Source organism: Eptesicus fuscus, chromosome 1 (assembly GCF_027574615.1).
Source record: "Eptesicus fuscus isolate TK198812 chromosome 1, DD_ASM_mEF_20220401, whole genome shotgun sequence".
Lineage (NCBI taxonomy): Eukaryota > Metazoa > Chordata > Mammalia > Chiroptera > Vespertilionidae > Eptesicus > Eptesicus fuscus.
This window is the reverse complement of record NC_072473.1, coordinates 73,932,346-74,934,379: the sequence shown is the minus strand read 5'-3', so window position 1 is coordinate 74,934,379 and position 1,002,034 is coordinate 73,932,346. Positions and strand designations below refer to the sequence as shown.

At 39.3% G+C, this 1,002,034-nt stretch overlaps 1 protein-coding gene and 3 pseudogenes across 1 annotated transcript; 1 reads left to right on the top strand and 3 right to left on the bottom strand.

Annotated features, from left to right (window-relative positions):
- Window positions 1-72,507: 72,507 nt before the first annotated feature.
- IL1RAPL2 (interleukin 1 receptor accessory protein like 2) lies at window positions 72,508-821,615 on the bottom strand. The gene is made up of 9 exons (XM_054719207.1): window positions 821,302-821,615; window positions 801,249-801,435; window positions 778,196-778,349; window positions 459,203-459,277; window positions 158,999-159,128; window positions 124,318-124,463; window positions 104,785-104,928; window positions 86,604-86,774; window positions 72,508-73,205 (listed from the first exon to the last, which is right to left on the bottom strand). The coding sequence occupies exons 1-9, from the start codon at window positions 821,613-821,615 to the stop codon at window positions 72,508-72,510; spliced, it is 2,019 nt and encodes a 672-aa protein (XP_054575182.1).
- Window positions 284,280-285,053, bottom strand: LOC103300438 (probable mitochondrial glutathione transporter SLC25A39; annotated as a pseudogene).
- On the top strand, window positions 436,060-456,052 carry LOC103300437 (60S ribosome subunit biogenesis protein NIP7 homolog; annotated as a pseudogene).
- A 172,806-nt stretch (window positions 821,616-994,421) lies between the features above and the next one.
- LOC129149322 (ribosome biogenesis protein NOP53-like) lies at window positions 994,422-996,008 on the bottom strand (annotated as a pseudogene).
- Between the last annotated feature and the right edge of the window lie 6,026 nt (window positions 996,009-1,002,034).

Sequence of the window (1,002,034 nt, the reverse complement as noted above, 5' to 3'; positions counted from 1 at the left end):
TTAAAATGTCCATACTACCCGCAATCTATAAGTTCAATGCAATCCCCATTAAAATACAAAGTACATACTGCAAAGACCTAGAACAAACTCTCCAAAAATTCATCTGGAATAATAATAATAAAAAAAGACCTCAAATAGCTACTGCAAATCTTGGAAAAGAAGAACAAAGTTGGAGGGGTCACAATACCAGATATCAAGTTATACTACAAAGCCACAGTTCTCAAAATTGCCTGGTACTGGCACAAGAACAGACATATAGACCAGTGGAACAGAACAGAGAACCCAGAAAACGACACAGGCCATTATGCTCAATTAATATTTGACAAAGGAGTCAAGAACATACAGTGGAGTCAAGGCAGTCTCTTCAATAAATGGTGTTGGGAAAATTGGACAGATGCATGCAAAAAAATGAAACTAGATCACCAACTTACACTATACACAAAAATAAACTCAATATGGCTAAAGGACTTAAACATAATATGGGAAACCATAAAAAATCTTAGAAGAAGATGTAGGCAGCAAAATAGCAGACATATGTCGTAGCAATATCTTTACCAATACAGCTCCAAGGGCAACGGAAACTAAGGAGTAAATAAACAAATGGGACTACATCCAATAGAAAGCTTCTGCACAGCAAAAGAAACCATCAACAGAACAACCAGAAAGCCCACTGCATGGGAGAACATATTTGCCAATGTTATCTCAGATAAGGGTTTAATCTCCAAAATTTATAGGGAACTCATACATCTTAACAAAAGGAAGATAAATAATCCAATTAAAAAAATGGGCAAAGGACCTAAATAGACACTTTTGAAGAGAAGACATACAGAAGGCCAAGAGACATGAAAACATGCTCAAAGTCACTAATCATTTGAGAGATGCAAATCAAAACAACAATGAGGTACCATCTCACAGCTGTCTGAATGGCTATCATCAGCAAATCAGCAAGCGAAAAGTGCTGGAGAGGATGTGGAGAAAAAGGAACCCTGGTGCACTGCTTGTGGGAATGCAGACTGGTGCAACCACCATGGAGAACCAGTATGGAGTTTCATAAAAAAACTAAAAATGGAACTCACATTCGACCCAGTGATACCACTTCTAGGTGTATATCCCAAGAAAACAGAAACACCAATGAGAAAGGATATATGCATCATAGAAGCACAATTTACAATAGCTAAAATTTGGAAACAACCTAAGTCCCCAACAGCAGATGAGTGGATTAAAAAACAGTGGTACATCTACACAGTGGAATACTATGCTGCTATAAAAATGAAGGAACTTTTACCATTTGTAACAGCATGGATGGTACTGTTGAGCATTATGCTAAATGAAATAAGCCGGTTAGAGAAAGATAAAAATCACATGATTTCACTCATATGTGGGATATAATGAGAAACATAATTTGATGAACAAGAATAGATCCAGAGACAAATGGCAGGGGAGCGGGTTGTTAGAGAGGAATCAAAGGTTTTGTATGCATGCATATTAGCATAACCAATGAACACAGACACTGGGCGGTGCGGGCTTACCCTGGGTGGGAATGACTGGGGGATGGGGTCAAGGGGGGAAAAAAGAGACATATGTAAAACTTTACACAATAAATAAATAAAAATAAATAAATAAATAAATCTTACCTTATAATAGACAAATATGCAAATTGACCACACCTTCGCTACGCCCAAGCCACGCCCACCAACCAAGCCACGCCCATCAACCATGCCCACCAGGAAACCGTTGAAGGGAAGCACCTGCTCTGATCACAGGAGCCAGCCGAACCCGCTCCTGCGATCGGGTCGCAGGGAAGCTGGGGTGCGGGCGGAGCCCAAGGCCCGGGAAGCCGCCCGGGGCTTTCCGGGCCTTGGGCGCCAGCCGGGTGCGATCGGGTCACAGGGACGCTAGGGTGCAGTTTTCACCTGCACCAGTTTTCTGCCAGCACCGGGACCCTGTAAGAAGGTAGAAGGCGGTGGCCACAGCCAAGGCCTGGGTCCCCGGTGCCGGCAGAAAACTGGTGCAGGCAGCCAGGTGAATGAAGGTCTATTGCACGAATCTTCGTGCAAACGGGCTACTAGTAAATAAATAAAAGAGAAAACTGTGGTGCATCTACACAATGCAAAACTGTGTTGCTGTAAAAAAGAAGGAATTCTTACAATTTGCAACATCATGGATAGAACTGCAGAGCATTATGCTAAGCTAAATAAGCCAGTGAGAGAAAGATAAATATCTCATGATCTCACTCATTTGTGGAATATAAAGAACATCATAAACTGATGAACAGAAATAGATACAGAGACATAGCAGCATCGAACAAACTGTCAAACTACAGCAGGAAGGCAGGGGAGGGTTGCGGGGTTAAGAGATCAACTGAAGGACTTGTATGCATGCATATAAGCATAACCAATGGACAGAAACTGGCGGTGGGTGAGGGCATGTGCTGGGGAGTAGGGGAGGCTGTGGGGAGGTCAATGGGGGAAAAGGGAGACATATGTACTACTATTTGTAATACTTTAAACAATAAAAATAAATTTAAAAAAAGTTATAGGTGGCTAGGGGTTAGTTAGTTAAGGGAAATTTCTCAGAATCTGAGCTCACTAGAGAACCTGAATTCTATTTTCCTTGCGCAATCCAATTTTAAGTCTTAGTTTGGGTTCTTTTGTTATGAAATTATCTCCAAATTTATAAACGACAAGACTCACCTATTATAATCATTTTCAAGTCTAATCCCAGGTATTCACTCAGCTGAGTTTATTGCAGCAGCCATTTGGATAATCAAGGTCATTGTTATTTCACTGTTACTCATTTATTTTCTTTTGTATTGTACTCATCTATAAAATTATCAATGGGTGAATTAAACTATCTTGATCAGCTTAAAGAAAATATACCTCAATGCACTCCAATAAATCTGTGGTGATTACCATCATGTACCTTTGTAAATTAAAAAACACACCACCAACAATTAATATATGCTACTTTAAAGACATTGACAATCCAGTTGGTTTTCTCTTAGTACTGTAGCTTGCAGAATCCCCTTGGTTTTTCAGTTCTTATTGGCTAAGTTATATACCATAATTATATGCCACACTCATAATACCTAAAAACGTCTTGATTTGAGCAAGATCACACACTTCTTTGCATGGAAGCTTAATTCCTATTAAATAAGAAGTTGTGGAATATATGGAAAATGGGAGGTACTTGCCCTCATACAGATCAAAATATTAAGGCAATTTACATTTTTCAAGCAAGGTTGTTCCATCCTTTATCTCCTTTCTTTTTTCCACCCAATATAATTGCTTTTATATTTCTGGAAAAGTTAACAGAGACTGAGCCTTAAAGTCCTCATCTGTATAATGGGGGAAATATTGCTTACCTTACAGTATTATTATGATAACCAATGAGATAACAGGTATAAAATGTATGTGGCACAAACCACAAATTGTTCCCCTATATTCCATACTATCCTTCTCTCATAGTAGTAGAAAGGTTAATTTTATTTTGTCCCAGGACCACCTAGAATAAAGACCTCATGTCCTGGGTGCTTTTAAATCTGAGTGTGGATATGTGACTGAGTTTTCACCAAAGGGATCAGGATGGAGAAAAAGAAACTGGCAAGAAATAGGGGGCAACCTCCAACTAACTGCCAGCAAAAACTGAGTCCTATCAACTTTCCTGTAAGTAAATTTAGAAGCTGATATAAGCCCTGTCGAGCATTCATGTGAAACACAGTCTTAGCCAACCCTTGATTTGAGCCTTATGAAAGAGAGATCATGAAACACAGGATGCAGCTAAGCCATGCCCAAATTCCTGACCCACAGTTGCTTTAAGCTGCTAAATGTTGAGATAATTTATTATGCAGCAATATGTAATTAGCACAGGGATAAATGTGTAAGTGAGATGTGTGAATTTCAAGAAGTGTTCTTAAAAAGAGAAGGCGTGCCCTTCTTCTGCACCTCCCCTTTGATAGCTGAAATAAGAAAATAATGGCTGGAACTCTAGCAGCTATTTTGAACCATTAAGTGAAAACAGAGTAGGGCACTAAGTAAAAAGAAACTTGGATTCCTTAGGTTATGATGTATAATACTAATCTGGATCACATACAACTACCTACACAACAGGAAGAGCAATATGAACTTTTTTGTTTATTTGGGATTTATTTTGCTATTCCTGTCACTTGAAGAAAAAAAACGGTCTTAAATAATAATTATATCTGCCCTCGCTGGGTTGCTCAGTAGGTTGGAGCATATCCTGTACAATAAAAAGGTTGTGGGTTTGATTCCTGGACAGGCAATTTACCTAGGTTGCAGTTTGATTTCTAGTTTGGTTGTGTGCTGGAGGCGGCAGATCAATGTTTCTCTCTCACATCGATGTCTTTCTCTCTCTCTCTCTCTCTCTCTCTCTCTCTCTCTCTCTCTCTCTCTCTCCATTCCTCTTTCTCAAAAATCAATAAAAAGAAACATATCCTCAAGTGAGGATAAACATAATAGTAATTATTATAATAATGCTCTTAGATACTACTCTTAATACATAAGAAAAATTTTAAGGTTTCTTTCTGTGCATTGGATAAGTTAAAATATCCAGAAATAAATTTAACCAAGAAGGTGTTAGACTTGCATACAGAAAACTGTAAGACATTAGTGAAAGAAATGTAAAAATACGCAAATAAATAGGAAGATAGCCTAGGCTCATGTACAGAAAAAAATAATATCATTGAAATATCCATACTACCTGTACCAAACTACAGGTTCAATGAAATATCCATGAAATACCAATGGCATTTTTCACAAAATAAGAGTAAATAACCTTAAAATATACATAAAACACTCCAAGTAGGCAAAGCAATAATGAGAAAGAATAACAAAGGTGGAGGTATTGATTTCAAGCAAAACTATAAAGTTATAGTAATCAAAACAATATGGTACTGGCACAGAAAGAAACACATGAATCAATGGAACAGAATAGAAAACCCAGAAACAAAATCACACTTATATGATCAATTAATCTACAACTAAGAAGGCAAAAAATATGCAATGGGGAAAAGACTGTCTCTTCAATAAAAGGTGTTGGGAAAGATGATAAGACACGTGCAAAAGAATGAAACTGGACCATTACCTTGCAACATGAACAAAAGTTAACTTGAAATGGTGAAAAAAAGGTATAGTGCTTAGTTAAAAATCCCCACAAAGAAACAAAGCAAAAACTCATAGATAGACAACAATATGGTGACTACCAAAGGGAAAGGGGGGTTGGAGAAGGTAGAAGAGGATAAAGGGTGGGGTAAAAGCTAATGGAAGGAGACTTGACATGGGGTGATGTACACACAATACATTATACAGATGATGTATTACAGAATTGTACAACTGATCACTTCATAATTCTACAGGAATTGATCCGACAAGAGGATATAACCCTGGCAAACATATAACCACTCAATATAGAAACACATAAATATTAAAAAAAAAAAAACAACTTCTGGAGAACTTTAAGGGGGAGATCTACAGCAATACAGTTATAGTAGAGGACTTTAATATGCCACTGACTTCAATGGACATATCTTACAGAGAAAAAAAAAATCAACAAGGAAACAGTTACTCTAAGTAACAAACTGGATAAGAGGTATTTAATTAGCATTTACAGAATATTTCACCCCAAAGCTGCGGATTATGCATTCTTTTCAAGTGCACATGGGTCATTCTCAAAGATAGTCCACATATTATGACAAAAAATGTCTACACAAGTTCAAGAAGATGGAAATAATATCAAGCATCTTCTCAGATCACAATTGCATAAAATTAGATATCAACTACAGTAAAAACAATAAAAAATTCAAACACATGGAAGCTAAATAGTATGTTATTAAACAATTAATGGGTTACCAATGAGATTAAGAAAGAAATCAAGAACATCCTGGAGAAGATGCAAATGAACACACAAGAACCAAAAATCTATGGGACATAATGAAAGCAGTCCAGAGATGAAAGATCATAGCACTACAGGAGTACTCAAAAAATAAGAAAAATTATTAGTAAACTATGTAATCCTACAACTTAAAGAATTAAAGGAGAACAACAAGAAAAGCTCAGATAAGTAGAAGGCATGAAATAATAAAGATCAGAGCAGAAATAAATGACATACAGCCTAAAACACACACACACACACACACACACACACACACACACACACACACTCACACACACACACAAAAGATCAATGAAAACAAGAGCTGGTTCTTTGAAAAGATAAACAAGATTGAAGAACCTTCAGACAGACTCATCAAGGAACAAAGAGAAAGGACCCTCAATAAATAAAATCTGAAATGAAAGCAGTGAAGTAACAACTGACACCACAGAAATACAAAGGATTGTAAGAAAATACTGTGAACCACTATATGCCAACAAGTTGGACAATGTGGATGAAATAGACAATTTCCTAGAAATATACAATCTTCCAAAACTGAATCAGGAAGAATCAGAAAACCTGAATAGGCCAATAACAACTGATGAAATGGAAGCAGAAAAAAACAAACAAACAAAAAACAAAAACAAAAACAAAAAATCAAGCAAACAAAAGCCCTGCTCTGGACAGCTTCACAGGAGAGTTTTACCAAACATTCAAAGGATAACCAACACATATACTCCTCAAAATATTCTAAAATATTCAAGAGGAAGGAACACTTCCAAGCTCTTTTTTTTAAATTTCTTTATTGATTAAGGTATCACATATTTGTCCTCATCCCCCCATTCCCATCCCTCACCCCTCCCACGGATGCCCCCACCCCCCTGTTGTCCTTAACCATTGGTTAGGCTCGTATGCATGCACACAAGTCCTTTGGTTGATCTTTCCCCCGTACCCCCACCCTCCCCTCCCCTCCCTCTGAGGCCCGACAGTCCGAGCGATGCCTCCTTGTTTCTGGGTCTGTTCTTGTTCATCAGTCTATGTTGTTCATCATTTCCCCTAGATGAGTGAGATCATGTGTTACTAGAAATATAAGAACCGAATGTGAGACGAGCAATAATAGTTATGCTGACAGGCAAATGAATCAGTCTGTAGTGAGTTTCTTTCTGGACCAACAGTTCTTTTGAGACCCAATTTCAATGTCCACCAGTTCCTTATGTGTACATGTTGGCACTGACTTTTCAGCTCTGGATGGTGGATAAATGGTGGTAATTCAGGTCCGACTCCCTCTGGTTTGGTCTCGCCCGGACCCAGGGGTGTGTGGACTCACCCAGACCAAGGTGCGCGTGGCCTCACCCGGTCCCAGGATGCGGCCTCACCCGGACCCGGGACCCAGCCTCACCCGAATCCAGGGGCGCACGGCCTCACTCGGACCCGGGATCCAGCTTCACCCTGACCCAGGGGCATGAGGCCTCACCCGGACCCAAGGTCGTGCAGCCTCACCTGGACCCGGATCCAGCCTCACCCGGAACCAGGGGCATGGCCTCACCCAGACCCGGGACCCAGCGGGGCTTCGTCTTCTTGATCCCAATTCCTGTCGGTCAATTCCCTCTCAGCAATTCCTTCAGCCATTTTCTCAAAGCTCCGGAGCGGCTGCTGCGGAACTCGCTGGTTGGCGGACTCAGTGAAGCTCCGGTGCTCCCAGTGCATGGAGGCGGGCTGGTCCGAGGTCGCTGTGACAGCGCTCGGGTCTGCAGCTGCAGCCGGTCGCCAGGCGTGTGCACCTGGCCACTTCTGGGGAGCAGAGATTCTTGAATGACTCGGAGGTCAGCAAGCGTGGATTCTCCCACCCCATGACCCCCAGGGGCTCGTCTGTCCATGCTCGGCAGTGAGTGGAGCCATCCCCTCATTCGGAAACCGCCGGGGGAACGATGCCAAGTACGTTCCAGGCTACCATTGTGTCGCCAGAGCCGTAGTTCTTAAAGTGTGATCTTTGGCTCACCGGCATCAGCATCATCCCCTGTCCCCCTCTCTTCTATTCTAACCGTAGAGCATCCGACCAGCCAGCCCTTTGGTGGTTCTGGATGGTGTCTGCTCTGTTCTCCAGCCGCAGTTTCAAAACTGTTGTGGTAGGCAACAATCAGGTGTCTGCCCTATGCTGCCATCTTGGTCCTCCAGAAGATTCTTAAGTAACCTTATAAATGTGGTTCTGAACACTTTGTCGTCCATTAGTTTACTTTCCTTCATCCCTTCTATTCATGACCTGCTTCGGTGTCTCCACCTTTTGGCTGCCTCCCTATGTTGATGGAGTGGCTTTGTGTGGTCAGTGACCTATAGGGGCCAGTAGCTCAGCTTCCCCAGTTTCCCTAGGTCAGTGATGGGCAACCTTTTGAGCTTGGTGTGTCAAACTTCGCCAAAAAACTGAGGATAACTCGGGTAGTGTGTCACTTTGAGGAAAAAACATTATTTCGCGAATGTTTCATCCTCAGGAGCAGAAAATGTTTCATCCTTGGCATGCGGCCGCCTCAGCGGCTGCGTGTCATCAGAAATGGCTACGCGTGTCAGTGCTGACACGCGTGTCATAAGTTTGCCATCACTGCCCTAGGTGGTCTCTCTTGGTACCCCCCTTTGTGGACTGAGTGCAAAGTCTTGGTGTTGTTAAGCCTTGATTGCTGTTGGTACACTGGGAGGATTTGACCTCCAGTCCAATTGGCTGTGAGGATCAGCTGTGTCTACGCCGGGAGACAGCCTTATTCAACTAGACTTCCAAAATTGTAAAAGCCTCTGTGCTCAGTTTGGATGGGGCGGAGTTTCAGGGTGGAGCCTACAGCCTTGGCTTCCCGTCAGCCCCACCCTATGAGGTTCCTCAGTCTCAGTGTCCCTCTGTACTCCCTGCAAACACCTCTGAGAGAAAAGCGCCCTGGAGTTTCGCCCACTGCCAAACAGTCTAGTCTCTCTCCCAATGAATCTGGATTCCCAGATTCTCGCCCGGAACTGGGTTTCAGTGTAGTCGGAACTGGGGCTCAGCGCAGTCTGGTGCTTTTGTCTCCTTCCCACCAGGGCAATTCAGCGGTACAGTCAACAGACTGTCCTCTACACGCATTCCTGTGTGCGCCTCCAGTGCTCTACCTTTCGCCGCTCCTCTGCGTTTCTGCCTTACAGCCCAGATTCCCCCAGTATGAGCCTGGCTTCCCAGGGTCTTGCCCGGAACTGGGGTTCAGTGCAGTCGGAGCTGGGGTTCAGCGCGATCTGGAGCTTTTATCTCCTTCCCGCTAGAGAACGCCGGCCAGGCAGTCAGCCGCCCCGTCCTCTCCAGCTCCGTCCTCCTCACACACATGTGTGCTCATGTCTTTGCCCATGTCTCCATACCTCAGGCTTTTATGGCTCCTCTGATTTTCCTTGTGGTTTTCTCTTTCCTTCTGGTTGTGGGCATTTCAGTCAGCCAGCTTTCCTGTGGTTCTGGATGATGTCTGTTTTGACTTTTAGTTGTATTTTTGAAATTGTTGTGCTAGGCTGTAAGTTAGGTGTTTAACCTATGCCGCCATCTTGGTTTTCCTTGATAGCTTTTAAATTTTAATTTTTTGCACTAAAATATGACTGCTTTAGGTTCATTACATGTTACACAATTTTACCATGAGATGAACTACCAATAAAAATTTAGTTAACACTTTAGGAACAGTACAATTACTTTTTCTAGAATATTTGCTTATTTCAATTAGCCAATTATTTCAATTAGTCAGTCTGAAAACTTGACTACTATGTTACTGTCAAATTTAATACTCTAACAACCATCTTATTTTTACCCTGTAAATATTAGTGGAAAGGATTATTTGCCTTATTGAGTAGGCCCTGAGCATTCCTGGTGCTAGGCTGGATTTAGATATCAAAAACCCACTTCCCCACACCATGGGTATAAGACAACTCAAACAAGTCTGGTTGCAGTGAGAGGGTAGCTGCTGTCGGCCAAGTCTCTGTCTGTTACCTGGGTCTCGATTTGAGCTGGGCATGGGAAGCAAAGCAGCCATGGGTGTAGGAGACCTTCCTCAGAAGGGGTGAGGGTTCAGGCCCCTGCAAAGTTGGGGGGGTGAGGGTCTGTGCCCAACCTCTGTTGACCCCCAAGTTCTCTCCTGATGGCCCCTCTGCAACTGTGCCTGTCTTAGGTTGTTCCTTTCCTGAGGAATCTTACCTGTCTCTGACTAACCAGCCATCCTCCAGGGCCAAGCAGGGTGATGTGAGTTTCAGTTCTGTCTCCTTGGTAGCCTATGCCCCCGTGGCCTCCATGCCCAGCACCTGCCTTGGGATTCCCTCGCCTGCTGGCGGGGCCCTGGCACTGATAACATATCTTGGGGAACCCAGGTTTCTTCTCCAGGGAGTGTCCAGCTGACCCCACTGGGCAAGAGACAGATCCATGGTACCAGCCACCAGGAGGCTTCAACCTCAGCATGAACAGAAAGCTCAGGCAACCAGGCTCTTTTTATGAAGCCAGCGTTATCCTAATTACAAAGCCAGATAAAGACACTACAAAGAAAGAAAATTACACACCAATATACCTGATGAACATAGATGCTAAAATCCTCAAAAAAATTTAGCAAATCAGATTTCAAATTATATTAGAAAGATCATACACCATGACCAAGTGGGATTTATTCCAGTAATGCAAGGCTGGTACAATATTTGCAAATCAGTAAATGAAATATGTCACATAAACAAATTGAAAGACAAAAATCACATGATCATACCGATTGATACAGAAAAACATTTGACAAAATTAAACACTGATTTTTGATAAAAACTCTCAGAAATGGGGGAATAGAGGGATCATTCCATCAATGGGGGAATAGAGGGATCATGTCATAATAAAGGCTATATATGACAAACCTACACCAACATCATACTCAATGGGCAAAAACTAAAACCATTTCCCCTAAGAACAGGAACAAGACAGGGATATCCACTTTCACTACTCTTATTCATCATAGTACTGGAAGTCTTAGGCACAGTGATCAGAAAATAAGAAAATATAAAAGGCAGTCAAATTGGAAGGAAGAAAGTAAAACTGTATTATTATCAGATGACATAATATTGTACAAAGAAAATCCTATTGACTCCACCAAAAAACTATTAGATTTAATAAATGAATTCGGAAATGTAGCAGGATACAAAATTAATACCCAGAAATTGATGACATTTAAAAACAATAATGAATTCTAAGAAAGATAAATAAACAAACAAAAAAACACAATCCCATTGACAACTGCAAAAAAAAAAAATTAAGATACTTAGGAATAAACTTAACCAAGGAGATAAAACACCTGTTTGTACTCAGAAAACTACAGGACATTGAAAAAGGAGATAGAGGAAGATATCAACAAGTGAAAGAATATATAGAATTCATGAATTGGTAGAATAAACATCATTAAAATGCCCATACTACTCAAAGCAATTTACTGTATAGATTCAATGCAATCCTTATTAAAATACCAATGGCATATTTCACAAATCCAGCACAAGTAGTCCAAAATTTTATATGGAACCAAAATAAAAGACCCCAAATAGCCACATAATCTTGAGAAAGTATAACAGAGTTGGAGGAATCACAATACCAGATATCAAGTTATACTACAAAGCCACTGTAATGAAAACATCGTGGTACTGGCATAAGAACAGGCATATAGATCAGAGAACCCAGAAATCAACTGAAGCCATTATGCTCAGTAAATATTTGACAAAGGAGGCAGGATCATAAAATGGAGTCCAGACAGTCTCTTAAATATATGGTTTTGGGAGAATTGGACAGATACATGCAAGAAAATGAAACCGGATCACCAACTTACACCATACGAAAGAATAAACTCAAAGTGGATGAAAGACTTCAATGTAAGATGTGAAACGATAAAAATCCTAAAAGAAACCTTAGGCAGCAAAATTTCATACATCTCTCATAGCAATATGTTTGCCCATACATATCCTAGGGCATGGAAACAAAAGAGAAAATAAACAAATGGGACTACATCCTAATAAAAATGCTTCTGCACAGCAAAAGAAATCATCAACAAAATGAAAAGGGAGCCCACTATATGGGAGAACATATTTGGAAGTGATACATCTGATCATAATTGAATATCCCAAATATATAAGAAACTCATATAAACTAAGAGGAAGACAAACAATCCAAGTAAAAAATGGGCAATAGACCTAAATAGACACTTCTCCAAAGCAGACATATAGATGGCCAAGAGACATATGAAAAAATGCTCAACGTCCCTGATAATCAGAGAGATGCAAATTAAAATAACTATGAGCTATCACCTCACACCTGTCAGAATGACTACTATCAACAAATTAACAAATGACAAGTGCTAGTGAGGATGTGGAGAAAAAGGAATTCTAGTATACTGTTGGTAGGAATGCATATTGATGCAACCATTAACAAAAACAGCACAAATTTTTCTCAAAATATTAAAAATGGAACTTCCTTTTGACCCAGCAATTCCACTTCTTGGAATATATCATAAAACCCCCAAAACACCAATCAGAAAGAATATATATGCACCCCTATGTTCATAGCAGCATTATTTACAATAGTTAAGATTTGGAAACAGCCCAAGTTCTCATCAGTACATGAATGGATAAAAAAGATGTGGGACATTTACACTATGGAATACTATGCAGCTTTAAAAAAGATGATTCTCTTACCCTTTGGGACAGCATAGATGGACTGGGACAATATTATGCTAAGTGAAATAAGCCAAACTGCAAAAGACAAATATCACATGATCTCGCTCATATGTGGATTCTAAAGAACAAAATAAACTCATGAACAAAATCCTGAGACACAGAAATATGGAATAGACTGTCGAATCTCAGAGAGAAGGTGGGGATGGGCTGTTGGGTGGGAAAATACTAAGCAAAGAACTTGTATGCATATATTCATAACCCATTGACACAGACAATAGTGTGGAGAAAGCCTGGGGTGGTGGGAGGGTGCGGGCAAGAAGTTATCAGTGGGGAAAAATATATTTTAGGACAAACCAAGATGGTGGCATAGGTAAACACCTAAACTGCTGCCTTGCACAACAACTTCAAAACTAAAACTAAAAGACAAAACGTCTATCACCCAGAACCATGGGAAAGCTGGCTGAGTGGAAGTTCTACAACTAGAAGGAAAGAGAAAAGAGCATTGAGACGTGCACAAGCGCTGAAAAGGTGAGGTATGGAGGCGCACGAATCGGGCTGCAAGGTGGGTGTCTGGGTGCGCTGCTTTTTTCAAACCAAAAGGAGACAAGATCCAGGTTACTCTGAAATCCCATTTCTGGGGAGGCGCTGGGGACCCAAACTCCTATAGGGAGAAGCTGGACTGTCTGCCATCGGGTCGGAAAGTGAGGGTGACTTTCTTGCAGAGGTGCGCCCAGCAATCATTGTTTACTGCGCTGGGGCGCGGGATGCAGGCACTTGGAAATGCGGAAATGAAGAGAAGGTGACTGGTAGCCATCGCTGTTTGCCACACCCTAGCCTAGTGACTCCCTGAGACCCTGCCCCTCACAATCTACAAACCCACCCAAGCTCCACACAGTGGCTTTTGCATATAAATGGCCTGCCCCATTGCAGCTTAACCAAACAAACTGCAGCTCAGGTCAGACAGCTCCAAAACCTCCAAATCCATAGCAAAGAGGAGAAAACTGTCCTCATCCATAGGTGTAGATTTTTGTCCAGTCTCTTCCTGTACTCCCCACACCCCATTCCCCCTGAGAATTATCAATCCACTCCCATTCTATGCCCCTGATTCTAGCTGTAGCTCCTGTTGGGTGGCTTCAGACAGTAGCTGACCTGCACACCATTGGAGATCCAGAAGTTAGTGTATCTAGTGGTCACTGTGAGACGACACCAGATTTCAACTACTCACATCCATAAGTTACACATTCAAGAGGCAGACTCAGTGAGCACCAAAGACCCACTGAAGCAAGTCCTGCCCCATAAGCGTGTCTCCAGCACAGCAGTTCTTCCATTATAGACACAGCGGGTCCTCACAGCCAATTGGCTTGGAGGTCAATTCCTTCCAGTGACAGCAACAACAATCAAGACTTAACTACAACAAGGCTGTACACACAGTCCACAAAGGGGTGCACCAAGAGTGTCCACCTCAAGTAACTGGGAGGCCGACCCACTGGCCCATATAGGACACCTAGCACACAAAGCCACTCTACCAACTCAGGGAAGCAGCAAAAATGTGGAGACAAAAAAAAAAAAAAAAACAGATCACAAATGAAAGAAATGGAGGAAAACAAATGACTGGATATAGAGTTCAAAACCACAGTTATAAGGTTTTTCAAGAATTTCCTAGAAAAGGGCGATAAATTCAAGACCCTCGAGGATATGAAAAAGGACCAACTAGAAATTAAACATACACTGAATGAAATAAAAAATATTATACAGAGACCTAACAGCAGACTAGAGGAATGCAAGAATCAAGTCTAAGCTTTGAAATACAAAAAAGCAAAAAACACTCAACCAGGAAAGCAAAAAGAAAAAAGAATCCCAAAATTTGAAGATAGTGTAAGAAGCCTCTGGGACAACTTCAAGTGTACCAACATCTGAATTATGGGGGTGCCAGAAGAAGAGAGAGAGAGCAAGATACTGAAAACCTATTTGAAGAAATAATGACTGAAAACTTCCCCTACCTGATGAAAGAAATAGACTTACAAGTCCAGGAAGTGCACAGAACCCCAAAAAAAGGAATCCAAAGAGGACCACACCAAGACACATCATAATTAAAACGACAAGGGCAAAAGACAAAGAGAGAATATTAAAAGCAGCAAGAGAAAAGCAGTTAATTACCTACAAGGGAGCACCCATACGATTGTCAGTTGATTTCTCAACAGAAACTATGCAGGCCAGATGGGAGTGGCAAGAAATATTTAAAGTGATGAACAGCAAGAACCTACAACCAAGATTACTCTACCCAGCGAAGTTATCATTCAGAATTGAAGGTCAGATAAAGAGCTTCACAGACAAGGAAAAGCTAAAGGAGCTCATCACCACCAAACCAGGATTATATGAAATGCTGAAAGGTATTCTTTAAGAGGAAGAAGAAGAAAAAAGTAAAGATAAAAATTATGAACAACAAATACATATCTATCAACAAGTGAATCTAAAAATCAAGTGAATTAAAAATCTGAGGAACAGAATAAACTGGTGAATATAATAGAATCAGGGGCATAGAATGGGAGTGGATTGATAATTCTCAGGGGGAATGGGGTGTGGGGGGTACAGGAAGAGACTGGACAAAAAACATACACCTATGGATGAGGACAGTGTGGGGGAGGTAAGGGCAGAGGATGGGGTGGGAACCGGGTGAAGGGGAGCTATGGGGTTAAAAAGGAGAAACATTTGTAATAATCTGAACAATAAAGATTTATTAAATTTTAAAAAAGAAGTTATCAGTGGGGAATAAAAGGCAACATCTGTAATTCTTTCAACAATAAATATTAAAAAAAACTTGTACAACTGAAACCTATATAATTTTATTAATAAATGTCATCACAATAAATTCAATAAAATTGAAAAATTTAAATTAAAAATAGATGAAAATCTTGACTGTAAGACCTGAAGACTCCTTGAAGGAAATATACATTGTAGGCTCCTTGACTTTGGTCTTGGTGATGATTTTTTTGGATCTAATACCAAAAGCCAAGGCAATTAAAGCAAATATAAAGAAGTGGTGCTACATCAAACTAAAAAGCTTCTGCACAGCAAAGGAGACTATCAACAAAATGAAGAGGCAATTTGCTAAATGAGAGAAAATATTTGCATATCATATATCTGATAAGGAGTTCATAGCAAAAATATATAAAGAACTATTTTTTTTAAAGAACTCATACAACTCAATAGCAAAAAATCAAAGGGAAGGAGGAGGTGGGTGGGTATGTGGGAAGAGATTAACCAAAGAACTTATATACATACTAGAGGCCCAATGCACAAAATTCTTGCAAGAGTAGGCCTTCCTTCCCCCACCTGCTGGCACCAGTTGCCCTCTGGCACCCGAGACCCGGGCTTCCCTCCAGCCACTTGCAGGCACCTGGGACCCGGGCTTCCCTCACAGCCCCAGCTTTGTCCAGAAGGTCGTCCAGAAGGATGTCCAGTCTAATTAGCATATTACACTTTTATTATTATAGATATGCATAACCCATGGACACAGACAATATTGTGGTGAAGGCCTGAGGCAGGGGGCAGGTGTGAGCTAGAAGTTGTCAATGGGAAAGTAAAAGGGGAGATCTTTAATACATTCAACACTAAAGATAATTTTTTAAAAATCAATTAATTTGATTAAAAAGTGGGCAGAAGATCGAAACAGACATTTTACTGAAGATTTTCAAATAGTCAACAGGTACATGAAATGATGCTCAACTTCACTAATAATCAGGGAATTGTAAATAAAAACCACAATGAAATATCACTTCAAAACTTTTAGAATGGCTAGTATCTAAAAAACAAAAATAACAAGTGTTCTAGAGAATGTGGAGAAAACGGAATCTTTGTGAAATATTGATGGGAATGTAAACTGGAGTAGCCAATATGAAAATCAGTATGGAAAATTATCAAAAAATTAAAAATAGAACTAATGATCTAGCACTTCCATTTCTTGGTATTTATCTGAAGAAAATTAAAACATTAATTTGAAAAGATATATGCACTCCTATGTTCATTGAACAATTATTTACAATAAGATATGAAAGTGACCTAGTTCTCCATTAGTAGGTTAATGAGCTCTGGCCAGTGTGATTCAGTTGGTAGGGCATCACCCCATGCACCAAAAGGTAGCCTATTTGTTTCCTGGTCACAGTACATACCTAGGTTGTGGATAGGTTCCCAGTTGGGGGCATATGGGACACAGGCCATTGATGTGCTCTCACATGGATGTTTGTTTCCCCCTCTCCCTTCTTCTCCCTCTCTCTCAAAAAAATCAATAAGAATATATATTTTTTACATTTCTTTATTGATTAAGGTATCACATATTTGTCCTCATCCCCCCATTTCCATTCCACACCCCTCCCCACAGATGCCCCCACCCCCCTGTTGTCCTTAACCGCCGGTTAGGCTCATATGCTTGCACACAAGTCCTTTGGTTGATCTCTCCCCTTTACCCACACCCTCCACTACCCTCCCTCTGAGGACCGACAGTCTGATCCATGCCTCCTTGTTTCTGGGTCTGTTCTTGTTCATCAGTCTATGTTGTTCATTATTTCCCCATAGATGAGTGAGATCATGTGCTATTAGAAATACACTTATAAGAACCGAAAGTGAGACAAGCAATAATGGTTATGGTGACAGGCAAATGAATCAGTCTGTAGTGAGTTTCTTTCTGGGCCAACAGTTCTTTTGAGACCCAATTTCAATGTGCAACAGTTCCTTATGTGTACATGTCAGCACTGACATTACAGTTCTGGATGGTGGACAAATGGTGGTAATGCAGGTCCGACTCTCTCTGGTTTGGTCCTGGGCAACCTGCAGTGATGCACAGCTGCTAACTGCTAGTATGGGAAGGCCTCGTCAGCGTCTTCCATCTCTGGACTGCTTCTCTTCTGTCTTCATGGCTAGAGTAGTCCTGTCAATTCCTCTCTGTTGCTGGAATCCACATGGTCTCGGAATTGTTTTCTGAAAATATACAAACATATTCTCGACCAAAAGTTAATAAAGGAATATTTTCTATAAATTTGACTTGGGATCCTATTTCATTTTTTCCCCAATAAGAATATTTTAAAAAATAGGTGAATGGACATATAATATACATAATGGAATATTACTTAGCCATAAAAAAGATGAAATATTGCCATTTGTGACAACGTGGATGGTTCTTGAAGGCATTATGCTAAGTGAAATCAGACAGAGAAGACAACTAATGCATGATTTTACTTATACATCATATCTAAGAAAAAAACAAAGCTTATAGATACAGAGAACTGATTATTGTTTGCCAGAGGCAAGCAGTTGGGTGTGGGTGAATTGGTTAAAGGGAATCAAAAGATACTAACTTCCATTTATAAAATAAGACATGGTTATATAATGTACAGCCTGGTGACTATAGTGAATAGTCCTACAATGAATATTTGAAAGTAACTAAGAGACTCAGTCCGAAAAGTTCTCATCACAAGAAAAAAAGGTTTAACTAATTAATGTAAGTTATGTTAACTGGACATTGTGGTGATCATTTTGCAATATATGCAAATATTGAATCATGTTGTACACCTGGAACTAATGTAAAGTTATATATAAACTAGAGGCCCAGTGCAAAATTCATGCACAGGAGAAGGGGTACCTCAGTCCGGCCTGCACCCTCTCCAATCTGGGACCCCTTGGCGGATGTCCGACTGCCTCTCGCAATCCGGGACCACTGGCTTCTAACCACTCACCTGCCTGCCTGCCAGATCACCCCTAACCCCTCTGCCTGTCTGCCTGATCACTCCTAACTGCTCCCCTACTGCCCTGATAGCCCATAACTGTTCCCCTGCTGGCCTGATAGCCCCTAACTGCCTCTGCCTTGCCCCGCACCTGGGACCCAGGATTCCCTCCTCCAGCCAGTCGCAGGCATCCAGGACCTGGGCTTCCCTCCCTCTGGTCGGCTGCAGGCACTCAGGACCTGGGCCAGTTTCGCCCAGACTGGCTGTAGTTGCAGGGGATCGTGGGAAGGTGACTTCACCTGGGCTGCAGCTGCAGGTGCCCAGGACCGCAGGGCAGACAGCTTATCCTTCTCCCAGGCCGCAGGTGCAGGCACAGTCACTGGTGCCCAGGACTACATGGCGGATGGTTTGTCTCTCTCCTGAGCTGCACCTTGGCTGGTCCCCATTCCTCTCTCCCCAGTGTTGGGTGTCTGAGCCATTAAGGTGTGACAGTGTGAGGGCATGATGACCATTTGCATATTAGCTCTTTATTATATAGGATTAACCCTCAATAAAAAAATAGTGTTCTCCTTGCCCTGACCTGTTTGGCTTAGTTGGTTAGAGCATCATCCCATACACAGAAAGGTTTTGGGTTCGATCTCAGGTCAGGGCACATATGGGAAGCAACTGATCAATGTTTTTCTCTCACATCAATGTTTATCTCTCTTTCTCTCTTTAAAACCAATGAGCATATCCTCTGGTGAGGATTTAAAAAAAAATAGTGTTGGGGAGAAAAAATGGTGGCCGAATAGGCAGACCAGTCATGCACCTCCCCACAGAGTTAGAAGGGAAATATGACAAATTGGAAAGAATTCACTTGGAATTACCAACTGAGATCCAGCTGAGTAGGAGACTTATTTCAAGGAAGGACATAAAACACTTGGAGACCATGAGGAAGAGCAAGGTCACAAGAGGAGCTGACCTACCTTCCAGGGGCATCAGGCTGACAGGTTGATAGTGAGGAGGGCTCCTGGCTATAGGAGGGTGTGTTCCCTCAGAAGATAGAGGCCCAGAACCCAGGCTGGGCTCCACAGCCCAGAGTAGTAGAGCCAAGACCAGCAGTCCAAGTAATATTCAGCTGTGGAAGGTGGCAGGGCTGCTTGCTATGGACGAGTCTGGAGCCAGTAGACCTGAGCCAGTCAGAAAGAAAGCTGCAGTTTCATTTAAATGATTTTTTATTTGCACAGTTGTTTTCATTTGCAGATACTCACCTGAGGCTTTGATATAGGGAGGGAGATGCAGACTTAAAGTGCCTTAGGAGTGGCTGGGGTGAGAAGCATTGTGGGAAGATGTGGAAAAACATCAGCCAGGAGTATTTGGTTGTAGACCCCCAAACCAAAATGGCCATTTTTTCTGAGAGGAGCTAGCTACTCCCAGTAGCCTCAGGGCAGGCAAATAAAAATATCACCCTAGGTCAGTGATGGGCAACCTTTTGAGCTTGGTGTGTCTAACCTCGCCAAAAAACTGAGCATAACTCAGGTAGTGTGTCACTTTGAGGGAAAAAAAAACATTATTTCGCAAATGTTTCATCCTCAGGAGCAGCAAATGTTTCATCCTTGGCATGCGGCTGCCTCAGCGGCTGCATGTCATTAGAAATGGCTATGTGTGTCAGTGCTGACACGCGTGTCATAGGTTCGCCATCACTGCCCTAGGTGATGCAGCCTGTCCCACCCTCAGGAGCCCTGCATGCCACATCCTACATTTTGACATTCTTTAGAGGAAACAAAAGCAGAGACCAAGATTACAGGTATGAAAAGTCTCAGGAGCATCAGTGACTGGATTGGAGTAGGGGCCATCTGCCCCACTATCCTGAGGAACAGACTGGTACTTTTCCTGCACAGGAGAACTGATAAAAATTCCAGGTTTTCAGCCAACCACACTGGTCTCCATACAGAAATCTCTGCCCAGCCAAGGGCAGAGTAATATTTTAGGTAACTTACAGACGAGTAGCTCTTGGACTGGAAAACATAACCACCACATTTCCTGAAAACTAAATGTCATTAACCTCACCTAAAGCCCTTTAAGAAACATACTTTTGAGTGATTAATATTGACAGCTAGCTAGCAGGCAAAAAGGGCAGAGGCAGAGCCCAGGGAACCAGGGAAAGTTTACTAACAAAACCCTGAGCCCCTTGCTACTAGCAAACCTACTTTAGAAGGCAGATTGGCCCCTCCTACTTGCAGCCAAGTCCTATGGATAGGAACATAAAGGTTAGATAGGTATGGATCATCTGGAGCTTAAAGCAGGTGGCTGAAAGCTAAAGGAGAATTGTACCTGAGAGTAGTTAGTCCACACAGGAAGCCTAGCATTGACAGACAAAACAGAAGAGTAGGATCCAAAGAGAGCTCCCATGGGGCACTAAACTGGACTGAAACAAATAACACTATACTTTTTTTTCTTTTCTTTTTTCTTCCTTTTTTCCTTTCCTTTTAATTTTTTTCTCCTTGCTTTCTTTTTATTTCTCTTATTAAATTTATCTTCTTTATCTACCTGCTTTATGGATTTATCATTCTAGTATCTATTGTTTCATTCATATATCTAATTTTTCTCTTCCCTTTTCCTACTGAATGTTATTTTTTTTTCATTACTCAATTATTTTCCTCTTTTCTTTCTGTCTTTTCTTTTTCTCCTGCTTTCTCATCTTTTTTACTTTTCTTATTTTAGGTCTATCTGTTTTCTCCCCTATTTTCCATTTTGAATTTTTCTTCTTCCTCTCTCTTTTCTTTTATCTAATTATCTCTTCTCTAGAGCTTGCTTTTGTTGGTGCTGTATGGATCTTGTGTATGTTCTATTGTTTGTTTGATGTTTTGTTGTGTTGTGTTTTGTTCTCTTCACTTAGCACCTCCACAACAGCTCACATGACATGGTCAGGCTGAGCCACATAGTCAGTCAGCCTGGGAGGAGACTCCATCCATGAACAGGACAATAACATTCGAAACCTAAATACAGCAGGAGAAACCAAATAACTCTAGTAAGAGGCTTTCCTAGAGCTCTCAGCTCAGGGGATCTAAAAGACTGCACCACTGGGTCCCACAAACCCCTACTACATGAGACTACCCCACAAAATCTGGGAGGCATAGAAGTTTGATGTAGGACATAGGAACTAAAACAAAGGGACAAAAAATTCAGAGACAAAGAAACAACCTCAAAATGAAAGACAAAGAGAAATTGCCAGAAAAGGAATTAATTAAATGGAGTCAAGAAATTTGTCAGATAAAGAATTCAGAGTAATGGCAATAAGGGTGCTAAAACAGTTCAGTGAGAAATACAAGCAACTTAATGTGAATTATAAGGGTCTTAATGAGAGCTACACCAACATGAAAAGAGAGCTTGAAACAATACATAAGAATCAAGTGGAAATGAGGAATGACATAGCTAAAATGAAGAACACTTTGGAAGAATTCAACAGTAGACCAGAAGAAGTTGCAAAACGAATCAGTGAATTAGAACATAAGGTAAAAAAAAAAATCCATTCAGATCAGTAATCAGAAAAAAATTAAAAAGCAGTGAGTATAGTAGGAGAGTATAAAGGGGTTTTGGGAGAACATGAAATGTAACAACATTTGCATTATAGGGGTATCAGAAGGAGCAGAATGTGAGAAAGGAATAGAGAACTTGCTTGATGAAGTAATCACAGAAATTCTTACTAACCTGATGAAGAAAAAAGTCAGTCAAGTTCAGAAAACACAGATAATCTAAATCAAGATGAACCTCTAAAGAACCAAACCTATACACATAATAATTGATATGGCAAATATTAAAGTAAAAAAAATAATCTTAAAGGCTGCAAGAGAGCAACAGAAACTTACCTGCATGGGTACTCCCATTAGACTGTCAGCTGACTTCTTAATAGAAACACATCAGGCCAGAAGGGAATGGTATGAAGTATACAAAGTAATGAAAACAAAGGGACTGGACCTAAGACTAGGTTCAGAAAGGCTGTTATTCAAAATCAAAGATAACATAGAGCTTCACAGACTAACACAGGCTCAAAGAGTTTATTACCACCAAACCAGCACTGTAAGAAATGCTAAGGGACTGTTGTAAAAAGAAGAATTAGAAAATAAGAGAATACAGGCATAAAGAATAAGAATGGCACTAAATAATTACCTATCAATAATAATCGTAAATGTAAATGGTTTAAATGGTCCAATCAAAACACATAGGGTAGCTGGATAGATAAGAAAACGTGACCCATATATAGGCTGCCTATAAGAGACCTACCTGAGAACCAAGTATTCACACAGAATGAAAGTGCAAGGATGGAAAAAATTTTCCAAGAAAATATAAATGAAAAATAAGCTGGGGTAGAAATTCTCATATAAGACAAAATAGAGTTCAAAATGAAGGCCATAACAAGAGACAATGAAGGCCACTTCATAATACTAAAAAGATCAATACAAGAGTCTAGAGTCTATAACTCTGGTAAACATATATGCACCCAATACAGGAGCATCCAAATATATATATATATTATAGGCCCAGTGCATAAAATTCATGCACTCAGGGAGGTCCCTCAGCCCAGCCTGTGTCCTCTCACAGTCCAAGAGCCTTTGGGGGAGCAAGCCTAAGACGTCAATCGGACATCCTTAGCGCTGCCACGGAGGCGGGAATGGCTCCCGCCCCTGCTGCTGTGCTCACCAGCCATGAGCCTGGCTTCTGGCTGAGTGGTGCTCTCCCTGTGGGAGTGCACTAACCACAAGTGGGAAGCTCCTGCATCATTGAGCATCTTCCCCCCGGAGGTCAGTGCACATCATAGCGAGCAGTTGAGCAGCCTTAGCATCTCATTAGCATATTATGCTTTGATTGGTTGAACAGATGACAAGACGACCAGACACTTAGGATATTAGGTTTTTATTATATAGGATATATATATATATATATATATATATATATATATCCTATATATATATACACACACACATACCTTCTGGAGTATTTTAAGGCAGAGATTGACAGCAATACAAATATAGTAGGGGTCTTTAACACTACACAGACAACAATGGATAAATGTAGACAAAAACTAAATAAGGAAACAGCAATCCAAGTGACACACTAGATAAGATGGAATTAATTGACATTTTCAGAATATTTTACCCCAAGGCTACAGGATATACCTTCTTCTCAAGTGCACATGGGATATTTTCCAAGGTAGACCACATGTTAGGAGACAAACAACTAAGTCTCTACAAGTTCAAAAGATTGAAACATATCAAGCAACTTCTCAGATTACAATGGCATGAAATTAGAAACCAACTACAATGAAAATACCCCAAAACATTTAAATGCATGGAGGCCAAATCACATGCTATTAAGTAATGAATGAGTTACCAAAGAGATCAAGGAAGAAACTTAAAAAAACACCCTGGAAACAAATGAAAATTAGCACACAACCCAAAACCTAAGGGACACAGTCATATGAGGGAAGTTTATAGAATTACAGGCCTACCTCAAAGAATAAGAAAAACTTTTAATAAGCTATCTAACCCTATGAATTCAAGAATTAGGAAGAGAACAAAAAAGAAAGCCCAGTGTAAGTATAAAGAAGGAAAAAATAAGTATTAGAGCAAAAATAAATGACATAGAGACTAAAAATATATAAAATATTAATAACACCTAGAGCTGTTCTTTGAAAAAATAAGCAAGATTTTTGGACCACTCATCAAGAAACAAAGAGTGGAGAAGAAGGAAGATGGCTGCCGACAGAAAGGCAGACTGCAAGATAGTGTGTGAGTGAGAGAAAGAAGAGACACTGTGTGGACCCACGGAGAGTGTTTGTTTGTGAGTTGAGAGACAGCTATACTGCTGGGGTCTGTGAGGGATTACTGGATGGGGTTCCCTGACCTGGCAGCCTCCACTGTTGCTGGAATCCCTCCCGGGGCAACTGGCTCTGACTTGGAGACCATACCATCTTGAAGGGGAGATGTTGTCGGAAGCCTGAAATTCTGGGGAATATACAGCAACTGTACCCAGGGAACAGCTGGGAATCCGGGAACACTGGTCCCAAGTCGCGCAAGCACTCAGATTCAGAGGAGCTCTACACCCCCTCACAGAAAGGTCAGATTTCGCCTGGGATAAGGTGAGGTCTGTGGTCAGGGCAGGAGAGGAAAATGTGCACATGGGAGCCAGAGGATAAGGGGAAGTCTCCGCCCAGAAAAGTCCATGGCTGTTGGGGCTGGTGTGATCCACAAATGTGGAAGGGGATCCACAAGGCTGCTAACAGAAGGGAACTCTAAAAAGCAACCTATAGCTGAACTGGGCACAAAAGGCCAACCTAAAAATTTTAACAGTGTGCCGGCTGCTGAGACCCAAGGGGAAAAAAGACTGCACAGACTTGCGCCACAGCACTGAAGAGCACTCGCTTGCTCTGGCTTTTTTACTCCCCTCTTTAAATTCTTGATTTTAATTACTAAGCCCAATACATAGAATCACCCTATTGGGGACACTCTAAGAGACTGCAGGGGAAAGTTGTTTTTCGGAACCTGGGGATCAGAGCGGGGAATAATGATTAGAGAACCAGCTCTGGGCCAGCCCATTCCCCAAAACCGGTAAAACAAAATCTAAACACTAGCTAGAGAGGACCTATAGTCCCGGAGGTCAATCCAGAAACAATGCCACCCAGGGGTTGAATCACAAATTGACTCTTGTGTAAACACAAATAAAGGAGTATAAGAAACAGAGAAGTACTGCAGGCTTGAAAATCAGGACTGTGGCCTACAACACTGAGGAACAGTGGAACGAAGGGAACTTCAATACTGTCCTGACTAGGAAACAGGCGAGCCAAACAGAACAGTAGAGGAAGTGAATGACCTTCACTACTGAAGATTTTTATTTTTATTTTTATTTCATCTTTTATTTAAGAAACTAATTTTTTTCTTTTTTCCTCATTTGATGTTACCTTTTTAAGTATTACATTTATTTTTTAATCTCTATTATTACTAATACTGTTTTACCTTTTTTTTTTTAAAGTGTCATTTTATTTTCTCTTTATTTTATTTTGGGATTAGTGTTCTACATTCTATTTTCATCTTTCCTTTAGCATCACTTTACTCTATCTCAACTTTACCTTTATGCCAATACTCTCTTCATCACTTTTCCCTTTTGGTGTCCTGTTTCTCTTACCCTATTCCTGCTTTAGATGTTCCCTATTCCTTCTTTTTAGCCCTGTTAAAATTTCACCCTACTTATATATCTAACTTCCAGTTCCCTGCTCTATTTCCATACATAGCTCTCACTTCTCTTTCTTCACTATCCAATTTTTTTTCTCTCTGTCCTTTTGTTGTTGTTTGCTTGATTGTTGATTATATTGTTTTTTTTTATGCTTATTTGTGAGACTGTTTCGCTTTTTCTTTTTCTTTTGTTTTGTTTTGTTTTTATTTGTTTCTTCCTTCTGTTTTCTCTCTCCTCACTTGATATTAGTTGTTGTTTGTAGTTTGCATTCATCTCTAGGTATTTGTTGCTGGCATTTGTTGAGATCAGTGGCTGTTCTATTGGAGTTTTCTCAACATAAAATAGTTCTTTCCCCTCTTCTTTTTTATTCTCTTTCTTTTCTCTCCTACTTTTTTTCCTTTTGCCAATTTCATTTTTGCACTCTTTTTTTCCCTTTTTTCTCTTCTTCTTTTTTTCTTATTTCCTAATTCTCTTTTCTCTGGTGGCCACCTTTATTTGGGGTTATTAGTATCGTGAATACATTTGTGTTCAGTGCCTTGTGTGTTGTGCCTTGTTGTGTTGTATTTTGTACCTTTAAATCAACGCAGGAGAGAGAAAACTACATAACAAGACCCCAGAGAAGAGAGATCATGGGGAGACAAAGAAACAGCTCACAGATTAAAGAAAATGAGGCATCACCAGAAAAAGAATTAAACAAAATGGAGGCAAGCAACCTGTCAGAGAAAGAATTCAGAGAAATGGTCATGAGGTGGATGAAAAGAATGGAAGACAAATTCAACAATATGTGTAAGAACCAAGAGGAAATGAAGAACCAAGAAGAAATGAAAAATTACATTGCTACTATAAAGAACTCAATAGAAAGCATCAACAGCAGACTAGAAGAAGCAGAGGACTGCATCAGTGAGCTAGAAGAGAAGGTAGGAAAAAAATCCCAAGAAGAGCAGCTTCTAGAAAAAAAAATTAAAAAAAGGAGGAGAGCCTAAGACAAATTTGGGACAACATGAAATAAAACAACATCTGCATAATAGGGGTGCCAAAAGGAGGGGAAACTGAGTTAGGAATACAAAACCTGTTTGAAGAAATAATGGGAGAAAATTTCCCTGATATAGGGAAGAAATAACTCACACAAATCCAAGAAGCTCACAGAGTCCCAAACAAAATGAACCCCCAGAGACTGATACCAAGGCACAATATAATTAAATTGGCAAACATGAACAACAAAGTAAGAATCATAAAAGTTGCCAGAGAGAGAAAGAAAGTTACCTACAAAGGATCCCCCATCAAACTAGTGACTGATTTCTCAACAGAAACACATTAGGCCAGAAGGGAATGTAATGAAATATACAAAGTCATGCAAAGGAAGGGTCTGAATGCAAGAATACTGTAACCAGCAAAGCTATCAATCAAAATTGAGGGTGAAATCAGGAGCTTCACAGACAAAAAATGACTAAGGGAGTTTATTACAACCAAACCAGCAATGCGAGAAATGCTAAAGGGTCTGCTGTAAAAAGAATAAATAGGAAACAAAGAAGAAACACAAGGGTAAAGAATAAAAATGGTGACAAACAAGTACCTATCAATAATAACTTTAAATGTAAATGGATTAAATGCCCCAATCAAAAGACATAGGGTAACTGAGTGGATAAGAAAACATGAACCATGACCCATATATTTGCAGTCTACAGGAAACCCACCTCAGAAAAAAAGACGCACACAGACTGATGGTGAAGGGATGGAAAAAGGTTTTTCAGGCGAATAGAAATGAAAAAAAAAAGCTGGGGTAGCAATACTTATATCTGACAAATTAGATCTCAAATTGAAGGACATTACAAGAGATAAGGAAGGCCACTTCATAATACTAAAGGGAGCAATCCAACAAGAAGAAATAACTCTGGTAAACATATATGCACCCAAAACAGGAGCACCCAAATTCATAAAAAAAAAACTTCTGGAGGATATCAAGGGAGATATTTACAGTAATACAATCATAGCATGGGACTTTAACCCTTTGCACTCGCTTGCTTTTTTCTCGATTCCTTTATTCTACTCGGGATTTAATTTTTTAAACACCCCAGATTTTACAAAGCACGGCAGTAGAATAAAAAACTGGAGTTTCTTTTCATACAAAGTTATTTATTTGGATTTTTTTATATTTCAAATTGTTGATATATTCAGTAACCATCACACTTGACATCCGAGTGCAAAAGGTTAATATACCACTATAACCATTGGACAAATCCTCTAAACAAAAAATCAGCAAAGAACCATCAATCCTAAATGACTCACTAGATCAGATGGAATTAAATGACATCTTCAGAACATTTCACCCCAAAGCCACAGGATATACATTCCTCTCAAGTGCACATGGGTCATTTTAAAAGATAGACCATATATTGGGTCACAGGCAAAGTCTCTTCAAATTCAAGAAGATAGAAATCATATCAAGCATCTTCTCAGATCACAATGGCATAAAACTGGAAGTCAACTACAATAAAAATAATACAAAAAAAAAAAAACATGGAGACTAAACAGCATGCTATTAAACAATGACTGGGTTACCAGAGAGATCAAAGAAGAAATAAAAAACATCATGCCAACAAATGACAATGAAAACACAATAATCCAAAATCTATGGGTCACAGCGAAAGCAGTTGTGAGAGGGAAGTTCATAGATCTACAAGTCTACTGCAAAAAAAAACACACAAACAAACAAACAAAAAAAACAAACAAAAACAAGAAACAATGGTAATAAATTACCTAACCCTACAACTCAAAGAGTTAGAATGAGAGCAACAAAAAAGCCCAGTGTAAGCAGAAGGAAGGAAATAATAAAAATCAGAGCCGAGATAAATGACATAGAGACAAAAACAAAAAACAAAACATACAAAAGATTGACAAAACCAAGAGCTGGTTCTTTGAAAGGATAAGCAAGATTGATGAACCTCTAGCCAGGCTCACCAAGAAGCAAAGAGAGAGGACCCAAATAAACAAAATCAGAAATGAAAGAGGTGAAATAACAACAGACCCCACCGAAATACAAAGGATTGTTAAAATATACTATGAACAACTCTATTCCAACAAACTGGACAACCTGGAGGAAATGGACATATTCCTAGGAAAATACAACCTTCCAAAACTCAATCAGGAAGAATCTAACAATCTCAATAGGCCGATAACTGTGGAAAAAATTGAAATATTCATCAAAAAGCTTCCAGCAAACAAAAGCCCAGGGTCAGTCAGCTTAACAGGGAAGTTTTACCAAACATTTAATGAAGAACTAAAACCTATCCTCCTCAGACTATTCCAAAAATTTCAAGAGGAAGGAACACTTCCAAGCTCCTTCTATGAAATAAACCCCCAGAGACTGATACCAAGCATCACCCTAACACCCAAACCAGATAAAGAAACACAATGAAAGAGAATTACAGGCCAATATCCCTCATGAACATAGATGCCAAAATCCTCAACAAAATTCTAGCAAATCAGATCCCGCAGTACATAATAAAGATCATATACCCTAACCAAGTAGGATTTATCCCAGGGATGCAAGAATCGAACAATATCCACAAATCAATAAATGTGATACATCACACAAATTGAGAGATAAAAACCACATAGTCATATCAACTGATGCAGGGAAAGCATTTGACAAAATCCAGCACCCTTTCTTGATAAAAACTCTCAACAAGGTGGGAATAGAAGGATCATACATCAACATAATAAAAGCTATATATGATAAACCCACAGCAAACATCATACTCAATGGACAAAAACTAAAACCATTTCCCCTAAGAACAGGAACAAGACAGGGATGCCCACTCTCACCACTCCTCTTTGACATAATACTGGAAGTATTAGCCATTGCAATTAGACAAGAAGAAAAAATAAAAGCCATCCAAATTGGAAAAGAAGAAGTAAAGCTGTCCTTATTCACAGATGACATGATATTGTACATAAGAAACCCTAAAGACTCCATCAAAAAACTATTAGACTTAATAAGTGAATTTGGCAATGTAGTAGGATACAAAATTAAAACACAGAAATCTATGGCATTTCGATACATCAATCATGAACTTACAGAAAGAGAGACTGAAAAAGCAATCCCATTTACCATAGCACCAAAAAAGTAAGATACCTAGGAATAAACTTAACTAAGGAAGTAAAAGACCAATATGCGGAAAACTACAGGACACTGAAAAAAGAGATAGAGGAAGATATAAACAGATGGAAGAACATACCATGTTCATGGATTGGTAGAATCAACATCATTAAAATGTCCATACTACCCAAAGCAATCTATAGATTCAATGCACTGCCCATTAAAATATGAACAGCATATTTCACAGACCTAGAAAGAATTCTCCAAAAACTCATCTGGAATAAAAAAAGACCCTGAATAGCCACAGCAATCCTGAGACAGAAGAACAAAGTATGTGGGATCTCAATACCAGATTTCAAGCTGTATTAAAAAGCCACTGTTCTCAAAACAGCCTGGTACGGGCACAAGAACAGACATATAGACCAATGGAATAGAATAGAGAACCCAGATATCAACCCAAACCACTATTCTCAATTAATATTTGACAAAGGAGGCATGAACATATAATGGAGTCAAGACAGTCTCTTCAATAAATGGTGTTGGGAAAATTGGACACACACATGCAAAAAAATAAAACTAGACCACCAAAGTTACACTATACACAAAAATAAACTCAAAATAGATACAGGACTTAAACATAAGACAGGAAACCATAAAAATACTAGAGGAATCCCCTGGCAGCGAAATCTCAGACATATGCCAAAGCAATTTCTTCACTGATACTGCTCCTAGGGCAATGGAAACTAAAGAGAAAATAAAGAAATGGGACTACATCAAAATAAAAAGCTTTTGCACAACAAAAGAAACCATCAACAAAACAACAAGAAAGCCCATTGCATGGGAGAACATATTAGCAAATGATATCACTGATAAAGGTTTAATCTCCAACATTTACAGGGAACTCATACAACTTAATAAAAGGAAGATAAATGATCCAATAAAAAAAAGTGGGCAACAGACTTAAATAGAAACTTTCCGAAAGAAGACAGAAGGAAGGCCAAGAGACATATGAAAACATGCTCAAAGTCAGTAATTATCTGAGAGATGCAAATCAAAACGACAATGCGGTACCACCTCACACCTGTCATAATGGCAATCATCAACAAATCAACAAAGACAAGTGCTGGCTAGGATGTGGAGAAAAAGGAACCCTCGTGCACTGCTGTTGGGAATGCAGACTGGTGCAGCCTCTGTGGAGAGCAGTATGGAGTTTCCTCAAAAAACTAAAAATGGTACTCCTATTTGAGCCAGTAATCCCACTTCTAGGAATATATCCCAAGAAACTAGACACACCAATCAGAAAGGATATATACACCCCTATGTTCATAGCAGTACAATTCACCATAGCTAAGATTTGGAAACAGCCTAAATGCCCATCAGCAGATGAGTGGATTAGAAAACTATAGTACATCTACACAATGGAATACTGTGCTGATATAAAAAAGAAGGAATTCTTACCATTTGCAGCAGCATGGATGGAACTGGAGAGCATTATGTTAAGTGAATTAAGCCAGGCAATGAAAGAAAAATACCACATGATCTCACTCATTTATGGAAAATAAAGAACATTATATCCTGATGAACAAAAATATAGGTACAGGGGCAGTAAATCATTGAACAGACTGTTAAATTACAGTGGGAAGGCTTGGGAGTGTTGGGGAGGGGGGCAAGGAGATCAACCGAAGGACTTGTATGCATGCATATAAGCACAACCAATGGACACAAGACACTGGGGGTTGGGTGGTGGGATGAGGGCATGCGACAGGGGGTAGGGGAGACTGGGGGAAGGTCAATGGGGGAATAAAAGGAGATATATGTTCTACTATGTGTAATACTTTAAACAATAAAAAAAATACAAAAAGAAAAGAAACAAAGAGTGAAGACCCAAAAAATAAAATTGTAAATGAAAGAGGTGAAGTAACAACTGACCCCAGAGAAAGGACTGTAAAAAATATACTAAGAACCACTATTTTCCAACACACTGAAAAACATGGATGAAATGGACATATTTCTAGAAAAATACAATATTCCCAAACTCACCCAGGAAGAATTACAACAACTGAATAGGATAATAACTGCTAATGAAATTTTTTTTAATTCTTTATTATTGACAACTGGCCTGGTGAATGAAATTTGTGCATGGGGGGGGTGTCCCTCAGCCTGGCCTGCACCCTCCCACAATCCAGGACTGCTGGCTCCTAACCACTCACCTGCCTGCCTGATTGCTCCTAACCCCCCTGCATGCTGGCCTGCTCGCCCCCAACTGCCCCCCACTTGCCTTCTTGCCCCCAACTGCCCCTCCCACTGGCCTTCTTGCCCCCAATTGCCCCCCTTGCTGGCCTGCTCACCCCCAACTGCCCCCCCTGCTGGCCTGCTTGCCCCTTACTGCCCCCCCCACCAGCCTGATCACCCCTAACTGTCCTCCCCTCCTGGCCTGATCACCCTTAACCACCTGTGCCTCAGCCCTGCCGCCAAGGCGTTGTCCAGAAGGATGTCCGGAAGGTCTCCCGGAAGGTCTTCCAGTCTAATTAACATATTACCCTTTTATTAGTATAGTGTAACATATGTCCCCTTTTCCCCCATTATCCTCTCCCAGGTTGCCCCCCCCAGCCCAGCCTTCATCCCCCCCATTGTTTGTGTTTAATAGTTATGTCCATTGGTTAGTTCTTTGGTTAACTTCTTCCCCCAAAGTCTCTCCCTGCCCACCCTCCTCTGACTTCCCTTTAAGGTTTGAAGGTCTGTTTGATGCTTCTATGTCCCTGGATCTATTTTTGTTCATCAGTTAAGGTTGTTCATTATACTCCACCAATGAGTGAGACCATGTGATACTTATCCTTCTCTGACTGGTTTATTTCACTTAGCATAATGCTCTCCAGGTCCATCCATGCTGTAGTAAATGGTAAGAGTTCTTTCTTTTTCACAGCAGCATAGTATTCCATTGTGTAGATGTACCACAGTTTTTTAATCCATTCATCTGCTGATGGTCACTTAGATTGTTTCCAAATCTTAGCTATTGTAAATTGTGCTGCTATGAACATAGGGGTGCATGTATTCTTTCTGATTGGTATTTCTGATTATTTGGGATATATTCCTAGGAGTGGGATTACTGGGTCAAATGGGAGTTCCATTTTTAATTTTTTGAGGAAACTCCATACTATTTTCCACAGTGGCTGCACCAGTCTGCCTTCCCACCAGCAGTGAAGAAGGGTTCCTTTTTCTCCGCATCCTCGCCTGCACTTGTCATTTGTTGATTTGTTTTTGATAGCCATTCTGACAGGTGTGAGAAGTTACCTCATTGTTGTTTTAATTTTCATCTTTCAGATGATTAGTGACTTTGAGCATTTTCTCATATGCCTCTTGGCCTTCTGTATGTCTGCTTTCCAGAAATGTCTATTTAGGTCCTTTGCCTATTTTTAAATTTGATTTTTTTAATCTTCCTTTTGTTAAGTTTTATGAGTTCCCTATAAATTTTAGAGATTAAACCCTTATCAGATGTCACATTGGCAAATATGTTCTACCATGCAGTGGGCTTTCTTGTTATTTTGTTGGTTTCTTTTGCTGTGCAGAAGCTTTCTATTTGGATGTAGTCCCATTTGTTTATTTACTTTTAGTTTCCATTGCCCTTGGAGCTGTATTGGTAAAGATAGTGCTATGACAAATGTCTGGTATTTTTCTGCCTATGGCTTCTTCTAAGATTTTTATGGTTTCCCGTCTTATGTTTAAGTCTTTTATACATTTTGAGTTTATTTTTTTTTTATGGTTTATCTTGGTGGTCTAGTTTTACTTTTTTGCATGTATCTGTCTAATTTTCCCAACACCATTTATTGAAGAGCATACTTGACTCCATTGTATGTTCTTACCTCCTTTGTCAAATATGAATTGAGTATAATGGTTTGGGTTGATTTCTGGGTTCTCTGTTCTGTTTCATTGGTCTATTTGTCTGCCTTGTGCCAGTATCAGGCTGTTTTGAGAACAGTGATTTATAATATAATTTGATGTCTGGTATTGTGCTCCCTCCAACTTTGTTCTTTCTCAGGATTGCTTTGGATCTTTGGGGTCTTTAACTATTCCATATAAATTTTTGGAGAGTTTGATCTAAGTTTGTGAAATATGCTGTTGGTATTTTAATGGAGATTGTGTTGAATCTATAGAGTGCTTTGGATAGTATGGATATTTTAATGATGTTGATTCTACTAATCCATGAACTGGGTATGTTCTTCTACTTGTTTATATCTTCCTCTAACTCTTTTTTTCAATGGCCTGTAGTTTTCAGAGTACAGGTCTTTTACCTCCTTATTTAAGTTTATTCCTTGGTATCTTAATTTTTTTGTTGCAGTGGTAAATGGGATTGTTTAGTTAATTTCTGTTTCTCTGAATTCATTATTGGTGTATAAAAAAGCCATAGATTTCTGGGTGTTAATTTTGTATCCTGATATTCTGCCTAATTCATTTATTAAATCAAGTAGTTCTCTGATGGAGTCTTTCTGGTTTTCTATGTACAATATCATATCATCAGCGAATAATGACAGATTTACTTTTTCTTTTCCAATTCAGATACCCTTAATTTCTTCTTGTCTGATCGCTATGACTAGCACTTCCAGTACTATTTCGAACAGGAATAGTGAAAGTGGGCATCCCTTTCTTGTTACTCTTTTTATGGGAATGGATTTAGTTTTTGCCCATTGAGTATGATGTTGACTGTAGATTTGTCATATATGGCTTTTATTATGTTTAGGTGTCAGGAGCCAAGAGTTGGTTAAAGGATTAACTCTGACCTTACTTCAGCAAGTTACTGAAACAGAAACTCACAGAAACCAGGCCCACCTCCTCTTGTCTGAGAACAAAGCATTCTTTCCATAGTTGCCCTTTAACCGCCAAACTCTTTATCTATAGTCAGCCCCCTTTACAACCTTAGTTTATAGTCAGCCCCCTTTACAACCTTAGTCAATTATCTAAGTCCACATGACCCTTTCAGCCCCCATCTCCCCTAGACATCTCCCCTTTTAGAAATCACATATAAGGAGCGCTGTAAAAATAAAATTTGGAGGCTTGATCAGAAACCCCTTTGTCTTGCCTCCATTCTTTGCGTCCCTTGTCTGTCTCTCATTCTCTTAGGTGCGCCGCCTCGGTACCCCCGTTAGAAGACCCCGCTGGCCGGGGCATTACGGTATGTTCCTTCTATTCTTTTGCTGAAAGATTTTTATCAAGAAATGGTGTTGGATATTGTCAAGTTTTTTTTTTTCTGCATCAATTGATATATCTATGTGATTTTTGTCTCTCAATTTTTTTATGTGATGTATCACATTTATTGATTTGTGGATAACGTACCAGCCTTGCATCCCTGGATTAAATCCCACTTGTTCATGGTGTATGATCTTTTTAATGTATTGTTAGATACAATTTGCTAATATTTTGTTGAATATTTTAGCATCTACATTCATCAACTATTGGCCTGTAATTCTCTTTCTTTATAGTGTAGGGTTAGATAATTTATTACCATATTTATTTATTTATTTTTTTTATTTATTCATTCATTCATTCATTCATTCATTTTTAGATAGGCCTTTAGTTCTATGCCCTTCCCTCCAAGGACTGGTTTGGGGATTAGGGTAACGCTGGCTTTATAGAAAGAGCTTGGAAGTGTTCCTTCCTCTTGAATTTTTTAGAATAGTCTGAGGAGGGTAGGTTTTACTTTTTCTTTGAATTTTTGGTAAAACTCTCCTGCGAAGCTTTCCAGACCAGGGCTTTTTTTTTTTTTTTTTTTTTTTTTTTTTTTTTTTTTTCTGGGAGTTTTTGAATTACTGCTCCAATTTCCTCCATAGTTATTGGACTATTCAGATTTTCTTTTCTTTTTTAATTTCTTTATTGATTAAGGTGTCACATATTTGTCCTCATCCCCCCATTCCCATCCCACACCCCTCCCCACGGATGCCCCAACCCCCTGTTGAACTTAACCATTGGATAGGCTCATATGCATGCACACAAGTCCTTTGGTTGATCTCTCCCCCCTCCCTCCACCCTCCCCTATCCTCCCTCTGAGGCCCGATAGTCCGATCAATGCCTCCTTGTTTCTGGTTCTGTTCTTGTTCATCAGTCTATGTTGTTCATCATTTCCCCTAGATGAGCGAGATCATGTGTCACTAGAGATATACTTATAAGAACTGAATGTGAGACGAGCAATATTAGTTATGCTGACAGGCAAATGAATCAGTCTGTAGTGAGTTTCTTTCTGGACTAACAGTTCTTTTGAGACCCAATTTCAATGTCCACCAGTTCCTTATGTGTACATGTCAGCACTGACCCCTCAGCTCTGGATGGTGGACAAATGGTGGTAACAGAGGTCCGACTCCCTCTGGTTTGATCTCGGCCAGACCCAGGGGCACGGCTTCACCCAGACTCAGGGGCACATGGCCTCACCCAGACCCAGGGGGCGCGTGGCCTCACCCAGGCCTGGGACCCAGCCTTACCCGGATCCAGGGGCACATGGCCTCACCCGGACCCAGGATCCAGCTTCATCCGGATCCAGGGGCACACGGCCTCACCCGGACCCGGGATCCGGCTTCACCTGGAGCCAGAGGAGTGTGGCCTCACCTGGACCCAGGGGCGTGTGGCCTCATCCGGGCCCAGGGACCCAGCCTCACCCGGATCCAGAGACACATGGCCTCACCCGGACCCGGGGGCGCGTGGCCTCTCCCAGACCCAGGGGCATGTGGCCTCACCCGGAGCTAGGTGCGCGAGGCCTCACCTGGACCCGGGACCCAGCCTCACCTGGATCCAGGGACACATGGCCTCACCCAGACCCGGGGGCACATCACCTCTCCCAGACCCAGGGGCGCGTGGCCTCACCCGGACCTAGGTGCGCGAGGCCTCACCCGGATCCAGGGACACATGGCCTCACCCGGATCCAGGGACACATGGACTCACCCAGACCCAGGGGCGCGTGGCTTCTCCCAGACCCAGGGGCGCGTGGCCTCACCCAGACCCGGAACCCAGCCTATCCCGGATCCAGGGACACATGGCCTCACCCGGACCCGGGCTCTAGCTTCACCCAGACTCAGGGGCGCGTGGCCTCACCCGGACCCAGGGGCACATGGCCTCACACGGGCCCAGAACCCAGCCTCACCCGGATCCAGGGGCACACGGCCTCCCCCGGACCCGGGATCTAGCTTCACCTAGACCCAGGGGCACATGGCCTCACCCAGACCCAGGGGCGCGTGACCTCTCCCAGACCCCTGGTCGCATGGCCTCACCCTGATCCAGGGGCGCACGGCCTCACCCAGACACGGGACCCAGCCTTACCCGGATCCAGGGGCACACGGCCTCACCCAGACCCAGGATTCAGCTTCACCCGGACCCAGGGGTGCATGGCCACACCCAAACCCGGATCCGGCTTCACTTGGACCCAGGGGCGTGTGGCCTCACCCAGACCCAGGGGCGTGAGGCCTCACCTAGACCCAAGGATGTGTGACCACACCTGAGCCCAGAGGCTCGCAGCCTCGCCAGGACCCAGGTCTCAGCGGGGTTTCGTCTTCTTGATCCCAATTCCTGTTGGTCAATTCCCTCTCAGCAATTCCTTCGGTAATTTTCTCAGAGCTCCAGGGTGGCTGCCGCAGAACTCATTGGGCGGCGGGCTCAGCGGAGCTCCGGTGTGCCCAGTGCGTGGCGGTGGGCTGGTCCGGTGTCGCTGCGTCTGTCCTTGGGTCTGCAGCGGTGGCCGGTCGCCGAGCATGCGCACCTGGCCGCTTCCAGGGCATTGAGATTCTTGAAGGACTTGGAGGTCAGCAAAGGTGGAGTCTCCCACCTCATGTCTCCCAGGGGCTCGTCTGTCCATGCTCGGCAGTGAGTGGAGCCGTCCCCTCAGCCGGAGACCGCTGGGGGAACTGCGCCGAGCACGTTCCAGGCCGCCATTGTGTCGCCTGAGCCGTAGTTCTTAAAGTGTGGACTTTGGGTCACCGGCATCAGCATCATCCCGCGTACCCCTCTCTTTTATTCTAGTTGTAGAGCATCTGCTCAGCCAGCCCTCCGGTGGTTCTGGCTGGTGTCTGCTCTGCTTTCCTGTCGTAGTCTCAAAATTGTTGTGGTAGGCAACGATCAGGCTTCTGCCCTATGCCTCCATCTTGGTCCTCCTTTGTATAGTTAAGTCTTGATTGATGTTGGTGACACTGGGAGGAATTGTCCTCCAGGCCAATTGGCCGTGAGGACCATCTTTGTCTATATAGGAAGAGTTGCTGTGCAGGAGACATGTTTATGGGCCCGGTCTTGGTGCAGCAATGGTTTGGCGCTCACTAAGTCTGCCTCTTGAATGTATGCGAGTGGTTGAAATCTGGTGTCATCTCACACCGACCACTAGATGCCCTCGTTTCTGGGTCTCCAATGTAGTGTAGGTCAGCTACTGCCTGAGGCACTCAGCAGGGAAAAGCCTCAGCTTGGATGGGGCGGAGCTACAGGGTGGAGCCTACAACCTTGGCTTCCTGTCAGCCCCACCCTTTGAGGTTCCTGTGTCTGTGTCCCTCTGTACTCCTTGCAAACACCTCTGAGAGAAACGCGCCCTGGAGTTTCGCCCACTGCCAAACAGTCTAGTCTCTCCCCTAATGAATCTGGATTCCCAGATTCTCGCCTGGAACTGGGTTTCAGTGTAGTTGGAACTGGGGCTCATTGCAGTCTGGCGCTTTTGTCTCCTTCCCACCAGGGCAATTCAGCGGCACAGGCAACCTTCACTCCTCTGCGCACCTTCCTGTGTGCGCCTCTGGAACTCTGCCTTCTGCTGCTCCTCTGTGCCTGTGCCCCACAGCCCAAATTCATTCCCCCAGTGTGCACCTGGCTTCCCAGGGTTTCGCCCGGAACTGAGGTTCAGTGCAGTCGGAGCTGGTGTTCAGCGCAATCTGGAGCTTTTATCTCCTTTCTGCTAGTGAACACCAGCCAGGCCGTCAGCCGCCCCTTCCTCTCCGGCTCCGTCCTCCCCGCACGCGCGCGTGCTTGTGTCTCCGCCCGTGTCTCCATACCTCAGGCTTTTATGGCTCCTCTGATTATCCTTGTGGTTTTCTCTTTCCTTCTAGTTGTGGGCATTTCAGTCCGCCAGCTTTCCTGTGGTTCTGGATGATGTGCGTTTTGACTTTTAGTTGTATTTTTGAAATTGTTGTGCCCGGCTGTAGGTTAGGTGTTTAACCTATGCCGCCATCTTGGTTTCTCCTCTTCTTTGTTTTTTCGGACTATTCAGATTTTCTGATTCTTCTTTATTGAGGGTCAGAAGATTGTATTTTTTTAGGAATATGTCCATTTAATCTAGGTTCTTCAGTTTGTTGAAATAGAGTTGCTCATAGTATTTTTTTTTTTTTTTTACAATCCTTTGTATTTCTGTGGGGTCAGTTCTTCCTTCACATACTTCATTTCTGATTTTATTTGTGTCCTATCTCTTTGCTTCTTGGTGAGCATGGCTAGTGGTTCATCAATCTTCTTTACCTTTTCAAAGAAAAAGCTATTGGTTCTATTGAACTTTTCTATTTTTTTTGTCTCTATGTCATTTATTTCTGCTCTGATCTTTATTATTTTACTCCTTCTGTTTACTCTTGGCTTATCTTGTTGCTCTCTTTCTAACTATTTAAGTTTTATGGTCAGATAATTTATTACTAGTTTTATTATTTATTTATTTATTTATTTATTTATTTATTTATTTATTAGATAGGCCTTTAGTTCCTTGCCCTTCCCTCCCAGGACTGTTTTCTCTGTGTCCCATAGAGTTTGGATTGCTGTGTTTTCATTGTCATTTCTTTCCAAGATGTTCTTTATTTCTTCTTTTATCTTTTTGGTAACCCAATCATTGTTTAATAGCATGCTATTTAGTTTTTGAATGTTTTTATTGTAGTTGATTTCTAATTTTATGTCATTGTGGTCTGAGAAGATGCTTGGTATGATTTCAATCTTCTTAAATTTGTATATATTTAGCCTGTGTCCTAGTATGTGGTCTATCTTTGAATATGTGTACTTGAGTAGAAAGTATATTCTGTAGGTTTGGGGTGAAATGTTCTGAAGATGTTACTTATATCCATCTGATTTAGTGAGTCTTTTAGGTTTGCTGTTTCTTTTTTTATTTTTATTTTTTGTCTAGAATATTTATCCAGTGATGTCATGGGATATTAAAGTCCCCTACTGTAATTGTGTTGCTGTCAATTGCATGCTTGATATGTTCCATAAGTTTTTTTATGTGTTTAGGTGTCCTGTTTTGGGTACATATATGTTTATGTATATCCTCTTGTTGTATCAATCCCTTTAGTATTATGAAGTGGCCTTCCTTATCTCTTTCCGTGGCCTTCTCTTTGAGGTCTATTTTGTCAGATGTAAATATTGCTACCTCAGCTTTTTTTTTCCTTTCCATTTGACTGAAAAAAATTTTTTTCATCCATTCACTTTCAGTCTTCATGAGTCCTTTGTTCTGAGGTGGGTCTCTTGTATATATGATGTTTTCTTATTCATTCTGCCACTCTATGAGCATATGTCTTTTTATTGGAGCATTTAATCCGTATACATTTAGGGTTATTATTGATAAGTACTTCTTTTTAGCCATTTTTATTCTTTATGCTTATGTTCCTTCTTCCCTTCATATTTCTTCTTTTTACATCAGTCCCTTTAACATTTCTTGCATTGCTGGCTTGGTGATGATACACTCCTTTAACCTTTTATTGTCTGAGAAGCTCCTGATTTCACCATCAATTTTGAAGGACAGCCTTGCTGGATAGAGTATTCTGGGATTCAGTTCCTTGTTTGCATCACTTTTTATATTTCATTCCATTCCCTTCTGGCCTGATGTGTTTTTGTTGAGAAATAATTTGATAGGCTACTGGGAGATCCCTTGTAGGTAACTTTCTATCTTGCAGCCCTTAAGATTCTTTCTTTGTTGTTAATGTTTGCCATTGAAATTACAATGTGTCTTGGTGTGGGTCTTTCTGGATTTATCTTGTTTGGGATTATCTGTGATTTTTTTCTTCCCCAAGTCAGGGATGTTTTCTGTCATTATTTCTTCTCGTAGGTTTTCCATTCCTTTTTCCTCTTCTTCTTCTGGCACCCCTATTATGCATATGTTGTCCCAAAGCTCCCTTATACTCTCCTCCTGGTTTTTATTTTTATTTTTACAATTGATGTTTAGCTTGGGTATTTTTCTACCCTGTCTTTTAACTCACAGATTCGGTTGTCTGCTTCTTATAGTCTACTGTTGATACTATCCATTGTGTTCTTTATTGCCACTATATTAATCTTAATTTCCACTTGATTCTTACATATGTTGATGGATTTCTCATCCAGATGTTTGAGCATCTTTATAACCATTACTCTTGAATTCTTTCTCTGTCATATTGCTTACCACCATTTTGCTTAGTTTATTTTCTGGCGATTTCTCCTTTTGTTGCCTTTGGGGATTGTTTTTTTTTTAAAATATATTTTATTGATTTTTTACAGAGAGGAAGGGGAGGGATAGAGAGCTAGAAACATCGATGAGAGAGAAACATCGACCAGCTGCCTCCTGCACACCCCCCATTAGGGATGTGCCCGCAACCAATGTACATGCCCCCAACCGGAATCGAACCTGGGACCTTTCAGTCCACAGACCGACGCTCTATGCACTGAGCAAAACCGGTTTTGGCTTTTTTTTTTTTGTCTCTCCATTTTTGCTTTCTCTTTCTGACCCTGGGTACCCTGCTTGAGGTCTGAGAGATTGAAGGCCCTAGTGGTCCTGTGGTACAGGACTCATTAGCCTGGATGCTGGGTCTGCCGTGAGTCTCACAACTGTATTGACTTTGTTCTGAACCTCCTTCTCCCACATATCTGGTCACTCCTTTGTCCCCTTTAGATGTTCAGGGTCAGCAGGGGTGAGTGCATATTTCCTCTGGTGTTCAACTTTCTGTGAGGGCCCAGTGCTCTCTTGGGTGCAATTCACTTTGTAGCACTGGAACTGTGTACTTGAAGCAGTGTACTTGAGGTGTGGTCCTGTGACTAGGGCTTTGTGCACCAGGTCACACCAGAAGCATGGTCCCTGGGCCAGGGACGGGTCATGCACCGGATTGTTCCCAGTAACATTGGCAGCAATGACCTTGGGCTGTGGTTGTGAAACTCGCTGGCTGGTTCCAAGTTGGTATGGCAGCAATGTCTTGGGGCCATTGCCGAGCAGCACCCAGTTCCTATGGAAACACTGATATGGGGCTGGGGTGGAGCAGTCACTGAGAAGCTCCAGGTTGCTAAGGCAGCATTGACATGGGGCCTTGAGTTGGGGTGGTCTCTGGGTGTCTTTGTTTTGTTATGGAATCTCTTTCAGCCCAGGATCCTGGGACTCTGGTTCTGGGTGCACAGACAAGAACTTGGTGTGTGGGAGATCTCTCTGGCATGTGCTCCCTGTGAACCTCTCCTGGTGATGAAATAGAAGCAGAAAAAAAAAAATCCCAGCACACAAAAACTTGGCCTGGATGGCTTTACAGGGGAGTTTTACCAAGCATTCAAATAAGAACTAACACCTACCCTTCTCAAACTATTCCAAAAAATCAAGAAGAAGAAACATTTCCAAACTCTTCTTATGAGGCCAGCATTATACTAATTCAAAAACCAGATAAAGACATTACAAAAAAAGAGAATTACAGGCTAATATTCCTGATGAACATAGATGCTAAAATCTTCAAAAAATATTAGCAAATCAGATCCAGCAGTACATTAAAAAGAGTACACACCATGACCAAGTGGAATTTATTCTGGGGATACAAGGCTGCTATAATATCCACAAATAAATAAATGTGCTACGTCACATAAACAGATTGGAAGACAAAAATCACATGATCATACCTATTGATTCAGAAAAAGCATTTGACAAAATACAACACCTATTTTGGATAAAAACTCTCAGAAATGCAGGAATATATGATCATACCTCAACATGATAAAGGTCATATATGACAAACCTATAGCCAACATAATAATCAATGGGAAAAAACTAAAACCATTTACCCTAAGAATAGGAAAAATACAGGTATGTCCACTTTCACCACTCTTATTCAACATAGTATTGGATGTTTGAGCCACAGATATCAATTAGGAAAAAATAAAAGGCATCCAAATTAGACAGGAGGAAGTAAAACTGTATTATTTGCCAATTACATGAAATTGTACATAGCAAATCCTAAAGACTCCACCATAAACTACTATATTTAATAATTTAATTCGGCAATGTAGCAGGATACAAAATTAACAACCAGAAATTGATGAGCTTTTTATATATCAACTAGAGGCCCAGTGCATGTGCACTGGAGGGGTGGGTCCCTCAGCCTGGCCTGCCCCCTCTCACAGTCCAGGAGCCCTCAGGGGAGGGAGGCAACTCAGTGACCAGGGGAAGGAAATGCCCCATCACACCTCTGCTGCTGCCATTACTGGCAGTGCAAGCCTCGGTCAGTCCTGGTTACTTGAGCCTTGGGCCAGCCCTGGGTGGCTGGGCAGCCACCATCGAAGGCTTGCCTGTGTTTTGGGTGTCAGCTGGGAAGCAGCCATCTGAGGCTTGCCTGTGCCTCGGGCTGGCCCTGGGTGGCTGGGGTGCTGAGGGGCCTGGCGGACTCCGGATGCAGGCATGCAGAGCAGCTTGGCCCGCCTGGGGGCAGGCCACGGCCTTGCTGTGTGCCTGCCACCCTGGCAGGGCTGAGGGGACTGGGTGCTGACATCTTGTTGCTGTGGGCACCGCCATATTTAAGGGCATGGCAGTCAATTAGCATATTCCCTCCTTATTGGCTGTGGGTGCTGACACCTTTGAGGGAGGGGCAGTCAATTAGCATATTCCCTCTATTATGTAAGATAATTAATTCTCAGTAAGATTAATGAAAAAACAACAATAATACTATGTACCATTGCAACAAAGAAATTAAGATACTTAAGGAATAAACTTGACCAATGAGGTAAAATATCTGTACTCAGAAAACTACAAGATGTTGAAAGAAAAAAGAGAGGAAGATATAAACAAGTGGAAGAATATCCTGGGTTTATGGATTGTTAGAATCAACACTATTAAAGTGTCTATACTACCCAAAGCAATCTATAGAGTCAATGTAATCCCTATTAAAATACCAATGGAATATTCCACATATCTAGAACAATCTCTCTAAAATTTATATAGAACCATAAAAAAACCCACAAAATAGCCTCCACCATCTTGACAAAGAAGTACTAGTATAACGTTTTAGGAATCACAATACCAGATATCAAGTTATACTACAAAACCACTATAATCAAAAGAGCCTGGTACTGGAAGAAAAATATGCATATAGATTGATGGAACAAAATAGAGAACCCAGAAATTGACCCAAGTCATTAGGCTCAATTAATATTTGACAGAGGAGGCAAGAGCATACATTGGAGTCCAGACAGCTCTTCAGTGCATGGTGTTAGAAAAATTGGACAGGTACATGTAAAAATGAGACTAGACCACCAACTTACACCATACACAAGAATAAACTCAAAATGGATAAAATACTTTAATGTATGTTGTGAAACCATAAAGATCTTAGACGAAAATATAGGCAGCAAAATCTCAGACATCTCTCATAGCAATATGTTTACCAATACATCTCCTAGGACAATGGAAACAAAGGAGAAAATAAACAAATGGGACTACATCGAAATACAAAGCTTCTGCACAACAAAGGTAACCATCAACAAAATAACAAGAGAGCCCACTGCATAGGAGAATATATTTCCCAATGATACATCTGATAAGGCGTTAATTTCCAAAATATATAAGTAACTCATACAACCTAACCAAAGGAAGACAAACAATCCAATAATAAAATGGGCAAAGGACCTAAATAGATAGTTCTCAAATGAATATTCAGATGGCTAAGAAACATATAAAAAATTCTGAAAGCTACTAATCATCCATAAATGCAAATTAAAATGACAATGAGGTATCACCTCACACCTATCTGAACGGCTATCACTAACAAATTACCAAAGTCCAGTGTTAGCTAGGATATGGAGAAAAGAGAACCGTAGTACACTGCTGGTGGGAATGCAGACTGGTGCAGCCACTGAGGAAAACATGGAGTTTCCTCAAAAAATTCAAAATGGCACTTCCATTTGACCCACTAATCCCACTCCTAGGAATATATCCAAAAAAACCAAAAATACCAAACTGAAAGGATATATGCACCCCTATGTTTATAGCAGCATAATTTACAATAGCTAAGATTTGAAACAGCCTAAGTGCCATCAGTAGATGAGTGGATTAAAAACCAGTGGTACATCTATACAATGGAATACTACACTGCTGTAAAAAAAGAAGAAATTCTTACCATTTGCAACATCATGGATGGAACTGGAGATCATTATGCTAAGCAAAATAAGCCAGTCAGAGAGGGATAAATATCACATGATCTCACTGATTTGTGGAATATAATGAACAACATAAAATGATGAACAAAAATAGAACCCGAGTCATAGATGCATTGAATAGACTGTCCAACCTATGAGGGAAGGTGGGAGGGGGGGGGTAAAGGGGTAAGAGATCAATCAAAGGACTTGTATGCATGCATATGAGCATAACCAATGGACACAGACAGGGGAGGGGGGAAGGCATGTGCTGGGGGTGGGGGCCGCCTGGGCAAGGTCAATGCGGGGGGAAAAGAAACATGTAATACTTTAAACAATATATAATTTAACTTTTAAAAAGGTATGTACATAGTGGAATACTATGTAGCACAAATAAAGACAGATTTCTTACCCTTTGCAACAGCATGGATTAATCTATGGAGTATTATGCTGAGTGAAATAAGCAAGTCAGAGAAAGACAAATATCACATTATCTCACTTATAAGTGGAATCTAATGAACATAATAAACTGAGGAACAAAATAGGTCCAGAGACATGGAAGCATGGAACATACTGACATATCTTAGGAGAGAGGGGGCAGTGACAAGAAATTAACCAAAGAAGTCATATACATATATGCATAACGAATGGACACAGACAATAGTGTGGTGAAAGCCTAGGAAGAGGCAGGACTTAGGACCTGTGAAGAAAGGAGTAAAGGGCAGGGGATTGGGGTCATCTGTACTAATATCAACAATACAATACAATAAAATAAAATTAAATTAAAAATTAAAAATGCATATTTACCTATATAATGAATTCTGGTTTTGTCACTGACAAATTGTTTGAACTTGACCATGTCTCTTACAACCTTGGGGCTTTAGTCTCTCCATCGGCAAAAAAGGAATAATATTACCTTCCTTATAATGTAGATTAAATTAGATAGTATCCTAAAATATGTAGCATAGTAATCCACATAAGTAAACACTATATATATTCAAGTATAATGTTATTTAGAAAGTTATCTATACTAATAAAAGAGTAATATGCTAATTAGGCTGGGTAGACCAGACCTCACCTGGACATCTGATTTCCTCCCGGACAAAGCCACTGTGGCAGGGGCTGAGGCAGAGGTGGTTAGGGGCGAGATCAGGCTAGCAGGGGAGGGCAGTTGGGGGTAATCGGGCCGGCAGGGGAGTGGTTAGGGGGTGACCAGGCCAGCAGGCAGAGGCGGTTAGGGTTGATCAGGCAGGCAGGCAGGCGAGCAGTTAGGAGCCAGCGATCCCAGATTGTGAGAGGGATGTCCGACTGTGGGATCGGACCTAAACCAGCAGTCAGACATCCCTTGAGGGGTCCCAGATTGGAGAGGGTGCAGGCCGGGCTGAGGGACACCCCTCCATGCACAAATTTCATGCATCATGCCTCTAGTTCTTAATATATTTCTCAAAAGCAATGATTTTTATGTTGATCTTGTACTTCTTTGTTAATATGTTAGCTCTGAGGTCCCCTGGAAATAAAGCCTAAATCTGAAAGAATTAAACTAATGTTGAAATTCTCAGGTACAAAGGCAGACTAAGAGGGTACATTTTTTGGCCATGGATGGACTTTTCCAAGCATCTATGAAATTCCTCTTCATGCAGGAAGGCACCATCTATTTTTATGTTAGAACAGGCCCTATAAAGACAATGGATAAGTACTTTTTTTTTCTCCTAAAAACTTCAGAGGTGAAAAATTCTCCTCCCTACCTCACCTTTCTTCAGTATTCCATTATAGTTTCTTATGTCTTTGATGTTGAAGAAGCTCTTCCTTAGGTCTTGAGTTATATATCTGGACTCATAGAAAGAACTATATACCTAGAAGTTTCTTCACTAGTTGTCTATTGGTAACATTCACAATTTATACAATGTATATATTTAAGGACAAAATGGGACGCTAAAATTTTGTTTTCTTCTATAGATTTTATGCTGATTTTGGCTGTGGGGCTCATCTGTGGGATAATTAGTTTTGGCAATGTTGCTGGACTAGTGTTCTGGAAGTAAGATATTTTCATATAATTTGGTCCCTGGTTCATATCAATTCCTATATACTGCTCATCCAGCTGCTTTGGCTTGCCACAGGTTGCTCAATAGTAGAATTTTCTATAAAGATCTTTGCTCTCTACCTCACCCAAGAACTTTGTTTCCTCAGGGGTGTGATTAGAAGAGAAATCATTGGAAAATTATTGTAGCTCTTATTGAAGATAAAGAAATCCTGAACTTGCCTCAGGGTTTAGCAGGTTTATATATTTTATAAAAATGAGCTTTTGACTAAATAAATGTCATCTATAGGCTTTAATGTTAATGAAGAAATACATTTTTATAGGGGATAAAGATGTTCTAACTTGTCATCATGAGATTTGAGTATAGTTTTCCTTCTTTATCTTCTTTTGTGGCTATATGTGTTTTTAAATCTATTCTTCTTTTGAATATTTGTGTTAAATATATACATTTTTTCCCAAGAATGAATTAACAGAATATTCTTAAAACAATATTTGTGACTCAGAGAGTATCATGATTTTCAGCAATGTTGCTAACTATCCATATGTTTTAATGCTCTTGGCAGATACCAACCAGTTTCTCCTAATTGATGTGATATACAAAGAGGATTTGAAATAGACTTTCTCTCCCTGTCTTATATTGTCACAAGTTCTATCTTATTCATACCCACAAGGATGGCCAAGGTTAAAAATAGCAAATGTTGTTGAGGGAAATTTGAACCCTCATACATTGCTGGTAGTAATGTAAAATGGTGCAGCTACTGTGGAAACAGTTTAGCAGTTCCTCAAAAAATTTATCATGGAATTGCCATATCAACCAACAACTTCTTTCCTAGGTATACACCCTCAAAGAATTGAGAATAGGTGTTAAAAAATCCTGTACATGAATGTGCATAGCAGCACTATTCACAATAACCATAAGGTGGTAAGAACCCAAACATCCACCAGCTGGTAAGAGGAAAAACAAAATGTGGTATATCCACATCATGGAATGTTATTCAGTCATTAAGAGAAGTGAAGTACTAATACATGCTACAATATTGATGAACCTCACAAATGTAATACTAAGGAAAATATTCCAGATGCAAAAGTACATATATTGAATGGCTCAATTTTTATGAAATATCCACAATAGTCACATACATAGAGACTGGTTGCTCAGGACTGGGGAAGGAGGGAAGAAGAAATGACCACTTTGTGATTATTGGGTTTTCTTTTGGTGTGATGAAAATATTTTGTAACTCGATAAAGGTGTTGGTCACTTGACATTATAAATGTAAAAATGTCACTGAAATGGTTTAAATGGTTAATTTAAACCACTTTAAATGGTTAATTTCCTTTTACATAAAGTTCACCTCAAAAATGTAAGAAAAAAGTTGGAGGGCAGGGGCTGAGTGGAGGTGGGTAAAAGGGAGGAATGGGGAACATTGGTAATAGTGTTAACAATAAATTAAAAAATAAGAATTTCTCTTTCTGCTTTAGCATGGGACTCTACTGACTTCTTTAACAGATGGTAAGCACTCACTATTGATGTTGCTTTTGCAAAAATCTATGTTTTAGCACTGAGGTTACACTATGAAATGAATTGGGTTTAGGGGGCAGAATATACTGAAATATATCTTTTTGAGAAAAAAAATATTTAAAGTGGTGTTTGCCATTTGACAGCCCCAATATCAAATTAAAAGCTTCTTAATGTCATTTAGATCAACCCTCATCCTTAATTATATGAATCTCTTGGGTGTCATAGATCATGGCCATTGAAAATCAATGGATCTGAAACACTAACTTTCTTCTGTTTAACTTGTTATATGTTATGCTCCATTAATAATATCCTGTTTTCACTTCTCCAGATATGCATGTTATTTCATTTATTGATTTCTTTTTAATTTCTGTACCTTTTGCTTGGAATGTTATTCTTCTCATTGGTCACTAAGCAAACTTCTATTCTTCTTTTAAATAGACTCAAATCAAAGTGTTACTTCCTCAAGAAGACTTAGTTTCTTCTTTTTCTGTTCTACCTAATATCTTGCATATATTACTATTAATTTACCGAGGACACAATTGTAATTATTTAGTTGCATTTCTATTTTCCCTACTAGACTGAACTGTGAACTCCTTAAGGATAAAAAAAACCTTATTCATTATGCTCTTTGTTATATTCTTTCTTCTTAGAAAAGTGCAACTCCTATAAGAGGAACTGAAAATAGTATGTTGAGACAATTATACAAAAGACAGTATGGTGTTGCTTTTCCTGGGAGCAGGAGAATAATGAAGAGACCCTTGGAAACCTGATCATATCTGATGATGATTTCAGCTGTCATATAATGGTTTTTGAAAATTTTAGCCCCAAAGAATCCTATCTCAAAGCCTCAATCATCTATCTCCTTACATCTGTCTCTGCTGTTGTATCCCCAGCTTCTTAAATTGAGAAGGATTCCTGATTATTTGTGCTGGCAAGAGTATTTCCTGTAGACACTCTTAATGTAAAATACAGCATTCTGAGACCAAGGGATCTGCACTGAATAACTTTTTTTCTACTTGTATCTCCTGCCATGGCTGAATAGTTCTGAAGACTTGGACACAATTTTTGTGGCTTGATTCTCTCTGAAAAAGACAACTCCCTCATCCCTAGAGCCCTTGAAGGTCTCTAGAAGCTTTAGCAAGGCAGATGAGTCTGCCAACCTCAGCACTGTGTTAGTTTCCATTCTGTACATGTTTTAACCCTCAGGGTAGAGTGAAGGCCTGCAGATATTCTTTCATAACATTTGTTTGGCAAGAAAAATAGAAAATAGATGATAGCAGCCAAGGGTCACAGTTTTCACATTCTGAAAGAATATCTTTAAACATATTCTCCTTTTATTTTTGCAAAGTAAAAAGCTCATAGTTTTGTGACAAGTTCTTTCATTATATATATATTTGTTTTGCTTTGTTTTGTTCCTTGGGATGGGGCTGTCACATTTATAGTTTTAAAATGGTTACATGTTTTGCATTTCTGTTTCACTTGAAAGTGCTATATTATATACCCTACTTTTTCACTTCTTATGCATCTTTCTATGTTCGGTTATCAACTTTTAAAGGAGGTACTCTTAATTTGGGGGCCACTGATAGTTAATGACACCCATAGATGGGCTTCTGGAAATATATGAACCCTCTCAGATTGTGAACTGAGCAAAATTATGTACATTTGTATATGTGTGCATTTATTTTTCTGAGGAATAAGATCCATAAATTCAACCAGATTCTCAACACGGTCTATGAGCCAAAAATATGTTCAGAACTAACATTGTAAATAAACCTAGAAAAATCTGTTTAAGAGACCTCTTTGGAGAATAAAATAAGGGTCTCTGGCCAAAAAAAAATTATTCTCAAGAGGAGTTTTCTCTTTCTTTGGGGAGCTCTCATGAAATGAGACTAGAACTTTCTAAATTGTAAAAACTGTTTTTGGGATTATGCCCTCACACTTTCAGATTGAATCTCCTTATTCAAGCTGCTGGAACTTACAGACTACTAGCTGAGCTGCTGCTATAAGACACATAAAAATCAACAGTTGTAGCTCCTAAGGGAAAAACAGCAAAGGGAATGTCGCTGGATTTATAAATCTTTTTTTTTTCAAATATTTGAGGTTCAGTTGTTATTTGTAGGTTGTTGTTTGAGAAAATGCTCCAGCATATTAATATCTGTGAATTTATATGTATAAACCTGAGTACATTTCTTTATCAATCTGCATTTATTCAGCATTCTAAGATGATTTACATCCTCCCAGCCCGTGAAAACCCTGAGGACAGAGTCTTACACATACTCCCAATTATTTATGCGTAAAAGTATGAGGTTTGGCTATCGGACCCACTGACATAGCTAAACATTTTTGGCCTCCTCACAAAGTAAAGAGTGGAGATGTGGCGGTTTGTGGACTTACATTCCATACTCTGCATTGGTCTGTGGGGGAAGTGAAGAGTAGGGAGAAAAAGAGCTCCTTTAACTTCTTAAGATACTTTCTCAGAAACAGAGTTTCATCCATTGAGGGACAGCATCAGAATTGGGATATCTTCAGGTTTCTTCAACTTGTAGCTTCTATTTCTGCCCTTAAGTCATCTCCTTCCCTAATTCTATTACCTATGCATATTATTTTTTGGTGAGAGAGGGTGGTATTACATGAGAAGTGCTTATATTTTGCACGTGGTACATTTTATTCCTCTCCTAGCATCAAAAAAGCAGTGGCAATTATTTATTATTTGTATGCACAATTCTCAGCATATAATAGGTACTTAATATCTACTGATGGATTTCAATTTTCATGTTGACTAGCAATTTTTAAACATTAGTGACATAAAATAGTATCTCTAACTCCTGGAAATTGGGTGATTGGATTTTCCATTAATGTTTCAAAGAACAGAGCTCACTGGGCAAATGTGGCTTTGGACAGATAAATTTAGCCATTCTGTCCTAGTAGTGGTCAATTTGTTTTGAATCTAATTACACTGAACAAGACTAGAAGCTTTCAGGACATATTATCATTCACACACACAAGGAATATGACCTTTCTAATAGTCATATTAAAACACAAGAAAAATAATCCCATTTCCAAAATTATGTCAAATGGTAAGGTTAGTGTTGTTTAGTTCAAATCATTTGGTAGTGTGCAAGGATGTTTTATAGAAGGGCAAGTCAGATGAACTATTATTTCAAGTCCTTTTTTTTAAGGAGTGTATTGGCCATCTATTAAAATGTAAGTTCTGTGGGGGCATGCATTTGTATTTGTTTTGTGCCCTTTGATAACCCAGTGACTATTCTAGTGCCTGCCAGAGAGGGTGCTCAATAAAACTTTCTAAGCAAACTCAAATAATCAATGAGAGCTTAGTGAACAGGAACTATATGCCTCTGAAGATACAAAGAAAATTTAAAAAAATGGAGTAGTCCTTGTCCTCCATGAGTTTAGAGTTTACCTGAGAAGGTGAAATGAACAAACACAAAAAAATTACATGATAAAGCACCTAAAATAAGAACAGAAAGGTGTGAGTTCTCTTTCTGGCTCTGCAACTAATTTACTGGGTTAGCTTGACCAAGTCTTTTATTTGGGTGCACTATTGTTTCCTCATTTGGAAAACTATGGATTACATACACTTAGATATTGAAAATATGACAGGGCTATATTTACAAATTTAGAGAAACATGAGACACAGTATGCTGTAGTAGCTGAAGAAAGTGTCAGATAAAAAATGGGCTAGAACTTAACCTTCAAAATAGCAATTGCCTTTGTGGAGGAAAGGATTAGGAGAATTTCAGGGAGAAGTACAACACATACAGAGGCATGGAAGGAATATGAGTTTGACATAGCTAGAATGTCTTCAATAGTGGAAAATATATTTTGAAGAAGAGAGAAAAATAATGTCAGCAGAGGGAAGAATCCATGTAGTACAAGGTATAAAGTGTAAGAAAAGATAATTGGACCCAGTGAAGGAGATAAGAAGCAGTCATATTAAAGCAGTGCCTGGCACACAGTGAACTCCATATATGCCTAGTAATTATGTATGCAGCCAGAAAAGAGAAGAGAAGAAATGAGAGAGGAGGGTAGGAAAGGAGGGGAAAGAAAGTGGGAGAGAGGCAGAGTGGGAGAGGGAGAAGGACAGAGGAAAAGGAAAGAGAGATAGAGAGAAAGAGAGAGAGGAGTGATAACTAAAATATGGTAGAAAAGTTAGTCTTACAATAGTGTAATAGTGTTCAGGGTGGAGAAGTTAGATCAGCTAGATGGATATTTCAGCTATCTGAGAATATAGTCATGAGGATACAGTCATATATCTGAGTTGGAAATATCTATAGATATCAACTATTTAAACTCACACTCAAAGTAGAAATCCTTTCTGCATACTCATGGTCTCTGTTAGTTTCCAGTTACAGAGATTACTGTTTTCAAGGCAGCTCATTCCATTCATGGATATTTTGTATCCTTAGATAGAGCTTTCTGATCCTGAGCCTAAATTTGCCTCCTCATGAGTTCTACTCATTATCCTCTATCTCCCCTTGGGCCTACACTGAATATATCTAGTTTTGTTTCCATGTCACTTTCTGGCTAAATCTCCCCCTTTTCAGGAAAAAAAACCCACTCACTTCCAGTTGTTTTTTTAAATTATCCTTTTACAGCATGATTTAAAAAATTTCACCATCTGGACTATCTTCTTCTGAAATCTCTAGATTGGCCAAGTTCCTACTAGAATATGTGTTTCCAGAAATTGACACAACCTATCAGATGTGGTCTAACTAATGCCAAGTTACACCCTTGAACTGGGCATTCTATTTGTATTGATTGCTCTATTATAACATTTGCTTTCTAAGCAGCTACATCACACACTCATTTCAACTTATGATTGCCTAAAAACCACAATTATGCAATTATGAATTCCTGTTTATAATTTTGGCCTTTCAAACCTGTTGAGATAGATCTTTGTGAGTGTAAAATCCAGGGGACTTGGCAGATTGAAAAACAACTTCCTTCTAAAAAATGTCTAGGTTTGTTATCACTGGGGAGAGAGGAAAGTGTTGATATAGAGTCACAACCCGCTAATTCAAAGTACTTGGAGGATCTATTTCCCAAATTAATGAAAAGTCTGAGATGCTTTGTAATTTCAAAAAGAATTATATTTGAAATAAAAATATTAATTGGGATAAAGACTATGATGATATTTTCTTTTTAAATTTTTATTTTAAATGTTTATTGTTGAGAGTATAACAGATGTCCTCCTTGCCCCCCCCCCCCATTGCCCTCCTCCACCAGGTTCCAATCCTGCCCCAGGCCTTCACCACACTACTGTCTGTGTCCATAGGTAAGATGTTTGGTAAATCTCTTCCCGCCTCCCCATCCCCCTTCCCTCTGAGATTCCTCAGTCTGTTCCATGTCTCCATGCCTCTGATTTTATTTTATTCACCAGTTTATTTTGTTCATTACATTTATTGTTCATTTATTTTGATTTTTAGATTTAATTATTGATAGATATGTATTTATTGCCATTTATTGATCATATTTTTAATTTTTTTTCTTCTTCATCTTTTTGAAGAATACCCTTCAACATTTTATGTAATACTAGTTGCCTGGTGCATGGATTCATGAACATAGAAAGGAAATTAATTAGAATAAATATTTTAATATTGCTATTTGCCCTTTCTCTATTCACCCAGCTTGGCAGTAAACCAAATTCAGGGCCAACAGTGCCCCAGCAACAACATAACCCACGGCCGAAGGTGGAATCACATTCACATGGCCCTGCGAGGAATCAGGCTCCCTCTTCTCTAGTTCCGGGATGCATCACCCAAGAACCACCACTGCCAAGTCGCAGCTTGGCAGCTCCTGTGTTGAGCGTCTGTCCCCTATTGGTCAGTGCACATCATACCTACTGGCCGGTCAGACAGTCTGGTGGTTGCTTAGCCTTTTATATATATATATATAAAGATATATAGATAGATATAGACATAGACATAGACATAGACATAGACATAGACATAGACATAGACATAGACATAGATATAGATATAGATATAGATATAGATATAGATATAGATATAGATATAGATATAGATATAGATATATAGACTAGCTGTCCCCGGCCACGGGTTGCTGTGGCTCAGTCTGGTTAAATGGAAAAGAAAGAAAAGAGAAAGTGCACGTTTCTAATAAGTTTAATTTCACAATGCTTGTGGGCATACAATATTTTTTGTTGTTCCATTGTATGTGCAGATATAGAGATTGTTTGTTTTGCTGACTCTAGAACATGCAACATATAATTGTCCATGTGAGAAACAATCCATGTCTAGATCTAAACCACACAATTCTAAAGATTGGCCTTGAGCTTTGTTGATGGTGATTGCAAACGCCAATCGAATTGGGAATTGCAATCTCTTAAATTGAAATGGCATATCCGTTGGAATAGGAGTGTGAGGAAGGAGGACATCTTCACCTTTGAAAGGTCCTGTCAAGATGGTTGCTTCTACCACGTTGCTCATTAATTTTTTTACTGTAAGCCGCGTGCAGTTGCAAAGCTTTGGCTGGTTGATATTTTGAAACATGATAATTTGCAAGCCAATTTTCAATTGCAGTACGTGTGGTGGCATCCCTGGAAGATCGAGTGAATTCAAAAATTCTCTTGGATAATTAACCACTTCATCTGCTTCCATAACAGTGTCGATGGACTTGTATGTGACTGCTTCGCTTTGAATGTTAGACTGAATAATGTTGTTAAGTTCATAGACAGCTTTGTTCTTGGCTGCAAGAATAGCTCATTCACTCCGCCAATCGTGATTCTTATAATTGGTTTGAATATTGGGAAATACTTTTTCAACCAATTCTTCTTTTGACGTCACTAAATTGCAGAAGTTGTGAGGCAATGAAATTCGTCCTGAGGTCAGATCAACCGGCACCTTTCCGTTCCCAATTTCCAGCAATCGATGTGAGAATATTTCAGCTGATTGATCGTTTTGCAGCTGGACACACATATTTGTAGTTAATTTTAACATCTTTACGTGTTGCCACAAAGTAGAGTATTTCAGGCAAGCATTTATTTCGTCTGCTGGTGTCGATCGAGGAATTACAGGTAATGTTTGCCTGAAATCTCCTGCAAGCAATATTAATGTGTTCCCAAATGGTCTGATGTTTCGACGCAAATCTTGCAATGATCTATCAAGAGCCTAGAGTGATTTTTTGTGCGCCATTGTGCATTGACCCCAAACAATAAGTTTGCATTTCTGCAATACTTTTGCCATGCCAGATGGTTTAGAAATGTTGCTTGTGGGAGTTTCAATGAATTGCATATTCAATGGCAATTTCAAAGCAGAATGAGCAGTTCTTCCACCTGGTAGCAATATCGCAGCTATTCCGGACAATGCAAGAGCTAAGGCTATGACATTTTGGGATCGAATTGCTGCCAGAATCAATCTAATTAGGAACATTTTACCAGTTCCTCCTGGTGCATCTAAGAAGGTTTCTCCAGCCCCGTTATTGACAGTTTGCATTATTTGATCATAAATGCCTTTTTGCTCAAGCGTTAGCTTAGGAATATTTGATTGCACATATGACAAAAGATCACCCGTGTTGTAATTTTGTTCACAACGCAATTCTACATCGAATGAAGCAGCAGCAGATCGATTCGGTGATGGCATTCCCAATTGATTGAGAACTTTGTTTGCGATTTCTAAGCACAAATCTTCAATCATTATCAACATTGAAATGGAATCGTAAAATATTTAGTATAGCGTGTGTTGCTTTTACATCCAACAGATGGCGCTATTTTTCAAAAAAGTATGTTTTTATCTGTCACAGGTGTGGCAGCTGTATAATAATAGGTATAAGGTATATAAAAACATGCGCGTATTCTAATGCAACATTGTGTCAAAATTTCAAAGCAATCGGTGAAGAACTTTCGGAGATTTAAGATTTTGAGCAGATGGACATTTACATTTTTTATTTATATAGATTGATTTGGTGATGATGAATTCCTTTAGCTTTTTCTTGTCTGTGAAGCTCTTTATTTGACCTTCAATTATAAATAATAGCTTTGCTTGGTAGAGTAATCTTGGTTGTCAGTCCTTGCTATTCATCACTTTGAATATTTCTTGCCACTCCCTTCTGGCCTATAAAGTTTCTGTTAAGAAATCAGCTGACAGTCATATGGGTGCTCCCTTGTAGGTAACTAACTGCCTTTCTCTTGCTGCTTTGAATTATCTTTCTTTAAACTTTGGCATTTTAATAAGTTGTGTCTTGGTGTGGGCCTCTTTGGGTTCCTCTTGTTTGGGTCTTTTTGTGCTTCCTGGGCTTGTTAGTCTATTTCTTTCACCAGGTAGGGGAAGTTTTCTGTCATTATTTCTTCAAATAGGTTTTTAATATCTTGTTCTCTCTCTTCTCCTTCTGGCACCCCCATAATGCAAATGTTGGTATGCTTGAAGTTGTTCCCAGATGCTCCTAACTCTATTTCCATATTTTTGGATTCTTTTTTCTTTTCTGATTGGGTGTGTTTTATTTGTTTGTTTTGTTTTTTTGTTTGTTTGTTTGTTTTGCTTCCTCATATTCGAAATCATTCATTTGATTCTTGGAATCCTCTATCTACTATTGAATCCCTGTAAATTATTCTTTATTTTAGTTAGAGTATGCTTAATTCTGACTGGTCCTTTTCATGTCTTTGACATTCTCACTAAAATCCTTAAAATCTCACTAAGTCCCTTGAAGCTGTCATGAAGATTCTTGAGTAACTTTATAACCATGGTTCTGAATTTTGTATCCAGTAGTTTGCTTACTTCCATTTCTTTCATATGTGACATGTTTCTTTGTCTGCACATTTTGGCTGCTTCCCTGTGTTTGTTTCTGTCTTAGGTAGAGCTGCTAAACTATGATGATATTTTCAAGGAAATTACATACTCAGCTGACTTTAATAATAGACATGACTAGTAAATTAACAGCACTCTTCCATACGTACATTTCATGGTTCAAATCCATTAAAATAGTCTCTGTTGATGCATAATTTTTAGCATTAATTTGCTGAGTCAACCTCCCCCTCCCCTGTACAACAGAGAAGAAAATACAAGTAACAGCTAACACTATTATAGCCATGTACACTATATGAGACTCTCTTCTAAGCACTTTATGAGATCATTTTGACTTCTAAACATCCCTAGTCAGTGAACTCTATTATTATCAGCACTTCCACGTATCTATTTTACAGCTGATGAATTGGAGGTATTAAGAATTTCACTAACTTCCCCAAAATGAAATAGCCAGTAAATTCAAAAATGGAATTGGAATCCAGATGGCCTGGCCCTAGAGTTGGTGCTCATAGTGCTTCTTATATTCAAACACTCATCTCAATCAAGATAGTAGAACCCAAATAATGCCTTACAATATCTAAAAATTTCCTTTAAATTTTTCTTGGGATAAGAAGGCCAAATTTAAGGGTAAATTAAACTTCCATAATTTGGACTACTATGTCTTCTCTCTTGCAAATAGTGGTGGTGGTTATGGGGGAGGAAGTTTCACATGTGGCTCTGGTTCTTTTGTATATGTAGTATATTTAATTAAACATTTTAGGATATCACAGATGAAGCCATGTGACATAAAAATATTAAGGAAAATATATGAATTGGCAAAACATTTGCTGTTCTCAATCTAAAAAGGTAGATGGATGGATAAATTCTATATGAATCAAGTCTCTGAATTGCAGATAACTTGATTGAAATATTGGAAAGAGAGGTCAATCAAGAATCCTGGATTCTAGTTTTAGCTCTGTCACTAATTAGTTCTCTGGCTTTGGACAAATCACTTAACCTTTCTGAGTCTCAGTTTCTCTGTCATTAAAATAATGTAATTAGATGATTCATCAGGGCTCTTTGAATCCTAATGTTCCATGTTTTAAGACATTCAAGGAAACCAATAGTAGAGAAGACAAAAAGTTTAAAGAACTACCATAAATGAAAGAATAAAGTCTAACTTTAGCTATTCAATTTAAATCATCCTGGATTGTAACTAGAATTGAAAATAAAAAAAAAGAGAGCTCAGTGACCCTCATCCTCCACAATGTGAAGGGACGGGAAGGGGAGAATAATTATTTAAACTCAATGAAGCTAATTTGATGGAACTGGCATTGGTGCAAAATAAATTAGATGAATAGTTTACAGTATTTCTCCCATAATATTCTAGCTTGTCTTGAAATATTAAACTTTTAAAACATATTTTACTGCCTAGTCTATGGCTTTGTGGTTCCATCATGCTCAAGGAAAAATAGTGACAACTTGTTTTCTGTTTCCACTGGCAGCATTACTGTTTTTAAATCGAAATTATAAATGGTGGGGTATAGTGTAATGGTTGGATTCTATACTGATATCCTATATTTATCTTTAATGCATACATTTTTATTACCAAATAGATTTTCACTGTGTTAGACAAAACGACCATAATGTAATCATTGTAACCAGGAAACAATTATATGGATTTTGGTCCTTATACTTGAAAAAAGATATGTCCCAATTTAGGCTGTTCTTCATTATATGTGAGTACTTATGAGAAGACAGGAAACTGAGTAGAATTTCTCTTTGATTTTTCTACTTGGGGAAACCCAGGTGTACAGAATATTTACTAATTTTTTGCATCCATGCTTTTCAAAGCATTGAGAACAGTTAGTTGATTTGTATTTTCTCCACATATATTGCCTAAGATAGTGCTAGAGACCTGGACTCACTTCAATGTGAAGGTAATTGAGCTTAACATGTTCCTATGCAATTGAGCACTACCTGGTAAACAAACCCAACTTCCCAAACCTGAGATTAGTGATTTGATACATAATTTGAATTCTTGGGAAAAGGCTTAAACCTTTATATATTTATTTGTCAAGTGAGCTGATCCAAGTCCAAAACAACGTTATACTTAACTAGGGCCCTGGTGCACGAAATTCATGCACTGTGTGGGGAGTGGTCCCTCAGCCCATCTTGCCCCCTCTCACAGACTGGGAGCCCTCAGTGGATGTCCTACTGACGGCTTAGCACTCCTAAGCCACAGTCTGGCCTCCCTCTGCGGGAGGTGACCAGGCTGATCAGGGGAAGGCGCCAGCCCCATCACCCCGCTGCTGCAGCCACTACCAGCCATCGTAGCCACCAAGGTGTTTTCATCAACACAGACTCCAGTCCCTTCACCGAGAAAAAATGACAACTTTCTTTAGGCATTTTCAAGATGTGTCTTTCATAGGATATGACATTTCTTTCTTTCTTTCTTTCTTTCTTTCTTTCTTTCTTTCTTTTTTTTTTTTTTTATCCTCACCTGAGGATATGTTTGCATTGATTTTAGAGTGCGGAAGAGAGAGGGAAAGACAGAGAGAAACTTCAAATGTGAAAGGGACACTGGGATTGGTTGCTCCTGCATGACCCCTGACCTGGGCCTCAGCCAGGGAGGAGCCTGCAACCTAGCTACATGCCCTTGATCAGAATTGAACCCAGACCCTGGGGTCAGCAGGCTGAGGCTCTATCCACTGAGTCAAACAGGCTAGGGCAGGATATGATATTTCTTAGCCCTCCAGCAGTGGACCTTCGTTTTTTTCCTCCAGGAGTGAGGTGGAAAAACCCTAGATCACCTTTTTGGGTTCTTATTACCCAAGTTACCAAGAACATTACCAGTGTCATACAGGGAGCTTAGCCAATGAGCGGTCAGAAAAGGTGTTTTCTCTGCAGCTCACATGCAGAGGCAGGACTTCTGGCAAGCCAAAGTTTGCACACCACCTCCTCCCTGTCTCCAGGCCTGCTCAAGCCTCTGCCGCGGTTTGGGCAGGGCCCCGCTGCTCCGCTCAATCTTCTGCTGCGGCTTGGGCAGGGCCCCCCAGCTCTGTTCAAGCCTCTGCCGTGGCTTGGGCAGAGCACTCCTGGCTCCGCTCAGGCCCTGCTCAAGCTTCCACTGTGGCTTTGGCAGCCCCCCCCCCACCCGTACCTGCCAACCTCCAATGAAGCCTCTGCTAAGGCTTGAGCAGTGCACCCCTTGGCTCCGCTCAGGCCCTGCTCAAGCCTGTGCCATGGCTTCGGCAGGGCCCTCCCCGCCCCCACTCCACTCAGACCCTACTCAAACATCTGCTGCGGCTTGGGCAGAGCACACCTGGGTCTGCTCAGACCCTGCTCAAGCCTCTGCTGCGGCTTGGGCAGAGCACACCTGGGTCTGCTCAGACCCTGCTCAAGCCTCCGCTGTGGCTTGGGCAGGGCCCCCTGGCTCCGATCAAACCTGTGCCATGGCTTGGGCAGGGCCCCCTCAGCTCTGCTCCGGCCCTGCTCAAGCCTCTGCCACCCTGACCCTGGCCGCTCGGCGCCAAGGCCCTTAGGCTAGAAGTGGCCGGGGGCATTCTGGGACCCCAGCAGCTCAGGGCCTACATGCGGACCTACAGACTCAGAGCGGCCTGGGTCCCAAGGATGTTCCTGGGACCCAGGGCTCTGGGCGCCTGCGTATGCAAATTAACCCACCAATTTTTTATTAATTTGCATACGCACTCCTGATTGGCTGGTGGGCATCATGGAGATAGAGTCAATTTGCATCTTTCTCTTTTATTAATGTAGATGCTTTTTAACTATTTTTGAAGATGGTGTATTTACAAAGGCTGCTATTTGTGTTAAGTAGTGTTGTGTATATTAACAAAATTATTTACAGGTGATGCTTACTCATGTTGGATCTTTTGCTTGATGTCCAACTAACTCCCACTCCCATCTTCAGCATATTTACAGCATTCTTGTGTTTCCAGTGTCTTCACGAGTTCTAGAATCCTTCATACTTTCTGTCTCTGTCTCTTTCCATTGATCAAAACTTACCCAACAATTATCCCATAATTATAGGCTTCTGTAGTCTATGTCACTTGAACAAGTCACATAGTTTATGGGCCTTAGTTTTTCCACAAGTAAAATAAAGGGTTTGAAATATATGACCTTGAAGGTCCCATTCAGTTTTACATTTGCATGAGTTAATACTTGTGTTAACATAGTATCTAGTAAATGTGCTTTACTTTCAGATAGAGAAGTTTGGTGGAGCCATTGTGGTAACATCCTGGGAGCATAATTTAGTCTAGTTAAAATAATTGTAGAATACCAATGATAGGCATTTCAGGGACTTTCTCATGAATTTTTATTTCCTTCAAAGCATATCCACAAATAGCTACCTATTTTGTTTATGCCTATAGCAACTCTCTCTGTTGGTTTCCAGGTAGCAAATATTGAGCATTTCATATGCAGAAGATATTTATATGCGTTATTCTGGATTTAACTCCTTATTCATTTTGTTGAGCTCAGATTCTCTTATGAAATAATATTTCTGAGGAGTGTATTTAGCAAATTCTCCTTTACTGTTTGTATCAGCCCAGCTATACTTTCCAGGATAGTTCATTATAATAAACTTTTCCTAAATATTGTCTCACTCTAAAAGCAATCAGTTCTCACAAATTCTAGTCATGGGTTAGACGTCTTTTTTAAGTAAAAAAGAAAAAAAAAATCCTTTGGAAGCACTGCTCATCTAGTGGTATTTTCAGCAAGCTTTGTAATCAACTTTTAGGCATTTTAAATTTCTATGCAAGAAACTGGCTTGATTTTACCCACGTTAAGGAAACAGACAAATCGTGGAGGAGTTTTCTTTTTTTTTTTTTCTTCTTATTTATTATTATTATTATTTTTGGCTTCTCTTTCTTTTAAAACAAAGAACAAAATGACAAATCCAAATTCGAGACATCTGCATGTTTCCCATCATGTGGCTTAAACATCTGCATTTTCACTTCTCATCCAGATGTTTTGTCTTATGTAAACCTAACTAAAGTGAAGGAGAATATCAAGTAATCATGTGGGGTTGCTAATTAACATGGACAGCAAATCTGAATAATCCATGTTCTGAGAGTCCTGTTTTTTGTCTGGCTCAGAAGAACACATTATTAATAAGGTCAAAGTTACTGTAAGCTTGTCTCTTGTACAGGCCAGTTAATTCTGATCTGTTCCATGACCACAGAATGCACTTCTAGCCTCAGCCAGCTACCTGGAAAGTAAGTGTCCTCAGTCTTACAGGCAGTCATGCAAGAAACTAAATAGCAAATTTCTACCACTAGAGAATTAAAATAAAAATTCATTTACCATAGATGGTGGGTCAGTGGTGCCATTTTGTATAAAAATAATAATTACAATAGTAACCCTTATATAATGCTTATTTTGTGTTAAATACTGTTCTCAGCCTTTTGCATACATTAATTCTCAGTGTTCACAACAACATTATGTGTATTATTACCCCATTTTACAGGTGAAGAAATAGAGGCACAGAAGGTTAAATAATTTCTCCGTGATGAAAATGAATGGTATTCTCATATTTTTCTGTTCATTTTTTCACATTCCCTGTGTCAAGGAGGTGGAGGAAGCTCACAACATATTAGATGAATAGAAAATATGTAAAAATAGGACAGAAACTTGAATATTTCTGCATACTGAACTCACTGGTGGAATTGCTACAGTGGCACACCCTGTGCCTGGTAAAGGAGGTTAATCTAATCCCTATTCTTCCATCCAGTATGGTAATTATAGATAAAAAGTACCCTTTGTATAAGAGAAAGGCATTATTTTTATTGGCAATAAATCATTATGTAAAGTGTATATTTAAGAAAAAGGACTATATGGCTAAGAGCAATAGATTACATTGGGTGGCCTCATAGAACTAAATTATCTAAATGTTCTGAGGAAGAATGATTTGTTTGACTGGCAAAATGCTTAAGGAACTTGTGATCTCCAACCACAAATTGACTTACAATCCTAAAATTCTAGATTTAGATAAGACATCCTATATAATAAAAGCCTAGGTGGTGTCAAGCTCTCGCATGACACCCTGGTGAGACATCATCACAAGATGGCCGCCACAAAATGGCCACGCTCACAGCAGAGGCGGGGCCCAGTTGCTGCTCTGCACGGTGAGGCCTGGGGGTCCTGTGGCTCTGCATGGGACAGAGGAGGCTGGTCCCAGCGTCTTTGCCACCTCATGCAGAGGAGGCAGGTCCTGGCAGAGGAGGCAGGTTGTGGCAAGGGAGGGCAGTTGTGGGTGATCAGGCTGGGAAGGGAGGGAAGTTGGGGGTTATCAGGCCAGCAGGGGAGCAGTTAGGCAATCAAGGTTGCAGGCAGGCAGGCGAGCCATTAGGAACCAGAGGTCCCAGATTGTGAGAGGGATGGCAGACTGCAGGTTTAGGCCCGATCCTACAGGGGTCCCAGATTGGAGAAGGTGCAGGCCTGGTTGAGGGACAGCCCCCCTTTAACAAATTCCATGCACCGGGCCTCTAGTAAAGATATAATCTAAACCATTTTTTTTTTTCTTTCTCAAAAATTTGGAACAAGAATGCTTACTGGAAGAAGCAAATGAAAAAATACTCCTAATATTTTTAAAGGTTACAGATGCTCCTAAATGCACTCCTCTTTTTAATAAAGAAATGTGATGTGAGCACCTCCCTTGTGAACAGCACTGTTATAGGTCCTTGGATTACAGCAAGGAATAAGACGTGACCACTAAGCTTCAGAAACTTGTATCTATTCTGGTGTTTTCTGCTTCCTATAACTTTACTGCTTATTTTTTGTTTGTTTGTTTCATCTTTTGACATTATGGAAAAGAATTGCTCAATGCCTTATTATTGGATAATATGTTCATTGAACACCATTTCTTTTTTCTTCTGGGCAAACAGCTAGACTATATTTCTTAACCCCTCTCCCTACCTCCTAACTTCTTGGAATGTCAGTGTTTTCTGGGCCATTGTGTGTCATCTTCTAAATCCTCCCTCTATCTATTGACTGAATGAAGAAGACTCCTCAGACTTAGAGATCAGAAAAACAAAATAGAAAAATCCTATCTCTGAATGACTTTGAAGTAGAGCCTTTCCCCATAACCCCTTTCAGTCCTCATCATTAGACAATGATGTGAGCAAGCATTACATTTTTGTGTTAAGCTGCAGGATTTGGGTTATTGTCCTTAACAGTAACCTACTCTTACTAATACAGTGTCTCTTACAAGTTTCCATCATAATTTTAAATATTGTAATAATTCTGCCTTCAATTTTGGTGAATATTTGGTTCCTTGGGTTCAGGTCTTATGCAGTTGGTTATCAATTATTTATTGCTCCTCACAGGTGCGCTCTCTCTGCCTCCTCCCACCAAGCCAGCACACTGTAACATATTCCTTTTTGTGAACTTTGTCCAGTTTTTCTATTTTAAAACTTGTAACAAACTCTTGGGATAATTGTCTCCTGAAGTTCCCAATAATTGAATAACTTCAATGCCTCTATTTTAAGAAAACAATTATTTACTCCCAAATAAGACAAGACATTTAAATAGCATTGCAACCAAAGGACTTGTATGCATGCATATAAGCCTAAGCAATGGACACAGACAACAGGAGGGTGAGGGCATGAGTGGGGGGATAGGGGGGTAATGGGGGAATAAGGACACATATGTAACACCTTAATCAAAAAATAAATTTAAAAAATAAATAGCATTAGAATATGAGACCTAAAGGACCAAACACAATCAATTACTTACTTGAGACTATGAGATTTTATTCAGCAGAATAAATGTAATGGTTTGTTTCAGAGCTGATTTGCAGAAGCATTTTGCCTTTCCTTACCATTACTCTCCTGCAAACACTTCAAGGGTTGTTCTAATAGCAAATACACCTACCACTGCATTATCTCTATTCTTGCCCATACAGTGTCAGGATTTTCAGTTAAGAAAGTATGTTAAATACTCTACATTAATTCCTTTGATGCAACTAACTTTCTTAATCATTAGAATCTTTACTGACTAGTTATTTTCTTTCATTTTCCACTTTTTTCAATTTGTTAAATTGATTGGGGTGACATTGGTTAACATGAACATATAGGTTCCCTGTGTGGATTTCTATGTTACAAGAGCTGCACCATATGCCAACCACGCAAAGTCAAATCTCCTGTCACCTCATATTAGGACCCCCTTTTCCCCTCACCCCCTTCCCTCTGACAAGCACCACTCTGGTGTTTGTGTTCATAAGTTTCAGTTTTATATCCCACATATGAATGAAATCATATGATTCTTAGCTTTTTCTGTCTGACTTATTTCACTTAGCATCATGTTCTCAAGGTCCACCCATGTTGTGTTTCATCCTTTCTTATGGCTGAGTAATACTCCATTGTGTATATGTACCACAACTTCTTTTTTCCAATCCTCTATTGCAGGCCACTTTGGTTGTTTCCATGTCTTGGCCACTGTGAATAATGTTGCAATGAACATAGGAGTTCAGATATCTTTGTGAATACATGATTTTGAGTTTTTCAGGTATATACCCAGAAGAGAGGTTGCTGGGTCATATGGTAGTGCTAGACAAAGTTTTGTTTGCCAGACTGATTTTCATAGTGGTTATATCAGTCTACATTCCCACCAGAAGTGTATGAGGATTCCTTTTTTCCCACAACCTCGCCAACACTTTTTATTGCTTGCCTTTTTTAATGGCCATTCTAACAGGTGTGAGGTGCTATCTCAAGGTAGTTTTGGTTTGTATTTTCCTAATGGCTAGTGAGACTGAACATATTTTTATATATGTATTGGCTGTTCATATGTCTTCTTGGGAGAGGTGTATTTTCAGGTCCTCTGCCCATTTTTTGATTGGATTGTTTGTTTGGTGTTGAGTTTTATGAGTTCTTTATATATTTTGGAAATTAAACCTTTGTTGGAGGAGCTACTATTCACAAATATCATCTCCCATCTGGTTGGCTGTCTCTTTGTTTTGTTGTCCATTTCTTTTGCTGTGCAGTAGCTCTTCAGTTTGATATAGTCCCATTCATTTATTTTTGCCTTTACCTCCCTTGCCTCCAGTAAAGTCTATAAAATGTTCTTTATGGCCAAGGTCCATAAGTTTGCTACCTGTATTTTTTTCTATGTGACTTACAGTTTCAGGTTTTATGTTTAGGTCTTTGATCCATGTTGAATTAATTTTTGTACATGGGGACAAACTGTAATTCAGTTTCATTCATTTGCATGTGGCTTTCCAGTTTTTTTCAGCACCATTTACTATGTATTGAAGAACCTATCTTTACTTCAGTGCATTTCTAGCTCCTTTGTTGAAAAAAAGAAAAGAAAATTATCTGTCGATATACCTGTGGTTTTATAGCTGGGGTCTCTATTTTGTTCCATAGATCTGCATGTCTGTTTCTCTACCAATACCATGCTGTTTTCAGTTTCATTCTGGAGTATAATTTGAACTCAGGTAGTGTGATACCTCCAGCTTTGTTCTTTTTTTTTTTTTTTTCAGGATTGCTTTGGCTACTCAGGGTCTTTTGTGGTTCCATACAAATCTGATGATTTCTTGTTCTATTTCTTTAATAAATTACATTGGGATTTTGATGTGGATTGCATTAAATCTGTCTATTGCTTTGGATAATATGGCCATTTTAACTATGCTTATTCTTCCAATCCAAGAGCATGGGATATTTTTCCATTTTATTGTCTTTTTCAATCTCTTTTAATAATGTTTTGTAATTTTCAGTATATAGGTCTTTCACATCCTTTGTTAAGTCATTTTCCACTTTTCACATCAACACATCCTGCATATTTCTCTTCCTCCTCAGATTTGCCTTTTTCCTGAGACCATCCAGGTTGTCATCCTCATCTCTTATCAACTAATACATGTATTGTGAAATAGCCTCTCAAATATTTTACCTGTCACTTTACTCTCCCCTCCCCTGCCTAATTCTTTCTTCATCTGCTACAAGGTGAATGTCCCAGCATCTCTCCCAGCCATATTTATTATACCCTCACACAGCTTTCTCATCTTGGTATCCAGATATGCTTATTTTCAGATAATAGGACTTGCTTAGTTTCTCACCAGTCTTCACATGTGCTATTCTCTGCAATTGGAAAAGCACCATACTTCACCACTATTCCCTCAATTCCAAACTTACCTCTTGTTTAAGAATGAATAATCCCACCTCCCTTATCTACTCTGCATATGTAATATTAATTTTCCTATGCTAGAATGTGTTTTGCAAATACCCCTTTATTAATGTATATGATCTGTAAGCTGTTCAAAAACAGGGACTTCAATTTAAAAAATAATTATACTGTGCTTTATGTAGTGGACATTATACAGTGCTACTCAATAAATATTCATCATTGACATTAGTATCATCTGGAGAAAATGTGTTTGATCAAACAATAGTGAGCACGTGAGAAGACAACTTTAGATGGATATAGGTAACTTTACAAGTTCTGATCTCACAGGAATTATATAGAGTGATGAATAACCTTCTTAAATTGCCTATGATTGATTTCAGTTCTAAAAAATATAACCTTGAAGTGAAAGTATTTGAAGCAAATGATTATTGTTTACCAAGCATCCCCGTACATTCATCAGAGGGCATTAATGTCCAACACTGTGACGTCCTATCAAACATCTTAGAACAAAAATGCATGAGTAATAGAGGAATTTGAGCCAGACTGTTTTCAACATTAAATTCTCTCTCAGAAAACAGCAACAAAAATTACAAGTTTTCAAACTTTACTGGTCACTAAGGAACTATTTTCTGTCTTAACATCACTTTGGTTTTATTAATTCACTACCACACCTTGGGAAATGAATATAGGAGTGTAAAGATTTATATGCACAATTTTATGGATATTTTCTTTGGTCATTGCTTGATTTTTTAGGAAACAACCAATTTATTTAAAAGCCAAAGGATAGTGAATGCTTGAAACTGGTAGTTCTTTAATCTTGTAAGGCCTTTAATCATCAAGTGTGTCAGGGAGTCTCTTTCCTTCTCTTGGAAGAATTTCATTATTTCTCACTCCTGCCATTTTTCTACTTGTTACAGAATTAATTTATAGGATACTACTTATTTGCATGTGCTTTTGAAACTCTTCCATAAACTTATCTTTTACAACTTAACTGTTTTTCCTCTCATTGCAGCCTGGTTCCTGCTTTTAATCCCCACAGTGCTATACACCAATCCTCAAACAAAATATTGTCTGTTCACATGATGCTACCCTAGATTCAAGCTTTATGAGAGTTCCTCAACTGCCTTTGTACCCATTTGTTAAGTTAAAGCGATTGAAAGCTAAACAGCTTTGTATATAATCGAATTATGGCTTAGAGTGGGTGAGGAGAGATGTCTTCTTACTTCTATTTAAGAACTAACCAGCTACATATGAGTCTCAATAGTTAGATTGGAGCCCCATAGATTACCATACTTGCCAGATTTTGTATTTTGCCAAATTAAAACCATATACATGTTGCCCATCTCCCTGAGCATTGAGTTGTGAATTTCTCATTTGTCTCTTAATTTCAGATATTTTTAGAAAATTTCACCATAAAATAGCCTAAATTTTAAATTATGTATGCTGTTGGTGGATGAGCTAAATCAATTTGTTATGAATGTATGAGAACTAATTGTGTCGGTATTTTTCTAAATTTCCATGATCCATTTCAATGAAAAATTGAGAAGAAAAATTTTCTCACTATGGAAGAAACTGGTAGAGTACACCACGTCCTATACTAAATACTTATTACACCATTATGGACTATATGTTTTAAAAATCTCAGATGAAAATCAAATTTTGAATTACTATATAGAAATAAACTTTTATAGATAGTGTATACACTGGTTTCTGAATATGATAGAAAAGGTTTCTTGTCAAGTTCACCAGCACAAGTGTGAATGTTCTGTTTTTTTTAGTACACACGAGTTGTGAAAGGACACATTGTGGCCAGCCAACTCAAATTGCTAACCATGTTTAATCATTGTAAATAAAGGAAGCAGAGAGACCCATGTTATATTTTCAGAACTGGCATGCTCAATACAGAAATATTAGTTTAAAAATACTACTTACCATTCTATTTGAATTTATCTAGACTTCTGTGTAAAACAAAATAATAAAAAGTACAATTGTTCACTTAAACACATAGTACTCATTCCATGCAAGTTATCAACTTAGTAATTATACATATCATTAAAGAACAATGAGAGCAAATACAACTTGATAACACTTGGGAAACAGTTAAGTACTAATAAATTTCCATTTTGAAAAACCTATAATTTGTACAGAAGCAAAATCACCTTTCTCAGTATGAAACACCTGTATGTGTTGAATAGGACATTTCAAAGGAACAACTAATTGTCTCACTGTGAAATGAATATGTAGCACTGCTAAGTGTTCACATACTCTTGGTGCATAATGTATTTCTTAAACAGCTTGATATAGTAAAGCAACAGATAAGCAAGTACTTTGAACAAAACCCATGGACCACAGGAGTCGATGATATAAAGATATTGAAAAAATAATCAAAACATTATCTAATATTCTCTTATACATTTGAGTTTCAGTTAAAATGGCTGGGCAAATTAATTTTTACACACTGTGTACATTTGTCCTTGCTTATATTTTTCCAAAACATGATTTAAAAAATATTTCCAAAATGCCAGAATCAACCTTGTTTAACAATTGACTCTCATGGGCATCTTGGTGGAGAACATACCAAAATGGATTAATTGGAAAGAATATAAAGTAGTAATCCACAACAAATGTGAAAATTGAGGAACATTCCTTACAGAAAATTTATAATATTTTAGATTATTCACAGGAATTTTCTGGTAGAGTACAGTCACAGTCACAATGTGAGAATGGAGAAGTTTATCTACAAAATATACTCTTTGAAGCACCAGGATAGAGATAATTCTACAGGAACCTTGCACATATCACCAAGCAGATATTGTATATGTACAGAATAGTGTATTTCACAACTACATTTTAGATGAGAATCACTGCAATTGCTACTCTACCACCAGTAAACTTGAATTATTTAGCACTTCATCAGTGTTTATTTTTGTTTTACTTATTTTGTATTGCTGATACATGCAGTCAATATTTATTTAAATTCAAACTCCAATGACACTGATAAAAGTAGGAATATACTCACATCTTCTTATAAAGCTTATAGAAGGTTGAGAGATTATTTTGGAGAAATCCAAATGTGAATTTGTCAGCAAACAATAAAATACACACTTTAAAATATGTTTCAAATTTTTAAAACTTTAAAAATAGGCTAGAAAGTCATAAGGTTGTTCAAAATCGTTCTAAAAGAGCTGACAGCCTGTCTATTCAGTTGCTTAAGAAATGCAGGTTGTTTACCTACCAGTTTGCCTACCGAATATGTGCTTGCCTAATAAAACTATGTCACATTTGTTTATTTTCTCCTTAGTCTCCATTGCCCTAGGAGCTGTGTCTGTAAAGATATTGCTGAGACATATGTCTATTTTGCTGCCTATGGAGTCTTGCAGGATTTTTATGGTTTCCTGTCTTACATTCAAGTCCTTTAGCCATTTTGAGTTTGTTTTTGTGTATGGTGTAAGTTGGTGATCTAGTTTCTTTTCTTTTTTTTTTTTTTGCATGTATCTGTCCAAATTTCCTAACACCATTTATTAAAGAGACTATGTTGACTCCATTGTATGCTCTTGCCTCCTTTGTCAAATATTAATTGAGCATAATGGCTTGGGTCAATTTCTGTATTCTCTGTTCTGTTCCATCGGTCTATGTGTCTGTTCGTCTGTTCTTGTGCCAGTACCAGGCAGTTCTGAGAACTGTGGCTTGGTAATATAGCTTGATATCTGGTATTGTGATCCCTCCAACTTTGTTCTTCTTTCTCAGGATAGCTGTGGCTATTCAGGGTCTTTTTTTATTCCAGATGAATTTTTGGAGAGTTTGTTCTAGATCTTTGAAATAAACCATTGGTATTTTAATGGAGATTGCATTGAATTTGTAGATTGCTTTGGGTAGTATGGACATTTTAATGATGTTGATTCTACCAATCCATGAACATGGTATGTTCTTCCATTTGTTTGTGTCTTCCTCTATCTCTTTTCTCAATATCCTGAAGTTTTCTGAGTATAGGTCTTTTATGTCCTTAGTTAAGTTTATTCCTCCTAGGACTATATCCCAAGAAAGCAGAAACACCAATAAGAAAGGGTATATGCACTCCTATGCACATAGCAGCACAATTTATAACAGCTAATATTTGGAAACAGCCTAAGTGCCTGTCAGCAGATGAGTGGATTAAAAAACTGTGGTACATCTAAACAATGGAATACTATGCCACTATAAAAAAGAAGGAACTTTTATCATTTGTAATAACATGGATGGAACTTGAGAACATTATGCTAAGTGAAATAAATCAGTTGGAGAAAGATAAATATCACATGATCTCACTCAGATGTGGGATATAATGATCAACATAATTTGATGAACAAGAATAGATTGATCTAGAGACAAATTGTAGGGGAGGGGGGTTAGAGAGCAACCAAAGGACTTTTATGCATGCATATTAGCATAACCAATGGATACAGACACTGGTGCGGTGGGGGCTTGCCCAGGGTGGGAATGGCTGGGAGGCGGTGAATTGGGGAAAAAGGAGACATATTTAAAACTTTAGACAATAAAAGAAACTATGTCACAATTGTCTTTATGATCTATTGATTTAGTCTACAGAAATTGTCCATTACATTGAAGAAGTTCTAATTGCTTCTATCACATTTTTCATTAACTGACTTTCCTCTCCAGTCTTCCAATTTGGGTGCCTCAACACTTCTTTCTTGATAGTTACTGATTTGCAGATACTCTATAGAAATTCTTCTTTCATCTTAAAGGTAGTTCAGAATTTTAAAATTCAGTAAAAGTCTTTAAATTTTCACTGTTTCAAATACCACATAGATAGTGAAATATTCATATACTGTATATGTCAAAGGTAGCTCATCTACGAAGCTTGCAGTTCAAGTGGTATCATAAAACCTACTCTAAAACAATGGGAGTAACATTTTCCAGGAGAAATTAAAACTGTACATTGGAACAAGGTACTATACTACAAAAGCAGGTCTTTCTTCCCCCAGTGTTCTGGGAATGTAGACAAAAAAAAAAATTTGAAGTACAAAAGCAATTTCTGTGCCTTTTTCTTCCAACACTTTTTCAGCACCTTAGTGTTAGGTGTACTTTATGCTTGTTATAACAAATTTTCCATGGCTTTTCTCAGTATGTCAGATTCTTCACTACCAAATATCACTGGTGAAGCTAAGCTCTTTGGATGATAGAGGTAGCATGGAACTGTTTCTATGAAATTCCTGGGTATCTTTCAGGGGATTATTAAGGGGTAGTTTTCCATTGAGTAGCTTTAGAGGCAGGTTACAGTAAGTGTGGTGGTTGTTTAAGGAAGGTACAGGCAAGGTGCTGGTTGGCATCTCGTGTTTATAACTTCTGCAACAGTGCCTCATTTGCATCGAATCTGAATGGTGGAAATCATGGAGATCAGCTTGAGATGATACCAGTGAGGCTGAGGTACTGGTCATGGCAATAGAGGGTATAGGTTGGAGTTCTCCAAAAAGTCCTTGTTCTGCAGAGTCCATAATGTGGCATCGAGAAAGCACTTCCTTTTTCCTGATGGGCATTTCATATACTAAGTGCTTCCAAAACTTAGAATTTAATTTGCTGCTTTTGGGTCCCTTCCACTTGATTAATGACAGAAGTTTGATGCTTTGCTTTAGTGATTCCACTTCCTGGCAATTCACCCTCCTTTTTAATTCTGTACACTCAATCAAAATCACTTTGATTTCTCCACTGACCAGCATGTTATGGAGTCTGCTTTCCAATTCAAAAATACTCCATCCTCGTCTGAGAATATAGTTTGATGTTAGCACAATAACAAGTCTTCTGCTTTGCTCAACACATCTTGTGAGATCTTCAATGTATGCTACAAATCACAGAAAGAGAGAAAGAGTAAAACAAAGACATTTCCAGTCTTTAAAGCATTAGGTTTGCACTTTAGTATAGTAAATGCTATACTAAATGCTATTCAATCTTTCACTACTGTACATCATATTTTCTTTTGTTGTATTGCACACTCAGAAATCCCATTTCCTTAAAAAGAAAAATGAAAAACAAACAAAAACAAACGCCTGCTTAGACCTGGCCAGTGTTGTTCCATTTCAGCATTTTCCTGTACACCAAAAGGTGGCAGGTTTCATTCCCAGTCAGGGCACATAACCATGTTGTGGGTTTGATTCCTGGTTGGGACATGTATGGTAGGAAACTGATCAATGTTTCTCTCTCACAGCAATGTTTCTCTCTCTCCCTTCTTCTCTCAATTAAAAAAAAAAACTGTTTACAATACTCCTTTTTTTTGCCCTTCATTACTTATGGTGTTTTATTGGTGAATATTAAATCTGACTTCTTCGGAGCTTAGGCATATTTCAGTTATTTTTATTTATTTGATCGTTTAATTTAAAGCAGGCTTCCAGGCTTATACTCTAAGTAAACAAGCAATCAATCAGTTGATGAAAAGAAAAATGGAAATTTGTAAAGACTGAAGGGTCACTGTATTTATGGGCTTTGTTTGCTTTTCCCCCTATATTTCAACTGCAAAACAAGTAAGCGGGGGGGGGGGGACCTATGTATATGAACTACTTCAAACATACTGTGACAGAAATGGTGGAAAATCTAGAATCATAGCTTGTTTCTCCAAATACTTTCTGTTACTTGCAACTTTAGGTTCTCCATTTTGCCCTTAAAATACAGAGATAGGGAATTGGTATGTATGTGCCCATGAATTTTGAACCAGCTGATCTTTTTTCAGAGAAAGAGAGAGTGTTGGAGTTGAAAGCGGGGGGGTGGTGTGGAATGAGCAGAAATGGAGGAAGAGTCTATCAACTGAGAAGGAAGTTTTAGTGCTAGTTCTTGGAGCAATTCTGAGAGTGAGGTGAATATGTTATGGCCTTTCCATGGTAGAAAAACACTCAAATTGAAGTTTATCTATACCATGGAATAATCCTTTTGCAAGCAATCCTTCCCAAAGTTTTATCCGCCAAAATGGGAAACACACACACATGTGTTAACAAATGGAGACTTGGACAGAGGTGCTACAACAGAGAGTTATCTTTACTAAGCAGAGCACAAGGTCTTGTCTAATGGGCAGTGTCCTCTAGCAGAAACAGTGCTTACAGAAGCATAGCAACATTTGTCACTGTAAATCTGTCCAAGGTTACAGACTGCTTTCAAAGACTCACATCCAGTACATAGTGTGGGACCAATACACAGTCCAGTATAAGCCATTTGAAAAGAGAAACTTATTTTATAGATGCATACTTTGCAGATGATCTCTCTTTCCCAGTGTTTACTTCCACCACTTGGCAGCAAAAACACTTTCACAAGTGAAAATGAGCAAACTTTTTACACACCCTACTGATAAACAAGGAACTTTTAAAGAGGTACACATAGAATTGCCCATTTTTAACTAATTGTTACTGTTGTTTTGATTTTTTACTTAATACATTTTGCACTTTCTTATGCAGTAGTTACAATGACTGTTTCTGAGAAGATAAAGCAATTACTAAGTGGGAAAAGAACCTCTTAAGAATTATAAACATTTTATTTAAGCATTTTATTTTAGAGATTATGTATTCATGGAGAAATCAGCATTAAAATCTGCAAATAGTAAAAAGAAAACAAAAGAACAAAACAAAAAACACCACGCAAGTAGCAACAGGGAAGTTATCACTCGGTAATTATCATTTAGAGAACTGGTGAAACAGAATGGAAGGCAAGGTAGAAAGTTTCACTAAAGTGGAAAAATATTATCCCAATGCATCAACATCTCTGACTCTTCATTTTATTCCTTTCTTTCATCTCCCCAAAATAAAGATGTTATGTGGGAAGCTTCATCATTAGAAGTTGGATCTGTAAGATACAGTAAAATAAACTATCATGCATCTTTCCCATTATTCTTTTCACCTTTCCTCCAAACAACAACAAAAAGAAAACACAAAACCAAAACCAGAATTATGGTATAAGTGCTGGAGTCCATGAAAACACAGTTTTACCAGGTACATTATGAGCTAATGGTTAATTTTATAGAAGAATCTTTTAAAAATAATTTACCAAGGAGTTATTCTGAATAGTGTTCTTCCATCATTAATTGCAGTTTTTCATTTAATTTTTTAAAAATTGTCTGTACAAACCTCTGTAACATAAATTATACCTCTATGAAGCACATCTCCTCGCCTCCAAGAAAAGCACTATTTCTATATGTTGAGATGTAGATTAATTTACTTTTTAACTATACTTTTAAAAACAAAAGATATACCTATACATATATCTATCACTTAAAGAAAAAATACAACCCAGGTATTCACAGTAATTAGAGAAAATATCCTCATATATACTAATTAATTTTATTGGTAAATAATTAACTTTGGCTTTGTTATCCTCTTTCTCAAATAGGAAATTGAACAGAGTATAATTTCCCCCAATTAATATGGTTATTCCCTTACCTGTCTATTATATTTTTCCATTTGATAGTTAAGGATAATGCAACATTTAGGATTTTTTTGTGTGTGTGGTTGGGGGGGGTGGGCTTTTTGAGACTCGTTAGACAGAAATTGCTTTTGCCCCAAGAATGAATGCCTGTGAGGACAGATCCCACTATGCTCAGCTGCACAGGGTGTGGGTGTTGAAGGAAACCTTGGAGAGAGGGAGTGGTCCCTGTCTCCTGCACACTACTCTTGCTGTGCTTATCCTGGCAAAGCCTAGTGGAGAGTTGAGGCAACCATCCAGATTATTCCGGCTGCAAACCTCCTGTGGAAGAAAAAAGGTTTGAATTATCCTGGTTTGCCCTATATGTACATTAATCATATGCACTGGAATCAGTCAGTTAGTACCTCAAAATTTTCCCTGAGTAGACACAGCCAAAATGTCCCAAAGAAAACATGAACCATTTGCTTGGGCCCCGAATTTCATGTTCCATTTCACTTGGTGAAAAACCAAGTGGAAGTTTTCAGATGTGAAACCCACATTTCACTTCTTGGGATGGTGATCAGTGGCTGGGCAACAATCTCAGTGTTTGAAAGCAGCTGGGGAGGTGCTTCTAAGATCTGCCTGGCTCTAAGGAAAAGAAGAGACTGTACCCTAGCTTCCATATTCTGGCTCTCCCTCTGTTTTTCACTTTATGCTTTCTTTCTCACTATTTCTTTCAGTCTTTCCATCTTTACTCTCTTTTTCTCTCTTGCCTATCTCCCTTTGCCCCCTTCCTCCTTCTGTTCCTTCCTAAGTCTTTCTTTCCTTCTCTTTATCTTTCTAAAAAACAACTCAGCCAGAATGGAAAATAAAAAGTAAATTAGCAAGAGACCAAAGAGGTAGAGTTAATATTTTTCTTTTTTTTTAAATATATTTTATTGATTTTTTACAGAGAGGAAGAGAGAGGGATAGAGAGTCAGAAACATCGATGAGAGAGAAACATCGATCAGCTGCCTCCTGCACACCCCCTACTGGGGATGTGCCCGCAACCAAGGTACATGCCCTTGACCGGAATCGAACCCGGGACCCTTCAGTCCGCAGGCCGACGCTCTATCCACTGAGCCAAACCGGTCTCGGAAAAGAGTTAATATTTTTCACTTGCTAATCTTTAGCCAAGGATTTGTTGCTGGCTTCTACTTAGCAAGTGCCCAAAATAATTTCCTCCTTACCTTGGGGTTGCATGTCTGCTTCCAATGACCAAATTGGAGCCTAATCCATTAGGATTATGTACTGCTTTTGTATGGCTTGTGAGCTAAGAATGATTTTTAAACATGTTTAAAGTGTTGTAAAAGAAGAAAAATAAGAATATGATGTAACAGAAGCCATATATAAACCACAAAGCCTAAAATACTTATTATCTGGATCTTTACAGAGAAAGTTTGCTGTTCCTGAATTAGCGATCAAGTGTAAGCTTAGAAAAGTTCCAAATAAACTGAGAAAAAAGGCATATTGAGTTAAGAAATTGCTCGTCCATGGCTAGTGTGGTCTCTGACAGGCAATGGTGTTACCCATGGGCTGTGGCTTTGTTAGAGATGTTTTAGAAACCTCCAGAGACCATTTTAGAAAGCTTATTATCATGAAGAAATCATAAAGAAATGCCTCCTCCTAAATTACTAAATCCACAGCACATATGAATATTCGCTATACCTTGCCCTGAGTTATTCAGGCAAATTTAGCAAATGCGTAACAGGAATCTCTTAAAATACTCTTTTTTTTCTACAAAAATATAAAATATCCCTTAAATTAAAGGTCATTAAAGTAACTTACAATGACAGAATAAACTAAAGGGAATTGTGTCTGATAGCCTCCTGCTTCTCTAGACAAGGCTATGAAACCACATCAGATTATCAGACATTAAACAAAGGTAATTACACTTAACCTATTTGTGATCTTAATAATTTGGTAAAGAAAAAAATTCCCTTTGATAAGTTTTATTAAGTTGGTATAAATTCATTTTTCACATTTAAGTGCACCTGTAAAGAATATTTTCCTTTTATCTATACTGTTCCTTTTGACAGGAAGTTAGAAAAAATATTTTAGAAAAAATGCAGTCACTATGCATTGTCCTTAGGATGTATATCTATCTATTAGAGAAGTGAAGAAATATCATGTCAGTAGCACCAGTGTTTGTAAGAAACAAGGAAAGTGACTACCTAAAACCGTATCAAAAGCAAATTCAATTTTAAAATCACTTCCAGGGATAGTTGAATAAAATTCCAGTGCATTTAGAAAAGTAGGATTAGATATATAAAAGTGAGTTGAAAATAGGATACTTATTAACAAAGCAAAAAACATACTCTATGAAGAAATACAGAAACAAAATTGAAGCAGACATAATGGCAGGCCCAATAATTTTTTTCTAATGGGACGTATCTAGTACTTTTCCAAAAGAACTCAGTATACCCCTAAATCTCAGGCTCTGAATCTGCTGCAGATATAGGCAGAAGGACAAGGGAGAAAAACACTGTATAGCATGAATTTCCATGTGGTCTTGCTACTTCCTACCAACCATTTGATTCATCAAACTAATCATTTAGCAACTTTGTAAATTATGTTTTGTGTTAACAATTTTATTTATGTCAGGGTCATTATTAGGGGCAGTTAGCACATTAAAAATGTTAAAAGACTGTAGACAAAGACATAATTTATTAATTTGCCAGACTCATATAATAGTAGCTCTATATGCCTATACCTGCAGTTATGTATATCACTATCAGTTAAACAGACAAATCAGTAGAGTGAGACAGGATGCATCAAAACAGATAACACTCCATTAATTTTTGGTGAACATTAGTTAATTGATAAGCTATCAATAATGATACTTATAAAACCTATGGGTTAATATGCCAAGACTTAAAACCAAGACAATTTCTGACAGTAGCTGAGAATGGCTACCCTCCTATACCTGCGTGAAGAAACCAACAAAATAATATAGGTTTTCAATGTATCAAAGAAAAATGTATGATTTAGCACTATATATTTGGGGAAAAATAGATCTCTGGTATAACTAGAGGATTACAGTGAGGTACTTTATAATGTAGTTTCACTAAAAATACTATCTGCATTTTCAATAATGATTTTAATACTAAGCTACTGAAAGACTTACACAGGGTGACAACCTGAATCTTTATCTTGGCTGATGTTGCTAAACCTTTGGGGTTGTCATTCTCCCTTTGGTAAGATTCTGTCTGTGTTGTCGGCCACAGAGATTGAGGCTACAGAATTTTTACTTAGCTAGGTGTGTGTGAGGTGAGGAGGGGACTTTCTAAACATTGTGTGACATTACTAACCCTACAAAAACCTTCTAAGTCCCCTCCCTCGCCAAGTCCTTGGCTTGATAAGTCACAGATAGTTTGCTGGGATAAATATTTTGGCAGGTGTTTTGTTTCCGATTAATAGGTTAATCAACAGTTAATATGGATTTGTTGAGACCTTGTGACTGTAGGGAATTATATTTCTTTACAGTTTTTACTTTGGAGGCTACATTTCTGGAAGTGAATCCTTTACTTTTGCTATTGTATTTAAAGAGTGGGTGGGTGGGAGAGCATATTAGTGGACAGAATCTACTCTGGAATGTTGCCACTTCTCTAAATTATTTCTCTTCCCTCTTGACTTCCTCACCAAGAGTAGAGGTAGGAAAAGGAACAAATTTGGAGAATATTGAAAGAAAAAGAATGTTGAGAGTAGCAAAGAGAGTTTGTAAAATGTCTTTACCCTTCTCTTTTCTCCATTACTTTCATATCCTAGAAAGTTGTAGATATGCTAATTCCAATGAGTGCAATCTTAGTAAGTATGAACAAGACAACTTGCTCCTTATACAGTTTCTTTCTGTGGTTCCTTTCGTAGTTAAGACACAGTTAGCCTGTTCTCCTACACTTTTTTGTTCAAAGGTGCCTGTTCTTTGTGCTACCTAAACAGTAGGTTTCCTGATTGAAATTCTAAACAATGGATTCTTCCTTTACTTCAAACTTTGATGACACATCTTAGTCCACTAACCTCAGTACATTCCTATGTACAATGGAGTACAGTTTCCTCTCTTTTTACTCTAACATAAAGGGAATGGTGGACATAGTTCATTTTATTTCAAGTGAGTAAACTGCACACAATGTGTTAAATGATTGTACATGTTACCCTTGTCCCACAGTTTTTAGGTCACAGATGTCAGATTGTCTGGAAAAGGATTTTATTACTCCCTGAGCACAATTTACTTGAATGGTGTCCAATATGTCCAGCTATTAGAGGAACTATTGGCAACGAGTACTACAGGACCATGCACAATTTTTTTTTTTTGCATGCTTCACTTCAGAAGTGACTGGGGATGATCTGACACCAGATACATTCTCCAGTCATTTGTCATTTAATTGTCAGCACAATCACATAGCTAGTGCTAAGCATTAAAGAACTGAAGATTGGACTAGTGAGGAAAGTCTAGCAAAATAAAGAATATAATCAGACATTATTTATGTTTTCCTTAAATTACTGAAGGAGTAATAATATTCTTGAGAGAAACTCTCAGAAAAATTGAACATGAAAACAAATGGAAAGACAATTTCAATTTCAAAACAAACTTGAAGCCAAATTCATAAATATAATTTCAACAGACATAGCTGATAAACCATATGTATGATAATATATTATTTCACTAGTATATTTTTCAGATGCAATAATTTATGAATAACTCACATAGAGCTCCCCATACTCTTCTTATGAATAAAAGGAGAAATTGAGGTTAAAACCTTTGAAGGATTTTTTTCCATTCAATGTCCACTTGGACATCTTTAGATTTTCCCAAAATATTCAGCCAGAACTCGCTCAATTTATAATTGTTAAATTATTGAATATGTACATTTAAGCACTCAACTTGTTTTTCTTAAAGGCCAACAAAAGTTATAGATTTGGGTTGGTTTTATTCTCAGTCTTAGAATGCTATTTCTCCATCTAATTAGTAACCCTCAGCCCAATTTAATAAACTTTTGTATTTTCATGTTCTTAAATCTTTGCAGAAACACTGAGATATTATGGGCTCAAGAGCTTAAATGGTACTCATCCAAAAATGTCCCTAATCTCAGGATCTCAGTTGCACAGCTGGGTTCTGTTGGTCACATGTCAACTTCAGAGCACATCTGTTCATTCCTCTAGGATCCACTAGGCCCCATGAACACAATGTGCTCTGTGTAGAATACTTTACACCACAAAACCCAGCAGCTGCAGGGGTGAAAAAAAAATCTCTACTTCTCAAGTTTGTGTCTCTAGGCAGTTTTGAGTAGGCTGTGTTTTTTTTTTAAATAGGCTGTCTTTTGGTTGCCTGTCATTTCTGACATTCAGATGCCTGTTGGCAACAAAGTTGCTTTTGCTATTCTCAGGACAGATGTTTCTAGCCTGGGAAGAGACAGACCAAACTTTTACTGGAAAGTAGGAATTCTTGCCACTTTCAGGCACCAAACCCGAGAAAACATAAGAAAGATCCTGGCCACAGGCCCATGAATGGAAAGGTTGGTTACTGCCAGGAAAATAATGTCCAGATCTGAAGACTTTTAGTTTTAGCATTAAGAGAAAATATTTATGTCAAATCTTCCCATCTCTGCTGGTTCATGATGACCAAAGGACACTTCCCTAATAGGCCATGTGAGAAAGATACAGACACCTGCACCTCACCTTGGAAAGTGTCATGATTTTTTGAAGCATTTTGAGAACTCTTGGGAGAGAAAGAGGGAGAGAGAGAGAGAAAGAGAGAGAGAGAGAGAGAGAGAGAGAGAGAGAGAGAGAGAGAGAGAGAGAGAGAGAGAGAGGTGGAGGGAGACCCATTCACCATTCATGTGTTTTTAAAACTATATACATTGGAAAGGTTAATGATTTTTGGTGTTAATGATTTTGAGTTGGAATACTATGAGAGTGGTACAAAGGAAACTAAAGGCATTAAATATGAATGGGTTTATTTCATAGACTTCAATAATTTGATTCATAGAAAATTATTGTCATAGGTCAAGAATATTATAAAATTTGCTGTTACAATCCTCAAAGGCCTCATTGATAGTTTTTGGAGGAAGGAGTAGTCTTGGATCAACATGTTTTAAATGATATGTGAGGGACAAACATAGCTTATAATATTATAACTAGTTCCCCCCCACACACACACAGGAATGTGTCTATATTTATATAGCATAACCTGTTAAATCTGTACCAATTACTGCAAGTACAGACCACAGAAGCTTCTTTAATAACATACATACACCAAGTCCAAAATGTTCTACTCTGTCATTCATGTGTAAATCAAATATATTATTCATATACTTCATCGACTTCCTGAATGCATGCTAAAAATGCCAAGGAAAAACTCGTTAATCGTGACATGATGACTGCTCAGCCAGCTCTGAAATGTTGATGGAAAAGAAAAATTGTCAAAGAACCTTTTTAAAAACTTCTGCAGGTTACACTCCAAAATTGGAATTCAGAGAACATGAATTTCCCTGTTCAGGAAGGAAGGATTAAAGTCAAACACCCTCCAGTGGTTGTATCTAAAAATTGCATGGTTGTCTCAATGGCTTACTTGTAAAAGGAGTCTCCCTGTCCACCACTGAGTATACAGGATCCAAGACCCTGCTCAGTCTGATGATTGCGTAATCTCAAAAAGCTAAAATTATTGTTATGGAATATAAAATATCTGCTTATTCTGATGGCATCTTCTTGGGTGTTTCTATGTTAAATTATTTAAATGCCAATTAATAGTAGGTGATAGCCTCCTATCTTGTTTTTTTTTTTTTTTAATCTTCACCTGAGGCTGCTTTTTTGTTTTATTGATTTTTTACAAAGAGAGGAAGGAAGAGAGAAAGAGAGAGAGACACATCCATGTGAAAGAGAAACATCAATTGGTCACCTCTGACTGGGGATTGAACCCACAACCTTTTGGTATGGGATGATGCTCCAACCAACTGAGCCAACCAGCCATGGCAACCTCCTCTAATCTTTTAGATAGTTTGTTAATGTTCTCAACTATTGTAGTTTTGAGATAGGGAATACAGCTTATATTAGCCTCACACCCTATGGTCAAGAAGAATGTTCAGGCCTGTCTATGATATGGCAAAAATACTAATTAATTTCAATCAATTCAGCCAAACAATTAGCTGAATCAATGAAGTGTAAAATATTCTACCACCTATTTGGCTAAATTAACATAGCAGGTTGATTCAATTGACTTGTCAAGTCATCAAAATAGACTATCTCGGAGCACTAAGAGGACATAACTTTGAGATGCATTTCTCTTCCCATCATGCTCTCTGGTCTCATTCTCAGCCATGTACAAATAGGTGCTTCTTTACACAATAAGCAAGTGTCATCTACTGAGTCTCAGATAAAGTGGATCGCCTGTGTTCCACGTTGTACTCATTTCCCTTTCTAACATACTAGCTTTCCCGTTGCAGGAAAAATCCTGCAATAGGATTTCCTGCTGCACTCTACCCCGCCTCCGTTCCTCCCTTGTCCCCTGCCTCACCTTCTCCTCCAGCCCCCCTGCTTTTCCCTTCGCCCCCGGCTCCACCTCCACTCCGCCATTGTCACCCGCCCCACCTTCTCCTCCAGCCCCCCTGCTTTTCCGTTCACCCCCAGCCCTGACTTCGCTCCTCCCTTCTCCTCCCCTCCCCCCTTTCGACGCTGTCTTGATATGCAAATTAGCCTCCATCTTTGTTGGGGTAATTTGCATACTCGTCCTGATTGGTTGGTGGGCGTGGCTTGGTTAGTGGGTGTGGCTTAGGTGTAGCGAAGGTGCGGTCAATTTGCATATTTGTCTATTATTAGATTAGATAATGGTGAAGCATTGTTTTCTAGTTCAGAATAAAGATGATGATGAAATGTTCAGACATAAAGACTGCCATTTTTATTCACTTGGTGGGGTTGATAAACACTGGCTATTGTGGGGCTAACAATTTTGGAATGCAAGAAGGCAGAAAGACTGGCATCACATCGAGTTCTACTGAAGATGACTTGACATTGAAGGTAAATTCTGCTTGGTAATGATGTTATTTTAACGTAATTTAAGCTATATCACTCTAAAATAGATTTTACCAAATTTCTGCATTTAATATGTTTCTCTTGCAAAAAAAAAACCTACATAGTAATCTAATAAATTAAGCAAAAAATAGTAAAGAAGTATTTAAAATTTTATCAGTGATTAATCAACCCCTTGTAGATAATTTTATAAATATCTGAAAAAATTAAAATAATATATTCATCAGTCTGTTTTAAGGACTGATGCCATCCTTATGAATTATTCACAATATTTTTCTTTCAGTAGAAAGCCCCTTTGTAGCTTTCATATTCACTTTGTTAAAAAAAAATGTCTTTCACATACTGACATGCACAAATCTATGCTGTACACCTCAAACTAATATAGGTTATTATTGAAATTGAAAACTAAATATAAAACAATGAAAAAATGTAAACCCTTACATATTTTATTCTTATTATTTCCTCCTGTCTTAAACCAACACTGTTCAAATAAAATCAATAAGCATCTATGAAGCATCCAATGGGCTCAACTGATCTGCTAGATGAAGACAGGGGCATGAGGATAAATGAGATAGAGTCCCTGCCCTCATGGAGCTTGCCATCTTGCTGACATAAATAGATGGAAATGTACATAAAATAACATAAAATATCACAAGAGTACAAAATTTATAGTCAAACAAGTGATCATACATCACGAAGGGCTAGAGAAATTATTATTGACTTTTCACAGAGGCAGTTATATGGAGAAGGATTAGTAGGATTTATAAAGGTATAAAAGACTAACATGAACAAAAGCATTGCAGAGACACATAATGTATATCAAAGGCACAGTTTGACTACAGTGGAAGATATAAGTAGGAGAAATGGTAGGAGATAATTTTGGAAAATAAATCTGAGTTCACAGCAGACTATAGAAGTACTTAGATAAAAGTTACAAATTTTATTCTATAGGAAATGGTGAACAATATAGATTGTTAAATTGGGGAGTGATGTGATCAAGGGGATATACATATTAGTGGGACTAGGTGGATGAAAGGACAAATAGGGAAGGTAGAGAGTAACCAACATTACAAAAATTAGGTAAATAAGGCCAATGCTAGAATGGTAGAAGTGAGAATGGAAAAAAAAATGCAACAGACACCGGATTTGAGAGAGAGATACAGAAAAATAAAAAATGACTGAGGTATCAGCATGTTCATCAAGGCTTGATCAGTATAGAAGTGGTATGTCAAATCATCAAAATGAAGAAAATTACAGAAAGACAAAAGCAAAGGGCCATGTGAAGAAGTTTGGGGAATTCTTTCATTTGTGGTACAGGAAAGTAATGGACTGGTAAATACTGTTTTCTTTATTCTTTTCTATGAACATGTAAATGTGCATACTCACATACACATGCACATATACATAGACACATTTGCGCTCTCAGAAAATAGATGAATGACCAGAACTCAGTTGTTTCCATTTGTCTCCTGTCAGTTTAGTGACCACTGTGGACTGCTGATAATCTGAATAATTGTTGTTGAGTAATAGCATGATCTAGTGAAGTGAGAACCAGAGGCAAATATACTGAGGCTCTAATTCCAGCTCTAACGTTTACCAGTTACCTAATCTGAAAATTCTTTGGGGCCTTATTTTCTCATCTGTAAGAGGACAGTACCTGCTTTCTATCTACATAGAGTTATTGTAACAATGAAATAAAATTATGTATGTGACAATATTTTATATACTGTGAAGTACTGAAAATATAACCTTTTTAGTTATGTTATCACAAGTGTATAAATGGTCCAGCTGGTGTTGCTCAGTGGTTGAGCATCGATCTATGAAACAGGAGGTCATGGTTCCATTCACAGTCAGGGCATATGCCGGGTTGTGGGCTCCATCCCCAGTAGGGGACATATAGGAGGCAGCTGATTAATGATTCTATCTCATCATTGATGTTTCTATTTCTCCCTTCCTCTCTGAAATCAATAAAAATATATTAAAGAATAAAAACAAGTATATAACTAACCATATTCTGATTTGTGGTTACATTTCAGTTTTCCCCACTCAAGGATATTAACATTAGCTCACATGCAAATTAATTCTAGCACTTTTATTTCCCTTAATGGCATTTTAATATCTTTGAGGGCTAGGACCATATCTTAGGCTTTTCTGTATTTCCCATACACTTTACCCTGTAAACATTCTGAATACTAACAGGAACAAAGTATATATTTTTACTTGGACCTGAATTTATTCTGAAAGCTCAAAATAGTTTTCAATATGTAACATAATTTTAAAGTATCATTCAAGCCCACAGAATCCACAACTTCTTAAAAATAATTTAAATATACAGTGAAAGTACAATTCCCAGTGGTCTCACATACCTATTTAAGTGGATTTTCTATAAATCTGAAAATGAATAACAAGGCATAAATTCAGAGTTATTAGTGACAATGATTGTATGTATATGTAGAAGTACAATGACAAAAGACCAGCTTTGGAATAAAAATACATTGAAAATATTTTAGCTGACTTATACAGACTATTTTTTAAGGAGTATCATTTTCTCAGAACACAAAGGCAATATAATAAAATATATTATTAAGGCACAACTTAAAACTATATCTGAAATATAAGTGAGTGCCTTTGAAAATGTGGATGTTGGAAAGTCAGAACACAATCACTGGGGAGAAATTTGAATTTAATAAAATTTCCTGTGAGAAACAACTATCTAAATACTTGGCTGTAATGTTTGAAGCCTCTGTATAACTACCTAAAGAAACCAAACTTTTAAAATACAAAACTTGATAGTACTTACTTCCACTTGGAATCAGGTCTCTTTCTGGGATGAATAGTTTATATCCATAATGTTTTTCTAGGACATCTGGCAGTATTTCAAGAGCAAACTGCTCTTCTTCAGGATTGTCACAGTCTAAAGTATCTTGATCCACTTTTGTGTAAGAGAGATAGGCATCATATTCCTTGTTGTCTTAAATATAAAGAACAACAAAAGGGTTGTACATATTATCAGGTTCTCTTCTAAAAATCTATAACCATGAACAGGCTGGAATAAGCACTATAATCAGCGACTATTGTTAGTAGTTGGAAAAATAAGTCACTGGCCATGTTATATAAATCCAGTACATATCAGCATAACCTAGTCATATGATGATATGACCTGAAACTTTATGCAATGGGCAGTAGTCAAGACAGAATAATAGAGGGAATTATTATTTGTGACTCTTGGTAACTATACATATTTGTGATGTTCAGTGATGTGTGAAAGATTAGCTCAGTGTATTTGAATGCAAGACTAAATAGACCAAAGACATGGATTTGAACTTTCTCTACCAGTTGTTTTGACTCGGTTACTTGGTCACAGACTATATCGAGTTTATACAAATATGTGCAAGAGATCCAAGGGGGGGCAGCGGGGGCTGGGCCCTAGAGTGTGGAAGATCAAAATAATCCAGCCTCACTCCTGCAGACACATACTCACAGCACATGCCATTCTTCCAGTTGGTTAGTGTCGTCATCTTCATATACAAAAAGCAGTTCATTACCAAATATTAGAGACAGCAGCTGGGTTTTATACAAGTGAAGTCCCTATTATTCTGTTCAATCCATGGTCAACTAATTTGACACAGCTTCCAAAAGAAGCATTTGTTTCAAAATATATATCCTTACAATATGGGAAAATTAGGTTTTCCCTTCACACATTTAGCCAGAGAGTGAACTGTGCTTTGAGAATGTATATTTCTCTGTCTTTGCTGTATTGGCCCAGAGCTGACCTCTTCATATATATTTTTCCTGAAAAAATTAATTAATATAATTACCGAGGGTATTAGTCCCCATTGGTTTTAGAAGGGTCACACTGGAAAAGTTACAGTGTTTTTCAAAATTCCCTTATTTATAGAAAAAAAATTAAAGTTAATGTAGTGAGCATAGACTCATATAGAACTATTAGTATTCATTAAACCTAGATACTTGCAAATAATGCTTTTAAAAAACAGGCAAACATTTCAAGATTTGTTTTTAAAACACATCAATCTTTTACCATTAAAAACAGATCTGATTAGAATATGGTTAAAACCTGACCAAAAGGTAATTTACAGAATGAAGCAGCCACTTACCTATACCATTAATGATTTGGTTCTACCTGCTGAAGGAGGAACAAAGGATAACATCTATATATATATCAAAGCCTAAGCAATTGAACTACCAAATGACTGAATGACCGGTTGACCAGTCACTATGATGCACACTGGCCACCAGGAGCCAGATGCTTAATGCAGGAGCTGGCCCCTGGTGGTCAGTGTGCTCCCACAGCCAACCTCTCGCAGACCCTCCCCTGGGCCAGCCAACCTCCGGCAGCCCTTCTCTCCAGTCAGCCCCATAGGCCCCAATCAGGGAGACTGGCCAACCTCCTGTGGCCCCTCCCCGCCGGCTGGCTGGCCCAATGGCCCTGATCAGGGTGGCCAACTTCCCACAGCTCCTCCCCCCTCTGGCCAGCCAACCTCCCACAGCCCTTCCCCACACCTGCCAACCACCCACGTTCCCTCCTCCTGGCCAACCTCCCACCACGCTGATTGCCCGCCAGGCCGAGGGACCCCACCCATGCATGATTTCGTGCACTGGGCCTCTAGTATCTCTATATATAAACTAGAGGCCCAATGCACAAAAAATGTGCAAGGGTCTCAGCCCTCGCAGCTGTGGTGGCTTGCCTCAGCCCGAGGCAACCATGGTAGCTGCTTTGGCCCTTGCAGCCCAGGCTTCAACTGGAAGGTAGTTAGAAGGATGTCTGGTCTAATTAGCATATTATGCTTTTATTATTATAGAAGCCTAAGCAACTGAATGACCAAAATGACTGGTTGCTATGACATGCACTGACCACCAGAGGGCAGATGCTCAACACAGGAGCTGCCCCCTGGTGGTTAGTGCACTCCCACAGTGGGAGTGCCACTCAGCTGACAGACACATCCTGTGGCCCACCAGCCCGGCAGTAGCCACTCCTTCAGTAGTCCTACAGTCCAATCTCCAGAGAATGGGCCAGGCACTGACGAACCAGCACCACCAGCACAATCCTGACAGTGCCGCCAGCCTCCTGGAAGTCAGCCTTGGGCACCGTGACCGCTTCCCCTCCCTAGGTGCTCCACAAGGAACAAAGGATATAAAAGCGGCCGCCAGGTGACTCCCAACAAAAGGCACAAACATCAGTGGTGTAGATCAGGATCCTGGGCCAGCAAGGGCATCCCACTGCCCGGCAAGAGGGCCGATTGTGTCCCTGGCACCAGCACCCTCAGGACCCCACCTGTGCACAAATTCATACACCAGGCCTCTAGTAAAGATATAAATACCCTATGATAGGAGTATGTGGGACCCTCTGACTATCTAGAGATATCTGAGGCAGGATTATGTTCTAATTCCAGCCTTCACCACCCTCACATGAAAGGAACTCTGGTTACTTATTGTTTAGATGGCACCTGAAGCCAGGAGCTTCACTTTAGTATATCCCCTAGCTAGAAAAGGCTTCCATAAACCTTGGTTGGGTTATCTTATTGCCTAGAAGCAGATGCACATGATGGGCTTCCCTGGATAGTTGAGATCATTTGGCTAACAAATGGGACATATTCCACTGTTATACATAAAACACCACTGGGAAGTGAGAATGTTCACATGCAATGATAATGTAAGAACCCCCCCATAATCCTAACACCTCTGCCCCTGTTCCAATGGAGCTCAGGATGCACCTGCAGGCCTTTGACTTTCTCCAGCTATAATTATTCACCTGGGACTTAGAGCTGCCAATGATACACAGCTGGAAGAATAAAATAGGCCAAAGGACAAACAGATCCATTCCTATGAGCAGAATGCATTTCATTTTTCCTGGAGGATGGCCATGCTGCCTCAAATTCCATAATGTTCATAATATCAGACCAAACCTTTTTGCCTTTTACTTTGATAACTTCTCTATCTCACAAACTTGGTTAAATTCAACTACTTATTAATTAATTCAACAATGATTTGTTGAACATATACTGTGAGCTAGGCATCTGCAATTACTACCCAACTCTTGCACCTGACCAGGGCTTCTAGACCCTTGTCCCATTGCTTGTCCTGACTATGACTTTTGGCCTCCAGCCATGCCTACACTCACATATTCTTGGTCCTATCCTTACTTGTTTCACCTGTATCTTAGTATAGATGATGCTACAAAGATATTCCTCTAGAAAAATATCGCTATATTTGCATATCCCAAATCAAGTTATGACAAAGAACAAGAATGTCTTTGGTATATGTTAATATCCAATATGTCTGGATAATAAATTTTACCTAATATTATAGAAGCACATTATTCATTGGAAAATGGTTGCTTCCAATTTCAGTTATTTCCTTTCAAGATCAACTAAAAGTAAAGAACTTATGATGGATGGACAAAGCAGGAAGAGATGTCTGAAAGCTACCATGTCAGATGCCCCAGAAGCTCTAGGATGCCAGATAGCAAGCAAACAGCAGTGATGCAGATGCCACAGTTTAAAAAATGCACTTCAGATTTATGTATACAGCCAAGAAAACCTTATGAATAGCCACAGCTGTTGCTCACAAAGAAGAGCAAAATGGGTAGAGCAAAATCAACATGATGCAAATAAGATTAACAGTAAGGCCTAAAAATTATTTTAAAACTAAATAGCAATTCAGCAACACCACTTTGCTAGGCAAGGTTAATGAGCCTTTTTCTGTGTTAAATTATGCTTACTAAGCTCATCCGAGGAACCAGAAAATAGAGCACAATGCAGACAGAGCATTATAAAGAAGAGGGCTCACACAGCAGTCACCATAGGTATGCAGGTCCCAATGAAAAGAGAAGTTATGAAGAACGGAACCAAACTGTCTATGGAAGAATTTTCCTGTTGTCAAACCTGTCCATTCTTATTTTAAAACCTCATTTTAATGCAGTTCACCATCAGGAAGACATTCCAGTGTACGATCCAGTTCTTCTGGTGCTATGCCAAACACAGTGCTAAATCCTTAGCTTCAAGAGTGACAAGACTATGTCACTTTGTTTATTATTATAAACCTAGTGATTGCTATAGTACCTGCATGTGAGTGTGTGTGTGTGTGTGTGTGTGTGTAGTGCTGATTCAGATGAAGACTATAAGTAAATAATATATCATGCATAGTGCCTGCTACATAGTAGACACTTAAATATTTAACGACTGAATAACTTAAATGTCAAATAAAGCAATCATTGCTTGGTAAATTGAAATGAAATGAATTATAAAGAAGTGAGTTTGTTTATAGATTTTATTTAATGAAAAATAAGGCATTTTAATTTCAAGTGAAATGAAACTTTTTTTCATATTTTTATTTTATCATTTTTTATGACATGTCATGCCTCTTCATGTCCTTTTGTCCATTTATTTATTGGAGTCAGTGTTTTTTCATTAGTTCAACTATATATTTAAATAGAAATACAATTAAAAATTGCAACATTTTTAAAAAGGCATTTTGAGGTAAAATTGGAATTATAACTAAATTATGGAAAAAACAACTGCAGATTAGCTGAACAGGTCTTACAACCAAGGATTTAAAGAAGCCACATTGAGACTGGTAGGAAGGGAAGAGACATGAAAAGGCCAGACCCTGCTCCCACAGGCAGCAGCTGAGAATCTGGAGGGATAGTTCAGCTGTAAAGGCTCTCCCTGAGGAGTGAGGGGTTTCAATGCAATGATTGAGCCCCATCCCAGAGCACCATAGCCATGAAGAGGCATCCACGAAACATCTGTCTGTAAAAATCATCACGGAAGCAGGGATTCTGTCCACCAGTGAGTGATAAGAAACTGCTAGAGAACCAGTCACCTTCTTAAAAGATCATTGCACAAAATCTCATTTGCAACAACTCACCCTGGGCTCTGACAGAAGGAGGGTGGAGCAGACTAAAGTACTATGAGGAGAGATTGGGGTTTATGGCTCTGGGGAGAGAGCTGAAGAGACAGCCACCAGGAGTGGCTGTTGCAAAGAGCAGACACTATCTTCCTTGGGTAGGGCACTCCCCTCTCCACAGCATTAGCCTGGTGAAATGCAATAGCCCACTCTCTGGACTCAATGTAACCCCACCCTGCAGAGCTCACACCCCGTGGAGGAGGAAGCTGCCTGAGCCTAGGGTGTACAGGTCTGGGCAGACTCAGAGGGTATCAGTGACTGAGTTGTATATTCTGAGATGGGGAACATTTCCCCATTTTTCACATGAACTTAACCAGTGCCTCCCCCACACTGAGATCCACTAGCCCCACCCTCCAAACTCTCAGCTCACTAACTTTCCGGACTGCTGGTGGCCCCACCCTGTGAACCTGGGCTACTCCACGAGTTCTGGGAAGAATTAAGGAATAGACTGAGTTGTATGGTTCTAGGAAAGGGGACATTTTCCCCTAGTGCACTTGACCAGTGTAGAGCCCTTCCTTCACAGAGCCTAAATATTGGTCAGTTTGGTCCTGATAAACTCTGCTGCCTTCACCCTGATGACTCCCTAAGATCCTAACTAACAACAAATGTCTGGGGACACCTAATTGGTGGAAGCTAGCCTTGGTGTACCCTGGAACTTTTGCTGAGTGGCCTCAAACCCAAGTTTGAACCAAGTGTGAACTTGTATCAGTCTGGTGAACACCACTCGCACCTACCTGGTGACTCACTGAAAACCTACCTCTTGCAACTCCAGTACCACCAAGGGCTCTTTCAGGTACTGAAACTAACAGGCAGTCTGGGAGCAAAGGCAGGCAGAGGCTGATATCAGAGTGCCTTCGGCCTTTTGCTGACTTGTCCCAGGCTTGGTGCTAGTGGTAGCCCACATTGCTATTCAGCTTGGTACTTCCAACACACACCCAGGCCCAGTAGAGACAGCCAGAAACTGCAGATCACTTTGTATCTCTAAAGAGGTTGTGCAGGGCCAGTGCAGGCAGCGTCTGACATTGACTTGCATCTTAATCCCTCCCAAGAGGCCCTACTATGAACACACCCAGTGGTGAGCTTCAGAAAACATCATAGCAGGATCCAGTTAGTTCCACAAGTGGCACATCCAAAGGGAGATCTCAGCAGGCAAGACGCCTGTTGAGGCTTTGTGTAGTTAGCACCTGCACAGCAGGTTGTACACTATGGTTGGGGTGAATCCTCAAAGTCAACTTGCTAGAAGGTTGACACTGTGTATGAATGGGCCAACAGTAATCAAGGTTCAATTGCAACAAGAGGACTCATATAACCCACAAAAAGGACATTCTTGGAGATCCCAGCTCAAGTGATCAAAAAGACTACATTGGGTCCCACAGAACATCTACTACATAAAGCCATCCTACCACACCTAATATACAGAAACAAACACAAAGAAGTAGCCAAAATGGAGAGACAATGAAAAATGTTCCAAATGAAACAATAAGAGAAATCTCCAGAACAAGAGCTAAATAAAATGGAGGCAAGCAATCTACCAGATATAGAGTTTAAAAAATTATAAGGATGCTCAAGGAACTTAGTGGGAACATCAAAAGTATGAAAAATGGAATAGAAACCATAAAAAAGAAACAGTCATAAAAGAAGAATACAATACTGAATGAAGAACTCACTAAAAGGAATAAACAGTAGGTTATGTAAAGAAAAAGATCAAATCAGTGATTTGGAAGACAATGTAACATAAAACACCCAATCAGAGCTGCAAAAAGAAAAAAAAGTATTTTTAATAATAAGGATAGTTTAAGGGACTTTTGGGACAACATGAAGCACAATAACATCTGCATCACAGGGATACAAATAGGAAAAGAGAGAGAACAAGGGATTGAGAACCTATTTGAAGAAATGATGTCTGAAAACTTCCCTAAACTAGTGAAGGAAATACACACAAGTCCAGGAAGTGCAGAGAGTCCAAAACAAGATGAACTCAAAGAGGTCAACACCAAGACACATTATAACTAAAATGCTGAAGCTTAAAGACAAAGAGATAATCTTAAAAGCAGCACGAAAAAGACAGTTTGTTACATGCAAGCAAGCTCCAAAAAAACCTGTCAGCTGATTTATCAACAGAAACATTTCAGGCCAAAGGGATTGGTACAGATTATTCAAAGTGATGAAAAGTAAGGACCTAAAACCAAGACTAATTAAACCAGCAAGGGTATTATTTAAAATTGAAGAAGAAATAGAGTTTTCCAAAGTAGAAAAAGTTAATAGTTTGTTACCACAAACCAGTATTACAAGAAATGTTAAAGAGTGCTCCTTAAGAAGAAGAAAGAGGGGGTGGGGGAGAGGAATATAGTTATAAAAAGTAAAATGGCAATAAAACATACTTATTAATAGTCATTTTAAATGGTTTAAATGCACCAATCAAAAAACATAGGGTAGCTGAGTGGATAAGAGAATAGCCATATATATGCTACCTCCAAGAGGTCCACCTCAGAACAGAAGACATACACACAGACTGAAAGTAAAGGGATGAAAAAAGATATTTCATGTAAATGTAAATGTAAACAAAGCTGGGGTGGCAATACTTACATCAGAAAAAAATAGACTATTCACTTTTAATATTTTATTTTATTTTTTCCATCACCATTTATCCCCTCTATGCACTATTCCACCTTTACCAACCCCCACTCCTGCACAATCACCACACTGTTGTCCATGTCCATGTATATAATGAGACAAAGAAGGGCACTACATAATGATAAATGGAACAATCCAACAAGAGGATGTAACACTTTTAAACATTTAGACACCCAAAATAGGAGAACATAAATATATAAAGCATATCTTGATGGACATAAAGAAAGAGATCAACAGTACTACAGTCATAGTAGGGAATTTTAAAACCCCATTAAAATCAATGGACAGATCTTCTATACAGAAAATCAACAATAAAACAGTGGCCTTAAGTGACATACTAGATCAGATGGTGTTAATTGACATATTAAGAGCACTTCACCCTAAAGCAGCAGAATATACATTCTTTTCAAGTGCACTTGGAACATTTTTTATGATAGACCACATGTTAGGGCACAAAACAAGTCTCAACGAATGTAAAGAGATTGAAATAACATAAAGCATATTCTATGACCATAATGGTATTAAACTAGAAAGCAATAAAAAAAATTGAAAAGCAAACAAACATATGGAGGCAAAAAAAATGTGTCACTAACAATGAACAGGTTAACTATGAGAACAAGGAAGAAATCAAAATATACCTTGAAACAAATGAAAATGAGAAAACAACAACCCATAGCCTATAGGACATTGCAAAAGCTGTCCTAAGAGGGAAGTTCATATTACTACAGACCTATCTCAAGATATAAGAAAAATATTGCCCAGCTGATGTGGGTCAGTGGTTGAGCATTAACCTATAAACCAGGAGGTCAAGGTTCAATTTCTGGTAAAGGCACATGCCTGGTTGCAGGCTCAATCCCTAGTAGAGGGAGTGCAGGAGGATGCTGATCAATGATTCTCTCTCAGCATTGATGCTTCTATCTTACTCTCTCTCCCTTCCTCTCTGAAATCAATACAAATATATTTAAAAATAAAAAATAAAAATCTAAAATTTCATATAAATAAACTAGAAAAAGGACAACAAGAAAAGATAAAAGTAGGTAGAAAGAAGGTAATAATAAAAATCACAGCAGAAATAAACAAAATAGAATCTAAAAAAACAATTTAAAAGATCAATAAAACCAAGAGCTGTTCCTTTGAAAAGATAAACACGATTGATAAACCTTTAACCAGACTCATAGAAAAAAAAAAGAGTCAGGACCCAAATAAATAAAATCAGAAATGAAAGAGGAGAAGTACTAGTAAATACTGATACCACAGGAATCCAAAGGGTTATAAAAATATTTTAGGAACAAGTATATTCAAAACAAACAGGACAAGCTGAAAGAAATGGATAAATTCCTAGAAACATACAATCTCCCAAAACTAAATCAAGAAGAAACAGAAAATCTGAGAAGACCAATTACAAATAATGAAATTGAAGCAATAATTAAAAAAAAAACCTTCAATAAAAACAGTCCTGGACAAGATCACTTCAAGGGGGAGTTTTTTAAAATACGTTTTATGATTTTTTTTTTTTTTTACAGAGAGTAAGGGAGAGCAATAGAGAGTTAGAAACATCAATGAGAGAGAATCATCGATCAGCTGCCTCCTGCACACCCCCTACTGGGGATGTGCCTGCAACCAAGGTACATGCCTTTGACAGGAATTGAACCTGGGATCCTTCAGTCCACAGGCTGGCGCTCTATCAACTGAGACAAACCAGTTAGGGCAAGGGGGAGTTTTAACAAACAAGAAGTAACGTCTATCCTTCTCAAACTTTTACTAAAAATTCAGTAAGAGGGAAAACTGCCAAGCTAATTTATGAAGCCAGCATTATCCTAATTCATAAATCAGACAAAGATACTACAAAAAAAAAAAGCATAGGCCAATATCCCTGATGAACATAGGTGCTAAAATCCTCAAAAAAATATTAGCAAATCAAATCCAGCATTACATTAAAAAGATCATACACCGTGATGAAGTGGGATTTATACCTGGGATGCAAGATTGGTACAATATACACAAATCAATTAACATGATACACCACATAAATAAAGTGAAGGATGAAAATCATATGATCATAACAATAGATGTAGAAAAAGCATTTGAGATAATCTAGCACTCATCCTATCTAATAATAGACAAATATGCAAATTGACCATACCGCCGACACACCCACAAGCCACGCCCACCAGCCACACCCACCATCAAATCAGAGCGAGCATGCAAATTAACCCATACCAAGATGGCTACAGTCACAGAGAGCAAGGTTTCCTAGGTAACAGAGGAAGCCAAGCTTTCTGCCTGCCCTGGCCAGGCCTAAGCCTCCACTCAAGCTACAAAGTTTCAATTATAGAAGGTAAACAAATTCAAACAAATGGCAGCAGAATGGAGCTTGAGAGAGCAGGCCAGGGTTGCCGCCGGCAAGAGGGGTAGCAAAGCTTTCTGCACACCCTGGCCGGGCCCACCCGCTTAAGGCAACAAAGTTTCAATTATAACCCCAACACAAATGGCTGCCGGCCTCGGAGGGTGCCCCAGGCTTGGCTCTGCTCCAGGCTACAAAGTTTCAATTGTAGAATGTAAATAAATTCCAGATACCAGGGCCTCCACTTGCGTTGCCAGGGGGCGTGGCCAGCCTGCAAACCACCACAGGCCCCTTGCTCAGGCCACTCCACACCCCAAGAGAACCCCCACCTGATCCGGGACACCCTTCAGGGCAAACCAGCTGGCCCCAACCCCGGTACCAGGCCTCTATCCTATCTAATGAAAGAGTAATCTGCAGATTGATCATCACTGCAACACACAATATCGCTGCCCCCATGTGGTCAAAGATCCTGCCCCCATGTGGACACAATATGGCCACCACAAGATGGCCAGCAGTAGAGGGCAGATGGGAGGCACCTGGCCTGCAAGGGAGGGCAGTTGGAGGTGATCAACCTTGCAGGGGAGGGTAGTTAGGGGTGACAAGGCCAGCAGAGGAGGGAAGTTGGGGGCAAACAGGCTGGCAGGGTAGGAGTTAGACATCAATCAGGCTGGCATGGGAGTGGTTAGGGGGTGATCAGGCTAGCAAGCAGGCGAGCAGTTGGGATCCAGCAGTCCTGGATTGTAAGAGGGAGGTCTGACTGCCTAAAGACTTCCCTCAAGGGGTCCCAGATTGGAGAGGGTGCAGGCTGGGCTGAAGGACACCCCCCCAGCCCCGTGCAAGAATTTCATGCACCGGGCCTCTAGTGAAAACATAAAAGTCAATTAAAGCCCACTCATATCATTGTTTTCATTAATAGTAGCAATAAAATCAAAATTAAGGATTCCTAAAAAATTTTGATGTTACAGTCACCACTCTTCCCTTATTCTATCACTATAAAATAAAACAAAATAATAAACCCATCTATTTTGATGTAAGACTCTGATCTTAAAATAATAAAAGCTCTAACCTTCATAATTTAAATATAATTAAAAGCTAAGAATTAAATCTGCCTTTTAAAGTGATGACTTACAGTTGGACTTTTTTTTTTATCTTGACTTACCTAAGGCATTTCACACACATGTTCCAAGGCTTACAATAGGTTTTGGGTGAGGATTTTATGCACATGGAGTAACATGCTGTAATTTTTTATTGGTATTGAATGAAAATATCAATTTGTTCTCTTGAAAAAATTAAATCATTTTTACATTTTCAAAGAAACAAGGCTCAATAAAATGCTTTATTGATATTAAATAGCCATAATATTTCTAATGGTCTTAAATGGAAAACATAAGAAAATTATAGGCCACATTCTGAATTTCTATCCTTTTAATTCACCTTTGATAATGGTGATGTATTCATCAAAAATATGTGGGACTTTTCTTACCAGTTTGGCTCAGTGGATAGAGCATCAGCCTGCAGACTGAAGGGTCCCAGGTTTGCTTCCAGTCAAGGCCATGTACCTTGGTTGTGGGCACATCCCCAGTAGGGGGTGTGCAGGGGGCAGCTGATCGATGTTTCTCTCTCATTGATGTTTCTAATTCTCATCCCTCTCCCTTCTTCTCTGTAAAAAATCAATAAAATATATTTAAAAAATAAAATGACAATGTGTATAAAAATATGTGGGATAGATGTACCTTGAGCTTTAAAAATAATATTTTCATGTTTTTTTAAATCAGTTTCTCCAATGAATTGCTTTTTTTCTAGATGTCAATAATGGCTAAGCTAGAGAAGCTGGGGAAGATGGTGGTGTAGGTAAACACTGGTACTAGCCACCTCCCACACCACATCAAAATTTCAACTAAAATACAGAATAACCATCATCCAGAAACACTGGAAAGCTGGCTGAATGGAAGTCCTACAACTAGAGAAATAAAGAAGAAAGCACACTGAGATTGGTAGGAGGTGCAGAGGTGCAGAACAAGCTGGTCTAGTACCCATTGTGCTGCTTTTTTAATCAGGAGGGAGATCATCCTGCAAAGGACACCTCGAGAAGCAAGGGGTTCCAGTCCCACATGAGACCCCCAGGCCATAGTCCCAGAGCTGGGAAAATAAGTCCCTATGGGCAGTAAGAACAATGGGCTGTAAAAACCAGTGTGGATTGGGGCTCAGTGACACAGGAGCTGCTGGAGACCAAGCTGTTCCTTTTAAAAGGCCAGCACCACAAACTGAACTTACAAGGTCTCACTTCCTCTGAGTTCCAGCAGCAGGGCAAGGCTCTGGGGAAAACAGACACATATGAGGAAAACTGGATTGTCTGGCATCGGGCAGGAACTCCAGAGCAGCTTTCTCACAGACAAAGGTTCTCACAAGGATCATTGTTCCTATGCTAGGACCAACACAGTCATAGAGCTGACTGGCAGCCATTTCTGTTTGCTCCACCCTGGTGATTTCCTAAGATCCCATCTAATCCAATTTACAACCCCACTCAATCTGTGTGCAGCAGCTTTTGCATATTAATGGCTTGTCTTTGCTCAGGCTAAAACCTCTCAAACAAGCTGCAGCTGGGTCAGGGAGCCCCAAACCTATCAATAAAAGGCCCAAGACCCAGCATCAGAACCAGCTTGCCTTGATTCATAGCTGGGCCTCCTCTGGGAATTTCCAAATCTGATACAAAGAGGAGGAATCTGCAGATCTCTCTGTAGCTCTTGCTGGGTGGCCCCAGGAAGTGGTTGACTTTGAACCTCCCCAGAGACCCAAGAGCCAGTGTACCCAGTGGTCAGTGTCAGACCATACCAGATTACAACTCTACACATCCATAGGGACACACTCAAGGGGCAGACTCAGTGAGCACCAAAGCCCCATTGAAGCAAGTCCTACTCCATAGGGATGTCTCCTGCACAGCAGCTCTCACAGTAGTCACAGTGGGTCCTCACAGCCAATTGGCCTGGAGGCCAATTCCTCCCAGTAGCACCAACAGCAATCAAGTCTCAACTACAACCAGCCTGTGCTCACAGCTCACAAAGGGGTGCACCTAGAACTCCCAGCTCAGCTGACTGGGGATGCTCAGCCAGTAGACCCTATAGAACACCTATTATACAAGGCCACTCTATCAACTCAAGGATACATAGCAGCTCTACCCAATACATAGAAACAAACACAGGGAAGCTGCCAAAATGTGGAGACAAAGAAACATGTCACAATTGGAAGAAATGGAAGAAAACTATAGAATTCAAACCATGGTTATGAGGTTACTCAAGAATCTTCTAGAAACCTTCAAAAAATGGAAAAGGACCAGCCAGAAATTAAGCATACACTGACTGAAATAGATAATAATATACAAGGATTCAATAGTAGACTAGAGGATTCTGAGAATCAAATCAACAATTTGAAATATGAGGAAGCAAAAAACAAATAAACACCCAACCAGAAGAGCAAAAAGAAAAAAAAAAATCCAACAATATGAATATATTGTAAGGAGCCTCTGGGACAACTTCAAGTGTACGAACATTTGCATTATGGGGGTGCCAGAAGGAGAAGAAAGAGCAAGAAATTGAAAACCTATTTGAAGAAATAATGACAGAAAACTTTCCCTGCCTGGTGAAAGAAATAGACTTACAAGTCCAGGAAGCACAGAGTGTCCCAAACAGGAGGAACCCAAAGAGGATCACACCAAGACACATCATAAGTAAAATGCCAAGGGCAAAAGACAAAGAGAGAATCTTAAAAGCAGCAAGAGAAGAGCTCTTAGTTACCTACAAGGGAATACCCATAGGACTGTCAGCTGATTTCTCAACAGAAACTATGCAGGCCAGAAGGGAGTGGCAAGAAATATTCAAAGTAATGAATAGCTAAGACCTATAATCAAGATTACTCTACCCAGCAAAGCTACCATTTAGAATAGAAAGTCAGATAAAGAGCTTCAGAGACAAAAAGAGGCTAAAGGGACTCATTACCACTAAACCAGTATTATATGAAATTTGGAAGGGTATTCTTTAAGAAAAGGAAGAAGGAAAAGATAAAGATAAAAAATATGAACAACAAAATGGCAACAAATGCATACCTGTCAACATTTTAATCTAAAAATCAAAATAAATGAATAAGAAGTCTAATGAACAAAATGAACTGGTGAATAAAATAGAATCAGAGGCATGGAAATGGAACAGACTGATGATTCTCAGAGGAAAGGAGGGTGGGGGGACAGAAACAGATGAGACAAAGATCTTATATGCATGTATGCATTACCTATGTACACAGACAATAGGTTGGTGAAGGCCTGGGATAGGGCGGGAACCTTGTGAAGGGGGACAATGGGGGAAAAAAGAGGGACATCTGTAATAATCTAAACAACAAAGATTAAAAATAAAAAAAATGGCCAAACAACTCCATCCTGTTTTCCATGGCTGTACCAGTTTACATTCCCACCAGCAGTGAATGAGGGTCTTTTTCCTCCACAGCATCTTCAACACTCGTTATTACTTGTCTTGTTGATAATAGCCATTCTAAGAGGTGTAAGGTGGTATTGATGCCATTGTAATATCTTGGTTATTATTTAACAGGAAAGGAGGAAAGGGAAGACTATATAAAGTCATGCCATTTACTAGTATACAGCTTTGCTAAAAAGGCTGCATTTAACATCCTCCAAATCTGTTCCCCAATTTTCGATGGGGGAAGGGACTGGACAAAAGCAGTATAGACACATGCCCAGTAAAATATGAGTGACATGAGAAGGTGATTACCCATCAATCTCACCTGGATGCTGAACCGCACCTGACTGCAACATGGAATTGAAGCTCTGGTCACTGGCCTTGCTTCTAAATTTGCTGTAACCTCAACTAGGACAGGCTTTAGGGCCAGTGGACTTTGGAACCTGAGAAATGTAACTTCACACAAATAAAGCCTTTGTTCACATCTCATCTTTTTGCGGTGGCTTCTGAAATATGTTATTTTAGCAGTACCCCAAGAATCTCATTCCCACTCCTGTCTGGAAAATCTGGCCCATTAATTCCTTCTACAACAGTATCTCATTTTCTTCTTTTTTTATTGAATTTATTGGGGTGATATTGGTTAATAACATTATTTAGTTTCCAGGTATACATTTCTAAAATATGTCATTTGTATATCATATTGTGTGTTCTGATGTGTGGAATCTAATGGAGCAAATAAACTAACAAAATGGGAACAGACTCATAGAACAGACTGGTAGTTATCAGAGGGGAGGTGGGTTGTGGGACTGGGTGAAAAAGGTGAAGGTATTAAGCATAAACAAACAACATCAAAGACACAGACAACAGAATGGTGATTAATGGAGAAGAAGGGTGGTATAGGGAGGATAAATGTGTGATGAAAGGAATCTTGTTGTTTTGATTTGCATGTCCCTAATAACTAGTGAAGTTGAGCATCTTTTCATATATCTGTTGGCCATTTGTATGTCTTCTTGGGAGAAGTGTCTGTTCAAGTCCTCTCAATTTTCAACTAGAGTGTTTGTTCATTTGATAATGAGATGTAGAGTTCTTTATATCTTTTGGATATTAATCCATTGTTGAATCTGTTGTTTGCAAACATCTCCCAATCAGTTCTTTGCTTTTTTGCTGTCAATTTCTTTGGCTGTGCAGAAGCTTCTTAGTTTGATATAATCCCACTCATTTATTTTTGCCTTTTAAAATTTAGTTTTATTGTTGACTGTATTACAGATGTCTCCCATTTCCACCTACCTTTGCCACCCACCATGCAGCCCCAGCCCCACCCCAGGCCTCCACCACGCTATTGTCTGTGTCCTTGGGCTATGCATGTATGCATATAATTTCTTTGCTTATCTCTTCCTGCCCACGCCCTCCTCCCCCCCCCAAACCGAATCCCTCCCTTCTGAGATCAGTCAGTCTGTCCCATGCATCCATGCCTCTGGACCTATTTTGTTTGTCAGTTATTTTGTTCATTCGATTCCACGTGTGAGGTCATGTGATTGGCTTGTTGTCTTTTTCTGATTGGCTTATTTCCCTTAACATAATAATCTCTTTCTTCCCTTGCCTTTTAGGTCAAATTCATGAAATCTGCTCTGAGACCAAGGTTTATGAGTTATGTTTTTAAAAATATATATATTTTTATTGATTTCAGAGAGAAAGGGAGAGAGAGAGAGAGAGAGAGAGAGAGAGAGAGAGAGAGAGAGAGAGATGATGAGAGAGAATCATTGATTGGCTGCCTCCTGCATGCCCTGCACTGGGGATCGAGCCTGCAACCTGGGCATATGCCCTGACCAGGAATTGAAACGATGACCTCTTGGTTCCTGGGTCAACGCTCAACTGCTGAGCTACACCCAGCTGGGCTATATAAGTTATGTTTTATTCTATGTGATTTATTGTTTCAGATGTTATATTTAGGGTTTCAATCCATTTTGAGTTAATTTTTGTATGTGGGGACAAATTGTAATCTAGTTTCATTATTTTGCATGTGGCTTTCCAATTTTCCCCGCACCATTTATTAAAGAGGCTTTCCTTTCTCCATTACAGGTTTTAGGCTCCTGGCATAGCCACTGTGGAAAAGAGTATGGATGGAGGTTCCTAAAAAAGTTAAGAATAGAGTTACCATGTAACCCAGCAACCCATCCTCTGGTTATCAACTTGAAAAATTTTAAAACATTTTTCCCAAAGACATGTGCACCCTTATGTTCATTGCAGCATTATTTTCAGTGGCCAAAATATTTTTAAAAACTGGTGTCCTTTGATAGGTGATTGCATAAAGAAGATTTGGTACATATATAGAAGGGAATACTACTCAGCCATAAGAAAAAATGAAATACTACCATTTGTCACAACATGGATGGACCTTGAAAATATGCTAAACAAAATAAGTCAGACAGAAAAAGTTAAGAACCATATAATTTCACTTATATGTGGGATTTAAAACTTAAAGCAACAAATGAGCAAACAAGAAATACAAAGGAACAAAACCTCAGACACAGACAACAGTATGGTAGTTACCAGAGAGAAGGGAGTGGGGATTAGAGCCAATAATGGGGGTCAAATATATGGTGACAAAAGATGATTTGGCTTTGAGTGGTGGGCACATAATTCAATATACAGAACATGTATCATAGAAACATATACTTGAAACCTACATAATCTTATTAAACAATGTCAACCAATAAAATTAATAAAAAGAAGAATGGCTAAAATTATCTATATCTAAATTTGAATTTCCTATGGGAAAATGAAATTGTGTTATTTTATAGAGAGTGGAACAGAGGGGGAGATACACAGAGAGAAACATTGATGTGAGAGGGAGACTGATTGATTGGTTGCCTCTGGTACATGCCCTAAGAGGGGCTGAGCCTGCAACCGAGGTACCTGCCCTTGACCGGAATTGAACCTGAGAACCTTCAGTCTGTGGGCTGATGATCTATCCACTGAGCCAAACGAGCTAGGGCTGGAATTGATTTTTAATTTGTTTCTTAGCAAGGTAAAGAGCTTTGACAGCAATTTTTTTTTATACTGACCAACTAATGTCTCCTTGTTAAACTGTTTTAATTGGAAATAATTTCAAACGTATAGGAACATTACAAAAATAAAACTATTTCAAAGAACTATCCTTTACCCAGATTCATCTACTGTTAATATTTTCTACCCTTTGCTCTCTTTCTTGATAGATAAGTAAATTTTTTTTCTGAAAAATTTGAGAATAGGTTCCAATAGTCATAGTCCTTTAACTGTAAATGTTTCTTCATGTATTTCCTAAGAATAGGGATATTCTCTTACATAATCACAGACTTTTTGTTGAGGTTTTTCTTTTTCTTTTTTCTTTTTTTTTTTTTGAGAGAGGGAGAAAGGGAGATGGAGGGAGAGATAGAAACATTGATGCATCAACATCCATAGGCGGCCTCCTGCATGCCCCCTGCTGGGGATCGAGCCTGCAACCCGGGTATGCCTGACCTGGAATGGAATCAGTGATCTTCTGGTGCATGGGTCTATGCTCAACCACTGAGCAACACTGACTGGGCACACCTTCAGGCCTTTTAATTGAACTTGAACAATAGGAAACAGCTTACCATCAGTAGTTTCATCATCTCCAAAATGCTGTCTGTAGAAGAGCATCAGTTCAATATTGTAGCATTTGTAGATGATCACGGACAGTACAAAGAGAAGGAGGATTGCTCCTACACCTCCTGCAAGCTCAATTTTATAGATTAAATCTGGAAGAAACATAATAAACAGGAAAAGGTAATGAAATCAGTAATGCTTGAGATCGTGACATAAATCTGGTCTGTAAAATATACAACACATTCTCTTTCTCTTTTCAGAAGACTCTTTTTTAATGCAGTAAGTAACTTTGTTTTTATTACGTTTGTGTAAATCAAATATTGGAAAAATTTACTCTCCTCTAAAGATTGGAGTAAGTTTACTCTTGAAAGTGATAAGTCTATATGCAAAGGAATAGTCACTCCCAATTTGCTTTGAACATGGGTGAATCTCACATATATACTTTTGATTTAGTTGTGTTTCAGGAAACTATCAGAGCTGCCTTTTTTTCTGGGTCCAGGGCCAAGATTTTGTCTTTTCTGTTAAATTCTATTACTGGCTTAGAAAGATTAAAATCTAGTACTTTTCAAGCCACAGACCCTATTCTCCTATAGAACAGCACCATAAAATTATTCACAGAATCAAATAAAATTTAACAAGCTTGCAGGATTTAACTGTTTAATTTAACCCTAGGAGAACATAATTCAATAGATGGTAAGCAGAGGGAATTAGCTTATCCATTTTCCCTACTTATTTGAATAAGTGGCTATAATATGTATTTGATATAATATGCCCAGAGAGGCTAAAAGAGAATGAAAATGAAATATCCAGGTTAATCACTTGGTGTATTCAGCTAACACCAGGCTACTTGATAGCAGCCTCAGGCTGCTCCAGTGGGGCACCCCTGGACCTCTTGGAGTTCCAACAATTAAATCAACCTGTAATGTAAGGACACATGATGTACATCAGGCTCAGGGAAAATGACTTACCTGTGACTTAATTCATGATATTAAGAAATCTAGGGTATATAATAAAAAGAGGGTATAGTATCATGGAATTAAGAGAAATGGGAAATCATATGAGAATTCACAATGTGAATTCAGCAATGTTCAGAGTAGAAATCCTGAATCTGAAAGACACCAGACTACATACATATTTTCCACTGTGAGACAGGGACATTCATTGGTCTCAAGATACTATAGATAAAATCGACTAAAAGATTACCCCTTAATCTAATTGCATAATTACCAAGTGACTCTTTTATTACTAATTCAGTTTACCATATAACTAGAAACTGGAAAAGGAAGTGGCATTCTAGTATATACATCAGTTGCTTAAGAGTTTGGTTGGCATCAATCAGCCTCCCTGGATGGATCAATTCTGGGGAACTTTCAAAATAAAATTTATGACCATAACTGACTGCCACTTTTTAAGGTTTTGTGACAACCATATCATCAACCTTCCCCTGGGAATGTCCCTTGTTTCTATAAAGGCTTATTATTTAAGAGAAATTAGAAGCATCAAACAGACCATCCAACCTCAGAGGGAAGGTGAGTGAGTGTGTGTGTGTGTGTGTGTGTGTGTGTGTGTGTGAGAGTGAGAGAGAGAGAGAGAGAGAGAGAGAGAGAGAGAGAGATCAACCAAAAGACTTGTATGCATGCATATAAGCATAACCCATGGACACAGACATTAGGGGGTATGAGGGCATGTGTGTGTGTGGAAGGGGGGGTGGGAATGATCAGGGAGGGGCCAATGGGGAAAAGGGAAACATATGTAACACTTTAAACAATAAAGAATTTTTTAAAAGAGAGAAATTAGTCATGCTCAACATAACCATTTAAGATTCAGAAGAAAAAAACATAAACATATAGTATACAATATAAGTAATGCATAATTATAGATTAAATTTTTTTCAACTACTCTATTCTTTAAGTAAACCTTGAGGGTAAAAATTGTTGGTCCAAATTCATAGGTGAAGAATCTGAGACTCAGTAGTTTAATTCACTTACCCAAAATCATACACTTAAGAAATGACCAAGATGGGACTTGAGCCAGATATGCTAAGTTCAAATTCAAGTCTTTTTTGGCTTACACTACAGCTTTATAAGCTCCATCCTAGAAAGTGACAACTAAATTCTTCTCCCTGTTCCTCCATATTGTTAATGCTTCTCACGAACACATGACTTACAGGAATTTTGGCTCCTCTGTCATTTTGATTTTAAAGAAAGCAGCTGAACTACATACAATTCACCAGTACAATCACAGGACTGAGTAGATGTCAGACACTTCATTAGAGGCTACTGAAGAAACCTGTAGCTGTACCACAGAGGAAGGAGTGGCTTCCTAGCATTCAAAATATTAAGGAAAGTTTTAGGGTTTATGAGGAGAGATGGAATTTGGTCTTAGAAAAGAGGTGGAGTGAGAGAGAAGACAGTGGTGGGCAGAGATAGATAGCATGGGTATTAAAGAAAGTCACTGAATAGAAATGTAAGAAACATAAATAAATATCACTCTTTTATAGTAAGGTGAGAGGGAAAAGGGAGGTAAAAGGAAAGGAGTGAAGTTGCTGTGAGAAACAAAATATGTTAATAAGGAACATTATGAAGGGACACATAATGAGTAAGGATAGGAAACTGAAATCTATCTTTCTACTGCCTGCTGTGAAATGTGGTCATTTTGAAAATTAAGTCACAAAATTTTAGGTAAAAAAAGTCCTAGCCCATATTAGCTCTGCCTCCTGCCCTCTCTTTAGAAAGTGATTCCCCAGGAACCACTGCCTACCTTTATGTGGGTGGTAAGACAGACTTGGGGCTGCAATGCCACAATCTGCTTGTTTTTCTCACCACCTTACATGTATTATGCATTCTTTTTAAATTAAACTTATTGGGGTGACATTGGTCAGCCTGAACATATAGGTTTCAGGTGTGAGTTTCTATATTATGCATTTAAAAATATATTTGTATTTATTTCAGAGAGGAAGGGAAAGGGAGAGAGAAGTAGAGACATCAATGATGAGCGAGGATCATTGGTCAGCTGCCTCCTGCACACCCCACACTGGGGATCAAGGCCACAACCAGGGCATTTGCCCTTGACTAGAATCAAACCCGGGACCCTTCAGTCCATAGACTGATGCTCTATCCACTGAGCAAAACCAGCTAGGGCTATATTATGCATTCTTAACAGCCAGTATTAAATTGACAGAGCAATGGGATTCTTTTTTGTTGCTGTTACTCTAAAACTGACTTCTCTTTGATCTTAGGACTTTGATTGACTTGATTAAAAATATTTTCCTGCTACAAAATATTCATTTTATGTTTTTAAAAATGTGGGGCTCTCCCTCTCTCTCTCTCTCTCTCTCTCTCTCTCTCTCTCTCTCTCTCTCTCTCTCCTCTCTCGTTTTTGTATCTCTTTCATCAGACAACTTTTAACTGTTTTCAGTCACTGAATGAGAAATTTTCAGCATTTTCTACATTATTTACAGATTAAAGTTACTATTGGTAGATTGAAAACTTTAGGAGCAGGAATAATTTGTGCTCCCAAGTAACATACATCTTTTTCACTTTTTTCAGCAGTAAATTTATGGAAGAAAACTGTGGTGTGAAAAGCACCTTTGTGGATTTGGGGTCCATTTTATAAAAATGTTTTTGAAAGATATTACCTAATGAAGGCTGTTTATGTTGAAAACTGTAGATCTAGTTCCTGAGACTCAACCAGTATTCTTTGATTCAGCCCAGGCAGTCACATTAAAAAATAAACATTTATCCTATAATCAGAGGGCAGAAGTGCCATCACCTAGATGACATCTGGATTTTCTTCTGTCTTCTGTTTTCAACTTCCATTTTCCATCTCAGACGGGTCTATACTTCTAGGTATATTTCCTGACTGAGAAAGTGAAAGCCATTTTATTTGCACTGTGCCTTGCACACACTTCACAAAAATAACTACAGCCAGAAAAGCAAATACTTATGGGATTGTAACTCTTTCTAGACACATTAAGTACAATTATAGTTCTTTTTAATCTTCTTAGTTTGAAATTAAATTTTTTTTTTTTACTTTGATTAGAAAGATCAGACATTATAGACTGGGAAAAACAGCAGATGAAGCCAAGGGACTGGAGAGAGGGAAGGTTAGAAATATTTTGAGCTTGCTCATGAATTGGGAATCAGGTTAGGAGATTCCACCTGAGGGTTTCTTGAGAGTGGTTGGGATTTCAAACTGGAACAATAACACTGGGAATGAAGATAGAGAGGTGCAAAAGAGAGGGGGAGAAAGAAAGATTCGGTGTTCAGTGATATGCTTAACTTTTTGGAAAGAGTGTATGCACAAAGAAGAAATAGTTATCAGAATTTCTTTAACATCAGTTCAGAGTCTTTGTTCAATTCCCCGCCCCCCGCCCCCGAAAAAATTAGAATGACCATCTTAGTGAAATGTTAGCTGTACTTATTGTCAAATAATTTATCAGAGAGTGATGAAGTGATAGTACAGGTAAAAGATGCATAGGTAAAACCTCTTGTTAGAGAAAGCCTGACCTTGTTAACTGGATATATTAGACTTCAGTTTTTATTTGAGGAAAGACCTTTTCAGTTTATGAAAGGATTCATCAAATTCTTCTTCTTCATAATGATCACTTAGGGTATTTTTTATACTTGACTCATAGCTCATCAGGAAGTTATTGCTCTGTGAAACAAGCCATATTCATATTGCAGGTGGAAAAACTACAGCCACTGAGGCTAGGCTATGATGTGAGAAACCCTGTGTTCATCTCCAAATAAACTATCTGAAGTTTTACAAGACCAGCCAGATCTTTGTCTGATTTAAAATTTGACCCAGTGATCCCACTTCTAGGAATATATCCCAAGAAACCAGAAACAGCAATCAGAAAGGATATATGCACCCCTATGTTCACAGCAGCACGATTTACCATAGCTAAGATTTGGAAACAGCCTAAATGCCCATCAGCAGATGAGTGGATTAGAAAACTATGGTACATCTACACAATGGAATATTACGCTGCTATAAAAAAGAATGAAGTCTTACCATTTGCAGCAGCATGGATGGATCTGGAGAGTATTATGTTAAGTGAAATAAGCCAGGCAATGAAAGAAAAATACCACATGATCTCACTCATTTATGGAAAACAAAGAACATTATAACCTGATGAACAAAAAGATAGATACAGAGGCAGTAAAGCATGGAACAGACTGTCAAATTAAAGCAGGAAGGCTGGGGAGTGTTTGGGAGGGGGTTAAATAGATCAACCAAAGGACTTGTATGCATGCATATAAGCACAACCAATGGACACAAGACACTGGTACGGGGGGGATGAGGGCATGTGACAGTGGGTAGAGGAGGCAGGGGAAAGGTCAATGGGGAAAAAAAGGAGATATATGTATTATTATATGTAATACTTTAAACAATAACAATAAAAATAAAATAAAAAATAAAATAAAGAGAAGATTTTGGTTAACTTCTTTGAAATTAAAAATAAGTAAATAAATAAAATGTCAGAGGCCAGCTGGCATGGCTCAGTGGTTGAGCATCGACCTATAACCCAGAAGGTCGGTCATAGTTCTATTCCTGGTCAGGGCACATGCCTAGGTTGCAGGCTCCAGATCCGGTGTGGACCATGTAGGAGGTAGCTGATCAATGATTTTCTCTTATCATCTATGTTTCTACCTCTCTCTTCCTCTACCTTCATCTCTGAAATCAACAAAAATATTTTCTAAAAAATATTGGCGCATAGCCATGGTATTTTTGTGTTGTTGTGTTTTTTTTTGTTTTTGGTTTTTTTTTTCTGGAGCTCCACCATATTGTAGTGAGCCCCTAAGGTAAATGGAGCAAGAGAAGATGAACTTTATCTTTCTAGAAAGCACAGTAAAAAAATTTAACTGCTACCTAGAACAGAGTGAAAACTGGTATACTGTGAGTAAAAATTAAGTTTTTGACTTATATAATGTTTCAGAAAGGTAGAGATAAATATTTTAAAAAATGATTTTATATTCAATCTTTTACTTCAATTGAAAACTTTGAAGTTCTCATATCCATGTGTTCACATTCCAGCAAGCATGGCAATAATCTTCTAGAAAAGAGTAGAGGCTTCCTCTTTAAAGCAAGGAATATATTCTGTGACCTGTGTTTTGTTATTTATACTATCCAGCCCTCATTTTTTAAAAGTTTAAATATTGGCCTAGCCCCTGAGGTCTTTAATTTGCAATCCCTAATCTGGAAAGTGAATGTATTTGGAAACAGAACACATTTAGATAACACAGAGCAAACACTAATCAAGCAAGATCACAGATAAATTCTCTTTTTACCAATCCCTGTTATCCATCTACCCACCTTATTGTACTGGTCCTCTAGGAGGAGAATTTTTACCTAACAAATATTTCTGAGCACTTACTATGTTCTATGCAGTAGGTATATAGCAGTAAATAAGGCAGAGCAAGTCCCTGTTTTCATGGAGTTTGCATTCTAGTGGTGGAGGGAAACAAAAAGCAAACAAGTAATGTGACACCAAATAAGTAATGAACATAATAAATATAAGTAAGTTAGAGAAAAAAGAAAGCATGATGATCAGTCCCTCAACAAATGAGTGGATCAAGAAAGTTTCGTGTATCCGTGCACTCAGGGGGGGGTCCCTCAGCCTGGCCTGCACCCTCCTGCAGGCAGGAAGCCCTGGGGTGATATCTGACTGATGGCTTAGGCTTGTTCCCCATGGAACAACATTCAGACATCCTTAGAGCTGCCGTGGAAGTGGGAGAGGTTCCCACCACCACTGCTGTGCTCCCTAGACATGAGCCCAGCTTCTGGCTGAGCTGCACTTCCCCTATGGGAGCACACTGACCACCATGGGACAGCTCCTGCATTGAGCATCTTCCCCCTGGTGCTTAGTGTGTGTCATGGCGACCGGTCATTCTGCCGTTCAGTCTATTTGCATATACCCTTTTATTATATAGGAGATATATACATTGAGTGGCCACATTATTATGATTTCTGAACGCATAATAATCTGACCACTCAGTGTGTGTGTGTGTGTATACATATACATATATATATATATATATATATATATATATATATATATATGTGTGTGTGTGTGTGTGTATGTGTGTGTGTGTGTGTGTGTGTGTATTAGAGGCCCGGTGCATGAATTCGTGCATGGATGGGGTCCGGCCAGCCTGGCCAGGGGAGGGGACATGGCAGTTGGCCGGCCTGCCTGCTGGTAGAACTCCTGGTCGAGGGGACAATTTGGATATTAGCCTTTTATTATATAGGATATACACTGAGTGGCCAGATTATTATGCGTTCAGAGATCATAATAATCTGGCCACTCAGTGTATATATACTAGAGGCCCGGTGCATGAAAATTCATGCACTGGAGGGGGGTCCCTCAGCCTGGCCTGCCCCCTCTCATAGTTTGGGAGCCCTCAGGGATGAGAGGACACCTGGTGATCAGGGGAAGGTGACGCCCCCATCACACCTGCTGCTGCCACTGCTGGCAGCACAAGTCTCGGCCGGCCTTGGTTACCTGAGCCTCAGGCGGCCGACATCTGAGGCTTACCTGTGCCTCGGGGTGGCCCAGGGTGGCTGGGGGGGCTGAGGGAAGGTCTGGCCACACTGTGCACTTGCCGCAACCCCCGCCTGGCTGGGCTGAAAGGACTCTGTGACTCAGGTGGCAGGCACAAGGAGCGGCCGGACCGTGTGCCTGCCACCCTCCCCCCGGTGGAGCTGAAAGGACTGGGGGATTATGGGGGGCGGCTAAGGGGACTGCCCACTCCCATCTTGTGGCTATGGGCACCACCATCTTTGTGATGTGTGATGGTCAATTTGCATATTCCCTCTTTATTAGATAGGATAATGAAATATTGTTGAGTCTTAAGAAAGAAGGAAATTCTGTCATTTACTATAACATGGAGTAGCCTGGAGGCTATTATGCTAAATGAAATAAGTAAGAAAAATATAAATACTATACAGCATAATATCACTTATATGTGGAATCTAAAATAATGCTGAAGTCATATAAACAAACAGTAGAAAAGTGGTTGTCAGGAGCTAGGTGGTCACGAAGGAAATAGGGGAATGTTGGCAAAAAGATACACACTTTCAGGTATAAGATGAATAAGGTCTGGAGATCTAATATATAACATGATGACAATAGTTTATAACACTGTATTGTATAATTAAAATTTGCTCAGAGTCTAGAAAATAAATGTGGTTACAAAAATGTAAATATGTGAGTTATGGATGTGTTAATTACCTCAATGGGGGAAATCATGTCACAATGTATATGTATATCAAGTCATTACATTGTACACTTTAAGTACCTTACAATTTTATATGTCAACTAGAGGCCCAGTGCACGAAATTTGTGCACTGGGGGGGTGTACCTAAGCTCAGCATGCACCGTCTCCTCAGCATGGGACCCCTCGGGGGATGTCCGACTGACAGGGATTGGGCCTAAACCGGCAGTTGGACATCCCTTCACAATCTGGGACTGCTGGCTCCCAAGCACTCACCTGCCAGCCTGCCAGCCTGCCTGATGACCCCCTAACCACTCCCTTACCAGTCTGATCAGTGCCTAAATGCTTCCCTGCTAGTCCAAACACCCCCAACAGCTCTCCCCTGCCAACTCAGTCGCCCCCAACTGCCCTCCCCTGCTGGCCTGCTCTCCCCCAACTTCCCTCCTCTGTAGGCCTAGTCCCCCCCCACTGCCATCCCCTGCCAGCCTGGTCAGCCCTAACTGCCTTACCTGCCGGCCTGGGTGCCTCTAACTGCCCTCCCCTGCAGGCCATCCTCCCTTGCTGGCCATCTTGTAGCAGCCATATTTTGGTGGCCATCTTGTGGTGGCATCTTTTACCACATGGGGCGGCCATCTTGTGTGAGGGCGTGAGGGTCAATTTGCATATTACCTCTGTATTAGATAGGATTTTACTTCAATAAGACCAAAATTTTTAAAAATAGAGTGATATGTAAAATAATTTTATATAGTGTGGCCAGGGAAATCCTATCAATTAGGTAATACTTAAGCAGAGACTGGTATGAAAAGGAGGAATGAGTCCTGCAAATGGCTTAGGGAAGGATGTCTCAGGCAGAGTAAATACTAAGTGCATAGACCATGAGCCAGGATTGTGCTTTGTTAGCACGAGAAATTGAATAGTGGCTAGTGCATGTTTTGTTTGAGGCAGATTGAGGTGACAATGAGATCAGAAATTACAACAGATTGTGCCATGCCTTTTAGGCCATGACAATGATTTGGGGTTTTATTCTAAGTATAATAGTGAGGCGTCTGTAATTGGAGGGTTCTGATTAGAGGAAAAATATGATCTGACTTACATATGAAAGGATCATTCTGACTGCTGTGATAATAGACTGTATGTAAACTTGGGGGGAGTACCAAGTTCACTTAGGCTATTGTGGTGAGCTAGGCAATTGATGCTTGTGGCTCAAACCAGAGTGGTAGCAGGGAAGGTAAAAAAAATTATTGGAGTCAGTGTATTTTGAAAGTAGAGTCATGAAACTTGCTTGTGGACCAGATATATCATTTGAGTAGAGAAAAAAAAAAAGTTAAGGATGACTGAACAACTGGAAGGATATTGATGGCTATGGATAAGAAAACTGGTGGATTGGGTTTACAGAGAGGATAAATCAGGAGTCCTGTTTCAAAGAAGTGAAGGTTGATATGTCTACTAGTGGAGATTTTTTTAATAAGTTGCATAACATTTATTCACTACTACTGAAGGCCAATGCTACGTCAATTAGATTTTTTTTTCAATTTTTTTATTAAGGTATTATATGTGTACATATCTTACCATTGCCCCCCACTCCACTGCCATATATGCCCTCATCCCCAGAGTTTTGTGTCCATTGGTTGTGCTTATATGCATGCATACAAGTCCTTCGGTTGATCTCTTATCTTCCCCACCTCTCCCTAAACTTCCTGCTGTAATTTGACAGAATGTTTGACGCTTTACTGCCTCTGTATCTATCTTTTCGTTCAAAAGTTTATAATGTTCTTTATTATCCACAAATGAGTGAGATCATGTGGTATTTTTCTTTCATTGACTGGTTTACTTCACTCAGCATAATGTTCTCCAATTCCATCCAGGTTGCTGCAAATGGTAAGAATTCCTTCTTTTTTGTGGCAGCATAGTATTCCATTGTGTAGATGTACCATAGTTTTCTGATCCAGTCATCTGCTGATGGGCACCTAGGCTGTTTCCAGATCTTAGCTATTGTAAATTGTGCTGCTATGAACATAGGGGTGAATATGTCCTTTCTTATTGGTGTTTCCAGTTTCTTAGGATATATTCCAAGGAGTGGGATTACTGGGTCAAATGGGAGTTCCATTTTCAGTTTTTTGAGGAAACTCCATACTGTTCTCCACAGTGGCTGCACCAGTCTGCATTCCCACCAGCAGTGCATGAGGGTTCCTTTTTCTCCGCATCCTCGCCAACACTTGTCGTTTGTTGATTTATTGATGATAGCCATTCTTACAGGTGTGAGATGGTACCGCATTGTTGTTTTGATTTGCATCTCTCGGATAATTAGTGACATTGAGCATGTTTTCATGTGTCTCTTGGCCTTCCTTCTGTCTTCTTTGGAAAAGATTCTATTTAGGTCCATTGGCCATTTTTTTATTGGATCATTTATCTTTCTTTTATTAAGTTGTATAAGCTGCCTGTAGATGTTGAAGATTAAACCTTTACCAGTGATACCATTTGCAAATATGTTCTCCCATACAGTGGGCTTTCTTGTTGTTTTGTTGATAGTTTCTTTTGCTGTAAAAAAGCTTTTTATTTTGATGTAGTCCCATTTGTTTATTTTCTCTTTAGCTTCCATTGCCCTAGGGGCAGAATCAGTGAAGAATTTCTTTTGGCATATATCTGAGATTTTGCTGCCTGTGGATTCCTCTAGTATTTTTATGGTTTCCTGTCTTATGTTTATGTCCTGTATCCATTTTCAGTTTATTTTTGTGTATGGTGTAAGTTGGTGATATAGCTTCATTTTTTGCATGTATCTGTCCAATTTTCCCAACACCATTTATTGAAGAGACTGTCTTTATTCCATTGTATTTTCATGCCTCCTTTGTCAAATATTAATTGAGCTCAGTGGTTTGGGCCAATATCTGGATTCTCTATTCTGATCCATTGATCGATATGTCTGTTCTTGTGCCAGTACCAGGCTGTTTTGAGAATAGTGGCTTTGTAATACAGCTTGATATCTGGTATTGAGATCCCTCCTACTTTATTCTTCTTTCTCAGGATTGCTGTGGCTATTTGGGGTCTTTTTTTATTCCAGATGAATTTTTGGAGAGTTCTTTCAAAGTCTGTGAAATAGGCCATTGCTATTTTAATGTGGAGTGCATTGAATCTATAGATTGCTTTGGGTAGTATGGACATTTTAATGATGTTGATTCTACCAATCCATGAACATGGTCTGTTCTTCCATCTGTTTATGTCTTCCTCTATCTCTTTTTTCAGTGTCCTGTAGTTTTCCGCGTATAGGTCTTTTACCTCCTTAGTTATGTTTATTCCTAAGTATCTTAATTTTTTTGGTGTGGTGGTAAATGGGATTGCCTTTTTAGTCTCTCTTTTTGTAATTTCACTATTGGTGTATAGAAATGCCATAGATTTCTTGGCATTGATTTTGTATCCTGCTACATTGCCGAATTCATTTATTAAGTCTATTCATTTTTTGACGGAGTCTTTCAGATTTTTTATGTACAATATCATGTCGTCTGCAAATAAAGACAGATTTACTTGTTCTTTTCCAATTTGGATGCCTTTTATTTCTTCTTCTTGTCTAATTGCAATGGCTAATTCTTCCAGTACTATGTCAAACAGGAGTGGTGAGAGTGGGCATCCCTGTCTTGTTCCAGTTCTTAGGGGAAATGTTATATTTTTTGTCCATTGAGTATGATGTTTGCTGTGGGTTTATCATATATAGCTTTTATTATGTTGAGGTATGAGCCTTCTACTCCCACCTTGTTGAAAGTTTTTATTAAAAAAGGGTGTTGGATTTTGTCTTATGCTTTTTCTGCATCAATTGATATGACTATATGATTTTTATCTCTCAATTTGTTTATGTGATGTATCACGTTTATTGATTTGCGGATATTGTACCATCTTTGCATTCCTGGGATAAATCCTACTGGGTCATGGTATATGATCTTTCTGATGTACTGCTGGTTCTGAACTGCTAGACTTTTGTTGAGTATTTTGGCATCTATGTTCATGAGGGATATTGGTCTGTAATTCTCTTTCATTGTGTTGTCTTTATCTGGTTTTGGTATTAGGGTGATGCTGACTTCATAGAAGAAACTTGGAAGTGTTCCTTCCTCTTGAATTTTTTGGAATAGCCTCAGGAGGAGGTTTTAGTTCTTCCTTGAATGTTTGGTAAAACTCTCCTGTGAAGCCGTCTGGCCCCGGACTTTTGTTTGCTGGAAGCTTTTTGATGACTGCTTCAATTTCTTCCATAGTTACTGGCCTATTGAGCTGTTTAGATTCTTCCTGATTTATTTTTGGAAGGTTATATTTTTCTAGGAATATGTCCATTTCCTCCTTGTTGTCCAGTTTGTTGGAATAGAGTTGTTCTTAGTATTTTGTAATAATCCTTTGTATCTCAGCAGGGTCTGTTGTTATTTCATCTCTTTCATATCTGATTTTTTTTATTTGGGTCCTCTCTCTTTGCTTGTTGGTGAGCCTGGCTAGAGGTTCATTAATTTGCTTATCCTTTTAAAGAACCAGCTCTTGGTTTTGTTGATCTCTTGTATTGTTTCTTTGGTCACTATGTCATTTATCTCCGCTCTGATCTTTGTTTTTTCCTTCCTTCTGCTTACACTGGGCTTTTCTTGGAGCTCTTTTTCTAGCTCTTTGAGTTGTAGGGTTAGGTAATTTATTATCATTGTTTCTTGTTTTTTGCAATAGGCTTGTAGAGCTATGAACTTCCCTCTCAAGACTGCTTTTGCTGTGTCCCATAGATTTTGGATTGTTGTGTTTTCATTATCATTTGTTGCCATGATGTTTTTTATTTCTTCCTTGATCTCTCTGGTGACCCAATCCTTGTTTAATAGCATGCTGTTTAGTCTCCATGTGTTTGATTTCTTTGGATTGTATTTATTGTAGTTGATTTCCAGTTTTATGCCACTGTGATCTGAGAAGATGCTTGATATAATTTCTATCTTCTTGAATTTGAAGAGACTTTGCCTGTGACCCAGCATATGGTCTATCTTTGAAAATGACCCATGTGCACTTGAGAAGACTGTATATTCTGTGGCTTTCGGATGAAATGTTCTGAAGATGTCAATTAATTCCTTCTGGTTTAGTGAGTCATTTAGGATTGATGTTTCTTTGCTGATTTTTTGTTTAAAGGATTTGTCCAATGATGATAATGGGTATTAAAGTCTCCTACTATGCTTGTGTTGCTATTAATCTCTCCCTTGATATCCTCCAGGAGTTTTTTTTTTTTTTTTTTTTTTTATGCATTTGGGTGCTGCTATATTGGGTGTGTATATGTTCACCAGAATTATTTCTTCTTGTTGGATTTCTCCCTTTAGTATTATGAAGTGGCCTTCCTTATCTCTTGTTATGGCATTTACTTTGAGGTCTATTTTGTCAGAGATAAGTATTGCTACCCCAGGTTTTTTTTTTTTTTTTTCATTTCCATTTGCCTGAAAGATATTTTTTCCATCCCCTCACTTTTAATCTGTGTGAGTCTCTTGTTCTGGGGTGGGTCTCTTGTAGTCAGCATATATATAGGTCATTATTTTTTATCCATTCAGCCACTTGATGTCTTTTGATTGGAACATTTAGTCCATTTACATTTACAGTTATTACTGAAAGGAATTTGTTTGTAGTCATATCTATTTTTGTGTCTGTATTCCTTCTTATCTGTTTATTTCTTATTTTTACAGTATTCCCTTTACAGTATTTCTTGCATTGCTGGCTTGGAGGTGATAAACTCCCTGAGCCTTTTTTTGTCTTCGAAGCACCTGATATCCCCTTCAATTTTGATTGATAGCCTTGCTGGATATAGTATTCTTGGATTCAGTCCTTTGCTTTGCAACACTTTGTATACTTCCTTCCATTCTCTTCTAGCTTGTTGTGTTTCTGTTGAGTAATCATTTGACAATCTGATGGGTGCTCCTTTGTAGGTAACTCTCTGTCTCTCTCTTGCCGCCTTTAAGATTCTCTCTTCATCATTTATATTTGCCATTGAAATTATGACATGTCTTGGTGTGGGTCTTTTGGGGTTGATCCTGCTTGGGACTCTCTGTACTTGCGTAACTTTTATCTTTCCCATATCTGGGAAGTTTTCTGTCATTATTTCTTCAAATAGATTTTCTAATCCCTGCTCTTCCTGTCCTTCTGGCAGCCCTATTATATGCATGTTACATCATTTCATGTTGTCCCGAAGCTCCCTTAGGCTTTCCTCCTGCTTTTTAATTTCTTTCTCCAATTTCTGTTCAGATTAAGCTTGTTTCTGTACCTGATCTTCTAACTCACTAATTCAGTCCTCTGCTTCTTTTAGTCTACTGTTGAAACTTTCCATGTTTTTTTTTTTTATTGTAACTATATCACTTTTCATTTCTTCCTGATTCTTGCATAAGTTGTTGATTTTCTCATCCATCCAATGTATAAATTCCACGACCATTACTCTGACCTCTTTTTCGGTCATGTTGCAAGCTTCAGTTTCACTAATTTCCTTTCTTGGCGACTCCTCATTTTCTTACCTCTGTGAGTTATTTCTTCTCCCCATTCTGACTATCACCAGAAAGTTCAAGCTTCAGTTTGCGTGTACCTGGGCCAAGTGCTGTGGGGCCTTTGCTCCACCCGAGATTCACTGAAGTGCTCTGACACTAGGACGTGTGGTTGCCTTTGGTTAGTGGGAACCAGGCTTGCCCAGGGTCAATGTCCCCGGTGTTCTGTGTGGTCTCGTGTGCACACTTAGAATCAGGGACCCTGTTTGCACCACACTGTTGGTGTGTGCCGAAAATGAGATCCTTAGCATGTGCCTGGAGTCAGAGTTTCCCTGTGTCTGCACCAAGAATCGAGTGTCAGAGTCTCTGTTGCCTTGTGCGGTTTCTCATTGAGAATCAGGGTCCCTGTGTGTGCATGCACCAACAATTGTAGTCACTGGCTCTTAGCGTGAATGTGCTGTGAGTCAGGGATCCCAGGCAGCTGTGTCCAGCGTGCCAAATTCCCTGAAGTGGAGCTGTGTCCTCTGTGTGCTCTCTCTACTGAGTCAAACTGGCTAGGGCTTCACACACTCTCAAATTCCTGAAGGGGAGCTGCCTCCGTGCACTCTACCAGATTCCTCGAAGTGGGGTGGAGGGCGGAGGGCAGAGTCTGTCCTGCATGCCAAGTTTCCCAAAGGGGAGCCCCTCTGTGAGCACTGTAAGATTCCCCGAAGGGGAGCTGTGTTCCACAAGTCAAATTCCCCCAAATTCCCAGAAGGGGAGCCCTCTGTGCACGCTGTCAGATTTTCCCGAAGGGGAGTTGTGTCTGTCCCAGGAGCCAAATTCCCTAAAGTGGAGTGCATCCTGGCGAGGGTGCTCTGCAGCTTGGGCGAGGGGCGGGTCTATCAGTTACTATGGCACTATCCGTGAGCCTGCAGGGAGGTGGATAGGCTCATTGGCTCACAGAAATCTGCTGCTGGGAAGTCTGGATTCTTGTTGTCTGTTGGTCTGAAGCTGTGATAGCAGTTCTCTGTCCCCAGTGGCTGCAGGGTCCTGGTTTGTGTCTGAAGCCAGGATCCTAGTCTCAAGCAGCTCTGTTTCTCAAGATGGCGTGGTCTCCTCGTCTGCACCAGCCTCCGAGAAGTGTCCGCTTTGTGCGCGGGGCTCTGCTGTCTAGGACTGCCTGGTTAGGCAGCCCCTTGGGAGACATGCAGAATCTAACTGACCCTAGCTCATACACACACACACACACACACCACACGTCTACACTCTCCTCTATGGGTTCCTCACTGACACTCTCTCTCTCCCTACCTTCCTTCCAGTCGCCATCTTTTCGATTCTCAGCTGATTTCTCTCAATTAGATTTTTAATAGTTATTGAATAGGTAGTTAGGTATACAACTTCGGAGTTTAGGCAGGAAGTTTAGGTTAGATATATACATGTGTGAGTTATCAAACAATAAATGATTTAAAAAAAACCTTGAGATGGAGATGGAATGAAATAATCTAAACCATCAACAAAATGAAAGAACAACCTCACTGAATGGGAGAACATATTCGCCAATGATACATTTGATGAGGGGTTAATATCCAAAGTTTATAACGAACTTACAAACCTCAACACCAAAAAACAAAACAATACAATTTAAAAATGGGAACAGGTCCTGAATAGACACTTCTACAAAGAGGATATACAGGTGGCCAATAGACATATGATAAGATGATCAATATCCATAATTATTAGAGAAATGCAAATTAAAACCACAATGATATATCACTTTACACCTGCCAGAATGGCTATCTATATATATAAAAGCCTAATATGCTAATTGTCCCTCTGACTTTTCAACTGGTCACTATGATGTGCACTGACCACCAGGGGGCAGACGCTCCAACTGGTAGGTTAGTTTGCTGCTGGGGTCCAGCCGATGGGGACTGGGTGAGATGGGCCGGACATGGCCTGGAGCCCTCCTACGGTCCCTCCCCAGTCCCTATCGTGCACCAGTGGGTTCCCTTAGCCTGGCCTGTGCCTTCTGGAATCCGGGACCCCTCAGGGGATGTCAGAGAGCTGTTTCAGCCCAATCCATACAGGCCAGGCCAAGGGACCCCACTAGTGCATGAATCCATGCACCGGGCCTTTAGTCATGAATAAATCAATAAACAACAAGTGTTGGCTAGGATGTGTGGAAAAGGAAAACCGTGTGCACTGTTGGTGGGAATGCATATTGTTATAGCCACCGTGGAAAGCAGTATGGAGTTAAGTTGACAAACTGTCTCATGAACTGTGACTCAACTTCTGGGAATATAATCAAAGAAACCTGAAACAATGATTTGAAATTATGTTCATTGTAGCATTATTTACAATAGCCAAGATTTAGAAGAAACCCAAGTGTCCATCAGTAGATGAGTGGATAAAAGAGTTGTGGTACATTTATACAATGGAATACTACTTGGCCATAAAAAGAAGAAATCTTACTCTTTGCAAGAGCATGGATGGACCTGGAGATTATTATGCTATGTGAAATAAGCCAGTCAGAGAAAAACAAGTACCGTGTGATTTCACTCGTATGTGGAATCTAATGAACAAAATAAACTAACAAACAAAATATAAACAAACTCATACATAGAGAACAGACTGACAGCTGTCAGAAGAGAAGGGGTTTGGGGGACTGGTGGAAAAAGTGAAGAGACTGAATAAAGAAAACAAACAAACAAACAAACTCAGACACAGACATAAGTATGGTGATTACCAGAGAGAAAGGGGGGTGGTGGGAGGTAGAAGAGGGTAAAGAGGGGATAAATAGTGATGGACAGATACTTTACTTTAGGGTGGTGGTGAACACACAACACAATATATAGATTATGTATTATAGAATTATACACTGAGACATATAATTTTATTAACCAATATCATCCCAGTAAATTCAATATAAAATAAAGTAAATGAGAATAGGGGGCCTAAATCCTAGGGAACTCTAGTATTTAGAGATCAGGAAGATGATAATTAATAGTATTCAGGGGTATTCATGATTTAGACACGTTTCCTTGCAGAAGCCATTAGACATGGCAGTTTTACAGTATGCCTTGGTTTCTAATGTCAGATTATTAAAAATTTTAAGGTTTTCTAGTGATGGCCTTACTTATTAAAGAGAAATGGATTCACTTTATAACTTAAAATACACCTATTTCTATTTCCACTGACTGAATGAAAGGAGCACCATTATTTTTCCTCATAGCAAGCTTTTAATTATAACATTGTACATCTTTCATGCATAGTTTTAATGTTTGTCTTTCTCTGCATACTCACAGACTTGGGGATCTCTTATTCAGAGCTCTATTCTCCAGTGTTTGACACAATGCTTGCTACATGAACCTTAATAATAGAAGAGCACTTTCTTCATTCATTAACCAGAATGGGTTCTGAGTTTCTATTAGTTGCTAGACATTTCCTAAGTTGTGCTGAGTATACAAAAGTGTATCAGACCCTGGCTTAGAGGAACTCTCAGGCTAAAATAAAACTGAAATGGACAGGAACAAAATGATTCTTGCTACAAGGTATCTACATATGATCAATGTCTTCCCTTCATGTAGGTGGATTAAGTGGTTGCCAATTGCATAGGGGAACTTATCCAAATTCTGTATAAAATTGGACCCTGTTTGAACATGGTATATTTCACACCATGTCGTTATAATTTTAATCTCAAAGTAACTCTACAACTTAGATACTATCACCCTTATTTTGCAGATGAGTAAACAAAGGTTCAGGATGTCTAATCAGACAAGTTAGTCCTACTGAACCAGGTAGCTGAATCAGTGGCTGACCTAGGATCTCATCAATCAGGGCCTCCTGATTACACTTTCCATATTAAACTCCTTTATACTTAAATGTTCTATTATTTTAAGATGGAACCAATTCCAACAGAGTAAGAAATGGTATTAGAAAGATAAAAGCATTATTTCAGAATAATGACATTTCCCTACTTCTAGAGCTTCAGGTCAAAGTCAAGTATTAGAGCTGGCTGGAAAATAAAAATTCCATCTTGGCAAGGAGGTACAAATAGTGATCTTACTGATTGAATTTGTTCTATTGCTTTATAGCCTAGACAAGAACACTGATTGAGAACATTTGTTTGGTTACACTGACAAACCCTTTGTCAGATGCACACATACAGAACCTATTTAGACTTTTGTAGTAATCAAGAGTTGCGGCAGGGTAAGAGCCAATCTCAGAAACTGCTCCAGCTGCTGGGGTTGTTGTTTCTATGTCTGCTTTCATCTCATTTATCTATAAATTTACAGTTTATTTTCTTTGATTATTAATACAATTTCCACCCCATCTGGAATCAACTGTAGAGAGGGATGTCCATAAATACCAAATTGTTTAAAAATATATGCACCTGCTAAAGCCCTCTTAACATTAGATCATATCATTAAATATAGTGGATAATCATCTTTATAACAATTATAAAAGTATTATATGATGCTATTCATTATTTTTATTTATATTTTAGTCAGGGAATAAAGAGTGACTTCGTTTCCCATCCAATAATAAAGTTCCTAGAATTTCATAACTTGGTGAAATATATATTTAATTTTTAATGACAATTCCTATTACATTTTAAGTAACATTTATAACCAGGGTACATTTTATCTTACTGGATTTAACATATAATAATATTTCATTTCATTTATCCACTTTATAATCATATAGATCATAGTCATTTAATGTTAATATCTACAGCAAGAGAGAGAGATTTTTCCTTAAAAAGATAGAATGTTTACTAGAAGTTTATACTAAATGATAACATAAGACCAGGAAACAAATCTAACTTCAATAGTTATTTTGTAGGTAAATAAACCATAGTAATAATTGTGAAACCACATACCCTTTTTACGCAGCAGAACGCTGGCATGTTTCCGTCCATTTCGGTTTTCCACATGGCAGGTATAATTTGCCAGGTCAGCCTCCACCACTGAATCAAAGATGAGTGCCAACTCAACTTCTTTTTCTCCAAGATGCTCTTTGAGTAGCCTGAAATAAAGACAATATTATTGGATAAGTTGGTTTGATTTGGGAAGAGAGCACCTATAAGAAGACTGCAAATGCTTACAAAGCTTACACAGGTTATCCAATGGGCATAGAGAGTCCTGACTGGGTATATCGTGGAACATTTAACAAGAAAACACAAAAAGTGTCTCTTGATGTGAAGATCAGATGCGGAAGGAAAGAAGTGAGGAATTCCACTTGGCATAAAGAAATACTAACATGCTACTAGGCTTTGATAAATGAAGACACCATGATTTTGTGTGGCAAAAAAAAGAAGAATCATTGGGTTTTGTATTCTAAGCTGAGCTTATAAAAACAAATTGGCCCTGGTCAAAGTGGCTCAGTTGGTTTGGCGTCGTCAGTTTATCTGGGGGTTGTTGATTAGATGTGCCTGTCATGGCACATGTCTGGGTTGTGAGCCTGATCCATGGTGGGGAAGGAGGGGTGCAGGAGGCAGCTGATTGATGTAACTCTCGGGTATGGATGCGTCTTTCTCTCTCTCCCTTCCTCTCTCTCTAAAAATCAATAAAATAATTTAAAAAAACGCAACACACACACAAATTGGGTTTTTGCACTACGGCATGAAGGAAAAAATTCTGTAGGAGTGTATGGTTTGTGTTGGACATTAGAGTTTTGACAACAGGGGCTGAGGGGAGAAAGAAAGGAGCCTTGAAAATAGTTGCATTATAATAAGTAAACTGAGGATGTTAGTGGCATTCTATCACCAAATGTCATTGAGAAGCCTGTTCTGTAATTTTCTCCTGCCTTTTTGTTCAATGCGGGCACGTGCCCTATACCCTATCTCCACAGTGGTGCTAGCCCCCAACCAGGGCCCTGCTTTCTTCAGATACTGCTCTCCCTTTGCCTTTCTCTTTCCCTCCCTCACAGGAGAAACACTGTCTCATGTTATATTTTCTCATAGTCCTGCTTTTTGCTTTCTCAAGTGACGTTGAAAAAGCCTTGAATGACCAGGAACAGGTGTTTTTCTCAGAAGAGCTGAGTTTCAATGAACCTTTCCTGAGGAGTGTGCCCCTGTTTCTTTAGAAAAGTATTTTCTACACAAAAACCAGCTGACTACTGAGTAAAGTGAAAGTGGGTACTCTGCCACCTTTTTTTTCTGTCTCATGCTGCTTTTGACTAAAGAAAGCAAAATGTGAGTTTATTTAATGGTGTCAATCCTGCTGTTAATTTCTGAGGCGAAATTCTTAAATACATATATTTTCAAAAGGTAAAATTTGGGAATGGAAGTAATTCTCTTTTCTGTTTTGGACACCTGCTAATGAATGCAGGCAAGAATCCTCTCATTTATTCGCATTTAGCATAAAGTTGGAAAAGACAACTGTGCTCAGAGAAAACTGGTTTCTAAGTTCAAACTTTCCATTTACAAACTCAAGCTGAATCTTTACAAAATCATTGATTTAGTGGCATCTTAATTTTACTCATTTCTATTTATTTATTTATTTATTTTAATTTTATTGTTTAAGGTATTACAAATGGAAGTACATACGTCTCTCTTTTTTCATTTTCCCCACTGACCTCCTCCCGGCCTCCCCTACTTGCTGGCACTTGCCCTCGACCTCCCGCCCCCAGTGTCTTGAGTATGTTGATTGTGCTTATATGCATGCATACAAGTCCTTCCGTTGATCTCTTACCAACCCCGCAACCCTCCACTACCTTCTCGCTGTAGTTTCACAGTCTGTTCAATGCTTCTTTGCCTCTGTCTATTATGTTCAACAGTTTGTAATGTCCTTTATTATCCATAAATGAGTGAGATCATGTGATATTTATCTTTCACCGACTGGCTTATTTTGCTTAGCATAATGCTCTCCAGATCCATCCATGCTGTTGCAAATGGTAAGAATTCATTCTTTTTTTTACAGCAGCATAGTATTCCATAGTATTCCATTGTGTAGATTGTACCACAGTTTTCTAATCCATTCATCTGCTGATGGGCATTTAGGCTGTTTCCCAAATCTTAGCTATTGTAAATTGTACTGCTATAAACATAGGTGTGCTTATATCCTTTCTAATTGGTGTTACTGTTTTCTTGGGGTATATTCCTAGAAGTGGTACTACTGGGTCAAATGGGAGTTCCATTTTTAGATTTTTTGAGGAAACTCCCATACTGTTCTCCCACAGTGGCTGCACCAGTCTGCATTCACACCAGTAGTGAAGAAGAGTTCCTTTTTCTCCTCATCCTCTCAAGTACTTGTCATTTGTTGATTTGTTGATGATAGCTGTTCTGACAGGTGTCAGATGGTACCTTATTGTTGTTTTGATTTGCATCTCTCTAGTGATCAGTGACTTTGAGCATGTTTTCATATGTCTCTTGGCTTTCTGAATGTCCTCTTTTAAAAAGTGTCTATTTAGGTCCTTTGCCCATTTTTTTTATTGGATTGTTAATCTCCCTTTTGTTAAGTTGTATGAGTTCCTTGTAAATGTTGGAGATCAAACCCTTATCGGAGATAACATTGGCAAATATGTTCTCCCATGCAGTGGGCTCTCTTGTTGTTTTGTTGATGGTTTCTTTTGCTGTGCAGAAGCCTTTTATTTTTATGTAGTCCCATTTGTTTATTTTCTCTTTAGTTCCCATTGCCCTAGGAGCTGTATGGGTAAAGACGTTGCTATGACAAATGTCTGCTATTTTGTTGCCTATGGCTTCTTCTAAGATATTTATGGTTTCCCATCTTATGTTTAAGTTCTTTATCTATTTTGAGTTTATTTTTGTGTATGGTGTAAGTTGGTGGTTTAGTTTAATTTTTTTTTGCAAGTATCTGTCCAGTTTTCCCAACACCATTTACTGAAGAGACTGTCTTGTCTCCATTGTATGTTCTTGCCTCCTTTGTCAAATATTAATTGAGCATACTGGTTTGTGTCGATCTCTGGATTCTCTGTTCTGTTCCACTGGTCTATATATCTGTTCTTGTGCCAGTACCAGGAAGTTTTGAGAACATTGGTTTTGCAGTGTAGCTTGATATCTGGTATTGTGATCCTTCTAAAATTGTTCTTCTTAAGATTGCTACAGCTATTTGGGGTCTTTTTTATAACCAGATGAATTTTTTGAGAATTTGTTCTCAGTCTTTGAAGTATGCTATTGGTATTTTAATGGGGATTACGTTGAATTTATAGATTGCTTTGGGTATTATGGACATTTTAATGATGTTGATTCTACCAATCCATGAACATGGTATATTCTTCCATTTGTTCATGTCTTCCTCTATCTCTTTATTTAGCATCCTGAAATTTTCTGAGTATAGCTTTTTTATCTCCTTGGTTAAGTTTATTCATATATATCTTAGTTTTTTGTTGCAATATTAAATGGGATTGCATTTTACATTTCTCTTTCTGGGAATTCATTATTGGTGTATAGAAAAGCCATAGACTTCTGTGTGTTAGTTTTGTATCCTGCTACATTGCTGAATTCATTTATTAAGTCTAGTAGCTTTTTTGATGGAGTCTTTAGAGTTTTCTATGTATAGTATCATGTCATCTGCGAATAAGGACAGTTTTACTTCTTTTCCAATTTGAATGCCTTTTATTTCGTCTTCTTGTCTGATCACAATGGCTAGTACTCTGAGTACTGTGTCAAAGAGGAGTGGTGAGAGTGGGCATCCCTGTCTTGTTCCTGTTCTTAGGGGAAATGGTTTTACTTTTTGCCCATTGAGTATGATGTTGGCTGTGGGTTTGTCATATATGGTTTTTATTATGTTGAGGTATGAGCCTTCCATTCTCACCTTGCTGAGACTTTTTATCAAGAAAGGGTGTTGGATTTTGTCAAATGTTTTTTCTGCATCAATGGATATGAATATAGGGTTTTTATCCCTCAGTTTGTTTATGTGGTGTATCACATTTATTGATTTGCAGATATTGTACCATCCTTGCATCCCCGGGATAAATCTGACTTGGTCATGGTGTGTGATCTTTCTAATGTAATGCTGGATTTGATTTGCTATAATTTTGTTGAGGATTTTTGTGTCTATGTTCATGAGGGATATTGGCCTATAATTATATTTCTTTGTATTATCTATATCTGGTTTTGGGATTAGGGCAATGCTGGCTTCATAGAAAGAGCTTGGAAGTACTCCTTCCTCTTGAATTTTTTGGAATAGTCTGAGGAAGATAGGTTTTATTTCCTTTTTGAATGTTTGATAAAACTCCCCTGTGAAGCCTTCTGGTCCAAGGCTTTTGCTTGTTGGAAGTTTTGTTGTTGTTGTTGTTGTTGTTGTTTTTATTACTGCTTCAATTTCCTCCATAGTTATCGGCCTATTCAGATTTTTTATTCTTCCTGGTTGAGTTTTGGAAGGTATTTTTTAGGAATATGTCCATTTCTTCTAGGTTGACCAGTTTGTTGGAGTAGAGTTGCTCATAGTATTTTTTTTTATGATACTTCGTATTTCTGTGGGGTCTGTTGTTATTTCATGTTCTTCATTTCTGATTTTGTTTATTTGAGTCCTCTCTCTTTGCTTCTTGGTGAGCCTGGCTAGAGGTTCATCAATCTTATTTATCCTTTCAAAGAACCAGCTATTGGTTTCATTGATCTTTTGTATTTTTTTTTTTTTGGTCTGTATGTCATTTATTTCTGCTCCGATCTTTATTATTTCCTTCCTTCTGGTCACTGTGGGCTTTTCTGGTCGCTCTCTTCCTAATTCTTCAAATTGCAGAGTTAGATGGTTTATTACCAGTCATTTTTTGTTTTTTTGAGTTAGGTCTGTAATGCTATGAACTTCCCTCTCAGGACTGCTTTCACTGTGTCCTAAAGATTTTGGATTATTGTGCTTTCATTGTCATTTGTTTCCAGGATGTGTTTTATTTCTTCTTTGATCTCTTTGGTAACCCAATCCTTGTTTAATAGTGTGCTATTCAGCCTCCAAGTGTTTTAATTTTTGTGATTTTTTTTACTGTATTTGATTTCTAATTTATGCCATTGTAATCTGAGAAGATGCTTGATATGATTTCAATTCTCTTGAATTTAGAGAGACTTTGCCTGTGTCCCAGTATGTGGTCTATCTTTGAAAATATGCCATGTATGCTTGAGAAGAATGTTCTAAAGATGCCAATTACGTCCATCTGATCTCATGAGCCCTTTAAAATTGATGTTTCTTTGCTAATTTTTTTGTCTAGAGTATTTATCCAGTAATGTTAATTGGGTATTAAAGTCTCCTACTATGATTGTGTTGCTGTCAATCTCTCCCCTAATATCTTCCAGAAGTTGTTTTATATATTTGGGTGCTCCTGCATTGGGTGCATAAATGTTTACCAGAGTTATATCCTCTTGTTGTATCAATTCCTTTAGAATTATGAAGTGGCCTTTATTGTCTCTTGTTATAGTCTTCACTTTGAGATCTATCTTATCAGATATAAGTATTGTTACCTCAGCTTTTTTTTTTTTTTTCATTTCCATTCGCCTGATAGAAATTTTTCCATCCTTAAATTTTCAGTCTTGTGAGTCCCTTGTTCTGAGGTGGGTCTCCTGTAGACAGCATATATATGAGTTATGTTTTCTTATCCATTCACTCACTCTATGTCTTCTGATTGGAACATTTAATCCATTTACGTTTAATGTTATTGACAGGTACTTGTTTGTATGCATTTCTGTACTTTATGCCTGTGTTCCTTCCTCCATTTCTATTTCTTCTTTTTACAGCTTTCCCTTTAGCATTTCTTGCATTGCTGGCTTGGTAGTAAAAAACTCCCTTAGCCTTTTTTTTTTTTTTTTTTTTTTCTGCAAATCTCATTTCCCCTTCAATTTTGATTGATAGTCTTGCTGGATAGAGTTTTCTTGGGTTCAGTCCTTTGCTTTGCATCACTTTGTATACCTCCCTTCTAGCTTGATGTGTTTCTGTTGAGAAATCATTTGATAATCTGATGGGGCATCCTTTGTAGGTAACTCTCTGTCTCTCTCATCCTGCCTTTAAAATTTTCTCTTTGTTGTTAACATTTGCCATTATAATTATGAAATGTCTTGGTGTGGGTCTTTTGGGATTCATCTTGCTTGGGACTCTGTAGTTGTGTAACTTTTTTCTTCCCCATATCCAGGAAGTTATCTGTCATTATTTCTTTAAAAAAGATTTTCTAATCCTTGCTGCTCTTCTTGTCCTTCTGGCAGTCCTATTATACGTATGTTACTTTGTTTTGCATTGTCCCAAAGTTCCCTTAGGCTCTCCTCCTGCTTTTTATTTTTTTTCTCCAGTTGCTTTTTAGATTGAGCTTGTTTCTCTACCTTATCTTCTAACTCATTAATTCTGTCCTCTGCTTCTTCTAGTCTACTATTCAAACCTTCCATGGTGTTTTTTATTGTAATTATATCACTTTTGATTTCTTCCTGATTTTTGCATAGGTTGTTGATTTTCTTATCCATCTGGTGTATGAACTGTAAGACCATTACTCTGAATTCTTTTTCGGTCATGTTGCATGCTTCTGCTTCACTAATTTATTTTCTTGGCGACTCCTCATTTTCTTTACTCTGGGGATTGTGTCGTCTCCCCATTCTGACTGTAACCAGAAGGTTCAAACATCGAGTTGCATGGGCCTGGGCTGTGTGAGGTGGGAGCTTCACGCCACCAGTGTCATTGAAGAGCTCCAACACCAAGACGTGGGGCTGCTGTGGGTTGGTGGGAGCCACACTCGCCCAGGATCAGAGTCACTTGTGCTCAGTGTGGCCTCATGTGCGCACCTAGGATCAGGGACCCCCGCCTGTGCCACGCTGAAACAGAGACCCTGCTGGCATGTGCTGAAAATCAGAGTCCCCTAGCGCATTCCAGGAGTCAGAGTTCCCCTGTGACCATACTAAGAATCGAGTGTCAGATTCTCTGTTGCTTGGTGCGGCCTCGCTGAGAGAATCAGAGTCCCTGTGTGTGCATGCGCCAAGAATTGGAGTCACTGGCTCTTAGTGTGAATGCACTGGGAATCAGGGATCCCAGGTGCACGAGATGAGACACAGAGTCAAGTCACTGATGTTCAGTGCTGCCTCTAGCCTGGAGAATAAGGGTCCTGTTCAGTTTGGAGGACTAGTTGCATAGTAGCACTGTGTTGGCAGGAGGTCCACTCCTGTGCTGTGGAAAACAAACTTCTGTGTGCACTTGCCCAGAATCGAAGTCAGGTGGCACTCCTGCCCTGCATGGGCGTGGGGTTTGGTCACCTCATTGTGTTGCAGGGAACATATTCCCAATGTCCTTACACTCCCAGGCTCAAATTCCTGTAGCTGTGCTATGGCCTGTGCAAGGGGCGGGTCTAGCAGTTCCTATGGCACTGCTGTGGGGAGGGGGATGGGCTCTGTGACTCACACAAATCTGCGGCCGGGATGTCTGGATTCTTGGTGTCTGTGGGTCTGCAGCTGTGGTCGCAGGTCTCTGTCCCCAGTGGCTTCAGGATTCCAGTTTGTGTCTAAGACCAGACTTGGTGGTGCTGAGGCCAGGATCCTAGTCTCAAGCACATCTGGTTTTCAAGATGGCATGGTCTCTGTGCCTGCACTGGCCGCCCCCGGAGTGTCGCTGGTGGCAGCAAGGCTCCGCCGTGTAAGACAGCCAGGTTTGGCAGCACCTTGGAAGACCTGCAGGATCTAGCTGTCCCTAGCTCATACACACACACACACACACACACACACACACACACACACACCCCACAAGTCCACACACTCCTCTATCGCTCCCTCATTCTCTCACACTCTCTCCATACCTACCTTCCTGCAGGTCACCATCTTCAGAATCCAATTTTACTCATCTTTAAGCTGGGAAAATACCTACCATACTTACCTTAACTTTATTTTAAAATGCGTTAAGGTGACTTAAAAGTCCAGAGCACTATGCACATGCAAAGGAACGTTACCTTTTAAAATTTTTATGTATTGATGAGAGAGAGAGAGAGAGAGAGAGAGAGAGAGAGAGAGAGAGAGAGAGAGAGAGAGATCAACTTGTTGTTCCACCTATTTATACATTCATGGTTGATTCTTGAATGTGCCCTGACTGGGCATAGTACTGGCAACATGGGCATATCAGGATGACTCTCCAAAAAGCTGAGCTACCCAGCCAGAGCTTGCAAAAGAATGTTATTAAACATCAACATTTCATTATCCAAAGGTAGATTGCTTACATTTTGGCTCCTCCAGAAATATTTTTATTTACATTTATTGATACTTAAATTTGGCTTGGATTAATCTCTTTTGGATCTCTTTTGAGGGAAGAAAGGTCTTAAACTTGGTTAGTAGAAGATAGTTCCTAGAATATGAAAGTCTCCCATATGAAATCTGAAATCCAGATTATATTACAAGTAGACATACTTTTAAAATTAATCCTGTTTCTGTTCCCTTCCAATAATATACATATCTAAGAGTTGATGATACTGGCATTTGTAAGTTAAGTAAGTCTTCTCCTGCCCTTTACATTTTTGTGCCATCACTGAACAAGACAAGTACTAGAATTTTCTTTACCACATTTTACTGGTAGTTTTTCCATTATTATTATTTCTCTTCCTGATTAAATTAGTTTTCCCCTCTCTCTCCTCTCCCAACATATAACTAACCAAGGAAAAAAGTAATTTACTGTATTCACAGACTATATTGAATTTTACTCTCTCCATTTTCTCCCTGCTATGGGTAAAATATCACTACACTCAATTCTTTTAGTTCTGTGTAACCTGTTATGGAAGAATCCCCTTTAGTGTAGAAGCTATGTAAGCACTCTGAATTAAGTTTGATTTAAAGCTTCGTTTATAGGGCAGTCACAACCTCTGCTAGGCATGAAGCAGAAAGCTGATCCTGTGTCTCCAGACCAGTCCCTTGTCTCTTCATTTCTAATATGGTTTCCAAAATAAGCTCTTTACAGGCCGCAGAGAGAATCTGGAGAGAGGATTTGAAAAATGATCCTCTATCTGTCTATTAATATAAATGAGGTGTCTTAATTACCAGCTCATGAAAATCTAGGGGTGACTTGCTTTTGGGGAATAAAAGAGCAAGTTAGTGTTTATGTCTATAAATCAATCTGCAGGACAGTCACAATTTCTGAGCAAATATTGATATATAACAAAATATCAATGAGTCTTTGTCAATCCCCTAATAAGTGCCTAGCTCTAGGCTACATGTTTGGTGTGAGAGAACTATAAACATTAAAAGACTAGGTTAAAAAATATAGACAAAATGAGGTAAAACAGGGTGGTATAGTCATGCTTGCAATGAATTTCAAAGAAGGGAAATATTGTTATTGACTAAATTGTCCATGAAAGACACAAGAAGAGTTTGCATAGACAAAAGGAAGACAGTAGAGTGTTTTTCAGGAGGGAACATAGAAGTATGTCGTTGCAGAATGTGTGAAAGAGACACACTGAAGACACTGGTTTTGGAATGAAGGATACAAATTAGGGCATCTGGGATATACATCAAATAACTATAGAAATATGTCATACCAAGGATTAACAGTGAAGGAAAGTTATATGAAAAAGTGAACACTGTCAAATTAAAAAAAAAATCAGGTGACAGAAATCACTACCTCAAAATGTTGATTTAGTTTAATTTTAAGTAATACTTGAAAAAGTTTGGAAGTTGTCACTCTCAAATTTTCAACAAGTAAAAAACCTGAACAAAATGAAAATCAACAACTCTTCTTAGATCCACCAGAGAGTTTAGGTCACAGGACAAACTACTAACCCCAAAACTTGAGACAGAAGCAAATACTGACAATAACAGTGTAGTGGAGCAGAAACATAGTATCAGTAGCCAGTAGCAAGTAGAACATTTAAACTGTAATCAAGAGTCAATATAGACCTACTGTGGACTAATTTAAGAATTAAAACCCCCATAGGAGTTAATTTTAAAGGTGCCCCACACTTTTGTGAATTTTGCTTCAGGCTCTCGGGATAAAGAGCAGAGAAATATTCCCTTATGCTTCTGCAATGGGAAGGGGAAAAGCATCTGTCTTTAAATAAGCCCAAAGTAGTCTGTTATTAACAAAGGTCTGCCCTTAAATCAGCACTGTTTTATTTTTGTGGTGTGTTTAACTAAAGGATATTTTGTATTTACATTCTGTATTGACAGGCCAAATTTGTGTCAATTCTTTTTTTAGACTAATGGTCATTTTTAAAGAAGAATTAACTATTAATGTAGTTACTTTGTGGCATATAATCTTATTGCCTTATAATACATTTTTAATATTTGATCATTTTTAGTTGACTAGTACAGGGTGATTGATTTGAAAAATATCTATTTTGTCGTAATTTTAAAATAGAAGTATCTTTATTATTTTAATTAAACGTATTTCTATAATAACTGCTATAACCTCCCAGAAATGGGAAGAGTGTTGATAAAGAAATAACAATTAGTACAATGGGCAATACAAAATGAAACTCTTAAAAAACAAACAAACAAACAAAACAAGCTCTGCCCTTAAGGGAAACTCTTTTACCTGAACCTGAGAGACGTGGGTTCTTGGAAATCTAGCCTACCCAATGTAAGGGAAATAACCAATTCCAGCCTCCTCAAGCTTTCCTGTCTCACCTAAGAAGGGGAGGAAAGCTAAGAAGCACTTGTGAAGGTCACAGCCCAGAGGCACAAACTCATTAACAGACTGAGATTTGAGAATCCAAGACGGTTGATAGGACAGCAGTGAGGAGGAGAGTGTGAGTAAGGGAGGGAGTGAAATGGTAGTGCGTGGATGTGTGGGGCATGTGTATGTTTGAGTAAGGGACAGTTATATTCCACAGGACTGTTGGGGACTAACGGACCAGGCTCCCCTAACCTGGCGGCCTCTACTACTGCTGCAATCTCTCCCAGGGTTGCTGGCTCTGCCACAGAGACTGCGCCATCTTGAAGGGGAGAGCAGCTGTGACTGGGGGCCCAGCCTCATCTCCACCTGGGGAGACCTCGGACACCACCCAGGACCCTAAAGCCACACAGGGCTGCTGGCAGTGGGGACTCTAGATCTAAGCCCACAGCCATGGAAGACTGTGCCCAGAAAGGCAGTCCGAAGTTCTTCACCAGCCACACAGTGCCAGGGGGAGAGAGACGCACAGCATTGCAGATGCTCTGTGTTGTAGTTTCCTTGCTTTTACTAAACCCAGTGCATATTTCAATTATAAACACTCACTGAGACTGAAGGGGAAGGTGGTTTTGTGGAAGCTGGGGAGCAAAATAGGGAGAGGTGACCAGGAAGCCAGCTCTGGAACAGTCCGTCTCTCCAATCTTGAACAGCCATTTTTCTGTTCTCTCTTACCAATTTTTCCTTTTCTCAATATAATTTCTGTGCTGTGTTCTCTCCTCTAATTCTCTTTTCTTTGGTGGTCACATTTATTTGGGTTTATCAGTGCCGTGAATACATTCATGTTTTGTTCCCTCTGTGTCATGTCTTGTCGAGTTGTATTTTGTACCTTTTGGTCAATGTGGTAGAGAGTGAGCCACATAACCAGACACCCTGAGAGGAGAAAAAATGGGGAGACAATGAAACAGCCCCTAGAAAATAAAATAAATGAAATGGAGGTAAATAATTTGTCAGAGAAAGAATTCAGAGCAATGGTAATGAGGAAGCTGAAAAGGATGGAAGACAAATTCAAAAACATTAGTAAGAATCAAGAGGAAATGAAGAACAAATAAGAAATGAAGAATGACATAGTTGCAATAAAGAACACAATAGAAAGGATCAAGAGTAGAGTAGAAGAAGCTGAGGACTGCATCAGCTAGCTAGAAATCAAGGTAGGAAGAAACACCCAAGCAGAGCTGCAACTGAAAAATATAAAATAAAAAGGAGACCAGAGTGAGCAGAAGGAAGGTTATAATAAAGATCAGAGCAGAAATGAATGACAAAAAGACAAAGAAAGAAAGAAAGAAAGAAAGAAAGAAAGAAAGAAAGAAAGAAAGAAAGAAAGAAAGAAAACAATACAAAAGATCAATGAAAACAAGAGCTGGTTCTTTGAAAGGATAAACAAGACTGATGAACCTCTACCTAGGCTCACAAAGAAGCAAAGAGAGAGGACCCAAATAAACAAAATCAGAAATGAAAGAGGTGAAAAAACAACAGACCCCACAGAAATACAAAGGATTGTTAAAAAATACTATGGACAACTGTATTCTAACAAACTAGACAACCTGGAGGAAATGGACATATTCCTAGAAAAATACAACCTTCTAAAACGCAATCAGGAAGGTTATAAAAATCTCAATAGGTCAATACTATGGAAGAAATTGAATCAGTCATCAAAAAGCTTCCAGCAAACAAATGCCCAGGACCAGTAGGCTTCAGAAGGGAGTTTTACCAAACATTCAAGGAAGAACTAAAACTATCCTCTTCAGACTATTCCAAAAAAGTAAAGAGGAAGGATCAGTTCCAAGCTCATTCTATAAAGCCAGCATCAACCTAATACCAAAACCAGATAAAGACAACACAATGAAAGAGAATTACAGGCCAATATCCCTTATGAACATAGACGCCAAAATCCTCAACAAAATTCTAGCAAATCAGATCCAGCAGTACATCAGAAAGATCATACACCATAACCAAGTAGGATTTATCCTGGGGATGCAAGAATGGTACAATATCCACAAATCAATAATCATGATACATCACATAAACAAATTGGGAAATAAAAATCACATAGTCATATCACTTGATGCAGAAAAGCATTTGACAAAATCCAGCACCTTTTCTTGTTAAAAACTCTCAGCAAGGTAGGAATAGAAGGATCATACCTCCATATAATAAAAGCCACATGTGACAAACCCACAGCCAACATCATACTCAATGGGCAAAAACTAAAACTATTTGCCCTAAGAACAGGAACAAGACAGGGATGCGCACTCTCAACACTCCTGTTTGACATAGTACTGGAAGTATTAGCCATTGTGATCAGACAAGAAGAAGAAATAAAAGGCATCCAAATTGGAAAAGAAGAAGTAAAACTGTCCTATTCGCAGATGACATGATACTGAACATAGAAAAGCCTAAGACTCCATCGAAAAATTTTAGACTTAATAAATGAATTCGGCAATGTAGCAGGATACAAAATTAACACACAGGAATCTATGGCATTTCTATACACCGATAATGAACTTACAGAAAGAGAGACTAAAAAAGCAATCCCATTTACCATCGCACCAAAAAAATTAAGATACCTAGGAATAAACTTAACTAATGAGGTAAAAGACCTATACATGGAAAACTACAAGACACTGAAAAAAGGGATAGAAGAAGACATAAACAGATGGAAGAACATACCGTGTTCATGGATTGGTAGAATCAACATCATCAAATGTCCATACTACCCAAAGCAATCTATAGATTCAATGCACTCCCATTAAAATATCAACAGCATATTTCACAGACATCGAACGAACTTTCCAAAAATTCATCTGGAATAAAACAAAAACAAAAAACCCAAATAGCTGCAGCAATCCTGAGAAAGAAAAAAAAGTATGTGGGATCTCAATACCAGATTTCAAGCTGTATTACAAAGCTGCTGTTTTGAAAACAGCCTGGTACTGGCACAAGAAAAGACATATAGATCAGTGCAATAGAATAGAGAACCCAGAAATCGACCCAAACCTCTATGCTCAATTAATATTCGACAGAGGAGGCATGAACATACAATGGAGTCAAGACAGTCTCTTCAATAAATGGTGTTGGGAAAATTTGACAGATACATGCAAAAACAGAAACTAGACCACCAACTTACACCATACACAAAAATAAACTCAATGGATAAAGGACTTAAACATAAGACAGGAAACCATAAAAATACTAGAGGAATCCCCTGGGAGTGAAATCTCAGACATATGCCGAGGCAATTTCTTCACTGATACTGTTCCTAGGGCAATGGAAACTAAAGAGAAAATAAACAAATGGGACTACATAAAACTAAAAAGCTTTTTCACAGAAAAAGAAACCATCAACAAAACAACAAGAGAGCACACTGCATGGGAGAACATATTTGCCAATGTTATCACCGGTAAAGGTTTAATCTCCAACATTTACAGAGAACTCATACAACTTAACAAAAGGAAGATAAACAACCAAATCAAAAAAAACGGGCAAAGGACATAAGTAGATACTTTTTGAAAGAAGACAGAAGGAAGTCCAAGACATATATGAAAACATGCTCAAAGTCACTAATCACCTGATAGATACAAATCAAAACCAGAATGCGGTACCATCTCACACCTGTCAGAATGGCTATCCTCAACAAAATAACAAAGGACAGGTGCTGGAGAATATGCGGAGAAAAAGGAATCCTTGTGTATTGCTGGGGGGAATGCGGACTAGTGCAGCTACTGTGGAGAACAGTATGGAGTTTCCTCAAAAAACTAAAAATGGAACTCCCATTCGACCCAGTGATCCCACTTCTAGGAATATATCCCAAGAAACTAGAAACACCAATTAGAAAGAATATATGCACCCCTATGTTCATAGTAGCACAATTCACCATAATTAAGATTTGGAAACAGCCTAAGTGCCCATCAGTAGATGAGTGGATTAAAAACTGGTGGTACATCTACACAATGGAATTCTACGCTGGGGTAAAAATAAGGAATTCTTATGATTTGCAACAGCATGGATGGATCTGGAGAGCATTATGCTAAGTGAAATAAGCCAGTCAGAGAAAGATAAATATCACATGATCTCACTTATTTATGGAATATAATGAACAACATAAACTGATGAGCATAAACAGATCCAGAGACAGTAAAACATCGATCAGACCATCAAACCTCAGATAAAGTAGGGGAGGGTGGGTGTAAGGGGGAGAGACCAACCAAAGGACTTGTATGCATGCATATAGGCCTAACTAATGGACACAGCCATCCGGGGGGTGAGGGTATGAGTGGGGGAGATGGGGGGTAATTTGGGGAAAAGGACACATATGTAATAACTTCATCAATAATTTTTTTTTAAAAGGATGAAGAGAGCCTAAGGGAGCTTTGGGACAATAAGAAAGGGAACAACATCCACATAATAGGGATGCCAGATGGCAAGGAAGCTGAGCAAGGAATAGGAAACCTGTTTGAAAAAATAATGATATAAAACATCCCTGATATTAGGAAGAAAATGCTCACACAAGTCCAAAAAGCTCACAGATTCCCAGACAAGATGAACCAAAAAAGACCAACACCAAGGCACATCACAATTAAATTGGCAAACCATCAATGACAAAGTAAAAATCTTAAAGGCAGCCAGAGAGAGAAAGTTCCCATTAGACTATCAACTGATTTCTCAACAGAGACACATAAGGCCAGAATTTAATGGAATAAAATATACAAAGTGATGCAGAGGAAGGTTACTAAGTCCAAGTATATGATACACAGCAAGGCTATCATTCAAAATTGAAATCAGGAGCTTCACAAACAAAAAAGGGCTAAGGGTTTCATTACCACCAAGCCAGAAATGCAAGAAATGCTAAAGGGATGGCTGTAAAAATAAGAAATAAGAAGGGAAGAAGGAACGGAGGCATAAAGAATAAAAAAGCAACAAATAAGTACCTATCAATAATAAGCTTAAGCATAAATGGATTAAATGCTCCCACCAAAAAACCTAGGGTAGCTGAATGGATAAGAAAACATGACCCATATAGCTGCTCTCTACAAGAGACCCACCTCAGAACAAAGGACTCACACCAACTGATAGAGATGGGATGGAAAAAAAAAAAATTTTTCAGGCGAATGGGAATGAAAAAAAGGTTGGGTAGCAACACTTACATCTGACAAATTAGACCGCAAAGTGAAGGCCATAAAAAGAGATGAGGACAGACACTTCATAATACTAAAGGGAGCAGTTCAACAAGAGGATATAACGCTAGTAAACATCAATGCACCCAATACAGGAGCACCCAAATATATTAAAAAAAAAAAAGAAAAACTTCTGGAAGATATTAAGGGAGAGATCTACAGCAATACAAACACAGTAGGGGACTTTAATGCCCCATGGACACCAATAGATAAAACATCTAAACAAAAAAAGCAACAAAGCAACAGCAATTATAAATGACTCACTAGATCAGATGGAATTAAATGACATCTTGAGAACATTTCACCACATAGCTACAGAATATACATTTTTCTGAAGTTCACATGCAGCATTTTCAAAGATAGATGACATTTTGGGTCACAGGCAAAGTCTCTTCAATTTAAGAAGATAGAAATCATATTAAGCTTCTTCTCAGATTACAATGGCATAAAAATAGAAATAAACAACAATAAAAACAATTTAAAAAATCAAATACTTGGAGGCTAAATAGCATACTATTATACAATGATTAGGTTACAAAGAGATAAAAAAAGGAATAAAAAGCATCCTGTTAAAAACAAACAAACATGAAAACACAACAATCCAAAATCTATGGGACACTGTGAAAGCAGCCCTGAGGAGGGAAGTTCAAGCCTACCTAAAAAAAAAAAAAATGGTGATAAATTATCTAACCCTACAATTCTAAGAATTCAAAAGAGAGCAACAAGAAAAGTCTACAGTAAGCAGAAGGAAGGAAATAATAAAGATCAGAGAGGAAATAAAGGACACAGAGACCAAATGACAAACAAACAAACAAACAAAAAAAAAAACAATACAAAAGATCAATGAAACCAAAAACTCGTTCTTTGAAAGGATAAACAAGATAAATGAACCTCTAGCCAGGCTCACCAAGAAGCAAAGAGAAAGGACTCAAATAAACAAAATCAGAAATAAAAGAGGTGAAGTAACAACCGACCCCACAGAAATACAAAGGATTATGAAAAAATACTATGAACAACTCTATCCAACAAACTGAACAGCCTAGACGAAATGGACATGTTCTTAGAAAATTACAAGCATCCAAAACTCAATCAGGAAGAATAAAAAAACCTGAATAGGCTGATAACTACTGACAAAATTGAAGCAGTGATCAAAAATCTTCCAGCAAACAAAAGCACTGGTTCCGACAGCTTTACAGGGGAGTTCTACCAAACATTCAAAGAAAGACTAAAACCTATCCTCCTGAGAGTATTCAAAAAAATTCAAGAGTAAGGCACACTTCCAATCCCTTTCTATGAAGCCAGCATTACCCTAATTTCAAAACCAGGTAAAGACACCTCAAAGAAAGAGAACTACAGGTCAATATCAATGATGAACATAGATGCTAAAATTCTCAACAAAATTCTAGCAAATTGGATCTAGCATTACATTAGAAATATCATATACTCAATGACCAAGGGGGATTTAATCTGGGGATGCAAGGATGGTACAATATCCACAAATCAATAAATGTGATATATCACATAAACAACTTGAGAGAGAGAAATCATATAATCGTATTAACTGATGCAGAAAAAGCATTTGACAAAATCAAACACACTTTTTTGATAAAAACTCTCAGTAAAGTTGGAATAGAGAGATCGTACCTTAACATAATAAAAGCCCTTTATGACAAATGTTCAGCCACTTTCATACTCAATGGGCAAAACTAAACTCATTTTTCCTAAGAACAGGAATGAGACAGGGATGCTTACTCTCAATTAAAAAGCATCCAAATTGGAAAGGAAGAAGTAAAACTGTCATTATTCACAAATGACATAATATTGTACATAGAAAAGCCTAAAGATCCCATCAAAAACTACTAGAATTAATAAATGAATTCAGAAATGTAGCAGGATACAAAATTAATACCCAGAAATCTATGGCTTTTTTTATGCACCAATAATGAACTCACAGAAAGAGAAATTTAAAAACACCAATCCCATTTACCATTGCACCAAAAAAATTAAGATACCTGGGAGTAAACTTAACTAAGGAGGTAAAAGACCTGCAATCAGAAAACTACAGGACCAGAAAAAAGTGATAGAGAAAGAAATAAACAAATGGAAGAATATATCATTTTCATGGATTTTTAAATCAACATCATTAAAATATCCATACCACACAAGGCGATATATAGATTAAATGCAATCCCCATTAAAATACCATATTTCACAGACCAAGAACAAAATCTCCAAAAATTCATCTGGAATAAAAAAGACCCCGGATAGCCACAGCAATCCTGAGAACAAAGAACAAAATTGGAGGGATCACAATACCAGATATCAAGCTGTATTAGAAAGACATGATTTGCAAAACTGCCTGGGACTGGCACAAGAACAGACATATAGACCAATGGAACAGAACAGAAAACCCAGAAATCGGCCCAAGCCATTAAGCTCAATTAATAATTGACAAAGGAGGCAAGTACATACAATCTCTTCAATAAATGGTGCTGGGGCTATTGGTCAGATACATGCAAAAAAAAAAAAATGAAACTAGATCACCAGCTTACACCATACACAAAAACAAACTCAAAATGGTTAAAGGACTTAAATGTAAGGTGGGAAACCATAAAAATCTTAGAAGACTCCATAGACAGCAAAATATCAGACATATGTCATAGCAATATTTTTACCAATACAGCTCCTAGGGCAATGGAAACTAAGGAGAAAATAAACAAATGGGACTACATCAAAATAAAAACTTCTGCACAGTGAAAGAAACCATCAGCCAAACAACAAGAAAGCCCACTGCATGGGAGAACATATTTGCCAATTGTATCTCAGGGGTTTAATCTCCAACATTTACAGGGAACTCATACAATTTAACAAAAGGAAGATAAACAATCCCATCAAAAAATGGGTAAAGGACCTAAATAGATTCTTTTCAAAAGAGGACATACAGAAGGCAGAGAGACATATGAAAACATGCTCAAAGTCACTAATCATTTGAGAGATATAAATCGAAATAACAGTGAGGTACCATTTCACACCTGTCAGAGTGGCTATCATCAACAAATCAACAAAGGATAAATGCTTTCGAGGATGTGGAGGAAAAGGAACCATCCTGCACTGTTGGTGGGAATGCAGACTGGTGCAGCTACTGTGGAAACAGTATGGAGTTGCCTCAAAAAATTAAAAATAAACTCCCATTTGACCCAGTAATCCCACTTCTAGGAATATATCCCAAGAAATCAGAAACACCAATGAGAAAGGATATATGCACCCCTATGTTCATAGAAGCAAAATTTACAATAGCTAAGCTTTGGAAACATTCTAAGTGCCCATCAGCAGATGAGTGGATTAAAATAACTGTCGTACATCTATACAATGGAATACTATGCTGCTATAAAAAGAAAGAACTTTGACCATTTGTAACAGCATGGATGGAACTGGAGAGCATTATGCTAAGCGAAATATGCCAGTCAGAGAAAGATAAATATCACATGATCTCACTCATATGTGGGATATAATGAACAACATAAACTGATGAACAAAAATAGATCCAGAGACAGAAAAGCATGGAACGGACTGTCAGACCTCTGAGAGAAGGCAATGAGGGTGAGGAGGAGGTAACAGATCAACCAAAGGACTTGCATGCATGCATATAAGCATAACCAATGAACACAGTTGCTAGGAGCATGAGGGCATGTGCTGGGGGTGTGGTTTGGTCAGGGAGAGTTCAATGGGGGAAAAATGAGACATATGTAAAACTTTAATCAATAAAGAATAATAATAAAAAAAAACAACCAACCAAAGAAACAAAAAATAGATCAGCATGTCAAATGCAAAAGTTTCTTCCTTTTTATTCCCACCTTTGAAAAAGTAAATAAAAGTTTTACATTCACAAGCTTAAAAAAAAAAAATCATGCCATCTCCTTCCACGATCATATGCAATTAACAACCCTTAAGGCAAGCTTAAAAGCTATTATTTCCTGTTTAATAGAACTGGCTCAATCTCTCTGGTATTTTTCATTAGCAATGTGGAATACTCACTAAATAGCAATATGTATATATTTTAAATTACCAAGACCCTAGTAAGATTAATTAAGGGGAAAAGTACAAGACTGGATTGTCCTTCCTACATTGCTTACAATCAAAGTATATCATTTTCATGAACTTTTTAATGTCACTTTATAAGCTGTTCCATTAATATTAAACAAGAAGGCCATGATGGTTTCCACTGGGTCTCCTAGAAATAATTATTTGAGTTCTATAAATAGATATGATAGAGCTTGTAAAGAAAAGTTTGTTGTAATGGCTTTAAAATAGCAACTAAAATAACCATTAAGCTCTAGCCAGTTTGGCTCAGTGGATAGAGTGTCAGCCTGCAGACCAAAGTGTTCTGAGTTTGATTCCCGTCAAGGGCATATTACCTTGGACAGGGCATGTTCAGGAGGCTACCAATCGATGTGTTTCTCTCACATCAATGTTTCTTTCTTTATTTCTCTCTCTCTCTTCCACTCTCCTTAAAAATCAGTGGAAAAATATCCTCGGGTAAAGATTAACAAAAATAAAATAATAAAAATAAAACCATTAAATTCAATAAAAATAAATAAGCAATTTTTAAATAAAAAAAAATTACACAATCACAACTTGTGCTACTGTACACATCAAATTACCTTAACATCCCTACAAATGACATCTTCAAGGGTCAGTGGAAAGGTTGTGATATAGTTGTTTGGGATATTTTGGAAGTTGAGAGTGGGTACTACATTTGGGTTCAGATTCCTTTAGGGCTCAGAGACTTAAGAGGACTATGCCAATGTCTGCCTAAAAGGAGATAAAGTGAAATCTGTATGCCCAGAGTAGAGTCTGAGTGCTTTGGTAACAAATAGGTTGCATGTCAGGAGATGCAATGAATCATGGTGGTCAATGTAAGAAGAGATAAGACAAATGAGAATTCCCAAACCCTGGTCATAATTTGATGAAATTTGTCCTTCAAGCTGCAGGGGAACTGCTGAATACAGAAGTTGTACTTACTGTAGTCTGAGTGACATTATTTTATCAAGTGTTTGATAAATATAGAAGCTTTTTTTTTCTAGGTAACTTTGTTTTCAAAGTTTTCTATTCTTGTTGGGAAATACCAAGAGTTAAAGAGTTGTTACACACTCTTCTAGGATTAAGCTGCTCTCCAGAAAACAGAGTACTAGGCAATGTGACCAGTCTCCACCATATCTAGTGCATCTGTGGCAGTTCCTCCATAAGTCAACTTATTGGGAACAATTTATTTACATCCCTATTTAGATCTACTAGGCAGTGCACTTCTGACATGAGTGCACAAAACAAGCGCTATGATTCAATTAAAATATGAAGCATATACAATATCCCCAAGGAAAAGCCAGGCATCTCTAAAAGGAAATTTTATTTACAACAATGGTTTTAAGAGGAATACCCTGCTTAACATCTGCCTTCAGAACTGTTTCCTTTGGAGAAAATGTGTGCGTTATGAAAGAATGCAGATCTTTTCTTGGCTGAACTAATGGTATTATTTGCAATTTTTTTTCAATAAAACTACCGGATTTGTTACAATCTCACATACCATGTAAAAATCTTGTATGCTTTGTTTCAAGGATATTGACTTTGGAGACTAAAAGACAGAATCTAGTAATTAACTTCTGTGTTAACATAAATGCCCATAACCTGAGGAATTCATGCACCCACACAAGCTTCTAAATAGATCATAGATCACACAATTCATGTTACAAAATGGCCAACTGTTTGTTTATCTTGGCCAAGAATTCTTGCCTCTTTTCACTTCTCTGAAGGCGTCTATAGTTAAATAGTTGGGTTTTGTGAATTTTTCAAAATAAATTCCATGTTACTTTCCTCCTCTGTAAATATAGGTATGTATCCTCTTTTACTGGGCGGATTAAAGAAGTAGAAGAAAGCAGCTGCAACAGATAAACAACAATGTTTTGCAAGTCCTGAAAGCTTGACTTCCTATTGTGCTTACTATCTGGTTGACTCATTTGGCACCAAATATAATGGATTGAGCTAGACTTAACTGTTTCATATATGTATGTTTTGTATCCCATTACTCTAATCATTTGCAGTGGAACCTCAGTTCTTGAACTTAATTTATTCTGGAAGGTTGTTGGAGAAGTGATTTGTTTAAAAAATGAATCTTTTTTATTACAAATAATGTAAATTTAATTAATCAGTTCCAGTCCCCCAACTGATTTCCTGTTTTAACCTTGCTTATAGACAGTACATGTCTAATGTACTGTTTGATTTATAAGTAAACAGTTTAAAAACCAAAACGGCATGCAATGTAGATGAAAATTTAACAAAAAGAAAATGAAATGTACAGTCAAAAATGAAAATTTATGTACACACTAGAACTAACTTTAATGTTGAGAGCTATTGATAACTGAATATGGAGAGAAGGGATGGTGGGATATTATTGTTTGGAAGAGATGTTCCCTTCAGGTAGCTGTTCTTCCCTGGTTCTTTCTCTGTTTTGTCTCTTTGCTCCCCTGGAACTTGCTTCAGGCTCACTGGGCCTCTGAATTACTAAAAAACTGTCCAATGAGGCTTGATTTTGCCTGCATTTTAACACTTGCCTGAAGTGAAACACTGCATTGTCATTGAACAAATTTAAACTGTTTGGTACTTCTTTGTCAGGGTGATATTTCTTAATAAAACTTTGACTTTCTCCCAATTTCCAAACCATTCTCCCCCCTCCTCAGCTTTCATCTATTGCTGCTACATCTGAAGGTACTGTAATTCCTCCGTGGTCAGCTCAGGATTGCAGTCCTCCAACTCCTGTACATCAATATCATCCTTGGACTCTCCCAGAGACACAATATACTCCACAACAGACACAGGCTTGTCCTCAAAGCCTTCAAAGCTCTTTCAGCAACGGACTCAGGCCACAATGTCTTCCAGGCTGATTGCATGGTCCTGGAAGACACTTCCCTCCAGGCTTTGTCTATGAGCCTCAAGCAAGTGAGGACATTAACGTGTTCCTTCCAGAATCCCCTGAGAGTTAAATGAGTTTCAGAGGTCACCTCAAAATGTCTGAAACAATGCCTCTGTGTCAAGTTTCTTAAAACTAGAAATGACCTGCTGGTCCATGGGCTGGCTGAGAGGAGTTGTTAGGTGACCAGAACCTGACAGTGATGAGGCTGTACTTCACCAACTCAGCCTCCAAGCCTGGAGGGTGGGCAGGAAAATTGTCCATTACAAGAAGTGCCAGGGACTTGGAAGATGGTGGCCAGCAGGATGGCAGTGAGGGAGAAATTGTGAGAGAGCAAGGGAGTGAAAAGGGAGTGTGTAAATGTGGTGTGTGTGTGTGTGTGTGTGTGTGTATGTGTGCAAGGGACAGTTAGATCTGCAAGACTTTTGGGGCTGGTAGACCTGGCTCTCCCTGTTACCACTGCAGGCACTCCCAAGTGGCCAGTGCTGGCACAGAAACCACGCCAACTTGAAGAGAAGATCTGCCGTGACTAGGAGCCCAGCCTCACCACCACCCAGACTGGACTCAGATGAAAACTGAGACCCTACAGCCCAATCTGGACAAAGACCTGCTACCACAGCTGCAGACTCATGAGCACTGACTCCACCCATACTGGTCTCAGGCTACCGTGAGTCCCAGAGTGTGTTCCCTTCCTGACTACCCACCTGGCAGCATTGGTCCCACACATCCTGAGCCATCCCCTTGAATGTCAGCATGCATGAACCACACCTGGACTGTGGCAGCCACATCTCCCGGGCACCTGAGCCAACCCCCTGACTGTTGGCATGCACGACACTACTGCAAAGCCCACAGAAGCAGCTCAAGGCCTATGCAACTGGGTGCCTGGACCAGAAATGGGGAGACAAAAAAGCAATGCCCAAGGGAAAGAAAAGGAGGAATTGGGGGGGGGGAGCTAAATGAAACGGAGGCATTCAATATGTCTGAAAAAGAATTCACATAAATGGTCATACAGTTCATAAACTTGATGGACAAGAAAATCAACAACCTATGTAAGAACCAAGAAGAAATCAAAAGTGATATAGCTACAATAAAGAATAAAATGGGAGGTTTCAATAGTACATTAAGAGAAACAGAGGACTGAATTAGTGAGCTAGAAGACAGGGCAGAGAAACAAGTCCAATCTGAACAGCAATTAGAGAAAAAATTTAGAAAGTAGGAGGATACCTTAAGGGAGCTTTGGGACAACATGAAACGAAGTAACATATGTATAATAGGGGTACCATAAGGGCAAGAAGATCAGCAAGGATTAGAGAACCTATTTTAAGAAGTAATAACAGAAAACTTCCCTGATATGGGAAAGAAAAAAGCCACCCAAGCACAGAGAATCCCAAACAACTTGAACCCCAAAAGACTCACCCCAAGACACATCATAATTACAATGTCAAATGTTAATGACAAAGAGATAATCTTAAAGGCTGTAAGAGATAGACAGAGAGCAACCTACAAAGGATCTTCCATTACATTACCAAATGATTTCACAACAGAAGCACATCAGTCTAGAAGGGAATGGAATGAAGTATATAAAGTAATGCAAAACAAGAAACTGAATCCAATAATACTCTATCTAGCAAGGTTATCATTTAAAATTGAAGGAGCAATCAGGAGCTTCACAGACCAAAAAGGGCTAAGGGAATATCACTACCAAGCTAGCAATGCAAGAAATGCTAAAGGTACTGCTGTAAGAAGAAAAAAAACAGGAGAGGCAGAAGGAACACAGGCACAAAAAATAAAAATGGCTACAAACAAGTACCTATCAATAATAACTTTAAACATAAATGGACTAAATGCTCCAATCAAAAGATATCGAGTGGCTGAATGGATAAGAAAACATGAACCATATATATGCTGTCTATAGGAGACCCACCTCAGAACAAGAGACTCACACAGACTGAAAGTGAAGGGATGGAAAAATATTTTTTCAGGCAAATTGGAATGAGAAAAAGCTAGTATAGCAATACTTATATCTCAAAGTAAAGGCCATAACAAGAGATAAGGAAGGCCATTACATAATACTAAAGGGAGCAATTCAGCAAGAGGATATAACCCTGGTAAACATATATGCACCCAATGCAGGAGCACCCAAATACATTACAAAGGAAGATATCAAGGGAGAGATTGACAGCAATATGATCATAGTAGGGGACTTTAATACTCTACTGACATCGCTGAATAATTCCTCTAGACAAAAAATCAGCAAAGAAACAGCAATCTTAAATGACTCACTAGATCAGATGGACTTAATTGACATCTTCAGAACATTTCACCTTAAAGCTACAGAATAGAAATTCTTCTCAAGTGCACGTGGGGTATTTTCAAAGATAGAGCACATAATGGGGCACAGGCAAAGTCTCTTCAAATTTAAGAAGATTGAAATCATATCAAGCATCTTCTTAGACCAGATTGGTATAATATTAGAAATCAACTGCAATAAAAAATAATCAAAAAATTCAGACACTTGGAGGCTGAATACCATGCTATTAAGCAATGATTGGGTTATCAAAGAGATCAAAGAAGAAATTAAAAAGATCCTGGAAACAATGATAATGAAAATACAACAATCCAAAACCTATGGGACAGAGTGAAAGCAGTCCTGAGAGGGAAGTTCATAGCATTACTAGCCTACCAAAAACAAAACAAAACAAAACAAGCAAACAAACAAAAAAACACCAAGAAAAAATGGTAATAAATTACCTAACTCTTAAACTTAAAGAAATAGAAAGAGAGCAACAAGAAAAGCCCAGAGTGAGCAGAAGAAAGGATATAATAATGATCAGAGCAGAAATAAATGACATAGAGACCAAGAAACAAAACAAATCAAAACAACTATACAAAAGATCAATGAAACCAAGAGCTGGTTCTTTGAAAGGATAAACAAGATTGATGAACCTCTAGCCAGGCTCACCAAGAAGCAAAGAGAGAGGACCCAAATAAACAAAATCAGAAATAAGAGAGCTGAAATAACAACAGACTCCACAGAAATACAAAGGATAGTAAAAAAAAAAAAATACTATGAACAACTCTATTCCAACAAACTAAACAACCTAGAGGAAATTGACATATTCCTAGAAAAATTCAACTTTTCAAAACTCAACCGAGAAGAATAAAAAAATCTCAACAGGCCGATAACTAAGGAGGAAATTGAAGCAGTCATCAAAAAACTTCCAGTGAACAAGAACCCAGGGCTAGATGGCTTCACAGGGAAATTTTACCAAACATTCAAAGAAGAACTAAAACCTATCTTTCTCAGATTATTCCCAAAAATGCCAGAGGAAAGCACAATTTTAAGCTCTTTTAATGAAGCCACCATTACCCTAACCCAGTGATGGTGAACCTATGACACGTGTATCAGCACTGACACGCATAGCCATTTCTGATGACACACGGCCGCTGAGGTGGCCGCATGCTGAGGATGAAACATTTGCTGCTCCTGATGAAACATTTGTGAAATAATGTTTTTTCCTCAAAGTGACACACTACCCGAGTTATGCTGTTTTTTGGCAAAGTTTGACACACCAAGCTCAAAAGGTTGCCCATCACTGCTCTATACTATCTGCTATGAACTGAATGTTTGTCCCTCCCTTATTCATATATTGAAACCCTAACCCCTAATGTGAAGTATTAGGAGGTAGGGCTTTTGGAAGGTCATTAGGTCATGAGAGTAGATCACTACTGAATGGCATTAAAGCCCTTATAAAAGAGACTCTAGAGAGCTGTCTCTCCCTTCTTCCACCCTGTGAAGACATGGGAGGGTACAGTGAGAAGACTGCCATCTGTGAACCAGAATGTGGTGTCTTATTAGCCATTGAAACTGCTGGTGCTTTGATCTTAGACTTCCCAGTCTCCAGAACTAGAATCATGAGAATTAAATGTGTTGATTAAACCACTCAGATTATGGAATTTTTGATATAGCTGCTCGAGCAAACTAAGACACTGTCTTCACAATTTTAAGTAAATCAAAAATTATTCTAAAAAATAAAGTTTGTATTAAAAATGAGCTTAAAAAGGAGCTAAAAAGTTAAATGCATAACTGCTATATAATCCAGTATCTCCATGTCAAGTTATTTACCCAAGAAAAAAGGAAATACATGTACATACAAAGAAGCATACATGAATGTTCATAGCAGCTTATCTGTATAAACCCAAATTAATTTTATAATTTAGTATAGAATAAGCACTTATTTGATCAAAAACAGCTATAGTTAGGGAGACACAGATTCAGATAGCAACTTAAATTGTGTTCCACCTAGATAAAGGGGAGGCTGTCTTTTGTAGTGCAAGTTCCCACCCAGGTTCTTAATTAGGTCCTTTTATTTTTTTTTAATTTCTTTATTGATTAAGGTGTCACATATTTGTCCTCATCCCCCCATTCCCATCCCACACCCCTCCCCACGGATGCCCCAACCCCCGGTTGAACTTAACCATTGGTTAGGCTCATATGCATGCACAAGTCCTTTGGTTGATCTCTCCCCCCTCCCCCCACCCTCCCCTATCCTCCCTCTGAGGCCCGATAGTCCGATCGATGCCTCCTTGTTTCTGGTTCTGTTCTTGTTCATCAGTCTATGTTGTTCATCATTTCCCCTAGATGAGCGAGATCATGTGTCACTAGAGATATACTTATAAGAACTGAATGTGACACGAGCAATAATAGTTATGCTGACAGGCAAATTAATCAGTCTGTAGTGAGTTTCTTTCTGGACCAACAGTTCTTTTGAGACTCAATTTCAATGTCCACCAGTTCCTTATGTGTACATGTCAGCACTGACCCCTCAGCTCTGGATGGTGGACAAATGGTGGTAATGGAGGTCCGACTCCCTCTGGTTTGGTCTCAGCCAGACCCAGGGGCATGGCTTCACCCAGACTCAGGGGCACGTGGCCTCACCCAGACCCAGGAGGCGCGTGGCCTCACCTGGGCCCGGGACCCAGCCTCAGCAGGATCCAGGGGCACACGGCCTCACCCGGACCCAGGATCCGGCTTCACCCGTACCCAGGGGTGCATGGCCTCTCCCAGACCCAGGGGCACACGGCCTCACCCGGACCCAGGATCCGGCTTCACCCGGACCCAGAGGCGTGTGGCCTCACCCGGACCCAGGGGCGTGTGGCCTCACTCGGTTCCAGGGGCACATGGCCTCAACCGGACCCAGGGGCCTGTGGCCTCACCCGGGCCCGGGACCCAGCCTCACCCGGACCCAGGGGCACACGGCCTCACCCGGACCCGGGATCCAGCTTCACCCGGACCCAGGGGTGCGTGGCCTCTTCCAGACCCAGGGGCACATGGCCTCACCTGGACCAAGGGGTGCGTGGCCTTAATTAGGTCCTTTTAATGTAAACGGTGTATCCAAATTGTGCAGTTCTAATTGGACAGGTCAGGTCTTAGTCCTTAATAAAAGACAGAACCAGGGTTTTCCTTATAATAGTTGATTCAGGTAGCTTAAGTGAGCAAGGCATAGTGTGGGAAACTGAGAGTTCAATCTGAGGTTTTTCCCAGTATACCTGGTACAGAACAAGTGAGAAACCCTTGTCAGCAAATGGCCTTTAGGCTCTTATTATTTACTAGCAGCCCGTTTGCACGAAGATTCGTGCAATAGACCTTCATTCACCTGGCTGCCTGCACCAGTTTTCTGCCGGCACCGGGGACTCAGGCCTTGGCTGTGGCCATCACCTTCTGCCTTCTTTCAGGGTCGGGGCTTGGCCCCGGGTGGCGGCCTTGGGCTTGGCTGCACCCCAGCCTCCCTGCTACAGATCGCAGGAGCCGACCCCCAGTGGTTGCCTGTGATCCGTGCAGGCTCCCCGATGGTGCCCAAGGCCGCACCACAGCGTCCCTGCGAAGGTTTCCTGGTGGGTGTGGCTGGTGGGCGTGGCTGATGGGCGTGGCTTGTGGGTGTAGCAAAGTTACAGTCAATTTGCTTATTACTCTATTATTAGGTAGGGTAAAATTGGAGCCCTTGGTTGATCATGGGGAGTCCATTTCAGCAGATAAATTCTTTCTTGTGGTTCACATCAAATGAAACCTTCTTCTCACAACTATAATAGTCCCCAAATTGGAAACAACCCAAACGTCCATTAATAAGTGAATGGATAATCAAGCTGTTTATATCTATATATTGAAATACTACTCAGCAATAAAAAAGAATGACTATTGATACATATACAAAGATAGATGAATCTTAAAATAATCATGCTGTCGTGGCTGGTTTGTCTCAGTGGATAGATTGTCAGCCTGCAGATTGAAGGGTCCTGGGTTCAATTCTGGTCAAGGGCACATGCATGGGTTGTGGGCTCAATCCCCAGTAGGGGACATGCAGGAGGCAGCCGATCAATGATTCTCTCTCATCATTGATGTTTCTATCTCTCTCTCCCTCTCCCTTCCTCTCTGAAATCAATAAAAAATATTTTAAAAAATAATAATCGTGTTAAGTTAAATAGTGCAAACAAAAAAGCATATAACCTGTATAATTTCATTTATATAAATTTCTAGAAAGTGCAAATTGATTTATAGTGACAGAAATATCAATGTTATTGTGGAAGAAGGGCAGGAGGGAAGGATTACAAAAAGGCATCAGGAAACTTGTTTGTGACTGATATGTTCTTAATCTTGAATATTGTGATAGTTTCACAGTTGTATACAGATATCAATCAGCAGTTACAGACTGTACACTTTAAATTGTGTGCTGTTTAATGTATGTCATTATACCCCCCCAAAATCTGTTTATTTTAACAAATTTAGTCAATCATGTACAGGAAAAAGGATATAATTATCTTAGGCTCATATAACTACTACCTTTGATCAGGAAACAGCTCTGAGCTTTTGGTAGCAGAAATTTTGCTACTAGAAACCATTGTACCTACCACTTGTCCTTTGGGTACCAGTTTCATTCTCTGAAAAGTGAAGATGACTCTTAAATTTGTTTACAGGCAGATACATTGATAATAATTCTAACCATGTATCTTCTAAAAATGGAGACAATCAAAATGTCCTTTGATAGAGAATTGGGTAAAGAAGATATGATATATATATATATATATATATATATATATATATATATATATAATGAAATACTACTCAGCCATAAGAAAAGATGAAATCATGATATTTGTGACAAAATGGATAGACCTTGAAAATATTATGCTAACCAAAATAAGTCAGTCAGAAAAAGCTAAGAATCATGTGATTTCACTCATATGTGGGATAAAAAACTGAAACTCATAGACACGGACAACAGTATGATGTGTACCAGAAGAAAGGGGATTGGAGGTAGTAAAGGGTAAAAGGCACCAAATAGTAGTATATGGTGACAGTAGATGATTTGACTTTTAGTGGTGAGCACACAGTACAATATACAGATCAGTTATCATAGAAATGTACACTTAAAACCTATATTATCCTATTAACTAATGTCACCCCAATAAATTTATTTTTTTTCCAATTTTTTTTATTAAGGTATTATATGTGTACATATCTTACCATTGCCACCCCCCACCCCACTCCCATATATGCCCTCACCCCCCAGAGTTTTGCATCCGTTGGTTATGCTTATATGCATGCATACAAGTTCTTTGGTTGATCTCTTATCTCCCCAACCTCTCCCTAACTTTCCCCCTGAAATTTGACAGTCTGTTTGATGCTTTACTGTCTCTGTATCTGTCTTTTTGTTCAAGTTTATAATGTTCTTTATTATCCATAAATGAGTGAGATCATGTGGTAGAACAGACATATAGATCAATGGAACAGAATAGAGAATCCAGATATTGACCCAAACCACTGAGCTCAATTAATATTTGACAAAGGAGGCATGAACATACAATGGAATCAAGACAGTCTCTTCAATAAATGGTGTTGGGAAAATTGGACAGATACATGCAAAAAAATGAAGCTTGATCACCAACTTACGCCATACACAAAAATAAACTCAAAATGGATACAGGACTTAAACATAAGACGGGAAACCATAAAAATACTAGAGCAATCCACAGGCAGCAAAATCTCAGACATATGCCAAAAGAAATTCTTCACTGACACTGCCCCTAGGGCAATGGAAGCTAAAGAGAAAATTAACAAATGGGACTACATCAAAATAAAAAGCTTTTTCACAGCAAAAGAAACCATCAACAAAACAACAAGAAGGCCTACTGCATGGGAGAACATATTTGCAAATGGCATCACTGATAAAGGTTTGATCTCCAACATCTACAGGCAGCTTATACAACTTAATAAAAGGAAGATAAATGATCCAATAAAAAAAGTGGGCAACAGACCTAAATAGAATATTTTCAAAAGAAGACAGAAGGAAGGCCAAGAGACACATGAAAACATGCTCAACGTCACTAATGATCCGAGAGATGCAAATCAAAACAACAGTGCGGTACCATCTCACACCTGTCAGAATGGCTATCATCAACAAATCAACAAACAACAAGTGTTGGTGAGGATGCGGAGAAAAAGGAACCCTCGTGCACTGCTGGTGGGAATGCAGACTGGTCCAGCCACTGTGGAGAACAGTATGGAGTTTCCTCAAAAAACTGAAAATGGAACTCCCATTTGACCCAGTAATCCCACTCCTGGGAATATATCCAAAGAATCTAGAAACACCAATCAGAAAGGATATATGCACCCCTATGTTCATAGCAGCACAATTCACCATAGCTAAGATTTGGAAACAGCCTAGGTGCCCGTCAGCAGATGACTGGATCAGAAAACTGTGGTACATCTACACAATGGAATACTATGCTGCCACAAAAAAGAAGGAATTCTCATCATTTGCAGCAACCTGGATGGAATTGGAGAACATTATGTTAAGTGAAATAAGCCAGTCAATGAAAGAAAAATACCACCCCAATAAATTTAATAAAAATAAAATAAATCCAGTCGCATTAAGTTCATAAATCTTCATTTGAAATTGGCTAATAAAGTATCACTAATTAGGAAACAAAGTTTAAATGGGAATTAATAGTTAAGAACTAATTGTAAATGCTCTATTGATTCTTTTTATCTGAACATCTCTTTCATGCCAGGCAATGAATTAGTGGTTTTTTTTTTAAATAGCTTTATTGAGATACAATTTACATATCATGCAATTCACCCATTTAAAATGTACAATTATCTGCTTTTTAGTATATTCACAGATATGTGCAACCATCACCATAGTCAATTTTGTAACATTTTCACTACTGCAAAAAGAAACCCCAGACTGTTTAATGGGTACAGGGCTTCCTTTTGGGGTGATGAAAATTATCTAGAAATAAATAGTAGTGGTGGTTGCACAACATTGTGAATATATGAAATGTCACTGAGCTGTAGACTTTTAAATAGTGCTTATTATGCTATATTGTATCCTACACTAAAAATAAAAATATACACTTTAAGTTTCTACCCCCATCCCTCCATTGCACTGGCACCAAGAAACCATTGTTATACTTTCTATCCATAATAATAAAAACATAATATGCTAATTAGACCAGACAGCCAAATGACCTTCTGGACATCATTCTGGACATCCTTCTGGATGAAGCTGTGGCAGTGGGGGCTGAGGCAGAGGTGGTTAGGGGTGATCAGGCAGGCAGGTGAGCAGTTAGGGGTGATCAGGCAGGCAGGCAGAGTGGTTAGGCGTGATCAGGTAGGCAGGCGAGCAGTTAGGGGCAATCAGGCAGGCAGGCAAGTAGTTAGGGGAGATGAGGCAGGCAGGCAGAATGGTTAGGGGCAATAAGGCAGGTAGGCAGGTGAGCAGTTAGGAACCCATGGTCCCAGATTGTGAGAGGGATGTCCAACTGCCAGTTGATTGGGCCTAAACCAGCAGTTGGACATCCCCCAAGGGGTCCCAGATTGAAGAGTGTGCAGGCCAGGCTGAGGGACCCCCCCACTGTATACGAATTTTGTGCACCAGGCCTCTAGTCTATATATATAAAAGGCTAATATGCAAAGTGTCCCCTTGGGAGTTCGATCAGGAGACTGGGAGTCAATCACTAGCTATGACATGCACTGACCACCAGGGGGTGGTGTGGAACATGGCGGGCTACTAGCGGTGGTGGCAGGGCACTAAGGGAGCAAGGGAAGGAGGAGGTGGGGAGGCGGGGAGGCAGGAAACCTGGTCAGCCCTGATTGCTGGCCAGGCCCGGGGACCCTATCTCTGCATGAATTTCATGCACCAGGCCTCTAGTATCTATATATTTGCCTATTTTGGACATTTCATATAATATGTGATCTTTTGTTACTGCCTTTTTTCAATAACAATCTTTTCAAGGTTCATCCATGTCATAGTTTGTATTAGTACTTCATTCATTATTTTATGGCTCAATAATATTCTATTGTATAAATATACCACATTTTATTTATCCATTCATCAGTTGATGAATATTTTGGTTACTTTCACATTTTATCTATTATGAATAATGATCCTATGAACATTTGTGTATAAGTTTTTGTGGGAATATATGTTTTTATTTATTTGATTAACATATAGGAGGGAAATTGCTAATAATTCTATGTTTAACCATTTGAAGAACTGCCAGATTGCAACCAGGGGTCAAACCTGCAACCTGGGTATGTGCACTGACCAGGAATTGAACCTGTCACCTTTTTGTGCATGGGATGACACTTCAACCAACTGAGCTACACTGGCCAGGGTCAGGTTGTTATCCATAGTGGCTACACCAGTTTGCTCTCCTACCAGTAGTATATGAGAGTATCAATTTCTCCAGAGTCTTTCTAACACTTGTTATAATCCTGGTGAGTATGAAGTGTTATGAAAGGGTTTGATTTGCATTTTCCTGATGACTAATTTTATTAGGCACCCTTTTATGAACCGTCTTCCTAGAAACATGCTAACACAATCAATATTTTACATAAGCTTTCAATGTTATAAACCCTTAGAGTGGAATTATTGGGTGGAAATATGAATAGAAACTATCATGGCAGTTATTAAAATTATATTTAACAATAGTAAATAAGATAAAGTATACTTGTTCCTTTTATATTGTCATATATTTGATAAAAATATGAAATAATACACTTTGGACATTAGTTGTACTGAAGTATTGGATTGGTTTCCACTACATGAATCAGTGGGAGTGGAGGGGTAAGGGTGTCAATTGTTATTGGAATGAGAAATGTTCATTACATGTCACCATCTCTGAAATCAAAGGGCCACCCCACATACTGAGGTAGTAAAAATTACTTATCCTTTATTTGTACAAAATAATCATACTATATAGGATTAGAAAACCAATAAAATAGATGTGTTTTTATCAGGGACATATCGCCGTAACAGGAGAGTGAAAAAAATTCCAAGGAGACACGAATCTGACAGATCAGTCACTTTTGATATGAGCAGTTGGTACTGGAAAAAAATAAATACTATTTAACAAGAGTCCACAGTTATTTTGATGGGTACTAGATTACTACTGCCACTGCAGCTTTATACCTATGGCATATGAAAGTTGTTTGTTTCTAGGGAATAAATGAACATTTGCTTAGTGATCTGAGGAATCACCTACAAAGTTTGGATCTTTGGTATGGCTGCAAGTTGTAACCTAAGCTTTGGAAACTCAGATGAATTAGCTTAGGCAATTTTGAGGGGGGTCATTGCATCCCATGCCATATTCTTAGAATCTGAGAAAACCTACATATATTGGAGGCTGACACATTTTCATTTCTTAAGGCAACCAGCCTCACTCTCTCCATCATATCAGCTTTTAGAAAATGAAATGATTAGGAATTGCAATTAAAATCCCTGGCAGAAACTCTTCTAGGATGTTCCATTTCTCTACTGCAAAGACAGCAAAGAAAAAACAGCAATTCAAGTTCTGTACCTTATTTCACCTTCTCTAATGTGACCTGCCAATTCTTCAATAAACTTCTCCCCTTTCATCCAGTAGATCATTGGTCCAGACTCTCCACTAAATCCGAAGAATGCTTTGCAAGGGATATTCAGAGGCTTACCTGAGAATGACAGAGAAAAATAAATGAGCAGCTGACTCCTGGTTATTGCTGGGAGACAGAAAATAAAACTTTTAACATCCAAAGGAAAATTCAGAGGTGACCCATTTTCAACTCTTCTTTCAATCATCTTATAACTGTACATGAGGAAAAATTTAAATGTTAAAAGAGCTCAGAAATTTTAAAATTCAAGACTTATAAAAAATAAGAAAGTTAAAAAATCAGTTTTAAAAACTTTATTTTCATGATCTCCCTCTTTGGAACTAATATAAAATAATCAAATGGAAGGAATCCCCTTTTATTTTTCTTTGTTCAGAGTATTAATTACTCTTTACTTGAAATTTCCTTAGAAGCTAACATTAATCCAAAGTGTAAGTTAATTTTTGATTGGTGAAAAATGTATAATAGACTGTCTACTCTTATTAAGATTACATAGGGAAATTTATTTATTATAATTATCTATTTGAAAAAAATAGATAATACGAACCAAAGGAATATTTTTTAATTACAGAAACTTCTATGAAAAGTACATGCAGAGAAATCTCAGTCTAACTATATCTTCTTTTTTCTTTGTGTTACTCACAGTGTTGAAATAATTGAAGACAATATCTAAGCACTTTTTTTATTATTAATCTTTGTGATTATAGCTAAAAGCTTTTTAAATTGTAAATTTATTATCAAACATATAAGTAATTATTATTCCTGGCATTCATTTTGTTTTCTTTTTGCAAAGTAGATTTAGTAAGAGGAGAATGGTATAGAGAACACAATCTTGACATTTAATACAAAGGAATCCCCCAATTCCTAAATTGTAATAAATTGTCATTTTCCCTGTAACATACAATTTTTTGCCCTGGTTGGAGCACTAGATAAATCAGTTTCAAAAATATTTTTCCTTGTAGAGTACATAGTAGTATTGTTCCCATAATTGCTCTGAGCTGTGGACATTTTTTTCCATTCTATTCTTAAATTGATGCAAAACTTCCATGTTCTAAGAATCATTACTTTTTCTAGGACCCTTTCTTTTTAATCACAATAACCATCAGATGTCTTTCTTTGAGGACCATTTCATTAAAAAGTCTTTTAATGGGAGTTAGGGTCTACATAAGACAAAGTGGAAATTAAGAAAACCTTATAGACATGTGGACACTGGTGAGAGGAGGGACTTAATCACAATAAATAACTCATTGCCAAATATTAGTCTTATAGTGCAAATTTATAGCTCAGAAAAATGACATGTCATTTGGACCATTTAATTATTGTCAAATCCTTTGATGTCACCAATAAGTTGTATAAGTCTAACACAAAACTGAAACAAGGTTATTCATTGTTGTTTCAAACATGTGCTCTGTGATATAAACTTGTGTAAAAATGAAAGGCAGCCTTGCATAGTGAAAAGTGCACTAGACTAAGAGGAGACTTCAATCCTAGTTTTAGATCTATTGTGAAAAAATAGACTAAGTGGCCCTGAGCAGATTACCTAACCTTTTATAATCTGATCTTCCATATATGTAATGACGATGTCTTTATTTCCATGAAATGGAAGGTATTAAGGGATGTCAAACAACATGGCAGAAAATCCACAGATTGTGATAAAAATTATTATAAGGAATCCTAGTTACTAAAATAACCAGAATATACATTTATACTACATATAAATTCTGGTTTTTATTCCGTTGGGCTATGTTGAAAGATTACATCAAATAAAATAATTTTCAGTGATTCCAGCATGTGAGTTCTCAAGCCTGATTTAATTTTAATGGAGAGAGTCAATTATAGCAATGTGCAATAAGGGCCCTACTGAAGGTGGTCTATCAAAAATGACAGGGAGGATCTGCCCTATTCTTGGCACAACACAATGAGTACTGAGTATTGCTGTAATTTCTCCTGGTAATGTTTTTACTCTCCCATCAGATAAGTTCTCATTAAATAAACATGAGACAGATATTTCAGTGGTCTAGTTTCTACAAATGCTAAATAAATATACTGAAGGCTTTTGTCAATGGCCCAAACAGAAAAACCATCATACGCAATATTCTAAGGCAGTGGTTCTCAACCTTCCTAATGCAGCGACCCTTTAATATAGTTCCTCATGTTGTGGTGACCCCCAGCCATAAAATTATTTTCGTTGCTACTTCATAACTGTAATTTTGCTACTGTTACAAATCGTAATGTAAATAAGTCTTACTAGCAGAATGGCTATTAAGTAACATAGGAATGACTTTTAAAATGTCTGTAGGCAAAATAATACTGTAGCAAACAGAGGCAAATGGTAGAAGTTTTCACATGCACATAACCCAGATTTTAGAAATGCCTAAATTCTGCTTCAGGTTATTTGTCTAATCAATGCAGATAGCTCTCACATGCCTTTTGGAAAAGGAGATGCCTACTTCCTGGCAAACCTGGCGAAGCATTTTTAATTTTTTGAGGTATCTCCACACTGTTTTACACAGTGGTTACACTAGTCTGCATTCCCACCAGCAGTACATGAGGGTTCCCTTTTACGCCACATCCTTGCCATCACTTGGTGTTAGTTGATGTATTGCTGATAGCCATTCTTGCAGATGTTAGGTGACATCTCATTGTGCTTTTAATTTGAATCTCTCTGGTGATTAGTGACATTCAGAATTTTTTTTTTCATATGTCTATTGGCCTTCTGTATGTCCTCTTTGGAGAATTGTATCTTCAGGTTCTTTGCCCATTTCTTAATTGGATTGTTTGTCTTCCTAGTTTTGAGTTGTATAAGTTCTTTATATAATTTGGAAATTAGCCTTGTATCAGATGTATCATTGGAAAACATATTCTCCCAAACATTGGGTTTCCATTTAATTTTGTTGATGGTTTATTTTGTTGTGCAGAATAATTTTAGTTTGATGTAGTCCCACTTGTTTATTTTTTCCTGTGTTTCCCTTGCCAGAGGAGCTATGCCAGAAAAAATATTGCTCAGGGTGATGTCTGAGATTTTACTGCCTATGGTTTCTTCTAGGATTTTTATGGTTTTGTGACTTATATTTAAGTCTTTTATCCATTTTGAGTTTATTCTAGTGTATGTTGTAAAGTTTTTTTTCCTTGCATGTACCTGTCCAATTTTGCCAACACCATTTATTGAAGAGACTGTCTTTATTCCATTGTATTTTCTGACCTCATTTGTCAAATATTAATTGACCATAAAGATGTGGGTTTAATTTTGAGCTCTCTGTTCTATTGCATTGATCTATGTGCCTCTTCATATGCCAGAACCAGGCTCTTTTGATTAGAATAGCATTGTAGTATACTTTGATATCAGGTATTGTGATATCTCCAATTTTGTTTTCTTCCTCAAGGTTTCTAAGGCTATATGAAAAAAAAAATTGGTAGATCTTTAAGATATGCCATATTTATTTTAATAAGAATTGAGTTGAATCTATAGATTGCTTTGGGTAGTATGGACATTTTAATGATGTTAATTCTTCCAACACATGAACACAGTATATATTTCCACTTATTTGTATTTTCTTCAATGTCTTCTAATTTTCTGTGTATAATTCTTTTACCTCCTTGGGTAAATTTATTCCTAGGTACCTATTTTTTGTTATTGCAATAGTAAATAGGATTGTTTTCTTAATTTCTCTTGTTAATAATTCATGCCACTGATTTCGGAATATGAATTTTGTATCCTACCATTTTGATGAATTTATTTATTCAATCTAATAGATTTTTTGTGGAGTCTTTGGGGTTTTCTATGGACAATATTATGTTATCTACTATAATATATAAAACCCTAATGTGCAAATAGACCGAACTGCGGAATAATGGAACAAATGAATGACCAAACAACTGGTCACTATGATGTGCACAAACCACCAGGAGGTGTGTGCGGAACATGGCAGGCATTGGCAGCAGGCAGCAAAGCATGGAACATGGTGGGCATCGGCTGTGGTGGGATGGTGGAGCAGGTGAGCAGGGATGCCAGACCAAGGCAGGGAGAGCCTCTGGTGGTTACTGAAAATTCTTTGCTCCCATGTGCTGTGGTCCCACCAGGCACTCACAACTGCTGCCAGCAACCAGTGCTGTTCTGGATCACTCAGCGCCATCAGCAGGTGTGAGCGGCAGCTGCCAGCCCTGATCACCCCTGAGGACTTCTCCACCTCCCCTGCTCTTGAGGGGCGATCACTGCAGCAGCTGTCACTTACACCCACTGAAGGCGCCTGCCCCGCTTGCACCCACTGCTGGCACAGGTCTCAATCACTCCATGCCATCAGCGGGTGTGAGTGGGGCCAGTGCCATCAGTGCATGGGAGCAGCAGCAGCGGGAGTGGGGCTGCTGGTAGACAGGGGACCAGGGCCATAGCAGGAGGGGCTGAGCAGGGCCCTGGTGGATGGGCCAAGACCTGCCCCTGTGCTCACCACAGCCTCGCGGCCCACAATTCCTTTCAAGGTGCACGAATTTGTGCTCTGGGTCCCTAGTCTTGAAATAATGACAGTTTTCCTTCTTCCTTTTCTGTGGCAAGGAATTCCAGTACCATGTTGAATAACAGTTGTGAATATAGACATCCCTATTTTCTTTCTGATCTTAAGGGAAACACTTAATTTTTACCCATTGAGAATGATGTTGGATATAGATTGGTCTTATATGACCTTTATAACGTGAGGTAAGAATCCTATATTCCTACTGTGCAGAGGGTTTTTATCATCCATGTGCACTGGATTTTATGAAATCACTATGGGCTCAGTGCACGAAATTCGTGCACTGGGGGGGGGGTCTCCTCAGCCCAGCCTGCCCCCTCTCATATACTGGGAGCCCTCAGGGGATGTCATACTGACAGCTTAGGCCCGTTCTCCATGGGGAGCGGGCCTAAGCCACAGTCTGGCTTCCCTTTGTGGGAGACAACCGGGCTGATCAGGGAAAGGCACCAGCCCCATCACCCCACTGCTGGAGCCACTGTCAGTCACCACAGTCACCAAGGTGTTTTCATCAACATGGACTCCAGTCCCTTCACCATGAAAAAATGACAACTGTCTTTAGGCATTTTCAAGATGTGTCTTTCATAGGATATGGATTTCTTTATTTTTTATTTTTTATCCTCATCTGAGTATATGTTTCCATTGACTTTTAGAGAATGTGGAAGAGAAAGGGAAAGACAGAGAGAAACTTCAAAGTGAGAGGAATACTTTGATTGGTTGCCTCCTGCATGAGCCCTGACCTGGGTCCCAGCCAGGGAGGATCCTGCAACTTAGGTACATGCCCTTGATCAGAATCTAACCTGGACCCTGCAGTTGGCAAACCTAGGCATTATCCACTGAGCCAAACCTCCTAGGGCAGGTTATAACATTTCTTAGCCCTCCAGCAGCAGACTTTTATTTTTTTCCCCAGGAGTGTGGTGGAAAAGCCCTAGATCACCTTTTTGGATTCTTATACCCAAGTTACTAAGAATATTACCAGTGTCATACAGGGCGCTTAGCCAATTAGCACTCAGAAAAGGTGTTTCCTCTGTAGTTCACACCTATCTCCTCCAATCTCCAGCTCTGCCCCTGCCAAGGCCTAAAGCCTCCAGCCCTTGGCAGCGGACCCCCAGCTGGCTCGATCGCCAGGCTCCGCCCCTGGCCAAGGCCTCAAGCCTCTGGCCAAGGCTTGGGCCCTGAGCAGGGACCCCCAGCTTGTTCCGATAGCCCACAGGGGACCCCAGCTGGTTCTGATTGCCAGGCTCTGCTCCCAGCCAAGGCTGCAAGTCTCTGTTTGAGGCTCGGGCCCTGGGCAGGGAGCCCCAGCTGGCTCTGATCACCAGGCTCTGCCCCAGCAGCCAAGGCTACAAGCTTCTGGCTGGCCGAGGCTTGGGCTCTGGGCAGGGAACCCCAGCTCACTTCAATCACCTGCAGGGGACCCCAGCTGGCTCAGATCGCCTGGCTCCACCCCCAGCCAAAGCTGCAAACCTCTGTTAGAGGCTCGGGCCCTGGGCAGGGACCCCCAGCTGGCTCTGATTGCCTGAATGGCATCCCAGCTGGCACTATCGCCCGGCTCCACCCCCAGCCAAGGCCTCAAGCCTCTGGACAAGGCTCAGGCTCTGGGCAGGGACCCCCAGCTCGCTCCGATCACCTGCAGGGGACCCCAGCTGGCTCAGATCGCCTGGCTCCACCCCCAGCCAAGGCCGCAAACCTCTGTTTGAGGCTCAGGCCCTGGGCAGGGACCCCCAGCTGGCTCCGATCTTCCGCTCTGATCTTCCGCTCCTGTCTTCAGCTCCAATTGCCCAGCTCCGACCATGGCCAAGGCCAGCAAGGGCAGGCTCCTGCTCTCTGTGTCTGCAGCCATCTTGGTTGGGTGTATTTGCATATTCGCTCCTGATTGGCTGGTGGGCATGGCTGATGGGCATGGCTTGTGAGTATGGCAGAGGTGCGGTCAATTTGCATATTGCTCTTTTATTAGATAGGGGTTTTCTGCATCTACTGATATGATCATATGATTTTTATTCTTTACTACATTTTTGTAGTGTACCATGTTCATTGATTTGAGTATATTGTACTAACATTGCATCCCAGGGATAAATCTCACTTCATTACGGTGTGTGATATTTTTGATGCATTGCTGGATCTGATTTGCTAATATTGTGTTGGGGATTTTAGCCTCTATGTTAATCAGGGATATTGGCCTGTAATTTTCTTTCTTTGTAATGCCTTCATCTGTTTTGGAAATAAGATAATGCTGGCCTCATAATTAAAGCTTGGATGCCTTCCATCCTCTTGAATTTTTTGGAATAGTTTGAGAAGGATTGATGTTAGTTCTTTTTTAAAATATATATATTTTATTGATTTCAGAGAGGAAGGGAGAGGGAGAGAGAGATAGAAACATCAATGATGAGAGAGGATCATTAATTGGCTGTCACCTGCACACCCCCTACTCAGGATCGAGCCTGCAACCTGGGCATGTGCCTTTGACCAGAATCAAACCTGGGACCCTTCAGTCTGCAGGCCAACACTCTATCCACTGAGCCAGACCGGCCAGGGCTGATGTTAGTTCTTTGAATGTTTGGTAAAATTCACCTGTGAAGCTATATGGTCCAGGACTTTTGTTTGAAAGGAATTTTATTGTTGTGTGTGTGTGTGTGTGTGTGTGTGTGTGTGTGTGTGTGTGTGTGTGTTTTAATTACAGCTTCAATTTCATTAGTTGTATTCCATCTATTCAGGTTTTCTGATTCTTTCTAATTCAGCTTTGGAGGTTTGAATACTTCTAGGATTTTATCCATTTTATCCATGTTGTCCTATTTGTTGGCATATAGTTTTTAATAGTATTTTCTTACAATCCTTTTTATTTCTGTAATGTCAGTTGTTACTTCTCCCCTTTCACTTCTGATTCTGTTTATTTTGAACCTTCCTCTTTTTCTTACTTGTTGAGTCTGGTTAAAGGTTTGTTAACCTTGTTGTCTTTTCAAAGAATCAGCTCTTGGTGTCTGTGATTTTTATCTTGTTTTTAGCCTCCTTGTAATTTATTTCCACTCTGATCTTTATTTTTTCCTTCTTTCTACTTACTATCATCTTTGTTTGTTGTTCTTTTTCTGGTTCTTTTAGGTGAAGCTTAGATTGTTTACTTGAGATTTTTGTTGCTTATTGAGATAGGCCTGCAATGCTATGAACTTCCCCCTCAGGACTGCTTTCGTTGTATCCCATAGATTTTGAATAGTTGTGTGGTCATTTTTATTTATTTTCAGGGATTTTTTTTTATTTCTTCCTTGATATCATTGTTAATCCATTTGTTATTTAATAAAATGCTATTTAGCCCCCATGTGTTTGAATGTTTTTCAGTTTTTTATTGTAGTTGATTTCTAGTTTCATACCTTTGTGATCTGAGAAGATGTTTAATATAATTTAAATCTTCTTGAATTTGTTAAGACTTATTTTGTGTCCTAAAATGTGGTCTATGTTTTAGAATGTTCCATGTGAACTAGAGAAGAATGTATATTCTGTTGTTTTCTGATGAAATGTTCTGTAAATGTCAATTAAATCCATCTGGTCATGTGTGTTGTTTTAAAGTAGCTGTTGCCTTGTTGATTTTTTTTTTGCCTGGAATATCTCTCCATTTATGACAGTGGGGTGTAAAATTCCCTACTGTGACTGTATTGCTGTCTACCTCTCCTTGAGTGCTTATCAAGATTTTCTTTATATATTAGGTGCTCTTTGGTTGGGTGCACATAAATTTACAAGGATTATATCATCTTGTTATATCTATCACTGTAATGTTATTTTGTGACATTATTTGTCTCTTTTATGGCCTTTGTTTTGAAGTTTATTTTGTCAGATAATAAGTATTGCTATCCAGGTGGGTTTTTTTGTTTGTTTGTTTTTTCATTTCCATTTGCATGGGATATTTTTTCCTTCACTTTCAGTCTGTGTGTATTTTTGTTCTGAGGTGGATCTCTTACACAGGATAAACCAAAAATGTATACACATTTGAATGATTATAAAGTCAGTATTTATTAATATGTAGTTCATTTTCACAATTTAAAATAATTTAAAGAAATTAATAATTTTCTTTTTGCCAATGCCTGTTTTCAAACTGATGACTGTTCTGCTCCAGTCACTGCTAGTAAAGGGAAGCAATGGAATTGCAAACAACAAGAATCATTTGTGAGCCCTCCATTCATCAACTGCTGCTGGTTTTGTAGCATAAAATTTATCTTTTATGTATTCCCATAAATAAGTTTAGTTGATAAATTTTCTTTGTTGAAACCTTAGTCTGTCTTCACCCATTATTCTAGATCAATTAAACCTGAAATGGGGTACAAATTAAGTGAGATATCAGTTGTTTTGGGGAACACACTATATATATGGGTCGTGTTTTCTTATCCATTTTGCTACCCTCAGTCTTTTTATTGTAATATTTAATCTGTTTACTTTTAATGTTATTGTTGATAGGTACTTATTTATTGCCATTTTATTATTTATACCTATGTTCATCTCTCTATGTATTTCTTCTTCTTTTAAAGCAGACCCTTTAACATCTCTTGCAATACTGGTTTGGTGGTAATGAACTCCGTTAGCCTTTTTTCATCTGGGAAGCTCTTTCTTTTGCCTTCAATTTTAAGTGATAACCTTGCTGGATCGAGTAGTCTTAGTTTTGATCCTTGCTTTTCATGACTATGAATATTTCATGCCATTTCCTTCTGTCCAGAAGTGTTTCTGTTGAGAAATCAGCTGACAGCTTTATGGGAACTCGCTTGTAGTTAACTGTTTCTCTCTTGCTACTCTTAAGATTCTCTCTTTGTCTTTAACTTTTGCCATTTCAATTATGATGTGTCTTGGTGTTAGTCTCTTTGGGTTCATCTTGATTGGGATTCTCTGTGCTTCCTGAGCTTATGCCACTTTTTTTCTTCACTGGGTTAAGGAAGTTTTAAGTTATTATTTCTTCAAACAGTTTCTCTATCCCTTTCTCACTCTCTTGTTTTTATGGTACCCTTATGATGTGAATTTTATTATACTTGATATCCTAGAGACCTTTTAAATTTTCCTCATTTTTAAAAATTCTCTTTTCTTTTTGATGTGCTGCTTGGGTGCTTACTGTTATCTTGTCCTCTAAATCATTGATTCAGTCATCTTCTTTATCTAACCTGCTGTTGTTTCCTTCTAGTATATTCTGTATTCTGCATTTTTGACTGGTTCTTTTTTATGGTATAAGTGTAATTCTTAATGCTTACTATCTTTTCATTTAAGTTCACACTGAGATCACCCATTTTTTCCCTAAGGTCCTTGAGCACCCTTGTAACCATTGTGGGCTGTTCCCCACCCTTGATGTAGCCACACCACCCACACCTTCTTGTCTGGTTCCTGGACAAAAGTTTCCCTGGGAGACAGGCTCCAAAAGTCCCAGATCTGCTTCACACTGTGTTGCCCCTATGCCACTGAAGTCAGTAGGTGGGGATAAGGGCAATGGCTGTGTGATCCAGGTCAGGAAGACCAGCCTTTTTATCAAATATATACAGTTTAGTCACTGTTTGAGTCTCTGACAAAAGCCTCCCCATGAAAAGAGGGCCCAAACTCATTGCTGAGTGCATCTAGCAGACCACTCCACAGGATGCAATTATGGCAGAGTGGCCTCACCAGTAGTCAAAGACCAGGTAGTGCACTCCACAGGCTGGTGTTGTAACAATAGGATTGTTCATCACTGGGAAGGTTGTATCTTGGTCTCCCAGGCAGACTGAATCTCCACTATTTTTTACCACCAAATCCGATGCAGGCTCCTCTTCCCATTTCTGTTGCTCTGGGTTGGGGATATTGTGTGGAGTTGAGGCCCCATGTTCCTGGGGGAAGTTGATTTTGCAGCCATGATATCCCTCTGGCTTCTCAGCCTCTACTGCCACACTTGTATGCATGGGCTAGCCCTTTCAGTGTTGCTACTCTTCTTCCAAGTCTCTATGTGGCTTCTTTTCAAAATCCTTGGTTATAACATTTCAGGTCAGCTAGCCTTCAGTTGGGTATACAGGTTGCTTGCTGTATAATTTATCTGTAAATCCAGTTTTGGTCTGGGAGCATATAAGTGTAACTTCCAACTACTCTGCAACCATCCTGGAATCCCTTCAGCCATAATTTATTCATATAAGTTTTCTGTGTTTTTATCTCTCTGTTTTCCTTATGGGATCTCTATTACATGAATATTAATATGCTTTATGTTGTGCCATAGGTCCTGTAAATTATTTTAACTTTTTCACTCTTTTTTTTTTTTTTGCTGTTCTGATTTGTTGAGTTCCACAGCTCTGTCTTAGAGTTTACTTATTCTTTCTTCTGTTTCATCTAGTCTGATGTTAAACACTTATAGTATACTTTTCAGTCCAGTTATTGTATTTTTTTTTTTAATCCTCACCTGAGGACATGTTCACTGATTTTTAGAGAGAGAGAGAGAAATGGAGAGAGAAAGAAAGAGAGAGAGATGAGAGAAACATAAATCAGTTGCACCCTGACCAGGAATAAACCCACAACCTGAGTATGTGCGCTGATCAGGAATTGAACCTATGACCTTTCAATGTATGGACTGATGCTCCAATCAAGTGAGCCACACTGGCTAAGTCTCAATTATTGTCTTCTTAACCTCTATATCTTATATTTGGTACTATCTTATATTTTCTATCTTTTTCTATATTCTCACTGTGATTATCCATTCTCGTCCCAAGTTTGGTGAGCCTTTTTATGATGACTACTTTGAACTCTACCAGTTAAATTACCTATATCTGTTTCATTAAGGATTTTTTTTCTTAGGATTTATCTTTTACTTTTTTTAAATTTAATAAATCTTTATTGTTTAGATTATTACAATTGTTCCTCTTTTTCTCCCCCATAGCTCCCCCCAACCCGGTTCCCACCCTACCCTCTGCCCTTACCTTCCCCGTCCACTGTCCTCCTTAATCCATAGGTGTACGATTTTCTCCAGTCTCTTCCCACACCCCCACACCCCCAAACCCCACACCCCTTTCCCCCTGAGAATTTTCAGTCCACTCCCTTTCTATGCCCCTGATTCTATTATATTCACCAGTTTATTCTGTTCATCAGATTTTTAATTCACTTGATTTTTACATTCACTTGTTGATAGATATGTATTTGTTGTTCATAGTTTTTATCTTTACCTTTTTCTTTTTCTTCCTCTTCTTAAAGAATACTTTCCAGCATTTCATATAATACTGGTTTGGTGTTGATGAACTCCTTTAGCTTTTTCTTATCTGTGAAGCTCTTTATCTGACCTTCAATTCTGAATGATAGCTTTGCTGGGTACAGTAATCTTGGTTTTAGGTTCTTGCTGTTCATCACTTTGAATATTTCTTGCCACTCCCTTCTGGCCTGCATAGTTTCTGTTGAGAAATCAGCTGACAATCGTATGGGTGCTCCCTTATAGGTAACTAACTTTTTCTCTTGCTGCTTTTAATATTCTCTCTTTGCCTTTTGCTCTTGGCATTTTAATTATGATGTGTCTTGGAGTGGTCCTCTTTGGATTTCTTTTGTTTGCGGTTCTGTGCACTTCCTGGACTTGTAAGTCTATTTCTTTCACCAGGTGGGGGAAGTTTTCAGTATCTTGCTCTTTCTCTTCTTCTGGCACCCCCATTATTCTGATGTTGGTACGCTTGGAGTTGTCCCAGAGGCTTCTTACACTATCTTCAATTGTTTGAATTCTCTTTGCTTTTTGCTTTTCCAGTTGAGTATTTTTTGCTTCTTTGTATTTCACATCTTTGACTTGATTCTTGTGTTCCTCTAGTCTGCTGTTGGGTCTCTATATAATATTTTTTATTTCAGTCAGTGTATGTTTAATTTCTAGTTGGTCCTTTTTCATATCCTCGAGGGTCTCGCTAAATTTATTGGCCTTTTCTAGGAGATTCTTGAAAAACCTTATAACCGTGGTTTTGAAGTCTATATCCAGTTTTTTGTTTTCCTCCATTTCTTTAGTTTGTGATCTGTTTGTCTCTGCATTTTCGCTGTTTCCCTGATTTGGTAGGGTAGCTTTGTGTGCTAAGTGTCCTGTATGGCCAAGTGACTCAGCCTCCCCAGCTACCTGAGGTGAACACTCTTGGTTCACCCCTTTGTGGACTGTGTGCACAGCCTTGTTGTAGTTAAGTCTTGATTGTTGTTGGTATCACTGGGAGGATTTGACTTCCAGGCCAATTGGCTGTGAGGATCAGCTCTGTCTATGCCCGGAGAACTTCTGTAGACAGCCTTATGAGACAAGACTTTCAATATTGCAAAAGCCTCTGTGCTCAGCTTGGATGGGGCAGAGTCTCAGGGCTGAGCAGACAGTCGTGGTTTCCCGTCAGCCCTGCCCTATGAGGCCCCTGGGTCTCAGTATCCCTCGGTAATCGCTGCAAGCTCCTCTAAGAGTAAGCCACCCTTGAGTTTCACCCACTGCCATACAGTCCAGTTTCTCCCCCAATGAATCTCGATTCCCAGATTCTTTTACTTTTGTTTGGAACATAGTTTTTATTTCTTTATTTGACTCTTTTTGTTGTTTTCTATATATTAGATGAAATAGATACCTCTCCCAGTTTTGAAGAAGTGGATTTATTAGGAGATGAACCATATCTTTTAATCTAGCCCTAGCTCTTGGTTGTCTCTCAAACATTTGCGATTATCTAAGCAACCTAATATATTTTTAATAGCTGCCAGTAGTTGACAATGTAGCAAGACCTATCAGTGTCTCAAAGGGAGATATCTCAGTCAGCACCTAGATTCATGCTAATTGAATGCCAGACCCTCCAGATTACAGCTTTTAAAATATGCAAATATATACAGTTCTGTGGGATTGCAATCTTATGCTCTTCTTGCCACCAGAACCAGATGATGAGGAGGTGTCCTCTGGAGACAGGTGCCAAAACAGGAGCTCCAGATATGTATATAAGCCCTTCCTGAAAAATACCAATAAGCTGTAGAGAAGCAGAGGGATAATGCAAACATGGTTTCCAGAAAGCTATGTTACCTGAAAGTACATTTGTGAGCCTCTAAAAATGTGCCAAACCAGAAGCCTGCCCCTCAGTGCAAAGCTCCAGGACAAACAAGTAGGCCTCTTTCACAGAAAGACTAAGGTTGTGTTTCAGTTTGCTATCTGTGCAGTGCCCTGGGGGCTATAGTCTGCCAATAAATGCCTCTCTAGTTATTTTTACAAGGGACCCAGGAACCATAGCTTCATTGGCCTCCAGAGCCATGTGAATAATGGGCATCTCTTGGGTAACAGCTGCAAAAATCAAGGCGCCAGACATAAAAAGCAGATGCATGTAAAAGCTTCCATATGGGAGATACTGGCTCTCTGTGGCATGGCAAAGGGACAGTGCATAAATACTTCCCACCAGTGTTTTTCCCCAGAGTGTATTCCAGCAAGCTCTTGCTCCTCCAGCTGACACCTTCAGATTAGGAAATTAATCTATTTCACATGAAATCTGGGATATTTTCAAATGACTGCTTCTGTGATGGTAAAGTTAGTCATCACAGGAACCCTTTAAGAGCCACTTGTTAGTTTGCTACAGTTTTTTGGGTCTCATGGACATGAGCCCTGTTTGCTTTCAAAGCCAGAATTTTTGGTGGTTTGTCTCTCTGGTGTTTAACAAATATATAAATTTATAAAAAGCTATTGAATAGCACTATGACATTGGTGAATTATATGATGTGGAATTTACAGCTTAATGATCTGTTAAAAGTAAAAAATATACATCCTTGTCCTCAGGAAATTAAAATCTGGGAAGGGAGAGAGGAAGAGGTGAAACAAAATAAATTACAATAGACTCTTAAACAACATGTGTTTGAACTGTGTGTATCAAACATGGATTTTATCCAATAAATACTGTAAATGTATTTCTCCTTATGAAATGATTTTCCTAATAACATTTTCTTTTCTCTAGCTTACTTTACTGTAAGAATACAGTGTATAATATAAATATAACATACAAAATCTGTGTTAATCAACTATTATACTATCAATTAGTATTATGGTCAACACTAGGGTATTAAGTAATTAAGTTTTATGAGACTCCAAAGTTATATGTGGCCCTAACCGGTTTGGCTCAGTGGATAGAGTGTCAGCCTGGGGACTGAAGGGTCCCAGGTTCGATTCCGGTCAAGGGCGTGTACCTTGATTGCGGGCACATCTCCAGTAGGAGGTGTGCAGGAGGCAGCTGATCAATGTTTCTCTCTCATCGATGTTTCTAACTCTCTATCCCTCACCCTTCCTCTCTGTAAAAAATCAATAAAATATATATTTTTTAAAAAGTTATATGTGGATTTTTTACTATGTGGGGAATGTATACCTCTAAGCATCGTTCAAGGGTCAAACATAGTATGATGTTGTTTTCAGATATTAATATATGTCATGTTTTTCATTACTCTAATCACTGAATGGTGTGTGCCATAAGTCTTCAGTAGCCCAAAGAAGTTATGTTTTGCATTTTAAATCCATGCAATTGCTCTTAGACAACTTTAAAAGAACCAGAGATTTTTATATAGAGAGATAGATATAGATCTCGATCTAGATCTTGATCTAGATCTAGATATATAGCTAGATAGCTAGATAGATATAGATAGATAGATATATACTATGTCAGCAATAAAGACACTTACCTGAGAAATCCCAAAAAAGTGAATAATCACAACTCCCATGACTACATAACATGCCCATAAACCTCACTTAGTTTCTCCTCTTTCATCTCCTTAGAACAGGAATGGGCTGGCTCAGTGTCTGAAGATACTAGCCTTCTCAGTCATATCTTCCATTCAAAGGCACCAGATGTATGCAAGGCAGAGACAAGTAGTAGACAGAGTACTTGGGTCAGGACACTGAAAGTATAGACCCAGCCTTCCCACTAAGTTGCTGTGATTTTTTGACAACATCATTCTCCCAAATAGCATCAGCTCCTTCTAAAAAATTACAAGTTAGCCAGGAGACTCTCCAAGGATCCTTTCACATCTGACATTCTCATGTTTCAAGTAGCTGGTCTACCAAAAATATTGAATTGTAGGATTTTCTAGGTGGGAAGAATTACTTCATTTGAATTCCTAGCCATGGAGTACCAACCAGTCACTGGTTCTCTTTGTAAAAGGAAGAGATGTAAACCTCTCTGCCTCTGGCAGATATTAGCTTTAGCTCCAAGGTCCATTGACCCTAGAGTTTTGTATTTGATTATGTGTGCCTGCTATTCCTATAGTCCCAGTTCCTGTGTATTCCCTAACTTCTGACTATTTACTGCAAAGTGGGTTTCCCGCTTATGAACCGTACCTTGCTTTGAACCCTAGCTCTTCTCTGCCTCACTGGCCCCTGGCTGATTATGTTGGCTCTGCTGATCTTGGCTTATGGCCCTGCTTTACTTGACTCAGTGCTTTCTATATCTAAGCTTGAGAAAGGGATTTTTCAAAGCTCCCTATGGGAAAACAACAAAGACCTTGGATATTAACATATTATACAAGTAAGTCCAATTTATATTCCGCAAATGAGATATCAGGAGAGTTAAAGTAAATCAATACTCTATCTTTGAGTATGTATACAAGCATTGATATGGTTGCAAAATAATTCATTTGGATTTAATTTATAGTTCGAAATTAAATGCAAATCATTCTCAGTAATTTTTAGGTGAATGTAAAAACAGGCAATTTCTTTAAATGTGTTAAAAGTAAATGACATTCTGCCCTGGTAAGCATGGCTCTATGGTTAGAGCATTGGTACTTGCACCAAAAGGTTGTGGGTTTGATTCTCAGTCAAGGGCAAATACCTGAGTTGCAGGTTTGGCTCCAGCTGGGGCACTTGTAGGAGGCAACCAATCGATGTGTCTCTCTCAAATCGATTTTTTTCTCCCTCTCTTCCTCTCTTCCTCCCTCCCTCCCTTCCATTCTCCCTAAAAATCAATGGAAAATATATTCTCTGATGAGGAATAAAAAAAAATTAAATGACATTCTTAAAACAAATTCCCTTATAGATCTAGATATCTTGGTTTGTAGAGTAGCCAACGTGTGTAATGATATCAGTTGAAAATTATTTAAATCTGTATGATTTGGCTTATGGCCCTGCTTTAAATCTTATTTAAAGTTATTTCATTTATTTACAAAGTTATTTACTTAGTTTCAAACACTATAGAATTAAGTGTTAAGATGTTAAGTAAGGTCTATTATAGTAGCCAGGCAAGAAAGTAGTACAATTAGAATACTGAGTAACCATTACTTTCTTTAAATGAGATCACCTTTGTCATTTGAGAACATCTAATTGGAAACAAATTTTTTCACTTTCTTTCTGCATGATCAAAAATATTTGCAAATCCTTCACTAATAAAATAACAACTTCTGGTAGTAGGAATGACTTCCTAATTAAATCCTCCTGTACCAATCTGGAGGAGAAATACATCAATAGAACCATGGAAATTCTCACTGTGTATCTGAAGACTGATCCAGGTATTACATAGTGACAGAAGAAAATAATGGTGTGTTTTCTGGGCATAATAGTGTGATTTAAATTTTAACTGTGAGAAACTTTAAAAATTAAAAAAAAATGTGGTGGAGGATGGGTGGGGAGAGAGTAACTGGGGAACTTATATTCATATTTGCATATCCCATGGACACAGACAATAGTGTGGTGAAGGCCTGGGAGGGGAGAGTGTGAGGTGGAGAGGGTCAATGGGGAAAAAAAGGGAACATCTGTAATACTTTCAATAATATTTTTTTAAATGTGGCTGTGGTTTTAACATAGGTGCCATTCAATTTTATAAGTCATAAAGTAAACATCATTCAAACCATCAAACCTCAGAGGGAAGTTGGGAGAGGGTAGGGGTAAGGGGGAGAGATGAACCAAAGGACTTGTATGCATGCATATAAGCCTAACCAATGGATACAGACACCAGGGGGGTGAGGGCATGAGTGGGGGTTTGGAGGGGGGTATTGGGCGGATATGGACACATATGTAATACCTCAATCAATAAAGAAATTTTTTTAAAGTTTCAAATAATCCCATAAGGATCCTTTAATCCACCATAAAATAGAAATATTAATGTTTAATGCTCAGTTGAGGAAATGAAATCCAAAGCTATCCACAGATTATTGATCTGATTCATGTCACACTATTGATATTCTGAAGTTCCCTAAGGGTTCTTTTGGACTATTAATTTTCTTTGACTACAAATGCCCTGGATCTTGCCATTCATTATACTCTATTCTGTTGCCAACTTGATTGGCATGTCTTTACCTTTCTCCTTTGCCTGCTCAAAGTATCACCCTTCCATGTCTAGCTCAAGTGTTATCTATACCACAAAGCGATCCCTGAATCCCTATGTGCAGTGACTTCTCTCCTTTCTCTGGATCCTATTTGGATATGTTCATAAGGAGTTAAAATTTATTTGTGTTCCATTTCATATAATTTTCAGAACAAAATAAACTAAGTGCCTTATATGTTCTAAGTTAATCTTCACAGAAACCTATTGCGTAAAGGTATTATATTCTCACTTTACAAATGAGCAAACAGAAGCAGAGAGAATTTAAACATCCCTTTCAAAGTCACAAATATTATAAGTAGCAGATATCTAAAACCATCTTTTTGACTCTATAGCCAAGGAACCTAATCACTCTTCCTCACTGGCTTTTCACAGATTTCTGTCTCATCTTCCCATTTAAATGTTATAAATAGTCTTCAACAATAGAAGCCATTTCTTATATTTCACTTCATTTCCTTAGAGACTAATATAGTTCAAGGCATAGAGTTGTGCCCAACAGTACTTACTTAACTCTTAAAAGCTTAGCTCAAATTTACCAATTTTTCTCATTTTATATTGTTTTTCTCTTTTAGCATTAAATGTATCTTTCTAAGACATCCCAAATCTATTTTGGAATAAAGCAGGGTAGAAATAATAAATGTCGCCTGATGAAGATTTTCCTTTCCCTAACCATCTTAAAGAGAGAGGAGTGAGGAAAGAAAAGGGAAGAGGAACAGAAATGTTCTATGTTACCTTTAGAAAAGTTCCATCAAGTCAGGGACAACAGAATGAGAGGAAAGAACTTCAATGGTCATATGTCTGTGCAAATCATACAGAGGGCTGTGTTCAGGCAATACCAATTTCAGAAGACCATTTCATCTTTTACTTGAGTATTGGATTTTATCTCGCATTGTTCTATGTATAGAATCTTTCTCTCCCCATATCCATAAATTACAGAAAAGGAAAGGGAGATATTTTAATGCATTCAGAGGAGGATAGTGGAACACTCACATTCCATTCATTTAATAAGTTCAAATAAATATTATATTCTTTAAGACAGGAGAACACATGAATACCAAATATAAATAAATTTGAAGCTAAGTATTATAGTTAGAAATATCATGATATACAATAAGTCACTTCTTCTTCATGCTTTTGCTCAATGGCATGATGATTAAAAGAAACAGACCTATAGTTGCCTACAGAGAAAGTCAGAAGCAAAGTCCTGAGTCTTATGCCAGGAACAGCCTGATATCAAATTCTGAAAGTCAGTGAAGTGTTCTTTGGGAATCTTGGACATCCCCCAATACTTTATCCCCATTCCATGTGATCCCCAGTTCTGTGTCCTCACTTTTCTTCTCTTGCAACATTAGTCACCCACCCTGCTAGATTTAGATATCCCACTTCATCATTCCTCTCCTTTTCCCTGTTGGTAACCTGTACTCTCCTAGCCACTTGGGCTTACTAGCGTAAATACCTCCTCCCCACTGTAACTTTATACTACTAATTTTTTGCACCTTCCATGTTGAAACAATTTGTTAATTTTATAAAATAATCTCTGATCACCTAATATGGAATAAAGCTAAAGAAGGATATTCTCCATATTCTTCCATGTAATGTATATTTTTGTTTGACAATTAATTCACATCTTTAGCAAAGTTTTTCAAAGTGCAGGGCAGTAGAATAATTATGTAATATAACAGAGCTTTTTACAATTTCTCTCTACCCTTCTATTGACTCAAAGTCCTAAAAGCAGCTGCTCAATAATCTTTTCTCTCTCTTTTCTAAACTCTCTCCTAAATCCATAGGGAACTCTCTTGTGTCCTCAACCATCACCACTCTTTCTGTTCCCTGGATCTAGTCCTATCTTTCATGTATTTTTTCCCTTCTATTTTCTTTATAAAGGCTCTATAAAGCTATGATTTTTTGTATGAAAATAAAGAAAGCTTATAAAATTTAATAGTGCATAGTGCAATAAAATAAAAAAGTCAAAATCTATTCTCCCAATACTGTCAGCTACTGCAATATCCCAATTACATTGTTAATTGCTTTTTAAGTATCTTATAAGTATAATTCTGGAAAAAAAGCTTTCCCTATATTTTGAACTTCCATAGTCTTTATGGTCTCTTCTACCAGTATGCAACTTCATTTCAACAAACATAGAACATATATCTACAATGAGCGAAGTATTTTCCTATGTACTGAGGGGATATAAGTAATATGCAGTTAGTCTGTCTTCAAACATTTCATAGTGTTACTAGGAACTCTTTATCAAAGATCATTTCCACAAGTTTCCTTGGCCAGAATGATGCCTTATGTTGTTTCATATTTTCTACAGTGTAAATGTGAAAAGCTATAGGCCAGTAGTGATTTAGTTGGAAAAAATTTCTCAAAGACAATTATTTCTGTCACACCCTCTTCTCTGTTTGACTAGAGCCACACAATTTGTGCCTTCTGTCCTTTCCTTTCCTTTTACTTTGGCCCATATCCTACACCCTCTTTTACTTACTCTCTATAGCCAAGTCCTGATTGAAAACACCCTCTTTACCCTGAAATTCTCAAGTTCAGCGGATTCTCAAAGTTGGTTTCCCTTAACTATCTAACTTAGAAATTAAATAAAATCATCTCTTTTTTTCAATGCATTTGGGCAGGAAACTGGCCAAGGTGAATTATACTTTATGGACATGAACTGGTCCTCTGCCATACCAATATTCTGCCACACATATTCTCATGGAAGAGGCAGTCTATCTTATCTGCAAGGAAGTATGTCAGTCCTGACTGAGGAAAGGTGTCCAATTTTCTAGCTAGAAGTGGGGTAGGAAGACATCCTGTAAACAGAGGAAACAGAAATACATCTTTTGGAGGAAATATACCCAAGCTGGTAATGTCAAGTAGCCTCTGCAACTAGGAGTACAGGTGGTAAAGTAAAAGACCCAGTGCTTTTGTTATCTCTGTATCTTGTTTTTATCATCAAAATCACACAACAAAGACCCTGGTTTTATGCACATGATCTTTTCAAAAGAATTAGACATTGAGTTACCTGAGGGTAAATAACTAGAGTTTCCCCTCCCCCCATCTTCTGTAGTAGCTAGCACAGTGTTAGGCACATAAAAGGTTTAAATTGATTTTATGACAATACGCTCAGTTTAAAGATGGATGTGGTTTCATACAGGAAAGGAAGCTATGCTTGTTTTAATTAAATTCCCTGTTTCATTTACGTCTTTTCTCTTTATAGAGATTGTGCTCTGGAACATAGCTACATTTTCACTATTACCACTTTTTTAGTATCTGATCCAACCACAACTTCTAGGTCTTCCTTTAGTAGTCTATTCACAATTGCACTTTTATTTCCTTATTCCTAATATTTATACTAAACCTTTCCTTTCTTATCTACAAATGCCTGGGGTCAGCTCACCCAAGTTCTGTGAATAATTTCCTTCCTATCTTTACATTGTTACATTGAATGTATTTATAGACAGGAGTTCAGAGCTAGGTCTAACTAGGATATCCTCTTGTATTTAGCAGCTCCTTTCTCTTCATGAGTCTTTCCTTAGAACATTCTTATTTTCTACTTTATATTTCAGATTTTCTTATTTTTATTCCCACTCTTCCTATATATGCTACAAGGTATATATGGATCATTTCAGATGTTTTCTTTTCAAGATTAAAATTACCTGAACATAATCACCCATGGTTATCCATAAAGAGGGGACAGGGAAAACAGAGTTTATTGAAATCCATAAATAGTAGGACCATATTGTGTGTATTAGTTTGAAGTTCTTTTCATTGGCCCTGCTACCAAAGTCAGCTAAAGGAGCCATATTGACTTGGCTGTTAATTCTATTCTTTGCCTGCTTACTAAATAAGGAAACAAAAGCAGTGCAGTAACTTGACAGGTAAAGTGAAGGAATATAAGACATTGAAATGGCATAACTAATTTCTAAATAGTTGTCAGTTGTCTGTATTTTTTTCTCTTTGACCTATACATACACATACATACAAATACAGGGTGTCTCAAAAAAGGTATACACACTTTAACAGCTGATAGCTCAATTTTGAAAATGAAATTTATTTTAATAAACACTGCCCTTATAATTATTTAAACTGTGTGTATACATTTTTGGGACACGCTATATATACCTACACAAACACATATTCACTATAGATACTGTATTTGACTGTGATCTATGTATATTTATATGTTTATCTATGACATGGCATTTTCTCCCTGAATGATTGCCATCTGTCTCTGCCACATTCTCCTTATGGTGTACATGTGTGCACATAGTGTGTATGTGCCTTAAAAATTATCTCAAGTAGAAACTATTTACCAAAGTAATTATCTGCTATGTACATAGTTCTGTTGATACCTTGAAGAGAGGATAAAAATGAAAATAACAGAAATCAACTCAACAGGAAAAGTGTTATTATAAAATCTGCACTTAGTAATATGGTATATATTAAAACTTTAACATTAGAAACAGTGATAATTTGCTAATTTTTCATTTTTTAATTGAACTTATTGGGGTGATATTGGTTCATAAAACCAATATCATAAACCTATCTGGTTTGGCTCACTGGATAGAGCATCAGCCTGTGGACTGAAGGATCCTGGGTTTGATTCTGGTCAAGGGCACATGACCGGGTTGCAGGTTGATCCCCAATAGGAGGTGTGTAGGAGGCAGCTGATCAATGATTCTCATCATTGATGTTTCCATCTCTCTCTCCCTCTCCCTTCCTCTCTGAAATCAATAAAAAATATATTTAAAAAAGAGTACAGTTCAATAAAACATCATCTGCACACTACATCATAGGCCCATTGCCTGAAGCAAAGTCTTGTTTCATCCCCATTCCCCCCACCTTTGCCTACCTCCATCTACTACCACTCCCCTTTCCCTCTATCACGACACTGTTGTCTGTGTCTATGTGATATATGTAGACACTACTAATTTTGAACAAAGATTGCTAAATCAGGAAACAATATAGTATAGATATAATTTTTAAAGCAATGTATCAAAAACTTTAAAAAATGATTTCAAGTTTTTAAAACATTTACATATAAGCAATTTACTATTTGCTAATGACTCTTGTCTATTGTTAAGGCGCCACTGGCAAATGAGGTAAGTTTATGTGTGAAACTATGACAAGTTATATATTACTCAGACATCTTAATTGAGTTGGTGGATAATTGTTTGCCATGTATTTTTTTATTACTCAGATATTTTTATCAACTTAAACAAAGTTGTGTAGAATTTTAAAGTTTAACTGATTATTTTAATCCTGGAATTAAGCTGTATTCTACAATATTAAACAATTTGAAAATCAGCCTATTGATGTTTATGAGACTTTCACATAGCTTGTCTGGAATGTATTACATTCTACTCTATATTAGAGTTGTGTATATTGGTGACCTCCAATAATATACTGTAAGCTTCTTAGCAGGCCCCATAACTAATCCATCTTTGTGTAACCCCTGTGAAGCCTATCACAATGTCTTACACTTAGTATACTTTCAGTTAAATGCTAAATTAATTAGTTAAACTAGATTCCAAAATACCTCTCCTAGGAAACACTTCAACATCTATGTTCTAAGTACTTCATGTAATTGAAATTAATACATCTACATGCCTTTAAAATGCATTTCATAATTCAGATATTTTACTATTTTTGACTTGCCTTATCACCCAATTTAATCTGAGAAGTGAGGTCATGCTGTTTATATTTATAAAGTGAAGTCAGACGTATATTTGATACCTACCGAGATTCTTTTGAAAGACATATGGAGAAGAGTTGATGCAATTAAAGTTAATGACACATTCAAATATCCTATATAATAAAAGGCTAATATGCAAATAGACCAAACAGCGGAATGACTGGTTGCCATGACGTGCACTGACCACCAGGGGGTAGACGCTCAATGCAGGAGTTGCCCCCTGATGATCATTGCACCCCCACCAGGGGGAGTACTGCTCAGCCAGAAGCCGGGTTCACAGCTGGTGAGCACAGCAGTGGTGGCAGGTGCCTCTCCAGCCTCCATGGCAGCACTAAGGATGTCTGATTGACAGCTTAGGCTCACTCCACAGGGAGTAGGCCTAAGCCATAAGTCAGACATCCTCTAAGGGCTCCAACACTGTGAGAGGGCACAGGCTGGGTTGAAGGACGCCATGAGTGCATGAATTTCGTGCACTGGGCCTTTAGTTTGTTTATAATAGATTTGGAATATATGGAGCTCAGAAGGGAACTTTGAGATCATCATGTCTCTGTAGATGAGAAACAGAGGGCACAGCATTTTAAATGACTTGTCCAAGAATACATACTGTTGGCAGATATTGCAATATAACCCATGTGCCCCGTCTCTAAGTTTAATGCTCTTTCCAATATAGCAGCTACTTCTGGCGCTTATACTGACACCATTGCCATATCCTCTGGTTAGGCTGCTTTGATGTTTGCCATGATTATTTTCCCTAAGCATAGATTCATTTGTGACATTTCCTGTTTCAGAAACTGAAATGCTCTCATAATCTACCAACTTAAGTGGTTCTCGATGTGGGCATATGATTTTATCCTAGAAGGGGGCATTTAGCAATATCTGAGAGAATTCTGGTTGTCACAGCTGGGGGAAGGAATATTATCGTCATCTAGTGGGTACAGGCAAGGGTTCTACTACTAGTAAACATCCTTCACTGCGCATGACAGCCACAACAAATATTTATGTGGCCCTCAAATGTCAATAATACTGAGGTTGAGAAATCCTTTTATAAAATTAAAAGGCTTTCATGTACTGATTTCAACTTTCCTTTCCCAATTTATTTTCCACAACCTTCTGAGACTTAGAAAATTTAGACTGCTTCCTATTTCTTATACGTATATGTTCCTACTCTCCAATTGCCTTGAGTTTGCTTAACTTTGAATGATATTCCTCGTCTTCTCACATGCTTCCTACTTGTTAAAGATTAAAGTATATTTGACTTTCTCCATCAAAATCTTCTCTGATCCTTACAACCAGATCATCTTTTACTTTGACTCTCCTTAAGCCTCATAGAAATTTGTATTTAGGTTATTTGAAAAAAATGACATTATTTTTGGAAAGTCTTATTGTTAGACTATGAAGCAGCTGTGATAAAAATTGCACTAAGTCAGGAGTCCAAAGACTTAGAATTATACCATTTATTAAGTGTGTGTGACCCTGAATATTTCATTTAATCTCACTGGGCTTCATATTTGTCATAATTGAAATAGGATAAATAATACCTATTTCTGAAAGATGGTGAAAGGAAGAAGTAAAATTATATAAATGAAAGTTGTTTCTAAGTTTTAAAGCATAGTGCCAATGTGAGGGATTGCTATTTTTATTGCAAGGGGAGTTAGTACTTGAAAGGCACATAAAGCTTCTATTTAACCTTTATAGGGAATAAGAAATGTCATTGACCATGCTGCAAATGTTCTGTCTGACCTTGTGTGAGGATAGGGCATATGTTTAAGTTTACTTTAATTTTGCCCCTGAGGAGTATAGTGTGTTTTTATGCCTTGTGTCTACCCTGTGTGGTGGTAAAAAAAATAAATAAATAAAATACTTCCTTTCTCTGGAATAGAAAGAGAACAGATGAGTGCACCAGCCAATTATTTACAACAAGATTGCCAGGGGCAACAAAGTCTTGAGAAACATTAGATCTGCAGTCAAAAGCATCCAGCTCATAACGAATGTCATAATTTACTTCTAGTTCTTTACAAGGGCATTTTTGGAAGTGTTGTCCTTATTATAGCATAATCCCCAGAATGAAAGTGTCCTTTGGTAGCCAAAGTATGAGAATAAAATATGTAATAACTAATAACAGGAAATTTGACTTAGGGTTTTTATTCTTCGATAATGATTTTTGTGGAGGTCTGGCTACCGATATTTTTCATAACACTAATACCTATGGAAATTAGGGTTGGATAAGAGATCCTGAAGATTGAAATTATAACTATACAGATGTTTCTCACTAGAGGTCACTCTTGTAATCTAAGAACAAAATGCTGCAAATAAGAAAACACAGCAAAACAAAACAAAAAGCAACTACCCATCAATAACAACACCAATACACAGATACAGCATTAATTCAGAAATTAAGGATGCAATTTTTCATTTGGAATCTATGGGGAGCTCTTAAAATGATAAAATGTTTTGGTAATAGGATGAGCAGTCACTGTTGAGTGCAGGAGATGTTAAAAACAGTTGCTCTACCTAACAAGCAGGCAGGTATACAGCCTCTTCTTCCATGACTTGGGGGATCAAACCACAGCTGCACTGGAATGATCAGCTTGACACAGATCTTACTAGACTGAAATGACATGTACCTTTTAAACTAACTGAGTTGTTGGTAAGTGGAATTGCAAGAATCCAATGCAGCGATATAGTGAAGAATAAATATTCTCTGGGCCTGGCTAAAGAATAGTTGTTTTATTATAAAAACTGCTTTCTTAAACAGATGCAAAATATCTAAATAAGTGGATAATAACAATGCTATGAGTTGTTTCAAGGATTAGGCATATATCTATATATAAAAAAGCCTAAGCAACCAGCCGATAGGCCAGCCAGTAGCTATTACATGCACTCACCACTAGGAGGCACAAGCTCAATGCAGGAGCTTCTGAGTTGCGGTGACTTGGCAGCTGCGGTTCTTGGGTGATGCACCAGAAGCCAGACCGATTCCAGGGTGTACCACTCGAGAACCGCCTGCTCGCAATCTGCGATCCCTCAGGGGATGTCAGAGAGCCAGTTTCAGCCTGATCCCTGCAGACCAGGTTAAGGGACCCCACCAGTGCATGAATCTATGCACTGGGCCTCTAGTTTGTACATAATAGACCACTATGTGTTTAATGGTGTAAAAGTTCAAACTTTTCTCTTGCTTCTCCAAAACCTTCATCCCTCCTGCAAACTTAATTGGTTTGCATAGCTCTTGAAATTCCATCTATCATTTCTACCTCAGGTCAATGCATTTTTCTTTCTGTTGTCCTTTGCTAAAACCCAACAACTCCTGGGAGAAGAAGAGGGACAATAAATTAAGTTATTGTCATCATTCAAACCTCAGTTCATTTTTAAATTCAATACTCATTGGGGAACTAGACAGTAAAGCCCAAAGGAAGAGAGTACATGTGGCCCAGGAGGAAATATTGATGTGATTTAGAGGAAGGGGAAGACAGATAAGGGTGGTAATCATGGGGGACAACAGGGGAGCACTTGAGAAGGAAGAGGAACATTAATAAAGGTAATAGGATAATAACGATTTCAAATTTTTTTTAAAAACTTGGAAGCTTCCCATGGCTGCTGAGGCAGCAGAGTGAAAAATGGCTCAGATAGTGGCAGTGGCTGCAACTCGGGTTGTGGTGGAAACGGAGTCTCAGGCAGTGTGAGGAGAGAGAGAACTACATAACCAGACATCCAGAGATGAGAGACCATGGGGAGACAAAGAAACAGCCCACATATGAAAGAAAAGCAGGCATCACTAGAAAAGGAAAAATGAAATGGAAGCAAGCAACCTGTCAGAGGAAGAATTCAGAGAAATAGTCATAAGGTGGCTGAAAAGAATGGAAGACAAATTAGACAATATGAGTAATAACCAAGAGGAAATGAAGAAGAACCAAGAAGAAATGAAAAATGACATCACTGCTGTAAAGAACTCAATAGAGAGCATCAAGAGTAGACGAGAAGAATCAAAGGACCGCATCAGTGAGCTAGAAGACAAGGTGGGAAAAAATACCCAGATAGAGCAGCTTCTAGAAAATAAAAAATTAAAAAGCAGGAGGAGAGCCTAAGGGAGCATTGGGACAACACGAAACAAAACAACATCCACATAATAGGGATACCAGAAGGAGAGGAAACTGAGCAAGGAATAGAAAACCTGTTTGAATAAATAATGACTGAAAACTTCCCTCATATAGGGAAGAAAAAACCCACACAAATCCAAGAAGCTCACAGGGTCCCAAGCAAAATGAACCCCAAAAGACCAACACCAAGGCACATTATAATTAAATTGGCAAACACCAACGACAAAGTAAGAATCTTAAAAGTGGCCAGAGAGAGACAGAAAGTTGCCTACATAGGATCCCCCATCAGACTAGCGACTGATTTCTCAACAGAAACACATCAGGCCAGAAGGGAATGGAATGAAATATACAAAGTCATGCAAAAGAAGGGTCTGAATCCAAGAATACTGCACCCAGCAAAGCTAGCAATCAAAATTGAGGGTGAAATCAGGAGCTTCACAGACAAAAAAGGACTAAGGGAGTTTATTACCACCAAACCAGCAATGCAAGAAATGCTAAAGGGTCTGCTATAAAAAAAAAAAAAAAGAAATAGGAAGTGAAGAAGGAACACAGGGGTAAAGAATAAAAATGGCGGCAAATAACTACCTATCAATAACAACTTTAAATGTAAATGGATTAAATACACCAATCAAAAGACGTAAGGTAACAGATTGGATAAGAAAACATGACCCATATATTTGCCGTCTACAAGAAACCCACCTCAGAAAAAAAGGTGCACATAGACTGAGGGTGAAGAGATGGAAAAAGGTTTTTCAGGAGAATGGAAATGAAAAAAAGTTGGGGTAGCAATACTTATATCTGACAAATTAGATCTCAAAGTGAAGGACATTACAAGAGATAAGGAAGGCCACTTCATAATACTAAAGGGAGAAATCCAACAAGAAGAAATAACTCTGGTAAACATATACGCACCCAATACAGGAGGACCCAAATACATTAAAAAAAACAAACTCCTGGACGGTATCAAGGGAGAGATTGACAGCAATACAATCATATTAGGAGACTTTAATACCCCACTATCACCAATGGAGAAATCCTCTAAACAAAAAATCAGCAAAGAAACATCAATTCTAAATGACTCACTAGACCAGATGGAATTAATTGACATCTTCAGAACATTTCACCCCAAAGCCACAGAATATACATTCTTCTCAAGTGCACATGGGTCATTTTCAAACATAGACAATATGTTGGATCATAGACAAAGTCTCTTCAAATTCAAGAAGATAAAAATCATATAAAGCATCTTCTCAGATCACAGGGGTGTAAAACTGGAAATCAACTACAATAAAAACAATCCAAAAAAATCAAACACATGGAGACTAAACAGGATTCAATTAAACAATGACTGGGTTACCAGAGAGATCAAGGAAAAAATAAAAAATATCATGGCAACAAATGACAATGAAAACACAACAATCCAAAATCTATGGGACACAGCGAAAGCAGTCTTCAGAGGGAAGTTCATAGCTCTACAAGCCTACTGCAAAAAAAACAAGAAACAATGGTAATAAATTACGTAACCCTACAGCTCAGAGTTAGAAAGAGAGCAACAAAAAAGCCCAGTGTAAGCAGAAGGAAGGAAATAATAAAGATAAAAGTGTAGATAAACCACATAGAGACCAAAGAAACAATGGAAAAGATAAAAAAAAAAAACCAAGAGCTGGTTCTTTGAAGGATAAACAAGATTGATGAACCTCTACCCAGGCTCACAAAGAAACAAAGAAAGAGGACCAAAATAAACAAAATCAGAAATCAAAGAGGTGAAATAACAACAGACCTCACAGAAATACAAAGGATTGTTAAAAAATACTATGAACAACTTTATTCCAACAAACTGGACAACCTGGAGGAAATGGACATATTCCTAGAAAAACATAACCTTCCAAAACTCAATCAGGAAGAGTCTAAACATCTCAATAGGCCAATAACTATGGAGGAAATTGAAGCAGTCATCAAAAAGCTTCCGGCAATCAAAAGCCTGGGGCCTGATGGCTTCACAGGAGAGTTTTACCAAACATTCAAGGAAGAACTAAAACTTATTCTCCTCAGACTATTCCAAAAAATTCAAGAGGAAGGAACACTTCCAAGCTCCTTCTATGAAGCTAATATCACCCTAATACCAAAACCATGTAAAGACAACACAATGAAAGAGAATTACAGGCCAATATCCCTCATGAACATAGATGCCAAAATCCACAGCTAAATTCTAGCACATCATATTCAGCAGCACATCAAAAATATTATACACCATGACCAAGTAGGATTTATCCCAGGAATGCAAGGATGGTATAATATCTGCAAATCAATAAACGTGATACCTCATATAAACAAATTGAGAGATAAAAATCACATAGTCTTATCAATTGATGCAGAAAAAGCATTTGACAAAATGCAACACCCTTTCCTGATAAAAACTCTCAACAAGGTAGGAATAGAAGGCTCATACTTCAACATAATAAAAGCTATATATGATAAACCCACAGCTAACATCATACTCAATGGGCAAAAACTAAAACCATTTCCCCTAAGTACAGAAACAAGACAGGGATGCCCACTCTCACCACTCCTGTGCGACATAGTATGGAAGTACTAGCCATTGCAATTAGACAAGAAGAAGAAGTAAAAGGCATCCAAATTGGAAAAGAAGAAGTAAAGCTGTCCTTATTTGCAGATGACATGATCTTATACATAAAAAACCCAAAAGATTCCATGAAAAAACTAGGAGATGTAATAAATGAATTCGGCAATGTAACAGGATACAAAATTAATGCCAAGAAATCTATGGCATTTCTATACAGCAATAGTGAACTTACAGAAAGAGAGACTAAAAAAGCAATCCTAGTTACCATCACACCAAAAAAATTAAGATATCTAGGAATAAACTTAACTAAGGAGGTAAAAGACCTATATGTAGAAAACTACAGGTCAATGAAAAAAGAGATAGAGGAAGACATAAACAGATGGAAGAACATACCGTGTTCATGGATTGGTAGAATCAACAACATTAAAATGTCCATACTACCCAAAGCAATCTATAGATTCAATGCACTCCCCATTAAAATACCAAGGGCATATCTCACTGACCTAGAGAAAACTCTCCAAAAATTCATCTGGAATAAAAAAAGACCCCAAATAGCCAAAGCAATCCTAAGAAAGAAGAATAAAGTAGATTGGATCTCAATACCAGATTTCAAGCTGTATTACATAGCCACTGTTCTCAAAACAGCCTGGTACTGGCACAAGAACAGACATATAGACAAATGGAATAGAATAGAAAACCCAGAAATCGACCCAAACCACTATGCTCAATTAATATTTGACAACAAGGAGGAAAGAGCATACAATGGAGTTAAGACAGTCTCTTCAATAAATGGTGTTGGGAAAATTGGACAGATACAAGCAAAAAAATGAAACTAGACCACCAACTTACACCATACACAAAAATAAACTCAAAATGGATACAGGACTTAAACATAAGACGGGAAACCATAAAAATCCTAGAGGAATCCACAGGCAGCAAAATATCAGACATATGCTGAAAGAACTTCACTGATACTGCTCCTAGGGAAATGGAAGCTAAAGAGAAAATAAACAAATGGGACTACATCAAAATAAAAAGCTTTTGCACAGCAAAAGAAACCATCAACAAAACAACAAGAAAGCCCACTGTATGGGAGATCATATTTGCCAATGTTATCAATGATAAAATTTTAATCTCCAACATCTATAGGCAACTTATACAACTTAATAAAAGGAAGACAAATGATCCAATAAAAGAAATTGGCAACGGAACTCAATAGAGTCTTTTCAAAAGAAGATAGAAGAAAGGCCAAGAGACACATGAAAACATGCTCAAAGTCACTAATGATCCGAGAGATGCAAATCAAAACGAAAATGCGGTACTATCTCATACCTGTCAGAATGGCTATCATTAACAAATCAACAAACGACAAGTGCTGGCGAGGATGCAGAGAAAAATGAACCCTCGTGCACTGCTGGTGGGAATGCAGACGGGTGCAGCCACTGTGGAGAACAGTTTGGAGTTTCCTCAAAAAACTGAAAATGGAACTCCCATTTGACCCAGTAATCCCACTCTTAGAAATATATCCTAAGAAACTAGAAAGAACAATCAGAAAGGATATGTGCACCCCTATGTTCATAGCAGCACAATTTACAACAGCTAAGATTTGGAAATGGCCTAGGTGCCCATCAGCAGATGACTGGATCAGAAAACTATGGTACATCTACACAATGGAATATTATGCTGCCATAAAAAAGAAGGAATTCTTACCATTTGCAGCAACCTGGATGGAATTGGAGAACATTATGCTGAGTGACATAAGCCAGTCAATGAAAGAAAAATACCACATGATCTCAACCATTTATGGGTAATAAAGAACATTATAAACTTGAACAAAAAGATAGATACAGAGGCAGTAAAGCATCAAACAGTCTGTCAAATTACAGCAGGAAGGTTAGGGAGAGGTGGGGAAGATGAGAGAGCAACCAAAGGACTTGTATGCATGCATATAAGCATAACCAATGGACGCAAAACTCTAGGGGGTGAGGGCATATATGGGAGTGGGGTGGAGGGGGCAATGGTAAGATATGTACACATATAATACCTTAATAAAAAAAAATTGAAAAAAAAGTGATGAACAGCAAGGACCTACAATCAAGATTACTTTACCCAGCAAAGCTATCATGTAGAATTGAAGGTCAGATAAAGAGCTTTATGGACAAGAAAAAGCTAAAGGAGTTCATCACCACTAAACCAGTATTATATGAAATGTTGAAGGGTATTGTTTAAGAAGAGGAAGAAAAAGATAAAAAATATGAACAACAAAATGGCAACAAATACATACCTATGAACAATTGAATCTAAAAATCAAAATAAATGAATATGAAATCTAATGATCAGAATAAGCTGGTGAGTAAAATAGAACCAGAGGCAAGGAAATGAAACAGAGTGATGATTTTCATAAGGAAGGGGATTGAGAGGTCAGGAAGAGATAAAACCAAGATCTCACTGGTATATGCATATATGCATTACCTATGCACACAGACAATAGGGTGTTGAAGCTCTGAGTTGGGGTTGGAGCTGGGTGGAGGCGGGTAGTTGGGGGGAGAAGAGGGATATTTCTAATAATTCCAATAATAAATATTTTAAAATTTAAGTAAAATTCAGCCTTCTCTTTTTCTCAGTGAAGTATACTTTTGATTTCCTCTGGAGGCTGCTTTTCCTGTTTGCAAATTGGTCAGTTCAAGTTTCTTCTCTTTCTGCACCTCAGATTTGGGACTTGTGTTGACACAGCTGAGAAAGAAAGGTCACTTCCTGACAGGACAGTAACCTAGAATATTTTGAAGATCTCAGGAAGGAAGGAATTTGCCCAAATATGTAGATTGTACAGGTGAAATCTAGCTTGCTTCTCAGCATCAGAATTGCAAATAAGAGGATTTTACAAATCCAGTCTCAGATTCCTCATGCAAGTTTCCTTCAAAGCAAACTGAAGAGAGCCATATGGCAAATTAATACACTTGCTACACTATGTAAATAATCAGGTCAAACTAATGATAAAAATCATCTTTGAGATCAAGAGAATCTTTCTTTGAGATTGTTTTAGATCAAAGAGAGGAATTATAGTTTAAAAATTGTGTTGAAATGGAAAACTATGCATCGTCTATAGCATACCCTTTAGACCTGTTTGATAAAGATTTCATTGACTCCCCCACCTCATCTGTAAAGACCAGTTTTGTCTCCATTTGTAATTTTTCAACATTCATTTACTCCATAAAAATGTTTGCTCTTCTGACTTTTTTTGAACCAGTAATAATATCAGCTTGGTTCCTTCATATTATAAAAGTAAAATTAAAGTTTAACCTACATTTAATTTTATATCTGTATGAAAATTATTATCTTACCTTACTTTTAAATATTATGTTTTAACAGTGAGTTCAATTCTTGGTTACCTTTCTGAGTTTAGATTATAGAGTCGACTGTGTACTCTATCAAGAATTTTATGACTGCCGAAACCGGTTTGGCTCAGTGGATAGAGCGTCGGCCTGCGGACTCATAGGTCCCAGGTTCGATTCCGGTCAAGGGCATGTACCTTGGTTGCGGGCACATCCCCAGTAGGGGGTGTGCAGGAGGCAGCTGATCAATGTTTCTCTCTCATCGATGTTTCTAACTCTCTATCACTCTCTCTTCCTCTCTGTAAAAAAATCAATAAAATATATTTTTAAAAAAAGATATAAAAAAAAAGAATTTTATGACTTAACAAAAGTGATTTAAAAGTGATTTATAAAAGGAAGCACTTGGCCTGCCAAGGCATAAACTTGGGTGACAACTTAAATAAAGCCCAAGTATGGTTTTACTTCCAAAGTATGTTTTTCATCCATTTTTTACTATGATTCAATATAGCAAACAAGTCTAAGAGATCAGAAGTTGTGGAGAGTACTTAAGGAATGACTTTTTCTATCACATGCTAGTAGACAGACTTTTCTGGAAGCCACCTTTTGACATATTTGTAAGATGTAATTTTTCCCCTAAGCAAATCCTATTTTGCCTTCTTTATGTATGCCCCATTTCCTCTTTTCCTGTTTGTGTATGCATATTTTAAAACTAATGTTTCTGCTTAATCTAGAAAAAAAAACGTATCTCTGTTTTTATTTTATTACTCATATGCAATCTAAATTAATTTTCATTACCTTCTAGTTTGTTAAAGGAAGACTTAAGTGGGTTGTTGCTTTTTGATAAGAATTAATTATCTTCTTAGGACTATCCTTATGGTGTGTGTGTGTGTGTGTGTTGTGTGTGTGTGTGTTAAGCATTGGAGACTCTTGGACTAACTCTTGTCACTGAGGCTGTTACCCTGTTGACTTCCAGTATGAGCCATTCCAAAGACAGGATAAAACAAGGAAATAAATGCTGGTTGATTCAATAACCTGAACAGCAGCTATCAACTCTAGGTCTTCCTATAAAATGTGGAGTTACTATTTCTTACTCTTATTGAATCTGTCGTTCCTATATTAGCCATGGATAACAATAGTGCTGAATTTTACAGATTAAAATGTTTATGTGATATTTGTATTTACCTTCTTTCATTTTATTGTCTACCTCCATTCCCTATATGTTTATTGACATTTCTTGGTTTGGGTCATGAATTAGAAGGTAATAGATCCATAATTTTGATATCAAATCAGGAATCAAACCTTCCAGAGATGACTCCCAATTTGCACTTCACTAGTAAAGGGCAGGGAGTTTTCCACCCAATATTTTTTTTCCTGGAATAGCTTAATTTCATTCTCCTAATAGGCTGTGATCTGTAGTAGGGTTTTACTATACCATATTCTCCATGAGAAAATTATGTTTTAACTTCTGTTTAAAATTCTCACAGAGTATGTGTAATACGATAGTACTGGGAGTAATTATATCCCCCAGAAGGCATTTAGCAATCTCTGGAACAATTTTGAGTTGTCCCAACTGATGGGGAATACTACTGGAATTTACCTGAAGAAGTTAGGGGATGCTACTAAACAGCACAGGAGAGCCCCCTCCCTGTTAGAGAATCTTCAGGTCCTAAATGTCAATAGTGCTGAGGAGATCCAAGATGATGGCCGACAGGACAGCAGAGAGAGAGTGAGTGAAGGAGTGAAAGGGGCGTGCGTGGACGTGTGGGGCATGAGTGTGCATGTGAGTGAGGGACAGTTATATTCCACAGTACTGTTGAGGATTGGTGGACCGGCTTCCCTAGCTGGGAAGCCTCTACTACTGCTGAAATCTCTCCCGGGGAGGCTGGCTCTGCTGCAGAGACCACAGCAATATTGAAGGGAGAGTGGCTGTGACTGGGAACCCAGCTTCACCTCCATCCAGGGAGACCTCAGACAACACCTGGGAAGCTACAGCCACACCAGCCAGGAACCAGCTGCCTCAGCTGTGAACCCACCAACACTGAGACTCCACCCCCCATACCCCACCCCAAGACTGTGGGTGCTTAAAAAGTTTGTTCAGGGGGAGAAAAAATGGTGGCCAAATAGGCGGACAGGTCTTCTAATGGAACAGATAGAAGAAACAGCTGAATTGAATAACATCCACCTGGAATTGGAAAATTAAACACAGCCTGTGAGACAATCTGTGGATGGAAAGAATGGAGTTCCCCTGGAGAGAGGTGGGATCAGGGATCTGGGCTGGAGGGAAAAACATTCACAGCTGGGAGTAGTCTTAGAGGGATACTGCGTGGCACCAAATCCTCATCCTTTGGGGACAGTGCAGCGCTCGACCTTGAAACGGGGTCCACAGGGTACTGGCAGTGGGGGCTCTAGATCTAAGCCCACAGTCATGGGAGGCTGCTCCCAGAAAGGCAGTCTGAAGTTCTGCACAGGCCACAAAGTGCCAGGGAGAGAGAAATGTGCAACAGCACGGTTGCTCTGTCTTTATGTTTTCCTTGTTTTTACTCGCTAAACCCAGTGCATAGGATCTTTCAATTAAAAACATTCACCTAGACTGCAGGGGAAGGTGGTTTTGGGGAGCAGAATAGGGAGAGGTGACCAGGAAGCCAGCTCTAGGACAATCCATTCCTCCAACCTTGAACAGACATTTTCCCCTGAAGACCAGGCTTCTCCTAGCAGCCTAGCAGCACAGCCTCACCCAGCCTTGAGCAGCAGGGAAAGGAAGATTCTAAATACCCCCAGGGAGCCCTTGGGGACTGGGCTGAGGGGCCATTTGGTCCCAGAAAGTAATATAGAAACACCGTCACCTAGAGGCCGTGTCAGAAATAGACGCTTGTGTAAAAAAATGACTGAGAGCAGGCAGAAAAACAAATTAGGCATATTGATTCTGCCTGAATGAAACCACGATTGTGGAATCTGACACAGAGGAGAATTGGATTGCTGGGAGCTTCAAAACGGTACTGACTACGAACAAACTTCAATACTTCACTTTATTTTTTTTCTTTTAAGAAACACATTTTTTTCTTTATTTTATTTTTTCTTTATTATTTTTCTTTATTATTATTTTTTAAACTTGCATTATTTATTTATTTTTACTTACTTTTGATTAGTGTCCTACATTCTATTTTTATTTTTATTTTTTATCATTATTTTACTCTATCTCATTTTTTTTCCTTTATGCCAAACCTGTCTTCCTCACTTCTCTTTTTCACCCTGTTTTTCTTCTCCTGTTCCTACTATATTAGATTTTTCTCTCTCCTTTACCTTTATTCCTTGTTAAAAATTGATCTTCTTTATCTGCTTTATTAATGCATTATTGTTATAATAGTCTCGGTTGGCTTATTCATATATCTAATTTCTTCTCCCATGCTCCGTGTCAATGTACCTTCTATTTTCTCTTTCTTCGCTAGCCAACTTTTTTTTCTTTCCTGTTGTTGTTTGTTTGATTGTTTGTTAGTTTGCTTTGTTTTCTTTTAAATTTATTTTATTGTTGTTGGTTTTTATTTTACAGACAGGAAGGGAGTGGGATAGAGAGTTAGAAACATCAATGAGGTAGAAACATTGATCAGCTGCCTCCTGCACACCTTCTATGGGGGATGTGCCCACAACCAAGGTACATGCCCTTGGCTGGAATTGAACCTGGGATCTTTCTTTTCTTTAAATTTCTTTATTGATTATGGTGTTACATGTGTGTCCTTATTCCCCCATTACCCTCACCCCCCTGCTGTCTGTGTCCATTGGTTAGGCTTATATGCATGCATACAAGTCCTTTGGTTGATCTCTTCCCCTTACCCCCTACCTTCCCACCGAGGTTTAATGGTCTGATCGATGTTTCTCTCTCTCTGGATCTATTTTTGTTTATCAATTTATGTTGTTCATCATATTCCAGAAATGAGTGAGATCATGTGATATTTGTCTTTCTCTGCCTGGCTTATTTCCCTTAGCATAATGCTCTCCAGTTCCATCCATGCTGTTCCATCCATGCTGTTGGTAATAACTCCTTTTTTACCACAGCATATTATTCCATTCTGTAGATGTACCAGAGTTTTTTAATCCAATCATCTGTTGATGGGCACTTATGCTGTTTCCAAATCTTAGCTATTGTAAATTGTGCTGCTATGAACATAGGGCTGCATATATCCTTTCTAATTGGTGTTTCTAGTTTCTTGGGATATAGTCCTAGAAGTGGGATCACTGGGTCAAATGGGAGTTCCATTTTTAGTTTTTTGAGGAAACTCCATACTGTTCTCCACAGTGGCTGTACCAGTCTGCATTCCCACCAGCAGTGCACAAGGGTTCCTTTTCTCCGCATCCTCGCCAGCACTTGTCATTTGTTGATTTGTTGATGATAGCCATTCTGACAGGTGTGAGATGGTACCTTATTGTCGTTTTGATTTGCATCTCTCTGATGATTAGTGACTTTGACATCTTTTCATATGCCTCTTGGCCTTCTTTCTGTCTTCTTTTGAAAAGTATCTATTTAGGTCCATTGCCCATTTTTTTGATTGGGTTGTTTATCTTCCCTTTGTTGAGTTGTATGAGATTCCTGTAGATGTTGGAGATTAAGCCCTTATTGGTGGTAACATTGGCAAATATATTCTCCCATGCAGTGGGCTTTCTTGTTTTATTTATGTGTGTGTGTGTGTTTTTTGTTTGTTTGTTTGTTTGTTTTTGCTGTGCAAAAGCTTTTTATTTTGATGTAGTCCCATTTGTTTATTTTCTCTTTAGTTTCCATTACCCTAGGAGCAGTATCAGTGAAGAAATTGCTTTGGCATATGTCTGAGATTTTTCTGCCCATAGTATTTTTATGGTTTCCTGTCTTATGTTTAAGTCCTTTATCCATTTTGAGTTTATTTTTGTGTATAGTGTAAGTTGGTGGTCTAGTTTCATTTTTTTGCATGTATCTGTCCAATTTTCCCAACACTATTTATTGGAGAGACTGTTTGGACTCCATTGTATGTTCATGCCTCCTTTGTCGAGTATTAATTGAGCATAGTGGTTTGGGTCGATTTCTGGGTTTTCTATTCTATTGCATTGATCTATATGTCTGTTCTTGTGCCAGTACCAGGCTGTTTTGAGAACAGTGGCTTTGTAATACAGCTTGATATCTGTTATTGAGATCCCTCCTACTTTGTTCTTCTTTCTCAGGATTGCTGCAGCTATTCAGGGTCTTTTTTTATTCCAGATGAATTTTTGGAAAGTTCGTTCTAGGTTTGCGAAATATGCCGTTGGTATTTTAATGGAGAGTGCATTGAATCTATAGATTGCTTTGGGTAGTATGGACATTTTAATGATGTTGATTCTACCAATCCATGAACATGGTATGTTCTTCCATCTGTTTACGTCTTCCTCTATCTCTTTTTTCAGTGTCCTATAGTTTTCCACGTATAGGTCTTTTAACTCCTTAGTTAAGTTTATTCCTAGGTATCTTAATTTTTTTTGGTATGATGGTAAATGGGATTGCTTTTTTAGTCTCTCTTTTTGTAAGTTCATTATTGGTATATAAAAATGCCATAGATTTCTTGGCGTTAATTTTGTATCCTGCTAACGTGCTGAATTCATTTATTAAGTCCAATAATTTTTGATGGAGTCTTTAGGGTTTTCTATGTACAATATAATGTCATCTGCAAATAAGGATAGTTTTACTTCTTTTCCAATTTGGATGCCTTTTATTTCTTCTTCTTTTCAATCGCAATGGCTAGTACAAATGAACAAAATCAGAAATGAAAGAGGAGAAATAGCAACATACCTCACAGAAATACAAAGGATTGTTTATAAAATACTATTAGCAACTCTATTCCAACAAACTGGACAACCTGGAGGAAATGAACATATTCCTAGAAAAATAAAACCTTCCAAAACTCAATCAGGAAGATTCTAAAAATCTTAACAGGCCAATAACTATGGGAGAAATTGAAGCATTCATCAAAAAGCTTCCAGCAAACAAAAGCCCAGGGCCAGATGGCTTCACAGGGGAGTGTTACCAAACATTCAATGAAGAACTAAAACCTATCCTCCTTAGACTATTCCAAAAACTTCACAAGGAAGTAACATTTCCAAGCTCGTTCAATGAAGCTAGCATCACCCTAATACCAAAACCAGATAAAGACAACACAATGAAAGAATTACAGGCCAATATCCCTCATGAACATAGATGCCAAAATCCTCAACAAAATTCTAGCAAGTCGGATCCAGCAGTACATCAGAAAGATCATACACCATGAACAAGTAGGATTTATCCCGGGGACACAAGGATGGTACAATATCCACAAATCAATAAATGTGATACATCATATAAACAAATTGAGAGATAAAAACCACACAGTCATATCAATTGATGCAGAAAAAGCATTTGACAAAATCCAACACCCTTTCTTGATAAAAACTCTCAGCAAGGTGGGAATAAAAGGATCATACCTCAACATAGTAAAAGCCATATATGCCAAACCCACAGCCAACATCATACTCAATGGGCAAAAACTAAAACCATTTCCCCTGAGAACTGGAACAAGACAGGGATGCCCACTCTCACCACTCCTGTTCAACATAGTACTGGAAGAACCTGGGATCTTTCAGTCCACAGGCCGATGCTCTATCTAATGAGCCAAACCTGTTAGGGCTGTATTTTTTAATTTTTATTTTATGCTTTTGTTTTTCCTCTCCTCACTTGTTCTCTTCTTCTACTACAAGCTTAATTAGTTTGGCTCACCAAACTCAGGCCTATCTGCTCTCTACCCTATTTTCCTTTTCTAAATATAGATTAATATATAGATTAAAGAAGGGAAAAAAATTTTATTTTATATATATGTTCTTTATATATATTTTAATATGTATAAATATTTTTCAATTATTGTTATTTTCATCATTAGTACTTATTATTTTTAATTGAGTATTTTTATTCATATTTATTTATTTATTTATTTTTAATTTTTATTTTTTTTTAATATGTGTCCTTATTCTCCCATTACCCCCCGCCCCCCATTAATGTCCCACCCCCCTGTGGTCTGTGTCCATTGATTAGGCTCATATGCATGCACACAATTCCCTTGGTTGATCTCCCCCCACTTACTCCCACCGACCCCCACCTTCCCTGAGGTTTGACGTTCTGATCAATGTTTCTCAGTCTCTGGATCTGTTCTTGTCCATCACTTTATGCCGTTCATTATATTCCACAAATGAGTGAGATCATGCGATGTTTATCTTTCTCTGCCTGTCTTATTGCACTTAACATAATGCTCTCCATCTCCATTTGCAATGTTGTTGCAAATGGTAGGAACTCCTTTTTTACCACAGTGTAGTATTCCATTGTGTAGATGTACCAGAGTTTTTTTAATCCACTCATCTGCTGATGAGCACTTAGGCTGTTTCCAAATCTTAGCTATGGTGAATTGTGCTGCTATGAACATAGGGGTGCATATATCCTTTCTTATTCGTCTTTCTAGTTTCTTGGGATATATTCCCAGAAGTGGGATCACTGGGTCAAATGGGAGTTCCATTTTTAGTTTTTTGAGGAAACTCCATACTGTTCTCCACAGTGGCTGCACCAGTCTGCATTCCCACCAGCAGTGCAAAAGAGTTCCTTTTTGTCCGCATCCTCCCCAGCACTTGTCATTTGTTGTTTTGTTGATGATAGCCATTCTGACAGGTGTGAGATGGTACCGCATTGTCATTTTGATTTGCATCTCTCTGATGATTAGTGGCTTTGAGCAGGTTTTCATATGTCTCTTGGCCTTCCTTCTGTCTTCTTTCGAAAAGTGTCTATTTAGATCAGTTGTCCATTTGTTTTATTTGGTTTTATATCTTCTTTTTGTTAAGTTGTATGAGTTCTCTGTAAATGTTGGAGATTAAACCTTTATCTTTGATATCATTGGCAAATATGTTCTCCCATACAGTGGGCTTTCTTGTTGTTTTACTGATGGTTTCCTTTGCTGTGCAAACGCTTTTTATTTTGATGTAGTCCCATTTGTTTATTTTCTCTTTAGTTTCCATGGCCCTAGGAGCAGTATCAGTGAAGAAGTTTCTTTGGCATATGTCTGAGATTCTGCTGCCTGTGGGTTCCTCTAGTATTTTTATGGTTTCCTGTCTTATGTTTAAGTCCTTTATCCATTTTGAGTTTATTTTTGTGTACGGTGGAAGTTGGTAATCTAGTTTCATTTTTTTGCATGTATCTGTTCAATTTTCCCAACACCATTTATTGAAGAGACTGTCTTGACTCCATTGTATGTTCATGCCTCCTTTGTCAAATATTAATTGGGCATAGTGGTTTGGGTCTATTTCTGGGTTTTCTATTCTATTCCATTGGTCTAGGTGTCTGTTCTTGTGCCATTACCAGGCTGTTTTGAGAACAGTGGCTTTGTAATACAGCTTGATATCTGTTATTGAGATCCCTCCTACTTTGTTCTTCTTTCTCAGGATCGCTGCAGCTATTCGGGGTCATTTTTTATTCCAGATGAATTTTTGGAAAGTTCATTCTAGGTCTGTGAAATATGTCGTTGGTATTTTAATGGGGATTGCATTGAATTTATAGATTGCTTTCCGTAGTATGGACATTTTGATGATGTTGTTTATTCCAATCCATGAACAAGGTATGTTCTTCCATCTGTTTATGTCTTCCTCTATCTCTTTTTATCAACAAATTTAGAGATAAAAACCACATAGTCATATCAATTGATGCAGAGAAACCATTTGACAAAATCCAACACCCTTTCTTGATAAAAACTCTCAGCAAGGTGGGAATAGAAATATCATAACTCAACATAGTAAAAGCCATATATGCCAAACCCACAGCCAACATCATACTCAATGGGCAAAAACTAAAACCATTTCCCCTGAGAACTGGAACAAGACAGGGATGCCCACTCTCACCACTCCTGTTCAACATAGTACTGGAAGAACCTGGGATCTTTCAGTCCACAGGCCGATGCTCTATCCAATGAGCCAAACCGGTTAGGGCTGGTTTTTTAATTTTTTTTTTATTTTATGCTTTTGTTTTTCCTCTCCTCACTTGTTCTCTTCCTCTACTACAAGCTTAAATAGTTTTGCTCACTGAACTCAGGCCTATCTGCTCTCTACTCTATTTACCTATTCCAAATATAGATTAATATATAGATTAAAGAAGGGAAATATTTTTATCATATATATATATATATATATATATATATATATATATATATATGTACATATATATATGTCATATATATATTATTTTATATATATTTTAATATGTATAAATATTTTTCAGTTATTATTTTTATTATTAGTACTTATTATTTTAATTATTTTATTTATTAAATATTTTCATTGTTTAAAGTATTATTTGTAATAGTCCATGTATCTCCTGTTTTTTTTCCCCATTGACCTTCCCCCAGCCTCCTCTACACCCTGTCGCATGCCCTCATCCCACCCTCCCAGTGTCTTGTGTCCATTTGTTGTGCTTATATCCATGCATACAAGTCCAACTAGGGGCAATCAGGCCTGCAGTGGAGGGCAGTTAGGGGAGACCAGGCCTGCATTGGAGAGCAGTTGTGGGCGACCAGACCAGCAGGGGAGGGCTGTTAGGGGTCACCAGCCTGCAGGGGAGGTCAGTGGATTTGACCAGGCTGGCAAGGGAGGGAAGTTAGGAGTGACCAGGCCAGCAGGGGAGGGCAGTTAGAGGTGACCAGGCCAGCAGGGGAGGGAAATTAGGGGAAATTGGCCAATAGGGGAGCAGTTAGGCATCGATCAAGCTGGCAGGGGAGTGGTTAGGGGGTTATCAGGCTGGCAGGCAGAAGCAGTTAGGGGCTATCAGGCAGGCAAGCAGGTGAGCGGTTGGGAGCCAGCAGTCCTGGATTGTGAGAGGTATGTCCGACTGCCTGTTTAGGCCCGATCCTTCAAGGGGTCCCAAATTGGAGAGGGTGCAGGCTGGGCTGAGGGACACACACACACACGCCTGTGCACACATTTTGTGCACTGGACCACTAGTAATCTTATTAATTGGACTAGAAGCTCGCATGAAATTCGTGCATGGGGGGGTGTGTGTCCCTCAGCCTATTCTGCACCCTCTCCAATCTGGGACCTCTCAAGGGATGTCCGACTGCCCGTTTAGGCCCGATCCAAGTAGGATCAGGCTTAAACGGGCAGTCAGATATCCTTCTCACAAACCAGGTCTGCTGGCTCCTAGCTGCTCGCCTGCTTGCCTTCCTGATTGCCCCTACCCACTTCTGCCTGTCAGCCTGATCACCCCCTAATCACTCCCCTGCCAGCCTGATTGATGCCTAACTGCTCCCCTGCCAGCTTGATTGCCCCTAACTACCCTCCCCTGCAGTCCTGGGTCCCCCCCAAACTGCCATTCCCTGCAGGCCAGGTTGCCTCCTACTTCCCTCCTCTGCTGGCCTGGTTACCCCTAACTACCCTCTCCTGCAGGCTTGATCTCCCACAAATGCCCTCCCTTGCAGACCTGATCCCTTCCCTGCTGGCCATTTTGTGGTGGCCATCTTGTTTCCACATGGGGCAGCCATCTTGTGTGTTGGGGTGATGGTCAATTTGCATATTACTCTTTTATTAGATAGGTAGGGGCCAGCTGGTTTGCCCTGAAGGGTGTCCTAGGTGTCCTGGGTCAGGGTGGGGATCCCCTTGGGACATGGGGCGGCCTGGGCAAGTGGCCTGTGGTGGTTTGCAGGCTGGCCATTCACCCTGGTGACCAAAGTGGAGACCCTGGTATCTGGGATTTATTTATCTTCTATAATTGATACTTTGTAGTCTTGAGCAGAGGCTAGGACAGGCCAGGGTGGGCAGAAAGCTTGGCTTCCTCCATTGCCAGGGAAACCCAAGCCTCCTGCTTGCTCCGTGGCCGCAGCCATTTTTGTTGGGATTTATTTATCTTTATCTTCTATAATTGAAACTTTGTAGCCTTGAACAGAGGCTACGGCAGGCCAGGGCAGGCAGAAAGCTTGGCTTCCTCCATTGCCGGGGAAACCCAAGCCTCTTGCTTGCTCCATGGCAGCAGCCATTTTCGTTTGTATTTATTTATCTTCTATAATTGAAACTTTGTAATCTTGAGTGGAGGCCTGGGCTGGCCAGGAAGTTTGGCTTTCTCCATTGCCGGGGAAACCCAAGCCTCCTGCTCTCTTCAGCTCTGTGGCTGCTGCCATTTTTGTTGGGATTTGTTTATCTTTATAATTGAAACTTTGTAACCTTGAGTGGAGTCCACGGCTGGCCGGGGTGCATGGGAAGCTTGGTGTCCTCCATTGCCGGGGAAACCCAAGCCTCCTGCTCGCTCCATGGCTGCAGCCATCTTAGTTGAGTTAATTTGCATACTCACTCCTGATTGGCTGGTGGGCGTGGCTTGTGGGTATAGTGGAGGTACAGTCAATTTGCTTATTACTCTTTTATTAGATAGGATTAACATTTGTTTTAGTAGATACTAGAATTTTTACTTGGTGCTCTCAAGCATAGTAGATCCCCATTGTTAAAGGCCTTTAGAATGATGATGATGTTGATTTAAGTGTTTTATACATCACTATATTCTGACCTTATTGAAAGCTGGAAGCAAAGTAAGACATACCTCTCAAGTCCAAGACAGTATAGCTCTGACTAAGGCATATGCTTAGAATATCATAATAGAGATGGATAAGAAAACACAAAATTTGTCACTGACTTATTGAAGACAACCTAAATGAAAGGAACTTCTTTATAAATAATTTTAGAAAAATTAAACAGAACACTTAAACTTCCTTCAGTGGATAGTAGACTCATTGATCTCATTAACAAGAGGTAAAAGTGGATGAAAATATAATTAGGCCAAGGATAACATAGAATAAATTCTCAGATGACAGGAACTGACTGGGTGGTACTAATAAAATAAAATAGGGACAGATAGAAATATAATGGAATGTTGTTAATGTTTTTGAGGTTGACATCATGGATAGTATCAATCTACCACAGTCATATATCTTGATGCTCTTGTCAGAAATAGTCTGTGTTGGGGGTGGGGAATAATAAGCTTTGTAAGGCCTATAAATGTGACAAGGAGGGAATAGACACTATTTGTAAAAGTAAAAAAAAAAAAACACTAAAATTGTTTTTCATGATTAAGTATATTAATGGAAAGTTATGTATAACCCATTTGTGATCCATTAGTCTGAGGCAAGTCAGAAGTAGAACAAACAACATTTTTAACAGTGAGTTGTTACTTTCTTTAGAACAGAAAATGTATTTCTTGTGCAGTTAAATCTAGGACTGCCAGTTTGAGAGACAGATGAATCCATGATATTCTTTGCAAAATCTGTCAGCTATACACTCTGTGAAAGGAAAGGGGAAAACCAAAGAGACCTCATGATTCAAAAGTACTGTCACAAAGGCCAGTAGAAACCAAAGTACCATTTATTAAAAGGGACCTAAATGAATGAGGGGTTAGGTCTTATGGTCTCCATCTTTCAAGGAAAACAAAGAAACAAAAATAATGTACATACTCAAAGAGAAAAAAAATAAGATAAAGACTGAATAATGTACTCTTTGGAGACTTCTTATATAATAAAGAGGTAATATGCAAATTGACCATGACTCAAACACACCAGATTGCTGCCCTCATGTATTCAAAGATGGCCACCCCGATGTGGACACAAGATGGCCACCACAAGATGGCCGACAGTGGAGAGCAGTTGGGCTCAACCAGGCCTGCAGGAGAAGGCAGTTGGGGGGACCAAGCCTGCAGGGGAGGGCAGTTGGGGGGAACCAGGCCTGCAGGGGAGGGCAGTTAGGGGCAACCTGGCCAGCAGGGGAGGACAACCTGGCTAGCTGGGGAGGGCAGTTAGGGGTCACTTGGCAAGCAGTGGAAGGCAGTTGGGGGCAACCAGGCCTGTAGGTGAGGGCAGTTGGGGGTGAACAGGCCAGCAAGGGAAGGCTGTTAGGGGTGACCAGGCCTGCAGGAGAGGGCAGTTGTGGGGGAACGATCCTGCAGGGGAGGGCAGTTAGGGTTGACCAGGCCGGCAGGGGAGGGCAGTTAGGGGCAATTGGGCTGGCAGGGGATGGTAGGTAGGGTGACCAGGCTGGCAAGGGAGGGAAGTTAAGGGTGACCAGGCCAGTAAGGGAGAGCAGTTAGGTGCAACCAGCTTGACAGGGGAGCAGTTAGGCATCAATCAGGCTGGCAAGGGAGTGGTTAGGGAGTGATCGAGCTGGCAGGCAGAAGTGGTTAGGGGCAATCAGGCAGGCAGGCAGGTGAATGGTTGGGAGCCAGCAGTCTTGGATTGTGAGAGGGATGTCCGACATGAGAGGGATGTCCGAATGCCAGCAGTCCTGGATTGTGAGAGCTATGTCCTGGATCGTGAGAGGGATGTCTGACGTTAGATACAAGATGGACATCCCTCAAGGGGTCTCAGATTAGATAGGGTGCAGGCTGGGCTGAGGGACACACCACCCCCATATACCCTTCCCCCCAAGTGCACTAATTTCGTGCACCTGGCCTCTAGTATATCCATATCTGAGTCAATTGGGGTATCCAAGAGCACCTGATAAACTGCTTTGCACAAAATAAGTGCTCAATAAATACGTTTTGTCCTTTCTCTTCTGTTCAGTAATAGTCTGTCATATGAAGACTTGCTATTATGATGATTCTTTTTATCCCACCTGCCTAGTCTCCACCCCAAAACAAAAAATAAATAATGGACACATGCATCTGTACATTTAATATTTTTCATTCTTCTCTCTCTACTCTTCTCCACAATAATCATTTAAACCTTAGGACAAAAAATAAATAAAAATATACACCTTAATTTCATAATATTTTAACTCAGATAAGAACCTGATAATGGCAATTATGAAGTAAAGCTTCTGTCAGATGTGCCATGTGGATACTTATCATCTAATTATTTAATCAACAAAATATCATTGTTAGAAGACTTAAAATCAGACAAGAATTGTGATCTCATTGGTATGCTTTTTCAAGACCCAGATTTGTGTTCTGACGTTAAAGTAATACAGATAGTTGCAAATTAAGATGACTCTATTCATAACATTTTTTTCCATCCAAGCATATCCATTAGAACATAAGCAGTATAACATTGCCTGGACAATATTACAAAGCCCAACAAGCCAACAGTTACAAAGTAAGTTGCAAAGAAGATAATTTTAGAATTACAAGAAAACTGTTTATTTTGTAATTAAATATAATATATAGGTATACACCATGGGGTGGACTGGAAAGAGAAGGGAATAAATGTAGTATGGTAGGAGAGATGGTATATCCCATGAGTTTGTAATGCAATAGGCCAAAATATTGGTGCTTGGTGCCTGGGTTCTGGCTTAGAGCCCAAGATACATGTTTGCCTTTAGTTTAAAAAAGTATTACTTGGACACTTATTAGGAACAGAATAACTGGCTCAATAGATCAGGGGTATGACATAATGTTACCTTCCTTATGTTTGACTTGCAGCAATAGGAAACATGTAAATAAAATTCTAATGAAAAGCAGTCAGCCTGCATATTCCTACTGAAAAGGCCTCACTCTCAGAACCATATGGGGGTTTTCCACTATTTTAGTCATTTCTAAAATTGCTTGAAAATTCCACATTTCCCTGGCACTTCTTCCAACCTTTTGTCTGTCAGTGGGCTACGTGGAAAGGACAGCAAAGAAGAATTAAACTGTCCCTGGCCAACGTGGCTCAGTTGGTTGCAGGTTCAATTCCCAGACCAGTTATTCGCCCAGACTTCCCATTCAGTCACCACATAAGGGAGGCAACTGATCAATGTTTCTCTCTCTCACTGAAGAGTGATTTGTATCTATGTCTCATGGACTATACAAATTTATTTTATTTCAGCCCAAATCCGATGAAAAGTTGATGTGATTCTGAGAGCCACAGTGGTATGTTCTGAGAAGGAAAGGGGGTGGGGAATATTCTAAAGCAGGAAGTCATTAAATGCCAGGAACAGGGTCTGGGGTATAGTATTAAAATGAGACTGCTTATTTGCAGCAGAGCAAACCAAATAAGTCTTTAGTCTGTTTGCAAATATATGCCAATATACAAGCAATGAAGAAGAACAAGAAAGGAAGCCTGAAGTCTTTTGTTTAAAAGGAAACATCCTGACTCAAAGTAAAGATAATGTGGTGCATATGCACAATGCATTACTACTCAGCCATAAGAAAGGATGAAATACTGCCTTTGCAACAACATGGATGGACCTTGAGAATATTATGCTAAGTGAGATGAGTCAGCTAAGGACCATATGATTTCACTCATATGTGGGATATAAAACTGAAACTCATGAACACAAACAGCAGTGTGGTGGCTGCCAGAGGGAAGGGGGTGAGGGGATGAAAGGGGTCCTAATATATGGTGACAGGAGAAGATTTGACTTTGGGTGGTGGACTAAAGTGTAATATACAAATATTATAACATAGAAATCTACACCTGAAACCTTTATGATCATATTAACCAATGTCACCCCAATAAATTTAATTTAAAAAATGAAAAAAATCAAAATAGTTAAAAATACCATATTTGATTCAGCTTCCAATGCAAACCACTTAACTTCTCTATGAATTATTATGGATATATTTCATATTAATATTGGATATTGTCTTTTACTATAATGTGATCTTCATTCAAAATATCAAAGAAAAACCTTATTTTCATTCCAGGGTTAAATATGCAGGTCTCGCAGGCTAAGGGAAGAGATTAAAGGAGGTAAAATAAAGATGAAATTTGAGCCTATGAATTGTTAACATAGAAAGGAAATCTATAATGATAAAAGGGTAATATGCTAATTAGACTGAATGTCTTCAAGACATCATTTCGGATGTCCTTCCTGATGAAATGGGCCTGAGGGAAGCCAGCCCAAGTCACGGGTGTCTGTGGGCGGCCGAAGGAGGGAAGCCCGTGTCCTGGGTGGCAGAGGGAAGCCAGTGCTGGCAGCCAAGGGAAGGAAGGCCTACTCTTGCATGAATTTTCATGCATCAGGCCTCTAGTAAATGGTATAAAAGAAAAATTGATGCCAAAACCAGTTTGGCTCAGTGGATAGAGCGTCAACCTGCGGACTGAAAGGTCCCAGGTTCGATTCCGGTCAAGGGCATGTACCTTGGTTGCGGGCACATCCCCAGTAGGGGGTGTGCAAGAAGCAGCTGATCGATGATTCTCTCTCATCGAAGTTTCTAACTCTATCCCTCTCTCTTCCTCTCTGTAAAAAATCAATATATATATATATATATATATATATATATATATATATATATACTATATATATAGTATATATATATAAAAGAAAAATAATAATTAAATAATATGTATATATATATATATATATATATATATGAAAAAAAATAAAAATTGACTCTTCTTCATGTAGGCAGGGGAGAAGGAGACCTAATTTTGTCTTGCCCCAGTCTCTAGAAATATTGTCAAGAGTTCATAAACTTCCAAAAGCTCTTCTGGCCCTGGCCAGGAGGCTCAGTTGATTGGAGTGTCATCCCATATACCAAAAAGTTGTGGGTTGGATTCCTGCTCAGGACACATACCTAACTTAAGGGTTTAATCCTCAGTCAGAGCATGTATGGGAGGCAACTGATTGATGTTTCCTCCTCACATTGGTGTTTCTCTCTCTCTCTCCCTTCCTCTTTCTCTTCTTTTCTCTCTAAAATAAATAAACATATCCTTGGGTGATGATAAAATAAAAATTCTTCTGGAATGAAGAGTTCAAGAAATTTTGGAGGTCAGTTTTAGATATCACCTCAAACATCAAAAGATTACTAATTCACTGCTAAACCCCTGGAATCTCCAGGGCTTGCTTTCAATATTTCTGTGGCTTCTTTTTCAGCCCTGGATCAAGTGGGGACACATTTGAAGGATGTTACTTGTAGCATTCCAATTCTATAACATAAGGTGTGTGTGTGTGTATAAATATTGTATACACACATATTATGGGAGATAAAGAATAAGGCCTCAAAATTAATTTATAAAGAAGATTAAAATTCAACCCCATGACTTATCTCCCCACATATATGCACAAGCAAACACACATATACACACAATGTACTGGATGACCCTATCATATAAAATAAAAATATTTAATCTCAGAGAGAAAGCATTATTTACTAATATATTATGAAGATATACCTTTAAGATAAACTTTATATGAATAATAGATGTTTGAAGGAAGAAAGGAACATTTTTTCTTTTTTTCTAGGTTTTTTAATTGCTCTACTTTCAGAGGTTAAAAAAACATGACAATCTATCAAATAAAAGAAAAATTATTAGCAAAATGGAAGGAAGGGAGGAAAAAAAGACCCATAGCTTGAGATGCATAAAAAGCATTGTTATAACAGATATAGTGTGAATCCCTTTACTTGGATTCATAAATTCATTCAGTTTCAAATATGGTCCATTTTATACTGCATCTGTAGTATGCCATTACATTATTAATTAATGGATACAACAAATTATTTTGAGCATAACAAATTCATCCCAGTATTCTGTTCTATCACATTTTCATAGATATTTCCAAGCATAAGGAAAAAGGGAAAATCCAAGTTGCCCCAAAAAAATCTGAAAGTATTTTTCAGGGCTCCCAAAGGTATTCTTTCCCCATTCAACTACTACACAGTACTACTCAGTTCAGTACTGTGTCTTTTCACTTGTTTGGCTCTTGTTTTGTTTTCTGACTATTGTCCTCTATCAGTGTGCGTTTATTCTTCTATTCCCATCTAGATGATGAGAAGAGCTAATATTTCCCCTTTTCTTTTATTCCTCTTATATCTCAGTGTGGTATTGGATATACAATAGATGTCCAATAAATATGTGCTAATGGAATGATAACATACCATTAGTGCTACATGATACAACTTCATTAGATCCCGATCACCTCTCCTGTGCTTCTTTCCTTCCTTCTTTCTCTTCTTTTCCTCTCCTTTCCTGTACTCTTAAGACAATTTTTTCCTTAAATAAGATTATAGTTTTATCAGATAATTGAGGTTTACATGAGAAAAAATTTTATTTTTTATTTTATTATTGATTTCAGAGAGGAAGGGAGAGAGATAGAGAGAAACATCAATGATGAGAGAGAATCATTGATTGGTTGCCTCCTGAATGCCCCCTACTGGGGGGAATCAAACCTGGGACCCCCCATTCCACAGGCCAATGCTCTATCCACTGAGTCAAACCAGCTAGGGCTACATGAGAAACTTTTAAGATTTATTGCCTTAATACACTGTAAAGGCACTAGGTATTATGAATTTAGAGAAGGGAACTTACTGTGGTTAAAAGAGGTATCCTAGAAAAGAAGCAGACAACAAGGGGGTGGGGACATGAATGGGGGTGGAGGTAATGGGGGAATAAGAAAACATATGTAATACCTTAATCAATAAAGAAATTAAAAAAGAAAAGAAGCTATTAGAAATGAGCTCGAACAATAATATCTACCTTAGTGTGCTCTTTCAAATATTAGGTAGTCTAATGATTTGAAGGCTTAGCACAGTGTCTTAAACACAGTAAAAAGTTAACAAATAATATTCAGGATGACAGAGGAAAGGTGAAGAGAAGAAGTATTGGATAGACAAAGAGGCTGGTAATTTTTAGGTAGTAAAAGCATCTGAGCAAAAAGTAGGTTTTAGAATAAGCATGGCATGATAGAAAAAGTTAAGGTAAAATAGATGAATCATTCTGAAGTATCAGTGGAATATAGAGGAGAATCCATATCAAGATTGGGGAGGACTCTGAATGCCAGGCTGACACATTACAATGTGCTATTCAATAGGCAGTGAGGAGCTATTGGCATTTGATGGATTTTTGTGGCAGTCTAATGGATATTTAGGTCTTTTCATGAAAATGAGCATGCCATATACTTACATTTTCCCAACACAACCCAATACAAATATTCAGGCAAGCAAATAAAAGATTGTATATAAAGTCATCTATTAAGTGGATTGACATTTTCTCTTAATCTACCTTCTAACCCCTACCTTAAAATGGCTGAACCAAAAGATTTAATGGCCATTATTTTGTTGCAGACACAGCAAACGTGGTTTCAAAGATACACATTCAGTGAAGTTCAAGTAAAGAGATTATGAGTTATGCTGAAATTATCATTGTATGGGGTCCCATCCTTTCATATTGCATCACATCATGAAAATATAAAATAATAATTAAGTATTAAATTGCCCTCAAACAGTTAATGTGATGAATATTTTACAATGCCTGCACATGCTTCCAGAAGGTCTCTTCAGGAGAAGAAACTCATCGCTGAAAAGTGGGAGAATTATCAAAATGATAAAAACAAGAGTAGGAAAAAAAGAGGAAGAACATTGAGCAGAGTTCCAGTTTTCAATAATCCAAGAGGGCATAAAATTCACACAATAAACTTCCATAACTGAGAAATTAAAATTTCATTAAATGAAAATACAATGCAAAAAGTCACATTGTAAAACCATTAGCTTAGGGGTCATAAAGCAAATAAAGATATAGACTTCACAAAACCATAGAACTTAAGAAAAATCTTGAGATATCATTTTGTTCATTGCCCTGATCTTCAAGAAAAACATCACTTCAATCATTCTATACAAGAGAGAATCTAGCCTGTTTGAAACCAAAATGTAAAGCAGCCCAGAAGAAATTTCATAACCTCCATAATAATATTTTCTAATATTTAACAATTTTCATTGCTAGTAAATTATTTCTTAAACTTTCTCATGCTTTAGTGTCATTTCCTGTGGCTCTACCCACACTGCAGATGGGGACCATCTGGTCCTAATGATTGCCCATCAGATCCATAAAGATCATTAATAAGGCACCTCAGCCAGTTTTTCTATGGGCTGAACAATCTTAATTCTCTTTGGTTTTCTCTTATTCAGCTTATTTGCCTGCTGTTTGTCATCACTGATCTAGGATAGCTTTACAATTAAACAAACAATCTTGCTGTTTTTCATGACAAATAATCATACAATTAAAGCTCTAACCTTAAAAAGAGCACAGACACCTAAGAACAATAATATTTTTTAAATTAGCCTCTTTTCCTTTTTCTTGATAACAAATGCCAATGTAAAATCTTATTTAACCTAAAAAATAGTAATTCTCTAAGGGGTTGAACTGTACAGAAGAATTATTTCTGCTGTGGACAGAGATCAAACTTTTCTTTCCTGTCTTCATGGGTAAATTATGTAGTTTCATAAAAGGAAAAAAGTATACAAAGTGCCACTGCTACAGGAAATTTTACCAACTTAAATTTTACCAACTTAACCCTTCAGGCAAGGGTTATGGTCCTGAACCCACCTTTCCTAGTTCTCAGGAAAGTTATCCATATAGATCTAATGAGAGAGTGCTGGTGGCAAATTCCAGCAGGTCATAATTATGCAAGAAGTTCATCAGAATGCTGATGGACACCTTCAGCAGGGCTGAAGGGCTGAAGATCTGCATATTATTGCCTTCTGCCAGACAGCTGAGGGCTCTTCACCCAACCTGATGGTCCTTTATTGTTTACCAAACCTTACCTTTGATATGTATGTCTGCTTTGTTAAAAGGAAAATGTGGGAATAAAAAGCCATGGGTCTGGACATTCAGAGAGCCCACTTCACTAGAAAGTGGAGCCTCCCCTGACTCCCCCATGCCTCCCAAATTTATATTTCATGTCTAGTCTCTTTATTCATTTACATCACAGCCCCTTGTCCAGATTCCTGAACCCTTGCAGCTGTGGAAAGACCCTAGCATTTATGGCACCTCAATGAGGGACATCTGGAGAAGAAGATTCGCCAGAGTGAAAAGTTAATCACCAGTAAAGGTGAGGATGGATCACCGGTAAAGGTGGGGCTCACCAGTAAATTCGGTGGGGAGAGTCTCTGCGTGTAAAGCTTGCACCAAGCCTTGGAGGTCACAAGCCAAGGTGGGCAAGAATGTCTTTTGTTTCAAGCCAGGCCATAATGGGGAAGAATTTGATTAAAAGGCAAAATTATACAGAAATTAAAATGGCAAAAGGTACTCTTTTAAACCAGGCTCAAGGAAAAAGAGTGCTGTTATCATCTTTAACTATGTGGGTTCTTGTTCTATATATTATCGGTTGAATGTAGTTTTTTTGTCATTTTTGTTTAGTTTCATGTGTTTATTGCTAGTCTATTAAGCATGCGTTTGATTTAATTTAATAAGAAAAGAAATCTGGGCTGCCAGACCATTTACTGAATTTCCCCAGAGGAAACAGGATGTAGGGGTGGGGAGACATGTGGCGATCCTGTAAAATGGATGCCCACTCCCGAGAGTGCTTAGATAAGTCTCATCTTTGCCATGATTTTTGTTTCCCAATCCATCATTTAAAAAAATTAGCAGAATTTAGGAATGTATTTGGATTTCTGTATTCATAGAGACAGAAAGCTAGCTTAACATAAAAGAGAGCTCCATCTGATTTTGGATAAGGTTTTGGGCTGAGCTCAATCTCTTTACAGATGCTATAGAATAAACCCCAAGACTGTTTTTCTCAAAAGAAAAAAAGATGGCAAAGATGACCCAAAGACAAAAATACAGGCTGTTTTTAAGCAATAAGATTGATATTTCCATAATAAAGGGTAGTTTTTGAATAATAATGGACCACATTCCAAAGTTAACATTAAGGCCTCCAGGAAGTCAGTAACTTATCTCTGTTACAGAATTTGCCAAAGTAAATGCCTTGGATAATAATAATTGGCTTTAAAATCTCAAAATTATTAAAACATAGATAAATAAATATAACTAAGATAAAGGATTTGTGGTAGAGCTTTTCAGTAATAAGTATAAGTATATTGATAATGAAGGTCCAGTAGCCCAGGTGAAGACTGGCTGCACCCTTTGTTAATGGAGGGGGCTAGTTTCCTGCTGGTAGCAACTTCTAAAGAAAGAATGTGGTGATTTTACATTTAAATAGATCAGGCTTGTTTCCAAAGCCACTGGCAACTTAAAACTTTGGAGTTTTCTGAATTAAGTAATAAAACTTATTAAATACCTAGGTATTTTGAAATGACAAAATATTGAAATGTTAATCTGAGTTTGCCTCATATGAAAAATCTAGAGGACAGAATTTAATCTATTTAATTAAATATGTCTTATATTCTAACATAGACTGATGAACAAGAACAGAACCAGAAACAAGGAGGCATCGATCAGACTAGCGGGCCTCAGAGGGACGATAGGGGAGGGTGGGGGGAGGGGGGAGAGATCAACCAAAGGACTTGTGTGCATGCATATGAGCCTATCCAATTGTTAAGTTCAACAGGGGGTTGGGGTATCCATGGGGAGGGGTGTGGTATGGGAATGGGGGGATGAGGACAAATATGTGACACCTTAATCAATAAAGAAATTAAAAAAAATAAATAAATAAATAAATAAATATGTCTTGTATTCTATTTTTGAAATATATTCTTAAAAATGTGAAGTTATTATTAATCTGAGAAATGTTAAGTATTTAACTTGCCAGCTAAAATTTGAGGCTTCTAAGGGTTTAAAATTCAAATTAAGTTGGGAGAAATTATATAGCTGTGGTAACAAAATACATAAAGTATAGAATTTTATTTTTGAGAAAATAATTCTTATAGTTTCTATGGATAAATTAGTAGTTTAAAATATATTATAGTCTTGCCGAAACCGGTTTGGCTCAGTGGATAGAGCGTCGGCCTGCGGACTGAAAGGTCCCGGGTTCTGAGGCCTCGTGCACCTAGGCCCGGGTGAGCCCAAGTGGCCCTGGGTCTGGGAGAGGCCAAGCGTCCCTGGGTCCGGGTGAGACCATGTGTCCCTGGATCCGGATGAGGCCTCGTGCACCTAGGCCCGGGTGAGCCCAAGTGGCCCTGGGTCTGGGAGAGGCCAAGCGTCCCTGGGTCCGGGTGAGACCATGTGTCCCTGGATCCGGGTGAGGCCTCGTGCACCTAGGCCCGGGTGAGCCCAAGTGGCCCTGGGTCTGGGAGAGGCCAAGCGTCCCTGGGTCCGGGTGAGACCATGTGTCCCTGGATCCGGGTGAGGCCTCGTGCACCTAGGCCCGGGTGAGCCCAAGCGGCCCTGGGTCTGGGAGAGGCCAAGCGTCCCTGGGTCCGGGTGAGACCATGTGTCCCTGGATCCGGATGAGGCCTCGTGCACCTAGGCCCGGGTGAGCCCAAGTGGCCCTGGGTCTGGGAGTGGCCAAACGTTCCTGGGTCTGGGTGTGACCATGTGTCCCTGGATCCGAGTGAGGCCTCGTGAACCTAGGCCCGGGTGAGGCCACGTGCCCCTGGGTCTGGGAGAGGCCAAGCGTCCCTGGGTCCGGGTGAGACCATGCGTCCCTGGATCCGGATGAGGCCTCGTGCACCTAGGCCCGGGTGAGCCCAAGTGGCCCTGGGTCTGGGAGAGGCCAAGCGTCCCTGGGTCCGGGAGAGACCATGTGTCCCTGGATCCAGGTGAGGCCTTGTGCAACTAAGCCCGGGTGAGGCCACGTGCCCCTGGGTCTGGGAGAGGCCAAGTGTCCTTGGGTACGGGTGAAGCCAGATCCTGGGTCCGGGTGAGGCCGTGCGCCCCTGGATCCATCCGGGTGAGGCTGGGTCCCAGGCCCGGGTGAGACCACGCGCCCCTTGGATATGGGTGAGGCCACATGCCCCTTAGTCCAGGTGACGCCGTGACCCTGGGATCGGCCGAGACCAAACCAGAGGGAGTCAGACCTCCATTACCACCATTTGTCCACCATCCAGAGCTGAGGGGTCAGTGCTGACATGTACACATAAGGAACTACTGGACATCGAAATTGGGTCTCAAAAGAACTGTTGGTCCAGGGGGAAGCTCTCTACAGATTGATTCATTTGCCTGTCAGCATAAATATTATTGCTCGTCTCACATTCAGTTCTTATTAGTATATATCTAGTGACATTTGATCTCGTTCATCTAGAGGAAATGATGAACAACATAGACTGAGGAACAAGAACAGAACCAGAAGCAAGGAGGCATCGATCGGACTATCGGGCCTCAGAGGGAGGATACGGGAGGGTAGGGGGAGGGTGGGGGGAGGGGGAGAGTTCAACCAAAGGACCTGTATGCATGCATATAAGCCTATCCAACGGTTAAGTTCAACAGGGGATTGGGGCATGCGTGGGGAGAGGGGTGGGATGGGAATGGGGGGATGAGGACAAATATGTGACACCTTAATCAATAAAGAAATTAAAAAAAAATAAAATAAAATAAAATAAAATATATTTAAAAAAAATAAAAAATAAAAAAAAGAAAGCTAAAAAAAAAATAAATAAATAAATAAAACATTTTTTTTATAAGAAAAAAAAAAAAAAAAAAAAAAGAAAGGTCCCGGGTTCGATTCCGGTCAAGGGCATGTACCTTGGTTATGGGCACATCCCCAGTAGGGGGTGTGCAGGAGGCAGCTGATTGATGTTTCTAACTCTCTATCCCTCTCTCTTACTATCTGTAAAAAGTCAATAAAATATATTTAAAAAAATATATTATAGTCTTTATGTATGGTAAAGTTTCAACCTAAAATATATTTTATATGGTCTAATTGAAAAGAAAATTAATTCTGTGGTTTCAACCAAATTTTTAATATAAAAAACAGTCTAAATTTAATTGATAACTTCTACAATAATTATAAAAAGTATATAATATAATCTATGTATGTAATATATATATACATACATTAGTGGCCCAGTACACGAAATTCGTGCACGGGGTGTGTCCCTCAGCCCGGCCTCTACACCCTCTCCAATATGGGACCCCTCGAAGGATGTCCTACTGCCAGTTTACAGGGATTGGGCCTAAACTGTCAGTCAGACATCCCTCTCGCAATCCGGGACTGCTGGCTCCTAACCGCTCACCTGCCTGCCTGCCTGCCTGCCTGCCTGCCTAATTGCCTCTAACCACTCTGTCTGCTGGCCTGCTCGCCCCCAACTGCCACCCACTGCTGGCCTGCTCGTCCCCAAATGCCCCCCCCACCCTTGCTGGCCTGCTCTCCCCCACTTTCCCTCCCCATTGGCCTGCTCTCCCCTAACTACCCCCCTGCTGGCCAGCTCACTACAAACTGCCCCCCACTGCTGTCCTGATCACCTCCAACTGACCCCCACTTATGGCCTGCTTGCCCCCAACTGGACCCCCTGCTGGTCTGCTTACCTCCAATGGCCCCAGCCCCCACCAGCCTGATCACCCACAACTGTCATCCCATTCTGGCTTGATCACTCACAACTGCCCTCCCCGCTTGGCCTCTAACTGCCTCTACCTCAGCCCCGCCACCATGGCTTTGTCCAGAAGAACATCCAGAATGTCTCCTGGAAGGTTTCCCAGTCTAATTAGCATATTACCCTTTTAACAGTATAGATAGAGGCCTGGTGCACAGGTCGGGGCTGGCTGGTTTGCCCTGAAGGGTGTCCCGGATCAGGGTGGGGGTCCTGCTGGGGTGCCTGGTGAGCATGGGTGAGGGGCTGAGGGCTATTTTCAGGCTGGCCACAGCCCCTTCAGGGTGGGGGGATCCTGCTGGGGTGCCTGGCCAGCCTGGGTGAGAGGCTGATGGCCGTTTTCAGGCTGTCCATATGCCCTGGTGACCCAAGCTTACAGCCCCTCCTTTTTTTTCTTTTTTGTTTCAGCACCTCCTTGAGTGGAGGCCAGGGCCAGCTGGAAGCAGGTATCTGGGATTTATTTATCTTCTATAATTGAAACTTTGTAGCCTTGAGCGGAGGCCAGGGCTGGCCAGTGCAGGTGGGAAGCTTGGCTTCCTCCATCGCAGGGAGCAACCCAAGCCTCCTGCTCACTCCAGCTCTGTGGCTGCCACCATCTTTGTTGGGTTAATTTGCATATTCACTCCTGATTGGCTGGTGGGTATAGCGGAGTGATGGTTAATTTGCATGTTTCTCTTTTATTAGTGTGTGTGTATTTGTGTGTGTGTGATTACCATATATATATATGGTAATCTTTCCAAGTTAAATTTCAAGACTTTAACTGAGAGAGATGGCTTTTGGGACATTCCATGGGCCCTGGAGTGATTCAAAGTTTTATTCTCTCTTGTTAAAAGAAGTAATTTTTAAATAGGCCAATCTAATTTACTTGAAATCACATGGAAAGCTTCATCAAATAAAAATTATATTTTATTTATATACATATATTTTAAATTTTATAAAAGTTTCAACCTCTAAGGGAGGGCAAGGCAAAGTTGCTAAATATTTCTTCAGCAGTGGAATTTTAAAAATAAAAGCAAACAGGAGCCCTCGGTGGCCTGCCTTTTAAATAGGCTGGGGTATGGGATGGCATTTATACCTCATAGATCAAACATATACATTTGCTTACTTTACTTTTTCAATAAGAGATGCCTACTTTAATTACTTAATAAATTAACTTTTTAAAATATAATCAAGGTCTCATATAATTTCAGTTATATGAGAAGCCAAAATGTTAAAAAAAAATAATAATTCTAGTAAAGTCCTCTGAAAGTTACTGAGACCTCCCATAATCCCTCTGTGTATGCAAATGAGCACTAGCCAAAAAGAATACTGGTTAAAAGTAAATTTTAAGCTTAATAAAAAAGAGAAATTTTAAAATTTTAGAATCTCTTCTGCTACTATTTAAAGGGTAAACTAAACGTTATTATTCAAACCTTAAATCTAATCATTGATAAAGTCACCATAAATATGAAGAGAGTCACTTAAAATGTAGGCATGGAAATATTGGTCAGTATCTCAAAAGCAAACACATTGTTGCTTGGTGTAAAAGAAAGAAAAGGCTTTTAAAGCAAACTCTCTAAAGGTGGCCTAGAAATTACTCTGGGAGGAAATGAAGGGGGATTCCCTTCAAATATGTAAAAAGCTGTAATTAAAAGTTAATATATTAGGCCTCAAAAAGAAAAGTAAGTAATTTGCATTTTGCCTCCCTAAACAAAGCTTATGTAGATATACTCAAAGACTGATAGTAGAAATTTAATTAATGTCATTTACTTTCCACACCCAAGGACAAATAAAGTTAGGAAGTAATCCTTAATTCAGACTAATTTAAATTGGCCAATTGAAATAAGTGAATATTCAGGGGAATTCAATTATACTAGGCAGGAACCGATTTCTGGAACATTAACTAATATTTTTACTGATGGTTCATCTCATAGTATAACTGCTTATTGTACAATGAATTTAGACTAGTCATGCATCTCTACTAAGAATTGAATTAAAAGCTATCAAGTCTGCATTGCAAGGTTTCCAAAAGCCTCTTAATATTATTTAAATAAAAAATGGGGAGATAATAGAGTTATCTCCTGTAAGTAAATCACATCAAGCCTTAATTACTTAACTTTTTTCACCTCAAATTTTTTTCACTTGTAATGCTGTTGGCAAGACACACATGGTGTCAGAATAAGCCAAAGAAAATGGTTTGGAAAAATGAAAAGATCCCAAGTCTAGTTTATAGAAAGGATTTCTTTATTAACCTTTGGTTAAGGATATGCTTATTTATTTCCAGAAAACTCCTCCAAGCCATGTGGATTCCTGCAACAATGGGTCCAAGAGACAAACTGACCAGACTACTCCAGCCACAGATGGTGGTGGCCCCAAGCAACATGCTCAGGAGACAGAGGAGAAACATTCCAGAGATGGGGGATGGTAAAGATGCCTTGCCATGCTAACAGTCAACAGCTGTGCATCGCTGCAGGTTGCCCAGGACAAGCCAAAGAAGGTCGAACCTGCATTGCTATTGCTCACTGTTTTCCCACCATCCAGAACTGGAATATCATTGCTGTCATGTCACAGGGGACAATGATTGAGAAGGGAACCCATAAAAAAACTGTTGGACAGTGATTAGAAAGGGGATTCAAAGAACTGTTGGCCCAGAAAGGAGCTTACTGCAGACTGACTCCTTTGATGCCTGGCAGCAATTTAAAAGGACATGAAAGAACTCAATCCTTTCCATTGAATTTAAAAATCTTAAAAGTACCCGAGCTCTGCAAATGGCATGCATTCTTGTTAAATTTATTAAATCAAAAAGGGGGATATGCTTGTGGCAAATTCCAACAGGTCATAATTATGTGAGAAGTTCATCAGATGGCTAATGGACACCTTCAGCAGGGCTGAAGATCTGCATATTATTGTCTGCTGCCAGACAGCTGAGGGCTGTTCACCCAACCTGATGGTCCTTTATTGTTTACCAAACTTTACCTTTTGATATGTATATCTGTTTTGCTAAAGGGAAAAATATGGGAATAAAAAGCTGTGGGTCTGGCCATTCAGAGAGCCCACTTCACTAGAAAGTGGAACCTCCCCTGACTCCCCCATGCCTCCCAAATTTATATTTCATTTCTAGTCTCTTTATTCATTTACGTCGCACCCCCTTCTCCAGATTCCTGAAACCTTGGAGCTGCAGAAAGACCCAAGCAATAGAGGAAAAACTCAAGGCCTTCAAATCATACAGTAACACTTTCCCAAAACCTAAGGGACAAATACTGTCATAAGATTGAGAAAGTCATAACCAATTTTAACTTTTTGCACTCTGATGTTGAGTGTGACTCGACACGGTTAGCATTAGAATAAAGGAATCGAGAAAAAAGCAAGTGAGTGCAAAGGGTTAAAAATATTTGAGCCATAAACTACTATAGTAAGACAGCTCTGAACTTCTACCTTTCCAATGTGATTCAAATGAAATATTTATGTATTGTTTCTAGGGCAATGTAATTTACCAGCATGATTGTACATTATGCCATTTAAAAAAGTCATGATCATTTGCTTACTTGGATGCTGGGCCCATGGGGCACTGCTAGAATGTAGGAAGAAGTTCTATACTAAACTGGGTAATATTGTACTTGACTCCCATGTGAGTTTTTTAAGCTGCATTCTGTTACATGGGCGCTGGAAACCTTCTGAATCTGCAAAGTAGACCACTGTCTGTCTGTGCAAATGTGTTGCTGTCTAGAAAAGAGGCTAGCAAGGAATTTCATTTGGGGTAAAATTCTTTTTTTAAGGTCAGTACAGTATTATTATTTTTATAAAGAGTATATTTAGGGGATATATAACATTTAAAAAATAAATCACAGGAATTTCCCCCATTCTCCATCAGTATGATTTAGTAAAAATTTAAATAATATGGGTCCCAATAACACTGGTAACAAAAACACACACACAAAAGGAACTTTGGCATTACCCACTAATTGAATAATAGCAGGAGCTCAACCACCCTTTGAGAGCTTCATTGCCCTTCATCACCATGAGGTGTTACTCTAAATGTCCCAGTAAACCAGTGGCTCTCAACTAAGTACAATCCCCCCTCCTGGGATATTTGGCAATATCTGGAGTAATTTAATTTGTGATTGCTACAAATATCTGTGGTAGCATTAGTAGCACCTAGTGCATTGAGGCCAGTGGATGTTGCTAACCATTTATAGAACACAAGGTGGACCCCCACAATAAAGAAATATACAGCCTAAAATGTCATGAGTGCTGACGTTAAGAATCCTGACTTAGCAGGCTGGTGTTGCTTAGTGGTTGAGTGTCCATCTATGAACCAGGAGGTTACAGTGGTTCAATTCCAGGTCAGGGCACATGCCTGGGTTTCGGGGCTCGATACCAAGTACCTCTCCTTCTCACTTACTCTCTGAAATCAATAAAAATACATTAAAAAAATACCGGCTTAGCCTTATAAGTGGTCCCTGACTGACACCACTCTCTAGGGAGAGGGCAGCACTTGTTGCACTGTGGACCCTATGTTCCAGCCTGCTTTACTCACTATGTTGTTTCTCTACCATGTGCTGCACTTTTGGCCCTGCTACATTCATACTCCCTACATTCATGAAGGATGGGAAGACTTTCAAAGACTCATGATTCCTTTCTTCACCTCTTTAGGAAGACAGTGCCAATTTCTACCCCTAAGGGGTACTTCCTGCCTCCTGTTTTCCAATATCTAGTTGTGTGAAAAATTCCAGAGGAAGCAAATGCCCTTTTCCTTGAGATGACCAGAATGTGCCTCTCGAGTTCACAGAGGGCCAACTTGGTCTTCCCCACTCCTTGAACACTTCCATTTCTATCCCCAGGAAGATTTTTCTATATCTCCAGGTTTGGCCCTACCTCATTGTAGTTTCTTGCTACACTTGTGTGCACTCAACTCAAGTATTTCTTGGGAAGTTACCTACATAGTTATTTAAGTCTAACTATTATGTTTTAATGTTTGTAATGACTATAATTTACTGGATAAAATATTGGAAGCAATATGAGTCATTCTTGTTAATGAAATACTCTGGTTTACTGAGAATCACTGACTATGTTATCAAGGAATTGGAAAGAAACCAAATACACTAAAGCTATAGTGACCATCATTTAATTTTTACTTGACAATTAAAATTGCTCAGCTCATTAGAATATTTTATGGCCTCAGGATAATTATTAGAATCCACTCTCTTTTTGTCTCATTTTTCTTGACTAATGCTAGGTAGAGGAATCAGTTCAACTGAGGAATTCTGGGAAAGAGAATTTAGCCCTGAGTAAATATTACTAGCTGATTGAGGCAAGCGGATATAGGTACCCCATTGTGGAAATCTGTTTCCTAAATATTGACAGTTTATAAAATCCAGAAACATGGAAAACAGTGCTAAAAATGTGTGCTACCTGCAGTTGAATATTGGATCTCTCAGTTATAATTTCCTCTTATCATCTGCCAGTAAGTCAGAAAATAGTACTTTGGCAATCTAAAAGGCTTCAACCCTAATAAATAACCTACTGACTTTCTTCACCCATCACTATCACTAGGTGTATTTTACTTAGCATTCAGCCTAGGGCTCTGAGACCACACTGGCACTTGGGAATTGACTGCAATAAAAACCTTGAAATGTTATGTTTTCTCTGACATTTCTGGTGGCTTCACAGGAATTTGCCACTTACAAACCTGATGACTATATTGCCTATGCCTTTTCCTAAAGGAAAGGTCACAGTTTTGTTTTGCTGCCTTAGAAAATAGAATACACTAAAATAGCTTTTGGCCAAGTATATTAAATATCTAAGCTCTTCCTCAGTGTAGCAAATACTTTAATGCCATAAAAAATGCAGTCCAGAGAGGGTCAGAATTTGTCCTCCCTTACTTTTTTCCTTCTTGCATAGTACTTCACGGCTCTATAGATTTTGTGTAATATCACAGACCCAATGAAGTTGTTGAAGGTAGTTCAACATAGCCATATCTAAAATCTGATTATTAATTTGCATGTTAGAACTTACATTTCACTTTCTTACTCTTCATTCCCTACATCAGTTTTGGTCATTTTTTTTTTTTTTTGTCTCCTCCCAGCCTAAGCTATCCTGCACAAAGCAAGATTGACAAGTTCACAGCATTTTAGGCCATCGGCAGAGTTTTCAGGAGCCCATACCTCCATGTTAAACATTCTCTTCCTCTCATCATTTATACTAGAAAATAACAAAAAAAAAATATAATTCTGAGCACCAGAAAAACCCCTGATACCTATCTGCAGATTATTTTTTTCCTAATGAGAAACTACTGCCATTGATTTATGAAGTGCTGCATAAGATCTGACATTAGTAAGAAATTTATTTTCTCATTATAAAAATAAATGTTACCAAGTGATTACCATGTTATAGGGATTTTGTGTATGTTATCATTCACCCCAATGACATTTCAAAGTAGTATGATGAGTCCTACTTTATAGATATGGCAACATGTTTAGACAACTAAACTGAAAAATTTATGCTCTTTTTCTTACATTATGCTATGGCTATTTGAAACATTGTATTTCTCATCAGGTCTTTTTTGTGACCAGGCCATTTGTCAAGTCAATTGACAGAGTTATTGGACATGTTGGTTCATTTCTATGATATGCAGATGCCACTGCAGGTTTATACAAGCAAGAGTTTTATCGGGAGGAGAATAGAAAATGGCAGGCGAATAGGCAGCAGTGTTGTGCACCTCCTAGGGCCAGGCCAAAAAAGCAACTAAATCAGAGAACATCCACTCTGAATTAACAAATTACACATAGCTGAGGAGACAACTTTCAATAAGGAAGGGGAGAGGATGCCTAGAGAACACCACTTGCCAGGCCTGACCCACGTGGAACCAATACCATGCCCTGGCAGTGAGTGGCACAGTACCTCCCAGCAGACTCCCCGACATCTTCAGGGAGCATGCAATGCCAGAGTGAGCTCCCACATCAGGCCTCCTCACCACCCCGCTGGGACCCAGTGTCCTAGGATCCAGATCCAACACCCCACAGTGAGTGCAAACCAGGGGGAACCCTATGCCCCACCTTTGCCCCAGACCCCAGAACCGTGCTGCTAGCCTGACCCAGAGTCACCTGGTACTTGCTTCATTCTGAGCCCTGGGACCTGCTGCCAGGGTGACCTGGAGCAACCCAGAGTATGCTCCACTCTGGCCACAGGAGAGCATAGAGAGTGTGACCCAGAGAAACCTGTGCAACTCAGAGCAACTGGTTCCCACTCCACCCCAGCCCCGTGGACAACCCTGTTGGGGTGACCTGGATCAATCCATACCTGCTTCACCCCATCTGGGAGGAGTGACCCAGAGCAACATGGTGCATGATTCACTCAGTGCCACAGAGAAGCTGACAATGTGACCCAGAGCAACCCACGCCTGCTCCATCCTGGTCACTAGGACAGTCTTGTCCAGCCATCAGGACCAACCCACTTGCACCTAACTCCAAGCTACAGGACATCATGGACTGAGCAACCCAGGACAACCTTCTCCTGCTCCACACTGAGGAGGGCTGAACAGGAACAACCCATCATGTGACTCACTCTGGGCTACAAGAAAGTGAGGGCTGTGTGACCCAAAGCATCCCTGGCCCGCTCCACCCCAAGTCCACAGTCTTGCTGCCAGGGCAACCTGGAGTAACCCTGCATGTCCCCTATTCAGGCCACAGAGGAGCTCTGACTGTGTGACCCAGAGCAACCTGCACCCACTACTCCCCAGTCCCTGGGACAGTTCTGCATGGGCTATTTGAGCAACCTAACACATGCCTCACTCTGGGCCACAGGAGAGTGTTGCCAGGGTGACACAGAGCAAGCTAGTGTGCCTGGCCAGGGATCACAGGACAGCATTGCAAAGTGCACTGCCAGAGGGTCTGATGGTGCCACCCTGCCACGGGTGCCAGGGATGTACAGCAATTTGCATGCCAGAGGGTGAAGGGTCTTCACAGGGAGTTGCACACCAGAGGAACTGTGCATGCACTCCCACCACCCCAAGAAATTGAAGCAGACAACAGAAGGACCATATCATGGGAGAAGGGGATGCAACTCAGAGCAGAGATTAAAAAAAAAAAAGCATGAGACCCAAGGCAGACCCAGGCTCTGGGCTGATGATTTCCAGATCATTGCCCTGATAAGGTCTTCAACCTCTCAAATCCCAAGCAGGGTTCCTAGAGCCAGAAAGATACAGCAAAAATGGGGAGACAAAAGAAATAACTCCCTAAGGAAAGAAAAGAATAAATCACCAGAAAAGGAACAAAATGAAATGAAAGCATGCAATATGTCAGACAAAGAATTCAGAGTAAGGGTCATACAGTTCATAAACGGGATGGATGAGAAAAATCAACAAGTTTTGTAAGAATCAAGAGGAAATAAAAAATGATATAGCTACAATAAAAAACACAATGTAAGGTTTCAACAGTAGACTAGAAGAAGCAGAGGACTGAATTAGTGAGTTATAAGATAGGACAGAAAACACATCCAATATGATCAGCAATTGGAGAAAAAATTAGAAAGCAGGAGGAGAGCCTAATGGAGCTTTGGGAAAACATGAAATGAAGTTACCTACATATAATAGGGGGGCCAGAATTACAAGAAGAGAAGCATGGATTAGAAAATCTATTTGAAGAAATAATGACAGAAACCTCTGATTTGGGGAAGAAAAAAGTCACACAAGTACAGAGAGTGCCAAAGATGATGAACCAAAAAGACCCACACGAAGACACGTAATAATTACAATGGCAAACATTAACGACAAAGAGAGAATTTTAAAGGCTGCAAGAGAGATACAGAGAGTTACCTACAAAGGACCTCCCATTTGGTTATCAAATGATTTCTCAATAGTAACACATTAGGCATGGAGGGAATGGAATAAAGTATACAAAGTGATGCAAATCAAGGGACTGAATCCAAGAATACTCTATACAGAAAAGCTATCCTTCAAAATTGAAGGGGAAATCAGAAGCATTGCAGACAAAAAAAAAAAAAAAAAGGCTAAGGGAGTTTATCACTACCAAGCCAGCAATGCAAGAAATCCTAAAGGGACTGTTGTAAGAAGAAGATATAGAAAGGGAAGAAGAAACACATGCATAAAGAATAAAAATGGCTATGCCCTGGACAGTTTGGCTCAGTGGATGGAGCCTGTGGATTCAAGGGTCCCAGATTCAATTCTGATCATGGGTATATATGCCCTGGTTGTGGGCTCAATCTCCAGTGGTGGGTGTGCAGGAGTCAGCTAATCAATGATTCTCATCATTGATGTTTCAGTCTCTCTGATATCAATAAAAATGTTTTAAAAAAGAATAAAATGGCTACAAACAAGTACCTATCAATAATAAATGTAAATAAACAAAATGCTCCAATAAAAAGACATAGAGTGGATGTATGGATAAGAAACCTTGACCAATATATAGGCTGTCTACAAGAGACCCACCTCAGAACAAGGGACTCACACAGACTGAAAGTGAAGGGATGGAAAAATGTTTTTTTTTCAGGCAAATGGAAATGGAAAAAAAAAGCTGGGGTCACAATACTTATATCTGGCAAAATCTGAAAGTGGAGGTCATAACAAGAGATAAGGAGGGCCACTTCATAATATGAAAGGGATCATTACAATAAAAGGATATATCTCTGATAAACATACATGCACCCAATGCAGGAGCACCAAAATAAAAAACAAAAACAAACAAATGAACAAAAAACCTTCTGGAAGATGTCAAGGGAGAGATCAACAGCAATACAATCATAGTAGGGGATTTTAATACCTGGTTAACATCACTGGATAAATCCTATAGACAAAAAATCAGCAAAGAAAGAGCAATCTTAAATGACTGACTAGATCAGATGGACTTAATTGATATCTTCAGAACATTTCATGCCAAAGCTACAAAATATGCATTCTTCTCAAGTGCACATGGGACATTTTCAAAGATAGACCACACATTGGGTCACAGGCAAAGTCTCTCCAAATACAAGAAGACTGAAATCATGTCAAGCATGTTCTCAGATCACAATGGCAAAATATCCTATATAATAAAAGACTAATATGCAAATTGGCTGAATGGCAGCACAACTGGTCACTATGATGTGCACTGACCACCAGGGTACAGATGTTGAATGCAGGATCTCCACCCTGGTGGTCAGTGCACTCCCACAGGGGGAGCATCACTCAGCCAGAAGCCCTGAGACAGGCTCACGGCTGGTGAGTGGAGCTGCAGTATTAAGAGCGGGCGTGAGTCATCAGTTGGACATCTCCCGATGGCTCCCAGACTGAAAGAGGGTGCAGGCCAGGTTAAGGGACTCCCCAAGTGCAAGAATTTCATGCATTGGGCCTCCAGTTAGAAATAAACTACAACAAAAATTCAAAAAATTCAAACACTTGGAGACTAAATACCATGTTATAAAACAATGATTGGGTTACCAAAGAGATCAAAGAAGAAAAAAATAAAATCCTGGAAACAAATTACAATGAAAACACAATAATCCAAATCTATGGGACACAGTGAAAGCAATCCTGAGATGGAAGTTCATAGCATTACTGGCCTACCTCAAAAACAAACAAACAAACAAAAAAACAACAAAACAAAACAAAACAAAAAACAAGAAAAACTGATAAAAAGTTATTTAACTCTACAACTTAAAGAATTAGAAAAAAGGTAACAAGAAAAGCCCAGAGTAAGCAGAGGAAGGAAATAATAAAGATCAGAGTAGAAATAAATGACATAGAGACCAAAAACAAAACAAACAAAAAAACTAAAACTAAAACAAAAAAAAACAATACAAAAGATCAATAAAACCAAGAGCCGGTTCTTTGAAAGGATAAACAAGATTGATGAACCTCTAGCAAGTCTCACCAAGAAGCAAAGGGAGAGGACCCAAATAAACAGAATCAGAAATGAAAAAAGCAAAATAACAACAGACCCCACAGAAATACAAAGGATTTTTAAAAATACTAAGACCAACTTTATTCCAAAACACTGGACAATCTGGAAGAAATGGACATATTTCTTGAAAAATACAATCTTCCAAAACTCAATCAGGAAGAATAAATATCTGAATAGGCCAATAACTATGGAGGAAATTGAAGCACTAATCAAAAAATCTTCCAGCAAACAAAAGCCCTGGGCCAAACAGCTTCACAGGGAATTTTACAAAACATTCAAAGGAGAACTAAAACCTATCCTTCTCAGACTATTCTAAAACATTCAAGAGGAAGGAACATTTCCAAGCTCTTTCTATAAAGTTGCATTATCCTAATCCCAAAACTAGATAAAAAGAATTACAGGCCAATATCTCTGATGAAAATAGATGCTAAAAAATCCTCAACCAAATCCTACAAAATTGGATCCAGCATTACATTAGAAAGATCATACACCATGATCAAATGGGATTTGTTCCGGGGATGCAAGGATGGTACAATATCCACAAATCAATAAACGTGATATATCACATAAACAAATTGGGAGATAAAAGTCACATAATCATATCAATTGATGCAGAAAAAGCATTTGACAAAATCCAAGAACCTTTCTTGGTAAAAACTCTTAGAAAAATGGGAATAGAGGGATCATACCTCAATATAACAAAAGCCTTACATGACAAACCTATAGCCAGCATAATACTCAATGGGCAAAAACTAAAACCATTTCCCCTAAGAACAGGAACAAGACAGGAATGCCCGCTCTCAAGTACTGGAAATGCTAGCCATAGTGATCAGATAAGAAGAATAAATAAAAGGCATCCAAATTGAAAAATAAGAATCAAAACTGTAATCATTAGCAGATGACATGATATTGTATGTAAAAAACCCTAAAGACTCCATAAAAAAAAAAAACTACTAGACTTAATAAATGAATTTGGCAATGTAGTAGGATAGAGAAGTAACACCCAGAAATCTATCACTTTTTTATACATCAATAATGAACTCACAGAAAGAGAAACAACAACAACAAAAAAACAACCCTATTGACCATTGCACCAAAAAAATTAAGATACCTGGTAATAAACTTAACTAAGGAGGTAAAAGACCTGTAATCAGAAAACTACAAGACACAGAAAAAAAGAGATAGAGGAAGACATAAACAAATGGAAGAATATACCGAGCACATGGATTGGTAGAACCAGCATTATTAAAATGACCATACTACCCAAAGCATTCTATAGATTTAATTCAATCTCCATTAAAATATCAATGACATATTTCACAGACCTAGAACAAACTCTCCATATAGACCAGTGGAACAGAACAGATAACCCAGAAATCGATCCACGACATTATGCTCAATTAATATTTGACAAAGGAGGCAAGAGCATACTAGTACAGTGGAGTTAAGACAGTCTCTTCAATAAATGTTGTTGGGAAAATTTGACAGATACATGCAAAAAAATGAAACTAAACTAGCAACTTATACCATACACAAAAATAAGCTCAAACTGGATAAAGGACTTAAACATAAGATGGGAAACCATAAAAATCTTAGAAGAATCCATAGGCAGCAAAAATATCAGAATATGTCATATCAATAGCTTCATCAAAACAGTTCCTAGTGCAATGGGAACTAAGCAGAAAATAAACAAATGGGATTACATCAAAATAAAAAGCTTCCACAGAGCAAAAAAAAAAACAAAAACAAAAAAAACCCATCAACTAAACAAAAAGAAAGCCCAGTGCATGGGATAACTTATTTGCCAATGTTATCTCATAAGGGCCTAATCTCCAACATTTATAGGGAACTCATTCAACTTAACAAAAGAAAGATAAATAACCCAATCAAAAAAATGGGCAACAGAACTAGATAGATATTTTTTTGAAAGAAGACAGAAGGAAGGCCAAGAGACATATAAAAACATGTTCAAAGTCAATAATCATCCCAGAGATGCAAATAAAAATGACAATCAGGCATAATCTCACACCTGTCAGAATGGCTATCATCAACAAATCAACAAATGACAAGTGCTGGTGAGGATGTGGAGAGAAAGGAACCCTTGTGCATTGGTGGTGGGCATGCAGACTGGTGTAGCCACTGTGGAAACCAGTATGGAGTTTCCTCATAAAATTAAAAATGGAATTCTCATTTGACCTAGTAATCCCACTTCTAGGGAATATATCCCAAGAAATCAGAAACACCAATCAGGAAGGATATATGCACCCCTATGTTCATAGCAGGACAATTTATAGTAGCTAACATTTGGAAACAGCCTAAGTGCCCATCATCAGATGAGTGGATTAAAAAATAATGGTACATCTACACAATGGAATACTATGTTGCTGTAAAAATGAAGGAACTCTTACCATTCACAATAGCATGGATGGATAAGTAGAGCATTATTCTAATTGAAATAAGCCAGTTGGAGAAACAGAAATATCACATGATCTCACTCATTTGTTGAATCTAATGAGCAACATAAACTGATGAACAAACATAGAGCCAGAGACATAGAAGAATTGAACCTACCATCAAATCGAAGTGAATGCAGGGGAATGGGGTGTAAGGCAGGGGAATGGGGTGTAAGAGATCAACCAAAGGACTTGTATTCATGCATGTAAGCATAACCAGTGGATACATACACTAGGGGGTTGAGGGCATGTGCTGGGGGGTTGGGGGTGGCTTGGGAGAGGTCAATGGGTAAAAAGGAGACGTATGTAATAGTATATGTAATACTTTAAACAATAAATAATTTTTTAAAAGAGAATTTGAATGGATTGAGGGGGAAATAAAGAGAAATTAAAAGAGGGAGGGAGAATGAGAAGGCCACAAGAGCCAATTGATTGCGATGCAGTTCTGATCCTTGGTGAGAGTGTAGCAAAAAGCGTTGGTTAATAAATTTTAAATTGAAGGGAAATTGTAAGAAAGTTTAGCCAAAGCCAATGGGGAATCCTTGAGCTAAAGTAATCCATCAGAATGGTTCCTCATCTTCAAGGAGCAGGCCTGCCCTAGTGTCCTTGCCAAGCACAGGTGTTGGCTATGGGAAGCCTATGAGAAGTGTGGCTCCTAAGGCATTGGCAGATTCAGAGCACAGCAGCTGAGGCTATCTATCAATTATTGACCCCACAGTAGGAGAAGTGAGATACTTCTGTCATAGGTATATAAGCTGGGCTACATTCAGGGGTCTAAACAAGGCCTTTGACTTAATTAGAAATGCCCATTTACCCATATTTTACTAATCAAAATCTTTTGAGGACAGGGGTTTTTCTTATTCATTTTTGTATCTTTCACAGCACCTGTTTAGGCACAAAATAGGTACTCAGTGATTAATATGGATTGAATATGCCTTGAAAAGCAACAATTTGGCCCTTTTAAAAGTAACAAAAATTATTTGATGACAGTTTGAAAATATTGGATGGTAATTTCTTTTAATGTCTTCTAAAATGACTAGCCATAAAAAAGCAAAGTTGACAAATACTGCTAATTAAAATTACCATCATTAATAAGTTCTGTAATTACAATCCTTTGACCTTTCTAATTGATGCACTTTTACAGAATGAAAAGCCTCAGGATTTGAACTATTGGACAAAGTCTTACAAAATTACTGATAAATGCACACAAACCCAGACAGAATCGCACATATGCACAAATTCAACTTTCCACACATTGCTGTGATCTAATTTTAACTTTGTATAATATCACCATGCCTTCACTCTGGAGTGCAAAGTAACTATGAAAACATAGAATAGATTCATTCACCCCCAGGATCACCATTAGAGAGAGAGAGAGAGAGCAAGAGAGAGCTTAGGAAAACACCTGGGTACCTAGGGAGGAATCAAGTCTATGTCATGGACAGGATAGGATAAGAAAACAGGGTGAGAGGAGTAAGGTTTCTGGGGGATTTGAGGTAAGGAAGGGCAAGAGAGAGAAAAAAAAGAGGAGAGAGAAAAGAATATGAAAGCTGAACTTATGCTGGAGATAGTATCATCCTATCTAATAAAAGAGCAATATGCAAATTGACCATATCTCTGCTACACCCACAAGCCACACCCACCAGCCAATCAGGATCGAGTATGCAAATTAGCCCAGCCAATATGGCTGAGGCTATGGAGCAAAAAGGAGGCTTGGGTTTCCCTGGCAATGGAGGAAGCCAAGCTTCCTGCACACCCTGGCCGGCCTTGGACTCCACTCAAGGATACAAAGTTTCAATTATAGAAGATTAATAAATCCCAGATACCAGGGCCACCACTTGGGTAGCCAGGGGTTGTGACCGGCCTGCAAACCACCACAGGCCCCTTGCCCAGGCCACCCCATGCCCAAAGGGAATCCCCACCCTGATCCAGGACATCCTTCAGGGCAAATCAGCTGGCCCCCGTGCAGCAGGCCTCTATCCTATCTAATAAAAGAGTAATATGCAAATCAACTGTCAATCCAAAACACAAAATGGCTGCCCCCATATGGTCAAAGATGGCTGCCCCCATGTGGACACAAGATGGCCACCACAAGATGGCCAGCATGGGAGGGCAGTTGGGAGGGACCAGGCCTGCAAGGGAAGGCAGTTGGGGGCGATCAAGCCTGCAGGGGAGGGCAGTTAGGGGTGACCAGGCCTGCAGGGGAGGGCAGTTAAGGGCAATCAGGCTGGCAGGGGAGTAGTTAGGCATCAATCAGGCTGGCAGGGGGGTGGTTAGGGGGTGATCAGGATGGCAGGCAGAAGTGGTTAGGGGCAATCAGGAAGACAGGCAGGCGAGCAGTTGGGAGCCAGCAGTCCTGGTTTGTGAGAGGGATGTCTAACTGCCCGTTTAGGCCTGATCCTACCGGGATCAGGCCTAAATGGGCAGTCAGACATCCCTCAACGGGTCCCAGATTGGAGAGGCTGCAGGCTGGCCTGAGGGACACCCCCCCAAAGCACGAATTTTGTGCACTGGGCCTCTAGTATCTATAATAACCATCTTGGGGTTGATAGGGCTTGCTTCAATATATTATTGTACCATAAGGCAACATTGTCAATATAAGCCAGATGGGTCATCATCAGAAAGTGTTACCACTGGGTGGGATCAAATCACCAGCACAAATGGCACCCTCTTGAGCAGTTTCAACCAAGATACCAAATGCTGACTGGGCATCAAAGGTGGCAGATAGACAATGCTGTAAAGGAGTTTTCCCAGCTGCTGACACTGTATAAAACTTTGTCCAGCTGTGAAACTTTTTCTGGGCCTGAGTAGGTAAAATCCTTGGACCATTAATTTGAGGTCCAATTTACTTGCAAAGAAGCAAAGAGGCAGAAGCATCACCCAGGGATAACACACATTTGAACTGTTTTCTATTATCCTATGGTGATGTTTCTATCCCTGTTCCTTATCCTTTACATGAACCTGGTCCATCTCTGTAATATACTAAAAGAAACATACAGAATCCCAAGTGTAGCAACAACACTCTGCATCAGATCTTTATCCTCTTACTCTTCAACTTGCCCATTCAACCAGATCTATTTTCCTAACTCTTAGACCCGAATGGCTCTATACTTTCACTACTAATTATTGCCTTAGGTCTCCTTTGCTTTGAAAATCTATTTAGACTTATTTGTCTGGTTTATTAACCTCACCTGTCTGGATAAAATTTTCATCTTTCAATTTTGTACATACTATCAGCATCATAAACACCAGCAGCAGTGGGCAAGAGACAATCCTACTACCCACCTCAGCCATGTAGATCCCACTGTAGTTATGCCATCATTTTTGGAATCATTTCCAAGATAGGAAGAAGGATATAGATAAATATTTATCCATTGAAAAAGTTTAAAAATTCAAACATTGTATTTGGTGGCATGCTCAGGGTTCAAAGGCCTAAAGGGGAGTTATGGGGTGCAGAGCCTTATCAGTGAAAATGTTTAATTCTAAAGTGTGAAAGGGGATTGCATTTCATGCAGAATAGGAGATGGCAGCATGCCCACAAATACCATTGTAATATAGTGGAAATAAAACTAGTCTAGGTATCAGGAGACATGGGTTCTAGTAAAAGTCAGCTCAAAATAGTTGTGTAAGATTGGATCAATCCTGACCCCTCTATGGGCCTTGCTTCTCTTATCTAACATAGACAGTAACTAATTAAATGACCTTCTGAGGTCAATTCTATTTCTCATCATCTAGGACTAATTGATTGCTTAATGGGAAAGTGAAAATGGCACAAATCACTTTTTTTTATGGTTTGAATTATTTTATTATGATTTGGATTTTCTCATGTTTACCTTTTGGGTTAAATTTATCATTTAGCTATATAGATTTTGTATTTTTATCCTGTGAGGTACTCAGATTATAGTTACCATGAGAGAATTGCCACTGTGTAAATGTTGCCTGTTTTTTTTTTTCCAAGCCTATTTTTTTAATTGAGGTATTATATGTGTACATATCTTACCATTACCCTCCCCCACCCCACACCCATTCATGCCCTCACCCCCCAGAGTTTTGCGTCCATTGTTTATGCTTATATGCATGCATACAAGTCCTTCGTTTGATTTCATAACTCCCCCACCTCTCCCTAACTTTGCCCCTGTAATTTGAAAGTCTGTTTGATGCTTTACTGTCTCTGTATCTATCTTTTTGTTCATCACTTTATAATGTTCTTTACTATCCCTAAATGAGTGAGATCATGTGGTATTTTTCTTTCATTGACTGGCTTATTTCACTTAGCATAATGTTCTCCAATTCCATCCAGGTTGCTGCAAATGATGAGAATTCCTTCTTTTTTATGGCAGCATAGTATTCCATTGTGTAGATGTACCACAGTTTTCTGATCCAGTCATCTGCTGATGGGCACCTAGGCTGTTTCCAAATCTTAGCTATTGTAAATTGTGCTGCTATGAATATAGTGGTGCATATATCCTTTCTGATTGGTGTTTCTAGTTTCTTCGGATATATTCCCAGGAGTGGGATTACTGGGTCAAATGGGAGTTCCATTTTCAGTTTTTTGAGGAAACTCCATACTGTTCTCCACAGTGGCTGCACCAGTCTGCATTCCCACCAGCAGTGCACGAGGGTTCCTTTTTCTCTGCATCCTCGCCAACACTTGTCGTTTGTTGATGATAGCCATTCTGACAGGTGTGAGATGGTACCTCATTGTCATTTTGATTTGCATCTCTCGGATAATAAGTGACTTTGAACATGTTTTCATGTGTCTCTTGGCCTTCCTTCTGTCTTCTTTTGAAAATATTCTGTTTAGGTCTGTTGCCCACTTTTTTATTGGATCATTTATCTTCCTTTTATTAAGTTGCATAAGCTGCCTGTAGATGTTGGAGATTAAACCTTTATCAGTGATAGCATTTGCAAATATGTTCTCCCATGCAGTGAGCTTTCTTGTTGTTTTGTTGATTGTTTCTTTTGCTGTAAAAAAGCTTTTTATTTTGATGTAGTCCCATTTGTTAATTTTCTCTTTAGCTTCCATTGCCCTAGGGGCAGTGTCAGTGAAGAAGTTCTTTTGGCATATGTCTGAGATTTTGTTGCCTGTGGATTCCTCTAGTATTTTTATGGTTTCCTGTCTTATGTTTAAGTCCTGTATCCATTTTGAGTTTATTTTTGTGTATGGCGTAAGTTGGTGATCTAGTTTCATTTTTTTGCATGTATCTGTCCAATTTTCCCAACACCATTTATTGAAGAGACTGTCTTGACTCCATTGTATGTTCATGCCTCCTTTGTCAAATATTAATTGAGCATAGTGGTTTGGGTCGATATCTGGGTTCTCTATTCTGTTCCATTGATCAATACAAATTACTTTTAAAATACCATGAACTCTGAACATCCTGAAGCTTGATTGCCAATGAGGCAGTTTTGCTATTGGGAAACAAAAGCAATACATGGCTAAGTTAAAAAAGAGAGACTAATAATTGGTCATGGATTATATTTTGTGGGTCCATCCAAGGCAGAGGGATACAGTTGGTAAGGAGTAATTAATTTGAAGCAAAGACTTCCAAAGCAGTGTTTTTAATGAAGCTGTAATATATGTGAGTAAATTATGTTTAAGTGACAACATTGAGGAACATTGAAAGGGCCCAATAGATACTCAATGCCTTCTCCACTATTCTACAATTACATTGTAATTCCAACATTCTTTATGTCTGATAGAAAGTACCGTACTTTCTGGCGTATAAGACGACTGGGCGTATAAGTTTTTCCTAGGTTAAAAAGTCATTTTATACGCCGGAAAATATGGTATATTGGACTATATTGATGGGATTAGATATAATGGATTAGATATATTGGACTACTGTATTTTCCGGCGTATAAAACTTTTTAACCCAAGAAAATCTTATACGCCCAGTCATCTTATACGCTGGAAAATACGGTAAGTATTTTACTAGAAAAATATGGTACATAAATCCATAATTCCTCATTTACACATAAGCACAAACTAATTTCTTCAGATTAGCCAACCACTGAGCAAGGCTTTGAGGGCATGGAATTCTAGATAGGTAAATATTGATGGGAGAATGAGTGAGGGAAGTGGGGACAGGAGTCAGGATATAAAAGTGAAAATGGCCTAGAAAGTGTGAGGTTATTTAGGAATAGAGATCAGGTAATGTATTCTGTCCTTCTTCCTTAGTTGGCATCCCTAGGCAGTGACTAAATAATGTGAAGCTATAAGGAACTTAAAAGAAACTTGTGGCTTTGAAGAGGGAAATGCACAGAACGAGAGAGAAACTGAAAGAAGAAGTAGATGCATTTTAAATATCAGTTATAGGCACACAAAAAACAAAGATTCAAGCCAGGAATCCACAATGGCAGGGTAGTAGGTTGAAGTTACACTCACATTCTCACAGAACCAAAGTGGAATTACAAGTTAAATATTAAAACAGTCAACCTGAATAACCAACTGAAGAGTAGCTGAAGAAAAGATTTACAGAAAAAGATACATCCAGACTGGAAGGAAGGGTGGAAACGTGAAAAGGGCTAAATCCGCTCCCACTTGCTGCAGTTGACAATCTGGAGGGATACCTCAGCTGCAATGGTACCCCCTGAGAATCATTGGGTTTCACTCATACTAGTCCCCCATCTCAGAGCAGCATAACTGGGAAGAGGCACCGACATAACATCTGGTTATGAAAATCAGCAGGAAAACTGTCCTCCAGGGAGAGACAGGGGAATGCTAGAGACACAGTCACCCTCTCAAATGTCCAATGCACAAAATCTCATTCACAGTCACTCATGCTGGGCTCCAACAGAGGATGTGCAACTTGGAGGGGACTAGAGTCCTGCAAAGAGAGACTGCACTTTAAGACTTGGTGGAGAGAGCTGAAGGGACAGCCACCAGGGTCCCTGTGCCAAGTCACTCTCCCACATCACAAGCTCCATTTTTCTTGGGTCAAGTACTCTCCTCCATTTGGCATCATCCTGGGGGAATGCAATCGCCCACACTCCTGGCTCCCTATTAACCAGCCTTGGAGAGATCACATCATACAGATGAGTCAGCTGCCTGGTCTTGGAGAGTAGAGGCTTGAGCAGACTCAAGGGGGTTCCAAAGCCTGATATGTGTGGCTTTGGATAAGAGGATGTTCCCCTCACCTTCCTGTAAGCCTCATTGGCAACACCCCCAGGATAGATCCATTAGTCTCACCTTTCTGACTCCCAGCAGTCCATCCCCAATGAACTCAAGCTCTCTAGGAAATCTGGAAAAAATCTAGAACATGCTGAGTTGTGAGGCTCTAGGATGAGGGCCATTTTTCATTCCCATGCCAGACCAGTGCAGAGCTCATCTTTCACACAACCAAATCTTGGTCTGTTTGGGCTTGATAAACTCTGCTGACCTCACCCTGATGATCCCTGAGACCCCACCATACCACAAAGGTCTCTGGAAACTCAGCAGGTAAAAATTCCCTTGGTGTACCCTTCTGCTGAGTGGAATCAAACCCAGCACTGGCACTGAGTTTGAATCTGTATCAATTTGCTGAAAACAACTTGCCCCTACCTGGTGATTCACTGAGAAATGACCTCATGCAACTCTCATACTGGCAGAGTCTCTTTTAGTGATTGAACCTAGGAGACAGCTGGCAGGTGGAAGCTGGTGAAAGCAGGTCTCAGTGTGCCTTGGGCCTTTGACTGACCTGACCCTGGGCTTGATGCTGGTGATGGCTGACCTTGGGGTGCAGCTTGGCACTTCCCATGCACCCCCAGACCCATAAGAGACATCTACAAACTATAGATCACTTTAGTAGCTCCAAATAGGTTTCCTAGGGCTAGTCATAGGTAGCATCTAACATTGACCTACAATGGAGTCCTACTCAAGAGGCCCAAATACCAACTCACCCAGTGGTAACCTTCAGATATCATCAGAATAGGATTCAATTAGCTACACTAGTGGCACATCCAAAGGGAGATCTCTGCAGTCACCAGCCCCTGCAGAGGCAAATTCTGCTTTCTTTGGACAGCACCTGCATAGAAATTTGTATAAAGTGATTGGGGTCAATCCTCACAGTTGTCCATCCTTAGGGTTGACTGCACATGATAATGGGGCAATAGCAATCAAGACTCATTTATAACAGAAGGGCTCACACAACCCACACAAGGAACATCCCTGGAACACCCAGGTGAGATAATCAAGGAGACTCCTCTGCTGAGTCCCATAGGATACCTGCTACATAAGGACAGCCTACCAAGACTGGGAGACATAGCAGATCTACCTAATACACATAAACAAAGACAGGGTGGCAAACAAAATAGGGAGACAAAGGATACATGCTCTGAACAAAAGAACAGGAAAAATCTCCAGAAAAAGAACTAAATAAAATGTAGTAAAACAATTTACCAGATAGAGTGTTCAAATAGAAAATGGTTTTAAGGATGTTCAAGAAACTTAGTGATAACTTCAACAAAGAGAGAGCAAGTATAGAACGGTATATAGAAACCATAAAAAGAACCAGTCAGAAGTGAAGAATACAGTATCTGAAATGAACCAGTCAGAAGTGAAGAATACAGTATCTGTATTCACTAGAAGTGATTTAAAAAGTAGGTTGGATAAAGCAGAGGATTGAATCAGTGATTTGGAAGACAAGACAGCTGAAAACAACCAGTAAGAGCAGCTAAAAGAAAAAAATAATTTAAAAAATGAGGATAGTTTAAGCAACATTTGGGACAACATGAAGCCAAACAACATCTGCATCATAGCAGCACCAGAGAGAGGAGAGAGAAAACAAGGGATTGAGAACATTTTTTTTTAAATATATTTTATTGATTTTTTACAGAGAGGAAGGGAGAGGGATAGAGAGTTAGAAGCATTGATGAGAGAGAAACATTGATCAGCTGTCTCCTGCACACCCCCTACTGGGTATGTGCCCGCAACCAAGGTACATGCCCTTGGCCAGAATCGAACCTGGGACCCTTGAGTCCACAGGCCGACGCTCTAGCCACTGAGCCAAACCGGCCAGGGCTGAGAACATTTTTTGAAAAATTAATGACTAAAAACTTCCCTAACCTGATGAAGGCAAAAGACACACAAGTCCAGGAAGCACAGAAAATCCCAAACAAGACAAACCCAAAGATACCCACATCAAGGAACATCAAAATTAAAATATCAAAGATTAAAGACAAATAATCAATTTTAATATCAGCAAGAGAAAAACAGTTAATTAACCACAAGAAACGTCCAATGGACTTTCAGCTGATTTCTCAACTGAAATATTTCAGACTGGAATTGATTGGCACAAAATATTAAAAGTGATGAAAAGCAAGGACCTACAACCAAGACTACTCTAACCAGCTAGGCTATCATTTAAAATTGAAGGAGAAATAAAGAGATTTCCAGACAAGAAAAAGCTAGAGACATTCATTATCACCAAACCAGTTTTACAAAATAATGTTAACCTTTGCACTCGGATGTCGAGTGTGACTCGACACAGTTAGCATCGGTAGCAGCTCGTATGTATTTTGAATATAAAAAAATCCAAATAAATAAGTTTGTATGAAAAGAAACTCCAGTTTTTTATTCTACTGCCGCGCTTTGTAAAATCTGGGGTATTTAAAAAATTAAATCCCGAGTAGAATAAAGGAATCAAGAAAAAAGCAAACGAGTGCAAAAGGTTAAAAGGGCTTCTTTAGTAAGAATAAAGATTAAAAAAGAAACATAACTAAAATAATAAAATGGCAATAAATACATAACTATCATTAATTAATTTACATATAAATGGCTTCAACGCTCCAATCAAAAGACATAAGGTAGTTGAATGGATAAGAAAGCAAGACCCATATACATGGTGTCTACAAAATACCCACCTCAGAATGAAAGTTACACACAGGTTGAAAGTCAATTGATAAAAAAATATATTTCATGCAAATGGAAAACAAAATACAGCTGGGATTACCATACTTATATTAGACAAAATAGACTTTAAATGAAAATCTATAATAAGAGACAAAAAAAGACATTATTGAATGATAAAGGGAGCAATCCAACAACAGGATAGAAGCCTTGTAAACATTTATGTACCCAACACAGGAATATCTAAATATGTAAAGGAAGTCATCATGGACATAAAGGGAAGATTGACAATAATACAGTCATAGTAGGGGATTTTAATACCCACTTGACTTCAATGAATAGATCTTCCAGACAGAAAATCAACAAGGAAATGGTGGTTTTAAATGACATACTAGATCAGATGAATTTAATTTATACATTCAGAGCATTTCATCCCAAAGCAGCAGAATATACATTCTTTTCAAGTGCAAATAGAACATTTTCTGGGATTGACCTCATGCTAGGATACAAAACAAGTCTCAAAATATTTAAGAAGATTGAAATATTAAGCATCTTTTCTGACCTTAATGGTATGAAATTAGATCTCAATTACAAAAAAAAAAAAAAAGCACCCCCACCCTGATCAATGAAAAAATCAAAATATACCTTGAAGCAAATGAAAATGTGAACACAACAATGAAAACTGTATAAAACAGAAGGAAAGCAGTCCTAGAGGGAAATTCAGAGCATTATGGGCCTACCTTAAAAACCAGAAAAATTTCAAACAATTTAACCTTAAACCTAAGACAACTAGAATTTTTTTTTTAAATCCCAAAATGAGTAGAAAGAAGGAAATAATATAGATCAGAGCAGAAATAAACAAAATAGAGTCTAAAAAATACAAAATATTAATGAAACCAAGAGCTGGTTCTTTGAAAAGAAAACAAGATTGATGAATCTTTAACCAGAAATGAAAAGGGAGAAGTAACAACTGACACCACAGACATAGAAAGGATTAAAGAAATTATTACAAACAACTATATGGCAACAAATTGGACAATCTGGAAGAAATGGATAAATTTCTAGAAATATATAATCTTCCAAAAAATAACCAGGAAGATAAGAAAATCTGACCAGATTGCTTTAAAATAGTAAAATGGAAGCACTAATGAAAAAGCATACAATACCCTGGCTGGTGTTGCTCAGTGGTTGAGAGTTGACCTATGAATCATGAGGTTACAATTTGATTCTAGGTCAGTGCACATGCCTGGGTTGCCGGCTCGGTCCCCAGTAGGGAGCATGCAGGAGTCAGCTTATCAATGACTCTCTCTCATCATTGATGTTTCTATCTCTCTCTCTCTCCCGATCCTTTCCTCTCTGAAATCAATAAAAATATATTTAAAAGAAAACATGACCCTTGAGACCATCAGATACAATTATGGTTTCTTGAGTTATGATTACTAGTATTTTTTTTCATTATAATGAAAAATTCCTATACCAAATGGCTTCACAGGTGAATTTTACCAAATATTCAAAGATAGACTAACAATTATCCTTCTCAAGATAGTCCAAAAAAAAAAAAAAAAGAATTCAAGAGGAGGGAAGACTCCTAAGCTCATTTTACAAGGCCAGCATTATCCTAATTGCAAAACTGGATAAATACACTAGAAAGAAAAAAAAAGTATAGGCCAATATCAATGAATAATATAGATGAAAATATCCCCAACAAAAATATTAGCAAAATGGATCTAGCAATAACATAAAAAGATCATACACCATGATCTAGTTTGATTTATTTCTGGAATGCAAGGTTGGTACAATATCTGCAAGTCAGTTAATATGATACATTACATAAACAAAATGAAGGACAAGAATTATATGATCATATTAATTAATATAGAAAAACTATTTGACAAAGTCCAGCAACCATTTATGATAAAAAAAGAATCTCAGAAAAGGGTGAAAATAAGGACATACCTCAAAATAATAAAGGCCATATATGACAAACCCACAGCTAATAGCATATTCAGTGGGGCAACACTAAAAGCATTTCACTTAAGATCAGGAACAAGACAGGGATGTCTACTTTCATGACTCATATTAAATGTAGTACTCTATGTCACATCAATATGAAAATATGAAGAAACAAAAGGAAAAAGGAAGAAGTAAAACAGTCATTATTTGTTTTCCTGATATTGTATCCCTAAATACAATATCCCTAAAAAGTCCAGCACAAAACCACTAAACTGATAAATAAATTCAGTAATGTAATAGGATACAAAATAATTATTTAGAAATTGGTTCAATTTTTATAAATCAATAATGACCTATCAGAAATTAAAACTAATGAAATAATCCCATTTACATGTTATAAAAAAGTATCTAGGAATAAACCTAATCTAATAATAGACAAATATGCAAATTGACCGCACCTTTGCTACACCTAAGCCACGCCCACCAGCCAAGCCACGCCCACCAACTAATCAGGACGAGTATGCAAATTACCCCAACAAAGATGGCGGCTAATTTGCATATCACGGCAGCGTCGAAAGAAGCCAAGAGCTGCAGAAGGGAGTAAAGCTTCGAAGAAGCAAGCAAGCGGGGGGGGGGGGAGGAGAAGGGAGGAGCGAAGTCAGGGCTGGGGGCGAAGGGAAACGCGGGTGGGCTGGTGGAGAAGGCGGGGCGGGTGACAAGGGCAGAGCAGAGGCGGGGCCGGGGGCAAAGGAAAATGCAGGCGGGCTGGAGGAGAAGGCTGGGCGGGCGACAAGGGCGGGGCGGAGGCGGGGTAGAGTGCAGCAGGAAATCCTATTGCAGGATTTTTCCTGCAACGGGAACGCTAGTTTAAACAATAAAAGACCTCTATTCAAAAAATTTAAGGCACTGAAGAAATTGAAGAAGATACAAATAAATGAAAGAGTATAACATGCTCATTGATAGAATTATTGTTAAAATGTCCATACTACACAAAGCAATCTACACTGAGTGGCCAGATTATTATGATCTCTGAATGCATAATAATCTGGCCACTCAGTATGTTTATGTATGTGTGTGAGTTAGAGGGGACAATTTGCATATTAGCCTTTTATTATATAGGATATACATTGAGTGGCCAGATTATTATGCGTTCAGAGATCATAATAATCTGGCCACTCAGTGTGTATATTTAATGCAATTCCTATGACAATAACAATGGTGTATTTCACAGAACTATAACAATAATACAAAAATTTACATGGAGCCACAAATGACATTGAATAGCTTGTAGCACTCTTGAGAAAGAAGAACAAAGTTGGAAGTATCACATCATCTCATTTCAAACTATACCACAAGGCTACAGTAATCAAAACAGGATGGTACTGGCATAAAAACAGACATATAGGTAATATAACAGAATAGAGAACCCAGAAATAAACCCACACCTATATGGTCAATTAATATTTGATATAAGAGGCAAGATCATACAATGGGGAAAAGACAGTCTATTCAATAAGCAATGTTGGGAAAATTGGACACATGCATACACAAAAATGAAACTAGATCACCTTCTTACACCATGTATAAGAATAAACTTGCCCTGGCCTGTGTTTATCAGTGGTGAGATCATTGGTCCATGCACTGAAGGGTTGCAGGTTCAATTCCCAGTCAAGGGCATGTATCTGGGTTGCAGAACCCATCCTCAGCCCGGTCTGGACGCTTGGGGGAGGCAATCAATTGATTTGTTTCCCTCACACTGATATGGGTGTGTTTTTTTTTCTCTTTCTCACTCCCTACTTGCCTTTTCCTTTCTCTAAACATCATTGGAAAAAATATCCTTGTGTGAGGATTAACAACAACAACAAAAAGAATAAACTAAAAATAAATTCAAGACTTAAATGTAAGACTAGAAATCATAAAACTACTAAAAGAAAACATTGGCAGTAAAATATCTGACATTTCTCTAAACTACGTTTTTTTCTGATATACCTCCTAAGGCAAGAAAAAATAAATGGGACTCTATATCATATTAAAAAGAATTTGCACAGGAAAGGAATCTGCCCACAAAATGAAAAGACAATGCACTGAATGGGAGATCATATACACCAATGATACATCTGATAAGAGGTTAAAAGATCTCATACAACCAAACACCAAAAAAACCACAAACAATAAAATTAAAAAAATGAGCAAAGGACCACAATAGACATTTCACCAAAGAAGACACATAGATGACCAATACACATATGAAAAGATGCTCAGTGTCACTAATTAATCATTAGAGAAATGCAAGTTAAAAAGACACTGAGATAATCACCTCAAACCTGTCAGAATGTCTATCATCAATAAATTATCAAACAACAAGTTTTGGTGAGGATGTAAAGAAAAGAGAACCCTCATGCACTGTTGGTGGGAATGCAGATTGGTGCAGCCACTATGGAAAACAGTATGGAGTTTCCTCAAAAAATTAAAAATGGAACTGCCTTATGCCCCAGTAATTCCACTTTTGGGTATATAGCTGAGGAAACAAAAAACACTAATTTGAAAGAATATATGCACATTTATGTTCATTTCAGTGTTATAATAGTCAAGCTATGGAAGTGACACAATACCTGTCAATAGTTGAGTGGTGGTATATCTATACATATATAAGGCTAAGTGTCTATCGTCTGACCAGTAGCTATGATGAGCACTGACCACCAGGAGGCAGATGCTCAATTCAGGAGTTGCCATAATGTGAACTGGCCATTTAAAAATAAACGGCACCAGGGACCTGTCATCGACAGATAAACACTCGGCTTCCCTTAAGTGAGGCACAGGCTCCACCACCACCCTGGAGCGACACCCCACCAAATCGTAGCCAACACTGCCAAGACTCCATAGTGCAAAATGCAGCCCACAGCTCAGTCTACCCTGGAAACAGTTGCTGTGGGTGCTACATAGCAACGCATGGCTTCCTCTCCCTAGCTATGACTAGCCTCCTGGGAGTTTCTTCAGCCCAGGAACCCGACTAGTTTTATAGCCAGGTGCAAACATTTTACAGTTTAAGCAAATGTTTCTGAAGCTTTTTCACGTGCCTCATCTCATTTGATCTTCACAGAAGTCCTGGAGTAGGTAGATAGGAGAATCAGTAGACTCCTATTTTCTTTTCATTAACAAGGTGTGAATAGCGATATTAAAATATTTATTATAATTAATTTTCTTTCAATGTGCATGAATCCATGCACCAGGGAACTACACTAATATAAATATAAATACATACACACACACAATAAAGTATATTAAGTAAAATAAGTCAGTCAGAGAAAGACAAATACCATATAATGTCACTTATATGAATCCAAAGAACAGTATAAATGAACAAATAGAACACAAACAGACTCATAATACAGAGAACAGACTGATGGTTTCCAGAGGAGAGGGGTGTTGGGGACTGGGTGAAAAAGATGAAGAGATTGTGAGAAACATATTGGTAGTTACAAAATAGTCATGAAAATGTAAAGTGCAGCATAGAAAATACAGTCAATAGTATTATAATATTTATACATGGTGCTGGGTGGATACTGCAAATATCAGGGGGAACACTTTGTAAAGTACAGGCAGTCCTTGGGTTGTGTCGGACTTGACATACGGCGTGGTTATGTCCCCATCTCCCATTTATTTACACAAAAAAAAAATTTCCGTCATTTCGACTTATGTACATATGTGCTTTATGTTTTTTATTATTTATTTATCACAAGTAAATGTCAGGAATTGTTATCTTTCTTTCAATTTTTTTTACTGTTTCACTTCATTACTGCTGTGTGTGTGCTCCATGTGAGTGACATAGGTGCTTATGTAGGTGGGTTCCAACTTATGGAGAAAATCGCGTTACATTTCACCATAGGAACAGACCTCTGACGTAACCCAAGGACCTACTGTATATAATTTTCTAAACACTACACTGTACATGTGAAACCAATACAAAATAATATTGAGGACAGGATCCAAGATGGCAGCCGAGAGGACTGCAGTGAGGGAGATAGTGTGAGTGACTGAGAGAGCAAAAGAGGAGTGTGTGGACATGCAGGGAATGTGTGTATGGGGGTGAGGGACAGTTATATTCTGCAGGACTGTCAGGGACTAGCAGACCAGGCTCCCCTGGCTGGGCAGCATCTACTACCACTGAAATCTCTCCAGGGGCAATGGTCTCTGCCATAGAGACTGCACCATCTTGAAGGGGAGAGCAGTTGCGATGGGAAGCCCAGCATTACCTTCACCCAGTGATACCTCAGATACCACCCAGGATCCTACAGCCACAGCACCCAGGGACCAGCTGCCTCTGCTGTGAACCCACGAACACGAAGACGCCAGCCTCCCTGGCTGCAGGTGCCTAAAAAGTTTGTCTGGGGGAGAGTAGGTGGTGGCAAAAAAGGAACCCTTGTGCACTGCTGGTGGGAATGCAGACTGGTTCAGCCATTGTGGAAAACAGTATGGAGTTTCCTCAAAAAGTTAAAAACGGAACTCCAATTTGACCCAGTAATCCCACTTCTAGGACTGTATCCCAAGAAACCAGAACCACCGGTCAGAAAGTATATATGCACCCCTATGTTCATAGCAGCACAATTTACAATAGCTAAGATTTGGAAATAGCCTAAGTGTCCATCAGCAGATGAGTGGATTAAAAAACTGTGATACATGTATACAATGAAATACTATCTACACTAATAAAAGATAAATATGCAAATTGACCATCACTCCGTGATGCCCACCAGCCAAACAGAAGTGAGTATGCAAAATAACCCACCAAAGATGGTGGCGGCCCCACCCCCCAGCTGCTACGGGCCACTGGGCAGCACATATGCAGGCGCAGAGCGGCCAGGTGGGGTGGGACTCCTGTAATGACAGGGAGGGCGGGGGGTGGAGGGAGCTACAGGAGTGGTGCTCCGGCTGGAGCAAAGACTGAAGGCTCCAGCCAGAGTGAAGCCCGAAGACTCCTGCTGGAGTGAAGAAGGAAGGTGGTAGCCAGAGTGAAGGCCTGGGTCCTGGTTGCTGGAGGAAAACCAGTGCCAGCAGCCAGGGGAGGAAGGCCTATTGCATGAGTCTTCATGCAATGGGCCTCTAGTGCTGTTATAAAAAAGAAGAAACTTTTACCATTTTCAATAGCATGGATGGAACTGGAGAGCATTATGCTAAGCCAGTGGTCGGCAAACTATGGCTTGCGAGCCACATGTAGCTCGCGAGCTGCAGTTTGCTGCTTTGTTGACTAATGAGTTTGCTGACCACTGCATAAGGCATTACCTTTACCCAGAAGTTTTGACTTCAGGTTAAAGACATTAGTACATTATTAAAATGTTCTTTAAGTGTTTTTCCTTAGCAGTGGTCTGCAAACTCATTAGTCAACAGAGCGGCAAACCGTGGCTCGCGAGTCGCATGTGGCTTGCGAGCCGTAGTTTGCCGACCACTGTGCTAAGCAAAATAAGCCAGTCGGAGAAAGACAAATATCACATGATCTCACTCATATGTGGGATATAATGATCAACATAAACTGATGAACAAAAATAGATCCAGAGGCAAATGGCAGGGGAGGAGGGGGTTAGAGATCAATCAAAGGACTTGTATTCATGCATATTAGCATAACCAATGGACACAGACACTGGGGCAGTGGGGGCTTGCCCTCACAGGTGGGAGTGGCTAAGTAGGGGGTCAATCAGGATAAAGGAGACATATGTAATACTTTAAACAATAAAAAATAATATTGAATATAAACTTGCATTTAAAAAAAAATGGTTCAAGCCTTTCTCCTGAGTTCCACACCCATGCATTGACTTGCACACTTCACATTGGCATCTCAGTGTCCCACCAAGCACCTCATAAAAAACCCCAAAACAAAAACATGACCACAACAGAAGGAATCACTGGAATCCACTAATATGCTATATTCTTCACATTGGTTGATGGTACCATTTTCTTTTTAATCTTTATTTTTGAGAGTATTACAGTTGTCCCCCTTGTCCCCCTTTCACCCCCTCCATCTGGTTCCATAGAGTGGTGAAGGCACCGCCCCATGCCTTCACCACCCTATTCTCTGTGTCCATAGGTAATGCATATATGGATATAAGATCTTTGGTTAATCTCTTCCTGACCCATGTCCCCTCTTCCCTCTTACACTGGTCAGTCTATTCCATGTTTCCATGCCACTGATTCCATTTTATTCAGTTTATTTTCTGCATTGGTTTTCTGGTACATTTATTTTGATTTTTAGATTCAATTGTTGATATGTATTTATTGCCTTTTTATACTTCATATGTTTATCTTTTTTTAATTCTTCCTCTTCTTGAAGAGTACCCTTCAACATTTCATGAAATACTGGTTTGGTGGTGATGAACTCCTTTAGCATTTTCTTGTTTGTGTAGCTCTTTAACTGACCTTCAATTCTAAATGATAGCTTTTCTGGGTAATCTTTGTTGTAGGTCCTTGCTATTCATCACTTTGATTATTTCTTGTCACTCCCTTCTGGCCTGCAAAGTTTCTGTTGAGAAAATTAGCTAACAGTCTTATGGGAGTGCCCTTGTAGGAAACTAAGTGCTTTATTCTTGCTGTCTTTAACCATTAGAATTTTAATTATGATGTGTCCTGGTATGGTCTTCTTTGGGTTCCTCTTGTTTGGGACTCTCTGGGCTTCCTGGACTTGTAAGTCTATTTCTTTTACCAGGTAGGGGACATTTTCTGTCATTATTTCTTCAAATAGGTTTTCAACATCTTGCTCTCTCTCTTCTCCTTATAGCACCACCTTAATGTGAATGTTGGTATGCTTGAAGTTGTCCCAGAGGCTCCTTACACTATCTTATATTTTTGGATTCTTTTTTCTTTTTGCTCTTCTGATTGAGTGTTTTTGCTTCCTCATATTCCAAATTTTTGATTTGATTCTTGGAATCCTCCACTCTACTGTTGAATCCCTGTATATTATTATTTATCTAATTTAGTGTAGGCTTAATTTCTGACTGGTACTTTTTCATGTCTTTGCATTCTCACTGAGATCTTTGAAAGTCTCACTAAGTCCCTTGAAACTCTTATTAAGTCCCCTGAAGCTCTCATGAAGATCCTTTGGTAACTTTATAACCATTGTTTTGAACTCTGTATCCAGTAGTTAGCTTGCTTCCATTTCTTTCATTTGTGACATGTTTCTTTGTCTCTGCATTTTGGCAGCTTCCCTGTGTTTGTTTCTATGTATTAAGTAGAGTTGCTATGTCTTCTGGAATTGGTAGAGTGGCCTTGTGTAGTAGGTGTCCTGTAAAGCCCAGTGATTCAGCCTCCCCAGTCACCAGAGGTAGACACTTTAGGTTCTCCCCTGTGTGGGCTGTGTGCACAGTATTGTAGTTGAGACTTGATTGCTGTTGGCATCACTGGGAGAAATTGACCTCCAGGCCATTTGGCTGTGAGGACCAGCTGCAACTACCGTGGAAGAGCTGCTGTGCAGGAGATGCCTCTATGGAGCAGGACTTGCTTCAGTGGGGCTTTGATGTGAGTTTGCCCCTTGAGTGTGTCACTATGGATGTGTAGAATTGTAATATGGTATGTTATGAAGCTGTCCATCGGGTGAACGGCCTCTGGGGCCTCCCAAGTATTGCAAGTCAGCCACTCTCTGGGCCCACATAGCAAGAGATACAGAGAGGTCTACAGATGGCTGCTACTTGTATTTGGCTTGTGAAGTGCCAGGCAAGGCCCAGCTGTGAATCAAGGCAGGCTGGAGCTACTGCTGGTCTTGGGCTTTTTATTGATAGGTTTGGGCAAGATGATGTCAGCTATTGCTTATTTGAGAGATTTTAGCAAAGTCTGAAACATGAGCCAGGACAAGCCATTTGTATGGGAAAGCTATTGCAAACAGCATGGGTGGGCTGAAAATTGGCAGTGGGGGGTCTCAAGGAATTACCAGGGTTGAGCAAACAGTGTGAGCTCAGCTGATGGAGAATCATGCATGGCTGCCAGTCAGCCCTGCCATGGGGAGGTCCCAGTACAGGAACAATGACTCCTGTGAGCAACCTGGTGTGGGAGAAAGCCACACCCCTGAGTTCTTTCCCCGATGTAAGACAATCCAGTTCCTCCCCATATGTCTCTGGGTCCCCCAAAGTGGCCCAGCACTGGAGTTCAGAGGGAAAGAGTCCAAGTAATGACATTTGTTGGCCCTTTAAGAGGAACACCTGGGTTTTCAGCAGCCACAATACTTGCTGGTTTTTATATCCCTAAGTTATGGGGACTTTTCTTCACAGCTCTGGAACCATGGGCTGGGGGTCTGGTGTGGGGCCAGGACCCCTTGCTCCTCACGGGGCAGGGGGCTCTGCAGCTGAGTTATCCCTCCGGATTTTAAAAATGGCACATGTGGGTGTTGGACCAGCCTTTTCCCTGCTTCTACCCCTCCTACCAGTCTCAATGTGCTTTCTTTTTTACTTCTCTAGTTGCAGGATTTCCATTCAACCAGGGCAGTTCTGAATGATGGTTATTCTGTATTTTAGTTGTAATATTGATGTAGTTGTGAGAGATGGCGAGTACCAGCATTTACCTATGCCCTGGAATCATTTTATAATTACCATGTTATTCAAGTCAGAAATACATAATTCCTTCCAGAATCTTTCTTTTTCTGCATCACTCCAGCTGCATCACTTCATCACCAAGCCATTAGGTACAAGTATTTTTTTTTTTTCTTTTGAATAATCCAAGTATTTGTTACTCTCTCTCTCTCTCAATTCTCTCTGTCATTGCCATAGTTCAAGACCACTTTGCTACAGTCTACATTACTATGACAGCTTCCTATTTTATCTGCCTATAATCAGCCTCCTCCCATGATAAAGCTGTCATATCCTCCATAATGTAGTCTGAGTATTCTAAGATATAATCTAATCATGTCACATGTTTGCACATCACCTTTGGCTTTCAGTTGCCTATATAATAAATTCCAAACTCCATTGCATGGCTTATAAGTTGTAGTTTGGCATCTGTCTACCTTTGAACTCTTGTGATTCATCACTTTCCTACATGTCCCCTGTACTCTAACTTACACTGTTACTTATCTTCTTTTGTATACTTTCAATGCTAATCCATGTTAGTGTGCCTTTGAATATGCAAAATCTTCCATCCATTACCAATTTTGAACTAGCTAATTTATCACCCTTTATGCCTTAATCTCAGCCATAAGTTCCTCAAGGAAGCTTATATGGTATCTTATTCTCCTCTGCCTGTCTCCCCAATAAGTGAGTTATACTCATATTTGTTCTCATGGAATCTTATGCTTATCTTATTATAGTATTTGTCATCATATCAATATTTTGAGTTATTTTTCTGGTCTCTACTAGGTTGCTAGCTCTTCAAAGGCTTTATCTTATTCATCTCTGTATCTCCCTATCTCTCAGAGTGCCTGGCATTGAGCAGGTGTTCAGTAAATGTTTGCTGAATGAATGAGTAAAGGAACTCAATAATTTATTTTAAAATAAATAGTTGGATCTCATATTCTAACCCGCAAAAAAACTTTCAAGTGCAAATTAAGGGTTTAGTGGGTAGACATATCCACTCAAAAAACCTATTTCCTAATGGCCTCACATCCTTATAGGCTGAATAAATTGAAGAACCTGACATGTTACTCTGTAGTTCGGCAATTTTAAGTATTTATACCTCAAACCTACCTAATGTGTTTAATTTTAATGAGTTCACCACCTATTTTCAATATTGTATTTACTCAGCCATCTATTCCATTTACAAAGAACTAACCAATCAAGACTCCCACAGCATTGTTGCACCTGTCAATCAGTTCCAGCCATTAACAGATTAGTTGGGAAGCACACGAATCTGGGTTTAATGTGTGGGTGACACAAATGACCAAACCTGTTTGGCTATTATAATGTTTTTACTAAAAAGGCTGAGCATACTGTAATGTCCAAACCTTACATTATTTGTTTTGAACATTTGAAATGGTGTGTGGCCTTTAGGCAAATAGCTTGTTAGCCCACCCCAATCTTTTTGGTCACATCTGTGTACAATGTAAGCAAACACTAACAGCAGTTTAATTTCCAAACAAAATAATCTGGCGTATATGATCCTCTTGTAACTGGGACTCAATGGATGTGGATGTTTTGAGTCTGTTCCAGCATTATTTCCAGTTATGGTATAAGAGAAAATAGGCAGAAATAGCAAGATGATTCCTGTCGTGGCTGATATAGGGCTGGGGCTTCCTGGGTGAGGTGTTTTACAGTTAGTCCATGATTAGTCCCTGAAGGTGCTAGGCATTCCTGAGAAATTAAGCCACTAAAAGTTTTCTGCGAATTCACTTTTTCAAGTGAATTCTTGGCCCTAATTAAAATCTCCAACATAAATTTATATATAAGTTATATCAACAGTAACAACTACTTAAAGTAATTTATATGGTCTTCGGACAGATATAAAACATGATAGATATGGGTAGATATAGATGGTTGTGGTTTTCACAGATGCTCTTTTTTAGTTCTAGCAGATATAAATGATGGTAAAGGGCAGACTCCAAGTTTGACTTGACTTGACTCGCTGTAATGAGAAACCAATGACTCCTTATGAAAAACAGTATGCTATACCATACATGACACTTCTTTCAATATGCTTCATGTCTTGGATTTTTAAACTTGTAGCCTTTTTCTGTGGGGTTATTTTTCCTCCCTTTTCTCTGTCTTTCTTTTTTCTTGTTTTGGAACAGAGGGAAAGGTTCATGGGGTAGATGAGAATGAGATTGTGGTAAGAAAAAAGTGTGCTGGGGCTGGATGGTTATTCTACAATGAAGTTGAGTGGAGTGATAATTAATACTGGTGTGAGGTAAAGTACATTATAAATTTAAAAATCTTGTTTGGGGAGAAAATTAATTAAATCTAGTTTTCTACAAGAGTTTATACTTTTGAAGGCTCTTTTTCTTTAAGGTATTATCTTTAATTCCAAGCACAGAGCTCCTCTGCTTTCAGATATATTATAAATCTTCTGTTACCCTTTTAGAATTTCTCAGTATCTTATTTTTAACTAGAGGCCTGGTGCACGAAATTCATGCATGGAGGGGGGTTGTCCCTCAGCCCAGCCTGTACCCTCTCCAATATGGGACCCCTTGAGGGATGTCCGACAGCCCGGTTAACGGGCAGTCGGACATCCCTCTCACAATCCAGGACTGCTGGCTCCCAACTGCTTGCCTGCCTGCCTTCCTGATTGCCCCTAACCTCTTCTGCCTGCCAGCCTGATCACCCCCTAAACCACTCTGCTGCCAGCCTGATTGCCCCCAACTTCCCTCCTCTGCGGGCCTGGTCACCCCTAACTGCCCTCTCCTGCAGGGTTGATCACCTCCAACTTCCCTCCCTTGCAGGCTTGGTCCCTCTCAACTGCCCTCCCTTGCAGGCCGGGTGCCTCCCAACTGCCTTCTCCTGCTGGCCATCTTGTGGTGGCCATCTTGTGTCCACATGGGGGCAGGATCTTTGACCACATGGGGGCAGCTATATTGTGTGTTGCAGTGATGAGCAATCTGCATAGTACTCTTTTATTTGATAGGATAGAGGCCTGGTACAGGGGTGGGGGCCAGCTGGTTTGCCCTGAAGGGCATCCCGGATCAGGCGGGGTTTCCCTTGGGGTGTGGGGTGGCCTGAGCGAGGGGCCTGTGGTGGTTTGCAGGCTGGCCATGCCCCTTGGTGACCCAACCGGAGGCCCTGGTATCTATAATTTATTTTCCTTCTACAATTGAAACTTTGTACCCTGGAGTGGAGCCAAGCCTGGGGCTGCCTCCGAGGCCAGCCGGCAGCCGTTTGTGTTGGGGTTATAATTGAAACTTTGTTGCCTTAAGCAGGTGGGCCTGGCCAGGGTGTGTGAAAAGTTTTGCTTCCCCTGTTGCCGGTGGCAACCCTGGCCTGCTCTCTCAAGCTCCATTCTGCAGCCATTTGTTTGAATTTGTTTACCTTCTATAATTGAAACTTTGTAGCTTGAGTGGAGGCTTAGGCCTGGCTAGGGCAGGCGGAAAGCTTGGCTTCCTCTGTTACCTAGGAAACCTTGCTCTCTGTGGCTGTAGCCATCTTGGTTTGGGTTAATTTGCACACTCGCTCTGATTGGATGATGGGTGTGGCTTGTGGGCATGGCTTTGTGGGTGTGTCGGAGGTATGGTCAATTTGCATATTTGTCTATTATTAGAGAGGATTGTTTATTTTATTTTTAATATATATTTATTGTTGTACAGATGTCCTCTTCCCCCCTTGACCCCGTCTACCCCACTGTCAGCTCCCCAGGCCTTCACTCAACCATTCTCTGTGTCCATGGATTATTCATATATGCATATAAATTCTTTGGTTAATTTATTTATGCTCTCTCTACCCCATTTCTTCTGAGATTTGTCAGTTTGTCCCATGCTTCTATGTCTCTGGATCTATTTTATTCATCAGTTTATTTTGTTCATTAGACTCCACATATAAGTGAGATCATGTAATACTCCTCTTTCTCTGACTGGCTTATTAGCATAATACTTTCCAGGTTCCTCCACACTTTCAAAGGGTAAGATTTCCTTCTTTTTTACTGCTGCATAGTATTCCATGGTGTAAATGTACCACAGCTTTTTTATCCACTCATCTACTGATGGGCATTTGGGCTTTTTCCAGATCTTAGCTATTGTAAATACTGCTTCACCATCTTAATGGTTACTTTCTGAGTGCTGCACAAATGTTCACATCTTCCTTGTGCCACATTTCACAAGAGCAAGGATTTAACTTGACTGTGTATGGAAAATGCCCAATGGAGAGTTATGGTAGGTTGTCTCCCATGCAATGCAGTAAGTTCCTAATGGCTCTTATTTGAGGATTTAAAAGGTTATAATTATGATATAAGATCAATTTGAGACAGAAGTGTTTAAAAATTATAAGTTGATATAACATGGAGATATTCAGAATTATTTTAAATTTGAAAGAATTACTCACCTTTCTCCTAAGCACAAATATGACAAAATCCATACTGGATATTAGTATATAATACTAAACTGGATACAACTTAATACTAACTGGGAAAACTTATAAGAAAACCAAAAATAAACCTCCCCAAACAGAACATGTTTGTACTTAGATTCCCTCTATGGCTAGATTATTCTATGAGATAATTCAGGTTTAGAGATGAAGCACAAATTTTACCATTAATGTAATTTTCTTCTCTATCATTTCTCCATGAGGCACCATTTCCAGATGTTTATGGACAAAGAATAAGAGAAAAATATAAGCCAGGTCAACATTAAAGCTTGAGTCAAATCAGGGAATTCCCAGGATATGAATAAAAAAGCTCTGTTCTTTTCAGAAGAAAGTCCACTTGGTACCATATATGGTTCTGTACCCACAGTGAACAAAATCCCCACTACTAAAATGGAAATCTTACATTCTTTAATAAGATTTAACTCAATTGCAATTCAATTTCCTCCAACAGTTTTAATTATTTAAAATTATATTGCATTATTTTCATTTGAAAAGCCATATCTGAAGCATTGGTTCACGTCAAATGCATTTGCACTGATTATAGTTATGCTTCTTCTGCACCATTAAAGGAGCTTCTAAAGCCAGAAATCTTCCCAGATACAAGAGAAAATTGTCAGTGTTGCAGGGCTGATGAATCTGTAGGTCACCTGATGTGCAAAAAATAGAATCCTAGAATTTTCAGGGTGAAACTCTTCATACCCCCTCTAGACTGACGCACCATCCAGGATATATGGCTGTGTCTTTCCCATTTCAAATTGTCTTTAGTAAACAATTTTTCTTTTATTAAAAATCCTTTACCAAAATAGCAAGAAAAACATCAAAAGCACAATTAAAACATAAAAAAAACAGGAATCTTCAGGAGTACAAAAATCATAATGTCTTTCAATACTGCTAAGCCTAGTATTTTATTTGCCTAATGTTCTTCCTTATGTCTAACCATAGTCTCCTACCTCAATTTATTGTTATCCCTCCTTGTTAAGAAATGGAAAATAATAGGCAAATTCAAAAGGCAAACAATTCAAGCTGAGTCATTTCTATAGTATTTCTGAATCTTCAAATTAATATATATATAGGGTGCAATGCCACATAATTTAATACTAAGAATAAGCAATTGCCATTCAATTTGTTCCGAGGCTGTGCATAATGCCTAAACAGAGGGATGAAATGGAGAGTGTCTGATCAGACTAAGGGAGCAATTTCAGAATTTCCTCTATATAAAATTTAAGTTTAATTTTCAGTTTCCTAGAGTGACTATTCCAGATGGGCCAAGTGGTTCAGATAAAATAGAAACTGACCTACAATCACTCTAATTTCAAGGGAAGGAGAAATAGAGCTTGGTTGAGTTTGTTTTACCTTTCCAAATGTCTGCACTAAGGTGAGATATACATACTTCCCTTTTCATGTGGGAAAGGTGCAAACATAAAGAGAGAAACAAGACCAATGGTATACTAGTATATGCAGAGAGAAAGTTTTCTTCCCAATAGGCTAAAAGATCTAATAACAAGGTAACTGTTTCTTCCTTCCTTCTTCCACTCTTAACCAATTTCCCTTTCTGCTTTCTCATTATCCCAACCCTGGAAAATGGAAAGCTACTCATTTAGATTATAATTTGGAATTTATAGCCTTCATCTCTCCTACTACTCAATAGTCCAGAAGTTAGATTTAGAGCCATTTTGTATACCAGCCCCCTTAAACTCTTAGCTCAGTGACCTTGATGTCAGATACTGAGGAAGAAGCCAGAGGGGTGAGTTGCAGCTGTTGCCTGTAACATGAGACTTTAGGGGAATGCCTGGCCCTTTCTAAAGGTCCTTAAAAAAGCAACAGTACAAGGTCAAAACTCATCTCAAATATTACCTCCTTTGGGAAGCTTCCCTGAATGCCACCCCCTGACTCTTTACCTAGTGTTCCAGTGATTCATGATTTTTGCCTCTATCATAGCATTCATCATGCTATGTTATACTGTGTTGATTTCTCTGCCTCCTCCACTAGGCTGTGAGAATTTGAGGATACAAACTCTTTTTATTTCTGTATCTCTAATGCCTAGCATAGAGTCCAGCACATATAGACTTTCAATAAATGCTGAATGAATGCCAGGGTCACCCTAACATATTCTCTATCTTAGGGTCACCTGGGGGGGGGTGTAAATTTCTTTTGTTTCCAACATTTATACAAAAATTCAACTATCATAGAGTTAACATATTATATTATTATCTAACACCTTGGTATCTCTAATTTATTCATTACTTTCAATTCCTAATTAATTGCTTTAGTATTTTATATTAATTTCCCATTTTGATTATATTTATATGAATAAAGGTTCATATAACATACACTAATAATAATCAATAAGTAATTTAGCTTTGCCAAGTAAGGTGTTAACTGAATCAGATATAGAGACGTCACATTTTGATAGAATCAGAAAAAAATTAAGAAATTGAGTTACCTAATAAGATTCTGTCTTCATTCTAAATTAAACTGTGTCACTCTCCTCTAAATCTTACCCTTCTTTTCCCTTCTACATTCCTGTTCCATAAATTATGCCCTCTCTTTCTCTCTCCACTGGCTTCCCCTATCATTAAAGAAATTTTCCTTGACCATTCTATCCCCTCAAAATACTCTCCTGCACTATTTATCTTCCTTTGCCAACACTTCTAGACTTGAGAAAGTATAAGTTGATACCTATACCCTCCACTTTCACCACCCACTCATTCCACAATCATTCTCACATCTGTCCTCTCCTTTCCAATCAATCTTTGCTATTTGACTCCTATCCTTATTACTCTGCCAAAACCTCTCTCTCAAAGGTGACCATAAATTCAATGGCAGTACATTGTAGATATTAAGAACATGAGTTTCAGAATTAAACAGATTTAGGTTTAAGTCCAGCCTCCTAACTAGCAATGAAGCCTTGATCAAGTTTTTTTAATCTTTCTAAACTTTAGTTTCCTCATTTTTAAAACTGGAGAATATAGTGGTCCCTCTCTTACAAGCAGTTCTGAGGATTAAATGGAACAAATCGTGTAAGGTGCTTAACACAGTATCTGAAGCATACAAAGTTACTAACAAGTGGTAGCAATTTAGCCTACCATAAGTCCCAATTCTCTCAATTTTTATAGCATTTGACACTGGGAACTAAAGGCCTTCTTCTGGCAATATTACCTTCCATGGCATCTACCATACTGAAAAATTCTGGTTTTCCTCTTACAAATCTAACTGCTTTGTTTCCATCCAAAATGCTGATGGCTCTTCCTCCTCCTACCTCATCAGTGTAATTGTGTCCTATGATTCTGTTCTTGACCTTTTTTTTTCCCTTTATCAATCTTTCCCTACATGAAGATGAAAAGATGTGTCTTGATTTGGGAGCAAGTTTATTGCAAATCCACAACCATACTCATCATCTTTTCTTCCAAACTGGTTTTCCTTTGGACTTGGCTCTTTTTGTCACAGATTTGGCTTTGCTGTAGCTAAATTGTACCATTGCAACCCTCTAAACATGCTACAAATGCTTTACAACTGCCAGAGTTTAGCTTGTATTGTCTTAGTTAAAATCCAACCCATTATTCAAAGACCATCTTAAATATTACCTCCTCTGTGAAATGTTTTGTATCAACATAAGTTCTAGAATAATAATTCTAGGTTTAATAATTTCCAGCTGTGTGATCATGTGGAATTTATTTTATCTCTCAGCTTCAATTTCTTCATTCAAACCACAAGGATAATCATTGTCCCTAACTGATCAAGTTACTATGAGGACTAAATGAGAAATTAATTATTATACAAGTGTTTTGTGAGGGAGCCTTTTGGGGCTGATGGCAAAGGGAAAAAGTGCTTTGTTCAGAATCTTAAGTATAATTATCTCAATAGATGCCAGTAGTTATTGTTACTACCAATGCTGTTAATTCTACTACCACTAATACTATTACCATATATTTATTTGGAACTCACAGCAATTGAGTTACGTCTCTTTTATCGAGTTTTTCTAATTCTAATTTTTGTTAGGAGTATTTATGTATATGGTTGAAACCTGTTGTTAACCTTCCCCAACTATTAGAATGTGAGCACAAGAACCATATATTTTTTTATTTTACTGTGTGGTGTCTCAATATGCTTTTGTTTAATTTAAGTAAATGAAATAATCCTACTTCCTGCTGGCCCCTTTTGGCATTTTTATTTGTTTTCCCCCTCTTTTGTTCACTTTTAAAGGAAGCAGTAGTGATTAGTGTAAGAACACTAGAAATTTCATTGTAATATTTTCCTTCTACCTTTGAATATATTCTAGCTTTCCTTTGCTTGGTCACTCAAAGTTAACTATTTACTTATGGATTGTGTTGACTGGGGGTAAGTGGGTAGGGGCTTAACCTTGGAGTTAATGGGAGAAATTGCAGGTCTGATTATAAGGAGGGAAATCTTATATTTTCTTTCTCTTACTCCTTTTAAACATTATAATTTATGCTCTATTCTTGAACTAAGAAAGTCAGTGAATATTATTTATTGATTATTTTGGTGTACACACCCTTAGGCACTGAAAGGCATATAAGAGAAGTAGAAGACATACTGTCAATTCTAAAAAGAGCTCAGTTTAGCTCTGTAATGTTTTTCCTGAGCTGTCACACAGAAGTATAGAAGATGAAGGAATGAGTGAAAACTACTTTCATTGGGAGCATTATTAGAGTCAAATCTAGGCAAAATTGAGAAACAAAGGCATTTGTCATGTGTGTATGTACTTGTTCCCTCATCCTTTAATGAAACCCCTTTTGCAGCCCTCTTCAGGTTCTGGGCACCAAATATTTTTCCCCCAGAATCAAATTCAATACCAAGTTTTTATCCCTCATTCACATTCAGGAATAAATTGCTGAAAACAACCTAGAAAGTTTCAGTGGGCATGCATGCATATATGTGTATATCATATTTTAAACATAAATCAAAACTTTGAGGCCTAAAAGTATTATCTTAATGGTTATATTTTAAACATTAGTTAATAGGCGGAAGTAGTGGTAGGAACTCAAGGGATAGAGAAAAAGTTTTCCTTGGGCTTTTGAGTCCATATCACATAGATCACTTGTTCTGCCTACGTATAATGTCCCGCCTTAGGAAACTTACTGTCAAATTGGTATAAGGGTCAATAACAAAATATTAGTTTTCCCCTTTTATTTTGAAATTTCAAAACTTAAAGTAAGCTTTTGTTCCTGTGTTCATATTCTATGAAGATAAATAAGTAAAGAGAAAATTAGTAATCACTCAGATAAGCTCAACTAAGATGTTTACCAGAGGTCAGATTGGGGTTATCATATCTCTCTGAGGAAAAATAAAGCAAACAAAATTATCAAAAATATCTAAAATAAATATTTATGAATTTATGAATGTGTTCATTCCCTTTTAGGTTCATAACAGGCTTCATAAAGGCCTAACTGACTTAGTTCTCAGTTTCCCCCTTTATCTACAATATCTCTTTATCCCAATGCCTATATAACAGTAAAAATATTTATCAAGTAATGAAATAATAAAAATGGTAATAGAGAAGCAGCATTTCAAGGATCAATCCACTTGATCTGTCTTATATGCTTGGTCTGTAGCCAGTATTTCTCTTTTCTCTCTGAGAGGTGACAGAAGTTTCCCTGACTGGGAAATGAATTAAATGAACAAATGTGTTGATATTGCACCTTCATACTTGAGTACGAAGAGATATTCTATGCCAAATTCTTTTCCTCAAGGCAGCAAGGAAGAAAAACTTGCTGTAACACTTGCACAATCAGTGTGGCTGAAAATCTTCTCAGTGAGAAGTGGCATTAACAATTATATCTGTCTTGAACTATGGCTTTCCCAACTGAGAAAGTTAACCATTTTGATTTGTTATATTTGGAATCAGTTCCTCAATAATGACAATTTTAATAAAAGTTAGATTACATAGCTTCAATGAAGAACCATTATAATAGAAGAGTGGGAACGCTCATAGCTTAATATAACTCAAGTATTAAAAACTCTGTTCTACTGAGCAGAAATAAAACTGAGCTAACATCTTGCTTATGATTTGGAATCATTTCCTAAAAGTGAGATGTCTGTTTGAGGGCAAAACAGAAGAATGATTGCTGCCAAACATTGTTATAGAGAAGTTCCTCCAACTACTTTGTCCACTGCCTTAAAAATGACAATTTTGATTACCCTCTGGAGGCTTTTCACAAGCCTCATTAAATACTGATAGAATAGGAATACTAAAAATCTATGGTCTCTCAAGTGGGCCAAATTTTGAGTTCTCATTGTTAATGTCAAATGTTGTCAGCTGTTGAAAGCCAAAATATCTTATTCCCAGAAATAAATGGAAGCCTACAGGAGTGATTCATCCATTACATTTAAAAAGGATTTATTGACCATCTGCTCAGCATCCACCCTTAGATATGATGGAGAATGCAAAATAATATGGCAGGGTCTTTAATCTCATAAAGTTTATGAACACCACACCCGAACATCCAGTGCCTTTTTTTAGTTCTGTGTGGCTATCAGCAGAGCTAAGCCATAGTGTATTCAGACAGGCTTAAGGCACAGGCAGAAAAGAAAAAAAAAAAAAGGAGAGAAATTAGAGAGAACTTGGGAAACTATAAGACAAAGGAAGTATTGTGTGAAACTGAAAAAAAAAAGGTACAAAAATGGGGTGATGGTGACATGAGGGACCATTAGTTAGGAAGTTTGAAGACTACTTTGGGGAACTAAACTTTAGGCTGCCTCCCATCTTTAAGTTTATCCACAATAACTTTAAAAGTGCTGGATTCCTAGTCAAAAGCCAGGATTTATAGGTGGATTAGCTGTGGTTTTTGTGCTGAAGGAACTCAAAGAAAGGGCAAAGAACAGGGTCCTTTGACATGCTTGAATGCTTTCATCTGCCCATTACAATGTCAAGCCTTGGAAGTTCCTAAGTTTGCCCCGAGTAAATATTGCATTCTCTTTACATAGGACATGGAAGCTCAAATAGTGCCAGACCATTTTTTTTCTTTATAGGGAGGCTAAATTTCTAGTCAATAAGTGACTGGGCTACTATATTGCCCCCTAGAGAAGCAGGTCTGGGTTTATTTGTTTATTCATTCCTGAAATTGGATTCCAGATGCTGGAGGAAGGAGGCGTTGTTTTCTAATGAAATTGGAGACTGTATCAGAGAATCATGCCTTTACCATCCATCTCCATTTGCTGTGAAGAAGGACCAGACAGGATGATGGATAGTTGGAGTATTTATGCTGATGAATATGCCTAATCTGAATCCTTGGCAATTAGTGCTATTCAACTTTAACTCTGGCTGGACTATACATTTCACCAGATGCACCAGAAGCACTGACTAAATCTGTCTTTACTTCTCTGTCACATACTATTTTCCTCGGATACAAATGCATTCTATTTTAAAAGATGCTGTGGACACCTTTCCCTCCTTATCACAATTAGGTTTTTTTTTTTTGTTTGTTTTGTTTTGTTTTGTTTTTGTGAAAAGGGGCTATGTAAGTTATATGGGCTGCTTTTTTGGAGATACCCATTTCCTTTGAAGAATTCTTACCCCCAAAATGGATCAGATAACTGCATGAAATCCTCCTCAATCTCCATTCTTCAATTCCAGATGATGTAAGCAAAAGGGCCTCATATTCCATAATCACAGAATCTCAGTGAGAGGGAACTATAGACCATAATTATCCTCAAGAGGTAGGGAAATCAAGACTCAGTAAGGAAACGGGATTTTCCCACATTCACATAGCAATATATGGTAGAGCTGGAATGTTTGACTTAGGCAGGAGTTAAAAAATAAGTTCATAATCCTGGCTGGTTTGACTCAGTGGATGAAGTGTCAGACTGCGGACTGAAGGGTCCCGGTTTTGATTCTGGTCAAGGGCACATGCTTAGGATGTGGACTGGATCCCCAGTAGGCAGCTAATGGATGATTCTCTCTCATCATTGATGTTTCTATCTCTCTCTCCCTCTCTTTCCTTTCTGAAATCAATAGAAGTATATAAAAAAATAAAATCACAAAAATTTAACTTAATTGCTCTGTTTTCCCTTCTTAGGTGATTTATTCTTCTAACATTTCACTTTTCAATTTATTCACACTTAATTCACTTAATGCTTACTTTCCAGACACTATTTTTTTTTTTTACTGAAACTCAAATAAAAATCATTTTTTCACCTTGGTTAAAATCTTTAAAGGCCATTGCTAAATCTTGTACAATGTTTTATTCTCCATAGTGCCTTTTGCATTCTTGCACATAAGTTGTTTGATAAATATATGGGGAAGCGTCACAGTTTAATAAAAGAGCTCTGAATTTGAAGCCAGACAGACTTAGTTTTAATCTTAGTACTGATGTTTATCAGCTGTATGGCCTTGATGAACTATATTGGAGCCTCATTTCTGTTTCTATAAAATGGAACAAATAATGATATATATCTCATGGGGTTGTTGTGATAACTGAGGTAATTCATATAGAGTGTCTGGCAGAGTGCCTGCACTAGTAAGTACTCAATAAATGGTGATTATTCATATTACTTAGTGAGGGTGTGAGTGAATATTTGAAAGTGAAAAGGGTCTACTCTCAAGAGGACAGTCACAGGGAAGAGTTAAACTGAGGGTCAAAAGGGGAAATTGAAAGCTTTGCAGCACCCCTTTGAGTTAGAGTTTGTTTACTCTTTTGCTTTACTGTTGGCTTAAAGCCAGTCCCTAGAATATCCTAAAATTGTCAAAGCTAAAAGGAACTTTAGCCATCACTTTGTTCAAAGCATGCATTTTATAGAGTTGTAAAGTGATAAAAGATAAACTGAATTAACCTTGGTCACAAACATAGTTGAGGTAGGACCATACTTTGAATTTTTAAGTGCCCCCCCCCCATACATTTTCTCTGTAATGCCTGCTTCCATAAAATACATCTAATTTCAGACATTAGCAGAACAATGCACATTACATGATTTAGGTACTACTTAGCATTTTGGATGAGACATGCCTCTACTCCTCTTCTTTTGCATGAATAATCTAATGGCTGATATAATTTGGGGTACATTTAAAGATTTAATTCCTAAAGGGTGTGCAGATAATGCACGTGTGTGTTTGAGTTCTCCCTGAATATACTTTCAGTAACTAAAATATACAGAAAAGAAAAAAGAGAAAATCTGCAAAACAGAAGACTGAAAGTAACTTTATTAAGTCAAAAGCAAACTTCTGTGGCAAGCTTTAGTTAATGGTGTAGGAGATAGTACCAACTTTGTGTATTCTTTTTATGGGGAAAGGCAATCTGGAGAGGAAAGAGAATGCGGAAATATTGCTCTTTAGTTCCTATCTTTTACTGTGAAGTGGCTAATTTCATATTCTTTTTCCTTACCATAACACTGCAACTGTCATATGAACAAGCAGTGTCACTTCAAAATAACAAAGGGAGGATCAGCAGCATGCTGAAGACATCCTAAAACAAGGTTAAATACATTTTTTGGAGAGAAGGAAGAAGATGGCAACCAAATATGCAGACCTTTCCAGGGCAAAACTGGACATACAATTAAATTGGGAATGTTTACCTGGAATTACCAACTGAGGTCCAACTGAGGAAGACATGTATATCGAGGAAGGACAGAAAACACCTGGAGACATAGAAAGGGCGATGTCATGAGAGGGCCTGATCCAACTGTCTCAGGTGGCAGGCTGAGAGTGAAGAGGGAACTCTTGGCTACAGGAGGGTTATTGCCCTGAGAAGATCAAGGCCCAGAACCCAGGCTGGGCTCCACAGCCCAGAGCACTACATCCGAGACCAGCAGCCCACATAACATCTAGCCATGAAAAGCAGCAGGGCTTCTGGCCCCTGGGGAGTCTGGAACCAGACAGAGTTAAAGCCACAGGGTTTGTTTGTTTGTTGTTGGGTTTTTGTTTTTTGTTTTGTTTTGTTTTTTTGGTGTGTGTTTAATAAATCAGAGCACAGTATATTTGTTTACAGTTACTCAACTGAGGTTTCAGTGGAGGGAGGACAGTGTGGACTGAAGGTGCCTGAGGAGAGGCTAGGGTAGGAAGCTTGAGGGGGAGACATGGAAAATAGGGAGCCAGGAGATCTGCAATTGGTCAAACCCCTCAAACTGAAACTGCTATTTTTCCTGAGAGGCACTAGCCCTTCCAGAAGTCAAGCTCTGGAAAAGAAAAAAAACACCTGCCCCACCCTCAGAAGCCCTGCCTGCCACATCCTGCATCTTGACCTTTGTAAAGGAGACAGAGCAGAGGCAAAACCTAGGGGTTTTAACAGTCTCAGGAAGCACAAGTTACTGGCATGGGGGCAGGACTAAATGCCCCACTAACCCAGGAACTTGAATGGTGCTTCCCCCTCACAAAAGAACTAATAGAAACTCCAGGTTTCCACCTGATCCCACTGGACTGCATACAAGGATCTTTGCCCAGCCAAGGACAGGGAAATATTCTGGGTCACTCTCAGAGGAGTAGCTCTGAGAAAGGGAAACACGCCCATGACCTTCCCTGAAATCTAAACAGTGCCTCCCCTTCAGGAGAGACCCAGAGATCCAGACTCCAGATCCATTTAAAGCCCTTTCAGAGACAGACTTTTGAGTGATTGAGGTTGATAGCTGGCTGGCAGGTGAAGGCAGGCAGAGGTGGAGCCTGGGGAACCTGGAGAAGTTTGCTGACCCATCATGGGTCCTGGTCCTGCTAACAAGCCTGCCTTATAGAGTAGCTTGGCCCCTCCCATGTGCAGCCAAGTCCTGTGGAAAAAGACACAAATCATGGATAACTTGAAGCTTCAAGCAAGTTTCTGAGAGCCAAAGGAGGAGAGTTTCTGACAATTGTTAGCACATAAATACCTCCCAGGAAGTCCAGAATTGGCAGACAGAACAGTCAGTATCAGTCATCAGAAGAGCAAGAACCAAAGGGAGCCCCCAGGAACTACTAAAATTTACTGAGAACAATACTTCTTTATCTTCCTTATCTTTCTTCTTTATTGATTTGCTATTATTTAAGTCTCTCTTTTTTCTTTTGTAGATCTATTTTCCCTTCCTTTTTCTTATCCTATTTTTTCTTCTTTCTCTTTATTTTACCTTTTCTTATTTTTTGTATATCTGCTTTCTCCTCTATTTTCCTTTTCATAATTATTTTCTTCCTATTTTCTTTCATACCATTTCCTTTTCCTATTTTTATTCTTATTTACTTTCTTTCATCTCTGCCATTTCATGTTCCCTTTTCTTCTCCCTTTATCCTCCTCATATTTTCCTTTCTTTCATTATTTTACTGTTCTCTTTTTTCCTTCCAAATTATCCCTTTTTTGTGGTTGCTTCTGTGGTTGTTGTAGGTGTCTTGTAAATGTTTTTGCTTTGTTTTGTTCTGCCAGCACCTGCACAATAGCTCATATGGATGTGGTTGGGAGTGAGTCTCACAGTTAGTCAGTCTGAGAGGAGATTTCTCCCATGAATGGAACAAAAACACACAAGAACCAATTACAACAGGAGAGCCCAAATAACACACACAAGGGTCATTCCTAGAGCACGCAGCTCAGGAGATCTTAGAGACCACACCATTGAGCCCCACAAAATACTTCCTACATACGGCCATCCAATGAAGACTGGGAGGCATAGCAATTTGCTCTAATACATAGAAACAAATACAAATGGCCAGAAAAATGGGTAGACAAAGAAACAACCCCTATATGAAAGAAAAGAAGGAAACTACAGAAAAAGAGTTAAATGAAATGGAGCAAGCAAATTATCAGACATAGAGTTTAGAGTAATGATGATAAGAATTCTCAAAGAACTTAATGAGAATTTCAAGAATTCAAGAAGTGGGAACTACAACAGCCTGATACCAGAAATAGAAACCATAAATAAAAATCAGATAGAAATGAAGAATAACATATATGACATCCAGAATACACTGGAAGGAATAAAAAGGCATATTAAATAGGTAGAATATTGAATTAATGACTTGGAAGGCAAGGTAGGAAAAACACGTAGTTAGAGCAGAAAAAAAAAGAACAAGAATTAAAAATCAGGAGGACAGTTTAAGGGAATTTGGGGACAACATGAAATGTAATAACAACTGCATCATAGGAATTCCAGAAGGAGGAGAAAGTGAGCAAGGAATAGAGAACCAGTTTAAATAAATAATAAAAGAAAACTTCCCTATCCTTGTGAAGAAAAAGTCATATAAGTTTAGGAAGCATAGAGAGTTCCAATCAAGATGAACTCAAAGGGACTCACTTCAAGACACATCATAATCAAAATTACAAACATTAAAGACAAGGACATAATCTTAAAAACAGCAAGAGAGAGACAGGAGTACCCATTAGAAAGTCAGCTGATTTCTCAATAGAAGCACTTCAGGATAGATGGGATTGGCATGAAGTATCTATATACATAAAAGCCTAAGTGACCATTCAACCGAATGACCAGAATGACCAGAACGACTGGTCAACCAGTCGCTATGACATGCACTGACCACCAGGGGGCAGACACTCAATCCAGGGGCTTCCCCCTGGTGGTCAGTGTGCTCCCACAGCCAACCTCCTGTGGCCCCTCCCCCCAGCTGGCCAACCTCTTGTGGTCCCTCCCCACATGGGCTGCCCCTGCCCCATAGGCCTCAATTGCTGGCCAGGCCAAGGGACCTCAATGTGCACGAATTCTTGCACCAGGACTCTAGTTTAAAATAATTATAAACAAAGACATGAAGCTAAGACTCTATCTAGCAAAGTTATCATTTATAAGTGAAGGAGAAATAAAGAGCTTCCTAGACAAAAAGAGGCTAAAGGAATACATTACCACCAAATCAACATTGCAAGATATGTTAAAGGGAGTGCTTTATGAAGAAATTGAGAAAGAGGAAAATAGGTATAAAGAAAAAATATAAATAAATAAGTGCCTATCAATAATAACCTTAAATGTAAATGGATTAGTGATCCAATCATAAGACACAGAGTAACTGAGTGATAAGAAAACATGACCCATTTATTTTGTTGTCTGCAAGAAACCCACCTCAGAACAAAAGATTCAAACAGACTGAAAGTGAATGGATGAAAATAATTTTTCCATGCAAAAGGAAACAAACAACAACAACAAACAAGGGTAGCAATACTTATATCTAACAAAATAGACTTCATAGCAATGGCCATAAAAATTGACAAAGAATGACAATACATAATATTAAGGGATCGATACAAGAGGAGGATATAGCACTGGTAAACATATATGCACCTAATATAGCAGTACCTAAATATATATAAAGAAAAGCTCTTGGAGGACTTTAAGGGAGAGATTGACAGTATTACAATCTTAGTAAGGGAATTTAACACCCCACTGACATCATTGGATTGATCTTCCAGACAATAAATTGACAAGGAAACAGAGACCTTAGAGACAAACTAGACCAGATGGATTTAATTTACATTTAGAGAACATTCTACCACAAAGATGCAGAATATAGATTTTTCTCAAGTGTACATGGGATATTTTCAAAGACAGACCACATGTTAGGACACAAAACAAGTCTCTACAAGTTCAAGAGGATTGAAATCATATCAAACATCTTCTCAGATCACAATGGCATAAAACTAAAAATCAATTATAATAAAAACACTCAAAAACATTCAAACACATGGAGGCTAATAAAATGGTATTAAATAATAATAGGTTACCAATGAAATCAAGGAAGAAATTTTAAAAATTCCTGGAAACAGTATACAATGAACACACAACAAACCAAAATTTATGGGACATAGCAAAAGCAGTCCTGAGAGGGAAAAATCATAGCATTACAGGCCTACCTCAATAAACAAAAGCTCTAATAATCTATCTGACACCACAACTAAAATAATTAGAAGAAGAAAAATAAGAACAGACTGGAGTAAATGGAAGGAAGGAAATAATAAAGATCAGAGCAGAAATAAAAGACATAGAGAGTAAAAAGAGTAAACAATACAAAAATCAATAAAATCAAGAGCAGTTTCTTTGGAAAAAATAAACAAGATTTATGAACTTTTAGCCAGACTTATCAAGAAACAAAGATAGAGGATGCAAACAAATAAAATCAGAAATGAAAGAGGTGAAGTAACAACTGACACCACAGAAATATATATGAATGTAAGAAAATACTCTGAACAACTATATTCCAACAAGCTGGACAACCTGGATGAGGTGGAAAATTTCTAGAAAAATGAAACCTTCCAAAACTCAACCAGGAAGAATCAGAAAACCTGAGTAGGCCAAGAACAACTTATGAAATTGAAGCAATAATTTAAAAACTCCAAGCAAACAAAATCCCTGGTCTGGATGGCTTCACAGGTGAGTTTTACCAACCATTCAAAGAACTAACACCTATACTCTTAAAACTATTCCAAAAAATCCAACAGGAAGGAACACTTCCATCTCTTTTCACAAGGCCAGCATTATTTTACTCCCAAAACCAGATAAAGACACTACAAAGAAAGAAAATTACAGGCAAATATCCTTGATGAATATAGATGCTAAAATCCTTAACAAAATAGTAGCAAATCAGATCCAGTAATATGTTAAGAAGATCATACACCATGACCAACTGGGGTTTATTCCAGGGATGCAAGGCTGGTACAATATTTGCAAATCAATAAATGTGATACATCACATAAACAAATTGAAAGACAAAAGTCACATGATAATATAAATAGATGTAGAAAATGCATTTGACAAAATCTAACACCCGTTTTTGATAAAAACTCTCAGCAAAGTGGGAATAGAGGGATTATACCTCAACATAAAAAGGGCATATATGCAAATCTATAGTCAAGATCATTTTCGGTGGGCAAAATTTAAAACAATTCCCTCTAAGAACAGGAACAAAACAGGGTTGTCTGCTTTCACCACTCTTATTCAACATATTAATGGAATTCTTAGCCACATCGATCAGACAGGATAAGAAATAAAAGGCATCCAAATGAGAAAGGAAAAAGTAAAACTGTCATTATTTGCAAATGACATGATATTGTACACAGAAAACTAAGATCTCCACCAAAAAGCTACTAGATTTAATAAGTGAATTTGGCAATGTAGCAGGATACAAAATTAACATCTAGAAATTGATAGAATTTTATTTTATTTTATTATTTTATTTTATTTTATTTTATATTTTTACTAGTAGCCCATTTGCAGGAACAATCCTGCAAGTGGCCGCTGCGGGCACATGCACTGCCGCTGCTGCCGCCTTTGCGGCCACCCTGTCCCCACTCCGCCCCTCCGGAACTTTCCCTCTGGCAGCCTCCTTGCTTTCCGCTTTTCCTCCCTCTTCCTTCTAAGTTGCCTTCAGTCTTCACTCCTCCCTCCCTCAGAGTATGCAAATTAACCACCATCTTTGTTGGGTAATTTGCATACTCGCCCTGATTGGCTGGTGGGCGTGGCTTTGGCTGGTGGGCGTGGCTTGGACATAGCGAAGGTGCAGTCAATTTGCATATTACTATTTTATTAGCTAGGATATTTTTATTAATTTCAGAGAGGAAGGAAGAGGGGAGAGAGAGAGAAACATCAATGATGAGAGAGAATCATTGATTGGCTGCCTCCTGCACGCTCCTCACTGGGGATCGAGCACGCAACTTGGGCATGTGCCCTTGACCAGAATCGAACCTGGGACCCTTTAGTCCACAGGTCGACACTCTATCCACTGAGCCAAACCAGCTAGGGCTTGATAGCATTTTATACACTAATAATTATTTATCAGAAAGAGACACTAAAATGAGAACAACAACAAAATTCCATTTACTATTGCAAAAAATTAAGATACTTAGGAATAAACTTAACCAGCTAGGTAAAAACCTATACTCAGAAAACTACAGGACATTGAAAAAAAAAGATGGAAAATAAAAACAAGTGAAAGAATATACTGTGTTCATGTGTTGGTAGAGTTAACATCTTTAAAATGTCCATGCTACCCAAAGAAATTTATAGATTCAATGCAATCCCTATTAAAATACCAATGGTGTATTCACAGATTTAGAACAAACACTCAAAATTTATAAAGAACCAAAAAAACTCTAAATAGCCTCAGCCAACTCGAGAAAGAAGAACAAAGTTGGAGGGATCACCAGATATCAAGCTATGTTACAAAGCCACTGTAATCAAAACAGTCTGGAACTAGAGCAAGAATAGGCATATAGATCAATGGAACAGAATAGAGAACTCAGAAACTGACCCAAGCCACTATGTTCAATTAATATTTGACAAAGGAGGAAAGAACATACAATGGAATCAAGACAGTCTCTTCAATAAGTGGTGTTGAGAAATTTGGACAGGTACATGCCAAAAAAAAAATTTAAATCAGACCACCAACTTATACTATAAATAAGAATAAACTCAAAACGGATAAAAGACTTAAATGTAAGTCATGAAACCATAAAAACCCTAGAGCCACATGCGGCTCTTTGGCCCCTTGAGTGTGGCTCTTCCACAAAATACCACGCCTGGGTGAGTCTATTTTGAAGAAGTGGCATTAGAAGAAGTTTAAGTTTAAAAAATGTGGCTCTCAAAAGAAATTTCAATCGTTGTACTGTTGATATTTGGCTCTGTTGACTAATGAGTTTGTCGACCACTGCCCTAGAAGAAAACTTAGGCAGCAAAATATCAGACATCTCAGGTAGCAGAATTTTCACAGATATATCACCTAGGGCAGGAGAAACAAAGGAAAAAAAATAAATAAATGGGACCTCATCAAACTCAAGAACTTCTGCACAGCAAAGGAAACCAGCCTCAAAAAAAAAAATGAACCCACTGCTTGGAAGAACATATTTTCCAATGATACATCTGATGAGGGATTAATTTCCAAAATATATAAAGTACTCGTACAACTCAACAAAAGGAAGACAAACTAATTTAAAAAATGGGCAGAAGACCTAAATAGACACTTCTTCAAAGAGGACAAATTGCCAAGAGACAGATGAAAAAATGCTCAATGTCACTAATCATCAGAGATATGCAAATTAAAATTACAATGAGGTATCACCTCATACCTGCCAGAATGATTATCATCTATAAATAAACAAACAATAAGTGCTGGAAAGGAAGTGGAGAAAAAAAATCCTGTATACTGTTGGTGGAATGCAGACTGGTAGAAACACTTATGGAAAACAGTGTGGAATTTCCTCCAAAAGTTAAAAATGCCTTATGACCCAGTGATCCCACTTCTTGGAATATATCTTAAGAAGTCAGAAACACCAATCAGAAAGAATAAATGCACCCCTATGTCCATAGTGGTGTTATATACAATAGCTAAGTTCTGGAATCAGCCCAAGTGCCCATAAGCAGATGAATGGATAAAAAAGCTGTGGTACATTTACACCATGGAATAGTATGCAGCCGTAAAAAAGAAGGATATCTTACCCTATTAGACAGCATGGAAGGACCTGGAGAGAATTATGATAAATAAAATAAGCCATTCAAAGAAAGACAAGTATCATATAATCTCACTTATATATGGAGACTAATGAACAAAATAGACCAAGAGGCATTGAAGCATGCAACAAACTTTCATATGTCAGAGGGAAGGCTGAGGGGTGGGTAGAGATTAACCAAAGTACTTATATGCATATATGTATGACACATGGACACAGACAATAGTTTTGTGAAGGCCTGGGAAGGGGGTGGGTGCAGGGTAAAGGGGGTTAAGGGGTGGGCAAAATGGGAACATCTGTAATACTTTCAACAATAAAGATAAATTGAATAATAAAATAATGTTTTTGTAAGTTGCCCAGTTCTAGATCAAGGAGACCTGGTAGTAGAGAGTCTGTGGCTTTTAGCCTATTGGTTAGCCTTAGCAAGGCCTGAGCCATTTCTCACAACATAGTGCAAGGAAAAAATAACTTTGCATGGAAACCATGCATTGTTTAGATCACACCCTTCCACCATATATGGTTCTCTCTTTTCACTGTCTGAAAAATTGTACATCTCTGTAAACTGTAGAAAATTGACAGCAATACAAAATGATTATTGTCCATAGACATGAAATTCTATCCACTGGGTGTCCACTGGTCTCACCATATACAGACTTTAAATGAGGCTAATGTGCCTCTACTTGCATATCCATTTTAATATTCCTGATCTATATGTCCTGTTTATTTTTCTTGAATTTTCCCTCAAATTGGTTGTGTAACACCTCACCAGGTTCCTCATTAATGAGTTAAAGGAAGTCTTTAGCATTTGTTCATTTCTACATGTATATGATAGTCATGACTTTACATTTTTTTGGTAAAATTATCTTTAAAAAACAGCCATAGTAACGTTATAAAAGTCCTCTGTCTCTTGGGTATCTAGATGCAGTGGATAGTCAATTTTAAAAATTACAGATGTTTTGGCTAATAATTCAGACCCTTCAGATGTAGTTATTGGCAAGTTATGATGATTTCCTCATGTTTGGTGGACTAATCTCTTTGTTGGGCTAGAGTAAGAAAGCTGGCTCTTTTCATTTTTGAAATGGGCAGTAAGACCAATGAACCATGGCATCAAAGCAGCCCCCCAGGACAGCCTGCAACCCTATTTGCAAAAGGAGCAAAAGGAACAGCCAGCACCAGGAAAATGCTCCTCCCACCCCCACCTCCACCCCGACCCCTTCATCCCCATATACACAAGCTATAACAAAGTAAAGGAATTCTGATATACAGTCTTGCCTGAACAGGGAAAGTAAATTTTTACAGACATTCTATACTCAATGCTTTCAGCAACTTAGGTGCCATTCCTGAACCTGCCATATGTAGAATGGTTGGAAAGAGCTGACTTTGTGAAGACAACTAGCTTCCTTAATTATAGAATGGTATTCTGGGACATACCTTTGGGGCTATTCACACCTAAGCCACCAAATGATGTGGTAAAATGATTTTGTTGTTGTTGTTTAAATCGGGGCTTTGGGATAGGTCTGTTTTTAAATGGTGATCAGCACAACTTGAGAGAACAACTTTCTGACTTTTTAAGGTTTTGAAGTAACAAAATTAATTCTTAACGAATGGAAAGAGAACTTCAGGTCGAAGGTCAATGAGATGTGGTAGGGGAAATGGGTAATAGGGTAAGGGTTGACCAGGTGGTGCAGGGAAACATTTTAGTGTCTGTGGCTCAAATGTCAATTCCTAGACTTGCATCCATATTTTATACCTTAAAGCAGCATTACCTGACAGAAAATGCATTGAGATTAAAAAAAATAGAGATTATCTCCTTCTCTCTGCCAATGGTTACACTGTGATATTAGGCTTGTCACTTCGCTTCACTGCAGTTTTGATTATTTTACTTGTAAACTAAGTTATAAGTTTAAAATGGATAATGTTTGTTCTTAATTGGAAAAAAGTTATAATCTTAAAAGGAGGTGTTCGTTAGAAGATGATGTTTAAATGTAAGCCATTATAGACAACATGACACATAATTTAAAATTTAAATAAAGCAATAAATGCCAGTCTGACCAAAAATGCAGTCTTAATTTAGAAAATCAAGATTTTCTAAAAGGCCATGACAGCTCTTACATAAAGAAAGCCTTTTAAAGTATAGCACAGGTTTGCACTTCCATTCCATTCCATTAAAAACAATGCTAAATAAATATAAAGACAATTTCTAAAATGAATTAAAAAGTTGTTTCCCTCTTGTTATTACTTTATGTTTTCTTGTCACTAGTCCTGGGCCAAACCTGAGAACTACTGGTAGTGGGGAAGCAGGAGAGTGGATTCTACAGAATTTCTTGAAGTATTTCTCATGCACATCAAACTTTGAGATCTTCTAGGCTTAGACGACAGGAATGATTTCAAGGACAGGTAGAAAATAATATCTTAATGGATTTAAAATGATTAGTGTGGATAACTTTTTAAAAATAAATCTTTATTGTTCAGATTATTACAGATGTTCCTCTTCCCCCCTCCCGCCCCATAGCTCCCCTACACCTGATTCCCACCCCACCCCATGCCCTTACCCCTGCCACTGTCCTCATCCATAGGTGTAAGATTTTGGTCCAATCTTTTCCCGCACCTCTCATGCCCCCTTCCCCCCAAGAATTATCAGTCCACTCCCTTTCTATGCCCCTGATTCTATTATATTCACCAGTTTATTCTATTCATCAGATTTTTTATTGACTTTATTTTTAGATTCACTTGTTGATAGATATGTATTTGTTGTCACTTTGTTGTTCATAATTTTTATCTTTACCTTTTTCTTCTTCTTTCTCTTCTTAAAGATTATCCTTCAGCATTTCATATTATCCTGGTCTGATGGTGAACTCCTTTAGCTTTTTCTTGTCTGTGAAGCTCTTTATCTGACCTTCAATTCTGAATGATAGCTTTGCTGGGTAGAGTAATCTTGGTTGTAGGTTCTTGCTGTTCATCACTTTGAATATTTCTTGCCACTCCCTTCTGGCCTGCATAGTTTCTGTTGAGAAATCAGCTGACAGTCGTATGGGTACTCTCTTGCAAGTAACTAACTGTTTTTCTTTTGCTGCTTTCAAGATTCTCTCTTTGTCTTTTGCCCTTGGCATTTTAATTATGATGTGTCTTGGAGTGGTCCTCTTTGGATTCCTTTTGTTTGGGGTTCTCTGTGCTTCCTGGACTTGTAAGTCTATTTCTTTCACCAGGTAGGGAAAATTCTCTGTCATTATTTTTTCTAATAGGTTTTCAATATTTTGCTCTCTCTCTTCTTCTGGCACCCCCATAATTCAGATGTTGGTACACTTGAAGTTGTCCCAGAGGCTGCTTACACTATCTCCACTTTTTTGGATTCTTTTTTCTTTTTGTTTTTCCAGTTGGGTGTTTTTTGCTTCCTCATATTTCAAATCTTTGGTTTGATTCTTGGGGTCCTCTAGTCTACTGTTGTATTTCTGTATATTATTCTTTATTTCAGACAGTGTATGCTTAATTTCTGACTGGTCCTTTTCCATTTTTTTTTTTTTTTTTTGCATTCTCATTCAGATCCTTGAAGGTCTCACTAAGTTCCTCGGAGGTCTCACTAAGTTTCTCAGCAGTTTCTAGAAGATTCTTGAGTAACCTTATAACTGTGGTTTTGAACTCTATATCCAGTAGTTTGTTTTCCTCCATTTCTTTCATTCATGACATGTTTCTTTGTCTCCGCATTTGGGCTGCTTCCCTGTGTTGATGGAGTGGCTTTGTGTGGTAGGTGACCTATAGGGCTAAGTGGCTCAGCCTCCCCAATCACCTGAGGTGGACACTCTTGGTGCACCCCTTTGTGGGCTGGCTTCACAGTCTTGTTGTAGTTAAGCCTTGATTGCTGTTGGTACACTGGGAGGAATTGACCTCCAGGTCAATTGGCTGTGAGGATCAGCTGTGTTTATAATGGAAGAACTGCTGTGCTGGAGACACTCTTAAGGGGTGGACTTGCTTCAGTGGGGCTTTGGTGCTCACTGAGTCTGCCTTTTGAGTGTGTCACTTATGTATGTGAGGAGTTGAAATCTGGTGTCATCTCACACTGACCACTAAGTACACTGGCTCCTGGATCTCCAAGGAGGTGCAATTCAGCTACTTTCTGAGGCCACCCAACAGGAGCTACAGAGAGATCTGCAGATTTACCCTCTTTGTTTGGGATTTGGAAGTTTTGGAGCTCTGTGACCCAGCTGCAATTTGTTAGGTTAAGCTGCAAAAGGGCAGGCTATTCATATGCAAAATCCGCTGTGCACAGATTGGGTGAGTTTGTAAATTGGGTGGGGCAGGGTCTCAGGGAATCACCAGGGCATGGCAAACAGCGATGGCTGCCAGTCAGCTGTCTCTGTGTCTCTACATTTCCGAGTCCCCGTGTCCCAAGCCCCAGCACAGTAAACAATGATTCCTGCAAGCACCTCTGCGAGAAAGCCACCCTCACTTTCCGACCCAATGCCAGACATTCCAGTTTCTCCCCGTAGGACTCTGGGTCCCCAGAGTCTTGCCAGAAACTGGAGTTCAGAGCAGTCGGGATCTTGTATCTCCCTTCCAATTGAAAAAAACAGTGCAACCAGTCACCAGCCAGATTTGTGCGCCTCCATACCTCTGCTTTTCCGGGGCTCTACACCTCCTACCCAGTCTCAATGAGCATTTTTCTTTCTTTCTAGTTGTAGAACTTCTACTCAGCCAGCTTTCCCGTGGTTCTGGGTGATAATCATTTTGTCTTTTAGTTGTAGTTTTGGTGTGGTTGTGAGAGGCAGCATGTACAGGAGTATACCTTCTGCTGCCATCTTGGTTTCTCTCTAGTGTGGATAACTTTTAATTTTTTTGTGTTTTTATTTCAAAACCTAATAACACTTTTAACCCCTTAAGCACAGTTGCTATTGACCATGTTTAAATTTAAAGCCTTCTCCCCAAACTTAGGAATCTGAAATTTCCATTCATCATACTTAGAAGTAAAAGGTAGCCTGAAAACCCCTATCACGTTTACTTTCCTCTTTTCTCTATTGCTCTTGGCTGGAGAGAGAGTTCTGGGTATGTCAGCACAAGTTCCTCCTGGGACCACTCTAAACTCAAATAATAGATTTAATGAGCTCTAAATGGGTTGTTGATCTTCTTCCAACTCATTAATGCCTTTCAGCATCTCTCCTCATTTCTCCTCGTCAGCTTCTTTCCTCCAAATACAATTTCTTGTGGTATTTCACTGACAAAAACTGTGTGGCCACCTAATAATTCAAAACTCTCTTTATAGAGGCTCATCTGTCAAAGAAGCAAGTTTTAAAATTATTTCATTACATCCCTCCATTTTTTGTCAGTTTGCTCCAATTCTGAAACATATACAGCTCTGAGAGTCTGTAAATCTGCCTATTATCTTTGCTAATACATGTGCAACCAACCTGTCTTTGGACCAGCTAAGAATATTCCAGCTAAGGTTTTTAACATACTTTAAATAAAGCACTTCTAAAGCACTGAGCTATAAATTCAGATTAATAAGCATTGGCAGAGATTCTGATACACTGAACTAATTTTTCTCTTTGAGTAGTTATTCAGTGGAGAATATTTGAATGGCTCTCTAAACATCTGTAGGTAGTTTCTAGAAGTCTGAACTGATGTGTGTATCTGAAAGAACAATGATTTCTGTTTTATTCTACCTATTCCAACTCACCCTGAGCTCTTTCTTTGAATGTACTCAAAGGCAGCTTCACAGTGAATAGTTTATTGTTCTCTAATTGCCATCTTGGAGGACATTTCACTTTCAACTGTCCAGCCTGTAGGCAATTGAGGGCAGGGACCAAATAACCTCCTTCTCCTCTATCCCCCAAAACCCCTAGCACAGAGTGGACAGTCAGGAAATACTTGTCAATTGGTCTGAGGACAATACACTCCAAGTCATAATATTTTACAAGATGAAATGCAACTATTAAGTTGCTGTGAAGCAAGTCTGGGAGATAGCAGCATGTCTAACTGAAGTCAGACACACATAATAACAGGTCTATTCACTGTGGCCATATCTATAGGCAGAATCCATTGCTCCTTCCTCTGTGCTTCCAGAGAAGGTATTTAACATTTGATTCTGTCTTGGAACATTATTTCACACAGATCTGTCATATCTATTTGAACATGAACTTCTTGAGGGTATGAATCAAGTCTATCAATGCTTAATATCTGTAGTACCTAGCACAGTCTGGCACAAAGGAAACAATGAATGAGTATTTTGTGATACTTATGTATGTGTGCATTGTGTATGATTCAGTATTAGGACTCTTCAACACTATTTTCACTAAAAGCTGAGGATGCAAATAGTTTCTTAAGGATCCTTTATGATGTTAGCACTATGTTTCCATAAAAATATTATAGAAATTGAAATTAGCAAAATTCAAATAAGAAATCTATATCCAAACATAATAAAATATACATAAGGTGTTTTTTTATTATTTGGATGTGAAGGATTACATTATGATGACTTTGTAGAAGGTATTTATTTTCTTTCATATAATAAAAAGCAATATTATCATTTATTATCTACTATATTTCAGTCATTGTGGCTGGTGCTTTCACACACATAAAGTACCTTATATAATTTAATTATCACAACCACACTCCTAGTTAAGTATCATTAGTCCCATGCTTCAAATGTAAAAAACTGAGCATCAGAAAGGTTAACTTATCTGTTTGAGGTCACACAGGAAATTAGTGGCAGAACTAATCCAAGGTTTTGAATTCACACCATGTTAGTGTGATTTCACAGCCTAACTTTGGTACTTTATATTATTGCTACTGGCAAAATTATCTGGCACAAGACTAGCCTCTTCCCTCTCAGTATGTAGATTACAGCCTTATATCTAGGGGTAAATAATACTTGTGCAAATCATAATTAATACCATTTTCTTCAACACTTCTATATAGGTGATCTCTGATTAGGAAGAATATCTGAGGAAGACTGGAGGGCAAAAACTATGTACAAAATAGCAACTTAAAGTGGAAGTTGTAAATGCAGGTGATTGGTTAGTGCAGTGGTCGGCAAACTCATTAGTCAACAGAGCCAGATATCAATAATACAACGATTGAAATTTCTTTTGAGAGCCAAATTTTTTAAACTTAAACTTCTTTTAATGCCACTTCTTCAAAATAGACTCGCCCAGGCCGTGATATTTTGTGGAAGAGCCACACTCAAGGGGCCAAAGAGCTGCATGTGGCTTGCGAGCCACGGTTTGCTGACCACTAGATTAGTGTAAGTGTTAATGAGAAGGATTTACCAGTATTTACAGACTGATTGCATGTTTATATATAAGCCTTGGGTGAGCCATAAAAAAAACTTTGGAGCTTCCTTGCTGAATCCTTTAAGCTGCCTCCTTTCAAGGAACCACTCTAAACGCTGACTGCGACTACAATATTATCCCACTTAGTCACAGTGGCAGCATTAGTTTAGGACAATCTTCTGGCATGATATAGCTCCTGTCTAATATTCTAACCTCATTTGGAGCCTTTCTGATTCCTCTTTACTCTTCTCAAACTACAATGGCCTTCTTTTAGGTCTTTGACCAAGCCAAAGTATTTCCCTCTTCAGGGCCTTCAACCTGTTCTTAAGTACTTCCTGGAATGCTTTTTCCCCATATTTTCCCTGGCTATCTCTAATGCACCCTTTGAGTCTCAGCTTAAATTTCCTTCCATGGACAGACTTTTCCTTAGGCACCCATTGGCCCAATTTAGAATACATTCTACTCACTATTCTTTCTTATTGCTCCCTATTCTTTTCCTTCATAACCTCTTACTATTAGTCATCATATGCTTATGTCTGCATTTATCTGAATATATATATATATATTAGTCATCATATGTTTATGTCTGCATTTATCTGAATATATATATATATATATATATTAGTCATCATATGTTTATGTCTGCATTTATCTGAATATATATATATATATATATATATATATATATATATATATATATCACCTTATTTGATAAAGCTAGTAAATGTAAATGTAAATAATGGTGGATAAAGATGAAAGCTCTAGAGCCAGATTGCCTGGATTCAAATCCTTACTCTGCCACAATTAGTTATGTGACCTCTGACAAGTGTATATTGTCTCAATATTCTTTTCAAAAGAGAACATACAGAAGGCCAAGAGACAAATGAAAACATCCTCAAAGTCACTAATCATTCAAGAGATGCAAATCAAAACCACAATGAGGTGCCATCTCACACCTGTCAGAATGGCTATCATCAACAAATGACAAGTGCTGGCGAGGGTGCGGAGAAAAAGGAACCCTCCTACACTGCTGGTGGGAATGCAGACTGGTGCAGCCACTGTGGAAGACAGTATGGAGCTTTCTCAAAAAATTAAAAATTGAACTCCCATTTAACCCAGTAATCCCTCTTCTAGGACTATATCCCAAGAAATTAGAAACACCAATTAAGAAATATACATGCACCTCTATGTTCATAGCAGCACAATTTACCATAGCTAAGATTTGGAAACAGCCTAAGTACCCATCAGCGGATGAGTGGATTAGAAAACTGGTACGTCTACACAATGGAATACTACACTTATATAAAAAAGAAGGAACTTTTACCATCTGCAACAGCATGGATGGACCTGGATAGCACTATGCTAAGCGAAATAAGCCAATCAGAGGAAGATAAATATCACATGATCTCCCTTATTTGTGGAATATAATAAACAACATAAACTGATGAACAAAAACAGATCCAGAGACAGACAAGCATTGAACAGATAGTCAAACCTCAGAGAGAAGTCAGGGGAGTTTGGGGTTGTGTGTTAAGAAATCAACCAAAGGACTTGTATGCATGCATATAAGCATAACCAATGGACAGGGACACTGGGGCAGTGGAGGCTTGTCCCAGGGGATGGGAGAGGCCAGGGAGGGGTCAATGGGGAAAAAGGAGACATATGTAATACTTTAAACAATAAAAAAACTAAAATAAAGTAAAATAAAAATGGGGAAATAATAAAAACCATCTTATATGTTTGTTATTAAAATTAAATGAATTAACACATACCACACAAGTAGAACAATGCTCAACCAATAATACTACATAAAAAATTCCCTGTTAATTCTCACAAAATATCTTGTGGTAGCAATTATTTCCCCATTTTGAGGTTCACATAGTAGTGAGTCAGTATCTGAGCCCATATCTACATAGTTGTAAAGGAATGGGGGCAGGTTTTAAGATGACCTCACATTAACAGATTTGGAATCTATGGCTTTTAAAATTCGAGAAAAGTTTAGGGTGGTGGGGGCTGTTACAGGTAGTTGGGCAATTGTAGTTATATTAAAAAAGGTTAATGTCTGTCATAGAAAAGGATTAGGTTTATTCAATATTAGTCAAGGTTGTAAAAGCAGTAGTGATGGTTAGAGTTATAACCCACCCAGAAAGTGACTTTTTTAAAAATAAGCACGCTTCAACAATGGAAAAGGCTGATTTTTTAAGGATGTAATTTACTTGTCACTGAACACATTCAAAGAATGACCAAGTGGCCACCTGTCATAGGTGTTATAGAAAGCATAGTTTCATTGAGAGAGAAGCTGAATAAGATCAACACAATAATCCTATGCACGTTCAGATTCTATAATTGAAATATAATAAAAGAAACATAACAACGCATCTCATTTATTTCAGAACCAAAATGTCAGCATACAGAAAAATACCTGCTGAGAAACATGCTCCTGCTGTTCTAACTAGTGTCTGACAGCTCCTGTGTATTTAGCTGTATATTTGTTCACAGAACATCATGCTAGCTAAACTGGTATTTTGAAAATCCTAAGCAGTCTATATGCTTCTATCATTATTACTATTGTTATAATTATTAATTACTTTTAATTCAGTTTTTAAAACTGACTTTATTTACTGTGTAATAATTATTAAATATGTATGACTACATATTTAAAATGTGTATAAGCTCCTAAGTGAAGGACTTGGAATAAATCAAATGAAATCTTCCAATCTGGAGCACACTCAAAGGTTATAAATATATATATATATATATATATATATATATATATATATATATATATATATGATCTGTCTCAGAATCCTTTCTTTGATAACTAAAAAAAAAAAAAAAAAATCAAAAAACCAAACAGTTGCAGGAGAGGAGAAACCACATGTATACCATTATGTTGAAGGATTTTGGACCCAATCAAATAAGTCTCCCCATTTTTAAGACATCTCCTGATCTTTCCATAATGGCTAAGAGAATAATATTGAATTCCATTAAGTGTTTAAAAACACTATCCTTACAAGCCAAGGACATGGGTTCAATCCCATGTTGGTTAGTGATATTCATTCTGTTTCATGGTTCCAAACAATTTAGATTAAGAAGCAAAATCATATTAATATTTGTACCATTGTTTATTTAAAGATGATAGCTTCAGAAAATGCTTGCACAGATGCTTTCCAAACACCCATATCTTGTTGATTTTATTGTTGTTGTTGTTAATCCTCACCCAAGGATATTTTTTCCACTGATTTTTGAGAGAGTGGAAGGGAGGGAGGGAAGGAGACTGGGAGGGAGATAGATATAGAGAGACAGAAGTGAGAGACACATCGATTGGTTGCCTTCTGCATGCATCTTGACCCGGGCCAGGGAGTGAACCTGCAACCCAGGCACATGTCCTTGACTAGGAATCGAATCCATGACCCTTCAGTGCATGGGCTAATGCTCTAACCACTGAGCATACCAGCCAAGGCATCGTTTTGATTTTTAATAATCATCTTGAGCTCCTTATTTCTAATAAAATTTATTTTTAATAGTCATCATTTTTTAAATTAATAATCTTTACACTCAATGAATTAACAGCAGTGGGATCAGACTGGCAAGGTCCAGGGCTCTGTGGGCTTTGACGGCAGGCCCAGCTACAACAAACATGTGAAAATGGGCGAGAGGGCAGGGGAAGGAGAATTAACAGATTTGATCTTGAATTGGGGAGTTGGGTGAAAAAGTGATGATCCTTGGGGCTTGGGATAAGGACCAGAAGGAAGAAAGCTCTCTGATGGCGGCCTGAGCAGGCCCAACTGGATGGGCTGGTACCCTTGGGGCTTAGTCGAGAGGGAAGAAAAATGAGGCTCCCTCCCCTGAAGACAAGGAACTTGGCTCAGTCTCCTCCTGCCCCACACCATCCATGGACGAGATGGGGCTCTCATCTCCTCGCTCCTCTCACTGGCTCAGAGGCTGTTCCAAGTTGAGCTTTTGCCCAGTTCATATGTGCTGATCCATGATGGCACAGGAAGGGGCAGCATTGATGATCCTCGGGAGGAAGCCTGCAAAGATTCCCCTGGTGCCAGACTCTGCCTGGATCCTCTGCAGCAGCAGCAGCCATGTGTCGTCAGAGTGCACTTGCACAGGTGACATTCTCACAGCCTCCACTGCTCCCAGTGCAACCTAGCATTGAGTCTTCACCACATCAAAGGGTAGAGTCAGGATGACAGCCACTAGCCACAAAGCTGATGCTCACCAATGTCTGGTCCTTTGGCCTGTGCCCACTCAGCTTTACCAGCTCATAATTGAACCAGTACAGGGCTGAAAATGGCACATCCCAAGGAGCAGTGGGGCCCCAGCCCAGTGAGCGCCAGCCGCCCTGAGCTACACAGGTTCGGACACAGGCTCTCAACTCTTGGTATGACACATGCTGAGCCTGCAACTTTGTCCTTACCAGCTCCAGGGGGCTTAGCACAGTCATGGTGACCAAGCAGCCTGTGCACACAGGGCTCGACCACACAGGAAGGCCTTGAGTTGGTCATAGGCTGTGAAGTATATGGTGGTTGCTGGCACAGTCATCACTAGGGTGGCTAGGACACCACTTTACAGGGTCCTGTTGCCATCGTGTCTCACAATCTTCACAAAGACATCCATAGAAACAAGGAAGCGAGTGGGGTCCTGAAACCAGGTGTCACAGTGGACACCATTTAAGCATAGGTACAGGGGTTCCAGGACACCATTGCAGTAGAAGAGGCACTTCCCTGTGGGTCAGAGAGAGGTGGGCAATTTAGTATAAGAGAGGCTCCAGAGTCTGGAGGGAGGCATCAGCTCGCTGGTCACTGAAGGGCGTTGAGACTGCAGGCAAACCACCACGTCCAAGGGGGTGATGAAGATGGAGGTGACCACAGCCCCGGCACCTGAGGACACCTTCTGTTGGAGGGGGCTGATGCCCCCAGGGTCCTGGTCAGCCATCTTGTAGCTTCAATCTGGCTTTAGGATGGTACTTGTGTGTGCCGGCGCAGAGCCCAAGGTCCTGCGGGCCCATGGCAGGTCTGCGACCAGTGCAGGGTCCGCATGAGTTAGCCTCACTCCAAGGCCGACGAGCAATAGTCATCATTTTTAATGCTACATATTCAGTTGGCTTGACATTTGGAGATAGTTATGTTCCCTTTGGGAGGAAATATTTTCCCTTCTACTTACCTATGTCACAGGTGATGAAAGGCAGTATAACATAGTGATTAAGATTATGAGCTCTGGAAACAGACAAAAATATATTTGAAATCCCACTCTGCCATTTAATAACTAAGATTTTGGCCATGTTAGTTACACCTCTAAGTTTAGGTTTCATCATCTGTAAAATGAGGCTAATAAATAGGTTTTTTTTTAGAATGAGGTAAGATATGTAAAGTGTTTTAGCACTGAACCTGGACACACTAGGTACTCTATTAATGGCTGCTATTACTGTTGTTATAATGCACTGCATATGGAGGCTAAAGGGCCATTGAGCCCTACTTCATCATTCACTAATGATGTAATTTGGCCCAAATTGCTACACTTCTCTGAACTTCTATTTGCTCATTGTAACATCAGGATGATAGGAATGCTCACCTAGATATGTTGTGAGGATTAACTAATAGGACAAATGTACATCACTCCCAACATAGGAGGAGCTCTATAATCATTAGTTTAAAGAATACAACATCAAAACCAAAAATCTCTTTATTTTAATGAGGCCTCTTTCTAATTAGTCTGGTTACTGAATTTAACTCATATGGGTGGTTAAGTGCTATCTTTCTGTATTGGTATTAACTGTGAGATCAACAAATACTTTTCTCCATACCTAAGTGATGTAGAGACCTAGGTTCCCATATCCTAGGGATGTAATATGATTTAGTTTTGCAGATAATTCCTAAATCTGTATTTCCTGCCCTGACTTCTCTTCTGAGTTCCAAATTCATGTACAATTTTTACCTATCTACTTTACATCTCCACCTGGAAGTCTACTGTGTATCTCAAAATTAATATGACTTTTAAAATAAACCTTTACCACATATATAGCCAAAAATCTATGGCATATCTTTCACTATATTCTTCCTCTCACTCTTGGGTCTTTTTAATTCTACATTTAAGCCATATACTCAATATACCTATCTCAACTGCTACAACTCTTAGCCAAGCCTCCATCATCTCTAAGCTGGACAACTACTGAAGCATATTAATTGGTCTTCCCACTTCTATGTTGGGACTTCATATATTTGCATGAATCAATTATTAAATGTGGCCCTCCTTGGGAAGAGCATGAGGCAGTTCTGTGCAGATAAGGCAGTCCCTGGATGGGTTAAAAGCTGAAGCCTGTCTGCTAACACACTTTCAGTAGTTGGGTCAACAAAGTGCCTGTTGAAGGGAAATCTGAACAGTGCAATCTCATGTGCATCACAACAGATATCCTAATTGAAACCCCTTTTCTGTATGGTTCCAGACATAAATAGGTAACTCTCTGTTATTCCTTTAGCATTGTAGAACATTAAAATTTTATACCTGAATTTTAATTTTCTCAATGGCTCTATAGCTAGGCATTTCCATCCAAATGTTTCACATAAGCAAACATGATCAGAGAGTTGGTAATTCAAGGTCATGCAGTTAATAACTAGTGAAAAGGAGACTTAAATTTTTACTTTGACTCTAAACTCCAGCATTCTTTCTACCATGCTTCACTGCCTCCTTAACCAGAGAGTTTATTGAGCAGAAAATTCCATTTGCTATCTCAGCTGAGGCCTCTCATAGTCTTTTTTCTCTATTTTTTCTTTCTGCATAGGTGCATGTGTGTATGTGTGTGTGCATGTGTGTTTATTTTTATTACAATAAGTGTGGGTAAAACTGATATATCTTAATACATAAAAACCCAGGGTCTGTAACATCCCAAACGACTGAAGGCTCAACCGACCGGGAATCAGTCCTGAAGTCAGTGTTGGGTTGCTGTGGTGACCCAGTATTGACTGCCAAGGGGGCTTCAGATCAGGCCTCGAGAGAGGCCTGAAGAGAGAGGCAGGGTCTAATCCGCAGCCTCCATGTCAGCTGTTGATGAGCCGTTGCCTCTCTCTTTCTCTCCAGGCTTCGCCAGCAGCCACGCCTCTGATTCTCTCCAGGCCTCCACGGGGGCTGCTGATCAGCCCTGCCTCTCTGATCAGGCCTGGAGAAGGGCCTGGAGATGCTGACTGGCATAGAAACCAACCAATCAACCAAATCTTGGTGAACTGTGAGGAGCCATTGGCTGTCTAAGAGGCGGAGCTTTTGATGATGACTGGCATAGAGACTGACCAATAAGAACCTAAACTGGGTGAACTGCGAAGGCAGAACCTAAGGTGGAGGCTGAGGAGGGGTTTTAAGAGTAACAGCTATTTGGTGTAAGATGTAAGATGTAAGATAGTGGTTCAATTTTTTAATGACTGGTTTGGCAGTATAGTGCATATGGCTGGCAATCAGTCCAGATATAGAGATTATGTATTTTTGTCTGCCAAGAGCATCTCCTGCTGAGAAAGGCTCCCCTCCCATTTAATCAATCTTATCCTATATAATCTATCTATACTAATAAAAGGGTAATATGCTAATTAGACCAAGTCGACTAGCCATCTTCCAGACATCTGACTTCCTTCCAGACAAAGCCATCGTGGTGGGGGCCAAGGCAGAGAGAGCAGTTGGGGGCAAGATCAGGCTGGCATGGGAGGGCAGTTGGGGACGAGATCAGGCCGGCAGGGGAGAGCAGTTAGGGGTGAGATCAGGCTGGCAGGGAAGGCCCTTGGTGGCAAGATCCAGCCAGCAAGGAAGGGCAGTTGCGGGTGAGATCAGGCCAGCAGGGGAGGGCCATTAGGTGCAAGATCAGGCCAGCAGAGGAGGGCAGTTGGGGGTGAGATCAGGTCGGCAGGGGAGGGCAGTTAAGGGCAATCAAGCAGGCAGCTAGAGGCAGTTAGGGGCGATCAGGCAGGTAGGCAGAGAGGTTAGGGGTGATCAGGCTGGCAGGCAGAGAGTTTAGAGGCAATCAGGCAGGCAGGCAGACGGGATAGGGGCAATCAGGCAGGCAGGCAGGCAGGTGAGCAGTTAGGAGCCAGCGGTCCCAGATTTTGAGAGGGATGTCCCTGTGGGATTGAGCCTAAACTGGCAGTTGGACATCCCACAAGGGGTTCCCAAATAGAGAGGGTGAAGGCTGGGCTGAGGGATCCCCCCCTGTGCACTAATTTTGTGCACCGGGCCACTAGTCCTATCTAATAAAATAGTAATATGCAAATTTACCATACCTCTGCTACACCCACAAGCCATGCCCACCAGCCAATCAGGAACGAGTATGCAAATTAACCCAACTAAGATGGCTGCAGCCACGGAGAGAGCAGGAGGCTTGGGTTTCCCGGCAATGGAGGAAGCCAACCTTTCCGCCTGCCCAGGCCTGCCTTGGCCTCGACTTAAGGATACAAAGTTTCAATTATAGAAGATAAATACCATATTTTCCAACATATAAGATGACTTTTTAACACAGGAAAATCTCAAAAGTTGGGGGTCTTATACGCCAGAAAATATGGTATTTGGGTTTTGAGCAATCTGATATACAATGTCAGAGATTTTTCTAACCTACTGTATTTTCTGGCATATAAGACCCCTGACTTTTGAGAAGATTTTCCTGGGTTAAAAAGTCATCTTACACACCGGAAAGTATGATAAAGCGCAACAAAAATGCCAGCAGCAACGGAGCTGGAGAGATCAAAAGGCTTGAGTTGCCCCCAGCGATGGAGGAAGTCAAGTTTCTGCAGCCCTGGCCTGCCTTGGCCTCTGCTCAAGGCTAAAAAGTTTCAATCATAGAAGATAAATAAATCCCAACAAAAATGGATGGGGCCATGGAGCAAGCAGGAGGCTTGGCTCCACTCAAGGCTACAAAGTTTCAATTATAGAATATAAATAAATCCCAGACACCAGGGCCTCCGCTTGGGTTGCTGGGGACCGTGGCCAGCCTGCAAACCACCACAGGCCCCTCAGCCAGGCCCCCCATGCCATAAGGGAACACCTACCCTGATCCGGGACACCCTTCAGGGCAAACCAGCTGGCCCCCACCCGTGCACCAGCCCTCTATCCTATCTAATCCTCCTGTCTAATAAAAGAATAATATGCAAATTGACTGTCATTCCAACACACAAGATGGCTGCCCTCATGTGGTCAAAGATGACTGACCCCATGTGGACACAAGATGGCCACCACAAGATGGCCATCAGGGGAGGGCATTTGGGAGGGACCAGGCCTGCAAGAGAGGGCAGTTGGGGGTGATCAAGCCTGCAGGGGAGGTCAGTTAGGGGTGACCAGGCCAGCAGAGGTGGCAAGTTGGGAGTGACTGGGCCTGCAGGCAAGAGCAGTTGAGGGGGACCCAGGCCTGCAGGGGAGAGCAGTTGGTGGGGACCAGTCCTGCAAGGGGGGGCAGTTAGGGTGATCAGGCCGGCAGGGGAGGGCAGTTAGGAGCAAACAGGCTGGCAAGGGAGCAGTTAGGCATCAATCAGGCTGGCAGGGGAGTGATTAGGGGGTGATCAGGCTGGCAGGCAGAAGCAGTCAGGGGCAATCAGGCAGGCAGGCAGGCGAGCTATTGGGAGCCAGCAGTCCTGGATTGTGAGAGGGATGTTCAATTGCCCATTTAAACGGGCAGTCAGACATCCCTTGAGGAGTCCCAGATTGGAGAGGGTGCAGGCTGGGCTGAGGGACACCTCCCCCACGTGCATGAATTTCTTGCACTTGTCCTCTATTTTATTAATAAAAAGCAAAAGCAATCTTTAAAGTAATCAGGTTAAGGCCTTCTTGGAAAGACTTGTCTGATCAATAATATTTTTGACTGGTTTCTTAAAAAAATCAGTTGTTCTTTATGAAAGTTATCCTATCTAATAAAGAGGGAATATGCTAATTGACTGTCCCACCCTCAAAGTGGGTGGCACCCACAGCCACAAAATGGCGGTGCCCAGTTCCCTCAGCTACACCAGGGTGGCAGGCACGTGGCAAGACCGGTCTGCTCCCAGGCAGGCGTGGTCTTGCCGCATGACTGCCTCCGGAGTCCCCCAGTCCCCTCAACCCCCCAGCCACCCAGGGCCGGCCTGAGGTGCAGGCAAGCCTCAGATGGCAGCTTCCCAGCCGCCCAAGGCCACCCAAGACTCAGGTAACCAGGGCCGGCCAAGGCTTGTGCTGCCAGCAGTGGCAGCAGCAGAGGTGTGATGGGCCATTGCCGGGTCACCTCCCACCCCTGAGGGCTCCTGGACTGTGAGAGGGGGCAGGCCGGGCTGAAGGACCCCCTCCATGAATTTTCATACACCAGGCCTCTAGTTTAATGATAATGCTCTAAGTAGGTGTTTATACGTGAGGAAGTAGTTGAGACTACATCTAATCCCTATCAGATAATCCATTAAAGAATGTTTAAGATGGCTTTGTATGCTAAGTACATGCTGAAGACAAACTTCCACATCCAGCAAACCCATATTTATTATTCACATTCAGAAGGAACAATTGGTAAGTAAGCTTCAAAGAACTTCTTAATATCAAAGCCTAAAGTCTTGCCAGCTGATTTTAGAAAGTGGTCAAACATTGTGAGTCAGACTGTCAGCCTTTCAGAAGAATTATGTGAAGTTGCAGGTAATATCTCATTAGCAAGAAATAGGTACTATTAATTATGACAAGATCAATACAGTGATATCGTTCCGAATTTGAGAGAATATTAAAAATAAGGAAAATGTCTTAGAGTAGAATGAGATCCAAAATCAAATATAGGAAACCATGTATGAAAAACAGAGCCTGATTGTCTCATATGTTTTTGATTCTCTGGAGGCCCAAAGAAGCAAGTCCTCAGAATTGGGTAGATGCTTAAGACAGTGGGACAGAGATAGAGATTAAAGATAGAAAAAGCACCCTAGCTGTTTTTGCTCAGTAGATAGAGCATCTGGCCTGTGGACTGAAGGGTCCCAGGTTCGATTCCGGCCAAGGGAACATGCCCAGGTTGCAGGCTCAATCCTCAGTAGTGGGCATGCAGGAGGAAACCGACCAATGATTCTCTCTCATCATTGATGTTTCTCTCTCTTCTCCCTTCCTCTCTCTGAAATAAATAAAAATATATTTTAAAAAAGAAGTGGAAACAAAATTATTCCCATTTTCATGTAAGGAAACAGAGAGACTAGGTCACTTGCCCAGGATGACATAGTAAGACCCTGGAACCCAGGTTTCAGTAAGTCCATGCCCTTAATAATCTTAACATAACAAATTTATTCTTGTTGGTGTAATTATTAAAAATAATTCTTGCTGAAACCAGTTTGGCTCAGTGGATAGAGCATCCGTCTGCGGACTGAAGGGTCACAGGTTCAATTCCGGTCAAGGGCATGTACATTGGTTGCAGGCATATCCCCGGTGGGGGGTGTGCAGGAGGCAGCTGGTCATGTTTCTCTCTCATCGATATTTCTAGCTCTCTATCCCTCTCCCTTCCTCTCTGTGGAAAATCAATAAAATATATTTAAAAAATAATTCTTAACATTAAAATGTGTTAGATAGGACCGAAAGTAAGAGTTGAATCATAAAAAGAAAATTGATAATTGAACTCCATCAAAAGCAAACACTCTTCAATAGGCATTAAGAAAATGAAAAGGCAAGCCATAGGCCAGGATAAAATATTTGTAATAACTATATCTGACAAAGAACCATTATTCAATATATAAAAAGAACTTTTCCAATTCAAAAAAATAAACAAACCATCCAATTAAAATGTGCACAAGACTTGTATAGCTATTTTACAAAAGAAAATACAGTAATGTATAATAAGTACGTGAAAAGAAGCTTGACACCTTTAGTAATCAGGGAAATGCAAATTTAAATCACAATTAGATAGTACTATTTAAGGGACTGATTTAAGAGACTGATAATTTCAAGTGTTGATAGGGAATTGAAGCAACTTCAATTTTCACCCACTGATGGTGAAATTGTAACTGGTATTGTAACATCTATTTTGAAAATAAATTGTAACATCTATTTTGAAAATAATAGTATTGCTCCTTATAAAGGTAAATATACATTTATCACACGACTTAACAATTCTCCTCTTAGGTATTTACTCAAGAGAAATAAAAATATATATCCACAGAAATACTTGTATGTGAAGGTCCCTAGCAGCATAATTCATAATAACCAAAAAACAAAAAGAACACAAAGGCCCATAAGCTATTGATATAATAATAATAATAATAATAATAATAATAATAATAATGCTGATACATACAAAAGCTTGAATCGAGTTCATTGACCATAGGCTAAGCAAAATTAGCCATACACCAGATAGTATATACTACATGATTCTATTCACAAGAAGTTCTAGAACATATAAAGTGAATCTATAGTTAAAAAAAAAAAAAAAGATTACTACCCTAACTGGTTTGGCTCAGTGGATAGAGCATTGGCCTGCAGACTGAAAGGTCCCAGGTTCGATTCCAGCAAGGGCATGTACCTTGGTTGTGGGCACATCCCCAGTAGGAGGTGTGAAAGAGGCAGCTGATTGATGTTTCTTTCTCATCGATGTTTCTAACTCTCTATCCCTCTCCCTTCCTCTCTGTAAAAAAAAAAAAATCAATAATATATATATTTTTTAAAAGATTACTGGTTACTGGGGGCAAAGATGGGGGAGGTGTTGGAGACTGGCTACAAAGGAGCACAAAGGAACTTTTGAAAGAGACAAAAATGTTTTTTACCTTAATTGAAATGATGGCTACATGGGTGTTTATATTTGTTAAACATTATCAATCTGTAGAGTTAAAATGTAGATTTTCTTATTTTTATATAATAATTTAATAAAGAACAATTTTAAAATTATTATAAAGAAAAATGCATTTTAAATCTACCTTGATATAAATAAAATATGGTTCAATAAATTAAGTCAACAAAATAATCAATGTCATTGAGATGGTGTTTAAGAATCATTCTTCTATCATAAAAATCAAATCCAACCCACCAACTAAAGAAGTACTTATTACAAAAATATGGATATGCAATAGCCCTATTCCCATGGATTGTGGCTTCACTTTTCCCACAGAGAGCTGTTACCGAAAGCAGCCACAGGCAGGCAGAGAGCCAAGCAATTTTTTCTTGTTGACAAACTCTGGAAGAGAACTTAGAAGTTTAAGCATGGAGTCCATTAATCTCTCCTAGCATTATCTGAAACCAGGCCCCAAAGTTCTCTTTGCTTCTCCCATTAAGCATCAAGGCACAGTCACAGATTCTCTGCAATTTACAAAGTTTGAGATACAAACTAAATTTTTATTATGGTCTTAATTTCAAGTTCACAGTTTGTTTTTTTGGAGCCATTTTTTTTTAACTTGAAGAAGTCTACATTTATTAAAAGAACTAAAAAGGGAGTGATGTTTCAAATGAATTCAACAGTGGGGATCCCAAGACAGTGGGGTGTTGGTAAACAGTACAACAACTGGATTTAGTTTGACCTTCACCACTGACTCACTGTGTAACCGTAGATAAGTGACTTTTCTGGTTCCCCACCCCTTTCTCTATGTATTTATTATTAATTAATTAATTAATTTATTTATATACATTTTTAATTTTCAATTTTCTTTCCCATGGTTTTTTTAATGATTAAGATATTACATATGTGTCCTTATCCTCCCAATTCCCCCCTAACACCACACTTATGCCCTCACCCCCCTGGTGTCTGTGTCAATTGGTTAGGCTTACTAGTATATGCATGCATCCAAATCCTTTGGTTGATCTCTCCCCCTTACCCTCACCCTTCCCTATCTTCCCTCTGAGGTTTGATGGTCCGATAGATGCCTCTCTGTCTTTGGATCTCATTTTGTTCATCAGTTTATGTTGTTCATTATATTCCACAAATGAGTGAGATCATGTGATATTTATTTTTCTCTGACTGGCTTATTTCGCTTAGCATAATGCTCTTTAGGTCCATCCATGCTGTTACAAATGGTAAGAATTCCTTATTTTTTTACAGCAGTGTAGTATTCCATTGTGTCGATGTACCACAGTTTTCTAATCCACTCATCTGCTGATGGGCACTTAGGCTGTTTCCAAATCTTTGCTATTGTAAATTGTGCTGCTTTGAACATAGAGGTGCATGTATATTTCTTGTTTGGTGTTTCTGGTTTCTTGGGATATATTCCTAGAAGTGGGATCACTGGGTCAAATGGGAATTCCACTTTTAGTTTTTTGAGGAAACTCCATACTGTTTTCCACAGTGGCTGCACCAGTCTGCATTCCCACCAGCAGTGAAGAAGGGTTTCTTTTTCTGCATCCTCACCATCACTTGTCATCACTTGTTGATTCGTTGATGATAGCCATTCTGTCAGGTACCTCATTGTTGTTTTGATTTGCATCTCTCTGATGATTAGTGACTTTGAGCATGTTTTCATATGTCTCTTGGCCTTCTTTATGTTCTCTTTTGAAAAGTGTCTATAGGGATCAATACAACAAGAGGATATAACTCTGGTAAACATATATGCACCCAATGCAAGAGCACCCACATACATAAAGAAAGATATCAAGGGAGATATCAAGGGAAAATCAACAACAATACAATCATAGTAGGGGACTTTAATACCCCACTGACATCACTGGATAAATCCTCTAGACAAAAAAACCAGCAAAGAAACAGCAATCCTAAATGACTCGGTAGATTAGATGGACTTAATGGACACCTTCAGAACATTTCACCCCAAATCCAAGGAATATATGTTCTTCTCAAGTGCACATGAAACATTTTCAAAGATAGACCACATTTTGGGTCACAAACAAAGTGTCTCCAAATTGAAGAAGATAGAAATCATATCAAGCATCTACTCAGATCACAATGTCAAAATATTAGAAATGAACTACAATAAAAAATTTAAACACTTGGAAGCTGTATAGCATGCTATTAAACAATGATTGGGTTACCAAAGAGATCAAAGAAGAAATTAAAAACATCCTGGAAACGAATGACAATGAAAACACAAGAATCCAAAATCTATGGGACACAGTGAAAACTGTCCTGAGAGGGAAGTTTATATTCTACAGGCCTACCTCAAAAAACAAAACAAAACAAAAAAGGTAATAAATCATCTAACTCTAAAACTTAAATAATTAGAAAGAGAGCAATAATAAAAGCCCAGAGTGAGCAGAAGGAAGGAGATAATAAGGATCAGAGCAGAAATACATGACATGAAAAAACAATACAAAAGATCATTGAAACCAAGAGCTGGTTCTTTGAGAGGATAAACAAGATTAATGAACCTTTAGCCAGGCTCACCAAGGATCAAAGAGAGAGGACTCAAATAAACAAAATCAGAAATGAATGGGGCAAAATAACAACAGACCCCACAGAAATACAAAGGATTTTAGCCTTTTTTTTATTTAAAAATTTTAATGTTGACATAATTGCAGATGTTATCCTTTTCCCTGTCCTTAGCCCACCTCCACCCATCACTGCCTCCCCAAGCTTTGGCCTTCACCAAACTATTTTCTGTGTCCATGGGGTATGCACATATGTTCTTTAGCTAATTTCTTCACCTTCTTTATTCAGTCACCCTATCCCCTCCCCAGTCTTTTAAAAAAGAAAAACTGATTGAAAGGCATAATCAGAATTCAGTGGGATTGATTTCTAGAAGGACTTTGCTGTTTCTCCTTATGTCTCTCTAAGGCAACTATAAGTTCTATTGTAAGATCTGGGCAAATTAGTGATTATTCCCATGATTTATATTTAGTGGCACCTTGCCAGCAAAATATTTGGGGGTTTGATAAAATCTAACATACTGTTTAAAAGTAAAGATATCTTATATTTCTAGAATTCTCAAACTATACTAGTTATGCCCTTAACAGTTGGGTTATCTTAGCTTAGTTGAATAAACTTGCAAATAGTTGCCACCACATGGTGGTATAAATATGGATCATTCAACTAATTCTTGTTCTTCACTTCCCTGTAGGCATGAATAACTTAGAGAAGCCATTGATAACCATATCTCATTATTCTTTTCTGTCAACATCTGTTATATATTAAAAATGACTATATGAATTTAATGGCAACATGGAATGAATTTATCAAAAGAAAAACCATAAGGCAAAAAATAATGAAGTAAAAAGAACACCCACTATGATAAAATAGACTGTTATCAATCCCAATAAACATAATCAGATCCTACTCTCCCCCAAACTAGTCAGAACTCACTTTGAATCATTTCACCTTTGAAAAATTGCCCTAGGTGTTGGCCTAGGCATAAGTGCTGTCCTCAGCCTGCCTGATCTGTTAGCTCTGATTAAGGTTGTGGGGCATCAATGTTTGGCATGAAGCTGGTAATTTGAGGCACTGAAACCTCTTAATCACTTGCTAACTATAATTATGCTCTGCTAAGACCTTATCTATTCCTGACTCACAGGCTGTTCTCACTTCAGTTTAAACTTCTAGTATTCTTCCTGGACATAGCATGGAGAAAAAACAACTTTTCCCTACTCAGGTTCCATGTGCTTTAAAAAGGAGAAGCTAGATCTTGAAGGGGAAAGTGGCTGTTATCAGAAGCCTACACATCCCAGGAATCTACAACAACACCCAGGGAACAGCTGCGAACCCAGGAACACCAGACCTCAAGCAGCATGAATACTTGGACTTAGAGGAGCTCTGCACCTTCTCATGGAAAGGTCAGATTTTGCCTAAGAAAAGGTGAAGTCTGCAATCCAGGCAAGAGAGAGAAAGGAGCACAAGAGGAGCTAGAGGTTCCCGGGAAGTCAACACCTCACAAAATTCATGGCCTTTTGGACTAGCGTGATCCACAGGGGAAAGTTGTTTTTGTGGAACCTGGGGATCAGAGTGGGGAATAATGATGAGAGAACCAGCTCTGAGGTAGACCATAGTCCCAAACCAGTATTAAGTGTGACAGGGAAAACAGAATCTAAATACTGGCTAGAGAGGACTTATAGCCACAGAGGTCAATCCAGAAACACTGCCACCCAGGGGTTGAATCACAAATTGATTCTTGTGTAAATGCAAATAAAGGAGTCTAAGAAACAAAGAAATACTGCCTGCTGGAAAATCAGGACTGTGGTTTACAACACAGAGGAGCAGTGGAACACAGGGAACTTCAATACTGTCCTGACTAACGGACAGGAAACAGGTGTACCAAACAGAACAGTAGAGGAAGTGAATGACCTTCACTACTGCACATTTTTATTTTTTCATCTTTTACTTAAGAAACTAATTTTTTAATCTTTTTTCCTCACTTGATTTTGCCTTTTTAATTATTATATTTTTATTTTTAATCAGTATTATTACAACTACTATTTTGCCTTCTTTTTTTAAACAAGAAGTGTCATTTTATTTTCTCTTTATTTTATTTTTTTTATTTTGGAATTAGTGTTCTACATTTTATTTTAACTTTTCTTTAGCATCATTTTACTCTATCTCAACTTTACCTTTATGTCAACACTCACTTCCTCACTTTTTCCCCTTTTGTTTTCCTGTTTCTCTTACCTTATTCCTGCTTTAGATTTTCCCTATTCCTTCTATTTACACCTTGTTAAAAATTCACCCTATTTATATATCTAATTATCAATCCCCTGCTCTAAGTACATACACACCTCTCTCTTCTCTTTCTTCACTATCCAGTTCTTTTTTCTCTCTGCCCTTTTTTTGTTTGTCTGTTTTTTTGTTGTTGTTGTTGTTATTGGATTTGTTGTTGTTGTTGTTCTTTTTTGTTTTCTGTTCTAGGTTATTTTTGTTTTTTTATGTTTTGTCGTGCTTTCTCTCTGTCCTATTGTTGTTGTTTGCTTGATTGGTGATTAGATTGGTTATTGTTGTGTTTATTTGTGTGATTGTTACTCTTTTTTTTTGCATCTGTTTTTCCTCTCCTCGCTAGTTATTAGTTGTTTGTAGTTTGCATTCATCTCTGGGTGTTTGTTGTTTGCATTTTTTTGGGATTAGTGGTTGTTCTATTGGAGTTTTTCCCCATATAAATAGTTCCCCCCCTCTTTTTAATTCTCTTTCTTTTCTCTCTTACTTTTTTTTATTTTTCACAATATCATTTTTGCCCTCCTTTTTTTCTTATCACCTAATTCTATTTTCTCTTGTGGCCACCTTTATTTGGGGTTATTAGTATTGTGAATATGTTGGTGTTCAGTGCCTTCTGTGTGGTGCCTTGTTGTGTTGTATTTTATGCCTTTAAATCAACGCAGGAGATAGAGAACTACATAACCAGTTAACTGGAGAAGAGAGATCATGGAAAGACAAAGAAATAGCCCACATATGAAAGAAAAGGAGGCATCACCAGAAAAGGATGTAAACAAAATGGAGGCAAGCAATATGTTGGAGAAAGAATTCAGAGAAATGGTCATAAGGTCTCTGAAAAGAATGGAAGACAAATTAAATAATATGTGTAAGAACCAAGAGGAAATGAAGAAGAACCAAGAAGAAATGAAAAATGACATCACTGCTGTAAAGAACTCAATAGAAAGCATCAACAGTAGACTAGAAGAAACAGAGGACCATAGTAGTGAACTAGAAGACAAGGTAGAAAAAAGTACCCAAGCAGAGCAGCATCTAGTAAAAAAACTTAAAAAACAGGAGGAGAGCCTAAGGGAACTTTGGGACAACATGAAACAAAACAACATCCACATAATAGGGGTGACAGAAAGAGAAAAAATTGAGCAAGGAATAGAAAACCTGTTTGAAGAAATAATGACAGAAAACTTCCCTGATATAGGGAAGAAAAAACTCACACAAATCCAGGAAGCTCACAGAGTCCCAAACAAAATGAAACCCAAAGGACCGACACCAAGGCATATTATAATTAAATTGGCAAACACCAATGACAAAGTAAGAATATTAAAAGCAGCCAGAGAGAGACAGAAAGTTACCTACAAAGGATCCCCCATCAGACTAGTGACTGATTGCTTAATAGAAACACATCAGGCCAGAAGGGAATGGAATGAAATATACAAATTCATGCAAAGGAATCCAAGAATACTGTACCCAGCAAGGCTATCAATCAAAATTGAGGGGGAAATCAGGAGTTTAACAGACAAAAAATAACTAAGGGAGTCCACCAAACCAGCAATGTGAGAAATGCTAAAGGGTCTGCTGTAAAAAGAAGAAATAGGCAGCGAAGAAGGAACACAGGCATAAAGAATAAAAATGGCAACAAACAAGTATCTACCAATAATAACTTTAAATGTAAATGGATTAAATGCCCCAATTAAAAGACATAGCGTAGCTGAGTGGATAAGAAAACATGAACCATATATCTACTGTCTACAGGAAACCGCCTCAGAAAAAAAGGACTCACACAGACTGATGGTGAAGGGCTGGAAAACGGTATTTCAGACAAAGGGAAATAAAAAAAAAAGCTGGGGTAGCAATACTTATATCTGACAAGTTAGATCTCAAAGTGAAGTACATAACAAGAGATAAGGAAGGTCACTTCATAATACTAAAGGGAGAAATCCAACAAGAGGAAATATCACTGGTAAATATATACGCAACCAATACAGGAGCACCCAAATGCATAAAAAAACTTCTGGAGGATATCAAGGGAGAGATTGACAGCAATACAGTCATAGAAGAGGGCTTTAATACCCCACTATAAGCATTGGACAAATCCTCTGAACAAAAAAATCAGCAACGAAACATCAATCCTAAATGACTCACTAGGTCAGATGGACTTAATTGACATCTTCAGAACTCTTCAGCCCAAAGCCACAGAATATACATTATTTTCAAGTGCACATGGGTCAGTTTCAAAGATAGACCATATTTTGGGTCACAGGCAAAGTCTCTTCAAATTTAAGAAGATAGAAATCATATCAACCATCTTCTCAGATCACAATGGCATAAAACTAGAAATCAATTACAATAAAAACAATAAAAAAATCAAACACCTGGAGACTAAATAACATGCTATTAAACAATGACTGGGCTACCAGAGAGATTAAAGAAGAAATAAAAAGCATCATGGCAACAAATGACAATGAAAACACAACAATACAAAATCTATGGGACACAATGACAGCATTCTTGAGAGGGAAGTTCATAGCTCTACAAGCCTACAGCAAAAGACAAGAAACAATGGTAATAAATTATCTAACTCTACAACTCAATGAGTTAGAGAGCAACAAGAAAAACCTAGCTTAAGCAGAAGGAAGGAAATAATAAAGATCAGAGCAGAAATAAATGAAATAGAGACCCTCCCCCAAAAAAATCAACAAAACCAAGAGTTGGTTCTTTGAAAGGATAAACAAGATTGATGAACCTCTAACCAGGCTTACCAAGAAGCAAAGAAAGAGGACCCAAATAAACAAAATCAGAGATGAAAGAAGTGAAATAACATCCAATCCCACAGAAATACAAACGGTTATGAAAAAATATTATGAACAACTCTATTCCAACAAAATGTACAACCTAGATGAAATGGACAAATTCCTAGAAAAATACAAGCTCCCATAACTCAACCAAGAAGAATAAATAAACCTGAATAGGCCAATAACTACCAAAGAAATTGAAGCAGTGATCAAAAATCTTCCAGCAAACAAAAGCCCTGGTCTGGATGGCTTTACAGGGGAGTTCTACCGAACATTCAAAGAAGAACTAAAACCTATCCTCCTCAGACTATTCCAAAAAATTCAAGAGGAAGGCATACTTCCAAGCTCTTTCTATGTATCCAGCATTACCCTAATACCAAAAACAGATAAAGACACCACAAAAAAAGAGAACTACAGGCCAATATCCTTAATGAACATATATGCGAAAATCCTCAACAAAATTCTAGCAAATCAGATTCAGCAATACTTTAGAAAGATCTTACACCATAACCAAGTGGGATTTATACCAAGGATACAAGGATGGTACAATATCTGTAAATCAATAAATGTGATATATCACCTAAACAAACTGAGAGACAAAAATCACATAATCATACCAATTGATGCAGAAAAAGCATTTGACAAAATCCAACACCCTTTCTTCATAAAAACTCTCAGCAAAGTGGGAATAGAGGGATCATATCTCAACATAATAAAGCCCTATATGACAAATCTACAGGGAACATCATTCTCAATGGGCAAAAAGTAAACTTATTTCCCCTAAGAATAGGAACAAGTCAAGGATGCCCACTTTCAGCACCCCTATTCGACATAGTATTTGAAGTACTAGCCATAGTGATCAGACAAGAAGAAGAAATAAAAGCATGTAATTGGAAAAGAAGAAATAAAACTGTTCTTATTCGAAGATGACATGATACTATACATAAAAAAACCCCAAAGACTCCATCAAAAAACTACTAGACCTAATAAATGAATTTGGCAATGTATCAGGATACAAAAATATCACCCAGAAATCTATGGCCTTTTTATACACCAATAATGAACACATAGAAAGAGAAATGAAAAAAAAATCCCATTTACCATTGCACTAAAAAAAATTAAGATACCTAGGAATAAACTTAACCTAGAACATAGAAGACCTATACTCGGAAAACTACAGGACACTGAAAAAAGAGATAGAGGAAGACATAAACAAATGGAAGAACATACCATGTTCATGGATTGGTAGAATCAACAACATTAAAATGTCCATACTACCTAAAGCAATCTATACATTTAATGCAATACCTATTAAAATACCAATGGCATATTTCAAAGATCTAGAACAAACTCTCCAAAAATTCATCTGGAACAAAAATAGAACCCGAATGGCCACAGCTATCCTGAGAAAGAAGAACAAAGTTGGAGGGATCACAATACCAGACATCAAACTATATTACCAAGCCATAGTTCTCAAAACTACCTGGTACTGGCACAGGAACAGACATATAGACCAATGGAACAAAATATAGGACCCAGAAATGGACCCAAGCCATTTTGCTCAATTAATTTTTGACAAAGGAGGCAAGAGCATACAATGGAGTCAAAATAGCCTTTTTAATAAATGGTGCTAGGAAATCTGGTCAGATACATGCAACAAAATGAAACTAGATCACCAACTTACACCATGCACAAAGATAAAATCGAAATGCTAAAGAACTTTAAGGTAAGTTGGGAAACCATAAAAATCCTACAAGACTCCATAGGCAGCAAAATTGCAGACATATGTCGTAGCAATATCTTTACAGACAAGGATCCTAGGGCAAGAGAGACTAAGGAGAAAATAAACAAATGGGACTACATCAAAATAAAAAAGCTTCTGCACAGCAAGAGAAACCATCAACAAAACAACAAGAAAGCCCACTTCATGGGAGAACATATTTGCCAATGTTATCTCTGACAAGCGTTTAACCTCCAAAATTTACAGGGAACTCATACAACTCAACAAAGAAAGATAAACAAACCCAATTAAAAAGTGGGCAAAGGACCTAAATAGACACTTTTCAAAAGAGGACTTTCAGAAGGCCAAGAGACACATGAAAACATGCTCAAAGTCACTAGTCATCCAAGAGATGCAAATCAAAACAACAATGAGGTATCATCTCACACCTGTCAGAATGGCTATCATCAAATCAACAAATGACAAGTGCTGGAGAGGATGTGGAGAAAAAGGAACCCTTCTTCATTGCTGGTGGGAATGCAGACTGGTGCAGCTGTTGTGGAAAACAGTATGGTGTTTCATCAAAACGTTAAAGGTGGAATTGCCATTTGACCCCGTAATACCACTTCTTGGACTATATCCTAAGAAAACAGAAACACCAATCAGAAAGGATATATGCACCCCCACGTTCATAGTAGCACAATTTACAATAGCTAAGATTTGGAAACAGCTTAGGTGCCCGTCAGCAGATGAGTGGATTAGAAAAGTGTGGTACATCTACACAATGCAATACTATGCTGCTATAAAAAAGAAAAATTCTTACCTTTTGCAGCAGCATGGATGGAACTGGAGAGCATTATGCTAAGGGAAATAAGCCAGGCAGTGAAAGAAAAATACCACATGATCTCACTCATTTATGGATAATAAAGAACATTATAACCTGATGAACAAAAAGATAGATACAGAGGCAGAGAAGCATGTAACAGATTGACAAATTACAGTGGGAAGGCTGGAGAGTGTTGTGGGGGTGGGTAAGAGATCAAAGGAAGGACTTGTATGCATGCATATAAGCATAACCAATGGATGCAAGACACTGGGGGGGGCGGGTGGTGAGGGCAAGTGCCGCTGGGGATAGGGGAGGCCGGGGGAAGGTCAATGGGGGAAAAAAAGGAGACATATGTACTACTATTTGTAATACTTTAAACAATAAATAAAATAAAATAAAATAAAATAAAATAAAATAAAATAAAATAATAAAATAAAGGAGAAGCTAAATCTTTACAATGACAGCAATATATAGAATACTTTCTTCCCTATCAGAAAAGAAGCTCTTTTGCGGGAACTCTTTATAATTATCTTCTCTCTGCCTCTCAGTCTCTCTCTCAAAAAATAATTATGGTATACCATACATAAAAGTTACCATTTTAACCATTTTACAAGAACATCTCTGTGGTATTAATTAAATTATTCACAATGTTTTGGAAATATCACCACTATTCATTTTCAGAACTTTTTTATCGTCCTAAGCTATCTCTCTTCTGATGAATAATAATATTATTATTGATCTCCTTGCTTAAAATCCTCTAATTTCTGCCCGTTATTTGCTGTTTACAATAAACTGGCTTTGAAAAAAGTTATCCTTCAGGCTCTCACTACCCTCTTTTTTCTTTCTAGAACTTTTAAAATATTTTTTACATACAGAACCAAACCATTTTTAAGTAGTTGATCAAAATAGCAGTTTACTCATACAGAGATTAAGGCACAAGGGATGTGACATTCCCCCATGATTCAGAGGATAGGATTTCAGAACAGATCCTAGAGAGGAGTTGAATTTCACCCTACTGAACTCTGCCTTTATTTCAGGAAGTTGCCAATTTGTAATTCATGGTGAATCATTATGCTAGAATAGCAGATATATAGCTAGAATTTTCTTAGACATACACAAATTAAGAAAAAAATAATATGGTCCATACTATATGCTCATTAATTCTTATATTTAAAATTATTTACTATAATAAATTAGTTATATTCAGTAAATTATTAAGTTAGCTATGAAATTCCAAATAGAACAAGTGGGAAAAATTATAGAAGTATGTGACATTTTTTAACTTTTGCTTTGATTATCCTATTTCTATTCAACAAGTTGTTTCAGTAATTTTAGAAAGAACTCTGGCCTTACCTCACTGAGATTAACCAGTTTTTAAACAATTACTTTTCAAGGTTTAAATGTCCCATTAACACTTACTTGCTCTGTACTAGAAGTCAGAAATACTTATTTCAGAAACATTAATTCTCTAGCCTTTTTGTTTCCTGCCTACTAAAATAATTCATTTTTGCTCAGCCTTCAACTTGAAGTTGTACTTTATTTGCCCACTTGTTCTTTCCTGCATTCTCAGTTACCAAGATGCCTTTTTAACAGGAGGTATGTCTATCTTTAGTTGTGACAAAAATTCTCTCAGGACTGCTTTCTTTTAGTGAATGAAAAAGCTTTATTTGACATTTTAAAACTTGGTTACTTAAAGGAGCCATATCACACTATTTTGAAACAAACACAACCTTGGCTTAAGTTAGATTATATGGGAAGATATTCATACCCAAAGTACTGAATTTATTTATTTTATAATCTAACTTATTCTGAAAGGAATATAGGGTCAAAATAATGTGAAAATAAATTAAATAAATACATAAGAGATTTCTCCTCTTGAACCAATGCATCATAATGCTCTCCTTAAATTAACCATATCCTACCATTTTTTTCACAGCTTAACAGTTCTCATAAAGCTTTATGTGACTAATTCAGCTTGCAAAGATCCTCTCTTTCCTTGAATTCCTACAGCACCAAGACAGGATCTTCTCCCTTTAAACCATCCTCATACTTCTGGCAAAGACAGCTGATTATATTATTCCCCTGCCCAAAAGGCTCTAATAGGTCTACCCTGCCTTGAGGATGATTCTCAACTTTTAACAGATTAATTAAACCCTTATAACATGGTCCCAATCTTCTCTGGCCTCAACACCCACCCTGGACTCCAAGTAATATCTTTTAGTGATACTATACAATTTGAGAGTCCTTAAATATGCCACATCCTATCTAATAAAAGAGAAACATGCAAATTGACCATACCTCTGCTACGCCCACAATCCACACCCACAAGCCAATCAGGAGCAAGTATGCAAATTAACACAACGAAGATGGCATTTAATTTGCATATCCAAGCGCAGAGCAAAGACTGAAGACAGTGTAGAAGGAAGCCAAGCACTGCAGAAGGGAGAAAAGCTGAGGAGAAGCAAGCGGGGCGGCGGGGAAGCAGGCAGGGCTGCGGAGAAGGGAGGAAGGAGGCGGGGTGGTGGAGAAGGCCGCAAGAAGCCCTATTCTTGCAGGAATATTCCTGCAATAGGCCTCTAGTGATTTCATAACTGTGTATTGGTACATGTTTCTTCTAACTGGAAGAAACACCTGGTCAAGAGTAACTTCATGCTGAAACTGGTTTGGCTCAGTGGATAGAGCGTCAATCTGCAGACTGAATGGTCCCAGGTTTGATTCCAGTCAAGGGCATGTACATTGGTTGCAGGCACATCCCCGGTGGGGGGTGTGCAGGAGGCAGCTGGTCGATGTTTCTCTCTCATCCATGTTTCTAGCTCTCTGTCCCTCTCCCTTCCTCTCTGTAAAAAATCAATAAAATATATATATTTTTAAAAAAGAGTAACTTCATTTACGAAAAATCTTCTCTGACTCTATAAGGCCAAACTAACATATAAAGTTTTCACAATTAAGAGTATGGTGCTGATATAGAGACAGACTAATATATAAATGGACCATAATAGAGCTCCAAAGTAGACATATACAAGGTGTCCAAAAAATGTATACACACTTTAATTACTGATAGCTCAATTGATGTTTCTTTCTTTTCAGATTTAACCCATTGGAATTAATAAGTATTCAAAGTGTGTATATATGATAATTTAGTGTATGGTAAAGGGAGCATTTCAAATGAATAATGCTAAAACAATTGGCCATTTTTTTAAATTTCTTTATTGATTAAGGTATTACATATTTGTTCTCATCTCCCCATTCCCAGCCCACACTCTTCCCCACACATGCCCCCACCCCCCTGTTGTCCTTAACCGCTAGTTAGGCTCATATGCTTGCACACAAGACCTTTGGTTGATCTCTCCCCTTTACCCCCACCCTCCCCAACCCTCCCTCTGAGGCCCAACAGTCTGATCCATGCCTCCTTGTTTCTGGGTCTGTTCTTGTTTATCAGTCTATGTTGTTCATTATTTCCCCTATATGAGTGAGATCATGTGCTATTAGAAATACACTTATAAGAACCGAAAATGAGACAAGCCATAATGGTTATGCTGACAGGCAAATGAATCAGTCTGTAGTGAGTTGTTTTTTTTTTTAAATACAAAAAGCAACATACCATATACCATTAAAAATTGCTAAATTAGCTTTTAAAAATGAGTTATAAAATACCATTATATAAAATATAAGTCAACATAAGAGTCTGTATTATGTTTTTAGTGGAGAAGTAATCTTAAAAAATGTAAAGAAAATACTTCAATAAAATGATTGTTAAACTTAACTTCATAAAATTAAAAAAATATTTTCTGTGACAAGATATTCTAAATATGTTTAAACAAAAATCAGTGGTCTATGTATAATCACTTGAATTATTTATATTATACAAGATATTAGTATCCAGAATATATAAAAACTCCTGAAATTCAATGAGAATAGAACGAACTCCTCAACAGAAACAAGGGCAAAAATATGAAAAGATCACAGAATAGGAAATAAAAATGTTCAATAATTTATGAAAAAGTGTTCATTCTTAACAAGTAAATATGGACATGCAAAAAGAACAGCAATAAGGTACTATTTTTAAATCATCAGATTGACAAATAATGAATCTAGTTTGGTGATACCAAAAGATACAGTTATTCTACTTCTCAGTATCTAAACTAGAATAACTTCTATGTGGGTTTATGAGTGTTAACTGCTGCATTGTTTGTAATAGTAATTGATCGATAACCTTAATTGAATATCAATAGGAAGAATAAATGAACGAATGGCAATATGTCTATATTATGGGAACACTACCAGTATGCAGTATTTTACAAGGATGAGGTGTTGATAAGATATAGTGTTAAATGAAGCAAACGCAAACATGCAAATGTTTGTACATGAGAATGCTGATTTCATAAAAAACAAAAAACAAATATAGTACAATATATGTTTTATTAATATACTAGAGGCCCGGTGCCTGAAGTTCATGCACTGGGGAGGGGGAGGTCCCTTCAGCCCAGCCTGCACCCTCTCCAATATGGGACCCCTTGGGGGATGTCTGACTGACAGTTTAGGCCTGATCCCACAGGCAGTCGGACATCCCTCTCACAATCTGGGACTACAGGCTCCTAACTGCTCACCTGCCTGCCTGCCTCGTCACCCCTAACTGCCCCCCCATGGCCTGGTCACCCCTGACTGACCCCCTGCCAGCCTGGTCACCCCCAACTGCCCCCCTGCCAGCCTGGTTGCCCCTAACTCTCCCCCCACCACTGGCCTGGTCGCCCCTTACTGCCCCCCTGCCAGCCTGGTCAACCCATGCAGCCCTTTGTTCAGTCGTTAGGTCATCTCTCACTAACCCCCCTGCCGGCCTGGTCGCCCCATGCAGCCTGCTGCTCAGTCATTTGGTTGGCCCTCACTAACACCCCTGCTGGCCTGGTCACCCCACGCAGCCTGTTCGGTCATCCATTCAGTTGTTTTGGTTGCAATGGCCACTTAGGATTTTATATATATATATATATATAAATTTGTGTAAGTAAGTGCTTAGAAAAAGTTCTGGCTTGCCCGGCTGGCATGGCTCAGTGGTTGAGTGTTGACCTATGAACCAGGAGGTCAAGGTTTGATTCCTGGCCTGAGTTGTGGGCTTGTTCCCCAGTGCGTGGCATGTGGGAAGCAGCCAATAAAACATCTCATTATTGATGTTTCTCTCTCTCCCTTTCATTTTCTCTCTGAAATCAATAAAATAAAAATATATATATATATATATATATATATATATATTTTTTTTTTAATTTCTGGCTTAAGGGGATGCTAGTCTTACCTATTATATACTCACATGCTACTTATATAAATAAGAATGAAAAAACAGAGTAGGAAATATGTTAGTTTTTTTGTATTTAAACATTATTCAATATGAATTATTCTTTGCAAGACTAAAAGGCCATTTCCTTAATTTTACAGTTTATAACAGACTATTCAAGGCAGGGACTGTAACAAAGACATGACTCTACATACATTATCTCACTTAGCTTCCTTAACAACCAGGGTCAGTATTAGGGAGACGCAAGTGAGGTCAAGTAATCCAAGTACAGAACTGGATTCTGCATTATATTTAAAATTATATTTTGTTCATTATAGGTTTTTTACTAATTTTGAATACTAAAAATATTGCATTAAATATTATTTATTACAATTACTTAACTTTTAGATGCCCCCTAAATTTTGCACCAAGGTGAGTGCCTCACTCACCTCTCCATAGCACAAACCCGGTGTAACAACACTGAGTCTGATATTATCACATCCATTTAACAGGTGAGGAAGTTGGTCTAAGGCCAAGCAGCAAGTAAGCTAGTAAATAACAGAGCCAGGATTCAAACTCAGGATCATTAGACTCAAAGTCCATATTTACCAACTCAAAGTTTTTGTATAATTTTAGTTTGTTTTGTTCATTAGTTCAATGGCCCTATGCTAACTGCCAATGATAATGTGCTTTATATTACTTAGTTCAATAGCCCTATGCTAATTCCAATGATAACATGCTTTATATATATTCCATGTAGCTGTGCTTCACACCCTATTTTGGCAATTGAGTTTTAGCCTTGGCACACAATTCATGGGAGCGCTTATACTCTGCCTTGCTTGTCATCTGTCAGAGAGATATGGAAAAAAAGTTTTGTCAAATATAGAATATGAATTATTTAGTACTTGGGTGTTTTTTTACCATATTGTTCAAGAGGATAATAATAAACCTGTGTAGAGTTTAAAGCAGATTTATTGATTCCACCTTATTTTGATAAAGTGGTACTTAAAAGTTAAATCATTGATTGCTCATTGTAAATTTTTATATATATTTAGGGAAACAATCAAGGAACATGTATTTACTAGGTGTACCGGTTAATAATGAAGATTTTTTTCAATAGATGGAGTTACACTTATGTTGATATATATGCGATTTGATATGTAGGCTGTTTTGTTGTGTTGACAACAAGCTTCAAAACTTCATATGCTAAATTTGCTAAAGTTGTTAACATCATATATATTTTTAGACTTAAAAATGTCAAATTTCATGCCAAAAAAAGAGCATTTGTGGGAAGTTATAATTCATTACTTTATTTTGAAGAAAAGTGCTGTTGAATACTTTGGGAAGCTTATGGTTAACATGCTCCATCTCGAACACTGGTTTAAATGCTTTAAAAGTGATGGTTTCAATGTGAAAACAAAGGATGTCCAGGTCAACTGAAAAAGTTTGAAGACCAACAGTTACAAGCATTATTGGATGAAGATGCATGTCAAACTCAAAAGCAACTTTCAGAAAGATTAAACATTTCTCAGCAAACAATTTCCAATCATTTACAAGCAATGGGAAAGATTTTTAAAGGAAGGAAAACAGGTGCCCCATAAACTGAACGAAAGACAAATGGAAAACTGAAAAGTCTTCATTAAAATGTTATTTCAATGGCATGAAAGAAAGTCTTTTTTTTTTGCATCTAATTGTGACTGGTGATGAAAAGTGGATTTATTTTGAAAATCCCAAATGCACAAAATCAGGTTGATAAAGGTCAACCATCAACATCAACTGCAAGGCCAAATCGCTTCAGAAAGAAGACAATGTTCTGTGTTTGGTGGGATCAGGAAGGTGTGGTGTCTTATGAGCTTCTAAAACCAGGTGAAAACATTAATACTGATCAAAACCGACAACAAATAATCAATTTGAACCACACTTTGATCGTGAAATGACCAGAATGTTCCAGAAGACACAGCAAAGTAATTTTGCTTCATGATGATGAACCATCACACACTTCAAAACCAGTTAAAGACACATTAAGAGATCTTGCACCTGCCTTATTCACCAGACCTTGCTCCTTCAGATTACCACTTGTTCCAATCAATAGCACACACACTTTCTGAGCAGAACTTCAAAACGTATGAAGAAGTAGAAAATTGGGTCTCTGAATGGTGTGCTTCAAAACAAGAAAAGTTCTATTGTGAGGTTATCCACAAATTACCTGAAAGATGGGGAAATGTGAAGCTAGCGATGGACATTACTTTGAATAAAGCACTTTTGATGTTTCTTCTTGAAATTATCGTGTTTTCTTTGATTACAAAATCTGCCATTATTAACCGATACACCTAGTATTGAACACTCACTTAACTCTCAGTCATTATCAACCAGGAGCAGTAGGTCAACCGCCACCCCCCCTCAATAGGGGAATTTGGAAACATGTAAGGATGTATTTTGGTTGCATGAATGACAAATGGAAAAAGATTATTTGGCATATTTTTTAAACAGGGGATATATCTCTGGTGATGTTTGAGAATAAGAGATTTGGGGAGTCAGCAAATACTTCATAGAGGAAGTTTCTTGCAGTTAAGTATTTGACATATTTAGGGATGGGGAGAAAGGCATTCCAGGTAAAGAAGAAAACTTAAGCAATTGATAATAACAACAAAAAAATCCATCACAACTCACATATATTGACTACTCACTATGTGCCAGTCACTGTTCTAAGTGTTTTTATAGGTTTTAACTCAGTTATTTGTCATAGCAGCTGTACAGTTATTCCACTGGTGGACACAAGAGAAATGGCTTATGCCAAAAAATACATCAGGCTCACTTACTATTAGTTCTTAGCCTTTCACATAAAAATTGACTAGGAATATCCTTCACCAAATCTATTTCTCTCTATATAACTGAGGCTGCCTATTTAAAAGCTCTTTTTCATTTTGGTTTATTTTAACCTGGTATCACTAGATACAAATATGGGACTGGGGGTCAGGAAAGCACATAGGATGATTTGCTGTAAATACTCCATTGAACAGCTTAAACATATAATAGATTTATCTAGCAACACATATATATTGAGTGTGGAGCACAAACAAATTTTACCTGAACAACTAACTTGCAGCAAATAAATTATAAAAGTTATTTGTGCTATAATATTTTAGACAAAGAGGAAGAGAAACAGACAGAGAACACAATATGCACCTTAGTCATTGGTGTGCATTTTCTGTTAGGACTCCACTGCCATTCCAAACTATTTGTCTTGGGCTAGAAAAGGTGTCCAATATTTTGCTATGCAGCATTTTTGCCAACCTATTAATGTTCTGAGGCAATATGGACTAATGGGTAATAATATAGATTGGTGTTAGACAGAGTCAGAAATGAGTATTGGCTTTCACATCTTCATCCTTATGTGACCTTGAATAATTAATGTCCCCTTTTGAGCTTTAGCTCCTTATCTGTGATATAGAATATTAATACCTATTATGCAGATTTATTGTGAAGAATAAGTGTGATAATTAATAAAAACAATAAGCTTAGTATCTGGTTCAAAGTAATGTCTCAATGCTTATTAGTAATTGCAGTAGTATAAATAGTAGACATAGCAGTAGTAAAGATGTTATTATTATTTATTCTCAGCCTGCTTTTTCAATGATTACTAAATACAAATTATGGATGCCATAATGGAGGCCAGTTTGCTAATATTTCCTTGAAGATATGAATATAATGCATGTGTTTGGTTCCCTTTTTTATTTAAGTTGAAATATGTTTAAAGTCTTAGCCACAGTTGTATTGAAACCTTTGTCTTACTCAAGTGATTTATTTTAGGGGTTGAAATATCACCATAGGGTTTCTAATTTTTTCCCTGAAAGTGAAACTAAAGTTATTAATATGACAAGACAGGCATGAAAAGTTAATTGGAGGGGAAAAATTACTCTCTCTTAGCACTGATATTCCCAAATGCTGTGTAAATGTAACCAGCCAGTAGAATTTTTCCTCCCAGTTCAAGTCAAGCAAAAGTCAGGCATTTGGCAAGTACCAGGAATCTACCTCTAACATTATTCCTGAGGGGAGAGAGCTAAATACTATAGTAGCTAGCATTTCTATCCAGTTGAATTAAATTCCTGAACAATCAGAAAACCCTTAGTATGAAATGTATATAAATTACAAGACATTTCCACAACATAGACTTTTAGAGCAACACAGACTAATTATTTTATTCATTTATTTAATAAACAATGATTGATCACACAGCTCTAGAAAGGCATTAAAGCAAATATCCATTATATAGACTTTGGAAATCATTGATCGATTTCCAAGTGTCTTGTTAACCTTAGTCTTAGAACACTATGGATTTGTCTCATAAGTATTAGGAGTAGAGTTTGGCTTTTGTTCCCTTTGTAATTATTATTGGTATACCTTCAAAGGAGCAATAGCTTTGAAAGCATCTCACCTCACACTGAGCTCCAGTAACACTTGTATCAGGGTTTTCTTGACTTTTCTGTCTCCTTAACTTTGGAATTTGGAATTCTAAGGGGTTAAACTAAAAAGTAAATATTCCAACTCCAGTGAGGCAGACTGTATTACTTCAGAAAAGGTATTTGTCACTGTGATTTAAAATGATTTAAAACATAAAGTTACTTGCAGGAAAAATGTCAAATGTAAATATTAAAATATCAAACCAAGCTTAGAAGACATGGTCTATGTCTTAGGCAACCCCATGTTTGACATACACTTAGCCTTGAACATAGCAGGTGACTCCTCCTTCAAAAAATAGTTTGTTTCAGGACCTATCACCAGTGTGAGACAATCATATATAAGCATTTTCATGGAAGCTGGTCAAAAGCACTTATAGCCTTTCTGCTGTTACAGATGATTATAAAGTAAGCCTTGTATGAAGAAAGAAAAAAATTTCCTACAATTGGAAACATCTTGAACTCTTCAAGGCTCATATAACTTCAGAGCAATGGAAACCACATTTTTTTACTATGTCTTAGGTCCTACCACAGAATGGCAAAAACAAAAACAAAAATGATGGGTTTTGGTGGGGGAAGTGGAGGAGTGTGGTCAGTAGATGGAAAACTGTTATATTCTGGCACTTTAAACTCTTCACTATAATGTTATAGATGGAATAATGAGAGGGTGGGAACATGGTTTCTCATGGATCAGTGGAGTCTAAAAAATGTGCCTTCCATTTTGGCTAAGGAGGAGTATATTTAATATTTTTAAATCAATCACAATAGTATGTACCCAATGTCTACTATGTGAGAGGTAAAAAAAAAAGCAGAAGAGATGACTATCTTTTATTACAAGTACAACATAATTGAGGTGACAAAATGCACACATATTGTGGTAAATCATGTTTCACTGTGTTATTGCCATAAGAATTTATCATGAGAGCAAAGACATAGCTTGAGAGTTATTAGGAAAAAAGTATCTCACTCTACCAGATACAAATTGCTCCCTCAAATTCAATAGTAATATAAAAATAAGTTTTAGGTATCCTTATTTTTGCAATGGTGTCTGGAAGTAACTTTCCACTAATCTCACACAGGCCCATCGAAAATAGAGGGTGGGATTCTTCCATCTTTAGCTCCATTAATAGTTAAATGCTCTGCCCATAGTAGGCTCTTGATGAAATCTTGTTGAATAAATTAATTTTTGGCAGTTTCCTTCTCTAAAAATATTAGTCATATAACTGCTTTGCATTACTAACTGCAATACTCTCATGTCATCCACTACTTTGAGACATTTATGCAGTTTTCTCCATTAAGTCTATCTAACACTGACAAGGTAGTAAGGACATGTAGATGTTACACATAAATGTTCTATCATATAACTATATCTCAGTGTCCTAACAGAATATAAGTTCCTCAAATGAAGTAACTTGGCTAAGGCTTCTAAACACCTCCAAGATGACTTCTACTGGAATCTGTCTGTATAGCATGGGCGCATATATTGCTGATCTACTGACCTATTGAAAGTTTGGCATTCATATTCAGAAGGCTTAGTAATACTAGACTGATTCCTCATGTACTTCTGTATCTAATTTCTAACTTTGCACCAATGGGTGATTTGTCAATGTATATAAGATTCAAGGGGTGTTTTAATAGATTGTATCTATTCGTATGTTCTATGGAATACTTCTTTTTCTCACCAAACATTCAGCAATGTGCACTGCTGCAGTCTGAAAAAATCATACCATCTGCTACAGGAAAGAAAGAAGTTAGGTTTTTCCAAAGTATACATAATACTACTATTTTACTTCTCTAAACATAACATTAACATTGAGCTGATGGCACATTCAAGTACCATCACAGCAGCAAAGGAACCATTCAACACTCTACACACCCATATGCTATCTAGCCTCCCTCTGGATCTTGCTGTGACTCCTGCTTGATGGGGTAAAAAATTAAAACATGTTCCTCTTATTCCTTTTCTTTCCTTCCCAGTCACTACTTTTACTAGGTTCACCAGTGAACTCCATATTTACAAACTGAGTGAATAATCTCATGCCATAACATTACTTTATCATTTGATCTCTCTTAGGTATTTGGCATTTCCTTTAAAAATTTCATGTTCTCTTGGCTTTAATGATAGTTCATTTTTTAATTCTCCTTACCCACTGCAAGCTTCTTTTCAATGCGTTTCATAGTCTTGCTATTTTTCTTCATGGGCTTCCTCAGCAAATGTTTAAACACTGGTGTTACTCCTGGTGGTCATCCTTGGTCTTCTGTTCCTATTCTATAAAGTTTTTTGAATGATTTATTTCAAACCATAGCTTAATGTTCCAGTTGTATCTGATGACTTCCAAGTCTATATATCAGAATTCCTAATTGTGTTCCGGACTCACGTTTCAACTTGCTTAAGAAATACTCCCACCTGGATGTATCACAAATATGTCATATTCAACATGTACATTATAAAACCCATATATTTTCCTGCAATTTCCCTCTGTCCTCTGGTTAACCATGCATGTAGTTTTCTAAGTCATAAGTATATGGCATCACATATTTCTCCCTTTGCCTTACTCTTAACAGCCGTTCACCCATTCACAAAATCATGTTGCTTCTGTCTTATTAGCAATATTGTAAGTCAATTATAATTAAAAAACAAACAGATAAATTAACAAATAAATAAAATCTTCTATAGTTTTCCACTGTCTTCAGGATAAAATTTAAACTCTTTATCCAAGTACACAAAGCTCTACATGTCCTCTATCTACTCCAGTAGCTTTATCTCTATAACTTCTATACATGTGCACTTTCCTACAGCCATACCAAACCATGTTTAATTTCCCCAAATAATTAATGTTAATGCAATTTGAATAAAATTTTAATTAATTAGAATAGAGTTTAGCAAACTTTTTCTATAAAAGGCCAGATAGTAAATAAGTTGTGCTTTGCCAGTCATAGAATTTCTGTTGCAATAACTGTATCAATGTGTGTGAAAACAGCCATAATGAATTCATAAATTAAATGAATGAGCATAACTGTGTTGTCATAAAACTTCATTTACAAAAATAGGGGTTGATCAGATTTGGTCATTGTGTCACAGTTTGCTGACTATTGAACAAGAAGACCCTGGGATGCAAAGAAAGACTTCTTAAATCTTTCTATAGAGCTAAAAACTAATTTTGATTTTCGCATGAGTTAATATTTTCAAATGTTAATGATGTACACCCATGCTTAAAACATTATGTAAAAGTCATCAAAATCATAAAGTTCTGAAACAAAAAATAATTTTCATCCATGAACTATCTTGTTGGCTATAATATGGATTTATGTTTTCCTAAGCATTCCATAATTCTGAATTTTCACTTAGAAAACAAACAATTTTCTAATAAGTTTTTGCTTCATTGGATTTGACATGTTCACTTATCCTTGAGTTGTATTTTATTTTTCCTGGTGCTAAAGTTTGTTGTAAATCATTTCTGTCTATTTCTAAGATGTTTGTGTTTCCAGAGTAGGAGGAAATCCAGAGCCTGGTACATATTGGTAAAGTTATAGAAAGACTAATATCACCAAATGCTCTTATGACCCTATTACATCATCAGGCATACAGATGGAGTGTCCTCAATCTGAAGGAAAAGTGAAAATAGAAATAATTAGGGGAATAAAATAAGAACTTTAAAAAAGAAATAATTGAGATGTTTATTATAGAGATGAAGGTAAAATTTTAAAAATCTGATTTTGAAGTCTAATCAAGGGAGTAGTCATTAAAGAAGGTTAATGACTTTGTAGGAAAGAGAACAATTAGGGGCAAATCAAGGGTTTAATCCTATATATAAATATAGTAGGTGGTTATCTGTGGGATAGTTCTTGTGAGCCTCCCCCAAGTCTCCTTTACCATACTGTCAATTTACTAAGCATTGGCAGACGTGTCTTGTCATCTTCTTCCTTACTGCTCTCCTTTCCAGAGACAAATCCAATAAGCTTAGTGTGTTAATTATTCTAGACAATATTCCATTTGAATTAAGGCAATTGATATTTGACAAAGCAGGCAAGAGCATACAATGGAGTAAAGACAGTCTCTTCAATAAATGGTTTTGGGCAAATTGGACAGGTACATGCAAAAAATGAAACTAGACCACCAACTTACACCATACAAAAAATAAACTCAAAATGGATATAGACTTAAATATAAATCTGAAAACTATAACATGGAGGGACCTGGAGAGTATTATGCTAAGCGAAGTAAGCCAGTCAGAGAAAGACAAGTATCACATGATCTCACTCATATGTGGAATCTAATGAACAAAATAAACTGGTGAACCAAATAGATCCAGAGACATAGAAGCATGGAACAGATTGTCAAATCTCAGGGAACACATGGGTAGAAAGAGATCAACCAAAGAATGTGTATGTATATATGCATAGCCCATAGACACAGAAAATAGGGTGGTGAAGGTCAGGGGCAGGAGGCAAGGGTAGGATAGAAGGGGTCAAAGGGGGAGAAATGGGACATATGTAATACTTTCAAAAATAAATATATTAAAAAACACACACACACTTTTAATCTTAGAAGAAACCATAGGTAGAAAAATGTCAAACATCTTTCATAGCAATTTGTTTACCAATAATCTCCTAAGGCAAATGAAACTGAGAAAATAAACAAATGGGACTACATCAAAATAAAAAGCTTCTGCTCAAAGTCTCTAATCCTCTGAGAGATATAAATTAAAAGAACAATGAGATATCACCTCACACTGGTCAGAATGGGTATCATGAACAAATCAATAAATGACAAGTGCTGGAGAGGATGTGGAGAAAAAGGAACCCTCATTCACTGTTGGAATGCAGACTGGTGCAGCCACTGTGGAAAACAGTAGGGAGTTTCCTCAAAAAATTAAAAATAGAACTCCCATTTGATCCAGTGATCCCACTTCTTGGAATACATCCTAAGAAATCCAAAATACCAATCAGAAAGAATATATGCACCACTATTTTCATAGCAGTGCAATCCACAATATCTAAGATTTGGAAACAACCCAAGTGCCCATCAGCAGATGAGTAGATAAAAAAGCTATAGTACATTTACACAATGGAAAACTATGCAGCTGTGAAAAAGAAATACCTCTTACCATTGCAACAGCATGGATGGACCTGGAGAGTATTATGCTAAGTGAAATAAGCCAGTCAGAGAAAAATAAATATCACATGATCTCACTCATATGTAAAATCTAATGAACAAAATAAACTGATGAACAAAATAGATCCAGTAACATAGAAACATGGAAAGACTGTCAAATCTCAGAGGGAAGGCGGGGGAGAATGCGTGGGTAAGAAGAGATCAACCAAAGAACTTTGGGGCAGGGCTGGCTAGAAGAGGACAATGGGGATAAAAAGAGGACATATGTAATACTTCTAACAATAAAGTTTTTTAAAAAATAAATTGTTATCACTAAGGAGTAATACATAAAGTAATTATTACCCATTATAACCATAGTATGAGATTTACATTTTTGACTCTGTGAATAAGGACAACAGTAGATAGTACAGTCTCAGAATGATGGAATATGGATCCTTCACAACACGGTTCCTACTATATCAGCCCTGGCCTACTTATGTGTGGATGAACATGTGAGAGGGAAATAACTCAAATCTTATTTAAGGCAATGGGCATTTATGTTTTTTGATATATGAGTCTAACTTCCTATATCAGAAGTAACTTGAAAAATGTCCCTGGGTCCGGGTGAGACCATGTGTCCCTGGATCCGGGTGAGGCCTCGTGCACCTCGGCCCGGGTGAGCCCAAGTGGCCCTGGGTCTGGGAGAGGCCAAGCGTCCCTGGGTCCGGGTGAGACCATGTGTCCCTGGATCCGGGTGAGGCCTCGTGCACCTAGGCCCGGGTGAGCCCAAGTGGCCCTGGGTCTGGGAGAGGCCAAGCGTCCCTGGGTCCGGGTGAGACCATGTGTCCCTGGATCCGGGTGAGGCCTCGTGCACCTAGGCCCGGGTGAGCCCAAGAGGCCCTGGGTCTGGGAGAGGCCAAGCGTCCCTGGGTCCGGGTGAGACCATGTGTCCCTGGATCCGGATGAGGCCTCGTGCACCTAGGCCCGGGTGAGCCCAAGTGGCCCTGGGTCTGGGAGAGGCCAAGCGTCCCTGGGTCCGGGTGAGACCATGTGTCCCTGGATCCGGGTGAGGCCTCGTGCACCTAGGCCCGGGTGAGCCCAAGAGGCCCTGGGTCTGGGAGAGGCCAAGCGTCCCTGGGTCCGGGTGAGACCATGTGTCCCTGGATCCGGATGAGGCCTCGTGCACCTAGGCCCGGGTGAGCCCAAGTGGCCCTGGGTCTGGGAGTGGCCAAACGTTCCTGGGTCTGGGTGTGACCATGTGTCCCTGGATCCGAGTGAGGCCTCGTGAACCTAGGCCCGGGTGAGGCCACGTGCCCCTGGGTCTGGGAGAGGCCAAGCGTCCCTGGGTCCGGGTGAGACCATGTGTCCCTGGATCCGGATGAGGCCTCGTGCACCTAGGCCCGGGTGAGCCCAAGTGGCCCTGGGTCTGGGAGAGGCCAAGCGTCCCTGGGTCCGGGAGAGACCATGTGTCCCTGGATCCAGGTGAGGCCTTGTGCAACTAAGCCCGGGTGAGGCCACGTGCCCCTGGGTCTGGGAGAGGCCAAGTGTCCTTGGGTACGGGTGAAGCCAGATCCTGGGTCCGGGTGAGGCCGTGCGCCCCTGGATCCATCCGGGTGAGGCTGGGTCCCAGGCCCGGGTGAGACCACGCACCCCTTGGATATGGGTGAGGCCACGTGCCCCTTAGTCCAAGTGACGCCGTGCCCCTGGGATCGGCCGAGACCAAACCAGAGGGAGTCAGACCTCCATTACCACCATTTGTCCACCATCCAGAGCTGAGGGGTCAGTGCTGACATGTACACATAAGGAACTACTGGACATCGAAATTGGGTCTCAAAAGAACTGTTGGTCCAGGGGGAAGCTCGCTACAGATTGATTCATTTGCCTGTCAGCATAAATATTATTGCTCGTCTCACATTCAGTTCTTATTAGTATATATCTAGTGACATTTGATCTCGTTCATCTAGAGGAAATGATGAACAACATAGACTGAGGAACAAGAACAGAACCAGAAGCAAGGAGGCATCGATCGGACTATCGGGCCTCAGAGGGAGGATACGGGAGGGTAGGGGGAGAGTGGGGGGAGGGGGAGAGTTCAACCAAAGGACCTGTATGCATGCATATAAGCCTATCCAACGGTTAAGTTCAACAGGGGATTGGGGCATGCGTGGGGAGAGGGGTGGGATGGGAATGGGGGGATGAGGACAAATATGTGACACCTTAATCAATAAAGAAATTAAAAAAAAATAAAAAAAAAATAAATGAAAACACACACACACAAAAAAAGTATCATTTTCATAATTTATCAATATATAGATCTGGTTTATGTATTAGGTTAGCAAATTGACCTACAGAGAAGTTAGTAAGTTAGCTATGAGATACTTTTAAGATTTTATTAAATAGACTAGACGCCTGGTGCATGAAATTTGTGCATGGGGGGTCCCTCAGCCCAACCTGTACCCTCTCCAATGCGGGAGCCCTCGGGGGATGTCCAGCTGCCAGTTTAGGCCTGATCCCACAGTTGGACATCCCTCTCACAATCCGGGACCTCTGGCTCCTAACCTCTCACCTGCCTGCCTGCCCTAACCACTCTGCCTGTCAGCCTGATCCCCCTAACTGCCCTCCCCTGCCGGCCAGGTCACCCATGTTAACTATTTTTTTTTTAAATCTTATCTCCTTCACACACAATTGTATTTGACTTCCTTATTGGCTTCTCCCTCTCACACAATTTTTCTCTCTCCTTTATCTAACACTTTTTCCTACTGACTCATCATTTATAAACTTTTCTTTCCTGCTTATTTCCTACTTCTGTTCCATCATCCTTTCCATCTTTCTCCTACCCTCCCTCTCTCCCCACATTCCTTCTTTCCTTTATCTTTACCCCTTCTCTCCCTCCCCTTTTCCTTCCTTCCCACCTTAATTTTTTTCTTCATTTCCTCCCTCGGACCTGCTTTGCTCCCTCCCCCATTTCTTCCTTCTTTCCATTCTCCTTTTAAGCTCTACCAGCTCCCCTTTAAAACTTTTCTTCCCTCCCTCTTTCTCTCTCATCCTACCTTTCCCATGCACTATTCTCTACTTACTTCCACTGTTTTAATATCTATCTACCTGCCTAATTATTCACTATCATTTATCTTTTTTTCTTTTCTGATTTCTATTTTTAAATCTGTCCCCAGTACACAACTATACTTGATTTTCGTTATAGCTACTACAGTTATCCTCTTTCCTTCTTTACATCCTCTGTCCTTCTTTAACTCTGCTCTCTACTGACTCCTTTATAAAGGTCTTCCCTCCCTCCTCCCCTTCTTCCCCATCTTCCCCCTTCCTCCCTCACTTTTTAAACTCTTTTTACAGGCAAATTAAAAATTCTATGCTTTTTGTCCTTAGTACTGACTGCTTTCCTCTCTGGGACCTGTAGCCACTTCTTTTTGGGCACTCGGCCCCTCTCACACCGGCTTTGAGGGGCCGACTACAGCCTGAGAACTGCCTGTCTGCTGTCAGGAGCCAAGAGTTGGTCAAAGGATTAACTCTGACCTTACTTCAGTAAGTTACTGAAACAGAAACTCACGGAAACTAGGCCCACTTCCTCTTGACTGAGGACAAAGCATTCCTTCTGTAGCTGCCCTTCAACCGCCACACCCTTTATCTATAGTCAGCACCCTTTACGACTTTAGCCGATTATCTAAGTCAGCCCCCACCCCTCCTAGGCATCTCCCCTTCTAGAAACCACATATAAGGAACGCTGTCAGAAACCCTTTTGTCTTGCCTCCATTCTTTGCGTCCCTTGTCTGTCTCTCATTCTCTTAGGTGCGCTGCCTCGGTACCCCTGTTAGAAGACCCCGCTGGCCGGGGCACCTAATACAGTGTCCACCATAGAGTTAGTGCTCTACAAACTTTTTAGAACAGGTAAATGGATGAAAATATTTTGAAGATCAAAAGCGGGAGTTGTGATTGAATGATTTTCAAGCTAGAGCATGTCCCATAGTTTGGAAGTCTGGATTATGTCAGTTTGGGAAATAGGGCACTTAACTTTTTCAAGTTCTTAACATAATCAAAAGGCCTAGATAATCTTCCAACTTATCAAGAAAAACACTATGGTACAGTTTTCCAATTTTTACTGTTCAGGAAATAATGTGGGAGATAGGGTCCCCTGGATGAGTTGCTAGGTAGCTAAAGGCAGAAACTTAGAGCTACTTAAAATCTGTGATGAAGAAGCACAGTGAGATGGAGAGGTACATGCAGGTACCCATTTTTGGGGTCCTTCTTCTTGTTCCACTACTTCCAAGTGACCTGCTTTCTGGAGGTTCATACTAGTTTTAAGCTCTCTCTGTATTGTTGACATTTAAGACTATTCTTATTTCAAAATGAACTAACAAGCTAAATACAGGCAAACTCATAGAAAGCAGGCTGATAGCAGACGGAGTGGGGGGAGTAAAAAGGGATGAGCAAAAAAGAAAAAAAAAGGAGAAAGAACTCATGGACATGAACTACAGTATGATGATTGCTGGGGGTGGGGAGGTGAGTGGGAGAAGGTGGAGGAGGGTATAGGGTGAATAAATGGTGATGAACAAATACTTGACTTGGGATGGTGAACACCCAATAAAGTGTACAGATGATGCTATAGAATTGTGCACCTAAAGACTATAATTTTGTTAACCAGTGTCACCCCAATAAATTCAATAAAAAGGAATATATCTATTTCAGTTGTGGAGTTGGCAATAGTTTAATTTGTCTGTAGAGACTTCTGTAAACAAAGTACTTTGTTTTGTTTGCCTCTTATCTGGCCTTCATCCATACTGGTTTCCCCTCCTTTTATTCCTACATGAATCACTACAAGCCAAGTGAGGATGGCAGCTCTCAGATTCTGAATGACATGACAGAAGATTTTCAGCAGCCAAATTACTCTTCATAGATTCCTTAATTTGTAGAACATATTCCATAATCCCACTTTCTCCTGATTACCCTACAACTTTCCTTTCTCCTTGTGCCATTTCCTTTCCCCTGTTGAGAACATCTGTTTTTAGAGAGATAACCTGGCACCAATTCAACCCAAAACATGAGAAAATGTGCTTCAATTAACTAATATTTGCCAAGTACATACTTTGCTGGGAGATAATGCTTTTTCATGCTGATTGCAGAGATGCCATGGGCTGAGAGTGTGGAGGTATTATATGGGAAAGTAGTAGAACAATATCCAGATTTTCAGTCACATCATGTAGTCAATTAAAATTAAACCTGATTCATCTGTACCTTGTTTACAAATTGTGACTAAAATTCCTGGAAGACAATGACTCAGAATTTTATGGTTAAAATGGCACTGCCCCTATTCCACAGATGGGCACTGGCAAAAGGAGATATAAAAGTGAGATCTTAGTCCCTCATTGGAAAATACATACCAGAATAGAATTTCTTAGTTTCTATGTCCTCAAAGCCTATGTACAGCCCCAAATCTCCTTAAAAATCATTCACTATTTATATTGAACTTCCACTTTTAATTCCATTTTTCAACAGACAATGAATTATAAGCCCATCACCTGGTTCTACAGAGCCAGAGATAAATTTTAATGTTTTCTTTGTTCTTAAGGGTATATCCTAAAAAATGACTAAATTTTCTATTTAAAACACAAATTTTGCCGAAACCGGTTTGGCTCAGTGGATAAGCGTCGGCCTGCGGACTGAAAGGTTCCAGGTTCGATTCGGTCAAGGGCAACCTTGGTTGCAGGCACATCCCCAGTAGGGGGTGTGCAAGAGGCAGCTGATCATGTTTCTCTATCATCGATGTTTCTAACTCTCTATCCCTCTCTCTTCCTCCTGTAAAAAATCAATAAAATATAAAAAAAGAAAAAAAAAACAAATTTTCTCAATATCTAATACATTCACAAATACCTGGTTCTCAAAATATCTAGTGAATACTATAAAGTTTTGAGAATATCATTTTCTAGTAAAAAAAAAAAAAAAAAGAAGAAGGCTTAAAAGAGTTACCTGAAAAATACAAATGGTGGAAATGGCTAGTCTACCACACTGGACCTCCCTCACCTTTCCCCTTTGGGCAGTCACCTAAGACTCTGTTATGAATAGAACAAGTAAGTCTCTTTGCTACTGTATTTGTTTGTTGCCTAATATTCAGCAAAACAAAGCCATGACTAAGTGTGTGAAGAGAAGAGGAGGGAAGAGAAAGGCAAGGCAAAATAGAGCAGGCATGGGGTAAGAGGCAGACTTGCTACTTGTCTAGAATAATGGGTGGGTTGAGTCAGGCCCATCCCACAAGAGATATGACCACACCCTGGCTTCTATGCACCACACAAAACCATGACACAAGACAGGTGGTGCTCCATTAGTATTTTGTTGATAACACTGCCCATCAGTGTTATTCTGACATTCCACAGTGCTACTATTGTACTATTAGGAAAGGAAGGTTGGCAGGCAAGGCATATCTGAAGTTGTGTCATTAAAGCTGACAACTTTAAAATGTGTTTCTGAAGAAAAATAAGCTAGTTATCAAACAATTATATGCGAGTCCTCAATTACCTAATGGGTCTTAACTATTCCTTCATTTCCTTACTAAGTTTATTTTCCTGTTTTCCTGAAGCTCCTAATTAAATGACAACAGTTATAGAAAACAATGCATTGCTCAAGGGCTATTTTAAATATAAAAACCAGGTTTTGCTAAAAAACCAGACATGCCAATTCTTGAAATTCTAAAACTATAGAAACTCAAGAATCCACCTAAATTGGTGTGGGAGAAGAGGCTGAGGATGAAGATGTTATTAAAATTTTGTAAAACCATTATCTTTCCTCTAGTCCTCCAAACCTGTTAAGTCATTATTTTTTGCCTCTCTCTTTTCTTTCTTTCTTTCTTTCTTTCTTTCTTTCTTTCTTTCTTTCTTTCTTTCTTTCTTTCTTTCTTTCTTTCTTTCTTCTTTCTTTCTTTCTTTCTTTCTTTCTTTCTTTCTTTCTTTCTTTCTTTCTTCCTTTCTTTCTTTTCTTTCTTCCTTTCTTTCTTTCTTCCTTTCTTTCTTTGGCTTCATGTATTTTCACTCTGGATTTCCTTCTTTCACTTTCTTCTCTCTGGAAACAGCATGGACTTTGATGATAGACTGATCCAGATTTACAGTCTTGTCCTCTGTGGTCATGAGACCTTGGGCAAATTGCTTAGTCATTCTATACTTTTCTCATATGCAAAATAGGTATGATTATGATTACCTTATAGTTTAGTTGTAAGGATTAAATGATAGTTTGTTTAAAATAGCTAACAAACAGAAAATATTTGAATATGTCTTTATTTCCCCTTCTCTTTTTGTGGTCTTGCTATCAGGTACTTCCCTTACTTTTCTTCTTTTGCATTATCCAATTGGTGCCTTCCAGAGCCAACTGGACAGAATCCACATCCCTCTGCCTTTATACAGAGTCCAAAATTCCAAGTATTACTGTGATTCCAAGCATGGAATTTGGTGTCAGATTGCTTGAGTTTGAACCCCAGCTCTGTCTCTTACTAGCTGTGTTTCCTTAGGCAACTTATTTAATTTCTATCAGGCACAACTTCCCATTTGTAAAACAAGAATAATAATGGCCCTACCTCATAGTATTTGGGTGAAGACAGAATGAGTTCATTCATGTGGCTGGCACATAATAAATGTTCACTAAATGTGCATTATTAAAATTCAAATGTTACCTTTTCAGAGAGGCCTTCCCTGATTGTAGCCATCACTCCTACTCTGTTTTACCTTACTTGGCTTCATTTTTATTGTTAACAATGATCACCATCTGATGAAATATATATTTATTTTTGTGTGTATTTTCTTATGTTTGTCTTGTTCCCTTTACCTCTAGAACATTACTTCCATGAAAGCAAGCTCTATTTTCTTTGATCCCCCAAACCTGGACTAGTGCCTGGAACATAATAGCATTAAATAAACATTAATTGACTGGATAATGAATTCTAACTAAAGCTTTCCAATGAGAGGAGAATCTCAGCTCCTTCAGGATTAAGGATGCCATAACCTCAGTGTGGTGTCTTCCCAATGTCTATTGATCCTGTTCCTAGGAAGAACATCCTGAAAGCCAATGTAAGCCCTTGAGAACACTTGACTACTTCCCTTTAGTGCAGGCATAAGTTCCTACTTACCTGAAATCCTAGCTGGGAGGCCCATAATTAAGTTCCCTAAGGCAGCCTATATTACGTGTCTTTCAAAAAAACAATTCTGTTCTCCTTAAATTTCTTCCCAGGTCATAATATATTTAAAAAAAATACTTTATTACCTTAAACAGAATAATCCTGACTCTTAAATCCTGACTTTTCCCTTTTAGTAGTGCATCACCAAAGCAGATATGACAGGTCAGTGAGAGTCAGAGTAACTTAATATATAATGGGAATAGAGATAAAAAGGGGATCAAGCCAGGTGCCTCCAGCAAATATCCATTTCCCCTATCTACTTGTAAATCTCACAAACATTGAAGTATTACTCCTCACAGACACCTTGTTTTCTACTCTAACCCTGTTATCTCATGTGGACTTTGTACTTGGCTGAGTACTGTCAATTTGATATTTGTGAATCTTTTCCTCATTCCGATGCAAAACACGTCATTTTCCCCAAAGCTTCCTCTCTGCTTATTTCTGCATAACATTGTTGTTTTTAAGAAATGTATTGTAGCAAAGGTCAAGAGAAAATAAGGGATTAGGCATTAGCTCAGGGAGAAACCAGGCCATTATGCTCTGGCAAAATGAAGCAGAGGCACTCGATATACCAAATTGTGACAGGAAATAGCTCTGAGCTTTAGCATTACTCATATATGCTTTATATGCATGACCTTCAAATGGCAGTAATAAATATCACTTTTCTTGTTGATAAATATTGATTACTCTGTGCTGGTGGGAATTTCAAGTCCATTTGGGATTGATAACTACCAGCTGTGACTTATTAGGAGGCTACATGCCCCTCAGCATGTATGGCTGCTTGGGTAACTCTTGTTCTTATCCACCTGCCAATTCTATGTCAGGGCTTTCAAAGCAAATATGGATCAAAGAAGATTTCTGTCAGCACTTCATCACTTTATACCTCACTCCCAAGGTGAAGCTGAATGGTATAATGGCTTCTGATAGTGAGCTGTGAGCACTGATATTTACTTGGCCACATCCTTATTAATGGTTAGCAACTATTTATCAGTGAGCATAAGGTACTAGGGGATTCCATCCCTCTGAGTACTATAATAATTCAGAACAATTATAAGGCTCCATGCTGTGGGTCATTTTATAGGTAAGGCATTTTACTACTGATATTTTTCTAGAGAATAACATTTCTTTGTAGAATTTAAGACTGATGTTATTTAGGATTGATGGATTCTCTAACTCAAATTAATTATGATGACTAACTTCCATGATATCATAGATCAGCCATAAAAATATAAAGCAGCTTAATTTGATCAAATCTGAAAGTAAATAAATGGCGCCCTAATGATTGTCTGCTAATGAAAACTAGGCAGCTTAACTCTGGACTCTCTCTTCTTTGAGTTTCTGCTTCTCTCCTTTGATTTCATGGAGGATAAGCTTATTTTTCTTCCATCATTGCTAGTGGTTTTGTGATTGCAATAAAAAATAAAAAGAGGGAACCTTGGCTGGCTTGGCTCAGTGGATAGAGCATTGGCCTACAGACTGAAGGGTCTCAGGTTTGATTCCAGGTCTAGGGCACATGCCTGGGTTCAAGGCTTGATCCCCAGTAGCGGGTGTGCGGGAGGGGAGGCAGCTGATCAATGATTCTTTCTCATCATTGATGTTTCTCTTTGTCCCTCTCCCTTCCCCTCTGAAATCAATAAAAAAATGTATTAAATAAATAAATAAATACATAATAAAAGGAGGGAGAAGAAAAAATAGATAAAATCCCTATAAACAAGAGGGACGGAATGTTACCCTCTTTTTTACAGGACATCAAAATAACATTTGAAAATGAAAAATTGTTTCTCTCCATAGAATAAGGTGGGGAAAGCAGTGTCAGAGATTTGATTAACAGGCAGTATACTTCATCAAAGGCATAAACCTCAGAAAACACTGTAAAGTCAGTAAGTTTATCTTCACACTCACAGCCTGTCTTTCACCTTTTTACTCCCTATAATTCTATGCTCCAAATTTTCTCTTTGAGTTTTATTTTCTCCTGCTTTTACACCCCCCCCCAATCAAAACCTGCTAAGCTTTTTCATTTCAAATCAGTTGTAGTTGACTAATAAGAATGTGGCATATTCCCTCTTCCAGGAGATCTTTTACTAGTAAAGATCAAAAAATTAACTGATAAACATCTGGGAGTAAAGTTCATGCACCCACCCAATAGTTGAAGAAAGACTAGACTGAATGAATGTTATTTTGATGCCCTGTAAAAAGAGGGTAATATTCCATCCTTATTGTTTATAGGGATTTTACCCACAGTGGGTATCAGTACCTGCCCTGCTCTCTTGAAATTTTACCGTAGAGTATACTAGTATCTTACTCTAAGATGGTTTGGGTCAGAACAACAGAGTCTTCAAACAGATTCTTGAGGAGGTTTCCTTCTTTAAACATGTGATTGAGATCTTAGCTTGATCCATGTTATGTCCACTGCCAGAGTTCAGGTAAGTCAGGATGACTATGGTAAACTAGCTGAGTTAATTAGCATGGATGCTGAAGTAATAGGGAGGATTTTGTCAATGTTGTGCACAAGTTCTGGAGGAAATAAAGGGAAATGGGGAGTCCAAAATAGTTTCTGGTGCCCCACCTGGTCTCAGGGATTAAAATTTGAGCCCCAATGGAGGGCAAGACTTAAGCTGTTTTTATAATAGCAGTAGAAAAAGATCGAAACACAAGCAATATTGCTTTAGTGCCCTGGTGTAAAAGTGCTATAGACTGGGGTCAGAGAACATTCTTCCTATTTTATCCACAGTAGTCCTGACACAGTTGGACCAAAAGAAGACCTTAAGTGTTATTTAGACTCCTCACAAGTTTTGCTAATTTGAAGAGCACAAGAAGAGATTACCCTAAGCAAAAATTCATGGTCCCACAAGATGGCATGACAGCAGTGATAGAAGTAAATTGACATAGTCAAGTGTCTTCTTGGGGAAGAGACATCAACAGAAGACCAGAAGTGGATGAATACAAAATACTGTTTGTGAGCACAGGTGAGACATCTCCAGGGATTCTCCTCTATAAATTGGTGACAATTTGATAGAATCAAGACATCTTGAAATATGCAAGTAGAAATAATAATACAGTGATATTGGGATTATTACAGTTCATGTGACCTCATTTGTAACCACTGGCTGGAGAGGTCTGAGGTATTAACATTTCATAAACAAAGATGGCTCTACTGATTCAGAACTTGACAGGTGTGTGCATCTCAATTTATTTATCAGTAATAGAGATGGCTTTCTGGTTAAGAAACCACAACCTATAAAAAAAATGTCCCTTTTAGTCAAGAGTACACATCTATGTCAGAGCTATCCTGGTGGAAAAGCAAAAAGCTCAGTGGCCCTTGTAAGAATCAAACCCATAACCTTGACCTCATTAGTATATTCCAACTATCTTAGTTAACTTGCCATGATACTGGGAAATATTTTCCTTCTGAACTCTAGAAACTCAATAGTCTCAGTAACGTGATAAAGATAAGTTGGGTTGTGAGTAAAAATCAGAAGACTCTGAGTTAATGGCCTGAGGCCTAGAAAAAGTAATGTAAAATAAAGATAAATGTCTGCTCTGGGCAGGTATTAAAAACTGTACCAAGAGATAGAGTGGAAACTATACTCAGGGAATAAAAACTGTAACAAAATATGAGGTAAACAGATTTAATTAAAGCACAGACCCTAAATCCATTTTCTGTGATTATTAAACTTATTCTTAGGAGCTGATTTAACAGTAGCAGATGTCACTAATAGACAAATTCCATTACACATGTAAATTGTGTTCAAAAATAGAATAAAACCATGATTAGAACATTTCTACAAGACACTACTACTTTCTACATGATTTGAAAGGAAAATTTTATATTAGATTTCTGAAAGTACAAAAATTGAGCAGAAACTTGAGTCACTTTTTGGGAAATTATAAAACCAAATGTGGTTGTCTTTTTCATTCAGATGGATAAATATTTGTTGAGTGTAAATATGTGTGCAGCATTCAGAATCCTGTATAATAAAACCATAATATGCAAATAGACTGAATGGAGGAACAAATGATGATGCGCACTGACCACCAGGGGGCAGACGCTCAATGTAGGAGCTGCTCCTGCATTGAGCATTTGCTTCCTCCTGCCCCCCCTCCAGAAGGAGGCGACCTGCAGCAACAATCAGGGGGTGGGGCCTGCCAATGGGCGGCGCCAGGCTGCTAGCCAAGGCGGGTGCCAGCAGGGGGTCACCTGATCACCCCACCCACTGGTCACCCCACACATGGCCCTGATTGCCTGCCAGGCCTAAGGACCTTACCCTATATATTGGGAACAGTCTCTTAGATTTAAAAATTAAAACCTGGCAAGGCTACTCTAACACTGAAAAAACAAGATGATGCAGTGATGATATGCATGGACTCTGGCCCTGATTCTGACACTTATAATTATGTGACAAAGCCAATTACTTAACTTCTCTCTGCTTCAGTCTTTCCACCCATAAGATGGAGGCAATGGTACTACTGCCTCAGAAGGATCATGTTATATACTACTTTTTATAATCAGGGCAAATAAATGTAACTGTCCATACAACAGCAAGATGCCTTTCACCTGTATGAAAAGTATGGTCACTGATGCATGCATTGTCCTGGATTGTGAGAGGGATGTCTGATTGCTGGTTTAGGCCTGACATCCCCTGAAGGGTCCCAGATTGTGAGAGGACACAGGCCAGGCTAAGTTCCCCCTCCCCCATGCACAGATTTCGTGCACCAGGATTCTAGTAGGAAAATAATTATTTAACCCAGTTGTCTTTTTCCTTAAAGAATAAAAAGGTCAAAAATGTGAAAGTGGATTGGAAGGAATTATTCCCTTCTGGCCAGTATGGAAGTTGCTTCACCTAGACAACATTCTGAGAATAAAAGCATTAGGATAGGAAGATCGTGAGATATGCCATTTATTGTTTGTTTGTTTGTTTGCTGTTGAGAACTACCTATTCATAGCTAACACCTGAGTAGTGCTTATCATAAGCCAAATAATACTAAGTAATTTGCATATGTTCACTTGCTACCAGAATCCTGCAAGATATGTACTACTATATCCCCATTTTATAGTAAAAGAAACTAAGACAAAAATAGGTGACAAGACTTGCCTAAGATCACAAGACCAGTAATCAGTAGAACTAGGACTGGACTCCAGGTATTTTTATACCAAAGTCTACACATTTAATCACCACTATATGCTGCCTTTCAATACAGGTAATAGAAATATTTGGAATGTGAATCCTTAAATATTCAGGATTACTTGGCCAGTTCAAGTGAGCAAATAACTTTAAAAAGTACACCTATCAAATAAAAGGTAAAACACCCCAAATATAATGTATGCAAGCTTCAGCTTCTGACAGAAATAAATAATATATACAGTGAAAATTATTAGCAAGTAAACAGTTTTATAGAGTTCACAGAAAATTCCCATGAAAGCATAACACATGTTTTTCCAGTCCCACGAACTATTCAAAACTATATGAATTTCCAAATAGAACCTTTTGTATTGCAGGTTTGGGGGAAAGGCTAGTCTTCCTAACTCTTATTCAGCATTTAGCATTCAAATTAAAGAAAATAAGGAAATAAACAAATAGGACATCAAATTAAAGGTTTGTTGTTTTTTTTTTTTTCACAGAAAAAGAACAAAAACAAAATAAAACAAAAACCCATCAACAAAATGAAAAGACAAACCACTGAATGGGAGAACATATTTGCCAATGATACATCTGATAAAGGGCTAATTTCAAAATAATATAAAGAAGTTAAACAAGGTATACTAGGAAGGTAAACAATCCAATAAGAAAAATGGGCAAATGACCTAAATAGACATTTCTCCATAAAGGACATACAGGTGGCCAATTGATCTATGAAAAAATGTTCAATGTCACTAATCACCAGAGAGATGCAAATTAAATACACAATGAGATATCACCTCCAACCTGCCAGAATGGCTATCAGCAACAAATCAACAAATAACAAGTGCTTGTGCAGATGTGAAGAAAAGGAACCCTTGTGTACTATTGGCAGATTGATACAGTCACTGTGAAAAGCAGTATGCAGATACCTCAAAAAATTAAAAATGGAACTGCTTTATGACCAAGTCATTCCACTTCTGGGAATATATCTGAAGAAACCCAAAATGCTAATTTAAAAAATATATGCAGCCCTATGTTCATTGCACTGTTATTTACAATAGCAAATATTTGGAAGCAGCCCGTGTGTCCATCAGTAGATGAGAGGATAAAAAATCTGAGATATATTTACAAAGTGGAATACTACTCTGCTATAAAAAGAAAGAAAAATTTACCCTTTACGACAACATGGATAACCTGGAGAACATCATGGTAAGTGAAATAAACCAGTCAGAGAAAGACAAGTATCATATGAATTCAATGATATGCTGAATTTAATAAACAAACTGAACTACCAAGCAAAATAGAGACAGACTCATAAATAGAAAGTGTGAAGACAGTCCTGGGGAGATTAGGATTGAGGGATGGAAGGATTGAACAAAAAAGGAGAGAGAGAGAGAGAGAGGAGAGAGAGAGAGAGAGGAGAGAGAGAGAGAGAGAGAGAGAGAGAGAGAGAGAAGGAGGGAACTCATGGACATAGACAACAGTGTGGTGATTGTAGAGTGGAAGAGAATGGGTGAAGGTGGTAGAGGGTATAAAGGGGATAAAAGGTGATGGAAAAAAGAAAATCAAATTTTAAAAATAAAAATGCATGGTTTTATTATGTAAAAAAAGAACAAAAAGGTGTGCTCTTATGCTTGAGAAAAGGGGCTACTAAAACATATAAAATAATAATGATAATAATAAAATGTAAATTCCATCTCATCATTTCCATTCTTATTCTGATTTATTTTCTGTATTTGTTTCTGTAATATTTAGTTAGCAAATTAATTATTTCAAATGATTTTGATGTTGATAATCTTTTCATTAAACATTAATAATGTGTGGCAAACAAAATAAAAATGAACAAAAATAATAACCTCTTCTAGAAAATAATTACCTTTTCAAGAAAATGGTAATTACCTAGCCATTCACTCACATATATATCCTCAAATTTAAACAATGTTGAGATTGTTATTATTACTTACTGTTTGTGTATTATAGTGTCTACCAATAGTGATTACTATAGAAGATGGTAGCCAGCAGGATGGCAGTGAGGGAGAGAGTGTGAGTGAGTGAGGGAGCAAAAGGGGAGCGTGTGGACATGTGGTGTGTGTGTGTGTGTGTGTGTGTGTGTGTGTGTGTGTGTGTGACATCTAGATGTTGCAGGACCTTTGGGGGCTAGAAGACTGGGCACTCATAACCAGGCAGCCTCTGCTAGTGCTGTAATCTCTCCCAGAGAGCTGGCTCTCCCAGAGAGGTCATACCACCTTGAAGGGGAGAGCTACTATGACTGGGAGCCCAGCCTCACCTCCACCCAGGGTGCTCTCAGACACCATCCGGGACCCTACAGCCACTCCGGCCAAGGACCTGCTGCCTTGGCTGCCAAGCCATGGACACTGAGACTCCAGCTTCCCCATCTGAGGGCTCCTGTGAGTTTCAGAGGGCATTCCCCTCCCCCAGCCAGATTACTTAGCCCAGGGTACAGCGACCATATACTTGCACACTCAGGAACAGCCGAGCCTTACTCAGCAGCCCCAGGCTCCAGGACCTATTGCGTGCACAGCTAAGCCTTACAGAGCAGCCTCAGGCTTGACGACTGCATGTATGAACAACAAAGCCTTACACACCAATCCTGAGCTCCAGGACAGAGCATGCTAACAGCCTAGCCTTACACAGTAGCCCCAGGCTCCACGAACTAGTACGCAGACAGCCGAGCCTTATATAGCAGCTCCAGGCTCTTTGACCATGCACAAGAAGAGCCAAGTCCTATGTAGCAGCCCCAGGCACCACAAACGCTCCAGAAGCCGCACAAGCAGCCACTGCCCATGACCACTAGAGGAGCAGCCACCACCTGTGACTGTGCTAGAAGCAGCCACCCCATGACCAAATGAGCAGCAGCCACCCCACAACCCACAAGGAGCAGCCGCCACCCGTGAACATATGAGGAGCAGCTGCACCACAACCATGCAAGGAGCAGCTGCCCCACGAACAGCCACTGCCCACGACTGCCCAAGGAGCAGAAACCACCTTCGACCATGCAACCCACCACCAAACCCACCATTGCAGCCACAGACTCCATGTGAATCAATACCTAGATCATTTGGTGAGAGCAAAAATCGGGAGACAGAGGAATACCCCAAAGGAAAAGCCAGGAAAGGAACTAAATGAAATAGAGGCATGCAGTATATCAGAAAATAATTCAGAATAAGGGTAATAGAGTTCATAAACTGGATGGATGAGAAAATCAACAATATGTAAGAATCTGGAGGAAATAGTTATATAGCTACAATAAAAAACAAAATGGAAACTTTCAACAGTAGACGAGGAGAAGCAGAGGACCAAATTAGTGAATTAGAACACAGGGAAGCAAAACACACCCAATTGGAACTGCAATTGAGAAAAAAAGTCAAAAGACAGTAGGAGAACCCGAGGGAGCTTTGGGAAAACAAAAAACAAAGCAACATACGTATAATAGGGGTTCCACAATAACAAGAAGAAGAGCAAGAGTTAGAAAACCTATTTGAATAAATAATGTCAGTAAACTTCTATGATTTGGGAAATGACAAAGTCACATAAGCGCAGAAAGTCCAAAACAAGATGAACCCAAAAAGATCCACACCAACTCATGATGTAATTACAATCACAAACATTAACAGCATAGAGAGAATCTTAAAGGCTGCAAGAGAGAGACAGAAAGTTACCTACAAGGGAGCTCCCATTCGATTATCAAATGATTTCTCAATAGAAACACATCAGGCCAGAAGGGAATAGAATGAAGTATACAAAAGTGATGCAAAGCATGGGACTGAATCCAAGAATACTCTATCCAGGAAGGTTATCATTCAAAATTGAAGGGAAAATCAGGAGATTGACAGACAAATAAAGTCTAAGGGAGTTTATCACTAACAAGTCAGCAATGCAAGAAATGCTAAAGGGAATGTTGTAAAAAGAAGGGGAGAAAGGGAGAAGAAAGAACACAGGCACAAAAAATTAAAATGGCTACAAACATGTACCTATCAATAATGACTATAAGTGTAAATGGCTGAAGTGTTCCAATCAAAAGACATTGAGTGGCTGAATGGATAATAAAACATAACCCATATATATGCAGTCTACAAGAGACCCACCTCAGAACAAGAGATTCACACAGACTGAAAGTGAACAGATGGAAAAAGTTCTTTCAGGCAAATGGAAATGAAAAAAAAAAGTTGGGCTAGCAATACTTACATCTGACAAAATAGACCTCAACGTGAAGGCAAGTGACAAGGAAGGCCACTTCATAATACTAAAGAGATCGATATAAAAATAGGATATATCTCTGGTAAACATATATTCACCCAATTCAGGAGCACCCAAATACATTAAAAAAAAAAAAAAACTTCTGGAAGATATCAAGGGAGAGATCAACAGGATACAATCATAGTAGGGGACTTTAATACCCCACTGACATCACTGGATAAAACCTCTAGACAAAGAAATAGCAATTCTAAAAGACTCACTAGATCAGATGGACTTAATTGACATCTTCAGAACATTTTACCCCAAAGCCAAGGAATATACATTCTTCTCAAGTGCACACTGGACATTTTCAAAGAGAGACCACATATTGGGTTACAGGAAAAATCTCTCCAAATTCAAAAAGATTGAAATCATATCAAGTATAGTCTCAGGTCACAATGGCATAACATTAGAAATCAGCTACAATAAAAACAATAAAAAATTCAAACACTTGGAGGCTGAATAGCATGCTATTAAACAATGATTGGGTTAGCAAAGAGATCAGAGAAGAAATTAAAAACATCCTGGAAATGAATGACAATGAAAATACAACAATCCAAATCCTAGGGGACACAGTGAAAGCATTCCTGAGAAGTAGGCATTACAGGCCTACCTCAAACAACAAGAAAAACTGGTAATAAATTATCTAACTCTACAACTTAAAGAATTAGAAAGAGAGCAACAAGAAAATCCCAGCATGAGCAGAAGGAAGGAGATAATAAATATCAGAGCAGAAATAAATGGCATAGAGACAAAAAAAAAATACAAAAGATCAATGAAAACAAGAGCTAGTTCTGGAAAGGACAAATAAGAATGATGAACCTCTAGCCAGGCTCACCAAGAAGTAAAGAGAGAGGACCCAAATAAACAAAATCAGAAATTAAAGAGGCGAAATAAAAACAGATGCCACATTAATACAAAATACTGTAAAAAATACTATTAACAACTCTACTCCAACAAACTGAACAACCCAGAGGAAATGGACATATTCCTAGAAAAATATGATCTTCTAAATCTCAATCAAGAGGAATAAAAAGAAATCACAACCGGCTAATAACTAAGGAGGAAATTGATGAATTCATCATAAAAGCTTCCAGCAAACAAAAGCCAGGGCCAAATGGCTTCACAGGAGAGTTTTACCAAATATTCAAATAAGAACTAAAGCTAATTTTTCTCAGACTATTAAAAAAAAAAATCAAGAGGAAGGCACAAATCCAAGCTCTTTCAATAAAGCCGGCATTACCCTAATCCCAAAATCAGATAAAGACACTACAAAGAAAGAGAATTATAGGCCAATATCCCTGATGAATATAGAAGTTAAAATCTTCAACAAAATTCTAGCAAATCAAATCCAGCATTACATTAGAAAGATCATACACCATGACCAAGTGGGATTTATTCCAGGGATGCAAGGCTGGTACAATATCTGCAAATCAATAAAAGTGATACATCACAAAACGAACTGAGAGACAAAAATCACATAATCTTATCAATCGATGCAGAAAAAGCATTTGACAAAATCCAACACCCTTTCCTGATAAAAACTATCAGAAAAGTGGGAATAGAGGGATTATACCTCAACATAATAAAAGCCTTATATGAGGACCTTACAGCCAACATCATACTCAATGGGCAAAAACTAAAACCATTTCCCCTAAAAAAGGGAACAAGACAGGGATGCCCACTTTCACCACTCCTGTTCAGAATAGTACTGGAAGTGCTAGCCATAGGAATCAGACAAGAAGAAGAAATAAAAGGCATACAAATTGGAAAAGAATAAGTGAAATTGTCATTATTCGTAGATGATATGATATTGTACATAGAAAACGCCAAATACTCCATCAAAAAACTACTAAACCTAATAAATGAATTCTGCAATGTAGCAGAATACAAAATTAACACCCAGAAATCTATGTCCTTTTTATATATCAATAATGAACTCAAAGAAAGAGAAATGAAAAAAAAATCCCATTTACCATTGCACCAAAAAAAGTAAGATACCTAAGAATAAACTTAACTAAGTAGGTAAAAAAAAAAAAAAAAAAACCTGTACTAGGAAAACTGCAGGATATTGAAAAAAGAAATATAGGAAGACATAAACAAATGAATGAACATACCATGTTTATGGATTGGTAGAATCAACATCATTAAAATGTCCATACTACCCAAAGCAATCTACAGATTCAATGCAATCCCCATTAAAATACTAATGGCATATTTCACAGATCTGGAACAAACTCTCCAAAAATTCATCTTCATTAAAAAAAGACCACAGAAAATCCTGAGAAAGAAGAACAAAGTTGGAGGGATCACAATACTGGATATCAAACTTTATTACCAAGCCACTGTTCTCAAAACTGAAGGGTACTCGCAGAAAAATCGACATATATACCAATGGAACAGAATGGAGAACCCAGAAATCGACCCAAATCAGTTTGCTCAATTAATATTTGACAAAGGAGGCAAGAGCATACAATGGACTCAAGACAGTCTCTTCAATAAATGGTGCTGGGAAATTTGGCCAGCTAAATGCAAAAAAGTGAAACTAGTTCACCAACTTACACCATACACAAAATAAACTCAAAATAGCTGAAGGACTTAAATGTAATATGGGAAAACATAAAAATCCTACAAGACTCCATAGGCAGCAAAATATCAGACATATATCGTAGAAATATCTTTACCAACACAGCTCCCGGGTCAATGGAGACAAAGAAGAAAATAAACAAATGGGACTACATCAAAATAAAAAGCTTCTGCACAGCAACAGAAACCATCAACAAAACAACAAGAAAGCCCACTGCATGGGAGAACGTATTTGCCAATGCTATTTCATATAAGGGTCTAATCTCCAAAATTCACAGAGAACTCACACAACTTAATAAAAGGAAGATAAATGATCCAATGAAAAAATCGACAAAGGACCTAAATGGACACTTTTTGAAAGAGGACATACAGAAGGCTGAGAGACATGAAAACATGCTCAAAGTCACTAAATATCTGAGAGATGCAAATCAAAACAACAATGAGATACCATCTCACACCTGTCAGAATGGCTATCATCAACAAATCAACAAAGGACAAGTGCTGGAGACGATGTGAGGAAAAAAGGAACCCTCATGAAATTCTGGGGGGAATGCAAACTTGTGTAGAAGACATTATGGAGTTTCCTCAAAAAGTTAAAATGGAACTCCCATTTGACCAAGTAATCCCACTTCCAGGACTATATCCCAAGAAAACAGAAACACCAATCAGAAAGGATATATGAACCCCTATGTTCTTGACAGCACAATTCACCATAGCTAAGATTTGGAAACAACTTAGATTTAGATAATAAACAAAAATACATAAATGCAAAAAGAAAAATAAAATAAAAATAAAAACCCTATCCATTGGCTCAACATACTAAGTAGCTGTGGAGTTAAAATTCCTTGTAGTTACTTTGTCTTTTGTCAATGATAGTTGTTTAGTAAGTTTCCTATTGGTTTGCTGCTGCTAATCCCAACATGCCAATCTGTGGTCTGATATATAGATGGTTCTTTGCTTCAAGGTCTCTGTCAACTAATTACAAAGAATCTCCTAAACCACACAATCCCTCACAATTATCTGGGCCATGCTTTTCTATTATTCTTTATCGCATCCTTACAACCATCCCAGTATGGTTTATTTCTTCTCTAAAGAAGCTCACATTGAGTCAGAAATCTGTTCCACACTATATCTAAAGAACACTTATTCACTAAACTATGCCACAAGTAGTTTAGGATGTACTAGGGTATCCTGGTTAAAACTGTATCTTAAGGTATGAAGGCTATTTTTTCCTACTATGAAATTTTCAGAAGACAATTTTCCAGATATTAAAGCTTTCTGATACTATAACATCCTATCTAATAAAGAGGGAATATGCTAATTGACCCTTATGCCACTGCAAAGATGGTGGTGCCCATAGCCATTGAGGAGGGAACATGCTAAATGAATGCCCCACCCTCAATAATGGTGGTGCCACAGCCACAAAATGGCGGCACCCGGTCCTCTCAACCCAGCTGGGGTGGCAGGTGTGCAGCAAGGCTGAGCCCGCTCCCAGGTGGGCCCAGCCTTGCCACTCACTTGCCTCCGGAGTCCCCCAGGCCCCTCAGCTCCCCAGCCACACAGGGCTGACATGAGGTGCAGGAAAACTTCAAATGGCAGCTGCCCAGCCACCCAGGGCCAGTCCTGGGTGGCTGCCCATCCACCCAGGGCTGGCCCGAGGCACAGGCAAGCCTCTGATATTGGTTGCCCAGCTTCCCAGGGCTGGCTGAGTCTTGCACTGCCGGCAGTGGCAGCAGCAGAGGTGTGATGGGGCATCACCTTCCCCTGATCACTGGGTCGCCTCCTGCCCTTGAGGGCTCCCATACTTTGAGAACAGGCGGGCCGGGCAGAGGGGACCCCCCCCTCCAGTATATGAATTTTCATGCACCAGGCCTCTAGTTTTAAAATAAAGCCAATTAATGTACAAAGAATAGTTCACCTGATTTAAGCTTAATAGAACAAATTTTAAATTCAGTAGAATTGCAACAAATCATATGAACCCTAATTAAACATTTTTTAGACATTAAACAATACTCTTTTGACATGAAGTATTATAGACATTTGTCAGTTACAGTAATATTAGCTGTAGCGGGAGACAAATCAAGAAACCTCAATGTCTTAACACAATAGAAATTTATTTCTCACTTATTCAGAGACCCAGCCTCTGTTACTTAGAATGTATGGTTTCTAAATTGACTTTGGGATTCAACATATAGCCAGCAGATGGGGGAATTGAGAGAGTAGACAGAATAGATTGGGAAGTTTTTATGTGCCAGGCGTGGATGTAACTTACATCATTTTCCTTCACATGCCACTGGCTGGCGATTCATATGGCCACATCTAATTTAAGGAAGGCTGTGAAGTGTATTCCAGCTATGTGCTGAGAGAAACTAGTTTGATAAGCAATTAGACTATCTCTGCCACAAGGTATAATTGTTGGGGATAATGGAAGTGGCCTTGTTTACCACAAAATGTTTGCCACAGGTTTAAGAATGCCACTTAACAAATATTTATGGAGTCTTTACTATGAGCTTGCCCTGAGTTTAGTATTACAGCTAAAGAAAAACTAGACTCTACTTCCTACACTTTATCTGTCATGTTACAGTGAGGAAAAACACATATGAATTGATTGTTGCCATTCAGAATGATAAATGGGAGAGCAAAGATCTTGTCTCTGCCCTGGTAAGTGTGGCTCTGTTGGTTGGGTGCCATCCCATGCACCAAAAGGTTGCCGGTTTGATTGCTGATCAGGACACAGGCTGGGGTTGGGGGCTCAATCCCCTGTAGGGGAATGCACAGGAGGCAACAGATTGATTGTTTGCTCTTAAATAGATGTTTCTATCTCTCTTCCTCTACCTTCCTCTCTCTCTGAAAATCAACAAAATATGTTTTTTGAAATGCATCTTTATTGCTGAGAGTATTACAGATGTCCCCCATTTTCCCTCATTGCTCCCCTCCACTGGGTTCCCTCCCAACCCAAGACCTTCACCACCCATTGTCTGTATCTATGGGCTATGCATATCCTATATATTAAAAGCCTAATATGCTAAGTGTCCAGTTGTCCAGTCGGCCATTCAACCAATCAAAGTGTAATATGCTAATCATATGCTAAGGCTGCTCAACTGCTTGCTATGATGTACACTGACCACCAGGAGGAAGACTGTTGACCGGTCGACCAGTCACTATGACATGCACTGACCACTAGGGGCAGACGCTCTGACAGGTAGGTTAGCTTGCTGCTGGGGTCCAGCCAATTGTGACTGAGCGAGATGGGCTGGACAAACCCTGGCAATCTCCTGTAGTCCCTCCCCAGCTGGCCAACTTCCTGTGTCCCTCACTGGCCCCTATCATGCACTGGTGGGGTCCCTCGGCCTGGCCTGTGCTCTCTCACAATTCAGGCTAAGGCCCCTGCCCAGAGTACATGAATTTCGTGCACCAGGCCTCTAGTATGCATATAAATTCTTTGGTTAATCTCTTTTCATCCCCCTTCCTCTTCCCTCTGAGATCCATCAGCAAAGATCTTGTCTCTAATGGAATTCTTTTAATTTACCTTTTCCCCACCTTTTAGCTCAGGAGAGATGACATTTTTTCACTGCATATTAAGGAAGTGTGAGGTAGGCAATTAGGAAGAATTCATAATCTTTATCACTTTCTTGCTGCATTGTAGATACTTTTATTTGCAGACCAGAAGTTACAAGCACTTTATAGAGCTAAATTCTTGCATATTTAACATTTACTAAACATTCTGCTTTATGTACCTTACCAACATTTTTTAAGTGAATGGAAGTGTATTGTTTTTTATCTTTTAAGTAGAATCTTTTTTGAAGTTTTGATAGTTTGAGGGAAATGAAAGGAGTTCAGTTGGGTAGTTGTCCACAGAAATGTCTAGAAGTAAAAAAAAAAAAAAAGATTTTCATGAATATAATAAAATTGTTCTTATAAAGAATAGAACATCTGAAGTTCTTAAAGTCAAAGGCCTCTTTTACATTCATCATAAAGAAATAAGGCAGCAGTGATAACTGGGTACCAATGATTTTGTTCTTGGAAAATGCATTGATTCTATTCCATTCCATTTGCATAAGTGATGTTAAAATATTTCTAATGATAAGCATATTCGGAAACTTTGAGAAAATGTTCTCTAAGGCAACTTCCTCACTTCTCTTTATAATTAGCATAGTGTTGTGGGAAGGACATTAGGCTGGATATCAGAAGAAGAAAATTGTAGTCCATCTCTACCACTACTCATGGTAAGAAAATGGCTAGCATGTCAATACCAGTCATCTCTCTCTCTCTCTCCATATCTAATATACTAATATATATCATATATATATCTATACTAATAAAAGCCTAGGTGGTCTTCATGCCCTCATGAGAGGCCCTCATGTCATCACAAGATGGCCGCCATAAGATGGCCACCACAAGATGGCTACCACAAGATGGCTGGCAGGGGAGGGAAGTTGTGGATGATCAGGCCAGCAGGGAAGGGTAGTTGGGGGCAATAGAGCTAGCAGGGGAGGGCAGTTGGGGGTGACCAGGCCTGCAAGGAAAAGCAGTTGGGGGTGATCGAGCTGACATGGGAGGGCAGTTGGGGGTGACCAGGCCTGCAGGGGAGGGCAATTGGGGGCAATCAGGCTGGCAGGCAGAAGCTGTTAAGAGGCCATCAGGCTGGTAGACAGAAGCAGTTAGGGGCAATCAGGTGGGCAAGCAGGCGAGTGGTTAGGAGCCAGCACTCCCAGATTGTGAGAGGGATGTCCAGCTGCTGGTTTAGGCCTGGTCCTGCAGGGATCCCAGATTGGAGAGGGTGCAGGCCAGGCTGAGGGACACTCCCCCCCGCATGCATGAATTTCATGCACCAAGCCTTTAGTATATGTGTGTGTGTGTGTGTGAATGTGTGTATTCAGTATGTAGATGAAAGTGTAGCATGAAGATTTCTAGAATGCAGATCCTACTTTGTTCTTCTAGGATAAAATGTATATGGTATAAGGTATAACTTTCTATACTTTTTATCCTTTGGTACACACTACTTCTCAGAATCTTTGACACTCTTAGTATGCCCTGGGACCACATCATAAATTTAAAAAAAAAAAACAACACACCCTTCTCTGCATATCAGAAGTAATCCCATTTTGAGAAAGTCTACAAGCAATTAGGGGAGCATTTTCCCCACTATCAGTATTAGAGGAATTAGCCATTTTTATTTTGAAAGATTATGTGAGCTTGCAACAATAAAAGGAAACATCCTGATGATTTCAGGGTCAGAAACAGGTATTGTATGGTAAGGACTATAAATAACATTAAAGCTAGTGAAATGACATGGATGCAACAGAAAGATTTATTTCTAGTTTATCTGAACACTCTTGGGAGTTAATCAATGGAATATATAGTGTTCAATTCCATCCTCTTTTATTGAGTCAGGGGATGTTTAAAGAAATTTATAGAGCTCTTTGAAAGTCAGCATTTTTAATAAGTGGCACTAAGAAAGGATTATACTGAGGGAGATCCAGGTGACAATACAGAACATGAGATATGAGGGAGTTTAAATTGGCTGAGCTAATTGAGGTGCAAGACACTCAGGATGGTGGACCCCAGTGAATTATCTTTTCATCTTCCTGACTACTGCCTATTCCCTTGCCTTTCCCTCTGTATCAATGACAATTTCAGAGATCTCAGATCATATCTTTTGGAATTGAGTTGCAATATAAAAGCTGTTGGTTTGTATAGTGATGCCATTCTCAGACTCATAAGTCATTCCTGATATAAAAGTATATGTCAGTATAAAACCAGACAAGTCTCACAGACTTTGAAAACATGGAGGAGTCCACATCTTTTCTGTGGACATAGAAAAGCAATAAAAATAAAGAAATGTAAAACAGAATCAGTGAAAAAATATTTAATAAATAAGAGGCCAGAGTGACAGAATTATATGTCAACTCTAACTGAAAAATTAAAATATGTATATGTATATATATACATATATACATATATATGTATATATATGCATGTATATATGTGTATATATATGTGTGTGTATATATATATATATATATATATATATATATATATATATATACATATACATATTTTAATTTTTCAGTTCTAGGTCCAGGTCAAAAGAGATGTGAGCTATTGGAGTGAAAAGATGTTAAAGGCTAGTTATCTCAAAGTAGATATTGAGATTGAGTTTATTAAGGCATGCTGGGTGTTTATTACAGATCAACACTTATTGAAGGGAGCGGGGGAAAGCAGGATTATGCACATTGAGAAAAACTTCCATGCAGGCCAACCCCTCAGGGAACTCTGGAGTAAATATGGCTTATCAGCTTGTTTCAGCTAGTCTTGGATGTCTGGGCCTCTATACTCCTACTGTAACTTGTCATTGGATAGGAAGGGTATGCCCATGGAAAATATTTGTTTGTATTGTTGAGACAAACCCTGAAAAAGGTGGGAGTGGCAGTCTGTGCAGTACATCTCTCTGTCTACCACATAAAGGTTATTGAGATGAGAAAGTGATCAGATGAAGGTTAAGGTTTCTATTAACTCTGTAAACTTATTGTTTTAAGAATAATAACATATAACAGATAGAGGTCATTGAAAAACACCAATTCCTGTTGTCAAGAGAAAAGTATAACTGCCATATTATAGAGAAATATATTCCAGTCATTACTATTAACTTGGGGGCTCTGACTAATTAGAGATAAACACAGAGATACACACACACACACACACACACACACACACACACACACACACACACATGCATGACAGGATAGTTAAAAGAGGAAGCCTAGTGAAAACTTTATATTTAGAATTTATTTCATAGATAATGACCTAATATGGTGAAGGAACAAATAAAAGGAGTGATGATGATGATGATAATGATGGTAACTACCATTTATTCCTCATTTATTGTGTCAGAGATTATGTTGAGCTCTTTAAGTAAATTATTCTACTGAATTCACATAACAACTCATAAGATAGCTATTATAATCTCCATTTTATAGATGAAGAAATGGGTCCAATATTACAGAGTAAATGGTAGAATATGGATTCTTATCTAGACAGTCTATCTCCAGAGCCTACACTCTTAACCACTATCCTAAACTGCTATTACATAAAGGAGGGATTTGATTGTTCTGTCTGACTTTAAGAAATAAAATGAAAAAAAAAACTTCATAAGGCCCTACACAATCTGTCTGCTACTTACTTCTCCAAAAGTACTTTATAACAGTTTCTACTTTGCTTCAAATATACTGGCTTGGAACAGGTAAATTTTTTTCTGTATCAGGGCCCTAACATATGCTGTCTACTTTGCCTAAAATGCTCTTTCCCCCTACTCTTCACTTGTCCAATCCTTATATCAATTCTTCAAGTAAGCTGTCCCTAACCCCCTTTCCTGCAGACTAGTTTGGATATTCCTGTTACATGCTTTCATAGTTTTCTTGAATATTTCAAGGCTTAATTTTCTCAAAATACATTTGTTTGCTGTCTGCCTACCCACAATAAATATGGTTTTCATGACAGGAAGAATCACATTTTTTCTATTCACTATATTTTTCTATGCTATTTAGCATTTTAGGTGATTGCTTGCTTACTGGCTTAATATCCATAAATGTGGTTGAAAGACTATCACTAATGAATGGAGGTATAGGAAGTCAGAGCTGAACTACAATAAATGAGGTTATTTTGAAAGTTACTAAAATACTCTCCATTGGAGATGATAAGGCAAATGATATGCAGCCATAATGACATAATTTGATAGATTACTTGATAGCCACAAATTTGATACATCCTTGTTTGTAAGCAATGTGACTTTATCACTCTCTCATTAAGAGATAAAGTCTAGCCAAAACCGGTTTGGCTCAGTGGATAGAGCGTCGGCCTGCGGACTCAAAGGTCCCGGGTTCGATTCCGGTCAAGGGCATGTACCTTGGTTGCGGGCACGTCCCCAGTAGGGGGTGTGCAAGAGGCAGCTGATCGATGTTTCTCTCTCATCAATGTTTCTAACTCTCTATCCCTCTCCCTTCCTCTCTGTAAAAAATCAATAAAATATATTTAAAAAAAAAAAAAAAAAAAAAAAAAAAAAAAAGAGATAAAGTCTATTCTGTCACCCCTTGATGCTAAGCTTGGTCATGTGACTTTCTTTTGCAATGGGACATTAACAAACATGACAGATATAGAGACTGGTAAAGTGTGTACACATTGAAACGTGTCCTGTCTTGAAATATAGTCACTACCATTTGGAGTTTGAACTAACCTTGAGAATGAGAGAACAACTGGAGAGAGTTGCAGCCAACAGCCAGTAGTAGCCACTGGATCTATAAGTGAGGCTGTATTAGCTCATTGCTAGATGGAAAAGCTACCAGATGACTGCAGTCACATGTGAGTGAAACCAGGAGAAACCAGGAGATCTGTATATCTAAGCCTGGAGCAAATTTGTAACCTACAGAATCACGAGCAAAATAATATGATGGTTGTTTTAAGTCACTAGAATTTGGGAGGATTGGATAGACAGCAATAGGTAGCTGAATCAGGCGATACAGTAGAAGATTTTCCAATAACAGAGATGTTTATAAATTACCTTAAATGGACCTTTTAACCTTAAGACTCAATAATTGTAGTGAATGTCTTTTTAAAATACTTAAATGTCATTTGAAACAGCTAACAAGTCCCTTCATATTAAAAATGCACCATATTGGCTATTAATCTATTTTGTTTGAATTTGCTGTACATGCCATAATTAAAGATGCATTTTAGCATTTGATTTGTATTTAAAACTCACATAATTTTAAATACATTCCCTAAATAATTCCCAGCAAGCAAAATAGCATTTATACTGAAATTTGTCTCATGGCCTATTCTATGTCTCCATGTACAGACTGCAGCAGATATAATTCATCCATAAAAGACAGCTGAAATATGCACTGCTCTGAATTGTTTTAATATTGTGCACAAGAGACTAAAGGAGAAAATTAACTGCCATATGCTGCCTCATTCAAAGTATCAGATGGATAATAATAAAACAGGAAATATATAAAATATTTTAAAGCAATTTTAGGACCATATGCTCAACTTCACTGATAATAATCAAATATAATATATTTCAGAAAATGGAAGTGGAGAAAATATAATCCTCCTCCTTATATTATCTATTAAACTTCACATCATTTGAAAATCTAATGGATCTATAGAAATGTAGTTTGTATCTAGAGATAACTAGACCTCTGATAAAGATTAATTCATTTACTCATGGGGAATGTTTTCACTTTTTTGCCATAACTCAAGTTTTTCTTCTTTCAAAGGTCAGGGTCCAAGATCACAGTTTTCAGGACATCCAACCACATGCAATTCAATCAATGCAGATTCTCTTTCCCATAGTGCCCAACCAATTCTGTACTTGTCTTTTATGTATTATTAAGTAGTGAATATTATTAGCTTTACAAAAACTCACAATGGGATTCCTTCTAGCATCAGGAACACCTAACACTACCTTTATTTGCCCTCCTCCCTCTCTCCATTTCAATAAACATACTATATTTTTTATTTGTATATCTTTTTTCCTAACTAAATATTAAGTTCTGTAAATGTTTGTTTACAGAAATAAATATTCAACATAAAATATATTAAGTGAAGGGCAAAGTGGGTCCGTTCTCTAGGCCAAAAAAAAAAAAATTAAGTTCCTTGAAGATGTGTGAATCATGTGACCTCAAATATCATCTTACAAAATGGCACAAATTAGTTTCCTTCACCACCTCGTCCCTCCCCTCGCCCACTCCACGGAACCAAGGCAGTGATCTGTGAGGGAGTGGCAAGCTATGAGAATTGAAACTTCTCTGCCACTATCAATGGTGGTTCACATGAATTGGTAAGGTGAACATTGACAAAACTTATGCCTAGCTGTGTTGTTAATGGAAGTGATAATCATCTTGGAAGTAGGTGAATGAGAAGGTCCAATAGCTCCATTAACTCAAGGCAATCATGTTTGGAATCAGCATATACCTAAATGTGCTTCCAATCCTATATAATAAAAGGCTAATATGCAAATTGTCCCCTCTGGAGTTCAACTGACTGGGAAATTGACTGCTCACTATGACATGCACTGACCATCAGGGGATGGCATTGAATGAAGGAAGGTCCTGGCCAACAGCCGGAAGGCCCTGATCGCCCCTGATCATCAGCTAGGCTAAGTGACCCTACCCATGCATGAATTTTGTGCACCAGGCCTCTAGTTTAGGTATACTCTTCCAGCCAACTCTGAGGCTGCACATTAATACATTTTTATGAGAAGTAGATTCTGATAAGATGTGAAAGGGCTCAGAGGAAAGTAAAATCTGCATGGCCTGAATTTTGAATGTACTTCCCTACACATAGAGAGATCAATAAGCAAAATTTACTGGCTTGAGAGGCTTAAGTATAATTATGATAAATTATTGGTTAACAATTTAACTATGCTGACCCAGGAACAACCTCAATGAAGCAAGACTTAAAAATAAGAGCAAGAAAGAAAAACTTAGCAGTGATTTTATAAGCTACAAACAGTATGCAGAATATACTTCATTGAATTATTTCAGGCAAGTCACTAAACAAAGAGAAAACAACAACTACATTAAGACATGGTGTTGGTGGGGAGATCAAAATCCAGAGTTCTTATAATAAGTTATCTAAAATGATTGGTTTTCAACAAAATTACAAATCATGTAATGAAACATGACAAAAATGAGAAAAAAAACCCCACATAAGACAAAAATCAGTTAATAAAACTGGCCTCTATGTAAAAAGGTACTCAATATCACTAAACATCAGAGAAATGCAAATCAAAACCACAATACGATATCACCTCACAATTAATAGCATGGCTATTATAAAAAAGACAAGAAATAAAAAGGGTTGCTAAGGATGAAGAAAAGGCAACACTTGCACATTGTTGGTGGAAATGTAAATTGATGCAGCCACTTTAGAAAACAGCATAAAGGTTCTTCAGAAAATTAAAAACTATAATATGATCTAATTTTATTCTGGGTATTTATCCAAAGGAAATGAAAACACTAACTCAAAAATATATTTCCACCCTGATGTTCATTGCATCATTATTTACATTAGCCAAGACACAGAAACAGCTTAACTTGATGAATGAATGAATGAATGGATGGATTTAAAAAACTAAAGAATTTAAATGCATATATGCGTAACCCATGTACACAGGCAATAGTATGAGGAAGGCCTACAGAGGGAAGGGAATGGAGTGGAGGGGGTAAATAGGAAGGGGAAGGGGGTATTTGTAATACTTTCAATAATAAAGATAACTTTTTAAAAAAATTGTTATTGCGTTGTCCAATGTGGCTTAGTTGGTTGAGCATCATCCCATGCACCTGGATGTTGCTGATTTGATTCCTGGTAAGGGCACATGCCTGAGATTCAGACTCAATCCCCAGTACGGGGCATGACAGCTGCTGATTCATGAATCTCTCTTATTCTCTTATAAATGTTTCTCTTTCTCCCTCTTTCTTCCTCTCTGTCTCTTTAAAATCAATTTAAAAAACTAACAAAGAAAACAAAAATTATATATATATATATATATATATATATATATATATATATATCACTTGACCATGATAAAGAAGGAAATCCCATCATTGCAACAATATGAATGGACCTTGAAGGCATTATTCTAAGTATAAAGGGACATAAATCAGACAGATAAAGACAAATACGATGTGGAATAATCTCACAAAGGTAGAATCTTACAAAAACAAACAAACAAAAATCCTTATACAGATAAAGAACAAATTGGTGTTTGTCAGAAATGTTGGTGGAGGTCGGACAGAAAAAGAGACAAGAAGAATCTAATCTAATAATAGACAAATATGCAAATTGACCGCACCTTCGCTACACCTAAGCCACGCCCACCAGTCAAGCCACGCCCACCAACCAATCAGGATGAGTATGCAAATTGCCCCAACAAAGATGGCAGCTAATTTGCATATCAAGACAGCGTCAAAAGAAGCCAACAGCTGCAGAAGGGAGTAAAGCTTGGGGGAAGGGCGGGGCGGAGGCGGGGCCAGGGGGGAGGAGAAGGGCGGGGCAGAGGCGGGGCCGGGGGGAGGAGAAGGGCGGGGCGGAGGCGGGGCCGGGGGTGAAGGGAAACGCGGGCGGGCTGGAGGAGAAGGCAGGGCGGGCGGAGCGGAGGCGGGGCTGGGGGCGAAGGGAAACGCGGGTGGGCTGGAGGAGAAGGCGAGGCAGGTGATAAAGGTGGAGCGGAGGCGGGGCCGGGGATGAAGGGAAACGCGGGCGGGCTGGAGGAGAAGGTGAGGCGGGCGAACAAGGGAGGAACGGAGGCGGGGTAGAGTGCAGCAGGAAATCCTATTGCAGGATTTTTCCTGCAACGAGAAAGCTAGTATTTTATAATAATGTATACATTCATCTAACAATAGAGCCACAAAACACATGAAGCAAAACCAGAAATAAGTGAAAAGGGAAATCACAGTTCAGTAAGATCTGAAGCTTTCAATTCACTCTTTTCAACAGTAGATAAAACAACTAGACATAACATCATACAGAAACAGAATCTGTAAACAATGTTATCATATAACTCAGCCTAACTGACATATACAGAACTGTCCACTCAATGACAATAAAATGCATATTTTTAAGCATAAGTGAATTATTCTCCAGAATAATTATGTGGTAAACCAGAAAACAAATCAATATATCTTAAAAGGTTAAAATCATGCAAAATATATTCCTGAGCCCAACTGAATTAAAGAAAAGCTCATGCCCAGGTAGTTTCATTAGTGAATTATATTAAATATTAAAAGAATCAATACCAACCCTTCATAAACTGTTTAAAAAATAAATGAGGAGGGAATATATCCCAACTCATCCTATGAGGCCAGGATTAGGCTGATACCCTAACGAAAGTCATCACACACACACTGCCACACACACACACACACACACACAAAAAAAAAAAACCAAAACAAAACAAAAAAACTTTAGACCAATATCTCTATGACTATAGACACAAAAAAACCTTAACAAAAGTATATCAAATCAAATGCAGCAACATACATATGTAAAAGTAACTCTACATCAAAATAAAAGGGATTTATACCACAACTGCAAATTTTAGCTTTACAACTGAAAATCAATTTATGCAATATACCATTAATCATGGAATAAAGAACAAAAACAAGAGGTTTCCAAAATGGCAGTGGAGTAACTGGAAGTTACACTGACACTCTCCCAGGAGCAAACTGGAACAACAACTAAAATATAGAAAAACCACCCTGAGTAATCAACTGAAGACTAGCTGTCCCTCATAACTAAGGACAGAAAGTGGAGACCGCATAGAGATGGAAAGGAAGTGCAGAGACATGAGAGTGCTGGCTGGGCTCCCACAGACAACAGCAGAAGTTCCAGAGAAATATCTCAGTTCTGGGGGGTTTCCCACTAAGAATTCTGGGTTCTAAACTGCAAGCTGGGAAACCCAGCCCAGAGCACCAGAACCAAGAAATGTGCACCTACATAGAATCTGGCTGTGATATAAGTGCAGGCACCCTCTTAAATGGTCAATGCACAAAATTTCATGTACAGCAACTCATCTTGTGCTTTGGTAGATGGAGGGCAGAGTGGACTGGAACTGTGTGAGCAGAAGCCAGGATTTGGGGCTCTGAGGTTGGTGCTCAGAGGACAGCCTCCCACTTTCCTGTGCTGAGTCACTTCCTTGCTCTGTGGAGTAAATATTATTCCTGTGGACCTCTGCTGTCCAGGTGGTTTTTACCTGGGGGGAAGTCAGTTGCCCCACCCTATTGGAAGATCTCTCACCACATCCTATGGTTGATAGCCTGAGGCTAATCAAATATGAGTGTCAATGGGACTGTAGGCAGAGGAGGCTACCTGGAGGCTTTGAGTCTTTTCCTGATCTAATACCAGGCCCTGGGCTAGGAAAAGCAGACCCAGGTGCACTTCTTGGTCCTTTCCAAAGGCACCCAGCCCAAGCAGAGGGAGCCACAAGCTGTGAATTGATGATAGCTCAAAACAGGGTACTCAGAACCAATCACAAACAGTATCTGTCATTGTCTTGCACTAGAGATTGGGAGTCATAGCAGATCTACCTAATACAGAGACACAAACCCAAACAGACAGCCAAAATGGGGAGACAAAAAAGCGAGCCACAAATGAAAGAACAAAAGAATGTTTCAGAAGAAGACATAAATGAAATGGAGATAAATTTATCAGACATAGAGTTCAAAATAATGATGGCAAAGATAAAGGGCACAGTGGAAGGAATACAAAGCAGATTAGAGGAAGCTGAGGATTAGATCAGTGAGTTAGAATACAGGGTAGAAAAAAAATCACTGACAGAGAACCAAAAAGAAAAATAAATTAAAAAACAGAAGGCTAGCTTAAGGGAGCAGTGGCATAACATGAAACATAATAATATGTGCATAACAGGTATGCCATAAGGAGAAGAAGTGAGCAAGGAATAGAGAATGTATTTGAAGAAATAACGGCAGAAACCTTCCCTAACCTGGTGATGGAAAAAATCACACAAGCTCAGGAGGCACAAAGAGTCCCAAGCAAGAATCTAAACAGGCCCACACCCAGACATATCATAAGTAAAATATCAAAAATTAAAGACAAAAAGAGAAACTTAAAGGCAGCAAGAGAAAAGCAATTTGTTACTTACAAAGGAGCTCCCATAAGGCTGTCAGCTGGTTTCTCATCAGAAACTCTACAGGGCAGAAGGAAATGGCTTGAAGTATTGGAGGTATTGAAAAGCAAGGAACTGAAATCAAGATTAGCATATCCAGCAAGGCTATCATTCAAAACAGATGGTGAAATAATGAGTTTCCCAGACAAAAAAGGCTAAAGGAGTTTATCACAACTAAACCAGTACTGCAAGAAATACTAAAGGGATTCCTGTAATGAGAAGAAGAAAGAGAGAAATAAACAGGCATAAAGAATCAAAATGGCAATAAATAAGTACCTATCCTATCTAATAAAGAGGGAATATGCTAATTGACCATCACACCCTCACAAAAGATGGCAGCACCCACAGCCACAAGATGGCGGCACCCAGTCCCATCAGCCCCACCAGGGCAGCAGGCACACAGCATGGCCGGGCCCACCCCCAGGCACGTCCGGCCACTCCACGTGCCTGCCTCTGGAGTCCCCCAGTCTCCTCAACACTCCAGCTGCTCAGGGCCGGCCTGAGGTGCAGGCAAGCTGCCAATGGTGGCTGCCCAGCCGCCCAGGGCTGGTCCAAGGAGCAGGTAACCAGGGCCGCCTGAGGCTTGCACTGCCAGCAGTGGCAGCAGCAGAGGTGTGCTGGGGGCATTGCCTTTCCCTGATCTCTGGGTAGCCTCCCACCCCTGAGGGCTCCCGGACTGTGAGAGGGGGCAGGCCGGGCTGAGGAACACCCCCCTCTAGTGCATGAATTTTCATGCACCAGGCCTCTAGTCAATAATAACCTTAAATGTAAATGGATTAAATTATCTAATCAAAAGAAAGGCATGGTGTAGCTAAATGGATAAAAAAAAATGACCAATTATATGCTATTTACGAGTCCCACCTGGAGCAAAAGACTCACACAGGATGAGAGTGAAGGGATGGAAATTTTTTTCCATGCAAATGGAAATGAAAAAAGAAAGCTGTGGTAGCAATACTTATATCTGACAAAATAGATTTTAAAATGGAGGCCATCACAAGAGACAATACAGGTCACTACATAATACTAAAGGGAATGATCCAACAAGAGGATATTACCCTGGTAAACATATATGCACTCAATATAGGATCACCTAAATATGTAAAAAATATTCTAGAGCACTGTAAGGGAGAGATAAACAGCAATACAGTCAGAGTAGGGGACTTTAACACCCTGCTGACTTCACTGATATATTTTCCAGACAGAAAATTAAAAAGGAAAAAGAGACTCTAAATGACACGCTGGATCAGATGGATTTAATTGACATTTATAGAAAATTTCACCCCAAAGTTGCAGAATATACATTCTTCTCAAGTGTACCTGAGTCATTCTCAAAGATAGACCACATCATGACACAAAACAAATCTCTACAAGTTCTAGAAGATTGAAATAATATCAAACATCTTCTCTGATCACAATGGAATTAAATTAGAAATCAACTATAGTAAAAACACCCAAAAACTTTCAAACACAAGAGGCTAAATAACATGTCACTAAAAAGTGAATGGGTTACCAACAAAGTCAAGAAATAAATTAAAAACTCCTGGAAAAAAAATGAAAATGAACACATGACGAACCAAAATATATGGAGAGAAACAAAAGCAGTCTTAAGAGGGAAGTTTATAGCACTACAGGTCTACCTAAAAAAAAAAAAAAAGAAAGAGAGAGAGAGAGAGAGAGAGAGAGAGAGAGAGAGAGAGAGAGAGAGAGAAAGAAAATTTAATAATAAATTATTTAACTGTAAATGGAGATTTATCCAAGGTGTAAATGCAGATGGCTAAGAGACAAATGAAAAAATGCTCAAAGTCATGAATCATCAGAGAGATGTAAATTTAAATGACAATGAGATATCACCTCATACTTGTCAAAATGACTAACATTAACAAATCAGCAAATGACAAGTGCTGGCAAGGATGTGGAGAAAAGGGAATCCTATACTGCTGGTGGAATGCAGACTGGTGCAGCCACTATGTAAAACAATATGGAGATTCCTCAAAAAGTTAAAAATGGAACTGCCATTTGACCAAATAATCCCACTTCTGGGAATGTATCCTAAGAAACCTGAAACATCAATCAGAAATAATATATGTACCCCTATGTTCATAGCAGCACAATTTACAGCAGGTAAGACTGGAAACAGCCCAAATGTCCATCTGTAAATGAGTAGATAGAAAAATATGTGGTATGTGGTACATTTACACTGTGGAATACTATGCAACAGTAAAAAAAGAAGGATCTCTTACCCTTTGAGACAGCTTGGAGGGACCTGAATAAGTTGAAATAAGCCAGTCAGAGAAAGGCAAGTATCACATATGTGGAACCTAATGAACAAAATAATCTGATGAACAAAATAGATTCAGAGATATAGAAGCATGGAACAGACTGAGGAATTTTAGAGAAGGAGCAGGTGGGGAGCTGGGGAGAGATCAACTGGGGAATTTATATGTATATAGGCCTAGCCCATGGACACAGACAATAGTGTGGTGAAGGCCTGGGGGTGGGGTGTGCGGTGGAAGAGGTAAATGGGAAAAAGGGACATTGGTAATACTTTCACCAATAAAGATAAATTTTAAAAAAACCACAGTATCCTAAGTGAATAAAGCCATTCACAGAGGACCACATATATGATTCCATAGTACATAACCTATGCTTATTTTACAGTAGGTGTTCAGTCACTGCTGTGGTCTTTCTTGTCTTCAGAATCTCATGCTGATTATCTAGGAATGCTCACAGCCTCAGTCTGTATTCCAGATTATGTGAAAACCAGTGACACCCAGAAGAGACATTACAGATAAAGTCAGCATATGTCACATTCCGTGTATTTCATAGATCTCGTGTTATCTGAGGAAGAATGGGCCACTGTATGAGTTATGGAAAAAGATCAGAAGATTTCATATTTGGGTTTCTTCTCCAAATCTACAGCACTCATTCAAAAATATTTCAACCTATTCAATGGATTGTTCCTGATATTGTTGCATATTTTTATATATCCACATTTTTTTCCTATTCCTTACAGGGATGGGCCACATGGTATGTACTTAAGATTCACTGTTTGATTTATTGATTGAACTTTGCAGGTATGTTTACTAATTTCACAGAATTTAGATGAAAGAAGTGCTAGGTCATTTCTTTTGAAACATATTTGCATCAAAAATTGTGCCATGGTTCCATAAAAGAGCAATGTTTTCTTACAAATAAATAAATATCACAAATTCTTCTCAGAAGCCATAAAAAGTTTCCCTTCTCAATGAACTAATAAATTAATTTCTATTAAAGAGTGGTAGCTGTGTAGTATAGCATGGTGATTAAATAATGAACACTGTGGAACCAGTCTGCATGGATTTTAATCCCAATTTCAATTCCTAGACTGAATTTGTATATTGACTTATCCACTCATTTAATGCTTTAGTTGTCTCATATGTAAAATGAACATAACAGGATATTTTTATAGTATTGTTGTAAGAATTCAATGACATATAGGACATGTTCAATCAATGTTTGTGAATCCACCTTTTTTCTTCCACAACATTCCCAGTAAAGAGGAAGAAAGAACACACAATCTCAAAGAGATTTTCACAGTGCTATTTGCAGTATAGAGATGAGATATACCAGTAAACTAGTTTCTGAAATGAAAGCTATTTATGTATCCTATTTTTCATAGAGGCCAAGGGGGGAGGTTTATTCTACATTATTTGGAGAAAGTAATCAAGCTATGTTGACTGACTACAATGTTCTGTATCACACACACCACATCCTACATTCTTGATCTTTATAATGTATCACTAGATACCCAGTGCACAAAATTCGTGCATGGGGGCCATCCTTCAGCTGGACCTGTGCCCTCTCGCAATACGGGACCCATTGGGGGATGTCTGAATGCCAGTTTACGGGCCTAAACCAGCAGTTGGACATCCCTCTCGCAATCTGGGATGCTGCATGCACCAGTGACCATACTTTTCAAATAGGTGAAAGGCATTTTGCTGTTGTATGGGCGGCTACATTTTTTTGCCCTGATTATGAAAAGTAGTACATAACATGATCCTTCTGAGGCAGTAGTACCATTTTCTCCATCTTATAGATTGAAAAACTGAAGCAGAGACAAGTTAAGTAATTGGCTTTGACACACTGTTATAAGGGTCAGAATCAGGGCTAACCACAAAATATGCAAGCCAGAGTCCATGCATGTCATCACTGCATCATCCTGTTTTTTCATTGTTAAAGTAGCCTTGCCAGATTTTAATTTTTAAATCTAAGAGACTGTTTCCAATATATAGGGTAGGGTCCCTAGGCCCGGCCAGTGATCAGGGCCAATCTGTGGGGCGACTGGCAGGTGGGGCGATCGAGCCCCCGCTGGCACCCACCTTGGCTGGCAGCATGGTACCGCCAGCTTGCCGGCCCCACCCCCCACCAATTAATTGTTCCGCAGGTCGTTCCACCATTCAGTTGATTTGCATATTAGGGTTTTATATAGATAAATAATGTAAAGAATAATGTGAGGTCGTGTCTTATTCATCTTTGTATCCTCAATGGCTAATAAAATTCTATCCATGAGAGAGGTACAGGTAACATGCTATAGAGATTCACAAGAGAGGAATTTACTAATAATTTGGAAAAGTGGAAAACTAGTAAAAGCTTGATGGAAAATATGTTAGGGATGGGCAGGATTCATATATGTCCACCTGGAGAGAAAAGGAATTAGGAAAAATTCTATAAGAGGAGGCAACTATGTGAAAAGAGACAGAGGAAAATCATAGGATGTGCAGAGGGGACCATGTGAGTAGAGGTAAGATGGGGGTATATAAAAGATGGAAATATATGTTAAATTGCCTGGTATTAGTGTGAGGAGAGGTGGGATGCAGGAGAGTGGAGCTTCAACTATCCCACTGTGGAATTTGGATTTTACCCTGGGCCAACACAGAATGACTGAATTTTATTGAAGGAAGGTATGGTATAAACAGAGCTCTGCATTAGAAAGATTAAGCTGGGCTTAACTGGTGTTGCTCAGTTGTTGAGCATTGACCTATGAACCAGGTCATGGTTCAATTCCCAGTAAGGGCACATGCCCTGGTTGAGGGCTCAATTCCCAGTAGGGGATGTGCAGGAGGCATCCAACCAATGATTCTCATCATTGATGTTTCTATCTCCCTCTCCCTTCCACTCTGAAGTCAATAATTATATATATATATATATATATATATATATATATATATATATATATATCAAAATTTCTTTTAAAAATGTTACAAGAAGGAGAAGAGAAAGGTCCAATTAGTAAGTAGTTTGAAAATTCCAGGCAATAGGTAACTTAGGTTGGGCCAGAGAAGAGGAAGTGTGGAATGTGAAGGAGGGGATAGATTCAAGAGACATTTCAGGAGGAAGCATGAACAAAGATTTGACAATCTATAACCCCTGCTTTGCTTAGGACATATCACAACCCAACATTCAATGCTTTCCACAATCTTTCTCAACTACTCTTTTCAGATTTACTTTTCACTAAGCATGGCTCATACCTAATTCTCTAAGTTGTATTGGGTTGCATTCCTTTATTAAAGTTGGGTTGGGTTGCATTCCTTTATTAAACACTTTTGACCTTTCCACTTAATCCCCTTATCTACACATGTAAAAATTCTAACCATCCTTGAAAGTTCAGTCCAAATGTAATCTCCCTCATGAACCTTTCATAGTTTTCTTCTAACCAGAATTAACTCCCTCCTCTATTCTTCCACAGCATTAAATTTTTACTTCTGTATAAGCATTCATCCCGTTTTGTATATTCATTACATAATATTTTGTTACCCACAAAATAAAGTCCAAAAACCTTACCATGGAATCCAAGGCCTAAAACAAAAATATTTAATTAATCTATCATTCATTAATTTGTTAATTAATTAATTCAACAAATATTTTCATACCTAATGTATGCCAGTCACTTTGCTGCATCCTTCAGATAAAACAGAGAATAAGATAGTTATAGTGATTAATTTTATGGATCATACATTCTACTAGAAGAGGCAGGTAAAATCAAACAAGTAAATAAATTGATTGAGAGTTGTAGTCAGTGATATGAAGAACATGCACAAGGGACTGAATTGAAGAATAAGGCATATCAAGAAGTGGAAAGTTCTATCTTAAATAAGGTGATCAACAAAGGTCTCACTGGAGACATGTATTTAAGGTCAGGCTTAAGGTCTCACTCATTTATGGAAAATAACATTATAACGTGATGAACAAAAAGATAGATACAGAGGCAGTAAAGCACCGAATAGATTGTCAAATTATAGTGGGAAGGCTGGGGAGTGTTGGGGATGAGGGGGAAAGAGATCAACCAAAGGACTTGTATGCATGCATATAAGCACACCAATGGACACAAGACACTGGGGGGTAGGGTGGGATGAGGGCATGAGACAGGGGGTAGGGGAGGCTGGGGGAAGGTCAATGGGGGAAAAGGGGGATATATGTACTACTATATATAATACTTTAAACAATAAAAAAAATTAAAAATTAAAAAAAGAAATAATGTCAGGTTTAAGGAATAGGGAGGAAGCAGTTTTGTGAGGAGTTTAAAGAATGCCATTCCAAACAAAGAAAGTATGATATACAAAGGTACTGAGATAAGAGGAGGAACCAAGATGGCAGCAAAGTTAAACAACTAAACTGCACCACGCACAACAATTTCAAAAATACAACTAAAAGACAAAGCGTCTACCACCCAGAACCACGGGAAAGCTGGCTGAATGGTAGATTTACAACTAAGAAGGAAAAAGAAAGAACAAACGCAGAAGGGCTGAGGTACGGAAGCGCGTGAATCGGGCTGGTGGCGGGCGACTGGACGCGCAGCATTTTTTCCAACCCACAGGGAGACAAGCTCCCGATCACTCTGAAATCCAGTTTCTGGGGACGTGCGGGGGACCCAGACGCCTAGGGGGAGAAGCTGGACTCTCAGCCATCGTGTCGCAAAGTGAGAGTGACTTTCTTGCAGAGGTGCGCCCAGCAATCAGTGTTTACTGTGCTGGAGAATGGGACGCAGGGACTTGGAAAAACGCGGAAAAGCAGAAAAGGCAGACTAACAGCCATTGCTGTTTGCCATGCCCTAGCCTAGTGACGCCCTGAGACCCGGCCCCACCCTGAGACCCGCCCCACACATTCTACAAACCCACCCAGGCTCCAAACAGCAGCTTTTGCATATAAATGGCCTGCCCTGTGGCAGCTTAACCAAATAAACTGCAGCTCCAGTCAGACTGCTCCAAAACCACCCAGGCTAAGAGGAGAAAACTGCAGTTTTTGCTGTAACTCCTGCTGAGTGGCCTCAGACAGTAGCTGACCTGCACCCCATTGGAGACCCAGAAACGAGGGCATCTAGTGGTCGGTGTGAGACGACACCAGATTTCAAACACTTGCATAAAGGACAAATTCAAGAGGCAGACTCAGTGAGTGCCAAAGCCCTACTGGAACAAGTCCAGGCCCATAAACGTGTCTCCAGCACAGCAATTCTTCCTTTATAGACACAGCAGGTCCTCACAGCCAATTGGCCTGGAGGTCAATTCCTCCCAGTGACACCAACAACAATCAAGACTTAACTAAAGAGAGGACCAAGATGGCGGCATAGGGCGGACCCCTGAATGTTGCCTACCACAACAATTTTGAAACTACAACTGGAAAACAGAGCAGACACCATCCAGAACCACCGTAGGGCTGGCTGAGCAGATGCTCTACAACTAGAATAAAAGAGAGGGGGACGCGGGATGATGCTGATGCCGGTGAGCCAAAGATCACACTTTAAGAACTACGACTCTGGCGACACAATGGTGGCCTGGAACGTGCTTGGCGTGGTTCCCCCAGCGGTCTCCGGCTGAGGGGACGGCTCCACTCGCTGCTGAGCACGGAGAGACGAGCCCCTGTCGGACATGAGGTGTGAGACTCCGCGCTTGCTGACCTTCGAGTCATTCGAGAATCTCTGCACACCGGAAGTGGCCAGGTGCACACGCCCAGCGACCGGCCGCTGCTGCAGACCCGAGTGCCATTGCAGGCGCACCAGAGCTTCGCTGAGCCCGCCGCCCAGCGAGTTCCGCGGCAGCCGCCCCGGAACTTTGAGAAAATGGCCGGAGGAATTGCTGAGAAGGAATTGACTGATGGGAGTTGGGATCGGGAAGACAAGGCCCCCCTGGGTCCCGGATCCAGGTGCGCTCGCCCGGTGACTGGTCGCCGCTGCAGACCCGAGTGCTGCCACAGCGACCTTGGACCAGCCCGCCTCCACACACCGGGTGCACCGGAGCTTTGCCGAGCCTGCCGCCCAGCGAGTTCTGTGGCAGCCACCCTGGAGCTTTGAGAAAATGGCCGAAGGAATTGCTGAGAGGGAATTGACCGACAGGAATTGGGATCAAGAAGATTAAGCCCTGCTGGGTCCCAGGTCCGGGTGAGGCCGTGTGCCCCTGGGTCCGGGCAAGGATGGGGCCTGGGTCAGGGTGAGGCTGAGTCCCGGGTCCGGGTGAGGCTGCACGCCCCTGGGTCCGGGTGAGGCTGGGTCCCGTTTCCGGGTGAGGCCGCACCCCTAGGTCTGGGTGAGGCTGGATCCTGGGTCTGGGTGAGGCTGCGCTCCCCTGGGTCTGGGAGAGGCCATGTGCCTCTGGGTCCAGATGAGGCTGGGTCTTGGGCCCAGGTGAGGCCATGTGCCCCTGGGTCTGGGTGAGGCCACGTGCCCCTGCGTCCTGGTGAGGCTGGGTCCCGGGCCTGGGTGAGGCCACGCACCCCCGGGTCCAGGTGAGGCCGAACGTCCCCGGGACCGGGTGAGGCAGTGTGCCCCCGGGTCTGGGAGAGGCCTCGTGCCTCTTAGTTCGGGTGAGGCCACATGTCCCTGGGTCCGGGTGAGGCCGCGCCCCTGGGTCTGGGCGAGACCAAACCAGAGGGAGTCAGGCCTGCATTACCACCATTTGTCCACCATCCAGAACTGAAAAGTCAGTGCTGACATGTACACATAAGGAACTGGTGGACATTGAAATTGGGTCTCTAAAGAACTGTTGGTCCAGAAAGAAACTCACTACAGACTGATTCATTTGCCTGTCAGCATAACTATTATTGTTCATCTCACATTCAGTTCTTATAAGTGTATTTCTAGCAACACACGATCTCACTCATCTAGGGGAAATGATGAACAACATAGACTGATGAACAAGAACAGACCCAGAAACAAGGAGGCATTGATCGGACTGTTGGGCCTCAGAGGGAGGGTAGGGGAGGGTGGGGGTAGGGGGGGAGATCAACCAAAGGACTTGTGTGCATGCATACAAGCCTAACCAATGGTTAAGGACAACAGGGGGGTGGGGGCATCCGTGGGGAGGAGTGTGGGATGGGAATGGGGGGATGAGGACAAATATGTGACACCTTAATCAATAAAGAAATTTAAAATTAAAAAAACACATTGAAACCTGTAAAAAACAAACAAACAAAAAAACACACAAAGGTACTGAGATAGGAAAAGCCTTATTATAATCAAAGAACTAAAAGGAAACTAATATGGAGGTAGGCACAGTGAATAAAGTGAAAAAAATGGCATGAGGTGAGGCTGGAGAGATAGGCTTAGCCTGTGTGGGACATGGTAAGGACTATAACTTTTTATTCATGTCAAGTTTGAATTCGAGCCTTATATGACAAACTTACAGCCAGCATCATACTCAATGGGCAAAAAGTAAAACCATTTCCCCTCAGAACAGGAACAAGACAGCGATGCCCACTTTCACCACTCCTGTTCAATATAGTACTGGAAGTGCTAGCCACAGCAATCAGACAAGAAGAATAAATAAATCGCATCCAATTTGGAAAAGAAGAAGTAAATGTGTCATTATTCATAGATGACATGATACTGTTCATAGAAAACCCTAAAAACTCCATCAAAAAATTATTAGACATAATGAATGAATTCAGCAATGTAGCAGGATACAAAATTAATGCCAAGAAATCTATGGCATTTTTATACACCAATAGTGAACTTACAGAAAGAGAGATTTGAAAAACAATCCCATTTATGATTGCAACAAAAAAATTAAGAAACCTGGGAATAAACGTAACTAAGGAGGTAAAAGACCTCTACTCAGAAAACTATAGGATGTTGAAAAAACAGATAGAGGAAGACATAAATAGATGGAGGAGAATACCGTGTTCATGGATTGGTAGAATCAACATCATTAAAATGTCCATACTACCAAATGTCCATACTACCAGTAATCTATAGAGTCAATGCAATCTCCATTAAAATACCAATGGAATATTTCACAGACCTAGAAAGAACTCTCCAAAAATTCACCTGGAATAAAAAAAAGACCCTGAATAGCTGAGGCCGGTTTTGCTCAGTGGATAGAGCGTCGGCCTGCGGACTCAAGAGTCCCGGGTTCGATTCCGGCAAGGGCATGTACCTTGGTTGCGGGCACATCCCCAGTAGAGGGTGTGCAGGAGGCAGCTGATCGATGTTTCTCTCTCATCGATGTTTCTAACACTCTATCCCTCTCCCTTCCTCTCTGTAAAAAATCAATAAAATATATTAAAAAAAGAAAAAAAAAGACCCTGAATAGCTGCAGCAATCCTGAGAAAGAAGAATAACATAGGAGGGATCTCAATACCAGATATCAAGCTGTATTACAAAGCCACTGTTCTCAAAACTGCCTGGTACTGGCATAGGAACAGACATATAGACCAATGGAATAGAATAGAGGACCCAGAAATTGACCCAAACCACTATGCTCAATTAATATTTGACAAAGGTGGAAAGAGCATGAAATGGAATCAAGACAGTCTCTTCAATAAATGGTATTGGGAAAATTGGACAGATACATGCAAAAAAAAAAAAAGAAAGAAACTAGACCACCAACTTACACGATATACAAAAATAAACTCAAAATGGATAAAGGACTTAAACGTAAGACGGGAAACCATAAAAATATTAGAGGAATCCACAGGCAGAAAAATCTCAGACATATGCTGAAGCAATATCTTAACTCATACAGCTCCGAGGGCAATGGAAACTAAAGAGAAATTAAACAATTTGGACTACATCAAAATAAAAAGCTTCTGCACAGCAAAAGAAACCATCAACAAAACAACAAGAAAGCCCACTGCATGGGAGAACATATATGCCAATGTTATCACCGATAAGGGTTTAATCTCTAACATTTACAAAGAACTCATACAACTTAACAAAAGGAAGATAAACAACCCAATCAAAAATGGGCAACAGACCTAAATAGATACTTTTCTAAAGAGGACATAAGAAAGGCCAAGAGACATATGAAAACATGCTCAAAGTCACTAATCATCCGAGAGATGCAAATCAAAACGACAATGCGGTACCATCTCACACCTATCAGAATGGCTATCATCAACAAATCAACAAATGACAAGTGCTGGCAAGGATGTGGAGAAAAAGGATCCCTACCTAGTACACTGCTAGTGGGAATGCAGATTGGTGCAGCCACTGTGGAGAGCAGTATGGAGTTTCCTCAAAAAACTAAAAGTGGAACTCCCATTTGACCCAGTGATCGCACTTCTAGGAATATATGCCAAGAAACTAGAAACACCAATCAGAAAGGATATCTGCACCCCTATGTTCATAGCAGCACAATTTACAATAGCGAAGATTTGAAAACAGCCTAGGTGCCCATCAGCAGATGAGTGGATTAGAATACTGTGGTACATCTACACAATGTAATACTATGCTGCTGTAAAAAGGAAGGAACTCCTACCATTTGCAACAGCATGGATGGAGCTGGAGAGCATTATGTTAAGTGAAATGAGTCAGGCAGAGAAAGATAAATATCAGATGATCTCACTCATTTGCAGATTATAATGAACAGTATAAACTGATTAACAAAAATAGATCTAGAGACAGAGAAGCATCAATCAGGTGCTCAAACCTCAGAGGGAGGTGGGGTGTAAGGGGTAGAGGTCAACCAAAGGACTTGTATGCATGCATATAAGCATAACCAATGGACATAGACACCAGGGAGGTGAGGGCATGAATGGGAGCGGGGTGGGGGCAATGGGGGGATAAGCACAGATATGGAATACCTTAATCAATAAAAAAGCATACTAAGCAATAGAGTAATATTATTTAATTTACATTTTTAAATGATTAATTTTACTTCTTGTTGGGTAATGTAGGAACAATAATGGTTAAAAACAGTCTAAGTTGGAAACTGTTGCACAAGTCCAAGCGAAAATTAATGGTTAATCGACCTAAAGAAATGTCAATGCATATGAAGAAATGAGGGCAAATTGAGTGTATATTTTGAAGATAAAATTGTGATAAAGTACTGAAAAATTTGATGTGGGAGAAGAGAAGATATCAAGGGTATAATTAATTTTCTGATATGAACAATTAATTAGTGCCTTTTACTAAGATGTAGGCTATTCATGTAGGAGGTGGATTTGGAGAGGACAGATAGAGCGTTCAATTTTCCTTTTCTTTATTTTGAGATATATATTAGACAACAAATGAAAATGTCAATTGATCAATGGGCTATAAATTAAGGTCTCAGTGAAACAGAATAAGCTGGAGTAAATAATTGCAGAATCAACAGAAGATGATTATAATTAAAGCTATGATATTAAATGAGATTCCTTCCTCACCAAAGTCATATGACAGAGAGCAGAGAATAGAGGAGAGGAGAGGAGAGGAGAGGAGAGGAGAGGAGAGAAGAGAGAGAAGAGAGAGAAGAGAAGAGAAGAGAAGAGAAGAGAAGAGAAGAGAAGAGAAGAGACGAGAAGAGAAGAGAAGAGAAGAGAAGAGAAGAGAAGAGAAGAGAAGAGAAGAGAGAAGAGAAGAGGACCAAGCACACAGTCCTGAAGAATTCCAATACTTAGAAGGTAGAGGAGGAGAGGCTACAAAGGAGATTTATTTAAATCAGCTATTGAGGTAGAAAAAAATGGAGAGGATGATGTTGCATATTTCAAGAATGAGATAAATTGTTCCACATGCCACCTATGTCGAATAAAGTGACAAAGAAAAGTCCATTGAGTTTTACATCATGGAAGCTTTTGTTGACTGTCTCATGAGTGATTTCAGTTGAATTGCGGAGAAAGAAGCTATACTGTTGAGAGTTGAAGGGTAAATGGAAACTCATAAATTGAAGAAAGTAAATGTGGATACATATTTCAGTGAGTTTGCTTAGGGTGAATAACAGAGAAATGGGAAGATAGTGGGATGCAGGTTGTGCCAAGAAAAGTTGTTTCTTTTTATAAAATGGAAGACTGGGAAAAAGTAAGGCATGCTAATGTTGATGGAAATGTTCCAGTAAAGAAGGCGGAAATAAATGATGTAGAAAAGGGAGAAAATAACTAAAGTAGCAAAATTCTTGAAGAGGAGACAGAGGATGGGAACTAAAGAACAGATGAAAGAATTTGCCTTTGATAGAAGGAGGACTCATGGCTGGCAAGCCTTTGGAAATATAGGAAAGGGGAAGGATATGACTATAGACAAAGGTCAGACTATAAATTTGGACATGGGAAAATGAGGAAGTTACTAGATAAAGATAACATAGGTGATGATAATGATGATGATGATAATAATGATGATGATAGCAAACACTTATTATTTGCCAGGTATTGCATATGCACACATGGAAATTTATTCATATACTGTATATCAGAGAAGTATTATTATTTCCATTTTTCAGATGAAGAAATTGAAACATAGAAAATATAATAAAATTGCTCAGTGTTATGCAGCTGCAATTCACTAGTCAGTATGTTCAAAGTTCATGCTTTTAAACACATGCAACTTTTTCAGTGAGGAAAGAGGAAAAGTAATCAGATATAAGCAAAGGTTGAAAGTGAAAGAGAAAATATATATGAAACTAGAGGCCCAGTGCACAAATTCGTGTACAGCTGGGGTCCCTTGGGGTGGCCTGCAGAAAATTGGGCCGAAACGCGCAGCCCAAAGATGCCTGCAGCTCCTACCTGCTGCTGCCTCTCATCCGGGCCTCACTGCACCTGCTGTGGGCTCATGCCCAATCGGTCCTGATCAGGAGAGTCTTATGCCACCAGCACTCACCAGAAACGAGCCCTGTGTCTGGCGACCTCCTGAGGGGAGTGGCCTGCGGGATCAGGATAAACTGGCTCTCTGACATCCCCTGAGGGGTACTTGATTGCAAGAGAGCTCAGGCTAGGCCAAGGGACCCTACAGGTGCAGGATCGGGGCAAGGGAGGGACTGTGGGAGGGCTCTAGGGCGTGTCCAGCCCCATATCGCCCAGTCCTGATTGGGGCCTATTAGGGTCTTCCAGCTGGGGAGGGATACAGGAGGTTGGCCGGGCTGGGGAGGGACTGCGGGAGGGCTCCAGGGTGTGTCTGGCCCATCTCACTCAGTCCCAATCGGCCGTACCCCAACAGCAAGCTAGCCTACTGTTTAGAGTGTCTGCCCCCTGGTAGTCAGTGCATGTCATAGCAAGCAGTTGAGTGGCCTTAGCATATCATTAGCATATTATGCTTTGATTGGTTGAACAGTCAACTGGTCACTGGTCCACAGGACATTTGGCATATTAGGCTTTTGTTATCTGGTCGTCTGTTCAACCAATCAAAGTGTAATATGCTAATGATATGCTAAGGCCACTCAACTGCTCGCTATGACATGCATTGACCACCAAGGGGCAGACAGTCGACTGATAAACCAGTTTTTCAGTGATTTGGTCGTTCAGTCGCTTAGGCTTTTTTTTATATATACTAGAGGACCGGTGCATGAAATTCGTGCATGGGGGGGGGTGTCCCTCAGCCCAGCTTGCACCCTCTCCAATCTGGGACTCCTTGGAGGATGCCTGTGGGATCGGGTCTGAACCAGCAGTCGGACATCCTTCTCACAATCCAGGACTGCTGGCTCCCAACTGCTCACCTGCCTGCCATCCTGATCACCCCCTAACCACTCCTCTGCAAGCCTGATCAATGCCTAACTGCTCCCTTGCCATCCTGATTGTCCCCAACTGCCCTCCCCTGCCATCCTGGTCGCCCCTAATTGTCCTTCCCTGCTGGCCTGGTCACCCCTCACTGCCTTCCCCTGCTGGCCTGATTGCCCAAAACTACCCTCCCTGGCCATCTTGTGGTGGCTATCTTTGACCACATGGGGGTGGCCATTTTGTGTGAGGGTGTGAGGGGCAATTTGCATATTACCTCTTTATTATATAGGATATAGATTTTCCATAAGAGCAACTGTAAACCTACTTTTGCCCCACACTGTATAGTTTTCTCACCATATAATTACAATTCACATAAATAACTGAAAGAACATAGCTAATAGAAAATGGTAGTTAAAAAGAATTAGGAAGTGATGAGTTCTGAGTATTCATTATCTTAATTTTAATATTATTTTAATGGTAAATTTATATAATTTAATTTTTACTAATGTCTGTATTTTACAATTAGCTCACAAAATTACTGCAAATGTAACAACTGATTATTGAAAGCCAGTATGAACCACCTTCAGTACACTACTGAAATAACTGAAAATGTAAATACACATTTACTCTTTGACCCAACATTCCTGATTCTAGACAAAATTATTCAATAGAGGATTATTTATAATATAAAAAAGTTTGGAAACAATTTATATGCCCATACATAGACATCCACACAATAAAGTTTTTTGTAATCCTCACGGATATGATTGTTGGTTTTAGAAAGCGAGGAAGGGAGGGAAGGTGAGAGGGAAGGAGAGAGAGAGACTTATGTTAATAGACTCCACAATAGTGATTGGGAGTATTGACTGGAAAGTGACAATGGAGAATTTGGGGGGATGATGGAAAAGTTCTATATTTTGATGTGTTGATTACATGGATACATTTATATGTAAAAATTCACTAAGCTGGATAAGAATAAACACAAAAAATCAATTGCTTTTATATACAATGAATAAAGATAAAATTAAGAAACAATTTTATATGAGTCCATTGGTTGATCTCTCATATGCGTATATGCATAACCCATAGACATAGACAATAGGGTAGTGAAGGCTGGGAGTGTAAGTGGGAGAGGGTAATGGGGGAAAGGGACATATGTAATATTAACATTAAATATTTATTACAAATAAAATAAAATAACTTTAAAAAAGAAATAATTTCATTTATAGCATCGAAGTAATAAAATCCTTAGAAACAAACTTAGCCAAGGAGGGGAACAACTTTTACACTGAAAAGTACAAATGTTGCTAAAATAAATTAAGGATACATATAAATAGAGGTTCTTCACTCATGGATTGGAAAACTTAATATTGTTAATATGCGAATAGCACTTGAAGCTATCTATAGGTTCAATGAAATTCCTATCAAAATCCTGATGACTTTATTTTTTATAAATAGGAAAATTCATCATAAAATCCACATGGAATCTCAAGGGACCCTAAATAGCCAAAGCAATCTTGAAAAAGAATAAAATTGGAGGCACCACACTCCCTGATTTCAAAAGTTATTATGAAGCTGCAGTAATCAAACTGGTGGTACTAGTATAAGGAAATATATTTAAATCAATGTAATAGAATAGAGAAACCAGAAATAAATCTTCACAAATATGGTCAAATGATTTTTGGTAAGGTTTCCAATGCCTTTCAATGGGGAAAGGGCAGTCTTTTGAACAAACTATGCTAGAAAAACTGGTTATCCACATGCAAAAGAATGAAGGTGTGCCCTTGCCTTATATCATATATAAGAATTAACTCAAAATGAATTAAAAATCTGAACATAAGAGAAAAAAATTATAAAGCTCTTCCTAGAAAGCATAGGAAGAAATTTTCATAACATTAAATTTGGCCATAATTCCTTAAGTATGACACCATAAGCACAGGTAACAAATGAAAAGAATAGATAAATTGATGTTCATTAAAATTAAAAACTTTTGTGCCTCAAAGGACAGAATCAACAGAGTAAAAAATGAACCCACAGAATGGGAGAAAATATTTTCAAATTATATGTCTAATAAGGAATTAATATCCAGAACATATAAAGAAATCTTATAATTTGACAAACAAATAAAAAAACAAATAGCCCAATTTAAAAATGAACAAAGGACTTCAGTAGATATTTCTCCAAATAAGATATATGAATGGCCTGGCTGGTGTGGCTCAGTAGTTGAGCACTGAGCCATGAACCAAGAGGTCACTGGTTAGATTCACTGTCAGGGTACATGACTGGGTTTAGGACTCAATCCTCAGTATGGGCCTCCAGGAGTGTCAATATTTCTCTGTCATCAATATCTCTCTCTATCCTTCTCCTTTTCTTTCTCTCTTAAATCAATAAAAAAACATATTTTATAAAGATATACAAATGGCCAATAAGCACATTAAAAGATGCTCAACATCACTTATCAGTAGACAAACAAATCAAAACTATTCTATATAATAAAAGCCTAATATGCTAAGTGTCTGACTGTTCAACCATTCTACCAGTTGCTATGACACGCACTGGCCACCAGGGGGGAAGACGCTCTGACTGGTAGGTTAGCTTGCTGCTGGGGTCTGGCCGATTGGGACTAGGCAAGATGGGCCGGACATGCCCTGGAGCTCTCCCATGGTCCCTCCCCGGCCCCGATTGGCCCGAATCAGGACTGGGTGAGACAGGCTGGACATGCCCTGGAGCCCTCCCTCAGTCCTTCCCTGGCCCCGATCATGCACTGGTGGGGGTGCCCCTTGGCCTGGACCCCTCGAGGGATGTCCTCAGGCCAGGCCGAGGGACCCCGGATTCGTGCACTGGGCCTCTAGTACTAAGATAATGAGAAAGCATTACCCATCCATTAGGATGATAATTACAAAAAATAATAATAGAAACGTGTTGGTAATGATGTAGAGAAGTTGGAACCCTTGCACAATCATGGGACTGTAAAGTGCAGTTACTAAGAAAAAAGGCAGTTCCTCAAAAACTTACATATATAAGTACTTTGTAATTTAATAGTTTTACTTCTGGGTATATACCACCCCCCACCCCCAAAGATTGAAAGCATGGACTCAAACAGATATTTGTACACCAATTTTCATAGAAGCATTATTTATAAGAGCTACAAAGTTAAAGCAACCTATGTGTCAAAATGAGGTATGTCCACACAAGAGAATATCATTCATGCTTAAAAAAGGAAGTTCTGACAGATACTACAACATAGACAAATCTTGAAGAGAATATACCATGTGAAATAATCCAGTTCAAAGGAGATTTTATATATATATATATATATATATATATATATATATATATATATATATAATCTGACTGGTAGGTTAGCTTGCTGCTGGGGTCTGGCCAATTGGGACTGGGCAAGATGGGCCAGACATGCCCTGGAGCTCTCCCATGGTCCCTCCCCGGCCCCGATTGACCTGAATCAGGACTGGGTGAGACAGGCTGGACATGCCCTGGAGCCCTCCCTCAGTCCTTAGGTACATGAGGTACCTAAAATAGTCAAATTTGTAGAAACAAAGGTAGGAGAGAATGGAAAGTTAGTGTTTAATGGGTATGTATTTTCAGTTTAGGAAGATAAATTTCTGGATGGTTGAACAAAAATGCAAATGTTCTAAATGCCCTGAAATGGATATTTAAACATGGTTAAACTTGTAATAAAAGTAGGTTTGGTGGAAGATGGAAGAGGGTAGAGGGGGTATAAATAGTGATGGATGGAGACTTGACTTGGAGTGGTAAACATACAATGCAGTGTACAGATTATGTGTTATGGAATTGTGCACCTGAAACCTGTATAATTTTGTTAGCCAGTCTCACCCCAATAAAATTAATAAAAAGGAAAACTTTATAATAAAAATAACTATCCAAGATTGTCCCAATTTCTCCTTCAAGGACGTAAGCACAGGTGACCAAGGGTGCCTCAGCCAGTCTCTAAACAGACACTGACACGTATGACCCAAGGTACTTACTTAATATTGGCCAAGCATAAGTTACACAGGAGACAGACATACAATGCACGAATCACTCACGGTTTATTTACAGAGTCCTGGTGGTTTCCAGACCTCGGCAGGCCACCCGGGGATCCGCGCCGACAGACACACACACTGGACGTTGGACGTTGCAGCTGCGGCTCAGCGTCTTGTTTGAGGCCTCAGTTTCCCACTCACTGTTTGGACTCACAGTCCACGGCAGAGCTTGGGAAGATTGCAGGAAGGTGGGTGGAGAGTGACCATCTGTGGAGGAGCAGAGCAGGCCTCTCTGATCTTCCTCTGGTGCTTCCTCTTTTTATGTGCCAAGATGGGCGTCTTCAGTGTGTCTTATCAGCAGGTCCCAGGAGCCTTGCATATCTGGTTTTACATATGGGGAACAGATCACTTTATCTATTTTCTACATACAGGCTACTCAGGGGTGTTTATCAACCTGTTTACATTACATTCAATACTTTTTAACATCACACTTTAATATCACACTGTAACTCCATACTTTGATACTTATTCTATATTATTCTTATCACTATTACTATAACAGAGATACACATAAAAGTTTGTGCATTACAAAATAGACAGCATCGGATAGAAAAGAGTCTATATTAATATAAGTGGAGAGACCTCTTTTTTATGTAAGAATACCAGAAGGGGCAAGATATCTCCAGTTGGAAACCACCATTATAATAACTGATTCAGGAAGGAATCATCAACAAAAGATTTTGTGGAATGGGGTATTCAAATTATCTCAAAGTGTAACCCAGCACATTATTAATTAAGTATACAGGCTAACAGATGCCTTTGTAGTGGATTAATATGTCAATACTTCCTCAAGCAAATGATCAAACTCAGAATAACCAATAATGAGACAAAAATAATCCATGTGTCTATTGAAGTTAGGCACAAAGAAGGACACAAGGATCACCCAACTAGTATTCTGGTCCAAGATATATAACGTGAATATAATCATGAGGAAACAATCAGTCAAATGGAAGGTAATAATATAAAACAATTGGCTTAGTTGCTTAAAAATGTCAATGTCATGGAATCAATTTAAAATAAATTTAAATTTTAAAAAGGTTAAGGAACTGGTACAGATTAAAGGAGGAAGAAATGATAAATACATGCAATGAATAACATTCTATTGGATTCTGGGTTAGAAAAATACTATAAAGGACATTATTGGGGCAACTGAGGAAATTAGAATACAAACTATGTAATATATTTATATGACATTGTACAGATGTTAAATTATCTGTACATAATAATTTTATTCTAGTTATCTAGGAGAAGTTCCTTATTCTAATGAGGCACATGCTTACTTAGGAGTGAAGTAGCACATCTACAGGTAGCTCTCAAATTGTTCAGTAAAAAAAAAAATACAGACATGCTTAGGCATATATGTATACACTAGAGGCCCGGTGCATGAAATTCGTGCACGGAGGGGGTTGTCCCTCAGCCCAGCCTGTACCCTCTCCAATATGGGACCCCTTGAGGGATTGCTGGCTCCCAACCCCTTGCCTGCCTGCCTTCCTGATTGCCCCTAACCTCTTCTGCCTGCCAGCCTGATCACCCCCTAAACCACTCTGCTGCCAGCCTGTTTGCCCCCAACTTCCCTCCTCTGCCGGCCTGGTCACCCCTAACTGCCCTCTCCTACAGGGTTTATCACCTCCAACTGCCCTCCCTTGCAGGCTTGGTCCCTCTCAACTGCCCTCCCTTGCAGGCCAGGTGCCTCCCAACTGCCCTCTCCTGCTGGCCATCTTGTGGTGGCAATCTTGTGTCCACATAGGGGCAGGATCTTTGACCACATGGGGGCAGCTATATTGTGTGTTGGAGTGCTGGTCAATCTGCATATTACTCTTTTATTAGATAGGATAGAGGCCTGGTACAGGGGTGGGGGCCAGCTGGTTTGCCCTGAAGGGCGTCCCGGATCAGGTGCGGGTTCCCTTGGGGTGTGGGGCGGCCTGAGCGAGGGGCCTGTGGTGGTTTGCAGGCCGGCCACACCCCCTGGCAACCCAAGCAGAGGCCCTGGTATCTGGAATTTATTTTCCTTCTACAATTGAAACTTTGTAGCCTGGAGCGGAGCCAAGCCTGGGGTTCCCTCCGAGGCAGGCCAGCAGCCATTTGTGTTGGGGTTATAATTGAAACTTTGTTGCCTTAAGCGGGTGGGCCCGGCCAGGGTGTGCAGAAAGATTTGCTTCCCCTGTTGCCGGCGGCAACCCTGGCCTGCACTCTCAAGCTCCATTCTTCCGCCATTTGTTTGAATTTGTTTACCTTCTATAATTGAAACTTTGTAGCTTGAGTGGAGGCTTAGGCCTGGCAAGGGCAGGCGGAAAGCTTGGCTTCCTCTGTTACCTAGGAAACCTTGCTCTCTGTGGCTGTAGCAATCTTGGTTTGGGTTAATTTGCATACTCACTCTGATTGGATGGTGGGTGTGGCTTGTGGGCGTGGCTTGTGGGCGTGTTGGAGGTATGGTCAATTTGAATATTTGCCTATTATTAGAGAGGATAGAGATAATACAAAATGTGACACAATAGGTGAATCTAGATAAAATATATGTAGATGTTCACTGTAAATATCTTACAAATTTTATGTTTGAACTTTTTTAAATTAAATAAATATATAAAAATGAAATACAAATATTTTTAAAGATATTCACTCTTTCTCATTAAAATTGTCTACTGTGCTGGGGTTGAAGGTGCTATATTTGAAGGAACAAAAGGAATATCTGGATGGCTGGATAAATCGAGTCAGATGCCCTAAATTCTAGTCCAGGTTCTGTCATTAATTTGTTATATCACTTCGGTTTTCTCATGGGTAAAATAGGGGGTGATAATACCCCTTTGCCATGCCTACTTTATAGGGCTGTTGTGAGTATTAAATTAGATATCAGATGAGAAAGTACATTGACAATGGGGAAAAGTGCTTTTCAAAACACTCTTACTGTTATTGTAATCTTGGAATATTTTTATTTTGTTCACTTCCAAATTCATTTCCAGAAACTGACATCTGTGGGTTTGCACATTTTCTATGGTGTGCATTTAACCCCTTAACGTTTTAAATCCCTGTATTCTATGACATGGATATTCCATGAAATGATTGATAGCCCTTGCAGGCTATCATTAGCACTCAATGAGACCACTGGCGTCCAAGAGGATTCTGCCACATGCCTGCTTTCTGGGCAGCAGTTCTGCATATTTTCCATTTGAGTCAGTGGTAGGAGTTCTGGTTAAATCAAATGTAACTAGAGAAGATGGTAGGCAGAAAGGAGGTTGGTGGAAGGAAAGAGGAAGAAAGGGTGGCAGTCATGAAGAGACTACTTGATACATTTTAAGGGAGAGGTCCAGAAAAGCCTAAGATTGTTACATAGATATATATTTCCTGACAGTCTTGATTTTTCACTAGAACAACCACTTACCACTAATCACCAATTTGGCGTGTGGTTAGTGGTGAGACTACTGTCCAAAAGTCAATGTCTCATTCACATTGTTTGGAAACAACCATGTTAGTTTTTGTTTTTTTTTTTAACTTTTTAAAATTTTTATTTTATTGATTTGAGAGAGACAGAGAGAGAATGATTGATTTGTTGTTCCACTTATTTATCCATTCATTAGTTGATTCTTGTATGTGCCCTGATCAGGGATTGAACTGCAACCTTGGCATATTGGAATGATACTCTAACCAATAGAGCTACCCGGCCAGGGCTCTGGACAGATAAACTTTTAAAGATTCCTCCTCTGAGTGAACAAAGCAGGGAAAAGTGTCCCCATTTGTGCCTCTGGTCAATCACTCTTAGGCATGGCATAATTTGTATAATGATATATGCAGCCCTGAGTTACCCCCCTTTTCAAAACGTCCCCCAGGTCATTTGGGTGTTTTCCAGAGCTCTTATGCTCACTAACTAGTACAGTCCCCACAGTTCCCACCCAGCATCTGCCCTACTCTTCCTTTCCTGCTGTCTCTGAGGCCACTGGAGGATATCTCACCTCTATCTCTGGTGGAGCCAGCTAGGTGGGTGCTGATGTCTAGGCTCAGGTATGGCTGCCCAGTGCTCTCAAAATGGCCAGTCTTTGATGCTAGAGCTGAGCTGTGCCCTTGGCAACTGGGCATGAAGGTAGTGCTGCTGGAGGCCAGCCTCACACAGAACTGACTCCTGCAGCCCCTGCCTTAGGCCCTCTCTCCACAAGGCCAGGAGTCCTTGGGGCCAGGCCAAGGAGGGTCACGTCCAAGGTGAATCTTACATGGCCCTCCCCATTCCTGTTCTCCACAAGCCCATAGGCAAACTCTCCTGCTTCCACCATTCTTCTTTGATATTTCCCCAAAACAGATGGTCCCACTCATCTGTTTTGGGGAAATATCAAACATGTTGGAGTGAGTGGAGGCTTCCTCTACATATGATGCTGGAGAACCTGAATTCACTCCCATGGAAAGTGACACCCAGAAGTTGAAGTTTACTAAACATAGAACTGGTTGAATCCTTTAACACAGTAAGGAGCTGGCAGTATTCAGATCCTACTCTGTTCTTCCTTCCCCCCCCTCTTTATTGATTAAGGTATTACATATGTGTCCTTATCTCCCTTTTGCCCCCCACCCCCCACTCTTGCCCTCACCCCCCTGGTGTCTGTGTCCATTGGTTAGGCTTATATGCATGCATACAAGTCCTTTGGTTGATCTCTTTCCCTTACCCCCACCCTCCCTTACCTTCCCTCTGAGGTTTGACGGTCTAATGGATGCTTCTCTGTCTCTGGATCTGTTTTGGTTCATCAGTTTATGTTGTTCATTATATTCCCAAAATGAGTGAGATCATGTGATATTTATCTTTCTCTGACTGACTTATTTCACTTAGCATAATGCTCTTCAGTTCCATCCATGCTGTTGCAAATGGTAAGAATTCCTTCTTTTTTACAGCAATGCAGTATTCATTCCATTTTGTAGATGTACCACAGTTTTTTAATCCACTCATCTGCTGATGGACACTTAGGCTGTTACATGGGGCAGGAATCATTTTTCATTTAATTATTGATTCAATATCCTTGGCATACAAATTACACCATGGATAGTTGAAAGGTAACTTTTGGTCAAAAAATATAAAGAATTCTCAAACAATTTCAGAAAGGAAAAAGACATATATACATACACCTTCCCGGGTTTTATTCTGGTCAAGGACACATGCCTGGGTTGTGGGCTTGATACCAGTAGGGGGCGTGAAGGAGGCACCAATCAATGATTCTCTTTCATCATTGATGTTTCTATCTCTCTTTCCCTCTCTCTTCCTCTCTGAAATCATTAAAAAATTAATTTTAAGATAATTATCAGATCCAGAAATGCATTAAAGGTGATCCATACTGACAAATGGGAATGGTATTACCTTAAATCAGACTTTGATATATGTGAAATACAGGTCTCAGTCCCAGAAAGCACTAAGGCAGAAAAAGAACCAGAAAACACAGAGACAACTTCATGTATTTTTTAATTATGACTAAATCAACAGTGAAGATGTCAAATAGCACTATTAAAACTTCTGTGTAGCCAAATTGTAAAGCTTAGAAGAAAGTTTAGAGTCTGGCAAAGAACAAATGCCAAAATGCCAGAGTCCCTTTTTCCTGGCAGCATTAATGGAGCCTATAATAGCAAAGAGTGACAGCAGTTCTGTCAATAATCACTCGCATGGGAATAAGAGTTGCACAGTGCTTGTCTAGGCATGATGGAACCCATGCTATTTTTAAATGTGATTCTTATTCCAAGATTAAATATTTGACTCAAAATTTAATCTCTAATACATGGAACACACCAAGAAATACTGAATTGAGGGAAACACTAATAAAACATGTTATTAAATAATTAGGTATATTTTCCATGTGGTGAACCATTTGTGGGGCCTTATCTTTCCAATAGCATTATTTTGGTCTGTTCCCCAGAGTATAAGGGTGTGATTAAATCATGCATTTCTTAAAAGCAACAGGCAAAGCCACAAATGGACAACACACTGATCATATCTGATAAAATTCAAGGAGGTTTCATATTTTTTATGCAGAGAACTATTAAATATTTTCCAAATGATAAAATCATATTGAAAAGCTATAAAGGAAAAGAGATAAAGATATTCTGTGGGAAAAGGTGGAAAATATTGGGGCTACTGGTTATTATGGCTTGTTTTAGAACTGCTGCTGCTAGAGTTGATATAGTGACTATTTTAATTATCACTAACAAAATTTATTTCAATTATGGTATTGAGATAGCTCTGGGTATATATTGAAACTTCTACCTATGAATCTCAAAGTACCTGACAAACATTAACTTGCACAATTCATGAGAAGTCACTGATTTTTGCTGGTGTGGAAAGAGAGTTGTTAACTGGCCTGTAGATGTAGGGAGTCAGGGGGAAGAGGCAGCCTGAATATATTTACAGAGAAATGATTTTAATTTTGTTCTCTTCTTTTCTCTCTTGATGACTTCAGAAGGGACAGAAAAGAGGAAACAAGAGCAGCAGAGAAGGGTTTTCTATTATTTATGCTCCAGAGAGAAGAACTGAACAAATACCATAAAATAGCATGAAGAAACTACTGGTAAATGACTAGACAATGCACAAGGATGCATTGAGTACATATACTCACATATGTATCAATAATTGATATAAAGAATATTTAGAAAGCACAATCCTTGTCCTTCAAAGATTTCACAGTTTTTTAAAATGTACTAATCCATATTGTTAATTTTATAAGTTGTTTCAATAATACTGTGGTTACAAAAAATGTTCTTATTTTTTTAGACATACATGCTAAAGTATTTAAGGGTGAAACAATGTTTTTGTAATTACCTTAAAAATGAATCTGTAAAAATAAAGAGGTAGCAAATGTGGCAAAATATTAACATTTGTAAAGTCTAGGTATTCAATATATAGGTATTCATATTCTATTCTCTTGGGTTTTCTGCATATCTTCAAACTTTAAACAATAATACAATTTTTTACTAATTCAGATTAATGGGGAAAGTCAATTTAAATCATAAAAATGTCTGAATGACAACTGATTAAAGACGTTTTGTTATTTTGTTTCTTCACAGTAGCTGAAGTTAAGCTAGTTTTGCCTTATATTTTACCGTATTTGGCTGGTTGATGTATGCCTTGTTCTAAAAATGATTTAAAGTGGTTTAAACAATTTAACAAAGTGAAATAAATTTAAAATAATAGTAGGAATGTAAGAAGAAATCACAACATGCAAGTCCTTACCTTCGAGGGAAGTGGGCCACAAAGTGAAACTTAAGCTATGTGAGAGCAACATGAAGAAGAAAATATTCATAAAATGTTTATTTAGAAATAATAAACTGGTTCCTAAGAAAAAAATATGATACTAGTTTAGCTAATATTTACTGAGCATTTACCATGTGTGTAAGGCATAGTTATAAGTACTTCCTGTATAAATTCATTGAATCCTTACCACAGGACTAGTTTATTTTCATTTTACAGGTGGGGAAATTGAGGCTCTTAGAGGTCAAATGACTTTCTAAAGGTCATGCACCCAGAAGGTGACAGAGTTAGCATTTAACCACAGCTAGTCCTGAATAGTAAGCCCACAATTTAAGTTCTACTGAATACTGTCTTTTTTCCTGGTAAGTGACTTTTCCTAATAGTGAGACCAGAGAGAAATGTACATTCCATGGGTTTTTATAGAGAAAATAAAGAACAACAACCTCAAAAAAAAAAACCTTTACTGTAAACACAGTGACAAGTTTCATTGGTCTTGTCATGATAATTTAAAATTATCCTATCTAATATTTGTGGCAAATGAGTTCCTTTTTATTTATTCACTATAGTTTTTTAAAAATTTATCTTTATTGTTGAAAGTATTACAGATGTGTCCCCTTTTTTCCCCATTGCCCCCCTCCACCCTGCACCTGCCCCTACCAGGTCTTCACCACACTATTGTCTAGGTCCATGGACTATGCATATATGCATATAAGTTCCATGATTAATCTCTCCCTACCTCCACACCCCACCCCTGCCTTCCCTCTGAGGTTTGATACTTGACTTTCTCTGACTGGCTTATTTTGCTTAGCATAATACTCTTCAGGTCCCTCCATGCTGTCTCAAAGGGTAAGAGACTCTTCTTTTTTACTGCTGCATAGTATACCATGGGCCCAAATAAAGAAAATCAGAAACGAAAGAGGTGAGGTAATAACTGACCCCACAGAAATACAAAAGATTGTTAAAAAATACTATGAACAGCTATATTCCAACAATTGACAACCTGGACAAAACTGACATATTCCAAAAAAAGAAAAGACAATCTTCCAAAACTCAATTAGGAAGAATCTGGAAACCTGAATAGGCCAATAACTGCTGATGAAATTGAAGCAGTAATAATAATAATAATAATAAGCTCCCAGAAAACAAAAGCTCTGGTCCAGACATCTTCACAGGGGAGTTTTACCAAACATTCAAAGCATAACTAATACCTATCCTCCTCAAACTATTCAAAAGAATTCAAGAAGAAGGAATAATTCCAAGCTCTTTTTATGAGGCCAGCATTAGTCTAATTACAAAACCATATAAAGACACCACAAAGAAAGACAATTAAAGACCAATATTCCTGATGAATATAGATGCTGAAATCCTCAACAAAACATTAGCAAATGAGTTCTTAGGTGCTTAAAAAAACGAATGTGTTTTAAGTGTCCCAAACACATCGTCCTCTATCTGCTAACACAATCTGCCCAGAATAATTGTACCCTTTTTTTAGAGAAATTTGATTTATCACAAATTCTGAATTATTGGAGCCTGAATCTCTGAGATGTTAAAAGTGGAAAGGCTCATTTAGACGTCATTTAGACTTATTGTGGATAGAATCTTTGGATATTGTGATAGATTAAATAATGAAGTCAAATGGTGGGTAATGATTGTTGAGTAGCCTGATTGAATGTAAAATTTAATATGTTAGTGTGTTGTGAATTTGGGTTGTGAACAAATCAGTGAAGTACCCCACCACCTACCTATCTTTTATCACCTTTCCTCTACTTAATTCTTATTTATCTTCTAAACTAGAGGCCCAGTGCACGAAATTCGTGCATGGAGAGGGTGTGTGTCCCTCAGCTCAGCCTGAACCCTCTCCAATCTGGAAACCCTCAAGGGATATCCGACTGCCCATTTAGGCCCGATCCCAGGCCTAAACAGGCAGTCGGACATCCCTCTCACAATCCAGGACTGCTGGCTCCCAACTGATCACCTGCCTGCCTTCCTGATTGCTCCTAACCGCTTCTGCTTGCCAGCCTGATCACCCCCTAACCACTCCCATGCCAGCCTGATTGATGCCTAACTGCTCCCCAGCCAGCCTGTTTGCCCCCAACTTCCCTCCTCTGGCAGCCTGGTCACTCTTAACTTCCCTCCCCTGCAGGGTTGATCGCCTCCAACTGCCCTCCCTTGCAGGCCTGGTGCCTCCCAACTGCCCTCCCCTGCTGGCCATCTTGTGGTGACCATCTTGTGTCCACATGGGGGCAGGATCTTTGACCACATGGGGGCAGCTATATTGTGTGTTGCAGTGATGGTCAATTTGCATATTACTCTTTCATTAGATAGGATAGAGGCCTGGTGCATGGGTGGGGGCTGACTGGTTTTCCCTGAAGGGTGGGGATTCCCTTGGGGCATGGGGCGGCCTGAGCGAGGGGCCTGTGGTGGTTTGCAGGCCAGCCATGCCCCCTGACGACCCAAGAGGAGGCCCTGGTATCTGGAATTTATTTACCTTCTACAATTGAAACTTTGTAGCCTGGAGCAAAGCCAAGCCTGCTGCTCGCTCCGCAGCCAGCAGCTATTTCTGTTGGAGTTAATTCACCTTCTATCATTGAAACTTTGTAGCCTTGAGTGGAGGCTTAGGCTAGCAACAGGAGGCGCAGAAAGCTTGGCTTCTTTTGTTACCACGGAAACCCTCCTGCTCTCAGTGGCTGTAGCCATCTTGGTTGGGTTATTTGCATATTTGCTCCTGATTGACTGGTGGGCGTGGTTTGGCTGGTAGGCGTGGCTTTGGCGTAGCAAAGGTGCGGTCAATTTGCATATTACTCTATTATTAGGGAGGATAGGGGCTTTAAGCTCAGAACCTCTCTCTGGAGGATATCTCAATGATGAGTGTGCAATAAAAGTGATAAGAAGGACATGGATCTTTTCTTAAAAACCTAGAATTATATGATTATGTAAGATGAAAAATTGAATTGAGCTGTTATTAAATTATAATGTTATATTACTTCAAAGTCTGGGTTTGAAGTACTAGGCACTAGTCATTCTTATACTGAACTTCGAAGGAGGTAGGGGAGACAGGTGGCCTATTACTAGATCCATTAGATAAGAGATTTATGCATTACACCCCAGTGCATGAAATTTGTGCACGGGGGTGTGTGTTCCTCAGCCCAGCCTGCACCCTCTCCAATCCGGGACCCCTACCTGGATTGGGACTAAACAGGCAGTTGGACATCCCTCTCACAATCCAGGACTGTTGATTCCGAACTGCTTACCTGCTTGCCTTCCTTATTACCCCTAACTGCTTCCTCCTACCAACCTGATCACCCCCTAACCACTCCCCTGCCAGCCTGATTGCCCCTAACTGCCCTCCCCTGTAGGGGTCACCCCGAATTGCCCTCCCCTGCAGGCCTGGTCACCCCTAACTGCCCTCCCTTGCAGGCTTGATCGCCCCCAACTGCCTTCCCTTGCAGGCCTGGTGCCTCCCAACTGCCTTCTGCTGCTGGCCATCTTGTGGTGGCCATCTTGTCTCCACATGGGGGCAGCCATCTTTGACCACATGGGGCAGCCATCTTGTGTGTTGAAGTGATGGTCAATTTGCATATTACTCTTTTATTAGATAGGGCAGAGGGCTGGTGCACGGGTGGGGGCCAGCTAGTTTGCCCTGAAGGGTGTCCCGGATCAGGGTGGGTGTTCCCTTGGGGCATGGAGCGGCCTGGGCGAGGGGCCTGTGGTGGTTTGCAGGCAGGCCATGCCCCCCGATGACCCAAGCGGGAGGCCCTGGTATCTGTGGTTTATTTATCTTCTATAATTGAAACTTTGTAGCCTTGAGCAGAGCCAAGCCTTCTGCTCACTCCGTGGCCACAGCTATTTTTGTTGGGATTTATTTATCTTCTATAATTGAAACTTTGTAGGGGAGGTCAAGGCAGGCCAGGGCTGCGGGAGCTTGGCTTCCTCCATCGCCGGGGTTAATTCAAGCCTCCTGCTCTCTCCAGCTCTGTGGCTACCACCATTTTTGTTGGGATTTATTTATCTTCTATAATTGAAACTTTGTAGCCTTGAGTGTAGGCCTGGGCCAGCCAGGGCAGCAGGGAAGCTTGGTTTCCTCCATTGCCAGTCAAACCAAGACTCCTGCTTGCTACAGCTCCATGGCCATAGCCATCTTGGTTGGGTTAATTTCCATACTCGCTCCTGATTGGCTGGTGGGCATGGCTTGTGGGTGTAGTGGAGGTATGGTCAATTTGCATATTACTCATTTATTAGATAGGATATTCATCTTGATGAAATTAGGCTGATAATTTTTTCTTTGATGGCTTCATTGAAAACTACTGGCTATAAAGCAATTATAAAGTAAATATCCTAGCCTTTATCTATGGTATCAAAGGCAATGGACTTCTCATGAATTTGAAGTCAAGTAGATCCCTATCCACTTTTCTCCTGAGAGATTCAGTACTTACAATACAAATACACTGTTCTGAAATACGTGTAAATATTAGATGTCTAGTGTATGAATGACAAATGAGCTAGGTCACACAATTTGTTTTGATTGCCAAAGCATTGTTTATTGATTTGAAACAAATGCTAATTATTGCTGACAGTTTTTTGTCATTGAAAAACAGATAGAAGTGCTAATGTGAATTTGAACACTTAAGGTGTGCCAGGCTCTGTGTAAAACATGCTTTGGACATTATTGCACTTAATACTCACAATTCTAAAAATTATGATCATTATCTCTATTGTACAAATTTGAAAACAGAGGCTAAGAGAGGTTATATAAGTGGCCCAAGGTCATTCAGCTAGAAAATGGTGGAAACAGGATTTCATTTTAGAAAACCTAACTCTGAACTCACTAACATGCAAATATCATCTGTGGCAGCATGATGCCAAACTATTTGGGGGATAGAAACAAAACAATTCACAATAATCTAAATACTGCCATTATAAATAAAACCAGAGGCCCGGTGCACAAAATTCGTGCACAGAGGGTGTGTGTCCCTCAGCCCAACCTGCACCCTCGCCAATCTGGAACTCCTCAAAGGATGTCTGACTTCCCCTTTAGGCCTGATCCCGGGGCCTATCAGGCAGTCGGACATCCCTCTCACAGTCCAGGTCTAGTGGCTCCCAACCATTCACCTGCCTGCCAGCCTGATTGCCCCTAACCGCTTCTGCCTGCCAGCCTGATTACCCCCTAACCACTCCCCTGCCAACCTGATTGATGCCTAACTGCTCCCCTGCCAGCCCGATAGCCCCTAACTGCCCTCCCCTGCCAGCCTGGTCTCCCCTAACAGTCCTTCCCTGCAGGCCCAGTCACTCAAAACTGCCCTCTTCTGCTGGCCCGGTAACCCCTAACTGCCCTCCCTCATGAGCCAGGTTACCCCTAACTGTCTTCCCCTGCTGGCCTCGTCACCCCCAAGTGCCCTCCCTTGAAGACCTGGTCCCCCCTAACTGTCCTCCCCTGCTGTCCTGGTTCCCCCCAACTGCCTTCCCCTGCAGGCCTGGTCCCACCCAATTGCCCTCCCCTGATGGCCCAGTCACCCCTAACTGCCCTCCCCTGGTGTCCTGGTTCCCCCGAACTTCCCTTCCCTGCAGGCCTGGTTGCCTCTAACTGCCCTCCCCTGCAGGCCTGGTCCCCCCCAAATTCCCTCCCCTGCAGGCCTGGTCCCCCCAACTGCCCTCCCCTGCAGGCCTGGTCCCCCCAACTGTCCTCCCCTGCAGGCCTGGTCCCCCCCAACTGCCCTCCCCTGCAGGCCTGGTCCCCCCAACTGTCCTCCCCTGTAGGCCTATTCCCCCCAACTGTCCTCCCCTGCAGGTTTGTTCCCTGCAACTGCTCTCCCCTGCAGGCCTGGGTACCCCCCAAATGCCCTCCCTTGCAGGCCTGGTCCCCCCAACAGTTCTCCCCTGCAGGTTTGCTCCCCCCAACTGCTCTCCCCTGCAGGCCTGGTCCCTTCCTACTGCCCTCCCCTGCTGGCCTGATCACCCACAGCTGCACTCCTCTGCCTGCCATCTTGTGGCAGCCATATTGTGTCCACATAAGGGCAGCCATCTTTGACCACATGGGGGCAGCCATCTTGTGTGTTGGAGTGATGGTCAATTTGCATATTACTATTTTATTAGATAGGATATCTAGTGGTATTTTGGAACAGACTGAACAGGATCAGGACTGAAATCTTGTAAGATCCCTATATTTGCTCAAAGGTCAGGGGTCAGAACATGGGAAAAAGGAACAGCATTCTAGAAAATAAGGACTTGTCAACAAAGAACCAGAATCTAAGACTTGCTGGTTTTAGCCAAGCAAGGACAGATCAATCACACAATTGAGTTTTAAGTAGAAAGAATTTGGTAGAAGAACAAGTAGAGAGGTGATTATAGGAGATAAATACATTTCATAGACCCAGTATTAAGAACCACTGGGGGATTTATATACTGAACAAGAAATAGTGGGAAAGTATTGGAATACCAAGGGCAGCATAGGACCAGCAAGTAAATGAGCTACATAAGTGGTTATTAATCTTGATTTTACATTAGAACTTCCTAGTGAACTTTCAAAAATTCCTGATGTCCATGCTATACTCCAGACCAACTATATCAGAATCTCTTTTCTGGGAATGAGATCAAGGCATCAATACTTTTTAACATTCCTCATGAACTATAATATGTAGACAAGGTTTAAACCACTAAACTGCCTACCGAACCCTGGATAAATTATCAACCTCTGTAGACTCATAAAGTATCCCAGAAGCTGAGGTATGATTAAATCTACAGTTATGTATATACTTATTTAAACATGGAATGTTAGAGTAATGTATGCAGCAAGCATGTCTTGTTATTTGTTTTCAAATAATGCCAAATGCTCAGAAGGCTCAATTTGCTTGATGTATGGTTCTGAATATCCAGATGTTTGACATAATGTAGGAATTTCATCTTGATGACTAAATTGAACTTTTACCTAATATATTGATAAACAAATGTACTGACAACATACCCATGATATTTATTATTATTACTCTGATACAATGTATATCAAATCACCTCCTTTAGTCCAGCCAGTGTCGCTCAGTGGATGATCATTGACCTATGAACCAGGAGGGCATGGTTCGATTCCCAGTCAGGGCACAAGCCTGGATTATGGGCTTGATCACCAGTGGGTGATATGCGGGAGACAGCCAATCAATGATTCTCTCTCATTATTGATGTTTCTGTCTCTCTTTCTCTCTCCATTCCTCTCTCAAACTAAATAATTCTCTATAGAAAAAGCTTGATAATGTTTCCTAAAAGCTTGCTATAGTCACAGAATAAAGTTGCAACTTTTGAAACCCAAGCTTTGAATTTAATTAAAATTTATTGATGGCTTTCTACATACTGAATTATTTGATTTAATATATATTAGGGAGGTATGATATTAAAATTAGACAATAATAACCAAGTCAAGAGTTAGTGAGAGGATCAACTGTAACAATATATGTGAAAGTGCCAGTCAATGATAAATGCTAAAAAATGTTAAAATTAAAATAGATTTAATAAAATTTCAATAAACCATATATGCATCCTTTGGGCCAGTGGGCTATAGTTGTTTATACCACTACTAGAGTCCCAGTGCACGAAGTTCGTGCATGGGGGGAGGGGGTCCCCTCAGCCCAGCCTGCACCCTCTCTGATCCTGGACCCCTAGGGGGATGTCCAACTGCCAGTTTCAGCCTGATCCCAGGGATTGGGCTGAAACTGGTAGTTGGACATCCCTCTCACAATCCAGGACCGCTGGCTCCTAACTGCTTACCTGCCTGCCTGACTTACTGCCCCAAACTGCCCCCCCTGCCAGCCTGATCACCCCTAACCGCCTCTGCCTGACAGCCTGATTGCCCCTAACTGCCCCCACAAGCCTGGTCACCCCCAACTGCCCCCCCCCCTGCCAGCCTGGTCATCCCTAACTGCCTCCCCGTTGGCCTGGTCGCCCCTTAGTGCCCCCCCCTACTGGCCTGGTTTCCCCTTACTGCCCCCTGCCAGCCTGGTTGCCCCCAATTACCCCCCCTGCTGGCCTGGTTGCTTCTCACTGCCACCCTCTGCTGTCCTGGTTGCCCCATGAAGCCTGCTGTTCAGTCGTTTGGCCATCCCTCACTAACCACCCTGCCGGCCTTGTCGCCCCATGCAGCATGCTGTTTGGTTGTTACTGTGAGGGTGTCGTGACCAATTTGCATATTACCCTTTTATTAGTATAGACTAGAGGCCCAGCGCATGAAATTCGTGCATGGGGGGTGTGTGTCCCTCAGACCAGCCTGCACCCTCTCCAATCTGGGACCCCTCGAGGGATGTCCAACTGCCCATTTAGGCCTGATCCTAGTAGGGCATCTCTCTCACAATCCAGGACTGCTGGCTCCCAACTGCTTCCCTGCCTGCCTTCCTGATTGCCCCTAACCCCTTCTGCCTGCCAGCCTGATCACCCCCTAACCACTCCCCTGCCAGCTTGATTGATGCCTAATTGTTCCCCTGCCAGCCTGTTTGCCCCTAACTGCTCTCCCCTTCAGGCCTGGTCACCCTTAACTGCCCTCTCCTGCAGGCCTGGTAGCCCCAGAACTTCTCTCCACTGCAGGCCTGGGTCCCCACCCCCAACTGCCCTTCCCTGCAGGCTCGGTCACCCCCAACTTCCTTCCTCTGCCAGCCTGGTCACCCCTAACTGCCCTCCCCTGCAGGGTTGATCATCCCCAACTGCCCTCCTTTGCAGACCTGGTCCCTCCCAACTGCCCTCCTCTGATGGCCATCTTGTGGTGGCCATCTTGTGTCCACATGGGGGCAGAAATCTTTGGCCACATGAGGGCAGCCATCTTGTGTGTTGGAGTAATGGTCAATTTGCAAATTACTCTTTTTTTAGATAGGATTACTAAGTGACCTCTTATGTTACTTGGTGGTGAGGGTAATTTACATCACCAAGACAGATGTAGCTACATCTAGACATTGGATGAGTGACTGTTTTCTTTCCTTTAAGTGTGTTGGTGCCATATAATTTCAGTTATAATGTAAGTCACAGTCTATTTGCTGTTCCCTGGTCACATTTTCTTGTTTTCCTTGTTGCCTTCCAAATCCCCATGTAAGCACCTGACCCATTTAATGCAGCTGGAAAAAAGGCAGATATCCAAAACTTGAATTCTCCTGCTGTGTTAGAAATAGCTATAATAGAGGAACTATCTGTTTAATATAACCAACTAAATGTAGTATAATTGAGGAGTCAAAGCAGTTGCAATTTAGGAAGCATAGCATATTAGCCACATCCCTGATTTGTGATTTTACCTTCAATTCATTTGGGTTGACACAATTACATTTGGACTCATTGAGTCTTTTCCCACTTAAAGTTCTACATGACTCTGTAACTAAGTATATGTATGTGTTTGAGCTATTTAGGGAAATGGGTGGGTCATAAACTGTTGCTTCAAGAAGAAATAATATATGGCACAATTATAAGTTAAAGATAGGCAAAATGCACAGTCTTGACTGTGTTGTGGCTTAAAACTAGATAAAGAAGAATTTAAGTCTTTGGGTAAAATTTTCTCCTGTAGCAGATAGGACTCAAAATGGCCTCATTTTTTGTAAATAAAATTTGATAGGTAATTAATCTGTAATATATACTAATTAAAATGGAATAAAAAACAATTTCAAAACATATATGAAAACACAGCAGAAAAGCAATATCTTAAAATTACCTGAGCATGAGCATTTCAAAATGCAAATGATGACACCCATTCATTGACAAATGAGGTGTAAATAATATGAGTACAAAGACATATTATTCTGATTCAAATTGATAAAAAAGGTAAATGGAATGATCCATCCCAAACACTTAATTCTTGCATCAGTGATGGGTCCTCAATTAAAAGCTGATAACTCAGGAAGCTCTCATCAGGGAAAACAATTATTATGCAGCATAAAATAGAAGGAGCATAGTCAGGCAGACTTATTAGGTCAGTAATCAGAACAATTAGTACTATTTGTAAGGATACTTGGTCCCTTATAGTAAATGTTTTAAGATAATTCATAGAGAGAAACCAAGATGGCAGCATAGGTTAAACACCTAACCTACAGCCGGGCACAACAATTTCAAAAATACAATTAAAAGTCAAAATGGATATCATCCAGAACCACAGGAAAGCTGGCGGACTGAAATGCCCACAACTAGAAGGAAAGAGAAAACCACAAGGATAATCAGAGGAGCTGTAAAAGCCTGAGGTATGGAGACACGGGCGGAGACACGAGCACGCGCGCGTGCGGGGAGGACGCAGCCGGAGAGGAAGGGGCGGCTGACGGCCTGGCCGGCGTTCACTAGCAGGAAGGAGATAAAAGCTCCAGATTGCGCTGAACACCAGCTCCGACTGCACTGAACCCCAGTTCCGGGCAAAACCCTGGGAAGCCAGGCGCACGCTGGGGGAATGAATCTGGGCTGTGGGGCGCAGGCACAGAGGAGCGGCGGAAGGCAGAGCTCCAGAGGCGCGCACGGGAAGGCGCGCAGAAGAGGGAAGGTTGCCTGTGCCGCTGAAGCGCCAGACTGCGCTGAGACCCAGTTCCAACTACACTGAAACCCAGTTCCAGGCGAGAATCTGGGAATCCAGATTCATTAGGGGAGAGACTAGACTGTTTGGCAGCGGGCGAAACTCCAGGGCGTGTTTCTCTCAGAGGTGTTTGCAAGGAGTACAGAGGGACACAGACACAGGAACCTCATAGGGCGGAGCTGACAGGAAGCCAAGGTTGTAGGCTCCACCCTGTAGCTCCGCCCTATCCAAGCTGAGCAGAGGCCTTTCCCTTCTGAGTGCCTCAGGCAGTAGCTGACCTACACTACATTGGAGACCAAGGAACAAGGGCATCTAGTGGTCGGTGTGAGATGACACCAGATTTCAACCACGCGCACAAGGGACACATTCAGGAGGCAGACTCAGTGAGCGCCAAAGCATTGCTGCATCAAGACCCAGCCCATAAACATGTCTCCTGCACAGCAACTCTTCCTATATAGACAAAGAGGGTCCTCACGGCCAATTGGCCTGGAGGACAATTCCTCCCAGTGACACCAATAATAATCAAGACTTAACTATACAAAGGAGGACCAAGATGGAGGCATAGGGCGGAAGCCTGATTGTTGCCTACCACAACAATTTTGAGACTACGACGGGAGAGCAGAGCAGACACCATCCAGAACCACCGGAGGGCTGGCTGAGCAGATGCTCTACAACTAGAATAAAAAAGAGGGGTACGTGGGATGATGCTGACGCCGGTGACCCAAAGTCCACACTTTAAGAACTACAGCTCAGGTGACACAATGGCGGCCTGGAACGTGCTTGGCACAGTTCCCCCGGTGGTCTCCGGCTGAGGGGACAGCTCCACTCGCTGCCGAGCACGGACAGACGAGCCCCTGGGAGACATGGGGTGGGAGACTCCGCGCTTGGTGACCTCCGAGTCCTTCAAGAATCTCAACGCCCTGGAAGCGGCCAGGTGCGCACGCTCGGCAACCGGCCACCGCTGCAGACCCAAGGGCCGACGCAGCGACACGGACCAGGCCGCCGCCGCGCACCGGGCACACTGGAGCTTCGCTGAGCCCGCCGCCCAACGAGTTCTGCGGCAGCCGCCCTGGAGCTCTGAGAAAATGACCGAAGGAATTGCTGAGAGGGAATTGACCAACAGGAATTGGGATCAAGAAGACGAAACCCCGCTGAGACCCGGGTCCAGGCGAGGCTGCGAGCCTCTGGGCTCAGGTGTGGTCATACGCCCTTGGGTCTAGGTGAGGCCTCATGCCCCTGGGTCCAAGAGAATTCGGATTCCGGGTTCGGGTGAAGCCATGCGCCCCTGGGTCCAGGTGAAGCTGAATCCTGGGTCCGGGTGAGGCCGTGCGCCCCTGGATCTGGGTGAGACCACGCGACCAGGGGTTTGGGAGAGGTCACGCACCCCTGGGTCCGGGTGAGGCCACGTGCCCCTGGGTCTAGGTGAAGCTAGATCCCGGGTCCGGGTGAGGCTGTGTGCCCCTGGATCCGGGTGAGGCTGGGTCCCGGGCCCGGGTGAGGCCACGCGCCCCTGGGTCTGGGTGAGGCTGGAGCCCGGGTCCGGGTGAGGCCTCACGCACCTAGGTCTGGGTGAGGCCACGCGCCCCTGGGTCTGGGAGAGGCCACGCGCCCCTGGGTCCGGGTGAGTCCATGTGTCCCTGGATCCGGGTGAGGCCATGCGCCCCCGGGTCCGGGTGAGGCCACGCGCCCCTGGGTCTGGGAGAGGCCACGCACCCCCGGGTCCGGGTGAGGCCATGTGTCCCTGGATCCGGGTGAGGCCTCGCACACCTAGGTCTGGGTGAGGCCATGCGTCCCTGGGTTATTAGTATCCACATACATTAAATATGTCACTAGTAAATAGTAACCTGGAGGTTGAGAACTACTGGTCTGAAACACTTTGGCTCTGTGACTATAATGTATCCAAGTAGTGTTGGGAAGAGCTACAATAATCCTAGAGAAACTCAGAGAAAATAAACTTATTTTTATCTTTTAATACTATAATAGTTAATTTCCTAAATCAAGGCAAACCACATAGCTTTCTAAGGGATCATATAGGAAAACAAATGCAAATTCATATAATACTTGTTACTGACCTCAATTATGGCCAATGCATAGCAAGTCATGACAACTGAACTGGAGCTTTGCAAACTCATTGTTCCTCATATTTGTTCTTTCCTGGTGATTGAATGCCTTCTCATTTTTAAAGCACTTAAAAATGATGCTAATTAGTCCATCTTATATTTGTATGGGAGTTTACATTTTGCTGAGCTCTTTTGCTCACATTCCTACTTAATCTATACAATAACCTTAAGATGTAGGTGAAGGACCTGGTCATTTTCTTAATTTTGGAGATGGGGAAAAAGTTTCATAAAACTGAAGTACTTGCTTAAATTTACACAATAAAAGATTCAGGAGTCCAGCACAGATTTTTCAGATTTCAATTCTCTATCTGTTCTGCTCCCCTCAAAATTTCTCTACATAGTCACTCTTTTCCTACCAAAGACCTGTTAAATCCAATTTTTTCTTTCTTATTTCATTTGCTCATTCTTTCTTCATCCTTTCATTCATTTATTAGATATTAACCGTTCATTTATCTTCTGTTATTTTTCTACCCTATTCAATATTGTTAAGTATCCCTTTCTTTTGGTTCCTTTACAGTTCTGAGCTACTTATTTGTCCCTTTCTTTGACTCCTTTTCCCATCAAACCCCGTGAAATGTGTTTCCCTTAATTTTGACCTTAACATTCTTTTATTATATCTGTATACTTTGCCATTTAGCAATTTCATTTTACTTTAAGACTACAATTATTATATCTGTATGAGAGAAGTACAGATATAATGATATGAAAGCTTGAGTAAAATAGCAATCACTTCCGGATTTTATTTTGTTTTGTGTAGGAGATGATAAAGTGGGAATCAGAATTTCCTGGCAAAGAGATAGCTTTTGAGACAGACTTTAAATTCTGGAGTAGGATGTGAATATGCAGAAATTGTAGGAAATATTTTCTAATAGAGAAAACAGGTTGAACAAAAAACACATTGCTGGGGAAAGAGAGCATATGTGTGAAACAGCAAGCATTTCAGTTTGCATTATAAAATGAATGAAAGGAGTACTGAAAGTTAATGTTTGATGAGAATTGGGGGAATCTCAAGTGATACCCATGGAACTTTTGACTGTATTTGAACTAAAGTTACTAGAAGGACCACTAGGTTGAAACATATAGTAGGGAGCTATAACATGAAATTGAACTTATGGAGAAAATTTACTACTACACTTATTATGTTGTTAGATGCTGTTGTGTCAGCTCTGACCCCTGACAACCCAAGGATGAGTTAACATTTTCATAAAAATATTTTCAAGGTAAGAAAGTGAAAGATTGAGAAAAGAAAATGCAATTATTTACCATGAGAGGCCTGGTGCACGAAATTTGTGCACAGGGAGTGGGGGGGTACCCTCAGCCCAGCCTGCACCCGCTCCAATCTGGGACCCCTCTGGGGATGTCTAGACCAGCAGTCAGACATCCCTCTCACAGTACTGGACCACTGGCTCCTAATCGTTCACCTGCCTGCCTGCCTGGTCACCCCTAACTGCCCCCCTTGCCGGCCTGATTGCCTCTAACTGCCCTCCTTACCGGTCTTGTCACCCCTAACTGCCCCCTCCCTGCCAGCCTGGTTGCTCCTAACTGTCCCCCCTGCTGGCCTGCTCACCCCTAACTGCCTCCCCCGTGGGCCTGATTGCCTCTAACTATCCCCCCCTGCCAGCCTGGTTGCCCCTAACTGTCCCCCTGCCAGCCTGGATGCCCCCAACTTCCACCCTGTCAGCCTGGTTGCCCCCAACTGTACCCCTGCTAGCCTGATCACCACCAACTGCCCCCCCCCCACTGGCCTGGCTGCCTCTTACTGTCTCCCTTGCCGGCCTGATCACTCCTAACTGCTTCTACCTGCCTCATCACTTGTAACTGCCCTCCCCTGCTGGCCTGATCTCGCCCCCAACTGCCCTCCCCTGCTGGCCTGATCACCCCTAATGGCCTCTGCCTCAGCCCCCACCAAGATGGCTTTGTCCGGAAGGAAGTCAGACATCTGGAAGATGGCCAGTCATCCTGGTCTAATTACCATATTACCTTTTTATTAGTATAGATAGACTATATAAGATAGGATTGCTTAAATGGGGGGGAGGAGCCTTTTTGAGCAGGAGGAGATGCTCTTGGCAGACAAAAACACATAATCCCTATATCTCGACTGATAGCCAGCCATATGCACTATAATTCCAAACCAGTCACTAAAAAATGGAATCTCTTTCTTGTACCTTACACCAAACAGCTATTGCCCTTAAAAACCCTCCTCAGCCCCCACCTTAGGTTCTGGCTTCACAGTTCACCCAGATTAGGTTCTGATTGGTTGGTTTCAATGCCAGTGAGCATAAAAAGCTCTGCCTCCTAGGCACATTGGCTCCTGGCACTTCACCCAGATTTGATTCTGATTGGTCAGTTTCTATGCCAGTCCTCATCATAGATTTTGTATTTTTCTCTTTTCATTGTCGTTTGTTGCCATGATGTTTTTTATTTCTTCCTTGATCTCTCTGGTAACCCAGTCATTGTTTAATAGCATGCTATTTAGTCTCCATGTGTTTGATTTTTTTGGATTGTTTTTATTGTAGTTGATTTCCAGTTTTATGCCACTGTGATCTGAGAAGATGCTTGATATGATTTCTATATTCTTGAATTTGAAGAGCCTTTGCCTGTGACCCAATATAGTCTATCTTTGAAAATGACCCATGTGCACTTGAGAAGAATGTATATTCTGTGCCTTTGGGGTGAAATGTTCTGAAGATGTCGATTAATTCCATCTGGTCTAGTGCGTCATTTAAGATTGATGTTTCTTTGCTGATTTTTTGTTTAGAGGATTTGTCCAATGCTGATAGTGGGGTATTAAAGTCTCCTACTATGATTGTACTGCTTTCAATCTCTCCCTTGATATCCTCCAACAGTTTTTTTTTATTTATTTATTTTGGTGCTCCTGTATTGGGTGCATATAAGTTTACCAGAGTTATTTCTTCTTGTTGGATTGTTCCCTTTAGTATTATGAAGTGGCCTTCCTTATCTCTTTTTATGTACTTTATTTTGAGATCTTATTTGTCAGCAATAAGTATTGCTACCCCAGCTTTTTTTTTTTTTTTCATTTACATTAGTCTGAAAAACCTTTTTCCATCCCTTAACCCTCGGTCTGTGTGCGTCTTTTTTTCTGAGGTGGGTTTCTTGTAGACAGCAGATATATGGGTCATGTTTTCTTATCCAATCCATTACCTTATGTCTTTTGATTGGGACATTTAATCCATTTACATTTAAAGTCATTATTGATTGGTACTTGTTTGTCGCCATTTTTATTCTTTACCCCTGTGTTCCTTCTTCACTTACTATTTCTTCTTGTTTTCTTTCTTTCTTTTTTTTTTTTTTTTCAGCAGACCCTTTAGCATTTCTTGCATTGCTGGTTTGGTGGTAATAAACTCCCTTAGTCTTTTTTTGTCTGTGAAGCTCCTGATTTCACCTTCAATTTTGATTGATAGCCTTGCTGGGTACAGTATTCTTGGATTCAGACCCTTTCTTTGCATAACTTTGTATATTTCATTCCATTCCCTTCTGCCCTGATGTGTTTCTGTTGAGAAATCAGTCGCTAGCCTGATGGGGGAATCCTTTGTAGGTAACTTTCTGTCTCTCTCTGGAAACTTTTAATATTCTTTGTCATTTGTGTTTGCCAATTTAATTATAATGTGCCTTTGTGTCAGTCTTTTGGGGTTCATTTTGGTTGGGACTCTGTGAGCTTCTTGGATTTGTGTGGGTTTTTTCTTCCCTATATCAGGGAAGTTTTCTGTCATTATTTCTTCAAACAGGTTTTCTATTCCTTTCTCAGTTTCCTCTTCTTCTGGCATCCCTATTATGCGGATGTTGTTTTGTTTTGTGTTGTCCCAATGTTCCCTTAGGCTCTCTTCCTACTTTTTAATTTTTTTTTTCCTAAATGCTGCTCTACTTGGGTATTTTTTCCTACCCTGCCTTCTAACTCACAGATGCGGTCATCTGCTTCTTCTAGTCTACTCTTGATGCTTTCTATTGAGTTCTTTACAGCAGCGATGTCATTTTTCATTTCTTCTTGGTTCTTCTTCATTTCCTCTTGGTTCTTACACATATTGTCGAATTTGTCTTCCATTCTTTTCATCCAACTTATGACCATTTCTCTGAATTTTTTCTCTAACAGGTTGCTTGCCTCCATTTTGTTTACTTCCTTTTCCGATGATGCCTGCTTTTCTTTCATATGTGGGCTTTTTCTTTGTCTTCCCATGATCTCTCTTTTTTTGGGTGTCTGAGTATGTAGTTCTTTCTCTCCTTTCTTTGGTGGAGTTTAGAACTCCTCTGAATCTGCATGCTTGTTCCCCTTGGGGACCGATGTTCTCAGGTTCGCAGTTGTTCAGTGGTTGCCATAGTTGTAGATTTTCAGGCTTCCAATAACATCCTCTTTCCCCTTCCAAATGGCACGGTCTCCGTGTCTGAGCTGGTTGCTCTGGTAGGGAACCCAGCAGCAGTGGGAGCTGCCTGGTCAGGGGAGCCCTGTCCAGCAGTCCCCCACTGTCTCCTGGAGTATAGCCGTACCTCAATTCACCAACAAACACTCCCAGTGTGACCACACACTCTCCCTTTTTTTTCTCACTCACACAGTATCTTGCAGTCTGCCTTCCCGTCAGCAGCCATCTTCTTTCTCCCCAGATTTGGTTCTATTAGTTGGTTTCTGTGACAGTCAGTGTCAAAAGCTCCACCTCCTAGCCAACCATTGGCTCCTGGAACTTCACCCTGATTTGGTTCTGATTGGTCAGTTTCTATGACAGTCAGTGTCAAAAGCTCTGCCTCCTAGGCAGCCATTTCCTCCTGGCACTTCACACAGATTTGGTTCTGATTGGTCAGTTTATGTGCCAGTAAGCTTCTCCAGGTCTAACTCTGGTCCTGATCAAAGAGGCAGGGCTGATTAGCAGCCCCCATGGAGGTCCAGAGAGAAACAGAAGTGTGGCTGCTGGTGAAGCTCGGAGAGAAAGACAGAGGCAATGGCTGATCAACAGCTGCAACAGAGGCTGCAGATCAGACCCTGCCTCTCTCTCTGCAGGCCTCTCCCCAGGCCTGATCTACAGCCACCTCAGCAGTCAGTGCTGGGTCGCTATGCCAGCACCAGCTTCCGTCAATGCTGGGTCGCTACGGCAACTCAGCACTGACTTCCGGTGTTTGGTGGAGCCTTCGGTCATTACGGACACTGGCTCTTTAGTCTTCAGAAATTTAGTCTTCAGAAAATTATATGTGGTCATTTCATATTGATTACCTATTACATCCACAGCATTTAGTGTGGTACCCTGAAGTCAATAAAGGAATGAGTGATACTTACTTACTTAATTACTGGCAACATTGTCTTTCAAAAGACCCCTGATCTTTTATTTCTATGATGTTCTACAACATATTTCTGGTGTCTAGTGAAAATAACTAGAGTCTGAAAATCTGGAGCACAATTTAAAGTGTTCTATTAATACCATCTTGAGTAGTCCCACTACATCTCCTCTATACCTGGACTACTGTTCAATCCTCCAATCTGGATAAGGTGACTCACCTATGAAATATTTTAGAACACTGCATATCTATATTATACCATGACTCATTATGTACTCTAATTATGCATCTACTTATCTATGTCTTCTATTAGGCTGTGATCCCTTTCCAGAAAAGGACTTTGCATTACTTCTGTATCCCCAGTCTTGTGTGTAGGACATAGTAGGCACTAAAATATCATCCAGAGAAGAACCAAGGATGGTGGCATAGGTAAATGTAATACTCGCTGCCTCCCACAACCACATCAAAATTACAACTACAATACACAACAACCATTATTCTGAACCAACTGAAATCTGGCTGAATGGAAGTCCTACAACTAGAGAACTAAAGAAGAAAGCACATTGAGACTTGTAGGAGGAGTGGAGGCATGGGACAGGCTAGTCTGACACCCATGTGTGGTTTTTTTAATCAGGAGAGACATCTTGGCTTCAGAGGCCTACTGTGAGGAGCAAGGCATCCTATCCCCAAACCAGACCCCTCAATCCAGGGTCCCAGGGTTATCAAGAGAAGCCCCCATAACTTCAGGTTATGAAAACCAGTGGGGATTGTGGCTGAGTGACACAGAGTCAGTTGAAGACCCAGACAGTTCCTCTTAAAAAGCCCACACACAGACTTGCTCAGACTTGCTTCCTCTGAGCTCCAACGCTGAGGTAGTGGCTTTGGGGAATCCAGGAACATATGGGGAAGAACTGGATTGTCTGGCATCAGGGTAAGAACTCAGGGGTGGCTTTCCCCCAGACAGGGGTGCTCTCAGAGGTTATTATTTCTAGAGCTAACCCATCACAGAGCTGTCTGACAGGCCCTATATCTGAGTCTCCATCAATCTGGCTTACACTGTTCAACCCACCCTTGTGATTCCTAAAACCCACCCCATCCAATTTGCAGTCCTATTCACGCTGTTTTCAGTGGTTTTTCAATATAAATGCCTGTCTTGGTTCAGGCTTCAGGCTTTTTAAAATCTCTAAAACAAGCAGCAGTTGGCATCAGCATGCCCCATACCTCTTAATAAGAGGCCTGGCACTAGCAGCAGCCTGCCTTGCTTCACAGCTTGGCTTCTCCTTGGCACTTCCAAACACAACACAAGTAGTAGCCATACTAGTATGCAGATTGCTCTCTACCTCCTGACAGGTAGCCCCAGGAAGGTCACAGTCAGTGGCTGACTTTTCACTTACCAGGATGCCCCAGATCCAGTGCACTGAGTGGAAAGCTTCAGACTATGCCATATTACAACCCTACTATATCCAGGTGTGACACACTCAAGAGGCAGAGTCAGGGAGCACCAAAACCCCACTGAAGCAAGTCCTGCTCCATAGAGCTGTTTCTTGCATAGCAGCTCTTCTGCTATAGTCACAGCTGGCACTCACAGCCAATTGGCCTGGTGTCAATTCCTCCCAGTGACACAAACAGCAATCAAGGATCAACTGGAACAGGACAGTGCACACAGCCCTACAGGGGTGCACCAGGAGTGCTCAGCTCAGGTGACTGGGGAGGCTGAGCCACTGGGCCATATAGGACACCTACTACACAAGCCCAGTCTACTAATTCCAGGAGACATAACAGCTCTATCTAATAAACAGAAACTAACACAGGAAAGCAGCCAAAATGTGGAGACAAAGAAACATGACACAAATGAAAGAACAGAATAAATCTCCAGAAAAATAAATAAATGAAATTGAAGCAAACAAACTACTAGATACAGAGTTCAAAACAATGGTTATAAGGATCTTCAAGGATCTTAATGAGAGCTTCAAAGGACTTACTGAGAATTTTAAGGATCTTAGTAAGAACATCAAAGATATGAAAAAGGACCAGTCAGAAATTAATCATATACCAACTGAAATAAAGAATACTTTACAGGGATTCAACAGTAGATTAGAGGATTCCTGAAATCAAGTCAAAGATTTTGAATATGAGGAAATAAAAAACACCCAATCAAAAGGGCAAAAAGAAAAAAAAGAATTCAAATATATGAAGATAATGTAAGGAGCCTCTAGGGCAACTTCAAGTGTGCCAACATTTGCATCATAGGGTGCCAGAAAGAGAAGAGAGAAAGCAAAATATTTAAAACTTATTTGAAGAAACAATGACAGAAAACTTTCCTTACCTGCTGAAAGAAATAGACTTACAAGTCCAGGAAGCCCAGAGAATCCCAAACAAGAGGAACCCAAAGAGGACCACACCAAGACACATCATAATTAAAATGCCAAGAGTTAAAGACAAAGAAAGAATCTTAAAATCAGCAAAATGAAAGAAGTTAGTTACCTACAAAGGAGCTCCCATATGACTGTCAGCTTCTTTCTCAACAGAAACTTTGCCAGCCAGAAGGGAGTGGCAAGAAATATTCAAAGTGATGAATAGCAAGGACCTACAAACAAGATTACACTACCCAGAAAAACTATCATTTAGAATCAAAGGTCAGATAAAGAGTTTCACAGACAAGAAAAAGCTAAAGGATTTCATCACCACCAAACCAGTATTACATGAAATGTTGAAGGGTATTCTTTAAGAAGAGGAAGAAAATGACAGGAGAAGAAGAAGAAGAAGAAGAAGAAGAAGAAGAAGAAGAAGAAGAAGAAGAAGAAGAAGAAGAAGAAGAAGAAGAAGAAGAAGGCAAAGACATAGCTATCAACAATTGAATCTAAAAATCAAAATAAGTGAACAAGAAATCTAATGAACAGAATAAACTTATGAATAAAATAGAACCAGAGGCATGGAAACATGCAATAGACTGACAAATCTCAGAGGGAAGGAGGGAGGTGTCACAGGAAGAGATTAACCAAAGAACTTAAATGCATCTATGCATTACCTATGGACACACACAATATGGTAGTAAGGCCTGAGGTGGGGTGGGAACTGGTTGGAAGGGAGCAATGGGGGTAGAAAAGGGAGACATCTGTTAATACTCCCAACAATAAAGGTTTTTTTTAAATAAAATAAAATATCATCCAGTGAATGTGGAAAAGATTGTTCCAAGGTTTGTTTTAAATATCACTACTCACTTTTGCATTTATTGCACACTATGTGCATGATGCTCTAATTAATATAGCATTATATCAAATCAATTGTGTTCTCAAGTAGCCTTTTGTTTACTAGGGAAGATATGACCTATAAAAAACACACACACACACACACACACACACACACACACACACACACACAATATAAAAGGTCAACTAAACAATTTCCAAGAAGGCACTTTCATTACAGTTTTACATCCTGGATACCCAACACCTGGATGATTCCTGATTTCTCCTCCAGATGTCATGCCATTTTGTAATTATGGGCTAAGTCTCCCCAGTAATCTAGGGATACTGTCAAAGTCAACTCTAAATAACTTGCTGTGACTTTTGAAAACAGTGCAGCAAGTTCAGAATTATAGGTTAAATTAAAAATCCCTGCCTAGTGCAAGAATAAAGTTTCTTCTTGCTAAATCACTGCTGCACAGGTTTATTTTCTGTCTAAATATGCACCAATAAGTACATGGTCTGGCTGGGAAAACTATCACAACCAGCTGTCCTCAGACCCTGAATCACATATTCAAAATAAAACATTTGAGCTCCATAATATTTATTCATATCCATTCCCCGTTCTTTCCCCTGACTTCTGGGTTTTGAATTTCCCTCACAAACACTTTCTTACCCCTTACAAAATTCTAAAACCTATTGACAGTCTCTCAACTTTTCTAGGAATAGATTTTATGTAAATCTAAGCATTTTCACATATACTAAAGCAAGTCACAAGGATAAAGGTACAATTCTTACAGGTTTATATGATACTGGAGGCCTGGTGCATGAATTCATGCACTGGTAGAGTCCCTTGGGGTGGTCTGGGATCGGGCTCTAGTTCACACCCTCAGGCTTGCAGCTCTAGCTCCTGCCCCCAGCCTTGCAGCCCTGCAGCCCTGCAGCCCTGCAGCCCTGCAGCCCTGCCTTGTACTGGTTATGGCCTGGCGCCACCCCCTCACCTGCTCCACCATCCTGCCTGTGGGGTGATCAGTCAGGGCGGGCAGCAGCCCTGCCCCCTGCCCCTGCAGCTGGTCTCCATCTGTGGGGCCAGCTGACCCCTGCTCATACCAGGCTTGGACAGCCACCGCCTGCTCACCTGCTCCACCATCCTGCTGCAGTCCCACTCTTGTGGGGGCCCATTAGGGCCAGCAGCACCTTCACTGCTGCCTGTTGCCAGCACTGTGTCACGGAGGCCCACCATGTTCCATGTCGCCCCCTGGTGGTCAGCTCACATGATAGCGAGCAGTTGAACTCCCAGTTGAAATCCTGGTTGAATGACCACCTAGGGGACAATTTGCATATTAGGCGTTTATTATATACTAGAGGCCTGTTGCATGAAATTCGTGCAAGGGGCTTGGCCCTCACAGGCCTGGCTTCATCTGGAAGGTTGTCTGGAAGGATATTCAGAAGGTCATTTGGCTGGTCTAATTAGCATATTATGCTCTTAATATTATAGAGGATTTTCCCATTTACTTTGATCAGGTAAGCTATATCCACTTCCCTGATGCAGAGTGACAAAGTAGATATCAAGGAATTCAGACCGTAGCTGTTCCACCCTCCAATGCTCCTGATCAAAGGTTCCTGATTTTCTTTTCCACCCTACCCTAATAGGAATCTCTACTTAGTCCAGACAGTCTTATGTATTAACCCAAGCAAGTCTTTTCTTCTCTATCTCTTGCTTTAACTGTTCCAAGCACAGTTCAGATCCTTGGGACACAATGAAGAGTCCCTTGGTCACTAAAGGCTACAATGAGCTCCCAAAACATTATCATTTATTGTATTCCAATCATCCTCCAGTTTGTTAATCCCTAACTGACAGTTTGTTAAATTTGTTTAGGGCCAAAATATCCAAGTCATAAAAGACTCTAATATCCTGGTCTTCATTTGAGTAGCTGGCAAATGAGCATACAATAAGATGGCTAGAGAAGTTTTTAAACTGGGGTTCAAGTCACTATGAATTTTCTCAAATTACATGCATAATTTTCAGGGTATGGATATTATTTTCTCTGCAGTTTGTATAGTCTTTATTAGATTCTCAAAATGACCTATGATCACCAAATATTTAAGAAATGTGAGCATTTATATCTCCTGGCATTTTCAAGAAAGTCTTGGTCTGTGGCTTTGTCTTCAGCTGATGTTGTAATTAGTGACTACACATCTTCTTTGATTTCCCAGGGATGGTGAAGGAGGAAATAGCTACAAATCCATAGATGTCCCTAAAGAACAGGACTCTGCATTCAGGGCCTAGGAGTATTATTATTAATGGTAATATTTATTTTTTCAAAATTACATGTTCATAGAGTAGGATAATTTACAAAGCTCTTATCATTATGCCCAATCCTATCATAACTGTCCTTTTTCCCATTTTCCCTGTCTCTTAAACCTTGATTTGATTGGTTTGTTCTAGCAGGATCTGCCCTAGAGGCTGACAAAGTTAAAATTTTGAAAAGTTAAAGAAAGTAAAACCTTTATTTACAGTGGCTTATAGCTGATCCATAAGGAACTTTGTTAGATAAAACTGTAAAGCAAAACTATTAACTTTTTGCTTCATTTTTGTGGCTACACCCATCTCACTGAACAACAGCAGTTTTTTCCTGAATAGCCTTTAATTGCCTACCTTTGATTCATGGACTACCTTATATACTTCTGTGAAATACCGGTTCATATTTCTTTGCTACACTTAGCCTTGTGGGTTACAATGTAATGTTTCTAACAACATTCTATTTTTTTTTACTTTTATACTATCTGTTTCAAAGCCTTTTTAAAAATATTTTTATTGATTTCAGAGAGGAAGGAAGAGGGAGAGAGAGAGATAGAAACCAATGTTGAGAGAGAATCATTGATCAGCTGCCTCCTTCACACCCCCTACTGGGGATTGAGCCTGCAACCCAGGAACGTGCCCTTACTGGGAATCGAACCATGTCCTCCAGGTTCATAGGTCTAAGTTCAACCACCAAGCCACTCCATTGGGGCTGTTTCAAAGCCTTTTACCACATATAAGATTTTTCTTTTTTAGTATGCTGCAGTAGGCATCTTTACTCTCATCTGATAAATGAATAAATTAAAGCATAGAAGGCTCTGGAAATTTCTGAAGATTCAGCTGGTTTGAAAGCAAGAGTCTTTTGTTGTCCCATCTGCCTCTGATTACTCTGGGTTACACTGCTTCTCCAGCACTGGAGAAATTAAGCACTTGGCTCAATGTTCACTGGTTGAAAATGAAAAACTGAGATGTGCAGCTTTTCAAGGTGTTATCTGTTGAGAAAGTCTGGTTATTGGCCAAAGCCTGAAGGTGGAAAATTAGCTAGACACCAAATTCTTCTTAGAAAATACTCACTGATAGTAGATTGATGTTCATTAAAAGCAGGTGGGTTTTGATTCATCACTTTTCTGACAACCCACAGATTTATAGTTCTATTGCCAGTTTATATGATTGGACTAGGTTTATAGTTCTATTGCTATTTTATATCATTTTATATGACCGGTTGTTCTGCCATTTGGTAAATTTGCATATTAGGGTCTTATTATATAGACTAGAGAATCTTAATTAGATTTGATGGAGTTAGATTAAACTTTTAAATATTGCTGGTTTCAATATAGGTACAGTTAGAAAATTAAAAGTTTTTACACATGCCTGCCATATGTTCTGTTACCCCCTATTAATTCCATAATCATCTGTTATGATCAACAGTAAAGTCATATATCTTTGATGCCCCTCTTTGTTTCATGAATTCTTGAAAGACTAACAGAAGCACGCCATAAACAATAAATTAGAATTGTTATGAAGCCTAATATAGCAAATAAATTAAATGAGGTAAAGGACTAGAAAAGTGCTGTATTGGTGCTTCTGGCAAGGAGTATACTTAGAGGTAATATAATCTCATCCTATATATCAACTGACCCCAAATCCTATAGGTAAATGGAGTTGTCAGGCCCTGAATGAGTTAGTCTTAAAAATTTAGAAACTTCATAGAATTGTTTAGGAAAAATGAGATGTTACAATTTTGATAGAGAGCAATTCCCAGTCAAGAATAATATTTGGCCTCAGTAGGCCTTCCCTTTGAGGGTATTTGCTCACGAAAATCAATTTTTGGGGGGACTGATAGAATTCAGTAGATTTTTAAAAAATAAGTTAAATAGCCCTAACTGGTTTGGCTCAGTGGATAGAGCATCGGCCTACAGACTGAGGGGGTCCCAGGTTCGATTCCAGTCAAGGGCAAGTAACTTGGTTGCGGGCACATCCCCTGTGGGAGGTGTGCAGGAGGCAGCTGATGGATGTTTCTCTCTCATTGATGTTTTTGACTCTCTATCCTTCCCCTTTTCTCTCTGTAAAAAATCAATAAAATATATATTTAAAAAATAAGTTAAATAAAATAATTGTATCAAATTATATAAGCCCCACATTATTGAGTACCACTTTGTGGTGTGTGTGCATGCGCACACACACATGCACAGCCTCGTGATGTGAGTAAAACCCTATATATAATATAGGGCTGGCCAGTTTGGCTCAGTGGATAGAGCGTCAGCCAGCGGACTAAAGGGTCCCAGGTTTGATTCCAGTCAAGGGCATGTACCTTGGTTGTGGGCACGTCCCCAGTAGGGGGTGTGCAGGAGGCAGCTGATTGATGTTTCTCTTTCATCAATGTTTCTAACTCTCTATCCCTCTCCCTTCCTCTCTGTAAAAAAAAAAAAATCAATAAAAAATATATTTTAAAAAGTATATTTCTCTGCTGTATAAAGAAAAAAATATTAGGAACTGTGGACTTTTCCTCTCTGATTTGTTTGTGGATGTTGCCTGACCCTAATTTGAAAGATGGCTCTTATTACATGAGTTTTCTAAAATTGTTCTCATCTAATAATTTTTTTTCTTTTCAGTAATGTAGTATATTAAATATGTAACCAATCATGATTTTACTTTTTATATCTTGTAAAACTTTCCACACAAATACATTCACAAATCAGGAAATAAATGATGTTAGATACTTCATTCTAATTTTTTGGTTCAGAAAGTATGGTTATTAATAATTCAATGACTTCAAAGAGAATAAATAAGAAAAACCATAGTTGAAATACAACATTGGTCTCCATGTTTCCAAAAGATACAGATAAAGGTTTCTTACCTATAAGGAAACATGAGGAAAATAATCGCCTTGTGGAATCAGAGAGATAGCTCTGTTGGAATAATACTAACAATAGTCTGGAGCTACTTCTTACCACACAAATAGAGTAAACCAAAAAGGCAAAAAATAAGGTTCAGGACCAGATATTTTCACTGGTGAACTGTACCAAACACTTAATAAAGAACTAATATCAATCCTGAAGAGGAGTGAATACTTCCAAATGCATTTTATGAGGCCAGCATTACCCTAATATCATAGCCAGAGAAAGGTACTACAAGAAAATAAAATTACAGGTCAATATCCCTGATGCACATAGATGCAAAAACCTTCAACAAAATATGAGTAAACAAAATTCAGAAATATATTTAAAAAGTTATACAACATGATCAAATGGGATCTATTCCAGCGGTGCAAGAAAGGGTCAACATCCACAAATCAATCAAAGTAATATGCCATGTTAATAAAGGATAAAAATCATGTGATGACCTCAATAGATACAGAAAAATAATTTTACAAAATGGAATATGGTTTCCTGTTAAAATCTCTCAACAAAGTGGGAATGGAGGAAATGTACCTCAACATAATAAAAGTTATACATAACAAACCAACAACTAACATAATAATCAAAGGTGAAAATTTGAAAGCTTTTCCCTTAAGGTCAGCACCAAGAAAACAATGCCTACTCTTTCAATTTTTATTCAACACAGTATTTAGAAATACTAGCCAGATAAATTAGTAAAAAATAAGTAAAAGGCATCCATATAGGAAAGGAGGAAGCAAAATTGCCTCTATTTGAAGATGGCATGTTATTATATGTAGAAAACCCTAAGGACTCCGTCAAAAATCTGTTAGAAATAATAAACAAGTTTAATAAAATTTAAGAATACAAAATCAATACCCAAGTATATGTTGTGTTTCTATGCACTAATAACAAAATATCAGAAAGAAATGAAGAAAACAATTTCATTTACAATAGCATCAAATACAATAAAATATTTGTAAATAAATTTAACCTGGGAGGTAAAGATCTGTACAATGAAAACTATAAGACACTGGTGAAAGAAATTGAAGAAGAAAAATAAATGTAAAGATATTTTATGCTTATGGATTGGCAGACTTAATATTGTTGAAATATTCATACTACAAATTTAATGCAGTGACTACCTAAGGGCATTTTTCACAGAAATAAAACAATTATAAAATTGGTATGTAACCACAAAAGACTCCAAAGAATCAAAGCAACCTTGAGAAAGAACAAAGAAGAAGGCATCGCACTTCCTTACTTTCAATTATCTTACAGATCTTTACTATGGCATTGGCATAAAAACAGCATAGAGATTAATAGAACAGCATAGAGAACTCATAAATAAAACTATTCATATATGGTTAATTAATTTACAATAAAGAAGCCAATAATATACAATTGGCAAATGATAGCCTCTTCAATAAGTGGGGCTGGGTAAACTCTAGAGCCACATACAAAAGAATGAAACTGGAACCCCATCTTACACTAGACACAAAAATCAACTCAAATTAGATTAAAGACTAGAACATTTAACCTGATGCCATAAAACTCCTAAAAGAAAAAAGGGTCTTGGTGATGAGTTTTTTTTTTTTTATTTGACACCAAAAACAAAGACAACACAAGCAAAAATAATCAAGTAGGACTACATCAAACTAAAAAGCTTCTGCACAGAAAAGAAAACCATCAACAAAATAGAAAGGCAACCTATGGAATGGGAGAAAATATTTACAAACCATATATCCATTAAGAGATTAATATAAAATATATAAGAAACTCATATGACTCAATAACAACAAAAATAATCCAATTTAAAAATGGGCAAAAATCTGAATATACATTTTTCCAAAGAAAGCATACAAATGGATAACAGGATCATGAAAAGTGCTCAACATCACTAATCATCAAGAAAATGCAAAAACACTATGAAATATCACTATACACCTGTTAGGATGGCTATTATAAAAAAGACAAGAGATAACAAATGCTGGTGAGGGTGTGGAGAAAAGCAAATCCTTGTGCAATGTTGGTGGGAATGTATACTGGTACAGACACTATGGAAAATAGTATGTAGGTTTGTCAATCTGTCCCATGTTTCTATGTCTCTGGAGAGGGAAGGGAAGGTGGGGGGAGATTAACCAAATAATTTATATGTATATATGCATAACCCATGGACACAGACAATAGTGTGGTGAAGGCCTAGGGGTTACAGGGTGGAGGGGGTTAATGGGGAAAAGAGGGGACATCTGTAATACTTTCAACAATCCTATCTAATAATAGGGTAACATGCAAATTAACTGTCACTCTGTCACAAAGATGGCAGTGCCCATAGCCAGAAGATGGTGGCGCCCAGTTCTCTCAGCCCCTCCAGAGTCCCCCAGTCCCAGGGGATCGGCTGCTGAGAGTTGGCAGCATGAGAGACCTGGCGGAATGCTTGCTTTGTTGCTGTAGTGGCGAGGCAAGTGTTCAGTGCCCAGCCACGGATGGGCCTCTGGGCCACGGAGAGCCTTGGGGTAGTGGGTGTGGAGCAACCAGTCCCTGCAGAGAGCTACTGGCACATGGATTTGTGCAGAAGGCTACTAGTAAAGATAAATAAAAGAAACAAAAAGAAAGGAAGGAAGGAATGGAGGGAGGAAAAGAGAAGGAAAGAAATGAAGAAAAGGAAGAAAGAAAGAAAGAAAGAAAGAAAGAAAGAAAGAAAGAAAGAAAGAAAGAGAGAGAGAGGGGGGGAGAGAGAGAGAGAGAGAGAGAGAGAGAGAGAGAGAGAAAGAAAGAAAGAAGAAAGAGAGAGAGAGAAAGAAAGAAAGAAAGAAAGAAAAGAAAGAAAGAAAGAGAGAGAGAGAGGGGAGAGAGAGAGAGAGAGAGAGAGAGAGAGAGAGAGAGAGAGAGAGAGAAAGAGGAAGGAAGGAAGAATAAAAAAAGAAAATAATATGAAGGTATACATAAGTGAAACCTAAAATAGAATTCAAAGCATAGAAACAGACTAGAAAACCATTGCTGGGACTGGGGAGTGCTTTGGAGAAATAGGGAAAGTTTGGTAAAACAGTAAAACTTTTAGTTATAAGATATAAAAGAGATGAGGATATAATGTATAGTTAATAACACTATATTATATAACTAGAGGTCCAGTGCATGAAACTCGTGCACTGGGGGCAGTGTCCCTCAGCCCAGCCTGCACCCTCTCCAATCTAGAACCCCTGGGGATTGGGCCTAAACTGGCAGTCGGATATCCCTCTCACAATCCGGGACCACTGGCTCTTAACTGCTCACCTGCTTGCCTGCCTGATTGCCCCTAACTGCACCCCCTGCCAGCCTGGTCACCCCTAACTGCCCCTCTGCCAGCCTAGTCACCCCTCACTGCCCTCCTCTGCTGGCCTGGTAGCCCCCAACTGCTCCCCCTGTGGGCCTGGTTGCCCCACGCAGCCTGCTGTTTGGTCATTTGGTCTCCCCTCACTAACCCCCCTGCCAGTCTAGTTGTCCCACTCAGCCTGTTCGGTCGTCTGTTCAGTTGCAATGGTCGCTTAGGCTTTTATATATATAGATTGCAATTTGCTTAGAAAGTACAATTTAAATGTTGCCACAAAACGTGAAAAAAAGTTAAATATGTGAGTTGATGGATGTGTTAACTCTATGTGAATAATTATTCTACAGTGTATATGTATATCAAAACATCATATTGTGTACTTTAAATATCTTACAATTTAATTTTATTTGATAATTATACTTCAATCACTTTTTAAATCACAACCACAGAGAAATCACAGATAAGAGGTGAAAGGCTCTTGTCTAATTGCAATATCTATCTTGAGAGCTGTTTGATTGGACCAAATTTAATAATCCATAGGAAAAAAGCTGCCTGTGATAATTTTCCACCCAGAAAGGCCATTTGGTTGCACTGAAATTAGGACAAAAGACTTAATGTTTGGGATTAGAATATCTAAGTATATCACATATAATATTTTACACTTGATTCACTCAAAGTTTTAGTTTCTCTGTTAAATGTTACTGAAGAAGCCAACTACCTGAAAAAGGACTTGTATACATGCAATATATAGTATATAACATACTAGAGTACAATTAAAAAGAAAAATATATTATTTCATTCAGTTAAACATGGGATGTTAACAGTCTCATACACTTGGATGTATTTTAAGTTGTTTGATATATAAAAAAATGTATCCTTTTGCTCAATATTGTGCTAAACAGAAGATGCTAAGCTAACCATATTTTTTTCTCTTAGTTCATCTGACTACTAAGGAAGCCAATTTCAGAAAAGCTAATTATCTTCCCTCTAGGCAATCGCAGAAATCATTATCTAGGTCTGTAATCTTTATGCTGGCCAATGTAATGTTGACTATTTGTCATGAAGGGGGGCACATGTGGATGGCTAAGTGGTTCAGGAAAAATTCTTCTTTATGGCTAGAACTCAGAGTACAGGCTGTACTGAGGTTAGGTACACAGAGCATTTTTATACAGAGGACAGCACAAAATACTCTGTTGTAAAGATATTTTTTAAAAGAAAAATCCTTTCACATTTGAGGAAGCAGGACCCACCCAGGAAGTGTGGCTTGGTAGTTGAGTTTCAACCCATGAAACAGGAGTTCAGGGTTCTATTCTCAGTCAGGACACATGCCTGGGGTTTCAGGTTCAATCCTCAGTGCAGGAGGCAGCTGATTGATGATTTCTCCATAACTGATGTTTCTATCTCTTTTTCCCTCTCCCTTCCTATCTGAAATCAATAAAAACATATTTAAAAAAAGAAGCATGACCCAAGAATATGTGCTGCAAAAATAAAATGAGTAAAAGTAGACATCTCTCATACTGATGATCTCCTTGTGGACCTGGAGTTACAAATCTGACACAAAGGAAAACAATTAATCTCAACATGACCAGTGATATTTGTTAGAATCCTAAGATTTAGTTAAACAGAAACAGTAAAAATATGAAAATGCTGATAAGTAAAATTATCCCTTTTATTTGGATGCCTTATAAAGTTCAATTAGATCTTGATTTGTATTCACTTTCTATGTAACTGCGAGTGTCCAATTTCAATAGTGTATCTAGTTAGTGTGGCTGAGGGAATTGTATTCTCCATCATATCAACAGAGTAGTCTGCTAAATGTGCTCTCTGTATGGTGCTGGTTTCTCTTACAGTGCAATACAGTCTACCTACAAGATAAAGTGTATTGGTTATATGCTGCTGCTATAAGAAGTTATCATATACTTAGTGACACAAAATCACGCAAATGTACCGTATTTTCCGGCGTATAAGACAACTGGGCATATAAGATTTTCCTGGGTTAAAAAGTCGTTTTATACACCGGAAAATACGGTAGTCCAATATATCTAATCCATTATATCTAATCCCATCAATATAGTCCAATATAATGTATTTTCCGGCATATAAAACGACTTTTTAACCCAGGAAAATCTTATACGCCCAGTCGTCTTATACGCCGGAAAGTATGGTATTATATTTTAGATTCACTGAGATATAATTTTATACAAAATTTTGGTCACATTTGATATATACATCTTGATGAGCTTGGAATATTATATACACTCATGAATATAATGGGTATGTTTAGTACCACAATCAAGGTACTAAACACACCCATCATGGCCAAGAATTTCCTATACATTTTTTGTGTTTTGTTTGTTTCTTATGGTAAGAATACAACATGAGATCTATCATCTTAATGTATTTTAAATTTCACAATACTGTATTTTTAACCACAGGTACTATGTTGTACAGTAGATCTCTAGAAATTATTCGTCTTGCATAACAGAAACTTTATACCCATTAACCAACAATCCCCCATTTTCTCTTTATTCTATCTCTTGGCAACCTCTATTCCATTCTATTCTATTCTATTCTATTCTATTCTATTCTATTCTATTCTATTCTATTCTATTCTATTCTCTGCTCCTATGACTTTGGCTGTTTTAGATACAAAATATAAGTAAAATCATGTATTATTTGTAATTATATTTCACTTAGCATAATGTCTTCTAGGTTCACCCACATTGTTGCAAATGGCAAAATATTCCATTTTATGTATGTGACATATTTTCTTTTTTTAAATATATTTTTATTGATTTCAGAGAGGGAGAGGGAGAGAGATAGAAACATCAATGATGAGAGAGAATCATTTGATTGGCTGCCTCCTGCATGCCCCCCCACTGGGGATTGAGCCTGCAACCTGGGCATATGCCCTGACTGGGAATCGAACCGGTGACCTCTTGATTCCTGGGCCGACGCTCAACCACTGAGCTACACCTGGCTGGGCGTGACACATTTTCTTGATCTGTTCATCTATCAAAGGACATGTGTTTTTTCCCCATATCTTGGCTATTGTGAATAATGCTGCAATGAATATAGGCATGAAGATTCCTCTTTGGGATCCTGATTTTTATTATTTTGGATATATATATATATATATGCCTAAGCGACCAAATGACTGGTCATTATCCCCCCCGCACTGACCACCAGGGGAAAACACTAAATGCAGGAGCTGCCCCCTGGTGGTCAGTGTGCTCCCACAACCAACCTCCCATGGCTCCGATCAGCCCCAATCACCAGCCAGGCCGAAGGACCCCACCTGTGCACAAATTTGTGCACTGGGCCTCTAGTGTGTGTGTGTGTGTGTGTGTGTGTGTGTGTGTGTGTGTGTGTGTGTGTGTATTCCAATTTCGCCTCTTCTTTACCAACACTTGAATTAATCTTTTGGGAGTTTTTTTTTTTGTATATGTTTGTTTGTTTTTTATAATAGCCATTCTAACAGGTGTGTGGTGATACCTCATTATGGTTTCGATCTGCATTTTCCTGATGATTAGTTGAGCACCTTTTCATATACCTAGTGGTCATTTGTGTGAGTCTTCTTTGGAGAAAGTTCTAGTCAAGTCCTTGGCTCATTTTTAAAATCAGGTGCTTTTTGTTTGTCTTGTCAGCTCTTTCTGTTTGTTTTTTGCTATGTAGTTGTAGGAGACTCATATATTTTGTATATTAACTTATTATTTTCAGATAAATTATTTGTAAATATTTTATTCTATTCCATACATTGCAAATCTATTATCTTACAGTTCTGTAGGTCACAAGTCTGACATGGGCCTCACGAAGGCTAAAGTCAAGGTTTTGGCAGGGTTGTATTCCTTTCATGTCAAGGGAACAATCTGTTTCCTCACATTTTTCTTTTTTTAATGGCTGTCATGTTCCTTGGCTAGTGGACCCATTCCCCCGTTTTAAAAGCCAGAAATAGTGGATCCAATCTACCTTAATATTACATCATATCACTCTGACCTATTATGTCTCCTTCTTCCACATTAAAGACTCTTGCAATTACATTGGGCCCACCTAGATGATATAATTCCAGAAGCAATTTTAATTCCCCCTTTTCATGTAAAATAACAAACTCACGGTTTAAGGGTTTAGGATATGGCCATCTTTTGAGGATGCATTATTCTATCTACTACATTAAATAAAAGTTCAATTTTACCAAAAACAGAATCCATTTGGTTTTTATACAAGTTACCGAAATTCTGATCTCGCTTTTTGTAAGCTGTACTTAGTGAGATGTTGGTGGGTATAATGCACACACAAAACAAATGCATGCATCACGTGCACAGACATACACACAAATACACAGTTTCCACACCAATTATTGCATGATGAAATATGTGTAAGAAATGATGAACAAATCAAAACTCAATAGCTTTATTATATAAATTTGCATATAATTGATAGACCAATCCTATATAATAAAGATATAATGTGAAATGGTCATTATGCTGTGAAGCATAATGACTGACTGCATAACGACAAGATCACAGATCAGCAGGAGGGTGGGGCAGCGAGCTATAAGTGGATGGCAGAGAGCTACTGGAGGGTGGCAGTGAGCTACTGGCGAGTTACTGGTGCACGGATTTGTGCACAGGGCTACTAGTATTCACTATAAAACTTTAAGATGGGGAGAGCATATGAAGAAGCCTTCCATAGTTAAACTGATTTTCAAACTTGTATACAACTGATTATAAAACACTAGTGGCTCGGTGCACAAAATTTGTGCACTGGGGGGGGGTTGTCCCTCAGCCCGGCCTGGCACTCTCTCCAATCTGGGACGCTTTGGCCTAAACCTGCAGTTGGACATTCCTCTTGCAATCCAGGACCACTGGCTCCTAACCGCTCTGCCTGCCTTATTGCCCTTAACCACTCTGCCTACCGGCCTTTTCACCCCCAACTTCCCCCCCTTTGCTGGCCTGATTGCCCCCAACTGCCCCCCCGCCAGCCTGATCACCCCCAACTGCCCCCACCCTGCCATCCTGCTCGCCCCTAACTTTCCCCCCTGGCAGCCTGCTTGCCTCCAACTGCCCACTCTGCCAGCCTGATCGTCCCCAACTGCCCCCCCCCCGCCAGCCTGTTCGCCTCCAACTGGCTTCCCTTGCTGGCCTGCTCGCCCCCAACTGACCCCCCTACCAGCCTGATCGCCCCCAACTGCCTTCCCCTCCTGGCCTGATCACCCCTAACCACCTCTGCCTCGGCCCTGCCACCATGGCTTTGTCTGGAAGGTCTCCTGGAAGGTCTCCTGGTCTAATTAGCATATTACCCTTTTATTAGTATAGATTAAAAGTGTATCTTCCTGGACTAGTGGTAAACACTACCCTATGGTTTTAACATCTAGTTCCAGTTGCTTTTAGAGACTGGTACTAATAAGGTCAACTGGATAACTGTACAATTGGCCTATTTTCTGGCTATAAACTTCATATTCTTATAGATCTTACCCTTTTAAATATTTTTGGTTACTAGATCATTGCTCACTGCCAGTAGAATTCAGAGGCATAGCACACAAACATTTGTTTGTGCTTATATCTCTTATGAAATTAAATATGATTTATGAATCTTTAAACATATTAAGTCATAAGAAAGTTATTACTATTTTCTGTTAGCCAGAGGCTAGTAATGAGGCCCACTTGTTTAAAGGCCAATTATCTTCTTCCTAGCCTATGCCCACAGTCATTGTTTATAATGTTTATAACCTTCATGTTGGCCAATGAACGACAGGCTCTTTTTCATAAGTTCCTTGAGCTTTTTCCATGATTGGTTCATTCCTTTCCTTCAGTTCTCAGCCTGTCAACTATTCATTAGGTCATTTTATAATCACTTTTTATGCAGTAGTCTCCCCCAATGAGTTCGTATCTTACTCTTTTCTTTTGTAGAACTTATTAGAAGCTGTGAACATCTTACATACTTGTTTGCTTCTAACAATTGTCTCTTTGCCCCAACTAAAATGTATTCATCGTAACAAGTGCTGGCAAGGATGTGGAGAAAAGGGAACCCTAGTGTACTGTTAGTGGGAATGCAGACTGGTGCAGCCACTATAGAAACAATATGGAAGTGTCTCAAAAAATTAAAAATGGAACTACCTTTTGACCCAGTTATTTCACTTCTGGGAATATATCTGAAGAAACTCAAAATACTAATTCATAAATATATGCACTCCTATGCTCATTGAAGCCAAGATCTGGAAACAGCTCAAGTGCCCATCAGTAGATGAGTGGATTAAAAAAGCTGTGATACATTTACACAATGGAATACTACATGGCTATAAAAAAAGAAACCCTTTCCTTTTGTGACATCATGTATGAACCTGGAGATTATTATGCTAAGTGAAATAAGCCAGTCCAAGAAAGGCAAATATTATGTGATCTCACTTATATGTGGAATATAATGAACAAAATAACTGATGAACACAGTAGAAACAGGATTAGCCAAAGAACATATATGCATAACCCATAGACATAGACAATAGTGTGGTGATGGCCAGAAGGAAGAGGTTTGGGGGCTGGGTAGAGGTGGGCAAAAGGGGGAATAATGGGGACATCTGCAATAGTGTCAACAATAAAAATAAAGTAAAATAAAATGAAAGCTACATGAGGGCTGGGACTTTGTCAGTCTTATTTATTGCTCTATCTCCAATGCCTAGAACTGGGCCTGACACATATCAAGTAGTCAATAAGTATGTGGTAATTGCATGATGAATTCCCACATTTCAGATTACAAAGAAAAGTATGAGTTACTGAAGCAAAATCGCTAGCCTTATATAAACAAGCCTCTTTGTGACACAACTAGGACAATATCACTTGGCACCTAATGCCTTATAGAAAATAATTTTCTAATTACAGCTTTGTGGTTCTACTGTCATTTAGTTGGTAGTTACTAGTCAATACTTTCCTTCCATGTTTTTATAATGACTCTATAAACACATGGTGCTTGGTCAATGAATAAATCTAGCAGTATTGGACACAGAGCAAAATGGGAAAGTTCACATTTTTGCCCTTTTATAAGTCATCAGTAAAGAAATAATTTTCCTTTATTTGCCAGCTCCTTATGGATCTTCCATGGTTGACTCCACAACTATTATTTCCAATTTCTGAAGCCTAAGAGCATCTACTGAGAATTTTTTTTTCAGAGCTGGCAAACATCAGCTACTTGAAGTAAACCTTATGATACACAAGTGGCAGTATAGAGGCAATGTGAAATTCAAACACAGGTTTTCATTAATTTTTGGTGAAAGAGAAAGGGCTTGATTATTAAAGCTAAGTGATATGAATAATGTAGCCATACATCTGTGCTTTACACTTTCATTAGCTTTGGGTACTACTTCAGAAATCTTGTACTAATTTTAGCAATATGATCTATAAAAATGCCCCTGATGTTGAAGGTAGTCCCAAGTGTAGAATGCAATCTGACTATGGGCCTAGTACTGTCAAGTTTACTATATAGAGTCTGAAAGAAGTAAAAAATACCCCTTTTATGCACTCAGGGAGCTTCTTAGAAGAAAAAGTAAATATTTTAACATTTTTAATTGTTGACAGTATTACAGGTGTCTCCCATTTTCTCCCTTTTTGACCCCCTTCACCCTACTCTTACCCCATCGCAGGCCTTCCCCATTCTATTGTCTATGTACATTGGTTATGCATATATGCATAGTATATGTTCTTTGGTTAATCTCTTCCTGTCCCCTCCTTTCCCACTAGGATCTGTTATTCTGTTCCATTCATCCATACTTCTGGATTTATTTTGTTTCTCAGTTTATTTTGTTCATTAGATTCCATATTTAAATGAGATCATGTGATATTTGTCTTACGCTAACTGGTTTATTTCACTTAGCATAATAGTCTCCAGGTCCATCCATGCTATCTCAAAGGGTAAGACATCCTTTTTTTTTTTTTTTTTTTACAACCACATAGTATTCCATTGTATAAATGGACCACATCTTTTTTATCCACTCGTCTACTGATGGGCACCTGGACTGTTTCCAGATCTTAGCTATTATAAATAACACTGCTATGAACATAGGGTTGCATGTATTCTTTCTGATTGGTGTTTCAGGATTCTTAAAATGTATTCCCAGAAATGGGATTGCTGGGTCAAATGGCACTTCCATTTTTAATTTTTTGAGGAAACTCCATACTGTTTTCAAAAGTGGCTATATCAGTCTGCATTCCCACCAGCACAGACTGCAAGTTGTTTGAAGACAGAAACTGTCTCTGTTTCTCACTATTACATCTCCAGCATTTAATGCATTGTCTGAAACAAAGTAGGCTAATTTAAGAAAAGTGTTATTGATCATACCTCTATCAGCATCACCTTAACCTGAGTCACATTCATCATTTGTCCAAAATGCTGCAATTGTCTTTTTAAAAAAAATAATAGTTTATTGATTTGGAGAGAGAGAGAGAGAGAGAGAGAGAGAGAGAGAGAGAGAGAGAGAGAGAGGAAAGGAAAGGGAGAGAGAGAAACATTGATGTGAAAGTGCAACATCGATCAGCTGCCTCCTGCATGCCCTCCATCAGGGATGAAGTCCAAAATGCAGGCATGTCTCCTTGACTGGGATTTGAACCAACAACCTATTGATGCACGGGATGAAGCCCAAACAACTGACCCACACTGGCCATGGCTGCAATTGTCTTTTATATAGGCTCCTCAAATTGAAAAAAGCTGTGTGAAGGTCATATAGGAACTCTGTACTATTTAATTTTAAATTTTATTTTACTTTATTTTTTTTAATTCTCTATTGTTTAAAGTATTACATATAATATTACATATGTCTCCTTTTCCCCCATTGTCCTCTCCCTGGTGACCCCCACCTCCAAGCACATGCCCTCACCATCCCCCAGCCTCCAATGTCCTTGTCCATTTGTTATGCTTATATGCATGCATACAAGTCCTTTGGCTGATCTCTTAACACACACCCCCACCATCCCCTGCCTTCCCTCTGATGTTTGACCATCTGTTCAATGCTTCTCTGCCTCTGGGTCTATTTTTGTTCATTAGTTTATGTTGTTCATTATATTCCACAAATGAGTGAGATCACATGATATGTGTTTCTCCAACTGGCTTATTTCGCTTAGCATAAGGCTCTGTGTGTCCATCCATGATGTTGTGAATGGTAAGAGTAATTTCATTTTTACAGCAGCATAGTATTCCATTGTGTAGATATACCACAGTTTTTTTAATTCACTCATCTGCTGATGGGCACTTAGGCTGTTTCCAAATCTTAGCTATGGTGAACTGTGCTGCTATGAACATAGGGGTGCAGATATCCTTTCTGATTGGTGTTTCAGGTTTCTTAGGATATATTCCTAGGAGTGGGATCACTGGGTCAAATGGGAGTTCCATTTTTAGTTTTTTGAGGAAACGCCATATTATTTTCCACAGTGGCTGCACCAGTCTGCATTCCCACCAGCAGTGCAGGAGCATTCCTTTTTCTCTGCATCCTCCCCAGCACTTGCCATTTGTTGATTTGTTGATGCTAGCCATTCTGACAGGTGTGAGATGGTACCTCGTTGTTGTTTTGATTTGCATCTCTCAGATGATTAGTAAATTTGAGCATGTTTTCATATGTCTCTTGGTCTTCTGTATGTCCACTTTCAAAAAGTGTCTATTTAAGTCCTTTGCAAATTTTTGATTGGATTGTTTATCTTTCTTTTGTAAGATGTATGAGTTCCTTATAAATTTTGGAGATTAGGCCCTTATCTAATATAACATTGGGGAATATGTTCTCCTATGCAGTGGGCTTTATTGTTGTTTTGTTGATGGTTTCTTTTGCTGTGCAGAAGCTTTTAATTTTGATGTAGTCCCAATTGTTTATTTTCTCCTTACTTTCCATTGCCTGAGGAGCTGTATCAGTAAAGATATTGCTACAACATATGTCTGATATTTTGCTGCCTATGTATTATTCTTCTAAGATTTTATGGTTTCCCATCTTACATTTATGTCCTTTATCCATTTTGAATTTATTTTTGTATATGGTGTAAATTGGTGGTCTAGTTTCATTTTTTTGCATGTATGCGTCTAATTTTCCATAAACCATGTATTGAAGAGACTGTCTTGACTCCATTGTATGCTCTTGCCTCCTTTGTCAAATATTAATTGAGCATAGTGGTTTGGGGTGATCTCTGGGTTCTCAGTTCTGTTCCATTGGTCTATACCAGTGGTCGGCAAACTCATTAGTCAACAGAGCCAAATATCAACAGTACAACGATTGAAATTTCTTTTGAGAGCCAATTTTTTTAAACTTAAACTATATAGGTAGGTACATTATTAACTTAATTAGGCTACTCCTAAGCTGGCCTTTGCTAAAAACGTCCTCAATCTGATTGAGTTATGTGGCTTGCAAGCCGTGGTTTGCCAACCACTGGTCTATACAGTATATCTATTCTTATGCCAGTACCAGGCAGTTTTGAGAACAGTGGCTTTTTAATATAGCTTGATATCTAGTGTTGTGATCCCTCCAAATGTGTTCTTCTTTCTTAAGTTTCCTGCAGCTATTCAGGGTCTTTTTTATTCCATATGAATTTTTGGAGAATTTGTTCTAGGTTTGTGAAATATGCTATTTATATTTTAATGGGGATTGCATTGAGTGTATAGATGGCTTTGGGTAGTATGGACATTTTAATAATGCTGATTCTACCAATCCATGATCACAGCATATTTTTCTATTTGTTTATGTCTTCCTCTAATACTTTTTTTAGCGTCCTGAAATGTTCTGAGTATAGGTCATAGATCCTTTGTCTTCTTGGTTAAGTTTATTCCTAGGTATCTTAATTTTATTGTCTCTTGTTATGGAGTTCAGTTTGAGGTCTATTTTGTCAAATATAAGTATTGTTACCTCAGCTTTTTTTCATTTCCATTTGCCTGAAAAATATTTTTCCATCCCTTCACTTTCAGTCTGTGTAAGTCCCCTGTTCTGAGGTGGGTCTCTTGTAGACAGCATATATATGGGTCATCTTTTCTTATTCATTCAGTCACTTGATGTCTTTTGATTGGAGCATTTAATCCATTTACATTTAATGTTATTATTGATAGGTACTTGCTTGTAGCCATGTATATTCTTTATGCCTGTGTTCATTCTTCCCTTCCTATTTCTTCTTTTACAACAGTCCCTTTAGCATTTCTTTCATTGCTGGCTTGGGAGTGATAAATTCCCTTAGCCTTTTTTTTTTTTTTTTCTGTGAAGCTCCTGATTTTCCATTCAATTTTGAATGATAGCCTTGCTGGGTAGAGTATTCTTGGATTTAGTCCCTTGCTTTGTATCACTTTGTATACTTCATTCCATTTCCTTCTGGCATGATGTGTTTCTGTTGAGAAATAATTTTATAATCTAACATGAGATCCTTTGTAGTTAACATTCTCTCTCTTTGCAGCCCTTATGATTCTCTCTTTGCTATTAATGTTTGCCATTGTAATTACGACATGTCTTGGTGTGGGTCTTTTTGGGTTCATCTTGTTTGGGACTCACTGTGCTTGTGTGATGTTTTCTTCCCCAATTAGGGAAGTTTTCTGTCATTATTTCTTCAGATAGGATTTCTAATCCTTGCTTCTCTTGTTGTCATTATGGCACCCCTATTATACATATGTTACTTCATTTCATGTTGTCACAAAGCTTTCTTAGGCTCTGCTCCTGCTTTCTATTTTTTTTTCTCCAATTGCTTTTCATTTTGTGTGTTTTGTTCTGCCATATCTTCTAACTCACTAATTTGGTACTCCACTTCTTCTAGTTGACTGTTGAAACCTTCCATTGTGTTATTTATTGTGGCTATATTATTTTTTTATTTTTTCTTGATTCTTACATAAGTTGTTGATTTTTCTCATCCATCTGGTTTATGGACTGTATGACCCTTACTCTGAATCCATTTTCTGACATATCTCATGTTTCCATTTCATTTAGTTCCCTTTCTGGTGATTCTACCTTTGTTTCTCTGTCTCCTCATTTTTGCTGTCTCTTTCTGGCCCTGGGCACTGTGCTTGGGATTTGAGAGGTTGAAGATCCTATCAGTCAATATGTCAGGAGATTGTTAGCCCAGAGGATGTCTCTGTCTGAATCTCATGCCTTTATTTTCTCTTCTCTGAGTTGTATCCCCTTCTCCCACGGATCTGGTCCTCAGCTGTCTGCTTCAGATACTCAGGCTAGTGGGAGAATGAGCACAGTTTCTCTGGTGTGCAACTACCTGTGAGGACCCAGAGCCCTCTGGCATGCAATTTGCTGTGCAGCCCTGGCACCCATGGCAGGGTGGCAACCTAGTCCCTCTGGCAGAGCACTTGCAACATAGTCCTGTGGCCCCTGGCCAGGCACACTGGCTTACTCCACGTCACTGCAGCAGTGCTCTCATGTGGCCTGGAGTGAGGCATGTGGTGGGTTTCTCCAGGTAGCCCCTGTAGGACTGTCCTAGTGGCTGGGGAAAATCAGGTGTGGTTTGCTATGGGCTCACACAAACAGAGATCCCCTGTGGCCTGAGTGGGGTGCATGCTGGGTTACTCTAGATTGCCCTGGCAGCAAGACACTGGCCTTGGAGTTGAGTGGGTGCAGATTTCTCTGGTTCTCACAGTCATCAGTTTCTTTTCTTTTTTTTTCCCAATTTTTTTTATTAAGGTATTATATGTGTACATATTTTACCATTGCCACCCCCCACCCCACACCCATATATGCCCTCACCCCCCAGAGTTTTGCATCCATTGGTTATGCTTATATGCATGCATACAAGTCCTTTGATTGATCTCTTATCTCCCCCACCTCTCCCTAACTTTCCCCCTGTAATTTGACAGTCTGTTTGATGCTTTACTGTCTCTGTATCTATCTTTTTGTTCAAGTTTATAATGTTCTTTATTACCCATAAATGAGTGAGATCATGTGATATTTTTCTTTCATTGACTGACTTATTTCACTTAACATAATGTTCTCCAATTCCATCCAGGTTGCTGCAAATGATGAGAATTCCTTCTTTTTTATGGCAGCATAGTATTCCATTGTGTAGATGTACCACAGTTTTCTAATCCAGTCATCTGCTGACGGGCACCTAGGCTGTTTCCAAATCTTAGCTATTGTAAATTGTGGTGCTATGAACATAGGGGTGCAGATATCCTTTCTGATTGGTGTTTCTAGTTTCTTCGGATATATTCCCAGGAGTGGGATTACTGGGTCAAATGGGAGTTCCATTTTCAGTTTTTTGAGGAAACTCCATACTGTTCTCCACAGTGGCTGCACCAGTCTGCATTCCCACCAGCAGTGCACGAGGTTTCCTTTTTCTCCGCATCCTCGCCAACACTTGTGGTTTGTTGATTTGTTGATGATAGCCATTCTGACAGGTGTGAGATGGTACCGCATTGTTGTTTTGATTTGCATCTCTCGGATAATTAGTGACGTTGAGCATGTTTTCATGTGTCTCTTGGCCTTCCTTCTGTCTTCTTTTGAAAAGCTTCTATTTAGGTCTGTTGCCCATTTCTTTATTGGATCATTTATCTTCCTTTTATTAAGTTGTATAAGCTGCATGTAGATGTTGTAGATCAAACCTTTATCAGTGATGCCATTTGCAAATATGTTCTCCCATGCAGTAGGCCTTCTTGTTGTTTTGTTAATGGTTTCTTTTGCTGTGAAAAAAGCTTTTCATTTTGATGTAGTCCCATTTGTTAATTTTCTCTTTAGCTTCCATTGCCCTAGGGACAGTGTCAGTGAAGAATTTCTTTTGGCATATGTCTGAGATTTTGCTACCTGTGGATTGCTCTAGTATTTTTATGGTTTCCCGTCTTATGTTTAAGTCCTGTATCCATTTTGAGTTTATTTTTGTGTATGGCGTAAGTTGGTGATCAAGCTTCATTTTTTTGCATGTATCTGTCCAATTTTCCCAACACCATTTATTGAAGATACTGTCTTGACTCCATTGTATGTTCATGCCTCCTTTGTCAAATATTAATTGAGCATAGTGGTTTGGGTCAATATCTGGATTCTCTATTCTGTTCCACTGATCTATATGTCTGTTCTTGTGCCAGTACCAGGCTGTTTTGAGAACAGTGGCTTTGTAATACAGCTTGAAATCTGGTATTGAGATCCCTCCTACTTTATTCTTCTTTAGCAGGATTGCTGTGGCTATTCGGGGTCTTTTTTTATTCCAGATGAATTTTTGGAGAGTTCTTTCAAGGTCGGTGAAATATGCCATTGGTATTTTAATGGGGAGTGCATTGAATCTATAGATTGCTTTGGGTAGTATGGACATTTTAATGATGTTGATTCTACCAATCCATGAACATGGTATGTTCTTCCATCTGTTTACGTCTTCCTCTATCTCTTTTTTCAGTGTCCTGTAGTTTTCCGTGTATAGGTCTTTTACCTCCTTAGTTAAGTTTATTCCTAGGTATCTTAATTTTTTTGGTGCGATGGTAAATGGAATTGCCTTTTTAGTCTCTCTGTCTGTAAGTTCACTATTGGTGTATAGAAAGGCCATAGATTTCTTGGCGTTAATTTTGTATCTTGCTACATTGCCAAATTCATTTATTAAGTCTATTAGTTTTTTGACGGAGTCTTTCGGATTTTTTATGTACAATATCATGTCGTCTGCAAATAAAGACAGCTTTACTTGTTCTTTTCCAATTTGGATGCCTTTTATTTCTTCTTCTTGTCTAATTGCAATGGCTAATACTTCCAGTACTATGTCAAACAGGAGTGGTGAGAGTGGGCATCCCTGTCTTGTTCCTGTTCTTAGGTGAAATGTTTTTAGTTTTTGTCCATTGAGTATGATGTTTGCTGTGTGTTTATCATATATAGCTTTTATTATGTTGAGGTATGAGCCTTCTATTCCCACCTTGTTGAGAGTTTTTATCAAGAAAGGGTGTTGGATTTTGTCAAATGCTTTTTCTGCATCAATTGATATGACTATGTGATTTTTATCTCTCAATTTGTTTATGTGATGTATCACGTTTATTGATTTGCGGATATTATACCATCCTTGCATTCCTGGGATAAATCCTACTTGGTCATGGTGTATGATCTTTCTGATGTACTGCTGGAGCCGTTTTGCTAGAATTTTGTTGAGGATTTTGGCATCTATGTTCATGAGGGATATTGGTCTGTAATTCTCTTTCATTGTGTTGTCTTTATCTGGTTTTGGTATTAGGGTGATGCTGGCTTCATAGAAGGAGCTTGGAAGTGTTCCTTCCTCTTGAATTTTTTGGAATAGTCTGAGGAGGATAGGTTTTAGTTCTTCGTTGAATGTTTGGTAAAACTCTCCTGTGAAGCCATCAGGCCCCGGGCTTTTGTTTGCCGGAAGCTTCTTGATGACTGCTTCAATTTCGTCCATAGTTATTGGCCTATTGAGCTCTTTAGATTCTTCTTGATTGATTTTTGGAAGGTTATATTTTTCTAGGAATATGTCCATTTCCTCCAGGTTGTCCAGTTTGTTGGAATAGAGTTGTTCGTAGTATTTTGTAACAATCCTTTGTATCTCAGCAGGGTCTGTTGTTATTTCACCTCTTTCATTTCTGATTTTGTTTATTTGGGTCCTCTCTCTTTGCTTCTTGGTGAGCCTGGCTAGAGGTCCATCAATCTTGTTTATCCTTTCAAAGAACCAGCTCTTGGTTTTGTTGTTCTTTTGTATTGTTTCTTTGGTCTCTATGTCATTTATCTCCGCTCTGATCTTTGTTATTTCCTTCCTTCTGGTTACACTGGGCTTTTCTTGCTGCTCTTTTTCTAGCTCTTTGAGTTGTAGGGTTAAGTAATTTATTACCATTGATTCTTGTTTTTTGCAATAGGCTTTTAGAGCTATGAACTTCCCTCTCAAGACTGCTTTCACTGTGTCCCATAGATTTTGGATTGTTGTGTTTTCATTGTCATTTGTTGCCATGATGTTTTTTATTTCTTCCTTGATCTCTCTGGTGACCCAGTCATGGTTTAATAGCATGCTGTTTAGTCTCCAAGTGTTTGATTTCTTTGGATTGTATTTATTGTAGTTGATTTCCAGTTTTATGCCACTGTGATCTGAGAAGACGCTTGATATAATTTCTATCTTCTTGAATTTGAAGAGACTTTGCCTGTGACCCAGCATATGGTCTATCTTTGAAAATGACCCATGTGCACTTGAGAAGAATGTATATTCTGTGGCTTTGGGGTGAAATGTTCTAAAGATGTCAATTAATTCCATCTGGTCTAGTGATTCATTTAGGATTGCTGTTTCTTTGCTGATTTTTTGTTTAGAGGATTTGTCAAGTGGTGATAGTGGGGTATTAAAGTCTCCTACTATGATTGTATTGCTATTAATCTCTCCCTTGAAATCTTCCAGGAGTTTTTTTATGTATTTGGGTGCTCCTATATTGGGAGCGTATATGTTTACCAGAATTATTTCTTCTTGTTGGATTTCTTCCTTTAGTATTATGAAGTGGCCTTCTTTATCTCTGGTTATGGCATTTACTTTGAGGTCTATTTTGTCAGATATAAGTATTGCTACCCCAGCTTTTTTTTCATTTCCATTTGCCTGAAAGATATTTTTCCATCCCTTCACTTTCAATCTGTGTGAGTCTCTTGTTCTGAGGTGGGTCTCTTGTAGACAGCATATATATGGGTCGTGTTTTTTTATCCATTCAGCTACTCGATATCTTTTGATTGGAGCATTTAGTCCATTTACATTTAAAGATATTACTGAAAGGTATTTGTTTGTGGTCATATCTATTTTTGTGTCTATATTCCTTCTTACCTGTTTATTTCTTCTTTTTACAGTATTCCCTTTAGCAATTCTTGCATTGCTGGTTTGGTGGTGATAAACTCCTTAAGCCTTTTTTTATCTGCAAAGCTCCTGATTTCCCCTTCAATTTTGATTGATAGTCTTGCTGGATATAGTATTCTTGGATTCAGTCCTTTGCTTTGCAACACTTTGTATACCTCCGTCCATTCACTTCTAGCTTGTTGTGTTTCTGTTGAGTAATCATTTGACAATCTGATGGGTGTTCCTTTGTAGGTAACTCTCTGTCTCTCTCTTGCCGCCTTTAAGATTCTCTCTTTATCATTTATATTTGCCATTGAAATTATGACATGTCTTGGTGTGGGTCTTTTGGGGTTGATCCTGCTTGGGACTCTCTGTACTTGCGTAACTTTTATCTTTCCCATATCCGGGAAGTTTTCTGTCATTATTTCTTCAAATAGATTTTCTAATCCCTGCTGCTCTTCTTGTCCTTCTGGCAGCCCTATTATACGCATGTTACTTCGTTTCATGTTGTCCCGAAGCTCCCTTAGGCTTTCCTCCTGCTTTTTAATTTTTTTCTCCAATTGCTGTTGAGATTGAGCTTGTTTCTGTACCTGATCTTCTAACTCACTAATTCGGTCCTCTGCTTCTTGTAGTCTACTGTTGAAACTTTCCATGGTGTTTTTGATTGTAGCTATATCACTTTTCATTTCTTCCTGATTCTTGCATAAGTTGTTGATTTTCTCATCCATCCGATGTATAAATTACACGAACATTACTCTAAACTCCTTTTCGGTCATGTTGCAAGCTTCAGTTTCACTGATTTCCTTTCTTGGCGACTCCACATTTTCTTTCCTCTGTGAGTTATTTCGTTTCCCCATTCTGGCTATCACCAGAAAGCTCAAGCTTCCGTTTGCGTGGACCTGGGCCGTGTGCTGTGGGGACTTCACTCCACCCGAGTTTCACTGAAGTGCTCTGACACTAGGACGTGTGGCTGCCTTTGGTTGGTGGGAACCAGACTTGCCCAGGGTCAGTGTCCCCAGTGTTCTGTGTGGTCTCGTGTGCACACTTAGATTCAGGGGTCCTGACTGCACCACACTGTTGGTATGTGCCGAAAATGAGATCCTTAGCATGTGCCAGGAGTCAGAGTTTCCCTGTGTCTGCACCAAGACTAGAGTGTCAGAGTCTCTGTTGCCTTGTGGGGTTTCTCCTTGAGACTCAGGGCCCCTATGTGTGCATGCACCAACAATTGGGGTCGCTGGCTCTTAGTGTGAATGCGCTGTGAGTCAGGGATCCCAGGCAGCTGTGTCCGGCGTGCCAAATTCCCTGAAGTGGAGCTGCAACCTGTGTGTGCTCTCTCTACTGAGCCAAACCGGCTAGGGCGCACACTCTTGATTTCCTGAAGGTGAGCTGGCTCTGTGCACTCTACCGGAGTCCCGGGAGGGGGGCGGAGTCTGTCCTGTGTGCCAAATTCCCCAAAGGGAAAGCCCCTCTGTGCAAGCACTAAGATTCCCTGAAGGGAGAGCTGTGACCCGCAAGCCAAATTCCCCCAAATTCTCCGAAGGGGAGCCCTCTGTGCGCACTGACAGATTTCCCCAACAGGGAGCTGATTCTCTCCTGTGTTCTCGCATGCGAGCGCCAAATTCCCTGAGGGGGAGCGAGTCCCTGCGCAAAGCTCTGCGGCTTGGGCGAGGGGCGGGTCTTTCAGTTAAAATGGCGCTGTCTGCGTGCCTGTGGGGAGGGGGTAGGCTCTTTGACTCACAGAATTCTGCCGGGATGTCTGGATTCTTGTTGTTTGTTGGTCTGAAGCTGTGATAGCAGTTCTCTGTCCCCAGTGGCTGCAGGGTCCTGGTTTGTGTCAGAAGCCAGGATCCGAGTCTCAGGCAGCTCTGTTTCTCAAGATGGCGTGGTCTCCGCGTCCGCAACAGCTGCGGAGATGTGTCCGCTTTGTGCGCAGGGCTCCGCTGTCTAGGACTGCCCAGTTAGGCAGCCCCTTGGAAGACGTGCAGAATCTAACTGACCCTAGCTCATACACACACACACCACACACGTCTACACTCTTCTCTATGGGTTCCTCACTCACACTCTCTCTCTCCCTACCTTCCTGCCAGTCGCCATCTTTAATCTCCTCCATCAGTTTCTTATATCCTGGAGTGAGATGGGTGCTGGGTTGCCTCAGTTCACTTCCTCAGTGTAGAGTGGGGGCAGGTTGCCCTGGGTTGCTCAGTCCATGCTCTCTTGTCACTCAGAGTAAGGTGCAGGTTGGGTTGCTCCGGATGGCCCTAGAAGGACTGTCCCAGGGGCCAGAGTGGAGCAGACATGGGTTGCTCTGGGTCACACATTCAGAGCCCCCTGTGGTCCAGAGTGGGGCATATTCTGGGTTGTTCCACGTCACCCCAGCATCGCATCCTGGTGCTCAGAGTGGAGCAGGTGTGAGTTGGCTCTGGATTAGGCTAGGATGTCACCCTACCATGGGTGCCTGGGCCACACAGCAAATTGCATGTCATGGTTCTGGGGTTGTGGGTGGGGGTGGGGCACATGGTTCCCCCTTGCTTGCACTCACTGTGGGGTTTTGGAGATGGATCCTAGGATACTGGGTCCCAGTGGGCTGATGGGGTGGCCTGGTGCAGGCACTCACTCTGGTGGTGCACACTCCCTGCAAACATCTGGAGCCTGCAGGGAGGTATTGTGCCACTCAGTGCCAGGGAAAGTTGGTGGTTCCACATTGATTATGGCTGGCGAATGTCACTCTCTAGGCATCCTCTGCCCTTCCTTATTGAAAATTATCTCCTCAGCTGTGTCTAATTTGTTAACTAAGGGTGGATTTTCTTCTATTTAGTTGCTTTTCTGGCCTGGCCCTATGAGGAGGTACATGACACTGCTGCCTATTTGGCCACCATTTTCTATTCCTTCTGTGCTTTTCTTACAATATTTCTGTAAGTCTAAAATTATTTCAAAATAAAATGTTAAAATATATATGTAGGTATATAAATTACGTCATAAGACTTCTTTGATTAGAACTCTCCTATGAGGTTCTGCTTGATGTGGGAACTTTTTCTGTGATGTCACGTCTAGTCATCCCTACTTCTGTTACATATTATAATGCTCTAGTTAAAACAGATTTAAGTCTCTCAAATATTTCCAACTTTTTCCCTTCTTCAGGACCCTAAAGTATGCAATTCCCTTTGCATAAAGCACATTCTCTTCAATTTTCTCATGGTACTTCCTTCTCATCCTTTATGTCTCAGCTTCTAAACTTTCTGAAATCATACATCTCTACCCATCCACAATCTAACTGATAGTCTCTCATAGAACTCTCTTCTTCCCATTCATAAAAATTAATTTCAGTTTGTATTTTCACATTCTTGTAAAACAGTAGATTAATATATATATATATATATATATATATATATATATATATATATATATATATATATATATATATATATATATACTATGTTTTTATTGATTTTAGAGAGAGAAGAATGGTGAGAGAGGAATAGTGATGTGAGATAAACATCAATCAGTTGTCTCCTATAATTTCCCTGACTGGGGATCGAACCTGCAACCTGAGTTTGTGTCCTGTCCAGGAATCAAATCTACAACCTTTTGGTGTATGGGACAATGCTCCAACCAACTGAGCTACCTGGCCAGGTCAAATAGTAAGCTAATTTACTTAATCTGTCTCCCATTAGACAATTATTATCATGAGCAAAGAAACCATGTTTGTATTATAGCCATCATGTTTAGAACATTTCCTGCAATCATTAGCATTCAATAACTCTTAGTTGAATGAGCTAAATCTAATTGACCTTCATTTAAATTATCTATTTGTAATAAGTGCTAATTAAAATCTATGAATATTAGAATGAATTGTCAAAAACCATGTTTTTGGATATGGAAAAGCATCTTCAGGTAAGAAAGGAAGAATGAGAGGTTATTTTGTGTTTCTAGAGAGAACAAAACTAAACCATCCCACATGAATATACCAGCACTAGAAGGCCTAGGTATTACAACAGAAGTGAATGTTAAACCTTTATTTACTGGATCACAGTAATACTACATTTATTTATCCTGTGTTTTCTTTTTTTTTTAATCATCTGTTGTTTGAACTGCCTATTTTCTACATTGACTTCACATAACATTTACACTGCCAGAGGGAAGACCCAGGTTGCATCATATGTTTAAACCAAAATAAATTCCAATGATATACAGAAATACACAAGCCCCACACTTATACAGCAATAATCTATAATAATAAAAGCATAATATGCTAATTAGACCGGAAGTCCTTCTAGATGATCTTCCAGATGAAGCCGGGTCCCGGGTATCTGTTGGCAGCCTAAGGGAAGCCTGGGTCCCAGGTGCCAGAGGAAGCCGGTGCTGGCAGCTGGGGGAAGGAAGGCCTACTCTTGCACGAATTTCATGCATCAGGCCTCTAGTATAAAATATAAATGCATATTTTTGTAATATACTTAAAGGAAAACAATAGAAGTATGCCAGCTATTTTTCCTCCACTTCCCAAACTTCTCCTATTCTCCATCATTTTTGAACTAAGATAAGAAAGAAAGATAATCCTAAAATTTCACTTGCTTACTATACAACTTCTATTATATGTATGTACTAGTATACCCTTAAGATTAAATTGGCCAAATTTTGTTCTCCTCAGTGCTATGTTATACTAGTAATGAAATATTTTATTCATTTTTCTGATGTATACACTTATATTGCTCCTTAAATACAAACTCTATAAACATATCAGGATCTCAGAATTTTCCTAGCAATAAGGAAATATTTCTGCCAAGGGATGCAGCTAAAATGAGTAAGCCCTTATGGCTCTAAGACAAGGAGGAAAAACACAAAACAAAACAAAACAAAAACTTGAAATAAGGCCCAATTTTGAAAGGGGCTTCATGTATACACAAGGATTTCCTCCCTTGAACTTAGTAAGCTAGACTTGTAGATTCAGTACAAAGCCTATTTTTAGATAAGAATTCTCTTTTAAGATTGCCAAGAGACATGTCTATGTGTTTGTCTAATAGTATATCTTTCCAGAAGCCACCAATTATATAAAAAGTTAAATGCCCAGACTTTCAAATGTTCAGATTTAATACAGAAAACTTCTAATGTTGGGACTGAAGATTTTAATTCTCATCCAGATATTCACTGTCATATGGATATCAATGTAAATAGTCGTGGTATTATGGATTAAATTGTGTTCCCCCAAAGTTCTGTACCTCACCCCTGGTACCTGTAAATGTGGCCTTATTTGGAAATAGGGTCTTTGAAGACTTGAGATGAGGATATACAGAGGTAAGGTGAGACCTTTAATCCCATTAATGATGCTCTTATAAGAAGAGGGAAATTTAGAGAAAAAAGAGTCGCAGAGAGTGAGAAAATGAACAGAGACAGATATATTGACAAGTTAAGGTACACCAAACACTACTGGCAACTGCCATAAGCCAGAAGAGAAACCAAAACAGATTCTCCCTCAGAGCCTCCAGAAGAAACCAACACTGCTCAAACCTTGATTTCAGACTTCTAGTCTCTGGAACTGTGAGACAAAAAATTTCTGTTGTTTGAATCAATAATATTGTAATAACTATGTATGGTGTCAGGTGGGTACTAGACCTATCAGAGGAATCACCTTATAAGTTATATAAATATATAACCACTACACCACACACCTGAAACTAATGTAATATTGAATGTCAGCTGTAACAAAAATGATTTAAATAAAAAAAGAAAGCCCTTGCATAAACACAAAAAAGTCAACCAATGTGTGACATTTTGTTACAGCAGTCCAATGAAATCAGTACATGTAGTAAGGCTGAGGTGTAGGTATCCTATCTAATAAAAGAGTAATATGCAAATTAATCATCACTCTGCTACATCCACAAGCCATGCCCACCAGCCAATTGGGAGCAAGTATGAAAATTAACCCAACCAAGATGGCTGCGACCACAGAGCGAGCAGGAGGCTTGGGTTTCCCTGGCAATGGAGGAAGCCAAGCACACACCCTGGCAGGCCCAGGCTTCCACTCAAGGCTACAAAGTTTTAATTATAAAAGATAAATAAATCCCAACAAAAATGGCTGCAACCACGGAGCAAGCAGGAGGCTTGGTTCTGCTCAAGGCTACAAAGTTTCAATTATAGAATATAAATAAATTCCAGATACCAGGGCCTCTGCTTGGTTCACCAGGGGGCATGGCCAGCCTGCAAACCACCACAGGCTCCTCGCCCAGGCCACCCCATGCCTCAAGGGAACCCCCACCCTGATCTGGGACACCCTTCAGGGAAAACCAGCTGGACCCCACCCGTGTACCAGGCCTCTATTCTGTCTAATAAAAGAGTAATATGCAAATTGACCATTACTCCAACACACAAGATGGTTGCCCGCATGTGGTCAATGATGGCTGCCCCATGTGGACACAAGATGGCCACCACAAGATGGCCAGCATGGGAGGGCAGTTGGGAGGGATCCCAGATTGGAGAGGGTGCAGGCTGGGCTGAGGGACATACACCCCCATGCATGAGTTTCATGCACTAGGCCTCTAGTGTCATATAAAATGCAGCCATCCCACTTACATAGGATGTACCTACATAGGATGTACCATTGTATTATTGTGATAAATACTCAGTGAGATAGTTTGAGGTTTTTAGGGTCAGCCAAAACCAAAATCTACTTTTCGAAATTCAATATGTAACCTGATTTCATTTTTTCCTATTATTAAAAATCTGAAATTCTGGTCTACTGAGACTGAATAGTGTTAATATACTTCAAAGATTACATAATGTAGTTGCCTTTCACTGATTGAAATAGTCCAATTAATTGACTGGGAAATATTTCAAAATCTCAATATTTGAAAACACTATCACATTCTCTGTGGAATAGTAGAAATAGACTGAGAAATTTAAATATTTTAATTAAAAATACTCTGATATTTTCATTATGGACTTCTAATCCTGTATTTAAGAGATGGCTCTGATTTATAGGCTTGAGAAGTAAATGATTCAGAATGTTCCTAGGTAGGGAGAATAATATGGTGGAAAAGGTATACTTTCCCAAATATCTCCTTTAACTATACTAATCATGAGATCTCATGGCTGATATTATTTATGGTTTCTCTACTTCTATATAATTTAAACTGCTTACATTATTTGAAAATTCCAAGGAAATGTGCAGTTCTTGACCACAGAGAACAGTTAATGAAAACACAAACATTAGCTACTAAAATAGAAGTCAAAAGTTTTAGGTCATTCCCACATTATGCCACAAAAAAGAGGTCTTAACCAGGTATTTGTTGTCATGCAAAAAAATTTTTAAATATGCTTTAGTAACTGCATTTGTACTTTAAAAAGACTGAATTTGGTTGGAGTGGTTTGTGTGGGTTAGTAGGACTTAGAATTTGTCAAAAAGTTTAAGTTGGTAGTAAGCCCTGGAAATCTAGACACTATTCAGTTTATTTTTTCAAAGGTGAAAAATGAATGGCACATTTATCACTGACCATAGGTCAAATGACTGTGGGTATCATTCATGTAGCAATTCCTGTGAGAAAGGTTTGGGAACTTAACTGTCCACAAGTTTAAAATTCTGGCCAACACTGTGAATAAGCTCACATAACCTCTAGGTACTTTCATAATAATAATGATACCTTTCATGAGCATGCTGCTTTACTTTGTGAAAAGTGCTTTAATACAGATGATCTGATTTTACATAGTAACCAGATAACAGAAGTCAGTATCCTGTTTTCTACAACATTTAGGACTCATATAGTGTATGGTTCATATTAAGAAGTACATTGACATCCTTTATTTTAGTATCTCCAGAAGAGAGTAGTCATAACAGTGTAAAGTTCCTATAAAACTCATTAAAAACTTGAAATATTTATCCTAAAGAAGGCAAGATGCTTGGGGAATTTGCTACTTTATTAAAATATTTGAAGAGTTTGATGAAATAAAAATAGATTTACTCTGTCTTACTATAAGAGGGAGATAATAGCTCAGCACAAGAAATAACTTTCTAGTGAATAGGATTATAAAATAGTTCAACAGGCTGCTGTGTGGAGACAGTGAGTTCTTTATAGATATAGAACTCTCTTCTTCCAGACAATCCTCTTTTATAGATGTTCCCAGTGGTATCCCTTTATTGGGTATGACTAGATGACTACTGTAGGGACAGTTTGTACTCATCTATATACTTGTGTTCCTCTACATTCGGTAGCCTACCTTGAAATTAGGATGGACATCAAGCTGAACTCTAGACAAGAAAATGTCAGAACTAATATACACTACTTTCTGTTCTGGCACAAAAATGGTCACTATGCAAAAGGAGGGTGAAACCACTATCATGGAAAGCCATCTGAACACCTAACTATATTATGTATTAGCCAAAAGTAAGCTTTCCTTATGTTAAGCTGCTGTGATTTTGTAGTTATTTATTATATTTGTTGGAGCTACCTACAAAACTACTAAAGCTTCTATTAATTAGAAATGTTATGGTTCTTGATAGTATGAAATGCAAACAGAAAGTTGTCTTCTAAAGTAAGATGGATTTGGATAGTATACAGAAATTAAAGGAAGAGCTGTAGTGAGGGATGTTTCCAGTCATATGGAATTTATCTCAGAAATTCATTCACTAGTTTATTAATTAATTTGTATATGCATGTATATATACAACAGCTATTTACTGACCATCAGGCACTGTGTTAACTTCTGCAGAATGTTCAACAAAATGTCTAAGTATCAAGTTCATAGTCTAGTAAAGAGAGACAGACATATCATCAAAATCAAGTTATATTTTAAAGCTATATCTTCTGGGACAGGATAGCTTATAAGATACTAGTGACCTGGTGCACAGATTCATGCACATTGAAAGAAAATTAATTAGAAGGTGGCCAGTGGGGCAGGACTGGGAGAGAGAGGCCAGATATGCCCTGGAGCCAACCTCCCAAGGTCTCTCCCCAGCCAGCCGCACCTGGGGTGGCACCATGGCTCAAAGGGTGTCTGCAGAGTGAGTGGGGTCCCTCTGGCAGGTAGGGTCCATTGGCCTGGCCTTCAGGGATCAGGACAAAATTGGCTCTCTGACATCCCCCGAGGGTTCCTGGAGTACAAGAGGGCACTCTGCAAAGTTGCTGTTGTACAGGATGTAGAACGCAAACACAAGTGAGCAGTAAACCAGATTTGGGGCCAACAGTGTCCCAGCAACAACATAACCCATGGCCAAAGGTGGAATCTCGTGGTCCCACTAGGAATCAGGCTCCCTCCTCTCTGGTTTTGGGGTGTGTCACAGAGAACTGCCGGAAACCGAACATTGAGACATTGGAAGTTAAATGTGAAAAGGGAATCCAGAAGGCTGGTCAACCTTAATAGCTCTGAATGGTCAGAGCCATTCACTCATAGTTTAGTTGAGACAGTGGTAGTTAAAGAATCTCTCACCTGTTAATCATGTAAATTTTTGCTGATTGTCTTTTGTTGTAATTTCCTGCCTAAAGGATATGGGTGTATCTCAGAACCCCAATAAAAGGGATGGCAAAGGCCAGAGGAGTGAGCAGTCCTCCCACTAGAGGTGGACTCCCGCCTGGCCCCCATTTTCCCAAATTGATTCTTTTCTAGCTTCTCTTCATTTTGATTGCGGCCTTCTCCAGAAACCGGACCTGAACGGGAACCCTGAAACACGCAGGACGTGACAAGGGATTCCCACAGAGAACCACTGCTGCTAAGTCACTGCAGCTCAGCAGGTCCTGTGTTAAGCATCTGCCCCTGGTGGTCAGTGCACGTTATAGCTACTGCATATATATAGTTAATATATTTTTTAAAAGAAGATATACCTTCTTCCTGGGATTATGGATCAGGGATCAGGAAGGCATCATTAGCAGGTGATGTTAAACTCAATGTTGCTATATAAATAAGTTTTTGACAGAAGACTGGGGGTCTAGAGGGTCCTGAGCTGCTGCATAAGTAAAAGTAAGAGAAACAATTTGGTATAGTTGTAATAATGGGTGCAAGGAAAGAATAGGATTGAGGAAGTAGGTGACAGCCAGTAATGAAGCTTAAAAATTGAAAAGAAATTAAATTTGTGTCTTCTTTCTTAAGTAGGTAATGGAGAGTTATTGAAGCTATTTAATCAGGAGAGAGAAAGATAAGATTTACATTTGTATGTTTACATTTTACTGGTTATAGTGATGAAAATTGGCTGAAGATGTGCAAGAAAGACTGGAGGCAAAGAGACTGAGTTGGAATCTATATATATATATATAAAAAAACCAGAGACCATAACACCGTCACAACCATAACGACCTAACGACTAGTTGCCATGATACCCACTGCGGCCAGAGAACCAGCCTGATTCGGACCAGATCGCCCCCAACACCTTCATCAGGGAGGGGCCAGCTAGCCAACCACCTTGGCTGGCAGAAATTTGGGGTCCCAGGACCTTGGAGTTGCTCAGTCTCAGTCTCGGGAAGATGCATGGACAAAGCTCTCCTTTGGTGGAAGTGGACTCGGTATCAGGGCTCTGGAGTTGGGGATGAGGTGGGGAGGCTTTCCTGGTGGCCACAGCAGTCCTTATGGGCCATGCACAGCACCTGGGCATCTGGCCTCTGTTGGAACACTGGCAGGAATAGGGGCTGCAGAGCACAGGGGGCAGTGGCACACAGGAGCCAGGAGGTGTGAGGCCTGATGTGGGCTCTTACCCAACCTGCTGGGCCCAGCAGCACCAACAGGTGGGCCATGATGTGCAGCAAGGTGCTGGGCCACAGATGGGATGGGGAAGCGAGCCAGGAGGGCAAGGCCTTGGGCCAGACAGAGCCCTGAGTGGTGTGGATGGGGCTGGAAATGAAAACCCTGACAGGATGGGCAGGGCTGCAGCCCTGTGCCTTTTCGGCCTTGGCCTTGGAATTCAGAGGTCAGCCCCACTTCAAGAGAGAGGATGTGGCAGAAAGTGGCAAGGCCACAGGAGGAATAGGAAATGTTGTGGCCATCTTCGGAAAACACAGCTGCCACAATCTTCAGTAACTATGAACAGATAATCTTTGGTCTCAGATATACAGAAGGGGAAGCTGAGACTCAAGGAAGGAAACCTTCCACAACACCTCACCCACTTCTCAGACCTGACCCTGTGCAGCATTATTTTCACTGAAAGTAGAGGATCCAAAATGCTTTCAGATCTTTGCTATTTTAGGCAGGAAAGAATTTAGCACAGGGAATTGGTGCTTGGGAAATCATCAGAAATCTGGAGGAGTGGGTATTAGGCTGGTCCCCCAGGAAAGACTCCCTGGCCAGCAGAAGGAGCTGCCCCCTCAGCCACAACTGAATTCTAGGACACTCTGGCACAGCTGTGACCTGGGGATCAGGAAAGTGCTGCCCCACAAGTGCCCTCCAGCTCCCCCAAAACAGGTCATTGGGCACTGCTTCTGCCACAACTGCATGTGCACAGCCTGGATTCCACTGCAGAAAACCTCCACATCTCTGCAAACATGATCACCAGCAGCAAACAGCCCAAACTGCCTCTTCCCCACTTCTGCCTTCAAAATATTGTGCAAGTGCAACTAATCGGCAGAAACGAATTCATATCCAGAAACCTAGCTGCAAAGGAGTTTGGGCAATGTCATACTTATGTCTAGGAGTGAGATCTTGCCAATGTACCTCATGTGCCTGGTATTGATAAAAATGGGGCCTGGCTGGTGGGGCTCAGTGGTTGAGCATTGATCTATGAACCAGGAGGTCACAATATGATTCCTGGTCAAATTATGGGCTTGATCCTCAGTAGGAGTATGCAGGAGGCAACTGATCAATGATTCTCATAATTGATGTTTCTATCTATCTCTCCTTCTCCCTTTCTCTGAAATCAATAAATATTTTTTAATGGGGTCATGCTATATATATGTGTTATAACGAGTTTTTCACTTCATAGATCACTAATGTCTTTCCTGTTAAGACCATACTTAGAGAACATTATTTATTTATCATTCATTTTAATTGATTTCAGAGAAAAGAAGGGAGAGAGAGATATACATAGTTCCATTGTTTCCTGCACTCACTAGACTGGGTATTGAATCTGCAACCTGGGCATGTGCTCTGACTGCAATCGATCTGCCACTTTCTGATGTATGGGACAATGCTACGCTGGTACCCTGACACCAAATTCCAGCCTCCAGAACTGTGAGAAAAATACATTTCGTTTGTTTAAGTGACACAAATTTATGATATTTTTGTTATGGCTGTCTGAGCTGACTAATTTATAATAATAAAAGGGTAATATACTAATTAGACTGGGTCAACTGGACAAATACATGGTGGTGGGGGCCGAGATAGAAGCAGTTAGGGGTGATCAGTCTGGCAGGGGAGCAGTTAGGGCAATCAGGCCAGCAGGGGAAAGCAGTTAGGGGTGATCAGGCTGGCAGGGAGAGCAGTTAGGGGCAATCAGACAGGCAGGCAGAGGGGTTAAGGTTGATCAGGCAGGCAGGCAGGCAGGTGAGCAGTTAGGAGACAGCAGTCCTGGATTGTGAGAGGGATGTCCAACTGCCGGTTTAGGCCTGCTCCCCACGGACATCCCCCAAGGGGTCCCAGATTGCAGAGGGTACAGGCCAGGCTGAGGGCCCCCCCATGCACGAATTTCGTGCACCGGGCCTCTAGTTTATTATAATATTTGTTCCAGTGAGAGATATGGAAGCCTGATCTGAAGGCGTTGAAGCAATGATACTGAAGATTCTAACTAAGGAGTATCCTAAGCATTGTTGGTATAATTTGCAAGATGAGATAAAGGAAGGAATAAAATTTAAGCCTGAGGTTTCTGTCTTGGCAAATCTCTGCTAGAACACTTCTCATTAACTCTCCTATATATTTTTAAAGTAACAAACACATAACATGTAACCTACCTTCTCAATAAGTATTTAAGTGTAGAGTACAGTATTATTAAATATATTCCCATTGTTGTACAACAAATCTCTGAAACTTTTCATCTTGCATGACTGAAACTCTGTATCATTGAACAACTCCCCATTACTACACATACCCCACAACCTTTAGACTTTCTGCTTCCAAGAGTTTGTCTACTTTAAATACCTCATGTAAGTGTAATTATGCAGTATTTTTCTCTGTGACTGGCTTATTCAACTTAGCATAATAACCTCAAGATTCATTCATGCTGTAGCATATAACAGGATATATATCCTCTTTTTAAAGGCTAAATAACATATCACATATTCATTATTCATTTTTCCATTGATGGACTTTCAGATTGTTTCCATACCTGGGCTATTATGAATAACTAGAGCCCCGGTGCATGAAATTTGTGCACTGGGGGGTGTCCCTCAGCCCAGACTGCACCCTCTCCAATCTGGGACCCTTCGGGGGATGTCCAACTGCCGGTTTAGGCCCAATCCCTGTGGTCAGGCCTAAACCAGCAGTCAAACATCCCTCTCACAATCTAGGACTGATGGCTCCCAACTGCTTGCCTGCCTGCCTGCCTGCCTGATTGCCCCTAACTGCTTCTGCCTGCCAGCCTGATCACAACCTAACCATTCCCCTGCCAGCCTGATCAATGCCTCACTGCTCCCCTGCTGGCCCAATTGCCCCCAACTGCCTTTCCCAGCTGGCCTGATTGCCCTCCCCTGCCAGCCTGATCACCCCCAACTGCCGTCCCCTGCCAGCCTGGTTGCCCCAAACTGCCCTCCCCTGCCATCCTGGTTGCCCCCAACTGGCCTCCCCTGTTGGCCTGGTTGCCCCTAACTGCCCTCCCCTGCCGTCCTGGTTGCCCCTAACTTCCCTCCCCTGTAGGCCCAGTCTCCCCCAACAGCCCTCCCCTGCAGGCCTGGTTGCCCCGTAACTGCCCTCCCCTGCCAGCCTGATTGCCCCCAACTATCCTTCCCTGCCAGCCCAGGTGCCCCCAACTTCCCTCCCCTGCAGGTCCAGTCCCCCACAACTGCCCTCCCCTGCAAGCCTGGTTGCCCCCAACTGTCCTACCCTGCTGGCCTGATCACCCACAACTACCCTCCCCTGCCAGCCATCTTGTGGTGGCCATTTTTTACCACATGGGGGCAGTCATCTTGTGTGAGGGTGTGAGGGTCAATTTGCATATCAGTTTTTTATTATATAGGATGCTGCAACAAACCTGAGAGTGAAATTATATCTTCAATAAAATTATTTAAATTCTTTTGGATAAATACACATAATAAGTAGGATTGCTGGATCAAATATTAGTTCTATCTCTAATTTTGTGAGGAATGTTCATACACAGCTGCTGCACCATTTTACATATCCACAAACTGTTTATAAGGAGACCAATTTATCCACATCCTCAACTGGGTGTATCTTTTTAAAATATATATTTTTATTGACTTCAGAGAGAAAGGTAGAGGGAGAGAGAGATGGAAACACCAATGATGAGAGCGAATCATTTATCAGCTGCCTACTGCATGCCCCCTACTGGGGACTGAGCCGGCAACCCAGGCATATGCCCTTGACTGGAATCAAACCCAGGACCCTTCAATCTACAGGCCAATGCTCTATCCAGTGAGCCAAACCGGCTAGGGCAAGTGTATCTTTGTTGTTGTCATTTTAAAATGTATATCTCAACAGGTGTGAGGTGATATCCCATTGGGATTTTTCCTTGTATTTCCATAGTGATTAGTAATGTTAAGCATCTTTTCATACACCATTCATATGTCTCCTTTTGGATAATATCTATTCAACTTTTTGCCAATTTTAAAATTTGAGCTTTGTTCATGTCATTGAGTTATATGAGTTCTTTATATATCTTCAATATTAATCCTTAATTATAAATATGGTTTGCAAATATTTTCCCATTCTGTGGGTTTGTCACTTCACTTTATGGATTGTTTCTATTGCTGTGCAGAAAAAAATTTAGTTTGTTATGCCCCACTTGCCTATCTTCACTTTGTTGCCTGTTCTTTGGTATCATATCCAAGAAATTATTCCCAAGACTAATGTTATGGAGCATACCCTTATGTTTTCCTCTAGGTGTTTTATAGTTTTAGGCCTTACATTAACTCTTTAATTTAGCTTGAGTTAATTATTGCATATTGTTTAGGGAAAGGTCTAACTTCATTTTTTTGTTTGTGGATATCCAATTTTTCCAACATATTTGTTGAAAAGATTATCCTTTTCTCATTAAGAGGTCTTAACCCCTTTATGAAAGTTGATTTTATCATATATGCATGGGTTTATTTATTGTTTATCTATTCTGTTCCACTTATCAATATGTATATTCTTATGCTAGTACAACTTTATTTTGATTGGTTACTATGGCTTTGTAATATGATTTAACCCTATTAGAGTGGCCATTATCAAGACAAGTAATAACAAGTGCTGGCGAGGTTGTGAAAAAAAAAGGGAACTCTCATTAACTGCTGGTGGGAATGTAGACTTGTATAACCATTATGGAAAGCAGTCTTCCAATTCCTCAAAAAATTGAGAATAGAGCTATCACATGACTCAGCAATTCCTCTCCTGGGTATATACCCGAAAACCTCACAATCATGTATTCACAAAGATATATATACCCCTATGTTCATTGCAACTTTATTCACAGTGGCCAAGACATGTAAAAAACAAAAAACAAAGTGTCCTGCAATAGAGGACTGGATAAAGAAGATGTGGTACATATACACAGTTGAGTACTACTAAGCCATAAGAAAGGATGAAATAGTGCCATTTGCAACAACATGGATTGACCTTGAGAACATTATGCTAAGTGAAATAAGTCAGTTAGAAAAAGCTAAAAAACATATGATTTCAACCATATGTGGGATATAAAACTGAAACTCGAGAACACAAACAGCAGTTTGGTGGTTGCCAAAGGGAAGGGAGTGAGGGGAAAAGGGGGCCCTAATATATGGTGATAGGAGAAGATTTGACTTTGGGTAGTAATTACGTAATGCAATATACAGATCTTGTAACATAGAAGACCACACCTGAAACTTATATGTTCATGTTGACCAATGTCACCCCAATAAATTTAATTTTAAAAAAATTAGGAAGTGTGAGGCCTCCTTTGAGAGCTTTGCTCTTTTATCTCAATGTTTTTGCTATTCTGGGTATTCTGCAATTCCACATGAATTTTAAGATTGTTTTTCTATTTCTGTGAAAAATGGTATTAGAATTTTGACAGGGATTTAATTGAATATGTATATTGCTTGGGTACTAGGGATATTTTAACAACTTTAACTTTTCCAATAAATGAACATGAAATGTATTTCCATTTATTTGTGCCTTTACTTTTTTCCCAGCAATGTTTTATAGATTTAAGTGTACAAGTATTTCACCTCCTTAGTTAAGTTTATTCCTAAGTATTTTATTCCTTTAACTAGAGGCCCGATGCATGCAATTCGTGCAAGAGTAGGCCATCTTTCCCCTGGCTGACGGCACCGGCTTCCCTCTGGCACCTGGGACACAGGCTTTCCTCGAAACTCCAGCTTTGTCTGGAAGGTTGTCCTGAAGGACATCTAGTCTAATTAGCATATTATGCTTTTATTATTATAGATGCTGTTGGAATTAAAAAAATATAAAATGGGATTGATTTCTTAATTTCTTTTTTGAATTGTTCATAGTTATGTATAAAATGAAACTGATTTTTGCATCTTGATTTCTGTTCTGAAACTTTGTTGGATTATTCATTAGTTAACCGATTTGGGGCTATGGGAGGAATCATTAGGGTTTTCTGCATATAAGATTATGTCATCTCTGAGCAGAGATAATTTTACTTCTTCCTTTCTGATGTGAATGCCTTTAATTTCTTATCTTACCTAATTTCTCTGGCTAGGACACATCCTTGCCTTGTTCTTAGAGGAAAAGCTTGCAGGTTTTTACTGTTGAGTGGTGGTCTTTTTCATATATGGCCATTATTATGTTGAAGAAAGTTCCTTGTAGTCCTACTTTTCTCAGTGTTTTTATCATTAAAAGTTATTGAATTTTGTAAAATGCTTTTTCTACATCTAATTGAGATGATCATTTGGTGTTTATCCTTTGTTCTGTTAATGTAGTATATTACATTGATTGGTTTCCATATGTTGAACCATTCTCTTATCCCAGAAATAAATTTCACTTGGTCATGGTGTATGAGGTACTTTTGAATTTGTTTTGCTAATATTTTGTTGAGGATTCTTATATCTATAGTCCTCAGGAATATTGGCCTGCAGTGTTGATTTCTTATATCTTTGTCTAGCTTTGATATCAGGATATGATGGCCTCATAAAATAACTTTGTAAGTGTCCCCTTCATTTCAAATATTTGGAAGAGTTTGAAAGGATTGGCATTAAATATTCTTGAAAATTTTGATAGAATTCTCCAGGGAAGCCATTTAATTCTGGGCTTTTCTTTATTGAAATGTTTTTAGTTATTGATTTAAATATTCTGATTAGTTATAGGTCTATTCATATTTTATATTCTTTGTGATTAATCTTGGATGTTTATAGGAATGTATCCATTTTATAGGAATGTATCCATTTTTTAGTTATCCAATTTTTTAGGATTCTCTTACAATCATTAATATTTCCATGCAATCAGGTTTTTTGTTTATTTTTTTGTTAATCCTCACCCAAATATATTTTTCCATTGATCTTTTAGAGAGTGTGGAAGAGAGAGGGAAAGAGAGAAAAACATCAATGTGAGAGAGACACATCGATTGGTTGCCTCCTGCATGAGCCCTGACCAGGGCCCAGGCCAGGGAGGAGCCTGCAACCAAGGTACATGCCCTGGACCAGAATCAAACCGGGACCCTTTGGTCTACAGGCCGATGCTCTATCAACTGAGCCAAACTGGCTAAGGCTCCATGCAATCAGTTTTAATGTCTTCTCTTTCATTTGCTGGTTTTACTTATCTGAGTATTCTCTATTGGTATAGATAAAGTTTGTCAATTTTGTTACTTTAAAAAAAAAACTGTTATTTAAAAAAATAGTTGTCTATTGTTTTTTATTATCTACTAGAGGCCTGATGCATGAAATTCATGCAAGAGCAGGCCTTCCTTTCCCTGGCTGCTGGCACTGGCTTCCCTCTGGCACCCGGGACCTGGGCTTCCTTCTGGCCACTGGCAGGCAACCAGGACCCGGGCCTCCCTCAGAGCCCTGGTTTTGTCAGGAAGGTTGTCTGGAAGGATGTCTGGTCTAATTAGCATATTATGCTTTTATTATTATATATTTAATTAATTTTCACCTGTACTCTTTATCTCCTTCCTTCTGCTAACTTTTGGCTTAGTTTGTTCTTTTTCTAGTACTTTGAGGCATACAGTTAGATTTTTTAAATTTTAAATTCTTTGTGTTGTTGTTGTTGTTAATTCTCACCCAAGGATATTTTCCTTATTGATTCTTTAGAGAGAGTGGAAGAGAGGGAGAGAGACAGAGAGAGAAACATCCATGTGAGAGAGACACATTGATTGGTTGCCTCCTGCACGTGCCCCAACCAGGGCCATGGATCCAACCTGCAACTGAGGTATGAGCCCCAGACCAAAATTGAACCAGTGACCCTTCAGTTCATCAGGTGATACTCTAACCACTTAGCAAAACTGCCCAGGACTGAAATTCTTCTTTTTAATGTAGGTGTTTATCATTAAAAACTTCCCATGGTAATGCTTTTGTTGCATTCTATAAATGTTGGTATGTTGTGTTTTAATTTTTGTTTATCTCAAAATATTTTCAAATTACCCATTTTATTTCTTCTTTTAAAAAATATATTTTATTGATTTTTTACAGAAAAGAAGGGAGAGGGATAGAGAGTCAGAAACATCAATGAGAGAGAAACATCGATCAGCTGCCTCCTGCATGCCCCCTACTGGGGATGTGTCCACAACCAAGGTCCATGCCCTTGACCAGAATAGAACCTGGGACCCTTCAGTCCACAGGGCAATGCTTGTCCACTGAGCCAAACCAGTTAGGGCTTATTTCTTATTTTATCCAGTAATTGTTCAAGGGCATTCTATTTAATTTCCACATGTTTGTGAATTTTGCAGTTTCCTTCTGCTATTTGTTTCTAGTTTTATTCCATTGTGGTCAGAAAAGATACTTGGTTTGAATTCAATCTTATTTAATTTGTTAAGACTTGTTCTGTGACCTAATATGTGATATATCCTGATATGTGCTTCAGATTGCATATTCTGCCAATGTTGGGTTGAATGTTCTGTAATGTCTGCTAGGTATAATGGCTATCTTGAGTGTTGTCCAAGTCCTCTGTTTCCTTATTGATTTTCTCTTTAGATATCCTATCCATTATTGAAAGTGGGGTATTGAAGTCCTCTGAAATGATTATATTAATATCTATTTCTCCCTCTAGTTCTGTCAATGATTGCTATATATATTTGAGTGCTCTGATGTTGGGTACAAACTAGTATAAAGACTAAAGGCTCAATTCACAATGAAGATATAACAATGACAAATATATTAGTAGTTGTCTCTTGTTGTTTTTTTTTCCTCAATATATTTTATTGATCTCAGAGAGAAAGGGAGAGGGAGAGAGAGATAGAAACATCAGTGCCTCCTCCATGACCCACACTGGGAATTGAGCCTGCAACCGGGCATGTGTTCTCACTGGGAATGGAATCATGACCTCCTGGTTCATAGGTCAACACTCAACCACTGAGCAATGTTGGATGGGCTGTCTCTTGTTTTCAAAATCTACCCAGCCACTGTTTCTTTTGATTGGAAATTTTAATCCATTTTGATTTAAAGTAATTACAGATAGTACAAGACTTACTATTGTCGTTTTGTTCATTAGTTTCTGTCATATCTTTTTAGTTCCTTTTTTTCTATCGTTGCTGTCTTCATGTTTGTTTGATTTTTGTAATGACATGCTTTGATTCTTTTTTATTTACCTTTTGTATATCTTCTACAAATATTTCCTTTGTGGTTACCATGGAGCTGGCATAAAATATCTTGTAGTTATTACTGTCTATTTTAGCTGATAATAACTTAACTTTAATTGCATACAAAACTGTTTTTACTTTTCCATGCAGAGTTTGTTATTAATGTCACAAATTACATATTTTTATATTGTAATCTATTAACATACTTTATAGTTATATTTACTTTTATACTTGTTTTTTAAATTTTTACCATAATTTAAAGTGTTTTATGCAGCACAATTACAGTATTATTTATTTGTCTATGTAGTTACCTTTATCAGTGAGCTTTAAAATTCTATGTGTTCATGTTGTAGCCTAATGTCCTTTAATTCCAACTTGAAGAATGTGAGGAAGTACAGCACTTGGTTTGGATATCTGTAAGGAGGATTCTCCGAAAGGTCGGGGGCCTCTGAGGGGACTTTGCCAAAGGTGGAAGCCCCTACCTTGACTTTTCCAAAAAAGTCTGATCCCCCAGAATGTTTTGCTAAAATCTCTGTTTAGTCTTTAAAGACCCAACCATGTAGAAGCATATAGTTTCTCAAGAATACTTACCCTGCTAATTGTATCTAGAAATTAATTTGAATTCAAGCTATTATTACAATAAAAAGACAAGGCAAACATATAGGACTGCTTTTACTTCTAAAGTAAAATGGTCGCTTAGCCTCTCTTTCACAAAAACCTATGTCAAAATAATCTATTCACACATTGCTTAGAGTCTGCATTGGTCAGCCCTGGCAGCTGGTGCCCCATGTGAGGAAAAGAGCCCTGGTATCCCGCATGACAGGCGGGGATACTCACCACTATACTAACAATGACTTTTCTTACCCTTTCAATGTGACTGTTCTTGCTTTTGAGCTTTCCTTGGGTATTGTGACATACTATCTGGTTTCTAGAGTTTCTATAATAGCTTTTTGTACTATACATTTTTGTTGAGTGTTTCTATAGAGGGACAATTTCTGGGTCTTCACATTCTACCATCTTAATGATGTTACCACTTATCTACATTGTTTATCTCAATCACCTCACCTATATTCTAGACTCCATAAAAGGCATGTCTGAATCTTAGTCACCTGTGTGTCTTCATGGGGCCTTAAAAACGGTAGGCGTTCAATAAGTATCTTACTGAATAGATAAGACTTAGCAACAATTCTAGTTAAGCATGAGATACCCTTTCCAAAGCTGTCATTAATTAAGAATAGGTATCCATCTTTACCAAATAAGCAAAGCAAGTTCTGCTATCTTCTTTAGGAAAGGCCTAGAAATAAGCTAAACTCATATTCTCGTGATTTAATTTTGTGAAAATTTAAATAGTCTCCTTTTGTTTAAATCTGCGTTTATACTTTTTCATAGTAAAACCAATTAAATAAGTAGTTGTATAAAGAAATATCAGAAAGATAATGATGCAACAAGAAAATAATTATATTAATAACAGAGAGCAAACAGGAGATTTTGAAGAAAGAAGAGATATTCCTCATACACTAAATATCTATTGTGTGCCAAGCAAGGTATTAGCAAAGAAATTGTTATATGGTTCTAAGGGTTGTAAAATTATCCTAAAAGATAGAGGCAATAGAGGACTCTACAGAATTAGGTAATTAAAGTAAGATAATTAATTAAATAAATGATAGATGCACTTCAAAAGAATGGTGAGGTTGAATTCAGGATTCAATAAGGTTAGAATTGAATGAAACATAATAAATCAGAGTCTGTGTATACTTTTTCAAGCAATTGAGTGTGGACAGGAAAAAAAGAGATGGGATAGTATAACTTGAAAAGGAGCAGGATAAGAAATGTGTTTTTAAATATATATTCATTTAGGATGGGAGAAAAATTAGTGTATATACTATGGGATATATTTGAAAATGCAGTTGAAAGAAAGGATAATTGATGGTTACCAAAGTGTATGGGGAATACTGGAATCAAAAGAAGAGGTAGACAATTTAAATTTGGAAAGAGATAATGGTAACTTGTATACCTAGAATAAAGGAACAAATAAAGAAAGGATAAAAATGAAGAGCCATTTTGAAATAGAAGTGGAGCGGGGGGAAATTGAGCATTTCACATTGAATAGTGTTGGTCTATTCCTTCATGTGACACTGGTTTCCAGGTATGTAGAATAAAATAAGTTGCCCTAAGTTTTCTTCTGCTGAGAATAAAGACCACTAGGGTGAAGTTAGAATGCTAATAAGAGTAGTATAAATACAATAAAACAATCCATTTGAAGAAGACAATTGGAACACTATAGAGCCATTCATTGGCATATACAGAAATAATATAGAAGCTTAAAAAACACACAATAGCCTTGTTGACCAAAGAACCATGGACTTGCCTATTACTGAGTTATTTCTACACATTCCATGAGGGCAGGTTCTCTCTCTCTCACCTTCTGCAAATTTTAACCTGGTCCCACTGCTATCACCACCTTATTTTATTTGTGTGTGTGTGTGTGTGTGTGTGTGTGTGTGTGTGTGTGTGTGTGTATCTGTTCTCTTTAAGAATTCATTGCACATTTGTAGAATGTAAAGTCTAAGTAAAACCAAAGAGAAAATACATCACAGAATATGAATCTGCAAAGTTTAAGAGTTACTAGTTTGATATATTAAGTGGTCACTCATGAGAACAGTGCTAACATTAATAGGCATTATGGGTAAGTGTTAAGAGCGTTTACTTAGGTCTCACTACTTGTAAAATGCTTACTAGTTTGGTTAAGTTATGATTTATCTGAGCGCAAAGTCCTCATTTAAAAAATGGAGAAATAGACATTTCTCCAAAGACATACAAATTACAAATGAACACAAAAGTGCTCCACATCATTAGCCATTAGAGAAATTCAAGTCAAAACCACAATGAGAAACCACTACATACCCACTAGAATAAGTATTATTAAAAAATAAAATGAATAAATAACAAGTGTTGGCAAGAATTAAGAAAAATTTGAATGTGCATTTTTTTCTGGGAATGTAAAATTGTGTAGCTACTTTGGAAAAAATAATCTGGCAGTTCCTCAAAAGGTTAAATATAGAGTGATCAAGTGACTCAACAATTCTAATCCTAGGTGTACACCAAGGGGAATTATAACACATTAGGGGCCCAGTGCACTAATTTGTGCACCTTGAAAGGAACTAAGGGTTGTGAGGCTGCAGTGGGCACAGGAGTGGGTCTTGGCCCATTCTCCATGCCCCCACCCAGCCCCAACTGCCACAGCCCTTGGTACCCTGTCTGCCAGCAGCCCTGCTTCCGCAGCCACCACTCCCATGTGCTGATAGGGCTAGCCTTGTTCACACCCACTGACAGCATGGTGCGATTGATGCCAACACCAGCAGCTGGTGTGAGCGGGGCCAATTGCCAGCAGTGGTTGGGAGAGGTGGCTGCCAACCCCGATCACCCCTAAGAAGCAGGGGGAGGTGGAGAAGCCCTGAGGGGCAATTGGGGCCAGCAGCCATTGCTCACACCCACTGATGGCACTGAGCGATCAGGGCCGGTGCTGGGTGCCAGCAGCAGGTGTAAGCCACGGCTATGACACTGGAAGTGGGTGAGAACAGGGCTGGTGCTGGAAGCAGGTACAAGGGCTGGCATGCAAAAGCAAAGAATTTTCAGTAACCACCAGAGGCTTGCCCCAATGACAGCGACTGGCGTCCCACCTTGGTCTGGTGCTCCTGCTCACCTGCTCCACCATCCTGCCATGGCCAAATCCTAACCTGTTCCATGCTCTGCTGTCTGATGCCAATGCCTGCCATGTTCCACACGCACCCTCTGGTGGTCAGTGCACATCATAGTGACCAGTTGTTCAGTTGTTCCACTGTTGGGTCTATTTGCATATTAGCCTGTTATTATATAGGATGTTGATACAAAAGTTTGTACATGAATGTTTATAGAAGTCGTATTTATAATAACCAAAGAGCAGAAACAACCAAAATGTCTTGCAATTGATGAATGGATAAATAAATTTGGTATATCCATACAATGGAATATTACTTGGCAATAAAAGGAGATGAAATATTGGTATAATCTACATGTTTGAACCTTGAGAAAAATACGCTAAGTGTAAGAAGCCAATAACAAAGACACTATGTGGTATGATTTTATTTATATTAAACATCCAGAACAGTCACATCCATAGACAAAGAAACTGATTAGTGGTGGCTTGAAAAAGAAGGTAGGGGTTGAGGTGGGGGACAAAGTAGTGACTGCTAGTGAGTATGGAGTTTCTTATTGGCAGGGTGAAATTCAATGAAATCGAATGTGGTGATAATTGCACAACACTATGAATATACTTGATATCACTGAAATGTATGATTTAAGTGGGTCAGTTGTATGGTCTATGAATATCTAAATAATGGGACAATAGGTGAGTTTATCTCATAGAATTATTAGGAGAATTGCATGAAATTAGCTATATAAGTTACTTAATATAGTGTTACCAATTGATACTTCTACTACTACTATTACTAATACTATTACTAATACAACTAAGTAACATGATAATAAGTATTATTATTATTATAACAATTAATTAGTAGTAGTAGAACTATTAATATATAATACTAAATATTATTAAAATAACTAGAGGCCTGGTGCATGAAAATTCATGCACTGGAGGGGTGGTCCCTCAGCCCGGCCTGTCCCCTCTCACAGTCTGGAAGCCCTCAGGGTTGGGAGACGACCCAGTAATCAGAGGAAAGCGACACCCCATAACACCTCTACTGCTGCCACTGCGGACAACGCAAGCCTTGGCCAGCCCTGGTTACCTGAGCCTCAGGCGGCCCTGGGAGGCTGGGGGGCTGAGGGGACTGGGGGACTCCAGAGGCAGGCACACAGAGAAACTGGGCCCACCTGCCACCCTGTTGGGGCTGAGGGGACTGGGCGCTGCCATCTTGTGGCTATGGGCACCACCATCTTTGAGGGCAGGGCAGTCAATTAGCATATACCCTCCTTCTTGGCTGTGGGCGCCACCATCTTTGAGTGTGGGGCAGTCAATTAGCATATCCCCTCTTTATTGGCTGTGGGTGCCACCATCTTTGTGATGGTGTGAGGGTCAATTAGCATATTCCCTCTTAATTAGATAGGACACTATCTACTAGTAGTAAAGTTATTATTAAATAATAACTTATTTCATATCCTATCTAATAAAGAGGTAATATGCAAATTGACCATCACTCCAACAGACAAGATGGCCGACCCCATGTGGTCAAAGATGGCTGCCCCCATGTGGACACAAGATGGCCACCACATGATGGCCAGCAGTTGAGGGCAGTTGTGGGTGATCAGGCCAGCAGGGGAGAGAAGTTGGGGGGGACCAGGCCAGCAGGGGAGGGCTGTTGGGGGGGACCAGGCCTGCAGGGGAGGACAGTTAGGGGCAATAGGGCCAGAAGGAGAGTGGTTAGTGGGTGATCAGGCTGGCAGGCAGAAGCGGTTAGGGGCAATCAGGCAGGCAGGCAGGCGAGCAGTTGGAAGCCAGCAGTCCTGGATTGTGAGAGGGACATCCCTCGAGGGGTCCCAGATTAGAGAGGTTGCAGGCTGGGCTGAGGGACACACACCCCCATGCACGAATTTTGTGCACTGGGCCTCTAGAATAGTTATAATATATAATGTAGTTTATTATTATTATAATTAGTTTAAATTGTCCTTATTAGACTTACAGGGTTTTTTAGGATATAGTTTTGAGCCTAGATAGTGTTATCATACTCAGTATACTATAATAAAAATACCACAAACCTTGGAGTCAGACAAATTTTTTTTGAAATACCATCTCTTCCACTTACTAATTTGTAGCCTCAGGAAAGTTATTTTACCTATCTAAGGCTGAGTTTTCTCATCTGAAAAAATGGTCTCAAAATACCAACTACTACTTTGCCTTCTTATGAGGAATAAATACTTTTGTTCCCATATGTGTAAAATCATGGTATTGGCATTAATGAAAAGGTGATGAAACCCCTTCAAGCTAATATTAGTATCTCAATAGAACATAAACTTCAATACCTTAAAAAAATAAAATATGGATACATGTCTAGTCCACCATGTTACTCATGAGATGTTCATAATCAACCTGCAACATTACAGAAAAATGTTTAGTAAACTGTTAACCTTTTATTTTCATTTTTAAGTTTCTCAAAAGAAGTACAACTAAGTTATAAAAAGTTGTACTAAGTAAGTAACCAGTTTTACTCTCAAGCATTAATACAACAGTGAACTCTCAAGAAGAAAGCTTGGCTCAGATTTGTCAAAGTTGTAAATAATGTACATGTTATACAATGTGGTAATAGAATGGTTTGTAGTTTGGGGCAGCCAATGCTAAGCAAGGGCATTTTATCCTGAAAAAAAAAAATTCTACAAGGAAGAGAAGAGAGAATGTTGCCATGGACCAGCTCCAATTATGTGTAAGAAAGCTGAGTGAACTCATGATACCCTTCTTTTTCCTCTCCATTTTTTAAAATTTATTCAAGATTAAATGAAGGTTTTCAAGGAGTTCCTTGAATCTAACAGGGTAAAAAAAACCCACAAAAATAATTCAACAAAATCTATTGCTACTACCATTATATACACATGGATATATCAAGCCATGGCCCCAGCTAATGAAATGATCATATATTATTATTTGCATTGAGAACAATTCTGGTTTAACATTTTTAGCTCAGTTGCTTTGTGAATTGCTTTGGGTTGTTTGTTCTATGACAGCATTAGGAAGAGTTGGCTAACTTAGCTAAACTAAAAAGACTCAAGGATACTATAATTTTTAGTATTTACTATATTGAAATGAATAGTAGACAATTTATTATTTCAAAATATTATATATCTGGAAATGTTTAATTATTCCCAAATAAATATAATACTTGGTTACAGAGATATGCCACTAAATTAAGTGAATGCAAGAGTATAAAACTGTTAATTTATGAGGTGTTGAAACAAAAAAACTCACTCCTTTTTCCTATCTCCGTTTTGGCAGTTACTATATTGAAGTTCAATTCTTCTTATACATCTGTGTTCCTCACTAGACTGAGAATACCTTAAGGTGGATAATGTTGCTTATTCACCTCTATATCTCCACATGTGTAACACAGTGCTTGGCATCCACTATGAATACAACAAATGTTTTTAGGTAAATAAAGTGTTAGAAAGATATATTTGTTTGAACAACTAATTACTTAATTTGGAATTCATCTAGTTATTTTTATCTTCTAATCATTAGTATTGCATTAAATATTATATTTTGCTTTATTCTCTTGTAGAGTCTTTTACAGTGGTTTTGTAAGGGACTTAATATAAATTTCAGTAGAAACTGATATGCTGGTGAAATTGATTTCTGGCAAAAATTAACACTCCTTAAATATACAGAGAAAGTTTGAGGCAGTAGCACATAACACTGTTATGAAATATGAATTTGAATAGCCTATAAAAATAAATTCTGAATGATATTAGAAGTAAAACAAAGGGAATTTTTATACTGAATCAGATTAATCTAGAGATTACCTATCTGGCCTTTTCAAACATATGAGGTATTGAATTAGCTTGAACTAATCCACTGCTCTGAAGTTGTTGGTTTTTTTTTTTTTTTTTTTTTTTTTTTTTTTTTTTATGCTTTAGGCCCCACAGGCCTTCTTTTGGACTCCTTGAACCAAAAATAGAAAGTAAATGGTGTTTATATTTATTTTATGCATAACATTTGCTGGCTTATTTTAAGTCTTAAAAAATGTCCAAGGAGGAAGTTATCATTAATTAGAAGGACAGAGCATACATATTTACCCTTAATTGACATTAGATACCACATATCAAATCATTTTATCCACACTTGTTTATGGCTTTTTCCAAGCTTTTGGGAGTCTTATAGTTTATAAAGCATGTATTTGGATTTGGTTAAAAAAAAGGCAGCATACAAAAAAGGGTTTATCGCACATCAATACATTCCAAGTGGTGCCATATTACTGTTATACTTTAATACTTTGGTATTAAAGTGTAATATAAATTAATATGTTGTCATGCAGTGTTATTTTATCTTATAAAATATTAAAAATATTATGAAGTGGCCTTCCTTATCTGTTGTTATGGGCTTCACTTGAGGTCTATTTTGTAATATATAAGTATTGCTACCCCAGCTTTTTTTTCATTTCCATTTCCATGAAATATATTTTTCTATCCCTTCATTTTCAGTCTGTGTAAGTCCCTTGTTCTGAGACGGGTCTCCTGTAGACAGCAGATATATGGGTCATCTTATCTTATCCATTCAGCCACTTGATGTCTTTTGATTGGAGCATTTAATCCATTTACATTTAAGGTTATTATTGATAGGTACTGGATTGTAGCCATTTCTATTCTTTATGCCTGCATTTCTTCTTCCCTTCCTATTTCTTCTTTTACAACAGTTCCTTTATCATTTCTTAGATGGCTGGCTTGGTAGTGACAAGCTCCTTTAGTCCTTTTTGGTCTGTGAAGCTCCTGATTTCCACTTCAATTTTGAATGATAGCTTTGCTGGATAGAGTATTCTTGGATTCAGTCTCTTGCTTTATATCACTTTGTATACTTCATTCCATCCCTTTCTGGCCTGATGTGTTTATGTTGAGAAATCATTTGATAATCTAATGGGAGGTCCCTTGTAGGTAACTCTCCGTCTCTCTCTTATAGCATTTAATATCCACTCTTTGTCACTAACATTTGACATTGTAATTACAATGTGTGTTGAATGTTTTTTTTTTGTGTGTGTTCATCTTGTTTAGGTCTCTTTGTGACTGTTTGATTTTTTCTTCCCCAAATCAGGGAAGTTTTCTGTCATTATTGCTTCAAAAAGGTTTTCTAATCCTTGCTTCTCTTCTTATCATTCTAGAACCCATATTATATGCATGTTACTTGATTTCCTGTCCCAAAGCTCACTTAGGCTCTCCTCCTGATATCTAATTTTTTTTCCTCCAATTCCGGTTCAGATTTTCTGCCCTGTCTTCTAATTCGCTAAATTGGTCCTCAGGGTCTTCTAGCCTACTGTTGAAACCTTCCACTGTGTTTTTTATTGTAGCTATATCATTCTTTATTTCCTCTTGATTCTTATATAAGATAACTTAATCATCCAGCCAGTTTAGAAACTATTCAATCCTTACTGCAATTTCTTTTTCTGACATACTGCATGCCTCTGTTTCATTTAGTACCTATCCTGGTGACTCCTCTGTTTCTTTCCTTTGAGGCTATTTTTTTGTCTCCCCGTTTTTGCTCTCATCAAAGGATCTAGGTGCCAAGTCATGCAGGGCCAGTCGCTACAGCAGTGGCCTTGGCCAGAGGATCATGCTCTCTGAGACTCCCTGGAGTACCCAGGCAAAGGGATGCACGGGGCCCAAGAATGAAGTGGCAGGCTAGACGGGTGGGTCGCACAGTCCCAGACTTGCCAGCGGGCCCTGTCTCTGGGATGCACAAGGTCCTGGGTTGAAGTGGTGGGATTGGCAGGCAAAAGGAATAAAAATAATCCAATAAAAAAATGGGCAAATGACCTAAACAGATACTTGTCAAAAGAGGACATACAGAAGGCCAAGAGACATATGAAAACATGCTATAAGTCATGAATTATCCAAGAGTTGGAAATCAAAATGACAATGGGGTACCATCTCACACCTGTCAGAATGGCTATTATTAACAAATCAACAAATAACAAATACTGGTAAGGATGTGGAGAAAACAAATCCTCGTACACTGCTGGTGGGAATGCAGACTGTTGCAGCCACTGTGGAGAACAGTATGGACTTTCCTCAAAAAATCAAAAATGGAACTCTCATTTCACCCAGCAATCCCACTTCTAGGAATATATCCCAAGAAATCAGAAACACCAATCAGAAAGGATATATGCACCCCTATGTTCCTAGCAGCACAATTTACAATAGCTAAGACTTGGAAACAGCCTAAGTGGCCATCAGCAGATGAGTGGATTAGAAAACTGTGGAACATCTACACAATGGAATACTGTGTTGCTGTAAAAAGAAGAAGAAGAAGAAGAAGAAGAAGAAGAAGAAGAAGAAGAAGAAGAAGAAGAAGAAGAAGAAGAAACTCAGTATGGATGGACCTAGAGAGCATCATGTTAAACAAAATAAGCCAGTCTGTGAAAGATAAATATCACATGGTCTCATTCATTTGTGGAATATAATGAACAACATAAACCGATGAATAAAAATAGATCCAGAGATAGCAAAGCATGGAACAGACTGTCAAACCTCAGAGGGAAGGCAAGAGAGGGTGGGTGGGTGTGGTAAGAGATTAATCAAAGGACTTGTATGCATGCATATAAGTGTAACCAATGGACACAGACAATAGGGCCTGAGGGCAAGTGCTGGGGTGTGGGAGTGGCCAGGAAGAGTTCAGGGAAGGGGGAAAGAGACATATGTAATACTTTAATCAATATATAATAAAAAATATTGAAAATATATTTCCTGGAGAATCCAGTGTGCCAACAATTTGGAAAATATGGCCTTTCACTGAAGAGGAGAACCATATAATGTTTCAGAAGATAGGAAATTACATAGGGGAGAACTTTCAGCTGCTGATCGACAGGCACCACATCACCTACTGTTTCAGGCTGCACACAACTGGGTTTACTACATGAATGAAAAGACTTTAAAGTTGGCCGACAACATCTCTGGTGACAAATTAGTGTCGCTGGGGACCTGCTTCGTAAAATTCACTAAAATGCACAAATTCTGGTTTCACATAACAGCTCTGGATTACCTTACACCCTATACCAAGTACAAAGTGTGGATGAAGCCTGGAGCATAGCAGTCCTTCCTGTATTGTAATCATGTGTTAAAATCTGTACTGGGTCGAATCACTGAAAATACATCTCAATACCAGGGAGTGGTGGTGTACTCCATGGTAGACATCCCTTTGGGTTTTGGGGTGGCAGCAAAATCTACATAAGACTGATGGAATGTAGACTCCACGGTGACTATGGTATTTTATTAATTGGGGAATATGTGCAACATAAAGAGACATTGACTTAAAAAGAAACCATCGCAAGTACTATGGCTGTGTGGAAGGGCTTAGCTTTGTTTCCTGTGTCTGTGTAATCTCCCCCATCATGTTGAATTTTGTCAACACTGTGATCTCTGCAGGACTTCTTAGTCTAATATTCTCTCTATTATGAACAAATCAGGCTGGATTATTATTAAGCAGAAATGGGTCAAAATGGCATTTTGGGTATTTGTGTTTGTTACTAAATAGAACATTGTGTTTTATATTTCAATCTGAGGGTTTCTTATTATAGTAAAAGGTTCTAAATCATTGGAATTGAGGACAAGAATAGTTTATTGTTATCTGTGATAACACTGTTTTCTAAACTTATGGTATGAACACAACAGGTTTTATTTATTCATTAATGATATGAAAGATAGATATTGCTGCTGAGAATAGCAGGCCATCTCTGGGATTTTATAAATGAAATTTGTATAAAATACTAAGGGCAATTTATTCTGCTACTTTTCCTTATGGTACGTGCTATGTGGTGTGGAAGAAAACTTGGATTCTAGACCTAGTTCTAATACCTATGAGCTCTATGATGCTTTAGATGAATCATTAAACTTTAATGAGATTCATTTTCTTCTGCTCCAAAAAACAACTTTAACCATCTACCTAAGAATGGCTTTTAGAATTAGAAATCATGACTTTAAAGTACCTAGCACAGTGCCTGGCAAATGACAGGTGTTGAATAAATGGTGAGAATTATTTTTATGTTGCATATACTGAGTGTGTCTACTACTAAGAGTAGGTTCTAATGAGTATAATATTTTGTTTTTTTCCCCAAGGTGTTTTGTGGATCTTTCTTTTTACTGGATGGTGTAATTTCAGGTTGAATGTTATTTTCATCAACTTAGTTTCCTAAAACATTTCCCTTATGACCCTTTACTTACCTTACTGGACTAGATAAAAAGCACTAATCAGAGATCGTGAAATAATTGACCTCCTCCTTCATTCTTCCCTATGCTTCCTGAAATCATTTTTAGAATTATTAAAATATTTTAATTAAAATCATTTCACAGAGAAATATGTTTAAAACTACCTGTATTGTAAAAACAGTTTTCCTAAAGAATATACTGTTTATTTTAAATTCCAAAGGTGGTATCTCTAAAATTAAAACTTTTTTTTAAAACAACAACAAAAAAAATAATTTTCCTTCCAACTGCCAAAAAAGAATTAGTCCTGATGGAGTAAATATTTATTTATTAAATTAAAAGCTAAATATACTTTCAGAAAGAGAAAATAAATAAATGAAATATAACAGGACAAAATTAGATTTTTGTGTGTTCTGAACATTGCATTTGTTTTTATATTTTATACATTACCACTGGCAGTTGCAGCTGAATTTGCTTGCACTGTGAGAACAATAGTTTTCAGATTATTTTGTTAGGAACTTCTTTATCATCTCAAAATATACAGTTATTTGGTTAAGATTAATCTTCTTTCAGCATTACACTGTGAACACAATTTAGCAACAACCAGTCATCACTATTTCAGCAAAAAGTATGTAAATTTATAGAATCTTCTAGATGCCTAATAGAATACACTATATAGTATGGAGAGTAAAAATGTTTATTTTCCTCGAGAGACAACAAAATATCTGTACCAATGTCAACTTCATACACTAACAAGTATTTAATTCCATTGAAAATTTTCATTTACTGCATTGACTTTAGAAATATGCAGAAGAGAGAACTGAATGTAACTCTCAAATAAACACATGGATAATTATTTCAGAGCCTGTTTGCTTTATTTTAATGTATACTTTTATTATTGATAGTATTACAGATGTCAACCATTTACCCTCACACTTTTACCCCTCTCCTCCAAAATCCTACCCACCACCTAGGTCTTTACCACCCTATTGTTCATGTCCATGGGCTATGCATATAGATATATAAGTTCCTTGGTTTACTTCTTCTCATCCCCCCACCCCCACATCAAGGTTTGTCAGTCTGTCCCATGCTTCCATACTTCAGATCTTATTTTGTTGGTCAATTCATTTTGTTCATTATATTCCAAAAATAAGTGAGATCATGTGGTATTTGTTTTTCTCAGTTTGGCTTATTTCACTTAGTATAATATTTTCCAGGTCCATCCATGCTGTCCCAAAGGGTAAGAGATTATACATTTGAGACCTACATAATTTTATTAACTAATATCACCCCAATAAATTAAATTATTTTAAAGTTGAGTAAAAAATGAGTGAAATACTGGGGTCTATTCTTCGTACCTGGCTATATAATTGGTAGGTATTACTATAGTCAGATATTTCCATAAATCATATACCCAAAGTAACTCTAATGCATTTCCAGCATATTTGTTCAGTTCTCTTGTTCATAATGGAAGACATTCTTTGAATTGAAGAATAGATTGGAACTCAATTGATGAAAGCTTACAAAGGTTAGATTTAAGGCCATGGTTTAAAAGAGATACTGGCAGGACTCTGAGTTTTAAGCTTAAAGTACTTTAAATACAAGGATTAGTTGTAGGGGACACACAATAAAGGGCCCAATAACCTGTGTCCTTATTTGAGACCATAAAAAGACAGCAACACCCATCAAACAACTTTTTCTTTTTCCCAACACCATATGATTCATAAATATTCAGGATTTCACCATGAAACAAATTTTAAATAGCCATATAGTCTGCCATTGGCAGTAATATTATAAAAATATTTTAAAGGCTTATTTGAGGGGTTCTTTTTTTTTGAAAAGTGATTATTCCCCAAAGGTTAATGCTTTCTAATTGGAAAAAAAATGCTTACAACCATTAAAAGTTTTCTGTACCAATAATTCTTTCTAATTTGAAAAAAATATGCTTAAAACCATTAAAAGTATTCTGTACCTATCACTAATGGGCAACACCCATGAATCTATCAATCACAGAGTTAAAAAGCTCTGTTCTACAGAACACTTAATATCCAGTGTAACCAATTAGTATTACCATTCCTTGATGCAATACAAACTCATTTCCTTAAACTGCTATTGCACTGGACTCCAGGGTTACAAATGAGTAGACATAAATTGATTTGCATGTAATAACAGTAGCAATAAACCTTTTTAATTTCATGCAGTTTTCCCAATCTGTTAACATAGAGCAAGTTTAGGATCTATTATTCCCAGAAGGGGACTTACCCAGCTGTACATCAATAACACTTGGCTGATTCTCCATAGGGAACAATGGCTTGGGAGGCTTGTCTGTGAGTAAAGCTAAAAGAGAAAATAAAAGAAGGTAAAATTTTTGAGATAAATTATAGAATAGAAAAGATTATATCATTTATGATATTCAATATTTGTAAACTTGATGGTGTGTAAACGTTTATTAAACAGTATTCCTACTTGAGTTGTTACTCTATCCATACAATATCCATTTCCCAGAATATTTAGAGCACCATTGATCACTGTAAACAGGTCATTTCATCAGCTACACTTTCCAACATGATCAAACAGATAGACTATTTTGAGTGGTTTTATAAGCTTGTGAATTTAAGGAAATGTAGTTTTTAAAAGTATTATCAGTGGAGAACCAAGATGGCAGTATAGATAAATGCTGGTACTTGCTGCCTCCCACAACCACATCAAAATTACAACTAAAAGACAGAACAACCATCATCCAGAACCACCTGACAGCTGGCTAAATGGAAGTTCTACAACTAGAGAAATATATAAGAAAGCACATTAAGACTGATAGGTTTTGGGGAGGTGTGGAATGGGCTGGACTGGCACCCACGTGTACTGCTTTTTTAATTGTGAGGAATATTGTCTCTGAAGAGGCCCACTGTGAGGAAAAAGGGGTCCCAGCCCCACACCAGACCCCCAGCCTAGGCTCCCAGAACTGGGAAGAAAATTTGCTGTGAGTATGGGCTATAAAAACAGTGGGGATTGGGGGTCAGTGACATGGAGGCTGCTGATGACCCACCTGTTCTTTTTAAAGGGCCTGTGCATGAACTTTCTTGGACTCACTTCCTCTGAGCTTCAGTGCTCAGTGTCTGATGGCAGCTCTGGAGGACCCAGACAAATACCAGGAGGAAATGAATTGTTTGGCATCAGGGCAAGAACTCGGGGGGGGGGGCTTTCTAACAGACAAAGGTGCTCACAGTGGTCACTGTTTCTATGCTGAGTTCTCCCCTGTCCCAGGGCTGACTGGAAACCATACCTCAATCCACATCGACCTGAAGCACACTGTTTGTTCTGCTCTGTTTATTTCCTGAGACCATGCCCCATCCAATTTGCAGCCTCAACCAAGCTGTTTGCAGCAGCTTTTCCATATGAATGGCCTGTCCTGGCTTAGGCATCAGACTTTGATAAAATCTCTCAAACAAGCAGCAGCTGGGTCAGGGTGCCCCAAGCATATCAAGAAAAGGCCCAAGACCCAGCAATAGCACCAGCCTACCTTGCTTCACAGCTGGGCCTTGCCTGGGCCCTCCCAAACATGATACAAATAGGAGGAATCTGCAGATATCTCTGTAACTCCTGCCTGGTGACCCCAGACAGTGGCTGACTTTGCACCTCCCTGGATACCTAAGAGCCAGTGCACCCAGTGGTCAGCATCAGATCATACCAGATTACAACTCTACACATCCATAAGTGACATACTCCAGGGGCAGACTTAGTGAGCACCAAAGCCCCACTGAAGCAAGTCCTGCACCATAGGGTGTCTCCTACATAGCAGCTCTCCCACTGAAGTCTCAGCTGGTCCTCACAGCAAATTTGCCTGGAAGTCAATTCCTTCCAGTGATGCCAACAGCAATCAAGGCTTAACTACAACAAGAGTGTGCTCACAGCCCACAAAGAGGCACTCCTAGAGTGCCCTACTGAGTTGCCTGGGGAAGCTAAGCCACTGGGCCCTATAGAACACCTACTACACAAGGCTACTCTATCAAGTCAAGGAAACATAACAGGTCTACCCAATACAAAGAAACAAACACAGGGAAGCAGCCAGAATATGGACACAAAGAAACATGTCACAAATGAAAGAAATGGAAGAAAGCAAACTACTGAATATAGAGTTCAAAACCACAGTTATAAGGTTACTCAAGAATCTTCTTGAGACCTCCAAGGGACTTAGTTAGATTTTCAAAGAATTTAGTGAGAATGCAAAAAAAAATAAAAATAAAAAATAAAAAAGGAAAAGGACATTCAGAAATTAAGCATACACTGACTGAAGTAAAGAATACTATACAGGGATTCAATAGTAGAGTAGGTGATTCCTATAATAAAATCAATGATTTGAAATATGAGGAAACAAAACAACACCCAATCAGAAGAGCACAATGAAAATAGAATCCAAAAATATGAAGACAGTGTAAGGAGCCTTTGGGACAACTTCAAGTGTACCAACATTTGCATTATGGGGGTGCCAGAAGAAGGGAGAGAGCAAGATATTGAAAACCTATATGAAGAAATTGCCGAAACCGGTTTGGCTCAGTGGATAGAGCGTCGGCCTGTGGACTCAAGGGTCCCAGGTTCGATTCCGGTCAAGGGCATGTACCTTGGTTGCGGGCACATCCCCAGTAGGGGGTGTGCAAGAGGCAGCTGATCGATGTTTCTCTCTCATCGATGTTTCTAACTCTCTATCCCTCTCTCTTCCTCTCTGTAAAAAATCAATAATATATATATATATATATATATATATATATATATATATATATATATATAAAAGAAAACCTATATGAAGAAATAATGACAGCAATCTTTCCCTACCTGCTGGAAGAAATAGATTTACAAGTCTAGGAAGCACAGAGAGTATCAAACAAGAGGAACCCAAAGAGGGCAACACCAAGACACATCATAATTAAAATGCCAAGGGCTAAAGACAAAAAGAGAATCTTTAAACTTTAAAACAGCAAGAAAAAACATTTAGTTATCTAGAAGGGAGGGCCCATAAAACTGTCAGCTGACTTCTCAACAGAAACGTTGCAACTCAGAAGGAAGTGGCAAGAGATATTCAAAGCAATGAATATCAAGGACCTATAACCAGGATTACTCTATCAAGCAAAGCTATGATTTATAATTGAAGGTCAGATAAAGAGCTTCACAGAGAAGAAAAAGCTAAAGGAGTTCATCACCACCAAACCAGTATTACATGAATTGTTGAAGGGTATTCTTTGAGAAGAGAAAAAGAAAAAGATAAGAAATATGAACAATAAAAAGGAATAAGTACATATCTATCAATAATTGAATCTAAAATCAAAATAAACAAATAAGAAATCTAATGAACAAAATAAACTGGTAAATAAAATAGAATCAGAGACATGGAAATTGAAAAGACTGACAATTCTCAGAGGAAGGGAGAGTGGGGGAGTGGAAAGAGATTAAACAAAGATTTTATATGCATGTATGCATTACCTATGGACACAGACAATAGGGTGTCAAAGGCATGGGTTGGGTCAGGAACTGGGTGAAGAGGGGCAATGAGGGGAAAAAAGAGGGAGATCTTTAATACACTCAACAATAAAGATTAAAATAAATAAATAAATAAATAATAAATAAATAAATAAACAAAAGTATTATCAGATAAACATTTAATCTCCATACCTTTGTGGTGCTACACATTCTTAATGAAATATAACCTAATGATCTGCTGGATAGAACCTTCTATGACTCTGAATCATCCAACAATCCTCACTCCAACCACCAAAAGCAATATAAAAATAATTAGTACCTTAATTACAATAACTGATCAAAAACACTGATTGAACATATTTATCCACCAAATCCTGTACTAAGTGCTAAGGGAGAAGGAAGTAGATATGCAATCTAGGACTATGAACACAGAATTAGCACATCAAAATAATGAGATAATTAAATAAAGAATACAATCTAATAAAAATTGTAGCATTTGAGCTATAAGACTTCTGTGGTAAAGGAATGGGGGAAAGAGAAATCAATAATAGGAAAATTTTTATGAAGGAAACTAGTGGCCTAGTGCATGAAATTTGTGCACATTAAAAGGGGATTAATTAGAGGAAATATTTTAATATTGCTATTTGTCCTTTCTCTATAATAGAAGTGTCAGATATGAAAGAAAATTAGTAAAATGTATATGAAAATCTCCCTCCTGTCAGAGTCTGGGGCGCACCACAGGACCCAGAGTCAAGTCTCCGCCCACCCACATATGCCTCAAAATCACACGAGACCCAGACCTGGCTGCCCCCTCCCATTGGGCTAGATCCAGACCTGGCTGGTCCCACCCTTGTCAAGCCCCGCCAGGCAGGGGCACAGCCTCAGTTCCCCACCATGTGAGGGATGTGGCCTGAGATCCCCTGTCAAGCCCCACTGGTTGGGGTGTGTGACCTCAGGTCCCCCGGCCTGGCACCAGGGCAGGGGTATGGCCTGAGGTCCCGTGGCCTGGCGCCAGGGTTGGGGGCACAGCCTGAGGTCCCCTGTCAAGCCCCATGGGGGCAGAAGGGAGGGGGCACAGCCTCAGGTCCCTGCTGATTGCTCATTAAGGCTCTTTACGGGAACTCAGCCTCTGCTGTGGGTGCAGCCACCTTGTGTTATGGAAACCCCACCTCTGCTGTGGGCGCAACCATCTTTGTGGCGGAATGATGGTCAATTTGCATATCCCTCTTTATTATATAGGATGGTCTCCACATATACCTTAAGGAGCAGAGAAGTCTTTCAAAGGCATAGTAAGGAAGAAGAAATAGAGGAAAGATTATTAACACAAATTGAGAAAGAGTTAGAACTCATCAAGCACAGTGTGACTAGAGGAGAAGGATCAGATGATAAGAATTTGGGTGGAGTGGACTAAAGAGCAAGTTGTTCATCATGTGGAATAACTTTAACTGAAACTAAATAGATAAAATGGAGCTCAATTCTGGAGTATCCAGAGAAACCTGCAGAGGAATTTGAACATGATGTAATAAACTAGAAGGCATTGTAGATTCTTGAAACAGAAAAAACAAAAGACTCAAGGGAAGTGCTATATAAAGATGATTGGCTTGATATACAAAATGGGCTGGAGAAGAACAAAACCACCCAAGAAGATACAGTAACAATGCTGTCATAGGGGCATTAGGAGTCAGAGTGGTGGCGTAAAGAAAAAAAAAAAAAAGGCAACTATGAGAAAGAAATGAGCAGAGTTGGCACACAGATAAAAATTATTATTTATATCCTGAATTATTTTTCAATGTTCTCAAATTTATATAATGCTTTAGCTATCCAACTTATTATTTATTTGTTAAAGGGAAATGTTTTATACTTCTTTGTAATTCACAGGAGACAGAATGGAGCTGGGTATTTAAGAGAATCATCAAACTATCATTAATGGACTGGCTTAAGAATTTCCTGCTGACATGAGAGAAGTTCAGATCATATTTTCAAGGATGTTTAGAAGGGAAAGAAAAGTTGATCACATGACAGGTAAGGTTAGGAAAATATACAAATTGGATGAGATTGCCCAAATAGTTGTTGATAACAAATTTACCAGAAATTCATTTAAGACAGAACTTTACATAACATTAGCTTTATCTTCCTGATATTCAAATAGCTTAAAATGAAAAAGTTTTAGTGTATTACTCTAATTTTTCCAACAAATTTTTATTGATGGCCTACAATACATCTCTTTTTTATGGAATCAAATAATATATTTTTCTAAGCTGATTTTGGTATAATATAGATGAAATATAATATCTACAATCTTCATCTTCTAAATATTTGAGGTACTCTTAATAATCTGATATTTAAATATTATTTGAACAATAAGGGATACATTTTTAAACAAAATTTAAATATTTGAATTTAAAATCCAGTCATAACAAATGTTCAATTTTGTTGTTGCTTGTTTTTATTTATAATAACAAAATATTGGAAACAACCAAAATACCTATCAGTAGGCCACTGGTTAAAAAATATTCTGATACTTTAATATAATGATATATAATTATGCATCCAGCTATTTGAAAAAATTAGCTAAATCTATATATCTGTAATGAAAATATCTCTAAGATAAACTGTTCAATGAAAAAACAAGGTTCTAAATAGTATGCACATTATACAATCGTTTGAATAAAATACATGAATACATAAAATATACATATATGTGATATGTTTGTATACACATATAAAGTTTTTGTGTAAGCATGGAATATTTTTGAAGGAATACATATGAAACTGGTATCTGAGGAGAGTAACTGGGTGGCTGAGAAACGGTGGATTATGGGGTAAGGACAGTATGTGCAGTCAGAGAAATATTAATTTTTCATTATATACCTTTTATACATTAATTAGAACTTACATAAACTATGCTTTCAAAACATTACTAAAATTAAATTTAGATTAAACCCTGCCACCTACATTTTATTTATAAAAATCATTTTGGTTTATTTGTAGAATTGTCAATTTGTTTTACACATTCAGGTTATAGACACTTAGCTTGACAAAAACTGTTCTTAGTCTTATTTTCAAATATTCCTTGCCTCCAAATGAATTACAATAATTAAAATGTGATAGGTTGGAATCAATTGTAAGTAATATATTTCATACTCAGTGATCAATGTTTTGTCCTACTTTAATCGGAATATGAATTTGGAGTCATTGTTTTCTCCTACCTTTAGCTTACATCCTGCCATGGACTATGATTATATTTACCCTAATTTTATTATTGTTAAATGTCAATTACTGAAGTGACATTATTAATATTCATGATAATTTTAAGTGCCTTACATTTGTAGGTGGATCATAATTTTCAAAGTGCTTTCAGAAACATTAGTTCAGTGATGGCGAACCTATGACACGTGTGTCAGCACTGACACGCGTAGCCATTTCTGATAACACACGGCCACTGAGGCGGTCACATGCCGAGGATGAAACATTAGCTGCTCCTGAGGATGAAACATTTGCGAAATAATTTTTTTTTCCTCAAAGTGACACACTACCTGAGTTATGCTCAGTTTTTTGGCGAAGTTTGACACACCAAGCTCAAAAGGTTGCCCATCACTGAATTAGTTCAAGTAATCTACACACCTACTTTGGGATGTAAGGAAGAAAGTTATAATTATGCCCAGTCTAAATGAAGTTTACATTGTCTCATTTGGAGCCCCCTGTAACCAAAAGCACCCATTAGCAGAATGGATAGGTAAAAAGATATAAATTTGGAGGCAGGAGACTGATAAAAATGCTCAGCACTGAACCAGTGGATTTTAGCCTCTTTGACTACACACTAATTAACTAAGCTAAGGTTACTAGGCCAGGGAGAGCAGTTTTGTGGCAAATAGCCAGCTGAAACATGATTCCCTATAGGACATTATATATATATATATATATATATATATATATATATATATATATGTTTTTTTTCTAAACCCATGAATGAAAGAGGATGAACTTGCACTTACCCTAACACATCCCAGTGAGATGTATGGGAGTGGAGCCTCATTAAATTCCAATATCAAGTCTAGGCCTAAGAAATGCCAAGTACAGAATGTTTATGATGATAAAGCAGCAAATGCAGCAATTCATCTGGATTCTGACCACTAGTCTAGAGACAAATCTATCATCATCCAGTATAATTATATTTGCAGATGAGATAGAGCACATGCTGTCATGGTCAGACAAGCTCATTTCTTTCGTTTCTTTTAAAATATCATCTGAATTTCACAGTTACTGTTTGGAAAATGAAGAGGGGGACCATCAATATGAGGCCTCCTGAACAACAGAGTGGAGACTGACAATTGTATTAGAACACTTATCCTAGACCTTTAGAGCGACAAACGGGTTTGAGCTAGTCTTTGAACTTGCTGCTCAAGCTTGATGTTTTGATTGAAAGAATGGGAGTAAGGGATGAAGTTTAGTCCTAACATTTCAGTTCACGATTCCTCCCCTGAATTTCATTCTGTAGCTATTTATGTTTAACCATCCTTAAATATAATTTCCATACTGAGTATAACATGACACTAGTCATTTTTTTAATCCTTATTGTTTAAAGTATCACACATGTTCCCTTTTGTTGCCCATTGACCCCTTTTAGCCTGCCACTACCCCCGCCCCATGACTTCACCCCCTATTCTCTGTGTCCATGAGTTATGCATATATGCATCCAAGTTCTTTGCTTGATCTCTTCCCACCTCCTCACCCCCGTCTTCAACACTAGTCTTAATGTGCCAGTGAAGCTATGACTGAAACTACCTGCTTCTTCCTAAAACTAGGTTTTATATGTTTGACACTAATTATCCTGAGTAGAATATCCAAATAAGCTCGTTTGTTTCTATGGCAACAAAGTTGGGTCTACTGGTACATCCTGATCAATTGGTTTGATTGAAATTACAAGTCAATTTCCATGAAACAGTATAATGAATCAATATAATCAGTTTTTTGAGTGAATATAACTGTTTATTTGACTACAGTGCTTAAGTATTATATACTATTATTAACAAGTTTTATTATCCTCTTTTGTTGTTGATTTTCTTATTTAAGTAGATTTGTTATAAAGACAAGTGGGAGGGAGTATAAGGACAGCTTGATAAAAAGGACACTAAGTATATGAACCCATATAATTAGGATCATAAAGTAACTCCTTAATTTATTTTTATGATTAATCATTTAATTGACAAATAAGTATCAGATTGTGAAATGGTCTGAGGTAACATTAATATCACAAGCTCTGGTTGCAAAACTTACTTGGTGAGATCTTAGAATTATTTTCTTTCATCTGATTCAAATAGAATTGAGGAATAGAGTTCACATGCTATAAAATATTATCTACCTTTCATAATTATTTAATTTTCCTTTTGACTTTGGTGAGATAGTCTTTTATTTTTTTTGTTTTCCTTTGCTTGTTTTTAAATTTATCTTTATTATTGGAGGACTAGAGATGCACCCTTTCCCCCCCATTGATCCCTTTTAGCCCGCCCCCCATACCAGGCCTTCAACACACTACTGTCTGTGAACATGGGTTACACATATCCTATATAATAAAAGGCTAATATGCAAATGATCCCCCCGGAAATTTGACCAACTAGGAGTTTGAGTGCTCACTATGATGTGCACTGACCATGGGGGGTGGGGGTGGAACAAAGGAAGGCCCCTACTGGCAGCCAGCAACCGGAGGAAGGAAGGCCCTGGCCAGCAGTTAGAATCCTGGGGAAGGAAGGCCCTGATTGGCCCTGATCGCTGGCCAGGCCTAGGGACATTACCCATGCATGAATTTTTGCACTGGGCCTCTAGTATGCATATAAGTTCTTTGGTTGATCTCTTCCCACCAACCCAACCCAGCCTTCCCTCTGAGATTCATCAGTCTGTTCCATGTTTCTATGTTTCTGGATCTATTTTGATCATCACTTTATTTTGTTCTTTAAATTCCACATATGAATAAGATTATGTGATACTTATCTATAATAATAAAAGCATAATATGCTAATTAGATTGGGCAGCCAAACAACCTTCCAGACATCATTCTGGATGTCCTTGTGGATGAAACCACGGCAGTAGGGGTCAAGACAGAGGTGGTTAGGGGAAACCAGGCAGGCAGGCAAGTGGTTATGGGCAGTCATGCAGGCAGGCAGAGTAGTTAGGGGTGATAAGGCAGGCAGGAAAATGGTTAGGGGTGATCAGGCAGGCAGGCAGAGTGGTTAGGGGTGATCAGGTAGGCAGGCAGGCAAGTGGTTAGGAGCCAGTGGTCCCGGATTGCGAGAGGGATGTTTGACTACTAATTTAGGCCCGATCCCACAGTCAGACATCTCCTGAGGGATACCAGATTGCGAGAGGGTGCAGGCTGGGCTGAGGGACACTCCTCCCATGCATGAATTTTGTGCAATGGGCCTCTAGTCTTTCTATAACTGGCTTATTTTGCTTAGGATAATACTCTCTAGGTCCCTCCATACTGTCTCAAAGGGTAAGATATCCTTCTTTTTTAAAGCTGCATAGTATTCCATGGTAATATGTACCACAACTTTTTTATCTATTCATCAATGGATGGGCACTTGGACACTAAGATTTCCAGATCTTAGCTATTGTAAATTGTGCTGCTATGAACATAGACATTCATATATTCTTTCTGATTGGTGTTCCCAGTATCTTAGTATATATTTCTAGAAGAGGTATCAGCTGGGTCAAATGGCAGTTCAATTTTTAATTTTTTTGAGGAAACTGCATATAGTTTTCCACAGTGGCTGTACCAGTCTGCATTCCCACCAGCAGTGTACTTGCGCACCCTTTTCTCCACATCTTCATCAGCACTTATCATTTGTTGATTTGTTGATGATAGCAATTCTGACAGGTCTGAGAAGATACCTCATTGTTTTAATTTGCATCTCTAGTGATTAATTTTTGAGTATTTTTTTCATATGTCACTTGGCCATCTGTATGAGCACTTTGGAGAAGTATCTATTTAGGTCCTTTGGCCATTTTAATTGGACTGTTTGTCTTACTTTTGATAAGTTGTATGAGTTCTTTACATATTTTGGAAATTAACCCCTTATCAGATATATCATTGGCATATATGTTCTCCCATGCAGTGTGCTCCATTATATTCAGTTTCTTGTGCTATGTGGAAGCTTGTTATTTTGACGTAGTCCCATTTGTTTATTTTCTCCTTTGTTTCCCTTGCCCTAGGAGATGTATTCACAAACATATTACTATGAGAGATGTCTGAAATTTTCTGCCTATGGTTTCTTCTAGGATTTTTATGGTTTCACAACTTACATTTAAATCTTTTATCCACTTTGAGTTTATTCTGGTGCATAGTGTAAGTTGGTGGTCTAGCTTCATTTTTTTTTTGCATGTACCTGTCCTAATTTCTCAACACCACTTATTAAAGAGACTGTCTTAACTCCATTGTATGCACTTGCTTCCTTTGTCAAATATTAATTGAGCATAGTGGCTTGTGTCAATTTCTAAATTATCTGTTCTGTTCCATTGATCTATATAACTGTTCTTGTGTCAGTACCAGGCAGTTCTGAGAACAGTGGCTTTGTAATATAGCTTGATATCTGGTATTGTTATCCTTCCAATTGTGTTCTTCTATCTAAAGTTAGCTGAGGGTATTTGGAATCTTTTTTGGTTCCCATATAACTTTTTGGAGTGTTAGTTCTAGATTTGTGAAATATGCAGTTGATATTTTAATAGGAATTGTGTTGAATCTGTAAATTGCTTTGGGTAGTATGGACATTTTAATGATGTTGATTCTACCAACCCGTGAACACAATATATTCTCCAAGTTGTTTATATCTTCCTTTATCTTTTTTTCAACATCCTGTGGTTTTCTGAGCACAGGTATTTTACCTTCTTGAATAAGTTTATTTCTAAGCATGTTAATTTTTTGTTGCAATGTTGTATGGCATTTTTTTTTTTTTAGTTTACCTGAGAATTCATTATTGGTGTATAAAAATGCCATTGATTTCTGGTTGTAAATTTTGTATCCTGCTACATTGCCAAATTCATTTATTATATCTAGTAGTTTGTTGGTGGAGTCTTTAGTGTTGATAAGTACAATATCATGTCATCTGTGAATAATGAGAGTTTTACTCCTCCTTCCCAATTTGTATGCTTTTTATTTTTCTTCTTGTCTGATCACTGTGTCTAGGACTTCCAAAAGTATCTTGAATAAGAGTGGTGAAAGTGGACATCCCTCTGTTGATTCTGTTCTTAGGGGAAATAGTTTTATTTTTTTTCCCATTGAGTATGATGTTGGCTGTAAGTTTGTCATATTTGGCCTTTATTATATTGATGGATGATCCCTCTATACTCACTTTGCTGAGAGTTTTTATCAAAAATGGGTGTTGGATTTGTTGAATGCTCTTTCTGCAACAATTGATATGATCATGTGATCTTTGCTTTCAGTGTTTTTATGTGATGTATCACATTTATTGTTTTATTAATATTGTACTAGCCTTGCATCCTGGAATAAACCCCACTTGGTTATTGTTCATGATCTTTTAAATGTATTGTTGGATCCAACTTGATAATATTTTGTTGAGGATTTTGGCATGTTTGTTCATCACAGACATTGGCCTGTAATCTCTTTCTTTGTAGTGTCTTTATCTGGCTTTGGAATTATTATAATGCTGGCCTCATAAAAAGAGCTTGGAAGCATTCCTTAGTCTTGATTTATTTTGGAATTGTTTGAGGAGGATAGGTGTTGATCTTTAAAGGTTTAGTAAAACTCCCCAGTGAGGCTATCTTGACCAGGGCTTTGGTTTGCTGGGAGGATTTTTGTTTGTTTTTTTTGTTTGTTTTTAATTACTGCTTCAATTTTACCAATTTTATTGGCCTATTCAGGTTTTCTGATTCTTCGTGATTGAGTTTTGGAAGTTTGTATTTTTGGTGAATATGTTCATTTAATCCAGATTGTCCAGCTTGTTGGAATATGGTTGATAATAATAATTTTTATGATCCCTTTATTTCTGTGAGCTCAGTTGATACTTCACCTTTTTCATTTTTTTTTTTCGGTCCTGTTACTTCGTTTCTTGATAAATCTGGCTAGAGGTTCATCAGTCTTACTTATCTTTTCAAAGAACCAGCTCTTGGTTGTGTTGGTTTCTTGTATTGTTTGTTTGTTTGTTTATTTATTTATTTATTTATTTGCCTCTATGTCATTTATTTCTGCTATGATCTTTATTATTTCTTACCTGCTACTTTGGGCTTTCTTGTTGTTGTCTTTGTAATTCTTTAAATTGTAGATTTAGATAGTTTATTAGAAGTTTTCCTTATTTTTTGAGGTAGGCCAATAATGCTGTGACCTTCCCTTTTAGGATTGCTTTCACTGTTTCCCACAGATTTTGGTTTGTTGTGTGTTCATTTTCAGTTGTTTCCAGGATTTTTAAAAATTTTTCCATGATCTCATTGGTCAATATTGGCACAAATGGCAGAATTTCCTTCTGCATAATGCCTGAATAACATACACACACACACACACACACACACACACACACACTACATCTTAATGGCATGGATCAATTTTGAACTTGCATCAAGCTCCTCATTTGGTTCTATGGTTACTGATCTCTCATATTCCAGAAATTTGACACAGACAGTGATGCCTAAGAATATAAGAGGATACTCAAGGATAGGTAATTTTAGAACTCAGCAAGCTCTTATTTGTCTAATCCATCTGACTATTATGACAGATGAAAAAACTGAAAGGCAGAAAAGAAATGGATTGGCTGAACATCGTATTGCATATCAGTGATGAAGAAAACCAAAACTCATGTTTCCTAATTAAAGTTAATATTCTTGTCACTGAGCCATGCCTAACATTGCTTAAACATATATTCCATGCCAAGCTCTTTTACACTTACTAGTATCTCCTCCTTAAATCCCCACAACAATGTATGAAGTAGTTCTTAATATTATCAACATTTGACAGATGAAAAAAATGAGGCTTAGTGAGATTAATAGACTTGCCTAAAGTCATATTGCAGATAAATATATTATGGGTCTAGGATTCAACCTAAGTCTATTTGACTTTTGAGTCTGAGCTCATAGCCACCATTCTATACTGTTGCCACTCTTGCTTCTTTTTTGAAGAATGTTTACGATTTACATCCTGTTTCTGTATAAATATCACCAAAAAGAGAGCTTTTATTGAATTGGTGGAGTTTGGGGGATAAATTGGCTGAATAACTTTAGCTGTGTCCACACAATTCTACAGCACAAAAAGTGGGATGAGATTTCATAAAATTAGAATTTCTAAATTGTTTTCAAAGTCAAACCCAACAGTATGCTTTGCTAATAGTTTATATAGATGGTATTATACATATGGCAGATTAAATAAATAATAACCCATTCTCATTAAAATTATGCCAGTGTTTCATGAGCAAGACACACTCTCCTTGACTTGAGTTATGAGGAAAAAATTTATTCCTTCTTTAAAATATTTTTTGAGTAATGAATACTGAGATGTAAGAAATAAAAAACAACAACATGTGCTCTATTTAAAATTATAAAAGAGGGATGAAAAGTTAATCTTAAATTATTTGGTATCATTCATTATTTCAGAGTTAACAAACATTTATAGTTCTATTATAGAAAGGTACTCTAGCCCTGTCTGGTTTGGCTCAGGTGTTAGAGCATTGGCCTGCACACTGAAGAGTCGTGGATTTGATAACCAGTCAAAGCACATACTGGGATGCAGGTTCAATTCCCAGCTCTCTCTGTTCATGTGTGTGCAGGAGCCAACCAATTAATGTATTTCTCTCAAATTGATGTTTAATTCCCTCTCTTCTTCCCTCCCTTTCTTCTACTCTCTAAAAATCAATGGAAAAAATATCCTTGGGTGAGGATTAACAAAAGAAAAAAAAAAGAGAAAGGTACTCTAGAAAACAGTCTGTTTATGTATGTGCTGGGATTGAAGATAAAAATTACAAATTTGAAGACATTTTTCATTTTTTTCTTTGTTATTTTTATTGAATTTTTTGGTGTGACATTGGTTAATAAAATTATATAGGTTTCAGGTATACAATTATACATTGCATCATCTATATATTTTATTGTGTGTTTATCACCTCAAGTCAAGTCTCCTTCATCACCATTTATCCCCCCTTTACCCTCTTTACCTTCTCCTACCCACTACACAAAGTTATATCAAAAGTGTTAATATAGTACAAGAGATGGGTATATACAAATGGCTGTAGTAAATGACAAAAAGTAGTAATTGCTTGCGTTAGTTTTCATTGCTGCTCTAACAAGTTACCAAAACACATTTCTTAGTACATTACAGTTTGGAAATCTGATGTGGGTCTTACTGGGTGAAAATTAATATGTTGGCTGGGCTGCATATTTCTCTGAGGTCCTAGGAGATAATTAATTTATTTTCCTTTTCCAGCTTCTGGAATGAGGCTGCCCACATTCCTTGATGCTTGGCCTTCTTCCATATTCAAAGCCAGCAATGGCTAGTTGAGTCCCTCTCACATTATATCACTCCAACATTCTCTTCTACTTTTAAGGACCCTGTGATTAAACTGGCCTAACCTTAATAAGTAAAACTTTAAAGTCAGTTGATTAGCAACCATAATTCCATTTTCAAACTTAATTTGCCTTTGCTGTGCAACCTGATGTATTCTAGTAACAAATTAAGACGAAACATTTTGGGGGACATTATCCTGTCTATAAATGTCACGAGAGGTAATCAAATAAAATTAAAATGGATTTAAAGAGGAATATTACATCTTGGATGTCATGTGTAACAACTACATACATGCATATATTGCATTTTTTAATTCCTTTATTTATTATAGTGTTACATATGTGTCCTTATTCCCCCATTACTCCTCTTCCCCCCACTCATGCCCTCACCCACCTGTTGTCTGTGTCCATAGGTTAGGTTTATATGAATTCATACAAGTCCTTTAGTTGATCTCTCCCCCTTACCACCACACTCCCCTACCTTCCCTCTGAGGTTTGATGGTCAGATCGATGTTTCTCTTTCTCTGGATCTGTTTTCCTTCATCAGTTTATGTTGTTCATTATATTACATAAATGAGTGAGATTATGTGATATTTATCTTTCTCTGACTGACTTATTTCACTTAGCATAATGCTCTCCAGTTCCATCCATGCTGTTGCAAATGGTAAGAACTCTTTCTTTTTTACTGCAGCATAGTATTCCATTGTGTAGATGTACCACACTTTTTTAATCCACTCATCTGCTGGTGGGCACTTAGGCTGTTTCCAAATCTTAGCTATGGTGAATTATGCAGCTATGAACATAGGGGTGCATGTGTCCTTTCTAATTGGTGTTTCTAGTTTATTGGGATATATTCCTAGGAGTGGGATCACTGGATCAAATGGGAGTTCCATTTTTAGTTTTTTTGAGGAAATTCCACACTGTTCCCGACAGTGGCTGCACCAGTCTGCATTCCCACCAGCAGTGGACGAGGGTTCCTTTTTCTCCACATCCTCACCTGCACTTGTCATTTGTTGATTTGTTGATGGTAGCCATTCTGACGGTTGTGAGATGGTACCACATTGTCATTTTGATTCGTATCTCTCAGATGATTAGTGACTTTGAGCATGTTTTCATATGCCTCTTGGCTTTCCTTCTGTGTTCTTTCAAAAAGTACCTATTTAAGTCCATTGCTAATTTTTTGATTGGATTGTTTAACTTCCTTTTGTTAAGTTGTATGAGTTCCCTGTAAATGTTGCAGATTAAACCGTTGTTGGTGATAACATTGGCAAATATGTTCTCCCATGCAGTGGGCTTTCTTGTTGTTTTGTTGATGGTTTCATTTGCTGTGAAAAAGCTTTTTATTTTGATGTAGTCCCATTTGTTTATTTTTCCTTTAGTTTCCATTACCCTAGGAGCAGTATCAGTGAAGAAATTGCTTCATCATATGCCTGAGATTGTGCTGCCTGTGAGTTACTCTAGTATTTTTTATGGTTTCCTGACTTATGTTTAAGTACTTTATCCATTTTGAGTTTATTTTTGTGTATGGTGTAAGTTGGTGGTCTAGTTTCATTTTTTTTGCATGTATCTGTCCAATTTTCCCAACACCATTTATTGAAGAAACTGTCTTGACTCCATTGTATGTTCATGCCTACCATGTTGAATATTAATTGAGCATAATGGTTTGGGTCAATTTCTGGGTTTTCTATTCTATTCCACTGATCTATATGTCTTTTCTTGTGCCAGTACCAGGCTGTTTTGAGAACAGTGGTTTTGTAATACAGCTTGATATCTTGTATTGAGATTCCACCTACTTTGTTCTCCTTTCTCAGGATTGCTGTGGCTATTCGGGGTCGTTGTTTATCCCAGATGAATATTTGGAGAGTTCGTTCTAAGTCTGTGAAATATGCCATTAGTATTTTAATGGGGAGTGCATTGAATCTATAAATTGCATTGGGTAGTATGGATATTTTGATGATGTTGATTCTACCAAGCTATGAACACAGTATGTTCTTCCATCTGTTTATGTCTTCCTCTGTCTCTTTTTTTCAGTGTCCTGTAGTTTTCTGGGTATAGGTCTTTTACCTCCTTAGTTAAGTTTATTCCTCGGTATCTTAATTTTTTTGGTGTGATGGTAAATGTGATTTCTTTTTTAGTCTCTCTTTCTGTAAGATCATTATTGGTGTATAGAAATGTGATAGATTTCTTGGTGTTAATTTTGTATCCTGCTACATTGCCAAATTCATTTATTAAGTCTAATAATTTTTTGATGGAATCTTTAGGGTTTTCTATGTACAATATCATGTCATCTGCAAATAAGGGCAGTTTAACTCCTTCTTTTCCAATTTGGATGCCTTTTATTTATTATTCTTGTCTGATCACAATGGCTAGTACTTCCAGTACTATGTTGAACAGGAGTGGTGAGAGTGGGCATCCCTGTCTTGTTCCTCTTCTTAGGGGAAATGGTTTTAGTTTTTGCCCATTGAGTATGATGTTGACTGTGTGTTTGTCATATGGCTTTTATTATGTTGAGTTATGTTCCTTCTATTCCCACCTTGCTGAGAGTTTTTATCAAGAAAGTGTGTTGGATTTTGTCAAATGTTTTTTTTTTCTGCATCAATTGATATGACTGTGATTTTTATCTCTCAATTTATTTATGTGATGTATCACGCTTATTGATTTGCTGATATTGTACCATCCTTGCATCCCTGGGATAAATCCTGCTTGGTCATGGTGTATGATCTTTCTGATGTACTGTTGGATTCGATTTGCTAGAATTTTATTGAGGATTTTGGCAACTATGTTCATGAGGCATATTGGCCTGTAATTCTCTTTCATTTTGTTGTCTTTATCTGTGTGTGTGTGTGTGTGTTTTATTATTAGGGTGATGCTGCTGTCTTCATAGAAGGAGCTTGGAAGTGTTCCTTCCTCTTGAAGTTTTTGAAATAGTCTTACAAGGATAGGTTTTAGTTCTTCCTTGAATGTTTGATAAAACTCCCCTGTGAAGCCCTCTGTCCCTGGGCTTTTGTTTGCTGGAAGCTTTTTGATGACTGCTTCAATTTCTTCCATAGTTATCAGCCTATTGAGATTTTTCGAATCTTCCTGACTGAGTTTTGGAAGGTTGTATTTTTCTAGGAATATGTCTATTTTCTCCAGGTTGTCTAGTTTGTTAGAATAGAGTTGTCCATAGTATTTTTTAACAATCCTTTCTATTTCTTTGGGATCTGTTGTTATTTCATCTCTTTTATTTCTGATTTTGTTTATGTGGGTCCTCTCTCTTCTTGGTGAACTGGGCTAGAGGTTCATCAATCTTGTTTATCCTTTCAAAGAACCAGCTCTTTTTTTCATTTATCTGTTTTATTGTTGTTTTTGGTCTCTATGTCATTTATTTCTTCTCTGATCTTTATTATCTCCTTCCTTCTGCTCACTCTGGCCTTTTCTTGTTGCTCTGTTTCTAATTCATTGAGTTGTAGAGTTACATGATTTATTACCATTTTTTGTTTTTGTTTTTTGAGGTAGGCCTGTAGAAGTACAAACTTTCCTCTCAGGACTGATTTAATTGTGTCTCATAGATTTTGGATTGTAGTTTTTTATTGTCATTAGTTTCCAGGATGTTTTTAATTTCTTCTTTGATCTCTTTTGTAACCCAATCACTGTTTAATAGGATGCTATTCAACTTCCAAGTGTTTGAAATATTTGGGCTGTTTTTATTGTAGTTTATTCCTAATATTATGCAATTGTGGTCTGAGAAAATGCTTGATATGATTTCAATCTTCTTGAATTTGGGGAGACTTTGCTTGTGACCTAATATGTGGTCTATTTTTTAAAATGTCCCATGTGCACTTGAGAAGAATGTATATTCTGTCACTTTGGGTGAAATGCTCTGAAGATGTCAATTAAGTCCATCTGATCTAGTGAGTCATTTACCATTTCTGTTTCTTTGCTGAATTTTTGTCCAGAGGATTTATCCAGTGATGTCAGTGGTGTGTTAACGTCCCCTACTATGATTGTATTGTTGTCAATCTCTCCCTTGATATCTTCCAGGAGTTTTATTTATTTATTTGGGTGCTCCTGCATTGGGCCCATATAGGTTTATCAGGGTTATATCCTTTTGTTGTAGCTATCCCTTTAGTAATATGAAATGGCCTTCCATATCTCTTGTTATGGCCTTCACTCTGAGGTCTATTTTGTCAGATATAAGTATTGCTATCCCAGCTTTTTTTTTTTTTCATTTCTATTTGCCTGAAAGATATTTTTCCATCCCTTCACTTTCAGTCTGTGTGAGTCACTTGTTTTGAGGAGGGTCTCTTGTAGACAGCATATATATGGGTCATGTATTTTTTATCCATTCACTCACTTGCTGTCTTTTGATTGGAGCATTTAGTCCTTTAACGTTTAAAGTTATTATTGAAAGGTACTTGTTTGTAGCCACTTTTATTTTTACACCTGTGTTCTTTCTTACCTGTTTATTTCTTCTTTATATCCCAGTCCCTTTAGCATTCCTCTCATTGTTGGCTTGGTAGTGATAAACTCCCTTAGCCTTTTTTTTTTTTTTTTTTGTCTGTGAAGCTCCATATTTCCCCTTCTATTTTGAATTATAGCCTTGCAGGATAGAGTATTCTTGGATTCAGTCCCTTGCTTTGCAGCACTTTATAATCTTCCTGCCATTCTTTTTCTGGCCTGATGTGTTTCTGTTGAGAAATCATTTGATAATCTAATGGGAGCTCCCTTGTATGTAACTTCCTTTCTCTCTCTTGCAGCCTTTAAGATTCTTGCTTTGTCCTGAACATCTGCCATCTTAATTATGATGTGTCTTGGTGTGGGTCTTTATGGGTTCATCTTGTTTGGGACTCTCTGTGCTTGTGTGACTTTTTTCTTCCCCACACCATGAAAGTTTTCGGACATTATTTCTTCAAATAGGTTTTCTAAACCTTGTTCCTATTCCTGTTGTACTGGAACCCCTATAATTCATATGTTGCTTTGCTTCATGTTGTCCCATAGTTCCCCTAGGCTCTCCTTCTGTCCTTTAATTTTTTTCTCCAATTGCAGTTCAGTTTGAATATGTTTTGCTTCCCTTTCTTCTAATTTGCTAATTTGGTCCTCCGCTTCTCCTAGTATACTGTTGAAACTTTCCATGGTGTTTTTTTATTGCAACTATATAACTCTTCATTTCTTCTTGATTCTTACATAAGTTGTTGATTTTTTCCTCTATCTGGTTTATGAACTGTATGACCCTTATTCTGAATTCTTTTTCTGACATATTGCATGTCTCTGTTTCACTTAGCTGCTTTTCTGGTGATTCCTCCTTTTCTTTCCTTTGGGAGTTTCTTTGTCTACCCATTTTTGGTCTCACAGACTGATCTAGATGTCGAGTCGTGCAGGGGCTGCTCCTTGGGTGGCTGTGGCTCCTAGGGCTGCAGTTGCTCCTCAGGCAGTTGCTGAAGCAGCTGCTCCTCAGTTGGCAGCGGCTCCTCTCGTGGGTGATGTTTGCAGCAGTGGTGTCTCCTCTGGCTGTTGGGGGAGGCTGTTTGCACAGCTGCTGTTCCTTTGATGGGGGTGGTCTGATGACTAGGCTGCTGCTCCTCAGATGGGGGCAGGCTGTGCATGACTGCTCCTCATTGGACGGGCCAGGCTGCTATTGTGGCTGTTGCTCCTCAGACAGGGGCAGACTGCTCACGTGGCTGCCTCACACTGCTGCTGTTCCTCAGAAGGGGCAGGCTGCACATGAGACTGCCCCTTCTTTTACAGGGGCAGGTTGTTTGCAGTGCTGGTGCTCTTTGTATGGGTGTGGGCTCCTTGCGCAGTTGCTTCTCCTCAGATGGGGGCAGGTTGCATGTAGCTGCTGCTCCTCAGTCCAGGGTGGGCTGCTCAGGTGACTGCTGCTCCTCAAATGGGGGCGGGCTGCTTGCAGCGCTGCTATTCCTCATATGGGGGCAGGCTGCTCACACAGCTGCTGCTCCTCAGATGGGGGAGGGCCGCTCACCCAGCTGATGCTCGTCAGACAGGTGTAGGCTTCATGTGGCTGCTGCTCCTCGGACCAGTGCTGGATGCACAGGGCTGCTGCTCCTCGGACATGGGCAGTCTGCTCATGTGGCTGCTGCTCCTCAGTCCAGGGCAGGCTGCACTGGTGGCTGCTGCTCCTTGAATGGGGGCGGGCTGCTTCTGGCGCTGCTGTTCCTTGTACAGGGGCGGGCTGCCCACACAGCTGCTGCTCCTTGGATGGGGGCAGGTTGCTTGCATACCTGCTGCTCCTCAGACAGGTGCAAGGTGCAGGCTGCGTGCAACTGCTGCTCCTCGGATGGGGGTGGGCTGCAACTCCTCAATCATTGGTGGGCTTCTCTTGCAGCTGCTGCTCCACAGATGGGGCAGGCTACTCGCATCGTTGCTGCTCCTTAGTCAAGGGAATGGGCCACTTATACAGCTGCTGCTCCTTGGACAAGGGCAGGCCACGTGAGGCTGCTGCTCTTAGGCCTGGGGCAGGCTGCTTGCAGGGCTGCTGCTCCTTGAACAGGAGCAGGCTGCTCATGTGTATGCTGCTCACGTGGTTGCAGTACCCTGGGCTAAAGCGTTGGGGTGGTCAGAGGCGAGCATGCTTCAGAACTCACAGGAGCCTGTGCTCACAGTGGCTGGAGACTCGTTGACCATGGGACCACAGCCGAAGTAGCAGGTTCCTGGCAGGGGTGGCTGTAGAGTCTCAGGTGTTCTCTGAGGGCACCCTGGGTAGAGGTGAGTCTGGGCTCCTAGTTACAGTAGCTCTCCCCTTCAAAAAGTCTAGGCCTCTGAAGACAAGCCGGCCTCCTGGAACTGTTTGCAATGGTAGTAGCAGCTGCCTAGTTACGTGAGCCTGGTTAGCCTGCCCCTGAAGGTCCTGCGGGATCTAACTGTGCCTTACTCACATACACACACACACACACCACATGACCAACTCCTCTATTGCTCCCTCCCTCACGCTCTCTACCTCACTGCCACCTTCTTCCTGCCTCTGTAGTTGGGTCTGGGGTGTTATTGACCCATTTGTGGATGGAGTTTCCTCTCCAGGTGTCTGGTTAATGTGGCTCACTCTCTAGCTCCTGGCCAGACTGGATAAAATTCACCTCGACAAGACACAACACAAAGGGAACAAAACACGAATATACTCATGACACCAATGACCCCACTATAAGTAACCACCTGAGCCCTAACTGGTTTGGTTCAGAGGATAAAGCATCGGCCTGTGGACTGAAGGGTCCCAGGTTTGATTCCGGTCAAGGGCATGTACCTGGGTTGCGGGCACATCCCCTACTGGGAGGCAGCTGATCGATGTTTCTCTCTCATTGATGTTTCTAACTCTCTATCCCTCTCCCTTCCTCTCTGTAAAAAATCAATAAAATATATATTTTTTAAAAGTAACCACCTGAGAAAAGAGAATTAGTAGAGAGAAAAGAGAGGACAAATGATATCAAAGACAGAGAAAAAGATGAGAGAGAGAAGAAAAAGGAAGAAAAAGGAGAAAAAATATATATGGAAAACACCACAGAACCAATAGATAAACCAAAAAAAATACAAACACCAAACACCCAGCAAAGAGGGTGGAGGCAGAATCTGTAAAGGCTGAGCTTATATACAGAAAATAAGATTAAGAATTGGATGAATATGGGGAGGTCCTCAGTTCAGTGTAGAGGAAGTAGAAAGGGGATGGGTGGATAAGAAGAAAGAGAATGAGAAGAAAATAATAATAATAAGTTTACAAAAAATTGATATAAAATGGTATAAAATAAAGAATAGCAAATAAAAATAAAATAGAGTGATGGAAAAATAATGCAAAAAGAAATAGAAAATAAAGCAACAAATAAAAACAGTTTAATAAAAAAGAACAAAAAAAGAGATAAAATAATAATAAAATAATAAAAATGAAAAAGTGAAGTGTCATTCCTTTGGCTGGCTTAAGATCCCAGTCTTCTGTCGTGTACTGTTTCTCAGATTCCTGTTGCTCAGACTGAAGGTCTCTCTTGAAGCCAGTCCTTTTGGACTCTCAGGGACTATTTAGATTTTTTAAAAATCCTTTGTACCATTCAGTGTGGAATCTGGGTGTGGCTGTATTGGTTGCCTGGAGACTGGAGGGTGGGGCTATCTTTTCAGGACAAATTGGCTGCCCAAGTCCCGGGCTCAGGAATGACTCAGTGCCAGACTCGCTGCCACTTCTCCTGGACCCCTCTTCTCCCCAGACTCCAAGAGTCCGCACCTTCTCCCTCACCTCAGCCATGGGTAAGTGTCTGTATCCAAAAGGTCCTAGGAACCAGGTTCAGTGAAGAAAGGCTCAGGTCACAGAGAGGGGAAAGACTGGGCCTCTGTGTGCTCCTCTCCTGTCAGTGCTGCGCAGTCTGGCCAGCCCTTCCGGCTGCACCCTCTGGGTTCAGCCTTTTGTGACTATGGACCTAGTTCTAGAATCCCCTGCGGTCCAGCAGTCATGTGGCCCTTTTTTTCCACAGTCAGATGCTGTGCCTGTTCACAGGGATGCAGCTTGCTGTGCGGATTCCCTCTGACCCTCTAGGCTCAGAGGTCTTGCAGACTGTCCTGCCCAGATCCTTGATTTTACCTTTCTCCAGGGATCCTCTGCCCTTCCTGACTGCAAACTCTCACAAGCTGAGTCTCCTTCGCCAATTTGGGTTGGATGTTATTCGTTTCAGCTGCTCAATCTATTTGCTCCAGGACAAGGCTTGGGACACGTCCATCTATTCCACTGCCATTTTGTCTCCCTGTATTTTTATAAAACTAACTTTTCTTTACTGGTCTCATTTCAACCATATCAGTTTTTAAATATAGACATAATCTTTGTATCTCAAACAGAAGTCCATCAAGGCAATTGTTTGAATATATTGAGCTGGTTGTGATACTTTGTTTTCAGCTTATGATTTATTTATTTGTAGCTGCTAAAGTTATTAGGCATTTGTAGCCTATCTACATATTTTGTAATGCAGAACAATAAGGACAAGCAAAATGTAACTTAAGCAATTTTAGTCATTTGAATGTGTGAATAGTACCTAATGAGGACTACAACTGTAGATATTAAATATAAGTAATTGCTTTAGAATAAAATTTTTCATGGCAGGAATAATTTTCTAACTCGCAGAATAATATTTTGTTGGATTTAAACATGATGTGATATTTTGAACTCAGGAAGAAATTGTTCTCATAAGTGGAGAGCCATGCTAACATAAAGATGTAATTTGAGGTTTAAAATGGAAAATAGTTGGTATTAATCACAAGCCATTATCCCTTTACTCTCCTTCTCATCAGCTTTGCATTTCCAGAGAAGTTTTCATAATGGTGAGTAATCCATTTGTTTGCATAAACAAGCATGGTCACAAAAAACCTATAAATTTCAGGATGTTATTTTCACTTTGCAGATGAGGAAAGGTTCAGGGAAGTTAAATTATTCATCTACACATACTAAGGCCCAGAACTAGGATTTAAACCCCAATTCCCTGACTCCTGTTTTATTGTTGAGGAAATTAAGGTTCAGAGGGTGGGTAACTTGACCAAGGTCACCCAGCTAGCAAAAGTGGCAAAACTGTTATCCAATCTATGTCTAACTTTAAAACTTGGATCTTTCTCCCTGAATCTCTCTAGGATGGATATGTAAAATTTTCTTCAAATTAACTCAATCCCAATAGAACAATATCTGACAATAAAGTCATTTTGTTTTCATTTTCATCACTGAAGTTACTGCCTGGCCCTTAGAAATCTTGAGTAATTTCTCGAATGATGGCAGCTCTCTGAGTATTTTTCAAGCTTTTTCCCTTTCTTTTTCACACTGTTGAGCACTAATTTAATTAACCAAATATAAGTTGATGACCTATGATGTTGAAATTGATTTTCACATGAAGTCAATTATGACTGTTCACACTTTCAAGGAGAAAATTTAGGCTAGGTTATTTAAATATATGTTACTGAATGAATAATGAAGACTAATCAAAGAAAATAGAAAAAAACTCAGACATTTTTCAAAATGAGAAGTCTCCTGAAGCTTTTCTGAATCAACCTCGAAAGTTTTCCCACTAACTATGGAACTTTAAAGGCAGCCCCATATTTTCTGATAGAATATGCATTTCCTCATCTGTCATTATCATTAATCTCCTGATATGATTTTGTCAAGAGATTGAACCCAGTGCTTAGAAATAGAATATGTAGCTGTGAATAAGCAGTCTTTGAATATCATAAGGCAGGCTAAAGCTTTGACATGGCATTCAATCTCTGTCACTCCTCACTACAGTCATCTCTATATTGGAATAAATAAACCACCTTACAGTTGTTATCTAATTCACTTGCAGGCCTGAATGTCTCCTCTCTACACATCATCATGCCTTGATCTGGACTAATGCTTCCTTGTATAACATTCAAGCATAGATGGAAACATGGGTACTCAAGTCTGCTCTGGCCTTATGCCTCAATGATCGGGTGCCATTGAATGTTTCTACAGCAAACATGCACTTTCTCTTAGACTATCTTTAGTAAAGAAATGGTCAGGTCATTTGTGAGAGAACAAAAGACTTTTCAGGAAACTCTTCTGGTAGAGTGGTTACCTGGGGTTACAAACCAGTGAAAATACTGCAGATCAGTCTTGCTGCATTAGGTGATTCAGTGTCTACTTCTCTGATTTTACCCTGACAGGCTAGTTATATATCTGAATGAAACCCAGACATTTTGAATCTTGTCTATGGGCTAATGCCCCATCAATGTTTTAACATGAGCCAGATAGCTGGAAGTCATGAGCATTTAGGCATTTAGTTTCAGACAACCCAAAAGAAAAAGAAAAGGCACTGCCTAGTACTTGAGGGAATTTTAGTTCCTGAAACAGCAAAAGCTCCTCACCCCTGCCTATCTTATGTATATGCAGACCTTGGAAATGTCTGTGATGTTCATTAGCATCAGGCTGATCTCATCCTAATTCAGAGCAGATGGCTTCTTATATGTTATGATTTTATAGGGAAAGCCTCTTCCAACTTTCAAAAACATCTGCCACCCACTATCTACGTCACAAACCCTATAATGCTATTTAGAGCATAGGCTCTGCGTTAAGAATGCCTGAGTTTGAATCCTGGCTCTGCTACTTACTATGCAACCTTGGTCATGTTACTTAACCACTTTGGGATTTCATTTCCTTAATGCATGAATAACTGTGGATGGTAATATTACCCACTTGTTAGGATTGCTTTACGTATCAAATGGGATCATGCTTCTAAAGTGAAAAGCACAGGCCTAACTTATATTTAGTTCTCAATAAATGGTAGCAATTATTATTAATTTGCTAATTAAAGGGAACATTAAGCTGTATCTACATCTAGAGTGGGGCAATACAATGTATGACTGAAAATACATATGACAAGGATAGAAAGGTTGAACAAAACAAGGGTGGGGGTACTGAAGGGAAGAAGTAGGAATAGTGGACAGAGTACCAAAATCACCAAAGCAAGTCTCACACCAAAAATCTAATTTCCCAATATCATGAGCCATCATAGCACTTGTGTATAGAGGTCCAGATAAAAAAAAATAATATGATTAACGTCTACCTGGTTAAGATTATTGCATTTTTATCTACAAGCATAAAAATTCTATAATAATGTATAAGTAAATGAATGATCTGGTGGACGTGTTTCAATAGTAGCTATGTAGATAATATTTTATTGATTCCTTGTAAACCCTGCAAAATCAAAAGGAGATTATGGATGTTGGCTGAAGTTTTAGACTGATATCAATGTTTGTGAAAAGTAGATAGATAAATTATTTGGAGAATAACATAATCCACTCCATCTGCTTAATGAGATGTCACCCATGGAATGAATAGACTAAAAGAAGTTCACTCTCCCTTGGTATATTACCCAAACCCTGGGATAAAATTCAAGAGACCTGAGTTCTAATCCTTCCTCCACTAATCATTTATTCTGTGATGTTGAACTATTCATTTAACTTTCACATTGCTTAGTTTTCCTGTCTACAAAACAAGGATGGTAATTTCCTCGTGCAGTTTGTATTGTTAATATGAGTATTAAATAAAATAAGAAATACAAGTGACCAAAAGACATATAAAAATTCTCAATATCACTAATTACTGGAGAGAGGCAAATTAAAATGACAATGAGGTACCGCCTCACACCTGCCGGAATGGCTACCATCAACAAATTAACAAATGACAAGTGCTAGTGAAGACGTGGAGAAAGGGAAACCTAGTACACTGCTGGTGGGAATGCAGACTGGTGCAGCCACTATGGAAACCATGAAGTTTCCTCAAAAAAAAATAAACATGAAACTGCCATTTGACCCAGTGATCCCATTTCTATGAATATATCATAAGAATCCCAAAACACAAATCAGAAAGAATATGTGCACCCCTATGTTCATAGCAGTACAATTTACAATAGCTAACATTTGGAAATAGCTCTAGTGCCCATCAGTAGATGAATGGATAAAAAGTAGTGGTACATTTACACAATGGAATACTGTGCAGCTGTAAAAAGAAGGATCTCTTACCCTTTGAGACAGCATGGAGGTACCTGGAGAGTGTTATATATTAAGTTAAATAAGCCAGTCAGAGAAAGATAAGTATCACATGATCTCATCCATATGTGGAATTTAATGAACAAAATAACCTGACAAACAAAATAGATCCAGAGACATGGAAGCATGCAACAGACTGAGGATTCTCAGAGGGAAGGATTTTGGAAGGGAAGAGATCAACAAAAGAACGTATATGCATATATGCATAACCCATGGAAAAAGACAATAGTGGGGTGAAGGCCTGGGGAGGGGGTTGGGAGTGAGAGGAGAGGGTCAATGAGGGAGAAGGGGGCATCTGTAATACTTTCAGCAATAAAAATAGAATTAAAAAATAGAAATACAGGATGGGGCAAAAGTAGGTTTACAGTTGTTTGTATGGAAATAATACAATAATTAAATAATAATACAAGAATAAACTCTGCTTTGCATATTCACAACTGTAACCTATTTTTGCCCCATCCTGTAATAAAAGTCCTATGAGTTTTTAAAAACTCTAAAAATAAAAGCTATGAAGGGGGAAATGTCCTTCTAAAGTTACAACTCCCACCAAGGCATCCCAGAGATATAATATAGCTATCTTATGCCATTTTTAGAGGTCCCAGAAGAGGAAATCTACAGGACAATTTCAGTTGCTTGTTCAGTGGTTTAGATGATTTTGCCATCATAGCATTCAATTTTATATCTACTATAAATTTAACTGCAATTAAAGGCTACATTTACTGAAGACAATAGAAAATAATCATCATCATTTACATTTCTGGAACATAATAATATGTAACTTTTAAATGGCACTTCCTAAAAGTTAAGCACTGTTCTAAGGACATAGATATTATTTCATTTAATGCTTACAAGTCTATTTATGAGGAGCATACTATTATTATCTCCATTTTACAGATAAAAAACAGAGGCATCAAGAAATCAGGTGCCTTGCTGGAGATCACATTGTAGTAAGAAACATAACTAAGGATTGAATTTGGGCAGTCTGGCCCCAGAGTCCTTCTTAAGTGTAAGCTTAATAGAATCCTGACTAATTTATGTCATTTCAACAATCATTTAGTCCCACAGAAACATAATTAGAAAGACTCTATGCTCCTAACACATAAGTTCCTGCTAAGGAGTCACCACCATTCAGCTTTGGCTTGATAACTTTTACTCAGTAAGTTCACTCCCTCACATGTTTTATCATTTCAGTACAGAATAACTCTATTAAAATGTATTATTTGCATTCAGGTAAAAATTCTCTGTGTGTGTTTTATCTATTTGTATTATTTCTGATTTTTGGAATGATAAAAAATTAAGCAATAAGCCTTCTACACACCAATGCCTAAAATATTTTCTGACAGATTTCTTGATTTTTTTCACCCTCTGACCTACTGAAAATCTTCCTTTTTCCAGGTTAAACACTGCTAGTTCCTTCAATTGTCCATTGTCTTTTAGGTGGCATGTATTCCAAAACCCTTTACCATCCTAGACATCCGTTTTTAGGCACAATCTAGTCTGTCAATAGGCCTCTTAAACATGGCATAATAAACTGAACAGACAATTTCAGATATCATCAAAAGTGCAGTGGAACCAATACTTCTATTGTTCTGCACCCTACCTTCTTATAATGCAGACTAAGACTTAATTAGCATTTTTGGCAACCTAGTCACCCTGCTTGTGCTCTTAGCCAAATAAAGTCCAAAGACTGTACTTCTGCAGTTGAATTTTTGGACCTGAATGAAAAACTTTAAATTTTTTTCTGATTACATGTCATCTGGTTAGTTTCAACCCATCATTCCAAACTACTGAGATCTTTTTTAAATAAGAATCATCTCCTCCAAAAAATTAACTGTTCCTCCCAACTTTCTCTCATCTGCAAATGTGATAAGTATAATTTATGTGTCATATAACTCACTAATAAAAAATGCAGAACAGGACAGCGCCCTGAGACAGGGCTCTCTAGTGGTCAATAACAATGGTTCATTAATCAAACTTATCTGAAGTAAATGCCTCCTGACTGCCCAAAAGTCCCCATATTGCTCTGGCTCTGCCTTACGCTCTTTCATTTTTCCCCAAGCTGGATCAGGTAAATAATTTGTGAAGTTTAGTACAAAACAAAAATGTGGATCTCCTAATTCAAAAGTTATAAATAATTTCAAGACAATAACAACAGATCATTAAAGCAAGTGTGGGACCTTTCTTTGTGTGGGATTCTGTGTGAATATACAGGTTACATGACCATGAAGCCAACAATGTCTCCAAAATTTTCTGATAAAGTCTGCTAGCAATATCTGCAGATTCTATTTTCTTTGCTTTCTAAGCACATACCTAGATTACATGTGCCAGACTCCATTGTAATTAAGTATGACCATCAATCTGAGTTCTAACCAATTCAATGCGAATGGAAGTGATATATAGTACTTCCAGGCCTGGCCCATAAAAACCTCCCATGAATGTTTTTTCATGCCCTTTTCTTTTCCACCAGATCAATACAGATGATAGATGATAACAGAGACTCTGGAATTTACGTGACTAAGATGGTAAACAACAACAAACAAACAAAAAAAACACCCTAAAAATGTCTCATACAAAGCTAAAGTCTCACTGTTAAAGTCTTAAAATCTCAGAGGTAATATACTGTGTTTGATATTTTTCAATAAATAAATATGCACCCTATACCATTTTGTTATGGTCTAAATGTTTGTGTCCACTAAATATTCATACGTTGAAACTTAATGATCAATATGATAGTTTTGTGAAGTAGGGCATTTGGAAGGTGCTTAGGTCATGAGGGCAAAGCTCTCATGAATCAGAATCAGAGTAGTGCCCATATAAAAGAAATACTAGAAAAATCCCTTGTCCCTTCTGTCATGTGAGGTTGCAATGAGAAAATAACGCTCAATGAGGAAGCAAGTCATCACGGAATCTGCCAGTGTCTTGATCTTGGAATGTGCAGACACCAGAACTTTAATAAATAAATTTATGTGTTTTATATGCTGCACAGTCTACAATATTTTTTCATAGAAGCTGGAAAGGACTAGGATATAGTTCATGCTCCTCCTAATTTGATGAAAATAAAATAAGTGTGCAATTGAAAAGCAAGATGATAAAGGCACCCATTTGGTTCAAGGTGATTTTGCGAAGCATGTATGATAATGGCTCCAACTTCCATTCTCTATTCATTTTCATCTATTAAAAAGTAAAGAAAGAGTGACACATGAAGCAGGATTCAATCATCCATCTTGAAAGAACAGTTGGAGTTTTTGCATACAAATGAAAACTATCATTCTTGTCAACCTTAAGTTGGAGCTCTAAACATTACATCTGCAGCCAATTAATATTCAATGACCAATCAGAGCACTCATGCAGAATGTTCTCCCATCCTAAAAATAATCTCAGTGCCAAAAATTATTAGCTGCAGAAGATAGAGCAGTTTTAACATTTGATTTTCAACCAACTTGAATCAATACATTATTCATTTATGCTAAAAGCATGCATTTTATTTATATGTTCTCTTTTATTATTTATCTATTTTTCATTGAATTTATTGGGGTGACATTGGTTCACAAAACCATACAGTTTTCAAGTGTACAATTCAACAAAACATCATCTGCACACTGCATCATTCGCCCATTTCCCCAAGCAAAGTGTCTTTACTGAATATGTCTTGATAATGAAAAGCAGCTAAATAAAAAACCTAAAATACATGATATTAGGCCCTATGTAAACTAATGTCACCAAGTAGTCTGGCTCCAACAAAGATCATTTTCCTAAGGACCATACTTATGTCTTGAGACCTAAAGATTTCTGATTTGTAATTCAGAAGACAAAATCATCACATGGATGGTTCACGTGAAACATCAATTCTGACTTTAGATAGTGCTACGTCCATCCTTTCCAAATCCTTGGGATATGCCAATTTGTATGGCTAGGAAGACAAATAATGTGGTATCAATAATGTCAGTAATAAAGTACTCCCGCTAAGCATGCTCAAGGGATCTTGTGTCCTTAAAAGAAAGAAAAGCTAGACTTCTGGCCAAGACGAAAGTGTAGTTATTTACAATACTCAAATCATCCCACAACAATATCAAAATTACAACTAAACTACAGAACAACCATCATTCAAATCTGCCTGAAATCTAGCTTAATAGAAATTCTACATCTAGGGATTTAAAGAAAAAGCCACAACGAAAACTGGTAGAAGGGTTGAAGACACGGAATGGGCTGGTCCCAAATCCACGTGTAGTGGATGAAAATCAGGAGGGATTCATCAGCTGTAAAGGTCCCCTCTGAGGATTGAGGGGTCCCAGACCCACATAAGATCTCTAAGACCAGGACTCCAGCGCTGGGAAGAGACATCCCCATAACTTGTGGCTATAAAACCAGCAAGAATTGAGGCTGAGATGGAGTCTGCTGGAGTCCTAGGCGATTCTTTTTGAAGGGCCTATGCACAGACTTGAACTCAATGTCTCTGAGCTCCAGTGCTAGGGCAGCAGCTTAAAAACCACCAGAGACATACAGGGAGGAATTGAAGAGTATGGCATCAGGGTGAGATCTGGGGCAGGGAGGGAGCTGTCTTCAGACAAAAGTGGTGGCAGAGGCCATTATTCCTTTGCTGAACCCACCCCCACAGAACCAGCAGGTGGATGCCATATCTGAGTCTCCATCAACCTGTCTATCACTGTTTGCCACATCCTGGTGATTCCCTGAGACCCTATCCTATCAAACTTGTGGGACCACCCAAGCCACTTCTACTGCCTTTTCCATACAAATATTCTGTTTTGGCTCATGACCAAGACTTTCCTAAAATATCTCAAACAAATAGCATCAGGACTCAGTGTGCTCTGTACCTCTCACTAAGTGGCCCAAGGCCCAGAACTAGCATCAGTCAGCTGTGGTTTGCAGATTGAACTCCCCTGGGCACCTCCAAGCCCAACAAAAGTAGCAGTCAGCTGCATATCACTTTGTAGCTCAATCCAGGTGGCCCTGCGCAAAACACATTGGCAGCTGACCTTGTCTTGCACCTCCTTGGAGGCCCCAGGGTCAGTTCACCTGGTAAGCAGCTTCAGATAAAATTGAAACAGCACCCAACCACCTCCACAGTAACACATACAAGAGGTGGATTCAGTGAACACCAGAGCCCCACTGAGAAAGTCCTGCTCTGTGGGTTGAGCCACTGCAAAACAAATTCTCCTTGGTGATAAGTGGTCACAGCCAGCCCTTGCAGGGACTGACCTGGGGTAAATCCTTCCCATTGACAATCCAGAAGCAATCAAAACTCAACTACAACAGGAGGGTTTATACAGCCCACACAGGGATTGCACCTGTAGTGACAAACTTGGGTGATTGGGGAGCTGTGGCACTGGACCCTACAGGACACTTACTACATTAGGAAACTCTATGAAGCCCAGGGGACAGAGCAGCTCTACCTAATACGTAGAAACAAACACAGCGAGGTTGCCAAAATAAGGAGACAGAACCACTTCCGAAATGAAAGAACAGAATAAAACTCCAGAAAAGGAATGAAATAAAACAGAGATAAGCAATCTACTGGATGCAGAGTTCAGAACACTGGTTATGTGGATGCTCAAGAAACTTAGAGGAGGAGGAGGACTTGAATTTAGAGAGAATTTCAACAGCATAAAAAAGGACATGGAGCCTAGCTGGGTGTGGCTCAGCAGTTGAGCGTTGACCCAGGAACCAAGAGGTCATGGGTTTGATTCCTGTTCAGGGCATATGCCCAGGTTGCAGGCTCAATCCCCAATGGGGGGGGGCATGCAGGAAGCAGCCAATCAATGATTCTCTCTAATCATTGATGTTTCTATCTCTCCCTCCCTCTCCCTCCCTCTCTGAAATCAATAAAAAAATATATATATTTTTAAAAAAGGACATGGAAACCACACACACACACACACACACACACACACACACACACACACACAAAGAACCAGTCAGAAGTTAAGGATACATTGACTGAAATGAAGAATAATTAACAGGGAATCAATAGTAGAGTAAATGAAACTGAAAATAAAATCAGCTATTTGCAATATAAGGACACAGAAAACACCCAATCAAAACAGCAAAAAGAAAAAAATAAAGAATAAAAAAAGAAAGAAAAATAGAGTAAGGTTCTTCTGGGACAATTTCAAGAGTATCAACATTTGTATTATGGGGATGAAGGAGGAGAAGAGAGAATGCAAGAAATTGAAAAACTATTTGAAAAAAAATAATGACAGAAACCTTCCCCTACCTGGTGAAAGAAATAGACTTACAAGTCCAGGAAGCTCAGAGAACCCCAAACAAGAGGAATCCAAAGAGGACCATACCAAGACACGTCATAATTAAAATGCCAAGGGAAAAATACAAAGAGAGAATCTTTAAAGCAGCCATAGAAAAGCTATTAGTTGCCTATAAGGGAGCTCTTATAAGACTGTCAGCCTATTTCTCAATAGAAACTTGGCAGGCCAGAAGGGATTGGCAAAAAATAATCAAAGTAATGGAAAGCAAGGACCTACAAACAAGGTTAATTTACACAAGGAACAGCTAAAGGAATTCATCACCACTAAACTAGTAATGCATGAAATGTTAAAGCGTCTTAGACACAGACACTAATGTGGTGATGGCCAGAGGGAAGGGGAGGCAGGGATGGGTGGAGGTGGACAAAGAGGGGAAAATGGGGACTACTGTAATAGTGTCAACAGTACAAAAGTAAAACAAAGAAGAAGAAGAAGGAAGAGAAGGAGGAAGAGGAGGAGGAGGAGGAAGAAGAGGAGGAGGAGGAGGAGGGGGGAGGAGGAGAGGAGAAGGAGGAGGAGAAAAAGAAATAGAAGAACAAGAAGGAGAAAAAATAAAGAGAAGTAGAAGAAGAAGAAAGAGAAGAAGAACAAGAAAAGAAATAGGAATAAAATGGCAATAAATACATATCAACAAATGAATTTAAAAAACTGAAGTAAAACAAAAACAAACTCATGGATACAGAGAACATTTTGAAGGCTGGTAGATGGGAGGGAGTTTGTGGGATGGGTGAAAAATGTGAGGGGATTAAGAAGTCCAAACTGGCCTAGCCTGCGAGGTTCAGTAGTTGAACTTGAGCATTGACCCATGAACGAGGAGGTCACAGGTCACAGTTCGATTCCTGGTCAGGGCACATTCCCAGATTGCAGGCTCAATCCCCAGTGTGGGGCATGCAGGAGGCAGCTGATCAATGATTTTCTCTCATCATTGATGTTTCTCTCTCCTCCCTTCCTCTCTGAAATCAATAAAAATATATTTGATGAGATTGGGCGCGTTGCTCAGGACCTACTCAAGAAGGCAAATAATCCCTTCCACCAATATTTACAGAGTAAAATAAGATTGTTGTTAGAGTAATAAATTTTACAGTAAAATAGTAGTCAAGTTTTCAGGCAAATTTAAATTGGCTAGTTGAAACAAGTGAATATTATAGAAAAATTAATTGTATTGGACAAAAAGGTGTTCCTGAAGTGTTAACTAAAATTTTCATTGGTACTTCATCTCATGATAAAATTATGCACCATGTAATGAACCTAAAACAGTAATATTATAGTGCAGAAAATTAAAATTTAAAAGCCATCAAGACTATATTATAAAATTTTCAAAAGCCTCCTAACATTTAAATCAAAAAAGGAGGGGATAGTAGAGGAATATCATGTAAGGAAAAATATCCTGTAAGTAAATTACATCTAGAAAATTAATACTTTAGAAAATTAATTGTAAGGCTAAAAGCAAGACACCCATGAAAAACACACAAGGTGACAAAACAAGCCAGAGGAAAATCATTTGGGCAAAAAATGAAATAGGATCCCAAGTCAAATTTATTGAAAAAATTCCTTTATTAACTTTTGGTCGAGAATATGTGTGTATATTTTCAGAAAATAACTCCGAGACCATGTGGATTCCAGCAACAGAGAGGAATTGACAGGACTACTCCAGCCATGAAGACAGAAGAGAAGCAGTCCAGAGATGGAAGACGCTGATGTGGCCTTCCCATACTAGCAGTTAGCAGCTGTGCATCACTGCAGGTTGCCCAGGACCAAACCAGAGAGTCAGACCTGCATTACCACCATTTGTCCACCATCCAGAACTGTAATGTCAGTGCTGACATGTACACATAAGGAACTGTTGGACATTGAAATTGGGTCTCAAAAGAACTGTTGTCCCAGAAAGAAACTCACTACAGACTGATTCATTTGCCTGTCACCATAACCATTATTGCTTGTCTCATTTTTGGATTTTATAAGTGTATTTCTAATAGCACATAATCTCACTCATCTAGGGGAAATAATGAACAACATAGACTGATGAACAAGAACAGACCCAGAAACAAGGAGGCATGGATCAGACTGCCGGGCCTCAGAGGGAGGGTAGGGAAAGGTGGAGGTAAAGGGGAGAGATCAACCAAAGGACTTGTATGTTAGCATATGAGCCTAACCAGTGGTTAAGGACAACAGGGGGGTGGGGCATGTGTGGGGAGGGGTGTGGGATGGGAATGGGGGGATGAGGACAAATATGTGATACCTTAATCAATAAAGAAATTTAAAATATATATATATATTTGAAAGGAAATACAAATTGGCTGTTACAGGTGGAGGTGAGCAAAGTTACGGGGGGTGCAGAAAGAGATTTTGATTGAGCTGATGGGCACATGCTACAATGTGCAGATGATGTTTAATTGAGTTGTACACTTAAAATCTGGATTGTTTTACAATCCAATGTCACAACAATAAATTCAATAATTTTTATAAGAATAGTCATGGTGATGTAAAGTACAGTATAAAGAATATAGTCAAGTCTTGAAGATGCTGGCTGGCAGGACGGAGGTGAGAGAGAGGAAGTGAGTGAGTGAGAGGATGAAAGGAGAGTGTGTGAATCTCTGTGGTGAGTGTGTGAGTGAGTGAGGGACAGTTAAATCCTTATAGGAGCAGCAGGGGCTGGCAGACAAGCCTCTCTTGGACAGGGAGAGACTACCACCACTATGGGCACTCCCCCACTGGACTGCGGACTGTGGGACTCCCACATGGAGCCCACACCATCTTGAAGGGGAGAATGGCCTTTTTCAGGAACTCATCAGCACCACCAACCAGAAAGGCCTTGGAACTGCCCCGTGACCCAGCACCCACTCTAGCCCAAATCCTGCTGCCTCACCTGCAGACCCACAGACCCTGGGACCTCCACCTCCAAAAGTGCATCGCTCAGCAGCAGTAAGTGCAATCTCCCCCTCCTCAGTGGCAGAACTATGGACAACACATTAGCACTTTTCCAGTGCACAGGCATCCAGGGCACACCATTCCATAGGCAGCACCTGGGAGCCACTGGGAGCCCCCATCAGTGTGATTTTGTACAGACAAGGGTGCATGGACCTGCAGTAGAAATCCTGAACTCCCTCTTCCTGAATAACTGCCCATGGACACGCCAGCTGTGCAACTTCAGTGCCAGGGCCACTCAGAGTGCATCAGAGCTCTGCACAGGCAAAGGCAAATCCACAGATGCGAATTTCCAACAGGCAGGCCCCCTGAGCCCATCTATCCACAGCGCGCTCTGGAGAGCAGCTGTGAGACTCTGCTGGGTGTGATTCTGCACAGACAAGGGCGTGCTGCCCCGCAGTAGAAATTCTGAATTCCCTCTTCCTGAATAACTGCCCACATTCACCCCAGCTGTTCAACCTCAGAACCAGGAACCCTCAGAGTGCTTCAGAGTTGTGCACCGGCAAGCACACCTCCACAGATGTGAATTTCCAACATGCAGGTACCCTGAGCCCATCTACCCACAGGGCACTCATGGGAGGCACTGTGAGCTCTCCCTGGGTGTGATCTTGGACAAACAGAGGCACACTTCCCCCCCTCATCCCCAGCAGTAGAAATTCTGAATTCACTCATCCTGGATACCTGCCCACTGGTGCCTCAATTATGCAGCTACACTGCCAGGGCCCTTCAGAGTGCTTCAGTGTACCTCGCAGGCAAACACATCGAGGGTGCCCCTATGAGCCACCACTGGGAGCATGCGCCTATCCACCACAGGTGCAGCAGGAAAAGCTGAGTCTGCCCACCCCACAACTACAGAATTCTGGACACCACAGTCACACCTTTCCAGAGTGCAGGCCCCCCTGAGCCAAATCACTCCAACAGACGGTTCCTGGATGCCAATGTGAGTCCCCGCTGGGCATGCATGATTTCAATTAAGGGTGCAAGACAGCAAAAATTGGGACACCCCTCCACGGCTGCTGACTTCTAAACACCGCAGTTGTGCCTCTCAAGCTCACAGGCCTACATCAAGAGAACACAAATAGCTCAAGTAGGGACCTACACTAGATTACCAAGCCCAGAAGAACTGAGAGATTACACCAGTAGCACCATCCCCAAAAGAACCTGGGTAGCAAAGCAATTGGATCTACAACTAAAACATTACAGGAAAATGTGGGAAGACAAAAAAGCAATCCCCAAAGGAAAGAAAAAGAGGAATCACCATAAAGGGAGTTAAATGAAATTGAGGCAAGCAGCTTATCAGAGAAAGAATTCAGAGTAATGGTTATAAGGATGTTTAAATACACAACTCAATGAGATGAATGACAAATACACAACTCAATGAGAATTATAAGGAGCTGAATGAGAATGTCACCAACATGAAAAGGAACCAAGATGAGATGAAGAACAACACAGCTGCAATAAAGAACACAATGAAAGGCTTAAACAGTAGACTAGAAAAGGCTGAGGACCACATCACAAATTAGAAGACAAGGTAGGAAAAAACACACAAACACAGCAGCAACTGGAAAGAAGACTTATAAAGCAAGAGGAGAGCCTAAGGGAGCTTTGGGACAACACAAAATGAAAAAATAGAAAACCTGTTTGAAGAAATAATGACAGAAAACTTCCCTGATATGGGAAAGAAAAAAACCAAAGTCCAAGAAGCACATAGAGTCCCAAAAAAGATGAACCTTAAAAGACTGACACCGAGACACATCATAATTAAATTGGCAAACACCAACGACAAAGTAAGAATCTTAAAGGCAGCCAGAGAGAGATAGAAATTTACCTACAAGGGATCTCCTATTAGAATATCAACAGATTTCTCAACAGAAACACACCAGGCCAGAAGGGAATGGAATGAAATATACAAAGTGATGCAACACAATGGACTGAATCCAAGAATACTATACCCACCAAGGCTATCATTCAAAATTGAAGGTGGAATCAGGAGCTTCACAGACAAAAAAGGACTAAGGGAGTTTATTACCACCAAACCAGCAATGCAAGAAATGCTAAAGGGTCTGCTGTAAAAAGAAGAAATAGGAAGTGAAGAAGGAACACAGGGGTAAAAAACAAGTACCTATCAATAATATCTTTAAATGTAAATGGATTAAATGTTCCAATCAAAAGACATAGGGTAAGTGAGTGGATAAGAAAATATGACCCATATATCTGCTGTCTACAGGAAACCCACCTCAGAAAAAAAGACGCACACAGACTGATGGTGAAGGGATGGAAAAAGGTTTTTCAGGTGAATGGAAATGAAAAAAAAAGCTGGGGTAGCAATACTTATATCTGTCAAATTAGATCTCAAAGTGAAGGACATAAAAAGAGATAAGGAAGGCCACTTCATAATACTAAATGGAGCAATCCAACAAGAAGAAATAACTCTGGTAAACATATACACACCCAATACAGGAACACTCAAATACATAAAAAAAAAAACTCCTGGAGGATATCAAGGGAGAGATTTACAGCAATACAATCATAGTAGGGGACTTTAATACCCCACTATCACCATTGGACAAATCAACTAAACAAAAAATCAGCAAAGAACAGCAATCCTAAATGACTCACTAGACTAGATGGAATTGACATCTTTAGAACATTTCACCCCAAAGCTACAGAATATACATTCTTCTCCAGTGCACATGGAACATTTTCAAGGATAGACCACATACTAGGACACAGGCACAATCTCTTCAAATTCAAGAAGACAGAAATCATATCAAGGATCTTCTCAGATCACAATGGCATAAAACTGGAAACCAAGTGCAATAAATACAATCCAGGAGGGGAAACCAAGATGGTGGCAAAGGTAAACACCTAAACTGCTGCCTTGCACAATAATATCAAAACTACAACTAAAAGACAAAAAGTCTATCACCCAAGACCACGGGAAAGCTGGATGAGTGGAAGTTCTACAACTAGAAGGAAAGAGAAAAGAGGACAAGTGCTGAAAAGCTGAGGTACCAGGGCACGCAAATAGGGCTGGTGGTGGGCGACTAGGCGCGCTACTTTTTTTCAACCCGAAGGGAGACAAGCTCCCGATTACTCTGAAATCCAGTTTCTGGGGAGACGCAGGGGACCCAACCTCCTACGGGGAGAAGTTGGACTGTCTGCTATTGGGTCGGAAAGTGAGGGTGACTTTCTTGCAGAGGTGCATCCAGCAATCATTGTTAATGCACTGGAACGCAGGATGCAGGGACTTGGAAACACAGAAAGGAAGAGAAGGCGGACTGGTAGCCATCGCTTTTTGCCACAACCTAGCCTACTGATGCCCTGAAACCCCGCCCCTCACAATCTACAAACCCACCCAAGCTCCGTGCAGTGGCTTTTGCATATAAATTGCCTTCCCTGTAGCAGTTTAACCAAATAGACTTCAGCTCCAGTCAGGCAGCTCCAAAACCTCCAAACCCAAAACAAAGAGGAGAAAATTCTAGTTCTTGCTGTAGCTCCTGCTGGGTGGTCTCAGACAGTAGCTGACCTGCACCCCATTGGAGATCCAGAAGCTAGTGTATCTAGTGGTCTGTGTGAGATGACACCAGATTTCAACTACTCTCATAAGGGACACATTCAAGAGGCAGACTCAGTGAGCAACAAAGCCCCACTGGAACAATTTCTGCCCCATAAGCATGTCTCCAGCACAGCAATTCTTCTGTTATAGACACAGCAGGTCCTCATAGCCAATTGGCCTCCCAAGTGACACCAACAATTCCTCCCAGTGACACCAACAACAATCAAGACTAAACTACAACAAGGCTGTACACACAGTCCACAAAGGGGTGTACCAAGAGTGTCCACCTCAGGTACATGGGAGGCTGATCCATTGAACCATATAGGACACCTAGTACACAAAGCCACCCTACCAACTCAGGGAAGCAGCAAAAATGAGGAGATAAGGAAACAGATCACAAACGAAAGAAATGGAAGAGAACAAATGACTGGATATAGAGTTCAAAACCACGGTTATAAGGTATTTCAAGAATTTCCTAGAAAAGACCAATAAATTTAATGAGACCCTCGAGAATATGAAAACGGACCAACTATAAATTAAACATACACTGAAATAAAAAAATATTACACAGAGACCCAATAGCAGACTAGAAGAACTTAAGAATCAAGTCAAAGATTTGAAATACAAAGAAGCAAAGAACAATCAACTGGAAAGCAAAAAGAAAAAAGAATCCAAAAAGTTGAAGATAGTGTAAGAAGCCTCTGGGAAAACTTCAATCATACCAACATCAAAATTGTGGGGGGGCCAGAAGAAGAGGGAGAGCAAGATACTGAAAACCTATTTGAAGAAATAATGACCGAAAACTTCCCCCACCTGGTGAAAGAAATAGACTTTCAAGTCCAGGGAGTGCATGGAACCCCAAACAAAAGGAATCCAATGAGAACCACACCAAGACACATCATCATTAAAATGCCAAGGGCAAAACACAAAGAGAGAATATTAAAAGCAGCGAGAGAAAAACAGTTAATTACCTACAAGGAAGCACCAATATTATTGTCAGCTGATTTCTCAACAGAAACTATGCAGGCCAGATGGGATTGGCAAAAAAATATTCAAAGTGATGAATAGCAAGAACCTACAACCAAGATTACTCTACCCAGCAAAGTTATTCAGAATGGAAGGTCACATAAAGAGTTTCACAGACATAAAAAAGCTAAAGGAGTTCATCACCACCAAACCAGTATTATATGAAATGCTGAAAGGTATTCTTTAAGAAGAAGAAGAAAAATAAAATAGTAAAGATAAAAATTATGAACAACAAATACATATCTATCAAAAAGTTAATCTAAAAATCAAGTGAATTAAAAATCTGAGGAACAGAATAAACTGGTGAATATAATAGAATCAGGGGCATAAAATGGGAGTGGATTGATAATTCTCAGGGGAAAAGGAGTGTGGGGGGACAGGAAGAGACTGGACAAATATCGCACACCTATGGATGAGGACAGTGGAGGGGAGGTAAGGGCAGAGGGTGGGGTGGGAACCGGGTGGAGGCGAGCTATGTGGGGAAAAAGGAGAAACAATCGTAATAATCTGAACAATAACAATTTATTAAATTAAAAAAAATTATTAAAAAAATCAAACACCTGGAGAATAAATTGCATGCTATTAAACAAGGACTGGGTTACCAGAGAGATCAAAGAAGAAATAAAAAACATCATGGCAACAAATGACAATAAAATTTTTAAAAAATCCAAAATCTATGGGACACAGTGAAAGCAGTCTTGAGAGGGAAGTTCATAGCTCTACAAGCCTACTGCAAAAATCAAGTAAAAATGGTAATAAATTATCTAACCCTATACTCAAAGAGTTAGAACAAGAGCTAAAAGAAAAGCCCACTGTAAATAGAAGGAAGGACATAGTAAAGATCAGAGTGGAGACAAATGACATAGAGACCAAGAAACAATACAAAGATCAACAAAACCAAGAGTTGGTTTTTTGAAAGGATAAACAATATTAATGAACCTCTAGGAAGGCTCACCAAGAAGCAAAGAGAGAAGACTCAAATAAAAAAAAAATCAGAAATGAAAGAGATGAAATAACAACAGACCCCACAGAAATACAAAGGATTGTTAAAAAAATATTATGAACAACTCTATTCCAACAAACTGGACAACCTGGAGGAAATGCACATATTCCTAGAAAAATACAACCTTCCAAAACTCAATAAGGAAGAATCTAAACGTCTCAATAGGCCAATAACTATGGAATAAATTGAAGCAGTCATCAAAAAACTTCCAGCAAACAAAAACCCAGGCCAGATGGCTTCACAGGAGAGTTTTACCAAACATTCAAGGAAGAACTAAAACCTATCCTCCTCAGACTATTGCAAAAAATCCAAGAGGAAGGAATACTTCCAAGCTCATTTTATGAATCCTGCATCACCCTAATACCAAAAACAGATAAAGACAACACAATGAAAGGGAATTATAGGCCAATATCCCTCATGAACATAGATGCCAAAATCCTCAACAAAATTCTAGCAAATCGGATCCAGCAATAGATCAGAAAGCTCGTACACCACAAGCAAGTAGGATTTATCCCAGGGATGCAAGGATGGTACAATATCACCAAATCAATAAAGGCGATACATCACAGAAACAAATTGAGAGATAAAAATCACATAGTCATATAAATTGATGCAGAAAAAGCATTTGAAAAAATACAACACACTTTTGTGACAAAAACTCTCAGCAAGGTAGGAATAGAAGGATCATACCTCAACATAATAAAAGCCATATATGACAAACCCACAGCCAACATCAAACTCAATGGGCAAAAACTAAAACCATTTCCCCTAAGAACAGGAACAAGACACGGATGCCCACTCTCACCACTCCTGTTCAACATAGTACTGGAAATACTAGCCATTGTGATCACACAAGAAGAAGAAATAAAAGGCATCCAAATTGGAAAAGAAGTAAAACTGTCCTTATTTGCAGATGACATGATACTGTACATAGAAAACCCTAAAGCAGTGATGGTGAATCTATGACAATAACTCCAAGAATCTAGTTGCAAATGTTTCATCCTCCCCTATTAGACACTCTGTGCCTGAGGTCTGTAGGCCAAAACAACAGAAGTCCGGCACAGAGTTCTGGGACTTCCGGTTAAGCCAGGATCTTTGCCCTCACTTCCGCAGGCAGAGCACGGAGCCAGGGAATGCAGCAGGGGACGCATCTCTGGGGGCCCTGTCATTACCAGTAACCAAATAACAGTTAACCACAGCAACCATTATCTACTGTTCTGGGGTGTCATGGATTTCTAATCCATCATTACTGAGGGTTTGTGGTGTGCTATGGGTGTCGTTTCCCGCCATTAGAATTAGAGGCAGCCATTTTAATTCACATAAGGAACACCAACTTGCTCCATAGTGCAGACTCCATTTCACCACTATTACTGTTGTGCATCCTTATTAACCCCTATTTCTGCTTATTAACCCTGCCCTTTCCTAAAAGACAGTTATATGCACCATATTGTGGTTAGTTAGGCTAGTTAACCCCTAATTGCCCGCAGGCCTAACAAGCTATCTATAATTCTATCTTCTGTCACTGCCCCCCTGATGGAGAACCCAAAAAAAAAAAAAAAAAACTAAGGTTAAGTAAAGGAAGTGGTAGTAGCAGTGGCCGACCCTTTCAAGAGACATGGACCGAGATGTATGGCTTTATAGAAAAAAATGGCAGATCATTTTGCATTCTATGTACTGAAACGGTAGCAAGCAGAACGTGGGATATAAATAGACATTTTGAAACTAATCATTCCCAGCACTTGGATAAAAGTGAGGTTGAAAGGAAGGAATACATTTCCAGGCAGCTACACCTTTATAAGAGCCAATCTAATTTCATCCTTAAATTTATGAACGGCTCTACAAATTTAACATCTGCAAGTTTGAGCATTGCTCACTCTATAGCTCAGCATGGAAAAGCGCTCAGCGAGGGAGAATTTATTAAAGAAACTCTCCTAAGATGTGCACCAGTTCTATTTTACGAAATGCAGAATAAAGATGCAATTATTAAGAGAATATCTGAGTTACCACTCAGTAGAAATATCATAAAAGACCGAATAATAAAACTGAACACAAACGTACAACATCAATTAAAGAGAGACATAAGGAAGTGTAAATATTTTTCGATCTCTCTTGATGAAACTACTGAAGTCACATCACATGCTCAGTTGGCCATTATTGGTCGATATTCTGATGGTCTCACAATGAGAGAAGAGTTGATAAAGTTAGTATCAGTGTCAACAAGTAAATCAGGAAGTGAAATATGTAAGGTTGTTATACAAACATTTCGTGACCTAAGCATTGATATCTCTAAAGTTGTGTCAGTGACGACAGATGGGGCACCAAATATGGTGGGGGAAAAAGTCGGATTTGTCAAATTGTTTACAGAAGCTATTGGACATCCGATTGTGCCTTTTCATTGTATTATCCATCAGGAGGCTTTATGTGCCAAGGCAGGATTCACTGACTTAAATGACTTAATGTCAGTTGTTATAAAAATAGTTAATTTAATAGCTTCTCGCCCCCTTCACAAGTGAGAATTTTTGGCACTTTTACTGGAGGTTGATTCCACCTACAGTGGACTGCTGATGTACAATAATGTAAGATGGCTGAGCCGAGGCAAAGTTCTTGAGCGCTTTGGGGAGTGCTTTGAAGAAATTAAGGTATTTCTTGATGATAAGGATCTGGGAAACTTTCCTCAGCTTAATGATGATAAGTGGGTCAACACCATGATGTTTTTTACAGATCTCTCTGTTCATATTAATGAACTGAACTTAAAGTTACAAGGTTTTGGCAAAAGTATTGACGTTATGTTTGGATACATAAAAGCTTTTGAAAGTAAAGTTAAAATTTTCAAGCGAGATATAGAAACTAAAACTTATATAAGTATTTTCCTCGAGTAACAAAGTATTTTGAGAAGGCCAGTGCAGCTGTACAAAATGAAATGGAACTCTTGCATATGAAGTACCAGCATGTTTTAGACGCATTACTTGACCAGTTTAGTGATAGATTTAGTCAATTTAGAAGTCTAGAACAGACCATGAAAAGAATTAAGTATCCTGATGTAGTAGTCTACAGTAGTTTGGAATTAAATTGTTTCCAATGGATGCAAATTGATGATTTCGAGATGCAACTTGCAGAATTTTAAGACAGTATCTGGGCTCAGGTGTTTGTTGACTTGAGGTCAAAGCTTGAGAATCTGTAAAGGTGCCACTTGGAGAATCAAGAGGAGTGCCACTACGAACAGGAAATTTGGAGTGCCTGGAACCGACTACCAGACACTTTTAGCACCCTGAAAAATATAGCAATGGCTTTACTCACAATTTTTCCCTCTACATACTTTTGTGAGGCCTTATTCTCAGCATTAAATAATATCAAAACCAACAAAAGAAACAGATTGACAGATGAAGTTAGTAGCGCTTGCTTGGGCCTGAAGTGTACAAAATACCAACCTTCAATTGAAGATTTAGCCAATGAAATTCAGCAACAAAAAAGTCACTAATAGGCAGGTTAGTTAAAGAATTCCCCCTCCCCCTCACTTATCTTAGTTCACGGCACCCCACACAAGCTAAATAATATCAAGACCAAAAAAGAAACCGACTGAAGGATGAACAAAGAAGTCACTAAGCAGGTAAGTTAAATATTTAGTTTTTGGTTTATCAAATACAATTATATATAACAATTATACATTTATGTTATTTAAACTATAAATATCACAAAATATTTTTTTTTCCTCAAAGTGACACACTACCTGAGTTATACTGTTTTTTGGCGAAGTTTGACACACCAAGCTCAAAAGGTTGCCCATCACTTCCCTAAAGACTCTATTAAAAATAATTAGACTGAATAAATGAATTTGGCGATGTAACAGGATTCAAAATTAACACCAAGAAGTCTATCGCATTTTTATACACCCGTAATGAAATGACAGAAAGAGAGACTATGAAAGCAATCCCATTTATCATGGCACCTAAAAAAATTAAGATACCTAGGAATAAACTTAACTAAGGAGGTAAAAGACCTATATGTGGAAAACTACAGGCCACTGAGAAAAGCGATAGAGGAAGACATAAACAGATGGAAGAACATACCATGCTCATGGATTGGTAGAATCAACATCATTAAAATGTCCATATTACCCAATGCAATCTATAGATTCAATGCACTCCCATTAAAATACCAACAGCATATTTCACAGACCTAGAATGAACTTTCCAAAAATTCATCTGGAATGAAAAATAACCCAAATAGCTGCAGCAATCCTGAGAAAGTATGTGGGATCTCAATACCAGATATCAAGCTGTATTACAAAGCCACTGTTCTCAAAACAGCCTGGTACTGGCACAAGAACAGACATATAGATCAATGCAATAGAATAGAGAACCCAGAAATTGACCCAAGTCACTGTGCTTAATATTTGACAAAGGAGGCATGAACATACAATGGAATCAAGACCGTGTCTTCAATAAATGGTGTTGGGAAAATTGGACAGATACATGCAAAAAAATGAAACTAGACCACCAACTTACACCATACACAAAAATAAACTCAAAATGGATAAAGAACTTAAACATAAGATGGGAAACTAAAAATACTGGAGGAATCCAAAGGCAGCAAAATCTCAGACATATGCCGAAGCAATTTCTTCACTGATACCGCTCCTAGGGCAATGAAAACTAAAGAGAAAATAAACAAATGAGACTACATCAAAATAAAAAGCTATTTCACATCAAAAGAAACCATCAACAAAACAATAAGAGATCCCACTGCATGGGAGAACATATTTGCAAATGTTATCACCAATAAGGGTTTAATCTGCAACATTTACAGGGAACTCATACAACGTAACAAAAGGAAGATAAATAACCCAATCAAAAATTGGGCAATTGACCTAAATATATTCTTGTTTAAAGAAGACATCAGGAAGGCCAAGAGACATATGAAAACATCCTCATAGTCACTAATCATCTGAGAGATGCAAATCAAAATGACAATGAGATACCATCTCATACCTGTCAGAATGGCTATCTTCAATAAATCAACAAACAACAAGTGCTGGTGAGGATGCTGAAAAAAACGAACCCTCCTTCACTGCTGGTGGGAATACAGACTGGTGCAGCCACTGTGGAGAACGGTATGGAGTTTCCTCAAAAAACTAAAAATGGAACTCCCATTTGACCCAGTGATCCCACTTCTAAGAATATATCCCAATAAACTAGAAACACTAATTAGAAAGGATATATGCACCCCTATCTTCATAGCTGCACAATTTACAATAGCTAAGATTTGGAAACAGCCTAAGTGTCCATCAGCCGATGAGTGGATTTAAAAAGTGTGGTACATCTACACAATGGAATACTATGGTGCAGTAAAAAAGAAGGTGTTCTTACCATTTGCAACAGCATGGATGAAATTGGAGATCATTATGCTAAGTGAAATAAGTCATTCAGAGAAAGATAAATATCACATGATCTCACTCATTTATGGAATATAATGAACAACATAAACTGATGAACAAAATCAGATCCAGAGACAGAGAAACATCAATCAGACCATCAAACCTCAGAGGAATGGTAGGGGAGGGTGGGGGTAAGGGGAAGAGATCAACCAAAGGACTTGTATGCATGCATATAAGCCTAACCAATGGACACAGACAATAGGGGAGTAAGGGCATGAGTGGAGGGGATCAAAGGGTAATGGGAGAATAAGTACACATATGTAACACCTTAATCAATAAAGAAATTTAAAAATGGTTATAAAGGTCTTCAATTAACTCAGTGAGAACTTCAACAAAAAGCTATCACAAAAAATCATAGAAACCATTAAAAAAACAGTAACATTGAAGAATGCAATATCTGAAATTAAGAATATACTAGAAGGAATAAATAATAATTCAGATTAGGCAGAGGATCAAGTATGGAATTTTGAAGGTGAGGTAACAGAAAACACCTAATCAGAACAGCAAAAAGAAAAATTAGGATAATTTAAGAGACTCTTGGTATAATGTGAAGTGCACCAACATCCGCATCATAGTGATATCAGAAAAAGAAGAGACAGAGCAAAGGACTGAGAACCCATTTGAAGAAATAATGATGGAAAACTTCCTTAACATGGTGAAGAAAAGAGACACACATTTACAGGGAGCACAAACCATCCCAAACTACATGAACCCAAAAAGGCCCACACCAAGACATAGCATAATTAAAATGGCAAAGGTTGAAGTCAAAGAGATAATCTTAAAAGCAGTAAAAGATAGTTAGCTACCTACAAGGGAACTCCCATAAGTATGTCAGCTGATTTTTCCTCAGAAACTTTTCAGGACAGCAGGTATTTGTATGAAATAGTCAAAGTGATAAAAAGCAAGGACCTACAACCAAAGGTAATTTATGCATCAAGGCTGTCATTAAAATTGAAGGAGAAATAAAGGCTACCCAGATGAGAAAAAGTAAAAACTCAATACTTCAAAACCAGTATTGCAAGAAATGTTCAAGGAAATTCTTTAAGAAGAAAAAAAAAGAGAGAGAGAGAGAGAGAGAGAGAAACAATTATAAAGAGTAAATAGAAATATATACCGTACTTTCCGGTGTATAAGACAACTGGGTGTATAAGATTTTCCTGAGTTAAAAAGTCATTTTATATGCCGAAAAATACATTATATTGGACTATTTTGATGGAATTAGATATAATGGATTAGATATATTGGACTACTGTATTTTCCGGCGTATAAAACGACTTTTTAACCCAGGAGAATCTTATACGCCCAGTTGTCTTATACGCCAGAAAATACGGTATGTATGTATCAATGATAACTTTAAATTTAAACATATTAAATGCTCCAATCAAAAGACATTTCCAAGCCAGTGTGGCTCAGTGGTTGAGCATGGAATCATGAACCAGGTGGTCAATGTCCAATTCCCAGTCAGGGCACATGCCTGAGTTGCAGGCTCAATCTTCAGTAGATGGCATGTAGGAGGCAGCCAATTGATGATTCTCTCTCATCATTGATGTTATTATCTCTCTCTCCCTCTCCCTTCCTCTTTCTGAAATCAATAAAAAATATTATAAAAAAAAGACATAGGTTAGCTGAATTGATAAGATAACAAGACCCATATATATGCTGTATATAAGAGAACCATCTCAGAACAAAAGATGTACAAAAGGAAAGGGATTGGCCCTGGCTGGTTTTTCTCAATGGTTAGAGTGGCAGCTAACACACCAAAGGATTGTTGGTTTGATTCCCAGTCAAGAGTACATACCTGAGTTTCAGGTTTGATCCCTGGCTCCACTCAGGGTGCATGTGGGAGACAACCAGTTGATGTGTCTCTTAATTTGATATTTCTCTCTCTTTCCCTCCCACTCTCCTAAAAATCAATGAAAAAAAAAATCTTACTGTGAGGATTAACAAAAATAAATAAATAAAGGTATGGAAAAAGAAATTTCATGTAAATGGAATGAAAAAAGCTAGTGAGGGTAGCAATACTTAGATAAAATAGACTTTAAAACAAAGGCTATAATAAGAGATAAAGAATGACATTATATAATAATAAATGGATCAATCCAACAAGAGGATATAACCTTTGTAGACATTTATGCACCCAAAATAGTAGCACCTAAATACATAAAATAAGTCTTGATAGATATAAAGGGATAAATTGACAGCAATACAATTATAGTGGGGAATGTTAACAGCCCATGTATGAATAGATTTTCCAGGCAGAAAATCAACAAGGAAACAGTGGCCTTAAATGACAAACTAGATCATATAAATGTAATTGATATCTTCAGAGCATTTCACCCTAAAGCAGAAGAATATACATTCTTTTCAAGTGCACGTGGAACATTTTCTAGGATATACCATATGTTTGGACACAAAACAAGTCTCATTGACTGTAAGAATTTTGAAATTATATCAAGTATCTTCTCTGACTGCAATAGTATGAAACCAGAAATTAATCACAAGGAAAAACATATAGAAACACACAAAGACATGGAGGCTAAATAACTTGTTATTAAACAATGAATGGGTTAACAATGAAATCAAGGAATAAATCAAAGGATACATTTAAACAAATGAAAATGAGAAGACAACAACCTAAACTATATGGGGCATAGCCAAAGTAGTCCTGAGAGAGAAATTCATAGCATTACAAGCCTACCTCAATAAACAAGAAAAATAGCAAATAAATAATCTAACTTCACAGCTAAATGACCTAAAAAAAGAATAACAAACAAATCCCAAAGTGAGCAGAAGGAAAGAAATAATAAAGATCAGAGCATAAATAAATAAAAACAATACAAAAGATCAATGAAACCATAATGTGGTTCTCTGAAAAGAGAAACAAGATTTACAAACCTTTAATCAGATTCATCAAGAAAAAAAGAGACAGGGCCCAAATAAATAAAATTAGAAATGAAAGAGGAGAAACAATAACTGGTACCATAGATATAGTAAGGATTACAAGAAAATATTACATAACTCTATGGTGTTAGGTGGGTGTAGGCCTTATAAGAGGGGTTCACTTTATAAGTGGTATAAATGTCTAACTACTATGCTGTACATCTGAAACTAATCTAATATTGAATGCCAACTGTAAATTAAAATTTTAAATAAATACTTTCATGAAAAATAGTAAATATTGCAAACAACTGTATGCCCCAAAATTGAACAATCTGTAAAAAATGGATAAATTCCTAGAAACATACAACCTTCCAAAACTAAATCAAGAAGACAGAAAATCTGAACAGACTGAATACAGATAATGAAATTGAGACAGTAATAAAAATGTTTCCAAAATCAAGTGTCCTGAATTGAAATTTATCAAACATTCAAAGATTAAATGACACCTATTTTTTCAAACTATTCCAAAAAATTCAAGAGGAGATAAGACTCCCAAGCTCATTTTATGAGGCTAGCATTATCCTAATTCCAAAACCAGATAAAGATATTAAAAGAAAAAAAATTATAGGCCAATATCCATGATGCACATAGTTATAAAAATTCTCAACAAAATATTCACAAACCAAATCCACCAATACATTAAAAAGATTATAGGACATGATCAATTGGTATTGACACCTGCTGGGATAAAAGGTTTGTACGATATTCATAAATCAATTAATGTGATGCACCAAATAAACAATATGAAGGATAGTAATCATATGATCATATCAATAGATTAAGAAAAAGCTTTTGACAAAAGCCAGCAAACATTAATCATAAAAAACTTTCACCAAAGTAGGAATAGAAGGATCACACCTCAAAATAATAATGGCCATATATGACAAACCCACAGCCAACATCATACTCAATGGGCAAAAAATAAAATAATTTCCCTTAAGATCAGAAATAAGACAGGGATGATTTTTTTCACCACTTTTATTCAACATAGTATTGGAAATCCTAGCCACAGCAATTTGATAACTAGAAGAAATGAAAGGCATACAAATTGGAAAGGAAGTAGTAAAACTGTCACTTTTTGCAGATTGTATTATACTATGTATAGCAAACCCTAATGATTCCAACCCAAAACTACTGGAACTGATAAATAAATTCATAAAATTAGCAGGATACAAAATATATATTCAGAAATTGGTTGCAATTGTATACACCAATAATGAATTATCAGAAAGAGAAACAAGGAAAACAGCATAGTAATAAAGGAGGTTAAAGACCTGTACTTGTAAAATTATAAAACACTGAAGAAAGAAACTGAAGAAGACACTAATAAATGGAAGCACACACTGTGCTCATGAATAGGAAGAACTGACATTGCTAAAATGCCCATGCTACCCAATGCCCAATGACATATTTCACAGAAGTAGAACAAATGATTCAGAAATTTATATGAAACTACAAAAGACCCTGAATAGCCACACTATTAAGAAAAGAGAACAAAATTGGATTTATCATTCTACCTAATGTCAAACTATACTACAAGACTACAGTAATCAAAACAGCATGGTACTGGCATAAAAACAGACATATAGATCAATGGAATGGAATAGAGAGCCCAGAAATAAACCGCTCCTCTATGGTCAATTAATATTTGACAAAGTGGGCAAGAACATACTATTGGCTAAAGATAGTTTATTTAATAAATAGTGTTGGGAAAGTTGGACAGATAAATGAAAATAATGAAACTAGACCACATTCTTACACCATACACAAGAATAAACTGAAAATGTATTAAAGATTTAAATGTAAAACTCCTAAAAGAAAACAGAGGCAGTAAAATCTCAGACATTTCTCCTTGTAACACCATTTCTGATATATCTACTCAAGCAATATAAATAAAAGAAAAAAAAATAAATGGAATGACATCAAAGAAAACCATCAAAATTAAAATACTACCCACCCTGGCCAGTGTTGCTCAGTTGGTTGACCATCTTCCCATGAACCAAAAGGTCGCTGGTTTGATTGCAGGTTGGCACAAGCCTGGGTTGAGGGCTTGATCCCCAGTAGGGGGCATGGAGTAGGCAGTTAGTCCATCAATATTTCTTTCATTGATGTCTGTCTCTTTCCCTCCCTCTCCCTTCCCTTCTCTCTCTAAAATCCATAGAAAAATATTTTTTAAAAACTTAAAATACAATCCACTGAATGGGGAAACATTCACCAATGATACATTGATAAGGGGTTAATATCCAACATTTATAAAAAACATACAACTCAACACCAAAAAAAAAAATCCAATTAAATAATGGGCAATGGATCTAAATAGATACTTCTCCGAAGAGGATATATAGATGGCTAATAGATATATGAAAGGATACACAATATCCTATTCATCAGAGAGAAGCAAATTGAAATCACAATGAGAATATCACACCACACCTTTCAGAGATATGGATACCTGCAGACAATATGTATGCAGAAGTGTTTTCAACCTTGCTTACACATATACCTCATCTTTTCACAGATATTATTATGGAAAGACTAAACTAGGAAACAAGAACATGTAATTCAAAGCACGGACGTTCATAGAGGGAAAAGTGAAAATGCAGACATGCCTAAAGACAAAGGGAATCAGGAAGAAGGCTAAATTCACCTTAAAACACTTTTTTTCCTTTTTCATTAAAAAACTTTTAAAAAATTAATAGCTGCATCATACACTAGTAACCACTATTTATTTAGTGCCTTACCATGTACCAGAAACAATGACAGGCACTTTTGCATTCATTCTCATTCAACGGTCACAGTCATGTTAATTAGTAATTATTATTCCTCTCTGTCAGGGAAGAAAAGTATGAGAAAGCTAAATCTGTCACTTGTCCTGCGAATGGATAATTCTGGGCATGGGACATCATATAGGCCTGAGGGAGAAAAGGGGATTGTAGGGATAGAGATGTTTAAAGACCATTTGTACAGAGAACAGTTTTTATTCCATTCTCACAGTTCAATTTGTTCAAAATATAAGAGAGTAAAAGTTAAATTATAGATTTTAGAGTATAAACAAAAATTTATATAGGAGTTCTGAGAAGAGAGAGATATATATGAATAATCAGAGAAGGCTTCATGGAGGAGGTAGGGTTTGAGCTAGGCCTGAGAGAAAAGGGAAGAGACAATCAGGGCAAGAGAACACATTGTTAAAGAATGCAGAAATATCATTGAGTAATGTCATTAATTAATCCATCTCACTTAAAAAATCTTATAACAACAATGATGATTGTAATTCTAACAGAGAAGTACAAACAATAAAAACCTAAATAAATGGAGGATTGAGTTGTTGACTACATCATTTATGTCCATGTATCCTTGACAAGTTTCATAAAGGTTCTTCATCTGTGAAACAGGAATAATAAGAACTGTCCTACTTTCCTAGTAAGGTTGCTTCTTTCCTTATAAGGTAGAAATCCAATCCACAAATGTATGTGAATGTGCTCTGTAAATATAAAGATTTACTCTAATGGAAGGGATTATTATTCCATATTATAAAAAGTTTATTTTCCTCACAAACATCTATTCTTGGAAAATCCCCAGAAATACTCATTGAAAACGTTAATAAAAATGGACACAGACAATGTGCATTGAAGAACAGGAGTGGGCCAGGAGCAGGGCAGAGTGAGCAAAGGGGAGAAATGGGGGACATCTGAAATATCCCCAACAATAAAAATAAATTTAAAAATAAAAATAGTTTTTCTTCCTCTCAGAGCTCTTCACTGGACTACTTATAAAATGCTCCATGAGGACAATTGAGGGTCTGAAGCTAACCTATAGACAATTAAACTGTAAATTTACTAGAGGCCTAGTGCACAGCATCCTTGCATTGGGGGTTGGGGGGTACGTCAGCCTGGCCTGTGCCCTCTCACAGTCCTGAGTCCTGGACTTGGGGGATGTCTGACTGCCAGTTTAGTTGTGGGGAGAGAGCTTAAGCTGCAGGTTGACATCCCCTGAGGGGTCCTTAAAACTGCCTTAGAGGCAGGAGAGGCTCCTGCCCCGCCACTGTGCTCACCAGCTGTGAGCTGGGCTTCTGGCTGAGTGGCGCTCCCCCTGTGGGAGTGCACTGACCACCAGGGGACAGCTCCTGCATTGAGCATCTGCCCCTGGTGGTCAGTGTGCACCATAGCAACCGGTTGTTCTGCCATTTGGTCAATTTGCATATTAGCCTTTTATTATACAGGATTACTGACATGGATTTAACTGACTGCTAGTTGGCTATTAGTCTAAACTGAAAACCATTTAAATTGTCATTCAACTGTCATTGTCAACCAAATTGTCTATCCAATGAAGACACTACATGATCTACCCTTTGAAATGAAGATAATTTCTCCTCCCTTAAAGGAGAAAGAACCTAGCATATGAGCATAAGACAAAACAGCATAGCCATAGAGAATCTGTTGCACATTATTAGGGAGCTCATATGTGTAAATATGACAAAGATGGGGGTGTTTATAGTAGAAATGTAGGCAGAGCTTTATGTGTGCTTCTGTCAGTTGAAAATTATAATTGTGCAGGAGATGGAGTTTGATATCATTTGCAGCCATGAGAAGCCAGAGACAGCTTTTAAATACTGCCAAGATTGGGGGTAATAAGGAGTTAACATTTGTGGATAGAGGTTAATACTGAATGGATTCAACAAAACTTACTAATCATGAATTTGTTTGCCTGGGCCTATGATCAGAAGACTATATATTCTTATACTCCAGTTATATAAGAACATGATTCATAATAATGAGCCTTTTTTTTGTAGTTGTTTTACTTATGAATGGTATGAATCAAATACATTGTGTGAAAAACAGTTATAGTATTAATAGTGTACCTCAAACCTAAGTAAGCATGGATTAACATGTTAAGCGCCATGTCACTCACTGGTGACTGACACTATACTTTCAGTCCGGAAGACAAAATAGGCTGGGCACTTAATTGTTAATCAAGGTACTAGTATAAATCCCTTGCAAAGGAACTCTTTCCTTTTTCTCATTCTATTATATCCCTGTACTTGACAAGGCACCATCCAAAGGCTCTACAAAAACACATAACAAAAATTGGAATAAGTTAACACTTATGTAGAACAGATTAAAGGCTACTACCTATAAATAATTTCCAACTTTCAGCACATTTATTAGTCAGGGTCATGTTTACATGTATTTCAAAACTTGTCATGTCTTCATTTGAATTTATTTTTTAATATATGTTTATTATTTTCAGAGAGGAAGGGAGAAGATAGAGATAGAAACATCAATGATGAGAGAGAATCATTGGTCTGCTGCCTCCTGCATGTCCCCCACTTGGGATTGAGCCTGCAACCTGCCTGATTGGGAATCCAACTGTGACCTCTTGATTCATAGGTCCACACTCAACCACAGAGCCATGCCAGCTGGGCTTCTTTGAATTTAAGCAAAAACTAAGTATATCTCAGTTAAAGGTTATCTGTCAGTATGAGAGAATGGCTTGAATCTTGTAATCATAATACATATGAACTGGTGTGTTTTAGGAGAGACATAGGTTCATTCAATGTTATAAATAACTAGAGGCCTGGTGCACAAATTCATGCATGAGTAGGGTCTGGCTGGCCCACCCTGATAAGGGCGATCAAGCCGGGCCAGCTGTGGGGAGGGACCACGGGGGTTGGCCAGCTGGCCCTGCCCCCAATCAGGGTCAGGGTGCTATCAATGGTGGGTCTGCCTGGGGGGAGGGATTGCAGGCAGTTGGCTGGCTGGCCCCTTCCCTTGGTCGAATTCCCGGTTGAACACTCAATGGAATTCCCAGTCGATGGGACAATTTGCATATTAGCCTTTTATTATATAGGATCAGAGTTCTCTTCAAGGTCTAGAGGCTTTAGTGAATACTTCATTATCCGGCACTACCAAGAGAAAACCTGATCTCTTATCAATTAATTTCCCAAATTCTTTCTCCTCCATTTACAGAACCTAGCTATTACCATTCACATAGCACTAAGAGCCATACAGTACAATAATGTGGTATTTATACTGAAGGAGATGATATGAACAGACCTTTGTATTTTCTATCCCACAGTGATAGTTACTAAATAAGATTATAAACTATTATATTTCACTAAGAAATATACCAAGTAGAAAATAATATTCAATTGATATAATTTCTTCTAAAATTTTAGGGCATTCACTCTAAATCTTATAAACATCAGATTCCAGTTAATAGTGCCTACTAGTAAGGTAAAACAGCAGCCCTATAGTCTATTGTATTTACCAACAATTAACATTGTATACAGTTATATTAATAAAATGTTAAACTCCATGAATATTCTATAACCAGTTTTTAGGGAAGTTTGTATTTCTGAACAAAACTTTTTTAGTCCTATTATTTATTTTAAAATTAAAACTGTTGGTGATATTCTTCCCTCAGGACCACATTTGGTTTAAGTTATTATTAGTGGCAAATACAGATGTCTGCCACACATTCAAAACTACAAAGTTATTTCATATTCATCAATGTATCTTTGAATGATGAGCAACATTACTTTAAATGATATTTTTATCAGAGTTGCTTGGACTAAAGACAGAATGAATCCAATTGTATAAATTGTGGCTTCACCTCTGAAGGATTATAAAAATATATTCTGCTGTACTTAAGCCTTAAATTATTATATACTTAAAATATGCCATATTTTCAGCAGAAAAACTATGAATTGTTTAAAATGCTATCATAAATCACAACTAATTCACTAAATATGCAATTGAAGCAGCAATAGAAGAAAGAAAACACTGCTGGGCAGATAATCTGTCACTAAGTCAAACATCTCCATTTTTCATTATATGAAGTGACTAAAGACTTTCAAGGTCTCTAGTATAGACAATTCAAAATTGAATTCTATTTCCAAGGAGACAACCCTTCATGTGCTGTCATTTTGGGGATTTTTTTCTGTATTAGTATATAAATTCATTTTGAAAAGTATAACTCCATGACTTTTTTTTTATGTGAGTCTATATTTTTCAATTTAGCTGTAAAATACATTCATTCAGTATTTCTTACCTTGTTTTTGCAGTCACAAATAGTTGTAAAAGGGAAATATACCCGAGGACTCTTATTCCTAAATCCCCAAGTCATATTTTAAATTAGGTTTAATTTAGTAGTTGGCTAAGGTCACCAGATGTTTTTCATTATGCAGGATAATCTTGGATTTCAACTTCATATCCTGTTCTCATTGGTATTTTCTGTCCTCATGGGGCCTGGACTAGAACAATTATCCATCCTGTACAGGATGTTTTCCTCTATACCAAAAAGCATTTTATAGGAGAATATGCTTCTTATTTCCTGAAATAAAGTACAAAATCTGAACTACCCTAATGACTCCTTAATTTCATTTCCCTTTTATCCTTCTTTTTACCCAATTTTTCTTATTCAGAAAAAGTTATATTGCTAGGGTAAGGATCTTGGGCATTTTGAGCTGAGACAGTATTAATAGGAATCAGAGCACAGTTAAAGTAAAAATTTAAAAACCAAACATTCATACAAGGGGCAATTAGGACTTGTGGATGGTATTTTAGACTTGGAAACACAGGATTTAATCAGGATCTGAAGTGAAGCAGATGCAGCAAATAGGAAGTGAGGTAATCAACATACAAGATGGGCCAATAGCCAAGCCAACACCACAGAAAAGGTAGGGTTCAATCTCACAAATTGCAGTATGGTAGGGACAGAAATCTGGATCACTAACTGATAGCAGATAGGGCATTATGTGGCTTCTTATTTTCTACATGAAATTGAGGTGTGTTCAACTTCCTTATTCCAAGTTATTTGTCTTCTCTTGGGGATCTTGAGAACTAATGGGAGAGGAGGAATGCAATAGCAATACCCTGAAATCTTGTCACTCTGATATCTTGAAAACTTTGATTTTAAGTAAAGTCAACTTTATTGCAGTTCATTAGAAACAGCCCATCTGATAGGAGCAAAAGCTGCAAAGTCAGTTTAGTCCTAAGTGTAAGCACAGAAAGGAATTCTATAACCCCGTGCCTCATTTCCCGCACATATCACTTCTCTCTGATGCACACAGATAATCCATCCATAACTCATCTCTTATGTCACCAAAACAGAGTTGGGTTACCAAGTTTAGTCCTTTACCTCTTTTCCTTAATTATCTCCTGATTTAATATTCCTGACCCCCCTTATCTGAAGCTCGTTGCTTTGGGATCGTATGTCTTTCTTATACCATATGTTCCTAGCCAAAGCATCTCCTTAATCCTGGCATCTATACCTATCTGGTACTTAACCAGGTCAGTATTTCTCAAATGATCCATCTCTGTATCATTTTCAAATCTTCATTTAATCTTAAACATCTCCCTACTTAGAGGGTCTGTTGGAAAGTGGAATATGCTTAAAGTTTCAGGGGTGGTAGAACATAGAATATCTGGAAGAACAAGGAGCTGGTAATATTTAAAAACTGAATCACAGACATTTTATTTTTATAAAATGCAAATATAAGGTTTGTTCTGGCTGTTAGTTTTGATGAATTTATCTCTTTCTCAGATTAAAATAATTTATTTTGTGGCTTTACTGGTTTCTCGGATACTGTGTTACCTATCTCATACTTCTCAACTGTAATAAATGTTGACCAAATCTTTAATTTACTCATGTGTCATGCTAAAATGAAACCTTCTTCCCAGATCCAAACCATTCAAATTGAAGGTTAATTGATATGACTAAACATTCAGCTATTCCACTATTGTTTTAACCCACTGTAACATTTTCTGTTCTGTTGTTCTCTCAAGGAAGGCACTGGTTTGGAGTGTTTTTAAATGGAATTGATCAGTGATATTGAGATTGGGTAAATACAATCCAAGACTGGTTCCTAGCACATGCCTGTAGATGGATAAGGTACCAGTAAGCACCCTATCATATTTTCAGTATTTCCTGTGTTTGCAATTCATCTGATTTGGAAAGTAGCAAAAGGTTGAATTAGAAACATATTCATTATGCATCCACAAAGTGCACCTGAAATACTTTTAAAATTTGACATGAAAGTGAAATTCAATATAGGTATAATATTCCAATTTACAAACATTGTTACTGGGATCATTTTGGAAAGAACCATTGGTCTAATTTAAGTCCCTTTATTACTTTTACTGAGATCTAATAAACATGTATGATGGATGTACAGAAACTCACTATACTGTTTGTAGCTTAGCTTATAAATTCTATTTTACCTGAATTTGGTATCAATAAGAATGAAAAGGACATAAGTAATAAATTATGCAGCATTCAAAATCACCCAGTTCTTTTGTAGGTGAATCTCACTTTAAGGAAAAATGACATGCAAATTTAGCTTTAAAAATAAATAAATTACAGATGATTTTTACTTTAAGCATTTTATATTTTACAAAAATAAATATTAAAATCAATTTATATGCAAACAAATGGGACTACATCAAATTAAGATTTTTGCATAGTAAAGGAAGCCATCAACAAAACGGAAACACAACCTACTGAATAGGAGAGTATATTTCCAAATGGCATATCCAATAAGGGTTTAATATTCAAAATGTATAAAGAACTTATGCAACTTTTAAAAAATCCAATTAAAAAAAATGGGCAGAGAACTTGAATAGACACTTCTCCAAAGAAGATATACAGATAGTCAACAGACATATGAAAAATGCTCAACATCACTAATCATCATGGAAATGAAAATCAAAACCATAATGAGGTATCTATCACCTCATACCTGTCAAAATAGCTATTATCAAAAAGTCAACAAATAACAAGTGTTGGCCAGGATGTGGAGAAATGGAAACTCTTCTGCACTGTTGGTGGGAGTGTAAAATGGTGCAGCCACTATGGAAAACAATATGGAGGTTCCTCAAAAATTTAAAAATAAATTTCAGGTACACAGCATTATAATTCAATAATTGTATAATCTATTGTGTGGTCACCACCAAAAGTCTAGTTTCCTTCCATTACCATATATTTGAACCCCTTCCTCCCTTCAAAATTCCCCCCAATTCCCTTCCCCTCTAGTAACCACCACTCTATTCTCTGTATCTATGAGTTTGTTGTTTTTTCTTTTATATCCCACATATGAGTAAAATTACACAGTTCTTTTCCTATTCCAACTGACTTATTCACTTAGCATAATGCTCTCAAGATCCATTCAGATAGTCACAAGTGGCAACATTTCATCTTTTTTTTTTTATGGCTGGGCACTATTCCATTGTATGTATGTGTATATCTACATTTACAATAAACTTGCATATATTCTGAATTTTGATATAAAAGTCATCAATTAAGTGTTTTCTTTCATTAAAAAGTTAAGATTTCAAAATAATTGTTTTTATTCAAACTATGATTTTCTTTCCTAGCCTGAATGTATTCATAATACGTATTCAGACGAGAGTATGTCATCGTCTTACACAACCTCCAATATAAAATTTGAAAAGTTAAGCAAAAATGCATTGGAGGCTGTCCTGGTTCTTCCTCCCTGCATGGCTCCTTTACTCAATGTCCAATGCTTGGAATCTCCCTCACTGGGATACATTACTTTAACTTAAGACTTTGGTAACCTGAACAAATGTAAATGACCCTACTAGAAGAAACATGTGTAGCCACTAGAAGTCATTTGAATGTTTGTGTGAGTTGGTTCTTCATATAGTATCCTGAAAGCTGACATAAGGAACTGAGGAGAGATTAGGTACCTGGAGGAGTGTTGCTGATAAATGTAAAGAAATATGTAATTCTGAATTCAAACTTCACTTATTTTTAAATTTTTGCTAGGGTAAATTTTAACTATAAGGATTAATGTGAAATAACTATCTTATTAACATTTTTGGATACATAGTTCTATGAGTTTTAACACAGGCATTGACTATTATAACCACCACCATAAACAGGATACATAATAGTTCCTATACCCCAAACACTTCTCTTTTGCTGTCCATGAAAAGTCAGTCTCCTTTACTATCTTTAACCCCTTTGTAATAACAGATCTTTTTATCTCCATATAGTTCCACCTTTTCCAGAATGTTGTCTAAGTGTAATACAGTATACAATCTTTTGTGTCTGGTTTCTTTCACCAAATATGATACATTTGAGTTTATTCATACTCTTGCATGTGTTGATGGTTCATTCCTTTTCATTTCTGAAAGTCATTTAATTGTGGGTTTAGTTTAACCATTAACTTGTTGAAGGACATTTAGGCTGTTTCCAGATTTTGAAAATTATGAATAGTGCTGCTATAAATAATAATGTACAGATATTTTTTTGCAAACATAAAAGTTCATTTTGAGATTGCTGGGATAAGTATAGTAAGTATATGATTAACTTTCTAAGAACCTGCCCAATTATTTTCCAGAGTGGCTGTACCATTTTTCATTCCTACCAGGGTATATGAAAGTTCCAGTTCCCCCATATCCTTGTCAGGACTTGGTACTATAATTATCCTAATATATAAAAACCCTGGGTCATAATAACCAGTAACGACCAGAGGCTGACCAACCAGAAGTCAGTGCTGGCCCCGCCCCCAAACAAGTGGTAAGGGGCAATCAGGCAGGCAGGCAGAGTGGTTAGGGGTGATCAGGTAGGCCGACCAGTGGTTAGGGGTGATCAGGTAGGCAGGCAAGTGGTTAGGGGTGATCAGGTAGGCAGACGGCCCCTCGCTGGGCTGGCCCCATTCCCAAGCAAGCGGTTAGGGGCAATCAGGCAGGCAGGCAGAGTGATTAGGGGTGATCAGGTAGGTAGGTGAGTGGTTAGGGGTGATTAGGTAGGCAGACAACCCCTTGAAGGGCTGGTCCCGCCCCCTAGCAGAGAAAGAGGGAGGCCCAGGCCAGCCAAGCCATTGCACCCCAGCCTGTAACCACAGAGGGAGGCCACCTGTTTCAGGAGAGGGGGGCAGTGCTGCACAGATGGCAAGCAGTGGCAGTGGCGGGGGTGGGGCCAGCTGCCTGCAGCCTGGGGAAGGAAAGCCCCAATAAGCCCTGATCTCAGGCCAGGCCTAGGGACCCTACCCAAGGGGTCCCAGATTGTGAGAAGGCGCAGGCTGGGCTGAGGGACCCTCCCGAATGCAAGAATTTTTATGCACTGTGCCTCTAGTTTTTTAATATTAGCTATTTTAATGGGTTTGTAGTTGTAGCTCCCTGTGGTTTAAGTCTGTATTTCCGTAATGACTAATAATATTTAACAACTTTTTATATTCCTACTAGAGGCCTGGTGCCTGCCTGCCTGATTGCCCCTAACTGCTTCTTGTTGGTTCCTATGCCAGCTTCAAAAGCTTCACCTCCTAGGCAACCATTGGCTCCCCACAGCACCCAGATTTGGTTCTCATTGGTGGATTTCAATGCCAGTCAGTGTCAAAAGCTCCACCTCCTAGGCAGCCATTGGTTCCCCACAGCACCCAACTTTGTTTCTCATTGGTCAGTTCCTATGCCAGTCAGCGTCAAAAGCTCTGCCTCCTAGACAGCCATTGGCTCCCCATAGCACCCACCTTTGGTTCTGATTGGTCGGTTCCTATGCCAGTCAGTGTCAAAAGCTCCACCTTCTAGGCAGCCATTGGCTCCTCACAGCACCCAACTTCGTTTCTCATTGGTCAGTTCCTATGCCAGGCAGCATCAGAAGCTCTGCCTCCTAGTCAGCCATTGGTTCCCCACAGCACCCACCTTTGGTTCTGATTGGTTGGTTCCTATGCCAGCCAGCATCTGCAGGCCTATCTCTGGGCCTGATCAAAGAGGCGGGGCTTAACAGCAGCCCCATGGAGGCCGGGAGAGAAAGAAAAGCCTGGCTGCTGGCGAAGATCAGAAAGAAAGAAGGAGAGAAAGAGAGAGGTAAATACACTGATCAACAGCTTCACCTGAGGCTGCAGATCAGACCCTGACTCACTTTCTGGGTCTCATCCACCTGAGCATTCAGTGTTGAGTCGCCAGGCTGCAGCTGGGCAACCCAGCACTGACTTCTGGATGGTCTGTGTTTGGTCGCAGGCTTGGCCCCTTCCCAAGCCCCAGGCTTTAGGCTTGGGAAGTGCCCCCCCCCCCGCCCTGCCCCTCCAATCACAGGCTCGGCCCCTCTGATGGCTGGCTGGGAGTGACCCAGGCATGTATGCAAATTAACCTCCATCTTTGTTGGGTTAATTTGCATAATCACTCTGATTGGCTGTGGGCGTAGTGGAGGTACAGTCAATTTACATGTTTCTCTATTATTAGGTAAGATTTACCATATGTATATCTTCTTTGGTTAAGTGTTTGTTCAATCTATTTTTTTTAATTTCTTTATTGATTAAGGTATCTCATATTTGTCCTCATCCCCCCATTCCCATCCCACACCCCTCCCCACACATGCCTCCACCCCCCTGTTGTCCTTAACTGCTGGTTAGGCTCATATGCTTGCACAGAAGTCCTTTGGTTGATCTCTCCCCTTTACCCCCATCCTCCCCTACCCTCCCTCTGAGGCCTGACAGTCTGATCCATGCCTCCTTGTTTATGGGTCTGTTCTTGATGGGATAGTTGTTTTCTCATTATTGAGTTTTGAGAGGTTTTTATATATTCTGGATTCAAGTACTTTGCTACATATGTTATTTGCTCCTACTTTATGACTTGTCTTTTAATTATTTTAGCAGTGTCTTCTGTAGAGCAATGTTTTAAATTTTGATGAATTACAATTTATCATTTTTTTTATTTTAAGGATCATGCTTTGGGTGCTATATTCATATCATAAACTTTTGCATTTAAGGATAGAATTTTATAATTAGTGTCTACATATATGTACTTGTATTACAAGAGGTAGAATGAAAGTATGAAAAGATTAATGTCAAAATACTTGGAATTCTGTCCCAGCTTTACAGCTGTAACCTTTGGTAAATCACTAAATTTTTTGTCTCCAATATTTGCTCTCTAAAATGGGGATGATAATCTGTGAACTGTCTATCTCAGATTTACATTCTCATAGTCTAATTCAATTGCAGACATTTAGCATAAACTCAGTAAATCTGTAAATGTATAAGGGATTTGCAAGGCTCAATTAAGTTCATATAAGTGAATTTGAAAGTGCTATCAGATGTAAGGTATTATTGTTATGGAACGAAATCTAAACATAGAATTATAGATGTTTACTTATTGAAGGAACCTTTATGTTACCTTATATTAATTACACCAAATTTCCTAATTTTGTAGATGTAGCAACTAATAGAAACATTTAATTCACTTAAATGTATTTATTTTTCTTCAGTAAAATTAAATAGGAATTCCTGCCACATAGAAAATAGTTTTAATAAGCTAAGATAAATTGGACCAGCCAAATAGTTTATGATTTTCAATTTTCACTGAGTACAAATACAGTCATTGTGGGGAAAAACACATTGATACTGTGTTCAGTGAGAAGTATGTCTGTCAATTTCATAACTAAGAATGGTTGGAATAGAATGTTAAACCTTGTGGAACTATATGGAAATAATAAAAGGATAATAAAATTGTATATTCTATACCAATGATTTAATGATTAGGGCTCAGGCATGGGGCTATAATATTACAAGTGTTAATTTCCCATCTATCACCAAGAACAACAAAAATATCAATAATTACTTGGATCTATAAAATAACTTGATTTGGGTTAAAAACAGTAAATTGGTCATTTGATTTAGCAATGAGCTCTCTAGGTATGATAAGCAGCTTCCCCAAGGCCTGGCTGGAATTTTATAATAGTGTCTACATATATCCTAGGGTTTGTGTTGAACTCTCTAAATGCTCCCAATCCCTCTCCCAGAATAACTTTTACAAAAATAAAATATACATTATTTTTTTAGAAAATCTTGGGATAAATCTTTCAGAACTCTCTAGCACTTACATCATAGTTTCATTTGAAGAAAACTAAACTCAAAGTTAATTTAATATTTTAAAAAAGCTTAGTAATAGGTCCAGGTCAAACACTGGGAAAGCTAGCTTCTCCCAACTTCCCTACCTGTATTCTCATAATCAGCAATAGAGCAGACTTTATGAGTGGTTAATTGCCTATAGGTACTGAGATTTAAGTGGCAGCAAGAAGCTCAGCTATATTATTGACACCTCTTCCACGTAAGTGAGGGATATCCAAAATTGCTCAAATAAGTCATTTCTTCACCTAAGACACATCTCCACAAGAAAGGAAACACACTGAACCATCCTACTCATCATTAACACTTTAGAGTGAATGGGCTCCATAAGTATTTTCCATATGTTGTGATTTTTCTAGAGGGAGGGTTTGAATCCATGGAGAGGATACTGAACACCAGATATGGCATTTATGGTAGGAACATTCTGGAGTGAGAAAAGTACAGAAAATGTAGACTAAAGACACTGAATCTACTATCCAAATTTACTGGTAGCTGGCCCGACTTACCTAAACCTTGGAACATAGGGTTCTTTGGTAAACTGAGTTTGTAAATAGTAGTTTACAAGCCTGATAAAAGTTTTGGTGAAAGCATGTCCAAAAACAAACTAGATCTGAATTCCTGCAATATATTCAAAGTTTTCATCACAGATTGCTTAACCTGACTTTTTCCACAAGGCTCCCTTTACACCAACATTTATATTCCACTCTTTCTTCTCATGTATAATCCTATATAATAAAGATGTAATATGCAAATTGATCCTCACGCCCTCGCATCACAAGATGACCACCCCCATGTCATCACAAGATGGCTGTCCCCACATTGTTACAAGATGGCCACCCCCACATCATCACAATATGGCCACCCCCACGTTGTCACAAGATGGGCACCACAAGATGGCCACCCCCACATTGTCACAAGATTGCCTGCAGGGGAGGGCAGTTGGGGGTGATCGGGCTGGCAGGGGAGCAGTTAAGTGTTAATCATGTCGGCAGGAGAGTGGTTAGGTGTCAATCAGGCCATCAGGGGACTGGTTAGTGGGCTATCAGGGTGGCATACAGAGTGGTTAGGGGCAATCAGGCAGCCAGGCAGGCAAGTGGTTAAGAACCAGCAGTCCCGGATTGTGAAAGGGATGTCTGACTGCCGGTTTAGGCCCGATCCCCAGGAGAGGGTGTAGGCTGGGCTGAGGGACACTTCCCCCAGTGCACAAATTTCATGCACCAGGCCTCCAGTTTTTATATAATTTGCATGTATTTAATTCTTCTACATTCACTTATAAATGCCCCCTACTTCCTGTATTCTCTTGGTAAGTGTCAAGACTAAAGAACACCTAGAGTGGACAGGTTCTTACCTGTCTCAAATACAGACATCAGAACCATATAAGTGGGGAACATATTGTTTCTGGAGATAGATCTCCCTAGAACCTCTAACAAATGCCCTTTCTTTGCTTTAAGTTGTTGACAGTTGTTTTGAGTAGTAAGAAGAGATTTTTTTCTTATTTCAATAGGACAAGATCAGTAAAAAAATAAACAAGTCAGATTCTGGTAGGAATATTTGAAACTATCAGAGGTCAGATAAAGTTTCCTGAAGCTTAACATAGGCTTGTAGGAAAAGCCTTGAGGATATATTTTGTCTATATGGGAGGTTTTGGTGCTGCAATACACATCCTATCTAATAAAAGAGTAATATGCAGATTGACCATCACTCCAAAACACAATATGGCTGCCCCCATGTGGCCAAAGATGGCTGCCCCCATGTGGACAAAAGATGGCCACCACAAGATGGCCAGCAGGAGAGGGCAGTTGGGAGGCACCCGGCCTGCAAGGGAGGGCAGTTGAGAGGGACCAGGCTTGCAAGTGAGGGCAGTTGGAGGTGATCAACCATGCAGGAGAGGGCAGTTAGGGGTGACCAGGCCGGCAGAGGAGGGAAGTTGGGGGCAAACAGGCTGGCAGGGGAGCAGTTAAGCATCAACCAGGCTGGCAGCAGAGTGGTTAGTGGGTGATCAGGCTGGCAGGCAGAAGCGGTTAGGGGCAATCAGGAAGGCAGACAGGCAAGCAGTTGGGAGTCAGCAGTCCTGGATTGTGAGAGGGATGTCCGACTGCCCGTTTAGGCCCGATCCCAGGGATCGGGCCTAAACGGGCAGTCGGACATCCCTTGAGGGGTCCCAGATTGGAGAGGGTACAGGCTGGGCTGAGGGACAACGCCCTCTCCGTGCATGAATTTCGTGCACCGGGCTTCTAGTACTATATATAAAGGGATGCCAATGTATATCTCTTTTATTTTGGTATTTGAGTTTCTATCAAATTTCCTAGTTAAAAAGCTGGGTGTCTGATGGAGATTACTTCTCAGACATGCCACTGGATAAGCCCCATTTACTGGTTGTCATATCATAGAAACTTTGGGGTAAACTACCTGGTAGGATTGCATTAGTCCTCTTCACTTAGTTTTAATTTGAGTTTTTGGTCAATCTTTTTGAGTAATCAGTCTTACCAACAGTAACATACTATCAGATTTCATGTACTAGAGGCCCAGTACATGAAAATTCATGCACTGGAGGGGGGTACCTCAGCCCAGCCTGTCCCCTCTCACAGTATGGGAGCCCTCAGGTGTGGGAGATGACCCGGCGATCAGGGGAAGGAGACACCCCATCATACCTCTGCTGCTGCCACTGCCAGCAGTGCAAGCCTCGGCCAGCCCTGGTTACAAGAGCCTCGGGTGATCCTGGCAGCTGGGCAACCACTATCCAAGGCTTGCTTGCGCCTCAGGCCATCCCTGGCAGCTGGGAAGTCAACATTTGAGGTTTGCCTGTGCTTTGGGCTGGCCCTGGGAGGCTGGGGGGCTGAGGTGACTCAGGAACACCAGAGGCAGGTGCGCGGTAGGGCTGAGGGGACTGGATACCACCATCTTGTGGCTATAAGGACTGCCATCTTTGAGGGTGTGGCAGTCAATTAGCATATACCTCCTTATAGGCTGTGGGCGCTTTCATCTTTGCGATGGCATGAAGGTCAATTAGCAAATTCCCTCTTTATTAGATAGGATTGATTTCAGAGAGGGAGAGAGATAGAAACATCAATGATGATAGAATAATTGATCAGCTGCCTCCTGTCTGCCCCCTAGTGGAGATAAAGCCTGCAACCTGGGCCTTTGCCCTTGACTGGAATCAAACCCAGGAACCTTCATTCCACAGGCTGATGCTCTATCCACTGAGCCAAAGTGGCTAGGGCTTATAAATATTTAAATGCCATCATATTGAAAATGAGCTTTATGAATCAGGATAAAATAGTAAATTTTTTAAAACTTCCTTTGCTTTGTTAAGTGGTAATTTTTCTTCAAGTTTTACTAAAACAGCTAGCATGACATAATGAGTTTTCAGAGTCAGTACTACACTATGCAACTGAGTCTATTTAATGCTATAAACCATATTGTACTTAGTAAGCAAACATTTTGATTATGTATCCAAACATATTTTAACAGTATCAACTCCAATTGATTTAAAATGTTATCTTAAATAATTGCTATAGCTTTGTAGATATATGACAAAAGGCTCCCTTTATACCAACATTTATTTGGTGTAAAGGGAGCCTTTATTCAAAGTCTCTTCAATTTCCAAATTGCCAATAACATATTTTTGTGGTTTCAAATGCCACTTTATTAATTTACTATTAGCAGTGGATTTTAGTATACTAATGATATCATAGTAATGAACACTAATATTCTACTTTTTAAAAATGCTATATAAAACTGGTCATCAATTGTTTCTGGGATAATCTTAGAGTATAACATGATACATTAGGCATAGTCCCTAAATTTAAAATACTTTTTTTCATCTCACATCCCAACTCTGGTTAGTTGATAATTAATAACTAGAATTTTTTATAAAGATTTTGTGGCCATATATGTACTCAGAAGGAAAGAGTACTGTAAATGATTGGCAATGTCTGCCATTGGTATAAAAAATGGAAATGGCAGCAACAATGCCAGGTGTATTCCAGCCTTGCTTTATCAAAATGGTTTTTCTTAAATCCCCTTGTCCCATACTATTATAGAGGGGTTAAGATTATGAATATGAATCATGAAGAAAAACATAAGTAAGAGAATTTATTGGCTAACTGGAGATAGGGCTTGGTTAATCTAGAAAGATTGTCTAGAGGAAATGTGTCATAAGAATTACTCTTTAATTTGTGTACACAACTTAAGGAAATATGTTCTCCCTCTTTATTTTGTAAGTGAAACTGGGTTTTACTACCACAGTTGACCAATAGATGCTTCTCTCACACATAAACTTTATACCAGCTACCAAAAAAATCCTGAGACTGGAAGTTTTAAGTTTGCAAAAATAGTTAATTCTTCATGCCAGTGGTCAGGGTCTAAAATCTTTGCTTACTATGATGTTCCATGGGACAAAAATAGCATTGGGCATATCTCTTAAAACAAAATTTCGAAAAATAGTAATCAGGAGAAAAAAAAATGGTGGCGGAATAGACAGACATGTCTCAAGCCTTGTCCTGGAGCAGAAAGAAAGAACAGCTGAGGGTTGCATGGGGAGTGTTTGTTGGCCAGTTAAGGGACAGCTATACACCAAGAGAAGGTGGGGGACTGCTGGATGAGGTACCCCTGACCAGGCAGCCCCCACTGCTGCTGGGATCCCTCCCGAAGGGACCCGCTCAGAAGCAGAGACCACACCATCTTGAAGGGGAAAGTGTATCTTATTGGAAGCCTGAAAATCTACAACTGTGGCGCCCACTGAACAGCTGCGAACCCCAGAACACTGGTCCCGAATTGGAGCAAACACACGGATTCAGAGGAGCTCTACACTCCACCATGGAAAGGTCAGATTTTGCCTGGGATAAGGAGAGAGAGAACTACATAACCAGACATCTGGAGAAGAAAAATCATGGGGACACAAAGAAACACCCTGCATATGAAAGAAAAGCAGGCATCACCAGAAAATGAAGTAAACGAAATGGAGGCAAGCAACCTGTCAGAGAAAGAATTCAGAGAAATGGTCATAAGGTGGCTGAAAAGAATGGAAGACAAATTCGACAATATGAGTAAGAACCAAGAGGAAATGAAGAAGAACCAAGAAGAAATGAAAAATGACATTACTGCTGTAAAGAACTCAATAGAAAGCCTCAAGAGTAGACTAGAAGAAGCAGAGGACTGCATCAGTGAGCTAGAAGACAAGATGGTAAAAAATACCCAAGTAGAGCAGATTCTAGAAAAATAAAATAAAAAGGAGGAGGAGAGCCGAAGGGAACTTTGGGACAACATGAATCAAAACAATATCCGCATAATAGGGGTTCCAGAAGGAGACAAAACTGAGCAAGGAATAGAAAACCTGTTTGAAGAAACAATGGCAGGACACTTCCCTGATATAGGGAAGAAAAAGCCCATACAAATCCAAGAAGCTCACAGAGTCCCAACCAAAATGAACCCCAAAAGACCGATGCCAAGGCACATTATAATTAAATTGGCAAACAACAACGACAAAGTAAGAATCTTAAAAGTGGACAGAGAGAGACAAAAAGTTACATACTAAGGAACCTCCATCATACTAGCAACTGATTTCTCAACAGAAATTCATCAGGCCAGAAGGGAATGGAATGAAATATACAAAGTCATGCAAAGGAAAGTTCTGGATCCAAGAATACTGTACCCAGCAAGGCTATCAATCAAAAGTGAAGGTGAAATCAGGAGCTTCACAGACAAAAAAGCACTAAGGGAATTTATTACCACCAAACCAGCAATGCAAGAAATGCTAAAGGGACTGCTGTAAAAAAAAAGAAATAGGAAGTGAAGAAGGAACATGGGAGTAAAGAATAAAAATGGAGACAAACAATTACCTATCAATAATAATTTTAATGTAAATGGATTAAATGCACCAATCAAAAGACACAGGGTAACAGATTGGATAAGAACAGAAGACCCATATATCTGCTATCTACAAGAAACCCACATCAGAAAAAAAGACACACCGACTGAGGGTGAAGGGATGGAAAAAGTTGTTTCAGGCGAATGGAAATGAAAAAAAAAAAGCTGGGATAGCAATACTTACATCTGTCAAATTAGATCTCAAAGTGAAGTACATAAAAAGAGATAAGAAATGCCACTTCATAATACTAAAGGGAGCAATCCAACAAGAAGAAATAACTCTGGTAAACATATACACACCCAATACAGGAGTACCCAAATACATTAAAAAAAAAAAACTCCTGGAGGATATCAAGGGAGAGATTGACAGCAATACAATCATAGTAGGAGACTTTAATACCCCACTATCAGCATTGGACAAATACTCTAAACAAAAAATCAGCAAAGCAACATCAATCCTAAATGACTCATTAGAACAGATTTAATTAATTTACATCTTCAGAAAATTTCACTCCAAAGCAACAGAATAGACATTCTTCTCAAGTGCACATGGGTCATTGTCAAAGATAGACCCTATCTTGACTCATAGGCAAAGTCTCTTCAAATTCAAGAAGATAGAAATCATATCAAGCATCTTCTCAGATCACAGTGGCATAAAGCTGGAAATCAACTACAATAAAAACAATGCAAAAAAAATCAAACACATGGAGACTAAACAACATGACTGGGTAACCAGAGAGATCAAGGAAGACATAAAAAAACATCATGGCAACAAATGACAATGAAAACACAAAAATCCAAAATCTATGGGACACAGTGAAAGCAGTCTTGAGAGGGAAGTTCATAGCTCTACAAGCCTACTGAAAAAACAAACAAACAAACAAAAAAACACAAGAAACAATGGTAATAAATTGCCTAACCCTACAACTCAAAGAGTTAGAAAGACAGCAACAAGAAAAGCCCAGTGTAAGCAGAAGGAAGGAATTAATAAAGATCAGAGCAGAGATAAACGACATAGAGACCCAAGAAACAATAGAAAGATCAACAAAACCAAGAGCTGGTTCTTTGAAAGGATAAAGAAGATTGATGAACCTCTAGGCAGGCTCACCAAGAATCAAAGAGGGAGGACCCAAGTAAACAAAATCAGAAATGAAAGAGGTGAAATAACAACAGACCACACAGAAATACAAAGGATTGTTAAAAAATACTCTGAACAAATCTATTCCAACAAACTGGACAACCTGGAGGAAATGCACATAGTTCTAGAAAAATATAACCTTCCAAAACTCAATAAGGAAGAATCTAAACATCTCAATAGGCCATTAACTATGGAGGAAATTGAAGCAGTCATCAAAAAGCTTCCAGCAAACAAAAGCCCAGGGCCCAACGGCTTCACATGGGAGTTTTACCAAACATTCAAGAAAGAACTAAAACTTATCCTCCTCAAATTATTCCAAAAAATTCAAGAGGAAGGAACACTTCCAAGCTCCTTCTATGAAACCAGCATCACCCTAATACCAAAACCAGATAAAGACAACACAATGAAAGGGAATTACAAGCCAATATCCCTCATGAACATAGATGCCAAAATCCTCAACCAAATTCTAGTAAATCAGATCTATCAGTACATCAGAAAGATCATACACCATTACCAAGTAGGATTTATCCCAGGAATGCAGGAATGGTACAATATCTGCAAATCAATAAACATGATACATCACATAAACAAATTGAGAGATAAAAATCACATAGTCATATCAACTGATGCAGAGAAAGCATTTGACAAAATCCAACACCCTTTCTTGATAAAAACTCTCATCAAGGTGGGAATAGAATAATCATACATCAACATAATAAAAGCTATATATGATAATCCCACAGCTAACATCATACTCAATGGGCAAAAACTAAAACCATGTCCCCTAAGAACAGGAACAAGACAGGGATGCCCACTCTCACCACTCCTGTGCGACATAGTATGGAAGTATTAGCCATTGCAATTAGACAAGAAGAAGAAATAAAAGGCATCCAAATTGGAAAAGAAGTAGTAAAGCTGTCCTTATTTGCAGATGACATGATATTGTACATAAAAAACCCAAAAGACTCCATAGAAAAACTGATAGACTTAATAAATGAATTCAGCAATGTAGCAGGATACAAAATTAATGCCAAAAAATCTATGGTCTTTCTATACACCAATAGTTAACTTACAGAAAGAGAGACTTAAAAATCAATCCCATTTACCATCGCACCAAAAAAATTAAGATACCTAGGAATAAACTTGTCTAAGGAGGTAAAAGACCTATACGCGGAACACTACAGGACACTGTAAAAAGAGATAGAGGAAGTAGTAAGAGATAGATGGAAGAACATACCATGTTCATGGATTGGTAGAATCAACATCATTAAAATGTCCATACTATCCAAAGCAATTTATAGATTCAATGCACTCCCCATTAAAATACCAACGACATATTTCACAGACCTAGAAAGAACTCTTCAAATATTCATCTGGAATAAAAAAAGATCCCAAATAACAACAGCAATCCTGAGAAAGAAGAATAAAGTAGGTGGGATCTCAATACCAGATTTCAAGCTGTATTACAAAGCCACTGTTCTCAAAACAGCTTGGTACTGGCACAAGAACAGACATATAGACCAATGGAATAGAATAGAGAATCCAGATATCGACCCAAACCACTATGTTCAGTTAATATTTGACAAAGGAGGTATGAACATACAATGGAGTCAAGACAGTCTCTTCAACAAATGGTGTTGGGAAAATTGGACAGATACATGCTCAGTGAAATAAGCCAGTCAATGAAAGAAAAATACCACATGATTTCAGTCATTTGTGGATAATAAAGAACAGTATAAACTAATGAACAAAAAGATAGATACAGAGGCAGTAAAGCATCAAACAGGCTGTCATATTACAGTGGGAAGGTTAGGGAGAGGTGGGGGAGATAAGAGATCAACCGAAGGGCTTGTATGCATGCATATAAACATAACCAATGAAAGCAAAACACTGGAGGCGGTGAGGGCATGTATGGGAGTGGGGGCGGGCATTGGTAAGATATGTACATATATAATACCTTAATAAAAAATAGTAAAAAAAAAATTCATTGGAATATAGTCATTCTCATTTGTTATATATTGTCTATGGCTGCTTTTATGCTACAGTAGCAGAGTTCATAAGTTGCAAAAATAGTCTATGGTCACCTTGCTTTAGTCTTCAAAATGCAAATTCTTGGGCCAACATCAAACCCAATGAATAGCACTGTCTTTGGTAAGGGACAGGAAAATCTGCATTTTACCAGGCTTGATAGCTTACTTTGAAGTATATTAAATGTATAAAACCATTGTTTTATGTCACCAAATTTTATAAGTACAATCTGAATCAAATCTCTTAATAATACAAGATGTCTACAGTATCTTTAATCTGCCATATTGATTAATTATTTTCGTGGTATTTCTAGAGCAAAATACAAATTTCATTTGTTTATCTTCTGAATATTGAAAATTCTACCCATGTTAAGGTTTATCTATAACTCTTTAAAAAATATATGTTTTTATTTATTTCAGAGAGAGGAAGGAGAGGGAGAGAGAGAGAAAAACATCAACGATGAGAGATAGTCATTGATCAGCTGCCTCTTGCACAGCCCCTACTGGGGATCAAGCCTGCAACCTGGGCATGTGCTCTAACTAGGAATCAAAATGTGACCTCCTGATTCATAGGTCAATGCTAAACCAGTGATTTATACTGGTCGGGCTATAACTCATTTTTAACTTGAAGTTTATCTTTACAATTTTTTATCATTATACTAATTCATGTAATATGATTTTTATTATTTGCATAGCATTAGACCAAATGCTAAGTAGCAAATTATCCCTATGATTAAAATGTAAGATAAATAGTAAGGCTCTGGAATTCTTATTACAATCTTATTTTTATATTCCAAAATGTTCTTCAATGTAGTCTTGCATAACTTTTGCTTTATATCAAGATACTAGAAGCCCAGTGTGGGGATCAGGCCTAAACTGCAGTCGGACATCCCTCTCATAATCCTGGACTGCTGGCTCCTAATCACTCACATGCCTGTCTGCCTGGTTGCCCCTAACTGCCCCCCCTGCTGGCCTGATTGCCTCTCACTGCCTCTGTGTGCCAGCCTGATCACCCCTAATTGCCCCCCCTGCCAGCCTGGTTGCCCTTAACTGCCCCCTGCTGCTGGCCAGGTCGCTCCTAACTGCTCCCCCCACTTGCCTGGTCACCCCCAACTGCCCCCCTGCTGGCCTGGTCGCCCTTTATGGCCCCCCCACTGGCCTGGTCACCACAGGCAACCTATTGTTCAGTTGTTTTATCATCCCATACTAACCCTCATGCCAGCCTGGTTGCCATACACATCCTGCTTGCTCAGTCGTTTGATTGTCCCTCACTAATCCCCCTGCCAATCTGGTCACCCCAAGCAGCCTGCTGTTCAGTCGTTTGGTCTTCCCTCACTAACCCCTCTGCCATCCTGGTTGTAGGCAGCCATCTTGTGAGGGTGTGATGGTCAATTTGCATATTACATCTTTATTATATAGGATTATTTTAGATATTTTCAATAGTGACTAAATCAAAAACTAAACCACAGACTTTCTACTAAATGCTCTTCCTATTACTGACAGAGGCCAGAAGTTAGTAATTAGTCTCAATCTCACCTACACATATTTCCTACACAGATGCAATTCTCACAAGGGATGAAAATATTTCCTTCCTAGGAAGACAGTCCTTTTGGATTATACCTCCTCTAATGATACTAATAAGCTTACGATTTGATCCAATTTGATTAAAAAATTCTTACTGAATGTCTGAGAGAGACAAAAATTGGTATCAGAAATGGCAAATCAGCAAGATCTATATGTAGTACACACATCTGCTGAAGTTGTAAACATAACTTCAGAAAGTTTAGAGATCTGACACTAATAAGAATAAGAAGGCAGAAGAGATTTATCCTAAAGTAGATAAAATATTTGAGGTGGCTCCACTTAGGAAATATTCCTTTAGGCCTAGTTATATAAATACCCATATTGGACCTATGCCAGTCTCAGAAACAGAGACAACAGCTGCTCAAAGTCATGGAGTGTTAGAAAGTTCCAGAACAGGTGAGAGGATGAACAATCAGGAGAGAGAGGGAGGCAGCTAGTGCTAGAAGCAAGAGGCCTTAATCAGGAGCCTATACAAGCCTGCTCCCAACCAAGAAGGAGCCCAGCCATGGATAGCAACTAATGGAAGGTGCCCTCATTAAAATGCATTACTAGCCCAAAAAAGCTAAAATCCCAAAAGATTCTGTGGCATCCAATTGGGAATTTGCTGCTTGTGACGATAATAACATGGTGTATTGTGTTGCTCCAAGTGTGGTAATGATACAGTTGTAATAACCCCATTCCCACTAGCAACAGAGAAAGACCATCCATGCATTTATATGATAGTAGTATAGTTCAAAAGAAAATCAAGCTTTGGACCCAAACTACTTTGTGCATAAGAAATGGAAATACCGTCCAACTTCAGAGAGAAGGCAAGGCGGGGTGGTGGTAAGAAATCAACCAAAGGACTTGTATGCATGCATATTAGCATAACCAATGGACATGGACACTGGGGTGGTGGGGGCTTGTCCTGAGGGGTGGGAGTGGCGGGGGGGAGTCAATCAGGGAAAAAGGAGACATATGTAATACTTTAAACAATAAAATAAATAAATAAATATTTATATATATTATATTATATTATATTATATTATATTATATTATATTATATTATATTATATTATATTATACTAGAGGCCTGGTGCACGAAATTCATGCACAGAGGGGAGTAGTCCCTCAGCCCAACCTGTACCCTTTCCAATATTGGACATCCCTCTCACAATCCAGGACTGCTGACTCCCAACTGCTTGCCTGTCTGCCTTCCTGATTGCCCCTAACCGCTTCTGCCTGCTAGCCTGATCACCCCCTAACCACTCCGATGCCAGCCTGTTTGCCCCCAACTTCCCTCCTCTGCCAGTCTGGTCACCCCTAACTGCCCTCTCCTGCAGGGTTGATCACCTCCAACTGCCCTCCCTTGCAGGCCTGGTCCTTCTCAACTGCCCTCCCTTGCAGGCTGGGTGCCTCCCAACTGCCCTCTCCTGCTGGCCTTCTTGTGATGGCCATCTTGTGTCCACATGGGGCAGGATCTTTGACCACATGGGGGCAGCTATATTGTGTGTTGCTATGATGATCAATCTGTATATTACTCTTTTATTAGATAGGATAGAGGCCTGGTACAGGGGTGAGGGCCAGCTGGTTTGCCCTGAAGGTTGTCCCAGATCAGGTGGGGGTTACCTTGGGGCATGGGGTGGCCTGAACGAGGGGCCTGTGGTGGTTTGCAGGCCGGCCACGCCCCCTGGCAACCCAAGCAGAGGCCCTGGTATCAGGAATTTGTTTTCCTTCTACAATTGAAACTTTGTAGCCTGGAGCAGAGCCAAGCCTGGGGCTCCCTCCGAGGCCCAAAGCCATTTGTGTTGGGGTTATAATTGAAACTTTGTTGCCTTAAGCGGGTGGGCCTGGCCAGGGTGTGCAGAAAGCTTTGCTTCCCCTGTTGCTGGCGGCAACCCTGGCCTGCTCTCTCAAGCTCCATTCTGCTGCCATTTGTTTAAATTTGTTTACCTTCTATAATTGAAACTTTGTAGCTTGAGTGGAGGCTTAGGCCTGGCAAGGGCAGGTGGAAAGCTTGGCTTCCTCTGTTACCTAGGAAACCTTGCTCTCTGTGGCTGTAGCCATCTTGGTTTGGGTTAATTTGCATGATCGCTCTGATTGGATGGTGGGCGTAGCTTGTTGGCGTGTCAGAGGTATGGTCAATTTGCATGTTTGTCTATTATTGGGTAGGAAATATTTTATTATAAACAATCACACAAAAAAGAAGTGGAAACAAATGTGTATCCTTTCCTTACAGTTATTCTTTTCAAAATAAATTACTTTTGTAATCTTCATTTCAAATCATTGACATATAATTCAGATTACCAAGACTTTCCTAACATACGATTTCCTCTGATGTGGGCTGAGATCACATGGCTATGCCTAGAATATCATAAAAAAACACTAGGCATTAGGATGGTATGTCTGCACATTGAAGGATGGGGGAAAGAATATTAGTAATACATGTATTCATTTTTGTGAGTACTTATTCAATCAGCAAACATTTAATAGTCAACTCTGTATCAAAGATTGTGTTAGGTGTTGGGGATACAGAGTTCAGAAAAAAAAGACAGTCTCTGTCCTCATGGACATCAAAATGGGGTGGGGTATAGACAATAAAGAAGCAATTAGATATATTTTGTTCATCAGTTTATTTTTTTCCATAGATTCTATAGATAAGTGAGGTTATGTGATACTTACCTTTCTCTGACTGGCTTATTTCACTTAGCATAATACTCTCCAGGTCCCACCACGCTGTCTCAAAGGGCAATATATCCTTCTCTTTTTTTTTTTTTTTTTACAGCTATATAGTAATTTAATGTGTAAATATACCACAACTTTTTTATTCACTCATCTACTGATTGGCACTTGGGCTATTTTCAAATATTAGCTATTGTAAATAATAATGTTATGAACATAGGGGTGCATATATTCTTTTTGATTGGTGTTTTGGGATCACTGGGTCAAATGGCAGTTCCATTTTTAATATTTTGGGAGAAACTCCATACTGTTTTCCATAGTAGCTGCACCAATCTGCATTTCCACCAGCAGTTACTTTTTCTCCACATCCTCTCCAGCACTTGTCATTTGTCAATTTGTTGATGATAACATTCCAGCAGGTGTGAGGGGAAAACTCATTGTTGTTTTAATTTGCATCTCTTTGATGATTAGTAACTTTGAGCATTTTTTATATGTTTCTTGGCCATCTGTATGTCCTCTTTGAAGAAGTGTCTATTTAGATCTGTTGCCCATTTTTTAGAAACTTAGAATTGCATATTTATTTCTGAATGGCTCAAACTGTGTAGTCCTTTTCTTTCTTGTTTTAAGTTTGTCTTTATTGTTGAAAGTATTACAGAGGTGCCCTTTATTCCCCCATTGACCTCCTTCTCCCCACTCCAAACCCCTCCCCAGGCTTTTACCACACTATAGTCTGTGTCCCTGGGTTATGCATATATGCATATACATTCTTGGGTTAATTTATTCCCGCTGCCCCACCCCCTTCCCTCTGAGGATCCTCAGTCTGTTGCATGCTTCTTTGTCCCTGGATCTATTTTGTTTGTCAGTTTATTTTGTTCATAAGACTCCACATATGAGTGAGATCATGTTATATTTGTCTTTCTTTTACTGGCTTATTTCACTTAGCATAATATTCTCCAGGTCCATCCATGTTGTTTCAAAGATCAAGATATCTTTCATTTTTACAGCTGCATAGTATTTTATTGTGTAAATGTATGGCAAGTTTTTTATCCACTCAACTACTGATGGACACTTGGACTGTTTTCAGATCTTAGATATTATCAATAATGCTGCTATGAGCATAGGAGTGCATATATTCTTTCTGTTTGGTGTTTCAGGCTTCATAGGATATATTCCTAAAAGTGAGATCATTGAGTCAAATGGCAGTTTCATTTTTAATTTTTTTAGGAAACTCCACATTCTTTTCCATAGACACTGCACCTGTTTGTATTCTTACGAGCAGTGTACTGGGGATCCTTTTTCTCCACATCCTCACCAGCACATGTTATTTGTTGATTTCTTGATGGTATCCACTCTAGAAGGTGTGAGGTGGGAGACATCCATAGCAATACAATTATAGTAGGGGATATTTACATCCCACTGACATCACTGAATAGATCTTCTAGACAAAAAATCAACAAGAACACAGCAACCCTAAACAACACACTAGATCAAATGGATTTAATTGATATTTACAGAACATTTCACCCCAAAGCTGCAGAATACACATTCTTCTCACATGCACATGGGACATTCTCAAAGATAGACCACATATTAGGACACAAGTTAAGTGTCTATAAATTTAAGATGATTGCAATCATATCAAACATCTTCTCAGGTCACAATGACATGACACTAGAGATCAATTACAATAAAACCACCCCAAAACATTCAAACACATGGAGGATAAATACCATGTTATTAAGCAATGAATGGATTACCAATGAAATCATGGAAGAAATCAAATACTTCTTGGAAACAAATGAAAGTGAATACACACGACCCAAAATCTATAAACTTCCCTGAGAGGCCTACCTCAAGAAATAAGAAAAACTTTTATTAAGTTATCTAACCATACATGTTAAAGAATTAGAAAGTGAACAAAAAGAAAATCCCAGAGTAAGTAGAAGAAAGGGAATAATAAAGATCAGAGTGGAAATAAATGTTGGTACAGCTGACACTTGGAGAAGATAAACAAGATTGATGAATCTTTAGCCAGACTCTTCAATAAACAAAGAGAGAGGATCAAAATAAATAAAATCAGAAAGGTAAGAGTTAAAGTAACAATGGACACCACAGAAATACAAAGGATTGTAAGAAAATACTATGAACAACCATATGCCAACAAGCTGAACAACCTGGATAACATGGGAAAATTCCTAGAAAAATACAACTTTTCAAAACTGAGTCAGGAAAACCCAGAAAACTTGAATAGGCCTATAACAACTGATCAAATCAAAGCAGCAATAAAAAACTCATTTGCCCATTTTTTAATGGGATTGTTTGCCCTCCTCTTGTTAAGTTGTATGAGTTCCTAACAGTTCCTTATATTCTGGAAATATAAATAACCCCTTATCAGATGTGTGATTGGCAATTTTCCCAATACCATTTATGCACACACAAACACACACACACACACACACACACACACACACACACACACTATATATATATATATATATATATATATATATATATATATACACACACACACACACTGAGTGGCCAGATTATTATGATCTCTGAACGCATAATAATCAGGCCAATCAGTATATATCCTATATAATAAAAGGCTAATATGAAAATTGTCCCCTCAACCAGGAGTTTGACCAGCAGGCCGGCCTATATATATATATATATATATATATATATATATATATATATATATACACACACACACACACACACACACACACACACACACACACACTGAATAGCCAGATTATTATGCGTTCAGAGATCATGATAATCTGGCCACTCAGTGTATATAGATAGATATAGATATAGATATAGATATAGATATAGATATAGATATAGATATATTATTGATTTCAGAGAGAGGAAGGGAGGATAGAATTAGAAACATTGATCAGCCACCTCCTGCATGCTGCGCACTGGGGATCGAGCCCACAACCTGGGCATGTGCCCTAAACAGGAATGGAACTGTGACTTCTCGGTTCATGGGTTGATGCTCAACCATTGAGTGATGCTGGCTGGGCCACAACACCATTTTTTTAAGAGACTGTCTTTATTCCATTGTATTCTCTTGCCTTCTTTGTGGAAAAGACTGAGGCATTTCAGAGGGAAGAAGGTGAGGGGGGCAGAAACATATTAACCAAAGAACTTATATACATACTAGAGGGCACTGGTGGGGTCCCTTGACCTGGCCTATGCCCTCTCACAATCTGGGACCCCTCAGGGGATGTCAGAGAACTGGTCTCTGCCTGATCCCCATAGGCCAGCCCAAGGGTGGGAGGCAGGTGGCAGCTGCCTGGCCCCCTGCCACGGAGGCCCCGCTGAGAGCCCAGGCTGCTCTTGTAATCCAGGACCCCTCAGGGGATGTCAGAGCGCTGGTCTCCACCCGTTCCCCACAGACCAGGCTGAGGAACCCCACTGGTGCATGAATCTGTGCACCGGGCCCCTAGTATGCATATAAGATTTTTGTTAATTTCTTCCCACCCTCCCCTCTCCCCCCTTCCCTCTGAGATTCATCAGTCTGTTCCATGTTTCCATGCCTGTGGTTTCTGCTCCTGTGTTGAGCATCTGCCCCCTGATGTTCAGTGCACATCATTGCTACCAGCTGGTCGGCTGGTTGCTTAGGCTTTTATATATATATACTAGAGGCCCAATGCATGAAATTTGTGCAAGAGTAGGCCTTCCTTCCCTGGCTGCTGGCACTGGCTTTCCTCTGGAACCTGAGAACCTGGCTTCCCTTGCAGCCCCAGCTTCATCCAGAAGGTCATCTGGAAGGATGTCCTGTCTAATTAGCATATTATGCTTTTATTATTATAGATTATTATAGATAGATAAATATGCATAACCCATGGACACGGACGATAGTGCAGTGAAGCCCTGGGTAGGAATGGAGGAGAGGGTCAGGGGGGAAAAAAACAGACATCTGTACTACTTTCAACAATAAAGATACATTTTAAAAAAGAAGCAATTTGATATGTAAATAAAAATCACCAATAAATAGTGCTTTGGAGGCAATGAACAGTGTAAAGTGACAGAAAATAACAAGATGGGCAGTTGGTGGGACTACTTAGATGCTATGGCCAAGAAGGTCTCATTTAGTTACCTTCTTGAAAGAGAACTTAAGTATGAAAAGTTGCCAACCTAGGGAGTAGCATTATAGGTAAAATGAAATAGCACATGTGACAATATTCTGAGGTAGGAACAGTGTGAGAAGATTTGAAGTGCCTGAGGGGAGAGCAGTTTATAAGGTTTGGGTAGTAAACATGGGCTAGAAGACACAGGGTTTTACAGGATAGTAGTTTGAATGTCTCTTAAGGGTTTCTTCTGCTTGCTCAGTGATCCTCACCATTCATTCAATCAATCAATCAACCAATCAATGTTTAATGAGTGCCTGCTGTGAACAGGTACTCTTTTATGTCCTGGGAATATATGTAAATAATCCCCATCCTCATGTATATCACATTCTACTGGAAGTGAAATAGGCAGTAAATAAGAAAACAGGAAAAAAATAAATGAGATAATTGCAGATTTTTATATGTGATATGGCAGAAATTGATGTGCTATTATCTATATATATATATAAAAGCCTAAGTGACCGAACAACCAGTTGACTGGTTGCTATGACACACACTGACCACCAGGGGGCAGACACTTAATGCAAGAGCTGCCCCCTGGTGGTCAGTGCGATCCCACAGTGGGTGTGCTGCTCAGCTGACAGACCTGTCCCAGTGGCCCACCAGCCTGGCAGCAGCCACTCCCTCACTCAGTAGTCCTGAGGTCCAATCTCCGGAGAATGGGCCAGGCACTGATGAACCAGTGCCGCTGGCAGGATTCCAACTGTGCCACCAGCCTCCTGGAAGTTGGCCTTGAGCACTGTGACCACTTACCCTCCCTAGACACTCCACAAGGAAGAAAAGATATAAAAGCAGCCACCAGGTGGATTCCTACAACCAGTGTGAATGTCAGTGGGATGGACCTGGATCCTGGGCCTGCAAGAGCATCCCACTGCCCACTCAGAGGGCTGATCGTACCCCAACCCCCCTCCCACACTCCTCAGGATGGGCACCAGACACAGGGTTCAGGGCTGGCGAGCGCCACTATGGCAGCACGAGCCTCTTTTAATCAGGACTGATTGGGCACGAGCCCATGGCAGGTACAGCTGGGCCGGGATGAGTGGGAGCATCAGGCAGGAGTGGCAGGTGGCATTGGACTGCCAGTTTTGGCCCAATCCCCACAGGCCATGCCGAGGGACCCCACCCATGCACGAATTCATGCACCAGGCCTCTAGTAAAGAATAACAGAGAGAGGACATCTTTAATAAATTTCATCTCCTAGCATGGGGCTTTGTACTTAGCTGCATGTGTTATTGTTTTATTTGCTGTTGGGGTTTTTAGCATTTTTTATTGAAATAAGTCTAGAACAGTAATGGTATCATCAAAAAAGGAGGAATTCACTACTTTGTGGGGGGGGAAAAAAACAGTTAAAAGAGTGGCTGCCATTATTTATATTCCTGGGAGAGTTAGGGTTGCTATAACCACCCTTAATTATATCCCTTTGCTATCTCTTCAATTTCCTTTTTCCTTTAATATTATTTCCCCCTTCTTTTTTCCCCTTTTCTCCTGCCTACTTTTGCCTTAGGTCTGTCAGCAAGGTGCCTATTATGTGTTGGAAGGTGACATCTGCCTCCCTGATTGCCATCAGTGCAAAAAGAGTTGTTGAGTTTTAACCCAGATAATCTCATTTATTCTGCCCACACCTTTCCATGATTTTGTCAGAGTGTTGCTTTCAGTTAGGGGTATGGGTTGTTACATCCTCTCCTCTCCAAGGTGAGATTTATTTATATTTATTTATAATCCCCCTTCCAGGTTGGTTGCACTCTGGAACTGCAGTTGCTGATTCATTTTTCGAAGACAGAGTTATAGCTCTCCTAGATTTCTTTTAATTCTAATCCTACCCTGGTGGCTGAGTTGGATGGAGACCCAGAGTAAACAACCTGTCCCTCTCACCCCAGTTGGCCACCCTAATAAGACAGCCATACCCAAGACGCCCCTGGGTGTTGTTCTATAGGATCATGACAGAGCCTAAATTGAGCTAAGGAAGAGACACGCTTACTAGGAACGAAGACATGGTGGAAAGAAAAGGCTTGGCAGTTACACACTGAGTTCCTTTGTTCTCTGTCTAGCTTCCCCACTCTCCTTCTCCTCTGTTTCAATGTAAATACTCCTTATCATTCCACTTCCTACCTCAATTGTGTATTATTCTCAGTGGTATGACTATTTTGACACAAGCTTCCTAAGCTTGTCTTTCTTTCTTGAGGAAGTCCAGAAGTAGATGGGGCTCTTTCTGTCCAGGAACAGCCTGAAGCTGGAGTTAAATCCAATTGTAACCTTGATATATCTCAGTAGGCTTTTTCAATCAAACCTCTCAAACTGATTGTTGTCATTAAAGTGACAGATGTTATTCTAAAATACTCAGATAAGATTTGTTACTAGAAGTCATTGCTGAAAGGGCACTCAAAGAAAGCTTAGCTGTTAACAAAGGAGCATAAAACTATGGACAATTTTTGCTTTATCAATATAAATGTACTTACATTAAAATTTGGTTCCTTGATAAACACATTCCTTAGTACCTTAGACAGAATTTATTTAATTTATTTTTTCCTTACACAGAAATATTTAAGTAAAACAATGGGCCAACTGCATGTCTGACTATGGAGGGTTCATTCTGAGGTTGCAGGAAATACACTATTAGGGAAAATTTCTAGGACTTTGGTTTAACATACAAGAACTTTCATCCAACAATGTAATATGCTGTCTTGAGTCACTGAATGTCCACATGTTAAGAATTTTATAAAGGGATCCCATTTTTGTTAAGGAGTTGGACTAGATCAGTATGTCCAAAACAGTACATGGACAGTTTATATTAAAAGTATCAAGTAGACTTGCTTTTAGTGTAGGCTCACAGACCCCATTTCAGATCTCCTGAGAATTCAAATCTCAGAGTGAAGTACAAGATTATATTTTCAACACGTGCTTGTAGGTGGTCTATAATGTTAAGAGAGGTTTGGGAATAAGTGAAACAGATGACTTCAAAAATCCCTTGGAGATTAAAAAAATTTTTTATCTACTGTACTTAAAACAAAGCAAAACAAAGCACCTGGGTTTAATTTTCTCATCTTAATCCTTTTTCTTTCAGGTTTTTACCTCACTTTTAATTAATTAATTAATTTATTTATTTATTCATCTTTACTGTGTGCCCTGGATCATACATACTATTCTCTATCAGTAACAAATATGTACATGTAATGATTCCTACCTTTCACAAATAGCCTTGCTTCACAAGGGAAAAATGCCTGCAGATAATGTTTCATATTAATTCCAATGTATAGTCCTTTAATAATGACAAGATGAGGAAATGTCTGATGAAAGGAGATGTAACTGGTTTTAAAACATTTACTTAACTTCATTTACTGAATCAGATATGATTCATCAGTTTAGAGTTGTCTCTGGGTTAGACTTACTGATAACTGCACTACGGCAGCTTTGTAGATCAAGCTGTCAGCAAAATAATATATATATATATATATATATATATATATATATATATATATAATCATTGGCGAAAATTTTCTGTGATACTTTACTTGCTTTGCTCTCTGGATTTCAAATAAATATAGCACATTTTCTTTACATGTGCTGCCTTCTTATGTGGATGTTTGTGATAATTTTCCCAAAATACAGTACTATGCAAATCTAATTTTGAAAAAAAAACAAACAATACCCCCACTCTCAATTAAGTAGAATTCTTGTTTTGAAGAAGGCTTATGGAAATAGATGGGGAATCCTTAGTACATATAGAATGAAAGCAAATACTCAAAGTAACTGTATATGGTGACTGTAAAAGGCTTATTATACTGAATGATATTTCTACCATAAGCCCATCCAGCTCTTAGAAAAACAGATAAATCTAAATAAAAGCCAATAATAATAAAAGTTTATTATTTCCATATTCTCAAGTAATAGTGGATTGATAATACAGGCCAAACCCCATGAAAACAAGTATTAGAACAGTGGAATTTTCCTATATAACAAATAGATTTTAAAGATGATGTTGCTGGCCCATTTGTTTCAGGGTGAATTTTAACAAAACAATATCCCCAAGCAATCACACATTATATGTCTACTTTCCAACTGTTATAATGGAATTTCTCATGTATTATTCTAAATTTATAAACCACTCAGATATAGACTAATCTATTTTGTGGTGGTAACTATGTGATAAACTTCTGGGGCTGTGTATTTTCACTCCCAATCCAAAGACTATAGAGATTAAGGAATCTGCTAATGCTGGTAAAATAAACCAATGATGCTACTGAGGATAATGAAACATATGAGCTGCTACAGGCTTTTGTCAATTACAGTCCGGCCACTTTTAAAAAGCCTCATTTTATCAGATCTCCAGACAACTAGAAAACAAAAATAATTAGGATAGTTTCTACTCTTCACTTTTATAATAATGAGGTAAACAATAAGTAAGCAGGTTGTCATGTGATTTTTAAAAGAACAGATTGTCCTATGCATTTTTGGATTAGTGTAGATTCAAACCAATCTTCTCCACCTGCCATATCTACCATCCAATAATCACAGAATACCTCAGAAAATATCAGATCAAAATTGAATTGTGTTTAGTAAAATTGTAATAGTGAGTATATATTACTAATTCCAATTCCATAAACATGAGTCAATAATTAATCTATGCAAAATAATTTATAAAAATATGCAATTAGCTAGAATATCCCTCAATCAGTTATGCATGTTAATATTGTGCTTCAGGTGATGTAATTTCACCTATGGTTGATTTTGTTTTGTTTCTGTACACACATTTGTTCTGGATGCTCACATAGTTTATCATAATAACAGTCAATGGTAATGGAAAAATCAAGGACAGACAGAAGGTACAGGAACTGACAAAAGTGAAAGAGGAGTGGGATTGAGATGATGAGAAATTTAACAATGAAAAGGGGAGTTTGAACTTGGCATTTGAGACCATAGTACACAATTTAACAATTATTATACCTTTATTTTACTGCTGTTACAGCATTTATAGTAATAATTTATTGAACCATTGATTAATTCATGTTTATCACTCACTTCTATGTTGAGCGGTAACTATATGCCAGACACTGTCATCAAACCTAGAATTACATAGATCAATTAAAGCCCCAATCACAATAAAGCTAAAGAGAAGATAAATAGGTAATTATGACTCAATGTACTAATGCTAAGAGAGGTACATGAAAATGGATACAGCTAGGCAGAAGACAGAGGTATTCATTCTGCTTGGGGAGGATACACAGAAAATACTTCACTAAGAAGACCCTATTAGAGTTATACCTAATATATAACAATTCATTAGGAATAAAATGAGAGGAAGAGCACCCTATGCAGAAGAAACTGTGGAAGAGAGATGAAAGCATACAGTTCATATTTTCTGTGGACTGAGTAAATGGTGGGTAGAAGAGGTTAGGGGCTAGAAATGTAAGCTGGGATGAGGATTACTGGTATTTATATATCCACAGGTGGTTCCTTCTACTAGCTATAAGTTACTTGAAGTTAAGACCCAGGTCTCTTACTTTTATCCTTTCACCTGTTCATAAACATCTGCTGAGTATCCCCTACAAGAAAAAGACTACAGCAGCTAGAACATTACTGAGGCATTTACTTGGCCTGAAGGAACTCATATTATGGTGATAGAAAAAAAAAACACATAAAAACAAATAATGGCAGTACATATGATGAAATGAATATCCCTTCTTGCAGGATTTTCTAATAATTTTATACAAATATAATTTCTTGTTTGGTAAAATAAAAATGTAGTACTTCAAAATTTTGTGTTTCATAAAAACTCCCTGCCTCCATGCACCCTCTGGATATCCTAAGACAGGGCCAGGTGCTCAATAGTTCAGTAAATTCTTGTTGATATGGAATTAAATGAATTAACTACAGAAGAAAGAAGAAAGTGCTACAATGTACAAAGCCAAGTTAGGTTGGCAAGACAGGAAGCTTAGAAAAATAGAGTTATTAAAGAACAACTGTTGATGTTCTGCATTGTTTTTATATGTTGCTTTTTGGATTTGGATTTCACCAGTCAAAAATATGCTTATTTAATTTGCTGGTCTCTTTCTCTTGACAATGAGAAGCAAATGAGACTGAGGCAAAGTGGGGTGAGAAAAAAAGCCCTTATCTTTTCTCTTTAATACAGGAATGCTGAAAGCCCTTATCTTTACTCTTTAATACAGGAGCTGGTTTAATAACTGTAGGATATTTAGAAGTCTGATAGTAGAAAAATAACAGCATAATTTAAAGTAATAAAAATAATAGCTAATTTAAATTGGCCAATCAAAATAAGCAAATACTCTAGAAAAATCAATTGTACTGGACAAAAAAATCTGTTCCTAACGTGTTAACTAAAATTTTTATTGGTAGTTCATCTCATGGTAAAATTGTGTAACATATAATGAACCTAAAGCAGTCACATTTTAGTGCAAAAAAGTAAAATTTAAAAGCTATCAAGATTACAGCATAAAATTTCCAAAAGCCTCCAAATATTTAAACCAAAAAAGGGGAAATAGTAGAAGAATATCATGTAAGGAAAAATATCCTATAAATAAATTACATCTAGAAAATTTTTACTTTAGAAAATTAACTTTCATTTGTAATGCTAACAACAAGACACCCAGGTAAAACATACATGGTGTCAAAACAAGCCAAAGGAAAATCGTTGGGCAAAAAAATGAAAACGGGTCGCAAGCCAAATTTATAGAAAATATTCCTTTAATAACTTTTGGTCGAGAATATGTTTGTACATTTTCAGAAAACAACTCTGAGACCATGTGGATTCCTGCAACAGAGAGGAATTGACAGGAGTGCTCCAGCCATGAAGACAGAAGAGAAACAGTCCAGAGATGGAAGACGCTGACCATGCCTTGCCATACTAGCAGTCAGCAGATGTGCGTCACTGTAGATTGCCCAGGACGAAACCAGAGAGGGTTGGACCTGCATTACCACCATTTGTCCACCATCCAGAACTGAAATATCATTGCTGTTATGTACACATAAACAACTGTTGGACATAGAAATCGGGACTCAAAAGAACTGTTGGCCCAGAGAGAAACTCACTATAGACTGATTCATTTGCCTCTCAGCATAACCATTATTGCTTGTCTCATTTTCGGTTCCTATAAGTGTATTCCTAGTATCACATGAGCTCACTCATCTAGGGGAAATGATGAACAACATAGACTGAAGAACAAGAACAGCATTGATCAGACTGTCAGACATCAGAGGGAAGGTAGGGGAGGGTGGAGACAAGGGAGATAGATCAACCAAAGGACTTGTGTGCTTGCATATGAGCCTAACCAGTGATCACAGACAATAGGGGGATGGGGGCATGCGTGTGGGGGGGTTTAGGATGGGAATGGGGGGGTTGATGACAAATATGTGATACCTTAATCAATAAAGTAATTTAAAAAATAAAAAATAATAATAGCTTACATTTATTGCAAGCACTATGTTAAAGTACTTCACATGCATTATTTTTCATCTTATTAACAAGTCTTTGAAGTAGAACCATCATTATCCTCATTTTAAATATACATATACTGAAATACAGAGAGATGAGAAGACTTGACAAGACCATAAGGCTAGGAAGTGGCTAAAAGAGATTTGAACTCAGGCATTCTGATTTCAAACAATATGATTAGAGAAGGCAGAAGCAGAGATAGGAGCAATTGGGGTTTTGTAATAGAGATAAAATGTGCATGTGTGTGGGGTGGGTTCAGAGGAAGATAATGGCAAAAGAGAGATAAAAATTTACATAAGGCAAATTATGTAATAGGTATCCAGGAATTATGTAATAGGACTTTTCTGGTTGTGGCTTATTAAGTGGTATCTTGTAACATGGCACATTCCCATTCTTCTAAACAGTCTTAAGTATGATTACTTATATCTACCTATCTATCTATCTATTATCTATCTATCTATCTATCTATCTATCTATCATCTGTCTATCAAAATCTCTTTATCTATATCTATCAAATATGAGCTAAAATAATTTTAGTTTGTCTTTGATTTCTCAAATCTGAAATGAACTGATCAATTTTGATTTCAAAAGCCTCAATTCTTGGGTTTTATTTTTCACATATCAAATTAAAATATTCTTATTAAAAATAGAAGATTGGCTTTGATAAGGTTTTCTTAAGAATCCATTCAGTAACTTCAAAAAGAGTTGCCTTAATATTTTTCTAATATATAGAGAGGTTATTCCATAAATAAAACACAAAAACAAAATCCAGAAAAACAACTTTTATAACACAAGTAATTTTTTTATGTTACCCTTTTACAAGATTTTCATTTAAATGCAGATTGTAATGTGCTGCTAAGTATAAGCTAGACTATTTTGGCTAGTAAAATGCTAATGGAAATATTAACTTTAAGACAGAATCTATTGTTGAGAAGCCATAAAGGTAGGTAAATTTACTTTTAGGGCATTTAAGTAAGGCTAGGTTTAAGTTCTCAGTTTGTCAGTGATAAAAGAAAATCATTAGAAAAATATAAAGAAAGCACAGTGCAATCATACTTGTTTATAGCAATACGGCTGAGCATTACACTAAGGAACAATTATTTCATTTTGTAGTTGGAAAAACTAACAGGTTCATGTATACATATATCTTTGGACAGCTTCACTTAGATTACAAATAATGAACTGACAGATTGTGCAAATATTTGTTACCATTGCATCTACTCTCTCCTAAATATAATGAATTACACAGGGTCCTAAAGCAGTAATTTCAGAGTGGCTCCAAATATATTTGGGACATCCTTAATCTCCCAAAAGCTTTATCTTCTTCAGTATCCAATTTCTTATTTTAGGCCCCCAAAACAGTGATTAATGACCATCACAATGGCTTGTAAATGCTTTCCCATACTCTCTGTGTATTTACCCAAGGCTACTAGAGTAACCATTTCAACTGGATTAAATTAAAAAAATTGTGAATAGTGCTACTAGTGATATATTCAGTTGTGGAAATCACCAATGGGTAATGAGATAGAGGAGAGCCCTAGCTGGATAGTTCAGTTGGTTGGAGTGTCTCCTTTACACCATAAAGGTTGCAGGTCCGATCTCTGGTATGGGAGGCAATGGCTATCTCCCTCTCTCTCTCTGTCTCTCTCTGTCTCTCTCTCTCTCTCTCTCTCTCTCTCTCTCTCTCTTTCTCTCTCTCAAATAAATAAATATTTTCCTGTGTGAGGATAAGAGAGAGAGAGAGAGAAGCAAGAGAGACTGCACAAATAGGAAAGCAAAGGTACCAATGAATGGTAGAAATGTTTTTTTTTCCATTTATTCATTTGTATTCTGATTTCCTATTACATGACAACTATTACTAAAATATATCCAGTGTTGTTTTAACATTTATTTCTCCACCCCTCCCAATCCATTCCCATTGTGCCTTCCACCAGTGAAATAGAGATGTATGTATGACTTTGAGAAGGCAAATGGGAATCTGAGTCACCAGGGGTATTGCAAATTTCCTACATATAAGAAGACATTCTTCAAGGAGAAAGAAAAAGAAATTTAAGAAGAACTTTCTTTAAGGAAAAATATGCTTTTGAAAATACAAGTGTTTTAAAAAGGCAGTGTAATATAGCTGCCTACTTTGTTACTTATTCCCAATTGTTTGAATATAACCCAAGATTCAAAGAAAAACTATTTTTAAGTTGATTAATGGCAAAGACTTTAAAATGTTTTCACTTTTTCTCTTCTTCCTATTACTTCCCATTTTATTCTATCTCTTCTTATTACCATTACTACTATAGGGCCATTACATGTAAAATACATTACAGTTGAGAAAGTGTTTATATAGACAATAACTCATTAAATAAATATTTACTAAACATCCATATCTTGTCTGACCTTAACTATACAGTGGTAAAAAAACATATATTGGCCCAGCTCATGTGGCTCAGTGGTTGAGCTCAACCTATAAACTAGGAGGTAATGGTTCGATTCCCGCACATGCCTGGGTTGTGGGCTCGATCTGCAGTATGGAGCATGCAGAAGGAATCCAATCAATGATTCTCTCTTGTCGTTGATTTTTTTTCTTTCTCTCCCTTTCCATTCCTCTTTGAAATCAATATAGTATATTTAAAAAACACACATTGAATTTATTATTTCAAATGGAATTTTTAAAATGAGTAAATAAATTTGTCATTACAATTTGCAAAAGTGTCGTTAAGAAAAAGAACTAGGGTACTATGAGTGGAGAACACAACAGACCTAGTTTACACTAGAAGACCAGAGGTCTCTCTGGGTGGACATGAGCTGAGGATGGAAGGATGAGAAGTTTTCAGTCAGATGAAAAATGGAATGATGACTTTTCCAAGTCTGGTGAACAACATGTGGAAAAGCCCTGAGGTAGAAATAGGCTTGACCATTAGAATGGAGTAGAAGAGACAAAAGATGAAGATAGACAGGTACCATAAACCAGATTATGCAGAACCGTATAAGTTCAATTTAAAGTATATTTCAAGTAGAGTTTTGAATAGGAAACTTAGATGATCCAATTCACTTTATATCAGTGTTGTCTTATGGAAATAATTTTAAATTTTCTAGTAGCCAAAATGAAAATGAAGGAGTAAAAGTGTCAGTTTTTGCAGATGACATGACTCTGTATATAGAAAACACTAAAGACTCCAAAAAAAGCTGTTAGAAACAACAAACAGAGTAAAGTTGCAAGATATAAAATCAATATACAGCGTGGGTGGTATAGTGGTGAGCATAGCTGCCTTACAAAATCAATATACAAAAATCCACTGCATTCCTATATACTAACAATAAAATTTCAGAAAAAGAAAAAACAAACTTCATTTGCAATTGCAACAAAAAGAATAAAATACCTAAGAATAAATTTAACAAATAATTTGAAGGTCCTAAATACTGAAAACTATAAAGCATTATTAAAAGACATTGAACAAGACACAAAAAATGGGAAAAAAATCCTGTGTTCATGGATTAGAAGAATCAACATAGTTAAAATGTCCATATTACCCAAAGCAATATGCAGATGTAGTGCAATCCCCATAAAAATCACAATTATATTTTTTAAAGAAATAGAACAACAACAACAACAACAAAACTCATCAGATTTGTATGGAACCAAAAGGACTCAGAATAGTCAAAGCAATCCTGAGAAAAAAGAACAAAGCTGGAGGTATGACACTACTTGATTTCAAATTATACTACAGAGCAACAATAATCAAAACAGCATGTCATTGTCATAAAAACAATCACAGAGGCTAATGGGACAGAATTGAGGGCTCAGAAATAAAGCCACATGTATATGGACAAATAATTATTTTTACATATAATTCAATGGGTGGATTTGACTTTCTTCTCTCCACCATTTATTTATTTTCTTTAATATGTTTTATTTATTTTAGAAGTGAGGAAGGGAGAGGGAGAAAAGGAGAGAGAGAGATGAACATCAATGTGAGAGTGAAATATCGATCAGCTACCTCCTGTAATCCCCAACTGGGGATTAAGCCCACAATCCTGACATGTGCCTTGATCAAATATTAAACTGCTGACCTTTTAGTGTACAGGACATTGCCCAAACAACTGAAACACACTGGTCAGGGCTAGGCAAATAGTTTTTGTAAAAAATATACAATGGAGAAAAGAAAGTCTCTTCAATAAATGGCACTGGGAAAATTGGAATGCCATATGCAAAAGGAAAAAAAAAAGCTAGACTACTGTCTGTTTCCATGTACAAACATAAATTCAAAATGGATCAAAGACCTATATATAAGATATGAAACAAAAATTAAATAGAAAAATACATGAGTACTAAATTTTTGGACCTTGGTATTAGAGAATATTTTATGAATTTAGCCTAAAAAACAAGGGGAGTAAAAACAAACAAAAAAAAAATTGATGAATGATATTATATCAAACAAAAAAGCTTCTGCACAGCAAAAGAAACTGCCAACAAAATAAAAAGGCAACTGAACCAAAAATAATTGAAAACAGCAGCTCCAACAAAGAGGTTAATACCTAAACTATAGAAAGAACTCATAAAAGGAGATTAAAAATGGCAGCTGAGTAAGTGAAAGCTCACAGACATGCTCCCAGGACCAAACTGGAATTACAACTAAAATACAAAAACACCACCCTGACTAATCAACTGAAGACTAGCTGGAGGGAAATCTGATAGCCAAGGAGACTGGTAGGATGGGCAGAGGCATGAAAGGGCTGGTGAGGTTCCCACAGACGGCAGCTGGAGTTCTAGAGAGATATCTCAGCTGTGGGGAGATGCCATTGAGAACTCTGGAGTCTAATTCCCCAAGCTGGGACTCCCAGCAAAGAGCAACAGAACTGAGAAAGGTTCCCAATAACATCTGGCTGTGAAAAGCAGCAGGGTTGCTGTCTGCCAGGAAGAGATGGGTGGAAATTCAGGTACCCACTTAAAGGAACAATGCACAAAATTTCAAGTACTGCCACTCACCTTGGGCTTCAGCAGAAGGAGGGCAGAGTGGACTGGAGATGTTTGAGCATAAACCAGGGTTTGGGAGTCTGGGATTAGAGCTTGGAAGGCAGACACCCAGGTTTCCTGTGCTGAGTCATTCCCTCATGATATTGAGGTCATCTTTATCAGGCAAAGTTTGCTATCCAGGTGGTTTTTGCCTGGGTGGGGGAAGGCAGTTGACCCAACCTATTGGAAAATCCCTTGCCTCACCCTCCCTGTGGAGTTTCTGAAGCCCATTAAGAGACTGAGAATAACAGTTAGCCTGTAGACAGAGACAATTGACCCATCCTGTTGGAAAACCCCTGACCCCACCTTTGGATAATTGTGTGAGGCTACTCCAGACTGAACCCAAATAGTCTGCAGGCAGGTCTCTGGAGGCTTTGAGTCTTTGCCTGATCAAATTAGTCAGAAATAGCTGTTTGGGTCCCTGCCACAGACACCATCCAAGACTGCTCAGTGAGGCAAAAGCTGCTGGACCCCAAGCACCTGCAGCTGAAACCTGCAGGATGAGCTCCATGGGAGAAGGGAGTATAGCTCAGAATAGGGACAATCAAGGTGTGAGTATCAAGGTAAAACCAGCCTCTGGGCTAAGGAGTCCCTGACCAGTGGACTACTAGGAGATTCAAAACCCTGGACCTCAATCAGGTTGCCCAGGGCCAAAAAAGGGCAGTGACTCACATTCACCTGCATTAAGGAAGCTCCTAGAAAGCCTAGGATAGACACACCACCGGACCAGATTCAGCAATATCAGAGCAAAATGCAGTGAGGCCCACAAATAGCAGACCCAAAGCACCTTTATAATAGCTGGCACAATGACATTGGGGTTGAACCTCACTGGCACCAAATCCAAGGGGAGATCCCTCCAATGAATGAGACCTCAACAATCAAGTTCTTATTACAACAGGAGAGCTCAAACAATACACACAAGGGGCATTCCTAGAGTATCCAGCTTAGGTGAGCAAAAAGACTACACCACTGGACACCCCAAGACACTTTCTGCATAAGGCTATCTCACAAAGACTGGGAAGAATAGCAGTTCTATCTGATACATAGAGTCAAATAAAAAGAAATAGTTAAAATGGAGAGACAAAGAGACAACACCCAAATGAGAGAAAGGAATGAATCTATAGAAAAAGAACTAAATGAAATGGAGGCAAGCAATCTATCAGACATAGGATTCAAGTAATGGTTATAAAGATGCTTAAGGAACTTAGTGCAAATTACAACAGCATGAAAACGGAAATAGCAGCCATGAACAAAAACCAGACAGAAATGAAGAATGACATATCTGACATCAAGAAAACACTGAAAGGTATTATAAGTAGATTGGATTAAGCAAAGGCTCGAATCAGCCATTTGGAAGACAAGGTAGAAATAAATACCCAATTAGAGCAACAAATATAAAAAATAGAATTAAAAAGCAGGAAGATAGCTTAAAGGAGCTCAGGGAGAACATGAAACATAACATCCACATTATAGGAATACCAGAAGTGGAAGAGGGTGAGCAAGGAAGAGAGAACCTGCTTAAAGAAATAATGATAGAATACATCCTGAACCTGGAGAAGGAAAATATCACAGGAGGCACAGAGTCCTAATCAAGATGAACCCAAAGAGACCCATACCTAGATACATTATAATCAAATGGCAAATGTTAAGACAAAGAAGAATCTTAAAGGCAGCAAGTGAGAGACAAAAATTTACCTACACAGGAGTTCCCACTGGAATGTCAGCTGACTTCTCAATGAAAATATTACAGACAAGAATGGAGTGGCATGAAGTACTCAAATTAATGAAAAGCAAGGGCCAAAATCTAAGACTGTATCCATCCAGTGAGGCTATCATTTAAAATTGAAGGTGAAATAAAAAGCTTTCCAGAGAAAAGCAGGTTAAAGGAATATATTACCACCAAACCAGAAATGGTAGAAATGTTAAAGTGACTTTTTTAAGAAGAAGAAAAGGAAAGATAGAGGATCATAGAGAGAGGATCACACAGATTGAGAGTGAAGGGATAGAAAAATATATTCCATGCAAATGGAAAAAAAAGATGGTGTAGCAATACTGACATCAGACAAAATAGACTTCAAAACAAAGGCCAAAACAAGAGACAAAGTAGGCCACTTCATAATCCTAAAGGGGATAATACAATAAGAAAATATAACCCTTGTAAACATATATGAACCAAATATATAAGCATCCAGGTACATAAAAAAAAAATTCCTGGAAACAAATGAAAATGAACACATAACCCCCCAAAATCTATGAGAAACAGTGAAAGTGTCCTGAGAGGGAAGTACATAGCAATATAGTATATCTCAAGAAAAAAGAAAAAGGACTAATAAACTATCTAACACTACAACTAAATTCTGTGATCCCAACCAAAATTTTTCTATACAAAAACCAGTTTAAAATTTAATTAATATCTTAAGATAATTAAAAAGGTATAACCATTATTGCTTGTCTCATTTTTTGTTTTGTATGTTTATTTCCAGTCTGCATCTGAACCATCAGATCCAGCATCCGTTCCCTGCAAATAGAACTACATGAACTCCACCTAAAAAATAGAAAAGGGGGAACTGTTGGAGACAGGGTGTAAGCTGACAGAGTCCTTGCACCCGAAGGGACTGAAAAGATTCAATCCCCTGCCCACACAGTGTCCCCTGACTTGTTTTGATGGCACTTTCTTATTGTCAGCAGAATGAAAGCAACCTTTTATAGCTTATCAGAAGTCTGTAGATATTTACTGAGAATTTGGCTTCCTGCTTTATCTCCAAGATTGGGAGGAACGGAGAGTACATTCCTCTTAACTGACCTCCCAGTCAGTGTTTGTGTATAAAAGGCATTACACAGTTAATAAAGTTGCTGCAGTCTGTCGATGGCTTGCAGCCTTCCTGATCCCGCTTTCCTGTCTTTCTTTTTCGCTTTCTGAAGTAATAACTAACACCCAATTTGGCCAAGATTTGCATTTCCCTGCGAGTTCTCTTATAATTTTTAAATGTAACCTTAAGTAATCTTATTGCAGGAGAGCAGATAGCAATATAGTATATCTCAAGAAATAAGAAAAAGGACTAATAAACTATCTAACACTACAACTAAATGAATTAGAATAACAAGAAAAACCCAGAGGAAATGGAAGGAAATATTAAAGATCAGAGCAAAAATAAACTACATAGAGAATTAAAAAAATAAAAGCAGTACAAAAGATCAATGAATCCACGAGCTGGTTTTTTGGAAATATGAATAAGGTTGATAATTTTCTAGACTTTTCAAAAACAAAGACAAAGGACTCAAATTAATAAAATCAGAAATGAAAGAGGTGGAATAATAACAGACACCACAGAAATACAAAAGGATTGTAAGAAAATACTACTAGTATGAACAACTATATGTCAACAATCTGGACACCCTGGGTGAAATGGAAAAATTCCTAGAAACATATAGTCTTCCAAAATTCAATTAGGAATAATCAGGACACCAGAGTAGTCCAATAACAGCTGATGAAACTGAATTAGTAATTTAAAAACTTCCAGCAGGGAGACAAAATGGTGGTGGAATAGACAGACATGTCCCAAGCCTTATCCCAGAGCAGATAGAAGGAGCAACTAAATCCACCCCAAATTGGTGAAGTAGACATAGCTGGTGAGACCATTTGCAGCTAGGAAGGGCAGAGGACGCCTGGAGAACTGGAATCTAGGCTGGAGAGAATTGTGAGACCTCCAAGCCCAGAAAGTCAGAAGGAAGCCACACTGAACCAAGGCTGCATCCCTTGGGATAGGCGTAACATCTGATTGTGCGAAGGAAGTCCACAGGACTACTTGTGGCAGGAGATTCTATTTCTAAGTCCACAGTCATGAGAGGCTGAGCCCAGAGGGGGCAGCATGAACAACTGCCTAAGTCATGCCATGCCAGGGAGTGAGGGACTCACAGTGGCACAGCTCTTTTCCCTCTTTTGGGTATTTGCTTTTATTCCCTAAACCCAGTTCATAGTACCTTTCAAATACAAACATTCACCTGTGGCTGAGGTGCAGGTAGAGGTGTGGACTTGTGAAGTCTGGGGAGAGGCTGGGGAGAAGAGTGAGTTGGGGAGAGGTGGCCGCTAGTCTGGCACTGAGTCATACCTGACTTGCCAGATCTAGGCAGCCATTTTCTCCTGAAGAGATAGCCCTTCCCTGCACTCTCCAGGCAACCAATATAGCGATACGCAGACTACACCCTGAGTGTTACAGAGGATACAAAAAGAAAATCTGAATAGTCCCTTAGAGCCCTCAGGGACTGGGCTGAAGAGAGGTCGGTCAGTTCTGGAAAGTGATACAGCAACCTACCCAACTATAGCCCTATCAGAATTAGCTGCTTGAGAGATTAAGATTGAAAGCAAGCAGACAGGGTAAGTGGGAAGATTGGTCCTGCCTGCTGGCAGTGAAGACTGTGGATATAGACACAAACAGAGGAGCAGTGGACCACTTGGAACTTCAACAATCTAACAGGAAGCTGAGAAGTGGCCGACAGTACAGAAGAGTGGGATCTTAAACCAGCCCCCATGGGGTATTAAAATGTGGCAGAAATGAACGATACTTCACTTTTTCATTTTTATTTTATTTTATTATCATTTTGTTATTTCCTTTTTTCTTTACTTTCTTTTTTTAAGTGTATCTTTATTTTTTTATTTCTTTTCACATTATTTTTTCATCATTCTATTTTTAAATTATTTTAAATTGTTTTTCTTTCTCTTTCTCTTTCTTCTTATCCACTCATCCTCTTTCTACTTTCTCTATACTGAACTGAGGTTCTCCCCATATTCATCCAATTCCTTAACCTTACTTTCTGTATATAAGTGCTGCCTCTACAGATTCTGCCCCCACCCTCTTTTCTGGGTATTTAGTGTTTACATTTTTTTGGTTTATCTGTTTGTTCTGTGGTATTTTCTCCCCATATATACATTTTTTTCCTTTTTCTTCTTTTTCTTTTCTCTCTTACCATTTTTCTCTCCTCAATATCATTTTTTCTATATTTTCTCTCCCCTAATTCTATTTTTTCTGGTGGTCACTTATATTGGGGTTATCAGTGTCATGAGTACATTTGTATTTTCTTCCCTTTGTGTCATGACTTATAGAGTTGCATTTTGTCTATTTGGTCAATGTGGTAGAGAGCGAGCCACATAACCAGACACATGGAGAAAAGACTCCATCCATGAAGAAGCCAATAATACTCCATACCCAACTACAGAGGCAGGAAGATGGTGGTGGTGAGGGAGAGAGCATGAGTGAGGTAGGGAGCGATAGGAGAGTGTGTAAATATGTGGGTGTGTGTGTGTATATGAGTGAGGGACAGTTAGATCATGTAGGACATTTGGGGGTAGGTGGACTGGGCTCACCTAGCCAGGCAGTCTCTACTACCATTGCAAACAGTCTCTACTACCATTGTGGCAGCCGGCTCTACCACAGAGGCCACACCTTCTTGAAGGGGAGAGCTGTTGTGACTGGGAGCCCAGACTCACCTCCAAACAGGGTGCCTTCAGACATCACATGGGACTCTACAGCCATCCCTGCCAAGGACCTGCTGCCTTGGCTGCAGTCCCACACACACTGAGACACCTTCCACTCTGGCCCCAGGCTCCTGTGAGTTCTGAAGCGTTCCCCTCTAGCCGGCCCAACGCTTTATCCCAGGCACCAAGACCATGTGAGCAGCAGCTTCATGAACAGCCCACACCCCTCTGAGGACAGCATGGCCTGCCCCCATCCAAGGAGCAGCAGCCCCACGAAGCTGGCCCCATAAAAGGAGCAGCAGCTGCATGAGCAGCCTGCCTCCATTCGAGGAGTAGCATCCTCCTAAGTAGCCCGCCCCTGTCTAAGGAGCAGCAGCCTTGTGAGCATCCTGCCCCTTCATGAAGCAGCAGCCATGTGAGCAGCTTGTCCCTGCCAGCCCAAGGAGCAACAGCCATGCACAGCCCATCCCCCTATGAGGAGAAGTAGTCCCACGAACATCCCACCCCATTCCAAGGAGCAGCAGCTGTGTGAGCAGCCTGTCCCATTCATGAAGCAGCAGCCACACCCAGTCCACCCCTGTCTGAGGAGCAGCAGACAAATGAAGTGCCCACCCCTGACAGAATAGCAGCAGCTGAGTATGGCCTGGCCCTGTCTGAGGTGTTGCAGCCATATGAGTAGCCCACCCCTGTCAGAGGAGCAGCAGCCACACCGGCAGCCCACCCCAGCCAACCTGAGGAGCCCCACTTCTGTGAGCAGCTGAGTGAGCAGCACCCACCTGAAGAGCCACTGCCAACTGAGGAGAAGCCGCTGCCACGACTTTCTGAGGTGCAGCCATTACCCGAAGAGCATCCCCTCCACAACTCGACATGTAGATCTTTCTGTGAAAGCAAAAATGGGGATAAAAAAGAAATCCCCAAAGGAAAGAAGGAATTGTCAGAAAAGAAGCTAAGTGAAATGGAGGTATGCAATATGTCAGAAAAAGAACTCAGAATGAAACCAAGAGCTGCTTCTTTGAAAGGATAAACAAGATAGATAAACCTCTAGTCAGGCTCACCAAGAAGCAAAGAGAGAAGCCTCAAATAAACAAAATCAGAAATGAAAGAGGAAAAATAATGACAGACTCTACAGAAATACAAAGATTGTAAAATATACTATGAACAACTCTATTCCAACAAACTAGACAACCTAAAGGAAATGGACATATTCCTAGAAAAATACAACCTTCCAAAACTCAATCAGGAAGAATCTAAAAATCTCAATAGGCTGATAACTATGGAGGAAATAGAAGTAGTCATCAAAAAGCTTCCAGTTAACAAAAGCCCGGGGCCAGAAGGTTTCACAGGGGAGTTTTACCAAACATTAAAAGAAGAACTAAAACCTATCTTCCTCAGATTATTCCAAAAAATTCAAGAGGAAGGAACACTTCCATGCTCATTCTATGAAGTCAGCATTACCCTAATACCAAAACCAGATAAAGACAACACAATAAATGAGAATTATAGGCCAATATCTGTCATGAACATAGATGCCAAAATCCTCAACAACGTTCTAGCAAATTGGAACCAGCATTACATCAGAAAGATCATACACCATGACCAAGAAGGACTTATCCTGGGGATGCAAGGATAGTACAATATCTGCTAATCAATAAACGTGATACATCAAATAAACAAATTGAGATATAAAAATCACATAGTCATGTCAATTGAAGCAAAAAAAAAACATTTGAAAAAAATCTGACACCCTTTCTTAATAAAAACCTTCAGCAAAGTGGGAATAGAGGGATCATACCTCAATATAACAAAAGCCATATATGACAAACCTACAACCAACATCATACTCAATGGGCAAAAACTAAAACCATTTCACCTAAGAACAGGAATGAGACAGGGATGCCCACTTTCACCTCTCCTCTTCGACATAGTACTGGAAGTGCTAGTCATAGCAATAAGACAAGAAGAAGAAATAAAAGATATCCAAATTGGAAAAGAAGAAGTAAAACACTCATTATTTGCAGATAGCATGATACTGTACATGGAAAATCCTAAAGACTCCATAAAAATTATTAGACTTAATAAGTGAATTTGACAATGTAGCAGGATAGAAAATTAATGCCAAGAAATCTATGGCATTTTTATACACCAATAGTGAACTTACAGAAAGAGAGATTAAAAAAGCAATCCCATTTACTATCGCACCAAAAAAAAAAAAAAGATAGGAATAAATGTAATTAAGGAGGTAAAAGATCTGTACTCAGAAAACAACAGGACACTGAAAAAAGAGATAGAGGAAGACATAAACAGATGGAAGAACATACCATGTTCATGGCTTGGTAGAATCAACATCATTAAAATGTCAATACTACCAAAAGCAATCTATAGATTCAATGCACTCCTCATTAAAATACTAATGGAATATTTCACAGACCTATAATGAACTCTTTAAAAATTCATCAGGAATAAAAAAAGACCCAGAATAGCTGCAGCAATCCTGAGAAAGAAGAATAAAGTAAGAGGGATCTTAATACCAGATATCTAGCTGTATTACAATACCACTGTTCTCAAAGCTGCCTGGTACTGGCACAAAAACAGACATATAGACAAAGGGAATAGAATAAGAACCCAGAAATCAACTCAAAACACTATGCTTAATTAATATTTGACAAAGGAGGCAAGAACATACAAAGGAGTCACGACAGTCTCTACAATAAATAGGGTGGGGAAAATTGGACAGATATAAGCAAAAAAAAATGAAACTAGACCACCAACTTACACCATACACACACACACACACACACACACACACACACACACACACACACAAACAAAAACAAAAACAAAAACAAAACCAAAAAAACAACAAAACCACCAGAAACTCAAAATGGATAAAAAACTTAAATGTAAGATGGGCAAACATAAAAATATTAGGATCCATAGGCAGCACAATAGCAGACATTTGTAGTAGCAATATCTACCGGACACAACTCCTAGGGTAATGGAAACTATGGAGAAAAAAAAAATGGGACTCCATCAAAATTAAAAGCTTCTGCACAGCATAAGAAACTATCAACAAAATAACAAGAAAGCCCACTGCATAGGAGAACATATTTGCCAATGTTATCATCAAAAGGTTTTAATCTCCAATATTTATAGGGAACTCATACACCTTAACAAAAGGAAGATAAAAAAATCCAATCAAAAAATTGGCAACAGACCTAAATAGATACTTTTAAAAAGAAGACATAAGGAAGGCCAAGAGACATATTAAATCATGCACAAAGTCACTAATCATCCGAGAGATGCAAATCAATCAACAATGCGGTACCACCTCACACTTGTCAGAATGGCTATCATCAACAAATCAACAAATGACAAGTGCTGGTGAGGATGCTGAGAAAAAGGAACCCTCGTTCTCTGCTGGTGGGAATGCATACTGGTGCAGCCACTGTGGAGAACAGTATGGAGTTTCCTCAAAAAACTTAAAATGGAACTCCCATTTGACCCAGTGATCAAACTTCTAGGTCTATATACCAAGAAACCAGAAACACCTATCAGAACGAATATATGAGCCCCTATGTTCATAGCAGCACAATTTACTATAGCTAAGATTTGAAAACTACCTAAGAGCTAATCAGCAGATGAGTGAATTAGAAAACTATGGTACATCTACGCTGTGGAATACTACGCTGCTGTAAAAAAGAAGGAATCTGTACCATTTGCAACAGCATGGATGGAACTGGAGAGTATTATGCTAAGCATAATGAGTCAGTCAGAGAAAGATAAATATCACATGATCTCACCCATTTGTAGAATATAATGAACAACATAAACTGAAGAACAAAAATAGATGCAACAGATTCAGAGACAGGGAAGCATTGATCAGACCATCAAACCTCAGAAGGAAGGTAGGGGAGGGGAGGGGTAAGGGGGAGAGATCAACCAAAGGACTTGTATACATGCATATAAGCTTAACCAATTGACATAGACACCAGGGGTTTGAGGGCATGAGTGGAGGGATCGGGGGCAATGGGGGGATTAGTACACATATGTAATACCTTAATCTATAAAGAAAAAAAATAGAATTCAGAGTAAGGGTCATAATGTTCATAAACCAGATGGATGAAAAAATCAACAACTTATGTAAGAATTAAGAAGAAATAAAGAGTGTTATAGCTACAATAAAAAACACTATGGACAGTTTCAACAGTAGACTAGGAGAAGTAGAGGACCGAATTAGTCAATTCGAAGACAGGGAAGCAAAACACAACAAAACTGAACTGTAATTCAAGAAAAAAATTAAAAGACAAGAGGAGAGCCTTAGGGAGCTTTAGGACAACATGAAACGAAGCAACATACAAATGATAGGGGTACCAGAACAACAAGAGGAACATGGTTTAAAAAACCTATTTGAAGAAATAATGTCAGAAAACTTCCCTGATTTGGGGAAGAAAAAAGTCCCAAAAAAGATGAACCTGAAAAGGCCCACACCAAAACACGTTGTATTAGGTGTACCAGTTAATAATTGGGATTTTTTTCAATAGATGGAGTTACACATATTTTGATATATATGGGATGTGATATGGATACTATTTTGTTGTATTGACAGCAAGCTTCAAAACTTCATATGTAAAATTTGCTGAAGGTGTTAACATCATTGATACTTTTACTCTTAAAAATGTCAAATTTCGTGCCAAAAAAAAAAAAAGAGCATTGGCGGGAAGTTTTTATTACTTTATTTTGAAGAAAAAGTTATCGTATACTTTGTGAAGCTTATGGTGAACATTCTCCATCTCAAGATACTGAACGCTGGTTTAAACTCTAAAAGTGATGATTTCAATGTGAAAGGCAAAGAACGTCCATGTCAACCGAAAAAGTTTGAATACCAACAATTACAAGCATTATTGGATGAAGATGCATGTCAAACTCAAAAACAACTTGCAGAAAGATTAAACGTTGCTCACCAAACAATTTCCTATCATCTACAAGCAATGAAAAAGATTTTAAAGGAAGGAAAATGGGTGCCACATCAACTGAACAAAAGACAAATGGAAAACCGAAAAGTCTTCAGTAAAATGTTGCTTCAACGGCACAAAAGAAAGTCTTTTTTGCATCAAACTGTGATTGTCGATGAAAAGTGGATTTATTTTGAGAATCCCAGATGCACAAAATCATGTGTTGATCCAGGTCAACCATCAATATCGACTTCAAGGCCAAATTGCTTCGGAAAGAAGACAATGTTCTGCGTTTGGTGGGATCAGGAAGGTGTGGTGTATTGTGAGCTTCTAAAACCTGGTGAAACCATTAATACTGATCACTACTGACAACAAATAATAAATTTGAACCACTCTTTGATCATGAAATGACCAGAATTGGCCAGAAGACACAGCAAAGTAATTTTGCTTCATGATAATGCACCATCACACACTTCAAAACCAGTTAAAGACATGTTAAAAGATCTTGCCTGGGAAGTATTAACCAACCTGCTGTATTCACCAGACCTTGCTCCTTCAGGTTACCACATGTTCCGATTGATGGCACAAGCACTTTCTGACAGCACTTCAAAACATATGAAGAATTGGAAAATTGGGTCTCTGAATGGTTTGCCTCAAAACAAGAAAAGTTCTATTGGGTTGGTATCCACAAATTACCTGAAAAATGGGGGAAATGTATAGCTAGCGATGGACATTACTTTGAATGAAGCACTTTTGATGTTTCTCTTGAAATTATCACATTTTCTTTGATTACAAAATACACCATTATTAACCTATACACCTAGTTATTACAATGGCAAACATTCAGGACAAAGAGAGAATCTTAAAAGCTGCAAGAGAGAGACAGAAAGTTACATACAAGGGATCCCCCATTAGATTATCAAATGATTTCTCAACAGAAAGACATCTGGCTAGAAAGGAATGGAAGGATATTTATAAAGTGATGCAAAGCAAGGAAATGAATCCAAGAATTCAAATCTATCCAGCAAGGCTATCATACAAAATTGAAGGAAAAATAAGGAGCTTCACAGACAAAAAAAGGCTAAGGGAGTTTATCATTACCAAGTCAGCAATGCAAGAAATGTTAAAAGGAATTATGTACAAAGAAGAAAAAATAAAAGGGAAGAAGGAACACAGCTCACCCCCCTAAAATGGCTAAAAATAAGTACATATCAATAATATCTTTAAACATAAATGGACTAAATGATCCAATCAAAAGACATCTAGTGGCTGAATGGATAAGAAAACATGACCAATATATATGCTGTCTACAACAGACCCACCTCAGAGCAAGGGACTCACTGATTGAAAGTGAAGTGATGAAAAATATCTTCCAGGGAAATGTAAATAAAAAGAAAGCTGGGGTAGAAATACTTATATCTCACAAAATAAACCTCAAAATGAAGGCCATAACAAGAAATAAGGAAGGCCACTTCATAATACTAAAGAGATCGATACAACAAGAGAATATAAACCTGGTAATCATATATGCATCCATTGCAAGAGCACCCAAATACATTAAAAAAAAACTCCTGGAAGATACCAAGGGAGAGATTGACAACAATGCAATCATAGTAGGGGACTTTAATACCCCACTGGCATCACTGGGCAAATACTCTAGACAAATATCAGAAAAGAAATAGCAATCCTAAATGACTAACTAGATCAGATGGACTTAATTGACATCTTCAGAACATTTCTCCCCAAAGACACAAAATATACATTATTCTCAAGTGCACATGGAACATTTTCAAAGATAGACCAAGTATTGGGTCACAGGCAAAGTCTCTCCAAATTCAAGAAGCTAGAAATCATATCAAGCATCTTCTCAGACCACAATGGCATAATATTAGATATAAACTACAATAAAAACATCAACAACATTCAAATACTTGGAAGCTGAATAGCATGCTATTAAGCAATGATTGGTTACCAAAGGGATCAAAGAAGAAATAAAAAACATCCTGGAAACGAATGACAATGAAAACACAACATTCCAAAATTTATGGGACACAGTGAAAGCAGTCCTGAGAGGCAAGCTTATAGCTCTACAGGCCTCAAAAAACAAGAAAAAATGGTAATAAATGATCTGAGTCTACCACTTAAAGAATTAGAAAGAGAGCAACAAGAAAATCCCAGAGTGAGCAGAAGGAAGGAGATAATAAAGATCAGAGCAGAAATAAATGACAGAGACCAAAAAAAAAAAAAAAGCAATATAAAAGATCAATGAAACCAAGAGCTGGTTCTTTGAAAGGATAAACAAGATTTATGAACCTTTAGCTAGGCTCATGAAGAAGAAAAGAGAGAAGACCCAAATAAACAAAATCAGAAAGGAACGTGGCAAAATAACAATAGAACACACAGAAATACAAAGGATTGTAAAAAAGAAACAACAACACACTATGAACAACTATATTCCAACAAATTAGACAACCTAGAGGAAATAGACATACTCCTAGAAAAATACAAACTTCCAAAACTCAATCAGGAAAAATCTAAAATTTTTAATAGGCTGATAACTATGGATGAAATTGAAGCAGTCAACAAAAATCTTCCAGCAAACCAAAGCCCAGGGCCAGAAGGCTACACAGGGGAGTTTTACCAAAAATTCAAAGAACTAAAACCTATCCTCCTCAGACTATTCCAAAAAAATCAAAAGGAAAGGTCACTTCCAATTTCTTTCAATGAAGCCAGCATTACACTAAAACCAAAACCAGATAAAGACTTCATCAGAAATTATTAGACTTAATAAATTAATTTGGTAATGTAGCAGGATACAAAACTAACACCCAGAAATCTATGGCATTTTTATACACTTATAGTAAACTTACAGATAGAGATTTATAAAATAATCCCATTTACCATCACACCAAAAAATTGAGATACCTAGGAATAAACTTAACTAAGGAAGTAAAAGACCGATACTCAGAAAACTACAGGATATTGAAAAAAGAGATATAGGAAGACATAAACAGATGGAAGAACATACCGTGTTCATGGATTGATGGAATCAACATCATTAAAATGTCCATACTACCAAAAGCAATATATAGATTCAATGCACTCCCCATTAAAATATGAATGGCAGAGATTGATCTCTCTCGGAGAAAATGGCGGCGGAATAGAGTCGGGTTTGGAGTCTGTTCCTGGGGCGGAGAGTCGGAGCAGCAGAGGCTCGCAGAGGGAGTGTATGTGGGCAAGCCAAGGGACAGCTAAACTCCAGGAGAAGGCAGGGGAGTGCTGGGCAGTGTTCCTCTGACCGCGCAGCACCCACAGGGGCTGGGTCCCCTCCTGGAGCTGCGGGCTCGCCGGGCGCCTCGCCATCTTGCAAGGAAAAGAGGATTTTAGTGGAAACCTGACTTTCCGCGACAACTGCAAACACTGAGCTGCTGGGAGCACCAGACCACCGGTCCCCTATCAGCGCAAACATTCGGATTCAAAGAAACTCTTCACTGCACCACGGAAAGGTCAGATTTCGCCTGAAATGAGGGGCGGTTTCTAATCCCCGCGGTGGGTGAGGGAAGCGCTGGGTGAGGGAAGCGCGGCAGCCGCAGGACCGCAGGACCAGCAGGAGCCGGGAGGTCTGTGCCTAGAAAAATCGGCGGCAGTTGGAACTGCCCTGATCCGTGAATGAGGAGGGGGGTCTTCTGAGCTGCTAACAGAAGTGACCTCTTGAAAGCAACTCATTTTAATCTGACGAGGAGGGTCAGACTAATAATTTTCAAAGGAGTGCAGGCTCCTTAGTCTGGGACACAGACCCACGGTCCGCACACCTGGGCTCTTTCCGACTCTGATTGCTAAGCCCAACACATAGAAAAACCCAGGTGGAAACCCTGAAAGACTGCAGGGGGAAGGTGTTTTTTCGGAACCTGGGGACCAGAGCTGAGTGTGACCATCAGAGAGGCAGTTCTGAGGCGCACACCTCCACAAACCGGTAGTGAGTGCCATAGAGGGGAAAAAAAAAAAGAAAAAAGAGCTAGAGAGGCTCGGAAGTCAATTCAGAAACACTGCCACCCAGGGGCTGAAACGCTAATTGTCTCTGGTGTAATTAAAAATAAATACGAGAAATTAAGACACGGCTGGCTTAAAAAGCAGGACTGGCTTCCAACACTGAGGAGCCCTGGAATGAAGCTGAACTGAAATACCGCCCAGACTGGGAAAAAGGCGTACCAAACAGAATAATAGAGGAAGTGAATGACAGCCGCTACTGCACATTTTAGTCTTCCTATTTTTTAATTTTCAATTCTTTTTTCAATTTTTAAAATTTTTTATTCTCATATTTTTTTATTTTCATTTTTTGCATCTTTTACTTAAGAAACTAATTTTTTTTCCTCACTCGATTTTCACCTTTTTAATTATTACATTTTTATTTTCAATCAACACTATTATTACTATTATTTTACTTTTTTTTTTTTTTAATGTCATTTGATTTTCTCTTTCTTTTTTTTTTTTGGATTAGTGTCCTACATTCGATTTGCATCTTTCCCTTACAATCGCTTTACCCTATCTCAAAGCTAACATTATGCCATCACTCTCCTCCTAACCTTTCCCATTTTGGTCCCCAGTTTATCTTAACCCTTTCTGGCTTTAGATTTTCCCTACTTTTTCAGTTTACTCCCTGCTAAAACTTCACCCTACTTATATATCTAATTCCCAACCCCCTGCTCCAAATCCATACAAACCTCTCTCTACGCTACCTTAAAAAAATTATTTTTCTCTCGGGCCTTTTGTTGTTGTTTGCTTGAATGTTGATTAGATTGAATTTTTATGCTTTTTTATGAGATTGTTTTGATTATTCTTTTTGTTGGTTTGGTTGGTTCTTTTGTTTGCTTGGTTTTTGTTTGTTTTTTACTTTTGTTTTCCCTTGCCTCACTTGATATTAGCTGCTGTTGCAGTTTGTATTAATCTCCAGGCTCATGTTGCTGGAATTTGCTGGGAATAGTGGTTGTTCTAGTGGAGTTTACTCCCCATATATATAGTTTGTTCCCCTTTTCTCTCTTAGTATCATTCTTGTCTCTCTTACTTTTTTTTTCTTTTATTTTTCTTTTCTGTTATTTCTTTTTCTTTTCTTTCTTTCTGCTCTTTTCCCAAGTTCAGATTCACACTCGTTGTTTTTTTTGTTTTGCTTTGTTTTTTTTTTCGTTGTTGTTCTTTCTTTTTACTCTCCCTCTTCCACTCCTATTCCCTAATTTGTCTTTCTCTGGTGGTTACCTTTATTGGAGGTTATTAATATCGTGAATACAATTCTGTTCAGTGCCTTGTCTGTTGTGCCTGGTTGTGTTGTATTTTATACCTTTAAATCAACGCCAGAGAGAGAAATCTATATAACCAGACATCCGGAGAAGAGAGACCATGAGGAGACAAAGAAACAGCCCCCACAGGAAAGAGAAACAGGCATCACCAGAAAAGGAAGTAAACGATTTAGAGGCAAACAACCTATCAGAGAAAGAATTCAGAGAAATGATCATAGGGTGGCTGAAAAGGATGGAAGACAAATTCGACAATATGAGTAAGAACCAAGAAGAAATGAAGAAGAACCAAGAAGAAATGAAAAATGACATCGCTGCTGTAAAGAACTCAATAGAAAGCATCAAGAGTAGACTAGATGAAGCAGAGGACCGCATAAGTGAGCTAGAAGACAAGATGGAAAAAAATACCCAATTACAACAGCTTCTAGAAACAAAAATTAGAAAGATTGAGGAGAGCGTAAGGGAACTTCGGGACAATACAAAACAAAACAACATCAGGATAATAGGGGTGCCAGAAGGAAAGGAAACTGAGCAAGGAATAGAAAACCTGTTTGAAGAAATAATAACAGAAAACTTCCCTGATATAGGGAAGAAAAAACCCACACAAATCCAAGAAGCTCACAGAGTTCCAAGCAAAATGAACCCCAAAAGACCGACGCCAAGGCACATTATAGTTAAGTTGGCAAACACCAACGACAAAGTAAGAATCTTACAAGCGGCCAGAGAGAGACAGACAGTTACATATAAAGGAACCCCCATCAGACTAGCAACTGATTTCTCAACAGAAACTCATCAGGCCAGAAGGGAATGGAATGAAATATACCAAGTCATGCAAAGGAAGGGTCTAAATCCAAGAATACTGTACCCAGCAAGGCTATCAATCAAAATTGAAGGTGAAATCAGGAGCTTCACAGACAAAAAAGGACTAAGGGAGTTTATCACCACCAAACCAGCAATGAAAGAAATGCTAAAGGGTCTGCTGTAAAAAAAAAAAAAAAAAAGAAATAGGAAGCAAAGAAGGTACACAGGGGTATAGAATAAAAATGGCGTCAAATAAGTACCTATCAATAATAACTTTAAATGTAAATGGATTGAATGCCCCAATCAAAAGACACAGGGTAACAGACTGGATAAGAAAACAAAACCCAGATATCTGCTGTCTACAGGAAACCCACCTCAAAAAAAAGGATGCATACAGACTGAGAGTAAAGGGATGGAAAAAGGTTTTCCAGGCAAATGGAAATGAAAAAAAAGCTGGGGTTGCAATACTTATATCTGACAAATTAGATCTCAAAGTGAAGGACATAACAAGAGATAATGAAGGTCACTTCATAATACTAAAGGGAGAAATCCAACAAGAAGAAATAACTCTGGTAAACATATATGCACCCAATACAGGAGCACCAAGATACATTAAAAAACTCCTGGAAGATATCAAAGGAGAGATTGACAGTAATACAATCATAGTAGGAGACTTCAATACCCCATTATCACCATTGGACAAATCCTCTAAACAAAAAATCAGCAAAGAAACATCAAACCTAAATGACTCACTAGAACAGATGGAATTAATCGACATCTTCAGAACATTTCACCCCAAAGCCACAGAATATACATTCTTCTCAAGTGCACATGGGTCATTTTCAAAGATAGACCATATGTTAGGACATAGGCAAAGTCTCTACAAATTCAAGAAGATAGAAATCATATCAAGTATCTTCTCAGATCACAGTGGCATAAAACTGGAAATCAACTACAATAAAAACAACCCAAAGAAATCAAATACTTGGAGACTAAACAGCATGTTATTAAACCATGACTGGGTTACCAAAGACATCAAGGAAGAAATAAAAAACATCATGGCAACAAACGACAATGAAAACACAACAATCCAAAATCTATGGGACACAATGAAAGCAGTCCTGAGAGGGAAGTTCATAGCTCTACAAGCCTACTTCAAAAAACAAGAAACAATGGTAATAAATTACTTAACCCAACAACTCAAAGAGTTAGAGAGAGAGCAACAAGATAAGCCCAGTGTAAGCAGAAGGAAAGAAATAATAAAGATCAGAGCGGAGATAAACGACATAGAGACCAAAGAAACAATACAAAAGATCAACAAAACCAAGAGCTGGTTCTTTGAAAGGATAAACAAGATTGATGGACCTCTAGCCAGGCTCACCAAGAAGCAAAGAGAGAGGACCCAAATAAACAAAATCAGAAATGAAAGAGGTGAAATAACAACAGATCCCGCTGAGATACAAAGGATTGTTACAAAATACTACGAACAACTCTATTCCAACAAACTGGACAACCTAGAGGAAATCGACATATTCCTAGAAAAATACAACCTTCCAAAACTTAATCAGGAAGATTCTAAACAGCTCAACATGCCAGTAACTATGGAAGAAATTGAAGCAGTCATCAAAAAGCTTCCGGCAAACAAAAGCCCGGGGCCAGATGGCTTCACAGGAGAGTTTTATCAAACTTTCAAGGAAGAACTAAAACCTATCCTCCTCAGACTATTCCAAAAAATTCAAGAGGAAGGAACACTTCCAGGCTCCTTCTATGAAGCCAGTATCACCCTAATACCAAAACCAGATAAAGACAACTCAATGAAAGAGAATTACAGGCCAATATCCCTCATGAACATTGATGCCAAAATCCTCAACAAAATTCTAGCAAATCGGCTCCAGCAGTACATCAGAAAGATAATACACCATGACCAAGTAGGATTTATTCCAGGAATGCAAGGATGGTACAATATCCGCAAATCAATAAACGTGATACATCACATAAACAAATTGAGAGATAAAAATCACATAGTCATATCAATAGATGCAGAAAAAGCATTTGACAAAATCCAACACCCTTTCTTGATAAAAACTCTCAACAAGGTGGGAATAGAAGGCTCGTACCTCAACATAATAAAAGCTATTTATGATAAACCCACAGCAAACATCATACTCAATGGGCAAAAACTAAAACCATTTCCCCTAAGAACAGGAACAAGACAGGGATGCCCACTCTCACCACTCCTGTTTGACATAGTACTGGAAGTATTAGCTATCGCAATTAGGCAAGAAGAAGAAATAAGAGGCATCCAAATTGGAAAAGAAGAAGTGAAGCTGTCCTTATTTGCAGATGACATGATATTGTACATAAAAAACCCAAAAGATTCCATCAAAAAACTAATAGACTTAATAAATGAATTCGGCAATGTAGCGGGATACAAAATTAACGCCAAGAAATCTATGGCTTTTCTATACACCAATAATGAACTTACAGAAAGAGAGACTAAAAAAGCAATCCCATTTACCATCGCACCAAAAAAATTAAGATACCTAGGAATAAACTTAACTAAGGAGGTAAAAGACCTATACGCAGAAAACTACAGGACACTGAAAAAAGAGATAGAGGAAGACGTAAACAGATGGAAGAACATACCATGTTCCTGGATTGGTAGAATCAACATCATTAAAATGTCCATACTACCCAAAGCAATCTACAGATTCAATGCACTCCCCATCAAAATACCAACAGCATATTTCACAGACCTAGAAAGAACTCTCCAAAAATTCATCTGGAATAAAAAAAGACCCCGACTAGCCTCAGCAATCCTCAGAAAGAAGAATAAAGTAGGTGGGATCTCAATACCAGATTTCAAGCTGTATTACAAAGCCACTGTTCTCAAAACAGCCTGGTACTGGCACAAGAACAGACATATTGATCAATGGAACAGAATAGAGAACCCAGATATCGACCCAAACCACTATGCTCAATTAATATTTGACAAAGGAGGCATGAACATACAATGGAGTCAAGACAGTCTCTTCAATAAATGGTGTTGGGTAAACTGGACAGATACATGCAAAAAAATGAAACTAGATCACCAACTTACACCATACACAAAAATAAACTCAAAATGGATACAGGACTTAAACATAAGACGGGAAACCATAAAAATACTAGAGGACTCCACAGGCAACAAAATCTCAGACATATGCCAAAAGAACTTCTTCACTGACACTGCCCCTAGGGCAATGGAAGCTAAAGAGAAAATTAACAAATGGGACTACATCAAAATAAAAAGCTTTTTTACAGCAAAAGAAACCATCAACAAAACAACAAGAAAGCCCACTGCATGGGAAAACATATTTGCAAATGCTATCACTGATAAAGGTTTAATCTCCAACATCTACAGGCAGCTTATGCAACTTAATAAGAGGAAGATAAATAATCCAATAAAAAAATGGGCAACAGACCTAAACAGAATATTTTCAAAAGAAGACAGAAGGAAGGCCAAGAGACACATGAAAACATGTTCAAAGTCACTTATTATCCGAGAGATGCAAATCAAAACAACAATGAGGTACCATCTCACACCTGTCAGAATGGCTATCATCAACAAATCAACAAACAACAAGTGTTGGCGAGGATGCGGAGAAAAAGGAACCCTCGTGCACTGCTGGTGGGAATGCAGACTGGTGCAGCCACTGTGGAGAACAGTATGGAGTTTCCTCAAAAAACTGAAAATGGAACTCCCATTTGACCCAGTAATCCCACTCCTGGGAATATATCCGAAGAAACTAGAAACACCAATCAGAAAGGATATATGCACCACTATGTTCATAGCAGCACAATTTACAATAGCTAAGATTTGGAAACAGCCTAGGTGCCCATCAGCAGATGACTGGATCGGAAAACTGTGGTACATCTACACAATGGAATACTATGCTGCCATAAAAAAGAAGGAATTCTCATCATTTGCAGCAACCTGGATGGAATTGGAGAACATTATGCTAAGTGAAATAAGCCAGTCAATGAAAGAAAAATACCACATGATCTCACTCATTTAGGGATAGTAAAGAACATTATAAAGTGGTGAACAAAAAGATAGATACAGAGACAGTAAAGCATCAAACAGACTTTCAAAGTACAGGGGGAAAGTTTGGGAAAGGTGGGGGAGTTATGAAATCAAACGAAGGACTTGTATGCATGCATATAAGCATAAACAATGGACGCAAAACTCTGGGGGGGGAGGGCATGTGTGGGTGTGGGGTGGGGGGTAATAGTAAGATATGTACACATATAATACCTCAATAAAAATATTTAAAAAAAAATAAAAAAAATAAAAAAAATAAAAAAACGTTAGATTCAGGGCTGAATAAATTGTGAACTCTTAAAAAAATAAAATAAAATAAAATAAAATATGAATGGCATATTTCACAGACCTAAAATGAATTTCCAAAAATATATCTGGAATAAAATAGAGACCATATAGCTGCAGAAATCCTGAGAAAGAAGAACAAAGTAGGAGGGATCTCAATACCATATTGAGCTGTATTATAATACCACTGTTCTCAAAACTGCCTGGTACTGGCACAAGAACAGACATATAGACCAGTGGAATAGAATAGAGAACCCAGAAATTGACACAAGCCACTATGCTCAATTAATATTTGACAAAGGAGGCAAGAACATACAATGGAGTAGACTGTCTCTTCAATAAGTGGTGTTGGGAAAATTGGACAGATATATGCAAAAAAATTAAACTAGACCACCAACTTACAGCATAAACTCAAAACGGATAAATGACTTAAATGTAAGACTATGGATGATAATGACAGAGACCAAAAAAAAAAAAAGCAATATAAAAGATCAATGAAACCAAATAAAAAGATCAATGAAACCAAATGAAATCAAACCATAAAAATATTAGCGGGATCTAAGACATCAAAATCTCAGACATATGCTGAAGCAATATCTTCACTGATACAGCTCCTAGGGCAATGGAAACTAAATAGAAAATAAAGAAATTGGACTATATAAAAATAAATGTTCCTGCACAGCAAAATAAATCATCAAAAAATAACAAGAAAGCCCACTGCATGGAAGAACATATTAGCCAGTGTTATCTCAATAAGTGTTTAATCTCCAACATTTACAGGGAAGTCATACAACTTAACAAAAGATAAACAACCCAATCAAAAAATGGGCAATGGACCTAAATAGATACTTTTCGAAAGAGGACATACAGAAGGCCAAGAAACAAAGGAAAACATCCTCAAAGTCAAGAATCGAATCATCCAAGATGCAAATGAAAACAACAATGAGGTACCATCTCACACTTGTCAGAATGGCTATCATTAACAAATGAACAAATGACAAGTGCTGGTGAGGATGTGGAGAAAAAGAAACCCTCGTGCACTGCTGGTGGGAATTCAGACTGGTTGCAGCCACTGTGGAGAACAGTATGGAGTTTCTTCAAAAAACTAAAAATGGAAATCCCATTTGACCCAGTGATCCCACTTCTAGGACTATATCCCAAGAAACTAGAAACACCAATCAGAAAGGATATATGCACCCCTATGTTCCTAGCAGCACAATTTACAATAGCTAAGATTTGGAAACACCTGTAGTACCCATCAGCAGATGAGTGGATTAAAAAATGTGGTACATCTACACAATGGAATACTACACTGCTATAAAAAGGAAGGAACTCCTACCATTTGCAACAGCATGAATGGACCTGGAGAGCATTACGCTAAGTGAAATAAGTCTGTTGGAGAAAGATAAATATCACATGATTTCACTCATTTGTGGAATATATTGAACAACATAAACTGACGAACAAAAATAGATCTAGAGACAGGGAAGCATCAATCAGACCATCAAACCTCAGAGGGAAGGCAGGGGAGGGAGGGGAGAAGGGGGGAGAGATCAACCAAAGGAATTGTATGCATGCATATAAGGATAACCAATGGCCCTAGCCAGTTTGGCTCAGTGGATAGAGTGTCGGCCTGAGGACTGAAGGGTGCCAGGTTCGATTCTGGTCAAGGGCACATACCTGGGTTGCGGGCTCGATCCCAGTAGGGGGCGTGCAGGAGGCAGCCGATCAATGATTCTCTCTCATCATTGATGTTTCCATCTCTCTCTCCCTCTTCCTTCTTCTCTGAAATCAATAAATATATATTTTAAAAAAAAAGCATAACCAATGGACACAGACACCAAGGGGGTGAGAGCATGGGTGAGGGTGTGGGGAGGGCAATGGGGGATAAGGACACATATGTAATACCTTAATCATTAAAGAAATATAAATATACAAAAAAAAAAAAAAACAAACAACACCTCAAGCAAACAAAATTTCTGGACTGGATGTGTTCACAGGAGAATTTTATGTGTTCATAGGAGAATTTTACCAAACATTGAAAGAACTAACACCTATCATCCTCAAATTATTCCAAAATGTTCAAGAGGAAGGAAGACTTCCAAGCTCCTTTTACAAAGCCAGCATTAACCTAATGCCAAAAACAGATAAACACACTACAAAGAAAGAAAGTTACTGGCAACATCTCTGATGAACACTGATGCTAAAATTCTCAACAAAATGTTAGCAAATCGGATCCAGCAATATATTAAAAATATTATACACCATGATTAAGTGGGGTTTATTCTATGGATGCAAAGCTGATAAAATAGCCTACCTAATAATAGACAAATATGCAAATTGACCATACCTCTGACACGCCCACAAGCCACGCCCACCATCCAGAGCGAGCATGCAAATTAACCCAAACCAAGATGGCTACAGCCACAGAGAGCAAGGTTTCCTAGGTAAAGAGGAAGCCAAGCTTTCTGCCTGCCCTTGCCCGGCCTAAGCCTCCACTCAAGCTACAAAATTTCAATTATAGAAGGGAAACAAATTCAAACAAATGGCAGCAGAATGGAGCTTGAGAGAGCAGGCCAGGGTTGCCTCCGGCAACAGGGGAAGCAAAGCTTTCTGCACACCCTGGCCAGGCCCACCCGCTTAAGGCAACAAAGTTTCAATTATAACCCCAACACAAATGGCTGCCGGCCTCAGATGGAGCCCCAGGCTTGGCTCCGCTCCAGGGTACAAAGTTTCAACTGTAGAAGGAAAATAAATTCCAGATACCAGGGCCTCCACTTGGGTTGCCAGGGGGCGTGGCCGGCCTGCAAACCACCACAGGTCCCTCGCTCTGGCCACCCCACGCCCCAAGGGAACCCCCACCTGATCCAGGACACCCCTCAGGGCAAACCAGCTGTCCCCCACCCCTGTACCAGGCCTCTATCCTATCTAATAAAAGAGTAATGTGCAGATTGATCATCACTGCAACACACAATATAGCTGCCCCCATGTGGTCAAAGACCCTGCCCCCATGTGGACACAAGATGGCCACCACAAGATGGCCAGCAGGAGAGGGCAGTTGGGAGGTACCCAGCCTGCAAGGGAGGGCAGTTGAGAAGGACCAGGCCTGCCAAGGAGGGAAGTTGGAGGTGATCAACCCTGTAGGAGAGGGCAGTTAGGGGTGACCAGGCCGGCAGAGGAGGGAAGTTGCGAGCAAAGAGGCTGGCAGCAGAGTGGTTAGGGGTTGATCCGGCTGGCAGGCAGAAGCAGTTAGGGGCAATCAGGAAGGCAGGCAGGCAAGCAGTTGGGAGCCAGCAGTCCTGGATTGTGAGAGGGATCCCAGATTGGAGTGGGTACAGGCTGGGCTGAGGGACAACACCCCTCCATGCACGAATTTCGTGCACCAGATCTCTAGTTTATAAATAAATCAATGTGGTATATCACATAAACAAAATGAAAGATAAAAACCACATGGTAATATCAATAGGTACTGAAAAATCATTTGAAAAAATCCAGCACCATTTTTTTAATTAAAACTCAGTAAAGTGGGAATAAAGGGATCATACCACAAATTAATAACTATCAAATATGGCAAAACTACAGCCAACATAATACTCAATAAGCAAAAACCCAAAGTGTTTCCCTAAAGAACAGGAATAAGACAAGGATGTCTGTTGTCACTACTCTTATTCAACATAGTACTGGAGATCCAAGCTACAGCAATCGTACAAAAAGAAGAGATAAATGGCATCCAAATTGGAAAAGAGGAAGTAAAAGTCTTATTGGTCGTAGATGACATGATATTGTTCATAGGATACCCTAAAGCCTCCAACAGGAAACTACTAGACTTAATGAATTCGGCAAGGTAGCAGGAAACAAAGTCAACATCCACAAATCAATGTAATTTTGACACATTAATAATGAACTCTCAGAAAGATAAATTAAAAAAACAACAATCCCATTCTCTATTGCAATAACAATAACAAATAACACACCTAGGAATAAACTTAACCAAGGAGGTAAAAGACCTGTACTTGAATAAATATAGGACATTGAAAAAAGAAACAGAGGAAGATACAAATAAATGGAAGCTTATACCATGTTCATGGATTGGAAGAATTAATATCATTAAAATGTCTATACTACCCAAAGCAATCCATAGATTTAATGCAATCCATATTAAAAAACCAATGGCTTACTTCACAGAGCTAGAACAAATACTCCAAAAATTTATATGAAACCATAAAAGACCCCGAGTAGCTGCAGCAATCTTGAGAAAGAATAACAAAGTAGGAAGGATCACAATGTCAGATATCAAACTATACTACAAAGCCATTATAACTAAAACAGCCTGGTACTGGCACAAGAACTGACATATAGACTAATGGATCAGAATAGAGACTTGCAGAAATTGACCCACATCATTATTGTCATTTAATATTTGAAAAAAAGGAGGCAAGAACATACAATGAAGTAAAGACAGTCTCTTCAACAAATGGTGTTGGGAAACCTGGACAGACACATACAAAAAGATGAAACAAGACCACCAACTTATACCTTACACAAGAATAAACTCAAGGTGGATAAAAGACTTAAATGTAAGGCATGAAATCATAAAAATCTTAGAGGGGAACATAGGCCATAAAATCTTAGACATCGCATCGCAGGTAGCAATATGTTTATGGATACTTCTTCCAGAACAAAGGAAACTACACTGAAAATAAACAAATGGGACTACATAAACATAAAAAAGCTCCTGCACAGCAACACAAACCACCATTAAAATGAAAAGGGAACCCACTGTTGGGGAGAATATATTTGCCAATGATATATCTGATAAGGAGTTAATATTCAATGTATATAAAATACTCATACAATTCAACAAAAAGAAAACAAACAATCTAATAAAAAATGGGAAGAAGACCCGATTAGACATTCTCCAAAGAGGGCATATAAATGGCCAAGATACATATGATAAAATGCTCAAAGTCACTAATTATCAGAGAAATGCAAATTAAAATCACAATGAGATATCACCTGTGTTCACAGCAGTGTTAGTGGCTATAGCTAACATTTAGAAACAGTCCAAGTGCCCATCAGTAGATGAATGTATAAGTAAACTATGGGACATGTACACAATGGAATACTATGCTGAAGCATGTAGGCATGGAACAGACTGACATACCTTGATGTGGGGTTGAGGGGACTAGAAGAGATAAACCAAATAACTTATATCCTTACTAGGGGCCCAGTGCATGAATCCATGCACCTTGAAAGGAACTGTGGGCCATGAGGCTGTGGTAGGCACAGGGGCAGGTCTTGGCCCATCCTCCGCACCCCATCTGGCCCCTCCCACTGTGGCTCCTGGTCCCCTGTCTGCTGGCAGCCCCACTCCCGCTACCACCGCCACCACATGCTGATGGCACTGGCCCCGCTCACAACTGCTGATGGCATGGAACAATTGGGGTCAGCACCAGCAGTGGGTTCAAGCTGCGGCTGCTGCCCCGATTGCCCCTCAGGAGCAGGGGGAGGAGGAGAAGTCCTCAGCAGTGATCAGGGCTGGCAGCCGCCACCCACACCTGCTGATGATGTTGAGTGATTGGGACTAGTGCTGGACACCAGCAGCAGGTACAGAGATGGCTCCAGCACTGGCTGTGGGTGTGAGTGGGGCCAGCACTGGCAGCAGGTGTGAGCACAGGGTGGGACCATGGTGTGTGGGAGCAAAAGAATTTTCAGTAACCACCAGAGTCTTGCCCCGATGACAGCGACAAGTGCCCTACCTTGGTCTGGTGCCCCTACTCACCTGCTTATTTATAGGATATGCATAGCCCGTTGACATGGGCAGTAGGGTAGTGAAGACCTGGGTGGGGAGAGGGGATGGGAGAAAGGGGTGAAAGGGGAGAAAACGGGATATATCTGTAACACTATTAACACAAAAATCTATATGTATAAAAGCCTAAGTGACCGAATGACCGATCAACTGGTCGCTAGGATGCGCACTGACCATCAGGGGGCAGATCCTCAATGCAGGAGCTGCCTCCTGGTGGTCAGGGCACTCTCACAGCCAATTTCTGGCACCAGCCACCCTCCCTCGGTCCTTCCCCTTGGCTGGCCAGCCCTGATCAGCCCTGATAGGGACTGGGTGAGACGGCCCCAATCAGCCCCAATCACCAGCCAGGCTGAGAGACCCCACTCATGCACAAATTTTTGCACTGGGCCTCTAGTTATATACAAAAACAAAATTCATACAACTCAACACCAAACAAATAACGCCATCAAAAATGGGAAGGCAAGGGAGGGCAGGGGTGTGTGTGTAAGAGATCAACCAAAGGACTTGCATGCATACATATTAGCATAACCAATGGATACTGACACTGTGGTGGTGGGGGCTTGTCCTGAGAGGTGGGAATGGCCAAGGAGGAGCCGATGGGGGAAAAAGGAGACATATGTAATACTTTAAAAAATAATCCTACCTAATAAAAGAGTAATATGCAAATTGACCCTAACTCCGCTACACCCACAAGCCATGCCCACCAGCCAATCAGAGCTAGTATGCAAATTAACCCAACTGAGATGGCTACAGCCAGGGAAAAAGTAAGAGGGAGGCTTGGGTTTCTAAGGCGATAGAAGAAGCCAAGCTTTCCCCTGCCCTGCCTGGCCTAAGCCTCCACTCAAGGCTACAAAGTTTCAATTATAGAAGGTAAACAAATATAAACATAAATGGCTGCCAGCCACGGAGCAAGCAGAAGGCTTGGCTCCACTCCAGGATACAAAGTTTCAATTGTAAAAGGTAAATAAATTCCAGATACCAGGGCCTTCACTTGGGTCGCCAGGGGGTGTGGCTGGCCTGCAAACCACCACTTTTCCCAAGAGGACATACTAATGGTCCATATATATCAAAAGATGCTCAACTTCACTAGCTTTTAGGGAAATATAAATTAAAAGTACATGAGCTACCAACTCACACCTATTAGTATAGCTATTATCAACAAGAGAAGTATTATTAAGTGCTGGAGAGTTTGTGGAGAAAAAGGAACCCTCATTCACTGCTGGTGGGAATGTAAACTGGTACAGCTACTATAAAAAAGAGTATGGATATTCCTAAAAATATTAAGAATAGGGTTACCATATCCAGCAATCCTCTTCTGAGTATGTACCCGATTTTTTTGAAAAGATTTATTCTCAAATATATATGCACCCCTATGTTCATTGTAATATTATTCACAGTGGCCAAGATATGCAAACAAACAAAGTGTCTTCAATAATGATTGAATAAATAATATGTGGGATATAGTATATACAATGGAATACTATTCAGCCATAGAAAAGATGAAATGCTCCCATTTGCAACAACATGGATGGACCTTGAGAATATAATGCTAACTGAAATGTCAGTCAGAAAAAGCTAAGAATATCAGTTCACTCATATGTGGAATATAAAACTGAAACTCACAGATGGTGGTGGGTAGTAAAGAGTAAAGGGGGACAAATATATGGTGATGGAAAATGATTTGAAAGTGGGTGGTGGGCACACAAATCAATATATCGATCATGTATCATAGAAATGTATACTTGAAACCTATATAATTTCAATGTCATCCCAATAAATTTAATAAAATAGAAGAAGATAAAATGATAGAGGTTAAATTAATCTTAATATTATATTTTGCTTAATCTAATATTTCTAAAATACTAGTATTTCAAATTGAAGTGAATGTAAGAAACCATTAATGAGACATTTTACATTTTTATACCACATCTTTGAAATCCAATGTGTATTTTACACATTCAGCCAACACATTTCAAAATAGCCACATTCCAAGTGTCAAATGCCATATGTGGCTATTATACTGGACAGTACAGGTCTATAAAGTTTACTCTAGCTGTTATAGAGAATAAGCTGGAGAGGAATGGATGAAAGCAAGTGTATTAGTTTTCTATGGCTGTTGTTACCAATTGCCTCTAATTTAGTGGCTTAAAGCATTACAAATTTATTATCTTTCAGTTCTGTATGTCAACATTCCAACATGAGTCTTGATGGACTAAAGTCAAGGTTTCAGTAGGGTAGAGTTCCTTTAGGGAGCTCTTGATGAGAATCTGTTTCCATGCCTTTTCTACCTTCTAGAAGCTGCCTTAATTCCTTGGTTTATGGCCCATCTCTTTATCTTCAAAACCAGCAACATTGGTCTGATGCCCTCACATGCTGCCATATCTTTCATGCTCTCTCTTCTCTTTGTTCTTCTTGTTATAAGGACATTTGTGATTACAATGGGCCTACTAGTTTAATCTCCAAATCTCAAGATCAGCTGGTTAGCAACTTTAATTCCATCTGCAACATTAATACCCTCATTGCTATGTAACCACAACCATTCACATGTTCTAGGGATTAGAATGGGGACATCTTTGGGGGAAGGCACATTATTCTGTCTACCACAGCAAGAAAACATGTTATCTACATTAAAACAATGCTTTTAATCAATAATAAATTCAATATTTAACAGTAAATATGACAAAATTCATAAAATATAGAAAAGCACAAAGATGAATTTAACAAACACTACTACAGGAAATCTTATAACTCAAAAATATTTTATTGACATTTATATAACACTAGAAGCCCGGTGCACTCAATATGTGCATGGAGGGGAGTTGTCCCTCAGCCCAGCCTGTACCCTCTCCAATCTGGGACCCCTCAAGGGATGTCTGACTGCCCAGTGGGATCGGGCCTAAATGGGCAGTCGGACATCCCTCTCACAATCCAGGATTGCTGGCTCCCAACTGCTTTCCTGCCTGCCTTCCTGATTGCCCCTCACTGCTTCTGCCTGCCAGCCTGATCACCCCCTAACCACTCCGCTGCCAGCCTGTTTGCCCCCAACTTCCCTCCTTTGCTGGCCTGGTCACCCCTAACTGCCCTCTCCTGCAGGGTCGATCACCTCCAACTGCCCTCCCTTGCAGGCCTGGTCCTTCTCAACTGCCCTCTCTTGCAGGCTGGGTGCCTCCCAACTGCCCTCTCCTGCTGGCCATCATGTGGTGGCCATCTTGTGTCCACATAGGAGCAGGGTCTTTGACCACATGGGGGCAGCTATATTGTGTGTTTCTGTGATGATCAATCTGCATATTACTTTTTTATTAGATAGGATAGAGGCCTGGTACAGGGGTGAGGGCCAGCTGGTTTGCCCTGAAGGGCGTCCCGGATCAGGTGGGGGTTCCCTTGGGGTGTGGGGCAGCCTGAGCAAAGGGCCTGTGGTGGTTTGCAGGCAGGCCACACCCCCTGGCAATGCAAGTGGAGGCCCTGGTATCTGGAATTTATTTTCCTTCTACAAGTGAAACTTTGTAGCCTGGAGTGGAGCCAAGCCTGGGGCTCCCTCCGAGGCCCAAAGCCATTTGCGTTGGGGTTATAATTGAAACTTTGTTGCCTTAAGCGGGTGGGCCCAGCCAGGGTGTGCAGAAAGCTTTGCTTCCCCTGTTGCTGGCGGCAACCCTGGCCTGCTCTCTCAAGCTCCATTCTGCTGCCATTTTTTTGAATTTGTTTACCTTCTATAATTGAAACTTTGTAGCTTGAGTGGAAGCTTAGGCCTGGCCAGGGCTGGTGGAAAGCTTGGCTTCCTCTGTTACCTAGGAAACCTTGCTCTCTGTGGCTGTAGCCATATTGGTTTGGGTTAATTTGCAAACTCCCTCTGATTGGATGGCGGGCATGGCTTGTGGGTGTGTCAGAGGTATGGTCAATTTGCATATTTGTCTATTATTAGATAGGATCATTTCAGCCATCTACATAGAGATATAGATAGAAAGATGGAGGGAAATAATTTTATAAAAATAGGATCATGTCATATATTGTACTTTTAATAAAAAGTATACATTTACTATTTTACTTGAATAGTAAAGCAAGAGAAAATAGTTTAGCAAGAGAAAAATTAATTGAATTGAATTAGAAGGAATTACTAAACTTATTTTTTTCCTTCACCAGAATATATATTACCTTCTAAAATATCTCTCTGAGGTTTAAAACTTTTATAAAAAATATTGAGCTTTGAATCACTACTCATTTAAATGCCATATTTTCAGCTTAAAATAATATCCTTTGATACTCACATTTTAGAGTGAAAATAATCTAAAGCTGAGAGAGCACAAGTGACTTGCCAAAAAACAAAATACATTACTCTCTGTTTTCCTTAGTAGGTTCCCTTTTCCATGGTAGATAATTACTGTTGCATTCCTTCTCTTTTCTCCTCAGACATTCTACATCTGTTCATCTGTAACCGTGGATCATTGGATGATGACCTTGCCATACTTCATTACGATTATGGGAGGAATCAGATAAGAATTCCTAAATATAAATGCCCAGAATCTTCCTTCATTTCTATGGTTGTTGATATAAAGCTTCTCCTACTTTAAAGGCCAGCATCTCCTTTTGTGCAATGAATACCACCACTTTCTCTCCTCTAGCAAAAATGTTTCCCCCTCTACTGATTTATTTCCATCAGGAAACATAAAGGTCTAGTATCTCCAGTCTCAAAACAAATAAAACAAAAACTCTTTCTTGACTTAATATGCCCCTTTAGCTACAACCTCATAGTTCTCTCCTTCAAAGAAAAACTTCTTGAGAAAGTTATGTGGAATGGCTGACTTCACTTTATCACTCCACATTCTCTCCTCAATCAACATTAATAGGGCTTCCTTTACTACCACACAATGATCTCCATATTGCCACATCTAAAATCCATTTCTCAATTCTTGTCCTAATTATCTTTTCATCAACATTTGAAATAGTTTACTACTCCCTCTCCCTTGAAATGTTTTATTTCTTTCAGCTTCCCTCATATAAGAGTCTCTCCTCATTTCCCCCCTACCTCAATGACCAATCTTTCTGTTTGCTAACTCCTCCTTCTCTGTTTAACTTCTAAATATTGGAGTATACTAGTATATTTTCCTTGCAGTTCTCAAACATGTTGAGCATATTTTTGCATAACATTAACCTGGAATGTTTTCCCCATACATCTTCATGTGGCTGGCTTTTTTGTGGCATTCAGATCTTGGCCTTCTCTTATTCTGTAATGCATCCCATCTCATCACTCTAACACATCACACATGTTGTTTCTCTGAATGGCACTTACCATTAGCTGATATATTTTCTTGTCTGTTTTGTTATCCATTTGGTGTCTCTCTCCCAAAGAAAATCATCTTGCTCTAGATGGTTTGGCTCATTGCATAGAGCGTAGGCCTTCTGGTAAAGGGCACATGCCTGGGTTGCGAGCTCAACCCCCAGTAGGGGGCATGCAGTAGGCAGCCAATCAATGATTCTCTCTCATCATTGATGTTTCTATCTCTCTCTCCATCTCACTTCCTCTCTGAAATAAATAAAAGTATATATATATATATATATATATATATATATATATATATATATTTTTTTTTTTTTTTTAAAGAAAATCATCTCTGTAAGTGCAGGGACCTTATGTGTCATTTTTATATCACTTGCTCCTAAAATGATGTCTAAGACATATTAGTTTCAAAAAGTAATTGCTTAATGTATAGAATTTTTAAGTAATATCTAATCTATAGAGTTTTTCATGATTAATGGAATTTATACTGAATTTTATGCATTCTTTCAATAAATGAATTATACATAGAAATTAATTTACTAATTTAGAACAGGCACTCAAATATTAAAGTTATGAAAAAGGTTAATAAGAGTAAAGATGAATGTTTGGCCTGATATTTTAAGCTATATGCTTGTGGACATACCTAAGCATTTCAAAAGAGAGATAAATTTGGGATATAAGCCTAGCATCAGCCATAAGAAAAAAACAAGTTTAGGTTGTTACTTAAAACAATCTGTTGTAATACTAATACAGATAGTGTAATTAAGGCCCAGAAAAGAAAAATATTTTGCCCAAGTTCATATAGCAAGTTAAGTGGTAGAACCTAGGCTACATCACTCCTAACTTTCAGACCAAGTTCAAAGTCAATTCTATAGTATGTTATAAAAGGGTCCTATCATATTTTATATTTGAAAGACTCGTAAGTTCTCATATAATTACAGGATATTAATGCAGGAGTTTTTAATCTTAGTGGTCTCAATTATTTCTTTCTCAAGAGCAAGCTAAATTTATATAATCCTTAATCTGATATTACTAAATCAAAATAAAATCCAGGGTTAAGTAAAGGAAGAATGTTTGAGTGTTTATATATTCAGTGAAAGTTCTGTACCAATATATGAAAATTCATGTAGATTGTATTAATCTTATTTATTATTCTGAACCAAACAATTTTCACAATTGTAAAATTCCAAAAGTTAAATTAAGCACATCTATCAAAACTAACCTAAATAGAGCATATTGTAAATGCACTTTATATAAACCATGCATCAATTATCAAAAATTATATTCATACCTACATCTGTATATCACTACATGTGAGAATAAAGTATACACTATTGGCTTAAATGTTTTCAAACACAAACAAAATAATCTGCCTGTATGGGAAATATATGTATATGGAATTTTTAAAAATTGTTTTTATTGATTTTAGAGAGAGGATGGGAGAAGGAGAAACATGGATTGGTTGCCTCCTGTATAGACACTGACCAGGAGTGGAATGAATGGGATGACTTTCAACCAACTGAGCCACACAAGCCAGGGCTATTTATGTAATTTTTATCAGTTACTAGAGGCAGGGTGCACAAAATCTGTGTATGGTCGGGGGCAGGGTTCCTCAGCCCAGCCTGTGCCCTCTCACAATCTGGGACCCCTTGGACAACCCTCTTGCAATCTGGGATGCTGCATGCACCAATGACCATACTTTTTATACTGGTGAAAGGCATCTTGCTGTTGTATGGGCAGCTACACTTTTTTTGTCCTGATTATAAAAAGTAGTACATAACATGATCCTTCTGAGGCAGTAGTACCATTTTCCCCATCTTGTGGGTTGAAAAACTGAAGCAGAAAGAAGTTAAGTAATTGGCTTTGTCACACAGTTATAAGTGTCATTATCAGGGCTGACCATAAAATGTGCAAGCCAGAGTCCATGTATGTCATCGCTGCATGATCCTGTTTTTTTTTTTGCAATGTTATAGTAGCCTTGCCAGGTTTTAACTTTTAAATCTAAGAGACTGTTCCCAATATATAGGGTAGGTTCCCTAGGCCTGGCCAGTGATCAGTGCCAATCTGTGGGGTGTCCAGTGGGTGGGGCAATCGGGGGGCCTCCTGCTGGCACCCACCTTGGCTGGCGGAAAGGTACCACCTGCTGGCCAGCTCCACCCCCCAGCCACTGTTGGTGGCTTCCCTCTGTGGGGCGACCAGTGGGCGGGGCAATTGGGGGTCCCCCCGCTGGTGGCCTGGTGCTGCCTGCTCACCAGCCCGACCAGGGGCAGCTCCTGTGTTGAGCATCTGCCCCCTGATGGTCAGTGCACATCATAGCAACTGGTCATACTGCCAGTCATTCCACCTGGTCGATTTGCATATTATGGTTTTATTATATAGGATGTCACCTGGGTATTTCTTAAGTAGCAAATAATATTGTGGAAAATTATAGTAAAAATATATTAATATGTGTTGATTTTATTCTATAAACCAGAACATTCTTCTTTTACAGGATACAATTTGAATGTATAATAAAAGCCTTGATTTAACAAGAAAGAAACCCTGTTCAGATGACACATCATTAGTGCTTGAGACCATAGTATACTGGCTTGTATAATTGTTCAACAACTCGAATATAAATATGTAAAATATAGAATTCTAAAATCAGGAGATCCTGCCATCCAGACTAACCACTGTATATGTCCTCTTTGTCAGAAAAATAATTTCCCCTCCTGTTCATGAAGTGAAGAGGAATGAAAAAAAAAAAACCAGAAAGAGAAATAGAAGCATTTAGGGAAGAAAAAAGCACAATTTTGCAGGGATAACAAATTGCATATTAGAAATCATCTTCAACTAAAGCAACAAATACCAACATTTTAATTCATGGTGGTTAGAGGAAGTAACCTAGGGGTTGGGAAAAGAGGTGAGAACATGTCATGACAATACCCTAATCTAGTTGATCGGTAAAGCTGAGCATGAAAAATGAGAACATGGTTAACATTAACTAGGAAAATCATCTTGTCTGTCAGTCTCATGCTCTGACAGACAAGGAAAAAGCTTAATGTCAGATCTTTTGCCTGGTACTTTCTCATTAGATGGCTCATATCTCTGTGTTTGGAGGAACCATGAGGCAGGATGAAAAATTCCCTCCTCTATTTACCTTCTGAACATAATGTCTAAAACTAGTTGAGTGACAGGATACAAGAATCAATCAAGTAATGCATTTTCTAAACATCAATTTTTAAATTATCACTGTGTGAGGCACATTGGGAGAGAGAAACATATGAGTATGTACCTCTCTGTAAGAAGCATGCCATCTAAGACACTGCATGCACGTATTAGAGTACACAACAATATATTCTTGTTTACTAAAGAGAAATCACTTAGCAAATTATTCCTTTTAGCAAAGGACAGAACAAAGAGTTTGATAGCAGTAGAATTGTAAAACTTTATATCTTTTTAGAGGTTTAGAGAAATTGGTTAGGTCCAGGATGTGGGGAGAGTCTCAAATCATGCAGGCTGAGGTTGGATGCAGCACAAACCTTATCACATAACTAGAGGCCCGGTGCATGAAAATTCGTGCACTCGGAGGGGTCCCTCAGCTTGGCCTGCGCCCTCTCGCAGTATGGGATCCCTCAGGGAATGTCTATCTGCTGGCTTAGGCTTGCTCCCTGAGGGATCGGGCCTAAGCTGGCAGTCAGACATACATCTGGCAGCCTGGGAGCCCTCTGGGGATATGTCCAACTGATGGCTTAGGCCCACTCCCCGCAGGGCCTAAGCCATAGTCAAACATCCTTAGCACTGCCAAGGGAGCAAGACAGGCTCCCGCCATTGCTGCTGCGCTTGCAGCTGTCAGCCGGGCTTGTGGCTGAGCAGAGCTCTCCCTGTGGGAGCGCACTGAAGACCAGGGGGCAGCTCCTACATTGAGCGTCTGCCCCCCTGGTGGTCAGTGCATGTCATAGCACCCAGTCATTCCCAGTCGTTCCACCGTTAGGGTCAATTTGCATATTACCCTTTTATTATATAGGATTATATAGGATATACTTATCAGGGTTTCACCCTGAACCACTCCCAAGACAACTGAAGGTTACAGAGAATGAGTCCCAAATACATTATCCCCAATACATCATCACTAAGCCAACATGCCAAAAACATGATGAATGTGACATGTTTTCCATGTGAGTTACCTAATGCTTTTGTTTTTGTTTTGGTTCTTTACAAAGATTCCCTCTATTTCCATGAGTTTCTCTATAAATCACAAGCATCTGCAACCAAATTTAACCAGTAAATCTCATAAAACAGCCACCCTGAGACTAGACTCAAGATGTTCACACATGTAGATTTTCTTCATTTTATATAATGGTTGGATGGGTCTTTTATTCTTTAAAAAGTAGTATTTCAAAATATCATTGACTTGGCAGAGAAACTCCAGGAATATGGCAATGTTGAATCTCTTTAATAAACTGCCCATTGGTACTCATTCTTAGAAGGCATTTAGAAAGAAAAATGTTACATTAACCTCCAACTGTTTCACCAAATCCCCCAATGTAAAAAAAAAGAGGCATTCTTCTACACTAGTAGTAGAATAGCTACTTTGAAATAAATAGTCTAACTGAAGAACTTAAAACCTTCTAATCATTACATGACTAGGTTAAGTTGGCTGGTATAAGGGACCAGTGAAAGAAAAATAAACTCAGATAAATTATGTGGTGCTCCATGAACCACATAATGGACCTATTCTTCTCACTATGTTGCAGTACATTTAATTGACAAAGTCTCTCCTTTAACGTGTAAAGAATTTTCAAGATTTGCAAAGTTTTGGGTGGAACAGGTAATAAGACAAAGCTAAAGAAAATAAGCTAGAAGTATGAACATTTGAGACTCTGTTATGAGTTCATAAATGCCTTAAATTAGAAAGAATTACACTGAGATTTAGAGCTATTGGGATATATTTGCATCTTGAACTGGTCCTTTCACCACTTAGTAGAACAATTTACTGACTTATTCCTTTGTAGGAAACAAAGGCATATTGTTACCTACTAGAATGCATTACCATAATATACCAGTATTTTGAATGTACCATAATGTGGGCAGATAGAGTTTGAGACATATATTCAGAACTGGAATCCATATGAGATTTTAATTTTAATCAAAGCTAAAGCAGCCATTGACTTGGGTCATTGTCTGTCCTCCAGCAACAAAGACAATGTAGGTACTTTCAGTAGCCTTGTTTCATCATATAAGAGTAAAGTCACTATAGTGGAGACATAAAGCATATGAACAAAAAGAGACTTACTGTAAAATTAATTCAGCGAATAGCTGCAATAATATAGTCTTACAACCCACTGACCCCTGCCTTTTTAAAACATTTATATGTGATTTGAAAACATGCTAGGAACATATGTTTTCTTGTTACTCTTATTTTGCTGACTGTCTTGTCAGTATTCAAAATTGAGATGTATGTTTACAAAAGTTCTGGCTAATACATTAATTTTTGAAATGATTACATCATAGCAGGGTAGTATACCCTTTTTAAAAAATGCTTATACTTTAATGGTAATGCCTCGAGACTGTATTGCTTTAGATAAAGTTACTGCAAATGTAAAAAAGGATTTTCAATGGATATTAGATTATTCTTATATTTTATTTTCATTTTCACAAGTTTGGCTGACTGTTTCTCTATAAAGTCTTTGAGGTACAGCCCCTGATGGGACACAACCCATTGAATTAGCATTTAATTAACTAATTAATTAATTTTAACAAATTAAATATTTAATTAAAGGTTTAAATTTAGGAGCATTTCTCTTTCAATATCAGTTCAGAAAGCAGAAATTATTTTTGAGCACCTAAACTCCACTAGTTACCTTCAAGATGTTTAAAAATACATACTGATCCATACTAATAAAAGAGAAATATGTAAATTGGCCATCACTTTGTGATGCCCACCAGCCAATCAGGAGTGAGTATGCAAATTAGCAGGACAAAGATGGCGGCAGCCACAGAGCCAGCCAGAGCAAGTGGGAAGCTTGGGTTGCCCCTGGCAACATGGGAAGCCAAGCTTCCCACCTGCCTGAACTGGCCGCCAAAGGAGGGGCCTGTGGGCGGTGGACATGAAGCTGGCTTGGGCATGCGGGAGGCTTGGGTTGCTGTCACCCTGGGCCAGCCACTGAGGGAAGGGCCTGAAAACAGCCCTCAGCCCCTTACCTAGGCTGGCCACACCCCCATGGGGTGAAGGTCCCCACTGGTGGGCGTGGCCAGCCTGCAAATAGCTATCAGCCCCTCACCCAGGCTGGCTGCACCTCCACACGGGGGCATGGCTGGCCTGCAAACCACCATAGACCTCTTGCCCAGGCCACCCTGGCCCCCAATGGATTCCCACCCTGATCCAGGACACCCTTCAGGGCAAACCAGCCAGCCCCCACCCGTGCACCAGGTCTCTATCTATACTAATAAAAGGGTAATATGCTAATTATACTGGGATACCTTCCAGGAGACCTTCCAGAGTTCTTCTGGACAAAGCCATGGTGGCGGGGCTGAGGTAGAGGTGGTTAGGGGCCAAGAGGGGAGGGCAGGTGGGGGTGAGCAGGTCGGCAGGGGGGCAGTTGGGGGTGATCAGGCAGGCAGGTGGATGAGCGGTTAGGAGCCAGCAGTCCCAGATTGTGAGAGGGATGTCCCAGATTGGAGAGGGTGCAGGTTGGGCTGAGGGACACCCCCCCCCCGTGTACGAATTTCATGCACCAGGCCACTAGTTAATAGAATAATTTACTTGCTGTATTCCCTCTGATAGAACACAAGTTTTAGTGAACTTTAGGAATTAGGGTAAATAATTAGAATTTTATATACTTGGCCAAAGCTTTTCTTACAAACAAACAAACAAAAACAAAAACAACAACAAAACAAAAAAACTAATGATCAGTGGCTGATTGGTGAAATCTTACTGTGGACTTCTCCATAACCTATTAGTGGCATCAAAAAATGAATCACAGACCTCAGGGAGTCCTGGTTCTGAATTGCCTCATAATCAGAAGCAATAGCAATTTACCTGGCCATATTATAAAATGTTGAATGAGTTGCTATCCCTACAAAACTGTGCTTTTCATATTACCTTTACAATGCTTAGAGGTTCAATGTCAAGAACTATAAAAATAGAGAACATTAATTTTTATTGTATGACTTTAATTCTGAATGTATCCTATAATATCCAGATTTTGTTTTCCTAATCTTATGATGAGGTTGCATTTCCTATAAAAATGAAGTACATCATTTGTAAACTGCTTAATAATTATGACTATTAACAAATCTATATTAATCATTTTTGGAATTGAAATATGATAATAACTATAAATACCATCTTTTTGAGCTTTATAATGGTCAAGTCTATGTCATACTCATCTTTTGTTACCTAGTACCTACTTGCATAATGGCTGCCCTAAAATATGCATTTAGTATATTATTGTTGAATAATCAAAGTGATTATTGATAAATGTAGTGAAAAGACAAGTCAGCTTATTAAAATAATTGCCATGACATAAACAATAAAACCAGTTGATGTGATTGGTTTTTGTTTTTCTTAAAGTGGTTGCTCTTGTATAATCAAGAAGAACATGAGTATCAAAGTATTTGTCTTCCTCTACTCCAAGTATTGGTTTGCGTGTGGTCTCAGGGCTGTAATAAAGTACTGGCTAATGAATATTTAAGGAATTTAGCTGACAATTATGAATCTCTTAAGCCAAAAGATATGTAAGAAATCATTATAAAAATGCAAAGTCAGATAGTACATGAGCCATTAAGTGAGTATATGCATAGTACAAATCAGTGCTATAAAAATTAAAAGGTTACTCCATCTAGACTGACATAATCAAGGAATAATATTGGGTGATATAAGAATTGAACTATACCTGAATGACTAACACAATCTGTATCAGTAGAAAGGAGTGGTGCTTAGAATGCAAGTGGAGAATAGTGTAGTTAAAAGTATGAAGAATAAGCTTTGTAGTTTTGGAAAACAACATAAAGATTGTATGTATTGTAGGACATGTTTGACATTACTGTTAGGATAAAGACAAAAGCTCCTTAACATGCCCTATATAAGATGCTACATAATTTAGCACCTGCCTACTTCTCCAGCCTCATCTTCCCTTTTTGCTGCCGCTGATCAAGCCTTGCATGACACAGTTCTTACTTCCTGAAACATTTTATTTTGCTCTTTACCTAGGTAATGCCAAATCATCTTTAATATCTCAGCTCAAGTATCACTTTCACCTAAATTAGGTCATCTATAGTGCCTGACACATAATAGGTGTTCCTAAATAAATGAATAGAATTGGATAATTGAAATAGGATTAGGTTAATCAATGCCTTTACAGTGGGCTAGCAAATTTCACTCTATGAGAGCATCATAAATTCATTCATCCAATAAATACATATTGAACATTTATTATATCCTAGATTTTTCCAGTTACAGAAGTTACAAAAATGCAAGATACTTCCTACCAATGATCTATTCAATATGGGGGCGGGGGGCAGAAAATAATCACGGGCAGTTGCAATGTAAGGTTAGCAGACAAACGTATAATGCTTTTGTAGCATTAAATAAGATACCTCAAAAAAGGATAGTGATGGTAAAGGGGGACTACTTGATAAGAACAGGTAATATTTAAATTGATTTTTGACATTTATTCTGCTTATAATATAAGAACAAATACAAAAAGTAACCAGTAACGTGGCATTAGTAGATAGTACCAAAATGTCCTTTAAAATTTATAGATTTTCTTTAAAAAAACAAACAAACAAACAACAATAGAGGAATAAAGAAATGGTTAAAGTATTGGAACCTGGAATGTTAGTGCTGCCAATGAGATAGCAGACAAGTTAGGAGGATGAATACACCAGCCTCCTATTCTTATGGTTTCTTTGAAGGGGTTTCTAAAGATTATACAAATTACCTCATTGCTTTTCTGAAGTTTTATTCAGTATGCATGTGCACTATAATGAGCATCTGTTCCACAGATATAACCTTGTCTCCAGACTTAAATAAGAACCCATTTTCTAAATATAGCATCAACAGGGATATACTCAAAGAAGAGGTAGAAGACAAAATGTTGTTTCTGTAAACTTTCAAGTCAACAAGTATAGACTGAACTTCTACTGCTTTCCCTGCACTGTTAGGCATTGTGGGGAAGACCATTCTTTCCCTAGAGGAAGATTAATGTTCTCTTTACAACAGTTGACATTCTAATTTACCCTCTAGTTGCTGCATAAAGGCACTGAAATGAAAATAACACATTTTTCTTATATTAATGCATTTAATTCAAGGCAACTATTAAAGATTTTAAATCAAATATGGAAGGATTAAAAAAATAAACATTGGAAACTTCCTAAAGCATATTGGGTCAGTTCCAAGGTATTTTCTAAATTTAGCCATAAAGCCTTAAATTGAAATAAATGTAACAATTTGGAAATTGAGCTCCTGAGCATATCTGATTCCATTTCATATGGTCATTTCTAATTATATGATACAAAAATAAAATATATATTTTAGATCAAATTTTTCTCTTAGGACAAAAATAATTATCCTGATTCTTCTATTGCCTCTTTTATTGTACTGATACTTACAACTTTTAGCAAATGATGAGTCAAGAAAGTCTATTGGAACATACAAGTTACACTGATGCTTTTTATACATTTTTAGTTTTTAAATTTGTTCCAAATACAGTTTACATTCTAAAGAACAATATAAGTGAACAAATAAAACAGAAACATTCTGATACCTTTTAGAATCACTATCAAATAAGCTTCTCTGAGGGCCCTTCCCAGGTCAACAAGGTGTGCAACAAGGGTTACTTTCTACTGGAAAAAACTAACGTATAATTAAAATGGAAAGTTTCTGTGATTGGAAAGTTTGGAAAGGGGCCTGGTCCAAAGACTAAGAATTGAAATGGTGTACATCAAGTATCTTTAGCATATGGAAACATGACCATCCAAGTCAATCCAATTCTACTTATGATAGCTCAATGGGAAGACAAACAGGAAGCCAGGAACAGTATCATATGTTTCCCTGAGACCTGAAACATAAATTACATAGAAGAAAACATGGGTACTAAATTAATGGACCTTTGTCTTAAAGAAGATTTTATGAATTTGAGCCGAAAGGCAAGGCAAGTAAAGGCCAAATTAAATGAATGGGACTATATCAAACTAAAATGTTTCTGCACAGCAAAATAAACCACCAACAAAACAACATGGCAACCAACTGAATGGGAGAAGATATTGGCAAACAACAGCTCTGATGAGGGATTAATATCCAAAATATATAAGAAACTCATACAACTCATCACCAAAGAAACAAACAATCCAATTAAAAAGTATACAGATGACCTAAACAGACATTTCTCTCAAGAAGACATACAACTGTCCAACAGTTATACAAAAAGAAGCTCAACTTTATTATCTATTAGGAAAATGCAAATCAAAATTACAATGAGACTTGACTTGGGGTGGTAAACAAATAATACTAGTACAGTGTACAGTTGATGTACTGTGGAATTGTGCATCTGAAACCTGTATAATATTGTTAACCAGTGTCACCCCAATCTATATATATAAAAGGCTAAGTGTCTTTCCAACTGTCAACTGGTCGGTAGATATGTGCACTGACCACCAGGGGACAGATGCTCAACATAGGAGCTGCTGAGCCTCAGTAACTAGGCAGTGGTGGTTCTGGGGTGATGTACCCCATGGAACCAGAGAGGAGGGAGCCTGATTCCTTGCGGGGCCACGTGATTCCACCTTCAGCCATGGGTTATGTTGTTTCTGGGGCACTGTCTGGTTTACTGCAGAGCTGTGGTGACTGCAGACACCCTTTGAGCCGAGGCACTGTCCCAGGTGCAGCCAGCCAGGGAGGGACCTCAGAGGTTGGCTCCAGGACTTGTCTGGCCCGTCTCACCCAGTCCCACCCTGCCAGCCACCTTCTAATTAATATCCTTTCAATGTGCATGAATCCGTGCACTGGGCGACTAGTTGAAACAATAAAAAGCAACAAAAAAACTACAATGAGATAGTACCTCACATCTTTTAGAATGGCCATTATCAACAAGACAAGTAATGACAAGTGCTGGAGAGGTGAAGAAAAAGGAATTCTCATTAACTGCTGGTGGGAATATAAACTGGTACACCCAATTGGGAAAAGAGTATGGAAGTTCCTCATAAAAGTTAAGAATATAGTTACCATATGACCCAGCAATTCCTATTTTGGATATCTACCAAAAAAATAAATAAATAAACACACACACATAAAAATCATTTATTTGCAAAGATATATGCACACCTATGTTCACTGGAGCATTATTCATGGTGGCCAACACATGGAAGCAACCAAAGTATGTCCTGTAATAGAGGACTAGATAAAGAAAATGTGGTACATATACGCAATGGAATACTACTCAGCCATAAGAAAAGATGAAATATTGCCATTTGAAACAGATGGATCTTAATAATATCATGCTAAGTACAATAAATTAGACAGACAATGTTAAGAACCATATGGTTTCACTCATAAGTAGGATATAAAGCTGAAATAAACAAATGAACAAATAACAATAAATAAATAATAAATAAATAAATAGACACAGACAATGGTATGGTGGTTACCAAAAGGAAGGGTGGTGGTGGGGTAGTAAAGGTAGTAAATATATGGTGACAGGAGATGATTGGACTTTGACTGGTAAGCACACAATGTAATCTGAAGATCATGTATCATGGAAATGTACACTTGAAACCTATATAATTTAATTAAACAATGTCACCACAATAAACTTAATAAAAAGAAAGAAAAATAAATATATATTAGATCTAGTCGCAATTCAGCATCTCCTGTATCAGAAAGGGGGACTTTCAATGCAATGGCTACTACTTCCAGTACTATGTCGAACAGGAGTGGTGAGAGTGGGCATCCTTGTCTTGTTCCTGTTTTTAGTGGAAATGGTTTTAATTTTGCCCATTGAGTATGATGTTGGCGGTGGATTTGTCATATATGGCTTTTATTCTATTGAGATATGATCCTTCTATTCCCACCTTGCTGAGGGTTTTTATCAAGAAAGGGTGTTGGATTTTGTCAAATGCTTTTTCTGCATCAATGGATATGATTATATGGTTTTTATCTTTGTTTGTTTATATGGTGTATCACATTTATTGCGATCAAACAAGAATAAGAAATAAAAGGCATCCAAATTGGAAAAGAAGAAATAAAACTGTCCTTATTCGCAGATGACATGATATTGTACATAGAAAACCCTGAAAACTCCATAAAAAACTATTAGAATTAATAAATGAATTTGGCAAAGTAGCAGGATACAAAATTAACACCAAGAAGTCTATGGCTTTTCTATACACGAATAATGAACTCACAGAAAGAGAAATTAAAAAAGCAATCCCATTTACCATTGAAACAAAAAATTAAGATACCTAGGAATAATATTAACTAAGGAGATGAAGGACCAGTACTCAGAAAATTTCAGAATGCTGAAAAAAGAATTAGAGGAAGACATGAACAAATGGAATAGTATACCATGTTCATGGATTGGTAGAATCAACATCATTAAAATATCCATACTGCCCAAAGAAATCTATAAATTCAATGTAATCCCCATTAAAATACCAATGGCATACTTCAAAGACCTAGAACAAATTCTAAAAAAAAAACACCAAAAAACATCTGAAATAAAAAAAAGACCCTGGATAGCTTCAGCAATCTTGAGAAAGAAGAACAAAGTTGGAGGGATCTCAATACCAGATATCAAGCTATACTACAAAGCCATTGTTCTCAAAACTGCCTGATACTGGCACAAGAACAGACATATAGACCAGTGGAACAGAAAAGAGAAGCCAGAAATCGACACAAGCCATGATGCACAATTAATATTTGACAAAGGGGGCAAGACCATACAATGGAGTCAAGACAGTCTCTTCAATAAATGGTGTTGGGAAAACTGGACAGATAATTAAAAAAAAAAATGAAACTAGACCACCAACTTACACCATACAGAAAAATAAAATCAAAATGGATAAAGGCCTTAAACATAAGATGGGAAACCATAAAAATCTTAGAAGAAGCCATAGTCAGCAAAATAGCAGATATTTGTAGTAGCAATATATTTAACAATACAGCTCCTAGGGCAATGGAAACTAAGGAAAAAATAAACAAATGGGACTACATCAAAGTAAAAAGCTTCTGCACAGCAAAAGAAACCATAAACAAAACAAGAAAGCCCACTGCACAGGAGAACATATTTGCCAATGTTATCTCTGATAAGGGTTTAATCTCTACATTTACAGGGAACTCATACAACTTAACAAAAGGAAGATAAACAACCCAATAAAAAAAATGGGCAAATGACCTAAATAGACACTTTTCAAAAGAGGACATCCAGAAAGCCAAGAGACATATTAAAACATGCTCAAAGTTACTAATCATCTGAGAGATGCAAATCAAAACAACAATGTGGTACCACCTCACATCTGTAAGAATGGCTATCATCAACAAATCAACAAATGACGAGTGCTGGACAGTATGCGGAGAAAAAGGAACCCTTCTTCACTGCTGGTGGGAATGCAGACTGGTGCAGCCACTGTGGAAAATAGTATGGTGTTTCCTTAAAAATTAAAAATCGAACTGCCATTTGACCCAGTAATACCACTTCTAGGAATATATCCCAAGAAAACAGAAACACCAATCAGAAAGGATATATGCACCCCTATGTTCATAGTAGCACAATTCACCATAGCTAAGATTTGGAAACAGCCTAAATGCCCATCAGCAGATGAGTGGATTAGAAAACTGTGGTACATCTACACAATGGAATACTAAGCTGCTATAAAAAAAGAAGGAATTCTTATCATTTGCAACAGCATGGATGGAACTGGAGAGCATTATACTAAGTGAAATAAGACAGTCAGTGAATGAAAAATACCACATGATCTCACTCATTTATAGATAATAAAGAACACTATAAACTGATGAACAAAAATAGATACAGAGGCAGATAAGCATTGAATAGACTGTCAAATGACAGGGGGAAGGCTGGGGAGTGTTGAGGGATGGGGGAAATGTAAGAGATCAACTGAAGGACTTGTATGCATGCATACAATCATAACCAATGGACACAAGACCTGGGAGGGTGGTGAGGGAATGTGCCGGGGGGTAAGGGAGGCTGGGGGAAGGTCAATTGGAAAAAAAAAGGAGACATATGTACTACTATTTGTAATACTTTAAACAATAAAAAAAGAAAAAAAAAACAAAGGGGAACTTTGGACATGGATGAGATCCCCTCAAGAGACTAAATATAGTTTCAAAAGAAGGGAGGTGAGGATGGAACATTGGGGAAGAACCAACAAAGAGTAAGTGGGAGAGAGGAAGTATCAAAATAAATAGCCTTTATTCATTCAACAAACATTTATTGAGACTTGTATAAAATTTTAAATATATTGTATTGATTTCAGAGAGGAAGGGAGAGAGGGAGTGAAATAGAAACATCAATGGTGAGAGAGAATCATTGATCAGCTGCCTCCTGCTTGCCCCACACTAGGGACCAAGCCTGCAACTTGGGCATATGCCCTGACTGGGAATGGAACCATGACCTCCTGCTTCATAGGTTGATGTTCAACCACTGAGCACACCCGCCAGGTAAGCCTTATATATTAAGTACTGAAAAAGAGTGTCATTCACTTGAGAAGTTTTCAATTTAGTTGAGTGAAGCAGATGCATTAATAGATAATAGCACACTATTTAAGTTAATAGCTCCTCCTGTGCTTTGAATCTTATCTTCTCACTAGAGGCCTGATGCATAAAGATTCGTGCAAGAATGGGCCTTCCTTCCCCTGGCTGCCAGCACCACCTTTGCTCCTGCCCAGAGCCGCCTTTCCGCCTTCCCATGCTTCCCAGAGGACCATAGCAGCTGGGGCTGTGCGGAAGGGCTGTGTCCCGCCCCCAGCTGCTAGGCACCTGTGTATGCAAATTAACCCACCATCTTTGTTGCATTAATTTGCATACTCACTCCTGATTGGCTTCTGGGTGTCACAAAGGTATGGTCAATTTGCATCTTTCTCTTTTATTAGTGAAGATTAACCTTTGAGCCCTATTCCATTATTAAACCATGCCATCTCTCTATCTTCAAGCTTTCCTTCTTACCTCACTTTTTCTTTCAGATTTTAAACACAATTTTCTCGACTGATGCTGTGTCTCAGTCTAGCTGTCACACTGTCTCTCTCTGTTCTTTTTATATATGTTATATTTATGGTTTCTACTTAATCTAATTCACTCCTCACTTCAGTCTGTCTTCTGCTCTCAAAAAACTTCCCTGAAGCTATGATTACTAAGGACATCAGTGACTCCCTAAATGACAAAAATAATTAAGTAGTTCTTATCTTACTTGACCTGTCTCTGGCATTTGATACTGCTGACCTCATTGAAATTCTATTTTCCTGCCTCCATAATATGTATTTTCTGGCTCTCTTTCTTATTCGCTAGCCATTACTCAGTCTTCTCTGAAAGCTTCCCTTAAATATTGGGGTTCTCCACAACTTCATTTTTGGTCCTCTTTTCACCATGGATGTTCTTCTGTATTATTTAACCCGTTCAGAAAATGTGTATTCCCACCTACTGTTAACTTCAACAATTTATCTCTATGCCATGACACCTATCCTGAGAAACAGACTCAAATATCCAACATTTTACATTGACATACAGGACCTCAACTCAAGGAGATAGAAATAGAGGGATAGAGAGAGGAAATGAAAAAAATAAAACACTAATTACCTCCAAACCCTGATCACCATATTTACTTAGTGTACAAGACTGGTCACCTATTTTCTCTTTTTATTCAGTGCATCCAAATGGTAACATAATTTATCTATTATAACTCTTTAATATGTAACAAATCTATCTTCTCATCTATCTCATTTTGGATTTTTTTATTATACTACTAACTGGCCTTGTTACCTTCCATTTTACTCTCTTCCACCCCATCTTCCATATAAATATCAAAATGACCTTTTTAAAATGCATATCTTAATAGGTAACTTTCCTGCTTCAAATCTCTCAAAAAGTTCTCATTACCTTCAGCAGTGACTCTCAAAATGTCCTATGTCTAAGAATATCCTGGAAGATTTGTTAAAACACAAATTTGGGGCCCAACCCCAGCATTTTTGATTCAGTAGCTCTTGTGTTGGGTCTTAGAGTTTGCTTGTACAACAATTTCCCAGGTTAATTTGGATGCACACTCAGCAGAATTTAATAATTGGCTGTGCAAGTTGAGGGAAAAAACAGAAGTCTAGAGGACAGGAAAGGTGATAGCTTAAGTTTGGAATCTTAAGGCAATTTTTTCAAACTGTATCCTCTATTTCCATACTCTTACTTGCCTTCAACCAATCCTAGGTTCTAGCCATCTTGTACTACTTATAAGTTGTTGGATGCATTGCTGATACATCATATCTCTTCTGGGAACCTACACTGAGTGGCCAGATTATTATGATCTCTGAATGCATAATAATCTGGCCACTCAGTGTATATCCCATATAATAAAAGGCTAATATGAAAATTGTCCCCTCTACCAGGATTTCGACCAACAGGCAGGCTGGCCAACTGCCCATGTCCCCTCCCCCTGGCCAGGCTGGCCAGACCCCACCCATGCACGAATTTAGGCACTGGGCCTCTAATATATAATATATATTTGAATTACTAAATTGTCACCAAAATGTATATCATATATGTGTATATATATATATATATATATATATATATATATATATATATATATATAGAGAGAGAGAGAGAGAGAGAGAGAGAGAGAGAGAGAGAATATATATATATATATATATATACTGAGTGGCCAGATTATTATGCGTTCAGAGATCATAATAATCTGGCCACTCAGTGTATATATCTGGAATTCCTTTGCCTCTCATCTTTTCTTCTTATGAATATACTATTTGACTGACTGTCAGGACCCAAATAAGCATCTCTCCATCATTTAAATATTACCTTCTTAGCCTCTAATTTCCCATCTCTAAAATGAGCTTCAGAAGAATATGTTTTTTTTTCTTTATTATTGTTAAATAAGGATGTATATGAGCAGACTTTCAGCCCCAGAGAAGGAAGACTGTTTTGAGAAGTGGTTTCTAGTTACTTCTAGTGCTAATTCCTATTTGAAGAAAGCCCATATATTTGTGAATGGAAAAACAAAATCCACATCACTATATACACCATTCCTAATTCCATCTAGTCAAATAAGGTAATGTTAAATTCATGGAGTCTCTATAATGCCTAGCTTATAAAGAAATAAGAATATTTATTGAATTGTTGGGTATTTACTGTGTAGTACTCCACTAGACTCTCTTGGGAGTTACAGTCTGGTTATAGAGACAAAACCAACATTCATCAAATAGAATTTAAGTTCTAAAATGTGTATTGTCATTATAGTAGGGTAGTCAGGGACTATAGAACTGAGTACCACCTGAAGTAATATATAAAAACTCAGAGGATTCAGAGATTGAGCTGAATGTTGGCAGTTAGTAAAAATTTGGATTAATGGAGAGAAGAATAAGCTGTACTAGGCCAATAACAAGAGTAAAATATTGGAGGTAGAAATTAACATCACTTGTGTAGAACTCAATAAAAAAAATCAGGTTAACCAGAATAGAATAGTAAGGAGAGAGTGAAACTAGAGACTAGATTTGTGGTCAAGAGTCAGAATTTGAAAGGTCTTGAGAACAATGCACAGGTTTTGTTCTTTATATGGGAAGCAATAGGGACTCTTTACAGGTTTATGATTTAAAGAAGTAGAGTTTTGGTAAGGTAAGTAATTAAATAAATATGAAAATATGAGATACTGGAAAAAGGAAATTAGTTATGAGAGATGAGGAGGGCCTAATTAAGGTAATGACACTGGACTATCAAAAAAGAGTGATACCCTGAGAATTTGAGACGGAAAAAAAAGATAGTTCTCTGTAGATTTTGGAAATGGTTAGTGGAAAAATAAAAGAATTTCCAAAATTCCAAGAATTCAATAAGAAAGTAGATTAAGATATGTAGAGACCTTCAATTCTGAAAAGATCATATCTCTAAATATATGTAATTCAAACTAAAAATTATAAAGTATAAAATAAGTTTTAGAAAAAAATTTTTTTTTCTCATGGCTAATTCTATACTTTAAAAATATTCACGAGCCAAAACCGGTTTGGCTCAGTGGATAGAGCGTCAGCCTGTGGACTGAAAGGTCCCAGGTTCGATTCCGGTCAAGGGCACATCCCCAGTAGGGGTTATGCAGGAGGCAGCTGATCAATGTTTCTCTCTCATCGATGTTTCTAACTCTCTATCTCTCTCCCTTCCTCTCTGTAAAAAATCAATAAAATACATTAAAAAAAATTCACGATAAGCACACTTGCTTTGTCTGCCCATTAAGTAATCTAGCAATGCTAGTAAAATTAGCTAATAATACCAAAACTCTCATGATCATGTAGCATGTGCAAAAGCCATTTTACCAACATTATCTCAATTGATTAAACAATAGTGTGAATATGTTTGTATTCATTTTATAGGAAAGCACAAAATTAAATGACTTGCAAAAACCTTTAGATCAGGGACAGGTCATTTTAATTATGTAAGCCTCAGTTTCTTCATCTATGAAATAGGGAGATTAGTAATGCTCTCAGAGGATAGCTGTAAAAATTAAATGTGATAAGATATGTCTAAGTGTCTAGCATATATGCATTATATACAGTATAATCCAACTATTTATTGAATTTCCTTAATACTCAAAAGTATATACTGAGCTGAAAACTTCATGAGATCACCAGATTCTTAGAAAACTCCTGTTAACCGTGCCTTTATTCTAGTTATATTGCAGTAAATATCCCAATTTTAAAATGGATGCCAATAGAACAAGGAACTTAGAGAGCATAGCCAATAGGCTTGTAATGAGATTTATTAACTTGAGAAAGGGGTCTATTTGAGATTTTGAATATTTTCATCAAAGTCAAAGTTGGGAGGAAACACACACACACACACACACACACACACACACACACACACACATCAACCCTTCAGAACAAGCAATGGGAATACTAAAGGTATACATATATCTTCATTTATAAATTTGAGAACATTGCAGATTGTCATGGCTGATTTATGAGGCCCTTTAACTAAGATGGATAAAAGTATTATTAAGACTACTAAGAATATGGATCATAATTTAAAAATATGCCATTTGTACCTTTAAAGGTATGTCATTGTCAAAATTCCTTATCTTCTCCTAGGATCTGTGACATGCTGCACAATGTTTCAAATGAGAAAATTATTAGATATACATTTTGGTGACAATTTAGTAATTCAAATACTGGTGAAGTTCCAGATGATCATACCTAGTCTACAGTTCAACTTACTTTATATCAGCTGAATCAAAATCAAAGGACATCTTTTTCTTTCTTTTCTTTCTTTCTTTCCTTTCTTTCTTATCTTTCCTTTTTCCTTCCCTCCCTCCCTCCCTCCCTCCCTCCCTTCCTTCCTTCCTTCCTTCCTTCCTTCCTTCTTTCTTTTCCTTTTCTTTCTTTCTTTTCTTTCTTTCTTTCTTTCTTTCTTTCTTTCTTTCTTTCTTTCTTTCTTTCTTTCTTTCTTTCTCTTTCTTCTCTTTCCTTTTTCCTTCCTTCCTCCCTTCCTTCCTTTCTTTCCTTCCTTCCTTCCTTCTTTCTTTCCTTCCTTCCTTCCTTCCTTCCTTCCTTCTTTCTTTCTTTCTTTCTTCTTTCTTTCTTCTTTCTTTCTTTCTTTCTTTCTTTCTTTCTTTCTTTCTTTCTTTTTCTCTTTCTTCTCTTTCCTTTTTCCTTCCCTCCCTCCCTCCCTCCCTCCCTCCCTCCCTTCCTTCCTTCCTTCCTTCCTTCCTTCCTTCCTTCCTTCCTTCCTTTTCTTTCTTTCTTTCTTTCTTTCTTTCTTTCTTTCTTTCTTTCTTTCTTTCTTCCTTCCTTCCTTTCTTTCTTTCTTTCTTTCTTCCTTCCTTCCTTCCTTCCTTCCTTCCTTCCTTCCTTCCTTCCTTCCTTTCATTTTTTGACAGGGGAGAGTAACAAAAGATTTTTCTATACAACCGTTGCTTTCTAAGAATGTTTCAAATTATCTCTGTGAACTGTTGCTGATAAGAAGACCTACATGGACAAGTGAATAAAACCTCAGTGGCTTCTGATTATGCCCCTTAAGTATTCAGAATAAATAGTTAACAGAACCTGGCTAATCTTATTATTTTAATCTTCAGACACAGTCAGTTTTCCTCAAGCCTAGTAGCCTGGTTTTTCAGGATAGCATATTTTAAATAAACCAAAGTTATGCAAATGACTGAGATTCTTTACATATTATTAATTTCTTGGAGAACTAATGGTGTGATTATTATTCACTCTGAAGTCCCCAAAATAATTGAAGGCTAACTACATTGGCTGAAATAAATGAACAAAATGTCACAAGCTAATTCCCTTATATGTAAAAAATGGATAATAATAACTACCTTGCCTGGCCTTTGTCACAGAGTCCTTCGCACAAGTCCAAAGATTAAATGAAGAAATTGTCTGTGAAAGTGTTTTGTATGCTATAATGTAATTCATTATTGTAAGGTTAGTGATAGTGATTCAAGGTCTTTAATATACTAGTTTATCACATATTTTCTATACTTATTGATGTTAAAAACTCATTTTTTATCAGTAGGTCTCTTACTCACCAGATTTATCTGAAGAAAGCAACCTGGAATGCATATTTACAAGGTTAGTTTTTCACTCTATTATACCAGAGGCAAAAACTCATACCATGAATAGTGTAACTACCTATGAATTTATTTTCTCACACAGAACTGAAAAAAAATTTTGGTTAATTAAGTCCTTGGTAATTGGCTTTCTATTACTAATACATTAACTTCCCCTAAGCATGTTAAAGGCTCATTAAGATAGTGGGGAATACTATATTAGAAAGCAATGTCTCTGTACTTTGCTTTAAAAAAACAATGTAGGAAACTCCTTATTAATCAGATCAACAAGATGATGATTGTGAGATACAAATTCATCTTACAAATATATTGACTTAAATAACGTTTTTAGTAGGTCATTTAATTCTCAGGTCATTCCTTATTCAGCAAATGTTTATTAAACACCAGTTATACATCAGGCACTCTGCTAGATGATGGAACAATTTTTATTGTATAGGCACACTGCTTACTCCTAATATTAAATAACATGAATATTTCTGTATCATTGAAATGCCACCTATGAGAAGAGAAAAATTTGTGATTGATGAAAGGAGGAGGTGGAAAATGGAGAGGACCAGATCACAAAGACCTTGGTCAAGGACACCAGGTGTTTTATGAAGTAGAATGATGTGATTAGATTTGCACTGTAGAAAAAAAAAATATGAAGCCATCTTCCTTCTTCTTGGAAAGTCTGCCTATTAAAGAGGCACAACAGCAAAGGTGTTGGACATGGAAACATAAGATGAAAAAATTTATTGATTTGAAGACAGATGAGTAGATGTTTATTTTTAAGTGACCCCTGAAAGAATATGATTGAATCAACTCTGAGCTATGTGTGTCATACAGAACATTTCCATAGGCTGGATAGGAGTTCAGGGGGTGGGTAAAATGAAGGGTGAGGGAGAGGAGAGAGGTGGGGTTGATGCAAGTCTCAATGCTGTCCAAATTTGAGTGGATCATATAATGTAGTTGTCTGGAGCAATTCCAATTTATGCCAATTGTCCTAACATAAGTTATTAGTAATAACCTCTTCCATTCTCAAATTTCTCAGTTCTGATTATAAATTATATAGCCAGCCTACTTAAAGGTAGGCTCTACTAATAAGAGCATGAATTCATCACTTTGGTAGGCATTTAAAAAATAACAATATTGGCTCTGGCTGGGGGGAGCATTGTCCCGTACACCAAAAGGCTGTGAGTTTGATCCTCTGCTGGGATGCTTACAGGAGGCAACATCTCTTTCTCTCTCTCTCTCTCCCTCCTTCCCTCAAATCAATTAACATATCCTCAAGTAAGGATTAAATTTTTTTTTTAAAAAAGAACAATCTTGGAGAGCCCATCTGCTGTTCTAGTCAGAGCAAAGTGAAACATCCACTACATTTACTCCAACACAAAAGAGCAGAGATACCCCTCAAAAGGGAAACATGACTAATGGCATATTTGTAAAACCTATGGCTGACTATCCTCCAGTTCCTACCCTAAAAGCATTGATCATAATTACCCTGGGGAAACTTCTCTATGACATTCACAGATTCTGAATGTTGCTTGCCTAACAACTGTACATAATCAAGTTCAAGTTATAACAGTAGCATTTGGTAATTAAAGAGAAGGAATCAAATGAAGAATCTTATAGAAAAACTAGAGGCCCAGTGCATGAAATTCATGCATGGGTAGGGTTCCTAGGCCTGGCCAGCAATCAGGGCTGATAGGGGCCTTCCAGCTGTCAGCCAGGGCCTTCTTTCCCTGGCTGCCAGCTGCGGCCAGGGCCTTCCTTCATTCCGTGCTGCCCCATAGTGGTCAGTACACATCATAACAAGCAATCAAACTCCTGGTCTCCTGATCAAACTCCTGAGGGGACACTTTGCATATTAGTCATATATATATATATATATATATATATATATATATATATATATGCGCAAATGAATGCCTATGCCCAGGTCCTGGCTGTAGAGGAATAGGAGGAAGCCAAGAAACGACAATATCTTTAAAATTTTTTTTTAAAAGGGTTACTCTAGCCTGGGCTGATAAGTGCCATCTGGTGGTTGGTACTAAAATAATACTTTGATTTCAAAGATAAACAAAATCCAACTCAATCTGGTGATCCACTTAAGTCAAATGAACTTTTAAAATTATAAATAAAATATTCTTTCCAATAGTAACAAAAATAGCACTATCAAGCAAGTGGTATATCTTGGAACACAAAATAGGAATGGTGAGGAAGACACAAAATAATCTACCAAACTAAGTAGGAGGAAAACCATTCCTTTGAAAATATTTTTTAAAACATTAAAATTAAAATTAAAACATAATAATTTATGCTGATAATATAACATGCTAGGAATTCCAATCATTTTTAATTAGAAATACAAGCTTGCAATTTAAGTTGCAAATTTCAGTTGATTCTAATTAAGAACTAATTCCCAAAGATTAGTACCCCTTTTATGTAATAAGACACAAAACAAATCAAGATAAAAAATTATAACAAGATGCAATCAGGATTTATTAGGTAAAGCTCTATTGTGAATAAGAGAGATTCTATGCAAAAACTTGTGATAAATCTAGACACAAGAAAATACAGAATTTGTCCTAATTATAGGGTGGTTTCAAGAGCAATATAGTCATTGGATATAAGATTGAGAGATGCAAGCCTTTCATTATTTTCAGTGGAAAATCAGATCATTATTTAATTGACCCCCTCAGACACTGTGATTATTGCTATGTCTTTCCTTTTTCTTTTCCAAAGGTAAAACTGGCTTGTTCTTACAAAATGATGACATTAAGTTGGAAATTATAAAATACTCTCAACTAATAATCATAAAATTGCCACTTTTTAAAAATTAAATCTTTATTGTTGAAAGCATTACATACGTCCTCCCCTACCACCTGCATTGGCCTCTTTTAGCACTTGAGCTGTTTCCAGATCTTAGCTATTGTAAATTGTGCTGCTATGAACATAGGGGTGCATACATTCTTTCTGATTGGTGTTTCAGGTCTGTTAGGATATATTGTTAGAAGTGGGATCACTGAGTCAAATGGCAGTTCCATATTTAATTTTGTGAGGAAACTCCATATTGTTTTTCCATAATGGCTGCATCAGTCTACATTGCCACCAGCAGGGTACTAGGATTCTCTTTTTCTCCCCACATACTCGCCAGCACTTGTCATTTGTTGATTTGTTAATGGTAGCCATTCAGACAGGTTTGAGGTAATACATCATTGTCATTTTAATTTGCATCTCTCTGATGATCCAGAACTTTGAGAATTGTTTCATATGTCTCTTGGCCATCTGTATACCCACTTTGGAGAAGTGTCTATTTAGGTCCATTGACCATTTTTTAATTGGATTGTTTGCCTTCCTCTTGTTAAGTTGTATGAGTTCCTTATATATTTAGGATATTCAATCTTTCTCAGATGTATCATTGCCAAATATGTTCTCCCAAACAGTGGACTCCCTTTTCACTTAGGTGACTTTTTGTTGCTATTATTGTTTTTTTCTGTACAGAAGCTTTTTATGTTTATACTAGATGCCCAGCTCAAGAAATTCGTGCGCCGGTACATTCCCTAGGCATGGCCTGTGATCAGGGCCATCTTCTCCAGCTGCCCACAGCCGCCACTCCCCCAATGCCACCTACACCTGGCTCCCCATTCACCATCCGGTATTTGGAGCCTAACAGTTGGGGGAAGGTACCAAGAAATCGGCCATTCCACCCGCTTGCCAGCCCCCCCCCCCACCCGGTTGCCAGTTTGCCATCGGGCGATCGGAGCCTGATGGCCAGGGGGAGGGAACCAAGAGGTTGGCCGTTCCTGCCTGCTTGCTGGCCCTGCTCCCACCCTGGGTCGCCCTCTCTGTGTGTAGTGACCAGCAGGGTGGGGGTCTTGGCCTGGTACCACCTGCCTCCCCCAATACCCACCCTGGTTCCCTGTTCACCATTGGGTGATCGGAGCCTGATGGCTGGGAAAAGGGACCGAGAGGTCAGCCGTTCTGGTCCACGTCCACTTGTCGGTCCCACCCCTGCCCTTGCCGCCAGTTGTCCTCTGTGTGAGGAGCGACTGGCAGGGCAGGGGCCTTGGGTTGGCACCGCCTGCATCCCCCACTACCCACCCTAGGTTCCCTGTTCACCTTTGGGCGATCAGAGCCTGCCAGGGAAAGGGACCAAGAGGTGGCCAGTGTGCCTCATAGTGACTGGTTCAGTGGTCATTTTGGTCATTCCACCATTAGGGTCAATTTGCATATTACCCTTTTATTATGTAGGATAGTCCCATTTGTTTATTTTCTCCTTAGTTTCCTTTGCCCAGGGAGATGTATCCATAAACATATTGCTATGTGAGATGTCTGCGATTTTGCTTCCTATGATTTCTTCTAGGATTTTTATGGATTCACATCTTACATTTAATTCTTTTATCCATTTTGAGTTTATTCTTGTGTATGGTGTAAGTTGGTGGTCTCTTTTGATTTTTTTTGCATGTACCTTTCCAATTTTCCCAGGACCATTTATTGATGAAACTGTCTTGGCTCCATTGTATGCTCTTGCCTGCTTTTTCAAATATTAATTGAGCATAATGGCTTGAGTTAATTTCTGGGTTCTCTATTCTGTTCCATTGATGTATATGCCTGTTCTTGTGCCAGTACCAGGTTGTTTTGGTTACAGTGGCTTTGTAGTATATTTTGATATTTGGTATTGTGATCCCTTCAACTTTGTTCTTCTTTCTCAATATTGCTGCAGCTATTTAGGGTCTTTTGGTTCATTTGGGAAATAGTAGCTCACTGAGTTATGTAGAACATCCAAATATTGACAGGTCATTATGTTATATCAAAGAGTCATGTTCAGGAGCATCATCACCAATCTAATAAGAAATGTCTCAAGATATTGAGAAGCTTTCAACTTCACAGTGGTGGATTTTGGAGTATTTGTTCTAGATCTGTGAAATAAGTATTGGTATTTCAATACGGATTGCATTGAATCTCTATATTGCTTTGGGTAGTACAGACTTTTAATGATGTTAATTCTACAAACCCATGTACATGTTATATTCCTCCACTTGTTTATATCTTCTATCTCTTTTTTCAATGTCTTGTGGTTTTCTGAGTAAGTCTTTTACTTTCTTAAGTTTATTCCTAAGTACCTTAATTTTGATTTTGCAATGGTAAATGGGATTATTGTTTCAGTTTTTCTTTCTGACAATTCATTATTGGTGGATAAAAATGCCATCTATTTGTGGATATTGATTTTGTATCTGGCCACATTGCCAAATTCTTTTATTAAATATAGTAGTTTTTTGGTGGAGTCTTTAGGGTTTTCTATGTATAATATCATGTCATCTGTGAATAATGACAGTTTTACTTCCTCCTTTTCAATTTTGAGCCCTTTTATTTCTTCCTCATATCTGATCACTGTGGCTAGTACTTCCAGTACTATGTTCAATAAGAGTGGTGAAAGTGGACATCCCTGTCTCTTTCCTGTTCTTATGGGAAATGGTTTTAGTTTTTGCCCATTGAGTATAATGTTCACTGTTGGTTTCTCATATGTGAACTTAAAAAATTAGAAGTATAATCCCTCTATTCCCACTTTACTGAGTTTTTATAAAAAAATGGATGTTGGATGTCACATGCTTTTTCTGTGTCTATTGATATGATCATGTGATTTTTGTCTTTCAATTTGTTTACATGATATATCATGTTTATTGATTTGCAAATATTGTATCAGCCTTGCATCCATGGAATAAATCCCACTTAGTCATGGTGTATGATCTTTTTAATATGTTAGTATTTTTGGATCTGATTTGCTAATATTTTGTTGAGGATTTTTGCATCTATGCTCATCAGTGTTATTGGCCTGTATTTCTCTTTCTTTGTAGTGTCTTTATCTAGTTTTGGAATTAGGATAATGCTGGCATTATAAAAAGAGCTTGCAAGTATTCCTTTCTTTGGATTTGTTGGAATAGTTCAAGGAGTATAGATGTCTGCTGTTCCTTAAAGGTTTGGTAAAATTCCCCTGTGAAGCCGTGAGTACCAGGCCTTTTGTTTATTGGTAGTTTTTTTTTTTTTTTTACTGCTGTTTCTATTTCCTCAGCTATTATTAGCCTATTCAGGTTTTCTGATTCTTCCTAATTCAGTTTTGGAAGACTGTAATTTTATTTTTAGGAATTTGTCTATTTCATCCAGGTTGTCCAGCTTGTTGGGATATAGTTGTTCATAGTATTTTCTTACATTCTTTTGTATTTCTGTGTTGTCATTTGTTACTTCACTGCTTTTGTTTCTGATTTTATTTATTTGGGTCCTCACTCTTTGTTTCTTGATGAGTCATCAATTTTGTTTATCTTTTCAAAGAACCAGGTATTGGTTTCATTGATTTTTTGTATATGTTATAGCCTCTATGTCATTTATTTCTGCTCTAACCTTGATAATTTCGTTCCTTCTACTTACTCTGGGTCTTCTTTGTTGTTCTCTTTCTAATTCTTTAAGTTGTAAGGTTAAATAATTTATTATTCATTTTTCTTGATTTTTCACGTAGGCTTGTAGTGCTATGAACTTCCTTCTCAAGAATGCTTTTGCTGTTTCTCTTAGATTTTTGGTTGTTGTGTGTACATTTTCATTTATTTCCAGGAAGTTTTTTTTTATTTCTTTTTTTATCTCGCTGGCCACCAGTTCATTGTTTATTATCTCGCTGGCCACCAGTTCATTGTTTAATAACATGCTATTTAGTCTCCATGTGTTTGAATGTTTCTGGGTGTTTTTATTGTAGTTGATTTCTAATTTCATTCCATTGTGATCAAAAAAGATGCTTAATATAATTTCAATCTTCTTGAACTTGTAGAGATTTGTTTTGTGTCATTGTGGTCTATCTTTGAAAATGACCTGACCACAAACCAAGGTGGTGGGGTAGGTAAATGCCGATATGCACCACCTCCCACAACCACATAAAAATTACAACAAAATACAGAACAACTGTCATTCAGAATCAGCTGAAAGCTGGCTGAATGGAAGTCCTACAACAGAGAAGTAAAGAAGAAAGCACATTGAGATTGGTAGGAGGGGCTGAGGGATGGAATAGGCTGGTCTAACACAATCATGTGTCATTTTTTTAAATCAGGAGAAAGATTTTCACTGTGCAGTCCACTCATGAGGAGCAATGGGCCCCTGCTATACAGCATATCCCCAGCCCAGGGTTACAGAGCTGGGAAGAGAAGTCCCCACAACTATGGGCTTAAAAAAAAAGTGGAGATTGTGACTAAGTGACACAGAAATTGCTGGAGACCAAGGTCTCCCTTTTAAAGGGCTGGCACATCAACTTAATCAGACTCTATTCTTCTGAAATCCAGCACTGGGCAGCTTTGAGGGACCCAGCTACATAGCAGGAGAAACTGGATTGTCTGGCATTAGGACAGAAACTTGGGGGATGGCTTTCTCCCAGACTGGGGTGCTCACAGGGGTCATTGTTCCTGTGTGGGGACCTCCCCTGTCACAGAGCTGAATGACAGACAAATCTGAGTCTTCATCAGCCTGTTTCACACTGTTTTCTCTGCCCTGGTAGTTCCCTGAGATCTCATGCTATCCAATTTGCAGCCCCCCCCCCCCCCCCCGCCCAAGCTGTTTGCAGCAACTTTTCCAATGAATGGCCTGTCCTGGCTAAGGCGTCCAACTTTCTTAAATTATCTGAAACTGGGTGCAGCTGGTGTCAGTATATCGCAAAACTATCAACAAAAGACCCAATAACTGGCACTAGCACCAGCATGCCTTGCTTCACAGCTGGGCCTTACCTGGGCATTTCCATGCCTAATACAAATAGCAGCCATCTATAAATCTCTCTGTAGCTCCCTGCACATGGCCCCAGGCAGTGGCTGACTTCATATATCTCTGGAGGCTCTTCATCCAATGCACCTGGTGGACAGCTTCAGACCATACCGAATTACAACTCTGCACATCCACCAGCAACAAACTCCAGAGGAAGACTCAGGGAGCACTAAAGACCCAATGGAGCATGTCCGGCTCCATAGAAGTGTTTTTTTGCACACAGCAGCTCTCCCGCTATAGTTGAAGCTGGTCCTCACAGCCAATTGGCCTGGAGGTCAATTCCTCCTAGTGACACCAATAGCAATCAAGGCTCAACTATAAGACTGTCCATACAGGCCAAACAGAGGCACACCAAGAGTACCCAGCTCAGATAACTGGGGAGGATCAGCCACTGGGCCCTACACAAGGCCATTCTACCAATTCTAGGAGGCATAGCAGCTCTATCTAATATAGAAGTAAACACAGGGAAGCAGCCAACATGCAGAGACAAAGAAACTGATCACAAATGAAAGAAATGGAATCAAGCAAACTACGGTATAGAGTTTAAAACCATGGTAATAAGGTTACTGAAGGAACTTCATGAGAGCTTCATGGGACTCAGTGAGACTTTCAAAGATCTTAGTAATAATGTCCAAGACATCAAAACAGGCCAGCCAGAAATTAAACATACACTAACTGACATAAAGAGTAATTTACAGGGATTCAATAGTAGAGCAGAGGATTATTAGAATCCAATCAATGCTTTGGAATACACCCAATCAGAAAAGCAAAAAGAAAAAAGAATCCAAAAATATGAAAATAGTGTAAAGAAACTCTGGGACAACTTCAAAGGTACCAACATTCACATTATAGGGGTGCCAGAAGGAGAACAGAGAGAACAAGATATTGAAAACCTATTTGAAGAAATAATGACAGAGACTTTCCCTACCTGCTGAAAGAAATAGACTTACAAGTCCAGGGAGCCCACAGAGTCTTAAAAAAGAGGAATCCAAAGAGGCCTACACTAAGATGCATCATAATTAAAATGCCAATCCTATCTAATAATAGAGTAACATGTAAATTACCATCACTCTGCTACGCCCACGATTGGGTGGCAGGAAGCTGGGGGGTGGGACTCGGGGTGGCCTATCTGGCCATTGAGAGGCACGGATCCGCTGTCACTGAGGGGGGCCTACCCTGCTGTTGAGAGGCGCAGGGGACGGGACAGAAACTGGCATTAGGACAGAAACTTGGGGGATGGCTTTCTCCCAGACTGGGGTGCTCACAGGGGTCATTGTTCCTGTGTGGGGACCTCCCCTGTCACAGAGCTGAATGACAGACAAATCTGAGTCTTCATCAGCCTGTTTCACACTGGTTTCTCCCGCCCCCTGCACCTCTCAACAGCAGGGTAGCCCCCCTCAGCAGCCGCGGACCATCAAAAGTGGGGGAGCTGGGTGCCTGTCTGCTCCGGCACCAGGCCTTTCAGAAGCCTCTGGCTAGAAGCCTCCACCAAGCCGGAGGCTTCTGAAAGGCCTGGTGCACCAGTGGACAGGAACCCAGCTCCCCTGCGAAAAGCGAAAGCATGTAGGGGACCCTACACGTGCATGATTCAATCATGCACTGAGCCTCTAGTGATTAAAGATAAAGAGAGGTTCTTAAAAGCAGCAAGAGAAAAGCAGTTACTCACCTACAAGGGAGCCCATACAACTGTCAGCTGATTTCTCAACAGAAACTATGCAGGTCAGTAGGGAGTGGCAAGAAATATTCAAAGTTATGAATAGCAAGGACCTATAACCAGGATTACTCCACCAAGCAAAGCTATCATTTAGAATTGTAGGTCAGATAAAGAGCTTCACAGACAAGAAAAAGCTAAAGGAGTTCAGTATTATATGAAATGTTGAAGGGTATTCTTTAAGAAGAGGAAGAAGAATAAAAAGAATAATAAATATGAATAATAAAATTTCAATAACTACGTATCACTCAAAAAAAATAAAAATAAATGACCAAGAAATTTAATGAACAAAATAAACTGGTGAATAAAATAAAATCAGAGTCATGGAAACATGGAACAGGCTGCTGAATCTCAGATGGAAAGGGAAGGGGGGCAAGAAGAGATTAACCAAAGATATTACGTATGGACTCAGATAATAGGAAGGTAAAGGCCTGGCCATTGTGGGAACTAAATGGAGGGAGACAATAGGGGGATGAAAGGAGCATCACTAATATTCTCAACAATAAATATTTTTTTTAAAAAAAGAGAATGATCCCTGTGCACTTGAGCAGAACGTATATTCTGTATTTTGGGGGTGAAATGTTCTATGAATGTCAATTAAATCCATCTGATCCAGTGTGTCAGTTAGAGTCTCTGTTTTCTTGTAATTTTTTAATTTATTTTTATTTTTATTTTTTGGCCTGGAAGATCTATCCAGTGAAGTCAGTGTGGTGTTAAAATCCCCTACTATCACTGTATTGTTGTCAATCTCTACCTTAACGTCTGCTAGAAGTTTTTGTTTGTTTGTTTTGTTTTGTTTTTTGTATATTTAGGTGCTCCTATTTAGATGCATATATGTTTACCATGGTTATATCCTCTTGGATCAATCCATTTAGTATTATGTAGTGACCTTTATTGTCTCTTGTGATGGCCTTCATTTTGAAGTCTATTTTGTCAGATATGAGTATTGCTACCCCAGCTTTTTTTTTTCCTCTTTCCATTTATACGGAAATTTGTTTTCCACCCCTTCACTCTCATCCTGTGTGTCTTTTATTCTGAAGTGCATCTCTTGTAGAGAGCATATAATTTGGTCATGTTTTTATATCCATTCAGCTACCCTATGCCATTTGATCTGAGCATTTAATCCATTTACATTTAAGGTTATTATTGATAGGTACTTATTTATTGCCATTTTAATTCTTTATGCATATAATATATATATATATATATATATATATATATATATATATAATTTCTTCTCATTACAGGAGTCCCTTTAGCATTTCTTTTTTTTAATTTAATAAATATTTATTGATCAGATTATTACAATTGTTTCTCCTTTTCCCCCGCATAGCTCCCCTCCACCCAGTTCCCATACCACCCTCTGCCCTTACCTCCCCCCCACTGCCCTCATCCATAGGTGTACGATTTTTTTCCAGTATCTTCTCGTATCCCCCACACCCTTTTCCCCCTGAAAATTATCAGTCCACTCCCTTTCTATGTCCCTGATTCTATTATATTCACCAGTTTATTCTGTTCCTCAGATTTTTAATTCACTTGATTTTTAGATTAAGTTTTTGATAGATATGTATTTGTTGTTCATAATTTTTATCTTTATTTTTTTCTTCTTCTTCCTCTTCTTAAAGAATACCTTTCAGCATTTCATATAATACTGGTTTTGTGGTGATGAACTCCTTTAGCTTTTTCTTATCTGTGAAACTCTTTAAGTGACCTTCAATTCTGAATGATAACTTTGCTGGGTAGAGTAATCTTGGTTGTAGGTTCTTACTATTCATCACTTTGAATATTTCTTGCCACTCACGTCTGGCCTGCATAGTTTCTGTTGAGAAATCAGCTGACCATCATATGGGTGCTCCCTTGTAGGTAATTAACTGTTTTTCTCTTGCTGCTTTTAATATTCTCTTTTTGTCTTTTGCTCTTGGCATTTTAACTATGATGTGTCTTGGTGTGGTCCTCTTTGGATTACTTTTGTTTGGGGTTCTGTGCGCTTCCTGGACTTGTAAGTCTATTTCTTTCACCAGGTGGGGAAGTTTTCAGTCATTATTTCTTCAAATAGGTTTTCAGTATCTTGCTCTCTCTCTCTCTTCTTCTGGCACCCTCATTATTTGGATGTTGGTATGCTTGAAGTTGTCCCAGAGGCTTCTTACATTATCTTCAAATTTTTGGATTCTTTTTCCGTTTAGCTTTTCCGGTTGAGTGTTTTTTGCTTCTTTGTATTTCAAATATTTGACTTGATTCTTGTGTTCCTCTAGTTTGCTGTTGGGTCTCTGTATAATATTTTTTATTTCAGTCAGTGTATGTTTAATTTCTAGTTAGTCCTTTTTCATATCCTCGAGGGTCTCACTAAATTTATTGGCCTTTTCCAGTAAATTCTTGAAAAACCTTATAACCGTGGTTTTGAAGTCTGTATCCAGTCATTTGTTTTCCTCCATTTCTTTCATTTGTGATCTGTTTCTTTGTCTCCGCATTTTCACTGCTTCCCTGAGTTGGTAGGGTAGCTTTGTGTGCTATGTGTCCTATATGGCCCAGTGGGTCAGCCTCCCCAGTTACTTGAGATGGATACTCTTGGTGTACCCCTTTGTGGACTGTGTGCACAGCCTGTTGTAGTTAAGTCTTGATTATTGTTGGTATCACTGGGAGGAATTTACTTCCAGGCCAGTTGGCTGTGAGGATAAGCTGTGTCTACGCCGGGAGAACTTCTGTGCTGGAGACAGCCTTATGAGACAAGACGTGCAAAATTGCAAAAGCCTCTGTGCTCAGCTTGGATGGGGCAGAGTCTCAGGGCTGAGCAGACAGTCTTGGCTTCTGTCAGCACTGCCCTATGAGGCCCCTGGGTCTCAGTTTCCCTCAGTAATCACTGTAAGCACCTCTTAGAGAAAGCTGCCCTTGAGTTTTACCCACTGCCAGACAGTCCAGTTTCTCCCCCAATGAATCTGGATTCCCAGATTCTCGCTCAGAACTGGAATACAGCACAGTTGGGAGCTTCTGGTTCCCTCCAGCCAGAGAAAGCCAGCAGCACACTCAGTAGTCAGTCCTCTATGAGCGCACTTGTGCGCATGCCTCCAGACCTCTGCCTTTTGCAGCTCCCCTGAGTTTCTGCCTGACAGTCCAGATTCCCCCCATAAGAGCCTGGCTCCACGGGGTCTCGCCTGGAACTGGGGTTCAGTGCAGTCGGAACTGGGGTTCAGTGCAGTCAGGAGCTTTCTTCTCCTTCCCGCCAGAGAAAGCCAGCCAGGCACTCAGCCGCCCTTCCTCTCTGCACATGTGTCTCCATATCTCAGGCCTTTGCAGCTCCTCTGATTCTCTGTGAGCTTTTCTCTTTCCTTTTAGTTATAGAATTTCCACTCAGCCAGCTTTCCTGTGGTTCTGGATGATGTCCATTCTGTCTTTTAGTTGTAGTTTTGAAATTGTTGTGCAAGGCAGCAGTTTAGGTGCTTACCTATGCCACCATCTTGGTTTCTCCCCTTTAGCATTTCTTGCAGTGCTGGTTTGGTGGTGATAAAATCCTTTAGCTTTTTTTTTTTTTTTTTGGTCTGGGGAGCTCTTTATTGCACCACCTGTTTTGCATAATTGCTGGATATAATAATCTTGGTTTCAGATCCTTGCTTTTCATTACCTTGAATATATCATGCAATCCCCTTCTAGTCTGTAGAGTTTCTGATGAGAAATCAGCTGACAGCCTTTGGGAGCTCCTTTGTAGGTAACAGATTGCTTTTCTATTGTTGTCTTTAAGATTCTCTCTTTGAGCTGGAAGAGGTTAAGGGGGGGGGGGAAAGAAGGACCTATGTAATACTTTAAATAATAAAGGTTAAAAAATATTCTCTTTGTCTTTAATTTTTGGCATTTTAATTAGGATGTTTCTGGATAAGGGATTGTTTGGATTCTTCTTACATGTGCCTCTTGAACTTGTATGACTTATTCCTTCACTAGGTTAGGGAAGTTTTCTGCCATTATTTTTTCAAACATGTTCTCTACCCCTTGCTCACTTTCTTCCCCTTCTGGTACACCTGTTATGTGAATATAGTTACATTTCATGTTGTCCCACAGTTCCACAAGCTTTCCTCCTGTTGTTATTATTATTATTATTTGTGTTTTTATTGTTTTGCTGAAAAATGTTTTATTGCTTCTATTTGGCCCAATTCATGGGAGAGGACTCCAGGTTGCTTAGAGGTTCCCAGAAGACACTCAGGCAAAATCCAGACACCAGGGGAATGCAGAGGAACCCCTCAAAGCCCTCTGAGCTCCAAAGACTCCTAGTTGTGCTATAAGGTGAGACTTTCAAAGAGATACTCTTTCAGCCCAGCTTCGAAACCATCCAGACTGTGGTATCCTTCTATTTTTTTAATTATTTTTTTTTCGGTTCTCTGATTAATTTTTTCTACTCTGTCTTCTAATTGACTGATCCAATCTTAGGCTTCCCCAAGTCTGCTTTGTATTCCTTCCACTGGGTTCTTTATTAGCACTATGTCATTCATCATAGTTACTATATCTTTTCTCATGCTATTGAGTAGCTTTGCCATCATTACTCTGAACTCCATGTCTGATAAATTTCTTATCTTTATTTCATTTAGCTCCACTTCTGGAGATTTATCTTGTTCATTCATTTGGGGCTTGTTTTTTTGTCTTCCCATTTTGGCTGCCTTCATGTGAAATGAGAACCAAAGGACATTTTAGTCCAAATAATAAAAATTGTAGGGAAATTGAAGCATTTCACAGCACACAGTAACCCAGCCATGTGCAACTCAAAAGAACCTGCACTTATTAGTTAGTGCATAGTCATGTATCAAACATTGATGTTGTTGCTGTAAAACCTGATTAATGTGACATAAAATTTTCAGTTTAGTATTTTTCTTTGTTTCATTTTTAATTTTTTTGAATAAAAGTTATACATATAAGGATTTAAAACTAAGTCAAAACCTGTTTGCAATTTAATAAAAGGTATAATAAGCATAATTTAAGATAGCAATATGGGTCTCCAGAACTTTTCTTCTTTAAAAGGTCTATTTGTTAAGTGGTTCCTTTGCTGAATGGGACATCATATTGTGGTTTCATATTGGTGGAGAAAGTTCAGAGAAATCAAGGGAAACATCCCAGCTAGTGAAAAGTTAAGTCTGGGCATGAATCTTACAGCAATACTAACATCATGGGTAAAGAGAAAAGAGGAACTGTCTTACATGCTGTAAGACTTTGTTCTTTCTAGGTTCACATCAATTATACTGGCTTCCAATATCATCTCTTCACATACCTCTCTTCTGCCTCCAGATTCTGGTTCTGTCTTCACATTTGAGCTTTAAATCCATATTGCATCTGTTAATAATTCTTCCATTTGGGATTATTTGAATATTTAATCTCTTTCAATTAAAAAAAGTAATTTCCAAAATTTACAGAGAACTCATACAACTTAACAAAAGGAAGATAAACAATCCAATAAAAAAATGGGCAAAGGACCTAAATAGACACTTTTTGAAAGAGGATATACAGAAGGCCGAGAGACATATAAAAACATGCTCAAAGTCACTAATCATCCAAGAGATGCAAATCAAAACAACAATGAGGTACAATATCACACCTGTCAGAATGGCTATCATCAACAAATCAACAAATGACAAGTGCTGGCAAGGATTTGGAGAAAAAGGAACCTTCATGCATTGCTGGTGGGAATGCAGACTGGTGCAGCCACTGTGGAGAACAGTATGGAATTTCCTCAAAAAGTTAAAAATGAAACTCCCATTTGACCCATTAGTCCCACTTCTTGGAATATATACCAAGTAACCAGAAATACCAATCAGAAAGGATTTTTGCACCCCTATGCTCATAGCAGCACAATTTACAATAGATAATATTTGGAAACAACCTAAGTGCCCATCAGCAGATGAGTGGATTGAAAAAACTGTGGTACATCTGCACAATGGAATACTACGCCACTATAAAAAAGAAGGAACTTTTACCATTTGCAACAGCATGGATGGGCCTGGAGAACATTATGCTAAGCAAAATAAGCCAGTTGGAGAAAGATAAATATCACATGATCTCACTCATATGTGGGATATAATAATCAACATAATTTGATGAACAAAAATAGACCCAGAGACAAATGGCAGGGGAGGTTGGGGGGGCTACAGATTAAACAAAGGACTTGTATGCATGCATATTAGCATAACCAATGGATACAAACACTGGGGCAGTGGGGGCTTTCCCGGGGTGGGAATGGCTGGGAGGGGGAGTCAATTGGGAAAAAGGAGACATATGTAAAACTTTAGACAATAAAAAATAGCTGAAACAAAACAACTGCATAATCTCCAGGCCCATCCATGCTGAAGGACATTATGCTAAGTGAAATAAGCCTGTCAGAAAAAGCCAAGTACCATATTATTTCACTCATATGTGGAATTTAATGAACAAACTGAACTGCTAAGCAAAATATTGATAGACTCATAAAGAGCAGGCTGACAGCTCAAGGGATTGGGAGTATTGGGGGTGGTGGAGGGACTGAGCAAAACAGAAAAAAGAGCGAACTCATGAATATGGACAACAGTGTGGTGATTGGATAAGGGGTGGTGGTAGAAGGAAATGGAAGAGGGCACAAAGTAGATAAAAGTGGTGATGGAAAAAATAAAATAATAAAAAAGGAAAATAATAAGCTCTATCAATGATACAATCATTCACCTTGTCACTCAAATCTTTCTTTACAATGACTATTTTAAAAATGTCAGTTGTTTCTTTCTTTACAATGATTATTGAATTTATACCCTTTTCATGTTCATTGTTACTGCCCTTCTTTATCCTTTTAATTCCTCACATCTAGATTATTTTAAGCAATCATTTAATTATGGTACTATGTTGTAAGTATTATTCTGGTGATTATGAGCACAAACTCTAAAAACCAGCTGCCTAGGTTTAAATCTTTCTTAAATAAGCTCTACTAATTACCTGGGGATTCTTGGCAAGTTATTTAACATTTCTATGCCTAAATTTCCCCATGTATATAGTAAGGATGATAATTATAACAATACATATCTTATTGGGGTGCTGTAAAAGCTAAACATATTAATATGTATAAAAAGTGTACTGGCTGATATATACTATGTAGTCAATAAATGTTGTCTATTAATATAAACTGTTTCTTATCTGTCTCTCCAAATTTCTCTCAAAATCAAAAAGTGTCTGTATTCTACCACCTCTGTTTAGTGTGTGAGCAAGCCTATGCTTGCTGAGACTCAGAAGGGCAACAATGGAAGAATTCAGAAAGCTCACTAAGAGCAAAGCTGTGTCATTAGAGATCAAAGCTAAGATCATCCATACCCTTGTCTTCTAAATTAATATGAATGGATGCAAAAGTTGAACAGTAAAGAAGGCTGATAGAAAAAAAAATTATTAATTTGAAATATGGTGTTCGGGCGGGGGGGCTCTATGGATACCCTGGACTGACAGAAAGATGAACAAGTGGGTTCGAGAGCAAATTAATCCTGAAACATGTTGGAGATAAAAATGCCAAAACCAAAGTTCTCCTACTCTGAGACAATCATGAAAAGGCAGGGCTCTTTAGAAGACATAATAATGCTGGGCAATATAGAAAGCAGCAGGGAAAGATAACACCAAATATGAGATAGCTGAATTCCATAAAATAAGCCATAGGCATGAGTCTACAGGAATTGAGCAGGGCTGTTGAGGACAGTACATTATGGACATCATTCATTCATCGGATTGTCAAGAGTCAGAGCTGACTCAATGGTGCATACACAAGTCTATGCACAACTTATTTCATTAACATGAATGCATTTTACCTTTTTATCTTTGGTTTCCTGAGCTGCATGTTTTCAGCACTACAATATAAAAGAATGATGAATACAAGGGGAAGTAGGAGTTGAGAATAATGACAGAAATAAGTTTTTTGGTGAGATAGCATAATTAGGAATAAAACTAGGAAAGAATAATAGAAAAGCATGTATGTAAGATTCAGATAAATCTTATTTCATCTTTTAAATCTAATAGTCTTGGCTGTGTGACCTTAAGTAAGTCATTAGCAACTTTATCTTTACTTCCTCACTTGCAAATTAAGGATAATAGCTTATATTCATGAGGTATTTGTGAGGTGATCTATGTAACAACACTTGGGAAATAAAATATAAGCTCCACAAGAGTAGGCGTTTGTCTTGTTCATTACTATATCACTTACTAGAATAATATCTGGTTCACAGTAGGCGTTCAGTAAATAGAGTTGCATGAGTAAAGTGCCTGGCACATGATGGGTGCTTAGTAAATGATAACTACTGTTATTACTCATCCTCCTTTCCCTTTTTGCCTGTTGTGTTTGTATTAACTCTGGAGAATGAAGTCATAACAGAGAATTCTCAGTTCAGCTTCAGAGCAGGAGATGGTGATATGTACTGTCACGTCAATAAAGAAGCTAATCAATACAAAGGGAACCTTTGTATGTTAACTGTCTATAAGTCTCTAATTACATTTTAACTCATCTTCTAACAAGTGTTATCTCTTTTTTTTACTAGAAAAGGTCAATATTAAAATCAGGCCTAGGGAAATTCCATTGTGGACATTGTGATGAACCCAAGACTGGATGGTTATATTTATTTGCTTTGAAGTGGAAAGTGCTATGAAACAGGGAGTCATGACACTGGGTTGAAATATTGGCTCTGCCACAAGAATCTTCTATCAACTGGGCCAATTCTTTACCCCTATCTGGACGTCAGTTTTCTCATTTTCTTCTCAAAAATGGAAATGACAAGTCATGTCCTCATTTCAAGCATGTTTATTACTAGTATGTGAGAAATGTACCTTTAAGCTCTCAAACTCTGAAATTCTCTCTGACTACTATTCTTATCTGTCTACCTTCATCCACCTTTCCATGCTCTCCCTGGGCCAAAGAGAAAGCATGCTTCTCAATAGTTTCATCAACAAGGGAATTTTCCCCTCCATGTTCTTCGAAGCTTTATAGAAATTTATCCTAGATCAACTGAATATATGATATAACATTAAATTTCCTCATTTTTATTAATCAAAGACACATATAACTGCCAATCAGTTTTCCATCAGCATGAGATAACCATTATTACCTAAACTAGTTGATATAATTTCAGGCAAAAGCAAAGAAACTTGACATTTTAGTCATGTTTTATAATTCATCACAAGTAAATAAATGCACTATGTTAGGATCTTTCAAATATGGAAAATGATTCAAAGTTTCTCATTATTATCTTCACAGATCCTCCTGGACAGAAGGTATGGGCAGAAAATTCAGGATTGGAATCACTGGTGTAATAGAAAGAATACTGGGTTCTAATAACTGATGCAAAATCTCAGAGCTTCAGTTTTGACTTTCTATTCAAAGAGAAGAACGATATCTGACCCATTTTTTTAGTACATCCCATGCATTAGTCACATTGCTAAGTGCTTTATATACATGATCTTATTAAAACCTTATAGCCATCACATGATGTAGTTGCTATACCCACTTGACAACTGAGAAAAAAACTGATGCGTAAGAGGCCAAGTGAATGTCCAAGATTATACCTTGTAAATGGCAGAGCTGGGGTATAAACCCAGCTTTGTTTGAGTCCAAAGCCATGCTCTTAACAGCTCTGTCATATTCTCACACCCTAGAGATATGTAATATTAAAGTACTTTGCAGATGAGACATTATACTGACATAAGGAAAAATTGCTGTTGGTGTTTGTGGGGGAATCCCATTGCTATGACCCCTCCCTAGGCTCCCAGCCCATCATCTCCATTTTAGCTTCATTATCTACCACTCCAAAATATACCTACTGCCTAAATACTTCAAAAATAAAAATCTTCAACAAAGGGTGACATTATGCCAATTTTGCTTTGTCAATGACAAGCCTTTAGCAATAACCAAATGTAGAAAGCCTACAAAAAAAAATAGTTTCATAAACCCTAGTTCTGACTATCAATGCCTAATCCTTCCAAGGCATTCCCTCTAGGAAGCTACTAATGACATCATCCATTGATATCTTAGTGCTTTCCTTTGAAATACTACTTCATTTTTGTCACTCTTTTGAAATCATTGATATTCTGCATTCTCTCATTTTTTTTTCTGTAACAGTTTAACTCCACACAAAATACTATAAACTTCTTGAGGATACAAACTATTTTACTCACTGGATTGGAGTATATTGTGGTTGAAAGGCATATTAGAGATCATTGAATGCAGCACCTATACAACAAAATGGTAAGTGAATCTATAAATCATATAACTAGTAAGTGGCAAAGCTGATATTAGAAGGCAAGTCACTGGATGGTAAGACCAGTGGACTGTCTTTCAAGTTTGCATTCCTTGCAATGCCTATTATAATGCCTACCATAATTCCATAATGATTTTTAGCTATTCAAGAAATATTTGTTGAATAGAATAGAAAATTGGAAAAAACAGTACAGTTTTGAGAAGCTAATGTATTTTGTACTTTATCAAATGTTAGAATTTTTGCTCCTAGTTGGTGAACATGTTACAAGGATTAGGAGATATATGGCTGAGTAAAATATTTATTTAGATGAAATATATATTTCACTAAATATTTTATTAGTACATTATAGAGAGAAAATCTGTTAGAGGAAAGGCAGTTTGTTCCACTCCCTGAATTCATATTAAATAAATGTACTCTGAGAAAGCTGCTCATTCATTCTGTTATCAAAAAAGATTTTCTAAATATTTTGGATATCCAGCATAGCCTACTTTCCTATAAGTATATTTTATCACTGTATTGTTTTGCTCAAATGACTGTATGACTGTACTAGCAAAAGGAAGCCTATGACCCACCAAAATATTGGCTTCTAATCTGTACATTTTTCATTTTTTAAAAGTCCTCAAATTCCAAGTGTGGAAATGTAAGCTAAAAGATATAAGTAACATACAGCATTCTTCATAAAGTTAAAATGGTGATTCCAGTCTTCTCTCAAATGTTTACCCTCTCAATATCCATGTATAATATTTTAAAGCTCATTAATCTTCCTTCCAACCAAAACCTCAAAGATTAGCATTTTTAATTTAAATTCTTTATTGTTTAAATTATTACACATGTCTTCTTTTTCCCCCATTGACATATCCTCAGCCACTCCCACACCCCAGCACATGTCTTCACGCCCCTAATGTCTGTGTCCATTGGTTATGCTTATATGCATGCTTACAGATCCTTTGGTTGATCTCTTACCCCCACTCCCTCCCGCCCTCCTCTACCTTCCCTCTGAGGTTTGATGGTCTGTTTCGGCTTCTATGTCTCTATATCTATTTTATTCATTAGTTTATTTTGTTCATTAGATTCCACATGAGTGAGATCATGAGATACTTGTCTTTCTCTGACTGGCTTATTTTGCTTACCATAATACTCTCCCTGCCCCACCATGCTGTCTCAGAAGGTTATATATCCTTCTTTTTCACTGCTGCATAGTATTCCATGGATAAATGTACCACCGTTTTTTTAATCATTCTGTTTCCTTTTCAATTTTTTTTCTTTATTGATTAAGATATTACATATATGTCCTTAGCCCACCATTGCCCCCACACCTCCCCACTCATGCCCTCACTCCCCTGGTGTCTGTGTCCATTGGTTAGACTTATATTCATGCATACAAGTCCTTTGTTTGATCTCTCCCCCCTTACCCCGACCCTCCCCTACCTTCCCTCTGAGGTATGACGGTCTGATCAATGCTTCTTTGTCTCTAGATATATTTTTGTTCATCAGTTTATGTTGTTAATTATATTCCACAAATGAGTGAGATCATATGATATTTATCTTTACCCTAACTGGCTTATTTTGCTTAGCATGATGTTCTCCAGGTCCATTCATGCTGTTGTATAAGGTAAGAGTTTTCTTTTTTAAAGAGTGTAGTATTCTATTGTGTAGATGTACCACAGGTTTTTAATCCACTCATCTGCTGATGAGCACTTAGGCTATTTCCAAATCTTAGCTATTGTAAATTGTGCTGCTATGAACATAGGGGTGCATATATTCTTTCTAATTGGTGTTTCTGATTTCTTGGTATATATTCCTAGAAGTGGGATTAATGGGTGAAATGGGAGTTCCATTTTTAACTTTTTGAGGAAATTCCATACTGTTCTCCACAGTGGCTGCACCAGTCTGCATTCCCACCAGCAGTGCACAAGGGTTCCTTTTTCTTCATATCCTCACCAGCACTTGTCATTTGTAGATTTGTTGATGATAGCCATTCTGACAAGTGTAAGATGGTACCTCATTGTCATTTTGATTTGCATCTCTCGGATGATTAGTGACTTTGCGCATGATTTCATATGTCTCTTGGCCTTCTGTATGTCCATGGAGCGGTCTAAAGCGCTGTGTTCAAGCTTAGCATTTTAACAAATATCAGCCTTCTCTCTTATTATGTCTTCTTTGCTTCTCTAAAATGGGGACTACTTTATTTTTCCAATCAGCAGTGTACAGTGAGACAAGTAGAATGCCCTTTTAAAAGTGAATTAGAGCCCTGGCGAGGTGGCTCAGTTGGTTGGAGCACTGACCTGTATTCAAAAAGATTGCAGGTTCGATTTGCAGTCAGGGCACATACCTAGGTTGCAGGTTTGATTGTGCATATGGGGAGGCAACCAATTGATGTCTCTCTCTCTCTCTCTCTCTCTCTCTCTCTCTCTCTCTCTCTTTCTCTCAAATAAGTGAACATATTCTTAGGTGGATATAAAAGTTAATTAGAATTGTTATGTCACTTCACCAGTACAGTGTAGATAAGTTCATATATGTGCACATTAGAACGATTATCTTTGTGATTTTCTTAGGGCAAAGCTAGCTTTGATATAGAGAAATATTTTATTTTGTAGTTTGCTTTATCAGATTTGTTTACTTTCCATAAAGTTGTTTCTCTGTGAGGAAAGAAGCCTCAAAAATTGGCCACAGACTTCAAATTTGATATTAGGTCAAACATCATATGTCGCATAAATGAAAGCCATGTTCCCAGTATAAATGGAATTCTTATGATAGAGAGGGTCACTTCAGTTCCTCTACAGACACAGTTTGCTTCCATTCTGGGTACCTTACTGTTTATAATGAACTAGAGGCCTGGTGCATGGGGGTGGGGGGTGTCCCTCAGCCCAGCCTGCACCCTCTCCAATCTGGGACCCCTCAAGGGATGCCCGACTGCCCGTTTAGGCCCGATCCCAGTGGGATTGGGCTTAAACGGGCAGTCGAACATCCCTCTCACAATCCAGGACTGCTGGCTCCCAACTGCTCGCATGCCTGCCTTTCTGATTGCCCCTAACCGCTTCTGCCTGCCAGCCTGATAACCCCCTAACCACTCCCATGCCAGCCTGATTGATGTCTAACTGCTCCCCTGCCAGCCTGTTTGCCCCCAATTTCCTTCCTCTGCCGGCCTGGTCACCCCTAACTGCCCTCCCTGCTGGGTGCCTCCCAACTGCCCTCTCCTGCTGGCCATCTTGTGGTGGCCATCTTGTGTCCACATGGGGGCAGGATCTTTGACCACATGGGGGCAGCTATATTATGTGTTGCAGTGATGATCAATCTGCATAGTACTCTTTTATTAGATAGGATAGAGGCCTGGTACAGGGGTGGGGGCCAGCTGGTTTGCCCTGAAGGGTGTCCCTGATCAGGGTGGGGTTCCCTTGGGGCATGGGGCGGCCTGAGCGAGGGGCCTGTGGTGGTTTGCAGGCGGGCCACGCCCCCTGGCAACCCAAGCAGAGGCCCTGGTATCTGGAATTTATTTTCCTTCTACAATTGAAACTTTGTAGCCTGGAGCAGAGCCAAGCCTGGGGTTCCCTCCGAGGCCGGCAGCCATTTTTGTTGGGGTTATAATTGAAACTTTGTTGCCTTAAGCAGGTGAGCCCGGCCAGGGTGTGTGGAAAGCTTTGCTTTCCCTGTTGCCAGCGACAACCCTGGCCTGCTCTCTCAAGCTCCATTCTGCCGCCATTTGTTTGAATTTGTTTACCTTCTATAATTGAAACTTTGTAGCTTGAGTGGAGGCTTAGGCCTGCAACGGCTGGCAGAAAGCTTGGCTTCCTCTGTTACCTAGGAAACCTTGCTCTCTGTGGCTGTAGCCATCTTGGTTTGGGTTAATTTGCATGCTCGCTCTGATTGGATGGTGGGCATGGCTTGTGGGTGTGTTGGAGGTATGGTCAATTTGCATATTTGTCTATTATTAGATAGGATAGAGGCCTGGTGCACGGGTGGGGGCCGGCTGATTTGCCCTGAAAGGTGTCCCGGATTAGGGTGGAGGTTCTCTTGGGGTGTGGGGCAGCCTGACAGAGGGGCTTGTGGTGGTTTTCAGGCCAGCCACGGCCCCTGGAGACCCAAGTGGAAGTCCTCGTATCTGGTATTTATTTACCTTCTACAATTGAAATTTTGTAGCCTGGAGTGGAGCCAAGCCTCCTGTTCACTTCGTGGCTGGCAGCCATTTCTGTTTAGTGTTTGTTTACCTTATATAATTGAAACTTTGTAGCCTTGAGTGGAGGCTTAGGCCAGCCAGAGAAGGCAGAAAGCTTGGCTTCTTCTTTCACCTTGGAAACCCAAGCCTCCCTCCTGCTCTCTGTGGCTGTAGCCATCTTGGTTGGGTTTATTTGCATACTCGATCTGATTGGCTGGTGGGCGTAGCAGAGTTAGGGTCAATTTGTATACTACTCTTTTATTAGGTAGGATACCTAAGTGAGTTCATATTGGAAATCCTTTCCAATTACCCAGTCTCATGTTCTTCTCTCATCATTTCATGTGTATGAATCTGGTCTTAACTACCAGGGGAAATATGTGTAATCAGTGTATAATCAGGAATTTTATCTTATAAAATTTTAATATACAACAATGTCTAGCACAGTGTTGGATACAGAATAAATACTTACAGAATTGAATTGATAGATTTTTTCCAATTGCAATAATTGTGTAATATCAAGAAAAACATCATGTTAACATATGGTCAATCTAATCTGTTTGGTGAATTCATGCACTGAGAAATGTAATATTTAAAATTCTTTCACCATCCTCTCTCTCTCTCTGACACACACACACACACACACACACACACACAGCTAAATCTCCTAAATTTGAGGTAAAAATAAATTCTGAAATATCCAAAATTATATGCAATAGTTTAAAAGAATGATTAAAGCAATGTTTGCTGAACTCTAATGATCTCAAAGATATATTGGAAGTGAGGGGGGGCACAAGGTATAGAACTTCATAGCATAGAAATTTTGACGAAGTTCAGAAAAAGAAATCTGTTAAGAGTTATTGCCGCTCAGAAGCAAGACTGAAGGTGTGGGGCAGAAGACACACTTATATTTGTTACATGAAATGTTACAGTGCTTGAACATTTTATATAAGTATTCATTTTTCAACTAATAAAACTATTAATATTAAAATTTGATATATTAATGTACCAAATGACTAATGGCATACCTGATTTGATACTTGTTCACTGTTTTGACAATCTACATGTAGATTGTTCAAGAAGCAAAAATACTGCAAATTTTATTTTAAGAATTCTCTACAGGTTGTTGTTCTAAAATAGAACATTTAGAACGAATCCCTTTAATCAATAACTAGTTTTCCTTCTATATACATACTTCCATTGTGCTGATATTATTTGGATAAGAATGGTTAGAATATGTGTGTTTTTTTTTAATGTTTAAAAATCTAGACTAGGAACATCTCAGTGGTTCTTTTAGAGTGGTGATAATTTACAGAAGGAGAATATTCTAAAGATTTGTTTTCTACCATGAAGAACACCAAATTCTCAGGCAATTTGAAAAAATGCTGAGTAGTAGACTTAGAAGCACAAGAATAAGGTTGCTGCCATATTTCAGCAGATCAAAGTAAGAGGAGCAGAAAAAAAGGATTTTTTTCGGTAAAGATTGAAAAATAGGTTAATATCAAATCTTCATGACTAGAGACAAATTTCATATGTCTTATAGGAGGGAGAGGGAAGAATACTTGCCAGGAGGAAAAGTAAATCTCTCAAAGTAAAATTGTAAACCATAACTTCACAAGCACTTGGCCTAATTTTTAAATTCTCTTTATCAATGGTCCACAAAGAGCATGTTTAAGGCGATAGTAGAGCTTTAAACTTGCTAGGACACAAGCCTCAAAGAGTACACTATCTATATGAGCTTGGCTGACTGACATCTAAGCAGCAGCATAGAAACATTTAGTCCAGCCCCCGCACCCATCCCCAGCGATGCGGCCTAGCTTCTCTAAGTCACCTAAACTTCCCTGTCAGTCCCCATGTGACTGAAGTCTTCCTAGAAAGCTGGGTGGGGTTGATAGCATAAACTGGAAAGTGAGAATGGAGCCAAGCTACACAGCCCATATGCAGATTTTGTCTATTTAAAAGTAAGTGTTAAGTTAAAAAACACACAAAAGGAGTAGAAGACGTGAGTCTTGGATACAAAAGGCTTTTGAAACTTCATTCTTTGAGCAGTCTGGATACACTGCATCGAAATAAGAAAAATAAAAAAATAATAATGATGTATCATCATTACTGTAAAACATATTCAAGCATACTTACCTGTCTATTTATCTACTTACCTACCTGTATACCTATTTTTGGAGAATTGGCTGGTAGAATATATATACCAAGTATTAATTGTGCTTGATTCTGGATGGTTGGTCTACAAATGGTTATTGTTTTTGCTGCTTATTTTCATCTTTTAATTTTCCTAAAATAAACATTTATTCCCTGCAAAATAATCAGGGTTTCAAAATTTACATGCTAAAAGAGTAAGACTAACAATGAAAATGAATGAATGAGCCAAGGGTGTATGACAATAGGGAAAAGCAGTGACTAGTATTATCTGGAGAATATATTCTCTTTTGAAAGGAGGTGGCTACTGCTCAAATCCAGCCATGATTGACATAAAGGAATTGAAATAATCTGGAAATAAATATTTTATGTAATTATTAGATATTTAAATGTTAGCAACTGATGTAAATTTTGAAAACAATTGAGGTCAAACAAAACAGGTATGTGGGCCTACACTTGGTCAATTTACCACTTTTGAAATGAATAGACACATTACAAATGTAAAGTGAAAATCAGCTCATGATTCTGTAATCAGTCTCACAGAGAACACCCAACGACCCTTCCTAAGAGATTTTAATTTACATTGAGAAAATACAGTGGTATAGTGAACAACAAATACTGAACAATTAAGAGTGGGTTACTGAGGGTTTCATGAGATTGGCACAATTGACAGGGAGGAAATAATGGGAAGTTCTTCACTAGTTTGGTTTCATAGGAAGTATAGTATGTCTTGGAAAAGTGGGAGGGATAAAAGAGAAGTCAAATAGGCTTGGATCCAAGAATAGGGAGAACAATACAAGCTCCAGGTACTTGCTTAGTGGATGGGGAAAAGTTAATTGTCTGAGGGTAACATTATAAAAGAGAGGGCAGGCAAAAAATGAGGAATAATGAACAAGTACCATGTGGCTTTTGGAAATTATTTTTGGTAAAGAAAACTATTATTTCAACTGCAGAACCAAATATTGAAAACTTACTCATGTTTATATTCCAACTCCTCAAATCATCTAAGTAGAATAATTACGTTTGCCATTTAACTTTATTACTCTTTCCTATATAATCACCTCTAGTGATAAACTGGCAAGGTTTAAAATTGGAAACCAAAGTCATTTGCTAATAAAATCTCACTCCACTTCCCCAAAGAAATGTATAAGTGGTTTTTCTTTTCATTGAAAACTCAACGTAATATTTATGTTCCAAATATTGTCACCTTTAAACAATCAGATGTAGTGTACTTGTAGGAAAAGCCTTGATTCAATTTTTATAATGGGTTAATAGTTGTAACTTAGGTCAGTCTTGTGTCCATATGGTGCTGATTTCTTCCACTGAGGAAATTATGTGTTATTGGCACACAACTAACTGTCTTTAACAACAGTGACACTGCAGTTAGTCAAATTTGGGTTTGAATCCTAATTGGTACTAGTGACTTAATGTGGGCAAGTCAATTAATCCCTTTGTCTGTTTTCTTATATATAAAATGAGGAGAATAACAGTATGTATTTCATAAGTCTTCTGTAGGATTAAAAGTGAAGAACTTAGAATAGTGCCTGGCAGTATACATATAATGATAATGATATTTTTCTTATCATCAGCCCCATTAAAAATGACTGACCCAATTTTCATTTCCCTGAGGGCATTGCTCTTCACTAGGAATGGGTTAATAGAAAGCCAATGTGTGTGCATGCATATTCAAAAAGCCTATAAAAGTCAATGTTAATGACAGAATATTATGTGAAGTCTATGGAAAGAAATTTAATCTCAAGGAGGTCTTGTGATAAACCCTCAAGGCATTTATAATTAGGTGTGACTAGTTGGCCTGAAAGTTGGGATGGGCCTATGGAAATTAATGATCATATGGAAATAATTTGATGATAATTATACTAATAAACTACAGCTATTAATGTCATTATTGGCAATAATAATACTAGATAATTGACATTGAGCACTTACTATAGATAAGACAGTGTACTAAAGACTTTACATGGATTGTTTCATTTAATGCTTATAATTATTAACCTTATGAGGTTGATATAGCTAAAAACTCCAAATAAGGAAACTGAACTTCAGCAAGGTTAAGTAACATTCCCTAAACCATATATCTAGTAGCACAGACTTGGATTATATACAAGATTATTCTGTCTTTAAACCTTATGATCTCATTAGTCTCACTTTATAGATAAGAAAACTTGATGGAAGTTATAATAGAGTAGGAGCTATGATAACTGGCCTTTAGTCCTATTTCTGCCTTACTAACTAACCACTAATCTTGGGCAAGTTACTTAACTTCTCTAAACCTCATTTTTTAAAAAATATATTTTATTGATTTTTTTACAGAGAGGAAGGGAGAGGGATAGAGAGTTAGAAACATCGATGATGATGAGAGAGAAACATCTATCAGAAACATGTCCACAACCAAGGTACATGCACTTGACCGAAATCGAACCTGGGACCCTTCAGTCTTCAGGTCAACGCTCTATCCACTGAGCCAAACCAGTTAGGGCTAAACCTCATTTTTTTAAACTATAAAAGTGGAAATAATAATAGTGAAAGATTATTATGAAAACTAAAGTAAGTAAATATAAATATTGCTATTGTTAATATCATTATTGGATTCATTATCTTATTTTCATGGGTAGCAGCATTATGAGCAGAGGAATCACCACTCATTGGAAAGGGCTAAAGATGGAAATGGAAAAAAAATGTAGACCAATATTTTATATGTGGGGCCTAAGCCATGTCAGAAGTTGTTGATTCCCTTAACAGTATTTCTGAAATCAGTATGATTTCTAAGTATGAAATCAGTATGATTTAGTGATGAAAAGTTCTGTTAATTTAGACTCACAAGTTTGGATTTTGGACTTCTCTAATGAAGGAGATCAGAATATTCCATACCAAGGCATATTTTGACATAAAGATTATTTTGAACTGAAAGCAATTAAGAAACAGCACAGAAAGAACTGTCTGTCCTCCCCCCTCTGCCTAAAAGCAGAGTATAAATTTCCCTTTGTGAAGGTGTCCTCATTCCACTGTCCCATACCAGGAAGAAGAGAACAACACTTATAACAGGAGATGAATCTGCATAAACAAATCTTACTGAAATAACCTTTATCTTCCATTAGTTCCCTTATATATTTACCTTCCCACCATTTACTGCCCCTAGAAGCCCAAACCCTTTTTCCTTTGTCTTATCATTTTCTCACAATACATTGCACTTTGATAAGGTAGTATATAAATTCCCAAGCCTAACCACTTCTTTGAGCTTTCATTTCTTTTTTGCAAAATAAACCATTCTCCTGTTAATCTGTCTTTTGTCCCTTCAATTCGCAGGCCTCAGCTACTAAACCTAAGAGGATAGAGAAGATTTTCCTTCCCTATACTAATTTGGTGGAATTTGAATGCAATGAAATTAGCCTGGTGAGAATAGATCCCTACAGATCCCCATGTTGATTTAGTCCTGAACAATATGAATAACCAGTTTAGTGCCATAAATCAAATTGATTATTACCTAAATAAAATGCTTTGTTTTGTTTTCTGTTTTTGTTTATTACTGATAACCTGCCTCCTTCCACAAGATATTTGCTGGAGAATTGGGATTGGAAGGCACAAGCAATATTTTAGTGAAAAATAAAAAAAAACAGTTCTACTTATTCAGAATGATTTTCTTTCACTGATGACACTGTACATTTAGCTATTGTTGAAGAGTAGAACGTGTTGTTACTTCAGAGCTGTAGTTTGCAAAAGTTCCTACCCCTTGGTGCTCTGATGGAAAAAAAAAAGAAAGCTAGATTCCCAGATGGTCTAAAATAGTGAAAAGTTGTAAAATATGTCTTAATAATTTATTATCTACTTTAATTAAGAGAATTATATAATTTCACCAGTTTTCTACAGGATCCACTGTATTAATTTAGAATAACAGCAATCCCTTTCCTTTTTAAATTAAATGGAACTCTTGAACAGAAGCTGTGGCTGTTATCACACTTAATTGTTAAGAAAAAAGCACCCATCCACCTTCACATTTTCAAAGATTACAGCAAAGAAGGGAGAATGATGAAAATGCTACAGCAAGGAAATTATTCTGTTTCACATATGCTAAAGCAAAGAAGACAATTATATGTAATTATAAGATGAAAAGCTTTAAATACATTCTGAAGATCAATGAATATCTTGCATTATTTTTTTTTAATGGATAATTATGTGCCTGGTGATAATGGAATTAAGCAAATTGCATTATTGTTTAGCAGTCAGTATAGTAATTACATACTCGGTAAGAGCTTGAAGTGTTCAAAATGCAAAAGAGTAGATGGATACTATATAAAAGAGAGTCTCATGTAAAAGGTGGCAGACCCTATTCCAGAAGATTTAGTTTGCTGCATTCAAGTATATCAAAAGCCAAGGCAGGGTTCTATATGAGGAAAGATAATCTAGAAAATTTAAACAGTCACATGGTCAATTTATTCTGTTTCTACAAGAACTGCAGTTAAGCCCTTAATGAGAAGAGAAAAATTTCATGGAAACTAGTCCCCCAAATTCCAGTGGAGATATATTTATCAATGAATGAGACCTGAGGGATGATTTGGGACAGAGCTAAGTGGGTTAAAACAATACAAATTGATCAGGTCATAGTTTCCATAATTTCCAGGCAAAGCTTAGCTAGATCTACTACTCCTAGATCTTTCCAGGTGTTGGCTGGTGCTGTAGATTTATCAGAAGATTGAATAGGAAAATATCCCATTCCAAAGTATTTTTTTAATTTTAAAAATAATTTTATTTAATTTATTAGGGTGACATTGGTTCACAAAACCATACAGGTTTCCAGTGTACAACTCCAATAAAACAATATCTGTACACTGCATCCTACACCCATCAACCCAAGCAAAGTCTCTTTATATCCCCATTTTTGCCTCCTTTGCCCACCTCCACCTTTCTCTCTGGCTATCAACACACTTTTGCTTAATATGTTCACCTTCTTTCATCTAGTCCCCCAACTGACCTAAGTGTATAAATCTTTCACCTTTTGCTTCCAAAGCAATTCTTATTGTAGGAAGAATTTATCCCCATGTGGTTGTATGACTGAAGTTCCATTTTCTTAATAACTGTCAATAAGGGGGCACACCCTACTTCTAGAGATTGCAAGCTATCCCTTGTCATTTGGCGCTTTCCATGGGCCCTCACACAACATGGTTACTTCTTCAAAGCCAGTAATGGGAGAGTCTCCTACTCCAGTCTGCTAAGAGAGATATTTTATAACAATGGGATACCAGAGTATCCATCCATCACTTTGTTATATTCTATTGGTAAGGATTAATTCACAAGTGGGCCCAACATTCAAGTTGAGGGGATTATGCAGAGGCATGAGTATTTGGAAATGGGGAATCATTGAGGACCACCTCAGGTTCTGTCTGCGATAGAGAGGACAAAATTACTCTTCTGCCACTCCTGGACCTCTAGTTACTTTTTATCTTATGGGAACTACATATCAAAGAACTGATCACTATTTGGGTGCTTCCAATTGTTTCCAGAAATCTCACAGCCCTTCCTCTAGCTAATTGTACAGGATCACATGGCATGCAGTTTAGGCAGTTTTATTCTACTTGCATCATATCTTAATTCTCCATCTTTTATAATTTTCTCCTAATTTCCTCTCTTTTTATCTTGTGCCTTATATGCATAGCTCCATAGCCTGTTTCAACTCCTTTTTGGAATAAACAGGACATGCATATGTGCATAAATATTTTAATGAATGCACCAATCAATCTTCCATAGGAAGCTACTTTCAGACTTAACCATATCATAAATTTCACATTTGTCTCTAGGACCATGTTATTAATGCAAATGACTCAGAACATGAAAGGAAAGCTACGTTTTGAGAGTTCTTTTCCCTATATCAAATCATTTTATTTAGCTTGAAAGTAGAGATTAATTCTATCCTGAAATTACGCAATTCACACTTTTTACTTTATTTTTCTAAATTTCTCAACTTTTGACTGAATACAACTGCCCTCCTGCCTACTGCCACTCCAAACAATTCACATATCACCAGAGGCCCCATCTCCTTTGATTGATTTTCATGTATCAATTCACATATCACCAGAGGCCCCATCTCCTTTGATTGATTTTCATATATCAATTCACATATCACCAGAGGCCCCATCTCCTTTGATTGAATTTCATATATATATATATATATATATATATATATATATATATATATATATATTCTATCTAATAATAGAGCAATATGCAAATTACCCAGCACTCCACTACACCCAGAAGCCACGCCCACCAGCCAATCAGGAGAGAGTATTCAAATTAACCACAACCAAGATGGCTGCAGCCATGGAGCGAGCAGGAGGCTTGGGTTTCCCTGGCAATGGAGGAAGTCAAGCTTTCCACACACCCTGGCTGGCCAGGCCTCCACTCAAGGCTACAAAGTTTCAATTATAGAAGATATATAAATCCCAGATACCAGGGCCTCTGCTTGGGTTGCCAGGGGGCTTGCAAACCACCACAGGCCCTTCGCCAAGGCTGCCCCACACCCCAAGGGAACCCCCACCCTGATCCGGGACACCATTCAGGGCAAACCAGCTGGCCCCTACCCATGCACCAGGCCTCTATCCTGTCTAATACAAGAGTAATATGCAAATTGACCATCACTCCAACACACAAGATGGCTGCCCCCATGTGGACACAAGATGGCCACCACAAGATGGCCAGCATGGGAAGGCAGTTGCAAGGGACCAGGCCAGCATGGGAGGGCAGTTGGGAGGGACTGGGTCTGCAAGGGAGGGCAGTTGGGGGCTTGCAGAGGAGGGCAGTTAGGTGTGACCAGGCAGGCAGAGGAGGGAAGTTGGGGGTGACCGGGCCTGCAGGGAAGGGCAGTTGGGAGGTACCAGGCCTGTAAGGGAGGGCAGTTAGGGGTGACTAGGCCTGCAGGGGAGGGCAGTTAGGGGCAAACAGGCTGGCAGGGGAGCAGTTAGGCATCAATCAGGCTGTCAGGGGAGTAGTTAGGGGGTGATCAGGCTGGCAGGCAGAAGCAGTTAGGGGCAATCAGGGAGGCAGGCAGGCGAGCAGTTGGGAGCGAGCAGTCCTGGATTGTGAGAGGGATGCCCGACTGCCCATTTAGGCCTGATTGGGATCGGGCCTAAATGGGCAGTCGGACATCCCTTGAGGGGTCCTAGATTGGAGAAGGTGCAGGCTGGGCTGAGGGACACCCCCACCGTGCACGAATTTCTTGCACCTGGCCTCTAGTATATATATATATATATATATATATATATATATATATATATATATTTAATAGTATTATAGATATCTCCCATTTTTCCTCCTTACCCCCCTCTTCCCAGCCCCTACCCACTCCCCCAGGTCTTTACCACCCTATTTCCCATGCCCATTGGCTTTGCATATAAGTATATAAGTTCTTTGGTTTATGTCTTCTTGTCCCCCCATCCCCACATTAAGGTATGTCAATCAGTTCCATGCCTCCATGCTTCAGGTATTATTTTGTTGATCAATTCATTTTGCTCATTAGATTAAACAAATAAGTGAGATCATGTGATATTTATATTTCTCATATTGGATCATTTCACGTAGCATAATATTCTCCAGGTCCATCCATTTTGTCCCAAAGGGTAAGAGATCCCTCTTTTTTACAGCTGCATAGTATTCCATTGTGTAAATGTCCCGAAGATTTTTTTTATCCATTCATCTAATGATAGGCACTTGGGCTGTTTCCAAATGTTAGCTATCCTATCTAATAAAAGAGTAATATGCAAATTGACCATCACTCCAACACACAAGATTGCTACCCCATGTGGACACAAGATGGCCACCACAAGATGGCCAGCATGGGAGGGCAGTTGCAAGGGACCAGGCCAGCATGGGAGGGCAGTTGGGAGGGACCAGGTCTGCAAGGGAGGGCAGTTGGGGGCAATCAAGCTTGCAGAGGAGGGCAGTTAGGTGTGACCAGGCCGGCAGAGGAGGGAAGTTGGGGGCGACCGGGCCTGCAGGGAAGGGCAGTTGGGAGGTACCAGGCCTGCAAGGGAGGGCAGTTAGGGGTGACCAAGCCTGCAGGGGAGGGAAGTTAGGGGCAAACAGGCTGGCAGGGGAGCAGTTAGGCATCAATCAGGCTGGCAGGGGAGTGGTTAGGGGATGATCAGGCTGGCAGACAGAAGCAGTTAGGGACAATCAGGAAGGCAGGCAGGCGAGCAGTTGGGAGCGAGCAGTCCTGGATTGTTAGAGGGATGCCTGACTGCCCATTTAGGCCTGATTGGGATCGGGCCTAAATGGGCAGTCGGACATCCCTTGAGGGGTCCCAGATTGGAGAAGGTGCAGGCTGGGCTGAGGGACACCCTCCACCCGCTGTGCACGAATTTCTTGCACCTGGCCTCTAGTTGTAAATAACACTGCTGTGAATATAGGGGTGCATATATTTTTTTTCTGGTTGGTATTTCAGGGGTTTTAGGGTATATTCCCAGAAGTGGGATGGATGGGTCAAAAGGAAGTTCCATTTTTAATTTTTTGAGGAAATAATTAAAAATCTGCATTCCCACCAGCAGTAAACTAGTGTTCCCTTTTCTCTGAATTCTCACCAGCACTTGTTGGTTGATTCTTTGATGATAGCCATTCTGACAGGTGTGAGGTGGTATCTCATTGTGGTTTTAATTTGCATTTCTCTGATGATTAGTGACTTTGAGCTATCTGTATCTATCTCCTAAAAGGAAGGGAAAACTTAGTCCTCAAAATACTATTCCACTGCTTCTTATAAATACCCTGTATGGAGCTGATAAAGATAGTCATTAAATATCCCCTCTCATTTATTTCTTCTTGATAGGTTGACTCCAAAAACTTAAGTCTTTACTTATTGGTCCTATTTTCTAACACTTTCAAAATATGGCAAATTTGCTCTAGTGGAAAATACATAGCCAACTTTAATAAAGGGCCTTTAATTCTTTTATATCACTAGTCAGTCAATTTTGCCAATTGTATCTCATTAATTATATTTTGGTGTTCCTTTAACATGCCAGGAAAAATACTGCCTCTAGGGCTTCACACTTGCTGTTACCTCTGCCTATCACATTCTGCTCCAGCATATCTGCATGGTTTACTTCTCTTCCTTCAGATTATTCCTCATATATCATCTCATCAAAAAGACCGTCCTGACCAATCTATGTAAAATATCAACCCTCTCTCCAATCCTATTCCATCCCCAATCCTTACTAGGTTTTAATTTTTCTTCAGAGCACTAATCAACATCTTGAGATAGTATATATTTAACTATTTACTTGTGACTCACCTTTTCCCCTGTTCTAGAATATAAACACTATGTAGAAAGTGACTTTGCCTTATTTTTTTTTGCCATCTAGAACAATCCCTGGCACACAATAAGACTTAACATATATTTGTTATAATAAAGGATGGATGAATGGTGAGCATGAAATAATTAATAAAGTCAATTAGATTGGCTTATACTATAGAGCCTGAAGCATGACAGAAGTTGAATAAGGACTCACTTTTGGGAGGATATCAGTTTACACTCTGGTCTCACATAGTATTGCTGTTAGCCACGTTTGTGAAAATTGTGAACATTGAAGTAGAGAAAGGGAAAGCCACTTATTCCAGGTAGCTAAGGTGATATTAACTAAACATCAACCATGTACTGAGGGATGTACAAAAGTTCTATGGAAGATTAAAAAAAAAAAAAAGGCTTACAGCATATTACTAAAATCCTGCACTTTTGAAATCAAAAAGACCTGGAGTCTAATCTCAGCTGTCACATTCTAGCTATGTGACCTTGGACAAGTTTATTATATTGTCTGAATTTTAGTTACCTCAACCATTAATTAAGGACAATACTACATTACTCCAGCTTGTTATGAGGAACATATACAATATTTTAACCCACAGAGATAGAGAAAGTGACCAAGTATAAGATAGTCTTGGAAAACAATAACAAGCAGTAATAATATTACTATTAATAATGTATTATTATCCTATTTAATAAATAGATAATATTCAAATTGACCAACATGCCCTCACACAAGAGGGCTGCCCACATGTGGTCCCAAGATGGCCACTTCCATGTAGTCAAAAGATTGCTACACCCATGTCATCACAATATGGCCACCCTCATGTGGTCACAAGATGGCCGTCCCCGTATGGTCATAAGATGGCTGTGCCCATGTCATCACAAGATGGCCACCTCCATGTGGTCATAAGATGGCTGCACCCATGTCATCACAAGATAGCCGCCACATGATGGCTGGCAGGGGAGGGCAGTTGTGGGTGATTAGGCTAGCAGGGGAGGGCAGTTGGGGGCAACGAGGCCTGCAAGGGAGGGCAGTTGGGGGTCACCGGGCCAGCAGGGGAGGGCAGTTGGGAGTGATCAGGCCAGCAGGGTAGCAGTTTGGCGTCGATCAGGCTAGCAGTCAGAAGTGGTTAGGGGCAATCAGGCAGGCAGGCAGGTGAGCGGTTGGGAGCCAGCAGTCCTGGTTTGGGAGAGGGATGTCCAACTGCTGGTTTAGGCCCAATCCCTGAGGGGTCCCAGATTGGAGAGGGTGCAGGCTGGACTGAGGGACACCCTCCCCCAGTGCACTAATTTCATGCACTGGGCCTTCAGTTATTATTGTAAAATTATATTCCTGAGACAACTCGAGATCAATACAATAAAGCGATATTCTGGAACCAATAACCAGAATGTCTCCTATAGACACTGTACAAACTACAACCATTATTTGCAAGCATATTTCTCAGTTCTCAGTCACATAAACATGGTATAATAAGCTGAAAGAGAAGTCTTTGGAGACAGAAGATTTGGGTTTGAGTGCCTGCTCTAATACCTACTTCATGGATGACTTTGGGCAATTCATAACTATGCTGAGATCCATTATTCTCATTTATGAAATGGAAATAACCTCAAAAGGGTAAAATAATCCTATCTAATAAAGAGGGAATATGCTAATTGACTGCCCCACCCTCAAAGATGGCAGCACCCACAGCCAATAAGGAGGGAATATGGTAATTGACTGCCATGCCCTCAAAGATGTTGGCGCCCACAGCCACAAGATGGTGGCGCCCAGTCCTCTCAGCCCCGCCAGGGTGGCAGGTGCGTGGCAAGGCCAGGCCCACCTCCAGGCAGGCCCAGATGCTCCACGAGCCTGCCTCCTGAGTCTCCCAGTCCCCTCAGCCCCCCAGCCACTCATGGCCGGCCTGAGGCACAGGCAAGCTTCGGATAGCGCTGCCCAGCTTCCCAGGGCTGCCTGAGGCTCAGGTAACATCAGGGCTGGCCGAGGCTTGTGCTGCTGGCAGTGGCAGCAGCAGTGGTGTGATGGGGGCGTCGCCTTCCTCTGATCATTGGGTCGCCTCCCACCCCTGAGGGCTCCTGGACTGTGAGAGGGGGCAGGCTGGGATGAGGGACCCCCACCTCCAGTGCATGAATTTTCATGCACTGTGCCTCTAGTGATTAAATGAGATGCTACATTATGAAAGTTCCCAGCATAACATAGCAGATTAAAAAATTAGAAATTCAACAAAAGTAAGTTGAATCAGCCCTGGCCTGTATGGCTCAGTGGGTTGGAGTGTTGCCCCACACACCAAGAAGTGGAGGGTTTGATTACAGGTCATGGAATAGACTGACAGTTGTCAGAGGGGAGAGGGATGGTGGGGAATGGATGAAAGAAGGTGAAGGGTTTAGTCAAAGAACATACATGCATAACCTATGGACACAGGCAACAGTGTGGTGATGGCCAGAGGGATGGGCTCAGGGACTGGTTGGAGGTGGGTAAAGGGGGGGATGGGAACATCTGTAATAATGTCAACAAGAAAATATTTTAAAATATTTATTTACTTGTCCTTTCCCATACCGTTCCCAGCCAAGAATGCATATGTATTGATTTCTGCTCTACACCTATTTAAATCCTATCCAACCTTTAAAAGCCAAATTAAGTTGTAATACTTTGTAGTAGATGCTCTGGTACTCTTTCCAGAGCAGATCCTTTAGAGTTAATTCACACTATCCCCAAGCTGCTGGGAACATCAGACTGCTGACTCTCAAAGTTGGACTCACTCTGAGAGTTGCCTTTGAGTGATAGGAGCTGCCTTGACCAAGATTAACACTCTTGCAAGGAGTGGTCAATGACCAAAGAGTAGATGATTCAGGGATTCAAAACCCCATTCCACTTGTCTCAATTTGGGAAAATTTTGAAAGTCCATCCCAATACTGGATTTCTTTGTGAGATCTGCTGAGACCATGTTAGCAACCATGTTATAGTTCAACATCTCCCACTGCCTGATCTTGCCTTTTCTTTCTTACTTCCTTACAGGAATAATTCCAAATAAACTTTAAGCATGTAACTCTTCATTTAAGAAGCTGCTTTTAGGGAACCCAAGCTATGATACCCCCAAAAACCTTTATAGACTACTAGGGTCCTGGTGCATGAAATGCGTGCACTGGGGGTCGGGGGTCCCTCAGCCCAACCTGCCCCCTTTCACATACTGGGAGCCCTGAGGGGATGTCCTACTGATGGCTTAGGCCCACGCCCCACAGGGAGCGTACCTAAGCCACAGTCTGGCCTCCCTTTGTGGGAGGCAACCGGGCTGGTCAGGGGAAGGCACCAGCCCCATCACCACTGTCAGTCACTGCAGACACCAAGGTGTTTTCATCAACAAGTACTCCAGTCCCTTCACCAAGAAAAAATGACAACTTTCTTTAGGCATTTTCAAGATGTGTCTTGGATAGGATATGGATTTCTTTATTTATTTTTTATCCTCACCTGAGGGTATGTTTCCATTGACTTTTAGAGAATGTGGAAGAGAAAGGGAAAGACAGAGAGAAACACTTTGATTGGTTGCCTCCTGCATAAGCCCTGATCTGGGCCCCGGCCAGGGAGGAGCCTGCAACCTAGGTACATGCCTTTGATCAGAATCAAACCCAGACCCTGCTGTCTGCAGGCTGAGCCATTATCCACTGAGTCAAACCGGCTAGGGCAGGATATGACATTTCTTAGCCTTCCAGCAGCGGACCTTTATTTTTTTTCTCCAGAAGTGTGGTGGAAAAACCCTAGATCACCTTTATGGATTCTTATTACCCAAATTACTAAGAATATTACCAGTGGCATACAGTAAGCTTAGCCAATGTGCAGTCAGAAAAGGTGTTTCCTCTATAGTGTGCACCAATGGAGGGCTGGGCCCTGCTCAGGCCTAAAGCCTCTGGCCGAAGCTTTAGGCCGGGGCAGTCCTCTCCAGCTCCCTCTAATCACCAGCTCAGCCTCTGCCCAGGCCTGCCCAGACCGAAAGCCTCTTGGGCAGGAGTGGACCCCCCAGATCCCTACAATCAATCGCAGGGGGTCCGCTCCTGCCCAGGCTGAAAGCAGATCCCCAGCTCCCTGCCCAGGTGATCAATTGCAGGGGGTCTGCTGGTGTACCAGGCCGAAGAAACCCCCAGTTCCCTGCGATCGGAGGCTTTTGGCCTGGAGCTGGAGCGGACACCCAGCTACCGGCTTTCGATGGCAGGGGAGCTGGGAGCAGACACCCAGCTCCCAGCTTTTGATGGCAGGGGAGTTGGGTGTCCGCTCGTGCACCAGGACAAAAGGGAGGCTTTTGGCCTGGAGCCTGAGCGGACACCCAGCTCCCAACTTTCGATGGCAGGGGAGCCGGAGCGGACACCCAGCTCCCCGCTTTCAATGGCAGGGTAGCTGGGTGTCCGCTCGTGCACCAGGCCAAAAGGGAGGCTTTTGGCTTGGAGCCGGAGTGGACACCCAGCTCCCGGCTTTCGATGGCAGGGGAGCTGGGAGCGGACACCCAGCTCCTGGCTTTTGATGGCAGGGTGTCCTGGAGCTCCCAGCTTTCGATGGCAGGGGAGCCGGAACAGACACTCAGCTCCCGGCTTTCGATGGCAGGGGAGCCGGAACAGACACTCAGCTCCCCGCTTTCGATGGCAGGTTGTCCACTCGCCACACCCACCATCTAATCAGAGTTAGGAGGTGGGTGTCCGCGGACTCCAGGCCAAAAGCCTCCAGCAGAGGCTTTCGGTCTGGTGCCAGAGCAGACCCCAGCTCCCTGCAATCCATCGCAGAGGGTCAGCTCAGGGCGCCTATGTATGCAAATTAACCACCATCTTGGTGGGGTTTATTTGCATACTTGCTCTGATTGGATGGTGGGCATGGCTTGGCTGGTGGGCGTGGCTTGGACGTAGCAAAGGCGTGGTCAATTTGCATATTACTGTTTTATTAGGTAGGATAGGTTCTTATAAGATGTCTAACTACTCTGAGATCCCATACTCATTTGTTGTGTAATATATTCTGCCTTGTTTGATGAGCAGTATTTCCAGGTATGTACATCACATCATCCCAGAAAGATTTTTAGTTCTTTGAGAGCAGAGACAGAGTTTCAGTCTTTCTCCATTGCCACATAGTAGGAATTCATACAGAGGACACATATTAGGTGTTCAGTGAAGATTCTGAATTTTTCTTGATTAGATAACCATAATATTAAAATACAACTTGTTTGTATTATTTTAAAAATCAGACTGAGTTTTTCAATGATGTAAGTTGTTTTCTCCTAGGTAAGCACTGACAGCATACTGACATAAAATAAATGAGAGAGTGAAAGAAAAATGACTGTGTAGAAATAAAGCATGTAAGGTCATATGGTAGTTCTATTTTTAAATTATTGAGGAACTTTCATACTATTTTTTCCATAATGGCTGTACCTATTTACATTCCAAAAAATAGTACATATGTATTTCCTTTGTGCCACTTCCTCACAAACACATATCTCTTATATTTTGATAACAGCCATCTTTTCACCACATCTTCAAAAACACTTATCTCTTGTCTTTTGATAACAGGTATAAGATGACATGCCATTGTAGTTTTGACAAAGAAAAAGTGGTATGTGAGGTGTTGGATGTTAACTAACTTGATGTAGTAATTGTTTCACAATGTATATGTATATCAAATGCATACGTTGTAACCTTTTAAAATCACTATTATAACTTAAATATATGAAAATTTTATTTATCAATTATATCTGAATAAAGCTGGAAAAATGCTTAAAAAATGAAAGGTCTAATTAGAAAATAAGCCTGGAGAACAGTAGAAGTATCCTTATAAAGCCTGAAAATTTGCATTAGCTAAATCAGTGGTTATCTACAGTAATTACCATTTCCCTAAGCATCTAAATAGCGCTTCCTTTAATCATTCTCCAGAGTGTTCCTAAATAGCGCTTCCTTTAATCATTCTCCAGAGTGTTCTCCATTGCCCTAGGTAGCAAATATTCTATAAACATATAAACATATATGTATACTATTTATACATACAATAAACATAAACATATGCACACATACATATATGCATACATACATAGTTTTAGAAACTGGATGCCCTGGCTTGTTTGGCTCAGTGGATAGAGTGTCGGCCTGTGGACTGAAGGGTCCCTGGTTAGATTCCAGTCAAGGGTACATGCCCAGGTTGCAGACTCAATCCCCATTAGGGAGTGTGTAGGAGGCAGCTAATCAATATTTCTCTCTCATCATTGATGTTTCTATCTCTCTCTCCCTCTCCCTTCTTCTCTTAAATCAATAAAAATATATTAAAAAAAGAAACTGGAGAAGTTATGCAGGTTCATGAAAAGAAAGACAGTCTTGAATGAATTTGAAGTATGGTTAATCAAAGAAAGCAAAAACCATTATGGCTAAATTCAACTTTATCCTGTCCTGATGATTTCTACAAAATTCCACGGCTAGAACAGCAAATTCTTTAATTTTTTTCATTTCTGAACAATTTACATAAATGATAAAAGCAACAACCAATAACCTTATTGTTTTAAATTCAAAGATATTAATGTCTACTTCAGTTTAAGATGTAACAATTACTGCAATTAAGTCCAATAATCTATGCACATTATTATAAAGTACAATTTTATTCCCATAAGCATTGCATTGATAGTTTAAATTAAATAACATAAAACTATTATAATTATGCCAATTATAATATTTATAGCTAATAATAATTGAATATTTACTATTTCCCAGATACCTAAGTGCATGCTAACAGCACCAACAACATTATTAATAGCTACATCTATGAAATACTTTCTGCCATGCATCATTCTAAGCATATCAAATGTATTATTTTTATCTCATCCTTACCGCTATCTTTAAGGTTGGTATAATCTAATATACACTGAGTGGCCAGATTATTATGATCTCTGAATGAATAATCTGGCCACTCATTGTATATTTTATAGGCAGAAAAATCAAGGCTCACAGAGATTAAATAACTCTTGCAAGGTCTCAAAGCTTGAATGGTGAAGTTAGGATTTGAACCTGGGTCTACCTGACTTCCAAAACTATGGACTTTTAAACTATACATGTGGCCATGTTTTATTACCAGGTATTCATTCTTTCAACAAATACTTATTTAGAGCATATCATGAGCCAGGTAACAATACTGGGGTAATAGTAGTAAATATATTCTTTTTTAAAATGTATATACATATTTTTATTGATTTCAGAGAGGAAGGGAGATGGAGAGAGAGATAGAAACATCAATGAGCAAAGAATCACTGATTGGCTGCCTCCTGCATGCCCCACACTGGGATCGAGCCTGCAACCTGGGCATGTGCCCTGACCTGGAATCAATCCATGATCTCCTGGTTCATAGGTCAATGCTCAACCACCGAGCGATGCTGGCTGGGTGTAAGTACAGATATTCTTGATTCTTCCTCCCTTTATCTAACATACATCATCCAATTCATTGCAAAGGCCTGTTGTGTTTGATATCCTATATAATAAAAGCCCAGTGACTGAAATGGTGGAATAACCAGAATGATCAGAGACCAGAACACCACGGCCCCTTGCCCAGGCTGGCCCCACCACCCAGGGAGCAGTTATGGGTGCCTCTAGGCAACATGATAGGGTGCAGGTTTGATGGGGGAAAGTCAAAGAAATAGGGGGAAATATCTTAAGTGTCTGTGGGGTTGGGGTGGTCGGCCCAGAGTAGGTTTGGAGTGTGCTGAGGAAGGAAGAGGAATATCCAATTGGAAAATGGCTCAGCACAGTACCTTTCTCATTGTGAAATGGGAAGGCACCAGCTATGGACTGAATGGGTGGTTGTTTCATGAGTGCGCTTGGGATTGACATGTTCATGGCAGTGGCAGTACTCCCAAAACTTCACTGATTCCAAATAGTAAACAACTATCAATGTCAAAGAAAAGAAAAATCCTCTCCAACTAGAGGCCCTGGACATTGCAACACTACTGAAGAAAACACCACTTAAGGAGGAGCTATAAAAATTGGAAGTAGTATGAGTTCCCTGTAAATGCTGGAGATTAAGCCCTTATCATTTATATCATTGGCAAATATGTTTTCCCATGCAGAGGGATTTCTTGTTGTTTTATTGATGGTTTCCTTTGCTGTGCAAAAGCTTTTTATTTTGATGTAGTCCCATTCATTTATTTTCTCTTTAGTTTCCATTGCCCTAGGAGCAATATCAGTGAAGAAATTGCTTTGGCATATGTCTGAGATTTCTCTGCCTGTGGATTATTCTAGTATTTTTATAGTTTCCCATCATATGTTTAAGTCCTTGATCCATTTTGAGTTTATTTTTGTGTATGGTGTAAGTTGGTGGTCTAGTTTCATTTTTTTTCTTGTATCTATCCAATTTTCCCAACACCATTTATTGAAGAGACTGTCTTGACTCCATTGTATGTTCATGCCTCCTTTGTCAAATATTAATTGAGCATAGTGATTTGGGTCAATTTCTGGGTTCTCTATTCTATTCCATTGATCTATATGTCTGTTCTTGTGCAAGTACCAGGCAGTTTTGAGAACAGTGGCTTTGTAATACAGCTTCATATCTGGTATTGAGATCCCACCTACTTTGTTCTTCTTTCTCAGGATTGCTGTAGCTATTTGGGGTCTTTTTATATTCCGGGTGTATTTTTGGAAAGTTCTTTCTAGGTCTGTGAAATATGCCTTTGGTATTTTAATGGGAAGTGCATTGAATCTGTAGATTGCTTTGGGTAGTATGGACATTTTGATTATGTTTATTCTACCAATCCATGAACATGGTATGTTCTTCCATCTGTTTACATCTTCCTCTATCTCTTTTTTCAGTGTCCTGTAGTTTTCCGTGTATAGGTCTTTTACGTCCTTAGTTAAGTTTTTTCTTAGGTATCTTAATTTTTTTGGTGTGATGGTAAATGGGATTGCTTTTTTAGTCTCTGTTTCTGTAAGTTCATTATTGGTGTATAGAAATGTCATATATTTTTTGGCTTTAGTTTTGTATCCTGCTACATTGCCAAATTCATTTATTAAGTCTAATAATTTTTTGATGGAGTTTTTAGGGTTTTTTATGTACAATATAATGTCATCTGCAAATAAGGACAGTTTTACTTCTTCTTTTCCAATTTGGATGCCTTTTACAAAAAGAAGATAACCCAATAAAAAAATGGGCAACTGATCTAAATAGACACTTTTTGAAAGAAGACAGAAGGAAGGCCAAGAGACATGAAAACATGCATAAAGTCAGTAATCATCCAAGAGATGCAAATCTAAACTACAATGTGATACCATCTCACACCTGTCAGGATGGCTATCATCAACAAATCAACAAATTACAAGTGCTGGTGAGGATGCAGAGAAAAAGGAACCCTTCTGCATTGCTGGTGGGAATACAGAAAGGTGCAGCCACAGTGGAGAACAGTATGGAGTTTTCTCAAAAAACTAAGAATGGAGCTCCCGTTTGACCCAGTGATCCCACTTCTAGGAATATATCGCAAGAAACTAGAAACATGAATCAGAAAGGATATATGCACCCACCCCTATGTTCATAGCAGCACAATTCACCATAGCTAAGATTTGGAAACAGCCTAAGTGCCCATCAGCAGTTGAGTGGATTAAAAAACTGTGGTACATCTACACAATGGAATACTATGCTGCAGTAAAAAAGAAGGAGTTCTTACCATTTGCAACAACATGAATGGAGATGGAGGGCATTATGCTAAGTGAAATAAGCCAGGCAGAGAAAGATAAATATCACATGATCTCACTCATTTGTGGAATATAATGAACAACATAAACGGATGAACAAAAACAGATCCAGAGACAGAGAAACATCAATCAGAACGTCAAACCTCAGGGAAGGTAGGGGACGGTGGGGGTAAAGGGGAGAGATCAACCAAAGGACTTATATGCATGCATATGAGCATAATCAATGGACACAGTCAACAGAGGGGTGGGGGCATGAATGAGGGTTGGGTGGTAATGGGGCAATAAAAACACATATGTAATACCTTAACAAATAAAGAAAAAAAAAAACTGGAAGTATACGACCAGAGGGTTGTGGTATTGTGGAGGATTCCTGGGTGCCTACCCCTAGAATGTGAGCCTGTTATTGTGCATGTACATATGTCAGCCCTATAGTCCTCAGTCTTGCAGTATTTGGACGTGACTTCTGGTGGGAAATTACTTCGATTGAGGTTGGCTGTTCCCTTGCGGCGAGGAAGATCAGAATTAAAGGTTTTGTTTGTTACCTTGGTTTGAAGTGGAGGAAAATGTGATAGTGACAAATAAGAAACTTTGGAGATAATGAAGGGCAGTTTGAGCAGACTCTTGAAAGCTCAGAATTAGAGTTTAATTGGGACAGAAATCCTGCTAATAGCACCTGATGCCTGAAATCTGAGCAGTCTTCTTTTAGGTTTTCCAGTTCAAGTTTTTGGAGATTGCCTATTAAACATTTCTGGTTCGGAAGTGCAGAACACCACGGACCCTCACCCAGACTGGCCCTGCCCCCCAGGGAGTGGTTAGGGTCAATCAGGCAGACAGGAGAGTGGTTAGGTGCGAAAAGGCAGGCAGGTGAGCAGTTAGGATCCAGCCATCCTGGATTGCAGGGATCAGGCCTAAACTGACATTTGGACATCCCCCAAAAGGTCCTGGATTGCAAGAGGGTGCAGGCTGGTCTAAGGGACCCCTCCTACCCCCGTTCACACATTTCATGCACTGGGCCTCTTATAGAATTATAAATGGGAAAGAGGAGAGCACTGACTTCCACTGGAAGCTCAGAAAAGACTTCTTTGAACATGGGTACCAAAGCATATCCCAATTCCCACTATTAAGTTTAACATGTTTTTTGGCACTGTCCTCTGCCATGTAAAATGGGCTATCATTCAGATGGGTCAATTAAAAATTAAACAGTATTTTCATCATTCTCTTTCAGCTTGTTCTGGATTCGAAGAATCCAAACAGGGAGAAACCTTGTACATAAGAGGAGGGAGCCAGGCTTGAGGCACGACCTGTAAAAACGTATCACCAGTGCTGATGTTTACTTCATCTTTTAAAAAGAAAATTATCCAGTTTGGTTGAGTCTATTTTAAACAAACTAAAAATGAAGAAAAGCTTTTTGCCTTATGGGCTATTTTGTCAAACAATTATAACCCATACAAAAAATGCTGAGATTAGAACCCATTATGTGCAATATGAAGTATCTGTGAATGTTGACATCTCCCTTTGTGCTGGATGTTTAAAAGAGAAACAGTAAACAGGAAATTCAAAATTATCTTTTCAATAGGTAAAATTTCTCAGACAAAAAGAACTAGATTGACTTTTGGGTTATTAAAGTAAAATATTTGCTTTCAATATGAAACTATCACCCAAACCATAGCTTCCTGTAAAATCGACCCTGAGTTCAGTCCCCAAGAAACACACACATACACACACACACACACACACACACACACACACACAATGTCCTAGGCATTCTTGGTCACTTTAAGATTTTTTATAATTTTTGTTATCTAAATACAGAAGAATCTCTATTTGAACCATCATATTTTACCTTGATGAAGCTTTAGGGTATTTTGAAATTTAAAACAGGTAAGGCAGGGATATTTAATGGGGAGGCAGCACCTGAAATACAAGGGTATATACAATAAGTTCTAGTATCCTAGTATTGGCCTAAAATTTTTGGATTATATAAAATTGTCCTTCATCTTAGGTTTATTAAAAATATGTATTGTAATTCTTACCCTTGGCTGTGCCCTATTCCCTGGCCCTTGTAAAAACGAGCTTAATCATGTATTTACCAAATATTTACCAGCAGTCTATAATAGGTATGGTATTATAAAAGGGTATTACATCATAAAATACTTGTTGAATTTCAGGAAATTATAATCTAATCAAGAAAATAAAACAGATATGCAAGTCTCAGGAGTATAAGAGAAAATGTAGTATGACAGCATTAATTGAGTGCCTACTATATGGCTGAGATAAGAGCTAGAATACAATGCTAAACACAATAGATATGATCCCTGACCTCATGGTTCCTATAGAATAGCCAGCAATAAAGTTAATTTAAAAAGTGATTATGATACAATGTGGTGAGTGCTATGGTAAGGGTAGTGTACTATGCCATGGGGCATCCAATCACAACTGAGGGACTTAAGAAAGACTTTCTGGAGGAAGTATTCCAGGTAGTGTAAACAGCATATGTGAAGTCCAGAGAGGTGAGAGGCAAATGGGCTTAACAAGCAAGAGCATGTAATAGTGAGAAAAATGCACTCAAGGAACTGAACATTCAGCAATGCTGAAGGAAAATGTGCAAACAAAGGTACAGCAAGAAATGAGGATGAAAATGTCAGCAAGGATACTGCATATCTTATATAACATGTGGGATATACTAGACTTACTCCTAAAGGCTATGGAAAACCACCCGAAAGAATTTACAAGAGGAGGTACCAGACCTAAAATTGGTGGCTTAGTAAAGAATGAATTGTAGGGTAGAACAAGAGAAAAAACACTGTGATTTGTATAGTAGCCCATTTAAAGGTTTAAAGTGGACATATACAGGGTTAATTTTGTAGCTAAAGATGATATGGCTTTATTTTTAACTAGAGGCCTGGTGCACAAAATTCATGCACGGGGTGTGCGTCCCTCAGTCCAGCCTGCACCCTCTCCCATCCGGGACCCCTCAAGGGATATCTGACTGCCCGTTTAGGCCCGATCCTATAATCCAGGACTGCTGGCTCCCAATTGCTCACCTGCCTGCCTGCCTGATTGCCCCTAACTGCTTCTGCCTGCCAGCCTGATCAGCCCCTAATCACTCCCCTGACAGCCTGAGTGATGCCTAACTGCTCCCCTGCCAGCCTGTTTGGCCCTAACTGCCCTCCTCTGAAGGCCTGATCACCCCTAACTGACCTCCCCTGCAGACCTGGGTCTCCCCCAACTGCCCTTCCATGCAGGCCTGGTTGCCCCCAACTTCCCTCCTCTGCCGGCCTGGTTACCCCTAACTGCCTTCCCCTGCAGGTTTGATCGCCCCCAACTGCCCTCCCTTGCAGGCCTGGTCCCTCCCAACTGCCCTTCCCTGCTGGCCATCTTGTGGTGACCATCTTGTGTCCACATGGGGGCAGCCATCTTTGACTACATAGGGGCAGCCATCTTGTGTGTTGGAATGATGGTGAATTTGCATATTACTCTTTTATTAGATAGGATTAGATATCAGTAAAGGCAGTGGTGAGGGATGACTTCAAGGTTTGCAACTTAAGCAATTGGGTTGATGGTGAGGCCATTTGCTGAGATGAAGAACATAAGAGGGGTTATAGCCAGGGATGATGACAGCCTGAGCAAGATATGAAATGCTTCTACACAGTAAATTTATGGCAGCACAGAAAAGAAAAGGATCCATTCTGACATGGAATTATTGTAAAAGAGGAAACACTTAAACAGGCTGGGATTTTAGAAGAATAGTTAGGGTAGGCAAAGAATGAAAGGCATATTCAAGGAATGACATATGATCATAGCTGTTGAGAACATAGGGTTTCTGTTGGAGCACCCTGATGGTAAAGATGAAAAGGCATACTGGAAATACATACACCAAGCTTTGAATATTATGGTAAAGACTTGAGGCTAACATCAAGGTTTGCAGTGCAGGATTGCCACAATCAGTATGGCCTTAGGTAAGTCATTTCATCCTTCTTTCCTCAATTTTTTCATTTATGAAATGAGTGGCTCACAAACTTTTAGACTGCATGGATCAGGAACATTTTTAAATGGGGTGGACATGAAACAACAAAGTGTTGCCAACATCATTTTGCAGAGTATGGACATTAAAAATAACAAAATTAAAAACTACCACCTATTAGTACCATTACATCATAAAATAAAGGATATTACCAAAGTTAAGATAGTTACAAAGAATTTTAAATGGATAAATTCATTTTTATGGAATGCTCACTTGTCTTTATTATTCTCTTTCCACTGAATATTGGTGCAAATTTCTGGCACTGGTCCAGAGGCCAGAATTTGACAGCTACTGAATTATACTTCAGGATTTCTTTCACTTATGACATTTTAGGATTTTTATGATCACTAGGAGTTTATTCATGAAGGAGTAAGAATCAAATAAAGAATTTGGGGGTGTGAAATGATACCATCAATTATGTTTTAGGAAGTTGACATGGGAAATCTTGGAAGAAGAAAAGTAAGCAGTCCATTCATGTAGCTAACACCAAAGTTGAGGCATGAACTATCAATGGCACAAAGACATTGACAATGGTGATTAAAAATTGGGATAAATGTGTGCAATGCTTTAGATTTTAGTAGTGTACTGTATAAGTCAGATCATGATTGGAAGGGTTGGGTTCCTTAGCCAACTGTTTTACCTCAGAAGGTCCACTTGTACCATCCTTTTGTCTAGTAGACTTTTCAGGAAGTTGACTCAAAACAACATATTTTTCCTGGCTCAACATATTCAAACCACAATTTAGAATGTCACTGGGAGGAAGATAGTATATTATTCATATTGTGCTGAAGAGACCAAGGAATCAATTGCTTGAATAGGGTGAATCATACAGAGGAAGCATATACTAATGAGTTGTTTAAAATCAGTGCTGGAGAGGTCCCAAATGTAAAATCGTTCTATCGTGCCATAAAATCAAAGCCAAAGGTCTCAAAAAGAAAATCAGAGAAAACAGCTCTTTTTTATCCTGAGCTGTTTTGTGCCAGTGCTTTCCAACAAAAATAAAAAGAGTGGGTCATTATGTGAAATTTGATTGAAGGGCTCCTGTTCTCTAACATTATTGAGTTAAATTCTCACACCCCTACACTTTAGAAGGTGCTAGATTATGAGGTTTTAGAGAAAAAAAATATGTTTAAAATGTCATGATATTCAATAGAAATTGCTTTTATTTTATTTTATTTTAACACTGGAGTCCCAGTGCACAAAATTTGTGCATTGGGGGGGGGGCTGTCCCTCAGCCCAGCCTGCACCCTCTCCAATTTGGGACCCCTTGAGGGATGTCCAACTACCGGGCCTAAACCGGCAGTCAGACATCCCTCTTACAATCCGGGACTGATTGCTCCTAACCACTCACCTGCCTGCCTGCCTGATTGCCCCTAACCACTCTGCATGCCAGCCTGATAGCCCCCTAACTGCTCCACTGCTGGCCTGATTGACACCTAACTTCTCCCCTGCCAGCATGATTGTTCCCAACTGCCCTCCCCTGCTGGCCCAATCACCTCCAACTGCCCTCCCCTGCTGGCCCTATTGCCCCCAACTGCCTTCCCCTGCAGGGCTGAGGGGACTGGGGGACTGAGGCTGGATGAGGCAGGGCTGAGGAGACTGGGCACCGCCATCTTGTGGCTGTGGGTGCTGCCATCTTGTGAGGGTATGACAGTAAATTATCATATTCCCCTTTATTAGATAGGATGTTTAAAGAGGCAAACCATCTCAGCCAGTGTGGCTCAGTGGTTGAGCATCGACCTATCAACCAAGAGGTCATGGTTCAGTTCAACTACTGGTCAGGGTACATGCCCTGGTTGCAGGCATAATTCCCAGTGTGGGGTGTGCAGTAGGCAGCTGATCAATGATTCTCTCTCATCTTTGATGTTTCTATCTCCCTCTTTCTGTCCCTTCCTCCCTAAAATCAATTTATATATATATATATATATATATATATTATAAAACAAAGAGGAAAACCACCAAACTGCTATAGACCTTGCAGACCTTTAGACCTAGAAGGTGCTGGTGTCTAAGTGCCAAATCTAGAAATCAAAATTTCTAAGTAGGTCACCATTGGGAACTTTTCTCCTTTAATTTTGATGAGCTGGTGTAAATCTTTCAAAACAGATTGCTGTGGACCACTTCATGTCACAAATAGGTTACACATGGCTGGCATTGATATTCTCAGCCCTCAGGTGGTCAAAGACTCATCCTTTTCCTCCTTTGCTAAAAAACATTTATAATTTTAAACATCTACCATGGCATGAAAAAAATTGGCAGCCTTTTTGGAGCACTGACATAAGGCCTGGAAGAGGTTAGTTAACTCCTGCATAATGCTAATAGTTCCCACATGGGAGTCTTTATTAGAGTAGTAATAATCATTTACAGTTACATGGCATTTGACATTGTGCCAGGCAGTGTTCTAAGTATATTTTAACCCACTTAATCCTGTACAAAACCATGGATTACTGACTATTAATATACTTATTTTACAAATGGAGAAGTTAAGGTTCCAGTCATTAAATGAGTAATTGGCAGAGCTGGTATCCCAACTCAGCGTATCTGGATCCAGAGTCTTCATTTCCAATATCTTTCATACAAAAATTTAAAGGAAACACACTAATAGGAAGCCACTCATCTAGCACTATAGGTTGACCAATAAGAATTGGTAGCCCAGCTCTTGAAAGATGGCTGCTGACAGGAAGGCAGACTGCAAGATAGTGTGTGAGTGAGAGAATGAAAGGAGAGTGTGTGGTCGCATGGGGAGTGTATATTTGTGGGTGAGGGACAGCTATACTCCAAGGGGCTAATGGGGATTGCTGGACTGGGTTCCCCTGACCAGGCAGCCTCCACTGCTGCTGAAATCTCTCCCAGAGCAACCAGCTTGAAGGGGAGAGTGGCTATTATCGGAAACCTATACATCCTGGGAATCTACAACAACAACACCTAGGGAAAAGCTGCGAGGCCAGGAACACCAGACCTCAAGCAGCACGAATACGTGGACTTGGATGAGCTCTACCCCTTCTCAAGGAAAGGTCAGATTTCACCTAGAAAAAGGTGAGGTCAGCGATCCAGACAGGAGAGAGAAACGTTCACAACTGGAGCTAGAGGTTCTGGGGAAGTCTATGCTCCACAAAATCCGAGGCCTTTGGTGCTAGTGTAATCCACGAATGTGGAAGGGGATCCACAGAGCTGCTAACAGAAGGGAACTCTAAAAAGCAACCCATAGCTGGACTGGGTGCAAAAAGGCATCCTAAAATTTTAACAGTGTGCCGGCTGCTTAGCGCCAGGGAAAAAGAAAAAAAAGACGGGTGCACAGAGACTTTCAAAGAGTTGCACGCAGTGCCAGAGGGAAGAAGTTGTGAGTTCACGCACTTACTCTGGCTCTCTCTCTCTCTCTCTCTCTCCCTCTTTCTCTCTCTCTCTCTTTTTTTTCTCTTTAAAATCTTGCTTTTGAATACTAAGCCCAGTACATAGGATCACCATTTGGGGACACTCTCAGAGACTGCAGGAGAAAGTTGTTTTGTGGAACCTGGGGATCAGAGCGGGGAGTAATGATCAGAGAACCAGCTCTGGGGCAGTCCATACTCACAAACCAGTATTAAGTGCGACAGGGAAAACAAAACCTAAATACTAAATAGGGAGGACTTATAGTCCTGGAGGTCAATTCAGAAACACTGCCACCCAGGGGTTGAATCACAAATTGACTCGTGTCAACACACATAAAGGAGTCTAAGAAACAAAGAAATACTGCCTGCTGGAAATCAGGACTGTGGTTTACAACACAGAGGAGCAGTGGAATGCAGGGAACTTAAATACTGTCCTAACGGACAGGAAACAGGCATACCAAACAGAACAGTAGAGGAAGTGAATGACCTTCACTACTGCACATTTTTATTTTTTCATCTTTTACTTAAGAAACTAAATTTTTTATCTTTTTTCCTCACTTGATTTTACCTTTTTAATTATTATATTTTTAATCAGTATTATTACTACTACTATTTTACCTTTTTTTATTTAAGTGTCATTTTATTTTCTCTTTATTTTATTTTATTTTGGGATTAGTGTTCTACATTTTATTTTATTTTTTCCTTTAGCATCATTTTACTCTATCTCAACTTTACCTTTATGCCAACACTCTCTTTCTCACTTTTCCCCTTTTGTTGTCCTGTTTCGCTTACCCTAGTCCAGATTTAGATTTTCCCTATTCCTTCTTTTTATGCCCTGTTAATAAATCAACCTACTTATATATCTAATTTCTGATCACCTGCTCTAAGTCCATACACACTTCTCTCTTCTCTTTCTTCACTATCCAAATTATATCCAAATTATTTTTTCTCTCTGCCCTATTTTTCTTGTTTGTCTGTTTTTTGTTGTTGTTGTTATTTTTTTGTTCTATTTTGGTTTTTGTTCTAGGTGTTTTTGTTTTATTTTGTTTTGTTACATCTTGCTTTATCTCTGTTCTATTGTTGTTGTTTGCTTGATATTTGATTAGATTGGTTATTGTGCTTATTGGTGAGATTGTTACTCTTTTTTTTTCTTTTTTATGGTTTATTGCTTCTGTTTTTCCTCTCCTCACTTGTTATTAGTTGTTGTTTGTAGTTAGCATTCATCTCTGGGTGTTTGTTGTTTGCATATTTTTGGGATTAGTGGTTGTTCTATTGGAGTTTTCTCCCCATATAAATAGTTTTCCCCCACCCTTTTAACTATTTTATCTCTTACTCTTTTACCTTTTCTCAATATAATTTTTGCACTCCTTTTTTTTTTTCTTATCCTCTAATTCTCTTTTCTCTGGTTTCCACATTTTTTGGGAGTTATTAGTATCATAAATACATTGGTGTTCAGTGCCTTGTGTATTGTGCCTTATTGTATTGTATTTTGTGCCTTTAAATCAACACAGGAGAGAGAGAACTACAAAACCATATAACCAGAGAAGAGAGATCATGGACAGACAAAGGAATAGCCCGCATATGAAACAAAAGGAGACATCACCAGAAAAAGAAGTAAACGAAATGGAGGCAAACAATATGTCAGAGAAAGAATATAGAGAAATGGTTATAAGGTCTCTGAAAAGAATGGAAGACAAATTCAACAATATGTGTAAGAACCAAGGGGAAATGAAAACTGACATCACTGCTATAAAGCACTCAATAGAAAGCATCAACAGGAGACTAGAAGAAGCAGAGGACCACATCAGTGAGCTAGAAAAAAATAAACCAGCAGAGCAGCATCTAGTAAAAAAAAAAAAAAAAAACTTAAAAAAAGGAGGAGAGCCCTGACCGGTTTGGCTCAGTGGATAGAGCATCGACCTGTGGACTGACAGGTCCCAGGTTTGATTCCAGTCAAGGGCATGTACTTTGGTTGCAGGCACATCCCCAGTAGGGGTGTGCAGGAGGCAGCTGATCAATGTTTCTCTCTCATCGATGTTTCTAGCTCTCTAACCCTCTCCCTTTCTCTCTGTAAAAAAAATCAATAAAATATATATAAAAAAAAACACAAGTAGAGCCTAAGGGAACTTTGGGACAACACAAAATGAAACAACATATGCAATATAGGGGTTCCAGAAGGAGAGGAAACTGACCAAGGAATAGACAAACTATTTGAAGAAATAGTGACAGAAAACTTCCCTGATATAGAGAAGAAAAAACTCACACAAATCCAAGAAGTTCAGAGAGTCCCAAACAAAATGAACTCCAAAAGACCAACGCCAAGGCACATTATAATTAAATTGGCAAACACCAACAACGAAGTAAGAATATTAATAGTGGCCAAGAAATTTACCTACAAAGGATCCCCCATCAGATTACCGACTAATTTCTCAACAGAAACATATCAGGCCAGAAGGGAATGAAATGAAATATACAAAGTCATGCAAAGGAAGGGTCTGAATCCAAGAATACTGTACCCAGCAAGGCTATCAATCAAAATTGAGGGGGAAATCAGGATCTTCACAGAAAAAAAAGGACTAAGGGAGTTTATTACCATCAAACCAGCAATGCAAGAAATGCTAAAGGGTCTGCTGTAAAAAGAAGAAATAGGAAGCGAAAAAGGAACACAGGCATAAAGAATAAAAATGGCAACAAACAAGTACCTATTAATAATAACTTTAAATGTAAATGGATTAAATTCCCCAATCAAAAGATCTAGGGTAGCTGAGTCGATAAGAAAACATGAACCATATATCTGCTGTCTACAGGAAACCCACCACAGAAAAAAAGGACTCAGTCTGATCTTGAAGGTTTTTCAGGAAAATGGAAATGAAAATAAAAAAAAGCTGGGGTAGCGATACTTAAATCTGACAAATTAGATCTCAATGTGAAGGTCATAACAAGAGATACAGAAGGCCACTTCATAATACTAAAGGGAGAAATCCAACAAGAAGAAATAACACCTGTAAGCATATACGCACCCAATACAGGAGCACCAAATACATAAAAAAAAAAAAAAAAAAAAAAAAAAAAACTTCTGGAGAGATTGACAGCAATACAGTCATAGTAGAGGATGTAATACCCCACTATCACCATTGGACAAATTCTCTAAACAAAAAATCAGTAAAGTAACATCAGTCCTAAACGGCTCACTGGATCAGATGGAATTAATTTATATCTAAAGAACATTTCACCCCAAAGCCACAGAATATACATTCTTCTCAAGTGCACATGGGTCATTTTCAAAGATAGACCATATATTGTGTCACAGGCAAAGTCTCTTCAAATTCAAGAAGATAGAAATCATATCAAGCATCTTCTCAGATCACAATGGCATAAAACTAGAAATCAACTACAATAAAACCAATAAAAATCAAACACCTGAAGACTAAATAGCATGCAATTAAACAATGACTGGGTTACCAGAGAGATCAAAGTAGAAATTAAAAGCATCATGACAACAAACGACAATGAAACACAATAATCTATTTCACAATGAAAACAGTCTTGAGAAGGAAGTTCATAGCAATACAAGCCTACAGCAAAAAGCAAGAAACAATGGTAATAAATTACCTAATCCTACAACTCAAAGAGTTAGAAAGAGAGCAACAAGAAAAGCCCAGCATAAGCAAAAGGAAAGAAATAATAAAGATCAGAGCAGCGATAAATGAAATAGAGACCAAAAAAAAAAACAATACATATGATCAACAAAACCAAGAGCTAGTTCTTTGAAAGGATAAACAACTTGATGAAACTCTAGCCAAGCTCAACAAGAAGCAACGAGAGAGAACCCAAATAAACAAAATCAGAAACGAAAGAGGGGAAATAACAACCGATCCCACAGAAATACAAACAATTATGAAAAAACACTATGAACAACTCTATTACAACAAAATGGACAACCTAGATGAAATGGACATATTCCTAGAAAAATACAAGCTCCAAAATCTCAATCAGGAATAATAAAAATACCTGAATAAGCTGATAACTACCAAAGAAATTGAAACAGCGATCAAAAATCTTCCAGCAAACAAAAGACCTGGTCCGGATGGCTTTACAGGGAAGTTCTACCAAGCATTCCAAGAAGAACTAAAACCTATCCTCTTTAGACTATTCAAAAATTTCAAGAGGAAGGCACACTTCCAAGCTCTTTCTATGAAGCCAGCATTACCGTAATCGTAAAACCAGATAAAGACACCACAAAAAAAGAGAACTACAGGCCAATATCCTTGACGAACATAGATGCTAAAATCCTCAACAAAATTCTAGCAAATTGGATTCAGCAATACATAAGAAAGATCATACACCATAACCAAGTGGGATTTTTACTGGGCATGCAAGGATGGTACAATATCCACAAATCAATAAATGTGATACATCACATAAACAAACTGAGAGACCAAAATCACATAATCATATGAATTGATGCAGAAAAAGCATTTGACAAAATCCAACACGTTTTCTTGATAAAAACTCTCAGCAAGGTGTGAACAGAAGGATTATACATCAACATAATAAAAGCCCTATATGGCAAACCTACAGTCAACATCATACTCAATGGGCAAAAACTAAACTCATTTCCCCTAAGAACAGGAACAAGACAAGGATGACTACTTTCACCACACCTGTTCGACATAGTATTAGAAGTACTACCCATAGTGATCAGACAAGACGAAGAAATAAAAGGCATTCAAATTGGAAAAGAAGAAGTAAACTTTCCTTATTCGAAGATGACATGATACTATACATAGAAAACCCCAAAGACTCCATCAAAAAACTACTAGACCTAATAAATGAATTTGGCAATTTAGCAGGATACAAAATGAATGCCCAGAAATCTATGTTCTTTTTATACACCAATAATGAACTCACAGAAAGAGAAATGAAAAAAGAAAAGAAAAAAAGAAATCCCATTTACCATTGCACCAAAAAAATTAAGATACTTAGGAATCAACTTAACCAAGGACGTAAAAGACCTGTACTCGGAAAACTACGTGACATTGAAAAAAGAGATAGAGGAAGACATAAACAAATGGAAGAACATACCATGTTCATGGATTGGTAGAATCAACATCATTAAAATGTCCATACTACCTAAAGCAATCTATAGATTCAATGCAATACCTATTAAAATATCAATAGCATATTTCAAAGATCTAGAACAAACTCTCCAAAAATTCATCTGGAACAAAAAAAGACCCCAATTAGCCACAGCTATCCTGAGAAAGAAGAACAAAGTTGTAAGGATCACAATACCAGACATCAAACTATATTACCAAGCCACAGTTCTCAAAACTGCCTGGTACTGGCACAAGAACAGACATATAGACCAATGGAACAGAATAGAGGACCCAGAAATGAACCCAAGCCATTATACTCAATTAATGTTTGACAAAGGAGGCAAGAGCATACAATGGAGTCAAAACAGCCTCTTTAATAAATGGTGCCTGGAAATTTGGTCAAAAATATGCAAAAAAGAAAGAAAGAAAGAAAGAAAGAAGAAAGAAAGAAGAAAGAAAGAAAGAAAGAAAGAAACTAGATCATCAACTTACACCATACACAAAAACAAACTCAAAATGGCTAAAGGACTTGAATGTAAGATGGGAAACCATAAAAATCCTACAAGACTCCATAGGCAGCAAAATTGAAGACATATGTCGTAGCAATATCTTTACAGACACAGATCCTAGGGCAAGAGAGACTAAGGAGAAAGTAAACAAGTGGGACTACATCAAAATACAAAGCTTCTGCACAAGAGAAACCATCAACAAAACAACAAGAAAGCCCACTGCATGAGAGAACATATTTGCCAATGTTATCTCTGATAAGGGTTTCATCTTCAAAATTTACAGGGAACTCACACAACTTAACAAAGGAAAGATAAACAGTCCAATCAAAAAATGGGCAAAGGACCTAAATAGACACTTTTCCAAAGAGGACATTCAGAAAGCCAAGAGACATATGAAAACATGCTCAAAGTCACTAATCATCTGAGAGATGCAAATCAAAACAACAATGAGGTACCACCTCAAAACTGTCAGAATGGCTGGCATCAAGAAGTCAACAAATAGTGCTGCAGAGGATGCAGAGAAAAAGGAACCCTTATTCACTGCTGGTGGGATTTCAGACTGGTGCAGCCATTGTGGAAAACAGTATGGCGTTTCCTCAAAAATTTAAAAACGGAACTGCCATTTGACCCAGTAATACCACTTCTAGGAATATATCCCAAGGAAACAGAAACACCAATCAGAAAGGATGTATGCACCCCTATGTTCATAGTGGCACAATTCACCATAGCTAAGAGTTGGAAACAGCCTAAGTGCCCATCAGCAGATGAGTGGATTAGAAAACTATGGTACATCTACACAATGGAATATTACGCTGCTATAAAAAAGAAGGAATTCTTATCATTTGCAGCAGCATGGATGGAACTGAAGAGCATTATGCTAAGTGAAATAAGCCAGTCAGTGAATGAAAAATACCACATGATCTCATTCATTTATGGATAATAAATAACATTATAACCTGATGAACAAAAAGATAGATACAGAGGCAGATAAGCATCAAACAGACTGTCAAATTACAGCGGGAAGGCTGGGGATTGTTGCGGGGTGGGAAAGAGATCAACTGAAGTACTTGTATGCATGCATATAAGCATAGCCAACGGACACAAGACACTGGGGGGGGGGGGTGAGGGCATGTGCCAGGGGGTAGGGGAGGCCGAGGGAAGGTCAATGGGGGAAAAAAAAGAGACATATGTACTACTATTTGTAATACTTTAAACAACAACAACAAAAAAGAATTGGAAGCCCAAAGCAGGGAACAATACACTGTTGGTCCAGAGATATATAAAGGGTCAGAACTGGTTGTCACAGAGTTACAGGGTTTGAAATAAGTCAAGTAAAGAATAGGATTTAGGTTCCAACGTAAAGACAAAAACCAGGGATCCTTGAGAAACCAAAAGGAGAGTTGAAAATAAAGACTAAAGTTGCCAGATGAAACCAGAGTCAAAGTATTGAAGAGCAACAGGCATATGAATGGTAGAATGGTATATAGTTTTTATGGAAATTATTAAACAAAGGTATACCTAGAGCGGTTGTTCTCAACTGGGGGCAATATTGGCCCCAGGGGACATCTGGCAATGTCTGGAGATATTTTTGGTTGCATAGCTTGGGCAGGAAGATAGAGTTGTTACTGGTATCTAGTAAATAGAAGCCAGGGATTCCACTAAACATCCTACTATGCACAGGACAGCTTTCTCCCACTCCAGCCAATAATTAACCAGTTCAAAATGTCAACTGGGCCATTATTGAGAAACTGTGCCCTGGAGACATTTTCTTAAGGCTGTGATCAACCCTGACAAGTTAGCCTCTACAGACCATGTTAGCCAAGTATTCTGCTGCTGCTGATGATGTGATGATGATGTTAATGATAATATCAATGAAGAAGTATGAATTATAATACCCCAACAAAAAAAGCAGAATCTACCATTTTGTGGATTAGACACTGTGCAAATCTCATATTACATTATCTTGCTTAATCATCAAAGCAAACCTATGATATCTGTGCTATTATTAAGCCCAACTTTATATATGTGGAAAATGATATTCATCAAAGTTAAATAACTTGCCCAGAATCACATCACTAGTAAGTAAACCAATCAAGATTGACATCTAAGTCTGTCTGACCTCAGAGAGTACTACAACTCTACATGCTACACTAGTGTACAAGTGGCTAAGGGTTAACACTTGGTTCAAAATTTAGGAGTCAGAATTGGATACAGGATAAATCATTTCTAGATACTAAAAGGAGGGGAACAGAGGAGGATGCTTATGAAGAAGAGTTTGAGAAAAAAATACACTGATATAAATCAGTGAATTTTCAAAGAGATTCTGCATCATTTGACAACAGGTCTATATGCTGTTTTATGAAAGAGACCATTGGGAATCAGTTTATTTCAAACTCAATTCCACATTCACATTCCTTCTAGGCTTGGCAGCCAGCCTATTTTCCACCAAGGACAACCTGTGTATTATCTCTGCTAAAAGTGGAGAAGGCTGTTTAAAATTGCCCCTTTCATACCTGGAGGAAAATAGCTACATTTACTATTTTTTTCTATGATAATTATTACACAATGAAGTCCTTTTTTAAAAAAAAAAAACAACAACACCCTGCTTTTAAGGTAGAGTATGTCCTCTTTTCACTTGAACTGCTTATGGTATACAGAGGCCAGGCTACATCTTGAAAATATAACAGCTCTGTTTAGTCAAAGCCAGCTCTACCCCAGCTAGCTTGTGACACTGATGTTAGCCCTGTCTTCCAAAACCAGAATTACAAAGTCCTGACATTCCTTTTCAGGGCCTTTCAAGTTAAATCCTATTTTTGTGCTGTCACAAAATGAAGCCTCAGTTAGTATGACATCTACTTCCTCATTTGGCAGAACTCTGGTGACAATGAAAATGAAGGTACTTTCTTTATAATAGATTTTAGACCTTATCTAGACACTGTATTATGTATTCAAAGATTTCAATACCACCCAACTATTTGCATTTAATTTTATTTTCCCGGGACATGGAATCATTGACTCCTTGTTTATGGGAATTATTAAGGTGCATTTCCTAGCACAATCAGAGTTTATTAGGCCTAAGCAAGAGGCAGCTTGTTCAAAAGCCTTTTAGGTTAAATATTCAGTGAATTATGCTTAAGGTAAAGAGTGTGTGTGTATGTGTGTGTGTGTGTGTGTGTGTGTGTGTGTGTGTGTGTGTGTGTGTGTGTTTTAACTTTATAGCACTTCACACCTGAGTGAGAGTTTAAGAAAAGCTGAGTAGGTTGAGTAATGTCATAGTTGGGTACACTCCTTGCCTTGATGATCAAGATAATAATTTGCTGTCTGGAGCCTGCCACAAAGGAGATAACATTTATTTCCTAAGCTTCAAAAGCCTTATTATAATGTTGGTGCATCTTTCACATTGCTACCTAGAATAGAAAAACAGATAAACAGCTTAAACCTATTTTTGTGCTTATGCTATGGCTAGCATATACCAGTACATGATGTATTTTTGATTAGAAGGTTAGGGAAGTAGGCAAATTAAATTCCTAATCACCTCCAGGGGATATATTCTGTGGTATACCTCAAGGGATGGAGAGAAGATGGTAACATCTGGAGGAGGACACAATGTTTGGTGAATAGCCTAAAATGCCATGATCATGATTAGAGCAAAAAGATTCTAATTGAAAAGTATTGATTTGGGCTCTGGCTGGTGTGGCTCAGTTGGTTGAGTGTTGTTCAATGCTCTGAAAGATTACAGGTTTGATTCCTGCTCAGGGCACATACCCAGGTTGTGGGTCGATCCCTGGTCAGGGTGCATACAGGAGGCAACATATCAATGTTTTTCTCTCACATTGATGTTTCTTTCTCTCTGTCTCTCTCTCTCACCTTCCTTCTTCTCTATCTCTAAAATCAATAAAACATTGATTTGGAATCTATTTCACATATGCTTTAAAACCTTTGAAATGAAACAAACTTCTATATAACTAGATGGCCACTTACTTTTCTTTCTTCAAAGTATTACACTATGAGAAGACTGAATAAGTCTGCCATGGATCTCAGAAAGGCCTCGTGTTAGAAAGACCTCATTCATGTGATAGAGTAGAAACATATTATAAGTTACATATATGAAAATCCTGCTCTTAACTAACAAATATATACTAGTAAGTAATGATTATCCACTGATTGTATTATTGTCTCTGGTGGTCCTTCACACCGTGAATTTCTCTAGTATGCTGGCTTGTTTATGTATTGTTTTAGGAAACTAAAAGAGTGGGGAGGAGATAATTGAATAGATCTATAATAATAAAAGTATAATACTCTAATTAGACCGGATGGCAGAGCGACCTTCCATAGGAAGCTGGGGCTGCAAAGGCTGAGTCCCTTGCACGAATTTCATGCATCATGCCTCTAGTATTGATATAAAAGTTTTAAATGGAGGTAATTGTGATAAAAGGCATTAACTTCTTATATCTGATCAAGAATTTATAAATTACCCAAAATTGAATGTGAGTTTCTAAGTAGATTACTGAAACCCAGTTCTCATTTTTATATTTACTGATAGATTGTATCTTTTAAATCTTTGGTGTATTAGACATTAAGCAAGATATTCCATTTTAGCCCTAACCAGTTTGGCTCAGTGGATAGAGCGCCAGCCTGCGGACTGAAGGGTCACAGGTTCGTTTCCAGTCAAGGGCATGTACCTTGGTTGTGGGCACATCCCCAGTAGGGGATGTGCAGGAGGAGGCTGATCAATGTTTCTCTCTCATCGATCTTTCTAACTCTATCCCTCTTCCTTTCTCTCTGTAAAAAAATCAATAAAATGTATTTATAAAAAAATATATTCCATTTTACAATGTTTGTTGAAGCAACACAATTAATTCTGCTTCTAGGAGTAAACCTCCTTTGAGAATTATAGATATTTTTACCAAGAGTTATCTACTACAAATTTTCAGATTCATATTCTACTGCCAATCATAGATATATTTGTAAGGGATGTGAAGATTGTCTTTGAAAGCTTGCTTCATATTTCTCCCTGTCCAAGCACCCATAGTTCTCAGGATATCCTGCTTTCTCCTGTCATAAAACTATTCTGGAGAGTAGACAAGACACTATATACATTTGGAAAAGCAGAAGAATCTTGGCTTCAAATGCTGCCTCTCCTAATAACTGCAACTCTTTAGTAAAGTCAAGTATATTTCTACAAATGCACTGTGCTGGATTGAATTGCTGATGCTAGAATTTCAGAGGAGGTGATCAATGAGAGTAGTAGTAGGATTTAGTTGTTATTCCAGTCAAAAATAATAATGACAGTTGAGACTCATGGGGTGTTTATTATATACTATACATTGTTCTCAGCACTTTACATGGATTAACTTATTAATCATCAAAGCATAGATATAGTATCACCAGCTTTATGAGCTATGCACCATTATTATCCCAATTTACACACAAGAAAGCTGAGGAAGTGAGAGAATAAGATATTTGCCTAAAATCATAGAGCTAATAAGTAGCTCAGAAGAAAATCAAACTTAGTCAGGCTGTCTCCAGAGCCTGTACTGGAAGTCATTATATTTCACTCTGCTTTTGTTTAATTACCAATTCTTAATTTATAAAATAAAACATAATAATTGTAGAAAAAATTGACAATAACTAAAAGTTAAAAATTTATTCATTGGCAAACACATCAGTAAAAGTAATAACTGTTAGATTTTAAGTACATATGTATCTTTTTAGATCACTTCCACACACACATTTTTTTCTGCAAAAACAAAATGTAATATAATTTTATAAAGCACTATATTCTTACACTTAATGATTTGACTTGTGGATGTCTACACTAGAGAAAAATATCCAATTATGGAGACATAATGATGTAGATACATGCCCACAGAATACTTATTTTCAAAGGCACAAATTGAAAAAAAATTCAAATGTCAAAATTCAAAGTTCAAATTCATGGTAAAAAACTTTCAATAAAGTGATTATAAAGGTAATGTATTTAAAAATAATAAAGGCCACATATGAGAAAACCACAGTTAACAACATACTTCATAGTGTAAGTGTGAAATATTTTCCTCTAAGTACAGGAACAAACCGAGGAAGCCCACAATCCCTACTTTTATTCAACACGGTATTGAAAATTATTAGACTTAATAAATGAATTTGGCAATGTACCAGGATACAAAATTAACACCAAGAAATCTATGGCATTTCTATACACCAATAGTGAACTTACAGAAAGAGAGACTAAAAAAGCAATCCCATTTACCATCGCACCAAAAAAAAAATTAAGATACCTAGGAATAAACTTAACTAAGGAGGTAAAAGACCTATACGTGGAAAACTACAGGACACTGAAAAAAGAGATAGAGGAAGACATAAACAGATGAAAAAATATAACATGTTCATGGATTGGTAGAATCAACATCATTAAGCCCTAACCGGTTTGGCTCAGTGAATAGAGCATGGGCCTGCGGACTCAAGGGTCCCAGGTTTGATTCCGGTCAAGGGCATGTACCTTGGTTGTGGGCACATACCCAGTAGGGAGTGTGCAGGAGGCAGCTGATCGATGTTTCTCTCTCATCGATGTTTCTCTCTATCCCTCTCCCTTCCTCTCTGTAAAAAAATCAATAAAAAAAATATATATTTTTAAAAAAGAATCAACATTATTAAAATGTCCATACTACCCAAAGCAATCTATAGATTCAATGCACCCCCCATTAAAATACCAATGGCATATTTCACAGACCTAGAAAAAACTCTCCAAAAATTCATCTGGAATAAAAAAAGACCCTGAATAGCTGCAGCAATCCTGAGAAAGAAGAACAAAGTAGTTGGGACCTCAATACCAGATTTCAAGCTGTATTACGAAGCCACTCTTCTCAACACAGCCCAGTACTGACACAAGGACAGACATATGTCCCAATGGAATAGAATAGAGAACCCAGAAATCGACCCAAACCACTATGCTCAATTAATATTTGACAAAGGAGGCATGAACATACAATGGAATCAAGACAGTAGCTTCAATAAGTTGTGTTGGGAAAATTGGACAGATACATGCAAAAAATGAAACTAGACCACCAACTTACACCATCCACAAAAATAAACTCAAAATGGATAAAGGACTTAAACATAAGAGAGGAAACCATAAAAATACTAGAGGAATCCACTGGCAGCAAAATCTCAGACATATGCCGAAGTGATTTCTTCACCAATACTGCTCCTAGGGCAATGGAAACTAAAGAGAAAATAAACAAATTGGACTACATCAAAATAAAAAGCTTTTGCACAGCAAAAGAAACCATCAACAAAACAACAATTAAGCCCACTGCATGGGAGAATATATTTGCCAATGTTATCACTGATAAGGGTTTAATTTCCAACATTTACAGGGAACTCATACAACTTAACAAAAGGAAGATAAAAAACCCGCCGGAACCGGTTTGGCTCAGTGGATAGAGCGTCGGCCTGCGGACTCAAGGGTCCCGGGTTCGATTCCGGTCAGGGGCATGTGCCTTGGTTGCGGGCGCATCCCCAGTGGGGGGTGTGCAGGAGGCGGCTGATCGATGTTTCTCTCTCATCGATGTTTCTGACTCTCTCTCTCCCTCTCCTTTCCTCTCTGTAATAAATCAATAATAATAAAAAAAAAACCAATAAAAAAATGGGCAATGGACTTAAATAGGTACTTTTCAAAAGAAGACATAAGGAAGGCCAAGAGACATGAAAAAATGCTCAAAGTCACTAATTATCTGAGAGATGCAAATCAAAACGACAATGAGTTACCATCTCACACCTGTCAGAATGGCAATCATCAACAAATCAACAAAGGACAAGTGCTGGTGAGGATGCGGAGAAAAAGGAACCCTTTTGCACTGCTGGTGGGAATGCAGATTGGTGCAGCCATTGTGGAGAACAGTATGGAGTTTCCTCAAAAAACTGAAAATGGAACTCCCATTTGACCCAGTAATCCCACTCCTAGGAATATATACCAAGAAACTAGAAACACCAATCAGAAAGGATATATGCACGTCTATGTTCATAGTGGTGCAATTCACCATAGCTACGATTCGGAAACGGCTTAAGTGCCCATCAGCAGATGAGTGGATTAAAAAACTGTTGCCCTAACTCAGTGGTCGGCAAACCGCGGGTCGTGAGCCACATGTGTCTCTTTGGCCCCTTGAGTGTGGCTCTTCCACAAAATACAACGTGCCCTAATTAAGTTAATAACAATGTACCTACCTATATAGTTTAAGTTTAAAAAATGTGGCTCTCAAAAGAAATTTCAATCATTGTACTGTTGATATTTGGCTCTGTTGACTAATGAGTTTGCCGACCACTGCCCTAACTGGTTTTGCTCAGTGGATAGAGCGTCGGCCTGCGGAGTCAAGGGTCCCAGGTTTGATTTCAGTCAAGGGCATGTACCTTGATTGCAGGCACATACACAGTAGGGAGTGTGCAAGAGGTTGCTGATCGAAGTTTCTCTCTCTCTCTCTTGGCTCTGAGCTTCCTCTAACTCTCTATCCCTCTCCCTTCCTCTCTGTACAAAATCAATAAAATATATTTAAAAAATAAAATAAAAAACTGTGGTACATCTCCACAATGGAATACTATGCTGCAGTAAAAAAATAAGGAATTATTACCATTTTCAACAGATGGATGGAACTAGAGAGCATTATGCTAAGTGAAATAAGACAGTCAGAGAAAGATAGATATCACATGATCTCACTCTTTTGTGGAATATAATGAACAACATAAACTGATGAACCAAAACATATCTAGAGACAGAGAAGCATCCATCAGACCATAAAACCTCAGAGGGAAGGTAGGGGAGGGTGGGGGTAAGGTTGAGAGATCAACCAAAGGACTTGTATGCATGCATATAAACCTAACCAATGGACACAGACACCAGGGGAATGAGGGCATGATTGGGGGGTGGGGGGGGGCAATGGGGGAATAAGGACACATATGTAATACCTTAATCAATAAATAAAATTTTTAAAAAGGATACATTATAAAAAAGAAAGAAAGTTCTAGTCATAGCAATTAGGCAAGAAAAAGAAGGCATTCAAGCCACAGATGGTTTGACTCAGTGGATATAACATTGGTTTGCAGACTGAAGGGTCCCTGGTTTGATTCTGGTCAAGGGCACATGCCTGGGTTGCAGGCTTGATCCCCAGTAGGGGGCGTGCAGGAGGCATCCAATCAATGATTCTCTCTCATCATTAATGGTTCTCTATCCCTCTTCCTTCCTCTCTGAAATTATATATTAAAAAAAGAAGTCATTCAAATTGGAAAGGAAAATGTAAAACTGTCACTATTTGCAGATGACATGAAACATATGTAGAGAACCCTAAATACTCCCCCCAAAATATTTTAGAACTAATGAATGAATTTTGTAACATATCAGGATACAAAATTAATATACAGAAATATGGTACATTTTTATAAACTAATAATGAACTATCAGAAACAGAAATCAAGAAAATTATTCTATTTACAAGTATGACAAAAGGAACAAAATACCTAGGATTAAATTTAACCAAGGAGATGAAAGACCTATACACTGAAAACTGTAAGACATCAATGAAGAGACAGAAATAAATGGAAATATATTCTGTGTTCATTAATTGGAAGAATGAATATTGTTAAAATGTCCATACTGTCCAAAGCAATCAACAGATTGAATGTAAGTCCTCTCAAAATTTAATGCTTTTTTCTTCAGAGAACTACAAGAAATAATTTTAAAATGTCTATGGAATCATGAAATACCTTGAATAACCAAAGCAATCTTAAGAACAAAGCCAGAGGCATCACACGCCATTATTTCAAACTATACTGCAAAGCTGCAGTGATCAAAACAGAATGGTGTTTGCATAAAAACAGACACGTAGATCAATGGAACAGAACAGAGAGCCCAGAACCAAACACCCACATTTATGACAAAGGAGCCATGAAAATACAATGGGGAAAGGGCAGTGTATTTCATAAAGGGTATTGGGGGAAATGGACAGCTACATGCAAAAGAATGAAACTGGACCACTATCACGTACAAAAAATAACTAAAAATTTATTAGATTTATCTGACTTTTTGGGGTGCCAGAAGAGAAAGAGCAAGATACTGAAAACCTATTTGAAGAAATAATGACAGAAAACTTCCCCCACCTGGTGAAAGAAATAGACTTACAAGTTCAGGAAGCACACAGAACCCCAAACAAGAGGAATCCAAAGAGGACCACACCAAGACACATCATAATTAAAATGCCAAGGGAAAAAGACAAAGAGAGAATCTTACAAGCAGCAAGAGAAAAACAGTTACCTACAAGGGAACACCCATACGACTGTCAGCTGATTTCTCAACAGAAACTATGCGGGCCAGATGGGAATGGCAAGAAATATTCAAAGTGATGAATAGCAAGAACCTACAACCAAGACTACTCTACCCAGCAAAGTTATCATTCAGAATTGAAGGGAAGATAAAGAGCTTCAGAGATAAGAAAAAGCTAAAGGAGTTCATCACCACCAAACCAATATTATATGAAATGCTGAAAGGTATTCTTTAAAAAGAGGAAAAAGAAGAAAAAAGTAAAGATAAAAATTATGAACAACAAATACATATCTATCAACAAGTGATTCTAAAAATCAAGTGAATTAAAAATCTGAGGAACAGAATAAACTGGTGAACATAATAGAATCAGAGGCATATAATGGGAGTGGATTGATAATTCTCAGGGGGAAAGGGGTGTCTGTGTGGGGGGTATGGGAAGAGACTGGACAAAAATCATACACCTATGGATAAGGATAACGGCGGGGAGGGAACCTGGTGATGGGGAGATATGGGGGAAAAAAAGGAGAAACAATTGTAATAATCTGAACAATAAAGATTTATAAAAAATAAAAATAAAATAAAAATAAAAATTTATTAGATTTAAATATAAGACCTGAAACCATAAAACTCTGAGAAGTGAAATGAGCCAGTCAGTGAAAAACAAATACCATTTTTTCTCACTTATATGGGGAATATAATGAGCAAAATAAACAGATAAATAAAATAGAAACAGAAGCATAGGTACATGGAATAGACTAACAATTGTAAGAGGTGGAGGAGAAGGGGGGACTGGATGAAAGAACATAGAGAGATTAGCTAAAGAACATATATGCATAAGCCATAGATACAGACAACAGTGTGGTGATGGCCAGAAGGAAGGTGGGAAGGTGAGGCAGGGTAGAGGTTGGCAAAGGGGTGGGGTAGTGTAGACAGCTGTAATAGAGTAAACAATAAATAAAGTTTAAAAACAAAACTCTGAGAAAAAAACATAGGCAGTTAGCTCCCTGACATTGGTCTTAGCGATGATTTTTGGATCTGATTCGAAAGGCAAAGGACAACAAAAGCAAAAATAAATAAATGAAACTACATGAACTAAAAGTCTTTTGCAAAAAAGAAAACAATCAAGAAAAAGGCAACTTACAGGATGGGAAAATACTTGGAAGATATTTTTTATAAGGGGTTAATATCCAAAATACATATGAAACTTTTATGAATCAATAAAAATATAACAATTCAATTCTAAAATGGGTAAAGGACTTCAATAGATATTTTTCCAAAGGAGACATACACATGGTCAACAGACACATGTGAAGATGCTCATTATCACTAATCATCAGGGAAATGCAAATCAATAACACAATGATATATCACCTCAAACATGCGCAATGGTTTTTATAAAAAAGAAATGTTGGTAAGGATGTGGAGAAAAAAACCCTCGTTACATTCCCTGTTTGTGGGAATGTAAATTGGTGTGACCAGTTTGGAAAACAGTATGGAGGTTGCTCAAAAAAATAAAAACACAACTACCATATGATCCAGTAATTCCACGTCTGGGTATCTATTCATATAATTGAGCAATAGAAAGAATGAAATCCTGCCATTTTTGACAACACACATGGACCTGGAAGGTATTATGCTAAGACAGTGGTCGGCAAACTCATTAGTCAATAGAGCCAAATATCAACAGTACAAGGATTGAAATTTCTTTTGAGAGCCAAATTTTTTCAACTTAAACTTCTTCTAACACCACTTCTTCAAAATAGACTCGCCCAGGCCGTGGTATTTTGTGGAAGAGCCACACTCAAGGGGCCAAAAAGCTGCATGTGGCTCGCGAGCCACAGTTTGCCGACCACGGTGCTAAGAGAAACAAGTCAGAGAGAGAAACAGACCAATCCCACAAGTTATATGTGGAATCTAAAAAACAAACAAATAAAACAAAACCCAGACTCATAGATACAGAGAACAGATTGGTATTTGTCAGAAGGTTAAAAGGTAGGGGGTTTGGAGGGGGCAAAACGTGTGAAAGGGATCAAGAGATACAAAATTGCAGTTATAAAATAAGTAATGGGAATGAAATGCACAGCATGGGGAATATATTCAAAAATATTGTATTAACTTTGGGTGGTGACAGATAGTAACGAGATTTATTGTGGTGATCGTTTTGCAATGTGTATAAATGTTAAATTACTGTGTACATGAAAATGGTATAATATTGTATGTCAATTATGCTTCAATAAAAAATGTCCATCATTGCCGAAACCGGTTTGGCTCAGTGGATAGAGCATTGGCCTGTGGACTGAAAGGTCCCAGGTTCGATTCCGGTCAAGGGCATGTACCTTGGTTGTGGGCACATCCCCAGTAGGGGTTGTGCAAGAGGCAGCTGATTGGTGTTTCTCTATCATCGATGTTTCTAACTCTCTATCCCTCTCTCTTCCTCTCTGTAAAAAATCAATAAAATATTTTTTTTTAAAAATGTCCATCACAGTACATTTACTATTCAATGGACCATTATATTGCCATTAAAATCATGATTATGAGAACTTTGGAACAATTTGGGAAATGCTTATGATATAATATTGTTTTCAAAAGCAGCATACAAAATTGTAAGGCCAAGGATATTACAGCTATGTAACCTTTATGAATAACAAAAAAGACTGAAATAAAATACATAAAAAAGACTAAAGAGTTGAATAAGAATAGTGGTGTTTGGGTAATATTTTAAAATTCATTCTACATTTTAGAAATATTTGTAATATGCTTTTACTAATTAATCATTTCCCATAGTTAATACATAAAAGAAACAAAACCTTTAAAAAAACATCGTATCTAATAGAGGGAATATGCTAATTGACTGCCACACCCTCAAAGATAGCGGTGCTCAGTCTCCTCAGCCCCACTGGGGTGGCAGGCGTGCAGCAAGGCCAGGCCCACCCCCAGGCAGGCCCAGCTGCTCTGTGCTCCTGCCTCCGGAGTCCCCCAGTCCCCTCAGCCCCCCAGCCGCCCAGAGCCGGCCCAAGGTGCAGGCAAGCCTCAGATGGCGGCTGCCCAGCTAACACCCAAAGTGCAGGCAAGCCTCAGATGTTGGCTGCTCAGCCACCCAGGGCTGGCCTGAGGTGCAGGCAAGCCTTGGATGGTGGCTGTTCAGCTGTCCAGGACTGCCCGAGGCTCAGGTAACCAGGGCCAGCCAAGGCTTGCGCTGCCAGCAGTGGCAGCAGCAGAGGTGTGATGGGGCGTCGCCTTCTCCTGATCACCGTGTCACCTCCTGCCCCTGAGGGCTCCCAGACTGTGAGAGGGGGCAGGCCAGGCTGAGGGACCCCCTCCAGTGCATGAATTTTCTTGCACCAGGCCTCTAGTTACTTACATATAAGGCTAGCCTTGCCTTGCTTGATGCAAAGTCAGAAACTCACTAGCTATGTCTAATGATTTTCTGAAGATAAATATGCCTTCAAAGGATTATAACTCTAAAATGTAACTACCTGACCAACCTTTCTATTTTATAGGATTCTTCATTTTTTTCAACAGAGTAGCTATGTCAGATCTATCACCTAGGTTACAGCACACAGCCATTGCTATGCTTTCCTATTTCTCTTTTAAAATAAAACATGATGTAACAGACCTTAGAAAAACAGAAATGAAGTCTTCCTTAATGCGGGGTAGGAATTTTCAAAATGTATTCCCCAAATTGCTAGATCCTTCTGACTAAGAAGTTCAATTTAATTGCAACATGCTTCTTCTTATTTCTATTTAAATAAGTTAATAAATGGTCTGCTATGCCTTAACTGAAATTAAATAAATAACAAACAGGTTTAACCTTATTACAGAATTTATATATTCAACATTTTGTCTCAGGAAGTAACATCCTGCCTGTTTTGACCATTGATTCAGTTTCATAACTACAGTTGGCTCCTCTGGATCATTAATGGTTGAAATAGAATGGACTGAGTCTCCTCTGAGGTTATACATCTCATCCTATGCTACTCTACCCTATGAAGATAGCCACTGATTTTTTCTTCTCCTCAACAAAAGCATTTGGGGGCAATTAAACTATATGTGGCTAAAAGTATCAGTAGTATCTCCTTGTGAAAAGTTGTAAAGTAAATTTAAGGAGAAAAATCACAAATAATGATTGAAAAATTTAAAAAACAGGTAATTAAAGATATCTGTAACAAAATATTTCAGTATAGGCCTCTGTAAGAAATCACTGAGTTATCTTTTTGCCTGCTAGATGGAAATACTTATTAACATGTGTTGTGTGGTTTGCAAGAGATCTAGGGTTATATAGTAATGCCTATTGGCTTATACATAACTCAAAGCAGTAAAGTGATATCCTGTTTACAGGTCAGTTAGAGACTAAAGGTTAGTATTAAATCCCAGTTAATTAATGGTTAATTCAAGTAACTTTCTATATTATTTCTCTTTTTTCACTTCCTTTGTTCTCATTGGACATATCTGGATAAATGAGATAGTAGGCACACAATCATGCTGATAGAAAGAAGTCCTGTGTAAGTACTTTCAAAGGAATACTCAGTAAAGGACAATATAAACCTTACAAAGAATGAATATGCGAGAGTGTAAAAGGGAATTAGTGTAACTGACATTTGCTGAAGCAGGGGATTTTTTCTTGCACTATGTTCTTCATCTAGGTTGGGAGAAAGTAAGGGATTCCAAAGTATACTTGGTATAAGAATAAGCATTTATAATTCTGCTAAGAATGAGGTCATAATCTAAACATTCACAAATTTTTCAGAGTGTAAGGAAGTTTATACTGAAGTGCCTGCTTATGCTGTGTAAACTTGCCACATGCCTGGATTTCTCTATGTCTTGTCAGTTAAGTTACTTTCATAAGCAAAGAGAAAATTGTAGTTAAATAAAATTCATTTATTTATTGAATACATACCACATGTCACACAGGAACTATTCTAATAAGAAGGAATATGTGAATGAACAAAAGATCATCCTTCATATGCCCAACTCTTTTGAAACACATCATTTCTGGGCCCAGTTGTAGTAGGGCATTTGGAATTTGGCTCCTCTTGGATTCACCAGAGCACCAGCTTGTATGAAATACTACGATTATGGAACTGTAAAGCACCTTCAAAAATGACAGTGTACCACCAGTTCTGAGGAGGAGGATATGGTGGAAGAGCAACAGGCAAAAGGCAGTATAATCTGTATCTGAGCCTAGACCAGTGATGGGCAACCTTTTGAGCTTGGTGTGTCAAACTTTGCCAAAAAACTGAGCATAACTCAGGTAGTGTGTCACTTTGAGGAAAAAAACATTTCGCAAATGTTTCATCTTCAGGAGCAGCAAATGTTTCATCCTCGGCATGCGGCATGTCATATCCATTGATCAATTTTCTTTTTACTGGTTTCTATTGTCAAGGGACTCTCTTTCATTTGACCCAGAATTAGGAGTTTGAGTAAAAGAAGTACAAGAATCCCTCCATATTTGCATGGGTGATTCCAGGACACCCTGTGGATACCAAAATCCATGGATGCTTAAGCCCCTTATATAAAATGGCATAGTATTTGCATATAACTTATATACATACTCCCATATACTTTAAAACATTTCTAGATTACTTATAATACCTAATAATATTATTGATAAACTGTATTGTTTAGGGAATAATGACAAGAGAAAAATTCTCTACATATTCAGTACAGATTCAACCATATTAGTCCTAACTATATAATACACTTTGGCAGCAATGTAAAAGTTTTCTTTTATGTTTTCAATCCAAAGTTGGTTGATTATCTGGATGTGATATTTAAAATGTTGCAAGATTTAATGAAAACTTGAATTAAGACTATAGAAATGGGAAGTAAGAACATTTTCAAGAGAGAGCGAGAGATGAGGCAAATTGACCATACTAAGTATCCAATTGGATTTCAGGTTTAGAAAGAGAAGTAAGAGAAGGATTGTTAAATATGACTTCCAGATCTCACTTTGGTCTACAGGTAGATAGTAATGACATTTATCTGGGCAGAGAATATAAAACTAAGCATATTTTACTGGTAAGGTGTTAAATTTCATTTTGGACACCTTGTATTGAGATTCCAGTAGTATACCAGAGGTAAATATAAAACAGCCCTCCAGATGAAGAATTAGGGGAGATATATGAGTGGGATGTATAGTTGGATATCAACAGCATTTGTACTTCTCATCTGTGGCCTTCTGGAGTTCCTGTCTTCATCACTGTTGTCTGATTTATTAGTAAGAATCATATTGGTGTGAAAGGAATATAAGGTTCTTTGAGAGCATAAGACTTTAGTATATAAAGGCAGTTTAAAAACAAACAAACAACAAAGCTTAGAGCCAGCAAGTCTTGGATCGGCCTGTCCTTAATTGTCACATATCAGGACATGAAGGGTCTACATAGATAACTAAAAGTATCTCAATAAAGAGTACATGTGCTAGATTAGTATTTCTCAAACTTTAGTGTGCACAGAAATCACACTTTTAACAAGGGGATCTTGTTAAAATGAAGATTCTTATTCAGTAAGTTTGGTGTGGTACTAACTCAATATTTATACCAAGCTCTTTGGAATACTATTGCTGTTGTTCCATGAACAATACTTTGTATAGCAATATTCTACGTAAGTGCTGCCCCATAGAAATAAAAGTTAAAAACATCTGTCATGTAAAATTTTCTAGTAGCCACATTTAAAAAAAGGTAAAAAGAAACTTGTAAGATTAATCTTAATAATAAATTGAATTAATCCAGTATATCCAGCTATTATAATTTCAATATGCATCTATTATTAAAATATTAATGATATATTTTACAAATTGTTTGTATCAATATTTTGAAATCCAGTGTGTAGTTTACACTTACAACTCATTTATCTCAATTTGATCAAGCTGCATTTCAAGTACTTAAAAACCACATATAAAGGACAGTACAGGCTGAGAGATAATCAGTTGCAAATCAGGTGTCATGAAGCAGTGATCAAAAACCTGAAATCATCCCCAGGAAAATAGACCTCAAGTTTTAACAATGCATTTGATAAATTTCATCCCACTCTGTTTATATTCATCTCTCTCTCTCTCTCGCTCTCGCTCTCGCTCTTGCTCTCGCTCTCGCTCTCGCTCTCTCTTTAAAGTATTGCATGTCTCCTTTTACCCCATTTATTTATTTATTTATCTATCTATTTATTTATTTTTATTGTGGGGAGTATTACAGATGTCTCCCATTTTCCCCCTTTGCTCCCCTCCTCTGGGCTCCCACCCCATCTCAGGCCTTCACTGCACTATTGTCTGTGTCCATATGTATGTAAGTTCTTTGCTCTCTTAGTTTTTAATGTGGAGTCAAACAGTTGCTTAGCTCTGACATTGTTCCCTTTCAATTACCATGTAGCTACCAAATATGTGATAAACTCACTCAAATCAGTACACTTAATATACTGATCAGATCATAGAATGAGCACCAGACTAGGAGTTTGGAGATCTAAATTCATGCTCAAGAGAGTTTGCCCCCATTTACTTGCCTTCAACTTGGGTCACACAAAGTTCCTGCCTGGTAAAATGTGTGTGTGTGTGTGTGTGTGTGTGTGTGTGTGTGTGTGTGTGTTGGGGGGAATTGGAGCAGATGATCTCTAAAATTTCTCTCAGTTTTCATTTTATACTAATCTGTATCGAATGCTGTTCGTCATGAGCACATTCTAATTACAAATCAACACTTGAAGAAACAACAAATGGACATAAGCCAACATTTCTAGACTGTGAGTCATTTCAACAGTATATCAGTTATGTTGATTAATTATTTTTAAATGAAAATCCATAGCCAAATATTTTCTAATGACTGAATCTACAGTCATTCAACAAAGAAAAATAGCCTTTGTCATGGCAGCAGTGAATTGCCAAGAATAGAGCTTTGATAAACACCACCAAACAATTCAATCATAGTTAGCTGCCTAAATCCTTAACTGAATTTGGTTGGGTTTTTCTGCTTAGAACAGGTTATGTCAAGGCCAAAATTAAGCAAGACAGTACAAACCAAGAAGGAACAGAAAAATTCATTTAACTATTATGGCTACTCTCATGACAAAACCATAACAAGTTAAAATCTCTTCTCTGTTTCAAAATGGTAAAATTTTATTTAACACAATCTACTACATATATTAGGATGGATTAGACCCATGAGAATTGAGTGACTCAACTTAAATGGAATCAGAACAGTTGAAATCATAGAAAGTAAAGCATAATTAAACTTTAAAGTGGTGAGGTTCCCCTATGGCTTCTGAAAAAGATTGAATATTTTTTTTTGAAATGTTAATGATGTTTTGGAGAGTATGGGACAATTTGAAGACTATTACATCTTCCTCCTATGTTCAGAAAATAATTTGACAGAGGGAACAGATACATTATTTAGATTAAATTAAATGTTTTGCCTCAGACAGTACTGCTTTTTTCATAGTTGTAGTATTGATATATTTTTTTTACTGTCTTAATTTAAAAATAACTTTCCACTTCACAACTGACCGCTGACTTCTTTGAAGGCTAAAACACATCATGATAGAAAGAACTTTAAAATTACATGATAACATGGCGATCATTGGTAAATCATCTTCAACAGAAGGAGGTTGAATTTTAGAAATATGAAGAGATTATCGCTGCCCAGGAAAAATGGTGACGGAATAGAGTCGGGTTTGGAGTCTGGTCCTGGGGCGGAGAGTAGGAGAAGCAGAGGCTCGCAGAGGGAGTGTATGTGGGCAAGCCAAGGGACAGCTAAACTCCAGGAGAAGGCGGGGGAGTGCTGGGCAGTGTTTCCCTGACCGTGCAGCACCCACAGGGGCTGGGTCCCCTCCCGGAGCTGCGGGCGCACGGGGCGCCTCGCCATCTTGCAAGGAAAGGAGGATTTTATTGGAAACCTGACTTGCCGTGACAACTGCAAACACTGAACTGCTGCGAGCACCAGACCACCGGTCCCCTATCTGCGCAAACATTCGGATTCAAAGGAACTCTTCACTGCACCATGGAAAGGTCAGATTTCGCCTGAAATAAGGAGTGGTTTCTAATCTCCGCAGTGGGTGAGGGAAGCGCGGCAGCCGCAGGACCAGCAGGAACTGGGAGGTCTGTGCCTAGCAAAATCGGCGGCAGTTGGAACTTCCGTGATCAGTGAATGTGGAGGGGGGTCTTCTGAGCTGCTAACAGAAGGGACCTCTTGAAAACAACTCGTTTTAATCTGACGAGGAGGGTCAGACTAAGAATTTTCAAAGGAGTGCAGTATCCTCAGTCTGGCGCACAGACCCACTGTCTGCACACTTGGGCTCTTTCCGACTCTGATTGCTAAGCCCAATACATAGGAAAACCCAGGTGGAAAACCCTGAAAGACTGCAGGGGGAAGTTGTTTTTTCGGAACCTGGGGAGCAGAGCTGCGTGTGACCATCAGAGAGGCAGCTCTGAGGCGCACACCTCCACAAACCAGTAGTGAGTGCCATAGAGGGGAAAAAAAAAAAAAAAAAAAGCTAGAGAGGCCCGGAAGTCAATTCAGAAACACTGCCACCCAGGGGCTGAAACGCTAATTGTCTCTGGTGTAATAAAAAATAAATACGAGAAATTAAGACACAAAAAAAGCAGGACTGGCTTCCAACACTGAGGAGCCCTGGAATGAAGCTGAACGGAAATACCGCCCAGACTGGGAAACAGGCATACCAAACAGAATAATAGAGGAAGTGAATGACAGCCGCTACTGCACATTTTAGTCTTCCTATTTTTTAATTTTAAATTCATTTTTCAATTTTTTTAATTTTTTATTCTCATTTTTTTTATTTTCATTTTTTGCATCTTTTACTTAAGAAACTATATTTTTTTCTTTTTCCCCACTCGATTTTCACCTTTTTAATTATTACATTTTTATTTTCAATCAGCACTATTATTACTATTATTTTACTTTTTTTTTTAATGTCAGTTGATTTTCTCTTTCTTTTATTTTTGGATTAGTGTCCTACATTCGATTTGCATCTTTCCCTTACAATGGTTTTACCCTATCTCAAAGCTAACATTATGCCATCACTCTCCTCCTAACCTTTCCCCTTTTGGTCTCCTGTTTATCTTAACCCTTTCTGGCTTTAGATTTTCCCTACTTTTTCAGTTTACTCTCTGCTAAAACTTCACCCTACTTATATATCTAATTCCCAACCCCCTGCTCCAAATCCATACAAACCTCTCTCTACGCTACCAAAAAAAAATTATTTTTCTCTCTGGCCTTTTGTTGTTGTTTGCTTGAATGTTGATTAGATTGAATTTTTATGCTTTTTAATGAGGTTGTTTTGATTATTCTTTTTGTTGGTTTGGTTGGTTCTTTTGTTTGCTTTGTTTTTGTTTGTTTTTTACTTTTGTTTTCCCTTGCCTCACTTGATATTAGCTGGTGTTGCAGTTTGTATTAATCTCCAGGCTTGTGTTGTTGGAATTTGCTGGGAATAGTGGTTGTTCTAGTGGAGTTTACTCCCCATATATATAGTTTGTTCACTTTTCTCTCTTAGTATCGTTCTTGTCTCTCTTACTTTTTTTTCTTTTCTTTTCTTTTTTTCTTTTCTTTCTTTCTGCTCTTTTCCCAAGTTCAGATTCACACTCTTTGTTTTTTATTGTTGTTGTTGTTGTTCTTTCTTTTTACTCTCCCTCTTCCACTCCTATTCCCTAATTTGTCTTTCTCTGGTGGTTACCCTTATTGGAGGTTATTAATATCGTGAATACAATTCTGTTCAGTGCCTTGTCTGTTGTGCCTGGTTGTGTTTTATTTTGTACCTTTAAATCAACGCCGGAGAGAGAGAAATCTATATAACCAGACATCCGGAGAAGAGAGACCATGAGGAGACAAAGAAATAGCCCCCACAGGAAAGAGAAGCAGGCATCACCAGAAAAGGAGGTAAACGAAATGGAGGCAAGCAACCTGTCAGAGAAAGAATTCAGAGAAATGGTCATAAAGTGGCTGAAAAGGATGGAAGACAAATTCGACAATATGAGTAAGAACCAAGAAGAAATGAAGAAGAACCAAGAAGAAATGAAAAATGACATTGCTGCTGTAAAGAACTCAATAGAAAGCATCAAGAGTAGACTAGACGAAGCAGAGGACCGCATAAGTGAGCTAGAAGACAAGATGGAAAAAAATATCCAATTACAACAGCTTCTAGAAACAAAAATTAGAAAGCATGAGGAGAGCCTAAGGGAACTTCGGGACAACACAAAACAAAACAACATCAGGATAATAGGGGTGCCAGAAGGAAAGGAAACTGAGCAAGGAATAGAAAACCTGTTTGAAGAAATAATAACAGAAAACTTCCCTGATATAGGGAAGAAAAAACCCACACAAATCCAAGAAGCTCACAGAGTTCCAAGCAAAATGAACCCCAAAAGACCGACGCCAAGGCACATTATAATTAAGTTGGCAAACACCAACGACAAAGTAAGAATCTTACAAGCGGCCAGAGAGAGACAGACAGTTACATACAAAGGAACCCCCATCAGACTAGCAACTGATTTCTCAACAGAAACTCATCAGGCCAGAAGGGAATGGAATGAAATATACAAAGTCATGCAAAGGAAGTGTCTAAATCCAAGAATACTGTACCCAGCAAGGCTATCAATCAAAATTGAAGGTGAAATCAGGAGCTTCACAGACAAAAAAGGACTAAGGGAGTTTATCACCACCAAACCAGCAATGAAAGAAATGCTAAAGGGTCTGCTTTAAAAAAAAAAAAAAAAAAAAAAGAAAGAAAGAAAGAAGTAGGAAGCAAAGAAGGAACACAGGGGTATAGAATAAAAATGGCATCAAATAAGTACCTATCAATAATAACTTTAAATGTAAATGGATTGAATGACCCAATCAAAAGACACAGGGTAACAGACTGGATAAGAAAACAAAACCCATATATCTGCTGTCTACAGGAAACCCACCTCAAAAAAAAGGACGCATACAGACTGAGAGTAAAGGGCTGGAAAAAGGTTTTCCAGAAGAATGGAAATGAAAAAAAAGCTGGGGTAGCAATACTTATATATGACAAATTAGATCTCAAAGTGAAGGACATAACTAGAGATAATGCAGGCCACTTCATAATACTAAAGGGAGAAATTCAACAAGAAGAAATAACTCTGGTAAACATATATGCACCCAATACAGGAGCACCAAGATACATTAAAAAACTCCTGGAAGATATCAAAGGAGAGATTGACAGCAATACAATCATAGTAGGAGACTTCAATACCCCACTATCACCATTGGACAAATCCTCTAAACAAAAAATCAGCAAAGAAACATCAATCCTAAATGACTCACTAGAACAGATGGAATTAATCGACATCTTCAGAACATTTCACCCCAAAGCCACAGAATATACATTCTTCTCAAGTGCACATGGGTCATTTTCAAAGATAGACCATATGTTAGGTCATAGGCAAAGTCTCTCCAAATTCAAGAAGATAGAAATCATATCAAGTAACTTCTCAGATCACAGTGGCATAAAACTGGAAATCAACTACAATAAAAACAACCCAAAGAAATCAAACACTTGGAGACTAAAAACCATGCTATTAAACCATGACTGGGTTACCAAAGACATCAAGGAAGAAATAAAAAACAACATGGCAACAAATGACACTGAAAACACAACAATCCAAAATCTATGGGACACATCGAAAGCAGTCCTGAGAGGGAAGTTCATAGCTCTACAAGCCTACTGCAAAAAACAAGAAACAATGGTAATAAATTACCTAACCCAACAACTCAAAGAGTTAGAGAGAGAGAGCAACAAGATAAGCCCAGTGTAAGCAGAAGGAAAGAAATAATAAAAATCAGAGCGGAGATAAACGACATAGAGACCAAAGAAACAATACAAAAGATCAACAAAACCAAGAGCTGGTTCTTTGAAAGGATAAACAAGATTGATGAACCTCTAGCCAGGCTCACCAAGAAGCAGAGAGAGAGGACCCAAATAAACAAAATCAGAAATGAAAGAGGTGAGAAAACAACAGACCCCGACGAAATACAAAGTATTGTTACAAAATACTACGAACAACTCTATTCCAACAAACTGGACAACCTAGAGGAAATCGGCATATTCCTAGAAAAATACAACCTTCCAAAACTCAATCAGGAAGAATCTAAACAGCTCAACATGCCAGTATCTATGGAAGAAATTGAAGCAGTCATCAAAAAGCTTCTGGCAAACAAAAGCCTGGGGCCAGACGGCTTCACAGGAGAGTTTTACCAAACTTTCAAGGAAGAACTAAAACCTATCCTCCTCAGACTATTCCAAAAATTTCAAGAGGAAGGAACACTTCCAGGCTCCTTCTATGAAGCCAGCATCACTCTACTACCAAAACCAGATAAAGACAACTCAATGAAAGAGAATTACAGGCCAATATCCCTCATGAACATAGATGCCAAAATCCTCAACAAAATTCTAGCAAATCGGCTCCAGCAGTACATCAGAAAGATCATACACCATGACCAAGTACGATTTATCCCAGGAATGCAAGGATGGTACAATATCTGCAAATCAATAAACGTGATACATCACATAAACAAACTGAGAGATAAAAATCACATAGTCATATCAATAGATGCAGAAAAAGCATTTGACAAAATCCAACACCCTTTCTTGATAAAAACTCTCAACAAGGTGGGAATAGAAGGATCATACATCAACATAATAAAAGCTATATATGATAAACCCACAGCAAACATCATACTCAATGGGCAAAAACTAAAACAATTTCCCCTAAGAACAGGAACAAGACAGGGATGCCCACTCTCACCACTCCTGTTTGACATAGTACTGGAAGTATTAGCTATCGCAATTAGGCAAGAAGAAGAAATAAGAGGCATCCAAATTGGAAAAGAGGAAGTGAAGCTGTCCTTATTTGCAGATGACATGATATTGTACATAAAAAACCCAAAAGGTTCCATCAAAAAACTAATAGACTTAATAAATGAATTCGGCAATGTAGCGGGATACAAAATTAACGCCAAGAAATCTATGGCTTTTCTATACACCAATAATGAACTTACAGAAAGAGAGACTAAAAAAGTAATCCCATTTACCATCGCACCAAAAAAATTAAGATACCTAGGAATAAACTTAACTAAGGAGGTAAAAGACCTATACGTGGAAAACTACAGGACGCTGAAAAAAGAGATAGAGGAAGACGTAAACAGATGGAAGAACATACCATGTTCATGGATTGGTAGAATCAACATCATTAAAATGTCCATACTACCCAAAGCAATCTACAGATTCAATGCACTCCCCATCAAAATACCAACAGCATATTTCACAGACCTAGAAAGAACTCTCCAAAAATTCATCTGGAATAAAAAAAGACCCCAAATAGCCATAGCAATCCTGAGAAAGAAGAATAAAATAGGTGGGATCTCAATATCAGATTTCAAGCTGTATTAAAAAGCCACTGTTCTCAAAACAGCCTGGTACTGGCACAAGAACAGACATATTGATCAATGGAACAGAATAGAGAACCCAGATATCGACCCAAACCACTATGCTCAATTAATATTTGACAAAGGAGGCATGAACATACAATGGAGTCAAGACAGTCTCTTCAATAAATGGTGTTGGGAAAATTGGACAGATACATGCAAAAAAATGAAACTAGATCACCAACTTACACCATACACAAAAATAAACTCAAAATGGATACAGGACTTAAACCTAAGACAGGAAACCATAAAAATACTAGAGGAATCCACAGGCAACAAAATCTCAGACATATGCCAAAAGAACTTCTTCACTGACACTGCCCCTAGCACAATGGGAAGCTAAAGAGAAAATTAACAAATGGGACTACATCAAAATAAAAAGCTTTTTTACAGCAAAAGAAACAATCAACAAAACAAAAAGAAAGCCCACTGCATGGGAGAACATATTTGCAAATGCTATCACTGATAAAGGTTTAATCTCCAACATCTACAGGCAGCTTATGCAACTTAATAAAAGGAAGATAAATGATCCAATAAAAAAATGGGCAACAGACCTAAACAGAATATTTTCAAAAGAAGACAGAAGGAAGGCCAAGAGACACATGAAAACATGTTCAAAGTCTCTTATTATCCGAGAGATGCAAATCAAAACAACAATGAGGTACCATCTCACACCTGTCAGAATGGCTATCATCAACAAATCAACAAACGACAAGTGTTGGCGAGGATGCGGAGAAAAAGGAACCCTCGTGCACTGCTGGTGGGAATGCAGACTGGTGCAGCCACTGTGGAGAACAGTATGGAGTTTCCTCAAAAAACTGAAAATGGAACTCCCATTTGACCCAGTAATCCCACTCCTGGGAATATATCCAAAGAAACTAGAAACACCAATCAGAAAGGATATATGCACCACTATGTTCATAGCAGCACAATTTACAATAGCTAAGATTTGGAAACAGCCTAGGTGCCCATCAGCAGATGACTGGATCAGAAAACTGTGGTACATCTACACAATGGAATACTATGCTGCCATAAAAAAGAAGGAATTCTCATCATTTGCAGCAACCTGGATGGAATTGGAGAACATTATGCTAAGTGAAATAAGCCAGTCAATGAAAGAACAATACCACATGATCTCACTCATTTATGGATAGTAAAGAACATTATAAAGTGATGAACAAAAAGATAGATACAGAGACAGTAAAGCATCAAACAGACTTTCAAATTACAGGGGGAAAGTTAGGGAGAGGTGGGGAAGTTATGAAATCAAACGAAGGACTTGTATGCATGCATATAAGCATAAACAATGGACGCAAAACTCTGGGGGGTTAGGGCATGAATGGGTGTGGGGTGGGGGGAGTAATGGTAAGATATGCACACATATAATACCTCAATAAAAAAATAAATAAATAAAAAGAAATATGAAGAGATTAAAACGTAGCTGAGAAAGTGTGTTATCCAGAACATTACTGATTTAAAGGTATAATTCCCACATATATAAAGAAGGCAAGATGCCACTCAAGTGCCTGCTACAGGGAGTTCATCATTTCAGTTGACTCCCTACTCTACCTACTTGCTGTTTCCAAGACCATGCTTCTCATCTACTTCCATAAATACACTCTTACATGGCATTCATTTCAATAGACACAAAGTGTCACATCCTCTAAAATGAAGCCTTCCCATCAGCCCCTATGACTCCCCTAGTCAGTTACTCTTATAGTGTAAAACACGAGGCACAGAGGTATGTAGGTGAAAATTTTATGCATAATTTATCTGGAAAGTGCCTTAGCAGGACCTACTGCTAGATCTTAAATAATCACTGTTGTTGAGGTCCAGTCGTATTTTCCCTGCTACTTCTCTAGGAACAACTACAATTTACCCAAACACATAAATGCAGTGACAGCCTGAACACAGGTGAATCTATATTGCATGGTATTAGAGATACAATAAGACTGAATATCAAGGAAAACTGGGTCTAGGAGAGAGTAATTAGACCTATCTTTTGAAGCTGTGCTGTATTGAGATTTATTGAGATGATTATGACAATGGACCTCAGATCACCAACTATCTATCTATATATCTATATATATATATGCCTAAGCGACCATTACAACTGAATGACCGGAACATCGGTCAACCAATTGCTATGACATGCACTGACCACCGGGGGCAGACACACAATGCAAGAGCTTCCCCATGGTGTTCAGTATGCTCCCCCAGCCAACCTCCCCCAGCCAACCTCCCCCAGCCAACTCTCCCGGCCAGCCGGCCCCCATCAGCCCCTGGTGCTAAACCATTCCTAGAGACCTGCTTCTGGGTCACGGTTTTGTAAGTAGCAGAGCAGCTTCCTCACTGTAATCTATTGAAAGTCTGCCCTTGACACAAGAGTTTGCCTCACTCCTGTCCTCTTCCTTTCTCAAGGGTTTCCCTCTTGCCATGGTGATGGCACAGTAGGGAGGGGAGTAGAAGGGGGGTAGTCAGTGAACTGCGTGGTGACAGGGCACCAACAGCAGCAGTGGTGTCCGGCGGCCATTCCTTCTGTACCCAGCTCAGCAACTGTTGGCTTGTTGGCTCCTCTCCTGTCCCAGCTGAGGGCCGGCTTCCTCCTCAGCCAACCTCCCATGGTCCCTCTCCCCCCTGCCCAGCTGGCCACACTCCCAAGGTCTCTCCCCGTCCTGTGCATGAATTCGTGCACTGGGCCTCTAGTAAGGAATGTAATTGATGAACAGCTTTAGCTACTGTGTGCTGAAATCCATCACCACATTGGTATTTTTTTGTTTGTTTGTTTTTGATTAAATTGATTGGGGTGACATTGGTCAACATGAACATATTGGTTTCAGGTGTGTGTTTCTATATTACAAAATCTTTTATGTTGCACTCGGTGCCCACCAACCAAAGTCAAATCTTCTCCTGTCACTATATATATATTAGGACCTCTTTCTTCCCCACCCTTCCCTCTGGCAACCACAACACTGCTGTTTGTGTTCACGAGTTTCAGTTTTATATCCCACATATGAATGAACTCATATAGTTCTTAGCTTTTTCTGACTGACTTATTTCACTTTGTATAATGTTCTCAAGGTCCATTCATGTTGTTGCAAGTGGCACTATTTCATCGTTCTTATGGCTGAGTAGTATTCCATTGTGTATATGTGGCACATATTCTTGATCTAGTCCTCCATTGCAGGACACTTTGATTTTTTTCTATGTCTCGGTCACCATGGATAATGATGCAATGAACATGGAGGTGCATATATCTTTGCAAACACATGACTTCAAGTTTTTTGGGTATATACTCAGGAGAGGGATTGTTGGGTCGTATGGTAGCTCTATTCTTATTTTTTTGAGGAATCACCAGACTGTTTTCCACAGTGGTTGTACCAGTCTACATTCCCACCAGCAATGAACGAGAGTTCCATCTTTTACACCACCCCCCCCCCAACACTTATTATTGCTTGTCTTGTTGATAATGGCCACTCTAACAAGTGTGAGGTGGTATCTCATTGTAGTTTTGATTTGCATTTCCCTCATTGCCAATGAGGTTGAACATCTTTTCATATATCTATTAGCTGTTCATATGAAATGCATTCAGAATTGGTGATTGCATGTTGCAGCTAATATCTAAGATGGACAGTAAAATCTATCTGACTTAGCCACTCCTTGTCATTGACCAAATTATTATAGACAGGCAGATGGAGAAGGAGAGTAGAGACACAGTTTAAGAAAATATGATAAGGAAAGTACTAATAACAAAGTATGTAAAAAGTGTCCATTAATAGTTTAATACAAAATATCACAACAAAAGATATGTTTTAAATAAAAACTGAGCCATCTCTTTCTCATTTTAATAAATACTATATTCAAATTATTGGGTTCCTGGAAGAGACACTAGTAAAATTCTTTCACAAATAAGTATTTGGTTATAGGTCACTTCTTGCTAATGCATATTATCTGACCCACCAGTGGCTCTTAATCGCATTTGGGCCATAGACCTCCTTTAATGAAAGTTGGTAATTATCTCCCAAGAAAATGTACAGTTTTTTGCATGCCATTTTAGATTATGTTTTGATATGCCTCTAAAATTCATTCATACAAGTGTAGGCCCTTAGAGGAATCTCCTAGGGCAGCAAAAGGAAAGTCTTTCAATCCCAGGGAGCTAGTAAGTCATGGAAGTGTGTATGTGGTTCATTCCAGAACAATCTAAGACAAATGTCCCCACTTATCTAGTCCCATTTCCAAGCAATCTCATTTGCAGAGATGGACAATCCTATATATCTTATCCTGAGTCTATTAAACGTTTAAATCAATTAGTTAATGTGCCTCATTCTTAACCTATATCTTTATGAATATAATTTGACTTGGCCTGTAATTTTATTTTCTATGAAATGAGAAAGCAAGGGTTAGGAGATGAAAGTAACTAACCCTTATAACTGTTGTAAATCTCACTGTAAGTTAAATAAATTGGCCTTTGTGTTTACACACCAGCCTTTGTGAACTTGGTTAGCATCAGTCAATATTCTTGGACCTAATCATCTCTAGGACAATAAGAAGACAAATTTCTGATTCTGGTCTGTTTGGGGTGGGGATACACCAAGAGGCTTGGGAAGCCATTTTGGTGCTCATCAGCCCCTCCTGGTCTCTCCTAAACTTATACATATGCATGTTGACCCTTAACCTGTACTTTTCCACATAGTCTTTTATACTTTATAACCTTTCAATTCATTGTCAAGTTTTGTTTATGAACATAGATACCATATGTGTAGTTTTAATCAGTACTAGAAACAATTCTTGTATTGTTTCACATCTATATTTTAATGCATGCTCTTTCTTTCATTATGTAGTAAGAATTTGCCAAATAAATTTTAGGAATACTCCAAAATTTGCTTAGGAGTTTCCCTTTTGAAAAACATTCCTCCCCAAAATCACCTCTTGGTGCCTCTGTCAGAGTGAACCTAGAATATATCTGAAGGGGAAAACAAGTTCATCCATGGACATGTGGTAAGCACAATTCTAAGATGATATCCAAGAATCCTGACCCCTGGTATATATACCTTATGTAATACTCTGTGAGAATATACTAGAATATCATTCTAACTACTAGAGGTCCGGTGCACGAAATTCATGCACAGGGGGATGTGTCCCTCAGCCCAGCCTGCACCCTCTCCAATCTGGGACCCCTCTGGGGATGTCTGACTGCCAGGGGATGTCCCTGTGGGATCAATCCTAAACTGGCAGTCAGACATCCCTCTCACAATCCAGGACTGCTGGCTCCCAACCGCTCATCTGCTTGCCTGCCTGATTGCCCCTAACCACTTCTGCCTGCCAGCCTGATTACCCCCTAACCAGTCCCCTGACAGCCTGATCGATGCTTAACTGCTCCCCTGCTGGCCCGATTGCCCCTAACTGCCCTCCCCTGCCAACCTGGTCACCCCTAACTGCCCTCCCCAGCTGGCCTGGTCGCCCCCAACTGCCCTCTCCTGCAGGCCTGGTTGCCCCCAACTGCCCTCCCCTGCTGTCCTGGTCACCCCTAACTGCCCTCCCTGGCTGGCCTGGTCGCCTCCAACTGCCCTCCCCTGCAGGCCTGGTCACTCCCACTGCCCTCCCCTGCAGGCCTGGCCACCTTCAACTGCCCTCCCCTGCATGCCTGATCACCCACAACTGCCCTCCTCTGCCGACCATCTTGTGGTGGCCATCTTATGTCCACATGGGGGTAGCCATCTTTGATCACATGGGGGTGGCCATCTTGTGTGTTGGAGTGATGGTCAATTTGAATATTACCTCTTTATTAGATATGATTAGGTTATGCTCTATGATAAAGGTGAAGGGATTTTGCAGATGAAATTAAGGTCCCCATTCAGTTGATTTAAGAAAAAGGGAGATTATTCTGGTTAAGCCTGACTTAATCATGTGAAATCTCAAAAGGCTGGAAAAGTCAGTGAAATTCTAAGTAGCAGAGATGTTCTCCTACTGGTCTGGAAGAAAGCAAATAATAATTTTAGAAGCTGCCTCTGCAGAAGGCCATGCAACTAGGACCTGAGAGTAGCCTCTAGAAGTAGAAAATGACCCACAGGTAACAGTGAAGAAAAAATGGAGATAACATTCCTATAATCACAAGAAAAACAATTTTTCCAACAACTTGAATGAGCTTGGGAAAAAACCCAAAGCTCCAGATGAGAACACAGCCCACACATTAACTTGATTTCAGCCTTGTGACATGCTGATCATTGAATCCAACTCTACTGTATCTGAACTTCTGACCTATAGAAAAGGTGAAATAAAAAATAGATTTTAAAAAAAACATTAAGTTTGTGATAATTTGTTATGTATCAATACAACAATAAATTAAGAACCTGTGACCTAAAGGGATAATACATACAGACAATATTTCACAGCAGCTGTGACTTTCAAAGGTCAGGTAGCAGCATAAGGTCTCCATTTTTCTCAGAAAATATTTTATTATTCTTTGGGTCTAAGCTTTACTAAGGAATAGGTCTATATACCAATTCCCCAAGTAAAATCAGATCTAATAAACTCAGAAGTTTTAATTTTGTACCCCAAACTCTTCCTTATTAAATGCACACAGTTGTCCAATGGACAGCCATTTCTTTGCCTTTTCCTCCCAGCCTCCTGGCCTGATGTGGCTGTAAAACCTCTTCCCAAGCTATGGTTGCTAATTGTTTGAAATGCATTGCTCTTACTAATCACAGACCCTGTGTTGGTTGCTTAGGAGTGACTTATACTAAACACAAATCAAGATTTGTAACATCAAATCTTGTGCAAAAATTCATATATATATCCCAACATTAACATTAGTAACCACATGACTAATGTTTCAGGCTTATTTTTCTTTTTCCTATATTTCCAACAAAACATACTTGTCTAGTGTCTATTCTCATAGATTCCTGGAAAATAAGAGGTGTTAATCTGATCCATTTATTCATCCAAGTATTAATAGAATGACCTATTACATGCTAGATACAATCAGCATTCTCTGTGGAACAGAGCCAGCTTCATGGGTCTTTGATCTGTACAGTTGCACAGAGCTGTGCATGTAGAAGGGCCCTGTGCTTGTTTTAATCCTCTTCATTGCCATGTTGAAGTTTCTAATCATTTTTTAACAGGGAACCCTACATTTTTATTTTAAACTTGACTCTACAAATTATGTAGATAGTTCTGCTGTGGGAAAATAATATAAAGTAGCATCTAACTGGACAAAAAAGGATAGTGGGCTATTTACATTATAGTATGTTACTAAATGATTGCATGGTCTTACATAAGTCGATTCCCTATCTGAGCCTCAGTTGTCTCTTCTATAAATTGAGTGGATGAGACTCTGTCAGTATTTCCCAAATTTCTTTGATAATGAGAATCACCAGGGGTGGTTGTTATGACAAGTCAAGCATAAGTTCTGAGTGCAAACTTCTAATTCCTTCTACCAGCTTGCTCCAATCACAATGTCTCTAACAATCCATTGCACCCCAGCACTGATGTCCACCCCATTCCATAGCCACATGAGAGGAAACATCTTCTGATGTGGGGAACGTGAAATCAGGGGAGGCTTCAAGGAGGAGGCTGCGTTTGAGCTGAACCTTGAGAGATGTGGCAGAATTTCCCAAAGACGGTGGGGAAGATTTTTCAGAGAGATGACATTTATGTATAAAGGCAGAGCTGGTGCACAGGCACAGAGTATGGGCTCATTCGTCGGTTCAAATCAAGATCTCACACTTTCTTTCCCCATGGCACAGAGTTCTCTTTTCTGTGAATTTCACACACACAGACACTAACATACACAATGTGTGTGTATAAAAATATATGTCTATCCCTGCATTTTGTATTTTACCCCTCCTGTTTTTGAGAACATAAATATTCTGTTATTTTGTCAGTAGAACTGTGAACTCTACCTCTTTTGCTAGCATTCTTTTCGATGACAGCCACCTAAGGTTTATCTGGGGCTTTCAAGATCTGACTCCTATGTGCATGTGTGTGAGTGTACACAGTGTTATTTTCATTACATATACTTCTTATTTGTGATACCTTGGCATTATTGACACATTCAGAACATCTGAATATGTTGTACAAGCAGCTGTAAAGTCACCAAATAGTGAAAAGTACAAATTAGATTTGATTTGACTGACATAGAGACTAACAAAAATAAAATAGGAAATAAAAATTAAGTCATAAGAAAGCAAGCATGAGAGCACCCTTTTTAAATACCCCAATAGTTCATAATTCCATGGCACTTCTCAGAATCATCTTGCTTCTTTCATGAACACATTTCCATCACAATGACTAGAAATATGTATGTCAATACCAATAATTTCAATATAATGATGTTCCCGCCCATGAGCTCAATTTTCTTGTACCACTGCCTAATGCTTCATATCAGGCAAATTTCAGATGTCTGACTTTGCAAATGTGGGCACTGACATTTAATACATTGGGAATTTTGCTCTAGCTTGGATTGTTTCATACAATTTGGCAAGCTACCAGCTTTGTGAGTGAACTTGCTATGGCATGAAAGGGAGCAAAGCTTACTGATTGTTATCCCCTCATTAAGTTGCAGGTCAACCTGGAATATTTATCAGGTTAAAACCTAAACATTAGCCAATACATAAAGAACAACTCATCTCAAAGCCCCTTTTCTGGGCTGTGGGAAAGTTGTGCAGTGGCACCATATCTCAGGTCCACAAAGGCCTTATTAAGTGTGACAGCAACAGCTGGACCTGCTAGAACTGGCAGAGGATTGAAAGAAACATAGCCCTTTAAAGAAAAAAATGGTATAATTTGAAATATTAAATAATGTATCTCTGAACTGGTGGTGACCATGAAAATCCCAACAGCTTGAGTGGAGTTTTGTATTGTGTTGAAAGCAATAGCTATGATTCCCTTTAGCTATCTTGACTTGTCACATTTCTCCTCACAAACATATGAAACAGTACTTTGGAAAGCCAATATATCTCATATGCTGCTTGATTAATAAAAACAGAATAAGTTGGAACAAGCAGAAATTTGCTTATTCAACAAACAACTCCAAGGCAGAGGGAAACTCCTGAGGTAAGCATCCAAGATTTTATATCTGCTTAGCTTACCCTACCACACCAGACCTTACTTCACTGCTCTCTACCAGGAAAAGGTCATGAATCCTTTCAACACACACTACTAGTATATTCATTCCTCTCCCTATGTCTTCACTCTGTTTTTGACTAACTTGGAATAATCCTCTCTCCTACCTCTAACTTCAAACAATTTATTTCTTACATTTCCCCTTGAGAGCTACCTCAAGTCCTATTTCTTCCCAAAGCCTTCCCTTACTTAACAAATCCCAGTGACGTCATATTTCCGTTTGGTTCTGTAGGACTTACTAGCTGCACATATAGCCTGGCTCCTTGCCTCTATGTGTTCTTGTATAAATATAAAACTTTGGGAGATAGGTACTTATATTCCCCATAGTACTGAGAAGTATTCATCACAATAGTAACTGTTGAATAGTAAAATGTGTGACCTTTGGATATCAACTCTAAAGCTGTGTTTATGCCTACAGGAAATTTATTTAACTTTTATATTAAGTTTGAGTTTCCTCATCTGTGAAATTGAAATACAGCAGTTCCCAGATATCCACAGATTATTGGTTCCAGGAACCTCTTGCAGATACCCAGATCTTCAGAGTCCCTCATCTAACATGCATATAGAACATTGCATAGAGTAGGCCCTATGCATCTGTGGATTCCCAATTGCATACTAAAAATACTCTTTTGATCCATGGTTGGTTGAATCCACAAATTCAAAACCCGTGGATTTGCAGAGCTAACTATAATAATAGTTATCTCACAGAATTAACATTTCCCAGTTCTCAAATTTCATTTCTACCTTCAAAGTTATATTGTTTTTACTTCTTAATGGGAAAAATTTAAAAATAAAAAAGAATGCTATGAACATAGGAGTGCATATATCCTTTCTGATTGGTGATTCTAGTATCTTGGTATATATTCCTAGAAGTGGGATCACTGGGTCAAATGGGAGTTCCATTTTTAGATTTTGGAGGAAACTCCATACTGTTCTCCACAGTGGCTGCACCAGTATGCATTCCAACTAGCAGTGCAAGAGGGTTCCTTTTTCTCTGCATCCTCGCCTTCCTGTTTCTATAAAACAAAACAAAACAAAACTGCTTTTGCAATGTTTTTATTAAAACCAAACTTTCTAGCCCTGGCCAGTGTGTCTCAGTGATTAGAGTGTCCGCTCATGCACCAAAGGTCATGGGTTGGATTCCCAGTGAAGGTTGTGGTTTGCTCCCCATCCCCAGTCAGGTTTTATGTGGGAGGCAACCAGTCAATGTCTCTCTGTGTCTTTTTCTATCTCTCTTTCTCTTTCTTCCCCTTCCCCTCCCTCCATCCCTCCTTCCACTCTTTCTGATAAGCAATGGAAAAAAATATTCTCAGGTGAGGATTAACAAAAACAAACAAACAAAACAAAATTATTTACATATCTTTGCTTCATTTTTCGGGTTAAAGTCAGATAACTTTTGAGTACACAGTCCTAGCCATCAATCATTTCATGCCTTTTTTCATTGATTAACAAGCTGATTTTTCGATGATGGACCATCACTAGCTGTATTTATTTTTAATACCCTTGTTATTGCACTAGGCTAATTTACTCAGAATTAGTTCCATCTGTTTTCATCAGTCTCATCAAATAGCATACAGTCAAAAATAGATGTACAAAAGACAGCAAATTAGTGGTTGCCAGGGGTTAGGGGGAGAGGAGAGATAGGGAGTGGCTGGTTAATGGTCAGGGGTTTCCTTCTGGGGCAATGAAAATATTTTTGAACTAAATAGATGTAATGGTTACACAAAACTGTAAATGTACTAAAAATTATATGTCATAATATCTCATATATTCTAGTGGAAGAAAGGCAGGCAATAACCAAATAAGAAAGTAAATTACATTCTACTATTAGAAGGTACAAAATGCTAAAGAGAAAAATCAAGCAAGTTTGTACTGAAGAAGGGGGATGTGGTTTTTAAAAGAAGACCTCATTGAAAAAATAGCATTTAAGTAAAGACTTGAGAATATTAAGAAAGGTAGCCAAATGGAAATAAAGTAGAAGAGTACTCCAGGCTGAGGGAATAGCAAGTGCAAAAGTGCTGAGGTCCCAACGGTATCTGGAGGAATATCAATTCAAAGTTGCTTTTGTCTGACTTGAAGGCTGCAGGGGCTAAGAAAAATTCCATCTTTCAGCAGCATCTAAGGTCAAGTTATTTTCTGTTTAATAGTATAGGCTGGTTTGCCTGGCCAAAGCTGCACAAATTAAGGATAACACTCTGGACCAGGGCTGGTATTTATTATAATTTATACTTACTTTTCTACAAGTGACTGGAAGCACTTATGCTTTTGTTTGAAATTCCAATCAATATTTTGGACATTGACTTTTTTCAATAAGTCAACAACCACTAAATAGAATCCTATTTAATAAAAGAGTAATGTGCAAATTAACCATCACTCTGCTACACCCACAAGCCATGCCCACCAGCAAGTCAGGAGTGAGTATGCAAATTAACCCAATCAAGATGGCTCTGGCCATGGAGCAAGCAGGAGGCTTGGGTTTCCCTGGCAATGGAGGAAGCCAAGCTTTCCACACACTCTGGCCGGCGCAGGCCTCCACTCAAGGCTACAAAGTTTCAATTATAGAAGATGAAAAAATCCCAACAAAAATGGTGGCAGCCACAGAGCTGGAGAGAGCAGGAGGCTTGAGTTGCCCTCTGCGATGGAGGAAGCCAAGCTTGTGCAGCCCTGGCCTGCCTTGACCTCCGCTCAAGGCTACAAAGTTTCAATTATAGAAGATAAATAAATCCCAACAAAAATGGCTGCGGCCACGGAGCAAGCAGGAGGCTTGGCTCTGCTCAAGGCTACAAAGTTTCAATTATAGAATATAAATAAATCCCAGATACAAGGGCCTCTGCTTGGGTCGCCGGGGGGCATACTGGCCTGCAAACCACCACAGGCCCCTCGCCCAGGCTGCTCCACACCCCAAGAGAACCCTCACCCTGATCCGGGACACCATTCAGGGCAAACCAGCCGGCCCCCACCTGTGCACCAGGTCTCTACCTATCTAATAAAAGAGTAATATGCAAATTGACCATCACTCCAACACACAAGATGGCTGCCCCCATGTGGTCAAGGATCCTGCCCCCATGTGGACACAAGATGGCCACCACAAGATGGCCAGCAGGGGAGGGCAGTTGGGAGGGACCAGGCCTGCAAGGAAGGGCAGTTGGGAGGGACCAGGTCTGCAAGGGAGGGCAGTTGTGGGTGATCAGGCCAGCAGGGGAGGGCAGTTGGGAGGGACCAGGCCTGCAAGGGAGGGCAGTTGGGGGCAATCAAGCCTGCAGAGGAGAGCAGTTAGGGGTGACCAGGCTGGCAGAGGAGGGATGTTGGGGGTGACCGGACTTGCAGGGAAGGGCAGTTGGGGGGACCCAGGCCTGCAGGGAAGAGCAGTTGGGGAAAACAGGCTGGCAGGGGAGCAGTTAGGCATCAATCAGACTGGCAGTGGAGTGGTTAGGGGGTGATCAGGCTGGCAGGCAGAAGCGGTTAGAGGCAATCAGGAAGGCAGGCAGGAGAGCAATTGGGAGCCAGCAGTCCTGGATTGTGAGAGGGATGTCCGACTGCCCGTTTAGGCCCGATCCCGGTAGGGGTCCCAGATTGGAGAGGGTAGAGGCTGGGCTGAGGGACACCCACCCCTGTGCACGAATTTCATGCACCAGGCCTCTAGTAAGTAAATAATTCTGATGGGTGCATTAAGGTATAAATGGTGTGTGTGGGGGGGCGGGGGTAAAATTAACTTTGCTTGCCTGTTTTCTTCTAAATTATTTTTGTTGTTGTTGTTTGTTTCTTTTTGATAATCCTCACCTGAGGGTATTTGCAGGAGCCCAGACCAGGGTCCAGGCCAAGGAGGAGCCTGCAACCAAGGTATGTGCCCTTGACCGAATCAAACCTGGTATCCTTTGGTCCAAAGGCCAACACTCTATCCACCGATTCAAACTGACTAGGGCTCTGCTAAGTTATTTTTGTTCTAAAAAATATAATCTTATGACAAATTTTAAAAAAAATGAATGCACAGTCTTTCTGCTTCCCTTATTTTTCCTCTTTTCCAGAGAGACTATTATTTTCTTGGAGAACTAGACTAAGATATCTATTGAAATGCCACAAGCATTAGATACTTTTGTGCCTCCCATCTTTATGTGGACCCCAGTTGCATCAGGGTATGTTAAAAGAGGTTCTTCTGTACCTGCAGTTGAATCCTACAAGAGCATGACTTGCATTTGCTTACTGACCTTATCCTAACTTCATCTTAGCTTATTCACCCTTAATTTCCTTTTTTTCTATTTCCACATATTTTATGTATTTTCATAAACTGGCTCCAGCCTTTTGGGGAATGAAGGGAATGAAGTGGGGTATGAAAAAATAATAGAAGATAACAGAAGGGAGAAATGATGAATAAGTCAAAAGACAAAACTAGATGGACAAAAAATGAATTTGCCTATATCTTGTGGTTTGACCAGAGACAATCTGGCTGAGCCTCTTTGGAACATAAACTAATATTCATATGGATACATACACAGAAGAGAACGCTTTTCAAAGCCCAGAGTATGTCAAGGTAATATTTGGGAATATCAAGATCCATCAGAGGATAAATTCACTCCCAAATATCAACATTTTTTTTTCAAGTAAATAAGACCAAATTGTATGAGTCCTGTCCTAGAAGCCACTAAAGGAGATACAAGCATCAAAGGTAACAATCAGTTAGCCACAGTTAAATACATATTTTCACATTATTTAATCCCCTTTATTCATTCAGTTGGGACTTAACAGTGGTTTTAATCTAGCAAAAATATATTTGGCATATGGGAAAATGAACAAAGTCAAAAGTTGCTTTTTATCTAAATATATATTCAGTACAATTCTTAAAGTCATTAATATGCTTTTAAAATTCAAATATTTCATATGAATTCTTGATCCTCACATGTAATGTTACATCACTTTATGAAATATACCAACTATTTCTGTATCTGAACAGATTTCCTAACAAAAAAAACAGAATAGTTTGTCTCAGAAAACAAAGGTAGACAATAAATTATCTAATTATATCACTTAGGGTTGGAAATTACAGGCCTTTTTTCATATCAGAACTACTCTGAGCCATTGGCATTATTGCTATAAAAACATATAATTGAAAGTTATCTTTAAATTACTTCTTAAAGCTCTACATACTAAACTAAATAATGTACGCTTCCAGTAAAAGATAATTAGATACATTCCATTGCCTCAGCTGAATTGTGGACTTCAGTTTAATTTTTCTTAGAAAGAGTGACATATTCCTTCCCATTCTTTGCAATTAGGGTCAAGTTTTCAATCTAACCTGAAATAATGCTTTTGTTTCACACTCTGCCCAGGTATTATGTAATAACTAAGCTTTACATGGTCATTTTGCAAAGAGGGTGTTTAAATGATGTGTGTAAAGAGGTCATTTACTATGACCATCACGACCAGTAGAAGAGACACGTGAATTGGTAACTCACTTTCCCAATTTCCTTGTGAATACTATCACACAGATGAATTGCACACACATATCATTGCTATATAAATGTATATACACACACATTGATAGTAACTTGTAAATTATCTTGAATTATCAAGGAACTAGAGGCCTGGTGCATGAAATTCATGCACTCAGTGGTGGGGGGGTCCCTCAGTCAGGCCTGCACCCTCTCATAGTCTGGGAGTCCTCAGAGGATGTCCGACTGACAACTTAGTCCTGCTCCCCATGAGCCCAGCTTCTGGCTGAGCAGCGCTTCCCCTGTGGGAGCACACTGACCACCAGGGGGAAGCTCCTGCATTGATTGCCTGCCCCCTGGTGGTCAGTGCATGTCATAGTGAATGATCATTCCACTGTTCAGTCGATTTGAATATTAGCCTTTTATTATATAGGATTCATATACACCTAAGTGAAGTTTCCAGATAAAGCTTTGGAATTGAAAGCTTTCTAAAATATTATTGTATACTTATCTGCATTTGGAAACCATATTTGCTGATTAATACTTAATATTTAACACTTTTTATGTGCTATATAACTAAGAATAGCAATTGCTAAATTGTGCTGCAGTGATATTCTTAGAGTTTTACTCACACTACATAGTGTCATTAGTTCTGTTTTTCACAGCTTTTCTATCTCCTCTCTAGCTCTCAGTTTATGAACTGTCACTTTTTGATGCTGCCTGTATAGTTATGTGGAGTTGCCTCCTAGCTCTTATTTTTTTCTTTATTAAGGTATTACATATGTGTTCTTATCCCCCATTGCCCCCACCCCCCACTCATACTCTCAGCCCCCTGGTGTCTGTGTCCATTGGTTATGCTTATATGCGTGCATACAAGTCCTTTGGTTGATCTCTCCCCATTCCCCCCACCCTCCAATGCCTTCCCTCTGAGGTTTGGTGGTATTTTTTAAAATTTAAAAATTATAACATTATATGGGGTTACAATATATATAAATACAGATATACATTATAAATATACACACACACAATCATCTACACTAATAAAAGAGAAACATGCAATTTGACTGTACCTCTGCTACGCCCACAAGCCATGCCCACAAGCCAATCAGGAGCGAGTATGCAAATTAAGCCCAACCAAGATGGCTGCGGCCATGGAGTGAGCAGGAGGCTTGGGTTTCCCCGGCAATGGAGGAAGCCAACCTTCCTGCCCCACCCCCTCGGACTGCCCTGGCCTCTGCTCAAGGCTACAAAGTTTTAATTATAGAAGATAAATAAATCCCAGATATCAGCGCCTCCACTTGGGTCGCCGTGGCCATAGCTGGCCTGCAAACCACCACAGGCCCCTCGCCCAGGCCACCCCATGCCCCAAGGGAAGCCTCACCCGATCCGGGACACCCTTCAGGGAAAACCAGCTGGCCCCCACCCATGCACCAGGCCTCTATCCTATATAATAAAAGAGTAATATGCAAATTGACTGTCATTCCAACACACAATATGGCTGCCACCACAAGATGGCCAGCAGGTTAAGACAGTTGGGAGGGACCAGGTCTGCAAGGAAGGCAGTTGGGGGCAATCAAGCCTGCAGGGGAGGGCAGTTAAGGGTGACCAGGCTGGCAGAGGAGGGAAGTTGGGGGCAACTGGGCCTGCAGGGAAGGGCAGTTGGGAGGGGACCCAGGCCTGCAGGGGAGGGCAGTTGGGGACGATCAAGCCTGCAGGGGATGGCAGTAAGGGGTGACCAGGCCTGCAGGGAAGGGAAGTTTGGGGGACCCAGGCCTGCAGGAGAGAGCAGTTGGGGGGGGACCAGTCCAGCAGGGGAGGGCAGTTAGGGTGACCAGGCCTGCAGGGGAGGTCAGTTAGGGGTGTTCCAGACCTGCAGGTGAGGGCAGTTAGGGGCAATCAGGCTAGCAGGGGAGCAGTTAGGCATCAATCAGGCTGGCAGGGGAGTGGCTAGGGGGTTATCAGACTGGCAGGCAGAAGTGGTTCAGGTAGGCAGGCAGGTGAGCAGTTGGGAGCCAGCAGTCCTGGATTGTGAGAGGGATCCCATATTGGAGAAGGTGCAAGGTGCAGGCTGGGCTGAGGGCCACCGCCACCCCCGCCCCCTGCCATGCATGAATTTCATGCACTGGGCCTCTAGTATACAAATATTGAGGATAGATAAAAAAATATACTCTTGCAAAGTTCCCATATTTTATAAGAAGTAGAAAATTAACTCTATGTATACTTGGATAAAATAGATACATATTTTCATTCCAAAAGAAACACTGCAAAGAAATATAGTTTAAATGGCCACAATTAAAATAAGATATTTAAATAATTCCTCCCAAAATGTAGGAAAGTTGGAAGAGAATAATGAAATACCAGATTGGACAAATAGAAATATACATATGAAAACCAGAGAGAGAGGTAAATATATATATGGCTAACACACTAAGTGTCCGACTGTCCAGGTAGACATCACGTAGCAATGCCCAGCTTCTTCTCCCTGGTGACTAGCCTCCTTAGAGTTTCTTTTGCCCAGGAATAGGACTTGCTTTATAGCCAGGTGGAAACATTATACACTGTAACCAAATGTCTGTGAAGCATTTTCTATGCCTCATTTCATTTGATCCTCACAGAAGTCCTGGAGTAGGTAAATAGGAGACTTGGTATAATCCTATTTTCTTTTCATTAGCTGGAAAATGGAGATTTAGAAAGCTTAGAAATTTGACCTGACTGAAAAGAAGTAAGAAATGGTGGACCTTGAAAATGACTTCAGGTTTTCTCACTGCACAGAACATAGTCAAACCCTGCTGCCATTAAATACTTTACCCTTTATTCTCCCTGTGTGATCTACAATAATAATCTGCTTTGTGTTGATATTTACTGCTGTGTTGCTGACAATTACCTGAAAGAGAAGTTGGGGTGGCTCACTGGGATGGAAAAAGTTTAGCTACATCAGAAAGCTGGTCTAATTAAGCAAATTTATTCTATATCTATAAAAGACTAAGTTGACTTGTGCATGCATGATACATATAAAGCTCTTGCTGACACCAATCACTTGCATGTATTTCGATCTGTCATTGTTGATCATGAATTTGGTTGACACTTCTGTTATAGAGAAAGGGTGAATAGCTATATTTAAATTTTTCTTCTAATTAATTTCCTTTCAATGTGCACAAATTCATGCACCGGGCCACTAGTATTCCATAAAATATATTCCAATAAAATTAAATTTTAAAATATTACAAATATTTTATTGCAATGGAATTAAATTAGAAATGAATAACAATAAAACAATAAGACAGCAAAAATAGCATTAATATTGGAAAATTAAATGACACATGTCTAAAAATATTATTATCTAAAGAAAATATCACAACAGTGAGTAAAAAATATTTTGAACAAAGTAATAATGAAAATGCAGCAAATACCTAAAGCAGTATTAGAATAAATTTTCTTTTATTTTTTAGAACTATTTATTTTACTGTGGTAAAATACATATAACACAAAACATATTATCTTAACTATTTTAAGTGTACAGTTCAGTAGTATTAAGTGCATTCATATTGTTGTGCAACCATCACCACCATGCATCTGCAAGGCTCTTTTCATCTTGCAAAACTGAAACTCTGTACCGATTAAACAATAACGTCTCATGACCCCTTCCCTCTAGCCCCTAGCAACCACCATTCTACTTTCCTTATTTTCCCTTAATCTTTCCTGTATTCCTCCATACCCCAGATTCAGTTAACCACCATTCTAATCTCAGTTACAATGAATTTTGGCTTTTTAAAAAATTTTACATATAACTGAAATCATGCAATATTTGTCTTTCTGTATATGGCTTATTTCACTTAGCATAACATCATCTAGTTTCATCCATGTTGTCACAAGTGACAATATTTGCTCTTTTAAGGCTGAATAATATTCCATTATGTAGATATACATATAGGTGTAGATAAATATATTACATATTTTCTTTATCCATAATATATCAATGGACATTTAGATTGTTTCCACATCACGGGTGCTTTGAATGATGCTTCAGTGAATGAGGGATAGCACTGTGTTGGTTCTTTTGTCATTTTTATTTTTATTTTTTTAATATATTTTATTGATTTTTTTACAGAGAGGAAGAGAGAGGGCTAGAGATTTAGAAACATCGATGAGAGAGAAACATAGATCAGCTGCCTCTTGCACACCCCCTACTGGGGATGTGCCCACAACCAAGGTACATGCCCTTGACCGGAATTGAACCTGGGACCCTTGAGTCCGCAGGCCGACGCTCTATCCACTGAGCCAAACTGGTTTCGGCTATTTTGTCATTTTTAGTTAAATTATTGAGTTGACATTGGTTAATAAAATAATATAGGTTTCAGGGGTATCTATATATAGTACATATGGTAAAACCCTAAATGACTGGTCAATCATTTGATGAGTTGCTATGATGCGCATGGACAACCAAGGGGCAGATGCTCAATGCAGGAGCTGACCCCTGGTGGTCAGTGCACTCCCACCATGGGAGCCCCGTTCAGCCAACTGACAGGTGCCAGACACCTGTTTCATGGCTGTTGAGCACAGCTGTGGCAGCGTGAGCCTCTCCTGCCTCCGCGGGAGTGCTACTGGAGAAGCAGTGGAGGCAGGCACTGTGGGGCTTGGATGAGTGTGAGCGGTGCGGTGCCCAGCCTGGGATAAGGCTCCTCCCCAGTCACCTGCCACTTCGTGCACTACTACATCCTTTAGGGCAGTGATGGCGAACCTCTGACATGCGTGTCAGTGCCATTTCTGATGACACGCGGCCGCTAAGGCGGCCGCATGCCGAGGATGAAACATTTATGTTATTTAAACTATAAACATCGCCAAATAATGTTTTTTTCCTCAAAGGGACACACTACCCGAGTTATGCTCAGTTTTTTGGCGAAGTTTGAAACACTGAGCTCAAAAGGTTGCCCATCATTGCTTTAGGGGATGTCAGACTGTTGGATGTCCCGGATTGTGAGAGGATGCAGGCCAAGCTAAGGGACCCCACCAGTGCATGAATCCGTGCGCTGGGCCCCTAGTCTATATATCTAAAAGCCTAAGTGACTGGCTGACCAGCTAGCCAGTAGCTATTATGTGCACTGACCACTAGGGGGCAGACATTCAATGCAGGGGGAGAAACCATAGGCATGGAAACATGGAACAGACTGATGAATCTCAGAGGAAGGAGGGTGGGAAGAGATTAACCAAAGATACTCTATGCATACTAGAGGCCTGGTGCATGGATTCATGCACTGGTGGGGTTCCTCAGCCTGACCTGTGGGAATAAGGTCAAAACCCTCTCTCTGACATCCCCCAAGGGGTCCTGGATTGTGAGAGGGCATTGGCCAGGCCGAGGGACCCCACCAGTGCACAAATCCATGTACCAAGGCCTCTAGTAGTATTTCTATAATACAACATCTGTATATTATTTTTTGTGTTCACCACCCCGAGTCAAGTCTCCTTCCTTTACCATTTACCCTCCCTTTATCCTATCCTACATACCCTCACCCTCCTTTCCTAGAGAAAATTTTAGAATTTAAATGTTCATGCTAAAATTTTTTAAATAAATGATTTAAATTTCTATCTTAGGAAGCTAGAAAAGAGAAGGAAATTAAACATAAAGTAATAGAATAGAGGAAATAAATGTAAGAGCAGAAATAAATAGAAAGTAGACAAACTATCAAAAAGTCAATAAAGCTTCAAATTGAGGCTTTTCAAAATGGCAACCTAATAAGCAAATGTGTCCTGCACCTTCTCATGGAGCAGATAGAAGGAACAACTAAATCAAATAACATCCACCTGGAATTGGCAAATTAAACACAGCTGGTGAGACAATCCGTGGCCATAAAGAACAGAGGAAAACTGGAGAATGGTAGGATTGGGGAACTGGGCTGGAGAGAGAGACATGAGACCACTGGGATAACAGGGTCAGTAAGAACCTGCACTGCACAAAGCTCTGTCCCTTGGGGACATGCATAACACTGGACTGTGGAAGGGCGTCCACAGGGCTCCTGGAAGCCAGGGAATCTAGATTTCAGTCCATGGCCATGAGAGGCTGCACCAGAAAGGCAGACTGAAGAACTGCCCAAGCTGCACCGTATCAGGGGAAGAGAAACTTGCAGTGGTGCAGTTCTTTTCCCTTTATATTTTCTGTGCTTTTATTCTCTAAACCCAGTTAATAGGACCTTTCAATTATAAACACTCACTGAGGCTATGGTACAGGTGGAGGTTCAGTTTTATGGAGGCTGGGGAGAGGAGCAGGGCAGGGAGAGGTGACCAGGAATCCAGCACTGGGACATTCCAGACACTTCAACCATATGCAGCCATTTTTTCTCCTGAAAAGCCAGTCCCTCCAAGGCAGCTAGTGTAGCCACACCTAGCCTCGATCTTTGCAGAGGAAACAAAGACTCTGAATAACCCCAGGGAGCCCTGGGGGATTTGGTTGAGGGGCCCTTTGGTCCTGAAAACCAATACAACAACACTCCCACCTAAAGGCTGTGTCAGAAATAGATGCCTGTGTAAATAAGACTGAAAGCAGGCAGACAAACTAAGTGGGCAGATTGGTCCCACCTGCTTGCAACCAAGGCTGTGTAGACAGACACAGGGGAGTGATGGATTGCTGGGAAATTCAACATGGTGCAAACTAACAGGGAACTGAGAAGTGGCAAAACAGTAGAGAGGGGTTTTAAGCCAGCCCCCATGGGACATTAAAACTTGGTTGAATCGAATGACACTTAACTTTTTTTTAATTTTTTATCTTTTACTTAAAAATGTTTTCTCTTTATTTTTTGTATTATTTTTCTTCATTCAATTCTTATTTTTTATCATTATTTTATTTTATCTTAGTTTTTTTCCACCCTTTTCTTCCTCACTTCTCCTTTTTCATCCTGTTTCTCCTGCTGTCCCTGATTTAGTTGTTCTCTCTCTTTTCTTTTTACCCCTTGTTAAAATTGATCTTCTTTATCTGCTTTATTGATGCATTATCATTATTGTAGTCTCCGTTGGCTTACTGATATATCTAATTTTCTCTCCCTTGCTACAAGTCCATGCACCCTTCTATTCTCTCTTTCTTTGCTAGCAGATTTTTTATGCTTTTATTTTTAATCTCCTACCTTGCTCTCTTCAATTCCTAAATGTTTAATAAGTTTCACTCACTAAACTCAAGCCTATCTGCTCTCTCCTCTATTCTCCTTTTCCAAAAATAGATGAATATATATATATATATATAGATAAAATTTTTAAATTACATTTTTCATTTATTGGTTATTTTGTCTTTTACTTTTTTTCTTATCCACTCATTGTCTTTATACCTCCTCTATATTGAACCATGGCCACTTCCCTATTCATTCAATTCCTTTACCTTACTTTTGGATATAACCTTTGCCTCTATAGATTCTGTCACCCCCTTTTTCTGGGTGTTTGTTGTTTGCATTTTTTTTTGGTTTATTTGTTTGTTTTGTGGCGTTTTCTCCCTATATATGTATATTACCTTTTTTCCTTTTCTCAATATTATTTTTGCACTCTTTTCTCTCTCCTACTTCACTTTTCTCTGGTGGGCAATTTTCTTGGGGTTATTGGTGTTGTGAGTACATTCATGTTTTGTTCCCTTTGTGTCATGTATTGTTGAATTGTATTTTGGGCTGTTCAGTCAACATGGTAGAGAGTGAGCTACATAACCAGACACCCTGAGAGGAGACTCTACCAACAAACAGGACAATAACACTCAACACCTAAGTATACCAGGAGAACCCAAATATCCCAAGTAGGGTGCATCCCTAGAATACCCAGTCCAGAATACCTGAGAGATTGCACCACTGGGTCCCACAAAACATCTACTATGTAAGACAAACTAAAAAAAGTGTGACATAAAATTTTGATCTAATACATAGAAACAACCACAAAGAGAAAGCAAAAATGGGGAGACAAAAAAACAACCCTCAAACTAAATAAAAGGAGGAATTACCAGAAAAGGAAGTAAGTGAAATTGAGGCAAGCAATTTGTCAGAGAAAGAATTCAGAGTGATGTTTATAAGAACAGTTTAAAGGATGGAAGACAAATTCAACAACATGTGTAAAAATCAAGAGGAAATGAAGAAGAACCAAGAGGAAATGAAAAATGACAAAGCTGCAATAAAGAACACAATAGAAAGTATGAATAATAGACTAGAAGGAGTATCAGCGAGCTAGAAGACGTGGTAAAAAAAAAAAAAAGACACCCAATCAGAGCAAGAATTGGACAAAAATCTTAAAAGGCAGGAGTAGAGCCTACGGCAATATTGGAACAACACAAAATGAAACAACATCCCCATAATAGGGGTATCAGAAGGAGATGAAACAGAGCAAGGAATATAAAACCTGTTTGAATAAATAATAACAGAAAACTTCCCTGATATTTGGAAGAAAAAACTCACACAGGTACAAGAGGCACACAGAGTCCAAAACAAGATGAACCCAAAATGACCTCGACCAAGACACATCATAATTAAATTGGCAAACACCAATGATAAAGAATCTTAAAGGCTGCCAGAGAAAGACAGAAAGTTACCTATAAGGGACCTCCCATTAGACTATCAACAGATTTCCCAACATAAACACATCAGGCCAGAAGCGAATTGAATGAAATATACAAAGTGATACAAAGTAAGGGACTGAATCCAAGAACACTATACCCAGCAAAGCTATCATTCAAAATTGAAGATGAAATCAGGAGCATCACAGACATAAAAGGGCTAAGGGTTTATTACCACCAAGTAGGCAATGCAAGAAATACTAAAAGTCCTGTTGTAAAAAGAAGAACTTAGAAGGGAAGAAGGAACACAGGCATAAAGAATAAAAATGACTACAAACAAGTCCCTATCCATAATAACTTTAAATGTAAATTGACTAAATTCTCCAATCAAAAGACTTAGGGTAGCTAAATGGATAAGAAAACATGACCCCTATATATGCTGTTTATAAGCGACCCACCTCAGAACAAAGAACTCACACAGACTGATAGTGGAGGGATGGAAAAACTTTTTCAGGCAAATGAAAAAAAAAAAAAGCTGGGGTAGCAATACTTATATCTGACAAAATAGACCTCAAAGTGAAGGCCATAATACAAGATAAAGAAGGCCATTTCATAATACTAAAGGGAGCAATTCAACAAGAGAATATATTCTCTGGTAAACATATATGCACCCAATGCAGGAGCACCCAAATACATTTAAAAAAAACCACAAAAACAAACTTCTGAAAGATAATAAGAGTGAGATCGACAGCAATATACTCTTAGTAGGGGACTTTAATATCCCATTGACAGCATTAGATAAATCTTCTAAGCAAAAAAATCAGCAAAGAAACAATAGTCATAAGTGACTTACAAGATAAAATGGAATTAATTGACATCTTCAGAACATTTCCCCTAAAAGCTACAGAATATACATTCTTCTCAAGTGTAGAAGGGACATTTTCAAAGATAGACCACATATTGGGACACAGGCAAAGTCTCTTCAAATTCAAGAAGATTGAAATCATATCAAGCATCTTCTCAGATCACAATAGCATAAAATTAGAAATCAACTACAATAAAAAAGTCAAACACTTGGAGGCTAAATAGCATGCTATTACACAATGATTGAGTTACCAAAGAGATCAAAGAAGAAATAAAAATCATCCTGGTAACAAATGACAATGAAAACACAACAATTAAAAATCTATGGGAAAAAGTGAACAGCAGTCCTGAGAAAGAAGTTCATAGCTTTACAGGCCTACCAAAAAACAAAAAAACAAAGAAACAACAACAAAAAACAAACAAACAAACAACAAAAAAAAAAGAAAATGGTAATATATTATCTAACTTTACAACTTAAAGAATTAGAAAGAGAGCAACAATAAAAGCCCAGTGTAAGCAGAAGGAAGGACATAATAAAGATCACATTGGGAATAAACAACATAGAGACCAAAAAACAAACAAACAAACAAACAAACAAACAAAAGACAAAAGATCAATAAAACTAAGAGATGATTCTTTGAAAGCATAAACAAGATTGATGGACTCTCTCCGGGCTCACCCAGAAACAGAGAGAGAGGACCCAAATAAACAATAGCAGAAATGACAGAGGTGAGGTAATAACCAACCCAACAGAAATACAAAGAATAATGACAAAATACTATGAACAATTCTATTCCAACAAACTGGACAATCTAGACAAAATGGACATATTCTTAGTAAGATAAGAACCTCCAAAACTCCATCAGGAAGAATAAAAAACCTGAATAGGCCATTAATTACTTATGAAATTGAAGCAGTAATAAAAAATCTTCCAGAAAAAAAAAAAAAAGGTCCTGGTCAGGATGGCTTTACAGGGTAGTTTTACCAAACAATCAAAGAACTAAAACCTATCCTCCTCAGACTATTCCAAAAAAATTCAAGGGAAAGGCACACTTCCAAGCTCTTTCTATGAAGCCAGCATTACTCTAATTCCAAAACCAGATAAAGACACTACAAAGAAAGATAATTACAGGCCAATATCACTGATGAACATAGATGCTAAAATCATCAACAAAATTCTAGCAAACCAGATTCAGCATTACATTAAGAAGATCATACACGACAAGTGGGATTTATTCTGGGTACGCAAGCCTGCTACAATATCTGCATATTAATAAACATCATACATCACATAAACAAATTGAGAGACAAAAATCACATAGTCATATCAGTTGATTCAGAAAAAGCATTTGACAAAATTCAACACCTTTTCTTGATAAAAACACTCAGCAAAGTGGGAATAGAGAGATTATACCTCAACATAATAAAAGTGTTATATGACAGACTTACAGCCAACATCACACTCAATGGGCAAAAACTAAAACCATTTCCCCTAAGAACAGGAACAAGACAGGGATGCCCACTTTCACCAATAGTACTGGAAGTATTAGTCATAGCAATCAGACAAGAAGAAGAAATAAAAGACATCCAAATTGGAAAAGAATTAAAATGGTCATTATTTGCAGATGACATAATATTGTACATAGAAAACCCTAAAGACTCCATCAAAAACTACTAGACTTAATAAATCAATTTGGTAATGTAGTAGGATACAAAATTAACACCCAGAAATCTATTGTTTTTTTATACACCAATAATGAACTCACAGAAAGAGAACCCCCCAAAAAAACATTTATCATTGGACCAAAATAATTAATATACCTAGGAATAAACTTTTCCATGGAGGTAAAAGACCTGCACTCAAAAAACTATAGGACATTGAAAAAGAGATAGAGGAAGACATAAACAAATTGAAGAATATACTGTGTTCATTGATTGGCAGTGTCAACATCATTAAAATGCCCATACTACATAAAGCAATCTATATATTCAATGCAATCCCCATTAAAAATACCAATGGTATATTTCACCAACCTAGAACAAAAGCTCCAAACATTCATATAGGATAAATAAGACCTCAAATAGCGATAGCAATCCTGAGAAAGGAGAACAAAGTAGGTGGGATCTCAATACCAGATTTCAAGCTGTATTACCAAGCCATTGTTCTCAAAACTGCCTGGTACTGGCATAAGAACAGACATATATTCCAGTGGAACAGAACAGAAAACCCAGAAATCAACCGAAGCCATTATGCTCAATTAATAATTGACCAAGGAAGCAAGAGCATACAATGGAGTCAGACAGTCTCTTCAATAAATGGTGTTGGAAGGTCAGATACATGCAAAAAAACACACAATAAACAAAAGAACTAAACCACCAACTTACACCATACACAAAAATAAACTCAAAATGGATAAAGGACTTAAACATAATATGGGAAACCATAAAAATCTTAGAAGAATCCATAGGCAGCAAAATATCAGACATATGTTGTAGCAATATCTTTACTGATACAGCTCTTAGGACAATGGAAACTAAGGAGAAAATAAACAAATGGAACTACATCAAAATTAAAAGCTTCTGCACAGCAAAAGAAACTATCAACAAAACAACAAGAAAGCCCACTGTATGGGAGAACATATTTGCAAATGTTATCACGGATAAAGGTTTAATCTCCAACATTTATGGAGAACTCATACAACTTAATAAAAGAAAGATAAATGATCCAATAAAAAAGTGGGCAACAGACCTAAATAGATACTTTTCGAAAGAAGACAGAAGGAAGGCCAAGAGACATAGGAAAACATACTCAAAGTCACTAATTATCCTAGAGATGCAAATCAAAACGACAATGTGGTACTATCTCACACCTGTCAGAATGGCTATCAGCAACAAATCAACAAACCACAAGTGCTGGCGAGGATGCAGAGAAAAAGGAACCCTCATGCACTGCTGGTGGGAATGCAGATTGGTGCAGCCACTGTGGAAGACAGTAAGGAGTTTCCTAAAAATTTAAAAATGGAACTCCCATTTGACCCAGTAATCCCACTTCTAGGAATATATCCCAAGAAAACAGAATCACCAATCAGAAAGAATATATGCACCCCTATGTTCATAGAAGCACAATTTACAGTAGCTAAGATTTGGAAACATCCTAAGTGTCCATGAGCAGATGAGTGGATTAGAAAACTGTGGTACATCTACACAATGGAATACTACCTTGCTATGAAAAAGAAGGAACTTTTACCATTTTCAACAGCATGGATGGACCTGGAGAGCATTTTGTAAGCAAAATAAGCCAGTCGGATAAACATCACATGATCTCACTCATTTCTGGAATATAATGAACAACGTAAACTGGTGAACAAAAATAGATCCAGATACAGAAAAATGCCGAACAGACCATCAAACCTGAGAGGGAAGACAGGGGAGGGGTTGGAGATATCAACCAAAGGACCTATATGCTTGTATATTAGCATAACCAATGGTCATGGACACCGGGGTAGTACGGGTTTGTCCAGGTGGGTGGGAGTGGCTAGGAAAGGGTCATTGGGGGGAAAAGGAGACATATGTAATACTTTAAACAATAAAAAGTAATAAAAATAAATAAAGCTTTGAATTGACTATCTGAAAGGATAATTGTTATTATTTGTATTTTTTCAATTACAGTTTACATTCAATATCCTATATAATAAAACCCTAATATGCTAAGTGTCCAACCACTTATTCAACCATTCGACCAGTCACTATGATGTGCACTGACCACCAGGGTGCAGACACTCCGACTGGTAGGTTAGCTTGGTGCTGGGGTCCAGCTGATTGGGCAAGATGTCTCGAACACACCCTGGAGCCCTCCTTCATTCCCTCCCTGGCCCGACTGAGCACTGGTGGGTCTCTTGGCCTGGCCTGCACTCGCAATCCAGGACCCTTCCAGGGATGTTGAAGAACAGGTTTCTGCCTGATCCCCACAGGCCAGGATGAGGGACCCCAGCAGTGGGCCAGACCTCTAATATTTTATAGTAGTTTCAGGTATACAGCATAGTGGTTAGGCAACAATATAATTTACAAAGTGTTAACCCTGATATTTCCAGTACCCAACCTGCACCATACATATTTATTACAAGACTATTAACTATATTTCCTATCTTATGCTATACTTTACATTCTCAGGACTATTTTTTAACTACCAATATGTACTTCTCAACCTATTCACCTTCAAAAGATAATTAAAATTGTTAAACTTCTAGCAAGATTGATGCCAAAACACAAACACAAATTACCAATACCAGGAAGAAGGAGGGGATGGGCATTATAAATCTTAGATAGAATAAGGATTAGGCAATACTATGAATGACTTTAAGCCAATTAAAAAAAACTTAGATGAAACAGATATTTCTTTAAAACACACTTACTATATTATTTATAGTAGTTTCAAGTATACAATATAGTGATCTGACATATGTATACCTTACATGTGATCATCTCACTAATTCTAGTAATCATCTGTTGCTATGCAAATTTATCACAATATTACAGACTATATTTCCCAGAACTGAAGAAAGATGAAATGGAAAAACAGAATATTCCCATATCATCACATATTTAAATTCATCTCCAAAGTCTTCCCATAAAGAATACATGCAGGCTCAGACAGTGAATTCCATCAAACATTTAAGAAAAGAAATAATGCCAATTTTATGCAAATAATTTCAGAAAAAAAGAGTTGAAAGGACCACTTTCCAACTTATTTTATAAGACCAACATAGTCATGATTCTCAAACCAGACAAAAATGTGCTTGACAACTTTCTAACTCCTTACCCTATTGAATAGGCTCCATATGATTTAGTGCCTGAGTACCATTCTGTCTCAGTCTATTCAGGCTTCTAAAAGGAATTTCCATAGACTGGCTTATACAAAACAGAAATTTATTTTTCATAGTTCTGAAGGCTGGAGGTCCAAGATCAAGTGTCTATTAAGTGCTCACTTCCTAACGTATAGATGGTCATCTTTTCATTGTGTCCTCACATGGCAGAAGGGGCAAGGGAGCTCTCTGGCATCTTATTCTAAAGTCACTGATCCCATTCATGAGGGCTTCACCCTCATGACCTAACCCCAGCCCAAATGTCACACCTCCAAATACTATCATATTGGTCATTAGCTTTCAGCATGTTCGTTTTAAGAAGACACAAACATTAGTCAATAACATTTTCTGAACTCATCTACTATTACTCAACCTCTTTCTCTTTATGACCCATGCACACTAGCTTTCTTTTTGGTTCTCCAGAGTGCAAAGCACATTATGACCTCTGGACTTTTGCAAAGCAGTTCTCTGGTATGCTCTTCATTCCAGATCTTTCATATTCATACAGACATCTTCAGAAAAGCCTTTCCTTTCTTTCCCTCATTTTACCTTGTTTTATTTTTATTTTACCACTTATCCCTACCTTACTGTATTATGCTAAATTTATTTATTGTTCATTTCTACTACCATAATGTCAGGCCCACAAAAGCATATAGTTAATTTTATTCAATGTTGTATCCCAAGTGATGACCCAAAAACAAACACAAAAACCCCAAGTGATGACCCAGTAAATATTCACTGAGTGAATGAAATTAACACAGTAAAAAAAAAAAATCTAGGATTAAATGTTTTTTAGAGTTAGAAAAGACATTAACTAGACCAGTTCCATATTTATATAGGAGCAGTGCCTTAAGTCAAAAGAGCTAGAGAGATCAAATCGGATATTAAAGTGACAGAATTTTTTGGTTACAGATCCAAAGTTAGTGTTGAGATTTTCTAGTGCCTAGCCTGGTGCTCTTTCTTCTGATCTAATCTGTCTCATGCTGTCAGTAACACTGAGAAAAATATTGGGGAGATACTTCGCTGAACTATATAATGCCATTCTGCTTAATGAAAGAAAGATACTAAACTATGGCACAAATTTGGTATTTTTATTTAACCAGCCAGTTTATTGACCATCTACCATGTGCAAGGCACTGCTTCCATTGCAAAGGTGAAAAAGAAGTGAATCTTTCAAGAGTTTTAAATCTAAAAAAAGAAATAAACTCAATTAATATGAGAGAATATGATGTCTCATGGGTAGCAACAATTATTACAGTATATGGGTCCATCCATAGGAGGAAATAATAATGCATAGCTGATTCACGTTTATAAAAGGCTTGATAAAAGAGTTATATTTGACATGGGCCTTAAAGGATTAAAAGGGGAAATAAACAGAGACTGGCATAAACAATGGCATGGGGAATAAAAATACATGTGTTCTGGAAAGAGCAAATAGTACAGTTAAGCTGATCCATGGGGTCTCTGTGATGTTATAGTAATCAATAAAGTTGGAAAAATAGTTTGTGGAAAGGATATAAAAGGCTTTGCATATTTGACTAAAACAGAGGTTGGGTTTCATTTTCTTAGGTGTTCAACCACCTTTGCTGAATTAATCTACACTAATAAAAGAGAAAGAAGCAAATTGACCGTATCTCCACAACGCCCATCAGCCAATCAGGAGGGAATATGCAAATTAGAAGGACAAAGATGGAGGCAGCCCCACAGCCCAGTGGCTCCAGGTGCAGAGCGGCTGGGCAGGGAAGGATGCCTGCTATGACAGGGAGGGCGGGGGGCAAAGGGATCTACAGGAGCAGCACTCTGGCCGCAGTGTTGACAAAGATGGCAGACTCCTGCCAGAGTTAGCAGTGAAGTTGAAGATGGCAGACTCTGGCCAGAGTCTGCTGCAAAGATGAAGACAGGAGACTCCGGCCTGAGTCCGCAGCGAAGATGAAGATGGAAGACTCTGGCTGGAGTCTGCAGCGAAGACAAAGATGGCAGACTCTGGTTGGAGTCTGCTGCAAAGGTGGGAGACAGAGCGAAGGCCTGGGTCCCAGGTGCCTGAGGAAAACCAGTGCCGAAAGCCAGGGGAAGGAAGGCCTATTGCACGAATCTTCATGCAATGGGCCTCCAGTATTAAATAAAGTAATGGAGGATCAGTCTTTCTTTTGGAAAAGGGGAATGACATGATGTCAGCAGTGCTTTAGAAAGTTTGATCTGGCAACTGCGTATCTACACTAATAAAAGAGAAACATGCAAATTGACCATAACTCCACTATGCCCACCAGCCAATCAGGAGGAAATATGCAAATTAGAAGGACAAAAATGGTGACCGCCCAGCTGCTCCAAGTGCAGAGTGGCCAGATGGGGCAGGATGCCTGCTATGAGAGGGAGGGCAGATGGTGAAGGGATCTACATGAGTGACACTCCAGTGCAGTGCAGATGAAGACTGCAGACTCTGGAGTCTGTAGCGAAGACCAAGATGGCAGACTCTGGCATGAGTCTGCCGCAAAAACGGCAGACTCTGACAGGAGTCTGCAGCAAAGACAAAGATGGCAGACTCTGGCTGGAGTGAAGGCCTGGGTCCTGGGTGCTGGAAACCAAGGGAAGGAAGGCCTATTGCACAAATCTCTCCAACAGGCCTCTAGTATGATATATTGGAAAGACAGTTTTGTGATTGGTGGAGAAATAAGGGGAGGTCATTCAAGGTAGAGTCAACAATATGAGAACACTAGAGGAAGGAACAACCAGTATGGTTTTGTGGGATTAATCAATATAGTGTGAACATAAGAAGAGGCATAAAATGAAGTTGCATAGGAAGGGTGAAGATAAATTGTGGAGAAGGTTGAAAGCTAAAGCATGTACTTTAGGCAAAAATTACATATACTGTATTCTTTTTAGACTGAATGAATGTAGCTCAGTTTGGGGTTGGATATGGACCAGGCAAGAGGTAAAGATGCTCTGAACAGTAAAGTGATGATGGAGTTTTTCAATTAGTGTTTAATAAATCATGCATAATTTGAAAATTTACTTTAAAGGAAAAAAAATGATTATCTAGTTCAGTGCTGTGCTCTACATCAGAAAATTTCAAACTTTTTTTATCACAATCCATAGGAATAAATATATTTTATGTTGTGACTCAATGCAGGTGTGCACATATATACACACAATTGAAATAAACTATCACAAATATGCTTTCTCTTATCATCCACAATGCTAGTCTATTATATTTTTTTATTTCAGTTAAAAATATCAATCACAATATTTAATACTAATTTATAACCCACTAATGTTTGAAAAACAGTGTCTTAGATTTAGTCCTAGTGATTTGCATGTCACTAACTCACATATAGCTCCAGTCATGGGATTCACTTTAACCATCTACCTGTTTAACCATCTACCAAAAGTTAATCAATTTGACCTAATGCAAATAATTTAAAGCCTGGAGAAATTATGTCTTTAGAAACCTATCTCTTTCAAATGCTTCATTTGAAAAGCTACTCACCTAACTCACATGAGACTACATCAATAACTTCAGGTCTAGTTTCTGCCACCACACACACCACAGTCAGAGTAATCTGCCTAGACCTGGTTCTCTACTAACTAGTCCAAAAAACCAAAACTATATGCTTTAGCTTTCAAGAGCCTCCATAATTTACCTCTACCCTTCCTATTCACTTTCACATTCTACAACTCCTCATGTTCAAATTCTTGATTAATCAACAAACACATACTGCATGCCCCTTCCTTGTGGAGAGCGGCTACAGTGTTTGGACAGGTTCAAGCCTCAGACTAATGAGAGGGCACAGTCCTCTCATTGCCACGTGCAAGTCCCAGCTTGGAGGGCAGAGCCCTCCCAGCATAAGTATAGCCAACAGCTAGAGTTGTAAGCTTGAACCTATGGTCCGAACACGTGGCCCCATGTGTCTGAGTAATGTAGGCTTGATAGAGTTCAGGTTCATGTAATTGAGTAGATTAGAAGAGTGTAAACATCTTGACCATGCCCTTACTTAACCTCCTGGAATATGGCTATAAAATAAAGACTTGGCTTGCGGGCACTGTTGCTGTCTCTCCATCAGAGAAGCAGTGTCCCAGAGGGACCCAGTTTTCATTCTCTTGTCAGTCTTTCCTAAATCCTTCACCGCCCCCACTCAGGTTCACCCTTGGCTGTGCTGGCATGGCACACTTCCTCATATTGTTGCCTCTGCCTTGAATGCCCTCCCCTTATTTTAAAACCAATTACAAAACTGCCTAATCTAGCCCATCTTCTTCATGAGATGCATTCTGCTAATTGCTTTCCCTCACACTAAATCACTCAACACACACACTCAAAATATAAGTGTTTGGCTTTATATTGTGTGCTCTGTAATTATCTCATCTGCATTAGATTTATCTCCATAACCTTAGATAACATGATTAGTTACAAGAATACACATTTTGGAACCAGATTGACCTAAATTCAAATCCTAATTCTTTCATTTACCAGTTATGTCTCCTTTGGCTAATTGCTTTTATAAGCCTTAAGTCTCATACCCATTGAGTACAAATAATAGTATCCACTCTCACAAGGTTATTTTGAGTGTTCCATGAGATAACATGTGTAAAAGATCTAGTATGATGCCTTAATATGTGCTGAAAAACTATTTTCTCTTGCATGTTCTTTCACTGAAAACAGGTTTCATATCTTATACAGAGCATCTTACACAGGACTGAGTACATGGCAGACACTTACTAAAATATAGTTATTTACTGATCAATCAATTCACTCTCTACTACCATTGTATCTAAGTAAATTAAATTTCCCCAGTCAGTGTAGCCAACTAAACAGCTAAAAAAGAAATTAAATAAATGAAAGTAAACCACCTGCTTTTTTGCTTGGCTTACTTTTGTTGAAAATTAGCAATGGGAGGTTCCTAAAGATGTTTTGAGAAATAAGGCTAGCAAATAGATACTAAAAAAAGCTGTGCTTTCCCCTAATGATCTTTTATGTTGCTGTGTCTCTTCCTTTACTCTAGCAGTTTCCTTTGTTCTATTTTCCTTTGCAGGCTAAATTGTACCAGGGGACTCAAAAGAGAAATGTCAATTTTGTGGCTGTGATCTATGCTGCAAAATCTTCACATCTGTGTTACTTGAAAAGCTCCATACTATTAAAAAATATAGCAACTCTAATGTAGTCCTATTCTCTCATGAAATAGGCTCATTTCCTTGACTCCAAAAAAGCAGAGCTCTGGTAAACATAAGATATATGATCTTGAGGAACTTGTCCAATGAACTGTCAGTAATGGTGACAGACCCCGGAATAATGTATCCTATTGTTTTCCACATAGGACAGGTAAAGGAAACAGCACACCATTTACATGCAGAAAAAAATGTTTTTCATTACAATGTTTTTTCTCAACTTTCTAATTTTAGTTATATCCTATTACAAATAGTTTGATCACTGTTATATAAATATGCTAACTTCTTATACAGCTTAATTATATCTGTTACTGTTTTGAGGCTTAATGTCAGAGCTGAAAGGGTCCTTAGATTTTGAGGTACTGAGCTCATTCTTAAAGGGCAAATTGAAGGTTTGTATTACTTTGTCTAATAATTGTACTTTAGAAAGTTAAAGATTACCTGTACCAATGCATCAATGTCATCATTAAAGCGATGTAAACATATGGTTCACAGAAAAGTGAAATGTAATGGTTTCACATCATATGAAAACATGTTTAACACCAATAATAATAAGATACAAATAAACCTACAATTAAGATACATGGTTTCTCTTACTTATCTGCTTGGCAAAGAGCAAACATTTGAATAAAACACAAACAAACCTGTATTAACTGTATTAACAGGGATTTGAAGAACCAGGCATGCTCAGATGCTGGTGATGTCATTAGACATATGTATAAAATTCCTGGAAGTGGAAATACTGGGCATTTGTTAATATAACTGTTGACTATATCAGAAGTGTCATAAAAATAGTTTTGAACTTGTATGGATCCAATAAAAGGGTCTTGGTGCTCCAAAGATCCTTTGTCCACACTTTGAGAACTAGTGTTGCAGGCACTAAAATATAGAGTGTCCCAAAATCTGTATACACACACTTTGAATAATTATAAAGGCAATGTTCATTAAAATACATTTCACTTTCAAAATTGAGCTATCAGCTATTAAAATTTTGGGGACACGTTGTATTTATGAAACATATCTAAGAAACTTGAAAAACTATTGCACCCAATTGAGGGGTTTGAAGTAGAAGAGAGATTTTTTTAGTGTACACATATTTTTATATTGAAACTAGAGGCCTGGTACATGAAATTCGTGCACAGCAGGGGGTGTCCCTCAGCCCAGCCTGCACCCTCTCCAATCAGGGATCCCTCTCACAATCCAGGACTGCTGGCTCCCAACTGCTCACCTGCCTGCCTTCCTGATTGCCCCTAACAGCTTCTGCCTGCCAGCCTGATTTATGCTTAACTGTTCCCCTGCCAGCCTAATAGCCCCTAACTGCCCTCCCCTGCAGGCCTGGTCACCCCTAACTGCCCTCCCTCCAGGCCTGGTCCCCCCCCAACTGCCCTTCCCTATAGGCCTGGGTCCCCCCCAACTGCCCTTCCCTGCAGGCCTGGTCACCCCCAACTTCCCTCCTCTGCTGGCCTGATCACCCCTAATGCTCTCCCCTGAAGGCTTGATCGCCCCCAACTGCCCTCTCTTGCAGGCCTGGTGACCTCCCAACTGCCCTCCCCTGCTGGCCTGATCCCTCCCAACTGCCCTCTCCTGCTGGCCATCTTGTGTCCACATGGGGGCAGGATCCTTGACCACATGGGGGCAACCATCTTCTGTGTTGGAGTGACAGTCAATTTGCATATTATTCTTTTATTAGATAGAATAGAGGCCTGCTGCAATGGTGGGGGCTAGTTGGTTTGCCCTGAAGGATGTCCTAGATCAGGGTGGGGGTTCCCTTGGGGCATGGGGCAGCCTGGGCGAGGGGCCTGTGGTGGTTTGCAGGCCGGTCATGCCCCCTGGCAACCCAAGTGGAGGCCCTGGTATCTTGGATTTATTTATCTTCAATAATTGAAACTCTGTAGCCTTGAGTGGAGGCCTGGGCTGGCCAGGGTATGCAGGAAGCTTGGCTTCCTCCATTGCCGGGAAAACCCAAGCCTCCTGTTCACTCTGTGGCCGAAACCATTTTTGTTGGGATATATTTATCTTCTATAATTGAAACTTTGTAGCCTTGAGCGGAGGCCTGGGCTGGCCAGGGTGCGCAGGAAGCTTGGCTTCCTCCATTGCCAGGGAAACCCAAGCCTCCTGTTCGCTCTGTGGCCACAGCCATCTTGGTTAGTTTAATCTGCATACTCGCTCCTGATTGGCCTGTGGGCGTGGCTTGTGGGTGTGGCAGAGGTATGGTCAATTTACATATTAGTCTTTTATTAGATAGGATATTTTTCTATGTATAAGTATTACATATTCAAAAATAAAGACTTTATTTATTTCAAAAATAAATAAATCATTTTGCTTCCTTAATAAAGCTACATGACTTCAACAATAATTTTAACAGAATAAAAGGCTTATGTTTGAAAACGGTAACTTATATTGCTGATGACTTTGGGATCATTTTATAAATGCTATAAATCCATCACAATAGCCTTAAAAGCATCATGATTCAGTTGGGCACAGATCTTCACACTTGTGGTGTTGTTGCTTCCCTTGACCGTCTGTAAAATAATTAATGGAGAGTAAAAAAAATATTTAAAAATTGTAGGCAGGCCTTTTATTATGGAAAATATATACGTCTAATATATCTGTTCTGTAAGATTCTCATTTCTTTTGTCTTTTTAAGGCGCAAAATGTTGAACAAATATTCCTGTGAAGTCAGTTCTCAAATACCTTGTTCTATGTAAGAGACTTCAACAAGTAGTAATACAGCACAACATTTAATAATTCATTATATTTCTAAATGGTTTTCATTTGACCAAGCCTAAAAGAGGCTTTCAATAGGCAGAAATTGTCTTTCTGAGGAGCTAAGGGCCAAGCTGTGGAACTCATGTAATAGCCCTTCAGAGCTGTGTCCTAGAACTTGACCCACTTTTGCCTTAGCAAAAGAGGAATATCCCTGTTAGAAAAGTAAACTCCAAAGTACTTAGATGGTTCACTCAGAGGAAAATCCAACTCCATTAAATGTTAGTGAGACATCTGGTTATTACATTCTCTAGTGTAAGGATAATCAAGTCTAATAAAATTTGAGCAAGAGATCAGTACTCCTTCTGACATATTCAATGGAACTGCAATGATATAGGACACTTTGGAATAACCATCAACTCAATCACCCAAGCAGAAGTGAGAAAGTTATTCACTTGACTCCTTTTCACTTCCTTCTTCCCAATTTGTCACTACCAAGTTCTCTAGTATAGAAATCTCCCACTTCAAAGTTTTCAATGGAAACTAATCATCTACAAGATAAAATTTGAACTCTTTAGCATGGCACCCAGGACCCAGAATAATCTGGCCCTCCTTGCCTATCTCTACAGCCCTTCTCCAATGTGTCCATTTGATAAATTACAATCCGTTTCTCAAAACAATGCTCAGATATTTAAGGTCTGTGAAGCACTTCTGGATAAATTTTGCTTTTGTTTACTGGATTTTTAACTTATTACTGAATCCTTTTGGTCAAAATTTATTGCCTTTGCAAAACCTTTCCCCATGACTCACCTTCACCCAAGATGTTCCCATAATATTTTGTCCATGTTTCTACTGCTGCACTAAACATATTGTATTATCACTGCTAATACAGCTCATTCCTTTACTATACCATGGGTTCCCTAAAGGCACAGACCAAAGCTTATGTATCTTTGAATTTTAGCACCAATGACAATACCTGGCACACAACAATCTCTTAAGTAAATGGTGCATAAAGGACTGAAAAATACTCTCTAGGACAAGAACCTCAAAAGGCAGTGTGGTATAATGAAAGGAACACAGATTTGAATATTAATATTATGTAATCTAGCAATATCTATATTTCTAGATCCAAAGGTCAATTCTGATTTCTATTTTGTATGACCAATCAAGAGCATTCAACACAGACCTTCTTGATTTATTGTCTTTACTTATTCCCTTTTGGTTTTCCTTCTGCTTCATTGTATGCTCATCTCAATCTCCTTTGTAGTTTCCCTCTGATCTTCCCAGATTCTAATGCTGGCATGTATTCACTGTTCAGAACTTGGACCTCTTCTGTTATCTGTCTACTAGTAGTCCTGTGTATGAATCCGTGCACCAGTAGCTCACCAGTAGCTCACTGCCGCCCTCCTGTAGCTCCCTCCACTACACCCCCCTCATAGCTTGCTGCCCTGTCCCCTCCTGTAACTTTCTGCTGCTCACTTGTAGCTCGTTGCCCCACCCTCCTGCTGATCCGTGATCTGGTCGTTAAGCAGTCGGTTGTTATGCTTCACTGAGTAACGACCATTTGCATATTACATCTTTATTATATAGGATATTCCTCAATTATCTCATAGATTTGCTTACAATTTATATGCTGTTAATTCCCAAATTTATTTATCCATAGTAGACTTCTCCCTTAAAATAAAATATTAAATTGCCCATCCAACATAGCCACTTAGATGTCTAAGAGATATCTCAAATATAACACGTACAAAAACCAATTCTTGATTCTCAATTTTTCCCATTTCAATAATCAACAACTCCTACCTTTTAGTTACTCAGACCAAAAAATTTGAAATTGTACATCAAAAAAGATGTTGTCTGTACCTTCAAAATACAACCTTAATGCTATTGCTATTAATTCCATTTGCTGGCAACATCCTAGATCAAGCCACCATCATCTTCTCACTAGACTATAGAAATAGCCACATAATTGGCCTCCCTGCTTCAGTCATTGCTCCTTCAGGCTGTGTTACACCCAGAGTGCAGAATGTTCCTTGTAAAATATACCAGATCACGTCAATCCTCTATTTAAATGGTGTTTCATATATGAGTAAAAGCCCAAATCCTTACAATGGCTACAGCACTGTAAGATTTGACTCAACCACTACCTTATCTCCTAATTATCTCTCCACTGATCACTCTGCTCCAACCACTCTGGCCTCCTTCTTGTCCTTTGAAGTCTGAAGGCTCCTATCCAGGGCCTTTTCCCTTGCTATCCCTCTTCCTAGCATAACTGTCCCTAAAATATCAGCATGGCTAACTCCCTCACTTCTACCAGGCCTCTGTGCAAATATCACCTTATAAATGAGGCTTCCCCTGACCATTCTGTATCATATAGTAAAAAATTCCATATTATCTTGCTTGTTTTTCTCCATAGCACCTCTGCATCTCCCACCCCCACTTCTCTCTCTCTCTCTCTCTCTTCTCTCTCTCTCTCTCTCTCTCTCTCTCTCTCTCTCTCACACACACACACACACACACACACACACCACAATGCTCATTTGGTTACTGTATATCTTTCTATCTTCCCATACTAGAATGTACACTCCATAAAGATAGTTCTGTTTTTTTTTTTTTTTGCCACTACTAAATCTTCATTCCTTATAATAACATCTAGAGTACAATAGATGTTCAAGAAATATTTATTAACTGAGTGGATAAATGAACACACTGGCTGTTGACCTCAAGCAAGTTCACTTTACCCTTTTAGATTCTTGGGATCTCCAGGAAAATAAGAGGTTATATTAGACTAAGGCCTCCTCTAGTTTCATCATTCTATGAACTTATACCTTAGGCTTCTTCTGAATCCCCTCAGGACTTCTTAGTACACTATCGTGGACAGTCTGTAGTCAGTAAATATTTGTTTATGGTTTATGATTTGGGATTAGAAGGACCTGTATTTGTTAATGGCTCTTCAGTATCTCTTTTAAAACATATAACAATCATATAAGGAATATATTATTATTGCCAGTTTACATATGGTGGAAACTAAGACTCAGAAAGGCTAATTGCCTTGTTCAGGTTTATATAGCTGACAGGATAGAACAAGGATATAAATCCTGGTCTGTATGGCAAGTCTTGTGCCCACTCCAATAAATGTCCCTTCACTTATTAAGGTTTAAAATGACAGTTTTAGCAAAAATAAAAATAGAGTGCCAAATCATAATGGTAATTTAGGTTGTGGGCAATGATTGACTGCCTATTAATAAAGACCCATTATTTTGTAGCTCCCACAGACTGAATTCCTGGAATGCCCTCTACGAAAATACCATAACCCCAGGAAGCATATTAAAACAAGCATGATGTGATTGGCATTTTCCTGTAGTCTATGTAGTCACTCATATATAGCCGTAAGGTTAGAATATGCAAAATCTTATTTAGAGTTAAAAAGTTGGAGAGTGGCTTTCCTGGGTATACACTCACAACCATATTTACCAAAGGCCATTAAATGTGAGGCCAGTCAAAACTTATCTAGTCACAAAAAAGTAGATAGATGGTTGCCTGAGACCAGAGGTGAAAGGGGTTAACTGCAACTTTTTAGGGTTACATGGTTACATGTATTTGTTAAAACAAATTAATGGGTGTATTTTATTAAATGTAAATTATATCTCAATAAAGTTTATTTAAATATAAATGTCTATGAGAAAATTGATTTAGGAGTTGTTCAAATAAAACTTAAATGAATAAAAACTGGGTGCTGCCTTAAAAGATGGGGAATTGGAGGGGGGGCTCCATGAAAGAAGGTGAAGAGATTAACCAAAGAACATATATGCATAATCCATAGATACAGACAACAGTGTGGTAATGGCCAGAGGGGGCAGAGGGTGGAAGCTGAGTAGAGGTGGGTAAAGGGGGGGATATGGGGGGCATCTGTAATAGTATTAATGATAAATAAAAAATAAATTAAAAAGTAAATAAAAGGATGTGGAATAAAATGAAAGATTATGAAAAAATATTAGAAAATTATGTTTTAATTTACAGGAATAGATAGCAAACTACTCAGTTTATTTAAAGCAATTCTTAATTTACACCAATACAGACGACTTTTCAGGAACCATTTGAATCTTTTAAAGGGAGAGTAACACTGAATAGTCTGCCAGAGTTTGACAAATCAGTCAGTGACACTAGCAGTTGACTTTTGATTCATAGGCAAGTAATATATAGCCAGGTTTCTTATTATACTAAGCAGAGGACAGAGATGAAAAAAAAGGGGGGGGGGTTGTATTTTCCCTTTCAAAATTTAATGTCTAGTGAACAGGTCTGACAAATGAGTGTATATCAAATCCAAAATAACCCAACTTTGTAATGACCCCTTTCTTCCATTGCCTCCCTCCCACCAATAGTTTTCCAAATCTGTCCAGTCTCTAAGCGATTCCCCTCCCCTGAACTTCCATAGCACCCTTGGCAGACTAGTATTAAGATATTTAGCCCACCATTGTACTTGCTGTAAATGCCTACTGATTTTATAAAATCTTCTGCCACTATATTTTGAGTTTCTTAAGGATAAGGAACATAATTTATGCAACTTTAATCTCCAACATCTATCAAGGTAGATTGTACATAGTAGCATAAAAATTATTTGTGATTGAATTAACCTTGTTATACCTGCACCTCTCACTAAAATGTGTCATAACCCATCAAGTCAAACAAGCAAGAAACCTATGCATGATTTAAGAGACATATCTTTTTATCTAATACTCCATATCTCCAAGTCTTGTTGATTTTATCTTCTAACTAGCTCCTTAAGTCTATTTACTTCTCTCCATAGCCATAACTCTCACTCTAGTCCAAGTTACTATCACCTCTAGCCTAGACTAATGAAATAACATCTGTTCTGGCTACACTCCAATCAATTTTTCATGTTGAAACCATGTGATGATGTCACTCCCACACCCTTCCTTAAAAGCATTTTAATGGCTACCCAATGCTCTTAGGATAAAGAGGAAATCTTTGATGTGGCATAAAGGCCTGGCATTGACTGTCCACTAACCACCTCTCCTGCTCAACTAAGGTACTGTTTTTCTTGAGTAGGTTGTTTGAATTTTCTGGCTTGTAATGTGCTATTGGAAGCTGTTTGATTCTATTATTATATGTCTTACCGTGTCTTAAGTCTTTTCTGACCCTGAGCAGATTCCATCTGCCAATATATGTACACTGAGTGGCCAGATTATTATGATCTCTGAATGCATAATAATCTGGCCACTCAGTGTATATCCTATATAATAAAAGGCTAGTATGCAAATTGTCCCCTCGACCAGGAGTTCGACCAGCAGGCAGGTCAGCCAACCACCCATGTCCCCTCCCCCTGGCCAGGCTGGCTGGACCCCACCCATGCATGAATTCATGTACCGGGCCTCTAATATATATATATATATATATATATATATATATATATATATATATATATATATATATATATGTATGTATATGTGTGTGTATATATATATATATATATATATATATATATATATTACCTAATAATAGACAAACATGTAAATTGACCATACCTCCGCTCCTCCCCCACAGTCAATCAGGAGTGAGTATGCAAATTAACCCAATAAAGATGGCAGGCCTGTGGGCAGCTTGCATGTGCACAGGCACCCAGTGGCCAGGGGCAGGGTGGGATGCTAGTGTAGTTGCCCGGGCAATGAGGTCCGATGGTTTTTCTGCTGTATCTGCCTCCCAGGGGCGTGCCTGTGCCAGCAGCTCCTACACACGGTTCCAACCACTGAGGAGCAGTCAGACCCCATGACCACCGTCTCTGCTGAGAACCAGGAGGCCCAGGTAAGAGCACGGCTCTGCCTCTGCTTTTCAGACCCACCAGGACACAGGAGCAGAGCCCGGCCTTTAAGGTCTCTCTGGAAGCAACCTCCCCCTGGGGCAGATGAGTGGGCTGGAGGTCATGCCTTGGGTTCAGCGCCTTCAGGTAGGCAGGGAAGACGAAGCCCAGCTCCTCCTCCTCTCCCCAACCCCCTCCCTTTCTAACCAGGGGTCTCACTGGGAACTTAACTTTCTTTGTTAAACAAGGGAATTCTGGACAATTGTCAAACCCCTGCAAACCCAGCGGGAGAACATGTCCAGGGCTGGGGTGCCCCCACCGGCCTGGGACCGGGCAGTGACTGTGCACAAGCACACACTTTTCTTCCAGTGGAAGATGGACGGCTGCTCAGAGAACTCTGTGAAAGAGCAGGGATCTGCTGAGCAGTTCCTGGGCATCCAACAACCAGTCTTCTTGTGAAGAGGTTACAGGAGAAGGGTGTCTCTGTCGCAGGCGCTCCTGGCCAAACCCTCTGACATCCCCAACTGCGAACTTTCCCATGGAAACCGCAACACAGGATGAGACCTGCATTTCCTCACCATGGAGCTCTCTGAGAAACTAAAAAAGAGGCTTCCAAAGCTGTGACTGTGAGCGCTTCACCCAAACCCACAAGACTGCCTCCCCAGCCAGCACCCAGCACCTGCTATCACCCAGGGGTCTTCCACTCACCCAAACCTATGACAGCACACCTCCATCACTGTGAGCTTAGGGGACCGTGATGGAAGAAGGCACCATGACTGCTCTGGGTACGCAACAGTGGGGCAACTCAGGGTGCAGAGAACTGGCTGCATTCCCAATGCCCGGATCTGGTTACTGCGTGGGATCAAGGCTCCAACTCCCCAGGCCGTGCCTTCCCCATAAGCTATGCACAGTCCTAACGGCACTGCACTGCTGGGCAGCACGGATCAGATGCATGAAACCTCCAAGCCCAGGAACAAGCCAGTCTCAGGCAGCTGGTCATTAACTGGCCACTGCAGGGATGGCCCTGCTCGCCTTCCCGCACTCAATTGCCTGCCGAGGTCCTGACCCTATGATTTAGTTCACTCCTCTTCCTCCCCAGCCCACTCTAGAGACCCGAACTTGTGTGTGTGTGTGTGTGTGTGTGTGTGTGTGTGTGTATATATATATATATATATATATATATATATATATATATATATAAAATCATCTGAAGAAAGAATGATTCAAAAGTTCCCAAATTTAGCAAAATATAGTAAGAAAATATAAACCCACAGATCCAAGAAGCTCAGTGAATAGCAAGCACAGGACATAAAGAAAGCTACATCAAGACACATAAAAATCATATTGTTCAACACCAATGATGAAAAGAAAAATCTTTTAAGTAGTCAGAAGAAAAGAGACACACTATATACAGGAATAAACATAAGGATTACAAAAGATTTCTCATCAGAAACAGTAAGGGAGAAGATAGTAGAGCATCATCATTAAAGTACTCACAAGGGGGGGGCATCCTCTCAATTTATAATTCTAGACTGAGTGAAAATATTTTTTAAAATAGTTAAAATATATTTTCATATATAAAAGATTGATTTTTATGACCAGCAGATTTGTAGTGTAAGAAATGTTAAAAGAAGTCCTGCAAGCAGAAATAAAATTTTGCCAGATACAAATAATGATCTATGCCAAGAAATGGAAAACACCAAAGACAGTAAATGCATAGGAAAAAATATAATAGAAGTTTCTTATTATTTAAATATATTTAAAGATAATTAATTATTTAAACAAATAATAATGTAATGTCAGTTTTATAACATCTGTGAAAGTAAAATACATGACAACAATAGCACAAAGATTGCCTTGGAAAAATGAAATTTTGTTACAGTGAAGTTTCTATGCAAGATGTGAAGTGGTATAATATCCACTTGAAGATAGACTGTGACAAGTTAAAATCCTATATAATAAAGAGCTAATATGCAAATAGTAATCATGCCCTCATGCCATCACGCCATAATGGCTCAGACACTCAACCCTGGGGAGAGAGGAATGGGGACCAGCCAGGCTGCAGCCTGGGAGAGGGACAAGCCACCCGCTTCAGGGTCCTGGGTGCCAGCAGCTGTGCCTGCACCTCTGGCCCTAGAGAGGGACAAGCCACCCACCCCACAGTCCTGGGCGCCAGCAGCTGGGGCTGGGGCCTGGGAGAGGAACAAGCTGCCTAGCCCATGGTCTTGGGCACCAGCAGCTGCACCTGTGCCTGTGGCCCAGGAGAGGGACAAGCCACACGCCCTGTGGTCCCAGATGCCTGAGGCCGCAGCCTGGGTGAAGCTGCCCGCCCATGATCCCTTGTGGCTGCAGCTGGCCTGGGTGAAGCCGGCCCAGGTCCTGGGTGCCTGTGGCTGGTCAGAGGGAGGGAAGCCTGGGTTCCAGGTGCAGGGTGAGGCGGAGGCAGTTAGGGGCGATCAGGCCGGTAGGGGAGCAGTTAGGGGAGATCAGGCAGGCAGGTAGAGGCAGTTAGGGGCGATCAGGCAGGCAGGCTAGTGAGTGGTTAGGAGCCAGTGGTCCCAGATTGTGAGAGGGATGTCCACAGGGATCAGGCCTAAACCGGCAGTCAGACAGTCCCGAAGGGGTCCTCGATTGGAGAGGGTGCAGGCTGGGTTTGAGGGAACCCCCCCTCCATGCACGAATTTCATGCACTGGGCCTCTAGTATACATATACATACATATATATATGGATGTATTTTCCTCCTTTAGATCCTATTAGGTAGATTAGTGATAGTAATAGTAATAGCAGTGGTAGTACTAGTACTAATCACAGGAGCAGTAAATAATAATCATAATGACAATGGTAATAGTAGAAATAGCTATCATTTACACTGCTATCTCAAATTCTCCCAACAACTCTGCAAGGCAAACATGCAAACAGATGTAGAAAGGGAGGCTTAGAGAAGTTCAATAAATTGCTCTGAGTCACTTAGCAAATTAGTGGTAAAGAAAGAAATTGAAACCAAATCTTTCTGATTTCAAATCCTGTGCTCTCTTCACTCCACCAATACTTTCTCTAAAGCAAAGGGGACTGTAGAAATGTCTTTCTCAGTTCAGCTTCCTGGACTCTTCCTGCTAATAGACTTTAATGTTCATGAAGTAGTTCATGAGTTGATTTTGTAGTATAAATAATCACTAAGAAAGGATGCATGTTTTGGGGATTAGAAAATTGACTTTGAACAAACCAAATGGGAATAAATATGGATTCTGCCAAAGTTAGTTTGAAAATTGTCCTATTTTATTGTAATTTTTGAGAGGTGTTGAAGAATATAAGCTAGTGACTCCTGGAAAATGTCAAAAATCCCATATACTTCCATAGTTTTGCTTAAATGACTTTTATAAATCAGATTAATTGAACTCTCTGAAGGCTTTATATTAATTTGACTTAAGTATTTAAATTATTATGAAGACTGATTACATTTGGCATTTTAAAAAAGTCTCTGAGGCAAAATTTAGGACTAAGGTAGAAACTCACTGTGGGTTGCTAGAAGGTGATCGAAAGCAGCATTGTAATGGGAAAAGTCTCAGCTTATCTACTCCAAAACTGTGTCTTTGAGCACATAAATTAACTTCTCTAGGCTCGACTATCTCATCTATAGAATGGAAGAACCAGATCATATGCTCTTCAAAGTTTCTTCTAGCTCTTATCCACTCTTGAAACTACTTACAGTTTGCAAATGTTACTGGGTAAATCAAAATTTGTGTAACTAGAACTTCAAGTAAGTAGAAAGCAATTAACTCATCTTTTAAAAGCCTTCAAAAAGTGTAGAATATTGGTTTGCAAGACAGGACAAATGTATGCTTTCTCTTGTGGAGACACACAAAAAATAACATTGTCTATCACTTCAGTATCTTTCTTCCTAGTTCTACCTACCTCCCAGACTTACATGAACCAGTTGGTGCAATGAGGGTACCTACATTCCAATAACCAATGCAGCAGCAACTAGCATAGGACCTTTGCAGAGAAGAGATTCAGAAAAATCTTTCTTAAACGTGTTAAAATGAGAAACTGAAAGAAGGAAAGGTATGCAAACCAGACAGCACAAGGGAAGGGAAGCCTTCTTACAAGAACAAGTTAAGAAACACAGTTGTGAAGGATTTCAGTTGGGAAATCCTAATGTCCAAAAGCTCTGATTTATCACTGTGGAAAAATCATAACTCTTTTTTTGTGCATATTCCCAAATGCTCCAAGAATATGAGTTGTTCTTTCTGGCATTAAAGGCCCTCCAGTAATCAAGGGCTATCTCCACTCCACCAATATTTCCTCTATAACATTACCTCCCAATGTTTTCTAATGTAGTTCCCTGGCTTCATTTGGTCATTAAACTTGAGAATGCATGAATTATAAAAGTAGGAATCAGAAATATGAAACTTCAAATTCCAATTCAGTTCCTTATTAGCTGTGAGACCTTAGGCAATTAGTTAACCTTGCTGAATCTTATTTCCTCACCAAGTAAAGTAATAACACCTACTTAAGAGTTATTTTGTGAAGTTATCATTTAAGAAAGATTTTTCTAAATCATATGATTAAAACTATAACAATAGTAATTATAATTTATTGTGAATCAACTATGTACCAAAAGATCTCTATGCTCCTTTGACAGTACCACACTTAGGAAGTTGTCTTCTTCTTGGGAGTAGACTTCAAACTAAGAACTCAGAATAAAGTATCCAGATTATATGAAGACAGTTGCTAGTTTAGGTAGGTAGTCACCTAGAATGATCAGCAAGTTTATGTCAGTTTTATCTCAATAAACCTGGGGGGTATGACCAACAAGTGATGGGTATTCCCAACAGCAGATTGTGAGAGTGTACCAGAAATCTAGGGACAGGCCCAATGCAACAATCCAAATTCGCAGAATTTGTTCAAAATTGAGAAGATCTATCAGGAAGTTTGTCCATCTCAATAATTTATTGCTTTTCCTTACATTGTAAAAGAGAAAATTGGAAGGCTCTAAAAGGAAATTTAGAGTAACTTGTCCTTAAATGTGTGATTGGAATAGGGAATAGATATACTTGCTATGTGGCCTTGGGCAAGTCATGTAACTTCTTGAGTCTAAGTTTCTTTATCTATAAATTGGATCCTGTATTTTTTGGGGCTTTGGTGATGATTAGAAATAAATATATGATTAATATGGTCCCTGGCATATATAATAAATAGTGACTATTTATTATGACATTAATTCTATACCTCTAACTCTGAGAAATTCAAATGTCAGCTAAATATAAGATTTCATCCCCACACATCAGCAAAATGCAGGTAAAAAATCATGCTTGATATTTAATAATTTGATGAGGTTTGGAAAAAATCATGACAAGTAGCTTTCTTACACTGTCATGATTCTAGAAAAAAATGTAACATAGAGCCTAAGAGCTGCAGTTTGCATTGATCTCCTATAGTAATCATCAGTTGCCTCACACAATTTATTACTTCATTTATACTACCCTATATACCATGCAGACAACTTCAAAATTTATATCTCTATCCTAGACTTCTTCCTGAATGTCAGACTCATATATCCAACTGCCTACTCAACATCTACTCTAGGATGTCTAATGAGTATTTCAAATAAAACATGGCCAAAAACAGAACTCTTGAATCCAGCCACAAAATGTTGCCTTCCTCAGTCTACCCCATTTCAGTAAATAGCACTACTGTCTACTGTATTATTAAAACTAAAAACCTCAGAATCATCATGGGAAACTCAATCATTTGTATCTCTATAATATCTCTTGAATCTGTCTACATTTTTCTATTTATATGACCACTATTCTGGTATAAGCCAGCATTACCTTTGAGATGCTATAATAATAGCATTTTAGCTTGTCTCCCTGTCACCTTCCATCTATTCTTCATGGAGCATCCTAGGGGAAATTTTTTATTTTGTTTAATGCAAGGTAAAAGGAATATGAAATTTCTCTACTTAAAAGCATACAACAATCTTCCTCCTGCTCTTGGGATAAAGACCAAAATCTAATAGTCGAAAGGCACTGTGTAATCTGATCCTTGCCTAACGTTCTAGTCTCACTTTGCCTCACTCTCACCACTACTCCCTACAATCCAGCCACACTGCTCTCTCTCTGTTCCCTAAGCATGAAAAGATCTTTGACACCTCAAAGTCAACATATGCTGTCCCTTCTGAAATATTATTTTTCCCACCCTTCATTTAGATGGGTTTTTCTTAGCTTTCAGGGTAAAACCTAAATGTTATTTTTCTTCAAGTAGATCTTCCCCAATGATCCCATATAAAATAAGGGGGGGCACCTACCTCTCAGTTAGTCTCTGTTATTTTCCTTTTCATCACATCAAAATTATTAACTATACACTTATTTGTTTAATCACTATCTATTTCTTCCTCACATTATACTATAAGCTCAATTGGGGTAGAAACCATTTCTGTTGTGGGTTTTTTGTTGTTGTTGTTGTTGACCTCTATTCACCAAAGACCATAAATATTTGATGAGGGTTAAATAATCTATATATATAAAAGCCTAAGCAACCGGCTACTGCTCAACGCAGGAGCTGCTGAGCTGCAGTGACTTGGCAGCTGTGGTTCTTGGGTGATGCACCCGGAACTAGAGAGGAGGGAGCCCAATTCCGGGGTGCATCACTCAAGAACCACCCTCTTGTAATCCAGGACCCCTCTGGGGATGTCAGAGAGCTTGTTTCAGCCTGATCCCTGCAGGCCAGACTGAGGGACCCCACTGGTGCATGAATCTGTGCACCGAGCCTCTAGCCTATTGGCTCCCCACTTGGGGTCTGGCTCTCCACTGGGCTTCTAGCTTATTGCAGAGGTCATGGGTCTGACCCTTACAGAAACTTTTCGACTCAATTATCTAAGTGATGAGACATGCAGGACCTACTGGCTGCAGCCCTGATGTCTGGGGCCAGCGCCAGCCCATCCGCTTAATATTGATTTCCAGTGGAGGCAGCGAATTTTCCCGCTACCACTATCAGCTAGAAAACTGGCTGCAGCTTCCCTCCTTTGGGAGAAGGGGGAACAGTAGCGCTAGTGGGCAACCTCCAGGGAGGGAAAGAGGCAAAGGAGCAGCTCACTTGTGAAGAAGGAGGTTCCCACCTCCACAGGACTCCACCTGGGCAGAAGGGCCTGGGCAGGAGCCTGACATTGAGCAGGGTCCTGCCCTAGGCTGACTAGATTCCAGGCTAAGTAAATCTTGTTTGCTAAATAATTGCCTTTTGCAGCTAAATGCCCACAAGTCATCAGTTACTGCCAAACTTAGGGTAAAATGAGATGAAAGAAGCAAGACAGATACAGAGAGAAAGTGACATAATATTGGGAGAAGAGAGGAGGGAGCCTGATTTTGGGGTGTGTTACCTGAGAACTGCCCTCTTACAACCCGGGACCCCTCGGGGGATGTCAGAGAGCTGGTTTCGGCCCAATCCCTGCAGGCCAGGCTGAGGGACCCCACTGGTGCACGAATCCGTGCACTGGGCCTCTAATATCAAATACATTAATTGTGGATCCAGAGTTGATAATCACTGAATAAGATAATAAATACCTGTTTGCTTATCCCAAAATCTCCTTTTTACATTTTACCTCATATACTAGTCAGGTGGTTAATTAAATAACAACATAAATATAATTATACTGGCACAAAACACAAGGATATAGATACAGATTTTCGATTTTAGGAATAATGGCGATTATGTGATTAAATCATGATTTAAATGCTTTTTATCACAAAAATAAAGCCTAATTATTTCTCATACAACTTTTCTTTTTTTATGTTGTTGTTTTTTGGGGAGAGAATGGGGGAGAGAGAGAGAGAGAGAGAGAGAGAGAGAGAGAGAGAGAGAGAGGTGTGAGAGAGAAACATCACCCATCTCTTCCCTACCATGTGTGCCTTGACCAAGGATCTAACCTGCAACCTGTGTATGTGCCCTCACGGGGAATCACACTCACCACCTTTTGGTATATGGGACGATGCTCCAACCACCTTAGCCACATCATATGGGGATTTCATGCAACTTCCAAGGCAGAGTTTATAGTGAAGCTATGATGCCTTACCATCAAAATAGAGCAAATAACCTAATATTTTCTGAACATTATTACTATTGCTTTTTATCTCATTTCCCCAGAATATGCTGGAGTTATCAAACACTATAGGTAAGCTATGATGCAAAGTATTCAAAACACACACATACAAAACAAAACACATCTAAATTCACTCACAGCAAATAGACTGACTACTATATCCCAGACAAACAAGTGGGTATTTATCCTAACCAGTCAGTGAAGATCAAGGCCATGTACCTCAAAAAGGATTCAACTTTCTGTGCCTGCAAACTCATACCTATGCAGCTTATCACTTAGGCTTTTGCATCTGGTACTTCCCAGTTGCTCCTCAGGATCCCTAATTGAGGATAGTGCCAAATCACCAAGAGATTTCTAGCTATATAAAGTACTCCTGATGTCTGGGAGAGGCCAAGCATCCCTGGGTCCGGGTGAGACCATGTGTCCCTGGATCCGGGTGAGGCCGCGTGCACCTAGGCCCGGGTGAGCCCAAGTGGCCCTGGGTCTGGGAGAGGCCAAGCGTCCCTGGGTCCGGGTGCGACCATGTGTCCCTGGAGCCGGATGAGGCCTCGTGCACCTAGGCCCGGGTGAGGCCACGTGCCCCTGGGTCTGAGAGAGGCCAAGCGTCCCTGGGTCCGGGTGAGACCATGTGTCCCTGGATCCGGGTGAGGCCTCGTGCACCTAGGCCCGGGTGAGCCCAAGTGGCCCTGGGTCTGGAAGAGGCCAAGCGTCCCTGGGTCCGGGTGAGACCATGTGTCCCTGGATCCGGGTGAGGCCTCGTGCACCTAGGCCCGGGTGAGGCCACGTGCCCCTGGGTCTGGGAGAGGCCAAGCGTCCCTGGGTCCGGGTGAGACCATGCGTCCCTGGATCCGGGTGAGGCCTCGTGCACCTAGGCCCGGGTGAGCCCAAGTGGCCCTGGGTCTGGGAGAGGCCAAGCGTCCCTGGGTCCGGGTGAGACCATGTGTCCCTGGATCCGGGTGAGGCCGCGTGCACCTAGGCCCGGGTGAGCCCAAGTGGCCCTGGGTCTGGGAGAGGCCAAGCGTCCCTGGGTCCGGGTGCGACCATGTGTCCCTGCATCCGGATGAGGCCTCGTACACCTAGGCCCGGGTGAGGCCACGTGCCCCTGGGTCTGGGAGAGGCCAAGCGTCCCTAGGTCTGGGTGAGACCATGTGTCCCTGGATCCGGGTGAGGCCGCGTGCACCTAGGCCCGGGTGAGCCCAAGTGGCCCTGGGTCTGGGAGAGGCCAAGCGTCCCTGGGTCCGAGTGCGACCATGTGTCCCTGGATCCGGATGAGGCCTCGTGCACCTAGGCCCGGGTGAGCCCAAGTGGCCCTGGGTCTGGGAGAGGCCAAGCGTCCCTGGGTCCGGGTGAGACCATGTGTCCCTGGATCCGGGTGAGGCCTCGTGCACCTAGGCCCGGGTGAGCCCAAGTGGCCTTGGGTCTGGGAGAGGCCAAGCATCCCTGGGTCCGGGTGAGACCATGTGTCCCTGGATCCGGGTGAGGCCGCGTGCACCTAGGCCCGGGTGAGCCCAAGTGGCCCTGGGTCTGGGAGAGGCCAAGCGTCCCTGGGTCCGGGTGCGACCATGTGTCCCTGGATCCGGATGAGGCCTCGTGCACCTAGGCCCGGGTGAGCCCAAGTGGCCCTGGGTCTGGGAGAGGCCAAGCGTCCCTGGGTCCGGGTGAGACCATGTGTCCCTGGATCCGGGTGAGGCCTCGTGCACCTAGGCCGGGGTGAGCCCAAGTGGCCCTGGGTCTGGGAGAGGCCAAGCATCCCTGGGTCCGGGTGAGACCATGTGTCCCTGGATCCGGGTGAGGCCGCGTGCACCTAGGCCCGGGTGAGCCCAAGTGGCCCTGGGTCTGGGAGAGGCCAAGCGTCCCTGGGTCCGGGTGAGAGCATGTGTCCCTGGATCCGGGTGAGGCCTCGTGCACCTAGGCCCGGGTGAGCCCAAGTGGCCCTGGGTCTGGGAGAGAGGCCAAGCGTCCCTGGGTCCGGGTGAGACCATGTGTCCCTGGATCCGGGTGAGGCCGCGTACACCTAGGCACGGGTGAGCCCAAGTGGCCCTGGGTCTGGGAGAGGCCAAACGTCCCTGGGTCCGGGTGCGATCATGTATCCCTGGATCCGGATGAGGCCTCGTGCACCTAGGCCCGGGTGAGGCCACGTGCCCCTGGGTCTGGGAGAGGCCAAGCGTCCCTGGGTACGGGTGAAGCCGGATCCTGGGTCCGGATGAGGCCGTGCGCCCCTGGATCCATCCGGGTGAGGCTGGGTCCCAGGCCCGGGTGAGACCACGCGACTCTTGGGTATGGGTGAGGCCACGTGCCCCTTAGTCCGGGTGACGCCGTGCCCCTGGGTTCGGCCGAGACCAAACCAGAGGGAGTCGGACCTCCATTACCACCATTTGTCCACCATCCAGAGCTGAGGGGTCAGTGCTGACATGTACACATAAGGAACTACTGGACGACCAGGTGGCCAGGGAGGGCAGTTGGGGGAAACTGGGCCTGCAGGGCAGGGCAGTTAGGGGCGACCAGGCCTGGCGGGGGGGGGAAGTTGGGGGTGACCAGGCATGCAGGGTAGGGCAGTTAGAGGTGACCAGGCATGCAGGGTAGGGCAGTTAGGGGTGACCAGGTTGGCAGGGGAGGGCAGTTAGGGGCAACCAGGCCAGTAGGAGAGGGTAGTTGGGGGCGACTGGGCCAGCAGGGGAGGACAGCTATGGGTGACCAGGATGGCAGTGGAGCAGTTAGGCGTCGATCAGGCTGGCAGGGGAGTGGTTAGGTAGTGATCAGGCTGGAAGGCAGAAGTGGTTAGAGGCAATCAGGCAGACAGGCAGGCTAGTGGTTGGGAGCCAGTAGTCCTCGATTGTGAGAGGGATGTCTGACTGCCGGGATTGGGCCTAAACTGGCAGTTGGACATCCCCCAAGGGGTCCCAGATTGGAGAGGGTGCAGGCTGGGGTGAGGGACACACCCTCAGTGCAAGAATTTGTGCACCGGTCCTCTAGTAAAATAATAATGATGAATATAATTATAATGATCATAATAATATCATTTATTGAGTACCTACTATTTCCCAGACACCATTATAAGTGTTTTTCCTATGTTAACTTCACATAACATAGCAACACCTCCCCATTTTGCCAGGGGGAAAAAACTGGTTCATAAGTGTAAATTATTTTTCTCAAAGTTACACAGCTTCTGTCAAAATGAGGATTTAAATCATGCCTTTTCTTATTCTGAAGCAGGGTCCAAGGAAGCAAATCAAGTTTCCTAAGTGTTCCATGGGTCTTCGGCCTTCTCTTTAGAATCAAATTATTTGTTTATCTAAAATTGCTATGTGTATTTTAGAAACAGCTTTCTCTAGATATATTTCAAGATATTTTCTTATTCTTCTACATATAAGATAATTAGTTCTAGTAAAATCAGATCATAGGACTATGAGCAATGTACTTTTATAAGCATTTACCAATGGAAGTAGCTTAGGCTTTGAGAAAACAATAACAACTCCAATCTTCATTTCAGCTCTCTCATTTAGTTGTTATAGTACATTGAGAAAAATGACATAACGTCTCTGAATTTCAACTTCAACATGTGTAAAGTGGGGCTAAAATGATAATACCTCACAGATTTTGGAATGCTTAAATGAGATCATACATGTGAAAAGATAGAGCCCAGCTCTGATCTCCATAATTGTATGTTATATCTAAATGTTAAGGTAAAATTTTGTATGGGAAACAGTGGCTCTTGGAGGACATTAATCTATAGTAAGACAATTTACACAAAGAAAATCTCTAAGATAATCTTACCTAATAAAAGAGAAACATGCAAATTAACCATCACTCTTCTACGCCCACAGCCAATCAGAGTGAGTATGCAAATTAACCCAACAAAGATGGAGGTTAATTAGCATATGCAGGCACAGAGCGGTGTGAAGCCTGCTATGAGGGGAAGAGGGCAATGGAGGTAGCTACTGGAGTGGTGCTCCAGACAGAAGCAGGGACTTGCTGGCTCCCAGGCAGGTGGGGTGGGGAGTGGGGACTTGCTGGCTCCTGGGTGGCTGGGAGTGAAGCCAGGGGCCTATTCTTGCACAAATATCATGCAACGGACCTCTAGTTGATTATAAATTAGCATCAGATAGTGTAGTTAAAACTTTTGCAAAATTGCCAAAGGAAGTTAGAAGAAACAGGTGATTGGAAAGTGAGGTTAGTCTGTGAAGGTTTCATGAAGGAAGTACAGAAGTGCAAAGGTGTCTTGGCAAAAAAGAGTGAAAGGGCATGAGGCAGGCAAGCAAACAGGAAGGAAAGAAACTAGTGGCATTTATTGAGCACAATTGTGTACAGCAGTTATATAGGTAGTTTGTAGCAGGTTGCTTTAAGACCAAGATTTTGGAACAAATGTGGCTTCAAATCCTTTCTCCACCACCTAGTAGCCGCTTGATCATAGATAAGTAACTTATCCTCTCAGAGTCTCTATTTCTTCTCTTATAAAACAGAGAAAATAACACCAATCTTCCAAGATTGTAGATTTTGATTTATTGTAAATTACAATGTCTGACCCAATAAATGGCGGTTCTTGGAGCATTTGTTCACACTATTGAATTTACTTTATGGCTGCTCTCCAACCAAAGCAAGCTCCTAGTTTGTATTCCTTTAGAAGAGTGTTGGATAGAATGTTCTCAGCTTGCTTAAACCACTCCTTTCAGGTTGTGGGAGAGCAAGGTAGGCAAGACTCTCACAAACATAATGGACGTAGGAAAATCTGTGCCCATGGATCTCAGGGTCCTACACACCTGGGAGTCACAATGCATTTCCTTTCCAAGAACCCCCTCCTCATTCTTAATTAAAGTCAGATAAATCAGCCAAGCAGTCAATGATCACCTCAGGTGCTGGAAGAGAGCAACTGGAGTGGAACTGGCCTGGATTGGGCACGTTTGCCATATCCTGTTGCCATGTGCTCTAACTTGTTTACCCTTAGCCCTGCAAATAGATCTCCTACACAGCTACTTGCGAAATAAACCCACAGGAATGAATTTTCTCACGGTCCCTGACTTTGCAGAGAAACAAGACTATTTTTCTACGGATGGGACAGTTAATAGTGTTTGCTCTGCTCCCTTTAGATAGAAACATGATACTAACATTTTCCTAGGACAGAGACTGGAAATATCTTTGACTCTGGCTGTCACCAACAAGGTTAATGGATAGGCCTGTGTCATAGTTTGAGGCAGAAGGGGTGAATTTAGGGAAAGAAAGGAAAGAAAAAATAAGTGGCAGAAGAGGAAGAGGACATTCAAGGCCCTCCTTCCCACTAATTTTAAGCACGGTTTTTTTGTCCCTCATAGTCCCTCAAGGTAATGAGTAGAGTTGACCTTGTTTCTAGAGGGAGGAAGAAGTCACCCTGCAGGGTGTGAACTATGACACTCTGGGAATGTCTTCCCACAGATGCTGTAAAGCTGCCAGAAATTCCCACCATTTGTCATGCCTATGAGTTACAGAATTGAAATATCTATTAAATTGCTGAAAAGGGAAACATTTTTGGCCATTATCAGAAACATCCTTTAAATTCTTTAAGACAAAGGCCACAATCAGGCAGACTCCCCACCTCCCCCAAGTGAATTTAGCCAAGTGAAAGATGCCTATGCATTTAGGAAAGGTATCAAACTATATCCCATCCTTCTTTTAGCCTATGCTTTATTTGCTCTACATAGTGCTCTACAAGTCATGAATTCTTTACCTCACTAAGGTATTAGATTAGCCCAAGCAGAAAGTATCTGAGGAGATGTACTATAGAGAAGGCAGGGCATTAGGGCATTTAAGAGTCAGAGAAAGGAAAAATACTGTATGTCATTCAAGGTGGGCTGGGTAGGCTATGAAAGGCAGGGTCATCTAGCAAGGGAGAGGGAAGCCTAGGAAGAAAGGCAAATAAGCTGCTACCAGCCAGTTTTGGTCATGAGATTTCTGTACCTGCAACTATGCAAAAGAACATTCAATTAGGAAATGCCCAGTCAGTCATGTGAAAGTCCCCTTAATGTAGCCAAGAACTATTGACTGCTGAGGTCTTTCCTCATTAAGCCACACAAACTAAATAAAGGAGATACATTCTTATGTGATAATCAGGACACCCACATTCAGATCATGTTACCTGGGTGCTCAGAGAGAACATGAAGGAGAGGGAACATATGCCAATGATATTTTCCCCTAGGTACTTCACATCACACTGCTTCAGGGCAGCTTCAAGGCAGGTGTTTTATCCCCAAGGCTCTTCATTTATCTCTAATATTTGAAACCAACTTGCTTCATCATCTAAATCTCTCTTCTCTGTAAGGTGATCAATTTGCCAATACCCATCTGGTAGTATTGCATCCATAAACTATTCCCTTCACTCTCTGCTTAGATGGACAAGTCTATTGGATGGTGTGATGAATTTAGCCTATAGGTATGTTTTATTTGCTCTACACAGAGCTCTACAAGTTAAAGATTTACACATAAAATTAAACTTCTAGTATATTTTCAAAATGAGTGGGCCTATTGGTGTTGGATCTTCAATCTCACATGACAGCAATCAGCTAGGGCTGAGTCAGTGTTGCTAAAAGTCTTCAGTGTGTCCCTCCCTAATGCCTCACACTTCCACTCAAGTACATGACTTGCCTGGTTTATAGAAACATTTGAGTATTGATTGATTAGTGTACTATCCCTTTTATGCTGCCATCAACAGAAAATATTGTTTCTTTTATAGGAATAGAATCTGAGTTATCTATTCTTAAAGCAAAAACAATGGATTTACAAAGGAATACTTGGAAGTAACAGGTTATTTCTGAGGTTCTTAGACCTATGATCTGGAGTCACCAACTTTGGAGTCCTCCTGGGGTTGCATATCCTCTTTCTCTCTCTCTCTCTCTCTCTCTCTCTCTCTCTCTCTCTCTCTCTCTCTCTCTTTCAGAACCCAGGCTTAGAGGACTATGGACAGAGTAACAGTGAGATAGGACAGGAAAGGATTGTGCTAGGGATCAGAAGATTGGAGTTCTAGTTCTGGCCATGGCAGTCCCAGCTGCCACCCCAGGAAAAATGACTTAAATTCTCTAAGCCATAGTATATTTTACTGATAAATACAAATAATAACAATAGTAGCTTTGCTGCTGAATCTATAAAGTTATGTGAAAAACAGAATGAGATCCCAGATGTGATAGTGCTTTGAAATTTTAAAGTACTCTACAAACACAAAACTGTCTTATTTGTACCTAAACAAAATACTTGAAAATGAAATAAGCAACTAACCAATCCAAGCTACACATAATATTTGAATACCTATTATATGCTCTGTACTTGGGAAGATAGAAAATAAACAGTCAACATATATCTGTTCTTAAGGAGCTTATAGGCTATCTGAGAACATAAGCAACAGAAAACAATAAAAGATTATAATTGCAATATAAAGTTAATGCCTGCTAATGATCTTATTGAAGTTGTTAAAGATACAGTCATTAGTAAGATGCCAATAAAGGTAGGTACTCACCTGAATACTCACTTACCTTTCTTATAGGTTTCCTCTGTGGAAGAAAAAGTGTTATGTGGTCATATGCCTTTAGGAAAGGTTTCAAACTATATCCCATCCTCCTTTTGAATCCCAATTTGCAAAATATTCCTTTGTTAGAATAGGTAGCTAGATATTAATAAAGGAAGGGAGCAAAGGGAATCACATTAAGAAGCTAGTAAACTAGGGACCATAAGTCTGCTTTACTAGTAAATTACAGCTTCAGACATCACAGGGATTGTAGCATTGCCCTTACAAGGGAATTAACACCCCCTTCTCCCCATATAGGGAGAAAGGACCAACTTTCCAATATAACTGGTTCATTTGCCCATACTATAGAGGGAAGGAATAAACAATCAAAGAGAAATTCCTATGCTGGGCACATGCCTACTAGAAGCCAAGATGGTGCAGGGGTAGGTGCTTCTACTATGAGACATGTGCAGTAGGAGCCAAGATGGTAACCATAAGGGGTTGAATGAGTCTGGGAAAAGGATCAGATTGGATAAGGGACACAGAACCCCTGAAGATTTAGGAAATGGCTTGGTTAGTGGGAGGATCCAACACCAGCCCATGAAAGATTGGGAAGTTGATTGGTTAGTTTGAAAGGGCTACTGGTACTTGCCAAGCCCAAGATAAAATAATTCAAGCTTAACAAAGCTCCCTCACTCTCTCTTGCCCAGTAGCATGTGCTGGCCCCATTCGTTCACATGTTCTTTCTTCATAGCAGTCATGCGGCCCTAGCAGCTGTGCGGACTCTAAATGCAGCCTCCAATGATGAGCCTGCATACAGCAATGCAACACCAGCCAAAGAACAGCTGGGAAGAGAATACCTAGCCAGGCAGTAAAAGGCATGGTTTAAACCAATGGCACAACATTTTTCACTGGCCTTTATTCTGGGCCTAATGAAGATCAGGCTGGACTTTTCCCACAGTGGGAGGTATGAAGATGATACATCAGAAATCTGAGTGCAGCCATTTATTTCAACCCCAATAAATCTTACCACTAAACCTCATCCTCCTATGTGTGGGTCCCTAAAAACACTTTTCTTGTGTCTCTGGGAAAGGACCCCATTTTCACCAACAATAATATTAGAATACTAGAGGCCTGGTGTACAAAATTTGTGCACAGGGGGGCGGTTGTCCCTCAACCCGGCATGCACCCTCTCACAATCTGGGACCACTGGTTCCTAACTGCTTGCCTGCCTGCCTGGCTGCCTGATTGCCCCTAACTGCTTCTGCCTGCCAGACTGATCGCCCCTTAACCACTTCCCTGTTGGCTTGGTTGATGCCTAACTGCTCCCCTGCTGGCCTGATTGCCCACAACTGCCCTCCCCTGCCACGACCCACCTCCTCTGCCAGGACCGGCCTCCTCCTCCGCGCTGTGCAGAGTCAGGGAGCCCCAGGCCTCACCGCACGGAGTGGCTTCCGGGCCCCACCTCTGCCGTGCACGTGGCCATCTTGTGGTGGCCATCTTGTGATGATGTCGTGCGAGGGTGTCACGCAAGCATCGGGCGAGGGCATTGCACAAGGGCGTGACAACACCTAGGCTTTTATTATATAGGATTGGTAACATTAAGATGCCCTAGATGCCTTGCAACAAAGAAAACTTTTTGAACTTTGACCTAGCAGATAAACACATTGCCACAGAACCTCTGTCTACTCCCCTCCCCTCTTATTCTTTCTCTCTCCTACAAGTGACTATTAACATATCTTAGAATTGGAGCTCCACAAAATACAGTTTGGGAAACACTGTTCAATTGAGTAAATTTAATTTTTTCACAGGTTCCAGAGAGAACATAATTTTATCTATACCTCACAGCATTCAGAACCACATTAGAAACTTGGATCCTGAGTAGCTTATTACACAGGGTAAACACTGATTTGTTAGTCTTTACCAACTGAATTAACATCATTTAACTAGACTACTCTGCATTGCTTCACTTTCACTGGCTTGAAATCATTGTCATACCTGCAATGAACCTCCCTGAAATCCAGTTTTTCTTAATATGGATTTTCATATTAAAAGGACCATATGGCAACAAAACATAAAGCTTGGCAAATTTCTTTGTATGTTCTTGATTTTCCTCAAACCACAGTTTTTCTTGCTTCTCTTATAGCACATCCTTAATTCAGATGTAATTCTGTGTCCCATTCCTACCAATCTGATCTAAGGTAATCACTGAGAGCAAAGTATTAGGCTCCAAAATGTTGAGGGTATCCTTTTTAGGGGTATCTAAATTCCATTAGAGAATTATTGAGGACCAAATAGTAAATGTCAAAAAAAAAAAGACATATACTGGTAATGGAAGGATGGACTTTGTGGTATATATACTGAGTGGCCAGATTATTATGACCACCTGATGTTTGTAGGCAAATTAGCTGTACACTGCATCATATGGGATATGGAAGCCAAAGGCCTGTTCGAAAATCTTTGATGTCTGCAGTTACCAAGATAAAACATCTCCAATTCGCACAGGAACACAAGGATTGGATAGTCGAGCATTGGAAAAAAGTCATGTGGTCTGATGAATCACGTTTCCAGTTGCATCATGCAGATGGCAGAGTGAGAATTTTGTAGAAACAGCATGAAAGCATGCACCCCACATGCATGAGGACAACCTTTCAAGCTGGTGGGGGCAGTGTTATGGTCTGGGGCATGTTTTCCTGGCATGATTTGGGCCCTTTAATTTGTGTGGAACAATGTCTGAATAGCACAACATACCTAAGTATCATTGCTGATCAAGTTAATCCTATCATGTTGATGGCATATCCCAATGGAGATGGCTTCTTCCAACAAGACAATGCGCCCTGTCCCGGTGCTCGTATTGTGCAGGAGTGGTTTCAAGAACATGAGGGAGACTTTACCTTGCTTAGGTGGCCCCCACAATCACCAGATCCCAATCCAATTGAGCATTTGTGGGACGAAGTTAAAAGAGCCATCAGGGAGCTGGTTCCACAACCATCAAATCTCACAGAACTGGACAGTGCTATTCATCAGGCATGGTGTCAGATTCCTCGCATCACCTTTCAACATCTCGTGGAGTCAATGCCAAGAAGAATCGCCAAAGTATTGAAGGCAAAAGGTGGCCCAACGAAGTACTGAGAGGGTGGTCATAATAATCTGGCCACTCTGTGTGTGTGTGTGTGTGTGTGTGTGTGTGTGTGTGTGTGTATATATATATATATATATATATATATATATATATATATATATATATATATATAATTGTTTTTACAGAGAGGAAGGGAGAGGGATAGAGAGTTAGAAACATCGATGAGAAAGAAACATTGATCAGCTGCCTCCTGCATGCCCCCTACTGGGGATTGAGCCTGCAACCAAAGTACATGCTCTTGACCAGAATCAAACCCGGGACCCTTCAGCCTGCAGGCCGATGCTCTATCCACTGAGTCAAACCTATTATGGCTGTGGTCAATATTTTGTAGTGAGCTTTCTATACATTAGCTCTCTGGGGGCCCATATAATGATTTTGAAAGGGATTTTAAAGATAGGACAGGCAGTATCAGGGACAGGGGGGTCCATGGGAGAGAGGAGGTCCATGGGAGAATAATGCATAGATGAAGACTCCAAGTCACCAAAATGCTTATCTTACTTCCACAGAGGATAGAGAAAAGTTGCGAGGAACTGGTGATGAGGAAAATAAGACATTTGGGGGGCGGGTGCTAGCAGCCTCACTCTGTATCCCTAATGCACATTCCTGTTAGCCTATAGTCTAGTCACTGCCCCTTCCTTAATTATCTGGTCTTGCAAGACCTGTTTACCTAAATACTCTGATTTTACAGAAGCCATAAACGATGAACAATACACAACCCCCAGATGGGGTTATCCGTGCTGGTGCCAGGCCAGGCCTTTAGGTGTGGTCTCACGGCCCCCATCCCAACACACAGGGCTTTTTGCAAAGCCTGCAAAAGTTCTGGAAGAATGATCAATATTTGGGGGACAAAGAAACCAAAGGGCATAAAGAGAAAGCTTCCTCCATATTGGCTTACTTAGGATTTGGAAATAGTCTCCTCTGATACATCAGAAATGTACATCTGGAAATAAATGTGTTTTTTTTTCCTGCATCTCCAGGTACTCCTGTGTATTTTTCAGTCTCCTGGTAATTCTGTAACACTGGGAAGAGGGAAACATATTTTCATAGAGGATAGAGGAATGTTGCAAGATGAGGGGAGAGGAAGAAGGGGGCCACTACATGGGCTTTGAAATTTGAAGGTGATACTATGTAACAGAGTGACCAATGAGGAGAGCATGGGGGTCCTAAATAAATGAAGAGTCCAATTAGAAAGGGTCATGTTCTTTAATAAAAATGTGAAGAACTGCAGCCCTTATAAACCCAGAGAAAAAGAGACTCAGAAGGTGTTTTTTATTTTTTCCCATTAGAGAGAGAGAGCAGGTTTTTCCTATTTGGAGACCCCTACCCAGAGGGTTCCACTTTGGGGATACCTCCTAAGGGAGAGTTTGTATATGTTTACAATAAACTTCCACATTTTTATTAAAGAAACATTTTAGTCCTCAAATTTATTCTTCAACTTCCTAGGACAAGGACCCACTGAAGAATCTGCACCCCGAACCTCACATATCAATTTTATGTAGTTGTTGATTTAGAGATCACTTTTCTTGTATTACTATTATTTAATCAAAATCTCCACTGCTGTTTACCCCCAACTTTCCACCATATTCCTATGTTCTACTGTTTTTCCTAAATGCATTCTCACCCAAATATCTGAGCATTAACAGTAGAGACACAAAAGAACAAAGACCCAAGACCACAAAAAGCATCTTTTCAAACTTGATGTGAAATTGTTTCCTCTGTGTGTAAATAACAGTCATTCTCCACACCAGAAGAAATTATTCTAACAATCTATGCAGTCTAAATGACACCTGCAACAATGCACTACCAGTTATTTTAGCTTTGCAAAGTGAAATTAAAAGCACTGAATGCCCATCCTGTGTAGCTCAGTGGTTAAGCGTTGACCTATGAACCAGTAGGTCATGGTTCAATTCCCAGGTCAAGGCACAAGCCCAGGTTTCAGGCTCCATCCCCACTAGGGGATGTGCAGGAGGCAGCCAATCAATGATTCTCTCTCATCATTGATGTTTCTATCTCTCCCTCTGCTTTCCTCTCTTAACTCAATAAAAATACATGTTCAAACTATTCATTTGAACATCTTCACCAAAGACTGATACAAATTCCACTTTGCAATTTTATCAAGCAATATCCATATTGCTTTGCTACTATTGCTTAATAGTAACCTAGCAGCAAATCTTTGAGACATATCCATAGAATAAACCTTTTTTTTTTCCAGCCATAGTGTTCAGACACCAGTGGATTAAGAGGTTATCCTGAATGTTTGAAAAGTCCCAAATCAAGAAATTCTACAGTTCTCAATAATAGCCAGGAGAAGAAGTATTATTTGTATACTAGAGGCCTGGTGCATGAAATTCGTGCACGGAGGGGGGTTGTCCCTCAGCCCAGCCTGTACCCTCTCCAATCTGGGACCTCTCAAAGGATGTCTGACTGCCCGTTTAGGTCCGATTAAACGGGCAGTCAGACATCCCTCTCACAATCCAGGACTGCTGGCTCCCAACTGCTTGCCTGCCTGCCTGATCACCCCTAACCACTTCTGCCTGCCAGCCTGATCACCCCCTAACCACTCTGCTGCCAGCCTGTTTGCCCCCAACTTCCCTCCTCTGCTGGCCTGGTTACCTCTAACTGCCCTCTCCTGCAGGGTTGATCACCTCCAACTGCCCTCCCTTGAAGGCCTGGTCCTTCTTAACTGCCCTCCCTTGCAGGCCTGGTGCCTCCCAACTACCCTCTCCTGCTGGCCATCTTGTGGTGGCCATCTTGTGTCCACATGGGGGCAGGATCTTTGGCCACATGGGGGCAGCTATATTGTGTGTTGCAGTGATGATCAATCTGCATAGTACTCTTTTATTAGATAGGATAGAGGCCTGGTACAGGGGTGGGGGCCAGCTGGTTTGCCCTGGAGGGGGGCCCAGATCAGGTGGGGGTTCCCTTGGGGTGTGGGGTGGCCTGAGCGAGGGGCCTGTGGTGGTTTGCAGGCCGGCCACGCCCCCTGGCAATGCAAGCAGAGGCCCTGGTGTCTGGAATTTATTTTCCTTCTACAATTGAAACTTTGTAGCGTGGAGCGGAGCCAAGCCTGGGGCTCCCTCTGAGGCCAGTAGCCATTTGTGTTGGGGTTATAATTGAAACTTTGTTGCCTTAAGCAGGTGGGCCAGGCAAGGGTGTGCAGAAAGCTTTGCTTCCCCTGTTGCCGGCGGCAACCCTGGCCTGCTCTCTCAAACTCCATTCTGCCGCCATTTGTTTGAATTTGTTTACCTTCTATAATTGAAACTTTGTAGCTTGAGTGGAGGCTTAGGCCTGGCAAGGGCAGGGGGAAAGCTTGGCTTCTTCTGTTACCTAGGAAACCTTGCTCACTGTGGTGTAGCCATCTTGGTTTGGGTTAATTTGCATACTTGCTCTGATTGGATGGTGGGCATGGCTTGTGGGTGTGTCTGAGGCATGGTCAATTTGCATATTTGTCTATTATTAGATAGGATTCACCTGAGGGCAGGTTAGTGTGTTTTTTTTCTAAATAGCTAATGTGCGTTTCTTAAAAGGTGCATAAAATCATGCATTTGTGAGTGATTTGCCAGGTGAATGGTGAATTATCTTCCAAAAATAGCTAATTAGTGTTGGCTTCCTGCTTGTGTTTAGAAGCCTCCATAATGTATGTCTGGCTTGACCTTCTCAAGGCAGATAGTCTCCTTTAATCCCAGAAGACTCTAATTAGTTTGCCAACCCTCTCTCACTCCTCTTCTTCTTTTTCCATTGTCACCTGTTCTACATCCTCACCATCTTAGGACTAACCGTACCTTCGCACTTTATAACTTCAACTAACCCTTTGCACAAAACTAAGGTGACCAGACATCCCGCTTTTGGCAGGACAGTCCTGATTTTTAACAATTTGTCCTGCATCCCGCGGCGTTTTAAAAAAGTCCTGATTTTTGGAAAGAATGCACAACAAGCTAGGGAACGGCGGGAGAACAGGAAGGGAATATACAATTTTTGGAGGCCATGTGGCTATTTAGCCAGGATATGAGTTTTATATTATTTTTGTTAATTTTACAATGTTAAACTTTAATAATAACAAATAATTGTTGATAACTGATTATCAAGAACTGCTTGTCAAAGTTCGCATTGTTGATCAGTTGTTAGAATTTGACCATCATTGTTTGGACTTAATGAACAATGGCATTTTTTGGGATTGGCAACGACGAAAACATTTTGTAACTGTCTCTCAGATGATACACATTGTACTGCGTGCTAGTAAGCTAGTTAAACAAGTTATGTCATTACAAATCACCTATTAAGATAATTTAGGTAAGTAATTTATTTATTTATTTCATAAATACATAAATTTTCTTGAATTTAGCAGACAGTACTCGTATTATTTATATTTTATAGTGGCAGTAAAAAGTCTAGCACCAACCTTGAAAGTGACACTTACGATTTACGTTACAGCAAATTCATGACCTTTTAAACAACAACAGCAATCTACTAAAAAATATTCACTCAAATGAGAAATATGCCAAAGAATAAAATAGTACTATACATAATTTTTTATTTATTATATTTGTAAATTATACTTATGTTGAAATTTTAAAAAATATATTACAATACTATTTTTGTGTTCTATGAAAATTTTTGTTGCTCCATATAGGCCAAATTTTTAATCAAGAACCCCCACACCCCCTGGTCAATGGTGTCCCGCTTTACCAATGTTAAAATCTGGTCACCTTACACAAAACACAATGTGAGAATAAAAGAAAAAGCATCTATAAAACAGCAAGTAGCCACCTAAAATATGCTGTGGAAAATAAAATTGTTACCTGTTGGCATCTTTGCCAAATGACCTGAACACACTATTGCACATGTCTATTTTTTGTTAAACCCCTTGATACTCATCTGCAGTTTTCAAAGGAATAAAAAGAAACTTCCACAATAACATCACACAGGTATACTATAATTGATATATTAAAAGTGTTATAGGAGAATTGCACTTAAATCAAATCTGGTTTTTAATGTAGTAGGAAAGCTGGCTACTTAAAGAAATTTTATGACAAATTATTTTATATGGGAAACGTAATTTCATAAAGAAAATGATTGTCTTCTAATTCCTTAGTTTTGAATATCTGTATCTTTTTTTTCTTTATTGATTAAGGTGTCACATGTTTGTCCTCCTCCCCCCATTCCCATCCTCCACCCCATCCCCCTGTTGTCCTTAACCATTGGCTAGGCTTGTATGCATGCACACAAGTCCCTTGGTTGATCTCTCCCCGCTACCTCCACCCTCCCCCACCCTCCCTCTGAGGCCCGACAGTCCAATCGATGCCTCCTTGTTTCTGGGTCTGTTCTGGTTCATCAGTCTATGTTGTTCATCATTTCCCCTAGATGAGTGAGATCATGTGTTACTAGAAATCTAACCTAATAATACCCAAACATGCAAATTGACCGCACCTTCGCTACGCCCACAGCCAATCAGAGCGAACAAGATGGCGGTTAATTTGCATATGTGGGTGCTGAGCAGCCTGAGTCCTGTAAACGTCCTCTGGACCCAGGCTGCTCAGAGCCTGTAGGCCTGCGCTTAGGTCCTGAGCGGCCTGGGTCCCATAAACATCCTCTGGATCCAGGCGGGATCGCTTAGGTCCTGAGCCGCGGGGGACCCCAGAACGCCCCCTGGCCACTGGGAGCCTTGGTGGGCGGGAACATTCCCGCGTCGCTATGGCGGGAATGTTCCCGCCCCCAAACACTTGCAGCAGTCTGGGGTCTGGGACCTAAGTCACTCAGAGCCTGTAGTCCCGCGCTTAGGTCCTGAGTGGCAGGGGCCCCAGAAGCCCCCTGGCCACTGGGAGCCTTGGCTGGGCGGGAACATTCCCGTGTCGCCATAGCGACACGAGAATGTTCCCGCCCCCAAACACGTGCAGCAGTCTGGGGTCTGGGAAACATCCTTCAGATCCAAGCCTCTCAGATCCTGTAGGCCTGAGCTTAGGTCCTGAGCAGCCTGGGTCCCATAAACATCCTCTGGACTCAGGCGGATCACTTAGGTCCTGAGCGGCGGGGGCCCCAGAATGCCTCCTGGCCACTGGGAGCCTTGGTGGGCGGGAACATTCCCGCCCCCAAACACTTGCAGCAGTCTGGGGTCTGGGACCTAAAGCTGCTCAGAGCCTGTAGGCTGGTGCTTAGGTCCTGAGTGGCAGGGGACCCAGAACGGCCCCCTGGCCACTGGGAGCCTTGGCGGGGCGGGAACATTCCCGTGTCGCTATGTTCCCGCCCCCAAACACTTGCAGCAGTCTGGGGTCTGGGAAACATCCTTCAGATCCAAGCCTCTCAGATCCTGTAGGCCTGCGCTTAGGTCCTGAGCAGCCTGGGTCCCATAAACATCCTCGGGACCCAGGCCGATCAGAGCCTGTAGGCCTGCACTTAGGTCCTGAGGGGCAGGGTCCCAGAATTCCCCCTGGCCACTTGGAGCCTAAGGGTGCAGGCGCCAAGGGGCTGGGTCCCGCAAACATCCTCAGGACCCAGGCCAGTCCGAGCCTGTAGGCCCCTTGCTTAGGTCCTGAGTGGCAGGGTTCCCAGAACGCCCCCTGGCCGCTTTGAGCCTATAGGTGCAGGAGGCCAAGGGGCTGGGGGCGAGGCGGGGTGGAAACATCCCCTGTCACCATAGTGCCCCAAGCCGCTTGGGAATGCTCCAGCACCAAGAGGCAGTTTGGTTCCACGCCCCCAGCCTGGCGCACATGATGGGGGGCTGGCTGCTGGCCTCTGGGGTGTGTGGAGACCCTTGGGGGCCACCACTGCGTGCGGCCCAGGGGTCCCTGCATGCCCCCCAGCCTGGCGCCCATGGTCAGGACTCATACAGGAGGCAACCAATCAAAGTGTCCCTCTCACATTGATGTTTCTCTCTGTCTCTCCCTCCCTAAAGAAAGTTGTCATTGTTTCTTGGTGAAGGGACTGGAGTCCGTGTTGATGAAAACACCTTCGTGGCTGTGGTGACTGGTAGTGGCTGCAGCAGTGGGGTGATGGGGCTGGTGCCTTCCCCTGATCAGCCCGGTTGCCTCCCACAAAGGAGAGTGGGGAGCGGGCCTAAGCCATCAATAGGACATCCCCTGAGGGCACCCAGTATGTGAGAGGGGGCAGGTTGGGCTGAGGGACCCCCCAACCCCAGTGCACGAATATCGTGCACCGGGCCCCTAGTATACTTATAAGAACCGAATGTGAGAAGAGCAATAATAGTTATGCTGACAGGCAAATGAATCAGTCTGTAGTAAGTTTCTTTCTGGACTAACAGTTCTTTTGAGACCCAATTTCAATGTCCACCAGTTCCTTATGTGTACATGTCGGCACTGACTTTTCAGCTCTGGGTGGTGGACAAATGGTGGTAATGCAGGTCCGACTCCCTCTGGTTTGGTCTCGCCCAGACCCAGGGGCGCGGCCTCACCTGGACCTGGGACCCAGCATCACCCAGGGCCCGGGGCACATGGCATCACCCGGACCCGGGATCCAGCCTCACCCGGATCCAGGGGCGCGCGGCCTCGCCCGGACCCAGGGGCGCATGGCATCACCCGGACCCGGGATCCAGCCTCACCCGGATCCAGGGGCACGCGGCCTCGCCCGGACCCAGGGGTGCATGGCATCACCTGGACCCAGGATCCAGCCTCACCCGGATCCAGGGGCGCGCGGCCTCGCCCGGACCCGGGGGCACATGGCCTCTCCTGGACCCAAGGGCGTGGCCTCACCTGAACCCGGGACCCAGCCTCACCTGGACCTAGGGGTGCGTGGCCACTCCTGGACCCAGGGGCATGGCCTCACCCGGACCCGGGACCCAGCCTCACCTGGACCCAGGGGCACGTGGCCTCACCCAGAACCATGGGCACGCAGCCTTGCCTGGACCCGGGACCCAGTCTCGCCTGGACCCAGGGGCGCGTGGTCTCACCCGGACCCGGGACCCAGTGGGGCCTCGTCTTCTCGATCCCAATTCCTGTCGCTCAACTCCCTCTAAGCAATTCCTTCGGCCATCCTCTCAAAGCTCCGGGGCGGCCACCGCGGAACTCGCCGGGCGGTGGGCTCGGTGAAGCTCCAGTGCGCCCAGTGCATGGCGGCGGGCCGGTCCAAGGTTGCTGCAGCGGCACTCGGGCCTGCAGTGGCGACCAGTCGCCGGGCGAGCGCACCCGGATCCGGGACCCAGCGGGGCCCCGTCTTCCTGATCCCAACTCCCATCGATCAACCCCTTCCGAGCAACTCCTCCGGCAATTGTTCCGGATGGTGTCTGCTCTGCCCTCCAGGTGCAGTCTCAAAATTGTTGTGGTCGGCAACAATCAGGCGTCTGCCCTATGCCGCCATCTCGGTCCTCCAGAAGATTCTTAAGTAACCTCATAAATGTGGTTCTGAACACTATGTTGTCCATTAGTTTACTTTCCTTCATCCCTTCTATTAGTGACCTGCTTCGGTGCCTCCACCTTTTGGCTGCCTCCCTATGTTGATGGAGTGGCTTTGTGTGGTCAGTGACCTATAGGGGCTGGTAGCTCAGCTTCCCCAATCTCCCTAGTTGGTCCCTCTTGGTACCCCCCTTTGTGGGCTGAGTGCAAAGTCTTGGTGTCATTAAGCCTTGATTGCTGTTGGTACACTGGGAGGATTTGACCTCCAGTCTAATTTGCTGTGAGGATCAGCTGTGTCTATGCCGGGAGACAGCCTTATTCAACTAGACCTGCAAAATTGTAAAAGCCTCTGTGCTCAGCATGGATGGGGCGGAGTTTCAGGGTGGAGCCTACAGCCTTGGCTTCCCTTCAGCCCCGCCCTATGAGGTTCCTGGGTCTCAGTGTCCCTCTGTACTCCCTGCAAACACCTCTGAGAGAAAAGCGCACTGGAGCTTTGCCTGCCGCCAAACAGTCTAGTCTCTCCCCCAATGAATCTGACTCCCAGATTCTCACCCGGAACTGGGTTTCAGTGTAGTCAGAATTGGGGCTCAGCGCAGCCTGGCACCTTTGTCTCCTTCCCACCAGGGCAATCCAGCGGCACAGTCAACAGACCATCCTCTGCGCGCATTCCCATGCACGCCTCCGGTGCTCTGCCCTTCGCAGCTCCCCTGCATCTCCGCCTCACAGCCCAGGTTCCCTCAGCATGAGCCTCGCTTCCCAGGGTCTCGCCCGGACCCGGGGCCCAGTGCAGCCTGAACTGGGGTTCAGCACAGTCCAGAGCTTTTGTCTCCTCCCCGCCAGGGCAATTCAGCGGCACAGGCAACAGTCCGTCCTCTGCGCGCATTCATGTGTGTGCCTCCGGAGCTCTGCCTTTCGCAGCTCCTCTGTGCCTCCGCCCCACAGCCCAAATTCCCCCAGCATTAGCCTGGCTTCCCAGGGTCTCGCCCGGAACTGGGGTTCAGTGCAGTCGGAGCTGGGGTTCAGCACAATCTGGAGCTTTTATCTCCTTCCCGCTAGAGAATGCCGGCCAGGCTGTCAGTCACCCCGTCCTCTCTGGCTCCGTCCTCCCCGCATGCACGCATGCTGGTGTCTCTTCCCGTGTCTCAATACCTCAGGCTTTTACCGCTCCTCTGATTCTCCTTGTGGTTTTCTCTTTCCTTCTAGTTGTGGGCATTTCAGTCAGCCAGCTTTCCCGTGGTCCTGGATGATGTCCATTTTGACCTTTAGTTGTATTCTTGAAATTGTTGTGCCAGGCTGCAGGTTAGGTGCTTAACCTATGCTGCCATCTTGGTTTCTCCCCAATATCTGTATCTTTTAATAACTGATTTATTTAAAGCAGTAGCACTGATACAATTTAAGGGAACACTTATTTTACTAAAGAAATATTTCTCAGATTTATAAATTTAAAAAGAACAGTCATAGCATAATATTTTAAAACTTTGATAAACATTTTAAAAGTTGCACACTCAATAAAAACTTAAAGAACCTCTAATCTATATAATTTTATAGTTAATCAATCCTACTAATTTCATATTGAAACTCTTTTCCTGTGCCTGAATATTGCTAAACTCAAAACAAATATGAGTAGGTTAATCTTTAAATAACCCCAGCCTTATATTTTGAACCATGAGAGGAAAATCTCTTAATTGCTGTTTAATATGCTGTTTAATACTGAGCATATAAAGCACAGTGGAACTTAGAAAATGTTGCAAATAAAAACAAACATTCACAGAACTACCTCTTTAACTTCTATACTAAGAAGTCACTTGTTTTCCATCTTTAGCAGAATATTTGAACTTGTGGATGAAAAAGGGGTTACATATTAAACCTGACAAGCTCAGGTAAGGCCTGCATGGCAAGCCTTACAAACTGAGACCTAAAGTAACTACATAGAAGGAACACAGGGGTAAAGAATAAAAATGGTGACAAACAAGTACCTATCAATAATAACTTTAAATGTAAATGTATTAAATGCCCCAAACAAAAGACAGGGTAACTGAGTGGATAAAAAAAACATGACCCATATATCTGATGTCTACAGGAAACCCACATCAGAAAAAAAGACGCACATAGATTGATGTTGAAGGGATGGAAAAAGGTCTTTCAGGTGAATGGGAATGAAAAAAAAGCTGGGGTAGCAATACTTATATCTGACAAATTAGATTTCAAAGTGAAGGACATAAAAAGAGATAAGGAAGGCCACTTTATAATACTAAAGGGAGCAATCCAACAAGAAGAAATAACTCTAGTAAACATATACACACCCAATACTGAAGCACAAAAAGACATAAAGAAAAAAAAAAAAAAACTTCTGGAGGATATCAAGGGAGAGATGGACAGCAATCCAGTCATAGTAGGACACTTTAATACCCCACTGTCACCATTGCACAAATCCTCTAAAGAAAAAATCAGAAAAGAAACATCAATCCTAAATGACTCACTAGATCAGATGGAATTAATTGACATCTTCAGAACATTTCACCCCAAAGCCACAGACTATACATTCTCCTCAAGTGCACATGGGTCATTTTCAAAGATAGACCATATATTGGGTCACAGGCAAAGTATCTTCAAATTCAAGAAGATACAAATCATATCAAACATCTTCTCAGATCATAATGGCATAAAACTGGAAATCAACTACAATAAAAACAATCCAAAAAAATCAAACACCTGGAGACTAAATAGAATGATATTATTAAACAATGACTGGGTTACCAGAGAGATCAAAGAAGAAATAAAAAATATAATGGCAACAAATGACAATGAAAACACAACAATCCAAAGTCTATGGGACACAGTGAAAGCAGACTTGAGAGGGAAGTTCATAGCTCTACAAGCCTACTGCAAAAAAAAAAAAAAAAAAAAAAAAAAAAAAAAAAAAAAAACAAGAAACAATGGTAATAAATTACCTAACCCTACATATCAAAGAGTTAGAAAGAGAGCAACAAGAAAAGCTCAGTGTAAGCAGAAGGAAGGAAATAATAAAGATCAGAGTGGATATAAACAACATAAAGACCAAAAAAAAAAAAATACAAAAGATCAACAAAACCAAAAGCTGGTTCTTTCAAAGGATAAACAAGATTGATGAACCTTTAGCCAGGCTCACCAAGAAGAAAAGAGAGAGGACCCAAAGAAACAAAATCAGAAATGAAAGAGGAAAAATAACAACAGACCACACAGAAATACAAAGGATTGTTAAAAAATACTATGAACAAATCTATTCCAACAAACTGGACAACCTGGAGGAAATGGACATATTCCTAGAAAAATACAACCTTCCAAAACTCATTCAGGAAGAATCTAAAATTCTCAACAGGCCAATAACTATGGAAGAAATTAAAGCAGTAATCAAAAACCATCCAACAAACAAAAGCCCAGGGCCAGACGGCTTCACAGGAGAGTTTTACCAAACATTCAAGGAAGAACTAAAACCTATCCTCCTCAGACTATTCCAAAAAATTCAAGAGGAAGGAACATTTCCAAGCTCATTCTATAAAGCCAGCATCACTCTACTACCCAAACCAGATAAAGACAACACAATGGAAGAAAATTACAGGCCAACATTCCTCAAGAACATAGATGCCAAAATCCTCAACAAAATTCTAGCAAATTGGATTCAGCAGTACATCAAAAAGATCATACACCATGGCCAAGTGGATTTATCCCAGGGATGCAAGGATGGTACAATATCCACAAGTCAATAAACGTGATATATCACATAAACAAATTGAGAGATTAAAAACCACATAGTCATATGAATTAATGCAGAAAAAGCATTTGACAAAATCCAACACCCATTTTTGATTAAAAAACAAAAACAAAACTCTCAGCAAAGTGGGAATAGAAGGATCATATCTCAACATAATAAAACCATATATGACAAACCCACAGCCAACATCATACTCAATGGACAAAAACTGAAACCATTTCCCATAAGAACAGGAAAAAGACAAGGATGCCCACTCTCACCACTCCTGTTTGACATAGTACTAGAAATATTAGCCATTGCAATTAGACAAGAAGAAGAAATAAAAGGCATCCAAATTGGAAAAGAAGAAGTAAAACTGACCTTATTCCCAGATGGCATGATATTATACATAAAAACCCTAAAGACTCCATCAAAAAACTATTAGACTTAATAAATGAATGCGGCAATGTAGAAGGATACAAAATTAATGCCAACGAATTTATGGCATTTCTATACACCAATAGTGAACTTACAGAAAGAGAGACTAAAAAAGCAACCCCATTTACTATCGCACCAAAATAATTAAGACACTTAGGAATAAACTTAACTAAGGAGGTAAAAGACCTATACACAGAAAACTACAGGACACTGAAAAAAGAGATAGAACAGATGGAAGAACATACCATGTTCATGGATTGGTAGAATCAACATCAGTAAAATGTCCATACTACCCAAGGCAATCTATAGATTCAATGCACTCCCCATTAAAATACCAAGAGTATATTTCACAGACCTAGAAAGAACTCTCCAAAAATTCATCTGGAATAAAAAAAGACCCCGAATAGCCACAGCAATCCTGAGAAAAAAGAACAAAATAGGTGGTATCTCAATACCAGGTTTCAAGCTGTATTGCAAAGCCACTATTCTCAAAACAGCCTTGTACTGGCACAAGTACATATAGACCAATGGAACAGAATAGAAGACCCAAATATCGAACCAAACCACTATGCTCATTTAATATTTGACAAATGAGGCATGAACATACAATAGAGTCAAGATAGTCTCTTCAATAAATGGTGTTGGAAAAATTGGACAGATACATGAAAAAAATAAAACTAGACTACCAACTTACACCATACACAAAAATAAACTCAAAATGGATAAAGGACTTAAACATAAGACAGGAAAGCATAAAAATACTAGAGGAATCCACAGGCAGAAATATCTCAGACATATTGCCGAAGCAATATATTGATGGATACAGCTCCTAGGGCAATGGAAATTAAAAATAAAATAAACAAATGGGACTACATCAAAATAAAAATCTTCTGCACAGCAAAAGAAATCATCAAAGCAACAACAAGAAAGCCCACTGCATGGGAGAACATATTTGCCAATGTTATCTACCATAAGGGTTTAATCTCCAACATTTACAGGGATCTCATACAACTTAACAAAAGGAAGATAAACAATTAAATAAAAAAAATAGGCAATGGGTCTAAATCGACACTTTTTGAAAGAGGACATAAGGAAGGACAAGAGACATATGAAAACATGCTCAGTCACTAATCATCTGAGATGCAAATCAAAATGACAATGAGGTACCATCTCACACCTGTCAGAATGGCTATCATCAACAAATCAACAAATGAGAAGTGCTGGAGAGGATGTGGAGAAAAAAGAACCCTCCTTCACTGCTGGTGGGAATGCAGACTGGTGCAGCCACTGTGGAGAACAGTATGGAGTTTCCTCAAAAAAGTAAAAATGGAACTCCCACTTGACCCAGTGATCCCACTTCTAGGAATATATCCCAAGAAACTAGAAACACCAATCAGAAGGGATATATGCACTCCTATGTTCATAGCAGCACAATTCACGATAGCTAAGATTTAGAAACAGCCTAAATGCCCATCAGCAGATGAGTGGATTACAAAACTATGGTACATCTACACAATGGAATACTAAGCTGCTATAAAAAAAGAAGGAATTCAAACCATTTGCAGCAGCATGGATGGAACTGGAGAGCATTATGCTAAACGAAATGTCAGTCAGAGAAAGATAAATATCACATGATCTCACTCATTTGTGGAATATAATGAACAACATAAACTGATGAACAAAAACAGATCCAGAGACAGAGAAACATCCATCAGACCATCAAACCTCAGAGGGAAGGCAGGGGAGGGTGGGGGTAAGTGGGAGAGATCAACCAAAGGACTTGTATGCATACATATAAGCCTAACTAATGGACACAACACCAGAGGGGGTGAGGGCATGAGTGGTGGTGGGGAGGCAATGGGCGACAAGGACACATATGTAATTCCTTAATCAATAAAGAAAAAAAAAACTTTTCAGGATAATTTTGTAAAACTTTGATTTATCCAATTGACTCATATTTCCAATGATTGCTAAATAAAGTTGGAAGATAAATTTTCAAAAAAAAATTTACAGATTTAGGTGTTTTTTTTTTTTATATCATTGGTTTGGCATAGTGCAACAGGATTCCAAAGAAGCCCACTCAGGACCATTTTGCAGGCCCATACTAGGTACTAGCAGGGGCCCATTGTGCCCTACCAGTTCCCCCCTTTGCATTGGGTGGACTTGGATGAGTTTTTATTGGAATTCCAGACCTCCTTATTTTAAGGTAAGAGGCCCAGACTTATTTGAGCTGTATTTTTTTTTTAATACTCTAGGAGGAACTAAAGGAAAAGGGTTGAGATAAATATATAAAGTTGATGTCTTCTTATATCATTGATCCAAGATAATTTTATTTATTTATTTATTTATTTATTTAAAATATTTTTATTGATTTTAGAGAGGAAAGGAGAGGGAGTGAAAGAGATAGAAACATCAATGATGAGAGAGAATCATTGATCGGCTACCTCATGCATGCCCCCCTACTAGGGATTGAGCCTGAAACCCAGGCATGTGCCCTTGACTGGAATCGTTCCCGGGAGCCTTCAGTCCGCAGGCCGATGATCTATCCACTGAGCCAAACCAGTTAGGGCCAAGAATATTTTACATTCGTTTTTAACACATAATATAGACTCAGTTATTCTTTATTTATATGGTAAATGAACACATGGTTATTTCAGTATTAAGGTTGCTTTACACACACACTCCATTAACATGTTTCCCTTGGTGACTAAGAATCTGTATTTTCATAACAGCTCTTAGGAACTTGGATGAAACAATTTGGAACCTATGAAAATTAGTTTTCAGGGGAGTGTGTGTGTGTGTGTGTGTGTGTGTGTGTGTGTGTGTGTGTGTTTGGACTAACAGATGCACAAGGGAATTAAATCTATTACTTTGACTTATTGAGCAACATTTTCTCAGCTAGTCTTTCTCAAAGCATGATCCTTGGAAGGCATGCAACAGAATCACCTGGAGAAAAGGGCAAATTCCCAGTTGATGTACTGAATTAGAATCTGAGTGAGAGATCTGGGAATCTGTATCTAAAGAACCTTATCGCCAACATGGCGGCAGGCAGGATGGAATGAGTGACAGTGTGAGTGACAGAGCGTGCAGGCATGCATGTGTGCGTGCGTGTGCGTGTGTGTGTGTGTGCATGTGCATGTGTGTGTGTGTGTGTGTGTGTGTTTGAGACAGTCTGATTATGCAGAAGTCTTGGGGGTGGACGGTTAGGACTTTCCTGGCCAAGAAGCCCCTGCTACTGCCACAGCCATTCCTGGGCCTCTCCATGCCATCTTGAAGGGTTTACAAAGTCTTCCTTTGGTGGAGGCTGCAGGAAGTGACAGCGGCTAGGCACCAAGCCTCGCAAGCATCTGGATTAGCTGAAGCCCAGGCCCAAACCCACGTGCACCCCAACATTGACTCCATGTGTGTGCATGCATGTGTGGGCCCCAAGGACACAACCCAGAACCCAAACCAACAGCGGACACCTTCAGGACCACACCTCTAAGCAGATACTGGCAGGACCCTGGTCATATGCACTGACACCTGCAGGAACCCACATGCCTGCAGAGGACACCAATGCAGCCCTGCACACCTGCAGCTGACACATACAGGATCCCATGTGCCTGCAGAGGACACCAGCATGACCCTAAGCACTAGTGTCACAAGGGGCTGCTCCTACCAACACAGCTACTCCCCAGGTGCATCTCCAGCTTGGAGACTGTGCTATCTTGATGAGTTTCCAAAGGTCCTCCTTGGGAAGAGGCTATAATGAGCAGCAGAAGCTAGATGCCAAGGCTCACCACTACCTGGACTCACCACGGATCTGGGTCCGAACCCATGTGCACCCCACCCCAGACCCTGTATGCCCACTAAGGTCACAACCCAGACATCTCTCCCCTGTAGTGGACACTGGTAGGACTTCTACACATCTGGCATATACCCACACTGACCCTGTGCATCCACCGCAACCACCACTGACCCGACAGGACTCTCACCCCTTCTGTGTACTCACCCACTGCCATGGCCACTGTGTTGTCAGAGCCATTCTATAGGCAAGCTACTCGCTCCATCACCAGTGCTAGGGCAGGAATTGTGCTGAAAGCTGGGGAGGTAGATGTAGCTTTCCCTGCCTTGGACCTACTAGAACTGAGGACCTGAGGAGACTGAAGAGGCTGTAGATCTGTGGGTGAGATGGGAGGGCCTGGGACTGAGAGAGGTGGCACAGAGGGCACTGGCTGTGGAGACCATGGAGTGGGTGCAGCAGTGGAAGCATGGAGCTGACATCCTGGATAGACTAGCACTAGAACCTGCCATAGTGCAGCCTGGGGATCTCCTCCTGACCAGTTGGAAGGGCCATGCAGTGGAGCTCAGGGTCAGCCTATGCTGGAGGGGTCTGAAGGACACACCCAACATTGAATCTGGAAGACCCTCTATTTCTTGGGGAACTCCTACTGGTGAGCAGAAAGGGAGCCATATAGTGCATCCAGGAAGGAAGATGAGCCCTGCCCACCTTGAATGCAGGGGAGGTGCCCTTTTTACCACCAGCAAGGCAGCTGCTTTTGACCAGACCTGAAGCAACCTGAGGCAAGGGGGAACAGCCTGGAGCAGGAAATGTGTGCCCCTACAGGTAACAGAGAGGAGGTGCCAGCAAACCAGGCAGAGCTGAGGCATTAGAAGGAGAGAAAGGGCTCACCCTCACCCTCCTACAAGCTACTGGCACCAACCCCAACATGAGTCTGATCAAATCATCCCAGCCAAGATCAGAATATCCTTGTCTTGTCCCATGGGGGAAGGAAGATCTGGGATAAAAAAGAGAAGGGAAAAAAGGGGGAGAACAAATAAGCCCAGCTCCATGGGGGAAGGAAGAATAGCTCAGAACAGGGACAATCAAAGCATAAAACTGAAGGCAGACCCAGCCTATTGTCTAAGGAGTCCCTGCCCAATGGACTACTAGCCTTCAATCTATCAGAACACAATCAGGTTACCCAGGGGCAGAACAGGACAGTGACTCATATTGGCTTGCACCAAAGAAGCTCCCAGGAGGCCCAGCATAGACACACCAAGGGACAAGACTCAACAACATCAGAGCAAAATCCAGCAAGCTCCACAAATAGTGGACCCAAAGGATTTTAAGTGTGTGAGTGAGTGAGTGTGTGTGGCTTTTTTTTGGTTTTGTTTGTTTGTTTGTTTGTCCCCCCCCCTTTTTTTTCTCTCACAGATCTCTAATTTCTCTCTTTCCTTTGATTCTCTTTCCTATTGTCTCATCTTATAGTTAATATTAATTGTCTTTATTTTTCTCATTTTTCCATTTTATTTTCTTATCTATATTGTAATATATCCATTATTACTATGTTTTAAATTTATTATTGTTATTTCATTTATATTCTGTTTAATTTTTTCTTTGTATATTAGTTCTTTTAGCTTCCTCCTTTCTTCCATACAGCTATTTTTTTCTTCTTGTTTCTCCCTTTTTATCTATACCACCTCTAAGTTTTTGGTTGTGTATCTGTTAATATTCTTTTTATTTTGTCATTGTTTTGATTTCTGTTCTTTTTCATTCTTAGTCTTTCCTGTTGTTGCTTTGAGTAGCCTGGTTTTCATGGTGCTTTTGGTTGGGTCCTGTTGTGTCTTGTTTTGTTCTCTCAGCATGTATACAACATCTGGCACAATGACATGGGGGCTGAGCCTCACTGTCAACAAGTTGGAGGGGAGACCCCTCCCATAAACATCACATCCTCAATAAAATCTAAATTATAATAGGAGAGCCCATATAACACACACAAGGGACATTCTTAGAGCCTCCAGCTCAGCAGATCAAAGAGACTGCACCACTGGACCCCTCAAGACATTTTTTACTTAAGGCCATCCCATAAGACTGAGAGGCACAACACTTCTATCTAATACATAGGAGAAAATACAAAGAGACAGCTAAAATGGGGAGACAAAGTAACAACCACCAAATAAAACAAAGAAGGAGTCTCCAGAAAAAGAACTAAATGAAATGGAAGCAAGCAACCCATCAGACATAGAGTTCAAAGTAATAGTTATAAAGTTGCTTAAGAAGCTTAGTGCAAAATAAAAGAAAATAAATGAGAACTATAGCAGCATGAAAAATAAATAGAAACCAGAATCACATATCTGACATATAGAACATACTGGAAAATATTAAAAGTAGATTGGATGAAAAAGAGGATAGAATCAGCAATTTGGAAGACAAGGTAGAAATAAATACCAAATTAGAACATCAAATAAAAAAAATAACTTAAAAGCAGAAAGATAGTATAAGGGAGCCCTGGAACAACATGAAATGTAACAACATCCACATTATAGGAATACCAAAAGTGGAAAAAGGTGAGCAAGGAACAGAGAACCTGTTTAAATAAATAATGACAGACGATTTCCCAAACCTTGTGAAAGAAAATGTCACACAAATTCAGGAGGCACAGAGAGTCCTAATCAATATGAATCCAAAGAGACTCATAGTTAAACACATCATAAGTAAAAGGGAAAATGTTAAAGTTAACGAAAGAATATTAATGGCAGAAGAGAGAGACAGAAAATAACTTACAAAGGAGTTCCCATTAGAATGTCAGCTGATTTCTCAATAGAAACACTTCAGGCCAGAAGAGAGTGGCATGAAGTATTCAAATTAATGAAAAGCAAGGGCCTATATCCAAGATTACTATATCCAGCATGGATATTATTTCAAATTGAAGGTGAAATAAAAAGCTTCCCAGACCAAAAAAAAAAAAAAAAAGCTAAAGGAGTACATTCCCACACAGCCAGCAATGCAATAAATGTTAAAGCAAGCACTTTAAGAAGAAGAAAAGGAGATAGAGCACAACATAGGCATAAAAAATAAAAATGGCAATAAATAAATACCTATCAATGATATCCTTAAATGTAAATGGCTTAAATGCACTAGTCAAAAGACATAGGGTGACTAAATGGATACAAAAACATGACCCATATATATGCTGTCTATAAGAGACCCACCTCAGAGCAAAAGATACACAGAGATTTGGGGGAAAAAATTCTAAGCAACTAGAAAGGGGAAAAAAATCTGGGTAAGCAATATTCATATCTGATAAAATATACTTTTCAAAAAAAGCTATAATAAGAGACAAAGAAGGCAACTACATAACAGTAAAGGGAATGATTCAATAAATAAATATAACCCTTGTAAACATATACACACCTAATACAACAACACCCAAATACATAAAAAAAATTTTTGATGGACTTTAAGGGAGAGATTGGCAGCAATACAGTCACAGTAGGGGACATTAACAATCCAATGACATCACTGGATAGATCTTCCAGACAAAAAATCAACAAGGATCAGAGGCCTTAAATGACACACTAGATCAGATGGATCTAACTGATATTTACAAAACATTTCAACCCAAAGCAACATAATATACATTCTTCCTCAAGTGCACATGTAACATTCTCAAAGATAGACCACATGTTACAACACAAAACAAGTCTATACAAATTCAAGAAAATTTATATAATCACAATGTCATAAAGTTAGAAATCAACTACAATAAAAACTAAAAAAACAAACAAACATATGAACTCCAAATAACAGGTCATTAAACAATGAATGTGTTACCATTCAGATCAAGAAATAAATTTTAAAAATTACTGGAAACAAATGAAAATGAACACATGACCACTCAAAATCTATGGGACACAGTGAAAGCAGTCCTCAGAGGGAAGTTCATAGGATTACAGGCCTACCTCAAGAAACAAGAAAAAGCAGTAATAAACTATCTAACCCTACAACTAAATGAATCAGAAATAGAACAGCAAGAAAGGAAGTAGAGGGAAGGAAACATTAAAGATCAGAGAAGAAATAAATGACATAGAGACTAAAAAGAATGGTACACAAGATCAATGAATCTAAGAGCTGATTCTCTGAAAAGATAAATAAAATTGACAATTCATTAGCCAGACTCATCAAGAATCAGAGAGAGAAGACCCAAATAAAGAAAATCAAAAATAAAAGAGGTGATATAACAACGGACACCACAAAAATTCAAAGGATTATAAGCAAATACTATAAACAACTATATACCAACAACCTGGACAACCAACATGAAATGGACAAATTCTTTGAAACATACAATCTTCTAAAACTCAATCAGGAAAAATAAGAAAACCTAAAAAGGCCAAAAATAACTGATGAACTTGAAGCAGTAATTAAAAACCTCCCAGCAAACAAAAATCCTGGAATGTATGAATTTACAGAATAATTTATTCAAACATTCAAACAACACTTATCCTCAAACTATTCCAAAAAATACAACAAGAAGGAATACTTCCCAGCTCTTTTTACAAAGCCAGAATTATCCTAATTTGAAAACCAGATAAGACACCACAAAGAAATAAAATTATAGGTTAATATCCCAGGTTAACAGATTCTAAAATCCTCAACAAAATATTAGTAAATCAGATCCAGCAATATATTAAAAAGATCATATACCATGATAAAGTGGGATTTATTCTGAGGATGGAAAGCTGATACAATATGAACAAATCAATAAATGTGATACATCACATAAACAAAATGAAAGATAAAAATCACATGATCATATAAACTGATGCAGAAAAAGCACTCAACAAAATCCAGCACACTTCTAGGAATACATCCCCCAAAAAACAGAAATACCAATCAGAAAGGATATATGCACCCCTATGTTCATAGCAGCACAATTTACAATAGCTAAGATTTGGAAACAGCTTAAATGCCTATCAGCAGATGAGTGGATTAGGAAACTGTGGTACATCTACAGAATGGAATACTATGCTGCTATAACAAAGAAGGAATTCTTACCATTTGCAACAGCATGGATGGAACTGGAGAGCATTATGCTAAGTGAAATAAGCCAGTCAGTGAAAGAAAAATACTACATGATCTCACTCATTTATGGATAATAAAGAACATTATAAACTGATGAACAAAAGTAGATACAGAGGAAGAGAAGCATCAAACAGACTGTCAAACGACAGCGGGAAGGCTGGGGAGGGTTAGGGGCAGGGAAAGGTAAAAGATCAACTGAAGGACTTGTATGCATGCATACAAGCATAATCAATGGATGCAAGACACTGGGAGGGGGGTGAGGGCATGTGCTGGGGTGTAGGGGAGGCTGAGGGAAGGTCAATTGGGGGAATAAAGAGACATACGTACTACTATTTTTAATACTTTAAGCAATAAAAAAAGCAAAATAATCAGGCACGCTTTTTTAATAAAAGCTCTCAGTAAAGTGGGAATAGAGGGATCATACCTCAACATAATAAAGGCAATATTTGACAAACATACAGCCAACATAAAACTCAATGTGCAAAAACTAAAATGTTTCCCTTAAGAACAGGAACAAGACAAGGATGTCCATTTTCACTACTCTTATTCAACACTAGTGGCCCGGTGCACGAAATTCATGCACATTAAAAGGGGGACCCAGAGTCAAGTCCTCACCCACTCACATGCGCCTCAAAATCACGTGAGACCCAGACCCAGCTGGCCCCCCCATTGGGCTAGATCTAGACCCGGCCAGTCCCACTCTTGTCAAGCCCCACCAGGCAGGAGGCATAGCCTCAGGTCCCCTGGCTCAGTGCCAGGATGGGGGGCATGGCCTGAGGTCCCCCAGATGGGGCGGGGGCATGCTTTGAGGTCCCCCATCAAGTCCTGCCAGGTGGGGGGCACAGACTGAGATCCCCTGTCAAGCCCCGCTGGGTGGGGGGCATGGCCTGAGGTCCCCCATCAAGCCCTGCCAGGCAGGGGGGCGCAGTCTCAGGTCCCCCGTCAAGCCCCACTGGCAGGGGGGCACAGCCTCAGGTCCCCTGTCAAGCCCCACTGGGTGGAGGGCACAGCCTGAGTTCCCCCGACCCAGCACTGGGGGTGCATCTTGAGGTCCCCTGTCAAGCCCTGCTGGGTGGGGAACATGGCCTGAGGTCCCCTGTCAAGCCTCGCCAGGCAGGGGAGCACAGCCTCAGGTCCCCTGGCCTGGTGCTGGGGCAGGGGGTGTGGCCTGAGGTCCCCCAAGCCTTGCTGGACGGGAGGCTGGCCTCAGGTCCCCTCGCCTGGAGCCGGGGCGGGGGTCACATCCTGAAGTCCCCTGTCAAGCCCCACCTGGTGGGGGGCACAGCCTGAGGCCCCCTGGCCTGGAGCTGGGGCGGGGGGAGCAGCCTGAGGTCACCTAGCCGAGCACCAGGATGGATAGCACACGTTGAGGTCCCCCGTCAAGCCTTGCTGGACAGGTGGCTGGCCTCAGGTCCCCTGGCCTGGAGCCGGGGCGGGGGTCATGGCCTGAGGTCCCTATCAAGCCCACTGGGTTGGTGGTGTGGTCTGAGGTCCCCTGGCCTGGTGCCAAGGCAGGAGGTACTGCCTGAGGTCCCCCAGCATGACGCCAGGGCAGAGGGCTTGGCCTGAGGTCCCCTGTCAAGCCCCACGGGGGCGGGGGAGGGCATAGCCTCAGGTCCCTGCTGATTGCTCGTTAAGGCTCCTTAAGGGAACTTGGCCTCAGCTGTGGGTGCAGCCATTTTTGTGATGAAGTGATGGTCAATTAGCATATTCCCTCTTTATTAGATAGGATAGTACTGGAGGTCTTAGCCATGGTGATCAGAAGAGATAAAAGGTATCCAAATTGGAAAGGAGAGAGTAAAACTATAATTATTCACAGATGATATGCCATTGTACATAGAAAACCTTAAAGACTCCACCAGGAAACTGCTAGGCTTAAAAATGAATCTGGTAAAGTAGCAGGATACAAAATCAACATCCAGAAATTGATAGCATTTTTATACACCGTAATGAACTCTCAGAAACAGTAACTAAAAAGACAATCCCACTTACCATTGCAACAACAACAAAATAAGATACTTAGAATTAAACTTAACCAAGGAGGTAAAAGACCTGTATTTGGAAAACTATAGGTCATTGAAAAAAAAAAATAAAGGAATATACCTACAAATGAAAATGTATACAATTTCATGGATTGGAAGAATTAACTCATTAAAATCTCCATACTACCCAAGGCAATCTATAGATCTAATGCAATCCCTATTAAAATTCCAAAGGACTTGTATGCATGCATACGAGCATAACCAATGGACACAGATGGAGGGGTGAGGACATGTGCTGGAGGTTGGGGGCATCCAGGGAGAGGTCAATGGGGGAAAATATTTATGTAATACATTAAAGAATAAAGAACCTAAATTTAAAAAAAAAGAAAAATGAAAAAATATCCTTGGGTGAGAATTAACAAAAAATAAAATAAAATGCTTAAACTATAAAATTCCAATGGCATACTTCACAGAGTTAGAACAAATATTGTAAAATCTTAGATATAACCATAAAAGACCCCAAATAGCTGCAGCAATCTTGAGACAGAAGAACAAAGTTGGAGGGATCACAATACCGGATATCAAACTACAGTATAAAGCCATTATAATCAAAATAGCCTGATACTGGCAAAGGAACAGGCATATAGAGAAGTGGATAATAACAGAGACCCCATAAATTGATCCACACCATTACAGTCAATTAATATTTGACAAAGGAGACAAGAACATACAATGGAGTAAAGATAGTCCCTTCAACAAATTGTGCTGGGAAAACTGGACAGACACATGCAAAAAGATGAAATTAGACCACCAACATATACCTTACACAAGAATGAACTCAAAATGGATAAAAGACTTAAATGTAAGGCATGAAACCATAAAAATCTTAGAAGAAAACATTGGCAGTAAAATCTCAAACATCTCAGGTAGCAGAATTTTTGCCAATAAATTTCCTAGGGCAAAGGAAATAAAGGAGAAAATAAATAAATGGGACTACATAAAAATAAAAAGCTTCTGCACAGCAAAAGAAGCCACCATCAAAATAAAAAGGGAACTCACTGTATGGGAAAACATATTTGATAATGATATATCTGATAAGGTGTTAATAGCCAAAATATATAAAGTACTCATATAAATCAACAAAAGGAAGATAAACCATCCAAATAAAAATGTGCAGATGACCTGAATAGACATTTCTCCAAAGAGGACATACAAATGGTCAAGAGACATATGAAAAAATGCTCAAAGTCACTATTATCAAAGAAATTCAAATTAAAACCACAATGAGATATAACCTCACACCTGTCAGAATGGGTATCATAAAAAAAATCAACAAACAATAATTGCTGGTGATGATGCAGACAAAATACACTAGTTCCCTGCATATTGGTGCCACTAACATGCAAAACAGTATGGAGTTTCCTCAGATAATTAAAAATGAACCTTCCATTTTACCCAGTGATCCCACTCCTAGTAATGTATTCTAAAACCCCCAAAACATCAATCAGAAAGAATATATGCACCCCTATGTTCATAGCAATGTTATTTACAATAGCTAAGATTTGGAAACAGCCCAAGTGCTCATCAGTATACGAATGAATTAAAAAAGCTGTGGAACATTTACACAATGGAAAACTATGCACCTATAAAAAATGTATCTCTTAATCTTTGAGACAGCATGGCTAAACCTGGAGACTATTATGCTAAGTGTAATAAACAAATCTGAGAAAGACAAATATCACATGATCTCACTTATTTGTGGAATCTAGTGAACAAAATGAATTGATCAACAAAATAAGACCCGAAGCTTGGAAGCATGGAACAGACTGATATACTTCGATATGGGGTTGGGGACCAGAAGAGATAAATCAAAGAACGTATATACTTATATGAGTAGCCCAAGGACATGGACAGAAGGTGGTGAAGACCTGGGTGGGGGTAGAGGCTTCGAGGAGGGGTATAAAGGGATGGGGGATGGAGTACTTCTGTAATACTATCAACAATTAAATATATTTTAATTAAAATTAAATTAAGGGGGAAAAAGAACCTTATCTTCATCCTACCTGGGTTATTATTTTATTATATATATTTTTAATCTTTATTATTGAAACTATTACACATATCGCCATTTTTCCCCCATTGATCCTTTCTTGCCCGCTCTGCTCCCTGATTTAGGCCTTTACCACCCTATTGTCTATGTCCATGGGTTACGCATATATGCATATAAATTCTTTGGTTGATATCTTCCCCCACCCACCCCACCTTCCCTTTGGGATTAGACAGTGTGTTCTTTGCTTCTGTCTCTGTACCTATTTTGTTCATCAGTTTATTTTGGTAATTAGATCCACATATGAGTGAAATCATGTGATACATGCCTTTCTCTTACTGGCTTAATTCGCTTAGCATAATACTCTCCAGGTCCCTTCTGTCTCAAAGGGTAAGAAATCCTTCTTTTTTACTGCTGCATAGTGTAAATGGTGTAAATGTACCACATACTTTTTATTCATTTATCTACTAATGGCCACTTGGGCTATTTCCAGATCTTAGCAATTATAAATTGTGTTGCTATGAACATAGTGACGCATACATCCTACCTGGGTTCTTCCACATGATTCTTATGCACACTACAGTTGGAGAACCTTTTGGAGGTAGAGTTCAAGTGAAATTTTTAAACTGTAGTCCAGGTACATTCAAAGTTTTTGGCAAGCAAATTAACACCATATGAAATACACAAAATATTTTACCATGACTCACATTTTATACAAAATACTAATGTGTGTGTATTTACACATACAAACTCACACACACACACACACACACACACACACTTTTACAACATATAAGAAGAAATAAGAAATTAATCAAGATTGTAAAACAGCAGGTGGGTTTTTTGTCATACACTTTCTTAGGGTTCATCAAATTCTTTGTCAGGGATAACATTTATGGTATCAAGTTCAGTCCTATGTCTTTGAAAATTATGTACTTTCTAATATTCTCCACCAGGTAAAAATATCAAGAGTTCCTCTCTTCCACTCCTATGTTTAGAATTACTAGTGTACACTTCAATTTTACTTCTGATTTAAAACACACACTTTCATGTCATTGTTTTGACATTGCTTCATTTAAGAAACTCACAATAACATCACTCATTTATGAGCAAATTTGTATGAGCTTTATTTGGGATATAGTCTAAGATTTCATTCCAAAAGTCCACTAGAACCTCATTCTGAGGTAGCATTCCCACAAGGCAATTTTACATATGGGTTAAGTCAGCATTCTAAAGTGGTTACAGTATATCTTTTCTGAGGTGTTTAGTAACAATCAATGATATTTTGAAGAGTTAAGAATCTATATATACATATAAAATCCTAAGTGACCCTTATGACCAGTCGACCGAATGACCCATTGATTGGTCGCTATGATGTGCACTGACCACCAGGGAACAGACACTCAACACAGGAACTTCCCCCTGGTGGTCAGTGTGCTCCCAAAGCCAACCTCCTGTGGCCGGCCAACCTCCCTTCCCCCGGCCGGCTGGCCCCAATCGGCCCCAATTTGGACTGGGCAAGATGGCCCCAATCGTCCTGGATCACTGTCCAGGTTAAGGGACTACACCCAGGCACAAATTTGTACACAGGGCCTCTAGTCTTTCATAAAGGCAGATAATAGATAAATAGCAATTGGGCCTTTGTTCCCTAGATTAAGTGTTCATATTCTGCATATAAGTTATTAGTACAACTTCTTAATAGTGAGTTTCTCAACTATTTGATTCACAGCCAATTCTAATTCACAGCAAGATGGCTCTTTATAAAAAATTCCAATTTCTCCCCATACCAAATTATACTTAATTCTCACTTGCCATAATTTTGAAGAACCAATTCCTACCTGTAACTTTCAATTCAGTTGTTCGTCTTACAAGCTTTCCTTCATATTTAAGTTCACAAGTGTAATTTCCTCCATCTTCTTCTTGAACTTCTTGGATTAGAAGAGCATTTCCTTTCTGTATTATTATGCTTCTCCACATTTTTGGCTTGCATTCCTGTAGAGAAAATGTTTTCAAGTAAGCGAAAAAATAAAAATTCACATAACTAAATCTCAGTACTGACAATTTTGTATTTTCACTTTTTGTACTCTTCTCTTTAGTTTTCAAAATATGTAACTAAAGAGTTAAGTCAGTGACCAGAAAAAAATCACAATGTGTCCAATTCACATATCACAACTATCACTCTAGGAGCCATTTTAAAGGTCTTATCCCAAGAGCAAAACATTTCATTCTGCTCAAATATAAAAGAATAAAGCTCCCCAACTGCAAAAATGGTATAGCAGAACCTCAAAAGTCACTAAATGTCATCATAATGCCCTGATTTTTTCTATTTTATAGGGATGTTTCCTAAGAGAATGGTGTTCATTTAGCAAGGTAGTCTACTACAAGGGAATCTTACACATTACTGAAAATTTATAATAGGCTTTTACATTAGCTATGTTTACAGTGGCTTAATTAATTACCTCATATAGTAAAAACTAATACTAATATTCCAGATTCTCCCTCCCCATAGTCAAGAGTTCCATTTGGATGGTAGAGGGAGGGGTATAGAAAATCAGGCTTAAGGAGTTATCTAGAAACATAGCTAGGTAAAATGAAGGCACATTTTGTTTTAGTAACAGAATGGATATATTATCTACCTACTTTTGGGGTTATAAGATTTGGGGTCATTTTAATATATATATATATATATATATATATATATATATATATATATATATATATATACCGTATATATTTCAGAGAGGAAGTGAGAAGGAGTGAGAGGTAGAAACATCAATGATGAGACAGAATCATTGATCGACTGACTCCTGCATGCCACACACTGGGGATAGACCCTGAAACCTGGGCACGTGCCCTGACCAGGAATCGAACCGTGACCTGCTGGTTCATAGGTTGATGCTCAACCACTGAGCCACCCTGGTTGGGCAAGATTTGGTTTTAAAGTCAATTCTTCTACTCTCCTGATGGGAATATGAAGGAGACTTGTTACTGGGATTGAACTTCCCTAAAAAGAAATGTTTAACTTTTTTCCAGGGAGTGAAAAGGATATAGTAATAGCCAAATATGTAAGAATATCCAATCAAGCGACTTTGTCATTTGGGGATTTTCTCAGTCTACTTTTTAGATATTATTCTAGTTTGTTTGCAACTCATCTCAAATATTCAACCAAAATAGTAACTAAAAAGTGTAAAAATATCAATGGAGGTGTAGGAGGTGGCTGTGAGAGAATGCTAAATAATCAAGCAATGTATTTTATCATATACATTCTGAATCTCTCATTTAAGGCAATAAAAATTTATTGTGCAGATTTTGTGAATAATAGTTGAGAGCACTTTACACTGTCCAAACTATGGTATAAAAAATATCCTCACTTTAGCTGGTTTGGCTCAGTGGATAGAGTGTCAGCCTACGGACTGAAGGGTCCAGGTTCAATTCTGGTCAAAGGCACATGCCCGGGTTGCAGGCTCGATCCCTAGTAGGGGGAAGCCAATCAATGATTCTTTCTCATCATTGATGTTTCTATTTCTCTCTTTCCCTTTCCCTTCCTCTCTAACATCAATAAAAAATATATTAGAAAAAAATATCCTCTCTACTTCCCCTTACCCACACCCCCACCCTCCTCACACATACTTTTAAAATTAATGTAAAGATAGAATCAGTACTGACACTTTATCTGCAGCTCTGCATGTGTATCTGTGTGTATGTCTGTGTCTTTGTGTATGTGTATAAATGATTTGGGACAGCAAATACCAAGTAACCATTTATTAATGTTTGTTGGTTTGTTTTTTTACTGTAACGATTTTTTTCTTTTATGATAGCAGGGATTTTGACCACAAATATAAAAACCAGCACTTAAGTTCACAGGTACAATATTTAGGAGATTTGCTTACCTTTTGTCCAATACAACTACCCACACATATTGTCAGAGAGTAAATAAAAGTAATACTATCTAGGGCATCCAAACAGAAGACTGCTTCATCCCCTAGGATCTTTCCAAAGAACAGTTAAGGGTCTGTCTGAAATTATATTATACACAATATCTGGTGAGGTTTATCACCTATATGAGATTTGTTTGAGTTAAACCTTGGGATATAAGGTTTCTGGGAAAATAAAGAAGAAAGTCTGAACAGAAAGAAAAAAAGATAGCCCAGCTGCCATTATCATCATACAATAATAATCCACAATTATTTTAACATTGCTTCCAACTCTGGTAGCCTGAGATTTCTAAAGAATAATTTTGAAGGTCATTAAACAAAAACATGGTCCCTCTGGGCATTTTGAGATAAAGGAAAATGAAAATTAAGCTGCTTCATTTTCACATAGGGGTGGTGAGGGCAGACAAATGAGCCCACACACTCATTTTAAAGACAAATGGTATTGTTTTCTAATGTCATTTTGCAGGGAAAATTCATATGCAATTAGCTCTAATTAGTTTTCATTTTAACTGTGCACTGCTTTTTTTCCCCCCCAGGAAGTAAATCTAAAGCATATATAAAAATTAGAAAATAACTCATGATGAAGAATAACCTACAATCTTTACATGTTCTTTGGGATAAATATAGATAGTTATAAGTACTTTCCAAGTTGCCATCTAGCTTTATAAAGGGTTTTTTGTAGTCAATAGAGGTTTGTTTGTTTGTTTTTTAAATGTGACATAGAAAAATGTAATCTTCAGGTCAACTCCACCATTCTTCAGACAATGTTGTATAATTGAAAAGGCAAATTGACTTTAGAGCAAGACAACTCTAGTTCAAAATCTGGGGGTCATCCAAGTTCTATGATCTTGACCACAATTGCTTAACTTCTTTAGGTTTCTTACACTGCGTGTGGGGAAAGTGTACACTACTGTGTGAGTAGCCAGAATCTAGAGGCTTGCAGGGTTTATTCAGTGTATTAATTCCTCTATTATTTAATGGCCCTGAGAACATTAAAATAAATGTCATAAACTTGAAAGTTTTGCCAATGTCCAGTCTTGCTTTAGATGCCTAAGTTCAACAAACACCTACACTTCACTGCCTGGCTCTCAGCTCATACCATAGTTTGTTGTAGGACATCCACAATTAGTCAAAATAATGTCAGCCCTTAAAGCCCAGCTTCTTTCCCTCCCTCCCATCCTTCCTAAGTGGCAGATGTCACTTGTTAGCAGTTGGTGGTTTGGGAGCCCAGGATGTTTAACAGAAACATTTGTTAACAAAGCCTCTTAAAGTACCATGCTTTCCGGCGTATAAGACGACTGGGCGTATAAGATTTTCCTGGGTTAAAAAGTCGTTTTATACGCCGGAAAATACGGTATATTGGACTATATTGATGGGATTAGATATAATGGATTAGATATATTGGACTACTGTATTTTCCAGCGTATAAAACAACTTTTTAACCCAGGAAAATCTTATACGCCCAGTCGTCTTATACGCCAGAAAATACAGTAACCTGTTCCCAGCCATATTTGGATCTTGGAGTTTCCACCCTGAAATATCCATCATTGTATTCACAGTCCACTTCCAAGATATCATCATCATATCCACAGGTGTTTTTTTCTTTTTTTAATTTATCTTTATTGTTGAAAGTATTACAGATGTCCCCTTTTTGCTCATTGACCCCCTCTGCCCCGTTCCTGCCACCCCTCCCCAGGCCTTCATTGCACTATTGTCTATGCCTGTAGGTTATGCATATATACATAGAAGTTATTTGGTTAATATCTTTCCAGCCCCCAACTCCCTTCTTCCATGTGAGATTCATCAGTCTGTTGCATGCTTCCATGTCTCTAGATCTATTTTGTTTGTCACTTCATTTTGTTCATTAGATTCAACATACAAGTGAGAGCATGTGATACTTGTCTTTCTCTGACTTGCTTATTTCTTTTAGCATAATTGTCTCCAGGTCCCTCCATGCTGGCTCAAAGGGTAAGGCATCCTTTTTAACAGCTGCATAGTATTCCATCATGTAAATGTACCACAGTTTAGTGTGTTTATTTCCCCCCCCACTCATCTACTGATGGGCACTTGGGCTATTTCACACGTGTTTTTCAATCAGTTTGTTTTGTTGGTCATGGATACTTCAGTGCTATTCAGGTCACATGACTCATTTCTCATGGCAAGAATACCAGGAAGATAATTTAAATATTTATTCTGATACTGAAGTTCTGGCAGGAAACAGCTGTGCAAACATAAGTCAATGATATAATGTCTAGTCTTCGAAGCACCTTTTTTCAAATGCCTAAAATCCCTCAGACCCAAATTTTCTCCTGTCTCCTGAAGACTGAATTACTACAGAGAGCAATTAGGCATCTGCCTAAGCATCTGTAGGGATCCTGAATTTTCCTCAACTTAAAGATGAAAGCGATGCAGCACAATTGTGAATTGGATATAAAATTTGCCCTACTCAAAATGCGGGGGATAGCCCACTCTAGAAAGCCGTTCCCCTCCCCAGCTCTATTTCTCCAACTTTCTATCTTCACAGTCCTAATATTGGTGTTGGTACCCCACAGTAATTAAGAGTATAAATGTAACAACCTCACACAACAGGCTTATTTACCTCAGTTCATTTAACCTAGGATATTTGTATGGCATTTAACAAAAATTTTAAAGGCATACAAAAAGGCAAAAATACCATTTGAAGAGAGAGAGAAAGCATCAGTACCACACTCAGATGTGGCAGAAATTTTGAAATTACCAGTCTGGGCATTTAAAATTAGTATCATTAATATGTTAATGGTATTGAAATAATGGATGATATGTAAGAACATAAACGACATGAAAACTTAGAAAGAATCAAAAGGGAAATTTTAGAAATCAAAACACTATAACATAAATAAATAATGCATTTGAAAGGCACATTAATAGACTGGATGTGGCTGAAGAAAGAATCAGTGAGTTTGAAAGTATGTCAATAGAAACCTCCTAAACTGAAAATCAAAAAGAAAAAAGAATGGGGAAAACAGAATATCAAAAACTGTGAAAGAAGTACAAAAGAGGTAACATAAGTGCAAGAGGAATACCAGAAGAAGACAGGGAGAAAGAAACAGAAAACATATTTGAAGTAATTCTAAGATTCAAAGAGCAGTGATTCTTACATATATCAAATACTCATTTAGTCCATATTAACTCATATTCTTTATAATTTACAAATAGTAAAAAAACCTCTTCTCCCACTTCTAATGCTAGACTTGGAAAGGGGGGGGGAGACAAGAAAAAATGGATCTTTAATTTTATGTCACTAAGTATGGTTTTTGTGCACACCAAACTTAAGACTTCATGGGTTTCACAGCTCATTCCTTCTGGGAAAAAAGTATCATTGAAAATTCTAGTTATGATATTGACAATGTAAGGATGGAGTGTAATATTTTGGTTATGAAAGAAAGCACATATTAATATCATTACATTTCTAAAAGGGATTCAAAATCAGCAAGCATTTTCCCAAACAATTTTTTTTTAGCAAGAAGGTGTTGGTGATTTGGTGGTAGTATTATGAGGTATTCAATAATTTTTCCCCCTTGTAAGAAAACTGTCAGGATGTATAGAAAGATAAATCAATGTAAAGCTCAACTTTGGGAGCTTACCACATTTTAATAAGTCACAGCATTTAGAAATTGTCATTCCTAAATTACAATTTTAGTTGATGAAATTAACTCCTTACAATCCATCTGTAATTCTTATTAAACACTAGAGGCCCAGTGCACAAAATTCATGCACGCGGGGGGGGGGGTGTCCCTCAGCCCAGCCTGCACCCTCTCCAATATGGGAACCCTCAAGGGATGTCTGATTGCCTGTTTAGGCCTGATCCCAACATCCAATTGCCCATTTAGGCCCGATCACACCGGGATTTGGCTTAAACGGCCAATCACACATCCCTCTCACAATCCAGGACTGCTGGCTCCCAACTGCTTGCCTGCCTGCTGGCCTGATTGACCCTAACCACTTCTGCCTGCCAGCCTGATCACCCCCTAACTACTCCCCTGCCAGCCTGATCAATGCCTAACTGCTCCCCTGCTGGCCGGATTTCCTTTAATTGCCCTCCCCTCCCAGCCTGGTCACCCCTAACTGTCCTCCCCTGCAGACCCGGTCACCCCAAACTGCCCTCCTCTGCAGACCTGGTCCCCTGCAACTGACCTCTCCTGCTGGCCTGGTCACCCCCAACTGCCCTCCCCTGCAGGCCTGGTTGACCCCAAATGCCCTCCCCTGGAGGCCTGGTCCCCCAAACTGCTCTCCTCTGCAGGCCTGGTTGCTCCTAACTGTCCTCCCTTGCTGGCCTGGTCACCCCTAACTGTCCTCCCTTGCCGGCCTGGTTGTCCCCAACTGCCCTCCCTTGCAGGCCTGGTCCCTCCCAACTGCCCTCCACTGCTGGCCTGATCGCCCACAACTGCCCTCCCATGTTGGCCTGATCATCCACAAGTGCCCTCCCCTGCCGACCATCTTGTGGTGGCCATATTGTGTCCACATGGGGGCGGCCATCTTTGACCACATGGGAGTGGCCATCTTGTGTTGGAGTGATGGTCAATTTGCATATTACCCCTTTATTATATAGAACTAGAGGCCTGGTGCACGAAATTTGTGCATGGGTGGGTGTCCCTCAGCCCAGCCTGCACCCTCTACAATCTGGGACCCCTCAAGGGATCTCTGACTGCCTGTTTAGGCCCAATCCCAATGTCCGATTGCCCGTTTAGGCCCAATCACACGGGATCGGGCCTAAATGGCCATTCAGACATCCCTCTCACAATCCAGGACTGCTGGTTCCCAAGCGTTGCATGCCTGCCTGCCTGATTGTCCCTAACCACTTCTGCCTGCTAGCCTGATCACCCCCTAACCACTCCCCTGCCAGCCTGATCAATGTCTAACTGCTCCCCTGCTGGTTGGATTGCCCCTAACTGCCCTCCCCTGCCTGTCTGGTCACCCCCAACTGCCCTCCCCGGCTGACCATCTTGTGGTGGCCATCTTGTGTCCACATGGGGGCAACCATCTTTGACCACATGGTGGTGGCCACCTTGTGTGTTGGAGTGATTGTCACTTTGCATATTACCTCTTTATTACATAGGATTATATGACTCAGAGATCTAATTATTTTTATACAAGTGGATAGTCAATTATGTGGACATTGTATTTAATAAACTATTATCCCCCTTGCATACCCATTAAAATGAAATGTTATCATATGTTAATTTCTCATACATACTGATTTTTGTCTGTTTCTGCATTCTCTATTCTATTCAAATGATCTGTTTATCTTTTTTTTAAAACTTACTATTTTAATCACTGATGTTTTGTTTTAGTATCAGGTAGAATGAGCCCCCTATCAAAAATGTTTTTCCCCAATATTTTCTTTAAAAAATATATATTTGTATTGATTTCAGATGGGAAGAGAAAGGGAGAAAGAGATAGAAATATCAATGATGAGAGAAAATCATTGATCAGCTGCCTCCTGCATGCCCCCTACTGGGGATCAAGCCCACAACCGTGGCATGTGCCCTGACAAGGAATCAAACCATGATCTTCTGGTTCATAGGTTGACACTCAACCACTGAGCAATCTGGCCTGGCAATATTTTCTTAATAATTCTGGTACATTCATTCATTCATCCATATGAGCATTATAATATTTAATATGTTATATAATTATAAAAATTGATATTCTAGCACATTGGGTTAATTATTTATATAAAATTGGAAAAACATAATTTTTTTAAATTCTGAGATCTTCCCATGCAGAAATACATTGATGCACCATTAATTTAGACCCTATTTTATGTCCTTAAGTAAAGTTATATTTTTATATAGGTCTCCTCCCATCTTTGTTAATTGTATTACAAAATGTTTTACCCTCTTTCATTGTTGTAAATGGAATAATTTTATTTACTCTTTTATATGTCTAACTGATTATTTATAGCAAAAACAAAAGCTGTTGAATGTTTTATATGTTTTTATTAAGCTACCTTACCAAATCATCTCATTAATTCTAATTTTGTTCCTCTTGAGTCTCTTGGGTTTTCTTGCTATATACAATTATATAATCTGAAAAAATATATTATTTTGTATTTTTTAATATTTATAAAGCATATTTCATTTAATTTTCATAGGGAATTAGCTAAAAATCCCAAAACAAGTTTGAATAATGGTGGTAACAAAGAGCATTTCTATCTTGTAGATAATGAATATAAAGATATATGTATGTTTACAAAGATGTTTTTTGTAACTGTTTAAAAAAAAAACAACTAGAAAAAATGAATGTCCATCAGAAGAATAGTTGGAAAAAACAAGGTTATTTCTATCCTATGAACTATGATACAACTATTAAAAAGGAATTAGATCTATATTATAAATATGGAATGGTGTTGATGATACATCTATGTGTAAGGAGAACAGATGAAGAGTAATATGTGCATATGTACCCGTTTTTATAAAAATGGAGGATGTGGAGATATACACTGAGTGGCCAGATTATTATGATCTCCGAATGCATAATAATCTGGCCACTCAGTGTATATCCTATATAATAAAATGCTAATATGCAAATTGTCTCCTCGACCAGGAGTTTGACCAGCAGGCAGGCCGGCCAACTGCCCATGCCCCTCCCCCTGGACAGGCTGGCTGGACCCCACCCATGCACGAATTCATGCACCAGGCCTCTAATATAATATATATATATATATATATACTGAGTGGCCAGATTACTATCCATCCAGAGATCATAATAATCTGGCCACTCAGTGTATATGTTTATGTATAGTGGACCTTGAGAAAGAGGATATGTACAAAATATTCCTGGTAGCTAACTGGGTTCAAATTTTTAAAAACAGAATTTAGCAGCTGTTCTAAATAAGAGGCTCTCACATAAACTGAACTTCAGGGAGAAGTCTGCACTGAACTACCTGTCTCCCATACTGAACTCCCGCTTGCACTTTTTTTCCTGATGTATGAGCCAGGCCTTATAAAGGAGTCCTTAAAATTACATTTCAACAAATGAAACCGTGGCTTTCCCTATCAATTGGAAACTGTGAAGTTTCCAGTACTTTTTTTAGAACAATAAAACTGTGAAGATTTATAGTACTTACTTGCATGAGGCCAGACCAATCAGTGGCCAGGGATAGGGACTTCTGTTTATATAAGTCAGTTCCCCTCTGATTCAGGGAGCACACTTTCCCTTTACAACAAAGACTAAAGAATGTGACTCCCATTGGACAGATACTTGCAAAAAAAAAAAATGAAACTAGACCACCAACTTACACCATACACAAAAATAAACTCAAAATGGATAAAGGACTTAAGCATAAGATGAGAAACCATAAAAATCTTAGAAGAAGCCATAGGCAGCAAAACAGCAATATCTTTGCTGATAAAGCTCCCCGGGCAATGTAAACTAAGGAGAAAATAAGCAAATGGGACTATATAAAAATAAAAAGCTTGTGCACAGCAAAAGAAACCATCAACAAAACAACAAGAAAGCCCACTGCATGGGAAAACATATTTGCCAATATTATCTCCAATAAGGATTTAATCTCCAAAATTTATAGGGACTTCATACAACTTAGAAAAAAGAAGATAAACAATCCAATCAAAAAATGGGCAAAGGACCTAAATAGACACTTTTCGAAAGAGAACATATAGAAGGCCAAGAGACATATGAAAACATGCTCAAAGTAACTAATCATCTGAGAGATGCAAATCAAAACAACAATGAGGTATCATCTCACACCTGTCAGAATGGCTATCATCAACAAATCAACAAACGACAAGTGCTGGAGAGGATGCAGAAAAAAAGGAACCCTCTTGCACTAGTGGTGGGAATACAGACTGGTGCAGCCATTGTGGAGAACAGTATGGAGTTTCCTCAAAAAGTTAAAAATGGAATTTCCATTTGACCCAGTAATCTCACTTCTGGGAATATATCCCAAGAAATCAGAAACACCAATCAGAAAGAATATATGTACCCCTATGTTCATAGCAGCACAATTTACCATAGCGAAGATTTGGAAACAGCCTGAGTGCCCCTTAGCAGATGTGTGGATTAAAAAACTGCGGTACACCTACACAATGGAATACTATGCTGCTGTAAAAAGGAAGGAGTTTTCACCATTTGCAACAGCATGGATGGACCTGGAGAGTATTATGCTAAGCGAAAAAAGTCATTCAGAAAAAGATAAGTATCACATGATCTCACTCATTTGTGGAATATAATGAACAACATAAACTGATGAACAAAAATAGAACCAATGATATAGGAGCATTGAACACACTGTCCAACCTATGAGGGAAGGCGGGGCATGAGGGGGTAAGAGATCAACCAAAGGACTTATATGCATGCATATGAGCATAACCAATGGACACAGACGGGGGCGGAGGGTGAGGGCATGTGCTAGGGGGTGGGGGTGGTCTGGGAGAGGTCAATAGGGGAAAAAGGAGACTTATGTAATACTTTAAACTATAAAGAATTTAAATTAAAAGAAAAAGAATGTGTTTCCTTGGCCAGAGCTGAAACATCAAAGACATCCCTCTGGAGCAGAGCAGAGCAGAGCAGACCAGTGTAGGTGCAGAACACAGTAGACCAAAGAAGAGCAGGTGAAGCAAACCAGACCAGAGCAAAGCTGTCTAGCCAAAGAGAGGCCTCACTCCAGCGCTACCTCATAGCCATGCTCTTCCATAGCCACTCAGTAATATTATTGAACTGTAACACTATTGAACTGTTCTCACAGTCATGTTATGCTCATGGCTGTGCTGTTCTCACAGCCATGATATATCATAAATATAGAGTTCGTTAGTGGAAAGTGTGGAATGATCACAGTTTTTAAATATATAGGATGCCCCCAAAAGGGCAGTATTTATTAAAATACATTTCATTGATAAATTGAGCTATCAGCTGTTAATGTATGTATACTTTTTTGGGACACCCTGTACATACATAAATATATTCATTCATGTCTTTTGGCTTGCCTCCAAGCTTTCTGTAAATATCAAAATAAAAAGGAGAAATAGGTTTTATTAGACTTAAGCATATCACTTAGCCTCTTTTGGCTTCTGTTTCCTCACATATGAGAAATAAGTTGTGCTAGATGGGCTCTAAGGTCCCTATGTTATAATTCCTTTTATTTAATTTCAGTTTGATCTTAAAGAAAATCTCTATTTCTGGTTCATTTGAGTTGCTTTAGACACTTAGAGTTATTAAGGAGTCCTTTAGAAGAATTTCAGGAACTGTTTCTGAAATAGCAATTTTGAGAAAACATTCTATTTATACCAATGATATGATTGAGTGCATATAATGCATATAGCAGAGAAATCAGAGTGGTGTTATAAGAAAACATATATTAGAAGTCAGAAGTTCAGGATGTGAACACCTAATTGGCCATGTGTTTGCTAAGTGACCCTCTGTAAGCTATTTAAGATTTGTCATCTATAAAAAGATAATAGCTACCAATAAGTATTTTCGCCTCCTTTTGCTAACTGATAGAATTCAAATAGAGGAGATATAGAACCTCTTTAATAATCCCTTACATTCCAAGGACAACCAGGATTGACTTACTAGACACCTTTAGGTAAATAATTATATGTGACATTTTGGCCCTGGCCTATGTGACTCGGTTGGAGCATCATCCCTTACACTGAAAGGTTGTGGGTTCGATTCCTAGTCAGGGAAGATATCCAGGTTGCAGGTTTGATCCCTGTTGTGGCCCTTGCAGGAGGAAACCAATCATGTCTCTCTCTCTCTCCCCCCCCTTCCTCAGTTCCTCCTTTCCTCTGGAAACCACCACACTGCTGTCTGTGTCCATGAGTTTCAGTTTTATATCCCACATATGAGTGAAATCAAGATTCTTAGCTTTTTCTGACTTATTTCACTTAGCATAATATTCTCAAGGTCCATCCATGTTGTCACAAATAGCAGTATTTCATCTTTCCTTTGTGTATATGTATTCCATTGTGTATATATACCACATCTTTATCCAGTCATCTTTCAAAGGACATTTTGGTTGTCTCCCATATCTTAGCTACCATGAATAATACTGCAATGAACATAGGGGTGCATATATCTTTGCGAATACATGATTTTGACTTTTTCGGCTATATACCCAGAAGAGAGATTGCTGGATCATATGGTAACTAAATTCATAAATTTTTGAGGAACTGTCATACTGTTTTCCATAGTGACTGTACCAGTCTACATTGCCATCAGCAGTGAATGAGGGTTCTCTTTTCTCATGAACCTCTCCAACACTTGTTATTACTTGTCTTATTGATAATAGCCATTCTAACTGGTGTGAGGTGGTATCTCATTGTAGTTTTGATTTGTATTTCCCTAATAGCTAGTGAGGTTGAACATCTTTTCATATATATGTTGGTCTTTTGTATGTCTTTTTTTTTTCTTTATTGATTAAGGTATTACATATGTGTCCTTATTGTCCCATTGCCCCCCCCCCACCTCCCACTGATGCCCTCACCCCCCTCTTGTCTGTGTCCATTGGTTAGGCTTATATGCATGCATACAAGTCCTTTGGTTGATCTGTCTCACTTACCCCCACCCTCCCCTACCTTCCCTCTGAGGCTTGATGGTCTGATCGATGCTTCTTTGTCTCTGGATCTGTTTTTGTTGTCTTATTGGGCAAGTTCTGTTCAAGTTCTTTGCCCATTTTTTAATTGGATTGTTTGTTCATTTGGTGTTGAGATCATTATATATTTTATGAGTTCATTATATATTTTGAATATTAACTCTTTGTCAGAGCTTTTGTTTGCAAATATCTTCTCCCATTCAGTCAGTTGCCTCTTTGTTTTGCTGCCTGTATCTTTTCCTGTGTATAAGCCTTTTAGTTTGTTATAGTCCCACTCATTTATTTTTGCCTTTACTTCCCTTGCCTTTGGGGTCAAATTCATAAAAAATTCTCTACAGCCAAGGTCCATAAATGTAGTGCCTATGTTTTCTATGAAATTTATTGTTTCAGATCTTATATATAAATATGAAGTTCATTTTGAATTCTTGTACATGGGGACAAACTGTAATCCAGTTTCATTTGTTTGCATGTGGCTTTATAGTTTTCCTAGACACCATTTATTGAAGAGACCATCTTTACTCCATTGTGTGTTTCTGGCTCTTTTGTTGAAATTGATTGGTCCATATATATGAGGTTTTATATTTGGGCTCTCAGTTATGTTATATTGATCTGTGAGTCTGTTTTTCTGCCAATACCATGTTGTTTTATTGTAGCTCTGTAGTATAATTTGAAGTCAAGTAATGTGACAATTCTGGCTTCATTCTTTTTTCTCAGAATTGCCTGCTCTAGCGGGTTTGGCTCAGTGGATAGAGCATCAGCCTGTGGACTGAAGGGTTCCAGGTTCGATTCTGGTCAAGGGCATTTGCCCGGGTTGTGGGCTCCATCCCCAGTAGGGAGCATGAAAGAGACAGCCAATCAGTGATTCTCTCTCATTGATGTTTTGTGCTCTCTCTCCCTCTCCCTTCCTCTCTGAAATCAATAAACTATATATCCACTAATAAAAGAGAAAGATGCAAATTGACTGTACCTTCACGACACCCACCAGCCAATCAGGAGTGAGCATGCAAATTAACCCAACAAAGTTGGTGTATTAATTTGCATATGAAGGTGCTGGGGGCGGGGCAGGATGCTTGCGAGGACAACACAGGCATTCTGCACTGCCCCAGCAGCTCCGGGCCTCTGGGCAGCATGGGAAGGTGGAAAGGCAGCTCTGGGCCTGAGTGAAGGCAGAAAGGTGGCTCTGGGCTAGAGCCAAGGTGGAAAGGCGCCTTAGGCCAAAGCGAAGGCGGTGCTGGCAGCCAGGTGAAGGAAGGCCCATTCTTGCATGAATCTTCATGCATCGGGCCCCTAGTATATATATAAAAAGAATTGTCTTGGCTATTCGGGTCTTTTGTAGTTCCATATAAATTTGATGATTTTTTGTTCTATTTCTTTAAAAAATGACAATGGAATCTTGATGGGAATTGCATTAAATCTGTATACTGTGTTGTATAATATGGCCTTTTAAAATATGTTGCTTCTTCCAATCCATGAACACAGGATATTTTTCCATTTCATTATGTATTTTTCAATCTCTTTTAATAATGCTCTGTAATTTTCACAATATAGATCTTTCACACTCTTTGTTAAGTTATTCCTAGGTGTTTTATTCTTTTGTTTGCAATTGCAAAATTAATTTTTTTCATTACTTTATCTGAAGTTTTGTTGTTAGTATACAGGAAGCAGTGGATTTTTGTACATTGATTTTGTATCCTGAAATTTTACTGTGTTTGTTTATTGTTTCTAATTGTTTTATGGTGGAGTCTTTAGGGTTTTCTATGTACAGAATCATATCATCTGCAAAAAGTGACACTTTTACATCTTCCTTCTAAATTTCGATGACTTTCATTTCTTTCTCTTGCCTATTTCTCTGGTTAGGACTTCTAGAAAAATGTTGAATAAGAGTGGTGAAAGTGGACATCCTTATCTTGTTCCTGAATTTAGATGAATGCTTTGTTTTTTGCCATTGAGTATAATAGTAGCTGATAGTTTGTCATATATGGCCTTTATTATGTTGGAGTACTTTCCTTCTATACCTATTTTATTGAATGTTTTAATTATAAGTGAGTGTTGTAGCTTATCGAATGCTTTTTCTGCAGCTATTGATAAGATCACATAATTTTTATCCTTTATTTTGTTAATATGGTGTATTACATTGCATATGTAGAACCATCCTTGTGCCTCTGGGAATAAACCCCACTTGATTGTGATGTATTACTGCTTTAATGTATTGTTGTATTCAATTTGTTAGTATTTTGTTTTGAATTTTTGCATCTGTGTTCATCAGAGATATTGGACTGCAGTTGTTTGTGTGTATGTGTGTGTGTTATTCTTTCCAGGGTTTGCTATCAGGGTTATGTTTATTTCATAAAATGTGTTAGGAAGTATTGCTTCAGTGTTTTGGAAGAGTTTGAGAAGGATAGGTTTTAATTCTTCTTTGAATGTTTAAGTAGAACTCACTGGTAAGCCATCTGGTCCTGGACTTTTATTTTGGGAGTTTTTTTTTTTTAATTTCCTCACTGCCGATCAGTCTATTTTGATTTTAAAAGTCATCATGATTTAGTTTAGAAATGTTATATATTTCTAGGAACTCTCCCATTTCTTCTAGGTTATTGAATTTGTTAGAATATAGGCTTTCACAGTATTCTAATATGATCCTTTGTATATCCCTTTGTATATCTGTGATGCCTGTGGTAACTTGTCCTCTTTCATTTCTGATTTTGTTTATATGGGTCTTTTCTCTTTTTTCCTTAGTGAATCTACCTAGGAGTTGTCAATTTTATTAATCTTCTCAAAGATCTAGGTCTTTAGTGTATTATTTTTTATAAACTGTTTCTTGTCTACTTAATTAAATTCTTCTCTAATTTTTAGTATTTCATTTCTTCTTTGGATTTTGTTTATTCTTTTTCTAGTACTGTAAGATGCGATGATAGGTTGTTTATTTGGGATTTCTCTTGTTTCTTGAGCTAGGACTGTAATGATATATACTTCCTTCTTATTACTGCTTTCACTGCATCCCAGAAGTTTTGAAGTGCCATATTGTCATTTTCATTTGTCTCTATATGTCTTGGTGTCACCTTTAATTTCTTATTTGATCCAGTCATCTTTAGTAGTATGTTGTTTAATCTCACATATTTGTGGGTTTCTTTACTTCTTTTTGCAGTTGATTTCTTACTTCAAGGCATTGTGTTCAGAGAATATGCTTGGTATAATTTCAATCTTCTTGAATTTGTTGAGGCTAGTTTTGTGACCCAACATATGGTCTATCCTTAATAATGTTCCATGTGCACTAGAGAAAAATGTATAATCTGATGTTCTGTGATGAACAGCTCTGTAAATGTCAATTATTTCCATTTAGTTTATCTAGACTGTTAATGGAGTATTAAGGTCACCAACTATGATTGTGTTTTGGTCTGTTTCTTCCTTTAGTTCTATGAGTAGTTGCTTTATATAATTTGGTGCTCCCTAATAGCGTGCATATATACTAAGAAGTATTATGTCTTAGAATGTCCATCTTTGTCCCTTGTTACCGTTGTTATCTTGAAATCTATTTTGTTAGATATAAATATGGCTACACCTGCTTTTCTGTGTATATTATTTGCTTGGAGAATCATTTTCTACCCTTTCAGTTTGAATCTACCTTTGTCTTTGCAGTTTAGATGTGTCTCTTAAAGACAGCATATGGTTTGTTTTTTGATCCAATCTGCTACTCTCTGCCTCTTTATTGGTGAATTCAGTCTATTTACATTTAGGCTAATTTAATTGATGTATGATGATTTCCCATAGCCATTTTATTCATCATTTTCTGGTAGCTCTGTGTCTGCAGTGGTTCTTTTCCTTTCTGTTTCGGTCTGCTGTTTTTGTTTGGTGGTATCCCATACTTCTTTACTTTTTTTTTTTCTTTTTTAAGCTATGTTTCTCAATTTTGGGTTTTGCTGTGTGTAATTGTCATTAGGTTTATGAAAAATAAAGTTGCAGATGTACAGTAGTTGTTATTTTCTTTTGAGTGCATCTTCCTTTGCCAGGTCACACCTTTACCTCCTCTCCTTTTATGTTTTTGTTGTCGCAAATTATCCCTGTTTATGCTGTAAATTTTTTTGTGATCTTATTCTTAGTGTTGTGACTGTATGTTCTTTGTTTCAAGGAATAACTCCTTTGAGTATTCCCTGCATTGGAGGTTTTCTATGTCTGGAGAAGTTTTTATTTATTCTTCATATTTGAAAGATAACTTTGCTGGATATATTATTCTTGCCTGGTAATTTCTTTATTTCAGTCATTTGAATATTTGTTCCATTCTCTTCTGGCTTGTTGAGTTTTTGCTGAGAAGTCCAATGATAATCTGATGGGCTTTCCTTTGTAGGCCACTTCCTTCTTTTCCATGGATGCTTTGAGAATTTTCTCTTTGTCATTAATATTTGACAGTTTTAATACAATGTGCCTTGGAGAGGGACTCTTTAGTTTAAGGTAACTAGGTGTTCTGCTTGCTTCTTGGATTTGAGGATCTAGTTATTTCTATAGGTTGAGAAGTTCTCATCCATTATTTGTTTCAATATGATCTCTGTTCCCTTCTCTCTCACTGTTTCTTCTGATATGCCTATTATTCTAATATTGCTTTTTCTGAGGGAGTCAGATAGTTCTCATAGAGCTCTTTCATTTTTTTTCTAGATTCTATTTTTGATATCCCTAACTCTTTCTTCCATCTGGTCAGTTCTAATTCCTATGCTCAGTAGCTCATTACTGATCTTAATTAAATGCTTCATCTTCAGGATTTCTGTTTGGTTCTTTTGTAGCCTCAATCTCTTTGTTACTCATTTTGTTCATTAATTTGTTTTCTGAGTAAATTGTCTGTCTGTATTTTCTTGCATCTCATTGAATATTTTTAGAACTGCAATTGAATTCTCTGCAATTTATGTCACATATTTCCATGTGTTCCAGTTTGCTTTCTGGAGATTTTTAATTTTGTTTCTAAACGGCTTCTCTATCTTGGTTATTCATGGAATTTTATGGGCTCCTTCTCTGTTTAGATACCTATGTATACTAGTATGTTGGCACTTCTGTAGCAGGTGTTTTGGAAGAGGTCTTTCTACAATTTTCCAGTGGATGGCGATGAATCTCAAGTTTTTTTCAGCTCTGTGAAATCCCAAAGATGGCCTCAGTGGCTGCTGTTAGTTTAGCCCTGATTCTGAATGGTGGAGTTTGTTTTGTCCTCTGGATAAAGGCAACCTCAGACCTTCCTGGGTTCCCTCCCCACATACTCAAACTACAGATTTGAAGATAATATGCTCTGCAACCCAACACCAAGGAGATGAGTTTAGAGGGAGTCTAAATGGCAGCAGGGCTCTGTGGCTCTGTTTCTTTGTTTGGAACACTGACCACCCAACAGCCAACAACCACAGCAGAACCCCTGCACTATGTCCTTTCCCAGGCCTCTCAGCAGCCACAGTTCACACCCCTAAAGGATTGTCCAGCAAAAATCTCTACACCTTGCTGCTGAAGAATGTGCCCATGACAGCCGGATTCCTTCCCTCTCCAGGCTGAGCCAGGGGTCACCTCTAGGCTGGAGGGCTACATCTGTGGTGGTTTGAGTTATCCTCCCTTGTCACCTTTTTGTTTCTATTTGCCCAACTTTAGATGCTTCAATGTGTGGATCTCTTAGGTGTACCTTTTGTTGAGCAGGTAGTTCTTTATTGAGTCATACCTGGTCAACTTGTAATTTCAGGTGGAGAGACTAAGGGGATCTTTCACATTGTCATTCCTCTGAAGTCACTTCCTCTGCTATCTACAGTTTAAAACAGGTATGTCTACAGTCCTTTACTTGATGCAAATACTGTTTCCTTCAAGTAGGAGCTGGTCTTTATTTTTTAATATGTATTTTATTTATTTTTTACAGAGAGGAAAGGAGAGGGATAGAGAGTTAGAAACATCTATGAGAGAGAAACATCAATCAGCTGCCTCCTGCACGCCCCCTACTGGGGATGTGTCCGCAACCAAGGTACATGCCCTTGACCAGAATAGAACCTGGGACCCTTCAGTCCGCAGGCCAACACTCTATCCACTGAGCCAAACCAGTTAGGGTAGGAGCTGCTCTTTAGATGTCTTAATTGATGTATCTCCTTCCTGGAGTGTTGAGGAGAAACTCTTATATATTGACCTCCATGAGAACAAGGAAATATGTGTATTTTGGTCACTTCACTATTCCCAGTTTCTAGTGTGGCTCCTAGCATACAGTATGTGTTGAATAAATGAAGAGTTAAATAAAGTAATCGATAAATGTGTTGAATAAATGAAGAGTTAAATAAAGTAATCAATACATTTTAACTGAAATATCCATTAATGCCCCAATCCATCCCACATAACCAATGACAAACATCTGAAATTAAGATCGTTGGGGCAAGAAAATGGAAAATTCAAACTGGTAGCCTTGGCCACATTAGCATTAGTCTTTTATCAACCAAGGTAACTAATCACATAGATGAGTGTTTTACCCCAAAGTATGCATTCTTATTTTTCATTACTGATGTTTTATTAAAGTTAGGGGATTCTTTTGTTTAGAAATGGGATAAAGGGATTCAATACTCCTATGACAAGTGTTCTCAGTGAATAATGAGGTTGTTCTAGTGTTCTTCTTAGTTCGACAAAGAAAATAATCTGGAGCTCTTATTTCAAAATTTTTTATAAAAATGCTAACATTATTGTATACTAGTATTCTGTCCTAATGTCTAAGCCTCATTCATAGAGTATCAGGAGGAAGTGCTAAAAGCATATTCCCTCGCCTTATTTCTTTTTTGCTAACTGATAGAGTTCAGATAAAGGGGTTACAGAGCCTTTACACATATCTTTTACATTCCCAGGACAACCAGGATAGTCTGAGTCATTTTATGAACACAATCTAGTGCCACCTGATCTTCCCCTTTCCAGCTGTGGTTATGTGTAGGCACAAAAGGATAGACCTTAAAGGCCTATCAGAACATATTTCAGACAGGCTAGGAAACCATGATAGAACATGAGAGTGATACAAAATGATTAAAGACTAAGCAAAAAGCAGAACAAATGAAAAATAAACCAGTTTAAATATTACATATACTTGAAAAGATGACTTGGAAAAGGATCATGATAAAGACATGCTTTTCATAGTTAAAACACTGGAAATAATACATTAAACATTTCTAACTTTGAATGTATACCAAAATGAACTCTGAACAAGTGTGCCCTCCTTTCCACAGAGCAAAATTACATCATGTTCAGCCTGACAGGCAATGTGCAACTGCAAAATAAGCAGGGCATATTATAGAAATATTAACTAAAAGGAAATATTTTCCTAACACATCCATACATTTTTTTCAAAGATTTTCTTGAAACCTGTGTTGGAAGTTGAGTTAACAACCTATCTAGGAGCTTCAGGTACTGTTTAAATTTAAATTTGGAGTCTGGTATATTATCCTGATCCATTAGTGTGGTAGAGTGACAAAGAGGATGAGCCCACTAGCTAAACTGCAAGTCAAAAACTGTGGTGTGACTTTTGTTAAGTCAGTTGATTACTCTGAGTCTCCAGTCACTTCTATAAAATGGATATAATAAGTCCTGTCTCATATAGTAGTATTAGAGATTGAGTTAATACAACTAAAGCACTTAAAACAGAGCCTGGAATATAGTAAGTACTCAATAAATATCTGTTATTATTATTATTATTATTATTATTATTATTATTAATCAATTGTAAAATGTTGTAGAAATATTAAATGACATTATATAGGCATAACTGGAATATCCGATTGCTTCATCATTGTTGGTACATTTCTAAGAAATATTGAGGGTAAGCTTTGTCAATGAATAAATTGCTATGGCATACAATGGCAATAGTGATACCTACAGATGTGAATAAAGGGGAAGAAAGAATTTAGCAAAAAGATAAGAAGAAGAAATAGTAGAATGGATATTGTAAGAGAAGGCTGATGTCCTGAATTTTACTTCTAGATGTTAACTTTTTAGATAGCCAAACTCTCTTCTTCAAGGATAAAATTGAAACAAAACCACCTTATTCTATATTTTGGTGGGATCCTCTGCAATAGTGCTGCATCCTAGAGAAATCCCTGTGATCAAGGTTGGGTTTATACCCAGGCCCATTTCAGGAAAGGGACTCTAAAGTCACACATCCTTAAATACAAACCAGATTTTGTTAGCTAAGTAACTTTGGACAAGTTTCTATATCCCTCTAGGCCTCACTTTTTTTCTCTATTAAATGAGAATAATCATGCCCACTACATAGAGTTGCATTGAGATATAAATGAGATAATATAGTGACCGAGTTTAGCGCAGTGAATTGCACATAGCAAGTATTTAATAATTTCTAACAAGGCTGATGATGGCATAAAGAGTCCAACAAATTATGAATATTCTATATTTATGCATAAAGAACTTCATGCTTATTTTAATTAATTAATTTATTTTTAAATATACTTTTTATTATATCTCCCTTATCCCTCCTTCCCTCTATCCTCCTAGCCCTTACGCACACCCCATGTCTTCATTACCCTATTGTCCATGCCCATGGGCTATGCCTATCTATTACCAATAAAAGCCTAGGTGGTCATCATGCCCTCACACTGTTATGCAGTCACGCCATCACAATCCATCACCAGGGTGGGCGGGGCTTGAAGCTGTGTGTGCACTGCAGGGGCAGGACCCAGCAGTTGCTTCACGTGGCTTCCATCAGGGTTTCCACAGCCCCTCACATGCTGCAGAGGCAGGACCTCCAGCTCCAGCCTATCTCTTTGGGGTAATCCATAGAGAAACCCCGGATGTGTGGGTGGGGCCTAACTTTTTGGGGCGATCAATCACGGGGCTCCCACTCTGTTAGAGGATACAGGCCAGACTGGGCGACCCACCCCCTGAGTGCACAAATTTTGTGCACCAGGCCACTAGTAAGTATATAAATTCTTTGGTTTATCTCTTCTTGTCCCCCTCAACCTGAGATCAAGGTATGTCCATCTGTTCCATGCCTCCCTGCTTTGGGTCTTATTTTGTTGGTCAATTCATTCTGCTTGTTAGACTCCACGAATAAGTGAGGTCATGTTATATGTGTCTCTCTCAGATTGTCTTATTTCACTTAGCATAATATTCATGCTTCTTTTACCTGTGAGAATCTTATCTTCCTTAAAAAATAAAAAAGGGGGAGGACAATTCTCATAGAGGCTTGAGGTTCTAGTTCAGGACATGCTCTTGGTATCTATTGTTGAGTTCTCCAGGTGTCAAATGGAGAGGCTTCCAAATGTAAAACGAGTGGCAGCTGTAGAAGTTAGGATTTAGGCTTCCCTGGGAACTAAGGGTCTGTCAGATCCTATAAAAACAACCTATTACACATTTTATGTATGTTTTGTTTCAAAAATGTGCACAGCACCTGTGTAGAAAACCTCCTTGGTCATCATATTAAAAACTCTACCATGTTTCAACCACTGTGGCTCAGAGCTTGTAGAGGTTGCTCAGTCCTATTATAGGACTGCAGGGCCTCTGGCTAGCAGTCAAACTATCATAGCTTAAATGTTGTAAGGTTATTTCTCTACTTCTTCCCCTAGATCCATTCTCTGCTCTTGTCTGCCCTACTTTATAACTAGGAAAGCTGAATACTATTTATTCTGACTCCTGTTTTTGCCCTCTGATTTCTGTTTGAGTTCACATTGAGGAGAGGGGGAGGTACTAGCAGGAAACTGGAAGGAAGGTGTTAAGAGGGGTTAGAGTATTTATCCTTCCCAACCCCCCTCTATCTGCCACAGTCCATATGTGCCACTAAGACCACAGCTCTGGACAGGCCTACACCACTCTTGCCAGTTTTCAGTGGCACAGCTTCTTACCCATGCCACACCTCGATGAATACTTCCTTTAACTCTCTTCTGTTCAATTTTATTTCTAGCTAAACACATTTCTTGTGTTCAAGAAATAACCTATACTGGGCCCATTTTTCTCCTCTGCATTAACTGCAGTGGCTCTCATAATTCAGATCATGATAACAGTTGTTATTCTTTGTAAGTACTATTACTAGTAATTATGGGCTTTGTCCATAACAGTAAATCATATTTCTACATCATTCAAATATTTTCTTAAGTCTTAACTCTTCCCATTTGCTCTCATTAATTGAAGTGAAGAGAGATTTTACTTATTGCTTATCAGTTGCAGAAGGTGGGATTATTTCTGACATCTGCTGATGGAAGTGCATGAAAACCAGAGGTATATAAAATTTATAGCTCTGTATTATTTAATTATGGATCTGGTGAATTCTCAGTAAAATATCTAATACTAAAAAAATATAAATAAAATATCTCCCTTTTCCTATCCCTAAACCAGTTATTGACTTAAGGTTAACAAAATGCATTTAACACCATGCTGAGTTACCTTATACCATACAACATCAGGCTCCTGCTCAGATTTTTTAAAGTCATCCATGTCTGGGCAGGAGATCTCTTTTCTTTTAGTGACTTCAGATTTTTCTAAGTAGCGGATCCTGCTATTGTAGCACAGGCCTGATTCATTCTCTGCAACAGTCAAGGACATTGACACCTTCATGCAATATGTCGAGTTTCTGTAGGAACAGAGAAATAGCAAAATGACTTTATTGGGTGTTTACAACTTCATTTGTACACTATATATTTCAAGAGGATTGACTTTTCCATTTAGCTCATTACTGAGAAATCAGAAACAACATAAAAAAATAGAGAACAGTTTTCTACTTTAACTAGTTAGACAGAAAGATATTAAACAAAATGCCAATATGGACATTTCTGACCATGAGATAGCTACATAGAACAGCTATATCCATCTTCTGAACCACCAGATGGTCAGACTTCTTTCCAAGGGATAAATATTTTTATTAATTTTTGGGGTAACATTGGTTAATAATAAATAAATAAATTTATGTTGAAGATCTGATAGTAAAAGCTTGCGAGAAAGTCTATAACTAGAAATATAGTCATTTCTGCTCTGCCCCTATGGCTAGTTCATTACCAGATATTCCAAAGGTTGTTTAATTTTGCCATTGATTTCTAAGCCAACATGTACTTTTATAGTATACACACCAAAAAACAGACCAACATACCGAAGATACCTGTTAACTTACATAGGTTTTTACAGTGTTTACTGAGATATTTCAGGGGTCCAATTCTGGCATCCTACAAAGGACAAATCCTAGTAGAAAACTGTCAGCCTAGCTTAATTTTATCCATTGTAAAGGAGCTTCAACATTGAATTTTATCATAAGGTCACTTTGTATACACCATGACCTTTCCCTAACCTACTGTACATGGACTCCAGAAAATATCAATCACAAAAAAGAAAACTGGAAAGTGTGAAGAAGAAATCAGAAACAACCTGGTAAGACTTAGAAGGTCAAATGTTTTCTTTCTTGGGTGAGACATCAGAACCATTTTTGTTCTGAACATCAATGGATACCTGCTGTTGAACAAAGTGCCAAGAGTATTTCAAAACCAAGTATTTTTAAAATCAAGTGATAATAATCCTGACAGATGGAATTAGCATGAGAATCAATAATTTAATGTTGGTCTCAAAGCATTGTTAGTATTCATACTACTTAGTAGTCATTGAAATTTCACAAAATGCTAGGTATCATACAAATGTGGACGAAAGGGGCCACATGCTAACCTGACAAACTCAGGTAAGTATTGCAAACTCAGAGACCTAAAGTAACCACAAAGGATGGTCTAAAATTAAACTTTAACTAAAAGTAGTTATTGTGGGTAGTTACATCCTAGGCTGGTATCTTTCACTGACAAGGTCAAACTTTACCTTAACTGAGCCTATCTGTCTTTTTGCATCTATAATACCATATCCTTGAAATGTCTGGGTAACTTATAACTTCCCTTTTTCAGGACCCCTTGGGGCACAACCTAATGTGCCTGGGCATCAGGACAGATGCCACAAATTCCTTCACTGTAACCATGTTAATGTTCCTGCACCCACCTAAGTATGTGTCTATTATTTTACTTTTTATCCAATCCCAGAGGTTTCCCTATTTGCTTTCTCCACCTCTCTAGTCTATCACCAATGGATTTCATGTAACCCACCTAGGTCCCTCCTTTGATTGCAATATATAGAGGAAAACCCACCATTCTCAGGAGCACTATCCCAATCCTTTGAGATATTGCTTCCTGGCAATTATCGACAGTTTGGCTCAAAAAACTCACAAAAGTTCTTTACAGGTTTGAATGTTTTTTTATGTTAACACAAAGTACAGGAGGGCACATTGCTGCTGCCCATTAGATTTACTGGTATAAACTGAGTTAATAAAAATAACTACTACTTGGATTTCTAGAAAAGTTAATTACTGGCTATGCTCATGCCTGTGTCATCTGAGAAGGATGCTATCAAATCACTCGCATTCTGATGTTCAGAAACAACCCAATGGCCCCAGAGGATGGCTGGTTAGCCAGAGACTGGTAAGATTCCTCAGGGAAGGAACAACCTAAGACAGGCACAGTCGCATAGGGGCCATCAGGAGAGAACTTGGGGGTCAACAGAGGTGGGGCACATACCTTCACCCCACAAGTTTGCAGGGGCTTGAACCCTCACCCCTGATGAGGGAGATCTCCTACCCCCATGGATGCTCAGCTTCACATGCCCAGCTCAAATCGGGACCCAGGTAACAGAGACTTGGCCGACAGAAGATGCCCTCTCACTGCAACAAGACTTGATGGAAACGTCTTGCACCCATGATCCGGGGAACTGAGGTCTATGATATCTAAATCCAGCCTAGCACCAGGAATGTTCAGGGCCTACTCAAGAAGGCAAATAATCCTCTCCACTAATATTTACAGGGTAAAACAAGTTGGTTGTTAGAGTATTAAATTTGACAGTAAAATAGTAGTCAAGTTTTCAGACTAATTTAAACTGGCCAATCAAAATAAGCAAATACTCTAGAAAAATCAATTGTACTGGACAAAAAAGCTGTTACTAAAGTGTTAACTAAAATTTTTATTGGTAGTTCATCTCATGGTAAAATTGTGTAACATATAATGAACCTAAAGCAGTCACATTTTAGTGCAAAAAAAGTAAAATTTAAAAGCTATCAAGATTACAGCATAAAATTTCCAAAAGCCTCCCAATATTTAAACCAAAGAAGGGGAGATAGTAGAAGAATATCATGTAAGGAAAAATATCCTATAAATAAATTACATCTAGAAAATGTTTACTTTAGAAAATTAACTTTCATTTGTAATGCTAACAGAAAGACACCCAGGTAAAACATACATGGTGTCAAAACAAGCCAAAGGAAAATCGTTTGGGCAAAAAAATGAAAAAGGATCGCAAGTCAAATTTATAGAAAATATTCCTTTATTAACTTTTGGTTGAGAATATGTTTGTATATTTTCAGAAAACAACTCTGAGACCATGTGGATTCCTGCAACAGAGAGAAATTGATAGGAATGCTCCAGCCATGAAGACAGAAGAGAAACAGTCCAGAGATGAAAAACGCTGACCATGCCTTGCCATACTAGCAGTCAGCAGATGTGCATCACTGCAGATTGCCCAGGACCAAACCAGAGAGGGTCGGACCTGCATTACCACCATTTGTCCACCATCCAGAACTGAAATATCATTGCTGTTATGTACACATAAACAACTGTTGGACATAGAAATCGGGACTCAAAAGAACTGTTGGCCCAGAAAGAAACTCACTATAGACTGATTCATTTGCCTCTCAGCATAACCATTATTGCTTGTCTCATTTTCGGTTCCTATAAGTGTATTCCTAGTATCACATGAGCTCACTCATCTAGGGGAAAAGATGAACAACATAGACTGATAAACAAGAACAGCATCCATCAGACTGTCAGACCTCAGAGGGAAGGTAGGGGAGGGTGGTGACAAGGGAGATAGATCAACCAAAGGACTTGTGTGCTTGCATATGAGCCTAACCAGTGATCACGGACAACAGGGGGAGGGAGGCATGCGGGGGGGGGGGTTTGGGATGGGAATTGGGGGGGTTGATGACAAATATGTGATACCTTAATCAATAAAGTAATTTAAAAAAAAGAAACAACCCAATCATTCAATGTAGATTGTGAGCTATTACTTTTCTGTCTTCCTTAGAACCTGAAGACATAAGATATGCCTAGTTGGAATCAAATCTAAGAACATTTCATTCTCTTGTTAGATATTTGATAGCCTCTTAAAAACCCAAAAGCTAAAAGCACCAGATTTTTTTAAAGTCTCAGGCAAGAAGATAAAGTTTGGTTCAATAGTCTCAACAATAGAAGTAGATAGAGTGTCCAATGCCCTGAAAGAATTTATGCCAAATGTATTTGGTCCTGAGGAGAAAACAAGGTAGACTAAATAAGGGATCAATAATAATGTAGTGGTTTCTTAACCAAGCACCAAATTTAAACTAAGATTCACTGGGTTCACCTTGCTTTGTGAACTTAGGTAAGTTACATAACATCTCTTAGTCTCAGTTTCCTCAACTGAAAAATGAGAATAAGAAGTCCTTTATGGTGTTTCCATTGAAGGTGGGAAAATGAAGTTCTTTTAATTATACAACCATGAGCAAAAACATGTTTATCATTTTCAGTTGGAATGATTACAATACCTGATATTTCCAGGCTGTTATAACTATTAAAATAAAGTATATAGAACACATAATACTCCTCATATTAGGACCCTCTTCCCCCTACACGCCCCATAGAAACATGGCGTTATATACAGATTTTGAAAATTAGAAATTCACACATGAAACCTATATGTTCATGTTGACCAATGTCACCCCAATAAAATTTAATTAAAAAACAAACAAAAAACCCACATAATACAGCAACTGCTACATAATAGATATTTAATATATTGTAGTTAGAATTGTTATTACTGCTAGGATTACTTATGCATAATTTAACAAATAATCATTATAATGTATATGTAATATAGTAATTGTGAACAATAACCTATATAATAAAAACAAAACACTGGCAGTAATGGGTTAAGATATGCCATGGAGTTAGGAGAACTACTTGATAGAAAAGCATTTAGAACAGGTCAGTTGGGTGATAGGCCTAGTACTAGAGAGCCACAAAGTTCTGAAGAGATCAAAAAGATATACTGACCACTGGGCTGGCATGGCTCAGTGGTTGGGCATCAACCTATGAACCAAAAAGTCATGGTTGGATTCCCATTCAGGGCACATGCCCAGGTTGTGGGCTTGATCTCCAGTGGGGGACATGCAGGAGGCAGCCAATCGATGATTCTGTCTCATTATTGGTGTTTCTATCTCTCTCTCCCTTTCCCTTCCTCTCTGAAATCAATAAAAATATATTTTAAAAATATAAAAATATATATATATATATATATATATATATATATATATACTAGAGGCCCAGTGCATGATTGAATCATGCACGTGTAGGGTCCCCTACACGCTTTCACTTTCTATTGCGGGGGAGCTGGGTGCCTGTCCGCTAGTGCCGGAGCAGACAGGCACCCAGCTCCCCCGCTTTTGATGGTCTGTGGCGGGACGTGAGCTCGCTGTCCCAGAGGCCCCTTCTGTGCTGCAGCACAGCCATGGCACAGACGCTGAGCTCGCGCCGCCACTGGCAATGCGAGCTCAGCATCCTGCCGGCCCAATCTGCTACTCCGGCCACCCCGAGTCCCGCCCCCTGCACCTCCCTCTGGCCCAATCGTGGGTAGCGGAGTGATGGTAATTTACATATTACCATATTATTAGGTAGGATATACTGACCTAGGTGCAAAAGAAATGAGTCAAGAGAAAGCTGGTAATGCAGGAAAAAATTTCCAGGTACCATGAGTACTAGCCACTAGATAAAATTCAGAACCTTGAAGGCCAAATTATTAGTAAAAGGTCCACTAAACCTTCTGTGAGTTTCTTAAACAAATCTATACTAATAAAAGGGTAATATGCAAATTAGTCAGGATGCCCTCATAGTAACGACCAAACAGCAGGCTGCTTGGGGCGACAAGGCTGGCAGGGGGGGTAGTGAGGAACAACCAAATGACTGAACAGCAGGCTGTGTGGGGCAACCAGGCCGGCAGGGCGGGCAGTGAGGAGTGACCAGGCCAGCAGGGGGGCAGTTGTGGACAACCAGGCTGGCAGGGGGTTGGCAGTTGGGGGTGACCAGACTGGCAGAGTGGGGCAGTTGGGGGCGACCAGGCTGGTGGGGGTAAAGTAAGGGGTGACCATGCTGGCGGTGGGGGGGGGCATTTGGGGATGATCAGGCCAGCAGGCAGAGGTGGTTAGGGGTGATCAGGCTGGCAGGGATATAGTTAAGGGCAAGCAGGCAAGCAGGCAGGTGAGCAGTTAGGAGCCAGGTGTCCCGGATTGTGAGAGGATGCAGTATGGGCTGAGGGGACGACCCGCCCCACCCCCCCAGCATGAATTTCGTGCACTGGGCCTCTAGTAACATCTATAATAATGACTAGACATCTAGGCAAGGTTTCCTGGGACCAAAAAGAAGAGATATTTCTATGTGCCTCCTCGCCTACCCCTCTAAAGTTTAAACTATATAGGCCATGCCATCAGAATCTTCAATATCATGGGAAGGAGCTGAGGACAAGGAACCCACACTAGGGATGGTTGATGCGTTGAAGGAGGAGAACGGATGGTTTCAGTCTTTTCTAATGTTTACCCACAAACAATCTTAGGCTAAAGCTCTTCATGAATTTGCTCTTACTCTGATCTTTTGCATGTAAAAGACTGCTGACAAATTGCTGTTGACCAATGAACAAGTATTAGTATGAAGTCCCTGATGATGACCAAAAGCCTGCTGTCTCTGTCACTGACCTGGGGGAGGTGTGATCAAGACTGCCTGACAATCTGAGACTCAGGTGGATTTTTATTAGTTGTGTAATCCAACCCTGGCATAGTTCTCATTAATAATCTTACATTATTTATTTTATTTTAAAAAATGTCCCCAGGCAAGTTCTATTTAAAATGTTTTTTGCAACTAAGACCTAAAAATGTTACATTTCTTTCATTAGGTGCAATTAGAGCTATGCCACTTTGAGGAGGCAACTGAGGAGTGTGAACAAATGGTGGCTATAGTTTTTTCTGAGCTCCCTCCTTATCCTGCAGATGAGTTGAACATTTAGACTCAATATGAGCAAAGGGACTTTGCAACCTTAGATATTTTCAAGATACCTTAGTAATCTTTCAAGTACTTCCATATCTCTTATTTTACTTAATTCTGTGCGTAATTCAGGAAAATGTGCAGGTAATATTATCTACATTTTGCAGAATACAAGATAGGCAAAAGGAAGGATACATAACTTAGTTTAGCTCATATAGATAATTAGTGTATGAGAGCCAAAGCCTTGGCTGTTAGCCCCTGGATACTCTCAGATCTTGATGGGTTGACAGTCAAATTAATTCATAGTTATCCACAACAACTTAGAGAAGCTCATAGAAATATAGTTTGTAAAGATAACATTTAAAGAATAATGTTAATATGTACAGCACAGAAGACTTTTTAGTATGTTTTTATTGGTTTTAGAGAGAGAGGAAAGAAGAGGGAGAGAAAGAAACATCAATGTGAGAGAGAAACAGATTGGCTGCCTCCTGAATGCACATGCAGCAAACCTAGACCTGGGATTGAGCCCCCAACCTGAACATGTGCCCTGACTGGGAATCGAACTGGTGATTTTCAGTGTGCTGGATGATGCTCATTCAACTGAGCCACACCAGCCAGGGCCAGCACAGAAGAATTTGCTAATTTATAAATAAACCTCACTTTTTTTCCCAAAAATTTAATGTTAGCTACTTTAGGTCATAAATTATACTTTTTTCCAGAAGTATTTCTGCAGGAAAATGTTGATGATTCTTGGGTTATAAGAGGTGAAAAGTAAGACCCAGGATTTAAGCCATACATGAAAAATCCAGATGCCCCTTTCTAACTCCCATTTATAAAAAATAAAAAGGCTTATACTATAAAACATAAAGTTTTATTTCAGAATTTGTGTTTATGTAAATGTGTTATGTCACCAGAACTAACCTATTAAAAATAAACTAAATAAATTAGGGACTTCTACACATATAAAACAGATGCCCAGGTAAAATGCTTCAGGATATAGTTGAAACTTTTCTAAATGGTTGCTTTAGTTGTCTTATCCTTACTTCAAAACACTTTCTTTATAAATAACAGAAGCATTCAATGATGAGTAAACGAAAACCAACTTTGCTTTCTGACATTTTGAAACATGATTTGATTGTAGTTTATAGCTATTTATCAATCAATCTACCATTGTCTTCCTCAAAACATAAGAACTATGAACTGATATTCTAGAAAATTTAGGGAAGAGACACAAATGAATAATCTCAGACCCTTAGCCCAGATGATGTGGCTCAGTGGTTGAGCATTGACCTATGAACCAGAAAGTCATGGTTCGATTCCCAGTGGGGGTACATGCCCAGGTCTTAGGCTTGATCTCCAGTAGGTTGCATGCAGGAGGCAGCCAAACAATGATACTCACTAATCATTGATGTTTCTGTCTCCCTCTCTCTTCTTCTCTTAAATCAATATGTATATCAAGCCCTTCGATAAAGTCTATTACTTGAGAATCAATACAAAAATAAAATTTCATTGAAAAATATATTTGATCTTGTTGGAAAGAAGATTTTTAGGTGAGTGCAGAAATAAGGACATATAATTAAATACCTATATAGTGTTAATGTTTTTAAAGACCAAGAAGAGAAGAAAGAGAGATGACACATTACTAATATCAGTCTCATAGATTCACATAACACACTGGTGGTTGCCAGATAGAAGGGGTTTGGGAGCTGGGTGAAAAAAGTGAAGGGATTAAGAAGTACAAATTGACAACTACAAAATTCACAGAGATGTATAGTACAGCATAGGGAATATAGTCAATCTTGTAATAACTATGTATAATGTCAGATGGGTACTAGATTTATAGGGACTATCACTTTATAAATTATATAAATGTCTAACCACTATGCTGTGCACTAAAAACTAATATTATATTGAATGTCAACTGTAATTGAAAAAAATAAAAAGAAATAAAAGAAATGAAAGAAGAAATATTACTATAGGTCACATAGATATCAAAATGATACTAAAGCAATACTATGAAAAACTCTATGATCACAAAATTGTTAAGCTAGGTGAAATGGAACAATTCCTTAAAAGGCACAATCTGCCAAAACTCATGCAAGAAGAAACAGACAATATGGAATAGGTTTATAGCCATTAAAGAAATTCAATCAATAATTAATAACCTTCTAAAATAGAAAGCATCAGACTCAGATAGATTCACTGGTGGATTTTATCAAATATTTAAGGAAGAACTTATATCAATTTCCTGCAATCTCTTTCAGAAGACAGAGCAGCAGAAATACTTCCTAACTCATTCTATGAGGCCAGCATTACCCTAATACCAAAACCCAAGACACTACAAAAAGAACATAACTACATATTAATATCTCTCATGAACATAAATGCAAAATCCCCAGCAAAATAGTAACAAATCAAGTATAGTAATGTATAAAAATAATTATATACCATAACCAAGTGGGGTTTATCCCAAGTATGGAAGGCTGGTTCAATATTAAAAAATCAGTGAGTGCAATCCATCACATCAACAAGCTAAAAAAGAAAGCTCACAGGATATCAGTAGATACGGGAAAATCATTTGATTAAATCCAGCACTCACTCATGATAAAAAACTCAGCAAATTAGGAATATGGAGGAAATGCCTCAACTTGATAAAGAATATCTACCAAATGCCTACAGTTGACATCACACTTAGTGGTGAGACATTAGAAAGAAGCTTTTCCACTGGAATCAGGAAAAAGGCAAGGAAATCCCCTCTCACCACTCCTTTTCAATATCATACTGGAAGTATTAGCTAATGCAATAGATAAGAAAATGAAATAAAAATATACAGATTTAGAAGGAAGAAATAAAAGCATCTTTTTTCACAAGTGACATGACTGTCTATGTAGAACATCTGAAAGAATTGACCAAAAATATCATAAAACTAATAAGCATATATAGCAAGGTTGAAGGACATCAAGTTAATACACAAAAGTCAATTGATTTGCATTATGCCAGCAATGAATAAGCTTTTAATTTGAAATTTAAAACAATACCATTTATATTAGAAACCTCAAAATAAAATAACTAGGTATATTTCTAATGAAATATGTACAAGACATATATCCTATTTAATAAAGAGGTAATATGCAAATTGACCATCACTCCAACACACAAGAAGGCCACCCCCATCTGGTCAAAGATGGCTGCCCCCATGTGGACACAAGATGGCCACCACAAGATGGCCAGCAGGGGAGGGCAGATGGAAGGGACCAGGCCTGCAAGGGAGGGCAGTTGGGGGTGATCAGGCCTGCAGGGGAGGGCAGTTAGGGGTGACAGGCCTGCAGGAGAGGGCAGTTGGGGGTGACCAGGACTGCAGGTGAGGGCAGTTGGGGGGACCAGGCCTGTAGGGGAGGGCAGTTAAGGGTGACCAGGCCTGCAGAGGAGGGCAGTTGGGGGTAACCAGGCCAGCGGGGAAGGGAAGTTAGGGGTGACCAGGCCTTCAGGGGAGGGCAGTTGGGGGTGACCAGGACTGCAGGGGAGGGCAGTTGGGGAAGACCAGGCCTGCAGGGGAGGGCAATTCGGGGGAACCAGGCCTGCATGGGAGGACAGTTAGGAGTGACTGTGCTGGCAGGGCCAATCGGGCTTGCAGGGGGGCAGTTAGGCATTGATCAGGCTGGCAGGGGAGTGGTTAGGGGGTGATCAGGCTGGCAGGCAGAAGTGGTTAGGGGCAATCAGGCAGGCAGGCAGGTGAGTGGTTGGGAGCCAGCAGTCCTTGATTGTGAGAGGGATGTCCTACTTCCTGTGCCTAAACAGACAGTCAGACATCCCTCGAGGGGTCCCAGATTGGAGAAGGTGCAGGTTGCATGGAGGGACACACACACCCCGTGCACAAATTTCGTGCACCAGGCCTCTAGTATCTATCTCTATCTCTATCTCTATCTCTATCTCTATCTCTATCTCTATCTCTATCTCTATCTATATCTATATCTATATCTATATCTATATCTATATCTATATCTATAGCTATCTATAGCTATATCTATATACATTACCTGACTTCAAGACTTTCTGCAAAGCTACAGTAATCAAGACAATGTGGTATTAATGAGACACTATACAAATAGATGCATAGAACAGAATATTGATCCTGGAAATAGAACCACACAAATATAGTCAACTGCTCTTTGACAAAGAAACAAACACAGGACTATAGAGCTAATATGTATTTTCAACAAATTATGCTGAAACAGTTGGACCTCGTGCAAAAAATTAATCTAGATACAAATCTTACACCCATCACAAAAGGTATCTCAAAAAGGATCACAGAACTAAATGTAAAATGTAAAATTATAAAACTCCTAGAAGACAATACAGGATAAAACTTAGATGATCTTGGATATGGAAATGATTTTTTAAATTAAAACATTATAGGCACAATCTATGAAAGAAATAATTGATAAGCTGGACTTCATTAAAATTCTGCTCTACAAAAGACAATGTCAAGAGAACTAGAAGACAAGCCACAGACTGGGAAAAATATTTGCAGAACATATCTGGTAAAGGTTTTCTGAAATATATGAAAAATCTCTTAAAATTTAAAGAAATCGAACAATCTAATTTAAAAAATGGGCCAAATACTTCCTCTATCTCTTTTTTCAGTGACCTGGAGTTTACCGACTACAAGTCTTTTACCCCCTTAGTTAAGTTTATTCCTAGGTATCTTAATTTTTTTTTTGGTGTGATGGTAAATGGGATTGCTTTTTAAATCTCTCTTTCTGTAAGTTCACTATTGGTGTATAAAAATGCCATAGATTTCTTGGCATTAATTTTGTATCCTGCTACATTGCAGAATTCATTGATTAAGTCTAATAATTTTTTGATTGAGTCTCTAGGGTTTTCTATGTACAGTATCATGTCATCTGTGAATAATGACAGTTTTATATCTTCTTTTCCAATTTGGATGCCTTTTATTTCTTCTTCTTGTCTAATTGCTATGGCTAGCACTTCCAGAACTATGTCAAACAGGAGTGGGGAAAGTGGGCATCCCTGTCTCATTCCTGTTCTTAGGTGAAATGGTTTTAGTTTTTGCCCATTGAGTATGATGTTGGCGATAGGTTTGTCATATAAGGCTTTTATTATGTTGAGGTATGATCCCTCTATTCCCACTTTGCTGATAGTTTTTATCAGGAAAGGGTGTTGGATTTTGTCAAATACTTTTTCTGCAACAATTGATATGACTATGTGATTTTTGTCTCTCAATTTGTTTATGTGATGTATCACATTTATTGATTTGCAGATATTGTACCATCCGTGTATCCCTGGGATAAATCCTACTTGGCTGGCGAGGATGCAGAGATTATGGAATTTAAACTATATAGGTGAGAAGAAAGCAAAGGGCAGTGAAAAAATTGTGGGATCAATGAGCTGCAACTCTGTGGGGCCAATAGATTATTGGGATTGGGTTATAGAAACAGTGAGCTAGAAGTGGTGGAAGAGTAGAATACATGAAAATGAGATTATGGAGGGATTGCTAAAGTCTCTAATACTCTAACATGTTTCAGATGGCCTGCCACAATCATATTATATTTTTAGCCCCTAAAAATATTTTGAATATGCAACTCTTGTAATAGTCTAAAACCTAGATATGGGTAAAAGAATTATATTACAGAAAGTCACTGAAGTTTGTACAAGAGATGCAATAAACTTTATATTCACACAGGAAACAGACTGGGACTCGGACTCTGCTCAGGAATCTCAGTCCCACAGTCGTTTCTTACTGACAAGTCTAAACCTCTTCTGGTTTTCAAGGATCTCTATTACACTGGCTTTATTAGCTAGCTTAGCAGTGATTAATTGAATCAATTCTTGTTTTATGATTATCAAATATAACTCATTAATTCTTCAAAGCAGGTAACTCTGCTAACTGACTAAGCTGTGAACATCTGCTTCCTTCCAATAAACAAATTGAATGGAGTTCAAATTACATAGGTATTGTACCATAGAATGATTATATTTCTGAGTATTATATAGCTAATGTGAAACAATATGACTACCTAAACATTATAGCAATGAAAATTCACTATAAATAAAATGCAAATAGATTCCAATTGCCAATACTTTGCTATTTAAGTTACTTATAATTTTGTAATCAAGTAGATTATTACATTTTTTAGATTTAGAAAATAAACATTTCAGGTTATATATGTGTTCCTTTATGCATAATCACTATAAAAATAAGTAAATCAGGGCTCTCACTTAAAATAAAAAAATTCAGTAAAAGAAATAACTAATTGCATCAGAAGGCATCGTTGCTGTCTCAAGACCCTGTTGTACAATTTTGATCTTTTCTGAAGACAATTAATTCTATTATATCCAGGCTCTCATTTTTCTTATCCGCTCTCCTGGAAATTACTACCCAGGCAACCAACTTGTTAACTCCTAACTTTTCAAGGATCAATAGTTAAGTTGGAAGTGAATTATAAGGAATGTTCACTGATCTTGAAAATTTCTTGGAAACCATGGTGGGTAGTAGAATAGAAGGTTGGAAGGTGATAAAAGCTATTTCTTAGAGTCTTAGGAAAACTAGGCCAATTAATTCTCTTTCTAAAGGCACAGGTTTCTTTGCAATATGCCATAAAGTAAATCCCATGGTACATATTCAACAGTTGTTTGTTGATTGAAATATAAAACTTGTTTAATATATGCTACATACACACATTTGGGTCAGAATCATTTAAGGGCATTAAAGTCAGGCAAAATTACTTTATACTTTTATATATTTATTTTTCTTATATTTTATTGATTTTTTACAGAGAGGAAGGGAGAAGGATAGAGAGTTAGAAACATCGATAAGAGAGAAACATCAATCAGCTGCCTCCTGCACACCCGCTACTGGAGATGTGCCCGCAACCAAAGTACATGCCCTTGACTGGAATCGAACCTGGGACCCTTCAGTCTGCAGGCAAACACTCTATTCACTGAGCCAAACCGGTTAGGGCTACTTTTATTTTTTTATTGTTGAACATTTCACACATACTCAAAATTAAAAAGAACACTATAATGAACACTTGTGCTCATTGTACAGATTCAATAATTAGTAACCTGCAGCAGTTCTTATTTCAAATATCTCTACCTCATTCCACTTTTCTGGTAATGTTTTTCTAGAGTAAGAATCACACAAATATGATGAATACCAAGGTAAAGGTCATGCCTTAGAGCTTATAAATGCCACAAGGAACCCTGTAGAAAGAGTTAGTGAGGAATTCAGATTTTGAGAACCTCATTTACTTCAATGATTACTAAAGACCAAAAATAGTCTGATTATGTTCCTATTTAAGAAGGAGTTTCCTTTTTCTATCTACTTCATTTGAGAAGTAAATGGTCACAATGGTTTTTGAACCTATATTTGGTTCTCTGCATTTAAATATTGTGATTCCCAAACACACAGATTTTGACAGATGTTCAATTATTTTAATCACTCTTTTCAATAACTATGAATTCAATTCAGGATTAAATTAATACATCTATCTTCATCCACAGCTTAAGTCACCTCTTGAACCAAGTTGTTGAAGTGATGTGCGAAATTTTGTCAAATAAGATTGCTCTCATCATTTTTATCCTACCAACTAGACACCTGGTGCACGATTTCATGCACTGGTAGGGTCCGGCCAGCCCACCCAGATGGGGGTTGATCAGGGCAGGGCCAGCCATGGGAAGGGGCCATGGGAGGTTGGCTGGCCAGCCCCACCCCTGATCAGGCCAGTTGGCTGGCCGCAATGGGCATTAGAGCAACCAATCATTCCGGTCGTTCCAGTCATTCTGGTGTTCCGGTAGCTGGCTTTTTATATATATATATTAGTGGCCCAGTGCACGAAATTCGTGCACAGGGGGATGTCCCTCTCCCCAGACTTCACCCTCTTCAATCTGGGACCCCTTGGGGGATGTCCAACTGCCAGTTTAGGCCTGATCCCTGCGGTAGTCGGACATCCCTCTCACAATACAGGACCACTGGCTCCTAACCGCTCACCTGCCTGACAGTCTGATCACCCCCTAACTGCTCCCCTGACAGCCTGATTGACACCTAACTGGTCCCCTGCTGGCCAGATCGCCCCCAACTGCCCTCCCCTGTCGTGACCCACCTCCTCTGTGCGAGGCAGCAAAGATATGAGGACCAGCCTCCTCCACACCACGTGGAGCCGCAGGACCCCCAGGCCTCACTGCATGGAGTGGCCACCAGGCCCTGCCTTCACGTGTGCATGGCAATCTTGTGATGGCCCTCTTGTGGCGGCCATCTTATGGTGGCCATCTTGTGGCAGCCATCTTGCTATGGCCATCTTGTGGCGGCTATCTTGTGATGATGACACATTCAGGGCCACCTAGTGTTTTATTAGTATAGATAGATTGCCTCCACTGAAACGATTAAGGTGGGAAGAGAGAAAGGCTATAATTCTCTCAAAATATGACTCGCTTGTCTACTATGTCTCTATTACTAACCCACTAACTTGCTGAAAAATTCAACTAAATACTCTTGAGACTGGCCAAAGAAAAACAAAAACAAATATGATTAATTGTCTACTGAAAGGTCACAAGTAGTATACTTTTCTTGTTATGATTCAAATGGGTGGAGAATAATACTAAATTTATCTGCATTTTTAAGGGCATAAAATCAATAATTTTAATGATGTCCATAAAGCATATAAAAATCATCCATGATTACCTTAAAGTAGTTTCAATATGGAAATTTTAGGTGATATAGACATTGTGAAATTCATAACTTTTCGTATTTTAAATGTCACTCCCTTAGCAATGGCATAGAATCACCTATATGGATTGACTTTCTCACTTCTCACGTATTTGGCATCAATGGGCACTAGATCTGAAAAACTTGTCTATTATTCACACACAAATGCTACCTGATTTACATATGTCATTATGAAATATATTTCTATACGTCTGAGTTGACAAAACACAGTTGTTTCCTTCAGGACAGTGGTTCCCGAACTTTTTCCTCATCAAGGTACACATGAGGAATAATGTTCAAAATTTTACCTACACATATCAGTCCCAATCACTAAGACCTGCTGTGTGATTAAATAGATCACCACATATGCTTTAATTAAGTATCTGCTCAGTAGAATACTATCCGTTTTCTTCTATTGATCTAGATGTGAGTTGAGAACCACTGACTTAGATGGTATCTACAATAGATACAAACATGGCCAACTGATATGTACTTGAAACAGAGAGGTACCTATAGGAAAGGATTACAAGGGCATTGAAAAATTCCACTTGTGCATGGAATAATATAAGGCTTTGCTTAAAAGTAAATAGCCTGTCAGCTGAGAGTGCCTAAAAGTAGCCCCACCCCAGTAGCAACAAGCACATCTAACACACAAATTGTGGTTTCTATATTAAAAGGAATCAGAACTCCTTGGGGGGTGGGGGAATGGCTAATTCTAGGACTGTGATAAGAAATAGACAAGATAAGCCTATAATATCTTATAGTAGTAGAATATAAGGAAATGCTAAATTAATAAAAGCACAATATTGAGGTTATGTCAAAGGGATAGATACACCCATTGAAAGAGCTCCCAATGGACAAAGGTGGGAGAATTTGAACCAGAAAATAAAGTAGCATTGAACTATAACCCAATGTATAATATGTAAATATCCATAAGTCCATACTGATATAAGTAAATGATTGAATAAATAATGGGGAAGAAGAGGCAAATATTCCATGCAGAATAATTCTAAATAATTTTATGTGGGTCACTCAATGATGTGGAACACAACTTTCCAGTCTTTAAGTATGTACTGTGAATAACTTCTTTTTTTCCAAAGAGGAGAGTATTAAAAAGGAGAAATAAAGAACAGTAACTTTACAGTGCAGAAAGACAAACACTACCTCTAGCTAGGTGATCAAGGTCCATATCAACACTGATAAAGCATATTGATACTTTGTATCCTTGATAGGATGTGATGAGAATGGTATTTTACTTCTGTGACCTTCCTCACAACATTTATTGCTCCTGTCTAACTATGAAAAAAAATAAGATAAATCCCAATTGAAGAACATTTTATAAAATTTCTGAACAGTCCTAATCAAACTGTCAAGGTTATCAGAAATAAGGAAAGTCTAAGAAATTGCCAAGGGTGGATACAGGGGTGGAGGGGGGGGGGGGGAGATGAGGTACATATGTAATAGTGTCAATAATAAATTTAAAAAAATAAAAAGGGAACTTAAGGAAGCATGATAACCAAATCTAATATAGTATCCCAGATGGATCCTGGGACAGAAACAGCTCCTAGGGCAAGGGAAACTAAGGAGAAAATAAACAAATGGGGCTACATCAAAATAAAAGCTTCTGCACAGCAAAAGAAACCATCAGGAAAACAATAAGAAAGCCCACTGCATGGGAGAACATATTTGCCAATGTTATCACCGATAAGGGTTTAATCTCCAACATTTACAGGGAACTCATACAATTTAACAAAAGAAGGATTAACAACCCAATCAAAAAGTGGGCAATGGACCTAAATAGATACTTTTTGAAAGAGGACATAAGGAAGGCCAAGAGACATATGAAAACATGCTTAAAGTCACTAATCATCTGAGAGATGCAAATCAAAACGACAATGAGGTACCACCTCACACCTGTCAGAATGGCTAGCATCAACAAATCAAGAAATGACAAGTGTTGGCAAGGATGTGGAGAAAAAGGAACCCTCCTGCACTGCTGGTGGGAATGCAGACTGGTGCAGCCACTGTGGAGAACAGTATGGAGTTTCCTCAAAAAACTAAAAATGGAACTCCCATTTGACACAGTGATCCCACTTCTAGGAATATATCCCAAGAAACTAGAAACACCAATCAGAGATGATATATGCACCCCTATGTTCATAGCAGCACAATTTATCATAGCTAAGATTTGGAAATAGCCTAAGTGCCCATCAGCAGATGAGTATATTTGAAAACTGTGGTACATTTACATAATGGAATACTATTTTGCTATAAAAAAGGAAGGAACTCCTACCATTTGCAACAGCATGGATGGAGCTGGAGAGCATTATGGTAAACGAAATAAGTCCGTCAGAGAAAGATAAATATCACATGATCTCACTCATTTGTGGAATATAATGAACAACATAAATTGATGAACAAAAACAGATGCAGAGACAGAGAAGCATCAATCAGACTGTAAAGCCTCAGAGGGAAGGTAGGGGAGGATGGAGGTAAGGGGGAGAAATCAACCAAAGGATTTGTATGCATTCATATAAGCCTAACCAATGGACACAGATACTAGGGGGGTGAGGGCATGAGTGGTGTGGGTGGTGGGGGCAATGGGGGGGATAAGGACACATATGTCATACCTTAATCAATGAAGAAATAATTTAAAAAGATAAAATCTGAAAAATTTGAATAAATAATAGACTTAAGTTAATAATAATGTTCTACCACATGTTCATTAATTGTAACAAATGCCCCATAATCATGTAAGATGTTGATACAGGGTAAATGGGTGTAGAGCATACAGGAACTTTATGTACTATGATTGCAATAATTTTGTAAATCTAAAGCTGTTATAAAATTTAAAAGTTTATTTAAAAGTAAACAAGGATTTTATTAGAGCATTTTTGATGAGGATACAAAAACTGGAAACAAAGTATATGCACATCAGTGGGAAATGGAAAATGATTGACTAAATTGTGTTATCAAAGACTATCAAGCAATCCATAATATTATATACTTAAAAGGATGAGTGAATGTTCAAACTTCTGCTATGTACTTTTACTTATAAAAGGAAATGGAGAGAAATATATAAATCTTTTTTTTGTAAAACAATGAGGAGAAAATACTCAAGTATATATGTTCCTATACCTAAAAGAGTAGGAAGAATTTATAAAGGATGCACATTAGATTGTTAACATTGCTCATAGCAAGGGAATGGAGTTAGAGGAGAGGTAGCAAGACTGGAAACATAAGCAGGTCAGGGAAAGTAGGCAATAAGTAACTGAATAATTCATTCATAAGTATATGGTGGGCTGATGCTTTGCAGATAAAATTTTAAATTTGTAAAAACACAAGACAAAAAAAGCAAATGGAGTTATGGAGGAAAAGAGTTCTATTTTGATTGGCAAGATTTAATGAGGGTGGGAGATGGACAGTGGGTAAGCAGGGAAAGAGTAGCAGTACACTAAAGAATATAGTGTCAGTTACTGAAGCTGAATTATACCCACTTACCAATTTTGCCAAGAGCTTCCCAAGTAGATGAAATACTATCACTGAGGGTGTGATTAGAATAATTTCTAGTTCTGACAATATCCTGGAGTTTTTGCCTACCACAAACAAAGACTAAACTCCTATTTGCTTCCCCAACATTCCCTCCACACACATACAAAAGTGATTCTTAGAGTATCAAGAAGGTTATCTTTTTATACACCACCTTGTTCTTCTGGCCTTAATGAGGCCTCACTTGGGGCTTCCAAGTGCTTTTGATGAAGAGGTGGCATAGCTTTAACATCAGACAAAGTCCACAGGAAACAAAAATAGGAAGGTTCTGCATTTCCGAGAAGGTATAATCAAATAATAGAGTGCAGGCCCCTGGTGAGCAAGATCAGAGGTTCCAAAAATGGCAGAATTAAAAACTGGTTTAAAGGTCATCTCAGCTACCTAATTTCAATATCTAATGCAGTCTGTCTGAGATTCTAGATCCTAGATTTTAGCACTGAGGTGGAGAAGGAAATGTATATTGTGGAACTCCTAAGGATAAAAATAGATTACTTTTCACTGTAAACTTCTTGCAAGCAGGAATTGTATGTGAAATCTTTCCTGTATAGTACCTAAGAACTCAGGATGACTGTGTGTTTACAGGGGTCCATGTTGAATATTTAGAAACAATGGATTCAAACTCACATTGCAATTCTATGAAAAATCGCAACAGTAGCTCACTGGCTAAAAGATATCCCAGCAGCATTTGAAGGTATTTTTCATCAATAAGCAAGGAGAGACCTTTGCCTAAGTGATACTTAAGGTTATTTTCATGGCCTGATATCATGACCATTGAGCTAACTGGCTATATGCAAAACAACTGTTAACATAAGGCCCTGGGGCAGGGGGGGATTGGGTAAGAAATGAAGGCAAACATTTCTAAATGAAATAACACACAGTAAATGGGAGTCCCATTTAATGAAAATTTGAAAAGATTTGTAATGTAGTTTCAATAAATAATTAAAATTGAATTTATTGAGGCTCTGCATACACTGCAACTTTTCAAAAACATACCTACTGTAAAGGTGAGGCACACCTGCACACACTCCAGTCCTAATCAAAAGACTACCAGCTATGGTATTGAACAATATTTTCATTCAGTACTCACCTTAAAACACAAGTGTAGAATCCACTGTCTTGTGCCTCAGCTGAGTGAAACCATATTGAGTCTTCCTCTTTGCTCATTCTGACCTCTGAAAAGATGATGGGCTCTTCCAAATCACCTTTGTTTTTATACCACATAAGCCTGAGCCCCGTGCTCTGGGCCATGCTATAGTTGGTGCGAATATAACTGTAGAAAAGGGCGCATTTCACTCGGACTGGTTCGCCTGCCAAAGCCATGTATGTCTTGAGATCAACTGACCAATCAATGCATCCATCCACTGAAAGAAAACCAGATGAGGCATGAGATACAGTGACCATTGTAGATAGCAATGATATGAACAACAATCATTGCCAACATATACTGAGGACATACTATGAGCCAGGGACTATGGAAAGTGCCTTATATAGATTACCTCATTCAGTCTTCCCAGTGGTCCTATGAGGCAGACAAGTGTCTTCCTTAGGCCTGGGAAAGCAGGATCTCTCATCGAGCCCTGTACCTTTGGAGTATTTTTTAATCCTGTACAGTAAGCTTCTGCTTGGGGTTGACTAGAACCCCCAGGAAGTTCCAGCACTCATGCCTATGGGGTTTGCCTAGGGACCCATGGCTAGTTCCCAATGCCAGAAAAGTGTGAAGTTGAATTGCTAGAATGACATGGACATGTTGATTTTAGTCGACTCAAATTGATTACATAGACATGAGCCCCACAAAATAACGTCTACAGGGCCCCTTTATAGCCTAGGAACAGCCCTGAGACTGACACATTTTATTATTTTTGTCTCAGAGTTCAGTTACTTTGCCCAATGTCATACAGCTAATAAGTGCTGGATAAACAGCCTCTGATTCCAGAGACTGTGTTTTTAACCCCTACTATATGCTGCCTCTGCCTATAACTGACAAGAACCATTATAAAAATAGATTACTTTTCACTGTAAACTTCTTGGTATTTATTTGCCTTATTATGGTATTTATTTGCCTTTTGAGAAAGTAAATACCTGGTTTGGAAGCAGTGGACACATAAAGTAATTATTTGCTATTATCTACATGTCAGTTTTCTATAGTCTGACCTATTAATAGCAGATATTTAATCACCGTTCAATTTATTTTTGTACCCTGAGGTCTCCCTTGCTGCTCAGCTGGTATGTGCTCATGGAAATATATTAAATTTAATATAGTAAATGTCAAATTTAATCAAATAATATTAGGTGGCTAAATCTACCATTAAAGAAAGACATATACAGAAAATTACATCTTTTCCAGTAGGGTTGGAAATGATACACTGTGGCTAATTTAATATCTAGTCAATACGATTAGCATAGATATCCTATTTCCAATTGCTTATTTTCAAATAATTTCATCAAATTATTCTATATTCTTTAATATTATTTGATTACTTGTTGTAAAATGTTTTCATAAACTGTATAAACACTGCAATTTAAAAATTATATGCTTGCTTAAAATTTATCAACTGATCTGCACCCTTTCTTAGATTTTGAGAACTCTATAACCCATTGTGTTCCTCTTTTAACCTCAGTTGACAGCAACTTCAGAGCTAAATGCAATGCTCAAGTGTAATAACTATCTTACCTCAGAATTTCGCTATCTATAAAAGAAGGGTTTTTACCAGGGATTCAAGGACACCCAGGTGAGGAGGGTGCCTGGGTAGACTTCAAGGTTGTTGGTAAAATGTTGCACCTTTGTGCATGGTTATACTTTTCTGGGATGATGTTCCACAGCTTTTTCTTAGATCTTCAAAGGAGTCTATGGCCCAAGAAAGTTTTTAACTCCATGGTTTTTATTTCTTTCTAATTTCATTTTATACTGTCTGCTGTGTATGGGCTTTGATTACAAGTTCCCCCAAATATTCCTATAATCTTGAAAGTATTTGTTAGAAATAAATCAATAATCAAATAAATAACTCCTAAATTTATGCTGAAGGGCATTTGAACTTTCTTTGAGAATTCAGAGGGTACAATATCCATCAATTTGGATTGTGTACTGTTGAAGTCAAGAAATTACAACTGGATTAGGCTAACAATCTAATCCAGATAGATCACTGACTATCTTTTGGGGGCTTTTTAATTCACTCCCAGGTATCAGTCATTTAACCAGTCATTTGTCTCATAATTGTCAAGAAGAGAAAGAGAGAACTCTGCATGAGTTTAACTTTCTGAGTCATGAAAAATTATGGGCGATACATCTCTAGATTAAATGCATTTTTAATATTTAGTGTTTTATCATATTTAAATGAATTTTATATTATTCTTTTTATGTGCTATATGTGTTACTGTTCTAATGAATTAACACACCTGAGAGGTAATGATATAAATGTTTTAAAATAAATATATATTCTCTCATAGATTTATTTTAAAAGTTTATTAATAGAAAGAATACCTGGATATCCATTTTTTAAACTCTTTTATATTCCTGTTTTTGTTTTCCCCTAACCCTAAGGTACACAGAAAGTGTTTTTGAACTAAATTTTTTATCTTGGCAAAGTAGCTTCAACCTCTATCATTACCTAATTGATAGGAAAAAATAAAACTTTTGGAATGGTCCTTCCATTTGCTAACTAAATTCCTTTAGTTATCTATCCTAAAAGATCCCTTGCATAAATCTACACCTTTACAATGTTAACAGTCTATTTGACCCATTATTGACAAGGTGTGGTTGGAATTGAGGATAAATAATCAAAACCTCTGCTTCTTAGACACAACAATCATACTCAAAGGGAGTTGAAAACATTTAACTGCCATTATAATTAGCTTTATCACACAGACCTTAAGAGTTATCTGATAATTCATTTCCTTTTAAACAAAATGTCTTTGATTTAATAGACTATGGTTCCTTTTAGTTTCTGTCCCCTTGCTTTGTGCAACAAAGAGGAAGTATTTAGTTATAAGATAGTCAGGAGGCAGAGAACAGATATATAATAATGGGGAGAACAATTTCTAAACATCATTCCCCTTAGTAGTTTCCTTTCATATTCAAAATACAAAATGACAATATAAGGTATCTCAAGAGACCTGAGGGAATTTTCCCCCAAAATAGATAAAGATAATCTGGCCATGGCCCAGTGCATGAATTCGTGCATGGGTGGGGTCTGGCCAGCCTGGTCAGTGGGAGGGGACATGGGCAGTTGGCTGGCCTGCCTGCTAGTCGAACTCCTGGTTGAGGGGGCAATTTGCATATTAGCCTTCTATTATATAGGATATACACTGAGTGGCCAGATTATTATGTGTTCAGAGATCATAATAATCTGCCACTCAGTGTATATAAAAGGCCAGCAACCAGAATGGAGGAATGACCAGAATGACCGGAACAACTGGTGGCTATGATGCACACTGCAGCAGCCAACCAGCCTGATCTGGGCCCTAATTGGCCCCCCCAGCCGGCCCAGCCCCCAATCAGCCCCCAACATCCTGATCGGGGCAAGGCCAGCTGCCAACCACCCGTGGCTCCTCCCATTTGCCAGCCCGGCCCGATGGGTCCCCATAGGGGCAGGCTGGCCAAACCCCACCCATGCATGAATTCGTGCACCAGGCCTCTAGTTGAATATAAAGTTATTCTCCTTGTTCTTAATATTTTTAACTTGGGAGTTGAATGTTCTCTGCTTCTCTAATTGTTTCCCTCAAATGTGCTTAATGAAAAGTTTCTTTTTATTTACATCTCTCATAGTGGAGGCTGCCTTCCTCAAGTGGGCAGGCCCCAAGCACTAAAAATCAAATTCTCTAATAAGTGAGTAGACTTTATCTTTGCTGTTGGACACCTGTTTCCTTGCCCCCAGACTGGAAATATGGACAGAACCAATTCTTCATTTTTTAATTTTCATTATTTATTTTATTGTTTAAAATAAAGTTCTGTCAGTGGAAAAGAATTGGATTTTTAAAATTTCATCTGTGTATCAGTATCCATCAATAGAGAGAATATACCTCACTTCAGCTGTATAAATACAATGAAAGTTATTGTTTCAGATTTTATAAAGCATTTCTATAATTTTCATGAATTGGATTATATGATTTTCTTTCACACTTTTATCCTCTACTCTTTATCAATAGGAAAGTTCTGCCTAGAAGAACTCCTTCATCTAATTTCAACCTAGTTATTATGCTTAATAATGGGCTGGCAACTATCTTCATTTCCCTTTCATTACAGGATCTATGCTATGCTCTGTCAAGATCATTCCTTCAATTTTTATCCAACAAATGAGCTTCATTTACTTTGGGGAGGTGAAGCCATATAAGGCATTACAACTAAATCATCAACTCCTGATTACCTGAGGCCTGATGAGCCTCCTTGGGAATTAACCACTAGCAAGGAGCTCTTCTCAGATACAGTGATATTAATTCCATGGCTGCAGCAGTAAATGTGCCTGTGGGAGACAGGATATCAGCAATGACCACCAACCCCACTAGAAGGCTTTCTGCTACTCCCTCAAATCCAGAATTCTTGGCAGTGAGTTGATCTCCCCTGCCAAATATCTGCCTTCCATGTGCACAGTCATCCAAGACAAAAATTTTGGGAGTCATCCCTGAATTTTATCTTCCCCTTCTCACTGAACTCCTCCTGTTACTCCCATTAAAACTTGTAATTTCTAAAAATGTCACTCAAATTCCTTTCCTTCTCTCTATACTCATTGATATGAAAGGCCAAACCTTTCTCATCTCTTGCTTGGACTATTGTAATATCTCTATATGATCTTCCAACCTTTCCATTCCAATTTGTTCCTCAAACTGCTACCAAAGTAATCTCTCTAAAGTATAGGCCATATAACTTTACTGTTCAAAACCTGCAATGGCTCTTCTGATATACAAATCCCTAAGCCTAGTTTGCCTGGTTCATCAGACCCCCAGCCACAACTCTTCACACAGCCTACACTTCAATCAAGACTCACTATTCCCTGAACATGCCATTCAATTTTCTGCCCTTGCTAGTCTAGCTCCTTCCACTAGAATGTCCTTTGCTTCTGTACCTCTCTATTGAGATCCTACTCATCCTCCAAGACCCAGATTCAAATGCCACTTCTATTAAACTGTACTTCATTGCCCCAAGTGAATTCTTTCCCCTGTTGTGCTATCCATGTATTTCTCTACAAATCTCCTTCCCAGTTAGATGGGTGTCTCCTTTACTATGTATTGTAGGAGAAGGCCCCGTGCATTGCACATAATAGGTATTCATTAAATCTTTATGGAATGAAATCTTTTATCTGTTTCTCAAATTCACTGATAATCAAAAGTTGTTTGCATTTGTCAGACACCTTAAAATTCCTCCTCCCACTGCTACCCAGTAGATCAGTGGGGTGGCCAAACTCTGACAGAAATGTCAAAGGATAGGCTCCAATGCACAAAATGTGTTCACAGCAACAAATGACTGATACCTTTCTGGTAGCTAACATCACTAGACATAGGAATAACAAAATGAACTCTGCCGCATCCTTGCTCCAAAATTCACAATTCCCTGGACAGGTCAGTCAAAATCTCCCAGTATATCACCCAAGACTTTCTAAATCAGTCCCTACCCTTTTAAAATGGCTGCCTACCACTCTCCAAGAGAAAAATCCTCCCCTTGATAGGCCAACATCCTATCCTAGCCTGCCTTGTCAGAGACCAGTTATGCTGTGGCTCTTGTCCACTCAGCTCTTTCCTGTCTCTACCCTAATTCCATTTCTCCCAACTTCCACACCTCTCCCAATGAAATCCAAGTCATACACTGAGCTTAGTTTACCTAGATGTTAAGTTAGAAGTAGTATCCTAGTTTTTCTACCATATTGATAAGCATATTAGCCATGGTCACAGATTTCTTACGTTGTGTGTGTGTGTGTGTGTGTGTGTGTGTGTGTGTGTGTGTGTGTTTTCCAACTCTCCTCAAGAACTTCTTGGGCCAGACACTTAGTGGATCTTATTAAATATAGGTTTATATATTCTGATCCCATGAGATATCACACAATTAAGTGCTGCTTTGGTTAAGTAATTTTCACATTAGCTGGAGGTTAACTTGTGGATTGTGGGAAATCTTTTTTAAATGTCCAAATCCACTCTTCTGTCTTAGTATGTAGAGAATCATGATAAGAATGGAATATTTCTGGATTATGAATGATTTGCCAGGCCTCGGTGGTTATCATCCTAGACCCCAATGCCATGGCAGGATAAGAAGAGGTGTTGGAAGCATGAAAAGAGCATAGAAGTAGGTGGAGATTATAAACTCTGGGTTCTCATTCCACCCTTACCTTCTTAAGAAATATATGACTTTGAGGAAGTCAGTTTCCACTCCCAAAAGAAATGAAGGTATTAAACTAAACACTAACCCAGCACCAAGAAAACTGATTATTCAGTGGTTAGTGAGGTCTTAGTTCATGAAGATGAGCTGCATTTATGCTAACTCTCCCCCTGTAATCTTCATTTTGATTTTTTCTTAATTTCAAAGTTACAGAGAAATAAAAAGAACATTACAAATTCCCATGATTTCACCATCTAAATTTAATAATGTTAACTTTTTTTCTAATTTACTTTCAGTAGCTTTGTTTTATTAAGGAAATAAAGCATCACAGATACAGTTAATGTCCTCTTTAATCACCAAATACAGTCCCATTCTTACCTCAAATCCCTGTCTGGATGTAACCACTATTCCTTCTAACTTTTAGACTTGCATACATAGATAGGTACTCAATAAAAATTATTGTAGTGATTAAAAGTTTGCTTCACAGTGGGGAGTATAGATGTGAATAAATGTCAGTTTACTGAGTGCTCTTGTGAAGTGGGCTCCAGTAAAATGAGGTCTAAAAGTATGTCCTTTGAAGTATGCACAGTAATAAATATACACAAGCACCCTGTACCTCTCACACACACACTGCTTAGTGGGGGCCAATCTCAGAGTCTACAGGTATTTTCCACCCAAATTTAGTTGTTTCCATGCTGTGTGCTGCCACACAGATTTCAGAATGAGACCTTTGGTGCTGTGGAAGTTCTCCTTTGTTATAGGGAAAATTCTGATTCACAACAGAGACACAATTATTACTCATCAAATAGGGTTCTAAAAGTAACAAGCATGAGGCAGGGCCCACATCTTCTACATTGCTATTGGATGCCCCTACTTCAAGTCAAATTCTGGGTCAAATAGGATATATAAACTACAAAGTAAGTACAAATTAGGGATTAAACTTCTTCTTTTGATAACTTATTTCCCTTGTCATTTGTGAGATTTGCATACCATTCAGCTGCCATAAACCTCTCCTCTGGTCAATAATGAAAGCATTCACCCTGGCTCTGGTGAGAGGGCTGTGAAGGTTAAATACATTAGTGCACTTACAGTGCTTACAATGGTGCCTGACACAAACAATGCTCAATATTTTTCTTTACTTATTGTGACTACACTACTACTTTTATTAATTATTTACCTAATTTGTTAATTCTTCTCTTGTATTACTCAAGCCTTTACATATCATAATATACATTATTTCAATAAAATTTTTCATTTATATCATTTTTATATCAAATTTAGATCATTAAATATTTTCCCCAAATTTGAGGCATAGGTAAGTCATATTATCTATATGTTTTATTTCAGGAGAGCAAATAGCCATTATGAAATATTTCAACATGATATATGTTTTCATATTAATTATATATAATAGTGTAGAGTAATACATGTATATTACTCTATATTATTATAATACATGTACTTTGTGTATGCTATAATAACTAGTATAATATTATTATAGATTGCATATCATATTATATTTTATAAATTACATATACATTTATTGCAGAGTGCATATCATACTTATAGTTTATGAATTTGCATATGATATAGTAGGCAGTTAGGCTTGAGTAGAGTTGGAACTATAGGCCAGATACAGAAGGTCACCAGGGAGGAAAGTTCCCAGTGCCTCACAATGGGCAAAACTTGGAAAATTAGTATTCCAGGGTGATGCGATTCTGACCCTCCCAGACGTTTCCTCCCCTGGCGTGTCCCTAAACATGTGGTAGACCACAACTCTGAAATGACCCACCTGGATAAACTGATGAATATTCTATTGAGATCCTCCCCTGAGACCTTTCCTAAAATCCCTGGCCTTTGGAAAACAGATAAAAAAACCCTCAAGAGAAAAAAATCCAGCATGTTTGCTCACTGTGGTGCTCAAGGATGTGCCACTCACTATGGAACTTTTTAGCCCTTCCCTACCAGGGAAATGGCCATGTTTAGAGTACTTCCTGGATATAGTCTGCATCTGCATATTAGCACCATGATCAGTTTCACTCACCAGGATGCTGGCCTCCTCGCCTTTTCCCCTCTCAGAAATGGATATGTTTATAGGAGAGTCTGTAATATTACTATGTGCACTTAGGTTAACATTAGAGGATTCATATACATCACTGTGCCCCAGTATTGATTGTCCATCCTTAGAGTAGAGAAGCATAATTTTATTATATCCACTAGAGGTCTGGTGCACAAATTCATGCACAGGTGGGGTCCAGCCGGCCTGTCCCAATCAGGGCCGATTGGGCCAGGCTGGCTGGTGGGAGGGGCCCTGGGAGGTTGGCCAACCAGAGAGGGACAGAGGGAGGGCTCCAGGGCATGTCCTGCCCATCTCACTCAGTCCCAATTGGCCAAACCCCAGCAGCAAGCTAACCTACCAGTTGGATTGTCTGCCCCCTGGTGGTCAATGCCATCATAGCAACTGGTTGACTGGTCAACTGTCTGCCCCTTAGTGGTCAGTGCACATCATAGTGAGCAGTTGAGCAGCCTTAGCATATCATTAGCATATTATGCTTTGATTGGTTGAACGGTCGACTGGTGGACCAGACAATTAGCATAGTAGGCTTTTATTATATAGGATAATAAAGTCATTTTAATTACATTAATATTATAATGTTATAATATTAGTTAACCAGGCAACACCACCAGAAAGGCTTCTAGTATGCTTTACCTTTTGTTAATCAGGGATAATTGTGCATCTATTGTTATTATTTATGTTTATATTATTATTCATTATTTATATTATTTGATTATTCTACCTTTATAATATCCATTATAATTGTCATAATTAAATGGCTATATCATTAATTATTCATAAAATTAATACCAAAATTTTATTACCTAATTATGTATATAACATTTATTATAAATATTATAGTAAGTATAACATGATTTTAATAATTTACAAATAAATATAATTAATTATAAATAAATCCAAGAAATGGGAACCAAGATGGCGGCATAGGTAAACACCTTTACTTGCTGCCTCTCACAACCACATCAAAATTACAACTAAAAGGCAGAACAACTACCACCCAGAACCGTGGGAAAGCTGGCTGAGTGGAAGTTTCACAACTAGAGAGGTGAAGAAAGCACACTGAGATTGGTAAGAGGTGCGGAGGCACAGAAGGTGCTGGCACCTGGAGGTGTTGCTCTTTTATTTTATTTTATTTTTAAATTTTATTGATTTTTTACAGAGAGGAAGAGAGAGGTATAGAAAATTTAAACATCAATGAGAGAAAAATATCAATCAGCTGCTTCCTGCACACCTCCTGCTGGGTTTGTGCCCACAACCAGGTACATGCCCTTTGCTGGAGTCGAACCTGGGACCCTTCAGTCCACAGGCCGATGCTCTGTTCACAGAGCCAAACCAGCCAGGGCTGTGCTGCTCTTTTAATCGGGAGGGAGATACAAGCTCCTGCATGCTCTAAACTCTAGTTCCGGGCGAGACTCTGGGGGACCCAGACACATAAGGGGAGAAACTGGACTGTCTGGCATCGGGACAGGAATGTGAGGGTGGCTTTCTTTAGAGGTGCTCGCAGCGATCATTGTTTCTGCATGGGGGCACAGGATGCAGAGACCTGGGGACCTCTCCGATACAGGGCTGACTGGCAGCCATTGCTGTTTGCTCTGCCCTGCTGATTCCCAGAGACTCCACCCCACCCAATTTACAACCCCACCCAAGCTGTGTGCATCAGCTTTTGCATATGAATGGCCTGTCCTTTCTCCACCAAAACCTGTCAAATTGCAGCTGGGTCAGAGAGCCCCAGAGCTTCCAAAAGAAGGCCCAAGGCCCAGAAGCAGCAGCCGGCCTTGCTTCACAGCTGGGCCTCATCTGGGCACTACCAAATCCGATACAAAGAGGAGGAATATGCAGATGTCTCTATAGCTCCTGCTGGGCGGTCCCAGACAGTGGCAGAACTTGTACCTCCTTTGAGATCCAAGAGCCAGTGTACCCAGTGGTCAGAGTGAGACCATACCGGATTACAACTCTTCACATCCATAAGAGACACACTCAAGGGACAGACTCAGTGAGCACCAAAGACCCACTGAAGCAATTCTTGCCCCATAAGGGTGTCTCCTGCACAACAGATCTTCCAGTGTAGACACTGCTGGTCATCACAGCCAACTGGCTTGGAGGTCAATTTCTCTCAGTGATACCAACAGCAATCAAGGGTTAACTACAACAAGACTGTGCACACAAAGAGGTGAACCAAGAGCATCCACCTCAGGTGACTGGGGAGGCTGAGCCACTGGGCCTTATAGGGCACCTACCACACAAGGCCATTCTATCAACTCAAGGAGACTTATCAGCTACCCAGTACATATAAACAAAAACAGGAAAGCAGCCAAAATGTGGAGACAAAGAAACAAGTCACAAATGAAAGAAATTGATGAAAGCAAAATACTGGATATAGAGTTCAAAACCATGGTTGTAAGGTTACTCAAGAATCTTCTAGAAACCTACAAGAAATTTAGTGAGACACTCAAGGATATAAAAAAGGACCAATCAGAAATTAAGCATACACTGACTGAAATAAAGAATAATATACGGAGGTTCAACAGTAGACTAGAGGATCCCAAGAATCAAGTCAAAGATTTGAAATACAAAGAAGCAAAAAAAACACCCAACCAGAAAAGAAAAAAGAAAAAAGAATCCAAAAATGTGAAGATAGTGTAAGGAGCCTCTGGGACAACTTTAAGCGTACCAACATCTGAATTATGGGAGTGCCAGAAGAGAGAGAGCAAGATTTTTAAAACCTATTTGAAGAAATAATTACAGAAAACTTCCCCTACCTGGTGAAAGAAATAGACTTACAAGTCCAGGAAGCACAGAGCACCCCAAACAAGAGGAATCCAAAGAGGACCACACCAAGACACATCATAATTAAAAGGCCAAGGGCAAAAGACAAAGAGAGAATCTTAAAAGCAGAAAGAGAAAAATAGTTACTTACAAGGGAGTACCCATATGACTGTCAGCTGATTTCTCAACAGAAACTATGCAGGCCAGAAGGGAGTGGCAAGAAATATACAAAGTGATGAATAGCAAGAACCTACAACCAAGATTACTCTACCCAGCAAAGCTATCATTTAGAATTGAAGGTCAGATAAAGAGCTTCACAGAGAAGAAAAAGCTAGAGGAGTTCATCACCACCAAACCAGTATTATATGAAATGCTGAAGGGTATTCTCTAAGAGGAGGAAGAAGAAATAGGTAAATATAAAAAATTATGAACAACAAAGTGACAACAAATACATATCTATCAACAAGTAAACCTAAAAATCAAATGAATAAAAAACCTGATGAACAGAATAGACTGGTAAATGTAATAGAATCAGGGGCATGGAAAGGGTAAAGACTGACAATTCTCAGGGGGAAGGAGTTGTGGGAGGTGCGGGAAGAGATTGGACAAAGAGCTTACACCTATGGACAAGGTCAGTGTGCAGGGGGGGAGGCCTAGAGTGGGGTGGGAATGGGGTGGAGGGAAGCTATGGGGTGGAAAAAGGGGAACATCTGTAATGATCTGAACAATAAAGATTTAAATGTATATATATATATATATATATATATATATATATATATATATACACACACACACACACACACACACACACATTAATCCTATACTGTTAAGAAGTCCTAGTGTTAACCTTTTCATCTCTGCAGAATCAGGGTAACTGAGGCAAAAGCATCAATGCAGTTACTTGCATTATTGTGATATTATAAATACATATAGTGCCAGGTGAGTACTGGGAATATTAGGAGGAACACTTTGTAATGCATGTGATTGTCCAATCACTATGGTGTATGCCTGAAACTAATATAAAATAATATTGAATGTGAATTGTAATTGGAAAAAATTAAATATGAAAACAAATAAAATATACATAATACTCCTGGTAATGCTGGTGCGGTATTTTTATTACAGCTATCCTAGCCATTGATAATAGTGTTATCTATTCCCTGCTATAAAATGGAGATGATTTTGGAATATGATAATTTACATTATATTATAGTATAACCATAATTAATGCCACTACTGATAATCTTGTCATATATCTGTAAAAATGATGTAATTATGAGGCATCACTGATCTTATTATTTGCATTTATGTTGGTACTATATTTGCAATTAATGCTATTATTAGGAATGAGTGTTTCTTATAAACTAGGGAGAATTCAGATCTCAGAAGATTTTTATCAGGTTTAAATGAGTTAGAACCTGGTACATAGTAGGAATGATGGCAATATTAATAATAGATTTTCTTAACTCCTTACCATGAATCAGGCACTGCTTTAAATGCTGCACATGCATTGACTCACTGAATCTTTACACCAACCTTATATGTAACATAGGTATTGCAAATATCCTCAGTTTACGTTTGAACAAACTGTGACTCAAAGAGGTTAAAAATCTTGCCCTCTTTTCACAGCCTGTTTAAAGCCATATTCCATTCTCTTAACCACTATGACTCTCCTAGGTATTAATGGGAATAATTATCACATGTAACTAATATTTTTATCCAAGTCATTATCATATGATTGTGATGTATAAGAGAAGAAAGAGGGTTCATTCTTTTTCATCATAAAATGGTCACAGACATTCTCAGTGGTTGTGTTAGAGGTGCTGATACTGGGGATCCAGACAGGGGTGGGGGTGACCAATATAGAAGTGGAAGCATGAATCTCTTCCTCTAGATCTTGTCAGGAGATTCATTTCAAGTAGGCCCAAAACACCTGGTAGAGTGTTGGTGCATAATAAATGCTTCTCAAATATTCATTAATCTTTCATTATGGTGCTTAGCTTCCTAGTAGCCCAAGCGAAAAGAGCAAGGGAACTTTAAAAAGGAAAAATTTAAAGAAAGATAGTGCTTCATTGCTGAGTGTTTTACTGAGTGTTCTTCTCTCTATCTGTGGCTCCAACCTCTTCACCTTTGTCTAACTGTCCTGCCCTCCCTGCTCAAAGGAAGACACGTTATGTCAACAGCCTGTTGTTTATGGCTATTTATGCAGCTAGTATTTGACATCACACAGTAGTGCAAGGCTTCCAGCCTGCATGTGTACAGTACATACTTGGATAAATTCCAGCTCAATTGATATGTCCTGGAAGCCTATAGAGGGAATGGAATGAGTCACCATTTCCTATCAGAAGAAAGAGAGGAAGGATGATGTCTGAGTGAATAAGTCATTGGGAGAGGGAACAGGGAGATTTTACTGGGATAGTGGTTTGTTGGGAATTGAAGGCAAGAGTCTTCTCTAGGAGTGGTGGGAGGTTGAAGGTCAGATTTAAATACAGGATTGGTCATAAGTATGTTTAAGAAACAGAACCCCAGGTACAACACCCCAATACCAGTGCCACACACTAGTATAAGGCTGGATGAAAGATCTCTAGAGAGTAAACAGAGAGGGTATGGTTTACCTGGGCATGCCTACCCAGTTTAGGCCATAGTTTCCTGTTAATGATTACTTATCTACCAATGAGCCTGGGCATTTTGCAGAGCTTTTGAAAATTATACAGCCCAGACTTCCAGAATTAGGTTCATTGGGAAAAGGAGCCCCAGACTTAGTGTCCCTTTCTCCATCAGACTATAGAGGCCAAACCAACCCTTCCCACCCTCAACACTCCTGGAAAACCAGAGTTAGATGCCAGAGGGGGGTGGATTTTCTGCTTGTCGCTGCTTTGCTTTTGGCTCTGTCCCAAACTGCTCCTGAGCAAACCTGTAGTTGTTACCCACCATATTTATGGATCATTCAATGTGACTCAGACACAGGTGAATCTAGACAGCAGATATATCCCTGATACATAGGTCTCACAATAAAGTTCTAGAGGGACAAGTACTACCCCCATTTAGCCAGCTGGATAGAGAGGAAGGCTCTCCACATTATCTTTAAGAGTTTTTAAAGGGGGAATCTTAAGTTCCAGGAGCCAAAGGGCCCTCCTGACCCATTTATCCATCCTTCCACCCTCTCCTACAGTCATTGTAGTTAAATTTCTGGGACCCCGCAACATCAGTAGTCATAAATTGTTAAGAGGTCACCATTGCCAGGGTATGTCTACCATCTTCCCCTCACACACATAGCTATATCCCCAACCAAAAATATAAGCTTCTGGACCCTGCTTTGGCTGAGGGTGTGGAGTGGGTCTTTGGAGCCTGATGTTCCTAGTCAAATAATAAGTTCTTATCCCCAATCCCACAGACACTCTTGTAGTAGACAGAAATTCTACAATGACACCCCCCCACCAAGACACGCCACCCTCATCCTTAGAACCTGTGAATATAATAAAATATTACTTCTATGATAATGGTAAGTTTATATGGCACAGTTGACCATGAAATTGGGAGATTATTCAAGTGGACCTGTCTTAATAATTACATGGTGGCTGCAAAGTAGAAAGCTTTCTCCATCTGCAGAAGAAAAGGAAGTCAGAAAGTTAAAGTATGAAAACCACACAATGCAGGCTTACTGGCTTTGAAGATGGAAAAGACAACTCGAGGAGGGATGCAAGCAGCCTTGAGGCACATAGAGTAGTTTCTGGACCCTGCCCACACCCTGAATGAGCATAGAAGGGGACTCTTCCCCAGAACTTCCATCTAAGAGTCCAGTCCATCTGATACTTGACTTTGGCCTTGTGAGACCCTAAATAGAAGATTCAGGTGAGCCCACCTGGACTTCTCACCTACCAAACATTGATCTGATAAATGGGTGTTGTAAGCTGCTAAATTTGTGGTAATTTATAATGCAGCATTAGAAAACTAATATAATTTCTTATTTTAACATTTAATTTTTTAATTTTATTGGAGTGACATTACTCAATATAAACATATAGGTTTCATGTGTGGATTACTAACTTACAAAAGCTGTACTGTATATAGGACCATGTGCCCACCACCAAAAGTCAAATCTTTTCATGTCACCTCATATTAGGACCCCTTTCTTCCCCCAACCCCCCTCACTCTGGCAACCACCACACTGCTGTTTGTGTTCATAAGTTTCACTTTTATATTCCACATATGAGTAAAATCATATAGTTCTTAGCTTTTTCTGTTTGACTTATTTCACTTCATATAGTGTTCTCAAGGTCCATCCATGTTGTTGTAAATGATGCTATTTCATCTTTTTATGGCTATGTAGTACTCCATTGTGTATATACAGCATATCTTCTTTATCCAGTCCTCTATTGTAGGTCACTTTGGCTGTTTCCAACTCTTGGCCAATGTGAATAATGTTGCAATGAACATAGGGGTGTATATATCTTTGCATATAAATGATTTTGAGTTTTTTGAGTAAATACCCAGGAGTGGGGTTGTTGGGTCATATGGTAGCTCTATTTTTAATTTTTTTGAGGAATTGCCAGACTGCTTTCCATAGTGGTTGTACCAGTCTACATTCCCACCAGCAGTGGATGAGGGTTCCATTTTTTCCACAACCTCTCCAACACTTGTTGTTGCTTGTCTTGTTGATAATGGCCACTCTAACTGGTGTAAGGTGGTATCTCATTATAGTTTTTCTTTGCATTTCCCTGATTGCCAGTGAGGTTGAACATCTTTTCATATATCTATTGGATGTTTGTATGTCTTCTTGGGAGAGCTGTATTTTCAGGTCCTCTGCCCACTTTTCGATTGGATTGTTTATTTTTTTTGGCGTTGAGTTTTATGAGTTCTTTATATATTTTGGAAATTAAACCTTTGTCAGAGCTACTGTTTGCAAATATAATCTCCCATTTTGTTTTGTTGTCAGTTTCTTTTGCTGTGCAGAAGCTCTTCAGTTTGATATAGTCCCATTCATTTATTTTTGCCTTTACCTCCCTTGCCTTTGGGGTCAAGTCCATAAAATGTTCTCTACCAGCCAGGTCCATAAGTTTGGTACCTATGTTTTTTTCTATATGACTTATAGTTTTGGGTCTTATGTTTAAGTCTTTGATCCATCTTGAATTAATTTTTGTACATGGGGACAAACTGCAATCCAGTTTCATTCATTTGCACCTGGCTTTCCAGTTTTTCCAGCATCATTTATTGAGGAGACTATCTTTACTCCAATGTGCATTTCTGGCTCCTTTGTTGAAAATTATCTGTCCATATACATGTGGTTTTTATAGCTGGGCTCTCTATTCTGTTCCATTGATCTGTGTATATGTTTCTCTGCCAATAGCATGCTGTTTTGATTACTGTATCTCTGTATTATATTGTGAAGTCAGGTAATGTGATACCGCCAGCATTGTTTTTTTTTTTTTTTTTTTTTACAGGATTGCTTTGGCTATTCTGGGTCTCTTATGGTTCCATACAAATCTGATGATTTCTTATTCTAATTCTTTAAAAAAATGACATAGGGATTTTGATGGGGATTGCATTAAATCTGTATATTGCTTTGGGTAAAATGGCCATTTTAACTATGTTGCTTCTTCCAATCCATGAACATGGGATATTTTTCCATTTTGTTGTGTCTTTTTCAATCTCTTTTAGTAATGGTTTATAATTTTCAGTATATAGGTCTTTCACATTCTTTGTTAAGTTTATTCCTAGGTATTTTATTCTTTTGGTTGCGATTGCAAAAGGAAATGTTTTGTCTATTTCTTTTTCTGAAGTTTTGTTGTTGGTATACAGAAAGGCAATGGATTTTTGCACATTGATTTTGTATCCTGCAACTTGACTGTATTTGCTTATTGTTTCCAGTAGTTTTTTTTTTTTTATTTGAGTCTTTAGGGTTTTCTATATACAGCATCATGTCATCTGCAAAAAGTGTAAGTTTTGACTTCTTCCTTCCCTATTTGGATGCCTTTTATTTCTTTCTCTTGGCTTATTGCTCTGGATAGTACTTCCAGTACTATGTTGAATAAGAGTGGTGAGAGTGGACATCTTTGTCTTGTTCCTTATCTTAGGGGAAAATCTTTGTTTTTTACCACTGAGTATGATATCGGCTGATGTTTTATCATATATGGTCTTAATTATGTTGAGGTACTTTTCTTCTTTTCCTATTTTATTGAGCATTTTACTCATAAATGGATGTTCTATTTTATCAAATGTTTTTTCTGCATCTATTGACAAGATCATATGATTTTTATCCTTTTTTCATTAATGTTGTGTATTAAATTGATTGATTTGTGAATGTTGAACCATCCTTGTGCCCCTGAAATGAATCCCAATTGATCATGATGTATTATTATGTGGATGTACTGTTGTATTAGATTAGCTAGTATTTTGGTTAGGATTTTTGCATCTGTATTCATCGGGGATATTGGTCTGTAGTTTTCTTTTTTTGTGTTATCTTTGTCAAGTTTTGGTATCAAGGTTACATTGGCCTCATAGAATGTATTAGAAAGTATTTCTTCTGCTTCAATTTTTTGGAATAGTTTGAAAATAATAGGCTTTAATTCTTCCTTGAACGTTTTGTGGAATTAATTGGTGAAGCCATCTGGTCCTGGACTTTTGACTTTTGGGAGGCTTTTGATGGTTGTTTCAATTTCCTCACTGCTGATTGGTCTATTTAGATTTTCCAGTTCTTCCTGATTTAGTCTAGAAAGGTTATATATTTCTAAGAACTTATCCATTTATTCTAGGTTATTGAATTTGGTAGCATAAAGGCTTTCATAATATTCTAGTATGATCCTTTGTATATCTGTGATGTCTGTGGTGATTTCTCCTCTCTCATTTCTGATTTTGTTTATATGGGTCTTTTCCCTTTTTTCCTTAGTGAGTCTAGCCAGGTGTTTCTCAATTTTATGAATCTTTTCAAAGAACCAGCTCTTTGTTTTATTGATTTTTTATAGTCTTTTTGTTTTCTATTTCATTTAATTCTTCTTTGATTTTCATTATTTCCTTTCTTCTGCTAACTTTGGGTTGCTTTTGTTCTTCTTTCTCTAGTCTTTTAAGGTGTGATGTTAGGTTGTTTACTTGGAATTTCTCTTGTTTCTTGAGATAGGCCTGTAGTGATATAAACTTCCCTCTTATTACAGCTTTCCACTGCATCCCAGAGGTTTTGATATGTTGTTCTATCATTTTCATTTGTCTCTATATATCTTTTGATCTCATCTTTTATTTCTCCTTTGACCCAGTCATTTTTAGTAGTATGTTGTTTAATCTCCACGTATTTGTGGGTTTTTTTTTTTGTTTTGTTTTTTTGTTTTTTTACCTCCTTTTTGCAGTTGATTTCTAATTTCATGGCATCATGGTCAGAAAATATACTTGGAATAATTTCTATCTTTTTTAATCCGTTGATGCTTGTTCTGTGACCCAGCATATGGTCTATCCTTGAGAATGTTCCATGTGCACTGGAGAAGAATGTATAGTCTGATGTTCTGGGATGAAATGTTCTGTAAATGTTGATTATATCCATTTGGTATAATGTTTCATTTAAGGCAGATATTTATTGATTTTTTGTTTGGTTGATCTGTCTACAGCTGTCAATGGAGTATTAAGGTCTCCAACTATAATTGCATTTTGATCTGTTTCTCCTTTTAGGTCTGTGAGTAGCTGTTTAATGTATTTCGGTGATCCCTGATTGGGTGCATATATATTAAGAAGTGTTATGTTTTCTGGATGTAGTGTTCCCTTTATCATTATAAAGTGTCCATATTTGTCTCTTGTTATCTTTGTTATCTTGAGATTTATCTTGTCTGATATAAGTATGACTACACCTGCTTTTTTGTGGATGATTTTTGCTTGAAGAATCATTTTCCACCCTTTTACTTCGAATCTACCTTTGTCTCTGTTGTTTAGATGTGTCTGTTATAGGCAGCATATGATTACAAGTTTTTTGTAGTTGTTGTTGTTTTCTTTTGGTTTTTGATTCACTTTGTGCCTCTTTACTAGTGAGTTTAGACCATTTACACTTAGGGTAGTTATTGATGTATGAGGATTTCCTATAGCCATTTTATCTTTTGTTTTCTGGTAACTCTGTGCTTCCATTTGTTCTTTTCCTTTATGCTTCTATCTGTTGTTTTGGTTTGGTGGTATCCCATACAGCTTTCTTTCTTTTTTTTTTTTAGTTATATGTCTTGTATGGGGAATTTCTGTGTGTGGTTGCCATTAGTTTTGTAAAAAGTGAAGTTGCGTATATACCATAGAGACCCGGTGCATGGATTCATGCACCAGTGGGGTCCCTCGGCGTGGCCTGTGGGGATCGGGCTGAAACCGGCTCTCCAACATCACCCGAGGGATCCTGGATTGCGAGAGGGAAGTTCTTGGGTGACACCCCAGAATCAGGCTCCCTCCTCTCTGGTTCTGAGTGCATCACCCAAGAACAGCAACTGCCAAGTCACCACAGCTTGGCAGCTCCTGCGTTGAGTACCTTCTGCATGGTGGTCAGTACACGTCATAGCTACTGGTCAGAGCGTCTTCCCCCTGGTGGTCATTGTGCATCATAGCTACTGGTCGGACGGTCGAATGGTTGGACCACTGCTTAGGCTTTTATAGATAGATAGATAGATAGATAGATAGATAGATAGATAGATAGATAGATGATAGATAGATAGATAGATAGATAGATAGATAGATAGATGATGGATAGATAGTTTTTTTTCCCTTTTGAGTGCATCTGATCATCATCCTCTGCCTGATCATACCTGTCCCTCTTCCTGCTGTATGTTTTTATTTTCACAAACTAGAGGCCTGGTGCACGAAATTCGTGCACTGGGGAGGGTGTCCCTCAGCCCAGCTTGCACCCTCTCTAATATGGGACCCCTCAGGGGATGTCCAACTGCAGGATTAGGCCCGATTCCACAGGAACCCCTCTCACAATCCGGGACCACTGGCTCCTAACCGCTCACCTACCTGCCTGATTGCCCCCTAACTGCTTCCTTGCTGGCCTGATTGCCCCCAAATACCCTCCCCTGCTGGTCTGATCACCCCCAAGGCTTTTATTAGTATAGATATGACCCTGCACAGAAAATTTTACTAACCCTGCTTCACAATAAGGGCTTGACGATTGAATCATTAGAACCAGACACCAAGATTTCCTTTCTTTGAATAGTGGAGGGAATACTTATCTTGTCTTTAAGTTGCCCAGAAATTAAAATGAGATAATGACTTAGAAAAGTATAAAAGCACCATATAAAGACAACTGTCTTTTTAATGAAGTGGCAAAATGAAAAACACTTTTTATTCTCCCCTTCCTTCCTTTACAGCTTTTATTTAAACTTTGAAATTTATAAAAATTTCACTCCAATTTTCATTTCTTTACATTCAACATTATTTTGTATTGGTTTCAGGTTTTATATTAGTTACAGAATAGTGGTTAGACAATCATATATTTTACAAAGTGTTCCCTGATATTTCTAGTACCCACCTAGCATCCTACCATCATTACAACACTATTGACTATATTCCCCATTTAAGTGACAATGGGTTTACAGGTTCCTTTCAGTCTTTCTTTTATGTTGCTCATTCTTCATTTTCTTTCTCACTTCTTCCCTCATTTTCTTTATATAGTATCTCAATTGGCCATCAAAGCTCAGTGAAGGCACTGGGACACGCTTCATCCATTTTACAGACCAGGAAACTGAGGCTAATTCCAGTTGGCTGTGGAACTTGACTCAGCACACAGGAAGCCCTCAGAGCCATGCTCTTTGCGCTTCCTAAGGGGCAGCGGCCCAGCAAACAGAACCAACCTTCCAGTCAGGCTTCCAAGCCTCTTTCTCAAGCACCTCTTCATTGCGGATGCTCCACATTCTTTCCTCTCCCCCCATTCTTTACTGCCCCCCCCTTCTCCAAAGCAGGTGGAAGGCTTCCCACTCACTGCATAGGCATTCTCTGCCATGGGGCAGGGTGTCGCGAGATTGCTTTTGTGTCAAGGCAGGAACAGGAGTCACTGCCTCTGAAGTGTGAAGGCCACCTGAGCATGGCCGGTTAGCACTGGGAGCTTCTCTGAATCACATCAGTCAGTCCAGTACCCTGCAGTGCAGCACCCCTCCACTGATGTGGCACCGCCCCTCAACCCCCGCCTCAGGGGTGAGGGTCCTTGCCCCTCTGCCAGGAGTCCTTCCATGCCCCTTGATCCCTGGCTGGGCCCACCCACGTCTTGGGAGCACTGCAGAACCTCTGTCTCTCTGCAGATGAGGCAGATCTCTGCCCTAGGTCTCCGCAAAGCTATGAATATGTGGCCAGAGGCCTGGTCTGGGTCTCAGCAACCACATGCCTGCAATGTTCCCAGGGACCCTGGGAGTGGCTGGGCGAGTCCTGCCTCACCTCCCTGGGGTGCCGATCTCCCCAGGGACCCCTGGGAGCAGCTGGCTGGGCCCGGACACGTCCCCCCAGGTTGGTGATCTCCCCGGGGACCCCTGGGAGTGGTTGGCTGGGCCCGGCCACGCCCCCCCCAGGTTGGCGATCTCCCCGGGGACCCCCGGAACTAAGAGGATTGGGCACCGCCATCTTGATCTTCTCAATGGCCGGATAGGCCACCCAGTGTCCCGCCCCCCAGCCTCTCGCCGGCCCAATCATGGGCATAGCGGAGGTTCAGTCAATTTGCATGTTTCTCTATTATAAGGTAGGATTATCTCTATTTATGCTGTGAGTTTTTGGCAATCCTACTGGTAGTGTTATGAACTTATGTTCTTTGTTTCAGGTAGAATAACTTCCTTGAGTATTTCCTGCAATGGAGGTTTTCTAGTGATAAAATCCCTCAGCTTCTATATGTCTGGGAATGTTCTTATTTCTCCTTCATATTTAAAGGATAATTTTGCTGGATATAATATGCATGGCTGGTCATTTCTCTCTTTCAGACATTTGAATATTTGGTTCCACTCTCTTCTGGCTTGTAGAGTTTCTGTTGAGAAGTCAGGTGAAATTATGATGGGTTTTCCTTTGTAGGTCACTTCCTTCTTTTCCCTGAATGCTTTGAAGATTTTTTGTTTGTCACTAATTTTTGACAGCTTTCTTACCAAGTGCCTTGGAGAGGGCCTATTTGGATTGAGGTAACTAGGTGTTTTGTTTGCTTCTTGGATTTGAGGATCTATTTCTTTCCATAAATTTGGGAAATTCTCATCCACTATTTGTTTTAATAGACTCTCTATTCCATACTCTCTCTCTCTTCCTCCTCTGCTATGCCTATGATTCTGATGTTATTTTTAATTTTTTTTCTCACTTTTAGTTTGTGTTTATAACAGAGAGATTCACATTTATGTCAAGAGATTCAATCTCTTTAGCAACAATATTATATTTTTATATCAATCACTTTTTTAAAGGGATTTCTTAATGTCTTTGAAGTTTAAAGGATATTATGTATTTTTAATTTGGTATTGAAACATTTTGCTTATAACATTAATACTTTTAAAAATATGATAAAATGGCCCTACACAATATATATAAATGTTCCATTTTTTCAAGTATACTTTTATTTTATTAAAAACAACAACCAAAAACCTCTCATGGATATAGACAACAGCATGGTGATTACCAGAGAGGGAGGAAGGTGGGGAAAGGTAGAAGAAGATAAAGGGGGGATAAATGGTGATGGAAGGAGACTTGACTTGGAGTGGGGAACACATAACACAGTGTACAGATGATGTATTATAGAAATTATAGAATTGTACACCTGAAACCTATATAATTTATCAACAATGTCACCCTAATATAACTTATTATTCTCTACCCCCTTTTTTCCCTTCATAGATTATTAAGGCCCTGAGGAAGCCTCACACATCAGTTTCTCTGCTTGTTCATTTAGGAGGTTTACTGGTTTTGCTTATAAGATAATATCCCCAGCCTCTTGCCCTTGCTGCCTTTGCCTTTCTCAAACTCTTTTCCCTTAGGACTTCCACACATGCATTTTTCCCACTGAGTTTCCCCCAGCTGCCCTCCCAGGACTGCCAAACCAAACTGATTCTCCCCTAATCCCAAGGTATCCTGGTCTTCTGGTGCTTATGGTTGGCAGAACACAAGGTGTTCTTGTCCAGGGATACATTATGCTGACTCTCTTGGCATGGTCTGTGCCCCTTTCCAAAGTCTTTGAGGGTTGGGAATATGTAATTCTCAAAAATGCAATATGTTGTACTTGTATTCAAGCTTAGCTGAGACAAGGTGTCTTAGAAAAGATGTGACTGCCGAAACTGGTTTGGCTCAGTGGATAGAGCATCAGCCTGCGGACTGAAAGGTCTCGGGTTCAATTCCGGTCAAGGGCATGTACCTTGGTTGCGGGCACATCCCCAGTAGGGGTTGTGCAGGAGGCAGCTGATCGATGTTTCTCTATCATCGATGTTTCTAACTGTCTATCCCTCTCTCTTCCTCTCTGTAAAAAATCAATAAAATATATTTAAAAAAAAATAAAGTGTATACGTTTAAAAAAAAAGAAAAGAAAAGAAAAGATGTGACAGACCTGTGAAAGTGCCCTCCCCAGGTGTTCTTGCTGACTCAGAGTCTGCTCCATGTGATTTCCAGTTCTCCTTGGTCCCTATGCTTCTCTTAAAGTCTCTGTTGCTTTTCTTTTTTGAAGGTAGAGGAGAAATACTGGAGGTGGGATGGGAAGTGTTATTCCCCCTCCACCCACAGGTGCCTCCCTTGCCCAACCTCATGCTCCAAAGCCAGTGATGCATATTATCTATGGGTTGATGGGCACCAACCACCGCATCAACTACACAATGCCACATGCTTCAGCTACCTACTCAAGAAGTCTGGAATATGTGACAAAATCCTCATATATCCCAGCTGTCAGCTCTACACCTGACTACAGATTCCCCATGACTCGTTCCCTTTCTGAAGATGATCATCTTCCCTAAGATCTTCAACCTTTACAAGATCAACTCCTGGCTATTCTGATGTGCTGGTGAGATTCTATTTTTTTGTTTTTTTTTTAATTAATATTTATTGTTGAGATTATTACAGATGTCCCTCCTTCTTTCCTCCCATAGCTCCCCTCCACCCAGTTCCTACCCCACCCCAGGCCCTTGCCACCCTATTGTCTGTGTCCATAGGTACTGCATACATGCATATACCAGTAAGATATTTGTCTAATCTTTTCTCGCACCCCCACATCCCATTCCCTCTGAGAAGTGTCAGTGTGTTCCATTTTCATGCCCCTGGTTCTATTCCATTCACTAGTTTATTCTGTTCATCAGATTTTTTATTCATTTTATTTTTAGATTCTCTTGTTGATAGATATGTATCTGTTGTCACTTTGTTGTTCATATGTTTTTATCTTTACCCTTTTCTTCTTCCTCCTCTCCTTAGAGAATACCCTTCAGCATTTCATATAATATTGGTTTGGTTGTGATGAACTCCTTTAGCTTTTTCTTGTCTGTGAAGCTCTTTATCTGACCTTCAATTCTAAATGATAGCTTTGCTGGGTAGAATATTCTTGGTTGTAGATCCTTGCTATTCATCACTTTGAATATTTCTTGCCACTCCCTTCTGGCCTGAACAGTTTCTGTTGAGAAATCAGCTGACAGTCGTATGGACACTCCCTCATAGGTAACTAACTGTTTTTCTCTTGCTGCTTTTAAGATTCTCTCTTTGTCTTTTGCCCTTGGCCTTTTAATTATGATGTGTCTTGGTGTGGTCCTCTTTGGATTCCTCTTGTTTGGGGTTCTCTGTGCTTTCTGGACTTGTAAGTCTATTTTTTTCACCAGGTAGGGGAAGTTTTCTGTAATTATTTCTTCAAATAGGTTTTAAATATCTTGCTCTCTCTCTTCTTCTGGCACCCGCATAATTCAAATGTTGGTACGCTTAAAGTTGTCCCAGAGGCCCCTTACAATGTCTTCATATTTTTGGGTTCTTTTTTCTTTTTGCCCTTCTGGTTGTGTGTTTTTAGCTTCCTCGTATTTCAAATCATTTATTTGATTCTTGGGACTCTCTAATCTACTGTTAAATCCCTATATAATATTCTCTATTTCAGTCAGTGTATGCTTAATTTCTAATTGGTCCTTTTCCATTTTTTTTGGCATTCTCACTAAGATCCTTGAAAGTCTCGCTAAATTCCTCATAGGTTTCTAGAAGATTCTTGAGTAACCTTATAACCATGGTTTTGTAGCTCCTGCTGAGTGTCGCCAGGCAGTGGCTGACTTTGCACCTCCCTGGAGACCCAAGAGCCAGTATATCCGTGGTCAGTGTGAGACCATACCAGATCACAACCATAAGTGACACACTCAAGGGGCAGACTCGGTGAGCACCAAAGCCCCACTGAAGCAAGTCCTGCTCCATAAGAGTGTCTCCTCCACAGTAGCTCTCCCACTATAGTTGCAGCTGGTCCCCACAGCCAATTTGACTGGAGGTCAATTCCTCCCAGGGTCACCAACAGAAATCAAGGCTCAACTACAATAAAACTGTGGACACAGCCCACAAAGGTGTGCACCAAGAGTGTCCACCTTGGATGATTGGGGAGGATGAGTCACTGGGCCCTATAGGACACCTACTACACAAGGCCACTCTATCAACTCAAAGAGACGTAGCAGCTACCCAATACATAGAAACAAACACAGGGATGCATCCAAAATGCAGAGACAAAGAAATATGTCAGAAATGAAAGAAATGCAAGAAAGCAATCTACTGGAGATTCTTTTTTTTTTAACCTGGTTGCTTAATCAGATATGTTCACTTTAGTCAATTTCTTAAGCTGTAGATTTAAAATATGCATACTTTTTTCATGTTATTGCCATGTCTGATATTTTATTTTACCCTACTTATAAGTTAATAAATTAGCCTGTTACTGTTTAATGGATGCTGGTAGAAGGATAATACTTCTGGATTAGAAACCAGTGAGTGATATTATTACTTATGGGACAGCAGCAACATGAGCATCAGTATATTTGCATAGGTTCCCCTCCTCCCTCCAGTCCCACAGGAAGGGCACAGCAGTCCAGATGGCTACTGTGCATTAGATTTGAGGAACAAGAAGCTTGGGTAACGCACCAATTTGTAGCAAGGTAAGAAAGCTCACTCTTTGTCCTGAGACATCACCTCAACCTTCAAGGCTGCATGCTGCAAACACAACCTCTAGGAATGGCCAAAATAGTGATCAGGGCCTTGCACTCTAGGCATACACAACAAGATGTGTAGGAGCATGAGAGTCTGCCACAACAGTCATACCTCAATAAAATTAACGCGCCCCCCCCCCCAAAAAAAAAATACCCTGTGTGACAACACTCCTCACAACTGAGGAACCTTCTTCCTCTTTTTCTCATTTACATCTTCCTTCTCTCTTTCATCTACTACCCACCCTCTTGGTGCAATTCAATTTCCATACTTTTCTCTCTATCCCCGCCATATCCAGAGCATGGACTCTAAGACAAAGAGGTTGAATTCAGAGGGATCTGGGATTTGACTCTGTCATCTTGTGGATCCTTAGAAAGATTTCCTGAAGCATATATCATCTGTGATGGTGGTAGCCAAGGAAGGACATTTCCTATTTCCCTAGCACTAGCCTCTAGCCTTTGGAGTCTTTATGTTCCAGGAAAACATAAGTAGGTAGACAGACCAGGTGACTTGGGGTAGAGATTAGAGAGAGTGTGCTCAACAGGGTCTGTGCAGGCTATAGTCACACACACATACACACAGAGGTTTTTATTATTTTAGTTAGTAATAAGCTTATCGGGCTCGCAACCTAAACAAGAACAGATGGGGATATCATGGCAAATGTTCCCAGATATGCTCCCTAACAAATGATGGAGGCTAGATCACCTTCCTCCACAGACCCCTAAAATACCTAGCAATGGAAAAAGACTGCCCTTCAAAATACAAACTTAGCCTGATTCTCTGTGCAGAAGGGAGGTAAGGAGTGAGGTGACAAAGAGAGGGTGGGGAGCAAATTAGACTGAGGAGAGCCTATTATCTCTGCTATCTACCATGAGCCCCACATTCTTCCTGACTTCTTCAATCCTGTTTGCCCTATTACTGTGTATAACCATCTTTAGTGACATGTGTATCTTCTACTTCACACCTCATACTCCTGCATGTGAGATGTATGAGATTCCAGAGGACCTCCCCGCAGGAATCTCCTCTAACAATAGGCCTCAGAGGTCTCTGCCACTGGCTCTGTAGGGACAGTCTAGAAATACCTGCTGAGAATGCAAATGTGGTCTGCTTCCAGAGACACCACAATTCCCATGGTTAGATGGGGCCATTCTGTTTGAATTTAAAAGTCATAAGGGTGAATTCCCAGATTTGAACAACCTTTTTTCAGCAGAGCTGGGGCCTGAGAGAACATCTTAGACCCCTCCAAAACATGAACTTTCTTCTTTAAATCCTCCTGTCTCTTTTATCTCAGTCCTGCTGGCTCAAAAACTCCTCCTTAAATATGAACTTGACATCACCAGGTAAAGTCTTCTACCCCTTCACTCTGCCTGTCACCTTGCTAAATGGGGAACTCCAGGCCCAGGCTCAAGTCTCTGGCTGTGCCATGCTTAATGCTGTGTGACTTCTAGCCTTTTTCTAATCAGAACAAAACAATCATAATTAAAAGAGCATGATTAATATTTCTTACTAGAGGCCTGGTGCACAAAAATTCGTGCACTGGGGCAGAGGGTCCCTCAGCTCAGCCTGCACCTTCTTGCAGTCTAGGACCCCTTGGGGGATGTCCACCTGCTGGCTTGGGCCAACTTCCAAGAGGATAGGGCCAGAGTGGGCCTAAGCTGGCAGTCAAATATCTCTCTGGCAGCCCAGGAGCCCTCGGGGGAGCGGGTCTAAGCTGCAGTCGGACATCCTTAGTGCTGCTGAGGAGGCGGGTGAGGCTTCCGCCACCGCCATTGCACTCATAGATGTCAGCCTGGCTTGTGGCTGAGCGGAGCTTTCCCTGTGGGAGCACACTGACCACCAGGGGGCAGCTCCTGAATTGAGCATCTGGCCCCTGGTGGTCAGTGCACATCATAGCAACCAGTCATTCCAGGTAGTTCCGCCATTAGGGTCATTTTGCATATTACCCTTTTATTATATAGGATAATTATACCTAGCCCCCAATATTCTATTTCTGCCCCTAACATACATAGAGCATCTACTACCTATTTAGCACTTAATAAGTATGAGTTGTTCTTAATAGTACTGATAGTAAATACAGTTTGTTTTATAACTTTAGCAGTGATAATAATTCTTAGTAGTATAATGAATGGTATTAGAAATAAGGTTTAATGTTAAGAATATAATTTATATTATTAGAAATGTTGTATAACATCAGTGGTGATAATTCAATTCATATCAGGGACCATAATTTAACTCATTATCTTAATAATCTCTCCTTAAGATATTATACTTTAATATACTCATTTGTAAGTTTTCTTCTTTAACCATGATATTTACACACTGTTTTCCAGATAACAAATACAAAAAATTCAAGACTCTCTCCCTTTGTTATACATCTCTTCAGATCGGGTCATTAGAAAGCTCCATGGAAATTGTTTTGGAATAAGGCAGAAGCTGTGGTTACCTGTATTTTGTCCTTTTTGACATCAACTTCAATATTATGAGGCAGCTACGAGACGGGACCTTAGGTGGACACCTCATTGGTGTCTGCTGACTTTCAAAGTTCTAGCATACAAAGGCTGTTTCTCTTCCTGACACTACCTGAGGACCAGCTCAATTTGTTAGGGGTAAAAATAAAATATTGGGGATTAGCTATAATTATAAGAAATATTAATCATGCTCTATTAACCATGATTGCATTGTTATGATTAAATAGAGAACATTCTAACCTGGCTGGGAGTTGTATGGCACCCCTCCCCCAACCCCACCCTTATTAGGACCTGGGTGTCAACCTGGGACCTGGCAGTCAACCTTGGACCTGGGAGTCAACCTTGGAATGTTGCCCATTCTCATTAAAGAATTGCCTAATATCATGGAAATATTAACAACCTTGTTGGCCAAACAATGGAGTCCTGCCCCAGCCTTCATTGCCTACTTCCCCACGCCTGTAATTCCTAATTCCCCATGTAATTTTTGTCCTACTCAATGTAAGCGGCTGGATTATGAGGAGTTATGGAGCAGATTTTTGTGGATGACCGGCTGCTATCCCATACTTCCAGCAGTATTGGAATAAACATTCATATACTAGTATGATTCAACCCTGTCTCTTTATTGGCTCAAGTAGTGACAGGTATCCCAAACCCAATGGTTGTCCAATTTCAAATTTATAGGAGGAACAAGTGGAACCTCCCCGCCTCTGACCACTACTACCCACCAGGCCTTGTTCATGTTCATAGGCACTGAAAGATTTCACAACAATAGGCATTTACCTGGATTTACCTCCTTTGTGTCTCATTTTAGAATCTTTGGGAATCATGCAGTTTTACTGAATTAGAATGCTTTGTTCCATATGAGGAGTGACAAACTTCCTAGCAGACATATTATTATTATATATTGGCATGGATTCCTTTATGTTATTAAACCATTACCCCCGTCATCACCTATCATTGAGTAAATGGGACCCTGGATGCATAGTTTTGATTAAGTAGAGAAAGGCAAAGATAAAAGGATAGGTGAACTTGGCACTTAGGAGTTCTATGATACTTAGTAAGTCATGCCATTCACAAAAGAGTGGCTTGAAGGTTAGATGTTTTAATCAAAAGATCACAACACTTGAAAATATCTGGATTGAATCTGATGTTAATTATCTGTAAAATGGAGATACTAGCACTACTCATTGTAGAGAGTTGTAAAGATTGAGGAAGAGGCTTGGTTGGCAAGGCTCAGTGGTTGAGCATGGATCTATGAGCCAGGAGGTCATGGTTCAATTCCTGGTCAGGGCACATGCCTAGGTTGTGGCTTGATCCCCAGTAGGGGTGTGCAGGAGGAAGCTGATCAATGATTCTCTCTCATCATTGATGTTTCTATCTCTCTCTCCCTCTCCTTTCCTCTCTAAGATCAATAAAAACATTTTTAAAAAAGATTGAGGAAAAGAACCTAAGTAGAGGAATCTTTTATTAAATCCTCACCATATGTCTGACATACTAGGTGACTGTGTTGGTCAATTTTATTTGTGAGTTTGATTGGAACACAGGGTACCCAGACATTTGGTCAAATATTATTCTGGGTATGTCTATGAGAGTGTTTCTTGATGAGATTAACATTTGAATCAGTAGACTGAGTAAAGCAAATTGCCCTCCCTTGTGTGTATGGACCTCGTCCAATCAGTTGAAAGTCTGACTAAAACAAAAAGGATTACCTTTATCTGACTGCTTTGAGCTAAGACATTGGTTTTCTCCTGCTTTGGGACTCAAAATGAAACATCAGGTCTTCCTGGGTCCAGTCTGCTGGCAATTGGACTAGAACTTACACCATTGGCTCTCTTGGGTTTCCAGCTTACTCACTGCTGATCTTGTGACTTGCCAGGCTCCAAAATTGCATAGGCCAATCCCTTCTAATATATATATATATATAACATTTGATAGCATTTTAAAAAATAGTCTTGCAGAGAGTTTGTGTGTGTGTGTGTGTGTGTGTGTGTGTGTGTGTGTGTGTGTGTATATATATATATATATATATATATATATACACACACATAATATTATATTCTGAGGATAGATATTATCTGAAGAACCCTAATTTATTGACATATTTATTATCTTACTTAATCCTCACCAAAATCCTAGTAAATAAATATTAGTCCCACATTACAGATGAGGACACTAAATTTTACAGAAATTAATTGTACTGCCTAAACTTGTTCATGTAATTAAACACATAATTTTATAAAATATATTTATTCATTGTGATAAAATAAAAAGATTTCTAGCAGCTTGAAGAAGTAACTTATCATCCTAGACCTTACTGGCCATACTAAGAGCTGAAGGATCAAAGTGTTAGCACCTTTTTAGCCTATATATGGCACATTGATTGGGAAACTTGGGGTTAAATTATTTGGAAGAATCACATGTTTGTTAGAAAATCAGAATATGAAAATTTTTAATAATTTAGGAATTAGAATTAAACACACCTATGTTTGAATTCAGAATCTGCTGTCAATCATGGCTGTGTGACACTGGACTATTAGGAAACCTCTCTGTGCCTTAACTTCCCCATCTATAAGATGAAGATTATAATATTACCATTCTTCTCGGTTATTAGAGAATGAAATGTAAATTATATAAAGCACCCAACATATATCTTGGTGCATAGTAAACATTATATAAGTATTAATACTGATAATTGATAATAATAATTAATAATGTGACAAAATAGTGTCACAAAGTGCATATTCTTTTACTGATTTTCCTGAAGACACACTTCACCAGCTTTATAGATTTGTAATGAAGCTGCCTCATTTCTATTGCAGACAAGGCTGTTCTGGAAGCTGCTATGTCAGTGTGTATGTGTGTGTCGAGGGATGGGGTAGGGCAGTGCCATGCTCTCTCAGTTCTGTCTGTAGCCCTCCCCAAGCTGTTCTCACAGAAATGTGTTTGTTTATCATCTCTTTTTAAAGTGATTGACCAATGGACTGACTGAATCAACCAACTCAGCCAAGTGCTTTGCCATCATTAGCAATATTCTAAGAGTGTGGTGTTGCAGATGGAGCAAGTCCATGAGAAGGAAAAATAAAACTGACTGAATAAAAGTAATATTTATCTCTTGAAATTTTGGTTTCAGCCCACAGAGCTGGCTCACAGAGTGAAAGAATCATTCTTTAGTAAGAGGCCCCCCAAAAGGTCATAAAATGATAAATATTTCTACCTGTTCATCACAGAGTACTAGGCCAACCTTTCCTTCACCTCATTATCTCTGAATATCAGAGTTCAAACATCTAGCTCACTACTATAGTCAGTGATCTAGGACTCCTTGATTATAGGTTCAGACAAGAGGTGAGAGGAGTTGGAGTACTAAGCTCCTCTTGCCTAGTTATGTGGTTAAAGAAAGCAAGATAAAATCTCTCAGAGTAGTAATGATGACAAAGAGATATGGACAGGAGTAAGTAATAATTTTTAATAAGTGTTGTAACATTTGATAGCATTTTTAAAAATGGTCTTGCAGTGAGTTTGGCCTATGTCTTAATTATAGAAAAGTTGCCAATCAAATAGAAGATTTCACTCCCTATTAAAATTGTCATCAAAAAGTATTCTCTTGTGTCACTGCACAGTTTCAAATCTAGGTCAGCCTGTCTCTGTTTATGTGAAGCAGTGAAGTTCTTATTGTGCTGTCAGTCATCCCAGTTCATGTGCTTTCTGATTAATCTGAAATCTGGCAAATTCTTGAAATCATTTCTCCAAGTGTCTAGAATGAGCTGGATGGAACACAGCTAGCTCCATAATTAAGAAGACTTTCCATGTGGTTTGTTTTATTTTTTCTTTTGTGATTTTCTAGGACTTCACTTTTGGGATAGGAGATGATGTTATTCTTTGATTATTTTTCCAAGGTTTAAAGTGATAATGAAGACAAAAACTTTTGGCAATTGAAAATGGAACTAAACTTATATACTTTTCCCTGAATAGCACATTAGAACAGTAGATACTACATATGCAAAAATTAAGGGCCAGCTGCAGCCATTAGTCTCTGCATCTTCCAGGCATGTGAGACTAAATGGAGCTTGTGGTGTCAGGCTGTCAATTGCCTTTCGGTGGGGGGAAGGCATTTCAGTGCTGCATTTCATTATTTTATTTATTCATCATTCATTTTTTTAATAAGCATTTTTTTGAATAAGCATTTATTGTGTCAGGCACTATGGTAGGCCCTGGGGCTACAATGACAAGGAATACATGGCCCTTTCTCTCAGGAAGCTTATAATCTAGTGTGTTTATTAAATAAATAGTTATGGGAGCAATGATACTAATAAGTAATAGAAAGTGCTACCATGTACCAGGCGCCATTCTAAAACTCTTACATTCATTAACTCATTTAATCCACACAACAAGTCCTTGGGGTAAATTCTATTATTATAATTTCCCCAATTTACAGACAAGGCCAGTGAGGGTTAAGTAACCTGCCCAAAGCCACATTGCTGCTAAGTGTGAGAGCCAATATTCAAATTCAGGGAGACTATTCTGAGGTAATTCTTTTAACCATTAACCATACTACCTCTTCAATGCAACACCACAGAGGAAAGAGGTGTCATGGGCACTGCTAAACCCGATTAAAAAGTCAAGGAGGGTTTTGCAGAGAGTGTGATTTTTGAGCTAAATTTTGAAGAATGAGGAGTCAATAATTAGATGACTACAGAGGAGAGGACATTCTAAGCAGAAGAAACCAAACATGTGAGGTCATGGGAGCCTGAAAAAATGTCGCATGTTTAGGAAACTACAAATATATATATATATATATATATATATATATATATATATATATATATACACACACACACATGCCAGGAAAAGATTCTACCAAGGTAAATAAGATACAGCTTATAAAAGGCTTTGTATAATGTACTAGAAGTTTGAATATTTACCTGAAAGCTATGTGGAGTCACTATTCTTTAGAATAGTTGTTGTTGTTTTTTGTACAAAGATCATTCTTGTCACAGTAGTGAACAAAGAGTAGAAGCATAGACATCATTTATGAAATTATTACCATAATTGAGGTAAAGAAATTGTGAATACAACCAAGGTGGTAGAAAAAAAATAGTAAATGGGATGGATATAAGCATTGCTAAGGAGGTAGAAAGATTGGCTTTGTAATAAACTCCATATAGAGAATAAGGTGTAGGGAGAAGTTAGTGGCTACCAGATTTCTGTTTGGCTGACAGTATTATCAAGCTCCCAAATTTTATAGTACAATGGGTGGAACCATTAAAAGCTTTATAATAAATGAATACTGTATAAATCAAAGGATGAATGAATGGTCATTGTTAGATATTTAGGGTGGATAAAGATTATTGCCTGGACATACTAGTAGAAAGTGAAAGAAAGAAAGGAGTTTAGAATGGTTCAAGGTTTCTGGCTCGTAGGTAACATCCTTCATCAAGACAAGCAAAACATTCGGAGCAGCAGCTGTGGACAGGAATGAGTTCAAGTTTAAATATATTGAGTTAGAGGTGCCTATGAAACAGCTACATGATGGTGATATGTCCAAAGAAGGAGAATAAAGGATGATATCAAAATAGCTAACAATAAGTGCATACTAAATTACAAACACGTTCTAAGCACTTTGTAATGACTTACTTAATATTTCCCTAAATCCCACTAGCTAGCTAATACTATTGATATCCTTATTTACATAAATAAGTTGAGACACAGAGAGGTTAAAATGACTCATTCAAAGGCTAACAGCTTATAAGTGGTAGAGTCAAGACTTAAATCGACCCTGTCCAATTACCAAAATCGAGGTTTTATGCACCATGTTATAGTGCCAATCCATAGCAGAGATACCATATGAATTGAAAGTACCTAAGGAAGGATGTGGTTAATCCAGGGAGTCCCTGTGGTATGCTGGCTATTGCAATAAGATACCAGAGCTCTTGTCCTTTCCCTGTTCATCTTGCTTGTTAGCAGATCTCACTTCTGTAACTACCTGGCATTTGATAACCTATCTTTTTCACATTTCTTTGCATAGTATCTTGGGTTGAGTTATTATTTTACCCAATAGTAACATGTGGGGGTGACCAAATTCTCTCAGTTTGTTTGGGACTAAATGGTTTCCCAGAACACAGAATTTTTCATTTTAAAACTAGAAAAGTGGCCAGGGGACCTAAAAATACACCTCTTCCAGAAAGACATATGAACAGCCAATAGATATATGAAAAGATGTTCAACCTCACTGGTAATTAGGGAAATGCAAAGAAAAACTATAATGAGATACCACCTTACACCTGGTAGAGAGGCCATTATCTACAAGACAAGCAATAAGAAGTGTTGGAGAGGTTGTGGGGGAAAGGGAACCCTCATTCACTGCTGGTGCTTGTGGGAATGTAGACTGCTACAACCACTATGGAAAGCAGTCTGGTGATTTCTCAAAAAAATTAAAAATAAAGCTACCATATGACCCAGCCACCTCTCTCCTGGGTATATACCCAAAAAAACTCAAAATCATGTATTCACAAAGATACATGCACCCTTACGTTCATTGTAGCATTATTTATGGTGGCCAAGACATGGAAACAACCAAAATGCTCTATGATAGAGGGCTGGATAAAGAAGATGTGATGCATATACACAATGGAATACTACTCAGCCATAAGAAAGGATAAAATAGTACCATTTTTAACAACATGGGTGTACCTTGAGAACATTATGTTAAATGAAATACGTCAGTCAGAAAAAAGCTAAGAACCATATGATTTTCCTCATATGTAAGATATAAAACTGAAACTCATGAACACAAACAGCAGAGTGGTGGTTTCCAGAGGAAAGATGGTAGGGGGAGAAGGAGTTCCCAATATAAGATGACAGGAGAAGATTTGATTTTGGTTGGTGGGCACACGGTGCAATATACAGATCTTGTAACATAGAAACACATACCTGAAACCTATATGTTCATGTTGACCAATGTCACCCCAATTAATATAATAAAAACAAACAAATAAAACTGGAACAGTCTTTGGCAAAACAGGAAAAATTGGTTTCCCTTGACATATCTTAACATATAAAAACCCTGGGTCCATCACAACCGGAGGCTCGACCAACCAGAAGTCAGTCCTGCAGTCAGCGCTGGGTTGCCGTGGTGACCCAGTACTGACTACCGAGGGGGCTGCAAATCAGGCCCGGAGAGAGGCCTGAAGAGAGAAGTAGGGTCTGATCCGTGGCCTGTGTGGGAGCTGTTGATCAGCACTTGCCTCTCTCTTTCTCTCCAGGCCAGGCCAGCAGCCGCAACTCCATTTCGCTCCAGGCCTCTCCTGGGGCTGCTGATCATCCCCGCCTTTCTGATCAGGCCCCATTGATAGGCCCAGAGACTCTGACTGTCATGGAAACTGACCAATCAGAACCAAATCTAGGTCAACTGTGAGGAGCCAATGGCTGCCTAGGAGGCAGAGCTTTTGACGCTGACTGGCATAGAAACCAACCAATCAGAACCAAATTGGCCGGCAGAGGAGGACATTTGGTGGTGAGATCAGGCCTGCAGAGGAGGACAGTTAGGGGTGACCAGGCAGGCAGAGGCAGTTAGGTGCAATCAGGCTGGCAGGGAAGGGCAGTTGGGGGTGAGATCAGGCCACAGGGTAGGGCCATTGGGGGTGAGATTAGGCCAGCAGGGGAGGGAATTTGGGTCAACCAGGCTGTCAGGGGAGAGTAGTTGGGGCGAGATCAGGCCAGCAGGGGAGGGCAGTTAGGGGTGATCAGGCAGGCAGGCAGAGGGGTTAGGAGTAATCAGGCAGGCAGGCAGAGGCAGTTAGGGGCAATCAGGCAGGGGCAGGTGAGCAGTTAGGAGCCTAGCGGTCCCAGATTGTGAGAGGGATGGCCAGCTGCCGGTTTAGGCCCTATCCCAAGGGGTCCCCGATTGGAGAGGGTGCAGGCTGGGCTGAGGGACACCCCCCCCCAGTGCACGAATTTTGTGCACCAGGCCACTAGTTTAACCATAATCAAAATGGAAAGCTTTGGGATCAGCTCAGGCCAATTTCTTTTTTTTTTTTAATATATTTTATTGATTTTTTACAGAGAGGAAGGGAGAGGGATAGAGAGCTAGAAACATCGATGAGAGAGAATCATCGCCAAGCTGCCTCCTGCACACCCCCTACCAGGGATGTGCCCGCAGCCAATGTACATGCCCTTGACCGGAATCGAACCTGGGACCTTTCAGTCCGCAGACCGACGCTCTATCCATTGAGCCAAACCGGTTTCGGTGAGCTCAGGCCAATTTCAATCTTACTAGCATCTCTCATACAAACAAGGATATAAAATTTTGATCAATCACTGCTTCTGAAGCACAGCCTGATTACTGGACAGCCTTCTGGCAGCTCAGGAATAGTGAACTCCAATATAGTACAAGATTGTTTTGTTTTTCAAAAATATTTTAAATCCTTTTAGGTTATTCTTCTCCACCTTCAACTGTTGACAGAAACACGTGAATGTTTTCAACTCATGATAACAAATGACTAATTCGTCAGCTTCCCATATACCTTGTATAGAGCTTAATACCTTTGGAAAAGTTTTCTTAACTTTTCCCTTTAGAACTCAGATGGGGAATCTTAATCACATGACAGGCCTTTAAATAGAGTTCAGTGACATGAGGGACAAATTAAAGTAGGAAAGAACCATAGACTGGTGTAGGGTCCTTCTTTGGACCAGGCCTGACTGTGAGCAGTTTCTCTCCTTCTTAAGCCTGAAATGGCCATCTTCTTTAGAATTGGGTGTGACTTGTGAAGACATCCACAAGATCTGGGGATCCAGACATGATAAAAGCTCTGAGAAACCAGAGTAGAAAGCACAGAGGGTATTTTTTTGTGTGTATTACATATGCAGGTTTTGCTAATTCAGTGTAAAATATGCATGATACATCAGCAAAGATATATCAATGGTTATAGAAAATATAATTACCTCCCTCTAATATTTGTATGAAAAATCTTCCATACTTGCTAGGGAACTCCAGTTAGTAAAGATTACCTGCTATTCTTCTTGGCTTTATGGGGAAAGTTGGAAAGACAATTGGAAAGAACAAAAAACAAAAGTATTGACCTTGTCAGCTGACCCTTGCAGCTTCTTTTGTTGGGCAAAAATAAGTACCTAAAAAGCCGGTGCACATCAGGAGAAAAGGTTGCATTTCATGTGAAAGAGGGAGGGACTTTTTGAGTAGCCTTTTCTGTAATAAATAGAGCAGAAGTCAGCAAACTTTTTCTATAAATGGCCAGGCAATAAATATATTCAGCTTATAGGTCATACTGTCTGTCATAAATACTCATCTCTGCCATTTTAAATGAACAAGCAGCCATAGGTAGTGTATAAACAATTAATCATGTCTGTGCTTCAATAGAACTTTATAAAAACAGGTGATGGATAAGGTTTAACCCCTTGGCCATACTTTGCCTATACCTGATCTAGAGGTTGGAGGAAATCCAAGACAAATTCCTAACTCTCCCATCATACACAATTGTATGTAAAATTCAGGTATAATTTTCATATATGAGTTTGCATGTGTATATAAAAGAGCACTCATTAAGTTTCCCTAAGTATGTATTTTTATAAACATAATAACTCAGTTATTTGAAATGATGGATGAAACATATTTGTCCTAATACATTTGAAACAAGATAACTAATTGCTTAGGAAATTTATGTTTATTTTCTCTTCAGACAATTATAGCCACTATATATATACTTCTGTTGCTGATTTGAGTATTTCCTAAATTCCACACCTGTCCCTGGAAAACACACACACACACACATACACACACACACACACAAACAAAACACACACACACACACACACACACACACACACACACACACTGAATAATATTGTAAAACAACTGATCTTCATTTTACCAGAAAAATAAATAACTTATGGCTGTGTAGTACTCCATTGTATATATATATCCCTCATCTTGAAATAGCGTCATTTACAACAACATGGATGGACCTTGAGAACATTATGCGAAGTGAAATAAGTCAAACAGAAAAAGCTAAGAACTATATGATTTAACTCATATGTGGAATCTAAAACTGAAACTAATGAACACAAAAAAGTAGTGTGGTGGTTGTCAGAGGGAGGGGGTTGGGGGAAGAAAGGGGTTCTAATATGAGGTGACAGGATATTTGGCTTTGGGTGGTGGGCACATGGTCCAATATACAGATTTTGTAAATTAGTAATCCACACAAGAAACCTATATGTTCATGTTGAATAATGTCACCCCGATAAAATAAATAAATAAATAAATAAATAATAATAATAATAAAATAACTTGCTTTTCTACATTTTTGAAAGTTTTCCCCACAATTTTTTTTTCTTCACAACACTCATGGTGGTAGACAGAGTATATGATTACTCCAAGTTTATAGGAAAAAGGCCTAGAAAGCTATGCAACTTACTCATGTGGCACAATAAGTTAAAGCTACATTCCTGATTCCACAGCGAATGCTCCCTTGCCACTGTACCATAAGTAAGACAACCAAATAGTTTATGTTATTATGCAGCTCTTGAATTACACTGTCATCTAACCATGATTAATGGACATAAACTTGGTTGAATAACATTTATTTCTGGGCTATGGAAATTTATTCCAATCATAAAACTCAATTTTAAACGCTATGCAGAGATAAGCCTGCTGAAGCCTCCTGTAACACAGTTTTTAGGATCAGAGACAGAAAAGCCACATTATAATAGAAAGCATCTTGTGCCATTCAGAAACCAAATCCACTTGGAGAGGGTCCAAGGTAGATCTGGCTTATCATGAAGTCAAATGTATAGAAAATGATATTTTAGTGAAATTCCAGTATCATATTTTTCCTGTTGTGATTTTGCAAGTGATATGGTCTTAAAAGCTGTCATAAAATGAAGATTTAGACCAGTGATGGACAACCTTTTGAACTTGGTGTGTCAAACTTCGCCAAAAAACTGAGCATAACTCGGGTAGTGTGTCACTTTGAGGAAAAAACATTATTTCGCGATATTTATAGTTTAAATAACATAAATGTATAATTGTTATAAATAATTGTATTTGATAAACCAAAAACTAAATGTTTAACTTACCTGCTTAGTGACTTCTTTGTTCGTCCGTCAGTCGGTTTCTTTTGTTGGTCTTGATATTATTTAGCTTGTGTGGGGTGCCGTGAACTAAGATAAGTGAGGGGGAGGGGGAATTCTTTAACCTGCCTATTAGTGACTTTTTGTTACTGAATTTCATTGGCTAAATCTTCAACTGAAGGTTGGTATTTTGTACACTTCAGTCCCAAGCAAGCGCTACTAACTTCATCTGTCAATCTGTTTCTTTTGTTGGTTTTGATATTATTTAACGCTGAGAATAAGGCCTCACAAAAGTATGTAGAGGGAAAAATTGTGAGTAAAGCCATTGCTATATTTTTCAGGGTGCTAAAAGTGTCTGGTAGTCGGTTCCAGGCACTCCAAATTTCCTGTTCGTAGTGGCACTCCTCTTGATTCTCCAACCAGCACCTTTCCAGATTCTCAAGATTTGACCTCAAGTCGACAAACACCTGAGCCCAGATACTGTCTTGAAATTATGCAAGTTACATCTCCAAATAATCAATTTGCATCCATTGGAAACCATTTAATTCCAAACTACTGTAGACTACTACATCAGGATAATTAATTCTTTTCATGCTCTGTTCTAGACTTCTAAATTGACTAAATCTATCACTAAACTAGTCAAGTAACGAGTATAAAACATGCTGGTACTTCATATGCAAGAGTTCCATTTCATTTTATACAGCTGCACTGGCCTTCTCAAAATACTTTGTTACTCGAGGAAAATACTTATAAGTTTTAGTTTCTACATCTCACTTGAAAATTTTAACTTTACTTTCAAAGGCTTTTATGTATCCAAACATAACGTCAATACTTTTGCCAAAATCTTGTAACTTTAAGTTCAGTTCATTAATATGAACATAGAGATCTGTAAAAAACATCAGGGTGTTTACCCACTTATTATCATTAAGCTGAGGAAAGTTTCCCAGATCCTTATCATCAAGAAATACCTTAATTTCTTCAAAGCACTCCACAAAGCGCTCAAGAACTTTGCCTCAGCTCAGCCATCTTACATTATTGTACTTCAGCAGTCCACTGTAGGTGGAATCAACCTCCAGTAAAAGTGCCAAAAATTCTTGCTTGTGAAGGGGGCGAGCAGCTATTAAATTAACTATTTTTGTAACAACTGACATTAAGTCATTTAAGTCAGTGAATCCTGTCTTGGCACATAAAGGTTCCGGATGGATAATACAATGAAAAGGCACAATCAGATGTCTAATAGCTTCTGTAAACAATTTGACATATCCGACTTTTTTCCCCACCATATTTGGTGCCCCATCTGTCGTCACTGACACAACTTTAGAGATATCAATGCTTAGGTCACGAAATGTTTGTATAACAACCTTATATATTTTGCTTCCTGATTTATTTGTTGACACTGATACTAACTTTATCAACTCTTCTCTCATTGTGAGACCATCAGAATATCAACCAATAATGGCCAACTGAGCATGTGATGTGACATCAGTCGTTTCATCAAGAGAGATCGGAAAATATTTACACTTCCTTACGTCTCTCTTTAATTGATGTTGTACGTTTGTGTTCACTCTCATTATTTGGTCTTTTATGATATTTCTACTGAGTGGTAACTCAGATATTCTGTTAATAATTGCATGTTTATTCTGCATATCGTGAAATAGAACTGGTTCACATCTTAGGAGAGTTTCTTTAATAGATTCTCCCTCACTGAGCACTTTTCCATGCTGAGCTATAGAGTGAACAATGCTCAAACTTGCAGATGTTTAATTTGTAGAGCCTTTCCTAAATTTAAGGATGAAATTAGATTGGCTCTTATAAAGGTGTAGCTGCCTGGAAATGTATTCCTTCCTTTCATCCTCACTTTTTTCCAAGAGCTGGGAATGATTAGTTTCAAAATGTCTATTTATATTCCATGTTCTGCTTACTACCATTTCAGTACATAGAACACAAAATGATCTGCCATTTTTTTTCTATAAAGACATGCATCTCAGTCCATGTCTCTTGAAAGGGTGGGCCACTGCTACTACCACTTCCTTTACTTAACCTTAGTTTTTTATTTTTTGGGTTCTCCATCAGAGGGACAGTGACAGAAGATAGAATTATAGATAGCTTGTTAGGTCTGCAGGCAATTAGGGGTTAATTAGCATAACTAACCACAAAATGGTGCATATAACTGTCTTTTAGGAAAGGGCAGGGTTAATAAGCAGTAATAGGGGTTAATAAGGATGCACAACAGTAATAGTGGTGAAATGGAGTCTGCACTATGGAGCAAGATGGTGTTCCTTATGTGAATTAAAATTGCTGCCACTATTTCTAATGGCGGGAAATGGCACCCATAGCACGCCACAAACCCTCGTTTCTCCCAGCCTCTCCCTCACTCATCTCAGTAATGATGGATTAGAAATCCATGACACCCCAGAACAGTAGATAATGGTTGCTGTGGTTAACTGTGACTTGGTTACTGGTAATGGCAGGGCCACCAGAGATGCGTCCCCCGCTGCGTTCTGCTGCTTCCTGCTCTGCAGGTGGAAGTGAGTGCAATGATCCCAGCTTAACCGGAAGTCCCAGAAGTAGACGCTCTGTTCCGGACTTCTGTTGTTTTGGCCTACAGACCTCCAGCACAGAGTGTCTCATAGGAGAGGATGAAACATTTGCGACTAGTGTCTTGGAGTTCTAACTCCAAGACTCTAGTCGCAAATGTTTCATCCTAAGGAGCAGCAAATGTTTCATCCTCGGCATGCAGCCACTTCAGTGGCTGCGTGTCATCAGAAATGGCTACGCGTGTCAGTGCTGACATGATTGTCATAGGTTCGCCATCACTGATTTAGACAAATAGGTGATAACAAATGAAAAATTACACATAAATTGGTATGTTCCAGTGTTAGTATTCAATTTATAATGCATATTACATTTTGTAATTTCTAACTATTTGCATTTTTTATTTAAAATAAAACAATGTGGTATATATAAATAGGGTAAATTTTAGCACGAACCATAATAATTTATGGGCAATTATAGAAGCACATGTACACAAACTCTGAGTAATTTGTCTTTCTGCTTGCTCTCACATAAATATTTTTTTGCATCTTGAAACTGCCTGTAATAATTTTGCCATGACATCGTCACCTGTAAAAATTTTTACTATAGAATTGTTACATACATTTGTCTTATATCTTATTACCTCAAATCCAATTATAAATTCAAATAAATTAGAAAATCACAGTAATTTCTTGATGTTATAAAACAGTCTAGTGATTTAAGTAGCAAGTTATCTTAACCATATACAATTCAAGGGGAGCACGGTCTACCTATCAAGTAACATCTAGAGTTTGCAATCCAGATAGGTCATTTCAAATAGTTTCATATCTTGGGTCGGGAGCAGAAAATTTCAATTATATATTCTATTGAGTTTTCTTTCTTATATTTGGATGAATTAAGTGGGTAGACTCCTGAAGTTTGAAAGAAGAGTTAATGGGAAAACTAGGTGCCCTATTTTCGATCTCAGATAAATCAAAACTATTCAATCAATCTCAATCAATAGCATCCTTTCCTTCCTTCCTTCCTTCTTCTTAGATTTATGGATTACTTGTTTTAATTTCCAGATGATTAGTTTTGGGGAGGGTGAAATGAAGGCAGATAGATAAACTAGTTTGAAAATTTTAACATATATATATATATATATATATATATATATATATATATATATATATATTAGAGGCCAGGTGCATAACATTCGTGCACGGGAGTGGGGGGAGGGTGTCTCTCAGCCCAGCCTGAACCCTCTCCAATCTGGGACCCCTGGTGGGATGGGGCCTAAATGGGCAGTCAGACATCTCTCTCACAATCCAGGACTGCTGGCTCCCAACCACTCGCCTGCCTGCCTGCCTGATTGCCCCTAACCGCTTCTGCCTGCCAGCCTGATCACCACCTAACTGCTCCCCTGCCAGCCCGATTGCCCCTAATTGCCCTTCCCTGCCGGCCTGGTCACCCTTAACTGCCCTCCCTTTCAGGCCTGGTCGCCCCCAACTCCCCTCCCCTACTGGTCCGGTCACCCCTAAATTCCTTCCCCTGTAGGCCTGGTCACCCCCAACTGCCCTCCCCTGGTGGCCTTATCTCCCACAACTGCCCTCCCTTGCCAGCCATCTTGTGGTGGCCATCTTGTGTACAAATGGGGGCAGGCATCTTGTGTGTTGGAGTGACAGTCAATTTGCATATTACTCTTTTATTAGATAGGATATATATATATATATATATATATATATATATATATATAATATTTTAATATACACACATATTCAAATCATGCACAACTGAAATGACGAAATCCCCTAAAGGTATAAGAAGCAATTAAAATATACGTCATTTTAAGTCTACTCTCACATTCTTCTCTTGAATGGTAGCACTGCCCTTAAATTGTGCAGTCATCCCTGGATGTGGTATGAACACATTTATAAAATTTCATCATATTGTATAACAAAAATAATGCATCACAAGGCATCCAGGATGCCAAGACGATTTCCACATCTGCTTGTATTGGGCTGTAGAATGAGTGCAGAGACCAATGAGTCATTAAAAACTGTGACCTCACTCAGAATCATAAGGTGAAACCAAGAATTACACATTTGTAAAGGAACTACAAGGAAAGTTTAACCTGGTTCTATGGATTTTCTTTGTCTATTTATGTGGGAAAGGAAGAACACAGGTAACAGAAGTTGATGAAGTTTTTCTTTGGCTTCTAGATAATAATAAATGTTCAAAGGAGTATGGGCCTCAGGTTGGATCACTAGGTCAGGCCCCAACATATTATGTTCTGTGAAAGTAAACATTTTCATTACAAAAAACAACAACAGCAATAACACTAAGTCTGTTTGCTCTTTAAACCGGTTGTATGTAATCATTAATTGAATACTGTTAGGCACTTGACTTAACCCATGTAATATGTTTCTTCTCATAAAAAATGAGGGGCATGGGCTACATGAAGTTTAAGGTCTCTTCTAATTCAGTCTATGATTTTATGATGAGGGCAAAATAATCACCTGTCCTTAGGTGCCAGGTTAAGACAAATGTCAGAGAGCATGGCAAAGCTTGAAGAAAGCAAAGTAAACAGCTACCTATGTGGAATAAAGAGCAGCAATATTCCCAAAGTATTTCACATGTCTGTCCTAAAATGGCTCTTCCACTGCCCAGTCCTGGCACTTAAAATTTCCCTTTTATGATAGTAATATATTTGTGTGAAAGCAATGCGTTTCCAGACGGCCCATTTGGAAATTATGAAATGCAGGACCTATTAGTCTGTTGCCACCAATTTATTGCAGATTAGTTTATTCCTAAAGGAAAACAAGGTCCCAGAGGAGATTTTGTACTGGGCAAGCCTAAACATTGGCCCTATCCAATTCTCACATTTTTTCTACCCTGCCTTTCTCTCTCCTTTCCTTCTTTTTGTTTATTTTGGTAGTTGAGGAGGCAGAGAAAGACCTTAAGTAGGAATCTTCAGGGGGAGATAGGGATTTCCAGCTTGCTCTGCTTCTTAATCTGAAGGGGAACAATTTCAGCATTTGACCTTTTCCCTACATCCACTCTGGACCTTTATACTCAACACTTCCCATTGACTTTCAGGTTCTAGAGAAATGGAAAGATATTTACATTTAAAAACATCCTTGAAAAGCCTGATCTAACTCTTAGCTTTAAAACTTGGGTAAGTTGTTTAATGCATCTAGGGCTTTGTTTCTTCATTTCCAAAATAGGAATGAAATAATACCCTCTTCATAAAGTTCTAGAGATGTTTAAACAAGATAATAATGTATATAAAGTGCCAGATGTACATCCTGGTACAGAGTAAGTGCCATAAATAGTAGAATTCCCTCTCCTGAAACCACCAACCTGAAGAATTGTGTGCTGTGAAGATAGCCAGTAGATAGCACCCCAGGTGATTCATAACAAAATGATGAGGGCAAGCATGGTGGGGAAACATACTGCTAAAAGGCAAAGAGAGCCATTAGAAACCCCTTCATTTTAGAGAAGTGAAGTGACTTGCTCCTATTTGCAAGAGCTAGTTAACTGAAGATGTGGAAATAGAGCCCATATCATTTGACTCTCATTCTAGAGTTATTTTTCCTATTCAAGCTACATCCTGAATATATACTTTACCTATTTCACTATATATTCAAAGGCAGGCAATTACACAGGCTCTTGAGGTAGTTAGATTAAGATATGGTGATGGTTTTAACTAGTGAGGTAGTAATGGAGATTATAGAATTTTGAATTTATTTTGAAGAATTTATTTTGAAGGTGATGAGTTGGATGTAGAGTGTAGTAGAAATAGAGGAATAAAGAATAACTTTTAGGTTTTGTGTCTGTGTCTAAATGAATGGCATTGCCATTTATTGAGAGAAAAGAAGAGACAAGGAGCATAAGAGGCAAAGGTTAGAATCAGGAATTCAGTTTTGGATATGTTAGGACTGAGATGCCTTGCCTAGAATTTGAAGGTAAAATGTAAAAAAAAAAAAAGGCCCAACTGTAGATAAAGATTTTTGTCAGCACCCTAATGTTCTGTTCCTTTTAAAAATTACTTAATACTAACCTCCAAGGAGAATATATCCTCACCTTAAACAAAACCTATTTTTTTGCATGGCTAATGTGGCTCAGTGGTTGAACACAGAACTGTGAACCAGGAGATCACAGTTCCTTTCCAGGTCAAGGCACATGCCTGGGTTTCTGGATCCATCCCCAGTAGGAGATATGCAGGAGGCAGCCAATCAGTGATTCTCTCTTATCATTGATGTATCTATCTCTTCCTCTCCCTTCCTCTCTGAAATCAATAAAAAATAGATGTTTAAAAAAACTGTTTTTCAAGAAGGAACTAACACTCATCCGCTCTTAAGATAAATAATAACAGCTTGAAGTATACCTTATATTTACAGTGAAATTTGTATTTTAATCATAACAACAACCAAAATCTCTATCATCTGATGGTTAATTATTGAAATACTACTTGCAGTCCCTGGTAAATTCAGTCTTTCATAAAATCTTATAAAATCTCCTCCCATAATGCTTCTCACATCTTCATCTATCTCATCAGTTCTGTTCCCACTGCTATTCTATTGAAAGCCTTCATTAACTCACATTTGAACTCTATTACAACCGCCCAATCCGGCCTCTCTCCAGTCTTTCCTTTCAATAATCTATCCTGCACACAGCTGCCCGATTCATCTTCTTGAAATGCCAATTTCATCATGTCTCTATCCATTTCCTACAGGATATATTTTCAATTCTTTTGCCTGGTATTCAGGGCTCCCTACAATCAGAGTCTAGGCTACATTTCTAACCTCATTTTTCCTAACAATAACATTCTGGTTTAGCCAAGCCTACTAACTATTCCCAAAGTTTTCTTACATTTCCATCTCAAGCCTCTGTTCACACAATTTTCCATGTCTCACATAGTCTTCCTTATTGATATAAATTCTAAATTCCATCTCCTTCATAAAGTTTTTCTTCTATCCTAGTCAACAAGACCTTGCTCCCCTAACTTCAAATTATTCTACTGGCACTTACTCCAGTTTATTATATGTGTACTCCTCCTCCCTCACCTCAGCAAGAAGGTGATGGGGATATGAAATTGGGAAAGACACTAGAAAGTAAGCACCATGACAGCCAGGAGATTGATTGGAATGTTATTGTACCCTTGCAAGCAAGAGTTAATGATGCCTGGGAAATATTCAGGACCTGGGAATACAAAGCAATTAATGGGTGAGATACCTTATATAAAGGATAAACAGGATTTGAGGATCAAGGAGATAAGGGGATGAGACGGATGAATAAAAAATGATTTTAATATATATATTTATTGATATCAGAGAGGAAGGGAGAGGGAGAGAGAGAAACATCAATGATGAGAGAGAATCATTGATCGGCTGCCTCTTGCATGCCCCACACTGGGTATCAAGCCCACAACCCGGGCATATGCCCTTTACTGGAATTAAACCCAGAACCCTTCAGTCAACAGGCTGAGGCACCATCCACTGAGCCAAACCAGCGAGGGCAACAAATGAGTTTTGAAGTTGAATCAATCCATTACAAATAAAAAGGGAGAGTGAAATTGGTTTGGTGAAGAAAGTGATGAGTTTATTCTTAGGCTAATTGAGCTCCTAGCACAGTAGAGTAAGTGGTTAGAGAGAAAAGAGTTTGTGAAAATAATAAGAACTTGTGATAAAGTTTGGAGAAAAAGCTGAATACAGGTGGTAACTGAAGCCATGAATATAAATGTATTTATAAAGAAAAATAATAAATGAAGAATGAGAAAACAATGGGGGAGCAGGAGAAGAGGATCCAGTGCAGGAGACACAGGGGTATTAGAAAGAAATAGCAGAGTTAAATTAAGAGCTTGAACACAATAAGGGAGAAAATAAAATAAAACTCAGCAACACTGACTCTTATTCTTAGAAGATCAATAGTAATGGATAAAATGCCATATTTAGGAACCAAAGCCATCAGCATAGGATGTTGGATGCTCTGAGTGGTAAGAAAATGAATGCAGTAGGTATTTGACACAGAATAAAAGAGGAAAAATGGGACAGAAGCTAAAGGGCACAGAAGGACAAATCAATAATTTTGCTGTAATGGGGCTCTACCATATCATATACAGACATTGCTGAGTTGTATGGTTTAGTGATTAATGATAGATACTAATGTCAGCCTGGCTGAGTTCATATCCTAGGCCTGCCCCTTTGAACCTGTGGAAAATTGGATAATTTATTTAAGCTCCCGTTGATTCACTTTCCTCATATATGAATTGGAGAGAATGAAAATAATATCCACCTGATTGGGCTGTTAATCAAAATTAAGTTCATATAGATCATGTGATTAGAATATAAAATGTGTTCAGCACATGTTAGCTCTGTTTTGATGGTGTTTATATCATTTTTTGTTTTTATTTTTTAAATTAATCTTTGTTGTTGAAAGTATTACAGATGACCCCCCATTTCCCTCATTGACCCCTTTTAGCCTGCCCCCATACCCTGCCCCAGGCCTTCACCACACTATATGTGTCCATGGATTATGCATATGTGCATATAAATTATTTGCTTAATCTCTTCCCACCCACCCACCTACCCCCTCCTTCCCTCTGAGATTTGACAGTCTATTCCATGTTTATGTCTCTGGTTCTGCTTTGTTCACTATCCAGTTCATGTGTTGGTCCTTAACAAACACCTACACATTTGCCCAGTATTCAGAGTTGAAAGAATTATTCAAATTCAATCCTGGTGTTAATACATGTTTAAAGAGGAATAACATACAGATGTCAAGTTATCGCTGAGTTCAGCTAAGCTAAATAAACAAAACAATTAACTGATTACATTATATTTGTGATGTTCATTAATTGGAAGTTTTCTGTTTAGACTTTTAAGTGCCCTTGAATAAGGTCCATGCAAGCTACCTATGAATAATCAGGTTTTGCACATAATCTCCAACATGTGAAATGGTTTAAATTAATTATAGGGCACATAAAATATCTCATTTAATTTGAATGGAGAGTTTAGTAAATAACAAATGAAGTCAGTATTGCTCTATAGTGGCTGCTTAGAATAATGCTGTATCTAATAATAAAAATGTTCCTTATTTCCATGGGTCATAGAGCACATTCAGTGAACTATGAATAGGACAATAGTCAGCCAGCTGAAAACTATCTTTTATAAGATGAGCTAGAGGCCCAGTGCATGAAATTCATGAATGCCAGCAGCCGGACATCCATCTCACAATCCAGGACCACTGGCTCCTAACTGATCACCTGCCTGCCTTTTTGATTGCCCCTAACTGTCCCCCCTGCCATCCTGATCACCCCTAACCACCTCAGCCTGCTGGCCCGATCACCTCTAACTACCCCCCCTGCTGGCTTGGTTGCCCCCAACTGCCCACCCTGCCAGCCTGGTTACCCCCAACTGCTCCCCCTCTGGCCTGATCACCCCCAACTGCCCCCCTGCCATCCTGGTCGATCCACGCAGCCTGCTGTTGAATCATTTGGTTGCCCCTCACTAACCCCCCTGCTGGCCTGGTCACCCCACGCAGCCTGCTTGTTCAGTCGTTTGGTCGTCCCTCACTAACCCCCCTGCCGACCTTGTCACCCTAGGCAGCCTGCTGGTCGTTACTGTTACTGTGATGGTGTCCCAGACAATTTGCATATTCCTCTATTATTAAATAGATTGTATTTACTCATAGTCAGCATTATATATGAGAAACAATAATTTTCTAGGAATCATAATTTTCCAGGTAATTATATAGCCCCTTTTCTAATATGTTGAAATAGCATAGGCTCTGGGTACTATCTCAAGTTTTTATTTATGTTTATCATTTTACTCCTACCACCAACAGTCAGTTAAATAGTAGAAATTCAACTAGTTTTCTTTCTAGTTGAATTCTGCAGACCTTAAAAAAACCTTTAATATCATAAATATACCCATAGAATGAATACCCATTTTGGTTACTATGGTCTCTTTCTCTCCCTACTTCTCCTCCTCTCTCTCTCTCCTTCTCCTTGCTCACGCTATTTTTTCTAGTAGAATAAAATTTTGAGCCCTAGCCAGTTTGGCTCAGCGGGTAGAATGTCGGCCTGCAGACTAAAGGGTCCTGGATTTGATTCCTGTCAAGGGCACATACCTTGGTTGCAGGCTCAATCCCTGGCCCTGGTGTGTGCGGGAAGCAACAAATCAATGTATCTCTCTTACATCAATGTTTCTATCTCTGTCTCTTACCTCTGTTCCACTCTCTCTCTAAAAAAAAAAAAAATCAATGAAAAATATCATCAGGTGAAGATTAACAAAAAATAAATAAATAGTTAAAATTTAAAAACATCAATTGAGCCATCAGCTATTAAAGTGTTTATATATTTTGCCCTAGCTGGTTTGGCTCAGTGAATAGAGCGTCAGCCTGTGGACCGAAGGATCCCAAGTCAATTCCAGTCAAGGGCATGTACCTTGGTTGCAGGATCCTCCCCAGCACAGGCCCTGGTCAGAGTGTGTGCAGGAGGCAACCAATCAATGTATTTCTCTCACACTGATGTTTCTCTCTGTCTTTCCCTCTCTCTTCCACTCTCCCTAAAAGCCAATGGAAAAATATCCTCGGGTGAGGATTAACAACAACAACCAGATCACAATCACAATTAGTACAATTAAGAGAACTCTTGACTCATTATTTGAATACTCTACTTAGAAAGGGAAATGACAAGTCACATGGAGACAAAAACCATAGCAGTAATTTCATTAAGAATACTTTCAGGGAATTGATGAAGAGTTCAGTACAATCCAGTTTAATCTCTGTCTATGACTATGGACATTATTCGCAGATAGTCCACAGACAGTGGGAACCACAGTTACACAATACAGTTGCTCAAGGACACTTTAAGATTTCCATGATTAAAGAAATTTAAATTTAAATTTGATTGAGTTTTTATTAAGACATGAAAGTAGACATAATTTAGAAAGATTTGCTAGCAATTTGAAATCTAAAGAAAACTATGAAACAGTGACCTATAATTAAAACAACCTCTTTAGAAATATACAGTTGTTGCTATATATTTTCATCCTAAAAATACTGGGATTTTTTTCTGTTTATTGACAATTGTGGGACATTACTATCATTTGATTATTTTGTAATTTCTTCACTTTCCAAGATAGGTCAAGTGGAGTGAATGGTTTAAGCTTTTTTATCACCTATGGTTATTTACTTCGTTATTTGGTTTCTATATCAGTAATATAACTATTGTATCTGAGTGCATAACTGAAAGGGTAATTTATTAAGATCCATGACAGATTAAGTGACAAAGCCTGAACAGTTATAGGTGAACCAACAAGAGAAGCCCTTATTAACCGCCACGAAAAACAAACCATTAGTTATTTTCTTTAAGTCTGAAGTAGCCTGAGAACTGTCAGCCCAGTCCTGTCTGAGACAGAGAGCAGATCTCCTTTGTACTGAGGTATCTGTACATTTACTTAAAGGAATGAAGACGTCTAACAATATCAGGAAGTAAAGAAACATCAAGAATACATTGTGTAGAGAAAGAAAGACACCTAGAGGCCCTTTAAACAAGTAATTTCTAACTCCAGGGAAATATCTTACACATGGATTTTTAACCCTCAATGGGCCTGGTGGAAACAGATCCAGCTGGGACCAGGCTTTTACCTCAGGACCATGGAAGTAGAGGTTAGTCTATCACTTTGCCACACATGCAGATAAATGTTAATTGTCGAACTCTGGCCCAATTACAAAGAGAGTAACTACAATCATGTAGTGAAGGTGCAATGTGTTATTTGATAATACTATTTGTATGTTTTAGTGCTCAGTTACTTAATTAGCATTTGGTTTAATTGTGTTTTGATGTGACTTCCCTGCATGACTGATGATATTAAAGTGATGTCAAGCTAATCTGATACCACAGTATCTTCATTTCATATATTTTACTACTAGAGGCCTGGTGCACAAAATTCATGCATGGGTAGGGTCCCTAGGCCTGGCCAACAATCAGGGCTGATTAGGCCTTCCAGCTGCCAGATGAGTTTTCCTTCCCTGGCTACAGGCTGCTGGCTGGGGCCTTCCTTTGTTCCACACCATGCCCTGGTGGTGAGCATCCATCATAGTGAGTGATCGAACTCCCTGTATCTCAGTTGAACTCCCGTGGGGACACTTTGCATATTAGCATTTTATATATATAGATGTAGAAGTAAAGGGAAATAGTAAAAACTCTAGATTTTGAAAGGAACATTTCTTAACTGATGAAGATTTACATTTATGTAAATCTAAGCTCCCCCTTCACCTCATCCAGATACTATAGAATTGACAGGGGCAGAAATAGAATATTGGGGACCAGCTACAATTGTAAGAAATTTTAATTATGCTCTGTTAATTTTTATTGTTTTATTTTGCTTAAAGAAGGCACATTCTAATAGGGACCTGAGAGCTCACCTGGAAATGCAACCTATCCTCCCCATCAGGAAAGATTAACAACCTTGTTGCAGAAACCAGAGCCACCAACCCTTTGAAGACACCCAGGTTTTGCATACCCTCAGGCCTTTGCAAATCTCCAGACCTGTAAAATGCCCATTTGGCATAACTCTTGCCTACTTTCCCATGTAATCTTTGTTCTTCTATCTATACATATAAAGAGGTAATATGCTAATTGTCCATTACGGTGTCCCAGTAACAACTAATTTGCATATTGATGTGGGTGCAGCAGGAGGTGGGAGGCCAGAGCCAAGTTCCCCAGGTCTGAGGAGAGTGCCTGACAGGAGCCCGGACTGCAAAGAAGGAAGTGGAAGCTGCCACAGGGAGCTCTTCCAATCCCCTGCACAGACACCCTACCCCAGCCCCCACACCCCCAGAGGGACAGGGAGGCTGACCAGACAGGGAGAAGACCCAGCCTCAGGGGTAGCTGCAGCCCACACCTCTGACTCCAGATCTCTTCCCCCACCACCCCTGCCAGGAGCGCCCACAACAATAGCACACCAGCGACCACCCATCAGTAACCCCAAGGCACTCGGGGCCTGTGGCTTGCCACTGCCAGGCCCCCTCCACTGGGGCTGGGCATGCCTCTCCTCCCTAGAACTCCAGACCCGGGTGGAGGCAGGCCTGAGTGGCCCCCCAAGGTCAGACACTTCCCCCCAACAGCAGCAGTGCTGTCTCCGCAGCAGAAGCACACTGAACCTCGCTGGGGGCATGGCTAAACCTGCCCTCCTAGCCTGCCTGGCTCCACCCTGGCCCAGCCCCCACTCCACTACAGGAGATTGGAGCCCCACCCTGAGCAGGTATAGCTGTGAAACAGCCACATACAATTTAAAGAATGGCGCCAACTGGGAAGGTTTGACAATTACTCCCGCTTCAGTCTCACTGCCCCCCTAGCACCCCCCTAACACCCTGCCCCCCACCAGTATCTCCAGGGATGACCACCACTACAGGGTTGCTGGTCAGGGCCCACCCCTCTGAGGCCTGCGGAACCCTCTGCAAAGCTTCCATAGCTACGGTCCCAAGAAACAATCATGCTATCCTCCCCTAATCAGCGCCTGCTACCTGTGAGGGTACCCGTAAGCTTAAAAATAACAATCCCTTCCTGTTTAGACATCACTTACATGATGAAACATTTCTAGGTTTATTAGCTCAGAATCTCCTCATGACAACCCAGTGAGGTAGACAGAGAAGAGATTACAATTCCCATGGTATATGCATATGTATTCAGAAATAAAGCTCAGAGAGGAAAAGTGTCAAGCTCAGTGGTTCCCAAGGTGCAGCAAATGCCCCACAGGGGGGGCAATTTGATTTTAAGTGGGGGCAATTCGAGAATGAGTTAATAGTGAATTTTTTGCATTTCTTATAGTTCTAGGGGGCCTCATCTACAGCGTATCCTACATAATAAAAGGCTAATATGCAAATGACTGAACGGTAGAATGACCAGTCACTATGATGCACGCTGACCACCTGGGGGCAGACACTCAACACAGGAGCTGCCCCCTGGTGGTTAGTGTGCTCCCACAGGGGAAGCGCTTCTCAGCCAGAAGCTGGGCTCACGGCTGATGAGCACAGTGGCAGTGGTGGGAGCCTCTCCCACCTCCGTGGCAATGCTAAGGATGTCCAACTGGCAGCTTAGGCCCACTAAGCTGTCAGTCAGACATCCCCCCAGGGCTCCCGGACTGTGAGAGGGTGCAGGCCAGGCTGAGGGAACCTCCCCAAGTGCACAAATTTTGTGCACCGGGCCTCTAGTCCAATATAAGCAGCTAGTTTATGGTGGGGGGCGGCAGGCAGAGCAGATTTTTGTGGATGACCTGCTCTCCCATATTGCTGGCAGTATTGAAATTAATGCTCATATATGATTCAACCCTGTCTCTGCTTAATTGGCTCAAGTAGTGACAGGCAGTAGGGATTCATTGATTGTCCAGTTACAGGACCATATTTCTCTGAAGAACAGTGTGTTCTTATAATTATTAATTTAAATTTAAATTGATTTCTATTTATTGATTTATTGATTTTTAATTTTTCAATTATACTTTACATTCAATATTATTTTGTATTAGTTTCAGGTGTACAGCATAGTAGTTAGATAAGGATATATTTTATAAAGTATAAATTTAAATTGATTTTAAATAGTTACTTAAAATTCATGTGTTTATTGTCATTTACCATTTGCATAGTTCTTTCATATTCATGTCTTTATTTAATCTCCACACTGTGATTGAGGTAGATATTTTTATTATATGCCTCCATTTTACAGAGGAGGAAGCTATGACACAGAATAGTTAACCAATAGCATGTGGCAAAGGTAGGACTTCAACCAATTCACTGCTCTTTCTCCCCTATTCCTACTACTTTCTAAAGTTTTTGAAGATTTTTCACTTAAGAGCTTTCATTATGTTGATAGCATCATCCTACATAATAAAAGGGTAATATGCAAATTAACCATCACTCTGCTACGCTCATGATTGGGCCGTCAGGAGGCATGGGGAGCAGGACTCGGGGTGGCCGCTGAGGGGGGACTGATGGGGCCGGCAGAAGGCGCGGCTGGCGGGACTCTGGGTGGCCGATTGCGTCGGTGGTAAGCGCTCCGATTGGCGGGTGGCCAGAGCCAAGGCCTGGGTCCCAGGTGCCAGAGGAAAACTGGTGCTGGTGAAAAACTGGTGCCAGCAGCCAGGTGAAGGAAGGTCTATTGCACGAATCTTCATGCAACGGGCTTCTAGTTGTTTATAATAGCCAAAAAGTAGAAACAATCAAATGTCCATGATTGATAAATGGATAAATATAATATATCCACACAATGGAATATTATCCTATAAAATAAAAGCCTAATATGCTAAGTGTCTGACCATCCGTTTGACCATTCAACCAGTTGCTATGATGTGCACTGACCACCAAGGGGAAGACAGTCCAACCAGTAGGTTAGCTTGCTGCTGGGGTTTGACTGATTAGGACTGGGTGAGATCAGCCGGACACACCCTGGAGCCCTCCGGTGGTCCCTTCCCAGCCCCAATCATACACCCGTGGGGTCCTTGGCCTGGCCTGTGCCCTCTCACAATCCAGTAACCCTTGGGGGATGTCCACAGGCCAGGCCACGGGACCCCACCCATGCATGAATCCGTGCATTGGGCTTCTAGGCAACCATAAAAAGAATGAATTTCTGATACAAGCTACAATATAGATAACCTTTGAAAACATGCTAAATAAAAGAAGGCACAACAGTCCACATATATGATTCCATTTATATGAAATGTCCAGAATAGGCAGAGGACACAAACTAGATTATTGGATACCAAGAGTGGTTTGGGAGGGGAAGAATAGACTGTTAAGAAGTCTGAATATTTATGGTGGGGTTGGTGAAAAGGTTCTTCAATGAATTGGTGGTAATGGTTGCACAACTCTGTGAATACAGTAAAGAACATTTCCCCTAAAAACTGGAACAAGCCAGGGTTTTCCACTTTCACCACTTTTATTTAACATAGTACTAGAGGTCATAGCAACAGCAATCAGACAAGAAGAAAACATAAAAGGTATCCAAATAGGAAAGGAGGTTGTAAAACTGTCATTATTCACAAATGGCATGATATGATATGTAGAAAACCCTAAGGACTCCACCAAAAAGCTAAGAGATTTAAGAAAGAATTTTGGCAATTTAGCAGGATGTAAAATTAATACCCAGAAATTGATGGCATTCTTATACACCAATAATGAACTCTCAGAAAGAGAAACTAAAACAATAATCTCATTTACCATTGCAAAAAAAAACAACAACCACAAAACATTAAGATACTTAGGAATAAAATTAACCAAGGAGGTAAAAGACATGTACTCAGAAATCTATAGAACATTGAAAAAAGAAATAGAAGAGGATACAGACAAGTGGGAGAATATGCCATGTTCATGGATTGGTAGAATTAACATAATTAAAATGTCCATACTACCCAAAGCAATCTACAGATTCAATGAAATCCCTATTAAAATACCAATGGCATATTTCACAGATCTAGAACAAATACTCCAAAAATTTATATGGAACAAAAAAAGACCCTGAATAGCTGCAGCAATCTTGAGAAAGAAGAAATTTGGAGTGGTCACAATACTAGATGTCAAGTTATATTACAAAGCCACTGTAATCAAAACAGCTGGGAACTGGCACAAGACCGGGCATATAGGTCAATGGAACAGAACAGAGACCCCAGAAATGAACTCAAGCCATTATGCTCCATTAATATTTGACAAAGGAGTCAAGAACATACAGTGGAGTCAAGACAGTCTCTTTAATAAATGATGTTGGGAAAACTGGACAGATACAGGCAAAAAATGAAACTAGACCACCAACTTACACCATACACAAGAATAAACTCAAAATGGATAAAAGACTTAAATGTAAGAAATGTAAGTCATAAAACCATAAAAATCCTAGAAGAAACCATAGGTAGCAAAATCTCAGACACATCTCCTAGGGCAAAGGAGACTAAGAAGAAAATAAAAGGGACTACATAAAAATAAAAACTTCTGCACAGCAAAAATAATCGTCAACAAAATGAAAAGGGAACCCACTGTATGAGAAAATATATTTGCCAATGATACATCTGATAAATGGTTAATATCCAAAATATTTAATAACTTACAAATTAACAAAAAGAAGACAATCAAATTTATAAATGGGAAAAGAACCTAAATTAGACACTTCTCCAAAGCAGACATACAGATGGATAAGAGACATATGAAAAAATGCTCAGTAACTGATCATCAGAAAGATGAAAATTAAAATGACAATGAGGTATCATCTCACACCTGCCAGATTGGCTACCATCAACAAATCAACAAATGCTGGTGAGGGCATAGAGGCAAGGGAACCCTAGTACACTGCTGGTGGGAATGCAGACTGGTGCAGCCATTATGGAACAAACTATGGTGTATCCTCAAAAAATTAAATATGGAACTGCCATTGGACCCAGTGATCCTACTTCTGGAAATATATCCTACAAATCCAAAACACCAATCAGAAAGGACATATGCATCCCTAAGTTCATAGCAGCTCTATCTACAATAGCTAAGATCTGGAAACAGCCTAAGTGCCCATCAGTAGATGAGTGGATAAAATAGCTGTGGTACATCTACACCGTGGAATACTATGCAGCAGTAAAACACAAGGATCTCTTATCCTTTGAGATAGTATGGCAGAACCTGGAGAGTATTATTCTAAGCAAAATAAGCCAGTCTGAGAAAGATAAGTATCACATGATCTCACTCATATGTGCAATCTAATGAACAAAATAAACTGATGAACAAAATAGATCTAGCAACATAGAAGCATGGAACAGACTGTCTAATCTCAGAGAGAAGGTGGGGGTGGGTGGGAAGAGATCAATCAAAGAACATGTATGCATATATGCATAGCCCATGGACACAGACAATAGGGTGGTAAAGGCTTAGTGCTGGGAACAGGGGCAGGCTAGATGTGGTCAATGGGAAAACAAAAAGGACATATGTAATACTTTCAACAATAAAGATTTGTTTAAAAGACAATGCAAAAAAACATTAAATTTTACAGTTTAAATGGCTGACCTATATATTATGTGAATTATACCTCAATAAAGCTTTATATTAAAACATAAGTGAATTAGAAAACAGAAGCAGTACCTTCAGGATTACAAAACACCAATGTAAGATATATATTAGCTAGACAAGAGATTTTGGAAAACTCTAGGCAGCTCATAAAAAAAAAAAAAAAGAATGGGTGGGACTAAGAATCTTTTCCTATCCTCTCATAGACCAGGGCTGTAGGGTACTTCCTCATACTTTTTAACACTTTAAATAAGAACAGGATGGAGAGACTTTGTGAAGTCCCAATGTTCACATTATGTGGCATAAGATCAATATGAGAGGAAACAGAACTCCCTTGGATCTGTCTAGATTAAAGGCAGGACAGTATCTATCTAGTCTGTAGGAAGGGGTGTAATAGGATTAATATCACAAACAGCCCAGTATGCATTTCTTAGGAGTGAAATGTATTATAATCTTAGTATCAAAGAAGATGGCTATGACATCAATGTAGGCTGGATCACTGTGGTAAACCTAGGACCCCAAAATGAATGACTAGATTTCCACAGGACCAAGAGGAGGGCTTTCTATGCCTCTCAAAGACTGGGAGCAGATTAAAAGGAAATGGACATACTGTGAATACCTATTGAACCTGTTTAGTATTACTTTGAAATCAGAGTCTGCAGGGACAAGCATTATTGGATGAAGATGAGTGTCAAACTCTAAAACAACTTGCAGAAAGATTAAACGTTGCTCAGCAAACAATTTCCAATCGTTTACAAGCAATGGGAAAGATTTTAAAGGAAGGAAAATGGGTGCCACATCAACTGAACGAAAGACAAATGGAAAACTGAAAAGTCATCAGTAAAATGTTGCTTCAACGGCACAAAAGAAAAAGTCTTTTTTTGCATTGAATTGTGACTGGCAATGAAAAGTGGATTTATTTTGAGAATCTCAAATGTACAAAATCATGGGTTGATCCAAGTCTACCATCAACATCGACTGCAAGGCCAAATTGCTTCTCGAAAGAAAATGCTCTGTATTTGGTGGGATCAGGAAGATGTGGTGTATTATGAGATTCTAAAACCCGGTGACACGTTAATACTGATCACTACTGACAACAAATAATCCATTTGAACCACATTTTGATCGTGAAATGACCAGAATGTTCCAGAAGACATGGCAAAGTAATTTTGCTTCATGATGACGCACCATCACACACTTCAAAACCAGTTGAAGACACATTAAAAGATCTTGCCTGGGAAGTATTAACCCACCCGCTGTATTCACCAGACCTTGCTCCTTCAGATTACCACTTGTTCTGATCGATGGCACACACATTTTCTGAGCAGCAATTCAAAACGTACAAAGAAGTAGAAAATTGGGTCTTTGAGTGGTTTGCTTCAAAACAAGAAAAGTTCTATTGGGACGGTATCCACAAATTACCTGAAAGATGGGAAAATGTGTAGCTAGAGATGGACATTACTTTTAATAAAGCATTTTTGAAGTTTCAAAAAAAAATAGCTGGGTGGTTTTGAATCCAAGAAAAGTAACCCCTAACTAATTCTATTATTTTTTATAAATAATCTCTGCTCTGAAAGTTCCTCACCAACCTGTCTTATTCTGCGTACTGAACTATTGTTGGAAAAATCTAGGGGTTTTAGGAACCAAAGGGTATAGGAGAGGGCTGAAATTGGAAAATGCATGGCCCTGGATTTAAGTTCAAGTGGTCTGAGTAGTTTCTCTCATTTGACAGGTACAAAATAAATAATAATGAAACTCATCAGTGAAATAGTTTAGCATTTAGGAAGCAACTTTATATGTACTAACTCAGTATAATATCCAAAGTAGTGACCACTATTAAAATGACTTAAAAGATCTTTCTGGCTTCAGGAGGTTGGTTTGGTGTTAGAACAAAAATTAGGTTTTCACTTGACCAGGGATTTGCTGCTTTTTATTCTTCAAAACAAGAACTGGGTTCAAGAAACATTTACTGAACACCCATTCTTAGCCAGGCCCTTTATCAATTGTTGGAGACACAGAGCAGAATAAAACATGGCTCTTGCCTTTATAGAAGATTACAGCCTTATTCCATGATAAGTGCTATGGTAAGGGAAGTGTAGGGTGCTTTGGGAGCAAGGTAAAAAGTTCCTGCCTAGCTTGAACTGGTTTTGAGGGTATTTAGTTGCAGTCAGTGAAGGAATCCCTGAACAAAGTCCTGAGAGATATATATGTAAATCATTCATTAGTTAAATTACTCATCCAATACAATTTTAGCATCTACTATGTACCAGGATCAGTAGTAGGTGCTGGTGGTGGGTAGTTGGATGGGGTGCATGGGGCAAGTAGAAACAATTCTGCATGACTAGAAAGCAACGTGAGAAGATGTTGTGAAATAGTCAGAGAGAGAAAATTAGGTGCTAGGGCCAAGTCCTGAAGAATCTTAACTAGACTAAGGAGCCAACATTTTTTATCCTGTAAGCAGTAGGGAGCTACTGAAAGTTTAAGTAGGCTACATGAGTTTTTAAAAGATCTCTCTGGCTGCAGAGCAGATGAGGGATTTGAGGGACCAACACTGGGGAAACTACTGAGTAAAGAACTTGCATAAAGATAGTGGCATGAGGAGACATATTAGACTTTTCTTGGGAGGACCCTACACACAGGCCCTTTCCTTCTGCCTTGGCACCCAAATTTATCTATCTTAGGCCTAACCCTTTAGAGCAGTGGTTCTCAACCTTTCTAATGCCGCAACCCTTTAATACAGTTCCTCATGTTGTGGTGACCCCCAACCATAAAATTATTTTAGTTGCTACTTCATAACTGTAATTTTGCTACTGTTATGAATCGTAATGTAAATATGTGTTTTCTGATGGTCTTAGGTGACCCTGCTAGCGGTTCTCAACCTGTGGGTCGTAACCCACAGGTTGAGAACTGCTGCTGTAGAGAGTCACCACAACATGAGGAACTGTATTAAAGGGTTGCGGCATTAGAAAGTTTGAGAACCACTGCTTTAGAGGCTGATTGATAGTGAGGCTAACCTCTAACAACCTGATTAGTATAGAGGAGTTGACACATTGCAGGCTGATCATGAGCATTCTCCTGTTTTCATATTATACAGTGTTTTACATAAATGTTAAAGGCATGCCTTAATATTAAATACCCATTGCATTTTGAAGTTATTTATTACATGTTCTTACAAGCTAATACCTTTTTAAAGTATGATACTTTGTAAAATGTTTTTTTGTACTCGTTCAATAGAAACTTATCTGGCCACTGGATAAAGCTAGCAATAAAACTACTGGTGCGCAATGTGTTAATAACTGACATTGGCTTAATGTGCAGCCCTCCTAAGTTTGGCATGTTAAGAATTTGAATGGCCCGTCATTCAAAGGAATGAAAAGAAAGAACAAAATGTGTTAGCCCAGAATCTCCCAGTATCGGTGATAAATCTGCTTTTACCTGCCATAGATGGAAGGAAGAACATAGAAAACTGAAAGATAACCTAAAAAAATACCTTTGCTACCCAGCCCCCCAAACATGTCCCCTCTAACAGCTGCTCTCTGTATCTATGAGTCTATTTCTATTTTGTTTGTTAGTTCATTATATTCCACATATGAGTGAGATCCTGTGATACTTATCTTTCTCTGACTGGTTTATTTTACTTAGCATAATACTCTCCAGGTCCATCCATGATGTCTCAAAGGGTAAGAGATCCTTCTTTATCATGGCAGAGTAGTATCCCATTGTGTAAACGGACCACAGCTTTTATGAACAAACTAGAGGCCCAGCACACACAAAATCGTGCATGGTTAGGGTCCCTAGGCCTAGCCTGGCCTCCATTGCATGGCCTCTGGTGCCCTGCGACACTACGTGAAGCTCCCCACCCCAGGACGCTCCACGATGCTCACGGCCCCTCGACTGCTCCGTGAGGCTCCCCCCATCCCTCCACTGCTCCACGAAGCTCGCTGCTGGACACTCCTCAAAACTCCCCCTGCCCTGCCACTGCTCTGCGAGGCTCCTCTGACCCCACAACTGCTCCACCCCATGACTGCTTCACAAAACTCGCTGCCGCCTGGGTGACTGTTCCACTAAGCTCAGGGCCACCCCACAAAGCAGCCCCCCACCGCCACTCAACAGTCCCCAGTCCCACCCTGCCGCCAGCACCCCCTCATGGTGAGCATCTTGGGAGCTGGGAGAGAGGGGGAACCAAGAGGTGCTCCATGCACTTCATGGTGACTGGTCGCCCGTTCAGTTGTGAGGCCACCTAGCTATATATATATATATATATATATATATATATATATATATATATTAGGATTTTACCCCAATACATTCAAAAAATTACAAAGACATTTAAAAAAGAAATGTTGCTAATGATTAGGCAATGTTGTCAGTAAGTGGTTGCTTTTCCTAACCTCCACTTAAGAGGTTAAGAAAAGAAGCCATGGGCACAGGAAAGCTTGGCAGGAGCAAATAGGAGAAGTATAGAAACAGAGGAAAGACAATAGCCTCACACACCCTTCATATCCATCTATCTAAAGGAGACTCTGACTGTATTCTTTTGAGTCTATGAGGTATACTAAGAGGAAAAACAAATATTTACTGTTCAGAATAAAAGAATCTCTATGTAAGAAAACAGACAAGTGTCACATACTGGAAATGTCTTCTGAAAGTCACAGATTTAAATAATCCTCACTGAAGATGCAAAGGGACTATTTCTCCCTCCACTGCTCCTTCCCACCCTTCTCTCTGCATGTGCCTAATGATGTGGAAAAAACACAGCATCCACGGAAAGGCCTCTGGAGCAAGGAGTGGAAGATGAAATGAGCCCAGGTGAAAAATGAATGGGACAAAACATTATTCCTGCTTAAGTGATGAGAAACAAATGAGACACTTGGGAAAATTTTAGAAAGTGCAATAAGATCAAACAGTAGATAAGAATAAAAGTAGTTATATGGGTCCTTTATTTCAAAGTCTCCTTCAAAGGTACAATTTGTCTTAGCAAAAGTGTTGTGTACACATAGGACTGTTGGGATACAGATGAAAACTAAGGAGAAAATCTGAATGTCAAAATGCTTCAGTGATCAGTTAAACTATTATTTTTTTCAAGGTTTGGGCTAAAGAACACATTGGAGAGGGAAAAGAAAAGCAACTTCAGGAATAAGAAAATTTGTACTTCCTCTTATGAACTCAATGATGAAGGCAGCCATTTCTCTCATTTTTTATGATGTTCTAGGTTGCAAAACAAAGAGCTGGTATTTGATCTTGCATTTGACAGTGTAATAAATGCAATTATAATCATTTGCATATTAAAGGCATTATTATTATTTTGTGGCACACATTTCCAACAAGATGGAATTGAAAAGAATCCCACCCCCCAAGCAGGCGGCACATGCTTATGTAGAATTTGACATAATCTGAAACCATGCTGTGTCAAACTGTCAATTGCAGAAATACTCCAAAACAACCACATATCTTGTTCTAATCTCTTTTAAGACTCATTTGATGACACATAATTGAAAATAACCATTGGTGGTGATGTGTTAATTTTATGCAAGGAAAATAATAGGGTACTGATGTTCTACTTTGAGCCAACTACTTTTGGGAGAAAAGTACTAAATTTTTAGTCTCTATGACAGCCTACCTTAAGCTACAAAACCTTATATACTAGTAATGTTATTTTGAGGTCCTATTTAAAATAAAATATCCTAAAATAGGGCATACAAAATGATGAGATCTGCAGCTTCTTTTATCTGAGGCATAGTAGCCTGCCTTAGATTCTACACATTAAAAATTTTGTAACCAAATTTATCTTGAGTTGCAAAATTAAAATGGGAAAAGTCTCTCTCTCTCTCTCTCTCTCTCTCTCTCTCTCTCTCTCTCTCTCTCCCTCTCTCTCTCTCTCTCTGTCTCTCTCATTTATTTCTACTTGACATCCCTTATGTGACCTATAAATATAAACTTCCTTCAAAGGCTTGCAAAACTCAAATCTTTTTAAGTAGTGTTCATCTGTGCCTTTCAAATACCCAATCTTGTCTGTCTAAGGTATTTCCATAGAATTACCATAGAATTACACAAAATTTGTAGCTTACAATCTAAATGAAAGATATACCTTGACCGAAACCTGGAAAACAAAGTGAAAAGTTGATATAAATTAGTAACAGCTAAAGTTTTCCTTAAAGAAAACATTGATTTTAAAGAACTTACTAATGAGAAAGAATAATATTCATTTAGACTTGGCTTGAGACACATTGATAAGAATAAATGAATTAATTGATAAGAATAAATGAATTAATTGATAAGAATAAATGAGGACTTGTATCCCAGGGAAGGGGCTGCGCATTTTGTTTGGGTCACTCCCCTGCAAACTCTTTGTGGCCAATTAAGTTGAAGGATTTTATAGTTTCTATTTGGATCCCATGATTTCTGATGCCCATAATTTACACTTCTTCTCCTCCACATACCCAATCCATTTCTCACATTCCTAATAATAATTTATTCTAAAAAAATAATAAAAAATAATTTATTCTACAATTGGCTATTTAAAAATGTTTTACTCTCATGAACATAATTTCTCATTACAACCCTGTATTAGCACCTGCTATCAAACATCTAAAATTGCTCCTTTAATCCTTCAAGGCTTCTATCTAAGTTTAACACCTTTTACATAAAGCCTTAGGTCGTTAGCATTTACATATTCATTTGGATTTGGTGATAGGCTACTACTTCATGAGTATCAGTTGGGTTTGTATTTGGCTTTAAGTATAACAGAAAATACAACCTCAGTGGCTGAAACAAATGGGTAGGTTTTTTTCCTCTTATATAACCACAAAGCCAGAGATAAGCAACACAGGGCTGGTATAGCTCCTTCATAGTGTTATCAAAATTTCAAATTCATTATATCCTTACTAGTGGCCTGGTGCACTAAATTTGTGCACGGGGAGTGTCCCTCAGCCCAGCCTGTACCCTCTCCAATCTGGGACCCCTTGGACATCCCTCTTGCAATCCAGGACTTCTAGCTCCTAACTGCTCACCAGTCTGCCTGCCTGATTGCTCCTAACCAATCTCTACCTGCCAGCCTGCTCGCCCCCAACTGCCCCACCACCAGCCTTCTCGCCCCCAATTGCCCCCCTGCTGGCCTGCTTGCCCCCAACTGTCCCCCCTGCTGGCATGCTCACCCCAAACTGCCCCCCCTGCCAGCCTGCTTGCCCTCAACTGCCCCCACCGGCCTGATTGTCTCCAACTGCCCCCATGCCAGCCTGTTCACCCCCAACCCCCTAACCACCTCTGCCTCATCCCTGCCACCATGGATTTTTCCAGAAGGTCTCCCAGTCTAATTAGCATAATACCCTTTTATTAGTATAGATACTCCATCTTTGACATTTGATTTTCATCCTTGTGATTATTACTTCATGGTCCCAGGATATCTGTTCTATCTTAAGCCTAATAATATCTGCATTCTTGTCAAGAAGGGAAGGACAGTAGAAAGAGATACTGGCACTCATAACTCTCTAAAGGCCTTCTAGCACCAAATGTGTTAAATAGTAACTTCTGCCCATTGCTTCAGAACAGTACTGTCTAACATAAGTTTCTGCTGTGGTGGGGATGTGCTATATCTGTGCTATCCAATATAGTAGTGATTAGCCACATGTGGAAATTGAGCAGTTGAAATGTAGCTAGTGTGACTAAGGAAGTGAATTTCTAATTGAATTGGTTTGTAATAATTTACATTTAAATAGACACATGTAGTTAGTAACTATGGCATTAGACAGCACAACTCTGGAATGTGTGGAAAAACAGGACCATTCTTATAGTTCTTTCTAGTCTCTACCTCAGGTCATCTGGTATTCCTCTTTCTCCATTCCTGAAGGTTCTCCTATTGTAAGTCTTCATTTTCCCACTAGAAGGCACACAGTGATTCAAATACAACATTCCTAAATTTGCTTACTTGGCAGGGCAGGGGATTGCTCACTTGCTGACAATGGAGACTACTCTCTCCAATATGTATTTATATAGTTTTATCTCTGTCCAAAATCTCTCCAAGCCAGGTCATTATAACACTTAGATGGACATTCTAATTTGGTTCCATGGCCCTCTTGCAGCTAACTTCTCTTTTTGCAAGTTAAATTAGAAGTTGACTTTTCCAGAAAATATCACCACATTAGTCCTACCCATTCTCTATTCCTGCTACACTAATCTTTTGCTAATTTATTTCAGTATGTAATGCATAAAGTCAGTGATATAATGGGGATGGGTTAGAAGAAAATGAAAATTTGTTGTTACAACCTACTGTGAATTAAAATATTGATATAATACAGTAATTTTTTGATGATGGCTTCAGTTCTTCAAAAAATCTGAATATAGCCCTAACCAGTTTGGCTCAATGGATAGAGCGTCAACCCATGGACTGAAGATGGGTCCTAGGTTCGATTCCGGTCAAGGGCATATACCTGGGTTGCGGGCTCGATCCCCAATAAGGGGCGTGCAGGAGGCAGCTGATCAATGTTTCTCTCTCATTGATGTTTCTAACTCTCTATTCCTCTCCTTTCCTCTCTGTAAAAATCAATAAAATATATATATATATTTTTAAAATCTGAATACATACACCATGAGCAAGTTATGATAAAATTACTTAGGGTACAGTAGTGCATGTAAATAAATATACTTGAGCACAGCCTCCTTAACAATATGACCCATTATAGTCATTAAAGTGCTCATTTGCTCCATAGCATTTGTGCAATGCATGTAGCAGAGGATGACAGAAAATACAGATCACATTTGCACATGCCTATGTAGAGGATATTTACTATGATAATTTTCAACAGCCCAGAAAGATGTGTTTAGGAGAAACAGATAATAAGGGACAAAATAAGCAAAATCAGTACTAGGGAAATATAATATAAGCCTAGGCCTTATAACAGTTGTTGGCTGTAGAAAATCTTCTGAAGTCAGCTGGATTAATGTGGAATAAACACTATCCTAATGAAATCTTCTTTCAATAGGGAAACACCAACCTGGATGCATATTCAGGTACAATGAGTAATCATCTTGCTAGCACTTGAATACATTTGATAATGTATAAAATCACAAACATTATCTCCCCTGATGCTCACAGTTATTCTTAATTCTACACTTTATTTGACATACATAGAGCCTATTAAATTAAAACTGATTATACCACCCTCTAGGCTCTCAGTGGAACTCTTTTGTCTCCCAGGTCTTACTCTGGTGGCAATCCCAAGAAATGCTAAAGTGTGAAATTAGTTCCAAATCCACAGCTTAAGTTTTTAGAACTTCTGCTTAAGGTTTCAGTAGAGCAGAACTAAAAGCAACAATTAAAATGCTAAACAACTCCTGATACAAAATGCAAAGGCAGTAGTCTTTAGAAGGATCTGGCTATCTGGATAAAATATCTTCTTGTGGAAGGTTATGGCAGGTAAATATTTCCCAAGCTTCCTCTGAAATTCCTAAGTTGCAGCAGTAACAAATTACCAACATAATCATTTTGATTTTATAAAATCATCTGTTAATTTTTGAGAATTTATGTATCCATCACTGTGCAGTTAGTAAGGATTAGAAATATGATTAAGATACAGCTCACATCTGAAGGGTCTTACAGTTTAATTCTCCACTCTAGTTATATCATGTATTAGTAATTCAACAATATTTATTTAGCCATTATCTGTATTATTGTAAAATAAAGCTTTCCAATATTATGTAGCCTAGAAATGGATAATGAAATGCTTAAATGGCATAAAGACTTGTTTTGAAATTATTTTATTTTACCAGTAATCTAGATAAACAACCAACAAATATGTTTTTTTGCCAGACCTTAAACAAAAAGAAACCCAATAACAGTAACATATGTATTTATAGGATAATCCTACAAACACAATAACTCATTTAATGGCTGCTCTAACTCCTGAACTACCAGTCACCAACTACAGCAGTTAAACCCTTGAGAACAACTGAAACAAAAGCATCAGAAGTTCCCTCATGATAGGGTATTCCACAGGGTATGCCAATGAATGTTTATTAAATATATTAAATAGTAACTACTATTATCTGGAGATGTTTAATTGTGTTGCCCAGAAGATGGCATGGACAAATAGCACCTATAGTACCAAGGGTGGGTCCCATATTTTAGCTCTAAATCCACGTAAGATATGTCTTTTCCAAAGTAGCACCCAGGTTTTTTTGCTCCATCTTGGTCCCTGGCTAGCAGAACAATCTGGTAGAAACTGGAGAGATAACTATAGTTTGAGATGCAGGGTATAGCAATTTCACAGTAACTTCTGCACTTAAGGACCAAAGATTGTCTTAGATTGAAGGGTCTTACAAGGACAAAAAAAGGGAGATCAAGCTCAGTGGGATAGGCACAAATAAGGGCACACACAAGAATAGCCATACTAATTCAGGACAACACTAGGTCCTTTCTGAAGAATAAACAGAGGCTGCTGATATTAGAATCCATTGTAGAGCCTTGTACAATGCATATAATCCTCATTATACAATGTGAAGCTCCATAATCAACTCTTATTCATAAAGTCTTCCCTGCCCCTCAGATAAAGAGCCCCTGTAGATAGTATTAAATACCTGATCTAGTGAACTCTATTTGGCTATTCAAAATCACAATATTGATCCTAGAGTGGGAAAAACTAAGCAGCTGCCTTTCAATAATTCTGACTCTAAAGATACTGAAGCAAAGTTACTGACATTGTCTTATTCCTCACTATATCTCTAGGGCATAGGTCAGTGTCTATCATATAATAGAATCAACACATATTTTTTGAATGAATGAGTGTGCAACACATTATGCTAACTCAGTGGCATAGAGTGGAAGAGTGGAAGCTCATAGCATGTCTGTGTCTATAGGAAACTACCTTTTCTACAATTTTTACTTAATTGACCAAAAATTTCATTCAAACCATTGGCCAATTCCATCAGAAAAAAAGGTTGAATTGAATTTTTTATTTTATTTTATTTTTATTACAATATTTTTAAAATTTCTTTATTGATTACAGTGTTACATATGTGTCCTTATTCCCCCATTACCCCCCTATCCCCCCTTCATGCCCTCACCCCCCTGTTGTCTGTGTCCATTGGTTAGGCTTATATGCATGCATATAAGTCCTTTGGTTGATCTCTCTCCCTTACCCCCACCCTTCCCTACCTTCCCTCTGAGGTTTAATGGTCTGACCAATGTTTCTCTGTCTCTGGATCTATTTTTGTTCACTGAATTGATCAGTAATTAACTACTATGACTGAATCAACTTTAAATTATTCTGGTGTCACAGGTAAATGTTTACAGTTAATAAAATCATCCTGTGAAATTATAAATCACCCAAGTTGAAGAAGTCAATCAGAAAATGGAAATAAAATGCAGTCCAAGATTAGCAAGACAATTTTACAAATACTAAGCTATAATATATCTCACAGAAATAGAAAAGTGGTATAATGTCTCATTTTGTGATAAAAAAATACATCTGCAGGTTTTTCTGTGATGGTGTAATATAAAGAAATACTATTTTGGCATTATTTGATTGTTGGTCCTGAGAATAAATTTATATAAAATACACTTGGGGTGTACACACACACACATGCACACACACAAATACACTCTTGTGTAGAATCCATTACTTGAAATTCTATAAAATTAAGAGCAAATTAGTTGAGATGACTATTTGTATAAATACTGTTTTTTTTCCATGTAGAAGTTATTAAAGTTAAATTGCCTTAAGTTGCAAGTACATTTAAATATTTGTTTATAGTTAGCTACTTGAAAGTTAGTAGTAGAAAGGGGAAAAAACTGCTAAAATGTTAGCCACCAGAGTTTATTGAAAATTAGTACTAAAAATAATGTTAAAGCCTCTCTAAAATCATGAAAATCAGTGTGGAAATAGAATTTTATTCAGAGGTTCTATCTATACATAATATTTCCAGTAATATGTTTAATGGCCAAAATGAGTTTACCTCCACTTTAATATTTGCTATATTTATAGATAATTAATAGATATCTTCAGCTTTATGAATGTGTGGATATTTAAAAGAAAAGAAACAATTATGGTGATTTTGAGGCTTAAATGTTGCCTGTGAAGTAAGAAAAGCAATGCAACTTCATAGAAATATTTTTATCAAACAAACTTCTACTCTACAAGGAACTCTACGCATATCATGCTTTTAGCTGATTCAAATTTCCTATGTTCAGCGCAGCACTTATTACACTTTGCATTTTCCCATATTGATTTCAATTGTTTCACCTTTGAGAACCCAAAAACTTATAATTGTGCTCTTCTCCCATTTATGAGTTTGCCCAAAATGTGTTCTTTCTATTTTAATCACAATTCAGAGAATATAAGAAACAGCATGATCTATTCTTAGTAAATATTTTGAGAGTTTTGTTCTTCCTTTTATATATATCCCTAACAAGAATCCTTTTCTAGGTTTCCTTATGGGTTAACTTTTTATAAGGGAAGTCATTGGTTTGGGAAAGAAGGTAGGGTGGGAAGCCAGCCAGGCACATTGTCCTCTTTCCTTAACTAACATCTTATTGCAACTGGTTATCACAAGGCTGGGCAGCCTGTGAAAATATCACACTGGAGTTGTTAATTTCATGCTTGTGTTTCCTCCTGGGAATTCTTTTATTATTTATTTATTTAAGAACCTTGACTTCTGTGTTGATTATTTTCATTATAAGGACTCTTACCGAGAATTATCTTATTTGAGCCTTTTTGAGAAGAGGTGATCTACCCACCATTTTGAATAAAGCATAAAAAGACTAATGACATTTGACAGCATTCTGGTTGGATATCCAGCTGTGATTTTCCTTTGATTAAAATAAGTAAATAAATGGTGGAGACCCAACTTTGTCACCTGAGCATTGTTAAAGCTGACATTTGTAAAACAACCATGCTAATATGACATTTTCCTTTTTTTTCTTCTTGGTACTTTGGTGTGATCTGACAATGAACCAAGAGGGCATTTTTTAAAACCTTTGGTATTTGACCAAATACCACCTATATATCAGTTGCTTTCAAACTATTGTCATTTTCCTGCCTCCTTGCTATGAAATAAAGGAACAGGCCACATGAAAACTTCAGCAAATTTCCCTTCACCTAACCTGTGAGGAACACAGAACATAGACTGCTTTAAAACAAATGCAATGTCCTTAACTAAAAAATAAACAAACAAACAAAAACAACACAAAAAAATAACTGACATAACTATTGTGAAGCAAATTACTTTTTGGCATGCCTACCTATTTGGGCTTTCCCTTTCCCTCCCCCTGGAGATTAGAAATAATTAAGGAAGCAGAGGTATCTCTTCATAAAGTACCATGTGCCTCTTTTTGACACCCTTTTTTTGTAAATAGAACTCATGCAATACCACTAATCTACAAGTGAACTTTGAAAAGTTAACTTGTTTTCCATGTGATGTTCAAGAAATAAATAACTTCTCAACTTTAGAAAATATTATATTAGCATTTGATCAGAAGGATTAAACTAATTTATAGGGAGAGGTCAGCAAATTATGGCGCTTGAGCCAAATTTGATCTGCTGCTTATTTTTGTAATAGCTTGTGGACTATAAATGTTTTCTATAGTTCAATTTAAATGGTTTGAAAAAGAAAAATATTTCATAGCATGTGAAAATTCAAAATTATGTGTTTATAGCCATAGTCATTTGCTATATAGATATAGATAATATAGATATAGGTGATAGATAATGATACAGGTAGATATAGATATAGATATAGATATAGATATAGATATAGATATAGATATAGATATAGATATAGATATAGATATAGATATAGATATAGATATAGATATAGATATAGATATAGATATAGATATGATAGAGATAGAGATAGAGATAGAGATAGAGATAGAGATAGAGATAGAGATAAAGATGATAGAGATTTATCTTATATGTGTATTATATATGGTTGTTTTCATGCTACAACTGAAGCTGGGTAGTTCTGACAGAGATCAGATGGCCCATAAAGCCTAAAATATTTACTATCTAGCTCTTTTCAAATTAAAATGTTCCCTGAACCCACCCTAAAGTCATATTTAATTAGGGGAAAACATCTATAAGTGTTGAGCCCTTTCCTTTTATATGAAGCAGTAAAAATACAGCTCTCAGATACTTAGGCCAAGTTAAAACGAGACTACCTTATGAAACTGAAACCAAGAAATCAAGAAAGACAAATAAAAACTCCAACCAGAATAGGGTTTATATTCCAGCTCTGGCACTAATTCCCTATGTGAATTTAGTGTCACTATTTTCCCTTTCTTGCCTTTCTTTTCATAACTTTAAAATTAAAAGTTTGAATGAAATGATTTCTCTGGTTCTTTTCAGATATAGGCATCTAAGATTTTCTTCTTGTTTTAAATTTACTGTATACACTGGAGGCCCAGTGCACGAAATTCGTGCACGGGGGTGTGTGTTCCTCAGCCCACCCTGCACCCTCTCCAATCTGGGACCCCTCGAGGGATGTCTGACTGCCCGTTAGGCCTGATCCCAGTAGGATAGGGCCTAAACGGGCAGTCGGACATCCCTCTCACAATCCAGGACTGCTGGCTCCCAAGTGTTCACCTGCCTGCCTTCCTGATTGCCCCTAACCGCTTCTGCCTGCCAGCCTGATCACCCCCTAACTACCCCCCTGCCTGCCAGAATGATGCCTAACTTCTCCCCTACCAGCCTGTTTGCCTCTAACTGCCCTTCTCTGCAGGCCTGGTCCCCCCCCAACTGCCCTTCCCTGCAGGCCTGGTCGCCCCCAACTTCCCTCCTCTGCCAGCCTGGTCACCCCTAACTGCCCTCCCCTGCATGCTTGATTGCCCCCAATTGCCCTCCCTTGCAGACCTGGTGCCTCCCAACTGCCCTCTCCTGCTGGCCATCTTGTGGTGGCCATCTTGTGTCCACATGGGGGCAGCCATCTTTGACCATATGGGGGCAGCCATCTTGTGTGTTGGAGTGATGGTCAATTTGCATATTACTCTTTTATTAGATAGGATAAAGGCCTGGTGCATGGGTGGGGGCCAGCTGGTTTGCCCTGAAGTGTGTCCTGGATCAGCGTGGGGGTTCCCTTGGGGCATGTGGCAGCCTGGGCGAGGGGCCTATAGTGGTTTTCAGGCCGGCCATGCCCCCCAGCAACCCAAGCAGAGGCCCTGGTACCTGGCATTTATTTATCTTCTATAATTGAAACTTTGTAGCCTTGAGCGGAGCCAAGCCTCCTGCTTGCTCCGTGGTTGCAGCCATTTTTATTGGAATTGATTTATCTTCTATAATTGAAACTTTGTAGCCTTGAGCAGAGGCCAAGGCCGGCCAGGGCTGTGGAAGTTTGGCTTCCTCCATCGCCGGGGGCAACTCAAGCCTCCTGATCTCTCCAGCTCCTTGGCTGCTGCCATTTTTGTTGGGATTTGTTTATCTTCTATAATTGAAACTTTGTAGCCTTGAGTGGAGGCCTGGGCCAGCCAGGGTGTGCAGAAAGCTTGGCTTCCTCCATTGTTGGGGATACCCAAGCCTCCTGCTCACTCCATGGCCGCAGCCAGCTTGGTTGGGTTAATTTGCATACTTGCTCCTGATTGGCTGGTGGGTGTGGCCTGTGGGTGTAGCAGAGTGATGGTTGATTTGCATATTACTCTTTTATTAGGTAGGATAAGAAAAGATCGTTCACTTGACTAAAGGACTCACCACATTGTTTCTGTATATAGTAAGCTTTTCCTTCTAGAGTACTTGAATATTTGTATAAGAGGTCATTCCTTACCCAGTAGTTGACTAATCAACAAAGTTAAAGTGGTAGGCTATTAGAGATCTTTCAGAAATAAATAATGCCAGTAACTCTGAAATTCAATGAGAAAATGGAATTTAAGTAACAGAAATTCAATTTGAACAAGAGTTTCCTGGGGTGTATTTATTGTATCACATACTACTTAACTAAAATTAACCCCATATTTATGCTAAACTCACATTTGAGCTTGGTCCACTGACTAAGGCATGCTGTAGTGTAAGAATTTCCTACTTAAATTGTGGTCTATGAACCAGCAATATGTATATCCAGCTAAACATTCAGAAAATCAAGTGCCACCTGAGACCTACTGAATCAGAATCTGCAGTTTAAAAATACCCCCAGATGATTCTTAGTATTTTAAAATTTAAGAAGCACTGGTATAAGACAGTACTTCCCAAACAGTGGACTGTGATACATCAGAATCACTTGGGGGGACTAAATAAAGGTGCATATTTGTTGGTCCTGACTCTAGACCTATTTAATATGAATCCCTTGCATGAGATATGAAACTCACATTATTTTAAAGCACTCCAGGTGATTGTTAGGCATAATACTATTTAAGAACCACTGGAGCAGTGATAAAGAACATCGATTTTTTTTTAATGGAACAATCCTAGTTCTCTCATTAATAGGTCTATGATACCAAGTTACTTAGCCAATTCTACACTTGGGTTAATCATCCGTAAAATGTGGATAACAAAATACCTACCTTGTAGGGTGTGTGAAAACTTAACTATAGAATGAATGTATCTGGCATATAGTAAGTACTCAATAAACATTAGCAATTATTGTCAGGATTATCATCATTGCTACTACCATCATCATTATTATTATAATCAGGAGTGGTGAAAAGTTAAGCTCAATATGTAGTTGGGATGAGAAGAGATCATGTGGGGCCTTGTTCCCATACTAATCAACTTGTACTTTAATCTGCACATACTGGAGAACCACTGAAGGAGTTTTAAGCAGAGACATTGCCCAAGCTTTGATGAACTTAGCCTTGGTGAATGGTGAGGAAGTCTAGAAGAAAAAAAAGTTCAAGAAGGTCACATAGTTTTCAACAGGAACTGTGGTGTTGGGATGCATACTAAGAATTTGAATCCTAGACATCCTCAATATATAGGTTATATAGCAGTTGAGCAAGATATTTTATCAGATAATAGCTGATCAGAGATACCTCTTGGTATCTCAGAAATACCTCCTCAGCAATCCTAGAGCTGCCTAAGATTTGGAATACCTCTATATCTAACGCCCCTGAAGTCTTTTTCTATTTTGGCAATAAATCAATCACACTGGCTATGAGTTGGCAAGGGGATGAAGAAAAAAAAAAGTTCTAGGAGAAAGCCATAACATAATAGAGATGAAAAATGCAAAAAACTAAGCATTTTTCTATAAAAGATATACTTTGAATTGGGTTTAGGAAAAAATTAAATGTCTGGTAGAAATAATAGTACAAATAAAACTTAATGCTCTGAGATTCTTCTATCTTTCCCTAGTCCAGACTCACAGCTCTAAAAGTTCTACTCCTCTATTGCCAAATTATCAAACTAGCACTACCTCTGTGATCACACTTTTATTTTTTTTAATGTGGTTAATAATCAACAAAATCCATGCATGCCCTTAAGGAGCTTACAATTCATTTATAGAACTAAGGCCTAAATACAAAAATATCACTAGAGGGCAATGGAAGACAGGCTACAAACAAATGCTAGAATAGGTGAAATAGGAGAATACTAGCAAGAGAAGTGGCTCACTTGGAAACCATGGAATTTGAAGGAGCAGTAAAAACTGTGGGTGTCAGCCACATTATCAAATGTATGGAGTCAGGAAACACTATAGGAATGGTTGAATAAATTATAATATACTCATACTTTATGACAACTATAAAGTATTTTTAAAAATGAGTTAGCCATATCATAACAGCTTACTTGGAGGAATTTCCAAGATGTACTATTAAATGAGAATGCTGAGAAGTGTATGTAGCATAACCCCACTTGTGTAAAACAAACAAAATCTCCCATATATGTGTTTATATGGATAGAAAGTTATGTAAGGAAGTACACCAGACTGTAAATATTGGTTTGAGAGTAGCGGTAGGTAGAAGGCTCTGATGAAGGAGGGTAGTATAGGGTAATAGGAAGGGGAAAGAGTAAGAAAAAGACAACACTTACAGTCCAATTTTTGAGCTAATGCTTAAGAAAAAAAAACAAAGAGTGAGCAATAATACTCTTGAAGCAACGAGGAGATATTTCACCAGAGCCTGATTAGAAGAAACCTAGGGATACAAAAAGGAGGATCAAGAATTCTATCAGATAATTCTCTCAGCTACCATTTATGGTTATTACAAGTTCTGTAGGCAGAAGGAATTGAAAATGGACAGAAGAGTCCTTTGGGTATTATTTTGATCTAGTTGTATGGAAGTATACATAACAAATCATAATGCATTATTATAAAAATATTTTCTCTGTCTTTATACTATCATATCTAATAAAAGAGTAATATGCAAATTGACCCTAACTCTGCTACACCCACAAGCCACACCCACCAGCCAATCAGGAGAAGATATGCAAATAAACCCAACCAAGATGGCTACAGCCACAGAGAGCAAGGTTTCCCAGGCAATGGAGGAAGCCAAGCTTTCTGCCTGCCCTGGCTGGCCTAGGCCTCCACTCCAGGCTACAAAGTTTCAATTATAGAAGGTGAATTAACCCAAACAGAAATGGCTTCCAGCCAGAGAGCGAGCAGGAGGCTTGGCTTCACTCCAGGCTACAAAGTTTCAATTGTAGACAATAAATAAATTCCAGATACCAGGGCCTCTGCTTGGGTAGCCAGGGGGCGTGGCTGGCCTGCAAACCACCACAGGCCCTTGCTCAGGCCGCCCCATGCCCCAAGGGAACCCCCATCCTGATCCGGGAAACTCTTCAGGGCAAAGAAGCTGGCCCCCACCTGTGCACCAGGCCTCTATCCTATATAATAAAAGAGTAATATGCAGATTGACCATCACTCCAACACACAATATAGCTGCCCCCATGTGGTCAAAGATCCTGCCCCCATGTGGACACAAGATGGCCACCACAAGATGGCCAGCAGGGGACAGCAGTTGGGAGGCACCAGGTCTGCAAGGGAGGGCAGTGTGAGGGACCAGGCCTGCAAGGGAGGGAAGTTGGAGGCAATCAACCCTGCAGGGGAGGGAAGTTAGGGGTGACCAGGCTGGCAGAGGAGGGAAGTTGGGGGCAAACAGGCTGGCAGGGGAGCAGTTAGGCATCAATCAGGCTGGCAGCAGAGTGGTTAGGGGGTTATCAGGCTGGTAGGCAGAAGCGGTTAGGGGAAATCAGGAAGGCAGGCAGGCGAGCAATTGGGAGCCAGCAGTCCTGGATTGTGAGAGGGATGTCCAACTGCCCGTTTAGGCCCGATCCTACCGGGGATCGGGCCTAAACGGGCAGTTGGACATTCCTCGAGGGGTCCCAGATTGGAGAGGATACAGGCTGGGCTGAGGGACACCTCCCCTCCTTGCACGAATTTCATGCACCGGGCCTCTAGTATATTATAATATTACCCATATATTTAAATGTAGTGAAGTCTAGGAGATAAGACTGAATATGTATGCAAGCAGTACACTCTCAAAGTTGGCTGTTTTATATTTGTAGTTGTTGCTTGTTTTAAAATTCTCAATAAAATTTTATTTTCATTTGGTTGAGCTTCCCTTGTGGTATCCTCAAGACCTAAAAGTTAGCACAGCTGTTAAGGTACCAAAGAATGAACTTCATAAAAGAAATCTTTAGTTTAATACATCTTATTTGGCAAGGCTCAAATTTGTTATAAATTCTGAAGGTATTATTTTGGTGGTTTTTTCCTATTTTTCTTATAAGTACTTCTAAATAGGGTCACATAAAGAATTTTATCACTATGTTTCCCATGAAACATCTGTGTAACTTTGGAAAAGTCACTCTAGTCTTATTAATGTGTCATTGTCCTAGTGTAATGTGGCTAGAAGCTCAAAAGATCTGTTTCTTCCAATCATAAAAGTCTAGTGTCCTACAAAATCACCACATATGACTTAAGCTCAAACTAGGTACTGATGGTCTTCAGATACATGACTTATTTAGTATATAATGCAGATACCCATGCTTAAACAAAATAATAAACCCTGATAAATATATTGAATGAATATTTATTGACAGTGTTGGGGGAAGCAGTTAGCAAAATCACTATTCCTTTGCTGAAATAAAAAAGGTCTCTCTGCACAGCTGTCAGTCTTTCAAATATTGAAACCATTGGTTAAAAAAAAAAAGTTATTGGTTTTTTACTGCTTTATAACTTCACTGATTATTTGTCCTTATCTGAGATCTACTCAAATGCTTCTAGCAATTAAATTCCTTTCCTTGCTTGCTCTTTTGAGCATCTCTATAGTACACATGTAAAAACTAGAGGAAAATCACCAGACTCAAATTTTCAGAAAGGAAAACGAAAGCAAAAATTAATCTTTATCTACTATGCAAAGCTTTTTGCTATATTGTAATTAACTCTCAACAACATTTCTGGGAAAAATATCAAAGGTCATAGAGGGGAGGGATATGCTCATTATTATATGACTAGAGGCCTAGTGCACAGATTTGTGCACTGGTGGGGAGCGTAGCCTGCAGAGATCGGCCCGCTGTGGGAGCACCGCTCATCCTGGTCAGCTAAGCAGTACTCCCACTGTGGGAGTGCACTGACCACCAAGGGGCAGATCCTGCATTGAGCAACTGCCCCCTGGTGGTCAGTATGCATCATAGCAACTAGTCCACAGATCATTCTGGTCATTGTGCCTTTTGGTCTCTGGGGTTTAATATATATAGACTAGAGGCCCGGTGCACGAAATTTGTACACAGGGGGAGTCCCTCAGCCTGGCCTGCACCCTCAGAGGATGTCTGTGGGGATCAGGCCTAAACTGGCAATGGGACATCCCTCTTACAATCCGGGATGCTACATGCACCAGGGACCATACTTTTCATACAGGTGAAAGGCATCTTGCTGTTATATAGGCAGTTACATTTTTTTCCCTGATTATAAAAAGTAGTACATAACATGATCCTTCTTAGGCAGTAGTACCATTTTCCCCATCTTATGGGTGGAAAAACTGAAGCAGAGAGAAGTTAAGTAATTGGCTTTGTCACATAGTTATAAGTGGCAGAATTAGGGATGACCACAAAATGTGCAAGCCAGAGTCCATGCCTGTCATCACTGCATAATCCTGTTTTTTCAGTGTTAGAGTAGCCTTGCCAGGTTTTAATTTTTAAATCTAACTGACTGTTCCCAATATATAGGGTAGGGTTCCTAGGCCTGGCTTGCAATCAGGGCCAATCTACATGGCATCCAGTGGGCGGGGAGATTGGGGGGCCCCCACTGGCACCTGCCTTGGCTGGCAGCCTGGCGCCACCTGCTGGCCACCCCAGCCCCCCTCTGCAGGAGGCAACTGGCAGGGTGCTCACTGGCCGGCCCTGCCCCCTGATTACCGCCACCAGTCGCCTCCCTCTCAGGGGGCAGACACTAACGCAGGAGCTGCCCTGATGGTCAGTGCACATTATAGCAACTGGTCATTTTGTTGGTCATTCTGCTGTTTGATTTATTTGCATATTAGGGTTTTATTATATAGGATGCCCTTCTTTTTTTAACATATTTTATTGATTTTTTACAGAGAGGAAGGGAGAGAGAGAGTTAGAAACATTGATGAGAGAAAAAAATTGATCAGCTGCCTCCTGCATACCCCCTACTGGGGATGTGCCCGCAACCAAGGTACATGACCTTGACTGGAATCGAACTGGGGACCCTTCAGTCCGCAGGCCAATGCTCTATCCATCGAGCCAAACCAGCTAGGGCTAGGATGCCCTTCTGAGAGAACTCTGAGGCAATACCTGACCAATTTGGAAAGAATACCCAATCTCTGGTATATTGCCTTGTATTTGTTACTAAGGAAATGTTCTAATGGCATTCAGAGAGAATTAGTACAGTTGACACTTAGATCACAACATAAACATTTCTGCCTAGTCATCCATAATGAGAACTAAGATGAAGAGAATAGTTTCCACATTAACATTTCTGGCACATTTCAAAAGCATATTAATTCACTTTGATGTACTTGCTATACTCAACTCCAACAACTTTTAAAAATTCACCTCTTTAGCAAATGTCTAAATGGGGAGCTTATTTAATCCTCAGGGGTAAAGGAAAGCATCACAGTAAAACTACATAAATACCACTAGCATGGAGCTTGTAAACAATTCAGAAATAAACCTTGATGAAGTTTGTCTTTCAATATAACTGGGGAGAAAAAAAGGAACATACTAAACTATTGAATGGTGGTCATAACCACCTTCAGAGAAGATTCCCTATAGATAGGGGACAGATCAAAAAGAAAATTGTGGATGTGATTTCTATTCTCCAAATTATTCCTTGCTTGAAATTTTCCAGATACCAGCTAGAACATATTGGTGTAGAGTTACATGCTAGGTCAATAGGTGAGTCTATCAGCTCCACTTGATATCATCAAATATGTGAGGCATTTTCATGTGGAAGACAAAGTAAACTTATTCAGTGTGACTACAGAGGTTTAACTACAGAAAAAAAGTAATAACAAATTATTTTTATTTCTTGTTTTTGTTTTTTTTGTTAATCCTCACCTGAGGATATTTTTTCATTGATTTTTAGAGAGAGTGGAAGGGAGTGAGGGAGGGGGAGGAAAGAAGGGAGGGAGAGAAATAGACATACATCAATGTGAGAGAAACACATCAATTGGTTGCTTCCAGCACTTGGCCTGAATTGGTCAGGGATGGAACCTGCAACCCAAGTAAATGCCCTTGACCAGGAATCAAACCTACAACCCTTTGGTGTGTGGGCTGGTGCTCTAACCATTGAGCAATGTGTTCCAGGGCTATTTTTATTCCTTAAACGCAATCAAAGAATATCTATTTGGAAACAGTATCTGTTAGTTTAGGTGGAATTTCTGTGCTTGGGTTAAATATAATTGCATGGCTTCAAAAATACCTTATTATTTTGATTGGCCTTCCTCCCATGGGATTCCTGTCACTATAATCACCATTCAGCCAGATTTAGTAAAGTCTTAGCATGTGACTTTGAGAAAAATGGATGAGCATTGAAGAAGACTGCAGGATTAAAATGATTAAATGACATTTTTAAACATTAAGCTTTTCCAAATTAGCAAGCTTTAATACCTCATTATACATTTCACATGCATTTCTTGAGCACTTTCTGTCAGTCAGGCACTGTGCTAAACTCTGGGAATAGATAAAATAGAAAACAACCCTTTTCTTGGATTTATAACATTAACCATAGTAACTTTAGTGAAGACATGTATTTGTATTTAACAAACAGTATCCCCTCTTTTAAATGATTGGAAATAAACCACAAGCAAATGGAAGAGGAAGTAACAGAAACTATGTGTCATTGGAACAAAGAATGTTCCACTGTCTTTAAGTAAATATATGGCTGTGTAAGATATAAGTACATTATTTTTTTTCTTTAAGTAAAAATAAGTAAACAAATAAATAAAACAAGATAATGAATTTAGGAATCACAAAATGATACTATGAACATTTTATTCATATTTTACACACTTGCCACTGTGATTAATTTAAGTCAAGTCTTTTGAAGCAGGTGAAGAAATTCAAAGAAAAATTCATAGGGAAAACAGAAATGCAGATACCTTCTTTTAGTAAAATAATTTTTAAAATATGACAATATAAATGAGCCTATAAGTAGGCATAGGTAGTGTTAACTCCAAATAAATATGTTTGACACTGAGACATTGTAATCCAAGGTATGTGAAAGGGCTTCACAAGTCTATAAATCCCCTGAAAATGTATGCAAAACCTGAGTATACATGTATTATTTTTCCTGTGGAGGGATTTCACAGTATTCTTCAGATTCTCAAAAATTGCCTATGACCCACTATACCTCCCCAACCCACCCACTGAAAAGTGTTTGTTTTTTTTAAATCACTGTTTTTAAGGTGTATGGTGTGAGACACCAAAAAGGTGACATGGTCTATCCTATACAATAAAAGCCTAATATGCTAAGTGTCCAGTCCACTGGTCGGCCGTTCAACCAATCAACGCATAATATGCTAATGATAAGCTAAGGCCACTCAACCGCTCTCTATGACAGTGTGCACTGACCACCAGGAGGCAGACAGTTGACTGGTCAACCAGTCACTATGGTGTGTGTGCACTGACCACCGGGGGCAGACGCTCTGACTGGTAAGTTAGTTTGCTGCTGGGGTCGGGCCAATCAGGACTGAGCAAGATGAGCTGTACATGCCCTGGAGCCCTTGCACAGTCCCTCCCTGGCTGGACAACCTCCCACATCTCTCCCTGGCCCCAATGCTATGGCATGCACTGGTGAGGTCCCTCATCCTGGCCTGCACCCTCTTGCAATCTGGGGCCCTTTCAGGGATGTTGGAGGGCCCAGTCCCTCAGGCCAGGCTGAGGGACCCCACTGGTACACGAATTTATGCACCAGGCCTCTGGTTGACAACATAAATGCTTTGTAATACAGGTAGGAATATAACCACTTAAGCACTTTAGCAGAGTGCCAGGGCTGGTATAAGCCAATTTATAAATGACAGGAAATCAAGGTTATACCTTGAAAAAAAAAAAACACTTGAAATTCTCCTGATGATGTTATATTTACACTAGAGGCACGATGCATGAAAATCATGCATGAGGGGTATCCCTAAACCCAGCTGGCACCCTCTCACAATCTGGGACTGCTGGCTCCTAACTGCTCATCCGCCTGCCTGCCTGATTGCCCCTAACCTCTTCTGCATGACAGCCTGCTTGCCCCCTAACCACTCCCCTGCCAGCCTGATTGACACCTAATTGCTCCCCTGCCAGCCTGATTGACACCTAATTGCTCCCCTGCCAGCCTGGTCTTCCCCAACTGCCCTCCCCTGCAGGCCTGATATCTCCCCCAGCTTCCCTCCTTTGCTGGTCTGATGACCCCCAACTGTCCTCCCTTGCCAGCCTGATCGCTCCCAACTGCCCTCCCCTGCCAGCTTAATCACCCACAACTGTCTTCACCTTCTGGCCTGATCACCCCCAATTGCCCTCCACTTCTGGCCTGATCACCCACAACGCCCTCCCCTGCCAGCCATCTTGTTATGACCATCTTGTGGGGGCCAGCTTGTGGTGGCCATCTTTTTGCGGCCAACTTGTGATGACATTGGGGTGGGCATCTTGTGATGACATCATGTGACTCCACCGAGGCTTTTATTATATAGGATACATGGTTAATAGGATTCAACAAGATTAAAATTTGCTACCTCCAAAAGGAATCATAGCTTGTAGAACTGAACCAAGCCAGGTTTGAGGCTACTTAACTTTAAATCATTTTGGGAGAGACCCAGACATAGTTGATTATTTATGGAGTGTCTTTGTTTAAAAGCCTATTGGTTTTGAAGAAGGACTGAGAAATTTGATAATTGTAACCCTATCTTCGGGCCACTCAAGGAATGATAACTACTGGTTCACTTACATGCCAGGATGTACTGCTTTTAATGTTTAAATATGCATTTAAATAATCTTCTTCCCTGTTACTACAGCTATCACCACCCACAAAGAAATCCCATTCAGTATTATTTTTGTTCCAAAAGGTCTGGCAGAATTTGTAGTTTGAATTCACCAATTAAATCTCAGATAATTATCTACCAATTATCCCCATGTATCACAGATCATACAGAAAGAGAGGATATGTTTAATCCATTCCATTTTTTTCCAGGAGTGGGGGAATATGTGTACTTGCTAGAGATTTATGGTTTGCATTTGATGACTGGTTAGGGGAAGAATATGGGGATAAATTTGAGCTAACTGGTTCAAACAAAGACAATATTTTTAATTGATTTTTAGAGAGAGGAGAAAGGGGGGAGAGAGAGAGAGAATGAGAGAGAGAGAGAGAGAGAGAGAGAGAGAGAGAGAGAGCACTACCCTGCCAGGCTCAAAGACTGACTCTTTAACTATGATTCCATCCTAACATGGGGTCCCACCAACTAAACTAAGCTTCTTGGCTAGTGTTCCAATATGAAAATAAATCTTTAAATATGATCATAAGAATTCAGTTTTCCTAACCCCCTCCCCCATATTTTTTTTCTGGCTCAACTTCTTGTTTTTATTTTTATTTATTACTAGAGGCCCGGTGCACAAAATTCTTGCATGGGGGTGGGGGTCCCTCAGCCCAGCCTTCACCCTCTCACAATCCAGGACCCCTTGGGGGATGTCTGACTGCTGGTTTAGGCCTGGATTCCTGCAGGATTGGACCTAAGCCAGCAGTCCAACATCCCTCTTGCAATCCAGGACTGCTGGCTCCTAACTGCTCACCTACCTGCCTGATCACCCCTAACTGCTCACCTGCCTGCCTGATTGCCCCTAACCACACTCCTGCCTGCCTGATTGCCCCTAACTGCCTGATTGGTCCTAACCACTCTCCTGCCTGCCTGAACACCCCTAACTGCTCGCTTGCCTGCCTGATCACCTCTAACCTCCTCTGCCTCGGCCCTCACCCACCAAGGTTTCATTCAGAAAGTCATGCAGAAGGACATCCAGAATGATGTCTGGAAGCACTTTTGGCTGTCTGGTCTAATTAGCATATTACACTTTTTTTCTTCATTTTTTTATTAAGGTATTATATGTGTACATATCTTACCATTGCCCCCCACAGCATATTACACTTTTATTATTATAGATTGTTATTGTTATTAGAAATAATTGTTTTTCTCTACTAGGATATAAGAATTTTCATAAAAGTGTCTTGGCAGAATCTAATCTTTTATTCTTCCCACTGCCCTACAATCAAGTACTGTAGGAAGTTGGGAAAATTTTTCAGAGTAAATGTCTAATAACATTATTTAATTGAAACTAATATATATATATATATATATATATATATATATATATATACACACACACACACACACACACACACACACACACACACACACATATCCTATATAATAAAAGCCTAATATCTAAATTGTCCCCTCAACCAGGAGTTCGACCAGCAGGCAGACCAGCTAACCCCACCCATGTCCCCTCACTCTGGCCTGGCTGACTGGACACCACCCATACACAAATTCATGTACCAGGCCTCTAATATACATATATATATATATATATATATATATATATATATATATATACACACACACACACACACACACACACACATATATATACTGAGTGGCCAGATTATTATGTGTTCAGAGATCATAATAATCTGGCCACTCAGTGTATATATATATATATATATATATATATATATATATACATATTCCATTTCATTTTTGCTCATCAGGGTGCTCCTAGGTATATAGTTTGGAAATCATCATAAATATTTTTCCTTATCTTTGAACCAACATCTAAATGCAAGACTAATTAATGGGTCCTGGGCATTTGTACAGAACAGATAACAGGTTTATTTGTTTATTGCCTGCTTTCTCCCCCACTGGAATGTTAGCTTTATAAGAACACAGACTTTGTTCTATTCACTAACACATCCCTTCAACCTAAACTGTGCTGATAACATATTAGATTTTTGGCAGATGTTTTATGAATGCATAAATGAATGAATATGATTCCTATCCCTTGCAGGCACAACCAAATACATTTTTCTAGGAAATTCCATTTGGGTTTTTATCTATAAATGTATAATATGACATTTTTCACATTGGCAATTTAGGTTTTCTGATTTAATTCAGAAACCACTATGCCAAAGTCACACTTTCTCAGAGAATAATGGGCATTTGTCTGGTTATCATCTACACTAATAAAAGAGAAACATGCAAATTAACCATCACTCCCCTATGCCCAGCCAAACCCACCAGCCAATCAGGAGCGGGTATGCAAATTAACCCAACCAAGATGGCAGCCGGCCACGGAGCTGGAGCAAGCAGGAGGATTGGGTTGCCCCGGCAATGGAGGAAGCCAAGCTTCCTGCCCGCCCTGGCCAGCCCTTGCCTCCGCTCAAGGCTACAAAGATTCAATTATAGAAGATAAATAAATCCCAAAAAAAATGGCAGCGGCCATGGAGCTGGAGTAAGCAGGAGGCTTGGGTTGCCCTGGCATTGGAGGAAGCCAAGCTTCCCGCCTGCCCTGGCCAGCCCTGACCTCCACTCAAGGCTACAAAGTTTCAATTATAGAAGATAAATAAATCCTAGATACTTGCTTCCAGCCGGCCCTGGCCTCCACTCAAGGAGGTGCTGGGAAAAAAAAAAAAGAAAAAAAGGAGGGGCTGGGACCTTGGGTCGCCAGGGGGTGATCAGGCCAGGATGGGATGGCAGGGGCCGTTGGGGGTAAGCAGACCCTCAGGGGGGCCAGTTGGGGGTGAGCAGGCCATCAGTGGGGTTCAGTTGGAGGTGATCAGGAAAGAAGGGGGGGCAGTTTGGAGTGAGTAGGCCAGCAGGGGGGGGCAGTTGGGGGTGAGCAGGCCATCAGGGAAGGCAGTTAGGGTTGAGAAGGCCAGCAGGGGGTTCAGTTGGGGATAATCAGGCTGGCGATGGGGGCTTTTGGGGGCAAGCAGGCCGGTGGCGGGGGGCAGTTGGGGGCAAGCAGGCCAGCAGGCAGAGTGGTTAGGGGCAATCAGGCAGGCAGGCAGGCAGGTGAGTGGCTGGAGCCAGCAGTCCTTGATTGTGAGAGGGATGTCCGATTGCCAGTTTAGGCCCAATCCCTGTAAACCATCAGTAGGACATCCTTCAAGGGGTCCCAGATTGGAGAGGGTGCAGGCGAGGCTGAGGAACACCCCCCCCAATGCACAAATTTTGTGCACTGGACCACTAGTCTTTTTTATAATTCTCCAGCCTCTTAAGTTTGACTCACTCCATGGATACTGCCTGTCCCTGATTGTGGTTAAGATTTTATTTAAGAAGTTTATAAATTGGTGTATATTTTAAGCCTCAGTCTTTGAAGCACTCTTTGTTATATCACACAAGTATAATTTTTTTTTCTTTTTCCCTTTTTTCCTCCAAACCCAAAGAGGAAACATTAAAAATCCTCTGCAAGAAGTTGGGACTTTGATTAGAGCAAACTCTCTTGATGGAAGTTGTATTGTTCATTAAAAACAAGACAAAAATATAATCTTCTAATGGTTACCCTGGTTCCCAGGGTTACCAATTTCCCCTTCTGTAATTCTAATTAAAAAAAACAAAAGTGCATGTACTGTTAAAATAGAGACACTTCAGGGACCAGAAATTAAATAGACTATCACAAGGTAACCTGGATACAAACAGATGGACAAATGGTGGATCTTCAGCTGCATCATTCTGTGGGGTGTCCTTTAGTCAATTTGAATATCTCTGAGGATGAAAGCCTTTACACCAGACACATCTGTGTTCCAGATAGCTTGCCTTTAAAATGACTTTTCTGAGTGTTATTGGATACAACAACATTACAATAATGGCACGAATGACAATGAGGTGTGCACAAGGCAAGCAAAATAAATGAAATCAATTAGTATCCTATCTAATAAAAGAGTAATATGCAAATTGACCGTGACTCCAACACACAAGATGGCTGTCCCCATGTGTTCAAAGATGGCTGCCCCCATGTGGACACAAGATGGCCACCACAAGATGGCTAGCAGGGGAGGGCAGTTAGGGGTGACCGGGCCTGCAGGAGAGATAAATTGGGGGTCACCAGGCCTGCAGAAGAGGTAGTGGGGGGGGGGACCAGGCCTGAAGGGGAGGGAAGTTGGTAGCAACCAGGCCAGCAGGGGAGGCAGTTAGGGGCAAACAGGCTGGCAGGGGAGTGTTTAGGGGGTGATCAGGCTGGCAGGCAGAAGTGGTTAGGGGCAATCAGGCAGGCAGGCAGGCGAACAGTTGGGAGCCAGCAGTCCTGGATTGTGAGAGGGATGTCCGACTGCCTGTTTAGACCCGATCCTACCAGATCGGGCCTAAATGGGCAATCGGACATCCCTTGAGGGGTCCCAGATTGGAGAGGGTACAGGATGGGCTGAGGGACACCCCCCCCCCATGTACAAATTTCGTGCACCGGGCCTCTAGTTGTAAATATGGGTTACTCACTCTCATGTCTTTCATGTCAATTACATATACACAGCATCTTGAGGCTCCAAGTATTTACTACCTTGCTTTGATCAGACAACAAAAACTAAAAGAAAAAAAAAGAAAGAAATGGGGCCCAGCCAGCGGCTCAATGGTTGAGCATTGACCTATGAACCAGGAGGTCAGGGTTTGATTCCCGGTCAGGGCACATGCCCAGGTTGTGAGCTCGATCCCCAGTAGGGGGCATATAGGAGGCAGCCAATTAATTATTCTCTCTTATCATTGATGTTTCTATCTCTCTCTCCCTCTCCTTTCCTCTCTGAAATCAAAAATTAAAAAAAAGAAATGGGTGCCTGTATTTTGCTATTCTTAATCACTGTCTCTTTTAATGCTACTTGAATTTATAGAACAAAACAAAATTTTAAAAACCATCCAAAACAATCTATAAGGTGGGGAAAGAATTAGGTTTACAGTTGTGGGTACATAAAACAGAGTTTATTCTTATATTATTATTTATTAATTATTGTATTGTTTTCCATACAGACAACTGTAAACCTATTTTTTGTCCCACCCTGTATTGCTTGTGAAAACTGAAAAAAAAATAATTCATTCAGAAAATAAAATGGTAGTTTAAATAAGCCCATTTAATAGAAAAGCGGATGCTTCATTTTACTTGATTTAATGGAATATTACTCATAGCCCAGTAGAAATGAAGACAAAATTGCATAACCAACAGCCCTATTAATGGGCAGTAGGAGAATGTATCATTTTGAGGTCAACTGTCATTCTGTTTCAACGGGTCCCTTAGCAGATCACAGAACAGATGGAAAAGGCCAGTATGACATGACTCTCTGACTTAATTATAGCATTACCAAGACAGCATATAGACTTTGTATGTACCGGATAATTTTTATTCAGTCAATGTATTTGCACATAAATCTGTGATGTGCCTCATTTGATTTTACATTACCTTCAATATTTATATTTCACTTTAATTGAATCATTTTTATCTATGAATTAATAGGTCAGGCTATTCTACCAATTATAGCTGATGCTTGTTGAAGTCCATATAAAAAAGGTGTGGAATATGGATTTATATCTTATTCAAGATTTCTCGATTTAGAACACCATTACAGATCTGCACAGAGCTGCCATTCCTGCTCCTAGGGGAAATGGTCTTAATGACATCTCCTAAGATCCAGGAGAGGGCACCCATCTTTTGCTTTCAAGAAGCTGATTGGACTGCCAGATGGTAAAATGCACAGCAGGGGGCAGGAAACCTGGAGAGAACTCAATCAGTTTTGTGGGAAACACACCACCTTACAACATATACCAAAGTCAAATCTGTGGGAGCTACTGATCTAATTTATTAAAAAAAGAGTTGGAGAGCTCCAAGATTTTACTGCAAATCTATCACATGCATTTCTGCATGGACACGGTATACATCACTGAAAAATAATTTAAAAATTCTGCTGACATAGGGGAGTATAGTCTAAGTGCTAAATTTAGGTGACAGCACAGATAAAACAGGAGGTGAAACATGGCCCAAAGAAAGCAGCCCTTGACTTGGTCAAAGCCAGACTTTAGATCCATAGTCTGCAATATATCAGCAGCTGTAATTAAACTGGATTCCCAGAAAAGCAATAAAAAGGTAGCTTTGGAAGAGGGCAATAATATCACATACACCAGCTTCAGCTTCCACTCCAAAGTTTTGGATCTTATTATTGGTCTTTGCTAAAATACAGATTTAATTTGAAGTCAAATAAATTTTAAGGCAAAGAGGGAAATGGATAATGCTCTGATCACGAACATTTAAAGGTTACTTCATTTATCTGAAAACACTAGAATAACTCAAATGAAAGAGTATTTATTTTATTTCACATACATAGACACACAAATATTTAAGTCTTTGGGATGGATATGTATACATATATACATACATTATATGTATATATGTATACATATATACATACATTATATACATATATACATACATAATATATATATATATATATATATATATATATATATAATTATGATTATATATATATATATATATATTATCATATATATCTTATAAGGACTTTGCTGGTTAAAATGAACTTTACTTTTTCTTTGCAAAGAAGCTAGTTTGAATCCCATATTTTACAAATTCATTATAACAGTGTCAGAATCAGCAGTTTAGTAGTTAAGGTTTAGTAATCAAGGGCACAGGCTCTGGTGTCAGACTATCTGGGTTTGAGTCTTGCCCAACCACTTACCAGCCATGTGACCTTGGACATGTCACTTAACTTCATTGTGCCTAAATTTTCCTGTCAATGAAAATTGGAACAGTAATAAAATCTACTTATAGGATTGGTATGAAGATTACATAACAGTGTATGTAATATGCTTGACAAGAACTTTATAAATGTAGCTGTTTAATTACTATAGTCATCTTTATCATCATTATTACACTAATGGCTGTATCTGATACACCGGTCATTTCTTCTGAATTACCTAATAACTCTTTTAGCTTAAACTGCATTACTCAGCTGTACATTCTTTGTCAACACCATTTCTCCCCAACACTATCTAGATAGACACCCATTCTGGGAGTGAGTCAATCCAGTGATTGACAAAAGCTAATCTGATTCTCTCAAGAATTTGAACAAAGAGAAACAAAGACTAGGTCAGAAGTTATCTGACACTGGAAGTATAAGGTCAAAAACATTTGAGGGCAGAGTATGTGTGATAACAACCGAAAGTCCCAGGTGAGCTGGAGGTATGGGAAAGTCCAAATTAAGAACAAGACAGAAGTCATTCTGCAGATGGCAGGATGAAGCAGTTGTGCTGAAAGAAGCAGAAGTGACAGATTGTATGGCTACACAGAACAAGAAATGGATAGATGAGCTAACAATTTTCAATTCCCTGTGAGATGAGGTTCCATGAAACTCCCTTTACCCTTAAAATGTATTTTCCTGAGCATGTGAGGGTTTCTGTTTCTGGCAATTAAGTAGCATCTAAGACACATAATGATATACTTCAATTTGTATTCAAATCCTTCTTACTTGGTTCCTCATTTCTTTTAAACCTTGCCTAATTTCTTTCCAACATGAAACATGGGTGTTCAAGTTGATTTATTAAACTCTGTGAAACACAATTGAACCTTGTTATAACAGAGTTTGTAGCTAAAAACTTGGCTACATCACAGGTCAAAGTGGGTCCTACAAATTGTAACAACAGCACTGAGCTTGGTTTCTCTGAAAGACTGGAATCGATAAAGCCTGTCCCCGAGACAGTGGCTTGGCGAACAAGTGTATCAGTAACTAAAAAAGCACACATAGCTTTTAAGTCTACATAGTGGTAGATAATGAACAAAAAAAAAAAAAAAACAAAAAACCAAAAAAACAAAAAAAAAAAAACAGAAACACCCATCCATTGGTTTTTGCATCTGATTTTTATTAGGGTTCTGTACCATATATTTTTTGAACTACATGGAACAGTAATAAAATCTACTTATAGGATTTTATGTCCACATGATGGACATTTCATAATATGCTCACACATCTCTACCTACAGGGAAATAGATATTTGTGTCTGAGCTTCTACAAACAAGGAAAGTCAGCTATCATTTAAACTCCAAATCTGGAGAGATGAAAAGCAATATATTTCAGAACAACAGAAATTGTGTTTAAGCCATGGAGATTTTAGACTTCTGTAATATGATTTTCTTTTTAAAATTTTCTTTATATGGTCAACTTGGTATTCCTGAACTATTTACAGAGCTGTAGTAACTAAAAGGCTGGTCTGCTCAGACCAGTCAAGTGAGCCACGTTGTTGGGATAAATTTAGGCCTAACACAAATTGGCTTTAATTTACTTGCACATTGGTGAATGGAGCGTGTTACTCAGTCAGTCTTACCAGAATATGGGACAGGAACTGCCTAAAGCTGTCCTTTCTCATCTCACCAGGCCCAGCATCAAAGGAACCTTGCAATATTGCCCTCTTTTAGGCTATAGGGGCTGATGGCCCTGAGCTTTGATGATTGAACATAGATTAACACCTTATCCAGTGGCTTTTTGTTTCTGGATCACCAAAGGCTCTATTTAAATAATTGGGTAATGCCACCTCAAATATTTTATTGAACCAGTCACAGTACACACAGAATATTTTGTTCTCTACAGTGGAATGAGAACTTAGTCACTTTCAACAACTATATCAGAATTTCCATTGAATATTTGCTGAGATTTACAGATCTAATTTTGACTTTAAGTCTGTCAAGCAAAAACTGGGAGAGATAGTTTAAAAATGGAGTTTATTTCTGTCTTTATTCTGCACAGTTTTACAAGATAGAAAGTAGGTCACTTCATACACCTAAATTATGTTAATCATCTCAACAAAAACTTTAAACTTTTGCTTGTTTATCCAGTAGTATGACTGGGTTACTCACCATCAATTTCTCTTATGAGCAGTATAGCTGGTAGGAGTGAACAGTATAGTCTCAAGGCTAGAGCACATTCAGTCATATGTTTAAGTTCTGTGTCAGCTCTAGTTAAGGCAACAATTTTTGTTTTCTTTAAGGGTTGAACCCAATGTTACTACTGTTCCATTAGAATTGAGATGTTAGGAAAAAAAATGTTTCTAGAGACTCTCTTTCAAAAAAGCCCAAAACTCAAAAGCAAAATATTTCATTCTATCTACTATAACAATCTCCCTACCTACTGCTGATAAAACCCACTGGTTTCCCACAAACAACAGGACAATCCAGTCTTGACACTCACATACTTAATCTTCACAATTGTTCTGAATTTATAAGAAAAAAGTGCCATATTCTTTTTTAAAAAATATTTTGAATGTTGGTTTTGATGTACAAGGTACAATACAGATACACAGAAACAAAGTATGACAGTAATAATTTACCAAACTGAAAGGTCAAAAATATTACAAATGATTGTTCAAGAAGATGTCATTGGAGCTGATCACTCTCTAGGAAACACTTCATTTAAAAAATACATAAAACAAAAACAAAAAGAGCTCTCTGAAATATATTGACATTTATTCTCTGGATAAGAGTTAGTTGTCCTACAGGCACATTTTTCAGCAAGTTAAGTAAGTAAAGAAGAACCAGTTGCCCACCATGCTGCTAACAAACCTTTCTTAGAGGGCAGATTGGCCCCTCTTGCTTGCAGCCAAGACCAGTGGAGACAGATACAAAGGGTGTATCACTTGGAGCTTCAAGCGGGATGCTGAAAGCCAAAGGAGGACATTTTCTGACAGTGGTTAGCACCTGAGTACCTCACGGGAAGCCCAAAATTGGCAGATAGAATAGTCAGCCACAGTCATCAGAAGAGTAGGATCCCAAGGGAGCTCCCAGGGGGCACCAAACTCTTTTGAAACGAATGCCTCTTCACTTTTTTATGTACTCTTTTATTTTTTTCCCTCTCCCTTTTCTTTTCCTTTTTCATTTTTCCTTTCCTTTCTTTTTCCCTTTTTATATTCTTTATCTATCTGCTTTACTGATTTGTTATTATTTTAATCTGTTGTTTCAGTCATATAAATAACTTCCTCTTCCCTTTTTCTACTCTATCTTTTTTCTCTCTCTCTCTTTTCCTTTTCTTCTGCTTTCTCATCTTTTTTTCCTTTCCTTATTTTGGGACTATCTATTTTCTCCCCCATTTTCCTTTTTAATTTTTCTTTTCTTTCCTTTTCTTCCTCCTTTATTTCAAACCATTTTCCTTCCCCTACTCCCCTAATTCTTTATTATTTGCTTTATTTCAGTTCTGCATCTACGCATTCCTTTTCTTAGCCCCTTTTGTGTTTTGTTTGTTGTGTTATTATTCCCCAATGATTTTTCTTTCTTTCTTTTCTTCTACCATTCTTGATCTCTTTTCTCTTTCTTAATTCTCTCTTCTCTGCTGGTTGCTTTTGTTGTTGCTGTAGGGGTCTTATGTGTGTTTTTGTTTTGTTTCTTTTCTTTCATGTTTTGTTGTGTTGTATTTTGTTCTATAGTGTCTGCACCTCCACAACAGTTCACACAACATGATCAGGGTGAGCCACATAGTCAGCCAGCCTGAGAGGACATTATATCCATGAACAGGATAATATATTCAGGACCCAACTAAAACAGGAGAACCCAAATAACTCAAGCAAGAGCTTTCCCAGAACACCCATCTCAGATTAAGAGACTGCACTATTGGGTCCCACAGAACACCTACTACATAAGAACACCTCACAAAGTTTGGGAGGTATAGCAGTTGGATGTAATACAGAGAAACAAATACAAAGGGACAGAAAAATGGGGTTACAAAGAAATAACCACCAATTAAAGAAAAGGACAAATCACCAGAAAATGAACTAAATTAAATGGAGGCAAGAAATTTGTCATATAAAGAATTCAAAGTAGAAAATGAAGATGATGGTGTAGGTAAATACTAATACTCGCTGCCTCCCACAACCACATTAAAATTACAACTAAAATTCAAAACAACCATCATTCAGAACCACATGAAAGCTGGCTGAATGGAAGTCCTACAACTAGAGAAGTAAAGAGAAAAGCACACAGAGACTGGTAGGAGGGACTGAGATGTGGAACTGGCTAGTCCAACACCCACATGTGATGTGTTGTTTTTTTAATTGGGGGGATATCTCAATAGTAGAGCCACTTTGTGAGGAGCAAGCAGTCCCAGCCCCTACACCAGACACCCAGCCCAGTGTTCCAGAGCTGGGAAGAGAACTGTGAAAACCATCTGGGATTGAGTCTGAGTGACAGGGAGGCTGCTGGAGACCCAGGGGTTCATATTAACAGGCCAGCACATGAAGTTACTCAGACTCAATCACTCTCAGTTCCAGTGCTCAGTGGTTTGGGGGGGACCAGGGAAATACTGGGAAGAACTGGATGCCTGGCATTATGGCAGGCATTCATAGGTGGCTTCCTCCCAGATGTGCTTCCTTACAGGGATCAGTGTTCTTGTGCTGGGACCTCCCCTATCACAGAGCTGACAGGAAGCCATATCTGAGTTTCCATTAGCCTGGCTCATACTGTTCATTCCACCCATGATTCCATGAGACTCTGACTCATCCACTTTGCAGCCTCACCCAAGCTGTTTGCAAGTTTTTCCATATGAATGGCCAGTCCTGACTCTTGCTTCAGACTTTGCTAAAATCTTTCAAACAAGTAGCAGCTGGCACCAGCATACCCCATACCTATCAATAAAAGGCCTAAGACCCAGCACTCGCACCAGCCTAACTTGCTTCATAGCTGGGCCTCAGCTGGGAACTATACAAGCCCAACACAAGTAGGAGCCATCTGCAGATAGCTCTGTAGCTCCTGCCAGGTGGCCCCAGGCAATGGCTGACTTTGTACCTCCTGGGAAGCCCCAGAATCAGTGTACACAGTAGACAGTTTCAGACCATACCAGATTATAACTACACATCTACAAGAGACAAACTCCAGGGCGAGATTCAGTGAGCACCAAAGTCCCACTAAGGCAAGTCCTGCTACATTGGAGTGTCTCCTGCACAGCAGCTCTCCCACTGTAGTCACAGCTGGTACTCACAGCCACTTGGCCTATGGGTCAGTTCCTCCCAGTGATGCCAACAGCAATCAATGCTCAACTACAAGACTATTCACACAGCCCAAACAGGGGTTCAACCAGAGTGTCCAGCTCAGGTGACTGGGGAGACTGAGCCACTGAGGCCTACTGTACAAGGCCACTCTACCAATTCCAGGAGACATAGCAACTCTAACTAATACATATAAATGAACACATGGAAGCAGCCAAAATGCAAAGATAAAGAAACATGTCACATGTGAAAGCAGTGGAAGCAAGCAAACTACTCAATACGCAGTTTAAAACCATGGTTATAAGGTTACTAAAGGATCTTAATGAGAGCTTCAAGTAAATCAAAGAGAGCTACAAGGGACTTAGTGAGACAATCAAGCACAAGAGGAACCCAAAGAGGCCCACACCAAGAAACATCATAATTAAAGTGCCAAGGATTAAAGAAAGTGAGACTCAAAGACATGAAAACATCATAATTAAAGTGCCAAGGATTAAAGAAAGTGAGACTCAAAGACATGAAAAAGGACCAGTAAAAAAAATTAAGCATAAACTAACTGAAATAAAGAATAATTTACAGGGATTCAAGAGTAGAGTAGAAGATTCCAAAATCAAATCAATGATTTGGAATATGAGGAAGCAAAAAAAAAAAAAATATCAGCCCTAGCTGGTTTGGCTCAGTGGATAGAGCGTTGGCCTACGGACTGAAGGGTCCCAGGTTCAATTCCAGTCAAGGGCACATGCCTGGGTTTCAGGTTCGATCCCCAGGAGGGGGTGTGCAGGAGGCAGCCAATCAATGATTCTTTCTCATCATTGATGTTTCTTCTCTCTCTCTCTCTCTCTCTCTCTCTCATTTCCTCTCTGAAATCAATAAAAATATATGTTTAAAAAAATCAGAAGAGCAAAAAGTAAAAAGAAGAATCCAAAAATATGAAGATAGTATAAGGAGCCTCTGGGACAACTTCAAGCTTACCGACATTTGCATTATGAGGGTGCCAGAAGGAGAAGAGAGAGAGCAAGATAATGAAAACATATTTGAAGAAATAATGACAGAACACTTCCCCTACCTGGTGAAAGAAATAGAATTACAAGTCCAGGAAGCACAGAGAGTCCCAAACAAGAGGAACCCAAAGAGGCCCACACCAAGAAACATCATAATTAAAGTGCCAAGGATTAAAGACAAGGAGATAATCTTAAAAGCAGCAAGAGAAAAGCAGTTAGTTACCTACAAGGGAGTGCATATATGACTATCAGCTGATTTCTCAACAGAAATTTTGCAGGCCAGAAGGTAGTGGCAATAATTACTCAAAGTAATAAACAGTAAGGACCTACAATCAAGATTACCCAGCAAAGCTATCATTTATAATTGAAGGCCAAATAAAGAGCTTCAAAGACAAGTAAAAGGTAAGAAGTACATCACTACCAAACCACTATTACATGAAAAGTTGAAGGTTATCTATTCTATATTATAAAAGGCCTGTGACTGTAATGACGTAATGCCGTAAAGACCAAAAGAAGCACAGCAGGGTCTGGAGTCCCGCTCCCGTGGTGGGGCTGTAGATCTGGGATCTCGCACAATTTCGCAGGCTGGATCTCGCAAAATTTCTCTAGTCCTATATAATAAAAGCCTAGGTCAGTGATGGGCAACCTTTTGAGCTTGGTGTGTCAAACTTCACCAAAAAATGGAGCATAACTTGGGTAGTGTGTCACTTTGAGGAAAAAACATTATTTCGCGATATTTATAGTTTAAATAACATAAATGTATAATTGTTATATATAATTGTATTTAATAAACCAAAAACTAAATATTAACTTACCTGCTTAGTGACTTCTTTGTTCATCCGTCAGTCGGTTTCTTTTGTTGGTCTTGATATTATTTAGCTTGTGTGGGGTGCCGTGAACTAAGATAAGTGATGGGGAGGGCGACTTCTTTAACTAACCTGCCTATTAGTGACTTTTTGTTGCTGAATTTCATTGGCTAAATCTTCAATTGAAGGTTGGTATTTTGTACACTTCAGGCCCAAGCAAGTGCTACTAACTTCATCTGTCAATCCGTTTCTTTTGTTGGTTTTGATATTATTTAACGCTGAGAATAAGGCCTCACAAAAGTATGTAGAGGGAAAAATTGTGAGTAAAGCCATTGCTATATTTTTCAGGGTGCTAAAAGTGTCTGGTAGTCGGTTCCAGGCACTCCAAATTTCCTGTTCATAGTGGCACTCCTCTTGATTCTCCAAGCAGCACCTTTCCAGATTCTCAAGCTTTGACCTCAAGTCGACAAACACCTGAGCCCAGATACTGTCTTGAAATTCTGCAAGTTGCATCTCCACATCATCAATTTGCATCCATTAGAAACCATTTAATTCCAAACTACTGTAGACTACTACATCAGGATAATTAATTCTTTTCATGCTCTGTTCTAGACTTCTAAATGGACTAAATCTATCACTAAACTCGTCAAGTAACGAGTATAAAACATGCTGGTACTTCATATGCAAGAGTTCCATTTCATTTTGTACAGCTGCACTGGCCTTCTCAAAATACTTTGTTACTCGAGGAAAATACTTATAAGTTTTAGTTTCTACATCTCACTTGAAAATTTTAACTTTACTTTCAAAGGCTTTTATGTATCCAAACATAACGTCAATACTTTTGCCAAAATCTTGTAACTTTAAGTTCAGTTCATTAATATGAACAGAGAGATCTGTAAAAAACATCAGGGTGTTGACCCACTTATCATCATTAAGCTGAGGAAAGTTTCCCAGATCCTTATCATCAAGAAATACCTTAATTTCTTCAAAGCACTCCGCAAAGCGCTCAAGAACTTTGCCTCGGCTCAGCCATCTTACATTATTGTACATCAGCAGTCCACTGTAGGTGGAATGAACCTCCAGTAAAAGTGCCAAAAATTCTCGCTTGTGAAGGGGGTGAGCAGCTATTAAATTAACTATTGTTGTAACAACTGACATTAAGTCATTTAAGTCAGTGAATCCTGCCTTGGCACATAAAGCCTCCTGATGGATAATACAATGAAAAGGCACAATTGGATGTCCAATAGCTTATGTAAACAATTTGACAAACCTGACTTTTTTCCCCACCATATTTGGTGCCACATCTGTCGTCACTGACACAACTTTAGAGATATCAATGCTTAGGTCACGAAATGTTTGTATAACAACCTTACATATTTCGCTTCCTGATTTACTTGTTGGCACTGATACTAACTTTATCAACTCTTCTCTCATTGTGAGACCATCAGAATATCGACCAATAATGGCCAACTGAGAATGTGATGTGACATCATTAGTTTCATCAAGAGAGATCGAAAAATATTTACACTTCCTTATGTCTCTCTTTAATTGATGTTGTACGTCTGTGTTCACTCTCATTATTCGGTCTTTCATGATATTTCTACTGAGTGGTAACTCAGATATTCTGTTAATAATTGCATGTTTATTCTGCATATCGTGAAATATAACTGGTTCACATCTTAGGAGAGTTTCTTTAATAGATTCTCCCTCACTGAGCATTTTTCCATGCTGAGCTATAGAGTGAGCAATGCTCAAACTTGCAGATGTTAAATTTGTAGAGCCTTTCCTAAATTTAAGGATGGAATTAGATTGGCTCTTATAAAGGTGTAGCTGCCTGGAAATGTATTCCTTCCTTTCATCCTCACTTTTTTCCAAGAGCTGGGAATGATTAGTTTCAAAATGTCTATTTGTATTCCACGTTCTGCTTACTACCGTTTCAGTACATAGAATGCAAAATGATCTGCCATTTTTTTTTCTATAAAGACATGCATCTCAGTCCATGTCTCTTGAAAGGGTGGGCCACTGCTACTACCACTTCCTTTACTTAACCTTAGTTTTTTTATTTTTTGGGTTCTCCATCAGAGGGACAGTGACAGAAGATAGAATTATAGATAGCTTGTTAGGCCTGCAGGCAATTAGGGGTTAACTAGCCTAACTAACCACAAAATGGTGCATATAACTGTCTTTTAGGAAAGGGCAGGGTTAATAAGCAGTAATAGGGGTTAATAAGGATGCACAACAGTAATAGTGGTGAAATGGAGTCTGCACTATGGAGCAAGATGGTGTTCCTTATGTGAATTAAAATGGCTGCCGCTATTTCTAATGATGGGAAACGGCACCCATAGCACGCCACAAACCCTCGTTTCTCCCAGCCTCTCCCTCACTTATCTCAGTAATGATGGATTAGAAATCCATGACACCCCAGAACAGTAGATAGTGGTTGCTGTGGTTAACTGTGATTTGGTTACTGGTAATGGCAGGGCCCCCAGAGATGCGTCCCCCGCTGTGTTCCAGTGCTCCCTGTTCTGCCAGCGGAAGTGAGGGCAAAGATCCCAGCTTAACCGGAAGTCCCAGAAGTAGACGCTCTGTGCCGGACTTCTGTTGTTTTGGCCTACAGACCTCCAGCACAGAGTGTCTAATAGGGGAAGATGAAACATTCGCAAATGTTTCATCCTCAGGAGCAGCAAATGTTTCATTCTTGGCATGCGGCCGCCTCAGCGGCCGCGTGTCATCATAAATGGCTACGCGTGTCAGTGCTTACATGCATGTGATAGGTTCACCATCACTGGCCTAGGTGGTGTCACACAATGTCATCACATGATGGCCACCACAAGATGGCCGTCACAAGATGGCCACATGCACCATGGAGGCAGGGCCTGGTGGCTGCTCTGCGCAGTGAGGCCTGGCGGTCCTGTGGCTCTTCACAGCATGGGGGAGGCCAGTCCCGGTGTCTCCGCTGCCTCGTGCAGAGGAGGTGGGTCCTATGGAGAAGGCAGGTCATGGTAGGGTAGGGCAATTGTGGGTGATCAGGCCGGCAGGGGAAGGAATTTGGAGGCAATCAGCTCAGCAGGGGAGCAGTTAGGCATCAATAAGGCTGGCAGGGGAGTGGTTAGGGTGTGATCAGGCTGGCAGGCAGAAGAGGTTAAGGGCGATCAGGCAGGCAGGCAGGTGAGGGGTTAGGAGCCAGTGGTCCTGGATTGTGAGAGGGATGTCCAACTGCTGGTTCAGTCCCGAACCCGAGGGGTCACAGATTGGAGAGGGTGCAGATTGAGCTGAGGGACACCCCCCCATGCATGAATTTCATGCAATGCGTCTAAATATATATAACTAGTTAGGCTAGTTAACCCCTAATTGCAACCATTACAATGGAACAACTGGAATGGCGGGAATGACAGGTAAACCAGGCATTATGATGTGCACTGACCACCAGGGGGCAGACACTCAATGTAGGAGCTGCCCCCTGGTGGTCAGTGTGCTCCCACAGGGGAAACACAGCTCAACCAGAATCCTGGCTCATGGCTGGTAAGTGCAGCTGTGGCAGTGGGAGCCTCTTCCAACTCCATGGCAGCACTACTGTGTGGTGACAGCAGGCACAGCAGGCCAGGGTGAGCATGAGCAGTGCGGCTCCCAGCCCAGGTTTGGGCTCCTCCCTGGCTGCCTGCTGCTTGGTACACTGCAATATCTCTTGGGGGATGTCTGACTGCAGGGATCAGGACTAAACCAGCAGTTGGACATCCCCCAACAGGTCCTAGATTATGAGTCACTATGTCATAGCTTATAAACTGCTACAACCCATACACAGTTAAACAAGCAAGGTGGCTTCTGCAGCATTTGAAAAAGTGATCTGTGGCTGCTTAATCCTAATTCATCAGAAGAATCTCCAAACTGTCCACATCCTGTTTATTCTACATGGGGATGAACAAGCATGCCTATATATTTGGAGAAGTCTCTTAGATTTAAAAATTAAAACCTGGCAAGGCTACTCTAACACTGAAAAAACAGGATGCTGCAGCAATGACGTGCATGGACTCTGGCTTGCACATTTTTTGGTCATCCCTGATTCTGACACTTATAACTGTGTGACAAAGCCAATTACCTAACTTTTCTCTGATTCAGTTTTTCCACCCATAAGATGGAGGAAATGGTACTACTGCCTCAGAAGGATCATGTTATGTACTACATTTTATAATCAGGGCAAAAAAAATGTAGGTGCTCATACAAGAGCAAGATGCCTTTCACCTGTATGAAAAGTATGGTCAGTGGTGCACGCAGCATCCAGAATTGTGAAAAGGATGTCTGACTGCCCCCAAGGGGTCCCAGATTGTGAGAGGGCACAGACCAGACTGAGGGACCCTCCCCCCGTGCAAGAATTTTGTGCACTGGGCCTCTAGTTCTGAATAAGAATAAAAATAAGAAGGATGAGGAAGAGGAAGAGAAGCAGGAGGAAGAGGAGGAGGAGGAGGAGGAGGAGGAGGAGGAGGAGATAAAAATATGAACATGAAAATTGGAATAAGATACATCATAATTAAAATGGCAAACATTACAGACAAAGAATCTTAAAGGCTGCAAGAGACACAGAAAATCACCTACAAGGGAGCTCCCATTAGACTGCCAGGTGATTTCTCAATAGAAACACGTCAGGCAACAAGAGAATGGAATGAAGTATACAAAGTAATGAAAACCAAGGGATTGAACCCAAGACTACTATATACAGAAAGGCTACCATTCAAAAGTAAAGGTGAAATATGGAGCTTCACCAAACCAGCACTGAAAGAAATGCTAAAGGGACTGTTGTAAGAAGAAGAAATATACAGAAAGAGAAAAACATAGGCATAAGAATAAGAATGATAACAAATAAGAACCTATCAATAATAACCTGAAATGTAAAAGGCTTAAATACTTCAATCAAAAGGCATAGAGTAGCTGAATGGATGAGAAAGCATGAACCATATATATGCTGTCTACAATAACCTACATCAGAACAAAAGTTTCACAAAGAAAAAAAGTGAAGGGATGGAAAAATTTTCCAGGAAAATGAAAATGAAAAAAAAAAACATGGGGATACCAATACTTATATCCAACAAAATAGACCTCAAAATGAAGGCCATAACAAGAGATAATAAAGGTTACTTCATAATACTAAAGAGATCAATGCAAAAAGAGGATATAACTCTGGCAAACATATATGCACCCAATATAGGAGCATCTAAATACATAAAAATCTTCTGGAATATATGAAGGGAGTGATTGACAGAAATACAATCATAGTAGGGGATTTTAATACCCCCTTGAAAACACTAGATAAATCCTCTAGACAAAAAAATTAGCAAAAAATAGCAACCCAAAATGACTTATTCGATCAGATGGAATTAATTGACATTTTCAAAATATTTCACCAAAAAACTACAAAATATATTTTCTTCTTAAGTGCACATGGGACATTTTCAAAGATAGACCACATGTTAGGACACAAAACAAGTCTATACAAGTTCAAGAAGACTTAAATCATGTCGAAAATCTTCTCGGGTCACATGGCATTAAATTAGAAATCAACTATAATAAAAACACTCAAAAACATTCAAATGCAAGGAGCCCCAATAACAGGTTATTAAACAATTAATGGGCCACCAATCACATCAAGGATGAAATGAAAAAAACTTCCTGGAAGAACACGGAGATCACACCATATTGAAGGGGAGAGTGGCTGTTATCGGAAGCCTATACATCCTGCGACTCTACAAACAGAACACCCAGGGACCAACTGTGAAGCCAAGAACACTGGATCTCAGGCACTGACTCAGAGGAGCTCTGCACCTTCTCAAGGAAAGCTCAAATTATGCCTAGGGAAAGGAGAGAGAGAACTACATAACCAGACACCTGGAGAAGAGAGATCATGGGGAGACAAATAAATAGCCTGCATATGAAAGAAAAAGAGGCATTACCAGAAAAGGAAGTAAATGAAATGGAGGCAAGCAAGCTGTCAGAGAAGTAATTCAGAGAAATGGTCATAAGGTGGCTGAAAAGAATGGAAGACAAATTCAACAATATGTGTAAGAACCAAGAGGAAATGAAGAAGAAGCAAGAAGAAATGAAAAATGACACCACTGCTGTAAAGAACTCAATAGAAAGCATCAACAGTAGACTAGAAGAAGAAATGAGCTAGAAGACAAGATAGGAAAAAATACCCAAGCAGAGCAGCATCTAGAAAAAATAAATAAATAAAAGGCAGGAGGAAAGCATAAGGGAACTTTGGGACAATAGGTAACAAAACAATATCCGCATAGTAAGGGTGAGAGAAGGAGAGGAAACTCAGCAAGGAATAGAAAACCTGTTTGAAGAAATAATGAAAGAAAACTTCCCTGATATAAGGAAGAAAAAACTCACCCAAATCCAAGGAGCTCACAGAGTCCCAAACAAAATGAACCACAACAGACCGACACCAAGGCACGTTATAATTAAACGAGGGGCCCGGTGCATGAAATTCGTGCACTGGGGGTCAAGGGTCCCTCAGCCCAACCTGCCCCCTCTCACATACTGGGAGCCCTCAGGGGATGTCCTACTGATGGCTTAGGCCCGCGCCCCACAGGGAGCGTACCTAAGCCGCAGTCTGGCCTCCCTTTGTGGGAGGCAACCGGGCTGGTCAGGGGAAGGCACCAGCCCCATCACCCCACTGCTGCAGCCACTGTCAGTCACTGCAGCCACCAAGGTGTTTTCATCAACATGGACTCCAGTCCCTTCACCAAGAAAAAATGACAACTGCCTCTAGGCATTTTCAAGATGTGTCTTTCATAGGATATTGATTTCTTTATTTATTTTTTATCCTCACTTGAGGGTATGTTTCCATTGACTTTTAGAGAATGTGGAAGAGAAAGGAAAAGACAGAGAGAAACACTTTGATTGGTTGCCTCCTGCATGAGCCCTGATCTGGGCCCCAGCCAGGGAGGAGCCTGCAACCTAAGTACATGCCTTTGATCAGAATCAAACCCAGACCCTGCTGACTGCAGGCTGAGGCATTATCCACTGAGTCAAACCGGCTAGGGCAGGATATGACATTTCTTAGCCTTCCAGCAGTGGACCTTCATTTTTTTATCCAGATGTGTGGTGGAAAAAACCTAGATCACCTTTTTGGATTCTTATTACCCAAGTTACTAAGAATATTACTAGTGGCATACAGGAAGCTTAGCCAATGTGCAGTCAGAAAAGGTGTTTCCTCTATAGTTCACACCAATGGAGGGCTGGGCCCTGCCCAGGCCTAAAGCCTCTGGCTGAAGCTTTAGGCCTGGGCAGGCCTCTCCAGCTCCCTCTGATCACCAGCTCAGCCCCTTCCCAGGCCTGCCCAGACCAAAAGCCTCTAGGGCAGGAGCGGACCCCCAGCTGCCCGCTTCCGATGGCCGGGGAGCTGGGGGTCCGCTCATGCACCAGATCTTTTGGGCCTGGAGCCAGAGTGGACCCCCAGCTGCCTGCTTCCGATGGCCAGGGCAGCTGAGGGTCTGCTCTGGCTCCAGGCCAAAAGCCTCAGGGCCTCTCAAAGGCCAGATAGGTCCGCCCCCCGTGCCTCTCAATGGCTGGATAGGCCACCCCAAGTCCCGCCCCCCAGCCTTCCGCCAGCTCAATCATGGGCGTAGCAGAGTGATGGTTATTTACATATTACCTTTTTATTAGGTAGGATTGGCAAACACCAACGACAAAGTAAGAATCTTAAAAGCGGCCAGAGAGAGACAGAAAGTTACCTACAAAGGATCCCCCATCAGACAAGCAACTGATTCCTCAATAGAAACACATTAGGCCAGAAGGGAATGGAATGAAATATACAGTCATGCAAAAGAAGGGTCTGAATCCAAGAATACTGTACCCAGCAAGGCTACCAATCAAAATTGAGGGTGAAATCAGAAGCTTCACAAACAAAAAAGAAATAAGGGATTTTATTACCACCAAACCAGCAATGCAAGAAATGCTAAAGGGTCTGCTGTAAAAAGAAGAAATAGGAAGAGAAGAAGGAACACAAGGGTAAAGAATAAAAATGGTGACAAACAAGTACCTATCAATAATAATTTTAAATGTAAATGGATTAAATGCCCCAATCAAAAGACATAGGGTAACTGAGTGGATAAGAAAACATGACCCATGTATCTGCTATCTACAGAAAACCCACCACAGAAAAAAAAAGACACACACAGGCTGAAGTGAAGGGATGGAAAAAGGTTTTTCAGGAAAATGGAAATGAAAAAAAAAAAAAAAGCTGGGGTAGCAATACTTATATCTGACACATTAGATTTCAAAGTGAAGGACATAACAAGAGATAAGAAAGGACACTTCATAATACTAAAGGGAGCAATCCAACAAGAAGAAATAACTCTGGTAAATATATACACACCCAACACAAGAACACCCAAATATATTTAAAAATTTTTTTCAAGAGGATATCAAGGGAGATATTGACAGCAATACAGTCATAGTAGGGGACTTTAATACCCCACTATCACCATTGGAAAATCCTCTAAACAAAAAATCAGCAAAGAAACATCAATCCTAAATGACTCACTAGATCAGATTGAAATAATTGACATCTTCAGAACATTTCACCCCAAAGCCATGGAATATACATTCTTCTCAAGTGCACATGGGTCATTTTCAAAAATAGACCATATGTTGGGTCATAGGCAAAGTCTCTTCAAATTTAATAAGATAGAAATCATATCAAGCATCTTCTTAGATCACAATGGCATAAAACTAGAAATCAACTATGATAAAAACAATCCAAAAAAATCAAACACCTGGAGGCTAAATTGCATGCTATTAAACAATGACTGGGTTACCAGAGAGATCAAAGAAGAAATAAAAAAACATCATGGCAACAAACAATAATGAAAATACAAAATAAAAAAACTATGGGACACAGAAAAAGCAGTCTTGAGAGGGAAACTAATAGCTGTACAAGCCTACTGCAAAAAAAACAAGAAACAATGGTTATAAATTAACTAACTGTATAACTCAAAGAGTTAGAAAGAGAGCAACAAGAAAAGCCCAGTGTAAGCAGAAGGAAGGAAATAATAAAGATCAGAGTGTAGATAAATGACATAGAGATAAAAAAAATACAAAATATCAACAAAACCAAGAGCATGTTCTTTGAAAGGATAAACAAGATTGATGAACCTCTAGCCAGGCTCACCAAGAAGCAAAGAGAGAGGACTCAAATAAACAGAATCAGAAAAGAAAGAGGAGAAATAACAACACACCCCACATAAATACAAAGGATTGTTTAAAAAAATACTATAAACAACTCAATTCCAACAAAATGGACAACCTGGAGGAAATGGACATATTCCTCGAAAAATACAACCTTCAAAAACTCAATCAGGAAGAATCTAAAAATCACAATAGGCCAATAACTATGGAAGAAATTGAAGCAGTCATCAAAAAGCTTCCAGCAAACAAAAGCTCGGGGCCAGATGACTTCACAGGGGAGTTTTACCAAACATTCAAGGAAGAACTAAAACCTATCCTCCTCAGAATATTCCAAAAATTCAAGAGGAAGGAACACTTCCAAGCTCATTCTATGAAGCCAGCATCACCCTGATACCAAAACCAGATAAATAAAACACAATAAAAGAGAATTACAGGCCAATATCTCTCATGAACACAGATGCCAAAATCCTCAACAAAATTCTAGCAAATCTGATCCATCAGTACCTCAGAAAGATCATACACCATGACAAAGTAGGATTTATCCCGGGGATGCAAGGATGGTACAATATTTGCAAATCAATAAATGTGATACATCACATAAACAAATTGAGAGATAAAAATCACATAGTCATATAAATTGATGCAGAAAAATAATTTGACAAAATCCAACACCCTTTCTTGATAAAAACTTTCAGCAAGGTAGGAAAAGAAGGATCATACCTCAACATAATAAAAGTCATATATGACAAACCCATGGCCAACATAATACTCAATGGGCAAAAACTTAAACCATTTCCCCTAAGAACAGGAACAAGACACGGATGGCCACTCTCACCATACCTGTTCGACATAGTACCGGGAGAATTAGCCATTGCAATTAGACTAGAAGAAGAAATAAAAGGCATCTAAATTGGAAAAGAAAAACTGTCCTTATTCGCAGATGACAGGATATTGTACATTAAAAAAAAACCCTAAAGATTCCATCAAAAATTATTAGACTTAATAAATGAATTCGGCAATGTAGCAGCATACAAAATTAATGCCAAGAAATCTATGGCATTTCTATACACCAATAATGAACTTACAGAAAGAGAGACTAAAAAAAGCAATCCCATTTACCATCGCTCCAAAAAAATTAAGATACCTAGGAATAAACTTAACTAAGGAGGTAAAAGACCTATAACGTGGAAAACTACAGGACACTGTAAAAAAGAGATAGAGGAAGACCAAAACAGATGGAAGAACATACCATGTTCATGGATTGGTAGAATCAACATTATTAAAATGTCCATACTACCCAAAGCAATCTATAGATTCAATGCACTCCCCATTAAAATGCCAATGGCATATTTCACAGACCTAGAACAAGCTTTCCAAAAATTTATCTGGAATAAAAAAAGACTCTGAAGAGCTGCAGCAATCCTGAGAAAGAAGAACAAAGTAGGTGGTATCTCAATACCAGATTTCAAGCTGTATTACAAAGCCACTGTTCTCAAAACAGCCTAGTACTGGCAGAACAGACATATAGACCAATGGGATAAAATAGAGAACCAAGAAATTGACCCAAACCACTATGCTCAATTAATATTTGACAAAGGAGGCATGAACATACAATGGAGTCAAGACAGTCTCTTCATTAAATGGTGTTGGGAAAATTGGACAGATACATGCAAAAAAAAAAAAAAAAAAAACGAAACTAGACCACCAACTTACACCATACACAAAAATAAACTCAAAATGGAAAAGGACTTGAACTGCTCTTAGGGCAATTGAAACTAAAGAGAAAATAAACAAATGGGACTACATCAAAATAAAAAGCTTTTGCACAGCAAAAGAAACCATCAACAAAACAACAAGAAAGCCCACTGTATGGGAGAACATATTTGCTAATGTTATCACTGATAAAGGTTTAATCTCCAACATTTACTGGGAACACATACAACTTAACAAATGGAAGATAAATGATCCAATAAAAAAATGGGCAAAGGCCCTAAATAGATACTTTTTGAAAGAAGACAGAAGGAAGGTCAGAAGACATATAAAAACATGCTCAAAGTCACTAATTATCCAAGAGATGCACATCTAAACTATAATGTGATACCATCTCACACCTGCCAGAATGGCTATCATCAACAAGTCAACAAATGACAAGTGCTGGTGAGAATGCGGAGAAAAAGGACCCTTGTGCACTGCTGGTGGGAATGCAGACTGGTGCAGCCACTGTGGAGAACCTTATGGAGTTTCCTCAAAAAACTAAAAATGGAACTCTGATTTGACCCAGTCATCCCACTTCTAGGAATATATCACAAGAAACTAGAAACACTAATCAGAAAGGATATATGCACCCCTATGTTCATAGCTGCACAATTTACAATAGCTAAGATTTGAATACAGCCTAAATGCCCATCAGCAGATGAGTGAATTAGAAAACAATGGTACATATAAACAATGGAATACTATGCTGGTATAAAAAAGAAGAAATTATTACCATTTTCAACAGCATGGATGGAAGTGGAGAGCATTATGCTAAGTGAAATAAGCCAGGCAATGAAAGAAAAATGCCACATGATCTCAATCATTTATGGAAAATAAAGAACATTATAACCTGATGAATAAAAAGATATATACAGAGGCAGTGAAGCATCGAACAGACTGTGAAATTACAGCGGGAAGCCTGGGGAGTGTTTGGGACAGGGGGAAAGATATCAACCGAAGGGCTTGTATGCATGCATATAAGCAAAACCAATGTACACAAGACACTGTGTGTGTGGGGCGGGGGGGGCGGAGGGGATGAGGGCATGTGCCAGAGCTTAGGGAAGGCTGGGGGAAGGTCAATGGGGGAAAAAAGGATATATATATATATATATATATATATATATATATATATATGCTATTTGTAATACTTTAAACAATAAAATAAATTTTTAAAAAAAGAACTTCCTGGAAACAAGTGAAAATGAACACAGAACAACACAAAATCCATGGGACACAGTGAAAGCAGTCCTGAGAGGGAACTTTATGGCACTGCTGGGCAACCGCAAAAAAAAAAAAAAAAAAAAAAAAAAGCAAAAATTATAATAAGCTATCTAGCACTACTACTTAAAGAAATAGAAAAAACAACTAGAAATGCCCAGAATAAATAGAATGGAAGAAATAATAAAAAGTAGAGTGTAAGTAAATGACAGAAACTAAAAAGACAGTACAAAAGATCAATAAAACCAAGATCTGGTTCTTTGAAAAGATTAACAAGATTGATGAACTGTTATCTAGACTCATCAAGAAACAAAGAGAGAGAACCTAAATAAATAAAATCAGAAATGAAAGTGGAGAAGTAACCACTGACACCACAAACATATAAAGGATTGTGAAAAAATTACTATGAATATCTAACTATATTCCTACAAGCTGGACAACCTAGATGAAATGGACAAATTCCTAGAAAATATATAATCTTCCAAAACTCAATCAGGAAGAATCAGGAAACCTGAACAGGCAAATAACAACTGATATTAAAAAACAACAACAACAACAAAAAAAAACCACTCCAAACAAACAAAATCCCTGGCTCAGAGGGCTTCAGAGGGGAGTTTTACCAAACATTTAAAAAAGAACTAAAATCTATACTCCTCAAAATATTCCATAAATCCAAGAGGAAGATACATTTGCACCTTCTTTTTACAAGGCTAGCGTTAGCCAAATTCCAAAACCAAAAAGCCACTATAAAGAACGGGAATTACAGGCCAACATCCCTAATGAACATACATGCTAAATTCCTCAACAGAATATTAGCAAATCAAATCCAGCAACACATTATAAAGCTCATACATAATGACCATGTGGATTTATTCCAGGGATGCAATGCTGGTACAATATTTGCAAATAAATAAATGTGATACATCACATAAATAAATTGTAAGACAAAATTCATACATCATATAAATAAACTATAAGACAAAAAAATCACACAATTACATCAATTGACATAGAAAAAGCATTGGACAAAATCCAACACCTATTTTTGATAATAACTCTCAGCACAGTGGTAATAGAAGGATCATACCTCAACATAATAAAGTCCATATATGATAAACCTAGAGCCAATATCATACTCAATGGGCAAAAACTAAAAACAGAAACAAGACAGGGATGTCTTTTCCCACTCTTATTCAGCATACTAATGAAAGTGCTAGCCACAGTGATCAGACAAGAAGAAAAAATAAAAGAAATCCAAATTGGAAAGAAGAAAGTAAAGCTGTCATTATTCACAGATGACATGATATTGTACATAGAAAACCCTAAAGACTCTACCAAAAATTACTGGATTTAATAAATGAATTTTGCAATGTAGCTAGGTACAAAATTAACACCCAGAAATTGATGGCATTTTTATTCATTAATAAAAAACCTCTCAGAAAGATAAATAATAATAATCTACACTAATAAAAGAGAAACATGCAAATTAACCATCACTCTGCTACACCCACCAGCCAATCAGGAGCAAGTATGCAAATTAACACAACAAAGATGGTGGCAGCCATGGAGCTGGAGCGAGAAGGAGGCTTGGGTTGCTCCCGGCGATGGAGGAAGCCAAGCTTCCCGCCCACCCTGGCCGGCCCTGGCCTCTGGTCAAGGCTACAAATTTCAATTATAGAAGATAAATAAATCCCAGATACCTGCTTCCAGCCAGCCCTGGCCTCCACTCAAGGAGGCGCTGAAAAAAAGAAAAAGAAAAAAAAGGAGGGGTTGGGATCTTGGGTCACCAGGGGGCATGGCCAGCCTGAAAATGGCCATCAGCCCCTCACCCAGGCTGGCCAGTCACTCCAGTGGGGACCCCCACCCTGAAGGGGCTGTGGCCAGCCTGAGAACAGCCCTCAGCCCCTCACCCAGGATGGCCACACCCCCATGGTGTGAGGGTCCCCACTGGGGGGCATGACCAGCCTGCAAACAGCCATCAGCCCCTCACCCAGACTGGCCAGGCACTTCAGGGGGACCCCCACAATGATCTGGGACACCCTTCAGGGCCAACCCTCCAGCCCCCACTTGTGCACCAGGCCTCTATCTATACTAATAAAAGGGTAATATGCTAATTAGACTGGGAGTCCTTCCAGGAGACCTTCCGGACATTCTTCTGGACAAAGCCATGATGGCGGGGCTGAGGTAGAGGCGGTTAGAGGCCAAGAGGGGAGGGCAGTTGTGGGTGATCAGGATGGTGGGGGGCGGGGCCATTGGGGGTAAGCAGACCAGCAGGGGGACCAGTTGGGGTGAGCAAGCTGTCAGTGGGGGTCAGTTGGAGGTGATCAGGACAGCAGGGGGGCAGTTGGGGGCGAGCAGGCCAGTGGGGAGGGCGAGCAGGCCAGCAGGGGTGGCAGTTGGGAGTAAACACACTGGCACAGGGGGCAGTTGGGGGTGATCAGTCTGGCGGGAGGGGGCATTTGGGGGGAAGCAGGCCGGCAGGCAGAGTGGTTAGGGGCAATCAGGCAGGCAGGTGAGCAGTTAGGAGCCAGCAGTCACGGATTGCGAGAGGGATGTCCAACAGCTGGTTTAGGCCTGATCCCTGTAAACAGGCAGTAGGACATCCTTCAAGGGGTCCCAGATTGGAGAGGGTGCAGGCTGGGCTGAAGGACAATGCCCCAAGCACGAATTTCGTGCACCGAGCCACTAGTAATAATAATAATTTAAAAAAAACAATCCCATTTACCATGGTAACAAAAAAAGATACTTAGGAATAAACTTATCCAAGGAGGTAAAGGACCTATCCTTGGAAAACTACAGGATGTTGAAAAAGAGATGGAGGAAGATGTAAACACGTGCAAGATTATACCATGTTCATGGATTGGTAGAATCAACATCATTAAAATGTCCATACTACCCAAAGCAATCTATAGATTCAATGTAATTCTATTAAAATACCAAGAGCATATTTTACAGATCCAGAACAAACACTCCAAAAATTAAATGGAATGAAAAATGACTATGAATAGCTGCAGTGATCTTGAGAAAGAAGAACAAAGTTGGAGGAATCACAATACCAGATATCAAGTTATACTACAAAGTCACTGTACTCAAAACAGCCTGATACCGGCACAAGAAAAGGCATATAGATCAATTGCACAGAACAGAGAAACCAGAAATTGACCCAAACTATTATGCACAATTAATATTTGACAAAGGAGGCAAGAACATACAATGGAGTCAAAAGAGTCTCTCCAATAAATGATGTTGGGAAACCTGGAAAGGTAAATTAAAAAAAAAAAAATGAAACCAGAACACCAACTTACATCATACAGAAAAATAAACTCAAAATTGATAAAAGACTAAAATGTAAGATGGGAAACCATAAAAATCTTAGAAGAACCCATCAGCAGCAAAATCTCAGAATTACCTCATAGCAATATGTTTATGGATACATCTCCTAGGGCAAAGGAAATTAAGGAGAAAATAAACAAATGGGCCTACATCAAAATAAAAAGCTTCTGCACAACAAAGGAAACCATCCATAGAGTCAAAAGAGAGCCCACTGCATGGGAGAACACATTTGCAAATGATACATCGATAAAGGGTTAATTTCCAAAATATATAGGGAACTCATACAATTTAACAAAAAGAAGAGAATCCAATTAAAACATGGGCAAAACACCTAAATAGGTAATTCTCCAAACTGGGCATACAGAAAGCCAAGAAACATGAAAGTATGCGCAAAGTTACTAATCATCCAAGAGACGAAAATCAAAATGACAATGAGGAACCATCTTATACCTGTCAGAATGGCTATCATCAACAAATCAAGAAATGACAAGTTTTGGCAAGGTTGTGGAGAAAAGGAAACCCTAGTACACTGCTTGTAGGAATGCAGATTGGTGCAGCTACTCCACAATATGGAGTGTCCTCAAAAAATTAAAAATGGAACTCCCATTTGACACAACTATCCTTCAAGGAATATATCCTAAGTAACCCTGAAACACCAATCAGAAAGAATAATTGCCCCCCTATGTTCATAGCAGCACAATTTAAAATATTTAAAATTGGGAAACAGCCCAAGTTCCCATCAGCTCATGAGTGAATAAAAAAGCTTTGGTACATTTACACAATGGGATACAACATGGCAGTAAAAAAGAAATAACTCTTACCATTTGCAATAGCAGGAATGGACATGGAGAGTATTATGCTAAGAAAAATAAGCCAGTCAGAGAAAGATAAGAATCACATGATTTCACTCAAATGTGGAATCTAATGAACAAAATAAACTGATGAACAAAATAGATCCAGAGACATAGAAGCATGGAACAGACTGAGGAATTTCAGAGGTAAGGTGGGTGTGGGTGTGGGGGTGGAGAGATTAATTGGGGAACTTATAAGCATACTAGAGGCCTGCTGCATGGATTTGTGCACTGGTGGGCTCCCTCAGTCTGGCCTGTGACCTCTCGCAATCCAGGAACCCTCGGGGGATGCCAGACTGCCATTTTTGGCCTGATCCCCACAGGCCAGGATGAGGGACCCCACTGGGCCTCTAGTATGCATATCAGATCTTTGGTTAATCTCTTCCCACCCTCCTCCCTCCCCTGTTCCCTCTAAGATTCATCAGTCTGTTCCATGTTTCCATGACTGTGCATTGAGTGTCTGCCCTGGTGGTCAGTGTGTGTAATAGCTACAGGTCAAATATCACTTATTAGTAGGCTTTTATATATATAGATATATATAACCCATGGACACAAACAATAATGTGGTGAAGACCTGGGAGGCATTGTGTGCGGTGTGGATGTGGTCAATCAGAAAAAAAGCAAAGGGCATATCTGTAATACTTTCAATAATAAAGATAAATTCCAAAAAAAGGAAAACAAGGGACTCAGGTTGGGGATATTCATCCAAGAAAGAGTGTAAACCTTTGCTCTTCAACTCTCAATTTCTACAAAAAAGTATTAATTATATATTAGAAAATGTTTTTTATCAAAAGAACCCACATTTCTAATCTTCAAAATATTCTTAAATTATAAAGGACACTTTATAATTTAGACATTTCTAGGTATTTACATGTAGTTTTGCTACTCTGCGGATGAATCACAGAAATTATTTCATTCCCAGCATGCTTTCTTTGTATTCTGCACTTATTTCTTTGCTACTTTTACACCAGTCCACCTCTTGACTACTTCCATCAATAAATATGAGCACCATGACTGCCAAGCCATATAAGTCAATGCCAACTATTTACAGAAACATTAATCTGCTGTGGGAAAAATATGGGAAATATTTTATAAACATTTATATAACTATATAATGATAATAGTTGTCATTTGCTAAGTGCCCCTATGGGCCAGACTCTTCAGATATATTTTTTCTAGTTTCAACAAATGTTCAAACTTGTTATTATTATCTTCATTTTAGAGTTTAAAAACCTGAAATTCAGAAAGTTGTGCTAACTTGCACCAAACTGTTTTCTGTGGGAAGTACTATGTGTTTCCTCCTGTTGCCGGTAGAAGTGGGCTTCCTGTGATGTCACAAGAAACTGAATTTTCTGAGACTCACATGAGAGAATGAGTGATATTTATTTGTGTGGAATTACAAGCCTGCATTTCCAAGGTCCTATCTCCCTCCATACCGCCAAGGAAAAAGTTCAGCTGCATCTTCGGCACAGCTAGGATAAAACCCTTGGCCAGTTTCCACTCCATATTTACACATCCCAGCTCAGCATCAGGCTAGCTTAGCTTGTGTTTCCAGCAGCAGTTCATTGTGCATGGGGTCTGTGACTTCTAGGGACACATGGCTATGGAGGAAACACAAATGAGAGCAAGTAAGCAGGATCGAAGCCAGAGGAATAAGAGAGAGAAAACTCCTTTGTCTACAGTTTATGTATTCCCAAATTTCCCCAGGCATGTAGTGCCTCTGACCCCCTAGCCAATGATCTTTGTTCCCAGGTTAGATTGACAGGGAAGCACTTTTCCTACATCACCATGACTTTACTTGGCATGCATCCATCTTCCCCTTTCTTGGACCTCTTCCCCCAGTGATTTACAGAAAATGGATTGATGATTCCCTGGGGAGTGCAAAGTTGCAGCTTCCTTGTGAAGCTGCCCAAGTGACCATGTCTATAATGTCAGGTCTTTCTTTTGATTTCTTCCTATTATTAATTACTAGCTAATAACTGTAGAGAGTGCCTGGGAAGGCACATGGGCATTTCTTTAATTATTGTCAGCTGAATCCAGTGGCGTTGGCAAAGCCATGCCCTGGAAACACACTTTGCCAAAAGGCAAGAGTGTTGTGGGCTTGACCTTCAGCCCAGGTGCCATAGGGTGGGTTTTGTTATTTAAATCCAGCCAAGCACCAGGAATGAATAGGACTCAGGCCCACCCAAGAATGGAAATAATCTCCTTTGTCTTTAATTTTAGTAAACCTTCCTGATATTTGGGGTATAAAATAAACACGCTGTATTGGCTCTGGGTCACTGTTCCTGTCCCTGTCCATGTCAGAGAACAGTAGTACCACCCGGCCCCAACTTTTTCCTTCTAACTCTGTGTCTGTCTCTTTCTTTCATTTTCTCAATCCCCAGCCGCCCCTACTCAGGAACTGGACCATTCTCTAGCTGCGCTGGACACGGAAAAGAGAAAAATATTCACAAATAACCGTGATAATAAAACCACCTGATGACTGAGTAGAGCTGTATTTTGGTCCCAGTTTTGTCTGCCTGAACTCCTAATACTAGTATATACCAGGCAATGTGTAAGATACTTCACATGCAGTATCTCATTTAATCCTCACAATGATCCTAGCTGTTAAAAAGAGAACTCTCATGCCTAACTGCTCAAATTTCTGTAGAGAGGAATTCGAAGTACAGGAAGGACAATTCTCTATTCATCATCATTCCTGCCTAAGGGAGGGGAGACATTTCTGCTTGATAAGATTGAAAGAATGGACCAGGCAAGTGTGAATTATTCACTTATTAGTTTTCAGTCTTTTCAATTCCTAGCACAACCATTAGAAAAATCTTGTGGAAGGGTTTGCCCTTGAGGGGAAGGATTATACTTGCTTAGGTCTTTCTGTGATTGTCTGGTTGGGAAAGTTTAATTCAAATTGGAGGTATAGAAAAATACCAGAAGTAATTAATCTTAGACTTGAATTAACTATTAATTATGAGTTTGACATTTTGATCTTCCTTTGCCTGACTCAAAGAGTGGCTCCTAACTGAGAATATGAAAGGGACAATGGTTTTTAATCCTAAAATCCCAACTCTTGATACTCTTATTAGTCCCATTTTCTAGAGGTGGTAACTGAGGCTCAGAGAGGTAAAGTATTGTGCCCAAGATAAGGTAACTAATAAATGTAAGAATAGGACTTTAATTTATGTCTCTCTAGCTCTAAAGCCCTCACTCTTTCAATACTGTACTTTGAATTAATAACATTTACACACCCCACAATTATTATAGGTAATCAAGAGTTGTAACAATTCCTTGAATCTGAAGTTTAAATATGAAGAAGGAAAAGTAACAATGCAACAACAACAAATGAAAAAATTGGTTAGTTTTCATTTTTATATAAAACCTATATAAGGTGAATATCAGAGAGGATTCATAGAAGGTAGATGGAGTTTGGAAGAGAAATGGTATGGAAACAAAAGCATAGATAGAATTCAAGGCAAATTTCTCATCAGTGAAGGCACAATGTTCCACTGCAAAAAGGCCAATTCTGAGGCAGAATGAATGAGAATATATTATTTCTGTAAAACTGGTAATGCAGAAAATATCATTTTGCTACACATGAGCTGTTGGTTAACATATTTATAAATAATTAGATGACTATGATTATTTGGATAGACTCACCACTTCCAAATCTTGCTTTTAAAACACAACACACACACACACACACACACACACACACACACACACACAGGAACACTTATTTCTATAGCTGTAAAAGGATACCAAAGGCCTCCTAATGCAGTTATTTATGGTAGAGGAAGTGAGGAGAGAGGGGCTAGGAAAAGAATGTAACTTCTACTTAGCAAGAGCTACACAGAGGAGAGCCCAATCAAAAAGTAGTACACAACAGCACCACTGCTGTCCCTAATGAAACTCCCCATGGTGAATAGCTATGCTCTTTCAAGGTAAATAGGCTTATTTCCTCTTTGCTGGTAGTCAGACCCTGAATAATATACTACTAATAGAGTTCTGAGCTCTAAGTAGAGATTTGATATCATCCTCAAATAATTACTGTACAGCCATTTTCCCACTGTACCTATTACAACAGATGCAAGGTTTGCTACCAAGATGCTGGCCTTTGCTGACCAGAGGCGAGATCTGTGCAGACTGGCTTTTACTTTTACTTATCTGTTATGCAGCATAGCAATCATCTAATGTAGATCTGAGATAAATACAGATCACTGATAATATGATCCCTTTAGAGGAAACAGCCAAGAATGTAAATGCATAATTCCATCAAGAAATTTTTGCTGCCCTTAAGGGAATTTAGAAAGCTACAAGCAGAATTAATCTATTTTAGCAGTATCCTTTGTAGAAATATGGATGAAGAGGATGCCTGCATCTGTGAAGATGTGAAGTAGGGACATGGGACTTGACTCACAAAGATCTGGGTTGCATTTGAGACTTTCATGTTCACAACCATGCATGTTGACACACATTTAAAAATGTAAGTTGATATATATGCAGCGAGCTTGTACTTTTGACCACAGGCCATACATCTTATATTTCCCAAAATGTCCCATTCGAATACTTTTCTTTTCACTTTTAAGGCCTTTATGTGAAGCATTTTAATTAGTGCAGAGCATAGTGTAAATCCAGTTCCAGATTCTTATTTCCCTTTTGAATCTATAAAATCTGTACTTTAATTGCCCAGAAAACCCATTAGAAAGTTAAATAAAAATTTAGCTAGATATGTGTACATATTTGCCAGTTTGTGTATGTAATCATTTTAGGGAAGAGAAGTAGGAAAATATGTAGTCAATCAACATAATTCTCTTTAAGCAAGGCTCTGTGAGTACACAACATTTTTGGAAAGTCCCTAATGACAGCAATATAGTCATTTTAAACAAAATTAATGGTTTTCCTAGAGGCAAGTTCTCCCATAGTTAAATTGTCAACAGACTAATTTAACTTGTCCCAGGCTGCTGGATAATAGAATTCCTTATACTTCAGAAAAGGGTGTCATCTTGATGCAGTAGATACAGACAGTAAGGTTTGGAGCCAGGTTCACTAAAATTTAAATAGTTCCATTTGGCAGAGCCTGATTTGGTTAATTGGCCTGGGAGATGCCCAGTAAAATGCATGGATGCTAGAGCTGGAAAGCTCTAGAAAATTTTTATCAAAGATATAGTTTTCCTGTAATAGTTAAATAGTATCACTGTCTTAATTTCTTTATTTTCATGCATGGGACCATGAAAAATGAGACCAGACATTAATTTATGTCATCTAAAGAGAGATTCAGAAATAATGCATTAATTACCTACCATATAATTTCCTTCCCTCATTGTCAATTTCAAAGCAGCAACAACAACAACAAATGGCCAAGGAAACTTTATAAGTTAATTAGAAGTCAGAAATATTTTTCTGAAGACTGTCGTTAATGCATGGGTACATCAAAATATCTCAGAACAACCCATACTATCTAATATCATTAGTAGATCAAGAAACTTGAAGCATTCTTCAAGGCAGATAATTAACTTCTCTGAAAGAAATGTCATTATCTTTCCTGTGGAAACTCACTAAAATGGAGTCAGGAGGCCAGAAGGGGGAGCTCTCATAATGATAAAAATATCATTATCTTTCCTGAGAAAACTCACTAAAATGGAGTCAGGAGGCCAGAAGGGGGAGCTCTCATGCTCTACTATTCATCCTCAATTACCCCTAACAGGAAAAGATGTACCTTGCAGCTCTATCTACTAGGAAGATGTATTCTACTTTACTACCCCAGCAGAAGGAAGATTTTCTCTTTGCTTGGAAATAGCTCAGTCAATGAGAGGCTGTCACAATGAAAAACCACTACACTTCAAACTCCCAGTCTCCTCTAATGTACTCTTTGTAACATCACCTCCTAACTAGCCCCTTTCCTCTTTAAGAGAATGTTCCTCTCCTTGGTTCTATAGGCTTACCTATGGTTTCACTTTAGCTTGAATGTCTTGAGTTGCAATTCTTTGTTGTTCCTGAATAAACCCATTTTTCTTGGTAAAATAACTTTTATTTTTTAGGTCAATACCTGCAAAAGAACAATATTTCATAATGCTTGGGGTTTATAAGAAACTAAGTCAAGAAAGTAAAATAGATTCTGCAGACCTTGCATCTTACAATACAGTGTATAGGCAAGAAATAGCCACTCTTTTTTGTCCTCTAGACTTCAAGCTTCTAGGTATTTTAAGGGCCGTTAACATAGATTAACTTGGGCAAAAGTTGATTCAAACTTCACAAGAAAAGAGGCCACTATCTGATCTGCAACCTAGACATTCCTCATAAAATTTGCTTTAGAAGGGTTGTTTGCAACAAATAGAGAAAACACATAGAAAGATGTGGACAATATTGTCAATCACTTCTTATTAAAATAAAGCAAATGATTAAAAATATTGAAATTTCTGCAATTTTTGTTACATATTTGAATACTTTTAAAAAGAAATATTATCTGTTCTGATCAGTTCTTTTCCTTAAGCTACTGTAATTATTTGTATCAAAGAATAACATGCAAAGAAACATTTTGAGTTCTCTCTCTCTCTCTCTCTCTCTCTCTCTCTCTATATATATATATATATATATATATCCTATATAATAATAGACAAATATGCAAATTGACCACACCTTCGCTATGCCAAGCCATGCCCACCAACCAAGCCACACCCACCAACCAATCAGGATGAGTATGCAAATTACCCCAACAAAGATGGCGGCTAATTTGCATATCAAGACAGCATCGAAAGAAGCCAAGAGCTGCAGAAGGGAGTAAAGCTTCGGAGAAGCAAGCAAGCCTTGGGGGCAGGGGGAGAGAAGGGAGGAGCGAAGGCAGGGCCGGGGGTGAAGGGAAAAGCAGGCGGGCTGGTGGAGAAGGCAGGGCGGGCAACAAGGGAGGAGCGGAGGCGGGGCCGGGGGGCGAAGGGAAAAGCAGGCAGGCTGGCCCAGAAGGCAGGGCGGGCGACAAGGGAGGAGCGGAGGCAGGGTAGAGTACAGCAGGAAATCCTATTGCAGGATTTTTCCTGCAACGGGAATGCTAGTATATATAGTTGATTTCAGAGAGGAAGGGAGAAGGAGGTAGAAACATGAATGATGAGAGAGAATCATTAATCTGCTGCCTCTTGCACACCACTTACTGGGGATGAAGCCTACAACCCCGGCATGTGCCCTGACTGGGAATCGAACCTTCACCTCCTGGTGCCATAGGTCGACACTCAACCACTGAGCAATACCAGCCAGGCTATTTTTTTAAGACAAGTTACTTAGCATTTTTACTTTCCAGATTGCAATTTATATTCAGAATGAGTCTTTCACCTTATGTTTCTTTATTGCAGGATAGTGAATGTTGTTTTGATTTGTTTCTAAAGTAAAATTGCATTCATTTGAGCCAATGATGCCTTGTAGCCAGTCCCTGCCAAATGCAATTTTCTTAGGAACTGCTGAGCCTTTGGCCTGTACCTAGAGATGTTTATCATGAAAGGGTTTTAATGCATGATTATTGTATTCACAGTCTAGTGGAAATGCTGATGCTGACTTCAGAAATAACCTCAGAGAGCACTGGATTCTTCCAGAACTAAATACTGGCCTATCCAAAATTGTTAGCAAAGGAATCTGTGCTGGAAAATATAAGTTGCTTCCCCTAAGTCTATTCTTCCTTACTAACAGAAATTACATTTCTCACCCTCCCTTGCTGATAAGGGTGAACAATAATTTGTAAGCAGAAGTTCTTGTGAAAGGCCTCTGGGAAAGCTCTTAAGGAGGTTGACTTGGCTGGATATAATGGAAAGAATCCAGAAGTGAGACTCCTGAGACCTTAGTACAGGTTTGGTTACTACTTTGCTGTGTGAACTTGGCGAGTCACTTTTCCTCTGCACCTCCATCTTCTTCTATGTAGAATCATATAGTTGAACTGCATATACTCTGAGGTCCTTTCCAAATTTAGGACTCTCTGCTTTCTCTCCCACTTGCCAAGTCCCAAGGAGATAAAAACAGAGTCATAAAATGGATGTGTGCAATTTACAAGATGTAACTTTGCTATTTCCTTTGTCTTTACCCTCAGTAAAGTTAAAATCACTCACTATGAGTTTACAGTGTTTAGATAGTTTTACATTGATATATAGTTTATAGTACATACATTCACTTTTAACAACTTTATTGAGATATAATTTACTTGCAATACATCTAATTATCTAAAGTGTACAATATTGTGGTTTTCATTATATTCGCAGAATTGTGCATCCATAACCACTACCTAATTTTAGAACATTTTCATCACCTCAAAAAGTAAACCCATACCTGTTGGTAGTCACTCCTCATTCCTACTTCTTTCCATCCACTGGCAACCACTAATTTACTTTCTGTCTCTATGGATTTGCCTATTTTGGACATTTCTCATTAAATAGACTCATACAATGTGTAGTCTTTTGATTATTTCATTTATCACAATGTTTCAAGGCTTACTTGTGCTGTAGCATGAATCAATAATGTATTATTTTTATTGTTTAATAATATTCCATTGTATGGCTATACTACATTTGCTTATCCATTCATCAGATGATGGACATGTGGGTAGTTTCTACTTTATGCCAATTATGAATGACGTTACTATGAACAATTGTGTAAGATTCATTTTAACAGGATTATGCTTATATGTCAGGTAATGTGCTTGATGAATAAGGCAGATATATTTCCTGCTATTATGGAACTTATAGTCTGATATGGAGGAAAAAATATGAACAAATAATGAAATGGTTGCTAAGTGGGGAAAAAATAAAATGTAGGATTCTATGGAATGTAAAATAGGTAGACTAACCTAGCTTGGGGTCCAGGGTTAGTCAGGAAAGGCATCCTAGTAGAGGTGATATTAAACTAAAGCCTGAAATGTGAGGAGAGGAGAGAGAAAAAGCATGAATGAAGATGCCAGACAGGAATCCCATTATATTTGTAGAGAGATAAAAGGAGAGAAAATGGGGGAGTGATACTGGATAAAGTTGGAGAAGTGAATATGGGCCAGATCATGCAGGACCTTAGAGAGTATGGTAATAACTTGGGGGCCTTATTATATGGACAATGTATATCTAATAAGGAGTTTTAAACAAGGACATTAAAATATCCAATTTATATTTGTAAAAGATCATTCAGGCAAATGAACTTGGGATGTGGGGTGGGAAGGAGTGGATATGCCAGATTCAGTTAAGAGAATGTTTCAGTGAGGCTTAGACTAGAGTGGTGGAAGAAAAGATTCAGAGACTAACATAGCCTGGCTGGTGTTGCTTAGTGGTTGAGCATTGACCTATAAATCAGGAGGTCACAGTTCAATTCCCTGTCAGGGTACATACCCAGGTTGAGGCACAATCCCTAGTGTGGGGCATGCAGAAGACAATCAATGATTCTCTCTCATCACTGATGTTTCTATTTCTCTCTCCTTCTCCCTTCCTTTCTGAAATCAATATATATTTTTTTTCAAAAGAGACTAACATGTACAAAATATATTTTGTGTAAAAATAATAGAATTTGCTGATGGGTTAGACTGGAGAGGGATAAATAAGAGTACTATCAAAAGTGATGCCTATGTTTCTGGTTTAAAGAAATGGGTGAATGGTCTTTACCCTTTATTAAAATGAAAAAAATGGAGTAGTAGTATAATGAGTTGCAGAGGGGAAAGTTAGTTGATAAATTCATCTTGTGATATATTGAGTTTAAGGTGCTTATAGAATATGAACATCTTGATGCGCTATTTCTGGCTTTAGCTCTGTCATGAGAGACTGTTGACAAGGCAGTTGGCTATATTGAGCTGGAGCCCAGGAGAGCTGGGCTAAAGATGAATGGGTCCCATTTAGTAATTTAAACCTAGAAAAGACAGACTACTGGTAAGAACAAAGGAGGGTATAGTATTTAACCTTGGGGACTTAATTTTAGATTAATAGATGAGGGGATCAAAATACAGACCAAAAAAGAGAAACTATAGGGGAAACAAGGAAAGTGTGCCACAGAAGCCCAAGGAAGATGTATTAAGAAATAAAGAGAGGTAAACTATGGAGAATACTGCTGAAAAGTCACAGATAATTAGGAGCCAGAGTTATTACTATATTTATTGAAAGTAAAGTCAATGAGAAACTTAGCAAAAGACAATTTTGGTGATACAGTAGGGGATGGAAGAATGAGAAGCCTATTATGGCTTCTGGTGTTTTTCTAAATGTTCTCAAAGTGAATTAGTTCATTAAAAGCAGAGACCCTTCTGTCTTCTACTGAATGAATGAAAGACTGAATAACTGGGTAATTCTTGAAGCCAGCTGCTTTCCCATTTTCTAGTTCATTTTATATTCCCAGCAACACAGTCATTAAGTTATTCACCCAAGGTCACTCAATTGGTCAATAAAAAAGCCCTGACTCAAACCCAAATTTTCCATTTTTAAGTTTGGAGCTTTTCCCAAAGCCTCATAGTTGAATTTTATTTTATATCCTTCTCAAGGTACCCATTAAAAGAAAGTACTCTATAAATGTTTTTGTGAATGGTTTTCCATTAAGATACTGTGTTAAATGTAAGATTAAGACATGAACTTTTACAACTAGTCCTAAAATAGGCAGCTTAACAGCATCTGGTCTTTAACATTCTGTATACTGAATAGCTAAGTGATGAAGAGGAAATAAATGGTGGTAAATAATGACTGTTGTTGGAAATGCTTACTGAGAAAAGAAATGGGATGATATTCAGTCTGTATGTTCTTAGATTGAGCAGTCCATGATGGCAGGGGATATATCTCATGCATCTCTCCTGTGCCTAACACAGTGATTGGACAAAGGGGAAGGCACAATAAATATATATTGAAACAAAAGGAAATAAGTTTTAATTTTCTGATCTTTCTTCCCACATAATAATAATTATTACCATTTATGATTATACCAGATACTGTTCTAAGACATTTGATCCTATAATATCATTTAGTATTTTTAAAAATCTTAGGTTGTAGGTACTATTATTAGTCTCATTTTATAGATGGGGCTTCTGAGGCTCAGAAAGGTAAAGTTATTCCTCTATGTGTACAAAGGTAGGAGATGGAAGGGCCAGGCTTCAAACACAGGTAGAATGATTCCTGAGGCCAAGTACTTAACTATGAATTCTTTCTCTCATCTGAACTTCACTCTTCTATATCACATTCCTTGTACTTTTCTAGGTGACAGGTACTCTGATAAATGAACCAGTAACAAATGGTTAATGCCATTACATTTTTATATTACCTTTCCAGGTATTCTTATATTTCCAAATTTAATAAAAGTCATATACAAATAATTTTAAAGAGGAAATGATAGAGCTTTCATGCTTTGAGTTCCCTGAAATCCACACCAAATAGGAGGCTGCTTACTATATTTGCACTGGTCAAACTTCAGTGAGCTCTTTCTACCTAGCTGTCTTTATACTATATACTTTTATTTTGGGGTCTTTTTTTTTACCACTTCTTTTCCACAAACGTGCTATGGATTTATTTTGAGGACTACAAAGCTGAGGATATATTTTCAAAGTGAGGTGATCTTAGATTTGATTTTGTTTAGGCCATTTCCTCCATCCTCAACAGAAAATATGGAGTTGGAGGCTGCCCAGATATATAAAATTGTCATGTACATTCCTTTAGGTTCAAGGTGCTGAGAATACTAGGAGCCTTTAATATTTGTAGCCACATTCAGAAAGCAACCCTTTCTATGAGGAAAAAAAATGAAAGTCACTGAGACAAGGGAGGAGCTAACATGGTTGAATTAAAGAAAACTGAACTGGAAGTCAAGAGCCCTAGTTTTGTCCTTATCTCTATCATGAGAGATTGTATAAACCTTGAACAGCTAACTTTCCCTTTATAGTTCTATTTCTTCCTCTGTACTCAAACTAAACTAATGAGCCAAAATAGCAGTGAATTAAGTCAGAAATACACTATCAGGCATTCTTCTATAGTGCAGGTAGAGTATGAGCAGCCCGCACAGCCCAAGGCAAAGACCCTGGTGTAGGGAAAAGAGCTGAAGCTTTGAAAGCAGATGTGAAAATTAACTCTGGACTCTGTCACCTACCTGGCTGTATAACCTTGAATGAATCATGTCATCTCTATGATCCTCAGCTTCTTCATGTATACTAGTAAAAAAGGATTACTAATAGTACTGACATCATATAATTGTTGTGATGATTCAACAACATATTCCATATAGGGAATCTAGCACACTGCCTTAAACATACTACTAGTAAGCACTTAATAAAGAAAGCATTATCATAATTATATTAGTAGTAGTGTATTGAAGTTTGATTCTAAAGTCCATATTCATTCCAGAGCCTTATATCCTTATCAATAGGATAGGTATAATAATTTCTATACTTCCAATGTAACAGGGCTAAAATAAAGATAATAAAAATTCTTCCATTCAATCACCCCCAAAATAATTATTAAACATCATAAGACCCTGCAGATATATAGCTGTGAACAATACAGGAAAAGTCCTCATTTCATGGAGCTTTGAGTATAGTAGGAAGAAACAGAAAATAAATATTTAAATAAAAAACTAAGATAATCTCAAGTAGTGAAAAGTGCTAGGAAGTGACAGGATCCATCCTTGCTTGAAATAAGAAGATTAAATCATCTTGTATAGTATCTGTTTCATGATAAACATTCAATAGCATTTATCACACTTTTTATTATATTTATATCCTTGCATATTTGTCTATTTTGGCCACTGAGATATAAATTCCAGAAGAATGAATCACATATGTTTGATTCACCAGTGTAAACAAAGACCTCAATAGAGCCCAGAGTGACTAGTCAATAAATGTTGGCTAAACACACACATGTGCACATGTACACACACATTCACTAACAAATACATATATGTAGGAGAAAGCCCATAACTAGAAATGACATGGTGAAATTTTAGAACAAAAAAATAAGGCAAGACCCAACAGACTTCCAAGAAGCAAAAATTATTTACAAAGATGTGAGAATTCTATAGGTACCAAACTCATTAGCAACACTGAAGCAATGTAATAAAACTTAGGAAACCTGTATAAAATAAATACTAAATCATATACATAATCTGATATCAGGTAAATATTATTCATAGACATTTCAATAGTTTCATTTTACTATATGAAATAAATATTGAATATTGTAGTTTAAAAATTTTGCTAAAAAAGACAGTAATCAGATGTAGCAATGCTTTTTTGTATAAAGAAAATTTATTTATTTTTATTTAAATTCTTTATTGTTGAAAATAATATATATGTCTCCTTTTTCTCCCATTGACCGCTCCCTGCCTACTCCTGCCTCCCAGCACATGCCCTCACCCCCCAATACTATCTGCTTCCATTGGTTATGCTTATATGCATGCATACAAGTCTTTTGGTTGATCTCTTACCGCCCCCCTCCCATACCTTCCCTCTGAGGTTTGATGATCTGTTCGGTGCTTCTCTGTCTCTGGATTTGTTTTTGTTCATCCGTTTATGTTGTTCATTATAGTCCACAAGTGGGTAAGATCATGTGATATTTATATTTCTGTGACTGGCTTATTTTGCTTAGCATAATGGTCTCCAGATCCACCCATGCTGTTGCAAATTGTAAGAGTTCTTTCTTTTTTAAAGCAGCATAGCATCCCATTGCATAGATGTACCACAGTTTTTAAATCCACTCAACTGCTGATGGGAAGTTAAGCTGCTTCCAAATCTTAGCTATCGCAAATTGTGCTGCTATGAACATATGGGCACATAAATTCTTTCTGATTGGTGTTTCTGATTTCTTGGGATATATTCATACACCATGACCAACCAGGATTTATTCTGGGGATGCAAGGCTGTTACAATATCCACAAATTAATAAATGTGATATATCACATAAACAAATTGAAAGATAAAAACCACATGATCATAACAATTGATGCAGAAATAGTTGTTGACAAAATCCAACACCCTTTTTTGATAAAAATTCTCAGCAAAATATGACTAAAGGGATCATACCTCAACATAATAAAAGCCTTATATGACAAACCTACAGTCAACATAATACTCAGTGGGCAAATACTAAAACCATTTCCCCTAAGAACAGACATAAGACAGGGATATCCACTTTCACCACTGCTCTTTGACATAGTACTGGAAGTGCTAGCCATAATGATCAGACAAGAAAGAGACTACACCAAATTGGAAAAGAAGAAGTAAAACTGTCATTATTCCCAAATGACATGATATTGTACATAGGAAATTTTAAAGACTCCATCAAAATACTATTAGATTTAATAAATAAATTCGGTAATGTAGCAGGATACAAAATTAACACCCAGAAATCTATGGCATTTTTATACACTAACTAGAGGCCCGGTGCACAAAATTCATGAATGGGGGCGGGGTTCCCCCAGCCCAGCCTGCACCCTCTCTAATCCGGGACCCCTTGGGGGATGTCCAACTGCAGGTTTAGGCCTGATCCCAGGGATCAGGCCTCTAAACTGGAAGTTGGACATCCCTCTCACAATCCTGGACCGCTGGCTCCTAATTGCTCACCTGCCTGCCTGCTCAGTCACCCCTTACTGCCCCCCGCCAGCCTGGTCACCCCTAACTGCCCCGCTCTGCTGGCCTGGTTGCACCTAACTGCCCCCCCCGCCAGCCTAGTCACCCCTCACTGACCCCCCTGCCAGCATAATTGCCCCCAACTGCCCCCTCTACTGGCCTGGTCGCCCCCAACTACACCCCCACCACCCTGGTCGCCCCTCATGATCCCCCCTGCCAGCCTGATTGCCCCTCATGGCCCCCCCTCTGGCCTGGTCACCCCACACAGCCTGCTGTTCAGTCATTTGATTGTCCTTCACTAACCCATCTGCCAGTCTGGTCGTCCCACGCAGCCTGCTATTCAGTAGTTTGGTCGTCCCTCACTAACTCCCCTGCCAGCCTAGTCACCCCATGCAGCCTGCTTGTTCAATCATTTGGTGGTTCCTCACTAACCCCCCTGCCAGCCTGGTCATAGGCAGCCATCTTGGGAGGGTGTGAGGGTCAATTTGCATATTACCTCTTAATTATATAGGATAATGAACTCACAGAAAGAAAAGCTAAAAAGCAAATCCCATTTACCATTGCAACGAGAACAACAAAAATTAAGATACCTAGAAATAAAGATAACTGAGGAGGTAAAAGACCTGTACTCAGAAACTACAGGATGTTGAAAAAAAGAGATAGACGAAGATATAAATAAGTGGAAGAATATACCGTGTTCATGAATTGGTAGAGTCAACATCATTAAAATGTCCATACTACCCAAAGCAATCTATAGATTCAATGCAATACCCATTAAAATACCAATATTTCACAGATCTAGAATAAATTCCCCCAAAATTGATATGGAATTTAAAAAAAAAGACCCTGAATAGCCACAGAAATCCAGAGAAAGAAGAAAAAAGTTGGAGGGATTACAATACCAGATATCAAACTATATTACAAAACCACCATTCTCAAAACTGCCTGATACTGTCACAAGAGTAGACATGTAGACCGATGGAACAGAACAGAGAACACATAAATGGACCCAAGCCATTATGCTCAATTAATATTTGACAAAGGAGGCAAGAACATACAATGGAGTCAAGACAGTCTCTTCAATAAGAGGTGGTGGGAAAATTGGACAGATACATACAAAAAAATGAAACTAGACCAACAACTTACACCATACACAAGAATAAACTCAAAATGGATAAAAGACTTAAATGTAATACGGGAACCATACACACCTTAGAAGAATCCATACGCAGCAAAATATCAGACATATCTAGTATCAATATCTTTACCGACACATATCCTAGGACAATGGATTCTAAGGAAAAAGTAAACAAATGGGACTACATCAAAGTAAAAAGCTTCTGCACAGTAAAAGAAACCACCAACAAAACAAGTGGGCCCACTGCATGGAAGAACATATTTGCCAATGTTACATCCAATAAGGGTTAATCTCCAAAATTTATAGGAAACTCATACAACTTAACAAATGGAAGATAAACAATCCAATCAAAAAATGGGCAAATGACCTAAATCCGTGGTTGGCAAACTGCGGCTCGTGAGCCACATGCGGCTCTTTGGCCCCTTGAGTGTGGCTCTTCCACAAAATACCATGGCCTGGGCGAGTCTATTTTGAAGAAGTGGTGTTAGAAGAAGTTTAAGTTTAAAAAATTTGTCTCTCAAAAGAAATTTCAATCATTGTACTGTTGATATTTGGCTCTGTTGACTAATGAGTTTGCTGACCACTGACCTAAATAGACACTTTTCATAAATGGACATACAGAAGGCCAAGAGACATAGGAAAACATGCTCAAAAGTCACTAATCATCTGAGAGATGCAAATCAAAATGACAATGAGGTACCATCTCACATCTGTCAGAATGGCTATCATCAACAAATCAGCAAAGGACAAGTGCTGGCGAGGATGCAGAGAAAAAGGAACCCTCGTACACTGCTGGTGGGAATGCAGACTGGTGTAGCCACTGTGGAAAACAGTATGGCATTTCCTCAAAAAATTAAAAATGGAACTCCCATTTGACCCAGTAATCCCACACCTTAAAAAATTTATTTGCAACCTATATTCAATCAAGCACAGGACAAAACATTTTAGTCATGAAAAAAGCACTTGGAAAAATATAATTGTTGATTGAATAAATTAATAAATAATGAATAAATGACTAATTTTTCTCTTTATGTTCCTCTAGCACCACTGGTCATTGCCCAAGGATCAGTGAATTTTTGGTGTTTCTTGGGTTCAACAAAGGCAGTGATGGTGAACCTATGACACGCGTGTCAGCACTGATACGTGTAGCCATTTCTGATGACACGCGGCTGCTGAGGTGACCTCATGCTGAGGATGAAACATTTGCTGCTCCTGAGGATGAAACGTTTGCGAAATAATGTATTTTTCCTCAAAGTGACACACTACCCGAGTTATGCTCAGTTTTTTGGCGAAGTTTGACACACCAAGTTCAAAAGGTTGCCCATCACTGAACTAAGGGCTCTAGCCCAGTTTTGGTCATGACACACTATTCACATTTGCGTCTATTGTTCATCCAGCTATACTCACCAGATTTCAAAATAAATTTTCTCCCTACTTCCTAATACTTGTCTTCTTTTAATTTAATTTTTAGACTTTATACCACTCCTACCTACAGACATGTGCGTGTACATGCACACAAACACACACAACGATAACAAAATAACTCTGTCCCTCCAACATCTATAATAAAGCTTCTTCATTGGATTTATTAAAAACTTTTTTTCCCAAAATAAGAGTGTCACCTTAATTACAGTTGACCCTTAAATACTCTCCTTTATTTGTGAAGATAAAAGTTATAGCCAGCAACTCATTTTGTATGACACAAGACCCTTTTCTTAGCCTATTACTGGTACTACCATGTTTGTCTCAGAAGGAACACAGTTCAAGTCCTGCAATGCTCAGCTGCACTAAAACACACCATTGAAGAGAGAGGCCCTGAGGCTCACTTTTCTCTGACAAAAATATTGTTTGCTAACTTCTCACTATAGTATAGCTGTCATGATTATTGGAGCTGGTGGGTAACTTTTAGTGATTAAGGTCATCCTTTAGGGGAAAAAGGCACCACAACACAAACTTTTATATAGGCACTAGAGGCCCGGTGCACGAAATTCGTGCATGGAGGGGGGTTGTCCCTCAGCCCAGCCTGTACCCTCTCCAATCTGGGACATCCCTCTCACAATCCAGGACTGCTGGCTCCCAACTGTTTGCCTGCCTGCCTTCCTGATTTCCCCTAACCACTTCTGCCTGCCAGCCTGATTACCCCCTAACCACTCTGCTGCCAGCCTGTTTGCCCCCAACTTCCCTCCTCTGCCGGCCTGGTTACCCCTAACTGCCCTCTCCTGCAGGGCTGATCACCTCCAACTGCCCTCCCTTGCAGGCCTGGTCCTTCTCAACTGCCCTCCCTTGCAGGCCGGGTGCCTCCCAACTGCCCTCTCCTGCTGGACATCTTGTGGTGGCCATCTTGTGTCCACATGGGGGCAGGATCTTTGACCATATGGGGGCAGCTATATTGTGGGTTGCAGTGATAATCAATCTGCAGATTACTCTTTTATTAGATAGGATAGAGGTCTGGTACAGGTGTGGGGGCCAGCTGGTTTGCCCTGAAGGGTGTCCCTGATCAGGGTGGGGTTCCCTTGGGGCGTCGGGTGGCCTGAGTGAGGGGCCTGTGGTGGTTTGCAGGCGGGCCACGCCCCCTGGCAACGCAAGCAGAGGTCCTGGTATCTGGAATTTATTTTCCTTCTACAATTGAAACTTTGTAGCCTGGAGCAGAGTCAAGCCTGGGGCTCCCTCCGAGGCCCACAGCCATTTGTGTTGGGGTTATAATTGAAACTTTGTTGCCTTAAGCAGGTGGGCCCCGCCAGGGTGTGTGGAAAGCTTTGCTTCCCCTGTTGCCGGCGGCAACCCTGGCCTGCTCTCTCAAGGTCCATGCTGCTGCCATTTGTTTGAATTTGTTTACCTTCTATAATTGAAACTTTGTAGCTTGAGTGCAGGCTTAGGCCTGCAACAGCTGGCAGAAAGCTTGGCTTCCTCTGTTACCTAGGAAACCTTGCTCTCTGTGGCTGTAGCCATCTTGGTTTGGGTTAATTTGCATACTCGCTCTGATTGGATGGTGGGTGTGGCTTGTGGGCATGGCATGTGGGTGTGTCGGAGGTATGGTCAATTTGCATATTTGTCTATTATTAGATAGGATTAGAAAACTGCTCTATACAAAAGAAATAATCACATGATCTCAGTCATTTGTGGAATATAATGAACAACAAAAACTGATGGAAAAAAATAGATCCAGAGACATAGAAGCATCAAACAGATCATCAAACTACAGAGGGAATGGAGGGGAGGGTTTGTGGGGGGGAGGGTGGGGGAAGATATCAACCAAAGGTCTTGTATGCATGCTTATAAGCAAAGCCAATGGACACAGAAAGTAGTGGTGTGAGGGCCTGTGCTGTGGGGAGGGAGCGGGCTTGGAGAGGTCAATAGGGGAAAAAGGAGACACATGTAACACTTTCAACAATGAAGAATTAAATAAAAGAGAAAGAAATTTTTCTTAGAAAGATTAATAACTTTCTTAATCTTCCAGCTTACCATCAGGATAGCATAAATAATCTTCGATCACATTGTTCTCCCTCAGATTGTAACAATGTCTCTGTGCTGGTTTATAAATTTATATCACATAATCTTCAGAGACACACAATCTCATGAAGTGCCTTTCTTGGGCAGAGCACTCTTGTTCTACTTTGTCTATTGTCATATTGTAAGATGGGTGCATATGCCCGGTTGTATATATTTATATATTCTCAGCACTTATCCCCACATATGTACACACATACTCATTTATTAACATTAGTAAACTGTGGAAAATTTATGGAATCTCCTAGCTTTTCTTTATAATCTGGATTGGGGAGATATTTGAACAACTGCAGCAGAAAATTGAGTAGACCATCTCATTACCAGTATATGAACACTTGCATACTGAGTTCATTGGTCTAGTCAGTATAATTAGTCTTCTTTGTAACTAATGAAAGAAGATGGTATAGATTCACAATGTAAGTATTGAGGCAAGAAGATTAATAACAGGTTTCCTAGCTATTTTTTCTTTCCTACAGATGGGAAACCAGAGTAAACATGATTTTCTTAGTAACCCCAGGAAACAGAAAGTGTGTAAGACTAAGTGGAGACATCTTAGAAAGAGGTCAAAGGAAATTATTATTTTTTTAAGGCTCACTTGACATCAATGTGACAATCTATCATAGAGAGGGAGTAGAGAGACTTGGTAAAATGATGTGGTCATAGCTAAGAGGAGATAGGGGGAACCTAAAGGGCATTCATTCATCAATTAAAAATATTTGTTGAGCCCGACCTGTGTTGCTCAGTGGTTGAGCATGGAGCCATGAACCAAGAGGTTCCTGTCAGGGCACAGGCCTGGGTCATGGGTTCGATCCCCAGTAGGGGCGTGCAAGAGGCAGCCATTAAATGATTCTCTCTCATCATTGATGTTTCTATCTCTCTCCCTCTCTCTTCCTCTCTCTGAAATCAATAAAAAACATATTTTTAAAAAAATGCAATAGCCTTGGGTATAAAGATAAACTAGTCAACTAACATTTGGTATCTGTCTGACTAGGTAAACTCTTGCACTTACTTTAGGCTTTTCCAAGTTTAATGAAGTAGGGCCAAGTAAACTCAATATAGATTTAAAACCTAACCTTTGGAGAGCCCACTGGAGCTTATTTCTGTGTTGAAGGCATTTTTACTGCAAAGCCAATTAATCACGTGCCCATGGGGAGAGAAAGGGGCAGTTCCTAGATTGAGTATAATTACACTAAATTGAGTTAGGAAAAGTGTGAGCACATCTAGGCTGGGACCATTGCATCAGATAAAAGCAATGTCCCTGTGTATATGACATATACATAAGAAGGCAAACAGAGATAAAAATAAATTGGCACCAGCAAGTGATCTTTAAATGTACATTTAAGGAAAGTTGAGTTGACATTTGGTCATTCTTCTGGGAGTGCTAGTGCCTTAGCAACTCAAACTTCAGAGAATTGTATCTGAAGAGATCTGCTCTAGGCCCCCTGCCTTCCAGTTGATGATACCTATGTCCTCCAGAATAAACAGGAACCTATTCATTTTTGAAATTACCCAGCCTTCTTCATTCGATCTTTCATATATTTTTAACATCAGGCAATCCAGAAGTTCTTTCTATTAAAGAATACTTCTCTACCAAAGAATTGGGTCTGTCACCACACCCCCATCCCCCCAGCATTCAGTAACTAAAAAAACAGCATATTTTTTCAAATGTTTAAATCAATAATTTATTTGTTACATTTTTAAATTTTTCAATTACAGTTTACATTCTTGATCTGTGCTCAATAAGGACTAGTTCTCACCAAGTAAAACAAGCATTTGTGGAGATGAGATTGGGGTTGGGTGACAAACTGCATTACAGAACTGAAGGCTTTCTTTGGTTGGGACATGCTTTCAGGCACTCTAGACTGAAAACTGGAGTCACCCAGACCTTTCACTGTATACCTGAGAAGTAATCCTTTATTCATTCTTTACTCTGTCTTTAGGCTTTATGATGTACAGCAGGCTATAGAGAGCTTTCAGGATGTTTCATGACTATAGTTTAAATAGTAATCTTAGGGTTGTGGGAAAAATCCAGCTATACAAGGCATAATTCTCTCAGGGGTCACAGCATTCTTGACATGGCTGCACCCCTAGTGCATTGTACAGTGCCTTACATAGAGTATTTGCTCACTAAATGTTTGCTGAATAAATATGCAAAACCTGAAACAATAAACAGAGTGCAAAGTTGGCTTCACCACAGTATCATCTACAGATGTGAAAGGAGACCTTTCTCCCACATTACCTTGCCCTGTGGTATCAACCCTATCTTGGAAAGAACTTTTTCCAAACCACACACCTTCACCGTGTTAAACTTACCTCAGTTTTCTGCCATAACATGATTTTTTGCCAGTCATCCATTCCAGTCACATCAGAAGAATACAGGACAAATTGTAATTGAAAACGGACAACTTCCCAAATCAAACACGACTCTGACCCAAATCACGAGGGAATGTAACAGTAATTCATTGTGGCACCTTAATTAATTATCACACAGATTGCTTATTGATTTTCTTATATTCATTCTTATGCTTTACAAAGTACACTCTTTTCAAACAAAGTGTGGGCAGCATAAAGAAGGCCCACGGATAATATATATATATATATAAATATTGGGAATTACAAGATCAGATATTTTCCTAGCAGTCATTTCAAATTGTGTCCTTGAAAACACCCTGTTAAGTATTTGAAATGTATTTCTTTTACTTAGATGACCAAATTTCTGTGACTCTAAACAAGACAAAAACATTTTTAAGTGAAATATGTTTTTCCTAATAGGTTATGACTAGTAGTATGTAAAGTGGGAAACCCAGCCAAGGAGATAAGTGAGGACAGAAAGCAGGAGAGACTGATCAAGAAAAGTAGGCAAACTTAGGTATGAAAAGCATGCTTAGAAAATAAAAATGAAAGACTTGAAAGCTGTGCTTTATTAAAGAAAGAATAGAAAAGAGAATGAGAAAATGAAAAATAATGATTTAAAGAAGAAGGCAGAGGAGTCAGCAAAGGACAAAAATTCTATAAGAGATATATGTGAATATCATACAATGAGGAAGGTGATAATTTAATATTAAGAATTACTCAGCCTTATAAAGGACCTTTTACCTCTTGGCAGCCCTAATGAAGGTATAGACATTCCTCCCACTTGCTATTTCAGAAGTATTTTCCATACATGTTTGTAGAAGAGACTTTGGGTTCTATTCTTAGAGAAAGTGAGAGGGACAAAAATTAAGACACAAAAATGAAGAACCCTTTTCCCCTTATATGATAAATTTCACACTTCTGTTCCCCACAATTTTAAGCATGAAGTCACCTATATCAAAGATAGCTCAGGCTATGAGATTCTGTAACAATCTTACTGATATTAAAATTGTGTGCAGGAGACGCTACTTAAAAATCTTAAATTTCTATCAAGGCAGTTTGTGTGTGGGCTGGGAGAAGGATTAAGCTATGGTATAGTCAGAGTTAGGGGAGAGGAAAGAGGGAGGGGAAAAGATCACTGAAAATTCAGAGAACCATAAAATGGGATATTTTTCAATTATACTAATAGTTAATTACTGCTATACAACCAACAGCATATGTATGTCAAACTTTCAAATATTTAGTGAGTACAACTAAATAAATAGGTTTTTGTGTCATCTTAAGTGGAAGAATTTGAAGATGAGTACAACTACTAGTAAATAAATAGTGAGCATCCTATCTAACAAAAGAGTAATATGCAAATTAACCATCACTCCACTATACCCACAAGCCACGCCCACCAGCCAATCAGGAGCAAATATGCAAATAAACTCAACCAAGATGGCTATGGCCACAGAGAGCAGGAGGGAGGCTTGGGTTTCCCCAGCAATGGAGAAAGCCAAGCTTTCCGCCTTCCCTTGCCGGCCTAGGCCTCCACTTAAGGCTACAAAGTTTCAATGATAGAAGATACATAAATCCAAACAGAAATGGCGGCAGCCACAGAGCTGGAAAGAACAGGAAGCTAGGGTTGCCCCCAGCGATGGATGAAGCCAAGCTTTCCACACACCCTGGCCAGCCCAGGCCTCCGTTTAAGGCTACAAAGTTTTAATTATAGAAGATACATAAATCCCAATAGAAATGGCTGCTGCCACGGAGCAAGCAGAAGGCTTGGCTCTGCTCCAGGCTACAAAGTTTCAATTGTAGATGATAAATAAACCCCAGATACCAGGGCCTCTGCTTGGGTCGCCAGGGGGTGTGACTGGCCTGCAAAGCACCACAGGCCCCTCTCCCAGGCCACCCCACACCCCAAGGGAACCCCCACTCTGATCCGGGACACCCTTCAGGGCACACCAACTGGCCCCAACCCGTGCACCAGGCCTCTATCCTATCTAATAAAAGGGTAATATGCAGATTGACTATCACTCCAACACACAAGATGGCTGCCCACATGTGGTCAAAGATGGCTGCCCCCATGTGGACACGAGATGGCCAGCAGGGGAGGGCAGTTGGGAGGGACCAGGCCTGCATGGGAGAGCATTTGGGGGGGACCAGGCCTGCAGGGGAGGGCAGTTAGGGGTGACCAGGCCTGCAGGGGAGAGCAGTTAGGGGCAAAAAGGCTGGCAGGGGAGCAGTTAGGCATCAAACAGGCTGGCAGGCAGAAGTAGTTAGGGGCAATCAGGAAGGCAGGCAGGTGAGCAGTTGGGAGCCAGCAGTCCTGGATTGTGAGAGGGATCCCAGATTGGAGAGGGTGCAGGCTGGGCTGAGGGACAACCCCCCGCCCCGGGCATGAATTTTGTGCACTGGGCCTCTAGTAATAAGTAAATAGGCTTTTGTGTTATCTTAAGTGGAAGAATTTTATATAGTGGAGGTAAAAGGATATGCAATTCCAGCTGAAATTGAATGTTGTTAACCTTGAGGTGGACGTTTTATCTCAATTGACCTTGATGATAGGTAACCACCATATTCCGCTCCCCACTGCCCCTCTCAGAAATGAGATATGGTTGTTCATTTCTCTTTTATAGGAAGAAAGGTCCACTCAATCTGTATTAGTCTGGACCTGGGCCAATATCCTGAGGGGACCCTGGCACCTTTAACCTGCTACAATTTACTTGATTAGAATTAGGACAAGTGATGGATATTTTTATTATTTGTATATGTATTTATGACTCAGAACAGGTTTATGTTGTTGTTTATCTCAATCTGCTCTTAGAATCCAAAGTTAACTTTTTATTGATATATAATTCACAAACTATAAAATTCACCCTTTTAAAATGTGAAATACAGCAATTTTAGTATATTCACAAGGTTATTCATAACTATCACCACTATTCATTTCCAAAACATTTTCATCATCCCAAAAAGAAACAACATATCCATACTCCCTTCTCTCATCCTCCAGCCCTTGACAACCACTAACCTTCTTTTCTGTCTCTATACATTGAATGGCCAGATTATTATGATCTCTGAATGGATAATAATCTGGTCACTCAGTATATATATATTGGAGGCCTGGTGCATGAATTTGTGCATGGGTGGTGTCCAGCCAGCCTGGCCAGGGGGAGGGGACATGGGCAGTTGGCCGGCCTGCTTGCCAGTCAAACTCCTGATCGAGGGGACAATTTGCATATTAGCTTTTTATTGTATAGGATATGCACTGAGTGGCCAGATTATTATGCATTCAGAGATCATAATATCTGGACACTCAGTGTAGAGTTGACTCTTCTGGACATTTCATATAAAAGGAATCATACAATGTTTGGCCTTTTATGTCTGACATTTTTTTAACTAGCATAATGTTTTCAAGGTTTATCCATGTTATAGCATGTATGAGGTACTTTATTCATTTTCATTATTGACTAACTAGAGGCCCGGTGCACGAAATTTGTGCATAGGGGTGGGGGGGCTGTCCCTCAGCCCATCCTGTACCCTCTCCAATATGGGACCCCTCAAGGGATCGGGCCTAAATGGACAGTTGGACATACCTCTCACAATCCAGGACTGCTGGCTCCCAACTGCTTGCCTGCCTGCCTTCCTGATTGCCCCTAACCACTTCTGCCTGCCAGCCTGATCACCCCCTAACCACTCCCATGCCAGCCTGATTGATGTCCAACTGCTCCCCTGCCAGACTGTTTGCCCCCAACTTCCCTCCTCTGCTGGCCTGGTCACCCCTAACTGCCCTCCCCTGCAGGGTTGATCGCCTCCAACTGCCCTCCCTTTCAGGTCTGGTCCCTCTCAACTGCCCTCCCTTGCAGGCCTGGTGCCTCCCAACTGCCCTCCCCTGCTGGCCATCTTGTGGTGGCCATCTTGTGTCCACTTGGGGGCAGGATCTTTGACCACATGGGAACAGCTATATTGTGTGTTGGAGTGATGGTCAATCTGCATATTACTCTTTTATTAGATAGGATAGAGACCTGGTGCATGGGTGGGGGCCAGCTGGTTTGCCCTGAAGGGTGTCCTGGATCAGGTGGGGGTTCCCTTGGGGCGTGGGGCAGCCTGAGCAAGGGGTCTGTGGTGGTTTGCAGGCTATCCACGCTCCCTGAAGACCCAAGGGGAGGCTCTGGTATCTGGAATTTATTTACCTTCTACAATTGAAACTTTGTATCCTGGAGCGGAGCCAAGCCTCCTGTTCGCTCCGTGGCCAGCAGCCATTTCTGTTTGGATTTGTTTACCTTCTATAATTGAAACTTTGTAGCCTTGAGTGGAGGCTTAGGCCAGCCAGTGCAGGGGAAAGCTTAGCTTCTTCTATCGCCTTGGAAACCCAAGCCTCCCTCCTTCTTTCTCCGTGGCTGTAGCCATCTTGGTTGGGTTAATTTGCATACTCGCTCTAATTGGCTTGTGGGTGTGGCTTGTGGGCATGACTTGTGGGTGTAGCAGAGTTAGGGTCAATTTGCATATTACTCTTTTATTAGGTAGGATACTCCACTGTGTGAGTATAATACAATTTATTTCACATCCATTAATCAATGGACATTTGAATTGTTTCTAATTTTTGACTGGTATAAATAACGTTACTATGAGCATTCATGTACAAATATTTTTTATGGACATATGTTATAATTTATCTTGTGTATATATTTAGGAATTTAATTGCCAGGTCATATGGTAACCCTAGGTTTAGCTTTTTGAGGAACTGGCAAATTATTTTCCATAATGGCTGTATCATTTTACATTCCCATCAGCAATTCATTAGATTTCTAGTTTCTCCATGTCCTTGCCAGCATTTTTTCTTTTTTTTTTATTATAGCCATTATAATTGATGTGAACTGGTATCTCATAGTGGTTTTGATTTGCAATTCACTAATGACAGATACTATTGAGGTTTTTTTTTCCATGTGCCTATTGATAATTTGTATATTTTCTTTGGAGAAATGTATATTTCATTTTTCAGTTGTGCTATCTTTTTATTGTGATTTGTAAGAGTTCCAGATTAAAAGTGTTGCCTTTTAATTTTATTTTTTAAAAATATATTTTATTGATATCAGAGAGGAAGGGAGCGAGAGATAGAAACATCAATGGTGAGAGTGAACCACTAATTGGCTGCCTCTGGTATGCCCCCTATGGGGGATCAAGCTCACAACCTGGGCATGTGCCCTTGACTGGAATTGAACCCAGGATCCTTCAGTCCACAGGCTGACTCTCTATCCACTAAGCCAAACCAGCTAGGGTGCCTTTTAATTTTCTTTTCTTTCTGTCTTTTTTTCTTTTTTTTTTTTTTAATCTTCACCTGAGGTTATTTTTCCATTGATTTTTTTAGAAAGAGTTGAAGAGAGAGGGAAAGACAGAGAGAAACGTCGATGTGAGAGAAACACATTGATTGGCTGCCTCCTACAGGTGCCCTGATCAGGGCCTGGTCCTTGGACGAGTCTGCAACCGAGGTACATGGCCTTGACCTGAATGGAACCCAGGACGCTTCGGTTTGCAGGCCAACGCTCTATCCACTGAGCCAAACTGGCTAGGGGCGCCCTTTAATTTTCTTGATAGTGTCCTTTAATGCAAAAAGTATTCTATATATTTTCATGGAGTCTAATTTATATAGTTTTTCTTTGGTTGCTTGTGCTTTCGGTGTCATATCTAACAAACCATTGCCTAATCCAAGGTCATAGAGATTTAGACCCATGTTTCTTCTAAGAGTTTTATAGTTTTAAAGAATATATATATATTTTTCACATATGGATATTCAACTTTTTTCAACACCATTTGTTGAAAAGACTATTCATTCATGATTAGACAGCTTTGACACATTTACAAAAACTCAATTAAAAAAAATATATAAAGCTCCATGTTTGGTATTATCTGATTCTACCCTATGTACTTTTCTTGGCTGGTTTTAATTTGTATGTTGTCCCTGTAATAAATCATACTGTGAATATAATACATTTCAGTAAGTTTTGTGAGTCTAGTGAATTATCTTATGTAAGGTTTGTTTGGGACTATTCAAACTTGCATTTGGTGTCAGAAGTGAATGTGGTTTTGATTAGTCTTAAATCTTTTCAACATTGGTTTCCTCATTTCTAAAATAGGAATGACACCTACCTACCTAATTGAAGGATAATTATAAAGATGAAATAAATAAAACAGTAAAAGGTCCTAAAGTCAGTAGGTTCCTTAATAAAAGGCAGGTGTTATTACCAAGCACACATCATAATTACATCATCAATAATCTTTTTTGTATGGCTTATGAAATATATATGCTGTTTCTTCCACATACAATTCTTCAACAATTCTTGGAAGTAAGTAATCAATATCTCTTTTCCTTTTGTAAATCAACATCTCTATTATGAATGATAAAAGAGAGGTCAAGTGCAGTTAAGTGACTTATTAATTAATGTACTCAATAGGGAAGTAGAGAATGCCTAGTTCATATGGGGCATCATGTGAGGAAGTTTTGACAATTCAGTGTGGAACAAATAAGACATGACATTAGTACTCATGGGGTTACTCTCTGGTAAAAGAGATAAACATTAAATATATAAATGTCAAAATATAAAATTTAAAATGTGATAAATACTATGAAAAAACAAAAGAGGATATGGTTAAATATAGTAATAAGTGACACTGGTAGGACTTCAGTCCAGATACTTGAAGGCTAGTGTTCGGTCTAATGCACTATATGGCTAAGATAGGTTGAGTAGTATGGCCAGCCATCCTGTTTTGCTTTGGATTAAGGGGTTTCACTTGACAGGATTTTTAGTGCTAAATCTGGAACAATACCAAGCAAACCAGAATGGTTGGTCACTCTAACATCTAGTGTCCAATGACTTGGCTCTTCCTATTGTAAAGACAATTCTTGTTATGTGTAGATGTTATAAAGGACCATTTCTAGTGAGTTAGTAACAGAAGAGAATCAGAAGGCAGATGACCCAGAAATTGTTAACATCAAAGTCCCTCATGGGAAAATGACTGCCCGGGCATCTTTGAGACGAAGCTTCTTTGCAATGATCTCTAGATGCTTCTATTGAAGGGCTGTTCCAGTTGGAGAAGAAATATAGAGTGTGGTCAGGAAGTGTATACAAGAGTACACAGTTGAGATTAGTTTTAGAAAGTATGGCTCTCACTTATGCTTTTATGAAAGTAAAAGTTTTTATCTTAAAGTTACCTGCCATTCCAAAAGCAGTTAATTTGTATATCATACAAAAATAGAGTTGGGGAGCAAACCAGAGATTTCAACCTGCAAAGGCAATTGCCACTAAAGCAGAGCTGGACAGTTTCCCCTAAGTATCTAAGGCCATCTGGATCCTGTGCTCTTAGGTTTCATATTGGAGAAAACAAAATAATTTTTACATTCAGGGAATTAGAATTCTGCATGGCTAACTAGGAATGGAGGTTGAAACCAGTAAGACCCCAAATTGTACCTTAGAGTAGTGGTTTTAGAAGTGAGAAAGAAGCAAAGATGTAGCAACAAACATTTCAGGACATATTCTTTGGGATGGAAAAACTGTCATACTGGAGTTAAGGCCACTTCTTGTCATCTGGAGGCTGTCCCCACATTTTATATTGTCCACCAATTGATTTAGATCTAGGACAATCATATAGATTTGTATTTAATAGGCTCTAAGAGAAGTTGAGGTAAAGTTAGGGGCCTGTCAGGCCTGTAGAAAATGTCCTGAAGGTGTTCTTTCTCACATAAATTGCTATGACTTGTGTTGAGTGAAGCCAACCTTGCTACCCTGGCCACAAATGCATGGATGGGCAAGGGAGATGGGGGAATGAATATTTATGTCATTTTCACTGCATTCTCTCAACTTTGGGTGTCCTGCTTCAACAATGAGAATAAAAAGCCTAGAGGTTATGCATTTGGTTCTTGATTAAGGCAAACTATCTACCTCAGACTGAGAGTTACTTATTTCTCCTCTTCCTTCTTCTCTTCTTCACTTTATCTTACCCTCTTCCCCCTTCCTCTATTTTTTATAAGACAGAATGAAGCAAAATTTGATAATGAACTATAAATAGTTAGGAGGTAACAACCATTAATACCTTTTTTTTCAAAAATGCTTTCTCGAACATTAGCTCATGTTGCTTTTCCCAAATCTAAGAAGGCAGTAATAGTTTAGAGATCAGAACTTTGGAATTAAACAAACAAGAGTGAGTCCTCGTACTCACTGTGGGAACTTAGACAAGTCATTTAATCTTTCTAAGCCTCAATTTCATCATCTGTAAAAGTGAATATTAAATGAAGTATTGGATGTAAAATGCTTGACGAGTGCCTGGAGCACAATAAAACAGTCAGTATACCAAACACTGACTATTGTTTTCATTGTTACATTATAATCCTGCCTACTGCCATTACTACTACTACTAACACTCTTGACAGACAGCAGGGTTCTGATAAAATAGACTCAGTACAAGTAAGTTTTGTAAATTCAGAGTCCAGAATGGAAAAGAAGGTAGGGAAGGGGATGAATACAGGCTTCTTGAGGACATACATTTGAAGATCCTGGGCTAGAAAGGAGACCACTGAGTATATTAGGGTAGGGCAAGGCTGGAGAAGAAGAAGCATAGAGAGAGTAAGAAGCACACCTACTTCACATACCTCAAAATTTGGTTTACCTTGCCCTGGCCTGTGTTGCTCAGTAGGTTGGAGCCTCATCCCATACACCTTGATCCCCAGTGGGGGGCACTGTCAGGCACCTACAGGAGGCAACCCAATTGATGTTTCTCTCTCACATCAATGTGTTTTTGTTCTCTCTCCCTTTCTCTTGCTCTAAAAATAAGTATTTTTTAAAGTTGGTTTATCTTTACACTTAGAAATTTTTGCACATTTTTTTCTATAGGTTTCCTATTCTCTTGCTAGGCTGACAATGGTTTTGCAGTGGAGGATGGGAATAACAAGGGATAGTTGAGCATTCCCAAATGAAGCGGTGTCTAATCATACATGTAGAAACAATATCATGACTGAAAATAGGAGTAGTACAGATCGATCCTTCCATTTAAGGAAGAAAACACTGATAATCTACTTAAATAAAAATCAATTTTATTAGCTCTTTATTACACTTTTATGGTCTGCAAAGTTCCATGCTTTTCATGCTGTAGAGTGAATGGTATGTAATTCTATACCAATGATAAAGTTTCCTTTTGAAGAGAAGTGAAGATTTTAACTTTTTCATAAGAATTATTTCTCTAGACTCTTTATCCGGTATTAAAGCGGTTTAATTTGTAAGGCCATATCCCTGATTCACAAAACTTTAAGTGACACTAATCAGGCTCAGCTCTTTTCATTATTAATGTATAATAATGCTAATCTAGTGTGACTTGACACTTTAGCCAAAATATTAGGATTTTTCTTCACCCTAAAGCAGAATTTAAGATTAGCAGTAACATTTAATATTCTTGTATTATCTACTCATTTTACTGATGTTATACCCATTCACGATTAACTGGCACTAATAAGTGGGACTCTGTTTAAAAATACACATTGTTCTAGTTTTTCCAAGGGACTAGTCTAAACCCAACATCACATGTAGAGTGACACTAAAGGTGAAATTCATTATACAAAACAACAACAACAAAAAACACACTAAGTGATTAAATAAAATTAAAGACAGCATAACCTATAGCCTTCTCTCAGTTTTGATCTTTCTAGATTTATTATTGTAATAAGTCCTCATTAATGAGGACCTTACAAACTCAAATTTTGTGATCATTTGCACACATGCTGGGCTTATGTTGACTTCATATTATCTATTTTAAAAAGGCTCTGCTAAGCAAATTAACTGTATAAACAGAAACACTGTAGGAATATTCAAACTACTTAACAGACCAAACGCTGCTCTCAAATACTTTAATTCCATCCCATTATTACAGTGATTACAATTACAAATGAATCTTATCATTCATTAAAGCAAGCTCAGCATGATTCTTACTCATCAATTACCCAGCACTCCTTTTCACACATTTTACTGTTCAGATTCATCACCGGTTCAGATTAGCTTCTCCCACTATTAGTCTGAATAAATAGTGGCTAATTATTGATCGTTTAGATTATATAGTATCTTTTTCAGGCAAAGATTCATAAACATTCTTATGTTAATGTGTAACAACTCCTTTTAAACAGACTGACATTTACAGTAGATCTTAGAGAAAGAATCATGCAATGAAGTATGCCACAAACTTGCATTTCAAATGTGTTACAAAAATAGATTATTCCAATCAAACCATGGCAAGATTCATAAACCACATAGCAGAAGTGTTTATGTTTCTCTTAGAGTTAAGAAAATGAAGGGAGAATCTAGAATAGAAAGCAGCCCAGCTTGCGTGGTTCCGTGGTTGAGCGTCCACCTATGAACCAGGAGGTCACGGTTTGATTCCCTGTCAGGGCACATGTCCAGGTTGCAGGCTCCATCCCCAGTATGGGGGCACACAGCCAATCAATGATTCTCTCATCCCTCTCCCTTCCTCTCTGAAATCAATAAAAATATTTTAAAAAGAATAGAAAAGTCTCCCCAAAACTGAATCTCAAGGAAGTAGGCTCTAAATATTTTGTTTCCTCAAATGTTACATCACACTATGCAATTTGGAGTGAGATTAAGTGAGAGACAGGGCCCAGTGAAAAAATTCGATATCTTATGAAATCTAGACTTATGTCAGAAAACTCCCAGTACATCAAAGAAACTGTCTCTTTTGTAGTTACTGACTAAAGAAATCACTTTCAAGTGGATGGATCTATATGTCATAGGTATGTGAGAGATTTGGTAGATGTTTCTAATTATCACAGCAACTCTGTAGGAAGAGTTGTCATTATCCTGGTTGGTCAAAGTAAACAACTGGAGCACACAGGGATTGAATAACTGCCCTTTGTCTCCAAGGGTGTTGCAGAGTTGGGATCAGAACCTAAGTTACTAGCTTCTGCAGTCCCTGACTGGTGGTAGTGATGAGTGAGCTACTGAAGTTGCTGCTGTTAATAGAAGTGAAAATGGCAGTAATAGTGGCATCAGCAGTTGTTGCTGAACACCTTGCCTCAGGCCCAACCATGCACTTTTCCCTCAATACAGTGAGGTATGTACTATTATTACCCTTATTTTATAGATAAGGAGAATTATATAAAAAGTGGGTAGGTGACCTTTAGGTTACAGAGTCATAAACATTAGAACTGTGACTTGACCTACAGTCTGACTACAATACAAATCCAACTGCTCCCTCCCTGCCTTTAGCCTTATACTTGGTGCAGTAGACTAGGATACTCCCTTGCCTCCCTTGAATTAAATTGAGTTAAATTCTCAATTAACACAGCTGGCTAGAATTCTGTGCTAATAAGGCTTGGCACTGAAGGACCAGTGAGTACTTAATTTTCATCTGATTTAAACTCATTTCATTTTAATATGCCATGACCCATGACAAAACCCCAACAATAGGTAGATCATCACACAAAGGTAAATATTGTTGATAAGGATGTTGAAAGAAGGGAAAGAAGATAAACTGTTTTAAAGTGGATGTCTCATTCAAGGTGAGAAGGAAGGTATTATAAGCTCCATTTTATAGATTTTATAACCAAGAATCAAAGAGACTAAGTGACTTAATGTCACACAGTAAGGAGTCCAGTAGTAAGTGGCGGGATCAAGATTCAAAACTAGTTTTGTCTATGTCAAAGCTCATGCCATTTCTAGTTCCCTCCATGGTTTCCCACATGCTTAAATTCATGGAGGTACTTTCTGGAACTAGACTGGGTTTGATTCCACATTCTAAGGATTTTTCTCTTGGACAAGGTACCTAATCTTTCTATGCCTCAGTTATTTTATCTCTTACTGAAAGAACCTATCTCATGGGATTGTGAAGATTAAGTGAGATGATGCATTTTCAGGAAAACATAGTTACACCAATACTCATAGGTTGCTGTTTTCTTGTCTGAGTGGCCTAGTTGGATTTGCACTGCCCAGTGTGAAAGCCAATGGCTACAGACAGCTATTAAAATTAAAATTTAAACTAATTAAAATTAAAAACAGGCTTAGTCAAACTAGTTACATTTCAAGTATTCAACACCAACATGTAGCTAGCTAATAGCTGCCATATTGGGTAGCTCAGATTTAGAAGACTTTCCACATCACAGAAAGTTTCATTGGACACAAATAAAAATTACTTAGGTTGATATATACATGTGTAGGTAAATCAATAGAAAAGGAACTGGAAAGATGCAAACCAGATATTTAGGATGGGACAGGAGTTTAAGAAGGATGTTCATTTTTTTGTTCTGTACACTTTTAGATTGCTTGGCCAGGGAATAAATTAATTATTTTTAAAATCTAAGAAAAAAACAATACCTTTTTTTTTAAGTAAGCAAATTTTGAGAAAAAATTACTTTCAGATCTTAGGATAAGGAAGGTTTCCTTAAGCAAACTAGAAAACCTAAGGATATTCACTTGGCTGTTTCCTCACTCTGCTTGGCTGTTTCCTTAGTATCAAGCACACAGAAAACATTTGCTGCCAAATAAAGTATTAATTAGAAAAAGGCTCTGCTGTGGTCAGGGGAAGAGGGGTATATATATATATTTTTTTCTGCTGAGTTAATAAGGAGCCTTTATGAGATATAATTCTCCAAGGGGTAAAGCAGCCCATTCAGCCTAGTCTTGCCCAGTCTAAGAGATTCCCAAGCCAAATTTAGAGCAAGTGTTGAAATATCAGGCAACAAGCACATAAGAAAAGCACAAATCATACCCAGCAAAAGAAGCTATAGTGAGCACTTCCTTACCCAGGCAAGGGGCCAAAGAGCAGGGAGTATCCATGCAAACTTTTCTGATATCTTAGAGAGACTGTCCTGAGTATCATGCTAAGTGAAATAAGTCAGTCAGAGAAAGACAAGTATCACATGATCACACTCATATATGGAATCTTGTTTTTCCCTTCCCTTCCCCAGGAATAACATTTCACTAGTGAGCCTGTTCTTCAGCTAATCATCTTGCTTTAGAAGATTTAAAGAGTAAAGTCATTTCATGTGCTTTTTAATATTCATAAAACAGAACCAGATGTTTTTCATTCTGGTTAATATAATAAGTTTTTATCATATACTAGGGGCCCAGTGAATGCATTTGTGCACTTGAAAGGAACTGTGGGCTGCGAGGCTGCAGTGGGCACAGCGGTGGGTCTCAGCCCATCCTCTAGGCCCCCGCCCCATCCCTCCCGCCTTGGTCCCCAGTCCCCTGTCTGCCAGCAGCCCTGCTCCAGCCACTGCCACTCCCATATGCTGACAGCACCAGTCCCGCTCGCACCCGCTGATGGCAAGGAGCAATTGGGGCCAGCACCAGCAGTGGGTGCAAGTGGTGGCTGCTACTCCAATTGCCCCTCAGGAGCAGGGGGTGGTGGAGAATACCTGAGGGTTGATCAGGGCTGGAAGCCGCAGCTCGTACCTGTTGACAGTGCAGAGCGATCCGGACCGGCGCTGGGTGCCTGCAGTGGGTGTGAGCGGGCCTGCGCTGGCAATGGGTGTGAGCAGCAGCTCTGGTGCTGGCAGTGGGTGTGAGCAGGGCAGTCACCAACAGCAGGTGCAAGAGGCGGCTGCTGGCCCAATCATCCCTCAGGAGCAGGGTGAGGTGGAGAAGCCCTGAGGGGCAAATGGCACTGGTGCTGGGCAGCTGGCGCGAGCAGGGCCAGTGCCAGCAGCAGGTGTGAGCAATGGGCAGGACCGTGGAGCAAAGAATTTTCAGTAACCACCAGAAGCTTGCCCCAATGACAGTGACTGGAACCCCACCTTGGTCTAGCACCCCCACTCCCGCCGCTCACCTGCTCCACCATCCCACCGCAGCTGACACCTGCCATGTTCTGCATGCACCCCCAGGTGGTCAGCACATGTCACAGCAACCAGTTGTTCTGCCATTCTGTCTATTTGCATATTAGGGTTTTCTATAGAGAGACTGTTATTTTACACTGTTCATAGGAGTTTGACATACAATAAACTTAATACAATTATATGGGATATAATTTTTATGTTTTTTTACTTATGGTAGAAGATTATTGGTATGATTTTGAACAAGGTATGTATCTCTCTTTGCCTTGATCTGCAAAATGGGGATGGTGATAATAGTATCTACCTCATAGGGCTGATAAGAGGATATTAAATGAGTTAATATTTTAAAGTGCTTGAAACATTAATTTGCAAGTTGTATTTGTTAAATAAATCTGTTACCCAATAAAGCACCTACATGGCATCAAACTCCAGACCAAATTTAAACATCTGGGGTAGGGGATTTTCAATATTGGCTTTTTATAATGCAGATGATCAGGCCCTACCCCATATTTACTGCATATGAGCCTCTAGTGGTGAGAAAATTTGGGTAGAAATGGTCTCTGTATATTTGTACACATGTATTAGTGTATTTATATATGTGTGTCTGTGTTTTAAAGTTTTATAGACACCCCTGGTTAAGACCATTGGTCTTGACACTGGTGACTTTGTAAAGCAATTTCTAACTTTCTATAGAAGGTTGAAACCTGAACTAACCAATCTTGTGCCCCTTTTTAATTCATCAGCACCAAGCAATACTTTCAACCTACCCCAAGTGCAAAATTTTTGAAGCAGCCTCCTGAACCACTCCTGATATATAATATGTTTGAAATAAAGTCCATATTTAAAGAGATCACATTAAGTCAGATAGCACTTCAAAGAGAATTCTGGGAAGTGAGAATTTTGGCATATCATTTACAACTTTATTGCCTCCTCTGCCTTAGCTTTAAAGCAAAGTTCACTGTAATATTCCCGGAGCTACTTTTATTACCCTGCCCTAATTTTGGTTTTCATTAAAGCGTATTTAATAAAATCCAATTAAAAATGTATGTTAGGGGGAAGGGTAAACAATGCATGGACACTTAGAGATCCCTCCTTAGAGCCACTGCCAGCACTGCCCTAGTGGAGCAGAAGCATTGCAGAGCGGACAGAACCCAGACAGAGAAACACAGGGTGCAGTGTAGGCTATGGAGAAGTAGTTGGAATGTCTGAAATAGAAGGTGTGGCATGTAGGAAAACCAAGTTGGAAAGGTCGCTAGGCCAGATGGTGGAAGACTACCTTTTTACCTTTTCCAGGGTAGAAGAAACATGGTAATAAAGAAAAGGCTGCCTCATCAAACCATTGATCATTTGAGTATACAGACTTGAAAGTTTCCAGGATCCTCCCCTCTAATAAGCCACATTGGTATTTATTAAATTCATGTAGGTCCTTATTGAGTTTCACAATCCTGAGACACCAATTATATATCCTCAGTTTACGTTTGAACAAACTGTGACTCAAAGAGGTTAAAAATCTTGCCCTCTTTTCACAGCCTGTTTAAAGCCATATTCCATTCTCTTAACCACTATGACTCTCCTAGGTATTAATGGGAATAATTATCACATGTAACTAATATTTTTATCCAAGTCATTATCATATGATTGTGATGTATAAGAGAAGAAAGAGGGTTCATTCTTTTTCATCATAAAATGGTCACAGACATTCTCAGTGTGGGAAGGCGGAAAGGTGGCTCCGGGCTGGAGCAAAGGCAGAAAGGCGGCTCTGGCCAGAGCGAAGGTGGTGCCAGCAGCCAGGGGAAGGAAGGCCTATTCTTGCACGAATCTTTGTGCATCGGGCCTCTAGTGTATATATATCCTTGGGTATGGTTAGTTTAGGCGTTTATGGCATTTATATAGCTGACAAAATTCACTTGCTCTGTCCTTTACAACCATTATATTTGTCAGTTAAAATGTCAGCAGCTGCCAAAACCGGTTTGGCTCAGTGGATAGAGCATCGGCCTGTGGACTGAAAGGTCCCAGGTTTGATTCTGGTCAAGGGCATGTACCTTGGTTGCGGGCACATCCCCAGTAGGGGGTGTGCAGGAGGCAGCTGATCGATGTTTCTCTCTCATCGATGTTTCTAGCTTTCTATCCCTCTCCCTTTCTCTCTGTAAAAAATCAATAAAATATATATATTTTTTAAAAAATGTCAGCAGCTGTTCCTAGGACACATTTGAGTTTAGCCAGTATCATAGTTGGTAATAATAGGTTTTTCTTTAAGGAAAGTTACTCAAAAACTCAAGTATAATATTCGCTATGAAGTGGTTAAAATTTAATAGGCAATAAGGGTTGGATGTGGTAAGCAGGCAAGTTTGCTAGGGAAACTGATGAACACATGTTCTGGGACCAGAACAAAGAAAACTGCCTCACTGAAGTATTAGGAAGAATCAAAGAAGAGATCAAATTCTGAGAGTCCACAAAGAAAGGGAAATTTTGGCATCAGTGTTTTAAAACAGTAACAACCTTTAAAGTCCTGTGCCAAAGCATTTCAGCCTGCCTCACATTTAAAGTCTTAACACTTCCCTTAAACTATATCCCTTGCCTCTTCCACCACCCATAACTTGCAGTGTTCAGCTAATTCCAATCTCCTTTTCACCTTCTGCCTAAAATCAATACTAATCTAAAATTCATCTTAGGGAACTTCCTTCAAGATTTGGGAAGCAATGAATGGGAATAGGAGGAGACATAAACATACAAACTTAAAAATAATCACCTTCCAACATCCAGGTACGCTATCAGTTACAAAATTTAATACAATTTCTGCCTAAGATAACAGCTTCTATGCAGTAGGTCTTAATCCCTGCAACTTTTAAAACAAAAATTAAAAAACAGTGCAGTAAAAACTTCTTTAAAAAACAATGGCAACACAACCCCTCAGCTAGCATTTTTTTTTATAAAAGGGAGATTCCTTATGTATTTGAACACTGAGAGTCTTTTATACTTTTTGCAATATCCTTCATACTAACCAGTTTTAGCTCTTCTATAAGACTGACAGTAGGTTACTCTCTTGAGACCATATTCCATGTCTTTGATTTTTCTCAAAATCACTTTAGTCCTGACTCCCTGGCTCCTCCACACCAGCCCAATTCTTATCCTAGCAGGTAGCAAAGGGGATGCCTAAATAGAGTGATAAACCAGTGCTTTTTAAAATAATATGCCAATCCTATGTAATAAAAGGTTAATATGCAAATTAACCATCACTCCATCACAAAAATGGTGGCACCCATAGCCACAAGATGGTGGTGCCCAGTCCCCTCAGCCTTGCTGGAGTCCCCAAGTCCTGGGGGAGCTGCTGCTGAGAGTGGGCAGCGTGAGCAGCCTGATGTAATGCTTGCTTCATCGCTGCGGTGACAGAGGGCCTCTGGGCAGCGGGTGTGGAGCAGCCGGGGCGGGACACTTACTTCGTCACCATGGCAATGCCCCAGCCACAGAGGACCTCTGGGGGACAGGGGAGCCAGTCTACAGCCTCCGCGGCTGAGTGCAGGCCTGGAGAGGAGATGGTGGGCCCGCCTCCCACGGAAGCAGCGCAACTCCCTCCCGGCACCCACACTTGTTTCCACCTCCTGCGGAAGACGCACAGCTCCCGTAGAAACAGCATGGCTCCCGTGTAAGCAACAAGGCTCCTGGTGGCACACTGAGGTTCCTGCCGGCTCCTGCAGAAGTGGTGCACGATATTACGTGATGGGCTACTAGTAAGAAATATTTATGTGAGTCTGATAGACATAATATAAATAATCAAGTATGGTATCAGCTGTTAAACCTCACAGGAGACATTTTTGTAACAACCAGTTTTTATCAAATTCCATTAGAGAAATTCTATTACATGTCAAAATAGAAAACAAACTGTATTGTCTCCATGTGTGTGTCATTTGAACCCTCAAACTCTTGTTTTTCTAGTTGACCATTCTAAGAATTTAAATTGGACTTGATATTTTTCAGGAGCCAGACATTTCATTACCCATCAAGTTTTGGTTGTATTATTTTTTCAATCAAATGCAATTACTATATTGAACTGCCAGTTTAATCTTCCTAGCTTTGTTTCCAGAAAACTGTATAGCATAAAACATGCGATCCTTTAAATAATTTCAAAATGATTTCTTTACTTACAGTTTCAGTACATATGGCCTGTAGGTTTGAGAACCTCAACAGGTTTGCTTCCCCTTTGACTCAAGGGAACTAGCTTACAGGTGACTGACTGATGGTGAAAATTCACATCTATGTAGTAGCTATTCAGACCAGGTGGCTCCAAACTTTTGTTGAAAAAGAACATTGTTCAATACTTTCCATGAAATAAATTGAAGGTCTCTCAGCATTTAGTGTGCAATGAGCTTGGTAAGTATACAGGGTGGGGCAAAAGTAGGTCTACAGTTGATCATATTGAAAATAATACAATAATTCTATATAATAAAAGGCCAGGACCATAAGTATAATGACCAGAACAACTACTTGACCAGTTGCCATGAGGTGCATTTACCACCTCTTGGTCCCTCTCTCCCCGCCTTGCAGGCTCCATTCGCAGCCTGTGGAACTGGGAACCATGGCAAACCAGGAGAAGGTTGGCAGTGGGGCAGAACTGGGGAATGTTGAGCAGTGGTGGGCAGTGGGCAGTGAGTGGTGGCGAGCATCATGTAGTGTTGCGGGGCAGGGAACATAAAGGAGTGTCGCAGGACAGTAAGCATCACAGAGTGTTGCGGGGCAGCTGCGGAGAGCATCATGGAGCACTGCGGAGAGTAACGGGGTGGGGAGCTTCACGGAGCCTCACAGGGTGGTAGAGGCGAGTGTCGCGGATCATTGGGAAGCATCATGGGCCTGCGGTGGGGAGCATCGCGGAGCTTCATAGGGTGATGAAGGTGAGTGTCGCAGATTGTTGGGGAGCATCATGGAATGGCGACAGGGAGCATCTTGGAGCATCATGGGGCAGGGAGCTTTGCAGAGCAGGGAGCTTTGCAAAGCCTTGCTGGGCGATGGAGGCGAGCATCACGGAGCTTCATGGGGTGACGAGTATCATGGAGTAGCACAGAGTACCGTGGGGCATCGGACATGGCCCTGATCGCAGGCTAGGCCTCGGGACCCTACTCATGCATGATTTTGTGTGCTGGGCCTCTAGTTAATAAATAATAATACAAGAATAAACTTTTACATACTTTTGCCACACACTGTATAATGAAGATAAACAAAGCCAGCTCCTTGATCCTTTAACACAAAGATCAAAGATGAAAACATGAAATCCTCAAAGACCAACTATGCATTTTAATTTGTGGCAATAGAGCCTAGCTTGTATGCTGCTGATGGAGGTAAACCATCAACTTTGTAGCTGATATTAAACCAAATTCTTCTCCTTTAGTCATTGAAGAAGCAGAAACTAAACTCTTCCTACATGAAGAACACTTTTATCACCTCAGTTTTTGGTCAATCAATAGACTGGCATGAATCATAGCCATAGCATGCACATTTGCATATCTGTAAAGCAGGCAACTATTGATTATCACCTACCAATAATTTACAACCATGTTTGCTCTTGGTTGTCAGGATTCCACTTGGAGATAAAATGGACTTAATCGTACTCTGACATTTTAAGCTTCAAAGTAATTAAGCATAAAACTGCCTGTATGGTTACCCTCATTAGAATATTTGGCTTTCATCATGGAAACTGATAGGAATCTCCCACACTTGGTGCTGAGTTATGTTCATATTTAAAAGAAAATTATTTGTTCAGTATGTCAACCTTTCCCTTTTGTGGGCACACCTTCCCCACTTTGTCAATGTCATCATCTAAATTGAGTCAATTCTAAGTTATACATTTGTTTTTGTATTTTTTTCTGGAGAAAAATCTGCAAAATCGCTCCACTATTGTCTGGTAAGCTGCCTTTGTATCTAATACATTCACTCAGTAAATTTAGTTGAATCTCTACTATGTGTGTTTATGAAAGGCATTTGTTAGCAATGATTTGGCCAACGTTCTCTTATTGACAGCAAGGAGAGAGAAAGTGAGAAGTAGCTTTCAAATACATTCAGAAACATGCTGTCTCGTGTTAGTTAAAATTTGAGGGATTTAAGATGACTACAAAGGTGACCCTGAAATAGCAACTTATTAGTCAAAAGTAACCCCTGCTTCAATTGTTTAGGTTATTAGTAATTTATAAAGCATCTACTATGCCCCAGTTCCAGTATTCTGTGCTAGATATATGATTATCAAAGCCCCAGTTCTCTCTTCACAATAGAGAGATCCTACCATTTTCTGCAAGGGAAAACTGATAGATGGAGGCAGAGGTAGTTAGATTATGACCTAGAATGGGAAATAAAGCCAGAGAAAAGAACTGACTAACAATTGCTCCTACAAATAGTTAAGTGTCCTCAGTATCATTTAGTGAGTTGGCTGGGAAACTATAATCATGCTACCAGCAATTTCAACTACTTCTGCTGAAGCCTGGCCAAGCTCATCTATCTATATAATAGAGGGATATGCAAATTAGCCAGGATGCCATAACATCACAACCAAATAACAGGTACCTGAGGCCGCATGGTGCCTGGCTGGGGCGAGGGACCTCAGGCCGTGCCCCCAACCCTGCAGGGCTTGACAGGGGACCTCAGTCAGTGCCCCCTGCCCCAGCACCAAGCCTGGAGACCTCAGTCCACACCCCCCATCCTGACGCTGGGGCAGGAGACCTCAGGACACACACCCCGACCCTCAGGGCTTGACAGGGGACTTCAGGCCAGGTCCCCCGCCCCACAGGGTTTGACAGAGACCTCAGGCTATGCCCCTCGCCCCAGCGCCAGGCCTAGAGACTTCAGGCCACGCCCCCCCACCCTGGTGCCAGACTTGGAGACCTCAGAACATGCCTCCTACCACGTGAAGCTTGTCGGGGACCTCAGCCCATGCCCCTCACCTGACAGGGCTTGATGGGGGACCTCAGGCTGCAATACCCACCCCAGCCCCAGGCCAGGAGACCTCATGCCAGGACCCCGCCTCAGCACCAGGCCAGGGGAATCAAGCCGTGCCCTCAGCCCAGCGGGGCTTGATGAGGACTTCAGGCTGCACCCCCTACCCCAGTGCCAGGCTAGGGGTCCTGAGGCTGCAGCCCACACCCTGTGGGGCTTGATGGAGGACCTGAGGCTCTGCCCCCTGCCTAGAGGAGCTTGATGGGGGTGGGGCCAGCCGGGTCTGGGTCTCCTGCATTTTAGAAGCACATGCGGGTGGTGGGCAGGGACTTGACTCTAGGCCTCACAGCATGCCCCAGATTCTGACAGGAGGAAGATTTTCATATACATTTTACTAATTTTCTTTCATCTCTGACACTTCTATTACAGAGAAATGGCAAATAGCAATGTTAAAATATTTCCTCCAATTAATTCCCTTTTAATGTGTACAAATTTCGTGCACCAGGCCACTAGTTATATATAAAGTAGTTGTGCCATGGCCAAACATACAAATGTCATTGTTCCTGCAATTTACTCTTTATTACAAATAACAATAAAATCCAAGCAATCAGATCACATCAGATATCTAATCAGGCCAAAAAATTCACTTGCTCCAATTAATTAATCTACTAGCTAGTTTAAACAATGCACAGTAAAACCTTGATTAACTTATATGCTTTCGGAATAGAATATTTTGGGTAATTCGTCTAATCAAAAGTTGAACAGGAAGCATTTTTGACCCTTGTTGAACATTATTTTTAAATGGTCAAGGCAAATTTCCAGCTTATGTGAGTGAAACCTAGTACACAGAGTTGCATTTTTACTGAGTAATGGCAATCATTTAGGACTTTATGGTCATCAGAGTGCACATCAGTTCTCACTCTCCAGAGCAGGAGATGAAAATTAGAGTTGTCTAAGATTGTGGTTTGACCTAAAAACATTTCCTAGGGGCCATTTTTAAAAATCTTTGATTCTAGTTTGCTTAAGTTTTAGCCTCTCTCTCCTCCATTAAATGAATAATAATAATAATAATAAAAATAATAATAATAGTGTGATTGTGTATTCTGGCTAATTAAGTGTGTTAGCGAAGTAGAGTTTGCTAAAATGCCAACTAGCTGCTTAACACTTGGCAAATAATAATGAATAACATAGATTGTAATATCTGAAAGGAGTTTAACATTTTTTTTTTATAGAGGAGGAAACAAAGGTCCAGATGGGTAGTGAAAGCAACTTTGCCAAAGTCACATAAGTAATCTTAGATCTGAGCCATATATCCCAATTTCCTCTTTCAGAATTCAGCCACCCAATGCCAATGATAAGTTTTCTAGAGTTACATCTTTTCTCTCAAATAAAATGATTAGTCTTGATAATCTTAATTGTCTCTCCCAACCATAAATGTCTTTATTTCTTTGAATAAATACTATAATTACTACACCTGTTTTAAAATGCTTTAAAAAAGTAACCAGTTTAGAGACATGGGTATTATAATGACAAAGCACATTTTAAAATTTTACATAGTGTTTCAAATTAGGCTATGCAATGCAGGATACTGAAAGTTGTTGAAGTCTTCTTTTATCTCAGAGGTGCATTGAAATGCAGCTTTGAAAGATCATCAGTCTCATCTGTCCCAAGGCTGATGTTCTTTTGACTGAAATGTAAATCTGTTTTTCCAGAATACCTACTAGTGCTCAGAAGAATTTCAGTATATGGAGGTAAGAATATAAGCTTCCTTAATATGACATCTTACTATTTTCAGTTGGAGCTCTTTAATTCAGAAGGGATACAGGTAGAAAAATTACTGATATGACTGTGATGCTCACAAGAAGAAACCTTTTTAAATTAAAATTTTATTTTAAAATTAAAACAACCAAGGTATTTTCTAATTTTAATATATGAATAAGTTTTCTTATTCATAATATCTTATGAATAAGTTTTCTTAGGTATACAAAGAAAAAAAATATTCAGATTACAGGAAATGTTAATTTTTAGAGTTAAACGTTTTTCCTTTCACCTTTTAAAAAAAGAAAAGTAAGCCTAATTGAATGCAGCAGTGTATTAAGTGATTTTGGTTGTTGTATTCCAGGCCACCTACCAGAGTATTCTTTTAATAGAGCACTTTCAAATACGCACACCCACTGTGCTTTTTCAGTAAAAGCTGGTGTAATTTAGTGTCCCTGAGTACTTCTACCACAAAGGTTTTGAAGTGGTAACTATTGGCGATACTAGGTAATACACTGAGTGGCCAGATTATTATAATCTCTGAATGCATAATAATCTGGCCACTCAGTGTATATCCTATATAATAAAAGGCTAATATGTAAATTGTCCCCTCGACCAGGAGTTTGACCAGCAGGCAGGCTGGCCAACTGCCCATGTCCCCTTTCCCTGGCCAGGCTGGCTGGACCCCACCCATGCACGAATTCCTGCACCGGGCCTCTATATATATATATATATATATATATATATATATATATATATATATATATATATACTGAATGGCCAGATTATTATGCATTCAGAGATCATAATAATTTGGCCACTTGTTGTAATTTTGAATTTGACTGTATATAAAAATCAAATCCACAGTTTCTTTGCAAGTACTCACCTTTCAGTCTTTAATATAAATTTATGAAATAGAAAAGTATAAGATTAGAATTGATTGCATTTGTCTTCTACAAATATGTATCTTTATATTGCTCATTTTATTTTACTACCAGAGGCCCAGTGCATGAAATTCGTGCACTGGGGGGGGGCGCGGCGGGGTTGTCCCTCAGCCTGGCCTGCACCCTCTTCAATCTGGGACCCCTCGAAGGATATCCTTCTGCTGGTTTACAGGGATCTGGCCTAAACCGGCAGACGGAGAGCTCTCTTGCAATCTGGGATTGCTGGCTCCTAACCACTCACCTGCCTGCTTGCCTTCCTGATTGCCCCTAACCACTCTGCCTGCTGGCCTGCTTGCCCCCAACGGCCCCTTGCCGCCGGGCTGCTTGGCCCCAAATGCCCCCCCCCGCCAGCCTGATCAACCCCAACTGCCCCCAATGCCAGTGTACTCGCTCCCAACTGCCTCCCCTGCCAGCCTGCTCACCCCCATCTGCCCCCCTGCTGGCCTGCTCGGCCCTACCTCCTCAACCCACTGGCCTGCTCGCCCCCAACTGCCCCACTGCTGGCCTGCTCACTCCAAACTGCCCCCTCCGCTGTCCTGATCATCTCCAACTGACCTCCACTGATGGCCTGCTCACCCCCAACTGCCCCCCCTTGCTGGTCTTCTTACCCCCAACGGCCCCACCCCCCACCAGCCTGATCACCCACAACTGCCCTTCCCTCTTGGCCTCTAACCACCTCTGCCTTGGCCCCATCACCATGGCTTTGTCCAGAAGAACATCTGGAAGGTCTCCTGGAAGTTCTCCCAGTCTAATTAGCATATTACCCTTTTATTAGTATAGATAGAGGCCTGGTGCACAGGTGGGGGCCAGCTGGTTTGTCCTGAAGGGTGTCCCAGATCAGGGTGGGGGTTCCCTTGGGGTGTGGGATGGCCTGGGCGAGGGGCCTGTGGTGGTTTGCAGGCTGGCCATGCCCCCATAGGGTAAGAGTCCCCGCTGGGGGTGTGTGGCCAGCCTGGGTGAGGGGCTAAGGGCTGTTTTCAGGCTGGCCTTCAGGGTGGGGGTGGGTCCCGCTGGGGTGCTTGGCCAGCCCGGGTGAGGGACTGAGGGCTGTTTACAGGCTGGCCAAGCCCTCAGCAGGGACCCTCAACCCATGGGAGTGTGGTCAGCCTGGGTGAGGATCTGAGGGCTGTTCTCAGGCTGGCCATGCCCCACGGCGATCCAGGCTCCCAGGCCCTCCTTTTTTTTTTTCAGCACCTCCTTGAGCACATGCCAGGGCTGGCTGGAAGCAGGTATCTGGGATTTATTTATCTTCTATAATTGAAACTTTGTAGCCTTGAGCAGAGGCCAGGGCCGGCCAGGGCGGGCGGGAAGCTTGGCTTCCTCCATCACCAGGGGCAACCCAAGCCTCCTGCTCGCTCCAGCTCTGTGGCCACTGCCATATTTGTTGTGTTAATTTGTATAATTGCTCCTGATTGGCTGGTGGTGTAGCGGAGTGATGGTTAATTTGCATGTTTCTCTTTTATTAGTGTAGATTGTCAAAAGATTCACTTCATAATGCTGAAAATAAGAAGAAGGAAGTTATCTCATTAGAATGCTGAAAGGATTAACAGATGCCATGAATGTTATGTAGGTCAAGTGGTGTTATATCAGACAATGACTATATAGATTTAATATATGTCTGACATGATTACATCAGAATATTAACATTTATATAACAACTAGAGGCCCAATGCATGATATTCATGCAAGGGGCTTGGCCCTCGCAGCTGTGGTGGCTGCCTTGGCCCTCACAGCCTCAACTTCATCTGGAAGGACGTCCAAAAGGCTGTTCAGCTGTCCGGCCTAATTAGCACATTATGCATTTATTATTATAGATAAGGACTATAATGAGGATATGATAATGGGTTGGTGATGATTTCAGAGACACTATTTAAGGAACATTCACTATTGTCACTCAAATGATTATTTGCATATGTGGAATTTATGAGGAAAAATTATAAATTCAGTTAATATCTTCTTTAAGATAGTGTACCTGTTCTTCTTTGGCCATATATACAAAGATAGGTAGATAATTCAGGCTAAGGAGATATTCCAGTTAGGGCCTGAGTTATCTAGATCAGCACTCTTCAAGAATCTCTGTGATGATGTACATGTTCCATATCTACACTGTTCAATATGATAGCCAATGGCTACATGTGTCTAATGAGCACAAAACATGTGGCTAGTATGACTGAGTACATTAACTTTTAATTTTGCTTAATTCAAATTTAAATGTAAATAGCCATATGTGACTAGTGGCTACCATGTTGGAGAACATAGATATATATTTTTTTTGCACATAGAATAATGCCAACCAATAAGGGCATATTGTGGTTAAGATGGGGGGAGGACGAGGTGGAGGTGTAGTGCGGCGGGGGGTGGGTTTGTAGAAATGTGGATTCAGCTTTTCTAGGGATGAATCCTGGACTCCATCACTCATTAGCTGTGGGGATTTGGAGAAGTTATTCAGCCTCTATGAACTTCAGTTTCCCCATTTAGAAACTAAGGGCAATAATAATGTTTCTTCTTTTTAGGGTTGTTCTGAAAATTTAATGATATATTGTAAGAGAAACCCATAGCACAATGCCTGGCACAGTGCAAATACTCAAAACACAGTGGCTGTTATTACTTGATCAATTTCAAAACTTCAATTAATTTTGGGTTATATAGACAGTTTTAATGTCAACAGAGGTGTTTCAATGTGTTGTACCTAAAAAAAGTGAATGGAAAATTATTTAATGATTAGGCATATTAGAAAATAATTCAACTTTTTTTCTCTTCATGACATATTATGCCAGGGTAGAAAATTTGAAAGTCACTTCTTTTCATGGCAGTATAGGATGTTTTGATGAGAAAGAGTTGAAATCCAAGGGATTTTAAGACCGATGAGAGAAGGAGAAATTTTAATAGACCCTGGTGAGAGGGGTTCAGGAAATTTTTAAAAAATCATTAAAAGTACTAATTCTTTTGGAATGCTCTACCAAAAACTTAGTTGCTTCATTTATTTGTCTAGCAATAGCTTCTAGGCTCGTGAAATAGTCATTTCCTTACCAGACACCTAGTTTTCCTCCAATATCCCCTTTTTTTCTGTAGTAACAGAATTCTAAATTTATATCTGACCTTATGATCACCCAACAGAAAGACTGTATTTCCCAGGAAACTCCTTGTGGCCAGGAGACTAAGTCATGATAAATGGGATATAAGTGGAAGTAGAGCATGCAAATTCTGGAAAATTCATAAAAAGGAGGAGGTTTTTCCTTCTCTTTTCTCCTTCTGCTTAAAATACAGACACTACAGCTGGAAGAAGCCCTCTTTGACCACGAGGTATCCTTCAGAATGGAGACTATACATGAGAAATCTGCAAGATCAAAGATCTTTAGACCATACCAGCCCTGCTATGTATCACTGCACTTGAATACATTAGACAAACAACTATCTTGTTTAAGCCACTCTTATTTAAGATTTCTGTCACTTGCAGCCAAAGCTAATTCTAACTCACCACAGGTGTTCCAGCTTAGACTGTATAAACATCTCTTTCCAGTGAATAAGAGTTCCAAGGAAGACTCACTTTAGATTTGCGTTTCTTATAGTGAAGGACACACTAACAGAGGGTACTGAAATGAGAATTTAATGTACTTTGAAACTCATTCTATACAGGATTCAGGGGACCAGTCTAAAATCAATTAGGCTGCTAAAGGAAACACAAAGAGAAAATATCTATGAAATGTAAAACTATGAACGTCATGGAAAATGTAGAACCATCTTTGAGCATCTATATTTTGACAGCAATAGAAATGGGAACATAAAGCTACATTTTTTAGTGTATATAAGTCCTGCTTCCAAAAACTTTTTCTACCCTTAAATGAGATATTTAAATTCATCATGCTGAACCTATGAACAGAAACATAGGATATTTTTCTGGCACTTGATTCTAGTTGACCTTTGATGAAGGCATCATCTGTAGAAAATCTATTTTGGGGCAAATAATGGAAGTTCTTATTGTTAGATTGAGGAAGCAATGCAGCCAAAGGTATCCTAACAACTTTATCTTATTAGAATGAAAATGATTCCTTATAGCTATTCCTTGGATGACCAATCAGTATTGCATTTTATGGGGGGAAGGCATTAATCAGAACCATTATTTGGACAACTCAGTGGTTTTAGAATTCAACAACTATTTGGTTAATTATTTTTTTAAGAACTAGGAACTGGTACATTTTGGGGGGCAAAGCACTCACACTGGTCTAAAAATATCAATAGTTTCTCCAAATTAATACTAGATTTGTTATTCAGAGTGTATGGAGTACTTATTTTTGAAGAGCTATGTATGAGTATTGACATTTCAACTATATAGACATAACTTTATTTACTGTAGTAAAAGCATATTAATGTTGATTTATTTAAACATTTCACTGAAGTGGCAGTTTAGTTTAATCAAATACCAACCTAATTGGGTTATGTTTGATTTAAAAGTTTCAAAACACTACTATGAGATTTGTTAAAGGCTGAATTTAGAAAAGTTATAATCATTAAAAATGTACATTATGTGCTGAGGCTATACTGAGTTTAGTGGCAAATTTCCAAGCAGCAGACCTTTTAAAAGACTGATTGTCTGTGACTATGTAATTCCCTCAGCACTGAGCCAGCCTTGCCATTGACTTGCAAATATCAAGTTAGAACACTGCCCAGAGCACGGACAAGAAATAAGTGCCTAAATGTAGGAGAAGGGGGAAGAAAGAGTATTGCTATATGCTTTCTTTTTAGTTTCCCAACTGCACATCCTACAATGGTTATAATGCCAGCTAAAATCATGTTTTGGAAGGTATGTCAGCATATTAAAAAATGTATTCCTCACAATTCTTTTCCAAATGTACCATATATTCCAAACACAAGATGCCTCACATCTTTATGAAACTTGAAAAAAAGAAACATGAGAAAGAAGGGTGATCGACATAATTGGACTTTTCAGAATTCTTTGGACAATTTTGCATCCTTATAGGCAAGGTCATGCATGGTAAGGTTTTATTGATGGGAGACGGCAGAAAGAAGTTTACAGTGTGAAAGAGGATTTTGGGATGAAATGAAAAAAGAGAAATGTTTGTTTTCATCAAGAGTAATACAAATCCCCTGTGATTTAGACATTATTCTCTAATTTTCAGTCTAGATGACAGAAGTATTTAAGTCTCTAAACCTGTGATGCCTGATAACATGGTTATACTGAACTTGAAATGTGTCGTGCAACCAAGGAACTACATTTCTAGTTTTAATTAATTTGTATTAATCTAGATTTAAATTGATAAGTGTTGCTAGTAGTTAGTGTATTGGACAGTGCAGATTTAGCAGCTTGATCAAATTCCATTTTGTTTTTTGTTTTGTTTTTTAATATATTTTATTTATTTTTCACAGAGAGGAAGGGACGGGGATAGAGAGCTAGAAACATAGATGAGAGAGAAACATCGACCAGCTGCCTCCTGCACACCCCCTACCAGTGATGTGCCCTCAACCAATGTACATGCCCTTGACCGGAATCAAACCTGGGACCTTTCAGTCTGCAGACCATCGCTCTATCCACTGAGCCAAACCGGTTTCGGCTCCATTTTGTTTTGTTTTATTTTCAAGACTACTTCATAGTGGTGATGCAAACATGGGTAATCCTAAACCTGTACTGACCAATATAGTAGCCATTAGACACACATGAAATTAGCATATGAGGCCTGGCCAGTTTTGCTTAGTGGTTAGAGCATTGGTCCAGGAATAAAGGGTCATGAGTTTGATTCCCAGTTAAGGACATGTACCTTGGTTGCAGTTTAGATCCCTGACCCTGGTCTGGGCATGTGCAGCAGGCAACCAGCTATGTTTCTCTTACATCGATGTTTCTCTCTCTATCTCTGTCTCTCTAAAAATAAATGGAAAAAATATCTTTGGGTAAGGATTAAAATAATTTAGCACATGAAATGGGCCTAATCCAAATCAAGATACACTGTAAGTACAAAATACACACTGGGTTTCTAAGTATTACTATGTAAAAAAAGAATGTACTATTTCACAGACCTACAACGAACTTCCAAAAATTCATCTGAAATAAAAAAGGCTGCAGCAATCATGAGAAAGAAGAACAAAGTAGGTGGGATCTCAATACCAGATATCAAACTATACTACAAAGCCACTGTTCTTAAAACAGCCTGGTACTGAAACAAAAACAGACATATAGATCAATGAATAGAATAGAGAACCCAGAAATCAACCCAAACCACTATGCCCAATTAATATTTGACAAAGGAGGCATAAAATGGAGTCAAGACAGTCTCTTCAACAAATGGTGTTGGGAAAATTGGACAGCTACATGCAAAAAAATGAAACTAGGCAACCAAACTACACCATACACAAAAATAAACTCAAAATGGATAAAGGACTTAAACATAAGATGGGAAACCATAAAAATATTAGAGGAATCCACAGGCAGCGAAATCTCAGACACATGCCAAAGCAATTTCTTCACTGATACTGCTCTTAGGGCAATGGAAATTAAAGAGAAAATAAACAAATGGGACTACATCAAAATAAAAAGCTTTTGCACAGCAAAAGAAACCATCAACAAAACAACAAGAAAGCCCACTGCATGGGAGAATATATTTGCCAATGTCATCACAGATAAGGGTTTAATCTCCAACATTTACAGGGAACTCATACGACTTAACAAAAGGAAGATAAACAATCCAATCAAAAAATGGGCAACGGACTTAAATAGATATTTTTCGAAGGAGGACAGAAGGAGGCCAAGAGACATATGAAAACATGCTCAGTCACTAATTATCTGAGAGTTCAAATCAAAATGACAATGCGGTATCATCTCACACCTGTCAGAATGGCTATAATCAACAAATGACAAGTGTTGGCGAGGATGCAGAGAAAAATGAACTCTTTTGCACTGCTGGTGGGAATGTATACTGGTGCAGCCACTGTGAAGAACAGTATGGAGTTTCCTCAAAAACTAAAAATGGAACTCCCATTTTAACCTGCGATCGCACTTCTAGGAATATATCCCAAGAAGCTAGAAACACCAATCAGAAAGGATATAAGCACCCCTATGTTCATAGCAGCACAATTCACCATAGCTAAGATTTGGAAACAGCCGAAGTGCCCATCAGCAGATGAGTGGATTAAAACACTGTGGTACATCTACACAATGGAATACTATGCTGCAGTAAAAAATCAGGAATTCTTACCATTTGCAACAGCATGGATGGAACTCGAGAGTGTTATGCTAAGTGAAATAAGCCAGTCAGAGAAAGATAAATACCACATGATCTCACTCATTTATGTAATATAATGAACAACATAAACTGATGAACAGGGATAGATCCAGAGACAGAGAAACGTCGATCAGACTGTCAAACCTCAGAGGGAAGGTAGGGGTTGTGGGGATAAGGAGGAGAGATCAACCAAAGGATTTGTATGCATGCATATAAGCCTAACCAATGGACAAGAAAACCAGGGGGGTGAGGGCATGAGTGGCGGGGGTTGGGGGGTTAATGGAGGGATGAGGACACATATGTAATACCTTAATCAATAAAGAAATTTAAAAAAGAATGTACTATCTACACTAATAAAAGAGGAAGATGCAAATTGACTGTATATTCTCAACACCCACCAGCCAATCAGGAGTGAGTATGCAAATTAACCCAACAGGATTAATTAACCCAGCAGGCATTCTGCACCAACCCAGCTGCTCCAGGCCTCTAGGCGGTGTGGGATGGAGGAAAGGCAGCTCAGGCTGGAGTGAAGGCGGTGCTGGCAGCCAGGGGAGGGAAGGCCCATTCTTGCATGAATCTTTGTGCATTGGGCCTCTAGTAACTCATAGTATCTTATATGGATTACTTGGGGAAATTATGATATTTTTAATATATTATGTTAAACTAGAGGCCCGGTGCATGGATTCATGCACCAGTGGGGTCCTTTGGCTTAGCCTGTGGGGATTGGACCGAAACCAGCAGTCAACATCTCCTGAGGGGTCCCAGAGTACACGATGGGCACTCTGCCAAGTTGCTGTTGTTGGGCAGCTCCAGCATTGAACATCTGCCCCCTGGTGGTCAGAGCACATCATAGTGCGTCAGTGGTTGGCCGGTCGCTTAGGCTTTCATGTATATACTAGTAGATTAAGTTTAATCTGAACTGTTTTTACATTTTTCAATTTGACTACTAAAATATAAAATTGAATATGTAACTCACATCATATTTCTATTGGACAGTGCTGCTTAAACAAACCATGACAATGATTTAGTTCATTAAGCATGAAAATATATTATCAGTGAAAAAACACTGAAGTAGTGCTGCAAAATTTTGCCATTCTTTGACTGATCAATCCATTGCTAAACAATCTCTTTCCTTACTATGTGCTTCATGACACATGCCAAGAAAACCTCATATCTTAAGGGAAACAAACTTGTCCCCTCATAGCTATGCTTCCTCTCTCTTCTACCTCAACTTTACCAACCAATACTCTTCTGGTGTGTCGTCTCCATTCCTTCTTCCTTATACTTAGCTTCTCATTTATGCATTAGCATTGGTCTCAGTGGAGGTTTGTGAAGTTGTTTCTGAAACAGATCCTTCAGGCTGCTGAGTGACCATTCTTTTATTGGTTTTGCTATATACCTGCCATTTACTTTCCCCCCTCTTTTCCTCCAATCTATAGACTCTCAAGAAGAAAGTTTCTTTACTCAGATTAACCATGTTTTAGGCATGATTTTACACCACAAATTTTCTGATGTCATCCATTTTTTCTTGGTGATAGAAATGACAATTGTTTTTCTGTTAGCATTCCCATTTTCCAACCTATTGTCATTTTTCCCAAAATATGTTGATTGAATCAGAGACTACATGGCCTGCTCACAAATCCTAAAGTGCCCAATCTGAAAAGAATTAGGTAAGAGCTAGAACTTTTAAATAAGAAATGCTCTTTTTAGAATAGAAGACAAGCAGTGAGGAGGCATTCACACTTAATTATTTCTAGAATCTTCCCTCTAGAGCACAGGAATCCTACATCATTAGCAGCTGGATTAAAAACCATAACACCGAAGCTAATGTTAAGATTATCAACCACAAGGAAATATTTCATGGGAGTAAATACCCCTTCTTGAGAAAAAAATAATGAATATATTGATTAATTAAAACAAAATAAAAGTTATGTTTTTACTGGGTAAAAAACACCATACCAATCTTATACACAGTAAAATGGTGTACCAAACATACATAGAAGGTTCACAAAAATTTGAAGCCTGAAAGAATAAGGAAACCTGAATAAAATATAAATTACTAAAGCTATAATAGTTGATGTAATAAATGATGCCTATTAAATATGTATAATCTTCCAAACCCAAATTAAAATATTTAAATTAAGTTAGTTCTACCTTCAAAACAGAACTCTCTATATAAGGCGAGTATGCACCTTCCTACACATGGTGAGAAGTGAAAGGCACCAGAAACACCTCCCACCCCCTTCCTCCCCTGACCTCTATTATTCACCATTCCCTCCTACACACACACACACACACACACACACACACACACACACACACACACACACATACCTTCTCTGGATAATGTAGAATGAAGGAGCTTATTAAGGTAGAGCTATTACCTGGGAGGGAATTACATTAAAGAAATCTCAACCCTTGCCACTTGAATTAGGTTTTCAGTTCCAATTCCTTAGCAGAAAACTTAGTCCACACTATATGGAATCTAGACAGCTATGTTTTATTTGTTATGGGGAAATGGTATAGGTCTAGATATGGGATGCTTCATCACACGGGGAAGGAACCAAACCAGGAATGTCTAGATATTTGGAAACGAAGGGAGAGGGCAGAATGAAGATGATGAGCCTGTGAAAGGATTGGTCTGACAAGTGGGAGGGAGGGAGAAGGGTAAAGGAGATGAAAGAAATGTCCCAGGAACCAATAGCTTGTGTTGGTCCTTTTACTAGGTTTAGCACCAATACAACATCTTAATGTTTATAAGGGTAAGTGAAACACTGTGAAGAATGAACAATGAAAGGAGGATATGTCTAATTGAGAAGCAACTAGTAAGAATACAAGAAGAAATAACAGTGTGCTCAAAGCTACCAGTAAACAACACTTGAATGTCATTTTGGTAGTCATCAACCTGTTATATTAAAATTTTAAACTGAGGTTCCTGTTGAGTCAAGTATAATTTATTTATTGTTGGGATGCAGCGGATACAATGCAGGGAATGGACAAAGATAGGAATGACAAACAGAGAAGAATCAGCACTTCAATTCACCAAGAGGCAAGAGATGGTTTTAGTCGGGAATTTCAAAGTTACAACTAGGGATATCTGTAAGAATTGGGCTGTAGTTGTTAGTTAAACATCAATAACTAAGTAAAGAGAAGGACATAAAAGTTACAATCCAGGGGCAAATTAAGATCAGGAAGCGAAGAGTACCAGAACATCTCCCATCCCACCCTGGGAAATGGGGTGAGAGTTAGTACTGTGACACAAAATAATTATCTCCTAGGTCAGACTAATACTATTTATTCATGGTAGCTTTCAATTCTTGGTTGCTTTAAGACATACTGACTCTACATCTATTTTTCAGAAGATGCACATTTGAGAAGGTTATGCAATATTGAAAGTAAAAATAGCCATGTATCTGTGGCAAGATGTACATTCACCAAACCTAATTTTAACAACAATGTAACTTGAGTAACTTGATCACTTCAAATACTAGGGATTCTATGAGGGCTTATAAGTCTTAATGCACTTGCTTCCTAAGTGGTATCTAATTTAATGCAGGAATTTCTAAAAGTCTGATAATATTTTGATATAATAATAAATGGTATCTATTAAATATGTATTATCTTGGAATAAAAAAGTAGTAAAGTCTTTCATAATCACAGAATTTTTAAAGTAGAATATGTCAAAGGCTATTTAGTCAAATTTAATATTCTATATAATAAAAGACTAATATGCTAAGTGTCTGGTCATCCGGTTATCCGTTTAATCAATCACAGCATAATATGCTAATGATATACTAAGGCCACTCAACTGCTTATTATGATGTGCACTGACCACCAGGGGGCAGACACTCCGACCAGTAGGTTAGCTTGCTTTTGGGGCTCAGCTGATAGGGACAGAGTGAGATGGGTCAGACATGCCCTGGAGCCCTCCCACAGTCCCTCCCTGGCTGGCCAACCTCCTGCTTCCCTCCCTGGTCCCAATCATGCACTGGTGGGGTCCCTACGCCTGGCCTGGGCCCTTTCATAACCTGGGACCCCTCAGGGGATGTCAGAGAGCCGGTTTTGGCCCTATCCCGTAGGCCAGGCCAAGGGACCCCATTGGTGCATGAATTCATGCACCAGGCCTCTACTTTCTAAAGAAATTAATTGTTAATGTAAGTAAGTAACATACATACTTTAAAAAGTCAACTAGTACTGCTAGGCTTATAATACAACTAGAGGCCCAGTGCAAAAAATTCATGCACCGGGGGGGAGGGTTGTCCCTCAGCCCAGCCTGCACCCTCTCCAATATGGGACCCCTCGAGGGATGTCCGACTGCCCATTTAGGCCCGATCCCACAAGGCAGTTGGACATCCCTCTCACAATCCAGGACTGCTGGCTCCCAACCACTCACCTGCCTAGCTGCCTGATTGCCCCTAACCTCTTCTGCCTGCCAGCCTGATAACCCCCTAACCACTCCCCTGCCAGCCTGATCAATGCTTAACTGCTCCCCTGCTGGCCCAAATTGCCCCTAACTGCCCTCCCCTGCCAGCCTGGTCACCCCTAACTGCCCCCTCTGCCGGCATTGTTGCCCCTAACTGCCCTCCCTTGCCAGCCTGGTTGCCCCCAACTGCCCTTACCTGCAGGCCTTGTCACTCTTAACTCCCCTCCCCTGCTGGCCTGGTCCCCCCCAAATGCCCTCCCCTGCAGGCCTGGTCCCCCCCAACTGCCCGCCCCTGCTGGCCTAGTCCCCCCACAACTACTCTCCCCTGCAGGCATGATCCTCCTCCAACTGCCCTCCCCTGCTGGCCTGGTCCCCCCCCAACTGCCCTCCCCTGCAGACCTGGGTCCCCCCTGTCTTCCCCTGCAGGCCTGGTCTCCACCAACTGCCCTCTCCTGCAGGCCCAGTTGCCCCTAACTGTTCTCCCCTGCAGGCCTGGTCCCCCCCAACTGCCCTACCCTACTGGCCTGGTTCCCCCCAACTGCCCACCCCTGCAGGCCTAGTCCCCCCACAACTACTCTCCCCTGCAGGCCTGATCCTCCTCCAACTGCCCTCCCCTGCTGGCCTTGTTCCCCCCCAACTGCTCTCCCCTGCAGGCCTGGTCCTTCCCAACTGCCCTCCCCTGCTGGCCTAGTCCCCCCCAGAACTGCTCTCCCCTGCAGGCCTGTTTACCCCCAACTGCCCACCCCTGCAGGCCTGGTCCCCCCACAACTGCCCTCCCCTGCAAGCCTGGTCCCTCCCAACTGTCCTCCAGTGCTGGCCTTGTTCCCCCCCAACTACTCTCCCCTGCAGGCCTGGTCCTTCCCAACTGTCCTCCCCTGCTGGCCTAGTCCCCCCTAGAACTGCTATCCCCTGCTGGCCTGCCCCCCCCAACTGCCCTCCCCTGAAGGCCTGGGTCCCCCCCCAACTGCCCTCCCCTACTGGCCTGGTTCCCCCCAACTGCCCACCCCTGCAGGCCTGGTCCCCCCACAACTGCCCTCCCCTGCAGGCCTGATCCCTCTCAACTGCCCTCCTGTGCTGGCCTGGTTCCACCCCTCCCAACTGCTCTCCCCTGCAGGCCTGGGTCCCCCCAACTGTCTTCCCCTGCAGGCCTGGTCTCCACCAACTGCCCTCCCCTGCAGGCCTGATCGCCCACAACTACCCTCCTTTGTAGGCCATCTTGTGGTGGCCATCTTGTGTCCACATGGGGGCAGCCATCTTGTGTTGGAGTGACAGTCAATTTGCATATTACTCTTTTATTAGATAGGATGAACAATCCCGTGCCTCATCCTCTCCAAAATCAAACCACATCCAACCCTCTGTTCTGTTTCTTCTGGTGCTTGCCTCCACATATTGAAATCATATACTTATACTGTGATTTTAACATTTTTAAAGTTTTTAAATAGTTATCTGCTGATTTTCTATTATAAGAATTCAGCTTTCCTTAATGTCCCTTCACCCAATGTATATATTATATTTGATTAAATCAGTTAAGTATTTAGATTATTATGACAATATCACATTATTTACAGCTGAACTACCGAATTTATTATGATTAGCTGTCCTTTTATTGAATGACTTTTGTATTTTTGGAGCTCATCAATTGGCTCTTTTTTTTTCATTTGCTTAGCTTTCTATATACCAATAATTAACTTATCCCCAAATTATATAAAATAATTGAAAACCTCCTCTGAATACACACCCAAAGATGTCATTATGTTATCAGTTCTTGAAGGTATCCTTCTGAGAGCTTTCTGTCCTCCTGTGCCAATATACACTGTGGTAGGAAACTGGCTGCCACTTTCTTGGAGCTGAGTATGGAAATGCAATTGAAGTTTTTGCTGTCCAATATGCAGAATTTCTCAGATTTACTCTCTTTTCAGTATAAGGCATCTTCCCTGTCCTTAGTTGGGCCTGCTATCCCTAAGTTCAAAACCTGAGAGGTTAAGCATCTCCAAAAGTAAATCTTCAGTTTTTAACCAGAATGGGAGTAGCAGAAGCAATTGTTTTGGGGGACAGGATAGGAAAGGGATCTGGGAGAGGTTGGTCTAACTAATTGCTTTAAAGACACTTCACAAGGATGTTTGTTTTCAGTCTCACCCAACTTCCCTGCCTGAAATAGTACTTATAATTTGTAGTTTTTGAAACTTTCTGGGCTTGTGTGGTAAGAATGGGATTGCTTCTTTCCTCCGCACCCACCCCCAAGCCATCAGTTGGACATCCCCCAAGGGCTCCTGGAGTGCGAGAGGGTGCAGGCTGGGCTGAGGGACCACCCCCACACACACACACAGAGTGCATGAATTTCATGCACCGGGCCTTTAGTTTAAAAATATGACGCAATTAAGATCTGGATGTCAAGTCCACAATATCTGCAAACAACAGAACCAGGTCTAGAGAAAATCCAGATCTCTTAAGTCTTGGTTCAGTGCACATTCCACTTATCCCACTGACTCCGTCAGATACAAAGACTGCCTATCTTCTCAATTGTTTTAACAGTCTAATAAGTATTTAGAGCTTTATATCAAGTATTATGTGTACAGGTTTAATGCATTTAGAGGCCTGTGTATTATATGTTGGCTTATTGTTCTAAGAGTGGTTTATTTGGCTAATTTTTATTTATTTTTATGTATGTATGTATATATGTATATATGTACTAGTATGTATGTATGCTGGTCCAAAGGTGCTTTATTGAAGGGTGAGGGCTCTGCACCCAGCATCAGCTACAACTGGATCTCCCAGAACACCTGCTTCTCCACGAGCTTCCCTTTGTACTTGAGCTTGAACTGGGCTCTCTCCCAGAACTTGATCATGTTTCTCCTCTGGAAGCTCTTGAACAGGATATGGAGGATGTTGCCCTCGGGCTTCAGGGTTGGGAGTGAGTCTGCTTTCTCTGAGCTGAGCTGCATGTGGATGGCCAGGGCCTCGTACTTGAGCCGCCTCAGCCTGTGGGGCTTGGTGTAGAATGTTACCATGTAGTTGGAAGCTGTGAGGATTAGGCAATTGTGGCATATTGTGTGCAAAGAGGTAAAGGGTAGTATATGACAGTGCTTGGCAAACTCATTAGTCAACAGAGTGGCAAACCGCGTCTCGTGAGCCGCAGTTTGTCGACCACTGGTGTAGGACAACCACTGTGCCTGCAATCATTCCTGCCACCGCTGCACCAGCTCTGCTAGCCACTGCGTCACCTGGGCCTTGATCCCCCACATTCTGAAGTTCCTGTTGTTGGAGCTGGGAGGCCTGCAACATGGCCTGCTGTACCAACAGAATCCGGGTGGCCTTTTCCCACCAATGCTGCTGCTCTGTCTTCTTCTCCACAGGGGCCAGGTGAGCAGGTGTGGCAGCCTTGGCTCATATCCCCTGGTCATCTCCGTCCTGGTCTCCAGCCCCCTCAGGCCACTGGTCCTGGTCCTCGCCTGGCTCCCCCTTCCCATTGGACTCTTCCAGAAGCCCCTGGCATATCTCCTCAAATGTAGACTCCTAGGTGGTGGCCTGCTCAATGAGGGGCAGGGTCAGCTGCAGCTCCAGCTTCTCTGCCTTTTTCTGCCAAAGCAGCTCGACCTCATGGGCTTCCCAGAGCAGCGTCTGGTGGTCCTCAAAGGATGGGTTGTAGAAGGCTACAAGGGGTGTCACCTCCACAGCAGGCACCTGGGATGGTGTGGTGTGGAGATGCAGTGGCACTTGACTCCTTTCTTCTTGGTCTGCTCCAGGAGGAAGGGGTCCTGGCTGGCCAACAGTTTCTCCACAGGGTTATCTTTGGCCCAGAGATTGTAGAAGGGCCGTTCTACAGTGTCCTGAGGCCTAGGCTTGGCTTTAGCCATAGGAGGGTTGAGGAGCTGGGCCTGCATCCTGCGCACCTCTCAGGGCAGCTCACCCTACTTTGCGAACTTCTCCCATAACTGCTCTTTCCGCTTAAGCATCTTGGCGTTGGCGACCTGGTGTGTGAGGATGTTTTGGAGGGCAGGGATCTTGGTTCTATAAAATGAGGGGGTTTCTTGAGGAGCAGGGGCCTCTTCTGGCCTTTGGTCCTCTTCTTGCTCAGCTCTCTGTCTTTGGAACCAGTATCCAGGAAGAGGAGTTTTTTATAGGGGGCCTCTAATACCAAGCCACAGCTCTTGCACTCCTGCGGCCTCTAGGAATTGATCAACTTCCAGCCACAGTGGCTCCTGACAGCCCCGCATATTTCTTGGGCCTCACTGCCACCGCCTCAATGCTGGGTCCACCAAAGTGGGCCACAGCTCCAGGAAGCTGGGATCAGCCTCGCTTTTCGCTTGGAGCTTGCTGCTACTGCCACTGCTTCCTACCGCCATCTTGTTCTCTTTGACTAATTTTTAAACAGTATTTAACCCTAGTATGTTGAGAAATACATAATTAAAATAGTTGATATTCATGAAATTAGAATCAATAACTTCAGAATCTTAGTTTGTTATTTCTATTCAGACTTGGCAACTTGAAAGGATTGTAACTCTTTGCTGGTGTTTGGTAAACTGTGCCTCTTTTCAAGATGAGAAAAACAACCTAAATATGAAGTATGCAAACTTCCACTGTGCTGTTTAAGAAGTTCATGGAAATTACTTCCCCTCCACCTAGTAGTGCTAAACTCAGATATTTCCTAGATAACTAGCAAAATGCCCATTGTACCAAGCATGGCTGTGGTTATTTTTCTACATTGTATGGATCTGGGGGAAAATTGGACTGTGATATCAAAGCAATAACTGGGTAAGATAAGAGGATGGGGGAAGGAAAGGAGGAGGAACATATTTCATTGCAGCCATAAGAAGGTAGTGAAAGGGAAAATTGAAGAAGGGATTGGGAGTTGGAAACTGTTTGCGTTCCTCGCCTAAACAAAAACTTGCAGGACAGTGCTCCCAAACCAATGTTTTAGTGAATAATGTTTTGCCAAGAATGGTTTCCAGGTTAGCCACCATATCGATTCTCTTAGTCCTTGGGCGTGGTTGAGCCTCTAGAACTGAAGCAGCCAGAGGTCCTATCCTCTGATATCCAATGAATCACACACATATTTTCCTTTGTACATGTGCTCTGATGTACAAAAAGTTGGAATCATATCTTTAAAAGATCAAGGTATGACCACAGGCAGAAGTTGACCCAGAACCCATTTATAGGTATGTAGAGAAGCGTGGGAATTTTCATCCCTATTAAGGCCACACAAGACAATGAACTAGTGTTCTTAACTGCTGTGCAGACTTTGAGTTGAGGATGTCACTGATCTTGCATAATATACAATTATTTTATTGTATAGAGTTGGTTCCATTTATTAATAAAGGCTCATTTTAAAGGAATTTCTATAACATTCCATATGTTTATTCTAATATGCCCATTGGATGCCCTCTGGTTTCTTTAAGTGTAACTTCATTATTCTTAGGTCCGGTCCCTTTATACCTTTTACTGAGCTAAATCAATATTTTCTCTTGCTAATGTTTGCCCAATTGGATATATTTACAGATCTGCTGATTTCCTTCTAAGCCAAGTTATATGTATTTTGTTCCTTTAATCATCTTTATACATTACCCTACTCAGTCCTTAATCCAAGGAAAGCCTGTTTCCTCATACTATTGAAATATAGCATTTTCCTTGATATGATATTGTAGTTTTATAAATATGTTTTTATTAATTTAAGAGAGAAGAAGGGAGGTGGAGAGAGGGATAGAAACACCAATAACGAGAGAGAATCATTGATCATCTACCTCCTGCACCCCCCAACTGGTGATCAAGCCCACAACCCAGGCATGTGTTCTCACTAGGAATAGAACCTTGACCTCCTGGTTAATGGGTCAATGCTCAATTCTGAGCCAGACCAGCTGGACAACATTATAGTTTTATAGGCATCCTGCCTTATAGTCTTTTCTGTCTCCTTTAACCTGTTAATTTAGCTAAGAAGTGGATTAAGATGGATACATTTCAAAGGACACATTTCTGTAGGGACACAAAATGCAGATAGAAGGCATAGGTGCAAAGAAGGAATAATGCAAGATGTAGATAACTAATCTTCGTGCACCAGGAGATAGGACACTGGAGGTTCAGTCAGTAATCATGTACCTAGAAAAATATTCTATACCCATTGTGCTCTTCTACCAAAGCAGACATAACAAGATACAAAACACCATGTTTCCCCTACCCCAGTGTCCTATAGTCCAAGATTTAAAGGTCAGATAAAGGAAGAAGAATAAGGAAAGGAGAGTAAGAATGACTGGACAGTAAACTAGGAGAAAATCCAGAAGAGTATAGTATCATACAATCCAGAAGAAATAGTGATTCAAAAAGATATGATTAATAGGATCAGATGCTACTGAGGCATTAAGATTAAGATAGAGAAGTTAACATTGGATTATGCAACATGGTAGTCATTGGTGATTTTAACAAGATTGGTTTCCACTTATTGGAATGGACAGAGGCCAGACTGGACTGGACTAAATAGCAGAAGTGTAAGCACGAAGCTGTCCAGACCAGAGGAGCAAGGTTCAGGCAATTGGTGGGGTATCAGGTGCATTTTTAAAAGAGAAAACCTTTCACTACTTTCTCTGTCTCATGGTCATATTTCCTATGGTGTACTCTAATAGTTTTGCACTATATTCTTAAAAACCTTTAATACTTATTGAGAATTAGAGGCCTGGTTCACGAAACTCGTGCACAGAGGGGGGTTGTCCCTCAGCCCAGCCTATACCCTCTCCTATATGGGACCCCTCGAGGGATGTCCGACTGCCCGTTTAGGCCCGATCCCAGTGGCTCCCAACTGCTTGCCTGCCTGCCTTCCTGATTGCCCCTAACTGCTTCTGCCTGCCAGCCTGATCACCCCCTAACCACTCTGCTGCCAGCCTGTTTGCCCTCAACTTCCCTCCTCTGCCAGCCTGGTCACCCTTAACTGCCCTCTCCTGCAGAGTTGATCACCTCCAACTGCCCTCCCTTGCAGGCCTGGTCCCTCTAAACTGCCCTCCCTTGCAGGCCGGGTACCTCCCAACTGCCCTCTCCTGCTGGCCATCTTGTGGTGGCCATCTTGTGTCCACATGGGGGCAGGATCTTTGACCACATGGGGGCAGCTATATTGTGTGTTGCAGTGATGATCAATCTGCATATTACTCTTTTATTAGATAGGATAGAGGCCTGGTACAGGGGTGGGGGCCAGCTGGTTTACCCTGAAGGGCATGCCGGATCAGGTGGGGGTTCCCTTGGGGTGTGGGGCAGCCTGAGCGAGGGTCCTGTGGTGGTTTGCAGGCCGGCCACGCCCCCTGGCAACCCAAGCAGAGGCCCTGGTATCTGGAATTTATTTTCCTTCTACAATTGAAACTTTGTAGCCTGGAGTGGAGCCAAGCCTGGGGCTCCCTCTGAGGCCAGCAGCCATTTGTGTTGGGGTTGTAATTGAAACTTTGTTGCCTTAAGCGGGTGGGCCCGGCCAGGGTGTGCAGAAAGCTTTGCTTCCCCTGTTGCTGCCGGCAACCCTGGCCTGCTCTCTCAAGCTCCATTCTGCCGCCATTTGTTTGAATTTGTTTACCTTCTATAATTGAAACTTTGTAGCTTGAGTGGAGGCTTAGGCCTGGCAAGGGCAGGCGGAAAGCTTGGCTTCCTCTGTTACCTAGGAAACCTTGCTCTCTGTGGTTGTAGCCATCTTGGTTTGGGTTAATTTGCATGTTCGCTCTGATTGGATGGTGGGTGTGGCTTGTGGGAGTGGCTTGTGGGTGTGTCAGAGGTATGGTCAATTTGCATATTTGTCTATTATTAGATAGGATACTTATAGAGAATTTGGCCTTGAGAGGAATGAGTGTTCCCCCTGCTCCATCCCTAATCATTTTCAAAAGCCTGTTAGGGGTGTGGATTGAAGTCAATGAGTATGTAAAACTGTTTTAAGAACGTCTTCCATGAAAAGAAGTAGAGAAATGGGGCAGTAGATAAGGGAGTGAAGGTTGAGGAGTTGCATTTGCTTATTATTTAAGGCAGCAGAGAGTAGAGCATGTTTGAATGCTATTGGAAATGTTCCAGTAAAAATAGAGAGAGAAAGAGCGAGAGTGAGAGCGAGAGCGAGAGCGAGAGCAAGAGAGAGAGAGAGAGAGAGAGAGAGAGAGAGAGAGAGAGAGAATGGATCCAAAGTACAAAGGGCCTTTGATAGGGGCTTGAACTCTGCAGCCTTTGTAATCTGAGGGAAAGCTCAGCACAGGTATGCAGTCAGGAATAAATATACATTATAAGTCTGCTTAGGAAGATTTTAGTGATGTGATAAATGCAAAGCTCCTGGCTTACTGACTGGAATGTGGAAGGTGCCTGATAAATATTGCTCCCCCTGCCTGCTGCTCATCTTACAATCTCACACTCTTGTATATGGTTCACATTCCCCAGTCTGACATTGCTGGCTCCATATAACTGCCCAACCTATCCTCTCCCTTTGCTGACAAGAAACTTTCACTCTATTGAGACCCATTCCCTCCCATTGTCCCTCTGCTTATTAGCCTCACACACCTTGCTCAGTTCTCCTCTACAAATCACTATCACTCTATGCCTCAATTTCCCTGTAGCCTTTCTGGAGTATCATTACCATCTTCTCCACCATTTTTCTCTTTTGCCCTCCAATCCAACTATCAATTTCAATACTCAGGTAGTAAATATCATCTCACAAAGTTCCTACTCAACCTTCTTAAGGTACTGTCTACTTGTACATTTCTTGTTCCTCTTGCTAATATTCCTTATTCCTTTTGTCTTCCAGGAAATTCTCAAGAAATATACATTAGCAAAGTTGTGTATTTTAATATCCACAAGAGTGGCCCCATCTTCCAGATTTAAGTATTTCCCAGAAGCATATGCAAAATTAAATTGAATTAAGATGGAATTTCTCCATTAACACTGACAGCTCTCTATAGTGAAGATAAAATGTAGTAATTCTGTATATATTTTGGAAATAACCCCTTATCAGATGTGTCATTGGAAAATATAGTCTTCCATAGAGTGGGCTCCCTTTTCATTTTGATAATGGTTTCTTTTGCTGTGAAGAAGCTTTTTAGTTTGATGTAGTCTCATTTATTTATTTTTTCATTTGCTGCTTTTGCTCTAGGAGATGTATCAGTGAAAATTCTGCTATTTGAGATGTCTGAGATTTTGCTGCCTATGTTTTCTTCTAGGTTTTTTTGTGGTTTTGCAACTTATACTTAAGTTTTTTATATTTTTATTTTATTCTTGTTTTTGGTATCAATTGGGTATGTAGTTTCTTTTTTTTTTTGCATGTACCTGTCCAATTTTACCAGCACCATTTGTTGAAGAGACTGCCTTACTCCAGTGTATGACCTTGCCTCCTTTGTCAAAAAGAATTGACCATAATGATGTGGGTCAACAAAAGGAAGACAAATAACCCAATTAAAAAATGGGCATAGGACCTGAATAGGCACTTCTCTAAAACTTCTCTAAAGAGGATATTCAGATGGCCAAGAGACATATGAAAAATGCTCAAAGTCACTAATCCTAAGAGAGATACAAATTAAAATGACAATGAAGTACCACCCCACACCTGCCAAAAGGCTACCATCAATAAATCAACAAACAACAACTGCTGGTGAGGATGTGGAAAAAAGGAAACTCAAGTACATTGTTGGTGGGAATGCAGACTGGGTGCAGTCACTATGTAAAACAGTATGGAATTTACTAAAAAAAATTAATAATGGAACTATTTTTTGACTCAACAATCCCACTTCTAAGTATATATAATAAGAAGCCTGAAACACCAATCAGAAAGAATATATACACCCCTATGTTCATAGCAGTGCTATTTGCAAAAGCTATGATCTGGAAACAGCCCAAGTGCCCATCAGTAGATGAGTGGATAAAAAAGTTATGGTACATTTACACCATGGAGTACTATGCAGCTGTAAAAAAGGAGGATTTCTTACCTTTCCAAGAGCATGGATGGACCTGCAGAGTGTTATGCTGAATGAAATAAGCCAGTCAGAGAAAGACAAATATCACATGATCTCACTTATAAGTGAAATCTAATGAACATAATAAATTGATAAACAAAATAGATCCAGAAGAATGGAGGTATAGAACAGACTGATATATCTCAGAGGGGAGTGGGGGAGATTAGAAGCAATTAAACAGAGAACTCATATACATATATGCATAAACAGTGGGCACAAACAATAGTGTGGTGAAAGCCTTTGGTAGGGCAGATTTTAAATAAAAAAGAGAAAAAAATGTAGCAATTCTGTTTGTTCAACTTTATTGAGATATAATTAAAATATCCTATATAGTAAAAGGCTAATATGCAAATTGACCGAACGGTGGAACAACTGGTTGCTATGAAAGGCACTGAACACCAGGGTGCAGATGCTCAATGCAGGAG

Coding starts and splice junctions, on each gene's coding strand:
- IL1RAPL2 (XM_054719207.1), bottom strand. CDS start 821,615: ATGGTCACTGTATCTCATGCCTCATCTGGTTTTCTTTCAGTGGATGGA. Junction 801,436..821,301: donor TTCTACACTTGTGTTTTAAG/GTGAGTACTGAA, acceptor CTGTTCCTACAG/AAACTCGACATATTGCATGA. Junction 459,278..778,195: donor AACTGAATTGAAAGTTACAG/GTAGGAATTGGT, acceptor TTTCTCTTTTAG/CTTTACTCACAGACAAGCCT.